General features: G+C 41.7%; 20 protein-coding genes and 10 long non-coding RNA genes across 78 annotated transcripts; 15 read left to right on the top strand and 15 right to left on the bottom strand.

Moving 5' to 3' along the window:
• Positions 1-42,393: 42,393 nt before the first annotated feature.
• LOC310881708 lies at positions 42,394-58,985 on the bottom strand. Of its 3 annotated transcripts, none has more exons than XR_014572513.1 (5): positions 58,840-58,985; positions 53,610-53,766; positions 47,282-47,481; positions 46,828-46,922; positions 42,394-42,920 (listed from the first exon to the last, which is right to left on the bottom strand). It is a non-coding gene; the product is annotated as an uncharacterized lncRNA (long non-coding RNA). The 3 variants fall into 3 exon arrangements; XR_014572514.1 differs by having other exon boundaries at positions 53,678-53,766; positions 58,840-58,982; XR_014572515.1 differs by lacking the exons at positions 42,394-42,920; positions 46,828-46,922; positions 47,282-47,481; positions 53,610-53,766 and adding an exon at positions 57,805-58,124 and having other exon boundaries at positions 58,840-58,964.
• Positions 58,986-59,026: 41 nt separating this feature from the next.
• On the top strand, positions 59,027-73,384 carry SLC25A48 (solute carrier family 25 member 48). Its single transcript, XM_083799247.1, has 8 exons — positions 59,027-59,192; positions 61,042-61,085; positions 64,143-64,214; positions 65,027-65,279; positions 66,318-66,566; positions 67,989-68,122; positions 70,694-70,823; positions 71,394-73,384. The coding sequence occupies exons 1-7, from the start codon at positions 59,123-59,125 to the stop codon at positions 70,814-70,816; spliced, it is 945 nt and encodes a 314-aa protein (XP_083655373.1). The 5' UTR covers positions 59,027-59,122; the 3' UTR covers positions 70,817-70,823; positions 71,394-73,384.
• Positions 73,385-76,491: 3,107 nt separating this feature from the next.
• Positions 76,492-83,699, top strand: LOC310881707 (interleukin-9-like). Of its 2 annotated transcripts, none has more exons than XM_083799249.1 (5): positions 76,492-81,111; positions 81,208-81,249; positions 81,345-81,371; positions 82,033-82,161; positions 83,171-83,699. In XM_083799249.1, the coding sequence occupies exons 1-5, from the start codon at positions 81,004-81,006 to the stop codon at positions 83,276-83,278; spliced, it is 414 nt and encodes a 137-aa protein (XP_083655375.1). In that variant the 5' UTR covers positions 76,492-81,003; the 3' UTR covers positions 83,279-83,699. The 2 variants fall into 2 exon arrangements, with proteins under 2 accessions (XP_083655375.1, XP_083655374.1); XM_083799248.1 differs by having other exon boundaries at positions 81,205-81,249; positions 83,171-83,697.
• Positions 83,700-94,896: 11,197 nt separating this feature from the next.
• On the top strand, positions 94,897-111,213 carry LOC310881448 (F-box/LRR-repeat protein 21-like). 3 transcript variants are annotated; one of them, XM_083798804.1, is made up of 7 exons: positions 94,897-95,114; positions 101,550-101,649; positions 102,318-102,458; positions 104,807-105,244; positions 106,733-106,855; positions 107,604-107,775; positions 108,870-111,213. In XM_083798804.1, the coding sequence occupies exons 4-7, from the start codon at positions 104,885-104,887 to the stop codon at positions 109,511-109,513; spliced, it is 1,299 nt and encodes a 432-aa protein (XP_083654930.1). In that variant the 5' UTR covers positions 94,897-95,114; positions 101,550-101,649; positions 102,318-102,458; positions 104,807-104,884; the 3' UTR covers positions 109,514-111,213. The 3 variants fall into 3 exon arrangements, with proteins under 3 accessions (XP_083654930.1, XP_083654931.1, XP_083654932.1); XM_083798805.1 differs by lacking the exon at positions 94,897-95,114 and adding an exon at positions 98,420-98,572; XM_083798806.1 differs by lacking the exon at positions 94,897-95,114 and adding an exon at positions 98,431-98,572 and having other exon boundaries at positions 101,554-101,649.
• Positions 111,214-112,607: 1,394 nt separating this feature from the next.
• Positions 112,608-117,741, bottom strand: LOC310881450 (myeloid protein 1). The gene is made up of 7 exons (XM_083798815.1): positions 117,585-117,741; positions 116,900-117,032; positions 115,768-115,922; positions 114,996-115,166; positions 114,089-114,212; positions 113,390-113,544; positions 112,608-112,845 (listed from the first exon to the last, which is right to left on the bottom strand). The coding sequence occupies exons 1-7, from the start codon at positions 117,628-117,630 to the stop codon at positions 112,655-112,657; spliced, it is 975 nt and encodes a 324-aa protein (XP_083654941.1). The 5' UTR covers positions 117,631-117,741; the 3' UTR covers positions 112,608-112,654.
• Positions 117,742-121,876: 4,135 nt separating this feature from the next.
• LECT2 (leukocyte cell derived chemotaxin 2) lies at positions 121,877-124,739 on the bottom strand. Its single transcript, XM_083799097.1, has 4 exons — positions 124,579-124,739; positions 123,277-123,373; positions 122,926-123,071; positions 121,877-122,396 (listed from the first exon to the last, which is right to left on the bottom strand). The coding sequence occupies exons 1-4, from the start codon at positions 124,622-124,624 to the stop codon at positions 122,230-122,232; spliced, it is 456 nt and encodes a 151-aa protein (XP_083655223.1). The 5' UTR covers positions 124,625-124,739; the 3' UTR covers positions 121,877-122,229.
• Positions 124,740-126,631: 1,892 nt separating this feature from the next.
• Positions 126,632-133,854, top strand: LOC310881644. The gene is made up of 3 exons (XR_014572487.1): positions 126,632-126,705; positions 132,385-132,592; positions 132,804-133,854. It is a non-coding gene; the product is annotated as an uncharacterized lncRNA (long non-coding RNA).
• Positions 133,855-149,645: 15,791 nt separating this feature from the next.
• Positions 149,646-171,722, top strand: TGFBI (transforming growth factor beta induced). The gene is made up of 17 exons (XM_083799153.1): positions 149,646-149,892; positions 153,780-153,878; positions 160,539-160,603; positions 161,293-161,450; positions 162,252-162,416; positions 162,911-163,057; positions 163,734-163,875; positions 164,437-164,649; positions 164,822-164,959; positions 165,217-165,362; positions 165,703-165,839; positions 166,383-166,513; positions 168,367-168,491; positions 169,449-169,551; positions 169,917-169,996; positions 170,568-170,592; positions 170,740-171,722. The coding sequence occupies exons 1-17, from the start codon at positions 149,771-149,773 to the stop codon at positions 170,793-170,795; spliced, it is 2,052 nt and encodes a 683-aa protein (XP_083655279.1). The 5' UTR covers positions 149,646-149,770; the 3' UTR covers positions 170,796-171,722.
• A 593-nt stretch (positions 171,723-172,315) lies between these two features.
• SMAD5 (SMAD family member 5) lies at positions 172,316-247,722 on the top strand. Of its 2 annotated transcripts, XM_083799154.1 has the most exons (10): positions 172,316-172,469; positions 212,309-212,415; positions 212,942-213,025; positions 213,357-213,897; positions 235,417-236,041; positions 237,236-237,487; positions 238,697-238,816; positions 239,446-239,667; positions 242,178-242,434; positions 243,702-247,722. In XM_083799154.1, exons 5-10 carry the CDS (start codon positions 235,639-235,641, stop codon positions 243,843-243,845), a joined length of 1,398 nt encoding a protein of 465 aa, XP_083655280.1. In that variant the 5' UTR covers positions 172,316-172,469; positions 212,309-212,415; positions 212,942-213,025; positions 213,357-213,897; positions 235,417-235,638; the 3' UTR covers positions 243,846-247,722. The 2 variants fall into 2 exon arrangements, with proteins under 2 accessions (XP_083655280.1, XP_083655281.1); XM_083799155.1 differs by lacking the exons at positions 172,316-172,469; positions 212,309-212,415; positions 212,942-213,025; positions 213,357-213,897 and adding an exon at positions 225,894-226,055.
• On the bottom strand, positions 247,482-254,118 carry LOC310881643. The gene is made up of 2 exons (XR_014572486.1): positions 250,779-254,118; positions 247,482-249,574 (listed from the first exon to the last, which is right to left on the bottom strand). It is a non-coding gene; the product is annotated as an uncharacterized lncRNA (long non-coding RNA).
• A 666-nt stretch (positions 254,119-254,784) lies between these two features.
• LOC310881645 lies at positions 254,785-258,740 on the bottom strand. The gene is made up of 2 exons (XR_014572488.1): positions 257,070-258,740; positions 254,785-256,558 (listed from the first exon to the last, which is right to left on the bottom strand). It is a non-coding gene; the product is annotated as an uncharacterized lncRNA (long non-coding RNA).
• Positions 258,741-270,227: 11,487 nt separating this feature from the next.
• Positions 270,228-282,879, top strand: LOC310881642. 2 transcript variants are annotated; one of them, XR_014572485.1, is made up of 5 exons: positions 270,228-270,379; positions 270,503-273,141; positions 273,672-273,996; positions 274,446-274,493; positions 279,890-282,879. It is a non-coding gene; the product is annotated as an uncharacterized lncRNA (long non-coding RNA). The 2 variants fall into 2 exon arrangements; XR_014572484.1 differs by having other exon boundaries at positions 270,228-273,141.
• A 17,358-nt stretch (positions 282,880-300,237) lies between these two features.
• TRPC7 (transient receptor potential cation channel subfamily C member 7) lies at positions 300,238-367,400 on the bottom strand. Its single transcript, XM_083799156.1, has 13 exons — positions 366,125-367,400; positions 364,421-365,198; positions 347,384-347,566; positions 332,887-333,051; positions 328,395-328,611; positions 322,850-323,083; positions 320,704-320,968; positions 314,203-314,398; positions 310,985-311,206; positions 308,192-308,272; positions 306,141-306,194; positions 304,278-304,353; positions 300,238-303,546 (listed from the first exon to the last, which is right to left on the bottom strand). Exons 1-13 carry the CDS (start codon positions 366,199-366,201, stop codon positions 303,404-303,406), a joined length of 2,691 nt encoding a protein of 896 aa, XP_083655282.1. The 5' UTR covers positions 366,202-367,400; the 3' UTR covers positions 300,238-303,403.
• Positions 367,401-396,479: 29,079 nt separating this feature from the next.
• LOC310881394 lies at positions 396,480-407,148 on the bottom strand. The gene is made up of 3 exons (XR_014572346.1): positions 405,811-407,148; positions 398,482-398,668; positions 396,480-398,387 (listed from the first exon to the last, which is right to left on the bottom strand). It is a non-coding gene; the product is annotated as an uncharacterized lncRNA (long non-coding RNA).
• A 32,306-nt stretch (positions 407,149-439,454) lies between these two features.
• LOC310881294 (uncharacterized protein) lies at positions 439,455-528,740 on the top strand. 6 transcript variants are annotated; one of them, XR_014572300.1, is made up of 5 exons: positions 439,467-439,590; positions 485,193-485,282; positions 505,277-505,427; positions 509,818-509,907; positions 525,493-528,740. XR_014572300.1 is itself a non-coding variant. In XM_083798447.1 (5 exons), exons 1-4 carry the CDS (start codon positions 439,563-439,565, stop codon positions 519,772-519,774), a joined length of 282 nt encoding a protein of 93 aa, XP_083654573.1. In that variant the 5' UTR covers positions 439,467-439,562; the 3' UTR covers positions 519,775-519,791; positions 525,493-528,740. The 6 variants fall into 6 exon arrangements, 3 of the variants coding, with proteins under 3 accessions (XP_083654572.1, XP_083654573.1, XP_083654574.1); XM_083798447.1 differs by lacking the exon at positions 505,277-505,427 and adding an exon at positions 519,701-519,791; XR_014572298.1 differs by lacking the exons at positions 485,193-485,282; positions 505,277-505,427 and adding an exon at positions 519,701-519,791 and having other exon boundaries at positions 439,455-439,590.
• Positions 528,741-529,758: 1,018 nt separating this feature from the next.
• On the top strand, positions 529,759-819,906 carry SPOCK1 (SPARC (osteonectin), cwcv and kazal like domains proteoglycan 1). 2 transcript variants are annotated; one of them, XM_083798320.1, is made up of 11 exons: positions 529,759-529,995; positions 530,300-530,467; positions 626,814-626,859; positions 697,135-697,249; positions 722,153-722,285; positions 756,696-756,810; positions 801,349-801,465; positions 808,252-808,473; positions 809,063-809,125; positions 813,831-813,968; positions 814,994-819,906. In XM_083798320.1, exons 2-11 carry the CDS (start codon positions 530,300-530,302, stop codon positions 815,182-815,184), a joined length of 1,308 nt encoding a protein of 435 aa, XP_083654446.1. In that variant the 5' UTR covers positions 529,759-529,995; the 3' UTR covers positions 815,185-819,906. The 2 variants fall into 2 exon arrangements, with proteins under 2 accessions (XP_083654446.1, XP_083654447.1); XM_083798321.1 differs by lacking the exons at positions 529,759-529,995; positions 530,300-530,467 and adding an exon at positions 620,970-621,225.
• On the bottom strand, positions 768,300-801,421 carry LOC310881256. Of its 2 annotated transcripts, XR_014572281.1 has the most exons (4): positions 801,282-801,421; positions 800,373-800,539; positions 796,420-798,481; positions 768,300-794,801 (listed from the first exon to the last, which is right to left on the bottom strand). It is a non-coding gene; the product is annotated as an uncharacterized lncRNA (long non-coding RNA). The 2 variants fall into 2 exon arrangements; XR_014572282.1 differs by lacking the exon at positions 768,300-794,801 and having other exon boundaries at positions 796,021-798,481.
• On the bottom strand, positions 816,504-875,511 carry LOC310881255 (uncharacterized protein). 7 transcript variants are annotated; one of them, XM_083798323.1, is made up of 6 exons: positions 875,326-875,511; positions 875,089-875,197; positions 874,348-874,567; positions 827,382-827,509; positions 821,682-821,719; positions 816,504-820,861 (listed from the first exon to the last, which is right to left on the bottom strand). In XM_083798323.1, exons 3-6 carry the CDS (start codon positions 874,514-874,516, stop codon positions 820,657-820,659), a joined length of 540 nt encoding a protein of 179 aa, XP_083654449.1. In that variant the 5' UTR covers positions 874,517-874,567; positions 875,089-875,197; positions 875,326-875,511; the 3' UTR covers positions 816,504-820,656. The 7 variants fall into 7 exon arrangements, 3 of the variants coding, with proteins under 3 accessions (XP_083654449.1, XP_083654450.1, XP_083654448.1); XM_083798324.1 differs by lacking the exons at positions 816,504-820,861; positions 821,682-821,719 and adding exons at positions 824,659-826,948; positions 864,184-864,287; XM_083798322.1 differs by lacking the exons at positions 816,504-820,861; positions 821,682-821,719 and adding an exon at positions 824,659-826,948.
• A 6,226-nt stretch (positions 875,512-881,737) lies between these two features.
• Positions 881,738-923,155, bottom strand: KLHL3 (kelch like family member 3). Of its 3 annotated transcripts, none has more exons than XM_083798340.1 (15): positions 922,963-923,155; positions 915,620-915,736; positions 912,617-912,723; positions 907,567-907,688; positions 900,114-900,276; positions 896,969-897,078; positions 892,454-892,570; positions 891,328-891,477; positions 888,267-888,384; positions 887,299-887,496; positions 886,408-886,509; positions 884,636-884,764; positions 882,919-883,059; positions 882,571-882,714; positions 881,738-882,385 (listed from the first exon to the last, which is right to left on the bottom strand). In XM_083798340.1, the coding sequence occupies exons 1-15, from the start codon at positions 922,974-922,976 to the stop codon at positions 882,357-882,359; spliced, it is 1,761 nt and encodes a 586-aa protein (XP_083654466.1). In that variant the 5' UTR covers positions 922,977-923,155; the 3' UTR covers positions 881,738-882,356. The 3 variants fall into 3 exon arrangements, with proteins under 3 accessions (XP_083654466.1, XP_083654467.1, XP_083654465.1); XM_083798341.1 differs by having other exon boundaries at positions 915,640-915,736; positions 922,963-923,111; XM_083798339.1 differs by lacking the exons at positions 886,408-886,509; positions 922,963-923,155.
• A 194-nt stretch (positions 923,156-923,349) lies between these two features.
• Positions 923,350-931,389, top strand: LOC310881273. 2 transcript variants are annotated; one of them, XR_014572289.1, is made up of 4 exons: positions 923,350-923,954; positions 924,188-924,342; positions 927,442-927,776; positions 929,981-931,389. It is a non-coding gene; the product is annotated as an uncharacterized lncRNA (long non-coding RNA). The 2 variants fall into 2 exon arrangements; XR_014572288.1 differs by having other exon boundaries at positions 923,350-924,342.
• Positions 931,390-933,774: 2,385 nt separating this feature from the next.
• On the bottom strand, positions 933,775-936,712 carry HNRNPA0 (heterogeneous nuclear ribonucleoprotein A0). Its single transcript, XM_083798376.1, has one exon. It carries the CDS (start codon positions 936,385-936,387, stop codon positions 935,446-935,448), a length of 942 nt encoding a protein of 313 aa, XP_083654502.1. The 5' UTR covers positions 936,388-936,712; the 3' UTR covers positions 933,775-935,445.
• A 12,643-nt stretch (positions 936,713-949,355) lies between these two features.
• On the top strand, positions 949,356-950,480 carry LOC310881266 (neuropeptide Y receptor type 6-like; the record flags this gene model as incomplete). The annotated part of the gene is made up of 1 exon (XM_083798365.1): positions 949,356-950,480. One exon carries the CDS (start codon positions 949,356-949,358, stop codon positions 950,478-950,480), a length of 1,125 nt encoding a protein of 374 aa, XP_083654491.1.
• A 2,915-nt stretch (positions 950,481-953,395) lies between these two features.
• Positions 953,396-992,612, bottom strand: LOC310881270 (uncharacterized protein). 2 transcript variants are annotated; one of them, XM_083798383.1, is made up of 13 exons: positions 991,480-992,612; positions 988,949-989,037; positions 988,385-988,565; positions 985,430-985,531; positions 982,953-983,078; positions 978,608-978,792; positions 965,445-965,557; positions 963,899-963,986; positions 962,558-963,011; positions 961,509-962,200; positions 956,601-956,761; positions 955,017-955,127; positions 953,396-953,528 (listed from the first exon to the last, which is right to left on the bottom strand). In XM_083798383.1, the coding sequence occupies exons 5-8, from the start codon at positions 982,967-982,969 to the stop codon at positions 963,966-963,968; spliced, it is 336 nt and encodes a 111-aa protein (XP_083654509.1). In that variant the 5' UTR covers positions 982,970-983,078; positions 985,430-985,531; positions 988,385-988,565; positions 988,949-989,037; positions 991,480-992,612; the 3' UTR covers positions 953,396-953,528; positions 955,017-955,127; positions 956,601-956,761; positions 961,509-962,200; positions 962,558-963,011; positions 963,899-963,965. The 2 variants fall into 2 exon arrangements, 1 of the variants encoding a protein (XP_083654509.1); XR_014572286.1 differs by lacking the exons at positions 953,396-953,528; positions 955,017-955,127; positions 956,601-956,761; positions 982,953-983,078 and having other exon boundaries at positions 958,422-962,200; positions 991,480-992,602.
• Positions 992,613-992,664: 52 nt separating this feature from the next.
• MYOT (myotilin) lies at positions 992,665-1,005,693 on the top strand. Of its 7 annotated transcripts, none has more exons than XM_083798349.1 (10): positions 992,665-993,579; positions 995,055-995,654; positions 997,758-997,908; positions 999,343-999,441; positions 1,001,285-1,001,328; positions 1,001,885-1,002,017; positions 1,003,180-1,003,387; positions 1,003,852-1,004,017; positions 1,004,545-1,004,678; positions 1,005,106-1,005,693. In XM_083798349.1, exons 2-10 carry the CDS (start codon positions 995,221-995,223, stop codon positions 1,005,276-1,005,278), a joined length of 1,542 nt encoding a protein of 513 aa, XP_083654475.1. In that variant the 5' UTR covers positions 992,665-993,579; positions 995,055-995,220; the 3' UTR covers positions 1,005,279-1,005,693. The 7 variants fall into 7 exon arrangements, with proteins under 7 accessions (XP_083654475.1, XP_083654480.1, XP_083654479.1 ...); XM_083798354.1 differs by lacking the exon at positions 995,055-995,654 and adding an exon at positions 994,784-994,817 and having other exon boundaries at positions 992,667-993,579; XM_083798348.1 differs by having other exon boundaries at positions 992,668-993,579; positions 1,001,279-1,001,328.
• Positions 1,005,694-1,005,784: 91 nt separating this feature from the next.
• On the top strand, positions 1,005,785-1,023,180 carry PKD2L2 (polycystin 2 like 2, transient receptor potential cation channel). 6 transcript variants are annotated; one of them, XM_083798337.1, is made up of 14 exons: positions 1,005,785-1,006,781; positions 1,006,893-1,006,994; positions 1,007,294-1,007,427; positions 1,008,799-1,008,878; positions 1,009,720-1,009,941; positions 1,010,610-1,010,838; positions 1,011,339-1,011,509; positions 1,013,043-1,013,224; positions 1,014,505-1,014,622; positions 1,015,369-1,015,470; positions 1,016,819-1,016,892; positions 1,016,991-1,017,060; positions 1,017,852-1,017,958; positions 1,018,439-1,023,180. In XM_083798337.1, the coding sequence occupies exons 1-14, from the start codon at positions 1,006,745-1,006,747 to the stop codon at positions 1,018,554-1,018,556; spliced, it is 1,746 nt and encodes a 581-aa protein (XP_083654463.1). In that variant the 5' UTR covers positions 1,005,785-1,006,744; the 3' UTR covers positions 1,018,557-1,023,180. The 6 variants fall into 6 exon arrangements, 4 of the variants coding, with proteins under 4 accessions (XP_083654463.1, XP_083654464.1, XP_083654461.1 ...); XM_083798335.1 differs by having other exon boundaries at positions 1,005,787-1,006,781; positions 1,008,622-1,008,878; XM_083798336.1 differs by having other exon boundaries at positions 1,006,743-1,006,781; positions 1,007,142-1,007,427; positions 1,008,622-1,008,878.
• On the bottom strand, positions 1,020,534-1,081,075 carry FAM13B (family with sequence similarity 13 member B). 9 transcript variants are annotated; one of them, XM_083798326.1, is made up of 25 exons: positions 1,080,942-1,081,075; positions 1,056,871-1,057,037; positions 1,055,784-1,055,974; positions 1,055,150-1,055,362; positions 1,053,318-1,053,495; positions 1,052,573-1,052,717; positions 1,049,746-1,049,903; positions 1,042,965-1,043,006; positions 1,041,771-1,041,926; positions 1,039,841-1,039,976; positions 1,039,579-1,039,608; positions 1,037,134-1,037,201; positions 1,036,346-1,036,400; positions 1,035,783-1,035,930; positions 1,033,282-1,033,347; positions 1,031,882-1,032,092; positions 1,029,917-1,030,046; positions 1,029,365-1,029,446; positions 1,028,849-1,029,078; positions 1,028,398-1,028,481; positions 1,027,152-1,027,247; positions 1,024,809-1,024,892; positions 1,024,539-1,024,711; positions 1,024,030-1,024,131; positions 1,020,534-1,022,852 (listed from the first exon to the last, which is right to left on the bottom strand). In XM_083798326.1, exons 3-25 carry the CDS (start codon positions 1,055,938-1,055,940, stop codon positions 1,022,729-1,022,731), a joined length of 2,868 nt encoding a protein of 955 aa, XP_083654452.1. In that variant the 5' UTR covers positions 1,055,941-1,055,974; positions 1,056,871-1,057,037; positions 1,080,942-1,081,075; the 3' UTR covers positions 1,020,534-1,022,728. The 9 variants fall into 9 exon arrangements, with proteins under 9 accessions (XP_083654452.1, XP_083654455.1, XP_083654451.1 ...); XM_083798329.1 differs by lacking the exon at positions 1,080,942-1,081,075 and adding an exon at positions 1,067,042-1,067,285 and having other exon boundaries at positions 1,039,585-1,039,608; XM_083798325.1 differs by lacking the exon at positions 1,080,942-1,081,075 and adding an exon at positions 1,067,042-1,067,285.
• Positions 1,081,076-1,081,217: 142 nt separating this feature from the next.
• On the top strand, positions 1,081,218-1,084,396 carry LOC310881276. Its single transcript, XR_014572292.1, has 2 exons — positions 1,081,218-1,082,858; positions 1,083,051-1,084,396. It is a non-coding gene; the product is annotated as an uncharacterized lncRNA (long non-coding RNA).
• A 1,393-nt stretch (positions 1,084,397-1,085,789) lies between these two features.
• Positions 1,085,790-1,087,479, bottom strand: LOC310881272. Its single transcript, XR_014572287.1, has 3 exons — positions 1,087,422-1,087,479; positions 1,087,253-1,087,316; positions 1,085,790-1,086,291 (listed from the first exon to the last, which is right to left on the bottom strand). It is a non-coding gene; the product is annotated as an uncharacterized lncRNA (long non-coding RNA).
• Positions 1,087,480-1,091,371: 3,892 nt separating this feature from the next.
• WNT8A (Wnt family member 8A) lies at positions 1,091,372-1,096,600 on the top strand. The gene is made up of 6 exons (XM_083798384.1): positions 1,091,372-1,091,449; positions 1,091,536-1,091,569; positions 1,091,780-1,091,918; positions 1,092,831-1,092,956; positions 1,093,118-1,093,260; positions 1,094,262-1,096,600. Exons 1-6 carry the CDS (start codon positions 1,091,379-1,091,381, stop codon positions 1,094,820-1,094,822), a joined length of 1,074 nt encoding a protein of 357 aa, XP_083654510.1. The 5' UTR covers positions 1,091,372-1,091,378; the 3' UTR covers positions 1,094,823-1,096,600.
• A 16,431-nt stretch (positions 1,096,601-1,113,031) lies between these two features.
• NME5 (NME/NM23 family member 5) lies at positions 1,113,032-1,125,161 on the bottom strand. Of its 6 annotated transcripts, none has more exons than XM_083798377.1 (6): positions 1,121,892-1,122,351; positions 1,120,534-1,120,700; positions 1,118,502-1,118,707; positions 1,118,029-1,118,129; positions 1,116,894-1,117,012; positions 1,113,032-1,114,424 (listed from the first exon to the last, which is right to left on the bottom strand). In XM_083798377.1, the coding sequence occupies exons 2-6, from the start codon at positions 1,120,660-1,120,662 to the stop codon at positions 1,114,338-1,114,340; spliced, it is 642 nt and encodes a 213-aa protein (XP_083654503.1). In that variant the 5' UTR covers positions 1,120,663-1,120,700; positions 1,121,892-1,122,351; the 3' UTR covers positions 1,113,032-1,114,337. The 6 variants fall into 6 exon arrangements, with proteins under 6 accessions (XP_083654503.1, XP_083654504.1, XP_083654508.1 ...); XM_083798378.1 differs by lacking the exon at positions 1,121,892-1,122,351 and adding an exon at positions 1,121,576-1,121,708; XM_083798382.1 differs by lacking the exon at positions 1,121,892-1,122,351 and adding an exon at positions 1,121,262-1,121,403.
• Positions 1,125,162-1,129,495: the final 4,334 nt, after the last annotated feature.

Raw genomic sequence — 1,129,495 nt, forward strand, 5'->3', positions numbered from 1 at the left:
CTTTCCCTTCAAATGAATAATATAGTCCCGAAAATCCTAGTGGCAAATTATGTTGTAATTACATTCTTTGAATGAAAGTTTGTCAGTCCAAACCAAACAAATAGAAACTCAGGCAAGGCAATAGAGAGATTATATTTGGAATAAAATTTGGCCTTGGTATATTGTTTTCATACTGAAGCTAAGCCAAAGTTAATCTACCGTAATTGCATCTATCACCAGCTTCTAGTATAAATAACGGAGACAACCCCGGAGCTGTTGATACGGTGCTTTCATTACCATCTTGTTGCCACCATAGCAGGAGTAGGCCAGATCTCATTTCTCAGGGATTAGACCAAGAGTTACTGAGTTACTCAGTATCTGTGAATTTTGCTTTGAAGGCAGTCACTGAGCATTTCTCCGGAGCTCCCACTCTGACACAGCTGAGGGATAATTGTGGGGAACGGGAATGCAAGAGTGCTTCCCTATTTATCTGCAAGATGCACAAGGTTTGTCAGCAGAGCAGAGAAAAAGGGGATGTTTTATAAAGCCATGAGCACTTCCTCTACCCTTCCAGAGACCTTTTGGCCAGCAGATACCGAGAACTTTTTTACCAGGAATTCCTGGTAGACAAAGCACGTTGCAGCATGATACAAGGAGAGAGACAGCAATATCTTGTGAGGACGGGATTTAATCTTTGAGCATGCTTTTAAGGGGTCTGATCTCTGTCCAGCTCTGCCCTACCTTCAGAGGGCAGGCAGCCCATGCCTTGCTCCCATCCTGCACAGCACTCTTGGGTGCCTGGAGTGCCCGGATCAGTATCTCTGGGTACCCTTTGCACAACACTGGCTTGGTGTATCCCAGAAAACATTAATTTAATTTTATGTGATTTAAAAATGATGCAGGGGAACACTGGGGATGGAGCTCTCTCTAAAATCTCTGTGTGTCACTAATGTAATAGAAGTAGAGAAAGAAATAGTTTGACACACATTCCTAAAGTTATTAAGCAGTGGAAATGAAAAAAAATCCTCTCCTATGTTTGATACATTTTTCCCTAAGTGACTATCACTTGTTACTTTGCATCCAAAATAGGAAATTATCAAGATTATGAAATCCAAAGGAAATAGAGAAAATGGTCGGACGGGGTACTGAGGAAATGTTAAATCCTTTAGCAAACTGTGTCTCCTTACATACAACATTAAATATTCCAGGACTGATCATCTGCAGCTTATTTTAAGTTCTCTATATTTCATTGTTTTCTCCATTGGAAAGAGGATTAATATTTTTAGCCCGTCTCTATGTGAGATCAGATGTTCATCAGTGCTTTCCCCTCTCTTTCCAAGCTGGTTGTTTCCTGGGAAAAGTATTTAGGGGAAACCCATTCACTAAAAGGCACTCTCCGGTTATAAACAAAGTGTTAAAATATATTCCCTTCCCCATTAATTTTGCATGCATTAAACTCTAACATCTTGATTCAGCCGTTTCTCTAGGGCATGGCCCAGGTCACCCTGCCTGTGGCTGTGGGCACGTCCCCGTCCCCCAGGCACATGGGGCATCGCCTCCCTGCTTCAGCGTGCACCCATACTCATGGCTGGGGGAAGCACGAGCGGGAGCTGCCACAGCGTCTTGCTCTAGGAAGAATCCTAGAAATGACAAGAAAAATGTTGATGGTGCAGGGAACCACCAGCTGCAGGGTGAGCTCTAGCCCTTGTTCTCCCTAGGTTGATGGATGGCAAGCTGATTGCATCTATCTTCCCGTGTCATCGCTCCTTGGGTATCCTGTAAAAAAACTACCACACGATAAAGTTCTCTGTCTTACCGACAGACTGAGAAAAAAGGAGAGAAACCAACAAAGCCCACAGGCATGGGTGAGGATTTATTCTAGTATCTGTGTCTTTGGCGAGGCACCCAGCTCCTGCCGTTCCTCTGGTTGATCTCCAGCTCACCTGCAAAGCTGGAACCAAAAGCCGTCTCCTCAGATACTTTCCTCCTTCCAAGAAGCAAGGGCATGGTACAAACCAGAGGGAACAGGATCCAGAGCTCACTCCTGCAGCCGGGCCATGCAATGCACATGGAAAATCCACAAGCTGGGAAGTGTCTGCTGGTTCTGTCTCCCTTTATATTTTGCACCATTATTTTTGCCCACATTTCATTTAATGCATACACACTCCATGAAAATCTCAAAAGCCCTGCCGATGAGGATCTTTCAGCCTCATCTGAAGCTCTGGGAACGGCCCAGGAGAGCTCCTCATCACTGCTAACAAAGATGTGGAGCCCTTGAATTCAGTGCAGGAGACTCAAATTGTCTGACTGTAACCAAACCCAGGACTTGCCACTCAAAATTCAAGTACAGATTTTCAGCTAATGAATGCTGCGCATTTGCCTAAAAATTCCTTAATTTTGAGTGTTACTGCTATGTGGTAAACAAAGATTTTGTGCCTGTTTTCCTAGATAAATATTTATAACAAAGCTGGTGGCTACTGGTCAGATGTGCATGTTTGTTGTTCTCAGCATTTTTGGACATAATCTACCAAAGATTTACATGTGTTTTTAATGCACAATAACTTTCTACTGCTGGAAGGCCTTGGATTAGGATCAACTACCGAAGTTGCTTCTAGAAGAGAGTTAGGCAGAGTTTGACATGCAGAAGGTTTTATATGGTTGTTGATCAGAGGCTGTTTTGCTAAAGAAGCTTAGAAATACTCATGTTGCACGTAGGAACGTGGCAGTAATGACTTTAGATGACTTGTGACTGTTCCCTTGTTGGGTATAAGCATATATATAAATACAACCACTTTTCTGCAGCTTTTGAATAGGGGTGTGCAGAAATGGACTGGGTTTTGTCACTCCGAACAGACTGCTGTCATCTGGATGCTTTTTGCTGGGACCTGTGAGCTCCAAGGGAGTACAGAGACCAAGGGAAAGAATTTCAAAGAGGCCAGAGCAGTTACGGGGCAGTTGTCGCCTGAACCAGGTCCTGGGGTGGGAGCCAGGTAGTTAAAAAGCAGCGCCCATATTTGAGCTAGGTGTTTTTAAGCTTGCTTTGTAATTGGGGAGCAGGAGTAGACACCTCTGCATGCAGTTTCAGCCTTCTGAAAGCAGATACCCAGGCAATATCCCATTCATATCTCCCAGCTGGTGATGCTGGTGCTGTACCTGGTCCCAGGTGTGTGTCAGTGTTGGCTGGGGGTGCCGATTTCATTTTGCAAACCATGCTGTGAGTAAATAACCCTACCCACGTCCGTCTGTGTGGAAGAAGCCTTGCCTCCCAGCTGTTCCCCCAGCCCTGCAAAGCCAGAGCTTCGTGCATCCGTGTTTTTTCCTTCGTGCAAACTGAACAACCAGAAGTTGCATTTGACATGAGTCGAGATCGGCAGTAAACAGCAAGGTGTGTGGGCAGCACAAAGCTCTGGGCCCCAGCTGGGGTGGCTCAGGGACTCCTGCGGTCACTGCCCGCAGTCACGTAGGGAAGGAGAAGGGAAGATGCTGCGCTCCTGCGGGAACACGAGCAAATGTTACCCATAAAGCAATTTACTCGAAATGCAAACACTTACAATTTGATAATCCATGTTTTGATGGTAAACAAAATGCAGGGCTCTCCTTGATTAGCCAATGAGAAAATCATTGGAGTTTATTTTAATCAGGACCAGACTCCCCAGCTTTGGGAAGCAGGAGAAGGGACTCTGCTGCTGACTGTCTGTCTGGCGCCTGAGGAGGTGGTGGGGTGCCAGCATCTCACCCCTCGCCCTACACTGCTGAGCCAGGAAAGAGGTAAAGTGGGATGAGCAGCTTAAGCCAGGCTCAAGCACTGGCAGCAAACATCATGTTCAATGCTTCTTTTTTCCCTCATTTAGTGGGGAAGTTACAGTCCCAGCTTTCTCGCCCCCTCCTGGGGCATTTTGCAGATTGGCAGTGGTGGAGAACCCCGTGTTTTAAAACCTTGTGGCCTCACTTGAGGTGTTTGAATTCCAGGGAGCCTAGCACAGCTCGCTGTTTACATCCTTAACATTTGACTTCTGAGAACATCTTGAGGACAGCAGTAGGCAGCGTGTGGAAGAAACATTGCTGGTATCGCTAGCCACAAGAATGCTGAAAAGGGGATGCCTGTCACTCAGGGCAAAGCCCAACCTTGATCTCACTGCAGTCACAGACAAAAATCCTCATTATGTTCAAAGAAAACCGATCCTCTCTGCTGCATTTGTCCCTCCTTCCCCACGCCTACACTCAGGACAAGTTGCTTTTCCCCCCGTAGGCTGCATCTTCAGGACACTCAGTAACTCTTGAGATAGTTCACCCGTTTGGAACCTCTTCATTCCTCCCTTTAGGTAGAGACAGATGTAATCCTGCCACTAGCAAAACACAGCAGGTAATAAATTACGCTGTGTATAACAGCACTCTTCCCAGTTTCCATAACTTGTTTGGGCTTGTTATGGTTGTCCACAGCCTCCCCACTACATCAGCACGAGAGCAAAATACCCACTGCATGTTAAAAGAAGCCTTTGGAGTTGAGAAATGAGCAGCGTGGAGATGAGAAATAACACATCATGTGCGGACTGTCCTTTTTTGCTTTGTTTGGTTTGCTGTTTGTCAGTGGAGCAAAGAGGTGCCCTTGACAACAGATGGAAAATGAGTCCCTGTATCGAGCAGGGGCTCCAGTGAAGATTATGGCCCACTGCATACACACACAGGAAGGATGCATTCGCTATCCAGAAGATCTTACAGTCTAATTTAAGCCAGGAAACAGAAGGAAGGTAGATGAGGAGGAGGAGAGGGGGGAGAAGAGAGATAGCCTCCAGGAAAGTCATTAAGAAACACGTGCCTTCCTGACTTCATGTCTTTTTAAAGTATATTTTATCTCTCTCTACTGGGCTTTGAACCTCTAGGAGTTTATTTAAGCTATTGCCAACTTGCTGACTTAGGGAGCAAATAAGCCTTTGGGATCAAAGCAGCTGGTATTGTCAGAGGTATTGAGGGTGAAATAACACATTAGCAGAAGGAGGGCTGAGAATAAAATTGGAAAGAAAATCCTACTTGATATTTTGTTCTCTTTTATTTTTAACCTCCTTCCCAGCTTGATCCCTTTCATTTGAACAGGTATTAATTTTCTTTGTGTGGATCCCAACAGTATAAATATTTAATGGTCCTAGATTACAGAGCTGAAATATGAGATTAGTTCCAAACTTAAAGATTCATACCGAACCTCTTCTTCACATTCAAACGATTCCCACACCGCAGTGAGGAATATCTCCCATCTCTGTGGGAGGAGCACCTCCAGCTCTATTTCGAGTTCATTTTCTTTTTTTGGCCTTGCTCAAGGCTCAGCAGACATGAACACCTCGCCCACTCCCAGTTCTTCCGTCGCTAATTTTGGTGGCATGCTGTGACGAACCAGTCAGGGCTCCAGGTTCTGGGGGACACGGCACGCGGGCTCACCAGCCTGAACACCACTTCGTGCTGCGTTATATACATAAATAAGCAAGCAGGTGTGTGGCTTGGGGGCTGTGCGGTGTTTGGCATGGAAAAGTCCATGCAAGCGTGGCAGTTATGGTACGGTGCGCAATATGGGGCAGGGACTATGGTGATAGGGTAAAGTTACTTGCACCAGCTTTTGTTATACAGACAGGTGCTTGCCTTCGCTTTTGTCTTCACTCTCAAATAAGGCGAGGGAGAGGTAGAGAGTAGAGGCATGTTGGCCACCGTTTTTTTGGTTAGAGAGCTAATGAGGAAACTGTATAAATTCTGGTACCTAATTTCAAAACCACAAATGGAAATAAATTGTCTTTAATTAAAATGATGTAAAATCACAGTTGGTAAAATTTGGGGTCTAAGCCCATGGGATATCAGACAAAGTCTCCCTTTTGAGTCTAATGGAGGTTTTCCAAGGCAAACAACGATGCTGCAGGAGAGACCATGTCCAAGGTCCAAATACTCTTCCTGGTACCTCAATGGATCAAAGGAATAAGAGAAAGAGCCAAAAAGCAGATACCCCACGGAGCTGCCCCATGCACTGGAACCCGACGCCTGTGGGCAGCGCTGCTGGTGGCCTCACCACCGCTCATGGACAGGGCAGTGCAGCTCAGCCTGCCCCAGGAATCTGAACTTAAGGTGATTAATTAATTAACCACACCAAGACATAGAGCCTAAAGCACTGCAGACAAAAAGCAAAGCGAGAAATGATCTGAAGAAGGGACTCGAGGCGTTCCCCAGGACCCAGCCCGCAGGGGCTGCAGTTGTGCACCACTCTGGCGCTCAGGTAATGAGATTGTTTCGCTGAGCGCGGCCGCGCAAATGACGTCAGAAGCCTCCAGGATCCTCCACTTGTCTTTTAAATCCATCCCTGCCCCAGGATCAAGCGCTGCAAATGTCAAAGGAGCTTAGAATATTCATTACCAAAACTCATCATTCCAGCCCAGAAATGTTCACGGCGATTTTCTCAGTTGGTTTCACTCGGTGTTGGGTGGGTGCCAGCTGCATTATGTGATAAGCCACCGCTAGTCGGTATTGACAGAGAAGTCAAAAATAAAAGTGTAAAGGACTGTCCGCTTTCCTCTTCCTTCAGCCAAAAGCAAGTTTTGAGAACTTATGTGCTCCGTTCAGAAATCCTTTTACCCAAGTGACATTTAAGTCTGCAGCTCACAAGTGTGATTTCACAGTACTAATACGATGCTGCTATTAGCATGTGAGAGTGTACGTGACACTCCAGTGCTCATATTTGTAGCAAAAACGGAAGAGATTTGCAGCTCATGTAAACCACTGAGTCCCTTTTTATGGCTCTCCTTCAATTTATGCAAGCTGGGGTTCTGAAGCAAACTCAATAGCCTGTCTTTCATCCTCTTTTCTTTAATTAATGAAATCAAAGTGTATTCTCTAGAGAGAGAGCTAAGATATAACAATTTTTCCAGCCAGCTGAATGATCTAAAACCTTGTTGAAAAAAATGATTTCCAGGCATTTCGAATGATAGAATCTCTTCCCCCAGTTTTCAGTATTTGCAAAAAGAAAAGAAAAAAATACAGCATTTTTTCATATAAAAATGTAATCTATTTCTTTTAGAAAATGTTGAAATGAAATATGTAGGCAATTTTGGAAATGCATTTAATTTTTTTAGAAATATTGCCAAATGAACATGAATATGTTATTTGAACATATTCATCTGTCTTTGAAAACCTTTTTGGAACAACCAAAGAAAACTATTCCTGCTGCTAACAAGAAGGCATTCACCGGCTGCTTCAGATCACTTTCAGTTGAATTCTGTATGAGTTTGTTGCCTGGATTTACTTAGTATTTAAATTAATTCATCTCACCTGAAAAAGGCTTAAGTTGCAGTTTTCAGCAAATTTGTCTTATTGCATCTCAACAGACAGGACATTAATCACTTCTGTAATTAAATAAAAAGTGCATGGGGAACAAATACGCCTTCAGGTCTTTTGGATGCTTGCAGGTACCTTTAGAGAGGTGCTGGCCAAGCTTGGACCTGCTGGGTGCAGGACAGAGGTGGCACCGCAGCCCCAGCAGCTGCTGTCACCCAGACCCCTGCTGCTGTCCTGACCTGTGCTGTCACCCGCAATGTACGTGTGGGAATTGCAACTGCCATTTAAAGACTAAAAATAGGGTTTATGGCTTTAAAGAAGGAAATAAAGCAGGAGACGGGCAGGAGTGTTATTTGTGCTGCTGAGCAGGAACACGGTGTGCAGGATTGCTGGGGTTCAGCAGGATGTGCAGAGGATGCAGAGGATGCTGGGGTCCCATCCTGCCGTGGTCCCCTCCTGCGTGCAGACCCCAGCACCGCCCTGTCCCTGCCTGATGCTGCAGGAGGCTGGGCTGGCTGGGCAGCGGGCACAGCTCTGCTTACAGCTCCCAGCACCACGTCCCCGAGGACTGACCATCAACAGAGGGATGGCAGAGCAAAAGAGAGCTCGAAATTCTGCACTTCAGTTCAGCGTCTTTCTAAGGGAATGCACGTGGATTGGAAATTTGACTTTTCCTCCGTGTCATTCCATGAGTTTAGGTCCCTCCTGTCCCCAAACTTGGGCTTAAACAGAGGAGCTCTCAACAATTTCTCTTCTGGCCATTTACTCGTTCTTGTGGAGCACGACCGTGCAGTACAGATGTTAAGGCACAGCTGTTTGCCATTTTTTTTCTGGTCAGTCATGTGAACTGTCCCCTGGTAGGTTGCTGGGTTCTTTTTTTAAAGTCTAATGTCTGCTGGCAAAATCTGTGATTTTTTTTTTTTTTTCCCTTTGCATAATTAGTCACAGTGCCTGAGAAAAGACATGAAATTCTCCAGCAGAAAAACGCGTATGTCAGCTGTGGATTCCTCCCTGTCACCTTCCCGGCGAGGAGGCGTCCCAGCAGCTGTGCTAGGAGCGTGGGCTTCTCGGCTGTGTGGTCCCGCTGCTGCCTCCCACCTTCCCCCTTGGTTCCTGCTCAGCTAAAAACGCTCATTTTCAGCTGAGGTCACTTCAAAGGAACCCCCCAGCCTGGTTGCCACCCACCAGCCCTTCCCCTGGGCTGCTCCTGCTCCTGCAGGGCGCTACCAAAACCTCAGCATCCCGCGCTGCCCGTGCTGAAGCCACCGAGCACGGCTGCAAGGTTTGAGTGGGAGCTCCTCCAGGCGCTTGGGACCATGTGGGAATCATCATTTTCCAGGAAATATGCTTTGAGCGCAGCTCTTCCGCTAACGCGCCTCGTCCGATGGCCTGGGCTGCGAGCTGCTCTGCGAGGAGCTGGCAAACCCGGGTCCGCGGGGGGAACGCTGTGTCCCACGGACGGGGAGGGAACCTGCGAGGTGAGGCATCTCCTAGGCCATTAAAAAAAAATAGGAAATTATGAGACACGCAGCCAGGGCGGAGCATCCCATGCTTGGTCTGCACGTGTTTCCGAAGATCCCCGTGGTTGGGGCAGGTGGAAGGTTTCTCCCTTCTCTCGGCTTTCCTCGCTGGTCTTTGGGATGTTTCTCCTAAAAACGCAGCTGGGGAAATAACGCTAACTCTCCAAGGGCTGGGTGCTGCAGTTCCCAGGGCTTCCAGCCCTGCCCCTCTGCCCCTTTGGGGCTTTTTGCTTTCCCCTCTCCCCCTGCCAGCACGGCTCCATGTAGTCAACACCTCACTCAGCCGGTGCAGGTCTTCGGTCTTCGCTTTTTTTGGGAATCCCGCAGTGCTTGGTGCTTCCTTTACAGCCCCAAGAACCCAGAGCTGAGAACAGTTTTTCCGTTTTCTCAGTAAGTCTCTCACCATAAGGCAGCAAAGAACAAGCTCTCTAAGCTCTTGCAAGCCCAAGGCCCTCCAGCAAGTGGAAAACCTTACAAATGTTCGTGGCTTTCGTGGTTCCCCAGCTATGACGTGGGACTTTCTTCAATGTTTGGGTTTGAGATTCCCTTACCCAAACCCTCACACACTTGCTGCAGGTCTGCGATAGCTGAGAGATTTTGGCAACTCAGTAGGAATAATATACCCCGAAAGGGTTTGTTTTGGAATTTTTCAAGTTGTTAAGAAAACGTCAAATATTTCCACTCTGACATTCAGTCTGTTGTTTAAACCAGTGACTAACTGAGTTCCTAGCAATGATTAAAACTTCAGCAGCTAAACTAGAAAAATAATGTGATTATTGCCTTCCTGTAACACACACGGACAGGTCACAAACTGTGTTTATACTTTTCTGCTTCACTGTCGGGTCACAGACTACCGGAGTGCAGGTGGCTCCTTCCCCCACAGCTTTGGGGATGGAGCTCGTGCAGGCAGGGAATGCCTTCTCCCCAGATTTAGTTGCTTAAGTCCAGATTTGCATCCACCTGGCAGAGAGTAGAACACATTTCTGCGTGCTGCTGGGGTGTGTGTTCGTGGTTCCTCATTTCCTACTGCTTTAACTGGTTCCTATACATTTACTCACCCCTTATAAATGATAAATAATCTCCCATTGTCCATTTCCAAGTGTTTGTAATTGCAATCTCTTTGTAAACTGTGGCTTCTAAACAACGATAGCTGTGATAAAGAAGTGATTGTGAAATAATTTTTTCATTGAAAAAATACCGTGTCGGATGATAAACAGCTGGTAAGTGCAGAGGGATGTCTGGTTTACCAAGAAGAAATAAAATTGTATTAACAATCCAACAAAATCCTATTGTAATTGTAGGGTTGACCGGGGCACCAAAATAAATGTAAAAATCCTTGATTTTTCTTTTTATCACCGTGCTGGATATGTCATAGAATAAATGGCAATGTCCTTTCTGTGCCAGGAGATAGGTGAGGATGGGATTTAGGAGAGCTAATTATTTCATTTAAATGAAAAGAGATGTTGCCCTGGCTGCTACACCAGATTTCCCCATATCTGCACATGGGTTTCTCTGCTGCTCTTCCTCCCTATAGCAAGTTACGGGACTGTGTAAAATTCGGGCATCTTTATGGTGTGTAAATACAAGCCTATTGACCCTTGCATTGCAGTATTGGCTGGGGTCAAACCCTTCTGGGGCTGTGCAAGATAATCATAATGCAGCTTGTTTCTTCTCCTTAAAATTACCCAAAGCTTCTGTTCCTGCCCACCCTTGCCTTAACCATGCCAGTTTCCCAGCAAAATCAGAGGCGGCTCCCCCCGTACAGCAGCACTTCCCTCAGCCCCTCATCCTGGGTGGTGCTCGACGTGCGCCCCTGCCTACAGCCGAGCCTCTTTGTTCAGCCCGGGGGAATTTTCCACTTTCCAGACCTCCTCCGTGCAATAAATTAAGGCGGCCTGGCTTCCAGCTCAGCCCCTCGCCGGCGCGGGGACGTGGCGGTGCTTGGGGGCTGGTGGCTGCCGGTCCTCTGCCATGCGGGGGTCTGCAGGCTCACCCCAGCAGCGCGGCACGCCGCTGGAATTCATCGGCTGTGCATCACCTCAGCCCACAAACTCTCACACCAGCCTGTATTTATTTTTGAAGGCTCAGAAGTCCCAGATGTGGTACGTCCGATCTCACAATAAATAACGGAGTCATTCCCTGTTGTGTGCAGCACCTTATACCCAAGAGGTTGCTTATAACAGCACTTTGGCATTTATTTATTTGTTTTTTTTTTTTTTTGCTCTGCTTTAGTTCTAAACTCCAGTACAAAATCTGTGGGTGGATTGCCTGCTGCAGCGGGCTGGACATCTCAGGCATGCTGAAACCACCCCGTTGTTTGTCCCACTGAACACAGGGCACGTTCCTGGCACCGCCGCACAGAGGAAAGCAGGGAACACTGTGGGCACACAAAGGAAGAAAAGTCCTGGAAAAAATTATGGCGATGAATGAATCTTCTGGTACCCATTAAAAGGTAATAATTCTAACCAAAGGAAGGGGGATTTTCCCATTGTGAAATGAAATAAACATTCAGAAATGATTTGTGTGTGTGTGTGTTTAAATTTAAATTTAGTATTTCATTAAGTATGCTGTTCAAAGGCCTTTTTCTTCCCAGGACTGTTTAATCACAACCTTCTCTTACGAAAGAAAATCTTCTCAAAGTACATAACCTCTGGAGCTTACTTTGCTCAGCCCTCACCCTGCAAATAATACCACGCTGGGATATTTGGCAGCAGTTCTTTCACTTTTAATCACCACTACGGTCCTGAGCACAGCACCCCGGGTTGAGTTTTGAGTCTTCCTGCACTGGGATTGTGCCACCACGATATATACACAGCCATGGGACAGGTCCCTGGGGGCACCTCGCTGGGTGGCCGGAGGTGCATGGCAAAACGCGGCGGCAAGGGCGCTGCCAAAGAGGGTGGAAAAAAATAAAAGAAATTGGAGAAGAAACAGTGGGCAAATAAAGAGTGTCGCTGCCGAACTCAGAGCACTGCTAGGACTCAGCTGGTGCCTGGCAGCCCCATTGCAAAGGATGCCACCAGTGAGCAGGCTGCCCCGAGACCAGGCTGCTGAAGCCATTGCTGTGCTTTGTGGCCTGGTTCCCTCTATGAACCCTAGCACCACAAATAAAGCACCCAAGGGTGTTCCCTTTAAGCCTAAGGCTACAAATTTCTGTGAGGTGTTCCTCTTCAGAGGTCAGGTTCCAGGCAAAGCTGCCTTTATGGAAGCACTTAGGTTGGGTGCAGAGTTTTCAAAGTAGCTGCAGCACTTTTTGTGCGACCCCCTTTATGTTTAAGGATCTATTGCAGAGCAGTTATTTATGAAAGGCAAGCTAGCACTAAAGCCTTTCATGTTGCTCACTTCTTGATCAAAAAAGGTACTTTTGTGCATCTTGAAGTACTTTCCTGCGCGGAGGGGAGCTTGCGCTGAAACACGTGTGCTGTGCTTCCATGCCGGCAGGCTGCCGTCCACGCCACGAACAAGGAGGTGCCCATGGCTAAAAGCTTTGCTCTTGCTGAGCTCAGTGAATGGAAGTCACAGAAGTCACATCAATATTATCCTGGCCCTACTCTGAGAGTAAAAATCAACACAGGTCTGTCATTAATTCAATAACTGTGTCATCTGAGTAATTGCTAGGATCTCATCTTTTTTTTTTCCTATCCTACATGAATCTCCAGGTTTTAATATGCAGGTACATCAGGCTATAATTTCCTATTGATTTTTCACCTGGGAAGATGAAGAGGAGAGATGTAATTTTACGAAGCGCTCTCAGTTATTTGATTAAATTAATTGCCCCCCTTCACGTGCAGTAGTCACACAACATCCTTGATTTGATGGCAGCACGAAGATGCTGTTTGCATTTCTGAATTCCACGGTGTGCCCTCTTCTTTCCCTTCAAACCAGGGGCTGGTGGGTATTTGGTAGGAGATGGTGGAGACGGGAAGGTCAGCTCTGCTTTGGGCTCTGGGGATTAAACATTGTCTCTCTGGGATAATAAAGCAGGAAAATAAAATTTAAATTCACGCTCCTGTTTGTTCACTGACTTTGTTTTTTAATGAATAATATCTTTCCATAAAAGACAACTTGGTTCTTCCTGCAGTGAGGCTGGTTCTGCTGCAGGACATGGCAGGGGGACGTCTTGGGGTACCAAGTGATGCACTCTGCCAGGTTGTGGCACTGCCTGAGGCACATGGGGCACAAGGGCACTCGGCTGGGACTTCATGGGGCAGGACAACAAATTCCCAGTCCCCAGACTCCACGCAGAGCCATGGCCACAGCTGTGCAGCTCTCCTTTGTCAGCCATCCATCCCTCCGTGAAGGATTCCTTAAGGCATTTGCTAACGTCAGATGTCCTGAGTGTCGGGATTATTATAATGCGCTCAGAAGCCTGACGGAATAATACCTGTGCTGTCCCTAATTAGCTCATCGAGATGCTTGATTGAAAAATTGGAGGGCTCTCTGCCTGCTGCAAATGGATTAAAGGGGTTTTGTGCAAAAGGAATCATATAGAATGCTTTTGAAATAGTGTCTGTTCAAAAATTAGTTGCTTTTATAATAAAAATAATAGAGACTGTTTTTGTGATGTGAACAGCTCATGCCATATAACTTACCTTCAGCATTTACCACCTGCACCTTCAAAGTGCTTTGTAAAAAAGAAAAGATTACTATTTTCCTATTTTTCACATGGGGAAAGGTAGCAAGATTTGCCCCATCATTGGGACACTGACAGGACAGGGAACAGATCCTGAGCACTTCGGTGTGCACCAGGTTCGGAGGCGCTGCCTGCACCCCACTGGCACCTGGGGGCTCCTCCGTTCACGCTGGGGTCCCCAGAAACACAAGAGGGCTGGGGCTGGCTCCCTCACCATGCCCCCTGCCTGCTGCAGACATTGACCCCACGTTGTCTCAAATGCAGCGCAACCCCCAAAATAAACATTTGTCCCCACTGCTCAGGGTCCAGATGGACAAACTCAAGCTGGGGGCCTGATTTTGACCCATGCCTGATTTAAATGCAAAGTATTGTAAATCGTTTAAAGCCATTCCCACATGTGTTTAAGCTTACCCATGCGAGCAGTCTAAAAGTCAATTATGAACAATAGGATTGCTTTCTCCTTTATTCACTGCTGATTTCTGGTATAGAGTGTAAATGACTTCTATTGTCTTTGACACTTAAGTCAAAGTCCCTTAGCCAAAGTCCCTTAGCCAGCCACTAAAGAGGTATCATGCTAGCTGATAAACGCTGTTTGATTTGGGGCTTTTAATTTTATAATCCTATTAAAAATGAAACATCCGTCAAATATTTATGCCTACTGGACAGAACATATTATTCTGCCCTAAGGTTTCCAGTTTAATTTTTTGGTAAGCAATTGAGCAGGACCACTGATGTAAGACAAACAGATGCTCTTCAGCTGTACTTTTCCATAAATGATTTTGTTCTGATTTTTTTTCTGTTCCCCTACCAGGCATATCAAGTTCAAAAGAAAATGTTGCCTCTCGCTAATGAGAAGATTAATCGTATTCACTTATGCAGCAGACTTTGTCAATTCTGTTGAAAGTTTGATGACCTTTAAGAGAGAAAGTTTTAGTGTGCCCAAAATAAATAATTCATCCTTCACAGATTTGTCCTCCATATCCATCTGCCTAAATCTGAAGCATGCTGATTAAAGCTTCTGAGTGTAATTATCATCATACCTCATTGAGATAAAGATCACTATTTTCCTATTGTACTTCAAAGCACAATTGCTCTTTTAAGGATATCCACAATCCGATATGCAGTCATGAGGTTCATTTTTTGCTCTGACTTATGTCTAGATCTCCGTAGCGCTCTTCAAAATCTTACTAAAAGCTCTGAATTCCTCTTTTCCATATGAGCTCTTTTTCCAGCTGAAATGTGTAACTAATCTTCTTGCAAAATCTCTGAAATCGTCATCTTCAAACGCAACCGGAAAATTCATCTCTGTTGTCATGTACAGAGAGAAAAATGTCATGAAGGCAAGTGGCAAGATGTGATTCACTTTGATTACTGCCATTATTGACACTGCTGGGCTCCTTACCTCTAGGAAGGCTGCATGCAGCTAATTGCCACCCCCTTCTTGCCCTTTCTATCCCCCTTGCCATGTCCACTTGGCTGATTTCTCCCCACCTGTTGTAGCTCTGAGTCTCAGCCCAACTTCTGCAGATAACGCTGTGTGCAAATACCATCAAACGCAGACGTAGCCAAAGGGACTCACTACCGATGGGGCAGAAAACGCAGGGGCGGACTTTGGTCCCGTCCCAACACGTATGCAGACACCAGTGCTCCCCTCCGGCCATCGGCTTCGGGGGCATGCTCGGAGCCTCCTGTAGTGGCCGCATGCAGATAAATAATCTGCTTATAAAATAGCCAAGCAGATGGCCTCTTTTGTTGCTACCTGTGGAAATAAGCACAGCCCTCCGATTTCCCTGGGAGGAAGGAAGCAACTCAGCAGACATCACGCAGCTCTTAGATTATTTAGGCCACTCTGGAAGAAGCACTGAATGGATATTACAGTCATTTAAATGAATCTTTCCTGGCCCCGTGTGAAATCAGACTGAACTGGCACCATGTCACCTTGTTACTAGAGAGAGAACAAATATTTGCGCTGGCAAAAATCCTTCTTCAGAATTTTTTTTTTTTTTCATAGAGAAATTGAAATTAGTCTTAAATGCTCTCTGGATTTAATGTTGCTTATTACAGATGAGACAATGAAATTGAAAGAGGAAATAATAAGGGATTGCTGGGTTTTTAAAGGTGATTTACAGAGGAAAGGAAATCCTCGAGATTAGAAAGTTGTTTAAATACCAGTGACAGTCGAACATGGAAATGGTCCAAAATCAGAGATTAGGAAAAAAAAAGAAAAAAAAAAGATAAAAAAAAAAGATATGCATTGCAAAGAAGAGAAAGAATCCTTCAAGGAGGGGAAGGTATATTCAAAAAGAAAAATGTATCCAGGCAAAGGAAAACAAAAGGCCTCTTAAAACCTGAAACAAGACACCTGCTTGTCTGGCAGTTACCAGCAGCGAGGAGGACTCCACCTGCCAAACCCAATTTCTAACATCAGTAAATCACCGCGTGGGTAAAATAACAGGATGTTGGAAAGGAAACAATTTTCACTAATTAGTGTATCCGATACCACTCTCACACAACTCATCGCTTGCAGTATTGAGCAAGAGCTCGGGGTTTGCTCTGACGTGGAGCGGATAACTCCTTTCGCCCTATTTCATGTCGTGTATGCTCTTGCTCTAAAATACTGAACGGCTCAGCCCAGGGTGCGTGTTAAACAGAGAGCCAACAGCACGTTAGTGGAGTTAGGGGATGGGGGAATATGTCAAAAAATAAATCACCCCAACTGAAAGCTGAATTTTGAGCCTCTGGATCATCTTGAGGTCTGACATGATGATGTATGTATGTAGGGGTCTCTTAGTTTTTGTTAATTTTAATGGGACTGTTATACCGGAAATCCCCTATTTTGCCTTGGAAATGTTCCTCGGGCTCTCCAAATGATATTTCTGGACTTGATATTGCCTTTCTCTGCCAGCCCACGTCAGGGTGAACAAGGTGAGCAGCTCTTCTGGTTTTACTGATAAGTCATTTTGAACTCACCACTCAGTTCCTGCTTTGGTGAACTTGTGGCCTGATGATTTAACTTCGGCATGTCTGTCAGAAACGAGCCTAGGGAAGGTAGCAAGGGCCCTCTGTCTCTTTGATCAGTGATCAGGATCCCTCATTTCCGTATACCATCAAAGTTACAGTAAAAACATATGAGAACCAGAGCCCAGTTAATACATAGTAAATACTGCTCCTTCAATAGATGGGAAATGATAAACAGATTCCTAAGATGCATAAACAAATTAAAAAGAATTCCCAGCTTTGACATCTTAATAGGGTATGATGAATAGTTTGGCATCGTGACAACGTCTTTGTCAAGATAGGGAGCCGTAGGATGTAATTGCTCTTTGAGGGAGTTATTTAGTAGCTCTGCTGTCTGAAGCTGCTTTATACAGTTTAGGGAGGACCGTGGAAGGTCTGCTTAGGTAAGTTTATCAGGCTTGGCTTTTGGACCTCTATGCTGTCACCAAGATCATTACCATGATACCTTTCATGTGATTCAGCTCCTTTTCTCTATTTTTCATGCAAGACCAATGTCTGACTCATATCCCACAAGTAACATTATTATAGCAGGAGAGGGGCTTAGTTGTGTGGTAGAGGAAAGACCTATTCACCACGTTCTGTTATAGTTTGGTTGTTCTCTGTAGTAGCAATCTAACAAAGGAAAATGGACCTACCTGGAAAAAAACAAAAGCACAAACAGCAAACACCACCGACAAAAACCACACAGTTGCAATTGCTTACTGTTCACCAACTATTTGTTAAAATCAGCGTCAAGAATAAATTCTTGAAAATGTGGTTTCGCATATGCACATGGTTATTCGTAGGCCTGTTTGCAGACTGCAACTGAAATGAGCAGTGATTCATCACAACTAAAGTCTGAATTAATTAGAGAGTCCCTGGTTTGTGATGGCCACCCTGTTTTCTCCAGGCATTCGATGGTTTTGGAAAGATAATGGCTATTGGCACATTCAGTGGTGCAATAGACCCATAACCAGGTTTTTCCACTTTCTCCAGCGACGCATGCTGTGTTGCAACACCACAGAGTGTTGTAATATGGAGAAGCCCCAGGAATGTGGAAGGGATGTTTTTCATAATGTAGTTTCCATCTTGCCATCTTTTGGTTATTAATTGCGATTTTCAGCATAAACAGAGATATATCTGGAAAAAGGCTTGGCACGGCTTGGCTGCTTACATCTTTTGCCTCAGCAAATTAAAACCCCCATGACCAGCAGGCCTGATGGGGCTGAGGGCAGTGGTGAGCTGAAGGGGCTGTTCGTGTCCCTGACCTTGCCAACAGCAGGCAGCAGGGGATGGATGGATGGAGGGATGGAGGGATGGATGGATGGATGAGTGGGCAGATGGACAGAGAGGGATGTTTCTGGGCATCCTATATGTATACATTTACTCTTTTTCCAGGTGAGGATTATTCCTTCAGCTGGCTTGGAGAATAGGAGAGGGGGAGCAGGTCCTTGCCTGGCACCAGCCAAGGATTTCTTCTGCACTTCTGCAAACACTCCCCCATCCATGCCTAAGCTGGAGGCTGTTGAATTCAGTGTGAGGTTAACTGTTAGCTTCAGCAGCCTTGTGGGGAAATAAATAAGAATTCAGCTTCATCCTGCTCGACTTTGTGCATTTAGTGGAAGCACAGAAATTCAAAGCCACATTTACCTTGAGGTGCTATATGGAGAAAGATGGGCACTTCCAAACGCAGTTTAGGACATCAGAGATGTGAATCACCTTCTGGACATGCCTCTCTTACTACCTAGTCTCCTTCGGAGGGATGCCCAGGAAGGTCTATGGGCTGAGGCTTCTCCAGTGTGATGTGAGGTCGGAGCATGCCCGTACCCTGCTGCTCCACACCGTGCCCAACAGGACAGCCCCTGCTGGGAAGGGAAAGCAGGGAATGGGAAAAACCTGTGCAGCTTGGCCTTTAGGTATCATTCCCCATGCACACGCAATAATCCTTGAAGTGGCTGTCTTCCTAATAATCTAGCAATTAAAAGAAAATATTGGCATTTAATTAAACTTGTCAATCAACCGGAAATGAGTTTTCCTTATCAAGAGGAGCTGGAATTGATTTTGCCACTTGGAAACGGAGGTTACAAACTCTTGTAGAGTAAAAGTTTAATTAAGAAAGGAGATTTGGATTAACGTGTGAGGCAGAGAGAGAATGAAAGGTCCTTGAAAATCATCTGAGCATGATTCACTGGAGGAGAGGAACCTAAATATGGGAACAGATATATATATATTTATATATATATAGAAAAGAAAAGCTATATAGTGCTAAAGCTCATGTGTAGAAAAGACACAGGGGGGATTTTTTATGAGGCTAGGATGTGTCTATTCAATCCACTTTCCTGCTTTCATGTTTAGTTATTTCAGATATTCAAAGTCTCATCAGAAAAAATTGTCTTCACTTGAGGCATTAACAAATCCTAGGGATTTGGATACTTAAGTCTCATGAATTTAGATAGAGTGGTTCTTTTGGAAGCCTCAAAAGATCCACTTTTTTCCACAAGAAGGTGTTGCCCACCAGCAGCAGAGCCCTTGTCCTGCCCCACGGCTGAACCATTTCTGCTGAAACTGAAAAGCATCCCCAAAGCTCAGGCACACCATGCAGAAAATGTTCAACACAAAAACTGAGGCTTTGGAATCTTACAAACAACCAACAAAGAGCATGGCCATGGAGGCTGGAGGGGGTCTTTACCCACACTGTTCTCTGTTTTGCCTATAAAAACCAGCAACAAAAACAAATAGATATTGTAGATATTCTTTCCACTCACTGTTGTGATTATGATTTCTTTATTATTATTATTATTTATTATTTATTTTTATTTTTTTTGCATTCCATATAAAATCCAGCAATAATATACAATGCAGAAAGCAGGCAACTCATGAGAATTTATCATTTCAAGGGTATGCATCTGACATGCCACTTGAACGAGCTTGTACATGTTTTTCAGATTTCCCTTTGGAAATAAGATGACCCTTGGTATGAATTATTGCAGGTTTGCTAATTCAGGAGTACTCAGAGCTTTCTGCAGCAGAAAAAAACTCTGTAGCATGTTGTTAATTCAGTATGTTTACAGCCTTCTTGAAGAACCACTCGTTTCTTTTTGAGTTCTGAAGAAAACGAGAGTCCCCGTGAGATGTGACGGGGTCACTGTTTTCATGGAATAGGAGAGTAAACAGACGTGTAAAGCTCTGGCACCACAGATCAGAGATACAGAGGGTTTTCTGAAGGCACCATAGCTTTCCCTGTTTTCAAAACAAAAACAAAACAAGACTAACAAACAAACAAACAACAATAACTGATATAAATATCTGCAGCTCTCAGTGGGATGGAAATTGAGTGACCAGGCTAGGCTGGGAACATATGCAGGATATGTGATTACACAGAAAGGACAGGGTCTTCCCATTGCAGCCTAAATAAAGAAATCCCATGGCAGTTTTCTCCTGAAATCTGTGGACTTTGGTTCAGGGAGTAAATTCCTGGCAAGATGCATTATATTGTTTCTTCAATAAAAAAATCACCCAAGACAAAGTTTTTGCTGAGTGCAGCCACTTGGACAAATAATTTTAGGGGCTGCTATCTGATAATCCAGGCTTAATTATGAATTTCTCCCCTTCCCGTTCCTTAGTCACTAATTGCACCTGTAGGTGGGCAGCTGGAGAGGAGACAGCCTGGCCGCAGGGATCTGTAGGGAAGAATCGGTAAATTTTATTCCTAAACAGAGTTTTACATCAGTTTGTTTTGCACACTTATAAGTTCTTGGCATGCGGTAAAACCCCATGGAGGAATTTCTGGTCTTCTCCCTTAATAATGAGAAAGCTTTTCAACACGTTGGCTAACAAGTTGCCAAGACCGAGTTAACCAAAGCCTCAGCTCTCTTCATCCCAAACCCACCTGTAGCTGCTCGAGCACCTCAGTATTTCCTCACCAGACCTGTCTCCTGGTGAGCAGATGGGAAGGGAGGAAGCAGGGATTTTGCCATCACTCTTGGCTGCCATAACCCAGGTAAATGCAGACGCGCAGCAAGCTCCTCACCTGCCCTGTCCTTTGAGGAGAAGAGTTTCATTTGGTGAGGGAAGCTGCCTGGACAAGTGGCAGGATCACGGCATTTGGATGAACGATGGGCAGCACCCAAAACTTGTTTTGGTGTGACAAGCGAAGATAACTGATTGCCCTTAAAGCACAGCCACTGCCACAGCAGGTCTGGGCTCGGGGAAATCCGGTGAATTGGGCACCAGTGTGCTAGCAATTAATCCAGCACTTAATTTCTTTTCAGAAGTTTAATTCTGCTAAATAGCTTCCTGTGTCAGAAACACGAGCGGAGGTAGGGGGATGCCAGCTGCAGGGTGGTGATTCAGCTCGCTGAGCAGACGGGAGGACAGATCTGCTGTCAATCCGAAATTCCTCCAGCTGGGGGGATGTTGAAATTTATGCTCTGAATTCTTGGGTATTTCTACAGCTTTTCCAAAAATATACTTTTCCATGGAGCAAACTGACAAATATCACAAGGCAAACCAAAATTTCATAAGAACCTACTGAATGGCCAATATCATTGGAAAAGTCCTTTATATGTTGCCAGAGATATTTTGAGACAGAAATAAAGAAAAAAAAAAAGATCCCAGCCATCCAGCCAAATAATTTCCTATTCACTTATAGCTTCTTAGTACTTTCCACTGAAAAACTACAGGAATCAAACCCAACAAATATAATTAGACCCATACTAGTTATTTCAGAAAACTGTTATAGAGCACGTAGCAAACAGTAGGTGTACCATCCAGCACACTGAGTAGCCTGAAGCTGCTCTAAAAGGCTGCAGACCTGTTTTTACAGCTTCTTCTTGCAGTTTTCTCATGCTCAGTCATCTGTTCCTCCACTGAGTGAATTGCTGGAAAAAAAAAAAAGCCACATTTTTTTCTCATCCATCTGCTTGGACATGTTTCTGGGTTTGTAATATATCACCTGTGATCAGAACAAAATTTGCCCATCAAAGAGCTACATAAAATATTCACCTTTGTAGCTGAGAAAAATGTTGGTCATTTGTTATAGTAAAACCTGGAAGAGGGAATTTTTCCCTACAGAAACTGCACTTTAAAGGTTGTCAAAACCTTTTGATGGTGTTTGTGGAGGCTTCAGCCCAGGGCAGCCCGCAGCGCTAACAGGCTGCTCCCTAATTGCCTCCGGTCAAAAGAGGTCCAGTCTGAGGAGCAGAGGCTTGACTTGGTTTTGACTGTGGTGCTCAGAGTTCACCTGTTGGCTGGGAGTTTTGGCATGCAGCGAGACAGCGGCAGGATGCGGGGAGCCCTCCCCGGCTAGAGGAGCACAGCACGGAGCTGAGCCGCACAGCATCTCAGGAGCAGTCGGCTCGTTCCCTACGTCCCCTTTGTGGCCATTTGCACGTTCAGCTCCTGTTCCTCTTGCTAGACTTTACTTCTTCGTATGTGAAGTCTGAAAGTTAGTTCAGCAGACCAGACCAGCCAGCAATCGGTCTGCAGACACGTATAGACCTTCCTTTCCTTCTCGAGGCACATGTTGTTTATCTTTGATGATTGTCTTAGATGCATCTGTGTTTGCTTTAGGCTCCAGACCAGAGCAATGCACTCTTCAGCAGACACTGGGGCTTATCCTGAGGTCTTCCATGTGTTGTTTTCATTAGCATCCTGGTTGCATCCTGGAGAAAAAAAAAATATCCAGTGTAGGAAATACCATGTGGCCAGCAGGATCCTACATTTGTATTATACAACCCAGCAGCAGGGTTCCCCTTTTCTGGGAATTCTTTGTTCTGGAAAAGCAGCGCCATGGCAGGGAGATTGATTTATGTCACCAATAGAAACCAAACACTCATCAAAACATTTCACAAACACAGAGCGGCTCCAGGGGCCTTGGTATGGAGGTGACTAATGCTGCCATCCCCGAGTCCCACAGCTCCCTCCCTCTGTGACCGACCACGGGGAACGCCGCAAGGATGCGATGTGCTGCCCTGGGCAGGGTTTTTTTACCAGCTCAGCCTGATAACCAACCGGGGGTTCTCCCTTTTGGGCCACCGTGTGTGAAGCGACCCGAAACGTCACTTGTTTTTAGGGAACGAAGGAGATTAGATGGTTTTAGGGAGCAAAGGAACAAAGCAGAACAATAAATGCGGAGTTTTAAAATAAAAATAAACCACCTTCAAGCTGGGAAAAGAAACTAGGGGGCATGGGTTTGCCTTGTCCCTGTAGTCTGGTCCCTGTGGTCCTCAGATGTGTGGTGTTGGCTGCAGCTGGCCACAGGCTCCTGGGACAGTTCCACCTTCAGTCTGGCCCACTGCAGCCTTTCTTACATTTTTACATTAATCTGTTTGTCTCACTGCCAGGATGAGATACATTTTCCTCATCCTGTCTGTTTAGTCTTCAGAGCCTTGCTGTTTTTATCCCCCTCTCAGTCGCTAGTTTCCTGACCTATATGATAAGACAAGTTTACCATGCAAGATTTTTGGTGTTTTCACCTCCCACCATCCATCCCAATCCTCATGCCTGGGGAAAAAAAAACACTTCTTTAGCAAGTCCAGCACATCCGGACACACATAGCATCTCCGCACCACGAGAGAGGCTCGTAGCAAAGCTCACATCCTGGTCCAGGAGGCTTCTTCCCAGCTTTCTGCTTGTGAATGACTGCACCCCGTACGGACACGGAGCCTTACCTAATGCGATCAAGATGTGGCGTCTGCGTTATGCATCTCTGAGAACACCACATGCGTTGGCTTCCTTTTACACGGCCGCATCTACATTTGTAGTATCGGCGACCAAAATACTCCCCTGCTAGGTAATCACAGAGCACGAAGAGGCTGTTTACTGGCGGGTTTCCCTTCCCTGTGCCGACTGTTGTGCGGCCAGGCCGACATCCGTGCTCTCTGGAGCCTCCCCTCAGCAGATGAAAGGGGAGGGCAGGGCTGCCCGACCCGGCCCCGGTGGGATGAAAACCCCACAGATGTGCCGGACCATCCTCAGCCGGGGCGTGAGCTCTGTCTGCCAGGAAGGGGAACCAGCCGCCCGCTCCAGGCATCAGGAAGAGCTGTTAGGGATGGAGAACGTAACAATTACCTAACCGGTGCTCACCGGGGAAGGATTAGGAATCGAAATTTCAAAACACAAAGAGGTGCCTTTCCTCCCTCAGCGCTTACATTTCACCTTATTCCTCAAGCAGGAAATTCATGCAAAATTTCCTGCTCGAAGCACAGCAGTTAGGGGACAGCACCTGAATGGTCAATCCTGCTCGCTCTGCCATCAAAGTCGAGGAGGTGACAGCATGACCCAGCTCACTGGATGGCGAGACCTGTGCCACATACTGCCAGGAGGGGCTGTAAGCTGTTAGCAATGCTGAGGTGGGACATCCAGGTTCAGGAATTAAGAGGCTGTATTATTTTTTTTTATTTGAGGTTCATTTGTCATATGAAAGGACTTGCAGCCTTGAAACGAGATCCAGTCCACCCGACGACACTGGAGGTACACTGATGTACGCTGGTGGAGAACCTGACTTTTAGAGATGTGCTTGAAGAAATGGATCTTACACTGGCTGTTGCAAGAGATGCATATCCAGCATTTCTGGTTAGAAAAGAGCAGATTTTTCTTACCCGCCAGCCTGAAAAGAATTAAGTGGCTTTTGCAGAACGCTCACCAAGAAGCCTGCAGAGAGAAAGTAAGCCTGAGAGAAAAACAATTGAGGAAAATCACAACCATGTAAAGGGAAACAGATAACAAAAAGAAGGTGTATCTCACCACCATTCGCTTCCAAAGGGAGTGGAAGTGCTGCACATTCAGGTACCAGAGGATTTTCTTCACTGCTGAAGCAGCAACAGGACGGTTTTAATGCTCCCTGACACTAGTTATGTATAAAATGTGTTAGAGGCTGAAAGCAATGTTAGCTGTTGGCCCTGAAAAATTTCCTCTGCCACAAACAGAATTGTAATAAAAACTGAGGCACTGAAATAAGTGTTAGAACGTTTAAAAAATCATAAAACATGTTGTGTTACCACTTTTCTTCTGCAATAGATTAAAAGCGTGACAAATTTCACCCAAAGACACAAACATTAAGAAATCATTTGGCAAATGACTTTTTTTTTTTTTTCTTCTTTTTTCAAGCCTGGCTTCTGTAGCTCGGGGAAAGCTTTGAAAAGGTCACCGAAATGTGTCCCACGAATGGCCTGTCTTCCAGCCTGAGGGGTAAATCTGTGGATCTGGGGCAGCGCGACGCTGGCCCCAGGAGGACGCGATGGCAGCTTGTCGGAAACCTGCCTACCAGGGTCTGTGCCAGGGGAGCCGTACCACCTCCTCTCCATCTCCGCGGGCACAGACGTCTTTGCTCAAGGATAGGCACCTGGGCACATGTTTAAATCTTGTTTTGGAGGAGCGTGAGCTCTTCCCTGAGTGGGGCCAGGCGCGGCGTCGTGCATTGCTGCGCTGACCTGGGTGGGGAGGTGAGCAGGAGCACGGCATGTGCTGCAGGGAGCCCGGTGGTAGCCTCAGGCTCCTCTGCTTCGGGGCTGGACAGACTCTGCCCAGCAGGACTGGACGAGGAGGCAGGTTTTGAGCGCTGCCCTCCAGGCGTACAACCTGCGGGTCACAGCATCAGCCTTGGCAAGCTCCCCGTCAGCGAGAGAAAGTGGGCTACGCAGAGCAGACGGGACCGAAATGTTCAAGCCTCACTTTTGGCAGCCTACGTGCAGATGGAGGAGCTCGTCTTTAGGCAGCTGGTCTTACAAAACCCATCATCTCCACGCGTGCAGCAATTTCCCTGAGGAGCAGAAGGTCCCTCCTGTTTCAGTCCATATGCTCCGTGCCACAGGGATCTGAGCAACTCCTGCACCTTTGTGCCTTTAAACGGTTCCTCTCTCACAATAAAGCAGGGGGTGCAGCGATATACGTATTTTTATCTTAACTTTTTGCAGGTGCCAAACTGAGGACCCGAGAGAGAAGGATCTCATACGAGATCAAGCAGGGAACCTGCTGCAGTGAGAGACATCTAACGCCCAGCCCCAGGGCACTGCTCGCTGCCCCTTTCCTCTTGCTGGCTCTTTGCTCTTGTTGCCAGACGTCAAAACGCCACTGTGCTTCTGCCCTATTCGACCTGGGATTCCTCACTTTGAGTCCTAAAGACATGTGGACTTCTCTGTGTTAAGTGATTTTATTTTTTTTATTTTTATAGAGGAATAATTAAGAAAAAGTATTATGTGTCCAGACACCGGGAAGCTTGCATGCCCTCAAGGAGCAAGAACGGCCATTTCAAAGCAGCGTTTGCGTAACTTCGTGCCATCATAAAACCACACATTCCCCGTGAGGCGAGGGTGGAATTGTGGCCCCCTTGTGAGTGACAAGCGTGGCCTTGCCGTGACATGCAAACATTTAGTGGAACCCATATATCGTGTATATCCACGTGATACCTGAGAGCAAGCTAGCTGGGTACCCGTCCACACTGCAGAAGGGATTTAAGTTCAGCCAGGTCTCCTGCGGGGTCTCTGAGAGCACAGCTTCCCACTCAGGGAGAACAAATAAAGCTCTGCACATGTAAGAGGAATCGTGGCTGTGTCTCGTCTTGAGTGGCTTTGCCACAAATTAGCCAGAGGGAGAGAGCTGAAGCTTGTGATGGAAATAGCTCTCGTCAAGAATGAGTGCTCTGGGGAATTAGGAATGTGATTTTTATTAACTTTCTGTCACTGTTCGGTGCCGGATAAATGTCTGTTTAAGAGCATTAGCCATGCGTTCCCTCTGAAGAGACATTTCTGGACCTCTCCCTCCTCAGTCTTCTCTCCAACTGCTCAACTCGCCTTGAGATGGTGAAGGAATGAGCAGTTGGAAGTGCTTTAAAGGGATGCATGTGGAGGCAACGCACACAAAACCTGCCACAGGCTGCGTTTCAGCTCCTTGTGCACGGCGTGTGCAGCAGCCGGTGCTCAGAGCAGGAAAAGGAGCAGCAGCTGGAGGACGGAGGGGCTGCGAAATGTCCCAGCACCGAGCAGGTACTTGCCTGACACCTGAAATGATTTGTTTTGAGAAGGATGTCAGCGTCTTCCAAGGAACCGGCTGCTCTTGTGGTGGCAGGAGCCTTGTTTGCACTCCAGGGAGGCAACATCCCCCGAAACAGGAGCATAGATTTTGGCACAGCTCGCACAGAGCCGGCTGCCACCTGCGAGGTGTGATGGAAGGGGACGGTTTGAACAGAACAGACTCAGCTCTGCCGGGTTAGAGCACGTGCTGGACCTCACTGAGGGTCTTTCTGTAACACCAGGAGGCAGGGAGAGCCCACCCATTCGTTAGCATTCAATTGATTTGTTTCCTGGCTGCAGATAAATCAAAATGGGACCAGAGCCCCCCACTGGGGCTTGGGGTGCTGCAGCCAGACGTTCATCACCGCCCATTTACAACTGACAGGGATTGTCAGACTGTGACACCAGCCTGCCAAAGTTACCTGTAATTAATGATGGATGCTCCCCACTTCTGGCCAGCCAAGACAACGTGATAGTGCCCCAGGGGCCGGGGTGAAATGTCTCCTTGCAGCATCCTTCAGAGCAGGATCTGGAAGACAACACCAGGGCACCTCACGGCCTCCATCCCACAGCCAGCTGTGTCAGGAGAAGGTACTTTCCTTGCACTGACCCCACAAATAGCAAATCCATCTTTGCTAAATTTCCAGGGTGCCCGGGTAAATCACCCTTTTTTTTTTTTAATAATATTTTTTCTGAGGTTCACACCCTTTCATCTATTTTTATCATCTAACATTTTTCTGAACTTAAATGTCATCTCAGCTGTATTCCCAGAGCTCAGTTCATTCTGGCCCCATAACCATTCTTTTGGCTTAAAGCACAAAGCATATATTTTGAATTAGCTAAATTAGATTTTGGGCTGTTGTCACCGACTGTCGCTCATGATGTTTTCGACTTTGTGGGTTCAAGAGGCAGCATAGTAAGCTGCTGCATGAAGCATGAATTAGACTTTTAATGGACAAAATAACATCGGGAAGATGAGCCTTATAAATGACTTCAGACATGCAACCATAATTATTACATGCATTTGATTTTGGTATACATATATAGGGATTTTTAGGAGGCCAGTTGCTATGGTAACATCTTTACTGCATGGTCCATATGTTGCTTCTTTTTCCTTAATGGAAAATTACACCCATGGACACGGATGGTATTTGTAAATCTCTTAGAACAGCAACAATTTTCCTTTTCTTCCTAAATGTCATCAGCTGTGCAATGGGGGCCTTTGAAGTTCGATTCTCCCCCTTGTCAGCTCACCAGGCACGAGACGTGCGCTGCATCCAAGCCTTCCTTTTCTGCCTCAAAGCCTTTGCCCTGCCTTGCAGAGCTCGCCTTACCTTGCTGCCCCGGCCCCACCAGCAGCTGCCCAAATGCTCTGCAGCATTTCCACCTCGTCCTTTCCCAGCACCTCTGAGAGCTGTGATCAGCCAACAGCGGCACCAACGCGCTGAATCCTGAGCTGGTAGAGTACAGGCAACAGTAAAAGCCCCGACCTTTTGATGAGATAAGGTTTGGGGTCAGAAAATGTTGAATTCTAAAAAATAGCTGCTCTGTGTGGCAGCTGAAAGTACAGGAAGGTAGCAAAAGAGAAGAGCTTGGATCGCCATCCCGATGCGAACCCAGTTCTTTAGATTTGAATGTGGCGTGAATTTGAATTCCCTTCCCTTCCCTTCCCTTCCCTTCCCTTCCCTTCCCTTCCCTTCCCTTCCCTTCCCTTCCCTTCCCTTCCCTTCCCTTCCCTTCCCTTCCCTTCCCTTCCCTTCCCTTCCCTTCCCTTCCCTTCCCTTCCCTTCCCTTCCCTTCCCTTCCCTTCCCTTCCCTTCCCTTCCCTTCCCTTCCCTTCCCTTCCCTTCCCTTCCCTTCCCTTCCCTTCCCTTCCCTTCCCTTCCCTTCCCTTCCCTTCCCTTCCCTTCCCTTCCCTTCCCTTCCCTTCCCTTCCCTTCCCATGCTCGCAGGGTGGGCAGGGCACTGAACCAAAGCCTCCCGTAGGCACACCGGCACGTTTTGATGTGGTTTGTTGGTGTTCAACCTTCAAACAGCCCTGTTAAGGTAGGGGCAGGGCATTCATCTAATGGGGCTGGAGCGGAAAAAAAAACCAAAGCAAACCCTGCACGGACAAAGCAAACCTGCGCTATTGCAAACATTTGCTTTGCCTGGTTGGTTTTTGAAGTTTAAGCCAAAGGATGAGAAATCCTCAGTGGAAAGCTCCAGCACCCGAGCTGGTGCACACGTGCACATCTGTAAGGGTTGGACTTCGGTGGGGCTGGATCAGGGGCGGATTTAACCTCGTATCTGAAGTTTACCAAAAACCCAGAGCCATTTAAATGTATTCTTAACCTTATTTTTTTTTTTCCAGCAATTCTTATTAATGACTGCAGCTTGGAAGCTGCTGCCTTTGTGTATCTGAAGAGGCTGTGAGCGTTGGCTTTTCAGAAACCCTTCCCGGAGCCTTCCACAGCTGCACTTCTGGTTTACATTTGAAAGGTTTGACACCTTAGCAGTATAAAGTTATAGGTTTTATCCCTAAAACTTCCCAAATGCAGTTTCCATTATTAACACAATTGTGACAGCTATAGTTTGTTTATATTGCTTCACCTGGGGCACATAAACTTAAAGGACTGAAAATACCTCCGCGCAATAAAAGAATTTTATATAATTGCTACCTCTTGCTGTAAGGGACAGCTGGCCTTTGAAAGTTGGGAACTCATTTACGTCATTGAAATAAAATGTAAGCCTGGGCTTTAAATGACTGTAATTTATGTTTCTGAAGCTCAAAACAAAAATATGGCTGTCCAAAGGGCAAATACCTTTCCTAACATGCTAACGCATAATTCAGCTGGAGGACCGTGTGTGTCTACAGCTCCTTGATAGGGTGCTATCAGTGGCTGCCTAGCATCACTGTGGTTTCTTTTGGTATTTATTTTCTTATCATCTCTTCTTTATTATTACCAATGTTAGAATTTCTATGTACGGTTTCCTAATTCAGCGATTTTAAAGGTTTCCTAACCTGCTGCGCTGCATCCCTGTACAGTCACTGGGGTCCCAAAGCCGCCACCCATCATCACTGGGGTCTCGGAGAGCTTCAGCCCACCAGGTCGATGTGGCAGCAGGTATGTAAATTAAGTGTCTCTCATCACTGAGAATAGTTAATTTCTTGTGGCTGCATGTGAGAAAAATAGCCAGAAATCTCCCTGCAGATCTTGCGTTGAGCATTTTCTTGTCACTGTCTCTGAGCATTTGTGTGAACACCATTTATATGCTTTGGGTTTTGGGCCCAGTTCCAAACAGCTGTTGCTTGTTTATTTTTTATTTTTTAAATTTTTGTATTTTTTATTATTATTTTTTTTTAATTTATAACACTGAAAATCTCTCTGGAATGGGCTGACACCAAAAATGTTTGTTCTAGTGCTTAGATGAAGGCACCCACCCGTGGTTCAAGCTTTTACGGTTTGCAAATTCACCAACACTTATTATGGCATTGCAAAACAACCGGGACAAAAAGAAACCCAACCACAGCTCCCTCAGAGCAAATTCCAGGCTCGGAGCACTGCTGCAGGCTTGCAAGCCCTTCATCACGGGGGAGCCTGCCTCTATTCAGAAGGTGTGCGTCCAAACCTTAATTCCAGCATGATCAAGGTCTGCCTTGGCTCCCTCCAACAGTATGCGATTTTGTCATTTGCTTTTAATATGGATTCAGATGTATCTGAGACTTAAGAACAATTAATCTCCTTTTCATAATACTCAGGAGTTTGGTTTTGTTGCCCTGCGCGGCTCACTGGAGAAAAGCAAATGGCAGATTTTCCTAGTCCTGGGTCAGATAAGTGCGAATATTGAAATCAGGTTTCTGGATCAAGGAGACTGTGAAAAACGAATTCAAATTTCACTTGAGCATTGTGTGGGTGAACTCATTTTTTTTTTTTCCCTTAAGCCACCTCTTCAGGCGAACTTAATCCCATCAAAATTGAGAACAACTTTGGGCAGAGCCCATCCAGCTAAGATGATGCTGGGTGTTCTGGTCCTGCTGCACCTGCCCTTGCTGTGACCATGACCAGGGACACCTGGGGGCACACATGGATGGGGGTCAGGCCACGATCTCCCAGCATTTTGCACGCTAGCCCTTGCTTAAACATTAATTTTCCTCCTGAATCATACTGGAAGTATTAAGCAGGGAATTTGGGAAAAACACCAAAGTGGCTTTAGGAAATGTATTTGGAGCTGGGCTCCCAAGCGAGGAGGGGAGCCTGAAAACCAGCCCAGTCCTTCCCTCCCCTCACAGCCCCCGGGAGGTGCCGTCAGGGGCCGGGAATGTGCTTCCTGCACACCCCGCGTCCACCGCCTGCACTCCACGGGAGGCACGAGGGGGACGGGGTGCCTGCAGAAGCACCAGCACCAGAGGGCAAAGACGTTTTCACCCAGTTTTTGGAACAGCTGAGCTGCTTGCAGACACTGCTGCAGTAAATAGTGAGCAGGAACTGGGCACAGGTGTTATAAAACTACAGCATGAGATGATCCCAGAGGCACCAAGGCAGTTGTGGACCTGCTTTTCAGCTCCATCGTCAAGTTTGGCAGAGGCAAAAGAGCCAAAGCTTCAAGTGAATGCAAAGCTACAGAACTGCTGCGCCCATGAGTTGTTCCATTCTTTACTGATGTTCAGAACTGGTTGGAGATGCCAAGTGAGGAATTTATTCCCTAAAATAAATGGAACGGCTAACTGGACCTTCAGCACAAACTGCGGGCTGCCACCATGAGCGCATGGAGGCAGCAGTGGGGCTGGACACCCAAAACATTTTTCCCCTTCTTCGTCCCCTTTCAAGGCCAGAGGACGCGGCAGAAGTTGAACGTGTTTCCAGGGATGCTGTAGTGAGGAGGCTTGCGGCCGGGCAGGAGCTCGTCCCTCCCTGGGGAGCAGCTGGTGGAGGCGATGCTGTGTTTAGGGTCTGCTCTCAGGTCCGGTCCTACCCCTGCGTACCGGCACCTCTCCTTCTCTACCTGCTCAGAAACAGGTGCAGATGCTGAGAATGTAAAGCCGAGTCCTTCTGATCTACCATGGCTGAAATGTCTATAAACACCCTGAGTCTCTCTGGAGAGCTCCGTGCCTGCCAAACTCTGCAGCTTACTAGCACGTCTCATTATACGTTGTGCTTTCCGTACAGCCCCCCTCCCGCAGCCCGTGATTATGTGAGAACTGCCGGAAAAGTCAGTTTAAAGACCTCAGTCCAGCCTCAATGCTGAAGCAGAAAGAGTAGATGAAGAAACTCTAATTGAATTAAAAAGTTGAAAGCCTTTAGTAACATTTAAGGTATTCTCAAGATTTTGAGCCTGTCTATGACTTTTTTTCCAGCATTGGCCGTTATCAATATTGAGATATTATCAGAAAATAATTGATTCTTTACTTTTTATATTAGTATTCCAAGACCATGTATTGCTCAGCTGAAATCTGCTGAGCATTAACCATCAGGATCTGTGTTTTATGGCTGAAATAAATCTGATTAGAAAACAGAAAGAAAAAGTCAGTAAAACTAGCAGCATGAATGGCCACATCTTCACCAGCTGAAATAAGATGCTTACAGGAGTCAAGTGTTGTTTTCAAGTAGAAATATTGCAGAGATGATTATTTTGTGTGTGCCATTTCAAATGGATCCAGGCTATTAATTAATTAGCAGATATCCTTTGTGTGTGTGCGTGTGTGTGTGTGTATGTGTTGAAAGGATGGCAAGGTACTGGATACAGAAAAGCTACAAAGATATACAAGGGACAATATTTTCTTGTATTTTAATTGTAACAGAAATTGCATTTTCATTTCCCTTTGGAGGTCTGGGTCTCATACAGGATGTTTTGGGGGTTGCGCAGCTGCATAGTGTCATCCATCATGGGACATGGACTTTCATAGGTGGCAAGAGGATGGAGAGGACAGGAGAGGTCCCTCTGGACACCAGTGAAAGCCACCCACCATCTGGCTTTCACGATCTTACCGTACGTTTTTTTCCTCTAGGCTGAGGAATGTTCTCCTAGCCCACAGGTATTGTATCCAGGATTGTATACATTGTAGTTGTCATTGGGATCAGGACTTTTGAAGCAAACATCCTAATCAGCTCCACTTGCAGCAATTTGGCTTGTGCCATGGAGTTGAACTGGATGGCTTTTGGAAGACACTGGACCAGATGATGTGCTCCAGCTCACCTAAATGCTTGGTACTGGGACGGGTAACCCCTGAAAATATGTAGCACGGACAGATGCAGTTGTAGTCAGTAACCACGAACATGCTCACCCAGCTATAAAAAGCACCCAGCTCAAGGTGAGCCAGTTCTCCTTTCCGAAGCAAGGTCATTCCTGTCAATACTATACTGAGATTTTTTTTTTTTTTTTTAATTTTAGGGACTTTTAACCATTTATCTTCCCATCCCCTCTCTCCTCCCTCCAGGTATATACTTTGTGCAGTCGCTTTTCTCCTGGGAAAGAACGTGACTTCATGGCAGGCAGGAATGCTGACCCACTTGTCTCCTGCTGCAAGCATCCATCAAACCCAGCCTCCGAGTCCCCTGGAGTCTTAATTTTCCTCTTGACAGCAAAGACAAATGACCCCCCCAGGGCTGTTTGCTCATGTCTACCCAAAGTTTCCATGACGTTTCTTGAAGATGACCTGTTTTTTAAACACAAATGGAGTTTTCTTTCTGCTGTCACCTACAAGCGTGAAGGCAGAGTCAGGCTTGTTTTAAGAAAACCTCACAGCGCCAATCCCCAACACATCCTCCTTCTCTTCTCTCTGCTTTAGGCTTCTTACACTTCCTAGATGTTGCCAGATGTAATACTTTTCCCTCTTTTGGGGTTGTCCTGCACAGATATGGTGATATTTCATTTTCATTTGCAGTGCAACAACCAGTAGAAAATATTTTTTCCAGTATTTTTCCAATCCACCAGAAGTTTTTTTTTTTTTTTTTTCCCCAAATCACAATGAAATCTGATTTATTTTTTCCTGTCCTGTCCTTTCTTTCCTCTACAAAGCTTCCCCAGCACCATGCCACCAGCTCCCAAGTATCTGTCTCAATGCAACTTCTTTTCCAGTAATGCCACCCGTGAGCAGAGTGAAGCAGTGGCCACAAGCCTGCCAGACTCTCACCTACTCACGGGCATTTTAACCTCTGCAAAACAGCACCTTACCACCCCTTCTCCTTCTCCCCAGCCCCACCGAATACACCTGAACTCTGAGTGCCATGAGCTTGCTGCAGACTTGGGAAGGCAGGCAGAAAACACAAGCAAATATCTGGTTTTGTCATTAAAATCTGCACTAAAAGGATGCAGAGAAATAGGGACAAAGCAACTTAAATTCCCCAGTTGTCTAATTCCAGAGATCTTGTCTTTGTAACTGCAATACATCGTTTTAATATAGCTCTTGGCAAAAATGTGCTTCCCTTTATTTCCTTCCTTTCAGAAACTAAAAAAAAACCCTGTAGCATCATGCACGAGGTCTTATACCGGGAAACACCGAGCGCTGCGAGGAGCACTGCCAGCCCTGGCTGTAATTAAACCCCCATAAAAATGAAGACACTTTCTGGCCAGGATCATCCTGGTGCTGAAAGAGGGAAGAAAGCAGTTGCGGCTTTCCAGTTTCCCTTGGCGCAGGGATTTTCCGACCAGCCTGGCCATCTCAGGGACGGGAAGGTCAGCGCCGGACCACCTGCGTGCTGGCCGTGCTCGGCGAGTCCCTCCTGGCACCCCCGTTTCCAAACACCACAGAGCAGCCCTGAGGTTGCACAAAGTCTCTTTGCTCTCTGGAACGAGCTCCTTTTTCGCATGAAATCTGTGCGGTCCAGGCACGCCACGTTACGAACCCTTCTTGGCTATTCAGCGCAATGATCACATCCTGCAGAGCTGTGATTTTCTGCGCGCATGGAAAAGGCCTCTCGAAGCTACCGCTTTGTCCTGCTGGTGTATGTGGCTGCTTAATATATATTGGATAATTTAAACAATCCACATGCCATAACGTGCTCCCAAATGCTTAGTTGAGTGTCCCCAAATTTGTTTTGCTTGTTTATCCTTCCATTTGTTTGGAACATAACCGTTCTTTGACTTTGCCCTGTGCCTTTCAGCATTATTTTATGGAAATCCCAATTTCCTTTCCTGAAAGAAACCCTGATGATAATGAGAGGCTTCGAGCTTTTCAAACAAAAAGGCAGTTTGAGTCAATTCTGCGTTTTGCTTTTAATCAAAACTAGTTGTGTGCATTTGCACCACAATGCTCCATATGGGCTTGGTTGCTGGCATTCAGCGAAGGGCAGGGGCAACTGAAAAAGCTCCCCATTTTTCAAAGGTTTAACGATGGACTTGCAAAAGTGTAATTTGTCAGATGTCAAATTTTCCAGAATCACTGGAAAAAATCCCTGGAAACACATTGTGGAATCACAGAGACAAAATTTCACATGGGCAGAGCAGCACAGCAGCACTTACCTGCAGGGAGAGAGTAGGAAGTAGGAAACGGGGAAGTTTTAATGGACCCTGAAAGGTTTTTTCGTGTTTTATCTGGATATCGGTCTTCCGTTTTAGCTGTGATTCATTTTTCAGGCACACCATTTTGACTCAATTTATACTGAATCTACAATAAATAAGAAGGAAAACAAGCTACGGTCCATTAATCTGGACACCTATTTGCAATTCTGAAGTGCCTAAAACACTTGGAAACAGACTTAAAACTTTTACTGGCCCCCAGTTTGGACCTGATCTCACAGAACCCCCTTCACGCTAATTCCAGTCAAGTCACACCCAGGAGGGGGTATCCGTGGACGTGCAGTTTTAGGACCGGGTCCCTGGTTTTGAGCACATTAATAGCACCCAGAAGGGCCGCGGAGCTCAGACTTTGCAGGTCTGCTCTGCAGAGCATGAACAATTAGGAGAAACGGGGACGGCGAGTCACAAGCATCCCTGGACGTGCTGTCATGAGTTGCTGTACAAGTTCTGCTCAGAAAGGATTTATTTCCACTCATTTTGGTCTTGTGGCTGTGAGAGGCTTGCAAAACCTTTCACCTTCTTTCCCTGGAGTCATATATATTTTATGAGAAATTTAAGAATTACCTCTTATTAAAATGTGGATAGTGTAATTACCAATAAAAAGCAGATGTTATGGCATGACTAATGCTTAAAAATGTGTATGTAGCAAGCACAACATAGCAGCACATCCAGGCTTTTCAGTAAGACAATAAAAGTTGTCTTTGTTGAAACAAACTGGCCAAGTCACAGAGGTCTGAAGTTGGAGGGAAATCATTACGGAAAACGCTGAAAGGCTCCACAAAAGGGCAGCTTTGGTCCCACTGATCTCAGGAGCAAAATGTGACTCGAGAAAGCAAAAATGCAAGGCAAAATGACCCCGTTCACCTTGCTCACATCAGGAGGCATCTGAAAAGGTGTCCTGCCACAAGCACCGTGCCTCGCCGTGCTGAGAGCATCCTTCCCCTAAAAGCCGTAATGAGCTGTAATTAGTGAACTCCCCGACACCTCAGGCACCTCTCAGGGGGTCGATAACCCACCTGCAGCAGTCAAGGTCATTCCCTTGGCCCCGTCCCAAGGATTTTGGCAAGGCGAATCTGGAGCGATCCGCCTAGGCTGACTTTTGAAACTGGAATGCTCCAACATCATGTAAATTGAGTTGTGCAGCAACTCCTCCAGCAGCCCCGGGGTTCACAGACTTCAGCCGTGCTCGCAGATTCCTCTCCCTTCCTTCCTGGCAAGTTTGCAAAGGAGCATTCCCAGCGCAGACGGAGGGGCTGTTTTTCAGGGTGTGGGCATCAGTTTGGGGGCGTAGGGAGGATCTGTGCCTTGTATGGGGGGGGTGAGGGAAGTGGAGCAGGGGGCCAGGACACCCTGCAGCCAGGGGCCAGTGCTCACCCTGCCTTCTGCCTTCATATCCCAGGCCCTTGAGTCCTTCTCTGGCCCAAACCATGCCTTACCCACAGCCTGGCAATTCGGGGTGCGCTGGAGGCAGCAGACACTTCTCCACCTTTTCCACGCTCAATATTCTCTCTTAATTTCCTCTGCATTTAGGTGCTGTATTTCAATTAACAATAAATAAGTCCTCAGGCTATCCTCAGCACAGTATTGCCAGCTCCCTGGGGAAACCTGCCATGCACTGGCCACACCACGCACGGGTGCGCGCTGCAAATGGGACAGCTGTGGGCACAGGAACCGAGGGACCGCTCCTCTCCCCTTTGATGATTTTTTGTGTTGGCTTGTACCAGCATGAGGTCTGTCATTTTGTGAAATGGAACTAAGACATATGCATAAGCAGCCCCGACAGCAATTAGTTCTGGCAGAATTTTTGTGGTAATGAATTTCAATGAAGCTGGGATTTTGGGTGCCTGAACACTTCATTAGCTGCTGGTATATCATCCTGATGCAGTTGAGAAATCACATTATAATAAACCACATTTTCCTGCAGGCAGCAACAAGGATAATAAATGGGATGAATAATAATATAGCCCATTCAAAATCGTCTCCGTGCTTTAGAGCTCTGGAATTTTGGTAAATAGATCAAACACTATACGGGAATGAATCTCATTCTGAATTTCTCAGTTGCTCAGGTATTTATGAGAATTTTTAATGTATTGCCAGAGAAAGTGCTCCACTCTATTACACTTGCCATTTAAACACTGAAATACGTACACGCTGATACAGTAATAAGAAAAGGCATCTGTCATTTAGCAAAAAAATATCTTAAAACTTAATGGAGAAAAAAAAAGATAACTATTTCAATGTGAAGTATCAGGAAGTCTGTGTCTGTTTCTGTATATTTACAGCATATATATATATATATTTAAAGTATGGAAATATATGGCTTTTGAAAGTGCCTTGAAAGGCACAACTGAAGCATTCCCCTGCTTCCTTCTACATTTATAAAACAAAGAAAGCAGCATTATTCAGTCACAGCAAAGTGAAATTTATACTTATCACTGTCTTGCAGTGATTAGTATGACAATGAAAAAAAATGCATGAATCTGTTGCTATTTCTGTTGTAATTTATCCTTCCAAATGAGTTGTTCTGGCTGGTGGTTGCTGGCTGGGAGTCCCTCAAACGGGCTCTGTAGCACTGGTGAAGAAGATGGAGGACCGGACACGTGTGGCTTTTGGTGATGTGAGGACTGTAAAGTGTAAGCAATAATAAAAGAGGTATTTCTGGCCTGCTTTAAGCGTCAAATTAACATCAAAACAAAATGAGCTTCTGTAGGTACTCAACCTTGCCTTAATGCTGTGCCCATTTGCAATTCCTGCACTGTGTTACAGGGTTTGTCCCGTTGTGATCTCCTCTGTGCTTGTGGTGCTGTGCAGTATTCTTGTGCTGCCTTTCTGTCACACCAGAGCCTGATGCCTTCAGTCACTAAAGGGATGGAGAGGAAAATTTACATATCCTGAGGGAATTGAAAACAAAAGAAATCCTTCTTTTGAAATCTCTTGGAAAATGGGAGTTGTCCCTGGATAAAATCCATACATGTATTTTCATAATAAAAACTTCCTCCCATATCAGACCTATGATTTCTGTGGTCTTTGCTGATGAACTCGCCCTGACTCACCATTCCTGGAACCTGGAAAAAGATGCCCTTTTCATTTTGAGTGAGTGTGTGGAGAAACATCAGAAATGCAAGCAGGAGGAAACCCCTCATCAGCCTCATCTGCCCCTAGCCGACTAAGAACTGATGAGTTTCACCAAGAGATTTCATCCTTGGGCCAAGTAAAGAAATGTCTAGACTGTCATCATTACCAGCGGATTGCAACACATTGTTAGCTGGGAGGCTTCAAGTGGACTTTTTCTTAATTTTTCTCCTTCAGGATATCATCTTAGCTATGAAACTGGGAACTAGGACTGCGTATGTAAGAATATGAACAGCAAGTAGCAGAAAAGTTAAAAGAGTTTTCCAGACTAAATGATGTCTTATAATGGTGTGCCGGCTGGGTAAAAGTGGGTGTCCTGGGCCTCCTGTCCCCTCTTTCTGGTTATATGTAATAACACTCACCAAACCAACAGCCATAGGAAAACAAACAAACAAAACAAAACAAAACAAGAACTGATTTGTTTCCAAAAGGAGGGATTTCTATGTACGATGGAAGTAATATAACCACAAATCAAAGAAGAGACAATTTATCAGGGGTTATCTCAGTAGTTTTTTTTCTCTCTGACAGGGATAAAAGCTTCTTTAGAAGGAAGCCAGCCCACCTGCGAGCATCTCAGTAAACGCAGGATACCCACATAAACGTACTGGCATGGAGAAGGAGGTCAGTTCTGCCAGCAGGGAGTGGGGGGACGTTGTCCCCCCTTTGTGATGCTGCCCTGGAACCCCATCACCACAGGAACCAAGCAGAGTGGGATGATGCTCTCCCCACAGGCTTTCCCTTCTCCAGTGCTTCTTGGATAACTGGTAACCATAAAAAAAATATTTATCTCTCCCTTGGGAACCCTTGGGTTGCAGTTAGGTTACCCAAATGTGCAGATTCAGGTCCATTTGAATGAGACCTTTGTAAAAGATGTTTAAAATACTAAAAAACTTAGAGGCAGATCTTTTTGATAAGAAGCAAATCTGAAGAAAGTCAGCGCAGATGGGGAATTTATAACACCAGAGTAGCAAACAGCTAAGTGCAGACAATTTTTCTGGAAGCAAAATGTTTGTATATGTTTATCTATAACAGCAAGATGATTTTTTTTCAATGAAATAGGTTCTTATAATAGTAATGACATGACAAATAGACTTCTCAGTTGATAGAACTGAAGCTGAATTTAAATATCAAGCTCAAACTCTTTCAAAGCATTGAATTGTATATGCCAGTTTGGGTTACATAGAAAAATCAAAAAGAAAATATCTGAGGGAGAAAAGGGCTGTATTTTTTTTTTTAGGCTCTACTCAGATTTTAATGTTCTTCCATTTCCAGAATGCTCACAAACACTACTGATCTACCAAGATTTTTAGGAGACCATAAATCAGACTAAATAGCCCGTGAGAGCCCCATTTCTTTGGTTTGGAATCTGTCAAGGAAACTCATGCAGTTGGATGTAAGTTTAACCTCAAATCAGGTACAAACGCTGTCTCCGCAGGCCACGGTTTTGGACCATGCCAAACAGTAGTCTGTAAAAAATGAGATGACAGAGGTTGGACATTGGGTTTTAATTTCTGGAGCCTGTTTATTGCTACCCTTCGTCAGCACAGGGAAAACATGAAACAGCCTGTGTCAAGTGCTGAAGACTGCTTGAGAGTGTAGGAGATAACTTGGTATTTAATTGAAAAATCTACATCAGAAACAGTTTCAAGAGTCAAAAAGAAAGCTGAAATATTTTTTACATCCTAACTACTTTTTGACACGTAAGCTTTTTAAGAAAATCCTAATGTTTGCAGGTGTTCAAATGTTTTAGCTGAAGATCCAATTTTCCATCACGAAGTGGCCTTGATGGGAAATTTCTGCCCACCACTCTGTTAATCTTAAGCAGTTTGTGGCAGGGAGATGAGATCAGGTACAGAAGCTAGCAGAAATTTCAGATAATCAATCAAATCCTTATATTCCTCAGGGCTAGTTTTGCCAGTCCTATAGTAGGCCTCATTATCATTTTGTAGTGGCTGATGTGCCATGTCCTGGGTGGACAGCAGAACAGATAAATGTTGTTGATGAATTTTGTTAGTGACTCGCCCATCAATAGCTTAATTTTAGCATGTTTGATCAAAAACAAATACCTTTTAGGGACTTCCAGGAGATTTGGAGACAGGGGATGAAAACACTCCCTCACTGCCCGGCCCAACTGTCCTTGACAATGTCTTGCCAGCTCAGGACAGTCCTGAAGATTTGAATACCAAACTCTCACTTTGCAATGAGCAGCCACCCCCAGATTACGTGGTGCTTTGTCTTGAATATCTGCCCTACTACAGACCATCTCAGGTCTTTATGGGCCCATCTTCCTTCCTTGCCTTGCAGATCAACACAGAAACAGAAGTAAGCTTCGACGATGGTAAGGTTGATCACGAGCAGGAGGAGAATGAGGATTATTCAGCCATCTCCATGGGATATTTTCCATATTATAGATCATGCGAGAAGCATATTTTCCAGCCCGTCACACGTGGCCTAAACGCAGAGGGCGAGAAGCCTGATAAGGACTGGAAAGATGAAAGAGAAGGTGGATGTGCAGAGGATGGTGGAGATGTTGAGAAGGTGAACTGGGGGGAAAATCCTTCCCAGAGATTGTGCAGTGAAGGAATGCTCCATCCTCCATGAGTGAGAGCACCCACGTGGCTGGCCTTGGTGCCTCCTGCTCGCCCCGGGCCTAGCTGGCCTTTCCCATGGCACCCGTATCAGTGCCTGGGCAAGGCCCCTCCGCTCCCTCATCCAGTGAGCTGCCTCTGAGGGGTGCTTGTCCCTCTCCACAGACTCTTTCAATGTCTAAGTGATTAAATTGTGTTAAATATCTGCTAATGAGGTGAAATGAAAAGTTTAATGTTTCTGAAAGGAGTGGGGAAGGAGAAAAAGAGGTCATCACATCTCACACCTTACGGCCTCCTAAAGCTAGGCCCTTCAGAACAAAATAGTGAATTGTGCTCTGAAAATATAAAACAAGAATAGATATCTGACAGGGGAGAGACATGACCCAGCCCTGGAAAGGTTCCTGTTCAAGTAACCCCCTGAAACAACCCCATGGACCCCACACCAGCTCTCTGGGGACTCTGTTGGCTCTGGATGAGAACTGTCCCATTGCTGTATCCCCACAGGCAGTGCAGTGCCCTCTGCCACCTCCTTGAAGCCAGAAGAAAATCAATGCAGGACTTTCCAAGGTGTTCTGGGAGGTCTTAGCCCTTGGGGCAGCCAACCTACCCCCTTCTCACTCAGAAAAATCTTGTGGATTTTTATTGATTAACATTCCCATTGAATAGATGTTCACCCCCCACTTGGAGGACGTATAACTCTAATGATCTTTCCCAAGTGCTGTCCTTGCTCTTCCACATATTCACAGCCTTAGCTCTTGGTCCTATATGTGTTTCTTGCAGACCACCCCACCAAGTCTGGAGACAGACAAGAGGGCACTTTCCTCCATGAGCATTGCAGAGCCAACACCCCATGAGCTCCTAAGAGACAGCGCCTCTGAAAAGTGCCTGTCAGCCACCTCCTTCCCCAGCCGGCTGCTGGGCCTGGACCAGCCCTTTTCTTCTGGCAGGTACTTCCCTTACTACAGGACAGAAGGAGAGCTCTGCATCGGCCCGGCTCTGTGTGACAGGTTTCTCACCAGGATAGAAATTTTGGAGAACGAGGAGGGAGGACAAGAGGGAGAAACCAGAATCTGGAATTTTGGTGCCAGCTGCTTGGTGTGTTGAGAACAAAGCAGCGAGTTTGTCTTTGTCAGCAAAAGGCAGAGACTGATTCAACGTGGGCATGAGTGAGAAGTTCTTGAAAACTACAACCACATGAACATCTGCATGAGTACAGAATAAAAATGCTCCTCCTTTTGAAAAAGACAGCAAGTGAGAAGCTGGGCTGTGAAATGACAGCAGAGAGCTACAGACAGGGAAATGCCTTGCTTGGGGGAATCCAGATCAACTTGCTCTGCAAAACATGGCAGAGGAGGAGGGTGAAGATCAGAACTATGTTTTATTGTGGCTGATCCCAAAGGCTAGAGGCTCACTTGAGAACTTCTTCCCTCCCAAGAGCAGGGTGGAGAGCTGGGTATGTCTCAGCCAGGCTGACCCCTCCTGGTAGCACTCCATTCCCTGTGCTGGGCACGGAGATCCCTGACCCCCCTCCAGCAGCCGACTCCTGCCATGCTGGATGGGGTACGAATACACATTTTGTGCAACTGCACTCAAGACCAAGTGACAGAGGTGACCATGCAGATGAACAAGAGCAAATGCCTGTATTTACAAAGAGGAAAGAAAGTAAACCCACCTACAAAGACATTAAATGATTTGCAAATGGAAAATGTCCCTTTTATTTTTCACCTGTACTGTCAGATTGCCCAGTATGAACTATACTTTCTCCAGGGCCAATGGTGACCTGTTCATGGGAACCCCTGACAGCTGTGAAACGAGTGAAATGACAGTGCCAGTGCAGAAGGGATGTGCAGCCATGGGAAATGGCCAATGGGAAAAAATAAGAATTATTTAAATCTAAGCTGCTTGGAGGAATTAAGCGGAGACATAATTTCCAGTAGGGATTGGGAAATACATTTCCTCTCCCCTCCACTACAATCCTCCCATTGTATTAATGGCATCTGTTAGACAACAGTCATACACAGGAGAAAAAAAGCATTTTTATTTAAAATCTTTGTCAATAAAACTTTTTGAACACATTTCCATTATGTCTGTCTTCATTTCACTTGCACAGTCTGTAATGAAAATGCTCTTGATTACTTTAATATGTGCAACCACGGGCTTCTATGAAACATCAGTTTTGACTCTGGAAGACTGGACAACGGCATCCAGGAGCAACTTGACTTTGGTGAAGCTTCACTGGTTTACACCAGATGAGGATCTGTCCAGAAAAGCTCAACTTAGTGTTTTCTTTGCAATTGTGAAATGTTGCAACATACTGCCCGTACTGCCAACTATGTCACCTCTTTGAGACACCACACAAGTTGATGAAACACGTCTTTTTCCTATTCCTGCTATGTGTGTAGGCAGTTTCTCTTCAAAATAGACACATTTACTCCAACCATGAAATTTAGTGCATCTTTGAGTGCTTCTGTAACGATTCCATGCTTGTTGCAGTAAACTTAAATACCTCTCTTTAGAGGTCTGCAGCCTGCAGCTAAATGTACCGATGTTACCTATTTTCTCTCAGTGATCCAAGAGGTAAAACACATCGTTTTTGGCTATTTCACATCTCCATAGTTAGACCACTTTTTCCCACGGGTGCATGTGGCACTGAGACCAGAAAGGCTACAGCCTTGTAAGCCACCTGACCATTTGGGTAATGATTTCTGCACTTGGGTGTTTTTGACAGGCAGGGAAGGGATTTTGGCTGGGTGCTGGGACCCAACAGAGGACAGGAACTTTGACCCTAGTCTTCCTGCTCTGCACCGCTCAGTATAAACCCCAAAGCACCACCGCTAGGCAGCAGCTCATATGTCCCACAGTGGACATGAGCTTGGTGCTGTTACAGGAAACCTGGGGTCAGCCGGATCGGTGACAATTCATCCCAACGTCCACACACAGCTGCCTGGCTTGGAAGTGGAATGCAAGTAGAGCAGCCAGCATGCTTTTCCCACCTGCATCCCGACCTGGTGGATACCGCAACATCGTCCTGCCACTCGTCCTCTTCAGTCATCGCCTTCTCACCAAATAACAAGAAGAATCAGGCTCTGGTTGAACTGAGTCAGGCTGTGTGAAATAGCTTCTGGTTTTAAGCACAAAGGCGTACGTGTTGGGAATTTTGAAAGGGGGCCATACAAAATACTGTGGGATCATCTCAATTCAAGGGATTGGGTAGAGGAGGGAGGCAATTCTGTCTGAAAATTGGGTGTGATTTGTTATGAGAATATTAAATTTAGCCTTTCTATAAATTCAACATATTAAAATAGTTCACACTATGTAATATCAAATCCACAAATCTCTCTTACTTCCATTACATAAAAACTACTTTCTATTGGCTGTACTTGATAATTTATGGGAACTACAAACATCTGAAATCAAGGATTTGGGAGATGAGAATATTACATGCTTTACCCTTTTGGATCAGAAAAGCCTAGTTTTAAGCAAATGCCAGCAAATATATCGTATGTTGCCATCTGGAAACTGGAGCTGAACAAACCTCATGATTTTAATATATTTTCCATCCAGCTTTTCTCTGAAGTAAAAAGGAAAGGATGGGAGGCAGCGTTGGAAGTTTCTGTGATTCTCTCTAAGGCTTACGCTGCTTTATTACTTTTCCACATAGTTAACATCCTGTACACAGACAGCAAATGATTTTTCTCAAACTGTTCAGTGGATCAGATTGCTACCTTCGAGAGGACATCATGTACCTTTGCCCCAAGAGAGGTCCCAGTCAGCTGGAAATAACAAACAGTTGAGTTCAGCTGAGTGTACTGATAATGTATTTCCTTTCATCTCTCTATTTGAAAAATTCATAATTATTGCTCTAAACCCTTAGTACTTCAATATTACTGGTCTTCTGGAGTCTGGAAAAACAATCCGCAATTACTTTGATGCATGCTGTGTAGTCTTCATTGATCCCATTTAAGCTTTTAATCTCATGAATTCACAAAGTTAATTCATAAAGCAAACCAAACAAACCACAGCAAAATATGCCCTTTAATAACAAAAGTGGTGATGACCATAACTGTCTTTGGGGATTTGCTCTAACGCAGGTTCTTCTTTCTCAATAGCTGATGTTAGATTTCATTTGGAAAGGGGGAAAAAGGACATAGTCACAAGGTTTGTTAATCTGCATACCCCTAGGGAAAAGTCTACTTCAAAGTCAGTATAATGGTTCACATAGACATTGCAGGGTGTGGAATTTGTCTCTGAAATCAGCAAAAAGGGAGTTTTTCTTTTAGAGCACTTCAGGCCTTAGATCTTGACACAGTGCCCTAAAATCTATAAGAAAACTCCTTCAGCCTTAGCTACATTGGTCTTGGGCCCCCAATTCCCCCATCTGGTGCAAAGCGACAGGCTGAAATGTTCACTTCTGTGACTTGAACCCCAGCAGATGCCGTTTTAGGGAGAAAATTAGCTCACCAACATTTAACAGTATCAGTGGTGCATCCTGCCCCAAGGACTGCGATTAGCTAAGCTCTCTTTCCTCTCCAAAACCCTGATTACGTCGACGTATATGACTTAATAACTTCACTTTGAACTCCGTTAGAAATGAAGCTTTTGGCAAGTAGCACTTATCAGAGAGAAGCAGAACCCAGCATTAAACAAAGAAGCTTAAACAGGTCCCCTCCCAGCAAAGTGATCGGGGGAGTGGAAGTGATTCATTAACATGAAACAAGTTGGCTCCCATTCAGAACGGCATTTACCGTGAGTGATGAGAGGATACCTTGAAGTGGTGAAGGAATATATACCTCCCGTACAGACTGCAGCACACAAACATCGCTGGCAAGCCCGCTAGCTGGGGGAACAACATGGCTGAGACAGGCTGATCCTGTCCTCCTTTGTTTTGCCATTGCAATTTAGGAACCACATTGAACATTATACGCTATGTTTTGCTGAACAGGAATAAGTTGAATGTAGTGCCCAAGGGCTGTGCTGAGGGCTAATAACCCCCAGGAATAAACAGACATATGGATGGATGGGGAAGGAAGAGATGCAAGCTCCAGCGATGTGAATGGGAGCTGGTGCCTCAGGAGAGGAAGCAGCTGTGCTTCCAGTCACACCTGGCCCCTGAAGCAGATTTGGTTAGTCTGTCCTGACATACAAGTATATATCTATATCTGTCTCGATAGACAGATATCCATCTATCTAGGTAGATTTTATCTCTCTTAATTTTCACCAGAATGAACGTGTGAGGAATCCAAGTGTGGTTTCTGCCCAGAACAACAGTTCCCTAAAAAATGAAGAGAAAAGCTGTGCTGGGATGAAGGCGCAGGCTGTTTCTGCCTGTAATCCTTTCCTGGATAATGATACAGGTGGGAACAGATGAGGAGAGAACAAATAAGCCCCCTGACCTACGCAATCCCCCATAAATCTACCTGTCCCTACCCCAGTGCTACCAGTTCTCATTAACTCCCGCCAGACTCCCAGGCTGCTCAGGGCACTTTCGCCTTTCCCAGGAATGCGAGCTGATGAGGTTTGCAGGTGTGGAAAAGGCAGCAATGCTAGCACCTGATACAAGTTATGCAGTCTTTATTTTGGCTTCTGCAGCAGCCATTAGAGTCTCACACGTGGAAAAAAAAGCACGAGCTATGTATTTTAGTTAACAGTGTTTTATCGAGGGCGGTGTCCTTGGGCTAGTTTCTGCTACTGGTGGATTTCAATGGGGACATGTATTTCCCAGGACAGTCTTACGACAGGATCACCTGATCTGTGGGGCTCCTCCAAGCCAATATTTGAAACATTGCCTTGTTGAGAGGTGCAGGGAATGGCTGTGTTTCTAGTGCTGCATTTCTGGGCATGTACACCCAGATTATGGCTTTCTTGTACTATTGCATGGAGCACAGCAGCCTGTATGGTGGTTGCCTGTAGTCCGGGGGAAAACTGTGGCACCTTCTCATGTTATTAACTTAGAAAAAAAAGAATGCAAAGTCTGCAGTTGGTGTGAAATTGCTTCTGTTGCAATTGGACCAAGGAGCAAGCACGTTCCTTGCTGGGTAATACAAAGAAGTAAAGCCAAATGCAAGCAGTTAAAATGGAAACTCTTGCTGGAACAAGGTTTGAAGGCAGCTGGCAGTATGTGCAGGACAAAGGGAGTGTGGCAGAGAGTGAGGAGTTCAGCTCACCTGGCTGTGAAAATAGACACCAAAATGGCTGGGAGGCAAGGATCAGTGTGAAGGCTGCAGTTCCCTCTCTTTCCCACTCTGAAGCTCTGCAATGGCTGAGACATCAAAAACAAAACAAAACAAAATGAAAACAAAAAAACAACAACAACAACAAAATATAAAGCCAGCACAATATAAACCTGAACAATAGGGCTCTGACAGCTGCAAAGTGTTTGAACAACATGTCAGATGGGAAAGTTTATGAAATCTCCTGTATCCCACCGGAGCATGTGAGCTGCAGCTTTTCCTGGTTTCTCTGACCATATTTTCCCCATAGCTGCAATGCTGTCAGCATATGGGCTGCATGTGGATCCCAAGGAGAGGGGAAATCAACCGGAGGAATCGACCCGGCAATGCAAAGAATGAGGATGCTATGCTGTCTGCTTACACCAGAGGCTGTGCTCCACGTCCTCACCTGTCCCACCGCATCCTCCTGGGGACTCCACACACGGCCACAGACCTTTGGGTTTGCTCCCGAAGTCCTCCCCATCGAGCAGCAGTGTGTTTGTTTCCTCCTTTGAAGACCTCACTTTCTTATGGCATCCTCACAAATGTGTGTGCGAGGTCAAGGTGACAGCGCCTCCCTCCAAGCAGCTGCCCTGTTAGCACCTGATGCTGGATAATAATAATGATTAATGAATCTTAATCTTTCTGTCACAATTCACTTTCATTAATATTTATATCTGGCAGATGTACCCCCAGGGGGGAGCTTGAATTGCTAAGTATTATACTGCTATGTACAGCTGGTATTTTATGCAGCAACTTCGAGGACATTCTTCTAAACAACTTATTATGTGCAATTTTATTTTCAACTCGTTGTTAATGCTGCCACGTGTCAGACTAGAGAAGAATGTTTATTTTAGTCCCACTTATCTGATGAAGTTAAAAAAACAACAACACTGAATACCAACATTTTCAGGGAAAAGGATCTGATGTAAAAGAATGAATGCATGCTTAAACAACTAGCATTATTACAGAGGTCAAGCTCAGCTACAGATACACCACTGAGCCTCCTAATTACAACAGGGTGTAATTTAAGGCATCTTTAGCAGCCGGTGATTTAAAACGTGTGCCTTTTTCCGGTTAGATGTATGTGTTCAGCTGCTAAAAAAGTCTTGTGAAGCACTTTTGGAAGAATAAACATTCAATTAAATGATCTAGTTGAGTCCTTATAATTGGGATGAAGTCTGTTTATAACTAATTCATAATACAACATCATTAGCCAAATGATTAATTGGTAATTACTCTGTGAAAACAAATTAATCACCATGCTTCCCAAGCCATGATCCTCTGTCTACACTGTAGCAGGCCATTTGGCTCCGGTCTAAGATTGTCTTAATTTATTTCTAGTTATCCATCTAAGTCTTGGCTATTAAATTTGGAGGAATCTCCTCCCGGCTCTCAGCAACGCTCTCTCAGCTGCAGCAATAGACAGCACGAAAACCATTTTCCATTTTTTTAATATTTTATTACCTTCCCCAGGCATGTCTGAACCCTGACTAGGTGGATATTATTTCTTTGATTGTGCTCTCACTTGAAAGTAGGAACATGAATCTTGTGATTACATCCGCATAAAGACTAAGAAAATCAGCAGATGAGGATATGAAATGCGGTCAGCCTTTGTGCCTGAAACAGTCCTCAGCCTGCAAAGACTTCAGCTTGGGAGTCAGACTGCGCAAAATAGCTTTTAGATCACGTGGGCGCAGAGAAAACGCGAACAGGTTGTATGTAAAAATAAAATAAAATAAAAGCCAGGTGAATGTTTCTGAGTCGTCTTCAGGGACTGACAGAAACGTCCTCGCAGCTGTGAAAGTGTGGTAACGGTGTCCAGCCGTGTGCTGGCCGCCAGAAGGAGCAGGCCCGGGGCCTGAGGCCCGCTGAGGCAGGCCGAGCCCCGCAGGGCCCAGGCAGGGCCCCTGCTTCCCTCAGCAGCACCAGGAGCTCATTTCAGGGCTGTACTTGGTCTTCTTGGTGGCACTAATGGCTGTGCCTTAAGTCGAGCGGCCTGGGCATTCCGGCTGGCCTGCTCGGCCTCCGAATTTCCCAAAAAAAGGTCGCAGAGGGTGCGTCTGTGCGACCAGGCAGGCATTTGGGGTGTGCAGCCAGCCCATGGGAGTGGTTGGCTCAGGGCCCGAGTCCAGCAGGGACATATCCCACGGAGGTGTCCACATTAACCACACATCCCTGCTGTCCAGCAGGTTAGCCAAACAGCCCCCAGTTTACCAAAATCAGATCTACCTGAAGCTTCTTGATGGGTCGGGTTTCTAGCACTGAGTGCCGCCTTCTGAGAAAACAATACATGAAGGCGATTTCTGTAGCAGCCAGAAAGTGGGCAAAAGCCCCTCTCTCTGGGTGGTAATGTGGTGACAGCACTTCACTGGATAGTTTGTACCAAAAAGGAGGACTACAGTGTTAAGTGACACAGAAGACATCAGCTTCCTCATGCTCTAGGTATGATTCATAGCAGATTTAGTGTTTTAACAGAATAAGTAGCTTCACTGATGTGCTAGAAATGAGGGTCGAGCCTGTTTTTCAGCTTGGATACTCCAGGGACCCTGTGCTGATTGCCAGATTGCTTCCTGGATGAGAGCGTGACTCGGCCATCAAACATTTTTTTACCCTTTGTATTCAGTTTTATGTACCCAAAGCTGCTCCTAATGGGGTGCAGATGTTTCTCATACTCAGTTATCACGGAAAATGGACAGGAGAAGGAACTACTGAAAACTCTGGAGGAGCTGAAGGGAAACCACGGCACTCTTGAATCACTAGCAAGGAAATAGCTAATGAGCTCTTTTTTTTTTTTTTTTTCTTTTTTTTTCTCCCCCTCAAAAATCAGTACTGCTGTCTCATGGGGGAAAAAAAAGGCCAGAAAATAGGATGATACTGCTCATGGATAATCAAGGAATTCTGAGGTTTAATAAAACATGAAAACTCCTACAACAAAGAGGAGAGAAGGCAGCGGGGAGCCTGGCAGCTGGAGAGGCACTGCCAGGGGTGCTAACAGCACCACTGGTGCTGCTGGCACTAAATGCAGCTCATTCCCTTCAGATTTCCCAGTGCCCACACAGCCAGGGCAGCTCTGCAGACAGAGCCGGGGTGCTGAGTGATGGGGGTGAACAAAGCACGTCCAGCCAAAGCACCTCCAGGTGCAGCTCTGAGGTTTGGGTCGCACAGGCTGGAGGAAGCGCTGCGCAGTAGCTAGCAGCTAGTGGGTGATAAAACAAGCTGAGTGTTTCTGTTTGCCTTCATGCTCAGCAGTTCCGTACATCTAGTTTTTGGTATGATTTGCATGATTTTCATCCTTTTTCCACCGAGCAGCAACAGCAGATGGAGTGGGAAGATTCTGGGGTAGTTCAGCAAACGGTCATCTGGTGCTTCCTTCAAGTCTCTCACCAGGAGCATTTTTCTCACTCTTGTCTTTCGTCTCAGCCTTTTTGCAATCACATTGCCCTTGCCATTGGAACACAGGGTACCTCATGCCCCGTCCAAGCAGTGCTGAAATAGGAGCTTCCCCTCCTTCCCACACCACCTCCCCGCACAGCCCCAGCCTGCCTTTGGGAGGGTCCTCACTCACCCATGTCTGCCCCAATCCTCATGTAGCAGCAGCGACAAAAATTGAATCAGCTTTGGATTTATTCCTCTGGCATTACTCTTTCTGACAGGGATAGGCAGAAAGCCAGAGAAAAGATGCTGAAACTAATATCAAGCAAATAAACCAAACAGACAAACAACAAACAAACAAAAAACAACCTGGGCAGATAACTTTATTCCGTATATATAAATGTCACAGTCCAGACTGGAAAGGGCATTTGCCACCCTTAGCCCTTTCAAACCAGTCTGTTGGCTGCATCTGCTAGTTGGCACCTGCATGTACTCACTGAATGGAAAATAATTGCTTGTGTGACAAACCAAATGCTGCAAATCACGGTCCTAGAGGTGGTCTGCATCAGAGCAGAGGCATGGAAGAACTGCTGCAGCCTCTGCTGGACAGCAGGATTAGAGGGAACCCGAGAGCAATCAGGAGTAAAACCGTGGCAGGATTTTTAAGGGAAGAAAACAGCTTTTTAAACCATCGCATAGCTGTCGATGAGTATGGCATATGCATTTAATGTTGAAATGAAATGGATTTCAAAGCTGTTGTAAAAAAAGAAAACGATCTCAGTGGCTGAGTCCTGTGAAAGCACCTCCAGGATGTCATCGGTTGGAGAAGTCTCACTGCCCCGGCCACTGCCTGCCACTCGTGTCCCTGTCCCCGTCCCTGTAGGCTCCCTGCAAGCCTCATAGTGGCACCTTCAACCTGGTGGCAATTTTTCCTGAATTATGGAAAAATCAAAGGAAAGCACAGCCTGGTTTTATCATTAGTTAGGGCAAGAAGGTGCCTTTGGAAACAGAAAATCAGGTTTGAATTACACGGAAGGAGGGAAACACTTGTTAGTGCCTCCTGAAAGGTGATGCTGGATCCCCGGTGGGTGAAACCCCTGAGCCCAGGCACCACCTGGGACCACCCCGGTGCGCAGCTGAGGAGCTCCCCCTGCAGTCTCCGAGAAGCCCAGACAAACCCAGCACCACAGAATCACTGTCACCATCATCCCATATAATTGAGAATATTCTCATATAACGAGAGAAACGTGCCGTTGTGCTCTCGGCTTGTTGTACGGCCCCTCTAGCACCCAGCGCATCATCTGCACCGCCTGGGGAAGGGCCGGCACCGATGCTCCGGGGGTCCCGTGGGACAGAGCCGTGCTCAGCCCCTCAGCTGCATCCACGAGCCACGTCACCTACACCAGCGGGTGCTTTAGGGATCCAGGCAAACTCCCGTATTTCTAATTTCCCCCTGCAATGCCTGCTTTGAAGAAAAATGAGGAAGCATGCCAGTTAATCAGAGGCACGAGTAAAGTGTTGCCTTGCAGGAGATGGGGGAACAGGTTATTTAAAAACCCTCAAGGAATAAAGTTTCTCCACGTGTTGCGATTTAGTATCCAAGCAATTTTGAGAGACTGTTGCATAGGGCTGAAAAATCTGTAGCCGCTAGGCTAAGAAGGAAGTTTTTAGCTGAATGACCAAAACCATTAATTTTTCATCCCTGGTACTTTGGGCCCGCATATCTGATAGAGACGGATGCACCAAAGCTGGTCTGAGGAGCTGATGGGGGAACAAAGCAAAGGCCTGTGGAGGGACAGTTGTCATGGCAACTGCTCGGAAAGCACCGAAAAAAAAGCTTTTTTTGGCTGGGTAGTTTATTACGTTTCCTTTTGGTGGCACTGTCTGCCCAAATATTATCAAACCACCAGCTGCTGGAGCAGGTGGAAATCCCTCCTGTGGGTTTGGCTTCTGCCGGGTACCAAAATGGGGCCCTTGTGGCTTGTAGAAATGTATCGCAGCAAATTTTTCCATTTGTTTCCCCAGGTTTTGGAGGAAAGGTGTCGATCAGGTACAAATTACAATCAGGCAATTAGCTATCACCGCAACAGCAATAAATATCCGCCGGGAAAACCAGAGAGCCACTCCTATCGCTGCTCCAGGCTCGACCCGAAGTTTTCGTGCGTAACTTCCTTTTGGTAGTGGTCACGCCGAGGGGCACTCTGAAATAAGGACTCAGAGTGATGAGCCTTTTGCAAAAATAGCACATTCTGAAGAATCAGAATTTCCTTCAACTTTGGATAAAAGTCCCAAAGGCACGGTTCTGATCACATTTCCGACAAAGTATCTGACAAAGGCAAGTCGGATACTTGCCATAAAGAAGTTGAAGGGTGAATTCCTGCCTTAGGCACAACCAGGATGTCTTCAGCGGAGACAAGGCTCCACTTCTAATTTTCCAATTTTCTCTTTCTCTTTTATTTTTATTTTTATTTTCTAGTTTGAGCCCTTCACTGCTGCTATCTTCAGTTTTTTTTCTTTCACTAGTGGTGAACTTGTGAGTCCTCCCAACAAGGATGAACACGAATTCTTCCTACAGTCTCTGCAGTGAATTAATGGAACTTAAATAGGACATTGTGTGCAGGGAATCAGTGGGACTGAACACGAACAAAAGACGCTTCTCCATTAACATAAATGAGAAACTGTCTCACTGTGCTTGTTTAGTCAAATTGTTGCCCGCAAAGAAGTGGTGTTTGAATCTCTCGAGTAAATTTTCCTGCAGATTTCAAGTGTTCTGATTAGGATTTGCAACTTCAAAGATCTCGGTTTAACTCTGTTTGCCATTCTTCCTCCTGGTGTTATTGATTGCAGAGATGTTTCCGTGCAAATAGCAGTGCTCACCTTTTAAAATTAGCCTGCTCCTCGTTCCCTGATGATGAGCTGCTACCCCAGCCCAGCTGGGCTTGGCAGCGTAACAAAATCCCTTTCCTCCAAGAGAATAATAGAAGCAGAAGGGTGGAAGGATGCTCGGAGGGGTAAACATGGAGGAAACTATATTTAGCTGAAGACAATCATACATGTGCACACACACGCACACAAACCCACAACACTAAATTTGAGGACTAAATAATTGCTCGCAATTAGTGAGAATTTCAGGGCAATTTATAAAAGCCAAGCTCCAAATTGCCATTAGTTTTTCCAAAGAGTTAGATATCCAGCTTCCATAAGCAGAAAAGAATGTTTTCTTCGCATTTCCATTTGCCAACGGGGTCTGCGTGGGAAGCTGTGCACTCACGTGCTGTTAGTGCACATGCCAAACACCGCATCTGTGTTAGCAGGAGGGGAGTGATCTCATGAAGCCGGAGCTCAAAGGGAGCTCCTCTCACCTGCTGAGTCCTTGGCTCTTGTCTGGCATGAGACGAGACCTGAAAGCCAGGAGTGGGGATTATTTTACCTAAACGTGGATCTCTGGGGTGCAGATGCGTACAGCTGGGCTTAGGTTCCCATCGGGTCACAAGTCACAGCTCATCCTCGGGCAGGTACCTGAAACAGGGCAGACAAAATGCATCGTAGTGCGTCCCGCTTTGTCTGCAAATGGTCCCACTTTGACTGCAAAGACTCGGGCACTGACAGCTGAGGGAGGGAAATGTAAAGTTTGTAGGGACAAAACCCGTCCACAGAAGACACCTCCTCCCCCTCCCCCTTGGCTCCTGTCCTCTCCGTTTCCCTCCAGCATCAGAGAGGGCAGGACAGCCACTGCAGCTGACAAACCTCTCTTAGGGCTCCACGCTTCTTTCAAAGCTTTTTTTTTCTCCATGTTTTCACTGTTGTTTTCCAATAGAAACTGGCTGAGGCTCAGCTTTTCTCATTCAGCTCTTTGAACAAAATGACTCGGTTTTCTGCTGAAAGCACCAACCACCGTCCAAGGGATGAAAACCCCAGAGGACCTGGTTAACTGCCAGGGGCACTTTCAAGGACGTTTTGTCCATCGGGAGGTCACTGCCGGGAAGGTAACACCTGACGGTCACGTTTAACATCGTTGGGGTTTAGGAGGAGGGCTGGGAGAGCCTGGGCAAGGCTTTGTCCCCCAGCCCTGGGCAGTCAGAGGGTGGCAAACGCACAATCCTCCCTGCAGCTATTTCCAGGACTTCAGGGTGGTTGTTGCAGATGCTTGGCTGATGGAGCATGAAGCTCCCCAGGCTTGCAGCTTGCTTGTAGCTTCCAGAGACACTCCTGCCTCCAACCTCAGAGTAAACCTCCTCCCTGCTCCACTGCTCTTTCTACATGCCCCAGTTCTCTCTGTGTGAGCGTGGAGGGTCTAACACAGAGGAGAGCAGGTCACAGCCCCCATTTCCTTGAGAGAGCTGGGGAAGCGTTATTCCCACGACTGTCACCTTGCTATCGCAGGCTGCATGGCCCGCGTTGCTGAATGTGCACTGGTTGAACACCAACCCGTCCCTCGATCTTCTCGTCGGCGGCTCCCTGTCTTCTCTGCCTTAATAAAGCTGGCACGGCGGTGGTGCTGGTGGCAGTGTCCCTTTGCATACGGAGCATGGTAGCGGCCAAGCAGGCGGCTGTTGGTGTTACAGTCAAAGCTTGGAAACTCGTAAATGCTTTGGGCAAAGTGCTCCACTTAGGCTCATTAGCAGTACAACCACACGATGCCCGCCCAGGCGCCTCTGCCAGGGAAACTTCCTGCTCTTTCAAGGTCTTATCAATGGCTGCAGTGTGGCAAACGGACCTGGGGGATGGGAGCAGGGAGCGTGAGTCACAGCTGGCTGTCTTGTCCCTGCACGGCGGGGAAAAGTGCCTCTCCATCCGTGCTGCGGCCGCCTGTTGCAATATTGCTCTGCTCCCTGCTTCGAGCATGTCTGCACCGAGCCGGCTCACCCCAGCCAAAACCCCTGTGGCTCGTGGGGATGGTTCCTGTGCAGGAGCACGGCTGCAGCTCCAGACTCCAGATGTGGCCACATCTCCTGCTCGCCAGGAGCTGTGGCAGAGGAAGACATCGGGACGTGGGAGAGGGCTCTTCGTGGCCCTCCTGCTGGCAGGAGCCTGGGGACGGCTGATGGGCACTGTCCTGAGCGCTGGCTGGTGCTCGAGGGTCTGGGGGACGTGTTGGATGTACCCCTGAGATCTCCCCATCCCCAGCACCTCCTCTCAGGTCTGCTTCAGCATTTGCACTGACAATTTGGGGCGAGGAGAGGTGAGAATGTTTCTGGAAGACTTCATCCCTATGTGCTGTCTATTTTAATAATTAACATCACTTTTACAACAGCAGTGTCCATCCAACCGTGGGGTTAGGTAGATTCTTGTGTTGCTCAAAACCTTTGGGAAGCTCGGTTGAACTTGCCCAGCTCTGGGCACTACGTGGTGGTCAGACAGGCAAACGGGGCTTTGGGATGCCTGACAAAAAGGGCTGCTGAGTAATGAGGGAGATGGCAAAGAGGTATTTTGTGAATCTGCAGTCCCAGCTGAGTCTTGCCTGTAGGTCTGAAGACATATCTTGTCCTCATGGGACACCAGCTACTCCAGACGTTTTGCAGAGATGTTCCCTACAGAGTAGAATAAGCAAAAGGGGGATGAAAAGAACAGGGGATTCCCCTCACTGCCTAATTCTTCCTGGGAAAGGATTTCTCCAGCAAGATGTAACCAGGCTGAGGGCAGGGAAGGGCACAGAAGAGCTTTGCAGCCATTGATAGTGGGGACTCTGTGTGTGCTCCCAGTCTTCGTAGTCCTTAATCCACCTTCTACACATTCCTGCAGAAAGCACTTATGTCTCCCTGCCCGCAAAAAGGAGCTTGGCAGGTAGCTCCTGGAGGGGACAGCTATGTCTGCCATGTGGCCCCTGACTTCCCGCTGCCTGGATTTGCCTGGCAGATGCAGCCCGTGGAGCTGCCCCCTTATCACAGCTTGCACATTGCTCGGGGGGGGCTGTACACATCGCTCTGTAACCTGCTGGCCTCTGCTCACGGGACGCAGCCCCTCAAAGATACCCCGGGCATTAGACCCCAGTGCCCTGTGACTCTGGCAACAGCAGCAAGGTTTAATGTTGTTTTGCTTGTATCTTGCCCAGCAGTTGAAGCCACAATATGTTATTAAAAGGTTAATATTTAAAGGCAATTTATCCCTGGATCAGCAGGATTTGCAGTAAAACGCATCACAGTCCGCAGATCCTTTGCAGTTGGATGAGAAATGTGTAATCCCTTTTCATCTCTCACATACCCTCTCTGCTGAGTTGTTCTTTTATTTCCCAGCGTGGTCACGTGTGAATCGGCCACGAGTTACCAAGTCCCTCGCCCACAGGAACCGCAGGGCCCCTGGGAAGGTGTGGGGAGCTCCTTGCCTTGCACCTCTAGCACTGGCACCTGCTGGACAGGGGAGTGCCGTGGCGTGCAAAGCAACGGCTTTGTGCTGAGGAGGAAGAAGAAACAGCAACGTTCAGGAGGACACAACCTCCCCGTTCCCCCTCTTGGCAGGAGGCAGCAGATTCCTCGTCCCTAATCAAAACCACGCTCATCCCCCCCGAGCCAGTGCTTCCTGTGAGCGGCTGCAGACCCAGGCTGGGACCGAGAGCAGCAGCAGGGTTGGATCCCTTTCCAGCTCTCCACAGGACACTGCCGCTGCTGTCAGTAAGAGCAGACCTGGGAGCTGGAGCCGTACAGGTCTGAGCACGCAGAAGCACACCTGATGCCGTCTGGTTGGAGACAGGAGATGCTCAGCCCGCTGGCGGGACTCGGCAGCGGGCTGGCAAGTATTTTTCAGTGCAAAAATGCTCCTGCTAGTGCCCCTGCCCAAAGCGGGGAGCTGTCCTGACACAGGAGCACCGTCAAGAGCAGCTCAGCTCCTTTCTGCATCCACCCTGGCCCCTCTACGCCGCTCTTCCAGGCTGGGAGCGCTTGCTAACAAGTCTCCACACCACTTGCTTCCAGCCCTCCGTCCAGCACCGCACAAAGACCGTTTCCCTGAGTGAGCAGATGTTCTGAATTTGGCATGGAAATGCCTTGCTTGGAGTTAGAGAGAATTCCCGTGATTAATGATTGATGCTGCTATCTGAATAATTACCTCAGTCAGCCAGCTTTCCTCCTGGCTTTGCGAGAAAATATGCATGGAAAATGAGGAGAATATCTTCTTTCTGTATTACTGCCTATATGGAATTTTTCTAAAAGGAGGGATACAAATATATTTGGGAAAACAAACAGCTGACAAGCTTACAAGGTGCCTGTGCACGCGCCCTGTCTCCAGCAGTGATGCAGGACCACAGCCCCCCCAGCCCGCTGTTAGAGACCTGGTGGCTGGGGAGCAGCCTCTGCATGGAGAAGGTGCTCGGTTATATACATCGAAAAATCTCGGGTTTCAGCCGTGGATGATCTGAGCTGATAACCACACACCTAATATCAAATTTCCAGAAGCACATAAAAGCTCCCTTCAGCCAACTTAGTGATAACATTTCTTGTGTGTGTGTGCGCGCACATAAGGAGACATTGTTTTAGGGTCAGTTTGAAAAATCATGTCTCTTTTTGTGGAAAATGTCGATTTTTTTTCCAATGGAAATTCAAATACCAATCGTTTAAGCCAAAATTTTAAATATTTATATTTTAATCTAGTATTTTGGTGTTCAGGAGTTCTTGTTTACGAGCTACCAACATGTTCTGCACTTGCCAGAATACGCAGACAAAATAGGTTTCAACAAAACCAACGTGGTATTCCGGGAAGGCGATGTACCAAGCCCGATGCCAACCCTTTCAGAAGGCATCCCAAACGGATCCGAGGAGCTGCTGCCTGCAGCAGTCTGACCTCTGCAGCATGGGGCTCGCTTCGGGCTGCAGGAAACCGATGCCGATGGGCAGATGTATGGTGTGGAAGGGCCAACACGTCTTGTGCAGAGCAAAGTTGTGCCCCTGAAGTCAGAGCAAGGGAGAGAGCTTGAAGTGATCCGGTTAAGGAGCAAAAGGACGTGCTCCATGGCCAGATGCAGACATAATTCAGACATATTTCAATTCAATTCAGACATAAGACATCAGATTTTGCTAACGCAGGGGGCAAAAGAGCCAGGCAGGGCTTAAAGTCGGGTATTATCCACACAGGGAAGTGAGTCCAGTCTGCAGCGTGGATCAGACGGGTATGTGAGGAGTTACCGGAGAAGGGTTGGGGAGCAACGCGCTGGGCACCTGGCGCGTCCCTCCTGCGGTTCTGTCGCAGCGCTTGGCGAGCGGGCTGCGGGCGCACAGCTGGCACCAGAGCGAAACCAAACAGGGCTGGGCTCCTGAGCGAGGGAACGGCCGGGCTGGGGGACAAGCAGGCAACGGGGGTGTAAGCGATCTGTGGGTGCTCTGGGGAAGGAAGGGGACAGGGAGTGATCCTTCACTGCTGGCACCTCCTGCAGAGTGGGATTTCAGCGGCACGCGGCGATGTTTGCCGCTTGTGCAAAGCGGCGTGAGACAACTTTATCTCCGGACTCCTCCACTTTGAGAATTTATAAACAACTCCTTGCAATCCCTGGCTTCTCCCTCCAGTAAATAAATCGTTTCCCCAACCGCCCGAGCAGAGAGGGAGCAGTTCTGCTTTCCCACCCCCACCCACCTCTACCAGCCCCGGCGTGCGCAGCAGCCTTACCTGGCCGCGGCAGCCGCCCCCCCGGGATGGATGCTCCGGGTGCCGGGGGACACCTCCAGCCCGGGGACCCCCGGTCCTGTCCCTGTCCCTGTCCCCGGCCCTAGCCCCAGCCCCAGCCCCGGCCCCCCCCCGGCCCCTGCGCGGCCGCTCCCCGCCGGGCCGGGCTCTGGGCAGGGCGGGCGCGGCCGCGCTGCGCTTTTAAGCCCCGGCTGCTGCCGGCAGCGCCGCCGGGCTCCGCGCTGCGCCGCTCCGCGCCCCCCCCGCACCCCCCCGGCCCCCCGGCATGGGCACGGGCACGGGCACGGGCAGGGGCAGCGTCCAGCTGCAGGACTTCGCCGCCGGCTGGGTGGGCGGTAAGGTGCCGCGGGGGTCGGCGGTGGAGCGGGGCAGGGGGGGGCGAGGGGAGGGTTTTGGGGGGTACGCGTGGGTTTTGGGGGGGTTTTGGGTAGAAATAGCGCAGGTTAAGCAGTTTCTGGAGGTGAGGTCGTTTCGGTCTAAGCAACGGCAGCAGCATCTCGTTGGCACAGCGGTGGGCTCTGCGCACACGCAGGTGGGACACCCACGGGTGTCAGCGCCACGCTGCCCCCCCACACCCCCCCGAGCACCCTTGTCCAGGCTCCCTGCTCCGTAGTGGGGCTGGGAGGGGAGCGCCGGGACCCCCACAGCCCTCCTGTTCCCCCCCGGCCCCACTAAAGCAAAGGGTGCCGCTGGGACGGAAGGGGCTCGGGCTGGTCTGCTGGAAATGCTGCTGGAAACCGTCGGGAAAATAACTCAGAGAAAGGAAAGGCAAGGGAAAGGTGTGCAGGGCCAGCAGCGGTGTGGTGTCTTACGGAAGGGAAAGTTCCCGCTGGGTGGACCAGGTGAGAAGGGGCACAGCCGTGGGACACGCAGCGCAAGGGGCGAGCGTTGTGCCCACATGCCAGAGCTCTGCCCAGGCTCATGCCGATGCCAGGCGGAGGAAGGAGGTGTGGGGTGCTCAGGGATCCTGACTGGCCAGACGACGTTAATAGGTTAGCTGAACTGACAAAAATCCAGAAACTCCGCCAAAAGCTTACGCGAGCAACTGACTTGCGGATCGATGCAGCCCGCGGAGGCTGTGCGGCACTCAGGCGCTCCGTCAGCCGCGCTGGCCCCATGCTATCCCCCAGGATATCCCCCACACACCCCCAGGAGTGGGGCAGGAACCGGGGTGACCAGCCACCAGCACACAGCCTCAGGCCTGGGTGGCAGCAGCCAGGTTTCATTTATAGTGCTGGACCGCAGACGGTTGCAGGTTAACGTCCTGGACAAGCGGGGACACTTTAATAATGCATTTTGAGTAAAGTCATAAGGTGTTGACCAAGAACATGATGCTCTTTGCAGCCTGAACCTACTAGGAGTGTGAAATTTCATATAGTCTCAAAAATACTTGTGTAAACCCAGCAAAGGGGACACTGAGACGTGGAGGCAGCACAAACTATCCACCATTTCCACAAACACCTTGAAAACCGCGGGGGTTGTTTGCAACAAGCACACAAACTCGTGTCCTGGCCGTGGTGCGCGGGTCACTTGGCCCTCCAGGAGCAGGGGAAAAGCACACGGTCCTGCTGGGGGGGCTCCTGGCAGCAAGTGGTGTGGGTAGGTGGGCAGGATGGTGGCAGGCAATGGGACGGATGGGATGCTTTCTCCTAGGGAAAGTGCAGGTAACGTGGTTGGATGGGACTCCAGAGACTGGTACTGAGCAGGACCCCCTTTATCCGAATCACCCCTGCTGGGTATCCCTGTAAGCTGCTTGTAAACCAGCAGAGGATGGGGGTTTGCAGTCCCCATCTGCAGTTGGCTCTAGTCTTGCTGAGCCAGACGGTATTTCCTCACGTCTGATCTGAATCTCGCCATGTCAAGGCTAAAAGTTGCATGTGTTTACAGGAGTGCAAGGGAAACGGGTCATTAATGGGCAGGACATTAACATCTAACACCCCTCCTACCGCTCAGACACCTTTAAGGGTGTTGGAGTTCAAGAGGACACGCAGGGAAGAAGCTCAGGTGTGTCTGCCTGGCTCCTGCCTCTTGCCAGAGAAGTGGCACCGTGCGGTGTCACCCTGGCTTGGCTCAGGATGGTTGTTTTCCCGGAAATCCCTCCTCTTCCCCTGCAAACGCATTGCCTCCTGTCCTGTCCGAAAAGCTTCTTCAGCATTTTTTGTAAAACTTTGTTTTCCTCCCCAGGAGCCGCGAGCGTGGTTGTGGGCCACCCGCTGGACACCATCAAGGTAAAACCCCTTGATCCGTGCTCTCACGGCACCACCCAAAAACCCGCGGGCAGGGGGGCAGCCTCTCTTGAGATGACTGCAGAAAACCTTCTTTTCATCCCAAGGGGGAATTTAGAAATGTTTTCATAGGCTTTAGTCTTTCTCCCTCTCCAGTGTTCATTTTGAATGGGAAACCAAAATACCTGGCGGATACGTGTGAGCTCCTCTGGTGAGGATTAGTACTGAAAATCAAAACTGGCCTTACGTAATGCTGGGCTTACTGAACAGTTCTGCCGGTGTTTTATTGAACTTTGCTACAAAAAAGTATTCAAAGGGCAGTGGGAGAACTGTATTTGTTTTGCTCCAGGCGCATTTTTGTGTGTTTTCCTAGTGTCGGCAGTCCTGTAAGGGCAGAGTGTTGAAATTGTTATCCCAGGGCTATGACAGGTGATATTTACTATTCCTGTAAGAAAAATACTCCTCAGAAGGAAGGACTGAGAGATACAAGGAGGTGTTCACTAGCAGGTTCACCAACCTCTGCAGACGTTAACACAGGCCCGCCGGGCTGAGCATCCCCACCGGTGCAGAGCTATGGGGGAAGCCTTTGTCTTCCCTTCTCCTTTCGCACAGCCCGACATCTCGGTCCACCTTTCCTGGTTCAGCTGCTCTGCCCACGTGCCCTGACCTAGCACAAGCTGCTGGCACCAGGCGGGGCTGCCAGGTGTGGCAGACCCGAAGACCAAAAGGTCCTATTGCACCTGAAGGACCCATGGAGGGCCACGGGGAGGGTGCAGGGACCAGCAGGGCCCACATCACATCCTTCCCCGGCCACCACAGCCATCCCCCCGCACACAGCCAGCTCTCCAGCCCCGTTGTCTGTGGCTAAGCTGCTGCTATCGGCTCCGGGAGCATCACAGTATGGGAAGGGTGCAGGCCCCCGGCAGGAGCAGCAAGGCTCGGGCAGGGCTCCGGCAGTGCAGGCTCTGTCCCAGCTTGCCGAGGACCCATGCTGGCATCCCTGTCTCAGGATGGAGCTCGGGGATGCCACTGCTGGGTTTGGAGAGTTTGGCAATAGCTGCTGGAAGATCCTGCTGGGCTGTGCCAAGCTTCTGGGTGCCAGGAGAGCCCATCCTTCATGCTTATAAAGGCAAGTGTCAGCCTGAAGCTGCTGCGCTGGGGGCTGGACGGTGCTGGGGAATATCAAGCAGGCAGACTCGTTGTCTGTCCAAATTCAGGGGTCGGGAAGTGGAAAGGAGAGGTTTTGTGCAGCAGCAGACCTGTGAGGGGCAGCTGGGCGGCACTGGCAGCCCCTGGGCCTGGGGGGCTCCCCGGCTGGAGGAGACAGGGCTGAAGGATTTCAGCTTATCTACGAGGCAGGTCTGCACCGAGCAGCTTGTGAGGGTACTCGATTGCTCTCAGTTATTCAAAAAATGTATTAACTTGAACCTCTAAACACCTGGTTACTGTGTAAAAGAAAGAACAACAAGCCCATGGAGGCCAAATGGGAACCTGTGGGCTATGCGTGCAAATCAAGCCAGGGGGGAATGCAGAGCTGTGTGCTGCAGCCACCCAGCCGCGTCCTGGTAACGTCGGTGCTGGTCCTAGGGAGCAGGGGGCTGTGCGCCCAGAGCAGGATGGTGCTGGGCACCTTGAGCAACATGCTCTGCAGGAGCCGGAGCTGCAGTGCCACGTCCGAGCTTTCTGGAAGCGCTCGGTAAATCTTCCACTTTCAGCTTCTCCGTGGTTGCAGTGCCCGGGGGTTCAGAGCAGGCCATCTTCATGGAAGGAGGCCAAAACAGCCCCAAATGGCACTGGGGGAAGGAGCCCAAGGTGAGGAAAGCGGCGTTCCCAACCCGGGAGATGAGGAACCATGTGCTGGGCTGGAGATGCTTGGTGGCAAAAGGCACCGCTTGGCCAGGGCGGGACTCCACCCTTGGCAGGGCGCAGGACCAAACGGTTGGGTCATTCCACCTGTTCTCCCCAGGCACGAACTCCAGAGGGCACTCACTCTTTTGGGTTTTAAATACCTAAATTGGGTTCCTGCCTCACCCTGCTGCAAGCCTGGGCTGTGCCACCAAGGAAAGCATTGCAGGGTGGCGCCGTCCCTGCAGCCTTCTTTTCACCACGCCAGTGTCCTGCCGGCAGCAGTGCTGGTGGATACGGCTAGAAATGCCGCCCAGCTTCCTTAAAAACATCCCCGACAGAGCGTGTGCAAGGGTCTTCCTACAGAAAAAAATCGCTCTTTAAAAAAGAGATCCTGTGTACAGAGCGGGGCTTCCATTTCCTCGCCCACCTCTAAGCCCCAAAACGCATCACCTACTTGTAAGGATTATTTTACTGCAAACTTGTGAACAGCTGGAGTGAAAGATGATCTAAGTGTATGTGTGTGTATAAATATATATGTGAGAGGGGAAGTATGTCGAATAATGCAGACCTTGTCATGATTTACCGGCCATTTCTTACAGTTGTTGTAGGCACTTTTTGGAAGGTGAATAGCCATTGCTTTCCAGAAACAAAATGCCTTTGTTGGAAATGATGTAAAACTGTATCTTTGAGGGAAGCACGGAGAATTTCTGAGTTAGAGCTGAATTATTTTCGTCCTGTTTAGTATTTGTATGTCTTTACAATCCACCTTGAAGCAGAAGGGTCCTGGAAGCCTCCCAGGGGAGCTCTTTCCCCATCCTCCAGCAATGCCTCCCAGCCTCCACGGAAAGCCTCTGAACGGAGCAGACCGCATCACCCTCCGGTTTCTACATAAATCATGAACGTGCAAGTGATGGTATTGCACACCAGCGATCTGCTGGGACAGGGTAGCTGGTCTGCTCTCGAGAGCGATTTGACAGTCATCGGTTCCAGATGTTGCAGAACAGCTTCAGAGCCCTGAGGTCCTGCTTAGCCCTGCTTCTGGCAAAGTTCAAGGGGAGTGGATGCATATATATCTTACTTTATTGCTCTGTTTTCTTTACAGCTAAGCAAGGATTCACTCTCAAAGCAAAGTACGTGTTGTTTACATAGCATGAGCTTTCACCCGTCTGGAAGTGTGGGGTTTTAATCACATTTCATGAATGTGTTTTGCAGACTCGTTTGCAAGCTGGACAAGGATATGGAAATACACTCAACTGTGTTCTTACTGTGTACAGAAATGAGTCTGTAAGTACTTTATCATACTTACAAATATGCTGGTAGAAAACGCAGGAAGATAAATAAATAAATGCATGAAGCAATTATATAAAATCAGTGTTGACACCAAAGTTGGTGCAATTCCATTCAATGCCTAAAGAAGGACTAAAGACTGCGAATCCTCGCAGCCTCCTCTTGCTAACTCTTGCCAGCTCCCTTGGTAACCCCTATAGGGAAAAGACATGATAAATGACACTGCCCGTGTGCCCCCATGGGTCAGGCTGTTACACCCACATCGGCTGTTTTACCTGTACCTGCCAGCAAAACTCTTTACCGGAGGTATTTTGCTGTCTTTGGTGATGCCAGGAAAGAAGCTGACCATAGGAGAGACTTTTCCGTGATTTCCTGTGCTTTCAGAATACTCCCGCATCCTGCACGATCTTCTCCTTAGCACTACGAATTAATTTTCATGTGCTCAGCATGTGCATGCGGTTGCTTCCAAGAGGCATCTGCTACTCGGATTTGCAGCTCTGGCTGACAGAGCAGCGGGTGGTTGTGCGGCTCAGCCCCACTCCCCTCTCCCTGCAGGCAGCGTTCCCGGTGCTGCCGTCCCTGCCTGAGGGATGGGAGCAACCAAACCCTGAAAACAGGGACAAGAGGAAGATCCAGTGATCATTGTCTTGCATCACATGAAAGCCAATTTTTCCTTGGGGACAGAGTAGGAAGGCAGATGCACAGAGCAAGCAGAACAGTGAGGAGGAATTTGCCATGGTTTGCGAGCCAGAGAGATAAGAGCAGCTGTGCCAAGCTGCTCTAGTAACTCCTGCTCCTTTCCCATGTAGGTGGCTGGCTTCTTCAAAGGCATGTCCTTCCCGCTGGCCAGCATTGCTGTCTACAGCTCGGTGGTGTTCGGTGTCTTCAGCAACACGCAGCGGCTCCTCAGCCAGCTCCGGCACGGAGATGCCTCCCATGCGCCGGCGCTGGCCGACGTGGCGCTCGCCAGCATGGTGGCGGGGTTCGTCTCCGTCGGGATCGGCACTCCTGTTGACCTGGTGAAGATAAGGCTGCAGATGCAAACACAGCCATACATCACAGGTAGGAAAGCAAAAGTTTCTTCTTGCTTGCTCTGCTGGTCCTGGCGTACGGAGCTACCTGGCACACGGCTGTGTGAGGATCACGACGGTGGGAACCAGTACCTATTGCCAACTGCTACTTCTCGGGATGTTTTCCAACTTTTTAGACTATTTCTCACCTTTGCAGGCGATAAGTTTGTTGTTGCGGTTTCTTGGCTTTATGCCTATTGAAGGTATCTCAGGATGTCTCTGGTTCTCAGGCACCCAGCTGCACTTCAGGGATGCCAGCTGCACTTTTCAAGGATGCTTCTGGTTCCCAGGCTGGGTTCCCAGGCTGGCAGAGATCTCCTGTCAGTATTTCAGCAGACATTCTCTTCCATCTGTATTTCTCCCATTTTACCCTTGTTGCCTCTGTGGCTGCTCCTAACACTCTGAGCTCTGGGTCTCCTGGAGATCCTGCCAGCAGCACCGCAGCTGCCATCGCAAACTCTCAGTCTCACACAGATTTACATACTTCACCCTTCTTTGTTCAAAGCAAAAATTTCTAAAATGCATTTGCAAACCGTTGGCTCTGCAGAACCGCCACCTCTGCAAAAACTGCCGTCCAAAAGAGCTGCTCTGCCCAGGCAGTGGCTGGACTTCATCACAGGTTGCCAGCGCAGAGCAAACCCCAGTCCTCTGCCTCAGAAGGGCGAGACTCTGAAGACGTTGAGGCTTTCAGAGATACAGCTTGCCACCAGATGTGGTCAAATCTATGAAAATTGGGCACATAGCCTTAAACTTATTTGGAGAACCCACTGAACACATACCTATTGGAAGGTATGTATTGCAACTAAGAAAGCATGCCCTGAAGTGTCCAAACATCCGTTAAAAGTAGACCTAAGTCCTCTTTTTAAAAATGTTTTTCCCTCACTATGTATTGATCCCAGCAAAAGAAAAAGCATGGCAGCGATTTCTGTCTCTTGGATGGATGGTGGTGGGCTTTTGCAAGGACCTGTAGCTATATAACTATCATAACACTTGTATCTTTTTTTTTTTCCCTTTTTTTTTTTTTTTTAAGCCAACAATAAACTAAAGCCCACAGTTCCTGGATCTCCTATGTACCGCGGCCCGATTCACTGCTTTAGGACAGTCCTACAGAAAGAAGGGATAGCAGGAATATACCGAGGTGTGGGAGCAATGCTTCTGAGGGATGTTCCCGGGTACTGCCTGTATTTCATCCCTTACACATTTTTCTGTGGATGGATTACCCCTGACGGATGCATTTCCCCGAATCCCTCTTCCGTGTGGCTTGCAGGGGGTGTAGCAGGTAAGCACCTTTTTCCCCACAACACTGGCAAAACAAGGACAGGAAGGGTCCCAGGGCAGATGTCTGGGGCTGGCTCAGGGGCTGCCCCATTCTCCTGCTCACCAGCAGCGGACATGGGGCTGAGCAAGCATCTCCCTCAGGGCCAGGCCCCCTGGCCCCAAGGCTGCACTTTATGACTTGACAGTATGGAAGCTGCGCTGTCAGCTCTTCACCAGGCTCAGTGGCAGTGAGAAGGAAACCAGGCGGTGCTGCCTTCTCCCCGGATGTCGCACAGCAGCCAAAATGCCTCCAGAAGAGGACTTCAACCTGTTGGCTGCCCACCAGGAGGGTGTGCACCCTCCCCGCATGCTGCAGAAACCACAGATCAGCAGAGTTGACTTACTGATTTTCTTTCCCTTTCTCCTCCCTCCCCCACCTTTTATTTTTCCTGTGTACACCTGCCAGGAAGGCTGGCATGTGCACCCCCATGCTTACGTGTGCAAGTCCACCCGTTTGCTCCCTACCCATTTATTGGCCATTTTTAAATTGCAGATCCCTAAATACAGAACAATTTTTAGGTCAGGTAATGATTAAACAGCACTTTCTCTGTTTCTCCTGCAAATAAACAGAGCTGTGGTTTATCTGAACAGCTTCTCTAGTATGCCCCAACACTCACGTAGGTCCAGACATGCTCTTGTCAGTCCAGCTGTGTGTGCCATGTATTGCGGCCACGTGCAGGGAAATTTCATAACCCAGTAAATCTCTTCTGTATGGAACCAACACGATGTGTCTGGGAAAGTGGGAACGGCTGAAGATGGTATTTGCTACACGTTCCCAAGACTGATACATGGGTGCTCTTGGTTGTGTTGGAAGCAACACTGACATTTTCAGAGACAAAATGTTCCATCCAGCTGCAGGCTAATTGGTGTAAATGGAGAGTTTCTGTGTAGGAATGACAATGCATCTCAGCTGTGGGGAGCCTAAATTTGGTTCCAGGCAAACAGCCTCTTCTTCGCATTCTCAGCTCAAAATTTGCTTTTCAGTAATACTGTCGGATGACTCCAGTTTTTCTGAAATGTGGCAGCTCCTGGCAGTTTGGGCATGTCCATGTCCACCAGAAGCACCGCAGAAGCAGTGTTTTTACCTGGGTGAGCAACTTCTGGGCTGCCTGCATTTGTTTACTGGCGTAACCCCCAAAATCTCAGTGCTTCTTCCTGAAACAGGGAACTTTGCTCCCACAAATACCGTTTCTGTGCCTGAGCAGGGTGAATGCCCTGAGATGCATATCCAGTGAGTATGATGCGGTGGGTGAGACACGATGTTCCCAGTTCACTGGCCTGCAGCCAAGAAAACACAGAGAAGTTGTTCAAATACCTCGTCATGGTCAAAGCCCAGGTGTGTGTTGGGATAAGGAAGGGATTCTCTCCTGCATTTTTTTTTTAGGAGTAATTTCCTGGGGGACTGCTACTCCAATGGATGTTGTGAAAAGTCGACTTCAGGCAGATGGAGTTTACTTAAACAAGTACAAGGGGATCCTTGACTGTATCCTGCAGAGCTACCAGAATGAGGGCCTAAAAGTAAGTGGTATTTGAAGTAAAATCTGCGTGTCAGGCATCTGATTTTTTAATTGGGAAATACAGTGGCTGTTACAAACCCATCTGCAGAGTTGAGAGACAACTAAAGCCAGTTAGCTATAAATTGTAATAATTACAGTAGGTAATTATAGTACAGATTCTAGTTCATAATTGTGAGAGTAATAATGTGCCTTGCAGAAATGAAAAAATGAGTGACTGAGGGTCATAGTCTGCTTGTGTTATTAACTTAAAATAACACTTTGTGTCAGTGTGCTTAACTGTGGATATAATTTGACATATCATAAATTAGTGATGGAAATTGCTCTTTTAAATCAGAATTGCATCAGTTTTCATTGTGAAGAAGGACTGTGTGCCAAAAACACCCTCCTTTTTCTGACTTTATTTATTAGTGTAATAAAAGGTTTTTTTTTTTTTCTTTTTTCTGTCTGCAAACCTTGTCTCAGTTAAATGTGAATGGCAGAAAACCAGGGTTTGCAGGTTTATTGCACCACCAATATATGCTTATGGGAAGTGATGTCTTCTGATATTGAATTAAATCTGTATTTCAGTTGTCATCAAAACATCATGTGGGCTCCTAGCTCAAAAGTGTTAATTTTCACATTCTGAGGGAAAAGTAGCAAGTTGAAGCAACAAGAAAAATAACCTACAAAATCACAAGTCAGTGGGATTTAAATATTTGACAACATGCCACTATATTATGCCAGCTGTCATAGGAGCTTGCAGTCTGGTTGGGTTTTGGCTGTTGAGTGAAGAAAATCACATTGCTATGAAGCACCCAGAGAAATACTAAGGAGAGTTCTCGGTCGCCCTCACCCAGTACCCTCCTTGGCCTGCCTGAATATTAATTCAGGCACTCAGTTTTGTTGCCTGGGGTCTGAGCTGCTTGTGGTTTGTTTGTTGTCATTCCTGGCGCCTGGACAGAGCCTGCGGTAGAGTTGAGTAATAGCTGAGCGATAAGACCAGACCCTTCTGTCACAGGAAAAATTGTTTTGTATGTTTGGAGACACAGAACTGATAGAAGACAAGCCCAGATCTGGATGTTTTCATGCTGGGACAATGGAACAGCATTTTCAGTGGCATATAAAAAAAACCAATGTGTGTATATATATATATATATAATACATATATATATATATATATATGTATCCCTCTTTCTCCATAGTCAGGTGTGCTCACTCTGGTGAGAAAAGAAATATGCCTCTGGGCTTTTCTTTATAAATCTTCATTATTATTTAACTTGTATCTATCATGTTACCTTATGGATACTAGAAAAACTTGAATTTACTCCCAGAAAACTCCGTCGTTTCAGACAGAATAAAATACCCCAGGTAAATCAAGTAATATCCCAAATAGCCCAATACCACAGCTTCACATTGCAAACGCCATCCTAAACAATGTGAACATGTTTTGATTCTGTCTCGTACGAGTCAACTCCACGCAGAACTGGATTTATTGGATACAAGAGAAGGCTTGTTTAGCTGAGCTCAGGATTTCAGGGGAAGAACACTGGTTAGACATTTAAATCCACAGGCTTCCAGTCTCGTTATCAAGATCTCCAATTCAGTCTTACAGTAGCTATGGGAGTTTTGCCTAAGGCCTGGACAGGCCCTGCCTTCCTGATGTTACTTCTCTTTTCTACTCTGAAATTCTGGTGGTTAGATTAGTGACCACAGTGGTTAGCCGGGGAGGTTAACGGGGTGATTTTTCAGGCCAGCAATCCTCATTCTGTAAATTGGCTCTCCTGGCCCCCCAGTGGTTTGTGCTCGGCCTAGCGCAGGCCTGGCAGTAGCGCTTGTAGGTGAAGGCGCTGCGCAGGGAGACAGGCCTAGGCCTGGCGTGGGGAACGACCAGGGCCCCTTCTCCACAATCCAGAAAGCACTTAAGTGGGTGGGCACTGAAGTTTAACCTTAGGAACCTAAATGTGAAACTATCAGCTGATATCGAATATCTTTTCCAAAGCCAGCATGTGAGAGCTAGTGCTCAGCAAGGTACAGATTAAGTCCAGATTTCTACTGATTGAGAAATGGTTGCTATACTCAGAAATGAAACACATAAAAAATGTTCCCTCTCTTGTTCCCAACTGTCGTTTGCCACCATAGAGCTAGCCCAGAAATTGAAACATTAGCTGTGTGAAAGCAACAGCTTTGTTGTTGTACCCCGGCATTTTCATGATGCTCAAACACTCATGTATGCAAAGGGAAGGAAAAACCCTAGCCAGGTAGGACAGCACTGGAAGAAGGTTTAGATTTCTTGGTTTCTGATGTCCACCAGTAGCATGAGGCCCTCTACTGCTTCTGGTTCTTGCTGGCAGTTACATAAAAAGGTCTACAGGGAACACAGAGCAGACCGATGCCAAACCAGCCACTTTAGCCATTACATTTACATTCTCCATCGCACACTTCAGCAAAGACCATCAGTGGGAGCCTGAGCAAACCCTCCTGAGCAAACCAAGGTTGGGTTCTCCAGAACCCCACCATGACTTAGTTCAACGTTTTCGTCTTCTTGAAACAGCCAGTATATTCCTGTGCTCTAACCTTTCTCCATCCCCAACAGGTCTTTTTTAGGGGCATCACGGTCAATGCAGTGCGAGGATTCCCAATGAGTTCAGCCATGTTTCTTGGCTATGAACTTTCTCTCAAAGCAATGAAAAGAGACCAAACTGAGACCAATCCTTAACTTCCAGGTCAGCGCATAAAGACCCTCTAGCTTTATTAAAATTAGAGAATTAACCTTTGAATCAAATGGAGTTGCAATTGTAGAGGTTCTCTGAAAATCAGGTAACTTACATGGGTACCTACATCTGGACGGGCAAACACTTTTCAAATATGGGTCTGGGATTTGCAGCACAAAAGAGACATACCGATGGATTTTCGTTTCATTCCAGACCTCCTGGAATTTCATTGCAATCCATTTTGATTGTTGGGATTGTCTTGATTAATGTGATTCAGAAAAGAAAATCTGAAAGGAGAGTATTTTCTAACATAAATTTTGAAATATTCTGACTAAAGTCTCTGCACGGTATCCTTTCCTCTCTTGATCTACCACACAGACCTGAAATTAAGCCCTGACAAAGTGTGTTGACTATCAACTAACAGTTTTACTCTTTTCTTCATAAATTTAGGGTTGAATAAAGGAGCATCATTAAAAATATCTGATTATGGAAAATTTTAACAGCTAAATACCCAAAATCATTCATGGCAGTCTGCTGTTTTGTGTGGTACTTTATAAACCTCCTTCTTTCTTATTTCAAAAGCATTGCCAAGAAGACCTGATCAGTCTCCTACTTTCCTGAGCAGTATGGTGGTGGTGAGGGCTCACTGATCTGATCGAAGACTCCCGGCACTGCAGAAGCCCACAGCTAAGGCATCTGCTTTCTCTTCTGCCATGGACATAGTCCCTGGAGGGCTCCAAACCTGCACCAGCCCGCTCAAGTCCAAAGACTATTTTCTTTTCAAAGCTTTCACTCTGTTGTCTAGGAGCACCTTACTAATTTTCATTGTGGTGTTGCACTTTTTCACTAATGGCATTTTGCTCATTGAAACAATGGAACAACTTCCCTTTCCTACACGAGTGAGATACACCCAAAGCCAGCCCACATAACATCATCCGAGTGAGTGTTTTTTTTGTACAATACCATGTATAATGCTCATTTTTGTGAACAAGGATCTCCTGCTCTGGAAAGAAAAAGGGAAAGCATTGTGGGTGTGCGGGTGCTTTTTGTGTAGGAACGTCTGGATTCCTACCAAATCCTAACTCGCTTTCAGGATTGAAGAACTGGATGATTCCATCTGTATGAATGAATACTTTTATTTTGCATTATAGAATTCCCCACTTTGCCACAGTTTAATACATTATCATGAACAGATGTGAAGGTCTTCAACAACTTCAGTTTTTTATCCAAGGTCTAAATTAAACTGGGAAACATAAGGATGATATAAATTCAGATTCTAAGCCGCTCTTTTACCTCAGAAGATAATAAAACAAGCCCACGATTCATATAGATGGCTGCCTATTGATTTAGCTGACTTGCCCTGTGTAGCTCTCCAGTGACCTGGTAGCGGTACATGCCGGCGTCTGCTAGCCCATCTGATTTCTCTGCTGTCACAATCCAGCCTGCCAACTGCCAAATCCTGCAGACATTGCTTTGCAGCCTTGAGCAGATGCCATCAAAAGAAGTCCCTAAGGCATGCAGAGTCTGTCCCAAACTGTGTCCTCTAAAATACACCAGCTGCCTTCAGACCTCCAGCTCTGCTGCAATCTTACAGAGATGACTGGGGCACCCAGGTCTCTCTTTGGTCTACCTCAGTTTTTCAATTAATCTCAAGACTTTTTACATCATGATTATTTCTGTTTATTCTGTTAAATATCTCCATGCTTTATTTTCTAAGTGTGGAGCTTCTGATGCCAAAAAACAAGAAGAACCAGCGCTGCAGTGACAAGAGGACTCTGGTGGCACTGGCAGGAAAGGCTGAGGGGTAACAGCCTTGCACATCAAGGGACGTGCAGTGAGGAGGAATTGGTCTGGGACCACACCGTCCTCTGGGAAATGTTTGGTTCCCTCCATCCTCTTCTGGAGAAGGAGACCCTGGGGATAAAGCTCAGCAATGGCAGTTTTAGCAGATGTTTCTGAAGACAGCCTGGAGAAGACAGCCTGGAGCAGCCATCCAGCTTTCCTCCATAAAAGGAGAAGAAAGAAGGAGAAACTTGTACATCCTTATTCCTTGATGAATGGAAGAATTGGCTGCAAGACTTGGAGAGCTCAGCAGAAATTGCCTAAAAACTTGGGCCTGGAGCAGTGCTCAGAAATGGGCTCCCAGACCTCCCAAACCAGTGTGGGCTCCTCTTTGCTGGGGCCTGAATTAAAATCAGAAGGATGGCTTCCCCCCAAAATGGCCCTAAAAAGTGGGAGAAACAGCTGGTGTTGCTTCATCTCAGGAGTTGTAGGCAAGGAGGCTCATAGCCTTTGAGCTTGGCAAGAACACAAGGAACTGTTTTTGACAAACAATATGTATAAAATCGATGAGCCTTCACTCAAGTATTTGTTGCTGGCTACATTTATGGAGTCATCCTTTCCATGTTACCTATTTTAATACGTATGCGTAAAACATGTTCTCTAGATGCGTAATGTCTTGTGTCCCCAGGGATAATACGTGGGGAAACTGGCTTTTCAATGCAAATAAACTGTTGGTTATCTGCCTGCATTATGTAAAATGGGCCGTGAATGAATTAAACTGGTGAGGTTTGCAACGGGCTGTGAATCTGAATAACGTCCTCGAGGTGCCCAGGTTCGGTGTTTGGTGCCCTTGGGGTACGAGCCCCGTGTTGGAGCCGCATGATGATTTTTCCTGTTATTCATCATCCAGAGAAACAAATATCGAGACGGATGCCCAGGATTTACCCAGGCAAAACTCTCAGGAGCTGCCAGGGAGAGCTGGTGTTGAAAGAGGGGCAGAAAGCTTTCCGTGCAGACGTCGGGAAAGCATGCGGGAAGCGAGCGACACGAGTCGGCCACACGATGGCATCCTCGTCCGCTGCGTGGGGCACGACCGGCGGACACGGGCTGCCTCTGTCTGTCCGTCTGTCCGTCTGTCTGTCGTGCCCAACTTAGTCCCGAGCCCGGGCTTGCTGCCAGGCCGGCACACGCAGGGCTGATTCCGGGGGTCCCCGCCCACCCGATGCCTGCTGGACCCACGATTTGAGAAGCGTGTCATCCCTTTGGCGTTCACCCAAAGCAGCAGCGGGATGGGTCGGGAGGGTTTTGGGGTGATGGCAGACCCCATCACCGCACAGAGGTCATCCCGATGCTGGGTCAGGTGCAGCAAGGTGGGGACAAGCCGTTGTACCCAGTGCTGCACTGGAGCATGGCAGGTCCTTGCACACCTCTGAGCATGGTGCCCATAAATAATTTAGTCTTGCTTTTGGGGTAGTGAGCACCCGGCTGTCACTGAGGAAGGGCGTCCAGTGGCAGGTAGGGTGACACCGGAGGGTTCAGCCCCACGTCGCAAAGGAGAGGGATGGCAATTGCAATTTATGTGCGCGGAGACTTGACAGGTCTTGCAATTGCTTTTCTTTGTGATATCTCAAATGCGTTGTTATTTTAGAGATTGTATTGATATTATTCATTGATAGACAGCAGGATTTCTAAGGAATCCTTTCGGGAACCTGCTGATTACATTCTAAAACAATACCTTGCCTGCCAGACAAGCGGCCGTACAGACAGTCTGAATATATAAAGTACCGGTTGCATACATTGGTGGGTTTGTTCCTGAATCACACAAGCAAAAAATCGCCCATCAGCACAACCCTGCATCTGGACCTGCTGCTCTGCCAGCATTGGTGGCACCTTCCCCAGCCCGGCTGCATGACAGCTTGTTTGCAAACCCTCCCAGAGCCCCAGATTTCTATTATAAATGCAGTAAATCCTGATCTTGGTAAAAAAAAAAAAGAGAAGTAAGACCAGAAGGAACAGGGATACCTACATCTATGCTTTTCCTCCCTGGAATGCAAAAGCGTACTCAGGCCTGTCATGCCTTAAATGAGTCTGTAATTGCCCAATTTTCTTGTTGCTGGTGGTGTTCCAGCTCTTACAACACCCGATATTACTTAATGAGGTGCGGACTGGTTAGCTGTTTTTCCCAGTTCCTACAGTACCCAATGCGACCGAAGAAAGGTAACAGCTTATCCTCCCCCTCCAGCTTTTTCTATCTCCAGAGTCAGGCATTAGGAGAACAACCAACCCGCTCAGAGCCATACATATGCTACAGAATGAGAATATCTTTTTAAGGAAGTCCCAGAGGTCCTATATGAGGTTTCTTCACAAAAGATGTGAAACTGATGTAAAATAAATCAAGAAATCCTTTCTTAGTATAGCTGAAATGCTAAGGCTAGAGGATGGTAAATCACCAAGTCTCTCAAAAGAATATGAAGCTCCTCTTGAGTTATGGTGAAAGCAGTGGATAACTGGGCTGCCTCATCATCTATTCCCCCACATTTCAAAACATTTTAGCACAAATATATCCTACTTTGCACGTAGTACAGAAAATCCTGCCAACTCTTATGGAAGAGGGCCAGCCTATTCTTACTCATGCAAGTAGGTGTGAAACAACATCCAAGCTTATTACTTTATCAAGTTGCGATTGCCGCCTTTCCATCAAGCACTCTGCAGGTGTTTTTTCAGTGCTGCCAGTGTGGCAAGCAAGCTGCAACGTGGGTAGAGCTGGTGGAGGGCTCTAACGGAGAGAAAGCCCCGTGCTGTCCGGGTGTCCTGCATGTCTGATCTTCCCCTGCATGCTGCTCTCCAGGCAAAACCCAGCAGCGGGCCAAGCAAGGAAGGGTGAGTGGACTCATGATATGAGAGCTCTGCAATGTTTCTTTGTCCTGGTGTGAAAGCAGTCGGGCCCTCAAAAGGGGATGCTGAAAGAAGGGTAATGGCATCTGGAAAACTTTAAAATACAAAAGAATTGGAGACCTTTGTCGACAATTCCTGCTTTCTTCTGCTTACTTCTGGAGGCTGTGGGTTGTGAGATGCAGTTGCAGTAAGTGCAACGCCCAGCACAGCTGACATGCTGCTGTCAGGGCTTTCTGCATTCAGATGCCTCAGTTCTTGGTAAACATTATTGCAGCATGGAAAGCTTGGCTCTACTTGCTAGAAAACCCTGGAAAGCTTTGGTGTCTGTACTACTGCACGAAACAGGGATGACTTACAGCTCTGAAGGTCCCTCTCGGGTGTCCCCGCTGTGTTAGCTTCCTGCCCTCACAGCTCCTGAGCACCCTCGGTTGTTTTGGGTAGTTAGTTTAAACAGTTTCAAATTAATTAAAACTCTTTCAAAAGTAATAGGGGCTCCATTACCCACAGAAGCTAACGAGGGTCCTGAGGACATCCCACGGTCCATCTCCTGGGTCACAGCAGAGCATGAGGCTCTCAGGAGGTGCCACTGCCTTCCTCAAGCTGACACTTGAAGTGCTCCCTGAGTTTATCTGGCATTTACATCTTTCTGCCATAGACAATCTTGGTGTTACTACGCTATGGCTTATACTTGCATAGAGGAATTAGAAAGAGTTCTATTTCCTTTTTTTTTTTTTTTTTCCCTAAAGCAGCATATGTCATCTTTATCAAAAAGAAAGTAAAAAAAAAAAAAACTCCAAGTCAGATACTCTAAGTCACCTTATGTCTGGAAAATGAAACTATCCACAGCATCTTTTAATGGGTGGTTTTTTCAAGATCTTTCATCTTGATCAGTGTGCACAGCAAATGTAAAATAAGCTGTTATTTTATCGCGGCGCTTGTCATTTACAGAGAATCTTTTCCACATTTAAAAAACAAACTAACTAACCAAAAAAAAAAAAAAAGAAAAAAAACAACAGCCACCAAAAAACACCTGCACAGAGCTTCTTGGAAACACTAGAGTGGGCTGCAAATTCTTTTATGAGAACTCAGAAGATCTGGACGTTTATGCTGACCAGGCTAAAATACTGATGTGAAATTGGAGACTTGTGTGGTATTTTCAATCAGTCAACCCACCGTCAAAACATGTGCAGAGAATTACGAAGAGAATATATCCCGAGGTATTTGCACATAAACAAGGAGTTTACGGGACATCGGAAGAGGATTTCCAAAGGAGCCAAGGGGAGCAGACTATAAGGGAGCACAGAAATATAGCGGAGAATTTTGTGTGTTCACGTTTTCTAAATGTCTCTTCTGGCCTGAAAGCTTATAATTCTGTCACTTGGCGTGACCTCGGGCCAGGCTCACCCAGCCGATGTGCTGCATTGGCGCTGGCAGCACACGGGTTAGGAAGCTCTCTGCCCCCTCCCTCATTGCTCTGCTCAGTCACTGCACCCTGTAGTGTATAGGGAACTTACCTGAAATGTGGATATCTGATCTGTTAATGCATGTTCCCTGCCCCAGCCTGACCACAGCGAGTTCCCCGCTCTGGTTTCCCAGTGGCGATGTAGGAGATATTTTTAAGGGTTAATGCACCCGCTACTTTTGACCTCAGTGACCTTGATTAAAGCTCCTGGGTTTCAGTTCTTCATTTTGTTTCCAATTTTTTCAGCCAGAAAGCTTCAATGAGAAAAAAAAAAAAGTTTCGGAAAGACCATACTTAACATTGGTGGCTCCCATTTTGACAACAGGTCTTTTGAGGCATAGAGTCTGTGGTTTTGTGACCTCACAGGGAAGTGGGCTCTGCAGTCACCTTCCTACCTACTGCAATTTGAGGTTAGCACTTTGGCTACTGAATTGATTACTAATTTGTTTCATTTTTTTTTGAGCTATGGTCAAAAAAATCCCTCTTCTTCCTCTCTACATTTTGGCCTGTTTTGCTTAAAGAAAGATTAGGGGAGAGGAATGGAGGGAGATCAGATATCCAGACATGAGGACGAAAACTCATCTAATGATTGTATTTAATGCAGAAATGGCAACATATATATGAAAATATGTTGCTGTGGCTGAAGACTTTTGAAACATCTGAAGATTTTTAAAATATGAGGACATAATGTTTAAAGATTCTGTATTACAAACCTTGTCTTTTTGCTGGGATGGCAGCAAATATTAATTTCTACGTGTCATGATTCTGGCTAGATTATTTTTTTTCCTGCAGGCTCATATGATGCTGTGTTTTGGATTTTTGATAAAAATGCTGATAACACACCGATGTTTTAGTTGTTGCAGAGCCGTGCATACACAGAGCCAAGGCCTTTTCTGCTTCTCCTGCTGCCCTGCAGCAAGCAGGCTTGGGGTGTACCAGGAGGTGGGAGGGGACACCACCACATGGACCAAAGGGGTGTCCCATGCCATGTGGCATCACGCTCAGCAATAACAGCTGGGGTAAAGGAGAAAGGTGGGATGTTTGGAGTGATGGCATTTGTCTTCCCAAGAAACCATTGTGTGTGATGAGCCCTGCTCTTCTGGATGTGGCTGAACACCTGCCTGCCGATGGGAAGCAGCGAGAGAATTCGTTGGTTTGCTTTGCTTGCACAGCTTTTGTTTTCCATAAAACCTAGTAAATTGTCTTTAATTCAACCCATGAGCTCTTGTGCTTCTACCTTAACGATTCTGTCCCCCGTTTCACCTGGGGAGAGTGAGCAAGAGTCTATGTGGTGCTGAGCTGCCTGCAGGGTTCAACCACAGCGCCAGGGGCTTTGGATCATCCCGTAAACACTGGAACAGAGCCTGAACTCTCCAAAGAGAAGCCATAACTGGTGCCACCCACTCATGTGCCCAACCTTCTACCGTTGTGGTCAGTACATGGAAGTCCTTTCTGTGCCAGTTTGACTCCTGGTGATTTCTGATTCACTGCAGATTCACACCTGCACTGGTGACCTATTTGCCCTGGAGCACCAGCAGCTGGTCGGCTCTCACTAGGTGCTCAAACCGAAATGCAGAGATGGAGAGAGAGCGCTGGCACCACTGGCAGAGGCAGACCGCAAGGAGAGATCACTAGGCTCAGTTAGCAGCTCCAGAGTGCATTTCACATAATACAAACAGATAGAGGGAATTGGAGTTTTCCTCTCTGTTCAAAATTACCTCTGTTACCAGTTCTTCCACGTGGCCACACTGCTCAGCATGACCAAAGTGCGGCTTTTTTTATAGACGAGGTTTGACCTGGCAGCAAATTCAAACAGAACATAGCTGGGACCTTCCCCACTGTGTGGAAGTTTCAAACATAGAGAATTCATTAGGTTTAGTGAAGTGTGGATAGAGAAATGCCTACATTTTCTCCTTTATTTTCTCCTAGATTAAGGAGACGAATCCCAACCATTTCCTTTCCTCCCCTGGAAGTTCTGGTTTTGAATGAGCCACAAACACATGTCTTGGCCTTCTGGGCTGTATTGCCTGGGAAGAACCTGTCCGACCTATTGGCTGTCTAGTGAACATAATTACATCTCTTGGAAGGAAAGGCACTAATTATGTATCTTGCATATCATGTATGCCACCAATTATTTGTAATCACAGAGCATGGCAGCTGTATTGCGATATCGTTCCCTGGGTAAAAAGCCCCAGCAGGGGACTCTGCTAAGTATATAATTTTTTAAAAAATCCTTGCAAAAACAGGGCATGACAGTTTTGGAAAATGGTTTGCTAATGGACATATTTTCCGTACAAAAAAGAAGCAGTAGAAATGCCTGGCTTTTACAGAGACCTTCCCACCCTATCCCCATATCCCTTGAACAACTTTGGCTGAATCAAAGATGCTTGTGAATTCTGTCCTTTAAACCCACGTGAAATAGCGTTACCAGCCATCTGAGAAACCAAGTGTCCCAGAAATGTTATGCAGCAATTTATATTGTGCAGGGATTTATGCTTTGAACCAATTGTCCTAGCTTTTGCTGTGGGGTTTTACAGGCCAAAGAATCAGAGAGCCGCATGGCCATTGCTTCACTTGAGCCCAGGCCTCAAGTGAGGCCTACCCGTCAGGAAAGGCTTTTTGCTGCTTTTCAGGGACTGACGTGCTCTAGGTCACTAATTAATGATTTCAGCCCTGCTCAAGCACCCCATTGCCTTGACAGACCCCCCTCCCAAGCCCTCTGTCCCTGCTATGCACTTTAGCGCCTAACATAGGCCTCTGCCAGCTGTAAGTCACCAAGGCAGGGCCCCCGCCGTTTGCTAGGCATTCCGCAGGGCCTGTTTGAAAGCCGGAGCTGCCTGATGGGATGAACCCTTCCCACCCTCCATCACCTAAGGACGAACTTCAAAGCGAAGGCAGGGAGCAGCCGCCCCAACCTGGGCTGGCAGCGGGGCAGGGCAGAGGCGGCGCTGGCTGCTGGCACGCTGAGCAGAGCCGCGCTCCGCCGGCAAATCCCTCGCTGGTGGGCAAACGCCAGAGAAAAGGCAGCAAACTGGAACCCGATGGCTTGTTTGGTTTTGTTTTGCTTTTCTTTTTGATCTTTCTAGGATGTTTTCCAGGCAGAGTGGTGCTCATCTTTCAGCCTGGCCGGCCAGCGCAAGGCTGAGGCTTTTGGAGAAGATCCTGGAGGTGTAACAGGAGGGAGGTTTCGCAGTCAGAGATCTACGAGAAATCCAAGGGGCTGCCACATGTTCTTGGACAAAGAAGACTTCTTTCTGACAAAAAGCTGTTGCAGGTGTTCAACCTGATTTGGAGACTACGTCTGAAAGGCTTTCCAAGTTACTATCATCTGTCACCCAGGGATGTTTTTGGATTCGCTCCTTTCTGCTTAAAAGGGAAAGGGAAGGAGTCAGCGCAGTGAGGCTCTGTGCTCTGAGGGCCCGATCCTTATTGGCACATCGGTGCGCTCGCACCCACCGAGGTGGGACCCCGGTCAAGGACTATCGGATGCAGCAGCTGTAATTCGGCATGACAGCTTCTGCCGGCACCATTGCACAACCCCGGTGGTTTGTTTGTCTGGTCATCAGACTCCTGCAGCATTAGGAGCTTCCTTTAGAAACGGTCCTGCTTCGAATCCAGGGGAGAGCCAGCTTGCAGACTGCCCATTCGTCTTCTCAGGAACTTCGGCAATGCTGAACATTATTGTCTCTTCGCTTTCATGGAACTGTAATTTACATAAACATAAGAGGCAAAACCCACATCTGAAAAAAAAATGCTTTCGTAGATTTTTAACCATTGTTTCCTGTTGGGGTGTGATATCATAATGTTCAAATTAATCACTTCTGAGGAGCATTTGTGAATTTCCACAGTACTGAAGAAGAGTCACTAACAGTAGGTGACTCAATTCCACGTTTGAGTTTTCTAAAATGCTGTCCAAGCTAGTGGGAAAAAATAGTGGGCACCTGGTATCAGTTTTATAATTGGGTTTTTCCATATGAGAATGGGAATTTTGTGAAGACTCAATTAAAAGGAGTGTCCTCCTATTCTTCTGTCACCCATCAGACTGAGTTGCACATGAATGCCAGCATGCTGTCATACATTCTCCTCTCTTGTGTGCTGCTCTCTGTGCAAGCACAGAAATGCCAAGTCAGTGAAATTATCCGCTATACAAATCATCTGCTTGTAAGTGGCTGTTTAGCTCCTTAATTCTGTAAAAATGCATGCTTGTATAGTATGTGATATTAAATACTAACTTCTCACTTGCTATTCTTTCAGAAGGAAAGTCCTCTAAGTTGCCCATGCAGTGAGACGGCTGCCAGTGTAAGTCCATTGGATTTGAGAATATCATGAAACTAAACAAAAATTTACTTGTTTTCTGAAAGCAGAATTTTAACGCTCAATCTTTTCATTTTCAGCCCTGTTCGTGTCTTCCCATCCCTGAGGTAAGTCTATTTCTAAGCTACTGTAGCAGTTAAAAAGTTCAGTATTAACTCATATTACTACTCAGTTTATGAAGTCGTCCACTTTGCTCTTGTATAACGTTTACTTTCGTTAACGAGGAAGATTTTCAGTATGTTAGTTGCAACTGAAAACAGTGCTTGCCGCACAGCGGTGGGGAGGCTAGCACAAGTCCTTTCAGTGTCGCTGCAACCAGAACCAAGCGTCATGCAAAAGTTCTCTGTGGGCTTACAACCAAAAGATATAGGTGCCTGCTTTGAAAATCTCCCCAGGACCTTGTTTTGTGATTAGGTGGCCAAGTTCTTTGCAAAGAGATGCCAGGCCACAGGTGTCAGCTCTAGGTGTCTCCACACAACATTTCACTCCTGCAAGTCTCCTGAAACATGGTGAAAGCCAGCATTAGCTGAAACTCTGCTTCAAAGAGTTTACTGTAGCAGTCTGAGGTTTCATGAGACATGGCAGATGTTTCTTACTGCAGACATTTAAAAACCACCCAAAGTTCTTGTATCATTTTCAATAATGCAGAATACGTTACCTTTCGCTGCGATGTGCTGCCACATAACGGAATGCGCATTTCTTTCTGTAGGTAAGCACAAAATGCATTCTAGTCACTTCACTTTTTCTAACACCTTTGTCATTTAACAGCCTGGCCATGAACTGGCATGCTTTGTGGACGGAACTGGATACATGCTGGAAAAAAACCTGGCTTCAAACAGAGTACTTAGAATGATTAATCGATCCTTTCAGACTCAGCTGGATAGGAACCTCTGTGAAGTAAGACATTCCTATTTTTCTGTACATCTTTGTCTATATTCTACAAAAGAAAGGATTTTTATAGTTTTTTATTTTTTATTTTTGCAACTGTTTGATTAAATTCAAATGTGTTTTATAAAACACATAAACCAATACTTGCTTTATGCAGGAGGTAGATATGGTAGCGAGAACATACACGATGTGATAGAAAGTTGTTAAAATTGACATGGGAAACAAGGAGATGGGTCCTACAGCACTGTGCCCTTTCCCTCCTCCAAATCCCGTTAGCATCAGGACCATTAACCACAGAACTCTGGGAGAGGAGCTTTCTTCAAATTGCTTTTCTGTTTCCCTTTCTCAGAAGGTGTTCCTGCACTAACTAATAATGGTGTAGACGCACAGAGCAGCGTGGCTGGGGACAGGCAGGCAGAGGTGTCCTTCCCTGGAGCATTACTTCTGCCTAAGCTGCAGGATGCTTGGGCATGAACTACTGCTGTGACCTGCAGCATCTTTGAGCTTGTGATGATGCTCAGAAAGACTCACGGATCCCCAGATGCCCTTTCTGAGGCAGTGAAGCACCCCTTATTTACATACTGAGCAAAAGTGTTGTGTAATTCAATCAGACAGGGAAGATGCTGAGGCTGCAGTTTCGAACTACTTTAAGCTCGCTTTAGACTCGCAAGGGTGGATATTGCTAGAACGGTGCTGCACCAGCGAGCGGGCTCAGTGCCCTGCTGGCCCCCAGGTTTGTACACTGCTGGAGCTGTCCTCTTCGCTGGGTCAAAAGAGCTCAGCTGAAATTACCCTAGCTTTCACTGCATTATGGTCCGGCTGCAGCAGCGTACACATGACTTCCTTGTCAACATGAAAAGCCATTCTCACATGCCCTGCTCAAAGAACAGTTCTTTCAGAATTGTTTTTGAAATCCTTCATCTGCTCCAAAGATTGTGTATCTTAACTGTTTCATCTAAGACTTCTGTTTTTTGTAAAGCTTTTCATAACCTAATCTTTATTCTTCCTTCCATCACAGAGCCTGGCACGTGGACAAAAATGCCAGTACAAGACCAAGGGAAACGTGAGGACATTTTTGAATGAAATCCTGAAAACCTATCAAGCAATCAAGAAACAAAGCGTTTAAATTTTTTTTTTTTTAAAGAAGGTTAAAAAATGAAACTGCAATAAGTAGGGGGAAGGGGAAAAGTTATTTATTGTATTTATTGTCCATCTGAAATATAAAAAGGTGGAAATAATGAGTGTTAAAACCAATAAAATGGTAATTTACATGAGCAACAACAGTATTCAAGAGTCTTCATTTGATATGTTTTATCCTTGGTGAGAGGTTTGAACACTCTGTGTTTGTACCAGTGGGTACTACAACACTTCTGCAAGGGTCCAGTCCAACAATTTCACTGATGAGATCCTACTGCAAAATGCACTTGTGCTTCTGAAGAACTTGCTGCCCATTCCCCTCCCTGTCTCAAGTACATTATTGGTGAACTCCAAGGCTTCTATTTGCGTATGTTAACATTTTCTTGAGCTCTTTTTATTTCACCCTGACCACTGTATAGCATCAGAAATATTTGAGGGCTTCCAATTGCAACAGAAATTCTGTGTTTTCTTTCTGCATCAGTTTTACTTTTTGATATTATCTGTGCACCATGAGTAAGCTGCTTAGCTTCTTTCTTGCAAGGTTGCAGATTTTCCTGCCTACTTTTTCTTTTTTTTAATTTTTTTTAGTAGTGGAGTGCTCATGAACATCTTGACATACATAGTAAGATCATTATCCATGGTTAATTACAAGTACTTAATGAGCTTATGTGTTGGGAACTTGTGGCTCACTGTTTCTTTCTCAGGACATACTTAATGCTGGCCTGAAGGAGAACATCCTTTAGTGCCATGAGCTCAGATATGCTTCTCTGCCATTCAGCTCAACAGAAACAAAAGAGGCAGAAAGAGAACTTTGCTGGAAATAAAGCAGATAAGGAGAGATGCTTGTCTCAGATGCCTATTCCAGACTTACTAATAGTTTCTTAGATCTCTTCACACAAGGGGAAATCCCAACCAAGTGCAAGAAGGTCAGATTTCACCTCACTTGTGCCTCAGAGAGGAACAAAACAGACAAAGCATTGTACCAGGGCTGGAGAAGATCATAAAAGACTTTCAAAGATGTCATTTCTTCACCACCTTGACTGAAATACATTGGATTTTTCAAAATTCAAGGAATAGACATAAGCATGTAATTCCCTTTCTCCTTTCAGTGTAAAGTCGAGTTTTGATAGGATGAACATGTTTCTAGGAACAAAAGCTGCATGGGAACAGTCATCAACTACTTGTTGATAATAATTGAATAATAATTATCATTATTATGGTTTCCACTACTATGGGCTTGGGGTTAAAACAGAGCAGTCCAGTAATGACTGAACCTTTGGAAGGGACTTCTGGAGATCATCCTGTGCGACTCTTCTGTGAAAGCAGGTACAGCCCCAAAGTTACTTCCAATTTAAAAATGAGCAAATGAGAACTAGATTATAGAAAATGCATTTGAAGCATCTATATGAAGAGGTTAAACTTATGTAATACACAGACCAAATGTGTTTCCCGATATGTTTTCTGCCACCTGGTTCATATATAAAGGTAATAAATACTAAAATGCAAAAAGATTGTTACTGTGGTAACCCCTACACAGATGAAACTGAGAAATAAAACAATTATTTAATCGTTCTCACATTTTCATATCTACATTTTCTACTCTAAGTTCAGAGCAGACAGCTTTCCTCTAAATAACCTTTTTTTTTTTTTTTGAATTCTAGTCTGTAAAAAATCATGCACTTTTCTGACGAAGACTCAACTGACTAATCAGCAGAATGCTTATGCATTCAGTAGTTCTTGAACCTCATGCTTGGTATAGTGTCTTAGAAGATTTGCTTGAGCAAATAATGGCATTCACTCTTGTTAATATTTTCCAAGTCCAAGTTCTTTGAGTTTCTGATGCTTTTGATTTTTGTACCTTTTTGTATGTAGTTCGCTAACATTGTGTCTAGTCATAATCTGTAGCAAACACAAAATCTGAAAAATATGATTCATTTTTATAGACAATAAAAAGATTTCCCAGGCCCTGGGGCTACAGATAACTGTTCTAACCTGTGTTTTCAGCAATTGCAAGGAAAAAGAAAATTCTTTGTTTCATACATTTACTTGAAAAACAACTTCATTAGATTTAACAAATAGAACAAGTAATTGTGAAATCATGTTACAGACAGAAGTCATTTAATACTTTTTCTTCTACCCATCACATTCCTTCACAAGCTGGCAACAGTCATATGTAGTCAGCTTCCAGTCAAATCACTTCTGCAACACAGTTAAGAGGAAACTCTTGCACATAATTTTTAAAACCAAGTAAACTTACTAAATATCAGAGGATGCATCTGCAAGATATCTACTCATCTGATGTCTCGGTTTGCAATCTGCCCGAAAGAAACGTTCATCATGTGCTTAAAGCATTCAGTGCAGAATTGCAACCCGAACAAAGTGCCTCCACTGCCTTCAGGCGTGCACGTAGCCCGTGCATCTGTGAGCCTGGACTTTATGAGAGGAGGATTTAAAATCCAGCCGTAAGCCTGGGTCGTACTCAGAACTCCCTGACACTTGGCATGCAGTACTTCTGCCCATGAAGCTATCCAGTGCTGTATCTTCATACTGGGTTGAGAAAAGTATAGAAACCCCTCTGCAGTGCAAATATCAGTTTGTTCAAAGGCAGGACTGCTGTTTTATGTGGTTTCTTTCTTTCCTTTGGGGCCTCCATGCTGATCCGGGCTGTGGAGACTCTGCGGCACTGTACCCACTGAAGTGCCAGGGGAAAGACCACAAAGGGAGTCGTGGGGATCACCAGCAAAGAATTACTGCTGCAGCACTCCTGGGTAACAGCAACTGCTCCAGCAGTTCCTTAAAGACTGCTGTAAATTTAGGAAAGGGCTGCTCGAGCTGATGCTAACTGTTCACTTGTACCGGTGACCTCCCCCAGCCTGCCACAATCTGGATTCCAGGAACTGTGCCAGGCCTTGTCCTCCAGCTGTTTTGCCCTCTGCCTCCCCACAGGCATATTCAGATCTTCTCTGTCGGATTCAAATGCTCTGAGAGGCGTTGCAAGCCCCAGGGCAGCCCTATGGGAACGGCAGGGCCTGTTGGCAGGGCCCAGCTCCCTGCAGGCCCGCTCCGTGCCCAGGCCAGGCCCCGAGCAGACATGGGAGCTGGCGGACGCCTGCAGGCCTCTTCTCACTCTCTTTCCTTTTTGGCTCCCGATAGGCTTGTGAAACTGCCAGATGAAAACAAAGGAAAACAAATCCACTGAGATATTTAATTACTGTAACAAATAGCTTTTTCTGTTGTCTCAATTATCATCAGCAGGCCATGTCATACTATGCTCTCTGATGGAGAGGAAGTGGCACAGGGCAGGGGGGGCAGAAGAGGTGAGACAGGCCAGGTGTTTGGCATACAAGTTGACTTGTCTGCACAAGTAAATAGCCCTTCATCCAACTATTCAAATCTGTCCACGTGTCCGTGGCAAGGTGCACACTTGTTTTCAAACCTGTACAGTCCAGCCCTTGCCTTCCTTCTACGGCTCACCTCAGGAAAAGGAGGCTCTGAACACTTTGCTTTATGGTCCCTGGGACAGAAACCCTACATATCTGGGGATTCAGGGCCGGGTGTGGCTGCTTTCAGCAAAGTGGAAAGAACCTCCCATCTCTGTACATAGTATATCTTTCTTCCGCAATGTCTGCCGTACCAGAGTTGTGTTGGGAATGTACAGACCAATTCCATACTACACAGTGCCACAACTATGTGATTTTTTGCCTGTTAGCATTAAGTATTGCTAAATTGTGTGCCATGTGTCACCTGAAGGCACTTGAAAAGCTACTTTAGTCCCCACCAAGGAGGAAATCCCCAAGTCCTGTGACACCAGCCGGTGCACAACCCTTTCTTTGAAAGGCTTTGTTGCTGACAGTGGTCAGCCAGAAACCACTCACGAGATCTGCAGTCTCACAGATGTAATTTCTGTCTTTTCTGTCTTTTTTCTTCTGTCAACTTAGTAGCATGGTTATTTCAAAACTTCTAGTGTTGTCTTCAGAAACCTAACTTTCTGCAGAACTCCATGACCCACTGCTGGACAAGCCCAAGCCCAATGCAGAGTCAAAGTCTAAGCTCTAATAAGCAAGAAGCGTTCTCCAATGACATATAGGAGATCACTGGTTTATAAGATATTTTCGGAGGGACAATGACTGACCTGGTGTACCTGGTCCATTCCTTTTTTTTTTTTTTTTTTTTCCCTGAGCCTCTTGCACCCCTGTACGAACAAGCCTGGCATATGCTGTACTATGGGAAGGAGAGGCACTGGGCTGCCATTCAAGTGATTTCCTGCCATAAATCATAGAGCATTTAGAAAGCACTTTTACATATTTGTGTAAGAAAGCTGATCTTATCTGACTAATCCTCACAACACCCTCCTGAGGCATGTGGACAAGCCTCACTCTTCTAGTTTTACAGAAAAGTATGGAAACGAGAGTCTGGTGGGACAGAGAATTCTTTTCTCCCCAGCACTGCATTTTACAATCATCTGAAGACTGACAGTGTTTGCTTGCTGATCTCAACACACACCAGGGTTTAAGCAAGGACACAATGACAGCACATATAATATCAGGTGGTCCTACTGAGAAGGCAGAAGTCAAGTAACTACCATCTCCTCTCCATTCCACCCCAGATAAGCCTACACCTGCTCGCAGCTCCCTTCCCATCTGGTTTTCCACTTTTGATACAACCAAATAAAAAAATCTCCAGAAGTTAGAACTGAAAATTTCCAGGGCTTTAATGTGCATCTCTCATGGAGGCAACCACAATCGTGATCTACGAAGCACAGCATCTTCCTGGGCACACACTCTGTGGTATAAGTTGCACATCACAAGCCAGTTTGAAAAAAAACCTTTTGTCGTCTTAGATGAACTTCTGTAGATATTCCTGATTTATAATACTACTGCTCCGAGATACTAGACAAATGATGTCTTCATCCTGCTGGGACACAGAACGGACTGCAGCTCATCATCTGCACGGCTCAGCACCCAAAGGAGTGAAAGGGCTGGAAAGAGAAGACAAAATGCTTCACTAACACAACACCTGGATTGCCCCAATGGTCTTTTTTTCCTGATTCAAATAGTAGCCTTAAAAATCAAAGATGCTGACAAAGGACCAATGTATGTGAATTATTTCTGTTATCTTAAATCTAGTAGTGTAGTAATACATGAAACAATCTCTTGCTTAAAACAGGCTATAATCTAGAAAAAGTGACAGTAAGTAAGAAACTATCAAAGAAAAAGACAAAAAAGATATTCTGTGTAAAATGTGTGAGATTTCTTTTTAGTCATGTCAGAAGTAGCATCATCAAGAGGCTTCACAAGAAAACAGATGACTTAGATTTGTTTATTGCGTTCACATTATTAGTTTTTCATTTGATAACATTCAGACTAAATAAATATTTTCCAGAGGTAATAGGTCAATGAAAAGTCCAGGAGTGAGGGGTTTCCCCTGACTCCCCACAAAATTGGAATTGTAAAAGAACAATTTAAGAGGGAAATCATGACCTAAGACATGCAGATAATGATCAGCCTACTTCTGACTTTGCAAGCAGCCTGTGGGAGAGAAAGATTTTCTGTCTGACATTGACTTCAGGCAGGATATAAATCAGCCATTGAGATACAAGAATGTTCCATGGTGGCAGAAAAAGTTTCTCACTCTCATCTTGCTGCACTCCCATACATTTGACATATTATTATGTAAAATGCAATAGAAAGGAAAACACGAAGAATTAAAAGATTCCTGTTTACTACGAAGTATTTCACCACGCATGTTGAACCAAAGTGCAATTAGAAATAAAGACTGTGGTGTTTGCAAGGAAGGAAAAGTGCAAAATGCATTTGATCATTATCAGATACTTAGAGGCCAACATCCCTAAGACCCGTTGCTTTAGTAAATCTCATGATGATTTAAGAAAACGGGTATTTAGGACCAAATGATTCCCTTCATCAGAAGCTGACTGAAGCAGCAAACACTGCAGAACAGTTTGGGGGAACAGGGAAGGGAAATTTCAGTGTTTTAAAGCATGGCTTCCCTGCTCCTTGCATAGTCTCTGATATTGACTGGCCATGGAAGACAAAATGTGCAGATGAAGGGTAATTTTATGCAGCTTTCACCATTCCAATGATCCACTTACTCATGTACATGCAATTAAGAAAAGATATATAAATAGCACACAGACTTCATATTTCAATATAATATCCCCTTTTACACGGGGCACAAATATGTTAAAACAAAGTCAAGAATCTGGCAGACTTCTTGGCTTAGATGGGAGCTGATGCTTGGTGTTGTTTGTAGCTGTTCTTGCCACCAGCTGAGCCTTGGGTCAAGCCTGGGGACAGCCCAGAAGACCAGAAGATCCTGATGACTGCTGAACATTGCTTTCACTGCTAATTGCCTCTGGGAGGAGTCCAGGAGCTGGAGAAAACTTGGGCATTGGAACAATCTGGTTATGGGGAACTGCTTGGAACCAGAGATTCCCAGGTAGCAAACTGAAAAATCCCCGTGCAAGAGAGGAAACTACCAGTGAAGTGGGGCAGTGTGGGTGAAGCAGGGGCACGAGGCGCGTACGCATTGCAGGAATGCTCTGCTGCTGGCCCCAGCACTGCAGAGAGCAAGTCAACAAGCACCAGTTATGAAATGAGAGAATTTTATCATGCACCCAATTTATACTAATCTGATACAAGAAACTATGAAACAGTGAAAGAAGAAAACCTCCATCTGAATGTATACATGAGAAATGCATCAGAAAGTATTCAGCAGAAGTATACTGAAGCCTGGTCTGACATTTTTGATACTAGAAATGTTTTATCACAATGACATGTCCTAGCAGAGACCATTCTCTTAAATACAAATACCTCCAGCAATCACATGACCGTGCAGGATAGAAAGATGTCCAACCAAAAAAAAAAAATAAACCTTTGTTTTCCATCTGACGCTTCATACAGCTGAGCGAGGGGCAAGAAGAACATGACTGTACCAGCACTGGGTGCCCTCAGTTAAGTACATCGAGGCATACCATGAAATTGCATTTTGTCAAGTTGTCAGATTTTCAGTTCACAAAGAGCAATTTTAAGTGACTTCATTGAAGGTACCTTTTCAATCAGCACCCCGGTAGGCACTTGTGGCAACACGTTTTATCCTCTTAAGATTTATCAATAATGAAAGAAAACCTGGCATAACTGTGAGTCTTTAGAAGTCTTGTCTGACATGAAAAATATAATAGTTGGATCTGTAATGAGTTCTTAGAATTGAATATTTTTCTCATTAAATGTGTGATATAAATGGTTGTGTCTTCAAAGCAGAAATATTTTCAAGGAGTATCTTTCTATTCATATTTTCACTGGAGTACTATTCATATTTTCACCTCGAGTACTGTGTTCAGTTTTGGGCCCCTCGCTACAGGAAGGACATGGACGTGCTCGAGCGAGTCCAGAGAAGGGCGACCAAGCTGGTGAGGGGTCTGGAGAACAAGTCTTATGAGGAGCGGCTGAGGGAGCTGGGCTTGTTCAGCCTGGAGAAGAGGAGGCTCAGGGGCGACCTTATCGCTCTCTACAGTTACCTTAAAGGAGGCTGTAGAGAGGTGGGGGTTGGTCTGTTCTCCTACGTGCCTGGTGACAGGACGAGGGGGAATGGGCGAAAGTTGCGACAGGGGAGTTTTGGGTTGGATGTTAGGAAGTACTTCTTTACCGAAAGGGTTATTAAGCATTGGAATGGGCTGCCCAGGGAGGTGGTGGAGTCACCATCCCTGGAGGTCTTTAAAAGACGTTTAGATGTAGAGCTTAGCGATATGGTTTAGTGGAGTACTTAGTGTTAGGTCGGAGGTTGGACTCGATGATCTTGAGGTCTCTTCCAACCTAGAAATCTGTGATACTGTGATACTGTGATACTGGAATATTTATGGAAATGCTTTTCATTTTCAGCAATAGAAAAGTAAGGAAGAACTATTTTTGAAAGAGTGGTTCTGAGAAAACTTTAGGAGAATTAACGATGAAGACTACATGTTTTTTGTTCACATAAATTCTTCCTCGAAGTTTCTTGGAAACAACAAAACGCTGCCACGTGATTCTACAGTTGGCACTCTTCTAGCTGCGTTATGAAATGAAGTGCAGTTTTTGCCATGTGTTGGTATAATCTCAGACTTTGGTAGCTGCACATCTGCAGTCATCCCTACCAAAACTCCTGATCAAGCTTTATTGAGAATGCTGGGAAGACCAGTTATTGCAGATTAATCCATGTAGATTAGCGTGGCCAAACCCGACTCAGAGAATAACTCCCCAAGAAGGGCCATCCAGTCCTGTAAGTTGGCTAAATTTATAAAAAACCCACACAAACACTAGTAAAGGCCATCTACAAGTACACCAAGTCTCAAATCAAGTCCAGAACCAGCAACAGCACACAAAAATACTGCAATACTGAAACGATAGCGCCTTGGGAGGGTCTTCACCTCGGTGCCTTTCTGACGGTGTTTGTGCTTACACCCAGGCTGCTGCACCATGTGCTACGACCTAACAGTGTGAGACATGCTCATGACTGTACACCTGGCCTGAGGTCGAGCCTCATTATTTGTGGTTTTCTTGGATTAATCCCAGACTTTTAAGATCTTCAAAAGTAGATTGTGCAAACTTTCTTATCCCACTAAGTTGAGCAAACAGAACAATGATATGCAGGTGTGGTGCGATTAAATTAATAATTAGGTTGTTTAATAAGTCAGATGTGCAGATTACAGATAATGATTAGTTACGTGTATCCTTCTCTTACAAGTTTCAAGACCAGCAGCCTTAACATCTATTAGAGCTGACAGATACCCATGCGATTCATGGTTCATTAAGAAAACTCAGATTAGGAAAGCTGCTTTCTCCTGTCTACACTGGCTTTATTGGATATTCCAAGAATCGGTTTAACAGAATCAACAATCCCAAACGCAATCCGTGACAGTTCTAGGAACCAGCCCTATGGTGCGGGATGCCTCCTCTTTTCTCATGGGCCCCAAATTCATTGCAATACATCACTGATGTGTGGCCCAGTATCGACTGCATCCGTAGTGGTGCCACCAGCCACAGGTACGGCGGGGATGTTCTTCACGGTGCGGTGTGTGAAGGGTAGCAGTTGTACAGAAAGAAAAACTGAAGAGAGCTAAGGAACTCACAAGGTCAGAGGAAAAAAAGGAAAATGTGCAAAAGAGACACGATAAATCCCAAAGCCAAACCAACCAGGACTGCACGATGCAACTATTAATTCCTGCGGTACATACCCCTGCTGGCATGGCACAGTGGGTTTGTGCTGGTGCACGGCCGTGGGACAGGCTGAAGAGCAACCAGAACATGTGCTGGAGACAGCAGAGCTTAAGGAACCTGTGTGAAGGACCCGGCATACCCTAGGGGTCAGGCAAGGTAGTTCACCTTCACAGAAAGGTTGCTGTGAATTCCTAGGAAACCAAACACCCCGAAAGCTACAATCCAGATGTCAACACATCCAGATCCAAATCCAGCTCATCTTGCAACAGGCTGTCTTTGCTAGCAGCAGGGCCAGGAACAGAAGCCAGATTTCCAAGAAAAGTTTCCATACTGTGGTCAATTCGTTTATTTTGTGTGTTCTTGAAGGAGCCTGCAAATACATGAACAGGACTGCTGGCCACTTGCTTGACCAGTAGGAACATCAGTGTGGGAAGACTGGGCATGAGGTGTGACACAAAGTTTGGAGGACAATGGTAATTCTTGTTTTAGAAAGCTCTGAATTCATAGGGTTATTTGCTTTAGAAGAGGGAGCCTTCAGCAGACTGGGTACAAGCAATGTTGCTGACATCTAGCAGAAGCTGGAAAATAATTCATACTTGAGTCTTCATCTTAAATGCACACAGTTACCGATCAAAGCAAATGCATGTACATTCAGTACCATGAATTCTAGGGTCAATTCTGAGTAGAGTCAAGCTTTGGCTAGCAAAGGACTCCCAGCAAAGGTGAAAGATGATCCTGCGCTCAAAACAGAAAGTTAAAACCAAGGGCTGCTCAAAACTTGGTTAGAGGAGTCCCTGCTGGTCAGGCACTGCTGGCAAGGAGCACAAGCTGCTCGGTGCGTGTCCCGACACCACCCGTTAATCGTAGCTTGGAGAGTTACAGAGACAAGCCACAGACGTGCAAACTCAGGAGCGTTAGAAAGTTATTTCTGGGCCTTTCTAAAGCTAATTTCTGCTGTCCTATGAGCTAGGGTTATTGCTCCTTATTTCTGTGAATGATTTCCCTTCTTTGGTAACCAAAAGGTGTGTGTATTTAAATATACATTAATATACGCACACTTACGTGTCTCACACGTGTGCATATCCTAACACATGATCTTTATTAGGCTGCAGAATCCTCAGAATATGAAAAATGAACTATACAGACTTATACGCTAGTTCCCTCTTGTGACCAAGTGATGCTACAGCAACTCTTGAAAATCAAAAAAAAAACAAAAACGAACAGAACGACGAGCAAGCCTTTTTTTTTTTTTTTTGTACACTGGCCATTGATCTAACATTTTTCAGATGTTTACACCACTTGCGTAGAGTACAGAAAAAAAGAATTAACAAAAAGATAAGGTTGCTAATGGCAAAAGTTTACTTCATCCATGCATGAATCCTAGCCCCGAGAAACAAAAACTAAAGAAGGTGAAGGAAACTGGTGAAAACCGTTGTAAGTTTTATCTTTATTATAGTTTTCCTTCCTGGCAGAAGAACTGCAACATACTTCCTTCTTCTGTCAACTGGGTGAACAGATTTTCTCAGATCTGTGAAAAAAATGAACACTTGCCAGTAGCAGAAAAAGGAGATATGGGCATAAAGAGAACATGAATGATGGAAACACGGGATTGAAGGGGAACTTGGGAGGTCCTCTGCTAGGAAGCAGTCTTTTTATATCTCAACCATCCTTGACCAAACTTTTGCTTGCCTGCTCTGAAAGCTTCCAAAGGGAATTTTGCAGCTGGTGTACATAGCTTGCCTCAGCTTTTGCTAGTTATAAAATTACAAAGATTTTCCAAATATTGAAATTCAAAAGGTTTGCTGTTCCTTCAGCTGATAACTTATTGTCACTTTTTTTTTTTTTTTGATCAAACCAAATCTTCAGCTGCCTACTTTGGACAGCCTTAGCTCTCCAAGGTTTGTCTTTCCCCCAGTGTGGAGGGCACCTGTTTGTTAGAGCGGCTGATCAGATCTGTAGCAATTACAGATGACGCATCTTAAAAACAATTTATTGTGCATTCACCTCAAATGTATTTAACAGAACGTAAGTGGGTAAAGCCATTTATGTCAGCCATACTGCGGTATTTACCCAACAGCTAATGACATAAGAGATCTGAATCTCATAATGACAAAATCTCATTATTCTTTTTAAAATTACAGCTCTATATCAACACCAGAAAGAAGAAATTCAATTGGCAGGCATTACAATAGCTGACTTTACATTTTTAAAGCTTCTTGGATAATATTCAAACTGAGACTCAATTAACCTGTGTTTTATGGATTAGGGAGCATTTTCCTATCAAAAGTGCCAGGACCCTAATATATAAGTAATAGGTATAAATTGTTCTGAGCAGCCTCACCTGGGGCTCACCCCACCCTTATCCCAGACCCCATTTAAGCTCAGCCCCTTGCTGAGGGAGGTTTTTCAGTCTTGTTAGAGGAGCAGGAGTAGTCTGCAGCCATGGCACTGCCATGCTTCTGCCTGGCCTTGGGTCCTGATGCACAGCCTGGCTTCGTGGCTTGGTGTTGGATCTGTCTCGTTCTTGGTGTTGGATATATTGGATCTGTCTCACCACCGGGTGTCTGATGGTGTGGGTTCATGGTTGAACGTGGCTGCCACCTTCCTGTGCTGCAGGTAAGGTCCCTGCCCAATGGCCTGTGACATCTTCCCAGCGATCCCTTGCAATGGTGTGACTGAAAACGTGTTCTAAAGTTAACAATAGAAAACCTGGTCTCTGCTAGATAGGATTTTTTTTTTTAAGAGATTAAACCACCTTTGGACCAGTGGTATACCAAAGGAATTTAGCATCTCTGCTCTACTTAATTTATTTGCAGACAAGCTAAAAACTAATAATATAATATGCCTTTGGGATGGCTCTCTGCAGAAAAAGTAGTGGGAGTATCTGTGGTGATATTTTTCTGGTGCCTGGTTTGCAGTTCAATGGACAATTTTAATTGTACCTATTATCAGCATTGAAGGATTTATGTTTGGGTAGGACATGTGCAAAGACAGCCAATATAAAATTGCCAATATATTCAAAATATAAAATGACAAAATTACAACACAGTTGGGATTGCTTCTAATAGTAATTTGTACTTATTTCTTGGAAGACAAGAGACTGAGAATACTAAACTTTTAGAAATACATTAACATAAAGATTTGTCAATATAAAACCATGTTTTACCCTTTCCTTACAAAGGAATGCATTTGTAAATAAGCAATCATTTTTACTTTTATTTCAGATTCATTGTGGATACTCCTATAGAAGAACTTGGGTGATTTCTGTTCTTGTAGCAGGTTGTCTTTTGTTGCCTGTCTGTGAACAGCTGGTGTCCTGTAGTTGCTCACAAGCCTCCAGCAAACATGACATACTAACCTACTTTTTGAGTATGATTGTCAGTTGCTACTTCAGTTTGCTCAATTGGGTTTTAAATCATCAGAACTGCATTGTTTGATTGTACAAAGTTTGACTATTTGCATTTTAAATTAAGAATGATGTTAAAGTGACTGTTTTCAATACATGGCTCTTAAAGTTAAGCTTTTCAAAGTGGAGCTACAGCATAGTATTTGGCTTAGCACACTGATAGAAAGGCAACTACTTTCAGAGGAAAGCTTGACTGACTCTGAGTATCTGTCAGTATGGCAATTGTGCTGGTTTGGCAAAACTTCATTGAGAGCCTGGCACCACTAGCATTCTCCCTTGAATGTGGTCTTTCAAGAATTCAAGGCAGTGAGTGTGTAACCAGGAGTATTCTTTGTTTACGTGGATTTGTCTGAATCATGGTCGTAATGAAAATGAAGCAGTACTGGTATTAAAACAAGGAAGTTCTGCTATGAAATTCTGTTATGTTGAAGTCCATATAACTAGCTAAATTCCCTCATACAAATCATCAATAAAGATATTAGAGAGGATGTTCCCCAACACTGACCCCTGGGGAACACCATTGGTGACCGGTCGCCAGCTGGAATATCACTGATGATCAAAGTACAGAAAGAGTACATTATGAAATCTGTGTGAAATACTATGAAAAGTATTCCTGTAACCATCATAAGCTTGAGATGAGAGCAGAATAATTTTCTGTGAATCCTCCTCCAGGAGACACAACCACAGAAGAAAGGCTAAGCTTGACTTTGAGTGGTTGGATGATGTGGGCAACCCATAGTTACGCGTTCAGAGAAGGAGGGCATATATCCAAAGACGCAGTTTGCCTCCAGCTCTTTGCATTTTATGTATGAGGTGAGGGGTCTGGAGATCCAAGCAGCAGCTCTGCACTAGGCCCTACTTGGTATCTGGAAGGCGAGTAGGATGTTGACACTGCTGGTGTTTGATCATGTTTGTCCAACACTGACAGATCCAGACCAGATTTTTTTTCCATATGTAACTGCAAGCATTTTACTGCAATCATGTATAACAAAGTGCACAGCTTTCTAAACTATTCTATACTTTTTTTTAAAGTCAGATATCTCAGATCAGAAGAGGAAACTCGTCTACAAAAAAAGTCTCAAAGATCAGTCTATATCAATCTTACGTACATTTGAACCTGTTCCTGTACAGCAGCCCAAAGACTATTGGCAATGCACCACGAAACCCATGACTGTTGGATTTAGATACTAGCTACAAATCCCCATTAATCTCTGTTTACAATCTATCCTCTTTTACTGTCTACGGGTAGTACCTTGGGAACTATTTGCTTTTTGGTAGCAGGTTTCAATGAAAAATTGGTTTATAAAAATATACTAAGAAGAAAAGACTTAATTATCCGGAACTCAATCTGAATTCCCCTAGGGTCTGAATATAACAGTCAAGAACCATATATGTGTGTGTGTGGGGTGGTGGTTTCTGGTAGTTTTCTATATTCATCTGACTTTTAAATATGTGGTGGGTTTTGGCATTCTATTCAATGAATTTATTCTGTACTTTGAAGATATCACAATCACTGCATGATGAATTTTTTTCACTAGCCTTTAACATGTTCTTTTTCTACCTTTTCAGACTGGCTGGAAGAAATCATGTTTTGATATCACAAACAGTTGCACTTTGACAGCTCTGCTGTTACATAAGCAGATAAAATCTACCACTGAAATGTTTCATGTATGTTTAGCATTATCTCTTCATAAAATGCTAGGAAGGTTTGTTATTGGTTAATTATTGCTCTATGCAAGAGCCAGGAAATCTGTTCTTGCAGAGTTTTGTAGTGGTTGGTAATAAATTTTGCATGGTTGATATAATTAGGATCACAAAGGAACACTGATTAGTACAAAGCTGTATGTTTGTACAGATACAATCTATTTATTATGATTTAGGTCTTAACAAAAGGTCTGTTTTTGGCATCTCCAGTTCAGACATGACCCACCAAATCTCTGGGCCCTGCCAGGGTGGCTTGAAGAGGCAGGATGTGGGGATTCATGTACCAAGCAGTGAAAAGCCATGCTGTTCGTAGACTGACCCTTTTTGTCTACTTGTTATCAGAAAAGTAATCTGTGAAACGTGCCTGCACTCAACCTCCTGTTGAGGTGTAGTTATTTAACTTTGTACCTATGAGCCAAAGCATTTCTGTGGGTGGCAGAAATGAAAGGCCATGCAATGGGTGTCTGTCACTCCTGGGCCAGTTTTGGGCCTTCGTGCCCACGGACAAGCCCCTCACTATGGCACCACAGCGCCACTTCCACGAGGCTCGCTGTCAATGGAGCAGGGGAAGGCTGTGCCTGGATGCAACAGCCACCTGAAAAGGCCTGTGGGGTACTGAGGGCCAGGACCGTTCTGGCTGAACAAAGAGACGACGATACATGTACTTCAAGCCGGGAAAGAACGCAAAAATCGAGGGGTAAACACCCCAAACACCACCCCACCCCATTTTAGCCGCGGGACGAGGCCCGCCTGGGCACGAAATGGCGGCCGCCTCCATGTGCCTGCCCCCCGCGCATGCGTCTTGGAACGGGGGACGGGACACGGAGCGGGGCAGGGCCGCCGCCGGTCCCTCCCCTGCTCGGGCGGCGGCGTGCCCGGGGCGCTCGGCCGGCCGGGAGGCTTCGGGGCTCTGCTGCGCTGCGCCTTGCCTCGGCCCGGCCCTGCCCGTGCGAGGCAGGCGGCGGTGAGCTGCGGGGCGAGGGGGGGCGGCGGGGGTCGGGCAGCCGCACGCCGCCTGTGGGGGCTCTGATGGCCCCCGAGCAGTGAGGGCTGGCGGCGGGGGGCTGCGGGGGCACCTCCGGGAAGGGTGGCCCGGGACAACGGGGTTCGGCTGTGGAGCCCCCTCCGGGTCGCCTCAGGCTGTGGGTCCGGGTGAAGCAGGGGCTCGGAGCCCCTGTGCGTGTCCCTGGGCACCGCTGCAGCAAAGGGTTGCCGTGGTGGTGGTGCGTTTTTTTTAGGCTCTGCTCATAAATCATCTGAATATTGCGTAGGGAAAATAAGTGGGGAAATAAAGGGGGAGATGTCTGCTGGGTTGGCGCCTGCCCGAGGGGGAGCCCTGCCTTGGGAGCTGGGGCTGGGCTGGGGGCACCGCGGGGGTCTCGGGGCTGGGCGCCCGGAGGGGCTTGGTCCCATCTAAAGGGGTGTTAAAGTCAGCACGAAACATCTGCAGCAAAACCTGGGGAAGAACGTTTGTTGCTGCTGTGTAATGACACGGAGAGCTCTTTATTTAAAGAGCTGGGAGCTTCAGGCATGTTGTTCCGTAAAGCAAGGGAAAGCTTGGGGTCTGTTTGTAATGCCAGCGCTGGGGAAAAAGCTGCTCAAATGTGGGTGGTTTTATTTTAAAAAATCCATTAGGAGAACTTGAATAGCTAGCTTTTGTCACCTAAATAGCACTAAAAATGACGTTATGATTGTATTTCTTCAGTTAAAGCTAATGCAAACAGTAAATAAAGATGTTCGGCCGAACGCTGTTACTTGTAGGTCTCTGAGGTTTTGCCGTAAACATAATTCAAAAGTGGTAAATGCCTTGAGTTTGAGAAAGCTCAGTTTGAGAAAGATGAGGATCAATTAAATAAAAATCTTGCTCAGAAGCACAGCTGCTTCCCACGCACACCCATAAAAAGATTGCCGTGTCCTAAACGAAGAAAAAAGCTTAGTCTGCGACTTGATTGCACCGAATGACTAGACTTTCTGAAAGTGAGGCTTAAAACGTGTATTTGAGCTCTGTTTTGAAATGCTGATGCTCAGCAGGTGGGTGTGAGGCTGTGCCAGCAGCCTCCCAGCGCTGCCCGCCTTGGGCGCGGTGTCTGCCTCTCCTTGCCCAGACAGATGCCGACTTCTGCACCCTCCTGAGAGGATGGCCTCGTTACTGGCACTGAAAGGGGGCTTCCTGAAGACGTTATGATTAGTTTGACACATATTTCAACTGTTAAGGGCAGATCCATAAATTTCCATTTTTTTACAGTCTCTTATTAAAAAAAAAAACAACTTTTTAAATCGTATTTTCTTAATTCCTGTTGAGCCCCCTGGTGTTGAGAACTGCAGGTAGAATGCAGAAATACATGAAAGCTGTTACTTCTTTGTGGCCTGAATCTTTGATATGTTGGGCTTTTTTTTTTTTTTGTGACTGCTGTTTTAGCATGGGAAATAGCGAACAGCTGTTAGCTTAACTGAGCCACCGCTGACTGCTTCTGGGAATCCCCTGCTGAGACCCCGTATCGTGGGAGAGATTTGAAAGTGTTAATTTTAGCAGAAGTTTGTGGTCCTGTTACCAGGATAAGCTGAAGAAACGGTGATTTAACTTGAACTTTTCTGGATCCCTGTTGAATGTGTGGATATGGATTTGTTTTAGTTGGATTAACGTGCAGCTGTGCAACATACTTGATCACAGTATTTTAAAGTCAAAGAGTTTGTAGAGGAAAACAGCTGTATACGCTAGTGCACCGATATTTGATACTCAGCTTTACATGAATTAGGATACGAGTAGACCTCATCGATTTGTCAGTTTATCGAAGTTCAGCAACTGCGCTGCTGCTGTTTACGTTCGATAATGATTTGGGCAGCTCTACCTTGGGCCAACACATCCCTGTTACTTACATAAAAACTTGCATGTGCATCTTTGATTACTTGTTTTTTGTTGCTGTCGCTCCTGCTTAGATTAGCCAACATGGTTTATGCTGCTTTGAATGGTACTTGCAACCTTGGACATTTGAAGGAAGAAACATCATTAGACTGCATCTGTTTTTTGTTTGTTAACAAGACTTTTCATGATTTTTTTTAATGTGGTATCTACTTTTTTTCTGCTTTTACCTGTGAAGTAAAAGTGTCAATTCCCTTCGGAATTGACACTGGGGCATAAAACTTTGAGCAATTGTATTCCAGTGTATTTCATCATAAACAAACTTGTCTGTCCTGCGGTATTAAAAGAAAACAGCACGAACGGAGGTAGGGGGCTTTTCACCGAAGCACCCCAGGTGTGGTAGTTGGTGATAGAGCTGCCAGGTTGGACAGGCTGGCACTTGCTTTCTGGGAGCCTTTTGAACAGGGAGGAGGCTGCAGGCTGGCTTACTGACGGACTGCAGCTCCTGTCCTGCTCCTCGCACGTGGGACTGTGTTTAGGGCGGTGACTTAAGGCTGCTGGCACGACTGGTGGTAGGAAGCTGTGCCATGTGCCAGAGGAAAGAGTGTCTGTGTTAGGTCATCTGCCACATAGATCTGTGGGCTGATAGACAGCCTTGCCAAGGAGCAGGAAAAGGCAGGAGAAAAATGCGCATTTTTCTTTTTTCTTATTCAGTTTTCCATTGCTTTTATAGTAAGTTAGTAGTTATAGGCAGTGTTGTTTACCAAACTTCACTACTAACATTAACGATAATGCAAATATTGAATAACGTGCTGTTTACCTTGTGCTGCTGAGCAGTACAAGGTAAATGCAGTTACAACACTTGTTTCCCGTCTATTTTATACTTAACCTGACCGCACAATTCTATCAGTAACACAGTATTTGCAATGTGGGGTAAACTACCTTGTGTTATGATGCCTTCAAGCATGTTCATGTAAGGAAGAGAACGTATAAATCACTATCCGTGTTTTCCTATTACTTTCGTGTAGCAAATGTTATTAGTCTTTTTTAACTAATAAAGATTTTTGTGCATTTTTCCCAGACAGGAGGGGAAAGCAGACAGATGCTTCTTAGTACCCCATGGCCTCAGCTGCCTCAGTTCATTCACTTACTGCCTATTGTAACTTGGAAGCATTCTTTAGGTAAGAAAGCTCTTCAGAGTACTCCGTGTGGGTTATAAGTATACACTTACTGTACTTCTGTGTTAAATCTTGAAATTACATCTTGTTTTTACTCTTAGTTGTGTTATTTATGTGCTCTGGTGACACATGTCATTATAAACCTACCCTTTGTGTGTTAGACACTGACAGCAGTTTTGTGAATGGATTTTAGATTTCTTGATGTGCCATGCAGAGCTAGCAAAGGGCGTTTTGCTCACTTTACTGCAGAACGTGTAGTACCTGTCAACTGTATGTATAATAGGCCACCAAAAAATCATATTTTTAACTTATGTTTTTAGTAATGTATGGGTATACAGTCAGCTGAAAAAAATATTTCTGATGTGGGTACATAACTTCTTAAATAACATACAAGAATTCAAAGGTATATCTGCATTGTGTCAGAGCACTGTGGCTAAAATTGTCGATAATGCCAAAACTAGATTTGTGTCAACACTTGCAACTTTCCATTAGTTAAATGATAGCTTTCAGATGACAACATTGGGCAGAACCAATTTCCTTTTCACAATTACTGTTTTATTTCCGTGTCTGACTTAGCATTGAGTGTACTGTTCATCGTTTCCAAAACTGCACTTAGTTTTTCCTGTGGATCTCCCAGATTTATTTATTTTTTTTTGCCAATGGCTTTGCAGGTCAGTTCATCTTTTGGGACCCGTCACTGCCTTCTGGTTAAGGAATCCAAGCACACGTACAGGATGACTCAACAGTGGGATGGATGTTCAGATACCAGAAAGGTGCTGGTAACTTGACGGGAACTTCCACATTCTTTGGAGGTATGTGTGCATGTAAACTTCTCATTGAATGCTACCCTGATTATATCACAGAGAAGTATAATTTACTTAATTAAGTTCTAAAATAGATACAAACATAATCCTACATACTCTTCCTAGTTTAAGTATTCAAAATGAAATAAGCATTCACACCTTCACAGTGAATATTAGGTCTTTGTTTGGCAAAACTTTGTGGGATATAACTTCTGGAACTTCTTTCTGACTTCGTATCCCACAGTGAGTAATACAATGTAATTTTGCCTGTTTTAAAAGTACTGCAGAATAGAATACTAAAAATAGAATTGCTAGGGTTATCTGTTTTAAAGGGATGTAGCACCAAGAACAAATTATGGCCGCTTCTCATCAGGGAGATTGTATGTATTATGTATGCCATATACACCTTGTCACATCCCTTTGTTCTGGAGTGGATGTGCTGCATCTCATCTAATCTCACCTATAGCCTGGCCTGTGGGTTAGGGGAGGCCCTTTCTGGTGCTTCTCGGATGCCAAAACCTCTTTGTGGGAGCCAGGGTAGCACCTGTAAAGCTCAAATAAGTTTCAAATAAGAAAGTGAAAACTTTGTTTCTTTCAGAGATGGCATGACAGTAGCAAAAGTGTAGAGAAGCATCTTAGACAGCAGCATTTGTTTAGTTACATTTTTTTTGGTCAGGACTTCAGTTTTAGGTAACAGCTAAAATTTTAATCCATCCTCGGGAGGGAGGAAGATTGAAAAATTAGCAGGTATTTGACTCAAACTAAATTTAGCATGGCTACCATTAACTAGAAGAGAGAGTTATGTAACTGTTGATTACTACATCCACACATAATGCTTTGGAACGCCCGTTCATTGTGTGAGTTAAAGCACTGAAAGTCATAAAACGTGGTCACGTAGGTGTTAATTTGATAAAATGATCTAGGAGCAAAATGCAAGCTCAGCATGAATAAACATCTTCACTACCTAAGTAACACTAATGTACTATTTAGAAATACCGCTTTGTTTTGAAGTGGAATATGTTGAAACATGCATAACGCTCTTGGTTCTCTCTGACTTGCAGCCTTTTCCCACTTGTGTGTAAGGCATGTGTCTGTTCAGGAAAGAACAGATTCAGTTATTAAATATAACTCGAAGGGTGTTATTAGGTTATCCTTCAGCGTCTATGACTTGTCTCTATTACAAATGGAAGCTTTAAGAGACTAAGGTGAAGATACCTGAAGACTGCTGGAATAAATTCTTTGGCAGTTGAGACGATTTGTTAGGAGGATAAACAGAAGTGAAGCTGTTCAGCACTTAATTTTCTAGATTCTTTCCCACTTAAAGGATGTACAGGCTTTTCCATAAAAAATGGATTGTTTCACTCATATCAGAAACCTCAATAGCCTACAAATCAGGATGTATCAGGGAAGGATAGCTGTCAGATTAGTTTCTGATAGGGTAGTCTGTGTATTGGCAGGTGTTCTCCCCCCACCATAATGAGATGCTATGGAAAACTTTAATTCTAGATGTCAGATCTTTTATTTCTTAATGTTTCTTTATCTAATTTAATGTTTACAGAGAGAGAAAATAATATTAAAGGAAATTGAATCCCAGAGAAAGTGTGCCATGAGGGTTGTCATGGAAAGATGGTTCAATTAAAAATATACAGTGTGTTCTGGTGATTCTTGAAGAATGCAGAGCTTTTCTGCTCTTTTCCCTGCTGACTCATGTGGCAAAGGTTGTTCATTGCAATAGAGTCGTGGAATTTGCTAAGTTCTTGGGTCACTGTGTTTTGTGCTGAAAAACAGCATGTGAACCTCACTTTGCCCTGTTTTCCTAAGTGGCCCCTGAAGTTTGTTTTCACTGTTAGTTGTACAAATACCTTTTCCTGTGCTTGGCCAGTGTGTTTTTTTTTTCACCCTTTAAAAAAAGTTTATGGAGCGGGGGGTGGGCAGGACTTCTGAATTGGATTCTTCTGGACACGTGTGTTCAAAGTTCATTGTTGATTAAAGGGAGTTGTTATGAATTGGCTTCCGTATTTGATAGAATTCTTGTAGTTCGAGTTTAAACTTAAATGTACAGAACTTGCTCTCTTGCTGTTAAAATACCTTTTTTCTACAAAGTGCTTGATATACCATGAGGTATTAACAGATGAATCTGCACTTGGTAAGATAAAAAGCTAGGTTCTCCACATTCAAACCAAGTTGTACAAAATAAATGGTATTGCAAAGCAAGGTCCTTGCTAGTAATGCCTCTGCAGTAGATAAAGACATATGGATGTAACTTTTTTCATGGCAAAATGTAAATATAGCATGTTACTAATCCATTATCTCTTACTGTTTCCACTTGCTGACTCTTTTTTTGTGCTGTTTTCTAGAGACCTACTGTATGTGAGAACATTGAAGAAATTTGTGCAGCTTGAATACATTGGATTATTCCAGCGCCTGAAACTTTCATGATGAAGAGAGCTAGGCAGAAGGTTGTGGCTGAAAATCAAATTCCTCAAACATCACAGAAAAACAAAAAACAGAAAACTTGCTTTGGTGAATCTGACCCCCTTGCCTCGGTGGACTGGGGAAGCCTTCCACACCATGTTATTCTGTGCATTTTCCAGTTTCTACCTTTAGTAGATCGAGCCAGGGCATCTTCTGTTTGCCGAAGGTGGAATGAAGTTTTTCACATCCCAGATCTCTGGAGGAGATTTGAATTTGAACTTACCCAGCCAGCTACTTCTTACTTAAAGTCTACTCATCCTGATCTGATTCAGCAGATTATCAAGAAGCACGCTGATCATCTGCAGTATGTCAGCTTCAAGGTAAAGTCTTTGATGAGAGGAGCCTTGTTTTGTTGTATTGCTGTGCCTAATGTATGCAGCTTTTCTGTTGGTTGGCTCAGGTCTTGTACCTGGAAAGTTTTATATTTAAAAGCGCAGCTATGCAACAACTTACAACACATGCACGCTGTTTCTTTCTGATTCTACACTTTATTCCCCAAAAAATAAAGAAAGAGCTAACATTATATGGTATAGCACTGAAGGTTGGGTGATACGTTTCAAGAATATCCTGCAGAGTTTTTGTGAACCAGCGTTGGTGGCAATCTGAGTACTCAGCAGATTATTGTGTGGACAAACACTTCTTACACCTGGAAGAATTCAGGGAAGTGAATTTAAATCTTACATGCACAGCCCTATTTTGCAAAATTACAGAGTGAGTGGAGAATGTCTTGACATTTTAGAACTCGTGAGTAGGGGAGAGGTGCTGTACAGGCAGGCACATGTACACTTCAGGAAGTAATGAAGTAACAGTAAACTTGATTTAAATGAAGGCTATGTCTGTAGTCTCAGGACTGCATAAATTTGGGCTTCTTTCATTTGAATACTTAGTGTGGTTCACTAATAGTTTATCAGAGAAGTTAGTTTCAATTGCAGGTGCTTTGTTAATGTTTTACAGTCACTTCTCCTTAGCAGAGGTCATAGTTCTAAGCTGTGAAGGAAAAGAAGAAGAAAGAACTGATACTAAAGCTAGGATTAAAATCTGAAGCTTCCCTTTGTCAGCAGAGTTAGCAATTTTACATTTGGAGATACTGTGATTTGGTTGTGTAGCAGCATGTGGTTAATCAGTTATTAAGTACCTGTAACTTCTACGTGTAATATAACTGATGGTAATAAATTGGCAATATAATGTCTATTTGTGCAGCTTGTGTGCTTTTTTAGGCTCTTAAGATAGATCTTCAAGTGTTGATGAAAAGCTGTCTATCATTTCAGCTGTCAGCGAGGAGGAAGGAGAGATGAAATAGTGATTTGTCCAAAGTTAGCCATCAGTCTTATAGATGATCTTACAGATGAATTGGAAATAAGTTCAATATTCAAGACACAAAGCTGTTGTCCCTGCAGGTAAAATGGATTACAACATTGGAGTACGTCTAGGCCTTCTCAAGTCTTTTTGTTTCAGCTCTAAAATTCTGGAATTGGCATTTGAAGTACATACATACCACTGTCTGTTGTACCAGCACTAAGTTCTTAGGAAGGCATGAGGTTACTTGAAGAGAAGGCCTAGATCTGAGCTGTCTGTCCGTATTGGGAATAACCATGCTTGAGAATATTTTATAATAGTAACCTGCCTGAACTCTTGAAATTTCTTGTCTTGAAATTTCTAATTAATGTTACTTTTTTTGTCTTTGTGGTAAATGAAACTTGGTGCAGTACAGCTTGAAGTGGTAGTGGACCGTGAAGTCTTGAGTATCAGTACCACTGTTTTCTAAAATAAATAAAGAATGACTTAATGTTTTTAATTTGCTTTTATAGGTTGATAGTAGCACTGAGTCAGCAGAAGCAGCCTGTGACATCCTTTCTCAGTTGGTTAACTGTTCTATCAAGACACTGGGTTTAATTTCTACAGCAAAACCAAGCTTCATGAATGTCTCTAAGGTAGTGTTCTACAAACTGCTTTTTGCAAGAGTGAATTAAATGTTTTTCAAGAAAAAGTAACGCACTGTTAATTACTTTAACCTTTCCGTTGTGTTTCTGGATTTTTCTTATGCTGTTGCTCATAGGAAAATATTTAATACTGCTTTTACAGACTTGTGAAAATTGTTATTCACTTGTTTTTTGTGAAATTATCTATTGTTACATTGTCTTTACTTTGTGGAATCCATTAGTATTGGGAAAGGAATTGAATGTTGATTCCGTTCATTAAAAGTGGGAGTGCTGATAATTAGAAGTACAGAAATGGGAAATTGTTTAAAAGGCTTGAGTCCTCACGTTTCTAGATTAAAGTATATAATAAACACATGCTGCGATGTATTGGTAAGATGTTTGCGAGATTTTCTTTGACTCCGTAGGTTCACAGCAGTGCTTCTGGAAAACTACGTAAACGCAACTTCCTTTTTTTCTGTAGAGAAATTCTAGATATGTTAGGCTAGTCACTGTGTCCATTTTCCACTGTTACATTGCAATGGAAAGATTGAGTGTATGGGTTGACTACTGAGTATAAACTTAATTTTTGTGACATAGCGGCATTTAAAAAAAACACTAAGATAAGCATTTGTGCTTTACACAAGAAAGGAGTTGCTTGAGAAGTGATAACCGTACTTTCTGCATATGCAAAACCTGAGGTTTAGATGAGGTTCTGCCTATCTTTCATACGACTTTTTTTCCCTCCAATTTATCCAAACAGGCTCATTTTGCTTCAGCACTGACTGTAGTTTTTGTAAACTCCAAGTCGTTATCATCAATCAAGATAGATGACACACCACTTGATGATCCGTCCTTGAAGGTTCTTGTTGCGAACAATAGCGATACTCTAAAACTGCTAAAAATGAGCAGCTGTCCTCATTTATCACCTGCTGGTGAGTAGTGAAAATATATATATGAAAAACATAGTAGAATAGCAGTATAAAACAATAGTTACGACCTACTTTTGAAGCAATTATTGATCTACTATATACAGACAGTTTATATGTGCAGCTTTGTAAACTTAACTGGTATTTTGTGGAAATACACATGTAAAATCCCAGACCTATGAATCAATTACTAGTTGGTGGGATGAAGGATGTGAAAGCAGTTCCTCCATAAAGGTTTTTGCAAAATTTTGTTAGTTTAACTTAATGAGCAAAAGTGTTATACTTCAAAGTTGTATTTAAAAAAAAAAACAAAACACCTTAAGGAGTATATGAATTTTAACAGCTGATGGTGTAAGAGCAGAGTCTTTCAGTTTCTGTAGTGCCCTCCTGTGTCCAGATCTGGTAGCATGGACTTGCTCGTTTAAGTATTGGTTGGTGAATGGCTCACTCCACCTAAGGGCACTAGAAAATACAGGCTTGCTGTAAAGCTCAGAGGACCTTTGAGACCCTTCTCACTCACTTCTTACCTGAAACCCCTGGAGCTAGGGGAAGGGAGTGCTGGTCTAGTCTCTGTCCTGTATTCTTATCCAGAGTGCACAAAAGGTGATTTAATCTGTGTACTCTGTTCCAACAGATAAAGAGCAGTGTGTTGTTTAAGTTGTAGTCGATACAAAGTTTTGTTTTAGCTTACCTGTTAAACTTAGCTGCTGGTGTCCATTTAAATAGGGTACTCAGATCAATGCTGATTTTTTCAGCATATGGGAAGGGAAGGGAACAGTGGCAAGTTCAGCTGGATCTTACCTGATCTCAATTTCCTCTTGCTGAGGAAATTCTGGACAAGGAAAGGCAAAGAGGAACCAAAAAAAAAAAGCATATCCAAGATAAACGCAACTAATTAGGTTTGCTTCTATTACTGTTAAGTATTTCTGTCCAAAATCTCACAAAAGGATGTAGATACCTAGAACTTCAATTACCTTTTTTTTTTGGATACAGACATGAATACTCAAGCCAATAGACTTAGTAGTTGCTTGAGCTTTGCAGCAAATAACTGCTTTCTGTAAAACGAATAGTGAATATAATTCTTTTTGTTTGTTTCTCAGGAGTTCTTTGTGTTGCTGACCACTGTCATGGACTTAAGGAGCTGGCTTTGAACTACTACATATTAAGTGATGAACTGTTGCTGGCTCTTTCAAGTGAAAAACATGTTGACCTTGAACACCTTCGCATAGACATCGTGAGTGAAAATCCTGGACAAGTTGAATTTCACACCATTAAAAAGCAAAGCTGGGATGCTTTTGTTAAACACTCCCCCAATGTCAACATCGTGATGTATTTCTTCTTATATGAAGAAGAATTTGATGCTTTCTTCAGAGAGGAAACTCCTGTTACCCACCTTTACTTTGGTCGTGCAGTAAGCAAAGCAATGTTGGGTCGAATTGGCATGAATTGCCCAAGGTTAATTGAGCTGGTTGTGTGTGCTAATGGACTTCAGCCTTTGGACGATGAACTTATTCAGATTGCTGAGCGCTGTAAGAACTTAACAGCGATGGGACTTGGTGAATGTGAAGTAACTTGCAGAGGTTTTATTGAATTTGTAAAGGTGTGTGGAGGCAGGCTTAACCAGCTCTCTATAATGGAGGAGGTACTGATTCCGGATAATGATTACAGCTTAGATCGACTTCACTTGGAAGTCTCCAAACACCTTGGAAGAATGTGGTTTCCTGATATGATGCCAACGTGGTGAACTCTCTTCATCTTTGGATAAACATGTAGAAACATGGCGTTACTTTCTATGCAAATAAAGAACTTAAAAAGGAAATAGGAAAATGTATTTTCAGATTTGAGTTTTTTACCTTGTGAACCTTTAGTAGCGTTACAGCAAAATATTTAAGAACGTTAATGGTATATTGAAATAGAAACTAGATTAAGTGTACTTAACACTCCTGAAAGTATGCCTGTTGTTTACAGGTGCTTCATCCTCCAGTGAACTTAGGCTTCTCTGAGCTCCAGTTTTGATGTTCTATTCACATTAAGATTTTTTTTTCCATGTGTTTTGTTAGTCTTTCTTTAGCAGTCAGAAGAGGCCTAGAGCAAATGGTTCTCCTTGAGCAACTCAAATCTTGTGGGAAGTTGGATACAACTTGGAGTTCAGGAAGACTTTTTATTTGCCACAATGTTTTATGCAGCTATTTTTCAAAATAGTCTTGTTATACATAAAAAAGCTTGCACATGAAAATACTTACACTAGTCCAGGTTACTCAAGTCTAGCATAAAGTCCTGCCAGTATATTAAAATGTTGTGGTAAATAAGCTTACGCTACCAAAAAGAAGTCTGGAAGATTTTAAATTGCACTTTAGGTAAACTGGTAGAGCGACTTAAACTGTAGAGACAGCGTTGTACAGTGTTTTTTCTATCTTTTATATTAAGTGGATGGAAAAGACATCGTGTTAAAGTTAGTGAATTTAAAAGTTCAGTTGCAGATTGCTTGGAAAAACAGCAAAGCACGTTGGAAACAGCCAGAGTATATGGAATGGCTTCTGGGTTTGAGAGTTCGTATCTTTGATTACAAAGGTTGATGTCTGAAGGCTGTTCCGGACTCTCGTTATTCAGAAATAAGAAGGATCCCATAAATGTGGCTAGTGAGAAGGAAGGGTTGAGTGGAATACAGTTGTTTTCAATCACTTTCTGGAATTAAGGGTTTAGAGCATTTCAAAAACTTATTTGCCAGTTAGAGGCCAGAATGGCCTGTAGTAGTCTTACCTTTCCTGCTGTGCTGTCAGCCCTGATTTCTAGAATGTGTGTTGCTGGAGGTAATACTGATTTTTTTTGGTTCAGGAGGGATTATAAGACTGTTTAATACTTTTTCTTTTGAGGAAGACGACTTTCTTTACTTTCTTCACCATGGAAAGGAACGATGAGCTGATGTGAACTAGAGTATGTATTTTTGTGATGACATTTTGCACAGTTTGTGAACTGAAATGCATTGTATATGTATTTTTCTCTACTTGTTTTCATGCTGCAGTTCTATATTCCTGTTTGTAATGAAAGTCTACATTAATGTAATTTAATTTACTGTTTTTTTGTCACATCAGATAAATAGTCAAATGGTTTCTTCCACAGCTATACTTTTTTTTACTGTAAAAAAAAAAAAGGCTAAAGGCCTCCATTGTATGGATCAGAATGTTTTTATGATTCGTTCACAGTTATAAGCTAAAGGAATTCAGGTGATATATAATGCTTGTCTGAACCAATAATGTATTACTGCTTGTTGCACAATTAAAGAAAGAAGCATCTGGCTCTGGTTACTAACACCGATTACCCAAGCACCTGCTTTGTAATCATGGGGATCGAACAAAAGACAGGTATTTCCAAATGGTACTTGGTTTAAGATGTGTGATTCGCTGTAACTGTAAACATAATAAACAGATCTAATACATGCACTGATATTAGACTCCTGTCTGTCTGTGTCACTGTTTGTCCTCCCTTCAGGTAGGGTTCTGTCCTGTAGGAACTTGAGAAACCTAGAGAGAGGCAGCGGAACTGTTGTGAGTTATAGGGAATAAGTTATCATCCTTTCATGTTCATGCCTCAAACTGTGAAATGCAAAGTGGATAAATCTTGTAGAGCGTTGGCAAGTTCTAGAGTCCTTTGTCTGTAGTCAACCTAGCAGAATTATTGAATCGGCCACCAGTGTGGCTACATACAGAAATGAAATCTGGGAGGAACTTTAAAATGCTTGTTTGAATTTTGTTCCTTTCTCTGTTCCTCTGTTACTGGAGCAGCCTTTCTGTGAAGCTATAGATCTTAGATTACCCCAGCTCCAAGCTGCTTGAAAAATGGGCCTGTATTTAATAGTGCTGGGAGTTCTGATGTGATTTTGTGTGTTTATTCTGCTGTGAATTATCTGAACAAGACCCAACTGATTTGAATTTATAATTAATTATCAACAATGATTCATTACTCTCCATTTGAAATACCGATTCTTCACTGCAAGCATAGGAAGCTAACTAATTGGGAAGCTAATTTCTGATGTTAATGTTGAATTTTAGTTTGTGTTAGATTTTAGTGTCCATGTGGTATGAGAGTATCAAACTACTGGGCTGCATGAAGTAGCATTAATTCTGCTTTCTACACCCCTATTTTTTGAGTGCGTAATGCAAGCGTACAGTTTGAGGTTAGAATAGCTAAACCCACAAAGAAAAGTACAGAATCTGCCCCTGAAGGGCAAAGATTCGTGGGGTTGTTCCAGAAAGTGCCGCTTTCAGTGAGAAACCTGCAGTAATGCACCTTTTCTACCGCATGAGGGGGTGAGCTGGTCTCCAGGCTTGTGGATTTGGCTGACTCCTGCAGAAAGCTTATCATTACTGGCTGCTACCTTCCTGACTGTCTCGCAAATGCAAATTCCGAGAAAAACTTGCTTTCTTTGCTTTTGTGGTATGCCTTTGCCATCAAGTAGAGGAACCAGTTGTGGCACGACACCTCCAAACAGCATCTTTTAGGCCTGTTGGGAGTGTTTCAGTAACCTGCCCTCAGTTCAGGCACCTTTAAAAGCTGAAGTAATTTTGCTTTCAGTAACTTTGTTTGCCAAGGTATAGTAAAGGTTGTAAATTAGCCTAAAATAAAATATTCCCACATCTCCTGGTACTTAATAAACAGTACCAAGCTAATAGCTGGCACAGATGGTAATGTTAGGGCCTTGCAGTATTAGGTGAGGCCCAAAGCATTGAATCAGCAATGTAAGCTGCTGTTGTGCACACTATGTAACTTTTATTCTGTATGGAACGTGCCTTTTTCCTTACTGTTCAGACATAGACTGTCCATGTGAGAACAAAAACACCTTCTGAATGCTGAGATGTATTTATTCAGAATTTCCTACATATCCATTTCACTTTCTTCTCCCTTTCCCCTTTTCCAGATTGCCAGTAGGATCGGAGCGATCGCAGTTCTCAACGTGAATATGGGATATGATCCCAGGAAATACTCTCTGCATTGGCAACATCCTGCCAAGGACCTGTCCCTTGATAATTCTGCCTTGGTATCTGATGGGGTGGATGCAGAGTAGTTTTACGCAGAACCCTGGTGAAAATGAGAGGAAGAAAAAAATCAGATGACATGAATTTGTTCTGTTTAAAAAAAAAAACTTATCCTTTTCACTAAGGCAGCAATAGTGGAAACACAAAAATAGCAAAGATACTATACTATGGTCTTAAAATGTAGATAGTGGTCAGAGCTGCTGGCTTGTAAGAGAAGGGAGGATGAAGGGGCATGGAGAAGTTGGGAAATCTTCCTTTAGTAGAGAGAAGAGCTTGAAAGACATTCTGTGGAACTCAGGCTCCCTATTTTTAATTATTATTTTTTCCCCTGCAATTTGGACCCTGACTTCAGTAGTTGTAGAGGGAGAACTAAATAATGGGTCATCGAATTGAGATCTTGCCTCACTGTACTTGAGACTGGGTGTCCTATATTGCATTTGAACAAAGGAGCAGAAATTTCTGAATGTAAATGGATGGAAGATGGCTGGAGACATGCACTTTGCTTAAAGAGTTGACTGCCTGTCAGGGATCATATCTTACGTGAACTCAAGACAAAATGAAACACTAAATGAAAAATAGCTCTTTACCTGATCCCCTAATTTGGACTCCATCATCAATGGCGTTTCCGTTGTGAAAGAATTTGATGGGTCCGGAGAGCTCTCCAGAAAAGGGAGCGTACACCGTTGCTCCGTCAGCACAGATGACATCCACGCCCGTGTGCTTTCCTCCTTTACCACCGCGTCTGAAAACGACCACACGATTAGAGAAGTCTCTGCCAGGCCTAACGTTTTGTAGAGAGAGGTCACTGAGCAAGATCCGAAAGCAGGTTATTAGCACTAAGATAGCATTGATGTTGTTGACTGTGGCAAAAGGATCTATTAAAATCGGGTAGATTATGTATGGTCTGTTATCTATGGTCTGTTAAAGTTGTAGCTTTGGAAATGGGGGGGAGGGAAACGTATTTCTCACTAGCTTTGAAACAGAACAGTCCAGTCACAGAAGTACTGGTTCGAAGGAGCCGGAGAGGACACCTAGGCTAACCTTCAGCTTGAGTCAAGGCCATTCCCAACGCCAGCTCGGGCATGGCTTTGCCTCAGCCACAAAACCTCCAAGCACAGAGGTTTTCTGAAGCACCAGGGCAGCCTGTTTTGGTGCTGCATTACCCCTGTAATGAAAACACTTCCTGACCAACCTAAACCCTCAGAGCTGTATTTCTTAAAGAGCTTGAGCAGAGTTCAGCTCTATTTCAACAGAGCAGCAGCAACAACCCATGTGTTTAAGGGTACCTTGGAGCCCCATAGTATCCACAGCCGTAGTTATCACAGCCCCTTATCTCGTTTGTAGGATTCCCAGCACATACAGTTCCCCAGTGAATATCTTGTTGTGGGAATGGTGGAACATCTGGAACATCTGGATACAAAAACAGGAAAGCAGAGGTAACTTTTAGGTTCATTTTTAAGTATTTCATATTTGCAACTACTACATTTTCGTATTAGGTAGGAACATACTGGAGTTACATTCCGTACATGCAATTGATGTTTCCTCCACAAAATTTGTCACCCTTTTGGAAATGTAGGTACAGCGTGCACCTCAGGCTACATCTTAATGTTTCTTAATCAGGACTGGCTGATATAAAGAAAATACTTTAAAGAGAAGGGAAAAAAATAATAAAGGATTATCACAGTTGTAAACTAGTGTATAAACTGAGAGTTGGGAAAAGACTCAGCTCTCTTTCTTATTTTTTTGTCCAGGCTGATGGGTTTGGAATCCTTAACTCCTGTTCTACATCAACACCAAAATCTTTAAATTTGTACTTGAAATGAATCAACCTAAAGTCTGAGCTAGATAACATGTCATATTGAAAACCTTGCTGGTAGCTGGAAGGTTAAAAAAGATGTCTGACTCAGTTTGTTGCTGGGACCTGATGCTGCTGTGTCATGGGGGGGCAATGAGAAGTGAGAAATAAAACTTAATAATAGTTACTAAATAACAGTTCTCCTAAAAATAGTTCTCCTTCCTATAACATGCTCTACAGTCCTGTTTATATGTATAATACAAGTTTTCTTTCTTTTGGATGCTGCCCTTAGGAAGACTGTTAGGCAGAGACTCGTGCTATTTGGTATCATCCTTATTTGCAATTAAACATCCTTCCATCCATTATACAACTTATCCTGTTTGGTTGGTTGCTTTTACCAGGTGTAAGGAGAGGAGTAGGGTCGGAGCGGTCGCAGTTCTCAACGTGAATGTGAGACACGATACCAGGAAATACTTTTTGCATTGGCAGCATTCTTCCAAGTTGTTGCCCTCTCTGGATTTGGCCGTGGTATCTGATGGGATGAATACAGACGAGTTTTACACAGTAACCTGGAAAAGATGGGAGAGGAAGCGAGGTCAGGAAACATCGGCTGCCTCTGCTCTTGTGGTGTGTAAGAAATCTTCTGTGCTGGTCTGCTACTGGAGACTGCAAGGGCGAGGCAGAAATGTAGTCAAGGTACCAATGATCCTGAAATAAAAATTATTTAGATTGCTATGGAAAAAGGGAAATGAAGGAGTTGGAAAACAGGGAGAGGAAAACATCCCCTCAGCAAAATTGAGGGCTTCTGATACTTTATTTGTACTCTTTTTATTTATTTATTTATTTATTTATTTATTTATTTATTTATTATTATTATTATTATTTTATTATTATTATTATTTTGGTATTATTTGGTATATTTTCTGTTATCTATTTTTCAACTCCTTTCTTCCTTCCTCTCCAAAAAAAGCATTGGGAAAGACCTGTATCCTGCTGGTGCTCTTGGCATTTCTGAGCAGCAGAGTGGTTGTGCTTCAGTATAGGAACTGGAGAGGGTACAAGACTAAATCAGCACTCTGCTTGGCTTGAAGAGCCGCAGATATGTATGTCTTAAGCAAATAAGAGTATTGCCTGTGCCTGCCTCCCGATGTGTTTGCTGCTGTTACTTGCCTGACCCCCTGATCTGCACTCCATCGTCAATGGCGTTTCCGTTATGGAAGAATCTGATGGGTCCGGAGAGCTGGCCGCTGAACGGGGCGTACACCGTCGCGCCGTCGGCACAGATGACATCCACGCCCACGTGCCTTTCTCCTTTACCGCCCTGCCTGAAAATGTAAATACGGGATTATGCAATCTGTCAGGCTCTGTATAGGTAGGTTGGATTGCACAATACATGAAGCATGTCTAAAAATTTAAATGGTTATATCTGCAGTGAAAGTGGAAAACGTTAGTGGCTTCAGTCTTTTTTTTTTTTTTTTAATTGCAAAATATTTGTATTAATCTGTCCTGCTGTAAAGAGGGACAAAATTTCAAATTTTAAGCCTGTTTTTAATTTTAACAAACTCACGGGACATTTCAAGCTGTTACAGCAAAGTACCCCGCTTCTGCCCCAAAATACATCTGTGTCGGTGTAAAATAGAATTGTATGTCTGGCATTTTCTCATTTAGAAATTCATAAATTGCATGCCGAAGATGGGCAGTTTTTGTAGGGCCTGAACATCTTTTAGGACAGTGTAGCCTTTTCTGTTATGAGGTGCCTACTTAGAGAAATCGATGCCTGCAGATTTTTGCTTGTTCAATCTAATCTGCATGGCTTCCTATAAACTCTGTTGATGAATGCTAGTTAAGTATCTGGTCTATAAGAAACAAGAATAAATTACACTAACCCTTGAAATATTTTCCATTACTGTTACTGCTATTATTGCTAGTATATGTAGTAGTCTTACTTCTTCATCCCTGTGTCTGTTAGTTAAAATAATAATAATGTACTTCAGCGAGATTGCCAAGTAATGTCCCAAGGATGAGTAAGAGATCACACAGAAAACCATATTCTCTCATTCAAAGTGTAAAAGAAATATTAATAAATGGTAAAAAGGCAGAAATATTAATAAATGGTAAAAAGAAAGATGCTATCAGTGATTTTATGTACTGCTTAGGTCTTGGTGAAAGAAGGCGAAATAGTAGCAAGCCTTTGATTTTTGAAATATGTTTAAACTTGACCCTATTTTCTCTGTGAGAATTTGATTTAGGTAGGCAACAACAAGCTCCACGGCGCCACGATCCCGGTGCCCGCCGGGGTTACCTGCTAGCGCCGAAATTGCCACAGCCGTATCTGTCACAGCCTCGGATCCTGTTGGAAGGATTCCCGCTGCACAGCTGTGCCCAGTGCCTGTGCTGTTGTTGGGGAGGGTGGACGTCCAGCTGCTTGGCGAAAACTTCACGTGTAAAAGAGGAAAATAGAAAAAAAAAAACAAACAAAAAAACCATATTGTTAGCGCAGTGCAAGAGAATGAATGAAGCTGCAACACACAGTGTTTAAAGTGGGAGATGTGCGAATGGTTCATGAGCATTTGTAATTTCACAAACTCTATCTATGAGAACATTGTACAACCTGTTTTTTATATATATATATATATATATATATAAGGTTTTGATCCCTTTCCTGGAAGCCTTGTGTCTTAATTATTATAACATACAGAAACTAAAATAAAGCAAAGATTTAGATACACATTTCAAATATTAGTTTCTGAAATAATTCCAACTACTCACTTTTTTCGTGAAGCCAGAACACTTCAGTACAGCTCTAACTCTAAATGCACACCCTTTTCTACTTTTTATAATAATTATGCTAGTACACATTACCATAATTCTTCATAAAAATAGATTGAAAAAGCTTAGCGTTATTTATGTCGGAGAGAATTTCAAAAATTCATGAGTGTCTGCCTAAAAAACTCGAGACGAGCTGCAGCAGAGTGATCTCAACTCACCAGCGGACAGCACGCTGACCAGGGCGATCAGGCTGAGAGCTGGCATTGTGTGGCCGCTTCCCCGGTGTTCTTCGATCAAATCAAAGACGTCGTGTGGTAGCTGCCTTTAGTATTTATGTGTTTTCGAAGGCATACATCTGTTGTCTTGGGCAATCAGCCCTGAGCAAAGTATTACAGCCCGGAGCAGGCGGTGTTGCCATATTAGGCACTAAGGATGTCCACAAAATACAGCAGTTAGAGCCGGTTGGGAAAGGCAGATAAAATAACTGGTCTCTTAGCACACAGTAACAGATGGAAATGAACAATCCCACATTTCAGGAAGCTCTGGTTGAGCCATTTCTTAACACCTTTTCTTCCCCTTCCTCAAGTAAGGGCACACGTAGGCCAAAAATGGTGGGAACCAAGAATATGATCCAGAGGATTCAGCTGGTGGGAAAAGAAGGGTGAAAGTCCATGTTTTGTCTTGTCTTCTGTGTGCACAACCTGTGTGTCCTTCACTGCTTGCTCCAGTACCTCCTCTCCTGGTTTATGTGCCCCTTACAGCTTTCTAACATTGAACACATGAGGGTGTAATGTTTGGTGTAGCACAGATACTCACTTAGGCTAAGAAATGCAGATGCTTTTGCACGGCAGCCTGTTTTTCCTGTTCATCTGAAATTATCTCCTTGTCTGGATATAGATCCATGAAGTCTTTTAACGGAAACCCTGCTTTTTGACAATGAAGTGCTTGTTAAAACATCTTCAAATTCTGAAGCAAACAGTTGCAAACCAAAGTCGCATTGCATAACTGACGCAGAGTTAAAAAAATCATCTAGGTTTTATAATGGCTCATTTAGCATTTGCTTGACTTCAGCTGTTAAGCAAGCTAGTTAACATCTTATTGTTCCTTCCAGCCAGTTTTTCTGCACTACTTATAGAAAAGCATTAGATTTTCTTTATGAACAGATCTTATTTAATATGAAATTTAAATAAGTACAGAGCTTTCGTATAAGCTATCCAACACTCCAAGCTACAGTAACCTCTGGAAGCCCTGCGCATTTTCTTCGGAGGAGAAACAGATGTCTATGCTGCACTGCTGGTTTGCAAAGAGTGCAAATTGTGTTTTCTCAGAAACTCCCTGCAACAAGCAGCTGGAGACAAATTCCTGCCTTGTGGTTCCAAGCTCTTTTACAGCCAATATTTAACCCCCAAACAATATTTTAGGCCTCCCTGGAGTTATTACAAGCGGCTTTAGTGATTTTATCCCTGCTGCTTTCTCCCCTATCCTGCCAGAAAGAACTGCTGTTTTTCACACTCAGAGCCACCAAACAAGTATTTATATAAATACGTTATTTCCAGCTTTCCAGGCTTATTCGCCATCATTTCTCAAGCTATTTACACTGCACAGATGGAGAGCTGCATCCTGCCAGGAAGAAATGACCTGAGATTTAGGAGCCAGATTATGTTTTTCCATGACCCAGGTCCCTCACTTCCTCTTCGACTTCAGCACACTTTGAGATGTCATCTAAAGTTTTTGGATCTTAGATTGCATATATTTCTTAAATTACTCTGAACTTCCAGCATGCTTTAAAGTCGCTATGACTGTCCATGTAAAACACTTGTGCATGCCACTTCACTTCCACAGCTGCTGCCTGTCACCTATTTCAGTCCCCAGTCACCTTTTTGAGGCCAAAAGAGCCCAGAACCCCTCTAAAAAGGCAGTGCAGTGCCTGAAGGCCCCCAGGCTCTATTCAGAAGACAGAAGGATGAATGAGGAAGCAAGGTGGTGTGTCAGATCTTACTCCTGGTGTGGCTCCCAGGTGTCAGTTTGCACTCACCATGTTTTAGATACATCATTAGGCAAAGTTCACCTGCGGCAGACCTGCTTTGAAAAGCTAAGGATTTTTATAAGGTTTTGTGAACTCTTAATTTTCCCAAGGAAGAATTTACAGCACCTCAATCTGCTCTACAAAGTCTTGCAAAGGGAAGGCCGGGGGCAAAGCCAGCCAGCCCGACTGCTAGGCAGGAGCACAGAGGTGCAGCTGCTATCGGAGCAGAGGCACTGAAGAAGCTTTACTCCGAGTCCTGCTTTGGTATTTTATAAAACTGCTCTCAGCTACCTGTTCTTTGCATTTTTTTTTCCCATTTCATTTGCTTACAGAATTTACTCCAAATTGCTTGTAGCTCTGTATGTTTATTAAATTTTCTTTGCGAGCGATCTTAACAGCATTGTGTCTTGTTCTCTCTCGCTAAAACATGTCAAAATGCCATTTGTTACAATAACATGTCTATCAGATGTCTGGTAAAGCATCCTTCTAAAAAAAACGAGTTGTGATGCATGTGTCGCTGCAGTTTAGGTTTCTCACTGCTTTCCCTGTCCTTGCTGGGTGGGCTGCAAGGTGCAGACCTGTCGCCTGGGGCCTGAGGCAGCTCTGAGCCAAAGCCGGTGGGATTCCCGTGTTGGGCAACAGAGACGTCAATATAACAGTCGGTAGGTGCAGTTGTGAAAGCAACCGTCTGGGCACTTAGCACACCCTAACAGAAGGATATGGAACAATCAGGGAGTTGCACAGCCCCGGGAGCTGCACTTGCACCACTTCCTTCCCCGCGGCAGGGATCGGGCCCGAAGGTGGGGGGAAGCCGCCCGCGGGGCTGCGAGGAGCGCTGCAGGTCTTATTTCTTGGTTAGGTGCGGGTGTTGCAGCTGTAGGGCTCTCTTTCTAGAGCTGTTTTACAAAACAGTGCCCTTCTTGGCGAGCCTAGGAACAAATTGGTACTGGGCATTTTCCTTCTGGCTCAGCTTTGTACAATGTGTCATTAAGGAGCCTTAAAGACTGTTTCTCTGGGAAATAAATAATATACTTTGTTCTAATCGTTAACAATCAAAGTATAATTTAAAATTTAGACATAGAAGAATTTACTTGTGCAATTAGCAGTGTGGGCTTTCATGGTGAAAATCAAGCTGGCAGAATGTGAACCAAATTGCTCTCACTGTGTAATCAGGCTTCTGATCACTTGAGCAGGCTGAGATAAGAGAGATTTGGTCACAATGACTAAATAAGCTTTGTCTAAACAGCTTTAATTGTAGTATTGCTGGAAAATCAGCAGGCTGTGCTCGTTGATCAGCCAGCCACAAGGCATGTTTGGCCATGGCACTTAAAATCCATGTCATGCCGTAGGAGATCTGAGTACATCGCCTTTCTTTGCTAGCTTGAGCTGAAGACAAAGCCCTGAGCTGGTGCACAGCTCCGGTTGAAGACTCCGCCTCAGATTTATTTTGCCTTTATTGGTATATTTCCTAAGCCCAAATTAGGTTTTGACACGGAGAATGGAGGAACAGAGAAGAAAACCTTTCTTCTACCTATGCCCTGTCTCTCGAGGACATCGTTCTGGCTGAATCCTCCAAAAGTCCCTTGATGCTTGGAGAAAGAAAAGCATGAAAGAAAGCAAAGCACAGCGAGTCGGTGCTTGCTGGGGGCCTTCCCTTTGCAAATGGGAGAAGCTGGTAACTAGGTTAAAAACTGGGATGTTCACCAAGCGAAACCTAACTGGGAACATTTCCTTTCTCTGGGAAACCAACTTCCTGCCAAAAAAAAAAAAAAAAAGGAAATTTTGATCTAAATTGGAGAACACTGAGGACTTTTGCCGGGATGTTTCTACTCTCATTTAAAGGTTTTTTTTCTTTTTTTTTTTTTTTTCCACAGAAGACTCGGGTATATGAACTGGGCGTTGTGGCTCAGTGTCTCTGCAGGTTTGGGCTATACATGTATCTGGATGTGCTGATGTTTTATTCATGGCAAAGCTAAAGTGGCTCCTGGGGAAGGGGAATGGGACACAGCGGGTTCAGAATTTTTCACAGATGTAGCACATGTCTTTCTGTACTTTCTTGTAAAAACAAATCTGCTGCTGGGACATACACAGCTCCCACTGTAGCAGCTCCCTTGCTTACCTAAGGTTGCAGTGGCTTTAATAAATCCATGTGCCCACAGCTCCTGTTGAGTGCCAGGAGCGGGTTGGTAGCACTGCCCGGGAAAGCCCTGTGCTGTTAACAGGACTCTGTTCTCTTGGGAAAGACTTCAGCTGATTTGCTAATGGAAAGAAATGCCTCACTTGGACAAAAAGAAACCTAAGCTTGGCAAAGCAGTCCCGAAGCAGGAGTCTGGGGAAATGGAAAGAGTTACTTCATTAACCTTGTTTTACACTTTTTTGTGATGGGCCCCAGGAAAGATTTGAGTTTCAGCTTTATCCATTTTTTTCCCCCCATCTGCAGAACCAAACCCATATCTGTGACGGCACCGAAGAGATTCAAAGCAATTTCTAGTGAAACAGCCCTTTAATGATAAGACTTTCCCATAGGTGAGCAAAGTGAGGTTTCTGGCTTAGTGAGGGACCGCTGGTGTTTGGTGGCACAGCGCGGCGAGGTCCCTGAGGCTCTGTGCCTCCCGCTGCACGCTGCGACCGCGATGTGCAGGGTACAGAAATAGCTTTAAAGCATGTGTTATGTATCTGTGTTAGGATAACTACCAGCATTTTGCTTATGAATACTTATGGAGCCATGGAGAAGGTTCAGTGGCTTCCACTTTGCTAGAGCAGCCACCAATGCCCAGGCAATTTAATGAGCAGCCAAGGGAGGAGCTGAAAGCTTTGCGTGGACGTGCAGCCTCCCTTTACAGGTTGGAAGTGGGGTTTGTTAAGTCGCAGTTCTGGATGTGGACGTGGGACGTGATCCCTGGGTAGACGCTCTGCATGGGCAGCAGGACGCCGATTTTCTCTCCCTTCTTGATGGTGCCGCTGTACTTGACGGGTTTGATGTAAAACATCTTAATGCAGAATCCTGGCAAGAGGGAGGAGAGAAGAGGAGAAACTGTTGTTCCTATGCAGTGCTATAAAAGCCTGGCAAAGTCATAACATTCAGTAGCAAAATATAAACGACAATAAAATGATTTGAGTTACAGCAGCAGGAGACATTGCAGAAAATGCTGTGATGTTCCTAGAGCATCAGGAAGAGAGAATAAGAAAAGAGATAATTAAATATGGAGGAGATTTGGAAGGGGATTAAGTTGGGTAGAACTGCATCAGCAATAAAAGGCTCTTCCTTTAATCATCCCAAATGTGCCAAGGGGCCAGCTCCATCCGTTAACCTTTTTCACAGATGTGAAATGCCATAACGTGGCATCAACTAATTTTCCTGCATAAACAGAGCTTGGCTTTCAAAGATGCGTTTTTTGTTTGGGTTCGTTAACAGGCAAACACCCTGCAGCTCAGGCAGTGGTCACACGTTGGGGCTCCGCTTAAAATCCGATAAACAGCCGGGAGCGTTTTGCAATCAGGGGTTGCAAGCGCACATCCTTCAGCTTGCCTACCTGCTCCTGACAGCTGGACGCCGTTGTCGATGGCGTTGCCGTTCCCGTAGGGCTTGGCCTGTTTGTCGATCTTCCCCGCGAAGGGCGCGTACACCGCCGAGCCGTCTGTGCACACCACGTCCACCCCTTTGTGCTTCTTCCCTCCCCTGCAGAAGAGCAGACCCCGTGAGCAAGCAGCGGGTTGGTTCTCCTGCTGCCCCCCATCACCCTGCCCTGCCCCGAGCTCCAGGGAAACAGCCCCAGAGCTCCAATCTCAAAGCTCCTCCACCCCACCCCGCTCCCCCCACCCCTATTTTGTGCTTATTTTTATTAAGAAAGCTTCAAGTGCTGTCCTGTCTTCGTGGCCCGGACCTGGGGGCGTCGTAGCGGCCGCAGCCGTGGTTGTCACAGCCTCGGATTTTGTTGGAGGGTTGACCTGCGCAGATTTTCCCCCATTGGCCTGCGGCAACTAGAAGAGAAGAGAAGGTGAAAGGCAGCAGCTAGGAAGGAGATTTCCCCACCCATGTTGTTTAACGCCTGCTATTGCTAAGTGCCACACAGAGCTCTGAAAATCTAAAGGCCTGGTTGAAAGTCTGTTGAAATTAACAGTAAAGTCCCTTTGGACTTTGTTGTAAGCGTGGCTCAGGTTCGTGGAACCAGATAATTTGTTATCTTTTAATGGAAGTTAATTTTAGGGATGCTGTGAGATATCTTTGTTTTATGCTCTGTGCAATGACACTTGAGGGTACTTGCAGCAGTGACTTCAAGGCAAAGATGCAGAACAAACAGTTACAGAGTCGCAGAACCACCTAAGCTGGAAAAAACCTTCAATACCCAGTCCAACCACCCAGGTGATGGAGAACGGATCCAGCTTTCGCTGTCGTCACCCACAGCCAAACCCCTGCTGATAACACAGCCCCAGCCTCACCTGAGAGAGGAAGAGCTTTGTAGGGGAAACGGGGGGACAGGGGCGCCCTCCTTTACCTTCTGTAAGCCTCGAAGGGCCCCAGCCTCCCCCACCAAAGCACACGGGGTGCCCAAGTGGTGCTCTTTGGGGCTGGAGAACGGGGCCAGTATAGCAAAAAAGCAGCGGGCTGGGGTTTGTTTGTGTGCATCAACACCTCGCAGGCACCAGCCCTGCTGGCGTCGGGGAGCATACACAAATGGGGAAATTATACGCCGAAGGACTGGTGTTAAAAGGTGCAGGAAACCTCTGATGCCTTCCTCAAGCCAAGCAGCCCTTTGTTCTAGGTGTTCTTCATTTATTTTAACAAATCATGTATTCTTTATAGAAGCAAAGGTGATGACATTAAATGCACAAACACCTCTGGGAACACCCTGTGCTCAGCAGGCTGACCTTTGAGTTAAAGGCTTTTAAGAAAAAATGCGTGCTGTTAGCGATGGGTGCGCCTCAGCTGACTCTGTTCTATTCAAGCAGTGTTAATTCTCCTACAAAATTTTACTACAACTCTCTACCATAACTAAAAAGGATTTTTCGATGTAGGTTTCAATGCAGTGTGAGACAAGTGATTTTCAAAAGCAAAAAATGGCACAGAATAAATCAGCTCCTAGACTTCTTAAAGAAACAAACAAAAAAAAAAAAAAAAGAAAGAAAAGAGAGAGAGTGTGAGAGAAGAAGAAGAAAATGCGTTTACAGCAATTGAGCTAACTTACCACTGGAGATGGCAATCAGCAGGATGAGTGCTGTGACTCCGTGCATCTTGATGTACCTCGAGAGCTCTGCTTTCACAGCAAAAGGTCCAAACCACTTTGCTTTCTATTTATACATCCCAACAGAGGCTGTATCCCGATTTTTCCAGCCAATCAGAAAATTTACATGACATCAGCGTTTTTGCTTGCAGATTGGGGCCAGCAGCAAGAGTTGCCAGCAGCCCATGGGCTGCACCCCCAGCCTGGCTGATCGGTGTGTGCAGGCTCCAGCCCGTTTAGCAACACCAGCTGTGTGTTCTTGTTTGCTTTTGTTTACAACAAAAAAGAAGAATTTTAAAACCAAACATTAAAGACAGTTTGTAACTAGTTCTCTCCGTTCCTGCCTGTTGCCCAATCCTGATGTTTAGCAAGATGCCACGGGTGGAAAGGGGGAAAAGAACTCGAATATAAAAAATATATAAAAAATATATATACCTTTGCCGTCCCACCATGGCTTGGAAGGAAATTCAGGCAGGTGGGCACAGCTCCGTGCCTTATGCAGGAAAAACTCTGTGTGTCCCAACTCTGGTCAGGCAGCCCATGAGACGGGACCCCCGATCCCCATTCCTTCGTTAATGCATCCCAGATATTGCTTTGTCCATGATGACAAACCTGCAGCGCTAGCGGCGTGGGCGATGTTTACAACCTTCACTGTTCCTGAACGGACAAAGTGCAGGACCCTGTGATATCGTGGCTGAGCAAATTTACGGGAAACGGAAGGAGAAGGGAGCAGCGGAGCATGAACAAGGCCAGCTCCAGAGTTGTTTCTGGGAAAGGAGGGAGTGGGATACCTGGTTTATAGCCAGGAGCTGGAAGTTGTTATCTGCTTGGCTCTCTGGCTGCCCGGTGCGTGCTCTTTGGTTTCTCTGTGCAGAAATAACCCCGTGCCCAGGTTGGACGTGGCTGTGGGTCAGGGCTGGCTCTCAGCCTGAATGCTGAGATGTGATCATACCTCAACCATGTCAGATAAACTTGTATTACCTTAAATCCAGATTGTTAATTTCTGATTTTGTTAGCAACTTACCAATCAACGTCAAAGAGGAGAAAAGAATGACTGAAGCAATGCTGTGCATTTTTCCAGAAGCTAAAAACCAGCTTTCCCTCCATATTCTCTTGCTAATAAATATCCTGAGGGATAACAAACCCTTTTTCAGCCCCCTTGGTTTCACGTTGCACGCTCAGTATAGTACAACAGAGGAAGCGTACCATGGTGAGACATGGCGGGGGAACCCACCAGCTTCTCCAAACACAACCCCGAGCCCTCTTGGCCACTGACCTGCTCCATTGCTGGCATTGCCCTGCAGTCAGAAGGCAGCAGCCGCAGCAGCTGGCTCCCGCACCTACCCTCTGGTAGGGGGGCCACCGGTGCCTGGGCACGTAGACCTTACAAAACGGGCATCTGCCCTTGTTTCACGCAGTTTGCACAAAGAGCTTTTTGGAAACCTGGATTCCCGGGTGGGATATTTGTTCCTCCGGGGTCTTTTAATAAACTGCTGCCGTGCTGCCAGGGAGACTGCTGTGGTCTGCAAGGCAGGCTCCCCGTGCCCCTCTGTGAGACCCTTTGGCTTTGTTTTGGTTTTGCTGAGTTAGAAAGTTTCAGCAGAGCTAACTGAGTGAATTAAACACGGCAAAGACTGAATTATTTGCTGACATTTTTTGTTATTCCCTCAGATAAGGATCAGAGAGGTAAAGAATGACTAACTTGGGTTTGGCGTGAGCTGTGCAAGAGCAGCTGATGCCTCGCTTGACTTGCGTGCGTTTGCAGCACTGCCTTTGGTGGGAACTGCAGCCTTGCTCCGTGTGAGCAACGCTGCGAAGACCGAAGTACTGCATAATAGCTGCCAGTTTCTTCATGTTTTGCTTCTTGCTAGCTGTAGCCAAAGTTTATTATTATTATTATTATTGCTGTTATTATTTTGCATAAAATCAGCCAGAAAAGTGGCAGCAGTTGGCAGTTAATTTTGCATTGCTTGCAGGTGTGTGAAAGAATTAAAGCAAGGAGAGGGGGAGCAGGGCTGGGGGTTGTGCTTGTGGGGGGCTCTGAGGAGCTCCCTGGGGGAAGGAGGAAGGATTCAGGAGTCCCTGTGGCAGGTGAGTGAGGCTTTTCCTCATCTCCTGTAGTGCTGGGAGCTGCTGAGAAGCAGGTGAGGTGGGTGGCTGGGTAGTGGCTGGTGGCCTCTCCTGCAGGGGAGAGGATCAGTAGCAAAGCAGTGATCTGCTCCCATGCAACTGAGCACAATCAAATCATGTGTAATTCAAGTAAGATCAAATTTAAACGGCAGCAACATTAAATCTTAGTCCCCAAAACTCATCAAATGCACTAAAAGCAATTTCCAAAGCTGTAGCCCTGCTGGGATCTAATAAACTTTTCATTAAGGAGGAAGCGTTTGACTCAGCCCCTCATTTAGCAAGATGAGGGTTTTTTTTCCCTTGTGGAAGGCATGCAAATAGCTGTAATAATTTTATTTCTGCTTTACCAAGTACCAAGGCATGACTGAGTTTGTCGGTGATGCTCTGAAGGATAGGAGTTCTCAGCCCAACTAGCTTATACTAAAAATGCTCTTAGTTCCTCTCCCCTAAAACCTGCAATTTGGAGGGTTTAACACAAGCACACTGGGTTTTGCTTTACAGGAGTTACTCAGCATATCAAACTAACAGACAGGAGCCTTCCCTTTTCTTCTGGTTATCAGTTATTACATCTTGAAACACCTAAATATGTTTGAAAGACTTTCAGATCAAAGTACAATTAAATCCCAGGGTAGAGGCAGATTGCAGTAAAGACGAGAGGGCACCTTGGTTTACCTAGGTGTCAGACTTACCTAAACATCCATTTTTTTGGTGGTATTGCAGTTGAATTTCTAATGTGGAATTGAGGGAAGTAAGCCCCAAGGCATGGAACTGCAGATGTTTGTTATCAGTGGCTTTTTCCCTTTTATTTTTGGTGGAGGCAGATGCTGCGTGTGAGCTGCCCGAGGGGTGCTGAGCTGCGTGCCCCCCTGTCAGCTCTGCTCTTCCCCTTGCTGGGTGTCTCCTGAGTTTCCCAGGGGCTCCTGAGGACAGGAAAGAGGGATTGAGTTAGAAAGCTGTCCATGATGATAACTTACTGCTTCTGTTAATTCTGTTTAGCAAACAAAGACATTGGAATAACAGGGCATGCCAGAGAGCGCTCTGGTGTCCAGAAGCAGTCATTTCATCTGCCTCCTGTCTCTGATAGAGCCCTGGGACCTTTAAAGAAATAAGAATTATCTTGTCACCAAAAAGCCTCTTTTTTTCTTAGGGGAAACATTTTTGTTTCCAACGTGTAGCGGATTCCTGAAATGCACCATGCAGCTGGCGTAATGGGCACTGAGGGAAAGGATGGTAATGAAACCCAAGTTAACTAATGAGTGTAATTTAGAGAGACTTTATTGCAGAGTTTTGTGGGAAACAGTTTAGAAACATTCAGCCTGTGGAAGAGAGGGGTGTTGCGGTTCCTCAAGAAGCCTTGCTTCAATCTGTGGAAACGCACGGTGGTTTTTCGTTGGTTAACGCCAGCAACCGAAGGTCGGGTGCCCCCATGAAACCTTGCTCCTTTCTGGAGTCTCTGGAGCTTTGCGGGCTTCCAGCAGGCTGCCTCCAGCTGTTCTGCAGCCTGCCCTTCGTGAGGATTTGTGCTGGGCCTTTATTTAGCCCCTGAAAGCTTTAAAAGCGCTGGATCCCTCACAGCTGTCTGACCCCCAGAAAGACATCAGGTCATCGTCCCCAGGCTCCCTGTGTCCCCAGGGGGATGCTTGCCCTCTGCCCCTTCTCCATCACCTCTGCTCTCATCTTACTGATGACACTGGGAGCATCCTGGGTTTATTATTATTATTTTTTCCTCCCAAAAATGTTGGGCAAGAGATCTCCTTGGCGGGGCTAGGAGAGGAAATGGAGGAGGACCAGGGAAGGCAGCTCATGGGGGGCTATGGGCAGCTGCCGGGGCTGCCTCTGCCCTCTGATGGCAAACAGGAGACTGCAGCGCTGCCGAGCAGCCCTCCCTCATCTCCCTGCATCTTTCTGTGCCTGTGTGTAGAGATAGAAGAGTGTGTGTGTGTATATAATATACATATATATATATATTTTTTTTTTTGCATTCTTCCTTGTTTTGCTCAATCCAGCCCCACAAAGCACTGTCTCAGCTCTGGTATTTTCCAGCTCTCCATCTCCGATGAAGGGAAACCTGGTCCCAGTGCTGATGTTCACGGGGATGCCCACCTGCCCTCTGGGACTGGGAATAACAGGTCCCCTACAGTCATTTTTTTTTTTAATTTTGCGTTTTTGCATGCCCTGCCTACGTGCTGAGGAAGGGCTGTGCAGCACAGCCTGAGTCCCCTGCCTCCCCCAGGGAAGTGCCCTTTACCTGATGGGAAGGGTTGAGCTGGCTGCTGCTGCTAACAGGAGCTTGCAGGCAGTGACTCCGTGGGCAGAAATGGAAAAGTCGCTTTGCTTTTCCTTCCCTGCACATCGCTATGTCCCTGTGCCCCCTGCAGCATGGGGCTGTGCTCCAGCAGCTCTGCTTTCACTTACAGCCATTTATCTCACCGCAAAGCCTTCACTTCGAAACCCCGAGCCTTGTTGGGGCACCTGGCGTCTCCCCCGCTCAGGAGGATGACAACTATAAAAAACCACCACCAACAACAAGGGATACAGCTGTTGTGGTGACTGTTACTCTCCCGTACCCAGCAGCTTTTCTTTTACTTTTTAAGAGGGCCGATCACCAGATTTTGGGAGGCTGCAGGGACAGCCTGGTGCAGGAGCCGGGGTGGCTCTGGCTGATGGCGTTACCCTGGGGCTGGCAGAGCCCTGCCCTGGCAGAAATAACCTCGCCTGGTTGGGGATGGCCCCTTGGCAGGTCTCCGAACGGAAACCAGATAATCGTAAACCACTGTCTAGCCTAAAGCGCTGCGAAGTGTTTAAGCTATTGTATTTCTGTGGCTCGTTCGAAGGTATTTTAGTGGTGGTGGATAGAAGTGCTGACTCTAGGCCAAGTGATCGCTCCTGAACGCTGTGGTCACAATTAGGGAAAATGAACCTTTTGCTGAAATGCATGCTGGGGGAGCCTCCCTCCTTGCTGCTGTCCCAACCTCCTGGCGCAGGGTTTGCACAGAGGAGCGCTGGGCCTGGAGCACAGGTAAGGGGAGAGACAAATGGGGAGAGGAGGGATGTGCTCGCCTCGACAGGCCAGAAAACGAGGTCCTGGGCTCCTCGGAGTGAGGGGACACAAATGTCACGGCCAGAGCTGACTGCTGAGGCCACCCAAGTTAATTCTCGCTTTAACTAGAAAGAACGTCACGTTTAATATAAGCACCACCAATGAATATCTGGCTGCGACTTTCTTCTGGGCAGCCAGCCTCTGGCTGAAGGTATCCTGAGCACGCCTGGGGTCCTGCCGGGTGCATTCGAGGTGAGGCCGCTGCTTTGCGACACCTTGGCTATTCCAGCCCTGTCAGCCCCCTCTGCTGAGTGTGTGCCTCAGGTATGATAGCTATGTGTTATGGTATGATAACTACTGCGCCACTAAGAGGCGGCTTGCAAACAGCTCCCTCTTGTCCCATTAACTCCACAGCTCATTCCCTGCCCCGTATCTTATCGCTTGGGCTGCTAATAGGTTTCCTGTATGGCTTCTCTTGGAAAAGTCTGTCGTGCTGTGCAATTTCCTTCCGCTGGCTGGTGAGGGTTAATTAAAACTTCCCCAGGCTCTGTAGCCTTGATGCAATGAAGGCTAGGGATTTTTTTTTATTTTTTACTTTTAGGAAACAATCGAGTGTCTGCAGGTAGTCTGTGTGCTCCCACAGCTCTGATAAGGAATTCCTGCTTGTTTGCAAGGTCCTGCTTGGACACAGATATGGTGTTGGTGGTGGTGATGTGAAACGGGGGAGTGCTGTGGCTGTGGAAAACCTTAGATCCCTCAGACTTTTGTGGGGGGAGGGAGGAAGCCCTGGGCTCCTTGGGTGGGTGCTGGGTGCTCCTTGGCCCCTCTGGGGTGCTTCTGAGCCAGCTGCGCACAGAGCAGGGGCCCTGGACATGTCCCACCTTTAGGAGTGCCTTGCTCCTGGATGCTGCTGCCCGGCTATCCCCTGAGCCCCTTTCAAAGATAGCATAAAAGATAATTATTTGTAGTTATTGCCGGAAACAGAGCTAGCTGCGCATTCACGCCTAGTCGTGGCTGATGCAGGATTTATTGCTCCTGGTGGCCAGGGCACAGTTTGCACCACTGGTTGTCTCTGGCTGGGATGAGAGATGCCGTAAGGCACGTCGTGACTTCATCTGTGCTGTATCGTTGGAAAGATGATTTTTAGGAAATAAAATCTCTTGTACAAGGCCTGTCCTGCATGAAGCCTGTCTGAAGCTTGCCTGAATGTCTCCTCTCAGCACGCTCCAGCAGAGGGTGCAGTAGCTTTTCGTGTCTGCCCAGCTGATTTTCAGGGAAAGGATGACTTCAGCCCTCACCTCCCTTTATTTAAATAAGTAAAAAGGGGGGCAGGGGGTTTGAAGGGGCCTTTCGCTGTCTGAAAACTAAAATTATTTAATGTCCATATCAAAAACAATCTAGTTACTTTTAGAGAAAAACATAACAGTATTACGGTTCCTTCTGAGGTCTCTTTGATTTACAACCATGTGTAACATCTATAAATAGGCAACAGGGCAAGGAGAGGACAGGAGGCTTGTGCGTCCTTTTATATTTTGATATGCTTTTAGCAATCCCTTATGTATCAAATTGTGTTGGGGTTCTTAAAACTGTCATTGCTTTCTGGGCTGCACTGTGCAGTGTCTGCAGCTTGGGCAGGATCCGAAGCCGTGCCCTTGCTGCCCGTGGGGTCGGGCAGGAGAGACTTGGTGCCGCAGGTGCGAAGCCCTCCCGTGTGGGACCGGGTTCAGAAGTTGCTTGGTTATGATCCTCATACCAACCACCCATGAATAATTCCTCTGCTGCCAGGGTCAGCTAAACACTGCTGGGGAATTGCCAGGGATCAAGCAGTTGCTTTGGCCAGCAAAGTCACTTTTGACCCTATTTTTTTTTCTTTTCTCTTTTCCAAGCCCAAATGCTGGTCCAGGGGAGGGGAAAAAAAAAAAAAGGAAAGAAAAAGAAAGAGAAAAGCAGGTGTTTTGCCCTTTCTTGGGCAGAAGCACCACTGGTCTGTTTTGGGCTGCCTCATGGCATGGTTGCCCGGCACATTGCTGCCTCTGTGAAAAGTGGCAGAGGATATTTTCCCCGGATTGCAGACCCAGGGTTGATGCTGAAGGCTGAGTGGATCAAGGCCTTGTTATTCTCGTAGCGGTGAGCGTTTTGGGCTGAGTTTACCCGCTGGCGAGCCGTGCGATGCAAATGCCAGAGCTCCAGCAGGTTCCCGACCCCTTTGCAGCGGAGTGGGGATTTATTCATTTTATGGTGCCAGTTATGATTGACAGCAATTGGCATGGGAATAATGAGGACTGCAAAAATCATCTGACGGCTTGCAAAATCTCCTCTTTGCAAATATCTCGCATGCAAACAGAACATCTCAGATGAGAATGGGATTTCATGGTCTTTTTAAGGCCTGGAACATTGTAACTCAGCGCAGCCTAATTGGATGCAGCCTCCTAATTTAAGTCTATATTCTCTTCATAATGAGCTACGGATCTAAATTAAATTGTGCTCCCCGTGAAAAATATTTGCAACCTCTCCTTGCTGCATGCTGTTTACTGAGATTATTGAGGGGGTGTTGGTGAGCGGGTTGAGAGCCTTGTGCCAAATTTATCCCTCTTGCACAGGAGGAGAGCCAAGCCCTCGGTGATGCTGCGTGCTGTCTGCACTGGGGCACTACACCCCTTGCTGCCTCAGCTGCTGCTGTGTATTCACCTGATGAGGGCCAAAAAGTGATCGAAGTCCTACAGAAACTGCACGGAGCAATTCAGCTCCCGTGTTCAGGCCCACTGCTCCCACTGATGTCTTCAGGCGATGCCAAGGACCTCGGCTCAGGTCTGAGTATGAGCAGGGACCATTTGCTCTTCTACTCGTGTCTCTGTGATTGTCCATGCGTTTTGAGCTATCTCCAGATAGCATTAAAGGGCTTGCTAATGTGTTGGGAAAGCCTATTTCTCTTTTTAAAAAAAAAAATTAAAACCCCCACTCATTTAAAAGTGACATATTGTGTTCATATGTGCCAACATGATCCTTGATCTTACACCAGGACTTAGACGACTTCTATGGAACCTGCTCACACAACCTGTCTGCATATACGAGGCGCACATTCTGCAGCTCCTTGATGCTCCTCTTGTGGTAGAAAGAAAAAATGAGTCACTCCTGCTTCCTCTCCTCCTGCACTGTGAGCAGGCTGGGAAATAGGGTGGGCATCCCACATTTCTGAGACAGGAAACCAAATTCTTGCTTCACCGTTACGTGTGATGTGAGACAAGGCTGGCCCCACGGGAAGGGGCAGCACTGTCGCTTCTGAGGGGTGTTCCTCTGTGGAAAGGCTGTGAGCCCTCTTTGCCATTGAGGACACCCCAGAAAGCTGTGCCAAAGCAGCACAGAGGAACGTGATCTCCAAAGAAGGCTGGGATGAGTTGGTGTGGAGGGCAAGATGAGATTATCCAACCAATTTCTCTAAGCAAACGCTTGTCTTCCTTCTTCCTCACCTCTCATGGCCCCTTGGTTTGGAGAGGAGCCTGTGGTACTTAAATGCCTCTGCACAATTTGAGCTCCCATGGCACTTCCATTGGGGAAAGAACCCAAAAGAGCACGAAGGTTTCTTACATTCTTGAGCAAACTGAAAATCTTGTTCAGACACGGAGGGAGAGGAGGGGAGCTGCAGGTAGGAAGGTGGGCTCTCCTGTAGCGAACTGGAGGCGTGAGCTTGCCCCTGGCAAGGGGCTGCCCGCTGCTCAGCTCTGATGGAAAACAGGCACAGTAACCTTCAGCATGCTCCTTGCTGGTAATTAGTGGGGGACTAATTAGTACTTGTAGGCCAGAGTCCATAGTGGGCATTTCCCTAATGATCAAAAAGCCATGGCGTGCAGCACGGACTGCGTCCTGCGCTCTCCATCCCCCTGGGGAAGGAAGCCTCGCACTGCTGTCTCGCCACGCTTCCTAACAAAAAGTTCAAATCCTAACTTAACTGTATATATTTTCTTCAAAAGTGGTGAAGCAATGTTTTCCTACTGAAATATTATTCCACCCCTCCCTGCGAGCAAGCCATCATTTTCATTTTCTTTGAAAAACATACTTCTCGTTTCAGCTCTCTCTGCTCTGGTCTCAATTTTTTTACATTTGCAGTTAATTGCCTACTTCAAAGAAAAACAGAGAAGTCTTTGATTTACTAGATTGGCTAAATTCAATATCTTTCCCAGAAACAGTGGCTCAGTGTTTCCTAACAATAAGTTCAAATGTTTGAGTGATATAATTTCCTCACTTCTGACACTCGTCAAAATCAGTGTATAGCGTCCAATTTGGTCTCCTTCATATCCCAGTGGCAAGCTTAGCTTAAATTTTATCCGCTTTAAACAATACTTGTGTTTGCCACACAGTGTCCTAAAGCTGCAAGGTCTCAATCGTGATACGAATAACATGCACAGTTGGACACCTACATTAAGTATGTATGATGAGATCACTTCCAGTAAAATCTTGAAATGCAGTAATGTGAAAAACATCTGGTTGTTGTGCATTTGATTTAAAGTTGGAAGTCCTGGACAAAGGGACTATACATTTATTAATGAGTTCTGTGCTTTATGGAGGTTTCCATGCAATTTACTCATTAGACTTCAAAAGCAGGAAATTATATGACATCTTGATTGAAATTAGCTTATTAGACATCAAAAGGAGGAAAATATTACATATCTTAGTGGAAATTAATTATAAAAATTATATATTTTATTAAAAATCTGAATTTAACTTAGCAATTCTACCCTATGAGCCCACCGCAGGCGCAACGTGTGTGTGTTTGGGTGTGTTTTTTGTGTGCCAAAACCAGAGGAAGATCCGGAGGTTGGGATCTGGCCACGCCGCCCCATTCTGGGGGACGTACAAGGGGCAGGGAGCCAGGGGCTCCCATGGCACAATCCCACGGCAGTGCCAAATGCTTAAAGCCACGTCAGATGGCTGCGTGGCACCTCCTGGAGAAGCAAGGACCAAGTGCCATCTCTGCCATCACCCCGGGCTGGGGTCAGTCCCTGCCATAGCTGGCCGTGGCTGCGGGACCCCCCCATTGCGGTGTCCCCGTTCGTGGCTCCCCAGCAAAAATGTGCGGTATGCCTGAGGCGTATCAGTAGCGAGCAGCAGTATCCATGGAAATCTGTTTGTTTAGCAAATTGAAGAGAGGAAAATTCAACAGAGATGGCCAAAGGAATGAATTAGAGCTGCCCCTTGGCAAGCGCGATATAGAAAGCGGTGTTATTTTTGCTTTAAAACAAAACAAAAACATGTATGCATGTGAAATTGGTAATTTTTCAGTCGTCGCTGACAGTCCGCTCTGAGATGTGGAAAATATTTGCGGGGACGTTGCTATGTCTCCCACGTTTCGCTTGTGGTCCCACGTCACCTTGCTGAGATGGGCGATCCTTGCAGAGCCCAAACTGTGGGGGCTGCTGAGGCGGGGGTCCCTCGGCTTGCTCCCCATCCTGTCCCTCAGCTTGGTCTCTGTCCCTCTGCCACCTCCCAGCCATGCTTCTTGCAAAAACATGCTCTTTGCAGCCCAGATTTACCTGCTCTCCAGGCAGGTCTGTGCCTCAGCCATCATCCCCAAGGCCCCCCTGGCAGCTGCCTGCCAGCTCTCCCCTTCCTCCTAGATCTTTTTTAGTGCTCGTGCTTGAGAGAAACTCATCAGCAAGAGGTTTCAGGGTGTGATAAACAGGGAGCTATTGCCCCCCAGGTGCTCTGCTCGCTACTGAAAGGTGCATTTGTTTCTGTATTTTGTTCGGTAAGGGCGACAGGCTGAGGTTGTTGCTGCATTAACCCTCGGTTTCTTACCAAGGGCCATATATTTCTACACACTCTGTGCTGACCTTAGTCTCTGCAGCTTCTGTTTCATAGAATGGCTCGGGTTGGAAGGGACCTCAAAGATCACCCAGTTCCAACCTACTGCCATGGGCAGGGATGCCACCCACTAGATCAGGTTGCCCAGGGCCTTGTCTGATCTGGCCTTGAACACCTCCCGGGACGGGGCAGCCTGTTCCTGTGTCCCTTATTTGTAGAAAAACACCGATCACAAAGCGGTGCAGTTCTACAGCCAGCGCTGCACCGTCCTTACAAATCCAGGCAGCCAGCTAAGTGCAATGCGAGCAGTTTATCCAGAAGAATTGCCTCGATCTTCCCTCAGGCTGCCTTTTGGGGAAGCAGACAAATCCCTTGGCTGGGGCACGCCGGGGATCTGTAGGGCCAGCTCTCCCCATGGCCCTGCTCTGGAGGTTCATCGCGACGGCTGGGAAAGCCGGGGCTCTGGATGTGCAGACAATTACAAACGAGCGCTTACTGGAAAATATTCTTCTAATGAAACCGTCTGTATGCAGTCTGACTCATCTGAGAGCAGACTAATAAGACGAGTCACCTCTCAGACTTAAAAACCCCTAGGTTAGCCCCACGTATAAATATCCTTCTCGAGCAGCCCCATTACTCCATGCACGAGGCATGTTCTGCCGAGCCCGCTGCGGGTCGTTTTCCATGGAAGCACAACCCAGGCACGATAATCCCAGCTACTATAAAACATCTGTTCTGCGTTTGCATGTGATTTATGGTAACATGTTGCAAACATATATGTATGTGTGTGTATATATATATATACACATGAAAGAATAATACATTAGCTAGCACTGATCTAAATGGAATAGAAATCCTGCTTATTACTATAATGCCAACAAATGTATTTCTTACATTTAACAAGCCATTTATTGTCCAAATTCCTGCATGACATACGTGAATAATAATAAAACAACAACGAACTCTAATGATCTTCAAAACCAACTGCACATCATTTTTCTAATATGAAAAGGTCATGGAGAGATTTACGCACAATATTTCTTTGTTCCTACAGTTACCCCCAAACTAAGAGTACAGATTACTTTTGGACTACATGGAATCACTTACCTTAACATAATACCACCAAATGTCTCCAAGAGTTTACAGTGCTCACAACAGTAGCTTAAATTCCTCACATTAGGCTCTTCATTTGCTTTTTATTCTGAAAAATGTGATAGCCCTTGAAAGGAAGGAAAATGTTTGTCTGGATAAAGAGAAGTCTGAGCTAAGACTTAGCAGGAAATTTTCTTGATGAGTGTCTTATGGACTAGGTTTCACCTTCATTATGCTCTCCCCCCATTGCTTTTTACACTGTTGACTCTGCTCCCCCCACACACAACTTTTCCCCCTTCACATTTCCTTTTTTCATTTTTTTTTTCTTCTGCTTTTATAGTCTAAGCAGAACATGAGGCAATACCATCAGGGACTAATGCTAGCACCAGACTTTTCCCAGTGGGCAGACCAAACCAAAAGGGAAAGTCAAATTCTGCTCAATGTTCTCTTCCAAATAAATGAAAATTCCTCTGTGAAGAAGCCCAATTGCTTTGCAGTGAACCTGCTCGTGGCAGAGCATGGGTTGGCCTGAGCTTGCAGGCAACAGATCATAGAATCATAGAATCATAGAATATCCTGAGTTGGAAGGGACCCTTAAGGATCATCAAGTCCAACTCTTGATACCGCACAGGTCTACCCAAAAGATGGACATAATGTGTTAATTCCAGGTGTTGCATGGGGACATATCCCCAGGTAAAGGCTGCTGTTGAGCAAAGGCAGCCTGAGGCTTATGCTTGATGTCACACTGCTGATCTCAGCGAGATCTGGAATGGGAGATGCAACACAATTACATTTCCCAGAGGGATCAAGCAGCTGTGGTATTTTGCCCACTCTCTCCTCCCACTGTTCCTGTGCTTTAATAGTATTGGACTTATTCTTCTGGTAAAACCAATATTGCTGCTCTCATCCCCTACCCTTTTCCTCCTTTAGGTAACTTAAAGCCTTCCAATATTTAAAAAAAAATGTATTAAAAAATTCCCCCATTTAATTAATCACTCTTAAAAAGTGTACTTCATGTACATGCCTGAGTACTTGTAATGCCATTTTTGCACTGTTTTGCTTAAGAGCAGTATAAAGTTACTGAAAAATGAGTAACCACTGTTACAAGTGCCAAAACATTTGGAGAGAGCTCTGTTCCCTGGTTTCATCTGTCTCATTTTCCCCCTGGTTTTCCGTCCCTCCATCCTATCTTGCTCCTGAAACTGGAGCCTCCTCCTGGAGAGGGCTGCATTTTCTGGACCAGTGGGATCGCTTACTGGAGAAGAATTGCATGGTTTTGTCCCTTGTGGGGGGAATGAGGTTACTTTTGTGTTTTCCACCATACTTGTCTGCAACTCAGGATAAAACTGGGTCTCCATACAGCTCCATATTTCTCGCCATCACTGAGAAGAGCTGTGGGAGGAAGAGGAGGAGGCCTGGGGTGTACAGGGTTGGGTGCAGGCATGGGGATGCACGGGGCTGGAGGGAAAGGAGAAGAGATGCAGTAGCTGAGCCAGCAGCGAGAGCCTCAAGCTGTGGGTTTGAGGGGGCTTGGTGGGTTCCTTTTACATCTTTTTGTTTTTAAGGAACAATTTCCATAAGAGGTGCCTGACATGGGGGTTGGGGAAGGGAATGGGGAGCATGGGGCAGGGCTGGGGGCTTGGTGGAGGAGTGAACTGGAGATGGGATTCTCCAAACTTCCAGGGAAATATGAGGCACCCGACATCTGTGTGCCCGGCGAGTGCTGTGTGTAACGTGCTGGGAAGCAGAGCTAGCTCTCAGTTTAGAGAGAGCCAGCGGTCCTCTCCCAGACTCAAGGATGTGGTTTTACTGGAGAAAAAGGGAAAAAATCCACTCTGGGACCTGTGTGAGAGGCCATGAGCTGTGTCAGCACTTGTGGCCTTGCTGTCACACAAAGCTACATCTTCTGGTGGTTTTGTCTGGGGGAATTGGGAGGACTGGTCCTCAAGCAATGCTGCCTGGGCTGGCCCTGGTGGCTGTGTGGATGACCTGAATGTGGGCAGGATGCAGCCTCCAGCTGCTTTTCCCATGGGTATGATGTGAGCCATCCTCTGTAAAACATTGTTTGACTTACAATGAGACAATGTCTTTGAGACATCTCTTTGTAATGTCTTTGAGATATCTCGGTTCTTGGAGCACCTATTCCTATTTCTGCAACCAAACCTCCCACACCGGGGTTTAGCCGAGTTGTTCCATTTCCCACCTCCCCTGTTTGCAGTATGTTGGTGCAGGAGCGATGCTGGTGCTGGAGCTGGCCTCACCCCGGGCAGAACACATCAACCCAGCACCTGCAGCACAAGAGGCGAGCTTTGTGCTTCACCTAGCAGGTCCCCGAGCCGTTTGCAAACCTTCCGTGGCGATTCAGGTGGCTGGGTCAGGCGCCTCGTGCCCCGTCACAGAAGCTCCCACTGAGCATGGATGGGAGGCTGCAGCCCAGGCTGGATCCTGCACAGGTGAGCCCTGAGCCCAGGAGGAAGAGACAAAGCTCCATGGGTAGAACCTAAAACGCCTGTCCTGTCAACCTGGGAGAGATTTGCCCAGATGACTTACATTAATGTTAATGGAAACTGTGTGCAGAAACCACAAGCTTAAATCACGAAGATTATGTCAAAAGAGCAGACTTTACTTTCATAAATCCAAATGACAGACTCCGACTGTTGGTTTTTTTTTTTTTTTTTTTTGCTCACTCTAAAGAACCCATCGCTATTTTCAGCTTCTTAAAGCTGGTGCGATGCCCAAACTTTGTGGGGATCAAGTTTTGAAATGGTTTTTGTAATTCAAAGGATAAAGGAAGAAATCTCCCCAACTGGGGTCATGTTAATAAGCAGCTACATTAAACAAGCAGTTCTCGGAGACTTCAGCACAAATTTTGGCTTGGCATCTCACAGCAGCTTCTGTGCCAAGGTGGGATGAGCTGCTGAATATCATTTCCTTGTGGTGGGGTGGTTGGGAGCAAGGCAAAGGATGTTGCATCAGTCCATCCTGCCTACCCATCCCAGCAGCGATACTGGTGCTTTCTGTGAAAGAAACAGTTTTTCTGGGCCTGCTGCACTTTAATTGTATCCGTTAACTAAAATGGAAAGGAGGGGAAAAGACAAATATCAGGAATCACCATAATAAATAGTATTGATTTTTCTGAGATGGACTGAGCCCCAAGAAGTACCTCCTGAGCTTGTGAGGAGCTGGGGATACAGGACAAATCCAACACAGCAGCCATGGACTGCTCAAAATGCTCTTGAAGACTGGGGTGAAATTTAATGTTGTGAGTATTGCAACAGGTTGAGAAAATCACAAGATGTCTGTGCAAAAGCAGAAAGGAAAGGATCGATTTGGCTTCCAGGCTTGGATCCAAAAGCCCATTGCATCCCAGGCTTGAGAGCTCCTTGATGTGCAGCTCCTGGCCTTGTCCACACGGCTCGCCTTGCTGAGGCGCAAGGAGCTGGATGATTGCCCTCTGCTATCCTGAACTGCTCCCCAAAAGCCCTCTGACCTGCCTGCTTGGCTTTTCCAAAGCCATCCCGACCCTGCTGCCTCCTGGGGGTTATAACCAGCCCTTGGGGCTGGCAGTGCCAACTTAGAAAAAAACATTGCCTAATGCCACCGGGCTGGTGGAGAACCTGGTTGTGTCCAGCTCTGGTGCCCGTTTCTTCTCTGCAGATCCCCAAATGCCTCCACGACCACGGTCTGGTGCTGCCTGCCTGGTGGCCGTGCTGGGAGCAGCTCTCACGGGCAGTCTGTCCGGGGAAGGAAGGAGAACCCCGTCCTGCAAAATCTGCTTTCAGAGCCTGCTGGGGGCAAACCCAAGCTTTTCTGGCAGGAAACAGTAGCCATCGCTAACGAACAGGGAGCAACTCGTCATTAGGCTGTTGTCAGTGATTGACGTGTTTGTGGCTCTGGACATCTGGAAGGGATTTAGCAGAAAGGTCTGGTTCCTGGGACACCACTAATCACCCTGGCTGATGGATTCAAAGGGAATAAGGTAGAAAGAGAAAATAAAACTGAATATTTGGGGGCTGATTCCTGACACGTGAAATAAATAAAGGAGCTACTCAGGAAAGACAGTAAACAAGCCAGGTCTGCAGCATCGACTGCTTTCTCCTGATTTTTCCTTTCACCTGTTGTTTATTGGAGGCGACCGCAATGTGCTGATTGTGCTCAGCCCCTCAGGGTCCCCATTCTGCAGGGTTTTGGGGCTTCAGGTCTCCCCTTGGGCCCCTTCCCCTCATGGAACAAGCGCCTGGGGCTCAGCGGTGCTCATCCTGGGGAGGTGGTGAGCAGAGCCTCGACTAACGCCCAGACCGCCACCAGGTGCAAATTCTCATCCAGATTTTGTGTGTACATTTGGGCCCCTGCCTTTGGCCTGGCGGCCTCGAGCATCTGCTCAGCAACGCGGCCCGTGTAGGAGGGCGCTGACCTGAGACACGCGGGGGTGTCCTCTGCCGCTGAGAGCCACGGGAACCTGGAGGTTTTCATTGCTGGTTTCGTTCTGGTGTGACAGAAAACTGAGGCATGTGGAAAAAATTGTGCACAGAAAGGGAAAAGTTTCTCAAAGCCAAAGCTGGCGTGCCAGGGCCGTGGGAGGCCGAGTGCCCTTCTCGGGAAACAGCAGGCCGCGGGGCAGCAGGCTGTGCCGTGCTGCGGGCTCTCAGGGGTCGCTCAGCCTTACGTAAAACTGCAGAGCCAAAACGGTTCAAAATAAGGGACGTGACCCAACTTTCTAACCTCCTCGATGACCTGGCTGCCAGGTTGTTCTGGCGGAGCCCCAGATTTCATCCTGCCCGGGGCCGGGGAAGCCTTCCAGCTGAAAACACAACACGCACCGCTGAGGTGTGCTGTGCTCGGGCCCTTGGTTCGGCCCTGCTCGAGGCAGCCTGCGTCTCAGGCAGCGTGCAGCTATACACTGAGCTTCAATAAGCTGCATATTTTACGCTGTTTCACTTAATATCACAAAAGATTTGGAGTATTATCCCACGCATGCCATACCTCTCTGTATGTAACAACGGGACTGAAGGAGTAGAGCTGCTCCGTGTGTTTAACTTGCTGTCCTAAAATATGCCGTGGGATGCCTCGTGTTTTTGAGGTGGTGTTTTTTTAGTACCATCGGGGCTAAAATAATAAGGGTCTGTCTGGGACTCAGGAGCCAGCCTGTTAGCTCAGACCTCGGTAGGGCTCAGACACAATTCCTAATTTGGCAATTCCCGATCCAAGAAGTCCCTGGAGGAAAGGAGCCGGGGAGTTCCCTGGTTCATTTCTTAAAGTGTAAATCACCAAAGTCCAGTGGAAGGCTGATGAGCAGGCCAAAGACACAAACACCTAAAGAAGTATTCCCAGCAGTAATCAGACAGGATGATCCTCTGATGACCTTTAAACAAATGTTTTGTTTTATTATATTTTTTCACTTTTTTTTTTTTTTAATTTAAAAGAGCTTTCAGGGAGCTTGACTATTTGAATTTTGACGAGTCCTGAAAACTCGGAGCAACAGGAACCCAATGATGGAAATTTTACATTGCAGCCTGGCAGCCTCGCTCTGCCCTGGAGCAGGACTTCGTGCGCGCTGGTGGGTGCACATCTGCACATAGCCACGTCCCTGCGGTTTGCTCTCAGCGCTCTGCCACCTCCTACCTACCTGATCTGGCCTCTAGAAAAAAAAAAAAAAGTACAGTTTGGGATTAAACAACCATGACCTCATCCTGGGAGTTTCGCATTGCTGCAAGGATTAGGACCATATGACTGGAAAGCCTGTCTGATAAATATTTGTTCCTGCTCATGGACAAAACGTCTCTCCTGCAGCAGCTGGAGCGAGGGAGCATTGCTTCCCGCAGCTCCAGGGTTCCCGAGGAGCTCCGCAGGCTCACGGACTTCTCCTCGCGTAAATTAGCCCATCCCTCCGGGGTAATAAAAGAAGAAAGCAAACGTGTCCGCCTGCCAGCTCTGGAGTCGGAGAGTGCTGAGTGCGGACGGTGCCAAACCATTGTGAAAAGCAGACGTAGAAGAATTAAAAACTAATAATGAAGAAATTAGTATGTCTTGATTGTGCTGCAACTGCCAGACTAATCCTGCTGGAATCCTACCAGGTTAGAGCATCACATATTCATGTTCTTAGTAGCTGGCAACCCTGCTTTGTCGAAGCAGTGGTGAAAACAACTTTGGTTTTAAGCAGCTCTTTATTTGTAGTGAGGTTTTGCTTCATTTGAATTCCAGATTTCCAGGCACTTGGGGCTAATTCTAATACAAAGTCCTATTGTATTGCACTAAAGAAATAACTTTTCTGACTCTTCCCATAAATGCCAAAAGCTCGGTTTCTGTTTACCTTGCCTGAGTGAGAAGCACCACTGAAATCAAGAGGTCAGTTTGCCTGAACAAGAGCAACTGGATTGGGCCCAAGTTATCTTGCTTTACAACGTGCTGTCTCTCCTATAAAAATGTGTGTCTCCACTTTCTCTCGGCTTTAGATATGCCAAAGTCTGCGTGCGTGTTCAGACATCCCCTACCAGACCTATTCCCACACCTGTATCTCCTGTAAAAAGCAACAGACCCGAGTGCACGTGAACTTGAGAAACGTGTGTGTGCCCCGCTGGGTAAACAGTGCTCGCCTGCTCCTGGCGCTGGGCTGAAACCCGTAGAAAACACTGCTCTTTGTATTTCACGGAAAATAAGCTACGTGGGCCTGGCTGGTCGCAGAAGTCATTTATCCAGGAACATATGTCTGTACGTTGAGCTTGCATAATGAAGGCAATTATTTTCCATTCAAGCCTCCTAACACATTGCAACACTCGTTCTCAGCAGTGGGGAGGAAATGGATCCAAACTGTTCCAGCTCTCCCTGGCCCTTTATCAAGGAGCCTTTACAAGCTCTGTAGGCTGCGTTACTAAATCATTCCCTCAGAAACGATTACTAGCCTGGTCTTGTTATCTGCTCGGCTGTAGCTACAAAACCACTGCAACTAAATAAAGCTGTATGTCCTCCCTGGTTCCTTGGGGCGATGATGAGCCCACAAGACCTAAGTTATAAGTGTGTGTGCATACGCGGTTTTGTCCATGTATGTGTGCATGTGTGCAGGCAGGAATGCTCCAGAGTCACGGGCTTGGGTGAAGCTCTGCTCGGCACACAGCCCCCAACGCAGGTGGCAGAGAATGGGGATGTCTCATTCTTGGCACGCAAGTTTTCTAGCCACGAGGAAGCAGAAGGAAAAGGTAAAATCCAGGCATGAAGGAGCTGATGAGGTATGTGATCACCTTCATTGCACAGAGCTTCACAGCCGGAGAAAGTCTGCTGCTGCTGCTGGGGCTGCTCACTTCCCTGCACCGTCCTGCCCGCTGCCCAGCAGCAATCTGATTGCTGAGGAGCTGGTTCAGGTCATGAACCCAACGGGAAGCCAGACCTGGGAAGCTGTCCCTCGCTACTGGGGGACCTGGGGAGCTGCCTGGCTGCCCTCGAGCACCGTGCAAGGCTGACGGAGGCAGGGAGAGTTGCTGGCACCTGGCAGATGAAAAAACATCCTTTGTGGGGCGAGTCAGCCGCAACGCTGAACTTTACAGAGGCTGGCCCGGGAGTCTGTAAGCGGCCCTAAAGCACACTGACAGCTCAGGTCATCTCGCCCATCTCCCCGTCCCGGGGCTGAGCTTGGCACAAGTCCCCCCTCCCAGCAGGCGGCTGTCCCAGTTGTTTCTGAAAGCCCAGGGAGGCGATTTCCCACCCTGCCCACTGGGGTTTTGTGGTGCCAAGAGGGGGGGTTGCTCAGCTGGCTCCGTGCCGGCCCTACGGCTCCTCCCGACACCACGCCGGTGAGCTTGCTGCCCCGTGGTGGGTCGGAGCCGTCCGCAGAGCCAGGAGAAGGGTGATGGGGTCCCCAGGGGGGCTGCTGTAGGTCTGATGGACCTTGGCACTGGTCTGGCACTAGGCACGACCTGGTGTGTTGTGAGGTGTCCCTTTAATGTCATTGAACTTTGCGTTCTCTTCATTAAAAAGGGAGAATTTGTTGGGACCCGGTTTTCCTAAAGGTGGTCTTCATTTGTTTTTCCGTCCTGTGCATCCTGCTTCCCCTTGGTGCTTGAGGTGGCCATTGTCTGAAGAACGGAATAACCAGGAAAAAAAAAAAAAAAAGAAGAAAACAGCTCCTTAAATCTTGCTGAAGAAATTATTGTGCCGAGCTATGGGGGGGGGGGGGTTGTTCTGAGGTTGGTCTTGAAGGCAGAGTTTTCAGTGAGCTAAACGTCATCCAAAGTCTATAGGATAACAGAAGCAACCTTCTGGCTACGCACCTCCAGTTACAAGATGGTTTATTGACACAAGATAGGTTCTGTATCTTCTTGGCAGGGAATGATTTCATCTGCCTCTTGTATTTAACAGAAATTAACTAGTATCTTTTTTTTTTTTTTTAAGGAAGTTCCAATATATCATATTAAACTAAATGAATTCAGATTTCAAAGCTCAGCATCCCAAAATAACAGTCTGTTGTAATTTGGCTCAGGATGCTCGAACGTTTGCTCTCTTCCTGCAGTACAAAGTGGCCCCCAGCCAACCTCAGCAGATTACCACGCTGACATCGGGCGTCTATCAGACCTTTAAATCAGGAGAAGCGGGCCAGGAGAAACTTGCTTTTATCCATTTTAAGGTCTGTAGACTCTGCTCTTCAAGTGGTTTGCTCTCCAGTGATGGCAAAGACTTTTCCATGGCTTATGCAGCTATGTGTGGAAATGAATACTCCCTAGAAAGATACGTCAGACTAGGATTTCTTAGGGTTTTTCTACTTCGTTGCTGGCTTGCTGAAAACAAGAAGATAAATTGCAGGATAAGGCATAAAATAAGAACATGTGAGAGCTAGAAACGTCTTGTGGGAGCTGTTTTCTCTCTCTTTTTTCTTTTTCATATACATACAATATGACTAAGTGACACTGAATCATTCCTTGAAGGTTGAATTGCTACTTCTTGTGCCTTCCTGCTCCAGAATCATACCGTATCGTATATCTGCAATACGGGGCAGGGGGAAATAGAAAACAGATGCGGCGATATCAGCTTGGCCCCGTACCACTGCTCAGGAGTTTCAGTGGGTTTATTTTCTGTTTATGCCTGTTGGTGTGTGCGGGAGAAGCAGAGAGCAGTGCAAAGACCTTCTTAAAAAGATTTATCTCAAAGTATCTAATGTGGGAAGACAATTACAAGCTTGTACGATGAGGTAAGAGGATTGTTTTGTTTATACCAGAGGAGATAAAACGTACTTCTTCCAACACAGTGATAAATTAAAAGGAAGCAGAATATTGTGTGTAATTGCCTTTTTGGCTGGCGCTCCCCGAGGCCAGGACGACGGGGTGCCTCTCAGGGCTCGCGAGCGAACGCATGGCAGCTACCCTCTTACATGCCTGTGGGGAGGTCATTTAATCTCATGGGCGATTAATTTGGCCAGGCCTAACAAGGCATTCAGCAATAACTTTGCTCTTAACAAGAAAGGAGAGGCCAAACAAACCATAACTCCACCTGAGTTCCTCCAAGCAGCTTTTGGGAGGACGTGTCGGAACTGGCCTTGTGATGGAGCATCGTGGCTCTGCCCAGGAAGATGCCGGGTCTGCGCACTGCTGGGTCCCCAAACCGGCCGATGGAAGCCCCGTGTGGATGCTGTAGACCAAGGACTTGGCAGAGTTTCATGCCTTTTGATGGAGACAATTTTGCTATTACCACCACAGCAGCAAGCAGGAAGGTTTCTGTCTCTTGGGCTTAAACAAAGCACTAAATTTGTTAGCCAAAGCATGTCTTCTTTTGCTTCTTTCTATTATTCTCTGTTCTAGACTTTTTTTCTGTTTTTCTATACTCTTCCCTTCTCTCCAAACACAACCCTGATTTTTATTTTGGTTTGAATTGCCACTGTATGTCACATATCTAGAGGGCCGCACAGGCTGTGGGCTTATCTGAGGCTTCAGAGCCAGCTCGTGCTGCCCACTGCTCTTCACGCTGCTGAGTGAGATGTTACTGTGCAGAGATCTGTACCCATACCCAGTGCCTTTCAGACAGAGCCGAGAAAAGAGCCAAGAGATAAATCCCATGAATTCCCTGCAGCAGCATGTGATGCATGTCGGAGCTACGGGGGAAAGTGGGATTAACCCTCTTCCTTTTTCTGCAGGCTCCAGCCCCATCAGATGGAGCTGCCTACAAAGGGAAACAACGAGGATTAGGTGGTCTTAATCAGGATCTTTGTACAAGGCAGTGTGAAAGCAAGAGTGTGGCGTGAAGGAGCATCTGCCATGTCTTTAACACGTGAGCATTAGCTCATTACCTAGAGACTGAAATTAATTGGAGATTCAGCCTCTCCCAGGGATGTGGCTTTTACTAAATGTAGCTAGAACTTTTTATCGTGGCAATCATTGCTTATGCTGTTATGAAGATAGTAGAAACTTAAAATGGCAGGCAAATATATATATATATAACCCTTTAAATTTCATGCAGTTGATCAGTTCTCCTAAAGCTGTTACTGGGGAGGTGGGGAGGCGGTGGTTGTTTAAAAGCTCTCCTTCTGGCCTCCCCATGCAGCTACAGAACAAAGTAAAAATATTTATGGTCTTAACGATTCGGTAATTTCAGCTTTCAGCTTTGTTTACACAGTAGAATCTTTAAATAATAGATGTTTAGTATTGCTGTAGATTTTTCTGGTTGGGCTTTGGGTTATGTCTCGCGATTCCTCCCTTTTGGTGGAGCAGCTGTTATTTCTGCTTCTTGCTTACTCTGAACTGTGTACAGAAGTGTCTATTTGTGTAAGTGCGATTTTCTACGTGATTGATTTTCGAGTATTTGTATGAGTGTGCACGGAGCCCACTGCCAATGGATTTCATTTCAAACTAAACATCCGTCTGAAGGCAGGGGTTAAAACAAGTGCAAGAGAAAGTGATGGCCATTCACAAATAAGTTTGTCACAGTCTGATAGCCTAATTTATTTAAATATTTCTTTGGAACAGCTGAAGCACTCTCAAAAAGATTCACAGAAACTAATTGAAGGCTTGCTCAGTACAGAGAGTCCTGCTGGAGGGGGATAATGAATGGGGATGCACCGGAGAGGAACGAGGAGGCGGCGGGACAGGGAGGGAGAGGTGGGGAGGAAGAAAACCAGCAGAGGTAGATGAAAACGGGGAGTTTGCCTTCTGGCTGGGTGGAATATCAGGTCTCAGGTGAGGACACCAGGTCTTGTTTTGGAGGGTTATAACATCCTGGTGAGCTCGGCAGTGCCACAAAGCCCCGGGAGCTCATGGTAGGACCGCCAGCCCCATGCTCCTGGGGAAGGAGATGCTCTTCCCAGGATCTGGTGCTCTGACTCCTCGGGCACATCCCGGGGTTCACAGCTGGGCCTACAAGGCTGCTGTGTGAATGAGGGGCTCATTGCCCTTCCCCAGAGAGCAGTCATAAAATCCTTCCATTTTGTGGGGCTGCAGATGAGGAAGGTTGGGGTTAAGCAATACCTTACAGAGTTCTAAATCTCCCCTTTTTCTCAGGAAGAACTGAAATCTCTGTTTCTTGTCTTTGGGGCTGGAGTCATGAGCCTCTGCAGGTAAGGCTTTGTGATTCATCTCCGTAATGGAGGCAGCAGCCAGGCGCTTCCCAGGGAGAGGAAACCCGACACTGGGGAAGGGTTTGTGTATTTTATCCAAGAAGCGTTAATGCTGTTTACACTAATCGGATTTATTTACTGCAGGGGGGAAAATATCTTTGTAAATAGAAAGTGTTTATTATTGCTAAAGACTTCTTCTGTTTGGCTCAGCGGCTGCTCCCTGGATACATTTCAATTCCCGTCCCTCGCCGAGCAGCTGCCCTTCCTGCAGCCTGCAAATCCTCACGAGCCTCCGCAGAAGTCAGTCCCTGAGAGCAAGTGGCCACAAAGGACTCCTTCTGCCTTCCAGGAAGATTTCAGGAGAAAAGAGCCCTTAAAGTTTGGTGTCGGTCCAGCCAGAGCGAGTTCACTAGAAACACGGTTGGGATGCTGCGGTGCGTCAGGCTGGGCAGAGATGGGAGCGAGGTGCCCTTCACAGGACCGGAGGTTTCCCAAGCGAGCTGTTGCAATGCCTGGGGTGCTGAGGCTGTCTCCAGGGCAGGGCTGGCTCCCAGGGCGCTGTCACGCTGGCCACAGTGGGCTGGTACCTCTGAGTGCCTGTGGCCCTTCAGAGCGAGGGGTTCCCGTGTAGCTCGCTGCTGAATTCACCCTGGGGCTTAACAAGCAACCTGCCCAAGGAGGGGGCTGTTGATGGCAGCCTTGCTGCTCCTGCTGTGGTTTAAGGGAAACCAGAAACCCCTCACCAAGTGTGACCCCTGACAGCGCTGGAAGGACCCAGGGGAGGGGGCTGCAACGCCTGCAGGTATTTGAGAAGGTGCCAGGCAAGGCGGCATGGGTGGCTGTCAAGGATGCTTGTGGGGCAGGCAGGAAAGCTCCCGGGGGGCTGGGATCAGATGGGACCCCCGGAGCGCATCAGGGACATGAGTTAGGGGAGGCGGGGAGAGAAAAATGCCCAGGAGAAGAAGAAAGAGAGATCGTGGGTGAAATGCTGTGCTGGAAGCGAGGATGAGGGATGCCCCTGGCCGCTTTCTGCTCCGGGGGATGGATGGATTGGGGGATAGATGGATGGGGGGATGGATGGACGGGGGGTTGGATGGATGGATGGATGGGTGGGTGGGTGGGTGGATGGGGGGATGGATGGATGGGGGGATGGATGGATGGGGAGATGGACAGTTGGGTGGATGGATGGGGGGATGGGTGGATGGATGGGTGGGTGGATGGATGGACAGGGGGATGGATGGATGGACGGGGGGATGGATGGGTGGGTGAATGGATGAGTGAGTGGGTGGGTGTGGGGGTGGATGAATGGATGGGTGGGTGGACGGATGCCCTCCCCGGGGGCGTCTCCCTCTCCCTCTCCCCTCCTCCCCTCCCCTTCTCCCCTCCCCTCCCCTCCCGCAAGGCCGGGCCGCCCGGCGGCTCCTCTCCCCCCGCGGGGCCGCTCCGCTCCCCGCCCCGCGCCGCCGCCGCATTTAACGGGAGGCGCGGGCGCCGCCGGCCCGGCCCGAGCCGTCCCGTCCCGTCCCGTCCCGTCCCATCGCGGTCCGTCCCGGCCCATCCCGGCCATGGCACGCCTGTCGCTGCTGCTGGCGCTGGGGCTGGCGCTGGGGCTGGGGCTGGGGCTGGCCGCCAAGTCCCCGTACCAGCAGGTCCTGCAGCACAGCCGCCTCCGCGGCCGCCAGCACGGGTAAGCGGCCGCTGCGCGCCCCCGGGGCGAGAAGGGGAGAGGGGAGGGGGGAAAAAAAATAAAAAACACCCCCCCAAAACTTTTTTTTTTTTTTTTTCCGGGGGTCGCGGCTCGGGTTCCTTCGCTGCGCTCTGCCCGGGGGCTTCCCACCCCCGGGGGCTTTTCCTTCTTTCCCCTTTCTTCCTTTCCTTCAGGATGCTTAATGGTCCAGTGGTCGTCTTAGACCCCTCTTTATCAGTTCATCCCCGTGAAGGGGATAAAAAAAATCATCGGATTTTCACTTACGCGTTTCGTGGAAGGAGTTCCCCTTTTCAAGAGTTTGCAGAAAAAGAAAGGAACTTGGTTCAGTGGCAGACGGGTGGCTTTATGGAGTAAGCACCAACTTGGTCTTTAACTATCAGTCCTGAAAGTTTTCCTGAGCAAACTAATCCCTTACTTAATCGTACACCTTCTGAGATAAGGAACACCCCAAAAATGCAGGTAGACATCTCTGTACGTCTCTGTGTTATGGGCTGTGTGGTTTGACTCTTTTTATTGATAGGTGGAGAGCTGGCCAGCTGTTAGCGGCTGCCCCCACTGCTTTTATAACGCATGGGGAATGGGGAATAGGCAGAGTGAACGATGACAGACGCTTCAGCTGGCTTTTGTCTCTGGCGGTGCTGACATTGATTGAGCCGCAGCTTCCATTTAAATGGGCTGCTGAGGGCAGGGTCACGAATCCCGTTGTAAAAAACCAGGCTGAGATATTGCAATTTGATACGTTACCTGGCGGGGCTCCAGGTCAGCCTTGTTCAAGAAGGGGAGCACTGTTTGGGTATCTCACCCGACGGAGAACCTTACGGGCAAATCCTGAGCGGACGCCTATTGGTAAAATCTCAGTACTGAAAGGGCTGCAGGGATTTACACACAAATACAGTGCTGCTATCCATCTGTACGTGATCTGAAACAAAGTAAATATCCCGTTCTGCCAATATCCCTGGTGTAAACCAGTGCAGCTGTGTCTGAGGAGCAGCCTGTTGGTCCCTGTGCCATCACGGGAGGCACGGGGTGGGATGTGAACTCACTCCCTGCCGGTGCCTGAGAGCTGCAGGAGGCACGAGGCATTGGTATGGCAGGGTTGCAGATGAGGAGAAGTTCTGCTGAGATAAACCCGGCAGAGCTGACAGCAGCACTTGGCTCGCTGGTTGCTTTCCGATGGGGAGAGCAATTTATCCCGAGCGAGTTTTTAAACGAAATTCTGAACGCTGATTAATGATGTGTCAAAGGGACACGGCAACAGAAAAGCAGCCCAAAAGCTCTGGGATGTGAGGCGTGTTGTTTCGCTTGCAGGAAGGAGCTCCGGAGGGATGTGCGACCAGGAATGCCACCCTTTCTGCTCTGAGCATCCCCCCGCACCATCAATGCTCCCATTGAGCTGGGAACGAGTTGGGTGGCAGGGCTTGGCTCTGCAGCAAAACTCGTACAGCTTAATTATTTTTAAGTGAATCAGCTCAGGTGCTGGGGGGGCGAGATGAGAAGCATGTGGGGAGGAGTATGAACATCTGAAGATGAAAATCTGGGTGCGTGGGTGCAGTCACGGCAGGGAGCTGCTGCGGGACTCGGGGGGTCATACGGGGGTCCTGCTCTTTGGTGCACCTTCCCAAGGGCTGCCCCTGCCCCGGCAGCTCCCAGCTGCTGCCTGCCAAGGGGAAGGCTTCAGACGCAGGCGAACAATGGGCGGTTTTATCCGTGAGTCAGCTGGGAACGGCATGGCAGAGGTGATGAACTCCAACGAGGAGCGGGGAGAGTGTTGACAAATTCATTTTAAGCCAGACTGGGCAAAGCACCAGAACAGGCACGGCGGGGAGCCGCTACTACAGCCTGCCTGTGGGAATCATTGATAACGCGGCCCTCGGGGGGATTGCTCCGCACGGGGTTAAAACGGGGAAGTTTTTCCCAAAAAGTCAGCGAGCAGCCCGGCGGCGCCGGGTCCCGGGCAGGGAGGAGGGGGCAAAGCAGGAGGTTTGGGGCTGCCCAGGAGTTTTCTTGGCAGGCTGCTCCCAGGGATATGGGGGAAGTGATCAAACAAGTCCTTCAGTAGCCAGGCTTGTCAAGACGAATATTAGAGGGATTGTCCACTGCCGTCAGCCAGACGCTGAAATCGAGGCAAGATTTGGAATTTCAGTGTAATTGGAACCACATTTCGGCGCGCCGGGGCCGGAGGAGCCGAGGTGGGCTGAGTCACTGAGCACAGACGTGTCTCTCAGCCGGGATTTGGCGTGGAAGTTGCTGAGCCGGTGCCAGCTTGCACCAGCTGAAAGTTTGGCTTTGTGATTTCTACCTTTTTTCGGTAGATTCTTTCTCCTTGTCCCTCACCTTATGTACAGAAAGGGAGTTAAACGCTTTCATGCAGCAGCAACCTACCCTGACTGGGTAGGGCAGTAACAAGGGATGCAGCGAGCCTAATTCTCCGAGGTCCCACGGGTCCCCACTTTGTCCCTTGTGGCAGTGCCAGGGCCTGGCAGGGTCAAATCCTGCCACCGCAGGGCCCTGCTGTAGTCACATCAGCAAAAGCTCGTTGAAGGCAAGCCAAGCTCCTGCTGAGGCTGATGCTGGATTTAACCAACGTAGAGGAGACCCTCATATTAATTCACACTAAGGATGGGCAGGGTGACCTGTTTGAGAGAGCTGGGTTTGGGATGCTGGTGCGAAGCAAAGACGCCTGCAGGAGGACTTGGCGGTGGGCTGCAGAGCCTGCTTTTGGCAGCTGGGGCAGGTGAGTGGCAGTGTCCCAGCCACATGGGGACAAATGTCCGTCTGCTTCCCGAAGGAGGTCAGTGAGACCTCCATGGCAGCAGCTCCGTGCCCCATCCAGAGTTGTGCCTTGGAAGGTGCAGAGCAGAGGGCTTCGAAGTGATGATTTGTGTATTTTACTCAATTATTTATTTTCCCCTTATCATTCTGGCAGCCAACTCTGCTCATACTTTTCTGTGCCGCTGCTGCAATGAGGGCATGGTTTTGGTGCTGGGAAGCCAGGGGCAGTTGGGCCGAGCATCTGCAGTGTTTTGGGGCATTTGCTGCACCTCTGTTTGAAGCCCAGGTCTATAAAATCACATCTCAAGGCCCCTGCCTTGCCCACACCCTTGGCCAGAGCTGCTGGCACACAAACCATGGAGGGTGGCAACTGGAGACGGTGAGCTGGGAATGGTGCGCTGGCCAAAAATGCGAGTCGGCTCCTGTCTGACCACAGCTTTGCTCCCCATGACACCACTTCTTCGACAGCTGGAAGGCTGCTGCCAGCTTCCAGTGGGACAAGTCACACGGGTGGTGCTGAGCATGGGCTTCCCTGGTGGGCTAGCAGCGATCGGTGCCTCTCAGGCTGAGGTCTTACAGCCGCCACGCGTAGTGCATCGAAGCCGTGGCGGGCAGTGCCGCTTGCTCGTCTTCCCCTTCAGTAGCTCACGTCTGTGTCCAGCATAGGCTGAGTCTGTTAGGCAGCAAAAGTGCCCATCTTGGTTTTGGTGTCGATAAATATGTCCTTTTTTAGGTCCTAAACAATAAAATAATGGGTTTGGGGGGAAATATTTGAAATATTGCAGAAATTTATTGGGTTTCACTGAGGACTCCAAATTAGAAGTTGGTGTTCACCATAGAAATCCCGACCGAACTACTATAACTCAATTCCTTTATATTTTGAGGAGGAGTAGAGCATGGAGAGAAGCCAAGCTTTGCATTCAGTGAAGGAAGATATAACCTTGCAGAGTGGAGAGAGGTAGAGAGGTCTCTTTCACTGCTTCCTTCACTCTGAGACCTGCAAAGTCAGCTCGCAGCTCCCAGTTCCCTTCGTCACACCCACGGTGGGGCTTTCCAGGCTCTCAGACCCTCCTCTGCTCTGTCCCTCCCTGCAGCCCCAACGTCTGCGCGGTGCAGAAGCTGATCGGCACGAACAGGAAATACTTCACGAACTGCAAGCAGTGGTACCAGAGGAAGATCTGCGGGAAGTCAACGTAAGTACTCGGGAGCCCCCCCGGGTCGCCCCAAGACCCAAGAGGAGGCGGCTGCTGGGTGGGGAAAATGAATGGTGCAACAGACACTGGGTGAACTTATATTGTGTGTGTGCTAAGGGTTGCTTTAGCCTTTCACTACCAAAGAAATATTGTGTCTTGTTTTTTTTTTTCTTTTTTCCAAATGACAAACATGATTCTGAAACACTTCAATGTTAAGAATGGAAAATACCGTGTAAATTCAAACCCTGGTGATTTATTCTAGTTGCATTTCTATACGTACCTGTATAGCTCTCGATGCTGTGATGAAGTGGGTTCCAGATGGTTTCTAGTACTTAGCTGTGCCTCTCTCACTGCTAGGCCCAATGCTGCCTCGCTGGAAAAAAAATAAAAGAAAAAAAAAGAAAAAAAGGCAACCCAGAGCTGATGGTTATTGGAGAAAACACAAAATTCATCTACACGTGTTTTCTTTGGAAGAGGAAAGAGAAATAAGGGGAAAGAAGTGTCAGTTTTAGCCAGCACTCTGATGACTCCACCAGGAAAGTTAATTACACTTGCAGGCCAATTCCACATCTAAGATCGCAAACAAAAATATTCAAGTAGCTGTCGTGTAACGTAGCCGTGCGGGCAGCCCCGGGACATTCCTCTGAGCGATGCAGTCAGCAGATAATCGCGTGCCTGACTCCCTGCCAGGCTGCAGAGCAGCACGGGGGAAGCTTTCTCCTTGGTGTAGGCCAACCAGGGCTCTCGGGGACATTTGCTGGCCCTGGCCTGAGCACGCACACGGCGTTAGCCACTGCTGCCGGCCCCGGCCCCATGGCTCTCAGATAGCTTTGGGGACTCCACACGAGTCGCAGGAGGTGGTGGCCCCCCGGCCGCGCACCGTCCCTCCTCAGACAGCAAAAGCTGCAAGGAAAGTCCAGGAGATTTCTTCTAGGCCGAAATCACAGACTGCAAGAAACCGCTGATCTAGGACACGCAGCAGAAATCAGCCGGTGTGCGTCTGGTGTGGTCCAATGTAAATTGTAATTGGATCTATAGGAACATGCTGTTCTTTAGTGGGGATTAAATAAGCCATGTTTGTGAAGTAAACAGCAGATCTTCAGCTGTGGTGAGCTGGGCTGCTTTTATTTTGGTTGCCTTTGTTGGTTTAGCTGTGCTTGCCGGCTATCAGATTTAGTTTCGTGGGTTTTGTGTTGGTGTTGTGAGGAGGGAGGTAAAACTGGCCCTGCGCGTGGCCTTTCCTTGTTCTACCCTTGTGTTCATCTCAAATAAGGCAGTTCTGTAATTCAGGGGGATGCATTGCGGGATGTACCATGTGTTGGGCAGGTTTCCCTTAAGTCCAATTTTCTTTGTAAAAAAGAGAGAGAGGCAATATTGTGAAAAGAAACAAACACTCTCCTCCAAACCCTAATTCTATAAAACCATAAAATCTGGTAAGACTTAACATGGATGATTAGAGTTCAGACTCTCATCTTGGTTGAATAGTGGCTTTTTTTTAACATAAAATGGACCAGATTATGGCATGGCCATGTGGTATCATTGTTGCCCCTTCAGATAGTAGAGCGGCATGGTGGGCCTCCCAACAAGATGCGACTCTGCTGTGGACATGGGGTGGCTTTGCTGCTCCACCCCAGGATTGCTTCAGCTCGGAAGCAGATCAGAAACTAAACGTCAAGCAACCCATGTCTGCAGCTGTATTTGGCAGAGGCAAACTCAGCTGCTTATCTCCAGAAGGAGCCGGAAGGCCTGGCATCTGGCTGTACCTCTGGATTTCGTCGGGGGAGTTGGGGTGATCTCTTCCAACCTCTCTTGCTCTGCTTTTCCCCAAATGTCTTCTCCAGTGACGCACTGCTGAGAATGAAGCATGCACACCATTAACCTGTGTGTTAACCTATGAGATAATGTTCCCACTGCACGTGGGACTAGCTCACCATTCTTCACTTCGCATCATCTCAACAATGGGTTTTACTGTCTTTTCCTCTTTTCCTAGTCACTTTGGAGCCTGTGCCTTACTTTGCCCTTTCGCAGCGCTTGTGCAGAACAAAGGACACGTGCCTTGACTCAGATTTTCCGGAGGACCCCGGGACACAGCTCTGATTACAGGCGTTTGCTGGTGATGGCTCCCACTGGACGTGGTGCTCCCGGCGTCTGGAAGCAATCAGGAGCCGGTCGGGATGTTAGGCGTTAGGCTGCAGCAATCAGACTTCTGCAGAGGTGTCAGGGGCCTGGTGCTGCTCCATCCTTGGTGCCTGGGCTCCCAGGAGAGTGCATGGGCATAGTCCATGGTGCTCAGCATGAACCCCAAAACTGGCCCTCTGCGTGGGGCTGGGAGAGCCTCTGAGAGCACCGCATGCTTTTAAATCCCAGAAAGAGTCAGGGTTTGGCACGTTTGGCAGCATACCTGGGGGCAGAAGCCCTCTCCCGAAGCTGTGTCCTTGGGTCCTCCCTTTGGTGGCTGGATCCACTCCTGCAGCCCTGCAGGGGACCCTGTGCCGTCTCCCACCAGAGCTGGTGCACCTGTGGATAAGCACGGTCTTTTCTCTCCTCTTCCTAAAGGCTTTTTCCACCTCTGAGAGGAGCAGTCCTGTGCTGGGAGATGCTTTTCCTATCTCACCTACTTCACTTTTGACCAGTTATCCTCTTTATTTGCTTAAAGGGCCAGTGGTGCCACAGGTTGGAAGTGAGTTGCAGATGCAAATACCTGCCTCTAGGAAGACAGCTTTGACTGCTTTGATTTTTGACTTCTTTTCTTGCTCTGAGCTGTGTTTCAAACAGGTAGCAGGGAGTGAGGTCAGTGAGAGAATAGGTATTGCAGAGAAGCAAAGTGAGCTCCCGCAGAGCTGGTTGGCAGAAAGGAAACTCATCTTTGAGAGAGAAGGGCAGAAAAGTTGCTGCAATCCAACAGCATAAGTCATAGGATGCTCCTAGGACAATTGCATCCTGTGCCCGGAGACATGCAGTGACACGAGAGGCTCGGATGTGCTTGGCCTTTGGTCCTGTCCCCATGTGCATGACCCGTCAGAGCCTGCTCTAGGCTCACTTTCGGGGCCCCTGGGGTGCAGAGGAGCTGTGTCCAGAAAGAAATCAGCTATGGCCATAAACACGAGACCTGGTGCTGAGGCTCTGCACGCTGGCTTCTTGACTGGCATCTTTGGGTCCATCGGGATGGAGTGCGCCGCTGGAACTGGATGTGCGCGATGGAAAATTCAACTCATGGATCAGAAGGGGACTCCCACCTCTTTATCTGCTTTTCTTTTTCCACTGTTTTTCTTCTCTTTGCTAAAGTATTGGCTCATGCGGTTAGGGAGAAATTAGATAGAGGATTTATGTACATTTTATCATTGCATTACTTTCTGATGAAGTGAGATAAGGCAGTTGGCAAGAAGTCCGACACTACTTTGATTTTAATGAGCACTGAAACAAGATTGTTTTGGTAATTAGGTAATTTTCCACTGTTGGTTATTCCAAGGCCAAAGAAATAGTTTATTTAGGGTATATTCTCATAGTTGCGCCTGTGCTTTTTATATTTTTCTATCTTCCTTATGCACTGGACTCATTCTTCTAGAAGAGGGGTTTGCAGTTGATTGCCTCCCACACGCGCTCTTTTTGTGTAGTGAACAAGGCAAGAGTCTCCTCCTTTTTCTCTTTTTTTTCTTTGAGCAATAACTAGTAGCAGTAAGTTGCCCTACTACTTTCTTTTTCTTTTCCTCTTAACTTTTTTTTTTTTTGTCTGATTTACTTTCCTCTATTCAGGAAAAAATATGAGCCCTGGCACTCTTTTTGCGAAAACGAAACATATGGGACTTATTACAGGAAATTATTACAAATGGATCTTTATTCACTAATACATGCCTTAGCTTGTTTTTATTACCTTGAAAAATGCACTTAAATTTTAATTTCAGGCCCTAAGAATGCAGCGGTGGTGAGACAATGACTAATAAAAGGCAGGGAGCTTGCTTCTGCACCAGGACACGGGGACGTTTAGCAGTACAGCGTTTCTAAGCACTTGGCTTGGCTTTTGTGCTGAATCTGCTGCGTGGTTAGGGAGCTTTTAGGGCTTTATCCCATCGCTGTGTCCCCCTGCCATTAAGAGCAACCCCCCGGCTGATGCTCTGATCCTGAGCACGCAGCTCCTCTGGTGCTGCCTGCCTGGCGGTGTAGGGGAGCGCAGGTGGGGCGACGTCTCCATACGGGGCTGTGCTGTGGGGCATCCTTTGCCCTCTGATCCCTCTCCTGGTGCAGCCAAAGCCCGTGGACAGCAGGGCCAGGTTAGCCGCCTCTGGCATGGGAAAGCCCCTCTCCGCTGGGCCTCACGGAGGAACACGTGTCAAAGGAGCAGCCGTGCTCCCTTCTGGAGGTGCAGGGTACCAAGTCCTGAAAATGAGGTGGAGCAGCCTTCAGCCACGGCCATGCTGCTCCCTGGGGGCTGGATATCTTGTGTGGTCTTGTGCTTTCATCAAGGCACAGCCACAGGAGAGCAAGTGGCTGAAGCTGAAGATGGTTTCGTGATCCCTGGGACTGGCTCCTTGTAGGCGCAAACATTTGCCTGAGCACCTCTGTGTTCACCTGGTCCTTTTTCTTTTCTTTTAATTAAAAATTAAAAAATCACAGTTGAGATCATACAGGACAAGATGGGAAGAAGGAACAGGGAGGTGAGGGTGGGAATGGCATACGTGGTGCACGGAGCCAGGCGGTGCTCGTAGGTCAGCTTCAGAGACTGGGGCCTGTGCCGACCCCATAACTGGCCTTGGTGCTTCTTGCCTCTGGCTTCCCCGGTGGGGTGGTGCCAGAGATGCTCCCCCACCCCCAAAAAATAATAAAAAATCCGGCGGTGTGGTCTCTGCATCCCGTCCCACTGCCCTCACCCTGCTACTGGAGCAGCATCAGCCCTGAGCCCGCGCCACGGCCCGCGTGCGCCCCGTCCTGCCCCTCCTCGCGGCTCATTAATCTCCGATCGATCTATAAATACGCCTTTTAAAGCCCACGTCAGCACTCAGGAATTATTTATGCTGAACTCTGCAACGATTTCTTTTTAATCAGCTCGTCGTCTTTGATTACAGGTCTGAACCGAGGGAACTGTCTAGACTGGATTTAGTTTCTAGGGTGAAAAAAAGAAAAATTGGAGGTCGGGGAGGGAAGTGGTGGGGGGAGAAAGTGTGTGTTTCTAATGAACACGAGCCGGGGGCTGGGGAAAGTGGAGCAGCAGGGTGTTAAGATCTCCAGTAGTCAAAGGAAGGGATTGCTTTAGGCAAGCTCTTTCCCACATGGAATATATAATGTCTAGACAATCAGTCTGGGTTTGCTTTGTAATTCTCTTAGGAAACCGTGACACAGAATTTATTTGCTTCTGTCACAGAAAAGCAGGTATTTGTTTCACTTACTGGCTCTTAATTACCCTGAAGAATTCCCTCTTAAACCCCAGGCATTTCCACTGTTTGTTAACAGTGTTAAAATGATGACAAATATCTGAGTTTGAGGATTTTCCTTTCTCTCTGAGTGAGTATGCGGAGGCTCAGCACTGCAGCACCGGGCTTGTCTCGAATCCAGGCAGGAGCACAGAGGAAAGGCTTGTCTTTGGGAGGAACACCTAGTGCCTTGCTGTCCCTGCCCACCTACCAGATTGCCTCGCTCCTTTCACACCAAGCATAAAAGCAATAAGAGAAAGAAACCCTCGTGAAAATTAAACAGGCAACTTCTGGGTTGATTTTTATTTTTTTTTTTTCCCCTGTTTGTATGGAAACTTGTTCCCTTTAAAGGGCAGCTTTGAGAATCAGACGACTTCCATTTCCCACCGAGCTGCGGACAATGGGTGCAGCATTCAGGCAGCTCGTGCTTCTTTAGCATCTGACACCCTTGGGGCTCCCTGTGTCCCCGGGAGGGGGACCCCTGCCCCCTGGTAGCAAAGCCGGGGTGCAGCGTCACCCTCTGGGATGCCCACCTAGGCACAGGCATCCCGGCGAAGTTCTCCTTGCAGGGCTTATTCCAGGTCCTGGGGCCAGGGCATCCAAGACCAGAGGTGTCCCTTTGCCTCCAGGCCTGTCATGCCAACTTTGCTCTAAACAAGCGAATATTTTCTGGTGGCAGACAAGAATGGGGTGAAACGCAGGGCGATGCTCGGCAGATTTGTAGGGCAGCCGTACTGGAGCTGCAGTGCGCTGCCCAAACTGTGATCGGTTGTAACACTGGGAGAACCCCAAATCCTCCCGAGGAAGAGGCTGAACTCGATGACTTGGACTCCCCCTGAAGCTAAGTAAATAAATAATTCAGATATGTTGGATATTTTGGTGTCTGCCTTGCCTCTTTCTGTGCTGTGTAGGTCCTGATTCGAGCTTGTGCTGCGCTCACTGCCTTGCTCAGGTCATCTGCTGGGACCGTGGCTTCGGTCTCCAGCCACCGTTTGTACAGGGACTGACAAAGTTGCTGGGCAAGTGTGGTTTTGAAAATAAATTGTCTGTTTTTGTTCTGTGGGGAGGTTGGCAACATGCAGCCCTGGAGGCGATAAAAACTGTGGTTTGCCTTTTGTTCAAGTGTATGTTTCTAAGGAAGACGCTGCTTCGGAAACCTCACCACACAGGGATGAACGCAGACAGGATTGTAGCTAACAGAGAAAAAGCAGTGAGGAGCTATCAGTTAATCTGCCGTATCCATCTCTTGTTCCAGAGTAATCAGCTACGAATGCTGTCCTGGATATGAAAAAGTTCCTGGAGAGAAAGGCTGCCCAGCTGGTAAAGACATTTGGCATTTTTTACACTTCTTAAAATTATACCTCGGCCCACTGAAGGGAAATATTAGAAAATTGCTCAAAGTTGATTTGATTTTTGCAATTTGTGCACAAGCTTGCTTTGAACGAGTCAAAAACGGACTCAGCAGAGCACCAGCTGAGCACCAGCTCAGCTCCAAAGCATGCAGAAAGTCCCAGACAACGTAAAAACCTCGAATATAATTAAAGTCAATCAAGCAAGGGAGGGCTGTGGGGAATTACCGAGTCCAACAAGTAATAGAGCTGTGTTGGAAACGCAATGCAAGGTAGCGATAAAGCAGCAGACTGTTCTGCCAGTCTCTGCTCATTTCTGTTTTGGCAAGGGTGAGTTGAGCAAAATTTCATTTAATAGCAAATACAGCTCAGCTGCTGGCGGGCCGGGAGCGGGTTTGGTGGCTCTGCTGAAGCAAGGCTCCTGCTCCTGCTGTCCCAGCGCTTCCTGTCCCCGAGCTGGGTGCTGGCACTCAGCCACAGGGCTGCAGTGAGCAGCGGCGTGTATCGGGCCAGGTACACAGAGTTAGAGTCTGCTTTTCCCCCCTAAACATCTGTATACATGCGGTGTGACTCCAGCAAAGCCCGCAGACTAGATCTTGGATTACACCGCTGTGACTGAGGTGAGTGGTGTGTCGGGAACATAACCTTCTCTTCTTTCAGCGCTGCCACTTTCAAACATCTACGAAACCCTGGGAGTTGTTGGCTCGGCCACCACGCAGCTCTACTCCGACCGGTCTAACCTACGGCCAGAAATCGAAGGACCTGGAAGTTTTACGATTTTTGCCCCAAGTAATGAGGCCTGGGCTTCCTTGTCTGCTGTAAGATATAACTCCTCTTCGTTCCCCGCTTCCTCTGGCTTTCTCTAGTGGAGATCCAGCTCTGCAGGGGTCTGACTCCAGCCCCAGCTGGCAGAACAGACGCGGTCCTGATGCAGGGAGGGCTGCGAGTTTCCGAGATGGAGATCGCTGTCCCGGTCCATCAGCCCCAGAGCCTGATTTCTGAACGAGCCCAGCACTGGAGAGAGGTGTGGATGCTCCCCAGTGGGTGGACGTAGAAATCACCTCATTCAGTTTTCCCTGTTTCTTAATGTCAGGGATTGCAATAAGACCACAGCAAGAGATTTTCCATCCCTTTCATTATTTTTCTGGCTGGCCCCTACTTCACCACTCCGGTTGTTCTTACTAACTGGTACAAGTACCCAGTCCCAACCGGAGCCTCTGAAAACCTGCAGCCTCCTTGCATCAGTGAGTTCCCCTGCTCTGCTACATCTACGTCTCCTTAACATCGGGTTCAGTTTTCTCACTCTGTGTCTTGTGAAATTCCCACTCCTGAAATTGCCACCGCTGTCCTCTGATGCACCAAATGGTGCATCCCCGTGAATGCAGTGACCCCACACTGGAGCTTGCTGCCCTTGCCCATCTGTCTGCCAAGGACAGGGCCTCCAGAGCTGCTCGCTGCTGCTTGAAGGCCAAAGATGGAGCTTTATGGAAAATAGAGCTGCCCTGGTGGCATGAAGTTGAGTACCTCACCTAACACGCAGGGATCTTCGATGCAGCCAAACCTCTGTACTCTCCCCACCAACAGGCTCAGCACAAAAAACGAATTTTGCTGATTTTCAGGAAACGCTGGACTCCTTGGTCAGTAATGTCAACATCGAGTTGCTCAACGCCCTCCGCTACCACATGGTGAACAAAAGGGTCCTCACGGATGACCTGAAGCATGGGACAACACTTAACTCCATGTACCAGAACCTGCCTATCCAGATTCACCACTATCCCAACGGGGTAAGATGTTTGCATCAAACCTACCCACCAGGGGCTTCCTTTTCTGCTGCCTTGCACCTCTGCACTGTCCGTGGACCTCCAGGACTATGTCATGCTTAGGCTGAAAACTCCTGATTCAGGATAGATGGTCAGAAGGAGCTTGAAAAGAGTATTTATAAGAGGCTAGTTTCATAGATGCTGTCGCGGGGAAGTTGCCCGTGTTGCTGTACAGCACTGTGACTGGGGAAGTGCTTGATGTTGCATATTTTCTTGGGCTAGACAAAACCACTGATTACTTTCAAAGCTTTTTAAACATGATACCACTCAAATGGTTTTTGATAGAGCATTCTCATTCTTTATGTTTTGTTTTTTTTTTTTTTTTTTTTAAACCACATTTTGGCTCCTGCTGCTTCAATATTGCAGCGCTCACTGCGTTTGAAATAGACAAGCAGCGGTGGCTGCTCTACCTTCTTGTTTCAGTGCACATAATGTCCCCTGCGTCTTTCCCTTCGCAGATTGTGACTGTGAACTGTGCCAGGCTTTTGAAAGCTGACCACCACGCCACCAACGGGGTGGTTCACGTCATTGACAAAGTCATCTCCACCACCACAAACAGCATTCAGCACATCGTCGAGACTGAGGAAAGCCTGGAAACTCTTCGGGTGAGTCTAACCCACGTGTGCTCCAGGGATCCCTAAAGATATTCACTCATCCCATTCCCAGTGAAGCTTGTCAGTGCCTGAGTGCTGTGACTAAAGCTGCTGATAAAATCCTTGTACCAATATAGCTTGTTTTACTTTAGGAAGAGATGTTTTTGGTATCAGTGCAACCAGGATTTTGTGAGAATAACTGTCACCCTGCTACTGTTGTCAGTAAAAAGATGTAGCCGGAGTCTGGCTCCTTGCTGTTGTATCAGAAACTTGGCCTTAGGAGATGTTAACTCTTCAGATTTGATGAGTATCAACTTGTTTGCTTTGGTATGTGCCAAGTTAAGGAAAAAAAGTAGAAAGCAGAGGGGTTTTGCAGTAGGGTCTGGTCTGAATTATTCACTGGAACTACCATGACCCTTTCCAGGCATATCAGGGTATTCAAACTAGCTCCGAGGCTGGCCAAAAAAAGGCTCTTGTACTCAGATTTCTGGAGCACAAGAGAACCACAGGGCCAGGCCAAATTTATAAAGGGACCAAAGTGCTGAAAGAAGCTATTCAGGATTTTTGTAAGCGCTCTGAAATTCTAAAAGCTGTAATAAATCTGGCTCTCAGTGACTGCCTGGACAAAGCTGCTGACCTTTGCATTCTGGCTGGACGTGTTTTACCCTCTCTCCTCATTTCTCTGAAGGCTGCTGTGGCTGCTTCTGACCTCAACAGCTTGCTGGAAAGCGAAGGGCAGTACACGCTTCTGGCTCCAACCAACGAAGCCTTTGAGAAGATCCCACGAGAGACCCTGAACAGGATCCTGGGGGACCCTGAAGCCCTGAGGGGTAAGCGCCTCTTTGCCAAGGCCAGTGAAAGACTGAAGAGAGCTCTGCACTTCTTTTGAATTCCTTTTTGAATAGATCTGAGCTGCTTCTTGACACGATCTGACGACAGCCGCAGTAAACACGCTTGGCAGCTTCCATCTTTTAAAACTGGACAGCCCAGAGCTCTTGGGATAAAGGCGTGTGGACGTGGCACAGGGTGGTACCAGATTCGGAGCAGGGAGCCGGAGCAGTTCCCTTTCTTTAGCATTCCTGTATGTGATGCTGATTTCTATCCACCTAACGACAGAAGAGAACTTATCAGCGTAGCTTCCCCTGACAAATGAATCAAACGACCACACAAAACCAAAGTTGACAAGTGTATAAAAATTGTTCTTTTGGAACACTTCATTTCACAGGCTGCTGAATCGAAGCCAGCACAATTTGAAATGACTGCACACTCCTTAGAGTAGAGCCCTGTGCAATGCCATCCAGGGGGCCCTCCCCTTTGAAGAGGGCCCCTAAATCTTCATTAACTCTGTGTCTGACTTTTCCAGCTCACTAAGGCACTTGCTTCTCTTGCAGACCTGCTGAACCACCACATCCTGAAGTCAGCCATGTGTGCTGAGGCCATCATCGCTGGCCTCACGATGGAGACGCTGGAAGGGACCACCTTGGATGTGGGCTGCAGTGGAGAAGATCTGACCCTCAACGGGAAGCCCATCATTGCCAACAAGGACATCCTGGCTACTAATGGCGTTGTACATTTTGTTAATGAGCTGCTGATCCCTGACTCAGGTATTGGAGGGTTTTTGCATTTCTTTGTGTTGCCTTTCTTTTGTCTATTATTCTTTTTGACAAAAAAATAATGGATTTAGAGGACATATGTATTTTGTAGGAATGGATGGATTGCCTTTAATGCAAGGTTACTATGCATTACTTTATTTTTTTTTATATATTTTTTTTTCAGCTAAGACCCTGTTTGAGTTGGCCCAAGAATCTGAAGTTTCTGAGTCCATGAACCTTTTCAGACAAGCAGGGCTCAGTTCTCATCTAACTGGCAATGAGCGGGTGACTCTCCTTGCCCCAGTGAACGATGTATTCAAAGGTAAATTGGGGAGTAAATCCCTCTCTCCTATCAGTGTGGGCCACAGACCTGCTTCAGACAATTTCTCTTTGGCTGAGTTTCAGTGTGCAAACATGCAAACTCTCCCTTAAATGCCTCAGCTACAGACGGGGGCATGTAGCTTCAAAATTAAAACCTGGTGTGGGAAATAATCCGTGTTTGGATATTTTTGGTGGCTCTGGTCATTTTAAGTGAATCACTGCTTGTTTCCACACTTTTTTTTTTTTTTTTTGCTGCAGATAAACCTGTCTCTGTTGACAGCAACACGAAGAACTTGCTTCTGAACCACATTGTTAAAGATCAGCTCTCCTCTAAATACCTTTACCATGGGCAGAAACTGCAGACGCTGGGTGACAAGGAGCTGAGAGTTTTTGTGTACCGCAACGTAAGTGCCTGCAGCTGGCAGTGCTCTGGGTGGGATCTCCAGCATGTGGGGAGCCCCCGTCTGGGTGGGGGTCTGGCCTCAGCCTCTTGAAACCAGCTGAATTTTTCAAAATTGGTCAGTTTAACCACTGCCTCTAAATGACCACTTCATTGTGAGCAGGACCTGGGGATTAAGCTGTTTTTTGTTGTCCCTTACCATAAGTAACAACTATTCTGCAGGCTGAACAACTTGTATTGGTACAGTTAACATGAAAAAAGTATAACAGCATTATGAAATGCGTAAATATCCCTCTTTCAAAGTACATACTAATCAGGTTGTTTTTCTGTGATTGTGTTTGCAGAACCTGTGTATTGAAAATGCCTGCATTGCTGCCCATGACAAGAGAGGAAGGTTTGGGACCCTGTTCAGTGTGGACAAAATGCTGACCCCACCAACTGGCTCTGTGATGGATGTTCTCAAGGCAGACCATCGTTTCAGGTGACCTTTCTGCTCTTCCTAGGTGCCAGCTAGGAGCAGAAGAGCTGCTGTTCTGCTTTCTATTTGTTATTCTATTTATTACGGATTGTAGTCATGACTACATATAATTTATTTTATTTTGTTTTACATGGAAAGAGTACCCAAAACCACAGTCTCATTCTTAAATTACAGGGAGTGAGATTTAAGTAACCTTTCATTGAAGTGTGAGCCAAGAGTGTGTGGTCCCCTTGTGAGCACATTTAGAAGCCAGCTCTGAAGCCATCTCTGCCATCAGTAGTGCTGTGGCCAAGCCTCTGTGTCTCCTCACTAGCCACTTTGCCCCCAAGGATTCAGGATCCCCAGCTGGCTCTGCCATTTCTCACATGTTCTGGCTGGACCTCACAGGATCGTTTCCTACCCGATCAACTTTTGGGTTAATTGATTTTGCAAGATTTTGTAATTGTAACTTCACAACTCTCTTGAACACAAGAGGTTATTGCTCAAAGAACCACAAATGTAGTTTGTGGTGAAGCCACTAATGTTGTACGTTTGCTTGCTTTGCAGTACGTTGGTGGCTGCTATCCAGTCTGCAGGTCTAACGGAGAACCTGAACAGGCCAGGTACCTACACGGTGTTTGCTCCAACAAACGAAGCTTTCCGAGCCATGCCACAAGGGGAACTGAACAAACTAATGGGTGAGCATTTTTAGAGCATTCAGGTGAACAGCTGCTGTGTATTATTGGCATGATACCGGAGGAATGGCTCCGTTTGTCTGCCATATTCTTTGAGTCTGTCTTCTGGTCGCATGGACATCCTACAAAACAGATTAGGATAAGCCCTAGCCAGCAGAAAGCTGAGGATGCACAGAAAGGAGTGGCACTGAACTCTCACAAAAACTGTGGGCATGGGTTTATACTTGCCTTGTGCTTGTGTGTGCTACGAAATGTTTGGAGTGTGTGCTATGAAATTCCAGTCAGGGATGAGAGAAGTGAAAATGGACGTCGGTAACATAGGATCGGGGTATCTAAAGTAAGTTTTGCAAACAGAAAACATGGCCCGCATTCAGACTCAAGCTACACTGTATGGAATTTCAGTAGTAAAAGGATGGAGCTCTTGTTCCATCTATTTGTATATGGACAAAGCAGGAAGTCCAACCTGATCCTGAGAAGACAACAAATATTCCGGTCTAGCATAAACAGAGACCAATATCCTGAAAAGCACAGACATGCAGGCCAGTTGTGGAAAAAAAAGCATGGGAATGTTTAATAACCCTCTTTGGGGTAAGCTGCAGGATTTTTTTTTGTTTTCTTTGTGTTGGAAATTGGCTGTGGTTGGAAACAATGCCAGGTATTTGAGTGTAATGTCTTCTCGTCATTAAAGCCCAACCAAACATTGACGTCATAATTTGTGGAGCATCTGCCCATGGTGGCTGGTTATCCTTTTAAGTGCATGAACGAGGAATTGGTAATATCAGCCTGCACACCCAGCCTAGTGATTAATGTATAAATATTTCAGGGCTGTTCTGTAGCTATTATAAACGGCTGCAGGAATGAAGTATCCCAGATGTGGGCACTTCAGATGTTCTTGTTTTTTCACACAAATATTTAGTTTATGCTTGTGATGAAGAAGTGAATCATGCTGGTGAGGATACGCAGTGTGAGCTGTGGCTATGATAGAAAAATGGTAATGGAAAAAAAGCTCACAGTGTTCGGATAGGGGCAGCAAAACAAGAAGTCCACCTTGCTTGTAGCTTCTCTGGTTTCTTATATGAAGGCCAGTTTTTGCACTAGCTCTTCCCTATCGCCTGTCTCTGGGTTTTGCTCTGGGTTTTAGTCACAGCCTCTAAAGGAGAACATGGAGCGGGGCTGCTGGCCCGTGCTGTGCACATCACTGCCTCTTCTGGAAAACAGGCGGTGAAGGGGAAGCCTCTTGTCTTCCTGAGATCTGGTTCAAAGCACAGCTAGAAGAGCAGAGAGAGACTCAGTGAGGCGGGGATCAGGCCGGCAGTCTATAAACCATCAGTGACATCTCTCCTGAGCTCTTCCCCTTCCTACCCAGGAATCATGCCATGTAAAGTGTCATTGGTGCTGGTGAAAATAGTGATGTTTGCAAGTGTAGGGTGCTCTATTTCACATAAGTTTTTTTGTTTCTCTTTTTTTTTCTTTTTTTTTCTTCAAACTTTCTTGGGAAGTGAAAGCAGCAACAGAAGAAAGTTAATATAATGCACAGTAAGAAAAAGAATAGACTGCAGAATAACCAAGAGATAGGGATTTCACGTGTAGGGCAGGGTTGATGTGTGCCAAGGTGGGACACTGGGACAACATCCTTCCTGGACTCACTGGGATCCTGACCTGCACAGGCAGGAACAGCCCCCATGTCCTAACCAGCTCCAACCGAGGTGCTTCTGATCGGTCTTTTTAATTTTACATTGATTCCTTGCCCTTTTAGGAAATTACGGTATTTCCACGTAATGTCATTCCAGCACATGCAATACGGGAAGCAAGCTCTGACGTGGTTTCACAAACGTACATGTTTTTTTTCCCCCCAGGTAACGCCAAGGAGCTTGGCAACATCCTCCGGTTCCACATGGCCGATGAGATCCTGGTGAGCGGCGCGGTCAGCGCGCTCGTGAGGCTGAAGTCCATGCAGGGAGATAAACTGGAAGTCAGCGCCGTGAGTCACTGCCTGTTATGTGTTTAGATGTCCGTGTCCGGGAGCAAAGAATGTCCGTGCTCATGTGGGTGCTATGGGAACCTCTTCTAAACGCGCGTACGGCCCCATCGGCAGTGTTTTCAGGGCTGTAGTGGAGAGACTCTTGCCATGTATTCAATTCAGCGAGTTGGCAGCCTTGAAATGTGGTTTTCTTCAGCTTTCTCCCCAGAAGACCAATTGCAAATGATTTCCAGGAGCTGTTATAAATTTATCTCTGAGTCATGGGGAAAAAAAACATAAATAAATTAGATGTATAGCTTGTTCAGCTAACACGTCTTTTTTAGTGTAATGAAAATGATCTCTGCATGGGCTCCCCTAGCACAGCAGGATTTATTTAGATGCACAATTTTATCTCAGAAATTCTGCACTACATTAAGAGAATGCAGGATCCCCTGCTGAGGAAAAAAACATATATTTCAGAGAATAAATAACTCATGGCCCGCTCTTTGCACAAGGAATTAAAAGCAGGACAAAAATGGAAAGGCTGGTGCTTCAAAATGCATCGAGCTGGCCAGCTTGTGTGCCAGGCTCCTGCCACGTCCAGCCCCGAGCTGCTCACTCCTGCCACAATCTCTGTAGCAATCCCTGCCTGTGCAAGCAGCAGCACTGGGATGCTGATGGAAGGGCTCTGCCACGGCAGCACAGCACTCCCACCCAGCCCACGTAGGAAGTCTGTGCTCCAAAACCTGCTGGCCACTCGGGGACTGACTGCTCCAGCTATCATTTGGTGTTATGCCCTTCTCAACTGGCAAGAGAGATGAAAAGATGAAAATGCCTACAGCCAGCCAGCAATGAATGAATGCAAAGTGAGGGTGTGAGGGTTTTCTTTTTTTAGACAAAATTGGAAAGCACCGATGACAAAAGTTTCTCATTTTCTCTTTTTTTTTTTTTTTTTTTTTTCTTTCTTCTCCTGAACAGAAAAACCACATAATACACGTCAACAAGGAGCCTGTTGCAGAGAGCGATATCATGGCCACGAACGGTGTGATTCACGCCGTCAACTCCGTCTTGCAGCCTCAGGGTAGGTCATGGTTGGGATGCTCAGAGCTGCACCACCAGGGCAGAGCTGCCAGCACAAACCCCTCTCGTTTAACGTGGGCAACAGCAAGGAACTGAGCAGAGGGGGCAGGAAGGGCTGTGGGCTGCAGCTGGCTCATGTTTGGAGCTGTGGCCTCACCTTGGTCCCAACTTGCATCATCTCCGTCCTTGCTTGGGGAGGGGGAGGTGACATGTGGCAGTTCCTTCAGTTTATTGAGGAGGATTAATCTGTTATGGGGTTTTCAGCACGTGCTCTGAAATGCTGGAAGGAAGCATCTGTGTGCTTTGAATGCCATCTGTATATCTGCGCACCTAGTAATTTCAGTGCTGTCTATGTCCCATCTTTAGCGTCAAGGCCGCAAGAAAGAGGTGACGAGCCTGCAGATCCCGCGTTAGAAATCTTCAAACAGGCGTCTGCGTTATCTAAGGTAAAAACCAAAAACAAAGCAAAAAAACTGTCAATGTAGAACCACAGAAATTACATTTTGCTAATAGTGATTTGAAGATAACATCGCGTTCAGGTTTTGACCTCCAAAGAGAGTAAGCAGATGTGTTTCATGGACTTATCAATCCTCTCTTGCGATTAAATTATATAAGAAATAAAGCTTTTTGCAACATGAAGCCTACGATTTGCAGCACACTGTAGATGCAGCCTTGGCTCATTACTGTATGTGTCAACCTCCATGATGCCTACAGCATGGAAGGGCCATTCATCCAGCAGCACTTCTGACAGTGTCAGGATGAGAACTAGCAAGCAGCGAATATGACTCCCCAAATGTCCGAAACAGAAGGCTTTCTTCTATTAAAGCCATCCTGTGTAACCGCAGGTCAAACAGATGCCATTGGGGAAGCAGCTCGGCGCTGCTCCTTGACTCTAGCCCAGCACCTTCCAGGGTAGTTTTTGGAGATTAAGGATGAACCCATTGCCATGTAAAGTCATCTTGTAGCTGCCGGAGATTTGTTATATTTATTCAAACTTTATATTTTCTTTCCATGTAGGTTTCTCAAAGGAATCCTCGACTAGGTAAGGCTTGTTTCTAATTTCTGTCGTATGTCCTGTCCCTTAAAGAAAAGTTTATTCTGTTGTCTTGTGGCAAGCAAGATGCAGCATAGCTGGGCAGGGATGGTGTCCGTGTGTCTGTCCAACCCACCTGGTTCTTCTCCTTCGCAGCTCCCGTCTACTCCAGGCTACTAGCAAAGATGAAGGAGAACTCGGGCGGGTTCTGAGCTGCAGCCAGCGCCTCCATCCGACCCGCCCTGCTGAACGCTACAGGGAAAAAGCCAAATATCACCCTTAAATTTATTGTTGTTTCCAGTGAAATGGATAGGAAAAACTAAAAGCCATATATATATGTATATATTTTAAGACCGTTTTTATTTGTTTTTGACCTTAAAGTTCCCCCACTGAGGATAGGTTTTTGTTTGTTTTTGTTCGTTTTGTTTTTACAAAGTAGTTGTTAATTTGCAGTTTTTGACATACCCAGTTTGGGGCTTGATACCTACGATGTACAAGGGCAGGGGCTCAATTCAGCGCTGCCCAGAGCTCGCCTTGGGGCCACCTCCCTCGGGGACACCAGAAGAGGATGAATTAAAGCCCCTCTTCCAGGTTCCCATCTCTGGGAATCCAGCCTCCCAAAGTGGGAAGCCAGGTGCTCCAAACCAGGGCCAGAAATGGGAAATTTTGGCCAGAATGACTTGTGTGTGCTCAGCTTTCTGGGCAAATGCGTCACTCAGGACCGACTGTATGTCTGGTGGTTGCTTTGGAGGAAGTAAATTTGTTGAGTTCACTAGTGGTATCCAAGCAATACATATATACATACGAAACAAACATTGTTTTCCTTCTTCCCCTGTGTTTTAGAAGTCTTCCACACAATTATGAATTGAAGGCTTTTAACAAAAGCCTCTCTATTGATATTGAGGAAACTGCATAATTATAAGCTATGGTTTGAAACATTCTTTTTTTTTTTTTAATTTCTTTTTTTTAGTGGGTTGTTTATTGTCTATGGGTTTTAACTGTGCTGCCTTTTATTCACAAAAGAAGATTGAAATGCGAGTTCTCCCTGGCAGAAGCCTTCCAGTAAATGGTTCATTTGTAATAATGGTTGTTTTTTTTTAATAAAAAATTTAAAAATAAAATCAAAAATATAAATATGAGAAGTGCTGGTAATGCTTGGTTTTGTTTGTTCGTTTGTGTGTAGTTGTTTGATGGCGCAGTTTGACCACCTGAGGAGGGGGATTGGTGTGAGGCACATCAGTATTTACAGACCTAACAGTGAACATCCCTATTCTCTCATCCCAGGCTTACATAATTTTTTGGGTTGAAAAAAAAAAAAAAAGAGAAAAAAAAAAAGAGAATAAAGGTATCAAGCGCAGAATTAAAAAATAAAATAAAATAAAAATCCAGATTCTTTTGGCCACCCTGGCTGAGAAACCATGCCTTTTCTTCCCTTAAAAGCCCAAATTGAAATACCTTATGTAAGCCATCAGCATAATTCAAATGTGTGAAAAATAACCAGCCTCTTCTTTTATTGCCCCTCCCCAACCTCCCATCTCTTTATTTTTCTGCTGTGGCTCAGCCCTGCGTTAGGTAAGCCCTGAGAGGTGATGGGGAACATCTTGAGCCACCTGTTCCCAGCAGCCTCAGGAAGATGGGCTGCACCAGGAGACAGGCTCCTGCGGGAGGCTCAGCCCTTTGTAATTAGGACAATCAATTATCGACTCATACAAAAGCCTGAGAGAGCAAGAGAGAAAGGTTTTTGCAGCTTGCTCAGTAGCATGTTCAGTTGCAGAGGGCTTTTTTCTTTTTTGTCTCATTTTGTTTTCCCTTGACGCTTCAAGAAAAAGCACTGTGAAATCCTTTGATGTCTGGGAAGCTGGAAGCTAGATCTGCTCCTCACCTAGGTGAGTGCCTTTTGCTGGTATCTTCCTTGTATCTGACCTGGCTGGTGAAGTGTTTCTTTGCAAAAATGAAGCCCCTACAGAAGGTGGGACTGGACAAGCCTTGCTTAGATGTGACTGAGATGTCCCCTCCGCTGGCACAGCTCTGACATCCTGCTGCCTGGTTTATGGGCAGGCCTTGGGGCTAGCGATGATGCAGTGATGGTCTTTGTGCTTGGTACGTGGTCTGACTTTGCTTGGCTTGCTTCAAGGAGTTTGCCAGACCTGTGAATCACAACAACACCTGCAGTAGGCAGAGGTGCAGATTCCTACCCCCTACAGGGCTCTGAAAGTCTTACTGTTGGCTTTAGGTTTCCACAGCAGCTGGTAGGTGCTAGAAGTCCTTCCACAGGCCTTTGGCCTCCAGGGACAGTCTTCCCTGTTAGGATTATCCTTTCAACCCCCTTTGATCCCTTTTCACCATTTCCCATGTCATGTCCCCTCTGCCCCCTGGCAGTGTTCCCTCCCACACACCTCCTGCTCCACCCGAGCTCACCGCAGGGCCCACGTCCCTGCTCTGTCTTCCCTAGAATTTCCCTGGGATCCCACATCCTGGGAAGCTGTCCCGGGGAGCCTTCCTACGAGCTCTGTTCTTAGAAGACCTCTGTGCTTTGGTGCCTCCAGTTGATGACTTGTGCTGGTGAAAACTCTGGACACAACCTAATTCCCAGCTCCACGTTGGTTTCTCAACCCGATGCCCTCTGGAGGGGCAAACCCAGATTGAAGATGACAGTTGAGCTGCTTTAGTTGATCAGCAGCATTTCTTGCTTCGTTTCAGGGGTGTTTTCCCCCAGGGGTCCCTCCATCCCCAGAGGCAGGGCGGTGCAGGCAGCTGCCCCCAGGGGGGGAGACGTTTTTGCTCCCCCCATCCCAGGAGGGGGAAGCGAGAGGCGAGCAGCTGGGAGATGAGGAAACGAGGAGTGCTGAGGCGATGGGAATGTCCCACTCATCTGCCGTCTTCTAAAGAGGGATTTTCTCTTTTTTTTTTTGGCAATGTTATGAGAGGTGGAAGTGAAAGGCAGAAGGAAGCTGCTGGGGGTGTGGAGGAACACAGCTGCTCTGGGGAAGTGCTGGCTGAAGGCTACGGAGCCCCCCCGGCCTGCCTGGGTGCTGCAGGCTGCCGGGGGGCGGTGGAGGCATGTCCCAGCCCCGGGCTGTGCTGCTACCCCGCGTGCCTGCCCCGCTGCTGGTGGCTCCAGGGGGTCTCCAGGCAGAAACAATGTAGGGGCAGAGAGGGGGGGAGAAAAAAAAAAAAGCCTTTTTAAGGCTATTTCTGCATGTGTCAGGGCAGGGATGCTCCTAGCAGCATCCTGGGCATCATTACCTGTCCTGCAGAGAAGCAGCGAGCGGTGTTTGGGATTGGCCTTTTCACGGCAAACACCCCTGGGGTATTTGGCACGTGAACGTACTGCATCAGCGACGTTGCTTTCTCTCAGTTAGAGTATTTCCACCCAAAACACAGAGCAGATGGGTGCATGCGGGCATTCAAAGCAGAGCTGTCCTCCACAGGAGCTCTTTTCAGGGCTCTTTCTTTTCCAAAAAAATAAAATAAAAAAATGAGTAAGTATGAGCCTTCTCAGGGAGGTTTAAGTCTAAAAGGGGGAAAAATAAATGAATGTTTTCTTATTGAATATTTCTGGGAATGTGCAGACTCCCTTGTTTACTTTTTTATAATAATAACTTGTGTACTTTCAGTGGCTCCCGTTCAACAAAATAATTAAATGTATGCTGAAGTCCAGTTAGGAAAAGTACAGCTTTTAAGAGTGTGCTTTGTGTCCAAGGCCAGGCAGAGCAGGGCAGCGGCTTGAGCGCCACCGAGGCACCGCAGCCAGATGTGCTGCAGGATGACCCCTGAGGGCAGGGGGAAGCCACCCACACGCTGTTAGGGATGTGCTCCCTGCTCTGCTGCTGTACGGAAGCGCTCCTTGCTACACGTGGCTTGCTGGAAGCCATCGCACCTGCTGGCTGCTGCCTCAGAGGGAGCGCAAAGGAAAATGCCGGGTGAGGTTGGCGCTGGGGAAGGGTGGGCTCGAAGGAGCCATCGGGATCCGAGGCAGCCAGCTGCGGCTCAGGCAACACGTGTGGTTTTCCTTCGGAGTGCTTTTCGGTGACACGTTTGAGAGACTTTGCAGAAATCTGTAAAATTCCTTGAATAAAGATATCTGAGGGTACTTTCAACAGCTACTGATGCCTCAATGTTTTGTAATGTTTTCGAGTAAGTGCTTTGCAGAAGTTCAGCACTGTTCCCCAGAAAGGTCACCTGCTGTGAACACAGAGCGGTAGCAGGTATCCAGTGAGCCTGCAGGGCATGGGGACATCCCCTGCAGAGGCAGCCCAGCCCTCCGAAGGATCCGTTCCTTCCTCCTGGGAAGGAACATGGCCATTCAAGACACTGGCAAAGTTCTTACAGAGTTCACAAGTGGGCCCAGGCATGTCTCTTTCCTGCTTACCCTTGATGTGTCTGTGGTTTTTCACAGGTTGGCTTCCTCCTAGGCTTCGAGCTTGCAGCCTGTCTTCTCTCTCTGTTCAGTCAGTTCTTTCCAATGGGACTTTGCCCGACTTCTGAAGGCACACCTGTTTTTTCCATACACCGCTTGTGCATCAAGCTCTGTTGTTTGTGACAAATGCAAAGCTGGTTATATATTGACCATTGCTTTTGGAGGAGAATCGAGATCTCCGGTTTGGAAAATAATTGTGCAGAACCTGGAGGCCCTCTGAGGGTGCTCGTTGAATTTTTGGTTTTGTGGAGGCAGGTGGATGAACTCAGACTTCAGGACTTGCATCAGTGATTCTGTGTAGCTCTTCTAGCATTCTGCCTTTGGTTTAAAGCGGATAAGTGACCTATTTCAGTGACCATTAGGTGGAAAACTGTACACCCTGCAAGTATGGCAGCACTATTCACATACATACAGCACTCCTAGAGCTGCTGGCCCCCATAAGGAGCCTGAGGATGGCTCTGCAGAGAGGTGAAGTGATGGTCACAGCAGTCCTGACCTTATAATTCAAGCTCATTTTATAACGCTAGTCTGAGGATGCATCCAGCTGCTGTAAGCAGTAGGCTTCCTACTTCATATAATTGGCACGGTGTGCATGCAGTGCCGTCAGTAGTGTTCATTGCTTTGGGCACTGGTCAGGCTCACACGGTGGTGTGCCTTCCAGCTTGGTGCCTCTGGGCACCCTGGGGCTGGCCGGGGCATCCTACCAAGTCTGGTCCTACAACTGGACAGGGAACCTCAGCCTTCTTATCCTGCAGACCCCAGACTGCTTGGCTACAACACTTACAGACGAGTCCCTGACAGTGGTGTGTCCGTCCCCGCACTCAGTGGGACCCGATTTTGCAATTTTGGTTCCCGTGGATGACAGTGACACACCCCATTAATCACCCACACAGATGTGAACTGGCACCAGCAAGTAACTAGACGAGCACAAGTGGCTGGTTCCTTTCCTTAGCTCGTAACTAAAGCGCAGGAAGAAGTGGGATAAACAAAGCAAAGCTGCAGAGCAGTCACGCAAGGCAAAGGGAACCAAGGAGCATCAGCAGAAAGTGCTCTGGGACAACACCAGCTGCGAGCACTCGAGGGTCAGGAAATGCTGCTCCTCACCAAGCTCACGGTGCGACTGGGTATGGCCGGAAACAGGCTGGGGGCGAGGCGCTGCTGTGCCTTTCATTTGCTCAGCATATTTTTCTCTTCTTATGTAAAACCAGCAAATGGGGAACTTAGCTACTTTTCTCATAAGATATTTCTACTGCAGGATTGTTTGTTTTCTTGTTCTGGGCTCTTTTTACCTTCTTGTGCTGCTGTTACCCTGAAATCTGGGGAAGTAGTGATAAAATGGCGCGTGCTCCAAGCTTTTCTGACATCCCTGTGAAGCTACCGAGGCCTGAGTTGAGTTACAAAAGAAAGGACTCTGAGCTGGGTTAGCTTGGGGTCTCTGCAGCAAGGGGCTGTGCCAGAGCATCCAGGCCCCCCAGGACTGGCAGCATTGCACCAGGGTGCTCACATGCAGGGTCTGGCAGGCTGCCGCACTGACATACACAGGAACGAACCCTTTCTCTAGGAAAAAAAAATAGTGTCTACAGAGACTGAGAGCCTCACAGAGGAGACAGGGCTAGATGAGGATCTCTGTCCCACCTGCCTGGGGGTGACGCTGGGGAGATGTTGCAGGATGCTCTTGCTCACTTGCTTTGTAGCAAGAAGCCACTACAGCCTTCTCTCAGACCTGCTCACCTCGGGCAAGGTGTCAAAGCGAGTGTGCGGGCCCATGGCTCACTGGTCCCTATGTCCCCCGCAGGCCCCTGCAGCTTTGCCACGCTGCCAGGAGCTCAGATCAGCTCTGTGCACCTCAGTGCTGACTGTGAGCCATGGCGGAGCTGTGCAGGCCCGAAAAGCTCCTGGGGTGGGCAGGCTTGGCAGAAGGCCTGCTTGGGGCTCACAGACAGGGCCATGAGTGCTGGCCACCACTGGCTGTGTGGCTGCTGCCGCCGTGGAGCTGTGCCCGTCTTTTGGGGAGCCTCCCTGTCTTTAGGGAGGTAGAAACCAGGTGGTCTGGGGGAAAAGCAATGCGCTGACATGCATCTTCTCTGAGTAATCTGCCCCCACTAAGTACCTTTACAGTACGAAGTGCAGCTTCATTTCCAGCTTAACAGTTTCTGAAGCAATGCCATTGCCTCTTTGTTTGTTAGGTTTCCTGACCCTCCCCTGAGTGAGCTGGCTTGTTGGGAAGCTGTGTCCCTCTTCCTCTGCCTGCCACCAAGGGATGGCACTGAGGGTCAGAAGTGCCTGGTCAGGATGCTCTGTGCCCACTGCATAAAGCCTTGCAGAAAGCAAGGTGATGCTGAGATGTCTGGGGGCTCTTTTACTGAGCGGAGCAGTCCACATCATACTGGAGCCTTTAAAAAAAAATGCTAGGAAGAAATTGGCCATGGGGAGCCCTGAAGTGAGGTGGTGGCTGCCAGGGGAGAAATAGCAGGCCTTTGGTTCAGTGGGATGAAGGCTTCAGAAAGCTGTGGGAGGACGTGCCTGGGAAATCAAAGGGTTGCCTTCATCTGGGCTCTTCCTACTGCCTTTTGGTCTTTGATGCTTTGTTTTAATGTGACGCTTAGGTCCTAATAATGGGAATTAAGGGAAACTGAGGCTGGGCATACCCAGGGAGAGCACAAAGCGCTGGGATGGGCAGGGCTGATGGGCAGGGAGGGATGCTGAGCATGGGGATGCGTGTTTCTGCCCCGCACAAACAACTTGAGGGTGCTGCAGGGCACCGGGGAGCCAGGGAAATGCGATGAGTAGCGCTCGGAGTAGGTGGTCCCAGGCCTGCCGCCCAAATGTTCCTCCCAAGCTACTATATCTGGACACCACAAGCGAGTGACTTCACTCTCCTGGTTGAAAACAGGCCCCCTAAAGCTTCAGCCCCGGCTGCTGACGCTCGCCCAGCAGTGACCCTTGCCTCCTGTGGCACAGGGGCTGCCCGCGAGCCGAGGGCTGCGGAGCCGTGTCGCTCCCCGCCTAATCGTAACCAGATTCCCCTAGAAATGTCTGCTGAAATATTTATAAATACCATAGCCAGCAGCTGCTAATGCCAAACAGGAAATTTTAAGCTGAACAAACTTTTCCACGTTTCTAAGTGGGAAAAGTAAACTGTAGCTAAGATCTATTTTTTTAATAATAAAAAAAAGTCTAAATAGCAACAGGCTTCCACTGCTTCATAGCCTCAAAACAGTTCATGATTCTTGAAGTGTTGGTCCCTTCCAGACAGCCCATTTTCTGTACACAGTATGTCTGCATGGCAATACGGAAGGAGGTTATCTTAATTAAAAAAAATAATAATAAAAAATGGAAAAAAAGCTGTTATACCTCAATGTTAGCAGTTGTGCTGTATGATGTGACAGGCTGGATAATGATAAAATCTTTAAGTTAGGGCTGTTTGTGGCCAGAAAAGGGCTTTTGGAAAGCTTTCAGTAATGGTATGTGTGTTGTACCTGCTCTCATGGTAGCTATCCATCTCAGGGGATTGGCATTTTCAAGCCCTTAATGTGCTTTTGAGGGAAAACAATGCAGAACTTGAATGGAAAGCAGTGAGTCAGGGACGAGGCCAGTGTGAGCTGCAGACACCTGAGGGAAATGAACTCCCTTGGGCTCATATCTGGTTCTTCATGCTTGGGGCTTTTTTTTTTCCCCTCAAGCTTTTTGTTTTCTAGGATTTTCTTGTTTCTGCTCATTCATTATTTGGTATTGAGATATTTTGGAGCTCTATGAAATGGAAAAAAATCTAACACCAAATCTTTGTGGAATTGTTTTAAACAGCTTCTGCCATTTATGAAGTCACTAAATTCCATCTTCAGGCAAAAGGCATTATTAAGCTTTTAAAAAGTGATTTATGTCACTTCATAGTCAAAGGTGTTGACGTAGAGATGAAATGATTCCAATGTCCTTTCTGTATATTTTGTAATCATACTCTTCAAATCAAGCATCTTCAAAATGAAGAGGAGAAGTACAGAGCTATAAACTGGAGTATTTATTGAAATAACCTCCTCCATCCCTGCTACAGCCTTCATATTTAGATATTTTTAAGAGCTTCAGCAGTGAGCTCTTATTATGGTGCAATAATGGAAAGAGAAGAGTTTTCTAAAATTTTGTTCTGATGCTGAGACTTTATTACTTTCAAATTCTCTTGGTAGCAAATCCTCATCCACATCTATGATTTAATTTTCTTTTGAATGAGTCAATGGTGGGCAGTGAGCTTGGCTGGAGGAGCGCACAGGCTGAGTTGCACTTCATTGTCTGGGTGGTTTTCAGTGAGCAGCATGCCTGTTAAGAGGCCAAAAAATTGTAAAAGGAAATGAACTTTTAAGGATTCCTGTAAATTCCAGCAACGAAGAGCAGTGGGATCTCAGGAAGGCTTTATTACGGTATAAAATATGGAGCTCTGCAGCAAATTTATTCATAGAGTGCATTGGAGTAGAAAAGCTATCTGGTTCAGTCCTGGGAGGAAAGTAGAACACCCAGGTGGGCAATGCTGGGTGCACGAGAGAAAAGAGGCCTGTGCGATTGCTTTTTCTTTACTTTTATGCTGTCACTGCAGATACTATATGGAAAACAAAACTTTTTCACCAGCTGGAAAGATACCCTAGGAGCCAAGCCCAAAGGTGGGGACGGTTGGACAGTATCCACAGAAATGTTCTCAGTTGCAGGGGTTTTAAACAGGCTAGCTTTGTAGTTGTTTGTCACCACATAATCCTGCAGCTCCCTTTAATGTTGCATCTCCTTCAGCATGCAGATTTGCTAAGGGCTTTGCTAAGGTTTGCAAAGCCTGCCACGCTTGAGTGATTTTTCCCTTGAGAAGTGTCCAGAAGTGTTTGTCCTGTTGCATACGGTGAATATCTATCTGAGACCTTGCATCACACGTAACAGAAGCTTGATTTCTGCTTTCAGGTCCTGTCTGAGGGTATGGGCAATGCACAGACCCCCTGGCAGCTCTGTGTTGTGACACCCTCCTGCCATCCCCTCCGAAGTGTCCCTGGGTTTTCTTTCCCTGCCTGAGACACCCAGCTCCCTGGGCCAGGCATGGCAGTGTGAGTCATGGGTTCTTCATGTTCTCCTATCTGGAACAAGTCTAACTCAAAGCAGACGCTTGGTGGGAATGAAGTGTCCCTCTGAGCCTCTGCAGATGTGTAGGCAGGCAGGAGGGGCACAGCATAGCAGAGAAAAATGTTTTGTGTCTGTCTCCTAGTTAGTGTTTGGGCCCCAGGTGTCACCAGGTGAGGCTTGTGAAAGTGGTTAAGGTATTTCACTGCTGCTGTCTTTGCTCTTTCATGTTCCCTTCAATAGAGACTTGCTGGGGTGCTCAGCTGGCTGCTGCTGCCCATGTACCTTCCCTCCAGAGCTGTGGTTCTCCAGAAGCCTTAGTGATGGTTTTACCCAGTGGTAGGTCAAAGCCTTGACATGGATCTCACAGGCATGTGTAGATGAGGAGATGACCGAACGTCTGTTTCCCTGCTTTCGTGCATCAGTGCTGCTGGAACAGCCTCGTCCCTTTGTAGCACGCTGTCCTGTCACCCGTGTTTGTGTGCAGATGTCTCCTGGGGCAGCTCCTTCCCAGACCACAGGGATTCAGCAACACACGCATGTAAAAGAAAGCAATTCAGCTGAGGTCAGACACCAGGGCTGTGGCAAGGAGGAGGTCCCTTTACTAGTTTTGAAAGGCCATCAATGAAATCCCTTTTCTGCATAATTTATGAGAAAAAATCTGGCTGTCTACATTAAGCTCTGTGATGCTGTCTGGTTTGGGGCTGCAGACTGCTTTTAAGTCTCTGCCCATCAGCTTGAATGGGCATTGCCTGACCCCTTCCCATCTTTTTATTTATTTTAGTGGAAATGTCAGAATAATACTGTCATACTTATTCTCTCAATCTTGCCATGATTACTAGGGAATGGCAGGGATACAGCAAGGCTGAGAGCCCCTTCATTTGTGTGTGTGTTGGGGGGGGGGAACCCACATGGAAGTAGGTAACTGTGTCCCCAAAACCAAAGCTGCAGACAACAGTAAACCAGTGCTCCAGACAACAAATACTGACTCATGAAGACATTGCCCTGCACTGCCCACTGCCAAACACAAGCTTACAGATGGTTCAGTGTAAGGGATCACCATGACAGCCTGGATGGCAAGACACGAAAAAAGGAACGAGCCATGCATCTAATATTACAGCTGTCCACTGTGGCTTGGGTTGCTTAAGGTAAAGGCAAACTGAAATGTCCATAAGAGTAGGAAGAAAGCAGCTGGCCACAGCCCCGTGTGCCAGGTCCCTGCTGAGGTGGCATTGCTCCACCATGCCTTGGGCGCTGGACTTACAGCACTGGAGGAGCTGTCCTGGAATTTTTATGACATTTAGAAGAGAATTAGATCTGCTTTGGGAATTTTCCAGTGAAACCTTTCTTTGCTGGGAAATGTGGATTCGCTGAAACCATAGCTTTGTGAAAAGTAAAATGAGACAAGCGTTCTCATTGTACCTAATAGCCCACCCGCGGTACGAGGGGTGGAGACCATCACAGCACAACTCCCACTGGAGTTTGAGAAACAGCTGCTGGTATTTCAGGCTGGATTTAGGCTGGAGGAGCTCACCCACACCTCAGGTGCAGATTAGTGATACATTTTGTCCTTTCAGTGAGAGATGCAGGAGGTGTCCCAGCTCTCTGCATGGGCTTGGGAAGCTCCAGGAACAGAACATTGGGGAGTATCGGTACTGGCTGCTCACGAGGGATGGCAGCTGGTTAGAGAGGGATGGAGAAGAGGAATGACCAGCTCCTGGTTTGGGGACTGCTCTGCAAAGGATGGCTTTTTCTACTCTGCTGGGGGCTTTAGCTGAGTCAGTCTGTCCTGCTGCAAGTGGGATAGCATCTTGAAATAGATTTTACCTTATAGGAGCCTTGATTAATCAATTAGACTCTCAGAACTGGGTCCATCAGAAAGAATAAGGCTCTGCTGCAGTTGCTCCTACTCACATCCCTACAACAGCATGCAGCATGGGCTGTAGGATAGGACAGAAGGCTTGGGAACAAAAGCAGAATGAGATTACTGTGGCCATCAGCCCAAGTTAGCAGCCTGAACACCCACATCCTGGTAATTCTGGGCTTATCAGTTATGTGAATTGTAGTGTATGTACATTGCTGGGCTGACACAGCCTGGATGTTAATGCCTTGTGGTGATCTGTGTGTGCCGTAACAAAACAAAAATATAAAACAAAATATGTATTTATTAGTTCTGCTGTTACAAAAGAGATCCACCCACCAGGTATCTATTCATAGATGGAACACTCTGCGTACATGAGTTATCTGCTCTTAGCCCACTCCTTCATGGAGAGAAATTTGTACCTTCTGTTTCCCTTGTTATTTTTGACCAGGACAGGAACTCGAGGATATGCAAGTGTGAGCTAGCCAACAGCACACCTGCCCGTGGCCCTGCCTCTGCCTAGTGGCAGCTCCTGGCTTCATCCCTCCCTCCCCATCCCAACCTCATCGAGCTCTCCTGCAGACCTTGGCTTTGTGCTTGGCGTGATGCTGAAGCTGAGCCGCAAATGCCTTTGCTATGTCAGCGATGTCTTTCCATTTGAGTAAACTGCCTACATCAATTTATATGTATTTTAACACACCTAATATAAGTACCTAAATAAAGACATAATATGGTATTTTAACACCGATGTTACATCTATAGCAGATCCATTCAGATAATAAGTGTACATTCATGTTAGCATGGCTTTTCAAACCATGGCACAGGGTCTATTTGTGAACGATTACCTGTCTTTTTGCCACTATGTGCGTATGGGATGCAGACGTCTGTAAAGTTTTAGTCTCCCATGGCTGTAAGTACTGCTTGCTTAATACTGGCAAAGCCTCTGGAATTTGTCTGTGCCTCATCTGCTGGATTTTAATGAGGGTTTTTTCTCCATCCCTCTACATTTTGCACATACAGATGCCTTGCATTTTATGAGTTTTATGTAAAAAATAAACCACCACGGTAAGGTAGTAGTATAATTCTGTCTACTCTAGACTCCATCCACATTTTTCTGGTTCTGGTAATCTGTTCCTGGAGATTAGATAGCCATGTTTCTGGCAGTCAAATATATCACAAGTGTCACACAATTACTGTAGGTACAGAGCTGCTGTCACTTGAAGCAAGCCTGTGATTTCACTTGCAAGAAGGTGCCTGTAATTGGAACCACCTGCATGCTCTAAAGCCAGGAGCTTTTTGGCTTCAACACGGTTTTACTGAGAACTCTAATGCAATTACTTATGTGAACTAATCTGTAAAGGATGTTTTTCTGTTGTCTCTGTTAATTGCTTCCAGCTCATGGCATGGAAAAGTTATTGTCCCTGTGAGGCCACAGGGAAAAGGGAAAGGAGGAATGTCAAAGCAAATGGAAGGTTTGGATGAATGTAGTAGGCACTTGGGTTTTTTCCTCTTACTCCTGCATTCATCAAGTCATGGGAACAAAGGTAAAAAAAAAAATAAATAAATACTTAAGTCAAACTAAGTACAGCAGACTTTTGTCAGCCACAGGGCAGCTGCTAACTGTTCTGTTGCTGCAAAGCTTTCTTAAAATGGGTCATCGGGGTCCCCAGGGATCTTTTACTGCCTGGGAGCAAATCCTCAGTCTCCCTTGTGTGTCTGGTACAGACAATTGGCTGTGCTAATGGTTTTTGTAGCACTCCTCTCTTTCCAGAGATCCTGCGAACAGACTTACTGTCCCAGGATGGCTGCTCTGGGATCCTGGGGCTTCCCCAAGCCATTTGGCTGCTCTCAGCAGCCACCAGCGCACAATGTGGCCACCAGCAACTTCCAGCCCAAACATTCAAATGTTGGGAGCCACAGGGAGTATCTTTGAAGCTACTTCAGGCTGGCTTGTCCAACATAGCCATGTACTAGTGTGGGGAGCTTGGAGTGCAGCTGAGCTACTGGTGTTTAAGTCTCTGACTACAGAAAGAAGGCCAAGTCCTCAGCTTTGCTGAGCGTCTAAGGCGCTGACTGCCCACACTCACTTTTTCCTTAAGCTTCAACATGGGAAATATCCGTGGATGCACTCATGGCACTTGAGCAAAAAGGCTCTGTACGTGGAGCCTGATGCTTGGAGAACTCCCTGTTCTTGAGGGGTGTTGGAAGCCGTGCCCGAATTCCCTGTGTCTCTGAAGACTTCAACCAATTTCAACCATGCATGTCAACACTAGGATCTGAAAGCAGCTGCACTGAAGAAATGTTCCCAGATAAAAATGACTCATTAGCAGAGCCTGGGTTGAGGCCATGATTATTTTGAATCAAGCACCACTTGTCCTGTCTCCAGCAGCCGGTCTGTTCCAGAGAGGCTACACGGGATAGATGACCTTTGTTCATTAACACATGGGCATCCCTCCCCGGCAGTAGCTTTCATATGCTGAAATTACTCACTTGACATCCAAATATTAATGGAAAATGTCTTTTTAATACTGAAAGCTATTCCATTCTTGCATTGATGTCCAAGCCATAGCCTTTTGGATGTCCTTCTGACATGCTGCTGCTTTCTCCAAAGAAACTATCTCCTGCAAATTGTATGCGGTTAATTGGAAAGGAATGCCGCTCTGAAGCACTTAGATCCTGAAGATGCTTCACGCGAAACTGCAAATTGTAACACCAAATAAGCTAGAATTTCCTATTGCTTTTTGGTATAGAAGAGCTCTGAGCAGTTATAAAGCTAAGGAATAGGGAGGCAAGGAGTGCACAGCCCGGTGGATCGTAATGATTTCTGGCTTATTCCAGAGAGGTAATCTGAGAGCAAGTACCAGTAGATTTTCACTGGCTGTTCTTTCCAGGCATCGAGGCTTCTCCTATAGAAGCAGAGCAGGCAGGGTAGGTGTTGCAGAGCCTTGTTTGTCAGGGTATTTTGCACGGTTTTGTGTGGTTTTCCTGGGAGGGTCTCTCCCACTGCCTGTTCCGCTTTTCTGTTCCATTTTAAAAACTTGTTGTGCCAATGTGCAGTGCCACAAGAAATGCCAGCTTGTTAGATCAAACGTAAGCATGTTTATTTGCCTGTTTGCATAAGGCTTCTTCAGGCATGTCAAGTATTTTAGTTGTGGAAAGAGCACAGTCACTTTAATATGGCCAGACTGTATGCAGACAGTCTAGAGATTTCAAAAATCATTTCCTTAAATTTATTGCTGTTTCAAGCTTTCATTTTGTCTATAACATTGTGTGTCCTGGGTTTTCATTTGCAGCCTACTCACCATCTGCAAAGCAGTTTAAAATGAGCTACTGTGTCATGATTTGTTTCCTCAATAACCAGTGCTTCATAGGAATTAGCAGAACTACCTTTCCTTTGCCCTACAAAATCAGGGCTGATCTTCACTGGGCTTTGACCCAAGACCTCTCCTTCCAGGCCATAGTTGCTCTTTGTGGAGGTGTTGGTGGCATCCAAACAGGTCACCTTCAGGAAGGAAGAGATCAACCTGGCCCCAGGTTGGGCTGTGTCTCACCTAGCCTTGCAGAGCTGGTGGCCACAGGGCTGGCTTTAAGGGCAGGCAATGGCTGGAGACTTCTTTTCCTATTAACTTTCCACAGGGTCCTGAACAGAGCACAGCTTCTTGTATGGGTCCGTCAGCAGCATCTTTCTTTCCACTCCTGTTGCCTTTGCTCCCTGTGGATCTTCATGCAGGGGCAGCTCTCCACAGCCTCCTGGAAAGAGTCCTAAGCTCTCCTTTTGCAAAAGCCCATCTATCTCTTGCTGGCCCTTAGGGGCTGGAGGGACAGGACTCTGACGTATCTGGATGCTGAGCACATACAGATAGTAAAGCAGTGAGGTCATCGGGGTGATGTCAGACAAAAGCTTTTGAATGTGGTGTTAGTGCAAAGATGTGGCTAATGGTTTGTGTATTAACTTGATGCTTTTCCAGTTAATTTTGAATTAGAATTAAAAAGTATTTCTGTGTTGAGTTGAGGAGCAGTTATTCATCGTCAAACCCAAAAGCAATGTAGTACAATTATTAGGATTCTTGACTGTTGTTATTGCTGTTTAAGGCCACGCTTTTTTTTCCTTCCCCTAGTCGTAGTCAGAAATACCTAAGCTTGGTCCTAAGGTCTTGAAGAAAGCATTTGTCTCTGATTTTACTCAGACAATACTCTCTCTTGCAAACAAACAAAAAAATAAAATGCTATGTCCTGTAGGTCACCTCTCCTCTCTCAGGTTGGGAGGACACCATGGAGGTTCGCTCCTCGGGCCTAGTTTCTTGCTGTAACCAAAAGCCTCAGATGCGTGCCTCTTGCTGCCAACCTCCTCTCCTCTGGGACAAAGGCAAGGATCTCGGCAAGCATTGTGTGCATCTCCTGTTTCTCTCTGGTTGTTCTTGCAGGGAAGCAGCCCAAAGATATGAAAGTCCTCCAGGCTTCCCTAGAGGCTGCCTGCCTCTCCTCTGGGCCTCACTGGGGAAGAAGCCGTGACTGGGCTTGACCTTGGCTAACAACTCATGTGGGAAGAGGAGTAAAATACGAAGATTTAGAGAAAAGTGAAGAGAAAAAGGAGACCTGCTTAAAAATTAATTTAAATAATAAATGGGGCGTTGGTAGGATTTAAAAAGAAATATCTGATACCCCAGAGCACTTGGTTGAATTCCTGGGGGCTGCACAAGGCAACTAGAGAATTAACAAGGAATTTAGACGCTGGCCTACAGGACAGATTTCTCTTTCGAAGGTCTATTAGCTTCTTCATTGCTTTGGCAAACTACCTTCCAGACCTTTCTTATGCAGCAATAGTCTGCTCCAGCTGAAATAGGAGCCAATACCTTCTGTAGGAGCTGAATGAAACTCAAAACAAGCTTATTTCTACATACCTGTGCTGGTCCAAATTCTGCTGAAATTAAGAGAAAGCTTCTGTTTCAGCCTTTTGTCTCCAGAATTCTGCAGTTTCCTCCTCTGCCTTGCAGAAGGAATTACAGCTGTTGAAATACCACGGGGACCAAGATCTTCCAGTTTTCCCTCCTAGTAAAATGATCCCACCTTTTATGTGACATTTGAATTGTCCAACCTTTTCCTCTGATGCGAAAAACATGCTGACAGTAATGAAATCTGCTTAGTTTCTGCAGGAGTTATTGCTTTAGCCTGGTGCCACTGTAAATTCTGGCATGCTTTTACTGGGAAGACGTCTGGAGTTCAGTTTATAGAAGAAAATTAACAATAAGCATGGAAGGCTGATAAGAAAAGATCTGCTTGCTTTTGGGCCAAGCAATTAAAAAGGCAGAAAAAGTGTAAATGAAAGGAAATTTCCCTAGTTATCTAGATTTTAATTTTGTTGCAATAAATGAAGTTAATTAAATGGAATTTTGAAAAGTTGAAAATTACATTAGGGGAAAAAGCAGCTGTAGCTCAATCACAGTTCTAGAGGTAACATTACATCGGTGTTTTAGTCTGATTTTCCTCCTAACTACAGAGACCATAAAATCTGTGCTCTCATCTTTCAGAGTGAGGACAATTTAATTTCTAATACCAAGAAATGAGAAGGGCACTGGGATGCGTTGGGAAGATGATCCTGGAAGGCAGTAGCAAGCTATTGTGCCCCATTTTGGTTGTGTGAAGCCAGCACTTTATGACCATCTCTGACCTTAATGCTAAGCTTCTGGCTGTAGACAATGTGAGAATTAAACACCTCCTAAGATTACTGTTGGCCAACCACACCAAGTAATGTAGCGTGATGCAGTCAATGAGGCTTGGACAGGTCCTAAGGGCCAGTGTATGTGTTTCAGTTGTGGGAGCTGGCCATCTGAACCCAACTTTCTTCCCTCCAAAAGGAAAAATGTATACTAAGCAGGTGAAGGTGTTTTTTTTTTGTTTTGGTGTTTTTTAATCTTTTTCACCTTCAGAATGTGATTCTATCACACTGCCTCGAGGTGTCACTAGTCATGATCATGGCAGCATCCCGTCTTGCATAGGGTCTGTGAGTCTTTGGAGTCATCAGCCCTACCGAGGCCCTGGGGAGGGGAGGGATGTGGTTGCTAAAAGCCTTGGTGTGGTGTGGTTTAGGTTCTGGCTGCGAGACACCAGAAAGCCTGGTTTCTGGCAGAAAGTGTTGTTTATAGGGGGCAGTCTGGGGACATGGACTTGGCTGCTTGTCCTCAGGTCCATCCTGTATATATCCGTCTTTATTTTAATTAGATAACCGTTGGCTCTGGGAATGTTTCCTTCTAGTAATTACAGCTTTTGTTTGTTCCTCTGTCTCAGACATGTGGTGTGAGGGAGGTTTCATTGCTTCTTAAAGCTTCTCTGTCATTACTGCATTTCTTCTCTCTGCCAGTGTCTTCAGCAATCTCCTCTTAAAACACATTGGATGCTCCTAAATTCCCTGAAATGGACTTGCGGTGTGTTTTGGTCAGGCCGATGAGGGTGGATCTGGAAGACTTCCCATGTCTGCTTGCTTTTCTGGTTGTTCTCGAAGAGCTCTTTTGACCTCAATTTGCTTAAATCCTTTTAGCAGATAAGGCTGCTTACCTCTCTTTAAACATTCTGAAGCTCTCTAGCTACAGAAAGTACTCGTTAATGATGGTTAATGGCTTCCTGATGCCTGGCTCTACAAAGGTGCTGGTGTAGCTACTGCTCTCTTTCCTGCTCACCCAGGTGGCAGGTAATGGCTGTCTCCAAGTGCTGCAGAACTGATGCCTGTAAGCAAAAACTGACACGGAGAAAAACGCGAATCCATGCTGCAACGAAGTCAGGAGGTGATGCTTCGTACGTGGCAGTCCGCAGTTGCCACCATGTACAGGAATCTGGGTTTATGGCATTAAGGGACTGAGGTGACGGGAGGACAGCGTTCCTCACATTACTGCTGTTTATGAGACAAAAGACTCAGAGGAGAAAGGAGCTAGAATTGACTGTGTATATATAGATGACTTGTACAGAAATCTCATCTATTTGTAGGCCTGGAGAGCATCTGGTCCAGTTCCCCCTGGAGCCAGAGGAGAGAGTTACGGGAATTTCAGTGAGAGTTCAACTTGGCCATAGGGAGTATTTTTCCCTCTGTAGCTCTTTTTTTTATTTTAAACAAAAATTGTTTCCACCACGGCTGCGGTGCATTAATCAGCAGCAGCGCGATGAGGCGGCTGTGTAATTTTTAGAGCATTGTAGCTCCTGCTAATGACGAAACTCTGCTTTGTGCTGAGGCCACGTCTCAGGCCCTGAGAAAACAGGGGTAAAGCAGATGTTGGTGAGGTGCTGTCTGGAGGCTGGTGCAAAAGCTCTGCTGTTGGAGAGGGACCCAGAGCCTGTGGATGGCACCAGGGAGAGGAGCACGAGTCTGGAACAAGCAACAAGGGTAGCTCAGGAAAGGACGGGGTGTTCCGAGGTCACGGGCAAGGCCACGGAGCTGCTCTTTGCCTGAGAGAAGGGAAACTAAAACCTAACAGCAAAAGACTTGAGTGTCCTATGGAAGAAGGGCAGGGAATTGGCACGGGGCTGTGGCATTGGCGGGGATGGGGCGTGCTGGTTCCCGGAGGGCAGGAGAGGCCCCGGGGGCACCGGCAGCCCCTGCATGCACAAAGGCACATGGCTGGGGAGGCCAGTGTGGCTCAGCCCTGCACAATGGCAAAGGGGACGGCTCCCTTCCAAGTTCAGCAGTTAAAGGAAATGATCATATCAAGAAAGGAAACCCCCTTAACATCAATACGAGAATTAATCTGCACATAATTCAGAGCGCTGGTGATTTAGCTCGCAGGCATTGTTTCCCCACTCGCTTTGGGCCTTGCTGCCTCATGAAAAGAAGTGGGAGATGTTTGTGGAAGCTGCAAGAGGATTTTGAGGTTGGAGTTTTGTCATGTAATTACTAAAGATTTCAGTTGTCAGCACAATGTTTAATGATAACCAGGTGGAGAGGTGCATGTGCATAGCTGCCTCCTCCTTGGTGGGAGCAGGGGGTTAAGCCGAGCTGAAGGCAGCACAGCATCATTGAAAACTGCTCCACAATGAAATTGCTCATATAAAAATAAATATCAACAGCTGATTCATGGCTTTTTCAGAGCATGTTTGAAGTGTGGTGTGATCAGGGGTGTGCAAAAAAGCAACTGATGGAATCTATTAAATAATATGGGAATAGTTTTCCCAAGCATACAAGAACACCGCCTAAACCTGAGGCTTACCGGAGAAGCAGGCATCATAATGTGTGCAGAAATGTGTGAGGGGGTATGTGAGGCAAGAATGGGGTAGGTCAGTGTGTCATCAGGACTATATTGTTGGGATGAAGTATTTGTGGTGGCCTTAGGTGTTTGGTTTTGCTCTCAGGCATATCTTTCCAACCGAAATAAATGGAGGAAAAGCGTAATAAAAATATATGGATATATGACTTACAAACTGAATTGGGTCGGATTCTCCATCTGAACTTTCAGGACAAAAAGGAAAATGCAACTTTTGGGAAGGGCTTCTGGGGGGGGCAGCCCTGGTCCGCAGCAGCACGGGGGCAGAGGAAAGGACTGGTGGGAGGCATCTCTAACAACAATGTTCAGACTCAGCAGAAGGGGATTAAAAGTTAAAATTTAAAATGTGAATGGAAAGAAGAGGCTGGAAGTGCAGGGGTAAATTGGGAGTGACGTACAGAAAGAGTCCACCCAACCTCCCAGCAGGCGTAGCAGGAGAGGCCGTGGGGCACGGCCGTGGGAGCAGGGGGTGGCTGCGGTCCAGCGGGCACATGCGATGAACCTGCTTCAACAAAGGAACAAACTTTCAACACAGCCACAGTCATTCCAAGCCTCAAAAATGCACTGGGTATCCTTGAAATTGCTTAAGTCAGTAGGATCTGTGTCCAAACTGTAGGAGGTTTTCTCACGGCTATCACCATGGCGTTGTGGTTCAAACAACAACACCAAAACCAGCTCAAGAACGGAGCCTCTCTGCTTCCACTGCCTACTCCAAGGGAAAGTTCTTGCTCCTCATGGTGGTTTCATTCCCAAGGTTTTAGCATCTTTGATCTGAAAGAATAAGTCATAAAACAAACAAAAAAAAGTAAAAGTAATAAAATCCTCATGCCTACGTTTTTGCTATTAAACTCTAAATTAATGCTCTGCACAAGACCTGAGTGCTGCCTAACCAGCTGTTTCCAACTGAGGTGCCATAGGACATGCTGGAGACTAGCGCTCCTGCCCTGGACTAACAGCATGAATTTGAGGCTTTCCCAGAGGTAGGAATAAAAAGGGTTGTGCAGCACGGACAGAACTGCCTCAGCTCTTTCCATGGACCCAAAGAAGTGGGGGCCGCTCTGGGCACTACTGGGATGTGTCCTGCTGTTACGTGACCCAATGGATTTTGTTTGTGGTGTTGGCTGGGGTCTGCTGCAGGTGTGTGCTGGCACGAGCTGCCTACCAGGCAGCTCTGTATCCTCTCCCTGTTATTCTTGCTGCTCTCTTGGGGCTTTGGGAGGCAATCTAACCTCTAATCTAATTGTTGTTGGACCTTATTTATACTCAGAGTCATGCTAGAGAGAAATTAAAGTCTCCCAGCAGAGCTGCTGCAACTCAGAACTACTTCCTTGGCAGGTTCCTCCTGCCCCCGGGCCCTATGCCAGCTGAAGATGCTGTTAGAAGAGGGAGGAGGAAACTATTCAGCCTTAAATAGCTGCTCTGATAAAGTCCAGTTGGGCTGTGCAGCCCCGGATCTGCCCAGGAAGGGGCTGATGGCACGGGCAGGTACCTGCCTGTCCTCCCAGGTGTGTTTCAGGAGTTTCCAGAACAAAATGGTTTTACCCGGAGACAGGGATCCCAGTTTCTCAAACGCTTTTATACGCGTATATTGATTTGATTTCGTTCTCGGGGGAGATCCCAAATTCAGAAGGAATTATTCCTACTCAAAAATGTTGCTGTGGGGGATGAAAGGTGCCCCCTGCCTGGCTGTAAGCTGTGAATTCAAAGCGTGCCCTGCAGCGGGCAGAAGAGGAGCGCGACGCCCGGGATGGAGGCGCAGGAGCGCACCCCCTCCGCTGCGCCTCCGCGTCGGGCTGGCGACGGGGGGGACCCTGCTTCGCCCCCCGGCCCTGCTCCTTGTGCCAGGGGTCCTGCGGCATTGCGGGGGTGCTGGGGCACTGCTGGGCTCGGCTGTCCCAGCGCTGGTCGCGAGGTCCCTCTGGCGGCCCCTCCGCAGCCACAGCCCCGAGCAGCGCCCTCGCCGCCGGGCTGCGGGCGGGGGGCCCCGGCTGGCCGGCAGGAGCACGCCCGGGTACAGCACCGGGGGGCTCCGCCGGGCCCTTTCCTTTCTTTCCAGAAAGAAAGGAAGCCAGCCGCTAGGGAGAACGGTTTGCTTTGTGTTTCCGAGAAGCGATCGCTGCTAGCGAAGCAAACTATCTCGTGGCGGAGGTCACTGGGGAAGCGGTGACCTTTCCTCCGCGCTTGCAGGAGGATGGAGAAAGCAGCACCTCTCCTCGCCTTTGGGCTTCGAGCCTTGAGCGTGGAGCCTCGCCTTGTTTATGGTGCCTGCCGCGTCCCCACCCTGCACCCAAGGGCTTGGCAGCTCTGGGGAGGGAAGGCGGCCGCAGGCGGCTGGGTGGGAATGCTGCGGGACAATGCGAGCCCGGGGTATCCAAGGGCTCGAGCTGGGCCAAGGTCAGCTATTGTTCCAGGGAATATAAATAGCCCTGCTGGTAACAACGCAAACCCGAGCCTTGCGATGAAAGCTTTGCTTCGTGTTTAAGCTTTGCTTCGTGTTTCGCGCCGAGGTGGGGAAAGTGCAAGAAGTCACCGGGTGGCAGTGGGGGAAAGTGCAAAAATGTGCCCAGGCTCGGGGTTTGCAGCAATAGAAAGGGTTTTCTTTCTTCTTTTCTTCTTGCAAATCAAAATGGATAAATCTGCACTGAGGAGAAACGTAAAATAATGTGTTTTCCCCTTCCATAAACAAACGTTGCGTTTGTACCTGGGTGTATGTGGCAAAGTCAAAATAGGCGTTAAATTATAGTCATGGGAGATGAAAAACTTCTGCTTACATAATGCTCCTGCAAAATCAGGTTTAGAAAAATAAATCTGAGGCTTGTCTCACACTTTTTCTGATGCAAGAACTGGGTAGAAATTTTTTTTGTTTTTCAATAATATAGTCAAAACCTAGAGGAAAAAAAAAAGTAGTCTTCCTTTGGGTGAAAGCATTGGTTTTGATTCTTCAGGGAGGGCCCGGCTGAGCCGGGGTCGGGCTATTGTCTTCTGCAGTGCAAGCTGAAGGGCAGCCTGGGTGGCTAAAAGTGAAAACAGTTATTGTTCAGCAGCTGCTGGTGCCGGCTCACGGCACATTTGACGTGACCTGTGGTTGCAGACTCATCGTGCCTGACCTTGGCTGCAAGGGTTAGCCCCTCACTAAACAAGCAGCTGTGCTGTTTGACTCCCCACAGGCTGTCCGCATCACTGCTCCATGTGATGGGGTGGCTTTGGGGTGCTGGAGGGCTGGGGTGGCCCTTTGTGGTAGGGAGGCTTTCCTTTCAACGGAGGGACAGAGAGCGAGCTAGTATCGAGAGACTTGCAAGCTGTTGTCTCCTCTGCAGCCAGAGGACAACAGCATCTCAGGAGTGCTGTAGAGAGAAAGTGGAGTCCAACAGGTTGGATGCTGCCTGGGCCATGGGAAAGCTGGGCTCCATTGCAGCCTCACTGTGGGACCTATGCTAAGATATCTGGGGTCTCTGGCACATGTCCTGAAATATATTTCATTGAAACTGGATGGAAAAAAATAGCTGTGAATTTAGTCCCTCCTCCAACCTCTATTTCTCCATTGAGAGTTTCACTTGGATATGCTGAAAGTAATTATCACCGTACAACTCATCCGTGCTTTGTAAATCATGTGCTTTGAAGCAAAAAGACACCGCAGGTTAATTTTCAATTAGCTAAAGAGAGGGAGTGTGCGTGCAGATCCTAAGCTGGCTGAGAAAAGGTGATTTGAGAGAAGCTGCATAAAAGGAGCGTCTGTTCTTGTGACGGTGTGAAGCAGTTTCAGATCTCAGAGCCGTTACCTATGTTCATTGTGCTGTTTTCTTCTGTTAAAGCGTTTATTTCTAGAAATGGAGTGAAAGCCTAAGCTGCATCCCAGGCCCTTTTTGTGAGCTAGAAATCATCACAGGTATTTAATTGCTTGTCTGTTTAACCGGATTGCGGAGAGATGAGACAGTCCGTGCCAATTAACAACGACGCTGCTGAGCTCGTGTGTGTAAGCGAAGGGATAACTGTGTGCTTAGGCATCGAAACTCTGATTGTAAGAAAAGCACTCTGAAAGCTTTGATTGTATTAATTACAGCATTGCTTCACATTGTAGCTTCGGTGCATGTGCTAGTTTATGTCTTGTCTTCCTCTGTCTTGCAAGCCCCGAAGAGATATAATTACAGCACATCTTTCCTCTTTGAGTTTCCTGCTGGGTTATTTTCTGCTTGAAATCAATGCCTGCCAGTGTGCCTGTGAAATTTCCTGAGGAAGTCGTTTAAATGGTGCTGTAAAAACTGCGCCTGTTTTAGTAAGTGGGAGCAATCCAATGTTGTTTCCAGAAACCCGCAGCATGGAGGGCTGGGGAGCTCGTGCCCATCAGCTCCTGCTGTCCCCTCCCCGCTGGTGGCACTGCTCTGCCAATACCTGCGTGGAAATAAAGACAAGTGGGGGGAAAAGGGGGCATGAATACTGAGCAGTGTGGTTGCAGGGCATCAGGAAGGATTGTCCTCTTCAGCACTGAATAAGAAAGTCTGAAATGGGGGACATGGTGTTATTGCTTCCAGCTGCTTTACTTACAGGTGTCCTCATCTCTTCATTCACATTATGGGAAATAAGAGAATAATCCCCTTCTTATCTCTTCCAACTGTCTCCATCATCTTACATTACAGCGCACGTGAGAGGCTCTGTTTGAAATCCCAGTCTTTGCTGCCAGCAGGACAGTGAGCAGAGGCCAACTGGTGAGAGCTCCCCAGTTCTGTCTTCCATAGCTGTGAAGCTGGTCAAGATCTACTTCTTACTGCACTGTCACCCCTCTGGCCCTCACGTGCCCAGAAACATTTCTGTGGAGGATGTGTCTTTTCCAAAGTCTGGGGAGTACACTGTTATTTGCAGGCATTTCCAGATCTGGCTGCATTTGGGCAATTTCATGCAATTCCTTTTCTATGCACTCACGCCACTCTGATAAGAGCATCTCAGTATTTTTGTAGCCTGGCAGGTTTTCCACAGCCTCCTAAAGAATGGAGCAATTTTCTATATTCCAGCAAAGATGTATTGACAGGCAACTTGTAGCTAGCTATTCCTATTCCTTTTTCACTCGGAGAGATGGGCAATTTCTTTGCTGTTTCTGTGCAAGATAAGTCTCCAGAGAGAATGTGCTGTCCACACTGTTAGAAAGGTTTCACTATAGAGAAGCAGTGTTGGCATAAAGATGTCAGGAACTTAAATTTAGAGGGATTTATTTGAGTGAATCAGTGCTGTTGAAGAAGACAGAGTTGTTGGGTGCAAGCATTTGCTCCCTGCTGTAATGCTACGAAAGGAGCTGGGACCTGAGGTGGATGCCAGTAGCAAAGAGCCAGCTTCCTGGGCTCTTGCTTCTAAAATTCTGGCAGTGTTTTACATCAGCTCGCCATCAGATGGAGCAGTTTTGGAAGTAAAGACCAGGATTGTTCCCCTTCCACTCTGGCAGTGTGCTGCAGCAGCATGCTCTGGGCATCAGTGAATCTTCAGTAATTTATCTGTGCACCTTTACTTGCAGCGTGAAAAACTATGCATTCAGAAATAATTGCTGATAGTTTGGTGGTGCAGACTCTCTCTCAGGAAGCCACATCTTCTACCTCCCACTTTTTCATGCAGGAGGGAAAGCGAGGCTGCGGGGTTGGCAGCAATTTGGGGCACATGTGGAAGTTTTAAGGGCTCGATGGCATCACAGTGCTTCCCAGGTGAGGCAGCAGGGAAGTCAGGGCTTTCAGGGTTGTGGTCTGGGTCTGAAATGCTAGGAGTAAATGGGCTCTGGGCTGTCCCTGGCACGGCAGGAGACTCGACCTAGTCTGCTACCCCTTGCTTCACACACAGACCTGTCCTGTGTGGGAAGAAAAAAAAAAAAAAGAAAAAAGACTAAAAGCCCCCTTTGCCTCTGGAAGAGAGGAAAGTATTTTTTATTTTTTTTGACTGTTTTTCTTCAGTTCTAGAAAGGCACAGGGTGAATGACTGCACGCTGTCTCCATTAGCATCTTGTGTGCTTCAGAGCAATACACCTGCTGATTCCCCTGAATAATATGGCTTAAATGAGGTACATTAAACATGCATTTCCTTGTCATGAATTTCCAGGAGCTCAATAATGCTGTTTTGGCAGGTTAATTCAGCATTCCGCGCAGTGATGTCTTTAAAGGTTCATTAAAACCCTTCAATGAACTCTTATTTTTTCTATGTAAAAGACAAAAATGAAGATTTTTTTTGTGAGTAACAGGAGTAAAAGGACATGAAATCTGTCTCGCCATGCTACGGGCCCGGGGTGGGGGGGGGGGCATGGTCTGTCTGTCCCTGCCCATGGTCACTGAGCAGGCCGGCCCTGACCCCTGTCTTGCTGCTGCTTTGCTTTGGAAATGGAAGCCAAGCTTGGCCCAAAGCTCAGGGCCTGGCTGTGTGGGAGAGTTTGTACGCTGAACCTACAAAAGAGAGACTGTTTTGTTTGGGAGGCTTTTGGTTGGGTGCCCCCCCCGCCCCCCAGCAATTCACTTTAGGTTTTGCAAATGCTACGAAGCCAACACCGTCTGCGCCAACAAATTGTGATTCTAATCCTGCTTCCTGAGCTTTGCTATCCTCCTCTTTGGCTGGGGGAGTGATTTGTGTCAGCTGGCTCCGGCCCTGCCTCCAAACCACCACAGGCCTTGCCCAAGGCCCGGGCCCTTGCGGCCTGCTCCTAGCTGGGATCCTGCTCTCGGCTGGGACCTCCTGTGTTAGAAATCACCTGAAAGTGGTGATTTCTTTACCCCACTCAGACCCACTGCTGTCATCTGCTGTGGGATGAGGGCTCGTGAGGCACTGACAGCAGTGCTGGGAAGAGCCTGGCTCATGATGCGGGGAAAATCCGTGAAAGTCCCTGCACACGACAACTGGTTAATTTTTTGAACAGCCTTGTAGCTATTTTAGTTGCAGTCTCTTTTAAGGAGATCAACACTGAGGGCAAATTCCTTCCCAGATAAATCATGCTCATTCCACATGCACAAGAAAGTGGGGAATTTTGTTTTTCAAGTGGCTGCTTCACGTGTTTCTCTGGCGGGCAGCTCGCACGTCACGCCAGCACTGCGTTAACTGTGTGAATGGTGCTTGTCAGTGCGTTTTCACGCTGCTGGTGAGGAGGGGGTTTGGGCTTCATCTTATGCCTATAGGATAATTAACACCCCCTGACATATTACTTTAAAATACCAGATGGTTTAAAACAACAACAACAACAAAAATTTAGACAAAGTGTCAGCCCCAACATTTTAATCGCCTGTTTTTCTTTTTTATGTGGGGAGAGTGTTTTTATTTATTTATTTTTTCCTCTAAGAGGAAGGAAGGGTGAGAATAGACTCAGGGCACAAGCTGCTTTTCCTTCACATTGACAGGCACAGTTTGCATCCTAAAAGCGAGGCAGCTGTGGCCTTTGCGCTCCCCAGAAGGCGCTGCAGCTGCCCTGCAGCAGGGCCCATGGCCAACAGCAACATCATCGGCGCAGTCACCTCCCTTCCGTAGGACCCAGCTGTTTCTGTTGTCACTTTTGGCTTGAGTTTTGCCATTGTTCACCTGATGTTCACGTGGCACTGCGGTGTCTCTGGAAGAGCCTGGTGGATGTGCCTGGAGGGCCACGGGTGCAGCACGCCTGTACTGAGCTGGGACTCCAAGCATCACCTTTTTGTACTCGGTGATGACAGTTGAGGAAATTGTGGTGGCCTTTGTGTTCTTAGAACGGAGGAGTTGAAATCTGGTGAACAGACATTCTGGAGGTAGTTGTGGTTGAACACGGAGGTTTCTTTTTCCTCCCATTTGCAAACTGTGCATATGGAAAACAGTGAATGCCCAACTGCACACACACCTGAAGCTCCGCACCCTGCTCCAGGAACACCCCATGTGAACACCCTAAATATTTGTCGATTTTATCTAATATGATTTCTCTGCCACCTCTTCATGCTTGAGCCAGAAAGTGTCTTAGTTCTGTATCAGCCATAAGCACAGTGAAATTTTTTCCATGTCTGTTGTTGTGCATCAGGAATAGTTCTTCTACTGAAACAAAAGGAATTAAGATGTACTTGTCCATAGGAATAATACTGCTAGCTTCCAGATGATCTGCACAGGTCTGTACTGTACGAAACTTGCTGTTGGATGCCTCTAAAGGTCTATGAGAGTTGCAACTGGTTTATAAAATTATGGAAACCACTGTGAAAAGGACTTCTGTGGATCATCTAGTCTCTTCCCCTGGCCCAAAGCTAATATGAGTTTCTAGCTAAAACAATGGATCTGGTACCTATTAGAAGCTAGAGATGGTTTTCATACACTTAGAGAAACAAATGCAAGGGTTAAACTCAATACATTTCTGAAGGAGTCCAAAATGCCTTTTGGGGGACAGGGAAGTGCTCTCCCCTGTGCCTCAGGGACCCTCCTGCCTTGTGCAAGTCTTTCTTGTTCCATGAATGAGCACCACCTGAAGTTTTCTAGTCCTTGCTGCGGATAATGGGGTTGTTTAAGAGGAAATGCTGGAGAACTGTTCCTGTGATTTTTTTTTTTTGGTAGTTCTTGACCCGAAGGCTGGCCTTACTTCTGTAGTTTGCTCCTGTCTCCAGGAGAAGTGAATGAAAGGGCTCACTCAGCCAGCCCCAGCGAGCCTACGGCCTCTGTTCAGAATTCTGCCTCTTGAGTCTCTCCCTCATTAGGTTCATCGATGCTATCTGGAAATGAGCTTGCAATGAGCTTTTCTCAGCTCACATGAAAGCACTATGATTTCCTGATATGTGCTGTGCATGTTAAACATCTCCAGCATATTCTTCTTTGGGCAGCATCTGCTTTTCCCAGTTTCAGTCCTGATGCAGCCCTGGTATTGTTTTACAAGAATCTGAAGGCCATGTGTGTTTGTCTCTTCCATGGATGATGGAGTTTCTGTTAAGAATCATCACGTGATTTTTGTTTTGATCCTTTTCCCATGTGCTTGGGGTCATCTTTGCTGCAAGCTGCAGATCACGTACAGGGCAGTGAATTTGCTGGATTGACGAGAAAGGTGTTGACTGCAGTCGCAATGTGTTATTACTGTGCATTAGTGGATTTTACAACAGTTTTCTTTGCAAATGTTTATTGCTGTGGATTTGCTTCCTCCAAAGTGATAGGAGCTTTAGAAATAAATATAGGGCTTCTGTCTTTCTTAGGCAATTCTGAAAATTGTATTTCCACGTATTAATAGACTAGGCATTTTTCTTTCTTTTTCTTCTTTTGAGTTTGAATGCCTGGAGGTTTCTCTTTACTTGTGTTTCAAATACCAGCACGGATTTGAGACCCTGCATGGGACTGGCAATAATGCTCCTTTCCCATACAAATTTTGTCAAAGATAAGGCTTTACTATATGTTTTTCACCACTGTGCGTAGATGGGGAGGCACAGACTAAATCTTTGTAAACTACCATGAACACTGGAGTAGGCTGGTTACAGGGAGCTAGGTTTGGGGAAATGATGCTTCATCCTTCCCCCCAGACCCTGTCAGTGAACCAGTGGGAGGGCGCGCTGCACGAAAAGTCCCCAGTGACAGGTCACCCATGACCAGACATTTAACTGGTGTGAGCTGATCTCTTTCAAGTCAGAAATGCTATCAGGATATCAAATATACTCTACACCTGACTAATATCTTCTTTGTCAGAGTTTCTGATAGAAATTATCACTGTGGTGACTTCTTCCTCAACAAATTGCTGCATAAGGTGTGTAGGAGGCAACTCCGAGGGTGACGCTTTCAACAAGCGTTTCTGAAAGCCTTCTTAACCCCATCTACTGCTAGTGTTGTTTTTAAAGCTCCTTAAAAAAATAAAATCAAACCTTCGAAACCCATCTCTCCTTGTTGTCTGAACTCTTCTCTGCTCTTGAAAATCTTCCTGCATGTCTTTGAGCCAAACGCTCCAGCGGAGCATTCATCTGCTCGAGATTTAGTTCAAAGGGGGTGGAAAGAATTCCTGGTATTGCAAAACAGACAGTGCTGGAGCCCAATGGCTGTTCTGCCTGCTCAAGAGGGCCAGGGCGCACGCTGCACATGACTGGCCTGGCTCCAAGGATGGCAAATTGGTGACTCAAGGCGTTGGTTAGTCACTGCTGGATGGGTAATCCTGTAAGATGTCTTGGAGGATTTCACTAGATATGATGTTCTCCAAACATGGCAAGGAAAGAGTAGCTAAAACAACTGAGAATTCAATGCATGCCTTAATTTAAGCATGCCTTAATCTTCGTGGCAATGTATTACCATGACAACTCCATCCGTATTTCAAGAACGATCACTTTCGACCATTAAACTATCAACTATGCACTCAGTGTAACAAAATAATTCATAAACCAATGAACTAAGTGCCAGGAAAAGATGTGATCAAGCAGTCTTATGATACTCAGGAGAAATATCGTACTTCTTCAATGTGCTTTTGAGTTTATTTTTTGTTAAAAATAGATGGAGATGAACGTAAACTGAACAACAGAGTGAAGGTTTGAGATAGCTTACAATAAATGCCGGAGGTGTTGAAATTGCAGCATCAAAGGAAAAACATTCCAAGATCTTGCAGGGTTTGGTAATAAGATACTCCTTCTCTTGTGGATTGCTGAGCCCTTGAAGGTTAAACTCAAGCATTAAACTCAAGCATTATTCTAGGATTTAGGAAACTGTAGGTCCTGCTACTCTATATGTTTCAGTGACTTGCACCTACATGGGAGGTCTCTCCCGTTGCTTTCACAGCAGGAAGATGCTAGGGCACTGCTTGGTGATTTGCATTTGCAAATTCTACCATGAAACTGAAACCAGCTTCACCCCGGTCTGTGTGTGCCACACGTGCAGAGGTCCAGATACCAACATCTGGGCGAGCTCCGTGTATCCAGAATGAGCCATGGTTTTCATACTCACAGTTTCCGCATATTTGCAATTTTTGGCTTTGCTGGAGCAGAATAAAGCTGTAATGTCTGTGGCCCCTTAAAGCAGAACCTACAAGGGGCAAGGTGGTTTGCAGCTGGCTTCCCAGAAACACATGCTTTTTATATGAACGTTGGCAGCCTGTGCCCAGAAAGCTTGGGACTGCTGAGTTAGGGCGCACAGGTCACTGTAATTGTTTTTTTTTTTTTACGGTTAATGAAGATAAATATAGCATGATTTCTGAGGGATTTCACAAACACTTCCTTTGTAGTCCTCACCCCAGCTTACTCTCCGTGACTTTTTCAGGGTGCGTTTTTCCTCCTCTGTGCCAGATTTTCTCATTGCTGGGAGCCTGGCCGGGCAGGAGGATCTGGCTGCGGGACCCCAAAGGAAAGAGGTCCCAGGGCAGCACGCCCCAGGCCCTGCCGGCCACCGGCTTCCCGGCCGGGGCAGGCGGCCCAGCCCCACCGCCGCGGCCGTGCATTCCTGCCTGTGATCCAGAGCAGGACCGAGCACCAGATGTCTGACCTTCTCACCCTCCTGGCAGCGCTGAGCGGCCTTTCCTGTAAACTTCTGTGGCGTTTTATTTTCCTTTCTTTTCCCAGCCTCCAACTGCTGGTTATTATCATTATTAGGCATAAATGGCCTCTTTCACACTCAGCAAGGCGAGTGCTCCCATGAATGAGGCCTAACTACCGTGAAAGGGCTCGCGTGAGGTTCAGAGAGTGTCATGCAACCCAACTAATAAGAAAAGGGAACATTATGAACCCATCTCACTTTGCAGGCGAGGGGATATTTCCATATGCCTGGACGAAAAGTGTATGTCAGACTTGTGCAAAGGAAAAAGAGAGCGGGCCGAGATCTTTCCTTAGGGGAAGGAAGCTGGTCAAAGCACAGCAATTTCAAAAATCGAACAGCGGGAAAGGATTAAGATCTCGGTTCAACTCACATTATTTTTCTGCAGCAGTGAGTGCAACTGCCTAAAAAGAAATCTGACAGAGGGCGCTTATCTCCAGCACCTGGTGAGAAAAAAAAACACCAATAAATATGACATGGAAAAGATACGCATTCCCCTTATGCTGTAGTTTTAACTTATCACCCAGCACATCTATGCACTAAAGGCAATCTGAATGCAAATGTTACTTCTATTTGCATTGAGGGCTGAAAACAGCTGAATACGGGTTACAGTTACGGGCATGCGGATATCAAAAAGCCTCTAACCACATCCTGTTACAATTAATGCTCTGTGTTCACACCGCTTCATGCTGGGATGCCCTCAACTATGACAAACTCAGTGGGGTCGAGCAGGATCACCGGGAGGGGAGGAGAGCTCTGAATGATCCTCCTGCCTTGTGCTGACCCCAGCACAGCCACAGGACAGAGCACTAGACCCAGGCTGTGGGTATTTCTGGAAAATACCCAAACTGAGACTGAAATACAGCCATCTGATTTTTTTAATTTATCTTCTAATTTTCTTTAATAAGAGGGGAAATTTTTGCCTTTTCCCTTAACCACGTTTTGGTGCACAGCTTCTGCCTTCTCTCGCTGGTATTTCCCCCAAAAGGCTGTGCTGATGCATTTTTGCACAGAAACTGTAGGGAGTTTCTCCATGTTGGGGAAAAGCCTCTTTGCTCCTCTCTGGAGGGAGCTCTCTATAGGTTTAAATGCAACTTCAGTGGAGATGTGAGCTGTGACACCCTCACGTGAAGGGCGAAGAGCACGCAGTGTTGTACGAGGAAGAAAGCTCTGATGCGCAACTTTTTTTTTTTTCAAGGGGAATTGCAAATGTAAGTCCTCTTTTGGAAAAGGCATCCCATCAACATGTCAAATATAGCTTTCGATAACCAAGAGGAGGTTCTCCCCAGCCTCACAGATCTTTGGCATTGACAAGGCTCTGATCCAGAAAAGCCACCATGCCCTGGCCCGAGCAGCTGCACAGCCGAGCGCGGCGATTTCCTTGATTGCCAAAAGTCCCCGTTTCTGAGCGTGTTTTTCCCCATTTCCAGACTGTTTTGCGGAGGTATCAGAACATGTTTAATACTTGAGAAAAATGTGGGCATCGTGGTCATTGAGCAAGACTCACCCCTCTTCCCCTTCCTTTTGTTAGAGCAGAATGAGTCTGGATGGACTCTTGTTTACAGTCTCTTTACAGTGGGCCCTTTTTGCTGCCAATGCCACAAATGATGTCATTTGTTTAGCGGGAGACTGACTATTAGAAATGCCAAATGTAATTAGGATCTTTACTTTCAATTGCATTTCCCAAACACTCATGGTGAGAAATGGCTGCTACCTTTTGAACTCTCAGACTAGCAGTGGGAGCTTTCTCCTGCGAGGGCTGTTGGCAAAGGCTCCAAGCTAGGGCGAGAGGGAGAGGAGATTTCACACAGCATTTGCTATTCTCCTCTGTGTTTGGAAAGCTCATAAGCTTTCAGCCAGGGGGGCAGTGATGTCACTGAAAATAACTCCTCTCCTGGTGGGGGAAAAAAAAAAAAAAAAGAAAAAGAAAAAAACATTAACCCCCAGAGACTGCAGAGCTGAGGCTCTGCCTGCTTCAGGTCCTCCAAGCCTGGGAGGAATGGGGCTGAGGCCGGCCAGATGCTGCCAGCTGGTTTGGAGCCAGCGTACTGGGATCCTACTCCACCCATGACACTTAGAGAGAAACAAAGGGTGTAAAGGGTGTGTTAGGGACAGGAAGAGGCGTGAGGCTTGTGACTGTACTCCAGCTATTCTCCACTGTCAGGAGCCCCCTGAGGGAGGAGGTGGGAGGAGGCGAGGGGAGGAAGGCCAGTAGCAGATGGCATTAATTTAGCACAGCCCAAGGCTGCTGCACAGTGTGCTGCTGCTTGGTCTGTGTTTGGAACCAGCCTAAAACCTGCGGCCCCCTGCTTGCAGGCTGCCCTTGTACCCATAGCACAGGGTGAGGGAGACGGGGTATCCGAACCACTCCTGAAATTCACCCTGCGGAGCCCCAGCTGACAACAGTCAAGATGTTGTTAGCATGCAGCGAAGCTCTGGGGGCCCATCCCAGCGCTCGCTGACGTCAATGGAAACCTTTCTGTTGACTTCAATAGACTCTGGATCAGGCCCCTGGCTTCTAATTGTAAGCATACATGGTTTCTCTCCTTCCTTCTTCTGATCAGGGATGGTAAAATAGTGAACGTGACATCTCTTCTACAGCCCTGGCTATTCAGGCACCTTTCTTGCCATGATGAAGGCAGCACGTAACCAGAACAATATGTGTGCAGATGCTCTTAGACTTCTGGAGTCTGTTCTGCTGTGATTTAGTGCCAACACGTTTGGCATTAGGAACACTGCTCTTCATGGTGGCTGCCACCGCCATGCATGGTGGCATGCAGCCCTGCCCTCTGCTCTCCCCTTCTCCAGCAAGGGCTCGTGTCTCAACCCACTTTGCAACCACCACCTGTAAAAATCTGGGCCAGGCAGACCCAAAGGGGTGTATTTTTTTTCCTTCTCTATTCACAAACCACCAAAATTGTTATGCGTGTAACTCATGGGGCCTACCTGCTCTTCTAAGAAAACAGCAGGTAACCCACTGGAGAGCCCAGCTGTGCCCTCGCATCTTTGGGTCACTGAGAAGAAGCTCAGCGCAGCCCCTTCTGCTGCCTCTGATCACCTGGTGCCGGCAGAGCCAGCTCCGTGCCCTCCACAGATTGTTTCTTGCATCCCCTGCAGTCCTCCCACCACCACCTCTTCCAGGGATTTCTCTGCAGGTTATTTGAGGATACGGCCACTCGAGTGAAAATATGATGATGAAGCACCTGTGTTTTGACTATACGCTGTCTTCTCCTGCTGGTTTTAATGTTCTCTGCATTCCCGTGTGATTACTTTTTCTGTGTTGCCTCTCTTTTATTGAGCTTGTGAATGCAAATCACTTCTGGGATGTTATTAATTTTCCTCCAGCTGATAAAACGTCTGTGAGGCAGGAGGGAGCACGAAGTCTGCTTTGTGTCCTTTGAGTTCTTTGAGCCAGCAATTTTACCTGCAGTTTACAGTTATTCCTGCAATAAATGGGTCCGTAAAAGAGTTGCTGATTTAAAAAATAGGCGGAAAAAACCCTCAAAATTCTGAGAAAATTGAGATAAAGGGAAGTTGTTTTTTTTTTCTTTTTCCCAAGACCACATAACTGCTGAAAGAACAAGAAGCTGTTGACTTTGGGCTGCTAAATTTACTGAATCACTTCTGCAAAACCCAGGCACTACGTGGTATCCTTAAAAGGCTAGTCTACATTCATGATGCAGAGCTTTCCAAATTTTTTTTTCAAATTTGCCATCATGTCGTAGAAACCTTGTTATAGCTCACCATGGATTTTAAGCAGAAGGTTCCTTTCAATGCATCCCATTATAGTAAATCAATGAAAATTGAACATAAGGACAGAGCCAAAATGTTTTATTGCTTATTTAAAATTTCTTGCTATAATTTTGGTGCAATTGCTTTAGTTTACGCAGCTCGCTACACAGCTGAATCCATACAGCCATCTATTTTAACTGATCCTGAATTTTTTTCTGCTGGGTCAATAGGAAAATATTGTGTTACCATTCTTAGGATATATTCTTAGCTAATGGTGAAAAAATATTTCCAACCCAGGTCAAGTCATAAGGGAAATGCTGTTAATGAACTTTGTCTTTAGGACTTGTAAATCAACAGAGGACTACAGAGGTTTAGAGAGAGGGTTCTCATCTTTCCCTTTAGTGAGTGCTGTCTTAGTCCAGTTCACTCCCATATTTTTAGAAGTGCAATGGACTGATTAAAGTATATTTTTTTTCTCTCTGCGTTTTACTTTAGGAATAGAGGGTGGGATTTGAAGCTTGACTTTGCTGTGCACATAAGTCCCTTGGTATCTGTTGTACGAGCCAGAGTGCAGCTGACATGGTGCGTGGGCTGGGAAGCAGGGCTTTGGTTTCAGCACGGGGACGTGAGTCTGCAGATCCCGGGAGGGGATCATGCAGTGGGCACAGCCTGGGACTTCTGGCGAGGCACGAGCCAGCACACTGCTACGGTCTCTGTACTTCACATCCCGCCTTTTACAACACAGCCGCGTTTTGCTCAGCATCCTGCTGCTGTGGGTGCTGAGTGAAATGAAGGGTCTGGCCCAGAGTGCTTGAACGTGTCCAGGTCTGGCTTTGCTGAGCAGCCCCTGGACGTGCTGCTCTGTTCACACCAGGGGTAGCATCAAAGCGAGCAGTCACAGCCGGGCAGCTCCGGCCTTTCCTTGGATGTCAGCAGGAACTGATGGGACTGCGTGCGCAGTGAACTCCTTTCCTTTGCAGGAGGTTAGCCCAAGATGCTGCGGTGGGGCCGCCCTTTGTTCCAGGCAGAAAGCTGGTGTAGGACCCGCTTCCTGGAGACAGGGAGGAAGGAAACCCTAAGGAAGGAAGATTAACAACGCTCTGAGTCACGACCTGATTCTCAGCCTGCCTCTGGCAGCACGTGTCCCGCTCACCATCAGTGGGGTTTAGGGCAAAGCTACAGCAGATGCCCCTGATGGGGCCCTTTGAAGTACCGCGAAGAAATTGCTCCTGTGTTTTCAACTTAATGTTCTAGAATTTAGTGTGTAACCTGTTTTTAAAGGTGGTCCTCTAGGGAACGTATATTGTCATGGCCTACTCAAGAAATTTTGCCGATGAGCATGGGTCAGCACATAGGGGAACACAACAGAGGCTGTGTTACTGTTGGTATGTCATCCCAGTTTGATCTACCGTCTGGCTTGGTGGCTTTGGACAGCCCCAGAGAGATCCCAAAAGTAAACCCAAAGGAGAGCTGTGGTGAGTCAGAAGGATGCTGCCAGACTGAGAACATACTGCAGTTTTTTTGCCTTGCATTTATCTTGTGAGTACAGAAAATCCTTCCCTCACTGACGTTCTTATCTTAAAAAGCTGAGGAACAGTTGGGAATACTCAGTGACTTCTAGCTTGAATTGCACTGTGAGGAGCAATGTGAGTAGAGAAATGCCCTTTCCTCTTCTCCCATGCTGATGCTATACATCCTTGACCTTGGTCACAGTCCCTTCCAAGCAGCACTCCTCACTGCAGCTAAACGACCTTCACACATTTGGTACTGAAAAAGATAGTTTGGGTGTTTCATGAAAATGAACTCATCAGAGATGTGCATTACCAGGGGCTTGGTGCAGTTATTCAGCTGAATGTAGGAATGAGATGAGTTCTAGCAACACAATAAAAAAGCAAATCTGACATTTTGTGGTGTTGGAAAAGCAGTTGCTGTTGACAAGGCTCTGAAGGCAACAATCTGTGAAAAGGGTCAAATGAACACAAACTTTGTGGGCTTTGACCCTGGTTCTCCCTTTGCTCTGCCTATGTAAATTCTGACAGATTCAGTCTTCAAATAAATCACGGAAGAGACAAAATTGTCAAAAGTTTGAGACACCAATACCCAGGAGAAAACAACAGAAACTTCTGAAAACAAGGGCAGTAAAACACTGAATGGAGGTAAAAACTTTTTTGCTGAGATTTGGCTCTCCAGCTTCAGATCCATGGAATAAGTTTGATAACTTAATACAGAGATGTTCTTGTTTGTTACTTCTTTCCAATCTTTCATGGTCATTTGAAAACTAAAACAGATCCTCCTCCTCCAGACAGTCGAGTACAGTGAAAGCAGCTTGTTACAAAACATGGCTAAGAATGTTTGAATAAAAATATGTAGAAATGTAGAATAAAGAAGGAACTATTCATGATGCATCACTACTCTGACAGGCTGTGAAGTTATTTCACCCTTCAACACAAGTGCTAAAACATAATGGAATCCCTACTGAGTGTTTTCATGCCTACCAGAACATAAAAAAAAGCATAACAAAATGCCCAGTGTGCCCCTAACTATTAGCTTGGCTGAGTAAGGAGGCCAATAGAAAACAGTGGCACTGTGGGAAATATTTGTGGTGAGGGAAGGAAACAATAACCGAAAGTGATAAAAATGTATGATTCTCGCACAACCATGCATCAGCCAGGGAAACACATTGTGCCCCTTGCTATGAAAGACAACCTGCAGACACAGCATCAGTACAGGCTTATGTTTTTTTCTCTCTGCTGCCATAAAGAAATGTAAAAGCCAGATTTTAAAAAGGCCTCCAGTTGGGAAAGGAGGCTGCTTCTGGTTCTTTTGGTTACAAAAAGGTCCATTCAGCTTGCAAGCAAAGCTATGAGAAAGATACTTGGAATGCACCATTTCAATCTGTTCTTTTTGCTTCCAGTTTAACTGAGAACATGAAACAGGCACAGATGTAGTATTGCAGTGTGTGAAAATGGGGCACCGAATGGTGCATTAATATGAGGCTGGATTCTGCTGTCATTAATCAGGCCCTGTTCAGAAAGAACGAACAAGACTTCAGCCAAAAAAAAATATTATATACATGTATGTATACTTGCCCTTTAATATATAAGAATGACAGTTAAATAACACTGAATTCACTGAACTTGATGAACTCAAGGTGATTGTTCGGGTACACATCAATGGTGAGCTGGCTGTAAATGACAATTTGTTCCAAAGAAGCTATTAACTTTTACTGCCTTTTTCTCTGATTTGCAGTGCAGATAGAAAACACTTCTGAGGCCATGCATCCTATTTGATGTTTAAATGTGAAGAACCTAGGAAGAATTATCCTGAATTATTGCTGCTTACAGCAAGGAAGTGAACTTTTATGGAGGTCCAAAAGCCCTTCTGTACTCAGAGGCTGGGATGGTTTCACTTTGTTCTCCCTTAGCCCTGATGTAGCTTCATAACCACCCGGTGGAAAGCGATGCTTACAGTGTTGTAAAACTGGTGGAAATAACAGGATTATCTTTGCCTAACCACAGGGTTTTCCATGTTAGGAATTTGAACATCCTGAAATCATTCTGCCCCCAGACATTTTTTTTTTTTTTCCTTCTGGAAGAAAGGACTAAATAATATGTTTCAGGCCTATGCATGGCCTTATGCTCTTCTCAGTGTGAAGCCTGCAACAGGAAGAGGAAAGGAAAAAAGGCAGGCTGAGGAACCTGTCAGCCAGAAGCCAGGCCTCCACCAATCCAAACCAGTATTTCTTCAACTCAGAAAAAGGTATTTGTCAGTCAGGTGAAGGGCAGGGCCTGGAAAAGCCATTTCATTCAACATTACTGTCTGTAAGTTCTGAGCAACCAGGAGCAGCACAGACATTTTGTAATTTGAGGGAAAACCCCGAGTGCTTGTCGCAAGCTGCTCCTAGTCTCCTTTCACTACCAGTCCTCCATGCTTCCTGCAACAGTGAGGGCTGCAGGAGAGGAAGGCCGGGCTCCCCACTTCCCCTGGCTGGCCTGGCCTGTGGGCCTGCGGTACAAGATGGCGCCCGCGGCACAAGATGGCGCCCGCGGCACAAGATGGCGCCCGTGGCCCAGCCTGCCCTGCTGGGCCTGCTCCTGGCTGCGTGTGGCACCCATGGCACCCGCTCCTATCCACGGTTGTCTTCAGCTATTGTAACCGTGAGCTGAGGCAGTTTCTCAGATCTCCACATTGGTCGTGAAAGACTTAAAGCTTTTGTCTAAACTTTTGGTTTTGGTAGTATCAGGCCTCCTTCCTAAAGTCTTCCTAATAGCCGTTCAGCATTGTTGTTTTTCCGCTAAGAATATTTTTTCTTGTATATGAAAATAATTGCAGTAATGCTCGAAAGATAAAAATGTAAGTATGCTACATAAATTCAATTTATTATTATTTTTTTTTTATACGAAGCCTCCATTAACACCACTTTTTGTAGCAGTGACTGCATGGAAAGCAGACAATTCAGTTTTGCTGGATTTGCTTTCGGTCTGATTCCATAAACACTAAAGGTGTTAGCAAATCCTGAAAATCTTTTATTTCAGCTTAATTGAAGTAACTGATACAACATAATATAATTTATTTCCTTTCAAATTGAATGGTGGAAAATTGGCATTATTTTATGCCGGTTCTCAAATTGTGTCAGGAATATTCTAGCCAGTGGTGTAAGTTGGTTTATGTTCAAATTTTGCAATTATTCTTTTACTTCTTTTTAAAATGGTCACTTTGCTGGTGAACAGATCATATGTTAATGAAGTTTGAAAGGTCTTTTTTGAGCAACGTAAGACTTAATAAAACCATAATTTTACATTTTACTGCTTCGGTGGGGAAAAGGTGTTAATTAAGAGTACCACGGCAAAGAAAACTGCTTTTTGGCTCTGCCTACAAACTGGCTTATTCTTCTTATAAATAATCAGTCCCACTTAATTACCAGACCATATTGTATTTACTAGCTACAGTCAAGCATTCCCAGACCTCATAGTTTTAAGTCTGTGAAACACTTGAATATTATGATCTCACCTCATGATACAGAATCTCTCTATTCAAGTTTATACATGACGTGGAAAGTCTCCGGGATGTACTCTGAGGTGTAAAATTAGTGTAATTCCACTGGAATGAAAGAGACGTGCCAATTTATATCAAGTGAAGCTATGGCCCACAATGTCTCAAAGACATTTGCTTTTGTCTAGCAAACAGCAAACAACATTCTTCATTTTAATGGAAAATAATGGTTAAGTCTGCCCTTGCTAATGTACAGAAGCAGATCAAAGATGGTACAACCTCAGCTTGCAAGGCAGTATTTCACTAGCAGACAATTAATATGATAGTATCAGGGAAATGAAAATCTATTCCATGCCTAGGTGTTTCCCCTCATGGACTGCAAAACTACTGGGTTTATCATTTTCTGTCTTTAGGCAAAAAAGGTAACTCTTATTTGCATGTTTGTCAGTTTGCGCTTGAGAGTACGAGATTTACTTAAAAACAAGCTCGGCGAGCTAAATGAAATGCCAATGGTCTTATTATCTTGAGAGAGCAAACCACTTAAGCCCATGATTAAAATGAAGGTAATTGAATTTAAGTGTGCAGTAAAGTAAAGCATAGAAATAAATACTTTGCTGAATAAAAAAGAGATTATTTTCACACTTAAATGTAAGCACTAATAACTATTTTGCTAAAATTGAGGTTTGTAGCTTTCTCTCTGCTGTTCCAACTATCCCATTAATAAAAACTGGCACTAATTTCAGAGCTTTTCTAGGAAATTTGTATCACAGAATGAAGATCAAGGTGTTGCTTATACAATAAATTGGCAGAGTAGATTTGCAAGAGGAAAACATTAAAATCTGGGTGTGATTATGTATGTATCAGAAAGGCAGGAAAGAACTTATTTCATGTTGAATTGTGTGGCTTTCTCAGAAACATGTCCTTGGTAAAAGAGAACGATAACACCTATTTGTTCTACGAATCTCCAAAAGGCCGGTATTCAGGGTGACTTCAGTGCAACTGCAGCTGCTGTGTTTTTACACCCGAGAACCTCTGTACCAAATTGATGTTTGGATTTTTTTATTTTTTATATTTTTTTACTGCAAGTTTAGGGAAGAAGGAAAATGGATAAATGGAAAAGTTCAGCTGCAATCCCATCACAAGCTGCAATCCCAGTCACAACAAAATATTTGGATATGACTTTTCCATTAAATGTTCCTCATTTCTTCTCTGATTTTAAAAGCTTTTTGATTCTCTTCCTTGCCACAATTTTGCCTTCAAAGAAAACATAAAAAAAGCCAGGTTTTGCTCCTGTTGAGCATGAAGTTAGGTTCCCTAGCATTGAGTGGAAATTTCTTATTACATGGCTTTGGTATCACTGGAAGAGAGATGGACCAGAGGCACATTTGAAAACATAATATTCTTTGTTGTACATAATGTTATAGGCTGGACTGCTGTGCTGAGGCGAATGAGATGAGGTTTAACAAGGCCCAGTGCCGGGTCCTGCACTTTGGCCACAACAACCCCATGCAGCGCTACAGGCTTGGAGCAGAGTGGCTATAAGACTGTGAAGAGGAAAAGGATCGGGGGGTGCTGATCGGTGCTCAGCTGAACATGAGCTGGCAGTGTGCCCAGGTGGCCAAGAAGGCCAATGCCATCCTGGCCTGTATCAGGAATAGTGTAGCCAGCAGCAGCAGGGAGGTGATCGTCTCCCTGTACTCAGCTCTGGTGAGGCCGTACCTCGAGTGCTGTGTTCAGTTTTGGGCCCCTCACTACAAGCAACAAGAGGATGCCCAGAGGAAGACTGTAAGGACAGGGCAGGCAGTAATGTCACAGAATACTCTCCCAGCACTTAGGGACCTAAGAACTTAGCAACCCGGGAAATTCTAGAGCCAGAGGTTGGTGTCTTGTATTTATTTATTTTTTTTAATTTTTTTATTTTTTTTCCAACAACTTTGTTATCCACAGATTGCCTTACTCCCTTCCCAAGCTCGCTCACGAATAGGTTGAGCTGGACCAATATGTGCACTTGTGCCTGTGAAACTCCACCTCCCTCTGCTGTCAACAGTAACCAGGTATTAGCTTCGTTTTCTTTCAGTAGTTATACCTTCTTGGGAGATTATTATCTCCTTTCCCCTGGTAGATTTTCTTCCCTGATAAAGGTGGGAGATGTTGTCAAGGTTTTTTTAGAAATCCAAGTAGAATGCAAGGAAATATCTGCCTCACATGCTGGCTGAATCCTTCAAAGAACTCCAGCAGTGATCTGCAAGGTCTAGCTTTCTTTTGCCACGCTCATCCTTCTCCGTGAATGCCTTATGGGAGTGTCTGAACTTTCCTGTCTGCTCTTGGCTCCAGTGTTGGCAGATAACCGGAGCTCTGCAAGGGAACAAAACCCGTGGGAGGTAGACACAAAGTTTCTTGAGAAACAGTTTGAGAGGACTGAGCTGATAATTTAGACACAACCCCTGTTATCTTCGTGAAGACCAATGGCTAATGATTAGGCATAATCATAATAATCTCATTAAATAAATAATAAATATGTTGAGTCTGCAAGCACCTAATCACAAGAATTTTATCTTCTGCTTTCCGTGATTCTTCTAGGATGTGCAGCTGTCAGACTGTTCCTATTAACTGAACTTTGAAACCTCCACGTGCTCTGCTGTCAACATGACTTCTGTTGTGTCTGTAAGTTCACAGAGTGACCTATCTTTTGCAGACTTACATTTTAAAATATTTCTCATTCTATTTTTGCCATCTTTATGTATACATGTTGAGTGGTAAAATGCAAATTTAGAAGGCCTGGTATGAGGATCATTCATACTTTATAATGGTATTTTTTACATGGAAAGGGCCATTATCCTAATTAAGCTGGCCCAATTTGAGGCGCGGGTGTATTCACTTGTGCATACACATACAATCTAATGCATTAAATGCATATAGATCTATTCATATGTATTACACACTATATATACATTTAATGCATCCAGACTGTGTGTATGTCATGCTTTTTGTGCAGAGCGACCTAATGCAAAGCGCACTGCGATGACTATCGCTCCCGTTTTGCACACAGAGAAGACTGTGCTGGATAAATTATTCACCAAAAACCATCAGCCAGCCTCGCCACGGGCACGATTTACACCGGCAAAGTGCTTTTGATACGGATTGCGTGAGAGACACGGCACAAAAGATGGCTGCATTGCAGCGGACCGAGGAGCATTACTCCAGGATGAAGGCAGGAAGCAAAAATAGCCTTGCCACGCCGCTATCGCAGAAAGTTTCTAAAGCGGGAATGTGAATTCCCTGCCCTGCATGCACGCAGCCTGCGGCCGCTCATCTCCACGCCCCTGCCCCAGCTCAGCACCAGCTCCAGCTCAGCCCCTTCCCCAGCCCCAGCTCAGCACCAGCTCAGCACCAGCCCCAGCTCAGCCCCTGCCCGGCGCCGCCCCTCTCCTCGCTGCCGCCAGGATGAGCGCACGGCAGAGGGCTGGCCGTCGCTTGCAAGGGAGCTGGAGCGAAAGGGAAGGGGCAGAAAATGGAGCGGCAGTAATGTCCTGAAGGTAAAGCTATGCTCAGTTGTTGTTGTCTTTTTTTTTTTTTTTTTTTTTCTCCCCTCCTCCCCGAGCCTGCCTCTCGCTTGGTTTGTTTCGAGCAGAGGGAAGGAGACTTGCTGAGATGGCGTCACTTTATAAAAGTTTGCAGATTTTGCTGATTTTTTTTTTTAAGGGGGGGTTGTACTATTCGTAATGCAACTGTGCGATGTGGCCAAGATCTAAATATACGGCTGCGAAAACAACCCCTGAGATAGCGACACCGATAGCAGAGGCTATTGTTTAACTTTTGGGATTCCGATTAAATCCTGAAATGTTAAATACTTATTTAATGCGTACGGAGATCGGGAATTCTCGCTAGCTACACTAATGGAGTCAGAACAGGCAGCGAGGTTTTTTGCCTACCCCCCTCCCAAATCTTAATGGGGACTTCCAGATCTAAGAGCAGGGACTTCGTGCCAATGCTCAGACTGGAATATGAACATTAAAGGACAAAATGGTTTAGCTTTGTTTTAGGAGTTTTATTTCAGTTGGTTAAGCAAACTATCGCATTTTTTCCCATTTCTCCAGCTCAATCCAAACATAACATTCCAAAGGCTAAAATCTGGTACAAAATAAAATCTACTTAGTAGCAGCTGAAGTTACATTCACAGTCTAAAAATGATCTGAAAGTGCCTCAAGAGTCCTAAATGTCATGTCTGCTAACGCTCCTGCCGTGGCCTATGTACTGCTGCAATCCTCTGAAGTGGTTACCTGTCCAAGAGTCGGGAACAGACGATAAGAAGCCAGCAGACAGAAAGCCAAAGAGACACTAAAAGCTAAAGAACACGGTTCTACGTGATGTTACATTGCAGCAGTTAGCTTTCTTAAATGTTAATACATTTTCCCTAAGAGATGCTTCTTGGCTCAGTGTTTGTTGTTTTTTTTTTCTCTGTACTATTTTGTACATTGTCACGAGTACATAAGATCAGTTTAGCGTATGAAGGCTCTCTAAATTTTGGCTGGAGTTTCAATGAACTCACAGGGAAGGCGGGTGTGGGGTGATAAACTTCAGGCTCTGTGAGTTCACATCTCACTCAAGCATTTTACTCAAAAAGAACACTGTCCTGGAGTCAAAGTATGGTTAAAGTTATAGTTTGTCCAGAGAAGGGCAACGAAGCTGGTGGAGTCACCATCCCTGGAGGTCTTTAAAAGACGTTTAGATGTAGAGCTTAGTGGTATGGTTTAGCGGAGGACTTGTTAGTGTTAGGTCAGAGGTTGGACTAGGTGATGTTGGAGGCCTCTTCCAACCTAAATGATTCTGTGATTCTGTCATTCCCAAGCTGTGGTGAATTGTAATTAAGGTTGTGAACTATTTTAGTGACAGTGCCTCACATGGGGCCCATCTCAGCAGTTGGAGCAAAAGGTTTATGACCTTCTAATTTTTCCTTTACCATGTGAAATATGAAGGTGTTGGGATAATAACAGTAATGCCAACATTTCAGATTTGCAAAAAATGTAAGCAAAATTGAAAATATATCCTTTGCCTTTTGATTTTCCTCCTTGTATTTCCTTTCCAAACACATGTCATAGGGCAGTGCTTAAAGAGTGGACGAAATCCCATCAGCGATAAAACCCTGAATGAAAAATAACATTTGCCTATTACTATGAGAAACTAGAGATTTCCTCATCTTATTGGCTTCTCCCACAAGTTTTAATTTCTGTTTCGGAAAATGATCCAGTTCCCTTTCCTCTTTTTATTTATTTATTTATTTATTTATTTATTTTTAAATAAGACTTCTTTGGAAATGGCTTTATTGTGAACAGAAGCAAATAATTTGCAACGTGCTGTCCCAAACTACACCATACTACTGCCCCAAAACACTTTTATTTTATGATAGGTATTATTATGCTTGTATATGCAGATCTTGATACTGTAAAGGAAATTATTAAAGCCAACTATTTGGTCATGAGGGTTGAAAAAAAATTTGTTTCCCAAGTGTGCCACAAAATTTAAATACGAGTTGTAAAGGCCCAGTGTGGTGTAACTTGAGGACTTCGGTGGAAATACACCTAATGCACCCAGGAGAAGGTCAAGTCCTGTCAGCTCCGCCATGGGAAAGCTTTGGTAGTCTGTATTGCCATCACTAATTGCTTTGTGTTGTGAAATCCTTGGGTGATAACGTGCTGTTAGAAAGTTGTCTTATGAGTAATTAAGCTTAGGTCTAGCTATTATAACCTGATTTGTTACTCATACACTAGAGTCATCGGCTGCGTTTTCTCTCAAGATGCAGATAAAGCTCAGTGTCCTCTTCGCTGGTCTAAGCCAAAAGTGCCTGCATAATGAATGGAGAGATTTTAGCTATAGGTAGGTTCAGGCACATGTAGTGGGAAGCATTATCTTTAACACAATAGGTGCAATTATTGTATTTCAAATTTCAATCATTTGTATTTCAAATTGTTCCTTTTTCCTTTCCTTTATTAAGAGGGAATGATGTAGGATGTGTACCTTTCTTCAACTAAAGTTTAAAATACTGTTTTTACTCATAAGTAAGTTTTTTTTTTTTTTAATCTCTCTTTGAGAGTGTTTCTGTTTATTGTATCCAAGCTTCTCCATAGAGTGGGTGTAACCAGGAGAAGAATTTGGCCCATAATGTGAGCTAAATTTTCAGCGCTTCCACTATTTAGAGCTCTGCTGTGTTAAAAATAGCTTCCCTGTGGTTTTGGCCATGGAGCCACAAATACAACTTTTCAGTGCAGAGTTATTGTGGATGTTGGTCCCAACTATTGCTACAAGAAATGGAATTCCAGATCACGACTGTGTCAACAGATGGTTGTATTGAATGTGAGGTTGTGTGTTAGATCTCACTGTCCCAAACAGAGAATGCGTCCCACCCAAATGCCAATCACGTTCAAAGGGAGCATGTTCCCAAGGAAGCACTTGGCCTTGGGAGTGAAAAGCCCTGGGAAAAACTGAGCCCATGCTGGCAATAAATTGGAAGAATGTGCACAGAAAGCTCCAAGGGTGGCTAACGGTGCAGGATGTTAAACAGGTGCTAGGGAAGTGAGTAAATCTTTAAGAAGAAAACAACACAATTTTGTTCGTGAGTAATTTTGAGCATAGTTTACACAAAAGAAAAAAGCTCGCAGTGACGTATGAAGTATCTTCCTGCTGCCTACAGGTTTTTGATGCGGTTGCTACAGCCAGCTTTCAGGAGGTGGGGGCTACCTTCCCTCTGAGCTTAGCAGTGGGTGACAGACCCCAGAAAGTGTTCTTGCAATGTGAGGTCATGTTCTGGAAATGGTTGAAAATCACCAATTTAGAAGAATGCCAGTGATAGTGAATGCAAGCTGGGAGGTAGTCTAGAAAGCTAGCAACAGTGGAGGAATATTCAAAGGAACTATGCCATTTTAAATTCTTTTATTTATCGTTTCCTCTGTGAAGCAGTGTATTACTTCACGTTAATCAGCTGGGATTTTTTTTTTCCATTCCTCCAGGAAGGTTCCGCCTCCCGTTCTGCGAAGCAGATCCAACTTAGCAGTACTTTGCCCTGACCAGATGCTACGCACAAGTTTCAGTGGTCGAGGGTTCACACTCTGATATGGACTTTGCAACAGGCCTCAGTGTTCTCTTCTATTCATTACTTATGCGTTTACTCTTCCTGCATTGTCCTCTCACCGTTCTTAGGACTTTGACTTTTTTGTCTGTTCTTTTGACATTTATTGGTTGGATTGCGTGTTCAGTTTTGCACCTTTAGTTGACTCTCAAATCTGTTAAACTAGATATACCATCCCTAATATAGTTACATTTTTCTTCTCTAGTGTGAAAAGACAATGCTGATTTAAACTAATAAAACCTTTACACAATGTCTTTAGTTCAAACATCTTCATAGATGTAGCAGCACTCAGCTGTTTGATCTCATTTATTCGTTCAGTCTAGTAAAAAAAAAAAAAAAAGCCAGCAGCTTTTTTTCTTGGAAGTATACCTTTAGCTTGTCTTTCCCTCCCCTGACCTACAATTTCATGTGGGGTCCTGTACCTATAGCTTCAGGAAACAAGAGTAATCCTTTTCTGCAGTGCTGTGTGAGTTGGGCAATGTAAGATTTCCAGAAGCGTGGCTGTAACAATACCAGGGAACTCAGTGGCTGGGAGCCAGCGAGTGTAAGTTCACAGTAGCCCACACCACCAAAGGCCTTGCAGATAAACACTTTTAATACATTTCCTCCAGACACTAAGCAGTTTTTTTCATTTGGATTTAACTTTCTTACATGTGTGATGTAATGTATACAACATTTGTGTTGCTTTCTTGTTGTGAGGCAGCCAGGTACCATCTATTGTGCTTGTTCTCAGCGTGCTGTAAATTGCGGGGCTATTTAAGAGGACCAAACGGCCAGAGTGAATGCCACCTCCCTTTCCACTGGCTGAACTCTGCTCAGACATAACCCTCTTGTTCTGCCTCAAAAATATACGTAAAGGTATGTATAGTATGTAAGCCCCTCCTTAGCCTTTCCCACCCTGAAAATTTTCGAATAGGGATGGCATGTTCCCCTCTCCACTGCCAAAAAAAAAAAAAAAAAAATTCACAGTATTTCCCCCTTCCCCCATTTCTTCTCAGCAGACAGCTGTGAGAGTCTAACTTTCAGGAGCTATCCTATCTGTTTCCCCTGATTTTGTTTTGAAGCTGGATTTCGTTTAAATATCCAAGTCATCTTTCACACTGCAGGATTTTTTTGACATAGTTTTAAAGTGGCCTTGCAAATGTTTAATGTGGGTAGAGACATGGTAATTGTTTATATATATATATATATGTTCTTTTTATCCTATTATTTTGCTGCCTTTTTTTTTTTTTTTTTAATAAAAACCTCCCCCAGCAATTTAGAAAGTTGATAGGGAATTAAGTTGAACAATGCAGTCATTTTAGAAGTCACAGGAAGGCCAAAGTTTCATAATAAAGCTACTTTTTTTTTTTTTCCAAAACTATTTCCTTGTAATTCAAACAATCTATTTAATTTTCACACCATTCATTTCTAACCAAACAAAAAATCTCATTAAGAAATGTAGAGATCGTATTCAAAATCTAGCGAGAAAATCAAAATAATGTAATTTAAGATACTTGTTGAACTTCATAGTTGCTTCTCAACCATGCAAGGCCTGATACAAAACAGCGGTAATTTTTCTGTTGATTGTTTTGCACTTTGATCAGACTGTAAGGTTATAGCTAGTCCAACATAAACATGCACAGCAGCTCAGGTTTTATGAGAAGACAGTCTTCTGTCTTCATTGGTATTAGACTGTGTGCAAAGGAATGTGAAACAGGTAGTTGTACTTTACTTGACTTTACAAGGCTAGAGCAAATGTATAAATGCGTGCAGTTGTCTCTGCAGAATCTGAGCACGCTATTATAATTAAAATGTTTAAGTAGAAAGTTAGCTAGTTGTTTTTCCTTAGATTATCAGAGTTACATGTCTGTATTTTGAAAAATGTACATTTGCCAATGCTAAAAGAGGACGGATGGATTCATGAGTTATGAAATTCATGAATTTCCCAAATTCATGTAGTCACATGATTTCCAGAAATCATGTGCAGGATGCCTCAAGTCTACTTCCTGTAACCCTTTTTTTGAGTTTTGTATGTTACTAGAGTACACCAACTTCTGTCGACTACATACAGCTTCATATGTAGTCGACAGAAGTGTACGTGGTGTTAATTTTATTGTGACCTTAAGCATAAACAGACTTGAATCATGAGATAGCAGACGTAATTTACTATATCCTTTACTCTGTCCCATTGACTAGAAGCAGGTAACTTGTCTTTTGCAGTTGGTCATTTGCCATTTAACATTAGACAAAGAATTAGTCTGTGGCAGAATGATGAAAAAGAGGAAAACTATTTTTCAGCTGGTAGATTATATTTGTTATTACTCTACTCCAAAAGTCTGTATATTGTGCTTAAGATTATCACTGCTTTCTAAGGAGTAGTGTGTTGTGAGCAGACATGCCTAACTTGCCTGTATTTTTAAACTGGGAACTTTGCACAACTTAGAGTTTTGGAAAACTTGGAGTTTTCCCATAAGCTTGCATGCACACCTGCAGTGTTCCTCGTAAACTCTAAAACCTCCGCAGGAGGAAGCACATCAGAGCTCTGTCTCGTAGCTTCACTTGACAACATGCAACTGTTTTGTAACTTCTTAATAAGAGAACATTTTGTTTTGTAGAGACATGATGGCTGGCACATGAACAGCACCTCAAATGCTGCTGCCAATTTGTTGTTTGTTACTTGGTTTATTAATTAAGTTACACAAAAGATTTGGAAAAAGACCAACAGCCTTTTTTTTTTTTTTTTTTTTTGGTTCCATATTTTGGACTGCCTGGCCAAAGTAGAACAATTGCTGGTGCAGAGATACATAGAAGTCCCCAAAGGCGGTTAGGGCGGTTAGCTCTGCTCTTTGACTGAATTATACCAAACCCATGCACCTTCACTGTTTGTCATGAACTTTAGTAGGGATATCCTTCCTGTTGGTCTATTAATTGACCTCTGTATAGATCTGATCAGAGTACACTGGTGCTAAAAACTTCTGTTTACATCAAAAGCCACATGGTTTTCAGCCAGAAAAAAAAAAAAATTCAAAGCTCAAACATATTTAAAATTGAAACCAGTTTGGCTCACTGGCTATTTTCCCCATTTCTACAAATTTTACCTCACTTTTTATTTATTTATTTATTTATTTTTTCTCTGGAGTTAATTTACACAAAGAAGGGGTTTCATGTCCTTACTTTCTGGGTTAATTATATAAAATATAATGTATGTATATACATATATATATATATGTATATAAAATTCCTTTACATTTGCCTGTTTATAGTAATTTTTTTTGAAGGAAGAATTTTAATAGCAAGATTCAGTAGGCATAACAGAAGCCAGGTTTTTAATGGCTCAGAAATGGTGTAGTTACATATCCTGCAACAGAAATAAGGATTTGTATACAAAGAATGGTTTTGCCTAGTGTATCCTTCCCATATGCTATTTTTGCCAGGGGAAGTAACTTTTCTCTAGGAATTTCTGTAGTGGATCAGGCAACGATTCAGCTAAGTTCACCAGCATGTCTGAAAAGGCCTCAGGTAGGCCTCAGGCAGGCCTCAGGCACCTTTGGGTTCTGAAGTAGTCTTCCTGTAGAAAAAGTTTCCTCTTAAAATCATTTTGTGGACTGAGGTGTGAAATACTTTCCCCTCATTGTGGATGTTTTCATCAAGAATATGAAGCCACGTTTCTCTGTGCCATCAGTTTGGGCCTCACCAGTGCTTTGTGGTGAGCAGTGCCACCCGCTCAGGAGCTGGGACAGCAGCACTAGGCTTGGTTAGGCCTTCATGGAGGCCTCTCAAGTATCTCATCTCTCACGAGGGAAACAAGACTTTGCCAGTCCTTCCTCATGATGAGAGACATTAACAACTCCTTTTTATTGTAGATTTTAATGGAAGTATGCGTGTTCTTTAGATACGGCTGAAATATTGGCTTTTGGAGTTTCCAATATCTGTTGCCTGTTGAGGGGAATTTCAAACATGGAAATGTTGTAACTTCAAGTCATGGTGCTGAACTTGATTCTTCATTAATTTACCCTCGTATTCACTGATTTACATAGTTAATAATGACAAGAAATGAACAATTAGGCTGCAGTCTTCTTGATCAAGGTCAGGCATTGTTGTGGCTTCTTGGAGGTGGCGTTGGCCAGGCACCTCTCTGAAATGAGTTTCTCTGCCTTCCAACAAGTGGCTGTGAGGAAACGGTGGCATTTCCATGTCACGCAGCAAGGACAGTTTGTCTCATTGGGTATTTTCCCCATTGCTACAAACTGTACCTTGGTTTTTTTTTTTTTTAATTTTATTTTACTTAATTTTTTTTTAACCAGAGTTAATTTACACAAATAAATAAGTGGTTTAATTATATACAATATAGTGTGTATATATATAATTCTTTTACATGTCCCTGTTTCTATTTTTTTTTGGTTTTTTTTTTGAAGGAAGAATTTTAATACCAAGATTCAGTTGGCATGCCGTAAGCTGTGGCTACACCAGGTTTTTAATGGCTCAGAAATGGTGTAGTTACACATCCTGCAGCAGATCTGTATGCAAAGGAGGGTTTTGCCTAGTATATCCTTCCCATATGCTATTTTTGCCAGGGGAAGTAACTTTTTTCTAGGAATTTCTGTAGTGGATCAGGCAACCATTCGGCTAAGTTCAGCAACACGTCTGAAAAGGCCTCAGGTAGGCCTCAGGCAGGCCTGAGGCACCTTTGGGTTCTGAAGTAGTCTTCCTGTAGATAAAGTTTCCTCTTAAAATCATTTTGTGGACTGAGGTGTGAAATACTTTCCCCTCATTGTGGATGTTTTCATCAAGAATATGAAGCCACGTTTCTCTGTGCCATCAGTTTGGGCCTCACCAGTGCTTTGTGGTGAGCAGTGCCACCCGCTCAGGAGCCGGGACAGCAGCACTAGGCTTGGTTAGGCCTTCATGGAGGCCTCTCAAGTATCTCATCTCTCACGAGGGAAACAAGACTTTGCCAGTCCTTCCTTACGATGAGAGACATTAACAACTCATTTTTATTGTAGATTTTAATGGAAGTATGCGTGTTCTTCAGATATGGCTGAAATACTGGCTTTTGGAGTTCCTAATGTCCGTGGCCTGTTGAGGGGAATTTCAAACATGGAAATGTTGTAACTTCAAGTCATGGTGCTGAACTTGATTCTTCATTAATTTACCCTCGTATTCACTGATTTACATAGTTAATAATGACAAGAAATGAACAATTAGGCTGCAGTCTTCTTGATCAAGGTCAGGCATTGTTGTGGCTTCTTGGAGGTGGCGTTGGCCAGGCACCTCTCTGAAATGAGTTTCTCTGCCTTCCAACAAGTGGCTGTGAGGAAACGGTGGCATTTCCATGTCACGCAGCAAGGACAGTTTGTCTCATTGGATATTTTCCCCATTGCTACAAACTTTACCTTGTTTTTTTTTATTATTTTTTTTAATTTTCCTTAATATTTTTTTTAACCAGAGTTAATTTACACGAATAAATAAGTGGTTTAATTATATACAATATAGTGTATATATATAATTCTTTTACATTTCCCTTTTTCTAGTTTTTTTTTGTTTTTTTTTTGAAGGAAGAATTTTAATACCAAGATTCAGTTGGCATGCCGTAAGCTGTGGCTACACCAGGTTTTTAATGGCTCAGAAATGGTGTAGTTACACATCCTGCAACAGATTTGTATGCAAAGGATGGTTTTGCCTAGTATATCCTTCCCATATGCTATTTTTGCCAGGGGAAGTAACTTTTCTCTAGGAATTTCTGTAGTGGATCAGGCAACCATTCGGCTAAGTTCAGCAGCGTGTCTGAAAAGGCCTCAGGTAGGCCTTAGGCACCTTTGGGTTCTGAAGTAGTCTTCCTGTAGAAAAAGTTTCCTCTTAAAATCATTTTGTGGACTGAAGCGTGAAATACTTTCCCCTCATTGTGGATATTTTCATCAAGAATATGAAGCCACGTTTCTCTGTGCCATCAGTTTGGGCCTCACCAGTGCTTTGTGGTGAGCAGTGCCACCCGCTCAGGAGCCGGGACAGCAGCACTAGGCTTGGTTAGGCCTTCATGGAGGCCTCTCAAGTATCTCATCTCTCACGAGGGAAACAAGACTTTGCCAGTCCTTCCTCATGATGAGAGACATTAACAACTCCTTTTTATTGTAGATTTTAATGGAAGTATGAGTGTTCTTTAGATATGGCTGAAATATTGGCTTTTGGATTTTCCAATATCTGTTGCCTGTTGAGGGGAATTTCAAACATGGAAATGTTGTAACTTCAAGTCATGGTGCTGAACTTGATTCTTCATTAATTTACCCTCGTATTCACTGATTTACATAGTTAATAATGACAAGAAATGAACAATTAGGCTGCAGTCTTCTTGATCAAGGTCAGGCATTGTTGTGGCTTCTTGGAGGTGGCGTTGGCCAGGCACCTCTCTGAAATGAGTTTCTCTGCCTTCCAACAAGTGGCTGTGAGGAAACGGTGGCATTTCCATGTCACGCAGCAAGGACAGTTTGTCTCATTGGGTATTTTCCCCATTGCTACAAACTGTACCTTGTTTTTTTTTTTTTAATTTTATTTTACTTAATTTTTTTTTAACCAGAGTTAATTTACACAAATAAATAAGTGGTTTAATTATATACAATATAGTGTGTATATATATAATTCTTTTACATGTCCCTGTTTCTATTTTTTTTTGGTTTTTTTTTTGAAGGAAGAATTTTAATACCAAGATTCAGTTGGCATGCCGTAAGCTGTGGCTACACCAGGTTTTTAATGGCTCAGAAATGGTGTAGTTACACATCCTGCAACAGATCTGTATGCAAAGGATGGTTTTGCCTAGTATATCCTTCCCATATGCTATTTTTGCCAGGGGAAGTAACTTTTCTCTAGGAATTTCTGTAGTGGATCAGGCAACCATTCGGCTAAGTTCAGCAGCGTGTCTGAAAAGGCCTCAGGTAGGCCTCAGGCAGGCCTCAGGCACCTTTGGGTTCTGAAGTAGTCTTCCTGTAGAAAAAGTTTCCTCTTAAAATCATTTTGTGGACTGAAGCGTGAAATACTTTCCCCTCATTGTGGATATTTTCATCAAGAATATGAAGCCACGTTTCTCTGTGCCATCAGTTTGGGCCTCACCAGTGCTTTGTGGTGAGCAGTGCCACCCGCTCAGGAGCTGGGACAGCAGCACTAGGCTTGGTTAGGCCTTCATGGAGGCCTCTCAAGTATCTCATCTCTCACGAGGGAAACAAGACTTTGCCAGTCCTTCCTCATGATGAGAGACATTAACAACTCCTTTTTATTGTAGATTTTAATGGAAGTATGCGTGTTCTTTAGATACGGCTGAAACATTGGCTTTTGGAGTTTCCAATATCTGTTGCCTGTTGAGGGGAATTTCAAACATGGAAATGTTGTAACTTCAAGTCATGGTGCTGAACTTGATTCTTCATTAATTTACCCTCGTATTCACTGATTTACATAGTTAATAATGACAAGAAATGAACAATTAGGCTGCAGTCTTCTTGATCAAGGTCAGGCATTGTTGTGGCTTCTTGGAGGTGGCGTTGGCCAGGCACCTCTCTGAAATGAGTTTCTCTGCCTTCCAACAAGTGGCTGTGAGGAAGCGGTGGCCATTTCCTTTTATTTCCATGTCACGTAGTGAGGATGGTTGTGAGAAAAGTAGGTGTTTGTCCTACTCGGGTGTTACACCCAGCATGAAGATTCTCATGCATATGGCCCGTTGTGGAATTTTCCTAATATCACTGTCCCCGGAGGTGTTTGAGGAAAGGTTGGTGGCATTGGTAGTCGGGTGAAGGTTGGACCAGATGTCCTTGAAGGTCTTTTCCAGCCTTAACGATTCTATGATTCTAATACTGCTAACATTTTCCTGAAACTTTAATAATTTTTTTGGTGACTGTGAGATCTAGCTGCCTGAAGGACCTCAGGACTGCGCATAAAACCCAGTGCCAGAAAATGTCCCCCAAATGACCAGGTCAGGCCTATGCCAAATGGTGGGCTGGCAGCAGGGGGCAGGTAGGGCCGGCAGATGTCCCACAGCTGGGGCCGAGCAGACCGGGCACGGCGAGGCCGTGGCCAGCGGAGGCCATGGTCAGGTCCCAGCGCGGTGAGGTGTGCGCGGGCCAACATGGAGCTCGAGCAGAGCTTTTTATGCTCCATCTTGTGGCAAGCCACATTTGAGACGAGACAACACGGCCATCTCTTTTCTTCTTATTATTTTTTTTTAAATTTTGGGTTCTGCTTCATTTATTTTTCATTTTTTTAGCCACTTCCCCGGGCCCCGACTCCCTCCGAGGGCCCTTCCGCCGCTCTCCCCTCAGCGCTCCCGCCCCTGCCCCTTCCCGCCGCTTCCTCCCGGCAGCGCGCACGCGCGGCCACCGCCAGCCCGCGCACTCCCGCCCCCTTCTCCCCCCCCCCTTCCCCTCCCCGCGGGGCTCCCCCCGCCCCTCCGCGCACATCCGGGTCCCGGCGCTGGCCCCGCCGGCCCCGCCGCCGTCCCCTCGCGTCGTGGTGGGAGCGGGCGGCCCAGGCCCAGGCCCAGCCGCCGCCGCCGCCGGCCCTCAGGGGGACGCCCGCCGCGGCCGGGAGGCCGCCCGCGCTCCGTGCCGGGTGGGTGAGGGCGGCCCGGGAGCCTGGGGAGGCGCTATCTGCTTCGGGAGGGGGGTGTGAGGCGAGGGGGGGGAGTTGGGGGGTGGGGAGAGCCGCGGGACCGAACTTTCTGCTCCCTTTGGGGAAGTTTTTTCCCCCTTTTGGAAACTTTGTGCCCCTCGCTGAGAGGTTTTGCCCCTGTCGGAAAGTTTGTGCCCCCCCCCCCCCCGGGAAGTTTCTGACCCTTTGGTTGAGGCCGGGACCCTCCTCACAGGGCCGCTGGGGGGTGTGGGGGGGCTGGAGGAGCAGCCCCACTAACCCCACAAACCCATGCTTCGTGCTGTGCACGGAGCTGCCTCAGTACTCACAAAAGGTTTGCTTTTTCTCCCCCTTTTTTAAGCTGAGGAACTCCGCTCTTAGATTGTCAAAGGCCTGAGCAAGTGAAAGAGGAGAGGGATAACTGCCCGTGTCCCGGGCGCGCTGGTGAAGCGGCGCCTTCTCGCTCGGGCTCCTTCATCCGCCTCGGCCTCGCCAGCCTTCCCCCGGCATTGACAGCTGCTTGACAACAGATGGGCCGCGGAATTGATTCAGAGGGGCAATTTTTGTTTTCTGTGGGTTGTAAACTTAATAGAGGAAATATGGTCTTGCGGTTAAAGCACAAGACCGGGGATCAAGTGATCGGCGTTCTCTTCCAGTAGTGTAGTTTTTGATGTGACTTAAAGCAAATTAAATGAAGGTATTTCTTAGGAAAATGAAGAACTGATTTCCCAAAGGTTCAGTAAGAGGCCTTGAAGCTCGTGGTGGAATCTATGGGTTTACAGGATTTATTCAGTGAATGACGTGGGCTCCCTGCTTTAACGCAGCCTCTGAGGAATAACTGTCAAAGTTTGCATTAGCCTGTGAGTTTTGTCTTGTCATGGGAAATTAGATTGTCAGTGTGTGATGGCTTTAGATGAAATCTCTTGCTGGTTTTCATTCCTTCATTAATTTCAGGTAATTTATCTGTCATGTGTGGCTTTAAAATCCTGAGAAGTGAAGCAGGTGTTGTGCAGTGCACATCCCGATTATGGGAGTTCTGCACGGATTATCTTCCCGATATTCTGATTCCTGATATTCTGAGAGAATCCCAGTGAAGAGAAGGGAAAAAAAATGGTACATACATTTCTCAGTCACGTGCCCGTGCTCTTCAAAAGCTGTAATGCTTTATGAAATTGGCAGCTGGTGGTAGTGGAAGTTAATAGATGAAGCAAATAACTTAATTGAAGATGTTTCATAATTAGTATGTTGTAATTTCTGAGTGCTATGTCTGTGTAGGGTGTTGCTGAATTTAATGTCTTAATCCCTACTGTTTGATAGTGGTTTAGTCTAACATCTGATATAAAATTTTGTTCATTTGGCCTTGAAATTGACAGTAAGTGTTTAATGGCACTTATTTTGGAAAAGAAAACCACAGCAAACCTTGTGCTTGCTGGGGTATCTGCCATTGTTAAACCTTTCTTTCCTTTTCAAAAGTGGAGAAAATACACTTGAGGGGGGAATTTTCTTTTTTTCCTAAAGAAAGCTTTCCTAGTGAAAGCCCAGGAGGGTGGGCAGTTGGGGTAGGGATGAGAAATAAAAGAAGAGGATGAGAGGCTTCCCTTGTATTTCTCCTCTTGATGACGGAAGATCACAGCAAAAGGGTGTGCAGCGTATACAGCTGTAGTGGGTGCTTTTCCTTTGAGGTTTAGAGCATTAACCTGCGGTGCAACCTGAAGGAATGGTAGCTGTGGACCCCGTACTTGAAGAATCTGACTTTGTAACAAGATTCATCTCGCAGCTTGAGCAGGTGATCTCCTTTGCAGAGTTTTCAGGATGACAGAATGGTATCTGAGATGGAAGAAATTCCATCTCTTAAGATAGAGTGCTAATGCTCTGTTAAATGTTGTATTTCTGTATTTGGTCAAACGGCCTTTGCAAATTATATTGTGGTCTTTAATCTTCCAGAGGACGCTTTTAATTTCAGGAAGATGTTCTATTATATTCTCTTTATGGTTCTCTAAAGAAAACTCTAAAAACTCCTTTGTTGCCCTTTGCTAAATTATATACCTGCAGACATACTGCTGGGGCAATTCTTTGCAAGTCCGTATTCCTTACTTTGCTGCAAGTTAAATGCTCCTTGTTGTTTAAAATGCAGGTTTCTTCTAATGTCTGTGATAGCTTTGTTAAAATTATTTTAAACGTGCTAATATTCCTTAAAAGATCCCTAGATCATTTTTTATAGCAACAGGTTTAGTCCGTTCAAGTAAGGAGAGCAGTTCATGCTCAGAACTAAAAGGTATTTGTGTTAGCTGAGAACACTTCAGATGTTTCGTGGCTAACATTGATAAACAACTCATTAAAAGCAAGTTGAACAGTAATTCAAAACTTTCGCAGTTATCATTAGTCTCGGTGCAAGTTCCTGCACTGCTCTCTGGAAGCCTTCTCAGCGGTGCTCCTGTGACCACGTCGCAAAGTTTGGCCGGCGCTTTAGCCCGCTTGACCAGGGTGGGTTGGCAAGGTGCGGGACGCTGCCTGCCAAGTCCGTATCCCTCCTGACCTACCACCAAGGTTGCGCCCGCCAGGACTGTCATCCTTGACAGAGGATCTTTGTCAGGACGCTGCTACTGATCCACCAGCTATGAGGTAGTGTCTCTGAATTCTGGGTCAGTGCATGTCACAAACTGACAAATTTAGAATACTTCGCCATTCATTCTTTCTGTGCAAGGGGGAAAAAAGGCTTGCTGAATTACTATTGTCAGTGTTCCCTCCAAATCCTGTAGGCATTGTAAACTTGTCACAGTCTTAATGCAATTCAGTTGGAGTGGAAGCGAATACACACACGTATACATCTTTATTTCTTCTTCCCCTCTTTTAAAGCTTTACGAAAGTCTGCAGTCCCTGCTTTCAAGTTACATTTTTTGTTGCCAAATCACGTTTTTAGTGGCAGTATTTAGGATTTTATTCTTTAATGAAGGCTTTCTGTGTGAGCAGCTACATTTTTGTAAGGTTTTGTCAGGTTTTTTAATTTCTTAATGTATTTCAGGGCTTGTGGAAAGTATAAGTATGTCTTCTTTTTTCCTTTTTTTTTTTCAGGTGGAGTATTGAGTCCATTTCAAATACCCATTTGCTTGGCTATGTCCACCAACCTGCCAGTGGAAGAATAAGCTTTTGCTGTCATGTTAAGTGAAATTTAGTGATGGCCTTGTATGTGATTTTAATCAAGAAACAGCTGCTAACTTGTAGTTATCTGCTGTGGTTGGAGTAGATCCTGAATAACCTTAAAAACATGAGGCAGTTTTAGGGCTGACTTTCAGAAGTGCTGACTACAGTTGATGATGGCATTTTTCAGCGTAATGCTTCTGTTGGAAAATGCCAGTTAGGTGAAATAAGAGTGTGAGAAAATGCACAGTTCTGGTAAAATACTTAAAAGAGAGATTTGGGTTCTAAGGTGGAATTTGCAGGTTTTGAGACTTCTACAAAGCTGAATAATTAGAGCAGTTGTGGAAACCAGAGCCATGTGAGCACAGGATTTTTGTGTTCTAAGTGGATGCCTTAAGAAATAGATACATTTTTCAGGCCTGGGAAGGTTTTGTTTTTTCCCCTCCGTCTCTTTTCCACGGTATCACACTTAAACTTGAGTTGTACCATGATGCAAAACACGTTCACAACTTTCTGTTCTTTGGTCACACTTCTTCCTGAGGTTTTCTTGGCATCAGTTGCCATTTTGAAATGCAGTGGAGTTCTAGTGAACTCTTTCTGGCTGTACCTCGTTGGAGATACAGATCTTTATCACTTGTTTTATTTTCTTGCAGTGAATTTTGAGAAGACTAAGAAAAAAGAGGCAAACGGGCATCACCTTTGTGGTCTGAGCTATACGGCTTCTGTGGTACCAGTTCTTCCATGTCCCATTCATTACTTGCATCTTGTGCTTGGCCTCACAGTTTTTGTTGTTTCTATACCAGCGCTAGTTAAATACTTCTCAGCTGACAGAGTTATATGCTTCAGGTTTTTTTAAAGCTGTGTTAGATGATGTACAGATGTGGAAATGAAAAGAAGTAGTATTGTGTGAGAAAGCCACGTCTGAAGTTGTTAATACAGTTTTTGTTGGGAGAGCAGTCACAGTTAATAAAATTTTTGAAGATACCAGACAATTCTTTTCTGTTCTTGTTTACATGTATTATTAATTAAAAAATATTGCCTTACAAGGCATGTTTGAAGCAAAGAAATCTAGAGCTAGTATAAAAGCAATTATGTTTCACTCAATTAGATGTCTTTTTAGATATGCAAGCCCAGTTCTGATGGAAATACCACAAGTTCCGTGTTGGTATCCTTCCTAAAATCTTCTTTCATCTTTTCCTTACCCCTGAGGGGAGGGGGGAGAAGAGTTAACCAAATGATGGGTGATACTTTTCATTTTTCCTGATAGCTTTTCTGCACTGGATAATTGAAGAAAAATCTTTTCTGTTCCAAAGCTGTGGCGATGGCAGGGAATTCGTAGGCCCTTGAAGTTTGTTTCCCAAGTGTGACCTTAGGATTCATTTTAACTTTGATGTGCATGGAAAAATTGTGGAACTCTGTGTCTTCTGTATTTGTCCACAATAAAAGACTAATGAATGCCATTGCATGGGACCATATGCTAGGCCACAGTGTGAGATGTAGGCTTTGGAAAATGATCGCAAAACCAAGCACAATCCTGCACGGCTCCTGTTCAAGACATTTATAAGGAGAAAAGGATCCTACCAAAACAAAGTGAAATTGATGCGAATCCAAGTGAATAGAAGTTGTAGTTTTAGATAGTTTTAAAAATATGTTGATAGCTGAGTATAGCACAATAAACTTATTACACTGAAAGTGGGTTTGGGAGCTTTCTGTATGAACGCACAAACTGTTCTGACGTGTCCGTGGAGGCGAAGTACTGAAGCATTTCTAAGTTTGAAGGGGCAGTGAGGTTAGGCACCAGAGCTGACTGCTAAACAGTTTTAACTGGCAAGTCTGAAGCAGTTCTAACGACCTACCAATTGTGTAGCTAGTTATAAGGGGTGGTTTGTTTATATTGTGAAACTGAGTCTCAAAGCAGCTTCTAATCAGGAGCACTTCTGATTGGATCGGGTGCTGCAGGAAGCTTCATTTGCAAACTAGTAAATGAAGCAGCAAAGAATAGCATTTGTACACTTGAAATGCAAGCTTAGTGTTGACAGTAGGAAAGGATGAGGATCACGTAGTTAGGTATTTTATGCTTTTTATTCCTATAGGGTGATGGGCTACTTGGTGAATGGGATTTAAAGTTCAGATCTTACAGGTAGGAAATTTGTAGTTTGGAATAAGTAGCAGTAGACTAAGAAAATCTCAGAAGAGGAACCAAAACATACTTCTGCTGCTTAGTGTTTGTGATGGTAGAGGAACGATAGTCTATTTTTCCCCTCTTCACAAATGAAAAGTCATTTGTGCGTTGTGGTGTTACCCAAATTTGTTTGTATTTAGATGGCATAATGAGGTATTAAGAAGGGGTTCAAACAATGGACTTGTTCACACGACTAGTTTCCTTCTATTTGCTGTACTCATCAGTAAGAACTCTATAAGTTCAAATAACGTCTGCCCTAAAGTCTTAATTTTGGAGCAGCAATTACTTCCTTCTGTGTTCGCCCATTCAAAGCCCCCTCATGTCACGTCATGGAATGCATTGCTTTTAGTCTATAGAGACTGTAAATGTTTGTTGTTGTTGTTTGTTTTTCAATGTAATGTTTTTCAGCCAAGGTTCACTTATAGCTTGGTTGAAAAGTTATTTAATAAAAGGTGATGTGTAATAGACCCTCTGCCTCCCGAGGAAATTTAAGAAATCTGCCTGTGAAAGTTGTTTGCCTGTTGCTTCTAGAGGTACAGCAGTATGAGCAATTTTTGCAGCACTACGAATGAAAATGTGACTCTTTAAAGCATGTTTTTCTGCCTTCATCTGAGGGTGATGCACTGTTGTGCTGCAATCTTGGCTCATAACGTGCATGTGTGAGCCCTTGGAAGAAACTGGTTGTAAATATAGATGATCTGGTGAAGCAGTTCACAGCAGATGCCATGATTAGTTAGAAACCTTTCAATAATTAGGTGTTGGAATTACATCAAATGCAAGTAAATGTTTTAAATGTATTAACTCATTCAGAAGTTTTAAAATCCTAGAAGAGCTGTAGTTTCCACATGAAAATGTTTTGTTCCTGTACATAAATTCCTGAACCTACTGCTTTGTGACCTTAAATGGCTTCGAAGAAGGAAATACTTTTACTCTACAAATAATTTATGAAGCTTCTTAATACTAGTTTGTTTTCATAATAAAAAGCTGTAAACCTTCAGTATTTTTTGTTCCAGAATGAGCTTCCAGAGGGCCTACAATGAGGTACAATTCATGTCTCTTACACTTCTGGAAGCCTGTCAGTACAGGAGTCTGTTGCAGGGTTTCTTTTTTGCCCTCGCTGCTCTTGAACAGGTAAAAACGCTCTTGAGCAAGAGAGTCTAGAAAGCTACATGGGCGGGCAGAACAGTTTTACTATAAATGATATTAATGTTTTCAACTTCAGCAGTCTCATTTTTCAGTGGTCATAGTACAAGTGTGTATGTGGAAACTTTTTTCTGAAGATGAAACAAATCAGATCAAATTGTTAGGATGCTTCAGGAATACTTGTTTTACTAGGCTTTGCTGTTGTTGATAGGGATTCAGACTTATGTAAAGTTTTGAGAGCTAATTATGTTACTTCAAAAAGACTTTTTCTGAAATCATTGTTTATGAGACAGTCATTTATCAAAATTCTCTTGACTTGCCCTACAAATACCAGTTATTGTAATGGATTGCTTTAGTAGAACTGTTTCAGCTTTCCTTGCTTTGAGTTGCTTGTTTATTCTAAGAGAATAGTTGTGGGTAAATGACGTTGAAATGATAGACAACCAGTAAAATTTTGTTCCTTGTTGTTCCATGTTACTGTTGTGTTTGAAATACTAAAAGAAAAAAAAAATACACAATCGTAGAATAGAATCATACATCAGTAAACCTGATTGCACAGTATAGATGGGGCAGCTGTCATGGAATAGACCAGTGGCAGGAGACGAGCATTTCTCGAAATCTATTTTGAGCTTAACTGTAGGAATTTTTAGTGTATGTTCTGCCTTGATGATGCTTAAGATTCTTTGAAAGCATAGCTGAGAAACAGAAATAGAAGTTTTTAATTGTCTTCTCGCTGGTCTTAAGATTGTAGGTGGGTTCATTTCCTTTTTTAGGGGTGTGAGCAGCTGCTGAAATCTTCCAACTATTGAATGTACCCAGGGCTTGGAAGTAAGTTAATTGTCACCATAAACAGCTTTTACTTTTTAGAACTCTAAACTTTTATCCTCAGTAAAAGAATAAATTCAGTCCATGTTCTTGGCCAAGTTTCTCCCTTTATGTATTTCCTGTTACTTTGAAGGGTGCAGAGGTTCTCATGTGTAATTGTTCTAGGGAACTAAATTTCTACTGAAGATGCTGCCACATCCTGATATTTCTTCAGAAAGTTGGTGGTATTGCTTTTTTTCTTTCCTTTTTGCAATACCTTCTCCTAAGGACTGCTGAGACAGTTAGAGGCATCTGTCTTTTAAATTTCGTTTTGTTTTTGTTCATTTTTCTTTCCCCGTTTTTTTCGTAGTGTTGAAGAAAAGCTGAAGAATCAAAGTACCACCAGTGGAGTTAAGCTACTGGCTGAAATAAGTGGATTATTTTTCCTGTGAAAATCATTTATAAGATTTTAAACTTTTTATCATAGCCAAGTGTCCTTGGGTCTGTTCCCTGCTTTCCTCACTTTGTACCTCCGCAGTAGAAGGCCTAGAACAATTACACGTGGGGCAGTACAAATGCTTTGTCGGGGGGTGCTTGCTGTACCTTTGGCTGGTGATGCTTACTGCTTGCTTTGGTGTAGGCTTCAGCACTTGTCTTGCGGTTGCAATACCAAAAGGCAGTAAGTTGCTAGGGTTATTGAAAGGCATTTTTTTGGTCCTTAATTTTGCTAAAGGAAAGTACCCATCTGTGTCTTTAAGCGTGTTTTTAAATGTGTCTAAACGTGTAGGAAAGCCTTATCAGATAACGTTTAATTAATCAAAGATGGGAGGAGAAAAGATCCGCTTGATTAAATACAGGAATCTAAGGGAACCAGCGTAGAGGTTCTTAAATCTTCTTCTTTCCCCCTTCTTCTCTTAAGTGCAGATTTGGTGTCCTGAGGTATGTTAGGTGTTTTAATTCACCGTGGTTTATCAAAAGTTGAGAGACAGTGTTGTTTGGCAGTCTCTGTAGCAAGAAAGGAAACATCTTTTGTTATTGACATCCTTTCTCTTAGCTCTGCTCTTGCTTTTTGCCAGCTGCTCATTGTCTATACTTGCTTATTTAGTATTCACCAGAGATTTTACAAGTTCTTATCAGTTCTTTGCCACGGCACATCATTTCCTCTTGTCATCCTTACTCCTTAATTTGGGAGGGGGGGTGGTGTTGTAAGGATTTGCATGAGAGCTGGTGAGTGGTAGAAAACCCCGCCATTCATGAGCGCTGCATGAGTTGTGCAGCATTGTTCTGCTCCTTCTCCCCTTTCTGGGGCACACGGTAGTAAAGGTCGCGTTTCTAGGACTTACTGCCATGCCTTCCCCCCTCCTCTTTTCTGGGGAACGGAAAAGATTTCTTTATTTTTTGCCAACAGCTAAAAATATCCAGTGCTTCAAATATTCTTCTTAGAAGATAGAAGGAAGTGCAACATAAAAATAGCCGTGGCTGCAAAGATTGCCCACCTTTCTGAACGGCTCATGAGGGATTGGCTTGGGGATGTCTTAATACTCTTTGAAAAACATGGAACATCTAATCAGAGCTCAAGAACTAGTAGATACATTAGTATTTTCTCCTTTTGATAAATAAAGATCCATTTGAGAAGCTGATTATTTCTTTGGAGTAATGGGTGTGGAACTGCTCCTTCCACCGTGCCTCTTCCTTGTTTCTTGGTAGCGAGTCTGTCTTCTCGTGAAGCACCGTGACAGGGATGTAACACAAGTTTTAAAGCATGTTTCCCAAATTGTTTTTAGGAAGAAGCTCATGGATTTAAGGAATGGTTGGACAATATTGTTGACAGAAACCATGCTGCCTCTTTGGTCCTCTAACTGTCCCTCTTCCCACTAATCAGAAATGCAGCAGCTGGGGGCTTTGATCACATTTTACTTTATTCAGCTTTAGGCAGAGATTCTGATAGTTTGGGGGTTTTGTTCTGCAACAAAATCAGATGCAATGGCTAGGGTTGAAATAGGAATTCTTTTAATATCTGCTTTTTTGTTTTGCCTTATTCTTTACTAATTGCCTGTTTACTCATCTTCTTAATAGTGCTAAATTGGAAGAATTGATCGTTATTTCTGATGCGAAGACTTCATCACTGGCATCTATGTTCGTTTGTCAGTGTCCAAGCACAGCTCATCAGTGGCTGTAACTGCTTTTGATATACACTGACATTTGTTTGAAAACAAGAGGAAAAACATCCAAAAAAAGCCCAACAACAAAAAAAAAAAACAGACAAAACCCAACAAACCTTTTGAAGACTTGTGTCAAATGACGTCAATGGCCAGTTTGTTCTCCTTTACTAGCCCAGCTGTAAAGCGTCTGTTGGGCTGGAAACAAGGAGATGAAGAAGAAAAATGGGCAGAAAAAGCTGTTGATGCTTTGGTAAAAAAGCTGAAAAAGAAAAAGGGTGCTATGGAAGAACTGGAGAAAGCCTTGAGCAGTCCAGGACAGCCCAGCAAGTGTGTTACTATCCCCCGGTCTTTAGATGGACGACTTCAAGTTTCTCACAGAAAAGGCCTTCCCCATGTAATTTACTGTCGTGTTTGGCGTTGGCCTGATCTCCAAAGCCATCATGAGCTGAAGCCATTGGATATTTGTGAATTTCCTTTTGGATCTAAACAGAAGGAAGTCTGCATCAATCCATACCACTATAAGAGGGTGGAGAGCCCAGGTATGTTTGAGCATGGCTATCTGACAGCTGGATAAAATCTCCAGGAGCCACATGTGTTCTTCACTTCAGTACTATACAATGAACTAGATTTGGTGTAAGAGGGAGTTTGGAAGAGTAACGTTCAAAAGTGTAATTTTCTTGCGGGGTTATGGTGAGGTGTGTTGTCCATTCTGTACTGTTTTTCTTGGTGGCAAATCATGCTTTTCCCCCAGCCTGCTACCTGAAAAGTTAGTGGTGAAGTCCGCATTTACCAAAAAGTAGGAAGGCAATAATCAAAAGACCTTGTTTTCTTTGAGACACTTGTTTATAAACCTCAGTCCTTGCAAGGAGGTTGGTAGCATTCTCTCAGGGGTTTAATATTTCATCAGTGAGTGACATGAACCGAGGGGATTAAAAAAATTCTGGGATTTGGTGTTCCCCACATTGACTCCCACCAGTAGGCAGCAAAGCTGAACAGAACTAGGAATGATTGCGTAGATCAAGGTAGGTACCACATTTGTGTCAGGTTGCAAGTCTGCTGTTAAGACACATTGCCTTGGGAGAAGGTGAGGAGGGAGGACTGTGGTTACGAGTGGGAGAGAAGAATTAGGTTGCTCTGGAAGGTGTGGTGAAAATGCCTTCCGTTGTTCCACGAAATGGTTGCATCTCTGCTGCAACTGATCGTTGTGCTCAAGGGCTCTACTGTAGCCCTTGAATTCCAGACTTCAGCACTCTTGAATTTAAAAGTTCAAACTCCAATTTAGCAATAGTTGTATACTGTATTACAGATTCTTTGTCTTCAGTGAAAAGGTCTAAATGTAGCTATATAGTTCGAACGTAGTAATGTTGTCTGGATTTCTGTCTGTACTGCTTTGATTGTGCAGATCCAGTGGGTTTTGCACTTCCGAATCAGTACTTCGTTATGCACTGCATGTGAACTGCTTTTAATGAAAAAAAAATGGCTTCCAGTTGCATGAAATATAAGTGTACTACTTCTGCTCTGTTTTTTTGCAAGGGTAAAGTTTTAGTCCATGATAAAGTGTAATTTAAAAATAAAGGAGAGAGGATGGGGTGGTGTCATGACAGATGAGTCCTTTTCTCTCCACACATACCGGTATTGAAATTTTCATGGCGAGCACGTGGTTTATATCCTTTTCTTTCTATTTCAGTTTTTAATCTAAGTTTCTCTGGGTTTTGTTTGCTTGTTTTTTTCAGTTCTACCTCCAGTGTTAGTGCCTAGACATAGTGAATTCAATCCACAGCACAGCCTACTAGTTCAGTTCAGGAACCTAAGCCACAACGAACCACATATGCCACATAATGCGACATTTCCAGATTCTTTCCAGCAACCCAACAGCACTCCATTTTCCATTTCGCCAAACAGTCCCTATCCACCTTCTCCAGCCAGCAGCACTTACCCAAGCTCCCCAGCCAGCTCTGGACCATCTAGTCCGTTTCAGCTACCAGGTAAGTACACGTAAGCATAAATGTGAACTTAATAAAAGTAATTGAAAGGTTTTATTGCAGCGCTAAGACCTGTTGTGACTTAACTCAGGAATTCATGGTACTTACAATAAATTGCTTTGTTGCTTGCATGTTAAGGAGTTTTAATCTTGGATTTGTTGCTGATTAGAGTTAATTGTTTTATCTTTCCAAATATTCTTTGTCACAGATACCATAGTAGTGTGTTATTTTGCACAGCTTCGATGTAGAATAACTGACGCACGCTTTAGAAGAATGTCAAGCATTGAAAAGAAAGCTGATGCAACAGGCTTAGCAAAAAGTTTTTTTTAATGTCTTTCTGTGAATGAGAACACTTAAATATGGTATTTAACTGGAAAAAAAATGGAGTAAATTCTCCGTGGGACAACCTTAACTGATTTGGGTGAAAATGGGGGGGAAGCCTGACTGAAAGGGGCAGAGGGAAGAGGCCATGTTGAATCTGACTGGTTATTGGTGTGATTTAGAAAGCCGTGAAGGTAATGAATTAAAGAATTCATCTTTCCAGCAGCTCAGTGGCCTTATCTTGTTTCTTTCTGACTGCCCATTGCTGCAAAAAAGAGTATCCAGTCAGCACGATATCCCTCTTGAGTGGGGACTGACTGAGATCAGTAGGAAGGGTGATATCCAGAGGGAATTTCAGAAATAGGGGATAATAGTGTGTTAGTAGACTAACTGCTGCTGAATGGAGGGAGCGATGCAGAGATGCACACTTGTGCAGTGAACTCAGCCTACACAAGCAGTGAAAAAGTAACTGTCTGGTGTAGGCCTTCATTAGGCTATAGCAAATAACATTAGTATTTCTACCTCTTCCTTGTTTCTTTTTGAACAGAGTGGAGCAGTGGGCGTGAAAGCTAGTGTTAGTGTTACAAAAAGTGGGAGCTATAGTCATTTTGCCCCGCTGCAGAAGTGCAGTTATTAAAAAAAAAAAAGGCACATATCTTAGTTTTTCTCTTGTCTAACCTTGTCTCTTCTAAACTAAGAATACAGCTGTTGAAGTTTGCTGTAAAGACAGCTGGCTGTATTGTCTTCATGTTGCTTTGAAAACTGGGCCAAATGTTTTAATATCTCCTGTTAAAGAATATTTTAATGTGTTTATGACTGTAAAGTGAATAAATAAATAAATAGTTGAAATGGTTGAGGTTTATTCAGTCTTTTTTTTTTTCTTGTTTGTAGCTGATACTCCACCTCCTGCATATATGCCCCCTGATGATCAGATGGGGCAGGATAACTCTCAGTCTATGGACACAAGCAATACAATGATCCCTCAGATCATGCCAAATATATCTACCAGAGGTAAGTTGTATAGTATGGGGCAAAAGTAATGTTGTTTGGCTTCTTAGTACTCACAACCGACTTGAATGCATAACTTCAAATGATGCAATAAATCTGTGTTGATAAGTGGAAGTAGTCCAAGAAAAACTGGAGTTGTAACAGTAAGAACTAAGAAGCAAAACTTGCCTTGCTCATTTGCCTCTCTTGCTTTTAATGCCTCAGATCTGTAGTATGGCTTATGATGAACTGAACTTTTTCTTTCTCAGAATTAGGGTTTTTCTTGCTACTTTTGGTTGCTGTCAGAATTGTATATGCACAAAGGCTCTGAAAATCGCCAAAATAGCAATAATTTAAAAAAAAAAAAAGTGGAGAGAAGAATAATGTTTCACCTGGTATCAATCATTTGTATTTTTTGTGTATTTTTTTCTTGATATCAGACTTAAAATAGGAAAGTGATTAAAATCAACAGACTAGCTGAAATGCATGAAACTATGTTAAAATAATTAAGACTTTAATCAGGACTGTTCTTGCCCATCACAAATGTTGGCTAAGCTATTGATTATTGATATTCTGGAAGACTTGCTTTACAGTGTTAGATTTAATATTTTGACATTTAAATAAACTGTAATTTCCATTTTGCTTTATTTCAGATGTTCAGCCTGTTGCCTATGAAGAACCCAAACACTGGTGTTCGATCGTGTATTACGAATTAAATAATCGTGTTGGAGAGGCTTTTCATGCATCTTCTACAAGTGTCTTAGTAGATGGGTTTACAGATCCCTCCAATAATAAGAACAGGTTCTGCTTAGGTTTGCTCTCAAATGTTAATCGCAACTCAACAATTGAGAACACTAGACGACATATTGGGAAAGGTAAAGCTTTGTCGTGTTATGCATGATTGGGAAGCTAAATTCTTGGTTTCTACTTCTGTTCTTGTTTGTGAGTAGTCATTGTTGCAGAACAGAGAAGCTGAGGTATTCTGTGGTTTATTATCTACTTCTCCAGTATCTGAAGACAAGTTACTTAGGCATGGTTTGATTTTTATTGGTTTAGAAATGGCATCCACTTTTCTTTATTACTAATTCAAAAGTTTAACTCTTTCTTACCAAACTATAGTGTCATAGGGGCTTTTTGTTATGGTTAGTGATATTCTGTACATAGAAATTTTTATTTCAGCACCAAGAAACACACTTCAGGACTTCTGAAGTTTTATATCTGCTTCGTAAATCAAATTCTTCGTACCACTTTACAGTATATCAAAGATACACTTTTTATTTTTGTTGTTCATGCAGGGTAGTACACTGCTGTCTACAGTATGTTCAAATATCTTGCATAAGTTGGCAGCAGGACTTTGAAGTGCTAATGTAAAACTGCAAGGGCTCATTTGTCTGAGTGAATCCATGGGTGTGTATGTGTGTGGGAGGGATTCCTGGAGACAGCAGGTTTTGCAAGATCTTCTAGTTTTCCCGTAATGTTTGGCTGATAGCATGTATAGATGCGCAGTGTTCATCCTTGATGGAATGTGCTTGGATTATCTTAAAATGTAGTGCTCCCTTTCTGAGCATGCCCTTTTTTGCAATTAACTGGCGAAGTCCTGAGAAGAGAACCTGATTTCTATTGCACCAATCCAGAGGCCTTTTTAGCACCTAAAATTGTTTGGTGTGGTTGGGCTTCAGATTTCCAGATGCAAGTCACTATCGCTAATAGTGTATCTTCAAGGTCTGTCCTGTCCCTTGTGAGGCTTTTAATTAGAAACTACTATAAACATGGCAACACTTTTCAGTTGTTTTGGAAACTGCTAGACGTATATTGATATTTTTTAGAAATTTATCTCTGCAATTCTGTTGTCTAAAAAGGGTAAATAATATAAATGGAGAACAACTCATTTTTTTGAGGTGGATGGGAGTAGGGGAAAATGATTGTCAGATTTTTTTGCTTTGACCACTTTTGATGGTATTGGCAGAGAAATGTTAAATTTAAAATGGATCCAAGGTCACATAGAGTAGTAGTGACTGCGAGTAAATCTGGAGCTTTAAAATGCTATGTGTCTAGTACTAGTTATTAAGCTAAAACTTTGTTTTATGGTAGCAATCGTGAGAAAAATTCAGATTGGTTTGGGATAAAAGATAATGTGTGGCTTTTGTTTGGAAGGTGTTGGGTTTTTTGCCTCCCAAAAACTACCCAATTCTATTCACTGAACTTGTTCTGTAGACGTATTATATTGCAAGTATAAATGATTTCTAATTGTGCATTGGATTATTTTTGAAGCATCAGTGTTCTTCTCAGACTGTTACATTATACAGCTCCCTTCTTTTTATATCCCTCAGGAGGCCTTTACCGAAAATAATTCAGCTAGCAAGTGGTGGTGGTCTCCGTGCCATAAATAGGGTTGTGTAGTGAAGATGTATTCTTGCTCACCCAGATTTTCTGCCAGCTGTTTATAGTTGATCAAGCCAAGGGTTCCTCTGTGTAAACCTCATTCTGCCTTAGTCCCTAGTGGATCTAGCACTGTTCACAACATTGTTGCTGTCTAAAAGATCAGCTTGCATCTGTTGGCTTGCTACAGCCTCGCCTGGTAAAGGATGGGATAGTCAGCAGTTGATTCTCAGAGCCTTTCAAGCAAGACTTAACCAAACTGAACCAAAACACAACTGTATGGCAGTGGCGGGTGGGGGAAAGGGAGAAGATCTGGCAGAAAAGTGGCAGTGGGAATCCATGGTCAGGCACTGAAAGGATTAATGGCTTTTATGTTTAAATTTTGAGTCAGATGTAGTGTTCTAGTAGGAGCTTCAGAATATAAAGAGAGGGAATTATTTACGTGCGTAGCTGAAACCAGGCAGTTGTAATAAATCTAGGGTCTACCTTGGTTTGTAAAGTCTGTAATACCTGATGTTATTTAAGTTGTACAGATAATGGGACTCACATCTCCCTTTGCTTGAAAAAATAGGCTGAAAATCTGAGCAGACTAGGGATATACTTTCTCATTCATGTCTATCACTACCCCTGCACCGAAGACTCTTTTATTTCCTTTGGAATTCCCATGGGCGGAAGCCAACAGTTTTTTAAAAATGCAGTTTTAAAATCTGCATAAGTTCTCTAGGAAACTAGCTTGAAATAGCTGTTGACATGGGAAGTAGTTTTTTCATTCTATTCTGTAGTTGACGAGAGAAGGACATCTAGTGGTTGATGTATAATGAAGCCTGTTGTATTGTGAACTGAAAATGTGTTATACTGTGGGCATAAGACGGTTGGGACAAAACAGCTTTTTCAAAAAACTTGTTAAACAGAAAATTTACGTAGTTGTCTCTGATTTCAAGGGGGTTAAGTACTGTATTTTTTGGAAAAAAAAATTGAAACATTTTTCTCTTAACTTTTTTTCAAGGTGTTCATCTCTACTATGTTGGTGGGGAAGTCTATGCTGAGTGTTTAAGCGATAGCAGCATATTTGTACAGAGCAGGAACTGCAACTACCACCACGGCTTTCATCCAACAACTGTATGCAAGATTCCTAGTGGATGCAGTCTGAAAATTTTTAACAATCAGGAATTTGCTCAGCTTTTAGCTCAGTCTGTCAACCACGGATTTGAAGCAGTATATGAACTCACCAAAATGTGCACCATTCGAATGAGTTTTGTGAAGGTAAAGAAATTATTTGGGGGGCATTTAAACTTACTGTGGATTTGGGTACTCAGCAGTAATTTACAGTAGCACCATAGCGATGTAGCAAAGCAGTTCTGAGCCTGATTTGATTATTTTTTTTTATTTTGATTTATTTTTATATATATATATTTTATTTTGATTTTAAATATGTTGAAAATGCTGAATTAGGAGAGAAAAATGAAGGAAATTAGGATATTGGTCCGTGAAAAGTTAAGCACAGCTTGCCTGTTGAATATTGGCTGTGTATTTAGTTACTTAAGTATTCTGGACAGGGTTTTAATCATTGTAGTTACTCTAAAGTTATTAAAAGAGATTTGAGCTTGTGCTCAAGATCTGAGCAAAATGAACTACAAGAGCATTACAAGAATGTGAGTAGAGAGGAGCGTAAGTGAATAAAAAAATGTGCAACTCCTTCAAATAGTTTAACACTTTCAATACAGTTATATAATTACGTATTTGGTAATACGGAAATAAAATAATTTAAATTCATGAAACCAAACCGTCCTGTTATTCTCACAGTTATGTTTCCTCAGAATTGATTGACTCTCCAGTTTTTGTCACATTTTGTCCAAAAAGAAACCTCGATACAATGTATTCAAGGTTAAAATGAAATGCAGTAGGAAATCTTTGTACCACTTATAAATTGACTTGTTAAAACCAAAGGAATTCTGCGGATCTTGCCTCAAGGATCTTTTTGTACCTGTTGCACTTGCTATTTGGCCTGAGTTAGTAAACATGGTAGGGCTCCTGCTTCCTTCAAGCTAACCAGATATATCATTATATATGTTATACGCTGTCCTACTCTTTAGGTATATGTCATAGTGGTGCCTATAGACCCAAATGAACTCCAGCTAGTTAAATACTGCATAAGCACAGGATGAGACACGTTTCTCAAAATCTTACAATTGTTTGTTTTGCCAATGGTGATAAACAGTGTTCAGTTTGAGAGCGTGGAGGACAGGGAGCAGAAGGGAGAAACAGAGAAGAGATGCAGCTATAGCGAGGAGTCCCTCTGGAGCTCACGTAATGACTCCAGGTCTTGATTAAAGCTTCTGAGCACAGCCTCCCTACCACTCCTTCCAAACCTGAGTTTTTTTCTTATCTAAAGATGATAAGATTTGTTGTTAGATTGTGAATTACCTTCAGATAAATATCTTAGATTACTTTCTAGCGCTTGTTAGTACAGTTATTTTAAAATGTGATTATATTCTCAACTTGATTGATAACATTTTGTTCGTTTTTATAGGGCTGGGGAGCTGAATATCATCGACAAGATGTCACGAGCACCCCGTGCTGGATAGAAATTCATCTTCATGGGCCCCTCCAGTGGCTGGATAAAGTACTTACACAAATGGGTTCTCCTCTTAATCCCATCTCATCTGTTTCATAGTGCTGAAATTCTATCTTCAGCATTATTTTTAGTGAACTTGCTCCAACTCTAGAGAAACTTCCAGTATGGATACTGTGAGCTGTATGGAGAATGGATCTTACGGTTTAACTTTTTGTTTTTTTTTAAATCCCTTTGTGACCAATTCCATTGTGTATAGCTGATCAGTTTTACATTTCAATTTGTTCTTGTGATGCTTAAGTGACAGTTGAGCCCTAAGGGAAAAAAGTCTATTGAAAAATTCAGAACACTTTTCCCCTACTTGGAGTAGAACTTAAACAGGCATATGTCTTAACTGGAAATTTTTTTTCTCTTTGTCCTGTAGGGACAAGAATTATGAAGACTGACTTCAGAAAAATAAATACATATCATAGTTTGGGATTTTTTTTAAACATTTATAAAACTGTTTGAACATGTGCAGCTCCAGCTTGCAAGCTGTATTTTTAGTATAGTTGTTTAACAAATTAAGGTTGACATCTGTCATAAGCAAAATTAGACTATTATGGCTAATTTGCCTCAGATTGAACAATGATTTTTTTAAGTGTACACATGAAATATACTTTTTACAAATATTGGAGTGGTGTAAAAACACTTGTCTATTGGAAAATGCTGTCGTAAACACACTGTATATTAATGCAGAGTAGCAGTTCTTAGCCTTTTCCCACTTCAGTTTTGTAATATTGCTTTTAACCACCATTTTAAATAGTAATTGATACAAGATAAACATCTTGCACGTTTCTGGAGTAGTAATTCTTGTTTTGCTTTGATTTACACTCATGCCGTTTGGATGTGGTTGCCAAGGCCTATTTCTTTTTAGGTACCTTTCTCTATTTTAACATAAACACTACAATTTGTAAATGGCAGTGCTTACTACTTTTTCGAAGGAATAAGTTTTGTTTTCTTTTCGGTGTTCTAGCTTATTTTACCTGTCTGGAATTGATCTGTGTTAAGCTTTTTAATCTCTCGGTAGACATTATGCAGTATTAGTGATTACACTATTTAATTCACTTTCAGTATGAGTTTGAGTCTCTTTGAAGACTGTGAGTGGCTTAGCAAATTAGTAACTGAATGCAGAAGCTTTTACTTCCAGATCATGTAATTTAATACAGACCTGTTGGTAATGACCAAAAGTAATCACTTCTTTGTAGCCTACGTGAAAAGTGGTCTTGAGCCTGACCTTAAAGGCAGGTGTTCAGTCAGAAGACTCAAAACTGTAATTGGCAGCTTTATGGAATTCAAGGACTGCATTAATATGATGATGAAATTTCTCTGTCATGTAAGGAATCCTGTTGCCTGTACTGTTGTATTACTGAATTTAAACACTGTGCTAAACACTAAAAGAAATCAGTTAAGTAACATATGCATAGTTTTCCCCTTTAAAATAATTAAAAAAAAAATGAGGTTGAAAGAAACATTCTAAGAGAATTAGAAGTTAATTATGTACAAAATGCCTTTGCATGCAGAACTCCTCATTTTCTTTTTTACTCTTTCCCTAACTCCTCTTCAGGAAAGAGTTCAGTGTTTGGGGGAGAGACTGAAAACTTTAAAAATGCAAATGCTCACTAAAAGATGCGCTGCAGTTAACTACTGCGATCCTGAGACATCGATTGCTTACACAAGTTCTTTTTGTCTTCTATTGAATGTCAGTTTCTGCTCAAATGTGGAAATCATGCATCATATGGTACCTAAGTAACAGATCATCTTAAAGGAATAAAGTTGTTTACGTGTCATTAAAATGTTTCTTATGAAATGCCTTAAAGGAATAAAGATAAACTGTAACACTTCTGCAGAACCCTAATGTTCTCTTGTACAGGAATTTCTATATTACTTGGTGTTTTTGTTCTTTTTTTTAAGCAGTTTCTCCAGTGTGTTTAAAAGCAAACAAGTGCATCCTCAGGAGAAGGGGAAAAAAAATCAATATTTGCCACTCATCTTTGGGGCCTTCTCTTTCATTCTTCGGGATTGCAACCCGCAGATGGTTCTGCTGATTGAATAAGATGCGAAGTCAGATGGCCACAGGATCAGACTTGCATTTTCCACTCCCTAGACCTGGCTTTTCTCAAGTTGCCGAATATGTATATCTGACACTACAGATTTTTTTTTGCTGGATTAGCTTTTATAATAAATGTCATGGCACGTTGGATTAAGGAAAGATCTCAGTTGTAGGTACAAGATCTTGCTTTATCCAAAATGTTTTTCACCTGGCTTCATCTCTGTTCACTTCTTTTGGATGTGGCCAACTAAATGAGTCAAGAATGGGTGCTGAAGTGGGAGTTTGTGAGTCAGAGCTGCTGCTTAGTGCTAGTGTTGTGGTTAGGTTGGCTACCCATGCAATGAACCATAATTTCTGCAATACTCTCTAGTTAACCCACTTCTGATGCTGTCATTAAGTGCTAAAGTACTCTGGCATTTCTGTGCTTGTGTACATATTCTTGATCTGTAATATATGCAGTGCTGGGGATATCCTTGCAAGGATATCTGCAAGGGCAGACCAACAAAGATTTGCCTATATTCTGCTTCTCTGTTCCTTTTAAGTAGGACTTTTTTGAGAGCTTCTTAGTTAGCAAATTGTGTGCACTACTGGTTCATGGCGGTCCTAATCCTGCTTAGTTTATGCTGCTGATACAAAATTCAGGTATCAGTGCATGGATGGGTTGGATGAGAACTGTGTGACACTAATTATCTTTCAAGTGTAGTGATACCAGAGTTGCTGCTTCTGTTGCAGCGTACTTGTGTATAAGTCACTTATCCTAAATGGAGGGATGGAGAAATTGAATGAGCCAGTAGTGTGGTAGTGGAAGATGGGGCCTTTCCAGTATAACCCAGCTTAGACTGAACGTTACTCTTCAGTCAAAACTGTTTTGGCTTTTGTAAGTGTATTTTCTCCTTTTGGGTCATGTTTCTACTTTACAACCGACCACAGCATTAATTAACAGCTTTGGCAATACCAGTAAAGAGCCTGAAACAGGCATATGCTGAAGTTTTCTGGGTTTGCTTTTATAGTCACTAAGATAAGATAGTAGCTTGGATATTCCTTCTCTAAGAACTTCAGTCTTGCTGGCAGTCAATCCAGTGCCTTGTGTAAGTGTTACATTCATTTAATTACGTTAGGCATGAAGCAGTTATACACGAAGAGTTGACATTGGGTTATAAAATCTGTAGGACCAAAGGAAACCAAAATGAAACTTCTAATATGGCTGACCAATGAGAGACAAGCCTAACAAAACAGCCCATTAGTCAAAACAGTGATGAAACAGCCTACACATCACGATTCAGTGTGGAACTGTTTAAAATATTGGAATTCTTCTGGATTTTGCCTGAAGCTATGACTTTTTTTTTTCCCCACAGTATTACAGTGTGAAAGTTGTCAGTTCTTGGACAGCTACTCTTGTAGTGGAAGTCTAGACAAACACTGAAATGTGTCAAGCTTTTTTCTTAGTTTAAAATATGTTTTTCCAGTGTATTGTTTTAGTTGCCCAAAGTATTGCTAGTGATGGTCTTTAGAGAAACCAACAAAACATTCGCTAAATGTTTTGCATCAAAAGACAAAAATGTGACTAACTTCTTGTAGTTGTGAAGTTTCTGTTTAGGAAGGAAACCCATTCTGAATTGAAATCAATAGACCAAACCATCAGATTACAACATAAATTTGCTTTATTGTGCTGCTCCATAAACCTGCTTCTGTGTTTGTTGCAAGCATAACCTTTATGCTTTTGTTTACATTGTAGGAAACACAGTTCTAGCAATGAGTTTTTCATTTAACTCTAAACATCTTTTTATTTTGTTAATTTTAAAATTACTAGGTTTTGCTATGTTATGTTTTAAAGATATTTTTTGCATACTGCTGCTCATATTTCAATAAACAAACGAAAAAAACCTACAGATTTTTCTGATCTCCTTTATCTGTATCTCAGTATGTGTTGAAATACTTACTTACAAGGGTTGCCTTATATTGAGTTCTTGTAACTCACTGCTGATGCCTTACCGTGTACGTGTTCCTCCTAATACAAATGTGATCTTATAATTTAAAGTGTTTTCCTATAGCTTTTTGCTGCAGTTCCCTCAGAAACACGCTAAATTATTTTGTTCACGTATTTAAGAGCTTTTTTTTTTGTGGGGCTTGTAGAATACAGCCAGCCAAAAATTCTGATTGCAGGAGTTATATTGATTTGCTGATATTTATAAAAATAGTTGCATCGGTAGTACAGCAATGTGTATCTGTAAGTAACGTTCTGATTAGTGTGTTTTGGGGGTGGTTAATGGTTGTTTTTGTTTGTTTTTTTTTTTAAGTTTCTACTGTTGTGGTTGACCATAACCTTTTTAAACAGCCGCTCATCATGTCTGAATTGCTTTAGACTGATGACCAATGGCCTTTTCATTGAAAAGAAAGCTGTTTGAATATCTCCTGAAATTCAACTACTGTTCCAATAAAATAGAAATTTAGGAGCATTTTAGCAAACTTTCTTTTACTGTGTATTAGACTAACTTTTGAAGACTGAGGAGAAGAAAACATTTCTCTTGTTTATCAAGATACTACGGAAACAGAGGATGAAATAGTAATTGAGCGTGTGCATGAGTCAAAAGAAGTCCCCTTTTTAGTAGGATGAGTGCAAAAATACTGAACCCCAATTCCACGCGAATCTGCCATTCCATGTAAGATCTACAGAAAGGACAAATCAAAACCAGTACTGTCTTCTTTGTGCTTCCTGTTTTGGGGCTTCGTTTTGCTAGCAGACCACCACCTTCCAGACACGCTCCACGAAGTTCTCAGTCTCCTCAGTAATTGTTTGGTTTGGTTTTCCTGTAAGTGTGCAACTGCACTGTACTAAGGAGCGCTCAGACAGGTAGAAGAGACTTCCACTGAGATTGGGAGATGTAAGGGAGAAAGGGGAATTTTTTTTTTCTCATCCCATTTTGATGCTCTTCCAAGAGAATAATGGCCATGAAAAGTTGACAAAAGATTTGCTGTGATAGTACTGCCCACATGATAGAGGCTTTTTTGCAGGTTAGTAACTTCTCAAATTACACGTTGCAGTGGCTGGTTGGTTTTCCAGAAACTTGGATCTGTGTTAATAGCTTTCTATAAAGTAAGAAAAAAATCTTGGTTATTAATAGCTTTAAAACATTATTTAATAGAATTTAAGAGGTTATGTTAATCCTATTACTCTGGGAAATTTAGAAGTATTTTAACAGTTGATGGTTACGTCCTTGTGAGTAGCTAGCCAAAGTAATCTCAGAAATGGATTATTGTTTTATTTGGGTGGTTTTTTAAAATTATTTTTTAGAAAAGAAAAAGCTTTGGGCAAACGCCACCTCACCCACCCCACCCCAACCTGCGGTGTGTGTTAAGTGAGTCAGAGGCCGCTTCTGTTCACTGAGTACAGAGGAAGGCAAACATGTAACTGGCGTTTAGAGTAATAAGATGTTGGGTGGCCTGTGTGTTGTGCCAAGAGAGATCTGCCTGCCTCGTCTAGTGCAGTGATCCCTGCCTTCGCTGACTCCATCCCAAGAAATTGTACTTACATAGAAAAGCTGTTCCAAAGAAGTCAGGAAAATTTGGGAAGTGAGATATTCTAGTTAGATTGGTCCTGTCCATGCGTGGATCCATGCAGCAGGATGCTGGTGATGGTCTGGAGTTGGCGTACAGAACGGGGATGTTCCAGGCAGCTTTCCTGAAGCACTTGGCGTTGTGGAAACGCTGATTCCGTTTGACTTCCAAATTCAGGATAGGCCTATGCAATTTAGAGCTCAGTTGACAAATATTTACAGAATATTTACTTTCCCCCTGCTTGATCAGCATTCAGGAAGTTTTACACAGAAGCTAAATAACAGGAAATCGATGAATTTTGTCTAGGGAGCTCACCTCTTTAATTACATGCCTGTATCACTGAATTTTGCACTGAACACAAGTGAGCTGAGGGCTGGAGGGGAAAGGAGGTGTATTTGGTTGTGTGTTGTGACAGCTGATGGTGTGACAAGGGGTGAGACGAGTCAGAGCAGAATCTGTTCCACCTGCTGTTACTAGAAAGCTCCGCTGTGTATACCTGGTGTGCTTTCCAAATACTGCCAGCGTTAAAAAACAATAATAAAAAAAATCATTGGACCATGCTCACTGATGGCACTGGCTTTAATCCTAAATTCTTAAACAGCTTATCTTCTGATTTGGGATGCAGAGCCTGCTATATTCTGTGTGCACTGAGGCATTTGTAGCAATCCCAAAGTACCTGTAAATTACCAGCCCCTCGGTTAAATGTACGTTTTTAGATACTGCATCATCTTTCTGCTTGATGAGTATTGGCGAGAGAGTTAGTTTGTGCTGACTCGTGTTTGGTAGGCAGCCAGCATTAGCAATTTGGGTTAATAACATTCAACACAAGTAATCATTCCCCTGAAGTTTTGGGTATCTGTGTAGAAACTTCTAAGTAAAGAAATATTGTGTGCATTTTTATACAGGCACAGTGAAGATGGTTGGCTGTAGCTCTGTACTCTGGGTTCGCACTCCAGCCGCTGGCAAATGTAATAGCAACGCAGAAGGAAACTGTATGCTGGCACATCGCTTACCTGGACTGAAAAATGCAGCCTACGTGCACGTGGTATAGAGTTGGAGGTACAAGACCCATGTCATTGGACTTGTATCCGTCTCCAGGCCTCTCATTGTGCGGCAGGAAGAGCAGATTTCAAAACAGAAACTAAAATTTGGGAAATTATTTATCCCCACAGTGTGAAACTATCGCTAAATCCACCAAAATACACTCTGAGCCCTAACGTCTCGCTGCTGCTCCCAGCTGTTCGGATCAGGTGTGACTTGTAGGAGTTGGAAAGTTATAAAAAAGAACAAGTGTCCTTTAGCCATAAATAAATAAAAATGCTCTTTTCCTCCTTTTATGTGTGCTTTCCCCTACCCAAATGAAGGGAACTGGAGCCATGGCCACCTACCTGTGCATGGGGAGTGTGTAGGAAACCTTAATTCTCTGCAGAAATTTTTTTTTGCAGCTACTGCTTTCCCAGGTTTTCTGATGTGCTGGGGAAAACAGCCCATCGTGCACTGAGGATGTGCCGGACTGGACCTGAATATCACTGGTAAGAAAGAAGCCTCAGCTGATTGTCTTCTCTTGGTGCTTTTGCATTTGAAAATAGGGAGCAAGCCTTAATGAAAGAAAACTTGGCCCAAGTGCAAATGCATAAAATGCCCATGTGATGGGTGCTGCAGCATTTTACAATTTCCAGGCAGTTTGCGTCGAATTCTTTTTGAATATATTGTTCTTGTTAACTGCCTTATAGGGCCACGTGGTCAAGTGTGCTGTATGAATACTTCTGTAAACAACATTTTTTAGGCTCTAGTTGGGTGCGAGCACAAGGGCAGGTCTGGCTTGCAGTCCTCTTAGTCCTCAAGTCCTCTGCTTCCCAAGGTGTGTCTGAGGCTGCGGCGTTGCTGGCTGGTAAATGCTGCTGTAGGGTATCTGGGGTCTGGTTAAAAGGAAAATAGCAGCCATAGCCAGCATGTAACATTGAACTTGACCAAAAAAAAATAAATAAAATAAAAATTAAAAGTTAATTTAATAAGCTGAAGGCAAGAAATCCAGAGCCCAGCAGAGTATGGCAGGCACCAAACTTTTCTTTTTTTTTCCCTGCTACCTTAAATTTGTGCTGTGTTGATAATCAGCTGCTCTTCTAAAGAAGGCAAGAAATCGGCATCGCAGCTGTCCTGCGTCCTGTTTTCTGGGTGAGATGGTTACACCGGGTCTAGAGCTGGTGGCTGGGCACTCCTACAGCAGGCAGTTCTGCACCAACATCTGCTCGAGGACCCTAGAAGTATTCCTTATACCACAAGAAGTGAAGACAGATCTATTAAAAAAATAAATCATATGAGAAGTGCAATGTTTACTTCTCCTATATCCGACATATTTTGTTTGCTAGCCCCGATGTTTCCGTTAAATGTATGTGACAGGGAAACTGCTGATAAGGCAGAGCAGCTGTAGGTGCAGAGTAGCTGGTCCCTGCTTGATCAGTTCTGTTAAAAAAAAAAAAAAAAAAAAGCAGGGCAGGTACCTGCTGTCTACTCTTTTTTTTCATAAAACAGTAAAAAAGAAAAACTTTTAAAATTGACAGCTCTTTTGTTCTAAGGACAGGTGTGCTTTCTTCTGTACAAACAAGCTTTTTCCATTCTTTTTTTGAAGTTGTTCATCTATTGCAAACAGCACTGTTATTTCCAGGACTAAATACGAAGTGCTGTGTAATCCAGTCATTCCTGTGAAATCGCATTTTCTGAAGTGTCTTAAATCTCGAGCTGACTCTCAGCAAACTCATCAGCCTCTTGAGAAAGCTCAGAGCAGTGTGGGCGAGTTAGACTTCAGCTGGAGCGGAGAAATCTTAGAGACAGTGCAAGACAAAATAGAAACTTCTCTGTGAGAGCCCGCTAGAGCCCTGTGTCCTGAGACCGGAGAGATTTCAGGTCTCTGAACAGTCTTGCTCTGAAAGAAGTCTGGAGAAAGAAATCTCTAATTTTCTGCAAGAGTCTCCAGTGGAAGGTCCTGGAAATCAGGAATGAACACGTGGTGTCCACGGAGGTTATTCACTGGGGTATGCCGCTCGGTCCCTGGGCAAAGGCTTGGCCCCAGAGGGGGGATGTGATGTTGTCAGGAGGGTGAAAATGAGAAAGGGGAGAAAAAGAACTTGCAAAAACATGGCTGTGTAACTTGCTGCCCAGGAGACGTTCTATATGGATTAACGGATTTAAACAGAACTTTTTTGCTTCAGCCTCTGGTTTGTGTATTTGCTCGGGGCCTGGTGAGCTCAGGCTAGGAAGAGAGCAAACTGCTGCAGCCACGTGCGCGGCGAGCACAGCCCCACGGGCCTTCCTTTCCTCTTCTCGATCTGATCTCGTTGCTGAAGTTTTAAATGATCCAAACACCAGGTGGAAAAAGCTCCTGGTTTTCAGAAGGGTTAGGAGAACACAGGCCGTGGTCAGAGCAGCGCAGAACAGAGCAGAACCAAACGTCACTGAACCCATCCGCTGGTGTCGGGTCAGGCCTCACGCTGCCACGTACGTGGCCAGGCCAGCGGGACCGCTCGTCCCTGGGCAGTCGGGATCACGCCCTACCCAGCTGTTCCTTGACATTCATCTTTGTGAGCTCAGAAGGCCAGAAAACCCCTCTGCAGGGTGTAACTCCAGAGTGGCTGACCGCTCGCTGCTCTCAGCGTTTGCTGACAGCTTCGTGCCACTGCCAGCCTCCCTCCTTCCTCCTCTTGCTGAGAGCTGAGCTGTGGAGGAGCCCTCGTCGTGGTGATTCCTGTTCTCAAGTGGTGTCCTGGCATAAGGGCTCTTCAATTCTTTTTAAGATGTTACTAGAAGCAGGCTCATTAGAGCAAGTGCCGTTACAAACTGCTGGGGCTCTGTGGTTTGACACCACGTGGATGGTGCGGCCGTGCAGACAGCGCTGCGTCCAGCACCAACCTGAGGCGTCCTGAATGGAAACTAAATATTTAGCTTACGAATTTTATTCTTTGCCTGTTGCCCTGCTGCATACTTTGCTTTTATGACAGCCTTGTGTGTCCTACTGATGAGTCCTTTCCAGGTGTCAGCCCTGATGGCCGTTGGGCACGGTGTAGAAAATGCTCAACCTCTGGTTAGTGCTTGGGGGAAAGGGAAGAGCAGGAGGTGAACGCCCACCCCAACCCCTTTGCACCTAGGAAAAACAAGAAGGATGGGTCCTGCTGGCCTGCCCCAGCTGGCGTTCAGGCAGAGCAGTGGGTGCTCAGCAGCGGAGCATCGTTCTGGCGGTGTCTGCTCAGCCCTGGTGGGGAGCACATCTCGGAGAGCATCCGTGCCACCAGCTTGGGCAACTGGGTTCCAAGCCATCCGTGGTCTGAAGGGTTAAAGCCAGCAGACTGAAAACGAATGAGAATAATAACCTATAGGAAGAGTGGCATCAGATGCAAAAGGTGTCACTTCTGCTGGATGGAAGCGATTCCCTGGTCGGAGGAAGAAGTGGTGCAATGTCCATCAGCATGGGTCCTAGTGCAGCAGAGCGCGTGGCTGGGTATTGAAGGGTACGGATGCTCTCCAAGCCTTATGGGAGCCACTCGTCCCTCAGAAGCAAAACACAGAACGAAGAGCCTCTCTGGCATGGGGCCGCATCGCTTCCCAAAGCAGCGTGCCCTGGACTTGTGGCGTGTCACTTGTCCTTCTTGTGGGAGCTCGTCGCCTTCCAGTCCGCCTCGCAGCGGAGCCGTCGCAGGGGGGGGCCCTACAAGGCTCTGAGCACGGAGAGGCTTCGTTGAGAGGTACATGGGGAAGGGGTCTCACTGTAAAGGCCCGGTGAATGCTGTGTTTGGGTCAGGGCAAGCATGGGACAGGCAGCAGGCAAGGGGAAGGGACGAAGGGTACATTAGGGACCCTGTGGGTGTCATGCACCCGATAACGTGGTTACAATAAGGGAACAAACGCTTCTTGGTGCCTCTCCTGGCATGCCAGTGGTCGGGAAGTGGATTTTATGGTCAGCTTGAAATTGGGGCCTGGTAAAAGAGAAAATATCTAATGTTTTCTTAACGCGTATTTCATGCATAGGTTAAAATGGCATTGGTAGAGCTTTCTTCTGCAGTGGCTCTGGGTATCGAGGAAAGCACCGCAGGCTGTGTGCCTAAAAGCTTGCCCAGGACATCAGCACCCTGAGCATGGCAGCTTCTTCTGGGGGTACTATTCCAAATCTCAGGCTGGGGGGGTGTGGATGGGATTATTCTGGGGTTATTGTAGAGCATTTTAGTAAAAGGAAATGTGCACTGTGGTGCAATGTAACACGTGCTTCATCAGGTTCTGAGGCTTTTGCCAGCAGAAATTCTTAGACCAAGCTCATTATGGCTGGTGGCTGAAAACAAGCTGTCATTACTTAAAAGTAAAAGAAATGCCTGATTTGATAAAAACTCAATTTATTCAAAATGGGCTGAGATAAACACACTCAAATTTATTCTCTCTTTCAACATTAGAGTAATTATTTGGAATTACACCAGTTAAGTTTGGTTCAGATGAGATAAAAATCAGCCACCTGTCAAGGAATAAAATATTTAAGCCTGCTGTCTAGTAGACTAACTTTTTTGAGCATAATAAAACATGGTAACCAAGACAATGACATGGAAGTATACCAACTGTGCAATTTCTTTCCATGTAAAAGAGTTTACAGACAGACTCCCAGGTATCCACGTTTTGTATTTGTGTGAAGCCTGCATGTATGTATAATTGCACTGTACAATCTTCTTGTTTGGATTACATACATTATGTACATATATACACACAGCACTTCTGCTGTATTCTGCATGTTAACAATGCATTTAGGGGCACAGCTTCTAACACCACTTGAACTCCTTTATTTTGATAGGTGATTCACTAGAAAAAATTGGAGTAAAAAATTCTTTTAAGAGAGTTTCTGGCTATCCCCAGTTCAGCCGTTTGTTGAGACACTGTGGTTTTATTTATTTATTTTTATTATTTAAAAGCCCTTTGCCCACTGTGGGAAACATGAATACTGTTCTGGGATTTGTGCTGCATGATCTAGAATTATGGCACTGTAAGTGCAAGTTTATTAAAAAATGTTATCTATAAAATAGCATGTCTGCTAACAGGGTGAAGCAGAACTATAGCTTTTAGTACAAAACCAGATTGCTAATTAATCTAAAACAGTGTGTTACCAGTAACGAATGTTGAATCAGTCATGCTGTTGCCCTACAGATAAAGCATGATTCTAATTGTTCTAGACTTTTAGAAAGAGCAAGGAGTGGAGATGCCGTGCATGAAAGCAACTGCTCCTATAAAACTGCTTTGTGGTTTCAGAAGTTTCATACTGCTTTTTATACTGAACTCAGAGCACTCTGTTCTCTCCTTTCATTAGTTTACATACGATTAATGATGTTTATTTTCTCTCCTTCCTTCTCTCCATCCTGATTTTTTTTTTTGGTTTCGTGCCGTGGTGAATAATTTCCTTTGTAGCTTAAGAAAGTTGAAAACAAGTTACCTAGATATTTATTTAGTGGTTCACATAACTGGTAGTAACTTAAAACCTCCTTGAAGATGCAGTAAAACATCAAAAAAACTACCCTTAGCAGAATCACGACCAAAAACCTAAATAAACCTTTTTAGTTTTCTCCCGCTGCCAGGCGTGACTCCCGTTACATTACCGAGCATTTTCAGCAGCAGTTGAGAGAAACAGGTCTGGAAAGTAAACTCTCCTGCTCGGTGTGGAGCCGTTAGGTGAATACACCGTGTTTTACATTCAATGCTATGGCTTCATAAACATGGGTAACAAGCTCCACCAGATGCACAAATCAGGGATTGTTGTTAATGCAAATATCCTTGTATGGGCACTGAATGGGGTGATGATGACATTTGCATACATATAGAGCTTAAACTGGAAACAAGGGGCATTTTTTTTTTTTTTTGCATGAAACCGTATAAATTTGCTAAAGCGTCACCTCTTTAGTTCATAGTAGAGCTTTTTATTTACAGCTATTCTGATTTGCATATGGCATATTTTTTCAGCAATCTTTTCCTACGATGCAGCCTATTATTTTAAAGAGGGTTGAATCCACTCACTGACATATGGAAAAAAAAAAAAAAAAGTCTTATTGCACAGGGTTTCTGGTTCCCGCTACTGTGGTAAGACATTGTTTCTCTCTCGTGTCAGACAGCTTGTGTCCTCCACGGGCTCCTTGCTTCTCGGAGGGATCTGTCGTAAGGAAGAGTAGCAAAAAAAGAATTTTTCAGCTGGCAGTTTATGAAGAGCACAATGAGCGTCACAGTCAAGAGCAGAAAGAAAAACAGAATGATGTAAGTCACCAGGTCGGGCTTATTTATTTCCCCTTCTTTTAACACCCTGGCTGTCGACATGTACAGCGCCGAGGAGCTCACGGGTCTCTGGGTGCTGCTTAGGTAGGGCGTGTTGGTCTGAATGATGAGGTGAGCTTCGGTGGCACTGGTTGAATTTAGCAATTCACTATACATGTTCTTGCTTAAATTTCCTCCACGGTAGAAGTAAAGAAGGAGAGCACACACGGTCACTCTTTGGCATAGGAAGGGAATAACACTGCTGCTCGTAAAAGGCTGAGAGCGAGCCACATTTTGTCTACGAGTAAAAGCAAATTAATTCCCTCGCACGGCTTAGGGAGTTTCTTTTAAATTTCCGTGGCTCCTAGTTACAGCATTCATCCCCGGCTAGGAAGGAAAACCGGTGCGGGTACCTCGGTCCTGCGGCGTGGGGGCTCCGGGGCCACGGGGCGTGCATGGGAGCGCTCGGGGGGCAGCGGGGCTTCGGCAGGCGCCGCTCGCTCTCCGTCAAGGGGCAGGCACAGCGGGCTTCCAGGTGCTTTTCTGAAGTGGGATGCACGCGAATCCGGGGTTAAACGGGATCTGCAGAGAGAGGCAGCTGCCGCTTTGGCATCCTGCTGGGCTCGCCGTCGCCGGTTGCTCCCCCGGGATCCTCCTCGCTGCTGAAATCCCAGTGCTGGGAAGCATTGGTGGACTTTCTTAATCCCAGTTAGCGGCGCACCGGGTAGCCAACGTTCAGATGAGCTTGCTGCTTTAGCCTTCTAGGCATTCCTTTTGGCTTCTTTGAGAGACAAAAAATAAAAATAAATAAAAAAAAATCCAAGACCAAGGTCCCTTTGTTTAAAAAAGAAAGAGCAAAAAGCCTCCCCAGAAATTGGAGGGGGTGGCAGTTTGGAAACCTCTTCTCTGCCCTTGCCTCACGGCACTGCGAAGTGGGACTGTGCAGAATTGTGTCAAACGGGACTTTTCCTCCCGACAGAGGCTCCACTGCGGCGTCACTTGCTACCGGGGGAAGGGAGGAATTGCACGGTGGTGCCGGCGGGCTCTGAAGTCCGCCGTGTCTGGCAGTGACATGATGCTAAGGGAAGAGATCCGCCGATAAAGCCCTGCGAGAGCCCGGGGCTCTGCTGAGAGGTTCTGAGCCGGGGGAGGGTAACAGGGGATGGGACAGAAAGAAAATTGCTTCAAAATCTCTTTCTTCCTCAGACCTCTATTGTTAAAATTGCTCTCTCTAGCATAAATAGAAGATGCCTTTTTTCTTCCTTTTTTTTTTTTTTTTTCCCTTCACTTGGGCCCCAGCACCCTCTCCAGCCTGACAATTAGCATGTTAATTTTTTTTCATCAAATTGCTTTTATGCTGCTATTAGCTGCTGGCTGCTCGCCAGCTCCCTCTCGCACTCTCACTCCCGTGCATCAGATAAGCCCGGTTAATACTTCGGTTTAGCTCAGTGCCACTTGGGAAGGGGGCAAAGGGGGGTGGAGAGGAGCTGGGAAGAGAGGAGAGCTTGGGAACTTGACAGAAGAAAGTGTCAAACACGCTCTCCATCCCCAGGGTACCGGTCCCAGCAAACATTAATGCTGCTTATGACGAGCCATTGCAGCTGACGGTCCAGGGAGGTTAAACATTTCAATTAGCATAATAAATGTTTCCGCCACGAGAGAGGGAATTAAAAGAGGAGAAATACGCAGGTCAAGCAGACTTAAATCAAAGAAAACAAAGTCTCTGCTTAAAGGCAACGCTCTCCAAGGCCTTGTGCAGCATCTTCCTGACCTTCTGGCAATCTGTGAGTGCCTGGGGGAGTCCCGCGGGCCTCCAGCCCATCTCAGAGGCAGGGGATGGCTCTCATGTCCCTATGGCCCCATGCCCACATCCTCCTGCTTCTGGACCTGCCCTACCCATGTGTTTGCCTCCAAGCCTTGAGTCAAGAATTGAATTCAAAGGGAGATGTTCCTCTACAGTTTCTGCTGTTTTTATTTTATTTTATTTTATTTTATTTTATTTTATTTTATTTTATTTTATTTTATTTTATTTTATTTATTTTTTTCCTTTTTTTTCCCCTTTTCAGCCAAAGCGAGCTGACTCCCACATGCTGCTCTCCAAAGAGCCCGGGTTCCTCTCCCTGTCTGTTTAACACTGGAGCAGGAGGCATGGCTCCTCCTGGGGACATTTCTCCTGCCTGCAGAGCAACCGTGGTTACACATATTTACTCTGCATGGGTTCAAAGAACAGGACAGAGAGGCAGGCAGCCAGCACAGGGGCTGGAAAAGTCAACAGAGTCATAAAAAAGCTAATATAGTTTGCAACTGTTTTACCTATCATGTCTCCTTGCAGTCAGGGAGGTTTGGAGCAGCAGCGGGACGTGGATGGCTGGAGGTCTGGATGTCTTTCCAGCACCCTCCCCTCTTCCTCCCTGAACTTCTGTCCAGTTTAACCAAACTTTGCGTCCTTTCTTTGCTTATTTATTTTGTTGAGTTTGTTAGTCCGTAGGAAAAGCAGAAAGGCAGCTGGGGGCTGAGCGCTATAAATAGCAAGGAGTCTACGTGTTCCACTTTAGCACAAAGTTTATTAAAAAGGCTTGTCTGCAAACGTTACCAACTCTGAAATACAGGGGGAAAACGCTGCCATGGATGTGCCCAAGTGGCACATCAGGGGACGCTCCTGGGAGCCACCAGAGGTGTCCCCAGGGGCAGGTGGCACTGCCAGGAGGGCTCTGAGCCTCCCCTTTCCCTCCTGTTTACATGCAGGTTGCAAACGCGGACACAGAGCCAGAATATTTTCCCTTTTGCTCCAACAAAATGTTATCTCGTGCTCTCGAAATATTTGTTTTCTGCCCTGAGGATGCAATTGTGCAGCACCAGTACCATCGCTTTGGGCTGAGGACTGTTGCTAATGGTCACGGTCCAAGCACCTGGCAGCCAGTGCTGGAATAAATCCTCTGGTGTTTTACAAGCGCCCTGTGTGCGTGCAGGCTCTGGAGTGTGTAAAACTCCTCCTGTTTTTTTGGCTGTCTGTCTGAGGCTGATAGAGAAACAGATGAGAAGCCCTGGGAGTAAATCAAATGTGTTTTCAACAGCACCATATCCGGGCTTAATCTCAAAAAACCTAAATTGCCATAAATAATACGTTAATTGCAAAAAATAAGAGCTGATCCTTTCCCTCTGTTTCCCTTAATTTGGAAGCTCATTTAAAGTCTTCAGTTCCTTGTAATTTTTCCTCATTAACTTACTTCTTACTTAGTACCTTTGTTATTGTTGCTTGTTTTCTATTTCTCTTTGTTTAAGGTTTCCAGCACGTAATGACCTGTTTTGGTAAGGTTTTAATGTGCGCTGGAAGTGGTGCTGTGAGGACACACGTCGGGGCTCTGGCGGTGGCTGGAGTTTAGCAGCAATAAACCCCACGGCGCTGTGGCTTCCTGGCACGCTTGGAAGCTGGGCCAGCGTCCTCATCCCTGGTGGCATCACTGGGATGAGCCTTGGGGCCCTGTGGGCCCTTGCTGTCATGAAGACAGGGCTGAGCACCATTTCTGTGTTGTGAGAGAACCAAATTCTTCGTTCGGGTGCCCGTGCCCAGCAGCTCCTTCTGCTGCAGTCAGTTCTGCCCAAGTAAAAGGGCTGCTCAGCCCCTTGAGGGGCTGCTCAGCCCCTCAGCCCCTTGCTCAGCCCCTTGAGGGGTTGCTCACCCATTCTGGGTGCTCAGCCTGGGGTGACCCACCTGGATGTTGTCCCTCCGGCTGGGCCCAGGCCATTTATTTAGGGTCATGGTGACGTGGTGGCAGCTGCGGCCTAAGCTTGGCCCAGTCTTGCCGTAGCCTGATACAAATCCTGGCATAAAATCCCCAGGGCTGAAAGAAGGGAAACCAGCGCCTGTGAACCTCAGCACCATTTGCTGGAGCTCTCTGGGTGGCCTGGGCCATCGCGTTTGCTTTAACAAACACTGAGCCAAGCTGCAAACAAACAGGATGCAAATCTTAGAGGGTGACCAGTGCTTGGGGTTTGGTTGTGCGGTGGAAGGCTGGAGCCTTTCCCCATTTCCAAAGCGGTAAATAATGCATGATCTGTCTCTTCCACGCTTACGCAACCCCTACCATGATAAATATCAACCGAGGGAAATGAGAGTGGAAAGAGGCATTATCTTTCTCGGTAATGCAACCATTTACAATCTGCGTTACGATTCTTCTGCTCTGAGGAGTAAGTGGCAGTCGGGGGGATTGTTTCTGTTAGCAGACCAGAAATCACAAATCATGGGCTGTAATTTTCCAGTGTCACTTAGAAGCAGCCTTAAAACCTTAAAGAGGAGGGGAAATAAAAATAATATACAGAGGTTGCTTCCTTTTTTAATCCCTCTGAAGTAAAACACTTATTTCCAAGTGCCTGGGAATCAAATATTGAGGACCATATGTTCAAAGGCAGGGTCTTAAAGCTAATCACCAGACACCTGATGAGGGGATGCTGCCTTTGGTGCTTAAACACAAATCTGGATGCCTGAAGAAATTGGCCCACGTGCTGAGAAGCCTGAAAATATTATTTAATTTTTTTTTTTAGGATCTTTTGTCTCATATTTAAAACTGAGTTCTAACATTATGTTTCTCAGGGTGAGTTTTCACCAGCTGAAACAGAAGCATTTAGAAGGTGTCCAAAGAAGTCTGCGGACCCAGAGGAGATGGGAGCTTGTGTGCATCTTATCAGGGCTCTGCCCAAATCCTTCATTCATCCCATGTATTTGGGGAGGCTGTGGGGAACAGCATTTTTCATCTCTTTTCTTCTATACCTCTCTCTTCTCAAATGGAATAGAACAAGCCTCTCTCCAGGCTGCTGCACAAAGCACGTCCCACCTGCATGTAGCCCTCCCTCTGCATGTCCCACCTGTATGTTGTAAAACTTCCCATTTAACCATAACATTGGCTTCATGCAGGGAATTCTGATCAGGCAGGACTGCATGTGCCCACCAGCTTTTGAGAAAGTGTTGAACTCCCAGCTAGAAACCCTCTTTCTCTGGCATCACCCTATTTTTCCCTACCTTACTCTTGCGAGCATTAGGTTTTTGGAATGAGACAAGGATTGCTAGGGAAGCTTCACAGATCATCACAGGGCGTTTTATTATTGGAGCTTGTTTTTATTCATTGCTTCTTGCTTGTCTGGTGTCAGAAACGGTTCCTCCTTTTTTTGCAGACATCTGGGCATGATCTGTCAGTGATGGGAAGCTGTGGCAGTTTCTGTCAGACAGTAAATGACAGGTTGGGTAGATGGGGTTTCTCTTTCTTTTCGAGTTATTGATTTTTGGTTTGTTTTTTAAGGTCCTCGATGACTGTAAATTTTGAGAGGAGCCAACCCCAAGTAGTGAGGGTGAGTTTTGAAAGCTGGGTGATCCCCAGAGAGAAATATGAAAGTTTCCTTTATAGCCAAGGGGCAGCCTAGCCTCCCTGCGCACATGCCAAGCCTCTTATCACTCTGATCAGGTCCTATACAAGTGGTCCATTTTGCAGCCCACCTCCCGGGTTGAAAAATGGGCTTGATAATACTTCCTCACCCTGCAGAGGTCCTGAGCACTGATCACGGAAGGTGGCAAGGTGCTCTGATGCAAGAAAAAAGGAGTAACAAACCAGCTAGCACAGCTTCCCTGCCCGACGTAGGAAATTCTCCCTCTGAGCACTGTTAGGGCTTGTGGTGTGCGTGTTTCCCTGCTTGTGTAAGGTAGTAAAGCAAATGGATTGCTCAAGGTCGACTCTTTATTGTTGGTCTTGGTGTGAGCTAAGCCTGCTTACAGTGTTAGCTCAGAGAAATATTGTTCGCACAAATGGTGCTCACTCATGGGTTCTTGGGTGCCCTTTGGAGGCAGGAATTAAATCGAATGTAAGAGCAGCACATCAGCCTTCTCAGAGCAGGCATAAACTTCAGAGGTTTAGATAAACTTTAGTTTGGCAAGTACCAAACTCTGCGTGGCTACTGCTTTAAGGCACATTTCCATCTCTGACTGCAAAAAATGAACAGAAAACTGAACACAGTGTTCCTCAGCAGGCCGGGGAAGAGCGCTGATGTTTAATTGTTTGTGTGCTGCTTGATAAAAAAGAACAGTTTTATAATTTCTAATTTATCATTCATAACGGTCTGACTCAACAGATCACATTGCTGGTTCTTTGTAGCTCTGAGATCTTCTCAGAGTTAAGCAGCACACCGAGAGCATCTCTGGCAGCGGCAGGGATGGGGCTGCCTCGTCCACTCCACACCCACGGTTTCCATCAGCTGAACTCTTGTCTCCCCGACTGAAGTCGCCTGGACGGTGGCAGAACAAAAGGATTTGTTTCAATTTTTATTTTATTTTTAATGAAATCAGTAAGAAAAACAACCCCTTTCCTTCTTCCCTTCCCAAAAAGACTTACAGATGTACAGGAGAAGGACTGATGGAGGACTTGAGGGTAAAGTTGTAGTTTCAATTTCTACAGCAGAGCTGAAATGTTTGCATTGTTCACTGGATGTATTTGCCCCAAAAGCAGGACAAAGGCTCATAGCCTTGTAGGCCAGGTTTCTGTGTCTGTTTTTGCCACCTTTTGGTGGACTTGATGTACATTATCAGAGTTCCATGTTTAGGTTAATTTCATAAGTGACTTTGAAATGTCCTGGCCTGCAGCAGGCCCAGCTTTGAATCTGATGTAATTGGGCCCTTTCCTCATGTTGCAGATTTATGAGGCTCCCATTTAAACCTAGGACCACCGTCTCCTTGTTTCTCTGGGTGGTTACTGGTCAGGCCTTTATGGGAAGTGAGGTTTGGTTTAGGTTATTGATGGGTGTTTATAAGCCAGGAGAGAGGGGAAAGCCTGGCTGCTAGGCAGAGGTGGGAATGGAGGTCTGTGAGAGCAAAGCCCAGCCAGCAAGGTCTGCTGGAGGGGGAAGAAAGCACTCAAATTTGTCTTGGTTTTCCTATCTGCTGCGCTTAGCCGTGTCGGGCCTGGCTCCTCACCCTCTTTGTTTACTCCGGTGTCTTCCTGGCTTGGTGTCATTGGCTCTCAGCAATCATTGCCTAAAACTGTAATTATTATTAGTCAAGGCAAGCTAGCTGCCCCCAGCTGTGAAACGGGGCAGGGCTGCACCGAGCTGGGCACAAGCCCTTGCTTTGGGAGGCTGTAGCTCAAACCGAGAAGGGGAGCAGCAGAGCTGGTCAGCCACCCCCAGCAGCAACACGCGGGCTGTGCTGGTAGCAAAACCTGCGTGTCCTCACCTCACGTCCAGAGCCCGGGTGGCTCCGGCCACCAGGCTTGTAATACAAGGGCAGGGGTGCTTTAAATGCTGTTTTCCATGTGGCAATGCTGAGCAGCTTTCAAAGAGCAGCTGGGAGAGCTGCTCCGTTGTGGGGCGGTGGCTCCTCCGTGCCAGCACTCGAGCACGGGGCAGCCTGGTGTTCACTGACCAGCACCCAGGGGAGCTGGAAAATGCCCCAAAGACGTAAAATGCAAAATGCAGCAAAGACGGATGGACGAATATGCTTACTGAATACACTTAAAAAGAAAATCCATCAGCCCGTAACAGAGATTACTTTAATCATCTAAAATCTTGTTGCTTCTGGAATATCTGCTCTTTCACGGAGCAAACAAATTGGTTTTAATTCAATTGCTGTAACTTCACGGAAATGCATTTGACAAGCTCAATAACCAAAATTATTTAGGATAACAATATTATCCTTTTCACATTGATAACAGCGGTCATAAAAGGAAAAGTGCGTGAAATATAAAGCTAACAGAAATACCTCAAATCTTAGACCCTTGAAATATTTGCATCTTTTATACCGCGGTTGGTAAAATAAAACTTCACCTGATATTTAACTTTGCAGAGGAAAGCAGAGTTATCAAGTTATTCCTTTTGGAGACGAGGCAGTAAGATGATGTTCCTCAGTGATGTACCTTGCCTATATAGAGGCAAATACATTCCAGTTGTATTTAATTAGTTTTGAACCTATGCTTGTGAGAAATACAGCACAGTACTGTTATTAAAATTCATGCTTTATAATAATTAGTACAGTTAGTGCAGTCTGAGAGAACTGCAAGCTATTAACTTTGATTAATGGTGGAATTATCCAACTCTTGCTATCATTTAACCCGTTGCTAAATTTTTAAGGAGAGAGAAAGGTTGTGATCATTCTCAAAGGCTACATCAGGCCAGCCATTAATTATGAATACTCATTAATTATAATAGATTGTCTGCCATAAAATCTCTTTTACTGAACTTTTGAGTTTTTCAGTAGGGAAATTGTGACAAATATAGGCGGAACTGTCCCTTTTAAATTGCTGAGGTTTTATCTCTCATCGAATCCATATCTAAAATTGAGAAAAATGACTAATATAGTTAGGAAACCCATTTTTCAGAAGATCAAAGTCATAAAATTCTGTTAATTCCCTTTGAGACAGAAATATGAATTATAGTTAAGAGACTTTTCCCTGTAACTTTTTGTTTCATTTTAAAACTCTAATTGTTCCCCAAGCTAATCTCCCTTTGTATTCTGCTGTAAACTAATTTGCTGAACTATCAGGAGGCTAAAAAAATCTCTAAGTTTAAAACTGTCTCCTGCAGGAGCAGCTTTAAAAGCACACATCCTTCTGAAGAATAGAAGGAACGCCTTACTCCTCCCTGTCCCCAGCAAACACCTCTGAAGCTGAGGGCTGCCTTTGGTCTTGTTTTCCAGTACTTACGTGAGAGTGCAGGAATGTTAAGCATGCTGCTCACAAGTGAAAAAGACATATTTGTTTTAATATATACTGTGACTGGTTGGGAAGCTCCTTGATGCTGTACCTCTGGCCTCCTCCCTAGGCTGGGACGCTCACTAGGTGCCAAAGTGGGCAGCACCAAACTCTTTGTAGTGGCCATAAGGTGCAGATGCTCCTTTTGTGCAGCACCCTGTGGCAACTCAAGATCGTGAAAGGAAGGCTCACAAAAAGCAAGTGCAGCTTAGTACAACCCAGCACAGCCTGCTAGGTTGAGTAGAGAGCTCTGCCGGAGTAAGAGTACACACTGCAAGCTCATGGGAGGGGGGGGTAAACATTGCTATTTTTCTTTAACAGTTATTTTGTCTGGTCTTCTCCCTTCTGAGATGCCTCGGTCTTTTCTTTTTGTAGAGGGCTCATGGCTGAATGTTTATAGGGGAAATTTCAGACTTCCAGAATTTCTTAAAAGCAGTTTCGCGTAGATTTTTAATTCTTTCAGTGCCAGGTTATTCCTAGAGCCACTGCCATTGATTTGCCCTGTCTCATATTGCCATCTGGCTACAACATCACAAATCTATGTGGTGCCCCATTTCTAGCCCGGAGGCACACATCCTTTCAGTTTCTGACAAATTTCCACAGAGTCATTTTTTCCCTTTGATATTTAAGAAAAATCTTGTAGGATGAAAATGTTGCACTGATATTCTTAATGGTTATTTAGAGAGTGAAGTGTTTGGACTTGCTTGAAAATACCCCTGGGCACCTATTTGCATGTGTAGGTGCCTAAATATCTGAGAAAAACGACCATCTGCTGTCTCTGGACTTAGATCCTCAGAAAATATGTAGAGTACTAAAATGAAGGGAATTTAGGCACATACATTTCTTTTGATGATTTGTTCTGCTCCTAATTTCTCTATCTCACAGAGGTGTGCGGAGGAAGAATATACAAAAGAATGTGAAGGGCTCTGATAGCTTTGTGCTGTCTGCATGTGTTTTACAGATAACATTATGGAAGATTAGCAGGAAAAAATATATATTTTGAACAAGTATTCTCCCCTCCATTTTTAAAATACAAATACCTTTGAGCTCTTACTTTATAAAAGAAGGAATTGCTTACCTGGTGGCTAAATCTAATTGCCAATTCAAAGGCAATTAATTCCTGAAATAATTTTGAGCCACCTTGAGGTAATTCTTATCTATAAAGATTTTTCTTCCATCCTTTTCTAGTAAAATTTCAGATCCGATCTTTTATTTATGTGAAACTCCTGGATTGGCTACAAGAGAGTATTTGCCCTTGGTGTGCCAGGTTACAAATCATTCTGATTTAGAAAACTGAAATCCATCCTGCTTTATTTGTGCTTTCACTTGGTGCAAAAGAGAGAAGCATTAGCACTCTAATGCAGAATATTTTCTGGTCTATGCATAGCGTGACTGCTGGAACGTAATACAAAATTGTGAAATTCAGAGCCAAACAGCATATTTTCCCAGATCTGGGAGGACGTTCGCACTGAGATCTGGGTAACTCCCAGAGGGTGACCCCCAGCATTTTGGTTTTTATTTTCATCACTACATCGAATGGACCCTTGAGAAACACTGGGAAAAAATCACTCCTAAGCCTAGAAGAAGCTCCAGATGCAACAAGAGGAAGCCTGGGACAGGAAATTAGTAAATTTATTATTAATTTCAATGGTGGCTTTTTAAATATAAGATAATGTATCGATTCTGAAACTGTTCCATGACCATTTTCCATCAGTGTTGGTGGCATTTACTGCCAAAATTAATTAGACACTCATTGATGCTGGGCCAATTCCCTGACTTGCACGTTGTCAATCAGGTAGAAATCCAAATGTGCGCCCACTCACTAAACCATTTTCTTTCTCTCTGACACCATCAGAAGCACATGACACATCTTGTGGATCATGTGCAAGAAAAGCAGATATGCTCTCCTCTCCTTTTCACTCTGCTGGGAAAGAAAAAAAAAAAAGAAAAAAAAGACTCTCAACTGTATAATCATTTTCCTATAAAATAAATTACTTTATCTGTCGTAATACTGTCACACTTCAGTTCTCCAGTGATCTACTTCTTCCATCTGTGTGCATAACTGAAATCTTTTCTACACCTACTCTATGTACTTTCAAGTGTCAAAATCCAGCCTCAATCACTCCTGTCATTAGTCTCTTGTTCCTGACAGGATAAGGGCAAAGCACCACAGTTCCTCAGTCCTCTTTGGGTAATTTCTGTGCTCACTTTGCAGAGTTCATGTGAGCTATCGGAAATATGACCTGGCTGAGTTTTGTTTTGTTTTGTTTTGTCACCTGAAGTTTTCCACTTGTTACTCTTGAAACTACTGGATATTTTTATTGCTTTCTGGCTCTTGTTTCCATCATGACTGTTGCTGCAGTTAGGTGTAATTTCAAGAGATATCCACATTACCCAAATCCTATGAAAGTTGACTTACTGCTTCTTATTGAGTAATTCTGCATGACTCACACTTTATTCTCTGATATATTTTTTTACACTCATTTGCAGAATATTGTTCAGACAATTGAGCTTACTTACCAAAATCACTGTCTTTTGTAACAAGACAGTGCAATCTTTCTTCTTTCACAAAGCCATTGCAAGAACAATGGGCTGACCCATAAATTGCAACCATCTTGTTTTGCTTAAAATATGGATTCTACTTTGCTAAATGAAATAACGTCAGGGAAAAAAAATAAAAAATTGAAACCCTCTTGGAAGCTATGAATCTTCACAGTTTAATGTGACAACGTGCCTCTCCCACTGACCCGTGACCTACTTTTCTGACAAAATGCTCTCGTTACCTTCCCCCAAACATGAGGCTGTCGAAGCCCCAGGAATTTGTCACCTTGGGTTTGAAATTGTGAAGTCGCAGTCAGTGCCGAAGGATCCTGCAATGGTTTCCTCACGAAGCAGTCTGGCAGGCACTATGCTGCTTATCACATCTCCTGTAAATACCCTCCCTTCTCATACTGTTTCTGTTTGTATCGTTTCTTATCTCTGCTCCAGCGTACACCCCACAAATTCAGAGCTGGATGAATTTTGCCATCTCATGAGAGAATTTGGTACTTTTTTTGACTGCGCTTATTTTTGGATTAGCTCAATTAAAATGTTTTGCTGTGCTGTTCAAAATGTTTTTTTTTTTTTCTTTTTCCCTCTCTCTCCCTCTCTCTCTCTCTCTTTCTCTCTTAATTTATTTATTTTTATATATATATATATATTTGTATCTTTTACTATAGTAAAGGAATCCTTTTCTTCTACACAATATATGATATGCATCAAAAATTGGTAGGATGCCTCTTCATGGAGAAACAGGAGACATGAGATTAAGCATCAACAGCTGTGGGAATGACCTACAACATATGTAACATATGATAATTATCCGGTCTATATTTTATAAGACATAAAATCATACTGCTTTGCTAAGACAAGTGAGTAGAGAGAATTGGATAGCGATGGCGACTGCTCCCAGTGATAAAGGTCCTTAACTGTACGATCATGTTTTTTTGTCTCTTCAACTAATTGCATACAGTCTACTTATCATAGAATCATTCAGGTTGGAAAAGACCTCTAAGATCATCTAGCCCAATGTTTAACCTAGTACTGAAGTCCACCACTAAATCGTGCTATTAAGTTCTACGTCTAAGTGTTTCTTGAAGACGTCCCATGATGGTGACTCAACCACTTCCCTGGGCTGCCTATTCCAGTGCTGCACAACCCTTTAAACTGTTTAACAATCTAACAACTTGTTAAATTCAAGTTTGTTACATGGCAAAGGCAGCATCCCTTGGCTTTTTGTACTGGAGATATTATGGTACATGTCTTAGTTAAGCGTCACAGCTCCCACACGTAAAAGCTGAGTGTGTCCATCAGGTTTTGCATTTCTGACTCATAACCAAAGGTACTGATCACAGCACATAGACATAGCATTATCACCTGCTGAGACAATGCTCAGGCTTATTATTTGGTGCAAATGATTAGGTTTTAATGCCACAAAGAATCATTACAGTCAGAAGCTAAATAAATGTTTTGTCAGCTAGAAAAATGTTTCAGAGCTTGATCTGGTTCGTTAGCAAAAAGAAGCTTGGGAGGTGATTCTAGGTACACCTTCATGGGAGGTGTGCTGCATACTGAAGGGCTTCTCCACCTGCCAGAAGAAGTACCTGCAAGAACTAATGGCCTTTTCCAAGTTGCAAATCCTTAAAAGCTGGGGAATTAGCAACTGGAACAAACTACTAAGAAAATGGCCCTTAGGTCTTGTTTTCATTTAGTTACAGCTGGATGCCTTTCAGGATGTGATTTTGCACCAAGCTTAACATCCATCTTATCTCGTTCAGAAGGCTGGGTGTCATCACCTGTGACACTCAGGAGGCTGGATCACAGCCATTTCCCTCTGTCAGGGAAAGCCCTTGAAAGTTCGGATACAACTGCCTATATCTTTGGGGAGTAGAAATATTGTATAATGATATATACATTATTAAAAATAAATAAATAAATAAATAAATGAATAACATGTGCCTTTGTAATTAAAGAGGTGTACAGAAATGGCATGATTAAGGTCAAGTTATTTTTAGAGCATTTTTAAAACTATATCCCCCCCCCCCCAAATCCTTAAGTATTCTGTTACAGTAAGGTACAGTCTTCCATGCTTTAAATGATCTGAAGTCACCCTTTGCAACAACTCTCAGACTCTTAGTACTTATGATTTCATTTTGTATTACACTTTGCCTTCTTGCAATACTGCTTTACTTGGATCTACAGAACTCATCTTTGCATGTAGGAAGAAGCTGTCTGCATGGTATCTTCTAGGAATAAAAGGCTCTACTCTGCTGTACTGTTTTCAATAAATATTTTATTATTCACAGTTTCAAATATTCTCCTGTTGAATCTCAGCAGCTGTACTTTTTGAAAATAATGCGTGATTCAAGAATGAAAATTTGCTTCTGAGTTCTGAGAAAGAAAAGCGAGCCAGCTCTCCTCTTCCTCAGGGAACCCCCAAGAAACTGCTGAAGTGTCAGGTGCGGGGTGCATCTCTCCTTCAATGCTCTGTACTTCTTCCTGTTGCCATACTTTGTGTTGAGAGAACTTAATATAAAATAAATAAGTGGCACGTAATAAATAAATCCTCTCTGAACTTGCAGGAGCTTCAGCATCTTCCCTTGCAGCAGAGACAGATGGGGACGTCCTTTGCTGTTCTAAGTGAGGAATAATATGGAGCTCCTCGACTGGGAGGTATCACTGTGGCACGGGGATGGGGGGACGAGAACCAGACCCCCTCCTGCTCTTGCTGCTCCTGGCTTCCCAGGGCCAGCTGCGAGGTGTGAGGAGGGTGCCAGAGGAGGAGGGGGTGTGGTGGCTGGGGAACCTCTTCTTTGCACCGCCCAGGGCCAACTTCACCCAGAGGTGCTCAAGGAAATAGTTCATCCATCATACGTCTGGCTCGGGGAAAAAAAACAGGAGTGATACGAAAAAAAAAAAAATAGATTTTGAAAGCATCCTGTCACTGGGTCATAGTTCAAACCACGGTCTGCCACTAGAGTTCATTTGTCACTAGTGGTCAGATTCTGCTTGCCTTACTCCACAAACGCGTGCACTGATTTCACCAAGATTACTTGCCCTCTTGAGTGCAAACTGTTGTAATTAAAGGGGAGAAGACCATATCCTAATTCCTAAAAGACCTCTTTGTCTTTCCCTAAAATTATGATGACAACTGATAAGAGAAAAAAAAAATATAAATTGTGTCATAAAGCTTGCGCTTAGCTAGAAGACTTGAGAGTTAAATTGTGTGTGTGTGTGTGTGTGTAAATGCCTCTCAAAATGCTGCACATCCACTTATCCCCTTTTTGGATATGCAATTTTCATTCTATTGATTTTTTTGACATATGGTTATGTAAAGCATGTAATAGCAAACTCTACCCATTTACACCTTCCAGAAGGCAGTAACTTCAGGAGTTAATGCAAGATTATTTTTAGTATGTATTCAAGTTTATTCATGCTGAAAGGTAGTAGTTATCTTTTGTAATTTTAGAGTAGTTATTTGAATAAAAACATGAGTGTAGTTCCATTTTAACTGCCATGTGACATTTGGGAGCTGGGTAAAACTTCTCCCAGGATGCCAAAATCTCAGATATTTTTCTTCTGCATCTCTGCAGTGCACACAATACCTGTGTATGTGTTGGGACCTATGTCTATAAACACATAAAATATGAGTAATCTTGTATACACTGAGAGAATATTATACCATAAACAAGGAAAGTATCTCTAGGCCAGAAGGAAGTGGTTTTCAATGTTTTTTTTCTTTTCTGTTCTGTTTTGTTTTTGTTGAAATTCAGCTATGCTTTTGCATCCAAATTCCATATTAAGCTATCACCAGAGGAGTTATTAGATAACAATCTGTGGGTCCTCAGCTGAGTGTTCTCCCTAGAGCTGGGTAAATATTTCTGTTAGCCAAGTAACTGAACCCTTTTTCAGTTCATAGACTATATGAGAAGAGGTTGCAAGTTTCTCATGTTTTGGGGTCACTGTTCAGCTAAGTCTTACGTTGTTGTTGTTGCTTTCTAATGGAATAACTAAAAATAAAGAGTCTGCAAAATGAGTGTGTAATTCTGGGGGAAGGAGCTTGGTTGTTTGTCCAAGAAGGCACGTAGGGATTTGGCTAGGACAGACTACACGGAGGCACCAGCAAAAGGTCAACAAAATGTATTTTGCAAAATTTTCTTTGTTCCAAGTTTGATTTACAAAAACTTGAATATAAGCCTCCTATTTGGAGATAACTGCGGGTCTGACACTAGAAGAAGCTATGCTGTAAAAATAATAAATGAGTCATTATGATAATAAGGCTACAGTTATGCAATAACAAGTTATCCTTATTTCCTTTGCAGGCACTGCACAATTGCACATTTTGATATTCAGGATAATCTGGGTTGCTCCTATTCCTGGGCCTGTATTCATACCTCTGTGTAATACCGTCTTGCAGAAGAATTTTGCAGAATAATGACTTTCACAGTCTCTTTCACAAACAAACATATCAGAAAAGTATTTGTTCTACTGGGTTCATTGACAGCATTGTTCAAAGAGGCATTTTATGACATTTCTTCTCCTAATCTATATTTCTATTCAGGGCGTTTTGAAAGCATTTTCTAGCTTGCAAGTCCTAATGAACCAACCATGTATATGTTTGTGTTTCCTCAACAATAAACGCTTCTAACTCCCAAGCACTGTTTGGCAGCTGGAATCGCATGGCTGCTGTGGATCAATGGAAGGCAGAGTCAGAGCAGTTCCTCTTGTCATGACCAAGTCACAGGAATAAGAAAGTGTGTCGGGTGACCACAGTATGTATTTGAAAAATGTCAAAAATTTTGGAAAAACTGTTTATGTAAACAAAGGAACCATTGTATGCACGTAGCTCCTGGAGAACACGTGGGATCTGCCACGTTTTTCTTACCTTCATTTTAGTGCTGTTATTTGGATTGTAGTTAATGTACTTAACTCCAAGCAGGTTACTTGTTTTCTATTTATCATTTATTATTGCTGAATTCCTCGTCTTCAGGTTCTTTTTGAGAAATTGAGGGCTTTCTTACTAAAAGGCTAAAATCAGAGACAGGAGTCAGCTCAGGTAACATACGGTGGATTTCTTGCTTTGGTTTTGTGTTTTTATAACCAAACTCTTTTCCCCACATTTCTACAGATGCAAGAGTCCATGTGAACTGTCCCAGAGCTGCCTCAAGCACGGACCCTCCAGGATGTCCCATCTCCTGTCCCCTCCTGACTCCTGCTTCAGGTAAGCTATGTGCGGTGTTGTACAGAGCCTCTGTCTAACCCTTATTAAAAGCATTTATCATAAAGCTCAAGAGATGCTACACTGGATTCTTTGCTACCCTGTCTAACACCGTCCTGACCTATGGGTCATTTGGAGTGTGGACAGTTGGGCAGTAACGTACCTGAAGGGTTCAGTATGCAGCCCTCGAATTCCAGTGGAGAGTTAGTGAGAACATTTGGAAAAGTAGAGAAAATACTTCTGTACACAGCTGTTTCATCCCTGCTGCAAAGTCAGAACAAGTAATCCCCTGGCTGTGCAAAGAAATGAGGCCATATTTCTTCAGCTCCTTTGGAAATACCCGCAGGTACGGTGGGACCCTCAAGCTGGATAATTCTCTGCCTCTCTTGACGTGAAAACAAAGTTACTTTTTACTGTGCTGTTCTTCCTCAGGAAGGTGTCTCTGCCGTCCTTCCTGCCCCTTTTGCTGTTCAAAGATCTTTTTTAATCCTCAGACAGAAAGCTCATTAATCATAAATGTCCATCTGTTTCAGTCTCTGCAACTGGTCCACCCTCACCACAAGGCTTTGTATGCATGAAGAGCCAGAGAAGCATCCCAGTTATCCGACTAGCTCCAGTTTTGGTCCCTCCTGCCCCTGAGGGCATCTCGGCTCCCACTCATCCACCTCCTCCTGCGTACTGCCTTGCCCCTCGCTGAAAGCCCCATGGGACCTGCGATGCACTTTGACTTCTCCAGCAGGAAAGACAGAGCTAAGCAGCTACCAAAGCATTATTTATTTACCCGTGGGCACTGATGACCTGCAAATGAGGAATGAGCCTGGGTGCATGCTGCCTGCCCTTCCCTCCACCCCCAGGAAGGTGAGTCCAGAATATCCCCTCAATACCTGTGCCCATGTAGGTCACCCCGGCAGCCTCACCTCCTGGCTTCCCCAAGCATCTCTAGTGCTTAGGATGCACTAGACCTAGTGCAGGACCTAAGAAGGGCTAGGCATCTGTTGGCATTTTTTTCGCTGCCCTTGAGAACTCAGTTCCTCAATCCATTTCCCTGGAGACTCATTTCCCTGGAGATACTGCTGGTCTCTGTATTCAGTTTTTCTGCATTTATGAAGCAGAGTTTTGAGAGGAATTACCTGAATCTGGAGAAACACTACTGTGAATGAGACGCATTAGCTCTCTGATGCTTTATTCTTTTGTCCTGCTTCTCTTAAATAGTTTTTTTTTTTTTTTTTGGTGGGAAGGGACATGGTTAGAGAGATACAAAAATTAAGTATCAGAGCTTCCCTGACTAGCTTCATGTTTTCATCCAGGCGGTGGGATGCAAGCCCGGGGCAATCAGCAGGACCTGCTGGCGACAGGTAGGTGATGGCTCTTGGGCTTTGGAGAGCTACTTTAAATGCTTTGTGTTTGAGATTCAAGAAAAGAAGAGAACAACTCAACTTGTACTTTTGCAGCAAATATGATACGAAGCTCTTGGCAGTGCTGCCAGGATGTTTCTAAATTGCCTTTTAAGCTTCATGAGAAATAAATTGGTATAACTTGTTTGCAAATTAACATATGGTGGTTATACGTGTATGAAAGGTCTTTGTCAGTCTCAGCCCATTTACAACTAGTGAGCAAATAATTTAATTACTGGGAAGCATTGCCACTAAGTGCACGCACAGACTGTTAGCTGCAGTCTTATTCCAGGCTCTGGCAGCTCCGTAGAGCCCAGCTTGGGCTGATGCAGAGGGCTTCTCATCGCAGAGACCTGAAAGCAGCAAAGCTGCTCTGGTTTAATCCATTGCAGGTGCTGATTTTTAATTCCTAAAGCACCGGGCCACCTCAGAAGTTTTAAGGAGAATAGTGCTGATCACGTTATTCCCATTTCTCTCTGGTAAACTAACAAAAACGGGGAAAGAAAGCAGCTCATGGTTTTCCTTTATCTCTGTAGCTGGCTTTATTTAGGCAATCCATCAAGATATATCTCACCGGCAATATTATTTAAGCTGAAATGGGAGACTCACTATTAGTCTTGAAAATTCGTAAGATAAACAGTTTTTGACATTTAATTTGTAGTGGCCAATGGAGAAATAAATTACTGAGCAAACATTGTGCAGAAAATATTTAAGCACAGGATAAATCAGTGATCTTTGTATGGGATCCTATACCAGGACCATATATTTTGCATGTTCTGTTTATCTTTGCATTGGGTAAGACAAAGTGTGCAGTTTGTATTGTTTGCTTAGGGAATAATTTAAACATAGCTAAAGATGGAGCATCTGTCGAATGCCACTTTGGTCAGTAAACATTATAAGATGTATTTTTATTAAACATACCCCAACCCTCTCCCTTTACATCCCTGCTGCTGAGAACTGTAGGCTTATGAATTACCATCAGCAGAAGGCACCAGGCTTATCTGTGCAGGAAGAAACGGGCACTTCGTTTCAGAGCTATGCATGCATCTACATGACTTGCACTGCAAAGGAAAGAAAAGAGGGATAGATCTAAAGCAGCTTGACTCCAGAACAAAATAATGAATGTCAAATAAGTGACTGCCTGAGGTAGCACACTCCAAAAGAAAGTAGAAGCAGGATTGGGCTCATGGATAATAGGTTTTCCGTTGGTGTCCCCATGCCCACTGTTTCGCTGGGTTGATGTCAGTAAAGCAATGATGTTAGCGCAAGAAGGGCTCACACTTCTCTGAAATCCAGGAGGGGTATGTGCAAACAGATGCCGTACAGGAAAGGATGTTCCCCAAGGGGGAACGCTGGGAAGAAACTCAGGAAGCACAGGGGGGTCTGGTATAGAAGGCAACTCTCTGGCTCTCGGGACTTTGCCCTCCAGCCCTGCTAGTATCTGGGGTGAATCACACATTGTGGTTATGAAGTTAAAAATTTCTTCTTTGACATCGAATAACTGTTGGGAAATTTTGTTTTAAAATAGGTAAGCCTGGTAGAGGTGAAGGTACTGATTCTGATTTTTTTTTCTGTTAGAAAACCACACTCATGGAAGTATTATCCAAGTGCACATGTGGAATAAGCTATGGAGAAGCTTTTCCTGCTCCTTTGCCTCCATTTATTTGTCTGGTGTGGACTGCAGCTCTCATCTGCTTCAGATCAAGCCTGCAGTGATGAGGTCCTGGGGTTAGCTGGGGCTTCTGCCTACTGCTACCATGCAAATTATAGATCGAATGAAAAAAACAATCAAAAGATATTTTCACACACAGCAGAGCTATTTTGATTATTTCTAGTGATCCATGTGGAACTCTCAAGATTGAGTACCAATTAATTAATTACATTCTTTATTTTATCTAATGGGAACCATGGTACAAACAACGGAGATGCGGCTGGGATTGAGCAGCCCTTGCTGGAAACCAAATACGGAGCAGCAGATGCTAGAGATTTTGCTGAGAGATTGGGTTTGATTAACTCTTACGTTGTGAGTGCTGTAAATTTGGGAACTGGGTGGGCCAGGCTGGAAGAGAGAGGTGGCAGATGGGACGCGGGGAAGATGATTAATAGAAATAAAAGCAAGCAGCTTTGTATTAGCTTCTGCTGCTTGTTTTCAAATGTGCGGACTGAAGATGGAAGTAGAGGGAGGTGGCACAGATGGGAAGAGGGCTGAGAACTATGGGAGCTAAACCCCGAGACAAAGGATAAGCAAAAGGGATGTGAAAGTCCTCAGCCCCTTCGCTGGTGGGTCCGGGGGCGGACAGGTCTGTGGCAGAGGCATCAGTTGTGAGGTGCAGGGCAGATCAAAGCTGCCTTCTCTTTTCGTGTTTTGGTCTAGAAAGAGTATTTCAAATGGAGCCTGAGTAGCTGCTAATGAGAGCCAAGGAAGAGTTGGCAGTGGTGTGATAATGAAAAGATATATGTATAATTTCTTTAGCAGTGGAGGAAGCAGAAGGGATGTTGGCAGGGCCACCTCTGCTCTGGGGGCCTGTCTGCCTCTCTGCATTCCCACACCACACGTTGGCATTTAGAGGCAGGGACTGGCCACATGGCTTACAAATCTGGGCAATGAAGCAGCAAGGGAAATGATAATAAAAAAGGGATAAACAGGAGCATAGGACCCAAGCATGCTCCCTGGAGCAGGCTGAGAACAAGGGGCAAGAAAGAGGAGCTGTAGAAAAGTGTTAAATAGGCACCGAGATAGGCATAATGATAGAGACAACCTTTTAGATCTGTAAGAAACCGTGAGGACAAGACTGTTCAATAAAGAGCTTACAATAGGGAACCACAGGGACAGCGTGCACCAAATGACATCATTTACCTCTCCGCTTGTTATCACTCATTATGCCATATTATGCTGGAGATCCTATTATATGCTTCTTAACTGCAAATCTGGCCCCTGCTGTGTCAGGCACAGCACAGGAAAAAACACACCATTCTTTGCCCCAAGGAGTTCAGGATGGGAAGGAAGGAGTATTTCTATGAAAAATTGCATTGTCAGTTCTGTGTTGGAGCCTGTGGAAGATAATGACAGGTGGACAGCGTGTCTCTGAGCGCAGTTTTGTAACCAGGCAAATTATACATATAAAGTAGAAATGACCATAGGCTGAGTAGATCACAGAGAAAACCTTGGGAGACAGATGTAGTGGTTTCAATTTGTCAAGGGGGAAACATTCATTTTAGTGGTAAAGACAGGCTGGAGGAGATTACATTTGATCTTAGATTTTAGTGAGCAACTAAAGTTGCAATAGTGAGCAATCTTCACCCATTGTAACCCAAAGAACCAAACCCTACGTCATTACGTGGTCTGCATGGCTTTCACTTGAAACCCTACAAGACTTGGTGACCATTTTTACTTTGATCCAGTGGCTTTTTCCAGTGTAGAACCCAAAAATTCAGCATGTGATAAACCCCAGAAAAGGGAAAGACTCTGCAAAGATGGGTTCCTCGTAGTAGGGAACCAGGAAGGACCCATTTATTGTAACAGGGTAAGCGGCCAATGCCCCTGGTCTCATATTTCAGTAAAGAACAGCAAAAGTGCAAGAAACTAGCCACAGAGAGGATAAAATGAATTTAGAATAAATAAGAGAGATTTGTTTGCAGTCCTTGGTAGGAGACAGCTTGAAGACATGTACCTGGCTTAAGCAGAAATTGTTTGGTTTGACTGGCAGGGAGCCTCATTTCTATTTGCTAACAGGGATGCAGTTGATAATAAGAAAGTGAATTCCCTGTGAAGGAATGATTGCTACCAGAAGCTGGCTTGTAGCTTCAGAAAGATGCATCCCAAGCAACTCTGTAAAGCACAAAATTCTCCTGAGACCCAAGAGCGAGGAAGTTTCTGCTAAATCCATCTGCCGCGGTACAAGGGGTTTGACCACTCTTTGCAAGAATGGCAGGTTTAAGCTCAACAAATGTCAGGGTATAAATTAAACTACACAGAGCTTTGCCACGCTTCTCCCAGTGTTTAATTCATACATTTAATTGAACAAATTCAACAACACATTGCAGCACAGGGCTGTGCTACCCTGCGCCCTGTCCCTGTGGCCACCCAGAGCCTCCGGGAGGAGAATCCAAACCCTAGGCTCTGCCGTCAGTATGCAGAGCTATATGCTGGAGTCAGCCACTGAACATGTGTGAAAACAGCACAAATAGTTCAGAATAAAGCACTCAGATGGGAAATTCATGTCAGATCCATGGGGCCTGGGGCAAAGAAAATACTCGCTCAGGAGCTGGAGGCTCAGGCCAGACCGAAACCCAGTGCCTAGCTCTGTCATAAGGAAATCTCTCTGACTCAGTTTCCTCAATTTACTCTGGGTTAATTGGTTTTATTTTGGAGAATGGGCCTTATTTTATAGAACTTTCCCCCTTATTTTATTTCCATAAAGTCCCCGCCAGCTGGAGAAGGTTCCCTCTTTGTTCCATTACATTTAACAACAGAAGAATTTTCCTTTCTCAACTTACAGATTAACCATTATAGTTAGTAAAAAATACTGTCCAGCAGGGTTAAGTCATTCCACTTAGATGGAATTGACTTTTCTGTGCCAATTATTAATTTCCATGAATTTCAAAATATGTTTTATGCTGATAAAGGTTCTTAAAGCCTTTCCTCTAAAACTGTATTAAAGAATGTAGTACTTACCTGAGTCCTTTGGAATACCTAACGTGCCATGGCTTTTCCTATAATATTCACCAGTTCATTATTGTCACTACATTTTAAAAGTGGGTAGGTATTGATTATTTTACCTGTTACAAGATAAAAGTCTTAGGTACTTGCATGCAGTCTGAACAAGCTCATGAAGTAATCTGCAGCTTTCAGGCTGGCCCAGTGGGCAATTATTTTTCTAGGTTTCCTACCTTCAGTTTCTTCTCCATGAGTCTTTTTTATTATTATTATTATTATTTATGTTGGAAATTATTCGCTGCCTGTAAAAGGTAATTGATCGACAGGGTTGAGACAGAAGCCCCTCTTCCCCCAAGTCCAGAAGGGTTTTAACTACAGGGAAGTTTTAAAAGCATCACATTTGGGGCTGACATGGCTCCTGGAAGCTGGGTGAAGGTTAAGCAAATCCCTCTTCTGCGGGATGGACCAAATGCAATGGCTCTGTGTGATTTGAGCAACCTCTTGCCCAAATTGCCCAAATTGCCCAAATTGTCCTTGTCTATCATCACCTCTGACTCCTCTCCTAAAACACCTGCTGCCTTGGGGTGACAAAATGCTGGTGCCACAGGCTGAGAAACACTTGGGGGTGTTTGTCCACACGAGTTGCATATGACTTAAATGATCTGTCTGCTAATTGATTCCCTGTTATTATCTCTCACAGGCCCAATAGCAATAAAGAACACAACCGACGAGCTGTCAGTCTGGCATGTTTTGGGCACCTTGGAGCAGATGTAGCACGCTCAGCTGTTAATGACACAGTTGTCAGCTGAAGGACACCACATGCAAGGCACTGTTGACATGCAATCAATTGGCTCTGGGGCAGGTTTGTTCACTGCTTTGCTTTTCCCTGACATTTTTTCACACAGAAAGTGTCCAAGGTCTCACATTCTATTCAGTCTATAAAATAATCTTTCTGTGAGACAAAACACCCCAATAGAGTACGTGGTCTTCTCACTTCAGCCATTGCTTGGGAGATCCTGGATGTGACATCCAGTTTCATCCTGAAATTTCAGAGTGGAGCATCCCCCTTATTTCTGAACATTGGAAATGGGTTTGCTAACTGGGGAAAAACAAAAGTCTATCACCATGGGGAATATTTTAAGAAATGAGAAAAGCGACATTCTCTATGACAAATGACGCTTAGCAATGATAAAATAATGTTTAGTAATGGCAGAGGTTACTTGCTGCTGGTGTTGCAGAAGTCTGGAATGTCAAAGGACTAGAAAAGCTTGATCTGTGTTTTCAGCTTCACAAAGGAAAAAAGAAGAAAAAGTAAAACATGTGATTCATTACTTAAAATAAGATAGTGGGTAGGAAGTGAGGGAGGATGACTCGCCCGCCTTTAAATGGAAATATGTCCAAAGACCCATCTGGCATGTCTGAAGGAGCAGGCAGAGCCGATACTGCTGAGTTGCTGCTTTGTGCGTTCATTGCCACAGCAGCACTTTTGTTCCTCTCCGAAACTGCCTGGGTGTCGCTGAGCTCAGGCCAACTGGGTTGGGCTGAACTGGGAGAAATTAATCTTACTGGGGACCAAGAGGACTTTAATGCAATGCTCGTGGTGCTGAGAATTCACATCCTGGCGGTGTGCTCTGACGTCTCAGTGGAGACAAGCCCTGGGGATCCGACTTTGATTACCTGAAGCAGGCATCTCCAGACTTCCCCACCAAGGTGCTGACTTGGGCTGGTGCATTAACCCAGCACAGCCGCGGGCAGCAGACATCAGATCAGCTCCAGGTGCTTGACCAGCTCCCGGGGAACTGCACAGCCTGCTATGAAACCATGCTGGAGGAGACTGGAATGGCAGCTTTGGCTCATGATGGATGATCCCTAATTTATTTCCACTGTAAAAGGTTTTGGAGACAAGGTTACCCTATAAATAATGTTTAAATTGTAATTTTGTTAAATACCCTTCTCCTGCAGGAATAAATAAATTGCTTTCTGCTTTCATTATACCAGGGAGTCAGCAACATATCCTCAGGTCCAATACTGTCATTTATTTTATATAATATATCTGTGTTTCTGCTTTTTGTGTGTATGCCTGTGTGTTTACCAGAAGGAGGATAATTCACTGAGTGGTGCCTGCTCCAGCTGTGACAGGTCTCTCACAGGCCTGCCACAGCCAAGGACACCCATCACAGCCGTACCCCTGCAAGGTGACACGTGGCACTATCCCCGTGGGACAGCGTGTTGCATTCACATCAACATGCCATCACAGCATTTGCTTTTAAAGGATTAACTTGTAACAGATAATTGGCACTTGGTGCCATCGTATTGATTGTGAGAAAAGCCTGCAGTGACGAATCTGCGTACATTTTACAATACTTATTGCACTACAGGCATGTGTTCTCCTTCTGTAGCCACGCTACTCAGATGTAACTTCTGAACAACCAACAAAATAATACCTGCTATTGCGTGGCAGTGGGAATTTAGAAATGAGCCTGTCTCAGCCCCTGGGGATCTCAGCCAACAAAAGGCTGGCTGATGTCTCAGATCCAGCCTTCATCTCTTAAACAAGGAGAAATATTAATCCAGGAGACAGCGCGTTTGTCATTTAAAAGAAACTTAGTGAGGAAAAAAAAAAAGAAAAAAAAAAGGAAGTATCTGTTTAAGTCTGCCTTCACCAATTCAGTAGACTGGTTAGTAAACCTCCTTTGAGCAGGTTTGCTGCAGCGTGCTGTGAGCTTGCCGCAGCCCTAAGGAAGGCGGCGTCACCTGCTTGACGCGCCGGTGTGCTGCAAACAGCGTCTGGAAGAGCTGCTCCCAGGGGGATCGCCTGGGGGTGTTTTGGCCGGGACGGCTGCCCGGGGTGATGCAGCACAGCCTTAGTGACGGACGGACCCCAAAGCAGCCTGGCTTGTTGGCTGGGTGCCTCCCAGAGCAAGACGGGACCAGTGCCCAGGGCGGGTTGGCCCCGCTACCAGAGCTCTCCCAGCACCTCCAAGGTCAGGGCCGTGCCCAGCTCGAAAACCTGTAGGGTTTTGACATTGTCTCCTCTTGAATCAGACAGGATCAATGAATATTGTTTCCTTCCATCCCCTCAAACATAGAGGCACTGATGGATATCTCCTGAGGAACATCAGGAACCTGCATTAACCATCCCTCCGTGCCTCTCCTGGAAGCCCATCCACTGCCAGAAGGATACAAAGGTGGAGGTAACATACCATGGGGAGGCTAAGGGTGAGACACCCCAGGTACCCCCCAGCCATTAGATTATTATATCAGTGTATTTGTCCAGCCAGGAGGAAAATGTAGTGTGTTAATATTTACAGGAGTTAGCTGGATAATCGGTATAAGAGCTGACATCCAAATTTAGCCAAAAAAATGCCCTCCTGGACAATCTGAAAACCATCATAGGGAAACCAAGGAATTACTGGCATTAACAGAAGATGCAAAAATGAAACAAGGGAATTGTCCTGCAAAGTCTTTGGGGCTTAGAAATGCATTCCTGCCTCTCCGGAGTGCCGCTGCAGATGAGAGAGACCTGCTGAGGAGCAAAGAGCAGAAGTTTTGGTTCATCTGGTGCTTAAGTGCAAGATTAGAAGCTGGAAAATCACAGGTTGCAGAAGCACACTGCCTTAGCCTTACCTACAGATGTGCTGCTGTAATTACAGGTGCTGTTTAAGTGCAGAACCAAGTCTGTGTGCCTTTTTTTTTTTTTTCTCTGTTGGAATTAATGAACAAATCCAGCAGCCTCATTGACTGAGCAAATCAGCAGTCAGCTAAGTGCATCCTGTCAGCAGAAGGTAATTTTAATGATGGGCCGGTGGCCTCTCTAATTAAAAGAAACTTTCATTATTTTGAGGGGAGGATTCTTTCCTAGAAGGAAAACACTATTTGGAAAGGATTTCAGAGCAGATTGCCTTCCATGGCCTGGTCTGTGCTTGAGGCTGACAAGAGGAGGAACGGGGAGGGGGAGAGAGCAGAATAAAGGCTGAGGAGGAACAGAAAGGTTGAAAAGCTCAGATTAGTCTCAATGCTGGAAAAGAAACAAATCAATGTCAGGAATTAGAGAGAGAACAGACAGTGGGGAGAGAACAGAAAGAGGAGCAGAACAAAACCAAAGACAGACAAAGCATGACTGATCGGGAGGGAGGGTGGCAAAAGACAGCTGAGTGACTGCTAGGGCTACTGACGTAGGTATAAACCTGGAGACATGGGCGGTTCTCAGGAACTTGGAGACATGGGGGTTTCTTAGGACAGGCTGCAGAAGCACCTGGTGATAGTGGCATTGGTGGGGCTGTTGCTTTTTGGGGCGAGATGGGGAGATGACCCCTGGAGCATCCCATGGCCCCCGCTGTCGGCCTTTATCCCACAGAAGCATTCAGCTCTGAGGGACCATGAGAAGGGACCCCATGGTAAGATGACCTTCCTGCTGCCTTGCCAGTCAACCCAGGAGGTGGCCAGCTGAGGGCCAGGCTTGGAGACTTCTGCTTGGTCAGCAAACTGGCCGACATCATGCACGTAGTGACCACACGCAGGGCCCAGGGCAGCGTCTGCTGCTCTTGTCCTGCTGTGTTTGTTCAGCAGCAGATATCAGGATTTCAGCAGATATCAGCAGACATCTGTCCTCCAGAAACTGGGAGGAACTCCCCAGTTCTTCCATGGTAAAATAGCTGTCCATAAAATATTAGGGAACAACAGGGCAGGGTACTGAACCTCAAACCTGCACCCATCGGGAGCTTTCTCTGCAGAGCAGAGGAGTTTTGTGATGGCTGTTTTTCCTACGGGGACCTTCTGCCTTCTCCCATCACCTTAGGAGGTGCAAGCCCCCATTTATCCATAGTTTTTTTCTCTCAGTTTAGTTCCCAGCAGAAAAAGTGTGGCTGCTCTTTTCTAGGAGGTGTCAGGCAGATTTGAGGGTGGAGGGAGGAAAATGTACCAGCCTGTCACACCTTCTCTGTAGAGAGAAAAAGAAAGCAACTCAGTAAAATCACAGATTTTCTTAGTGCTTGATGCTCCACCTATAGAAATCAGAGGAAAATCTTCCCTTCAGACCAGTTAAAGTGCTGATATCATCAGTTTGGGTGTGAGAATGTCCAATTCCCTTCCAAGCGTTATCAAGACTTGACCATGTTCGGGCAGCACAAGGTCTGTAGGCAGAGATAAAATCTTTATTCAGATGATCTGTTATTAGTTGAAAGTTAGGAGAGCTTTTCAACATCCCAGTGCATGTGAATAGGAACAGCAGGCTTCAAAGTGAAATAAGAGTTGAGAGTTGGTAAGAGCTCGATCAGATGTGTGTCCCTTAGGCCATTATGGGTGGACAAATAACAGGCATTGTACTTGTGGGTAGCCAGAGATGAACCTCTGCTCCTGTAAGGCAGGATTGAAGGTGAAGGCGTTTCTCTGCACTAAACTCAGCTGCCAAGAGTATCAGAAAAAGCTGTTGGAGAGTCCCAGTTCATTTCCACTCCCTTTGCCAGGCTTTACCCCTGGACATCACTCAGTTCTTTTCCTTTGTCCCTATTCTCAGACCCAATACGAGATAAAATTTGATGTACACTTGCATCTTCCTTCTCATTTTGGTTCCTGAAATCCCTGGGAATCCCGTGTTGTGAATGCGTCCATGTCAAGCAGGATGAGTTTCCATAAATTTCCGCTGCTGTAGAAAAGCCCTTGAGGATCCCAAAGGAGTCCCAGGTGAGTATGGACACAGGGAGAGCCTGAGCATGTACTGTTTGATAAATGCTTAGGTAAATCCCTTAACATTATTTAATTTCTTGGGAGTTTCTTCTCTCTGATGTGGAAGCTAAAGACCGAGAGTAGCAAAGAGTGACCACGGTATATTCAAACAAGATTAAAGGCATGACATTGCTCGAGTGCTGCAGACTACTCACTGTTCTTATACAGAGCATTTGACTGAATGTCATGTTCATGGGGGGAATATTTTCCTCCCTCATGTAGCTGTTTAGCCCCATGGGGAAATCAAAATCCGCTTTTGAAACAACTCTGGACGCTGCCTATTTTTAATGGGGCCACGTATGGTAAGATGACCAGCACCTATGTGGTTCTCTGCTCCCATTAAGCAGCCAGCACCGCACAGGATGAGGCCGTGTGGTGGCATCAGTTTCCGAGGAGACTGCCTCTGTAGAAATGGAGCGTGTTTCTATTGGCAACAGCAGCTCCTGCATGTGTGGTGGTGCATTTACGCTCCTCATCATTGAATTGCATTTGTCTGTGGGCTTTTGCATGTCTGGGAGCGGGGCACGTCTGTGGGTGCTGTGGCGGGGTGCCCTGGAGAACAGGGTGCCTCAAAACACAGGGCTCTCTGTGGGGAGCCGAAATCGCCATGTGGCCGAGCCCTGCGCCCGCTGCCAGCCCGACGTAACCAGGGCTGTCTGTCCAGGCCAGCAAGGACAGACGGACGCTCCGGACAGCAAAGGTGTGAGGTAACACGGGAAAGCTCCTGTGGGGCCGTTCTCTCTCAGAAACAACAGGCTGCTGCCAGCATGTTCCCGTAGCTATTCCTGGTAGGTACACGGAGACGGAAGCGATCCCTGCTTGATGACTAAAGCAGCTCGTGAGGAGCCGTCGTCTGCGCCTCCGCTGCCAAACGCGCTGTGCTCAGGGGCTGAGGGAGCTCGGGTGGGACTGACCCGCGCCTGGGGAAGGCAGGACGCTGCCCTGCTCCCCTGGGGATGCTCTCTGGTCCTGTGGGGGACCGCAGGGCTGCTGCCCTGCACCTTTAGCAGGGAAACGCTGACCCTGTGAAGAGAGACTGGACGTGGGAAGCGCAGCTGCAGTGCTGAGAAGCTCAGAGCTTTCGCCCATAATGCAGACAGACCAGCAAGGACAAAATGCATGGTCTTCACCTGAGAGCAGTCGCAAAGCAGTGTCGGAATTCTTTTCCTATTTGCCTAGAGGAGTTTTGTTGCATGTGTCAAGGAGACGTTTACATTTTCTTTGGAAAATAGGCTGCAATCACCCAGGGAAATGGTGTGTGAAAAGACTGGGATAGCGATCACCAGCAAGACGAACATCTGAAGTGAGCCACAGACTATACGAGCGTGTTTAATTAAAGGTGTGAACAATTCGTTCTGCTGAAAAAAAAAAAAAGCTGTATCTACAAAGTGCCAGTGTGCTCTCATTAAAGAAAACAAGCCCATGTAGCTCAGATAGTGCGGGAAGTGAAATGAAGTTGAGGTTCATCTGAGGCTCTGACTTCTCCTTGCGTACAAACATTACACCTACAAAGCAGAACTATCATCTTCTGCAATAGAAAAACTAAATTCTTCTGACTGAAAAAGGTGTGCTAGAATGACTACAGCTCACCAGGTATGGTTGTTTGGTAGCTCAAAGCAAGTCTTAAAGCCGAGCCAAGCTTGTAGCAGCTCAGCTAAGTAGATTAACATTTATAAACCTCTGAAGCTGTTGATCCCTCTCAGAGAATTTGTATTGGGCACTCTTGGACACTTCGCAGCTGACATTGCTTGCTCGCTACCAGATTCAGCAAGCATGCAAAATTTTCTTTTGTTCTTGTGTTTTTGTATTTCATTTTGTTTTCCTGAGAGGGAGAGAAATGAAACTCATTTGTGTATTGCCATCATTGCAAAATCTGGCATTCAAGAGACAAATCAGGTCCCTTTGTGTGTTATTGGGTCAGCCAAAATAAAATGAGAGGCAAGGAATGCATTTGAGCCCTTCTGCTTTTGGATGCTCAGCGAGAAACATCTCAAGGGTCTAGCCAGGAGCTCTCCTGCGATCGTGCTGAAGCAGTGCAGAAGCTGTCTTCACTTGATACTTGTTGCAGCTTTTTGGCTGATGGCAGCCACTGTCATACCCAACGGCACTAAAAACTACATAAGAGCTACCATTCCTGCACAAAATCAGAGGGCTTGTTTTAACAGCCTTCACTGGTACAATTAGTGGCAGATAGCCCGTGAGCTGGGCTGGCCTGGGGGCAGCTGGGTTGTGCAGGTGGTGTCTGCGTCCCCAGGCTGGTGGTGGGGACAATCTCTGCTGGCAGAGGTGACAGCAGCAGCTGTAGGGCTGGGGTGGCAGAAGGGGATGCAAATAAATTCCTCCAGGCAAGTCTCCTGTGGAAAAGCCTGATGAAGCCTGCAGGTGCTTTTAAGGTGACTTAGCCATCATTTAAAATTGGTTTACAGCTGCAGTTCTACAGTGAGCAGCGCTCGATGTGGTTTGGGAAGGAGATGACCACTGACTCCTGAGGGTTTTCTGGTGCTGGTGAGCCTCAGGTTTGCTCAGCAGGGGGACTAGGGAACAGTTTCTGATAAGGTTGGTGAAAGGCCTTCCTTTTGCATGATGTTACAAAAGAGTTGATAAAATGAGAAAAAGCTGCTGGGCTAGGAAAATACATCAGAGGTCTGTATGAGCCCCCATGGACAGCAGCAGGGGGCTGCCCTCTGTATTGGCTCTCCTCGGTTTCCAGTGAGGTTGGAGGAAAATGGACCAGGCTGGGAATACAGCTGGGATCATTTCTTCCAGGTTTCACTGCCACTGTATCCATCTCTAATCGCCTTTGCCTTCTGCAGTGAGAAAGTGCTAGAGCTGTCGAGACCCACCTGCCTGGAAATTTGCTTTTCCTGAGCCACCTAATGCTGATGAATTACTATAAATGTGTTTATAATTACTTGACTAATTGCAAATGCCTTCACAAATGATTTTGCTAGCACTTAATGGAAATAAAGGAACATCTGAAGCTATAGTAATGGAAATATAATGCAACATGATAGCATGATAATAACGCCAACAAGAGTGATCTGAGTGTCTCGAGATCCCAGCCGTAGGTGGGTGGTTAGGAGCTTACCATGCAGGGAACTGCTCTATAGGGTGTGAACAGGGAAGGGGCACAGGGAGAAGGCAGACTGTGGGGACATGATAGAAAAGGGGAAAAAGGCTGGGCACTGTGCAACAAGGACGTTTTTTTTAGAAGCACGGTCAGCTTAGGGGTCATGGCACCATTAGAAAAAAAAAATATACAAGTTGGTATTTGTTTTCACTGGGCAGGTTTTTTCATGACTTTTTTGATTGCTTTTGCAGTGATGGATGCCCTGAATAAAATATCTTGGCTGTCTTTGTCTTTTTCTTCTATGATGAAGCGATAATTGCAGACTAGTCCTTTCTGCATAAAGACTGTATCCGTCCAGAATACAGCATCCTCAGAGAGGAGCTATATGGAGAAGGTACAGAGCAATGGGTGTTCAGCATCACTAGTGCAGAGCAAAGCCCTTTACAGAAGCCCAGCCCCAGCAGGTAAGGCAGGAGGTGACATTAACCAGGCAAAGGGGATGCTTGGCCCTGGCTGAGAGCACTTCTGTTTATAAATTCAGCATCCACTTCCCAGGAAAATGGTTTTGATGTTGACTTCGGACATCCTCTCCCTGAGAACAGCCCAGCCTCCTGGCTTGCCCGAGAGACAATAGAAGGAAGACAAGCACAATGGGTGCATGTGCTAAACACTTTAATGAGCACTTCCACACCATTCTCCTGTGTTTCCCCACATCCCATGAGTCAATAAGCACCTCATGCAACTTTCTAGATACTGCGTAATAAACTAATACAGCTGTGGACTAGTCCAAACATTCACCCTCATTCACTGAATAAAAAAATAAAATTTGTGAACTTATTTTGTTCCCTGTATATTATCTTGAAATATTATTCCCTGCAATTTATTTGCATATATAAGATTTCATAATCTCTTTTTGAGATTATGCTTAAAATATTTTAAATGCAGTCATACAAATTTGTGCAAAGGGCACTATGACAAGTTTTTGCACAAGTAAACATCTGTGTGCACAAACACAGGCTTGATTTATTTGCATCTGCAAACAGAGCCCTGTGGCTCCGGAGAATGTGTATCTATCTCTCAGTTGTGTCTGGTTCATTTTGAATAGCAAGTTAATGAATGTATGCAAATCACCAGCGATTATGCTGCAGTTTCCATTGTCCCCCATGTTAATATCTTCACCCAGCAGCACTTTATGCTGTTACTCTGAGCATTCAGTAGGAAATGCTATAAGTTCTCTGTAAGAAATTCAGCATTTAGATTTCTTACTTGGGACAATTTTTTCGCCTGGAGATAGGGCTTTTAAATTATGACTAATATTTTGCACGGTATTTGGGAATCTTTCATCTCCAGCTATCTCATGGATATTTAGACCAGATAGACTTATGTTATTCCCAAACCACTCAGTATTTCTCTTCCAATTCACACTCCTTGGGAATAATTCTCATAATTTATGTAAATGGCAAATTATCAGGCTTCAGAAAATGTATTTATTTTTAATGTTGTTTACACACATCAAGGAGCCAGAAAGTTTCTGGAGCAACGGATGTGGATCACAAAGACCCACAAAGAGAAAAGGGGTGTAAATAGTGAGGACTTAAGTCCCATTCTTTTAGGCATTATTAAATTAAAAAATGTGCTGCTTTTAGATGAAATTCTGCCTCCCCATCCAATGATGCAGTCCCACTGAGGCCTGCTGGTCTGCCCAGCCCCAGTGGGGCTGGTCTGGCTGTGAGACATGCATTGCTTGTGCTAGCTTCAGAAATTTTCTGGCAACTTCTGCCTCTCTGTCAACTATTCTGCTCTTATTATGCCTTATTAGCAGCTTTGCAATCACCTGAGCCCATGAAAAGTTCATGTTTCAACGTACAAGACCTGAGGCTGAACCTCTCGGCCTACGTCCATGCTAATAAAAGCCAGCCCTGCTTCTCAGCTGCCAGCTCTTGGCACCTCAGCCCAGCCCTCGCCCAAGCCCATGCTGCTTTCTCTCCCCTCTGGGTATTGATTTTCCTGCCAAGGCATCCCAAGACCGTGAGGCAGGAGCAGTGACAGCATTTTGCTCATCTCGATGTGTGCTGTGAGAAGGGCTTGTGCTCTTCTGAGCGATATCCCACAGCCTGCCCCTGCTGTCCAATGCAGGAGCCCTCCTTTCATTTCTGTGTGGAAAAAAAAAAAAAAAAAAAAAAAAGGAAAAACAGTTTTAGGAAGTTCCTCACTTCATTGCTGTGCCAGACCAGACTTTTCTGAGTCTTTCTGAAGGCCAGGAGACTTTGGCAGAGTTAGAGTGCTCCCCGTTGCCCTTTATAGCTTTAATCATAATTTTCCCTGTTGTTCGTATGACAAACTGCAAACTGTAGCTCAGTTGGCAGCTCAGTATCTCTTTAAATCACTTCCAGTTTCTCCTGTGCCATTAATATTTTATTTATGTTGTACTACATTTTGCATCAGTCTCCATGCCAACAGTTCATGCCAGAAGCAATATATGACAGAATAATTTAAATCCTCAATGATACAAGCGCTTTCTTTTGGGGAAGTGCCATCAAGTCAGATTCACTTTGTCCTTCCCTTGGCGGTGTCAGAGGGACGAGGCTGGACGTGTTCCTCCCGGCTCTATGGGTCTGGAGGGCAGAGTGGGTAGTGCCTGAACAGTGCTGTCACCTGCCCCGTGTCTGCACGGGGACAGAAATAAATCTCCCGTGGAGACAAAATCCTCCCCGGGCAGGATCAGGGCAGCCGTTCAGCTCCACTTCCCACAGCTGGGTTCCTTTCCAGAGGTGGATGAGGGTTTGTTTCCAAACAGTTCTGCTGATAACTCATAAATCCTTCGTTCCTTGAGCTTGTCCCCCTGCTCTTAGGGAGCACAGAGCCTGGGCCATCTGCGGCCTGGTCCTTGGCCTATGGGAAGGCCTCACAGTGAGAAAGAAAGTCAGGAGCGTCGTTCTTAGGCAAGCTGCTCACAGCATTGTCCACAACTGGCCACAGATCAGTGGGGAAAGGCGGTGGTTTTCAGAAACCCAGATGACAAAGCTGGGAAAACACGAGGTTTAGAGTCGGAAGTGCTTCCTCCAGGCACTCAGAAATTTTTGCTTGCAGTGTTACACCAGCCTGGCTGCACCACCATTACTGCTCACCTTCCCGTGTAGCTGTAATCTGTGTGATGATTTTATTGCTTCCCTGTTCAGATTGCTTATTGCACTGTGGTCTCTGTCCAACAAACCCCTCAGACACTGGTCTGGAGAAGAAACCCCTGAGAGGTAATACAGGGGGAGATTAGCTCCTTCTTAACCACGTACAGGTCGGTCACAATGCTGGTTTATGCTGCAGGTTTGCTGGGATCAATGTAAAGCACCTCCTAGAAGACTTATTTGTTGTCTGCTGCTGCATGTCCATTTGTCCCTGGGGATTGTCTTTCTGCCCCTTTACCCTGCAGCTGAGACTGCAAGACTTCCATCCTGCCCGCTCTGGGATGCTCACTCCAGCACCAGAGAAAAGCAAATACCAACAAGAAACAAGTGAAAAAGCAAGTAGAAATAAAAAGAAAAGTAAACTCTGCAGGTTTATGTAAGAGAAGTATCAGCAGGATTGCTCAGCCAAAAAGGGATGGAGAATCAAGGGAAAGAGCAGCAAAAATCCTGAGTGTGTTTCTCTGTGTACTACAAAAAGAGGTTACAAGGGACCCCTAAAGCACTCTTTTTTGAAATGCTAAGTCTGGATAAAATAATGTAGGAATGAGGATAATCTGATGCCACAGGGGAAACATGTGGCAGTGAAAATACTTCAGACTCCTGTGGCCTGGCAAATTCAAGTTTTCGCCCACCACATTCTTAAAATCCCAAGTCTTTAAGACCAAGGAATGGTATTAATCACAGGTTTGCCAAGAGCAGAGATCCAGGAATCACAACTGCCTTCATGAGCCTCCGCACCAGAGCGGATTAAAGAAAAATGAGTTTACTGGAGGGACTGTGGAGTTGGCACATTTCATCCCGGGAAGCAATTTGTCCATATACAACACCTCTGAGGAAGTGAAGGGAATGGAGAAGAAAGACCTAGGCAGCAACTGCGGCTTATACACATGGCTGCATTGATTTTTCCATGCCAATTAATGCCAGCTAAGAACACATCCCTGGGGACCACACAGCGAGCACTGTAGGTAAAATTGCCTCGCTTGAGATTACAGACGCCTTTGCAGACTCATGGTATCAACCCTACTTATTTGCTTGTTTCTTTTATTAAAAACCCACAGTGGGAAAGAAACTGGTGTGTCTAGCTGACACTTGCAATTTATGTTGAGGGAATATCCATGTTTCAGCAATACAAATCTATTCCCTATCTTGTTATTTTTTTCAGTAATGTTCTTTGTGAAAAATAATGGGTGACGGCCTTGCTTATTTTTTCCCAACTAGCAGTTGCTTTACAGATCAAACTGCAAGCAGCCCTATAACTTTCTGACATGGCAGGATTATGAAAGACCCGCAGAATTGTCATGCAGCCTCTGCTGTGAAATCCGACAATTTAGGAGGTTTCATCCCAGTCCTGGCAGCGCAGATTTTTGATACCCTGTTAAAATGCACTTCTATTTCTGCTCTGACAGGTACTGGAGAAATAAATGAAATCTGCAATCCTCTGTGCAGATGGGAGGGCATTAGATGATTCACTGGCTTGGAGGGTGCTAACAGGCATCTTTTACACATTTTGTGTTGCTTTAATGGGTAGTTCGCAGCTGTAGGATCATTGCTATATTTTGTAGATTTGTTCTATAATTAGCTATGAAAGGAATATGAGACCACAGATAGCTTTGTATTAAACTACCAGTTCTTGTATTTATTGGCACCACCTGGGGATTAAAACAGATGCTGTCACTCTGCAAAGTTATCCTCAAAGCAGGGGAGATATAATGAATGTGTGATCAAAGCACCCTCACTTCATCCAATTGTGCAGTAATTACAGATGGAAACACTTCTAAACCGGTAACATTGGCTCCAGTTCTCACAGGAAAGCAAAGCCAGTCCCCAAAGCCTTCAGTGGATAAGGAATGGGAAACACCCCCCAGTCATGACAGCCTCTTCTGTGTGAAGGCCACTGCAAACAGTCCTGCAGTACCTTATGGGCCAGGAAATACTTTGTGGGCGCTAAGCTGGCCACATATTTACAATGACTAGGAGCACACTTATGATAAAACTCTTTCAGTGACCTTTTGTGATGATTTCAACTCATTCAACCATGGCTGCTGGGCATATTCCTGCCTCTCCAGAGGCTAATGGGGACCTCTTCACCAAAGGAAAACATGTTTACCTTGCAGATAGCATGGTAATCTGTCCTTTGGAGGAAAGAAACCATTGGATCTAGGATGAGGTATCAAATCTGTGACAGAGCCACCTGATTGTGTGTGTGATTTACTCGGCTGAGAATGCTCCAGGTTATCATTTAGGTACTGTGGGGTCTGGCTGAGGTGTAGAAGAGCCCCACTTAAATTGACAGTGCCTCACACTTCATTCATGGAGGGAGGTCTGCAGCCTCTCAGGCTTACGTCGGTGGTGTCCTGAGCTTGTCCCCTGCCCGTGCACCTTTCCTGACCATGGCGAAGGCAGCTGCACAAGACCAGCATGGCCCTTCTCATCTCTCTGAGCTCAGCTGAATCAGGGCCAGCGTTCGCTGATATATCAGAGTTGCACCCATCAGTGGCAATGCTCTTGAAGTCAAATGATGCTTTCCAGCCACCTTGCACACTGAGCTGCTAGTGCAAGGTCTCAGAGGCTGCCCCTGAGTGTTAATGAGCACTGTCCCCTTTCTCCTCCTGATGTTGCCAAGCAAGTTGATTTCTGAACATTAATTGGCATTAAGTGTAATTGTGCTATCCAGCTGCAGCCCATGCAGGTTGACATGTGCTAGTCAATTGTCTAGTTTGACAACAGTCAAACATCAATTGTCATGGGTGGGTTTATGGTGAGCTTTATGGTGTTTCCATTGAAAGTCTGATGATAAGAACGTGTCATGATTAATGATAAATTTTATCTTCTTTCTTCAAAAAATGTGGGAAGTGCTAAGGTAAAGCTGAGGCTGGAGGTTAATGGGAGAAAGGCAAGCCACACTGAGGAGCTCCATCCCTGCAGCCCTCGTGTTTGCTTGTACGAACTATGAATAAAGCACTGTTCTTCCAAATCACTTTCTAAAATAAAACATCCAGATGGCTGTAAGTGAAAACCTCGTCGTCAAGCTGAGTAATGCGTATTTTGAGCGCATTAACAAAAGAACGTGTAGAATTGTGCTGAATTATGCATAGTGCCACTCAAACAGACACACACTCAGAGGCAGGAATATCACAAGTATCAGACAGCGGTGATTCACGCTGTCATTCTGGTCCTGGCTCATGGGACAGTCCTGAGAGCTATTTCAGGGTGTCTAACATGCAACATGTAAGAGAGGAAGAATGGGATTTCTCTCTTAAAGCAGTATAGGCACTGGAATCACTCAAAAATAAATAGCAGTAAATATGTAGTGCTTAGTGAAGATAAATGTTCTCTCCTTTCTTTTTGAGAGCAGGTGGAGAGGACAGACAGATTTATTTTATTTTTTTTTTAAAGTCAGCTTAGGCAATACTGGGTTTCTTCCCCCCTGCTTGCCCCAGGATGTCCAATTCAAACTTGGAAAAAAAAAATTGAAAAGTGTCACTAACTGAGGAAGGCAAAAGACAGGTGTTCTGCTAGGGCTGCATATGTGAGTAAAGTAATAGAATAAAATATAAATTCACAGAGATGTTTTCCAGCCCGCTCCGCCCTAACTAACAAGCCTGGTGAGCGCTCACAGCGAAGGGGCTGGTGAGCGCAGAAAGGTGTGCTTGATTGCTTTTCATGGCACACTCAGTAGGATGGCTTTCAACAGCATTTACTGCCTGAATGGTGAGGAATTGTCACAAGGTCTGTGCAGCTGAGGATTACTGGAAGGGTCTTGCTGGCTCCCTCCAGTGCTTTATGTTTCCCAACTTCACTCCTCAAACCTCAAGTCAAAAGCTTTCGGCAGGCACCCCCCGCAGCGCCCGGTGTTACAGTGGCTGCTGTGAGTGATGTGTGCCCTGCACAGGGCCCGCCTGCAAACCGCCAAAGCTCCAGCTGGGAAAAATATCACTTGGAACTCTGTTTGTCCACTACACAACAATTTTCGTAGCAAACTTTGTGCTGAAATACAGGCTGAGTAATCGCTTTATAATTTTATTTTATTTTATTTTATTTTGCTTTCCCGAATGCAATTTTTATTTGCTGTTTAATCAAGTCCTTTCCCTAGCTGGAAGTATGCGAGCAACTTTCATGTATAGGAAGATTATAGTGGCACAGCGGAAAAATAAAACTATCAGAAGCTCTTGAAGAATAGATTCAAACCCTCATTAATCTCTGTGGGCTGCATCTCAAATCTGAATTTTTATAGAATGTGGGTGGTATTTTCAAAACAAGTTGCTGGAACAGGTTGGCTTCAAGGGTTGACTTAGATGATAACAATATATTTCTGAACCACAGTCCTCTGGCCAAAGAAGATGAAAGCTGTGGTTTATCCTGTGTACGTGCCCAATAAACGGGTGCACCCGTGGCGCTGGGGTGGCTGCAGGTCCCTGCACTTCTGCTGCTGGAGAACAGCAAGGCTGCGGGAGCACGTGAAGTAGTGGGATGGACACTCAGAGCTGCTGATAGGCTTGTTTTGATTTCTTTGATATTCACTCGTACAATTATGGTGGGAATTTTAAATGTGGTGGGGTTTTATTATTATTATTTTTATTTATTTATCTATTTATTAATTCATTACCTGAGACAACTCAACTTTTCTGCTGTAAAATTCTTATTCAAGTCAAAGAAAGTCTGGTGGATGTCATCCCAATAGTTTTTTGTCACTCCTGTCTTTCATCCAGATCTCAGAGCCCCTTGTTACTGACAGTGCATCTTGGAGACCTAAATGTCATGAATGAGGTTAAACTGGTTTTGGTGCAGGAGGGGTACACTTCACCCCTGAGCTTTTGTCTGACTCTTAAATGCATCTGGGAGCATAAAATTCACTGGTTTAAGCTGTCACAATGCTAAGATTTCTGACTCATCACTGCAAGAAGAATAGCAAGAAATAAACTTCTGTACTTCTGGAAGTTTAGTTTGTTACTGTAGTAGTGTCTCTAACCATAGATAGACCATGTGCCTAGAAAGAGTAGTGGCTAGTGGCTAAATTCCAGCCCCAAGAAGGATACATGCTGGAGGGATTTCCTATTAGAATTTGGAAAGCATCCAAGGAAGACTATTACAGGGGATCAGGGTCTGGTGTCACTTGTGTTGCTCACGAGTATTTTTGTACTTAGAATTGTATTATCATTGCACAGTTTGAGTTGGAAAGGATCTTGAGGGTCATCTAATTCCAACCCATGCCCTGGGCAGGGACCCTTTCCACCAGCCCAAGCTGCTCAAAGCCCCATCCCCAAGCCCCTGGGCACTGCCGGGGATGGGGCGCCCACAGCTCCTCTGGGCAGCCTGTTCAGTGCCTCACCACCCTTACAATAAAGAATTTCTTCCTAATATTTAATCTGTATCTATTTTTCTAATATGTCTTCATTATGTACCTCAGATATAGGTATTTTCCCCATTTTTGTAATACTATTAAAACTTGAAGGATGAATCAAGAAAACCCTACTTATTATATGAGGTGATGGCAGAAACACGACTTTGTTTTCAAGTTCCAAACGATTTAATTTTGACTTGTGTCAGTATGGATTGGAGAAGAACCTAATCATACTGTTTTAAAATAAGTGTAAGTAGCTGAATCTCCGCTCTGGAGAAGCAGCAGGTGGTGATTTGGCCACAGTAGGTCCTCAACACAAACTCCAGCCAAAGGGCGAATTTTGCTTACAGAGACTTTTATCTTTGGGCAGGTGTGAATAAGTGTGAGACACTTGACATGAAAGATGTAGTCCCCTGGGAGCGGGGTAGATGTTTACCAGAAAAATTAAGACTGTTCAAAGAAAAAAACCTCTCTGAGTGTGCACTGAAGTCAGGTGAAGAAATGTTATCTAACAAGAAAACGGTGTTTCCACATTTCCTTCATTTAATGACACAGTTTAATAAGAGCCACATTCATGTGGCTTTGTGTGTTGTTAAAGCATGTAGGCAGGTTGCTATAATGAGTTGAAGAAAAACCTGCAGAAAGAGGATTTTTCTGCTTCTGTCGCTCTGGCTTTACGTTGGCGCATCAGAGGCAGAGCTGCAGATTGCTTGTTCGTGAGCACAGCCTGCCGGCCCCAAGTGCAAGCAGCAGCCAGGGCACGAGTCCTCTGCCGTGCATCAGCTGCGCCACTTTGAGTCTTCTCACATAAAAGGCAGAATAAAGCTCCTGAAATTATGGTAGTTTCTCTCCTCTCAGACCACCAGGCTACCTGGGGGTATAAGGGATGGTGGGGTTATTGCAGGTTGTGGCTATTATTTTAACTGGCACCTGCTGACACCCACTGTAACGTTTCTTCCTCTCATTTCATTGTACATCGGGTTGCACTTTTCCCTCCTCCTCATTTTCCCCTTAGGAAGAGCTACAGAACATGAACCCCACAAGTCTTTTCTTACATGTTAATAAAAAAAGCAATCAGAAAAACCTGAGCTCCCCAGTACCAGAGGGACATAGAAATACTGGAGCGAGTTCAGAGGAGGGCTATGAAGATGATGAGAGGACAGGAGCAGCTGTCGTATGAGGACAGGCTGAGAGAGCTGGGTCTACTTAGCCTGGAAAAGAGAAGACTGAGGGGAGCTCTCATTTATGTGTATAAATATCTGAGGGGAGGGTGTCGAGAGGACGGGGCCAGTCTCTTTCCAGTTGTGTCCAGCGACAGTACGAGAGGCAACGGGAACAAACTGAAGCACAGGAGGTTCCGGCTCAATATGAGGGGGCTCTTTTTTACTGGGAGGGTGACAGAGCAATATGAGGGTTTGGACTGGATGATCTCCTGGGGTCCTTCCAACCCTGCCCATTCTGTGATTCTGTGGGAGAACAGAGCTGCTCTTAGACACAGGGCTACAGGTACAAGTTACTTTTGGGGATCTGTTCATTTGTTTTCAGATGCAATTTGCTATGCAGTCCATGTGCCAGCCTCTTTGAATGACTTTCATCCTCAGGAAGATCTCGATCATCAGTCTCCTGCCTCCTCAGTACGTGGGGACTAATTGCCCACTGTCAGGACCAGTGGCTGCAGCAGGGAAATTCAGCTCAGCACCAGGCCTCCGGTCCCTCCTGCTGTGTAAACCCTAATTAAATCCTTGCAACAGTATAATTAATCATTAGTATGGGAATTGCATATTAGTCTGCATTATAGTAAATATTAGCTAAAAATTAACAAGCTCATTAGCTATTCAATAACCTTTTAAGCCCTTCCAAATCCTCTTTGTCATGCTGCAAATTTGTGTTAAATATCTCTCTCAAATGACCTTAAGCGGATACACTTTTACTTGCTGTTAAAGCCATTACAAACTCTACAAGCAGTTTAGTTATTTTGCCCCCTTGGCTATTATCTCCCTTTCTGTATGGATTTATTTAAATTAAACTGTAGTGAAGACTTATCTCAGTGCTGTATGAAGCCATTAAAACCTCCCAGAGATTTAGAGAATCACATCCCCAAATGATATATTGCAACTGAGGCAATGAGTCTTTTTTCTTGGTGTCCTTCCTTGTGCTGCTTTCACCGGGCGTTGGCAGAGCTTATCCCTTGCACATTGCATGTGCCCTACAAATGTGCAGAGCAGGGAGCAAGAGAGGGCAGAATTAGTGTGTAAATATTGCTCCAAATAGGATTCAATTATCCGCAAACCGGTTTTGGCCCCTGACTTTCAGCTCATTAAGTCCCTGAATTTCCCTGTGCCTCCCTCTCCTCACAGGAAGCTAGGGATGTTGCACCTGCTCCCCCTCTCTCCCCTTTTACTAAAAATTAAGTTCTTTAAGGCCCAATCTGAGAGACATCTTGCGGAACCTGCAGCCTTGGCTACAAATTCACGGTGGTTGTTTCCCTGTTGGTGAGCAGGGAGGCAAATACAGGCCAAATGAGTGAAGGAGAGGCCTGCTCGCCAGGTTCCTGCCTGGCCTGAGAGGCCGTGGAGCTGCTCTGCGGCCTGGTCCTGCCCCACGCAGCTCTGGAGCCCTGGCCAGGCCTGTGGTGCAGGGAGAGATGTCACCAGCCCGGGGGGTTGTGGCAGAGGGATGTCTTGTGTGTTGTCCTTGCTGAATGATCCTTAATCTCTTCCATCTTTTAATTAGGCCGGCTTCTTCTGGCCTGCTGGAAAAGGCATTTCTCTTGTAGATAATTAAAAATAAAGCCTATCTCTGACAATTTAATGTGTTGTGAGGGCTGATCGGGATGCAGGCAGTCTCCTAAATTGTTATTCATGACATCGCTCTTGTTTTTTGTTTACTTTAAGTTGTATTTTCTGGGGACAGAGGACAGCAGCAGTTCTCTGTGAAGTTGTGGGCAGCATTAGTCCAGCCCTGAGGGCTGTGTCTGAAGCATCACCCCCAGCCTGTGCCCTGCAAAGCCCATCCCATGCTGCTGAGAGCAGTGGCATGATGCCAGACACCCTCGGGCAGCTCCTTTGTTTCAGGATTTGCATCTCTGGTCAGGAGGGGTTCATGGCTTAAGAATTTGCAGTTCACCTAATTAAAGGCACGTTAATGTTTTCTGCTTTTGCCCCCTTTCTGGTAGCATCAGCTGAAAGGTTTTGTCTTTGCAAGACAAGAAGCAATTGTCTGAACACTTGGGCAGTCAATAAATCGCTACTGGCTAGTTAAAGGCTTTGTTCCAATCTTCTTCAGTTTAAATTCTAGCTTGATTGGCCTGCTGGGTTTGCAGAATTAGGAAGATCTCTCGGAGAATATTCACCCTTGTAATCTTTTTCTGAGCCCCCATAAAATGTCATAACTCTATATCTACAAATAGTTTGGGCAAAGCAACATCCCTTTGCATTTTGAATTTGTCCAAGAAATATAAATCCTATATTTCAAAGCCATATGTAAGAACCGTTATGAATTGGATCAAATTTAAGCCATCAGAGCAGTTGTTGTGACACCGGCATGCCCACTGGCGATGGGAGATGGGGCAGGGGCCCTGCACATCCCAGGTCTAGTCCCAGCTATTCTGATTTTTCTTCTTCAAACTCTCTGAGCTCTCTCAGGGATCTTTTAGAAGGCTTCTTTAATTTATTGTAAACAGAGCTTGGAGAATAAACTATGTAGTGAATTTAACATAATTTCTGCTGATAGCACATTAATACATAGTGTGAAGCTTCCTTGTGTGTGTTCCTGGGACCAGATGAGAAAAGTGCTCTGAAGTAGTGGGATTTTGCTTGTCATGAATATTTATATAAGAAAACTCTGTGCCTTGATAGTTCGTGGAATGTAAACATAAAAAGGGAAGAAGCACATTTTTAAAATGTATTTTTCCTGTATGTCTTTTAGTCTCCTTTTGAAGTTCTAGAAAATATTATGCTCTTTCATAGATATATTTCTGCATGCAGAGCAGCATGCTGGCAAGCCATGGCAGCATTTATACCGATGGTACCAGGGCAGCAGGTGGTAGCTGGTGGGGCATGGCCGTGCTTCTGCATAGGCCCACGTAATTCAGCAAAGCTCTTCACAGTATGTGTGACCAGAACGTGCACTGACTGCTATACTGAGCAGCAGAATAATGTTTCTGTTGGCGTTGCTAGATGTTAGGACAGGCCTTTTGTTGAGTTACATTTAAATATGCAAAATGTAAGTGTATCATTTCATTTCCACTTACCTTTTTCATGTGACTTAGCATGCAGTATGATGAAAAATGGAAATTATGGTTATTATTTGCTCTACATTGAAGGATTCTGCTTACATTCCTGGGAAATGTTAAAACACTGAATGGGAAGGGTAAAGTAATGCTTGTTCAAGAGGCAGGTGTAGAGCCATAATGAGACAAATCTTTGAGACAAGGCTGATGCAACCGAGCTGGTTTTCTAAAATAGAAATGAGTTTTGCGTGGTGGTTGGAAGGGAGAAAAAATGGCAGCATTACCATGGAAGATATTCTAGGAAATTCATGGATATTCTAGGATATTCATGGAAAGAATGATATTTGAAATCAGCACCATTTTCTGATTTAGGTAAGGAAAGACAGGCCAGTGAGTTACCATTCCTGCAAATATTATTATATGCAGTGGCTGTCTTAGACTGGCATTTAGTACTTGCTGATGAATGCTGTCTTCTAAATGTTTCATCCTGACACTACATTGTAAGAGCTATCATGCAAAAGTAACAGATTTCCCACATTTGCCAACAACATCTCTGGGAAATGCTACTCTGTGCTGCAGAGTAAAGTACCTCATACAGATGGGGTAATGCAGAGGCAAATGTATTTTCAGTTATATTCTCAGCTAAAAGTTACTGCACAAATGTTACTTATTTAATTTTTGATCGCACACTCAGAACCCTCAATATATGTGTCTAGCCTCCTGAACTGAACTTCTGCTCTTAGAACAAAATGTATTTTACAAATACATTAATAAGTAAAGAATAATTTCAAATTAAGCACCACAAATAAGGAGTCGCTTTTGCAGACTATAGTTGGTTGCAGAACTTCTGATTCCCTAGTTTATTCCCTTGAAATGTATGGTAGTTAAAATTTTGCTTTTGACTCCTTCAGGCTTCAGAAAATCTATGACAAAATTGCTTCATACAACGGTTTTGTTGTTCACCCATCACATTAAAACAATAAAATGTCCATGTATTGGATATTCAAATGATCAGGCAAATATTTCACCCAGTGTACAACAAAATATTATGAGGTAATTTTATTTTTTCCCATTTTTAGGTAAAAATATTACAGTATACAAGATAATCTTATTAAAGGTAAAAATACAGTATTTTGCTTTTTCTCTAAACAGATCTACGTACAGTACACTTTTTATTTTGTTTTCTTTTTTAATGTTTTTGTACAAATATAACTATTATTCTATTAGGCTATCTGTGTTCTCATCTGGCACTTAAGAACTGATCACAGGTCACCTTCTGGTTCTGCTTGTTTTTCTTAGCTGATACCTAAATGCAATGGTCATCTTATAGGTGTATCTTGTAAACAAACAGGTCCATTCAGTGGTTCCCAAGTAGTAAGGTGTGCTTTAAATAGTTGAAATCACGTAGCTAAATGTAAAAACCCAAGCAATCGAAGTCTGTAGTTGCTTTGCATCAACTTATTGTTTACCATTCATAAAAATGCAGTCTGATTATTTGTATTACTGCAGCCTTTAAAGCAGTTTTAATTCCTTCCTGGTCTTCTGAAAGAGCCAAACTCATAACTCAAGACAACCATTTCTCCAATGATTTTGTTTTCTCTCTCTCTCTCTTTTTTTTTTTTTTTAATATTTTTTTTTCACGTTGTCCTTGGTGGAATTGAAGCCTTTTCATATTGTTTTAAATGTTTGAAACTACTGGGGTATGTTCTTTATGATTTATCTCACTCTATGGCTTGCTGACCTCTGAAATCCATAAGTAGAGCAGAGTTGTGTCGCTGTTGTTGGATTAATGCTCTTCCTTGTACTGAACACATTAGCACAATATATATTATTTCTGCTGCGGATATTATTGGGAAGTGAGATCTGAATATTTCAGTACACTGTTGTTGAAGCTGGGATCATCTGAGGATAAAAGAGAGGCTAGGTGTGTACGAAGAGACCATATCCATTAGTGGGTTAGCTAATATAGCTGGAAAAGGCAGAGAGGAGTTTTTGACTGGGAGTCCTTTTATCAAGTTCTAGCAGAGGGATGAAAGGATGCTTTACCCAACAAGCTTTGTTTATTTTTCCAACTCTGTCATTCAGCCTAAAAAGTAGATGACCTCCACCTGAGACACTTGGCCTCGGTCATTTCAGCAGAAGATTTCTCATTTGTTTTTCATTATCCACAGTGCTGTTCAAAGTTATCTTCATGGATGCCCATGTAAACATAAAAGGAGAGTACACACGCAAGGTTAGGATTTTTTTAAAAATTTGCAAGGAGTATTTGCTTGGCACAGTTTTTCTTCAGACCACCCACTTCTGATCAGTACAGTCTGAGTTGGTATAAACAAGCACAGTCCCTTCACTGGAGTCAGGTGGATGAAGATATGTTTTTTGTATTTTTTTTTTTTTTTGCTTTTAACTAAAGGTGCCTTCCCTATGGTGCATTTGTTTCTGATGTCAAAGGGCATGTATTTTTACCAGTAAGTCACTTTTGTGTCATAAAAGATTTAACTGGTAATTCACCAAACACAGGAGTAATGCAAGGTGCTTCTACCAATACTTGCTAGTTCGCAAAAGTTGAGCATGTGGCACCCATCTTTTGCACTGTTTTTGCCCTCCTAAGTTGCTGGTTGAGGCTGAAAAATGTTTAGAAAACCAGTTGTTTTTCGCTGTGTCCACTATCAAATGTCCTTATTTAAATTCTTCCCAAATTTGTCACTCAACTGCTGTATTAGTCTTGCCAGCTCACCAGTAGCTTGTGACTTTTCCTCCAGGAGTTCATATCGGAGACTAGAAATATCTTGCTTAATCTCTTTAAGTTCTCCTAAAGGGAGGAAAGTGTTCTTGTTAGCAATATTGAATCAAAGAAGTCATCCCTATGGTTTTAAGACATGAGAGAGCATTTATTTAAGTGTGCTTGGTCACTAGTATATGTGACACTCTATATGATGTCACTGCGTTCATACACCTAATATTTGGCTTTACAGTAAATAACCCGTACTTGCAGTAGTGGTACCAACAGAAATAGCAAGAGTGTATGGAAAGTTCATCTTTCTTCTAAAGTCTATTCCCTCTCCATGTATGGATCCCCATCTACACAGGACATTTACAGAAGGGTAACAGAGAGAAAGTATTATGAGTTTCTTTTCCATCTACTTAAAATTTCTACATGACACCATGGCAGTGCACATCCTTATCCAGTTCCAAAAAAAAGTCTTTTGGCTAAGCATAGGCAGGACAGTAAGAAAATGCTTTATTTAGACCCCAAGAGAAGGCCAGATATTGGCTATACCCTGGGCGTTGTAAAGCAAGGATAGGTAGAGGTGTGGGGCAGAGCAGGACTAAGTGTAGACAGATCTTACAATACACGTGTTCTGCTAAGGAATATTTCAGAGCATTAAGGTGGCTCAGAGTCACCATTGTTCGCCTTTGTGTGAGCCTGAGCATGCTCTCTCTTCACAGAAGGTGTTAACTAAGCTCAATCCTCTTACTGGAGATATCAATAGCAATAACATTACATGCTCTAATTTGTGGCAATAATAAAAATCCACTTGCCTTCATTGACTTCATCATTTTCTCGGTCAACCTGAGCCTTCAGTACATACCGCTTAATCAGACGTTTCATTATTTTCTGAAAAGAGAACAGTAACACTTATCTTAACATGAGCTTATCCACACCTCCTTAATTCTAGACTTATTATGAGCAATTCAAGCGCCTGATTTCTCTAAGGATGAAGCCTGGCCTCAGAGGAAACAAAGGGAATTTTATTACTGACTCTTCATTTATTCTCTACTTTATATTATGAACTCTGTATTAAAATAGTTGATTGACAGCAATTGCATAATGAGTGCACATAAAGATACTTCGGGGTGTTTGTGGGATGCACACAAATGGACAGAATGAAAACACAGATGATGCAGTAACAATTTAAGAAATGGGATCCAGACTGTTTTTTTAGCATGTTGCTATTTAATATATCAATAAAATATAATTTACTGGAAGGAATAAGTGGTTAATTAACGTTGTTAGCAAAGCCACTCATGACGATGAGCTGAACATCTGACCCAAGGTTAAAAAGAAAGACTCTGCTTTGGAATTCAGGCTTATGGAGAGAAAGCAGACAATGAGGGACAGAGAAAATGAGTTTGAACAAAAATGGAGAGCTTGGCAAGAGTGAAAATGGCAGCTTTTAAGGGACATACATATACAGGGTAAAAATAACACCATGTAGATTTATAACATGGGAGATGACTGTTAGTATGGAGCAGCAAATATGGAAATCGTAGGAGATGGCTATGAATACGACCTTGCAATGTGATATTGTTCCAAAAATGCATGTTAACATTTCTGTAAAAGGAAAGTAACTTTGGCAGTCGAGCTACACAGTGGGTTACAGCTGAAGGCCTGCATCATTGCCAGTGATATCAGTGTGAGAAATGTGAAATCATTGCTCTATCAGAGATGATGATTTAGGTGTCCCAACAGATATACCTAAATTTGGTTATCAGATATTTACATTGCTTCTTTGGGTACCCAAGTGCATGATCACCACAACTCAGTCTCGGAGGGCCTCATGCAGATAAGGCAGCACATGCTGTCGTGCTGGGAGCAGCTTCTTGAAGCAGAGTGTAATAGGAGAGACTTTTACTCTCCTATTTTGATTTAACCACTTCCAGAAAGATGTAGTATTCAAATAGCTCTCTTTGAGACAAAAGAATGACAGGTTCGATGAAGATTTCTATGCCCTCAAAGCTTTCTGCATCCTCTGCAAACAGCAGAGACCTCAGTGACTATCCAAGAAAAGATAGAAAAAGGATAGAAAATGTTTTATTGGACTCGATGGACATTATTAAAGAAAAAACAAAACTTTTAGTGTGAGCTCATCTATCTCCAGCACAATTAGGACTGCTTTGAACATCACTGAAAAACACGTCAAAGAGCGTGAAACATGAATTAAGGAATCAGATTAGACTAAATCACATTAGCTATAAGGAAGAAATTCTTTCCTCTGAGGGTGGGGAGGCACTGAACAGGCTGCCCAGAGGCCCAGAGAAGCTGTGGGTGCCCTGTCCCTGAGGGTGCCCAAGGCCAGGCTGGATGGGGCTTGGGCAGCTTGGGCTGGGGGTAGGTCCCTGCCCAGGGTAGGGGGTGGAACTGGATGGGCTTTGAGGGCCCTGCCAACCCAAACCAGTCTACGATTCTATGGATACACCTGCTCTTTTTTTCTTAGTAGTCAGCTCTGAATTATAATGGTACTAAAGTTATGTGAACATCAAAGGAAGATCCAGTCATTTATATATAGGTCATGTAGTCATGGAATATGGGGTGTTTAAGACTCTCTGTCCTTGTCTCAAAGAGGCATCTGGCTAAGCAGGTGAGTCAATTAAGTCAACAGAGATGAGGCACAGTGCACGTACGGTGTGTTGAAGATGGCCAAGGTAGTAGAATCCAGAGGGAGGTAGGGTTGCCACCTGGGGAAACATAAATGAAGTAATGTTTGGGGAAAGTAGGGAAATCCTGGGTCCAAAAAGAATTTTTAATTTTTTTTTTTTTTTCAGAACAGATGACAGAGGATATTTAGAATAAAACAAGGAATCAACATAAACAATGGATGCTATTATTACCTGGAACAGTATGATAACATCTATCTACTTCAGTTTCCATATAGCTGGTATTGTGGATGGCCACTACTCAAATACTAACCTATATTAACTGCTGTCCGTGATGAAAGCCAAAAGTTCAAGGGTGCCTGCCTAGTCTGTCAAATACACGATGTATTCAGATTTGTCTACAGAAACAAAATATGAAGAATGTGACCATTTTTAACAAGAGGCTATTTAGTCACTTGATAGATATTTCTGCCACTAGGTTTAGGAAATTAATTCATTTTTGCCCCTGTGGCTTCTAAGTCTTGCTTCTCCCTGATACCGTTCCTTATTGCTACACTAAATGAAATAACCTCTTAGAAAAATAAACCTGGTTACTGCAAGAAAATCCTGAATAGAACTTCAAGACAGACTCTTGATAACGAATGCCAAACTGTATTTTTTGGTATCCCTCAAGAGCACTGCACGTACATACATGTACACCAGGTACACAAAACGCAGATACATCACTTGATAAATCTCACTAAAGAAAACAGTTCAGAGCTAAGCCACTACTTCAAAGGTTTTTCCCAGTTGCAGAAGAAAGCTTGCTGGACAGATTATCAAAGTTTGTTCTTCTTTGTATTTAGATAATCAAGATTGTTACACCTTTCTTGTATTATTTGGACAAATTCTTCCTGCAGCAATAGAAACTTTCTAAGATCATTTGAAGAGAAACCTAGTAGGAACATTAGGAAAGTAAAATAACGTAGTTATCTCTTTCTTTGAAAACAGATACTTTTCACAGCTGCTTTTGGCTTTTTCAGCCTTGGAAGTAAGGGCTTAATTTACCACCAACATTAGGTGTTCTCATTTAGAAATAATAGCTGCAGGAAGAGAATGAGTCCAGCAGAGGCTGACACATCTTTCTGTTACCTGTGGGTTTGAATGTACAGGAAAATGTCAGAAACGCACAAGTGCCAGTTTGAGCATGACAATCATCTCTCTTCCCTTCGTCTTTGATGGTGTCAAGCCAACTAACTCAAGATGCCAGAACGAATGAATTCTGTTTCTAACTGAGTTTTAGAGACACCTACTGTCTTGGCACAAAAGCCTAGACAACTTTTAAAACAAGGAGCCCGTTGTGCTGGATGCTGCACCAACACATGACAAACAAGTCTTAGAATTGCCATTGCACATCATACCCCATTAAAATATTATTTTCCTCAACTCTCCTTAATGTTAGTTCCTTCAGACATACCAGTTCCCATCAGAATTCTTTTCATTTTATGGTTAAAAAAAAATAAATCCCATGGGGCACCTTCTCCTTGTTGTGTTATCCTATTACATGCTTGCACAAGAAATATTTATGCTAGCACGAATGCTCCAACCAAGACAGACAGCTGTGCTAGTTCATGTGATGGCTGGGGTGCCCTGTGCCACCGCTGCAGTCACGGGTGTTTTTGGACCATACCACATTGCAGGTTTAGCTCTGCAGAACAAGTTACTGCCAGAGAAAGCACATGCAAATGGTAATGAAAAGGCTGGAGACGTGACACGGTGTCATGACAAAACGAAATGCTGACAATGCAAGACCGGGAGATTAAAGCTTGAATGATAATTCTTGTATTAAATTATACACCCTTGAGTGGAATTAATTAGCGTGACATACATTAACACCATGTCTATTGCCATGGATGATATGCTGCGCTTGTCTCCGAGCACTGTGAACGTGAGGTGCCCCAGCCCGGTCCTGTGGCCGTGCTAAGCCACAGCGCAGCTCATCACAGGCTGGCAGCAGCTGGACCAGAGCGAATACGACCCCTGCAGAGCTCTTCAATGACAGATCTCTTCCCTGGCTCTTGCTTTCATGCTGTGATTACCTGATATCTCGTGGGCTTGTTATAAGCGTTCTTCCCCGAATAATTTTCTGTGTTTCGAGTGCTAGACTGAAAGCGAACTTTCTGAAATTATAAAACATCATGATAGATTAAATCGATGATAGCTTCTCATACCCAGGCAGCCCCAAAGTAAACAGAGCTTTATAGAAATGGTTCGATCTATGGGTAGGATAAAAGCCAGCACATTCAGGTCTAAAAAAGTGAACTTTTGAAAGACAAAAAACCACACGTTAATGAAAAAAAAAAGATTCTAAATTGTCTAGACAAAAATGGCATGCTCACACAAGATTTGGACAAGAAGGTGCTAAGAGAAACAAAATATATTTGTCAGATTAGTGATTATCAAAGTAGAACACAATTTAAAAAATAGAAGAAAAATAAATAAGTTTATAGAGAACAAGTCAATGCACCTACGAAAACATTCTGAAACTGAATTGATTTTCAGCAGTTCTCTTACAACAGTACAATTTGCTACTCAATTAGCTGAAAAAATACTCCTTTTTTAAAACAGATTTTATTTTATTTTTTAAATCAGATGACATTGGAGCTATTAATTTTGCACTCTAGTAGCTTCTAAGGAGTTTTTACAACACACAGAATATTTGTAACAGATTTCTTTGACATTATTATTCACCCATGAATTTTTTTGGCCCAAGTGCTAAAGAAAAAAATTACATTCTCAAAGGAATTAAGTCATATCATAGACCCGAAGGAGCCAGTGGGTATCACAGACCCTTGCAACTGCATACAAGTGTATGTACAGGGCAGGCCTTAGTTAAGGGCTTTTCATCTCTGACAGGCCCAGAGATCCTGAGAAATAATGGTGTTTCTGGTTTTTGTTTGTTTGTTTTTTCTTTCTCATTCACCAGGTGTGCCATGGTAATACAGAGATGATCTGCGAAAAAAATCAACAGGCAAACAAGAAATGACTGGGAGTTGTCATTGCTTATGTCAAAGCCATGGAAACTGTGAGTTCTGCATGAATTCCACAAGAAAGGATAAGCCAGACACTTTTGCTTATATGGCTTGGCAAAGGAGAACCTTAGAGAAAATTGTGTTACTTTGTTTTATGCTCTGAAGCAGAAAAAATCCAGACTAAGCAGACATTGTGTAGTTTGATTAAAATAATGTTTTGAAAAGATTATCTTTCCAAATCATTATTTGAGATACAGGAAAAAATATTTCTTTAATTTCAAGAATTCACTGTTCTAACGGGTCCTTCAGTAATCAGTTTATGGACTAAAATGCCCCCACATGTTTGTCTAACTTAAAAACTGTTCACAAATAAGGAACTCAGTTAAATTATATGAAAACATGGAGTAGGCCCAATAAATACGCAGTTCTCTGAGGTTCATGTGAGCTTGATCTTGTCCCAGGCTGTGGGCTTTGCCTGGAGCCAGGTGGCTCACCAGGAGTCATCATCCTGCCAGGCCGCGTGCTCCTCCAAGGAAAACCCAGAGATGCAAACAAAGCCCAAAGCAGGCTACACAAAGGCAAACTGCAGAACCTTCTCCAAGCTCTCTTTCCCTTTCCCTGGTGTAACCTGTCCCATTTCTTCCCTTCTGCAAGATTAAAAATGGGGGTAGGCTGCTCACTTCTGAGAGCAGACTGTTAGAATAGCAAAGTGCCATGGAAAGGGCTGGTGAGCCTGCTGAGGAGCAACACCAGCCTCTCGCATGCAGTGACCATAAAAAATGAGACAACACATTTTGGAGGGCTTTTCTTTTCCCCCAATCAATTCCCAGCGTCGTTCTCTTGTTTCAAACCCAACCTGAGCTGAGAAAATTAAATAAGCAAAGCTGTCTCCTCACATCTTTTAATCCACTGAGTTTGATGACTGCGGCCAAGCAGCTGCAGCTGAGTTCCTGTGAATGTTTTGGACTTTTTCTTCTCCAGTGTAATGCAGAAATGTTGCAGGTGGATTTGTGCTGTGAGTAGGTTTGGGTGTGTTACAAATGTATGTGCTAGGAACACTTTGTGCCAGGCATGCTCTGTACAACATTGCAGACAAAAATTTCCATGGGTAACATCATTTTCTCTGATTTCTTTGGCATTTCCCCAGGGGAGGAACAAAACTAATTCTGTTGGGAAGGGTCTGGACATTAAGCATGTTCTTGCATCTCTCTTGGTTTGCCATGCAGACACTCGCTTTTGATGGGAAAAGTGTGCCACCATGCAGCTGGTGCTTACAAAGCACATTTCTATTTTAAATGACTAAAAAAGAGATGGAAGGGGCAGGATCTGCCCATTAGTAGCTACGCATCACTAGACAGATGCAAGTAGAGAACTTGCTAATTACACTTGTAGGTATGTAGGAGGTGTTATTAATCCCTGCTTGGAAACTTGTTCCCAAACCTGGAATGGCAGTAAATGTTATTAATGTAATGGCAGTAAAATTAATTCAGAAATCACTTAAAGGCCAGAGGATGTTTTGAAAAGGCATAAAGGCCTGCTGGGTATATTAGGAGCCAGATCTAGGATCTGATTTGTGCCTCTGATTCTGCCCTTGGTCTTTGACCTTGCTTTTTTGGCTTTGGAAAATGCCTCTGTTTATAAGAATTGCTCTTTCACAGGTGTCCAAACAGTGCCCAGTATAATGAGACTACAAGTCTGGGAGGACCCTCTAGGTGCTAATACAATGCAAATAACATGCAATGAGGCTAAGAGGCTGCTCTGTCCCTGGTCTACCTGCGGACCATGTAACCCCCTCCTGAAGGTCTCTGGCAGGCGTGGATCCATTAAGCAAAGAAAGCGAAAAGTGAAGATGCAACATACCCGTTGTTTTGAATTCAGCATCCCCATCTCAAGATCATTTTCACAGTTTTTGGCCTTAGATTTGCAAAGTTTTATGAGGCACATTTTTATTCTCAGTATGAGATAATAAAATGATTTTGGGCTTGGCACTAGATTAAAAGGAGCAGGTAAAGTCCTTCCTTCGTCAAAGTAAGATAGCCAGAGCTTGGCACGTGCAAACTTCCACTCCACATCTGCATCCTCCTTGGGAAGGGAAGAGAAAAGAACACACAAATACATAATTAGTACATAGGAAAGAATTTAGCTGTCATAAGGACAAACATACAGGTAGGATTTTTACTAGAATCAGTCTTGTGTTTACTAAAACAAGACACCTGACACAATGTGTCTTCTTAGGCTTCTCTGTGGTGATCTAAAACTAAGGAAAATTTGACCAAATGAGTAAACACTTTGTACAGGCCCTCCAAATACTAGACTGAATGTCATCTCTTTTCTACTTTGGTAGAAATTTTCTACAAACTCCTTCTTAAGAAGCAGTGGGGAACAGACAAACCGGTTTTGTCCTCTAAGCCAAATAAATGCCATAAGTTTGAAATGTCAGCATGAGCTGGGATATGAATGAGTTCACATCTCCCTCCAGCAAAGGTTGCGGAAACACAGGTCAGTGTCACAAAGAAAGAAATATTTTGGAGGAAGGAGGTGGGGAGCAGGGAAGGCTGGAACAGAGCCTTACTGCACAACAATGAAGGCTGCCTCTGATTATCTGCAATACTAATTGCCAGGTAACCGTTAACACTGCATTGGCCAAAAAATCCCCAATAAAGGAAACTAAGTCCCTGACTTCTATCATCAGCTTATTTCCTTGTTAGTCCCGTTTGCTTTCGCCATCATAATGTCCCCAGATAAATACACCTTATTTCTCCTGCCATTCACCTCCTGCCACTTAAGCAGGTAGAGAAAAAAAATCAATCACTGTGCCTGTGAGTCTCCTTTATGAATTGTTAGGATGGACCAGGATCACTTCCAAGTACAAGGGCAAGGTCAGCACACTCTTTATGGATCTGCTTGGCATTTATATAGGAGGATGGCCAGACCCAAGTGTCAGGACCAGCTAGCAGACAAAGGAACGGAGGAGATACAGCTGCTCTACAGCTGTTTTCATCGTGGCTTATGTGGAGGCCAGCAGCATCAATAGGGGTGTGGGTCTGCCAATTCCCCGTACTCATGTACATCTGTGTCATGCTAAAATTAATAACCTCTGATTACCCTGTACCTCTGAAACCCAGTCAAAAACTGGCAGAACACAATTGAGCTTAATTCTGTCATAGATATAAAAATGTCTGCCAATGGAGCAGTATTCACATCTGCTATTTGGCCTTCTCATTCTTTGGGGTTGAACCTCACAAAAACCTAAAGCTGAATTACAGTAGAAATCACTTATTAGCATTTTTAATGTTTTTCTGCTAAATAGCTAAAGAGCTACTGATGGAAGTAGTTTTGGTTTCTGGCTGACAGAAGAATTTCTTTCTTTCCATAAATGCAATGTAGTCAGGAAGCACTAATACCTGAGGGATAAACAGAAGAAAAACAGAAGTAGCCGAAGAGTGATATTCAATGGAAAGCATAAAAATATGGCCTTGTAACTGCAGCTAACAGTAAAGCATGTCCCCGATGACTGTAATGGAATTTAATTCCTAAGTAATTGACATCCTCTGTCTTTATTGACATTGCTGTTGTCAGAAAAATACGTTGGCAAAAGGGACTTTCTCTCGTCAGTCGAATGACTTTGTTTTTCCTTAATCTCCCTGTTGCTGAGGATTTAAAGGAATTAGTATGAGATTTACTAGGTTTCTCCCAGTTCTCAAGCAGGAGGATTTGGAATGAGTAGCTCACATTTGTTTTACTTGCTGGTAGTTATAATATTCTTTAACAAAGTTTTATAGAATTCCAAGCAGCCAAGAAGGATGATAAGAATTTGTTCTAGGAAACTGGCCATCACAGAGTTCAAACTAGAAAATTAATATAGACTATCTAGTCAGATATTTCTCAAGATTTTTCTTTTGTAAACTTGCAAGGGCATCTCTACTTACTATATGCATTCATAGGCTGAGACCCCTTCAGTAATAAGTCTTGTTTCTGTAGAAGAGGATTCAGGAAACACTTGATCTTACGTGATCAGAAATCTTTGGGGAAATGACTGCTTTCTGTACACAGGAAAGCTTCTGGGGCAGAGAACATACGTAAGGTATTTATGACATTTAGACTTAGTTGCAGCACACAAGATAGAGCTATATTTGCTCTACAGTACATGGAGGAATTAGACATTACAGTAAGAAAAGGTTTTTGACTCTGGCCTTTTGCAGTGTTAGGTTCTGAGGGAAGATTAGAACAAATAATTAGTACAAAGCCAACTACAGGAACTTGACATTTAACAAATCAAAAGAAAGAGGTGAATCAGCATAAACATTGTCCAAATATTAATCTTTTTATCTGTCACTATTTATATGAGCAGGGATTTGTTTATGTCCAAAGCATTTAAAAAAATCCAGTCTGCTAATATTAATACCACTGAACAAAGCTGGGTAAAACCTGCAAACACCTTCCTTGAGAGCTGTATTCATATCTTTTAAATGTTGCTTTTTTCTCATGCCATTAAGTTTTTCAGGTCCAGGGACTCCTCCTCCACCCATATGTATATATATTTGTATATATATATGTATATATAAAGATTGCATGCCTGGTATTTGAAAAATATGTAATGTTAAATATACATCCATGAGTTTCAGACCTAGATAGGCTTGTGTGTTTAACCACTACAGAGCAGAGAAAAAACTAACAGACAAACAAAAAAACATACATGAAATATTTCTTGGTCTTTCTTAAGCAAACAGCACAGCTAAGGTAATACACATGGATAAATTATCATAACCAACGCAGGGAGTAAAAAATACCACAAACTGCTTTCATTAAACACATGTAAAGGAAATTGGGTTTGCTCACAGATGGTCATTAAAAACAAGGAAGTTGAAGTTGTTATAGCAATGATTCATTGTTAATTATTAATTCAGCCCTAATTTGGGGACAGACGCAGCCTTGACTCTTGCACAGTGTAGGATTTGTGTTTCAACAACCCTCTAATCATGCATATGGAATAAACTGAAGTTTCCTTGTTCTTTTCACATTTTCATTATCAATAATAATTATGTACATTGAGTTTGTAATCCAGTTTCTTATCTTACCTCAATTTCCTGATAGGAGTTGTTGATCATGGCTATTAGCATATTAAGCAGCACCACCACCATGGTCACGTTATATACTCCATAGAGTACGTATCCGATATTCTCAATGAATTTATGATCGTACTTCAGCACCACAGATATCACTTCAGATAAGCCAAATATTGACCAGAATAAGGTTTTAAAACTTTCTTCTACCCTAAAAAATAAAGCAAATGATCACTTTATAGAGTCGGCACCAGGTTAGCCTGGCCAAACCCTAATAGTAAAAGTGGTAACCCAACAATATAAAAATGATGCCTTGGCACAGCTATTACAAGCCATTATCTATCACCCAGGGACATGCCAGATCATATTTCCTGCTCTGATAAAGAAATATGATTTCTAATAAATACTATAAAGTGACAGTGCCCCTTTGTTTACTCCATCTGTTCTTCTCAGATGTGTTATTTGTCACTTGGCTTTTGAGTCCCTATTAAGGACTCCTTCTCCATGGGCCACTTGCTGTTTGAAACGTTTTGTCTAGGGCTCAGTACTTCTACTCAGTCACTCATTTCTCATCCAGAGAAGATAGGCAGAGATTATCTGGGAAAGGGAAGAAGGAACCTATGCTGACTGCCTCATATGCAATTTCCAGGGCAAGAGAGATTTTTTACACAGAAGGAGTCAGTGAAAAGTTCTGTTTTCTGGCATTAACATAACCGGAACACTATGCAGGTGAAGTCATCCCCTGGTCTGATTTTCTTTCCATCCTGCTTTGAGGTTGCAAACAAATCAGATGCCCAAAGATGTGTAGTAAAAAATTTAAATTCCTAAAGAATTTGAAATTAAGGAGTAGTAAAAGATGTTACAGGGAGGCATTTTAATTTTATTGTTACCCTTGCTTGAAAGTAGAAAGGAACTAGATGAAAATAAAAAGTTGAAAGACGGGAAAAAGAGAGGGAATGACAAAGAGATGGAAAGTCTGCAGCTGAACTTACAGGCCAGAAGGAGACCTGGGGGGAGCCAAAGCTATAACAGGCAGAAGGGGAGCAGCCACAACTAGAAATGAAGGAAGGAGGAAGAGGAGGGAAGCTGGTACATTTTGGAAGCTTTTTGCTTAGTTTTTAAGTTAGAAGCAAGTATGCCTTTACTGAATAATCCTTAGAATATTGGCAGGCAATTACCTCCCGTCTTCCCTGGCCTCCCAGGAGGTAATGTCTTCTGAGAAAACAATGCCATTAACAAATTATTTTGATTTTTTTAAAAATTATTATTATTAATATAAGGATGGCAGCTTAATTTTGTTACAGTTTTGTAAAAACACATCATAGACACAAACTACAACATGTCCTAAGGCAACAATAAGCTTTACATCTACTCCAGTATCAATTACACTATACATGCAAGCAAAACAAATTAATTTCAACCCTTTGAAAGGCTAGTGCAGAGCACTGGGCAATTCCTTTCTGCCACAGCAGCCTAGTACTTATCTCTCATCACAGCTCATGGCACTCCCACTTCCATTTGCATGTAGTAGTAATAATAATGCAGTAAATAATTAAGTACCATTCTCAGCCAGTATAACTCCATTTGCATGTGGGGAATAATCCTGAGTGACGTTTCGGATAGATGTTGCACAACATCATTAAAAAATGTGGCTTTCTATTCAGTCTCCATGTTGCTCAGAGTGTGCTGTTGTGTTCACTCCTTGCTGCCTTCATGAGGCTGGGACACTGTGCAGAGATATAGTTGTCTCCTGCCCTCATGTACAGGAAAGGGCAGCTGACATTAATGTGCCAGAGACCCTTCACTTTTATAGTAGCAATCTGGTTTGTGCTTATTATATTAAATGTTGTATTTTCAGTTAAAGAATGCGTACAACACCAAAAACCTCTGGCTTTGAAACCTACCATCTAAGTCACTTATCAAACTAATAAAAAAACATAACCCAGTAGCCTTGATCCCAGCTGCACCCTGCTATTAACCTTCCTTTTTTAATTTGGAAAAGTTCCCTTAGTTTTCCACCCTGCCGGTGGGTTTTAATACAACACGCCGTCTCTGCTCCTTTTCTGCAGCTCAGGCATTAACCTTTGCTCTGGAGTGGTGCCAGGTTCTCCTTGAAAAGTTAATTACTGCCTGTATGTGGCCCTGACTGCCCCAGGCAAGCATCGGCTCCAGCACAGCCGCCTTGCTTCTCCGCACGTCCATAGTCCTTATTCCCAGTGCCATGTATGGGAACAGTGCCCACAGTACTGGGAGGTGCTGTGAGAGGTGGACCTGACCTGTGGCACCCCAAAACTGCCTACAGACAGATGCAGCTCTCCCACTCACGGGGGGAAATATTGCTAAGGAGACCTTGTACTAGTTCATCCCTACCCCCTGAAAAGGCTGGATGGCTCCTTCTCTCTCCCTTTAACTCTACAGTCAAATTGCAGGAGATTTGGCAGAGGTTACAGGGAAGATTTTTTTTTTTCTTTTTCTTTTTGAGAATGTCTCACTAAAACATGAGACAAGGATGTTTGGAGCCAAGATCCTGAAGCTTCCAAGATGTTGATGCGTCTCATCGTTGCCAACTAAGCAATTTACCCCCCTCCTGCAACGTCGGGAGGGGTTATCCTTCCCAGAGGCAGACAAATGAAGGAACAAAGGAGGTCAGGAGTCCTGCCCGGGCTGACAGCTCCTGACAGCAGGAGGAGCTGGCAGTGGCAGATTGACTGATGCTCCTTGCTGAGTTGGGTATGCTGTGCTCTCACTACTGTGGTCAGGGCCAACTATGGCAGTGAGGAGAGAGCAAAGGGAGCTTTGTTTCAATAGACACAGTCCTGTGAAAGTTAAACAAAGATTTCGAGTTGAGGAAGAAAACAGACCAGAGGTGATCATCTAGTTGCAGATTTTCCTTGCTTCAGCAGTGCGCTGTTCATCGAAAAAGATCACAGCAAGGCCATGATTTCATGTCAGTCTTGTGTCCTCCTCTTTAAGAAAGCTTAAAGCGTCCTTTCAGATTGAGTTATTTCCTTAAATCGATTGGTAAAGCTTTAACACTGCCAGAAAAGCAATGTAGGTAATACAGTCTGCAAAAATATCACATTTTGACAACGGAGAATGAGAAGAAAAAAGCCTTCAAGCCTTCTAAGTAACATTGGCACTGAACAGTGAGTCACACTTCCCTTCGGGGAGAAGCAGACAGAAAACCTTGTGCTGTAGCCTTCAGCCTGATTTGTGATGCAGAAAGCAAGATGAACACAATCAGTCTTGCCTCCATTTCAATTTTGTTTGCATAGCATGTTCTTAATTACAGGCTGTTTTGAGAGCTGTGTTCTGTACACAGCATACAATAAACAGATAAACATCACTGGGGTCAGCTGCAAGAGTCATGAAAATTGTCTACTTTTCAGCGCTGAAGAACTTAAAAAAAAAATTTCAACGTATACTATGGTTAGCTAAATAATCTCTGTATTTAACCGTGTGAAGTAAAGTACACTGCGTTTTTACTTCCTTTGCGTCAAGAACATTAAGATCTAAGAAATGACAGAAAGTGCACGATAACATAGTTCAGAGGCCACTGGGGTGCTACGTGACTACTCTGTAGAAGGCACCAAAAGCAAAACTCAGCACATGATTTTGAAAGGGCAACAGCATGGTAAGTTACACCAAACATTCATGGATTATTATTATTAGAATTAAGAAAGCAATTCCCTCCCAGGGATATCTAGGCACACTTTTTTTTCTGCCTTCTTACTGTCCTGGTAAGCTGTGGTTTTCTCAAATGCTCAATGCAAAGTTATTTCAGTGAGTAGCTCCTTGTCCACTCACTGAGGCTATCCAACATGATATTCAGAGTGAACTGTCAGTTCAGTGCCCTTTGGAACCTGCCACAATCTAATTAATGAGCAAATCCAGAGGGCCTTTTTCTGTCCTGGTTAGCCAAGTGATATCTGAGTCAGGTCCCATATTAAAATAGAGAAATTTTTGACTACAAAACTTGCTTTCTGTAAAATTTCACCTATCCTCATTAGAATTCTCACCGTGTCTGCCAAGAAATGTATTCTGTGAAGTCACTGAAGTCACAAAGTCGTTACGAGTACAGCAAAGTACGCGTTACTCTTTGCCTCAGCGAATTTTGACAATATTTGAATTATTTATTCTGCTCTAATAGTGAAATCTTCCTTCTTTTCACAAATAAGTTAATGGCAGCAGGAGACCACAGCATTCAGCAAGGCCCACAGACAACTCAGGATAAACAGAGAAGGAAATGTTGCTAGAATTGGTAGCTGCCTGTCTGCCAATATAATGTTGTTAATAGCTTACTAAAATTGTTTGGGACTGTACATCTCAAGGATTCTAGTTTGTTGAATGAGATGTCTGAGAAGGATTTTTAGGATGAATATTAATCTACAGTCTTTGTTTCATATGATGAAAGAATCTCATTTTCACTCATCATCATTTGACACTCCCGTGTGCTTAAGTAATCAGAAGACAGTAAGTCTATTTTAAATCTTTTCCAAATTCTTAAAAGGAAAAATAATGTTTATGGAAAATTTGCTTCATAACAAAATGAAGTCCCTCCAGGATAGGATAGGTAATCACAAGCCTGAAATTAAGGAGGAAGAGCACTGCCTTTTGACAAGACTCTCCCCAGCCCAGACATCCCGTGGGCATTTAAGCGATCTTTAGTCCAGTGAGCAGTCCTCATTTTGGTCAACGTTTACTCATTATTTCCATCAAAAGACATTAAATCCTGGAAGACCCACCTGGGTCATGCGTGTTACTCGGACAGTTACCACCACTGCATTGGAGACTGGAATTTGTTAACGGGGTGCTCCAGTGGCGTGCCTGGGGCTCGTACTGAAGACCCTTGCTGAGGCAACCAGGGATGGTATCGACTCAACTTCTCATTACCTCTTGTGCTTCAAGGACATCTCCTTTTCAAATACGCAGCATGTCACATCCCACACACTCAATTTTCTTCTACCTTACTACCAAGCACAGATAAATGTAATTGCGTCTAGCCTCATAAATCCTTCCATTAGAATGTATCCTGAGGTTACAGGAAAGGTTCAGAAGGCATATTTGGCTCAATCAGAAAATTTAAACATTAGGGTACAAAGTACATGTTACACAAAAGAGTAGGGTGGTAAAACTGGCTCCTGAGCATTTGGAAGGAAACAGCCACTTGCAGGAGAAATGATGTTGAAAAGGTCATTTCTCCTAGAGGAGTTACAAGCTAAGCCCCCAGCTCACTGTGTGACACGTTAGAGAAATGACACATCAAATGCCAGCTGCTGCCTGCTCTGCAGCTCAGGAATTTCCAGTGTGGCACGGTTGCCTTAAGGGCAGATCACAGCAAGGGGAAAACATCACACCCAGCTTTCCTCCTCCCTCACAGGTTGGCATATGGGAAGGGAAGTCCCCACTGCGCCCCCAGTCCCACTGTCACGGTGATTTTGTGTGCACACAAAGCTGCCTGCTGCAGTGCTCTGCTGGTGCAAGGAAGAAGGCTCTCCTCTGGTATTAAGGGACATTTCTGTAGGTACAGCAGGGCACTGGGTTGTTCCCACCTCTGAAACCTCCCATGGTGGCATTGCAGGTAAGTTCCAGTACACAAGAGGGAGGCTGCTGCCCTGCACTGTTAATAGAGAAACAGAGAAACTGAAAATTTCCTGAACATCTCACAGAACGTTTTCCTGATCTGTTATTTTGATTTCCAGAAATAACCATTTCTGAACTACCCATCTCCCCAAGCTCAGGCCTTGAACTGGCTGCCAGGACTGGAGGCTGTGGTACGAGTTTCCCAGCCAAAGTCTGGATCTGACTTCCCCACGCAGCTAGAAGAGAAACTTTGGATAGCTCTCTGAAACGAACAGAGCATACAATTTCTAAAAAATTACAAAATGGCAGAATTCTTATAAAATATCATTAATTATTTGCAAGAAAATAAAATACGCAAATAAGAAGAGGTGGGGAGGGCGTATAAAACCCATTAGTTGCATCATTTCCAGCCTTCTTTGTAACCCTATGCATATCTTGCACATTTGGAAGCTCTAACCCTGCAAACACTGGCCCTGCAGAGCCATGCAGATACGTTTTGGGCTCATCTCTGCTTGAGATGAAAAGCAGTGTTTTTTGGGAGAGAATTGAGCTGAACGAGTGTGTTGGTTGGATAGAGAGATAACTGGACTTAAGGAATGAGGGCCAAAAAGGAATGTAGGCAGCCCTGGCAGAAATAAGAAGGGAGCAGCTGATGATGAAGGGAGAATTAAAATTGTTGGGCTCACAGAAAGAGGAATAAGAACACAAAGATATGTTTAAGCATGTCTAAGAGCTGGACTTATGTTTGCATACAGAATCACCTGCTATCCAGACACTTCTCTGTTTTCAGCCGAGCACCTCACATGGTCTTTACAGAACTAACAGCAGAAGAGTGTTTGGAAGCACCCTGACTATCTGAGCAGACCCAGCAGCAGTAATGGACCAGGATGGACTGAGCCCTGCAAGAGCAGCCACTTTTCCTCATGTACTCACGTTGTAAAAGCTGGGTTGTATTTCGCACCAAGGTAGTAAGAGTAAAGGTTGAACATTCCAATCATGAAGGCCAGGAACACCATGATGAAGATGACCATGAACTTGAAGATATCCTTCACAGTCCTCCCCAGAGAGATCTGCAGGGGGCCGAAGCTTTCGTTGGCTGGAAGAATGTAAGCAATGCGGGAGAAGCTGAGTACCACAGCTATTGCATACAGTCCTTCTGAAATGATCTGAGGATCCGAGGGAAGCCACTTGTTCCTGGCTAAAACAATACACGTACATTAGGTATTAGTAATGAAACGAAGCAGATGGTTATGATGATAAATGATCCCTTTTGAAGGCAGAATCTTGGGTTTGGCCAGGTGAAAAAAGGAAGGTTTGAAATAACTGGTTACTGAAGTCCTAAGCATGCTTTACAAGGATGGATAAGATATAGTTGTATTTTTCACATGGAAAAGATGAGAGAAATGAGCAAGTCACTGGGATTTACCACAGTCGCACAGCAAATAAATAACATGGCTTTAAACAAATTTGGTATTTTCAGTTTCCTAGTTGAACATAAATTGTGCGGTTCCTTTTCCAGCTGAAGCCCTTGAGATGGAAAACTAAAACCACAACGCAGTGGAATTTGGCCATAGCTTTGAATACATGGCACTGTGTCAATATAAGGAATATAAGAAAACATTAGGGAGGCTGAGACCTCTCTCCCTGCCATTAGACAAGGAGGCTTGGATTTGTTCAGATAAAGCAGATATAGCCATCAAGTGTATTATCTTTGTGTTATCTTTAAATTAAAACCAATTCTGGCAATGTAATCATTCTAATATTTCTACTTTGAAAATCCTCTGGTTGATACCAGATATGCATCATTTGTTTAATCTACTGAAAATTTGAACATTTATATTAATATAGCTTATAAGTGTCATTGCATCAGCTGAGCTACTCGACAAAAGTATTGACTCAGAGCTAAAACATATGACATCTTTAAGGACACAGCAGTAAACTCAGGCATTATTTTCAGTAATCTGAACCCAAGGACAAGAAGCAGATGGAGGAATTCACAGAATCTGGTTGTGACATTCTGTTCTAGACCTTTTGCATCTTTGTAGCATGAACTGACTTTAAATGGGTCAGCAGCAAACCAGAGAGAGGCAAACCACAGTGTAAGTTCAGAAGCCTCTTGCTTGCCCTGGCAGGGAGGGGCATGCTTACCTGCAGGGGGGCCACACCAAGCAGGAGAATGAGCCAGTGCCAGCTCACCCCGTCAGCAAACCTGTGGCTGTGCACCCTGATGTGGGGTCAGGGCACATCTCTGGTGCTGCATGGTGCAAGCCCACAGTGGATGAAATCTGACAGCCTGGATCTGCTTTTCCAGCCCCAAGCACATTGCTAGAACATTGTCTTGCAACCCTAGGGAGCAAAGGGTGCTCCTCTGTGCCCAGATCTGTAGATCCTGCAGCCCTCCATGAGCAAAGTCCCCACAGATTTTGCCCAGGGTCACGTCTCAAGCTTGCAGAGTTGTGCTTTGAGTCCAGCCCCTACATATAGGGCACAAAGCTCTATTCATTTGTGAATATCAAAGAACCATTTCAGCCATCAAAAATAATGTTGTCAAGGCTATACTATTGCTTGTATTTCCAAATGTTAAAACTTACAGATGATATAGGATCTCCAAAATAAAGATTTTCTCTAGAAGGAGCAGCTTATGGGTGTACTTTGTGTTTCTGTGTCTATTACACAGGCGTTGGTTTTAGCAGAGATGCGCAGCACACCACCAGTTAGAAATTCAGCTCCAGATCTTGTATTTGTTTTCACGTCCTTTCTCTTGGATTTGGAAAATGGAGCAGGTTCATTCATCTGTAGTTTAAATTATATCTTGCTCACTCCCGGTTCCTGATTATTTGTTATTCAAACTATTTTGTAAAGATGTGATTGACTTAGCCTTATAAGAGACTCAACGAGTCTCGGTTCTTTATTTCTTTGGGCTGTTTGTGAAGATGGCTGGAATGGGTAGATCTCAGAATAACTTATTTTAATTTGAAAATAACCTTCATAAATACCACAAAAAAAGAAAGGTATTTTCATCAGTACCACACATAAGCCTTAAAGAACAGGAAGCATTAGATAGCAAAAAACATCTTACCATAAGTAAAGTAAGCAACTTCAGGGGGAAGGGTGACATTATTGAGGTCATCATCTTGAACGTACTGATCTACGTACTGTTGTGCTTCGGTTGCTTTGAGAAAAGCCATGAACCTGGCGGTGAATGATGCCACGAAGATGGACAGCATCCCAAAGTCCAGCAGGTTCCAGAGATGCAACACATATTCTCGTGGACCTTCTTCCCAAATCTCCTTACACTCTGACCATATCATGCCTGTGGAAAGGCCAGAGCATTTTTAACCAGCAGAAACAGAAGGTACTTTGGGGATTCAGACAGCCCCACTGCCGCCTGGTTACTGGTGCTTCTAAGACCAAAGCAAACAATTCTACAGTTAAACTGAATTTCTCAAGAGAATACTTCATATGTCATCTTAAAATAAATAAATAAATAAATAAAAATCTTTTAAGCCTTTGAGCTTAAAATTTCACTATATTATTAAAAGGTAAAATAGGTTTTTGATGCTGTCAGGGAAAGCATGGTTCTCAAATACTGAAGACATCTACAGCTGATCTACTTGGAAAAAACCACAGGTTTCCTCTCTTCTCTCCAAAATCTTCATGCTAAATTGGGCCACTGAAGGTGGTGTTGCTTGCTCTACTGGAGCTTTTTCCTCTGCTAACCCAGAGGGTGAGTCCATTTTGAAAACGGAAACCGCTTTGTGAAAGGAATTCTGATCTAGCAGCAAATACCATCTGATCAGAGAAAAGCAAAGCCAGAAGTTCTGCCATTGCAGAACTTTTCATGAAGTTTTATATATTAAATAATAATGAATTTCCAGACACTAAAGTCTGCTTTACCACTTCAAAAATCCTGAGTTTAGCCTAAATTTAGAACCCTTCTAACAATAAAGTTACAGATAAATCCAAATGCCAAAGCCAGAAAATTCAAATATTTTGACATCCATCTTCTACTGGGTAGTGCTGAGGAGGACAGGCAAATTCACTGGGCAAACTGGAGCCAAATGTTCAGGTCAGATTCACCAGCTTGCCTGACTCTCAGTCACAGCAAGGCTCTGGGGCCAAAATCTCGCTTCTGACTAGATAAAACGTTGCAATAATTTACCCACTGATAATTATAAATATTTCCTTCAATCCTGTTTCCATAGCAGCAGCAAAATTCACTTTTAATCAAGCAGGAGCAGGGCCTGCCAATTTCCATGCGGCCTCCTGCAACCTTGTCCTTTTTATGAACTCTTCTTCAGCCTCTTTGCTGGAAGCTCTCAGGGTGAGGCGTGTAAATGCATTTGCTCGGCTACTTCAGAGACTCCTGGAAGCACACGGTGTCCCACGGGGCACAGCCAGAGGTTGGTTATAGGGAAGGAAACAAGACAGCGTGCATCTAACTGGAGGCTGGAGGAATGCAGAGCAGCTGCTGTCAGTCCCCGTGCCCTGGGAAGGCTTTGGAAGGCAAAGGAAAACTAAACTAGCTTTCTAAGGCACTGCTAGCCTGTGACCTCGGAGCCTTGGGATCTCCAGGCAGATTTCAATAGCTGTGCTGTGATATAGATTATGGCTCCTATAGGTCTGTCCTGGGAGACAGCCTGTGGTCTGCTGAGTGCTGAGCAGGGGGAGGGCAGGAGAGGAGCCTCCCAGCTCTTCTGCTCGTGTCCACAGGTGCACGGCTGAGTAAAAGCAAGAACTTCATCCCCAGCCGTCACTCACCATGGTGAGATTTAATAATAAATAGCCTAAGGCAGAAGGTGAAAGAATTGGTTTCTCAGGAACTGTCCTGGAGTGAGGATGAAATATTAAAGAAACACGTTTCTATCTTAAAAAAACGAGTCCCAGAAGTGATAGATGTGAAACATTGGGCTGCACATTACGTGTGCACACCATATAAAAAGTACTAAAGTACTTCAGGAGATATTACTTGCACGTCATTGCCAAACACAGCAGTTCTTCCCTGATGCCCATAAATGTCTTTCCTGGTTTAAATATTAACTCTCCCACCCAAATTTATTTCTAATCTCGGTCACTTAATATACCTAAGTCACACATTAATGAAGTGAGACGTGTCTAAAACTGAGTAGACTGACTAAAATTAGAATCACTCTGTGAAAGTATCACACTATTGGCCTATAATTTACATCATTCTTTTTGCCAACTACGTGACAGTCATTTTTTATCCATACATATGGAAAAATGTCTATTCAGGACAAGTAGATAAGTTACAGTAACTATGTGGTCAGTGCTGCTGGGTAATTGCATATACATTGTGGAGGAGTAATTCAAAGCTTCTAAAATAAAAATATTGAGGAGAGAGAAAGCTGCTAAAATTCAGGGGATCAAACATAAGACAGGACATGAGAACAGAGATAAGGGCAGGCAGCTAGGTTAAAGCAGACTTTTCAGGGTGTGCTGGCATTTCAATAGTGGTGTTTCTGAGGCCCCTTGATGGCTCTGGGAGAGGTTGTTTCCCTGACTTTGACGCACAGAGTGGTGATATGAGCAGCTTCTGCTCTCCAGTTTCTGGAGGTCTCTCATGCCTGCTATTCCACAGTGAGGATAACTGGAAATGTCACCTTGACGAGCTCTTCTGTGTCAGCAGGGGAGGGTCAAGCTACAGGCACAGCCTGTCTAGGAGAAAAATGGAAGCATGCAAGAAGCACTGTTCACCACCTGTGCACAAAGAGGAACAGTTTGTCAGATTTTTATATCCACTGGCCTGATACATAAATCACGAGCAACCGGTGTTGGAGAACCTACTTTGAGCCTTCCTGGATCTGCCAAAGGCTGTAGGATTAGCAGAGGCAGTGGTGCTCAGATTACGTCCACCCAGAGCTTAACTGCTTCCTCTGCTGCTTTTGCAACAGGGAATTTGTCTCTCTAAATGAAATCTCTCTGCTTTCAGTGAACATTTTTAGCCTATCGCTCACACAGAAAATCCCAGCCTTCCTCACAGAAGAAATGGGAAAACTGGGATGCAAGGGGAGAGAGGTAGCCAAGGAATGATGAGCCGCAGGTGCATGAGTTTAAATTGCTGTGCCCAGCACTGCAAGGCTATGGACCAAGGGGCAAATTCTTGTACAACAACATTGCCATATTTCTCTGTGCTGACGGGTCTGTCAGCAGCAGCCCTGGAACTCTCATTTGTAACAAAGAAAAGTGAGACCAAAACAGCATTTTCTCATCTAAAATGCTATTCCTTATCTGGCCGTTCACAGGGATGCTAAATGGGCTACCAACACTACCTGGCTGATCCAACAATGCTTTATAGCAATTTCAGAACTGCAGGCTAATGGAAAATAAAGACACTGATATAGACTTTTAAGCAGGATGAAGTGTTTGCCTGGCTGAAATTTGTTTGCCTCTGTTTGGCTTACTCCATTACTCACCTCCATTACAAACAGTTGGGAACCAGACATGGCAATGTGAGCTTTTTGCCTAACTGCAGCTTGAAATTCTTGCACTGGTAGTTTTCTTTTACAGTATATACATGTGGGTCAATTTTCATATCTGCAGGAAGATTAATTGCAGGGTGTGCTATTACAGGTTGTACTCACTCATGGCCACAGTACGTTATGTTAATGTGTCACATTATCCTCAAATAATGCTATTCTGAACATGCATCATTATTTTGTGGTTGACAGCCAAATAACTCAGACAGCCAATTTTTCTCCCCAAAAATGAACCAAGAGCAGGGACCTGTAAACTAATTGCTCAAAAATCATCTGCTATGGTTGGAACAAATAAGGTGTCATCAGCATTCATCATTGCTGTCATAGTATGAAGGAGAAAAGAGAAAGTACAGAAACAGGAGGAAGGAATTTACAAGCTGAGAATAAATAAAATTTCACTTTTTAATTGTACTGTGAACTGAAATCTAGGTAACACGCCTATGCTCTTGAGACTGAAGAGAGCAGCTGCAGATGTTGCCAAGCAGGATTAAATACATCTATGCATATTTAGTACCTAAGGGTTTTCTTACACTTCAGCATATACTTACTATCTACTTACATTTATCTCTTTGGAAAGCATGTCTTGCTATCTTTGCCTGTGATATTTATCTATAACATTTACTTTTATTTAATTATATTTACACTTACATATGTATATTTCTAATATCTATAATATTTTTGCACCAAAAGTTTGGGCAGTTCATGACGCTTCATACTTTGACAGTTCTTAAATTTGAGGGGTCACATTCAGGACCACAGCAGGTGCCCAAATCCCCAGCACAGCTGTCCACTGGCTGTGTACACGAGAATTTCACTGTAGTATTGCTGAAATATTATCTATGTAGGCAGATAGGTAAAATGGCCAGAGAAGTCTGTCAGTGCAGATGCAGGCAGTCATTAGAAAATCTCATTATATTCAGAAGTCTGTACAATGAATCACCTTTCTTCTGCCAGGAAAGTGAAAACCCTTGCTTTAAATGAAATGTTTTCTTCATCTTTCAGGAACTCACCAGGCAGGCAGATACCTACTGCCTATAAGAAAAGAATACCTAGGCTAAAATCTAATCATCTTGTCCAACTGCTTTAATATCATTTTTAAAATATCTCTTACAGACTTACTCTATCCAGTCTGACATCTATTCATTTTTTTTTCCTTGTCTAATATCCTGTATGGGATTCTGCTTATTGTGAGGACAGGGAACAAAGAAATGGTGGCCAGGAAGTCATCAGATAGAGCAGTCCTGTCCTATTTTTCAGAGCAGTTTAATGCCATCAGTGCTTATAGAACCATGGAATTATTTGTCCTTCTGTAACAAAATAATCAAAATCATGGTGATGAGTAAAAACAGATATAGAAGAGGTACATAAAGATTCTGCAGCGTTGATAAGCTCAATTTCCCTATAAATCCTTCTGAGCTTGTTTAGATTAGTGGTTCAAAGTAGCTGATCTGCCAGGGATTAATTGTGCTTATAGCAAAAGTAATACGTCTGAGTCTTCCTAAAACTCCCAAGAAGTTTAACTTGTGCATGTGACATAGTTTTGCACTTGAAGGATTCATCCAAATGAATCCATAACTTAGAATTTTTGGATAACTTCATCGGTTAAAAAAAAAAAAAAAAAAATCATAGTATAAATTTCATAAAATCCAGCCCTTATTTACCCAGTAATTTTCATCACTAGATCTCAGAGTGCTTTACAAAATACCAAATAAAAATAATATACCTATTTTACAGATGAGGAAACTGAGGTTCAATGAGTTACAACAGGGTTTTATGGCAGGGTAATAAAACAGGCTAGTCATTCATTTCCCAAAAAACACCTTTTTTTTACTCACTTTAGGTACAGCGATGTCCTACAGAGAAGCTGTAGGTTACTATGACTACATAGAGTACTACATTCTTTAAGACACAGTGATTAAAACAAGTAGGGCAAACAAATACCATCTATAACATTCAACATGGAAAATGAAAAATTAGAAAAGTGGCAATTTGCTAAGCATTATTCATTTTATTTATTTATTTATTTATTTATTTTCTTTCTCTCTTTGGCATATCACTGTCTATCACACTATTCATAGTCATGTTTAATTTCCCTGGAGTACTTGTAGATATTTTGGTTTTGCTTACCCAATACCCACTTCATGATCAGCAATTCTGTCCATGAGAACTGTGTTGTTTTGACTCTAAATATTTGTTTTGGATGATCCGTGATGGTTTCATTGGGAAGATTTTTTACTCCTTCGAACCGATCTGAAGCATTTACTACTAACAGTCCAAGGAAGATTGTGAAAGAAACAGCATGTGCCACAAACTTCATGAAAGGACTTCGGAGGGTCCGTCCCAACTGAAATGAAATGTACAAAAGCCATCAGATTTTTATGTTTTTTTTTTCAACTACACTCTGGAAGTTTTTTCCTATAAAATTTTAACCATTTGCCCAAGGTAAAAAGGATCAAATTTTAACAAAAATTCAGAAATGAATTCTAGATCTTGAACTCAATGAGTTTTAGATTTTTTCAAGTTATTCTTTGCTATGACTAGATGTTCTGTCTTGCAGTTTAAATTATGCTGTGAAAAGTAATGAAGCATCAATTCTTCCAGTCAGTCTAATGCTTTATGACAACACGATATTTTTTCCAAGCAACATGACACAGTTAAACTCAAGGTGGGTAACTACTTGTATGTATCAATTTCTCAATTACTTTATTAAATCAAAATTTGATCTTTCATCGGAATAGGACTGCACGGAAGTGTCTGCCTGCCACTGTTAGGATGACAGAAATGCTGACAGAATGTGAATACAAAGATTAATTCTTAAGATAATAGCTCATTTCAAGACCTAATATCCTATCTGTATCAGAAGAAGCATACAGACACATAAAAAAGAAAATACAAAAAATGTGATAGTGAAACAAAGTTTTCCTAATGTACATTAATCTCAGCTCCAAGATAGAGGAACAAATGAAGATAGAAATATCAAAAAGAAAAAAAAAATCACTTTATTTTCAATACTGTGTTCATAGCAGAAGCTTGACAAAGATTGTTGTAGAATGTAGGTGAACCGAATCATTACAGTTCCAGTGCATAAACGATACTGAGTCTGTCCCAGTGGAAGCTATGGTTCGTAAATCCCCAGCATGGCTACAATAAAGCTGAAGAACAACCCAGATAATGAAAGCTGCTTATCAATTATCTCTGTTACTTCTGTAGCATTTGAATGGACTTCAGTGGACTACAGAAGAAAGGTGATACTTTGTGAAACTCTGCAGGCAGGCCAAGCAGACATGCTTGCTCTTGTCATTACATTTTTGAGCAGCAGACTGTGCAATTTTTCCATCCTAACTCTTATCTTCTCTATTGATCACCAGTAAAACGTTCTGGAGAACAACATATAAACCAGCAGTTTGTTTCAGAGTCTCAATCTCCATGAGATGGATAAGTCAATACAGACATTTCAGGACAGGGTAGGCTTCCACTCCACAAGTTTTGTGCCAACACTTCATCTATCCAGAGGTGAATGAAAAACTGACCCTAAAATTGCTTTTAATAAACATAATGCTGTGCAACTGAATGTGAAAGAAGACTTAAGAGTTCAGTTGCAAACTCCGGTTAATTCTACTTACTAAATTTTTGGGAATAGTATTTGGTATTGTATATAATAGACCACAGAGCTTCATTAAAGAAGATTTTCAATTAGAGAGTAAAGGCTTGAAAATGTATTTACTCAGATTCAAGAAAATGAGTTGTTCTGAGATATAAATTATTCTATATGAAATAGTAGAATTTGACTAGTGCCTCTTAAGAATGGTATACACAGCAATATTTGTCAGTACAGCTTTTATAAACAGGATTTCGCATTACAGAGTTTTTTTTTTTTTTTTTTTTTGGTGTGTGTGTCACTGTCTGAGCTGAGAAATGGGTGCCTGACAGTAAAACTTGAACGCAGCCCTAGCCCTGTGCAAAAAATCTGGTGAGAGATAAAGCTCCAGACAAAGAACCTTAAGCCATACTCACTAAATCTTTGGCCTATGGGGTTAAAAACAGAACTAGAGATTGACTCAAATATCATCAGAATAATATCATAAATAATCACAAAATATAGCATCAGATGAAGGCAGTGAAAAAGGCCCAGGAAAGTGGCTTTATCACCTGGGGTCTGTCCCCTTGGTTTCCCTGGGGGCTGCAGAAGCTGTCCTGGCACTGTCAGGCAACTTCTTTGCCAGAGCATGTATCTTTGAGGTCAGGACTGATTTAAGTTAAATATCTTTAGTTGATTGTTACTAGGGAAAAAAATATTTAATTCTCACCCAGTTGTGTAAAATTACAATTGTTTTAGTGACTTGAAGACAAGCAAAATACTTATAAAAAGCGACCAGGGGAAACGGGCTGTCCAGAGCATCACAAACAAGTCTCTCAACATCCCCTTCCTTTCATAGGATAGCTGCCTGCATAAGATTGTCTGCAGTAATAGTATGCTCATGCGTCAACCCTCAGCCCTTGAACTTAATAATGACGATTTTGGGTGAGTTTTCAGTTCACAAGGGGAAAATGCATTCATTATGCCAATATTCAGTTATTTATATCAAAGGCCCCAATCAAAAATCAAGACTACATTGTTCCGATCAATGGCAAACCATGCATTGAAAGACAATTGATGAAAGAACTTACAATTTGACTTTAGGATAGAAAGTTACATATGGTTTTTCAAAATCTAAAGTGGTGTGAAGAAAAAAAAAGTGACATTAAAAATTGAGAATGCATGAAAGGTTTAGTGTAACAAAATCACAATCACTGAAAAGTCCAAGGGGGTTGTGCTGTCTCTCTTTTTTTTTTTTTTTTTTTTTAAATGTGGCTTTGTGGCTTCCTCTCGAAATTAAAACCAAATAACTTTCTCAATCATTTCTTGTTTCTCCTGCAAAAGTAATTTACTTCAAGATTTTGATTCTTTTTCTGGCCTCTTTTTTTTTTTTTTTTTAAACATTTTCCATTTAAATTCTCTGCTTATTTCTAGTCTAACTGTACTCCTTACCTATTACTCTATTCAAACACAAACCTTGTAATTCTGAGAATACACCACAAACGTAGTTATTGGCTGGTGTGCCAGCTCACAGGACATTCAGCAGATGTGACGGAAATTAAAGAGTTTCATAAATCCCTCCTAGACTGAATTATGACCTAAAGCAGTCAACAGTACTTTCACACACAAATTCCCACTGTGGCCTAACCAAAACCAACCACAGTGCAGCCCTGGTTTCACATGTACTTCTCCATGAGAAACCCTGGAGTCTTGTCCAGTATTCATTAAAGCTGTGGGGTTTTGTGTTGGTAAATATCTTGAGAAAATTAAGTTACATTTTCAAGCACTCTAAGAGAAAGTACTTGTCTTGGAGATATTTTGAAGGACACCAAGACTTAAACATGTTTTATTATCTCAGATGTTCTAAGAAGACTGTTTCCAAAAGGTTTGCCTGGTTATACTACCAGACGAATCTTTTGAATTTATAAGGTTTCTTTAATAACCGTCGGTGGATCTATAACTTCTTGGGCTTGACAAAGTTAGAAAGAATTCCATGCTGGGTTTTGGAAAGAAATGGAAGAAGTTGCTTTCAAGACTGAGTAATATTATCAATGCCAGGGGTCATTTCTATCAGATTTAAGTACCTTTGATAACCCTCTTGCTGAGGACACTTTACCTTGTAATGGATGGTGTTGCTGAACGTCCCCTCCCACCATTTTTTCTCTCTCTATCTATATATATTTCTTTTACCAAGAGTAGTGAGAAAGCTTTTCATCACTCTGCCACATACCTATTTATCTCAACTCGTTTGAGCAGTTTCTCTTGAGATGGAAACCTACTTACAGAGTTCAAACCACAGAGAACTCAGGCTTTTACACAAACTAATGTTTGGTTCTGGCCCTGTGACCTCTAAGCCTTGGCAAAACTCTCCTGCTCCATTTGATGCTGTGAGATATAGCATGGCCATATTTAGGCACATGGAAGTTTTCCAAGTTTCATCATCTTTTCCCTCAAAACTGTAAAGATTGTATGATTAAGTCTAGTCTTCTCTCCAGCACTAAGCTGTCTACCATGGCTTGCCTGAGTTTCAGGCACACGTGCCATAATAATGCTCCACTAACTGAAAATATAAGATCAGAAAGGAGGAAGAAAAGGAAGAAAGAAACCTTGAAAAATGGACAAATCTCTTACACAAAGTACAGAAAAGTAATGAGAGTCTAAACAGCAGAGTGAACTTAAAGGGCAACAAAACTCTTCTTTTAGTTATTCCCCATTTTGGTGGTTCTTCTATTCTTTCTTCACCCCACTCCCATGTTGTCACCCCCTTTCCATTTATTATTGTTCCTATTTTTTATTCTCACCTGTTGTCTCAATTATCCTTCCTCCACAACCTTACTTTCATTAATTTTGAAGATGAACCTGAGACCATGCAACAGGTCTATTTGTGTCTATCAAGCAATCCCTCAAGATAGCCCTCCTCTGAGGCAATTTTAGAAGATAAGCATTATTCACCTTCCAACAGTGGCACAGAAACATCTGTGACTTCATTCCAGGTCCTGAATAGAGGTCACCATCAACAACATGCACTTAAGGAGTTTTTACCTTGCTGCAGGGAGCAATCCAGTAGGCTATGGCGAGGAAGGGCAGGCCAATGGAGACCCCGAAGACAGCCAGAAACTTCACAGCTATAGATTGCTGCCGTAAGCCTGAGAGGTTTTCGTACCACATGGTGAGTAATTGCTGCTGACAGTTGGGGTGAGCAACAAACTGTAAGAGAAAAAGAAGCATAAGTAGCATTGTCTGAAGAGAATGAGATTTCAGTGAGCAACCTGCTGAATATGCCCAGTGGAATGTCACATCTTTGTAGTCCAACGTAGCTTTTGGTGTTACAAACAGAAGATTGCAAACCCAACATCTGTCAGTGGCCAGCATGGACAAAGCACCTCTGTGGGGTCAGGGTCTGCAGCTAAGACAGTCCACCTCACGATTCAGAAAAGAAACAGAGAGGCACTTTGATGACAAACTCAAAAAATCTCTGTGAAGTTGCTAAAGACATAGGCTATTAAAGTAGGAGCTCAACACAGCCCTAAAATTATATTGTATCTATTCACTACATATTGACCTAAAATGAACCATTCTGCACTATTCTCCTCTTGTAACCCATAAGAGGTCTGGCTGATATTTTGCAGTGAATAACTTTCAATACTTTATCTCAAATCATCTTTCAAAAACGATGGTTCATTCTTTACTGATCAGGCAAAAAGACAAATTTAGAAGCAGAAGGAAGTGCTCTGGTACAGAAAGTACACATTTTGTATCCTGCAACTGAGATTCTTCATCAGCTTATTGTTCAGAGGAAGAAGAAAAGGCAAGAAGCAAACGGAAAAGGGCAATTTCTTAATGGGAAAATGACAGCACCACTGGATCCCTTGAAAGAGTTTTATAATAAAAGATTAAGCTTCTCTATTTCATATTATTCTTCAGAGTGATTGAATTTAGCATGTGACTGTCTTTAATAACAAAGAAAAATAATTAAAAGGAAAATAACTGAAAGAAAAGATGAAAAATAAATATGTTGCTAATGTAGCTGATTACATTTGGAGAACTGACTGTTTCATTTATGAGTTTGATGGGTGAATAAAAGTTCTTAGAAGGGAAATGTAAAACCCTCCACTATTTCAAAAAGCAGAACTTTCTGGAGGGAGGGAAGGGTTGGAAGACTACAGAAAGAGGAGAAAAGGGGAGGCCACTGGGGGGTCTGTTGTTGCTGTGGCCCCACACAGGGGTGTGTTGCATGGTGGACACGCACCAGGTCTGACAGCTGTTGCCTCACTCCAGCCCTTTTCCCTGCAACCGGATGGAGGTATTTCAGCTGTCCCCAAAAACCCGTCAGTCCAGATACATCTTAGAAAAAACATTGCTCATCCAAATGCATCCTACAAAAGCGATACACAAAGCTGAAAACCAGAAAATTCTAACTGCGTCTTCATCTTCATTGTCTTTGCAAAGATGATCACATCAGAAATCTAATGGACTATTTTCTAGATGATTGTATAATAACAAAACAGTTACTTGATTTTTAATGACCAGTTCATTGCTAGTGCTCAATGAAATACAGTTGCACAGCAGTTAAGATGGCTGTGGAATAGTGCATTTCCTCTTTAACAGCACATTAATGACCATTTAAAATACGCTTCTTCAGATGAATTTGATAGGCTTCAGGGTAGGGGAGCTACGTTTCTCAAAAAGAAAAAGGAAAGAATGACTACCTCTCACTGAATAAAACTTCCAGAGTGAAGGAATTTGATAGGTACTTTGGTTGAAGTGGAAGCACTAGAAATAGGGAGGACTGCAAGCGTCACAAAAAGTGGCCGTTTAAAAACATTAAGTGCTTTACCTCCTGGTCAGAAGTCCTCCAAGCTGATAAGGATGATCCATCAGGATCTGTGAGATCAAGCAGGCTGCTTTCCAATGTTTCTGCTTTCAGAAATGGCTGCAGCAGCTTTTCTGATCCCATGCCATACACACTCTGGTAGATGGTCACGTTCTTTTCCTTATGCCATATATGCCTATATGATTTACTAAAAATATAACACTTCTCTCCAGCCTATCAGTTACATATATTTTTTAAGTTGAAAAGGCTTAAAAAAAAAAAAATAAAAAAATCACATGCCAATGTGAAAAGACAGCTTAAATAACAAATTTGCCAGCGTGACATTTTTGAGAGCTGCTGAAAGACGCAGCCGCATTGACAGCTCCAAGTCAGCGTTCTGTGCTACAGGTAAGTAAGCTCTGGAGGAGATGTGGCTTTGAATAAAACATGGAAAAAATTCTCAAAGCCTTTAGTGTGAATTGAGAGTCCAAAAGAACAGTTTTGCACAGAGAAATAAAGAGGATGTTTTGGAGATGACTGTAGATAACTCATTGGATGATATCTTTTCCACATTCCTGTCTAATCTGATGTATGACAGCTCATTCTTGTCGCTTATCATGTATACGTGTTGTGGGAAAGCACTTTACAGCTCTCATGACAGAGAGCAAGACTATTTCCTCAGCATCTGTGTTCTAAAATGCATGAGTTTCACTGCACAGACAATAAAAAGTCTTTATATCCCTATAACTGAAGTTCCTTCAGATCCAGAACACTGTAAAATAGAGGCACTTCTGTCTTTTGTTTTCTTTCTAGTATATCATACAGAGAGGGGACCTGTGATGAGGACCCAGATACTTCTGCTGGTCAGTATTAGCACTACTGTTGCCTAAGCTGGCAGTGGTTAGGCGCCCTGCAAACACCCCATCCAGCACACCCCGCAGTCCCTACATGAAGGGCATCTCTCCTGCCTGGCGGCAGGTACTGGATAAGTGACACACAGGTGACAGAAAAACAGGAAATTCTTGAGTGCCCACCCATGTTGAGACATCAAACAGGGAAAAAAAAAAAAAGAAAGAAACCACCAATAACAAAAATCTATCTCAGAAAAAATGCTGTAAATCTATCAACAGGAATAAGAAAACCTATAGCAAGATAGGTAAAAGGCAGATTGGCCTCAGATGATTGGAATTAATCATACAGAAAAAAAAAAACCAACATGTTTTTATTACTGAAATAATTGTAATTAACTTATGAGTGCAGAAATCCACCATCTAGGCAAAAGAATTAACCACTCAGACAGGTTTATCTTGCTCTTCTGATGCACATGATGCTAAATAGCCAAGGGGCTGAGGTAGGAAGGAAAAACTCCTCAGTGAGGCAGTGCAAACAGTTCAAAAACTGCATGCCAGAACCAACAATGCAAACCAGAGACTTTAACATCCTGCTTTCACGGGGAACACTCCTGTCACGTTCCCTCCAGCTCGTCCCTTCACCTTGTAGTGCTGGCAAACATCAGCAAATGACAGCTGCAATTCAGAGGAGCAGTGGTGTGTTTAATCAGCAAGTGAGAGCTAGAAAAGAAGCCGCATCAACAGATTTGCAGGAGAACATTTGTAATGTCAGCAGACACTGCAAGAGGCAGGGATGAGCCATTTTTCTTTCAATCATGTAACTGTGTTCATCCCCTTCGAACCACTTTTCTGAATTCATTATTAAACATTTGCCTTTTGATATAGTTTGTTGCTTCTGCAAACCTTCCCTAACACTAACAGGCTTAAAGCTGCAGCACCTGCTCATGGGAATCCTGACTTGGCTGCATGATGCTTCCAACGCTGGAGATCCTAGAGAAAACACCAAAATTATTCTGATGACTCATTTGAGTCAAACACCATCACCCTGTGCCTCTGTACCACCTCGTTTCTCTGTGCCACCACGTACAAGGGAAAACGAGGTGAGCATTGCGTGGCGTGTATACACGGCTTCTCGCGTTTTGTCAGGGATGTCAGCAGGGAACCAAGGAACAATGGTGCAGCTGGGATCCACTCACGTGAAAACGCAGGTGGGACCTGAACCTCATGCATCATGTGCTCTGAGATGATGAAAGTACTTTACTGTTATTAGAGAACTTCTCGTTATACCTCACAGAGTTGTGTTGCTGCTTCCAGCAGGATGGAGGCCAGCCCTGATCCGGGGCAGCAAAAACAGAGGCAGAGAGGGCTGGAAAGCAAGACTTGCCCTCCTCCACCTCTGTGCAGAAAATATCATGTTTCTTGCACCAAATCCTTCATCAAACGAGATATGGAATCGTCCTTGTTCAGTCGGCTGCTGGAGATGCTCTGGGAGTACCAGAAACATAGGCAGAGGTGGAAGAAGCTCAGAAAGCAGGATATTACTGTTGTTTCCCTGAAGGGTGAAAAATTTACTGCCATTTCACCAAAGAGGATCAGCTGAATCAAAGGGTTAAACAGGTGCTTACATGCACAAAACAAACAAACAAATTAAAAACAAAACCATATTTTTTTTTACTTTCAAAGCACTTATTACTTTTGAAGTTTCATTTGATAGTTAAAGCATTTTTAAGGTTTGGGACCTAAATATCTGCATTTATACTGAATAAAAGCTTTTGTTTGAACTGAAGCATTGTATTTTCTTTTTCAAAAATCTTGGAAATAAAAATAAAAAAAAGAAAAATACATCAGAACAGCTTTTGATCTAGTAAAAGACCCCCATACTTGCAGTGCTTTTTCACCAATGCAGAACAGGAGATGAAAGAACACAGTGAAAATTACCAAAGCTTTCTAAGAAACACGCAGTAGAGGAAAAGGCCAATGTATATACACATAAGCCTTTTCTTTTTCTCACCTTGTACTCTGTGTTCTCTGAACCTCCGAGTGAACAGAGTGAGCTTTGTTTTGAATAAACTATTTTGAGATACCTTAACAAAGCAAGATGGGACATATTTATTTCATGATCCAGAGGGGGGGGAAAAAAAAATATGCCTTCAGCAGTGCTCGTGTTGCTAAACTCCAACAAATGTGGTTGACAGAGGGTAAATGTGGTGGGAGCTTGGCTTTCCACTTGCTGTTGGGCCTGATAAGAAGTGCGAGGAACACTGTAGAAAGTTTAAGAAAGAAATAGAAAAGTACTTGGACTCAAATCATTATCTCCTTATTTATTAATTTAAAAAAAAAATAAGTGAAGTTCCAACCCAAACATCCATGCTGTGGGACCGTGACCTCTTCACAAATAAGATCTGCTCCAATTACAGTTAAATGCTATCCATGGCCACAGGCCCAGTTTTTAAAACCCTTTGCACCAGAGTAGCCTTACAAGGGCAAGCACATCAGCTGGTCCAAATTCCTTCATCCAGGAGCAAAAAAGAATTTCATGGATCCCTGTTCAACTTGGATGAAAGAAAAATTCAGCAGATCAAACCAGCTTCAATGGGATCTGACCACAGCATAACAATAAACCCTGCATGGGAAGGGTCTCCTGGGCTGTCGCGGTTGCTGCAGAGACGCACAGAGAACATGAAGCAAGGAAATGTCCCTGCTCTGAGGATTTCTGCAGCTTTTCCTCTCTCCCTGGGGTTCATTTGACTGTCTAACGTCATCGCACAAATATTCATGAGGTTCTTGCTCATCCTGTAGATGATCTTTATGACAGCCTTGGTGAATATTCAGACCTGGTATCTGGAGTCAAACATCAGCATTTATAAACCTCTTGGTAAAGGGAAAAAGATTTTATTTGCATTCAGAGCCCAGATGACCTGAAATTATCAGGACTAAATAAAAACAGATTGTGCAACCTCGATCTCTGAGTTATTTTTAAGGCTTAAAAAAAATAAAAGGTTTTTATTATGCTTTTAGTAATAAACTAAGCCTTTTGTAAAACCTCTCACGTGTGCCTTTCTTAATTAAGAAATCTTTCTTATTGGAGCAATTTGGCAGCGGGGAAATACATGCTTGCGTCAGATCCCAAGACACCCACGTATTTCCCAGTTTTATCTAATATCTGGATCCACTTGCTGGTTAACCTGAGTTTTCTAGTGCAAAATGCTGATTTTGAACACTTCAAACTTTAGCATAGCTACTGTCTGCAACCATATATCTTCCCTGTGACTCAGTCTGCTCTATAAAAGCATGCATGTTGTTTGGGATAGATGTTCTGCTAAATCAGCGAGCACATTAACAGGGTTGGGATCTCACTTCGTAAAAGTGACAAGAAGCTAGGGCTAAGGCAACAAAGGTCAGCCCAGCATCCCAATGCTGGCGTAATTGCCCAAACTACCCATGTAGTGCAGAGCTTTAAAGGAGGCAGCCTGGTCCCATGAGAATGAGCAATGTGAATAGAAACAGGATTTGACTGGGCACAAAATATGAAACGGGAACAAAATATTAAACAGGCACAGAATAAACCCAAATAAAAACAAATTAGCCTAATATAAAACAAAAATAATGGGGTAAATAAAGCTGCCAGGACCATTTCAAATGCAATTTGCCCATTGACAGAAATGCTCTCTAGTGCCAAGTGAAAACACAAAGTTAATAATCCTCTTAGTAATGGATTTTTTTTATTGCTGATGTTCTCTCATATTTTCAATTCATGTTATATAAAATTAAGTCTGATAAATTTTAGATGTATAACTAGAAAATGTAGTGTTTACACAAATTCTTTAATTATTTTGGTTTAAATGTTTTTCTGTCTAAATTTTCTTAATAATTTCACTTTCTTGAGACAAGATCAGGGGCTCTTTTTTGTGCTAGGCATTTTTCTCTGGAGTAGTGAATATGGTGGTTGGCTCCTGAGAAAACTCCAGTTTCACAATCTAATGAGTTGCATGTTTTACGAAGCGATTTGTTGCTGTCTAGTATGTCTTTTTACATGTATGAATAAGTCTTATCATTGAATTATTTATCTGAAAACAAGCAAATGAATTAGCAATCCCAGCCTCCAGGCTTTTCATATCTCTGCAGAATCAACCCCCCTTGGAAATCCTTATTATTTAATTATTCATCTGAAAATGTGCCACAATAAAAAGCTACCAAAAAACAAGTTCTTTGCCTCTTCCTCTCCCCAGCAAGTGTGCCAACTCTTTTCCTTGGCTATGTGATGAAGAAAGGCTGAGCTGCTGCTCATGCTCTGAGTATACCTCTGCAGTATAGATAGCTCCACTCCCAAGGCTACAAGACTTGCTTGTAAGATAAGACTCCTCATCATGAGGTAGAAAGTCCCCCCAGAATTATTAAATGTAGACATCTGCAGGTGTGTGACAAGAATAGGATAGATACAGCTTCGGTCATTACCCATGGAAACATTCAAATTTAAACACCACATGGGAAAATTCCTTCAAATTGAAATATTGAATCTTATTCTTTTCTTGAGGTTTTATATCCATCCCCATCTGATTTTCCATCCCAAATACACATTAACGTGTCTACTGCCTATGGGGAGATAGAAGAAGCCAAAATTGGGGGCATCTAAGGTCAGGTTTATAGCAGACAATATAAATTGTTCTTTTCTAAGAGGATTTTAATATTAATAAAGATATTTTTAAGTCCTTTTGTCTATGATGGAGATACATGCAAAAGATTTGATGTGTTCCTCTGCTCTCTTGTCAATGTCTTGATGAACATCTAAGACCCTGTGACACTTTGCAAATGAAAATAATTAAGTCTGCATATTACAGTAAATTGGGAATATTGCAAACACCACTCAGGATGGAGAAATGATTCATTCAAGTCTTGAGAGGATGTATGTATGGGCAGGAAATAACAAAATGAGATTCGTCTTGGAATAGAAAAGAAATTAAAACATCTGGGCAAAAGAAAATCATCAGAACCATAAATTTTAGTGGGAGGAAGGAACCTTGCTAATGAAATAGTCAGAGACATAGAAACTGCTTCTGTGATGAAGGGAGGTAACTTCTTTTTTTAATCTCTGAAAAAAAAAATGCACAAATAAAAATATAAAAAGAGTAGTTACATGGATAAATTTAAGAGTCCACAACAACCTGGGTGTTTACCCTAGTCACATAGAAACTATTGAACACACGTGACTGTTCACATAGAAACTAATGACATTTATACAGTACTGAGTGGCTCCAGTGATGGAGACAAGAGGCACTTTTCATCCCTCACCACAGTCCCAAACATCAATGAATGACCTCAGTAAAACATTCCTGAAACTAAAGAGTTGAAAACAATTGACAAGGAATTACAGAAAACAAAAACAAAAAACCTATTTCTGAAAGCTTTGTTTTCTTGAGGAGTTCTCCTCTTTGAGACCTCACTTTTGGATGGTAAAACATAGTCCTGTCCTGCTTCAAGCCTTTATCTGTGCACTTTACAGCCATAGGAAAGATCAGTGCTCATCCCATGGGAAATTCCTAACTTTCATCCTGTCCCAAAGAGGGACAAACAGCCACAAGAGACATTTTCTGTGACCTAGACAGCTCTGAAAGCTGTGGAGGTGAAACACTTCATTTGGGTTACTGAAATGTGGTTTTCCATTGGTGTTAAGGAGAGCGCACAGGCTGCGAGCAAGGCTGTGGGTGGTGTGCCCTCTCCACCTCTGCCCTGCAGCATGCTCCCCAGGGCACAGCCTTGCAGGAATTTGCAGGATAACTGCAAACTACGAGCACTCAGAGCTCGCCCACGATGGTGCGTGGCACAGATATGCTCACTGCTCTCTGAAGAGAGGAGTTGCAGTACTTTTTGTTGGCCCTAGGCTTCCTCTGCCCTCCAATCTCCAACATATTTCCTTGTGCCCCTCTCGCAAACACTGAGCTTTCCCAGTTTCCCTTGCTAGCTGAGCTCTGCTCCAGCCTGTGCTTGGGACAGAGGCTGGTGTTGCACACTTTGAGGGGCAGAGCTGGCCCCTCAGCGGGAGCCAGGGCTGCTTCTTTTGGCCATTCCGCAGACTAACCTGAGGCTTCCCTGCGGCATGGAAATACTGCAGCTGGTGCCCCATTCAATGGGGAAAAGCACCCTGGAAGGCCGTTTGTGTACAAGACATTGTGCAAGGTGAAACTGCATCCTCTGAGCAAGTGAATGGGGAGCACAGGTTGTTGCAGCAGTGTACAATAGCTAGGACTTTTCATGTCCTTGAGTATCTGAGTCGCGTGACCAAGGCAGTGAAAAAATTATAATCTAATGCAGCCATGAGTATTCTGTTTGGAGCATCCTCCATATGTTAATTATTAATAATACATTTACGAGAAAAGTTCCTGTTCCAGCTCTCCATTAAATAGGATTTAAACAGCCATCTGGTGTTCTGTTTAACTCTTATTAATTTTTTTTTTAAACCCAATTTGTGTGTCTTACTGTTAATTAATTTAAAACTCGTGAAAGAGAGAGGTGCTCTGGCTTTGTGATAAATATGAACTGAGCTGCTGCGAAAATAGAGATGGGCACTCAACATTTGCATTTAAAAGAATACAGCAACAATGAGTCTGACTTTGGGGAAGAAGAGAATGAATGTCACCTCCTACAGAAAAACAACAGCTTTAGACATAAAGGTAAATGTCAACATATAAACCCCCTGCCAATATTAAAGGATGACAAGAAAGGAGCGTAGCAGCACGGACAAAGATAAGAACAGAAAGCACGGAGTGTTCTGTAAAACTAATGTATGCTAGTAAAATGGTTTTGTTATGGTATATCCAAAAACCGTGTTTCTACACTACTGACTGAGGGAAGAGTCCGAGAGAGCTGGCCCAGCTTCTGTATCTACAACCTCTCACTAGCAAAAATCACACCCTGGCTTAATGAGAAATGAATTCACACACAGGGGAAACTTGTCCCATCTTTATATTTCCAGTATCTCATTGGAGTTGTTCAATTGTTTCAAGAAAAGAAAAGAAAAAGCACTTTTGTGCAATTTCCAATCAAGAACATGAAGTTAACTCTCACTTAGATCTTACAACCCTGTTGCTAACCAGCTATGGAGATAGGGAAAGGTCCACTGCTTCAGGGCAGATGAACTTTTAAGGTATCAAAATTCTACTGGAATTCACTTTGTTTGGGGCTAATCTGGTTCTTGTAGAGCCCACATGAAAAAGCATATAAGAGAAACTGGTATGGTTGTTGAGATTGGTTTTATTTTCTTTCATCGGAACCAGAACTCAAATTTAGTATCTCAAACTTTTGGTTATAATCCATCTGAAACAGCCAATCTAAATAACTACTTTTTAACCTTAACACTGCTTTTTAATTTTGCCATTTCCATGAGTAGCTGCTGAACTCTGCCACGGTGTTTGCTCTCATGCAGCGTAGGAGAGGGCTGGAAGCCATCACAACCCAAAAGACTCATGTGCTCAGCAGCAACACAAAGGGCTCTGCTGCTCATCTGGCACCCAGCCTTTCTCCTCCCTTTGCCAGCAGCCCTGCACTGCTGGAGGAGAAAGAAGTCTGTCCTTGACTGGGGTATACGCATGCAAAGCATAATTAAATAATACTGGGGGTGACAACAGTAAATTTGCAACAGTTCCAGAACATGGGCTAAAAGTCCATTTCTTGAAAAGCATCCAGGACTTAATACATGCCCAAATGTTTGCAAATTGTTTACCTCACTCTTGACAAACTGTTCTGATTGTAATAATTTTCAAGGAATCATGACTCATTAAGATACCTAATTTGAAGGGAGAAATAACTCTGAAAAACTTGAACAGAGGACATTTGAGCGCAGTTTTCCAAGAATCCTGGGGTACAAAGTGGTTTAGTTCTTTCAGGTATAGAATTAGAGTAATACGGCTTTTAAAGATGGCTTTTAAACTACTGTAGTTTTGGCTTTTTCCTTGCTGTGAAATATGTACAAGCAGAGCCTCTTAATTCTTCAGTGACCTTCAATATAAACTACTTCAATTATGTTACAGAGTTAAACTTGCTTTCTTGCCAGTGTGCTATATAGGCTAGGAAGTTGTTTGTCAGAAAAAAAAGGAAAAGGAAAGAAAAAGGAGAGACAGACAGGGCTCCAAAGTCCGGAGCTTCTGATGCTTTCTTGAATGAGTTGAGTGTTGAAGTTTCCAGCTGCAAGTTTACTGGATGGAGGAGGTAAGAAGGCTTCTCTCCTCCTTTTAGCATACAAGATATTTCCTGCACCATCAGAGTCTGATGTCTGAGCAGCTCTGGACGTCCAATCAGTTCAAATCCAGGTTGCCCTTGGAATTGGGTATTTTCAAGCAGGGATCTGCCGTTCAAAATCAGAGGCCTGAGAAGCACTGTATTCTTGGCTAAAAACAACCATGAGGTTGATGGGCAAGCTCCCTGTTATGCTGCTGTGCATGCAGGGGATTTGCAGCCTGTACCTCCAGCCAACTGCGACTTCGGAACACGATTGCTGAATTTCAGATGAAGGAGATATTGTGATGGGACCAAAATTAGCACTAATAATTTATATTGCATGTAATTAATTGCATCCCTAAAGTTTTGATAAGGGTATAAAGGAAATAAAAACCAGAAGGTGACAGAGCTGATTTAAATCCATGAAATGCAAAGTGATGGCTCTCAGTTTCAGGGTTGTGCCTCCTCTGCCTCTTCCCAACCTCAACACTGTGGGGTCTTTGAGGGGAAGGACAAAGGACAACTCTGGTGAGCGGGGCAGGGTGTGGGAGAAGCTGGTAGGCCAGCTGCTGCATTTAAATAAAAATACCATTCTTAGACACTGTGGATGTTGCGACTGCACTGCGTTAAGTGTGATGAAGTAACAGACTTCAGGAAATTTAAATGAACGAGGAAGATTTCTTAAATGAACGAGGAAGATTTCCAAAGTTTATGCAAAGGCCTGATGAAGTTCCACAGATGCAATTTGCTATCCTGCCTGAGGATGAGAGCCCTTGACACCTTTCACAGACTCTGGATATAAAAGTGTGATAAAATGTGTTAAATAATAATTTTCAATATAAATTGTTCTCTGCAAATTTTCATCAAATGAAGCTTACCGCAGGCACTTACAGTACTAATAAGAAAATGTGAAATAAGAAGCTAATGGTAGAAATAAATTTAAAGAAAAAAAATCAAATATTTCTTAAAGTTTCATTTGCAAAAGCAAATATTTAGTCCATGGATTAACTTAATAATAATAAACCCCACCACATAACATTGAACAACATTTTTTTTCCTCTCAGACAGACTTCTCTGGGGCTGTTTCTGGGTGAGTTGCAGACAGCCCTGTCTCAGCACCCAGACTTGGCCAGGGCAGGCAGTGCTGTCAGACAAGTTGATGAGGCCTGGGGGTCTGTGTACTGCAGGTGGAAGTCACCCAGAGCACCTCTGTCTGCATTTCACACTTGGAGGGCCAGATGATGCCTTTGAGTCATTGCATTAGCTTAGGAAATGTGATTTGAAATTTGCAGAATCAGTCCGAGAATTTAGTAAATTTGTATTATAATTCACTCTCCATCTTACCTTTCTCTATTATATGATTTTTCTTAAAATGAAATAGGTTTTATAACACAGGTTTTGTATACTTAAGCCTAAATATCTCTTCGGTGGATATAAAAATTGAACCTGAATTCTATTGCCTCTTAAGGAAATCATTACTGTGTTACCATAACACAATTTCTTTGTTCAGCAAGTAAGTGTAATAAATATCAGTCTATTATCATAAGCCACTGCCAGTAACCAAAATCATTTATCTGAATATTTATCTGTATCTCTGCCTCCCACAAATGAAACTATCTTACTTTCAAGTTAGCAGTTAAATGCTTATCTTACACACAGACATATACTGCCTGCTGAAATGACTATTCTGAAAAGTTCTAAGCTGAGAGTCACCATGAGATTGACTAATGCTTACGTTTATGTTTTGTAATTAGTTTAACAGTTATTATCTATGAACAACAAGTTTCTGATCCAGAAAGGATAATCAGCTTTCCTGGGCATGGGAAGTTATTTATACATAAAGAGTCCAACTGCATATGACTTACCACAGATGCTTTAGATTAGTGGCCATGCGTTAAGAAATAATACATTAATATAAAATGCAAGAAGTGGAGGAAATGTTCATTTGAAACAGGCTGTTAGGACAAATGTGCTCAAAGCAGCAGTATAGAATTCATCCCTGGCTAATGATCTCGGTATCTAAAGTATGACACAAATATTTAGAAGAATAAACAAGAAAAATGGTAAAGAAAACTTCATACATTGAAAGGGCTTGGTGTTCTGACCAGCTTTGTGGTAACTGTCGGACCGTGGGTCACTGGGGGCTGCTCCTTGATGATGTGCTGTGAGCGTCTTTTAGACGAGTTCATTTTCTGAAAGAGCATCAGAGCAAGTTTGGTCCCCTGTTACCAAAGCAACAGCTTCAATAGCTGAATTTGACCCAGCTTGTCGAAAAGCATCTTACTAAGCACAGCCTGAGATGTTATGCTCAGTTTCGGTGATGTAACGATGCAGACATACAACACCCTAAGAGGAAATATCTCGCTCCTTACCATGAGTTCCTGTGTGAAAGCAATTCACTTGAAGTAAGAGCTTTAAGACTCTCTAACTAATGGCTTTCATAATAGGAAAAGACCTTCTCTGGCCAGCACAGTAACACAGTCAAGAGGCAAACTGGAGCAGGTGATGGGTTTGCAAGGGGGAAGAGAGAGCAGATGTCAGCACACAAATTTGGAACACTCTTCCAGATCTGTTGCAGGAGCCCAGTTCCCATCAATGCATGTTGAAGAAGCAATTAATTGGGACCGCGCAGACCCAGGATTTGCCAGAATCAAATTTTCCACTCACAGAACATAATTCCATAAAATTAATGTTTTTTTAAAAACTTCTAGAAGTCAATCTGTTTTTTTCTCCCCCCCCCCCCCCTTTTTTTTTCTTCAAAAATTTACTATATATATCTCCCTTCTATTTACTAGATTTGATGGAAATCTGCACACTTAGAATATGGTTGGGAGTTTTAGGACAGTGGACTTCTTAGCAATCTTTATCTGTTTTAATAAGTTTCCAAAAAATAAAGAATATGAGTTCATCAGATTTTTTTTTTTTTGTTTAAGGTTTTAATCTAACTCTGAAAGAAAATCCTCAAGTTATATATACATATATATTTAATTCAAATTCCACTTTCCCATGGACTGCTATAAAGGGTCTCAACTATGAAGAAATTGGTACTTTTTGTATATGTTAGTTCTGTAACATTACAGAAAAGGGAACATTTTCGATGGTTGCAAGTGCTTTTGGAGAGTAACTAACCAGAGCCGTGGATCAAAGCAAAGCGATCGGGGAGCAGACTCAGGCAACCAGAGACTTGGTCTGCTAACTTCAATCAGGCTGTAAAGTCATCCCCAGTCTAAACAGAGATCTAGATTGAAGAAAAGACAGATAGTCTGGGACCAGTGAGCACCTGATTTATATCCTTTGCTTTTATAATTTTTGGCCAAAGCTGCCACAACATCTGGTAGGTTCATCCCTCACCTCTCTGTAAGTCGCAGTGAAGGAAGGAATATCCACAGTCTGCTACAGTAACACACCCTGGTCCCTGCTGAAATCTTCTCAGACTTCGTCTATATATCCGTGTCTATCACGTTAACAGAAATGTTGCACCTTTGCAAATATCCCTCTCCACATAAAAGCATGTGAGCAAATCATGCCATAAAATGCTAAAACCTGAGGGACAGTCCTGGTTCCACTGGAATCCATCTTTCACTTATTATTTTACAGGTGACTTCAAAGAAGCATAATTTAGATGTGAATACATATCTAGCAGACAACCAAATAAATAGCTTACCTTTTTGACCTCATATTTAATAGCCAGTTTAATTCTGCTCAGACTTGGTCGATGGTGCTCAGGGCACAGATGTATGTTCACATCTCCATTCAGAATCGCCTCTACTTCTTCAGTGTCTCTGCACAGGTCCAGTACCCCCACTACAAAGTCCTTGCATTGCATAGATAGCTTCCTATAGTCATTCTAAGAGAAAAGAGAGAAACACAAGCTCTTCAGTTGTGCACTTACGAGCATGCCTCAGACAAACAAACAAAAAAGCCAGAGAGAGCAACTGTGAGCAAGGTTACTTTTGCAAAACCTGCTGGCTGGAATAGTAAGAAAGCACTTGATTTCAGCCAGCATACAGCTAACTCTTTGCAAATATATATATGAACTCCTCCCACAATTAATTAGCATTGTTCCTATCAGCAGCACATTTTACACTACAAACAAACAAACAAAAAAAACTCTTCATGGAACAAGTAAACAATTTATAAAGGAATTTTGATTTTAATCAATCATACAACCTCTTCTCTCTACGTGACTTATCTTCTAGAAATATCATAAGATGTCCAAAGGTCTTTCTAACAGGTTTGAATTTACATCAAATTTTACTATTTAGATCCTTTACTAATAACTCTTTCTTTAATAACTTTTGAGGAGCTACAGATTGCTACGTCTAACTGCAGCATCACACCCAGATGCGTTCAAATGAATGATATGCTTGTAATATCAATTTCAGTTTCAAAGGTATTACCTAACAATTTGACAAAAGTGTCCCAAAAGAGCATCCAGAGGGTAATTTCTGTCATAACTCTTCTCCAGGAAATAGGACCTCAGAAACTCAACATGATTTCCTATGAAATAATTTCACCTTGCAAACCCAAATTACACTTATGGGAAAAGAGATGGTATGTAGCTGACTTGATAGCTGACTGGAAGAGTAATTTCACTGCCTTAAATTGTGATTGATTTTCACATGCTGACACTTAAAAATGAGGAAAATGCCACCATCTGAGTAAATGCAGTAAATTAGAACACAATTAAGGCTACCATTAATATCCTGACAAAATGGTGATATTAAAGACTCAATGCAACAAATAGAAATAATAAGCATAAGACAAGCTCTTACTGACTTGAGAGATCTTTTCAAATTAGGTTTGATGAGTTAATTAAATTCAGCAGCTTATCTAATTAAGAAAGCAGCCAGAAGAGAAGATAGTTAAACCTGACTTTGATGAAATGATAAGAGTAACCTGGCTTTGTACTCTTATATTTTCTATGGATTATATATAATCTGTTTTATTTTCTGGGAAATTTTCTAGGAAATTTTCTAGGAAGAGAGCTGGATAATAGCCTGTATTTTTGTGGTGACATCTGTGAGGGGAAACTTGTGTGTTTACATCCCATCTGCCCAAAATTTTGAAATCTGATAAAGGTTTCCCTTTTCCTCCTTGAGCACTATAGTCAGCCAGCATGTTCTAATTGTGGTGTTCATAAATGGGAATAAGCAAGAGCTTCCAACCTGTATTAAAAGGGGATCTAATATAACCACAGGCATGTTTTTTTCTCTGGTAGAGCAGGAACATGTCCCATAGAAGTAACTGTGGCATCAAGACATCTATCAAAGGGCCAAATTAGGACAGTAAGATTTAAGGTGTCTTCAAGGTCAGGCAGAAAATGATTGTACATTTACATCTAAATCTAATACCTAAGTATTTTGTGGAGATAGGGTTTCTAGAGTGAATGTTATCAAATACAGTGTGAATTAGAGTCTGAAATGTAAATGAAAGACAGATTGCACTCTGTGGATTCAAAGCACTCCTCTCTAATCAGTTCTGTGCTTTAATCTTCACCGTGCCAAGATATGTTTCAGTGCATAGAAAACTTGCCTGTTCGCTGAGAGAATAGATGACCAAACAATTTGGCCTGGAAGTAACCGCAGGAATTGTGAAGAACAACAAATATAGATAGATCTAAAAATAGATGTAGGCTGGGAATGAAATGTGTAACTGCCCCAGGTAATGCAGACACTTAATTAGCCCAGCAGATTGAAAAGAAACAAGGGTGAAAACTTTGCTAAGCTGTAATAATGTTCCCTATTTATACACTGTTTAGAAAGTTCAGAAGCTTATCTCTTAGCCAGCACATTTTAGGTAATTCTCATCACCATTTCCACATCATCTGAACAACTAGTATGCATTAGCTCTGATTAATTTTCCTTTTCTGCTTTCTTTAAGGAAATTAGTTTAATTAGCAACTAGGAAAGTGCAGATATAAATGGCAGACTCCCAGCTGGCAAAGTCCATCAAGACCCAACTTTACTCACATCGTCTCCAAGCCTAATGTTGCGACTGATTCTGTATGTTTGTAGAAACAATAAATGATTTTTCTGTACAAAAATATTTACTCCAATTTTAAAGTATACAAAAGCAGTAACACATATACAACCCAGCAATCTGAGATACAGGATGTGCAAAGAATAAAATAAAATAAAATAAAACGAAAGTACCTTCTATCCAATCTGCAGCTGGATGGGAGCGCAGCTTATTGCTCTCAAGAGACATTTCTCACGTGTTAAGACAAACCTCAAGGATCACTGCAAGTGCTGTGTCTTCTGACTAGATGCCTCATACAAAAAAAATGTAATTTTTTTCTGGTTTCCTTGATGCTCACAGTCAGCGCAGAAAATCCTATTCCATTTGATGATGAGAACACAGAGCACTTAGTGATTCTCCTGAGGTCAGTGTCTTTCTGTTTGCAAGCAGTTTATTGGCTCTATCTTTACTAAAAACTGAGATTAGAAAGACACTGACAGACAAACATCTCCTGACCCAGGCTTGCACAGAGAGCTTTGCTGACACAAGAAGAAATGCCCTACCTGTGTATAAAATCCTGAATTATGAGTCACAGGAAAGGGTAAAAATCTGACAGAAACCTAGAAGACTTACAAGCGCTGTGCACATGGTATCGGTGTATATGCCAATGCTGCATCGACTGCCTGTAGTTCACACATTTGGGGGCATCTGAGATACTGCATAAGGAGTACTGAGAAGAGCTTTTGAGAAGGATGAAAGTGCCCAGCCCCAGGCATGGCTTTGGGATGGGTGGCAGAGTCAAGAGGAAATCCAGCTCAGTTCTCTGGGCAGCATTGCAAAAGCAGACAGGTTTTGTCCCAGGCAGTGACTATAACCCAATGCTTCCTGAGTATTCTGATTAACCACAACATTAGAGAAGTCTGAAGAGTGGGAGTTTCATAAAGCAGATTAATCTTTAAGGTAATGAAAACCACAAATCATATATGAGAGATGCTGGGGCCTCATCCTCACAGCTTGAGTGCTGGCAGGCCTTGGGGAAGAAGATGAAGGATGCAACCAAGGGCACAAGAGTACCAGTCTGCTTCAGATAACACAGTATTTTATTTCAGTGATCAGAGAAAAATCTGGATAACACTTGGGAATGTTACAATATAATTTTTTAAAAGTAGAACATAATAAAAAAAATCCAAATCAGTCATTTCCTGCTCCTCCTGCCACTGTTGTGCATGTGGAGTTAAAAATGTCTGATTTTGCTGTTTTGAAAAGGCTAATGGTACTTGTCATTCACTGCAATTTCTCTGAGTACCGTATTATTATCTGTTGATTATGTTCTAAATGAACTCTGTCATATCTCTACATCTGTTCAAAACCACCCATACTTCTTCAGAAAAGGGCTGTTTCAGGTCAGAGAGACACAGTCTGAGTAAAAAGTTAAGTGAAATGATGAAAGTAAGACCAGTCACCTGTCTTGGTTAGTTAACGAAGAAATAACTATTTCAAAAGCAATCCTCATCAAAGATTGAAGAGGAACATCCTCATCCAGGGGAGCCTACCTCTGATAATTGTTGTAGATTACTCAGTACACAGTTGCTGCTGTAAATGGGGCCACAGACCCACAGGATAGTGCACAATACATGAATACAAAACAACCTGCACCATTCATGAAAATCACTCCATATATTACAATATCACAGAAGTATCACAGAAAAGTCTAGTATCACAGAAGCGTATCCCTTTGAATATACAACAACATATTTGGCTCGGGATGATTTCACCTACAGCCTTTTTTCTATTTAAGAAATACAGCCTAATGTTGCTTATCAATACACGTATTTCTTGGCCAAATAAATGTCAGCTGAGAAAAAGGGGAGCAGAGAAGATGGTTGGTCTATATACTGTATAAAGTTCTATCCATCATATATTGCCTGTCTTATAAACCTGGCTTGCTGGAATAGAGGGTTTCCACACAAATCCAAGACATCTTCAACTCATGACCATGCACGTCCAGCACCTGTGACTGGTGCTGCCATGACACCAGAAAACCTCTGCATGCTCTCAGTATGTTCATAGGTTAATTGCATGGCACAAACCTGTTAAATCCAACCTCCTGTCTGTGAGCTGTGTATTTGGCAGTAAATTTGGCATTTCTGCCTAGCATTAAATTTGCAGTGCACATGAAAGCTGTAGGCACGTAGCACAGAGACTCTTGATATCTCCTTGAAGCTCTTGGCTCTTTGCATTTAGTCCGCATCACACATACACATATATCACGGAGGGAAATATTGCATTGATGAGATAATCATTTTGAGGAGAAGCAGCAGAAAGGAAATAAAATGTAAAACGAATCTGTAAAAATGAACAGAAAACTGCCCCAAATAAAAATGCATGTAGAAAGAAAACAAAGGTAAGAGAAAGGAGTGGGGAAGCCAGTAATACTACATGCCAGATTTGAAATGAAGATTTTAAATAACAATCATGTCAAATACTCAAAGTGCTTATAAATATTTACCAATTAGATTTCTCATGAAAAATGCAAGAGCCAGTTTAGAAGCTGTTGGACCAATTTCCTTCTGGGTATTTACACTGTCTGTGACTGGCCATATGCTTCAGAAGGAAAAAAAGCACAAGGCCTGTGGGAGGGAGGAAGGTGAGAGGAGTTGCTAAGAAAGGTCCTAGCACTGCTCCTGCTCCTGTAACCACGTTGTCTTCTCAGGGGCACTGAAAACCCTTCCCCAGAGCTCTTTTGACTATGCATGTAACTGCTGGTATCTTTGAATACAGCCAAGTGCATTTCTATTATTTCCAGACTAAATGCCTGTATGCACAGATGATGCCAAGGCTACAGAGTTAATCTTCCAGAAAGAACAACATCTCGTTGGTTTATGTTCTCTTATTTCTTAAGTGGCAGCACATCAGTGATTTTTTAGACCTTTGAGTGTGCTGTGTCATATTCAATGGGCATATCTCTAAAAATAAAGCCAAGTGCTCATTTAAAACATTTCACTACTCAGGTGCATGTTGCTAAGTCTGTCTGGAGGTAGCAACAGATGCCACTGGTTCATTTTGAAATGATCCAGACCTTGACTTCTTCACCCCCAAAGAGCATAATATAATAAACAAGCTGTTCAAATACAAGAGTTTGACATTTCAAAAATGTGCCTGTGTTGTTTTCCAAACAATTTGGTACTTTCTAAATGGAGCCAGGCTAAGCGTGGCACCTGCATTGCTCTCCGAGGAGTGCCAGGTCGCAGTGTGGCAGTGCAGAGGGGCAGTGCCCCAAGGCAAAGTGCTCTTTTAAATCCTGCAAGGGAGTGTCAGGAGACAGCAAGAGATGTGTGCAATAAAAGAGCCTAAGGACAAAGCAGACAGTGTTGTCTGTGTTCATGTTATTTTTGGCAAAAGAAGTCCAGAAAAAAACAGTATGCTTTGAGTGAGGACCAAAAATTGTGTGCCTTCCAATGAGCCATGAAAATATCATCCCTTGCATCATTACGGGGATTTCAATGGCAGCTTCACTGACTGATTCATCATAGGTATTTTTTTTTTTTTGTACCTCTTTTCTTCACTATAGATCAGGCTTTCTAGCTTTAATTCATCTCCTCATATGCACTGCTGAAGCTGATCTCTGAGACATCTCCCTTCAACAAGGGGATGGAGCTGTATGAAAACAACCCACTGACTGTAGTTCATCTTGTATTTATTTTCCGGCAGATACACCGGATCATTAAAGAAGCTAGCCAAGACAGTGATAAGGATTTCTGTGGTGGACTTAGGAAATCCCTTAAAATTTATAACTGTGCTTTTATAGCATCTTTCACAGGTCCAGATGAGTAACATTGAGTAAGCTTCTGCAATAATAGATCATTGATGTTACACCAGATGTCACTAAATATAAATTATGTTCAACAGAAGGTTGTTTCTTTCTATTTTTTTTCTCAGTAAAAACCTCATTATGCACTATGATTTATATCCGTTATCAGTTTATAAAACTGAATGCAGAGTAAAGTTCATTATTTAAAGTGATAACTATGAGAAACAGATCCTGTAAATTTATCACTGAATATTCCAAGAACTTTACAGTTTAAACAGTCAAAAGCAGCAGACACCTCCACATTTTATTTCTATTATTTTTCACTGCATCTGTTATATGCCTACCAACTATACCAATATACACAGCCTCTGTAGGACCTAAACTAACAAATAAATTTAATACACTCTCCATTAATAAAAACATTGGAACATGGAAAATACTTCACTTTTATACCTTCTTAAAAGCTTTCATTTTATGCAAAGATCTTAAAACCAGATTTATTATTATTTTTTAATTGTAAACTAAAATTACTTTGGCACAATGGTTTATTGGGGGAAGTAAATACAATAATCTATTCAAATATCCTAGGAAAAAAACAAGGACTGAGACCAAAGGCAATTCCTAACTCTTTAGCCAAAACTTTAGATTCCCTAGCATAAGAGATTTTAAAATCTACTTTTTTTTTTTTTATTACTTGGATTTATTTTTTTCTTCTACTTCAAATTTAAAATATTTCCTGTACAGGCGAATACTGAAATTGGCAGATCATTTGACTTATTTAAAGTTCTCACCCTGAACAGAGTATAATTCTTTTTTTAATAGGCATTTAAGAAGTTACCTGAAGAACACCTCTTGCTCCTGCACTCCTTTCACACAATGTCACCTTCATCCTGACAAATACTGTCACTGAGCTTCTCCATAGCACACCAGGGCACAGAATAAAATCAATCTTATTCAGCAGAGAACTAACACTTTATTCCAGGTCTCTGTAGATATTTAAATACACTTACAATAGAAATGACGTTGGTTGACAATTTTTATTTTTATTTTTTAAATTAGAGTATTTAAAATTCAGAGTTGGCACAGCAGCTTTTCAGCATAAGAAAAAAGCTGAAAAACTTTGATTCTTGATATGCTTCTCTTTCATAAAATCTCAGCTGGTTTTCAAACCCACATCACAAGTAAGCCACGTGTTTTTGATTGCTCAACTAATTAAAAGGTGTTTTTTTACCTTCCTGCAGATTTTCTCAAGCTCATTTGAATGTTTATGCTGAAACACCTGTTTTCAGAAGACAGCAGCCCTGGATGTAATATAAAACAGGACAGGCTATACAGGGGTATTAGCTAAATGCTTTGGCATTCAAAGTGCAGGGATATGCACATTCAGTGAAGGAGGTCTGTCTCCCTATGCCTTGTCGACAGCTTCTCTTTATTAAATACAAAAGACACATTTCAAAATAATATCCTGCTAATTCTGTTGGTGAAGAACTTAACATCCATTAATACCAGCAGCAAAATCAAGCTTATGATGACGCAGTGCAAGGCTCAATCCTTCTGCATTATTCTCAAATATTTGCTTGCTCTTTCTGTGGGAATATGACACTGAGAAATGGCTTTTCTTATTTTTAAAAAAGGAAGAGCCCCTTGCATTAAAGGAACATTTATCACAACCTTAATTCCATCATCTTGCAGAAAGAATTCCTTTTCTTACCCCATAAGCATTTCATAAGAGCAGGAGCCCAGTGCAGTGCAGGGGTTAACTTATATTTTTGTCACCTGTTTTGTTTTCTTCAAGAGCACTTGCACACAACACAAGGATGTGCAGCACATCTGCAGATCAGATGTGGTAGATGTATAAAAGCAAAAGTTATCTCTGGGCCACTCTCCTCATTTCACACACCTTCCACACTTTTTCTGTGGGATTTTCCTGTGTTTATTACTTCCCTGACCTTTCTGTTACCAGCCCCACTGGCAGAGATCAACATTTCCTATACAACTTGAGACAGGTTAGGTAGTTTGCACTAAAACCATTAGCTACTCTTCCTCAATTGTATGGCTTATTTCAGCTCAGCTGCTTAAAACCCCCGTTTTTCCTCATAACCAGATGGAGAAAATAATGGATTTAAATTTAAATCAATCAATTGCTTAACACAGCTATGCTTTTTTCTCTAAGCTAATCTAAATTTGTCACTTTCAGCTTGCTTAAGTCCTGTCTCTCAGAAGAGTTTTGATTACTGCACCAGTATATAAGGAGGCAGACTCCTTTTAATGGAGCCTGCAAGTAATGCTGGCTTAATTGAGAGCCACGATACAACTACATTGATTACTAAAACAAGTGTATGTCTTCCAGGTCTCAAACAGTCAACAGCCAGAGTTCCCAATGTCCAACAACAACAGCTCCTTGGAAAACTAGAAACAAGCACCAGTGTACAAAGTGCTGGTGGAAGAAATACTGGTCCCCACAGCACCTAACCAGCAGCTGAGCACTTCAGAAAAACGTGATTTCCAGTTGCCGAGTTCTAGCACTGAGCTGTATGGACATCAATCCTCTCCCTATGAGCACTAAGAAATGATGCTGCGGCACTTTTTTAAGCAGAAGTATGAATATAGAAAGTATATAATTGTATTTCTCTGTTCTGAAATGAGTCCAGTTCCTGATGATTGAATAGTGATAATGAAATTATCATTTATTGGCAATTATTATTGGCAATGAGCAATTTCTATACTGCACTGGTGTAAAATTCTCTGCAACAAATTATATTCCAGGAAATTGGTATTTTTTATCACGTAAATGCCAAAAACCATAGACACTAAAGTACCTAGCACCATTTTATGGTAATGTAAAATTGTTTGTATACCATTCCTGTTTATCCACAATCCAGTGGATAGTCTGTCTAGATGCAGTGAGGATGGGTTCATTATAATTATCTACAATAACAACAATTAACAACACAATGAGCGATAAACTAAATCACTTCCCATCTGCATCCACTTTGATGTTGGACTTGAGATGCTCAGAATGTATGACTTCGTTTACATTCATTAATACAATATGAATTCCCTACAGTGCCTTGGATAAATGTACCTGACTCTATTCTCCCATCTGCTGATCTAGTGTTATTATTCTATTCAGAGCAATAGTCCTAATTATGCTCGTTTGTAGTTCCAGTAGATATCCTTGCCCAATGTGAATAATAAGCAGCAGTCTTTGGAAACCAGTCATCTTGCTCATCACAAACTGCTTGGCTCCTAACTATTCCCTAAAAACCAATGCGCTGGTGTTAGCTGAAAGCTTGGGCATTTGGTGTTTCCAATTAAACACAAAGCTTACCAATATTGTGTTACTCTGATATTGCAATAGTAATAGCATCATTTTCCATCTGTTTTCCCCATCAATAATTTGATTTCATCTTTCTGAAAAATGTCTTCATCTTTGGTGCTCTAGAGTATACCTCTTGGTACCATTTATTGCCGAGGGGAGGAGAAAGGGTAATTGCATTACTGTGCAATTTTATATCCATAAGTGCTCTGAGAAAACTCTCTAAAATGAATGGTGAGTGTGCTGGTAAGGGCAAGCTCAAAGGCACACAAAATCTGTGCTTGCTGTTAGAGGCCTGGCATGGAAAGGGCCAACAAGTCTCCTCTAGAAGTGGCCAACTGCAGGGGTCAGGAGCCTTGTCTGCATTTCCATCGAGTAGACGCACCAGTTTTGAACACCAGGACTCATTTGGCCTTGCACACTCAATGGGTAAGAAAAGAAAACACTCTGTCACTGTTAACTAAACCCAGGCAACCGGCCAAATCGCTCCCCCTATTTATCCCAGTGTTACTAGCAGCTGGCAGCAAACTGGCAGGGAAACGGGAGCGCTCCTCTCCACAGCAGCAGCAGCGAGGATGCAGCTGAGCAGCTCAGCACTGCAGCAGCAGCCACCTCCATCTGCCTGCACAACCCCAAGTCCCCTGGCAGAACAATGAGGGACAGCACAGAGAAATTCACCCCATCCTTCTTGCCTAGAGACTGGAGAGACAAAGATAAATTGCTCTGGGATAGCCCAGACTCTTGGTAAAGGTTGGGCTGGAGCATAAATCCTACTGACCAAAACAACTGCTCATTGTTTAGTTTGCTGTGATGGATCTCTCCATCCAAGATGCGACAGATTATTTCTCATTTGTACAAAGAGAGGAACCTATGAGCAGTGGGCAACCTTAGATCAGACCTACCAGTTTAACTTTACATATTTCTTTCAAGAGGTGGGGGTGAAATCATGGTTTCAACAAATCCTAAGAGGATAAATAAGCCATGATTTTACCAAGTACTGGAGCTTTTCTCCCACATTAAAGCTGTTACTAAATATTAAATTAATACAGTTGTGAGAAGCTGAAGTTTTTATATGTAATTGAATTTTGGAATTATTTCTAAATTATTAGTTCCCTGCTATCAAATTTTATATTCCTGATTAACCTGTTACGAAATTTATTATGCTTTCCCTTGACTACAGAATATTCAGAGATGGTCTATATCAAAAGCAAATGACTCTCCCCTTCTACTTATTATCAAAAGTTCAGTATTAAGATGGATGGAAAGGAGATTTCTCTTCTCTAAAGCCCTCTCTTCTAAATATATGAAAATGCACCAAGTTATACTACATAAGGTGTCACTCATTCAAATGTATTTCCTGAAAATCATGGCTCAGTAAAGTTAGTGTAGGACCAGACATTTCCTCCAAACAATTTTCTGAAGGGGACAAAACCCTTCAGGCATTAGTTAGAATATTCAGGTTTCTTACACTGACACATCTATGATTAAACCTCTTGAATCTTTTTTCACCTCCACTCTTTCAAAACAGACATAGGCTTTTTCCTCTGGGAAAGTGAAGGGAACATTTCCTGCAGAAAATATTCTGTCAACTCTTAAAGAAGATTTCTTTTTCTTTTTTACCAATATTAGCTGGGAGACTTTTACAACAATATCACTCAAACATCCAAAAAGTAGGCTAAATGACCTTGTAAGCAGTGACCAGGATCCAATTTTATGCAACTGCACAGTGGCTTGTACTGCTGCTAGAGTTACAACTTTCATCAATAACTCTTATTTTTTCCAGATGCTCATGTGGGTTGTATATGGCTAAGTTATACCCTTTACTATGAATCATAGCATCTACTACTCCGCTTTACTGTGAATAGACATAGACAGATGCTAACATACCTTCACATTCACAGATACAGATATATTTTTTCAAGACAGCTCCAGGCATCACAGCTTTGGCATTGGTTCTAAACCATGCTGAAAAGCTTTGGAGATTTTCTTCTCAAGAAACATTTTAAAACCATTTTGCTTGGGCAATGTGCCAGGGAGAAAATGATTTAATCACAGAACAGGCATAGAGAAAACACTTAAAATAACAGCTCTCAAAATACCAAGGATATTTCTTAATTTATAAATATTTAAATAAAATAATAGAAGTCATATTTTGTTGTTGTTGTTTCATTTTGTTTTTAAGGTCAGAAGGTTTCTCTACATCAATTTTCCACAGTCCCTGCTATATATCAATGCAAATTATATCTGTGGTTAATTAATTTAGCTCTCAGACAAATCCAGTGTACAATCTATTATTAGTGTATTGGTGTTTGATAAAGAACAGCATGAAGAATGAGTTCCTCATGTGCAGAATCCCACTTGGTGAGTGAAACACAAATTTCACTACAAGGCTTAAATATATTTTCCTTCTCCCAGGCTATTCCCATGACCGTCTTTAATTTCCTCTCTTATTTTAATACCTACGTTCTTCCAAGAACAAGTTAAAATTTTAATAATAGGAAATCTGTTTTTCTGCTTTACTGGGACTTGATTGTTTCCTGTATTATGAGCTGAGTAATTGGTTGTACCTCTTATGCATTTGCAAAATGAAAAAAGAAAGAAAGAAAGAAAAAAAAGACCAATAGCTTTTAAATACACGTTTTCAAGGCAGTAGGGATAAAGGGCTTTTAGGTGAGAGCGAAAAAGAAAAGGGACAGTTATTTTCCAAAGTTAAAAAATACCAAACCACATCCCTAACCTCATCTGTAAGAACAAATAATGTTCTCATTAAAGACTGACCTGGAAATGTTTATATGCTTCCCCCCCCCCCAAAAAAAAAAAAACCCTTGAAAAAAAGATTATAAGTTACAAGCATACTTTAAGACATAAGAGCTTTCACCATTTCTACAGAAGTGTACAAGTCTTTGTGTATTAGAAGCATAAATGCATTTAGCTTTGTATTGATTTTTCTTCTTTCTCAGGGGTCATACTTGAGTAAAAAAAATAAAACATAAAGTGAGTCATCCTTTTGACTTTGGTACCAAGATGGCCTCTAAGGCAGCAGGGATTTCCCTTAGAGGAGCCAAAGATAGTTGATATAACATAGAGACAACAGAAGAGAACAAGCTAATTACAGCACAGACTGCAGATCAACAGGCATCTGAAAGGGATGTTTTGGCCCAGCCACATCAAAGGCCAGTGTCATCGGGCATTAATTTTGGATAAAACTGAATAACCTGCTGGCCTGCTCTCTCAATTGGAAATTTAGCAATGAGTCACAAGAGGCAGCAGAGGAAAGGGATGCAGTGAGAATTGTTTTTCACTCCTGAGCAGATGCTTTTTGGAGCAGTTGTCAGAGAATACCCAGGAAGAGAAATAACCATTCCACTGCAGTGTGCACAGACCTGGTGCAAGAAACAATCACTCGGGAATAGTGACCATTCATATAAGCAAAAGAATTTATAATGGTGAGTCTTACTTTTCGAAATAGGAACTAGATAAGATTGATGGTAGTTGTGGAAGACAAAATAAAATTGTTGAAAAAGTATATTCCACCTATGGGACTAGATTTTAGAAGTTTCTTCTGTCTTCTCTTCTTAAAAGCCAACAAAGAGAAGCAGCAAAGAAAAGGCTGCACAAGTGAAAAGATGTCTTTTTAAAAGCATATGTCCTGTCTGAATGAAAAAAAAAATAACAAAAAGAACAAAAATGATGGAAAATTAAATGAAAATCTAAAGTACATCCACATAAAAACACTAAAGTCTCAAAAAGCATCTTGCTGAATTAATAAATACGACTAATAAAAGGTGTTTCTGGACATATCTGAAGTAAGATGCTTGCCAGAGAGTATGTCAAGGCAAGGGATTATGGAGGGATAAAAGGATCACTCAAGGAAGAGCAGGTCAGAGCAGAAAAATTAAGCGATTGATTTATAAGAGTGTTCACGAAGCTAATTAGGAAAGTTCCCACAACAGTGTCTTTTTTTTTATGGAAGATGAATCTCAGGGGCTGTCTCAAATCAGTCAGTTCTGAGAACAAAAAGGTCTAAGGGTTTCTTCAGTTTGGATAGGCAGCAAATAATCTTCCTTCCAATTTCAAAGTAGCATCTTATTGTTTATCATCCTGATGGTTTTCAGTATTTTTTTGTCTAAGTTTGTTGTTTGTTGCTATTTCCCTTCTCACAAAATGCTTCCTCTCCCAGCTATTTTGCTTCCACAAGTTTTCTGCTCTTTTCTATTTTCTTATCATTCTTATCATTCATTTCAAAAAACAATAGTATAAATAATCGTTTTTTTTTTTCCTTAACTCCATACATTTTTATGCCAAAATATTTCCCAGCCAGGACTGCAGAGATTCATTTTTTTCAGTCAGCTCTTCTTTCCAAGTTTTCTTAGAACTTCACATTATTTTTACATTCCATGTAGAAAATAAATAAATAAATAAAAAGTAGTATAGGATCTGGTCTCAGTTTCTCATTTGCAAAGCTAAAGCCAGGAATACTGAGAAACTTTATAAGGTCATTTTTCTTAAAAGGTTTAGGTCAAGTACTTCCTGTGAAGTTAACAATTCAGGTAGAAAAAAGGTGGTGCTACCTTACTGGAAAAAGAGTTAAATTGTGGGGATGCCAGACTATCCCTAACTGATACAAGCCATTGAGACTCCTGTTTTACCACTCTTTTTTGGTACCATGAGGATTTAGTATTTTGAGCCTCAGCTGTCTCACATTACTGCAGCCCCACTGAAACGACAAGCAGTTCCTAGCAGGCATATCTCTGTAGGCATCTACACACTTGACTTGCTGCCACATGAGCCATTGTTCCTCATAAATAGGGCAGCAGCTAGTTGCAGCCCATCAGCCTGGACGTGCCACAAATACATGGTCACTTTTGGATCTCAACATTTTATAGAGAAAGGACAACAATCAAAAGAGCAACAGCAGGAGGCATATCATTTAGAAACAAAACACATGCTATAGTAAATGAACTGACAACGTTGGTAGGATTGATAAAGGAAAGACCACACACCATATGTCTTCCAGGTGGTGTTTTTGATCATGTTTTCAGTAACATTTTAATCAACAGGAGCTGAGATCTTATTTACCACGTATGATTGGTGAGATTTTTTCATAGCCTACTTTGTGATTCTGTAATTTAATTTGCCTGGATTGCTAAATGGAATGAATTGGCTGATTGTCTTCATCACAAGGACATTTCCTGATCTTGAAGAATGTAGTTTATTTTGGGAGCATGGAAGGTTGTAACACAGACCTGGGTCTAGAGTGGGATCCCATCAGAAACAGGAGTTCACAGTCACAGCTTTAAGAAAAGAGTAAATAAACAAAGCTGCTATCCTGCCTTTCTGTCAGGATGTGTACAGTAATATTAAGCCTGCTGCTGCTCTTAAAAGTAGTTGCAAGGGCATTTCCTGCAGATGGCTTTCTAGAAATTTAATCTGCCAAGGGGATCAATGGACATATAAAAATGATTCTGTTATCTCTGCTATTAACATTTGAGTCTTAGAAGAGTCACCTAGCTATGGACAGACAGACAGTACCTGTGAAGATATCTGCATGAGAAATGTTGAGTTCTCTGGGCTGATGGTAATTACAGAACTTCAGAAAAAGTAAAAGGTTGGGGAAAATATTTTTTTTTTAAAGCACACACAAAACAAGTCCTCTGGATCTTGTCTGATTTCATAAATTTTTCATCATTTGTGAAATTCTTAAGTACATTTTCAGAAAATGTTCTATTTTCTAGAAATAAAATCTTATAATGTCAACTTCTGTAAAAAAAAATAAAAAACACTGCTGTATTAATACCCTATTCTGTACCACAATGATTATATTAATAAGAATAAATATTTTTGAATAAATACATACATCTGAATTAATTTTCCTACAGTGAGAATACATTATAATATTGATATGTTTCCTATTTCTGGAAATGTAAATATATTAAAAGAGTATGAAAATTTTGAAGTGCACTACTGCATGGGTTTAACTTCTGAGGTACCTCACTAACATACATAGGTGTGTGTTGCACAGAACCTTCTTATAAGGCAATGAAAATTTGAAAACCTTCCTGGAAATACAAAAAATTGGCAAAGGATTTTTAATGATTTTCCTGTATTGATTTATTCACATCCAACTGTTGGCTTGGGTAGCTGTGGGCTAACCACCATGAGACTATTCAACACTCAAGATCTTGTTTTCTCCTGGAGGATTCTTGTATCTGCCAGTGCCAGTCTCAACTATGCTGGCAGCTCTATGAACAAAAGCAAGGATTCTGATAGACTTATTTTTCTGCAGCAAGCCACTTATCAGAGATGATAGGCATGCAATACTGAGACTTCTCATGCTCCACACTGGATACGTTTTCCTACTAAAAAGAAGTTGGAACATTAATGAGATATTAATGTTAACTGTGGGGGTGAGCCCACAGTGCTTTCACACCAAAGTAACCCTCACTTAAGCAGTCAGCCTCACTGAACTCGATGAGGCTGCTTTTCCAGGACTGAATGTTACGTGGGTAAAAACTTTCTTTTAAAATGTTGTGTCTTTCCAATTCTGATTCACAAGGGGAAAAAGAGTTTGCAAGATTTTGCCCTAATTTTGTTGCCTAAAAAGGTCTGTGGTTTGGGTATTTTTCCCCTACTACAGACTTACTACAGTTTCAAATGTAACAGCTTGAGAGCATGCTTCTTGGCACTTTTAAATTAGAGAGCATATAGCTGTATACCTTGAAATGGATGTTTTAACATTTGAATAGTTTTCTAAATTAAAAATAATGGATTCCTGACAGGCATCCTGCCCCAGTTTACCCACAACACAGACTATATTACCCTAGTGTCATTGATCATGATTGTAGCTGCACAGTAGTTATAAGTCAGAGAATGGTCTTAAGTTGATGACTGAGCCACTGAAAATGAGTTTTTCCATGATTAATTTATGTTATGAAGGGAGACAATACTATTTATCCCACATAAATGACTTAGTGAAATAATGCAAATGACATTGGACATTTACAAACTCATTATGATAATGCAAATCTCAAAGAACTTGTCAAAGAGTTCTGCAAGTGTCACTGCTATGTTTGGCATGATAATAAACTAAATAAGAATCTCTTTATGATTTTCCCCCTCCCTTATCATGAAATTCATCAATCATCAATTCATCATTCATGCAATTTGAAATGTTTTGCCAAAAACCAAAAGAGCTTAATTTATACCTTTTTTCATTGTAACACAACTAGATATGTTGGATTCTTAATCAATTAAGCCAATCTGTTGATTTTTGTCTCTAAAATAGATTTAAAATCAATTAAAAAAGACTTACCTTTCTTACAGGAAATGTCTTCATTTTTGGAATAAAATAATTTGGTTTTTATTCCTGCTGCAAGCTAAAGATTCTAAGTAATCACAGTATACAAAATAAAAATTCCAAGTAAGGATGGCTCTGTTAAAATAAGCAATATTCAGTCCCAAATATTTACTATCTGGAGAATGCATATGACAGATTTTATTGCTTCTGTTTCCTCCCCCCAAGACTGCAAGCCAAGACTTGATCAGACATATGAAATATACAGTACTCTGAACACATTCAAACCAAGGATAAAACCATGGTAGTAAATTACCTTAAATTCAGTTTCAATGTTGGCTAGTCTGGCCAATTCATTGCTTAGTTCTAAAGCGGTAAGGACAGGGTCTTCACTGGAAAGAGACAAATAAGCAGCACTGGCTAATCCTTTGTAGGCATTCATTCTTGATCGAGAGTGACTAAAGGAGTCTTTCCTCTGTTTCTCAATACATTCGTTGCACTTGCAAAAATAGTCGTGTGGCCTTTCAATCCGTGCGCCTTTTAGTAGTAAGATGTGAACAATTTCATACTCCTGGCAGTGGGCAGCAAGTATGATGGGGGTAATGTCATGGGAGAACCTAGTTCCATCTTCATCATAGGCATAAAAATCATCATCTCTCAGTTCCTGCTCAAGGGGGCTTAGTGTGAGACGCTGCCCTTGTGCAAAGGCTGGATGATTCAATATTGCTTCGACTATGCGCACATATCCTTTACTGATGGCTAACAAAAGTGCATCCCCAACTCGAGCTAGATTCTCCTTTTTGAGGAGGAGCTCCGTCACTTCCAGATGCTCATTCCCTACAGCTAACTGTAGGGCATTTTGTCCCATATAATCAACACAATTAAAGTTCAAGGTTTTGGATTCCTCCAGCATTTTTCGGACAACTGGAATGTTGCCATATTCTGCAGAATCGAGAAAACGTTCCTCTTCTGCAGTCAGGCTGGTGCCTTTCTCATTGAACATGTAGGCTGGACCCCGAATGGCCTGCCTCCGGCCCTTCTCCCGAAGGGTTGTGTGCCTTCGATGCATGTTTTTATAATTGGTGTTTCTCAACCTGCAGAAGAACAGAAAAGAATGTTGGTTTTATTCTTGGAGACTTAGAATTTCACATAACTTGAAGTAAGGTTAGAAATACTTCATTACTATTTGATCTTACTGGCTTTTTATGATCTGAAACAGATGTTTAAAATTGTTTACTGTGAAACTGTGAAATAAAGAATAGTTTTCTGGACAACAGGCAAGTTTTCTTCTGACATAAACCCTTCTAGATTTCAACAAGAATACCCAATACTGCTTGCTTTCATGTTACATGATACCATTTTTCTGTTTCCTGATCTAGAGCAGTTTAATGTATGACTGCTTAAATTTTCATGCTAAAATACAGTTGGTAGCTACTCTAAATACAAGTACTAAAATCTAGGGGCCACTACTGTAAAACACAGGTAAAATTCCTGATTTAGGATCATGTCACTTCCCAATAAGCAGCTTTCTGAGAGCTACTACTGACAAACAACAAGACTACAAACAGAAGATAAAGGAACGAACAGATCAGAAAGGATCATTAGTTTCCCCACCGATTATGTGGCTGAAAAGCCTTCACTTGGAGTTGATGGGTGAAGACAAATTATTCCTATTCCATCACCACTGAAATCTTCAAAGAAAACTATGTTAGGTGCCACTGGGCTCCAAGGGGATGTAGACTCCCCCACTGTACAAAATCAACAGGAATCCTGAATCTCCCTATCTTCTTAAAGTTCACACTTTACATTTAGTGCCATCTCACTGTTAATCTTTACATTTTACTTAACAAAATCATAGTCCCTTTGTTAGACTCTAAGCACATGAAGTTAATTGACACTCCCAAAGAATGCACAGCTTGAGTAAAAAGGTAAAAACAAAAACACTTTCACAAATGGCATTTGCACTCAGTCCAATGGCAAGTCCTAAATCACTTGGGTAAAATTTTCAGGAGCATGTAACCTGTAGCAGGCAGATGTAACAAACAAGCAGGTGTTAATGCTCAGTGGGTGGCAAAGGTTCATCTTTCCATGCTCCATCTGTTCTCCAAGTCAGTTTTGACCTTCACTCAATGAAAAGTTCATGTGGTGCTCTGGAAAAAAAAATTACTACTGGAGTTTTAGAGTGCTGTCATGAATGACGAGAGGAAAAGGTGCCAAGAGACAGACAAAGTGGAGTAGATACATTACTTTCAGTAATGTATTCTTTGGTAGAAGAAAAAAGTAAAGGAAGCAGGATTAAAAAAAAAAAAAAAAGAAAAAGAAAAAGAAAAAAAGAGAATGTAAGAACCCCCAAATACCAGTGTCCAGACACAGAAATTCTCCAGATAGCTGTTCTTATGGAATTAAGATATAGACATATATACATCTGTCATTTTAACTCTTTTTTCAACTGATCCAGGTAAGAAAACTAGTATTGAAGAGAGGTTTATATTTATATATACATTTTATAGTAATGTTTAACAGCTGCATTAAAATTCAAACAAATCCTAAGAAAGCTTTTTTTTTTTTTTGGTGACCATACAAAGTTTAAAATGGGGTTCATAATTAAGAACCATTCCCTCTAGGCTTTAACACATCAGTAGAACAACTTGAAAACTGAAAGAAACTGAACATAACATTCCATGCTCCACTGAGAGATAAAATTATGCAAGAATCTTAAAATTAATCCCTTCCAGTATGAATAAAAGTTGAGAAAGTATACAAAGATGAGGGGCAGAATAATGGAGGAGAAAGAGTTAAATAAATTAATCCCCAAGAGTGCAGAAACTTTTTTACAGGAAAAAAAAAACAAAAACAGTAAAAATTTAAAAAAATAAAAAAATAAAAAAATAATACTGTGCTACTAACATATCTAACATTGAGAGGGAGACAGAGGTCTCTAAAGCAGCAAAATGCCTGGAGTAAAACTGGGAACTCTTTGAAGTTGACAGAACAGGTTCCATTGATTGCAGTGGAGCCCAAATATTACAAACAGCAATTAGCTTTCATCTCACAGCCAGTCTCAGTGAGGTCAAGAAGACTAATGCACTTAAAATGAACTATTTAACCATATGCTAAAGTGCTTGTGTAAACTGGAGCCCATGTCCATAGAAATTCAGGACAGCACTTAAGAAACCTGTATTGAAGACTTTCCGAGTTCAAGCAAGATTTCACATATAAATAAATGCTTTCCACCTGAATAGAGGCTTTGTTCATTGAAGACATACAGTACCAGAAAACACTTTACACATTTTCAGTCTTGGGATTTCCTAGATGTTAAATGAAGCATCTTAAAAAGTTAAGAACCTCAAAAAGATGATCTGGCAATGGTTCAAGCAACTGTTGGAAACTAATCCATCTCCAGTAGTTGCTCAGTGAAAACCCATGAGTGTGGCAGGACTGCAGATGCCTAAAGATTTTAGGAAGTTAATCGTGATAGCTACTTCAAGCAAGTGGAAAGCCACTGGATTCTTCTGATATACAAAAAGCATTTTTATGTTCTAAAAATATTTTATGGTAAGATAACTGGCAAACTTACATTTTTTATTGTATTCAATGGTCAGTAGTGGAAGCTCCCCAGAAACATGGAGCATTTCCAGCAGTGAGGAATCTATTAGATATTTTGCCTGATGTACAAGTATGATTCTTGACATATATAGAGAGAATGATAAAATACATGTTTAAAAAGCCTTTTTATACTGAAATGTTGTTATTCCTGAATTAGAATCCAGGCAAGTGATGCACAAATAATCTTATAATGACACCTAAAGTAAACATAAAACTACATAAAATACTACCATTGGCCCATTTCTAAGAGCTTTGCCTGAGAAAAGAGATTAGTTTGGCCTAGAGTTACTTCATACTGGTCTGTTGTATAAGTAACAACATGCCAAAAAGAACCTTCATTTCACTTTCTTCAATCCAGAGACAATGCTGGTTTCAAACACTGTTTATAGAAACAGAAATTGTGTCAGAAAAAAAGGAAACAGAATGGCATACCTGCCCTCCAAAAAGATAATTAATATACAACATTGTGCTTATAATAAATGTTCTGCAGGGATTTCCCTGCAGCACAGAGTTAATAATCTCCACTGCTTACAGATAGGGACAAGAGTACCATAAATCAGAGGGCTTCACCTCAGGGGAATTATGACCCCCAGTCTTGTTCATGAGCAGGCAAGATCAATATCTCAGCCACTGCACTTTACTGTCTTTCTAGAGAGCAGGAGAAGAATAAAAAATTATACTTTTAACTTTAAATGATTTCATGAGAAATGCTCAGCTATCAACTCCTGTTCTGAAAAGAAAGTTATAATTACTCTTTGACCTGAACACTGAATCGTGATAGAGAAGTGGCAGTGCAAAGAGTAATATATGCAGTAGCTGAGAATCTTGGAAACCCAAGTCTTCTCTGATGTCATGACTGTACTCGGCACATTTTCTATTCTGCTTTTCAGTTATGTGCAGGCAGTTTCAGAAATAATTATATTTACTGAATGTGTGTAATGTGCTCTCTTAAAAAAGTAATTGTAACTTGATTGCATTTATCTTACCATTTTTGTTTAAAGGTGGTTTGCATTGAAATGACTCGGCATTTGCATATTTTATTGAGACAGCTAGCGATCAAACTCATCAGGCACTGCAATTAAATATTGTGTTTTTCTAGGAAAGAATGCCAATGTATGCAGTGTTGTTGGAGAGAAAATGTTCTGGGAAAAGGAAACCAAAAATTTCAGGGCCTAAATACTGCTTGCAGCAATGTGCATCCAGCTTTATAAAGCCAGCCGAGCCATAATACACCTGGACTCCTGTGGTAAGTGGAGAAGAATAGCCATTTCTGAAAGGTGATTTAGCTCTTAACAAATCATCATCTGGGAGTATCGCTGCTCTTAATTAAAGTGGCTAAGAATAGATCCTTGGAACTTGCACTGAAGTTACCAGGAGCTGAGACACTCAACATCTCACATGGGAACATGGCGTAATATGAGGTTTTTTCTTGGTGTGTTGTCACTGAAAACACTGTTGAAGCTGAAAATCTTACTCTGGCAACAAAACTCTCATGGCTGAGTGCCATCCATGTAGGACAAAGGAAACACAGAGAAGAAACTAGGCTACTTCATTTTGAGCCTACCCTAACAAATGCCTTTTCTCCTTGGTCCTCCCTTCCACAATGCTCCAGTCTACACCATGTAAGGTCTTTTGTCACCTCTCAGGTCCCACACAGCATATTCCCATGCAGCATGTTCCCACACAGCAAAAGCTACTATGGAGCAGCAAAACTTCTATCTAGACATCAGGCTTGGAGAAAATGTTCAAAGACACTAATACCTTAAGAGGTTAAATTGGAGATTTTACAACAGGGATTTGAACCAGAACTTTAAAAGCATGTAGGACAGGCTGAATGATATCTAGTTGAGTAGATATATCTGAAGTCTGAATAGGTATTGAAATTAATGGGTATTAGTATCTATGGTAATTCTGGAATTCTCAGGTGATGTCACCTTTTAAGTGACCAAAAGCATGAAAATTGAGCAGGGCATTCACAAAGATGCCTTTAGGTACTTAGGGACTCTGACTAGTCTTTGGATTTCCTTTTTGTGAAGAGAGGCTGACAGGATTCTCCCTTGTTCCCTTTCAATTGGCCTCTTTGCCTAGAAACTACTACAGAAATCTAGGATAAGTAACCATTACTATGAGCTACTTTGGGTAAAACATCCGTGAGGGGAAGCTTTGATAAAACATTGACTCTGTCATGGTGAAAAGTAAATTTTAGCTTTGGAAATCCATTTTGAAAACATAACGCTTGTTCCTGTACAGCCTCAGAAACTGTCAGAATGAAATTTTACTTGTTATTTTTCTTTCTACTTACACCAATGTTTATAAAAAGAATCAGGGCACAGAAAGGCTGTAGAATCCCTAAGGCCTCTTTGGAATTGCCACAGCTATTATATATCAAATGGAACATTTTTTCCCTATTAGCCCTTCCACAAAGAAAATCTGATCACTGAAGCCATGCTATAACCATGAACAAAAATTAAGGAAACAAAGCTCTACAAACAGACACAAATCGATACATAGAAATTAGTGCATTTAAAACAGTAAATAATACTGCTCTGAGCAAAAATAGTAAGATGTTGTACCTTTTGGTTAAAAAATTGACAACATATTTTGTTGGAGACTCCAGACTTCAGGTGAGGAGCACAGACTGAACACAAACTACAAATATTTATTATAGTATATGCAACAGGCTACTCTGGAGTTCCAAATGCTGTGTAGGCGTATGTTACCAGATCTCTCTGAGATCTTTATTTTTTCCAATATCTTAAATAACTTTCTAAGTCTTTCTAAGTCAGAACATTTCTAAGTCTTTCTAAGCCAGAACATTATCCTTTAAGACAAAAGTTTTAAGTGTCGTCGCTTTTTACATATTGCTGACTTACTATGTATACAACTGAATATCATTTGGGATAGCCAGCTTTGATTAAGAATAGTTTATTCTGAAGCTTTCTATGTTTTGAAATGCAAAAGTACCTTTCTATTTAGTCTTGAGATAGCTAAAACTGTTACAGTACTATTAGCAATGTGGTCCTTCTGCATACATATCCAAGGATAATTAATAGAATATTTTAGTTCTATTCAGGCTGGGGGTTGTGGGGGCAGGTGGTGTGCACATATCCAATAAATATTGCAGATATTCATTCCTTTGCAGAGTAGACCTACAAAGCAGTTGCAGGAAGCAGTATTCCCAACAGCTCATATAGATAAAGGAAAATGATATTTCAAGGTCAGTCTCTGAAAAGAGGCCTCTTTACTTGTGGAAGTACAAGTGCAGACAGCAAAGCCACACCTTCTGAAATCCCTTTGATAAATGCTATGGTGAGATACATTAAGACAGAAGAAAAAAAAGTCTTTCACATCCTCTCTGAAGTCTAGTAGAAGGAAGCCAGGTCTTCCCTGTGGTTTGAAAAAAAAGGAAATGGAATTTGACTTTTACCAGACATCTTTCACAGAAAAACAAAAAACAAACAAAAAAACCCACCACTTCTCAGCTGTTTTCCCCTCATAAACTAAAAATAAACATGTTCTTTCCCTTTCCAAAGCAAAGTCACTCACCAGCACAAGTCTTTTACACCAAAAGAGACTGTGAAATAATCACCTTGGTTCTTGTGTTAAATTTCCTCTTGTTTTATAATCTATTTACTGTGTTCTTTTTTTTTCTGTTTTTTTTTTTTTCCTTCCTTATTTTTCCTTCATATAAAGTAGTGAAAATGACTGATTACTGCAAAGGTATCATAGAATACTTCTGAGATAAATCAAAACCAAGTATACTATTACATTATCTCCAGTTGTCCATTCATTAACATGTTTAGCCACCAAATGAACTATCATGAAGAGAATCTGTCCTTTAAAATAAAAATCTGGCTAGTTGAACTAGGAATGATTTATCCTCACTGTTGAAACAGTTTGAAAGTCAGTCTTAGATCACAGCCAGAACACAACAGAGGAATACCTGTTCATTCATAATTTTTTACTACTGATGACAGCAACGAAAATTGTTTCTAATTGTGCAAGCAGGGGGCACTGTAATGCTGAATTTCAACAAACTCTTCCATTAAAAAGAGAAAGAAAAAGGTCTGAAAAGAACTGAAAATCTCAGTTCTCAGTGTATTTCATTTTTCCCTATTGCTGCACCCTTTTCACTTGATATTTATTTGCTTGATACTTATTATGACTAGAAAAAAAATACATAAAGATTCCTGACACTCAGACCCAGCAAGCTGAAACAGGCATGATACAATGTCCAAAATTAACACCTGTCATTTTTCCTCCTTTTGTGTTGGTCAAACTGTTTCCAGGATGAATAAACCCTTTTAAAAAAAATCACCCAGCTACAAGAGAAGACAACAGCATGGCTCCAAACCATGTGGCCAGCAACATACACCAAGCCTTTTCGAGGTATACTGAGACCAAACAGATTTGCACAAATTCCAAGGGTAGAAAGCCGAACCGATTTTATCCACAGCCACCCACCCAGCTCAGCACCAGCCCAGACCCAGGCTCGTAGGAAACCAAGCTGCATCGAGACATCTCCAACCCCAGCAAAACTTCCCGGAGCACAACTAGGGACCGGCATTGGAGCCAGGGCACTTCTCAGACGAACCGAAAATCGAGCCGGCTCTGGACGAGGCAGAGCCCGGGGGCTGCTCGCCGCTCGGCTCAGGGGCAGCAGCTTACATGTGCGCGTCGGGGCCGGGTCCGCTTCACCCTAGAGGCGCGGGGCGCTGAGCGGCGCGGCGCGGGCGCGGCCCCCCATGGCGGCGCTGTCCGTGGTGCTGAAGTGGAGCTGTCCGTGGTGCTGAAGCGGAGCTGTCCGTGGTGCTGAAGCGGAGCTCAGCCGTGCCGGACGGGGCGGGAGCTGTCCACACTGCTGCAGCGGCCGGCGGCACGGTGGAGGCGGCTCCTCATCCTCATCCCCTCCGCGCGGCTGGGGCAGAGCTCCCCGGGAGAGCCGGGGATTCGCTTCCCGGTGGAAAAGCCTGCTGCTGCGGGGTTGGCATGTGGGTTGCGTTGTCCTCCCCGTCTTCCCTCCCCGCCCTCCCTCCCTTCCCACGCCGTCCTCCTCTTGTAGGTGTGGATTCAGTGTTTTTTTTTTTTTTTTTAGAGCGCGCCCCCTTCTCGTCCGGAGCTGTGCAAGTGCCCTCGCGCCCTTCCAAGGGCTGCCCTAGAGGAGGCGTGGCGAGAAAGCCCTCCTGGAGAGGGCAGAGCTACCTCTGGGCCGCCCAGCGGGGCGGGGGGCTCTGCTGGGGGTCTCTCCCTCTCACACTCTGCACGTCTGCCTCATCTGACTGTGCCACCCCCTCTGCTTCTCCGTCTGCCGTGCACAGGTTGAGATCGGTTTGCTGTCTTGAGACAGCTTGTCTCTTAGGGGGGCGGCCCAAGGAGGTGTGTGTATGTGATGGGGGGAAGTAAAGGAGGAGGGAGAAAGTGAAACCAACAGTCAAACAAATAAAACAATCAATACAATCAATCCCCTCTCTCGCTTGACAGAGGAGGGCCACCAGAAAAACAGCTTCAGACTGTACCCAGGATCCCTGGGTAAAGCAGCCTTCTGGACTCTCTCCTGAATGGTAAGAGCAGACGTGTTCACTGGACCACCCCCCCTCCCCCCAGGATACTCTCACCATCTCCCATTTAATGCCAGCCATATGGGTCCATCCAAGGCCATGACATTTCTTGTCCTTCCCCATCAGTGATGTTCCCATCTGATCCTTGCTACCTAGACACAAGTGTCCCCACCACATAATACACTCCAGTGAAATTACCAAATAAACCAGTCCACCTCACCTGGTATGTCCTGTTTCACACCGAACTGTGATGATGAACTTCAGCAAATTTCAGATATCATGTTAAAAAAAAGGAAAAAGTTTAAGTTTCTCCATGTTAGCTTAGACTCTCATTCAACACAACAACTGAAGGTGTACTTAACTTTAAGCACCTGCTCAAACCCATACTTATTCACTATATTACTTTGAGAACATATTCAAAGCCACACATGCATGCATGTGACTGTATCACAAATATGAAGAATAGAGCTGTCTTCTGTACTGGTATCAGTTTTTTACAGTCTGAATTTTGTTGATTCTTCAGGTCAGGGTCATGCTAGGAGTCAGAAACATCACAGTACAACAACTCTTCCTTCGTTTTCATTTATACAACAGCAGCTGCATCTTTGTTAAACGTATCTCGACGGAAGTCTGTGAAAGGCTACATGCTTACAATTGCCTTATTAACCCCTGTCCTGTACAAGCCATACCTTGCCTTTCAGTTCATCTCCAGTTCCACTGTTTCTTCCCAAACTTTACATAAGCTTTCTAGATCCATCCTAACTCTCTTTACCCTATTTGTATTTTTAAGTGGTTGATTGTTTCTACTAAAGTTTTTTTTACATCTAAACCATTATTTCTTTTCTCCTCAAGATACAGGTTAAGGGTGAGTTGCCAGATAGACACTCTTACATTTGAGCATATATTAATTTAGCATTCAACACTTCCCTTTTCCCTTCTGAATCCTTTCCCTCTGCTGTCTTTTCTAATCAGATTTTATGCAACACTTCCTGCACATTTCCAAAATATGTTTGGTTAAAATCCCTACGGACATTTTTCCCCATGATACCTTCTCATTCTGGATTCCACTCTAATTGCATTTAAAAGTCAGAACATATGTCTCACTCTCACAATGATGTCCCATCTTAACATTTCCACTGATGTCTTCTGAATTACTTATATCTCAATTAAATATTATTCCCTCCAGAACTATCATATAACAAGACAAATTCAGAAGCATTTAGTCAAGTAATATTTTTCTTGACCATTGATGATACAGAAACCAATGACCAACAAGAGAATATTTCCAATATAACATTTACTTATTTATTTTTTGTCCAGGTAAAGTTATCTATGCTATTTATTTATTTCCTTTCCAGAGTTTCCCAATTTTTCATAACAATCTGTTCATCTTTTTGTTCCTCTGTAAATTGGTGTAATTTCAAGGAAAAGGGATTTTACTGTAATTACATAACAAAGATTTTTTACATTTGTTATTACAGAAATCTCTCTGTACTCTGTAAAATGAAATAAATATGTACAGAGAAAGAACTTCACACATTAAAGAAAATACAATTTTGTGATTATTACAAAGAGTATTCACATGAAACCATATGACATTCTCATATTTTTATTTCCATTTAAGTATTCCTCTGGATAAGAGTATTGATAAGTGTGCCCTAAAACACTGTCCATAAAGAAAATCAACATATGACTGATTTTTAGCTCATTTTAGCAAGAATTAATACACACATTGAAGAGCTGAAATAAGAACCCTTAAATAGAAGAATAAGCTACCCATCTCTCGGAGTAAAAATCTCTAAATACTCAATATTCAAGAGGGGAAAAGGACATAAAATAAAACTAGATATTCTGTGTAAGAACAAAAACATAATAAGAAATCTCAGCTTCTTTTCTATGCAAAACAAAAATGTACAATTACAAAAGTACAACTTTTTTTTTTTTAAACCATCAATTAATTATAGATCAAAGGAGATATTTTTGCTTCTATGACAGTAAATTACTTTATGCTTACTTTCATTATCTGATTCTAGATTGTAATCTGTAAATATAAGGCCATTTCAAAGTGGAAAATAAATGTAAATATTATCATATTTTAAAAACAATATTTAAGTATCTTTTGAATAATAGTCACTCCATGTGAAATGATATGTCTACACTAACCTTTTGTCTCTGGTTCAGATTTTGAGCACAAAAATCTTATTTGACTTTTCAGCCCCCAGAAGTATGCACTGTTCCTAGCCCCTCTAAAATGATGCCTCTTGATGCCTCTTAAGAGGTGAACACAACTTCTACCAGTGGCGTTCCAAACTCTCAGCTGTGCCATACTTATCCTGTAGGTATCTGAAGCAATCAGAGAATAGAAGCATGATATCAAAGCTCTTTTTCTCCACTCCCACTTTTCATCAGGGGTAATTTAGAGTAGCTCACTGTTGCAGGTTAATTCAGAGTAGCTCTAAACTCCCACAGGGATTATCACTAAGGCTGACAAGCAGGAGTTTGCAAGTCTTCACTATGGCCAGTGTGATTCTGATGAGTCTCATGCAGAGACAAGCTCCTGGGAGCTACTCTTCACATTTTCTCTCTTTACAGGGGAAATCAGATAACATTTTGGGATAGCTTTTCAATTCCTTCAAGCATTTCAAGAGGCCAAAAAAACCAGAACCAAGATTAACTGTGCTTGTCTAAAAGAAGTTTTTTCCATCTAAACTTTTGAGCACTGAAAACAATACACAATGTATGACAGATGATAATCAACTTCATTCAATTTTACTTTAGTTTAAAAAAGCCTTAGGTAATAACCCAAGTTATAAAATGGAAAAGCTTAGGCCTTGAAATCAGGGTTTCCATTAATTTTTTACTTTAATACTTGCAAACACAGAGGGCTCAAGCTGTATTGGTGACACTCAAGTTAGTACACTTTTGCACCAATATTGTCAACTTTTGCAGTTAGCAGCCTGTATGTCCTAAAGTATTCTACTACTTGTCCTGGGCCTGAAAGATAACATCTGAAAATACATTTCTGAACCTAACTTGGTTTTGGCCTTTCTTCCTCTCTGAAGCATTATTGTAAACAGTGTTATCACCAGACCAAGCTTGTCTAAATCACAGCTGCTTATGGATGCTGGTGTGATGCCAGTACTCTGAGTTATCAGCTAATGCAAGCTAGCTGAAGGTGAACTTCCCAGCAGTACTTCAAAAACTTTTAATCTCGATAAAATAAATTGGTAAATAGTCATTTAAGATCTCTCAGAAACAAGAAAGTTGGTAGAAACTGTTGTCCAGGACTTCCAGTAACTAGCCAAAAGCAGTTATGCTTGGAAATAGTAAAGCTTGATCAGCAGTATTAAAGAGAGAGAGATCATGCAATGGTCTCTTTTGACTTTAACATAAAACAGTGATAAAGGATCGGCTCATACACACATCAATCTCTGTAGCTGAAGAAAATAAGTCCCAAAGTAACTAACAATTTCACATGGGAGAAAACAGTCCCTCTTTGCTCTCTCTAGAGTCAACAGGAGGAGGCAAAAAGATAAAGATTTTGGGTAGGCAGGTCCAGCACTACAAGCTGATGACAGAAAGATTTAGTAAGTGCACCAAATTTAGCCTGGAGAAATGCCAGACATTTTCCAAAGTGCTTCACATAATATGTCTACTCATTGATAGAACAAAAGTGAAAACTAGCAAAGATGCCAGCTCAGTTAAGAAAACCACTAGTAAATTCCTTGTTCACAGTCTTCTGAATGAAGTCAACATGCTCCACAGGCACTGTATTTAACTCGTTCCTTCTGTCTTTGATCTTTCTAATAATTTTTCTGACCTTCAAACAATATCCACAAAAGAATGGCTATTCCATATAACATTCTATTGTTTCTAGCATGCAGTTTGGATTTGTGGACCCCTTGTCTCATTCTGTCTTTTCAGGACAGAAAAAAAGATAAGGAAAGAAAATATGAGACAACACAATCCTTCTGCCATTGTCCCTCCACATTGTCCCTCCACAGGTTCACATATGGTGAACACTATGAGAACATTAGACAAGAAAAGCATCACAAGACTGCAGTAGCTTCCTCAGCTTCCCCCGGAAGCTAAAACAGAATTTCTCACTGGCACCCTTCTCAGCTCTTGGTATTTCAAAACAAAATACATTTTTATGTGACTTAGCTCCTTTTAGCAAAGTCTGCATTGATATCATTGTTGTGCTAGGAAATGTGACTAGCTCATGAGACATTTTTCAATGACTCTTTTAACAGTATTTTTAGGTGTCCCCTGGTTTGATACATGCATAAACCAAATATAACGGTAGTAAACATGTGTGCCAAAATGGAACTTGCTTGTGATTGCATCCCAACAATGCTGGGAAATTTCTTGATCCTGGTAAATAAAAGATGGGGATATGGGGGATTGCTATGAAAGATTCAAATCCTCCAAGCATCTTCACTACAAAGAGGGCAGCTCATTTTGTCACCAACACTAACTGCTTGCCCACACATTAATGCTAAAAAGGAATTAATAGCCTATATGTGGTATTGAGGGCAGAACCTGAAGCAAACCTCAAGACAAACTACACAAATAAAACCTTTTCCAAAACTTGAGCAGACTCATATTAATCTGCTTTATTGTGGAGTGAAAAAGGTGTTTCTCTTCTTAAAAACTTCACTCATGAATGTATCAAGGTGGTGGTGGGAAGGGGGTTGAGGATCTCAGTCTTTTGTTGAAAAACAATTTCAGAACATCTGAAACACATTTTTACACTTATGTAAAATTTGGCAGTGTGAGGAAAGAATCAGAAATGTTGAAATGTGTTTAGGATGACTCAAAGGCTGAGGATTCATTTCATGCAACTGTTATCATCTAAAAGTGTTAAGGCATCCTCTTTTGTCAATGACCAGAATAGTTTGCAAAAAAATAGACATTTGCTAGGCCTTCTGAAATACTATAATAAAGCATATCCTTGTTGTGATAGGTAGGCATAGGTAGGCTGTGAGCTTCAGATGTACTTAAAGTCCTTACCTTCAGTGATTAAAAAAAAAAAAAAAAAAAAATCATCCTGAGAGAGACTACATTGATAGCTTTCTGGTTATATTTCCTAATTTAGCAAGGACTATTTTTCTTCCAAGGGCAAGTTTATTTGTCCAGTGAGATAACTTCATATCTGTCTGGAAAACACACTCACAAAGAAGGTATTACATAAACATTAATCCGAAGACTACTTTAAATAGTTATCAGTATTAGATACATGATACCTAGCTTCCTAGGTTGAATTGTGTTACATGCTGTAAGTGAAGAAATACTAAAGACAAATTCACTTCAGATCTCTTTCTGAAGGCTAGCAATCCATTACTTGTCTTAAACTCCTATTTGTATTTTGTCTACTGCCTTTGCTTGCTCAGTCTTGGACAAGAAAAACTCAAGAAAGGAACAGAGCTTGTCCTCTTCCTTTGCCTCATCTTTTGTACTCTAATTCAATGCTTCAATTATATAAGCTATCGGTTATCACTTTCAATTCAGTCCCTGCTGAAATGGAGAGCTCAGAAATAGGTGTTTTAAGCTCACAATGGGTTCTTGTATTTGGATTAAGAAGTTGCAACCTTAAGAAGTTGCAACCTTCTCATCATCCATAGTTTTATCACAGATTCAGTAGAGGCAATGTGCAGAATGAACCTGAAGTACATATCACAATATGCCACAGGATACTCACAGAAATGGGAAGCATCAGATTCATCACAAGAATTTTTTTTTAACTCTACCATAACATAACAGTTCAGACACTGTGTTGCACTCAGGCGTCCTAGGTGTGAAATTTTACGCCTCTAAAATGTCATGATTATTAGTAATAATCTACATATGGGTGTCACTAAGGTTCTTGCTTAGTATCCAACCAAACCAAAGACAAGACAGCTCTTTAGCATCTATTTAGCAACCTGAGGATGAAGGGGTTAAATACCCTACAAAATCCTTCAGCCTCAGTTCAACTGGGGACCAACATAATCTGACTAATATCACTAGTCCAGGCTATGCATTGCAGTAAATCAGTGTGCACGCCAATTGACTTCAAATTGTTTCTGTTCCATTGCATTTACTACCCAGGGGTAGTACGATGTACTTTCTTTTGCTCACGTGCCTGGAAAACATATTTCTTGCTTTTTATTATTCTAGGAAATTAGCTTTGTGAATGAGCCCCTCAGAGCATTTGAAATGTACAATACACTTTATTTTGAAGGCAGCAGAATTCGAGCACCCTTGAAACTGCACATTTTGTTTCATGATAAAAACAAAATGTCAATACTGTCACCTTTGAGAGTCAGGCAAAATAGGTCTTTCATTTCACTATGGCAAGTACAGTTGTGAGTCACTTACAGTTATACTTGGCATGCTCCTATTTTGCAAGGAAGGATACAAGAGAATCAGGTTTACAAACAGACATGATATGCCATCACAAAAAGGTGGCAAGAACATTACATACTTTTCAAGCAGTGCTGAAGGATCTGGAAGTCTCTCTGGTCTTTCACATTCTGGATTTCACGTCATATTTTTGTGAACCTAATGGGTAGGATAAATACATCGTGTTTATACTGTGATTTCTAATCTGTGTAGTAATCAACTGTGACATTTAAGAATCCTGATGACTGAGCCTTCAAAAACTCTGTCTTGATGGTTGATAGGTGAAAAACATGCAAACATTTTGAGCAAAAGAAGATTGACTAGCATACTTAAAAAAATAAAAATAAAAAATAGGAGCATCATTTCTAAAATGTAGTGTGCTGAGTATAAGGCAACATTAAATATATAAGGCAACATAAAATATAGCACACTGTGACCAGAACAGTAATTCGTTCTAGAACACACCCGTGGTTATTTAACATCTTTGCTATGTACAGCCTTCCCCGCCCCTCAGAAAGGGATGACACCAGCTAAATGACACAATTAGGAGAACATTTTCTTCTTTTTTAACTAGACATTTATTTGGGGAAAAAATAATAAAAAATTGGCCATTGAAACCATGGTGAAACCATGGTGAAAAGAAGGTTCTCTGTGTCCCTTATTTTCCTTTCTTATGCCATTAGGCCTGGACTTAGAGATCAGATACATTATTTCCTCTTCAAACAGTGCCAAAACTATGCAGGGAGGTTAAAAGACTCGTACATTTGTGGAATGAGCAAGAAAAAAAAATGAAAGAAGAATCCTTTTTCTCAGCCACAGGTCAGGTAGATTATAATCTGACAATGTAAGCTTTAGTTTCCCAGTGTCTGATAGTACTTTTTTCTTTTTTTCCACCAGTCTTTGCTTTTAGAGGAGCAGTTTGTTTTATGCTCCTCTAACCTGCTTTGTTTTGATTATATATGAGCCTTCTCATTAGGCTCCAGGTTTTAATTTTCTCTCCAAATTAAAGCAATAAGCCCAAAGCATGAAATTTATGGGGTCACACATACTTCATACTTATGCTATTCTACCCAAATCATTCATTTCCATTCATTTAAGCAGAAATCCTGAATAAACATGCACCTCCCTAGTCACTTGTCTGCCTACTTCATCTTGCTACCCAGCAAGGGAAGTCTAAACTACTACAGACTTGCTACTTCCTGAGGCCAAAATCAACATACTTTACTTCCTGCTGTGTTGGGTACAGAGCCAGCTCTTCAGCTATTGTAAGTAAAAAGGAGAGTCTGTGCCTAAGACTAAGGTTCCCAATGAAGGTGCTTAGGAAGACAAAGAGATGGCCAAAATTTAGGTCTGCTCTTCCCTGGGGCTCTCCCTGTTTAGGTATATTATCAGAGGGATTCATTCCCAGAAATGGCAGCTTAGTAAATTTTTTTTTCTATTAAATTGGTTTGCTAAAATGACCAGAAAGCAAATCCAGCATGGGAGTATTTTGGGGAGATTGAAGGGAAGGATACAGCTGCAGCCCCTTGAAAGCCTAATGGGAAAATAAATTCCACATGAAATGAGGAGTGGATAATTATGTGTTGCCTAAGAAAAATAAAACTGTTCCCTCCTAGAGCTTATTTTGTTTTGAATTTAAGTGCTGCTGGTGAATTTCTATCTATTCAGAATGATTGGAAGAGATGAAAGTGGTGAGGAGAATCTACAAAAGAAGACTGTATACAGTAACAAGAAAATGCTCAAAATGAAATTGGCTTTTTCATCTTGAAACATGGATGTTTTGGAGATGGTGAAGTAGTTACCTAATAAAAGAGAAAACAGCATGCCTATTAAAAGAGGGATTTAGAATGTTACATGTAAGTGATGGATTTCTGTTCCTTAAGGGAAAAAATTAAGTGTTTTAAAGGAAAAAATAAACCCTGCAGTTTCCTAATCGTGTTTCATATGATAAATATGTCGATCAGAGAAGGAGAAAAGGGTTCCTATAAACCAGCAGCAGTATCTGCACATGGAGATGAGGCAAAACTCCACAGGCAGCCTCTTAATGGTGCTTGAAACTGAAAGAAAAAATATCCCTTTTAAAATATCCTATTCAAAACATGCAGGGATTGGAAAGAATATGAAGTTCAGATTCCTCTTAAGATGTGATTACAGTGACAAGAGGATTTTTTTGAGGACATGCAATCCTGTGGTCTGCTCTGGAGTCAGAAAGGCATGAGTCAGGCAGAGTTACAGAGAGGACAGAAACAAGCTGGTTCTAGGTATGAAAACCCTGAGCTAGCTCCAGGCAAAAACTCATATAAATAGTTCAGTGTTATTAGTTCAGAGTTATTCATTATATGGATGAAAAGCAAATGAATTTCTTGGCTGAACAGAAAAATGAGTCAAAAATACATAAAGACAAGAGAAACGACTCACAATCACTATGCAATTAATGAAGAAAAAGTTTTATAAGTATTGTTATTTTCTTTTTAGGTCACATATTTTGCATTCACAGAATCAGAGATGGGTTGAGGTTGAAAGGGACCTCTGGACTTCATCTGCTCCAGCCACCTGCTCAAGCAGGGCCACTGAGAGCTATTTAGTATCTCCAAGGAGGAGATGCCACAACCTTCTGGGCAGCCTGGGCCAGTGTGCTCCATCACCCTCACAATTTGTTTTTTTGTTGTTGTTGTGAGGAAAAAACATTTCCTCACCTACAGCCAGCCACTTGTGGATGCAGTTGTGGTATTGAACACATCTTTAATCCTAATGTATGAACCTTCCATCATCTTACTTGAGTAAAAAATATTTTTTTTCCAAGTTTTAGCCTTCAAACCCACAAATCTCAGCATCAAGTACCACATAAGTCTTCAATATTGGGCAGTGGGTAGAACCTGATGTTTTTGCTTGTTTAACATTTGCTGCACTGCTGTATCTTTAAAATGCTGCAACAGCTACTTAATTTCTCCAGTATTACATTGGTTGAGCTTTTATTTATTTATTTATTTATTTGGGAGGTATTAATTTATTTTGAAGAGGTTATTGTTTTTTATTACTAATGATATCTATATTTCTTCTTCTTCTTTACATGGTGGAAGGTGTGCCACACCTCAGCGGCACAGCACTAACTCTGGGCACCTGCCCTGGCTGTGTCACAGCAGACAGAACATTGGAGGTGTCCGTGTCACAAAGAGTGGCATGGGCTGCCCAGGATGGGTATAAGAAGGGCTGCTGGCAGTGCTGATGTCAGAAGAGCAGCTGGGCCACTCATTATTCCAGCAAAATGAACTTCCTTACAAGACAGACAAATGGAGCGTACTGTGAAGTTACGTGCAAGGACCTGTGGTTTTCCGGATAAGGAACATACTGCATGACAGCCAGGTGACCTGCATTTATAGCTGAAGACAAAAAGCCAAGCCAACAGGGAATTGCATCTAACATACAGACACAGAAGGGGGGCTACTCAGATGGACCATGCTTTTTAAAAGGGAAACCTGAGCAGGAGCAGCTGCATGGGGACAGTTTTTCCTGCTGCCATACATAAGAAACAAACCAGATCAATACTTAATTTCCAAGGATTACCTTTGATTGACAATACCCATTTTGTAAGGTGAGCATAGACAACTCCATAGCAGTTTCTAATGCAATACTAACTCCTTAGTTAGTGACTAAAAAAGTTTTTCTTCCCAAATCCTGTTCAAGCAGTGCCTGTCCCATTGCTGTCCTGGGTCCTAGCAAAGGAACTGACTGCTCCAAGATACGTCTTCTGTTCAGAACTAAAAGATTTTTGCTCTATTTACAATTTTAAGGCAAGTCTTTTTTCATAAATACTAGACTTGCCTGTTTAGAGGTTTGACATTTTATTGACAGCCATACAAGTTAGATTATGCAGATGGAACAGACGCTGCCATTTTTAGGTATAATTAACATTTCATTTCCTTTCAAACAATTTCCCCCATCATGTTCAGCACTATCCGGGCAATGGGAACGTTCAAAAAAACACTCCACTGCAGGTTTGTGTTATTTAAAAACAACAACAAAACACAAACAAACAAACAAACAAAACTAGAAACCACACAGCTTATTTTTTGAACTCAAGAACTGAAGTTGTTTTTTTTTCTTTAATATCGATGTTCTACCATTGAGTTAATACCAGGTAAATTTAAATATTTTAATATATTTTTTAGCTTTAAATATCTTTTTAGTATTTAAATATCTTTTTAGTGAGTTAATACCAAGTAACTTTAAATATTTTAATATTTAAATATCTTTTTTAGTTTTGTTTCATTTAATTTCTCTCACAGACTTAAAAGTCATCTTATTTTTTTCTTGAAGAAGAGTAAGAAAGGAGACCATGAATCTCCCTGACGTTTGCACAAACAACTGGGTTTGCATTCCCATCAACCCAACACCTTGCTGTGTACATACAGCAGCCCTGTTACAGTCCTTGTGAGCTTCTGAGGTGTGTAAAAGGGGAGATGAATCTCATTAGACTTGAGTCAGGCTGCAGGGGTATTTTACTGGGCTGCTAAGGAGATGGATGAGGTCCAGCAGTGTGTCGCATCTATCCCAAATGCGGACAGAAGATGACACTTTCTTGTCAAGAAGATACCTGGACCATTACGGTGCTTTCCCAATTACCACAGGGCCCTCTGAAGGCAATATATATATATATTTATATATATATATATTTATTAAAAGCAGCCTGATTCTTGCTGAATACTAGCCCAAAATTCATGATCCATAGGAGCACTCAGAATAGAGGAAAAAAAAAAAAGCCCAACACATGATAGTAATTTCCAAAGCTTCTCTCTGACAAGATTTAACGACAGTTTGCCACCAACATCAGCCTCTGCTTTAATAGACCTGATGTGTCATTTATGTTATTCTTGCCACCCACACATTTTCTGTAAAACATGAGGAATATTCATTTCGCTGTTCACTTCAGTGACAGCAGGAGAATGCCCCCAAACAGTGTCTGGCATGTGTCAGTTTAGTCTTGGAGGTAAATATATCAGAAATCAGCCTCTACATTTAGAGTCTGCAATACTGGCATGTAAAACTTGCCAGAGGTACACTGCCATGCAATGGAGCTGCAGGATCCTCCCAGTGTCAGAATAGCCAGAATAAGTTATAGCACAAAAGTCAGTGATATTTTCTGTTCTGGAACAAATCTTTTAGAAAATTGGTGTCTAACCTTGGCTATACATTATAGAGCAACTTACTCTACAGAAAATGAGAATAAAATACATATTTATAGCCTCAAAACATCTTATTTCCCCTTTCTTTTAAATGCATTAAATACCTTACAATTGAGGTTTTCTGGCTGTTTTCACTAGAGTAGAGCAGAGAGGCAGCCTTCCCCTTGCAGGTAGGACTCTCCACATCTGATACAACAGGATGCTTTTTAATACCCTGCATGCTGTGGTGGGTGATTCGTAAAGACACTCGCTGACATTAATGTCACTTAGAAGGAAGCATAGAAGGTTTCTTTGAAAAGCACCCAGTTACTTGCTACTTTAATAATACTGTTTACTGGTCCTTTACTATTATTTATGTATACCTTAACCTAACTGTCAATGGAAAGAAGTTTTAAAGAGACAATCTAATAATATTTAAGGAGCATGAGCTCCAACATCTGAAGTGTTACTGAATCTAGACAAATTGTAAGCTGAAAAATGAGCTGTAAAAGATTCTAACAGCAGGGATTGGGTTTTTATGCTAACTGGTGTAAGCAAGATTTACTTGGTTTTGAAATTACCTGTAGGGTTGTGGTTTCTGTGCTAGGAACATACCTGACAGACATGCAGTCGTCATCAAGCAAATGGACAAAAAATAAAACTAAAAAAAAAAGAAAATCAAAAAGCTTTCACACTTACTTGCCACCTTGAGATAAATAGCAGAACTGAACTAACAAAGGGAGCCTGAAAGCAGCAGCAATAAAATGGGAAGAGTTGGGCAATTGCTCATATTTATTGAAAGTGTAAAAAAGATTAATTTTCTGAATAATGAAATCTAAACATAAGCATCCATTTCTACTATTGTAGTCCAATAAAAGTAAATTAAACAGTGTCATAATTGATGGCTTTTCCTTGTGAGATAACATTCACAAATGAGGCTATGGAAATGAATCAAACTAACTGTAAGTGCAGATCACATTGTTTACAGAGAGCAAGGAAAACCATCAGCCAAGTGTGAACGGCCTATGTGACAGTAATTGAAAAGAAAAAAAAAAAAACCGTAAACTTTGAAACTTTACCTCACTCCTCTTACCTTAAAAAAAAAAAAAAAAAAAGGCACTTTCATTTTCTTCGTTAGTTTTTCTGAGTCTTAAAAGATGAGGAATGATAATGTAAGCTAGTGGCAGCCAAATGAAAAAAAAAAAAAAGAAAACTTTCATGATGAGAAAGTTTCAAACATTGACAAGTCTCTGTCAGCTCTATATACAAATGGATTTTAAAATCAGGCTGTTTCTTTGTGCTGAACAGGCAGATGAGTCACTGATAGATGGAGGAGTTTGTAGTGCAGCAGACATGAAAACTGTTCCTTATTATAAACCAATATAGGAAATTGCATACAGAAAACCTATATTTAAAGACAGACACACAAAAGAGTTTAATGAAGATGTTTTTGCAGTCTCACTTCAGCCTCCTCAGGCACAGGCGTTTCCCCACTCCTCCCAGAATTGCAGAGAAACACAGAAATACAACCAGTGACAGAAACCCACTTCTGGGGGCTTCACTTCATCTCTGAACCCCAAGAGTGTGTGTATATGTATACATACACACACACATATACACATACAAAGTCTCGAACTTCTTCACAGGTGTGCCCCGGTCAGCTATTCTTTGCCTTCATGAAATGAAATCCAAGCTCTCACTGACGCATGAGGATGGGGAGAGAAGCGTTCCCTCACCTACTTGGGAACACGAGCCTGAAGGCTTTGGCCAAAAAGTTAAACTTCATTAAGCCTGTGGAAAACTAGATACTTGACTCCAGATTTCAGTGATCCAGAGGATTCTGTTCCAAGTACCCGTCTTCACTATTTGGCTCAGTAAAATGTCCCGCAAATTGCTCAGCAGGAGCTACTGCCAGTGAAAGAGCCAAGGCCTGATGGAAACCCTGGAACAGGGACGAAAGATGAGAGCTGCTGCTGGCCACCTCTGCCACACCTCTGATGTTGTAGACAACATCAGAATTCTTGGTCAGAATCAGATTTATTTATTTATTTATTTGGAAGGAGTTGCCCCTCGTGCAAAGTCTGTTAGCTGAATGCCAAGCACATGGCTATGCTTGTTTTCTGTCCTTTCTGTCCAAAAGGTTTTTCTGGATGTCACACAAAAACAGTATCAAGAAATGAAGCTGAAATTATGAGCTAAGTAAAAACAAAAATAGATTCTTACAATATCAAAATACGTGTTTTCCCTTATATGGTTAATTCTCTCCCTTGACATATTGGAAGCTAACTCTGAAATCAATAAACCAAAACATCGCACAGTAAATTACTTGCAAGTAAAAGAGAATCCAATTCAAAGCTTTTTTTCTCCACAACATAAGTTAATAAATGAAACAGCTACACAAAGTAATAAAGAGGAAATATTTCTAATTTATGCAATGTTACAAAAGCTATATCCATCAAGTTTCTCTAGCGAAATGGACTGTATTAATAGATCCCCTTCAAATCTAGCCAAGAAGGAAATTAAAACTGGCTTAAAATAGAAATCAAAACCCTCACTATAACAATGAAAAAAGATTGCTGAATGACAGACAAGAAAAAAAAAAGAAAGAAAAAAAGCCAAACTCCCAAGAGCTAACTGTAAGACTGACGTAACTAAACTGTTTCATAAACACGTATGTTAGAAGAACAGCTCTGTACAGGAAATGTGAAATCACCACAGCATTACGTAGTTCCCACTTTTAAATGTATTTCTGAATGCTGAAGATATCACACATCTCTGTTTCTTTAAAGAATAATTATTGCATTAGTACTATATATATTTTTTTGATGCTTCACTGACAGGACAAAAAGCAACTATCCAAGCTGCAGCCTGACTCTGGCAGAGGTAGAAACATAAGCCTGACTTTACACATAGCCTTCACATTAGCAGAGTTTATCAAAGCTAACAGCTCAGTCCTTTTCAAGGACACTAAAACCTTCAGCTGCTGAACAGTTTGAAATGTGGCAAGTCCTCAGCAAGAACTACTATGCTATACCAACCTGCCCTTGTAGAGCTCTCTGCATGTTAAGGTAGACACAGAAATTCTTCTTAAGCCAAAGGCAGAGTTCATTGCACAAAAACAAACAAAAAGCTGTGAAAAAAAGTTAAAAAAAAAATCAATTTCTCATCATTTCTTTTACACCATGAGATCCTTGGTGCAAAGGTTTTTGTTTGTCTGTGGGGTTGGTTTTTTGGGGGGGGAATGAGGCAGGCTTGTTTTACATTAAAAAAAAAAAAAAAGGCATAATTGAAATGGCTTGTAGGCGATGGTGTAAGATGTCCTAGAAAGTCTGTAAAGATTTGCAAAATCTCCTGCATATGTGAAACTAGAGAGAGAGAGAGAGGACCATGGAATTAGAAAAAACATTTACCAGCTGGAAATCTGAGGGAGCATCTTTAAAGGCAAAGAACTAAAACAAACAAACAAACAAATCAAACAACAACAACAGTAAAAAAAAAAAAAAGTTTACTGTACTACGCTATTGTGTAATAGAAGATTCACAGTAAAGAAAAACAAACAAGAACACAATGAAAAGAGAAAAGCAAATAGGTATTCTCAAAGGAATAGTAAAAAGAAAAGTTGAACTTCCTTTAGAAGCAATATCTTAAAAGGATTCCACTCCTAAAACCTCCTCAAATCTCCTATCCGTGCAAACTCATAGGACTCTCTGGTCATTGTCAGGTTCAGGCTGCAGAAGTAAACCATCACTTCGGAGTCACAGGTACTACACAGACAGACAAAGATAGCAGCTCTTCCTGGATCCCCCTCAGTACAGCCAGCTGTGAAGGAGAAGCCCAAAACCTTAAAGACTTTAGAGTGTTCTTCATATGAAGCAAAGACTCCTTCAATACTTAATTATGGAGGCCATATTACTGAACCAAGTTGAAACATGGCTTTTTTTTTCAGTAGATGAGACATAAACACAATCATCCAGGCAGCCTCTAATGTCTACATATAACCTTTTGGATTTAGGCATACAACTACAAACATATACATGTATATATATGCATGCACACATATACAGAAACATTTGTTTTTCATTAGAGTCCAAGATAAAAAACAACACAAAATACTAATGATGGAAATCACTTTAATTTTTCAAATAGTTATTATTACCATACTTTGCTGTGAGTTAAGTGATGAGTAAGATTTTTACTTCATCTCCCCAGGCCTAGTTCACAGATTGGAATCTCTTTGCAAGCTCCAGGGAGAACATTCATTTTTAAAAAAGGCAAACAGAAAACTCACAACACTAATAGAAGTATTAAAACTGTTAGAAGAGAAAGTAGAACATTATAATTACTGTCAACAGTATAGATGTTCTTCGTACTCTGAAGTACAATCAACTTCTCTACATATACGGAGCTATTCTTCATACTTCACTTTTGAGAAAAACATTAAACTGATTACATAGTGTTCAGGTTTTGTATATGTTTGTCTGGATTTTGAAAAGAGGGAAAGAAGAGAAAGCCACCCTTAAGGTAAAATACAGCTTAAAGGACACCTGATTTTTCAAACAATGCTAAACAGATTTTGGTAGTGGAGAACAGTGAGGGAAAAGTGGATGGTGGCTAAATGCAAAAAGTCCCCAAATCCTTAATTCTTCAATATTTGCCTGGAAGTTTAAGAGACCTTTGAATGTGTTTAAAAAAAATAAAATAATAAACAGGCTTTCTACATGACTTCTCCAACCATCTTGTTACTACGTAGTTTCACTGAACATTGAAGATTTTCTATGTACTTGCTAATTGAATCTCTTTGTACCACCATGCTCAATTACTCCTCTCACTGGTCTTCTGTCTCTCTCACACTTCTACATTATGCCTGCCACACAGATACTTCCAAAACCAGCTGTTAAGTGTAACCAAAAAAAACCACATTTATTTGTTTTTGTATTCCAAGATTTTGATTGCACGCACTACAAGTTTAAGCTTGAAATTTTAGGGCTTTTTATAATCACTGCAGATGTTATATTCAGTGCAGATGGAACTCCCTACTCAAAATCAGACCAGTCCAGGACACTGTGATAAAACTGAACTCCTGCAGAGTATGGAGGGAAACAAGCTTTCAAAAACTATTTTTTCTTGTAACTGCTCTCTCACACACCTTCATCTTCACCCTCCAGAGAAAAAAGTTCCACTGCATTGGGGCTGCCTTGACAGCCAGCAGTGTGCTCCTGCCAGCTGAGTGAGAATTTAGAAAGGAACTAGTTCGAATTCAAACTTCTACAGAGTGCATCTGGAATTATACCATCCAGGCCAAACAACTGGATTGTTCATTAAAATCATCTGATTGCCATGCACTTATCTTTGTGCTCACAACAAAAGAAAGAAAGAGAAAGAAGAGCTGCTTTTTTCAGTCCTTTGTACTATCATCTCTTTCTGTTAGAGTCTGCCTATTGGACAGATATTTTGCCATGATTGGTTTCTTTGACATGTATTTCTGTTGCTTTTCATCTGAAAGGAGAAGGTGTCTGAAAATTAAGCGAATTGTTCATTAAATAGCCACCCCTGCTTTGAGAAAAGGTTATTCTTTCTTTGGATTCTTTGATGCTGCGTTAATGATACCTTTCCTTCCAGAGTCTTTGTGCATAAAAGGCAAGCTCTTGGAGAAAAATTTGGAAAATAAACCTTTTTCCTCCCATCCTTTCCATGGCAGTAATTTAAAAGATAACTGTTTTGAAGATAAAGTTGATTTCTGATAAAAGATCTACTCTTTAAAATGGGAGTCTGTTGCTGTTAGCAGATGATTGACATGAAAAAAAAATGATCCAGCAGAAGGAATGTCCAGACTGGCAACAACAAAAAAATAAAACAGCAGTCATAAGTCAAAATGATTCCACTAAAGTATTTCTGGGCTAGAACTATTTTAGTTGCTGTTTGTATTTCTATTGTGTTTAAACTATTTGTGCATTTAGATACAGCAGAAATACGTTATCTCACTTGAAATTATATTATAAAAGAGAGGAAGAGAGGAACCAGACAAAAGCCTCCTTTCTGCTAGACCCTGTATGCAAAAGCCATCACCACACCCTACCAGACTGTGGGGGTGGGGGGGAGAAGTGCCAAGTAAAGGAAACAACAAGGAAATGATATATAAGCCTAAAAACAAAACAACAACAAAAAGAAAAAACGAGGCTTGATCAGGAGGTACTAATGTTAATAGGCTGGATAAGAGAAATATCATAAAGAGCATGCAGTGTGCTGCCTGGGGAGATGTTTAACTTGTGTGCTAACCCTAGCACGAACTACATACAAGTTGTGTGGTTTGTGTTTATTTCTTCTGGGTAAAAAATAAAATAAAATAAAAAATATATATATATCCAGATTTCACAACCAATTTCAAAAGAAAGCTTGCCTTGGAATATATCTTTTTTGAAAGACAAACTACCTTGGATTATTCCATATATAATTAATACCTGGAACCCCCTCCCTCTAAAATATATATACATATTTGGTAGGTTATTGAAAGTGACTGAAGGAATGGCTCTGCAGTGCTCAGCCACTGTCCCAACAACCTATAGCTATCTGACAGACTTGAGACGCCCCAGTGCTCGCACAGCTTCATGGTGACCAGCATACAGGATGCGTTCAAGCTCTCACTACAGGGGAGGATCTCTCCTTTGTTGGTGCAGAACTTTCTAGTCTGCTTCAAAAGCAGCAGCTGAAGCCAGCACTGGGACAGGCTCCTGGAGCATTGCCTTTATCAGCATCCTCTTCCTCTGGACCTGAGTGTAGCTGGCTACTGCTCTGCATCAACTTCTGTTCAAGATCTGAGGACATCTGGAGAGCACATCTGTTGCAGAAGACACATACAGCTGGGTGCCAGCAGCATATCAAGGCAAGGGAGTCCCCAGAAGTCTCAAATATATGTTGAAAACCAGAAGAGAAAGGCCAATACTCATGAGAGTCCATATGCCAGTGCCATGAGGGACAAGATCAGATGGTTCTCACGCTCCTCTGGGGTATCCCAGTCCTTCTCTCTCTCCCTGCGTCTTTTCAAACCACAGATACTGTCAGGATGACAGGGAGCCCACAGCTGCCTATTGTCCTGAGATCTTGTAGATTGCAGACAGATAATTTTTATTTCATCTTTGTTCTCATCTTCATCATCTAGTTCTGATGATCCTTTCCTCCAGGTGCTTGTGGGCAAGGGTATTCCCAAAACAGGCACTGTGAGGATTGTCTAGAAGATGGTAGTCATTCCTGAGCCAGTAAATGGACCCCTCAAAGCATTCAGACAAACAGGATAGCAACTGGCTCAGGAATTAGTACCATCTTGTCCTGAGTCACAAGCCCAGGTACCACAGACGTAGCTACTGATGAAAGGTATAGAAAAAGCTCTTGTACTTTCTTGTACTAGAAAGTTCTGAAAAACAAAAGCTTCATAGTAAACCCAAAGTATAATTCCAAGAGGTGTTTGCAAAAATAATCAGCAGAGATGAGAATTTTTAATTGATGACATTTTTCTTACAAGAAGAAAATAATGGGACAAAAATCCAGTACAAGGAGAGACAACTAAATCAATACAGCAGGCGGAAGAGTCACAGGAGATTATAATCGCATCTGTTCCTTTTTTGTGTGCTGTAAAGTCATTTTACAAAGCAGAGAGAAGCTTTAATGTAGAATTTCAACTCAAATTTTGGATTTTTTTTAAAGTATTTTTGCTGGATTTGTTTAAGCTGAAACCTTTACAACCCATCCATGATAGGGACTGAAAAAAATTCTGCTTTCTCCGAGCTCTGTGAGTGTTTAACCTTGGTGCACAGTGTGATGAGCTTAGCTGCAGATGTCACTGTATGGTTCAATGTGGGAGAGATGTGAGGAAGAAAGATGAGCTACTGCAGTTCGCAGATCAGGTTATTTATGGTGAGAGGATCTAGAGGTAACCTTGATTATGAAGACCTGCATCCAACTGAGTGCATTTTTTCTGCAATTACAATCAATTAAAAAAGAAGACTCCTGTGTCTTAATAGAGCACTTTCCTTGTTCTGTCATACTCTAAGCAGTAAAACAAAAAGTAAGAATGTTAGCTAATATACAAGTAAGAAAGAAATAGTGAAAACAGGAAAAAGCCATTTTAATTCTTGCAAAATTCAGCAGACGGAGGTATGCTCTAGGTTGTGGTAGTGTTCTTCTCAGATTTTCAGTACATTATCTCCATAAATATATAAGAAAAAAGACTCATCTTGTGAAATTTGTGAAGTAACAAAGATTTAAGGCAAGAAGCTGGGTCACATCATACAAAAGACAGTGTAGAAAAAGGATAACAATATGTTAAGATGTATAAACTGGATATTCCTCAGAAAACACAAGTAGTAATCATTTCATTTTACCCAGAATTAACCAGGGATTAAAGTACTACTCTCAGTTGGTATTTATGTGTTGTTTTGTATCTTTTAATTATTTAGAATTAAAATGAAAAGGGTAAGTGACTGTAGATGTAGAAAACATGACATACAATGAACCTTTGAAGTAATTGGAATCAGATAGCCTGGACTAGAAGAGGCTTGAAGGGAAGTGACATTAATCTAGAAACCTGACTTAAGAAGCGGAAGCTGAATATAGTGTGATGATGACACATTTAGAAGTGATTTTGTAATAGCTCACCCCACATTAGGTGGGTAAGGCACAGATTTGTGTGTCTCAACTGGATGCATGAGAAAAATCACTTAAAAAAACTGCGAAGATGTCATGGAAGCAATAATTTGTTGAGAAGTGACTGCAGAAGCATTAAGTGTTAACGATGCTTGTTCCACTAACAGTATCCAAGATGGACCTCTTTTCAGAGAAATCTCACTAGCTTAAGATATGGCGTTACATGAAAGTCAGCCTTAACACTCTCTAGAGGTCACATTTTCTTCTGTTATCTACTAAGTGATCTGCATTTTTTCCAGTCCATACGACTTAGAAAGCAAATAAAGACGTTTCAAAATATTCACTCTTATTATATGTCACATACATCTCAACCATTTGTCTGTACCTCCACATAAATGTCCAATTTTAGCCATGCTGAAGAATCACAGAAAAAGTACATGATCATTAATCAGCTGAAGATACAGTTTCCTTATGAAATAGTGAGACATAGAACAAGATATCTTTAAGCCATTCAATAATGTTTTATCACTGTATTTCATTCTTCCTAAAGATTCTTAATACTATTCTGTCTCATAGTACTTTTTAAAAATATTCATTAAGGGAATTAATCTAATATACACTTAAATAAAGGAGACAACTTGTTGCCAAGAGATTTCTATGTTTGCTTTTGTTATTTAAAAACAAGATTTTGAAAATCTTGATGTGGGTTTGAAAACCAAGAGAAGTAATGTATGTTATTATCATTGTTACATCTTCAAAAATATTTACTAGCTTTAAAATCACGCTTGTAAAGAAAAACAAAACAAAAAGATTCAAAATGAATCAGCCTTTTTAAGCTCAAAAATGAAAGAGTTAGCAAGTTACCTTGAGCAAATCTGCATGCTTGCACAGATCAGTCAAACTTAAACTCTGGAAGGAAATAGGAAAAAAAACACACAAAAAAATTGATATTTTCAAAAATACTTGTAAAGAAAAGTAAGGATACTTTTATTGCAATTAATTCAGCAACATTTCAGGTACTCAGACAGCACCAACAGAGGTAATTAAACATTAAACAGCGGTTGATGAGGAACAGCTGAGATCTACCCTCACTTTCTGCTATTCAAGATGAAATTCAGCTGTAAACTGAGAGGGTTAACTTCAGCCTGGAGTCTGTGGTAGAAGTTATCAGGCTGCTCCTTGACTTCCATCAGCCCTGGCAGTAGAGGAAAACATGCATTTTGGGGAAAGGTTACTTGATTTTCTGACAGTTCAAGGAAAAAAGGAGCCCAGAAAACTTCTCAACTTTTAAATAATAAAATAAACTGAACATCTCTAAATATAAGAAGGTGATGATGTCTGCTGTGTTATAGCCAGGAATTGGGGCTTAAGGGTCTGAGTATCAACTGACTTTCATGTAATTTGCTTGATGCTTGTCCTGTCTGCAGCTGCAGAATGACGCCAGCAAGAGGATCCCAGGTTTTCTCTCCTTCCCTGACAGCTGTCAGTGTATTATAGACATAAAGGTAGCTCACGGGACATTTTCTGTTTATCTTATATCTAGCAAGGAACAGAGCATACATGGAAAGTTCAATCACTTTTTATTTTCAATAATCATACCGCTTTGCCAGGGGGCATTGGCTCAGTTATTTGCACGTGAGCACAAACCCACACAACTGCTCCCTCCGATGCAGCGGCATTTCAGCTCCGCAGCTGGCTCTGGGTGAGTGGTGCAGTACAGCTTTTGCTTCCCTCCAGTGTGTTATCCAAGAGAAGGGTAACTACAGGAAAGGGGAGGATATTCACTCAGTGGTCCAAGGAGGATCTTGTTTTAATAACCGATTAGCATTGCTGTGTCATTGCATTTCTCATTAATATCCCTTTCTTGAAGCTAGGTACAATTTGCACCATGTTTTCCACTTGTTTGAGCTTCAAGCTGTCGCTCAAAAAATTAATTTTAGCTGGGTTCATCTTTCCATCACAATCTTTTTTTGTCACAGTGGTTGATTAATTCTATGTCATTGTTTGCTCCGTTACAAGATTAATTGCAGGATGAGAGAATATATGACATTCTGGTGAGAATATATCAAGTTATAATAATTCCCCAATGCTGCAAAACAGCTTTTTTTCCTTATCTAAATTCAAGCAAAAAGCAGGTAGTGGAGTGATATTGGTTTGGTCTGTATTGGGTAAATATCATTGATTGAAGATAAAGCCTTCTTCGGTGTTTTGGTCAAGGTTTGCTACCATACTGTTCATTCCCTCCAGCTCCACTAAGCAAAGGCCTTAAGCTCTGCACCATATCTCCTGAGCTCTTGAAAGAGACAAGGTATTCTTAGAGTCCAGATAGACTGATCAACAACATACAGCTGCATGGAAGTTTCTAACATTAAGAACAAGCCTACAGTCAAGGCGAACACCTGGAACAGTCAAAACACGTATCTGCTGATATATCACAGAACAGCCGCTGATAAGCTGCACATTTCCTGGTAGGGAACGCTGTGACTGGGGTTTTCCTCAGGTGAGGTTTGTCCCTTTCCAGTCCAGGTGAGCTGACACCTCTGGTTTTAATGCACTCAAGATGCGATTCATGTATCTGAAGAAAGGACAGGGAGGGGACTTTGGGACACTCTTTCTTTAGTATGAAATGGCATAAGATAAACAGCACATTTTATCCAAGCCTTCATTAGCTTACATTAGTATACATTTATTTCGTCATGTAGCTGCTTTGCAAAGCACATCTGCAATGCTGTACTGCTGCTTGCAATGTATGATGTAGTCACACACATCTCTGTATGAACTTTACTTGTACAGCTTTTATTCCATTTCCTCTGCCTAACAATTTGAATTTGAATTGAATAATTTGAAGTTATGGAATAAATATTATCAACGAGTTAGACAACTGACTTGGTATTTCACCACTGGTATTTCATCTAAGTCTTAATGTATTCTCCCTGTTCTTCACTTTGCCCCATTGTATGGAGAAATAAAACTTTTTCCAGAAATGCTTATGCTCCCCTGCTGTATAACATTGTAAAGGCTTATTCCCTTCTGCCTCAAAGCCAAGGAGAATATTCTCTCCAGTTTCAATGAGAGACAGCTTAGGCACTGCTTGTTAAATTACTTTTATTAATAAAGCTAAATGAATTGCTTTGCATCATAATAAATTGAGGCATCCAAGCCAAAAAAACATAACACTGCACAAATACAATACTGTTTGATACCATTCGTAATCTGTGAGATTTTTACTAACTCAATAAATATAATTGTACAATATTAACTTTCCTATAAGTCCTGTTCCCAAATTTTGAATCCCATATTTCTTATTCCCTTCCTCTTCTCTTTTTTCTCTTCCACACCAAAACAGGTTATGACCTTGTACCTTTCTTTGCCACTATTGCATTGCACAGTTATATTGAAAAGGAAAAAAGTTAAAACCTGTGCTATAACAACATAGTGAAGCTAAGAAATATGGAAAAACTATAAAATGAATTTCATAATTCACAGGCAAAAACAACAACAAAAAAAACAACCCTCTTTAATGTTATAAGAATGTTATAATTCAAAAACAAACAAACAAAAAATTGGAAATCCATTGAAGATATACTTGACAAAAAAGCACACAAGGTCCCTAGGTATTCCTGACCATATGTCTTCAATTTATGAAAGCTTTCTATCTCCTTGTCTTTGTTCTTTTCACGTCTACAGTATAATTTATTAGAGCATTTTTAATGGAGAACTTTGCTTCATCAGTTCAGTCCTTAGTGGTCAAAGAAAATGGAAGGTGTTGTAGCAAAATAACTCCCATGCATAAAACACAGATGTAACATGCTGGAATTCATTAAAGGTCTCCTTTCTTTGACCCCTCTTACTCAGTCTCTTCTGGTGTTGAAATTTCATAGTATAAGAGTGATTTTTCACTGTGTAGCAAAACAGCGTGAGGAAAAATGCTTTATTTTTTTATGATGTATTCCTGTACAGCTTTATCTTTTGCATGAACAAACTTTTTATTATTACGGTGTTTAATAATTGGTGCTTATTTAACATCACAGATTTTTGATTTTTTTTTTCTCATTCTCTTTTTTACAGGCTTTTGACTTACCCTTCTTTCCTCTTTTTGTGCACCAATTCAGCACATTCGATTCATAAAAGTTCCTCTTAAAAATTAACTTTGGCTTTAATTTTATCAGCGCCGATCCACCAAGATAAATGCAATACAGATTATCCTGTTTTGAGTATTGCCTATGTATGTGTCAGAGATGTATCAAAGTCCAGTTGATCTTTGCAGAGATGGGGCCAGGTGTACTTGGGATTTTGTTCCGTGACACTAGTAAGTAATCCCAGTAAGACCAATGGAGACCCATTCATATAAGGAAAATATTACTGTACACATGCATAATGTGCCATTTGAAAACATTATATGTAAAAATTCAGGGAATAAAACCCTATAAACAGGTGTTGAAAACATTTTGTCATCTTAGCAGCAATTACTTCTTAATTTAGGCATCTGAATTGCTTATAAAGTAACCATGCTCAAGACCCAAACCCAACAACCTACATACTTCCTTCCTTCTTTCAATATTCAGACTTTTCCAATGTGTCATAACATACCTTGTGAGGCAAATCTGCCCACAGAGGAAAATAAACCAGATTTGTCTTTTACAGGTAAGTAAAATACATGCTGTATGGGGAACTGATGTACCCAATTGACTGAAATCATTATTGGTGTTACTGCACCAAAGCTGTGATTTTGAAAGTCATACAATGACTCTGGGGACTTAATTTGTAATTTAATAGGAAATACACGACTAAATTCTATTGGGAAAATCCCATAAGTAGCTTGGAAAAATTCAATATAAAATTCAATATAAAAATTGAAGCTCAGTGAATTGGTCTAGAAAAAGTTTCACTCAGTCTCTGTGTTCCTTTGTCCAAGTAGCAGGGGTGAAATCATGCCCTGTGTGGAAGAGGCAGAGGAAATATGTGGAATGTGAGCAACAAAGAATAAGCCACTTCTAAAACTTCTCTCCCACACAAATATTCAATATAACCTTTTACAATGATCATTCCAATACTGCACTGCAATATTCCTTCTGGTTGAGCAATTACTGCAATTCCTCTTCAGTCTCAGCTTTTTCAGCCTTCCTGCACCACAGAGTAATGCATTCAGGGGAGAACTTGCAATTTCTTGTCACCAGGCAGATGTCACCACATCATCAGAATGTCACGTGTTACAGTCTACAAGTAAGGAGGGGAATTAATGAGACAATATGTACATACAGAAAAAATGTGTACTTCATTTTTAAAAACCTCAGGTTTTTCCTCCTTCAATTAAAAGTTTTTATTAAGTATTCATCAAGGTATCAGGATTTAAACAGGATTACTCAGCTGCTTGAAGTTTGCCATTCATTTATATCTCATAGCATGAGGAACCTAACGCCAATGCATGAATTGCTTTTAAGTATCCACAGTGTGCTGTTTTTCTCCAGTCTTGGGGCTCTTAGGTATTGTTTTGAGCAGTGCTAGAGAGCACGAATAAGTAGGTAGAGTGGCATCCAGAAAGAATATCTGGATATATAAAGCCTTGTAGGATTTTGCAGGTGTTTTAATCCCTTCATGCTATAATGTTCATTAAAAAAAAAAAAAGTGGAAAAGTGAAATACACATTAATAAATCTAACGTGTAAATTAAAGATGTTTCAAAACAGTTTAGGTTTTTATATACCTCTAAGAAAGTAGGACGCTTTTATTAGCTACTGTCAGGTAGCACATAAATAACTGCAGATCCAATTGCCTGGATTTCTGAAACTTGTCAGAGAGCTTAATAGAAAGATTCATGAGAACTTCAAGCCTTAGATTTAAAATCCTCAGTATCTTTCAAACTACAGTCTTAATACTACTTAACTTCTCAACCTCCAAACTGTCTGTAAATTCAAATTGAAGCTATGAAGAGGTGTTAAAGGCTTTTATTTTGCATCTTAAATTCCATTCTCATGTCCTGTTCAATATGCATTATTGCTGGGAAGTCCTTTGTGCTTTGAGGTGATCTTATAGTTCATGCCAGCTCAACCTGCCTTACTTTTCCCTAATATGCATTTAATTTACCCCCTACCTCTCCCCAACAGTATGTTGCTGACATTTCATTGTAATATTTAATGTCATTAATTGGGACAAATAGATTATTTTACTTCTGAAAAGGTCCACTGGGAGATTTTGATGTCTGTATTGGTTCACATAATGGGGAAGGCATCACCTGCCTTGGATTACAGGACTGTGGTCCAATGCCAGGAGAATGAGGACGCTGGTAAACATGGTTTGAAAGGACAATATAAATTCTTGTCCTTGTAGCTAACACCAGACACTTTAGTCTCCTTTCAAAAAGCCAATATATATATACACCGAATTTTAAAATGACAGGAAAAAATTAATTCAAAAATGATCGTCTAAGTCACATCTCTATTAGAAATGCTAATAAGAATGTAAGGTATGGATAAATTGTTTCTCACGTAGAACAGGTACTAAAGTCTCCTAAGATTAAACGTATATGAGCATGTTGCATTTAATTTTTAGAAATTATTTTTTTCTGTGGAAACGACCTGACTGTATATGATATGTGTACCAACAAGAAGTATCTAAACATTCTTGTCTTCATAGCTATCTACATTTGTTTTTAGTTTAAAAATAAGTTAAAAGTTATTGAAACTATGTTTTAATTAAATAGCTGTGATGTATCTCCAAAGGAAAAAAAAATATATATATGTAAACCAACTGTGATCTAATACAGAATGTGACTATGCAAAGTGACATATAGCTCTTTTGGCTATATTTACTTAGAAAAACTACATGCGTACATACTGCCACAATGAAATCTGCACCTGCACTTTCTTCAGAATGGTTTGGGTTCAAGCTGTAAAAACATTCTCTGTGAACAGCAAGGTAACAACCTACAAGTAGGTATATATCCACTAAAATCAATATAGCCAAGATTACGCAGAAAATGGGGGGGGGGGGGGGGAGGGGGCAAATTCACTGTTTGGACAAATATTTTTTATATAAATATGTAATTGACTTGAATTTAGGAAAAGGTAAATGTCTAAGTAAGAAAATACAGATTACAGAAAACACACTCTTGTTCTTCATGGCCACAGTATTAAAGATCACTGCAGCACACATTTTCATCTTTAGTTTCATCTTTAGGAAGTTACATCTTTCTGCATTCTGCAGTGAGAAAAAACATAGTACATTACATAAAATTTGTTAATAATTTAACGGATTTTTCATGTCTCAAATTTACTAACAGAATTGTATTTTTCTTTTATTACATAAAGAATTTTATTTCAAGGAAATTATATTAGAAAAAATATTCCTAAACTTTCATGGAAACATAAAAATTGAGCAATCAAGACCAAAACCAATTCCTAGCAATCTATTCTTGAAATTCTTCAATTTTCTAAGTTACGTATCTCTGGAAAAGTTTCAATCTAATTTTAGAGTTATACTCTTCAAAAGAAAACGTATCTTTATATAACTGTGTACACTGGCATTTGTTAGGAATTTACAGAACACTGGAAAAACAGCATACCAAAGAATAACCACAATTAATTCAGGCATCTGGCACAGCTATGCCCCAAATAACTTTTACCAAGGCATATTTTTGGAGACTGTAAGATTATATCATATGATATATGATATAAGTGAAATAAGATGCTACCTGGCACACCAGAAAATGTTTCAAGTTCTTTTAATAGAAAACTTGCCTCAGTAGACTTCACTGAAGTACCATGTAGTGACAGATTGCACAGCACACACAGCACTGTTGTTGCTTTTTTCTTCCCAAAATCACGCAAATTTCCCTTGAGGTTAAGTTTAAAGCCAAGAGAAATTCTTAGCTCACAAAAGGCTTTTGTTAGTGTCTCAAATAATCTTTGAAGCATTGTTAGGGTTCAGCATCCCGTCACAGAATAAAAAGTGTTCTGTGTTCAAACAGAAGGTGAGATTTCCAGCCTGAACTTCAATATAGATTTGCCATTGCATATCAGCAAGTAAGGTTAATTTCACAATCCTTTGGTTAGAGTTTTATTTCAATGTTCAAAAGCTGATAAAGTGAAAATGAATGTTTACTAATTTGGTTTATGACAATTGGCTTCAATGAACAGGAGCAATGAACAATACACAAGGCAGAAAAGCCTTGGGGATTACAAAGTTTTTCATCCATTTAGTTGGGTAAAAGCAGAAGAACAATCTTTGCTGTCTGGAGTAGCATAACCCATAGAAGTAATTTCTGAGTCACAATATGCTTTTCCCGTCCTCACTGTAATTTTAAACTCAAGTTTTCTGATCCTTTATGCAGTCTCCCAAGGTGAATTGAACTTTCAAACTATTAAGAGATGAACAGGTTAAAAATAAGGAAAATGCCTATAAGGAAATAATAATAAGGAATAATAAGGAAATAAGGAATAATAAGGAAAATTCTCATTCCTACTGTCAGTTCAAATTCACGTGGTCTCAGTGACATAAAATAATTAAACTGATTGAATAAAATAATAGCTTGTATTGTCAATGAATATATTGGCACTTAATCAGTGAACTACTTTGGGTTGTTCTTCACATGCATTAATCCCCAGCCTAAATGGAATATCCTGTCTTTTTATTTAATTTGTTAATGTCCCTTCACAAAGTAAACTCTAATTATAAATGAAATTGTTCAACTTTTCCTTCTGAACATACCAAAGCATATTTTGAAATACATAGGACTGAAGAAAATAATTTTCAGAAAACACACATTTGAATTACAAGCAGCTGACAAGCCATCTGGAACCACTAATTTCTAACAACTCTTGAAGCTGCAAATCCATTTAAGAAAGTGGGAAAGGGAGGAACAACATTGGCTCCATTTAAGTTTCATCATGAACAGAACTGGTAGCCCCAAATCCAAAATTCTCAAACCAAATCTTTTTAGCAGTTTTAATTGAAGTGAAAGGTATTTGAAAGGCTGTCTAGAGGAGTTTATATCCTGATATAGGTCAGTTATTGATCACCAGTGGGAATGCTGCTAAGCTAACTTCGAAATTCCCTGGGGTGACCTACACTAAAACCTGCTATGCCAAGTCTGCAGTTGCCCCAAATACCACTCTATCTTCATTTTCTCCCTGGCTTTACTGACCTGTGCATGAGAGCAACAACACTGCTGCCCTCATGCTTTCTAGCCATCCTCTCTTATGTTCCAAATGCCCATAAAAGTACCCCAAAAAAGTAATATTTACTCGTCTTAAAGAACAGAAATGGACTCTAAGAGTGGGATAAAACAAATTCTTATACACTTTTCCCACTATTCTGATCCCCAGATTTTGACTTTTACCCCTCAGAACATTCCTTAAAAATAACCATGTGCATCTAGCATCTTTGGGGAAAGTTAATAAATAAATAAATAAAATAAGGAAAAGAAGTCAGAGACAGAATTTCAAGTTTTCAAGTTTTCTAAATAACTTCAGATATGCTTACCATGATTTCTTTCAGAAATGCCAAAAATTCCTGTATGTTGAAATCATTTTTACGTGTACTAACAAAATGTATATTTATAGTTACATGACTTTTTTTTTTTTTAATGCCATATGTTTTTTGTCCAGAAAATTACTTTTCCCTACACACAGCCATCATTTCCCCTATAAGGATCTACACAATGTCCTCTCCCCAGTATGAGGTTTGAGAAGGGACTGGGTTCACCTTCAGTTATAGCAGTGTAAATACAAACTCAATCAAACTCGCTTAGGCTGGAAGTAAAAGCCATATTTTTGAATAGCCAGGAATTTGCTAAATAAGGTAATACCACCCACAAATGAAGTATTACCTTTCCCAAAGGTGAGGACTGCGGTGCTGTTTCTTCTCTGGTGAAGTCCTCTCAGGGGAGCACAGAGCTTCCCCTGGTGAACTGAGTGTCTGCACTGGAGCGTGAGCCAGTCATGCCTCTAGAGCTCACTGGACTGATGCTGGCAATCCTTCTTATAGTTTCCTCATTCAGAGGAATTTTACAAAGAAACTAAGTTGCGAGAGAAGCAGTAGCACCGGAGTTCTGTGTCCTGCCCTATCCAGGAATTGTTTTTCCCCTGCAAATACCTGTAGGTAGCATAATTTGATAGCTAAGTCATGATTTAGTTTTCCTGAAAAAATAGTAGCTCGTACAGATCTTTATCAAGCCTTTTAAGAATAATCACATCCTCCCCTGCTCCTACCCCCCCCCCCCAACTTTTGCTTTTTCCTATCGGTGTGTAATTATCCACATACTCAGATCAATTTATTAATCTATGCATAAGCACATTCTCTCTCATTTTTTCTTTCCCGTAGGACCTTTACATTAAAATAACAACTCAGACTGCTCAAATCACCCAATTGCAAATGCACTTTGATCAAACAATGACTCAAGGAGACTCAGAGATTACTTCTGGAGGGAACGACACAACAAATTGATCAGTGCTGTCACTGGTGAGAAACAGGTCCTGAAAGGATAGTTCTAAAATGCATTATCTTTAATGTAATCAAAGGAACATTTCATTTAATTTTAAAATGCCTGGCAATATTTGTTAGTCGTATTGTTTCAGGGGTTACTGTGACAAAAGTTAATCACACTGACTAGACAAACACTAAATTGTTTAATTACGTCTGTCCTACTTGATTTGTGTAATATTTTTCTAAGTAATGTATGCATAGATCCTTTTTAAAATAGTAAAAGTATAGGTGCAAATAATCTTACAGGGTAGAGGTACAGAGAGTGAATATTTGAGGGTTCTGGTTGGATAACAAAATTTAAAAATAAAAGCATCCTCTTCTTAATACCTCATGACACATTTTAGATGGAAATGAGGAGATGAGGCATGCCCATGGCATGATTTTTCCAGAAGGCATGAAGTAGATCATAATCCACCCATGGATTACCCAGGCAGCATGAGTGAAAGTTTGATATATTGCCTAGACACTGTTCCCAAAGTCAGAGATTAGGGGTTTGCAGCCTTCTGCCTATTTTCCAGCTTTGGCTTTGTGCTTCTGTGGGAAGGAAATGTAGCTGCAATGACACTGAGAAGTTGGAGAGGGTCTCCAGAGGCAAAATCCTTCCATTACCAAACAGCAAGAGGCCCTGCTAACAGAGGGAGCTGAAAGAGCTGTGTCCATATAGGGTATGAAACATGTACACTAGCCAAGGCTTGCTTTTAGCAGGCTAGTACAAGGTAGGTTTTAAATGCTTGGTCTGAACAAAAAGAGAATATTTCTCTATTCTTAGGTATTCCCATAGGCTCTAGAAAGCAAGTTAACATCGAAGCTGGCTCTTCCTTATGACATTTATTTCTGTGGCAGTGATTCATTATCCTTCTGCTTTATCCTCTCTGAGATGATGATGGCATTCGCTTGTCAAAGAAAAAGAAAAGTTTATGAGCCAGTAGAAGGTGGACAGCTGGATTTAAATAGCTAAAAGATACGGCAGGAAAGAGAAGGGAAAAAAAAAAAAGGGAAAGGGCATCTAGAAAAATGAAGTTCTTGAAGTGGAAGACTGTAAGATTAACAGTTTGTTTTAGGGATCCTCCAATGGCCATTCCATGCATAACAATTCACAGACATAAAAAGAAAGATAAACTTTAAAACTTTTACAAGGGAAAGAAATGGAGTATGAAGAGCTTTTGGATATTCTCAATATCATGGGACATTAAATGTAAATCATGAACAGACCACAACCTTATAACAGATGGAGAAAAGATCAGAATAATTACATATGAAAAACAGGATTGCACCAAAGGAAAGAAACTGAGTACTAGAGAGATTTGGCTAGTAAAGCCAGGCCAACTCTCTGTTAAACCAGGGATAATGTCCTCTCTGTCCATCTGTAAACTATGTGGTTCCCCAGAAAAAGAATTAGCCCCTGTATTCTATGTTTCAAGACAACAAGATGTCTCACATTCTGACATAAAATTAATATACATGGAACTTAGCAGGGAGGTTTCAGATTTATTGCTGTTATAAGTAAAGAATTTATTGCAACACGATTTTTTTTCACATTTTTCAGATATGCTTTTTTGTTCAAGAAACTATGTTCTCAGAGATCATCAGCAATAAAATGTTTTTTAGAGCCAGCATTTCTCTTCTGATTTGTTTTCTTTGACATCCCCCACCTCACAGTGAGCCAAGCTTAAACACAGCAGGAATAAATTTTAGTGGAAAAGTATCCTTTAAATAAAGCATCTACTTACTAGCATAAACATATCAAACCATCATCAAGACCTAGATTTTGGGTGATTGATATATTTTCCAGTACTCATTTCTTTGTTTTCTCTTCAGTAACTTGGGCAAAAAGTCATTTTTTTCCAAGACATCAACCCTCGTTCCACCATTGCTCACCTTCACACCCATCATTTTCTCACTCCAGCAGAAAAGTGAAAATGGAAGTAACACTTCAAGTCAAGAAAACAAACAAAAGCACTCTGAATGTGGCAATTTAAATAAAAGCATTTCTGTGCAGCCTCACTCTTTGTTGCAGAAACAAGAAAGGAGACACACTTGGTCTGCTTTTCATTTGCAGCTACAGCTGTGGTTGCAGGTGCAAGAGCTGCTCCCAAAGGAACTACATGCACAGGAAGAGCCCAAAAGTAGTAGCATAATTTAAGGAAAACTCACAGAATAAAACTAGGAAAAACAAAAACAATGCAAACAAACAAAAAAACACAACCAATGACAAAAACAAACAAAACAAAAATCAGATTTTAATGTTCCAATGAAAACACTATGTATGTCAAGTGAAAATACAGCTTCTTAGGGTCAGTTAGTTACACTGCAATGCTGAGTTCCTACCTTCTCTGGACTCATATATTACCTACTCTCAGTATATATATGTAGCATGATATATTATCACATGATATATTTCTATGGCAAAGTAGGGCAAGTTTATGGAGAATACTGATGGTTACAGCACTAGTTCATGAAAACACCTTTCTACTGAGTTGTGGCTCTATTAGTGAGAATACAGAATTAGAGTCTGGTATACGTGCAGTAAGAGAGCTACAGCTGTAGTCTGCCATTAAGAAATAGTTAGTCACCCCTCAAGATCTGTTACAGAGAATTATTATTTTCTGACTTACCTGACTGTAACTTGAACACTTTCTCACAACGCTAAGCTGTAACGGATTTTTTCTGCCAAACAACACTTACCAGCTGCTGAACTTAGGGGTCACTGAGGTGGAAAATGCATAGAACTGCTTTAATATTCTAGAGCTTGATTACAGGCTTGTAACTAGTTATACCACTTATTTGATGTACAATGCAATTCCCTTCTGCCCCACACATAGTCAATGTAATAGAAAAGAGATTACATTTTCCTCTTTCAAATAGATGTATAATGCTATGAAAAAAAAGGTATGTAAGAAGAAAAAAAAAAGAAAAAAAAAAGAAGGCATGCTTACACTAATTTCCCTCCAAGATTTCATTAAATTCAACAGCAGCAGCTGCATTCCCAAATAACCTGTATGATGGAAGACTAGTAAGAGGAGAGTGTGAGTGCAAACTACAAAACAGGGCTTTAAGTCCAAACTACACCATCTATAAGCCAAACAAAGTCATGCTAAAATAGTAATTACCTTGGATCACTTCCCCAGGATAGTTACTCCAGGTCAGACTATTTACTTGTAATTCAACTTTATCATTTTGAGCCTAAACTGATTCAAAGAGCCCTCTTTCTGGGACGGAAGGAAAACAGGAAAGAACATTTCCTCTTTCAAATGCATTAAAGCATATTTTGTTTTAATGATACTTTTTGAATATTATGTGTTTGATTATACGGGGGGAAAATGGAGAAAATAGCAAGAATTCCATTCATTCTGTACTGGGCACATTAAGGGTAAGTAATGAGCAGTGAGGTTCCAGGATTTATTTGCAATAATCCTGGGTTTCTGACACTAACCACCACCAGAGTTATCTGCAGTATGTATGTCCTGTATTTCCTACCCTAAGAAAGCACATTGGTGTTTGTTCAAAATTACACCTGATAAGTTAGGCTGAAAAGGGGACCAAAGAAATCAGTGCTGTAGACTGGTGATTTACAGGAGAGCAAGCCAGCTACAGGGAATGGAAACAAGAAATGAATTGAAGACTTCAAAACAGAGAAAATAAAGGGTAAGATGAGGGAAAAAAATGTGTCAGAAAATTCCTCAGTGGGAACAGACAGAATTTCAGAAAAAATGCTCTCACGTGCTACTAAGGAAAGACCTTGCCAGAGCAAAGCAATGTGCCCCCAGGGCATCTTAAATTTCTGGCCACAGTCATACTGGTAACTGCCTCCATAGCCTGGAGCAAGTCACTGCGAGGAGGAGAGTAAAGCAAGTTCAAATGACACCTCAGCAGCAAGCCTGCAAAACTAGGTACAAGCTCTCACTGGATTATTTCCCCTGCTTCTTCTGGTTAGTCTGCAGCTAGACATCATGCTCAAGTTAGCTGGTTAAGGTTTACTGCATCAGTCACAGACCTGCTCCCTTCCTCTAAGTCAACCATGTTGTCGTTTCCATTAGATACTTGTGAAAATAAGACAAACGGAAGCAGTTTAGGAACAGGCAAAAAAGGCTCTGAATTAGTGCTAAAAGAAGAGCAGCCAAGACTGTGGAAGAGAACAGGTTGGAAGGTCACAGCAAAGAGGTTTATTCCCAGTGTCCCTCCACCCTTTTTTACATTGGAACTAAATTAGGTGCCCCTTGCACTGTAAAAGCTCAGGAGAGAAGTAAAATATTTCTTCAGTACTGAATCAGACACTATTTTATAGTACAGTATCTTGGACTGCTACTGAGTACCCCTGGCTACACCAAGTAGCAGAGCCTCTGAAAGATCAGAAAGTTGGCTTCTGGATTTATGTAAAATATATACTAGAAAATAAAAGAAAAAAAAAAGAGAGAGGGAAAATCAGAAAGCTTCATTCTGATATGTAAGTACATTTCCAATTAACATACCCCAAAATATTCCAAAAAAATAGCACCCACCCAACACTTCTGTCATGTACAAATCTTTGAAACAAGGGACTGTCTCTGTAACAAACTGATCCCATTTGTGTCATCAGTTACATTTTAGGGTTAAAAGTAACAGCTATTGGAACTTATTCAATTTTTATACACATTTTCTACCATACCAGCATCAAGATTTAGGATGCTTAGAGTTTATTTCAGCTTTAATTTTCTTCACAATTTTTTCTCCTCTGTAGTAAATTAAAGGAGCAGATGCATCCTTGGGAAGGTTTCCAGACTGATTTTGAAGAAAGTGAGACATTCAATACTTCCTGAGCTGTGTTTTCTGATCAATGATAATACCACACACAGGATCAAAGGAGACTTTGTAGTAAATATCTGATATGCAAACTTGTATGAAATAGTTAGGATGCAGATGGTTTCTGTACCTCCCCATGGACTTCTGCTGAAGATATAAATGGCTAATCCCCATCTCTGAGTAGCCCCAAAATCACTGTTTTTTTCTTTGATTCAGTTGAATGCTCTGCTTTCTTATATGAGTAACTATTAAATTTGTATTAATTTTCAAAGATTATGCAAAATCTTTCAAATATACATGTAAATGTTCCACGATTAATATTGTTAAACTAGCATAATTCCACCCAAAGAGTTTTCTACAAAGACCTGGCTTTTATCTCACTTCTGTTTTATAGCATCTGAATAGCAAATCCCAGTACTTCATCTCCGCTTCCCTGGGCAATGCAACAATAGACAATATCTGCCTCTTAATGCAGGTCTAAAGTAACTGTCACAGAGCATTTCAAACACTAGGTTGTTCATCTATTCAGCTTATTATATGTTAACTCCCACTAATTTGTACGGGGTTAATGAGCATAGAAAACCTGTTAGAGAAAAGGCAATTTTAAAATGAGGCTGACCATGGAACATCTGACTATGCAAAGTAAGTTTAATACTCTATGTACAGGCAAATGACTGTCAGGCAGGAATGTGTTTAGTCCCAGAGAGTGGTTGTAGAAAGCTGATTGAGTTGGTACAGTTCTCTTTATACACCTCTGCAGAACTGAAATTTTAAGAACTGAACTCAATTAAATTAGGTACATCAGGTAGAATTCTACAAACGTGCTTCAAATGCTAATAAATTACTATTTAACTAGTGCAAACAGACAAACTTAGAAGCAGCCAAACTCTGTAATTTCTAATACAGACAGTAATATCTTACTTCAGTGGCCAAATGCTCTTTTCTCAACATGACTCCTTGCCTTTTACTGCAAAAGAGAGACATTTCTTGAGATCATTTTCTTTTTAATAATGTGGATAAAGTCTGTGAGGAAATTTTAATATAAGCTGTAATTCACTTATTTTCTTTCAGCTCTGGAAGAGACATTGGCTATGACAACTTTCATTTCATACTTATAACTTTATATTTCCCTTAGTATGGAGTAAAGTATCATTTTTTGTTGCTCTCGTTGAAGCTATTGTCTCTGTTGTAAGATCAAAATTACAAACACAAAGAAGTTTTGTTTATAATAAAAGAAACAAAAAAATATCTCTCTAAATTATGTTCAAAATGTGCTCTTTCTCTCAAATGTAGTTCATTATACAGCATGAAGGAATACTACTGAACTACAAAACTACAGCCTTCAGCAGAGCCCTAAATGGATAAGAAAAAAAAAAAAAAAAGTAAAGCAGCTTCATTAGGAAAAAAGAAAAAGGATTACTAGGTTTTTGTGTCCTCCACTTCTATTGAGAAACTCTAAGTTCATAACCTGTGAAATGCTTTCAGTGGTGGCCTTTGGAAACAGCTATCAACCAGTGAAGTCAATGTGCAAAAAAAAGTGAGGTTAAGAGCTCTCACACCTACAAAGGTGGACCCTGTTTATCATGGTACTGTAGGTATACATTTCTATGGAAAAAGTAATTTCAGTATGACAGCATTTCCCCATTCCACAGTGGAAGAAAAGTAAGAAACTCAGACACTAATAATGCCTGTAAAATCAGATCCATCTCAAAACATGCAATACGGCTGGGCATCAGGACATTTGATGGTGATGGGGTAGAAGAACAGATCAGGATGAGGACATAGGTTTTGAAGCTCCTGGTCTTCCTTCTCTCTCTAGTTTTGACTGGCTATCTCCATAATGAGAGATAATTAGTTTCAATTCACAGTTAACCTTTCTCTAAACAAGTATAATTCCATTATATTTGTAAGTTTGGGCAAGAAAGACCACAATTCTTTCTAGTTCTACGTGGGTAGTTTCCTCTGAAACACTTTAAAGTTTACAAAACTGTAGTTTCTGAAATCAGATTTTTTCAGGAAAAGAGCTGGCAGCTACAGCTAGCGCTGCATGAACTGCCTATAATGCTTATTAGTGATGGTAACCTACTATGGAGAAAGAAATTAATAGACTGCAAGTCCCTCTTATCACAGTTAATATCTCTGCAGTGATTAAAATGAAATTTCTCATGGAGGAAGGGGAAAGGTGATACAACATTAAAGTAACTGCATGGTAGCACTCTGTTAAAGTGACAGGTAAGGTGGAGCAGAGCACAGGGGACACTGCACTAGTCTGTACCTGAAATGCTGGTTGCTCTGCTCCTCATAGAATTCTTTGAGTATGTGGTTTCCCACCCAGCTGATGCTCTCAATTCAATGGCTTAATGGAAAATAATAGAGTCAAATATATTTTTATCTTTTGGTTTAATTTTATTATTTAAATTTTAAATTAAACTCTTTTTCCTGGAATGCCTGCAAGGAAGTACTGTCATTGAAAATACCTTCCAATATTAAGACCAGATGGAAAAGTCTGCCACCATTGCTTGTTTTATACAAGGTGAAGAAAATAACCATAAAACATTGGGGGCACACATTCATTCCTTAATGAAACCAATAAAGAACAGCTTCTGGCTCTGCATTTTATGCTTTCATTCCAATTATTAGGGGGATAAGCAAGACGATTTTCCTCCAGGCTGTACTTTCCCACAGTTATTTATTTATTTTATCCTTATTGGTATGGACTGTTTGAGCTTCAAGATCCCAAGTGCTCCCTGACATAAGCTCTCATCCACCAGAAATCATCTTCCAGAAAGTACTGATGGTTCATGCAAAACGGTATCATTCCCACAAAATTTTCCTCTCCCCAGTGAGCCAGATAATGGTTCAGAACATGTAATCAGCAGAGATTATTATCTTTCAGAGGGACAATCTTACAGGAGTAGTTATATTTTCCTGTTAATTCTCCTGTATGCATTCATTTCCCAAAGACTAAATAAGATCCAATTATTCTTCATGCAGAGTCACAGCTAGACAGAGGGGCAGAATAAGTGCTCTCTAGCAGTTACCTGGAGACAACCTGAAAAAAGCCTTGCAGAAGTACTGCTACAACAGGCATTTGGTCATATCTTTTGAATAACAATGTGTATTCACAACTGCATTTACAGGTCAGAGCTCATCACGTGCAGTTGTATTCAAATTTCCCCCTTTATTGCATTTGTAGTCTATGCACAGTAAATTTTGAGGTAGATTTTTTTTTTTTTGGGGGGGGGGTGTTGTTTAGTAACATGAAAAATAAGGAGAAGTTAAAACTTCAAAAAGGTGTGTTTTTTCTTCCTTTTTTTTTGTTTTGTTTTGTTTTTATTTTTGGTGTGTTTTTTGTTTAAACTCTGTGTATAGGCCTCAGTCTGATTACAGGTCTCAGCATGGGAAGGCTCAGAATGGTAGAATAAGAGGGGCCATTTTTCAGGACAAAATCAATACATTTCTGAGAAACATCAGGGGGATTTCTTGTGCTGAATATTTTCCCTTCATTCTCTTAGCCTTCTATAGACTGTTTTCTTTTCACCTTACACCAGTGTTTTTCACAGCCCCATAAACCTTGTAACACAATTTCCAGTTAAAAACAATACCTTAACTTCTTTCTGCTCTGCCCATATTCTGATTTCAGTCATCTGTGAATTCAGACTTAACAGAGAATAGCTTAGAAGAGGGAGAAGGTCACCAACAGTATTGAAAGACATCTCTTTGTGTAATATAGCCTTTTCAAAACAGTAGAGGCAAACCAAACCTTTCTGTCAGAAACAATCCTCAAAGTGAAAGGATTTTAAAATTTGAATGAATTCATCAAATAAAAAATAAAAACAAAAAAAAAGAAAGGTCAAAAGGCTTCAATAACACCACAGTATAAACAAAACAAAAGATTCAAACCTGTCTCCAATTAAATTTTTGGGGAAGAAGGAAGAAACACTTTAGCCAAGTGCAAACAAAGTAACAACAAAAAAGAATGTCAAGTTTTTATCTACCAAAACCAAGCATTTTTGCACTTTTATTTTCTTCTTGGACTCACTTTTTCCATTTGGCATCTGAGCTGATGCATCTGTTTAGCTCTGGACGGGGAGGGAGTATAAATTTGGGATGGACAAGAAGCAGAAGAATACATCACAGCCAAGAAACTCTGTCACTTACTGCAAGGACACAAAATGATGCCAAGGAGGGGTACAAAAGCAATCTGCTAACAAACCTGCCTACCTTGTCAGCTCTGAAGAACTTTCTAAAACACTTTCCACTGTTATTGCCACATCTTACATCTGAACATTCAAGGGAATGCAAGTGTTAAATGAGGATAACAGTCGAGTATCCTTACGTAGCTCTTCTTAGGCATTATTTGGAATAAAGCTTAATGAAGAGCTTGCCCTTCACACAGAAGACCAAGAGGTAGTTTCAGAAGTACACTTCATTTTTGAGCTTGTGTACTGAGCTCCAACCAAAATTTTATCTCAGATCCTCTAATGATGTACACTTTTCCTTCTCCAGGGTGAAAGATTTTACAAGATTAATTCTAAGCAGCCATACTTACCTTCATTTTAATGGCATAACCAATGCCTTTCCAAGGCAATTCAAGCAATTTGTTAAGCATTAGCGTAACAGAAACAAAGCGTGCTTCACCCTCCCCTCCCAGAAGGGATCCTGGCTCTGGGGATGCTGTCGCACGCTACCCTCTGCCCTGCTGCACTGAGGAGCATCCGCCTTCCCCAGCCCTCAGCCATCTGCTCTCCCACTGCTCCAGCAGCAGTGGAAATTTCCATTCTGTCTGAAAGGTGAATTGCATGCTAAATCTAGATGACAGGTTCAGGAAACATCTTAAAATAAATTAGCAAGACAGCAAAGCAGAGTGAGCAAGTTATAAATTGCATTAGCCATTCTGAGTGTCCCTCTAGCCTTGCCTCTCTCTCTTTGCTTTTAATCTTACAAAAGAATAGTCAAATAATTAGTTTCTTAATGCTTTGTCTGCCCATTTTAGGAGCTGTGGGTGGATTTTCAACAGTGGTGTCTTTAGACAGATTTGATGGTGTGACCTGTAGAAAGATCCAGTAGTACCCAAAGTATTGAGATTATTTGCAGAGACAGATTCAGGTAGAGCTACCAATCCCGTACAATGATTTCTTCCAGGAAAACACACACACCTGCCAGGAGACAGACACCAAGACCTTTGTAAATCTAAAGGAACAAAAACATGATCAGACTTATTTGTAGCTCTTTTTTAACCATGTGTGTGATTTCACTTCCATTTTCTCCAGTGCCACCTCCTTTCCTGCCTCTAATTACTTTTCTTATTTAGTCTTCTGTATATAAATACCTTACCCATTGTATTGCAGTTGCATACACACCGAGGATTCAGTGGTATATTTTATACAATGTGACGACATGAAGACAAGAACTTCATTTAAAATCATCGCTCAGCACCAGAACATTAGCACAACAGATAGATGATGCAACACCTGATGAACTCTTACATGAAAATTAATTTCTTTTCAAGGTATAAAATTTGTAACATGAATTGGAAGCTGCTAATTTGATCTTTTGTTGCCATCTTGAACACAAGGTGAAAGAGCCTTTGAGACTCCTTGTATCCTGGGACCACAGAGGGACCCCTGTGATCTGCTCCTCCCTGACTTTAACTCAAGTGTTACTGCAAGAACATGGTTGAAAAGATCAAAAGACACTTCCTGTCTTTTGTGCTGAACTTGCACTTTGTCAGCAACTATTTAAAGGCATCAGGGACATTTTGTTCATGAAGAAATAAAATCCCAAACTGCATTTATCAGTGTATTTGAAACTATCCTGTTTTTTATCCTGAAATGTTATTTTCAGCTAAATCTTGAAAGGATTTTCTAAGGGCTCTCCTTGATACTACCCTACCAGATATAAAGCCTGAAACTCAGAATGTCCTTGGAAATCTGAGGAACACAGAAAGGGTACTACATGGAGGACATTCTCCATTCACCTCTCCTTAATGAGGTAACCATTTGCTGCGCAAGCAGAAATGAAAATGAGGCACTTAATTGTTATTCTACACCTCTAATCTGCATGAAGGCATAGTTCAATACAGCATAAGTCTGGACTTTCTGTGCTGAATCCCACACAAGACTTCAAGAAATTGATTTTCAATGGCCCCCACAGCCATATACAAAATCCAAAAATCTTAATGAATTAAATCCTAGCACCTCTGAAACAACAGAATGGATTTTCAGAGCTGCAAAACCCTTGGAAATGGCCATTACAAGAACAATGAAACTGTCACGAACCCAGAAGCAATCTTTTTCTTGATCCAGCTAACCCTGAAATATTGAAATTCCATATCCAGTGACTCCAAATTGTTCTGTGGGATTAATTATCAGAGCTGCTTAATACCAACAGTGATATATGGAAATATCTTTTAATCTACAAAAAAACCCCTCATGTTAGAGATAAGTACCCTGTAAGTAAAAAAATTCCATGTATTTTCATGCTCCAGTTGCTTCAGCTGTGCTTGTTGCATAAAGATTGTGCTCTAAATAAGATGTCTACAGTGAAGCAGTAGGTATTTATCCTCTGATTTTCACTATAGATCTATTTAATGAAATACAATGAAACATGACTAATAGTAAAAACATTTTCTCGCAGGAGTTTCTTTTTGTGACTATGGCTTCCACTGGTTGCAGATGTTCCTAGTAGCTCAAGAGTACTTATTTGAACCCTACATCTGCAGTTTTTTAAGACTTCTACATCTGCTAATGTCTGTGGCACCTTGAAAGAAATAAACCAGCAAGCATAAGACCACAGGTTCTTGCCTGTCTTCACAGCAGCACAATCTGGAGAAGGCAGGGTGCAAACCTAAATGATGGAGGATGGGATAAATTTCATAAAGAGGTCTGCAAGAATAATGACTAGCTGAAACAGCCAGAGATATTTATATCCGTGCAGCAGAACAGCTGGTAAATAGAGGTAATGGGAATTCCTTAAACTTCCATGTTAAACTGGCCTTTGAAAACAACTACTCCTTGATGTGTTATCTGAATTTTCATGCTATACAACTGCGAATAGTGCCTGGGCTAGTAAGAGGCACAACTAGCTGGAATTTTTCCTTAAAGATCAATTTTCCATTGGGAAAATGTGAGTTCTCATTGAAAATTAAGTGTACTCTCAATATATCTCATTCAATGGATTTCCTTGACCTGTTCCTCCCCTCTTGTTCTGCACCTACATATTTTTACAATTTTTACCTAATGTTCAAGGGCATTAGGGATTACTGAAGTTTTAATCTGACAAAGCCAGAAACCATGCAATGATAGTTATACGATTGCCATGGTTAAAGCTCTAACAAATTTATCACACCTGATAAAAATGAACCTTTTATATATATGCATTGTATCATTCATCTAAACCCGTGTCTATCCCAATGTAGCTGAAAATGCATCACTGATTGCCTTGTTTTTGAATGGTGTGCTCATTTGTCTACTGCTGTCATCTTTATGATCTGAATAGGCCTCCTCTTCCTTGATATTTAAGGGGCTGAATGATAACAATACAGCCTCTAAAGCTGGGTCTGCCATCTATAAATTATCTTCTGTCAAAACCTTCAGTTTACCTCAGTATTCTGATAGGCAGCTTGACAGACTGTGTAAAGTTTTTAAAGGTAGATATGGAAGAAAACCTGCAGTGTTTCCCTTAGTTGTTACATACGTACTTCAAAGAGAAAGACTTCAAAAATTTATTTCTTTTGATATGGTGGTTAAAAAGACTTGCAATGCAGTTTGTATTCTGCTGATTATTCCTGCTCCGGGTTAAAGGGCAGTGGTAAGGATTCATTTCCTCTCAAATACAACTTTTATGTAAAGTCCAAAACAGCCTTATCTTTGGTCATTTAAAAACAGCAACTTTCAAAAACTCACTCCTCCTTTAGCATGTGCCCCTGCAGTGCCTGGGAACAGTGTTTGTTGAGGGTCACAAGGATGCGAGGCTTTCAGAACTTTCACTCTGGATCAGAGGAAAAATGTAAGGAGAGGCACTGCTGGCTCACATGAAAGAATGGACCACAAAAATAGGGTTCATTGTCTGTGACCATCAAGACTACCTTATCCCCTAAATGTGCAATCCAACACTGCTTAACTTAGTTTATAAGAAACTTTGACCACAAGGGACGTGTTGGTTAGTAGTTTGGTTTACATATATCCACAGTGACTAATTCAGCTGAGTCTGCTTACCGGAGCAATGAGTTAGTCTCTTTATGGTACGTTTGTCTTCCTCTTTTGCAATTTGCTTTGGAATTCAATGTTTAAAATAAGATTTCTCTTTTCAGAAACACATTCACCCACACAGCCTGCATTAAGTTTGCCAACAATTAACTAGTCAATCTGTCTGAAAAATAATAGCATATGTTTTAAGGAAAAAAATATTTCTATTTAAATATAAAAATTCAGACTAAACAGCATGATTTGTTTTTGCCACATACTATACACATTTATTGAAGACAACATGACCTGGGTTTTGTGATGGTCAATTATAAGAAAAATGTGGTTAAAACTTAAGGGCAAAGAGCTTACTCTCACGATCAATCTTATCAATCAAATCAAGTTTTGTTGTTGTTGTTGTTGTTTTGTTTGTTTTTAAAGAAAAAATGTTTAACGAGGTTGAATAACCTTGCATTTCCATTGATAGCAACTTGAAACATGGAAGCCTTCAACCATAATGGATTTCTTGCATGTTGATTCTGTCCATTCATTTTGTATAAGTTTCCCAAATATAATTTTAAAAAGTGAATCAAATCACATTCCATTTCAGTCATCAACCATCACACACTGGGCCAAGACATTTCCTAAATAGATTCTGCATTATAGGTCTCCAACACAGCTTGAGAGAAAGCAGCTTGTGGATCCATATCAAATTCCAGGAGGCACCACCACATAGGATGATGTTTGCAGAATAAATAGTGCTGTAAACTTGTTACCACGACTGATCTCTTTTGGACTGTTCCTAGATTTACTTTCTTAATCTTAAACTTTTTTTTTTTTTTTTTGACATTTGATGTTCTGGAATCTATGCCTGAATAAATCTCCATGCCCTTTCTAGTTGATATAACTAATCATCTTTCTGCAAATCTACAGAAGAGAACGAAAACTTCAGTACTAAACATTTTGAGAATACTTAATGTCCTTTCTATATGCAGATGAAGTATGTTTGCCATTCTGTGCTATAGATATCTCAGGGATGAAGAACTTGGTTCTTCAAGATGCTAAGCACTCTGGCCATAATTTAACATTTTGTATGCTCAAAGCTCAGCATATAAGGAGTCAGAGAGTCAGCCTCACTTATTCCCTGGCACTGCAGACATTCCTCAGAGTTGGGGTGTATTGGAATGAGATTACAAGATCAATAGCGATTCAGCAGTATCAGCTGAAATTAGTGTAATAAAATGCACAAAACTGTAATCATATGGTTTTAGCAGTTCTCTTATTTAGGATAGCAGAAAATCATATGGTTTTAGCAGTTCTCTTATTTAGGATAGCAGAAAATACTCCCAGTCTTTCTAGCATTCAAAGGGCATCATTATACGGCTTAGGCACTTCAGAATTGCTTCAATTAAAATTATTTTATATTTACTTTAATTTCTGAATTGTCTAAAACTGATTTAAGAATTTGTTAGTTCTCCAACAGCAAATGGGCACAACTGTGCAAGACCTATTATGCCTGTGACATTGCCAAGCAGAATTTTGCCTGGTACAGCACGTATTATTTTTGAAGATTGAAATGTACTGTTTTAAGAGAAGAACAGACTCAGTTCCAAAATGTAGGATTATATCACATCACAAGCTAATGATCTGTATTATCATGCCACAAATACTTCATTTTTCATCTCTCCCTCCATGTGATATTTATCTGATTAAAAAGAACAATGAAAAAAAGAATAAATATAAGCTGAATGGAGAGCTGCATATGTTGACAAACTGTCATGACCTTTCACATTGTAATTGACATATAAATTTTTCCAAGACTTTTTATTCAATTGAGAAAATGAATTAGCATTTTGAAAATAAATATAATGTTTATAGAAAAGATGACCCCAAAGAAAAGTAAAAAACACTTGAAATTTTATAAACAAAATTACATTTGAAATGTTATATAAACCTATATATATATAAATCTGTGTGTATATATACACACGTATTTACATCCACATATTTGCATTTATTTTCTTAGTTTTAATTATATTCATTGTGATATTCCTTACATAACATGATATTATGATACTCCTTTTTGTAATGACATCAACATGTCAATAGAAATCCTCTCAAGATTTTTTTCTGTTTTTTAAATAATTGCTGCATCCTGGCCTAATCCTGCTTTGGACTGCATCAGCTGGTCTTCAACAAACATATCACTCTGATACCCAAAAGATACTCCCAGTGTACTGAAAGATACTCTGAGTCTACAGCCAGCCAAACTCCTCTCTCATCTGAAGTTATTAGAGCTGCTGAAAGGACAGGCTGTCTGAGAAAAAGCACAGCTTTCTGACCATATTATTGGAAAATGATTTTTCCTCAGTCAGTATAATTTAAAAACAAAACAGAGAAAAAATAAACAACCATAAAAAGTCCACCCACCAGCCAAAATGAAAAATTGTAGTCCAAATCGGAGGTACGACAAAAAAAGTTATAAATAAATAAAATACAAAGCACAAGTTTGTACTACATAACCCCAACCTTATACTTTGGAGTAGCACACTCTTCAATAATGCATAAAGCTATAAAAAAGGTACGTGTGTGTTTATAGACATAACTTACCCTAGCTGAAGTTTAGGTCTTATATATCATGAATATAGCCAACATTAAACAAGAAATCAAAAGATATAAAACTAGTATAAGATGAAGTTCTCCATTAAAGTACCCTGAAGTCTGAATGATGTCAATCTGTATATCCTTTGAGCAAGCAAATATTACAAAAATCCACCCTCAGAAAGAAATGGCAGAAAGAAAGTGAGGCAAAGGGTATTCAGTCCCAGTTTTATCTATTATTCAGAAAACCTAAAAGCTTTAGGTAAGTCAGATAACATTAAATATCATGTAACATATTTTGTCTCAAATCTTTGTGTTCGCTTTCAACCCACATTAATTTCTTTCAAGCTATTTAAATCATTTAAACCTCAATCTGCTTTAAAAGCCTTTCTGTCATTGCTACAAACCATTTCTTTTAACATGGCATTCTGATCCAGCAGAGTTGGGTATTCAGATTGGAAAAGTGTTAAACCAAATCAATATAAATGGAGAATTACAGGTTGGGTTATGATGTACCACATAGTTTTCCAAAAACTTCAACAAAATGTATTGTATGGAGCTGCACACCGATACTGCCATAAGGTCTAATCCAGAATTCCTCTTTAGAGGGTAAATCAACTGAACAAGTTATCTTGGGTCAGCTGGGCTGCGGTAATAGTCTTGAGTGTACAGCCATAGCCTTGAGCAACCAAACCTACTCAGGCTTCTTATTTACAACATCTAACTCTTTCCCAAATGTTCTTGGAATTGCTCAAACTGTAAAGTGTTTGCTTTATGCAAGTGCTGGCTTCCCACTATGACCACAAAACTATTCTCCAGTCATAAAGCACTTTCTTCTGGGTCATGGTGCCTGAAAGCTTAGTATTTTCCACAACCATTAGAAGTAAAAGGCATCTTCAGTCTAACAGGCTCATAGGTGTTGCAGACCTGAGTAATCCCACCAAAGGTAGAGGAGCCCACCCACCACCTTTTGCAACCTCTGCTAGTGCCAAGGCACCTCGGAGATCCTGCACCAAATGCTGTCCTACTTCTAATTAAGTACTGGCCCATGTCTGAAGTATTCTCTGATGTTCTTTTGAGACAATATTCCTGTTAAATCCTTCCTTCCACATGCCCAGAGAGATAAAAAAAATTCTCAACTAGCTGCAAAATACGCTGACCTGCTTAAAGATTATGCCAGTTCCATTCTGCAAGCAGCAGTGTAAGGTATGTAGGAAGACGAAAGCTCTAGTTGAGAAATGAGCAACTTTCATATTGATTTAAAGAATCTTAAGATACTTATCAAATAGATTATTCATCAATTCATCTTTCTTGAAAATGAAGCTCCTTTTGAACTATCACAATCTAGATTTATTTATGGCTTGATTTCTTTCTCCACTTCTGAGAAAAACCTGTAACTTGATGAATTTCAGCTAAAGCTACCAATTCTCAAGAGCTTTGACTGTCAGGTGTGAATTTACCATGCCTTGATTTCCTCATCTCTTTAATGTCAAGAGGGGGCAAAATACTTAGCAGGTTTAGGTAGCCATAATTTCTTGATTTCCAAAGAACACGCTCCACTAACACACCCATCTCACAGGCAGCACAGTGAAACACAATCATCATCCATGCACATTGCTTTAGGAACACTAGGTGAAAGTGCCTTTGATCAAAAATGTAGTCAGAGCATGCTTTTCAAAATATTCAACTCCCACTGATACTCTTCCCACCAGCTTCCCACCACTTCTACACTGACTCTTCCCACCAGCTTTAAAGAAAACAGATTTAGGCCAGCACTGAACACTTTCAAAAATCCAAATCTGGAGGAGAATAACGCCATGTGGGCACTACTTCTTGAATGAAATGAAACAGGAAAATCAGGTCTGACTAAACACAGAACTACTACAATTTACTTAAAACCACACTTGAACATTTGTTGAGCTTTAAATATTTTTTCCCCCTCAATTAATTTGCCATTTTTCCCTGCTTCTCAAATGCTGAGCCAGGAGCTGGACTGCCACAAGTGTTGTTTCCATGGCATTTCCAGTCTGACAGGAAGCCAGAAACATTAGAAAGCTCATGAGACAGCCTGCTTTCAGGAGTTCTCAAGCAAATTTTGGCTGATACAGGATGCTTTGATGACTTCAGAAAAGCATCCAAACTGGGGCATATCTCATCGCCAAGCTAAGCCCAAACCCAAGAAAAGTTTGCCTGTTAAACTAATGTGACTTTCGGGAGGCAGGGGTGGGCAAATATTTCCTACAGTTTCTAATAAGCATTTTAAGATCGATGAAATAGAAACAGTAAACAGTAGAAAGAACGTATCGAGAAATACATGACCATTGCTTTCCACCTAAAGTTTTCATACTTTACTGAAAATCCAGCTCTTCTGCTGTACAAAAGCATTCATTTGTGTGAAATTAATTTTGGTAGGGTTTAATAGTGTGTTTGTTGGGATCTGTGTTCTGGACAGGGTATGCTTCTACATAGATTTATTTTGGTTTTCTATATTTTACGCAAACCAAGCATGACCTCTAAGTTCCCAGGAAGACGCCAGTGTAACCTTTAGAATGTAGGCTTTTCCACCTATATACCTGCAAGAGCAAAGCTAAAAATTTACAGTTAATCTTTGCATTTGTAATTCACATTTTCATTCCTGTTACAGATGCTTTCTTTCTGCAAGTTAGTTACTACCTTGTTATCAAATTTTCCTTGAATGTCAAATTGAAACCACAAAAAAATAATAGTTCATTCCTTCAGAACACTTGTATCTGAGGTGCCAAGTTAAGAGAAATTTGTTATAGCAATAGCTTGCAGCTTGAGCACTCAGGTAAGTAATGAATTTTCCTGGATATGCAACAATGTCGGAGAAGCCCATAACCTGACTTGAGAGAGATGAATTTATAGAAAATTTCAGCTTCACCCTAACTCGGGTTATCAGGAAGCCATTCATATGCTTCACTCTAAGCAATTTAGAGCCTCAGCTACCTCTGTTGGCCAGAGGCAAATACATAAATGCACTTGTTTTGTACCCTCTGCTGCTGCATACACATCCCGCTTTACTTGCTCCTTCTGACCAAGTTTTCCTTACCACCTCCACATGCATTTAATGATTTAAAAGGCTCATTGCAGTCCAGTGCCAATGCTGCTAGAAACATTCCCAAATATCAGTAACGCTTTCAGGACCGAGCATATGAATATCCTTTCCATCTGGCTGAGTTCACGCCTGTCTACTCAGCAGAAGCACTCAGACTCTGACCCAGAAGATTCACTTCAGCTACACTTTTCACAAAAGAGAAAATTTTGAGACTCTGTTCAGTTCCTATTCCTCCCCAGACAGTGTTTATGCCATGAGAGATCAGTTTCTGATTTAGTGCTATTGCATGGTGTGGACAGTCTGGAGGGTCTAAATAGCTTTTTGCTTCTCCTGCCTCCACAGCAGACCTGCATCTGTGGTAGAACAAGAGAAGATGCTAAAGCCCACTGTCCTCTTGCTGGTCTTCCCCAGTGCATGTTACATTGCTTAGTGTAGCCAAAAGTAGACTGTCAGGAGGAGAGTGGAGCAGAGGCTGTGAGTGGAATCTGTCCCCCTGGCAGAGGGGCAGGGACAGGGTGACATTGCCTAGATGACCCCCTCTGCCCAGGTGGGCTCAGTGGAACAAGAGCCACAAGACAACAGGAGTGGGTTCATGTGCCTGGCATGGACACTGTCCACTTTACAGTTTGGGTACATGTATACTTTTTTCAGTAGCACCGTCTGAAAACTGAGGTCCATACGAGTGGCTAGGGGGTCACTGCTGGAGAGTAGCTACCCACAGCTTTGTAGTACTGCTTGCTCTAGTGCCTGGCTCAGAGGTGTGCAGAGCTTGCAGAGACATACCCCGCAGCTCCTCCTCAAATCCGTAAACCAACTGATTTAATCGACGTTATACATGCCCTATTTTTCTAACCCCCAAGACCTACTTTCTGTCCTCATGAAAGACACCTTCTTTGTAAAAGGAAAATATATAGTTTCAGATACAGATTTTTCTTCCTGTTCTTGGTGGAAGCAGAACTAATTAATTGCCTGCTATAGGTTCTCGATAAACAGGGGGAAAAAAAAAAGAAAACGCCAAACAACAACAACAACAAAATGAATGCATTCATTTACCTTTCTCTCCATGAAGTACTGAGTTCATCATTTTCTGTAAATCAGAGACAAGTTGAGCACTAAATGTGATTCTAGCTTCTCAGTGGAGATATAACAAACTATTTTCTGGCTCCAAATCTCAATCAAGAAAATACATATGCATGTTTGTATTTCTTATTAGATCAATGTCAAGATTGCTTTCTTTTTTATTATTATTATTTCAAAGGAATAAGAAAACTTTTTTTTTTTTCCACAATTTACTGCAAATAATAAGTTCAGCTAGATCTCCCCATTGACTGCATTATTCAGGGTCACTACAGTGAATTCAGGATAGCAACTGTTTTCCTTCTTAGAAATCAGACATAGTATATTACCAAATCTTTAGTTTTATTAGCTGCATCACAGATCCCAAAGAGACCTCAGCACAGTTAGTTTTTCTTTCTGCTGTGTAAAATGCGCCTGGCTTCTGATGTACGTGCTACTTCATTCTGCATGTGAATTTCTTATTTCTAGCTCAGAACCATGGCCCTCTTTTCCTGAATGGCCTTCAAAGCTCATAAAACAGGACAATTCTTTCAAATAAATATGTTGATTTTAAGAGCACACTCGTAGTTCAAAAGAACAGTTTGGCTTTGGAGCAATATTCCCTGCTATCGTCTCACAATCTGAGCAGCGAGATGAATGTTGCTGAATCTAACATGTGGTTACTCATCACAAGGTATAGCTGCAAATTTCACACAGCAGGACTCCTTTGTCAAAACAATCCTCTGCTGTGAGAGTCTTTTCTCTGGGAGCTCCACAGGGCTCTGAGGCTGAGTACTTTGACATTTAAATCAACTTCTCTCAGTTCACATCTCATTTTCGTCTCTCTACACTGAGCAGGTTAGCTCTGGAATTGCACAAGCAGAATGTTTTCTCCTGTTCCACCAGCTCACATGGGCTGTTGCGGTTCTCAGTTCTCCAGCAATCCACTCCATGGAGAGCATTAAGTAGACCAGTGCAGAACCCAGGACAGCTCCAAAGACATTTTACACCCAGAGAACAGTTTGACATTTTGCCTGAGCCTACTTGCTTTCCTTCAAATATAACACACACACACAGTGTGTTCAATGCTTAGTCTGTATGTGAGAATTACTGAAGAGATATATTTTCAGCATGAAAACTTGCTAATTCCATAGAGAAAAACATTCTTATTTACTTTTGTTTCCTTGTTTTTAAGTCCTAAATAGATGAACTATGTGTTTATTAATTTTACTTAAATATATAGTTAATTTTGAATCAAATCACAGAATCTGACTGCAATCATTTCTGGGACAAAAAAAATCCCCAGGAAAAACTCTCAGAGGTAGACCAAACTAAGTGTCCCTTCTATTGTGTCCCTGCAGGTCAGATGCATTTCTAGTATACCTTGAAAAAATCATGGAGAACTTTTGACTTTGAAGACAACAATCTTGTTGAAGTAGGGTAAGAAGTTAGTGTGAAATTGCCAGGGACAGAACTGTAGCGGTTCACCTATAGATTTGCGAGTGGATGGTCTTAGAAAAAAGATATTAAAAAATGACACTAGTAAAATTGATTCAATCTAGTATTGAAAATTTAAATTTTTAGATACAGAAAGAATTAAAATATTTTTGTAAGGAAAATATCTTTAGTCTTATGGATATATGCAATCTCATTGTAGCAGAAATAAGCCTATGAATATAGATCTATATATGGAAAAATATATAACAACAATTTTCTTATGAAGAGAGGAGAAGTTGTTGCAAGTGAAAGAGATATTGCTATAGGTTGGTTCAACAAAATACAGAGAACATGCCAAGTAGACTAAAACCCTCAGAATCTATAACTTTAACTGTAAAGAGAGTCTGTATAATTACACTATTTTTTGTGTGTGTGTTTTTGTATTTTAAAACACAGAACAATTGAGCCAAATGCCATACCTGAAAGAACAGAAAGTTAATTTTTATTTGTCAAAGCTTCTTAAGAAATATATCGCCACAAAGAAAAATGATGAAAGTTATATCAGATATTGAGATGTGATCGTAAACAGTTTTTCTGCAAGTGGGCAATCTAGCAACAGGAGTATAGATTTAGATGGGGAAAAAAAAAAGAAAGAAAATTGACAAGGAACAAGGAAATGGACGTGAATCACTTTGTTCATATTTCAAGAAATAGCTCACCACAAATATATCTGAAAACTCACTGAATTTACCAGAACAAATTGCTCCAACAATGGTAAAAGATATTTCTTTATTTTAAGATGTTAATAATTTATAAGTTATAATAACTAGCTAATAATAATCACAGATAAATGTAATCATCAGATTGTCTAGCAGAACAATAACCCATGGAGTTCATAACTGATGAAGGAAAAACAATACTCATTGTTAACAAGCGGTGCTGACAAAGCAAAAAAAAAATAAAAAGTTTAATTTACAAAGTATGATGTCTTGTGTAAAGAAAAAACCCAACCAACCAACAACAAAAAAAGCATCACAAAAAGAAAAACCTTGTAAAAGAAAAAAAAAAAGAAAAAACATGTAAAATCCTGTAAAATACACGACTCTTCCAGCCAAATCCTTAATTATTTCAATAAGAGAACCATCCTTCTCCGTTTCTAGTAATAATGAGTGTTGGATTATAACCCAGGAGGAGTCATTTCAGTGATTCCACATGAGCAAAAATTGTCATAGGCAATCTGTTTCAGAGCAGCAAAACTTTTTAGTGTGCATACTTTTCGAGAACATGTTATTTGGTGTCCATATTTTTCTTACTTTTAACTGTGCACTAAGACTGCAAAAATACTATTTACATTCTACCCTCAGCTGCAAATATATGTATCCAGAACAGTCACTTTTAAGTGGAACATAGTGGAAGTGCCTTCTGTATCTGGACAGCGGGCTGTAGATAAACATTCCATAAAGCTAATAAAACACTAAGACAAGTGTGGGGTTTTTTTGTTGTTGTTGTTTGTTTGTTTGTTGGTGCCTCTATTATTTTTTATAAGAGATTTCCCAATGTTTAAGTATTAACTCTATCCACATCAGGAAAATCCCATCCTTATAGAAGTGTTTACTTAAGAGTTAATAAGTTAATAATATTAAGTTAACTCCTTTGGAGGCCTCCAGCACTATCGTTTATTTATTAAAAATTGCCTTTATTTGTTATTACTACAATCAAGCAGGATTTTTAACGAACTGTTTTACAATAGTTAAGCAAATATAGAGTGGTAATAAAATAGATTAATTCTGTCATGTTTTTTAATTTTCAGCATTGATTATTCAATACTATTACTAGCGAGCATTTTTCCCATGGAAAAGATCATGCAACCCATTGCATTAAACATTAATTTTCTTGTTATTAAATTTATGTCTACACATATGTAAAGATTAGAACTTCAGACTAATCCACTTTAAAATTTTCCTCTTTTCATCCACCACTTCAGTAAGAATTCTTACATATCTCACCTCTTCTAAGTAAAACAAATGCATTTGAAACAGACACGTTAATTCCATTACCAGAACCCAGTCTTCATTTATATTTAGTAATAAAAATACTTAAAACAAACTACACTATTCTTGAAATCCTACATATTCCTATGTATCTCCCTTCAATAGTTAACACTCTTACCACCCTTCTGACACAGAACAAACCCTTCTCTAACTCACAAAAGCTAAGATTTGTAGGTCAGGTCATTACCTGAGAAAACACAACTTTTTTTCTGTACCTACATGCATTACATCCGTGTGAAGAAGTAACACAGCAAATCCTCACTTGGTGGCTCTAAAAGAAGAAGAATGCAAGGAGAAAGGAATAGACACATCCCTAACTCTATCTTCTTCAGCTGAAGAACTTGGAAGACCATAGCTCATCAAGGTTTGGTTCATCAAGGCTACCAGTCACCACACACCTCACAAAGGCAGGTGACTGAAATTTGCATTTGGAGGTAGTTTACTAAGAATAGGTTTTAAGCTTCAAATACATGTCTATGTGAAACCTTAAAACACAAGATCTTGCTTCAAGAGCAAGGGACATTTTGCTATGTCCTTGAAGAGCAATAGCCATAATTTTAGGGAGAGTATCTTTGTTAAAAGGAAACTAACTAAATTCCTATTCCAAAAAGCGTTATGGAAAGTCTTTACTTTGAAGTTGCCCATAAGAAACTATAATTTCCTGATTGTGAAACACCATTTCTGAGTGAATAATTCTCTCCCAGTTACTTTTATAAAATCTAAGTATTAACAATTCTGGAGCATATCTTTTATGTAATGAGGTACATAAAGTTTTTCTATATAAATTATGTACTTATATGAGCAGAGATGTAGTAAAGTCAGATAGAGAAAATAAGTCAGTGGTGCAAAGCCTCTAGGTAGCTTTCATTTCCATTTAATTTTCTGTGGGTACAGTTGTTGCATCTGTTTTTCCTCTGCTTCCCACTCCCACCAGTTCTTATTCTGTGCAATAATGTGAGGGTTCTATCTTAATTGTGTTTCAGGACAGCTGAAGGCATTGAAAGTAAAGGCCAATAGTAAATGTTGCTGAATATTAGAACATAAGGATGTTTCAAAAGAAAGACACAGGGTTTTTTATTTTTTTTCCTATCCTCTGAACATTGCTTGTTTTTAACTGCCAACATTGGGTGGAGGCTTCTGAATGGAAAATTCCTAGTGCATATGATGATCCATTTTTCCTCTCCTTCTCTTGTTTGTCAAAGCCCTCAGTGTGTTGAACTGTTATCTCTCTTCTGTTTAAGATCTAGGATGATCTTAAGTAAGACAGATAGTCTGTCTTCAGTGCTGTGACATGTATCTGTTTATGAGTAATGAGTATCACTGACAGACTGATTAATAGTAATTTTATATTGTGGAAAGAAGCTAGAAAGGGGGACATTGTGTGGAATATTTATTAATGAAGTACAGTCAGCACTGCACAATGGAGAAAGACTTTTCAGGAAAAAAAGTGGAAAGATAAAGGGAAAACTGAAAAAGCTCCAGAGAGCATGGGAAGTAGGTGGCCAAGCAGAACAGTGTAGAAGGAGGAAGACGAATTACCACATGAATGAAAGGCAGCGAGAAGTGAACAAGAGATTCACATTAATTCATGTGCACGAAGGGCCTCTGATTAATTCTGTAATGCAGGTGAAGAACAGAGATGATCAGGGCAGTACTTCACTGGCAAAATAATGGTATATACTTAAAGGGGAAATCTTTATCTTGAGCTGAATTGATGAACACACATCTTATCTGTATCAGTAGAGCTGTAGTCTGAGTCTTACTCAGTCATTTAAACCTCCCATTCAAACACTAAATTGCAGTTCTCAAATTAAAGACTTGCCACTGTGAGCACCTGCTGGGATTTCCCTGCTACTGGTATTAATGTCTGACAACACCTTCCAAAAAGTCCCAGACTGAATTAGCCTTACTTTTCAGACAGACCATACAGTATCTATTGGAATTCCAATATCTGTAGTGGGAGAGCATATATTTGCAGCTTACCAATGGTTATCTTTTCCTTTGACTTAGCCATTCCTGGCAAAATTCAAGTATGCAAGAATCAAAATAGCCTCTAAGACAGACATATTTGAATCAGCCAACACAATTTTGTCATGCTTAAGAACCAGGGCACACAGCAGTTCACCTTTAGTGACAAACACTTGTCATGGACGTTTTAACTATCCCCTAATAGCATCTAAAATAAAACCAAAGGAAAAGCCTTAGAAAAACAAACAGACAAAAATTTGCCATGCATATATTAAAGCTGAAAGCAAAATTTGAGAGTAATTGTACCACAGAGAGCAAGGAAAGAAACAAAATGTTTATATCCATCCATGCACAAGACAAGCTACTACGTATTTAATGTAGTATGTTCAAGGGTTTAAAAGTCCACAAACTGTACAAAGGTATATCCCTCAGCTCTTGCACATGTGAAGTGACAGACTCTAGCTACCCCACATATGGCCTGTATTTTTTTCTGTTGATCGGTTTGTCAGCATTTTCCAGGCTTACAGCTTCTGTAAGGAAGAATTTGAGATCTCACAAAGGGTGGCTGGATGGGAAATCCTGAGAGGCCATGCTCTGCCCACAGTGGACACCAAAACCTGGACACCTTGGGAAGCTGACCCTGCAGCCCTGCATTAAAAACAGCTGTCAGAGGTGACTCTGTCAGAGCTCTTTTTAACAAGATGCTTTGTGAGCTTGTTGAACATTGACTGCTTTAATGTAATGCCTATGTTTTGATGAAAAAGTATTTTTCTGAGGAAACATTTCTAATACGGTTTCCGTACAGGTCTCTCAAAAATAAATAAATAAAATAAAGTATACGTAAATATTATTGGCTATTGCCAGGGTTCAAAGTTCAGGTTCAGGTTCCATTATCCAGCAAAGAAAAGCAGGTGTTGTTCATCTTAAACATAAAGTAAGATCGAAGAAAAAATAAAAAATAACTGACCAGAAAAGAGTCCCAAATCCAGAGCCTTGCCTTATTCTCTTGGAAGCAGCATCCATGTCAGCAAAATCAATGGGACTTCACTGCTCTGGGCTCACTGGAGATCTCGTCTAAACGTTTTACATCCACTGTAGCATTTCTACCATCTATGCAGGCAAAAGAAACACTCATTTTTCAGCTCTGGAACACCGATGAAGTTTATGACCACAGACAGAGCGTTTCTCTGGGTGACTGGCTTACTGCTATGATGGCCACAGACATTTACTCTTCCTTGGAGCATTTTGTACACAGGCCACCAGGCTGTAGCTCTACTCATGCTTCACTGTGGATGATGCTGGAGGCGAGTTAGGTACGATAACCTAGCAGAACAGGCAGTAGTGGTGCAAAATGCAGGCTGTGACAATGTACAAATGTAAGGTAGAATTCACAGTTTTGCACCTTTCACTTCATTTCAGGTCTGTCTTCAGATGAACAGTTCCTTTAAATCTAAATACAATAAGGAGTTAGGCTGAACTGACCTAAGGTACAAAAAGGAAATCTAAGCACAGAAAAAAAAAAAAAAAGAAAAAAAAAACAGACAAAAGCTGTGTTCACTTCAGTACTTCTTCCTAACATTGATGCACAAATTAAGAGACTGCAAACTGAAAGAAAATCCTACCTCCAAAGGCATGTCAAGACTTAAAAACAAAGGCCTTTTTTATTAGGTAAGGATGCTGTTAGGCATCCAGTTATGTTAAGCATAAGCTTCTCAAATCTCAGTCTCAGTGGGATCTCAATTCATGCAAGGTTCTCAGAGCAGGTTTGCCATATCCACCAAGTCCTGTCATTCACAAAATGTTCTGTCATTAACAAAATAGCTAATGATTTCCTTTAGAAATTAAGTGATGCCTATCTCGTATATCACAGGTTTATGCCAGACTGAAAATCTGGGTTTGATTACAACCAGCTTCAGCAACAGCAGTTTCAGAAAGGTCCAAAGATTTTTTCTTGCAAACAAGAGACACAGGTGTCAGCGCAGCAAATATCTGACACCAGGGGCTATATCTGACACACCCCTATATAGCCACACATGCTCCACAATTATTATTGATCTTGGTGGCATTCTCTGAGCTGAATTTAACAGTCTATACATGGCTAAAGAATTGTCAGTTGCCAACATATCTCCTTCCTCAGATCATGACCTGAGGAGAACTGCACTACTGGGGCTTTTTAGAGCACTGAGCCAACTTTTCATGTCACTTCAGCGACAACAAAACACAAATAAATAAATATATAATATAAATAAATAAAAGCTTTTTTTTTTTCCTAGTATTTATTTCCCCACTAATATTTTTCAGAAGTGTCAGAAGTAACCTTGGCATCACTTTAATTTTCTTTGAAAAACTGCAAAATTACTGTATATGTGTACATCCATGGCTAACCAAAATGTTGCATCTTGCTCATCACTGACCTTTCTTGTAAAGTAGTATTTTCATCCTTTAAAGACCATAAATTAATCTTAAATAATGTTAAAAAGAAACTCAGAATCAGTAAGAGACCTTCAATTCCTTTTCCAGTCACATGCTCATCCACTAACAAAGCTTGATTTTGATTTTTTTAGTCCCCTCTTTACAGTTATCTCTTGTTCTTAAATTAGTGGTAATTTTTCCCTGTTACTCCACTTGATCATAAAAAGGAGTGTAATTGCAATCCTGTTTTTTTTTTTTTTTTAATTTTCTTAAAAACACACAATTCCTCATTTAAGATACAGTAGGGAATTATTATTTTAGCTACTATCTTTGTTGCTGTTTTTTGGTGTTTTGTCTTGTATATTAGTTTTTACTTTATGGGAGATATGCAGAGCTCACATGGAAAAAATTATAATGGAGTTTGCCAATCTCTTTTCAAGGTTATTTGTCTTTCTGCTTATGCTTCTCAAAGGTCTTTATTTTCAATTTCTTCTTTGTCTCAATACCCATATATTATGATTTATTTTTTTTCTTTGGTGAATAACTGCCCTAGCAATATGCAAAATCAGGCAAAAACCTCATTTGCAGTATATAATTTCTTTTTCCAGTTACTAGTCCTGTCAATCAGCTGGTCTCAGGCTACCACAAAAGTATGTCAGGAGCTGTATTTTTCTTGCTATTATCCATAATCTCTGTGAAAGGAGAAAGCACATTATTTCATCCATGGTTGTGTCATACAAAAAAAAAAAAAAAAGTCTTTTAAACATCACCAAGATTCAGCAGCTGCAGATAAGACAAAGCCTCAGTTAATTTCTCCACATCAGATCTTTCTGCATCAGAATTTTTTTGACCCCACCATTTTGAATCTGGCAAGGTAGATAGATGATCAGAGAGGTTATATGCAGTGACGGTCCCTTACAAGCAGATAAAATATCATGAGAGAAAGGAAGAATATTTTCATTCTTTCTCCTTTGATAGTGTTTGGCCTTTTATGCAGCTCAAGATGTTCTTCCAGAAAAGATTGCTCGTATTCAGTACCATCTTCCTGTGAGATGTTTTTCTGTCCTAGATAAGGACATTCTCTCTTGAAATTCAGAACATTATTAATATGACTTTTGTAAGATGCCCCGTTACAGACATTTGGGGGTCAAGTTCTCTTTGCAACATGTAGTAAACCATACAGGAAGCTGCTCACTTTAGGATAAGTTAAGGAAGGCCTATATCCCAACCACATACTTTTACTGGGGGACCACAGGGTGAACTGTTGAGAGTAGAAATGGCTTCTACAAAGTCCCATACCCTTAGGGCTCTTGCAGACATTCCCCAGCATATCTACGTGTTATTTCAGCTCATAAGCTGAAACATCATCACCCTCCCATAGGCAGGGATTTGGATATGGACCATCCACACACAACCTCTCCAGAACTACTACACACAGCCCTGCAAGCAGAGCAGACTCCATACTTACTATGCCTTTCCATCTTTATTTTCCTCTGATTTGCAGCTTAAATATGCAGTAATCCCCGAAGGGAGTGTTGCTGGATCATCATCCCCACAGGGTGAAACGGGAGCTGATAGAAACAATATTTCTGATGATGCTCAGCCCAACCGTGTATGGAGCAGGTATGAGGACAACTGGTCCCTCTTGCATCAAGTGCTCACTTGGCAGTTACGAAGAGAAACTGCTCCTGACATTTCTGTGCAGGTTGAACCACTCCTTTCCTCCTCTGGACTTTTTTGTCATTCATTACCACAAGTGTGTAAAGTGGGACTTGATGAAATTCAGATGCTAAAATAGTAGAAATCTAGAAACACTATCGATTCGGTGTCATTTATTTGTTAGTCACATACTGTGAGTACAAATTCCCATCTGAGAGAGGACTATGTGCATTAACAGGGTGGCATGCCCTCTTGAAGAACACAGCCTTCTCAGAAAAAAGGAGGATTTATTGTTTGTATTTCGTATATATATAAGAATCTTAAAGTAACTCCATCCTCGTCTTTATACCATTTCTTGTACTTCTGCCTATTTCAAGATTATATCTTTGTTCCATAAAATGTAAAAGCTTCTGAAAATTGCTTGAAGGGGACTGTATTAGAAAAAAATAAAATAAATCACAAAACCAGATGAGCTCTATTTCTTTTTAACAGCTCATCATCAGTTTTCTTAAGAGAATACTTGTTTTTCTGGAAAGAAACCCACTTCAGCTGAAGTAATTCCTCAGCTTTTTAATTATTACACTCCTCTTTGGTACTCAGCTTTAATAGCTAATTCCTTCACCTGACCATTTTCCTTAACTCTTGAAAATCTTCTCAGCAGTTCCAGCAGCGATGTGTTTTGTTTGACCATATTAAAAAAAATTATTGTAAAAGAAGTAATAAAACTGACCAGTTCAGATGTGCGTTTTAGAGTGAATATAGACTAAGTCCCAGCTACTTCTCAGGTCTAATTTTATTTCATTTAATGAAAACAGAAAAGAGTAGGGGCAATATTTCCCTGTGATGTGGCCTTGCTCAGTGTGAGAAAAAGCAAAAAGCACTGGCTATTTAAAAGCCTCGAGCTTTTAAAACACAGCTTCCACCACAGACCAATAGGCTCTATGGGTCCCTGTTTTGTAGCACTAACTCCTCTCTCCTCTGAGTGTTGCAGACAAGCACGTCTCCCACTCTCCCCAGGCCCAGTGAGAGAACTTTGAATTCTCCTTGCAAATAGCTTCTGACCTTTCCAGTAGCAGAAGTGCCAGCGTACCCACTGGAGCTCTGTGTACTTTTTCAGGTGTAAACCTGTCATCTTAAGTTATCATCCAGGAAACCTGAGAAATGAAGTTAGAACAATCTCAATATTTTATGTCATGTAATCATTCCAGTTCAGTACTGAAGATCTCAGGAACACTCTTCAGAGCGTGTCTTTAAATCTACAACTCGAAGAGTCCCAAGCTCCTACCACTTCCACTGACAAATATATTCAAACAGTATTCAAGTGAACACCTTTTTTTTTTTTTTTCTTAAACATGGAACTATAAGTAGAAGAAAAGATAAATTACTTACAGTCAAATGCAGATTTCTCTTTTAAACTACCTCTGTGTATATATATATATATTGAAGGAAGAATATTTAAATTTAGAAATAAGCTGAAGAGTATTTTTCCAGAAGAGTTACCCTCTCAGTTCTGCACCATGCACGGCCTGTTCTACTTCTGCTGCTCAAGAATTATTTCATGTCAACTTCAGGAATCTGTTTTATTTTAAAATGCATGTTTTATTTTCTCCTTCATACAAGAGTATTTTTTCCTTGGCAGTAACTCCATTAGTCTCACTGTCAGTATCACTGATCCCAAACAAGGATGTTTTCCATTCCTCTGCAATTCGAGGCACAAGAAGAATAAACCCAGGTGCCAAAGCCACCACAAGCTCTGCCATGCTGAAAGTAGGCAGTCGAGGCAGTCTGGTTTCAGGCACACTCACACGGGTTGTAAGATAAGAATTAGAAACCTTCTAGATTTGTGCTGCAGTGCCATGAGTGTGAGCAATTTCATCTCCATCCCCCACATCACCTTTTCTTATGCAGGAGGTCTGGGGTAACTTTATTGACTTCACCTATTTTCAGCTGAAGCACAGAACAATATATCAGGAAATCTGGATCATCAGGCTGATTTAATGGCATAGAAGGGCTTTTGAGCCTTGTGAGACAGGGTGATTCATCACAGGGACCAATTCTCATGCTTTGGGAAAGTGTCGGTTGGGCAAGCACCAGACAAATGTGAGAAGGAAAAAAATAGAAATACTCAGCAAGCATCCTTTTCTCTTTTAAAACACCATTAAATTTAGTAAATATTTATGTAAAAATAATGTTCCAACAGTCTCTGAAAGATGACAAAAAGCACAGTGTGGCAACAGCCATTTCAAATCTGGTGCAGCTGATTGGGCAGTGTTGATGAAACTGAGGACAACTGCAAAAATTGGTCTCAAAGTCATGAGAAAAAAGAAAAAAAAAGAAAGCAAAAGAAACAGAAATAGAAAAAGAAAAAAAAAAGGAAAAAGTTTACAGAGGGCAATATTCTATTTCTGGGAAAGTAAGTTTGCTTTTTAGAGGGGAGAAAAAGAAATGACTACTTCAAAGAGATCTTTCCTTTGCTTGCAAGAGATGATACCAAGTCAAGGGCCTGAGCTGCTGAGAAATTTGCTGTGGATGCAAAGGACAGGCAAATGGTGTGGAGACCTTCAGCTGTCTGCTCCTGTCTGCAACTGAATGCTGGAATTTGATCTTGGACACAGAACCCTTGGGTGGCTCAGGTGTTCCAGCCCCTTTTGTTAGCAATAGTTCAGGGTGAGAAATATCAATATAAACTGCAGTGAGTAAGCCTGAGTTCTGGTGGCTGGAGGTAAGAAGGGACTGGTGGGCTGGAGACCTGCATGGATCTGCAGGGCTTGCTGTGACAGTGCAACATCCCCCTCGTTTCTTGGAATTACTGCATTTTTAACTTTCCTTCAGGCTCTGTTCTGAGTCTGAGACAGCAACATTTGTAACTCCCAACGCAGCACCATACCTTCCTTGGCAATGCCATCCTTCTCTTGAGGATCAACAGCTTCCCCCTGAAAGCACGAGCCTTCCTTTGAATGTCTGCAGACTAGATGAAGAAGGCTTTTATCTAGGAAAAAAACACCATGTAACATATTAGAAAAAGGTAGCAAAATGTGGAGAGGGGAAAAACATTTGACTAATTTTAGGTAAAAATAATGAAGTCAGCCACTAAATCTCAACTGACTAAGATCTTTCCAGTCCTACAGGTTCATTTTTAATGTCATGGAGACAGGAGTTTGTCTGAGCCTATCTGAATATTCATTCGTAATGGTAATTAGAGACGAAGTTTTTAACATGAATAGTTTGAAATATCTTAACTTTCAAAAAGATTAGTACAGAATCTTCATAAAATACAACTAAGAAATAAAACATGCTTAGTAAATGTTATTTTACTGAAAATTGCCTTCTAGCCTTGCATTTGCTGCTTGAAATGGAAGCAAATATCTCAGTGCCTAATACAATAGAGACTCTATAACTGAATAATGTTGAAGGACCTAAAGAAAAGAATATTGTTATATATTTTTGTATCTCTGCTTTTGCAATTAAAGCTTTTACATTTAACTACTGTGTCCACATGATTATAAAGAGGAAAACACTCCAGAAAAGTTTCTAGGAATTGGAAGCCTGTGGCAGACTTTAGCAAAATATTACAGGTCAGAATAGGAAAGGCCATTCATTTATTGATTTATCTGTCATTCAAATGTGAAATGATGAAGTGGCTCCTGTAAGTTAATAATAAATTAAGATCCTAAGCAAGAGAAACCTTACAGTACTTTTTGATTCTACGCCTTTGTAAACAGCATAGAAAATTTTAAAGTAAGAGCCTGATTTACAAAAACACCACACAGCTTTCAAACCTTCAAAGTTACATTTTCCAGACAGGGACTCTTGCATTTCAGTCAGATCCATTGGACTGAGTGATAGTTTCCATGCTAATCTGCTAATCTCCTTTTATATTCATGAACTGTCTTTATTAATAAATAAATAAAATATTGAAGGTCATTTTGGAACTTTTGCTTTAGTTACAATAGATTTTCTTCTATATTCATATTACTAATATCCAAACAACTATTTTGTTATCATCCACCGTACCTCATGTAGAAACTGAAAGCGTAAAATAATCAACCACATGGAGATTAATCATCAGGGAAAAAAAAAAAAAAGGAAACCTAGACAAAAATGATGTGCTCTGGGGCAGTACAAGACAAACATTTGTTCCCATAAAGATGACAGGATTTCCTTGCCTCGGCAGCTAGGAAAAACACCAACATACACCAGAGGAAAGTGCCCAATTAAGGCGATTAAAGAAGCAGCAATCAAAAGTTGACCAAGTTGAAAGCTTTTCAAAATGCAAACAGTCATGTTTGTGATAGATGACATTTCTGTATGCCAGTGTATTTTATCCATTTCTTTCTTGCTGTAGCTGCTGTTTGCTGTTTGATCAGCCAGGAAGCGTTATTTAAGCTTATACAGTAGTGTAATTGAATTTATACTCCATTACAACTTAGAGAAATGTATTGTCATGGAGAATTTGGGTCAGAAGAATAATCACATGTCTTTGCTTTCTACCTTTCTCTGTAATAATTTGACAGTTTTGTTGCTAAAACCATAAACTTGGTCAAGTTCATCATAAAGGCAATGTGAGAAAAGCAGAGCTAAGTGTGCTCCCAGCTTTGAATAATTTCTAATTTAAGAGAAAGAATTACTACCCTGCTCAGAACCATCCCTGTTATTTTTACTGCTTGTACTCACTTCTGGGCAAATACCCCATTTTCACCCCCTAAAACCTGCACAGGACCACTGCCTAGGTGCAATTGCACTGGAGAAAATCCTTGAGAATGCTGTAAACAAACCCAGTTTGGGCTCTATCCCAGTTTTTCCTTTTGCCTCTGTGCACAGATACAAAATATAGCTTGGATGGAACTGTTTACATCTTACGCCAGTAATTTTACCATAGCATAACCATCTGTTTCCAGCCCACTGGCTCTAATTGCGCATCAGGAAAGTACAAGCCCTACAGGTTCCCTGTGCCTGCCAGTCAGCTACAGACAGAGGGACTCAGGCTTTTTGTACTCCATGTACCAGGGAGCTCTACAGCATCAGCGATACTGGGAGGACACAATGTGAAAAAGCCTGGGTCTGAATATCGTGGTTTGCTTCAGTGGGTGAGGAAAGGAAAGACAGCATTACAGCTGCTACACATGCAGCAAGCTCAGTGGGAAAACCTTTCTAATAGTTTCCCCTGAGGTACAGAAAACTTAATTCAATTATTCATTTATATGCTTTTATTACAGCTTATCCTCCTCCTTCTACCCCCTCCCCACCCCACCCCCAACAACAATAATCATCATCATCATCCCCTTGTACTTTACTACGAAATCCTACCCATCACAGCCTCTTTTAGAGCAGATTTTTAATTACAGGGATAAAGTCAGGTGGCATGTATTCGACAACAAAACACTTAAGAACATGCTTAATTAAAAGATTAAAGATTGGGATTTAAATATGTCTTTAAATGATTTGTTGATTGAGGCCAAGAGGCAGAATGTCTGGTCTAATTTTCAGCTATCATTTTCTTTTTTACAGCTACATTGGTTACTTAAAGCATGTCAGGACTTGGTTACCTGCCAGCTGCAGCTACTGAACAGCATGCTGCAGCTTGGAGAATGCCTTTGACTCACGTGCCAGCCTTCAAAAAGCTTTTCCTGCTCTGGGGCCCTCTTCCCGCTAACAAATGAAAAATTAGAAGGACTTGCCATTAGGATTTTTATCAGCTTTAAGACACAATAGGAACAGCGTGTAGCATTGAATTTCTGGAATAGCCATTTGCAATATTGTAGCACACTGCTATATTGCATGTTGTGCAATAAAGCTTTCATTAAAGTTAAATTATGCAATTTTCACTATAAACTCACATACTGTAACATTTATTGTATATTTTCCTTCAAAGTGCCAGCGTTTTCCCAGATTAGTAGGTTTCTAAATTAAGCTCTCAAAACCATGCCATGGATGCTCTTGTGTTCCTTAAACACATTGCAGCTTCACTCCTCAGGAATGGGGAGACTCAATTACCTGATGCACAATGGTTTGGTTTTTTTCAAAAGAGCTGATTTCTTTTTCAGAATATCTATATTGCCATTTCCCTCTGCTTGACAAGCTCTTTGAAGTCTCAGCTTGAGCAGATTAAGATGTACACGTACACCTTACATAGAACATGGGAACTGCCAAGACATTGTTTCAGTAAAAGTTTCTGAGGTATTTTTTAACCTTCTTCAAGCCCATAAAGTGTCATTCAGCTGCAGAAAAGTCACTGATGACTAACTTTGATAAAGGCAGCTGTCCCAGTTGGGACTTGTGGGTACTTCTTCTGCCTCTTGCCAGCTGTGTGCTATTGCTTTTAAAGGGCCTCCTGGGGTAGGGACTGTTTTGGGGTGATGCACGAGGGAGCTGAAGCTTCTGTGAGTGCTTAGTGCTGCCCTGAGCATGGAGGCACTGCCATGTCATGGAGCAGGTAAGCGGCCCAGTGCTGGCTGGGAGCCCTTCTTCTTTTCTTTCTCCTCTGATATAGTTTGATTTTCTTATTCCTGCTTTAGAAGTGAATTATCATGATTTATGTTGTAATAACATCCGAATTTAGTTTAAAGGTATTTTGATCTTTGCAGAGGTCTTGCTTTGGAGAAAAGCATTCCTCTTTTGAAGTAGTGGCCTGGGGTCATCTCATGTTAGGAAGCAATGGCTGAGTGAGTGTTTCTGTTAGTCAAAGTCCTTACCAGTCTTGACTTAAAATGTTGTGGGAGGACAGTAACTAATATGATGCTGTAACATGACAAATTTTCAATGAATTAAATGCAAAGATTTTTAGGCTCTGTTGCTTCGCGTAGGTGCTTAAGTACTGTACGTTGTAGACCTTAAATGCTCCTGGACTACTGCAAGCGCTAAGGGGAGCGCAGGAATATTTTTCACAGGAAAGAAAAATAGCTTGAGTGTTTTACTTATTTGCTTGGTGTTTGGAAGTGCAAGTGCCGTTAAAAATGGCTAATAAGAACTTGTGTATGACAAAAGTAGAAGTGCGTATTTAATTGTAACAAGTAATTTGGGTTAGTGATAAAGAAGCAGCCTTACCAGGTGCATGATTGCTAGGCTTATTCTCTCTCAAAGGTTGGGGTTGTTAGTGTTTTTTTTTTTCTTTTTTTCCTGGGAATGAATGAAGGAATTTGAAGTTAGTTTAGTTTCAGGCTTTTGCTGTATTGTATTTTCTTAAAACATAACTTCAAAGAAGCAAAGCGTGATGTTAAAGAAGAAAATGGTAAGCTGCTGATGAACGGGAAGAGGTTTGATGGCTCAAATGCAAAATTATCTTTAACTTGAAGATGCGGGGTGTAGGCTACTGAATTTCTGGGTGGTCAAAAGAGTCTCCATCCTCTCAATGGAGCACAGATCTTTTCAATTGGTGAAGTGCCACTCTGGGTTTCTAAAGAAGGAAAAGGTTTTGAGGGATGATGTCCTGAAACAAAGCTCCCAACAGAAATGTTAATGTAAGCTTACTTTATAGAAGTAGTAACATGAGTTGCCTGCTGTGGCTAGGACTTGGACTTGAGGGCCTAGAAGGTGCCTCACAGTCCTTTGCTGTTTTCCTTAGGTGCAGGGAGCAAATCAGAGCTGCTGGAGCCAGTATTAGTGATAAAATAATATATAAATTATTATATAATTATTATATACTATATTAATTGTTATATTATAAAATAAAGTCAGGAATAATTCTCCTATATTTGTCTATGTTAAAAGGCTCCTATAAAAGAAGCCTCACAAGAGGTATTTTTTACTTTCCTTTTTTATTAACTTCCTAGATTCAGTGGTGGTACTATTCATAATCAGTTATAAATTTATTGAATTCTCAAAGCAGTTTACTCCTTGTTCATGCTCAGATGAGTAAGTAACTGAGAGGGTTAACAGCCTGAGAAGCATTAAAACATCTGCAATATATAACCAGTCTTAAAAGCTACTTCACAAAGCAGCGGGTGATAATGCAGTGGTACTGCACAAGAAAAAGATTGTTATCCAGCTGTCAACTGTCTTACGTTTCTTCATCTATCAAGTGTTTTAGAGGGCCACCTTTTTATGCTGCCGTAACTTAATCCTTACAGCAGTGACATCTTAAGCATTGGTGTTTTTTTGGTGTCCTTCTATGCAAAAAAAAAAAAAAGCTTTGACCTCCAGTGGGATATTAAAAATAAATAAATAATCCAATAGGTCTTTATATTCATCTGTATATTTTGAATACAGGAGAGAAGGCTACTCTCACTGCGCTGCTTATCTTTCTGCTCTTGCTGTTCTGGGGTTTACTGGGTCTGTGCTGCTCTGGGGACCATTGGGACTGTCAGCAGCAAAGGGGAAGAGAGAGACTGGTCCTGAATCCTCAAGATAATGTTGTGCATGCTCAGGGTGTCTCCCTGGTCTTCTAGTTTTGTGTCTCTGCCTTACATCTGCAGGAGTTTGCATACTGAGATGGGCATTGAACCTCAGCTTGTGGCCAGGTCTTGAACTTGACTTCTGTCTTATGAACTGCAGTAAATGCTCCAGAGTGTACTCATATTGACCTGGCTGTGTGCTCAGTGGGGATGATATTTGAACAAATCTCTGTGTGGCCCTGAGTGCATGCTGTAATACAAAGTTTGCTCTAATAAGCTGTTCGTTCTCCTCATTATGTTTCCAGAACCAATGAACTCTGATGCTTTTTCTCTGCTTAGTTGACATTGCCTAATGCTTTTAATCTTTCTAAACTTCTGCCCTCACTGTGTGCAAGAACCTCAGTCTAGTTTTGCACCATGTAATGTACTATTTCTTTCTAATATTTTCTTTGTGCTGCATGCATTTCATTTCTTGTAGACTGTGTCCATATTCCCATAACCTGATGCAAGGAGCACCAATTTACCTCTGGTTTGCTGTTCATTATTTTATATATATCTACTGCAATTCATAAATCCATGCCAAAGTCACTTTTCCAGAGTAAGTGCTTCCTAGCTTCTCTCACCAATTAATTGGAGGCACTCTTGACAGAAATGACAGATATGCCTGAGGAAGAACTAGTGTCCAGGGGAGAGTGTTGAGATAACCTCTAAAGCTGAAATTAATAAGTAGATGAGTTTCTGATGATGCTCTTGAATAAAGTGGCTAATCAATAAAGCACACTTTGAACAAAAACACTCATTCATTATAAGTACAGGGGCTTGTCTATGGCTAAAAAAGATAAAATATGAGCAAAATTTGCCTTTGTGAAGTTAACAGGGCTCTTACAGCTCCGTGTAAGGTTTTAATGCCATCCTTGATGTATATTTTTCCAGAAACACACTGTAAACTTTCCTGGATAGGACAAGATTAATTAAACGCTATAGGAAGCATAGATTGAGGAATGTCCCCTATTCACTACTGGTGCAGGGTGTTTTTTTCTTTTTTTATGCAAAACAACATTAAGGGGCACAGCTGCCAGTTCTTTTTTTTTTTATCACCAGGACAGGCTGTTAGTACAAGGTGGATACTGTATCAATGAATTTTCTAATTTGTTTTCACATCTTTGTTTCCACATTCAGTACCATTTTTAGGACCCCTAAGCATTGCCCTTCTCCATGTGGATATTATAGGTTTCCCTACAGCTGTGCTATTATTGAAGATCATGATTTTGTGTCCATCAAGCACAATGAATGCAAGTCCATGTGAAATATATCATAACTCTTAATGTATTGTTCCCCTTTTCCCCCAGTTAGCGTTTGTTCTGTTTAATTCCTTACAGCCAAGTGAGGCAGGTTACTTACTATCCAAAAGCTACGACCTAATACCTTCTGCATATCCTTCTCTCATTCTGTCCATTCTGTGGTTTATTCCTTTACAATAGTGCATTCTGTTTTCCTTTCACACTATGGGCTTTGGTTTATTGCTGAGATTCAAAACCATGCTCTTCAAAACTGCTCACAACCACCATAAAGTAATATTCGTAAGTATTGAATTCAAGTGTTTTTTATTGCTTGCATATGGAAAATGCTGCTATTTTTTAAGAAGTGTTCCTGCTTTTAAATGAAAACTTCCATGTTTAAGGTACAGGAGTTTCTTTACCAGTTTTTCAAACCAAAATTCTTATAAAACTACTAGAGAAATCATGCAATTGCTTGCATATTTTGTTCAGTTATAAGTCTTTTAGGAAACAATTTCTGAGGTTCTGTGTAAACAGCTTCAGAATGGGAAGTTATGGGAGCAAGGACAGAATTTTGCACAACTGTGTTTTGTTATGTGCTCTTCTTACCAGAGTGCCAGTGGTAAGCAGATATGTTTGGGCTTTGGTTATGCAAGGCTGTGTTTTTTCATGTGGCTTTGCTTTCCTATCTTCCTGGGGAATAAATATTTTAATGTTGTGAGGCTGAAATCTTGATTTTATTTTTTTTTTGTGAAGCAAGTCTCCCATTCACTGAGCCATCTGGTGGATTTTAGCTGTAAGGGCAGGACTGGACAATTTAATAAAACATTTTTCTTGTTAGAATCTTGTTTCTGTCTTAAAAGTTAGTTTTATGGTTGCATTATGTATCTGTAGCTTGGTTTAAACTGTATAAAGTGGAACACTTTTCAAAACAAGACTGAAACAGCAGTAGATTCTGGACTCTATCCTAAAAACACTTGCTTGTTTTCCACTGTTCCACAAGAACACTGGCTCTGCTTTGATTTGTAGGTTTTCCTGGGTTTTAGATCCAGCCTGGGCATAAGAATTCTTCATGTAGATTTGGTCCAGCAGTTGGAGATCCCATTAGGCTGGCATTATGTGGCCTCAGAGTAATGTGGCTTGATGCAGTACTGAAGGTGGGATTTGGCTTTTTTGTTATAATACAACATGTTCTCCACTGTACCTTTTATTTCTACTTTAAGCAATAAACCTGCAGTGACAACCATGTGGGGAAAACAGCTGAGCACTTTTGTATTCATTTCTCCCCATCACCACCCCTTTGCCATCATTAAAAAACACTCTCCGAGGAGCTTTTATTTCTGTGGGAACTATATAATTACTCGCTTATGACTTGAAGACAAAGCAAAAAAGGGAGGAGGTGGAGAAACATCCATGATGCCTCCCCAAGCTACACTGGTGCTCAACTGTGCCTCAGAAGAATCGCGTACAAGTTTGCAAGTTACCTTGGTTTTTCTGTGGTAAGGAGTGGATCGCTGCAACAACATGAGAGTTATTCCACAAGCCTTGACTGTGGGAAGGAGCCATTAGGAAAATCAGCTCTGTATAACCTTAATGCATTTTTAATTTTAAAGTTGTAGGGAAGGATTGACTTCAGCAAGGTCAGATAGCAAAACTCTCATTAAGTAGGATCAATATTTAAATAAATTGTCTCCCTTCTCTATAGACTGAGAAGGGAGAAAAATACTTCATTGTGAGAAGAGCAGAATGGTCATCCAAGAATGTATATGCTATAGGTGATGCTTGTCAAATACTTAGAACTTTGTGTACGAGAACTTATTGATTCCCCAAAGTACAATCTTGGAGAAGGCAGCATGCTTTTGCAGAGAAATTCTGTTTTTATTGCATGTTTTAATTTGACTTTATCAAAACATGTAACAGTCTTTTTTGAGGTGTGTAGGAGCACAAGCTAAGCACATCTGTGCAGCTGATTTTTGAACACTTTATAAGAGTTCAGGAGGTTTCATGTTGCTAATATCTGAGATTTTGATTTATCACTGATTGTTCAGTATTTGAGATTTTTTTGAAACACTATGGAACTGTCTTCAGTGGGTTATTTAAACTGATTTTGCTTGTTTCCTCATGGGGCTTGAGGGTGCCAGTGGAGTCGATGCAGTCAAGCCTATCTCTGTACTTGGATCCTGAACACCCGCTGGAAAAGGGAAACTATTTTTTCCTTCGACACTGTGGCAAAAATGTCTTTTCTCAGCCTGCTCTAAAAAGAGCATGCTTTTATCACATCTCCTTTTGACCCTGTATGTTCCCTCAGGGATGCATTTTCTTCTCATAGACGTCTCTGTTACACAGAGCTATAAAATCACATGCAGCCAGACTTTGCCACCAGAGTAACATGTGCGCTGCCTGGTTTCCACTGGGGGACCTGATTGTATCAATCTGTCCAAGATAAATTTCTACTAAACAATACTCTGCTTAAAAGAAGTGTATTCCCAACTTCAGTAGTTAATGTGAGTTCAGTGAGCTGAAAAATGCATGAGTCTGTAAACTGTGTATATGAATATAGGGATTCTGCAAAATACCTTATAACAGCAGGTTAAAATGAATATATATATATATATATACACACAGAGAGAGAGAGAGGCATTCTTTTGCACCTGCATAGGAATGAGCTCATAGGAGCAATAAGGCAGGCAGACTGCAATTACCCCTCTGATTGCTAGGAACCAATTATGTATGGATTCTGTCTGTTTCCTTAATTACAAAAATGAGACCAGGTTTCCTGGTTATTGATTTTGCTATTTACTTCACTAGTGATTTACACGGGTGTGGAAGGGAACTCTAAGTAATTCGTTGCCAAGTAATCATTTCCATAAAATAACCATGTTTTGTCTTTACTAGGCATCCTGACTGCATTTTTCTGAGGGAATTCAGGGTAGTGAGAAGTTCAGAATCAGTGTGCATATTAACCTTCAGGCTTTCAAATCTATTTTCTGAACATTTTTTTACATGATACTTTATATAATTAGTGAAAATCCTCTTACAAAGGATAGCTCTCCTTGCAGTCAGGCGCTCCTTGCAGTCAGTTAATTTGAGCCTTAAAGAAAAAACTTTTTTCTCCAAAACACTACCCCAAGCTGTACTTCTCTTCCTTTTCTTCCTTGTAAGAACACTCATACTTCCACATCTGACCAGGGTTTGAAATACTGGACTGGAGATAGCTTTTTTTTTTTTTTTGCAACTTGTATCAAGAGGCAGGTCAGTCACTATAAGAAGCTTGAGGTAGCAGAAGGCTTTGCTACCTGTCTGGTGATGTACAGGAAAGAATATTGAAATAATATAGACTTCAAAGATTAAACCCGCTGAGCCAGAAAGCTATTGAAAACATCAGCAGAGATGTGCTCTCTCCCAGTGGTTCACAGTGCACTGGCAGGGCTTGTAGTATGCAGAGAGACGAAGACTGTTCTGTTCAAGGAAACACTATCTATGGTAGTCTAGTTGATAAATATGTATGTACATGCATATGAATACCTTGTGAGTATATGTACATATTTGTGTGTGCATGTATTAATTGCAGTGAAATACATTTCTTGAAGTCACCTCCCAGCAGTTTAAACAGATGACTATAACTGTACCAGCCCTGAGAATATTGAAATTAGTGGTGTGGGTTTATTGAACTTTTCCTATGATAATGGCAGAATTTGGTGTCTGTTGCATTTGGCTGTTTGTGTTATTTTTACCTTCTAGTTTATCTGTTAATTTGGCTTTGGAGCTGCTTTGGGTAGTGGTGGCAGTTTGGATACTGGGCATGAGCCAGTGCAGAGCCCACTGTGCAGGATTTGTGTGGCAATTCCTAGCCCTGACACCCACCCACCCACTATCCTTCTCCAGTTTGCCTCTATAGAAAATTTCCTTAAATATAAAACAACTTTCTGGCTTTCCTTCAAGAAAAACGTTGTACAACTCATGAGACAAATAGAGGTATTTCCTCCCAGCTAGTAGAAAGCTAATGTAATTATTTTAAGTAAATGGTTTTTTCTGCATGTCCATATGTAGGAAAAAAAATTATCCTTGGCTCACGTTGGTATGGTAACAGCAAAAAGGCATGTATTTATTTATTCATTAAAGCTGCTGGCAGGGATTTTAAGTCCAATGGTCTTGTCCCTTGTGTCTCAATCTTTAAAAGAACGCTAAATCTTCTAGCTGCTTTGCAAAATAAGTCATTACAGTTTCTGGACTAGTTTTTAGGTCTCTTAAAATCACAAGGAAACAAACAAATACCTAAAATGTTTATCTTCCTATTCCTCAGCAGACTACAATAAGGCCACCTTGGCCACTTGTGTTAATTGAGTGCATCAGAAGCTTTGTGAACACATTTTCATTGTGGGTTTTATTTGGCTGCATATTAAAATACATTAAAGAGACTATCCTGGGCTGCCTTGCTGTATTTTACTAGCTTATCTGTGTACACCATCCAAAACAAGACCATTTCCCACCTCTACTTTTTTCCCTTGTTAAACATTACAGGAGTTGATAATGATGCTTTTCTCGCACTTCAAAAAAACACACAGGATACAATCTTGCCTTTATTTTGTTAGCAAAAAATACATGAATATTGTAATAAAGTAAGGTCTTGTTTTCTTTAATCACACCGCATGAAAGGATTTTGAAAAACCTGAATGAGTATCAGTATAGCATTAGCTTTGTTATCAAAGTTTCATCCATCTCATGAGACTAACTTATCTATTCATGCAGGTTTTTGCCTGAGGAGGGAAGATTAGAAGAAAAGAAACTTTAGTAGGAGCTAGTCTCCTTTGATCACACATTTTATGATATATGATATATGCTACGCTATTTTAATGCCAGAAGTCTGCTAAAAGCTCAATAAATGGTCTCAGTTTTTAAATGGAAAAGCAAAGTAAGCAACCTTTCTGTGGAAAAGACCCATAAACTGATGGTTATGTACTTAAATAGAACAGACACTAAAAATGAATATTTGATGATGCAGGCTTGCCGTGAGTTTGAGATATTTTCTGAAGGCTGCCTTCTTGCAATCGTTTCAGGATCATTTGTCTGAGACTTTAATGTTAAAAGTGAAGTTGGCATAGACTGAGATTCTTACTGTGCCACAGGGTCCTGACCTCCAGGAAAAAATCCAGACCAGTGAATTACTCAATCTGTCACCTTTACGTTGCTCAATTAGCTCATGAGAAATAGCCTTATAGCCTAACTCAAACTCACTAAGTGATGGAAGCTTTTCCTTTTTGTTTGAAAAGGCTTTGATCCAAACCTTTGTAAATTGAACAAGAAATGTATGGAATGGAGCCAGTTATGACTACTTTGATGCTCACCTTGAACTGCTGAATAAAAAGTAGACAGGAGGGCACTATGCTAAAACTCATCTGAGAGGTAAAATGTCAGGACTGTCAGGGAACCAGAACCTGCCTTAGGTAGGATGCCTAATGACACACATGGCAGTCTTCTTTGCATGGAAGAGATCTATGTTGATCTATGTTTATATGTTCAGCTATGATTTTACCAAGTAATATAAAGACTTTTTTATGCAGTGTTAAAATAAATCTTCATTGTAGCTTTCTTGAAGGCCAAATTCATCAACTGTATACTATGCTTTAACTATTAAGTATATCCTGATTGTACAAAAGAAGGTTTGAGTCTAAACTCTGAACTGAGAGCAACACCTTAAGTTCCTTTATTTTTGCTTTTCACTTGTTCTAGTTATACACATCCTTTTTTTTACAATCTAAATCCCCATTTTTCATTTTTATGCCCTAAAAAACTTCATAGTTAATCTGTGCTCCCCTGACACTGCCACTGAACCAAGCTACAAAGATTTAGCTCTTTTAATCTTTTCTAATAAGCCAGTCACACTCTGTCTCAATTTTTACTGCTCTTCTCTGAACTACCTCTAGTTTGTCCATCTCTTGTTGATGAGATGATCTAGTGCCAAAGCTGTTGGGAATGAGACTAATTCCTTTCTGATGACATGATCCTTCGTGATGTGTGATGTGCTGGGAATAGAAGACGATTGGGAAGTGTACAAGTGGAGTTCATAGTTAGAAATGTGTATTAACTGCAGCAAGTCTGAGATAGAACTGATTATTCATGACCATCTTGACCTGATCTGAATTTGGCAATAACCCTGAGCTGCGTTGGATTTCCCTTCTCTCAGCTGCCAGCTGTTTCTTTACTGTACCTCTGGCTCTACTCCTCTCCTGCCCTTCCTTTTGATGCTCCTAATCTCTGCGCTATGCCTTCCTGCAAGCACTGAGCTCAGATGTGCTGGTATGGGTCATTCTTTCACAGTCTGTTCCCCTGAGGAGGAATTTATGTAGCCGAGTGCAATATAACATTAAAATGATAAACCTTCTCCAGTTCTTGCAGTCAAGTTGGCTCTGCTGAATTAGAGCAGAATATGGGAGGAAGATCTTGGGTAATCCTCTGTCCCTGTGGGACTTGTTCTGTTGCCTGGTGCCGAGTCCTAAGAAAGCTCTGCTGTTCAGAGGTATGTGCTTTTATGGCTGAAGCTGTGTTGTGACTGAGAAACAGAGCTCTCCTGGAGCATTAGGCAATTTTCATGTACTCTAGGCCCAGGTCCTACAGCCACCTGCATGATAAGGATTGAGATATTGAATTTTACTAGATAATTTAATGGGAAGCCATGAACAGAAGTCAGGTGGATAAGGTCCCTGCTGTTGAGGAGATATTTAACAGTGCCTGTGCTTACAGAAATGCTGTATTTCCCTTCTTTCCCTATGCAAATTATCTCAGAGAGGTGGTTTTCTGTTTGCTGCTGGCAAGATTTTGATTATGCTACTTAAAGCTATTTCCTTGCTGGTCTGACATTTGGGGGTTTGTGGACTACTTGCCAGAAATATTCAGTACTTCATTAACATTTAATTTCTGTAGTAGGTATTCCTCTCTGTTTTTCATAGCACATTTTTTTTCAAGACACAAGTGACTTTTCACTTGAATAAGAAATATTGCGTGTGGAAATCATCTGTGACACTAGAAAATAAGCTGCTAAAGACTAACATGTTAATTAAAATTGCTGAAGGCTGCACTGGATATAAAGGAACCATCAGTAACTGAGGACCATCTCTTTTAGCCCTTTGTCTTTATAAGAAAACAACAGTAATCAATTTTAACCTATACATCTTCATGAGAGAAAGATAATCTTGGCATTATTTAGCTTTCCCCATACTTCCTCATGAATCCTGCAACCATTAAATACTTGATTTTGATTTGCTAGCCAGTTACCAAAGACAAGAGCATTTGCATTTTCTGTGCCAATGCATGTACATTTGTCCATTCAAATGCATGCTCTACTTTATTCTGAAGTTAGGTGTGGGAAAAAGATGCAAAGATGAAACTTTCATAGTCCTGAAGCATTAATCTTTTCATAGAAATAGATACTTAAAGGCAACCCAAGCTTCCTTTTTTTTCCTCTAGGGATGCTAACCTTACCTTACATGTCTGCTTATTTTAACATCTATTCCAGGAGAACAGGAATTTCTGGATATTGTTCAGGAATGTGAACATACACACTGACAGCAGAAATCTGAGGTCTAGAAAGAGGGTGTTTTTTTGCTTTATTTCTGAAAATCTTTAGAACTAAACTAGTGAAAAATATATTGCAATTTAATCAGCTTTCTGTAGTATTAATGCAAGTATAAACTATTTTTAAAGTGAATATAAAGATTTAGTCCAAAACTAAGGAAACCACAAACTGAGCTGAAAATTTAGTTTATTACATCTTACATACATGCTTATTTAGCATCTAAACCAGGAGGGTAATATTAGTATTGTGCCTTACACTAGCGCTGGTCCAATATATAAAGGGCCATGATGCCTGCTCCATGTGCAGTCAGGAGCCAGCATCGGGAGGAAACTCTTGATGAGGTTGCTTGGGTTAGGCCTCTTCTGTGAAGGCATTGGAGTGAGCTTTGTTTTGTGGTGTAGGACATGATTATGTGTAAATCCTCAATGAGGCCGATGCTGTTGCTGTTTGGTGTTTAGTTGAACCACTTCGTTTGTGCTCTGACAGTTTGGTCTTGGGGCACGTGCTTGCACAGTTCACTGCCAGGCACATGCTGTGTGCATAAATTTGGGTCTGTCAGCTGCTGTCCTCTTAGGTATGTCACGAGCATGCCAAAAAGACCCAAACAATCACTTTGATCCAGATGTGCATTCTGTTCTTTCAGCAAAAACCAAAGAAAAAGAGAAACAACCTGGATGCAGAAATATCCCAACATTCTCCCTCTGAACTCCCTGAGTTCACACTGATGGTCTGGGGATTTGTCCACATGCATATTTATAAAGAGGAGGAAAAAGCCTCCAACATGAGCGTTTTCTTGCATGCTGGTGCTGTCTGCTCCTGCATTAGCATAGCCCTGATGGACTGGCAGGCTGCCTGGAAGAAGCAGGCAGCTGCCTGTCGATCCTTCTGCAGCCTCCACTCTGGGTAGGTGCTGTGCCTGGAGCAAAACCTCAGCTGCTGTGGCAAGCAGTGCCTCACTTTGGCATTGCAATGCAGCAGCTGAAGCAGAATTCACATTAAAAAAATATTTTTACTGTTGAATTCTTTTTCATTTAAATAAAACAAAGCCTAGGTGGTATTTTCTTGTTCTTGACAGTCTGGGAAAGGGCAGACCATGAGACTCTGAGCCTTGTTCTGCATAGTGGGACTTGGCTCAGGGCAAGACTGAATCTGCCTGATTGTGCAGTTTGAAGCTTCTTATTCTTTACTGGACCCATATTAAAAGATTTACTATCCCATCAGTGTAAGCTTGCTGTATAAAGGGAAAGCACATGCCTATTTAACTTTCATCTCAATTTCTAGCACTACTACTCCAGAGATGTTTTTTGCTAGAGAAAACAGTGATTTAAAACATAAAGCAGCATTTACAGCCTATTTTCCCCTATTTATAAAATTTAGTAAACATACATGCATGATGAATCATAGTAGTGTCTTCTACAGTCAAAGCTCACTGGAATAAATGTTTGATGCATAGTCAAACAGTTATGTTTATGCAAAGGAGAAAATACAGATATCAGTTTTCTATGTAGTTTTAAATGGTAACCTTCATTTTTTTTACTTGTCTTTCATAGCAGAAGGGGGATAAGTAGTTTTTTTTAAGGAACATAAAACAAATTCAACCAGTTTGTGTTTATGTTGAATAATAACATTGATTACTCATGTGGGGTGTGTGCCTAAAAGGCTTGTCTTACAAAAATCAGTATGAATAAATGTTGCATACAAAGCTGTAATAACACCTGAGATAACACTTGATGTTACTTCACCAGACTGGCTTGAAGGGTACATGCTCCATTGATTTTTAGGTGGTATTGCCTTTAGTGCTTCTGCCAGCACACTCATTACAACTCCAATTGCTATTATCAGGCTCAGAGCAGGCAGCTGAGAGCTGACAATAACATCTGACATGTTCTGGAGGAGTTGCGTACCTCATGTTGATAGAGATTTACCCTTTTTGAAGTAGTTATGTAGATCTAAACAGCACCATTACTGTTCTCTTGCAGTGCTCTCGCATGGTATTCATACAGTACCTCGTTGCTCATCTGCAATGCTTGTTCCAGTCATAAAGTCTTACATCTCTGCTGTTTTTGTAAGGAAGGAAGTATGGGGAGGTTTTACAGGAATGTGATAATATAATTAGTACTGTCAAGGATATTCTACCAGTATTATTCCCAGCCTTAAAACAGCTGCCTGCCTGTTTGTTTATCCTGTACCCAGTAGACTGTTTTTTTCCTTCTGGGCAGTGTAGTAGTGAGTGACCTACTTCCATACTGCCCAGGATCTGGACCACATCCTACTTGGTATTTATGTGCTGAACCTCTTCTTGTCCACCACAGAAGTTTCCTTGAAAACACAGATACTAATTCAGCTTGCTTCTGCTGATTTAACTGATTCCATGCAACCTAAGAAATAATAATAAATTAGATTAAGATAAGGGTAACCCCATAATGCAAATCAGGGCTTTGACCTTAGAAATTAGTTTTGGGATAGCGCTGTGGGTTTCCTGGCCTTTGGAAGCAAAATACACATGAAATATCTGAATTCTCAAACTTCTGAGGCACTGCAACTCAGTTCTATGCCCATCAAGACTCAGCTGGCATGATTCAGCTTAGTTAACTAAAGTTAACTAAAGCAGGTTGTTTTAGACTGAACAGAAAATGTTTATTTTCCCAATAGAGAAAAGTCAAGGGAAAATAGTCATCTAAAATTTTTTCTGGTGCTTTTCTATCTGCTTTTGCAGGTACAGTGTTTTCCACAAAATAAAATCTGTCAAACAAATTACTATTTAAATCTAGGATGCCAGAGAATGCATCTGACAAATAATACTAAGAATCTAAACAGTGTTTGCAACAGGGAAAACTGTAGGAAGGAAAAATGGAGACTTTCTTCCAAAGGACTCTCAGAAACAGTCTCACTCCTGGGCTCATTAGTATAGAAACCCCCCAGAATTCATTAGAAATTGGTAAATTACATTACATCTTTAGGCTGAGAGGCTTGTGCTTGGTCAAGTCCCAGGACTGCTAGTCTCAGGCTGTTATTTGCATGAAAGTAAAAGGATTTTTAGCCTGAGCAAGAAAACTGATATTTCCTCCCTCAAAAATGTTTCCCTTGTTCTCTGTGCCTTGAGGTGGTTTGTGTGGTGAGAGGCAGCAGTAATTCATCAGGGTGAGGCAGCTGCCTGCAGGACACAACATCATGTTGTCATTACTTTCCACAGCTCTTAATAACATGTTTTTTTTTTAAAAAAAAAAAAGTGGTGAAGATTGATGCAAGGTGTCAATTCAAGGTGATGTATGGGCAGGTATTTTGCCTAATTCCCCTGTGCTGTTCAGTTACTGAATTTCAGTGCTGACCTTTTGCTTTCCTGTCATGAAATTCCCTTTACACTCATGTAGTTCTTCAATAGTGCTAGTTCCTACCTGGCCAAGATTGATCTCCTTTCGCGTCCTTGTAGAAGAACCATGTTTTCGCACCTTGCTTTGTGACAATGGTTGTAAATAGATGTTAGTATATACTTGGGAAAGTGAAGGCCATGGGCTACTGAGTTAATACATCACTGCCACAGCCTCATCCAAGTACTCTTGAGACAAAGGGTTTCTGACTGCAGCCATCAGCAAAGATTTGCCTCATTTGGCTGTGGTCAGTAATGGGTTGTTAGCAAGTAGGTGGCCTTAACGCTGGTGCTGCACCTCCTATGACTTGCTAAGCCCTCTTGCATCTTCAAACACTGGGCTGCCAAGTTGTTCTTGTAAGTTCCTCAGGGAAGGAATTACCCACCCCATTACTAACATCACTGCACTGCAAAAACTTTGTGTAGTGGCTATTTCTCTTAGAGGAGTGGTTTTTATAGTATAGCTGATGTTACTGGGAGAGCTGCTGTGTCCTTACACCAGCAGGAAGATAGGCTCCATCTGCCAGAATGAGCCAGCAAGTAGATGCCCTAAAAGAATGGGCACTGCAAACCTGCCCTGTGCAGGTTTTCTTTGCTTTCACCAGTTTTGTGTCTGTTGCTTTATGAAGCAGTGCTCGGACATCTTAGTATGGTAGAGGAATATCACAAAAAACCAGACACAAATTTCCAAACTTATGCAAAAAGAGGGACTGACATCAGTTGCCTAAGGAATGTTTTCTGCTAGGAGATGTTTTTCACGTTCCTGTGCCTAAGTTGCATACGTGGGCTATCCCTGTACACATTAAAAAATAAAAATGAAAGTGTTTGTTTACACCCTCACAGCTATACACTTATTTGTGTTTATGCATGTGTAAATTGAAAACATGCACGCTTCAGAAGTGTATCCTTCTTTTCAGTTTTATACCTGTTTATACTGGAAAAAATTTTATATAAAATTTCATTTGATTTATTTTTAATTTAGGAGGCATGAAGGGAGTCAAAACAAGAACAATTCTGGCACTACATATCATTACTTCTCAGATGGCATAGTCGTGCCTCTGATCTGTAATAGTCCAGCAAAGCTAATGTTAGACTCCAGAGCTGCAAATCATTGCAGTAATTTAAGTAAATAACCTGTTTTCTATCACTATAGAAAGCTTCCTTGCTGAGCTAGATCTACTGATATATTTGTTTTTTAGTGAATATAAATGTCTACTACTGATGGAAACAGTCAGCTGTCACTACAGTACAAATGCAAATTGCAAACTAATGGTTGAACAATTAAGATCTAGTGCACGGAGCTTATTGCCACTGGAGGACTGTAATTGAATTCCTATTGCTGTCAGACAGGTTGGAAATTACTGTAATGAAGAGCATCAGTTTTCTACTCTACATCTCATTGTTTCCCAGCCAAGAAGCATTACTGTTAAAGAGTTTCCCGCAAATAGATTAAATGACATGTGGGGAGAGAAAAAAAAAAAAATAAATAATGCTACCTGTCATTAAAGAAGAATGTAATTAACCTTAAGTTTGGTTCCCATGTGCCCATGAAATCCAGGAATCTAGAAATATGGTTGAGTTACTTGTAATCCTTGTTGTGTTACTGTGCGTCCAGACTGAAATTAGTGATCAGGCAGCAGTGTACCCGCTGCTCCAAACTTCTATGTATACATCAGGCATCTAGCATTAGACTGCTCCTATTTTGTCTCCCAGGTATTTGGAGATGATACACTGTCTGATAACAGTAGCTCTTGTACTCTGAAATGCCCAAGAGGTATCATACACTGCAATAAAAAGCAAAATTGGTGTGACATTTATGCTGCTCATTCTTAAGATGTAACCTCCCTGCTTCCTGATCAGTGTATAAACAGGTGTGTGTGTATGAGGAAACTGTTCTAGAAATTAAAAAAAAAAAAGTTTTGAAGTTGCCAGTTGTCAGCTTTCCTATAAAACGGAAAAAAAATACAATTCTTCAATATTGAAGATACATTAGAATCCATCAAGAAAATAAGGAAATTGATGTGAAACCTGTTTGGCCAGGTCTGTCCCTGATGTACTAGCAGGTTTGAATTGTGTCCCAGACAATACAGGTGCAGATCCAGCAGCACAAAAAGAACCAGGCACCAGCTTCAATCTAAGCAGCTACTAGATGTTTTGTTAGACTGAGTCCTAAATACCATATGCTGTTATGGGACTTATTTGAATTTGAAATATTGCCGTTGTGAGTAATTCTGTCTGTTTAATTTTCAATTACTCTGCTCAGCATGATTGTGCATATGCCTCAGTATATTAAATGTGAAAAGAGAATGAACATTCTGGAATACAAGGAAGCAACATGTTGAATTGTCTAGTCGCTCCACAATTTTAATTGTGAAGTAGAAAAAAAGAAAACTGAGGGATCTGCACAGGCTTTGTATTTGTTTTCCATTCTTCAGAGTTTCTGCACATATTCACTACATTGACTGTCTTCATTTTTATGTTGAGGCATATAAAATGGCAGTTTTTCAGCTTGCTCTGTAAGCTACCTAGCTAAGGTAACTCCTAAGGAAAAAGACTCCTTATCCAATGCATTTCCTGGGTATTGGTTATTTTCAGTCTCATATAGTATGAACTGCCTGCACTTGTGACCCTTACTAGATGCTCAGAGCTCATTAGTTAACCTGATTTGAATCTGAACCATTTACTTTGGACAAGCAGTATTTTCTCAAGAGAAAATCGCTTGATTGACTCTGACTTCCATATTGGAAGTGTAAATCTGTCTGGATGCTACCAAATATTCAGTGGGACAATACAATTTGCGTACTTAGTTACAATTCTATATAGTATTTATTTCTGTAGGTACTAGAAGTTGACGGGACCATCCAGTTCTTAAAACATAAACAACCATTAGATCAAAGCAGAAAACAAACAGTTTAAAGCAGAAGCATCTTTCTTTAGAGCACTTCAGTGCTGTAAACTTTCCTGCTAATGCAGAGGTAGTAATGATAAACAACTTCCTCTTGGCAAAAGCAAACCAATTACAATACAATTGTAAATGTGTGCAACTAAATAATTCATGATATTGGCAAAAGGTCTCTCTGATAAGTCTTTCCAGTCTTATATAGAGGGATGTTAATATATCAGAGGAGAGATCCATTTCCTCCCTTAAGAAGTCATTGCGTATTAATAGAAAAACACCCCCAGACACAGGGTTTTGCAGTGCACTGTGTGAAATCCTTGAAAAATCAAAAGCCACATCAAGTACCTCAAATTAAAATGCTTTTACTTTTATGGGATGGCTTCATCCTTAACGATATTAAAAGTCTAAGCTTTGTTTCTAGTAACAAAGCTATCTCCGTACAATGATGAATGATGTACTCAAAGTGGGTCATTTAGCAATGAGAGACACAAAGGCTGGACACTTTTCCAGGCTAATAGTTTTATAACCAGTAATCACCTGATTTTGGCACCTGACATCTCTCATTAAAAAGATCTTTCCTCAGGCTGAAAGAATACTTGAATAACTAAAAAGCTCAGTGCTTTCTGGGATTCTGCCAGCTGTGCACTACACTGCCAGGCTGGTGATACCCAACATACTGGAAATGGTTGGGGACTTTAAGGCATGTACTGCTCCTGGGAAGACTGTTCATTTCTAGCATTAAAACACTTTTTAATGCCTGCCTAACCTTCATGCTCCTTTGTAGCTTATTTGCTAGGGAGCACTGGAAAACCAGAGTTGTAGCTACTGGGGGCTAATTCTGTGTAATGTGAAGGCTGTCCTGTTTGTGGTACAATTTCTATGAAAAAAAGAACAGGAAATCGTACTTCCAATGAACGGATTTCCTATAACTTCCAGCTCATTGGATTAGTTCCATCTTAAAATGACATTTCATGTGGCCAATTTACACTAACAGTAAGCCAAGCTAAATGCACACTGCCTTACCAGAAAATATCTTCATCTGCTAAGCACACCTCATACCACACAGAAGTGCTGGCTGCAGTGTGAGGAAAAACTGGCACAACAAGAAATAAAAGGGTTCAGTCCTACAAGTGATGTCTCAAATTAAAAAAAAAAAGTCAAAATTCTGTTTTTTAGTTCTAGACCTAATGATGGATAATCAGCTTGTTTCAGCCAGTAATAAATCCACCAGTACTTCTAGAATGCTCTTGTCTTTTCCAGATCTCTTTGGTAAAGGGAACTCTATCACTGATTAAAAACAAGAGCAATGAGAACTTTGAACAGTCATGGCTGCAATCCTTCTATAAGTTCAGGAAAGGAAAAAAAGTGTTCTGCTTTTAGTTATGGTAAAAGCCATGTTTACAAGATAAAAATACCAGATCAAATAAACAAATTCAGCTGTCAGTTCTGGGTGAACTCAGATGCTTATTAACATAACTTAATATTGACCCAAGAGAACAATTAATTAAAGGATTTCAGCAGTGTGTGTTGAGGGGAGGGGGGATAATATCTCTGAAGGATTTGTCCGTTTTCTTTTTGGTCCAATCAGCATAAATAACAGCAAAGCAAATATTGTTCACTTCACCACCTTTGTCTCAGTTTACGAATGTGTGAAAAACTCTGCTCCAATTTCCTCTGTCACTGTTTCTCCTTAGGAAGATTTTAAAATTCATATCCAGAGCCAAATTCACTTCTGTCATATGTGCAAAACCACTTACTTCATCTCTGGTGTTGATACAAAGGAATGAGTGGAAAAGGCCTTGATTTTAGTGTGTTTTGAACAGGAAAACAAACATTTGTCTTGTGGTTGTTGCTTTTTTGTGTGTGTGTGATTCCATCTTGTGAATACTCAAATATTAAATATATAAAAGTGCAGGTGTTGCTGACTTGCATGGTATAAAATTATGCTCATTCTTCAGCTACTGCTAGAACTGGAGCTTTAACAGAAAGCCCTTTCTTCTGCAATAAACTCTTTGCAAAGTAAGGTAATCCACAGCCAAAAGCCTCAGCTTTGGAGTGAGGCTGGTAGTGATAGATGGCTTTTAAACTTCACCAGGGTGTGCTGCAGAGACTTTAGCAATCACATTTTATCAGCTGTTGACATGACAGTTGTGAAAGAAATCATAGCATTTTTAACCTTTCAAAAATGCTTATGGTTGAGTTTGATTTTTTTTCCTCTTAGGAGTGTTGAGAAATTTGCAGAGGTAGATGCACCTTATAATTAGTGGTCAGTGAGGAAAGAATTGTGACCTTTGTGCTTACCTGGAGATCCTTCACATTCTCCCATGCTGTCCGTTCACATAAGAAATGTGTATGTTTTTTAAAGATATTAGATTCTGGGAGGATTCGTTATCTGTGAGTGAAAGATATAGTTGCTTTTTAGTGGTAGCCATCACACTCTTTCTACATGTAGTAGGCATCCCACTCTTTCCACATGTTCCTAGTGTTTTGTTAATTATATCTTCTACAAATGGAAGCTAATTCATTCAGGGCAACTCTAGCATTTCTTTGATTTCTCATTAATATTAACTAGTTGGTCAATCTTCTTTCTCCTTCTTCTGAATATCTTTGTATTTCCTTAAAGCAATGCAGTTTGATATTTACATTTTGAATAATACTTTTTTCCTTTGTTATTAAGGTGGAAAGGAATTTGTCTCCTTTCAAGGAGTCTGTTGTAATTTTAGTTAGGAGTTAATAGCAAAGAAGGCTCACTGCAAGCTGTTTCTTCAAAAGGCAGCAGATAATTGGTGCTTTTTTTTTGTAGTAATGAAGCCCATTACAAACTGGATTTATGAACCTTTTCCTTGAAAACAGTGTCCATGTTATCTACTGCTGTGTCAATATATGCCACACTTTGGTGGTAATATTTCTAGGGACAGTCATCATTGCTTACAAGGTAAAGAAAACTGTAATATCTGGTATAAAATACCCAAGTGAACTTTGGGAACTGCTTCTTTGTTCTGGTTCCTCCGAGTCTGTCCAACACTCCTTTAAAATAGAATTCTGTAAATTAAAAAAAAAAAAGCTTGTGGAATAGAGAATTGTGAGCTACAAACATACAAAGATGAAAATGCTATTATCTCATGGACATTGTTCTCTTGAAGGAGAAGTGAGTGACCTGGTTTCCCCAGGTCACTTTTTTCATCGCGTGTCAAGGCCTTCCCCACGTACGGTGACAATAAACCTGTAACTGTTGAATGAAGTAGGCAGTAGGTGGTGTAGAGTGAGACGGCAGGGTGCTCAGTACTTCCAGGAAATGTGCAGGACTTAACTAATATTATGGTTCTATTGCAATATTAGTAGCATGTCAGACTTTGGCAGGGAAATCTTTATTTTAAACTAGTAACACTTGGTCATTTTGAAATGCAAAGCCTTGGACAGCCCTCATCACAGTGATTCTATTCACCTCTCTGCTCACTGTCCCCTTTTTTTCAAAACTTCCTGGACATTAGAGCATCTCCTAGCAGTGATGGTGACAGGTGCACAGGAGTGACCTCAGGCAGTTTCAGAAATGGATGGGTGTAATTTCCTAAAGTGCAAAAAGATCCCTAGAACTACTAGGGAGTGAAATATTATTTATAAGGTAGTCTGGCAACTAATGTCCTATGTCCATAAGTGCCTGCAGGCTGTACCCACCAGGGGATTCAGGAGCTCTTCCCAGAAATAGAGGGGTGCCCAGTGCCCCCCAGATAGGTGTCTTAGGAATTCACCCAGCCACTGGGGCCATTTTGGGTGGTGGAGGGAGCAGGGATGGTGTAATGATCCTGCCTGTGACTACTAAAGGATGCAGTAATGTTTCTGTCAGTGATAATTAGCTCAGTAAGTCAGAGACTGCCATTAAAGGTAGTGATGGGGGCTGGCAGCGAGCTGCCCAAGTGTTTTGGAGGCAAGTACTGCACAGAAATCCTTGCAATGATCCCTTGTCCTTCCCTGGAGGGGGAGCAGGGCTGGAGTACGTGCGGTGTGCAGGCTCCGATGAGCTGGGGGTGACAGTAGTGTACGGTGTGCCAGAAGTGCCACTATCCTTTGGGGGAAAATAACAGAGTGGGACATGTTTTTTCAGCCACTAGTCTTTTCCTGTCCTGCCAGGCTGTTGCTGCATGTGCCAGTGGGCAGTCCTATTTCTTTGCCCTGGTGATCACTGTAAAATTAACTTTCAGAGATGGATATTCAAAACAGCTTGCAGGGATTTAGCCATGTAATTTCTTCTGACATTAGCTGGAGATACATGATTAAAACTTAGCTCAGTGGCCTGAAATTGTCCCCGCTGGTGTTGTTTTCACCTTACGTTGGCACCGGCGAAGACTCAGTGTAGCCAGAGCTGTTTGAGGCAGATGGGCTTGGAGGCAGGAAGGTGCCCCTCTCCTTCTGCTCTTCACATAGGCTTCGTATCCCGCTCACACTGGATACACTGAGACAGAGCATCGCCTTTGCAAATGATGAAGGAAGCAGAAGGTGGTGAGGAAATGAAGGAAGATGGTGAAGGAGGAAGGACTGGAGGAGCACAAAGTGTGGTTCCATGATTTTACTCTCTCCCTGCTGAGTCCTGTCTTTTTATTGAGCAAATTTTGAAGGGAATGGAATATCTGCCTGTGTGGACTCTTCCTTAAATGGCTGTAGTTAGCCAGGAAAAAGCTGAGTAATTTCTAAGGCTTTCATTCACGTTCTTCACAGAAACAGAAATAAAATAATATAATAAAATATAGTAATATAATAAATATCGGTCATGATAACAAGGGAATTCAGAAGCACCAGGACAAACTCTTAAAGTGTTCCACAACATCTCAGGACCTGTTTCCACTACTGGAAAGCCCATGTATGCTTCTTTGAGGGGGGGAAATAAGTTTATTTCAGCTACTGCTTATTCCTGGCAAGTGTGTTGCTAGTGCCCCCAGGGCTGTTCATAGCAGTTTCCAGTTATTACAAATAAGACAATAAAACTCTGAGGAGAACTCAGAGTAGGATGTATAATTTTTGCACATATTCTCAGTTGCTCTGTGGCTGGAAGAAGTCCAATACTTCAAAATACCTCTTTCACACGAAGCATTTTGATTTTAAAATTCACCATTTTGGTGTAATTCAGATTTCAGCAAGCCAAAAGAATATTGAAGAAAAATCCTCTAAGTAATTTCTTTCCCTCCACACAGTAATAAAAATTAATGTTATCCTTGTTCCTCATTTTGAAGCAGAATTGTAAATCTATGGATGTATGAATGTTGCAGGCACTGTATGCATTATTAACTCATCTGTAATACAGTCTATTCTGTATTTTTATAATACAGTTCTTCCTCTCCCATCGCATCATCATAGTAAAAGTAATTTCAGAGTTAATATAATTCTAGGAGAATGAGAAACGGGAAGCCTTCCCTTATGGTTTTTTAGCCCTACATATGTCTTCCTGAAGCAGAGGCACTTGGTGCTTGGAGCAGCTCAGGACAGGCTAGCCAAGAAGACTTTGAGAGTTTTATTCTCCCATCCTGGCCCTTCTGTGCATTCAGCTGTTCCCTGTCTTGAAGACTCTGTTGGCTGCCTGCAGCCCAGAGACATAGCTGACAAATGTCCTTATGGCCTGATGGCATTCAGACCCATCAAATTCTTATTTGTGCTAGCCAGTTCCCTTGATATGTTAGCTAAAACTGGAGGAAGAGGAGTGTGTGTGTTGTTCTTTTTTTTCTATACAAAGAGAAACATTCACACTTAGAATAGTGTTTCAAAATATTTTCAGTGGAGTTGTTCTACCCTTCCTCTATAAAAGCACTGAATATAACCATGTTCGTTTATCAGGTAACCAATGAGGAGGTGCAAAAATGCATGTGTAAAAAGTAAAATAAGGATGCATATAATACAGTGATCTGAATAGTAATGATCTAAGGATTTAATAGAAGACTTTATTAGAGAAACTTTTCAACAGAATATCTTGCTGCCATTTTTCCCTTAATATAATAGAATATTTTTATTTAATTGTCTGTGGTGATGAGAGATCTGTGAGAGCTGTTATAGACATTATTAGTTCTTTACCAGGTAGAGATGGAATTTAATAATACCAATTACATGTATGAATTCCAATTTGATACTCAATTCTCACTAGAACAATTTAGCAGGACTTTGCTCTTCCTTTAGCTGTATACCATCAGCTATAATGTGTTAACCAAGGAATCATTTATAGCAAATCAAAATATGTTATGCTACAAACCACTGTAGCGGAGCAAAGTATAGGCAATGGTGTTCTAGCTGGGTAAACAAAGGATGGGTTAAGACGTTGGAGTGGGAGAACACTATTTAAGATGTATTCAAAGCATTGTAACTCTCATGGATTTTTAACCATCTCATGATTACTTTCTAATAGCAAAGCTGTGCCCGTAAGTCATGGCTTGCTTCTCTCTGACAGCATACAGCTTAATTTTTTTTCTCGTTGAGTGGCGTGTGGTGGTTCTCAGGCAGCTCTCCGCTGTAGCTAGTTTGTTCTTTTCCCTTAAAAAAAAAAAGTCTAATTTCCTGGACCTATGTAGTGTGGAACTGAAGCCTTAAGCAATTCCACGCCCCTGTTCATGAGGTGCAGGGTAGGACATGAGCCCTGCTGAGTGCCTGGCAGCCCTTGAGGGTCAGGTCCCACTTGTACAGCCTTGTTTCAGTGCAGATGACACTGTTTGAGGCAAAGGCAGGCGAGCGATCATTACTCAATTTGAACGTGGAACTGAGCTGTCTTCAGACTGGGTTATTTCACTAGTTAAATACACCCACTGCTGCAGGAATTACCTACCCCCTGTAAATAAAACAACCTAATTTTCAGAACTGAACTAAACTGTAATGGTTTGCCTTCCTGTTACCCTTACAAGCGTAGAGCACGTTGTATTAGTTCAGGCTTGCTTTACAGGCTGAACATTTGAGCTCCTTATGAGCACGCTTTATTGAAACAAGCTTTGACAATTGCTGAAGATTTTCGGTGGTAAAAATGCATTCTTAGTGATTTCAGCTTTTGCCGAGGCATGTCAGAACAGGAGGGCAGACTTTTGTATCTCATGTGTGATAACCTGAGCAGGAGGTGCTTTTCTCTGAAGAAACAAGTCAATTTACAGAAAGCTTCTGCAGGGAACTACGGGAACAGTTATTAATACTTGTGTTTACTATTATAACTCCCACAGGAGGGAAGAATGCCAGGAGTCTATTTGGCTGATTTTTCTGGTACCTTCCACATGAAAATAATCAAGTAAAACTCTTACCAAATTGATCAGCCATCTTCAAAACAACCTCAATCTCTCTCTCATTTTCCTGTTTAAAAATAATAATTCATTTAATTTTTGGAGTTAAGCACTATGTGTATATATAAATATATAGCGGTGTGTGCGCTGAAACTACCTCTTGTTATTATCTTGATGTACTAACATCCTTTTTTGGAGAGCATGTGTCCTTATCTCTTTCCTTATTTTTAGATTAAGATTTCTGTGTGATTGGCACATGATTGGCAGTGATTTCTCTCCTGGCATTGTGTATTCCCAGGTATAATGCAAGAGCCGAAGTTCTAGATTTTAGTAAAATATAAGAAATATTCATAACAGCATTGGAAGGATAACACTCTTTCTTATGTCTTTGCCACTGTCTTGTGGAACTTTTATGGTCACCCACTGTTTTGGCTCTTGTGAGTTTTTTTGGGGGGCAAAAGGCTGCGTGGTCTGATGTGGCACCAGTGACAGGGCCTAGCAGAGCACCCCAGCATCACAGAGGCCCCGTGGAGCAGTAATCTGTGGATCAAAGCAGGATAAGTCCTCTGTAGAGAATGACACTGGCATGTCATACATACACAAAGGTGTAGTAAGCTGAGATGTCTGTAAAGTTATCTGATGATCAGCACTGTGGAGTCTTTTACATACTAATTGGCGTCAAATGAGATGATCTCCTTATGTCAGACCAGTGAATTTGTTTGAAATTTAATGGTGCCCTCTCAGCACCTTGCAGAATATTTCGCAAATCACAAAGAAGACATTTATTTAACCTAAATGGAAAGTTAATCAACTGAACTTGTGACTTTGTGCCATATACTTTCCACTGTATAGGTAATGAACTCTGGTTCATTTTGGAGAAAGAGGCCGTTCTAGTAATCAGCTCAGCTCCCACTGACACAACTGGGAATTTCTTTGTAAAGACTGCAAGAAATACATTAATGTCCCATTACACTGCTGTCAAGGTATCCCTTCAAAACATTATTAGAAGGCTAGTTTATTTATTCTGATCCCAAAGTAATTGGTTGCTGTTTTGCTTGATCTTAATCAAAGGTCTGCAATCAGCTGCATGCATTAATTACACCTATATATCCATGCAGAGTGCGTTTGATAATGTTTTTATGTACAAACAGGATAAGGACTGATTTGCAAGGAGGCTTCATCTCAGTGTTGTGATTTCACAGCTGGTGTCTGTGCTGTTTAAGCTGATGTTAACATCTCTCACCCCTCAGCTTCCTGGTTGTTCCACAGATGTATCTGGTTGTATGAACTGCTCATATGTTCTTCACACCACCTGCTCAGGTGTGCAGTCAGCTTGGGGAGGAAGGGTGGTCATGGTTCATGAGGGCTTGGTTCACAAGGGCTTAAACATACACTTGGGGTGCAGGCAGGTGTTACTCTTGCCATTGCAATGACATCTGTGTGAACAGAGCATCAGCATCTTCAAAGTCTCCCCCTTGTCGTGCTTGGTGTGACAACAGGTGCGATTGTGTGGAAGCAGAGCATAAACCTCTAAAACACGAATAGAAAATAAGTATGGAAACAGAGCGAGTTCCCTGTGATGAGGTGTTTCCCACTGGCTGCAGTCAGAGTATACAAAAATGTATATCAGAACTGAACTGCAGAAAGATGCACGCTGGGGGAGCTTTATTGACTGGTTTTACAGATGGAAGCAAAGCCCTCTGGGCTAGGAGCCCAACGTGATTTGGATTAATTTGTCTTCTGTGCCCCAAAACTTTTGTCTGTTTTGGGTGTTGCATGTAGATACTCTTCAGTTACATTTCATTTACTTTGGCTTTTGGTGGGGTTGGCTAATGTCTGCATACTCCACAAGGAAGGATTGCTCCCCTATAACCTTACTTCTTTGGTTCCTAGGTGCTTTAACAGGATGATCCTTCACAGAATAAGTTTTTCACTGGCAATGTTTTTGGTTTCTGTACATCTTTCACAGTTATGAATTTTTGCTCCATAATGAACGGACTTCCTTTAGGTCCCAAATAATACTGGGTTACTGACAGTGCAAACTCCTAATCCACCTGTTGCCTAAGAAGAATTTTGCTCTAAGATAATGATTTTCCTTCAGTCACGTGCATTATTTAATGGAAATCAGTGCAATGTTTCAAAAATAGCTATCACAGATTAATTTTACCACTGCAGAGAGAAGTGGCAGATGTATTAATACTTTCTGGCCTTGTAAGAGGCTAGGCTATGTATGTTCCTGTAGAAAGGAGCACATCCAGGTGATCAAGATTTAACCCTAACTAAAATGCTGCTAGTGAACCATTATTGCTACTGATTTGTACTGGGAAAAAGAAAGTATATGGGAAAACTTCCTTCAGGCAATACTGTAGTGTAGACTTGGTATTTTGAACTGAAGTGTGTAAACAATTAACACAGATATCTAAAAGATATAACAACTTTGCCATATTAGCACTAACAATTTTATTTTAGCAGTATGCAAAATTTAGAGTTAACAACAAATGGGTCACTGAAGCATTATGTCTTAGAATTTAAGACAGAAAAAACTGTGGACTTTCCACTGAGGGGAAGTGGATAATGCAATAAGGATGTGTCACGTTATCTATATTACCCTCACCACCTTTGCAAAATAAGAAATTGGCTGGGACAGAGAAGCTCGCATTTCTTACTCTTTCCATGATAAGATCCAGAGATCACTAGGTAAGTGAGGAGGGAAAGGAGATATCATAAACTTTGCAGGCACCTGATTCTGTGGGTTTGACATCCAATTTGATCTGAACTCAGGTATGAAACTACTGGTGTTAGCCTAGAAAAAGCATAAATGTGGCATGAGCCGTTATGTTCAGATCACTTTCCACGAAGTGTTCAGCAGTACTTCTTTTCTTTTATGCCTCCCTTTCAAAGCTAAGTGACCCTGTTATTCCCCTAAAATCGTAAGTTCATAGTTTCAGGAAAGCAGAGACTGCTGGAGGAATGATGCAAGCCTTTATCCTAGTGAGGACTGCCTGTACAGTTTTGCAAGGTCAATAGAGTGCTTGGAGACTTCAGTGGCTGCTCTTTCACAGGGAGAGTTGTCACCAGCCATGCCTACATTTCCCTGAAGAGGTGGGTGTAATAAAGTGAATAGTTCTGCATTTACGCCTCTTGCAAGGTGTGATGGGGCATGAGGAGCTATCTCCTGTTATTTCATTTCAGTGCATCTCATCTTTCTTGTGGGAGCTTATAAAATCAATGACTTCTAAGCCTCCTCCTAGTTTTTTTCTCCTGCTGACTTTATGTCCATCATCATAAAAGATAAATATGTCAAACAATTTAAAGAGCAAACCACTCGAATATCGTTATATATTTTATTTCCTCTAACAGAAGACTTCTAGCACTGAACATACAAAGCACCACCAACTGCAAATCTGCAGTCTGTTTTTTGGGGGTAAGAATGAATTAGATTTCTTTTTTTTTTTGTGAAATGAGATAAAAATGAGACACCTAAAGGTCTAGCCTGTAGTCTATGTTCTGTGGTGGTATGCTGCAGAGGAATGCTACTTATTCCTCTGGGATCCTCTTCAACATGGAAGAAGGATCTCACTTTGCAATGGTAACATCTGCACTGAAAAGTATGTGCTTTTGCTGGCTTGTTGCAGGCCAGGAGCAGTGTACAGCTGGGGAATTTGCCTGGCTAAGAGAACACTACCTAACGTGAACTCTCCTGCATCAGAAAGAGAAAAGAAATGAGCCCAATGCTTTAAAAAAAAAAAAAGTAGCTGCCCTTTAAAGAATAGTGCAATAGAGCCTGGGACAGCAATTCCTCTCTGCCAGGGCACACAAATAAAAATGTATGAGATCTTGAGCAGTTACTTAAACTGAATTTTATTTATTTTAACTACACTGCTCAGGAATAAAGGGAGAAGCAACTGAGAAGACCTCAGGCCACTTTGATTGCTCAGTATCCCATGTTGGCCTTTTCTCAGAGGCTCATCTGCTCCCTGGTATCTGTCATTCTTAAGTGAAATGTAATTCACAGCTGAGCTTCTTCATGTCTTAGTGTATGCTTAAGCATACCAGCAATTCAGAAGGGAAGGCCTTTGTTTTTTCCATGTTAAGGTGGTGTCATCATACCTGGCTATTTTGCAGTCTAACTTCTTTTGATGAGGAATACTTGAAAAGAATGCTGGGTCTGATGTTGTGTGGAGTAGTTTCTTTGGCTTTAGTGAGAAAGCTCTTTAGTCTAACTCAAGAGAGGTATTGCTCATGTACCTTTCCTATAAGGTGCTTTATCATTCCTTCTTCCATTCAGGTTGGGGGATTTACTGGGATTATCTCCTCTGGGCTAACAGCTACAATTTCTTTGTACGTGGAAAATGTAAAGGAAATAGTAATTTGATTCATTCAGGAACTACATGCAATTTTTGTGAATGCATATGAAGCGTTAGATGTTTAATGTTAATTGTGTAGTTAAGTGCTGAGCTGCTCAGAGATTTAACTCTATTACTGAAGGCCAGATGAGCCAGCAGATGCTCACAATTGGCTAAATGCTAATAACACAATACAGCCCTGTCTGTTCAGTTTTTATCTGGGTTTTGTTCATGGCTGCATTTTTACCATCTTTCTTCCACTAGAGGTTTCTCCCTGTAGACAAAGTTCCAAATCTCTCAAAACCAAACTTAAGATATAACTGAAGACTTTAAAGGTTTTATGTCTCCAAAACTTGTTCCCTCTCTTTGACACAGTAAAAGTGATAAGCACTTTCATGGCTGGCGTACTGGCCATACTGCAAACATCTTGGTAAAAGCAACTTAGCTTTGGTACACTTGGTATTTGGGACTGGAAAAGCTTTAGGGTCTAAAATCTTTTCCTTTCAGTCCATAACTGTTATAAATTGGGACGAATGTGATCAGTATTTCCAAGTAATTTTCCAATAAGTTTTTAGAGCTAGAGATACTAGAGATCACATTTTTCTTTGGACTTGCTTTCTGGATTAAAGCCACTTTTAATAAATACCCGTGTTTCAGTTAGTTATGATTAATAGTAGATGCTCTAGCTTTTCCAAATCTTTTTACTTTCCTCTCTCTTTCTGAAGTACTTATCTCCACATCTATACCACTATAGTGGTCTATCTGTCTCTCTCAAAAGGCAGAGCCTCTCTCCCTGAAATACCTACTTCTTCATTGAAAGAATCAATTGAAGGAGACAAAAAAAAAAAAAGGTTGGCAGTTTTTGACAAGAGTTCTCAAGAACACCCAGCTAAGTAACCTCATACAACCACAGAAGTGAGAAGACAGGATCATCTGACAGGCTGTGGGGAGACCCAGCTGAAGAGGGGAGGGTAGCACCAGTCCTCACCAGGCTGCCTGCTGCTCCAGCTGCTCAGAAGTGAAGGTGTCTGAGTTGTAGGCAATCAAACGCAGCCACATTCACAGCTCTGATTAAGAGGAACAAAAGAATGGTGCAAAAACCAGTGTCTCTATTCACCTCCATTTGTTCTGTCTGAATTCTTGGAAGTAGATGAATTCGAGCTCTACCGAGAGAGCAGAGCCTGTGTTATGACACAATCCCATGGCTTAGAGATGGTTTCTGCTACCCCCTACTTTCACTTCAAGGAGAAGAACAAAAGCAACGTTTCCACAAATTAAAAAATGAAGAAAAATCCTACCCCAATGCAAGCTCCTGATCCTGTGCCTGTCCACTGAACAAAAGCAATGGGTCAGAGGTTTCTCCTTTTGCTGTTTCCCCAAAGCCAAAGGATGTGGTGTGAGGAGGTGTAACACAGGAAGCTGCAGTAGGTGGTGTTCCCACAGGGATAAAGAGCTGGTGCCAAATGTGACAGCAGCATTCTCCCTCGTACAAGGAAGAGTAGAAACTCTGCTCTAGGTCAAGCAATTTTTCCCTTCTCCTTGTGTGAGTGAAATGGGACCCAAAGATTTTCTAAACCAGTCTTCCAACAGGTGTATCCTGACCCTGAGGCTAGGGAAAACTGAATCAATACTGACCCCATACAAATGAACCGGGGTTGTTGCTACCTGTTCTCTCAGCTTTATGCTGACTCTTCAGCTTGATGTGTATCTTGGCCAGTGTTCATGAGCCTAAAATCTCATTCCTGGTAATCATGCTACTCATTCACTTTTTCCTGTGTGCATATGTATTTGCAAATTCCCTAAATAAGATACCTCAGTGATGTGAATAGGAGTGATGTAGGTAACTCTTATTTTACGGCAGGCTCCTGAATATTTAAAAGGTAACTTGAAAATGAAAAGTGTAAATCACTAATGATTTATAGTTAGATGTTTGTAAGTCACTCATTGATATATATTCTGTCCAGTGATCACTAGGGGAGCTTTTCACATATGGGAAGATTAGAAGAGCTTTGCATTTAAAGATCCACTGCCTTGCAGAACAAAACTGGAGCACTTAAACACAACTTTTAATCATTGTTTGCTTTATTTTCAGCCAAAGTGAAAATTCCCACACAAAAAAAAAGGCAACATTATTCTCCCTGTTGAAGAGATTACTTTTTAGTACAAAGCTTTGCTAATAGAAAAACTAGTGAGTGAAATATCTGCAGCCCTCGCTTTACCTTGTGGACAGCGGTTCAGAGCAGTTCATCTGTATAAGCTATTAACGAGGATTTTTTTCTTCAAGTTCCCTCTTCCTCCTTTTTTCTCCTTTCCTGGAGAGAGCTTATTCTCCCATGCTGAGCTCTATAAAACAGGCCACAGTGCAGTTACAAATGAAAGACAAAAGCTGCAGTATTAATGACCCAGGAACTGCCTCAGTCGTGTGGCAGAACCTGGGTGCTGGCAGGCAGAGCGTGACTTCAGCGACCTCTTGAGCAGTATCTGGGTTGGAGGCATGTGGGAGGGTGTTCCTTCGTTACGGAGCAGATCAGAAAGATATGAAATACTTCCCAGCAGCGGTTGTCTGCTCAAGGAAAAGGAGACAGTAAGAGCTGTCTGGCCTGGATCTCCTCTTTTAGAGGTCTTAATTGTGCTGAATTCGGTGTTCTGGAAAACCTCTAGGCGCCCTTCACTCTGCATTAAGTTTCTTGTCACTGAATTGTGACTTCCTTGATCTGCAGCCCTGTTATGATTTCAAGACATAACTCTGGGACTCTGGCAGCTGCCTGCCTAATGCCATCCTGACACAGAGCAGCTGAGACAATTCACCTGGGGTTAGAAATGTGCTGCTGCTCTCTGGCCTTGGCATTGTCACGGGGCAGGGCCAGAGGGGTTGGCTGGAAAGGGAGAGACATTCTTGACCACTTCCCTAGGTCTGCATCTGCTTGTCCCCAAAATTACTGTTTTCAAGTAGGGGTTGTTACTGGCAGAGAGGTGGAAGGGGGGGGCTCACCAGTTTGTAGGCAGAGCTGGAGCAGCAGCCACCAGTGCAGCGCTGTGTAGGCTGAGCACCAGCTCCCTGGTACTGCAGCACCTGGTCTGTGCTGGCCCCTTCCTCTGCTGAGCCAGCACCATCCCTTATGGGCTGAAGTCCTCTGTTTTGTACAACTGCACAGGAAGCTCTTAAACCAGTCATTTTATGTGAAGTAGCACCTAAATCACGGATTTTTTTTTTGTCACGGGAAGGTGGACAACCTCTTGCTCCTTGCACTGAAGTTCTGTGTGCTGCACAAGACTAAGCTGCTCTCACCACACTGTAGTTTTGGTGACTCAGCCTCTCCCTTTCCCTTAGGTACCATGGTATTTCTTCATGGTTTTCTTCTTTCTCTGTAATAGAGAAGCGGACCACCTCCCTGTGGAAAAAAAAAAAAAAACCTCTTACACACTCCACCTGTGTAGCAGCAGCAGCAGCACTGTGGGAGATGTTATTTACATGAACTTCATGAATATTTATAGTAATATTTATAGCTTTGTTCAGCAGGGGGCTTGATCAAGTCACTAGTATGTCTGGAGATGTGTCTTCAGAATACTACTTTTAATGGGAATAATTTGCATTTAATAAAGGGCCTGAGACAGAAAGCTTCAATCCAGGTTTGAATGTTCTTGATATTTAGGGAAATACTTGGATTAGGAGTTTTATTGCACATCCATTTTTTTCTAACAGTGATAGAACAAAAGCAGGTCTCAGTCCAGTGAAACAAAATGACAGGAACAGTGCGAGAATATGCCAGAAAATAAGAGGAATTTTTCCACTATCAGTCTTATGGCATGAGTGCTGTATAAAAAGAGTTGGACCGCTGTCTTTTTCGGCAATTTTCCTTTGTCTGCCATAATCACCTCAAATTACCAGGCTTTGTAGTTGCAGAGACCTAGAGGTCCTCTGAAACACTACGTGTGGAGCAACTGTTCAGCCTTCTTTTCCTCCCTGCTCATGCTCCAGCTTCTCTGGGCGTTTTTTGTGCACGGGGCATGGGGGTGTGTGGGGCTGGCAGGGAGAGCCCAGGGGAGCCAGGAAGGAACCCCAGAGGTGCCCTGGGCAGTGGTCGTGACAAAGCACAGGGGGTATCTGCTGATTCCTTGAACTTCCACCAGAAAAATAATACCTGCAATAACCCTCCACTTTATACCTGTTATCAAATCTTCAGCTGACTGGCTTGTTATTTGGTGTTGAGCTTGCTCAGGAGAGGTGAAATCAGCCTTTCTCCAGGCTGAAGTGGCTGGGGAGAAATCAGTGCTTAAGTTTCACCTGTCCTTCATGGTGTGGCGTCATTGAGATAATATTTAGAACAAGGCGGGTTCAGGACCAGCCCTTCAAAGCAATCTCTCTGCCACCACAAAAAGCTCAGTATTATCTTGGCTTTAACTATTTATAGGTCCAAGCCTCTCCAAGAAAATTTGAAAGGCCAAGGTGTTAAGAGATGCACAGTGACTTGAGCTGAAGATGGTGAACAGAAATAACCCCAGGATAAAGCACATAAACTTCTTTTATTCTGACCTCTGAGTAATTGTGTGTGTGTGTGTTTGTGTGTATTCTTTCTGATTCTTTTGTATCAGTAAAGGCATAGAAATGTTATTTCTACTTATATTCACCACCGTTTCTTGTTGTTATTGTAACCTTATGTTTGTTTTAGCAAAAAAAAAAAAAAAAAAAAAGACTTTATTTGAAGTGTGAGTGCTCCAGTGGCAGCAGTACTCTACCTGTGCAGCTGGTATGGACAGGCTCTGTCTACAATGGGATCTTCCTGATGTTTGCTATTGCTTGGGAGCATCAAGCCAGGACTGCTATAAGTGATACTGTGGATGAATTAATAATCAGTGGGCTATAAGCAACATCAGATTTTTGCATGTCCTGAATAGCTTGTCATGCATGTGGTTCCTGTGTCCTGTGCGTTGTTTGAACTTTGTATGGTATATTTCTTGAAACAACCTGTTGGAACTGAAAATGCCGAGGTTCCCATATCTTTCTTTGGGTTTGACTGTCTTATTTGATTTCTGAGGTTTTTCTGATAAAGCCGGCTGCTATGCCATAAAGCATGGTATGACAAGGGCTTGTGTATATTATTATTAGATAATACAAGCCATAAACATTTGGATCTGCAGTTACTTCCAGGCATTCACAGATGGCTGGTGAGATGCCATCTCCTAGCACAAATATTACAATAATTTCACTAAACATAGCTAAATTCAGTGTGTATTCATGTGATTTTTAATGTTTTAAGATGAGAAAAAGGAATGTAAGGATTATATTATGCAGATTAGAATGAAGTTTTAATGAATAATTACAATTTCTTTTGGATAGGCATTTTCTTTTGGATTTCTTGTTTGTATGTTTTGCAATAGTTTCAAGAAAGGTACAACAAATATCAAAACAAATATTAAACAAAGGGCTCAATGAGGTCTGACCTTGCCTAGAAGAAGGAATAAATAGAGGACCTGCATCTGTAGATGTATGCAAACTACAGAAAACTTGACCCAGGATGATTTGGAGCCTGAGCAGGGTTTATGCAAACAATATGACTCATTTACATCGCCACTTCAGTGCTTCTTCACTTTCTCCAGAAGATGATATTGTGTCCCAAGTCATTAATCTCACCACACACTGTGTACTGTTGAGCTCAAGATTGTTAATATATTTGGCGGTCTTGCTTGTTTTTATGTGTATCTTGAATATTTACACAGCAGCTATGTGTACAGTTCTTGTAACGTGCCAGGACAGCTTCCCGTTAGTGTCAAGAATCAATTTTCTGCCTCTATGGAAAGACTTTCTGAAAAGAAAGAAGGATTTAAAAGTTCATACCAAAAAATTATTCACAACTTCTTCCTGCCTTTCATCCAAACATACCCTCCAGATATTATGTGCACTTGTTGATGTACTTAATAATATATCTTCATTCTTTGGTTAGTTTGTTTTGAAGTTTGGGGACTAATCTTTAGATATATTTGGGTAAAAGCCAAAGGATAATTTTAATTACACTCTGAAGAATAACTGCAAGGACTCCCTGACCTCATGCAAAATTGATAAGAAAAGATGAGCTATCTACAGGAACAGAAGTTTGTGATGATGATGATGATAGTATAAAAACCCCTGTTTATATTAAGACGGAAAAACTAAAAACAAGTCATAACTGTGCACTCTCAAGGCTTGACAAATATCAATTTAAAGCATCAGAAAAATCTATGTATTTGATTTTGAAAATATATATATATATGTGATTAGGACAAAGCATTTAGATATAAGTGAAAATTAAGATTTAAACTGTGAAAACCATATTGATAAAGCCAGACTTTTACTGCTGCATATTGCAATTCTGTTGTCTATATTGTAACAGGTTATTCAAAACCTGAAGTGGTTTCAGGAAAGAGCTGCAACATCAGCATGTTAAAGAAAAACCTTTAAAAATGCTCCTTATGTTCAGGATAGCAAGATGAGAGAAGATGTGATTACCAGTCAGTTATTTCTCTACAGGTGTTATTTAATCTAGGAAAGCAGGATGAGAAGAGCCAGTGACTGGAACCTGAAACCAAACAAACTCAATTTAGAAATGTGATGGATGTTTTTATCAGTGTGCATGATTAGCTACTGGAACAACGTGCTGAGGATAGTAATACGCTTCTTTATCAGGGTCTTGTCATCAAGATGGGAATCTTTCTGAAGTCTGTGACTTAGTAAAAGCACAAGTTAACCAGTCAAACACCAGCTGGTGAAATATACTGGATTATGATACAAGGGGCTTAAATGAGGATATCAGATGGCCCTGAGTAATACAAATTAATCAGAAGGCTCTACCAGCCCCTGAGCCCTGGTGAGCTGTCAGGGAGCAAAGCAGGAACTAGTGCATCTACATGTGGCTTTTCCTGATTGAGAGTCACCAGAAATAGTGCTCACAGTTCCTACCTTGAGACCTTGAGATAATGCTTTGAATAGGGACTAATATTTAAGACTAAGGAGAAACTGTTTAACACACTCATCTTGGTGAGTGAAGTCTGAAAATGGCATTGTAAATGGACATAGGTACAGTTATTTTGAGTTAATGGAATTCGCTGAGTAAAATTGACATGTCTGACATGTCATTTATTCATCATCAATTAAAAAACCAAAAAACACACCATTTACTAACAATAATAATTATTACATAAAGTTACTGGGCTGCTCAAATGCATGTAGAAATAGAGTAGCCTGCAATACTAATTTTCTATCATAAGCACTGCTTTGCTTGGTTATGCTCCTTAACCTCCTGCATATGTCACAGAGCTATAATTCTCTTCTATATTAAGAAGAAAATGTGATAAGGCAGGCTGAGATTTCTGTATATTGCACATTTTAATTTCTTTCAGGACATTTTTTACTGCAGAATGCTATACCAATATGTTGCAAAACTGGGAAAAACATTCGAACTAAGAGCTTTATTAGTATGACTTTTTTTTCTAATTAATGCTGTACCTGGAGCTATTTTATATTAGAATTCAGATGCAAAGAACCCAGCTTATAATGCAGAACAGCTTGCAATTACATCTTGTTAGAGATGTTTTGCCATAGAAAAAAAGACAATTTTGATTTAAAAAGAAATCTTAAACTATAGTAACATTGATGAAAACTCTCAGAGAAAAATTTCAGGAACAATTTTTTCCACATTGGTTCAATTCATAAAATTGAATCAAAATTCAGAATGCCCAAATATTTAAAAAGTAGTTGCATGGTGGCTTTATATCACATATGTTTGCATGTTCCCCACTGTGTGTGTGCTGCTGCTGTTCTTGATGTTTTGTAGTGCAGTTTGTGTTCATTGCAGAGAAGTGCTTCCTGTGCAGTAAAAAGTGCTTGGTCTTTACAAGACCCTCAGCTCGATATAGACATGCATTATATTAGAATTGGTTAATATTTTGATCATTAGACATCTTTAAAAGACCATTAACAATTTAATTGTTTTAAATACTAAATATTTGTGGAATCCTAGTCCTAACACTGTTTTAAAATACTTAGGTTACTTTGTTATTTCTGCATATTTTATTTCCCAAGGCACAGAGCGATCTTGTGTGTATCTAAGTACGTACAGTGTGGCACTACACATGCACAGGCTTTGCTTAATTTGGTTCCTGTCAGTCTTTCAGTCCAAGTGACTCTCAAAGTGAAGGGAAATGAGCCTTCACAAATCAGTTTTGAAGGATAAGTATGTTGTGCAGGGGGTTATAAAGACTTGAATGTGTCTGAGAGAAGCAAACGATGACATACTAATGAGTTACTAATCACACTATTTTGATGTCTGTAATTGTCATCAGTAGCTTTGCAAAGTGTTGTTACTTTAAGCATTGGCCCATAAATCTACAAATAAATATTGTTTCTGATTCTGATCTTGGAAACACCAGTGTGAATCAGAAGTAACTCCAGTCGGGTCAGCAGTTTTAGCCCAGATTGCACGACTGCGAAGAAATCTGTCCTACTGAGGAAAGGGTGCAGAGAAGCTCGGGTTTCTCACTACCAGAGCGGTTGCCGTGTATTTTAATTACCCTTCTTTGTGACCTCTGTGTATCAGGCTACATGTGCCAGAAGTTGAGGAACATTTAAAGGTGTCTGAAAATTAGAGAAGCGAAGATGTGGAGAGATTTGGTTGAACATTTCCTTTGATTTCTCAACACAGAGGACTCAATGCAAATAGATACTTTTATAATCAAGGCTCAAGGGTGACGAAGAGCAAACTGCAGTCAAAATTGAATCATTTCATTGGTGACACATCCACATAAAACTTTGAAATGCTGCTTAACTTTTATAGGAAACTGTAAATCAGCCCAGGATTACTTGAAAAGATCAAGAGACTTAGAAAATGTTTTAGCTAAATGTAGCTGAATTTTGTGATTTTATGCATCTAGACATAAAAAACAAGCAATGCGATTGAGTTATTTAGGATCTCCTTTAAGGAGAACAGTGCACTTAACAAAAAGAAAAGTCTGAATATATTGTAGTAATCAACTCTCCCATGAATGCCCTATTAAAAGATCAGTGGCTGGGCAGAATTTTGTATTACTCTGTCTCCTGTAGATGCAGCTATAAAGTTCACCAAGGTGAATGTATGCTAATATGAGTAATCCTAAGGGTTGCAATTTGTAGGCATTCCTTATAGGATTAAAAGAAAATACAGCATTTTCATGAAAAGGATATTTATCATGATCTTTTTAATCATATTTGCAGTGCTTTTAAGTGCACTGTGTACTTTGCATCTTTTCTGCCTTCTGGAATAATACGATGCCTAACCTAATGAACTGATTGCCCATTTGTAATTCAAGAATATATGAGCCATTCCGATGTCAAAAGGCAGGGGGTCTAGGATCATGCCCTGTAATCTAAACGTGCTCTAATGTTTCTTGTCTGCTTTTTGTACTTTCTATGACATAAGAAAGATAGACTGTTATACTGTGTATTTATTGTGTTGGTGGAAAGGTCTACCACAAGAAAATGCAACTTACTTCTCACAGATAAAGCAGCAGATATTGTTACTAAACTGTGTACTAAATTCTTATAGCAAAACCCTGATTTAACCTTTAATGCACACAATTTCTCATCATCATCCTGATTTGGTGAAAATGGAATATTTCCATTGCTGCTGTCCTATTTAAACTATCCCCAAAGGCTTGCAAACCAAGTGGCAGCCAGAGCTGAGGATCTGAAATGTGTCCTTTACAATCTGGCCATGTACCTTCTCAGGTTTTAAAAATCTTGAACTGAAATCAATGTTAAGTGCTGAACCATTTTGTGAATTGGTATGTAGCAGTGGTGTGCTGCCTGGTAAAGAATACAGAAGAAAGGAGAAAAGGTTTTCCTGACAGCAAGTATCTTTGACTGTAGCACAGAAAAAACTATACAGGCCTTGACTATAATTTATAATGTGTTTGCTACAAGACCTAGAGACATCAGAAGATTGAAGTTAGTCAGGATGATTCAAAATGAAGGACTCTACTGTGTTTCTTTAACCAACATGTTCCAGTTTGGAAAAGGATACGCTGAACATTTCAAAGAACTAAAATGAGATTTTATTTCACTGACTGTGGGCTATATGTATCACAAACAGAACAATCACCAGTGGAATGTTTATACCAGCTGTATGTGTCACTTGAAAACCAAAATTCTGTTGAAAACTCTTCACTTTTTCACTTTTTGTAGACTCATTTATGCCAAGAACTCTTCCCTTAGTCCAGAGCCCAGGGTCCCCCCCCCCCATGCCCAGCCAGGGGCCAGCTGCACAGCTCACAGGTTCAGCTTTGCATTTGGGACAAAGAAATGTGAAGGGCAGCTCAGTAAGAAACACTCATTGCTCTTAGAGCATCATTCACAGACATTTCATGCCCATATCCCCATTTAATAGATCAAGAAAACTTTCTAGGAAAGAAATGACTTGATCAGAATAATTTATCAGACTGAGGGCAAAGCCAGGATGGGAGCCAGCCATCTATGTGCTTGCTTTCTCTCCAACCTTTGTTAACATGAAGAAAGGCAGTGGTACCCCCAGGTACAGTTTGGCATCTCACCAGATTTGCCTCCACAAGGAGTAGGAGCAATGCGTCCTTTGGACCATTTCTTACCAGTAACAGTAGCTTGTAAAGCAGATGAGAGTAGCCCTAAACAGTGCCAACCATTAGGGATAATGTCCTCAGGTATCCATAAGCACTGGGTCAAGGGCCCATAACGAGCTGCCACGTTGAGGTTCAATGTCCAGGTTGGAGTTGAGTGACAAGCAATGGGTAGGAAAGCAGCAGAAAGCTGCACAGCCTCTAGCACAGGGGCTCATAAAGTCATGCTTTAGTTTAATGAGTTAACTGGGTGCAATTATTTTTGTAGTAGGGAATGATGGTGGCTTTACAGGAAGCTAATCAAATAACCAGCACGTGCATTTTATGGGAATAACAGATTTGTTTTATTGATGTGATTCAGGAAACTGAATCCAATGTTGAAATGCTGATGGCAGTCATTATTGACTTTGGCAGTAACTTGCTGGGATGCAAAATTTTGCTCTGTGGGAAGTAAATTAAAATCCATGAATGGAATTAATTTAATTTCTACTACTTGACCAGTAGGCTTTGTTTTCCATCTAAATGTCATACGCTACAGTGTGTACTTAGAGGTCATTGTCACAGTAACTTGGAGAAGGAGGGTCAGGGGAGGTGTTAGACAATAGGGACTTGAGTGGAGATGTAGGAATTAATTTTAACGCGGACTCAGGATGGTGCTTCAGAAGATGTCTGAATTTAAGTACTTATTATACCACAAGTCAATTCCTGCTTATGGGAACTTCTGCTGAGGCATGAAATTCCCTTGTATTGAAACAAAGTGTATGAGCTACAGCAAATGCAGTTCTGGTTATGGAAAGCATTTCATGGCTGAGCAGAGCTAAGCACTGATATCCCCTGGCTGGTGGGCTGCAGATTCACTTGCACTATTTGCATCTTCCTGAGTCCCTGCAAGGGGTGGTGCAGAATCAGCTGATCCTGCATTGACATGGGGGACTGGACAAGGTGTTTCTGCAGTGGCTTTCATCCCTTATTTTCTGTGATTTCATGATGACCTTGGCTTTTTGAAGGAAAACCTGCTATTTCATCCTGTTGAGACTGTCATCCATATCCCAGGGCAGGGGTGAAACATGAGGTCAAGTTTGACACTTTTCTTGGTGTGTGTTCTGCCAAAGCATTTGCTGAAGCAGACGGTGATTCTCCTTTTGGAAATCCAGTACAATTAGTTTCATGCTAACTTCCTTCCCCTTGTTCTTCACATGCCTCCCTGTTTTCTTTTATTATTCTGGTAGTTCTCCAGACTAAAAATTTGATGGAAGAACAAGAATGTGTTACGAGCATCTGCAAGGCTTCTCATCTTGCTTCCTTGTTCTCCCCATAGTCACCCTCACATGAGCAATGTACAAATGCGCATCTGTTTTGGGCAATGAGCAAATGATTTCTTGTCACAAAAAGCAGATGCTATTCAAAGCTTCTGAGTGTAAGAGTAACTAATGAATAGAGCTGTGAACACCTCTTCAGACACCTCTGAGCATGCCACAGGAGAGAAATCTGCTCTATTGCTGTGACTTTCTGGCACAGAGGGAAATCGAGCCATTTGAGATGTCACCTTTCACACGAGGAGCAGGAGCACTTTTGTTTCTCAGTAATTAAAGCATCCTTTAGAATCTGAAATCAGCTGTGAAAGTTGACTGCTTAATGCCATCAGACCTGATAAATACTAAACCTGGTTTACAAGCTCTCTTTGCATTAAGATCAATATAAAGTAGAAATGAATAAATCAAGTGAATGGGCTCCCTGGGAAGAGGAATTTTTACTTTCTGGACATTGCTCCTCTTTTTCTGATGTCTGTTATCCCAGTTCATATTCCCTGCTAAATGAAAGTTTGAGGAATAACTTGGGGGTCCAGAGAAGAGTGATTTGCTATTCCTTTCTTCCATGCAGGAAGAGGCAGTAAGTGACTTGCAGGTAGCAAAATGCAGAAATGCCCAGCTCTGCAGTGCCATGTCTCCAAAGGAGACGCACAGATAAGAACACCTTATTCCCCTGCAACTCTCCCAGTCCTGATCTCTGCAGGCACACATCTCATATTGCCCAGGGAGTTTATACCTGAGGTAAGCAGTATACCTGAGGTAAGCAGAATCCCATGCCTGCTAGCAGCAAAACCCCTTGTAAAGGGGAATATTTTTTCATTATAACTCACTACTTGCCTGGGTGTGTTCTGAAACTGCATCAGTTGGCTCTGGCTGTGCACGTGGGCAGTGCTAGGAGCAGCCTTCCCCAGCAGCCCTTGGGCAGAGGAGAACCCCTGCCTGATTGCTCCATTTTGAAAGCCTATAATTTCTTTTCTGAAGTTCAGAAGTGGATGCTCCCTTCCTCTAATGATGATAGATGTCACAGTTGTGCCAACAAGACAGCCCTGGGCAATTGGAGTAGGAGGAAAGTCGGTGCTGAGGAACTTTCCATCAAGGGGAGATACTGATTGCTTTGTAGGAAGGCTGCAGCAGTGTGCCAGGCTTACCTGGGCAGAGCAAGCCTTTTCTTAGCAGAATTTACCCAAAGCTCCAACATAACTTCCTTCCCTCCTTAGGCAACAGAGACACTATACATCAAATATATATATATGTATATATATATATATCATATATATATATGTGTATATATATATCACTCATGCCTGAGGAGTTAATTTTCTAATACGTAATAAAACTCCAGTACTGGCTGCAATTTGTTTCAGCATTTGGGTGCTTGAAAAAGTCTCTCATTTGTGTTTTCTGATATTCAAGAAGTGTTGTGTTTCTGCTGCACTCTTTCTCCAGTGGAGGTGTTAACAAATCTCTTCTCTTCTTGGCTGTCTGTTTTTGCAAAACTTGCAGAAACTTGTTATCTCTGGGATAGCAACATCTTTGTCACACATGATTCATTTGATGAAGAAGAAAGCAGAGTATAACAGTTACAAAGCATAAAAAAGTGAGCTGTGGATGTGATTTCATTTTGTGTTTAGACAGTATTTTTACAAACTCTCATACATTCTCCTGGCTAACTAATGCCAGCAACAACAAAAATGGGTCCAAGTAGCACAATAGCAGAATTTATCAAGTTATTTTTCTTAGAATATAGACTTACTTTTATTGAGAAGAGAACCTAGTCTTCTATTAATAAACGAATAGGTAGTGACATAAAGATTAATTATAGGCTTTAGGTCTCATTCTTCTCAAAGAAGTATAAGGTAAAAATAAGTAGCAACTTTTTGCTTTATTTTTACCTTTTCCTTCCTTGGTCCTTATCTCCATTAAATATCTTGTTCTTTCAAACCTGGGTAGCTTTACACTTCCTGTTTTACAACATGCACCTAGACTTGTCCTCAGAATTTGCTGAAGAAGGTGACGTGTCAAGAGGCATTTCTGAAAGTAGTTTGGTACTCAAACCTTGAATGAACCTCACAAATCCTGGAGAAGAAGCTAAAGTTCTTGAAGTAAAAGAAAAATATAAAAATGGGGAACTTTTGATTTAATATTCATAGTATAAAATAATGATATTACAATGAGTCAGTCTGGAAACTTGTGTCTAACTTTCTGAGACTGAAGCTAAGTCTGGTTAAAGATTAGGCTTTTAGATTCTTAACCTCTTCTATGAAGTCTTCTATGTTTTCACTTGAATAGAGACTATCTCCATAGAGCTAAGAACAGCTTGTCTTTTACAGATCTTCAGTGCAAGGTGGTACAGCTAAAATCAGGTTATAATGTTAATATTTTGTTCTGATGCTGTTTTTAAACCTAAAATTCATCTTAATGTCAAGTCCCCACAGTGTGGCTTATACGCAATTTGTTTGCTCCTTTATAGTGTGGCTGACACTAATAGTAGAGAGCCATCCATCCTAAGAACATGAGAAGGAAAATAATTGCAAGTGAGCAAGAGCAAATATTAATGACAATCCAGTAAGCCTGAGAAATCCCATGAGGATTAAAAAAAAAAAATAATAAAAAATTAAAGGGTAGCTCAAAGCTACAATGGAAAAAAAATGAAATAGTGTATAATCGGGCTTAGAGCTGGGATACAAATAGCTTTGCTGTTTGCTTTTCAAGAAATTCAAGTAAAGGTTCATCTGTAACTTTCACCTATTGCAAACTCGAGTATATCTGCAAAGATAGCTATAACTAAATGTAGCACTTTTAGCTAAATTACTGCAGAAATAAAGTAGGATTGCAAACTTCCGGGCTGCTGGATCCTGAGGGCCGTGTATGTGCATACCAGGGCAGTACTCCCAGAGACTTGCAGGAAGCCAGTCCTGAATTGTTCAAGGTATTGCTGGAAAATAGTGGAAAATAAAATCATTGTTAATGCCTATATATACGTGTGTGTGTATATGTATTTTTTTTCCCCCCCACACGGGTTTTTTTCTTAACTTTAGCAGACGCAGTAACTAGGAAGTTCCTTTATCACACAGCTCCCCATCTCCCGTGTGGTTCTGTCCCAGGAAGCTTTGGAGAACACCAAGGACACAAATGTTAGCAGCTCATCCTGTCCCTGTCTCAGCGACCAGCACCAAAAGGAACTTCAGAGTTCCTCTGTGCTATAGAAATTGCTGTCTCCAAACTGTTCTTGTTTAACTTAAAAGCCTTTTAGCCCTGGGCTCCCTGCTGATTGCATTGTGCTGCTGTAACAGTGCAGTCTCTGAGATGAATAAAAAGGTCCCAAATCACTTCTGGCTTCATACAGCAGAAGTCGAGAGCCTGGGTACTATATATCTTCTCTGGACCTGAAACTGAAATGGCTTTATTTACCAAATAGAAAGTCCTACAAGGAAAATTACAGAGAATATTTTGTTACTGTGCAATTTAAAGAAGACATACTGCAATATAGCCTACTCCTGGGAGAAGAAGAAAAAATGGAAAAGGAAGAAAATAAAACAAGGTTTGATGTCTAATAACAATTGTGGGACCAACATTTCCATATTCATTGGAAAAGGGAACGATTAGCCAAAGTATCTCACTCTTTTGTCACTGCCCTATCCAAGCCTGAGATGGGAATAACAATCCTGTCCAAAAATTGAAAGAGTCACTTGCTAGCACTATCAATGTGTGTCAAAAATACAAAGATTCAACAAAAAGTGATTCAGGGATACTCTGCCAGGAACTGACTTATCCAGGATCAGCAATCAGTGGAAACTTTAGTCTTGAGAATAGTTGTGGAAAATAAAATTGTTGTCAATGCTCTCTGAAAACTCACGGGATGTTTTTCTAACTGTGGTACTTTTATAGGTTTTTAAAGATACATATATATGTTATATATATATAATATATAACAATTTCTGTATAGGTAGAGAAGAAGATTTTCTGTATGGAGCTGAGGTCAGATGACAGGGTAACCACATCCCACAGGCAGTTGGTGCACATACGTGATTTTCCCATCACACCTAATTCCTTCATAAAGGGAAAGAGGGAATATTTTAGCTGGATATATTATTTGTGACAAGGAGTTAATCAAACATATATCCAGCACTTGTAAGGGCTGTCTTAATTTCTTTCAGTGAAGGGGATCTGGACCGATATGCACTGACCACTGCAATTAAGATCACAGTGTGATTGTTGGTCACTAAGTGTAAGATTTTTCACTTGTAAAGGTGTAAAGGGTGCTGGTCAGGCACTGCCTGGGTAATCAAAGCGTGGCTTTGTGTAAATGAACATGGAAAAAAACCATCGTATATGCTACGAGTTTTCAACAAACCCCAAGGAATAATTTAATGCATTATTAAAAATCGTCTCAGAAGGAGAATAATAATTGTGAATAGTGCTGAAGTTGAATTTTGAATGAGTAGAGGGAAGCAGAGCAGTTGTGGTTATAACAGAATTTCTTACAATTTGCTTTCACAAACTTCAGAGTAATTTAAATAATTAGGTAAAAGTCTGTCCTTTCTTCCAGATAGCAGAATTATCTATCTGTGTAAACTGCCCACAATTCATTGATTGAAACATATTACAGATTTTTTTTCAGACTAGTGGGAATTCATCAATTCAATTGATTCCTAATCAACTGAAATCCATGCATGACCTATTTGCCTGTGTGTATTCTCAGATACAGATAATTAATGTGCGTTCACCTTTTTTTCACCATAAGATAATTTGCAATCGTTATGATTGGAATGTGATCAGTAGCTCTGTATTTCTCCTCTTCAAGGAATTTATCCTTGGTCTCCCTGGCTGAAAAGGAGGGCGTGGGAAGTTCTTGTCTGCAGAAAAAGGCTGCAAAAGTTGTGTGGTAACTAGTGTGCTTTAGAATATACAAGCTCACTGAGTGAATTGGCTATTTGGAGAGAAGCAGGAATCCCATCACGGCATCCTGCCCTGATGTAAGGACTGGGGCTGGTCCATGGTGCTAGGTCTCTGAAGGTGCAGACATCAGACCCAGGGAGGGTCACCGCAAGGCTGTCAGTGCTGTGTCTGACCACCGTGTGTGTTGTCTTGTCCAGGCGCTGCGGGGCCTTGCTGCAGGAGCAAAGGGCAGAGGCTGCCTGTTCTGCTTCCCCAAGTGACTGCTGTGCCCCAGAAGGCCGCTAGCGGTAAGATCACTGTCATCAGGACACTGTTAATAGCTGGGTGCGTGACTTAGCTCCTCCAGGACTCGTCTAGTCTTCTCCTGCCTGTTATTGAGTCACTGCAAGGCAGCCCTTTTTGCTTTCTCTCATATTTCTGTTGTCAGAGCAGCCTGAGGACCTTCCCAGGTGCTCCCCCAGCACACAGCAAGGGCACAGCCATTCTCCCCAGAGCTGTGCAACCAAAGGCAGACAGGGGATGGGTCCAAGAAGGGGATGGGGTTAACGTGAAATAGGGAACAGCAGCGTGGTTGTGCTTTTTAAATTCATCTCTGCTCAGGAAATGCTCGGTCCTCATGAATGATATTGGTGAAACAGGAAACTTAAATATGGTAAAACTAGGAATTTGAGTAATAAACCGAATGTCATCTGGAAGGGAAGCACAGCATTTCCCAGTGCTTCTTATGTGCAGCACCGAATGGAAGTAAGCAGTGACAAATTCCTTGTGGTTTCATGCTTCAGGCACTAGAAGGCTAGTTTGGTGGTTAGATGTATATTGACATGCCAGCTCCTGCTGTAATTACTCTTTTTCTATCATGTGTTTGTTCTGAAGGCCTCATATAATTTGGGGAAATTATTGTCCTGCTCAAAACAGTGAAACAGCCTGGAGTATCAGTGGGAAACACCATTTAAACACCCCCATTATTCTTACTGGCTCATGAATTTTCTATCTTCCATCGTTGCCATACAATGCACGCTCCGGCCAATGGCTGTGGGTTGGACCTGTGCAAATCAAGAGGCTTTCATTCCAGGTAAACTCGAGTTTGAATTTTTTCATATCACTATTCCTTTTTTGCACTTTATTTCTCTTGCCTGCCATAAGGAGAGATTCGTGCTGCTGATCCTTCCTGTCTGTGCGAGGTGCTGGTGCCCTCTAGTGCTCTGCCCGCCGCCACCGCACCTGAATTTAGAGATTTGCCTGGAGGCAGCTCCCCCTGGCTAAATCCCACAGGCCAGAAGCACAGGAATCATGACAAAAAAATAAATCCTTCCTAGTTAATAAAAAAAATAATAATAATAATAATAAAACTTAGTACCTCTGAATTTTTCCCCTTTATTTTTTATATATGTAATTTTTTTCTAAAGATTTAGAAAAAAAATAGTTATCAATTTCCCTAATCAATTAAATACTCCTGTCATTTTGCCTGATATATGAGGATGTATGGTCCACGTGGCTCAGGTTCCTGTGGTCACTAACAAAGCCACAGTATTGAGGTACATCTGCCTCAGCAGCTCTACTTGTTCATGGGATCAATGTGAATGCAAACCCTATAGATGTGAGTCTTAATACAGTTGTGCCAGGCTGTGTTCTCATCGTACTCATTGCCACAGGTCACAGAGAAACCTGTAGGATGCAGTCTGGTTAAAACCAGCTGGTTCTTAAGAAATGTCCTTTAGCTCTCCTACAAGCCTGAAGCCCTACCACAGCTGCTAGAGTCCCTTTTGTAGAGTGTTAAAACCATCCGGAGAACTCTATTTAAGGGCATAATTATTTATTATCTGATTAAGGTAATTCTGTGCTGCTGTAGAAAAGTGACAGTGTCTTGCCGTATTCTTTTGGATATTTCCATTATCCTTGCGATTTTTGCACAATATATCTTTATCTCGCTGCAGTATATTTTTAGCCCCGTTTCCATTTGCAAGTGACACATAGTACGATAGCTGTCATTGCAAGAACACCCGTGTCTGGCTTTCAGCTAATCATGTGCTGTCCCCTCTCACATCAGCATTAATGTCTCTGTGTAATACCTGGAGCTAAAAATAATCCCCCTCCTCCTTGCAATGTGAAAGCTGCTTGCTGCAGAAACATCAGCACACCTTAGCTTTTGCAGTTGCTAGCTGTAGTGCTGTATGTCAGGTCTGTCACCAGCATCTCATCCCACAAGGGGCTCCCCAGCAACGATCAGGAGATTGCATGTGCTCACCAGGAAACAAGCTGCTGACTGACTGATGTTTTGTTCTTACAGCCCTATGAAATCCCAGCTTCCTATCTGTTTAGGATTTACATGGTGGTTGTTATTTAGTTCCTTAAAAACTCAGGTATCTGATTCAGAAGCAATTGCTGGGAAAAATTGCAGTTTTTATAGGGAAAATGAGCATTTATGTGTAGTGTAAGTCTTTTGGGGGGATAACATTTGCAATAAAACCAATAGAAAAAGATGTGCTATGTTACATTAAAGCACCAGTCACAGGAGAGGAAATACTTTTGGTTAGACTGAAGCTAAACTGGTTTTTCCTTTGGTCCAGTCAGTGCTGGGAATACCTTGGATGCATTTGCACTTAGGTAGATTTCTGACTATGAGATGAAGCTGAGTATTTATACAGAACTGAAAATCCCAGAAGCATACATAGCTGTAAAACCGTCCTATTGCTGAATTTAGTTTTCTTCCCTAAGTTTTCTTAGAATGTAAGCGTTGTCTCAGACAAGGTTGGGCTTCAGGGGAGTTGACAGCACACCCTGGGACTGCCTGATCTCTCCTCCGTTGCAGAAGAGCGATTGCGTTTGTCCTTCTAATGCAAAATCAACTGCAAGAAATCTCTATAATCTGTAATTTTGTCTAGCAGTAATGCTTGCTTGTATTGTGAGCGTGCAAATAGATCATAGGTTTTTGCCACTTGATTTGTTCTTGACAATGAACAACTGTTCCATGGGAGTGGTAATCTGTGCTTTTTCACAAAACTTCAGGAAATAAGGATCTGAACAGATTACCAGCGCAGATCGCTGCCTCTGCCAACACACGAGCCTCGAGCTAACAGCTTGTCAGCCTCCTCGGGAGCCGAGGCAGTCACCTCCCCAGCTCCCAGGCACGGTGCGTCTGTGCCAGCAGCCATGCAAAGAGCAGGCAATTAGCTCTCTGTCTGAAGCAGGACATTCAGACAGATCCGTGTAACGCTGGAGAGTAAAAACAAGTCAGAATTATAACCAAACTGACCCAGCCTCAGTGCAGAGTGGCAAGTGTCCGGGAGGTATTCGTTGCGCCTTTCTGACACTCTCCAGCACCTAGACGGTGACTTTGTGAGCCCTGAAGCTGCTGAAGCCAATTGTACTAGGACTAGTCTGTGCAGGCTCTTTGAGCTCCAGCACCAGAGACTTTACAGTAAAAATTTCTTTATTCTGATTCTTCATGGATTAAATCTCCCACTGTTCTACAGTGTTTCCATGTCTCTTAGAATAGCCAGGCACACATCGCTAAACAGTTTTATTTCAGATCACTCACTAGGCCTTGATGTTGCAGTTCTTCTGGTTTTGTTTTTGCTTTCACATGAGGCAGAAATCCTGTTTTCATTTCAACTTGACCTCCAAACCATGAAGGAAAAAATGACCAACCACCCCCAATTCTTACAACTTGCAGAATCTTACCTCCTCGGAGGTTTCCTTGCTTTTCTTTCTTATTAGCCTTCTGCCCTTCCTCAGATTGATTCTTGCATGGTTGTCTGTAGCCGTGGGCAATATGCTGTTACTGTTGTTATAAGGGTTTTGTATTTGAAAACAGGCGTCAGAATTTGTGAGTATTTCTCACTAAATTTCAGTTGGGACTATCAAAGCTGTTTTTTTTTTTCTTTCATAGCTGTGCATTATTTGTTTCTGATTTTATTATTCAGTGTTAGCGGCTGCTCTGTCACCATCCACTTGTTATTTTGCAGGTCTTTCAATTATGTTGAGTACACAAGTAGGATCAGTGGTGCTGCTTGACAATTTGTGAAAGGGATATCTGTCACTATTGTGATTAATTAAGCTTTGAAAACTTTAAGAACTGAAGCCTGAGTTGCAAGCCCATTTTTCAAGCACTTTCACCCCCCCCCTTGAGTTTGTGTATTTATATTGGCTTTATCATAGCTGGCGTTTAACCCTGAAGGTGAAGCTCAAATGAATTTAAATATTTGCTTAGAAAGACATAACCTAGAAGGACTGTCCCGGGCCTTCTTTAATGTAAAGAGGCACAGGGCCAGGAGAGACTCAAGGGCAAAGATCCAGACTAAGGTATCCAAACAATACTTCAAGAGATGTAAATTCAGGAAGAGCTCCAAGGCTCCTGTGATACTTTTCTAGATGAAAACTATGAAAACATTTTAGTGGGATGATTTGGCTGTGTTAACGTATCTTATAAACATGCTGGACCACAGTGTAGAGGTCCAGGTATTAGGAAGCCTAGAGCTCTGCGCTAAAGTCTGGAAACTTGCAAAACAATATATTTCAGACTAGAAACACTCTTATTATTTCTCATATATTGTTGGGGATTTTTATTTAGCTCTTATGGTAAAATGAGAACGAAGAAGCTGGAGAGGGTTTTTTGAGTCTGCAGAATACACAGAATACACACTTTTATTTGTGTGATCTAGCTATAGATTCTGTCTCAATAATAAACTTTTAAATGAAGACATTGCATAATTGATCATCTTTAAGTGGCTGCATGGGAGAGTTGCTCTAAGTACACTGCTGGGTGCTGGGTAACTGTCAGAGCAGCTACCACAGTGAATGCCTGGAATTTCTTGAATAAAATCCTTGCTTAATTTGGAGTTTTTAAGACAGCTCCCAGTAGTCTGACTGATATCCAGTTCCTGATATTGAAAGTAACAATTCTGAAAGGTTTTCTTTCCTACATGTTGTTTCATGCTGCATGCATAATTATTTTTAAGCATATGAAAGGTGATAAATTAGCAAAACACACAAGTGTTTGCAGCCACCAGGTTTCAATGCCTGTTTTACTGGAAGAAATTGAGCAAGAACCCAGAGGAGGGCACTGTTGGCTGCCTTAAAACTTCAAGTTGCAAGGAAATTTTTCTGTTCATGTCTTTGCCTAAGTCTGCCACCTACAAGGAGACTTTCATTGCGTTTGGCCATGTAGCTAGTGGGAGTACTGGGAGCCTTTGCTCAGTAGACTTTGTGTGTTACTGTAATGATTAACATTAGTGGCCTTGCCTCCTGGTTAAGTCAATTCCAGTCAATGATAAATAAATCTGTGTCCTAAGCTCTGAATCATTCTGTTCGCACATAGCATGGTGCAAGCAGAAATCTAGCTGATGTTCTGGCTGTTTCAAGTGAATAAACTAGGGGGTTCCCATCCGTGTCACCACTTGGTCCCAGCTTCATGTGCTTTTTCGTAACACAGAGTGCTACAAATCTCAGCCAGGAATGCATGTCAGTGTCCTTTTTGTCAAGGAGGGAGCTCACTCAGGATCTCTCCTCTCCTTGTAGGAGGAGTTTTATCCACAGCTCCCCTCGGTCAGGCAACGGCCAGGGCAAACACCTGCAGGCGTCATACATCAGATTCTGTCCTGAGGCTGTTAGCCATCTATGCACATTGTGGACACTGTCAAACCCTGGTAAATGGTTTGACACAATTGGTTAGTGGCACAATGTAGGTGATATTCCTAATTACACCTCTCCCTGGCTGCAAAGGACTCGACAGTAAGACATCAAGTACAGAACTGAACTTGTCTTCTCACTGGAAGATTGTGAAGAAAGCTGAATATTGCTGTCAGATCATTTATTCAAATGGAGGATGTGCATCAAGGCTGGAGGAGCCCATAAGGTCTGAGAATGTGAACTGAATTCACAGCCTCTACCAGAACTGTGCCCCAGGAAACTTCATGCCTGTGTATGGGAGGAAAGGTCAGAGGAAACCTTTGCAAAGTGATGCCGATTAAAGAGCTCTGCCTTGGTGACAAATCTGGTTGTGTAAAGGACAAAGCCCTCTCTCCAAGTTCAGGCCTCTGAAGTTGTCTTTAGATCTGTGAAATGAAAGTCAGCTCATTGATCAAATCCCTTCAGATCTCAGTGGTTTCTGAGTCACCACTGTGACTTTGAGCATGCAGAGCTGCAAAGGGGAGCCTCTCCTTAGGTTTGTAGGGGGGATAGAAGTGCATCACAGTTGGGTAGTAAGTGTTGTAACCAGAACTCTGCTCTCAGTTCAGAAATGGTCTCTTCATGAGCTGTCTCAGCCTCAGACCTGTCTTACACAAGTGTAACATTAAAAGGCTGATTTACCAGAGGCTGTACCTTTATCTTGATATAAAAACTCTGACCCCTGTTTTGGTGATCATGAAGAGCATTTAGCTGTGTCAGGTTTCCCCAACAAACCTCACGTGTTCTGCGGTCACTGAATTTCCTAGTGCTGGGGTTTCTTCCACCCTGCCACCTCTTGGCATGAACAACACAGGTCTTTGGGCACAGTACCGTCTATGTGCAGGCCACCACAGGGCTCCTCCGGTCCCTGGGCTCCTTGGCGGCCTTGCTGCAGTGTTCTTCCCCTTGGGCTTCGTGCATGCAGCTGCAGACTCAATCCTGAGGCTGCACAGTTGTGTCAGAGCAATTGCCTCTCTTCTGCATGGTAGTGTCTCCGTGAGCAGGTTGCATGCTCTTTTTTATTTATTTTTTGTTTTTACAGCTGTAAAAATACTCATCTGTATCTTTGCTCCAGGAGGCAGAGTGTTTTTGATCAGAACTGGGTAATTTCTGCTACAGCATTTTGAAAGTGAATGTGACGTCTTCCACGTGAACATGGATAGTATGTTTTCAGTTGAATTCAGGTAGGAAATCGGTGAAGTGTGTGGAGGAAGCAGTCCAAAAAAAAAAAAAAAGGAAAAGTGGGCAATACTAGAAGCTTTTGAAAGCTAGAGAGCAGCAGTGTTCCAGCAAAAACAAGCTGGAAAAAGGAATATTAAAAAGGGCAGTGTTAAATGGAAACCTAGCAGGATCACAGAACAAGTGAGCATCTAAGATTAACAATACAGCTAAGAATTAATGAGCCAACAGTGCTTTCCTCAGCCTGTAGTAATAACGCATAATGCCTATGTGGCATTGCCTCCTGTGCTCTCCTCCTCACCACACCTCATCTCCCACTGACGCAGAATCATTTAGCAAATCTGCATCAAAATTGTGAGAGAGAGCATTTCATGGGCAACATGTTAGATCGTTCTTATAGTGAAGCTACAGAAGCCAAATTTCATAGTCCTGAAATTTGGGTCTTCCCAGATAAGACCTTAATTCAATCCAACCTAGGAAAAAATCTAGAGAAATGGGCAGTGTCGAAGAAGATGGATATTTGAAACATTCAAATCCTTTCATCCTTTGGCTCTTTGATCACTATAACTGTTTGCAAAGGAAAGAGAAAGGCCTGAAGCCATATCAACATGCGGTGACTTTTTATATTCTATAGGGGATTAGATCGAGAAACTACAGAGCTGCTGGACCAAAAATAAATAAATAAAAAGACTTGCAGCTGTACTCATCACATGGGGTGTTTATGATTAGATCTTTTTATACCAGCCAAAAAGTTAAATAAATTTTGAAATATTTATCATCAATACATTTTGAATGTGACATACAATTGTAAGCTCTTAAATGCAGTCAGCTTTAAGAAGTCCAGGAAAGAACCTAAAAAATGCCTCGCCAATAGAAGTGACAGTAGGCTTGTTTACATGGGCATAACTGGTATACAGGTTGCTTGGTTACTGGTAAAATGTGTACAAATGGATTTCACTGCCATGTGTGAGCTTCAATATAAAAACTTATCTATATGGATTTCATACTGTCCATCATTAGAAGTCCTCCCACACGTATCAAAGAATTTTCGTGCATTTATTTATTTTTGTCTTAGAATTTTAAAGGAAAAGTTTCCAAGTTTTTAAAATAATTTTGCTTCATCTTCCTGTTTTCTCAGCTCTTAAAAATTCTGAAAATTCCAGGTTGTGAAGACTCAATCAAAATAGATGCAGCAGTGCTTCAACCCAGGCATAATAGAAAGCATCAGAATGAGATGTGAAGGTTGAGATATATTTGAAACAAAGAGACAAATACATTTATTCTAGGCATTATCTCAGTGAAATAGGTGACACTTTTGTATATCTATAATCAAGGGCTCACTCTTGCTGTTTTTTAACTCTGTCATAAATTTCCAGTGACTTGAATAGGGAAATTATCAAAATCCTACTGCAAAATAGCACTACATAAAAAGGAAGATACAGAACAGTTCACAATACAGAAAGCAAATCTGTTGTGGGCTGTATGCAACAACACACTAGAAAATAGCTCCTAGTGCTAAAAATAGCACCCCCATTTTGATTTCTGAAAATTCGTGATATTTAAGAGTGATTTGAATTCTCTGTAACTCAGTGGCTAGCTCTGAGACCCAAGCCTAGAAAGAAGAAGCATGCCTGCTGCCAAATCCTCTGTCTGCTCCACACCCAGACTCTCCCCAGTCCTTTCTCTCCTGTCTTTCTTCCCAGCTCAAATTATAGACATTCTGTAACATGCGCAATGAATTTATGGAAATTTCACAACCAAGTGAACGTAGTCAGTTTAAGGTTACCTTCAACAACACAACAATTTACTAAGGAAAAGAATAATCAAAGCTATCACCGAAATCTGCTTGCTCAAATTGTCTCCTGTGCAGTGTCCTTTGGTGGGAATGAAAACACGTATTGGAACAAGATTTTCAAAGCTATTTGCATATTATTTGTTCTGCTGTCAACAGGAGCTCAATAGTGCTTGTACTCTAACCCTTTAGGGAGTCTCATATGAGTAGGTTCCTCTGTTCGTGGCCTACATCTAAAACCAGAAAGACCGTGGTGATAATCTACTCCAGTCTGCTGCAAAACGTAGGATAGGAACGTTGTCCTATTTCTTTATTAAGCTCTTGCCTCCCATTTGAGTTGAATCATTAAATTACTAATTTCATTTCTATGTGGGGACAGCTTATTTGGTGATAGCATAACTTCAGGTTGGTTATTTTAGGAAATAAAACAGGAGCTGGGATGTGATCCTTGCTGTGCAATCTCAACAGAAGCTGAAACCCCGGACTTCAAGGGAGCTAGGATTTCATCTCTAACCTCAGAAAGTCTCACAAATTAATCGCCCTTCGCATTCACTCTTGTTAAAGGTTAGAACAATCTGTTTCTTTCTATTGCTGCAGTCCAGACTACTGTTATCACTCCTAAAACCTATTAGATTTCAAAATATGATTAAGTGGATTCTTGAGGGAAGCTGGGGGGGAGCTTTTTTTTTCCCCTGAAAGGTTAAAATTTTCATCTGAGTATCAAGCACACAGCTTGCGCGATTACTTCTATTTTATGACAGTGCAGTGTCCCCAGAGGCATTACATATTAACCAAACCCACTGATCTCTGGTTTTTAATAAACACTAAACTACTGAGCTTGTTAAAAGAATATTTTTTTTTAACCATGAATGATTCCAATGTGGTGAGAGAAGTATCCCAGTGTTTCAAACTGCCTTTTTCAAAAATTTTGCTGTCACACATAATGACTTGTTGAATCAGCTGCAAGGAGCCATGAAGAGGACAGTAGTTCTGTCTCATTAGAGACTGCAATCATTTGAAAGGGTATTTTATTCTCAATCTGAAGAAAAGCGGAAAAGGTCAAAATTTCTGAAGGATTACTCATTCATTTGTATATTTTGCTCTAACAAAATTGAAGTGTTTTTCCTCATGACTTTATTTTGCCATTGTGGATTTTATTATTGAAGGGAATCGAGACTAACTGACCCAGTTGTGGTGAGTTATGAGCGGAGTGGGTGGAGGTTGATGCTTCATCTGGCTTTGCCTGCTCTGGGGATGCACACCTCACTTCACCAGCCAACACTGACAGCGCAGAGCTGCTGCCATACACCTGGTTCTTAATCATCTGAGGCTTTTTGCTCTTTTTTGTGTATTATGGTAGTGTTTAGGTTACTTCGAAGAGTGCGGTTTTGCAGACTTAGCTAAAGCTTTTCATGGAGGTTGATGTTATTGAGTGGCTTTTTAAACTGCTTTAACAATAGGAATGAGGGCTTTTGAGCTAGGGGACAGAGGAGAAGTGGCTTAACCAGCATATCTAATATATTCACAAACTGCACATAGCTTCCAGAAAGAGATCATTCTTTGTGTCATGGGACACTAGATGAAAGGACGAGATCAGGAACATTGCTTAGGCTATCCAATGCCTTCCCTAATAGTCAGTTGGCCTCCCTCCAAGGAAACACAGCCAGCTGTTTCATCTCAAGGCCAGTTTAAGGCTCAGAACAAACTTCAGTTTGAAGTATTCTCAGAACAGAGGTAACGTGAGAGGATTGAGTGCATTACCAGCACCATTGCCAAACTCCAAGAGTAATCTGCCTGCTGCTCAGCAGGCATGTTTGAAGGTGCTTTGGAAGCTTGTGTTGCTCCTCTAAGATTCCCTTACATGACAAGATCATACGCTGTGCAGAAAGTCACTGCAGTGTGTGCTAAAAGGGAAACAAGTGGGAAAAGAGAAAAGGTTGGAATGTCTCTGCTGTTTGGGACCCGCCTTGGTACATTAGCCAAGCTCAGTGATGGAGAGCATTTGAAAGTAGCTTATCAGGAAAAATTACAACACTTAAGTATGTATCTTATGTTTACCTTATATACATTCTCACTGACAAGCATGACTATTTGCTACTTTTCCAGCAAGCCAACTATTTAATTTCTTAACAGTATTCTCAGTTTGGTGTTAATGTGTCACTTAGGCAGTTGTTTATTTCGATGCATCATCAGAGGGTGTATTTTGTCACTGTATCAGAACTTGTTCTTCTGATATACCTGCTTCCTGAATAAGACATCTGTAACGTAGGCTGCTATAAATCATGGATGGAAAAGCAGTATCAGGGATAGCTTCTCTAAGGGTAATAAGACCAAAATCCTCTAAAAATCCTCTATTTACAGGTTTTGGATGAAGATATAATTTTAAATGAAAGTAAAATTCTGTCATTTTTAAAAATGCAATGAGATCACTTGATGGGAATTCAATCTTGTTTATTCTATGGCTCCAGTCCTTTAACTTAATATTAGCCCCCAATATTTTGTAAGTGTATAACACTTCAGGACACACGTGGATATGAACCAAAAGTTATGCTGAATTATGAATAAATAAGTAAATAAAAACATGATGCATCATTATGAATCTTCAAGTCTATTTGCGGGTATACGATAGGTATAACAGGTAAAGAACCTTGTGTTCAGAAATAGTATTTGACAAGCTAAAGAAAAACATACGTCAGCAATGGTAATGAGAGAGGTAGACTGAAGAGTGAAAGGACCTTGCACATGCAAGAAGCATGCAAAAGTGTTTTGGTGGAATAAATGTGCACAAAAACTCCTAATGCACCAGTACTGCAGGAAGAAGTCTGTGCATTTCAATTTTATGAAGTGATTTGGATGCCAAAGCTAAAGAGCTTTTAATATCCATTTTGCATAACCGTAAATGACTGCACAAGGTTCAAAAGAATGGGAAGCATTTTCTATTTATTTCATCTGGCAAAATATGTTATAATGCAGTAATTCGCACAGTGAACTGTGCTCCAAAAGTGTCGAAATTGATCATTTTGTCACCAGAATGTTACTACCCAGCAATCTCAGACCCAAAAGGCATATTCAGAGCTGTATCCAAGAACCAAAATCCACATGAAATTTTTGAGTCAATGCCTGTCAGATAAAGAGGGTTTGAGAAGTGTGACTCTGTCATTTAATCCGTCTCAAAATGTACATGTAGATGATATGACAGGAAACATATCCAAAAAAAGCCCCATCGACCTCCTCTTCCTTTTTGCAACAGTTCTAAAAATTGCTGAAGGGTGTTACTTTTATTGCTACCTGCTGTAATCCGTTTAGAGGAGAACAAGCATTAAGTTGAACCTGGACCTGGGAACCACAAATAGAAAACAGACACTCGGAGAGCTCTGGAAAGGAGCCCACCAGAGAAGCTAAACATGCAGACGTGTCTTCCATCTGTGTCTGCCATTTCACTTGTGTAAGCATGCCTGCCACCTCAATAATGCACCAAGCCCAATCCAGCTGCAGTTAGGGCCCACCTCTCCTGCTTCCTTTGTGGAAAGTGCTAAGGAGCTCCCCCTGATGCTAACCTTGGAGCCAGTCCTTGCTACCAATGTGACAGTCACCTCTAATGGCAAACACTTCCAAGGAGTTATTTCTTGTTCAGTTCTGGCTGCTCTTCCATTTTTTTCTCTCTGTAATTAAGCTTAGCTTTAGCTGTTGCATCTCAAACAGCAGACAATTGTCCTTTACAAGATTGCAGTAAAAATGATTTAACATTGTATTACAGCAAAGAGACAAAGGGTGATGCTAAAAACAGGCAAGTATGCAAACATTTCAGCAGGCAGGTAATCACTGTAGCCAGTAGAGTATATTTGCTAAAAGTTCTGCAAATATTTAGTAATTTCAAGGTTGCTTCTCTTATTGTACAGACTTATAACTTCTTACCAGACTATACTCTCTGAGCCTGAAAACTAATTATTTCTTCAGCAGAAGTCAGGGATGGTAAAAATTAGCTTGTGTATATTGGTCCTCTGTGATTATGTGCTGTCTTTTTGGTAAGCAAGCATTTCAGAGCTCTTTAGGGAAGATGCATGAGATTTTAGACCAAGTCAAAAAGGGATTTCAAAAGTTGTACGATACTCTGTCAAGACAAGACCTTCATCTGGTAGAATTTATATTGTGACTTTTTCTAAAGAACCTAACTCCAGCCACTGAAATACCTGCTCTCTGATTATTTTGTATGACAGGGAAAGAAATAGCACATCTCACTCATGAGTTCTGTTTCTGACTGCTTACGCTGACACATAATTATAGAAACTAATTTCTGTTTGCATCTACAGTGACGGCAAGGTGCCAATAATATCATTAAGACTCCTTCCTGGATGTTGATATTTCCAAATCTATTGTCTTGAACAAAATTCAAATCTCATACAAAGATGCTGTAATGTTTAAAATGAAAGCACATTCATTACCTCTTCCACTGTTTGTCTGTTTTTAAGTTTGTTGTTGATTGAAAACGCAGCCTCCTCAGCTGCCTAGAGTAAAACATCTTCTGAAGAGTGGCCAGCTGGAGGCATTGCAAGGCTGCCTTAAGTTTACTCGTGATATTGAGACCAAAGAGTCTAACCTCACAGAGGTTCTATAATCAAACTCCTAAAAAATGGTATTACTTGTCTAAGAAAAAAATAGACTGTTTTTGCTCAGTTGCACTATAGCATACCAGGAGTAGCTACTGAGAGTTAATGTAGTTGCATCAATTAAAAATAATGTGAGAAGAAAATAAAGGTCACCTCTCAACCACTGGTCTTTAAGCTGTAATGATTGAGATATCATGAAGCTCTTCAAATCAGCCAACACACTTGTTTTCCGCTGAAGATTAATACTGAGTAAGAGGGTTCAAGAGAAAAAAAAATTATCCACCCTCTGTAAGGCTGGAGTGCTGTTGGAATGTTTTCTCAGACCTGTCTGCTCCAGAGGAAGCAGCATGGATAATTAGAAAGGGCACCAGAATTAGGAACTCTGCTAATGAGGTTCATATTGGTCTCTTGTATAATAGAAAGGTCAGTTCAGTTCACTGCCTTAGTTCTTCCTCCAGACTATCTGACGTAAGTATGCTGCTTGCCTTTTTTTTTTTTGGTCCAGCATCTGCTTCTCTTGTTTTGAATCTCTCTTTCCTTGTCTTTGTTGTGGTTTAAGCCATACAAAAAAATGATTTGTAAAATAAATCAAACACTCTAGAATTGCAATGTTTGGGGCATGCTTAAAAATATTTTTAAATGGATTCAACTGAGTTGTCATTCAGTTTTCTGGGATATCAGAAATTACTGGTATAGGGCTGGAGGGATCTAATCAATGTAGAAGATGGAAATTTTAATTTAAAAATCACAACAGGTATGGTTCTGAAGGAGCTTAGGGTTCCCACACTTTAAAGGAAAGTACAAAATATTTTGAAACCTGAGACACACTGCTAGAGATGACAATTCAAAAACTACACTATGCTTTTCTGAGAGACTGTGCAAGCTTGCCATTTCATTTTTGAAGACACTTCTGTGCCTTGCTTGTGCCCTTACTCCCAGAGACAACGTGTGCTTTAGATTAACACCAAAGTCAAGCTAGCTGCTACCAAATCAGAAGTCCTCTCCCCCCTCCTCTATTTTACCCATACACCTTCCCTTTTTGTGAGGCTGCAGGGTGAGTCATTTACCTTGAGGCCATCCCATTCAGCAGAAGGCAGGCATTAAATCAGCTTAAGGCCAAACTGCAGCCTTAACAACCAGTGACTGCTCACACTGACAATTTCCAGTAAAGGTTTCTCGTACTCCCAAAGCTCTCTCCCCACTGAGGAGTCTGCTGGGCTTTTATTCTGCTTTGTTTTTCAGGTGGCCTTTATAGTGGCCTTTATAGAGTTCTGAAGTTGTTAGCAAAAAGTTTTTGAAGAGCCTTGATCTCATAGAAATCAGCTGCAGGTCAGCAGTGAGTCTTATTGACTCATCTCTCTCTATGATATCCCTTTCATAGGCACGTATGTGGCTGTGGATGCCCAGCATCAACTGCAATCTATTTTCAAGACATGAAAATATAAAATTCCTTGAAAAGGGACCAACCTGTGATCGTTTGGATATGGTCTCTTCTTTTCGATAACAGTAAGGAATTGAAAACATCAGTGTTGAATGGATGACTACAGAAACTGATGCATGCTGAGACACAATAACTTCACATACTGTTCTTCTGTTTAAAACTGAAATGTGAGTTGGTTTTCATCTGTAAGAAACAAAAAAAATAAAGTGGTGTATCTATTCATATGTGCAGGGAAAGAGGAAGGAGAGAAGAGTATTGAGTAGAGGACTGGACTTCTAGATAAATTCAATGCCAAAATAGAGTTCTGAGTCTTACTATGTAGGTAAATAGTATGGAGTTTCACAGCCATCAGTGGTAGATGGCATCAAAGGTTTTGAGGAAACATCAAAGTTCAGCTTGTACAAATGGTCTTAAAGATGGCTTTAAATTTGTCTCCTTTTCTTGAAAATTGTGGAATTTGAAGGCTGAAAGACCACATTATTCTTTAGGGAGAAAGGAAGCTAGGATTTATAGAGTACCGGTTTTGGACACTAATTTGGGTTTGTGCTGTTCTTGCAATTTCAAGGAGATTCCCCAGCCTTCCCACCCAATGCAAAGGGATCTTTGTGTGTGTATATAATCCCTGAGCTTAATAGGATGGGCTTTTAGCAAAACAGCATGGTGTAGAAAAAAACTCAGGGGAAGTAACAAAGTGCTGAGAAACTTCCCTGTTCTCTGACCATCTCATGGGACGCTCTCAGCACTTTTGATTTGATTCTGTATTTTGAATCCCCAAAGACTTAATCAGCACACACATACACACAAGTTCCACTGCTTGTCATGCATATTTTTTAGGGTGAGAGTCTCTGAGGGATACAGTATAAAGACAATACCAAAACTCCTTTTTTCTGCAGTTCACTTGCTGAGTTCAGTATAAGAGGATGGGTGAGTGACAAGAATTTAGGAAGCCTTTACCCAAAGGGTTCAGACAGTCCCAGACACATGCTGTACCCCAAGCTGCCACAACAATCTGTTTGTTAGGGCTAAATTTGGGGCTGGGACTGAGTAAATATGCCCTGGCTCTCAGCGGGGGCAGAGCGCTGTGCTTAGTGTAGCTGCCTGGCTTCTGACCTACAGCAACCTCAGGTCTGGCTGGTCTGAGGGAAGAAAGAGCTTAGATCAGTCCCTGCAGAGATGTACCCAGGGAAATAGATTTAAGTTCACTGGGAATTTAAAAAGTTTCTTGAGCACTCATGAAAATCCCCACTGGGCTCCTTTCTTTGCAAATGCAAATACTTTAATAATCTGATTCCTAGTGTCTCGCTCTATTTCTTGGTCTTATTTTGCCTTTAAAGTAGGGAAATCCTGTCCTACCTTAAGCATATTAAAAAAAATAAGGAGTTCAACTAATGTAATAAAACAGGGATTGCAGAGGGTTTCATAAGGGAGAGCACAGAGATACAAATCTTATTGCCTGATTAAGCTCTGTTTAAAATGTTGAGTTGCAATATAATATTCAAGACCAGTATGTCAAAACACACAGTTTTCACATGCAGTAGATATCACAATGTTGCACGAAGCTGTAAAATGTTTGTTGTCATCTAACAAAGAAAAACTATAATATGTAGTATGTGGCCCCTGCCCACACAGTGGGATTCAAGTGTATATAGATGTTTCTAGGAAGATAGGGTGAAAGAACACATCCCCACATGGGGACAAATAAGTGGTGCCATTCTTGGTCACTGTAATATGAGGGATGAAGAAGAAATACAGATCCTGGCAAAGATGGTCTCTATTTTTCTGACATCAAGATTTACCCCAGTTGATCTAGAAATACTGAAGACATTGCAAAATATTTAAGATCAATATTTTAACTGTTATAAATTGCCTGCTAAGGATGACTGACTCACTAAAGATTGCTTTTATTTGCAAGGGAAACATATTTTATACCTTCCTTTGCCAGCACTGGAGTACCTATGGCTCTTTGCTTTGAGGCTGTCGTCACAAAGAAGAATCACTGAAAGGTACCTTTGTAGGTCACTATTCATTTTTCATTGAACTGAAGAATCTGCCTACTCAGGTGGTTGATGTATAGCTGGGATCTGAACCTATATTTCCAGCTGTCTAATGAGGACAGTGCTTGAGCAGCATATAACACCAGGCAGAATTACTTCTGCAGAAAATATTAGGTCACGCTGGTTCTCTCTCATCCTGCCCAAAGGACATGTCTCAGCTGAGGTTTTTGAAGTTAGAAAGTTTGTGAATTTGTTTTGAGAACTTAAAAGTTCTTTATGGCAAATTCAAACGACTGGAAATACAGTTGGTGTATAGTAGGTGCCTGTTTGTGTACAAAGTTTGAAGAAATGCATTTGTAGTCTAACCTGGACTTTTCTTTTTTTGCCAGTATACTGCAAGATTTTTATTTTTTTTTCTGTCATCTGCACTCGTTTTTGGGAGTTAATCAATATAGGTGTATGGGTCAGATTTTCTATATAACCTCTGTATTAACCAGATGATAGGAAGGAGTTATAATTTGACTAATAACACAGACTGTCTAGGGGAGACTGCTCCTGCCAGGATATGTGCTAGGATACACACAGCCTGCACAGCTATGGCTCAGAGACAAACACCTAATTACATCTTTCAGTCATGTTCAAGGAGACAATTAGAAACAGTGTCTAAAGTAGCTATGCAGGCAGAAGATGGGAAAACTGGCAGTAAAGCCACAGGGTTATTCGTTGAGAGAATTTAAAGATGCAGGGGATGGAAAGCAATAAAGGAAACCTTCTGCTTCTCTAGGCTGGATCCCATTGGAAAAAGTCGTAATTTCCTATTTCTGCTAAAAAGGGAAGCCACAGCCCAGGAAGCAGAGGCAGCATTGACAGTAGGGGGCCAAGTTTGGAACCAAACTTGTGACTGTGACTCTAATTGACAAAATCTTAAATGTACAAGAAAAGTATTTTTAAATGAGTAAAAGCTTGCTTTGCCATGAGGGCATTGTTACAGACAGCTCAGCACCGTCCATTGGCAGAAGAAGGCTTTGTGCCTGTAAGGCATCCGTGCAGAACAGGTTACATATGAGCAAGCAGCCAGAGTGGAAAAGGACCTGATGTGACTTCCACTGCAGGCTACATGGTGGTGAAACAAATGTATGTTTCACATAGATTGCTTGTTCAAGCCTATTCAATGAAATAGCTGTTCCTATTTTTTCCTTCCTCTAGCTTCCCAATAGGAGGGATAGCTCTTTTAGTCCCACCAGAGATGTGCATTTCTAAACTGCCCATCCCTGGAACAGATTCTGTGTGATGGCCTTCTGTAACTGGATCATTTTTGTGATATTTTCTGCAGATTGCAGCAGGTAGCAAATAGTTTTAGTCACAGCTTTCAAATACTGTAATTTAATGTTCCAGATACTGGTGTATGATGTTATTTTGACTTTACTGTTATACTATTTTTGGAAGCTAAGTACATAATATGAAAAACAAAAACAAGAAAAAACCTCCAACCATTAAATTATTCCAGTATTTTCCTATGAGGCTATAACACAGACATAGTGTGGAATGAAAAGAACTGCTGGAGATATCCTTTTTACATGAGAACTGTGATTTTCTAATAAACACACCATTTCTTGCTGAAGAAGATACATATTTATTTAAAAGTCATTGTTTTATTCTCAAGGTAATGTTTTGGACTTCTGTTTGTTCCTTAAGACTGAATGAGTAATGCTTATTTACACTCACTGCATATAGAGCTGCATTATCTTTCATTACTCTTGCAGTCTTTCTAGAGTGTTAGGTTAGGAAATATATTGTAATTAAAAATGAGGAGCTAGCTTTAAAAAATAGTTATCCGTTGCTGTGCCTTGGAATGAAATGTTATTTCCTTTGTGACAAAAGAATAATAACCCTGGCAGATGGGTTGCTGCAGAGCTGGAAGAAAAGCTCTGTTAGAGGGGGACTGACAAAGCTGCCTGTGCAGAACAGGAAGTCCTGTCATGGAGGTAATAAAAAAGGCACTATTTCAGCTCAACCAGTTCAAATAATCAGTACTTTAAGCTTGCTTCCTGAATTGCTAGGCAAATACCTTGGTGCTGAGATAGTAACGACTTTTCCTGTTTATTGAAATGACCTTGTTGTTGCCTCTGCATAGGCTATTTGAAATGTGAAGTTGCGTTCAACCCAAAGTTTTAATATCTCCTGTTTTAGATGGTACAAAAGCGTTCAAACGTTCTCTGTTTGCTTTGCCTGGCTCTCTCTTTAGCGTGTTGCCATTGTTGGAAGGACGTTAATAAATCTGTCATTGAAATGGAACTTTCCCAGGTCTTTTCTTCTTTGGAGAGGGATGCCACCTCTCCCCTGTGAAGAACTGTCCAGATGGCTTCATTGACTTCAGCTTCCTAAATGATCCCACCAGAAGGCGACAGAAACATCTCCCCCAGTGCCGTTGTGCTGTGATGAGGGCACACAGATTACCAAGGAAAATATTTCTTGCCATTTTTAACCCTTTAAAACTTATATTTACATTTTGCTCATTGCAGTCAGCAACAAGCCTTCCAATTTTTCAGTAAGAACAGGATCAAAACTGAAATAACTGGCACAAGGAAGATTAACGGAGATCCCTGACTCTACAAGCTACACAAATATCGTACCCTTACGTACCTGCGATATGTCCATACATATCTGTTCCTGGATTTGTTTGTTCTCCTACATAGATCTGCCAACCCTGTAATCTGTTTGCTGCAATACAGTCAAATTAGCTTTAACTGTGTAATCATAATACCAGAAGTGGGATTGCTGCAGTATTGTGGCAGTCGATATAAGCTGCAATATCATGAAAGAACCGAGTGTCTAGCCCTATTCTCTCAGCTGGATTGTTACCAACACCTGAGCTAGTTGGCATGAACCCAAGGCAGGTCTAAGTAAGTTACATCACAGTCACAGCTGTGACAGCTATAGATGCATCCCACCAATACAGGATGAGATTAAATGTTCCCGTATTTAGAGAGTAAAATGAGTCTTTGAGGTTGATTGTCTGGAGCAAACTTCCCAATAGAACCTGAGGGGAATCATTTCAATTCAGCTTTTGTTATGATGAGTCTTCAATGTTAACCAATCTCTTCTTCTCTTAAAATAGATTAATATATTTCCCACCACTCATTCCTTTTTTTTCCTTTTTTTTTTTAATTTATTTTTTTTCTTTATTTTGCAGTGGTTTTCAGCTACATTTACAGGGGAGGAAGGGCTACAGATCTGAATATTTTTGGATCTTCTGGCCTCTTAAACAAACCAGACAGATTGAATCCCCACTATTTGCTTTCTTTATTTTTACATTCTTTTCTTTGCCAAAAACTCCATTTAAAAGAGGTGAAGCAGAAAAGCTTCTTTCAAAAATAATTAGCTAAAGTCTTTCCAGCCATGTGAAAAGGAATAAAATCTAAAAAGCTAAATCTTCAATTAAAAAAAAAACAAAAACAAAACACAAACCCAACAGTCATAAGGCCTACTTTGAAAAGACAAAAATGGGCAAAACAAAAGATTCATATTCAAATTCAATAGTTCTTATTGCAAGGGAAGATGCCATTGAATTCCAGACCTAATCAGGATTCTTCTTTTTCAGATTTCAGAAAGTCAGACATGAGCAAACTGGACCTTGCTTTGCAATTTGGCTTGAGTTGCAGCTGATGTCCAATCTTTCAACTAGTGTTTTGGTAAAAGGCAAAATATCAGAACGGCTACTGGTGTTGTGATCGATGCTGCGTTTGAGAATAGTAAGAGCCTTACAATAAACAGCAGGGCTTCATTACCCACTTTTAGAGGTACTAAAATACTACAACAAGTTGCAAATATTTATATTATGAAGTCTTATTCTTTCTGGTATTCACATCCCAGACCTGCTGAAGATGTAAAACTAAGCATCTTCCTGAGCTTGTGCACAAAGATGCCGTCTGGAGATCTGGTTCAAAGCATGCAGACTTGAGCATTTACTTTCAGGCTATCTACTTATAAAGAAAACAACCATACTTGTTTGATTCCTATTGTATATATTTCTAGTACCTAAAACAGATTTATTACTGAATTTTGAAATTCAAATATCCCAAGTTAAACTCAGTAAACTTTCAGATTAAGCAGTGATGGTATATTAAAACTTGCTATAAGAAATGTTTGCCATTTGTATATTTTTCATTTGTCCTTGTTCTTGGATGACTTATTGATATCTACAGTGCTTACTTGGGTTACTGTTGCTTGGAGTATATTTGCTGAGACAGTATCAAGTAACATGCATTGCTATTTACAGAATCACTTCTAGGGGAGCAATTATTCCTAAAGATGATAATGGGTTCTGTGTAAAGAGGCTGATACTTGATTAATTATGCTTTTCTGCTGGTTTTGTAAGAAGAGGCTGGACAGGGAAGATATTTCACAGCTTAGCATTTGCAGATGTTGCTGAGAAAAAAAGGGTTCACCAGTAACATCTGAGCTTCACTAAGCTAGGCTGAACCTTTTTACCTGCATAAAGGGAAGAAATGTTTCAGGTGCAAAAGCAGATTTAGTTCTTTGCTTTCTTAATCTGTTTTCTAAGTCCAAACTCATGTTTCTTTTCTTTATTTACCCCAAATTAACAAAGGTAAATAGTTCAATATAAATCACCTTGCTAAAATTAAGTTCACCTATGCCCTTCTCATAAAATATCTCTGGAGACTCATTACATGGTTCTTCATAGTCAAATAAGTAACAAATGGCATCAATTCCATGGATGAACAGAAAATGCTATTACTTAATGGTACTAGGCAAAGTTAGCTAACAAAGTGAGATGATTAATGCAGTGAGATGTCTCAGGTAAACATCAGAATTTGAATTTAATCTCTGGATATCCCTCAGTGCATCTATTACTTTTTATTGTAATTGAGGAGAGAAAGTAGATCTGACACTTCTGTCAAAAATACGCTTGACAGCCTCTGGCATCATGGTTACAAGCTTCTGAAGTGTTTAGGATGTGATCACCTTGTCTGTGCTGTAGCATTCAGAATTGCTCTGCTTGCAGAGTTCAGACTATAAAGAGTATGAAGCAGGACTTATAACAATATAGGCCTATAGGCTCCTGCTTCCACTACTATTGTCACATCATATTCAGTGAGGAATACAAAAACTTAATACAAACCAGTGCAAAAGACTCTTCCCTAAGCAGGCAGCTGGGGAGCTCCAGGGGCCTATGATAAGCCCATAAAGTACATCTTGTGGTGTAAACTAAAGTTAAAAAATAAAAAATAAAAAAAATCTGAATACCATGCATCTTATCTAAATCTGCCTGAAATGCTTTGTTTGACCAAGCGTAAAGGGTTTTTCTGACAGCTTCCAAGATTCAAAAAAACTCCATCACTTTTTAAACTACATTAACAACAAAAATTGAAAACCTGTGCTAATTCTGACTAGCCACACAATAAATGTTTGGACAGTGCACAACACAGATTCGTTAAAATGCAGACTCTGAGAACCCAGAAATGTTCTTTCTGGAATACTATATCTCTACTTCTGTGTGCAGACTATGTAGAGCTATCATAAGCTATGCCTTGAAAACTGGTGTGTTCTGGACTTTCAGTACTCCAGCTGAAGTGATTTCATTTCAGAAGGTCAAGTGGTTTTTGATGGTTAAAATCCCTCTTCTAGTTTACTGTTAGAATACGCTCACTTTCAGCTTCCTTGAGAGCTATGCAGTACTGTGAATAATGCAAAAGAAAAGGGAAGCCTACAAAGGTGAGTGAGGAGGAGGAAAATACAGTAAAATGCAAACCAAGGTGATCCAAAGTCCTCTAAATCTGGGTCATTTCTTAGGAACAAATTATGGCCTGTGATTTTGCTAATTAGAACTTTTCTCTGATTTCTGTTCCTCTGTTAATTCGCTCAAAACCAAATACTCCAGATTGGTATTTTGTATCGTTTGCTACCTTTCTGTAAGAGATTTGAATGGATGTCAAATGATACTCTAAATGATGCTGATCTAATGATGATCAGCAGCATTCAGCTGTACATCTAGTCTACCCTATGCTTTTGGGAGGTATGCTAAGGAATAAGAGATAGTAAACTAACCTTGTTAGTTCAACTAACAAAGGTATAGATTATATTTCTGTACCAAGTTATACCACTATTTAGAAATGGAGCTGAAATCATTGTGAAACAAAGAAAATGGTCAAAGGAAGGGAATAATTTTACAAGAGTTTCTATTTCTGACATAAACATCGTCATAGATGGTTTTCTTGGTGTATTTTTTTTTTTTTTTCTCCCTGAAAGCTGAAAGGCTTGTGGACTCACCTGACGTCCACATCATGCTATGAGATTAAAGGAGATGGGGTACAAAGATAAAATACAGGAATGACTTATGCACTCTGTGAAAGCATTTTGTTTTATATCACTGTAAAGAGTCTTTTGATTATGGAGTAAGGATCTAATTTCACAAGTCTTTCATGTAAATAATTCAGCTCTAAGAAACCATGCCAGATCTCTTTCTTTTTGATGCTTTGCAACATGTGCGCACCACCAGTCCTAACAAAGCAAAACTTCTCATGCTTTTGAAAGATTCTGATTCTCCAAGAATGTCTATAACTTGCCAAATCGCCTGAGCCTATTACCTGGCTGCATTGTTTGAAATGTTTGTTTTCCTAATAAAGATTCTTACATTTCTGAGAAAACAACTGGGTTGCTTGCACCACTGAGACTTTATAGTTCTTTTCTTTGCTCCAAAGTCGAGACAAGAAAGACTTCCACTTTTCAAGCAGGCAATGGGGCAATTCCCAATGTGGTGCTGTGGCTCGTATCTCAAAGCACCTTTGCTGCCACCTAAATAGGAAAATACTGCCAGCTGTGCCACCATACTGAGGCATATATAAAGTGGATAAATGCATCCACTGAGTCTCACAGCTGTGCACAAGGGTGCTGAAAGTAACCTGCCCCAGTGTGGCAATCCATGTGCTGCTTAGAAACTCTATTCAAATGACAACCTCTAAACACGACGGAAACCCTGAATAATACAGAATGGAGGAAGAGTTGTGATACAGGAAGGGAAAACAGCTTGAAAAATAACTTGTTAGGTCACCCTGAGATGCCAAGAAAATGACTTGGGTTCCCTTCTGACAGAAATAAATACAAAGGGAATGTAAAAACCACCGACTTTTTCCCTGATGCTCCTTCCTAGTAACCACGTTACCTTTTCATTTAAGCCATCTTGCTTACTTGTGCGCTGAGTTATGTGAAAACCAAATGGTGCTTTGAATCAATGACATCCCTGCAGGGCACCTGGAAGGTTTATTTCCTCTCATTTATGTTCTCTCTCTTTTGTTGGGATTCAGGGTAAAGGCCAGTCTTCCACCCACCCCTCACTCCGCTGTTGCGCTTTTGCTGCGGTTGATTGCTGTTTCTTTCCTGCTTCTTAGGGATTCACCTGCCCACCTTCACTTCATTATCTCATGCCCTTTAGTTTCTGCTTAATGTGGACATTTGTGTGTTAGTATCTAGACTGTGCCTTAATATATGCAGTGAACCCTTTTGATTCTAGTAACAGTCTGCTCCTGGGTGACAGAATTATCTTATGAAATACTCCTATTCTTTTGTGCCACTTTTTTTCTCAGGCAGGATTTTCTTTGTTCTGTTCTCACACATTGAATTCTTCCAGCAGAATCCTAATACAGGGATCTGCTTTTGATTTTAAATTCTCAGAATTTGAATTTTTTTCCCCAGTGCTGTCTAGTTTTGATTTCCCTAAGTTAACTTTAGCGAATGCGGTACTTAACATTCTAGTGAATGTGCTCTCTCTCTTTCTTATATGTATATAAGAAAAAGAAGCTCAGAACAATTTCATGCATAAAAAGGCACAAGTACCGAATTTAAGAGCCTTTTTATTGTTCTAAACACTGAGATGTACCTGTCTTACAGAAAATACCTTCAGGCATGCTAACTCAGATATGGGTGCATGCTCAAAAGTGTGACAGATTATCACAACATAATACGTCTATTACATAGAACTCTATTTTACTGATCACGAATGTGACTACATTGTAATTACATGTTATTCTCCACATAGCTAACAAAAATATTTACAACTTGATGGGTGACTTATGTGCACAATTTGCCACAAACTCTGCAGCAAATCCTTACTGTGTTTTATAGGACTTGGCACAGGAAAGCACTGCAAAGATCAAACTAGAAAGCCTACAGGGGAACGAATCTCTCCACTGTGCTCTGGAGAAAGGAGAAGAGGTGGGTCTTGCTGTAGTTTAATGCAGTATATACAAGTCTTAGCTTGTAGATTGTAACATTGAACCTTGTTGACTCCAGACTGTGTTACGTTGTACTCTTCTGGGCTCATTCCTTATGGGACATCTCATAAATGTTGTGCGCAATTCAAGGCAAAGGCTGGAGAAAATAACCTGATAGTCCCAGATTAAGAGCCCGGTTCAAGAAAAGATCAGCACTGGGGATGAAGACACAAGCTAAGCAAGCTCTGCTGTACTCTTGGTTTCCTACCCAGGCACTCTTGGCCACTGGGGTAATTCTGAATTTGTGAGATTTGATTAGGAAGCAATATCCCCGCTTCATAACAACTTAGCTGCTGTAACAATCTTCTTGTGAGTGCTGACGCAGGAGCTCTGATTATATAGAAATGGATCTAAAAACAATGAATTTTCAGGGGAACTGCCTCCAGCCACTTATTTGACCGTAACAAGAGTTGATTAGAACGTGTGCCTGAAGTGAACAGGAGACCATAATGTCAATAAGCTCCAGACCCTACCGAACTAAGCAAATAATAACCACAACTGTGGGATGAGCTAAAAGCATCGGATACTGTCTTTTGTTGTCTTATTAGGTAAACCATGTCCATCTTTCCCTTCCCACTTTCTGGCAAAAAAAAAAAAAACATGATATATGTTCTGAGAGTTCCTGGGGGAAGAGGAGGGGCAGGGGGAAGGGGAGTAGGTGGACAAACAGTCATGAAAATGCCAGGAAATATAAACCTTAAATATGAACAGTTGAAATGAATATTTTAAAAATTCAATTTCTACTTTAAAATATGTATATATGTATATATATGTTTCCAGATAATATCAAACACGTCTTTGTTTTCTTAATCACAGAATGTATAAATATAAGAACACATTTTAAGTCCTGGACTGCTTGGTAGGGCATATCTAGTGCATTGTGCCCATATCCTGCCCTGTCTCTCCTGTAGTGAAGTCCTACTTGGTTGAAATAGTGCCATTTTTGATGGGTCTCAGAACTTCCCTGTGGGGAAGAGATTTGAACTGGAGCAAGGATATCATTAGAAGCTGTTTTATTATGGTGATTCTATGATTTCCCTAATCATCCCCTTTAGAAATTGGTTCTTGAACAATCTGCACAAATGCTAACAGGGCCAGGAGAACAGTCTTATCTCCTGTCAGAGAAACATGCAGATACTGAGGGCACAAATACTTAGGGCAGGCATATGATAGGCCTTTTTGCAAACTGTCTTATTCATGATTTATTCCTGTGTTATGCCATGTTTTCAAATGACGGTGGGATCGGATTTCTTTTCCTTAACAGAGAAATGACATATATTTCTGTGGATCCTAACAGTGCATTTTTTGTTATAACGCCTGGCCTTTCTAACCTTCTGTCTGCAATTTGAAGTTTTCTTGATCATAATCATGATTAAAAATCTCCTGGGCATACAGTATTTTCGTATGTTAAAAGGTATTATACTGGTAAATTTTATGTAAAACACAATATTAATATAATTAAATATATAGGGGGTTAGTTCCTTATGTCTTCCTGTTTGGTATATCACAGTAGGTACTATTCCTTGTGATTAAAAGATGAATACAAAGTTCAAATAAACACAAAGAGGTCATCCTCTCTTGCCTGTCTGTATCAGTATTGTGCAGCTGTAGTTGAGGTTCGCAAGATCTTTAACAAAAGTTCATTTTACATTCAGAACACAGACAGATTTGTGTTGCTGAATCCCTTTCACATCCACTCGCCACACAAAAAGCATGTGCTAAATTGAGTTCAGCCCATTGCAACAGTTCTTCTGATAACCTTGGAATGCAGCCTATGTGGACAGAGGATGCTTTAAGTCTTTAGGAGGAATATGTACTAAATAAGACCCTGCTTTTATATTAAAAGCCCAATTTTAATAAAACACTCAGGCATTCTATTTCAAGTAACTACTTTATTTATATAGCCAGGTGCTTGTCTTGCTTTTATCTCACCACTTCCAGCAAAATCTCAATTTAAAAATTTTCCCTTCTTTTGTCCATCTCTCTTTATAATTAGTCTTTTCTGTTTAACTCCATGCTTGCCATCATTAAAATGAAATTGCCAGAGCCTTTCAGATATTCCCATTTCACTTGCTTATTTACAATTCTTCTGGGACTTTGTATTGTATTCTTTATCACTCTAATCCAGATGTCTTTCTAAGGAGAAGCAACAGGGAATTGAGGACTTGAGGTGAGATTTCACACATTCTCTCTTTCTTTTCTGGCTCTGAAAGGTACAATGCTGTCGAAGGAGCACAAACAGATGTTCGACTTTTCCTTCCATTTCCTCAGCACCTGCAGCATCCAGCAGAAAACAAATCATTATGTTTTTGCTCATGTTTCTAACAAATACAGCATTTTGGATGTCTGGTGGAAGAATCTTGTCAGTGGGCTTACATTCTTTCATTTTGTACAATAATATGCCTTGCTCACCTTTCAGGAATTTGCCTTTTTTAGCAATGACAATGAAGCAGCTCATACCAAAAGAGATTAATGGGCATTAGGCAATACTTGCATCTATGTCCCCTCTGGGGCCTCATAGCTTAATAACAGGGTTTGCCTCAAAAACAATCCAAGCAACACCAGATAAATGCCTTTTCAAGCCTATTAACATGTAATGTTAGTGCTTTGGATAAGAATACAACGTAAGTAAAATAACATCATATGGAGCTCCCATATGATAAAAAGAAGGCAGAAAAATCCCATTAAAGTTTAATGTACCTGCATCTAGTTTCATGGTGTCATAGCCACATATCTTTATCATCATTCTTAGCAAAACTATTCTATGTTAAATTACTGTAGCTACTGAAAATATTTAGTCCTTTTCCTTTTAATTTTACCCTTCTGAATTTTTGCCTATCACTAAGTTTCATCTGTTTTTTTCCCCTCTTGATACTCTTCCTTTCTAAGGAAACAAATCCTTATAAGCAATAGAGCCTTCCTATCACCCTGTGCCCTGATATGCTGTGAGACATCCTTTAGGAAAGCTCTGCATATCTTTCCTCAGAAATCAGTTATGTCAGCTCTTAGTGAAGTTGGTGGTTCTTATCTAAATTACCTCCTAGTTCCACCTGGGATTTGGATGCTTGAAGCAGAGGATTAGATCCTTAGCAGATGTAAATCAGCATACCGCTGTTGATTTTAATTATGTCTGGTGTCTTATACTAGCTGATGATCCAGCCTGGAGTAATAGTATAATGGATGGCTTGTTCATTTCAAGAAAGGAGGTTTTTTTTCTTTTTTTTTTTTTTTTCTTTCCTCACTGAAAGCATCCAGCCTTGTTGTTAGTACCTATTGCTTCAGCAGCACAGGGGTAATGAGACTCTTCTAAAGCTTATCCTTTAATAGAAAAAGCGTTCTTGTGGTACAGGACAGTTCTTTCCTGAATTAGCCTTCATTACTGCAAGATATAGCTGTAAGCTACCAAATCTGTATTCACACAGCAGTGGATCTGATTTAGCAGAAGCCTTTCCACTAACCATTGTCAGTGGGATTTAGCTTGGTGCCTTCTCTTCAAGCCTTGATGAAGACATGATGGCTTGATAAAAGATTACTTAATATCTTTTCCTTAATGTTAAAGGACCACTGTGGATTTGGACATGATTGAATAAAAGGTTGGCTCTAAATGCCTGCTCTGACATAAGACAAGTGCACCACTATATTTTATGTGATTTATGTGCTAATTAGACGCTTTTTCTCAGTAGTCAGTCAGAGATTTGGAACTAACTTCTCCAGAAAAAAAGTCAAAAGCTTTCTCAATTTCTATGCAAAACAGAATGTTTCAGTTACTACTTCTGAGGTATACAAGTGTGTGCTGACACTTAGAAGGATATGAACTACAGGAAAGTTAAAAACAACTGACTAACAGAAAACGTGTGTGATTCTCCATCAGAGAAGACAAAAAGGGACAAATATAACAGAAAGATGTTAAACACAGACCTTACATGCTAACGGATGGACGTTTTGTACAGCCACATAGGTGACATTATAATTGTTTAGTTAACTTAGAACACTGTTTTTAGGGTTAGAGATGACAACTACAAAAAACTTACAGCCCTGATAAAAAAAATAAATACAAATGTAAATCTTTTTTTTCTTTGAACACAATTCATAGAAAAATCCATGAAAGGAAAAAAAATTTTGTTTGCCTCCCACACAAATAAAGAATATTTGAACTGCCAATGTGTTAAGGCAGTTCCTAAATTTGTTATAGGCAACAGGTTACGGTAAAAACAGAAATGTGATCAAAACACAGGAGTGTGATGAGGGAATACTTAGGCTGTCATCTCTCTGTAATGAAGTGAAAGCTGTGTTCCCATTCTCTCTGGTCAATGGATGCAATGAAATATATGCATCCTATATATTGGGATGAAGTTCTATACACAGTTGTTGTAGATTGTAGACTGAATAATGGGCTAGATTCTGCAATCTAGTCTGATTATGTGCAAGTTCAGTATGACACAGTCTTAATTTGACACATGTAATTAAAGGTCGTAGCATTTAGGAGTTTCAGAGACTGATTTTTTATTTATTTATGTATTTCATTATCTGTCTCAGCTACTTGTACACCTTTAAGGAAACTTTTTCTTCTTGGAGAAAAATTACATCGTTTTAAAAACTGCTTTTCATATCCTTATTCACTTAGCAAAATTCACTAAAAGAGTACAGATAGTGACTTCAGAGAGGCTGCTTTCATGAATAAGTATTGCACATTGTAAATATGAATTCCAGAACTAGGCCTGCCTGATTTTTTTTGTAAATGAGGAGCCATGCCCATAATCACATTCAGCATCCGGTTTGACCCAGGGTTATTAAATTTATCGTACATAGCTACATCACAGCAATTCTTGCTGGGACTGAAGACAGGAGGTGGCAAATGTTAATTGTAGAGCAGACCTGAATTTTGAAGACAGGAACTGTGTTTTAGGTAGGCGGTCATTTCACAGAAAAGCTTTGCCATTCAGTGAGTGTCTATGTGGGGAGTGCGTGTGTAGCTGGATGGATACGGAAGGTGTCTGCTGGTTGCTGGAAGAATGTACAGCTGTGTGCAGCAAGTGCACAGTGAACACAGTGACACTGTGGTGAAGAAAGTCATGAGACAGTCTGCATTATGAAAACCCTTTCTTATGTGTAACAGAGGGAACTCAAAAGCATAAAACTTGGGCTTCTGCTATTGCAGACAACAGTGGTTATGTGGACAATGTTTTCTGAGCCAGAAAAGCTTTTCATAAAAAATAATTCTTCAGGCGCTACCTTTGCAAGACTTGGACATCACTGAACATGTCTAACTCATTCAGCAGATGGCCCTGAACATACTCATGATAGCCAGTTCCTTAGCAAAATTATCATCCAGGTATTAGAGGCTGACACAGTATTCAACTTCTTTCCTATGGTATGAGACATAAGGAAAATGAAACTAAGCAAGAAGTCTAATGGAAGATAAATGTCTAAATTAGCAGGGAATGAAAGCACCTTTCTGGAAACAAAACAAGAAAAGCCCCATATGTAATTGTGTGAGAGTGGAAGAGAGCGTAAATGCTATTTAGAGCTTACCAATCAAGAAAATACAATAAAAAAACCAGCCGGGCAGATTTTTCCTCCTTATCTGATACCTGAGTAGTCAGACTTTCTTGATCTCAAGTAATCGGGCTTCTCTGAAGCTGTGTGACCAACTCTTTATTGAATTTCTGAGTGTGAATTACTTAACATTTTAGCTCAGCAGCAGAATTTGGAAGAAGCAAATCACTAATGATTGGGTTAACATACTGTATCACGCTTGTCTGATATTTAACCTTAGTAAAAACTTTCCAGAATTTAAAGGCAAGTTATTCTCCTTCCTACTGTGGAACAAAGTTACTACAAAGATGGCTATGTCTCCTGAATTTGTTTTACAGCCATGTTTCTTTTCTTGGATTCTAAAACACCTTGCCAAGTTAAGGAGAAAGAGCTTTAATGAAAACCCAGAGAATTTTGTAAGTTCCCCATAGGTTTACTCACAAGGTCATATCTATGTTTAAGCACTTCGCTGAACTAACTCCTGCTATTAAGGCTCTGGCAAGAAGAGTCTCATATTTTATGTATGAACTGTGAAATCCCTGGTTGATGTTATAATATAAATGCTAGTAATTATTTTTAATGTTATGGCTGAAGATAGCATTCAGCTACCGGATCCCATTGCTCTAACAGACGTAGACTGTGAGGCTGCCCTTGTCCTGAAAAGTTTACAGCCTAATTATTACTTGAAAGCAGCATGAGGATCAACAATCTCACATCTACATCTACATATATTTTTCTTCTCAGTTCCCCAGATACAGGAAAGCAAATCAGTACTTCATTTAAAACTACATTTGAAGAAAATGAGATGTAGGAAATAAAACTGAGTCTGAGGGGAGAAAAACACATGAGTAGGATGCCCTAAGTTGCATGGAAAGTAGAGAATTAGGAAGAAATACTTGAAAAGCTATTATTTTATTAGGCAGAACCTGCTCACGAAAAATGGACAATAATCAGAGAGTCAAAAAAGTACATTCTTATAAATTAATGTCATTAGCAGAGATAGACTTAGAAATATAGGATCAAAATCCCAAAAGAGTCATGTAGACAGATGCTAGGAAAACTATGACACATCTGATAGCTTGCAGAACAGTCTTAATGCGCTTCCTCCTATACGATCAAGTATGTGAACTGACAAAAGAAATGTTAGTTAATCAAATCAGGGCTTAGAACAAATAGGGAGGAGATTTTAACAATAGTATAATATAAAAAATATTTGTTGTTTTTATTTCATGTGGAGAAAAAACAAGAAATTCAAGTAGCCAATTATTATAACAGCAGAGAACGTATCTCATTTAAAAGGTCAAAATGATATTCTGCCATCTTTACGGTTTGCCAAAGCTGTAGTTAAAGTTGCAATCTACGTTACAAACTGTACTACAACCATCAATATAGAGGTGTCTATATTTAGAACAAAGCAGCATTGTTAGTGCTTTTTTAAAGTGTTGTCAGAGAAGACTTTTCAAATGCATGACAGCAGATCCAGTTTGTGAAAGGAATCTCAATCACAGCAATTCCACCCTGGCACTTCGATTTCAGGTGCAAATCTTCCATGGCTCTGTGGCTGCTGCACCTCTACTTCTCTCCAGTAGTCCGTCATTCTCAGAGCATAGCCTCTCCCGCTTGTAGGCTCTTCTGTGATGGGTCCCTTCTTTTATAACAACACAAATGCCCAAATGCCAAGAAGGTCTTTGATCTAATTATGAGGGAGAAGTACATCACCATTGTCTACAAGGACATAAAATCTTATATAAACAATGAACATAAACATCTTGATATGTTGGTTTGTGGATACAAATTATTATGAAACTCTCACGTCTTCCTAATGGGAGACCAAAATTTGATCCTCTTGCTTTGATGTGATACTGTGCCACTGTAAAATTTTGCTGCCTGCCTCAGGGATCACGAGCAGACTGTCAGCGTTTTGGGAACACACCTGGCAAACAACAAAGATGATCTAAAAAGTTCCTGCTATGTGGCTTAATATTCAATAAATGATGCAAGAGGTCCAGAAGATCTGAGGTCTCTGTTTATGGGACTCTGCAGGTATTCATTTGTCTGTGGTTCCCCAGGAAAATCCTTTCCTTTTTAAAGTGTACTTTCACAGGAATTGCTGCCATACCCATCCTGCATTAATATTCAGGATCTGCACTCATAATCCATTGCTAAGCAACACTTAACAAAATTGATCTTGCATTAAACAAGCTCTGGAGCTTGAATAATACATTATTTCCTCTCTACTTATAATCAGTGAAAACCTTTGGTTGCCTTTTGAATGTCACAATATTGAAAGATTTTATTTTAAACACAAATCTTAATTGTTACAAAAGTCCATTTGGATTAAGGATCAGATGTAAATTCAACCTTGGCATCATTTAATGCTAAAAGTAAATAAATTACAAAAATTGTTCAATCCTTGAAGGATGCAGAAAAAAATAAATAAAAAGCAACACAATACAGAGCAGCCATATCCCATTTTGCATTCAGATACATTGAGGGCAATACCTTGTTGGCTACTGTGTATATATTTTAAGCATCTCTGTCACTGTTTATTTATATTCTGTATTAAGATCACACATCTGCGTGCATTTATATGTTGAATACAGGAGTTTCTGTTTCCCATACGTGATTATTTTATGTACATAGGAAATAACCTTGCCTCTCTGGAGTTTTCCAAATGGCTGCTGAGGATGGAATTCCACACCTTGAAGTTGCCAGAAATTGCCTGTTTTGTCTTCTAACCCATTTCTCTGCCACTGCAGGATAGCTCTCCTGGGTATATTCACCAATGCCTTAATCATCCTGTTCTTAAGAGTCTCAAGCAATGTCTCCTTTGGGAGTTCACTGCACAGTCTATTAGATCTTAGTGCTAGACAACACTTATTTATATTCATCTTATATTTATTAAGCCAGAGTCCTTTCTGTCTCTTTCCTTCCCCAGCCCCTGATACTCCAGTTCAAGACAGAATGTGGGAAGTAATTTTCCTATAATTTCTGAAGGCCTAGGTGTTGGGATAATTATGTATGCTACCAACTTCAAGCCTTTCTTTACTTCCATGGAATGATTAGATGACTAAAAACTCTAAAAATTGGGCCCTAAAGAACTCGATTCATTTTAATTATCTTACACTTCATTTTATAAAACAGTTTTCTAAACTAAAACTGAAATATAATTTTAGCACACAATTCTTGACAGACTTCAGGCAAAGTATTAATTTGTTGACATTGTCTATGAATTGTTTTATGTTATGCTCTATTTGTCTCCATTGAAGAATCTAGTGTCCATGTTTTAATATCTATGACTTATGTACGGAACTTCAAACAAAGGCTGTTCTAAGAACCTGTACTTTGCATTTAGTGTACAAGATATTTAAATAATTAGAGAATATAAGCTATGTATAATTTTCCCAATAACCTTTTTTGTTGTTGTTTTTGTTGTTAGAAATAAGTAAAATAATGCACATTGTTGTCTCTAGGATATTTTTCCTATTTTTCTTCATCACCGTAAAACTTGTAAAATAGAAACATTCAGGCCAATGAATACAAAACAGCTAAAATACTCATACTGTTTAACTCAATATAAATTTCTAAAACATTTTTTCAGCACATTACCATGAACTTCTCTGAAATTCTTATACAGCCTCTGTGAGAAAAATTAAATATGTAATCTTTATTTAATAAAAGTGCAAATTGAAATAAAAACCATGAGCATAAACTTTAAATGTTCAATGGGGAGACGTTTAGGCCCAGCATAAAACTGAATTTGATTTTTGAAAGCTATTTGAGCCTCAATATCTTTATCTCACCAGACATTTTGCTTATTCCTTATATTTCATCCCATTTCACTCCTTATCTTTATTTATGAAGGATGCAAGTTATGATTTTTCTGTGATAACACACGGTCCAATGCTGTAATGGTAATGCATCTGTTGCAAATATCCCACCATTTGAAAGGGTGGTTTGTATTTTTATTTAAAGAGGGAAGGGTCTGTATTTTTTCCACCCAGTTGAGGGGAAAAATAAATAAATAAATAAATATTACTCAGTGCTTTCCCATCTTAAATAGCATTTTGCTCCCCATGAGTTTGTCAGTGTATATTTATTGGGCATAAACCAGGATGCAATCACCTGATCTTAATTATATATTCTTTCTATTTCGGTGTGGAAGTTATCGTAACAGTTTTCATTCATCCCTAATACAGGCAAACCAAATGACCACTGTAAACCTGAAGGAGTCAGATTTTGGTGTCCTTATTTCTTTCTTTCTGGAATTTAGTGACAGATACATCTCAGGTGAGAGCTGAGGGATAAATGTCGGACACAAACCATACTGCTAGTTTTATAACTTCTTGTTGTGAGTTTTTAGTTTCATGTCTATGATGAGCGCAGCTTAGTTTTTGAAAATCCAGGCAACAGGTCTTCAATCTTCTGTTGAATAAAATGTCAGCAAATGATGACCTACATTTTGCTAAAACTATTTTTTTAATTTCATGATGAAGTGTGGCAACAACTCCAGTCCATCTCAGCAGGGTCTTTATTCTTTTGACACTTTAACCCAACAACATTCTGAACTACCAGTAATGAGAAATATTGTTCAGGATTCTGAAGCCTCATTTAAAATTGATAGCTTAAAATCACACGTACTAAACAGCCTATTGAGCATGTCAGTATTTGCATATCTAGAAAAATAAATTGAGACATTGGATTGTCTACTTAATTGTAGCATGTTGCAAGAAAGCTGATGAGGGGAACAGAGTACAATGTAGTTGTTTCAAGCCATTGTCGTTAAATCCCTCCATTGGAGATGACAGCAGACGCTAGGCAATCCTTTTTGTCTGGCATCAATATGATGGTGACTGTCTCCTAATGTTACATTCAGTGTGGTCTGTACTGCTGGACTAGGTGAGAACATTTAATAGTTCTTCTTTTGAGGCCAGACTTCAGTCCATCTCTTAGACTTTTCAATTTCTAAAGTCCTATTTCTGTACATCTTTACACATTTTCCTATAAAGCCTTGGGATTCAATGTCCCTGCCCCTTTACCAGTTTAATAATCTCCTTAAAAAGAGTATACGGTCTAGGAATAAGCAGACCTGACTTTTGCTAATAGTATTAATGTCTCTCTTCAGGGGGATCTCAGCTGTAGCTTTGAAACTTGCATGTTATATTTCATCTGAGGTCACATGGAGTGCTTTTTGTGAATTGAATTTGGGAAAACACGTATATAATCAAGCTCTGCACTTTGCTCTGTTGCACTTCTGTCAAATGCTCTAGAGTGTGTGCAGGAAACCAAGAATCCTCTACTTGTAGATGAGGAAAAATAATCTCAACAAGTTATTTGCCAGGCCCTCTGGGAATGGCAATAATTTGTCTATACTCAGTTTGAGCTGACTTTGGGATCCCAAAATACTTATGGAAAAATATTAAAACTTTGGCTGCAGTGAAAAATTCCTTTTGTATCTGAGCATATTGCTACCCTTTTTTTTATTTTTTTTATTATTTTTTTTTCTGCTCTAGTGGTCTCCAGAGTGAAAGAACTCACAAATGTCTGAAAAAAGTCTGTGAAAAGCCTTGTTTATCATAGTGTCCTAGACTGCAAAATTGGTTACAGTTTGCTGTGATTAACAATTCAGTATATATTTGCTAGATCCGAACCAGGTCCAGAGAGAGCAGCACTGTTTTCATTTTCTCAGCCCCATAGATGTTGGTGTGGGTAGCTTGTATTACACAAGACAGACCATCTGGTTTTCATGTGGGCTAACCTGTATTTAAGTCTGTAATATTGCTCTCTTACCTGAAACCAGAGCTCTCCAGATCAAACTTTGATACCTGGAATGTCAAATTCCATCTCCATCATAACTTTCAGGTTTCAGAAGTTATATTAAACACAAATACCCTTTCATAGTTAATTAATTCAAGAAATTATCATAGCTCCTTTTGGTTTGTTGGAAGAACATATTTATGGTGTCACTTGATGACCTTCTCTCATTGTTTCTTTTATTATTTATGGTGCATGGAATCTACTTAATTTTATTTGTGTGGTCTATTAATTCAGTTGCTTTCATTATACACAGTGGTGCTTGGAGATTTTATGTTCGTATAGAGTTTTTGCCTTTGGTGAAAATCTTCTGTGTCATGAAAAAAAAAAGTTACCTTTTCTACAAACTCAAACAAAGAAAAAACTCCACTCAGGAGGGATAGAAGACACATCTTTCTTGGAAGGGATGTTGAGAGTACAAGAATGAGGGATCAAAGGCAGGAACATTTCTAGAAACCATCTAATCAATCTAAAAAGAGTCCCTAAAAATCACCTTGACTGCTTATGTTTTGTTTCCCTCAGTACAGACCCCTCTTAGAGCCTGATGCTACATAAAGAAGAATGGTGCATTGTTTCAGGCACTTCTGTCTCTTGCTGAAAAACATTTCTAGTTTATATGGCTAGTTTCTTTGAGTCTATTCACAAGGAAAAGGTTTTGTTTTTTCTAATCTCAGGGGAATAGTTCTCTTGGGATAGACCAATGAGCAATGTGTCTTATTCCTTTTCATTCTGACCTTTTTTTTAAAATCTCTGCCTTAAGGTGAGAGGAACTTTCCTAAGGGCTGAACTGTCAGTTTTTTTCTGTGCTCTGAACACTTCCTCCATTCCCTGGAAGATATTCATATATCCTCCTTTCTTGTTTTGGATTTCTTGCTTTTCCAGTGACTTGGCATCATTAAGAGCCGGAATCAAACAAAAAGGAGCATTTTTCCTTGAAGCAAATGCAATCTGTAGCTTTTCTCAAATTGATGTCCTTGCAGATTTGATTAACCCTCCTAAGAGAATGTGTGAGTTCCTCTCTAAAATGCCCCCAGCCACCATTACTTAGCTTATTCTGTTTTGTTTTTGTTTTTGCTAACAGTACTATCTTGGCATCCTGTTGGCTTGTGCACCAGAATCCGACCTAAAATTAATACATCTCAGTTCCTCTCAGGCAGATAGCCCATTCATCTTCTCCTGCAGTGTAACGCACTGTTTCTTTGAAGAATTTTTCTGAGTTGTTAATGATTCTGTCATGGGTTTTGATGCAGCACATGCTCTGCTGGGGCATGTGAAATTATGTAGGTCTTTGCCATTATTGCATTTCTTTCCAAACATTGGCCAGATTTTGGTTCAACATATAGTACTCTGTGCCACCTCACGTACTACTTCCTGTGTGGACTTTGACATTTAGTTCTGTGTGTATTCCTGGCCCCAAGCATCCTTTCTTGAAATATTAGCAGATTTTTTTCTACTCTCTGTGGAATCAAAGCACTGCTTGCCTTCCATAAATTTCACCGTAGCGTGAATTTCACTTGGCAGATTCTGATTGTTTTGTCTGGGGTGAATTCTGGGTCTCCTGTAGTTTCTCTGCCAGAGCTTTGTTCCCACTTGTGTTTTGGTCTCCTCCTCCCTTGGTGGATTCAGTCCCACCTACACACCTTGGAACTGACAGTGCTTGGGCTGCATTAGATCATGAGCAAATTCTTCTCTTCTTCTTGTCCTCTGCATTTAAAAACTTAGCATTCATCTTTCATTTCCATGCAGAGTGAAGCATTCCTCAGATTCCTTTAATAGAGTTTCAAATTTGGCTGGAGTTAACTAAAAACACATCAAGCACTTCAAAAGTGGTTACTGTGAGAAATAAAGCTGTTGTCTGTCTGCCTCCCTTTCTGCCAGCTCCATGCTTGCTGACACAAGGTGAAGTTTGCGTCATCCACATTTCAAGAGCGTGTCACTATGGGTAAGGCATTTTCCTCCCTTTCAATTCATGCCCCTAAGAGTATTTTTAGGTTTGGGAGTTATTTTTCTTTGTTGTTATAATCCTGTAATCATAGAGAGTTCAGTAATTAAAGCAGGGGAACATGTCCTGAATTCTTTTAAAACGTGTGTCCATTTTCTGACCAGCACGTGGTCAGAATACATTTGCAGAATACTGTCCCAGGCACAAGGACCCACTTAAAGCAAAATTCTCCACATGACTGAAATGATTGTTCATAGCAGCAGGACCATTTTGCTGGACTAGGGTCTGCCCCTGCTATTCTTGAGCAGTGATCGTACTGGGGTAGTTACAGCAATACACAGCCTGTAGTGGATCTGAGCCAATCTGTGTCACCTCCAGAATCCTAAGGCCTGAAAATGATTCTGAGAATCAAGTACACAGAACCCTATTGCTGCATCAGGGACATGCAGTCCTCATTTTGCAATTTTTGTGCAGCCATCCTAGGTACTGGCAGACACCAATGCTAACCTCATTTTGCACCTTTTACCTCCCTTTCAACTATTGCCACACCTACTGGCTCTCTTCCTTTTCCACCAAAACACTTCAGCTTATGCATGCTAACTTCAAGGGATTTGGTGCCTGAGCAAAATAGCATTTGGTTTTCCATAAGGGTTCAAGTTATTGCAGAAGAGAATCATCAGCTTCCCTAGAGAGCTTAAGCTTCATGCCTAAAATATAGTGGCAGAGAAAGAAAATTGTTTCTCAACATTATCTGAGAGTATTGCATTCTAGCACATTCTTAATATTATTCCCCATAGGAAAATACTGAAGCCGCAAAGACTGAGAAGGGTTTATGAGTATGCAAACCATTACAGCTCCTCTGTGGCTCATCTTTATTGTCTTCATCTTTATACATCAATACTTTTGTTTTATTTTCTTTAATGAAAAGAGGGTTTAGCAAGAGCTGGAAGATTGTTTGGTACAATAAATCCCCAGTTCTTGTTGTTTTCACACAAGTCATCAAATTAAAATATGATGTTAACCATATGTAACTGGGCTGGTGCCAGGACTGGCCTCTGAAGTTGCAAAACATTTTGGGACTCTTTGCCCATGAGGCATCACTGCTTCCAGACTGTCTCAGTATTCTCCAGGAAAACTGCTACTTTTTTAAGGATCTCAGTATGCGTTTATATGAGCTCAGTGTGTGTTTATATGAGCAAGAGAAAAGCATTATAGGAAGAGTGAAGAAAATGAAAAAAGAAAGGGAAGTGAAAGAAATGATCATAAAGAACCATAAAGGGCTCAAAAATATGAAGGCTGCATATAAGACTGTGGTAGAGAGAAAAAAAAAAAGTAGCAAAAATAGGCAAAATAGAGATAATTTAAAAATTAGAAAAGTATACCATGGGGAAAGAACAAGCACACATGAGACTTCTCTAACTTTTATAGGAATGCAAATTTAATTTTTGTATTTCAGCCATTAATGATGCTCCATCTTCCATGCAAATTTAATCTCTGAAATCTGTGTTACTGGTTTTGTTTTTGTTTTTTATTGTTTGATATCGTGGCATCTCACAGATATGTAAAAGAGGATCTTACCATGCTCAACATTGAACAAGCCTATGTGATATTCCACATGATCTCCAAACATTTATTTCTGTACATATATATTATAGAGAGGGTTTGAGGTAACTCTCTCCAGTTGCTTGACAGTGGCAAATCTTGGGGAAATAGTTTTCAGGCTGAACAGAGTTACAAAATTTCACATTCTAACAGAGTATGAGGTCTGACGAGAAATTTAATTCTAATGACCTTTTCTGACTGAAATGAAAGCTGCATGGGCAGAGTGAACTCTGGCATTAAATGGTGAGACCTCTCCACAATATTTAAGTTAACCAATTTTTGTGATGGAATTCCTTGTAAAAGTTCCAGTAGTAATAAAAGCAACTATAAAATAAGGTTGTCAGTTTACAAGATACTCTGTGAAATAACATAAAATGGCCTTTGTCAGGATGACCATACCCATTAGAAAGATGAGAAAGTGAAACAATTTGTCAAATATGCAGGGATTATCATCCCATTTTGCATACATCATTAAAAATGCATAGTTGTTAAATTGGTAAATGTTCTGATATGACTTGAATAGACTGATATATGTGGATAAAGGGTTTTGTTGTTGTTGTTAGTTTTTTTTATGTTAGTCTGCAGGTCCTGAGCACAGTAATCACAATGTTTATTGTGCCTCTTCTTTTGTAGGTCCTTTGTGGAGTCAATAACCTTCAGAAAACAAGCCACAGTGGCTAGGATAGACTTCTGTTCTGAGGCATCATTCAGAAGAACTTGTTTCTTTTTACTGATGACAGAGTAAATCGTGGATTATTAGAAGAGAAGACAGAACTTAAAAATTGTGAATAACTGCCTCAGTCTAATCTTTCAATTTAAATGTAGTCTTGTCTTTGGTTGTACGTTTTTTGTGAATGCAAGTCTTTTCAATTTTAAAAGTATTTTTCTCTTCTAGACACCTGTAGGCAAGATAGCTTTGGTGAGATAGCAAGGTGAGAAAAATTCAGTCCTGAAATCCACCTCCAACTTCCAGAGCTGATAAGCGATTTTATTTATTCATTATTTATGTTGTTCTTTTGCCTGAGTCATTCTGTTTCTCCTACACGTCCACCACAAGTTATGATCACCTTTTATTTTTTCCCAGGACTTGCTAGTATTTCAATTCACTTTATTTTGGGATATTACAACTAATACAGCCTAGCAAATAGATTACAGAACATGTTGTAAGATCTTTCCAGTCAATGGATGTTTTCTCTTACACTGAACCCCCCAATGTTGAGGTTCAGAAGGACAAGAACATGGGGAATTGCACAAACTGCAACATCTCCAAAGTAGGTGGTGCCACTTTATCTGCTAGAAAACCATTTTCCTGCCACATGATATACATGCAGCATTCTTGTTGCATGCATTTATTAAGTTTCTGCAAAAATTCAGACTCCGTTGCAATAAAACATGGCTGATTTATATACAGAAGAAGCTGGGAGCAGAGACAAATAAAGAGGTCAAACCAGAACTTGCATTTGCAGTATTTTTAGAGAAGAGGAATTACAGTCTATTGTAAAATGGACAAATGTCTCAGTAACTTTGTATAAGCCAACAATCACTTACCACACAGGTTAAAATAGTTTTTCTGCACAATTGCCCAGCAGAGCTAACAAAGCTGAATCTGCAGTCCTGAGAGTCAGAGGAGGAAATAAAATCCCTGTCTATTAAAAAGATACAGCAGTATATGGAAGATACAAAGAGATGTTAAATGAAGGTCTGTGCCACTCAATGTACATTTTTAGTGATATATTTTTAAATCCAGTTAAATTATAAGAGCAGAATTTTCCTAATCCAGTAATAAAGGACTCTGGTACAGAGTAGAGTACAGAAATGCCATTTAACCATTTGTTACTGTAAAGATTTTCTTTCTTGAGTAAATGTTTTTAAAAAATGAAGTCAGTGGAATTGTGCCTCACAAGAGGAGGGGAAAAACCATTAATAAACGTCCACAGAAGATTTTCAAGGCTCTACAACAAAGGCTGCAGCCACTGCCTTAAGAACTATGGAAGCAATAAAGTAGGTGAAAAAGTGAGTTTTGCTGCCATGCAAGTATAACTGGGGGAAGTAGAATCCTTTACATTACAACATTTATATATTCCTGTTGGCTTTACCCTACTGGCTATGCAACTGGTTGCTACTGGTTGATGTGGGACAAGTTCAGTGTAGCTTTAGGGTAGAAAGGAGTGGCTGTCTAGGTTCTCCAGGTATCATCTTTGGTCTAGGGGGAAGTTAACATGTTTTGTTTATGTTGTCCACAAGACTGGTGCTGAAGGCTCCCAAAGTGCCCTATTAAGATGACTATATCATTCCTCTGCATGGGGAACTAACTCAAAATGAGATCTGGCCCTTGATTCCTCTGTGTGAGAAATGCTTTCTGCACCAGAAGATTCTGCTTCCAGAACAGATCCTGAACAGGCTGCGGCATGGGGAATCTGGCTGGCCATGGTTGTAACTGCAACTTCTAATCAAATGTTTTACACAGCTTGGGTGAATCAGCAAATAATATCAAAAATCAATATTGTGCCACTTCTTACAGCTGCAAGCATGGTAAAAATGTTTATTAAGTTTTCAGTAGTTCTAACTGGGAAGAAAGGAGCTTTTTACATCCAAAATACCAAATAGTTGGTATCCACCGTAGAGAGATTTCTACTATTACATTCTTGGATCAGAATTAGAGGTAATTGTAGCACTGTTCAATGATAAAAAACAGCTGACAGGGGTGTTTCAATTCTAGTCATGGATGATAAACAGCTTGGAGGTGAAATGCTGCAGCTGCTGAATGATAGAGATTGCTATCAGGGTTAAAGAGGAAGCCTGTGTTTTGCAGGATCAAGAAAGATTAGCCATGTTTTGAATATGGGATTATGAAGTAATTAAATAAATGAAGACACATTTCTGACAACTATTACAAGTAAGAATGCGATTACTCAGTTTACACACAATGCTTCTGTAATTTATCATTCAGGTCTTTGACTGGCAAGCGTATTAACCTGCTTCATACTAAGTGAAGTCAACTGTACTGAACTGTGTACTCAATTTGGCCTGCTGTGCTAACAAGTGTGATTTACAGGAGTGAACTAACTGCTGATATAAATATATAAAAGGTAGAACTTGTACAAATTTGGTGGGAAACAGTGTTCTGCTGCTGTCTACTAGCCTGGGTCAATGGAGGATTAAATTGATCTGACGTCCAGTGGGATCAAGAAAGTAGTAATGAGTGTATCTACATAAAACTGGTAAGCATGGATATAGTCCCTTGCACATAAAAATCCTCAAGTATTTATCAGATAGGGTGGTTTGGTTTGGCAGAGCTCAAATGCAGCAATGTCTTAACTTCATGAGTCAAATGGAGCTGTATATAGCTGAATGGCAATAGATTGCTGTAAAGCTCACTGGGGAAATTTCTTAACCATAAGATTTAAGATGGTGCAAGAGCTTTAATGTCTGTGCAGAGAAGACAAATTCTCTGTTGTTAAAAGCCTTACAGTAAAGACCATACAGGAGGAAAACAAACAAACAAACAAACAAAAAAACTTTACGGTACTCTGTTAATCTAATTAAGAATGGAGAAAGCTTAAGTTCACCCTTCCAGGAGGAAGTTATATAAACCTTATCTGTCACTGAAACTAACCGAACGATATTGGAGTGAAACCCTGGACAACCTTGAGAAGAATGGTATAGTCCAATGTAGAAAGGAAGGTGGAGCAAGGTGCTTAGATATGGATTTACATCCAAATCTGCAGGGCTTTGCTTTGGATTTCTTCTATTTGTTATTTTTATTGGGTTATATTTTGCCCTCCTGCAGGCATATAGCTTTCATTAGATTCTATGTGCATCAAGGGGAGAATGCAAGATGGGATGCTTATATGGGTATATGCTTGTTCTCTACTGTTAAAATTAATAAACCCTCATTGGTTGTTTTTTTTCAGTCCCAGTGGCTTTTGTTGTGGTTATGTGGTATTTAGGAACTGTATTTAAAATCAGACCTAGGAACAGACCTGTATACTGAGTTCAGTGCACAGATGCAACAGCAAAATATTAATAACCTTGACCCTCTCTTGTGTTCCTAAAGAAACCCCTAATTCAACTGTTTGAAAAAGTGGAATTAACCCTGTTTTCAGCTTCCTGGGAGAGAAAAGATGATATTTACAAGACAGCTTAAATAACTTCCCTATTTCCTACCCCTCAAAATGTTCAAATTAAGAGTAGGAAGAGTGCCTTCCTCACAGGTTTTGGGGATGGATTATGGCAATGACCGATGGCTTGGGCAGTGCAAGGTCTACCTTCACTACCCGTTGTATGGGGGCAAAAACATCTTCACAGTGTGGGGCGAGCTGACACAGGGAGGGGGAGCTCTTTGCCAAAACGAATTATGAAGTCTGGGATGACTTTCATGCCTTTGAAATGTCATTACTTCCAGATATTATGAAACCATTGACTCTAAATAGTCATGTACTACCCAGGGCTTATTACAGCTGGTGTTTGCAGGGCTTTTGTTTGTTTATAAAGGGCGGCTTTATGGCTCTGGAACACATCGGGGTGCATCAGGAGTGAGACTTCACTGTCAGTCTCTGTGATGGTGCTACCCCCAGCATCCCCACGGATGCCTTCCCAGTTGCCTCCTCACGACCCGAAGCAGATCAGCAGAATTTCCAGGCCCCGTGTAACGCCCCTGCGGCTCACTCATGGGGCCTGCTCCCCACTCTCCGCAGAGCGAGCAACCCTGCTTCTTTGCTGACACATTTGCTTTGCCAGGAGGGAGCCAGGAGGGGATTTTGTATCCCTTCCCCATCCGTGAAGAGGTTTGGGGAGTGATCCTGGACCAAGAGGTCGATACAGGGAGTGAGACGGTGACGGTCAGTGACGGGAGGCGCCTCGCCCTGCCCGTTACCTCAGCAGCATCCCGCCGCCAGAAGATGTCGCCAGACCTCGGCTCCTGGCTCGCGCAGAGCCCGCAACCGCTCGCTCTCACACACACACGCACATAGACACGCATACACACAGCCGCACACGCCCGGAGCTGCTGACGGAGCCTAGCGGGGGCTCGCCGGCTCTCTCCGACCCGCTGTCCGAGCAGCGGCAGCCGCGCAAAGGAGAGGAGGCAGCGGCGCCCGCCCTGCTCGGAGCCGCGGCTGGCGGCACTGCCCGGAGGTAGGGGCTTCGTCTCAGCCCTGGCACCCAAACTTCGCGGAGCCAGCGCTGGCTGCTCCCGCGGGAGGCTTTGCTGGGGTGTCATAAAGCTTTATTTTCCCCTGGCTGGTGTCTCTGCCCGGCCGCGGGTGAGCTGTTTTGTTTTTATTGCCGTCGCTCCCCGCCCCGCACGGCTGGGCGGGCAGGGTGGGTCTCAGCGGAGCTGGTGGCTCCGCAGGCAGAAGTTGGCGAGGGGCGTGAGGGGAGAAAAGGCCGAACTTGGGTGCCCTCAAACTTCCCCGCTCGAGGAATCCTCTCCTTGCAGATGTCGGGGGTGCTGGTCCTCGCTGCCTGGTGCTTCCTGCAAGTGGAGAGCCGGCATCCCGAGGTCATCACGAGTAGCAGCAGCCGTGGCAATTTCCTGGACAACGACAAATGGCTGAGCACCGTTTCGCAGTATGATAAAGACAAGTACTGGAACAAATTCAGGGATGTAAGTACTTCTCCGTTTGCTGTATGCTTCGTGTTTGTTTGGTTTGACGCCAGCATCTTTTCAGTGGGTGGCTGCTGGATTTTAGGAGATGTGGGTGGAAGAGAGATGCAGCTCGGGCTCGCGGTTGCTGCGTGTGTTAAGGATGTTCGGAGTGGTTTGGAAGCTGGACAGACAGTCCTGGCATTTTCGATTACCCCATTGATCAGGACAATTTTGGCTCGATATCAGTCTTGCTGAAAGCGTAATGGTCTTCGGCATTCCTTTGGGGAGGAACTTTGAGAGAAGTTTCTGTGCCTGCTGCTGAAGAGGCTAGTTAATGTAAATAATGATATTGCATGTTTAAGAAAGGTATATTTACCAGTTTGAGCCACCAGGTGGTAAACACTGAAGCATTTTTTCGCCTACAGATTTGGTGGAAAACATTTTATTGTCAATTCTGCTCATGGATATTTTGACAGTGGTATAGGTTTGGAGGAAGCGACGCTTTGACTTTTTTTTTTTTTTTTTTTCCAGCCTAGAAAATAGGGGTAACTTCAAGATGTGTTATGACATGTATCTGATGTATCTGTACAAAACAAATCACTTTCCTAAGATTAAGCTTTGAATTTCCCTAGATTGAATACAGTTGGGCATGGCAAGTCAATGACTAGTGAAAGGCAAACACAACGTTTATGGTAAATGTAACGGTTCTGGAGCTCCTTTTGCTTCTGCTGTCTGTATGTTGAAAAATCTTTCTTGGAGTATACACAGAAAGGCCTGCTTCAGTGTTTCTAAGGCTGGATAAGGGAAACATTCCTGTTAATGATGATCAGGAGCACACTGAGGTTAAGTATTCGTGATTGCATGGGATTTGTGCACTCTGACTGCATTGTGACTATAGGAAAGGGACGAGTACGTAGTTGGCTAGCAGTTCTGCTGGTACTGTTCTGTAAGTTTGTTGTGTGTGTTTTATGTATTAATTTATTCTCATTTAAGTAGCTCAGGTGTTTTATAAAATCTGAAAATGGTAAATTGAATGAACAACTGGCAAATTCAACCAAAATGTTTTTAATTAGGGACAGAATTCTAGCAGATGACTCTCTACATCTTTCAACAGCCTCTTTCCAAATAGAGATTTTGTATTAAATTGTACTCCTTGAGCTTAAAGTTTTTATTTCATTTTATGCATTTTTTTTAAAGTCTTTGCAACTTGTCATCCCCTTTCCCATCTCACAAGTGCAATTTTCAGAGGCATGATTCCTCTTTCTGGGGAAGATATTCATTAATATTATCTCTTTCATGTTCTAAGGTTTCACAATTGAAAATGCTTTTTTAGAATTTCTGAAAATGCTAACAAAATCTGTATAGCCTCAGAACTCTCTTCCGTAGGAAGAACCATTTTATGGAAAAAAAATCTTAACAAGTCCTCTGTCAAGCAGAAATAAATAGTATAAAGTTTGTGCAAAGTTTAGATATTTTTCTTCTCAGCTATTTTAATGGTTCTATTTAATTACATCTAAACCAGTGTGTTACAACTGTGTGTGATTGTCCATGAAATATTTTATGTGGCAAATTAATAGAGACTGCTGATCTTCTACCAAGCTTTTTCAAAGAAAAAAATATAAAAAGTTTGTATAAGCAATTAAACTCTTAATAATGTATTTTCAACCAAAGTGATTTCAGTGCATCAGTGTCTTCTGTGAGAGGTTCCGTTCACACACATGAAGACATGCATAAGTACAGTTTCTGCCACTATAGTGTAGGAACGACAGCACATTTCTTGTGTGTGGAGATGTCTTGCTTTGTAGCTGTGTCGTCCGGGGATGAATTGTTAAAATATTTTTGTAAAACTGCTTAGTGAGATGACGCACAGCAGTATTAGCTGCTATGTGTGGAATAGATTAGCATTTCATTTATGATTGTTGAATTTACAGGGAAACTATTTTCCCATCTTCCATTCATTCCCAAACTGTAACTATACATCGTTACTGGATGAAATTCTCAGTGTGGGATCTGTACAAGAGGCTGGAGTATAGAAGTGGTGTTTCAGTTAATACTTTATTGTATTGGATATGACACTACAGCTGCTACAGAGCAAAGGGCCTAGGCCGTACCCTACAAATCAGCAGAAGTAATTTTGCAGTAAAAATCATAATTACCTTTAGTAGCTTTCAGAATTTGATGTCATGTGATATAAATAAAGTTGCACAAATATTTACATAATTGTGTCCATATGCACAGTAGAAGAAACACTGCACATATGGAGCTGAGATTTAATTGTTGTGGCTGTGGTCACTTTAAACTATTTGTTGCACGTATGTGCATGCAACACAAACATATGACAGATTTACAGGCATATATGTATGCACAGTGCTGCACCACCACCTCGTTTCTTTACATATGGGTTATAACTGAATATAAAATTTTAAATTGAGATTCCCTCATCTTTTTCACTTATTCTTTTCAAAATCAATTGGTTGGTCAAGCTTATTGAGCTATGGTCCAATATGGCCTGATTTGAGAAGACAAGTATTGATTGTTTTCTCAAGTATGACCCGTATTTCTTTTGGGTAAAGACAGCGTGGTAGTTGCCCCTAATGGTCCAGCAGTCATTACTCTTCAGTGAAAAGACAGCACAGAAGTACACCTCATTTGAACTCAACATTATAAACACATAATCAGGCTAAATTTTTAAGTTTGACTGAATTTTATAATGTGAAATGATGCCCTGTCAACATTTTCAAAAGGCCTCAAGATCTGGTAAAAACAAGACTTTACAACACAATCTTTTGATGTGGTTTGAGCACAATTTGTGCAATATTTAAGGGCTTCATTTTTAAGACCAAGCAAAGCCTGCTAATGAGTAGTAAGACCAGTCTGACTGGTGTGTTGTGAAGCACATGCTCTTGAAAATCTTGCATATGGTCTATTCGTCCAGTATCAATAATGGTGTAATGTCTTATGTATTGATGTGCTTTAAATATGATCTGAACATGATGTTCCTGTCTGTCTTCTGCCCCTTTTTCCTAGTCTGTCATGGGCATCTTATGTGGCCGGTGACAAAATCTTCTCTCCGTCTTAAGTGCCATTCTATAGCTGGGGATAAGAGTGTTTCTCTCCCTCATGACTTTGTGTTGAACCATACAAAAGAAAGAACAGCACTCAGCATTTGTGATTATATGGAATTTTATTCACCTAATTCATACACTTAATGTGGTTTGAATGCTTACATAAGTATTAAACTAGACCTAGTCAGTTACTTAAGTATCTGAAAAATAAAAACTCAGTCAATATTCTTACTAGAAAAAGAAAACAGTAAGCAAGCTGCAGCCTGTAGGAAGGAACTGCAGATATTTGTACACACTTGAGGCTTGGAAAAGAAGACTTTAGGAATATGAGAGGTAAATTAGACCTTTTGATATTATGAAAACAAATGTTAAGACCTCGATCTTTCGATCAAATCTGTTGAGAGAGATTCTTTGGCTTAAGAGGAGCTTGAGTGCAAATTCAGTACCTGAATGTGAAGTGAATTCTTATGAGTCTTAGAAAGCATTTATTTTGTGAATAGCCATACACATTACTCTAACAGGTCACACTGCAGCATCTCATTCCATTCATAGAGGCTTGGCACAGAAGGCACAGAATGAGTCCTCTTACAGTAAGGCCTGTCTTAACCAAATTATATGAACACACTAATACTATTACTTCTACTTGGACTTATGTCTATTACATTATTAATGCTTACATTAAAAAAAGGCAATAAGTTCAACTAGCTATGGATTAAACTGCAAGAAGGGGAAAAAAATAAATGAACTTAAAGGATCAAATATAAACCATATAAGGACTTTCTATAAAGTTGCAAGCTAAGAATCTCAGCATGACCTGGTTTTGGTGCATGTTTATGCATGGCAGATTGCCAGGCTATGTTCTTCATTAACTAAACTGTTTCTCTAAACTTTATTACTTGCAGAGTTTCAATTCACTTCAGGTTATCATGTTAGTAGACCCATCCGTGATATACTTTGAGACTATGCATGCCTAGGAAATGAGACATGAAATCTGTGCATATAAAATTTCACAAGCTTATAGTAAATAAGTTGTTGAATGTAACTATGAGAAGCATTAACATTTATATATAAGTAGATTAGATTATATACTATGTTTCCCAGGTTGGCACAGACCACCAGCCCCTAATATGATTCACTGAAGAGACAGTTTTGTCAGTTGTTCATGTACATCAGCTCTCTGAGCCTATTGAGTTCACCCTTACCCTAAGCAGAAATGCTGCGTTAGGTGGTAAAGCAAATACAGGCTGAGGGAGTTGTACTGTTCCAGCATTGCCACTGATGGACGTTGTGCTGACCTCTTCATGCTTCTGCACCTGCTTTTCCTCATGTTGCACTTTTCTTCTCTGGTTTGTTTAGCCCAAAATTAAGAGTGTGGTAATGAAATTTGATAGCAGAGAGTTGGAAAACATGACCAATATGGAGAAGGGTTGGAATACCAAGCGGGCAGAACTGGAAGACCTTGAGAACTCAAGTAATTGAAATGAAATGAAATTTAAAAGTACAAAGTAGAAGGTCATGGAACTGAGAGCTAAAATGAATTTATTCTGGGTCCTGGCAGCTTAGCTTGAAATAGATGAGAGAGAAAACCTGTGTACATTTATTGATTTTGCAGAGTTATTCTAAGTAACAGAAGTAATGCTACTCTAAAGAGAACAAATATATTGTTGAAATGCATAAGATGAAAGATTTCTGGTTCTATTGAAGAAAGAAAATTGTACGAAGCATATTTAACTAGGAATATTGAGAGCATAGTAATTGACTTTACTTGCACAAAGCTCATTTTAAAAGAGTAGATTTGCTACAGAAAGTTTATTGAGAGAGGGTTACATGAAGTTGACATAAAGAAAGGAGCAGAATATAGCCAACAAAAATAATTTTATTCCTGACTTTAGGACAAAGAGTATTAATCTACTCATAGTTAGGTTTTTAAAAGTTATCTTTTAAAAGTTCAGTTTTAAAATTGAGCTTGTATGTTAACAAAAAAGAGTATGGTGCAGTTAACATAAAACATAAAAGAACCTAGATTCTGTGATATTTTTTTTAAGAGGCCCTGGATTTTTATTTCATGTATCTGTTCAATAAGATTAAATCCCCATGCAGATGGCTGTCTTGCTTCGTGTCCACATTTATTTTGTCTGGTGGATCTTAATCTCAGATACCCAAATAATGCAAGTATCCCCAGATCCCCTGGCATTTTTGTGCTAACATGGCTGGAATACAAATATGATTGCAAAGTACAGCTGAGATGTACCTGCCAAAGCTGTGTGAAGTTTAAAAGAGTAGCAGAACATGAGACCAAATTTGTCCAAATGTAATTCACAATCAGCTTCTTAAAACCAGAAGAGACATGATTACTAAAAATGCCGTTTTCAAACTTGACACTTTCCTTCAGCAGTGGACAAGGGGAAAAATAATGGCATTTATGTCAGAATAATTAACTTGGAAGGTATAGAGAGCACGCTTTTTATGTTTAACTGACATGTATGCAGCTTGTCTAGGAATGACCTAAGACTCTAAAGCTAAACAGGTCAGTAGAAAACTATTGTGTTAGTTTCTGTATTATATGTTTCAAGTCCTAAATTGAACAGTAACCTCGCAGAAATCTTTTATAGACTGCAGTCACTAATAATATCCCCAATAAGGAATTCTGTAGATCTGAAGTTTTCACTAATGTGTTTTACAGTTCTTTAGAGTAACCATTCTTGGATTCTACTACTTTGTCTTCCCCGCCTCCCGAACTCTTAAATTTTACAGGTTTTCTTTTCCATAGGGTCTGTCTTTATTATAATTTTTTAAACTGTAGTTTTGTCAGATTTCTGGGAACGGAGTCTTCTGTTATATTTCTGGACACAGATTCTATGTTTTAAGAGTTGGAGTGGGAGCTATAGGAAATATAATGATGTGAAGAGCATGCTGCACCTTCGTAAGTACAGAAAGAAAGGTGTTTTTTTGTTTGTTTGCTTTTTGTAAGATAAATCTTTTGCTTCTTGTTACATGTGAAGTTAAAATTGAATTTTAAAAATTTGGAAAAGCCAATTTGGAGGAATCACAATGCTAGTGCCTCATATATGCAAAATTTCAGCAAATCAAAACCTGTTACATAGCCATGGGATAATACTTCCCACAACTTGTGAGTTAGTACTTTTATCTGTCTTCTGTACTTACAGTGTTAACCAAGAGGATAGACATATGTAATTTAATCTAGTCCCTTTTAATAGTGTGCATGGGTTTTGTGGATAAAATACAAGACTACCTTAATATGGGGTGGTGCTAGTGAGCTAATTTTACAAGAGGCAGTACATCGTGAGGGAAATGTAGGTGAAATACTACATTTGGGGTATGAAAACTCTTTTTTTCTTTTTGATAACATTTGTTTATTCAAAGACTGTTTAATTATTTCTTTCCCTGTATAATCAAAAAAGAGAAATTCATCCGAAAGATCTTTAGTGAAGTTCTGTTGATGCTGATGACCAAGTTCTCAAGGACTTCAGTGAGGCCTGAGTTTGTCATATTCCTCATTTTCCTGTTCTCTTAGACAAAGAAAGACTGTACATGAAAGGCTAGTTAGTTTAAATGGTTATTTTCGTCTTTTGGAGGACACTATGTAGTTGGAAAAGGCTGAAAGATCAGGTTTTTGGCCAGCATAAGTAGTAGCTCCTTCCTGGAAGAATCAAACTATCTGAAAATTGAACATGTTCAGTCTGCAGAAAACACATTTGGTAGATTCCAACCAAAACAAGGAAGTGGAGTTGACACAGCCAAGTTAAAGTAACGCCACTGTCTTCAATGTGAATTTCTGTACTTCCAACACTTTGTTGCAGCTCTGTGTGGGGCCTTATTGCTGCTATGTTACCAAGCTTTAAATAGTCTGTCATCAGGTAGATTAACGCCAGCAGTTATCATTGGTGGATTTGCTGTCGCAGGTTGACAACTAAAATTGAATTACATATTTGGACTGAACATCTAATGCCTAACGAGTTTCAAGGCTAAGTTATGATTCAAAATTCAGTTTACAGATAAGTAATTGCTAAACTACTGAATAGAGGTTTTGGCAGGAAGTAGATTGGTCTTTATCTGTCACTTCTATAGCTTGGTTTGTAATCCAGAGTAACAGAAAATCATTCTCATTAAATGGATACAAGGGGGCTTCAATTAATTCTGTGATCTTGGCTGTCCTCTTAATGAACTTAGTGTCATAAATCCACTTCACTGATTGCTTTCTCCTGGGCAGATAGAAAAATACCTGATTAAAAATTGCAGTTAAAATAACTATCTCAGACTGGTTTTCAAGAAAGGTTTCAATATATCATGGCATACAGTTCAATTCTGGCCAACACTGGAATTGATGGAGGCAGTAATATTTGTCTGTCTATGCAAGTTATTTTGAAACTGTCTAATCAGGAAATTCAGCTGTATGTGTATACAATTTAATCTGAAATTTCACAGCATACCTCGTGGATAGTTTTTATGTGCTTTTTAGGTTGGAGAGCTGACTTCAGCTTTCTTTCCTTGAGTTCCCTTTTCTATTCAGAAATTTATCTCAGTATTGTCTCCTGCTACTTGTATACTGTCCTCTATGTCTTTCTCTTCTAGTTCTAATGGTTGAACCTGAACAGAAGACCAAAGAAGTAGGAAGGACAGGCTTTAAATTCTTCCCAATGGATGCTGAAAATGATCATAGCAGGGTTAAGAAATGAGTCTGCAGCTGAGACACGCTGAGCTGCTTGTTTGAGGGAAAGAGTGGAAAACATTTTTTGGAGTAGTGTTTCTGTGTCTACTAAGGATATTTAGGTCCTTGTAGAACTTGAATGTAAGTGGTATATATTAATAAAAATCAATTTTAGAGACTTCAAAAATGCAGTGGCAGTGATTCCACTTCCACTTAAATTTTCACTCCCTGAAGGTGGGATGACCAGTTTCACATATTCTTCTTATACTATCATTCCCAAAAAATGGAATTAAAATATTTCCACCAACCTGCACTACATAGATTCCGATCTGTTGCCTCTCCATCTTATTGCAGGGGATGCATATCAGTAATCCCTTTACCTGAAAACTTTGCTGTACACTTGCATGCACTGTAATGATACGTTAAAGGAACTGCTCTGGGATATGGCCACTTCATCCAAGACCGTTGCACCTGGCAGAGTGGGTTTTGGCAAAGCCCAGCGCCTGTGCAGGGGCCGGGGCCTGGCACGGTGCAGAGCTGTCCGGCGCTGAACCTGCCCTGGGGCCTCGCTCCATCTTCAGCAGCTCCTGTGCTTTTTGTGGCACCCTTTACCACATCTCAAACCAATTTTCGGATGTGGTTAGGCATACAGAGATGTACATCTGGGTTAGGCGGATGTGGGAGCAGAGGACAAAGCTAGCTGCAGGGTTATCAGTCAACCTAATACTAAATCTAACAACAAAATTTATGTTGTGCAAGTCCCAGGACAGTGCACTTCTACTGGGTTGTGTACTGTGTTTGAATAGAGGAAGATGAAGGTTAACAGGTCTGTATTCTTCCTTTGAGTATATGTGCCAGTATCTGACAGCAGTACTTAGTGGGTTAAATTAATTTTTTGTTTGATAACATAAACCTCACTCAACATATATCAGGGATAAATTATGTCTTTTTTTTTTTTCCCTAAGTGAAGCTGGGCTAACCAGTCTTTTTCATGCTAGCTAGAGGGGTTTTGTTTGTTTTTGTTTTTTAAATAATAGGTAGATACATCTCTATTTTGATATCATATTTAAGGGGGATTAGATAGTTTCTGTTAAAGCAGAGATATAATGCACAGCAAATTTCCTGTATCTTGTTTTATCTTAATGGTAATCTGGTGAAACTCATGACTCTTAGTAAGTTTAAAGTTTACTAAACTTTTTAAACCTTACTAAAAGTTTTGCTAAAAGAAAAAAAAGTGTTTCCCGTGAAAGAACACCAGAGTGTTACCTTCAGTGAGAATATCATAGGCATGGGATAATTAGTGATTTAAATATAGAATTACCTGGCATATTCCTTAAACACAACCGTGAATCTCCACATTATGGCTCACTGAGGTCAAGAGCATCCAAAAAAAGAATTCTGTCACATTTAATTTCAATAAATATGAACGGGAAAATTACCACACAACTGTCAGTTATGCATATAACTGAAGTTTTGCCAGATGAAGAAAACTGGTACACCAGATGTATTTGTTTATAAACACGTATATAGTAATTCACATCAATAGCCAGACTTAATAATTTGATCACTTACAAAGATGCTTATATAACAAAGTTGTCAGTTGTAGCAAGATGTATAATGTCTTATTTTTATTAAAATATGAGGTGAGATGTACTGAGATGATAATCCTTATGTGACACAAATGTTTATTTTTGTATCTGGTTTCCTCTTCTTTCTATAAAGCCCTTGGTTCCTCTCATGAAGATGTGTTTTGTGTATTATGCATGTGTCATATCTTAATAAATGTTAAAATGATTGGCAGAGTGAAGATTTTGTGGCTTGTAATGAATTCCTTATAACCTAAGATGAAAGGTAATATTTTTTCCCCAGAGACACTGCTGTTAGTGATAACAAAGAAGTGTTTCCTACCATACCTTGTAAAAGAGAAGAGTGAATATAAGTGCAAGAAACTTTATTGGGTATAAATGGACAATTCTGAAGCATTTATAAAAACATAACATAAAAAATTCTAAAACTATCTTAAAATATATTGAAACTTCCATTTCTGAAGCAACAACTGCCATCACCAAGAATGCCATCTTTGTATGAAGGAAGAAGAAAAAAGGACAACAAAAATACAGCTTTGTAGGGGCCATACCCTGCTATCAGAACTTTTTGCATTAGTAAACAAAGAAACTTAGTTGTGTTTTTTTTTTTGTAGAGATACTCCATTCATGGTTTAATGGATGAATATGACCCTGTGTAATCAAAGATGAGAAGTATTCTATTACAGCATGGTAAAGTAAAACAGAGAAAAATATGTTGTGTGCTCAGCATGGCTGTAGTCATTAGCAATGAAAGAAGCTGCAAGAAGAAAATTATTTTGAAACCTACCTCCATCATTGCAAAACCATTACTGGTATATTACTGGGAATGGTGGGGTTGACATGTTCCATCTGGAACAACATAAGATGGTCTCTAAAATTCAAACTCAATAAGGAGATATGTGTATATATAAAATGAGAAACTAAGCCTTAGTGCATGGCTGGCTTTAAAGCTGAAGCTTCCTGAGTAGTCATGGCTGAGTTGGAGACGTGCTCCATTAGGTGAGAAATCATAGTTGGAACAGTCTTTTTTTTTTTAAAAAAAAAAAAAAGCTTGGATGTCTTTCCCTCATTGAAAATGCCTGGCAAAAAGAGGAAATGAAGAAGACATTTGTCTGTGTGTGTGTGTAGGTAATGGAGTTACAAACATAGACAGAATGAGAAGAAGGTAGATAAGGAAAAGCATGTGCTGCTTCATTACAAAGGATTCAAAAAATATAGGTTGATGATGGTGGTAAGGTTGGAGGGAGAGGAGAGCAGGAAGGGATTTAGAGGGTATACAGCTGAAAGCTAGTTAGCTGCTAATGAGCATCCTGCATGGCCCAGGCCCCGGTTAGCAAGTGTTCTTGTGAGCAAAGCTTCTGGTAACCCCCACTTAAGAAGTGTGTGTGACTTTGGGCACAGTTGTGAAGATTCTCTTGCTGCGTATACATAATACATTTTGGACTCCAAGAAATCACGGCTGGCTTATTGCCAGGTAAGAAGCTGTAAACACCTGCCTTGATGTGGTCTTCCTACAGTGGGACTTGTGCATTGTGTGGTGGGTGGTATTGGTTTTGATTTGATAAACAGCAAAGATGCATTGTAGAAAGAATACATGTGCTTTAATAGCCTTTTTTCCTTGCAGTGTAGTTGTGGATATCTGTAGCATTTGTAATTAGCAGAGGAACAGATGGCAAAAGCTTGATTTAAAACAGAACATCCACTGAATGATCATGTACTGCTGCAAGCTCATTTGAGAAGCGGTTTGCTCTGTTCCCTTGGATGGTGCTCTAATGCAGTGGTGCAAGAGTAAAGTAGGAAAACACTTCACAACAGCTCGTGAAATTCAGTGTGTAGGACCTATATAAAGCATGAAAATCATCCAAACTTTCAACACATCTCCTGGATGCAAGTCTCATGCTGCATGAGGATTTCCAAACTTAATGTCCTGCATAAATGGAATCTTATGTCATCATATGTAAATATAATGAAATGTTCATAAGATTTCTTTTCTCCTTCCCTTATTTCCATGCAGAAGGGTACAATTATGTAGTCTGCTCAAATTTAGTAACTGTTGTAGTGTAGCTTATAATAATAAATAAATAAAAACTTTCTATATTTTGTTTGTGTGCTTCCAACATTAGCATTGTGCTGCAGTTTTTCAAAGCTAGAAAACATGAGAGGATCTTGTCAGCATTTCACCATGACACTTGTTTCACATTGAAAGCCAGAGGGCAAAATAAAGTGGTTTCTTTTGGTCCATGTAATCTTTTTAGAAAGCAGTGTTAGTCCTGCAGGCACAATCACTGAGATTCATATGAGGTGATGCTCAGATGATGAGACCTCAGATGTAAAAGTTGATGGATTTGTTATGTGATACCATTCTCCAGATTTAAAAGTTAAAAATAGTTGATTTTAAGGAGAGAGGGCAGGACAACAGAAGGTTGCTAGAGGAAAATACTTCAACTGTGTTTTTCATCAGTAAAGTAAAATATGGTATTTCATTATCCTAAAGGAACTGGATGGATTATTGCAACAATCCAATTTAGTGAAAATCACGTTTGATTTTGTCTTAAAAAAAAAAAAGAACCCCAGTTGAGATATTTATCTCTGAGAGGTGACCTGCATTCCTGCATTTTCCTTTGCCACAATGAATTGGGTAGTCTCTTAGTCTGTGAAGCTATTTTATATCATTCCTTCTCCCTGCAGACTGTATGGATCTAGACATAAAATACTTCTGTGAAAACCATAGTGCCATTCCCTATGTTTGCAATTGCTGTTACTTCTAAAAGCAGGCTGTATATTTTGGGTAGTATCCGTAATATCCAATGAAATGATGTTTGATAGTTCCTATTTTTCTCCATATGCTGAACTATAAATTTTAATATGTTGTGAACTGTGTTTTCTTATTCCATCATAAACTCCCTGCATCTCCTCACAATAAGTACTTCAGAGAATAAATAGGTAGCTTTGCATTTGCCTAGATATCCTTGTAATCTCCAATTTTCATGTAAAACTGACTTAGAATTTTTCCAGCATGAAAACTAAAGTTTCCCTTTTTATTACCCACTCTTCTGCAGTTACACTGACCCAGTTTCTTCACAGATAAGGGTCAATGAACTGTTTTTCCTTATCCAATTCAATTGACAGGTTATTTAATTCTTTAATATATTTTGATCAAAAAAATCTTGAGGTGGAAATATTTGTGTGGTTTTGATCACACAGAAGCGAAGTCACCTTGGTCTTATCATCGAGGACCTAACGTTACTGCAGCTGTGCTCCTTGCAGCTTCAGCTGTCTTGAAAGGCTGAAGAATTACATAGCATTCCCTGTAATCACAGGGTTTACCTTTACCTGCTGAGTTGCAGAATTATTCCTTTCAGGTTAGACTTCAACTTGCACTGCTGTGACACTGATGTGTAAAAAGCTGAGAAAGAAACGAAGTCCTCCAAACTGGGTCTCCTTGAGACTGTTTCTTGACAGGACCCATGTACTTTGAGAAAGCATGGGGGACATACCACAAGAAGGTACAGAGGGTTGGAGACCTGACTCAGTATTCCTAAAAGTATTATTAAGTTACTCTTCCCTGCAGTAGAACATGAAAAGTATGTCAGATATGATGTTACAGAAACTCCCATGAAATCCAAAGTCTGGGAGAAAACAGCTCACTGTTAATAATTTGGGCGAATGACACGATGGAAAATTAAAAGAAATTTTGTAAAGCAAAATTTCATTTGCTGCCTAGAGAGTGTTTCCTTCTGGGGGAAGGGAGAATGGGAATTGTTGCTCTCATTTGTCCCAGAACACAATTTATATGTTGAATTCCTGTTTTGGAGGAATTGGCTACCTTCCAGAGCTTTCTGGCGAGAAAAATGCACTGCTCAGGTTAAACCATACACATTTACACATTGTTACAGTCATCCAACTCACTCCCATGTCCTTTATATGTGTCAGCAGCAGTGCAAGCCTGCTTACCATTTCTGAGCAGAAATTGTTTTTACTGCCATTATACATGGAAACCATATAGGTAGGATATGGGTAGTGAATTCCTTCATATTCCTGCATAGCATACAGCAACTATCCAGCCTTTCATCCATGTCTTCCAGTTCATCACTCCATGTAACTTTGACAGTGATTTCAATTCTGAGCTCAGTTAAGGGCCCTTCTATTACATTTTGCTTTCATATGCACCCAGTATGCAAAGAGGAAAAGCTGGAACACTACAAGAACAGTTCTTCCTTCAACTCAGCCTCATCATTTGCATTACATAAATGGTTTTATTTTTGTTTTCAGCATTCATTTTCTGAAAAAGTAAAGTGAAATGCATAGATTTTTAATCTCTAAAGTCTGGTTTGTATCCTACTGAATATAAGAAAAAGGAGGCTGTTTTATCGATGGAGTTTAGATCATGTTTCAGAAATTCATTGTGAATTCCCAGAAGTGAACCAGTGGGAGCTATCACTGTAATTTGGATAATAAAAACAATAAGAAAATGCCAGACTAAAAGTCCTGGACAGCCTTACTTAGTAAATGAAATGGCAAACTACCAGCCGGTGTTGAAAAGAATAGCCAGCTGATGCTGCTGTTATCCCTGTACAATTGGCAAGCCTCCTAGATCGATGCCTGAGTGTATGTTAGTACTTGGCCTGGGTATGATTGCATGTAAGTGGACGAGGCCACTGAATCATTTGGCACTCTGACAGTTGTATCCCAGGAGAGCATTGGGATTTCTGCTTGTCTCAGTTGAGTAGTATGACTGCAGTGGGGGAGGAATCCTAATATGCTTGAGACCTGAGTGGAAAGGATCCACTGGCATTTTTGAGAATTTCTAAAGTTCTGACAGTATGAAGCACAAGTGTCTGTATTGGTGAGATTCGGAGATCGGCAGATTGTACACATGAAAACCATTCATGTTTAGAGACAACTAATTGAAACCACTATCTAATATCCAATATTTTAATCCTCAATATAAACCTACGTGGGTAAGTTTTACTGTTGCTTATTCTTGTTGAAAAATCTGTAGTATTTTTCATCAAAAATGTTTCAGGAATCTGCATGTGCGTTATATAAAGATGTCATCCATCGAATGAATTTACCTTTTTCTCTAAAAGCTTCTTTGTCATCAAAGGTATCTTCAGGGGCAAGACAAGCTGTTTGTGCTACAGTTGTCCTTGCTACTAACTATAAAGTAGATGTGGTGTTTGAGTTTTCTCTCGGAAATGCCTGCTATTCCACCTGTTTGTTTGCTGTTCTTTGCAGTGAGTTAGGCTGTGGCGTAACCCCTTATTGAACTCTTCCATGGATACAATGCACTGTGGTAACTGAGGCCAAACTTCCATCATTTTTGGAGATATGAATTTTAATGTGATACCAGAGCTGAAAATAGTCTTTGAGAATAGAAAGTGGATGTTTTTTCCCTCCATTGTGAAGTGTCATCCAGAGAAAGCGCTTTATTTTCCTTCTGGTGACTGGTTTGCTGACTTTTGGCCCATTTTGGTGACCATTTTATACTTAAGAAATATATCTCTGAAAAGCAGATAGGATACCTTCCTCCTCTGTGCAAAGTTAAGTTAGTATTTCTAAAAGGGCTGTTACTAGTAGGTTTTATCCTTCAGGCTGAGTTCTCTCCCATGGAAACTCTGTACTGACGTTATTTCAAATACATGGTTTTAAATATTCATAGACTACATAGGGATAGGTGGCGTGCTTCCTGAGATTTAGTTCATAATATATTTGGTGCATGCCTTAGGTAAGGAGGTCTTAGTGAAATCAAAGCATCTTGGATGCTGGGATCTAACTCTGGATCCATTATTAATGAAAAGAAGATAGATAAGATGTCAGAAAGCTACCGATGTGAGGAAAGCATCTAAATTGTCCACTTGTCCAGCTGGTCTCTTGGCTAGTTGGAACAGCCTTTAAAGCTATAACGGCTACTGGGGAGGAAGAGCTGTGAGTCTAGCTTCTCTAATAAGCTGCTAGATAATACTGTTTCAGAACTATCAAACCCATAGGTCTCTGCAGCCCTTTTCAAACAGGGACTTGGCTCTCATTCCTTGACTAAGCACCAACAGTGTCACATAATATTTTCAAAGCATGTCCTTTCTGTTCCTTCATGCTTCTTGGTTTGTCTCCAGATTCCCTGGAAGCCACCTACTTTTATTAATCTCTGAAGTTGACTCGAAATAAGAAAGACCTCATCTCTCAAGGAAGGAAAGACTTTTAAAGGATTTCTCATGCAAACTGTTAACAAAGCATACTTAAAAATAAACTGCTGCTCTCCTTCTCTCCCCCCACCTTCCTTTCTAGAGTGAGCTAAGAGGACACCACCGGTTGAATCATCCATCTGAGTCATGCAAACAGCTGTCATTGTTAGACGCAAAGATGAACTAAAAAGCTGTCATTTGCTTGGGAGTGTTTTTATATTTGACTCACTTGTCCAGTGAGGGGGAGAGTTTTCTTTTTGCCTCTTTTCACATGGAAATTGACAATGAAGCCATGTGTTCTAATGGCTAAAATCTCTACTATTGAAAAAGACTTACAGAAATCTTCTACCTCAGAGGATGTAATCTGAAAAATCTTTTTATTGCATTTATGTGCACGTTCTATGGGGTCCTGTGCAGGTATCCATACAGTCCTTCTTCAAAATACCCAGGCCTGTACAAACACCTTCTCCTCCCTGTGTGTTGCCTGGAGTCATTCTTGTGTCTAGCCTATAAATATGGACCACACTCTCACCCTGACAGCTAATGCTTTTTTCTTGCTCTTGCAATTATTAGCATTGTAATTATCTTTGCATTGTACCCTTTGTATGGGTTAAGTTTCCTACTATGTTGGGATTGTTTACATCTGTGAATAAATGATGCTAAATAAATGTCTTAGCATAGCATTTGTCCATAAATATGTGGATTGCTTAGGAAGTGCTGCATAGATACTGGATTAGTAAGAGTTTGGATTCCTGAGATTCCTGGTGTATAGATGCTGGAAAGATTGTACAGATCTTGTAAGCTAAAAGCCTAGTTAAAGACATTATTTTTTCTGTTAGACAGAAGATCATTAACAAATGTAATTTTGTCTGCCCTGAAAATAAATTGAACAGAGCCTCTTGGACCACTGCACAAAGTATAGATACTAACATAAAGCAGATATATTCTTTTAATGCAGGAAATGTATAAACCAAGTTGCATTATGTAAAAGACGCATTTGAAAACCAAAGTCAACACATAATATAGAGTATGTGGTATTTTATAGGTTCTACAAAAATTAGTTTGTAATTGTCATAATCTATTTTGAGAAAATGGTGACCATATCATTATTATGTAAAATACCATGGAATTAAAATGCATTCTTTTGATGAAATCAATATTATGTTGACTAGTTTCTGTAGCCACAAGTACTAAGTGGACAACCTTGGTACATTATGTTTTCAACATGCCTGAAGCTTCATATTGATTGCTGTTTATAATGAAGTCGTGAAGTTCTCACCCTGATAAAGCCTTATCATGTTCAGATTGAAGATAGTATTTCATCATATTTCAGACATTCATAATAAACCTCTCCCCAGGTCTCTTTATCTTCTTCATGGAAAACCATAGTTTCTACTTATCTGGTCACTTACCCATCAAATCAGCTTCCCTGAGAGCTTGAGAAAATGAAGTGTAAGGCATATCACTTCCTCTTTCTCAAAGAAAATCTGTGAAGTTCTTTGTATCCTTACATTTTAGCTATATACATATCCTGTAACCGCAGGGATAAAAGTCTGATATTTCCACTCTTCCATAATCTGATCCTCCAGTAGTTTGAATGTGTGCTTATTTTTCCATTTGTGCTTAGACAATGCGACCAAGAGACTTTTTGTAGATCTCAGTAAGCTGTTCAAGCAATTGGGCTCCTCACACTGTGAAGTAAAAGAAATATGTAAGCTTTTTCTTTTCTCTTGGTTTTATCCGCCAACTGAGTGCAAGTTATCTTTCTATTCAGTTATATTCGGATAATTTTTCTTAGGGTTCTTGTATTGTATATGATACAGTAAGGTATAGCAATCTGTAACATAGACTGAAGTTTTATATCTAGCTTACTTGCAGCAGTCTCTTCAAATCTCTCTGTACTTCTCTATATTTGGTTCTGCACAGTGCTGTTTCTGATGAAGTAAATAGGAAAAAATTAGAAAAAAAAACGCTACTTCTAGTGAATGGGGTGTAGGGGAAAAACACCTTACTTTCAAAGGAGTTTAAAATAAAGCAACAAAAAAAATGCTCATTATTCATAGATTCATTATGAATTTTGGTAACTATAAAAATGTGTTAATGATTTTTTAAAATACGGAGACAGGATATTTTGAGTTTCCAAATCTCTGAATATTTAATATGTGTTCAGTTTTGGAAGAGTAATGATCATGAACCCAGTGAGCTAGCTGGCATACTCCAAATTTGAATTTTCCAAAGTTCTTGGCTGGATTTACATTTAGTGATGTGCTTAGTTAGCTGGTGGTTAACGTTTGAGCCCCCATATGTAGTTTCACGACTGGATATTTCCAAAGCTGTTTGCTTTCACTAAAAAACTATTCATTTAGACTAAGGAATTTAGTCATTCAGCCCTTACATGAAAACTTTGTTTATAAGCAATCAGAAAACTTGTGTTTATTGTGGTGACCATATGTTGATGCCATAAAATTGTAGATTCACTACCAAAAGCATAGATGTATTTGAATCCTACCAGCAGTATTTGGGAAAATCTTGCAGTGATTGACTGCTTCCTAAGTGATTTGACTGCTTTCACAAAATTGTGAAACACTTTTCCTACCTTTAGAATGCAGCTATCTGCAGGGTAAAATGTAGCAGCTGGTCTTGCAGACAAGAGTTAACCCAACGTGACCCTGTAAGGCTTGGTATCTGACAAAATCACAGTGTGAACCTGTAAGGCTGCAGGCAGACCTGGAAATAAGCAGTATAAACTACTGGCAATTCAGAGTAAATGACTAAGTGTTATAGGAGATACTGGATGGTGCATTTGTATTTTATTTTGTGGGATCACAAAATGTACAAAATGCATTTTGTGAGATCAGGTTTATTTTGTAGCTTAACTTTTTTTTGAATTTGAGCTTGTCTTCTGTTTTAGTGAACTTGATACTAATCTATGAACCCACTTCAATGGTTTTCATTATAGGTCCATTTCAAAATGACAAGGTGACTGAATTTTCTTTCCTCATTTCAGTGTTGTTGAATTCTGAGTGCTGGGAGGGCTGAAATATTAGTCACTGGGAGAGATTTGCCATTATTTTCAAGAAGACTTATGACATTTTGGTCCTCTTAAGCTTTCACCTTAAACAAAACTAAAACACCCTTAATAGTTGTCTCTGTTCTTGTTTCATGGTTGAACGCTTCTATTTCTGATGTGCAGCTCTCTTCCCTCTGTTGCTGATCAAAATCAAATGAAATTCTTATTCTTTGAACCTCTTTGTTCAAAGATGGAAAATGTTTTCCAACTTTTAGCCAGCTGTAGATATTAGTTACTTGTAATTTTCAAATGTCTGGTGTTTAAAGTTGAAATTCTGGTCCCACTGAATTCAGTCAAATTTCTGTTTCATAGTACTATGTTTTTTGCATTGAAGCATTAAACTTTACATATTAGTTTAAAGACTCTTTCCTTCCAAAGACAAGAAAATAATCACAGGAACCTATTTTTCTTCAATGTCATCTGTCTTTCCTTATATAAGGCAGTAGCCGTAAGTCAAAATTTATAGATTTAAGATCATTTCAAGTCAGAAAGCAGGAAAATTATCCACATTGGCCTTCAGAAATTGTTCAGCAGCACGATTCATATTTAACGTGCCTGGCTGCTGTGACTTCTTCCTTCCCATTGAGCTGTTACTGGTAGTTCTTAGTTGCCTGCTATGGCCAAATCATTATCAAACAGATGTTTCTCAGTTGCAGATGTTAATGACTGCATTTGTTTTCTTTATTTTGGAACTTTTTTTTTATGCAAAAGGTCAATTCCTAGTTGTCTCTTGATAGAATAACCTGCTTTATTTTTTTATATTTTTTCTAATATTATTTTTAATGTCCTAGCTCTAAACAGATATGAAGACAATACTTCCATTCCCTTCAAATACAACACGTCAGATGAGCTCAGCTTCTTTTTTCCTTTGGAGTTGTTATTTTTCTCTATTACTGGCAGTCATCGCTGTAGGGTTCAATCACTCCTCAGAGCAAAAAGTGTTTCATACAACCCAGAACTGAGGCAAGGGACCTTCACAGGCAGGGTTGTAGAGTGCATCTTTCTGTGTTTCCGCTTAAGCAAATGGAGAGAGAGGGAAAGAGGGCACATCAATATGTTTCAGAGAAGAAGGTCAGCTTAGTACTATATCAGAAATTGTTTTTTGTCTTGGGAAAGTATAACAAAATGAGTATTAGTCATGAAATCATACCCAACCATCACTACTTTTCCCGGATGGATGTACTGTTACTGTGGCAAGTTCTCTGTGCTGCCCACTGTGAGAAACAAGAATGGACCGTCACAATTCTCAGGGTTCGTTTGCATATATTACAGTTCAGTGCCTTGGAGGAAAGGGCAGTTTCAGCATGTAAAATTTCACCTACTTCTGAGATATTCACGGGTTTATTTTGTAGCACTGCTGTCCCAAGAATTATGTGGTTCATTTCAACTTTCACCTTTCTTTTGGTATCTAATTTCTTTCTTTTATTTGTTTTTCTCAATTTGAAGCTTGGGCTAAAAGGCAACATAATTCACTTGATAATAGTAAATCAAACTGTTCACATAGTAGCAGGTTATTTCTTTCTTCTTCTGGTTTCACCTACATCCTTTTTCTCATAAGCTCAGCCTTATGTCTTTTGATTATTTTCTTCATCTGAATAATGTGGTTCATTTTGTTTTACCATTGTCTGTCTGTGTAATTTTCATCTTTAAATATGTTTCTCCTTTCTGCATCAAGATTCATTTTTCTTTTAAATATTTGTCTTCTATATCCCTTTCCTTATTCTATTTCCAATAACTTTCGTCTTTTTTCATTTCCTGTTTCATTCTTTTCTATTCTTTAATCTCCTTCACTAACTTCCATACCAACTGGAATTATTCAAGCCATTGCTGTATAATATGGTTAATTTTCACATGATTTAATTGAAAGTGTCTTTCTGGAGTATTTTCAACATACAGCAGTCCAGAACATTTATTTTTACGAAGGAGTTATAGCAGGTGAAAATGGAACACAAATTGGAACCTCAGTTATTTTCTCGGTGATTAAATTGTGCTCAGCCATTGAAGCTATGCTAATCTGCACAATTTGAAGAGCTGACTTAATAATGATTGGGTTTAAAAATAAATGTTGCTTTTCAACTCTGCATTGGGCAGTATCTACATTCTTCTCTTATACATATGAAATCTCTCCACTAGAATACAGATGATGCACAAAAGATGGAAGAAGACTATATGCATTTCCAGATTACAAGCTTTGTTATTGCTGTGCTTGCCAGAATGCTTCAGGAGATGCTGGTTGGCTTACTGCAATGTGTGGTGAAATGACTAGCACCAAGCTTATTTTCTTGTCCTTCCCCAGTGAATAAATAAAAATTCAGGAATGAATCACTTGCAGGGAATAGCATCTGCTGTCTTTGGAGATGATATTAACCTTCATAGAAAGGACTCTATATTTGTGTATATGTGTTTCTGTCCACTCGGTTTATTGATCCTTACAATGCTGCATGTAGGCTGTTAAAATGAACATTTTATTTTCACTTGTAGCATCCTTTTCTTTTTTGATATATAAAATAAATATATTTCATGGTCGTTGTTCTGCTTGTAACAGCAATCACACTGGCTAAGACCAAATGTCAGCCTAACCTAGTATCCTTCAGAGTCCAGTACCAAATATCAAGGTATAGACTACAAGAAAATGGATGTAACTGATTATTTCACATTTTCTCTTAGGGTCAGCTTCTGTAGTGGGCACATAAAAGTCCCCACTGTCCACCAGAACCGTATTCAGTATTATTTCTGACCCATGCTTGGTGCATATGAGATATTCTTTTTATTTATTGTGCTTTGTGACAGTATCAACACGAATGCCTGTAGCGCTGTGGCTAGGTAGTTGTACAAGTCACCTATATGTGAAAGAAGACATCCTGAGTATTACTTAGTTCTGTTAACGTGTGAGAAATCATGTCCAGTACTCTCACGGTATGAACTAAAAACTCATGGAAATAGGAACAGCTTCTAAATGCAAGGGTAAGGCAAACCTGAAATACCTTGAGGTCTTGCTTTGTTTATAATGCATGCTAACCCTGTGATGGACAGAAGAGTGTTACCTTGATTATGAATTAGCAGTTTTAGTCTGTTTAAATTTGAAGCAGTGATCTCTGGTGTTTCTACTCAATCTGTGAGTCTTTTCTGATACTGTAGTTCAGAGTAATTTCAGATACAGGCAGTCTTCTCTAATTGATTTTATTCCCTGTGATATTGCATTTGATATGGCAATTTTTACTGTTAGCATTTCATCTGACAACCCATCTAAAGTGCCCAAAATACAGTATTTTGTACTGCCTCAGTTTGCATACCAACTGGGGGAGAATATTAACGCCAACTTTTGAATGATCTATTGGTATTCCTCTGTTTGATATTCTTCCTACAGCAGCTGTTGCAATTGATTGTTGAAATATATCCTAATTAATGGCTTAAAACATTACCTGTATTTCACAGTGATCTAGATTTTCCTTGAAGGTGGTTCGTATGGCAAATTCGCAGTTTTGTTTCCAGGTTTCCTTAAATTGTGTTATATTCAGGTAGTTACAGTGGAATTATATCCTGCGGCTCTGAAAAACTAAAACTATATACATTCAAGTTTCTGGGCTATATTCCTGAAAATTTATTTGTAATGGGGATGATTCATATAAAACATAATTCTAATGAATTTTTTTTGAGAAATGGGCAAAAATGCTCAGTCATGTTTTTATCTTGTTGGATACATGACTGAAAAATAACAAAAATAACTAAAAAAATAAAAACCTGAGCAGAAAACAAATTTTCATTCTCCTATCTTCTGGAAGACCCTGTAATGTGTTTAGCTTGCATGTAAGGCATTTAAATTCTGCACTCAGGTTTTCTTCTTATGCTCTCTGTGTGCCCTTTTCCACACCAAGACATTGGCATGGATAGGAGCATGCCAGTGTGACTGAAATGGCTACATTTAGCGAACAATGCACTGTTTGATTTCGATGTTTGAGCAAAATAACAGAGCAATGAGAGGTTTGTGATCAGAAAACATTAATTCACTCATTTATTCTTTATTGGGTGTCAGCAGCAAGGTGGGACGCTAGAAGAAATAAGTACATTTTATTTTATCCCAGAGTGGTTTGTCAGTACCCACTATTGATTCTGTGGACTCCACGTTTCAGGTGATGTAGCACAATCTGGTAGGCGTCTCCAAAGTAGCAACACCTGGATTTTATTGAGAAACTGGCAGCCCTAGGGAAGAAGAATGACCATGTTAAGAGAATGCACCAAAGTAGCTGTTCGTTATTTATTGTTCTTACCTGGACCTCCATAGGTTATATTATGCTGCTTTTTATAGCTTGAATTCCTTTTTCAAAGTGGTATTGCTACCTAGTGATTTATGAAAGATCTAACCATACCCCCCCCCCCCCAATCTCCCTCATTCCCCCAGGATGGACTGACATTTAGTGAATGATGCTATGGTATTTTGAAACACTTTACCCTCTTTAATTTTTTTTCCCCACCACATAATTATTCTTTGATTTAGGGTTGCTATTGATTTGTTATACTTTTGTCCTTGGTCATTTTGCTGCATGGTTTCTTGGTGTAAATAGATAACATTTAAACATCAGATAAGAGGGCATGAGTGACACTTCTCATTATACGGCACTGTCAGTTTCCAGGAAACGCTTCGTGCGTTTGAAAAGATCCTCCTATGAACTTTCTTTTGCCATGGAGACCATTTTGTGGTACTTGTTGATGTATTACCCTGGACAGTAGTAGAAATAACTTTATCCAATATGATTAACAATGTGCCAGCTATCCTTTCTCTATCAAATGTACGTACTTAACTGTACCTGGTCTGAGAAGGTTAAAATCATGTAACTTATTAAGAAGGGTTTTTTTAATTGGCTTTCTGTTTACGTGTGGTACCTTTTAACTGATGCTGAAGAGCTTCTGTGCATTTGGGGAAGTTAACAAGAATGTCACAGTTCTTGTCGTTTGCAGTTATTTAATTCTAGCACGTGGTATTTGCTTGCACTGACTTCGAGCATTTCTGTGATGTGATGCAACATAAAGGACTGGGTTGTGACAGTTTAGAGAGTAGTGCTTGGAGAGCTCTGCGAGCCAATAACCAGATCAGTCCAGAATCCTGAAGGCAAATTCAGCAGTCGGAGTGGGCTACTGAGTGTGTTCTCTGACAGTATCTAGAAACATGTGCATGTCTCACACCCAAAGGGGAACTTCACAAACAAACACCTTTCATGTAAATTGATAGGTAAAGCAGGAACTTCTAGAACAGGGCAACGTAAAGGTTGGCCTCTGATCTGGAGTGCATTTCTTTCCACAGACCTCAGAAAGTGTCTCTGGATTTTTTCAGACAGGTTCTGGATTTCTTCCAGTCTCTTCGAGAGCAGCTGCAGGCAGAAAGCAGTAACTATCTGCTTAGCCCAGAAGAACTGGAGTTGAACAAGTCTGTTGCTGAATGAATATTAAAATCATCGAGCCTTGATGAAATTTAAGAGCAGACCTCATTTAAAAAAAAAAAAAAAGAAAGAAAAAAAAAAGTAGCCAAGTTTATTAAGTCTTTTGTTTGTCTTCTCCTATATGTGTTCCAATAAGGTACTCATCCTGGTAAATATCTCACAGAATTTAGTTGTATAAAAGCAGAATTCCACTTCAGGTAAAATCAATTTTGATAGGCAATGGAAAGATGTTCAAGAATTGTTCTGTATTTAGCATGCTTCTCTGTATTAACAGATAGCAGTATCTGTCTTCAGGGCAGCTGACGTGTTTGTGGCTCCTGGAGCATGATGGCGTGAAGTGAATCTTGGGAGTAGTCTGGACAGTGTGCTGCTATAGAAACAGGTAATGGAAGAGAAATGCCAAATTATTGCAAAGTGAAACCAGATTCTTGCTGGTATGAAGTTTCTCTCAAAAAAAACAAGGTTCAGGTTATATTTTACAGCCTAAGCTGCAAGGGTTTTCAAGGAGAACCTACCTTTCAGCTAGGAGAGAAGGAACTGGTCTGCTCTCCCAAGGGATACGATTACTGAAAGTTCTGTGTGTTGGCTGGATGTTTCCAGGGTACAAAAACTCTCCTGGTACGGTTCTCTGTTGTAGTTGTTGCTGTTACTGGAGGTGGGATTTTGTCCTATGTGACTAGGAAGCCAGGTTGGAAGTTGCTGGAGACTGAATGCTGCTGGACTTGGCTTCTCAGTTGAGGAAAAAAAAATCTGTTAAGTTTAATCTTTTTTTTTTTTTTTTTTTTTTAATCTTTAGTTAAGGGTTCATTGGAAAGTTTGGCTCTTTTGGTCTGAAATATGGAGTACTTACTGACCTCCTGAAGGTCAGTAGCATTCCTTCTCTTAAATAATTTCTTTTTTTTACAGGGATTTTTCTCTTGCAGAAACTTTTCCTTGGGACAGATTTTTCATCCTCATTTTGCTTCTGCTTTAAGGCCTGATATTGTTGTCACATGATGCATGGATGTCACTACATCTGGTCCTTGTTTGTGTCATTGTGCTCAGAATAGATGCCCTTTCATTTCTGTCCTTAAGGCAGTTACTAGCATCCTGCAACAGGAACTGCAACACAGGCAATAAAATGCAACTCTTACTGTCCAAAGCCTAATGAATTTTAACTGATTCAACAGTAACCACTAGAGATACTTGGTGTCAAAGCAGCCAGGCTTAACTGCCTGATATTTTCTAGTGCTCAGGGATCTTAAAATAATGATGTGTAATATGCTAGTTTTGCAGTACAGAGTAGCATGTCACAAATAATTTGCCTTTATTGCCATGCAACTAGAAAAATATGCTAAGCACTTAATTGAAGCTTTTAATGAAGATAATGAAAGGAATAGCAATAAATGGAGCATGAACAGGGTCCAAGTATTGCTTAGTGCAACTTACAAATGTAAAGGCTTAAATAATGTTTATAAACCTTTGATCCTGCAACTACTCTGTGGAAGGTCAGCAAGGACATGGTTTCTGTACTCTGTTCAAGTCCAGCAGAGTATTGCATTGATTTGGTTTGGGGAAGTCACTGTGAATTTCTGTTAATTCATTACAAGTGTAAACAGTGAAAAACAATGTATTTTGAAAGTTGAAATAATAGAGAAAATCACAGAGGGAATCTATGGGTTTCTCTAAAACCTGTGTTCCCAGTTTTAGTGGATCATTGCAGAGATTTAAGAACATGGATGTGCGGTAAAAAGTCTCTTGTAAAGAGAATCTTCCATACTGTAATTCGGGGGGGGGGGGGGGGGAAGAAAAAAAACAAACTCATAATGCAAGAGACATGCATTTGTAGTTAAGGTTGTACCAATGCAACACAGAAGTGATAGTGTTCCTACTGAGTTATTCAGAGGCCAAGGAAAATGGCCCATTTTTCATCCAAATATATTTAAGGACTTTAAATCAAGGTGAAGATATTTACTTGATTTACAGTGTATTTTCTTAACATGCCATGTTAAAGTGAAGGTTCATTCCAATTTTATTTAGGTCATTGTGAATTCCTTTTAAAACAACGCATGGATCAGCAAATTCCCTATTCGTAGTCTACCATCTGTAAGTCTTACTGGATCTATGTAATTAGTTTTCAGTGCAGCATTTGTAGCACCAGTAAATTCAAATAATTAAGCTTCAAGATTTTCTTCTGTATTACAGAAGTTACAAAACTAGTTGGTGCAGAGCAGATAATTCCTGTTTGTAATTGCAATTTCTGTCATGAATTGTTTCCCCATTTATAGCTATTAGAAGTTTCAAAATAATTTGGGTTCTAGTTGACCTATTTTTATTATAGGTTCACATTTTTGCTATCTTTTTCTGATGTATCTTATGTTTTCTCTTAAATTATATTTATATTCCCTAAAAACTGGTTATATGAAAGCAGCTGAAATAATTGGGGTCTGAGGAAAGGAAGAAATAGAGAAATAGAGTTAATGTGACCGAGATGGGAGCTGAGCTAGATTCACCCCAAAGCATTACATACTTGTGCCAAGACTGACATTTCTAAATTCATGTAATTATATGACAATCTCAGTTTCCTTTTAAAAAAAAAAAAAATAAATAAACAAGAGAAGATCCAAACAGCAACACAGGCATTGCCTGGAAGGGTGACACCCGCATTTCAGTCCCTTTTTCAACAGTTATTTCTGTAGATTTCAAGGTTTTTGAGCAGTGAAATATTAAGTCCTTTGAGCAGAGGTTCAAATGTGAGCTTCTGGGGGCTTTACTGTCTGCCTAAGACATCTGAGCTCTGGCAGCCAGCAAATGGGGAAGGTTTACACGGTGTATTCTGGGCAGATACGAAATGCCTCTGGCTGTTTCAGATCAACTCAAAGCCATGAGGTGTAGGTTAACCCTGCTTGGAGATGCTGGGTTTATCAGCTTGCATCTGTCCTTGCACTAATACAGTTGCCTGGCTCGCTGTCACCTCCTGGCTCAGCGGTGAGCTCACATCTGCGACGAGCACGCTGTTTATATCCAGCCAGAGCTCACAGCCCAACAGTGCTGGTAGCACTGTCTTGGGGGAACCTGGCACAGTGTACGCTGTAGAGCAGGGGGCCTTAGAGACCAATTTAGCATTGCTGATTAGTAGGCTGTTTGTTATATTTTCATAGTTCTGTGTGATAAGGTTAATCATTATTGTTATGGGAGGCAAAAAGCAAGATGGGAGCATCCTACAGGCACGGCGCCTTGCAGGACTCTTGTGGTTGTTTTGTTAAATGAGACTTGTTATGCAGCACGTTGAGTCAGAAGTGGGATGCTGGATGAAGCAGACCTTAACTGGCCCTTAGTGCCTGAACATAAAAGTGCAATTTAGCTTAAAATCAGTCTTGTTTGTTTTAGCAAATATCTGGTGATATTGGTCTCTGTATAAACCAGCTCCTGGAAACAGCTCATCTGGAACCTTCAGAATTTTGGGGAATTACTGAAAATGTAAATAAATGTTTTAAATATAAATAAATGCACTATAAATGTTCAAAAACTAGAAGGCAAACAACCGCCTTCCACATAAAATCTAATTATCTTTTTGAAATCCCTTGGCTAACAATTTGACCTCCATATTTCTATGATTTCGTGGCTTGCGATGTTTAAATTCATATTACTGAAGATAATGAGATTAAAATACAGAAGTCTGTAAAATCCAAAAGAATTTTGGAATGTGATATCGGTTGAAGATGCAACCTTAACCAAATGAATCTGTGGAAAATTGGGCTCTTTGATCCCATTCTTGGATGGGACTGCAAAGCTTTCTCCCTGTTGTTGCAATGTAAGGGTGTCTGAACTTGTCCAGAGAAATGAAAATGTGTTCAACAACCTTAATGATGTTGGAATAATAGGAAATTACTCTTCTACCTTCTGCTTTCTCAGCAGTCACAGAACATGACTTTACTTCAGGAAGCTGAAGTGGAGAGGTGTGACTTTGTTTCTGACACTTTGTGAGTGAAGGGCAGAGCCAAGAATAGAATTCAGGTCTCTGCGACTTGATCCTTCTCTAGCTGCACAGCCTCGTTCTTTCAGCCTTCTTCTGCTAGCGGAGGCTTTGCTGACCCCAGCTGTAAGCAAATTTGGGGCAGCCAGATTTTACTTTAATCCTATGCATTCTTCATGCAACTGCAATTACTGTTTTTTCTTCCAGTGATTTAAAGTCATTGCACTTGCATTTTACCATTTATGTGGTAATTCTGTCAAGTGTTGGAAGATTTGCTGTGATGCCGGTGGGAAGTGCTGTGTTTATCAAGTGATTATTACAAATCTCTTGCTGTAATGAAAAATTAAGCAGCACGGAGAGCATGCCAAATAGGCATTAAATAAAGAATTGGAGCAATTTAAGAAACGATGTAAATATGGCAACACTGATGCTGACCAACTCTTGAGAATTTCCACTGAAACACCTCGAAGCCAGCTTCAGCGTTGTCTGGCTTACCCTGTGTGTCTGACTGATCAAAGCTGATCTTACACTGGTACCTTGCAAGATACTGCTTAAAACACAGATATTTAGCATTCTGACTGATTTTGTGACTTCTGAACAAACCAAAGATGTTGTGGAATCAGGAAAAAAAATGCTTTATAGCTTTGAGCTTTGATTCCCAGAGCAGGCTGTTTAAAAAGAAAAAAAAAGTCAATGCAGAAAGAAGGTTCAGTTTTATAAAGGGTGATATCATTGGCTGGGCACTTTGTAGGCCACACATTACTCTCACACTGTGGTGAAAATGAATGCAGCAGTCCCAACATGTTTCTTTTGTAATTCTACTGTCTTTTCCAATGATTAATTAATTAAGCATTAACCTATTATTACCACTGGTAATGATTGGAATCCAGTATGATTCATAATTTTCCATGTGTACACGTTATCAGTTTCCAAGCCATTTCTAAAATTAATGATTATTATTCTTTCAAGGAGTCACTTAATTGTTTATTTTAAATATGTTGTTATGATTTATTGTGATTTATGGGGCTGGCAAAGACTGGATCATTGGGAATATAGGAAGCAGATTTAGATATTTAATGTCTTGTGTTGGAAATTAAGTACTACATTTTGGGGCATTTCATAAGAAGTGTAACTCACCTTCTCTTCCCTAGTTTCATTTACTGAATGTTTTAGATTTATTTTTTTTTGGGGGGTGGGGGGCATCTGTTTTATTCTTCATATAAGTAACTAAAATTTTAGCCTTCTCTTTTTCTGTCCCGCAAGTTCTACAGAAGCCAGTCCAAATACTTTCAGCCTATCCTAGTTTTTAAGCCAGTGTAACTTCATTGAAATACTGAAATGAATAGAATCATAAAGAGTAATACTGAAACACTTTTATGATGAATCGGGTTTCATAACATTGAAGATACTTTCTGAATATACATTAAAAAAAAATGCCACTGGCAAACATCCGCTGATATGACTCCAATAATCCTCCATCAGGAGAATTAAGTAAGGCAGTTATTTTTCAGTGGCTCAAAAACCCAAAGACTGTTTTCCTGAAATGGTAATGTGCTTTATTGTTGTTGCATTTTAGTCACTTTGCTGGAATCGCACCGATATTTCATGATTAATATGGATTCCCTGTTAGCATAGAAAAAGAGAATCATCAAAATTCATATGTAAAGTCATCTGGCAAGTAGCATCACTCAAGCGATAACATGGAAGTCTTTGAAAGCATAGAAAAAACTGATGTTCACCAGCCTGAAAAGAACTTCTATAATAGTCTAGCCTGTATCTCCTAATCCTAATGAGTTGTTGCAGAAGTTTCTGAAAGGTAACTGCATGTTTGTTCAGCAGTGGCTAAAAGGAAAATATTTATCAGCATGTAATGTGGTAGATTAAGACTGGCATTATGTTGTTATTTTGTTTTTGTTTTGTTGTTTTTTGTTGTGGTGGCTTTTTTTGGGGGGGCATATCCTAAACGTTAGGTTGTGGTGTTTATACCAGGGTTTTAGCAGCGTTCAGGAAAATAAGGAAAATGAAGATCAATAGAAACATTAGAAATAAATGTTACTGTCTTGGGTAAAGTAATACATTGTGTTGCACCTGAGCAAAGCATTGGTTTAGAATATTACTCGTGACAAAGCTTGATGAGTAAACTAATAGAGAAATTCCCCTTTATATTCTATCTTTAATATTAGGAAATTCTGTAAATGCCTTTAATAAAACAGGTAAAAGTCAATTCTATGGACTGGTTTGCATAGAAAAGAAGCTCATCATATGGAAATTCCCAGAAATACTATATGATCGTGCAGCACTGTCTCCTGACCATTCAGAGCCCTTGAAATTTGCAGTTCAGAATATATTGAGATCATATGTAGCTCAGAAATAATAACTTCTCACCTAAAAAGACTGAAAAGATCCTGCTCATTGGAACTGAGGCTGAGCATATCTCAAAGAAATAAGTGGAAGTTCTTGACTTCCGTAAGGAACAGATACGGAGATGATTGAGCCCAGATGTCCAGAAACAGTTTTAGTACAAATGGCTGTAATGCATATTCTGAAAGTAATGGACCATGATGGCAGTCCCAAAAATTGGGTGCACTTTGCAGACTCATCTTAAAAAAAAAAAGTCTATTTTTCTATATATTGTACATTCAGTAACAGACATGTGAAATCAGTCGTGCATTCGTGCTTTGACCAGGAGGATGGACTAGAGACCTCCTGAGGTTCCTTCCCACCCAGACGATAAAATGATTCCATGCTTCGCATCCTGTAACAGAAATGTTCGACCAAAAAGATCTGGGCTGGTGTTTGTTTTTTTTTTTCCCCTTCTGTCACTGTGTTTTGTAACTGCCAAGCTGAAATGGCTGTCAGGTGGCATCGACTGCTTCAGTGTTTTAAGTGCAGGCAGTTGTCACCAATGAAAACCTATGTTTTCTCTTACAGAAGAAAGCTCTGGAAAACACAGACCTAGAGGACCCGTGAGCAGTATTTCTTCCCCTGTCTGGGGTGATGGAGGGGATAGAGAAAGGAAGCAGAGGTTTCATAAACTGGTGATGGTCCCTTATAGCTGAAATGTGTTGTCCTTGCTGAGTGGTTGCAAGAACAGCTGTGATGCATGCGAGCCCTGCTGAGCTGTGCTCTGTGGGAGTTGAGACATGGTGTTCTTTTTCAGTGGATGTCAGTGGATGTGGATTTTGAATCTACTGCATGCTGAGTAAATTCCTGTTTTTTAGTGTTTTGGTAGTGCCATTTCAAATGGAATGGTTTCCACATCTCTGCTGGAAGTTGCCTGCTTATTAGTGTTGCTTTATTCTGTTTTATATCACCAGAGTAAAAGATCAAAATCTGGCACTGGTGAGTAGGACATCTTTTTTTTGTGTATTAGCTGGAAAGAGATTTTAGGTTGAGTGTTTGTTGGGGCGTGGTGACATCATACATTGTTATTCTGTACATTAAAATTTACATTACTTTAAATATATATTTAAATATAATCCAATTGAATTTATGCCAGAACAGATTTTTTTTGTTGTTGTTCTGTTTTAGATTTTGGTAAATGTAGTTCTCAGGTACCAGTTTTGGAACTTGATAATTAGTAATAAATATTCTGTAGGAATCATCACAGAATCACAGAATTGAAGGGGCTGGAAGGGACCTCGAAAGATCATCGGGTCCAACTCCCCTGCCAAAGCAGGTTCCTTAGAGCAGGCTGCCCAGGTAGGTGTCCAGACGGGCCTTGAATATCTCCAGAGAAGGAGACTCCACAACCTCCCTGGGCAGCCTGTTCCAGTGCTCCATCACCCTCACTGTGAAGAAGTTTTCTCATGTTGGTGCGGAACTTCCTGTGCTCCATCTTAAGGCCATTACCCCTTGTCCTGTCCCCACAAACCACTGAAAAGAGGTTGGCCAAATCCCTCTGTCTCCCACACCTCAGGTATTTATACGCATTGATGAGATCCCCTCTCAGTCTTCTAAATAATATTTGCAACAAAATTCACCTAATATAATAAGCACATTAAGGAACTTTAATCGGCTAGGAAATAAGGAAACAAGTTTGAAACTTTTCAAATGTTGGTGAAATCACGTTGTCTGTCTTCATTCAGCTCTGGTAACACACATCTCAGAAGTGTCCCCTATGAAGATGCTGAGGTGGCTTTGCCAGGCTGTCACAGCAGGCTGGTGCCTGGACGTACCCAGCCCTGTGGCTTTACTGAGGGTAGCTGCCAAACAACAGCATTCCCATGGAAAAAAAATAATTAATTAATTGATTTTTAAAAATTATATATATATATATATATATATATTTATATGTGGCTGTTTTCGTGACCAGTGGGATTGAAGGAGAGTAAGGCAAAAGGAGTGCTCTACAGCCAGACTTGTTGGGCAAAGGCAACGGTGTGAACCCTGCCATGCATAGGGACAGGTTTGCTTTCTGAGAAAAGTGATAGCTGCAGAAGCACTGGGCTTCCTACAAGACTATAAATTTAGCCTGTTCCAACAGCTTTGCTGGGTAGTGAGGAAGCATAAAATTTGACGAACTGAAATGCATTATTCTGAAATAATGTTTTATAATGTTTTATCATATTTAGTAGTAAATGCAACTGTTTAGGAAGATATCAGTCACTTTAAACCCTGGTCACACGCTATTCAAAGGAGCACGGGTTCTGCTCTGTGTGGTTGCAGTTAAATAAATGGCCCAGTTGATGATGTCTTTCTTGAATCGCAGACTAGGAGTGGGAGAATTGCTAAATGTTATTACAAACTAGGAAAATGAATCAGCTTTAAAAATTCAATTAGGCAGGGCATAGAGACCAGAAAAGGCAGAGTTATAAGCTGTCCCATTACTGTGGCACTGCTTCTCTTATACGTGTGCTCCTGTGTGGAGCCAGGACCTTCACTCGATCCTCGTGGGTCCCTACCAGCCTGGGATATCCCATGATTCTGGGGACTTGCACAACCTTGTCTGCTTTCACATTCATGTCACTGCAAGATTTAAATGTGCACGCCAACTCAACAGGTAGGCTGTTTTAATTTAAATGAGGAAAACTTGAATCCATTAGAATTCTGGATTTACAATTGTCTGTTCTGTCTCCCATATTGCATTGCACTGCTTTTAGTTCTGAATACCTTATTATTGCATTTTAAATAACCATTAAATATAAATACCTCATTACAATATTAGTCATATAATCTAGTGACTTGGTTTGATTTATATAGTGCAAGCTAAAGGGTGTTATTTGGCTCTTATGTACCCACAGATGCGTGCCTAGTCATGCTGTTTTATGTACAACACAGCTGCTACTGTGTTACTGAGTTTTCCATCCAAGTGAAATCAATTTCTCCCACGTAGAGCCTGATTAATCAGCCTGTATGCAAAATCGTAACCAGCCTGTAACTAAAATCTACTATCTTTACCCATGACTATACTGAAGGATGTTAGAGCAAGTGAGAGCGCACGGTTGTCATCCAAGGTCTGGAGCACTGGCAACAGGTTTTAAGTGTCACTTGTACTGCATGTTAGAGCCATCCATCACATCTGCATAGATACAAGTTGTTATCCCACTGCCTGAGCGTTTTCAGAGCCTTGTGGGGGGCATTTCATGAAGACAAATATGCAGGCATTTTACTTGTGACACTCTGGCTGTGGCCATATCCCAGGGGAAATGTAGTTTCATCAAGAAGATGCAAGTTTGGGATTTAAAAAACTGGCTTTAATTACAGATCCCTTCAGGTCTCCTGTATGACCTAAGTCACTAAATTTCTGTGTAGCCTACCTTACTATCCAAACACTTTGGGAGTGAGAACAATGTTACTTACCACTCCTGTAGGGATTGTACAGATGATATGCTAGCATTTGTGAGACTTCCAGAGATCAGCACCTTTGGCCCTGTAAGTACTTCAAATGGACTGTATGAAATGGTTTCCTTGGGCCGGGAGTGACTCTGTCTGTTTCTGGAGAATTCCGTTTCTCCCAAAGCCAAAATCAGATATTAAATGTGCCAGGACTTTTCCATGACCTTTCCTTTCCGTATTTGCTTCTTGTTATTCTTCAGTTCCCTGTTTATCATTCCATAGTTAGCTGAAATAATCAAGGTTCTTGCAGGAACACCTGCCATGATTAAACTGAAGTACCATATGTTGGCTCAGCAGGGCAAAGTCACCTATACACTTTTATTTTATAAGGGGAGGACAGATCTTACTTTTGAGGAGCAACTTCTATTGAAAGGTTAAGTGAGACTCCTTCTCTGATTGAGCTGGCACCAGTGCCATACTAGGAGGTAAACAGTGCAACATTATTTCAGTCTGTTTTTTTCATTATAGAAATCTGCCAGGCTGGTGACTTTTGAAAGAGCACAAGATAGACTTTAAATGTGTTTCATGTCATCTAACTTAGGCTAGCTGTTCTACAGATGCACGTGATTCAACTGGCTAGACTTCTTTTGCAGCCGCTGAAGTGCAGCAGACAATTTTTGGGTGCCATTCATCTGACTTCCTTTGGATAGCTGCCTTAGAGTGAGATGGATGGTGCCTGCTTCCACCTATTGACTAAAGGAAACCTAGACAGCTAACCTAAATCAATCCTACCCTTCATGTCAATGTTAATATATCTTCTGATACCTGATCATTCTGAGCATGCAGATTGGTTTTGCCCCCTTAAGGCAACATAGAGTCCTCTATGGAAGAAGAGTTTTCGTGTTATAATAGCACCAAATCCCACCAAGTCCATGTCCCTGGTTTGCAGAGTTGTGATTTTTCTTTGACAGACTGTACGTGCAATTCTTTAAATACTGCAATATTATATATTTTAGATTATAGTCTGTAGATGGCCAGAAGTTAGCAGCAGTGTTCTAGAATTGATGAACATCAAGATGAAATATGACAGATTGAGAAGAGATTCTTACAGGCCTCTTTTTTGTTTGTTTCCCACAGAAGCTGATTATAGCACCGTGTATCTGATGGTAGTTCCAGTATTTTTCTTTAATATGGTATAGAGAAACACTTCTGTGAACTGATAAAAATCAATAAATTACAGGATTCAGAGGTGTCCTAGATTTTTCGTACTTCTCTTTTTTGTGGAATATTCTTCGCTGTTTCATTGCAGCAATGATATCAATAGGCTGTTCTTCAGCAGCCCTCAGAATTTCTGCTGTAATACTTGTAGCTCTTCATTTCCAGTCCGTGTATACAAATTAGGGGATTGTTTTATCATAATTGCAGCAAAACTATGGCAATGGATGACAATGCTGGACTCCAAAAAATAGTATGAAGTTAACCTCATATTTATGAGGGTGTTTCTTGCTATAAAGTAACATTTAAAATTTATGATTAAATTCTTGAAATGTATCATGTTCACTGTATAGTTGAACAGAGATTCTCAAGATGTCAAACCCAAATAAAACCGTGCTGTAACTCGAATATTTTTTACACCTTAATTCTCTGATTACCTTGCATTAATTTGAGAACACCCAGTTCTTTGTAACAAAGCAGATGGCTTCTACTGATACTCTGGATGTGAGGGGAGATAATTACCATTCACACTTAACACTGTATAACTGATGACTTGATTAGAAGTGCTCCTGACCTGTACTTTCAGAAATGAGATGTCTTTACCTTGTGACCTGAGAGAAATGGCAAAAATATATGTATATATTTGATGTCTTTTACGGATAGTCTGTAATTTGTCACTTTATTTTAAGTTTGGAAAGCACTCTGAAGCTGAAACTGGAAAAAGTGGATCTCTAATAAATGTATCCTTTTCACATCATAAAACCTACTCCCTGTCAATCTTAGCCAGATGCTGTGCAATTTACAAAAAGATTATTATCAAGGACTAGAAAGGAACTTCTCACTGTTTCTTTCTTTCTGTGGATGGAACCCAGTGAAGTAACAGTTATTGATTTGCCTCAGGTTCATTTTTTGTAATATTCACATACATTTTACCAATCTTTTCCTGGTTTAATTTATGTTGATTGCTTCAGCCGTATAGTTAACTGTGCTAGTGAAATTGTAAGAGAACTAGGGGTGGTCTAAGACATGAAAGGTAGACACATCTGCGTCTCCTGAGTAGGGGCTCAGATCAGAAGCTTTTCATTTTCGGTTGGGGAAATATCCACTTAGTCTAAGACTGTAGCAGAGTACATGTGAAAAGGCTTAAACCCATGGGCAACTCCAGAGGTATAAAATTATGTCCACATTTTCTCTGGCTAAAGAACCTGTCATCAATTAGTTTCATTCAAGTTGTGTGCCCTTTTGTTCTTGCTTTTTCTGCTAAGCACTCTTCACAGATTTTTTTTTTTTTTTCTCCCAGATTCTTTTGTCATAACTGATCTCTTTTCCCTTCCCTTGCATTCTGGGACATTTGGATTACAGCGCTCAGATGTGTTCTGAAGTGTATATACTCTCTAAATACTTTCTGAATGTGCAGGCATTGAATGAGCATTTAACATGCTGCTGCATCAAGTGAGAACTCTGTTCTGTATTTCCTGAAATGATATGGCCCTGTCTATCAGTCATGTTTGGGGATTTTTTTTAAAGAAATATTTGTGGATAGATAATCACAAAGCTGACATAATTATTATCTTCATTGGATCATCTGACATAATTTTAACTAACCAGTGGCTAAAAAGATGTAGATGCTATAGAATACAAATGAGGGCAGCTGGTTTACTCAAGAGGCAACCAGCAGCAAGAGGGACTGCTGCCAGGTTGTGATTCTAATAAATCTTGATATTTAATACGCAGTGGTATCTCCAGTTAGAAAGATAAATAATCTAGTTGTTTTGCAAAAGGGGGCAAAGAAGCATAGCTCTCCACTGGGAAATATGAAACAATGTGGGTGTATGTCCTCCCTCTCCAATAGTAAGATATCCTTTCCAAGCAGGCTGCAGAAGGAAGCCTCTTGGGGACAAGAAGAAATATATAGGGAACAGGGTGGGAGTAAAGCATTCTCATTGTCATGCCCTGCTGACCCTTGGTTTTCCTGATAGGAAATATATGCAGAAGTTTGGCATGTAAAAATGCACTTACCATTTCCCTCTGTGCTTTAGAGTAGAACATTATTATGTCAGGTGTGGGGTTCAGACATGAGTTAGCTAGCTGAAGTATTGCCATCTGATAACCTTATCTGTAGCCCAGAGATGTGGGATTCACCATTGCTGCGTCTAGACTTGAGCAAAAAGCAGAAATTCTTGCAGAAAAACACTGCAGTTTAGGAGAAACCAGAAGCAATAAGTCCTTCAGTAAGACAGTGTATGCATATGGAGGTACAGATTTGAAAGTGTAAGGCACAGCAAAGCAGTATTCAAAGGAGAACACCAATCTGGAGGGCAAGACACAGCCTGGAGGATGAAGATGGGTTGGGATCTGAATATGAAGCATCTGAATTTCACCTTTTTTCACTGTAGTTCTCATCCTTTGTCATTTTGTTATTTGAGCCATTATTAATTAGAAGGTAGTTTCCATGATCAAGCTACTTACCAGACGCATTAGGTAACAACTTGTACAGATAATGCCTCATTTCATTCTAAAAGCAGAGTAGCTTTAAAATCGAAAACTATACCTGCCGGCTTTTCTTCATTTATATGATAATGTCATTCGGAAATAAAAAAAAAAAAAAATCTTTGTGACACTTTATGAATTTTTTTCTTGAGAATTAAAAGAATGGATCAGAAATGAGAAGCTGGTTGCACAAATACTTTTCTAAATGTTAGGATGTTGAAAAGTAGAATTCATTAACGTTATAAGCTTTCCGTTCACGTGCTTTGTAAACATGTAGTTTATGGTTATGTTCCATACTTCTATGCCATCTGGAGAGTTGGAATTTCAAAACAATTTTTTTTATTTTCATCAATGTGTGCTCTAAATGCTTCAGGAAGAGCAATATTCTGACATAAAGAACTTGAAAGTAAGTTTTGACAGATTGAGCCCTATTTGTCTAATAGGTAGCGTTATGTAATCCAGTATATGCAATTGCTGTTGAGAATTTTAGAGATTTGATTTTCTAATTTGAAGTACTGACATTTATAAAGTAGTTTTCTTCTTATTAGGACGTTACATACTTTTAAAAGTATGTAACAAACATGTAAAGTTTGTAAGTATGTAAACAAACTACCTTACTCTTTCCAATTCTCCCTGAAAAGATCAACACATTTTAACAGTAACAGCTTACAGTATTTTAATCAAAAATCTTTTTACTAGTATATTCCAAAATCAGTGTATCTAGATCTCTGGTTATATATTTATATTCACAAAATAACAATTAAACACAAACACTATTATTTGATAGTGGTTATTCAAATATAAATAAAATTTAACAAACAATCAGAAGCAGCCACTGAGTTTTTTGTTTCGTTTTAGTTTTTTTGTTTGTTTTTCCTAGAGAAGACTAGAAAAGAAATAGGATGCTGAAATAAAAATGTACAATTGAACACATTCCATTGTGCAACCAAGAATATTTCAGAGATTCCCAGGTTGAATCAAACCAAAGTTGGTGTACAGGTCAGTTGGTTTGCCTCTGAGGTTTATGCTATGGCTCAGAGGTAGTGTAATTATCTAAAACTACTTCCCATGTGTTTAGAGATAAATTAGTCGCATAAGAGCCAGTTTGAGTGCCTGAAGACACAATATGGTATGTAGCAGTACTAGATGTTTGCAGAAAGTGATTTCTTTTTAATGTCCTATTCCTAGAGTCATTTGGTTGCATCACAGTCTCATCTTTTGTTTTTCGAGATTGTGTAGAAAAAGTTATGAACCCACAAGTCAGAAGCTGATAGGCTTACACATTTATTTTTCTAAATGTCATAATGTTAACTAGCTTTATTATTCATTTTGAATTGCTTTTCCTTCCTATTTGTAGTAGCTTCACTCTTTCTCTGTACATTCAGAATTGTTCATGACGAAAGTGTCATGTGCTGATTCATATACTATTTTTCACAGGTTTTGTGGGATTGCTTTATCCTGTATACTGCATCTAGTATCTGGAAAAGCCAAGTACTTAATTTGCAGACCTTTTGCAAGATGTTTAGTTGGATGGTCCTTGTAATGATGATCAGAGAAAGTCTGGGGCAAGATCACTTTGAAAAAGCTTGTGGTTATATTTTCTCCTTTTGTAAGGGAGGTGAGGCACTGGAACAGGTTGCACGAAGAAGTTGTGGCTGCCCCATCCCTGGAAGTGTTCAAGGTCTGGTTGGATGGGGCTTTGGGCAGTCTGGTCTAGTGACCTAGTGGAAAGTGCCCCTGCCCTTAGCAGAGAGGTTGGAACTAGATGATCTCAAAGGTCCCTTCCAACCCAAACCATTCTATGTAGAGGGATCCTGGTGTGACATAATCTCATATAACATATAATCTCAAATTTAAAATCACCCAACACTGAAACCACAACCTTTGAGGAAGAGCTCTGAGTTGCATAATCTGAAAGAAGTGTTTCATTAAGACTTTTAACACACCGAGATCAGGCAGGGAAGGAGTTTTCTATAGACAAAGGACACTTGTTGGATCTCTGTGAGTTTTGTATTGGTATCATGATATGTGTTTCCAAACTCTCTTATTTTGACAGGGAAACCTCGTTCTAACTGGACAGAATAACTTGGAGGAAAATGTGAGGGGGAGGCTTCCCTTCTTAGGGAGCCATCTGGTTCTCAGTTTGAAGCTTCCTGCTCTAGTCTCTAACTTGTCTTTCATTGCAATGACTGTTCTATATGTGTCCCAACACTTGGTTCGTAGTACATGTGATAGTTACTGTAAAACAAACAGAAAATATGTGTGAAACTTGCTCTCAGGATTTAGATTTTTGGATAGAAATAGATTTATATTTAAAGAATGATTTTAAAAGCATATTAGAAAATGTTAATTTAATCAAACTATTTATTCTGCAATTTGGAATTTTATTTCTGCTTCATAACATTCTGAAGTATTCCTTGGAACCACTTTCTTCTCTCTCCATCCAAAAGATGTGCCTCAATAGGCTCATTAAGTCACAGAAGTAGCATCCCTGCCCCTGTGAACAGTATTACAAAAGTTGACCATTGGTTACATAATATTAAATGTAATGGATGGGGGGAAAAAAAAGTTGTAAAATTTATTCCTGATGCTTCTGTGTAACTTTGTAATCTTGAATAGCCTTTGGATGTCTCTAAAAGCTACGTGCAATTGTCCTCTTTCATTGCTTACTGCAATTATACCAATTTATATATGTTTTTAAAGCATTATATGTAATGACGAGTGAATTATCGATGCTGAATAAGAATTGCCCACCACTACCCAGTCTTTTTTCCAGCATAACAGCTGCAAACCTTTGCATGAACAATAGAAAGATTAATTTTGCTTTAATAAATTAGCATTTTAAGAAATAGATTGTGGGAAAGAAAATCAGTTGTTTAAACAGTTTACTTAAAAGCAATGTGGAGATCAAAACCAGGTTTTATAATACCAGGTCAGGTATTTTGACAGTACTGTGATATATGCTTAGTCAGCTCTTAACAGCTTGACTGCTAACCGTGATAATATTCATATAGCACCATGGTACAGCAGAACAAGAATGATATCTTCAAAACGACATTTTTTAAAGAAAATTTTGAAGCCTTAAAGTGGTGAGGATATTATGGCTGAAATCTAACCCTTTCAAGGTAGAAATCGCAAATTTATTGTGGAGCTGGTTAGAAAGACTAGGTTAGTCATCAGAACTGGATGTAAGCAAAATAAATAGGGAATGATCTGTTCCCCGGCTGTGAATTGCACTGGTTTGACGGTTTTAAAGACTTTCTTGTGTTCCTTTTCACTGTATTGTCTGAACAACTAAGTAATGGATTTCATTATTGCAAGATGTCTTGAGTTACAGAATTATCTTCGGTTGACTACTGAGGATGTAGACACAAGATAGCCTATAGATTTATTCCAGTATTTTTCAGAAGAGTAGAGCGAACTGGTAACTGAGTCTAGTTTTTTTCATGAACAGTTTATTGTCCTTACATTTTCAGTAATGACTTCTTCATGGATCATTTGCTCCTGTCACACTAGATTTGAATAAATTTAATATAGAGAAGCAGAATCACTGTAAATCTTGCTAAATTTCACAATTAAATATATGAAAGAACTGTACTGAAAGAACACCATTTAATTTGTTCAGTGGAGACATGTTTTGCATTTTTTGTCTTTTTTTTAACCTTTTATTTAAACTTTTCAGTTTATTCTAGTAATCAGAATTTTGTGAACATTTTAGCAGTTGCTCCAAGAATATGAGTTAGGATTGCTCAGAATATGTTCAGCATTCATCGTAATCCAGCTGATGAAAGTAATGCTTATGTCTATTATGAGTTACACTAATTGTTAAAGCATCTCAGAAGAAGGGAGATACTTAAATGCCAGGGATGGAAGTCTTCCACTGTATTCCATAAACGTGCTGATTGTAAGGACTCTGATCTTGTGTGGTTTCAGATCAGCACCACAGAAATGTTTTCTCTAATGACCCTTAAATGGAGCCTCCATGTTTTCTAGTGGCTGAATTTTGGTACAGGGATAACCAGATTCCTCTCGACTTTACAGAATTAAGTTAAACTCATGCATGTACAACCAGTCTGCTAAATGGTATGCTTAGAAGACTCATTGACTCTGAAATTGAGAAATAATAAAACTCAGTCTATTCCAATTGAATCTTTTTTTTTTTTTTTTTTCTGTATTCACAGCTTCTGGCCTGTATTTGGCTGGTAGTAGAGAAGCTACCAGCTATTTTTGCTTGCCATTTATTGTATGCTGGTCATACTATATCACAAGTTAAAGAGTTTTGTTGTTGGTTTTTCCTAATCTTATCCGAACAGAAATTCGGTTTGAAACAACCGGAATGTTATCTTACTATGACCACAAAGCTTGGATTAAATTTTTTGTGATTTTTTTCATTAAAATTGAAAGAAATAGGACTGGTTTGCCTGATGTTAAAACTGTGTGAGGTAACATGCTTTTTAAAGTAACTTAGAATAGTAAATTTGGAAACGCAAGAGGTATACAACAAATTCAGTGCCTAACATTCTTGGTTACCTGGCTGCTGACAGAAGATGAATGGATTCATACTGAAGCAGTTTAAATTAAAATGGTTCCTGGAAAAAAACAAAGATAATTTCTATCCCAATAAACATCAGTGATAACAGCTGAAGAATATTGGCATATAATTATAGAGTAACATAATTTATCTGTGTATTTGCTGTGTTTGTAAGAGGTTTGTAGCCATTTCTAAATCAAACCTGTATGGTTTGGGTTTTGGTTTTTGTTGTTGTTATTCTTATTTTTTTTGTTTGTCATCCCACTCAGTGAATATGCTGAGTGCAGAATTTAGCTGATGCAGTAAAATGAACAAGTTGTTCAGTCTCGTGTCTATTTTTACGGGGCTAGAGGCAGTTCAGCTGTTCTTAAATAACTTCCAGAATTCAGTGACAGCTCTTGAAAAGCAACTTATCAGCCCAGTCTCATTCCTTTGGATCATCACTACAGCTCCTCTTAAATCTTCTTTTGATGAAAGTGAGAATAGAAAGTGCAGCTGAATGATTAACTCCATGTAAAAATAGCTAAGAGGGTTGTATATATAAACAGTAGCTTTTTAAAAGTAAAATCTTGTTAGAGTTCAGCAAGAAAGCTACAATAATTTGCATGTTTTTTCCAGTAGAATATGCATGCAACTTCAGTGCAGTATTTCTAAAAGTATGTTTATCTTGTGTCTAATTAAACTTGAAATGTTGATGTAATTGCAGCCTGTGCTACGAGCAAAGTATAAAACAACCTTGCTGTATATTGTTCAATTGGCAATTTAGAAAACTGCATGTTGAGTGTAAGCATATTGCTTCAAACTCAGCGGTATGTACAGTATGCCCGTAACATGGCAGAAGAGTAAATCTGGGGACGCTGTGGAAATACAGACCAGGCTACAGCCTGTGGTCACCAGTTCTGCTATGTCCGCTGTTAGTGCTCTGCTTTAGTATTCCCAGGGGCCTTCGAAAATTCCCTCTCTCCTTCAGCATTTAAAGATTTTCTTTGCTATATGCCATTTCATTGAGAAAACTGCCAGATGACTAATAAAATTGATTTCTCTTTTGTGTACACATATACAAGTTGATCAACAAAGGAGGGCAGGTTCAATGACTTCCATATGCAACTTACTTTAGTGTTACACTTCCTACTTTAGCTCTCAGTGAAGTTGCTAAACTTTCCTACCTGAATTTGCTGCCTGCATTCTGTAGAAGTGTACTTTTAATCTATGGTTTTATCAAGTTTCAAAAAGGAAAGGATCTCTCTGAGTCAGCATTAGTATTATTTTCCTAATGAAGAAGTCATAACATTTGGCTTTTTATACTTCGTTGGAAAACAGAGTTTGTTTCTCAGAACAATGATCTCATGCAGGCTTTGCCTGGAGAAGCTGGGCACTGTCTCACTCTCTTTGGTGGCAGCAGTGGAATCTTACTTCCTTTTGGCATAAACAAAAGCAAATTCAGCATGCAAAACTGATACACAACATTGAGTAGTAAGGCAATAGTATTTGTTTTGGTTCATTTTACAAAAATGAATTGTCCTCTTTAGAAACATCATTATTTGTGCATATTAAAGTACTGTTCTGTAGTACAGATCTGAACAGTTTTTGAAAATATCCTCATTTGCTGAATCCTTTAAAGGAGCAAAACTTGAAAGGACCCATACCGTATGAAATGTGTGTCAAGCATGAATGACTGATATTTCTGTCTGCCAAAATTATTTGGTTTAATTTGACTGTCTAAATGCAAGAGGGTCATACATAAGAGGTGATTAATTGAAGGAGGAAAATGAAGAGCTGGAAAAAAAATCACAAAATAATTTCTTTCACTTGTGTTATTACAGGATTGAAAAATTCTGAGACATCCTACAGTTGTTATAAACCATTGCAAAGAAAGCTTTTTGCCCTGCAAACAGCTTCATGAAAAGTGAGCATGAAAAGACGTTGCCATTCTAACAGCATCTTTTGAACATTAAGTCTCTCTTCTTGTACATTAAAGCCTCAGAAACACTTTCCCTTATAGTCTGGGAATTCTCTGTCTTTGAGGTAAGGATGGATCTGTGTGTGTTTGATCTATTTTATGTTTAAGGAGATTAACATATATTCAGGATAATGAAAACCGTTTCAAATTCACAGAGCATCTTTGTTGTGATGAAAGGGTGATATTAGCTTCCTGCTGAGGTCTGCAAAATGAGAGCTCTCAAACTTAATGGAGCTCAGAGACATGCTTCCGGACTAATATGGTGTATCAAAAAGTTTCTTCCTTGCCCTGTTGGGGTCGCAGCATTTAAAATCCACAAATGCCTTATTTTTATTTATTTATTTATTTATTTTTAATTCATAAAGTATACTTTTTTAATACTTAGTCCCTACGTGTATTCTGTTGCTACACAGGAATTTAAAACATGGGTGCATGGTAAACTGGTAGGAGACTCTGTAAAACTGTGGGGCAAGGCTATAGGCCCTTTCAATTTTATTTTATTTCTTTAAATTTTAAGAGCTCAACACAGTTTTGCTTTTCAGCCTGTAATAAAGCACTTGGATAACTTTTGTTTGTTTGTTCCCTGCAAAAGCAGCCACCTAGAGTTTTGTAGTTAGATCTGTGAATATAACTTAAATTGCAGATGTGTTGCTGTTCTTAAGTCTAGCTTCAGAGGCCCGAATGTGTTCAGGTCCTCGTGATTCAGGCTGGAAGAAATGGAACAGGAAAGAATTATCTTTTTACATTCCTTTAAAAATTCTTTAACAAGTTTCTGTAGAGTATCGCTGTCCCTAACTGACGAATTCTTTGGTTATTTTTATTTTTTGTTTTTAGATGTAGCAAAAGACTCATGAATAAGGCCTTTTGTTTGTTTTGTGATATCAGTGTCTAGTAATGAAAAGTTTCCTGGGGCACACTTGAGTTTCATTACTGCATGAGACAGTTCAGAGGTTAATTTTGCCATGGAGAGGGGAAAATCTCTGACGGTAGCAGTATGAACATATGGCCCTCTTGTGCTAGACCTATTAAATGTTATCATTTTCTCAAGAACACAGTTAAATTAAAATAGCTAGCTTAGCTGCTGAGTGTCTCTGAAAATGCATGGGGTGCTTCTGCTTAGGGGACTTGGAAGGCTCCCTTGGGAAGCACACAAGTCCCGGGGGTGTTTCAGCACACTGTGCAGCAAGCAGCGGTGGCTCTGTCCTGCACTCTTCCCTGGGCAGCTTCAGGCAGCTCCAGCTTCTTTGGACTGTGTTGCATCGTGCTGGGGACTAGCTGCACCAGAGCTATGGGGTACTTGGGTGGCTGGAGGGAGCTGGCCAACTGAGTTGGCCACCGGTGAGAAACATGTACGAAGAGCAAGGTGTTTCTTGGGAAAGACTGTCACAACTGCCAGTGCATCAAAAACTAGAATTGGTGGCATACCTTGCATTGAAGGAATGGTTCAGTTCTTGGGCCTTTCTCCTACATCTTTATTTTCTCATTTGTTTATTGGTTAGGAGTACAAGTCAATTAGCAATCCTCCTCTGTGCCTTACTCTGCTCAGTTCTTCACTAAAAACTTTGAAATCAGAAAAGCTGTCAGTCTCTTAATTCCTGTGGAAATGGTGAAGGGTTTTAATTAAAATTATTTTGTTATAGATACATTGGGAATTGTTAATATACAGGCAGCATATTGGTACTTTGTTATGAGTGTGCTATATAAATTATGATAATATTATCTAAAATTTATAAATAAAATTAAAAAAAAAAATAACAGCACATCAGGGCCTGCAGACTTTCTGCAACCAAAACTTACCTTATAATGCAGCTCTTCTCTCTCAAGAGCTCCACCAGTGTGATTCCGTGCAAATTTGGAAAATGTAGGCTCATGAAATACCTTGATTTCAGAACAATTGTGGCACTGCTTAATGGAGCAGAAAATCAGATCTGTTACATTTCTGATAACTATATAAAGCAACATAGTTCATTACTGTATGACTGAAACATTTTCTTATAGGCAATTACAGAACTTAGAGGCATCAATACAGGAAGAGAAAGCAGGACTTTACCCTTTTTAAAAATTTTAACTCTGATACTTAGGCGAAAATTTCACAGACCAGGACTTCATTGTGCCAGGTCTGCCAGGCTGCTTTTCAAATTGGGCTGTGATTATTATAATAGGCTTCATTCACTTTTAGTTCATTTCTTCCATAAAAAAAAAAATCGTGTGCCTAGTCCTGAGCTAAATTTTAGCCTGTCATCATCAGCAAGCCAACTTCTATTTTGATAAAATCAAAGTAAATAGTTGTCTTTTTTGTGTCCATTGTTACTGCCTTGAAATATGCTTGTGAGGATGTCATACACCTAAATCAGCCCTTCCCACTCCGCCCCCCATTTAAAATGTATTTTAATTATTTAAGGCTTCTGATACTTTTGGAGACCAACTTGATATCCTAAAATACCTCAGACAAAAAGATGAGCAAATCCTTTTGCTCTGCAGAAGCCAGGCTAGAGCCCAACACAATAGAAAAGAAAGCTTATAGAGCAAGAGCTGCTGAAAACTAACTTATCCCAAAGGGCAAGCAGGGTACAGATTTGCTAACAAGTTAGCAGCTTGAGGTTGCTGTCTATATTTGTACTGCTTCCTCACAAAGAAGGGAAAATAGCTTAATCCCTTTTTCGTTGACAATGAAACAAGAACATTTGCTGGTAGCCTACAACACCTGCCACGGTATCAAGTCTCACTTGGTTGTACCTATTCGTACTGTGTAGCTGTAGCTTGTCAGCTGCTCCACCACCTTTTTTAATTCATAAAGTAAGACTATTCCATTCAATTATGAACAAACCTATTGCAGTCCAGTTCGTGCATATAATTTATACAAAAGCACTCTTTAAAATAACCTGGGTTCTGTGTTTTACAGGAAGGGTTAGGGCTAATGGACAGTAAGTCCATAGCTTGTATGAAGCTTCATAAACATGGAAATTCTCCTCAAAAGAATTTAGTCCAAGTGCACATACTAATTTTGTCATTACTCTTAAAAATCTTTGTCAATTAATTGCTTTTCTGCCCTTCGCCTTACCTAAGAATGCCAATGATTGGAAGAAAATAGTTCACAGGAATATTCCTTAAAATATTTCTTAGGGATTGCTGAAAAATTCCTTGTTATAATGTAGCTATGGAATCTCTTTTCTGAGCTGTGGTAAGTGGTGTATTTGGAAATGTTTTCCTTCTATGATAAGGACATCTGGTTTCAGTAAAGCCTGAGTAGAATTTCCTTTTTCTTCTTTCCAATCAGAAAATATTTTATTTCATTAATTTTTAGAAGCAAGTGGAATATATTCTTTTTCTTTTTTCTTAATGAAGTCTTCTCTAACTGTGAATAGAAGTATTGCATCCAGATGTTACCACAAACCAAACATTTGCATTTTTTTAAGGACAGCAGATGTCATCTTTATAAATAAACATTTTATCAAAGAGTGCTTTTTTATAGAAAATTTTCATACTGTCTACCTGTCCAACACCAACCACATTATGAACTACAGTTTGAATTTGAAGGGAAAAAAAGCATTCTCAAACTTTGAAGTAGCTTATTATGTTCTCTCTGTGTTTCCTGAAGACTGAATACACTTGACAACTGTTTATGATTATCAACTTAATCGAAAATGAATCTTCCTAGGAAAATATTACCAAGGTAAATGCACTTACAAAGGTAACTAAGGAAAAACTCTGCTTTGGCTATGTTTCTTCAGGGAAACATTTCATAGACAGAAATTATGTTCTCAAGAGTGAGGAAAAATCATTATGAGAGGAATTTCATTATTGCTGAAAAGAATATAATGGGTTTATATATGATGGAGAAAGATGGTATCGCTCATTTGAAGCCTCTCTTTAATGCACCGGTGACTTTACCATTTCAGCAAAATGCCAAAAAAGATGCATGTTATGAACCCTGGTGTCTTTATTACTGCAGCATATTATCCTGGCATATTCTTTATTGAGTAAGTGCCATTGAGCAGAGACGACATTTTAGAGTAGAATTCTTTTCTCTTTTAATTTGTTTGAACATCTTCTTGCCATTTTGTTCGTTCCTCTTAAACTTCCTCTTGCTCTGCATTTGCTGTTCTTATTCCTCACCTCTTGGTTTTCCATTCCTTTTCTAGCTTTGTTAGCATTAGCTAAGTAATATTCATTGCCATTTAAACAACTCTGGGAGAAATTTAAGACTTGCATCTGATTATCAAATTGTCTTAGAAGTGAGAATTCAGTACTATTCTGTCCTAATTTTATACTTGTAGGCTAAAAATAAAATGATCTATGATGATAAATCTGACGTGTCATTTTCCTAAAGGGCCACGTACCCCCTTATAGAAGTCAAAGAAGTTTGCCAATATTAATAACTCTGTCAATCAACATAATGTTTTTTCATTTTACCTTTAATCTTAAGGCAATATTATCCCCAGTTTTAAAGGTACTACTGTTCACCATTTGATTCCAAAGTGCCTTTCATTGTATTATCACCGTTTTATAAAGCAGGAAAAACTGAGAAAAAAAGCAGAAACAAAACTAAAATTAGCCTTCTTAGGCCCATTGATGTGTCCAGTTCCCCCCTCACACACACACCTTGTGATTTTAGCTTTTTATTTAAAAATATCTTTAAGATACTCATTTTCACTTGAACTCCCACCACAAACATGGTCATCTTTTATCATTCTATCCTTTCTGACAGCAGAGAAGATTGATAAGTTCCTTTTTTCTGTGGTATCACAAATGAGTTTGAGGGCTCATAAATACAGAGGGCTTCATTCTACTTTGAAAGCAATTTTAGCCTGAGATAATTTCACTTGCAATCCTGTCTTTGCTCCTGAATGGTGCAAGTTTCTGGAAAGAAAGCTCTTGTCTCTAAGGAGATGAATAAATCTCGGTAGAAGCAAGGAAGACATTAAGGTCGTGACATGAGTCTGCATTCATTCTGATGGCTACCGTGACATGTGCTAGCTCTATTGAGTTTGACAGAAAACACAAGAAGGAAGCTTCTTCCAAGGAGAACAAGGTAAATGACATCTCTTTTAGGAGCACCTGAGGCTGGAGTGGATTCTTACAGGAAATAATAGCTGGGTCAAGTATCCCAGACTAAATATTCTAACCACAATCCTACAGTTTAAACCCCACCAAAACATCCACATTTCAGATGGCAGTGTAGCATAAACAGAAAAAATAAACTGCTCAGAAGCAGGCATGGGGTCTGGCTCAGAATCAGAGTTCAGCATAGACTGCCTTACCCTGCATCTAGTACTATTTTTGTGCGTCTGTAATGTCTTTGGTGCCCGGTCCATCTCAAGTGCATGCAATTGGTCCAAGAGACACAAAATACTTCGCATAAACATGCTCACACATTTTCTTTCAGTCCATTTGTTGTTCACTGTAAAACCTGGAAAAACTTCCATTAAGAGAAATGACTGACTGTAGCCAGCCTATCGGGACAATCGTTTGGTTTTGTTTGTTTGTTTTCTTAGCCCAGCGCCAGAAGGAAAGGTAATGTCATAGACATACCACTTCTGCAATGTCCAAGCACTGTTCTCATAGAAGTCCTTCACTTTAGTTCAAAGCTAATAGGTTGTATTCATGACTGTCATCTTTGTAAGAAAAGGGAAGGGGGTGGTTGCACTGTAGGGATGTGATTAGTAGAAGTGATTAGGCTCCCATACGCTATTTAATGAGAAAGGGAGTGGCAACTGCTCCATCTCCCTCAAATCAAGGTCTTCATACATTGTGTTGTCTGATATCCACATATTGGTTCTTCCAGGCAAAATTGGCATGCTGCTACTGTCCTGTATGCTGTGAAAGGATATTTCTAGGGTGGTAATTATTAGTTTTTATTTTCTTTCCAGCTGTTAAGAAAGTAATGTTTCTGAAAATTTAGATTCCCAAAGTCTACTTCTTGATTGTGTGTTCAAGTAAATGATCCCAGATGTAGCTCTTAAACATTCGCTTCATAAGTAATATTCAGCTGCTGTATGAATACTGATTTTAAAATTAAAAAAAAAAAAAAGTAAATGAGATGTTTTTCTGATGTGAGCTGATGTCACCTCAAAAGCATATAATTCAGAATGTTTCTTCTGGTAGCCCACATGGGGTGACCCTTAGTAGCTGGAGGTTGGGAGACACAATTACACAGAACCGCTTTATGCTTTGTAAAAGCAGTTTTAAAACGCTCTCCAATCGAGTTTGAAGGATGTTTGCGGCCACCCTTTTGAAAGGGTCATTGACTGTACAAGGATGAAAGGTGTGGGCAATCAAGTTATGTAATTTATTTCTGTCTACAGAAGAAAAAGGATGCGTTTCTAAAGAATTTTTTGAATGTTACTCCTTTTAGTTTTTATTTAACATACCTTTAAGTGAAACATTTTGTTTTGGAAAGAAACACACACAAAACCACAACATCAGACTATTCATCCTACAAAAATGTACCAAGAATACAGGCAGGTTCAGAATGTCTGCATATGGAGGACACAAAGTGGTTTAGACCATGAATAGATGATGAAGAGATGATTTTCTTTCATTGTGTTTTGATGGAGTATTCATTAATTCAGAGTAGACCAAAAGGTGAATAACTTTCCTAGCAAGTTGTTAGCAGTATTCAGTAGCTGAGACTTTTCTTTCCAATTGTTTTGGTGACTGAGCCTCTGCCATGCTGTGACCTACACAGCTGTTTGTTTGAGGACTCTTGCCCAAACTCTGATTTCAGAGATGATAAATGTGAAGCAATTAACAGTGATTCATGCTTATAAGTGCTACTTGAAGGTTCAGCCGAGGAACTGTGCTTTTGTATGATTTTGTGTAAGTGGTGCTTCAGCATACTTAATAAGGTCAGTTATAATACATGTTTGAAAACTGCATAAATGGAATCAGGAAAATATTTCTGATTGCATGAATAATACTTGTTGCACATGCTTAAAATGCAGTAAGTTATAATGTGATATAAATTAAGTTGCTCACTGGAGATATTTTTATATTAATAAACTTAAAATCTCATATTCTTTTGACTAAGCATTCTGATTAAGCAGGCATTTAAAGCAAGTGAGGAGGGAATATCCAGTTTCTGAGGAAAATATTGTGAATATTTCTACTGTATGTTGCTCCACAACCTCCACGTGTGCTTTGCTTTGATTGATTTAAAAGAAAGATTTTCTAGTGTCTGTACAGAAATTCTCTGCTGGCATTTAAGCCAAGTGTTTCTTGTCCTGTGTACATGAATATGAAGAATAGATACACTTCTACTCTGCATTAATATTTTGGGGACTTTTTATTTTACTTGCAGCCTGCAAGTGTTATGGGTTACCTGAGAATGCACAGTATCCGTTTTTCTCCATTTCCCATGTCAGCATGGTTTTCCTTCACTGCTGTTCATTTATTTACCATCTCCATGATCTTGTTGCATTACTCAGCTTTCATTCCTGGAAGGAGTCCAAAGGCCCATTGAAGAATTCAATGTCCGTGAACAAGTTAATATGGTTTCTGGTTCACTTAAATTTCCTTCCACTTGCTACTGCTTAATTGCCTGTTAATTGTATTCCCCATGTCCTTTTGATATGCAAGTTAAACATTATATTTATGTACATAAAAGCCATTTCTGTACCTCTTAATGCATGCTAAAATAGGCAGTACTGAATTTTCTTGAGTCTCATTAAGTTTTAGAGGAAAAAAGTAAAGGTTGTAGGACTTGAGAGGCCAATGTGTTATGTGAGAAGGAGGTAGGCATGATGACGACAAATGTGGTTTCATAGGTGGATGAATGTAAGGAACTCTAGAGGGCAATTGGGTTTGTGCTGGACCTCTGAAGAGGGAAAAATTGCATTGACTGCGACTGAAACTCCCTTGGGTTTCTCATTCAATTCCCACCTTGAGCTCTCTGGGCCAATAAGCAGATAAAGAAAGATTTAAAAAAAAAAAAAAAAAAAAAAGAGAGAGAGAATCAGGTTAAAGAGGGAATGTGTAGCTGCTATCACAGCTGCAGTTACATACTCTCCATACATCACAGATTGGTGAATGATTTTCCTTGAGTACAATGCTATTGGGGCGCGGGGGGGAAGCTTCTGCTTTTCATCATTGCTTGCTGAAGGGGTTGACCTTTGGCTGTGCTGAGGCAGGAGGGCTACAAAGCAAAATGCAGATTGAAAATAAACTTGATTTTAGCTTTATGCTTGTTTTCTTCCTCACTGCAGGCTGTAGCTGCCACTACGTTTCTCAGTCATTCAGGTGTCTCTCAGGCTCTTCGTAATTAACATACATTTCACGTGCTGTCAGCAATTCTCCAGCTGCTGGGTTCTCTTACCAAAGACCTCTTCTGCCCTCTGTCAGCAGACCTCCATATTCCCTGCATGCTCTGCAGTGAGTGAGGAGATCAGTTAATATTTGGCTGTTTACTTTTATCCAGTTATGACTCTGACCCACTTTCTGCCCTTTGAGTTCAAAATATCCATTGACTTAAAATAAATAAATAAATCCACTGGGAATTGTATATCTAAGGGCAAAATACAGCTGTGTATAAATATTTTCTTTTTTTCTTACATTAAATTGCGTGACTAAGAATCTTTGTTTGCTTAGATTGCTGCATTTTCCCATGCTGTGGTATGACTGCAAAGCAAAATGCTTCTATGTAAACAGAAACAAGTTCATTAGGATGGAAACCTTTAAGTTGGAATGAGTTTAAAGTCAGGTTTCTAAATGCTGCAGTGCATGTTTAGTACACCAATTCCCACTGGTGTGTGCAGCATACTTCATTCAGGTGGATAGCTTAAATTTTATTAGCTCTGGCAGTTCTTTATTTCACCACTGATTAGATGACCTATGAGTGCTGTAGCATGTCACCCTTGTGTTGGAGAGGAATTCGCACTGCCTGCAGAGTTGGATTGGATTGTTGGGACGTATGAACGTCTGCTTCCAAATGCTTGACAGAGATTAATAAAGTGCAGAGTTTCTTAAAGAGAATCAATGACAAAGTGGCAGATGCTATTTTCTTTGTGGTTTTTGTTATTGGGGGGGGGGGGGGGGGAAGGCGGAGGTATAGCAGTGAATTTGCTTTTTGAAAGTAACAGAGAAAAATCATAAAGAATTTCAGACATCTAACGAATTGAGAATTGAGTGCATCTTGAACACCCAATGTGTGGTGGGTTACTGCTTAGATGAAGCTTGGAGCCTCAGGCCCTGTCCTGCCCTTGGTGACGTAACGCAATGTTCCCACGAACACTGAGAGCCTCAAGAATGTAGGTGAAGAGAAAAAGGGTTCACAAGTGTAATACTTTATTTCTGCTTGCAAATATTTTAAGTACCCATGGGCACCATTCTATTTGAGTTTTCTGTTTATGCAGTCCCTGAACGTGGTGATGTGGGGGGAACTATTTTGTGCCAGCTCTGGGAAGAATTAGGGTAAAGCTTCCCTGGGATGTCTACGACCCAGATCATATACATTTCTGTCCTAGCAGGGAGTCTCCATTTGCCATATATGTGAGCTGCCAGCTACAGATGAGTGTTTTGGAGAGAAACTGGTCACTAATCTGGATTTCTAAAGTACTGTTGAGGATTGTTGTTTAAAATATTACACTTTTTTCTGTAATTCTTGTTTGAGGTAATACCTGCAATTATAATTAAATGTGTATACCACTAACACCCTGTTACATATATTTTGCATTTACTAAGGAGTAGGCAGTTGAGGGTTTTTTTTGTTTGTTTTGTGTTTTTTTTTTACCATTAAAATTTCAGTGCAATTTTGGGTGTGATGATGCTCTTGGCGAAATCTGTTTTTGTGGAATTATGTCCCCAGATTGCAAAGTGATCTTACTTTTAATGAAAAGGGGATGAAGAGCCCAGCATCTTCAGCAAAATGGTTCCCTCTGCCTGCCTGCCATTGTGAAAAACCTACTTTCTTGCATTTCAGTTCCTGTTCCAGCTGCTCTAAACTTTTAGACTTACAAGACAATCACACTATTCAGTGCTCTTATAAGATTAAAAAAAAAAAAAAGACCAAAAATAGAAGCTATTGATATGTCAAAAAGTGTTAATGTAATCCACCTACGTGCACTGAATTTGGTCTGTTTAATTCTTTTCCCTTTTCTCCTACTCCCTCCTCATTTTTTAAGAGCTATTGGGTGTGTGGCCTCACGTACACTCCTTTGCATCTTCCAGTCTTGATGCGGCTGAGAACGAGTATGAAAAGTGCCTCTTTCTGAAATGGAACTAGTGTACCATTTTCCTGAAGTTTTATTCTCCCTTAATAAAAAAAAAAAAAAAAGTGTTCATTTTTAACACAAATTCCCCAACAAATATTTCTTACATGTATCTTATACTGAAGACTCCCTGGTGAGTTAAGTCTGAGTAACCTTCCTTTGAGACCAACTGGCTTGTGAGAGAAGCTTTTTTTAGACTTCAGTTCCAGAAATGATACCTGAAAAAGCAGTCCTGTATTTCTCTGTGCTATGGGCTTTGTGAGCATTTAGTTCTTTCTGTGGTATCACCGAGTGCCTATTAAACTGGAGTTCATGGTAGCTAGACATGAGGCAGGAGATCCAGGAAAAAAAAGTCTAAGTACTTAATCTACCCTAGTAAAGTTTCTTGAAAGAGATCTCCAAAAGCATATTACATTCTGATTGGTGGGCATGTACAGAAAGCAAATAGAGAGAAACCATTTTCATCACTTAAAGATAGCTACAATGTAAAAATATACTGTAGGGGGGAAAATGTCAGAATGGATGCTGAGAAGCTGAAAGACTATTAGAGAAAAAGAAGGCATTCTAATCTAAACAGTGTTCAGGGAAAATACTGTTTTGTAAGAATTTCACCTCTTAGGTTACATGTTGCATTTAATTTATTTTATCCATATGGCATGTATGAGCGTATAAAATGAAACTTATTTTATTATGGATTTTAACTATTGGGTAAAGTAAATACCAAAAGATTATTTTTCATCAGGGTTAACATACAAAATAATTTTGCATTTTTCTAACAGCTCAAATCCCTACTGTAAAATTCTGGAATTCAAACTTTGCTGTGTATATAAATACAGAAAGTTTATATGGAAGAATGAATACAAGTGATTGCTAAATGACAAATTATGTGGCTTTTTTCTAAGGATAGAATAAACTAAGGGCTTCAGAAAATGAGAGAAAAAATGGAAGTTAACTCCTTTTGTGAGTAGCTTCCTTTGTAACTTTTATTTGTCATTGTTTGTTTTACATTTTCCCTCTTGAAATTCAAATCAAAATCTTTTTGTAGGAAGGTATCTTTTTCTACAGAACTGTTAGCAGAACAGGGTGGAATTTCATATCCAAACTGCTTTGAGCGGGTCAGTAACGAAGTGATCAGTCTGCATATGGCACCTCTACCTGAAGTCCTTCATTCATTAGGGTGAAGGGTTTATGCAGTTTTACAAGTTCCTGCAGACATTTAAATTTGGTTTGAGAGCAAAACCAAGTAAGGCCAGAGGAGGAGGGCTGCTTAAACAAGCATTGCTGTAGAAAGAAATTTTTGTGAAGTTGGGCCTTACACTCCCAGCATATTTCTTCTTGCAAGGAATTAAACCCAATAGTAGTGCCTTGGACAGTAAAAAATAGTTTCTTAATTTTGGTCCCTTTTGCTTCTGAGCTTCTCAAAGGATTATTGGGTATCAGAAGTAAATCTTCTGCAGTGTCTAAATACATTCTTTTTCTATCAATGTGAACTTTAATGTGAATGTATATATGTTCTATAGGTGAGTTTTAGAATTTTTGAAATATTTTTTGTCAGCGTACTTTTTAATGTAGGCCATTAGAGGAAATGAAAACAGCTTAATTATTAACTAGAAATTCAGAAGGAAGAAAAAGTGGGACCAGCTTTGGACCTTTAAGAATAAAAGCAGCTTGGAAAGTTCCCAAGTGCTCACACAAGTTTTTGCAGTTTTGAACCATTTTTGCTTTCTACATAAGTCTTGAGTCCCTTTTCTCATGGCTTGCTATGGTTTTTCCAGGTCTTTTATGAGACTCTTGGAGGCCAAGGGATGAGTGATCTCATGAGAGGGTCATCCATCAATTTATTCTTCACTCTCTCTAATTAAGCTAAGAGCACAGTGGGAGGCTCATCTTCATGCATTGACCTTCTTGCAAGAAAGGAGGTTATAAAATAGCAAAGCAATGTTTCTTTGCTAGTGTAATCAATCTCTGAGAGTAGGTTTATGTACTTGTTACCAGGACAGAAGAGAGCCCTAAACTGGCAGTAAAGTTTTTGTCTCATCCTTGTAAATAGGAGCCTAAATATTAAGTGATGAATACATTAGAAGTCATCACTTGGCCAACAGTTAAACTTCAGAAAAGTATTTTATTCAAGATCTTAGTAAAAGATCAACAAATAAGTAGAGCATATTATTGAAGTATATAGACTGCACTGAGCTGGAGAAACTGTGAACACAACTAAAGCTGTGAACATAAAAAGAGGGACTGAGAGTAAAAACCATGTGGAAAATAAATGTAGAGCCATATTTGATTCAGCCAACCAACAAATTTGGGAACAAAAAAAATCCAAAAATACAGTCGGATTATTATGTAAAACACAGTGGCAGTGGGAAGCAAGTGAAGTGGAAGAAATGCAGAATAAGAGATTAAGAATTTCAAGCTTTGATGTCTCCTCATAATTGCAGTGTAAATGCGGCTGCTCTGACTAATGTCATTTCTGGTTTACCCATATGATGTAGTGAATTAAGTTCTGCTGCTTAACCATTTTCACAGTTAAGGGCATATTAACTGCTCCATCCCTGAAATGTTTGCACTGAACCACACAGTGCATTGTCCTTCAGGATTTGTTAATTTTTAAGGTTTTTATCTTAGCTTTATTCTCAGGTGTTTGTTTTTTTATTATTATTTTTTATTTTGAGCAGAAAGTCTGTTTACAATGTTTGGTGTTTCATATAATTTGTGCTGTGTAGCAATACTACTACATTAATTGAATGCTAGCTAGGCTGGTGCATCTCATTGTGTACTATGTGTTTTGTGCCTTTTGTTTGTTCTTCTCCATTTCAGCTACGTAACTCTGGGTCCCTCCCCTCATCTTATTCATGCTGTAGTGATGTACAGGTGTCTTGCTCTATTGTGGTGTGTCTGAATTCTGAAGTACTGTTGTCTCATGTTTGGCTCTTTTAATTCTTTAAAGAGATGGAAAACTACTGCTACCACTTACCTCTCCTTGTTAAGATTTAGGGATGCTAAGCTGTGGAGGATTTTTGTACAAGGTTATTTTTTGTGAGGTTATAACATACTTTATTAGGTGGTAATTATTTTAACCGGGGGCTGTAAATATTAGAGAATTACATATGCTGTAACTTTTGGAGGTTGTTAAACAAAATTATAGGAGGAAGAGAATGCTTCCATGTTCCATTCTGGGTAGACAGGCTAATAGTTGGACAGGGCTAGGATATGGGAGCTGTTTTTGTCATCTGTGCAGTTGTCCTGCTCGGTGACCTTGTCAAACACATTCCCAACTTTCTACCTCAGTTTCATTATCCTGGCTACCTACAAGCACTTCATTTGTTCTCCAGTTTGTATATAGGGTGGGAATTCATCATACTGCTACTGCAGCAGATACAATAGCTGAGTTTTGCAGTGTTCTTGGCATGCCGTCTTCTGTTAGCATTTGCTATGCCTCATAGTTGTTGGTGAGGAAAAGGTACCTAGAAATCGGGTACCTTCATTTATTTATTTATTTAAAGGAAAATTATGCTAGATGTGTCCCAATTTGCAAATTGTCTAGAAAACAGTTACTGCTTATTTCTTAGCAAAGATCTAGATTTGATGCTTAGGTGCCAAAGTACTTAGACAGATACCTGTCAGGATTTCAAAAATCACCTTATGCTTCAAAATGATCCCAGGAGATTTCTCCTTGTTTTCTTCACTTGCAATTCCATTTATTACCTTGAGTTCATGAATTCAGTTTTATTTAAATAATTGATGTGAATTTGGCAGTGATGCACTTTATTTGAGTTATGTTAAATTAAATGTATCCCTCTCTGAGCACTTAAGATTCCTTTAATCTGGCACAATGAAAACAGATTTCTGATGCAATAGTGCTATATATTCAGGTGTTTTAGGAGTTTAAATACGAACATACTGCAAACAAAATGATCTGTTGGTATATCTGTTTCAATTAAATATAAAGTAGAAAGAACTGAACTAGAACTGATTATGGTACCAGATTACTTAGCTTTTTCCCTATTTTAGAATTAATCAATCTTAATTACTGGGGGAAAGATTTTCAGAAGTCTCATTCCTGTTGAAAGCTAAGTCTCTCCTTCAGTCCTTTCTGAAAAAAATCGGGGATTAAATCTGCTTCTGCCTGCAGTTATGAAAGATTTATTATTACTATTATTATTATTATTATTTTACTTAAGTCCAAACAGAAGGATGCGGGGCTATCCCAGACCCTTACCTACTTGTCTGACTAAAGAGCAAGGAAGATCCATTAGATCCAGCTGCAGGGATGCAGTAGTGAACTCTGGTCTGCTTTGGAAGCATCTCCCCTGTTCCTTATCTCTCATGCCACAGCTCTTGCTCCTGTCTAGGAACTATCAATGGTTTCATGAATTGTGCCTTAAAGGATGTGGGATAGGAGTTTACAGAGCTTATTAGTCTCTCAGTTTTCTTCTCATATGCAGTTGCCTTAGTAGGACCAAGTTCTGTCACACTCATAGTTGGGGCTGATTCTTGTTCTAGTAATGGACATCTTTAGACCTTGTGCCTGAGTAGGACTGAGTAGGAAACGTGCTCCTTTCATATAACTACGATAACTATGCTTGAGCTTGTGCACTGTTCTTGGTTAATCATATGTCAGAAATTCACTAGCTGTGTAATTATCACAAAATCTTTCTCCAGAAAAAAAAAAAAAGTAAGAGTAGGAGAAGATACCTTTCTTTCCTCCCACCTACACTTTCCTTTGAGGGTAGGTGTACAAAGTTGGGAGTGAAGTTGGGGGGGGGGGGGGGAACTGAGGGAACAGAGCAGACAGCAAAGCATTCTGAGCCCATTTAAGAAAAAAAAATATACATATATAAAAATATATATTTAGTGTTTCCTCTGAATTAGTAATTTTACTTAAAAAAAAAAAAAAAGAAAAAAAAAAAAGAAAAATTGTTGAAGAAATAGATAGATACCAGAACCCATTATGTCTTCCTTCCCATTATTTCCTTACACTTTGCTTTGCTTTTTTGTTTGGAAGAAGCCAAGTCATGGAAATAAATATCTGGAACAGCTTTTATAACAGGAATGGACAGACTGATAGAAGACCCATTCCTTAGGGAGTATTTAAATAGTTTTCCCTTGCAGCTGTTTGTCACTCAGATGATAAAGCTTGTTTGCTGGCAGTTGATCAAGCATACTTGACACCATTTTAATAAACATTGCATTTTTCCCCTATGTGGAAGTGGACTGTTTTTATCTGATGGGAGATATATTTGTTTGAGGCACAGGAAGGGCACCTGGCAGTGGTGCCAATATGCCACTTAGAGTAATATGGTGATGGACTACCAAGCTAGTCTGACACACTTTGAAGAAGCCAAAGCACTTATTTCTCCAAGGACTGGCTGCTTATTGACATTGATGAAGTGTGGAAAAAAAAAAGGGCAATAGAAAGTGAAGAAATTAATATGCTAACATTTTTGTTATGTTTTTCGTAGGTTTTTGAAAAATGTTATGACAAAATGAAAAATTTGGAAAATTGGTATGGCTTTCTTGCTACATGGAATTTTAATAAAAGATGAATAACACTGAAACCAAGATTTCATCTTTAAAACTGACCTCCAGAAATGGCATGCTCTTTATTTTGTGTATCACACGAGTGTGAGCCCTAATTAATATACATTAAATATTTCAAAATCCACACAAGGAAAGTCCTATTGCTCTGCTATGTATTTCCATGAATGGTAATTTATTTGACTTTTACCGCTGGGGCTATAGAAACACAAGCTGTGGCAGAGCAAGACGTGTCTGTTTCTACAATTTCCCATGCAGCGTCCCTTAGACCCACCTGTGGCTGGGTCATTCATCCTTGGTCATCCTGCAATGGATGCCAGACAGAGGAATCTTACATCGCTTTGGGGTCTACAGTAGGAGTGAGCACGTAGTAGTCCAGTTATCCATTATTCATTTAGAGATGATAGCTACCTTAAGTGCTAACTCGTTTACTTCTGATTGTCAGACTATGCCCATGGTGGAAATGGTACTTCTAATTTGTTGTTACAGGTTGGTACTTAACACCAGTGGAAGTGAGGCCATGGCTACCTGGTTGCTTTATTCTAAAATAATCTCTCCTTGGTGCCAAAAGGATTTGTTCCAAGCCTGTGCTGCCCAAGTGTTTGTATGGCAGTGTAGGAAGTCAGATCCAAGAACTGCTCTGAGGACAGGCTGACTGGAAAAAGAGATGATTTTTCAGTCTGATACAGCTATAAAGATCCCTGTCTTCTCTTTCTGTGGCAACAGTGATTCATGTCAAATTAAAGCAACTAAGTAAACAGAGCTCAGCAAGGAATTTAGCTTAATCTGTTGTATTTACTCAGCATAAGATATTAGCTGATATCCTGATGATCCACAAACAAAGTAAAGCCTGCATTCTGATCTCTATTATAGCCACGTAATAGCATATACCATTAAACTTGATGACTTTATTTGGGATTTACTATAGAATCTGATTCAAAGTCTTCTAAGGAACTGCAAATAGATTTGATTATTTATCTAGCACCCACACAGCTAAGCATGTCTTAGAGAACTCAGAGACTCCCAGTTAAAGTTAAGTACAGTTGAGAAGAAATGACTGGGTGATGGGATTTTGAAAACAAAAGAGAGCACCATTGGACTACTTCATTAAAAGAGGAGATGTGGAGGAAATGGTTCATTGGGATATACAGAATAAGAGGGAATTTTTTCTGAAAGCTGGATCTTTGGTGGTAGCTTCTGAACTCTACATGGCGTGTATACACCTTGTATTTCTCTGCAGACCATGTGTGAAAGTTGCAAGTAGTCTTTGAATATCTGGTCTCGGAGTTGGTTTGTTACGTGTCTTCCTTCCTCAGAGCAGAGCATGTAGCTTGTCTGCTCACCGCAGCTTCCATGATAGTGTTTTGCTTCTTGTCTTGTAAATCAGCGATCATTTCACTTTTCTGACCTGGTGGTACGGCCTCCCCTTAGAGACAGCTCTTAGTGGTGTACAAAGCAAATAGCTGAGTGGAGAAAGTGACAGTTTTAGAGCAGTGACTGATGCAAAAAAATGTAATGTGGTGTCAACAGGATGTATGCATGGTTCCTAAGCAGATAAGGAGAAAGAAAGTCTGTCTGAGGATAGCTACTGTTTTCTCGTGTGTTTTTTTTTTCCATTTCAGTTACAAGATATTCTCTCCCTGCTTTTCTTGCTACTGTTTCCACAACTAATGAATAAACATAAACGAAAGTAAAGTGCTGTGTGTCTTGAATCTATGCATTCCTCTCCTACCAAGAGAATACAAGCTTGTCTATCAAGCAGTCGCCATGGTTGCAAGTCACGATAGCTGAATCCTCATAGCTAAAAATCCTTGACAAGCCTCTGATGCTATATTTAATCCTAGCTTTGTTTCAATCATGATCATGTATTCTATATTTCTGAGACACGATTATAAATGTGAAGTAAACTTGTCAAGAAGTGAAAATTCAAGGCTTGACAATTTGGGGGTATTGATCTACAAAAAAATATAAAAATAGGAAAAATGAAACACACTATATCTTAGTCTGAGGAGTGCTATGGCATAATCAGTTGAGTCCCATACTGGTGCTGCTGTAAGGGACCCTGAAACAAGAGTTGACAGCTTCCCCTGTGTGCGTGTTCATATGATGGGGATAGGAGGCTGCACTCTGTTGTGACACCAGAGTAACAGAGACCGGAATTCAGTCCAGTCTACTACAGCAAAACACTGACATAGGTCTGGCCTGTCATCCTGTTACAACATCAGACATTGAGGGAAAAAGTGTGCTGGCTTTCAGTAGCCTAAGTTACCAGATTTGTTTTGTTGGATTTGGGGGTGAACGACTGCTTAAGGGAGGGGATGTGGAGGGGTGTCGGTTGTGTCCTTTGCACCTCCCAGGAGTTTCTTGTATTTTAATGTTTTATGTAAAAAAAACAAAATGGGGGCAGTGGGAGACATGGATGGAGAACAGTCTAAACTGAATTGGTCAGAAGGTAGAAAATACAGCTATGAAGAAATTATGAAATAGGCAAATCTGTAGTTCAATGCTATACAAAGTGTGGAGAAACAAAAGCTACCTGCTGCGCTTGATAACTATTTGGACTGTGATCAACTAATAATAGAAGTATATAAATTTCCAGACCACTGTACTAAACTCAGGAGGTTATCTCAGTAAGCTCAGATACCTTGAGATGAGCCCACAGACATTTGGATGTTTATCTGAACTGAAATAGGTTACTAACTCTTTTGACATTCAAAACTCAGCAACACAAACCTAACACATTTCCAATAAGTAGTTAAGTCCAGAGATAAAGGATAGCTCCAGAGGCTGAAAGTAAATTGCAATGTTTCCTCGTAGCATAACTTCTATTAAGTGCCATCTTCAAATGCTAAGTATGTAACATCACCTGTATTTTAAACTCTTTGTGAGAGGGAGATAATGCTTTTGAACGCTATTTCAAAAAGCCCATGTCATGAGAAAGTAAGTTACTTGGAAGTCGACTTAAAGAATAATTGCCTAGGTGACTCTGAGAGTTGCCATTAAACAAAAGGATGAACACGGACCAGTAAACTATTTGGATCCAATACCTACCATGAATCTGTCTCCTTTGAAATACATTATTGATCTTTACCATCAGACATCCACACAATCAGTCATTCTTTGACAGCCGCACATATGCATGCAAGCAGTAATCATGATGTGCATTCTGTTCCCCAATGAAATATAGATTTTGACTTTGTTTAGAGAGTTTTCCAAAAATAATCTTTCTGAACAATTTTTAGCCACACATGCGTTTTATAAGGAACATGTGTTTTATGAGGATCCTATTTGAAGACAAGCATGTGTTTGTTTATTGTTTTTTAAAGATGCGAAATACCAGGTCTGGCAGGGAGGCTAGTTTAAAAGAAGTATTGATTTTTAGCAAGGTTATTCAAGTCTTAAATGCTTAACTGCTTTCTTTCCATTCAATTATATTGAAATCACTGGTCTTAACAATTAGCCAAGTCAGAGTTATTTGCTTTTAAGAAAGATATAAGCAGGCTTTGCGCTATTGTCCTTCACAAAACATCAATATTATATGTTGATGCATCCTTACTTTTTGGAAGCAACAGACAATTAATTGTCCACCCAAGTAATTTAAAGTTAAATATGTTATAGTTGCCAAGTATCCACTATAGTTGCCAAGTTTCCATCAAAGAGGGGGAAAAAAAAAAAAAAACAGACCTCAAATACTGGGGTTAAGGTTTATGAATGTGGTTTCAATCAAGTGTAATCACTTTAGTTTGGAATGTGTTGTTCTTTGACTATATGCAAACTGTAGTATGATGTGTCAAATCTAGCAGTTACTGGGATAGCTTATTTCCTATAAAAGGAGTAAGCTCCATTGTACCGCTAACTGATTATTACATACCTCTCAACTGTTATGCTTATTGTGGAATGAAGAAGAAAACCGAAGAATTTTTTTTAGTTAGAATGCAAGTATTTTTCTTGGGTGCATTAATTGTCTGTTACATATTTACTGCAGTGTATCCAATACTCAGAAGAAGGAAAAGAATTATATTTTTGTTCGCTCTGAGTGATGTCGATTCAGGCAGCATTTTGAGCTTTAATTTTTGTCTTTAAAAATAGCAGACTTGACTCAGAGAAAGGGTGCTTAGAAGAAAGTGATCAGAAAACATACTGAGAACAGCATCTGTTTTCAGAGAACTGTCTTGGATTTCAAGAAAAAAATATTTTCAGTCCATTTATTTTCCATGGATTAACAATTACTAAGCTGTATATTGAGAGTTTTTTTGTCGGTGGTGGTTTTTTTTTTTGCATTGTTTTTTGCACTGAAATTTTGACCTCCTTTAAGTCAAAGATAAAACTGGTAAAAGAAAAAAAATCAGAACTGTGTGTCTTAAAATAAATCTGTGGCTTTCTTCCATATCTTATCTCCCTGTATTTCAAAAGATGTCTAAGTGAATATATTTAGCAAAATGATTTCTTAGGACATAAAATTAAAATTCTATCCTTGTGGTAGGATTTTTTTTTTTGAAATGAAATTTTGAGTTTTTCCTTAAAATTTAAAATTAGAATTAGTTTAGAAACATGGGGAATTTAAAATCTGTGTATTGCTTTGTCACATTAAGACTTGGCTGTACCTTTCCAGTGTTTAGAGCTTCACAAGAGCTCTAAGCATGCTTTTGTCCTTTATGTATAGGAAACATGTCAAGAAAATTATTGAATGAATTTTCTTAAGATTAATTTTGCAGAGTTGTTAGTGTTAAAGCAATGCGATGTTAAGGCAATCCTTCCAGTGTTGGAATATGCTGAATAACACTGGTAACGTTAACGTTCTGAAACTTTAATATAGCAAAGGAAGAGCATTCCTTAAGTCTAATATGTGAAGAATGTAAAATTCAGTTATCAGTGACCATTTGCAGGGAGATTCTAGCCCCCAATAACAAGATAATTCATGAGAGGTAAATTAGTATAATAAATAATGCTCATTTGGCAGCACTATTATGGGCCTTCTCTCTATAAGTGTGTTTGTATATGTAGCTTTCTCTGTTAATTTTTGTGTTTCTCTAAACAACTGTCAAGGAAAGATCCACATCAATAAATATACAATCAATACCGACCTTGGGTCACCTAGCTTCAATAAGAGCACCCGCTGCAAACTATTTTAATTGAATTCTTTGCACCCAAACTATGCTGATAACATTGCTGTTGTCTTCTGTTCCAGGATGATAAATCATTCAGGTGAATTCTCAGTTCATTTAAACTAAGTCATGTGGAGGATTGAGTTTTATTTTCTGGAAGAAAAGAGGTTTATCATGAAAAGTGGACTTAAAGCCAGAAGGATTGGTCTTTAGACAACAAAATAGTTTTTCACAGTAAAATTCCAGGGGAGGAAAAATAGGTTCTAGTAAAATTCTTTCCTTGCTAAAGATTGTCTTCTCTGCAGGTTGTCTATGCTGCCAGGGAATATATACCAAACAAATAACAGAATGTGCTCTCAGAAAGCAGTTCAAGGTGTTGAGATTTTTCATTTTGCATGTTTCCAGACATACACATATTTGTCATTCATTTAAATAAAATTCATTCGAATTTGGTCTTGGGGCATTCTGGCAAAGGACCAGATCCTATAAGAAACACATATAATTACATTATATTACTTATATATCTTATAATAAATGTTAAATAAAAAACTTATAAATGGTGTTCAGTTGGAGCTGATCTTCAAATTGGTGTAAGAGGAGATACAAGGTAGGCAACAGATGCACTGCGTTGATAGCCCTGGAAAACAGCTACTAAGAGAAACTACAAGCCAAGCACTCAGGAAGGACACAAGGCAAATCCTGCTTCAGTCACAGCAGCAGAGGGGGCCTGAGGTCCACAGGTGTAATTTCTGGTGGGAAAAGCCTGTTCTACTGTTTAATTCTTTTTACAGGATTAAAGGTCATTATTTTAAGAATTTAAATTTACATTTATTTTAAAAGCTCTTCAAAAAGACCATTAGCGGCAGGGCTGAATCAGGCACTCTGAATTCTGGAGACATGCAGGAAGAGGGGTGAAACATTTATTTCGGTACTTGGCTGAAGGAGGGGCTCAACCCCCTGACTGCAGTTTCTGTCTAACCCTTTTGTTATAAGTTGTTCTCTTAGAGCTTTGTTGCTGGATAATTCAAAATTGATCTAAGCAAAAATAGGGGACAGGAAGGGCCATAAATCTCAAGCCTCTCTAGGAGAACATGACCATATTTTTAAGAAAGAGCAAGAAAATATACAATGTCTGCCATTGTCAGTGCAGGACTACTGCTTCACACGTGCTCCAGTACAAAATACATGAAGGAAAATACCCATGATGAGTTCTCTTAAGAGCAAATAAGCTAGCTGCTATTCATAAAAGCAAAACAATGTTGTAATGGGCAAGAGAAATAAAACTCATCACTGAAACTAAAATGTACAACTAATCCTCTGTTACTGTTCCGCGGAAAGAATATTGTTATTACTAAACAAGGGTTTTCCTGGGATTTCAACAGCGTTTGACCCTTTGATTTAATATTTCAACTACTACTTTAAAAGGTGTGGAAGAGTTGCACAGTAATTTCCATTATGCATTGTACTCATGAGCTATAACAGCATAGGTTCTGCTCATGTACTGCAAGATGAAGGATATTTTATAAATGTGAATGGTCTAACATGATAAAATATTAACTTCAGTCCATACATTAATATATTATTAATATAATAAATGTATTATTAATATATTGAATACATTATTAAATATATTAAAGTACATTGAGCAGGATAGCAATAATTTGCAGCAGTTCCTCATATTTCTTGTTACTTAAAACTTTAAGTGACCCTATTAATTTTTATTAGATGTAGTCCATGGACGTCTGTGCATGCAGATGCATGTGAAGGAAACCACTTTCAAAGACAGAAATAACCATTACTTAAAGGTAGACTGACTGTTGTTTGACTATTTTTTTATATATATATATTTTTTGGGGGGGGGGTTACCATATTAAGTTCTATTCTTCTAGAGACCCCAACAGGTTTCTGTCACACGCAAGTCCAGGACTTAGGCCAAGGTTAGTGGTCCTCCCTGGCATCATGTTTAATCGAGTGGTCTGTGTCGATTCTAAGAACAATTCCTGTTTAACAGCAATGGAGATGCAGGTGACTTGCATGCATAGCATGTACTCTGTACTGCATATTTAGTGGAGGTGCATGAGTACCTCCAGTACCACCAGTGGAGCCCAGGCATAACCTGGTTTCACGTGTTACCTCAAAGTTTTATTCCCATTCTCTGTAAGCTATGAAGATGAATAACAAACTGAACTTGCTCAGCTCTGCTAATCCATAAAGCTGCATATTTTTATGCTGTTCTGGGCAAGTGTTTTGTTTGGCAAGTATGTGTTTTCATTTATTCTATTTTACTGGACTATTTCAGGAGAGATAAAATATTTTATGATCTAGGCTTTCAAAACAGAGAATGTCCTAAGCAAAGATGTGGCATACCCACCTAAAATCTATCTTCCAGTTGCTGAGGAGTAACCTTCATATCCCTAGACAATGCCAATATATCTTGCGACATACTATGTGATGTACATTCGCTGATTCCTCAGTTAATATTGTTACGCTTACTGTAAATATGCTTAAATATCAATGAAAGTCTGTGGTAGGGGATGTTGGGCTGTCTTCCAACTTTTCTGTCCAACTGGCAATAGCAGAATTCTCTGTCTAGCCTTTGGATGAATCAATATTTAAGTATCTTATGCAAACTGGAAAATTTTCAACAGGAAAATAAACTTTTAATTGCAAGGCAAAGCAGGGGTCTACAACCTGCCAGAGAATGCCTTCGCCACAAGCGGGAATAAACCTGCTATTGTGTGCTGACCCCTGAGTACTTTTCACATCTTTGCTTCAGCTACTGAGCCAACCAATTGACCAACCAGAAAAGCCAGAGACTCCCACAGTCTTAGTTATTGGCATAAATATTGTAATGTAACATTTTTTTTTTTCACTGAGATTGTTTTTCTGCTGTTTTCCTTCTTTGCCTGGCTTTTGCCATTACCCAGGCTGAATAGAATTTAGTTTTCTGAGTAGTTTTGAAATGTAGAAAGATAGCAAAATCCATCCCTTAGTGGCTGCTTTGAACTGTTGTCTCCTTTCTAATTTTTTTATTGTTAAAAAAAAAAAAGGCAACAACAAAACATGATTATAGGAAATTCCTGAAGACAAGAAATTAAGTAACATGGCTTCTTGACAGAGAGATAACAAGAATTCAGCTTATATACCCAAAGTAAGACAGTTTTTAAATCACCTTTTCAGTTTCTACAAAGAAATTATTTTCAGACCTATTTTGAAACTGCTTATCTTTGATGCTGTCAGCTGCTACCTGCACCAGCTCAATGGTAGTGTCTAGAACTGACGCAGTATTTCTATGCTGTTACAGTCCTTTCTCGCTTACCACTATAGCACTGAGAATGAAAATAGACGAACAATAACAGGCCTACCAAGTCATACATATTCCTCCCATGAAATCTTAGCTTCACTTGGTCAAGATTCTTCTGTATTTTTAGTACTGAGCTCTGGTATACTCCTTCATATGGGTGTGAGACATTGATTATCATGATTCAGAGTAGCACAGGAGACTTGCATTGTCTTTTCCGCAGCTGGGATAATTATGTTTTCTTCAGAGAAGAACTGCAGAATAAATTATCTTCTGTTTCTAAAGCAGTATGAAAGTGCTGCATTGCCCCAGTAAGGGCTATGGGAGTAGTTTGACTTAAAACTTTGCAAAGCATTTTAAGACTGAAGTTTTTTTGTTTTGTTTTCAGATAATTAAGCTCATTAGAAGCTTGCCACCTTTTACTCTTATTTTTAATCAAGTGGACTAATTAGTCACAGAGTGGAGATAGTCCTAGGATTGTATCAGGCTTGTTCATGTTGCTTGCATCCCCTGTCAGCTGTAGGCCAAATGCCAAATTCTTAGAATCACATGTGGAATTAGAAAATACAGAGAAGTCCTCAGTGTCTCCACTGATAATTAGGTTGGAATAAGCAAATATTCTCTGAGCAGCAAACTAACAAAGCTTAGTTTCCTACAAATTTGTGCCGTATGAAAGCTTTTCCAGTTTTCATGGAGCTTCAGGTGCATGAATAATACATGAGTTCGTACCACAGCCTCTCCCTTAGTATTCTGTTCGGGGCAGTTAGCAGAGCTCTTTTCTCATCCATCTCTCATGTTGGGATGTAGTTATCTTTGAGACCCCTTGCCCTTCTATCACACTGATTTAAAATCTGTCAATGTATTCACAAGTTGGTAGTGAAGGGGATTTATAGGATTGTAGAGAAACCCTAACACAGAAAGAATGTATAAACAGCATATCCTTAGGAAACTAGACCAAAAATTTACTGTAGCTATGAAACTTATGATTTCTTTTATACCTGATGAAGTCTACTTCTACTTTTAATCTAATTAAATCAAGTAAATGGGCAGTTTATCTGCTGCTGTGTATCCTGTTGTTACCTTAGGAAGGACTGGATTCACTGTTAAAATTCTCTCCATATTTTGCATTTTCAGTGGGAGATCTGCACTCTTGGTAATGGCTGAAAGTGGTCCAGAGGTGAGATTACGGGATGTTAAGCCAAGATAGAGTAACTGGAGATGTGCACCAAACCGTGTCCAACTGTCTAAATCAAACAAAGGTTACACTGTCCGTCTGTCTAAATCAAACAAAGGTTTTCAAGTCTCTCCTAGTGTTTCCCATGAAACAATGAAATTTACCTACAAGGTTCCCCCTCGACCCTTCATTGGCAATCAGAGCCATGCACCACCAAAAACCCTTTGCACCTCACACATCAGCCATCTTCTAAGAATCTTGCAGAATAACCTCCAGAACAGCCACTCTCTGCTAGTTGCCTTCTGATGGCATTTTCTTGATGGGAATTAAGAAATCTATAGTTTTCCTGCTCTCATTTAGAGATACAGTTCACAGATCATCAAACAATATTCCTTTCCAGAACCGTAGGCATTAAAAACAAAGTTATCACTGTACTTTCTACACATCTGGACCAAACATACTTAGCCTTTGAATTTCCTGCCATAACTACATAAACTACGATACTTACCTCTGTGACACCTTGGAGCATCTCAGCCTCTATCTGAGCTGTTTAGTGGACCATAAAAATCTTCATTTCTAAGGAACCATCTTTAGAGGAATCAGCACCTGCAAAATACCTTTATAAAAGCAATGGAGAATGCATCTTGTTTAACTTTTTATATCAGCTGTATCTTGTTTTATTTTTGTACCGGTATTACTTGGGTAACATAATTGCATTCCATGAGTCTTCACTCTAGGTTATTATTAATGGTTATGATATTGGCAAGTTAATTTGGATACAGTTATTTCCTCCTTCTAATACAAACAAGATTTGATTAATAAGAAACATTAGGAATATATAATGTGCCCATTATTACTGTTATTTATTCGCCAGCATGTATTGATGTCTGGAAGTGGGATTGTTTGTTTTCTCTCATGCATGCATGTGTTTCACTTCCATTCAGCCTTTTAAATAAGTAAAAATTACTTGAACAGGTAGGGAAGAAACAGTAAAAAAAAAAAAAAAAAAAAAAGTGTTTAGAGCTGGTGGTCAAGCCATGTGAATCTGATACTCTCCAAGGTATATGCATGAAATATGGAGACCATGAGAAACCCCGGTTATGCTCTTTCCGTGGCGTCTTGGGAGGTGAAGATGGTTACTTTTTTGCATTTGCACCTGTGTCAGCAATGGAATGTTGATCTGTTGGTACTAACAGTGGTTGGTTGGTGCCTCCTGGTTGAAACGGTATCAGTAAGAGAGACAGCATTCATAGGACTGCATAAATAGATGTCCTGCCTGTTTATGAAAAGTCTGATTTATGAGAAAGAAATGGATTATGTATATCAAAGAGAATGCCTGGAGTTGAAGCTGTGATCTGTTTTCAGTTCAGCCCACTCCTCTACCTTCATAGCTTTCTTACAGTTAAATCATGCTGCACTATTTTTATGCTTGGTTTCTGCCCAACTCTCCCCTCTGCACGGCGCACACGCTGAGTGACATTCCTATGACTGTTTTTGATTTGTAGGAGAAAGTAAAATATGCAGAGTTCCTCTTGTGGAAATAGTCTTAGTGTTGGGTTTTTTTGATTTGTTTTGTTGGGTTTGGATTTTTTTTGACAATAATACAGCAACACTGTTAATTTTGAAACTTGGCATAAAAATCATCCATATGGTTTGAGGGAAGAGAAAGTAATAATAGACATTCCTGACGTTCCTTTTTGAGTGTTCCTAGTCTGAGTCGTCAATAGTATTAGAAGTGTCTAATGAAGACTTGACCCTTCCACAGCATCATTACATGCTTACTCTCAGCAAGCACTGAACAAACCATGTGTAAAAAAATCATGCAAAAAAAAAATGCAAGACCTGTTGCTTGGGTAATGTAGTGTCATGAGCTACTTTCAAGCACACCATTGCCACTGCTCTTGGAGAAGTATCAGCTAATGTATACCTCAGCGCAGTCTGTTACAAATCTTGTGATGCATGATTGCTTCCATGACTAAAGTTAGCTGTCTTTGGCCTCCATTTCACTTGAAATTTTTAAGCATGTTGAATGGTTTGTTGTTGGTTGTGAGTTTTGTTTGTTTATTTTATTTTTTTCTGTTTGCATACTTTGAATCAAAAAGCCTTAAAATTTCTGCGAGAATAAGAGTTCAGATCCAGACATGGTCTGAAATCAGACAGATATTTAAAAGTACATTTGCTTGGATAAGTTTTCTTCTTTATGTCTTACCTCTCTATCCCATAATTGGCATCTGCAGGCGGTGTCAAGAGTTTCCTACCCACACAATGCAGCACCATGAGGACCCTGTGCAGTGGCACCTTCCAAAGTCTGGATACAGTTCAGTATGTTTTCTGCAGCACCAAGACATGAGTAGAATTGAATGAGCAGAGAAGCATAATAATACATATGTATGTTCGAGGCTGTGTGTGAATTCATGATGCATTAAAGAGAATTACAGAGAAACGCTGGGAAGATATGGAGGATCAGTTTCCCTAGTGTCTTCTACTTATTTCAGCCAGCTTCCAATAACAAAGAGCTGCTGTTTGCTTGTGTTAATACACCAGTGAGTGTTGTTTATGGATACTTTGTGAGATGTGATCAGCCAGAATGTACTAGGGCCAGAATGTCTGGCCCTTTAGGTGCAAAGGAATATTATGCTGGGTGTTACATTATGTATTTTCTATGTGATAGTGAATTATTACTCACTATAAGCCAAGACATAGTTTTAAGCTAAGAAAAGCCTTTCTACCTATGCCTCATTACCCATGATGACAGAGAACATGAATGCCCATTTTGAGCTGATGTATATTCTGTTACTAGACTCAAGTGCTGTAAACTTTCTCCTGCCCCTCTTCGTTCCAGATTGAAGTCAAGTGGATATGGCACTTCCCTGAGAATCAGGAGAAGTGGTTTGAATCCTGTTAGATAGAGATGGAGCTGAATCCCTGTCTTGGCTCTTTTTGCCCTCCTCAGTAGTTTTGCAGGGGACTCTGAGATCACCTATTGGATCTGCCCCTGTATCAAAATACAGAAACACCTCTGTGCCCTGCAAAATTTCATAGAGTAGCAAGGTACTAACTACTTTGCTCACTACCATCAGGGCTTGAGCTAGTCACTAGATTCCCATACGAGATCCAAGAAAGCATGGAAGGTGGCATATGTTTGTCTGTTTTGGCTAATCTTCACAGGCATTTGTATTATGAACCTCACTGTGTTGTCTCAGTTCTTACATATCAGTTGTGTGTTAGGGAAGAAACATCTTTAATTAAACTAGTTCAGTTTTTGGCATTAATGAGTTTAGGATTTATTATATGATGAATGCTTATTTAAGATACTTAATTATTCATTTCTACATTTGGGTAAGAATAACATAACCTCACCAGAAATACATTCCTGTTAAGTTCAGAGGTATAAGTTTCTTCCAGTGAGCTGTATAAAAGTCTGATGAAAGAAAAATCTAATGCAGACAGTAAATTACCGTGCTCCCACCTCACAATGGGATTGAGCCCAGAAATGATTAATATACTATAGATTTCTATAGCAGGTCAAAAGAAGCAAAGAAAATGATCCACACACTCTCACCAACAGCTCCAGTGTTCAATATGTTCATCCATGCTTTGTCTGTCTAAAGGATACAAAACAAGAAGCCAAAAATGCATTTATCTTTATTCTGTGTAAAGGAAGGAGAGGATGACAATTAAATTGCATAATGGAAAGGCTAAACCTCTGCAATTTGTATTTGATCTAAAAGCAACTATTATCCGAGAAAAATGGATCAAATTCTACATTTGGAGACGTCATTACTATGCTGTACTGTTAACTAAGCAGCATGAGTGGAACTGAAGAACCTGTCTCAGCATCTGGTTCACTGGATGTATAGAACACAATGTTATTGATTAAGAGAAAATTACAAGCATTAAATGGGCGGTGATTGGGATGAAGGGACTGTTTTCTGTTTTCTTCACATGTCGATTCATGATTTTGTTTTCCTGCTGGCTGGGGTGTATTGTGGCAGCATTTTTCATACAAAGTTGATTGGATAGCTTGTATTTTGAAGCAGAACGAGCTTTTCACTTCTAAATTAATGTGCTTCATACCTGGGACATACCGCATGCTGGGAAATTGGAATTTTCTTGTGCCTGTGTGGCAATCCCTCCACAGCAAACACACACTTCAGTTTCTGCCATTTTTTTTTTTTCTTCTACAGAGTGGTTGTCTACAAGGGAAGGTAATGTACTGTGAAGTTGGGTGGGAATGAACAACAGCTTGGTCCAGGCTTGCTCTTTGTGCTCATAACACCTGCAGGGCAGGCTACTCGGGTAAGAACAGGTGCATGAGTTTTGCTGAGGAATTAGTTGTATGTGGACAAGACTTAAATTCACCTGATGGCCACAGCTAAAGTGTGCCTTTGGAAATATTAGAAGAAATAATGACTGATCATTTCTCAAAATACGTAAGTGTTGTTTCTCAAGCCAAGACACGTTAGGCTACGTATGCGGGCATTCACTGCGCAATGTTGTTGGAATATTTTAAAGCACACTTCAGTCACTGCCTCTTGGCCATGAGTTTCTCTCTGTTAGTAATCATGCCTCCTCCCTGCCCCCAGCTTCAAACACCAATGAGAAAAAGTCTCAAAGTCAAATATTGACTCTGAGGTGATGAGACACTGGGACAGGCTGCCCAGAGCAGCTATAGGTGCCTGATACCTGGAAGTGCTCAAGGCCAGGCTGGATGGGGTTTGAGCAACCTGGTGTGGTAGGAGGTGTCCCAATTAGTTGGCTTTAAGGTTCCTTCCAACCCAACCCATTCCATTGTTCTATAAGGCTGTGTGGAGCATAACAGAACTCAAATAAAAAGAAAACTGAAGTCGGCTCAGCTTGAAAACCATTGCAAAGGGAATGGAGAAACCATTTCGAAAGGCTCTTTGCAAACAGTTCACTTTCTCTCATTTTCAAGCCCTGTCAGCAGCCAGGCTGCAGCAAACCCGTCTCTCACAGCTTCTGCGCAGTGTTTGCATAGCTGTGCCCAAGAGCAGCTGCCAACATCAATATTGATTGTACCGTCCATTCCAAAACGTGCTATATGTGCCAGAGTGTTGTGCCAGTTGAATCAACTGATACTGAATACAGTGCAAGTGCCAGAGTTCAGTGGTAAGATTGTGAGGGAGGGTTGCTAGTTTCTCACAAATATTTTCTACCAAATTGAGACATTTTCTTCACCAATTCATGTTAGGGGATGATGGAAAGGAAGTTGATTTTTAGGGAATCTTTGTATTTTGGGTGAAAAATCTGTGGAAATTTTCATTTTATGAAAATATGCTCTGCTATAGTTTTTCTTTAAAATGTTCTTCTTTTTTTTTTTTTTGATGTGCTGTATTACACACTTTGTAAAACTTTAGCCTACAGTACATATACAGATTCTGAGTTTGACACTGGAAATCCTGAAATTTAATGTTACATGTGGTCATCTTTCAGCCAAGCTTTACTAGCAGGGAAACTGCTACCACACTTGTTTAAATATGCAAGATATAAGTGACATAACAGTCTTTCAGAAATAAGGTAAACTTTAAAATAAAGTTACAGACCTTATTGTTCCCGCATAATGAGGTAGCCAGTCATTTTAAAAGTAATCTTAAAAGGTCAAATTTTCCATTTTTGTTCATGAAAAATGTTCCAGCTTTTTCAGTACTTATAGAGTCATAGACTTCACAATTATGCTGGTCTATTGTAATGCTTTAGTTGGATTTCCTGCATTGCTCTTTGACAGGAGGAGCTGAATTCTTCAACATCCTTTCTGATATCATAATGTATTTGATATTTTATATTGTAAATTTACTGAGGATCTCAAGTCAGGAATTGAGTTTCTCTATGACAGATTGAAACGAGACACTTCTCTAAAAAGCCATAATGCCCCAAATTTGGTATTTGTCTCTATTCCTAGTATGATTAGTAACTTTTTTTCCATTGAATGAGTAGTAGGGTGGTTTTTTGTTTGTGTTTTGTTTTGTTTTTTACTTTAACCCTACGGCTTTTCATTGTGTCTCACAATGTATCTTTTTTGTGGTTGTTGTTTCCCAAGATATATTCCAGTTTTCAAGACATTTTCTTGGGGTTCAAGTTGTGTCTGGTTTTGAGTTCGAGTTGGTTCATATCAGGTTGCCCCTGTTCTTTTAATGTAGGATAGGCTGAATCTGATTAAAATTGCTCTAATTTTCCATTGCTTGTGATTGGAACGTAGCTTCCAATCATCACGTAGGCTGAACGCTACTGCTGACCTGATTTGGAAAGAGGTTATGACTATCTGACTTGCTTTTCTAGCCTATCGTCTTGGAAAGATCGTGCTACTGCTTTTGGTGTGGTGGTTTGTTTGGTTTTTGTTGTTGTTCTTTGAGAATAAAAGTTATTTTTTTGACATTACAGACACTTCAAAATCTTCCGTAAACTAAACAATTAACATTTTTTCTACCTACTATTTATGATGATCAAGCACAATTGGCTTCAGAGTCTTCCACAGAAGCACACAAACCTACGAAAGTGTATTTATTTCCCCACAATGTTACATCTTGTTTAAGTATTTCTAGATCTGTGGCATGTTCACCATATTTCACCTTTCTGCTTTCAATATTTTAATTAGGGCTTCAACTCAGTTGTTTACGTTAGTCTGGGACTAAGATGTATATCTGAACATGTTATTTCTATCTCAACTGTCTCTGTGTGTGTGTGTATAAGAGAGGGAAGCAGGGCTGCAATCTGTTCACTGGCATTGAAAGTGAGATAATTTCTTACAGTCATAGTAAAGGAAGGTGGCACCACGCTTCAATGAAACTGTTTTGTTAGAACATATGTATTTCTGTGTGAGAAAATAGTGAATTTACTGCTAGAATAGCTCTGTATTTGGTATGAAATTTAATAAAATACATAAAAACTGGGTGTAGCATTTGGGAGATGATGGTTTGGGTGTAGGCATTTTTTTCCTTTTTGTTTCTTTATACTAAAGCAAAAGATGCATCCCTGAGAAATGTTTTTGCATCACTTCATGGCAAGCTCAGATGTCTCAGAGCCTGATTTTCAGTTGGTAGAAACAGCCACAACTCTCATGCTTTCAAGGTTTGGTCACCCTACCTGGCTGTCAGAATTTCAGCAAATTTGTTCTACAGGAGCCATTAGCTTCTGCTTGAACTCTGCAGTACAATATAGCCTCTGTTTTGTCTGTTCTGGTATATTTATTTTAAACAGTTTCTCTTTTCATGGTTATGGTATGTTAGCCATCATCAGAAAACTGTATCTGATGTTTGTTGATTAACAGTGTATGCTCCAGTGAAAAGAAAACCTTATGCTGTCATTTTGTGTGTGTGTGTGTTGGGAAATGTATGCTTTAATTGTTAGTGCACATGATATCCAGGGTCATGATAGGATCCAGTCATTTGGTTTGCCATGCCAGATGATACAGCCAAGACTGTTTAAAAAAAAAAAAAAAAGGAAGAAAAAAAATCTTTCTTTTTTTCTTTCTCCTACAGCGCTCCTCTCAGGTAGCAGTCAGCCAGCAATTTGAATGAGTTGAGCTTATGGATGGCTGCAGAAGCTGTCTTCATTCCCACCCTGTATATATCCATCAGCTACTCTGCAGCATTTCACTGCAGCAGCAGGGGAACAGCTAATCAGCCCCAGCCTGGTGGAGAGCTGCAGTGGGGAGGAGAGGACTGGGCTGCTGGAGCAGGAAGGCTCTTTGAAACTCAGGCAGTCACAGGCATATTACATGAGGAGCCCTCCCCAAGCAAACATGCATATTAAAACCCTAGGAGGTTTTAATAATGAAACTAAATGTACTTTGCTACTTTTTGGTGGTTCTTATGTATTTTAAGGGCAAAAATCACTTATGGCAAAATTAAGTTCCTATTAAAAAACTTGCAGACTGTACCTAATGTAATTAGACTTTCCCTACATCACAGCCACTGAATGTATAACAATACTCTATTTTTTCATCTTCAAATCACTTTGAAGTGCAGAATCAATCATTATGGCAATCCACTGTGGTAGATACATTGCTCCAATGGCTAAAAAGAGTACTGTAGTAAATAAACAATGCTAAGAGCTTGGTTAGCATATAAAAGGGTTAGCATATAGTTCATCACACTTCAAAACACTTTAAGTAGAATTGTGCATTTGGTGGATTTATATGAATTTTCCCAGGAGATGAGTGGTCTCCAGACCACCCTCCAGGTTCTGTCTGAAATTGCCTTACTTTGACTGATGAGCTGGAAAGAATAATGTCAATATATAAGGCAGGCAGTATAGAGTGATTCTTGCTTTGGAAGCTTATTTGTGTTGCATGTACCTGCAGCCCTGTTCTTTCCCTCTTCCCTCTCAGGCTTTTTTGCTATGCATTCCAGAAAAGCAAAACATACTCTGTGACGGCCAGGTGAATATATATGGTGATAATAAAAACAGTATTTTAGCTATCAGTCTTCTGAGCTGGAGACATACTTGCAGTAACTCACTACTCAGAGGTGGCAGCTCTGTACTCCAAAGACCCAGGCAAGCTTTGTCCTTACAAGAGTTGTATGGAGAAAGAGGGGTCCTCTCTGGGATCCAAAGAGCCTTGTGTGGTGTTACGGCTTATCAGCATTTCAATTTGATCATCTGAGCTGCTAAAACTTGAATGGGTCATTTTTGTGGGGATAAGCTTCTCCTGAATGACTTTTTCCCAAGTGCAAGCACTGTGAAAGGAAGAGACATTTTTAAATAATTGGGGGTGCGTTGGAGAAAATGACTGTCTGAAGCAAGGAAACTTTGTTCATCCAGGAGAGGGGAGAGTAGTCTGGTCGGCCATCTGTGGAGAACTTGGGGTTGCTTCTTCACACTGGCAAATCACGGCTTGGCCACCACAGCCATGCATCTTAGTGAATGAGAAATAGTAAAATAAACCCCAAAGGAGCAATGGAGAAGAATGTGTTTTGCAACCTTCAGCATAAATAGAGACCTGACAGTTTAAATTCAATATGGGAAGTAATCGTGAATTAAAAACACTTTGAAGATTTCTTCCTAGTTAACAGGAAACCTTAATCCACTGAATAAAGAAAATATGATGTTGTTGCCTCGTTAGAATGAACTGAAACTAGATTCTGGTGTGTTCAGCACAGGAATACCGGGATTGCCATAAACTGGAATTCCTTTATGTTCTGAACTGAGTGGCAGTAAGTTGTTGAGGTATTGCATTGTAGTGACTATGCGACCTTCTGAAGATAAATCCTTTGGCTCAATTTTCACAGAACTATTGGGTGATTAAGTATTCAAATGAATAAACAAGTCTGGTTTGGATTTGCTTTACAATCTCACATTTTCTGGTTTTGAAATATAAAATAGAAGACAAACCATTGTCTAGCTGATGATTACTATAGCTGTGAATAATCAATATTCATCAAAATGTCAAAAATATGTGAAGAATTTGAAATTGCCAGAAAGCTGAAAAAAGACAAGATTCTGTGACTACCCCCTAAATAATAGGGGGCTTTTGGGGGAAATTCCTTGAAACTTTTCCTTTATTGACAAGTCAGTAACAGAACGTTCTTTGATGATTTTCTCTACAGCATTGGCAAATGATGAACCAGTGTTTTTGCCAGTGCTGTTGCTGCAGATGACAAATGTATTCAGAAAATAATCTTTTATGCTTAGGAGGAAGCATTGTAAATTCTCAGCTCTATTTTTCAGTTATGTGTTTAAGAATAAATTAGGGGAAAAAAAAGTACATATTTTTTCTCTCATTTCACTTTTACATCTGTACAAATCTGCTAATTTCAGTTCAGGTACTCCAGATTTAAAAAGTTATAGCCAAGAAAATAATCGGTCGCAGTGAGTGCAAAGTAAACAAAGAGCAGTGGGTAATTAAAGATATCAAGGACATACAGGAGACAGAAATTCTAGTGAGAATCCATCAAATGCGTCAGGACAGACAGTGAAAAATCGTGGTACCTAGACAACAGCCAGAAGTCAAATAGAAAGCAGAATAGGAGTTGTTTTCCTAAAGTATGTTGAAGAAACGCCAGAGTGAAAGATAGGAAGTGAAAATACCTTGGAGATGCCAATGGCAGAAAGCCAAATAGTCAGGCTAAGGTCATAAGAAGAGGAAATAATAAAACTGGGTACGTATCCTTAAAATCAAGGTATAAATACTTGGATGGAAAGAGGAAAGTTACAGAAAAGAATAGCTGCAAACTGTCTTTTTCTAAAATAAAAATAAAATATTAAAAAAATCAGGTGGGTGACTGAGAATCAGTATAAAGTGCAAAGAAATTTAAAGCTTAGTGAGAACAGAAGATGTTTTAGCTTGACTGAATACAAAACCAAGAAGAAAATCTGAGCCAAAGTGAAGAAACATAGGTAATGAGAAATCTTTGAGGGAGCTGCATACTAAAGCTGAAGTAATAGGTACAGAACAAAGGCAACTGCTAACAATCTTCCATAACGCTCCTGCTGCTGCTGGAGTTGTCAGCAGTCGTAGAGAAATCTTTACAGTGTTTGTAAAATGTAGAACCACTGAACCTTTCAGAGAGAAATAAAAGATCTACAGGTAATTGTGCAGTTCTCTTTAATGTTAGTACAAACCTTCGGGAGAAAAGCTGTAAATTCAAAGAAGCACTCAGAAGATGCTGAAGGTCTTAAAAAACAGAATTATGAAAACTTATGGATAATGACTTTTTGCCTTTGGTGGGGACCTTATTTTGAGATTTTGATGGTTTCTGAGACAGGAATTTTAGATTAAGCATACAGAACCAGATGCAGTAAGCTGTAAAACAGTAAGCGGAGGCAGTTCTGAACTGAGGGAAAAGGCTACAACTGGAAATGTAATTGCACAAATGTGGTAGGCCAGGAATGCCCTCTCCAGGGTCACACCTTGTAGTGGCAAAGGATCACACAGAATATTGAACATGGTTAATGAGATACCTAGGTATATTGACTTAGTCAGGGTTAAAAATAATAACAATAAAGACTCCGATTTTTTAAGTCTTTGTAGGGATGGGGAAGAGGAGACGTACTGAGTGTAACAGCCAAATGAAGTAGTCCTAGATTGTGCAGGATGCTGGTGTGGGGTATATGCTCCCTCATCCTGCTGAGCAGCTGTGAGACTCGTGCTCATTCCCTTCAAGCTCTTCCTGGCTGTTGTCATCATCAATGATACTTGGTTTTTGAAAGAATAGTTACAGATGTGTAATGATGGCTTCCAGCAAATCTCGGTATCTACCAGTCCTCAGAGGTGATTACTAGAGATGTAATCTCTGAGGACGGTCTGCTCTAAGGAAAAGAATGATTAAAAAGTCTGTGTCATGATATGTTGGCAGCTGTTTTTTTTGATGTCTCTGCTTGCCTTCTTGCTATTGTTATGCTTCACTTTCTGGATTCATCTCACACTGCATCAGACGTTCCCTTTATCTTCTCCTTGGTAAGCTACGTTGCTCAGACCACAGCCAGGCTTACATGATCTAGATCTCTTAATCATCCAGCGTTTAATCAGGATCTATTTTGGTTGTCACAGGTCTTAAGAGTAGCAGACAGGGAGCACAGAGCATCTCTTCACTGGCATTTTAGTTTGTATCAAGGCTCACAGCTGTCCGCAGTTACTGCGCGGTTCACACTGCAGAGATCGGTTCAGGGGATCAGACTGGAGTGGGTTGAAAGGAAAGGGTAGACCTCGTGTAGAGCAGATATTGAATCCACTGTGAATCCAATGTGAATTTCTACAGAACCTCCCAGGCACTGTGCTGCTTGTTGATGTGGGTGGCTGAGGCTGTGCTGCAGGAGGATTAGTAGATGAGTTCTCCCCTTCCCTGACATACATCTGAATACCTGCTCATGCAAATCATAGCTGGGGAAGGGTCTAATCCATCTGTCACATGCTGGGGTACTTTTCAGCCATCAGATGTTCTCAACCCACTGTCAGGAAACAGTACTTGAGGACGTTTACATTTTGCTAACCCATTGCAGGATTCTTAATATGAAAACAAATGCATGCAGCCCCAGCCTGGCTCGAAGGACTCAGTTGCCTTTTAAACATCCAATGTAAAATTATGTCAGCATTAGTGTCTCTGTGTGGCTAACTAATTTTCTGAAGACTAGACAAATGGGGACATTTAGGGAAGTCTTACCAGAGCGTATTTTTCCTGTGCCCAAGCTAGTATTAAAATTCTCTGGGGTATTTTCATTAGGCTGGATTTTGCTCTCTTGATTTCAAGTTGCAGTTTCCCTAGCAAACACTTCTCAAAATACTTCTGTGAAAATGAGTTTGCCTCTGTTCAAAGATTCTGCCAGCTCGTAATATCTTTGACTGAGCTGACAAATGGCTTGACAGCGTTCCTGGAATCTGCCAAAATATAATTTCAGAAACGACAATGCCAAGCAAGGTAATAATCTAAATGAATGTTACTGCAGCTGAGCTTTCACATTCCTGACTTCCTTTAATTCAATTAGAACCAGGCAAGTCCCTGGTTGCTGGAGCTATTGTTTGTTCCATAGCAATTGTAAATATTTCGGTTTTGTGTTTCCCTTTTAACGCATGGTTACAATGCACATTTCATGGTTAGCTTATAACAAATTTAACACATCTTGATATTGTTTCCTTGGATAATGGGGTGAACAATGAGAATGAATATAATGTACAACTACTAAGAATTAGCTTCAGTGCAGGAAATCCTATGTTCTAATTAGCTGTTCAAACTTCATTTGATGTCCTCCACAAATGAGCAAAACCTGCTGTTACTCAGTTCCTCAGAAATCTCAAACATAAATGATCAGCAATTTTATACCCTTTGCGGTGAATAAGTTTGCCTTGTGGATTTTTTATTGTTGCTGGATTTGAAACATACTTTCCATTTTAAGCTTTCTTGAGATCTAAAGGCTGTTTTAGAAGATCTACAAGTAGTCTATAGTTTTAATGTAAAAACGATTTTAATTGCCATACTAAAACCTTTGTCGTAATTTGATGTCATGTTGTAACGATGCTAGATTGCCAGGGAATTTAGTATTTTAAATCCTGTGGTGTTTGCATTGTCTTAGTTCATATTTTGTGGATATATTTTAAGATGGTCTTGCTCGTTAGGATGTTTTAAAATGTTTTCTGTAAGTTCCTGAGCACTGTCTGAATCTTACTCAGGGAACCAACCTCGTGTTTTCCCAACCCCTTCTGCAGTTGAGGAAATTACCTTCTTGGGACACCACAGCAGGGATTTCTGCCTTCAGTGAGAGCAGAAAATTTAACTGTGATTGCCAAATATCCAAGAAAGTATGGTGTTTGGCTATGTAAAGATGATTCTGAATCTGCGTTGGTCTCCAAAAACAAACATTTGTTAAATCTGTTAGGATGAACTCTGTGTGCACATTCTTGCATATATCGAAACAAGTAGAAGTGTGACTCTAAATCTCTATTCTTACTTTGAGTAAATACTCGTATTTACTAAAGAAATCTGCATTAATATTTTGCAAGTAAAATAACTTTTTTCAGGAGATTCTCAGAGCATGCTACTTCTTGTGACACGTGAATAAAGTCAAGGCTTTGGCTTAGCAGCATGAAAAATTGTTTATGAAGAGCACTTAATCATAAAATCGTAGGATATCCCAAGTTGGAAGGGACGCACAAGGATCATCAAGTCCACCTCCTGGCTCCACACAGGACTACCCAAAAATCAAACCCTGTGTCTGAGAGTGTTGTCCAAATGCTTCTTGAACTCCAGCAGGCTCAGTGCTGTGACCACAGCCCTGGGGAACCTGTTCCAGTGCCCGACCACCCTCTCAATGAAGAACGTTTTCCTAACATCCAATCTGAACCTTAAGGCACATGTTCATTAATTCAGCCACTGAAGACAAAAAGAAACAGTTTTTTTTTTCAGTTTCAGAAGCTACAACTGGGTGGATCAGTTGTAGAGCACCTGCCTCAAACCTTCTTGTAGTACAGTGCATGGAACCAGGAAAGTGTGTGGTTTAAAAAGTGCATGCTGTTGCATAGAAAACAGAATATTTTTTTAAATAAGAATACAAGAATGTTGTAAGACTAAAAGAGATTCATGTTGAAGTTTACTTACTGAAATCTTAATAGAGCTATGAAAGTCATAGAAATATATGTATGTGTGTGTTGGGAGGGGAGGGGGTTGTCATTTCGAGTATGTTTCTGGGGATTCGCAGCATATTTACTTTTTAATTCTATGTACTGTAGATGCATCTGCTCTCTAAGACATATTTTCTCTGAGTTCAAATCTCTAAGGTTTGGAGATTAGTTGCACAGCATGTTTGAACTATTTTCTCAGTTGGAAGAATTAAATAAGTAGTTGTACTAGACCTTGGGTGTAAAATTATAGCTGACAGAAATTCAGATGTTCTATTGTGCCTTAAGAAGTCTTTAAGACCTTCAGTACTCTTTAGATGTTTCTAAATGCTGTCTTCTCAAGTACTATTCTTCATCAAAATGCCTATTTGGTTTGCTTTTGATGCACTCCATGATTTAATCCCTGTAAGAGTGAGCAACTCTAATGTCTAGAGATCAGGAGTGTACATTGGTTTAGAGCAGAACAGTTCAAAAACGCCTTTTTGAGATCTGGAAGCTATATATTCTCTTGAGCCATGACTGCTTGGTTAGAAGGTGCCTGAGATTGTAAAATAATGTTTTGTTACATCTTACTTTCTCATGTCATTGTTCATTCCACACCAAGCCACACTACGTATTGACCTTTTATCACTGAAGTGCGTGTTCTGGCAAGTTCAAGAGTGCATTATATCTCCCTACAGGAGACTCTTTCAGGTGTCTTTCCTTGATCCAAGAGGCATGCTCAGTTAAAAAAGGCAAGGTCGCTCAGTTTTCTCAATTTTGTCAGAAGATCTTAATTTGACTATTGCTTTATCATCATCAGAGCTATGGAAATTTAATACAACCTATATTACATGTTTTTAATTTGGTCTCATTGGAGGAGCTCTAAACAGGAGTCAAATATTGACTATGTTTGTTCACACTCAATATTGTTTCCAGAGAGTATGCAAGGTGAAATTTCCTATGTAAACAATAAAAAAAAAATTAAATGATGAGTTGAGTCAATGAAAGCATAAATGAAATGGCTGAAGATTTTGCAGTCATATGACACAAATGTATCTTATTTAAATCTTTCTTTTCACTCTTGCATGTCATGATTTTAAAGCAAAATGGAAAAATGATCTGAGGGTATCTGGCATAATGATGTTTGGAGTTTTTGGGTACGAGTAGTTTGGGGGTGAACTCCATGGGTATATCTGAAAATGATGGTTCATAATCCCTCATGAAAGGAGATTATTAAAATCATGAGAATTTGGACCTATGTTTGAATTCTTAGTACTTGGAGGGAGGTGCCCTTCTGTGAATATAAATATATTAAAAGCCCAGCATTCAAATAATCCACGTTGAATACCTAAGCACATTCAGAGGGTTTGGAATGATAGTAATTGTTCTGCAGTTTTTTTGCCTTTCTGTATAAGCTGTGAGGGGTCATTTATCTCCATCCTTGAGGGGGAGACACCAAATGGTAGCAGTGGTCAAATGCAGTAAAATCCTTATCCAGTAACGGTGATGCTACCGTTGGTTTGGACTTTTGCTAGCAAATAGAGGTGGACAAATTAAGCTATTAGATCATCGTTGTCATTGCAAATGCAAGTGGAACTGTAGTTTGACTTGTGTGGCTTAAGATGTTATGCATGGATTACAAATTGCCTTTGGACAGTGTTCTATGGACTTCTTGAGAAATTATGCATAGATTGGATAGTCAGGTGCTGCCTTCAGCTAAAATAAAATAGAATCAATCCATATGGAAATTTTTGAACACGAACAGCCTTGGCATTTAAATCCCGCTAGAGCTATTAGTGCAGTTCAGGTATCTTTTTGCAGAAACAGAATATTTTGTTTCTTTGGCATTTTTTCTTTTTTCTTTATTTTTTTTTTAATATTGATTATTTTAGTTAAATATTTTCCAAATACCATTCCAGCTAAAGCAGTTTCTTACCAAAATACTATTGCTTCAAGTAGATGGCGAGTAGCAGTCATTTATGAAAGGTAACATTTTGTCATTGTCAGTTTTCAGCTGGGTCAAGAAATCAGTTTCTCAGTATGTAGAATAATATGTTTTACTTCATTGGTGTAATAAATTAATGAGGTACCAGCAGTAAAATGTTGCAGTCTTGAACCTCCTGTGGTATTTTAGAAAATAGGTAAAGATAACACAAGTGCATCAGTGACAAAACATGGGGGACTTTTCTTGAATCAACCAGCTCCAACTATTACAGAAAACCTCATCACGTAAGAACTTTCATAAACTGATCAAGGTATTTAAAATAACCTACTGTATGTTCAAGTTGTTGGTGAGACACGAGGCAGTGAGGAGCACTTTCTGGAGTGAGGACAGGATTTCTGTTTCCAGCAACTGCTACAAGCACTTAGCTGTTTTGTTTCCTTTAAGCTTGCTGTTAGTTTTGCATAATGATTTTTGTTGTTTTTTCCATTTTTTTTTAGAATGGATAAAATCCCAGAGACAATTAACAAAATGATATCTCAAACTGGAATAGAAACCATATATTTGTAATGGCTCACAGGGTTTCTGATCTGAAAATGCCAACAACTGTTTCACACAGTCAGCAAGTGGCTATTTCATAAACTAGTTGACCATGACTGCTTTTTCTGATTCAGATCTAAGGAATTTAAAACACTGGCTAAAACCAGGCCTGCAAAGTTGTTCTTTTCAACAGCAGTACGTATAGTTTGATTTTACCTTATGTAAAGAGTTACAGAAATCCTTGGAGCTAGATTTTTCTTGAGGCTACGAATGAAATTAAAAACAAATACATATGTTCTTCCAGGGACGGTTCATTGCTCATAATTCAGTACAATTCATATGTTCTCCTGCCAGTCATTAGTTATGCATTTAAAGAAGCAATTTTAAAGACTTAGGACATAATAACTAGTTTAACTGTCTCTTTAGATCTCAGAAAATTGTATCACTGAATATCAAAGTTAGATGAGTTGATTTTATTCAACCGCTGTTTGTTCCCTTGTATGTTTTAACCACTGGGATTTGTATATCTGCATGAAATATAATTACAATTTTATTCATAACTTATTTCATAACTTTGATATCAGGAGAATTATCATTTTGTTTCATGCTGAGATTATTCCTATAATAGAACATTTAAATAAAAAAAAATCACGACTCAAACGATTTCTGCAGACCTTGTAAAATAAAACAATGAATATATCTATTTATGTAATCACTATGCAGATTGTTATTCCCTGTAAAGCAGCGAACGCCACTGTGAAAGAAGTGGAAGTGTTAGGATTCCTTTATGTGAATGTTATTCTCCAGATACTAACCCTGAATGTTCAGCTAAAAAAGGCCCAGTGAATCTGTCACAAACTGCTTCTGCAAATGTACTCTCGGAGCAGCAAGGATACTGGAAGTGAAGTAACATTGCCAATGGCTTTATAACCTTCAAGCATAATGTGCTTGGCTTGCAAGCTGCCTGGAAACAATTGCTTTCTAAGTATGTAATTTGAGTCTTTGAATGAGAATTAAGATGCGGAAAGAGTTTAGTAGCTTTCCTTTCAATGTATGTTTTAAATAATACACCTATTGAGCATATGATTTATTAACCGTATCTTCGTGTAGAGAACCTGTAGGGGGGCATTTTCAACCCACCTTCACAGCAATAACCCAAGGTGAAGGCACAGTGGTTTTGATGAGTGGAAAACAAACAAACGAGCACGTGAGAAAATAACACTGGGGCAGGTTCTTTGCTTTTATCCATCAGTGGTGATCCACTGACTTCGATTCACACAGTGGGCATTTGTGGTTTTCCCGTGTATTTATTGGAAGGATGGCTAGATCTGGTGACTTAGACTGTCCACCCAATTGCTAATTCATGTGAAGCGTTAGTTCACAGATCAGAAATAAAGCTGCTTTAAAGAGTTTCATTGGAAGGAAGAGAAACATTTCTGTAGTCTCTGGCTCTGCTCCTTGCTTCCTGTTCAGCTAGGTGCTGTTGTTGTGGAAGTGGGAGCTAATGGCTCCAGGGCCTTCTCTGTGCTCTGTGCCAAAGCTGCTGTACAATGCAAGCAGTTCTTCACCAGTCAATCTGGGAGGACCTGAGCAAAACTTATAGTGAAGAGGACATGTATTTTCTAAGTAAAAACCCCATCGGTCTTGACTGTGTTCTGTCTGTCCTCTGAAAGGCGTGACCCCATTGACATATGGAGTTGGACTTGATGAACATTATGGGTCCCTTCCAACTTGGGATTCTATGATATGTTCCACAACAGCTTAGTGTTTTCTAACCAGGTTACATAAATTGCAAGGCAGATAATGCAAGCACCAAGGTATGATTTAACAGGGGATCTCTCCAGCTTATTTCTGTGACCTGTATGTTCGCTGGCCTTCCATGACAGCTTTCAGCTTTGCTACAACGTACCGTTTTGTTGGTGGGAGCTCCCAGGTAAGGAGCACACACCTGGCTGCCCCAGTTCAGACCTCTTGCTGCCTTCTCACCCTGTGGAGTGTCGGTCCTCTTCGTCCCAGAACTCTGGTGCTGGCCTCTTCCTTCTACTTGTCTGCTGTTTCCCACCTACACCCTTGCTCCCACACAGGCCCGGTGCTGTGTAGGTGATCTGCAATGTAGTTCACTCTCTAGCAATGGAAAATCTGACTGAGGTTCAGAAGCTGAATCAACTGTGTTTGTTGTGAGAGACGGTTTGTTGTGAGGAATTACTATGGTTAAGCAGAGATTTGCATAAACATGCTGCAGGCATCAGGGTATAATCAGAGAGTACCCAAAGACATCAGAAACCCTCCAGCGTCTGGGACCAAATGTTGGAGAGAATGGGGCCTTAGTAATTTATTTAGGGGTCAGTACCTATTGAGCTTGCCTGCAGATTGCCACAGGATCTGCTTGCCTGTGGCAGATTGCCACAGGATCTGATTGCCTGAGGAAATTGTTTCAGTTGAGATAGTAAATCATCACTACATGACTTCTTATCCTCAGGCCTCGTTAGAAGTATCCTGGTGCCTGTCTTCCCTCCAGCCCTAACTCCTCCCTCCCCATGCTGCCTCTGCAAGCAGCCAGAACGGAGACCCTTCACAAAGGTCAGGGAAAGGAACTTCTGGCTGGAGAGAAATGCCGTGAACAGGGCTCTGCAATACCTCTAAGACGGTTCCGTGTGGCTGATACTGTGGCTAGGGGTATCTTGTTAAATTGCAAGATAAGGAGCCAGCCAATGTTCTGTTTTTCAGCCTGGCCTTGGAGCTGCATCTCTGGGAAGTGCAAGTGCAACCAACCCAACAGGGAGGGGTCTGCGAGCCCTTACCTCGGGAGACTACTGAGGTTCTGGCCTTGTAAGAGCTTGACAGTTTGAGGAATAAAACAGTATAGTGGGAAATACTAAGGTGTGGAAAGCTTGATGAAAGTAAAGTTGATACGAATTATTTAACCTTAGACCTGGAAAAGAGGCTTTTTAGCACCTGCTAACGAGAGGAAGAGTTCAAGCAGAAGCAATAATGTATTTCTAAAGTTTATTAAGAGGACCATCAAAGAATAATCAGGCCAAGGTAGGGCTTTTTTTCTTTTTTTTTTTTCTTTTTTAAGTTGTAGGTATTTCAGCACTAGCTAGAGCAGACAGTGGTGTGATTATTCCAGCCACCCAAATCCATCAGCTGTGTGTGCTGGCACGGTGCTGCAGTAAGGCAGCTATATGGCTTCTGGCTCACAGCTGGCCCTCATTCATCCTGCTTGAAGCACAAGCAGAGTAGATGAGCATCTGTTTGCCCTCCTCATTGTAGACATGCCCTTTGGCTTCATTCGTATGGATAAACACAGAGTTTTTGTTTAAAAAGAAATATTTTTAGTTCTTACTATATTTGTCCTTTAAAAAAGAAAGAAAGAAAGAAGCAGCAGAGCAGCTGGAAGATTTCTACATAAAAGGCCCCACGGTTGAGTTCTAAAGAATGAGAATTATTATTCAGTCTGACATGGGCTCAGTGGTAACTTATTTTTCAATTATTTTTCATTTTTTATAATTTAATTTCTGATTTTCTGTATTTATTTATTTGTTTATTTACTGCCACCCCAATGAAACATTGGGACTGTGACTAAAGAAAGATCGTGCTGAAAGTTCTGTATGCCACTTTCTTAATATTGCCTATGGAAACTTCTGGAAATGTCTTCCAGTAAAACAGGAGTGGCAAATCTTGTTTCCTAATATAGTAAAATAAAAAATAAAAAAGGCAAAAAAAATGGTTATATAAAAATAAGAAAAATTTAATGTTCCAGGTTGTACTAAGCAGAAGGAATTCTTTTGCACATTAGTGGTAGGTTAACAAAAAGTACATGTGCTGAGAATGGAACATACGAGATTGCAATGCATGGTCAATGACCTTTTTCTATACCATCTATATCTAAGGATTTATTCTGATGTGTATTTCATATCCTTATTAATAAATCAATATTAACGTATTTAGTATTATGTATGAGTCCAATGTGAACCTTTTCTTTCTTTCTAGGCTAAAGCATTTCATTATATTTTTATAAATGACTTAGATACAGTACTCTAGACAGGTTCTGACATCCTCAGACCTTTCACGACACATAGTACTACTTTAGTCTGAAATGATTTCTTTCAATTTCGCCAAAGTAAACCCTGACACTCCTGGCCTTTTAGGGAAATTTATCACAAAACTTTTCAAAGATTTTCCCCTAACAAGTCAAAATGAAATATCCACAGCACAAGCCACTACTAATTCACTAAGCACAAGCATCCTTCTTGGATGCATATTCTCTGGTTCCCAGGAGAGACAAAAAAAAAAAAAAAAAGGTGCTCAGATGCAGTTGGAGATGTCTTAGGTGATCTTGGAGCCAGCTGATGCAGACTCTGGGCACTAGCTACCGTTGGGAAATCTGTATGCATTGATGTACTCGGTGGGTAAAATATTTTCTCTTCCTCTTAAATAAATAAATAAATAAATATGTAATTTGCTGACACAAACTATTTGCTTAAAACTGGCCCTAGGCCTTGGGGAGACGTTTATGACACTGGCTGGATTGACTTCAGCAAGCAGCAGCTGGTACTTTCACACTGCTCGATGTTGGAATGATCTCCTGTACTGCAAGGTAGAGAGGCAGAAAATGCAGCTGCATCTCTCTGGAGCTAATTTTAAAAAAGCAATGAGCTGGTAATTACCACTTTTCCCAGCTGGTCTTTATGAGGGTAAAAGGTTTAATCATAGATGGAGGATGGAAGAGGAAAATACTAAGCAGGCTGCAAACCGGTGTTAATGAACGTCCCTCCTGGAGATGCTTAGAAATTTATGCTCTTGTTGGCTGGGAGGAGCTGGGAACAAAGATTACCTCCAAAAGGTTATCTGGCAGTCCTTAGGGTTATGCCCTTTGTATATTGGTTTTCTCAGGCAGGGGGGGTTTCATGGTGGTTGTGGATGCTGCTGGCTCGTTCGAGTTCCTGCGATCTTCCCAGGCCCTGGGGGAGGAAACTGAGGTGAGCTGGCTCTGAGAGATGCCAGCGAAGGGGGGTTCTGGGGAGGTTTTTCAGCTAGCATCTCTTTTCTGCTTGATTCCTACAAATAACTTATAAGTTCAATTAAAGCGGTAAAATATAAATATTTATGCATGCATTTAGCTAATGTTTGCTTCTATTTATAAACAAGAGCATATTGCAAGAGGTTCTTTTAGGCAAGTGAATAAATTACGTATGGAGTGCCTCTGTGTTAAATCAACTGTGCTTTATTAACTCTTCCAAAAGGATTAGGTAACAACTAAAACAAAAATTGACAATGAAGTAGCTTTTGTGGGATTTATACTTAAAATACTTAATCTTCAGTAGAACCAGAAGCTGTTGTTTACTTTTTTTTTTTTGGGGGGGGGGGATTGTCTATAAACATATTCATGTTTTTACATTAATTTCAGATGTGTTGGGTTTGTTTGTTTTGTTTTTTACTACTGTTATTGTAGTGAAATGGAGGGTAATAGGAAGAAAGTCATTACTCTGCTGGTCTTGGGGTCAATTGCTATTTGCTAACTTTTCTGCTATGAATGAAAGGACACTGTATCACACATTGTACTTGCTTCAAGTTTTGGTTTTTGCAAATCAGAACCCGGTCTATGAGGTTTTTGATAGTATTTTTTTAATCAATTTTTACATTTCACCTAGATAAATGATGTGTGCATAAACTTCCGATGACATCTAAAGTTGCGACAGGGGAGTTTTAGGTTGGATGTTAGGAAGTACTTCTTTACCGAAAGGGTTATTAAGCATTGGAACGGGCTGCCCAGGGAGGTGGTGGAGTCACCATCCCTGGAGGTCTTTAAAAGACGTTTAGATGTAGAGCTTAGGGATATGGTTTAGTGGAGTACTTAGTGTTAGGTCGGAGGTTGGACTCGATGATCTTGAGGTCTCTTCCAACCTAGAGAAATCTGTGAATCTGTGTGAATCTGTGGGATATTGTATAAAGCAGTGAGGTCTGAGGCCAAGAAAGCTTTTGTGAGCTTTTAAACTAGGACTTTTTAATATGCCCTTTGCATGCTTAGTTTAACATATGATTATTCTCTTGATTGATTTTGTTGATGGCATATCCATCTAAGTTGGTTGGATTTGATGCCTATGCATTGGATGATAAAATAATATTTTCCTATTTTTAGGAAACAATTTATCATGTCTGGTGCAATTAAATGGTTTTAAATCACTTCAGAATTTATTTTATCTCATCTCTTGATTGCGCAAATCAAAACAGTAAAAATGTAATAAAGAAGTGAGGTCCAAGTCTATCAATTTATATTTTTCTACACATTTTTCATTTGCCACGATAACTTATTCCTCAGTTAAATTTTCCGAGGCTCACTGCTTGACGTAAGAGTCCATAATGCTAGTTGATTATTAGATTCAGAGCTGAAAAGACGGTTCCTGTCCCAAGTCTTGCAATTGAAATCAGGTCAGGGGATGCCAAAAGTTGGCCAACAACCCGTGAGCTATTCTCCTTGTGAGTGACCATCTCGGGTTACCTGCCTCGCCGTCTCAGGTCACTGTCTGCCCTAGGCAGCCAGTAGACTTTTACAAGGTTTCTTGCCAAAGGCCTCATCCAGCACCCAGTGGGAACAGAAGGCGAGGCTATGCCAAATTTATTTTCCTGTCAGTGGAAACTGAGCATTATCTGTCAGGTGAGACTGGGGCCGTCAGGGACCTGGAGTAAAGCTTCTGGACCCTTCAGTACGTTTGTGCTGTGTGGGAGGGACGGGCAACTTTTAGAGTTTGGTGTATTCCCGGGTGTGTACAGAGGTCCTGCCAATATGTCACTTTTGTACGGTGCTGGGTTGAGCTAAGGCAGTCGGATCCGGGCTTGGTTTGAAGTATCAATTCTTCTTTTTTCACGCATGAATTTAGGTGTGCCGAGTCCCCTGAGTTAATTAAAGGATTGATTTAGTCATATATGGTCACTGAACCATAGGCAAAACCCTCGAAGTGTGAACTCTATGCAAGGAGAAAGATACTTTCAAATATTTGTTCATAAAAATATTTTCCAGTTGCTGTTTCTGGTACTGAAATGGATCCATGCCTGGTTTTGCCTCCCCTTCCAAATCCATCAAACAAATAGTCTTTGAAGTCAGTTAGGGAAAAAAACATTTTTAATTCTCTCGCATATCAGGTATGTAACAGATGAATATGTGGAAAAATATTTTCTGGTGCTTTTGTCAGCCAAAAGGAAATGAAAGTGTCTTTTTTGGTACTTTATGAGAGGCAAACATACTAATAGCGTGGCATTTGGCTAATAGCACAGCTGCTGGAAACTGGGCCGTGACAACCAAGGTGCAAAGGTCAGAAAAGGAAGAGAAAATAATTTCATTTGAAGGCTAAGGTCATCTGAAATAAGTGATTCCACATTTTAAAGGCTACTGAGGATAAAATCAGTGAATGTCATATCCTTACATTGCTTAATTTCATTCTTTCTTCTTTCCTTATTTGTAATGCTTGCCTATTCAGGAAGTTGAGGTAGGTTTTTCACTTTTAACTTGTAAATGTCCTTAGAGTTAATTAAAGTATTTACAGCATATCATATTGCATATTATACCTTAAACTCTAATCAACTATTAATACTGTTATGAATGGTACATGTATACATGTTAATTATTAATGTGTTAATACTGGTTTATTAACAAGTTACTATTAAAATGACAGAGTAGGTTACAGCAGGTACAAGATATTTTAAACACATTAATGCCTTTCCGAGGAGAAAATTCACAAACACATAGATTTCTGTGCTGTCATTGTGGTATTTTATTGAATGTGAATGTTAAACCTCTTTAATCAAGCTCCTTGTATTTATTTAATTTTTATGTTGAATGGTATACAGATTTAGGTACCATATATTGTGATATCAACATACTTCTTCTGTTGGAGGAAGTTACAGTGAAATGAAGTTATCCTTTGGGGGATGTTAGGAGTTTCTCCTCCCAACAAAAGTAATTTCTGATTAATCTTTGCAGTGTCCTAGCACAAAGACTTGTCCATTTTTCAAGTCAGAGCTTTAGGTGGTATTGAAATGAGACATGGGTTTTCTGCTCAGCGATATCTACAGGATCAATTTCACCTTTACAGTTCTATATCTATTCAGCTATGGGTCTTGCTGGTATCGATAGTGAAGTAAAACTCTAGTGCCATATTTTCTATTGTCTAGCTGGCATAAGTTGTTTTGAATTGCTGTTAGCCAGATTGCTCTAATGTATGTATAGTCATTATTTACTCCTACAAATAATGAGTTTTGTATGTTGAAAATCTCAAAGATTTTCTCTGTTCCAGTCTTTAAGGTTTGTTTGTTTTTTCCATATATGTTTCTGTGTATTTCCCTGTATTATCATCCTGTAGTTTTAGGTAAATTCGAAAATTGATATAGCTCCAGTTTTTTTTAAAAGGAATGCTAGATGCCTGCATAGAGGAGAAAAGGAGAAGGAATAAGGTTACAGAAGAGATGGGTGTTTTTGTAGTTTTTTTTTTTTTTTTTTATGAGCAAGGTGCATTTTCTGTAAAATACTCCTTTGACACTGAAATTGAGATAAACCCCCTTTCCAATCCTTATTTCAAAATTGGTTCCATATGCCAACTGCATAAGAAATCTTTCTTGGGATTTGAATTATTTAACAGTTTCTGATGCTGAAAACCCAGCAGCAAAGCAACACCTAGGAAAAAAAAAAATGTAAACAGGCAAAAATAATAATAATAATTTGTTACCAGAAAAAAATTGTTCAAAAGGCTAATAAATAAATAAATAAACCATCTTATTCTAGAAAGTGATTAATGCGTGGTGAATTTAGCAGTACATCGTAATCCATTACAAAGCAGTGTATCACAATGAAGTTGGTGGGATTTTTTGCATCAACAAAGCTGTGGAATTCAAAGGCAACTCTGTGATTTTATTTCTGGTGCCAAACCCTGTATTTCTAAAGAGAAAAGTTAGAGATTCTTCTGATGTATCTGAAATAAATTAGGAATAATAATCTTTGTAGTTACTGTGGAAAGCTATCGCTGTCCATGAAGTCAGCATAGACACAGCATAGTCAGCATGAATACACTTGGAGAAAGCAAATACATTTCCTCCTGAAAGGTATACAGAATTGCAACTAGTCCCCTCATTACAGGCAGCATTTGCCCGTCCTTGGCAGCCTCCAGATCAGAGAAGAGCAGGATAGCATCCACAGTTCTCCGCACTATCAGCGTTAGTAGTTTCTGCTTCTCACCCCAGCCATAACACTCCCAAAGGAATGCAGTGCCACAAGGCACATTGCCTGGCATTCAGTGAGGGCATGGAGAGTATCTGCTCTTCCTCTAGTCACCTGTGGGCTGTTCTGAACCCAGAAAGTAAGACCTACCGGCTTCCAAGTCTCCAAAATATTCCAACTTGATGATTGGATAGCGTAGGAACATGTGAAATTCAGTTAACTAGAGATAAATGGTAAGCAGAGTCCTATAGAAGAAATAATTTAGGTGTTTTATTCACACTGTTGGGTTTTCAGTTACCCTCCTGGCAGGAAGAAGAAATCTAAACATCATTCTAATTGATAAAGACATCTCTTCAGTGGCAGCCCTCAAGAAATGAATATAGAATGTTGGATACATTAAAAAGGAAATAAAGATTAACATGCAGAAAAATATAACAGTGTTATAGAAATCTTCCATGATTCCTCTCTTCAAATACATTATTCTGTTGTTATCCCTCCCTCTCACAGAGGATGTGAATGAGATATACAGAATATGCTGGAGCTGAATATCTCTTGAACCCCAGTTCTTCAGAGGTGGGGTTGATGGCACTCTGAAGTAGGGGAAATTTTGCCTACAGGTATATATTTGCTAAGTACATAGAATACAAATTCAGGCACATGGAAGGGACTGGAGAAAGCATGGAAAAAGCTTGTTTGCAACAATAATCATTTGGCCAAGTATGCTGAAAATTCCTACCTTCTCGGTTTCACAGCACAATCAGAATTACATAAAACAGAACCCGAAGACTTCCTGTGCAATCATACCTTTATATCAGATTTAAGGAGTCCTAAAAAGATAAAATTTATTAGTAGGAACAGTGACAAAAACATTCACTGCGAGTTCTCTTGGATGTTATTATAAATTGTGTAGTGCCTTAAATATTATTACTGCATATCTGAACATTCACAGTGGTGTGATTTGCATGTGTCCAAATGTATATATATATTTGGGGATTTACTTTGCTGACCTTTTACAATGCTGTCTTGGTGTGCATCATGTCATATTATCTTTATTACTGAATGTTGTAGACTGATATGAAATAATATAGAGTTGTCAGAAAATATTTAATGAAGGGTGTTTTGAAAAACAGGTCAGATAGAAGATTTGAGGTACTGAATGCAAGGAATTTTTTATTCTTTAAATTCTAGCCTGCATTTACTACTCTTTTGAACACAACCTGTTGACAGTTTTGTCTGATTTGGGCTGAATATGTTAGGATCGAAAGATGAGTTGATTCATTTGTAGTTTAATTACATGAAATTGTACTTAAAAAAATGCTTATATTTTCCCTGAGTTTTTTTTTTTTCTTCCCTATTTAGGATGATTATTTCAGAAACTGGAATCCAAACAAGCCTTTCGATCAAGGTAAAGTTAGTAAATATTTTGTGGTTGTATTTTTTTTATTTCCATATACTTTTTCCCTTTCTTGCTCTGTCTGTCGTATGCGTTAGTGAAGAGCTATATTCGTACTTACATCTCATTCCCAATTTAGTCACAGCTTGAGGTGGTTTATGTATAAGAGTTTGACTCATCTCTGTATTTTTTAGCTGTGTTTTTTAATCTGCATCCATTCCAATTTATATTCAGTGATGATATATGTGCTTAGAAAGGTTCTCTGTAGCCCTGAATCTCAGTCTAACATGCAATTTAAAACAGGTGTCTTCACATACCTTTTCTTTCATTTTAAAAACTTCTTAAATGAATGTCATAAACGTAATTACTGTATTTCCTAACACTCAGGGGGGCAATTCTTTGAATCTAGTTGCAAAGTTGTGAATTTCAGAGCTGATTTTCAAAAGAAAAAGGGCATTGTGTGTATGCTGCTGATTCCAATACAGATTCTGTCAGGCATTTTGCACTTCCTTTGTCTTGGTGGGTTATTAAGTTATGGCAGTTACTCCAACAATTTGCAGGCTAGCCACCAAAGGATAGGAGAAAGAAGTAAAAAATATTTTGTTTTGTCCAGAATAGGGAGCAACTTTGCCAACCAGAGACTTGAGTCTTCAAAATTGCTGCAATGTTTAGGAAGGAAATGCCCCTTGGAGTCTCTGTGGACACATAGTTGCTTTTGAAATTTTCACTTTAAGAGCCTTTCTATATTTCATTGCCCAGCACGTATGATGTGCATGTAGCTCCCAGGAATATTACTGGGGACATGTACATATTAGGCTGAAGAGCATCAATTCTCTGTCTTTATGGAAAAGGAACTTCAATGTCAAAGGAAAGGGGAAGATGATGTTTTTGTCAAGGTATATATCCACAGAGAGATTTTCAAAGGCATAGAAAGATTTAGGGTTACAAATTCTATTGATTTCAAACAGAACTTTTGCTGCCCCTTTCAGAGGCCTCTGTCTTCCCAAGAGGAGAAAAGAAAAAAAAAAAAAAAGTAAATCCTGGTAAAATGTTGCAAAAAGACTTTGAACTGATGTACTCTAAAAGTGTCTTGTTCATTGTGTTACTGAGATTTCTGACTCTGGGCAAAGACGCAAATTATTTTAGAGATTATAAAATCACACATGGATACCTTGAAGTGATACAAACATTTGTACATCTGCTAAAGATTCCTGTCTCTTCACAGTGTTACTTTTCCAGTGGGTAAATGAAAACAGCAGGCTGCATCTCTCCTGGGCTATACAGGAAATCTGAGCATAGCCTCGCCAGGCTAACGCTAGCCTACATGAATACGCTTTCTTTGGGACAGGTCTACAGTATTTTCACATTTAAAATATATTTCTAGATTCTAAAATCACTTTTTAAAATATTGTGAAGCCTAAAATATGGAAGCCGGACTGCGGAATCACCACGAAGCAGCTGGGAGGGCAGGGTTCAGAAGTAGCTGCAGGTGGTTAGTACCTGTCAGAAGTGATCTCGTAAAGGCAGCCAGGGAATTCAGTATATCTGTAACAGCTTTAAAAATGAACTGGAGACAGAGGTTTTGAAAATCAGCAGAGATCTACTTCTAGACTTTTACTTCATTTGCATCTTTTAAACAAGAGTGTGCTGGGTCAAACCAATGCTTTCTAAAAGAAAAAAGCTACCTTTATTCAGCAGATTAAATTCCTTAATTATGCATTTAAAAGCAACAACAATTGTAATCTAGCTGTCTTCTTTTTGTTTGTAATGCAGAGAGAGAGATCTGCATTTATGTCTCAAGGAAAAAAAAACACCTTGTTTTGTAAGAAAGCACACATGACTTTCACTGAAACAACCCCTAGAGAGTTGCACAAGGTATCTTTGCATAACATGCCTTCTCAAAGGAAGTCAACTTCAATGCTTCAGCTGCATGTAGAGAGTACCTGAGTAGTCAGAATTTATTTTTTAGCCTTGCTACTAGCCCGCATTTTTATTCATCTCGAACCCAAGAGAAACCAATAGAAAGGTGAGCATCTTACTGACTGAGCCGAGCTAACGAGGCGTTTGGACTGCAGAAGTCAGGAGAGCGTGTAGCCTGGAAATGATTGGTAGTCATTAATATTGAATTCAATTCTGTCAGAGTTGCAGAAGCCATAAAGCAGAAGAGTGGAAGGTGCAGGGTACTCAGGATTTTTAAAATATGAATCAAAGGGTTGGGTGTTTTTGTTTATTTGTTTTTTTGACAAAGTCATTTGAAAGATCATAAGCAGCTTGACAGCTAACTTGGCATAGTTTCTTAGTCTCCTACTTTGGAGAAAGAAAAGAGGGAATCAGGGGAAAAGTTTAGCATAATATTCCCAAGTCAGAGATTTTGTCCAGTAATTAAATGTGTGCACCTAGCCAGACTCACCATAAAATTAACCCATTCGGACTTCATGTGTGGTTGTATGTGAAAACTGCTAAACAAATATTTAACTTGCGAGACATTTCTCCTAAAGCCACCTCTCGGTATATGTATTAAATGCTTCAATAGACAAATGTTGTTAACTTTTCTGGTAAGATGCACAAGTAAAGAGTGCATTTATTTAGGTGTAAAGTTGCTGGAATGATATCAAATTTCCTTGCCATATGGCTTTTTTTTTAAAGCATCGTTACCCCTAAGACAGGAACAGTGGAAGTAATGGGATGCACTTCGTAGTGCAAATATATAAGCTCTGAAACGTTTCAACCACTGAGCTGCCATTACTATTAATGGCAAAACACAATAAGAAGGGAAAAAACTTTATCCTGTTGAACTGATAGTTTTTTCCCCAAAATCTGTGCCTAAAGCTACCCACAAACTCTGGAACTGTTGTAATATGTTTGTACAATTAAGTGCAAGTCTCACTGTTTCTGTTTTGGTTGTGACACTCAGATGATTGCAGTGGACTGAGCTGGCCTGTTTCCTACTCCAAACCCTATCTTTTGCACTGAGATAGAGAGACTGGCTGAAGTGTGGTATGATCATACCCATCTCTGGTGACAGAAATCCCAGCGTTGCAAGCTGCTGGACTTCTAAGGAGAAGCCCCTCATCTGAAATAGCTGGACGTTCACCCTTTATTCCCAGGCTTTTTCTTTATTCTCATTGTCTTTATTCCCAGTTCTTTTCCCCTTTAGCTGAGAAACCTGGAGAGGGATATTTCCTCTCTTTCTCAGGGCTTTCATTTTGGACATTATCTGTCAGGGGAGGAAAAAAAAATCCCTCTTCCACTGTGCTGTAGGAAAATCTTCATCTGCCTATCTATGACTGACTCTGATGTTAGACATACTCATGTAGACTTGACTATCTTTATTAATTACAGGCACGAGCTCTCTATCATTCCAAAGAATTTCCCGTGAGCACTAATGAAAGGCTGAACTGTCAAAATGCCCTCGTTTTTTGAAGAGGAAACACTGCTTTAGAGTGGTTTGTGGCCTCCAGCATAGCATAACCTGCAACTTTCACAGTCCAGTAGCACCATGGAAGTGAATTTGTCAAACTTAGAGCTTTATATCTAGAGATGGATGTGTTGGTATTCACGCTTCCTCTCCTCCTGCATAAAATTGTACCTAAGTATGTCTAGTGTCTGACTGGCAAGTCCAGACTCTAGAAGCCCTCCAGGCTCCTGCAGCTGTGCACAATAAAGTTTGCCTGAAATTCATAAGCATTCCAAAAGCGAAAAGACAATAATGGGAAGCCTGTGATGCAGGATGAAAATCATAGAACCTACAATTATTTTTGAACATGTAATTTTCTGTTAGCCCAGTTAAGATGTTCTTTCAGAAAAGCCTGAATAAATTCCCTTCAGAGAGTTTAGTACTGTACACATCCCTAGCCACAAATATATGTTAGTTTTATAATAAATGTTTTCTATTACTGTGCCTCAGATGGCAGATTTCAATTGAATAACTTATTTTGCAATTTATTTTTTGACTGTATTTGAATTAGTTTTAGAGGCTTATTCATAGGACAACTGCACATGAATTATGTTTGCAAATCTTCAGTAAATCAGTACAATTTTAAAACATGCTAACTAAATCAACAGGAAAAAAATAGCTGAGATGCTGCACGTGAAATATGCTATCTTCCATCAGAGGCATTTCAAGCACATTTGGCTGCTTACATCCGCCGACAGATGCACATGGCTGTCATGTGCTAGAAGCATAATATTAAATTTCTTATAAGCTTGTAAGCAACCTATTTTTTCATTAAATATGGCATCAGAAGTGACGGAGATAGGATCCCCATCTGTGATGGTATTATGGCTGATGTGCTTTGAACTAAGACAATGATCGATAGGTTGCTTGTCTAGAATTTTATTAGCACTTGGGGAGCACTTGTTAGTTTGGTCAATAATGGTGCTGACTTTCTTTTAATATCTCTTACTTCACTGACTGTGAAGCAGGCATGATTTTTCAAAGGGAAATTCACGCTTCCCTCTAGTGCTCATTTAGCTCCCATTGAAGTAAATACATCTTTGGGAATTTAATACAGCCCAACCCTGCTCTCACTGGCATCACTCAGTAAGCAGCAGCTTCCTTCCCTTTGCTTCAGTTCAGTGTACAGGAATTTGTTCTTAGAAGCATACTTAAACCTTTAAAATTAACTGTTTGGAAAAATACATGCCTGCAAAGCTTCCATTCTTATTTGCTTACATAGAGACCACAAAGTATTGTTCACGCTAGCAGGGTTTGTATTCTGGTTGAACAAGGCCAAACCATTCAGGCACAGTCTCCTGCATTGACATTACTTGGCTTGAATCTATTGCTATGCCATCCAATATTTATGCTGCACATCAGAATGAGTTTTAAATCATTAGACAGTCACACGGGTAATTTGCAAAGTATTTAAAGATGTTTATATATTTGTGAGTTAATTTTAGATATTGTTTGGTTGTAATCAAAAAAGAGGAACTCCAAGGGAGAGCAAAAGTAGAAGGTGAAGCGCCAGTGGTCATTAAATGTCTTCCTAAAAATTCTGAATTATACAATGCCAAAGTAAAGACAAGTGATTTCAAAATCAGATTTCAGTAAATAGAAAATTAGTAAGGAATAAATTCTAGGGGAAGAATAATTAGGATAACTGGCATTTCCTTAATGTGAAGGGCACAAGCACAAGAATACCAAGAACTTGGTTAATGATAAGGTTCTTAGTGACTTAGTTCGCAAGAAGTTATTTAGAAAGTGAAACTTTATTGAACTAAAAGAAGGAAAAACCATTGCACCGAACAAAGAAAGCCAGGTACAAAATGAGGTGTTTAGGAAAGGATTTAAGGATAATAATTTTCTATGAGTGTATTAAAAGGAAGAGAAAAGTCAAGCAAAATGACGATTCACAGCTCAGTGGAGAGAGAAGCTTATATAAAGGCAATGATGAGAAGGTAAAAGTATTGTTACCTGTCTTTGCTTTGTCTTTCACTTAAAAAGACAGCTGTGATCAGGAGGCTATTGCAATTAATATTCTCAGCTGAAGTGTAAGACTATGGATTAGGGAAAGAACAGGCCTCAGTAAATTAAATGTTTGCAAATCAGTTTGAATTGACCCAAGGGTTAAGTGAATTGGCTGAAATAATTTTAGAGGTACTAAAAGTTATCTTCGAAAATGTATGGAATTGTAGAAGCCTAGGAAAGGACAAGCAGTATACATGTTTTTCCAGCTGCAAAAAAAGGAAAAAAAATGGAAATTGTACCACATGACTTAAAACTAAAATCCTGAAAAAAAGTGCTGAAATAAATATTAAAGCAAAGGTTTGTTAACATCAAGAAGATAAGGGGATGAATAAAGCTAGTATGGATGTCAAAATAAATCCGTTTCTTTTTCAGTGACATTTACAGGCCTTGAGACTCAAGGATAAGCTTGCTGTGTCACGTATCTTGACTTTAATAAGGCTCTTGACATTGGCTTACTTTACTGTTTTATAAGCAAGTTTAAGAAGTATTGTCTAAAAGAAATAATTGTGAGGTGGGTACAAAATCACTTGGAAAGATTCGTTCTGGTAGTAGTTGCCAATGGTTCCACGTCAGGCTGGAAAGATAAATTGAGAAGGGTTCCTCTGTGATCTATTTTGAGTCCAGTATTATTCACCACTTTCATGGAATTGCAGATGTTGAAATTAGTATGCTTATTAAATCTAGAAATGTAGCCAAGCTGGGAGAAGCTGTACACATATTAGAACAGCAATAAAATTCAGAGTAGCCTTACAATATGAAATAAATGGTCTGAAAACAAAAGGTAAAGTTCAGTCAGGACAGATACAAAGTTCCGAACTGAGGTAAGAACAATCAAGCTGCACAAAACGGAATAAAAAACAGTTGGAGAGTCATAAATTCTGACTGATAGTTGTGAAAAAGGGCTGGGGATTACAGTGGATTACAAATTGAACATGAGTCAACGATGTTGTTCTGTTGCAAAGAAAGCAAATGTTGCACTGGCATGTGTGTAGCTGTGAGTAATCCTTTAGCTCTAGTCAGCACCACTGAGACCTTGGCTGGAATACATTGTCCAGATTTGCGTACTAGGCTTCTAGAATAGTATGAATCGATTGCAAAATACCCAGAAAAAAGTACCAGATATGATCAGAGTTGGAGAAATTATATTCTAGGAAGGAAGACTGAAGGAGAGGAGGTGGCTCTGTGGGGGGAAAAAACTATTTTAAAATGCCTATAGTGAACTGTGAAGAGGAGGAATTGTGATCTGTCTATTGTGGATACAGCAAGGAGCAATTCATTACAGAAAATATTAATTTTAGCCTTCGTAATGACAGGAATAGTTGAGCATTGGGAGAGGTACTTTAAAGAGTCTGTGAAGTCTCTGTCTTTGAAGGTGTTCTGAAATACGGTAGACAAATGTCTTGTGCATAATGACACATTGACAGCTGATCCAGCTAGGGAGGAGGGGAATGGAACCAGCAACCTTGCCAGCATTGCCATTGTAGCAGTGAGATTCTGTGGTTGTTCTGTGATTAATGGAAACTAGTTGATTTAATTGAAAGAGCACAGAAGAAATGCTGAACAAGGTTTTTTCTTAAAACAGATTTCCAGTCAAAGCAAAGAAGGGGAAGGAGAAAAAAAAAAAAAAAAAAGGTGAATAGGTATTTTTTGACAGACATTTTGGCACCATCTGAAAAAATACAGGTTCTCATTTGATGGAAGTAATCTGCATAAACTTTAAGATAGAAACTAACCACAGGCTTGCAAACCTCCATGAATATAAACAGGGACTGGTAAAAGGCAGTCTGCTTTATCTGACTGCTTCTTCTGACCTCACTTGCTTTCTAACATAGGAAGACATCCTACAGATGATTCTGCACTTGGTTATTAATGTTTTTTTTCTAGCCAGGCAGGAATAAAGGTCACGATCTAACCCTAAGGTTAAAGATTTGGGTGTAAATGAGTTAACTATTCTCTTTCAATTCATTAGATAAAACATGACAATGCACATGTATTTAGGAGTTAAATCTCCTTCCACTATCAACCTAATAGCCCAGGTCACCAAAGCATTAATTGAATCACAGCTATTTTCCTCCGTGTTCTAATTGCTTGAAATTAAACATGTTTGCTTAAAATAGTAACATTTTTGATCAAAGCTGACTATTTTCATTCTAGCCTTGCAGTCCTTTGTCATGTGGAAAGTTACTTTAAACTACAAAATGGCACAGCAGCAGTGCACAACAAGATGAATAAAAATAAATAAATAATGTGTATTCAGGTGTTATTCTACACTAAAAATTTCCCTAAACATACTATGGTGAAAATAAGTATCACTTTGGAGGGCATAATTTAGTCATTTATTCACTATCTGTCTTTCCTCTGTGTCCTCTGGTTGTAATTTATCGATGGATCTTGCCACTGATGTGTGTCTTCATGCTGTCAGTTATTGGCTACCAGCTTTCTTTAAAGATCTTGTTCCCTTCAGTGTTTCAACTTTTCAAACGTTGTCTTTATAAGGACAGAAAAGCTATATCTGAAGACCAGAATTTGTCGTGCACCATCCTTCACGAAATGTTGTTTAGAGGATTAGATCTATTTTATCTAGGGTGTGTTGTCTACGGTTGTTGTGTTCCATGCGTGCAGCTTTGTAGCGCCTCAATGGAGGCTCTACAATAAGAGGGAGGCACCCAGATGAAGTGCTGCCCCAAAATGGGGGGCTATTATGGTCACTTTAACCAAAAGGCAGGACAAATAGAATCAAATCTGTCATGTTCGTGGGTACTTTTCCTGGCACAGCTCTAATTTATAAGCTGAGCAATTAATTCACTTAGTCCCTCATCTGCCATGTTCTACTTAACAACAGCTAAACAGAACTCCAGTATAAATGGATGGACAGATAAGCATTCCTAGGGATCATTGCACATTCCAGCAATCTTTAATGCAATGTAAGTAAGCATTAGTGTAATTATTTTAATGTGATACTTTGGTATGTTCATGGAGTTTCTCCTTTAACTGTGGGGGTTTAAAAAATAAATCAGAAAAATGCATGTAACCAGACTCTAAGAGCAAAAATATCTTTGCTGTGAAGGTTCCAGCATATAACCCTGCTTTTTTGTTCAGTGAGGACCTTTGCAATAACCTTTCATATTTAAAGCCAAGCAATGAGGAGTTGCTGACACAGGCTGTAGAAGTTTGCAAAACTGAGAAAGGGAAGAACCCCTGCTTGGCATGGAGTTAAATATAGACATCTGAGGAGGAAAAAAAAAAAAAAAAGTGTCAGCTTCTCTTTCAATAAACCATAAAGCTACCTAAGAAAGCAGTGTTAGCTAAAATAAATAAATAAATAATCTAGCCATGATTTGTTAATTCCATTCTGAACTTTAATTGTTTTTATGGTTATAGTAAATTCACTCTAACCCAAGGACCTGTTCATCCTCAAAATCCAGAGAATATTTAGCTATCTCAGAGGAAAGCATGATGCAAAAAAAAAAAAAAAAAGTACTTCTATAACAACTTTTCCATTTTTGATATTATCAGTCATCACCACATTGCATCTTTGACGCTAATAGAACTGTAAAATATTCATTTTCATGGGCTTTCTTTTTCTCCCTTTCTTCTCCTTCCTGTTTTTCTTCAATTTGCCTGAAATGCAAGTGGTAGAATAGTCACATGATGATTGTCTGCAGTATGCTCTTATACAGGCATCATATTTTTATCTAGTTTTTCAAGTAGCAGTGCTCTTTTTAAATTTAAGCTTCTCAGCGCCTCTTCACTGTGCTGAATAGCCACAGTGAATATCCAACTGAAAGCCATTTATACAACTGAAAGCCAAATGCACTTATTCATTCTCTAGGTTGTCTTTGTGAAGTGTCCATCTTCCACAATTGCTTACTTCAGTAAGCTCAAGTTACTTCAATAGCCTTGAGGGTTTAAGAAAACTGTTTAATTGTGTGAAGTTTTTTTTAAATCTTTTGTGATTCTCAGGTTGCTGACATAAAAATGTGAGGTTAAAAAAGTGCATATGTCCATCAATACTGAGACTGTCTTTTTGCATTCACTGTGCAGCAAGAGGAATGCTACTTGTTCTAGTTCTTCAAATTGCATATTTGCATGAGTGCCACCTAAGGTCATCTTTTTATGATAAAGCCTAAAAACTTTTTCAGCAATCCACATTATTATTTTTTTTTAATTTCTTTTCATTTTCCCCTTCTTCTTACTAGCATAGTCAGGAAGCATCTTACCTATCTGAATATCCACTCAGGTTGACAACTCTTATGCTGTTCAAGCCAAAGTAATTTGAACTATCCAAGCTAAAGGCATGAAAAGCAGAAGTCTATCTGAAATACACCAGCAGGCCCTTAACATGGGTGCAGATATCAGAAATATAAATATATTTATAGTTTGCAACGTAAAGATCATTAGTTATTACTTTTCATCTTTAGATACTGCCTCAACAGAAATTCTACATATGCTATTGCTGTGTGCTTAGTGTAACCTCTATTTAGTTATTCAGACTCTTAATTGCCTAACTGCTCCTGGCTTTTCATTATTCTGTTGCAAAAAATGTGACTTGATATTTAGGCAATCATTTTTCATTTTCTTTACAGCTCTCCTTTTGAGCTGCTTTTTCATCAAGGCGCACTGCTAGGATATTTTCCTACACAGGCCTGTGCCAATAACATTTTTCCAATGCCTATAAATAAATTAAGTATACTGTGGCTTGAAAGAGAAATTGCGATCAGCTGGTGTTCCACTACCTACAAAACATTTTATCTTCCTTCAGTTTCTATTACTGTGCTCTCCCTTGACTTTGTATAGGAAGTTGCACTCCCTGTTAGCGTCGTGTGGCGTGTTTGTGTGCAGCGTGCTTGATGTATGGAACTATTGCCAACGCCTAGCATGGATAGCTCAGCTTTTGAAATTGCATTGAAGATGAACTTTTTGACAGATGCGGCTGTTTATATGATTTGGAAATAGGCCTGTTTGTATCAGGCAGGCAGGCACTTCATTTTTCAAAATGGAAAAAAAATAACAAACAAAAAAGGTTTGAGATGAAAGAGAAGAGAGAGGCCACCCATCTAGTGGGAGCAGAGAGCCCAAAAGGAGGAAAGCGCTCAAGAGCTATACATGTTAATTTTATAATGGTACAACAACAACAACAAAAATCCTTTTCCTAGGATGAAGTTTTAAACAGAATATAATTGCTTGATTTCATCACATCTGCACAGTGATTCACAACCTGAAAGCCAGTTGCCTGGTCTGAGGTAGCTGTCTGTCATTTAATCTTTGTAGGAGACACTGAAATAAGTTTTTCAGATTTCAGGCACTGTACTGGGAGCTGCTTTGAGGACTAGCTAAGACTAATTTTTAGAAGACTAAAGTTAGATGGAATCAGCCATCGCTGTCCAGGAAAGCAAGATATATACTGGAACCTCTTCCGCACGCTATTCCACTCCACTTCCCCAGAGAAGATGAAAAGATCAAAAAGATCAAAAGCACAATGGTTGTTAAATTTATGGGGATCCTGTCTCAGTTTTGAAGCTCAAATAGAGCAAATTTTATGACTGAAACTACTTCCCTGTTCTGTGGAAGAGCTGGCACAGGCCAGGCCAGAAGTTGTGCAGGCTGTTGTTTTTTAGATATTTATATATATAAAGTCTCTTCCCCATGAGACTCCCAAAATACTCTGGTTTCCTTAGCTACTGGATTGGATAGAGGATATCTCCTCAGTAGGGGGTCCATTTTCTGGTTTGCTCTTGCCATCGTTGGTACCCACAATATGCTTGTTCAGGACACTTCTGAACACATCTGCATTCATTAATGATCAACAGGCTGTTTGCATGGTTTCCCAAAGCACAAAATAAGCTATTTGAGGTCCATTCTGCTGTTTGGGACAAGAGAGTGGTTGTACTTTGTCTACTTCCGCTAAAACACAATTAGCTCAAGTTCACAGGCCTATACCAACAGCTATGCTAACTAGGCCTAACTAATGCTAATTGCTACACTGACACAAGATATTTGGAAATTCTGATCCGTGTTTTCTGAAACTTTCAAGAACAGCAAACTCTGCCAGATGTTCAAATGAAGAAAGGAACTCCGAGGAAATGTATGTCATTAAATAACCATGGAAGGTGTCCCGTACAGGTGGGATTCTCCTGTAACATGCTTACCCCCCTAAGCACTGGTATCATCTTTGTGAGCAGCAGAGTATTTGAAGATTACCTAGCTGAGAATCTAGGAAAGCATCAGATATTCAGTGAAAAAAAAAAAAAAGTGTTTGGGGTGAAGGCTGCAGGAGCTGGAATTTTGAGATAGTGTTACTTCTGTTTTCCTCTGAGCTGGGGAAGAGAGAGTCAAGAGAAGGGAAGATGAAGTATGCAATAGGTGATGTTTAACGCTTTGAAAAAGAATCAGATAGTTTAATAATGGATTTTCTGTGTGACAGTCCTTTGGCATAGCAGATTTTCACCTGTACATTAGTATGCTGTCTGTTTTGTCAATCTAGCAAAAAGGGAAAAGTCTTCTTGCTTGCTTTTCTAAAAGAACTGCATTTCTGTGATCTCTGTGCAGCTTTTAAATTAAGAATTATTATTTTGAATTAAAATACTGAAACCACCCTCTCTAGACCTTAAGATCTGAAGTTTTTAGCTCACTTCTAGTTAGTATTCAATGTAGGAAGGGATGGGGTTTCAGTAAGTTGCTGAAGAAAGGTAGTACAAGGTGGAGACATTGAGTAGAAACGGGGGAAGAGGCCAAGAAGGGAAGATTTAAATGTATGTTTGGAATAAAAGGTTTTGTTATGAGAACTTTTTGATTGTTTTTTGGGATGTGTACGTTACATTCTATTTTGGTATTTCCCTGCGTCTGTTTGTCCATTTCATTGGAACAATAAGATGTTTTGAAAGGAAATTATTAAAAATTGAAGTCTGAATTATTCACAAACACACTTTTTTAAGGCATTGAATAATTATAAGAGGTTGTTCTTATAGGCAGGCAATTTCCTCAATGATAAGAACTTTTAGTCTGAGGAATTAATTTTCAGCATGCTACCTAAATAAAATGTTCATTAAAATCTTCATATGGTATGTAATAGGGAGCTAATAATGTTTGTTGTTTGTTTTTTTTATTTCAGTTATGGTAGATGTGAATTAAATAGTATTTTAATAAAAATAAATAGTAGCATTTATTTTCCATTGAGTGTTGTGGATTTACACGATGTGTCTGAACATACAAAGAGCCTAGGGTGTGGATGTGTGTGGTGAATGGATTTTATTTTAATGACCTATAATATAATTGCCCTGTCCTGACAATTAAAGTTGGGCATTAAATCTTAATTCATTAATTCCTTTGCATCTTTTTTTTTTTTTCCCCCCATTGAGGAGAGAGGTGGAAGTACTAAAAATTCCTCTAAGCTTGTAAAGCTTGAAGAAGTGTATGACGAATAGATTTAAAACGGATTACTAAGGGGTAGAATACAAAGGCGAAATTACATCAGTGTCAAATTCTGCCCTCAGTTACATGCAGGCTCCTTCGTGAAGTTACAGTGATTTAAATTTAGCTTAGACTTGCATTACTTGGATGGAAAATGCGTGTTCATTGTATATTACTCTTTTTCAGTCGTTCTGATGCAAATGCCCTGTAGTCACTTTCACATGCGTTTTCCTATCCATATATATCCATGTTTTCTATGGGATGACTTTCATAGCAGAGACTGAAAAATCTCCATAGTCCAACAATTAAAAAATGAGCACATGGCCAGGTCTGACTAAAAGGTCTTCCACACTTCCCTATATGCCTATGTGCCACTTCCAAATACACCTTAAAGAAAGACTCCTCAGATCCAGAAGTAGTGATGATCTCAGCATGATCCCAAAGTTTGAGTCTTAGTTCTGTTCTTCCAAATGCTGTCTAATGTATTATGTACTGTGTCCTTCTACTGAAGCAATTTCACACCTCATCTACTAGAGATGAAAATGGCAGGGAACAAACTATAAATCCAGCAAAATCTTGGTTTAGTAAATATATCATCCTATCAGAACTTTTTCACAAAAATAATTAGCTCATCACTTCCTCAATCCACTGAACTTGCAGAGCTTTGGAAGTGATGTCAGATGATGTTATCTCAAGAGACTCTCCAGGAGTCAGCAAACCCAGTCCTTCCCTCAGGGAAGCATCAGCCACATCTGCAGCAGTCCTAACAAAGAGAGGCTCTCCTAACAATCACTGGTGGTCTTAAACACCTCCAGTGCAGATGCTCCGCAATCTGCCCAGCAATTTATTCTGGTGTCGTCCTATCTTAACCATGAGAAATCTGTAACCTGAACTTCCATTTTCGCAACTCGAGCATTTGAATTGAAACCTTTGACATTGGCATGACAAACAGTCAGGCTTGTTGTTAAGTTTCCCTTCAATGCTGTTGATTAGCTTTTCCTTAAAGATCATTCGCTAGCCTTGTTAGACTCTCTCAAACTGATCAAAATGGGGCACTTGAAACACATGACAGCAGACACTAAGAAACCAAGTGTTTAAGGAGAAAGGAGCAATATGTTTTAGGAACTAGAAGGTCATCAGTGTATGAGGGTACACCTGTGTATGTGCCTCTGTGTGTTTTGGGGAGGGAGGGGAACACAATCTATGTATACATTGCAGCTGAGGTAAATTTATTTGGTGCTGTTTATGCAAAAAAGACAGGAGGAGAAGAGCAAGAGTGGTATGAATAGGATTTGCTCCAGCAGTTTTACATTCTGTGCTTTCCAGTTAACCAAGGTGGTTTGAGAGTAATTCTTGCCATATGCCCCCAGTATATAGAAGTGATAACGCTGTTTCTATCATAAAGGGGTGCTGATATGTTTTTCAGGGACCACACCAGATGCTCTATGGCTTCTAGTTCCTTACTGCTAGGGCATCTGGACATCAGAACCGATGTGTCTGTTAAGATCTTAATCATGCAGTCCAGTGATAAAACGGGCACGTGCAACCGTGGGACTGTAACAAATCTAGGCTACTCAATGTGTCACAGCTCTGAAAAGGGCTGTAATTTGTTCCTTCCTCTTCGACATGTTGGCTGCTGGCATTAGGGATCTGGCCATGTTGCTAGAACTGTGCACTGTGCACCTTGAGATTCTCTTTAAGCACCTCTCCAAAGGTCTGTGACACCAAACTGAACTCTTCTGGCTGCAAGAATGGGAATGTACTTTTCATTTGTCATTCCTCTTTAATATTTCCACCTTGTTTTGTGTGCTTTAAATGTTTTCAATGAGGTACAGAGGACTGAGATATGATTTTATGTGTGTAGCCTGCTGTAAAGCTCAAGGCATGAAATCTGTGAAGATTTTCCTGAACTGGACTAGTAATTAACTCAGACATACAGAGTATCACTAATGCAATGAATAGGCCAGTGGTATATTCTTATTGCGGTATTTGACTGTTCTTATTTTGACTGCTTTTAGACATCTGCACTCATGTGCTTGTCCCAGTGTATGCATTTGAACACATAATATTTGGTATTTCTTCAATAAATACTACTTTGCATGTAAAATGGAAGAAAACTTGGGCATTTTTTTCTTGCAGTTTGGATTTTTGCCAGGATAGTATCTTCCATAAATAACATGACCTAGTGTTTGCATTCCTTGTGCTCTTCACCAGAACTTCTTTGTTTGAAGCAAGCAGTCTTTCCACGTTGTTTGCAATAATTCCACCCTCATTGATTTCATCTGGTTGAATAGTCCTTTAATCCAAGCTCAGAACCAACAGAACTTTTTTAATGCTTTTACTAGTAGATGTCTATACTATGTTATGGTAGTGTAGATAAGGTATGATTTATCACTTTATCAAATAACAGTTATTACTGGACCATTAATTCTGGTTACAAAGATTATTAGAAGTACAGATTTTTACACCGAGGGCCAGTAATATTTTTTTATAATATAGATTTAGAAGATATTTATGCAAGCAGAAAATTGAATCAGCATCACCATCGGTGTATTAAATTATGGCATTTTATTAGAGAAGAATTCCTTTAGAATACAACAGTAGATACAGATAGAAGAAAAATGCATGAGGATTACCAGAAAGGGTTTAGCATCTTTAAATTACATTTTGAACTTCCAAGTATTGTGCATGCCCAAAATCATTCCTTTTGCCTCCAGAATATCACTCCTATACGATTTATTTGTGTTCAGTGTGCAAACCTCTCTCCCTAAATCACTAGATGCTAGCGATGATTTAGCTTATATTCTTTGATTTGTGCAGTTTGAGATAGTATGGTCTCCTAGATCAACTTAAATAAAGGAAAGCAAAAATTATTTGCTATACGAAGAGGTGACTTTTGTGTGTGTGTGTACGTGTGTTAGAAACAAATGAATCATTGATATGACAAAGAGTAACTCCATTACTTAACCCTGACTGAGGGCAGCAATAAAATGATTGAAATTTTTGTACCAAGCCACTCTTGGCTGAAGAGTCCAATTCAGCTGCTGACTGGCAGAGGTCATGCACTTCAGCAGAAGACAGGTTGTGCAGGTCATGCCAAGATTCTCTGTATATCCCCTCTTCCACAGAATTATTTCCTAATGGTTTGCACAAAGCTGCAGTTGCACACCAATCAGACATTCCTGGCACCTAGATGTCATAAAGTAAGCAGAGCTTCCCTTTTCCTGGCTTAAAAGCATAAATGCACAGTGCTTGATAGGAAAACCAGTAAAGGTGGTGAATGTTTCTTTTTTTCTTGAGGAAGGCTTTCCGTGTGCAAGGGGCCAGCAAGTGGGTGCTTATGTTGTTCCACCTCCATCACCTGCACTCTTGGAGATACCTCAGATAGGGTTGCAGCCAGAGGCTGCCTGCGAATGTTCTCATTATGTAACAAGAACCTGTGACAATAAATGGAGTAGAAAGAGTGCTAGTAAGACAGCAGCAGAACGCTGGATCCAGCAGAAGCTTCTCTCTGCTCTCAGTTACCACAAATGCGTTAGTTTTGTGGAACAGCTTCACCAATACATTGCACAAATTCCTATTGCATCATTAACTCCTGTTTAATTTTTATTATTATTATTATTACAATTTCTGTATGTCTTTAATATCAGTCATTCTTGTTTGTGATTGTAATCTCTTTGCTTGTGTAGAAAATTATGTTTGACATGCATGCAATCACCTTAAACAAGTTAGGTTCCATGATATAAAGTGTCTGTATTTAGTTCCTAGTTACTTTGCTTCTTTGCTCCTCTCTTTTTCTTCTCTTGTATGTGAAACCTTTTTGTCTCATTCTGGGCATAATAGGAAATGTTAGCAAAATGGGAGACAGGTCTGTAACTAAGGATAGTGCCTATTAATCAATACACTTCATCCCTAGAATGTCCATATAGTAGGAATCTGTCCCTTGTGATCATGATCTTTCTGCCAGATTTGTAGCACATCTGTTTTGTGCTACAAAAAAAAAGTACAGTAAAGATGGTACTTTGGAAAGTACTATCCCAGCCACGTTTTACTTAAATGGCTTGATAAGTTTAGTTTACAAAAAAAAAAAAAAAAAAAAAAAAAGAATGTGATGGATTATGTAGTATAAATTTCTTCATGCTAAGGAAACTCTGACTGATAAAGCACCTCTAATCTTGCACAGGAAAAATGTTAAAACAGCTGCCAGAATAAACTCAGATTAATTCAAATAGGAATTGCTTTTTTAGAGAGTGCAACTAAATTGCACACCTTTACTATTGTAGAAAATGGCCATACAAAGCTATAGGAGATTATTTAAATCCCCACTCCTGGACTTTCTCATACCAAAACGTACACCAGGACACCAGATATTCTAATAGTTAATTCTGGCTTTCACATTGGTGAATGAATCTATTCCCTAACTCCATTAAATGGTAGACTGAGAATCATGAGATGCAGTTTTGTTTTCCAGCTCAGATATCAACTTCTTGGGAACCTGGGATGAGCTCATATAAACTGAGTTTTAGTTTCCTATGCATATTATTGGAATAATAATTTTTCTTTTTCCCTACTCCCATGTTTAGTTTATATGTTCTCTATCTGTCTGGCCTCTGTTTATGTTTTATAATTCTTTACTAGGATTATTCTTTTAGTTTTAGCAGAACAACTTCAGGTTGCTTCTACTAAAGCAAACAGTTCAAATAGTTGCAAAAATTGTTCTTATCCCTTCTCGTCCTATGTAGTCTATCCAGGGGTTTGTCTATCCAGTCTTTCCAGGGTTTTGTCACTTTGGCTGTCCCAAGTACCAAATAAGGATTCAAGAGACTCTGTGTTCAATAATCAGTGTTCAGTGCTGGGATAATTATAGGCTAACAGAAAAGAGTGAGCAGACTGTTCAGTGGGCAAGAAGGGGGAAAGAACCTCTCCAGGTAGTTGCAAAACACTCACAAGTTCATTACCGTTTAACAGTCTAATTTTTTTTTCCTTTGCCACATACCAATCCTGTTCTTTTCTGATCACTACCCACAACCTTTCACTGAGGATGAGAACTTCCTCTTTGCCCCACATCCATTTAGTGGCTTCATTATTAAACAGTGCTGATGGTCATCCAGCTTCATGCCATTGAACTATCCCTTATGGCAAAGTGAGCTTTTATAAAACTTTCAAGTCTGATCATGAAAATTCTATCTAATGTTTCATTCAAATGAAAATCTATTACATTTCTTTATACCCTTCAGCTACTAATTTCTGTAAATTGATAAGAAAAAAGTGGTGAATGTTTTTGACACTTTGTTCTATGTAATATTCTAGGATTTGAAGTCCACGGGCCCAATGTTTTCTAATGGTGAAACACGTACCATTTTAGTCAATGGGAATTCTGTCATATATTACAGTGGAGGCAGAATTTCAACATAGATGCCTTCTTCCTCTTTGAGTCTGTGATGATGAATCGAAACAAGGCTGTTAATACCCCTTTTCTTTAGTAACTGTACCAGGAATGTTATATTAATTACAAATTAACTAGTCTGATTACTGAGCTTTCTTCAAAGGATTTGGGGGAGAAAAAGGGAGATGTTGTTTGTATTAAAAGACAAGATCCTTGCGGTCCACTTTCCTGGGTGACAAACATCATCTTCCTGGAAGGGTTGCCTTTTCTTCATGCCTGACTGGAGTCACCTCCACAAAGTGAGGATTTGTGCCCCTTTTCCAATCGCTTTGTCAGTGCCCCCTTCCCTAGAGAAGGTTCATAGCTGCTTCCCTGCCTCCAAATTCTAGGCTATTGGCCCCTTTATGCCAGCACAGGAGCAGCCAGGTGACAATGTGCTCGCCTGGGCGAAGGCTGAAATCTTTTCACACATCTTGTAGCTCACTCTGGGATGGGGATCGAGTAATTACTGCTGCTTTCATATCTTCCTCTTTGTCCTTTTGTTCCCATGATGGCCCCTCGTCAGAGTAGCCTGCCTCATCTTTTCCCTCCTTTCTTGTCTGAGTTGGAGTTCCTTTCCTTACTAAACAAGCTGACTTTTGCATCCATTCTTTTGTCTTTTTGTTTTGTGTGTATGGGTGACTGACTGTAGCTCAGGCCGGCTCTCTGGCCCAGCCCAGGGGCCTGGCACAGGGGTGGGAGTAGCTGCAAGGCTGGGCACAGAAGAGAAGTGGCTGCAGGGCCTGTCACAGGGGCTGGAGTGGCTGCAGGGCCTGTCACAGGGCTTGGAGTGGCTGCAGGGCCTGTCAGAGGGTCTGGTGTGGCTGCAAGGCTGGTCACAGGGCTTGGAGTGGCCACAGGGCCTGTCACAGAGGTTGGAGTTGTGTTGATTGTGGCTCAATAAGCATAGGCCAGGCCCCAGCACATAGCAGCAATTTGTCTCTGGAATTGCCAGGGTGATGACACACCTTTTGGAAGCATTTTACCAGTTTTTTAGGATTCTGCACTTGTTCAGGGGTGAAGTTCCAACATGCTGGAGGTGCCCACTGTTGTCCCTGCCACTCCTAACTCTCCTGCCTTGGAGCAGATCTGAGGTCTAAACAAAGGTTAAGCAAAACTCTTGACTACGATCTAAGGAGGACATAAAACTATTAGAGCGTGTCTAAAGGAGGGCTACAAAGATGGTGAAAGAGTCTAGAGGGCAAGACATACGACATCTGAGGAGTTGCTGAGGTCCCTTGGTTTTTTGTTCGGCCTAGAGCAGAGCAGGCCGAGGGGAGGCCTCATGGCGGCCTGCAGCGCCCTCACAAGGGGAGCGGAGGGGCAGGCATTGAGCTCTGCTCTGGGGACAGCAGCAGGACCCGAGGGAACAGGAGAAGCTGAAAAGTCCTTGACTCATTGTAAACATTAATCCGCAACAACTAAATCATCTGTGTGTTATCAGCATTATTGTCATCCTAAATCCAAAACAGCACCATACCAGCTACTAGGGGGAGAATTACCTCAGCTGAAGCCATGACATGGAGTTTTTGTAGCTCTTCCCATTGCTGTCCCCACAAAACCCGGTATTAATTCCCACTGTTTCTAAGTTCCTTTTCCTTAGGAAAAACAAATTTTTAAAAGGAAAAGTAAATAAATAAAAAAAGTAGTAAGTCAATGTGTCAGTCTCTTTACAGGCTCTTCTTCTCCAACATCAGTTTTGCCTATGTTAATTTTTTCCTGTACAGTGTCATATCACAGGAAATTCATGATGTTTAGCTGCTATTGAAACTTACGGTGAAGATTAGCTAGTTTGTGGAAAAACAAACTAGCTAATCTTTACTTCAGAGAGGAAAAGTTCCTATGGAGACTTAGAATAATACTTTCTTAAGCACATTGATTTTATTGAAAATATATATTTTTTTCGTTTTACTACTTTGTGCTCTCTCTGTCCTAATTATTATTACTTCTTATTGCTTAAGTTTTGGATTCCTCTCACTCACATGGAAGTGCTGATATCTTCCATATTAGCAGTGCTGATTTCTCCCATTAATGTTATGACAGTTTCTGTACGAGTAGGTGTATGATCGGACAGATCAGCTTAGCTCCCATGTTGTCAGAATGACAGTTGATGTTTAACATTTAAAATCATCAGATCCAGAGGTAAGGATAAGACTGTGGAGCAAGAAATGCTTCCATGAATGTAGGGCAACTGGGACTCACGAATGAAAGGGTTAGCTGTCAAACATTGCATGTAGATGTACAGTCAGTTAGTAAATAGGATACTAAGAATACTAAGTGTGAGGGAGGAAAAAAAAAAAAAAAGGGAGCTAAAAGGTTGACCTTTTACTCCTGGAAGTAGGAACTGTGCATTTGAGTGCCAAAAATAAGGTTGGTCCTGCAGGAGTTAAGAAAACAAAGTGAGTTTGTTTAAATATGATCTCACACAGTTATGCTCAACTAGGTAACTAGAAAAGCAATTAAGTGCAAACCATCAGTGAGGAGACCTGCCAGAATGAAAATGAAACTGAAGATTACTGTTGTTTACCTTCTGCCTCTCTGGACTGAAATTACTTTTTGTTGCTTCTGTATTCAAACACAAAGACAAGAGCAGTTTAATCTATTTTATGTCTTTTCTGAACCTCCTGATGGGAATGATCATTTTTCCAATCTGTCTTATTTGCTCATAGAGAAATAGAAAAGTGGCCAAAAGAATGTTACTTTAATATGTTCCTTTGGTTGGAAAATGCAGCATCTACAGTTTCTCTCAAAGTTTTCGTTCTTCTTATACACCTTAATTGTCTCTCCAAATATTATCTAAAATGCAGAATGTCTGTCCTTATTCAGTTGTCACTAAATTTGACATTTTCTGTTGATGGATATGGTGGCATTGGCATTAATTCCTCATATTTAGGTGTGTTAGTGTTTTTACTTTAATATGTCCACAGATAATTAGAAAAATAAACTATTGCTTGAAAGGTCTGGGTAGTAGCTTCTGTAGCTGGAGTCAGTTACAGAAAAATGGTTACTAATGTGACTTACACTGATTGCATGTAAATACCCATAAATATCCCTCATGTGTTCCCCTGTGCCTCTTCCTCATATTTACTTTTAAAATATCTAAAGATCACCAGGAAAATAAGGGCAAGGATGTGTCATGTTCATATACAAACAGGATAGAATGTTACTCGTCAAGGATAATCAGCACATTCCTCTTTGTGTTTTTATTTTGAGAATTTGTAACCCAGTCGTCTCTTAACAATTCAGGCTCCTAGACGTTCATTTTGTCGTTCCAATTACAAAAATTTGTAGCATATGAAAGCAGCACAGCAGAATTAAGGCCTTTACCTTGGCTCCCTGCTTTTCATTTTCTTTCCCAGTAAGCTAGGGGACAGTCTTTCTCATTCTCTCCCCAACGAGAGACTCAGCAGCAGAATCCGTATTCCTCCAGAGTGAGAAAGAGGGTAAGGGAATGCTTTCTCCCTCCCCTCCACCCCCTTCTGCTGGACCTAACCCCAAGAGAGGTCTCAAGAGGTCATTGTCTCAAGAGGCCATATCACTCTAATGTTTGTTTGCCCAGGCTAATCATAAACTTCTGAAGAAGGTTGTTTGATTCCTCATAAAGTTTCTCCTGATACTTCACCAAAAGCCCTCTGCTGTCATTTAAGTCTGTTGTTCCTTGTTCTGTCCTCATAGATGTGGAGAACAATCTTCAAGGGTAACTGCTTTCTTTATGACAAGCATTTGCTCATTTCAAGACATATCATGACTCCCTGTCGAGTCTTTCCTCTCAACTAGTTCAATCTATTTCCTTTCTTCATTTCCTTACGAGTCATACTCCAAATTTTATCAATTTTACTATTCCCCCTTGAACGCTTATCCTCATCTTATGCTCTTCTGTATGTCTTGTTTATACTTTTCCCCAGACAGGACCATATTCAAACAGAGGGCATCAACAGTGTTTAATAGAGCAGAATAATTATCTCCCATGTTTTAGTTAAGACTTTCCTGTTAATATACTCCAGTAAAAAGAGTTTACTTTTTTGCAGCAGCTTGACAGTTTTGATTCCTATTCAGCCTGCAGTCCATTGCCTCTCTGGGATCCTGTTTTGTATTATTTCTACCTAGTCAATCCCAATTTTGTGTTTATTCCTTTGATTTTTGCTTTGTAATGATGTTGCTTTGTATTTGTGTGTACTGACTGTTGCCTTATTCATTCCTCCCATTTCCCAAGATCATTTTTCACTGTAACCTCCAGAGCATGACAGCTCCTTTCCTCATTTCTGTGGTTTATAAGCCTGCTCCCCGTTCCATTATCCAAACAGTTGATCTATCTTTTCTTAATCTCAAAATACCTCCTCATTTAACCGAATCATGCCAATTAGCAAAAAGTCCCTGATGTGAAAGACAGACTAGCGTAAAAACAAATCTGAACAAAAACCTCCTCGGATCCCTGTGTTCATTTCAGGATATTTTATGCCAGCTGGGTGGTTTCTGATTGTTGGTGGATGGGGGCCAGTGGGGAGAGGTTGGTTGTTTAGCTGTTACTTTGAGTTATCCTGGTATTATCGACTTTGATTCTCTGCGGATTGAGCCTCCAGAGGCTTTGAGTCTGCCCAGCAGTCCATAGGAAATGAACAGATGTCCCAGCTTCACAGATCCCCAGGAACAGGATGCTGAGCCAGGGTAATGTTTGTTGTGCTTGGCAGGGTGATTATCAAACTGGTCAAAGCCTAGGAGCCTGCTTCTCGCAGCTGGGAGATGAGTTCCTTTCCTGCTGAACCTAAATCAAAGCTACTAGGAGCAAAGTACTTAGCAAAGCGACAAGAAGTCAAGGGGTGGGGGTTCTTGTTAGTTTGTTTTGGTGTTGTTTTGTGGTGTTTGTTGTTTGTGGGTTAGGTTTTTGGTTCTGTTTTTTGGTTTTTTTCCTAATTAGAAACTGAACTGGTGAAAACTTCTTAACAAGGAGAGAGATATTTTGTGTAAGGAAAATCAGCTATCTGGAGCTGTAGTTGCAACAGGCATAGAAAAAGAAATTCAAGTCACGTATCTCAGCAAATAAAAGAAATTTGGAATTGTGTCCTTTGTGCAATGCCCCTGATTCTGTGCTGACTGCAGGAGAGCTACTGTGACTGGAGCCATGAGCTCCAGTATGGGATATTTGGGGTCAGAACCAGCCTATAGTTTCACTGTGGAAGGCAGTTGCACCACTGGCTCCTGCAGTTTCTGTACCAGCAGGGACCAGGATGTTTTTTATGGCCCATTCTTCTGGCCTTAGAGCTTTTCCATGTCAGCAGACTTCAGGGCAGTATGGTAAACAAAATCAAATGTAAATCTGCTGAAGTGAATTATGCTTACAGTAATATTTGATGGGTTTTTTTTGTATTTCCCATTTTTCTTTTTGATAGTTCGGTGCATGGGGAAAAAAATTCAATGCCGCTCACACAGGTTCATTATCTCATGGTTTTTGCTCTTACGTCTGAGTGTCAGTTATGTAAAATAGACTTTGATACCCGTGTGGTGTCACTTTAGCCCTAAAAAATAACTAGATGGTATAGATGGTATGCGTGGAATAGTTTAATTTGGTCAATAGTTTAATTTAGTCTGCAACTTAATGACATTTTAAAGTATGCACTGGCATTTCTGCTGGGCTGCCTGCCATCATTTTTGCCTCGACATGGCAAACAAAGGCCTACTAACTCAAGAGGGAATTAGCATGAAACATATCCATCAATCTCCATAAAGAAGCATTATGTAGTAGAATTTTATTAACTCTGAGGTAAAGTATAATTGAACAGAAATGTGTGCAGCAACTGATAGGGTTGTCTTGAGAAATCCTCAGCATTTCTAGTTTTAGTTCTTTTTGAGCGCAATTTTAATGCTAGTTTGCTCTTTTTTTGTTATCACTCTTTAGCCTATGGATAACACTAAATATTTTATTTCAAGAAGCTTTGCAGGATAACCTGTGTTTCTTACCCATCAAAAGCGACTGACTGACCTGAAATCAGATAAAGTGCACCCAGGAAGCTACATTCTATCACCCATGTGCTGCAAAGTCACTTTTAGTTCAGCTGGCTCTTACTAGCAGTTCACAGCATCCTGTATTGATAGTGGAAGATAAATGTTACAGTAGATACACTTTAAAAAAAAAAAAGTTCTAATTTTTCCAATTTTAGAAGCATTACTAGTAGTTGAAATATCCAACATTTTGGGTACAAGGAGTATCGTTGCAATTGATATTACATCAAAAAGATTCTGAGAATCTCTTATAAACTGACCTCATTATTAGGAACACATACTATTTTATAGCATTATATGCTGCACAGCGTGTACACTTTGGAAAAAAACGGGCATAAATTAACCTCGTAAATGGCTTCATACCTTCTATCAAATGAACTGCTGTGAGCCTAATCAGGAAGGCATGGAAATAAAAGATTCCCATTGATTTCAGTGGTCTTGGATTCAGATCCTGTGTATGTGTGATTATAAAAGTCATACCGTGACGCATTCAGTGTTTAAGAAAATTAATATATCTATCACCAGTTCCTTAATTTCAAAAGCTGTATGTTTTCTCATTAGTTTAGATTCGGGAATGCCTTATGCATCAGTAGCACTCTTCCTTTGCAGTTAAGCTCCTGTTGATTTCAATAGGAGTTTCATTCATGGAGAGGTAACAGAAATTATCTGCTCAGCCGTCTTTACTGAGAATGTATTACACAAGCTTGGTGACTAAGATGTTGTTTTACAAGGCTTCCTATAGGTTCTCCATTTCTGAGTCAAAGTGTTTGTACAAAATTGTTGAGATTACCATATGTTGAGAAACTCCAGTAATCAGTCAATTCAATTATTCCAGCATGTCTCAAAATTTTTAGTCAGATTAACATTCTTAATTTACTTTAAATTCTTACCCAGACCTTCATATACTCCAATAAAATAACTGTCCTTGGTCTCTTCCTCTTCTCTCAAAAGTAATGAGAAATTGAATACAGAATGAAGAAGCTGTGTTAACTTTTATTTATTGTTCCTTACCTAGGCACGATTGCATCCTATGCAGAGCAAACTTATTTTGGTTGAGAAGTGTTCTGATGATACTGACAGTTTTTCCATATTCTTGTACTACGTTATAGTGACTTGCAATTTATTTGTTTATAAGTGGCTGAACTATGAAAGGGGAAAAATTGCCAAAAGTGCATTAATTCTTTGTGTTCAGATAATTAGAGATGCGACACCTCAAGCTGCCGATTATTAAATCCAGAATACTTTTTGCTTGCAGCTTTGTGGTTGAGATACCCCAGAGGCCAGACACACAAGACGCTAATAGCACTCAAATTACCTGTTGCATCAGTTCATTACATTAGCTTTATAGGCACTTTGTAGAATTCTTTTTTTATTGGGTTCAGGACCCTGGATGAAGTAATGCTCTTACCACCTCACTCCTGTGAGCATCCTCAACAGAGAACATAGTAAAGACATTACTAATTGCTTTTGTGAAATGCTTCAGTTCAATGATATGTGCAAGCAACCATTTAGAATCTCATGTCCCCCGCAGGAGAACTCCCTGGAGTATTAAAAGATATCTTTCTCTTTAAAAATAATAATTATATATATATATATATGCATATATATATATTTGAGACAATCAAGTTGTATGTTTTTTATTAGAGATGTAAAACCTGTTTCTGCTTTGCTTCATCTCAGTACGGCAATATTTTTAAGCCTGCTAAATGCTTCTACCTTCATCAGTGATGTTTACACGTCTCAATGTCATATTATCAAATCCTCATTATTGCTTTCTTTAATCCGTAACCTTACTTGGACTATATCCAGCATTTATTGACATACTTATTAATTTATTTAACTTTCAGGTGAATCTACAAATTCTGTTTCATTGTTTTTCCATGCAAAAACCCAACAGAGGTTGCTCGCACAAGCTAATACCAAGCATAATGTGTAAAAGTAGAAAACTGTTGTCTCCGCTCAAATAATTTCATACATGAGCCCAAAATTGGATGCAGCAAACAGTGGAGAATGGAAAAGAATCTGAAGAGCAAGACAAAGATTTCACTAGAAGTGGTGTGATGGTGTGGTAACATTGATTAAATAGGTGCAGTATTTATATAGATATATTTTTATGCAGCATTTTGTAGGAACTACTGCTGAATACTTATTTTCCATCTCAAATTAAGTATCTTCACGTGTAATATAGCATTCAGGGCTATGTAGTGAGTGAGGTGCTACGTTATTGCAAGGTACTTGTACAAGATATTGAACTCGTTTATTAGGAACATGACATTAGGAGTAGTTCTTAAGCATGCTGCTCTAGTTTTCCATGTAGATTCCCCAAATTCTACTGTATAACTTGCGTTCTTTCTGTCCATTCTTCAGTTAAAACTTATTCTTTTAATTTCAAAAAGCAACACTTTCTCTATAATCTGGAAATACTGTGATTTTTATTTTTTTTTCTGAAATAAATCAATGGTGGAGGAGTGAAGTATGGGTTTAAATTATAGGGGGAAAAAAAAAGTTTGTGAACTCAAATAACATTTAATCACCCCAAATATGACTTCAGAGATTTCCGTCACCTCAAATGCCATATAATTCACACAGGGGTACTGCTTTGTTAAAAGAAAGTAATTGCTTTCTACATTTCTGCGTCTTGTAAGACTTTTCTTTCTTTCATAATAGAAACTTGGGAATTTGGGATTTTTGTAGTGATACCACTGTGGTCAGGTAGGCTACTTCAGTTGTGTGTGTTAGATACAGAGTCAAAATACAGATCACTGACTGATAAATATGTAAATATACATAAGTCTAAATCGGTCTGTACAATAAAAAGTCACATCTCCAAGGGTATCTCTTGGTGTCCTCTGTCAACTCCAGCTTCAGAAATGGGCTATGTAGGAAGTTAAGCCTTTAACTCTTAACTGTCAGACCATTTTTCTTGCCTTTCATAGCAAGGGCAACCAGAACGTGAGAAAATTCAGAGCTTGCAATTTTTTCATTACTCTTAAAATCTCAGGCAAAATACAAAAATGGTGCTCGGGGAAATAGTGATTCTTCTTTGTATTTGTGTTTCTTCTGTTAAGGGGTTCAACTACTGAGTTCAAATACTTCATTGTGTATTTTACTGTCATTGATTTACTGTGTATTGCCACACAGGACAATAGGAGAAAAAACTCTTACAGAAGCCTTCAAAAAAAAAAAAAGTACAATAATATATTGGTTTTGGTGCATTTACTAAGCCTGTAAAATTTATTTATTTATTTATTTTGGTATCTTGTGCTGAATTTCCTAGAAATTCATTATTGGAATCAGTGTAAATCATTCATGACAACTATTCCTTTTGTGCATTTTTGTCCGTAAACAACCCGAACCACTGACTTACGTGATTCTAGTGTAGACACTACTAACTCTCTTTATTAAAACTATACGATACAGTGAAAAGAAGTTTTTACTAGTCATAAACAATCACTGTTGGCCTGGAGAGCAGCGACTGAACTGAATGATATAATAGGGCCCAGATTTCAAAAAGTTCTGTTTGTATATGAACTCTGGCAGCAGCCTTTGGTTGAATGAAGGCCGTCGTGCTCATAATACACATTGCGTAATAAAAGATCAGCTCCAAACCTACCATAAAACCATTGCTGAAGTGACAAGGTGATTCGAGTTCCTGATCACTTGGTTCTCCTTGGATTTGGTTACATTAATGAAAAATAGATAAAACATAAATGCAATCAATTTTGAGAGCGATAAGAAAGATTATGGATGTTGTTTGTAAATAGATAGGGACTGACCTGAAATAACTGCATTAAAAAGTTATCATCAGAGCAGGGGTAAAATATAAGCTATTTGAATCTGTTCAGCCTTCTGTTAATCTGCTGAGTTGCTGGAACTGTTTGCTCAGGTATATGAAGGATTAAAATGTGCACACTGAATATTTCAGCAGGGAGGCAGTAAAATGGTGAAGCCATCATAATTACTTTGGAAAAAGGGACTGTATCAGTTTTCTGTCATCTGTATTTTGGCTGCTATCAGTCCAAAATTGGTTCATGGAACAGTACTGTATTCTAATGGTTGTTTTTTGGCAGTGGGAAAAAGCTTTGGAAGCTTGAGCAGCATTAAACTACTTGTTAATGAGTTGTAATATCATGAACAGACAGAGGAAGCAAAAAGTCATTGCAAGAAAAAATGCAATATTTTTCAAACCTGAAAACTGATTTATTCTATTTTCTTCAGCTGGTGACTTTGAAATGGCCAGGGGACACTTGGATGAGTATCAGAGAAATTATTTTGTTTAGCTGATGTGACTTTCCCTACCAGTCAGTGAAGCCTACGAGTGTAAGCAGACATCACATCATGTTTTAGGACTGCTGCCATAAATTGCCGTTACCTGAGTAGGGTCTGTGTTTTGATGTCCCTCAGCATACTTGTGCATTTTAACTCTGCTGAACTGGTGAATGATTTGAGAATGACCAAATATTGGACCAGCCATAGAGATCACCAGCCTGAAGAGCATGATCTCTTCAAGATGAACGCTACAGTTGTATCAATGGATCAAGAGCCAGGTGTGCACGCTTTTTTGGAGCAACAGTTTGCCCAACAGTGCTTAGAGAAATGCCAGGTTCAGCTATTGGGACGGGAAAAATAAGTTATTGCAAATGCTGTTCAGATTTTCCTTTACCTTGCTCATTAGTGAAGTTTAGGTGCATGTATGACCTACTCATTTTCTGGAGAGGTCAAAATTTTTTCCCCAAATTAAGGGGAAATTAAAGGGGGTTTTCACCCAAATTAAGGATGCATTATATTGAACTGTATGGAAGGCAACAAGATTTATTTCTCTTCTTATTTCTTAAATAACATTTTTCATGGAAAATGGTATTTCAGCACTGCAGCCATTCCGATGTGTCCTTTCGTCCACATTTGGAGGTTTACATGTAGAATAGTTCTGAAAACCTTTAGTCTCTCTGTTTTCCTTATAAACCTTACTTTAAAAGCTACTGATGGCAAATCCTCAAACATTTCTTTCAAATATTATGTGTCTTTGATAAAGGTTTCAACAGGTACATTTACAATTACATTAGCTAAGCCGGAAATGATGGGACTTTCACTCTTTCGGACTCATCAGTAGAGCCCTGAGTGCACAAACCTCTTCTTGGGGGGAAATTATTACTCAGGTGATTGAGTTTGATAGGTGCTGCGATCAGTAGTCTTGAAAGGTGACCGTCCTTCCTAAAAACAACAGGAACGTCAGTAGGAATAGATACAATATTCTGCAGAAGCTGCTTTTTGCTGTCCTAAATCAGTCCTTAGATTTAGGGTGATGGAAATTTTACTGTTTCTGGATAGTGCTTTCTCTCTTTGTGGTGGAGATAAAGCATGAGTGGGTCTTTTTCCACTTCTTGGAAAATGGCTCTTCTCTCTATCTGTGCAAAATGGATATAGGAGATTCAGCTTTGTTAGCAGTAGTGTTTTTCCTAACTACTTTACTCTGACTCTCTGTAAGTGGTAATAACTTTGCATGCTTTTAGAGAAAGTCTCTTTACTGTTTCATACCTGGTTTCCATAATATACAATTTTACTTCGTTGCTCTTTGGCTAAAGGCAGCCTTTTTTGAGAGATTAAGTGATTAGAATCAAATAGCTGCTATTTTCAAGTAAGGCTATCTTTACTATCAAGAGGCTTCCATTGAAAAGGAGACATCTTTTAAAGTGCAGTTTTCTTTCTAATTGCACACTTGTTAGCCAAGTGGGTATCAGACCCGGACCCCCGTGTAATTCAGAAGATTCTGGGGACACCTTCCATTCCATCATCATATATAAATGAATCTGCTTTTGGAGCGTCTTGTTAATATTCATGAAACACACTTTGCAGATTTGTACTGCAAAATTCTTAATGCCTACCACTGTGCACATCGTTTGGAATGAATGGGATGAATGATTTTCCAACTTAAACATTACTAGCCTTGGTCCTATAATAAGGAAAAAAAAAAAACATTTTATGTAAGCAGCTTGTTGGACAAATTGTTTGGATGTTGAAAGTTTTTCCTGTAGGCATGTTTGCTGCTTATCTTAAATTTTTAAGGATTTGCTAATGTAAAGCAAGAGAAAACTGCATCAAACAGACTAAACTCTTTGACTTTGTTTAATGACTGCCCCAGGAATACAGAGCAGGTTGTGAAGATTACATTACAGTAAATGCATGACCCAAGCTGAAAGATTTGCCTATAAAATCTTGGTAAAACTGACTTGGGATACTGTGTCCAATTCAAATGTGATCTGCCTCTTGAAAGTTTTGAAGCCCATGGTACCAATGGTATAGGCTCTACTGAAAGACACAGGGATGACATCTCTAAGAATGCTGTCTAGAAGATACCATCTCTAGAATTGGCTAGGAAAACATTTTTAACTGGTTTAAATATTAGTTTACATTGACAGTTATGAAGGTTCTTGTACACACTGCATATGGATCTTAACATGTATATACACCTTTAAAGCTCTGCCTCCTGACTTCCAGGGGAGCTCACAAAGAATTTTGGAAACGAGCAATCAGACTTACAATAATCTTTCACATAGTCCAGAGTTATTGAAGTGATTATGATAATTAGCCAAGTTTGACTCCTTTACTTTGTCAGGTCTAGGTCATTGTCACTGACAAATTTAATTTTCTAGTAATGAATCCATTTGAAAAAAAATTGGACAGAATTCAAAGGGGGGAAGACAAAGGATTGTGGACAATTAACATGAAGTATTTGCAGCCAGACTGTAACAACCAGCCCCGGGGTGGAGTTGAGCGTGGAACTGGGGCTACAAGTGGGGTTTTGCAGCTTAGAACTTGAGGAAAATGAAATTCTCGGCCAGAAGTCAAGACTCTGGCAGTGATTGTCTCTGTGAAATTTGGAACCTTGCATAGCCCAGCATGCAGGTCGGTGGCTGGGAGCCTACGGAGCCAGTAGGAGCAAAGGGGAAGAAGAAAATCTTTCTGAAGATTGTTAATATAAACCTACTAAAATTTTAACTTCAGGTTTCACTCTGCAATTTCCTCTTTTTAACAAGGTTGTTCTGCCACTGGTAGAGCCCTGAATGTCTGTTTTGGAAAAATCTGAACACTGTCTGCGCTCCTAATGATCGTCTAAGTTTATATAAATGTATTTAATCAACAACCCCTGAAGTGCTTATTACCAAATCCAATGCAAATAACATTTTAGTCCTTATAGAGTATTTCTGATTTGGGGGCTGGGACTGGGCTGCTCTGATTCTCTCTGGAAGCTTCCATATGCCTTTGTAATAATTTCCATCTTTCTAGCATTGATTTCCAGTTAATGCAATCAACTTGCCTGACAGCCTTTATGTCCTGAAGTCAAGATTTTCCTTTGTTATATAAAGAGATGAGCAATCAGCAAACCCAGTGAAATCTGACAGACAGTCTCATGTTAGGATGTAACATTTTTAGAGACAGAGGTATAAATATGCATTAGTAGCTTCCACAGATTTTTGGAAGATTTTGTTAGCTACTTCTCTCTGATTTTACTTTGGAAGTGAACTAACTCTTTTCTGTAACCATATGGTTTTGGTCTAACAAATTAATGACAAACAAAATGAAAAGAGATTAGCTTAAAGTTACTTTGCCAGATCATTTGTAATTGGCTGCTTTCTTGACAGTGACAGATGAAGGGTATGGATTTCTTTGGCTACAGTATATGTTCTGTCAGTATGTATAAACGCCATGTTCAGAGAAACATTCATTCAAAGTGTTGCAGAGAACTGCAAGGAGTAAATGGTTAATTAACAGATAAGAACCGGCAGATGGTGGTTAAAAACAACATAATATCTGGGTTCTGTGCCATGGGAAACTTGTTGGAGGGTGGAAAAGGGGAACAGTTACTTCTTTCCACAGGGAGAATTATGTTAGGCAGTACTCAACAGAGAGTACGATAACGTACCTGCTGAAGTTGAGAAAAAAAAAAATGTCCGTAGGGAGAAAAGACAAAGCCTAAATGTGACATAGTTTTGATCATTTTTTTCTTCCTCATGTTTGAGGAGAGAACAGAACATTAAAAGCGAGGGTACTCCTACAGCTACCTGTAAGCAAAGAAAACAAAGATCAAACAGTATTCACAGATAAACTGAACTCCAGACTTTGAGCAGTTGGACATGAAATGGGATGTGTTTACTGTTGAATATTCTTCAGATCACAGTTGGTGAGGGGTGTACAAAAAGTCAAATAAAACATGAGCAGATGTACTATTACACAGACCACCAGCAATTAGTTAAGAGCAAACAAAGGGATACACACAAAGCTCTAGGAGCACTCCAGGAATATTTGCAAATATTCCACAGAAATGGCACAAGACCCTCAACCTGTGCAATCAAGGATTTGAATAAACGATGTTTATTAAAGATGTGCCAAATGATTGGCTCATGCAATCATCAAATCTTAAAATATGAGTTAATTCCTCATAGACATGTAATAAGAACAAAGGAGGAGATCAAATCAGTGTTCAGAGAATCTACCCTAAGTTTACCAGGGCCACTAAATGTTTACAAAACCAATTGAGCAGGCTCATACTGAACACAGAGAATAAGAGGAGCAAACAGATAATTCATCAAGTTAGGGAATTTTTGAAAAAAAGGAAAATTGAAACAAAGCTATTGTAAAAATAGAAACATACAATTAGGAGATGAAAGCCAGTAGAATACCTGTGGGTAGTGTGGAAAATAACATGATAATGGAAAATAACCACCACAGGGACTCTTGCTCTAATGGCAGCGAGAGAAATCAGATTTGCTGACAGGAAAATCAAAGGGAAAATACATGCTAGCAATTTGGTTTACCATATGCTGGACATCAACAAACAGAGATGCTGGAGAATGTCAATTGGGATCGGTCTAGCAGGGGACAAATGTCAATGCCTCAAGCAAAATTTACTAATATGGCACAAGGATCTGTATAGCACTAATAAAGATGTAGTATTGTATAGATTTGGAAAGGCAGTAGTTTCCAAATTTTCTTACAGTGAGTTTTGGTACATCATGGTTGGACAACTGTGGAGGTCAAATCAGAAATTAATTAAGATAAGATTAGAAAAAGCTATAAGTAAAAAAAAGAAATCTCATTGCATGAACCTACTCAATGTGTAGGAATTCCATCCAAGTCATCAGGTGTTATCCAGTGACAGCACTTCTTGCAAGAGCTTGAAAACTTTTTGTTTCTTATTAGCACTAAAGGGTCTACTAGTAAAAACTACTGTGTAAAATATTTTAGCATTAGTAAATAGTGTGTCCAACCCTAGGGGAAAAGGAAAGTGAAACCCTTCTCCTCACCCTACCACGTATCCTTATAAATATCCCTAAATATATCATGAAGGGGAAAAATGAGAATTCTGTCACCATAGCTAATAATATATTTAGGCTGTTGATACTAGAGCTACAAGTTCTGAAATGAAAAACAAGTATCAAATCAATTTTTCCCATGGAAGTTTTGCAGACAAATTACAGGGAGGAACAGATGAAAGTCAAACATTTCAGTATCAAGAATCAGAAATTGTAATATATTAGAACTAAATCAAAGGTACAACATTTGGGTTTTCATTCTGCAATTGGTGGTTTTGTTTTTTTAGTCCTTTTATAATGTTTTATTTGATTCTGATCTACCTGCAGGATGTGTTTTTGTACCATAGAGGTTTTCAGGTAGGTAGTCCACAGACACCCTCAGGACTTCATAGACTGCTTTACAGGAGCTTGGAAAGGGAACCATAGATCATAAACCTGCAGCCAGTAGATTTAAATTTTCTCTGCTGCCCAGCTAAGAAATTCTTATTGGTCTGAAAATCAAAGACAGTTAAAAATCGATAGTATTACAGTTTTACTCTTCTCTGGTAGCAAAGAAACCAACAAATAGCCTGACAGATGGAAATTCAGGTTCTGTTGGTAGTTCATCACTTCCATGATTATGCTGATCTCCCATAATGTTTGGGTTTTTGCATTTTCCTTAAATGACTTCAACATTATGTTCTTTAAAGGCATTTTATATAAAGTAATATGTATTTAGTCGGGTTCAATCAAACCCAGTGTTTTGTAATCTGTTTCACCAGGTAGGAATAAAGAGTCTCTTGATACTTGGCTGAACAAATTGTTATGAAAATAGTTTTATATCCCCTGCCTGTGGTAATGTTCTTCATTTACTACTTATATTAAGTAAATTTAGAATGACTCTATCAGTCTGAGTAAATCCTAAAGAGAAGACATTTTCTTAACGTTTCAAAGTACTCAATCTCAGCTTACATTGCTTAGATTTTTTTCCCCAAAACTTTGAGGAGTTTGGTAGCATTTAATTATAAAAAATAAAACATGTAAATCTAGATTTTAAGAGTATTACTGAAGCATGTTTTCTTTTATAATATACTCTTATAATAAAGACATTTATGTCATACTTTCCTGGGCTTAGGATGTTAATTTTGACCCTAACTATTTTGGGGGTCATTTCTGTCAGTGATGAAGTCCATTTACCTGGTAACGCATACAAAGAGATTTTGAAATGCCCAACATTTGTGTTCTTGCTCTCTTGTAAGTAGGTTATTTCAGCCTTTTTTTTTCCTTTCTTCCAGACCCAAAAGCCATAAATACTGAGGCCAATGGCTCTACTGTTGGTTGGTGTGAATGTTATATAAGTTGTTTGTGGAATACTCGATTAGTTTCTGACAGATTACATTCTTGGGTTTTTTTGGTCTTGTTTGTTTGGTTGGTTTTTTTGTTGTTGTTTCTTATTATTGCTAGTTTTTTGTTGATTTTTGTTTTTTCTTTTGTTTTGCTTTTCTGGCATAAGAAAAACATTTGAAAAATTGGGAAGTCTGCTTTAATTTCAGTGCTTGTTATTCCATCCTGCTATGGCACTGCTTTTCCCAGTGTTTGGCTAGACACGGTTTTACTAGGAAGAGAAGAGAGGAAAAGTTGTGAGACTTAGTGACTTTTCGATCCCTTCTCCCACCAGCACCAATGCTGATAGCTTGTTAACCCACTGTATTCAACTCAGGCTCTGCTTTTCTTCTAGTCTTTGTGATAGACACCGTGAGGTCTCAGCAGTGTACTACTTTCCACCATCACTCGAAGCTACTGATGTTGTTGTTGAGCATCTTTGCAGAGAGACAGTGGAGCAAGTACATGCTCACCAGAATATTCTTACACTTCACTGGCTGCGTGTACCATACAGAAAACAGAGTCAATGTGTTGCAAAAGAACGTTTTTTGTCTGGCATTAAGGTTTGTTCTAAAAAGCTTTGGAAAATTTTCAGTGGCTTATTTTTCTCATGCATCAATATACTCTTGGGATCTGGCTAGATCTAGCAATTACTTTACACTTCTTCCTTCTGGAAAAATAAATAAGTAAATTAATAAATGGATTCATGTAATATAGCTATGATAAGACAACATGACTTAATTCTTGCTCTTTTTATGTGGTTGGAAGTGTCAGATTTTTCTGACTTTAATCCTTTTTGATTAATTTCCCTATTTTATCCTTAAAGTAATATCTTTCCCTCCTATAAAACCATTCCACAATAACCTAGAATATTTAGGGCCACTTTTCTGCTCTCTGTTATAAAACTGTAAATCCACAGTAACGCTACAGAGTTTCAAGGCTTTGCTTTCAATTTGCACTGGAATAACTGAGAAAGAGAAGGAGTTCTGGCTCTTACAGTAAAAGTAAAGGAAAAATAAAGGAGCCGTCCTTGAAATTTTATATAATAGTAAAGCTACAATCCCAGAGTAGCTGCAAATTATGCTGCCAGCTCTGCTGTTTTACCCACAGATAGGAGTATGTGAATAGATCCCCACAGTGCAAAGGTCTTGCTTAAAAGAAGGTGCCCCCGGATTATAAGCATCTTATTGAAGGAATTTTTTTTTTCCTTTCTATTTCCAATTAAGAAATCAGGCTGATTTCTTGTGAAGTCAAAAGTTATCTATTATTGCCATACCAAAGTGATTGTGCGACACACTCATTTTGCATATGGTAGGTAAATGCACTGCTTTTATAAAATGTGTATTTTTGTTTGCTTTTTTGTGTTTTAATTGTAAAGCTTTGAAAGGTACCCTTTATGTTACAATGATTGTTTAGATCTACGGGTCTTAGTTTAGATCTATAACCTTTACCAAAATTTTGGTATGACAGAAGATTTGAGTGTTTGACTTGAGCAAGTATAAACCTTGTGGTTTAACAATTAATGTTACTACTTTCACGTGTACCCCCTTTTAAAACTTAAGCCCTACACCAAAGCCGATCGATAAACATGCTGTTTTCTGTGGATAAGTATTCCCCTTAGAAAAAAAAATCCTTCTTTGCTTATCACTTCTAGATGTCCGTTTTAGTTAGGAAGACTGAACGATGATAATGTCTAGAAGCATTACATATCTTTGCTTTAAATTTTTAATTTCAGGTGTGTGGATCAATTCCTAGGGCTGTGAGACCAGTTCATCATTTTTATGGATCTTAAATTTAACCAAAATAATAAAAGCAAGTCCCACAAAGAAGCTCATTTGTTGCCAACTGATGGTAGCCTTTAATTCCCTTCCAGAGTCTGACATCAGTACTGCTAGGAGAACAGAACTGAAAGGCAACAGGTTACAGCCTCCCACTTCACCCCTCACTTTCAGCCTTATCTGCAGAATATTTAAATATCTTAATTTGGATTTTAAACCTATCGTTAGTCCATATCTTTTAGGCATCTTCAGATGTTTCCCTCCAGTGTTCTTCCCCCAACTTGTCACTTTAATCAAGCAATTTAAGAATTTAGTAGCTAAGATGATTCTTCAGAACCACATGAAATGGGTTCTCATTTACATGTATGGGTTGAGATTGGAATTTTTCATGTTGGTGTGGCAGCTTGTCAAAAACACTAATGTTAATTCAAATGTTTCCAGATAACTTTTTAATGAAAAATTAAAAAACATTTTTGTCATTTACTTTGTAGGCACTCTTTAAAAAGCATTTCTGGTATCATAGGAAAACTGTAAAATTCAGAACAATGTCTGAGAAAGCAACCAAGAAAGGTCCTAGCATTAAGAAAAAAAAAAACCTCTTTTGCAAGAATATGACTGAGAATAGGGCCTGTTTTTCTCTTGGTTTCAAATACTCCTTAAAGAGAAAGCTTAGCCTGACATCTGTAGCTTTTTTTTTTTTTTTTTTCCTGGAAATGGATTGCATTATCAGGTCCCAAAGCTTTTATTTCACCTGGTGATCCATCAAGGCTTTCAGCAACATGTTCTAGCCAGAGCCCAAACAGTAATGTCTGGTGATTTTTAAATGTACATAGATGTATGTGAAGTTTATCAAACATTGCTAAGACAGCTAGAAAAAAAAATCTGATAGTAACAGTCAGCTTCTCATCTAACTTAGCTAATAAGTAGAGTGGAATGAAATTTCATTAGAGACGATGCAGTTATTAACAATAAGGTGGCTATAAAAACTAGCTATAATCAGTTCTTGGAAAAATACCAACCAGGTCTGAAAGAGCTGACTTTCACCCTACTGCAGAAAGCAATCAACATCCAATTAGTTGTGTTTTGATTAGTTGATTAAGAAACATCCAGGTGCTGAATATGTATGAGGTATCTAAAGCAACGTTCTCAGATCACTATATGATTTTTTTCATTAAATCACTTGTCCAGCAAGTTTGAATGCTTTACAATTAATGAATATTCATTCAAGTATGGAATTATAAAGCAAATCTCCAGTTCTGTTCCTTGGCCCTTAAGTATGATGTGACTGTTGATGACCAGCTAGTCGGTTTGTGGCACGAGATTGTTTTGTCTTTCTTGTCTCCAACATATTCCAATACATCGTTTCAATCCGTGAGGTCTCTTTTTTAGGAGAGATGTGGAACTCAGGAAACAGGAACCCAAATGTAGGAAAAGGTATTGAATATCACCCAACCTATTGTTTGCTTGTGTACTTGTGTTTTTCTTTAAATCTGAAGAAGTCCTGGATATGTGGAATGCAGAAATGTCTTTCATATTTTATGCCTTTGAGGCTATTTGTGTAGTTCATCAACAGCTTGGTATCAGAGCTCTTCCTGAAGATGTTGATTGAGTGAAGACTGCCTAGCTAGCTCTGTTTTTGGGAGCTACAAACACCCAGAGCATTCAGATACTTGGGTCTAATCCCATTTTGTCTTGACGTGTGTGACGTGGAAGCAAAGTGGGCTGCACAGCTATGGTATATGGAAATACATGCACAGCACGTGACGGAATGGGAATATTGGCCATTCCTTTATCTTTCCTTCTCCTCATCTTCCCTGGTCCTCTCTCGCCCAAATGTTTGCACCCACAACAAAAGCAACTAAATCTAAAATCTCCTGATATCAGGAAATGCGTTGCAATTTAGTCTAAACACTAAGTCTAGTTGTGGTAGCTCCTTGAAAAATTGAAATTATTCACCTTGATGATTATTTCTCTACTGTTGAATGAAGCAGCTGTCTGCTCGTTACCAAGGCACTTTTTTTGTGGTGCACTTTCTTCATCTGTAAGGTGTGGTTAATTTCTTCTTCCATATGTCAGAGTTAGAAAGGTTTTAGTGTGTTCTGCTGCACTTCAAAACCATAAACTATTCGGTAACTACAAGCTCTGTGGTGCTCAGTCATCTAATCTAGCTGGGACTGCATATTGCTGCAATCAATCACTGATGGTTTTTTGGAATAGCAATATATAACATTACGTCGTTATCAAAATCATATTTTAACACAGATTAATTTCAAATGATTAAGTCTGAATTTTGTAGCTGGTTTTGGATTTAATCCTGATACTGTTGTCTGGGATTGTATTTTATTTTTTTCAATGAGCTGGAAGTATTAACAAGCTAAATATTAAAATACCCATAAAAAGAATTTGAGATACTATAACATTACATTTTTGATAAACAAACATTACAGTGAGAATACTCAAAGTTAATTCATAAACAGCAGGAGACCTCATTAATGTTATATAATGTAGATAAGTATTTCTGACTTCATTGCAAATGTCTTTTCTTTTGGGTACATTTATGAGAATGTTAGTGTTGTTTCAATTTTTATTTGTAAATATTCATTAGCATTATTAGCTTCCCTGGAATTATTAGCATTATATTGCTTCCTATTTTGTTGTCTTGTTCATCACATTTTTGAGCACCTATAACATACTTGTCAAGCAGAGCTGCACTTTGTACACCTAAATAAGAAGCTGACAAAAGTTTACATGATGATATAAATCCTGACTGAAATGCAAGAAAAGCCCAGAGGAGGAAAAAAAAACCGATCCCTGTGTTAGCAGTTGAAGTAGATACAAGTCCAGTGAGGTCCCAAACATTTTGAGTTTTGCCAAAGAAGCAAATTTGATGAGAGTCTTATCCTACAGTGAGATTTGCCAAGGAGGGAAAAGATTTTTAATTGAAAACAAAAATGACAGATTGACAGTAATGTTTTGAAGTTGTTTTTGACATCTTATATATAGGACAACATAACAAAGTCAGAATGCTTTGTTTTGACATTTCCCCAATGGAGTTTTCCACTTGCTCATTTGGGATATTATTTCCACTTTGTACCAACACGTTTATAGAATCAAAAAATATATACATAAAAATATCATCATAAAAGATATATACATGTATGTATATATGAAAGCAATAATGGGCCAATAAACAAGAACAACCAAAGAAACCAAAAACCTGTAGGCAGAACATCCTTTTGGGAGAAACAAATGCTCTTGTTTCATTGTATGTTTTAATAATAGTTCTTTTCTTCTGGAGAAAAAAAAAAATGAGTGGTTACTCACTAGCCGAGTGGATTAACTAACTGTTTTTGGAAAATGTCTGCATGACATTACAGTAGCAGTTTTGATTAAAAACTCTTGGTTAGCTGAGTTAGTTATGGATGGAAGAGGTCGTTTTGGTAAGATGTATGAGTATAATACCACCACAGAGTCCTGTACTTCTTGGTATTCACTAAAATATTTTAAATAGATTTCCAACTAGAGAAACTTATCTATGTCGTGTCTAGGTTTTTATAAGTAAATGGTGTTTGTCAATGTTCAAAAACATTTTTCATGGTTTGAGAAGAGCTTTGAAGAGTTGCATTAGAGTCTCTGTCCACATACCCCTACAATGTTGAAAGTCTTCTATAACCTTATAGAAAACCAGGGAAGCTATCACTGAACTGATGAAGCAGACATAATGTTATTTGCTTTATTTTACAGTAGATTCTTTCTGTTATTTGCTTTATTTTACAGTGGATTCGATTCTTTTCTGAATTGGTGTTTATTTTTAGGTTGAAAGAACACCAAGTTCATGTAGCACATAAAAGAGAAAGAGAATTTCTATAGATTATTTGTTTTACTGTCTAGTAGGCATTGACTGCATTGTAAGATCTTACAGCCAGTTAGTTTCTTGTATGTTTTACTGATTTTTTTTTCTGAAATTTATAGCAAGAAAAACAAAACCTGGGAAAATGTTTTTTTTTCCTGTTAGAGAGAATGTCAGCTGCACTACAGAAGAAAGTAAATAGTTATAGCAGCCACAGGGAGAAAGACATCTCTAAAATTCACTATGGAGTGTAACTTTGGCATGTGAGGGTAAGAGGAGCATAAAACAGGGCATTTGGAGCAAAAAAAAATAATAATTTTTAAAAAATCAAAGGGAGATCTTTGATTAGTAGTATATGAATCTGCGATGCAAGTGCCCTGCAAAATGAAAACACGCAGACAAAAGAAAAGATTGAGTAAATTCAGTGGAAGTGTTTTGTTGGTTTTGGTGAATTTTGTCAGACATTAACTTGGAATCAGTGTTTTTCTTATATAACCTCTTGATTGGGTTCTTACAATGTCTGAGAGTCCTGAATGACTATTAAGCTGAATGAATTTGAAAATATTGAGAAAAGACATTAATTGTGTGGGATTTTCGCTTGTTTATGGAAAAAATAAATAAAATAAAATCTTGGCAAGTTTTGGCACAACCAATTGAATAATTCCAAATATTTTAAAATACCAACTTCATTTATCTTAACAATTTTAAATTCAGTATTTAATATATATATATATATATTTAGACGATAAATGTTTATTCCAAAAGTCACACTGAATGGAATGAACCTTTTTCTTTTTTCCCCACAAAACTCTGTCAGGTAACTGCGATTTGTGGCATTTGTTGTAGCTAAAAATTCATAAAGATGTGTAGCTCGGATATTTATCTCTGAATTCAGCCACTTAGTCAAAAGGGTCTACAGACAGGGAAGCCTGGAACGGTTAGAGGCCTTCTGGTACTCAGCTTCCCAAAGTCTTTGAATTACAGATAATTCCTTCGTCAGGGCTGGCATTCTGCTGCCTCCTGTTTATCCTCTTATGGTATTTTATGTTATCTTAGAATCTAATGAAAAGAGAAGATTTGATTTAGAGTTGCAGTGCCAAGTGTAAGCAGTCTGATAGCTCACCCTCTCTTTCCAGAGATGGAAGATTAAACAGGTTTGCCCCATTGAGCAGAGCCCAGAGGGAAGAGAGCAGGTGTTGCAGAAGCTGGGAAACTGGAATAACGGAGAGCCCCATGAGATCAATACGATGCATCAGAATCCCTTGGGGCTTGTGCCCTGTGCGTTTGAATGTTGTGATGTTGTTCTGTGGTCATGAAAAGAAAAAAGAAATATTTGTGCTTGTTCCAGAGAAGTATTGAAATGATGTTGAAGTGCTCAGGCAACTGAACGTACAGTTTAAAAATATGTGCATTTGGTGACGACCCCATAAAGTTTCAGCTTACATACTTATCCAACCATTCAGCATTGTCTGGGCATGACAAGATATAAATCCTCAAGTATTTCATATGAATCAATTTTCTATTTTAAATGCATTCCATGTTATTCTGTTGGGTACAGAATATACCATTCATTTCTACAAGAAAATTCATTTGTTCAACCAGGCATTTGCAAAGTAGAATGCCATCACTAGAGGATGAATGGAGTTGAATTCATATAGGATTTCGGCACAGCCTATGGCCCAGTGCCAGCAACACACACGTACTGGTGAATTCAGAGATTCCGGTTCATCTATATCATTTTTCATCTTAAAATTAATAAGCATGGAAAAAAAATATGGATTTTTTTCAATGAACAATGAAAACAACTGAAAGAAAAACATGCACTTCAGAGTCAGATTTCAGCTGTGGACTTCCAGTGTGTTAGTGATAAAATGAAGTTATCTTCAGGGAATTAGGACGCTGATGGAGAGGAAAATGTGTGATCATTTGTAAGGCAGTCGCCTTCTCAAGAGTTATGTAATGGCTTCCTTATTCCCATAGAACAGAATTGTTCTATCAAATACAAATCGATGCCTTTTACAGATTTTTTTTTATGATTTTTCCTATGCAGTCATAACTTGGTGAATATGTACAATATGCCAGGAAATAGAACTCAGTTACTGTGGAAATCTGTGGTATTTCTGAAAGAAAGCAATGTGAATCAATAGAAAAAAAAAAATCAAAACTCCCATTGAATATATTTCTTGGAAAAATGTAATTGTTCTGATAACCCTTCATTTGTTTTTCTTACGATTTAAACAGTATATTATAGAACATGTTAAAATAGAATTATATGAATTCGAATTATTTTTGTAATAAATTTATTTGTAAAGGAATTATTTTTATTATACATTGAAGCACATTTGTGTTGAGTACTGTTGAAATCTTATTTCCACAGAACATTCCTATTTCAAAGAAAAGAAAATCCTTGTTGAAAAAGTTCTCTTGTTGCTTTTTAATTACTTTTAATTGCAATACCTTCTTGGTGTACTTTTTCCATAGCTCTCAGAGAAGTTGTGTTCCAACCTGTGACTGGAACAGCTAGATGCCATCACCAAATAATCAACCATAATGGAAAAATGAGGGTCAACTGCGGTTGAAACTGGTAAATTTAGGATCTGCCTCTCAAAGTGCCTAATGTGAGAAATGGACTTTGGGAGTAAGATGGAAACCACGGCCAAAAATGCAGACTTTGTGTGAGCCTGCCCGAGATCTCACCTGAACAACCAAGGACAGGTCCAAATGCAAAGATTTGGCTATTGGTTTTGATGGGGGAATGCCTGTGTTTGGGCAAAACATGCGTACATACAACATGAAGTACAGCAGAAGGCAAACAGCCAAGAAACACTGATACTACGACCTATGGAAGTAGCAGAGAGCTTCTAGAATAGAGTGCTGGCTGAGGAAGGAGATTAACAATTTTATGCAAGGAAGCTATCTCCTGTTTTATTCATTATTTTTTTAAGAAAGTCATCCTTAAAAGAAGTCATTTAAGTATCATCCTTCCTTCCCTCCTTCCCTTAGCAGCTTTTCCACATTATTGCTGTTGGAGGAGGGCTGTAGAAAAGAAACTGAAGTTGTGTGATTTTTTATTGAATATTCTTTCAGTTCATAGAGACTTCTGAGCCACTTTTCCTTGCTATTTCATCCTGCTAGTGCCACTTGAGTTATGTTACTATTCTATGCTATGTGTGCATTGTCAATAAACAAGTCAAGAAAATATGCATAAGTTTGGGAGCTGGGTGAAGGACATTGTGTTTTTGTCTATTGTACCTCCTCCAATTCAACTGTCTTTGTTTCCTAGTTACCATTTGTATTTTCTTTCGTTCTCTGCCGAATATGAACAGAATTTACATTTGCTGCTTAAACAGCTGTGTTGGCAAGATCCTTTAGGGGCCAATTTTGCAGTCTTTTCATGAGCATAATTCTCCAGACCACATGCATCCCTGGTGTATCCCTAGTTTACAGTGGGCCTTAACATAACATTTTGAGTTCACAGGAAACTGTGCACGAATAAAAAGTGCGGGACCAGGCATGTTTTAAACTATATTTAAAAAATAATTAAAAAAAAAAAATCTGTTCTGATTTAAGTACCAGTCTAATTGATCATTGTTCTGGTTGGGACAGTTTACATATATTAAGCTTGTACAGAACCTCTTGGCAGGACTGAAGCCTGTGTTTGAATGGGGAAAAGATCAGTCTGCTTGAATGTCACATTAATTAGGCATATACAGCAAACAGACAGTATATATCTGGGTAATCCTTGGAGGCGAATTATTCTAGCCCCATGGTACAATGTAAACATTTGTCAGGGGATGGGATTCCATAAGCCAAAAAGTAATTACGTTCTTTATTGCATTGCTAGTTATGATAATGTCTCTCAGTAAAGCTTGTATTTAAGTCTTTTATCTCCCTCTATCCCTCGTAGTCCCTTTTTCTCTCTCTTTGCCTCCCACTGTCTGTCCTCTCCTTTTCAGCTGAACAGTGCTGCTATGGCACTGAACACCAGTTTCCTAGGTAGTGGTACATTATCATTGTGTTCCAGCATCTGCAGCAGTGGCGCTTGGAAACCAGTTTTAGGATACTCCTTTACATAGGTTCTGTTAATGCAATGGCTGTCACGGTGCCTAGAGTCAGATTTTGCATGTGCAGGAAAAGGGTGCCCCTTTATGAAGCTGATCTGAATGCCTTGTGGGTAGTACAGTTTCAGACAGACCTTTCCAATATTTCTCTTCTGCCCTTGCAGCAGAATTGCACCTGCTCGCCTGCCACAGGGTTCTATGCACGAGTGGAGGGCGAGGGCAGGGGTGGCTTATGCTGGGTATAATATGAGTCATTTGCTGTATCCTTTTTCTCTCCTGATTGGGCAGTTGTCATTGCCTTTCTGGCACAGTCATGTTTTCTTATATCCCCAGAAATCTCTGTAAAAAGATTAGTTTGTTATTTCACTCAAGGTCTGTAATATACCAGTCTCCAGACATCTGTTTTCACAACTACACTCAGAAATAGCTTCTACTAAGACATTTAATGAAATTCAGTGAGCTTTTTTAAGAATGACAACAAAATCAAGCCACAATCCTTGGATATTTGTGAAATACTCTGTAGCTAAGTGAGTTTGATATGACAGTCATGCCAGCAATACAACACAGCGCTACAGTAGATAGAGACAGAAGAGCTTGGGGATGATATGCTGGGACAGGTCCTCGAGTTCCCTGCCCCTGAAAGCAGTTAAGGATGTGTGTCATTTGCAGGCTAGATATTGTTATTTGCAAGCCTGGGTGAAGGTTGAAGGGCTATAGTTGCGGTATAAGCTAGGCCAATACTGTAAGTTATAATAATACATTTTTGAAGGCTTTGATTCTGCAAAGTACTGCGTATCTCCTTGGGGATACAAAGTGGCCGTAACTCCTACTGAAACTGATATGAGTTAGGTAACTAACTGTTTAGCCCTCCTCTGCTCACAAGAGCCCTTAGAGCTCTTTTGTTGCCAGTCCCTGTCAAAGCATATAGCTAAGGCTTTTTGTAGTCGCCAGAGTGCTCAGACCCAGGTGTCTGCTGGTATTACAGAACAGGTTTCAAGCACTGTCTCTGTTTTTATGAGTGCCAATTACTGTCATAATCCTGGACTGGGGGTATCTTTTCCTGTTGTTCCTGAAATGACAATCCACCTAGTCCAATGCCATGAATTAAAAATGGGAAACTCAGCCAGTTAAAATAATTGAGACCATGATTTCACCATCCTTCTATAGGGCAAAGCCCGTGTCCTTTGCTGTAGGTACCTGGGGAGTCTGGGACTGTCTAATATTAGAGCTGGTTTGTCACATCACACAAGGGATTTTTTGAGACCGCTACCCAGCAATGTGGAGAAAGAACATTTAAAATGGTTTTGGAGAGGAACAAGTATATAATTCGTTCTACCACAGAAAGGCATGGGGAGCAAAAGATGGCATGTGTAAATCACCAAAAGAAGGGGTTGTCATGTGCTGTACAAGTATATGAAATAAAAATATGTATTTACAGTCACTTTTTTTTTTAATTTCTCAGAGCTTTTGATCTTTATACTTCTTAAATTTCATAAGTGAACAAAGAAATGTCACCTTTGGGCAACAATTATCACTGAATTTCTCAGCAGTACTTGATGAAGCTGTGTTAGCCTGTGTGTCAAGAAATTTAACCTGCTTCATATGTATGTGGTTGTTGACAGCTTTGGGCCATTCTAATGTTTTAAAGCTGTGCAATTACTGTCATTGCTTCTCACACCAAGAAACCAATTTGGCAAGAAAGTTAATCATGCATCCAATAAATTGGAACTTGCTATATGCAGTGGTTGAAGAGTCATCACTGTGTGCTTACAGTGTAGGGAAGAAAGAGGTCAAAGTGTTGAGCATAGATATGAGACAGTTTATAGTCATGAGACTCTTACTTGATTCTAAGATTTTAATAGCATGTTATTTTCCTCCTTTATACTGAAATTTACAGCAGGTACCAGCCTTTCAGTTGTACTTTGGATTTATAAAAACAAAATCATAGCTTGAACCTCCGGTATAATCTGTGCAGAGGCATGTATACAGTTTGTGGGAGACAGCAACTGGTATTCTGAGTCTTATCACATGTATACCAAATAAGCTGAAGGCTTCAGGAGGCTGAAGCAAGAACTCATTTGTCACTCTTCCAAGTGTCTCAGAAATATGTGAAACACACCCTGCTTGCTCTTTTGTGGTAGTGTTTAAAGACTGAAGAAATGATCTTGCAGCTAGACACATCAATTGTAAAAATTTCTGAGCTCTCTCCTTCATGTCTCTAAGGCAAAGTGGGAGTTGAGGAGGGAGGGAGCTCATGGGCAATGGTCTGGTAGACTCCAAAGAATGAACCAGGCACCCACCAAACCATCACAGGTTTATATTATCATATGTTATCCAGAACTGTGAGAGTTCATCCTGTTGCCAAGGGCCTACATAGGCTCTGCATTTGCATGAGAGTTTCGCTGAGCCTTGGGTGAGTCTCTTTAATGTTCCCAAGTTTTCTGTTGAGTAGGTGGTGGCTTCATTTAGTAAATGTTTCGCAAGAGAAGGTTTAGAACTTGTGCTGCCTGTATTTGTCCACTCACTTGCTCCAGGTTACCAATCATTTTTCTTTGCCCTTTTTAACTATCTTGATTTTTTGTTTTTATCAGATATTCTTTAAGTGTTTGGCAATATGATGGACATATTTATAGGAAATAAATAGTACTTCTCATGTCACCACCAAGATAACTCTCAAATAAATAATTACATAAACTGTTAGCCTTAAAGACAGGACTACTTATAGCAGTATCTCATCTTAAAGATCCTAGCAGTCTAAGGGGGGAGGGTTGTTTCTTCTTTTTCTTTGCATGATTTACTGATTAGCAAACGGCATGCTAATTCATGTTATTGGGCTCTAGATTATCTCAAGTACTATACCAACTAAAACATCTTTCTCATTACTATACATTTTATTTTTAGCATGACAAGGTCTTCACCCTGAGCTTCCATTAAAATTTTTAACTTGACAAATATTGGACATATATTGTAAACCACTAAGTGCAAGCAAGTAATACGATAAACTGTTTTTGACCATGATCTGTAGTAGCTCGGGTTTTTATGTTTAGGTAAATTATAGTTAAGCCATATCTTACTCATTTTAAAATACATCAAATACATTGCCCAGGCATTCAAGTCATTGAACTGTTCAGATTAACTGTATTTATTCCTTTTACAAATTTTACTCAGAGGGCCAGATAAGTAGCAATATTGTACTCTAATGAAGCATATGTATGCTGTAGTGCTTTTCAGAGAGATTTAGTTCAGTGATTATGTTTCCTTGATCTGCCAATCTGCACATCAAAAGAAGCTATTTTGTTTAAATACTCAGCCTACCAAAATTAACTTCACTGAGTAGGTGAAACCCCCCCAGCCGTCAGCGTGTTTTAAAACTATTTGGGGATTATATTTAAGCTACTGTAACACTACCCGTGTCTAAAGGTACATCAGCATCTGTTACAGCATAACATCCACTGATGAAAGGCAGAGGAGATAAAAGGCAAAGAGAATGCTATTAATTAACTGTGGCTATCTAATGGGCCCCACTTCCAGTCCACTCTCTCAGAAGTAACTGGCATGCAGTACAGGCCACAGATGGACTGACTGCAGCACACACATGGCTGCAAATAACCAATGCACGTGTATTGTTTTTTTTCTTTGTTGTTTTTTTTTGGGGGGGGGGGGGGGGATGACTGGCTGATGGGAATGGAACATCTCACAGCTGTAACATAAAAATTTAGAGCAATCCTGGCACACTGGCGCACCTGTGGTAGTAACTGGTTTTAGGCCCAGGTGGTAGGCCCTGCTTGTAGGCCTTAGCTGAACACTGCGAGAGATAGGAGGTCTTGCCTGGGTCATGCCTGAGTGGACTGTTGACCTCTTATTGGGGTTGGCCCAGTGGACTTGCTACGTTTTATTTTCTGTTGTTTTTTGTCTCTGCAAGGTTGAGTTAACCCTTCAAATAAGTCAGCCAGCTGGCACAGCTTATCATGTGGTTTTTAAGTCAGCAGAGGTCTGTCACATATCTGGCCGGAAATATGAACACAGTAAAAATAGGAATTTATTTTCTATATGGCTCCAACTAGTCCAATGTCCCCTTTCTCACAGGGACTTGAGACACGCATATCAGAAAAAAAAAAAAAATGTGTTAAAACTGTGCAATAACCAATAGGCAGTAATTTGCTACAGGCTGAACATTGTCCTTTGAAGGATACCTCAAAGCCACCATGAGAACCAGAGAAATTTTCTATAGCTACAGACATTCTGGAGCCAAAGCACACATGAATTCTTGATATGCCAGCAGGTGGTTTCAGATGCCCATAGGCACTGTGTGTAGCAAGGGCAGGTGAGCCGGGCCAAATGCCATTCACAGCTGCCTTCACAATTGACCATCAGGGCTGCATAGGTCTTCCTGTTAGGTCTTCTCATGATCTTTGGCAGGTATAGTTTTAAGTCTTGAAATATTTAAGCTTTGTGTGAATAATTTTGATAGCTCGAAGTATTTTTGCTGTCTGCATAAATGTCCGATACTTTAGAGACCTTGTTAAGTTAACAGCTTCTTCACTTCCCTGTGGCAGCGATTGTGCAGTTCTGCTAAGGATGGGGCAGCATGGAGGGAAAAAAAGAAAAAAAAATACATTTTACTTTTGCCTGTTGGTATCCATAGAACAGCTAAAGTTTGAAATCCTATGAAAGTAAGAAAAAAATTCCTGTTTTCCTGATTTTGGAGTTTGTGTTTATGTGTACAAATATGATGGTTGGAGAAGATCATCTTGCACGCATGGAACTAGAAATTGTCTGATATTCTTCCTTCCTGCAGAGCTTGTTGGAACAGCCCAGGAGAAAAAATCTGTGCCAGTAAGAGTTGCCTATGCTCTTGCCTTGAGAGTTAGAAGTGTTTTTGCCAGCCTTAATCCTAAACCTTTGTTATGAAAGCCAATATACAGTGTAACACAAAAATCTGGTGGATAGACAGTGCCCTGTCATGCTGAGAAAACCCTCTTCAGTGTTTGTTTACCACCTTCCTCAACAGTGGATGCAGCAAATGGGGCCCTTTTTTTTCAGTGGCAAGAGAGATGTGTTTTAATGTCAGCTCTGTCTTTTCGTGTGCCTGGCTGGCTCTTCAGAGCCGGCCGTGCTGTCGGACAGCAGGGATCCCATGTTTGGGCAGGTGGTGCACTGCTGACGGTGGAACAGCTTCAGTAGCAGGAGAGGTGGCAAAATGCCCACCTATTTCAGATCTGTTTGAGGTTGCTAAGCCCAATATTAAAGGCTACAGAGAGTGAGCAGCTCTGATGAACCATTGCTTTCATGATTTCTGCACATTTGTTTTGACACTGTCTTGACAAAGACATCAAAGGTTTTGAGTACAGAATCAAAAAGAGGATCTAAGTAATGGCTTTGCAGCTGTTCCCAGTTTGCTTACTCCCCTGAATAAAGGCTTAGCTGTCTAACTTGTGATAGGTACCGTCCACCATCTTTCACACAATCGTGCTTCACTCTCCCTCATAGGAAATGCCAACATTGGTGCTTAAATATTTCAGAGTCATTATTGCCAGTGTCCTGAGCATCACAGCAAGCTCCAGTGGTTTCACAATTGGACATTTTTCCTGCCATATTTTATAATCTGAGAACCTGCTGTTACATAAAATATAATTTGAAGTGTGCTACTTCATTAGATGGTATTACAGTATTAAAACCACCCAAAAGCTTTGATGTTGAAGATAATTAGTAAGAAATTATGAGGAGATAAAGCATGGGTGGGCAGACAAGGCTAATGAGTCACAGTCAGCAGAAAGTGTGAACTTGAAGTAGTTTACTGTCATTAATATCCCAAGGATATTCCCATTGCATTTCTTCCCCAGGTGTGAGAGGAAACCACTGAGAAGACACATTTTCAGAGCCAGAAGTATTTTCTAGTCTTCCCGTGTGGTCTATCAAACAGCACAAACACAACACAATTAGCAGTTAGCAGTATTGTTGCTGAATGACAGTGCCTTGATTTCGGAAAATCTCAGGTCATGAAAATCAGACTGAATCCAAAATAAGCAGTGGTCTAAATGGTTGTTTTCCTCCCTAGTCTGAAGGATTCAAGAGTTTTTTGTTTAAGTGTAGAATTCTCCATGCTAAGATTCTGAGCTTCTTTGTTGTACCAGTTTGAGCCTGGCTGCAGACTTCTGCCAGACTGTGGGCTTCGTGATTGTGCTGCGAATGGTATTAAGCTTCATCATAAATTTAAAAATATGTGTTGTCCCCGTGTCCCTCAAACAAACCCTGCACCCTAGTCTCTTCAGCTTCTTTGCTCTTATCTATTTGCTTCATCAAGAGAAGGGAAGAATCACTTAGAAGTAATAATTTAGAATATAAGAACCCCAGCTTTCCATACCAGTCATAACCCACCAGAACAGGTATCATCAGGTCACAGCAAAACTCTGATGTTTTTATTTGAAGTGGCAAGATGCTGTCAAAACAAACAATTTTGTGTGGATTGTTGCTGAAGGTGTTTTTGCTCCATATAGAGTTTGAAGGCACTTGATCATTTTCAGATGTCTTGAATTTTCTTTGGGTTCTGTGCATAGCCTGGTTCATAGACAGGTGGTAGTAGGTGATGAGGAGGAAACTGTGGTGTATCTTGAAACCAAAGATACTGTTAATTACACAGATAATAGTCCAGCAGTAAGCCCTGTGGGTCCTTTATTGAATGGGAAAAAAAAAAAAAAAAAGTGATGATAATACAAAGAAAAAAAAATGAAAGGAATTTGGCCCTAGATTTCTGTTGAGGTTTTCTTTCCACGTGCATTATTACTGTGTTCCTTTAACTCAGCAGAAGGTGGTTTTGGAAAATATTTTATCTGAAGTCTTCTCCCTGATGCTGACACTGCCCTTCCCCTTCCCCTTGCAATTCATCTGTATTCTGTTGCTGACAAAACTCGCAGTTATTGTCTCTAACATTCACAGAGCTGCCTTCCTGAGGAGTTAACAGGTTATCAGCTCTTGTAGTCATTTTTAATCATTGTGAAGAATCATATCTTTCCAATAAGGCGAGTGATTAATTATCATGCCCTTTTTATCAGTGTAAAGCCTGTCAGGGGTTTAGTGGCTTTCAATTATAACCTTTCAAGGTTTACTTTGGTGGAATCCAGAATACGCAAAGAGACAGCCCTGTAGTTAGGCTGACTTTTCCACTGTATAAACTATCATTACCTTCTCACTTATTGTTCTATTTATTTACAAATAAAGACCAAATATCCTCAGTGGAACATATGAGAAAATAATAAGAAATTCCAACCCCAATACAGAAGAAAAAATTTAACATCAGAAGCTTAATGGAAATGGAAATATATTACCCATTTGTATTATTAGCGAATAAGAGCCTTTCATAAGCCTAAAATAAATGAAATACCAATGTGAAATTAGGAATATGTTATTCATTTACGGAGAGCTATGAAGCAAGATGCTTTTGTCTTTTCTTAATAGCCTCACTTCAGACTCAATTGTTATAGATTACTGTGGAGACGTAATGGAACCATACAGCAGTGCAGGGTAAGAGGCAGGAGAACTGGCTGATGAGTCAAATAAAGCAGCAGGGAACTTTACATAGGGAGTGTTACTGCTTTATGGCAAGCCATATTGCTTCCTTCCGTGTTAATCTGCATGAAGGTTTGGCAAAGGAGTTGAGGCAGTACAAGATCCAAAAGTGCTGAACATCTCCCCAAAGCCACGTCACTCGGCTTGGTCACACATTCCCCCATCCTGGGGGGTTTACCAGTCCTGGTACTCCTCAGGTTGATATGGGTATATCATGGTAATTCCATGGGTATAGCTGGGGTACTGTTCTTTTCTACCCTATGTATAGGAAAATAAATATATATGTGTCACTTGCTGCTTTGAGGTATTTCAGGTGGCCTTCAAATTGCTTCCATCTACCTTTTGTATTCACTCTGTTCCTTGAGATGCCCCAACTTTAACACTGTACTTGACAAAATCTTTTACCTGCTCAGTGGGAGTATAAACTCTATTTTTACACTGTCGTATGAAAGATTTCCTCCACAAAAGGAAAAACATTGAGTACTTGCATAAATATCAGAGGATTTAGAGGGGCACAAACCTACTTCAGCAGTCATCACAATTTTGTTGCTATTAGTCTAACAAATGAAAAAATCATTTTGCATTTCACCTCCACCATTTGTTTTCCTAAAGGGGACTGTTCCTGCCATTAAAAACTCTTTGTGTGTGAAACAAGTGCATAAATAAAAAGACAACAGGAGAAAGAATGAATTCTTATTTATGCTGTCAGCATTCAGAGTGTTGGAATCATTTCTAATTATTTTTCTTCTATCCACAATTGAAATAACCAACTGACAATGAGTTATTGTATTCAGGAGGTGATCTTATAGATAAAGTCTGCCACTAGGCATGGGGATATGGAGATTCTTCTGCTAGCAGCAGTCTTAAAATCTTCTGAAACAATTTTGACTTCAAGATTAGCTGTTGGAAGGCATATTTCTCTGTCTAGCACATGTTGAAGGTATAGTTACCTAAAAACAACAGCATTTCAAGACAGAGGGAGAAGGAGGTTTGGAAATTGATTTTATATGGAGATTTGGAAAATGTCTCTTCTGCTTCCTGTAGCTGATGTCCACTAAAATAATTGTATTCAAACTTGTGAATATTTGTTAATGCCACATGAATTCTAGTTTGCCTGTTAATTCTAATTCTTACACCAGTTGGAACTAGTTCTCTAACTTGATTTTTGTAGGTAATGTAGTGCGGATATAAGTGTCTTCTCTCTCTCACTCTTTTTTTTTTTTTTTTTAATTCTGTGAATGGGTAGGAAATTCTTCCCAAATCCACCAAACTTTGCTATTGCAGGAAATTTTGATGTCCTGATTTTTCTTCTCTCAAGCCCCAGTGCTGTCTGACAGGCACTGTACTATTCATCGCTTGGCTGGCAGTGCAAGACGTAGTATGCTCTGAAATTGCTTCATAGTACATCTCTGCAATAGATCAGCAGGAGCTCTGAGATGAGGAGTGTAGCCTGCATCTCCTCTAAGATTTACTATGTCACATTCAGGGCCCTATTCACATTTCTCTGAATATACAGGGATCTTTCTTGTATACAGCACAAATAGAATAATCCTCTCTTTAATCCGGTCAATACTAGTCCTTCAAATAGCCAGTAGAGGCCACTCTCCTAGTGACTCAAGTCTTTCTGATATTCAGTTGGATCCGGAAGCTTCCAACTTTTGCAAATAGCATGCAACATACAGTTTTCCTAATTCATAAAGACAGTGAAGCACATTTTAGTGAACAAGTACAGAAGTCACAACCAGAGATATTTTAATTCTCTGCCTAATTCTGCCTTTTGTTCTCCGTATTTCCTTGCCTAAGACTGATAAACCTCTTGCTTTCATTTTCCCACAAGCCAGAGTGCAGCTACTGCAATTTCGTAAGGTTCTTGAAGGATTACCAAAGAAATTTTAAATCTTTCTGAGGTGGTAACGATGTTAGGCTGTATCTATCTTAACAAGCTACCAACTCTGATAGATAAGTGAAGCATAAAAGCTTAGGTTAAGAAAGTCTCCGTAACTTACATAGTTTAAACAGGGAATCCATAATACTGCCTACCTGGCTTTTAAGCCTCCAACCTCAGAAGATATGCAGGGACAGGTCCTTCGTTTTCAGGTACATGGCTGAGAACACAGCTTCTTTAATAAGTAATAATGGTAAACATACCCCTCTCTGCCTCCCCATCTAAGGAAACTACTTTTAAAATTACCTGAAAAGGCTGAAATGGGGTAGGTTTTCTTCAACGACTCATCAAAAAAATGTTTCAAAAGCACTTAGCATTTATGCTTCACATTTAGTCAGCAATACATCAACAAGTTCCATTATTACTTATTAAAGAAGCAGTGTGCTCAGTAAATTGTGTAAGCCTCCTTCTAGATGATTTTTTTTTTCATGGTGGCATCATTAACAATGAAATATTTTTGATAGCATTACCTCAATAATTTGGGAGCCAACCAAAGTCATCTCATGTTTTCCCCAAAGGATTGTTGCACTATCAGTAGGGTAGTTCATCACAGCAATTGGGATGCATCTATCTACATTTAAGTGTCTCTTTCTGTAGATCTCGTCTGAATTCTGTTTCTCATTGGTACAAGCAAATGGGTACTCTGGGGTGCATTTCCTCTCAAGTTAGCTGTCAAAAAAGAAGTCAGAAGAGTGGCTAAGTTTCAGATATCTACAGTGTGGGAATCTAATATGAGGTGGGATGGTTTCCAACCTCGTATGTTTATGACTTGACATTTCTACATCAATATCATTTCCCAACTGGTAGTTGTGAAACACATGAGAATTTTAGATATATTTATTTATTTATTTAAATGGAAATGTGAGTGAGTCAGATTTAAGTGATCTAAATGTTTTCATTGTTTTAGTCTCAAATGGAGAATCTTACATTTATGTATTTTTTCCCTTCGGATTATATAGTTTCTAAGGAAATGTGGAACAGAATATATTAGGAGACTGTACTCCCTTACGTGAAATAAACACCAAGCACTTCAAATTGTCTTAGTTATTACAAAAAATGCTTCAGCTTGAAAGTGTGCTATTGAAATGGCAGTTCCCATCACCATCAGCAGCCCCTGCAGAGAAAAGCTGTGGGTATTCCCCTTCCACACAACAGATTTTCCAAAGCAGGTGTTCAGCCAGCCACCTGGAATAAGAGTTTGAATCAGATTCACAGATAACTTGTCCCAGTTTTGGGGTAAGTTTGTTATGTATTCGTCGTCACTTAAAATACTGTCCTTGGTATTTATTATCTTTTAATTAAGTGTATCATCAATGTAACAGTTTAGAACCTTGAACGCCAAATCCTGGCATCTTGGAATTGCTGCCTAGTGCTGTATTTTCGTGTACAGAATTCATGCACCATGGGGCAGGTGATGGGGGACTGAAAATAGGGGACTACAGGCAAGGGAAGTTGCTGAGATGAAACTTGCACTTGTATCAAGATCACATGGATGTGCAATGCCACCGAATCCAAGCTTGTTGACCAGCTGTTTTTGATACATTTCATCAATTTTCAGAATAATAAATTCAAGGCATACTTGTCAGCCCTATTTTATAGATAAGGTACCAGAATACAGTTCTAATTCTTCAGTACATTCAAAATCATATCACATGAGCTCAACAGCAATCTCTGCAATCTCTGGATATATTCACATGATCTTAAGATACTTATTTAGTCCATTTGAAGTTACTGTTTGTAGATAAAACATACCAGCCCTCAGCTGAAACAGGTTACAGGATAGTGTGCTGCTTGTAGTCTAATACAGTGCAAAATGATTCATTCAGTTGTCAGGAAGCAGCAAGGACACTTTTTTTTTCTTCTGAGTAGTGGACAGATGATGCTTTTGATTTCTAAGTGATTTGTAAGAGGTATTGTGGGTTATAGATTTCATTGGAATGATGTATTTAGTTAGGCCAGAATTTAATTTTTATCCTGCAGTCCCACAGTTAAGATCTTAATGAGCTATAGATGTTGGTTCTTGCCTCTGTGCTATTTGCAGGCTCATCTAGGAAATGTAGTATCAATTATAATTGTTCCCTCTTGGCAGAGTATTTGGTTGGTGGCTAATTAATGAAATTCCACCCATCTCCCACCCCCCGCTGCCAAAATAAACATTAGCAGCATATCCCAGGTCAATACTTCAAGGCAGTACTGATAAGATAAGATGTCAAGTTATAATAAAAGAAGATCATGTTGGTAAGTAAATTTAACACATGCTTAATCCAGCAGGAAAAATTATGGAACAACTAGATTTTCAGTAACTTAATGGTATTTTGCATCCTCTGAGTCATTTCAAGTGAAATGAGCAAGTCTTTCTTCAAAGATAAGAGCGTAGCCTAGGGATGAGTTAGGTGCTGGCTGTGAGCTGAATTAACAAATGGGATCTGGGCTAAACTTTAGTTGGGAAGATTAGGATTATTTTATGTCAACAAGTAGACAATCTGTGATTAAAGCATCAAAACATACTGGCATGTTGAAACAGAGCATTTCTGTAGTACTTCACTTGCATTTGAAACTCTCGAGTAATGCATGTGCTAGAGATACTGTTCAGTCAGTGGGTCCAGAGAAGATGCAACACTCCAGAAGAATTTCTGGTACTTTTGTCTTTTGGAACTTCTGTCTGTCTCATTCATCCCCAAAGGCACTAGCTCATTGTTATTTTTTTTAACTTTTTGTTTGTTTGTTTGATTTTTTTCAACTGAATGATGCACCGTTAGCAATGCATGGGGCCTTGTGATCTTCACATCACATTAAGCATTACTTGGGGGCTGTTTAAGTAGGCGTTCTCTGCTAAAGATTTGCCTCAGGAGTTTGTGTAGCTCCTACAAGAAGAGCACATATCTTTGTTTCAGAGTCAACACAGGCTATCACACTGGTTAATGCATACGCACATTCTGCTTCGTTAACTATTCCACATTTGTTTTCATTTCTTGCCAGCTCTCTTAAGCCAGATCCCCAGTGTAACTCTATCAAGGCCTGTATCAGTTTCAGTTGGAAGACAGATGGCCTCGTGCCCTATTCCTTTTCTGCGATGTACAAATCATGTCTTAAATACTTTTTTTCAAATGTTACCAAAATACTGACTGCACTCTTGCCTTTCTAATACAATGAAATATATACATATATTATTTCTTTGCACTGAACTTGAAAAAATCATGGTGCTGGAGAGGAAACAACTAGACATGGGAGTGTGGGCATAGCCTGAGACATCATTAATGGGCAGCAATAGTCCATTTAGGACTTTCTATCTGTTCCCACTAAATCTGAGCCTGTATTCTGCGTTTGTATGTTCTTAAGGTATGACCGAGGACAGTTGCTAATAGGCACACTTAATCTCAAAGGAATGGTAAAAGGAGTCTAGAAGCTTTTAAATGTTGATGGATGATATAACTCTAATTAAGTGTGTTATCTAATCTAATAAAATGGCTTCCACTTTATCTTCTTCTTACATAGGGCCAAAAGCTTCTGTTTTGAGAAACAGTGTGATCAGTTGTGGTTTTCACCATCTCAGATCCCAGCTGCAGAAAGATATGGGATCATTTCCAACAGTATAATGGTATACATCGCATGGCGAATACACATATACAATTGTAGCATTGGACAAATTTTAACATCATTTTAAAGTTATATGCATTAACTAGATGTTGGTAGTTATGTAGCTTAAAGGTAGTAGCCTTTAAGATTACTTCCTACATTGCTTGCCTATATGTTCTATATGAATGCACATTGTCATCTTTACATTAATTTGGAGTAACAAATAGCCTACGCATGCAACAAATCCACTATTCTTTATTAGCTAATTATCTTGTTGTAAGTCCCAGCATTCAGCACTTTAAGTGAATAAGTAGATGTGAATTATTCATTACATGGAAACTGCTGCAATGGGTAAGAACGAAAGATTCTAGTTAGTCCAGTATCTTTCTGACAGCACTTTTAAGTATGAGCCACAAAGATAGAGGAACATAACAGCAGGTATAGATAGGGTCATGAGCCTATATTGTCCCTTATGTTTGACTTCCATTTTCTCTTCCAGAACATAGTGAGAATGGTAATATATATTGCCAAGCAATCAATTTTACCATGGTCGCAAGAATGTTTGTGTCTGCTGTTGTTGTATTTCTGTTGGTTTCTTTTTAGTTTGTGATTTTTTTTCCCCCCCAAAAAATATGTCAGCAATAAAGTGGAAATATCTTAATCCTGCAAGTGACCAAGGCTGCTGTTTAGGTAAGCCTCCAGTTTTTCTGCCTTCATAGCAGTCCTATTTAAAAACAAAATGTGAAATCCTGATCCTAAAGAGAGCAAAGCTTCCACTGGTCTCTGTATCTCCTCATTAAAGCAGAAGCATCTGTAAGAATATGGCCATTTTTAAATTTGCAAGTTCTCTGGTACAGGCACTTAGTTCTTCACGTACAGGTAATGGCTCTTCGAGGATGTTGACATTTCTATGGCATTTTTTAAGGCTACCGGTTAATGCCATCAGAGTAAGCTGTAGCTAAACGGCATTTCAGAGGATCAGCACTCTGGGATTTTAAGCATGAAGAAAACTTATTTGAGGTTACTTACAGAAAATAGAGACTACATGATCATTTTATTTCACTACAAAATTATGACAGTCTGCTGCCAGTAAAAATGCTGTCTTCTGTATTTGCGGTTATAAGCCTGCCAAGCTTCCTCGTCAGCTGCATGTAAGTAGTGAGGGTCAGTAAAGCCACTCTAGCCCCAGCCTTTCGGCTTTGTCCTGTTTCATTATAAAACCAAATGATCCAGAAATCCACCTGAAAAAGTAGCTAAGTGATGTGAAATTTAGACACACTAACGAATTACCTGTGGCTGAATTTCAAATCAACCTGTAGCCTGAGAAACAGCTAAATTAATTATCTTGATGCAAAACTCCATAGAGGAGCTACTGAGACAGTCTACTCACAGGAGGAAAGAAGGATCTTTCTTCTGAAACAATGGTATTGGCACTTTGATGCCGTATTGTTTTGAAGTGTTTGCCAAGCCCTTAAGAAATTTGTTTCTGTGTATTCACATCAGTGCACAGCCATCCGCCTTTAGCAAATACTGAGAGCCCATAGTGAAGGCTGCACACATACTAATGACCGTGTCTCATATAGATTCTTCTGTGTTTAAAGAAGCCTATTGTGCCTAATAAATATCTTGACTGTTGTTGACTGTTCAGCTCATATTAAAAGCCCTTATATTGTAGCCTTGCTTTAGAGAAAAAAAATAAATATATATATATATATCAAGATTTGTGGGCCATTTGAAAACCTGTAGGGCATGAAATTGATACTATATGAGGAAGAAGGAATGGAATTCCCTCATTAGGACTTGCACATTAGTACAAAGGCAGTTGCTGTATAATCAGAGTTCTCATGGTATATCCTCATAGCTCATTTATACCAGACATGCACATGCAGGAACGCATTCAGATACTGATATTTTCTTTCATTATGCTTTTGAAAGTCTTCATGTTTTTGTATGCATGTGTATTTTCTATGAAAGAGCAAAGGACAATTATGTAAGTAGTTGAATTAAATACCCCGAGCTGAAACATCAACTCCCTGCTTCCAAGTTTAACATAATGGTTCTCAAGCATTATGGGCAGAATCACTTATTTTTTCTCCTGTGTTGTTCATGTTCAGGTTGTCTGCACTCTGCTCTGGTGTGACTTAGAGTGGGTGAAAAATCTGGGTTAGGTTTTCTTGCAGCAACTCTGTCTTGGAAAGTATTAAGAAATCATCTGGAAAAACAAAACTGAACTTGCCCAAATTATAAATACAAATTCAGTCATCATGATAGATTTTATCTGGACAGATTTTAATGTTTGACTGTCATAAAATCAAGCTAAAATCCTTTTCCAATTCACTGTCAGCCCAAGTAACACTGGGGGTATTGCAAACTCCACAGGGGAGGGAGGAAGAATGAGACGGGCAGAAATGTTCCCTCATTGTCATTCTGTCTTACTGTACAGCTTTCTCAGCCCACTTTTTGCTGCAGAGAAAACCTCTTTGTAGTGATGCACCCTTATTAAAATCTCAATTTGCTGGTTAAAAGCAAATAGGAATATATTTGTCAGAAGAAGCAGTGGGATGGATAAATTGAACTGAAACACAGCTCCCTTAACATCACAGCACATTTATATATATGGAACTGTTTGGGTTTTCTTTTTTTTCTTTTTTTTTTTTTTTCCCTGAATATGAAGGTCATAGCTACTCTGTTGCTGTCTTCTGACTGTCATTTTTCAACAAGGATCTTCCTTGAGACTGGAAAAGCATCTGGTATTGTTTGGTTTTCCTTCGATTCTGAGATCCACTGCTTATCCTCTTGGGTTTTCTGTATTTACTGGGAATGGTGAAGCATAGAAGGGGATACTGTTTGCTGGTAACATTTACATCTTTTCAGATCAAGATGGAATTAATTCATTTAAAATTATAGTGATAGTTCCTGCTAGTGTCCTCTCCCATTTCCCATCCCCAAACCACTGTAACATTATTTCTTGCTCTTCATAATACACTATCTCAAATTTGGGGCAATGCCTCCAGATAGGTTTACAGATAGATCAGACAAATTGGCTCTGGAAATATATTATATATTCCCTGTAAAGAAGTAAAACCCAGTTCACAATGCCTAGTTTACTTTATGTGCAAATTATTCAAGGTTACTGATATACATGGTTCCTTTTTATTAGAATTCTATGTTTTATCTTTGTTCTAATAAAAAGTAACATGTACATTGGGAACCCTGAATAATTCAGTGTTACTTCATAACTCAGGAGGCTTGCTCTTTTTGATGGCATTTCTTGCCTAGATGTTCCAGAAAGCAAGCAATTCTCTTATGAACAGTTGTTCCTCTGTTGTAGAAGTATATTTTCGCTACCATGCTGAGTGCAAAGTTACAGAATTTGCTGTTGTATTGCCCGAGGCAACCTGGGCTCTTTTTCAGTGGGAAAAGGACAAAACAACATTTTAGTTATTCCAGACAGTTACTCAAGTGTCCACAAGCAACTGCTCAAACTTTAATTCTTCATAAAGGATCTTTCTTCAGAATTATTTTAGTAAGTATTAGGCAAAGGAAATAGCATTTCTTTTTTATCAGATGATGTCTTCATCAATGTGTAGTTGTTCAGAAACATAAAGAAAAAACAGTAGAAACAACACAATAGTTTGGGTTTTCTTATTTTTTGCCTTCTGCACATGCTGCTCTGCTGGGATGTACAAGTCCTATAACTTCATATTTTAGATTACCGTCCTACCACGAGATACTTCTAAATTGCAATTCTAATGCTCTACCTTGAGACCACTTTCTGTCTTCCAGCCTATTTGACTATGTGCTTTTCCTTTCCTTCCTAAATAAATTAGCTGCTTATTTAACCCTTTCATTTCATTCTGTGCACAAAAGTCACCAATCTCCTACTGTTTAGAAACTTTCAGTCTCAAAACTTCTGCCTTTGGCACAGTTGCTGCTATTGCTGGTCAATTCCAGCCGTGTGAGGTTAATTTTTCTAAATGGTTTTGTAGTTGATGAATTTTTGTCTTTATTTGTTTCACATTAGAGCTTCCCTCTTGCACTGTAGAGTGAGCAATGGTATTAGATATTCAGTGATTTTTGCACAAATTGTTTCCGTTAAACTCATGGTAGGTGAAGGAATTTCTTTGCTGTATTTATATTGACTGTATTTTAGAACCATCCAGGATAGGTGTTTGTCCTTTCATTTATTTTCCATCCTAGCCTCTTCTGGATATCACTTTTATGACTAACTGATTATCCACAGAGGAGCTTGATCTTTTCCTGCTTAGTTAATCCCTCTCAAAAGCAATAAAAATAACATTAGGCACCAATCTATGAAGTTAGGCAGCCCCTAGATAATTCACACTTCTGTATTTTTTGTGGTACAGATTTCTTGGTTATTGCACAAACCACACATAGCAGCAGCAGTACTTGTTCCGCAGGCTTTTTGTTTGTTTGCTTGCTTCATGTCTCGTGGTTAAAATCCCTATAACATTCTAATTCTAGTGTTTTTTTTCTGACAATAATTTCTTTACTTCTAAACTTGTAAGTCTGTGATTTTTCTATTTTTATCCCTAATCCAGGAGTGTTCTGCAGAATGGTGCCCGTCTTGCAAGGTTTTCCACTGTGGTATCAGGTTGACAGGGACTACTTTCATGTAATAGGACTGAAAATGCTTTTTCCATAATGAAATCAATCTGTCAAATCTCTTATTTTTGTGTTTGTTTTGCTCAGTGCACACTAAAACTAATGTAATATGGAAACAAATCTTCCTCTGTTGATGTAGAAATGATGCTTTGCCCATGTTTCCATGGAGACCATCAGGCTGTCATAAATGAACATGAAACAGCTCTTAGCTCTGCACAATTCGGCTGTTTTAAAATCATTACAGTACAAGTCAGTCATATTCTGTGATGCCTTACAAGAGTCTGAGGATGATTTTAAAGACAGGTGGTATTACTATCCCCATTTTAAATGCTGGAAAAGAGAGGGAGACACAGAGTGTCCAACTCATTTATCCCAGGTCATGAAAAAGGCAACGATAGCACCAAGAGCACAACATAAGAGTGTCCTTTCCTTCTTGCACCACTGACTAGGACAACCACGGCACATCAGCTCATGTCCTAAGAACAAGAGTAAAGTTGGCAGTTCTTCCACAGCACGCTGTTTGAAGGAATGCTATCTGTGATGTACCTTATAAACACAAAATGAGCTCCTGCAGGTTGTACTCAATAGTTGATAATGTTTGGGGCCAAATTCTGTTGCATTTGTCTTAGCAAATAACCGAAGGAACTCAGTGGAACAAGTAGAGTTTTTCTCTTTTCCATGGCTGATCCTCTTCTCTAGTTCGATGTTTAAATACAAGTATGTGGAGATAGCCAGGGTGCCTGGCCAGGACCTGCTGTACGTGCACTACACTGATGTTCAGTCTGTCGGCCAACAGCAACCTCACCAGCCCTTCAGAGAATTCCTATCCAGAATTCCTGTTGTGTGCCTCACTCTCTATAATGCTGTTAGAAATTAATTGTAATTATGCCTACCAAAATACTGATTCATAAAATCAATAATTTGGTCCTTATTTTCTTCCTGTTTCTTGATGGAATCAGTACTAACCATCATATAATTTTACTTTTGCATTACCTCTAAAAAATATATAAGAATTAACATACATTAGTGATGTTTTCAAATGAGATTTAATGACATAAAATATCTACTAAAGAATGATAAAATTTGATTGGTAGGAGAATTTTCTCTAAGAACACAGCAGTTCTATATCTATATTCAGAGGTATTTATTTCAATTAAATTTGGAGTTGTTTTTTTTTTCCTACTCATATAGTTCAAAGAATTGCAAAGCATTATAGTTTTTAATGAAAGTTGTAAGAAAGTTCAGTATTTCAGAAACTAGCTATCTGAATTAAGTCTTGGTAGTTTTTTCCCATTATATTATTGCTTCAGTTAAAGCATAAATTACAACTGCTTCAGAACTGTTAAAGGACTTTTTCATGAAATATGATGCAACTCATCAAGCAAATCCAAATATTGGTATTCATCTAAAATGGGAGAGGTGTATCTTTAATTATGCATTAATAATTCAAAATATTATTTTCAGAAGAAGCTGTAAACTGTTCTATTTTCATTTGGCCTTGGACTAAAATAATTTGTATTAAACGAAATCCCACTGAATAAATGATTTACTCCAGTGTAACTGAAAGCAGAAATGGTCTAGATCAGTTTGTGAAATGAATTATATCTGATGTTTCAGAGTTACTGCAGGACTGTCAACTACACGTGTTCAAAATCTCAAGGTTATTTTAAATACACTTTTTTTTCTTAATAATGATTTGAAGTTTTGCATGGTTTTGATTTTTTTTTTTTTTTTAATCTTCAACTGTGTCCTCCCTGCAAGGCAGAAGCAGAGGTTTTCTCCTGTTCTACCAACTACACGTTAGAACAATCTTTTGAAGCTCCCCACTGCCATCCCAGGAAGCTTGACACTGGATCACCCCAGGGGGTTTGGGGACTCCAAGACAAAAGCCATAGATCTGCTCTCATTAAACCTATGCCAAAGCCCTGTGAGTCCCTGAGAATGGGGTTGTTTTTGTACCCTCACTACTTCTTGGAATTAGTGATTGAATGACCAATGTCCTTCTGTCTTTGCTTTTTTTAGGTCTGTTTGGCCTTCATCTTACCACTTTGTGCAGAAACATGCTCTCAGCTATGACTCATGCAAGTACAAATTATCATATAGTGAAAGTGCTTGGAATTTAGACAAACATTATGGCACTGATGACAGATTATTAAACCAGTGTGAGTGGTCTGTGCTTGCATGTTGGTGGAAGCTCTGCCTTTGAGGCAGGAGAGATGTTTGTGAAAAGTGCACCTGATGCTAGCTGGAAAACAGAGCAAATATGTAGATGGTTTTGACAGCTTTTTTTTTTTCTTTTCTTTTTCCAGTGGATATTTGTATGTGTGTTTGTTTCAGATTCCAAAGAAGGTATTCAAAAGATAAATGCATTAGCTAAACATACCTAAGTATGTGAAATATTAAAAACTTGTCCCAGAGTAGGAAAATATTTGAGATACATTTGCAGTATAGTGAGATATAAATCATAACTGTTCATTGCCAGAAATCAAAGTAGGAGCTTCTCTTTTATGACTCTCTAGAAAATCAGCTTTGGTCTTGTACATGTCTCTTTACTAGTTGCTAACCAAATACCTACGTTAATGGTTGTGACTGATAATCACATCCACCAGTGGGAGTTTATTTCCTTGCTTGAAGTCCTATCTTTTTTTTCTTTTCTTCACATATGGTCACTGCATCAGATTTCTGTATATTTGTCAAGGAAATTTGTACTACTCAGGTTCTTAACTTTGCGTTGGAAAGGAAATCTGTAGAATCCTTTAAAGCATATTTTGCCCTGCATGGCCCTCAGCAATGTCAAAAGAAATTATATGTCAGGATAAGAAATGATTTTGAAAGTGCCTGTAAAAATGAAAAAAAGATGTTTTTGTCCACCATACCAACATCTTCAGCCACTCTAATGTTAGGGTACTCTAAATCAAAACTATACAAAAATACTAGGCAGAGATGGAATAAATGCTGACAGTTTGAGATGTTATTGTTTAACTGCCTAGAGAAATTGCATTTAGTGAAAATAATTCACATACATGTTTGAAACATTCAGGCCTATGGTAATTAATTTTCAGCAGAATTGATTTCTGTATGCAAATTGCTCTGAGTAATTACATGGAAAGAAAGCAGAGAAAGCATGCAAGAGAGAAAGAGAGACTTCCATATCTGAGCCTGTTAATCGAAGACATGTTCTCGCCTAGACTAGGGGGAGGGTTAACACCAGTTTTCTCTCTAATGAAGCAAAATGATTTATGCCAAGATTTGCAGAAATGGAATAAAAACCATTGGAAATTACTTGTAATTGACGGGGGGGGGGGTAGGGAGGGATCATAATCTATTATTAAATACCATTTTTTAAACTAGAACTATTAACAGTACTGAGAACAAATGTTAGAACCAACTCCAGTAAACAAGACAGTCTTAACCATTCGATGTAGTCACATACCAACTTGTAAAACAGGAAAATATTTATTTTCATAAGGTTGTCATTAGAAACCTTCTGAATGGCTCTAGAAGTCTGGAAGTCAATCACAGCCTTACTTAGCTGTTTTGCTTATAGAAGGGTGGTAGGGCAATCCCATTGCACTTGGATTAAGTTCCACTGCCAGCGTAACCTCAGCATGGAGCTGGTTGAAGTTCACCTCTATAACACTGAAAACCATAGCTTGTTCACAGAGAAGCTGAGCACCTTTCACCTGAGTGCTCTTTAAGACAATATATGTGTGGCCATATTCACATTAAGGAAAAACAAGCACAAATTCAGCTACTTTAAAGCTGAATAGAAGCTCTAATGCAGGGGGGAAATCTATGGTTTACTTCAAACAGCTGAAACGTTAAAACCAAAACTGCTTTTAGCCATATGTTAGCCATCATATGTTGAAAACATGCTGTTTTCCTAGCAAAAAAAAAAACAAGGGCGAAGGTTGTAGAGATTTTTATTAATACATGCTTAAGCTGGCTGCACGGTTTCTTACACATTTGCTCTACGACCGCTTTCATGAAGCACATAGTAATTCCTGCAAGTCACTTCTTGGCTGCTTTGATCACACGCTCCCTTTGGCTGTCACCATGTTACAAGTGGAGACAAGATGCCAGTTTGAAATGTTGCCTCTTAGATCTGAAGTGTGATGCTCGCTGCCATTTGAGCTTTTTGCTGGGTGGGAAGGAAGCTGGGTGAGGAGTCAGCCTTCCTCCCCTGCCCAGAGCAGCCTTCACAGCTTTCTCACTGCCAGGCTCTAGCTGCTGCTTGTACAGCCAGGATCTGTGCCTCCCTTCCAGTGCTTGTTTGTAGATTATTGCCGGAATCCAGTACTACATAATAATATTGGCATACACACCTATAATGTAACGCATCATTTAAGTGAGAGACTTAGTTTTAGTATCAATCTCTTTTGCCTTAAAATATGCACTAGGATCCCTGCATCGAAGACAGGAGGTCCCATTTTCCAGTTCATCATACCTTTCTCAACAGATGTTCTTCTTTTCTCATATAGTCAAAATGGTTTAAAGGGGATTGCATAAACGCAACTGCTGTTGACATTTCATTATGCAGAAGTATTTTTGTCATTGAGTGATCATAATACTTATTGTCAGGCAATTTCGGGGAGGAAAAAAAAAAGCACAATATTTACATAATGCCATTTCTTTTCGATTGTAGTTTGTTTCAGCTCTACTAAACAGCTAAGCTTGAAATTACTCTCTTCCCCCAAACAAATGGTCATAAAAACAAAATCAAGCTCATAAATCTTGCTGTGAACTAGTTGTACAGTTTCTGCAGGATTGCACATCCATTGCTGTAACACACTGAAAGTATTTATTTGTTATCACCCTTTTAAAGTCAAATGTGTGAAAAATAAATTTATTCTTGCGATTAACACATGACCCACAGCAACAGCACAACCTTATAGAGCAGCTTTTCCCTGTACTGCCCTTGCTTGAACTAAGGAGTTCCCTCCAAGTCATAAGTCTTCTTCTATAGTGGTAATATATAAAAACATGAAACGTAATAGAAAAGTGTCTCAAACAATGTTGTTAGGTCTTTGTCCAATGCTGATTTATATCACTAACTCACAGCCTCTGGTGAAGGGTACGTGGAGGGGAGAGAAAAGTGTGCACAGTTCATAGGCAAACGTTCTCTGGTCTCCTTTGTGGAAAGAGCAAGGGAAGGGATTTGGGATGCAACTGGTGTCTGGAGTCCTTTCGGTATTGGAAAAAACTGCCAACATACCATGTGGAGGTTGTTGATGATCTGATGCAATCCTTCATGTTTATTGTTTCCCAATTATTCTAATATGTCTATGAGCAAACCACAGGAGATTTATAGTTTTAACAGGAAACTCAGATTGCTATGTGTAATAAACTCTTGACTTAAAAAAAAAAAAAAAAAAAAAAAAAAAAAAGGAATGCATATCTTCTGCCTCTGAATAATAGCAATTCTGATTCTGCATCTGCATCTTGTATAAATGGCCTGGGATAGGTTTTGGGTCACTGTGTACAGACGAAAGCCTTTCCCTTTTGCCGTGCAATGAGCTGACCTATAAAGCTAACAGACCAAGAGGGTACAATTTCCTACAAATTGCAGTAACCGTTGAAGCAGAAACTTTAGCCATTCTAAACATTTCTTCACTTGTGCTCTTCCAGACAGGAAGAAACTTCAGAGTTCAGGATACCGGGACAGTTAGCTAGAAAACAAATGTCAGTAGCAGAAGCATCTCAGTGATGAACAGTAAGACTTTTGAGCCAAGATAAAAAAGCCAGGAATTTTCACGGAATGAAAAACTTCTGAAAATGTTCATGCTGAGAGACATGCAGTATTATATTTCCCTGTATTTCAGCCAGCCGTCTCCTGGGATGGATATATTTAAGAAATATTTAAGAAATTGTTTCTTTTTAAAAGTTCTCTCCATAGCGCTTGTATTACTAAGCAGTAGAGCAGCCTTCCAAACTTACTTAAAATGTTGAAAAACTTTGCAGGCATATAAATCCCTTTTTTGACCTTTTGTGTTCAGATAGATCGCATACTGGAAAAAAAACTCAAGAAGTAATAATCCAGATTGTGGGTTTTTTTTTTTGCTGTCTTCTGGCAAAGCCCGCAGCTTTGCTTGTATTTAACAAACTTCCTCCTACTATCTTGAACCGGCTGTTTGTAATGAATAATTAATTACACTTCTATAGTTTGTTCCATTTAAGGATCTTCATGAGTTTTTCCACCATGAATGAAATAATTTACACTACACACAAGTGCTTAAATGCTTTATTTATTATTATTGCCGATATTATTATTCTTTTTCAAGTTTCAGAAGTAAGACACTGAGGTAGAGAGTCTTTGAGGCCTGGTTTAAAAGGAAATAGCTACTGGAATTTCTAACCATATCCTGTCACATTCCTGTGCTTCATACTGTTGACCATTCGACAATACTTGTCTTTTTGAACAGGCCATTTCTTATTGCAAATATTTCAAAGGGTTTTTTGTTTGTTTTTTTGTTGTTGTTTTTTAACAATAATATATTGTGTGGTGCTTTTTCAGAATATACATACTTCAGAAGTGTATGCATTTTTGTTGCCTTAGAAGGCCTAAGGAGCTCAAGAAATGGATATAATTCTTCAGTCAGAGAAAAATTTAGTATGAAAAAATTGTCATTCTCTTATTTATGCCAAACTTTATTTGACTTTCAAAACTGAGTATAACCATACCTATCCTATCACACCATGGGCATTGCTTGTAGGACATTCAAACATCCTGGCAGAGTTTTGTTTAAAAATTCATGTGCATCAGTGATGCACAACTGCCCATCATAAACGTGTAATGGGTGTTTATGTGGTAAAATCTTGTAGCTGTGGCTGCTTAAACCAACACAGAACAGCTGCAACACTTCAGCACTGCAGGAAAAACAGAAGAATCCCATGCTTATTGGAAGTACATTTACTGTCACATAAAGAAATTTGGTGCTTAGCAAACTGAAAGTTCTTGTACTTTAAATAGTATCCTTTAAAAGTTTCCCTTTTCATTTGGTAAAAGTGAGAAGTTCAGTTACCATAGTTTGCAGTAAGATCTTTACACGGTCCCAAAAATGAATCTAAGAGTTGCCCAATTCTAAAAATTGCCCGTATGTGGGGAGGAAGGGGGAAGGTAAAACAGGGGATTTAAGGACAGCTTAAAGAGGAACAGAAATTCAAATCTGTGGCAAAATAATATTAAAAAAAATCTAAAAATCATCGTTAAACAAAGGTGAAAATTCTATTTATGGCAGTAACTTTACTTCTGAGTATTCACATAACCATTTTTTGAGTATTTGTAATTCATCCTGGCAGATATGTCTTATTGCTGATCTTCAGAAGCATCCTTTTGTTAGAGAATAAATTTAGATAGATAGACTTTCAAATAGAACTTGATTGCAGAAAAGTATTTATAAGAGATTTTCTCTGGTGGGATCAGTGCTCTAATTGGAGTGGTATCCAGCATAACACTGTATCACTCCTCTTTTTTCATTTGAAAGATTACCAAATCACCACTTATTTAAGGAAGTAGTCTGTAGAAACTTGGCAGGAGCAGTTAGTCTTGCACATAGGCAGGACAACAAATGTGTCTGCTTCTATAGGGACCAAGAGGCTGTTCCAGAGGCTGTTCCAGTGCCTAGAGCACCAGCACTTCTTCCTAACATACAATATCTAATATTAATTTGAATGCCAAGCTAGACTCAGAACACTGTTCAGTAATAAGAATCTTTAAGCACTACATCTACCCTTCTACTTAAACATCTCTATTTAACTCGCAGTCTGCAAACAATGGCACATACCACAAAGTGGCAAAGTATTTATTCATGCAGATATGGGAATATTCGTTCCAACCACTTGTCAAGTCAGACATGAGATAACTTCATATGCATATCTAACTTTCTTTTTTGGTGTTTGTTTTTTTATAGCTCTTGATCCATCCAAAGATCCATGTCTGAAGGTGAAGTGCAGCCCCCATAAAGTGTGTGTCACTCATGACTATGAAACTGCTATTTGTGTAAGCCGCAAGCAGCTGGTACACAGGTAAGGAAACTTTGTTATTTTAGGGTTTTGTGACTTTGTAAGTCAAGACCCAGAATAAAACTGAAGCAGTAAGTCCTTCCATCTTGCCAATAATTGTCAAACAAAATCTATACTGCTGTAATGGGCAACTGTGCTTGGTGTGTCTGTGTTTTAAGAAAAATATATTTTGTTGCTTTTAGTACATTTGAGTAAATAATTTAGGAACTTTCCTCCAATGTCTTTCCCTGTTCAGTAGGGAAGCAAAAATTTGCCCGGAACAACTCACATCCCTAAGTGTCATTGTCAGCTGAGGTTGTACTTCCGTAAGTCTTTGAGCCAAACTAAATTCAGGATGATTTGATTCCCCTGTGCCGGTACTACATCTTATCTTACCATACCACTACCTGGCTGAGGAAGTTAATCCAGTGGAAATATATATATATATATATATATATCCTTTGATTTATAATACAAAATTAATGGTGTAACGTGTATGAGGCAGTACATTTAATCTTCAGTTTTCAGTGTGGAATGAACCCTGGAAGGAGTTTAGGTATATGGCTATGTGCAATGCTTACATTGTAATGACATTTTTTGGCATTATGTAGCTTACATTTTCAAGTCGGGATAGATTTAAAGCACCTGCATTGTATGGTAGTCTTCATGATATATAGATATAGATGTTGAGCCAAATGCTTTCCGCGCTATTTTCAGTATTTGATGTCCCAGAAGAGATCAAAATGGTAGAGTAATGGTACAGAGGAGGAGCTGAATATCCCTCTTTTCCAGAAACCAGGCTGTGTTTCATGTGATCTCTCTATGATTCCTCCGCTGCCTGCAGCTATTTAAGATAACCTTTGAGTAGCACTGTGACTATGGAGATGAATAAAAAAGTATAGAAAACTTACTTTGAAAATTCTCCAAACAATTTCCAACAAGTTTTGTAATGCTGAAAGAACTACTGCTGATGTGTGAGAGTAGCACATACGTGCCCAAGTGTTTTTATTCTCAAAATATCCAGCTACCATTGCCTCAAAGGGTCGACATGTCAATGAGGTAAGTAACCAGGCCAAATTCTCTCCTGATTTGAATCAGTGGAGTGACACCACTGATTACTTTCATCTTCAGTCCCACAACGCTGTGTGCTTTTTTCAGTTCCTGACCTGAATACTGTTTTATATATGGCACCAGTCATATTTAAGGCTGTGTTAATCAGGAGTAAATTGCAAGAGGTGGAGTTGCACCTATTTAAAAACAGTGAAAGCCTGAATAAATTAAAGTGGGCACATGTGTTGTATGACCTGTCAAATAAAACAGCACCATTGTGATTGCTTTGCACATCCACTGTGCATTTGGGTGTGCTCAGAAGGATTTTCCATTTCATGCATCATTATCAACTTGCTGTAGCGGCTTTACAAAGCATGTAGGCTCAGCAAAAAGTAATCATGAGAGCAACCTCTTGCGTTATTGCTGAGGCTTCCAGACGGAGCTACGCCAATTTGCATCACCTGATTAACTGGCCCTCTGAATAGTTGCAGCACAAGGATACTATTTCTCCCGGCATAGTGTAGCTAACTTTGAAATCACCAGTGACAACACAATGCAATTGCAGTTTCATTTTCTTTGTGCTAGAATGCACACTTTTTAAACCACTTCAGGAATACAATAATAGTGTATAAAATTGAGTTAAATGGATACTTGTTATTGTACACAGACTCAGAGTGACTCCACGACAGCTCCCATCCAGTAAGGCTTTAAGGCATAGCTCACTGTCTCTCACATCTGGCAGCGTGAATGTCACATATTTCACAAACTGTGTCATGGCTTTGGAGCTGCCAAAGTTGGACCTGCTGATCTGGTCCCCCAGCTGGCAGGGCACATGGTTTGGGCCCACGGGAGAGCAGCTCACAGTGCACAGAGGTTGAATTGTGGGCTACCCCAGCGGTGCCAGGAGCTGGCGAGGGGCCATATGCCCCAGGGACAGCCGGACCCCTCCTGTGCAGCCTTCTCTTTCCCTCTCCTCCTCACGCACTTGAAGTGCAGCCCTGGGTCTTCAAGGCTGGGGAGAAGGTGTCTGAGAGGCATTCCAGACAGACAATAACATTTTGTCAGCACATCCTCTAAGGCATTTGCAGTACAAATTGGTGACGACATTAAGGGAAAAGGCAAGACTGAGCAGTGATTGAAGAGTGTGTAGAAGATAAATTTGAAGGAATCCTCTTATATGCTTAATAGCCCTTGGATTAATGGTAGAGCCTTACGAAATCTTTTATGTGGATTAAAACCTCTTTCAATTTGGACATGATCTATGAGGAAGAGTCTTTATTAGTTCAGTTTTGCATGAAATGTAGTAGTTAATATCTCTCAAAGATTTCTCATACATTTGTAGTCCTGTAAACCTTCACGCCATTTGTCTCTGCTGCTTTTGCTAGTATAGCTGACGGTAAAGAAGGATGTCACTCTTGGGGTTTTTTGGAAAGACCAGAGTGAGCAGAGAGAATTGATGAAAAAATAATGGCCAAATTAACATGTCCACGGTTTACTGTTTTGTTCAGTCCATTTATCTGGCAATCACCAATTAGTTCATCACCACAGTGCACGTCACTCACAAAGGTAATCATGCAACGTCTCTGCTTCTCTGCTGTGACATAGAAATACAGCTATTTACCCAGTATTTCTTCAGTCCTTTTGAAGCTACTGCTGCTGACAAAAGAGGCCACTACTAAGTTCCTTACTTTTTTCTTTTCTTTTTTGTTTTTTTTAAGATCTGGACCTGTTCCCAGATAAAACATCTGTTCTTCTAAATTACGCATCAAAGCCTTGGTCTGACCAACATGGCAGTCATTGTTGGCAGCTACACGTAGCTGCGATGAGCAGGCATATCTCCCAGTTTTTCTGTACAGTGCCTGCTGTTGATACTCCATTTTTGATTAGGAAGGACGATGCTGAAAACAAGTCCAGTTAAACATCCCCATACATGAAACCGAGCATTTTTTATCACAGCTGTTCTGTGTGCTGATTGTGTGCTTTAAGTTGTATCCAAAAGAGAATTCAGGAGTGAAGGAAATTAATAATTGCAAGAATGTCAGCGACCCCCCTGCTTTCACAAACTGCTTGGGAGTATTACAGCAAAATCTTTGACCACAACCAAGGCACTTTTAGGTATTTATACGAAAGCTATGCACGTAAGCAGGAATTTTAAACAGCACTATTCCTCAACGTCTCTATATTAGAAGAACAGTTACCTTTTAAAATGCACTAAATATAGAGCCTATAAACCCTGACTCTGTTGGTTTGATCTGCTCTCTGACTCACGCTTCTCTCTGTTTCTCTTGCTGGCTTTCACGCTCTGCCAGCGCTGCTAAATGCTAACGAGGTGTTGGCACAACACCAGGCGCTCTTCTGGGGGTGATGTCTGCCCGTGCTGAAAGCCTGACTCCCACGTTTTCAGCTGCCTGACCGATGGCGGGGAGGGTTTGTTCCTAAGCTCGTGATGTTTAATTCTAAATGATTTATGTGGTAACGCGTATCAAAGCCTGAATGCGTGAGAAATCCATATGATGTGTTGTAACAGAATCAAACCAGGGAGGTGATTAATTAGCTTTGGATCTACTAATAACATCGGTTTGTTCCCCATTTAGCCTTGCTGTGTTTGTAGCTTTTTTCTTTTTTCTTTTTTTTTTTTTTTTCATTTTCTTGCTGATTCAGGATGTAATTGTTGTTCATTTGTTTTTTAAGTACAGTTCAGGAAAAAAGCATATCCCAGAGGGAACTTTAAAAAAAAACATTGTTCAGCTTCTTGTTGGTATATTTATCTGTATTAATTGTATGTGTTTTACCGGGCATTTTCTCAAAAGGGCTACCACAAGCAGCAAGACAGACAACTCAGACAACAATAGGGCAAGAGCACTCGGTAGTTTATTCATTTTTTTGTCTTTCTTTTTCTCCATGGGGACTATCCGACTAGCTTCTCTAGTATGATTTTATTACTTCATAAAGTTTCCAAAGCAAAGTGTGACTATTTCCAACTTCTCTGTAAAACCCTTCTTTCCTTTCAGTTTATGCTAAAATGGACAAGGAATGGATGTGGCTCCCTGAGGGATTATTCTCCTCCATTTGGTTGAAACCTTGACACTTTGTAGTAAACTGGCAGATGCAAGACAGGCAAAATTATGCAGAACATTTGGAAAATGTGTCATAAAAATACTGTTCTTTCAATTATTATTAAACCTTAGCTGATGAAAATGCAGTTATTTTCGATGGTGCTGCAGCAGAATGCAGTACGTTCATCCATCTTGGGTAGGCAGCATGCCAAAATCTGTGTTCTGGTACACTGAGTCCTTCCTAGAGTAACAAGGCTCCACAACGAGCAATCCATAACTTTAATGATGAGATGTGGGACTCCACACAATAATTTAGGATAATACCTCTCTATAATAAAATCATTATGAAGATTAAATTGTTAACGTATGCACTGGACACAGAAAACATAAATATCCAAATTATTTTTCATATCCCCAGAGTTTTTTTTCAAGTTCTGGGATGAATTTGCAGTTGTGAGGTAATTTTTACTGCAGATATTTTTATGAGCACTAAATGTATTCTTTTGTTGATTAACATTTTCAGAATTAATGGAAGAAAACTGCCTAGTTCAGAATGAAAATAAAACTTTTGATTGTTTTAGGGAAAAAAAAAAACTCACCACTTCAAATATGTTGAATTTTTTTTTTCCTATGTAACGATGCAACAATAGTTACTTTTCTCTGCAAACTGTTTTGGAGTCACTAAAACTGATTTTCCCTTAAAAAAAAAAAATAAGGAAGAAAGAATTTTTTCATGCAAGACGTTTTATCCACCTTTAATGCTGAACATTGATTTCTGTAATCTACTGGCATAGATTTTTGCTTCAGAAGAAATAGCGTTGAAATATTTGATTAAACACACGCTCATAAAAAACAACAGATTGCGTTAGTTGTTTTTTTCAACAAATATATTGTACTGGGGAAAATGCCAAAATTTGGCCTTATTATTCCAAGGGTACCTCTGACAGAATCTTGGAAAATTAATTTAATCCTCTATGAATGCAAGTTCTAGACATGAACAGAATGGAGTAAACAGTTTTGTGTTTTTTTTTTCTTTTGTCATTTGTAAACTGTAGTGCATTACTCTGTAAAGACTATTATTCTTTCTAAGGTCTAATATCTAATCACTCATGGTACATTGCACAGTTTAAGAGTAGCTCATGGTGTTTGTCCAGAAAAATAAATGAGAATCTAGGAAAATCAAAGACTGGGGACTTTGAGGTCAAAGCAAAGTACATCGCATAATGTGACGTGCAAGTGATGTGTGCAAGTCTTTAGCAAAAACTTGAAAGCTTTTTAAAATATTTCACCTCTGGACTGCCTGACAACAAAGGCAGGCTTATGTCTTGGTTTATGCAGCAGACAAGTAACAGACACATAGAAATTGGGAATGTTTGTTTTTCTTATGCAGGCTAAGTTGCCTTTTAATAAGCCAGAGAGCACATGGTATGATGTACCATCAGTCTGCAAGTGCTCAGGGGGATCACTGAATATTAAGAGAGAACAGCATAGGAGTGTGGCACTAACCTTTATTCCCTCTAACAGTTATTTTTAAATTTTTGATTATGAAAATCATGATTTAAGCATCAACTCCCAGAGGTCAACAGCTTTTCCTCCTAGACAGTCTCCATCTTTAACAGCCTGGGATTCAGTCCAAGGATGCTTAAATATTGGCAGAGCATTCGCTAGTTTTAAAAGCAGATATTACTCTACTGAACAGGATAATCTGTAAACTGTAGGTCTCGTTCTCCAAGTGGTCCATTTCTCAGTTTCAGCTGTGCCTAAGGTAAATTGCTTTTAACTAAAGAGACCATAGGGAGAGTCTGCGGAGGGACTGGCTTTCATCAGTCAGGATGATAGGAGCTAAGTTCTGTTCTGAATCGTGAGACTGACTTACTTGCTGCCAGCAGTTTCTATACAAAACTCCTTCAGGTGACTGTGTTCTGGAGGAAGCTGTCGGTGATCTCTCCCCTTAACAGACAAGACTTTGTGTACCTTTTCGGCTGTATTCTGGCTTTCCTCAGCTCTCGATAAGCTGTTGAGTTTGGTGCATTTCAAAACTCAGAGGTAAAAGTAAGACCCCTGAACATAAGCCAACATTTTGAAAGAATGGCTACATATAGAGAGATCCACTTTCCTTGACTTTTAAGTATTGCATTCATCTTTGAAGCCAAATTCAAATGTGTTTCCTGACTCAAAACAAAAAGTGCTGAAGGGGCAAAGCATTTTCCATGTTTTGCATCATACATTTTGGCATTTCCATGCATTTTCAGACTTTCACAGAAAATTGCAGGCATGCTAAAATATGTTCAGGCAGCGTACATATATCTCCCATGGAAATTGCTCAACACCTGACAAGGGGATTGTCACCAATAGCCTAGATGTGAAACTTTCTGCATCACGAGGCCAATTAGCCACTCACTTCTCTCCCTAGAATGGGTAACTCATTGCTAGTCATGCTTCATCAGCTTTAGAGCTCATTAGAGTAGTGCAAGGTGACTGTCTCCTATTGGACATGAGAAATTTTTGAAATATATGGTAGTGCACAGCTCTTTTATAATGGGTTTTAGAGAGTGTAGTCCTCATCTTTTCTGCTTTGGCGATAGCACTTGTTCCTGCTATCAACAGGGGATTTACTGTATTTTATTCACAGTCACCAAGCACCTGGCTGCTGAGGTGAATGTCTTACTGCTAAGGTCATTGTCTTTGACTCTGCGGCTCCTATCACGCTGTGTTCTATTTTACTGTGAGGATGCTGCAAGCATAAAAGGAAATACAATGGTTATTGAGACATTCTCCTGCTGCATAACTGCTTTTAGACCAATATCAGAGCAATTGCTAAAAAACACACCAATACCTCTGGAAACCTCTGCTATCATCAGACAGTTATTATGTTGAAGAGAATAAGAAAATAACCAATTATCTTCTGCACCTTAATTAACGTTGGTAAATATTTTACTTTGTGCATTCAAAGGCAATATTTTTGGATGGGTTGAGTTTTCCTTTATAATATTCCTCCTCATAATAGTCCCTTTTAGCAGTGTATAAAGATGGACCAGAAGTGACTTCTTGGTTCATTAAGTCCCCCTGCAGCAGTATCATACAAACCTTTTCATTAGCCTACCAATTTCTGTCTTAAAGTGTATTGCCCCTCTACTCCAGCTGGACGAATCCGTAGCATCTCAACCCTTCTGGTTAGAAACCTGCTAATTTTTAGCCTAAATTTATTCAAAACTAACTAAAAATTATTTTATTTTATTTTATTTTATTTTTGTATTTTATTTTATTTTAATTTCTTTTTTCGGGTGGTCCTATGTGGAACCAGGAGTTGGATCCGATGATCCTTGTGGGTCCCTTCCAACTCGGATATTCTATGAAAGGCTTCAGAAAATCTCAAGCTTTAACTGAGTTTTTCTAAAGGTTCAATCTGAGCTATCTGTGAGATATCTGGAGGAAGGCTGAGTTAAAAGTTCGATCACCTCCTCCATGGCATTTGTCTATTCCTGACTCAGATTGTCAGCTATTGACAGCATATAAGGGGCATCGGCGTTTTGTCTGGAAAGCTCCTTGCACAGTCTAAAGTGAGTAAGGAATGAAAACAGTAACTGGTATAAATGCCATCTGTTTGGTAAATGTCAAGAGATTTGCCAACAAATGAATAATGAACAAATGAATAAAGATTGATGGGGCTCACTGCATGTGTATCCTGGCCCTGTAAAAAAATATGTTAGGGTTGCATATGGAGTAGCTAGGCAGTTCTTGGATTTTCAATACTTGTTTAAACAACCGTAACACATCATCATTATCACTATTATGAAAAATGTAACAGGTAGGTATATTCAGATGTGGGACCCAAGAGGACAGTTGTATAGAATCTCCACATATCTGTCATTGGTACCACAGCTGACCATTAACCTTGTAGGTCTGGATGTGTTATTGCCTTGAGCTGTTGGCTGACTTTCTTTATGATTACATCAATCCTCATGGTACCTGGAATCTGCAGTCCTTCTGGGTATACTGTAGCCTAGTAGGTTAAGGTTACCATACCCCAGTAGTTTATATTTCCTGACTCAAGCTCTCTCTATTTTCTATATGCTAAAAATCTTAACCATAGAAATCCTAGAAGCAAATCTGTAATACTTAATGGATGTCTGTAGCTTTTCTGTCCCTGTCTTAAATCTGTTGAGTTATCCAGTCAATCAGAAATTATTATTTAATGTTTACAAATGACCTCCAATGCTTTCAAAATTATTCCCTATTTATACAATAATCTATTTACTGAAGATTCTAAATTTATTGCTTTTTTTTTTCTGTGGAAGCCCTAGGACATGAATGTGTTCAGTGGAAAAGTCTTTTTAGTGCTAATAAAAGGCATGTTTTTGTAAGATTGGGACTGATGTTTACAGCAAAGGAGTTTTATTAAAGCTTTTCTTCAATTTCCAACATCCCATTATATTGGAGAAAGTATTAAATGTGCAGCATTTTAAAATCTGCCTTTTGATAAATGGCATTATATATTCCAATTGCAGTGAATATTACAAACGATATATTTTTCATGAAATTTGCAAATTAGGCCTTCAAAAATACTGCATTTCATTCGATGCTGGTCAGTTTGCTGCTTTTTACAATTGTGTGTCTTCAAGATGATGGAGACTCAACATATATAACTTCTAAACCTACCAATCTTTTAAAACACCGATCTTTATTGTTCATAAAACTGTTCTATATTTTACCATTACACTTCTGAGATTTTCCAGTTATTATTTCTAGAGCCTTTCAATAACAGTGAAAGGAATTGATAGCAATAGGCTAAACTTCTAATGAGTTGGGCCAGACTCTTCTTTCATACCTCTTACAGTGCACAGTTGATGCCTTTCTATATTGTCTACATGGCTCTTTCAGGATGGAAACCAACCCATCTAAAGGTGGACATGGTTTTCTGCAGAGTTCTGCTGAATTCCACATCTTGTTCAACATCATTCATCATTTCAGGCACAAAAATCTCAACAGGAAGAATGATGAAGCCATAGCCAAGACCACCCTGAGGAATTCATCCACAAGTATCTTGCTTTCATTTTTGTGTGAAAGGTTGCTAAAAACTAGTACTAAGAGCCTTTCCACACAGCTTTGCCAGTTTCAAACTAGATTATCGATGAAGGCATGAATGACAGCTAATATGAGAAGTAGTAGAGAAAAGGTAGTCTTATGTATTTTATCCCTTTCAAAGCCAGGCAGTTCAGTCTAATGGCTTACTTTCAAAAGAAACAGCATATGAAAACAAACAAAAAAAAAAACATTAAAAAGGAGCTTCTTGCATCAATCTTTGTCTTATTTCATACAAGTTAGGTTATCAAAATTAACTTTAGTCTATTACATCCTGCTTCTTTAATATTTCAATTTCTATCATTCTCCTTTCATTAAAAAGCTTATGATTGCCTGCTTAGAGCTCTGCCAGAACTCATCAAGAGCTCAACCTACAGATTTTCAATTTAGTCATTTTATATCAGATTAATTCAACCAATGAACCACAACTGACATTATTTACGGACATGAGCCACAAAGTCTGTTTAAAGCTCTGTACATCGGAGTACTAATGATGCCTAGAAATCAATCCAAAATGTTTTGCTTCTTTAAATATATCTGTTCAGGTGTCACTGTTCCACTTACAAATTAACTATCAAAAGGCAATACTATGCCGTTAACTTTTTAGACAAAAAGAGTAATTACTCAGCACACTTTAAAAATATATTGCTTGTACTTCTAGATTTAAACTAGTCTTATAATATATGGCAATTTCATTCCTGTGAGCATCTTAAATGTCTTAAAAAGCGGGGAGGAGAAAATCTTGATATTTCTGTGTAATATTTTACAGTTTGTAGTGTTCAGCCATTTTTTTAAGGGAGTCAAGGAAGAAAACACTATGCCAATATGCCTTGTAATTACAAGTTCATATCACCAATGCAAAATTCTTGTGTAACCTCTAATAATTTGAAAAAGGGTTTTGAACATCAAAAGCTAATACGGAAAATAAAGTTCTCTTCCATGGATTCAGCTCTTCCTCTCATTCTTTCTCCTGGAATCTGGTATGAAAGTCAGTGCTAAATTCTCAGTGCTAGTAGTCAAAAGACCAAATTTTATTTCACATCAAGCCCTTTCATGGCTCCTTAAAAACAAGAAGAGTTATTGCTTCAGAATCCTGCAGCCCTCAGGATTTGTCTTGGTGGATTTGATGCTCTAACGGCTGTGAGCACGCAGTCCCTGAGACAACCTTGAACTCCAACATTCACTTTCCTCAGTGGGAAAATATTGATTCATCCGATATTTACAGGACAGTAGATTTGGAAGCCTATGGGGTCATTTCATGTTTGGAGGATCTATATTCACCTTTCTCATTTGTAAACTCAGTGGTTTTTTGATAATTACCAAGGACAGTATATTCATCCTAAGCCACCTAGAATGTAGAGCTGTCTAAAATAAATAAGTAAATAGGAAATATATCATGATAGATTCTGTTACATTAATGAAGTGTAATTACAGGGAAACATTTCTACAGATCTCTGCTCTTAAATCTTTGTGGAAGAGCAGGGGCAGGAAGATTAACAAGTTTGCAAATTAGTTAAGTGAGAATTATCAAGCCTCCATTCTGCTGTCAATTATTGGGTTTATGTTCTCTACTTTAACAATGAAATCGTAAAAGATTTATTGTGAGCAAATACAAAATGTTCGTTGGTTGCAATTTAAAAAGTCAAAATTTCTGGCAGGTTCCAGACATTTATTTCCTACTTTAATTAGTATATGAGGAGGAAAAAAATGATAATTGGTACTGCAGTCAGCCTGCAACTGCCAGCTTTATGAAAACAAATATTAAAATTAGGTACAGTACTTAAAACTTTATTTATATTTTCTAATGAATGCAGTGCATCATGAGGTGGACAGGCTCCTTACATTCTTGGATTAGCTCCTACCTTTGTAGAATTATCTGTACAGTCTTTGTAGTCTCAGTTTGCACAGCTGAGCTCCCTACTGATTTTTTTTTTCATGTTGGCACATTTTGAGAAAATAGAAACAGAAATGGGCTTAAAATGAAAACAACTTTTCAGCTGTAAGTATTGAGTAGGTATGTTCTAGAGTTTTCTGACAAAATGTTTTTCCTGTCAATTCAACAACATATCTCCTAGGAATGTACAAAGTAGTTCTTGACAAAAAAGTGTCTCAGTTCAGAACAGGTTGGTAAAGAGACCTCTAATGTAGTATGTAAGGAAGAGAAATTCAAGCCATCTGATTCAAGTAGACCAGTCTCCTGGCTCTTCTGATAAGTGGTTATTGGCTTTTGTTTTATGGCTTTCCCTCAAAATCTGTAGTTTTTATTCCTTTCTTTCTGTATTAATTAGAGAAGGGATTTGGTCTCATCAGCCTAGGTGAGTGCCCTAGTTGCTGGCTTGTCAAATTGGTATCTGTCCATGTCTGACCCAATGAATATTTCATTGATTATGCAGAATACACTCAGTGGCTTGATGATAATGACATTCAGCTGAGACCCAAACTGTACTAAGTCTGTACTACTGTTAATGGAAAGGTAAATAGAATCCACTCCCATGACTTTCCAGTGCACGACCTTTGAGGTGTCAGTAAAACCAGACTGATTTAACCGCCACCTCCTCTCTTGAAGGCATGACAAATTCATTTTATGTTAAGGTTGTGAACAGAGTCTATATCATAAAGTTACCTACAAATGATTGAGAATTCAATTATCTTTTGTAAAGAGAGAAATATCTTTTGTATAGAAATAAGACATTGTTTTCTTTCATGATTATCTCAAGTGACAGAGTATGGCTTTGCTCCTCGAAAAGCATCTGGAGACAGTTTCACTCCTGTTTTCATTATGTAGAAGTGATCTAGCATTGCTTCTTTCATATTTTATTTCTACAATGTTAGAGATGAAACGTATTATTATTTCTGAAAAATGAAATCCTTTGCCTGAGTATTCACTGATTTCTGTCAAATGCCAACTATTAAAAATAAATTCCCAGTCTTTTTTTTTTTCTTCCAGTTTCTCAGATAGTATTTTTCATAAGTCTTTCTATCATCCAAACTCAAACTATATAAAGTTGCTTACTTACTACAGTAAGAACTAATAGGGTCTGCTCATGCTAGTTTTGTTACTGTGACTCTGTTACAGCTGTATTTTGATAATATCTAGGAAAAAAAAAGATATTTAATATGTATGAGGAGTGACAGTTGGGTGTTTTGCTTTGCTGATTTATCTAGCTTCTAGGTTTGATTACCATTCAGCCCACTTTCTTTTATGAAAAAGGAGAGAAAAGAAAACAAAAACATTCTAATTAGTTATTTGTTATCATCAGTGATTATCAACTGTGGAAGATTAATTAACCTTAGTAATAAAGCATAATGTAAGGGTTTTGTTCATTTGTTTAAAGAGTTAAGAAGTCAAGAGTGTAGGTTTCATGAAAAAGAGTTTAAAATAAGAATAAGGGAACAAACCTGCTCCTCTAGGCTAGCATCCAATCTCTGGCCTTGCTCAGAAGATGACTCAACAGACAGAAATACAGGAAACTTTGTATGTCCTCTGCTTGTTCTTTCCTCTTCTTTATAAATTCTTTCTTTGTACCTTATTGGCATTTAAATTGATGGTCCGTGTTGAACAGAAAGGACATTTTGTAGTTTCGTTGTATAAATTAGTCTGCCCATTCTTCATTGCTGTACAATGTAATGCTGTGTGCCATTATTCTGGTCAGTCATCTGGCTTTAAATCTCTTTCAAGTCCTTTGACATATTTTTCTAGTTTTAGCTAATCCAGTTTACCTGAAACCCAAGAGTGCCAAATTGAATTACACTGTGGTCATTCCTACTTAGCACCTCATCCATAGTTAATTTCTTGAGCTCCTATGTTTTATCTGTGTATAAATTTTTCATTTGCAACAATATTTTAGCTTAGCAAAGGAAGAGCTCAGTAGTGTGAGGGGGTTTTTAATTAATTCCTTTGTTAATTCAGGAATTTTCACTTCACTTTGTACCAGCTGCCTGTATAAATTATGTTCATAGTCCTTTCAGAAACTCATATTCCGGTTTTTGAAGAAACACAGTGAGAGCTATTCATTTCATAATGAGTTTCACCCAACCCTTGACAGCACGTCATATGTTGAGTGCTGAAATGTAAACCCTCCCCTCTTCACAGTTGAGTAGAGTACAGGTCTGTCACTGACACCTTAGGATCATGACCGTGATGAGATCAATTTTCTGTAGATGGTTGGTCAAAAGCTGAAGTTTTGATGTTCCTGATACTCAGTGGTTTAACTGTTCCAGTCCGTCTTTTTATAGGGCTCTCTGCTAAATTTTAAAAGCAAGGTAAGAGATGAAGATCACTGGAGAGTGAAACCAAAATATAGTTCTAAAAATGGCACATCTCTGGTCCATGATAGGACCTGAGGGAACAGCATGAAGCTGTATCAGGGGATACTTGTGGATCCCTTCTAACTTGGGATAATCTATGTTTCTAACATATGGAGCAACCTTGCAGCTGCTTTGCTGCAACCCTCTGAGTAAAATTTAACCAGCCTTGGGCTTTCTTTATATGAAGGAAATAGGGTCATGCAGAAGGTAGCTTAGGGCATGTAATTTATTTTCCACCTCTGGGAAGAAATAAACTTTTATTCTATACTTTACATTTGCAAATATCTCTTTCCCACACCAATACTATTTCTTATTAGTGACCCACAGCTCTGATAGGTCCAAAGGTAAAAGTATGTGTTGTATCGTGAAAGGTATAGAGACTGAAAATAATAAAAGAATAGATTATAAACAAGCAAAATATGAGAATTGTTCTTCAGGAGATCTGGAAGGATTTTAAGAAGAAAATTTAGGACATAGGTAAATTCTTGGTAAAGTATTTTCCTCTTGGACATATTGGAAAGCAGAGGGATGATATGCTATAGTTTGCATCTGGAAAAGGAGGGAAATGGTTGAAGAATAATCCCAGATGATAAGTGTGCTGATAGGAAAACAGTGACTAAAAATAGAGAAGCTGATGTGAGAAGAAAAATTCATCCTTGGTTTTGACATAGTGAGCTTCTCATGTGGACAACAAATTCCTGAGAAGAAATGACAATAATAAACCAGAGACGATGTCTACAAAGTTTCTCAGATGCACTTGTAGAAAGATAAGAAAACTAGACTATTTGAGGTAAAGCATCAAAATGACACTGAGAGACCATCTAGAGAGAATATAATACTTAATATGATACTCCCTAGAAGAGATGGAAAGAACTGTTAAGAGTAAGTGAAGAAATAACTGCTTCTCCAAGGGACCTCATTTTTGAGGTTGAGTGAAGCAGAAGAAAGTTTCAGAAGTAGGAGGGGAAAAGGAAAAGGAGATTAGCTGGGAGGAGGTCAGAGCAGAGCTGTTAGGTTGAAAGACTGGAATAAAAATGGTTAAATAAAAGAATGAGGAGGAAAAGGCACTGCAATTTTTGACAATTTTATAAAATTCTCCTTAAACAAGTTGACCAGATCTTGAGAAAATAGGCCTGGAGGAGAAAGGCAGAAATACTAGTCAGGCAGAAGGTAGATGACAGACAGTAGATTTTGAGAGTAAAAGTGCTTTATGAAGAAATTCAATAACATTGGGAAAAAAATAATAGGATGAATTTGTACTGGAAAAAAGAAAAAAAAAAGTACTCGCCTTCCACCAGGGCAGCACAGAAAATGGCAGAAGAAAGAACAAGAACAGGGTACAGAGAAGCAAAACTTAGCAGGAGAAGGACAGTGGAGGGAAGGAAAATGAAGGAGAAGCTGTTGTGAAAGCTATCTCAGAGCTCACATAAATGGAGCTCAGTACAGAAGAAAAATGTGCTCAAGAGCAGCCATTTCTAATGAGGAAGGCAGTTAATTCAGGATTAGACCAAATAAGTTGGTAGAGAAGAAGAAATGTTGCCCCTTGCGTAGTCCATTAGTCTTTCATAAGCTAAGTCACAAAGGACAAATGGGGACAAAATCAGAGTGAACAGGACATGGATTTGTATGTGATCACAGCAAGATAAACGAAGGGACATACATGCTGAAGTGACGTTCAAGTGGAAAGGAGTGACTAAAAGTAAGGTGGCACATCTTCAGCCAGCAGTATTATCTGCACTAAACCGATTCCTGTTTAATAAATTAGCAGCACAGTCTCAGTTATGCTGTATCAACTTATATCACTGTTTGAGGCTCGGATGGTAAAATATGCTTTTGAGAAATCAGCTATAAAATGCTGAAACTTTCAAGTGTAAATATATGGCTACATTGAAATTTAATGGCAGCCTGAACCTCCACAGGTAGAGGAACCTGTGTAACTACATATTTGAAGAATCTAGGAAGAATGGATGGTTTATAATGCATGGTTGCTAGGCTTCATGATTCAAGGTCACAGCAAAGTGAAATTTTAATAACTCAGTGGAATTAACTCATGAAATGTATACTTTGCAGTTTCTGCGAGTATGTCGATTGCATTCATCTTCAAATTTTACCTGAAGGTGTGTTTCAGCACGTGTTGTCTCTAGACTGGATCATGTGCATTCAGTTAGCATCATAAATTACTGTGATTATGTAAATTCTGTCTATTGGTTTGGGACTTTCCTGAAGCTCTAGTCACCTTTCATTAAGACACGGTATGATGTAAGATGGGTAATGCTCTTGATGGCCTCATTTGAGAAGCTAGGAATGGTAAAGATATTATGAGCTCAATCTCTAGCATCAAATAACCAGACAGGCAGCACTGAATTTGTTGAGAAATTCAGCAGAATGTTTAGACATTCATAGTACTGGGCTCTGTAAATCAGCAATGCTGAATAAGCAACAGGAGCATTAGTCTATTTAGATGCTAAGGATGGGATTTTAAAATTACCCAGCTCCTTATAATATTTATATCTGGTTTGGTTAGCGTGCATTTCACTAACATTCATTTTATTCTGACATAGGAAACTGCATTCTGATTATTTTTCCAAACCAACCTTGAATAGTGGATTTTGACTACACTCTGGAGGTGGCTCTGGGATTGTTTTGTTTTTTTTTCTTTTTTTTTTTCTGATTGACTGGTGTTTGGCAATCCAATTCTATTCAGAAACCATATATGAATTCTTAGGTAATGTATGCTAATTGTAAAAATCCTCAACAGTTTAATCTGCTGTAGGCTTCTTGAGAATTTAATAAGCCTCTCTCATAATAAAATGTGTCAGAAGGGGCAAATATTGTGCTAGCACAGCTTGTAACTGATTGTACAATGGTAGCAAGTATTCACACAACAGAAGTACAGTGCAGTCATTTTTAAAAAGAAACATTTGGTTTAGTGCCTTAAGGGCAAAAATTATTACTATATTTGTAAAATGCATTTACTTTCTCATCCCTACCAGCAACATGTCAATTTTTGTGAGGATTGCATGTTATTTGCCTTAGGAAGAGCAAAATCAACATAATGAAGCAGAACGCAGCTGAGCTGTCTAAAGATGCTTGGATCGGAGTAGGGGGGAGGAATGTTGTTGATTTTTCCCCTGTAGTTGCAAAGTGACAATAAGATTTCTGAACCGTTTTGCTTCATAGATAGATAGATAAAAGAAAGAGAAGCTCAGACTCCTTGGGCAGTAAGGCTCTTGGAAGCGTAGAAGTAACGCATTGCATGTGACTGGAGTACTGCCATTGATAGAATACATAAGGCCAGTTATAAACCACAGTGAAGGACACAGCTGATAAAGATCCTGGTGTGGGTCTGCCACCTATTTCAGCTCACTCGTTTCTCCCAAAGTTTCTTTCTGCCAGCTAGCAGAATGTCTGCAGAGAAATGAGACATTGGGGGGTTGACGATGTTAAACTTGACAGTCGCCTGCACTTGGCCAAGAAAGAGGCCCATTTAAAGCTTGTAGGTCTGCAGCTTCTGGGAGATTCAGGTGTCATGCTAGAACTTTCTGATGTTATTAAATGCTGCTAAGAAACCTGCCATGATTTTTTAGCCTTGCTAAAGTAACTTGCACCTTCCTGTTTGCACAGCTAGTCAGCCACAGAGGGTTTAACATTTTAACTAGAAATATGAGCTGTGGGAGGGAAATGGTGGGAAATGACTGCTCTTCCAGATACGGTGAAAACAATTTTGAAGGTGTCTAATTGCATGAAACAGGGCATAGTGAGCATTGGCTTTCCTTCCCAACCAAATGTGACAGCTAAGATTAATCTCACATGCTATCAGCAATTTGGCTCCCTCAGAAATCTTGGCAAGCTCTGGCAGCAGAAGGAGGCAGACTTGATCAATACAATATTTTAATATCAAAATAATCAGATCCTGGGCTGAGAAAAGGTACCGCATCCTCTTCAAAAGGGTTCTTTTCTGGTAAAAGTGAAGAAAACTCACATAGGCTGTCACAGGAAGAAGGAAAGAAAGTCAATGCCAACAAAAGGTACTAAACTTGCTGCACCTTTAAATACAGTGCTAAGTTCCAGCACCTCACCCAGCTTGCAAAAGCCAGCGTTCAGATGTGGCTGATGAAGATCGCTACAAACTGAGTGGTAGAGAAGATTTCAGCTTTAATTATGAACTTCCTGCTATCTCCCCCCCTCCTCTGAAATTCAAGGCACTTCATTTTATTTTTACATACTTTGGTGTCTCAGATTCCTTTTTATGTTAGTATAAAAATAACAATGAAAAGGAAAATAATTCTCTTATGAAAATTCATGAGAATAGGCAGTTTAGAAGCTCTTTTATTTATTCCAGAGAGCATAATGACTTTTAAAAACACCGTGATTGTATGTTTGTGTGGATATTTTGTTTTGGTCCTTTTCCTTTGTGTGCCTTGCCAGTTTTCTTATCTGTGCAGCTGTAGAACATGGGTATTAGGTATAAAAGTTGCAAATCATTAAAAATTTAAATTCAAAAATAAATTGTCTGCAAGCACACTAATCTGTTACCCAAGAATGAAGGGGACCTTTTAAACACCATTTTCATGTATTAAAGTGCTCAAAGGCAGAAATCCACATGCTTCTCTGATGACCTTAATAAATAGTTAATCTCATAATTTTTAGTCCAGGAATGAGTAAGGCCGGGTACAAACATCTCAGAAGGATGCCTGTACTGACAGATCCTGATACTCCCGATACTGCGCAGAACCAGTTGCGTGGCCCTTAAACAACGTCCATATTGAAATGCCACGTTAAAGCTGTTTAGACACGGACCTTGCAGCTGTTTGAAGGGTCCTGCTCAAGCAGACGCATACGGGGGGGGTTCTCTCAGATTCCCTGACAGTGTTGCTGGATCTCAGATATTGCATATGGCAGGTGTGTCCAATCCGTCAGCCTAACAGACTGCAGTTTTTCTGGCCGCCTAGGTCCTCTAAATCTATGTCAGCCTTTCCAAATTCTCCAATGCTTTAACTGACACAAAATAAATAAATAAGTCCTTCATCTTGCAGAACCAATAACCTTGAGTTCCCTGGGGTGCAAGACCCTTTGTTCTCTCTCAAGAGTTGGTTGCTTGCTGGTCCCAGAAGGATCCATGAAAGGCTCTTCAGGGCTTTTTCGCGGCAAAACATATTGGGATTTTTTCTTGCAAAATATATGGCTGTACCAAAACTTTCATCTTCCCTATATCTGGCTGACCTGTTCCTCCCAGAACATTGTTTCCCCTGTGCTTATTTTTGTACTGCCTTCTTACTCTTGGCAAGAAGTAGGGACTTGACTCTTCCTTGACTGCCAAGGCAGCCCCGCATGTTATAATTCTTTACATGTGAAGGAGGAAGTTCCAGGTAGAAAAATGACTCTTTTTATATGTCTATTCTCATTTTACAGTGTTTGTATTAAATAAGGAGATTGTGTCTAATTCAAAAGCTTAGTATTATTTTTGGGTTGTTATTTGTGGTTTGTTTGTGGGTTTTTGTTTTTTTTTTCCTTCAAGGTAAAGTGTGGAGCTTTTTTTATTCACCTTTCTTGAATACAAGGGGAATTTGTTAGTTGCTCAAGGTATATACATATGTTGTAAAAAATATAAAGGGTTGTAGAAATGAGGCCAAACTCTTAGCTCCAGTAAACAGAACGCAGAAGTGATACAAAGAGAGAAGAAAACATTGCCATTTTGTACTGGCAAATTTCAGTTCTGTCATTCTCTTCCTGGAGAACAAGAAAAACAGCTTATGCAAAGGAAAGATAGAAACAGCCAGGCACTGCTGGGTTTATCTTTGGTGTGATAAGCTTCCTTCAGGGAGACAAGAACAAACTGTGCACAAGGCATAGGGAAGGTACAAGCAGTACATTTTAAACTCTTTCAACAGTGAATTGTTCCAATTTCAGGAAGCCATTTAAGTTTGCTCTGTCAGAGTTTCTTCCAGCTTCTCAGAAATCACAACTTCTTGGTGCCTGTGCACTGAACTTTTTAATTTTATTACAATAGAGCTTGATTGATAAGCAGTTGTAAGCAATGCATTTTGATTTGAGATAAGGTCTGGAAAGGAAGAATTATGGATGAAGTTAATCTCGAGGACTGTCTCCATGCAGGCCGTAGGTGCAAATCAATGGCTATAACTCCAAGTTACCTAAAGACAGAGTTACATAGAGAATCCTTTTTGTAGCTGGGCCCATACATGGATGCCAAGCTCCAACCCACCTTCATACTCTTAATGTTGTAAATTTTGTAAAAAAAAAAAAGTAAATTTTGTAAATAAATTTCCATTTTAAACTTTATATTTGTATGAAAAATACCAAAAGGTAACTACTACTACAAATATGATATGCCTTCTGGATGAGAAGCCTGAATTCTAGTGCGTTGTATTTCTTTATAAATATTAAAGTTCATTGACAGCTGGAATTGAATTTGCACTTGGAAGATCAAGTGTAATTACATAAAAGCACAGGCTTGGTCTTGCTTATATAATCTGTTGATATTTTGTCTGTCCTTAGCTGGCAGTTATATGACACATTAATTGAAGAGAAAAAAGAAAAAAAAAAAAAGTGATACAATTTGCCATCTTAGATGAAATTATAATTTTTCAATTGTTTTTTTTTTCAATTATAGTCATTAGCTTATATAGGAAAATTGTACAGCTTATTAAAACATAATATGCACATGTTTTCTGATAAGTTATTGTCTCAAAAACTGATATTCTCAATTTAGACATTCTGTATCGAATTCACAGGGCCCCATTTTTAATTTCATATCTTTATACATTGCCTGGTGCTGTATTCACCACAGCTTCACCCAGAGACTCCCTCAACAGGAGAAACGAGATACAACTCAGGATAGTCTGTGATTTTGGTCCTTGGCCTTACCACAGGTTATTGCTATATGTGTACTGTTCTGTGCCATCCTGGAGAGATTTGTTACAGGCAAAAATGCAGAGATACATAAGCAGCACTGCCTATGCATATGCTCAAAATTGGAATTAAACTTTTTTTTTTTTTTTGAAATTATGACTCTGGCGTAAACATTTTGTTTGAAGCATTTAATTTGATAAACTTTTGCTGAATCTAAGGCAGAGTTCAAACCCCTCTGGCTGACTGTCCCAGTGCCAAGAGCTGGTACCGCCAGCCAGGAGCAAACCCCAGTTGCCAGCCAGGTGGGAAGAGGCTCCAGCATTAGCATCCCCCAGGTCAGCCAGTTGTGGAAGGGCTGCCAGTTGCACAAATCAGCTCTAATTGGGGTTTAGATTCTGGCTCCCTGGGGCACACCTGGAAGCAATAAAATCTCAGGTAGAGCCAAGTCTCCCAGAGCTGAGCTTTTCTGTAGCCAAAGCTCTTTACTTGGAAGACCCAGGCTGGAGTGTTGTTTTTGTGGCTTTGGACGTGCAGTGTGGCTATCCAGAGCTACTGTGAACGGTGTTGGGATGATGATGTCTGGAAACTCTACTGCATTCTTCATGTTCCTGTGGAAACAAAACAGATGTAGTTTCCCTGTATTTTCTCAGTATGCGGTAAGTATTGTTTCTCTATAACGAGTAATGAAGCTGTGTCAATGTGTGTTCCCCCTGTGTTGAAGTGTGGATGTTTCCAGTCACTAACATTGTCTATACGTTAAAACGTTAAGAGGCTATGTTCTGTAAAACTTAACTAATTAACTAACCCTATAATTAACTAATCCTATATTTTTCAGTGCATCAGTCTGAAAAGTGAAACCAGGTAATGTCTTTCTATAAGTCTTAATGCTTGAGCAAGACGTTCACGTCTACTTTCTTCTAGACTATTGGAAATACTTGGTTCAGTTGTCCTTATGAATGTGGCAGACACACACCCCAGTGGGGAGTGCTTAGTTTGTTCTCTCTGCACAGTGGTTATTTTCCGATGACTTGTAGTAGATCCTTTTGACTCTGAGCCTTAAAGCAGGATTAAAGTTGGTTAAGTTGTCATGGAGGAAAAAAAAAAAGGCTTAATTTGTTTTGGCCTGTCTTGCTCCTGACATATTTACTCTAAAACAAGATGATTAGCATAGTAAAACATGTTCCCAGAGTGTGTGAATGTGCCCTTCCATTGAGAAGGGATTTGCAGGCTGTCTGCTTATGGCAGCCAATATTCTTGTCTAGGTTTTAATTTGTTTGTTTGGATGTTTGATGCGTTGTTAGGGGTTATAGGCTTGAACAGCTTCCAGAAGCCTTATCCTGTCTCAAAATGTCACTCCAGAAAAATACACACTTCTGGAAAAAAGGATGTCCTTTCTAATGGGTCCTTACCTGTGTTTTTGGCATTGAAGGGGAGGGCATTGAAGGATCTGGGCATCCAGTTACAACTTTCAACTATTGCTCTCTCAACCAAGCTGACAAAAATGTTTTTTGACTTGCTTCAAATACAGTGACACTTTGTGCTATTGTTTCTGACAAAACTGTAGCTTGAAAAGAATAAATCCGCTTTTGAAACCCAAATTGCTTCTTGCGACCAAAATGGCTGCCAGACTACAATGCCAGCTAAATCGTAAATCCAGAAGTTAAAATCGCTGCAGACTTCTTGTGGTAACCCCCTGCCTTGTTACACACCTGATGTAAAGTGCTACTAAAATTGCAAACTTGCATTTTCCTTTGGAAAGAATGAAATGCTTTAAGACATACTCCACTGTGAATTGTTCTGGTTATTAAATACTCCTCTGAGAGCCTAAGTTTCCTTTTAATATCAAAAGATCCCAAAGATGAACCAGCTTGGGGGAAGACAAGGGTGTTAATGCTGTTCCCTTCCAGGTGTATAAATGAAATGCTTTGAATCAAGTCCAGGTGAAACCTTTTTAGTTAAGAGACAAGGGGAGGTGCTGCTTTCACTCACATGCCTTGCTGTTGAATTCAAGGCACCTGCAGCAGGAGCAGAGTTTAGCACTAAGGCTGTGTTTATTCTCTTTGCTCTCAGTAAGTGGTGGAAAAGGCCACTAGACTTGATGAGCTGCTGAAATGACATGAAATGGGCAAATTTAAATTACTTTTTCTTTATTATTTTAAGTGAGGATGAGAGAGCGGAAAACATCATTAGTTCTAGAAAAATCTTACAGCAGAATTTGGCTTTGCAGTACAAACCCTGAAGTGGCCAAAGCAGGAGTAAGGAAATGAAGAGGGAACTGTAAGTCATGTGCAGAAAGGGCTAAGCAGCCATGTTAGGAGCAGACTTTTCTCTTTAGGGTAGTGTGAAATGCCTGAATGGAACTTGGGTCACAAATGCTGTGTAATGTATTTTAGGCATGCCACTCAAAGCCTCAAGATCCTGTGACTTGTTAGGCATCAGTCTAGCTAAGAACTTCAATCTGCATTTAATTTTGATGAGGTGCTTGTTAGTTCAGTCACTCATCTCCATCCTGAATGCTTTGTGGCTGATGGCTTTGACAGTGGCACTAAATCATACATTTCAAGTTTAGCCTTTCTTTAGCTGTTTTTTCTATAGCCTCAAACTTTCTTCCTTTGAACAATTTTACATACAGACGAGTTTCTTTTGAGATTGTGGCAGTCAAGGGCTGTGGAAAGGTAAAGTCTGCTTTGAATTGTGATCCGTTCTCCTGCTGCCTCCGAAGGAAGAGCTCAGCACCTTTCATGGTTCCAATCTCCAGCCTTTGCTCATCAGTATCCACTACTGCATCCCAACATACTTTCACTCCCAGTTTGTATGCTTCTAGAAGTGCAGGGCCATTAGTAAAGTGAATGAACAAATTTTCTTGTCAAGCTGGAAAGGAGAAAAAAAAAAAAAGCCTGTAATTGAAACAGTTCCAGAAAATAAGATAATGATTGCATCTTAGTTGGAGGCAAGGGGGCTACAGAGAAGCAAAAGTTACTGCTGGAAAAATGAAAGAAATTGTTTATACAGCCCCAGAACCATGGAGAACATGTCTGCAGAGTTGTATCTGTGCTTCAGAGATGAGCAACCTTGCATCTGCAGCATTTAGCATGTGGTATAATGGTAACTTCGCAAGGCAGAATGCATCTGAAGGGGGGGGAAGCTGCTCCATGGATTAAGAAAACTTCTTCAAGACATCCAAGGGAATTTAGCCTCTAATACAGGGCTTGTGTTTTCATAGTTTATGATATCATGATTGGATTCCTTCTGTGGACACAAGCTTCTTTATAGCACTAGTCATCACTGTGACAAAGGTTATACTAGAAGAAAACTTTAACTGAGATGAAAGACAGAATTTCTATTATTTTAGCAGCTGAATGTGTCATTACATCAGTCAGTATTGTGTAGCAAATTGCAAGCTGCAGCGAAATTGCTTTAAAATATATCTGTATATATTTTTCTAGAACTGTGATAAAGTCATTCAGCAGTGCATTGAAGTAAATTTCTAGTTGAATTGTTGTATCATATCTTTTCTTACTATGGTATAGAAGCAGATGGCAGTTATTTTTCTTAAGTCTCCAGCAAAGCTGATGCGATCCCCTCCCTTGTAAACGTTTTCAAGTGAAAGACAAGTACACATGACCAAAATGAATCTGCATTGTAACATTGACTTGTGGTTTATAAAGCAAACTTTTAATCAGCTTACAACAGTATGCTGATGATAATTAGTAAATGTTGTAGCAGCCAAGTAGTTCATTATTATAGGAAAATGAGTCATTAATCAGAATCAATTGCACGTTTTCCAATAAGACTTTAGAGCAGATGTCACTTCATACTTATTTTTAATGTAATAATTGAGTAGAGTGTGGTACAAATGCATGTGTAGAATTGGAGATGCTCTATGTCACTCTAGTGTTCCTAGCGGGACTGTGATTGATCTGAGAATTACAGCTATTCTGAAGCTGGCCTATGAAGAATGCTGCAGCACATACGTAGTTCTTTGATTTTTATCTATACCTGTACATTCTTATAACCATAATATAAATAGTAATGCTTTTGAAACAACTTCACTTTTAAATTGTTGCTACTTAGTCTTAACATGAACTCTGCCTGAACAAGAATTTCTGTTCATAAATACTTTGAAAGATTTTGTTCCCTGAAAGGGAGAAGGGGGCAGTGCTAGCCGCCTGTGGAGCTACCTGACAATAGGTTACAGCGGAGTGTCTTTGCAGGTATGGATTTGGTGGCTCAGTGAAAACACAGCCTGGTTTAACGTCGCTTGTGTGCCTCACCAGGAATGTGGTGTGGTTTAACAAAATGCTGTAATTACAAGTGAAGACATTTGTAGCTATAAATCAAAATTGCCAAATATTGTTAATCTAATAGCACGTACCAATTTACGATACTGAGATAATCTACTCTAATGTGCCATATTATATAAGTATCATTAGGAGCTATACTTAACTTTCTTTAAATGAATACTGCGTTGAAAACCAAGCTACGCTTTATTCAGAAAAGTTTTCATTCTTCTGTTTCACACAAGCAGGTTCAAAAAAAACTGCTGCCTCTTATTTTACAGCATTCGACAAAAGAAAGGAAACTTGGCCCAGAAGCACTGGACTGGACCAGCTAACATAGTGAAATGCAAGCCTTGCCCCGTGATGCATGCCAGCCCTGTCTGTGGCTCTGATGGACATACATATACTACCAAGGTAAGACCTGTTTGTGCCCTGCAATCCTTTTAGCAGTGACTGTGCAGGCTGTAATATGAAGATCAAATGGCTTTAGTTAATAGGCAGCATTAAATTTAAGTCTACTGTAGCTCTTAGTTTATTTCTGTAGAAAAAGCGCTGATAAATTTACACATTTCCGTATTTGACAAACAACAAATTAGAATGACAAACCAGAATTTTATGACTTTCATGATTCATGTTTCTGTAAATTGCTTGTTCTTGCTAAGGATGTAGAATGCTTCCAATATCAATGAGGCAAAGAAATGCATCTGACCAAACTGGCTTGGTCATACAAGAGGGTTCTAGGGTAGTTCTTGTCTTGGTTTGGTTTTGTTTTCTTTAGATTTTGTCCCCAAAAGGTAAAATAACTTGACAGTATCATTGTTCTGTGATAGGTTGTTTTTCTTCTTGTGGGTTGTTTTGTTTGTGTTTTTTCCTTCAGGCTGTTTTGTTAACATACAACAATTTGTTTACATCTCTTTTAATACTCTTCTGTGCCAGATGCAGCATATATGGTACCATAAAAAAAAATATCCCATAACCCAGGGAATTATCCCAGAGCGGGACTGAATTGGCTCATTGTTATACTAAAAATATGATCACCTTAGGGCTTGATTCAATAAAAGAAACTGTCTTCACAGCTATTCAGCAGTCCAGATTTGTTATTATCAAATAAAGCCTTCCATGTCTCAGACGCATGTTCCATTACCAATGTTGCAGGCATTGGAAGTCATGTTTAGGAAATACCCCTGAAGTTTCCTTCTCTTTCTGTGTCCAAGGTAGGGTTTGACACCCAGTAAAACTACTCTTTAAAATCCAAGAAGAAAAAGCCCTGGAAAAATGCAGGAAAATAAAATCTTCAAGAGGGAAGGATTCTCTGCTGTGATATAGGTGCAGTGTCATCAGCACCGTTATTCTACATCCTCTTCTCAGCTGGGCAGCTTGCATACTTCATCCATTAACAGATGCAGGTATTAAAATGCTGCCGCAGCTAATTCATTTAAGCCTCTACCCTGTTCTGGCTGAAGGATTTGCATGGCCAAAGGAGCAAATCAGCAGAAATTTTCTCCTACATACAGAATACACAAAAAGTGTTCAAAGTTGCCTGTTTAAACAAGCTACGCTTTTTAATACTCTCTAGGATATTTAATACAGTAATGCACCATTGGTATTTAGGATTATTACTAGGATTAAAATTGAGCTCATTTTGAAATCAACATTTTTGCCTCTGAACTCTTGAGAGTGTGAGGTAGAGTGGTCTGTAGTAAATAGCCTTCACTGAGTATTCAGTCATCCTGTTGAACTTACCTCTGTGCATCTTGCCTGCATCACAGGTAGCTCAGTTTTTTGGGGGCATTTTATTTTTACCATAAGAGAGCTTTACCACTTTTCATCCAAAATTGTGCAAATGTCATAAATTCACCAAGCTACTGTGCTAAGCTACAAGACTGAGTGCTACAATAAAGACCCCAAACAATTCCTATTGCTGATGGGCTTCATTGTCGAAGACATACCTCCCAAAAGTTGGGTGTTTGAGTCAGTGTTTTGTTTTTTTTTTTTTTTAGACTTCTGAAATACCTATTCAGAAGCAACACTTGTTTCACCTTCATTTATTGTGTTGTTAACTATCAGTTGCTTCTGTCCTACCAAAGGAGAGTTGTAGTATTTTGTTGGACTTTAAAGTGCAGCAAGTTCTTTTCCTCAGCTTTTGTTCCAATTTTTTACCCCATTCTTGGGCACATAAGGTTTCATTGCTTTTTAAATACTCTGATTGCTGGCCACAATGCATATTTGTCGTTGCTCTTTCTTTACTTTTTTTTATTGAAGTCTCCTCCAGAGTCATGCTGGTTGGTAAACCTGTTTTATGACATTCGGTCCTAGCAAGAGGATGCATGTCTTGTTAACCTTTACTAAATAACAGAGGTGCTCTATAGCAGTGCTGTTGTTCTCTGCTGTATACAGCTTACAGCACTGTAAACCTGAGAGTGTATTATTACAGTAGCCTGTAGAACATGGTCACTTCTATACAACTTCATCTAAAAGTTCTGCTTTGTTGATCTGTTGTCAAAGAAAAAATGATAACTGAAGTGAAAATACTTTAGGTAGAGTGTTAAAATTAAGTGGTGTATTTTTAATGTCATAACAAATAATGTTTTTACTGTAAGTACAAACCATGAGTTGGTCTCTCGTTTATGAACAGATTACTATAACTGCTTTCCCCAAGTTCATCATTAGTTTTCACCAGATAACATTGTTCCTTCTTGCCTTAATCCGTTTGATCCCGAAGTCACTAAAATCATAATTTTCCTTGGTAATTTTTTTTCCACATGCTGTGCAGTTGGCAAGTATCATTTCTGGCACTGCAGCACTGATGCGTTCCATTATTGACTGTGCAAATACAACAAGGTGGACACTTGAGTGTGGGCAAACACCATGCTGCTCTGCATTCATATGTACGTATCTGTACCTGGCTCTGCATCAGCTGCTTTGTGCACATGCAATGATATGCTGGGCAAATGAAAGGATTGTTGTTAAGCACGTAAGCAAAAAATGGAGAGCAGCCACTACATTTCAGGGAAAAAAAGTCTTCTGAAATCGTCTGTTGGCCATCTACTCATGTAGTCATAGGCTGTATGCACAGGCACACACTGGTGTTTTAATCCTTCCTGGCTCGGTTACATTTTGCCTTTTCCTGCCAGCACAGGGGTAGGAGATTAGGCAGAATCACAGCTATTCACAGCCTGGCAAGGCAGCATCAAAGCGTTTTGCTAATGACTGGAGGCTACTGTTCAATGCCATCAGTGATGTTTGTTCTGAGATTGCTTTTTTCTTCCTTTGGACTTTTAGCTGAGGTAAAAATGAATGAAAATGGAATAATATAGATGAAACTTGGGTGTCAGTAATTGCATGGTAACACAGATTAAGAGGGGGAAAAAAAACCTCGAATATACACATCACAGGCTTTTGTTTAGCCACTTGATTTTAGAATAATTCTGGCTGTTTTTGAGAAGAGGGTCGTAAAGATCACTGCTGGGCAAAAACGCAAAGTGTAAAGGAATTGAGAACAAGCACAAAACTTTATTGTATTATTATGGGCATCTCATTTTCCTTCAGTTATCATCATTGCAACCCAAAGCTAACATGGTTGAACTAGGAAATGCATGGAGAAGGGCAGCAGTGGCTGTCAGAGGTGTGGAACCTGCAAGGAAGCACAGAGTTTTGAACACTTTGGTGTTATTTTTATAAGAAATTATGGCTAATAATGGAAAAGGAATGTTTTGCTTCATTATGCAAGATCTAATGAAATTAAGTGAGATTTAAAACAAATGAAGCATTCTTATTTTTTTTCAGTTCAGAATTGTGAAATTCGCTGCAGCATGGTATTGTGCAGGCTGAAGCTATAAATGGGATTTATATGAATCCACAGGGAACGGATCCACTGCAGGCTACTAAACCTCTAGCACACTGAGTCCCTAAGCCAGTGATTACCAGAAGCAGGGATGATTGGTATAGTTGGGCAGGAATGATTCGTTCTGTTTCTAATTTGCTCTTTCTTTTACTGCTTTGTAGTTTTCTCTCTCTTCTCAAGGATCTGCAATTTGTTCCTCAGCCTAGTATCCTGCCTGCAGCACAGAGCTAGTGTGGCTCTTGGGTTCTTACATAAAAGTGGAGGCATCCCTGTCTTTAGATGAGGCATGCAGATAATGGAGCTAATGTACTTGTCTTCACTGAAGTACTGCTGTTTAAGAAAGTATATTCCATTTCAACTTTGAGTAGGATTGAAATTTCTTTTTGAACCGGTCCTGAGTATTCCTTATCTTTGTCTTGCATTTTTAGTTTCTGCTTCAAAGATTAATTTCACACCTTTAAAGCAAAATTAAGACTGCAGAGCATGAGCTGGCATGACTTTTGATAAAGCTTGCGGAAGGCAGAGGACTTTTGTTTGTTGTGTTCTGTTTTCCTGGAAACTAAGAAATCATTAAGGATTCAATTCCGGGAACGTAACTTACAATGCATTTTTAATTGTTGTTCTTCTAAATGATGTCTTAGTCATTCCTGATTGGATAATAAAATCTTCCAGTCATACAGACGGTATGGCAAGATAGCAAAAGCACTATCGTTTTACTGGTTTGCGCTGTTTGCTAATCCTCAGGCTGTCACACTCTGTTCTAGTACTTTCTGGAGAGATTCTGTTTTAAAAGAAAACATTTTACTTACGTTAATTATAGTGCTGATGATTCTGGGGACTGTCTGCCTATCCCCCCCCCGACTATAAGGGATTGGGATTCTTCAAAGGCAGCCATCCGCAGAGTAGTGGAGGAAATGTTCTTTGCCCAATAGAAGCATGGGATGTGTTCTTGAACACATTTACTGGAACATGACATTATGGCTGGACATCTCTAGAGACACTCAGCAACTGATACTGCGCATAAAAAGCATGAAATAAAATCACGGATCCTTGCTTAGGTTAACATCTTGTGTTAACATCAGGTCTAAGTATCCTCAGCATAGCAGATTTTCTTGATGTTTTTCTAACTGAATGGATTTTCATTAAAACCAACTTAATTTTGATTTATCTTCATATATAGGAGTAGTACTGCTTCAAAGACTCATCACTCTTTTTAGGTATAAAACCTTTCTGGTTCTTTTTCTGAAGTGTTTTAAAAACTTGCCACAGTTATTGATCTGGGTTATCTTATCAGCTTCATACGAGTGCTAAAGCTGAAGGGAATTAAGTGATGTGGCTGTGGTGTTTAGTATTTTTTCCTCGTGTTCTGTTGATTTCCAGATAACAACCTTGTTTTATGGGTGGTGGGATTCTTTAGTGGTACCAGATATTTCCATGTTGTGGCATGACACGTTGAATACAGTTGGAAAATGTGGTCTGTATTCACTCAGTCCTTGTATCCTGTTTCCAGTAATAGTTTCTGACACTTCTTGGACATGTAAAACTTTGTTACGTTTCTGGAAACTTTAGAAATTCTCTATCATTCTTTTTCTCTAACTTTGAACTCTCTAGGCTTTAGGTTTGTCAAAAACTTCACTGAGTCCACCTACTGCTTGCAGTGCAGATGTTTTAAAATATGTGAACTCTCTCCCCTATTATAAGATTTGCAAAGAGTGATTGCTGTTTCCTGGATATAAAGAGCTCTATTTAATACTCCGACAATACAAAATACTTCCATAGTATACTGCAGTCAGTGTTCAAAGCTCTTTAAAGTACTAATGAATTAAGCTTGTGAGGTAAGGAAGCCCTGTAAAGAGCACTATGTAATTAGTTAATGTTTTTGTCAGCAACACATTAAGAATAATAACTGTGTAGCTGTCACTTTTCCAGGAAGTTTAATTAAGCTAGTTAATAAAGCAATTACCTGAACATGACGATGACTGCACTTAACCAATCAGAAAATGAAAATAGGGATGATCTTAAATTACAAAACATACCACCTCAATGACTAATGTACCCTTCAAAGATGGAAAGGTACATTGGTATAATTATTATGCTCCTAATTAGGTACATTGTTGTTCTGCAAATTTTAATTAAATCATTGCGAACTAATTAAGTCTGTGATCATGTCTTTGTTTGAAAATGGAAAAATCACCTCCTGTTGTCATAACATTAGGTAACAAATTCGATATTAAGGGATGTGCAAGAGAAATAATTTTCCAGTGATCTTGAAATGGGAGAAAAAAATAATGGCCAAAATAACCAGACGTTCTTAGTTAAATGTGTGCATTGTGAGGGCTGATGCATTTAATTAGGAGTCTGTATTCAGAAGCACAACTAACAAATATTTATAAAGCGTCCAAGCGTGGAGAATCTTTAGTGCAGCGTGGTTAGGCTTTTTATAACCCAACTCTCCTGGTTTACCTATCCTCTGGGCCTGTGATGTTGCTGTCCAGCTGTGGTGTCTGTGACTCAGCCTTTCCAAGAATACAGCTAATGCTGTTCCCGATGGAAAACAAGATACTCAGCAGAGGCTTAGTGAGCTGCAGGACCTGTTCTGCCCTTAGATGGGTGAAGGGTTGGATGAAATTCAGTACTAACTTTTTGCTTTGGATTGGTTCTGCAAGGGGAGATTGAGGAAAGACAGGAAGAGTAAGACAAGGTCAGATATGGTTAAAAATCTATGGAGAAGAGAATGAAGTCAGCCTCATGTATTTGTTTTCTGTGTGAAACTTAGATTCCCCTCCCAACCCCCCCCCCCTTTTTTTTTTTTAAATCTGTAAACTCAGTTCTTCACTTTGAGTTCGGAGTTTAGGCCCAACGTAAGCTATGGTATAAGCACAGGCCTGAACCCCTGTATGGTAGATCTGGTGTGTTACCTAATTCTTCTACTGACCTGTGTTGCAAAGCAGAAACAATTTGTATTTTCCCTTTTCATAACTTTAGAAGATTTGGTCCCTCACACTAAAATACCGTGAGAGCTACTTTGAAGTCATAATGAAAAAACCTTCGAAGTGTTAGGGTTTTTTGCTGTTTGTGTTAAATGTGTCTAAGACGTGACAACTCTAATAGTAAGCTTCTTGGAATCTTCTGATCAAGCTGGTCAGGATTTTTAATGGAGTATTCAAATGTATTTTTGTGGAAACTAATAGATTTCATGGGATGTGACTGGAGTTTTCCACAGGAAAAACATCCTACTATGTTGTTACAACTTCCATACTCGAGCAGTAGGTTTTCAGTGTTCACTTCTGTTTCATTGACTTGATTCATTTTGTTTTGGGGGTTTCCTAACTCTAGCAACAGGTCTGGAGTGAGTCAGCATCACTGACTTTATTCTCACAAGTAACAGGGAAACTCCAGCAGACCTTGGGAAAACTAGAACCTGTCTGATGTTGAGTGGTTCTGAAGATCACTCACTTCTCTGGAGCACATCTGGCCACTGTACTCCTAGCAAGGTAGATCTTCCCTCTGCCTGTAGTCTGGGCCAGTGAGACTTGAGTCCTGCAAGCCAAAAGCTTTGTGAAGTTGTTATTGTGGAGAAAAGCCCTGGCTAACAAACCTTGTCCTGCAGAAGGCAAAACACAGAGCCTTAAATTCTGCAGCTGCTGCAAGGCACAGTACATTTGGTTTGAAGCATTGGTTGAGAAATGTTATTTGATGAAGTGGTATTTATCCTAAAGACATCCAATTGTTTGTTTGTATATATATATATATATTGTTTGTTTGCGTGTATATATATATATTTCTCAGTATGGTCACAAGGAATGAGCAGAGAATTGGAAATAAGGAAGATCTCAATTCTTACTTGGGGAAGGGTGGGATGGCTTTCATCAGCATATTTGAGAATGAATTTTGAAAGGCACAGATGGCATTTAGTCACCATCTGTGACTTTGAAAATTTATCCCTTCACCTCTTAGTCTGTTTCCCTGCTGCCCAATGAGATGTGGAAATTTGTGTCTCTGAGTACCGAGCACTTGTGAGAGGGTAAAGTAAATCACTTCTGCACAGCTTTGTTCCCAAGTTAAGCAAATTTTAGAAGTACTAGAGAATATTTTGCTTAATTTTCTGTAGTTTGTAATAGGATTTTTGGTCATAAGTTTGGGTTTACTCCTGTACATGTTCAGTGCTGGAAGCCTTAGTATTTTTGTGGGGCAAATTGCAGTGATATTTGGGCTCCTTTTAAAAGGACTTCTGGTAAAACTACTGTCAAGGTAAAATGAGTTATTTGTTACCAATATCGTTACAATCCCAAGGTTAGAGACTGATAAGCTCAAATGTGTTGTCACAAATAAGTAAACAAAATCCTGCTCTGAGAACTAAGCTGAGCTACTGTCCCCAGTCTTAACTGTGAGTCCATGGATTTGACGTGTTCCTGTGCAACAGGTCTCTTCATCCCTTCAGCTGTGCTGCTGGCCGTTGGTTAGTGTATTATCAAAGGCATTTCTATGTAAGTAAAGGGCAGTGGTATAGAAAACTATTAACTTGGTAATAAAACATGTACTTTATACCATGAACTGTCACAGTCGATGCAGTTTGCTATAATCCTGTAGATTATGCTGGCTCCCCTCTTAGCTGTCTCTTTTTGTATAGTACATAGGGTCTATCTGTGTTTCTGGGACCACAATTTTCTCTCTTACATTAGTAGAGGATTAAGGAACTCTTGCAATTTCACATCAGCAGGACTGAAAGTTTTGAGTCCATCTGCTAAAATTAAAGAAATATCTAATGAGCAACTTATAAAAAAAAGTCTTCATTAAAATTAAATATTGAAAACAAATGTGCCAGAGGTGTTCTAGGTCAAACCATCTGATGTTTAGTAACTCATGCTTGAGGGCAAGTATTACAAGGAATAATATGATGTCACACCGAAGAAGTCAAGATGCTTTATTGTTTATAAAAAAAAAAAAAAATGTGTGTACCTTGTAATTCCTTGTAAGGGATATTTTTGTACGTGCTCTAAAAATGACACTTATTGCTTGGTCAGTTAATGTACTCAGAAAAATGTAGTTTCATCTCCTACTTTCTTTCTGGTGCAGCCTTTAGCCCCAAGCCAAACAAATCGGTGCTTTCCCCTGGTACAGTAACCTTTGTTAAACTTTGAGGGAGCTGGGAAGTGTAACTTCTGAACTCTGTTCAAATAACCAAGTGATCCAGCAAATTCCTCAGCTTCCTTTCAAATCCCACTTAGTTTTATGTTGACCTGAAGAAGCTGCTGCTTTTTGGTAGTGTCAGATAGTATTTCAAAATCTCTAACAATCCTCTGCCAATTTTATATCATAACTGGGAGCAACCAGGCTTGCATATCCACTGATCTGTGCATTGTGACTACTTCTGGGACAGCTTCCCAGCTAAACTGTGTATATGTATACGTTCACAAGACTTTTCACCTTGGCGTAGTACTAATTGTGTGAGCAGCTGAAATAGTTTTTCCCTCTATTTGTTTATTCACCACAGAAGGTTCTAAGAGCTCTGGTCAGCCATTGCAGGATAAAGACTATCTGGTCACATTGCAAGCTTAGAGGATCTATAAATGAGTAAGATTAGGTACTCATCTTTAGACTGGAAGACGTTGGTCTATCATCTATGTTTTACAAAGTAAATGAACATCTTGGCTTGTTCTCTAGATCACTCAAAAATGTTTGTGCTGGTGATTTTTCTGTGGCTGAGGTGGTTTGTTTTTTTTTTTCACAACCACATTAGATTATTCTAAAATGTATTTGTTGCTCAAGTACATCACCAAAAATGACTTGCTTAGGCATGTTCACCCCAAAGGAGGGAATGCTAGATGCTGTGTGAATAAAAGCGTAACTTGGGGCTTTTTCTTAAATGTGGGGAAGAAGCCAGCACAGAATGACAGAAGACAATGTACTTCTTAATAAGCTTCTACATTAAAATTACAGCAGGTGCACAGGGAGAAAGAAGAAAGCAGTGAGTAGACTGTACCTTGTGTACTTTGAATTACTGTGTCAGTAGTGATAGATGGAGCAAACAATAAAATTTGACCTGTCACACTATGCTTATGAGGCTGTGAGCCTTAAGGCATTTGTAATTGGCTTCAGCCAGTGATGTTAATGAAGGTGGATGGGAAAATTAGATTATTTGAATGATACAGACTGCTTTATATTTTTAGTATGCGAAGAAAAGGCTTGAAACTCAGAGGCTGAAGCTGTGAGGCTTGTTCTCTGTAAACTCTCTTGTCCCTTTATAATAGAGTAGGCAAAGAAATAACTTTTAAATAACAGGTTCACGCTGTAGAATGTAGGTTATTTAAAATGATTCTGTGGGGCATAGTTCTTAAACAGTGTGTGGGAGGTGCAATGCACATAGATTCCACTAATAATAATGGGATTTATGTGTGCACTTTATATTATGCTTTGTACTCAAATGTGCCCCTATAGTATAGACTAGAAAATGCATCCTGAGGCTGACATTACTCAATGTGTTGTCACTGTGGTATGAAGTGCACAAGTGAATACGTATTTGAAAAATCTGTGGATTGTAGATGTACAAATAAATTGTTTGAAACAGTAATGCATAAAATAAATGCATCATATTAAAAGTATTTAGCCTGTTAAAAAGAAATCACATTGATATTATCTGCATAATACTGAGAAGACATTGGAATAGTTGTTGCATGTTAAATGATATAAGCATTTTTCAATGAGTTGTTTTTTTTTCTGTAGAAAAATGTCAGTCTGAGCTCAGTGTTTTCTTCAAAATCACTGATCTGAATGTTCACTGACTTTAAGGGAAAGGCAAAATTTGGAGGAGAACCTGGCTGTGCCCTCAAAAGCATGAGTACCCCGGGCTTGGAAATGCCAGAACCTGCTCAATGATGCCTTGCAGGTTGACGGTTCTTCCCGAGCAGAGAAGGAATAAAAGAAAGTAGAAGTGGTGGAGTTAGGACAAAGTCCTCCAAGTCTTCAAACCACAGAATCATCTAGGTTACCCTTTGATGGCATGATAAGGATTGGGCTGTTTATTAGAGACTCCTTTCTCCCTTCATGGTCTTAGATTAGAGTTTGTGGAAAGGAGAAAGAAAAGTGGCAATACTATTATGCTGGGAATGGGAAGATGTTTTAGGGGACAAACACAAAGGAGAAAATGGACTTCCTTCATTCCACTATTTGCAGGATATCTTATACTGGACCTATACCCAGTTATTATCATTCAGATGATACAAGGGGGCTCCTCTGATCCACAGAGATTTCTTCTCAGAAACAAAATGGAAACAGCTCGACTAGATGCATTCTCCCAGCTGTTCATCAGTGCCGAACATAATAGACAAAAGCAGCACAGATAGTTCAAGCTCTTGTAGCTATACCCACTCATTATTATTTCTGTATAATTTGGACAGTTCTCCAATGATACCTACTTTTCCTTTTTCCGTTTTAATGTGTTGTTTCTACAAATAAATATGCAGGGAGAAAGGATCATATTGTCAAAAATACAAGATTCCTCTACTTTGCTGCAATGTAATCCTAGTAAAAGTAGTTTTTGCTGCAAACGTGCCTCATGTCACATTTTCCCTAGGAACAAAAATCAATATAAGTTTTGTTCCAAATGTATGGTAGTGGAGGATATTCTCTTGTTAATGCAATCTTTTGTCTTCCATTGTTGTTACCTGTGCAAACTGAGAAAAGAACGTGAAGTGGGTCACTTTAGGTCTAGCTAGCTGTATTCACTTTTTTCTTGTAGTAGATTGTAATGAATAGGTAGGGAAATAAAGGAGAAAGGGAAGTTTTCTAGTTTGGGTTTCAGTAATGCTAGTTGTGAAGCTTCAGTATGAATTTTTGCAGACTGATAGAGCAGACATCTCAAAAGACTCTTTAGTAACCTGCATTCTCACCTCAAAAAAGACCTTTTGAAAATAAGTGATTTGAGGGGGAGACAGTGCTGAAATGTCTCTTAAAGAAAAGTTTCCTTGGTAGTATGGACAGGGTAAAGAACCTTTTAAAAACTTTAGCAGTTGAATGGAGGTAGTTTTCCTTCAGTCAGTGGCTCGACATAGTTTCAGTTCATTTGCATTGCATTGATGAGAGAGTTCTTAAATGCAAGGAATTATTCATAGGGAAGCAGAAGCTTTCAGAGGAGAGATGGCACTGTTATTCAAGCTGTCTCATCCAATTTCTGCCTAGGACAGAAAAGACAAGAAAACCGTGTAGGATGCAGTTCTAATCTGGGTTCTGCCCAGCCTCGCAGAGTTTGCCCTGCAGGACATCTGCAAATAGATCTCATGTCCTGGGGCAATACATGGCAGCATCATGCAAATCCTCCCTATTTGATCTTATCTCTTCTGCAGATTACATCAAACTCCACGTGAGCACCATCAGGATGAACTGGAACCGCTGATGGGACTCAGTCAGCAGGAGAATTATTTTTGTCCTATTCTTGTATGTCTCTCTGTAGCTGTGCACCACATGGTTCTTGAAAACTGGCCTGCAGCCTCAATATTTTGTGTTGAGACATAGAATTTCTTTTCTTGCAGACCAGTAATCATATCACGTAATGCATTTTGTCTACCACCGTGTGCTGCTCTGTCTTTAGGTGAATCTGGTCTCTTATTTTTTCTATTTGAGCAGTTTCTAGTTCCAGTTAGGACCTAACTGAAGTATTAGATTGTTCTAGCTAGCTGGAAAGGTGGAATCTGGATTTATTTCTAGTTTGTTTTAGCTGCCTCATAATCTCAAGCATGATTAAGTGCACTGTTTGCACAGCTTCTCACACCTACTTTGGCTTAGGGTGTGAGAGGATAGGATAGGACAGACAGGATAATGTCTGTTTTTAAAAAAAAAAAAAATTATTATGGTTGTGAATGCTCTGAAGTGACTCTCTTCCTCCATCATGCTCTTCCTCTACACTACAGCTCCCTTTGGAGGCTGGGGTGAAATGCTCAGAGCCTGAAACTCATATGCAGATAGTGCTCTGCTTTGAAGCAGGCTTTGGATGGAACTCAAGACCTGCATTAAGCACTGCAGCAGTCGCTAAAGTGAAGGCCAAGTTTGCGCAACCATTACGTTTTGCTGTTTGTTCACAGGTGCAGATTTCTTGCCTCTTTCTAAATCTAGGTTAGTGTGTATCTGCATAGTGTATTGCAAAAAGAACTGCCCTTGTTTTTCCTCCAGCTGGATCACCAGATAGCTTACCCTTCCTGTTACAGTGCTGTGCTTGTGCTCTGGTATGAGCAAAGTGCCCTTGTGTTCAAGGTTGGTCTCATGCAGACGGTGTGCTGTCATGAATAGGCCTGTGACAAAGACATCTGCTCTGGCTTACAGCTGGAGTCCCCAACTCCCATAATTGTGCCCGCTTCCCCAGGATGCAGTGGAAGTTGGCCGATTTTGGATTTGTGTGATTACACTATTTCTGACTAATTTGGCTAACTTCAGTTTTGTTTGCAGTTCTTCCAATTTTCACTACTGCTCACACAGAATGAGAATACAAGCCAAGTTACAAGATTCTCCTTGAAAATCTCAGCTGATAAGTAAGGCAATTTAATATAAGTGTTGGATACAAGTGCACAAAAGACAAAGGATAGAGAATGTTTTCAATATTGCTTCACAGGATGAGACTATTAACAAAGCTCAATTGTAGTCATTGAGATGCTTTTCATTTTCCTCCTTTGTCACTTTAACTTGTCTTGAGGTTGGAATTAGTTCTACCCCTAAATTTAAAGCTCAAGTTCTCAAGAAAAAGGCAATAGCTAAGCCTGTAGGATTTATTTCTGAGTGGACCAATACTATTGACCCTGTGAAACAAACTTACTGTAACACTTCAGTTTTAATATTGGGCTAAGGTAGAAGTAGAAATGATACTTGCAGAGAAATAATGGAAAGAACAACTGTTCTGGAAGGGAAGCATTGGCTAGGATGAATATCTGGAATGCACTGTACTGCTTACCAAATCTCAGTTAATAATTAAGCAAGAGTATAGGGATTATTAACTTCCTCAGGGAGTGAAATACTAGCTTGCATAATTCCTGTTTCCGTTGTTTTTATTTCCATTGTCTTTGCCCCATTACATTCACCAGTACTTACCAGGCAAAGAAGAGGATCACCATGACCTTTCATGAGACTTCAATGTACTTCCCCCATGGCTGGGAATAGACTTGCAACATCTGGTGTCACAAATATGTGGCATTATTTTATCTTTCAGTACCATTCAGAGTGTAGTAATGATAAAAGGTGAAGCTAAAGTTGAGGATAGAGGTGTTTTTTAATATATTGCTAGCAATAGCACATGAGAATGAGATGTACCTCCCATTAAATAATTCTTACACTGCCTTTTAATATCCTATTTACCAACATCCCCACATTTTTAAACCTAAAATTAATATATTTTTCCCTGGAAAAACCAATGGTATCCCCAAACCTTTACTCGTGTTTGAACGTGTCATAAAGTGTACTTTACCTGTTAAGATTCAGTGTGTAAATAACCTCTTGCCAAGACTTCTTGATCCGGACTGTAATCAGGAACCTGTCCTTGGTTTTGTGGGCAACTATGATAGAATTATAAATGGAAGATCACAAGAATAGTATAAATTGGTTTTGCTTACCTTAGCTGCCTTACAAATGATTTTTCTCTAAGAGTAACAAATAAAATTAGTCAATGGGATTAATTGTCTGTGGAAATGACATCATTACAAAGCAAAAGCAACACCAGAACTATTTATAAATTTCAAGCAGAATATCTAAAGATATAAAACTGGACTCTGTAGAAAGTACAAAATAATTCATTTCATTTGCAGAGGTTCTTACTGGGGATTGTGGATGCGCTGCTTTGGAGGGGGAAAAAGCATCTTATTAAATACGAATTAGATTAGACAAAGTGCTAAAAGCCTCCCATAGATCAAGGCTTCAACTTGTTAATGGACCTTTCCCTTTTAACTTCAGATTCTCAAGTTATTTCAGGAATATCTTGCCTTTTGCACAAATGAAAACTACTTGCTAGAAATTCCAATTTTATTCTGTTTACCATTTTCAAGAGAGGTATGTCAAAGGGGCACCTGCTACCCAGGGGGTTAAATGCTATAAAATACAGGCTGAAGCTTAAAAGATTGAAGACATTTACAGATCATATGCAGCCAATTTAAATTGCAGGGAGACTGCAATGCAAAGGTGTTTCAGCTGATGCTCTGCACTAGGTGGGAATATAGCATGTTTGTGCAGGATACCAAACCTGTGACCATAGGATGTAAATCGTGGCTGAAATCTGCTGAAGTTGATATCAAAAGCCTTGCAATTCAAATGAACAAATAAAAAGTAGAAAACAGTTAGCAAAAGCCTCTAATGAAAATGGAAGAGGAATGCTAGCCTTTACAGAGACTTCTCTATTTTCAAAACTGAAATCTGTCGTCGTGGAGCCTATATAGGAGGGTTAGTACTGGAAGTATGTTTTGTTGCTTAAATATATCTTGCACAGGCAACACTGAGAAAAGAAAACCATTTTGACTTATGTAACTCTTTGATGGGATGCCATAAGGTCTTTCACTTTAAGCCAGTAAATTCCAGAGCAGTAATTTAAAGACTACACTTTTCCTTAAATCTGAAAGCAAGTTCTAAATCTTGTATTTAGTTTGACTGATTATCTGATATGCCTGATTCTGTATTGCCAAGCCGAGTTGCGTCACCTGTAGGCTATCTGACGTAACTTTTGCCTACCATAAAGCAGCTTGCCTAGAGGAAGGCACTGGGAGGCAAGGAACAAACATGGTCAGCCCAAAGCTGAGTATGGGCTAATTGGAAAATAGGGTGAAGGTTTGTGCTCCTGTAGGAGGCACTTCTGTGTGTAGTGTTGGGATATGTCAACACTAATATTTGAAGGCAGAGTGCATTCAATGGAAAGTTGTTTTTGCCTGCAACAGCCAGCCAGTATTGCTAATTCCACAAACTTCCATAGCCAATTTCTGTTGTCAGACACTGGGATTGCTATTTAGTCTGTGCATGAGAGGTATTTACAGGTGAAAGTGAATTTCTACTGTGATAATAAATTTGGCATTACAATCTAAATCACTGCTAACTTCTGTTTGTTGATTCCGTATATTTTATTAGAATCGTCTCCACACCTAAATAACTGGAAAGTAGTAGGTGGTCATTTTGCACAGCACTCAGGCTAATCTATAACTAAAGAACAGTGATTGCATTTGTTAAATAAATCAAATGAAAAGAATCATTCACTTATCTCCTCGTGGCCACCTTGCAAGTTGATGCAACAGAATACTCGGATGATGGTTGACAATAGTTTCCTGGTATTTCAACTTTAAATCTTTTTCATTCATTGTGGTGTTCTATTAGCTTAAACTACAGCCCTTCTTTTCCATTAGTAGACAGTTATTGAAATGTTGCTTTTCTTCTCCTTATATCTATGCTAGAACTTGAAAATGGAAATAATGACAAATTTTTAATCTGAAGCCTTTTTAATATATTTCTTTTTGATGCACTATCATGAATTTTTAATTTCACCAGTGGAAGAGTGAGACCCTACAGAATGAGCAAACTTTTGAATAAGTCTGGCAGTTTCCAAATAATTACCTGCAGTGAAATATATAAACTTGTGTAGAAACAGCTTAGGAAAAAAGGGTTCTTCGTAATCACTGCTTATCTCTCTACATTGACAGGAGTCCAAGTCCATCAGTGTCTAAAATTTTATCTAATTCTTGTTCAGAGAAAACTAGGCAGCTTTACTCTAGTATCAAATCATACAGCTTGCCAGTAAATTGACTGACCAACTTAAAGATACCTTTAGAAGAGAATCTGAGATGCGAGCTGACACTGAAACTCCAGTATCTCCTTCCCTTGGGCAAAAACTCTCAAGACTCTCGAGTATACGCTGTGCTTTCAGGGTGGCAGATTACTCTGTGGGATTTATTGCTTTGTTAATATGCTCAAGACATCATCTTTCACTTCTGTGAGAGCTGAGGGCACTGTCTGGGTTTTTCTGCTTGTTGTTAATCCCTGGCTCCCTCGTTTTACACCTTTGGCTGTGTTCCGGAGGAGACTCTCTTGCCACCTCCCAAAATCTGGTATTCTCCAGGCCTTGAATTTCTTCCTTATTGACAGTAATTTTCTTCCTTCTGGTCAGCTCTGGGATACTGCTGGTAGAAATTTAATTAGCTAGTCCTTTGACTTAAACTGCATCCAGGAAGAACCTGTGAAGTTTTTCTCTTCAGTGACTGTAGTTTCATCTTTTCATCCATGCTTTTGGGAAGGTGGAGAGAAAGGAAAGATCCTTTTCTTATTCCTTCTTTCCTCTAATTATCTGATCCCCTTGTTTTTGGGCTGGCTTTACCCCATTATCTTCTGTCTCCTTAGATGGAGCTTTCTGCACTGTCCCTGCCTCTTCAGACCTGTACTAAGCAAACAATCATAGAATCATAGAATATCCTGAGTTGGAAGGGACCCTTAAGGATCATCAAGTCCAACTCTTGATACCGCACAGGTCTACCCAAAAGTTCAGACCATGTGACTAAGTGCACAGTCCAATCTCTTCTTAAATTCAGACAGGCTCGGTGCAGTGACCACTTCACTGGGGAGCCTGTTCCAGTGTGCAACCACCCTCTCTGTGAAGAACCCCCTCCTGATGTCGAGCCTAAATTTCCCCTGCCTCAGCTTAACCCCGTTCCCGCGGGTCCTGTCACTGGTGTTAATGGAGAAAAGGTCTCCTGCCTCTCGACACCCCCTTACGAGGAAGTTGTAGACTGTGATGAGGTCTCCCCTCAGCCTCCTCTTCTCCAGGCTGAACAGGCCCAGTGACCTCAGCCGTTCCTCGTACGTCTTCCCCTCCAGGCCTTTCACCATCTTTGTAGCCCTCCTCTGGACACTCTCCAACAGTTTCATGTCCTTTTTGTACTGTGGTGCCCAGAACTGCACACAGTACTCGAGGTGAGGCCGCACCAGCGCAGAGTAGAGCGGGACAATCACCTCCCTTGACTTACTAGCGATGCCGTGCTTGATGCACCCCAGGACACGGTTGGCCCTCCTGGCCGCCAGGGCACACTGCTGGCTCATATTCAACTTGCTGTCAACCACGACCCCCAGATCCCTCTCTTCTAGGCTGCTCTCTAGCGTCACATCGCCCAGTCTGTACGTGCAGCCAGGGTTTCCCCGTCCCAGGTGCAGGACCCGGCACTTGCTCTTATTTCAATCTTATTTCAATCTTATTTCAATCTTATTTCAATCTTATTTCAATCTTATTTCAATCACTTTCTTCTGTGCTAACTTCCCAAATTCAGAAAATCACCACCACCTCCACCCCACCTGTTTTCATCTTACCTCAAGAGGCAAGATGCCCTGCCATGATATCAATGCATTTTATAATGTAGGTTTTGATGTTTAATACAAATGCCTCCTTGTTACCTAGCATCATCTTTGTTTTGGGAGTGGGGAGGAGGCAGTGGGATGAGTGGAGTAGTCATGCATCATTACACACAGAACATGCTGTGGATATAAAAAGCAGCAATGTATGCAGGGAAAGCATTTTCTCTAGCGTATCCAGGAGGCTAGGAAGGAAAGCCAGTTGTATAATTCATGTTAGGTGCCCTTGCTGCTGATCATGAATTTAGACTTGATCTTGGAAAATCAGTCACACAGAGAGAGTGACAAGGAAATGTAGCGCTGGTGACAGCTTGTATTGTGAATATGTCTAAGGTCTTGGCTAGGGCACAGTGGTGGCCCAAAGTACAGGCTGAAGGTCTCACCAGGTAGGTAGTCTTGTCAGGGGCAACTGTGACAATCTAACCTTTCTTAAATTATTATTTTCTTTTTTGCCACGGAGAGTTGTGCAAATCCATCAGGTTTTCTCATTCTCGAACCATCAGCCTACGCGCTGGGCTTGGGGGATAGGTTTTTTCAGCGCTCCTGTGCACAAGGCTGTGGTTGACTTCTGCACACTGCTGGCATCCTTCGATGTTGCTCTGACAGCAAAGCTCACCCACCCCTTCTCACTTCAGTTTTAAACAGAATGAGCCAGATCATGTCCCCCCCGAGTATCCTGATGAAGGAAACCCCTCCTGTTGGGATGAGACAAGTGAGAGACCAGGAGAATGCTTAAGGGCAGACAGTCTTTCTCCATCTGGCTGGTGATGTTGGGGTTAGAACAAGAAGGAGCTAATGTCTTTACTGGGGGACAGAGGCTGGGACTCGCTGACCTTTTAACTGCCCTCCCAGGGAAAGGAGGGCACAGACGCCCCAGCCGTGCTATCCAGGGCAAAGCAGAGGCCTCTGCTCTGAGTGGTGGCTAACTCTGCGTGGGGTTTCAGTCGTGAAAGCAGGACTTGGACAAAGATGCCTCAGTTCCTAGCATTTCAAAGGTGACATCCTCTGGACAATTCAGGTACTGTGGTGGAAGCCACAGACATCCCTTTTTCCACTGCAAGAAATGGTTTCAAGGCTTAATGCTGAAGTGTTCCATAAACTGTTCCTGAAGAAGCAGTCATCTCTGACTTTTAATTTGGTGAAGCTTTGGAAGTAATTTACAGTATTAATATTATAGTCTGCAGGAAGGGTGATGTACTGCCAGTTAGAAGGGTAATTTCTGAGGTCCTCTGAGGACACCCAGGAATGTCTGAGACCTGTGAGAGGGAAAAGAGAGGCTTTCTGCAGCATTGCAGCTGAGTGAACTGCCGTGACCGGCTCTGAGCTCAGCCATTTGGAACAAATGTAACATTCACGTAAATGGGAAGTAAGTGCACATACCAATGAGTGGATAACTAGCTGGTAAACAAAATGCACAGTGTAGACGTGAGAGCTTTGCTGTGCTGTAATTCTGTGAAGTAGCTTTTTTCCAAGGGAGTCATGAGAAAAAAAAATCACTTGCTGATAAAACAGTTTGAATATCAGTGATATACAACCAGTTATTTGATCCTATTTGGAAGAAAAAAGTTTTATTGTCTAGGTAAATCTTTTGATTCTTGAACTAGCACATTTTAGGAAAAAATCTCAGCCTAATGGGCTGAATCTGCTTTAAAAGTGCAAATGGATTTTCCAAACATTCTTCGGTACTCTTGAAGCACGCAAACATGACTTCCAAACTGCACTTTTATCTAAGGCTTCCACAGGGGTAAATGTTTCAGGAGTGTTCTTGTTTTCCGTTTTACTCAGTCCCATAATATTGCACAGAAGCTAGAATTGGTGGCATTTTCCAGTTCAAAGGGTCTGTTAATATTTATGAGGTCACTGTATGTCTCATTACAGGAAAACATTTTTAACCTTTGGAGTCTTGGAGTTCTTTGGGAGATAATATTTAAGTTTTACTAATAAGTTTCAGAAATTCCTGATGATTATTAGAAACTAGTGTATATGTCACAAACATTATATACACAATGGCCTTCTGGAGACAGAATACATTAATCCCAAGAACTGGTAATTCTGCTGCTGTGTTACTGTCCAGACCGTGTAACAGCTCCTCCATTTTTACTCACTTGATTTTCTTAATGTAAACTTTTGGGGTTTTAAGTTGGCCTGTTAGATGGAGAAAAAAATGATGAATTTTGACCAGCTGATGTACCTTATTACCTGCAACTGTTATTAGAAATAAGTGAACAACTTTTTTTTTTTAAACTATAGCAAGAGTATAAGGCATTGAGCTCTGTGTTTTTATAGAACTTGTTGCTTGTAGGTTTCAATTTGCTTCCAATTATTCCTCTTGCTAAGATACACTGGTTTTATTTTTCTAGATTAGATCTAGTACTGCTCTTTTTCAACATAAGGCTAAGTCAATAAAAGAAGTCTGCATCTTTAAGTATAAGCATGAGACTTGTTAAGTACCAGTTTTGTAATCTGAACTGGCAATATCCTGAAGGACTGCTGTGTTGGTTGTTTTATGGTTATAAGCAAACAGTGGATTCTGACAGGTTTGTGTGCATCTGACTTGTAGTCCATGAACTACCTTGCATGGCCAAGAAAGGCATGTAAGAAAAGCAAAACTATTATCAGGAGGCTTAAAAAATACAATACTGAACTTCTAGGAGCCAGTAAATAAAAAATGTCTGAATGCCCCTGTATAAGAGTGTATGTTCAATACTCTAATGTGAGTAATTGGATCTTGTCATCTTTCTGGATTTTAAATATCTGTGTATAACCCATTATGTCATGTACTGGTATAGAGCATTTGATGTTTCTTGCTGTAGAATTGGCTTCACTTCAGCAGTAGTATGCATTTATACTCTTATAAATGCATAGGAATTTAACTCCTTTGTAGATGAAAGGAACCATATAAATGCTAATTTCATTGCATAATTGTCTTACTGAATATTTTTCAAAATATATTTAATACGATAACTGTAGTACATCAATACCAGTCAATTGAACTGCTTTGGAATCTTTCTGAGGACTAACAAGTGCTTTGTTAACTGCCTGGTGTTTATGCAAGATTTTCCATGAGGAATATTTCTATCTGAATATAAAGGTTCCTGCATTGCATTACCTTGTGTTGAGCCAAGATTTCAACAACTCACTAGAAATGCCTGCAAGGTAGTAGATGTTCTTAAGAAATTCAGTGTCTTGACCTATGGGAAGTATGACAGTATGGGAAGTGTATGTTAATTGTAAAAGGCTTTTATTTAGGAGGCAAGCATTGCTGTAGAATACCGTATTAGAACAGTAAAAGTGGTCCAGTTTTGAGAGAGGTTCTTGAAGCCTTTTAATTTCTCCAGGATTCGTGACCTTTTCTTCTGCTCCCTCAAAGCCAGATGCTCAAGTAATTCAGATGGTCTTGGTGCTGAACTCACTGAGGTAGTAAAGCCCAAATCCAGCCTGTTTTAAACTGGAATTTTGTTTCTTGGTAGGCACTTCATTAAACCAGAGGTGGTTGGTGTTTCTTCTGGTGTTGGTTTTTTTTGTTTGTTTGTTTTCAGGTAAGCATTTGTCATTTCCATGTCATATTTCTCAAAGAACATGGTGAATTAACAAGACATGTTTAATGCAACCTTGACAGAAAGGTTAATGAGAATTCAGAAGAATGCAAGGGAGGGAAACAATATGCATTGCTTCAGGTGAAAAAAACTACGAGAAATCAGAATAAGTTGTAATACAGCTTTTCTTAAATGGAGGTATTTATTTTGTTCTACAGTGAATATAATTAAAAATTGAAACTCTTTGGAGCAATTCCACCCTTCAGTATTATTCACTACTGTCTGACAATTCATACTGCTGTAGGAACTAGATGGCAGGTCCATACTGGACTGAATCATGTCACCAAAATATGTTTGAGATGGGTCTTCTATCCTGTGTACTCTGAAGGTAAAAGGATTCATGGATCTGCCTGATTCAGACTCTGTAGGATCAAGGTATTACAGCTGAGAAAGAAGAAAATTACTCAGAGTGGGAAGGGGCCAAAGGCATGTGGCTTCCTTGCACTTAACCATGGCAGCTGGAGACACCTGCATATGAAAAAATGCAGGAAAATTCCAAAGGCTTCCCAGGCCTCTCTCTAAAGCTGAAAAAAAAAAATCATTGAAGGAGAGCATCAAAGCATAGCACAACTAAGTCTGAGTCATTTTCTGTTCTTGAACTTTGTGGCTGGTTGATGATTTGCCATATGCAATGAATGCTTTTGCATTGCGCAAGAAAACTTTAGGAGAAGTCAGCAAATAAATAAGTATTGCAAATACAGTATTTTTTTCTTTTGGGGAAAGCTAACAATTTTGGTGATGGTAATCATGGGGATCCTTTTCTAACATGATTAGAATCACAGTTTTGACTGTCAAATCAAATCGGCATGTGATGGTCGGAGCTTAAAAACCCATCAATTCGCTTCTCTCTTCTGTCTGTGGTGGCAGTTACCTGTGCCCTAGGGATGACCTGATTACTTCTGTTGTTCAGCTTGCCTGTTTTATGTATAAATGAATCATTCTTAAACTCCTCCTTTCTGCAGGAAAGTCAAAATAGGAAAAAAAAAATTATTTGCATTATAAATCATCTACTGAAGTTCAGTTCTTGAATGTTGTCCTCTTGACAGGAAGAGGAAACAAGAATATCTTGGGTTATTTATGTTCACTCGTAGCTAATTGCGAGCTTAAATAAAAACATCATTTACATTTAGTTACCTTTTTCCAAGCTCTGTGCCTTCATTTAGTTAAAATGTAAAATTCCTTGTTCCAGTATCTAGGTGATTTGATACAGGTACTGTTAGACAGGGGGATTAGCTGCTTTTGGGTAACTGGTTTATAAGGCCTTGTACTCCAGGATCTTTTCCCTTTATGTGTGGGCAGAGGACGCACTTAATGCTTCCTTAAAAGTTGTAATCATAAATCCGGTGAACTTCCCGAGAAGTGTCAGCCTCTTAGTGCTGAAAAATAGCTATTTTTTTCTTTTCACAATTCATATTTTGAGCTTTTACCAGCAAACAGTTTGAGCCATTTAAAACATCAAAGGAGGTGTTTCTTGGCTTGGGCACATCTTTAATTTAAAGCAGATTTATTAAAGGCCAAAATAGGATAATGCTGCAAAAGGATTAGCTGTGGTTACTTGATTTCTGAGAAAACAAACTAATTCTGCTTTCTTTGTATAGGTGCCTTTCAAAGTGAGTCTATTCAGTGAACATTGCACTTGGCCTGGGGTTGGCTTTTTTATTTTTATTTTCGTTGTTGTTTCTATTGTCATCTTTAGAAATCAGAAACATTGCTAAAAGCTTTAACTTCAAAGCTCAAGCCAGTTTACTCCTCATTGGTTGCTATGCTCCAAGATGCATTCCCTAAGCTTCTTTGCTGGTAACTGCCAAATGTTTTGTTTCAGTGCTTTTTAGCATTTGTGCTTTCAGTTTGGCTTATGTTTTGATTTTATTCTTCACAAAATAAAAAATCTGAGAAGTCAATTAAAAAATAGATTGCCATTCTTAGGACTTAGATTTTGTTGCGTTTTTGAAAGCAGCCAGAGAAGTAGTCCTGCAGAATGCTGTTTACTTTGTATTAGTACTTAAGCTTCAGAATTGCTTCATTTATAAAACAGACAAATTCTCGGATCTGAAAGTTTAATTGATACCATACATCTCACACATCAGTAACAAGGAATGAGTGCTGCTAGGACCACATCACAATTGCTGAAACCTGAGGAAGTCTACTGTGAACTAGTTAATCTGATAGATTTATTATGAAAGGAATGTGATAACTCCTCCGGTGAAGAGGGTCGGTTTACTGGAATTTGTCCCGGATGTTATTTGGGAACAGAAAAACCCAGATTGACCTTCACTTTTCACATGCAAAGGCAAAGTTTGGTTAGAAAAAGATGACGCACTATTTGAAAACCAAGCAGGTGGCATGCTGTAAAGGCTTATGTTTTCACTTTTGCAGAGGCACTTCAGGACTTCATCGTATGTTTGGCATGTGTGTGATAACGCAGGTAAACTACTGAGTTTGATGGTATAGCAGTATACAGTTTAGCTGCTCACTGCACCGTCAAGTTGTCAAACAAGTCACGGTGGTCCTTATATATATATATATATATCCTTCCACACACACACACACCATTTTTTACTCATTCTAGAAACAATAATACATTGAGTTTAAAGACATCGTTGCTAGCTGAGGATATATGAGCTCAGAAGCATGAAGTACAGCACCTAGGCTGGCCCTTGGTCTCTTGGGCTCTCCTAGAAGCTCCCCAGACCCTTACCCATGTGGGCTCTGAGAATCTTCCAGAAACTTCCTCCTTCTAACCAAGGATTTTATGATGTGGGCCCTGGAAAGCATAAAGCTGTCTGAATATTAAATGCTGGTTTGTGTTACTCTGTTATTTGTGGCAGTTACCAGATAACAAATGGACAGTGGAGAAGTTCAATAGACTAATTATTCACCATTGTTCCAAGAGGCAAAGCAGGGGTTGTAGCAACTCTTCTTCAACTTACGTTTATAAAAATACGTACTTCAGAGATGGTTAAAATGTGCTCCTGAACTATTCTCAGCCTGTACACTCCTACCAGGAATCTCATCTCTAATTACTGTCAGATGCATCAGATGCCTTAAAGTAGCTGTAAATACAGTACTAAATACAGTTCTCTAACCTAATGCCAATACCTAATTCCTTGGTTTAAGCTTCTTATGTGCTAAAGAAGACATACGACTCTGCAATTGCTGATTGATGAGGGGAGTTGGCTGTGAGAATTACGAGTTACTAAGATATTGCCATCATTACTAATTGAGTAAAAGCCTTAAGGGAACACGTTTTTTGCGCAGGTATGGACAGATGGATATGAGAGTGACTGAGTAGATGAAGCATCGCCTCATCTGAAATCTGGATTGATAGAGTTGTACAGCATAGCTAAACTGCTCTGTTTAAAATGTCATTGTGTGGGTGGGGAAACCCTGCACTTGGGGTTCGGAATATCTTGTGTTGCCTTCCCCCTGCCATAAGTAGGCAGTTGTTTAGCTGGTAAGTGGCCTATCTGTATGTGCACAGAGCCACAGATCGTTACCCCTTGATTATGTTCATGTTATCTGATGTCATCTCCATGAGAGAAATTAAATTGCCTTTAGTAATTTGAAGCGAGTAAAAATGACAAATCATCATTCTCATGTGATCAGTAAATGGCTACCGAATGAGAATGCATCTCAATTACATGGCAAGTACATTTCAAGCAGCATCGATTGTTCCAAATCTCCAATTGTTTTCCTGTAATTTTCTTTGTTTAAACTAAGTTGGCTTTGGTCTATTTAAAAAAAAAAAAAAAAAGTACCTTCTTTCCACTTTGAATAACAGTATTGGCTGTGAACTCCCAACTCATAATTATGAAGTTAGAATGGAGAACGAGTTCATAGAGACAAAAGCAATATAAGATATAAAGAAAACAAATGCAGTAGGAAAGTGAGTGTAAAGTCCGTGCTTTGGGATGTGGCAGACTACTGTACTGGAAAGCAAAAACCCCCATGTGTAGCTAGTGAATGGTCGTCATTAGTGAGCTATCGTGCAAATCCTGCAGAAAGAAAAGACATTTAGCAACAGGAAGTGCTTTTCTATGTGAATATAGAATATGGACTATAAGATGCATTTGTTAAAATAAGCTGACAGTGCTGCCTACATTTGCATTTAGATTCTGATCCTGGAAGTCTTCCTGACTAGAGAATTAGCATCTCCAAAGACAGTTCGTAGCAGTAATTACCAGGTGTACCAAATGATTTTGCCATGCAGCAAAGCATCCTGCAGAGATCCCTGAGTCAGTGCCAACATGCAGCACAGAGCCCTTGTGCCGGAGAAAGCTTGGATGCAGAGTTGCCTCTTGGGGATGGATGTTTTTGAATCATCTCCTCAGCATTTCAGTTCCTGTGTTCATGTTCAAGGAACCAGCTTGCATGGCTCAGAGGGTGGGCGTGATGTGTGGGTACTTGGAAATGATCTGAAGAGACACCAAAAGTCCAGATTTCAATCTAAGTATGTGGCTTTGCTGGGGGAAGGGGAAGAAAAGTGCATGCTTACCTTGCAGTAGCTGTTGCATGATAACTAGCAGGAAGTAGAATGAGAGGAGAGCCTGGGTAGTTTGCAGGTTTAACCCAGGCTGGTACTTTGTGTTAAGTCTTGGGGGAGTGGATGTCTTTAGTTTGACTTGACCATTGTTCATGACAAAAATGCTTCATCTGCTTTGTCCTCATCTCTTCATCTGCCTATTAATTTGTGATAGCCTCTTCTGCCAATGAGGGAAAAGTCAAAATCAGTGTTGCACAAATGTTTCCACTTAGGAACGGACTCTTCTGCTTCAAGTCCCAGTGCCGCTTGTTCCCTACTGCTCCAATAAGAACCTGAATTTCTTTCAGGATCTTAAGCCACTGAACCTTCCCCTCCTTGACCTACATGATTCCAGAACTGACATCTAAATTACTTGTAAAAATAAAGTTAATTTCTGTATGACAGAATAGCTTTTGGTGCCTAGAACTACTTTGTTTTTTGTTCACAAAGTGGCAACCATTTCCGTTCATTGTTGCATTACTTTAATAAATGGTCCCTTGAACGTCCTCTGTGTCCTGTATCCAATGCTATGCCTTTATGTGCCATATCATCTAGCTGATGCAATTAACTGCATTTTTAAAATTCCTGCTTCATATTGAGCTGATTTTCTGGCTATTTCTCAGGGCAATTTGTTTGATACAAAACAGTTTTGTCCTTCAGTGGTCTGTCCAGAAGTTCCCATATTAGCTGATTGTATTCTGTCTGTAAGGGTGGTTTCCATTAGTACATAATTTCCTTGGTTTGCAGCCCTGCCACTTAAACATTGGAATGATTCAACATGCCTATGAGCGGTCACCATCTGAAGTCTTCAGACATGGGTTTGGCAAATGTCTTTTCTGAGTCTGTAGTTTCTTCTTCTTTTGATAGTTTTAATAGCAGGGTAACATTTAAATGCAAAGCTTTTGCCTACTGTGAGTCCAATTACAAATATGAAAGATTGACCAAGTAGTCCTTTAGGAACACATTAATGGCAGAAAGTTTAAGAATAGAGCTCATTCGGACTCTGCTCGGGTGTCCTCTGCAGCTGAAGGTCCTCTGTACAATCAGAGGCTCTTTTAAGGATCTCTTGTGCAATAATTCCAGGAGTTGGACTTCATGATCATCATGGGTCCCTTCCAACACTGGATATTTTATGATTCTAATTTGAAGACAAGGAAGAGGCATGAACTCATCTCGGGAGCAGAGCTGACCCTCTGCTGACCTACTCGCACAGGCACTCAGGCTCTTCGCTTTCTAAAACAACTCTGATTTTAATTGGTAAAAACAAGGAAGTGCCTTCTGCTCTTCTCTTGAATCAAGTTGAAACTGGTTCTAGTTATAGTACAAGGCCAGAAAATATGAAATTAATACCATGAAGAATTGCACGAGAGCTGCCTTTTGCAATTCAACTATTTTCTGAAGACTTGGAAGGGAAAATATTGTCTCTTCCTGGAAGATGAACCTTCTGTCTTTCCAGTTGCTCAGGAGGTGGTGGTCAGCTGTTTACACTAATGCTGTAAGAGTCAAAATCCCATAACTTACTGATCCCATCTTACTGGGGCTTGATAAAATTTAGCTGACTTTAAATGTTACATTTTATAATCTTAAAATTGACAAGCATGATTTTAGAGACCTGAACCATGTGCTTAGAGCACCTGCAGTTGGCAGTATTAATAAAGTGACCTCCTGACTTGGAGTGATATTTAAAGATTGCCCAGGTCTTGCACTAACCACTCTGCTCTGTGGTTAATATTACCCTGAGGGCAAAGTCCTGCAGCTCTCCCTCATTAGAGCTGCAGGATTGCAGAGGGCAGAGCTGTGGAGTTTGGAGCAATTTGTGGTCCTTGGAGCTTTGCTGCATGAGACCTTTTGGCATTCCTGCATTCAGCTGCATAAATCTGTTCATCCCATTTAATATCGCTGCCTTGGAATCTCGGTCTCTTTCTTCTTGACCCCACACCGGGAGACTGTTCTGTTTTTCTAGCAGGTTATGAACCACTAGCCTGGCAGCTAAGCATGCAGTGAAAGACTTTCTCAAATATTTGCTGTTTACCTGAGATATAATGAGGTCCTTCATGTCATTTCTCGCAGAAATGGGGATTTCTGAGCCAATCAGCCATAACATCTGCTTCAAAGTTTACAGACAGCACACATTTTAAAAATGGCTCCGTATGTATTTACACAATAGATTGTGTTAATTAGAGTTTATTCCACCACCAGCATGCATGTTTAACTCCCATTAATAGCAGCAGCTATGTATTCTCATAAGGAGAACAGAGCTCCTAATTAAAACTCTATTTTTTAAGGTATCTTTGTAGAGCTTTTATTGCAAAGGCAAACTGCTGTATATTAGCCTGGTTTCTATTCTAATAGAAAACCCTTTTTCCAGCCTCCCCTTTATTTTTATTGCAGTAACACCAGTCAGTGCCATCCTGGAGCAGGGCAGAACATCCCACAGTAGGCAGCTTATCCTTTGAACAGAAGGAGCAGCAAGTGTGTGCCCAGAGAAATGAGATGTCTATGCCAGCGAGCAGGAATGCAGCCCTGCCACAGAATAGCCACTTTAGTCATTATAAAGCCTATCCATGCGATCAGTCCTGGGGACAGAGCTTGATCCATATTTTCAGTGCCTGCTCCAGAGCACAGAGCTCTGTTGCCTCCTCCCAGTGCAGCCCCAGGCAGTGGTGCCTGGGCAAGGCTCTGCCTTACAGGAGTAGCAGCGCCCTGCGGTGGGGGAAGAAGTGGCAAGGGTCTCAATTTCAAGCCTCACGTCAGGATCTCAGCATTAGTTTGCAAACATGAACGCACATGACTGGCTTTGCTGTCTTTCAGCCACCCCATCTAGGCAAGTTTCAGGTTTTACAGAGTCTAGAAGTTTGCAGAATTCCCATTAAAACACTTTGTGATGGAAGTTTTCAGCAGGAGGATGCAATGGCTGTCCATATGACATTTCTTGTGAGCTGAAGAAAACATACTGAACTTGTTTTTTATTGTCCCAAGTTAAAAAAAAAAAAAAAAAGATAGTCTCTTAGATTGAGGGTGTTCCAAATACAGCTATTTTTTTCCTCATGTTGGAAACTAGAAGCAGAGGCTTATAAAGAAATTACTGATAAGAGTCCTAGCTAAGAAAGCAATGGCAAGCACTGCTCTAAAGCATGTAAACAAACAACCCTTCTCAAATGAGTGTCTGAATTCCAATGGATTCTAATTATCTGCTAAGAGAGATAGGTAAGAGAACTTACTGATATAAAGAAACTCTGTATTAAAAACATATATGCTGTAATTTCAGGAAGTCTCAGCTTCTGCTGGTGGCAGGTACTGAGTAAAAGATAAGGTAGAAAATATGAGCTTTTGTTATTTGTATCTGAAGTTTAGAAGAGTTGTATCGTGTGCGAACAAAAGATGCACCATAAAACAAATGCTGCGCTGAAATAATTCTCATTGGAAATGTAAGAAGCCGCAGGGCACTACAGAAGATGCAGTGCCTTCCAAGCAAGAGCACTGTTCAATAATCGAGTTCTAGAGCCACTCCTATTCGTAAAATGTAATATTTCAGTTTTTTAACATACATTTTAATTAGTATACTATAAAGTTTAACCTCCCATTCCAATCTTCAGCCTGTCTTTTGAGAAGGAGACTTCACAGTAGTTTATCTTCATTATGGATATTGTCTGCTGGTTCCTCCATGCTTCCATCAAAGATAATATGCTTATCTCTCTTCTCTGCTTTTTAGTTCACATTTCAGTTAATGACAGAAACAATATAAGTGGGGAAGTTAACATCTTCTTTTAGAGAGACTACAAGAACAACAACTACAAGAAATCTGAAATGATAGGTTTTGTATTAAAACTTTTGCGTTAAGACCAAATAAAATCAAGGTCTCGGAGCCTCTATTGCACTGAGCCTTGTTGCTCTCTTCTCATCCTCCTTCCTGTTGTTAATTAGCAAGGATGTGAGATCAGCCAGGATACTGAGCCTTAAAGAAGCACTCCATTTGTCTGTCCTCTCCATGTCTCTAAAACCAGTAGCAACTTTGGTCAAGTAACATATCCCAGGCCATCACGGCAGGAGTGACCCCAGAATTCTCAGTTACATCTGCATTCCCAATGGAAGGTGCCCTCAGATCTAGAATCTGACTGTATTTGCCCTGTGTATACTGTAATTAAAATCATGATGAAAAAACACACAGCCCTGTCATTACTGAGATATCAGTCTTCATCCCACCGTGTGTGATTAATGCATTAAATATCAGTGTGCGCTAAGTCCACCTATGTTGTTGTGGGCATTTAGTGTTGCTGTGCTCCTGTCTGCCCTCCTCTGGCGGGCCACTATCTGCTGCTTTCAGACTGGACCAGCCAGGTACCTGCTGCCTGCTGGAAGGAGAAGTTTCCCAAGCTGCTGCCTTGCCCCAGAGGGAGTCGCAGCTCAGTAGAAGGGTGTGGAGGTGCACGTCACTCAACACTGGCTGAGACATGGCTCATCTGGCTGTTCTGCACCAACACTCCTGATGGCCAGCAGCTGCCCACTTGCCTGAACGCTGCTGTCCTTTTTCACCCCCATTGCTGGCTTAGTTGCATTTGAGGCAAATACTCAAGTTCTCTGTTTCATGAAGCAAAGCTCTTCTCGGCATCGATGTGGTGTGACAGCTGTACTATACTACCCATGTAGATACTCATTAGCCAAATATACACTCTTGTGTAAAAAATTGCAGCAGCTTATTTGGCATTATTACTTATGCGCAGGTTAGATGAAAACCTGGATGCCAACATTCAAAAACCAGAATAAAGAGAGGCAGAGATATATTGTTTTATTGCATCATAAAGAAATATCTAGATTCTCCTCTAACAGGGACCACGGGCTGGAGACAGACAAGGATAAAATAGCTGGGAATAAATTTTATGTAGCTATTTTCTTTCTCCCTCAGATGTGAATGCTTATGCAAAACACATTGCTGTAGATTCACTGACAATAAAGAGGGAATCATCATACGAGTAGTCGATTCTCAGGGGAACACTTTAGCCAAAACACTCTCTGCAATAATTTCCCACATCTTAGTTGAATAAATTAATTTATGAATTTTCCATGAATATGTTCAACCGTTTCTCCCCTCATTTATTTTATTGATCTCCTTATACGTTTAGCAACAAATAACAGAGCTGCTTTTCCATTTGCAGTAAAATAGTTTAGAGATGTTTATGTGGGCCTTGGGGTTCATAGTAAACAAATGCAGTTCAAACACCAGGGAGGTAGCAGAGAAACATAAAGCTGGGCAGGCTCAGCAAAGATTCAAGGCATACCTGTTCCTACCACAAATCAGGCTGGACCCTTGAAATGAGAGGGACTTGAAACTGTAGGACTGCTCCTAATGAATCGCGTAGAATCACTGCGAGGCACTCCATGGCTTCTGTCTGCAAAGCTTATAATGTCCCTTTGGTATTAAAGACTGCGATATTTTGGATCACTTTTTAAAGTATATTGTCCTATACCTTGTGTCTTTTTATTTTCATGAGAGAAATAGATGCGGGTGGTAAAGGAAACCAGGCATTTGTTTTTTAGAAATATAGTTTCCATGGTTTGGGGAAAGCCAACAGGTTCCTCCTAGATGGTCAATCCAGCAGCAGAGTAGTTCAAAAACTTCATTATTGCTCCATAAGAGATTTTCCATGGCTATTCTGCTTCCGGGTATCACTTATTTTGACTTAGACAATGTCATTTAATCTGAAGTTTAGCTATTCATATGGGTTATTCTTGCCTGGTTTATTTCAGTGAGTAAGCCCAACATCACGTGACAAATATGACATCTCCATGTTTTTCTTTAGGAAAGGGAAAAACAACTACATAAGGTGATTAGATGTTGGAATGTAACCAGTTATTATACTAATTTAATTCTTAAAACCATGGAGTTCTTCCATCTTCCTTCCTCAACACCACGCTGCCACCCCAGTTCTATTAATAAACAACCAAACATCCCAAAAGGGTTGAAATTCACCGTGGTTAATTGTAAACATAAATGTACTCAGGTCTGCACTGTTTTGTTCTTCAAGCTCGGATCTCATTCTTGCCATGCACATTCAGATCATAGAGATTGCCTGTTTTAAGCAAATTCTTTTTTTTGAGCTTTTTAGTTGTCGTTTTTATAAATCATAAAGCAAGATTAGGAAAAACCTGCCTTGCTGTTTCCAAGTATAAAGCTCGTTCTTTCTTAACTACATATGTTAATGGGCTTGAAATAGGCCTTACCATTTTAAAGGTGGTATTTGAAGTATAATTGCTAACGCTTAGATACATAATTTACATTTATTATGCATAATAAAATATGTAACTAATTAATGTTCTGTAAGGGATTAAATCATCATCTCCAGCTGCAAGAAGATTTATGGCTGTGTTCTCAATAACTTATTGACTATCAGAATACACTGCAGAAAAAGAGTCATCATCTTCAGGACCGTGCACTCAGTATTCTCCTTCCTCCTGGCCTCTTTACCCTCTGATATGCTTTCTGTTGTGTTTGTGTTCTGTGCAAACAGCATAGATTAAGGAAATGTGCTTATGGAGCAGACAGATGAAAAATAAGTACTTACATCCCTAGCAGTCTTGCAAGAAATAACTAAAGTGCAAGTTAAGCTTGCACGTTTGTGTCTGTCCATGCACTTTCTAAATTGGAAGGGCAGAACATCACACGGAGCATGCAACCACCAGAGTGCATTGATGTTCAAAATGTCTGGGAGATAATGTCAACAGAATAGGATGTAGGCACAGGATAATGGGCTCCTGCTGCTAGATTAAAGCCTGGGCAAAGATGAGCCCTTTCAACAAAAATAAACAGAGGCAAAGCCAAGGCATTTGCAGTATTTTCAAAGCAGGAGGCATTTATCTTGTAACAACATCCTGTTCTCTTCTCTTGGCTTCCACTGTACCAAAATAACAGAAGATGATGCTGTGATTTTGTTCGGTGGCTGTTGCTATAGGAGCTCTGGTTGCCCACTGCAGCTTCACTGGGTAACACCATGGTCTTATGGTGTATGTCCTTTGGCCTTTAAAGAAGCTGCATGTTTCAAAATGCATTTTGTCATACTGTGTGAGCATGCTGATCTAATTTTAAATTAAAAAGAATTAATCTGCCATAAACCTCAGATTTATCAAAGGGATTTTGCAGCCCAGCATTTCCCATTTCTCCTGGCAGGAGGCAGTCTCTGTAGGGAGGAGTGCCAGCCTCAGTGCTGCAGGCACAACTCCCCCATCTATTAAAAGCCCTCAGACTCTGTTCTGGTAAAATCAGTGCTTGAAGAAGAAAAAAAAAAAATGGGATTGAATTCAGTTCATTAGGTATCAAGCCAGAGAGAATGCTTTGCACATTTTTGTTCCTGCTTCTGTGTTCTGTTCTCTTTCACTCCATTTTATTAGTACATTAGTCCAGTTTCCAGCAATCACGCTGCTGGGCACAGTCTAGGGAAAATATCCTTGAGGCAGTAGCTGCAAACAGGACAGCTACACATGCACAAAGCTCTTAGAGGAAAGTCAGCACTAAAACTTATGTAATGCAAACAGCAAAGGCTATGAATAGCCAGTATGCTATAAATCAAGGCTTTTTAACTGGCACACTTTTGCAATATTAATTTTCCTGAATCATCTCATTCGTCCAATACTGCACATGTCCTGCTGTCCTAAATGGCCTGAATGTGGTGATTGTCAAGAGGTGCTGTAAATCCCATCTGCCAAGGTTTTAGGGAAGGGAAAGGAAACAGCAATAATATGCAGATACAGGGAATTGTACTGCTCATAGTCAGTCTTCAGTCATTTTACGATTTTATTGTATTTTTGGAGTTGATCACATGACAGATAGCTAATTTTAGGGATGGTGCTGTTAACAGGGTAGTTTATAGTCATTGTTTGGAGTCATTTAAAATTTCATCCTTGTTGGAAGAAGCAGACGTGTTGAAGGACCAGTCTCATTTGCAAGTGACTGAGTCTCTTAGCTGAGCATTTTCTTTGAAGAAGAGATGTTTCATTTCAGTCCTGCCTGTTGCAAGGATTGGAATCTTTTCATGGGTGTTTTCATGGGAGCTCCCAGGTCCTTGAAAAACCAAACTAAAAATTGGTAGTGATGTTAGCTGATATGCAGGTGATAAAAGGCACAATCCCTTTAAAGAGCTCACACCTGAAAAATGGTGTGCAGAGGAAACACACATGGTGCTGGAGGTTTGCATCTTCTTCCCAGCTTTGTCATCTATCCTTCAGGTGACCTGGAAGAAGTTGTTTCAAGTTTCTCTGCTGCAGATTCCATATATTTAAGGAGGGAATAATAACATTTTATGATGCACGTTCAGAAATGTCGTGCAAAACACTGCATAGGAAGTAGCTATTATTGTTGTTAACTGTGATAATAAAAACAATGGCATTTTCAATAGAGATTGAAGTTTTGCAATCTGTCCAATGTCATTACTGCTAAATGCAATTTCTCATTTAATCCACAGCTGCTGCTTTTATATCTTGTCCTAATTCAAAACATATTCTTGCTTTTTTATGATTTCCAGTGCAAGTTGGAGTTTCATGCATGCACTTCTGGCAAAACCATCACAGCTCGATGTGAAGGGCCCTGCCCCTGCCTTCCAGGACCTGAAAGCCCAAAACACAAGACAGAGAAGACTGGTGAGTTGAGCTCTTAATGCAGTTATAGCAGATGAACTAATTCCTGCTACGGTCTCAGAAAAAAAAAATCTTAACTAGTAGATTTTACATGGAACATTTTTTGAGGAGATGGTAAGGTACAACTAACACTTTTCCAAACACTGCAATGCTTTCAAACATCTTCTGCAAAACTAACACCCACTTGACAGAGTCTCATAGAAAAACTGAGTTCTGGCTCATGATTCTCATTTTTGTGTGAAAATATTGTGAATAAAAATGTTGAATCATTATAAAAGAAGGCAGAAAAAATACTACGTGATGGTTCATCGCTTTTTATGTAAATTAAAAAACAAAAGAAAATTTTATCTGTAGCCTGCGAGTTAACCAAGAAGTCATTTAAGTTTGCATGGGCATATGTTCACTCATATATATTACGTGGACTCTATACTATCATTATTACCCTTGTTGTTATTATTAGAAGTCAAATATGCATTAAATAGATCTGTGTACGTTATGAAATCATTTCAACAACAACAAGCACATTGCAAATGATTTTACCTAAAACCAAAGGTTGGAGTCTCAGTACAAACAGCCGTTTCCTCTGCCAGCTCCCTGGTGCGTCCCGTATTTAGGTCTGTAAGCCTGGTGAGCTAATTCACACCCCAGGTCTTTTCCAGGGGAGTAAACTGCCTCGTAGTGACCTCATCCAAAGGGAATGAGTTCCTGCAAAAGAGACTGAGGGAAAGAACAAGTCCCACGGCAGCAGGACAAGTGCCATAGCCAGGTTCTAAGAGCTGCCACCCTGTCACGGGGAAGGCCCTGGGGAAGGGAAAAAGTTGTTGCCTGTGGCTGTGGTTTCTTGAAATGAGGGCATCTGTGCTGGTGAGGGCACCTGTGGCAAAGTGAGTACTGGTCTTGTGAAAAGTGTTGTCAAATGTCTCTCTGGAGAAGGGCTAACAGGGTTAGAGCAGGGACAGCTGCGGGGCTGCTCTCTGTGCCAGTAGCTCCAGCGCTGCAGCAGCAACTAGCACAGGGTTTGCTCTGTCATGGTAAGTAACGAAACGTGTTTATTTGTCTTGTGTACAACACATGGAGCGCAAAAGAGATGAAGCTTTGACAATGATCTGTTTGACCCAACATCTCTTTGCTGTTACTCCTCCCCACTATGGACACATTCTGACAGTTAGCAGAGAGAGAAACAAAAACAAAACAAGAAGTTCAAACATTTCCTCTGATCAGTTCAGGCCTTGTTGTATCAGCTGAAAGCGCTGATGAACCTGATGGAGGTGGTCCATATTCCAGAGCCTCCAGCACAGTATCACTGGTTTTCGGATGAGGCCTTTATCTGCTTTCTAGAGCAAGCAGCAATTTTCCAGCTTAGATTTTGAAAATTCAGATTTATTCCATCGTTTGCAAATCACGGACATTTTTTGCATAGCTATCAGACTTAGATGAAGTATTTAGATGGCAGGGTTCTGAAATCAATATATAACTGTAATATTGCTTTATGTGGCCTGAATCTTTTGGTTACAAAATACCCACTGATAAATTGCCTTATTCATATTTTCTCTTTCTTGCGGTCCATCAAAAACATATACTTTTCTTCTCATAAGCTGCTCCCTGTATGCCCTCTTTCTTGCCCTTATCAGAAAGTGTATCAGATTAATAAATCTTCAGTGACATTTTAAGCTTACAATTTCATTCACACAAGAGAAAAAAGATTCTAATAACCCTTATCTTGATAAATGCAATTTGACAGGGTATACATATTCTGAAACCCAGGCTTTTGTTTTGCTTGACTCAAAACTTTAACTCCAGCCAACAAAGCATTAATTTAATGGATTGGACGATCTGTGGAGCAACTTTCCTCAAGGCATTTTCAAGAGGCCACACTTGGGCTAACAGTACTCATGCCATTGCCCTGGTGACAGCAGCGAGGACAAGGATATTATTACATGCTTCAGTTCTGCTGTCTGCAGTGTGGCATGAAGGGACTGCTTTGCCCCCTTGGAGGAGCACAGTCACCTGCGAAATGAGGGCAATCATTGTCAGGTGTGTATGGAAATATTCAAAACAAGACATTAGTAATCTCCTGCATCATGTGTGTGCAAAAGAGCTGCTTATGAGTTCAATTAGAGTGTCATAAGCAAGATGCTTGTACAGGCGCAGGGAGTGACTGTGTGTGCATGCATATGTGTATATGTGAAAAAAATAATAGCTGTATAATCTTTTGCTCTATCACCATCTTTTCCTTTCTGGGATTAGGTGCTGAAATCTCATGTTTGCCGGTAGTTGTCCCTTGATAATCTGTTTTTTGGAGCACAGAGTCATGGCAGCTGCAGATTTGACTGTTTCTGTCTGAGCGATATCCAGCTTCTCAGAGGCAGAAAGATTCTGTTCCTGGTGTAGATAGATAGGGATGGAGTATCCCTAGGATTCATAAATAATGACATCATTTGCACTGAAGTTTATACAGTGGTTTTTGCAAGAGTTTATCACTGTGTTTCATTTGGGGTAACAGGCTGAGGAGCTGCTTCTCTCATAAATTCACAGGAGCTCCAAAAACGCATAGCAAGTTTACTGTCAGCAGTGCAGGATCTGTCACAGCATTTGGCTTTTCTTTTTAGACAGTGGCTTCACTCACCGGCAACCGATCAATTCAAAGATCTTCCCCACACATCCAGTAAGTGAAACAGCAGCAGCACCTGGCCTCATGTTTACCAATTCAGGGAGTCAATGTGAACCACACTGCTAGGGGGCAAACCTCCACGGGCTTCATTAGAGAAATGTCCGCAAAAGACTTGGTCTTGAGCTTCAAATAATCAATAGCAAAAGGGCTTCCTAACTTGATTTATCTTAAATTTTCCTCTGGATCTTTGAACATGCCAATAACACCAATTAAGACTTCCTTTAACTTATTTCCTCCAACTCCTTTCTACAGACGTTCTCTCTTCAGTTGGCCCACCAAGTGTGATGGAGTCTCAAACTGAATATTTCTGAGCTTGTCAGTCTTTTAACAAAGAGCTCGTAGACGTTTGTGTGAGAAACATGAGTTAATTCTAAATATTGGTATAATTTTTACCCAGGTACAATTTTAGTAGTATCTGAAGAGGGATTTTGTCTCGTGTGTATCTGCCCTTTACAGCCTGGATGCCAGACAACTTTCCTCAGGTTTATAGGAGAATTATGAATTCGAATTACCACGTTAAATAACGCACTGGAGTGGTGTCCCCTGACCTCTCAGTCTGGAGCTTCTGATCAGCACTCGGTCACTTGGTATCGTAGTGTTTTCACTAGTCTCAACACCACATTGTTCTCTTTTCCTCGTATAGTACTCCGGTATCATTAATATTGCTGAACTGAGTATAAAGCCCGGTAGATTGATTTCTTATATAAAAATTTCTATAAAAGAGCAATGTCGACAGTTGGAACTCTGTTTCTACTCCTTATTTAGTTGCTAGGCTTGTGAAATCCATTCAAATACAGCATAATCTTAAGTAGAAAATGACAGAGAGCTAAACCTCATGCTTCATACAGACGTGTTAGTGGAAAAATACTAAGGAGAATTACAGTGCAAATGCTTCCAGCAAAATGGAAATGCAGCTCTTAGAGCTACTGCATAAACTTTTTTATGCCTATTATACAACAAGGTTAAATATATGTGCTTGTGAACTTCCAATTTGAAGGCAGTTCACATTAATCTTCACACATTCATTCAATCATATTCAAATATTATTCCATAATAAATTACTTTTAGAAATTAAAAATGTAAAGGAACATTTAATTTCCAGAGTACTGTAATTCTAAATGTCATGACCTTTTTTTATACGCTTGTGAATAAAATTGGCAGCAGCATCAAAGAAAAGCAATCTAAGTGTATGTGCTCAGAGGTAACAATTGACTGCAGTATCTGAGTCGTATTCCTTCCTCCTCCCTAGGCTCCTTCAAAAACATCTCTGCTTTGAGGATGAAAATCAACACTAATAATCATGTTTAAAATTGGAATTCCTTTTATAATGGTAGCTGGTATTATGGAGATGTTAATAAAATAACACAAATGCTAGCAAAAGAAAACTACAACAGAATAATTTTTAGTGGCAAATAACAACAATATAAGCTTTCCACCATGAAGTCAAATCTTTGAAGAGATGGCATAATCGTGTTCTTTATTTTCTTAAAATGGAATTTTAAGTCAGCTGTCTGAAAGGTAGAGAACAGGACTCTGTGAGGGTACTAATAGTAGATTTTGGAAAGAAGACAAGCTAATGCTTTCTCTCTTTTCTTTTTGAGGTCCATTTAGATTCCTTTGGTTTATCAAAACACTTGATATGCTTCATTATTCACAGCAGTATCCCAGCTTTACAATACTCTACCACGTTAACCACTGATTTCCAACTCAGCTACCCAGAGACAAAGGTTGAGCTGTAATCTGCACTGGGGTCAGCTGCCCTTTCAGAGCAGATGTACCCTCTTATCTAATATAAGATGAAAAAGGCTATAATTTCAACAAAATAAAAGGACTTGTAACTGATTCTCAGTAGCACCTTAGTGACAGCAGTTATTTAAGACAGTCTTGTCTGTTCATGGTTTTCCAGCACCTCTTTCCAAAAGCTCTGCAATATTAATTAGGGTTCTCATCAAGCATAACTTCATTTGGCACTAACTGAAGCTTCTAAAACCCCTCCATAAACAAAGGAAGTCACAGGAGGAACAACCAGTTTGGGTTTTCCAGAACCTACTGGCAAGTAAATCGATTTTTTCTTTCTCAGTGTATTCATCAAAAAGGCAACATTGTGCACCGGTGTGGCATCTCTTGGCAAATGTGAATGCTTGGTTGCAATAACGTGGTTCTGTCTGCTCCCTCCTCAGGTGTGTGACTCCTGTTTGTTGCATGTGCTAGCAGTGTAGTAGCTCAGGCAGGATGGTGATGATTTAACAACATTTCAGGTCTCTTTCTGATCATGCTCTCTTTTTGCGTTTTCTAAAAAGTTAAGTGCTATACTCGCAACATACCGATTTTGATTTGTTGCCATCAGCATTGCAGAGTCACTGGAGCACGAACAAATGCAATAATTCAAACTAGGTTTATCCCTATCTGTGCATTAGGTCTTTTTGACCTTGCAGTAATGCCCAAGGCAACTTCTAAGGAAATGCTATTATCTTGATAAGGGAATTGTAAGGTCAATAGGCAGAAGAAAATATATTCAATTATACTGAGTGTTGTTTAAATTTCTAAAGGGAGCCAAGAGAACATTTTTAAGTTACAGAAATAGGTCTTGGCAAGCTCCATCAAGAATCTATCTTGTTTAGGGTACAGTTTAGGATCTGAATCTTAGGATTTACCTAACAGCTCTGTTGGGAGTGCTGAATGAGAAGGTCTAATGTTCCATTCCCCAATAAAAAGAGCACTCAGTGCATGAAGTTCATTCAGAGAAAATCATGATCTTATTTCCCAAATGAGTTGTATCACTTCTTGTGCCTGAATGACTGACAACTAAAAGAATTTCAAGTCTTAGTTCTAAGTCTTTCCTTAGAAATCCAGTTTCAGCAAGTATTTCAATTTAAAATTTCTATTCAGAAGTTTTCATGACTGGAGAGTGCATTATTTTAAAGTTTATGAAGGTGAAGTATGAGTCATGAACATGGTTGAGTTGAAATTGGTTCTTGAGTTTGATTTAACAATGCCAGGATTTTTTTTCCTTTCGTGTCCTTAGCTTGAAAAAAAAAAAAAAAAAGAGTTCTGATACTGAATTTCTGGGTAGATGTTTAAGTGAACTATTTTAGTCTCAAACTCAGGGAATAGTAAAGCAAACACCTTCTAAAATTAAGATTACAGAGAGTTTCAAAACTTTGGTATATCTCAACTCTGGGAGGTACTTTTTCTGATTTACAGAGGAAAAATTATATTTACTCAAACCAAAAGGTGGCTTTCAGTGCAGAACAGAGATAAGAATGTTGAATACAGACAGTGATGCATGTTTCTGACACTGATATGCTCCTGTCCTGGACTTCAGTAAGGAGTAGGATTAGCTCTAAACTCTTCAAGGTATGATTTTTTGCTCCAAAATTTTCTTTATGAATTCTGCAGTTCAGTCTTTTAATTTGTTAACATGATGAAGCAGCCTTATCCAAGTAAATCTGAGTTAGCTAGTATCTGTAAATAATAATTATAATAGTAATTATGACTATTATTTTTACTGTTTGCCTATAAGCTTTCACACAAGGAGATCAGTCTTTATTTTGCCATTCCTAAAGGCATGGAAGATTAACTTTTTTCATTTCTCTTAGATATTTTCTGTGAGTAGTGAAATGGCTGCACCCAATTAATATTTGATTAAAAGACAGAGAGAAGCAGGCAAGAACTGATATCCTTGCTCTTCATGGATGGCTATTACCATCCCACGTTCCTCTTAGAAGCAAAAGCAAGTAGCTTCAAGACTGAGGCAGCAAAATCAAGCTCTTACCAAGGTCAGAAGAAAGAGCAAAGTAATGGTGGCTGGGGATATTTTCTTCTGCTACTTGATCTCACATGCTTCTTCCATACGTGTACCAGAGAAAAGCAGTAGCTTATGAGGGTAAGGCTGCACATTCTACGTATCCATATTTCATGAGACAACTTGTATTTTTGTAGGAGTGTTTTCTTAGATGAAATGTTTATTCTGAGAGCTGAATGAATAAATTGTTCACGTGCTGAAAAGGAGAAGCAGGGCAAAATTTTGCGGAAGGTATTAATGTGAACATGAACATTTTCATTGATTGATATATGATTGATATATATTACAGACCTTCTACTATGTCTGTAAAGGAGAATATGTTCTATGGAAAGACTCATATGCAGAGCACAGAATAGCTCAGGACAGACCCATTAAATGCAAGTTCTTTTACTGTAGCTCAGAGTGATGGTGATGCCCAAACAAGAGGTTTGGTTGAGAGGCCACTGGGCCCAGCTATTTGCTGAAGGAAATATTGGTGTGATTCTGTGGTCAATATTTAATCATGTCCACAAATGGCAGAGAACTGCAGAGCAAAGGTTGGTAATGCGCAACTCACTGCCTGTGTAGGAAGTCCTCCATGTGCTCAGTATGTGTATGGGTCTTTCTGGTCCATTTTGAAAACTTGATCATCCTGAAGCATTTATAACTAAGCAACAGATGATTCTGGATGGCAAACTACTGCTATTTAGATCTCTCTGAAATTATATCACTTACATTCTTAGCAAATCATATATCTTCTTTTCATTGATTTCTAGTCTAGCTACATATAATGAGGTGATCAATAGTAGTTACTGTTCCCCTTCAAATTCAGTGAAATATCTTTAATCAATGTAGTTTAAATTCAAAAACATCCAAAATATTTTAATGACTTTTCTGTATTTCAGAATTGAGTTGGAAGGAATTGCCATCATGTATAATTAACAAGTCATAATGTAGAACAGTTTCAGGTACTGCAAGAAACTTGCAGATAATCCACTATGCAAAATTTTGTAGGTTTATGTTAGCAAAGTAGGAAAAATCTTATAAGGTTTTTTGGCAAATAGCTATAGTACCTTAAAAGTATGGTACTTCCCTGAAGAAGACAAAGAGTATCTTGAATTATCCAGATCAACTCAGAAGCCAGATTACTTTGTAATACTTCCTTTTAAATATTTCTTTGAAAGCATCAAGAGCACAGAAGGAAAAGGCACTGTATACTCTTGTATGCAAGTTATTGCCCTATTCTGTCCTGAAACTAGCTGATATATCTACTTCGAGGTGGAAAGGATTGCCAGCTTTCACAGGTATTCACTGTGAAGATCTCACGTAATGGTCTTCCCTCTCTGTTTATGTAGCTATTAATATTCCTTTCTCTGAAGAAAAGGTAGGGCTTGGTATCTAAATTCTAAAAGTAGCAAAACTCTATTGGAAGAAAAATAAAGAATGCAAAATGCATCCATCAGTACGAAAAAGACATTAGTCATGCCAGGAAAAAGGGAAATGAAAGAAAGGTACTAGACATTTAAAGTAGAAATATTTTGAATCTATGAATTTTTCTGGGTCTTAGTAAATGATTCTCAGTAATTTCTTTTTGAGAAGTTGCACTTCTTCCTGTAGTGACAGCTAAAAACATGCATTTCTGGGCTGTTTGCATTATATGAAATTCAATAAAAGTAAATGACAATTATCAATTCAGAAACCAAATTGTGCTGTGTGCTCAGTCTTGTCACTGCAAATGCTTGTACTCGGGAGTTACTGCCTGAGTAAGTAGGTCTATTGTCTTTGGTGAATGAGGTTGTCTGACTAAATTTGAAGATACCAGTATTTATAAGACAAGACCTTTAACTATTTATGAATTCATATGGTATTTTTTCTGTTTGCAACTACAACAGACTGTGACCATATAATTAGGCAATGGGAATTGTAAATTTCACAATTGACAAAGCAATTCTAAATTTCCTTTTCACAAATATGTGAACATTGTATTTTAGGATCTAGGTGTTAACAGTCATAATGGTATAGTTCAAGTGCTCAAACCTTCACACAGAAAGAATATAAAAAGATTGCAAACATTGTATCAAAAGTCACTTGCCAGTTGGAGCAAATACTGTTAGGTTTTTCAAAAACATTCAGTCTGTACATACTGAGAGTTTGAATTATATTTGCAAAATATTTATATAACAGAAATTAAATACTTTTTTTCAGACTGCTGAATTTTTCATCACAGCTGTGTTCTACAGGAAAATGGCCTGCCCAAAATGTTTTGTTTTAGGTTTGAAGAGTAAATTCGGGTTGGAACTTCGATAACCTTGGATGTGATGGTCTTGAATGTCTTCTCCAACATAAATTAATGCATGATTTTATAACTGAATCCTTTTCTACCCATCAGGTGATAAAAACTTTGCCAAAGAGTATAAATTAAAATATATTCAATAATTTCAGCCAACACATACAAAAAGCTCTTAAGTGTGTATGAAACTTGCTTTGACATGAGCTTGAAGTGGAGAAAGAGTTGTCCCTGTAGGAGCTGTTTTGCATTTTGGTCTGGCTCTCAGGTTTTGGAACTCAGCAGAGAATCATTGATCACGCCATACCCCAGATGGATAACAAGTTAGGGATGATACCATCCATTGACTAGCTGTCACTTCTACAGCATGATCTTCTTTGGATTTGATCAAATTACAGCAGGCTCCAAAATGTAACAGACAACTTCTTCTGCTTAGACGTGAAAGTGACAGTAGAACAGCTAGGAGTAAGACAGAAAGGGGGAAAGAGTAGCACAAGAAGCAGTATATTGTTCACTTTATTCATATCAGATACTTGCTGAAACAGACGTTGACTCTAGTAGCAGCATCACTATCATTAGGATTTGCACTTTAGTAAATGCATCTCTTTAACAAGGTAACGTGCCAATAGAGTAATGTCAAGCCAGAATTCTTGTCATAATTTTTTGAGGTTGAACCAGGACATGAGATATAATTCTTCATCATCATTAAATAAATACTAATCCCAGACTGCAGTAGGAGACAGGAACCCTGTAAAAGTAACTATGTCATGGTGTAATTATATTAAAAAGAGTAGCATTTTAAAAAAGCCTCTCAAAATCTTTAAAAATAAAAATGTTAAGGCTGTGCTACTTCTCTAGCAGTTCTCTGTGACTGAGGCAACCCTTAGCTTTCATAAGCATTTACAGCTGTGCTGTTTCCCCAGGCTGATCAGTGGGTATGGGTTTTGCCCCTTGACCAGGAGGGGTCATCAACTAAAGTAGAAAGGATATAAACAAATTGATTTAATAGGTTTCATCCATACAACCAGCAGCTGTGGACTTGCTTACTTCCACTTGAAATTCAGTACGGTCTAAGAAGGTAGGGTCTGCTGTGGTGTGGGGTGTGCACGAAGTGATGGTGGAAGGAGGCAGGCCAGAGCTGGAGGAGGCTGCATTGCGGGACATGCTCGGCAGCCTTGGGGAGCTGCAAAGCCCAAGGCTCAGCTTTCCCACCGCTGGTGTGAGCCGGAGAGGAGCTGTTTCTAGTGTGGACCACCCAGTTTGAGGTGTCCAACTCAGCAAACACAAAAGTGAACTCCACACAGGTCCCAATAACACTGTAGACAAAACTCGTGTCACTGAACCCGCAAATACAAATGCCACTGAGGTACATAAACCCACGTATCGCAATAACAGCGCACTTAGACAGCTCAATAGTAATCAGAGTTTCATAAACACTTATTAAACAAAATGTTAAAATGGCTATTGATTTTTTTTATTATTTTTACCATAAAGAAAAGGTTAGAAAATGACAGACAGTAAACACAGCACCAGCAAGTAACAATTTTTAGACAAGAAGTAATTTGATTTTGGATTGCCAACAGAAAACTATTGAAGTGGCACACTGTGTTAATAGAAACACAGTCTAGGAACAGCAGGTGTTTGTGCACTGATAATGATAATTAGAGCACTAAAATCTCTCTCATCATAAACAAAAACAAATAAATAAGACTGTTTTCTTATAGCTTACTTTTTCTTTTTTTTTTCATGGATATTGATTTCGGCAGTTTTGGGAGCGTTTCCCTAATATGTAAAGTTTGTAATATCTCTAGAAGCCTGACGATGACAGAAATTATAGTGATTATCACTACAGTGTAAGGGTAAAATCTCCCTAGAATGAGGGGGGAAGAAAAGAACTTTTCAATAAATACAGAAAATACAACTTTTCAGGTTTCAAATATATCTTGTTTTGTTTTGTTTCCTTTGGTATCTTAAGAACTAAGTTCCATCTTTGGTTCCTGCAATATAAATCTGGAAAAGTTCTGTCAATTATATTAAACCAGTTGCCTTTGGTAAAGTTATTCTAAGTCTGTAGTGGTATAAATGAGTATAGGCTAGAGCCTAGTTGATCATTCCTGAGAGTTTGTTACTTTCTGTGCACTTCTCAGCATTGTGTCAAATTAGTTCTGAGGTTTTGTGTTTCTAATTCCCCGTTTGCTAGTGCAAAAGGGAGATGATACGTGAAATATCATCACTTCATTCCAAATGTATATGGTTACATATTTACAGCTTTTGCTGTCCCACCAGGGAAATCTATAAATTCTTTTTTCTCTGAAGAATTACATTTTTTTTGTGTGTGATTCAGTTTAATGGACTGTGTGTAAATCAAAAAACAATGTCTTCTGCTTTCTGCTAAAGCAACCGTCTCTCTTTAGAGATGGACTGGAATGAGAAGCAGGATCCACATGTGAGTTACTAAATTCTGAATGATTTGGTTCAAGTCCATCTCTGTTACACGAGTCCATCACCCACAGAGAAAACATGAAAATATTCTGCAACACAAGAAATAAATGTCAATATTAGAAAAGCTTCCAGACAACCAACATGGGACTTTTTTGTCCCAAATGTTGTTAAAAAATACATCTATATATTCATTACATTTTTGAGGTGTAGGCTCAAACTCTGAAGACTGGAATTGATCACTCAAAATTGTGGTTTACCGTTCCCTATAGGTGTCCAGCCTCTCAGGAGATCTTCTTGAGACCAGCCTGGACAGTCAGATCTGTATTCAGAGCTGAATTACAAAGCTTTGGTCCTCTGAAGATGTTCAGGCATGCCTTTATAATACTTCTAACTAACAGTAATGTAAAAGGTGGCTGATCTTATGTCCAATGATCTGTTTAATCTCTATGGTGATTTTCCTGCTTATTTTTAATTACAATTGTTTTATACTGTGTTTTCACTAAATTGAGGCATTTCATGACTAATTATTTAAAAGAGTGTGTTTACAGAAAATCAATTTAATTCATTTTATAAGAATATGCTTTATACAATGATATCACTCTATCCTTGGATTTAGTAAATTATGGTATTGGCTCCATCTTGCTTATCTGAAGATAATCTCACATATCATCTCATCCTATTTCTTGATTCGTTTACAATGGCAGCCAGGGAGTTACCAGACACAGACAATAGGCAGATTCTTACTGTCTAAATTGCAAGTATGGTTTATAACAGCAAGTACTCACTTGCAATCCTTGTCAACAGGAAAAATGAAAATCAGGTAAAATGAAATTATGGCACAGTCATTTCAGGCAGTGAATTTCATGTTACAAATGTCTTGTTGATCACAATTCAAATTCAGATTTAGGATTTCAGTTCTTGAAAGGGTTGCAAATACTCTTGGAGAATCTATGATGCAAATAAAGGAGAAAGGATATGATCTTTTGAAAAGTTCCCTGAGTATTTTAGTTGGGATGACCAAAATTAGGCTTCGATTAGGACTGTAAAGTGAGAAAAAACATTTGCCTTCGTCTGAAATACGGTTTGCTAAACAACTTTGGTAGAGGGTTATTGATACCTGTAGTATCTCACTGTGAAAAAGGAATGCTTCAGTATTTCTCAAGCGTAATGCATACTTTGTTGACACAGTTCAATATACAGGTGTGGTTAAGAAGAGAGTTAAATATAGAAGGTGCCTTGTTCTATTTTGTGGTTTTCACAGAGGGCTCAATTAGCTTCTTGTTATGGTATGTTCAGTCAAAATGAAACCCAAGAAACACCAGAAACAACTCATCCCCAGAAGTCACAGTGCCAAGGTGCCAGGATAGCCTGTTTCCTGCTAAGAGCTTAAGGGCCTGAAAACTACTGAAGTCACAGGGAAGCTTTGGAGACCTTGAGTTTTCATTGCATCAGATTCAATAATCATTTCTAGCTGATCCCATCCAGAAAAAAGTGAGAACCTTAAGTTGCCAAATGCAGGGAGATAGGCCTGCGTAACATTGCAAAGCCTTTCCTTGTCTGCAGTCCTTTCTTCTTAGCCCGATGAGCCGGAAAAGTTTTCAAAAAAATGTCACATAGATGAAGCATCTTATCTACAAATTACATTGTTGATGGGGAGCAGAAAAATTGTTTGAGGGAAATTGCCAAAAGCGCAAAACTGAACAGTTTTCTGAAGTATACACGGAGCTTACCTTTCATTATACATATTAAAACTATCAGCCTGGATATTTTAAGTATAAAATCTTTCATACCAATCTTTACCTTGTACATTAAAGATTGTTAAATGAAGCTTAAGTAAAAAACACTTTGCTTGGTTTAGTAAAACAAATAAAAGTTCTTAAAAAAAATTATAAAGCACAGTTTGTTTTTATTAGCAAATACAATTTTTAAGTGTTTTGATTTTTTGGAATGTATAAGGAGCAAAGACATATGGTGGCTGCTATATAGCATATACAGTAACTGCATTTGAGAATGCTGTTACCCAGAAGGCAATGAATAATTAAAATAGATTTTTCAATAAAGAAGCAAGTGGGAGGAGGTGCTGTCTCTTCAGTTTATGTTTTTATGAAAAGAAGATAAATTGGTTGCAGAAATACTGGACAGTATTTCATGTTTCTTTGAAAAAGTTCCTTTTTGTATTTTCAATTGCATGTCCTTGAGAACTGGAGCAGTAGAAATGGAAAGAAGTTCATTAGCACAAAGTGTGTAATTATACACTTGGGGTCTAATAATCTGAAAATCTGCTTTAATCTTAAGAGCTCTTTGGTTGGAAATGTCTAAGGAAGAAAATGACCTTACTGTGTTAGCTGATCACAGAATGACTACAAACAATATGATGTGGCTGTGAGAAGGGCTTGTGTAATCCTCAGATATGTCAGGAGAGGCATTTCCAGAAATACTGGTCATATTTTACAAGAGGTCTGGTAAGATCTCATCTGGAGTCTTTTGTGAACTTGGATGATCAATGTTCATCAGAGATGAGTTCAAGCCGAAGTAGGAGAGAGTGATTACTGCTGTGATGGTTGGTGAAATGAATAGTTTATCTTGCAGGGGAACTAAAAAGACCCTGTGTAACATTTCTCATAGGCTAACAGAAACCTTTATTACCAAAGCTTTAACTGAGAATACTGCCAGGAGATCATTTAACGTAACTTTTCAGACCGGTGCTTACAAACCACAGCCCTGTGCTAACAGACATGGATGAAGATAGAATATCCTCCATGTCTTTTCAGTCTGGTCCTTACTAGCTTATTCCCCAGCAAAGGCATTTCACATCTATTTAGGCATTTGTATTCACAGTCAGTTCTGAAACACCTGACACTTTGTGTTTTGGGAGCTTTTTTTTCATTTTATTATTGTTGTTGTTGTTATTATTGTTATTATTATTACCTACCTCAGTTTAGAGTTAAGCCACTCCCATCACTGACTTTATGCTTGGTACAATAACAAAATAAAAAGTCTAATCTACCCAAAGTTACATCAATCTACAGCACTGTTGAAAAGATACATTTACAGCTGCTTTAGAGAAGATTTTCTCCTGACATAGGTATTTAAATGATAGTATAAATATAGCTTTAAGGCAATTCTTTTATTATACATTAAATCAAAAAGACTATGTTTTTGCACATAATTTTATAGACACTTTTTAGTCATATAGTTAAGGGTGTAAAATGAGTGACGAGTCTGAGGAAGGGGAAGACATCTGCTATTTGTAAGAGATTTGGAAAATGTGAGCTCATGACAGCATTTCACATTGTCGAGGTTCTTGTGTTGCAAAGGCAACCTTGCAAATGTCTATCCATCCATGTACCCAGTCTGATTTTTTTCTTTCTTTTTCTCACTGTCTTTTTTTAGATCTGTCTGTAAAACATCGCTAGATTATATTTTTTCATTACCAATACTATCATAGTAAAGGTGATTGAGGAGTTTCTGTTCTTGGGCTGATGTAATTTCCACCCCAGTTTTGCAAGGCTGTACAAAGGTGATGTGTAACTGCAGAGTCTCAGGGCACAAGGCATTTGGCTATGTTCTGGTGACAGAGAATTCATAAAGCAGAATTTATGTGGTGCTTTATGGGACCAGCTGATTAACTGCAGCTCTCAATAAAGGAAAGATGCTGTGCGCATTTGAAGTATAGGTATAAAAGAGTGACAATAAAGAAGATGCAAGTGAAAACAATATATTAAGCTCCTGAGAAGCAGATTCATTGGCAGGTCTTTGCATTTCAAAAGAAATTGAGAACCTGCTGATATGTGGCAGTGCTATTTCAAGTTGCAGGAGAAAGGTATTAAGAACAAGGGTTCAAACACAAACTCCTCCTCCTGACCTTGGGAAACTGGATTACATTAAAGTATCATATGTTTTAAGCAAGTCTGTGTTTGTGTGTCATGCTCTAAGAACTAGTAAGGGCCACAGGGTGGCTCCTGCATTTAACTTACTATAAAGAGAAATAGTTTTCTTATTTTATGGCAAACATCTACCAGGCTTCAAATATATATGTGTTTGGTTTGTTCATTAGGGATGATTTTTATCAGCAAGATGGAACAAGGTGTGATTATATTGGTAAATATTTACATCTTAATTTTCTAAATAATCCCTTTGTAATAGGACATTTTGGAAAAAAAAAAGTGAAGAGTTTGAGGTTGCTCAGTGTGATTTATGTTTTCGAGGGGATCGGAAGTGACTGAGGGTTGATGTGGTTTGTTTTTTTTCCCCTTGTAGTTTGTGCAATATTTTGCTGCACATGATCTAAAGCACTATCTTCAAGCCTGCTCTGATTAATTAGAGACTCAGAAAATATTATAGCATACCCATTGGAAAACCTGAAACATGGCTGGGTAAATAATTGGTTCTTACTGGTAGAGTTGTGTATATGAAAGTATTGTATAGTCTACTCTTTTGCTAATGCTAAAGACAGTGCTTCTCTGGCAACACTGACAGTGAAAAATACTGTGTTTTATTTCTCCTGGTACTTCAGACATCAATGTCTGTTAAATGTATTGTTTTTGGGGCTGGTGGAATCCCTAAGAAAGGTGCTGCATGGGTTTAGATTGAAAAACAGCTATTTTTCAAGTAGATAGCCAAGGGGAGAGTTCAGAAGTTTATTTCACAGGTATGGCATGGGACTGAGAGTAGCAACAATGTTTTTAGCCATGAAATAATGGAGTTATAGTTATCAGTGCAAACTGTAAATATATTCTCAAGTCATACAAATGCTATGTATTATTATATTAGAGCTCCACATTCCAGATGACACCAAGACAAATTTCAGTATGTTCAGTGATATAGTATTTTCCTTGGCAACACTTTGACAAGTATATTTTCTTACCCTAATTCAGATGTGAGAGAACACCAGTCTCTGAGCTCTTCACAGTCTTAGAGTAATTGCCATTTGTTTTTGTCCTTCACCTCTTTGCTCTTCTGAAAACAGATTGTATTCCACAGCAGGGTTTCAGTGATGAGGTAAAGTATACCCTCCTCTAGAAATTGGATGCTCTGACTTACTAAAGTCACTGCTGCTTGAAAGAGAAATTGGCTTCCCTTGAGAACATACGAGCAATAAAAAAATAAAGCTGTAGATGAGTTTGTACAAGGGCACATAAAATCCAAACTCCTCACTGTAGACATTTTTGTGAGAAGTAGAAAACTGATTCACTACTACTAGTGTGGCCATTGTATTTGTTTAAGTCATTTTTGAAGTCCAAAGCTTCTTTAAAAGTGTTTATTTCCCGGAGGAGACAAATGCAAGATTCTGTATTTCAAGTCAAGTATGCCAGCCTTTAACATGATTATATGAGTCTTTTCCATGGGTTTGCAGTGTGAAAAATGTCCTTAGCTGTAGGTCACGATGAATAAGAGGAGAAGAAAGTAGACAGAAGAGATCCAGCCAGCCAGCTGGTTTTATGTGTAGGTTGTTAGACAGGCTATAAAGGACTGGTCTCAAATTTAGACTGGCACTTATAAAGGAGCAAGGTATACACACGCTATTGAAAATGCAAGTCTTAGCGCTGTAGGGTAAGGCAGTTACAATATTGGATATTTTTAGGAAATTTTATTTTAATAGAACAGAATGCCCTGGGCTTCTGCAAATGACTTCTTCCTTCAGAATACCAGATGCAAAGTTAAACTTCACTTGTTTTATTTCACAGATGACTGTTCTGAATACATAGCCCAGGCATTACATCAAGAAGAGTGGCATTGATACCGTGATGATAAGCGCTCTATAAATGCCTACACAGAGAGATAAGGCACAAGCACAGCCACTCATCAGCTAATTCAGGATCATAAATGACATCTAAGTGAGATGTAATTTGTGTTGTTAATAAGTGTCTTCTCATGTTAGTAACATGCAAGACTTTGCGCTTTTTTTTTTCATAAAGAAATTGGGTTGGAAAGATTTGGCCTTGCTACAGAAAGTTCCTAACAAGTTCCATTGATTGTGCAGTGCTTGCTCCCTCACATTACTCTCTTCCCATATAACCTGTATAAACTTAGTATGAGTAACCACAGTCTAGGTGAAGGAATATGTTCTCATGCTGCCATTAAATACAAACTGACATGCCTCTTGCGGGCATTTTAATGCAGTGTCATCCAAACCCTCTGAGTTTTTTGCTAAGGTTAATAGGTTCAATCTTACATTGCCTCTCAGAATTAGGGATCCATTTTTATGCAGAGGTAAACAAATGCGCACACAGTTTCTATGACTTGCATAACATACTTCAGGAAATCTCCAGTAGAATTTTAAAGCCCTTGCTTTAATTTCTTACTAAGCTTCCTTCCAAAACAATAATTGCTGTCCTCTCCAGAAGAAAGTTTCAGCTGAACTGACAGAGGGCTCTTTTCCAGTTTCTGCTCAGACCTTTTCTTTGTGCTGACACCTACCTTGCTTCAGGGACTCTGTGTCAAGCACATGGTTATAATTTCTGTACAGATTTTGGAGACCAACTTCTCCTGCACTTATTTAAATGACTGTCTTCTGCTGAGAAGTGTTAATACCCTGTGCAGAGACCATCTGCCCTCCTGCCAAGGTGGAGCTCTGGGGTTCTACATGTGGCTGAGATGCTTGCCAACTCCCCCACTTTCAGCAAAGTTTCTTCTCTCTTTCCCCATACATCTCTAAATATAAATTAGGAGTAGCAGTCAGCTTTTGGTAAAGCTGTCAGTCCTATGGATAAATTCCTTGTTTATTCTCTCTCACTTTCCATTTGATTCCCCACTGACTTTCGTATATGCTTGCCTTCTCTTCTGGCCTTTATCCCCCAAACCAGTACTGTGCAAATAATTGATTTTTCACTTTACTGACTGGACTGGAAAGACAGGATTTGAGGGAGTAATGCTTCTTGGTAAAGTAAAAGACCTTTTAAAAAAACTCTTTAAAAATGAAATCTGACAGTTTTTGAAACAGACATCACTTTGAAATGAATGTGCTTAATTTCAACATTTCAGTGCTTCAGCTTGTCGATCTCAATTTGTAAATCACTTTGATCGCCTCAAAACTCCATTTTCCAGCACACAAACTGTATGCCAAATAATAATAATAACAGTAATAATAGTAGTCATCCTCTTCTTCCCAGGAGTGCAGTAACTTCCCACGATATTAGTAATTTTCTGTTAGCGATGATTTTGCTTTATGTAGCTCCATTTGCTCGTGACGGCTCTTCAGTTCCTGGCATACTTCAGAAACACTTTGTCATTGCATCTGTATTTTATCCTCCTGTTCACATTTTAATCTGTCTCTGCTTTAAGTAGCAACAAATCATGGAAAGCAAGAGGAGCGTTCTCAAGTGGCACAGCTGTATGTTCTCCTAAACGGCACTGGCCATCGGCTGTTACCCATCATCAGACACAAAGCGTTAGGCTGAATGAACCTGGTATGACCATCTCATGTTCTTTTATTCTTTAGTGTCCTTTCCCCCAGGCAACCACTTATCTCACCAGGTCTCAGAAGATGCCCATTGTTCCTTTCCCTTCTGCTTGGGGTGGGCCTGCGCATAAGCCCTTCAAGTGCAAGTTCAAATATCCTTGTCACCAGGCCAAAATGGCCAGCAGGAGCCAGCTGAAGCAAGAGGACATGAAAGCAAACCTCTGTTTCTCTTCTTCTGCACTGGAATAACCTGAGGAGAGTTCACAGTCGCTCTTTGCATTGTCAGTGTTGTGACAGTCTGTCCTTCCATAGCAAGGAGACATACTCAGTTCCTGCACCGACCACATCACTGATTCAAATTACTCCCAAAATAGTATTTGCTCCTCTCTGTTGAAGTACATGGCAATCAGTTCCAAAAAGCAGCAATGATGATCCTCCCTTCTGTGTCTTAGAAATCATGCCTGACCATATTATGAAAGGAAATTAATGTTAATAGAAATCTGCTTTCTTCTGTCTTTTCATTATTATTTTACTTCAAATAGACTTTAAATGTCACAGCATTAGTGATGTGTACTATACATATAGGTCTGGCAGGTTCCAAAAATCAGATGAAAGTTGTAGGGAATGCCTGTTTTCAGAAGAATTCTCCAGATGGTAGAGTTGTCAGTTGCTTTAATGCTCCCTGGACAATCAGCCAGCGATTTCCACCTGCTGTAAATCCACACAGCTCCATTAAAGTCAGTACTGATTTATATCAGTGGAGGACCTGTCCTAGAGTGTTCACAGTCTGATGGCCCATTCCTTTCAATAGAAATAAGCCAACTCTGAAAGAGCAGGAGTTTAAAGCAGTTCAGTTCACACCAATTCACAGGAAGTGTGACGCTTCCCGTTGCTAGCATATAGATTTAGGATTCTGTGAACAGCCATCTTAGAAAATCATAATGACGTGTAATGTGGTCGTATGTTCCCCTAGCTCCCCTAAAGCTACGTGTTAACCACTGTTGTAATGGAAGATAAGAGCAAAAATGCTATCATTCTCAGATAATTGATTGGATTTCAAAGTACACCTGAAAGTGAGAGAGTTTACTGAGTCTTTCAGACACGATTAATTAAACCCCTTTTCTATATGTAATATGATACAGTTTTTAATTACATGCTTATCTACCATTTAATCTATAGCATCCTATTCTCCTTCAGTACAGAATGTACCTGGTTTGGCCTTATGTCAGATTGCATAATAGAGGAGGCAACAGTTACCATGTATTTCTCCAAAACCGAAGAGCAAATAGCAACAGGAGAAGAAAATAAAGGAAGGGGAAAAAAAAAAAAAGTCACATTGGCAGAGCAGCTGATGTGTGCTGCCCTGGAGAAATGAATTCTTGTGCAGTTGCTGGCACTGATTTCCTTTGTCCCACTGCCCATCTTGCTAAGCAAGATTTTTCACAAAGGGTCACTAGCTGCGTCTTTTAATTTTCCAGGTACCTGATCTGAAACTCTGAGGCCTCATTTGCAGAAGTGCTGAGCGCCTAGAACTGAAGAGAATGGTCAGCATGAAGTGAACTTGTTAACAGTTTTCAGATATTATGAGAAAGTAGATCCTCAATACCTGAAACTAGGTATCCAAAAATTGACTGGCAGTGTCTTTATGTTACAAAAGCCTTGCTTTGTAATTTGCATTGGTATATTATAATCTCTATGCATGGTACAGTGGCAACAAACAGCACTGGTGATTGATTAAATACTTCAGCTTCCCTTCAGAGTTTAATTAATCTTAGCAGCTCTTTATTGCTTTGTAGGTTACAAAGCGATAGAGATTATTGCCATTTTTGTAGGGAATGGAGAATAGCTTCTCTGCGTGTTGGTTGTCTTCTGAAAGTCTTCGCAGGCACATGAGCAGAAAGTTAACTTGCTTCTGAGCTTCAACTGCTTGTAAAACCCTCTCCCCCCTTTCTTAGGATCAATAACTGGGAAACATTGGAGCTTCATAGAAATTTTCTAGACAGGCTCTCTGGCAAACTCAGCAGTACCTCATTAGGTGACTTCTCTGCTGCCCATATAAAGGAGAAAAATCATCATGTTTGAGCCATTGAATCCCCACACCCAAAATATTTCTGCTTGGACTATACATTATTAAGTGCTCAGAAGTTTTGTGGCAGAGGAAGGAGAAGGAAAAAATGAAGCAAGGAGCCAGCCTATCTCCACTGAAAGGACTGCAGATACCTGTGTAAGGGTCTGAATGCCTTTGAGCTGGGGAATAGGATAATATTTTCAAAGACCCCTTCCACCCAGAGCTGCAGTTCTCTTGGCTTAATAGTTTTTGTGTTGTTTTTTTTTTTTTTCTAAATTCCCCATAAACAGTTTCCCCCCAGTCCCCGTTTGTGTTCATTTCTAAGATTTTCCTTGTAAGGAAGGCACGCTATAGTAAAGTTTGACATCTTTGTGATATATTTTCACTTGCATACTCTTATTTTTGATTAATTCACCTGACACCTGTACAGCTATTCCCTTATTTCTGTACATCTGTGAGTGCATTCTGGAGGTACATTATCACTCCATGTGATTTTTTTACTTCTTATCCAGCCCTTCTTAGAAAAATATTTCTGCCACTGATACCAAAGTTGTTCCAGGAGCTGACCTCCATTCTTGTTGTATCTCCCCATCCCATTTCCTGGGAGAATTTTCATGCCTGGTTACAGAAAAGTAATGGCAGAGCAGCCATCAAAGAGACCAAAGGAGATTCTCTAGTTTAATGCAATACACTCGGATGATGGGTCATATCCTCAGCATTCACTCCATGCTCTCCATGAGTGGATATATTGGCTTCTCCCGGCTTTCTCTCAGCACTTGCAATTCCCTCTTTTCTCTCATGACCTTGGGTCACTTTGCAGTTAATGCCACAGTTGAAAACAATGATGAGAGAAGAGGATTACCTGCCACTTATTTTACAAAGTACTCAGTTCTAAGTTCACTTTTGATTACTTTTTCAGTTTCATACAAAAAATACCGCAACATCAGGAGAGGATTAGCATCGGGTCATAATACTCTTTCCACTCCAAAATCGTTCTGCATCTGAGGCTCTCAGACCTTGTAAGGGTGAAGGGTGACTGAAGCTCCCTGCACCTCCATAAAGAATAGATTGTTTCACACAACATAAATATGCATGAACTATTGGCAAAATAAAATCTGTACTTATCACACAGACATCTTACTCCTTTCCCCAATAATTTTTACCACTGTCATGAGAACAGTCGTAGTCTGCCATTTACTTTTCTTCCTAGCTTTTTTCTGGGTTGCAGAATATGAACACAGTATATATAACCTATAAAAGAGTCACTAGCAGTATGAAATTAACCTTTTAAAGATTCAGTATTTTGCTTATTTACTATTCCACCTGTTCCTCTCAGATTACCAAGGCAGCCAAAGAACAGGTGTGACCAGACAGTCAAACTGAAGAACCATGAAAAGGTTGTATTAGAAAATGTATAATGCATTTAGTGCATATTATTCTGCTGTCTCTTACAGACTTTATAGAGGATTAAAAACCTCCCTCTTGTGACACAGATCATAATGAGAATTGAAAATGTCACAACATAAATTGATTTTATGTTAATGACTGTAGTTAGAATGGGAACTGATTTGAATGTTACTTTTTACACTAAAGCTACCATTGTGACATTGCAGTGTTGTGCTACTTCACATTTTCAGCATTCACAGCACACTCAGGCTGAGGACTGAGCACTGCTCATGTAGGAACTGCACTCATCTTACCTTGGGCTTGGACACACACCTTCAATCAGGTGGAGAAGTGAAGAGCTTTAACTTGTAAATTTAAGGTAGCCAAACCAATAGCTTCATCACTTCAAGCTTGATCAGTGTCACCAGTGCATTAATTCTTAATTGGACTTAAACATGAAGAATAAACAAAGAAAAAACAAATTTCTCTCCATATTGGGTTTCCTGGGAGACTTTTTTATGTTTATTTCCATGTCTGTTGGGGAGTCTATGTGCTGATACCCACACAGTCTTCTTGTTGGAGAAAACACAAAAACATTAAGCTTAGACCATGCTTCAGAATAAAATGTAAATGTACATTCACATCTATTTGTATGCAGGACTGCATTGCTTAAAAACTCGTATTAACTTATCTGTTTATTTATTCTGGATTCTGTTAACTTTTGTGAGAAGCATGGGCTGAATGCTGGCAACTTCCTTACAATATTCTGGGGATGAGGATAAAATGTACGCAGTAATGTGGATAATCTAAAAAGAACTCACAGACCCAGTAGAAATGAATAGCTTTCAAGTGAACAAATCAGGCAAATATTGCAGTGATAGCACTGTATTTTCCTGTCTCTAGAAGATATTAACTTCAGCAGTATAGCCACAAAAACATTTCACAAGTAGCCTTATGATATTGGTGTAATACCTAGTGTTCAACAGTTTTGAAAAACAGCTCGGTAGAGTAGGGTGGAGTTCAAGGCAACTATTTGCTCTCTGAAAAATGCTAGTGCTCTGGATGTTGTCCTTCTATATTCTCCTCAGAAGTATATTGAAACATATTTTCCAGAAATGGCTCACTAGGGGTTTGGATGTCTCCTAGGTACACAGATAAGAAGGAAAAGATGAATATCAGTGTAGTCAAATTCCAAACAAGAGATCAAGATGCTTCTCCTCAAAGGACTTTCTAACCACTTATTCTGCTAGCTTTCTGTGAATGCCTTGAGAATATAGTGTAGCTTTGGGTTTATCTGTGCACAGAATCATTCCTGAAGAAGGAGATGTGTTTTTTCTTGCCCATAAATAACTTCACATGTAAACAAGCACGTACTAATGCTCTACAAGAATCCTGAAAAGGCACAGTAAGGTAAAAACAGATTTGTAGAAAAGATTTCTAAAAGCCCAGTAACAAATGGCGTACTTAAGGAACTGACAGATAGCTGCCAGAAGAAGAATAAATGGGAACAAAAGATAACAGTGACTAGAAGCTTCCTCCAAGATTTGGTGTGTATATGAAAAATTGACAATATGAAAAAGGGCAAAGTAGGCTTTCAGATTTCAGTATTAAATACCTGTGAATGTTCTCATTTCCGTGAAAGAAAGAAGTTTCCAGAGTTATCACTTTGGAAGTGAAAAATGTTGTAATTGCATTATATTAACAAGTCAGAAAGTTCTGCGCTTTTTGTTAGCTACTGAAACTTTGGAAGTCTAAATAAAAGAGGAAATAGATGACTTCTTTAGATGACTCTCTCAAGAACTGTTGAAGTTATACATAAAGATGTAGTTGATTATCTTGTTTGGAAGATCAATGAAAAAATGCAATGATTTGCAGCAGTGTTACAAAAATAGCATGGCACGGCCATGAAACAGAAGGAAAGTCTGTGCCTCTTCATCCTTCTCATTATACCCTCCTTCCTAAGCTCCTGTCCTCTTTGTGCCTCAGTGTCCTTTCTATTCCCTCTCTGTAAGCCCTCAGCATCCTACTCTGTCCTCTCTCCACTTTTTGTATGCTGCTGTCCCAGCCATAGAGCCACCTAGTCTCCTAGCAGACATTCTGTCTTCCCATATAGAATCTGACCACCGCAACTTCAATTAATAACCCATGAACAACTTGTGCCCTTTCCACCTCAGTTTCCTAATCTTTAATCTTATTTATATAATCTTCATTCTATGTTATTCCCCATCCCAATCATAAATATTCTGAGGAAAAGATCGTGTAGTAAATATTATTCACTTTATCATAAATATCCACATGTACACAAGCAATGGATGCTCTGCAGTATGAGCTAATGTTCTTTCAGAATGAAGGCATTGCCATTAAGTAAGAATTCTTTGCAAGGCTTCATCTTAAAATCTGGTGTAATTTTATCTGACTTTTATCTGATTTTAATTTAAGAATTTGCTTGCATGTGTAAAGTCATTTCAATTAGTTTCTTCCCATTATCTCTACAGCCCTGTGAGCAATTGCTGCTGTCTGTAAAAGAGTATGTGTTAATATTTTGCTAGACAAGATTGTAACAGATGACTTTTTACTCTGATTTTCACAGACTGATAAATGTGACAAAGAGTAACGTTTCCAAAAAGTCCAGTCTATTTGAACTTGCAAGCCCATGTGACAAGTAAACCAGGTTCTTGATTTATAATATTCCATGTGGAACATACTGTGATTAGACCCCTAATGATGAAATATTGCCATTAATACACAAAGGAAAAATAGAAATTTTATTTTAAATTGGAGGAAAGAGAAGAGCTGCACACATCATGACATTTGATACAAGGCTTATTTTCAGCTAATCTAATTTGTTTCAATGCACAGCAAATAATAAAAAAAAAATTGGCACATATAACATTTTGATTTGAACCAGTGACCTTCCGTCCAAGAAAACCTGTGTGTTTTCCATTAAGAAGTTTGTATACTGGATGGAAGAAACTGGATTACTATGCCACCAGTCAGCAATCTGGGCATGTAGATCCCTTCGGCTTATAATCGTTATTAAACTGGTTCACTGCACTCTGCATAAAGTGTTAAGTCTCTTGGTAGGGAAGCACATAGACCTGTGTTTATTCTGAGGAACTTGTGAACTACTGTAATTCATTTCTTATTTATAGTTTAACTATCTCTAAATTGATGTAGCTTTTTATAAGGAAATGAACAGCCAATATTTTTTAACAAACCCGTGCAATTTAATGCTTATAGAATTTATCTGCCTGTGGATCAGCAGCATAACACAATTTTAATTACACCTACCACACTTCACTGAATTCTCTCATTCATAGCAAAGTCTTATCAGAGTAAAGGTCCATGAGATGTATTGAACTCTGCTGAGCTCAAAGTCACATAGTTTGCATTCTCATCATTAAAAAAAAGCACATCATTTTCACTTCTGTTTCAGAGAGAAGTGATAATTATTATTATATACAGAATTGATGGCAAATACAAACTGCTAAGTGTCTGTGTGGTTAAGAAATCAAGTGCAAAACTTACTAAAAACAAATTATTAGCAAAAAAGGAAGGAAGTGTTGAAGCAGGTCAGCAACACTGCATTCAAACAATTGTTGTCAGTTGTTCGTTATGTATTATAATCCATGGCTAAATTGGTTTTTCTAAATTCTTTGCAGCGCAAATATAGTTCTCTTTAGTAGGGCTTTGTATCAGACCGCTCATACTTTACTGCAGTGTTTTCTGAATATGCAAATAGGAATTCATTGCAGTTGCCTTTAGTGCATCTGAGTGTCAAGTAAATGAGTGAAAGGAGGCCACATCCAATGGCAAAGACCTGAAAGCACTTCTGCACATGCTGTCCCAGTGTCTTAGTAAATGTAGAAGTGCCATTTTTTTGCAGCAGTCACAGAGGGGGGGAAAGACTTCAACATCTATACTTGAAGGGCTTCCAAACAATTTTTCCCAATTTCAAAATGAACAACCCCATAGAGAGGAATTAGCTTTATCAAGCAGTATTATTCTTTATTGTGTTGTGAAATATTAGAGGCATTTTTTAACAAAGGCAATATAACCTGTTTGTCCAACTTCCTTTCATACCTGTTGAGCCTGTAAGCCAACTTCAACAGACGAGCAGAGGTCGTGATTCCTCTGTGTTTTGTGATAAAATTGGTGAAAATTGAAAAGAAAGACTCAAGAAGGGCTCAATACTTCCCTAATGTGCTTGGCCTGATACCCGTCACACAGGCAGCAGAAAGTCCCCACAGCTGTTTCTTAGTTTTGTGGGAAGGGAAATGTGGGGGAATTTGGGGATGGCTTTGGCATCTATGGCATTAGGGAGTTGTATAGGCTTAAGCCATAAAAATGGAGGAAACAAATCTGAAGCAAAGCAGGCTTTTATAATTCTATTGCTTAGAGCACCATTTATTTTCTTATTTTCCTATATAACTATTGACTGATGGCAGTAGTTTGACTTTCCCTTAGAAAAGTAGAAATACATGGACAAAATAGGAATGAAGAACTAATTGAAGGGAGTTCTTAGGAAGACTTTTGATTTGAAGTGCATCTGCAAGTGACTGGAGAAAGACAATCTGAGACAGATCTTAATCGATGTGCTGCTGTCCACCATCCTGCACTCCTTGGCATGTCTTGTACCGTCCCCAAAGTTTGACAGCAGAAGTTTCACGGAAGCTTTTCTAAGTACAGATGGACTGTGCACAGATGGCTGAAATGCATCCTGTACAGCCTCTCAGTTTAAAAGAAAAAATAACAATATTAGATTCGTTTTTACTCCTCCATCACCCATTCCAATTATTGTTTCTTCTTTCTGTCACCACGCCAATTTGTTACATTCATTGTTCTACCCTCGCAAAATACATTTTATGCATCTGGAAAGGGTTATAAAGTTCTCTGTTTTAAGATATCTTTCTTTTAACGATGTACTTGCTTAAGATAATAAGGGAACCAGATATTTGCTATGTCTGTTTCACATAAGCAGAATAAAAAGATGTTTTCTGCAAGCTACAAAAAGCAAAGAGAACAAAGAGCAGTGGCAATGCTGATGAATGCTGATGTGATGATATGGGTCAGCAGTATGGGCAGTCTTGTAGTCAGTACCTCAGTGCCTAATTGTCATGCATTTGTCTGTTTTTGTGTAGGCATCGTGTTAAAGATTAGTTTTAAGGAGGATGGTTACATGACTTTGCAGGTGTTTGCAGGGAGTTTCTGACAGGTATGACAAGAAAAGATGAAGATACTCATTTCAAAATTTAGCAACTGGGTAATAAAAACTGTCATCGTTAACAAAGAGAAGTCAATGAATGTTTACTAGAGGTATGATTAGAAGTAAAATAGAGAGAAAGGCGTAAAGGGTCCTGGAACAAAGACTCATAGCTTGTTTTATGCAGTGGGGAATGGGAGACTGGTGGAAGGATGCCAGCAGCAGAGGATGGCATTGTCAGCGTGAGGAGCTGGGTGAAGGATGGCATGGTCAGTGTGAGGAGCTGAGCTACATTATCTTTGCAAAATTGTGATAGTAATAGTGCTGTGGGATGGGACCCGAGGCATTAGAGAGGGAGTTCAGTGAGTTCTGAGATGATGGGATAGTTGCTTGGGTTTGTGGTAGAAATGTAGCAAGTAATGAGAAAATATTTCCCATTTTGAAAGAGAGAAGTCATGGTGATTCCTATACTAAAGAGATTAAATTCAACAGTCTTACAGATTTATTCTGATGACAGGGACAATGACATAATTGGGAACATCTGTAGCATTTGCACAGGCAACACTAGTTAACAAAAGAATTATTTTTTTAAACAAGCAAAATGTACCAAACTCTTTCAAAGTGAACTGATGGTGAGAGCAAGGGGAGAGAAAAGAGGGTGTCATTTTCATTTTCTAAACAAGTGGAATAATGTTCTTCTGAATTCAACACAGCAGCTATTGAATTTTTTATTCTGAGATATCATAAAAGATGTGGATATAAAGTAGAGTTCCCACAAAAGGAACTAGGTAGAAAGCAGGCTCATTGGGATGTGGATAACTGAATTTCCTCTTACAAAAATGTGATTGGCAGATTAATATGCCGAAAAATTCAGCTTTGAGTTGAAAAACTGAAATTGAAAAATCCGTGAATCCTCAGCTACAACTACATTGCAGATCTCAATTCACCTCTACGAGTTCTTTCTCTCATAAGAGCTCAGGAATGACTTTGTTATCTTCCTCGGCCTATTGACATTTACATTTATTTTCTAGAATAACAATTTAATTACTTTCAAGGACTCCAAGTTACTGTATACATATTTCACCATACCTTACACATGATGTAACGTGTGGAAAATTTATATATATCCTTCTTCCTTTTTCTTCTTCTAAATAGCACGCATAGAGGGTACTAGAAGGGGGAAATGATCATTTCTCGTTTGGAGCAGGTCAGGTCAGGAGCTGAGCAACCAATCTGTAAGCCATGAGACGCTGCCAGCTGTAAGGTTCCCCTCCGTGACCCCACCAGACATTCTCTGTTCCCTGGTCTTATTGTGCCCTGATGTTGGCTCATATAACATGTCTTACACGTCTGCAGTAAATACAAAGAAAAAAAAAAAAAGCCTAGTGTTTTTATTGGGACTTTGCTCGCTGGCTTGCAAAGGTTGACACAGGCTACCGCAGAACTGAACTTACTCCCGACTAAGTGCTTAACTGCAGTAAGTTATGTTCCTTCCACACTCACGGCTGTCTCCTGCTGACTGATGACAAGTAACCTGCACCTCTGCAGCATCTTTAAGAAATTCTTTAGACTAATGCTTTGTGCCGCTAGCTTGTGACTATTCTCTGTAAATGTACCAGTGCCCAAGTTTGTATCGCTGGGGTTTCCAGTTCAGCATACCTCTGATGAAGGAAAATATATAGATTTGTTTTCATGAAATAAGGATGCTGGGGACTTTGAAATTACTTCTGAGATGATGTTAAACAGTAAAAAGGCCTTGTAGGTTGAGTTAACATTTTCACTTTATAATTTTGACAGTGCAATATAGTGCAATTGAATTCATCAGGTTTTCCTGCTTTTCTGTTACAGAGATTTTGAGGGTCTCAATTAAATCATCTTATTTGCAGACTGATTACTGGGAGCGAATGTATTGCTCAAGGTTTAAATTATCTTGCTGAGAACAGACTTTAATTTTTTTATTTTTTTTTTACCTTTTGTGTGGAGTGCTGTGGAAATGTTGTATCCTGTTCAATTACATGTTTTCAAAATGTTATATGTTTTCATCTGTGTTTTATGAAGCATATCAAGTATCCCTCACTTTTCATACTTTATAAATCTTCAGAAATAATTTCTTTTTTTTTTTTTTTTTTTTGTTCTATGTCAGATAATTTCTTCAGGAATACAAAGAAAAGACTGAGGATTTGTTTTATTTTTCAAAAAGAAAACCTGAGTATGAACTCTCTCATGCATGAGCTGTTATTTTGTGTATAGCATTTCATATGGTGGGGCCTCATCAGGTTAGTTTGAGGTGCCAAGTTCTCAGTTATGCAAAGGTGGGATTTAGAAATTCAGCAAAAGGTTGAAGTGCTGGGTGGGGGGGAACGAGTCTGGAGGGAGAGTACAAGCTGCTTTATTTCTAATTCAGCCCAGTGATGTTTCAGTGCCACTTTGTAGGCATTTAAATGGTCTTCTGCAGGAGCTCCCATGTGCAGAGCTCCCTGCAAGGCTTCTGGGTTGTGGTTCTGGAGCACAGGGGGACAATTTCCTGGCCACCAGCCCCAGCTCCTCAGCCTTCAGGGGCAAGTGAGGTTTCAAAACCATTTGTGCACCAAGTTGCCTCTGCCCTGGAGAGCATCTCTGCTCAGTGTGTGCAGGTACTGAGAGATGGGAAAGTGAGCATCTGTCACTAGGGCTTGGACTCCTCTCCAGGAGTCATCAAACTGAAACTTGGATGATTTAACATCTGACTTATGGACACCAAAGGACTTGCCTCGCTGAAGGTCACATTCTATCACTCCAGTCATGATAGATATGAGAGCAGAACACAGCTCAGGAAACATCTTTTTCATTTTTATGAGATACCCTAGGATCCCACCGTGCTTGTCCTGAGTTTGAATTTTTTCATTCTAATTGTTTCTCCATAGGCTATAGTGGTTTCCTTAGGGAGCTCATGACAGAAGCACAGCTTTAATCATTGGTAATTTTTTTCTAAATCCATCCAATAGTGTGATCTGTTATCAACCTAGAGCTGCTGTCTCCACTCTTTTCTTCCATCCCCTCTATCTTGCTGCTTTTTTTCCCCATTGCTTTACACATAATACCTCGTATGAGAGTCCATCAAGTCTGAAGCACTTAAGTGATATAACTCATTTAATTGATACAAAGTTAGAATGGATAGAAAATTGTATTGACTCACCGTGATTGAACATAATTACAGTATGAGAATCAGGCATCTTTAATTAATTGATTGCAATGTAAATTCATTTACAACTTTTCTATACCACTACTCACATTGTAAATATGCTTGCCAACTCCCATTTACAGTGGTTCAATTAGTTGACTGGATTAAGTACTTTTTTCTTACTGAGTAAGTGTTACATCTTTATTTACATACTGAAAGATAAAGACGTTAAGTTAAAACTTTATCCTTTGGTCAGGATATCAGAGAGCTGTGGAGGTAAAAACCATCACTCATAAATGCAGAAGCATTCAGCGCTGATACTTACATCTTCAAGTATGTTATCTTGTCATTCACACCACTAAAAAATGAGGTCATTCATAGAAAGTAATATTTTAAATATTCCAAGATACCTACTTACTTTCCAATTTAGGGAATGTTTATGGAATATATAGATAAATGTGTAGTGCAGGGAATTGGTTCTTTTCCCTGTGTCTTGTTTAGTAGACAGTTAAAAGGATCTATATCTACACCATACGTGGTGTGGATATGTAGATATGAAGAAATACAGGGTGTATTCAGCCTGGAGAGCTGCAAATGCTGCTTTCTTTGGAACTGGGTGAAAAAAAAGAAAAAAAAAAAGGGAAAGAGAAAGAAGAGAAGGTATTTGATCCATGTGTGATACCACTTAGGTAAATGGTTTATTAAACCATTAATTATCATGCTCTGCTGTCTGCTGGTTACATACTCAGTTTTGGTTGAACTTTCGTGTTTTCTCTGAAGAACCAATTATATTTGGATACCAATCAAAATTACATTTTCTGTAACAGGACAGGTTTTTTTTTTTATCTATTGTTCTACAAGCTGTTGTTTTTCAATGAAACCAACAGCAGCAAAGGTCAGGATTTATGTAATAACATTAGCTGTGAGAACAAAGGAGTTAGAATACGAGCTGGAAGCCAGCCATTAACCATGGCAAGCTCTATTCTTTCTTCTTGCAAAGTATTGCTTGGTCATAAAAGAATATTAACATCCATTGTATATACCCGTTCTCTACACACTTTTGGAAATGTGTAATGTTGCTCTTAATAATGACATTCCATTATTTTCTATCTCACAGTTGTCAATAAATCATTTGTTAAATGAATCAGGCCTTGTGAACTTGGACTGGCAAGATTGATTTCTGTGTGACATTTCCTTAGGAAATGAATTAAATATAAGAAAGACAAATGTGTGCACGGTGGCAAATTGTACTTCCACAGAGAGGGTATTTATGATGAATAGAAGGAAGATAGAGTACACATGCTTCAAAGAACACATTCTTGTAATGATGCACAGTACTAATATGATCTGAAGTAAAGATGGTAAGATCAGAAGCTTTCAGTGCAGAATGATTACCATTTCCTTTGAAACCATTATTTACTGTAAATTCCTGAGATACTTTCAGAAATACTTTGAATTCTTTTATTGTAATTTACATAAATCCTTTTTTTTTTTTTTTTCCTTTGTATCTCCTCAGTATCCATCAAAATAATTGGGCTTTCAGCAGTGCTTTTTACAGACAGGTGGATATGAATCCAAGGGTGATTTTTTTCTCTTTGCTGTCTGCCTTTACAACAGCTGAAGGAGGCTCCTCTTGCATTATTGCTTTTATATGGGAGTATCTCTGTGATTATGCCTGATACAAAGAATGAGTGAATATGTGTGTTGTTCACCTGTTATTGCGTAGACAGCTAAATCCAATCTCAATTATCCTTTCTTTCATATTTGTTTCTTGATCAAATTCACACAGTCTGATGGCTTCTGATTTGTGAATCCTTTCGTTGTCAGTGAGGATTTCAGGAAAAAGAAAAGAAAAATATTCTCCAGTGGCTTTTTTATGATTTTTTGAACATTATAAGTGAATTTCTCTTGTGTTTATTTTTTGGAGCCATGGAAAATGGACAAAACATTGTTAAAACCTAATATCTGCAAGAATATTTGAGAACTTTACATTTTGAAAAAAGTGCAAATTAGTATTTCTCACACTGAAGGACTTCTAATGTAGAAGCGGGATGGAGAACTGTTACAAGAGCATTGTCTTGACTGCAGTAGCTTAGTTTGAAAATGCTGGGTTTACTTCCAAATCCAATTTGCAGCCAATTAACCATAGAAAATACTAAGCAGCTGAAATCTACACTCTTCTAGTTTATGTGTGTACAAATGTTGACTAGTTCATTTGACCTACATATAATATAATTCTTTCTATGCATTTCACCTTCACCATGGAATAAAAGAAATGCCGTGTTTTGTAGAACAATCCTGATGAGATAGTAACCCAACTATCAAACTCTATGAAGTACCAGCACATCATTCATGTCTGCTTTCTTCCATGTCATTTAGCTTAAGGCAAATGCTTTCACTTACAAATAATGTTGACATTTAAATAATTGTCTGAACCATTTGAGTATATCAGCAATTTTTTTTCTCAGCTCTTCAGTTGGTTTATGTTGTGTTTGTCCATGCAGATCAGCATTTCTGCTAAAACAAAATCCTTAACACAGGGCTGCCTGGCAGTAGGTAATGATTGGCCTGATGGAATGGACTCTGGTTCACAGCACTGAGACAGAAGAGGCACCCTGAAACCTTCTTCACAAGTCTAGAGCATATGACCCCAATTTCCACTTCTGCCCTGCCTCCTCACAGAAATGAGCCAGTTTCCTTCATCACCAATGAGTCAACATCCTCTCCACACAGTCCATCGAAATGTTTTGCTATCACACCTATTTGTTGGTTTTTTTGGTTTGGTTTGTTTTTTTTCGTGTTTGTATATGAATAGCATATTTGTGCAGATCTTTTTCATCCTCATTATTGGCCATCATCTCTTGACTAAAAAACATAAATGAAATGACTTTTACCTCCCCAGATAAAAAGCATCTCTTGGTGCCCAAGGCATTTGTAAATACACACTGTAAACAAGGACTTGGTAGCACCAGCAGCGCAGCACTACCTCCATTAGCTGGAAGGAAATGATAAATGAAGAAAGATGAGGAAAGTAATCTTTATTATTTAGTTCAGGACATAACCTTTGTGTTTTACTTCAGAAGCTTTCAGAAACAAAATGGATAGTTTGGCACCACGGTTAAAATGTTTATTCCACGAGTTATTCTGCAAACCATTTTGTTCAGTTAATGCCCATTGCAAATGCTGTGTACCTGCTGAAGTGATTCTTTTCCAGATGAAGGATTAGCATTAGAACCAAGGGAAACATTAAAGCTTCCTCAAATCAAATTACTCAGACAAGTCCTAATTGGCTTAATAGGTAAATTTATCCAGCTTCACATGTAGGTTGTACCATTTAGTATTACTCATACATAGTTTTACTCATTTGGGTTTGCTCATCCAAATTTAACATCAATACTTTAAGCCATTCCACAGATTAATTTTAAACAACTGTTGATTATCAAACTTACTGAATCCTTTTGGGTTAAAATTTATCAACTAAACTGTGCTCCTCAATCAGCCACACAAAAATCAAGCCGCCCAATTCTTCTGTCAGCTTCCCTGTGACCACATTGGCTAGCAGAGGAATGAAAGTTCATTTTCACTATATTCAGGATAGACTTATACTAAACTAGTACACAGATTTATGGATACCAGCCATAATCAGTCATAATACATCAAGTAGGAAATTATTTTTAATCTTTTGAGTGTTTTAAGTCTGTGAAACAAGTCATACACAAAGCACCTCGCAGGTTATTAGCTTACAATAAAACAATGGGACTTTGTTCTTTAATGTGACTGCTGCTTTTTCTGAAAATGACAGGGATAGCAAATATTATACTGCTGTCTGTAAATCTGCAGGTATTTTAATGTCCTGCTGTTAATGTGCATGAACCTGCAGCAAAAGTACAATCCAGCTCTGTCACGAAGTAAAATAAACATTAAAATGACAAGAGTGTGAAAAGATATCCTTGCATCTTTAAGGTGCATCACAAGAACAATGAAATCTTAAATGCATGAGACTACGTTTGAAGGGAGACTGAATTCAAAAAGTCTTAGAGCCTGCTGCACCTGCAAAAGTCAGATTCAACTTTCAATTGCATCCAAATAAATTGAGCATCTTGGTAAAGCAGAATCAGGCCCATAGCCTAATTTTGATATCACAGTCCAAATGTACTCAAATACTGATAAATGAAATAATCTAAGCAAAATATTGGTTTAACTAAAGGACGAGTTCCTGTAGATATCTCTGCACACTGTAAGAGAAGCCTGTCAGAAGCATGGGCTCTGTTTCCCTGTAGCGTTCCCAATTAAAAAGCTGCCGTTGTAAAGATGCTGATGCTTGCATAATGTAAAATTTTATCTGGAACTCCAAATCCTCACTTCTACAGGATGCCTGCCTGGACCTTTTACAAAATTTGTTAATTGCAAACACTTTGAGAGCATTGATCCATGGCTGCTCTAATTAAATAATTATTCTGAAGAGCACCTATGAGGGCTGACAGACGATGGGTTTGAAAGCACTGCACTAGATCTACATTTAAATGAGTGCTGCTGGCCCCCTCCCAGAACGTTGTTCTTTCCTCAGCCGTTCCTTCAGGTACAGTTCCAGCCCTTTAATTTTCTGCAGAGTGACTAAAGTTTAAATTAGATTCAGATTGTTTTCGGTTTGGCTTAAGACATCAGCAAGTAAGTATCTAGGCTTGAGGAAAGGGGTCTACTTCCCAGCCAGGCTTTTCTTCTTTTCTATGCTTTTTTTTTTTTTTTTCTCTCTCACAGACTTGTCTGTGCTTAGGGGAGATGATAATAATTGCTTCTACAAAGGCTTACAACTACCCTACAATACGCTCTGTCAGCCTGGCTGCTTTCAAAGCTTTCTCAGCCACAGTTCCAATTCTGTCATATTATTTTTAAATAAATTCCTCTCACACAAACCATTTTTATCCTTTTCAGAATTGCTCGGCTTACGGTTTTCATAATGCCACAGGATGGTTTTGATCTCACTCACCTCCTTTTCTTTGGTTGTTAAATATTTTAATAGTGCAAATATTTAAAAAAAATCAGGATATTTTCAATAAATCATATCCTTGAATACACAAAACTCAATCCTCTGTCTAAAAGACTTTAACATACACAAATGCATATGAAGAGCTGAGGAAAAAAAAATGACATTTTTTTAAAAAATTCTTCAAAATATGTGTTCATAGGAGATTTTTGCAACTACATTCCATACTTTTGAAGTTATTGATTCCCCCAGCACCTAACTGGCCAGGCGCTCATTAGTATGTTCACCTCATACTTTTCCTTATACTGTTAAAAGAAATAACGTGGCTATAGGAGGTACATGTCATGGTAGGTAAACAACAGACAGTAGGGTTTTTGAGCCTTTTTCTATCTACAGTCTTCCCTGACGCTCAGCTCAGCTTAGCTGTCCTCTTTCTCAACCCAGAGTTTGCTTTGTGGTTTTGCAGCACCCCAGCTCTTCAGCTGAGGAGCAGGGACCATAGTGGCTGAAGCATCAGTTCAGCCAGAACCACCAAGGTTTGTTAAAAACTGAGCCTCACGAAGTTTTGGAAGGGAAGAGGTTCTCCATCATTTCCCACACAGCTAAGGTCCTATCATTTGGAAAGTTTTCCTGTTGCTCACACCACTGGAGGCAGTTTCCAACCCAGAAACCAATCCCCTGTTTGCAGTGCACCTCCTTCACCTTCAAAGTCATTTTCAGTGAGAATTACGTTTCTGAATGACTTTGTTACGGTGATGTATTTGAGCATGGATGAACCAACCCAGGCAAATATTTGCTAATGTATCGATAGCAGTTCACTCCTGGGAAGCTAATGGTACTTCACCAGTGTAAAACTGGTTCCAATAAAAACCCATCCAGATCTAAAATCCATTCAAATTTGATTTTCAAAATTTCTTGTATTTCCTTAAGTAAAATTACTCCTTCAGTTGGTTGTTTCATATTGCCCTGAACACTGTGTAACTGCTGTCTATTTCATGGCTAAATGTATACATTTCTTGACTTTGCAAGGTGCAGTAGTGCAGAGATAGTTCTGATTTCCTTCCAGGGGATCTTTGCAATCCACTGGGGAGCTGTGTTGTCTCGTTTGCACTTTCTTACTGAATTTCAATCAGTTTTCCCAACCATTTGCTGGAAGAATTCCCATAGGACATCTTCAAATGGTCCTAGCCCCATGCTGTCCAGCAGCTCCTCATTTTCTCTTCTCGGGTTGTCTGCGTTTTCTCATTTGAGAATAATTCATCACATGACAACATTTTGCATTAATGATGCCCTGGTGATATCAGATGTGGTAACATTCGGTACAGAACATAGAAAATAAATACAAGGATATACACAGTATAAAATAAAAATAAACTGATGTGCAAAAAAGTTAATGAGGAGGAAAAATAGTTTCTCCTGGCATATGCTGACTCAGAAGTATCTGTCTCCATCCTGCTTAAGCGTGGACAAATTGGATTTATCTTTCACTTTGCAAAGGTCCCTGAGGAAGCCAGTAAAGATAGTGGGCTCCAGTAAAACTGAAGTGAACCTCCTCTGTTGCTTCTGTTTTCTTTATGAAAAAACAGTGTAAGGCTTCTTAAGTGCCTAGCAAAGATGAACTTCCCAGGGTTTTCACAATTAATGCAAGCACGAAAGGAACTAGCATTAAGTACTATGAAAGCAGATGTACGCTTTGCCTACAGCTTTAGAGAGCGACCTTTGTAGCTCTCAATCTTTGTTTATGCAGTTCTCGCTGAGCTTTGTGTTTTAAATGTACCGTTTTAAGGAAGGTTCAGATCAAAGCCTATTTCGTCTTCACAATAACTCAGCTGCTCCTGTAATCATCTCAAAGTCTGAACTGCAGGATCTTGGCATCTGCTGCTGTATTTATAAGATGAGGCAAAGCAAGTGACAGAAGGATCAGAGGTGGTTATCAGCACAGGTGTCATCCCTGCGGAAGAATAGCCACCGGATGCCAAAAACGCAGTGCAAGAAATGTATCCACATAGAACTTTGTCATGAAACAGTGATCATAGGAGGAATTTTAAATAAAATACCTTCACTTTTGAACCATTAAGGCATATTTGGTATGCAGTATCTTTCCTTATAGCACTACTAAATAATCTATTCCCATCTACTTTATAAATATTATTGGCATAATACTTCATTTTTTATTGTTCTAAGAAGTTGCCTGAGGGCTCAGTGAAATGAGCAAATTAGAACATTGCCTCTTTTAATGAAGAACAGTGAAATATTTGTACAGGTAATTATTTCCACAATTGCATCACCAAAATATCTCAGACAAAACACTTGGAGTCATCTAGAAGTCACATACACACGGGTATGTTTATATGCATGTGTGTGTACTTGCATTTGGAGTGGACAGTTAGCACAACACTGAATTTATCTTGATATTTACTTTCAAATGAGCTCTTGCAGCAGCAGGTTTTTGGGCACACTATGTATTTTGCATGACTGTGAGCAGATCCGCTCTCTGATGCATAAAAGCTGATAGATTCTTTTCTTTCTTTAGTTTTAAAGCCTGTTGTGAAAATCCACACACATTTAGAAGCAATTACAGCAGGGTGAAATAAGTTGTTGACTTACCTAGAAGACAGAAAATGTAGAGATGTTTATCAGAGACAGCATGATTAAAATTGTCACATTTTCTTTTTATACAAAGAATGATAATATAAAAATTATACAAAAGATGACCATTATCTTCTGTGAATTTCTGCACTATAATACATTTATATCAAGCTTTATTAAATAGTGTTATTACAATGTTTAAAATATATGCATTTTACCATATTACTTTGGACCTGATTGTCATTTTAGATAGTCTTCAAAAATGCAAAAGCATTTTTTTTCTTCTGAATTATTGAAACTATGTCTCTCCTAATTCTAACTGGAGGAATATAACATCAATACCGGACAATGTTATGCTGGTTTGTGTTGTATTTCACAATACATATTTTAATCAAAACTAAATGGACTTGTCCTCCAGGCTTATAGGACAAATGACTGAACTCCTTGTTACAACTAATATGTCTTACAAATACAGCTCCAGTTTTTCTGCTTGTGAGCCAAACAGCAATTGAGGCTAGTTTCCACGGTATTTTATGGAAATATTTATTTCCACTAGGCTAGTAGGCCACGACTACTCTCATCTACTCCCTCTTGCTGCTCAGGGTACACCGTGTCTGAAATTTCAGACTTTGGGTTAAGATGAGCTCTCTTGAAGTATTTTCCATTTCTTGTGTACGTTATATGTCTGGTAACCTTACCAAAACACATTAGTTCTGCTCCATGTCAGGAAGTTTGCATCTTTTAAAGCAGGAGATTCAAAATTAGTGAGGTTTCTAAGTTGAATTCTGCAAGGTCAGTTTTCCTTTGTATGAAAAGGGCACTAACCTCAGTAGCTAAATATGCCTTTTTTAAAGCTTTTATTTTGTTTCTTTTTTAAATTTCTCTGCATTTGCAGGTGTTTTTTTTGTTGTTGTTGTTGGTTGTTTTTTTTCTTATTCAGTACAGATACAGTTGAAACTAGCCCAGCTCTCAGGGAACATTCACAGGCTGCACTTTGGCATCCAAGAATTAGGGAATTTGCTTCTTAGTCTTTACCCAAGAGACTATTTAATATTGTAAAACAATAATAACCAGTCTGTCCACATTTAATTGGTAAAAATATAGTACTGCTTCTATGAATGATGACAGTAATAGCAATAATGATAAGGTAACAGATACGTGCTGGATAGATGACTGATAATAGAGAAGTCAAATGATATAAAACAGGTTACACACATTCCCTGAGTCTGGTCGTAAAGCTTGCTTATTGTGAAATACAGAGTCATGTAGCACTGCAGCTTTTTTCTGGACAACGTGGACTTCTTGCTTGTTGCACAGTACCAGAACAATATGGCAGCAAGCTAGACATTAAAGCAGTAATGTACTTCCTTTGCACTAAGTTTTGTTTAGAGTTACCTGCCATATGAATTATAAGGCTTGTTTTGTAAGTGGCTGGAGATTTTACAATATTGTTTTGCTAGGCTGGAGTAAAAATGGGATGTGAGAGAACGTTCAATAGTGGTTTAATCTTATGCTTCTACAAGTTCAGTTTTAATGTTGATTTGTGGCACTTCGCGCTTTTGAAAGTCCCTCCCTGAAAGAATAAAATTAAACGTTACATTGTTAATTTTCACCACCAATGTATATAGAGTAGTACCTGTAGAGCGGGAAAAGTCCATAATGGAAGCGTGCCTATAAAAGTCCAAGCCTTTACAGCATGCTAGTGGCTTTCCATCAGGTTGCATTAATGTTTTCTGCTTGGTGAAAATAGGTATTTAGCAACAGTGCTAGTTCGTTAGGAATAAATAACTGCTGGACCAATTGCTTCACGCTTGGGAATAAATCTGCGCTTTCGGTGCTTGCTATTAAATCACTTATGCAGGGTGATTCGTAATGGCTGCAGATTCAGATCTGAGGAATTTGGTTGGTCAGAGAAGTGACAGATTCTTCTGCTGGTTGTAGTCCCACTGCTGCGTCAGGTACAGAGCACTGTTGTCTGTCGCATCTGGCAGTCCGGATGTTCGCCAACCTGCCTTGCTGTCCCCCTGTGGAACAGCAACAATACCGACCTGCCACATGAGGGAAAGTCAGGGGCTATGCAACTGATGTCGTCGAAGCACATCAGCAGTGAAGGATCCAGGAATTAGCATTAGATGGGGACCTGCTACCGACAGGCTGTAAGGCAGAACTGACAGAGATGTCAATAAAATAACGAAGATAAACTCTAGTGGTTTTTCCCATTTTAAAAGGTGTAGGAAATGAATTGAAGCCAACTTCTCTTATCTCAAAGAAAATGCATGCAGCAGTGAAAATGTGTATTTGCATATGTTTGCACTTCTGTCTTTCTCACAGCAGTAGGTTTTAAAACGGGTGTTGACAGTAGACTGGACAGACTTCAGTTTCTAGAGTGGGTTATGAAGAGTTGTTTCCCTTGGCATTTCTCTTCATCCCAGATTTTTTAATAAGTGCTTCAAGTCATGCCAATATCCATCTTGTTTGCAACCTACGTATTCTCTCCTTATAGATCTTCAAATAGCAAGGGACCCATTATCACATCTCTTCCTCCTACAACCCTATTCTTCTCATCTGAGAAATGCTACTTGAAACTTCTATTAATAGTAAAAAAGTACATTTGCCCTGTATTTTTCACGAAGATGGTTCTTAAAAATGCTTTATAACTTAAACTGATGCAAACGTATATATGAGGAACTTAGATCTAGGGCTCTTCAGACCTCTGCTTCCTAATTGCTTGGTAACTAATGGGCTCTACCACCAGAAATAAACTATTATTAAGTGCTGGTTCCTAGATATTCAGCTGGAGGCTGGGCCTGACTTTGTCTGTGTCAAACTTGTGCCTTCTAAATGAAGTGTCTAAAATATTTTGTCCCAAAACGAACAAACTGGGGATGATTAGAGACTTCTGAAATTACTCAAATAAAATTAATAGAAAAGAATGCAGTTCCATTAGGTAGAAAGGCAGGAACTTTTCAATCATGCATGGTTACATTAAAATAAAATTTAATAAAAGAAATGGAAAATAATATTTCTACTTTAATGTGCAGGAGAAAGTAAGAAGGAGGACATGAGATACTTGAATAGATATTTAACTGAATTTTGCATTAAATTTTTGCAGTCTTGTAAATAAATTTATTATTCACCACATATTAACAGAAGTCAGTTCCTGTTTTACTCATGAAACAACACTCTTCTGAAGAAAGGCTGAAAGTCCTGAGAGAACTTCAAAAGAATATTCACCATTGAGTCATCCATAAGCGACACGCTCAAGTAATATCTGTTATGCAAAAAACAAACCCTCTCCAGCATGCAGAAAAGTCCAATACTGGACTGCCTGTCCAGTCATGCCTCAGAGCAAATTCCAAAGGAAATCTGCAGGGTTTTAGGTACTTTGCAAACTTGTCAGTGAAAACAAGAGGAAAGCATCATCCAGGGTCCAGTTTTAAAGGCTGGACCTTTTTAAAGGTGAGTGAATGAGGCAGTCTTCGAGGAAGCTACAGCATAGAAGAGGCTGAAAGACTGTTCTTCCTCCACCAAAATCGAGAGAAGTATGACGACTGAATGACAGGAGGATGCAGAGGTCCCATGCATTTGAGCAGCTACAGGATGTTACTGAGTTGTCATAGGGCATGAATTACAGCACTTGGGTAATGGCAGAGAACTGGTGTAAACAGGACTGCACGTACATGGTAAAAGCTGGATCTCTACACAGCATTATAGACAAGAAAAAGAAAATAAAATGACTTAGTTGTGAATGGCATTTTACAGATCTTGATATGCTTGATAGGCTGGACTATACAGAGAAATTGTTTCGAGTCTGATTTACCATTAATTAATCTATTTCTTTCCTACTTGGCACTGTGCATTCAGTCCTGTTTCCAATTGCCATTTAAAAACAGGGATCCAAATTACCTCAGTCAGAGCAGTTTAAACCAAATGGCCACTTCGCCAGATTTATTTTGCAGACATTGGTTTTTCTGTCTGCCCGGTGCTGGGGGCCTGGGGAGGAGGCAAGGCTGGTGCTGTGCATCGGCAGGGTGGCGGTGCGATTTTTAGAGCTAATACAAGAGCCTTTTGACTTGCCACTTTCAGAGGTGTAAAGAGTTATCTTCATATTTGGAAGCACGCAAATCCAAACAAAGAAAATAGCCATGGAGGGAATTTTCTTTGATTTTTTTTTCCCTGTGATTTACTGACTTAATTTTGTGAAGCCCAGTATGCATCTACATAAGGCATGAGAGTGTCTGCAAAGCACAGGAATGGGTGTTCATAGTCCAGAGTTTCCTAGAGATGTCACGTGACACAGTAAATATTTAATAAATTTCAGGTTTACGTAAGAAAACTGTGTTACTCATTTCTTAGACAGCCGAATCCTCTTTTTTCACCCACCTGATATAATCCATAGCCAAAGCTTTGTTTATATGTGCAGTTTTGACTGGAGACACATTTGTGAGATATTCTGAGCATATGGATAACCTGTCACGTATGAGGTATTGTCTAAGCAATGCTTACTTGTTATGCACTATATTTCCCTCTTTTCCTTTATAAAATTGACTTTCAAAGGACAAGACTGTTACTTGTCAGAAGGGAAGAAAAGATCCTGACTACTTTTAACTTTGAAATATGACATGATTATCAGTATGTTCTTTCTCAGAAAACACTTTTGAAGACAAGTGATTGAAAAGAAGACTATTGTGGCTTCTCATATTGCCATAGTATCCTAATGATATTTTGAATTATGCCTGATGGAAATCAGGTGTTGACAATTCAAGAAGGCATGCAGGAACAGCATTTCCCATCCCGTTCAGAAGTGTCTCCTTCACTTGTATATAGATGCTAGACTTCTGTTGAAATCAGTGCAAGATAGAAATTTCCTTATCTTGATGGATCTAAATTCACAAACTCAGAAATCATTCATGCCTGTCTAGAGCTAGTTCATTCCTGAATATTTATTATCTCTAAATTTACCCACATCTCGCACCTTCAGGCAGCATCTCCTGATGGGGGCTTGTTACAGGCAGGATGGTGCAATTTGTTCTGCTATTGCTTGTGCCGTGATTTTTCTTGGATAAAAGATTTTGTTCGTAAGTAACGGCCAAGAAAACACAGCAATGTGAGATGTTCCTGACAGAAAAGATGGCATGATGACCTCAAAAATCCTATTACTTAATGACTTTTATCTTAACTTGCAGAGATAAAGTAGTATAAAAGGAGTAAAATATGTTAACAGATGGAAGAAAATAAAGTGATAAGCTTTTTCAGTAATGTAAGCCACATTGCAGTTAATACTGCATTGTCTTCCCTTTCTTGTATATGAATCATTGGTGTTTTTTTTTTTTTAAATCAGTCTGTAAGACCTAGTTTTTCCTTACCTGGACTCTGCCTCAGTGGGATAATGATCTTAGTATTTTTCTCTTTAATAAAAAAAAAATCTATCAAACACTTTCAGCATTACAGAAAAATAGGAAAACAACCTCTTTTTCTCACCCACTAAATATGCTAAACTACTTTCCACTTAGAAAAAGCTATAATGTCCCATTTTTAACTTCAGAGTTATTTCTGACCCCCAAAAAATGAGAACAAACCAATACTCACCACAGCAACGAGATGTAAGTGAGTTTCACGTGGGAAGACGAGCTGTGGGACTCGATTCTTCTTCAGGAAGGTGGAGGGAGGAATATTATAAGGTGCAACGAATTGGAGAGGACTTATTGTGGCTTGCCCTGTGAAGGAAATCTGCCTCTGTGGCATAAAATCTTGTTCTGCGTTCCAAGAAATGTCATTTGAAATGTAGAATGAGTGCACAGCAGGAATAATAGAATTGTCTGAGCATGTGAATTTTAAACACTAAATATTATACAGAAACAATAATATTTTTTCTGACAAACTGGTGACTAATGCAGCTTTTTTCCTTAAAAATATTTGCTTAGGCTGGACATTAATCTCTTGGCAGAAATTTCTGGAAAAAAAAATTCTCAGTAAAAATTTATAAGAAAAGAGCTGTTTTACCCAGCTAACAAAATGGAACTGACAGCCTTCAGAGGTGGCAAAGTCTCATTTACAGTAGAGCTAGAGCAGCATGATGGCTTTCTTTTATATGTATATAAAGAAATATATGTATTTCCTATAACTGTGATAATGGCCTTATACTAAGCCAAATGTGGTTAAAAATTATTCCTAGGATCTTGTTCAAATAGTATGCCTAGGCAAGTGGTCCCTCCTCCCTATCTGGTTGACTGATATTTTTCTCTGAAATCCTGAAAGGTGAAAACATTTAAGTTAAATAGTCACGTAGTTCTAATTGAAAATCTGCAGATAGATCATGTGGCACTTTGTCCATCACAAACCATCTCAGCTACCAAGGACATACCCAAGTAAAACTTACAATTCATAATAGTTTCCATTTTCTTTTTAACTTGCATCCTTTTCCCTAACCTCCTCTTTTATTTCAGGGTCCTTAATGAGAAGGAGTTTGCAACCATCAATAAATAATGTTTTTCTTACAGAATATCTGGTGAAAGCTGCTTTGCTGGTACTCTTGACTCATTCTGGTGATTTGTTCTTCTTCTAGCTTGCACGGACAAAGAATTGAGGAGTCTCGCTTCACGACTAAAGGACTGGTTCGGTGCTCTTCACGAGGATGCAAACCGTGTCATCAAGCCGACAAGCTCGGAGACAGCACAAGGCAGTAAGAAAACACCTTTCCAGTTGAATGTTGAGCGTTGCAGGCAGCTTCCCAGCCTGGGAGAGCTCAGCACAGCTGTTAGTGCCACAGTGTCATGTCAAGCAGGTGCCAGCAAGTAAGCAATTACACAGGGGAGCTGATCCTGCAAATAAATAGCTGCACCGTTTTCTAAAGGAGTTGTATTCCTTCTGTGCTCTCTGTCTAGCCTAAACTACTCTAAAAATTGGCAGTCAGGGAGACCTTTACAAGTTAGCCAGGCAAGTAACTGAGTCCAAAGGCCACAAAGTTCACATCTATACTAGCAAATAAAGTCATTCAGGGACTTTTGTCAAGCCCTGAGGTCAGTGGAATGACATAGTTCATGTCTGTACAGTAATCTCCATGACCCTCCAAATCAGTGTGGCTGCACCCAAATCACTTCGTGGGGATGGACAGTGGCCTGTGCTTGCCCCCAAGTCTAGGCCAAGCATTTTCTGACCCAAAGTCATGAACCAAAAACACAGCATACAAGGAAACAGAAAATTAAGCTAACGTTGCAAAAGACTCGCTTCAGATTTTACAATTTCTTGCTAATGCCTTTTATAAGAGGTGGAATAATGAAAACATCCACACTATAGCCCCAGAGCTGGAACAGTTAAGTGGTATGGAAAGCTGGAATCTGTTGTGTCCCAGGTATTTAATAATGCCATCTTTGCTTCCTTTGATACTTTTTTCTCCCTTTTTTTAAAAAAAGAAAGGAAGAAAGTGAACGGTTTAGAGGACATTTATTCTCTGTGGGTTAAGCTAACATGACTGATTTTGATGTCATTTACCCACCAGGGAGGGGAAAGATTGAGATAACAGCAGCAAAAGAGGTCATCTTCATCAGAGAGCAGATGCGAATTTATTTTCTGTAAGGACTCATTAATCCTTTTAAACAGCGTGTCCCAAACCACACGAGCCCTGGGTTGCAAAGTAGGATGCACAAGTTTCATCTAGGTGTGTGACTCACCTTCACTTCGCTGTCCTCATTCTCTGGGGAGAGCTGCTCAGAACTGGGGTCCACACACATAGGTTATGTGAAGGAAGGCAGCTGCTCCCTTTTACTTATTTTTTGCCCCAATTTCCCTGTAACGTGAGGCTGGAGAGGCTGAACGTGCAGCCCATCCGTGGGATGGAGCTCACCCAGCACATCGGGATGGACATTTCCTGCTGGTCCATGTCCGCACTGCCACTCTTCTTTTCTGCTGCTTTCGAGGTTGTGTAGCAATAAATTGCCTCTTCCTAAAAAGACAGAATATACTCCAGGCTATAATGCTTAAAACTATAAGCAAACCTCATTAATGCCAAGTACTTCTATCTTAAAAGTATTTGATAAAACAAGCCACATTCTTTGTAAACTTTTTCATATGTTCCTTACTTACAAAGTTTTTACAGTAAAGTCAGTATCTTTAAAACCTGTGTCCTACGCATTTCTTAACCATTCTTATGTAAAGGAAGCTGAACCCTACCGCAAAAAGAAGCGTGCTGTGCAGCTAATCATGGCTTCAAAATGTGAATTCCCTTCAGCCCCCGTGACAGAAAGCACCAGAAATATAAAACTTTTTCTGGAGTCCCCCATGCCCAGAATCACGTGAAATCTCGTTTCATCAGATTCTCAAAAGGATGTTTTCATGCAGATACCTGTGAGCTGCTCATGAGGAGCTTACCGAAGGCCAAATACTAAATTCATTCCTAAAGATGGTGGGATTTTTGCTGAAGCAATTTCAGTAAGAAAAGCATTCCTGGTAATTCTGCAGTGTTTGCTCTGATTCACAGAGGAGCTGTTATCTCTTTTTAGTTCAGTTTGATTCCTGGCAGCTTTTATATGAAAGGCTGCCTTGATGATCTTAAACACTTGATCTCAACAATGTTCATTTTTAGATTGTTGACTTAGTTTGGCACATTTTCTTATTTTCTGTGTGTCAGGAGAAAAAAAAAAAGGAAAAAAAAAAAAAAGGAAAGGAAAGAAAAGAAAAGAAACTTTGTGAGTTAAGATGTCCAAATCATTTCTAAATGCCACAAAACTTCAGCTTGTATTTCTTTTTAAGAAATTGCAACAGTATGCATGAATTGATCTGCATGTGCCAAATTCTGCAGCTCTGGTTCTCTCTGGTAGCACTGCAAGTACTAAATAAGGACAGCAGGATTTGGCTTCCTCTAACTTCAGCTTCAAACATTTGTAAGAATAAAAGGGGGCTCAAAATCCAAAACAAAGTTCACATACCCGAACTGAAAAAAGGTATATTTGTGTGAATCCTGGACACAAATGCAAACAGGACATACGCGGCTCTGGAAATATGCTCTGACGTACCCATTGCATTTTTTTGTTGCTCTGCATGTATTCTCTTCCTCACTAGGCTGATCACTTCATTAAGCTGAGCAAGCTTGGTTAAGCTTGTAGAGTCTTAAAAGGCATATACATCCTCAAAGTAATCCATTTTGGGTATGCCCCTGTGGCAGCAAAAGGAACAGATGGTGGGATGTGATGACTAAGATGCCTCGGACACATCAGCTGTCTAGAGAAGGTGTTCCAGCAGAGATTTCTCTATGCTACATTAAATTTTCAAGATGTTACTGTAAGTGTAAATAAGCTCTTTGAGTGTATTAAGTTCACCCCCAGGTGAAGAAAAAAGAAGTACATTTTTGTCTTCTTTTTTTGCTCTGCTGAAAGGGAAGGGATAAGGGCAAGTCATTGTGCTTCAAATCTCAAACCTTCATTCAACATGCTATCTGTGAGATCCCAACAAAGCACCACAGTCCAGGAACTCTGTCTTCCACAGTCTTTGTACAATTATAAAATCCTTAATAAATAATATTAGTAACTCAGGGACATGCTTTGAAACAAGAAATAATAAAACTAATTAATTACTAAGATCAGATTCAAATCGCTCCTGAGCCTGTTGATAATTCATAACATCCCCGTGTTGTATCTAGATGGTCTCTTTAGTTGGAGTGGGAGTTGTTTTTCTTGTACCAGAGATCTATGCAATATAAAGGCGCTTTTCTGGGGAACATTTCTTTTCCTCCTTCCTTTATTTTAAGTGATGGGGGAAATTAGGTTAATTATTCCCCTGTTAATTTAATTGTAGTATACTTTAATAAAATAAATCTTGCTTATGTAAGTCAACTCTTGAAGAGAGTGAAAATAATTTCATGTGCCAGAAGGTGTGTTTATTTTTAATTATGATTTTCACTTATAGGTTTTTTCCTAATTTAATTCCATTTTAATTCAGGGAAGATGGAATGTTTTAGGCATTAAAGGGATATTTAGACTTTCACATGTAGGTCACCAGTTTGAATTCCTTCCAGATCTGTAGCGACTGAACATTGTTAGGATGTCAAACAGCTGTCAGTGGGAATGAGAAATGTGATGGTCTCAAACCAGGTCGCTGCGACCAGGTGTCCAGATGAGAGCAACCACCACAATTGACACTAATTGGCATCTATGTTGGCAGCATCTGCCCAGGAGCCAAGAGCAGGAGGGATATGAAGCCTGCACCCTTCTCTTGCCTCTCACCGTAGGTCCTGCAGGGCTGAGCTGACGCCCAGAAAGATGCAGGAAAGATCTCACTGAGGCTGCTGCTAAGCCAGGTCTGCTGTGCTGGAGTTCCAGCCTACTTACCAAGCACTACATTCATTACAGAATTACAGTATGTGGCTTACTTCATCCAACATATTGTGTCATATTTGTAAGCAAGTGTATCATAAGACTCCAAAACTGTGTTAATTCATTCAACATCATTTGGCCTCACCTAGTCTGATGGGAGCACAGTGACCTCCCAGTGAATCTAGGTAAGCCCTGAGAACCATTTTCCCTCAGCTGCCCTGGTTGCACACTAAGTCAGAGCCTGCACTGCACTCTCAGGCCACACGCTGCTTTCATTCCTGTTGCTGGGTGCAGAGAACATCCAGCATTGCTGGGCTGGGACTGCAGATGCAGGATTGCACAAGGTGATTTATGGGTGGGAGCTTTTAGCAGGAGATGATGCGCAGTGGAGGTAGATGCTACTATTCACTTTCAAATACATACTGAAGGATGATTAAAGAATTAGCCTATTCACTGATATTAACCATCTAGCTAAGGGCTTTCCATTGCACCTGCTGCTGTAATATTTAACGACTTCCAGACCACACTGTCTAATATGCAGCACTGCTTAATAGCACAGCCTCTTAACAAACCTAATCTGGAACTCCGGTCGCAATAGCGAAAGCTCCCTTGTTTATAAGAAATTCCAATCAAAACTCTTCATCTAATGTAATTAACTGTCTTCGTAAGTGACCTTTCATGATTGTATCTTGCATTCAAGCCCTGATGGTATGTCACAGAGCAGCTTCGTATTCAGATCAGTCACTATCTTGTGATCTGCTCAGACAGCTCAGTGCTGGGGGCATGTTGCTGTTGTATCACTGAGTGCATGTTGTACACACAGATAAAGACTTCCCAGCAGGGAGGAAAACAAGACTCAAAAATAATCCACAGGCACTGTCAGGGGCAAGTTCTTGCCAGGATCTCTTCCTCCCTGCATTGATCCTTGCCAGTTAGATGACCTTTAGAGAGTCGCAGGGCTAAGCAACACATGCCATGCTGAACTGGTTGCACAGCAGACCTTGCAGTTATTCACCTAAGCAGCAGTAAGTGCCGCAACATGGTATAAAGACCATCACCAGAGATAGCATCTATGCAGGAAAAAAGCAGCCAACAGAACTCAGCTATTTTTCCCCAGAAACTGTTGAACTGGGCTAGTTGAATCTCGTACTGATCCCAGCTCCACCATGCAACTGAACATCATCGCCCCTTGCCTGTTTGTCTGCTTTTAATGTGTCCCGTGGAGGGGAATCAGGCGCAGCATGCACCCCACACAAGACAGGAGTCACCGCACCAGGCCTGCGCCTTCGAGCTTTGCAAAAGCAAAGTTGAGGATTCTGAAGTCATTTCACTCAACAAGGGATTGCAGAATGACCAAGTCCTGCTCACCTTCTTCAGATGAATAAAATAATTGAAGTGAATAGCCCTAATTGCTTCAGCAAGGCAGGCAGGCTTCCTCCCTCTATTCATACAGCCTTTTTCTTTTTCACTGTGCTCAGACTCGATTAGATAACATTAGAGGAGATAACGGCACAAAAATGTGATGAAATGTTCAGCATGATCTCTCTCTTCGCTGCCTAAGCTGCCTCTAGCCCTGAGGAAATGGTGTTAGCCTCTTCCTTTCTTCGAGAAACTTGTATTATGAATGACATAAACCTTCCCATTAGTTAACCCTTCTGATTGTTCCTCCATGTCACTGACAACCTTCAGCTGCAGCTGCATACAAAAAGCACAGCTTCCAGCACAAAGCACTGCCCTCCCTTGGATTAATGCTTAAAATAGCAGGTAGGCTGCAGAGCCTGGACAAACTGTCAGCGTGATTCCAGCAACATCTTAGGTTTCACTTTAACAAAGCAACATCTAGAATGGGACTTGACACTTACAGCACATACGGCTAAGCTTGACCTCTTTCAACAAAAGATGCAGCAAAGGAAAAAGCCCATCAGGCTTCTCCACATGGCCGTAGCAGAACAAATAGTGCATGGGCAGGCTTATCGCATGCAGCTGAAGCAACACGAGCACGTTGTGCTGGGGTAGGAGCTTCAGGTACCCTCTGTACGTGTAAATCCGCAGCTAATGTATGCATGTTCCTGAGTCCTTGTTGGAACCGAGATCCTTATTCTCAGATTTATTAGTACAAATGTACTCTCTTGCATCATAAATAATTAGGAAATTAGTCCATGTTTGTACACAGTACTGAAAAATGCAGTGACAGTACGGACTAATAATGTACTGTCTTGTATGTGAAAGAAGGCAATGCCTCTGTTTTTGTGGAAACTGCAAAATACTGGCACATGCGTCTCATATACATTGTGGGTATCCATACGCATGACTTGGTCTTCCTGCGGTATCACTGCTGTTGCAGTCTTTTAAGGACTTGTGCTATTAAAATGAGTGATGACGATGATTTCCAAAGCGCTAGAAGAACAGAATCCTCTTTTGCTGCGCTATCCTGGAGCAGGCAAGGACAAATAATGCTGGTCAGGTGTACAGGAGCATGTGCGGATCTCTGGAGCACCCAGCTGAAGCACTGCCATTCTTTGGGGGGGGGGGTCAAGCGAGAGAGACGCTTCCTCCCTTCATATCCCTGACCCTCCACAACAGTATGTGATCCAGATCAAAGCTTGTTGTTGTCCACCATGGGAGGCAGGGCTTTGAAGAGTGAAAAGCTGGGCCGAGAAGTAGAAGGTGAGAGCGTGCGAGGAAAGAATTTGATCAGGGAACTAGAAACAGGTCTTGGAAACAGGATTTAAATTGCATTTGGACTCAGCCTGGTTTGAAAAATGAGTGGAGGCAGACTTATCTCATCACATTTCATTTTTTTTGGAATAAGGCCAACACCCTTGGACTGAGGACAGGGGGAAAAAAAAGAAAAGGAAATGTATGTGTGATGTTTTTTGAGTAGAAATAACTTTGAATTACAGTAATCAGCTACGAATCTCAGCCCTCTCCACCCCGCAGCTCCTAAAGCATATGAGTAGTGCTCCTTCCTGCCACCATGCTTGGGTGTTAAGCTTTACTGAATCAGTTCAGCCTGGGAATTTTGTTCTGGTTTGGGCAAATCCAGTTAATGTTCAGAGTCCAACCAAAAAAAAAAATTAGGATGGCTTCAGCTCAGCAATGATTCCTGTGGAGTGAGCATGCTGGTATTCAGCTGGGGATATTTGCCTGTCTTCTTACAGGATTTGACACCAGCATCCTACCAATCTGTAAGGATTCCTTAGGCTGGATGTTCAACAAACTTGACATGAACTACGACCTGCTGCTGGATCCCTCAGAGATCAGTGCCATTTATCTTGATAAGTATGAGCCATGCGTCAAGCCTCTCTTCAACTCCTGTGACTCCTTCAAAGACGGAAAGCTTTCCAACAATGAGTGGTGTTACTGCTTCCAGAAGCCAGGTGGTGAGTTGTATAATTTGCGGTACAAAGCGAAGTTGTTTGGGTCTCCCCGAGCTTAAATTTTGATTGATCTGCTTGTAGGGATAGTTTTGTAATCGGTAGTCAGCCACACTACAAAGCTCGTGTCTTTAGCACTGGTGTGAAAAGGGCATTGTGTAACTGTGCTTAATGTCACAGATGAACTATATTAGCATCCCTTGATGCAGAAACAAAGCAGTAATAAGTGCCAGCACACAGTCTAGAAATAAGCTGTAGAAAGCTCAAGAACTTACTCTCTTATTAATGCAGAAATTAGTCTATTAGCAAATCAAAAATTAGAGAGCTGGCATTATATCAGTTTGGTGAAAAGAAGAAAAACAGTTTAACAATGAAATTGGCCCCCAAACAGTAGTCTCAAAGTATGTTGCAATTTTTTATTTTTTTTTAATTAGTAGAGTTAATGACATAAATTTGTTTTGCAGTACGGTACCAGCATATGGCCCTCTTTCGTTCCCAGGTGTACTGTAGTCTACATTTCATGTCAGGAGTGAAGCCAGTCATTAGAGTCTGTCCTGTACCATCTGGAAACTGATTCTCATCCATTATATTTTAGGCCTTCCTTGCCAGAACGAAATGAATAGAATTCAAAAGCTAAGTAGAGGGAAGAGTCTGCTGGGTAAGTTCGATTACTTGCCATTCATTTACTCAACTAATTAAAGCTTCTGTGATTATTGTAACTTTATACGCAGTAATGGTTTTTCAATTAGAGACTAATGTTTTGAATCAGAAATATGCACCACAGAGTATAGGCCTGAAACTATGAAATTAAACAAATCATGAGATAGCAACATACAGAACAGGTGTCAGCATGGCAACGGATTCACAACTAATTTACAGCTCTCAGAAAGTGCAAAGCCTTGTCTGAGCAGAGTGTAATATCACCTTCATCACCTGGGAGGTCAGCACTAAGCACAGAAGTTGCTTCACACTCAAGCCTCCCACTTTTGATGGAAGGTGCCACAGCGTATAGCCAATGGGTTCACCTCTTCTTCCAGTCATGGTGCAATGCATACGTGCCCTGGGGGTCAGTTTTGTCTAATCCCACTTAAAAGTATTTCAGTGTATTCCGTGTATATGACACTCAAACCAAACCTCTTCTCACCAGCATTACAAGCTGCGGCACAGAGAGCACATGGCAGCTCTGCTGAAATGCATTTCAGGCTTCAGTCTGCTTCTGAGGCTGCTTTTAGGTTGTACTCTGATGTTTCTAGATGCTCGTTAGCAGACCCTGCAAATAGCACTCCTGCAAAGCTCCTCTTTACCAAACCCAGAAGCCAGTGCTTTGAATTCAAGGTTCAGGTACCTTAGAAACAATCCCCGCCTGGATTCTTTGGTTTAAAATGAGAATAAATATTCCCAAAGGCTACAGGGATTATGGTTTAGTTCCATCATCTTTTCATAGCATGTTCGCATAAAGATTAAGATGTTTCAGAGTTGCAGCTCCTGCTGTGCCTAGCTGTGGGAGTGAAGGGAGGATTGATCGTTCAGCTGTGTGTGTGCTACATTCAGTAAACATTTTGCATTTTTGTTCAAACATGCGTCCTGGTGGAGGAAGCCACTGTGTGCTCTGTCTCATGGGTCTCATGATTTTCAAAGCCACCTGAAAAAATAAGAAGCCCAGTTCCTAATAGATAGCTTTGGCTACCCCATATTTATTTTATGCTTTGCTGTTATTTGCTGTATGCAATAAATGTCATCTAGGTTGAAACATAAGTGGTTTGTTCCAGTGCGTGGGAAAAATAATGACGGTGTTGCAGGTAGTACAACACACAGGCAGCTGTATGGCATGTCACTGGGATCTGATCACAGTAGCAAAATGACAAAGTTACAGCAGTAACAACAGTCCCTTACCACAAATAACTCCTAGTCATCTGTATTAAAAAAAATAAGGGGTAAAAGTGGGTAAGCTCAACAAATCAAGAAGCGCCAGGCATAGATTGTTCCATAAGCTAGCAAATATTGTGGAGAAGAGCTCTTTGCTTCACCTACCTTGAAAGTCTGCCTGCATAATGACACCTGTCTGTGAGGTTTTAATCTGATCTCATGGCTATTTATACAGCAGAAAACTGTCTTTTCTCTTCACTGAGTGAAAAGTCATGCAAATGGAAAACCAAACGTAAACGTGACAAAAATACTGCTTGTAGCAACAGTAAAGATTGAAAAGAGAGATGAATATTTTCAGAGAAACTAGGCTTTAATTATGCTCTTTCCTTCTCTGTCCCTGACATACAGAGCACAGCATTTACAGTCTGGACAGTGTGCATGAGGAAGATTTCTGTTCACTTGTATCCATTGATAAAAAATGATGACTTTTGATATTTTGTTCTCTATATATTTTTCAACACACGTGACAGTTGCAACAAAGTACTTCAAAGCAATTGCCATTAGATATGTTGAATTCGGAGACTTTCAAATAGAGTCTAGCGTCCCAGGGGACTGAATTAAAAAGTAAACAGCACTATTCATCTTTTCCTACCAGATTTATCTAGAGTACAATTAACTGCAGAGAGTGTACTTTTAGAGCATACAACTGTGCATCCTGATAATGCTACTCCCACATCACTAAGGTAATAAATTTCTGCTCCCATCACTATTTTCTTCTATATCAGCCCTGTTGAATTCAGCTGGTATAATAGCTAATACAGGGAACTAGCACTTAATTCTGTCAAGCTTTTACCTGTGTGCTTCGCTATCTTTAGCATATAATTATTCTCCCCATGTCCTCTGAGGAAGGGGAGTGTTGTATAGATAAGGAAAGAATGCAGAACTAAGAGACCTAGACTTGGCTCCATAAAGAGGATATAGGTGCAGCAGTGCTGTTCCAGTTTGCAGGGAATAATTAAATACTGTGGGGACAGAGAGACACAGGGGAAGCATGATTCCCCAGCCCGAGGAAGTCAGTGGGGAGCAACTAAGGCTGTGAAGTGGTGAATAGTGAAGCTGCTCTAGCAGCAGCCCCCACCACAAAGGGCCACACGCATGGGGAAGTGCTGGCTGCGCAAGCATAGAAGGGAAAGGAAATGGGAACTCCTTTCTCCTTCCAAACTGCACAGCTGTTCTCGGATGCCCAACCAAATTCTGGAGGGAAATGTCCCTGCTAAGTGCAGTGTTCGGATGCCATGCTTCATACCACCAAAACTTGTAGGCAGAGCTTGTTTCTAATGCACACAGAGGCTGATTTTGTGGGGGGTTACAGGATGAACCATCACTCTATGCAACACTTGCTTCCAGTGATTCTCTGTTGTCACCGGATTATCACCTGCACCTGACACACTGACAAGGACATGCTGCAGTCTTCTCCCTGATGGTTGGCAAACACCGTGACGCTAATGTGCTAAATATTTAAAGTTCCAGTGTCACATAGAAATTAGCACAACGTTCCCCTGCAGAAAGAGAAGCACCTTCCACTCCACACTGTGACCCAAAGTGTGAATCCCTTCCACACATAGTTATCTTGGCAGTGAGCCTGGGCCGTATTTTTTTTTTCTAATCTATGGCTTTTACAGTCAGCATGGAACATTTTAATACCTTACAAGAAAAGCAGTAAAACTGTGTGAAAAGGCCTGCTTCAAAGAAGGGAAAGGTTGCGTTGCCCAAGGAAAAGAGAAAGGATGAGACAATTTAAAATACAGAGACCATTCTCTGCTCACGCTGCAAAGCCACATAGGTTCCCCCTTTGGTAGTTCCCTGGAGTCAGATGCACAACTGATATAGCAGGGGAGCTCCACCAGCTGAAAATCAGCACCAGAGCACTTTTTCCAAGGTATTGAATAGTCTGATAAACACCTGAAGTGTTTAACAAAGAGAGGCCATGAGCATAAATATGTAAAATACTGAAATAAGGGATCAAACATTCAGCAGTAACTTTCAAAAACCTGCAAAGGTGAATATATATGCTTGATTATTAGAACCATTTTTTTATAAATAGCAAAAATGAGTCTTCAGTAGTCATCACTGTGCTTACACTTGCACATGAATATAGGGGTGGCTCCCATAAGCAAACCAACCATAAGACCATGCTTTGAAGTTATTTAAAATATTTTCATTAATGAAAGTAAAGCAGTCTCCAAAACTGATCAGATATACAAAGATTTCTGCTGGTGTTCAAAGATTTCTATTCTGATCTTCCAGAACTACATTATTGGCATTTAAACATTAGAAAACATCTGTAGTGAAATGAGTTTGGAAATTCAAGAATTCATTATATATATATATATATATCTGAAATTGACTGACGTCCCCTTTTATGTCTTTTCTATAGAAAATTTCATGGCATTTGGGCAGCACCTTCTCATTCACTTTTTTCTTTGAGAAATGTAGTGGAAATAGACCCTTTGACACATGAATTGTCTGAAGAGATGCTATACACATGGAACTAGTTTAAAAACTTACTGTGTGACCAGTAAATCACAGGTGTCTTTGACAAAGGAGAAAACGCTTTCTCAAAAGTCATTTGAGATGAGATTTGGGGCAAGGGTGGGTTTGTGCTGTGTTTCAAATTGAAGCAATTGGCAAAGAATGGAAAATGAGTGTATTGACCTCCCCTGGGAATAAAGCTAACTAGTCTCAAAGGACAAGAGAGCTTTTCATACTGAAGAACATTTACTGTACCTGCTGAAAGTGGTGGGAACAATAACACGGGTTCCTCCTGAGAGTTTGCCTGTCTGTGGAAGCCAGAAGGAACCACATTCTGCAGGGCTGAACTGTATTGGTTTTATTGTGAGATAAATCTTAGGCTTCAAAGCTGAAGACTTAGGGATTTCAGATCCTGTTGTCCCTCTCTGTAAAGCTTATTCATTAGTTCTTCTATGCATGGGAACTCTCAGTAAGGCAGAAGTTGTGCTTGCGATTAATATGAATAGCAAGCAGATGGCAGATACCTTCCAGGGATAATTACAGTGTTGTGGAAAGGCTTGTATGATAAACACTGAAGGAGTGCAAATGGAAGGGAAATGCAGAATTAATGAAGTTGGGGTAATATTCCAGTTGGGAAGAAAAGCTTAAAACCCAGAGTTAAATCTGCAAGAGGCTCTTTGGGAATATCAATCATTCAGAGACAGACAAAACCTATCTTTAGTAGCATATGCCTTCACCCTCCACGTGCTATCACAAACATTCATGCACTGTGCAGTGACCAGGGTGGCTGAAAATAGTTAATCATATATAACTTCTGCTCCCCTTTAGGCACCAGATAATCACAAGTACTTCCTTGCCAACATTGTGAAGATCTTCATGTAACTGAGACAAGTTCATAACACTCTATATGCCTGCTTGGTCCTATAGAGGCTTGTATTACTGATTATACCTTGTATTTTATTCAGGTGCTTTCATCCCGCGGTGCAATGAAGAAGGTTATTACAAAGCCACTCAGTGCCACGGCAGCACAGGGCAGTGCTGGTGTGTTGATAAGTACGGGAATGAGATAGCCGGCTCAAGAAAACAAGGGACAGTTAGTTGTGGTGAGTAATGATGGTCTCTCCTCAGATAGCAAAGGAATTAACATCGTTGTAAGCCCTGCCATTGCTGTAAGATGAAGTACGATAACACAAGTGACAACAGGGAAACATAACTACCAGTGTTCAGAGTGCTCCTGTATTTTCCCATTCGTATTACAAATGGGCCCATATACACATCTTTGTCCTTTGGACTGAGGGGCTACAGCAGAAGGAAGATAGGAAGATATTTTTGCGACCAGCTTGGTATATGCAGTCATTAATAATTAAGGCTATGGGACTGCTATGCAAGGTTATTAAATATATTGTTTTGTATGCTTTGGAGCACACATTGAGAGTAATATTGTGAACAATGTCTTTCCAGACAAAGGAAGGCCAAATTGTAAAATGTTAAGAATTAGCGATGAAGCCAAAAAATTGCTGATGGTACAATATTCTGTAGGTATGTAAAATCACCAATTAGCTGTTATACCTAAATAAACAAGATTTCAGTGGTATTGGGCTTTAGTGATGGTTGTGGATGCAGCTGTTCTAATTCCAGAAGGAAGGGGGGGGGGGGAGAGATCTAGAAGGTCTGGGTTGCCCAGAACTGAATCAGTGGTGTTAGGCTAAATAGAGGTACTTGCAAAGCATGTTTTATGTCCTTAAATAAAATCAGTTTGTGGATTATTTTTAGCCTGATTTATTTAGTCATTGATGCATTGAAAGTCTTTACAAATGAGTAATTATTTTCTGGCCTGCATGCATGTGAACTGAGTCAATACTCACCTTAAAATCAGGTGAGCATCTGGGTGTAGGGTAACTCATAGTTTTTCACGCAAGTAAATTTTTTAGAGTAAATTTTTATATTTTATATATATATATATATGTCCCATCAGAATAAAAACTGGAATTTAGAGGTTGTTTCATGAACAGCTGAGAGAATTAATTTTAAAAGTAACACTGCAAATGGACTTGAATGACAAGGGTAGTGACGAACAAGGGATTGGGTGTCGTTTGAGGAAATGACTGTTCCCGCTTACCTGTTTCAGAAGAAGAGCAAGAAACCTCAGGGGATTTTGGCAGTGGTGGATCTGTTGTGTTGCTGGATGATTTGGAAGAGGAACCTGAAGCAGCAAAAAAAGACAAAGAAGGAAAACTGAAGATTCACGTAAGAGCAGCTAATGAAGATGACGAAGATGAAGATGATGATAAGGATGATGAAATTGGTTATATATGGTAGTGCCCATCATTCTAAGGACTCACGTTTTGCACAATATTGCAAGTCACATCATATCTCTGCAATTGTATCTGAGAGTACCTGGCACAAATATTCCCTCTCTACTGAGTTTAATTTTGTATGGTCTGTTTAATTTGGAAGACAATTTTTTTTTTTTTTCCAGCGAGGACTGTTTGGAATTCAGCTTTTGTTCAGTTGGTTTGGGGGATTTTTGTTCTAATCCACAGGGGCAATGAATTTTGTTTCAAAAACATTTCATGTCTTAATCCTCAATTGCACAGCTTATGAAATATATTGTGTGAAAGACGAATCACAGAAGGGGCTCAGCAAACTGGTACAAGGTTTAGAAGCCCTTCTCTTGTTATCAAACATAGACAATTTGTATCATAAATTGTTACCTGAATCATATCAGAAACAGTAATTTTTCTTTCATGAAAGAGGAAAAGTAGGTGTCTCCTTCTCTATTCCATATTTGTTGTGTTGCTGTAGAGTAAGTCTCTTTGGATACTGATTTCTGGCTTCCTAGCAGCAGGGGCTTAATCCAGAAAGAAACCCACTGGTTTGGTGCTGATTTTATTTTCCTTACATTCTTTGAGAATGAGTCCAACAGGCTTAGTCCAGCCCACGCTGAAAACCAAACCCACTGGAGCATAGATCAGCTCTCTGACAGCGTTATTTTGGTTAAGCAACATGGCCTTGATCTTGAGAGATGCTGAGAACCTGCAGCTATCACGGACCAAGCCCTGTGGGCAGGGAACAGAGTCCGTCTGACTATCAAAGTGTTCGAGCAAAGAGAGTGTCATCAGTTTGTAGCAACATAAGCACCTCCACAGGCATTCTTCAGCCTCTGTCTGAACTCATTTGCACTAAGTGCACTAATGTCACACGGGCAGCCTCTGCTCCCAGCTCACACACCGTGGGTCTGTCTGGTCTTTATTCACTCTAAGCAATCCCTCATCACAAAGCTGTACAGCTTTCAAAGACACTAACCATCAAAAGTAATAAGCTGTCATTTCTATAATTTAAATAGTTAATATTTATTTGGCCTTTTTAAAAATAGCAGTTTTAAGTGGGAGTGTTTCAAAAGCTTAACTCCTCTGCTCGGCGTGACAAGCTGCACACTCCTAACACACACGTAAAAGAGGCTAGTATTAAAACACAATCTGTGACTCCCTCAGCATCATCCCTGTATTTATAGCTCTACAATTGTATCACAGCACACTGACATTAAATTATTTGCTGTGTCCTTTCCCATGGCAGTTCTCTGATGCAAAAATATACTGTGGTGACCTTTCATTATTTTTTCTGTTTTTCAGAAACGCTGCCCATTGATGTCCATGAGTTACAGCAGGAGTGCATTTGGCAGATCAATATTTCTAAAGGGAAAAAAAAGCCTTTTGGTTGTAGGTGGCTAGTATATAACTCTGGCCCGGTGGTGAGCGCACACTTTGAGAGCATCCATGGCTCCCCCTCTGGCTGCGTGACTTGGGTGTGTTTGTGTGACTTGTCTGCCTCGTGGCTTTCATGATTAGAGACTGCCATTCGGTGCTTCTCCTCAAGGTCAGGCTGAGTAAATGTGACCGACCACCAGGGAGGCATACGGCAGCCCTTAGCAGTGTGCTAGAGCCAGTTCTCTCGCTGGGAGAACTTGGAGGAAGGGCCACATTGGTTGGAAGCATTTAATGGAAGCCCTAATCATGTAAACATTTCAGCGGGGATGCTTACATGACAAGGCATTTTCAAGGTTTCAAACTCAAGGGAAAGACAGCACATGTGAGCTCTTTGCCAGTCCAGCAGGTAGTGCTCTCATAGCTTTGGATGTTTTTCTGGGTACCGTAATTGTGCTGCTGGGCTGGGAAGCAGCTGTAAGTATTTTAGCAGTGACCATGATTTGCCTGAGATTTATTTTGCAGAATGAAAAATGTGCTTATTACACAGAGAAATAATTAGACTGTTTTTTTTTTTTCCTCTGAATTAATGTTGGCTGTAGATGTGGTGACAGTATGGAGTCAAAACATATTCCAGAGAATTCCCTTATGCCAGAAAAGCAGGAAAATACCATGCTGGTTGGCAGAAGTCACTTTTCCAGAAACTCTTTCCCAGGAGCTGTGGTCCTCACCTCTCTTCAGAGCCAATTCCCACTGCAAAACCTGTCAGGGCTCTGCAGCCCATCTCCCCCCTCTCTGCAGGACCTCTGCATTTGGACGTGGGTGGAAGAGCAATACAGAAAAGGCAGTCCTTTCAGACACCATGTGTTGCAGGGGCTCAGGCGTTGCCTCCTCTTTCATTTCCTGTTTGTCTAGATCGATGATCTGGGAACAAATACCAAGCCTGCATAATTGCTATTAATGAAGCAGGATTTGTAAATTTATGAGGCATTTGTTGTGAATTGTTTCACACCCCTGCATCCTTCCAAAAAATCCGCCATCACCATAAGTTGTGAAAGGTCTGCACTCCACCCTGCCTCAATTCCCTTGGTTTTCCTATAGCTTTTGAAAAAAAATAGTTACAAATCTTAGCCCATGAGCTGCACAGCATACGCACACACACTTTTTCTACTTACCTTTCATAGCAAGTAATGCAGCTCTGTAACATGAACAGCTCCAACCAGCAGTTCTGCTTCTCTACATGGTATGCTTTTGGAAGAAGCAATCGAACACCATCAGTAGCTTGCAGCTCAACCACCGTGGCTGGTTTCTTTCTCCTAGTGTGTTCAGCCCGGACTCTGGGTCCATCACTGCTGCAAAACGTGCAAGCTGGTTAAATAAGTCTTTGAACGTGATTGTGGACATCCTTCAGTTTACATGAGCAGAGGTGCCACCAGCATCCAACTCTCATCCCCGTTGAGCCTGTCCTAGCTGTAATCTCACACGTGAAACTGTTCCAAAGCAGAGTTGGCAGGTTTTATGGCTTTCTCTTAAGCTATAAAGCAATTACCAGCGCTCAGCCTCACCAGCTCTAACATGATGTGGGTCCTGGTCAGATGGATTTGAGCCTTGCACAGCCAGGCAGGAGGGCAGATGCAGGTGGTGTGGCTGTAGGCACACACGTGCACACACACTTACATGCACATGTGCACACAGCCCCACTGGCCTGGGTTCATGTTGCCATCCCTATCCAGGTGATCATTCAGTCACCTGCTCCAAATGGTCTTCTGAATCCGGGCCAGCATTGGGAAAATACAATTTTATTGACTAGTTCAGTAGGCTACAGCTATAGCACAGTTTAAAAAGAATGATAGCAAATAATAAAGTGTCGCAGCCTTGTCAGGCAGACGTCAGACAAACGTTTGTGCTTTGAGTGGCAGCTCAGACTGCAATTTGCTTTGAGTATTTTACCAAAAACTACAAAGCTATTTAACAAAGCCCTTCTGAAATCCACTGGCATCGGTCAGTGGTCGGGAGACCTGCAGGCTGTGTAAACGTGTTTATGTACATTTATATACATATATGTGTGTGTGTAGATATATATATATATTTATAGACACACATTAGGTACATATATGTGTCCAATTTGAGACATTGCTCTAAGAAGATGCTTTATTTCTTTAAAAGAAACGAGCCATTCTACCAAGAACCAGTTCTTTGTTGGATCAAGCCCCTTTCATTCTTCATGCTTTGTAAAAGATTTAATTTGCCTGCGGCTTAATTGAATTCCTTTCTTTTCTTCTTTTTATTTTTTTGCCTTTTACTTTTTCTTCTTTTCTCTTCCTATTTTTTCTTTTTCTTTTTCAAAGCAGAACTTCCCATCTGAATCAAGTCATTGACCTTTCAAATATTTTCTTATTGTGAAAAATGGAATCAGAGTTGTCCCATTCTTTTAGAGACACAAACCAATTTTTAATCTCATTTTCTTTTCATATTAGAGACTATGAAATACTGTTAGGCATTGCTTTATGATTCAAGGTGTCCTTTTAACTACTGTGGTTAAATCAAAATCTCCTTGAGTTCAGATTTCAGCACAGTTGGGTTTTTTGGGTCATTACTAGCCTTTGCTGTGAACACAAAGAATCCTTTTCCTTTTTTTGCCTTTTTTTAAGCTGTTCTGTACTATTATTTTAAACCATTAGAAATGTTTATTTAATATTTATTCTACAGTTTATATTGAAAATGTAAAGTTTATATTTAAAACAACACTGTTTGTTAGTGAATGCTTCTCTTTGCCTCTCCAGCCTAGTCTGTTAGTCTCAGTGTACATTTCTGGCATGGGAATATTTTGATATTAGAGTTTTGTAGCATTTTTCCCCTCAAGCAGCAACTGACATAGATCTAAGGTCATCACTCGATACAGACCACCAGATCGCCCAAGCTTAGCTTCCTACATTTGTTGGCTTTTATTGCAGTCCCTTCTGTATGCCATTCAAGTTCCTTTAATACACAGACTGCTTTGTACAGTTACTATACATCAAAAAGCCCTTTCTACAGTAGGTGGTTTTTGGTCTTTTTATACTTTTCTCAATGCTGTTGATGTCCGTTACTGTTAAATGTGTAGATCTGTAAGGAGAGATCCAAATACTATGTGTTTCAGTTTGATGTCCCTACTGTAGATGGATGTAGACTATCATAGTAAGTAGAATTGCATAGTAAATTCTGAATGCTTTTTCCATAAGGAGTTAAGTGGAATGTGAACATTTTGCTATATTTCTTTGGTTAACTGTAAATGCTTAACTGTAGTCTGAAATAGTTGCATTTTTGTCTGTCTCAATAAATTTTAATTTGTCTGCGACTCCTGATTGCCTGTCTTAAATTTTATTAAACTTTGGGGATCAAAAATACAGCAGTACCTTGAGTCAGCATTTAATCATGCATGGAAATGGATGGTCTTTTATATTTGGTTTATACCTTTTACCTCTGTTCAATGTCAGCTGTAATCTGTGAAGTTAATGTAAGGTCTCTAGAAAGCTGTATTTTAAAAGCAGAAATGAAACCAAACTGAAAGCAATAGCTGTACCAAAACCAGAACTTTTCTAATTAAATTATATATATATTTTTTTTAAGGAAACTAGCTGTAGAAGGGGGTGGGGAAACTTTCAGGGTTATTTCCTCCCCCATTTGCAAATCACAACATATCTGTGTCTCTTCTGAAGGTTTTCTGGGTAATTCTATAAATACAGCCACATTCACATTGTTATATACATTATAAATGAAGACAAAAACATTGAATACAACTGGGGGGAAGCCATTCTCACTTATAAATATTTTTGTGGCTCTGTTACTAAATTTTGGCTTCCATTTTATTAACTAAGTTTAAACAGGAAACATTATTACAGTGCTAATTACAGAATTAAAAATTTTATCACCTTTCTTCTGTATGTGCAAATATTTTAGTTAATATTAAAGTACCACATGAAAGCATGAAATATATTTGCAAAGATTTATGCAATTACAATCTCATCTAATAGATTTATAACATGTCTGTCCTTAAGCTGTTGGCTGAGCTGTCTCATCTAGGACCAGAAACTGTCCAGAACCTACCTTAAATTTCTGTTAAATTGATCTCATTCATTAGTTTATTTTTACTACTGGTAAACCACATTACTTTGCAGTATGCTGCCTTACCTGACTCGTGAGAAGAAATGAGCTTTTCCCTTTCTAAAACCCACAAGACTCTTTGAAGTGTTTGGTCTTCTACATTTAAGTGATTCAGCTGCACCAGATGCCAGACTCTGTGGCAGTGGGGGCTGGAAGGCAAACACACAAACAAAATCCTAAATTTAAAAGTGTGTGAGCTGCTAATGAAGTTTTACTTGTGGTGAAGGGTCAAGGAATGGAGAGTGTGTTTTGTTGATATTTTGTGGTTTTTTTTTTTTCAAATCCCTTTGAGATTCAAAACTGCAGGCATCTTGCAAGCTTTGTTTTGTGTCACGCATGCATTGCTACACACACACACACACCCCTCATCTATATACAAGTTATAGGTTTATACATGCTGTTTTGGGGTCATCTGCCCTGAGAAGTGTTGGTCGGGGCTGAAAAATGCCCGAACAGCTGGGGCATCATCTGCCCCATCACTGCCATCCCTAGGGAACCCCTGTACAGAAAACCAGCAGCTCCCTCCTGTGACTACCTTCCTGCTTCAGTCACTGCTGTCATCAGACTCCCCTGTTTTGGGATATCCACTTCTGGGAATTTCTTATATGGCCCATGTAAGGCTGACTTGGTGTTTTACAACTTGTATGCTGATAATCTCTTCTGTAACAACTTGTACTGGCTAAATGATGTGAATGGGTCCTTGGCTTTCATACATTAAAATACTCGTAGCAGATTATGTCCCTCTTGTCATGTCTCGATAAGGTTCGTTTTTTTATATCTAGCTTTTCCATGAATCTCTTTTCTATTTTGGACTAATATTGGACTAATTCTCATGAACTCCCAGCTAAGGGATACACTCTTTGCCTTCCAAGTGATATTGAAGTGTGTCTGCTGCTGAAACATCTCTCCAGCAATGGTAAAAGGTCACTCTGGCCTTAAGGTAAAGAGATTAGCAGGGATGCCTCTTACCTGGAGGATGACTGAGTCCCTCCAAGTAATACCTCTGTCTGAAAAGGGACACACGAGACAAATTACAAGATTAAAGTTTTACAAGGAAATTGCCTTTTTCCCCTCTGCTTTCCAACATATAAATATTTTTCCAATGTTCCTAATATCATTTTGCTAACGACCATACTTGTTTTTATTTCTGAAAACTCCCCTGACAGATGCGTGCTTACACGCACATGCACACACACACAGTCTTTGCTCGCATGAATTTTTCTGTTGAAAGCCACACCAGCTATAAATCATTAGCATCAGCACCTTCGCTGATGATTAGTTTCATTTTTCTTAAATGCTGACAATCAAACCGTGAGATATTAAAAAGAAAAAAAAATAATGTCACAATAGCTTTGCACACTGTACAGCTTTTCAAACACATTAAAAGGAGGCAGAGTGTTATTAATAAGCTTTTGCCTTTCTGAGCACTCCCACCTTTGAAACAGGACCGTCTTTTCTGGAGGGGGTTTGGGCAGTGTGAAGAGCAGCAGGCTTTATGCAGTCTTGGAAGAAGGAAAAGAAATAAGGGGTAAAACAAATAGATTTATATAAGTGAGAATGAGAATAACAGACCCACTGAATGTGGATGCTTTCAGGACAGATCCTACTTTTCTTCAGGCCAATGGAAAATTTCCACTGACTTGAGCAGCTCAGGATCAGTCCATCACAACCCACAAACCACAGAGGCAGGTTTTTGCTATGAGCTGTGTTGTTCCTGTCCCCTGTGTGCAATAGCTAGTAACTGCTTGTAATGAATCCCTGAAAGCTAGGTTAAAAAAAAAAAAGAAAAAATAAAAAAAGAAAAAAAACAGTGGTGGTCCAGAAGGAAGGTAAGTGCATTCAGATTTTACCAGCACTATATCAGCCCAATAATGAGGCAAAGGTATGTAAAAAGCTCTAATGTGTGCCTTAAATGCCTATGAAGCCACCCTTCCAGCTGTAGCTTGGCAAGAAACCCCACTGCTAACACCAGATTTAGAAAGAAATATGGTGTCTGGCAGCTATTGGTCTCAAGTATCAACTTCTTTCAGGACTCACTATAAATTCCTGCAATTCCACACTAAAGAGTTGGGAGAGAGAGAGTTCATAAAGAAAACTTAAAATGCAGGGTCTCTGCCAGATAGTAACCGCCTCTCCCCATCTATAGTTACTCAATAAAAATCATTGCTGGAGCATGACTCCACTTCCATTCCCAGCCAATACATTTGCAATCTGGCCCTTAAACATGGGAAAATCCACCCCTGAGCATATTGTTAGAAGAAAGGTCCAGAAATACATTGGCTTATGCTTTGAAAACATATTACCTAACCTGACATTATTTGCAGGTTTTGTTACTGATTTTTCAATGCTGAATATCGCAGAAACAGTCAATGCAAATATGGCCAAGTAAGAGTCTGCAGGAGCAGGAACACACAGACGCGGCTTTGCTCCATCACAGATGACTCGTCAATTTATCACAAGTGGCAAGGAATTGACCTAAATAACTACTAGCCTAAAGTAAAATTAAATAAAACCACATCAGTTACAAGATGTAGGTTTTCCACAGATTAATGTAGGCCATTGAAATACGGTGGGTTACAAGGGGCTGTTAGAGCAGATCAATATTCCCATTGCTTTTGGCACCTTTGCCTGACAGTGCCGCTGCTGCTCCCTGACTTGTGCTGCAGTGGCTTTGGCTGCGGGAGAGCAGCCGGGTTGCAAACCAGTGCCCCCAGTCATCGCCTCCCACCCCAAGGGCAGCATCGGCCAGGTTTGACGGGTGGGCAGTATATCCAGTTACACAAATGGGCTTGTCATATATTTATTTTGGCAAGCGAGAGAGCGCAGTTTGGTTCATCTGGCTGCTGTGGTAGAGAGGAACATCAGGCTGTTTGTTAAACTACCTAAAATAATGCTGTCTCCTCTCAGAGCAGGGCTGAGGTCCCGTCTGGTCTCAAGGCCAATTTCCAGCCTCATTTGAAATCATTTTCTCCTAACTGATTCTTCTGTAGGTGGTCGTTTTTTTTCCCTTGTTTCTTGTTGTGTTTCTTTTTTTTTTTTAATTTTGTCCCCTAGCTTATGAGTTAATTAAGTTTTAACAATGAGCTGTATCACTGTAGAACAGGATATCTGATTGCTCATCTGTTTTACATAATTGATTAATTAATAACCTCGCTAATTGAGTCTCATGAAACCCCCTGTTAAACTGGAGCAAGGCCATGTCCCAAACCGTCGCTGGTAGGGTTATGTTGACATCAGGACATTTTGGCTGCCCTGTCTCCCCCCAGCCCCGCAGTGCAAGGCACCTCATTAGCTTGCCAGGGCTCTCAGGCTGCTGCACAGGCACGTACTTTGGAGGGTGAACCTTGTCTTCATCTGCACCACAGCATTTCAAACCTGCTCCCCCCGCCCCCCGGCTCCAATGCCCCTAACAGCAACCTCGCTGCTGTTTTACACCACCAGCCACCACTGACACCAGTACGGAGCAGTACAGCCCCAGCACCAAGTCGAGTTGGCAGCATTTTGTAGCACTTTGTGCCAAACACGAGTGCCAGCACGGCTGTACGACAACAGCCCGAGCAGCCGCCCCTCTGCTACCCGCAGCACCACACGCCGAGCTCTGCTCAAAGGCCCTGTCGGATGGGCTGTGACCAGAGCTTTCCTCGGGAGCAATCACAGCTGAAATAAGGCGTAAAGGGATGGATTCTGTGTCACTTAATGGAAGAGGACTATCCACAGAAATCACCACTGCCAGTAGTTTGCATTTTAATGCCATTTCTCGTCTCACTATTACCCCTCACTACGGAGCACAAAGTATCTCTACCACCAAGTGCCTCCCCTCCCTCGCCTTGGCTTTCAGGAGGCCGGGGAGCAGACCTGCCAGCCCTCATCCATCTCACATCGCCTCCCACACCACTTGGCCCATCCCCGGCCCGTGTCTCGGCTGCTTCCCAACCTCTGCAGCGGGGCTGAGTCACATCTCAACGCAGGCCGCAGCGCTGCCTGCACGGCCAGGTCTTGGCACAGGCTGGGCCTGACCAGAATTTAATCCCGGGGATGTGGGAAGGATTTAGGCCCTGGAAACAAAGAGATGGGTTAAAATCTTTCACAGAAGCCAAACAGCCATCTTGACATGTGCATCTGCAGGAGAAGCTAAGGACAGTGGCCATTTATTTCTGAATATCACATGGACACCAAGACACTGGGGAGGGAAGGGGAAAGTGGGGTGAATCAGGAGACAAAAGTCATCAAAAATCCCTTTCTAAATGGCTCAACCAGGGAAGATAAATGTCACCCCTCTTCTTTTAATCTCTCTACAGCAGGGTGCAAACGGCTGGTGGCATCGCCCCTGCCAGGGCCGTTTGTATGGCGGGGTGGAGGTAGGAAGAGGAGGTCTGGTAACGCACCATGCTGCCACAGAGCGAGCGCAGGTTTTGAGTAATGGAGCTAAGGGCTAATCCATCGCACCTGCCACCTCCAGGAGCCCTGATAACCGCGTCTCTTCTCGTTTTCCTTTCTCAGCCTTTTCTAGATTTACCAACACAAGTTTTCCCCGAAGAGGGATCACATTTCAGGCCTGAAATGCTCTGATTATTTACAGTTTGTCACACCATAATTTATATTTATTGTTTGTGGCTCTTATTTACACGTGTTCATTATTTTCCTATTTTAGTCATTTATCCTGCATGTCCCCCCCCACTTTTTCAATTATTTCCTACACTCGCAGTTTATCAATTATATTGCCAAGATGCTTTTAGAGAGCATAATTTGTTTCTAATGCATGATTTTTTGACAGGATGATTTGTTTTCATGTTTGTAGAGAATTTTAAGATGACAGTGACTCTAGGGCAGGGAATAAAAACTTGTGAAGCTGTTGCCTGTGGAGTCTTGCTCTCCAGGTTTCTTACATGCGGAATTGCATTGGGAGCATTCATCAGCCTGCTCATCAAGTGCACATTGGTTCAGGCCTCGGTGCAGTTTCTCTTTTCCCAGGAGAGTATTAGAAGCTCTCAGAAATCATACGACTTCCCTCTGTGCTGCTCCCCTAACAGCCAGCATTGCTGGGTCCCTCTGGAGCGTGCTAAAATAATGCTCCAGGCAAACATCAGGGGGCTGAAAGGGTCTTTGAGCCTTGCCAGCTCCGGTGGACCTCAGACACGGTGTTCTTTTTGGAGTAATCATCTCTAATGACGAGCACTGAAGAGCCCTGCTGTCCACCGCGGGGTTTGGTTAGGGAGCAAATGGAGCCTCTCCAGCAAAGTGCTGCCACAGCAAGGCTCCCTACTCAGCTGGGATCACGGCGTGCAGCCCCCCAGCTCTTGCTGCATTGGTCACTTTGCTTCTTAGCAGCACTGAGGGATTTGTCCTGATGCCTGGCTGTTGCTCTGGGAGCTTCACAGGCTGCTGTGCCCAGGCTGGTGAGGCAGGAAGAGCAGCCCTGCAGAGACTGCCAAAAGCACAAATCCTCCCACCATCCTGCAAAGACATCCAATGTGCTTTTCTCTGGGACGTGTTACCTGCTTTTACTCGTTTATTCAGGCAGTTTGGCCTTTCCAACAGGTGGCAGCTCTCCAAAGAGGTGACAAACACATTGGCCAGTACTCGCTCTCTCAGTGGTCCCAATCCCTTGTCCAGAGCTGCGCATTGCTCTTGGCCTCTGGAAGCCATCTACCACATCCATTGCTGTGTATGGCTCTGTGAGATAGCAGAAGTGTTGGAAAACATCTCAGCTTTGTTGATCAATTGTTTTGCCTCCTTTCTGTGCTCATCAGTTGCCAGGAATGATCCGGTCTGTGTATGGCTTCCTAGCACGAAGTCTCTCATGGCTCCAGCATCCTCCAGGAAATACCCCACAATATTCAACCTCAATTTACCAGTTTGCAGCTCCAAGCTGTGACTGAGCTAATAGTTTTCCAGTTTTAGTCTCATCCCACCTTCAGAGTAAGGTGAAGGAAAAAGAAAAGATTTTTCCCTAGGTCACTTTGTGTCAAAGACTCATTTTCAGAAGAGAAAAGTCACACATCTGTGAGGGAGCAAGCAGTCTGCTGGGATATAGCACAGTACGGACAGAAATGCCAGCTCAGCAGGGACTCTGGCCCAGAGGAAATCTTTGTGCCTGTGGGTTTTGAGGCCCAGTATTCAGCCGGGGTCACTCTGCTGCAGCTGCTAGACCTGCTTTCCTGTGAGGTTTCTGCCACCGAACCCCACAGCCTCAGAGCATTTTGCGCCTGTGATCTGATCTTTTCTGTCCAGCAAGGCTGCAAGGGAAGATTTATGTTAACAAGGTCCAAAGCAACCCGTGTCTGACTGTGAGCTGCTGAAAGCAAATCAGGTTCTGGCTCAGCAAAAGCCCCAATTAACTGGGCGATGCTGCACCGGTAACAGGGAGATGTGGCACACCGCTCCAGGCTGATTTTAAAAATGCCAGCAAAGAGATTGGGGATGTTTGAAAGGGTTCGTGTTGGGGTGTGGGAGACAATAGCTCCTGCTGAATGAGCCTGGTGCCCTCCAAATGGTTTTGCTTTTTTCTAGTTACTTTCTGTGTGTATTTCTGGAGCTCACTTCAATACCGTTTATAACAGTGGCTGCAAGAAAAACACGGGGTGTGTCTTTAAAGGACTCAAAGACCAAATCAAAGGGCTCCCACATGATATTCCCCATATCCTCTCATCCTGCTCTCTGCCCCCTTACCTGAAAACCCTTCCCAGTGTCCCAGCCCCTGGCGGCAGGACAGACGGCTTCCAGATGTTCCAGCTCTGCCCGGCTGAGAAACCCAGACTGGCTCCTCTCGGTCTGCACCATTAAATGCACGAAGCTGCCTATGAAGAGAAACCTTGCGAGATGGACAGCATTCCAAAACTGAAATGTTTTCCTTTTTCTGACCTAAAAGCTGCATTCGTGGCTTGTTGAGCCCTTTTTAAGCAGCAATCCATTTCTGAAGGTTAAAACTGTCTTCGGAAAAGTGTATTTAAGTAAGAACACATTTCTGAAATTATTTATTTATATTGAAATCAGAGCTTTTCACAGTGAATCCTATAAATTAGTTTTATGGGTCTCTAAATTTGGAGTTTGGCATACAAAATGGGGGCGTCAGAAGCATATTTTGCAGGATTTCATATGGCTGCGTATCAAAGAGCATAATCACTTTACAGAGAAAAAAGCTGTATATGTCTTAGAGATGAAGCTTTGTGTAATAACACCGGATGTAATGTATACATCTTACAAATGGGAAAATCAGACTGGATGCTTAATTCCCAGGTTGGGTACATTTAAAAAAAAAAAAAAGGTCATTTATGTTAAAAGAAACGTATCAGCACAGCTCCACTGAAAGCACACTGCTGAAGGAGACGAGCACCAGGGAGGGCCAGAGCTGCTATTTTTGGAGCGGAACGCATCAGAGGAGATTCGTTGTCATCCTGCAGTGTTTAGGAGGGTCTTTGGAATCTTTTCATCTTTTTATGTTTTGAGTTAAAACTAGCATTTTATTGGCAAAGTTATCACATAACAGATAGCTCCAGTTAACAGCAGACGGGCTGTGGGTTCACGGTGTCTTTGGGGCACAGCAGCAACGAGCCCCCTCCTCTGGCACCCAGCGCGGCTGCTTCCCTAGGACGGATCTGCTGCTTTTATCCATGTCGAGATTCCTTTAACCCTCGTGTAAGTCCGTGGGAATCTGACATTAATGGACGCCCACTAAACAGGCTTCCTTAACCTACAGCTATTTCAGAGAAGATATTTTGGGCAAATGCATGTCCCTGATTTTCCGCTGCTGCCGTTACAAAAGGGCTCATTGAACATGGGAACGTTCGTGCTCCAGGTGGAGCACTGCCTTTCTTCTACAGCTCTGCAAATGATTTATTTTTTTCAGCTATGATTTATTGGTTTTTTTTTTTACAGCTATTTCCCCCTCAACTTTCCACACAGCAAGGTCCTGTTTTTTCACCTTCAGTCTGACTTCATAATCCATGGTTGGTTTTAAATTAGCCGTTCAGTGTGGTAATGAATGGATTAACTTTCTTCTTTCTGATGAATAGTAGCAAAAATGTTTCTGAATTATCAAAAAATAATTGGAATTAAAATTGTAAATGGTTTCTACAAGGGACGTTTTTGTAATTAGTTGAGTCCGTGCAATGGAAGCTATAATAAATAACAAAAAAATGTGTTTACCTAATCACTGGAAAGTGCACATTAGCTCTCCAATTAGAAGTCCCTCACGGCTCTACTACAAACTGTCCAAAGACAGAAAATAATTTGTTTCATGCTTTCCTTAGCAGACAGAGGAAACTCCATCAGTTCCAGTTGTGCATGCCCATGACTGCAAAGCCGGCTGCACAATTAATTGCCAAAGTCGGGTTCATTTCTCTCAGCAAGTCCCTGCCACCTCCCCGCACCTTGCCCCATGGGGAGGCTGACAGCAGAGCTGGGCTCGGCTGCCATGCTCAGTGTGGATGCAGGACGTTGATTTGGAGCTGCCCAGAGGGCCCTGCATGCACTGAGACAGCAGAGCGGAGGGATGCAGGAGGGACCAATGCATCCACAAATGTCTGCATCTAAGCTGAAGTTCTTTAAAACCAAAACCCAGCCACCCAGCAAACTGTTGCAGCACTTCACTGGATTTCAGAAGGTCAATAGCTGCTGCTAGCACACTTACTCTCTTTCCAAAAATGAGCACACTACAGCTAAAGTTAAACAACATCATACGCATGCAAATGGCACTGCTGTGCTACAGCCAGTTCATCTGATTACAATTTTCATGCCTCTCCGGAGCCAGGAGTGAGCTTCTTGTTGTTACAGCCAGCACTGCGACGCACTTTATTGCACAAGTGTTTATCAGCTCTGTATTGAGTCGATGGGACGCTCCGTGTGCTTTGAATGAAGCACCTGCACAAGCACGGTGCTGGATGCGGCCATCGGAAAGGGCCGGCAGCTCCCGGCTGCATCAGGGCCAGCTCCAGGTGCGGTGAGAGCCGCTCGTTGTGACCCCATGGGATAGCACTTCTATTTCTGCCCCATGGACCTAATTACTGGGAGATAACGGTGCTTTTGTGGGTCACACGGGAAGGACAAATGGGTGACATCCGCAGCCAGCTGTATAAATCACGACGCCTAGCGCAGCTCCAGCCCCTGGCAGCCGCAGGCATTTCTGGTGCCCCGCGCTCAGGTGCAGCAGATGAACCAGCACCTCCCTCCCATCTCCAGGCCAGCAGAGTCCTGTAAAATGAATAATTACAGCTCGTGCTCATTTCAGCTTTTTTTCTGAACGTCCCTAAGGCCCAAACACCACAATACTCTTCTAAAACTTTTCACTCCAAAGCTCTTCTCCTGAAATCTGGGTATTTACTATGGCAAAGTTAGTATCTGATGATTAAGTGACATTGGAGCATACTTTTTAATACGTTTGACCTATTTTGTGAATAGAGAGCACAGATTTATCCTTGTCATGCTAAATAGATGTTTAAGCCTGCTGTGTTAAACTGAGCAAAAAATGAAGGTTTTATTACGGTTACAAAGATAAATTCATAATGTGAGGAGTGTTTTTAGGATCAGTTTGTGTGGTGAAAAATCCTCTTAAATGACTGAAAACAGGAAGCAGTGTTTAACAAATGAAAACACCCTTTACCATTTAAAAACATATGACCTATTTTATCTGCTTAAGGAAATCTATTAACTAGATGCATTTGCCACGGTATCAAATTCTGCAAAGGGAATTATGCTAGAGTGAAATAAATGAACACGACCCAGGGTGTCCTGATTTGTCGACAGCCTGACAACGAAAGCTGCTGCTGAGCTGTGATTGCTATAACACCGTAGTACAAACATCCTCTGCGCTCAATGGTGGCTGCAACAGAAAAGTGCCAATGTCTTGTTTTACAAAAAAAATAATCACCTTGTGGGTAGGAAAGCAGAGGGAGTGTGCGATTAACGATGATGATTCCATTTTCCAGAATCTGAGAATTAAGTGAATTATTTGTGTGTTTGAGATCGAGGGAGGAAAAATAGTTTTGCAAAGTTGGATAGCAGAAACTGCTAACGTCAAGCTGACCGAGATCAGCAGCTCTCACTGGAAACGCAGCTGCTCAACTTATTTGAAGGAGGGCATGGTGGTGCAAATTGTGAACGGTAAATACCCATTTCTATCCCGTTTTAATGACGCTGCTGGTTGTTGTCAGCAATAGCGTGTTACTTCCCGAGAACCGATGACACGAGCATACAAAACTCACTGGTACTTTGCAAGTCTGGGGAGAGAAGCCGGTGCCCCAAATTGCTGACAGCCTAAATAAGTTCCCCCGTGGGTTACCTCAACACGGGAGGCAAATACCATGAAATCAATTTCTGTGCCCAATTTACTCTCCGTGACATCTGCTCGCATTTTAAAGGGTAATTTGTTATTTTACTCCTGAACTCTTATCATGTTACTTCAGGTCACGGGAAGTCAAAGCTTGCTTTTGACCCTCCACACCATAATCCAGAAATAGAAAGCCAAAACAACCCTTTTTCGCCCACCCCCCAGCAGAGAAGCCACAAATTATAAATCAAAGTAGATAGTATGGGTAAATCACTGCTGGCTTTCTGTCACCTTAAGCCCGCTCTATTTTAAACACCTCCTTTATTGTCCATAGTCCGTGGAGGAAAAAGGTCATTTTGTGTCCAGGGAATATGCGACTCGCTGAATGGCCCGCGGACCGCTGGGGTGTGATGCGCAGCCTCCGGGTAATTTATCCACCCACTTGTTTAGGCGGAGCCGCAGCTTGAAGCAGCGGCAGCAGTAAATGGGCATGGCAAAGAGTGACAGGATGATATGCAGTGATATACTGAGCAACTCGGGACGTAAGGAGCATAAAAGGAAAGAAGCAAGACGGTATTAACTGAAGCCCTGAGAGACAAAATCATGGAGTCAAAGTAGTAAAAAATATATGCATATTTATATACATAAACTCAACAAAGCCACGATGTGAGTGGAGCGAGACAAGCGAGAGGGGAGCAGAGCAGCTCTGCAGGAGGAAGCAGTAGGAGAAGAGAAGAAGATGGGGCTGAACATGAGGTAGTGATTCTGGGGAGCTCCCCCAGGATGCCTGTGGTTTCAGCTATCACAGGAGGACGACGGGGTGACTAAGTTTTATGGAGCAAAACCACCCTGCAGCCAACACTCAGCTGCAGCCAGAAAAGTCTGATTTATACATCCCAAACCCATGCAGCCGGCGGTGGCACGGTACCCAAGTGCCCAGGGACTGCAGCAGGGACAGCGGGGATGCTTGGCACAAGGCTGAAAGGTGTGGATGCAGCTTGAAACAAAACATGCTATGTTCCAGTCGGGGCTTTGCATAAAGGTTTTAGTGCTTGTGAATTACATTTTATACGTAAATAAAGTTACATGCATATATTACAAAAAAAAAAAAAAGCTGTTACTTATCAGTAAAGTCCCTTAACAATCAATTTTTAATTAAGTACCACTGCCCTAATAGATCAAAAGCAACCCCCTTTTTGAACTACTAGAAGTGCAGCCAATAACATTTATTGATCATGCATGTCACAAGAACAGGAGAGGAAAAGGCACATTTTTGCCTGCCCCTTTGAGAAGCTGTGTGCCAGGGGTATCTGGAAAACAGAAACCAGAATTACCAGGATCATTTGCTCTTACCTAAATCCCTTCGAGTTCTGTATGTGAACACATTTTCTACAGGAATAAGCATCCAGGAGATGTCTTGGTTGGATGGCTTTATTTCTACAACACAGGGTGATTTCTGGCAGGAGTTTCTTCGTTCATCCTGAAAATCAACCCAAGTACCCTACTGCCTCTGGGGATGGCTTTCCCTGCCTGGGAGCCTGTCATCTGATAAGGACAGAAAGAAAAATAAGGCACTTAAAATAAGGGAAGGAGGTGTATAACCTTAGCTGTTGTTTAATCCAGCACTACAAAGATGACATTAGATCATTGGCTCATAGATGGTGTGAAATCCAGCATATCTCCTCCCATGTTTACAAGTGAAAAAAATAATCTCAGCCGGTTTCCAGTGTACCCTCATATGGAATTATTTTATGTTCTTCAGACTGGTGAACAAGCGGTCTCATAGCAGGCTGGCAGAAAACGTCTCCTCATTACGTGGTGATTAAGTGCAGCTCCCTCTCCAGAACCGACTTGTTTGACCAATAACGGGGAGACGTGAAGATTCACAGGGGCTGTGACAAAACAAGGCTTCATAAAAGCCTTATCAAAAAGATAATAGACTGAGGGGCTGGGACACAGAACCGAGAAAGCAGAGTAACAGGAATAAACCCAAACAGGTCGGGGATGGGACCTTCTCGTGCTCAGGAGATGTGGACGCAGACATTGGCGTGGCCGGAGCCCAGGCTCCAGGCTGCCACCTGAGCAGTGCTGTGGGCACAACAGCAGAAGCATCCACAGCCTTTCTTTCCCTGGAGGAGAGACGCAAACATCCCCCAATCCCAGCACAGCCGTGCCAGGGAAAGAGCTGGCAGATAAGGAAGGACCTGCAGCTCCCTCCATTCATACCAACGGCTCCAACCTCCCTCACCCTGCCTATTCCAAGTAACCCAGATAAATAAAAACTGAAGCAAGCATGTCTCATTTTCCTTGACACCAGAAGAACTGCAAATTAGCTGCCTTTGAGCAATGATTAGGAAGCAGAATGTTTCTCTGGGCATCACTACCGAAGCAGATCATCCCTCAGAGCAGAAGCCATAATAGCTTTTGAATCATTATAAGCAGCGCGCATTCAAGAAACAGTGATTTGCACTGAAAATAATCTAGAGCAGACAGTGAAAGCAGCATTTATGCAAATAAACTAACCTTAGCATTTTGATACATTGGTATTTCATATTTGTATTCCTTTTTCCACACTGAAGGATGCTCGTATGAGAGAAAGAAAATCAGAACAAAAAGGATTAAAGAGCTTCAAGAATTTAAATATTTCACTTTCACTTATCTTCCACAATCTGATACTAGATGCAAATAGTTGCAGCCAAATTCAATTCTGTGTTTACTATCGCAATTTCAGGTTGATATCAAATCATCAGACTTACTCAAATCACATGAAAACTGCACATCAATCACAATGTCTGTGTCAGAACAAGAGCTGAGAATATTTTAAGAAAAAAACTCTTATAAATTGCCACCCAGAAAAAGACAGTTTTGAAGCTTGGACTCCTCTGAGACCCCTCCCCAAACCCCTGCACCCCTGAAGCTATTTAAAAAAAAAAAAATCATTTTATATTTAAATAGAAAACAAAAAGAAACAACAATGAAAAGCCTCTTTGGAGAAGCAGTACGCATAGACGTGCAGCTCTGCAGGTGTTCAACGTCGTTTCTGCATTTTAAGACACCAACATACCACATCTTTCCAAGATATAATTTAACTATTGCCTAGTTAAATTAATGCAGCCTTCTTTTAAAGTCTAGGTAACCCATTTGGCCAATTTAATCAGAGGAATTGATTTCAGTTAAACTGCTATTCCTTAAGGGATTTTTCTCCAATTTCATTTGTTTTTACACCCCTTTTAGTTAAACTATTTCAATTTTGCCTACAGGAAGAGTGCTTGGATTGAAAAATACAGTTGCAGAAACAAAATTCTATGCAGAAAACTTTTTTTTTAAAAAAAAAAAAACACCTTTCCATGGCACCAAGTTTCCTAGCAAAAAAATTAATTTCTCATGTGGTAGTACCCTCTGTGAAATCTCATTTCTCTCAATGCTAGAAAAATACCAGCCAGGTAGCAACGAGCAGATTTGCAAAGTAAAGATGCAAATTGGGTCCTTCTGGGGAGCTGCCCCAGCTCCCAGCCTACCTGAGGCAACCCTGCTGTGAGTTCTGTAGGCAGGTGGATTTATTTAGGGCACGCTGCATACATCTTCATTGACCGGCCTCGCCGCTCCGGCACTGTTGACCTCTGAAAGCTTCGACGCAAATTAAGGTGTCCAGACAAGTTTTTGAATAATTTTTTTCACAGCATCAAGAGTCCTTGATCAAGGTAAGGGGAAAAAGTGCCGAGCTAGGCTGAGTGCTCACACCTCTCACTGAGCATCCCCTGCCTGCATCCTAGACAGTTTGGGGGAGAGTCAGAAGTGAAAAAGACATCCAACAGAAGGAAGGTGCTCTGTAGATCGCCATTCTTCTGCATATCTCACATGAAGCACTGCAGACGCTGCTTTTATAAACTTGCTCACTTTAAGTGGTAAGACAAGAGCCCGAACAGCACGGAGCACCACTCAGCAGCACAGCGCCACTCCTCCTGCTTTGGCTGCCCTGGTTTGGGATTTCAGCTCTTGTCTTGGCCAACAGGCTGCCCAAAACCATTCTCTCCGGCCAATTAAAACATAGGTGATAGCCCAGTAAGACAGTTACAGGGGCATGGTTGATGGAAATCTTCACCCAAGGCATGGGTGGTCAAACCAAAAGAGCATTTGCCATGACACGGCATGCAACGATGCCCCCAAGCCCAGGAGCAGCCCCACCTGGCACCACAGTGCACGGAGACATCAGAGAGCTCAGCAAACACCAGCAGCCACATCTCAAACACTTGCAGCTGCAGAGACGCTGCAAAACTAGACTCATCTCATGCTGTGGAAGTCACAAAATCCCTTGCCAAAGCAATGGCACCACCGGGGCAGCAGAAACAAGGGTGCTCTTGCACTGACTATCCAAAAGGAGGAGAGGCACGTCATAGCTATTCTGAGAGGCTCTGAAGAACATCGTTGGTGAGCAGAGGACCAACACATCAGCATTTCTGCAGCCACAGCCATCCCCCAGGCCCACCTTCCCAGCAGTGAGGCATTGCTCAGCTCACCTGAGCGAGGGCAGCCTTGCACCAGCACAGCAGCAGCCAGCACGCTTCCACCTCCACCCTGCCTGGGGTCTCACTCATGCTACTTTGTGGTTGTGCTGGGTGTAATTTTCCATCGGATGGGGTTTGTAAATCTGAGGAAACCATATTTTATCAAATAAATTGAGCTCTGTCCTATCTGCTTAATAAATATTAAAACATCATCATTGCAATTTTAGGCAGGGAATGTTTATGTAAGAACATCATGCAGATGTAGTGAACAGCTAATAAAGCGATGCTAATTATCTAATCAATCTTTCTTAACCTTTGTCTTAGACACTACATAATGCTTATGCTAAGCCTAGATCCATTTTTCAGGGTCTAAATAACGTTGTAATCATAGCTGTAATGTGTGGGTTCATTGGAAACTTCTCTTTAAATGCAACATTGTCAGTTTACACAGAAATCTGTCTATAAGCCATCTGTTGCAGAAACCGGTCATTATCAATTTCATCAATCTGTTCCCAAATTTTGCAGATGCCAGCCACTAGGAACCATCTGTTAGTGTCAAAAAAGTAACAATTCAATAACCAGACTATTTGGGGAGGAGGTGGGAAAATATGCTGCAATATTTGGCGCAAAAGGCAAACTTGCTAATTGTTGCAGTTTTACCACTGACCTACAACTTTTCGGAGTGATGCTGAGCTCATTGATTAGCCATCAGTGGGAGGGAGACTTTCCGAAGGCAGTAATAGCCATCAGCAGCAATAAAGCTGGAGAATTGACACCTACTCCTGCTGCAACATATTGTCGGGCAGTGGCCAGGCTGGTGCCGGCTGTGACTTTCCCAAAGTCACCAATGCAATTTGAGCAGCTTTGAGTGATTACCTCCAGCAGCAGTTTAAACGAAGACAGGGTTTATAAACAGGCCAAGTTTTTACATTTTCATGGATTTGTTCGGTCTTGTGCAAATAAAACAGATTCCACATCTGTTTGTGGAATGACCATCCCCCACTGCATGTGCTCACAATTGCTGGGACCAGCTGGACAACCCCAATTTGAAACCTCTTGAGCCCTCCACACTGATCTCTAAGTTCACGCATAAACCATCAAACTCAGAAAATTGCCGTCTGACTATCAGCAAATTGCTTTTGCCCTACATACCCATTATGGCTGCAAGGTTTGAGTGTTCCTAAGGTTGCTCTGTCAAAGCCACCGCTGTTGCCTGTTTGCCACATGGTGTATGAGGGGCATACGCCCAAGAACTAAACAGTCTCGTGCAAAGCAAAGCACAGGGTGAAAAATAAGAAAATCAAAGATACAGACACGGACATCCTTAAATGCTGGTTAAGAACTCATGAGCTGCTGGTCAAGAACTCAGAACTCATGACCCATGTTAACAACTACATCTTCCCTTTGATTTCCCTGTCCACAGAGAAGCCTCCTTTGACAAATACCTGGCAGATAAGCATGTAACACTGGAATAATAAAGCGCAGGAGCTCAGTGTGAATGAACTACCCTTGCAGCAAGAGCAAGAAAACATTTGTTTTCAGACACAGCTTCCTCAAGATACAAAAATCCCAATTCTGGTTCGGTTTTAGGACATGCATTCAGATCGTGCTTCCATCTGCACTTTCAAATGGGCACTCTTGTTTGAGCTCAGCTCAAATTACTCAGCTGTGTAATTTCTCAGCCACTTCTAAGGGAGAGCTGCTTTGTCCATAGTCAGCCCTGGGACTCTTCCTCAGCAGCTTGGGTTAATTCTGTGTCTGTCTTCATCTCATTTAAAAATGCAATAGAAAAAAAAAAAAAAAAAGACCAAGCTATTTTCTCCAGCCAAAATAGAAAGACACTATCTGCAAAACTGCCATCTAATCACCATCCTCAGGCCTTGCAATTCCTTAAACCTGTTCTGGTAAAGAAACCCTGTCACAAGAGCACACATCTCTCCTCCCAGCAGCTCTGTTTCAGGAGAGCACATGTTCCTGGTGCAGCTTCCTGGCCTAACGCCTGCTCCCATGGCAGTACCTTTATTTACACGTATATATGTGTGTGCGCAGACACAGGCAAGCACCCAACAAACTCAGCGTGTGGAAGAGCTGCATTAACCATGGTTTATCCTGAAAAGCTGCAAAGGCACTTCCCATCTGACCTTCAAATACATTTCCTTTGGGTACGTGTTCCCTATAAATCACAGCCGGAAGGAACCAAGCCAGGGCTGATAAATGTGCAGGACGGGAGCGAGCACTCCCCAATGAGAAAGGAGCATGGAGGCAGCCCAGGGTGAACCAGAGAGTAGATTCATATGTTAGGGCTCCAAAATCCCCAATTAAATGTTCGCTGATGCTGTCAGGGGACAAAGAAATGCAAATATCACACTGGCATGGGGAGTGCTGGGGTAGGCAGGCAGGAGGCAGCAGTAAAAGCTGATATTTGTAAACATGGAAGGGAAATTGAAATAACTGAGCAGTTTGCTGGTGGAAAAAATGGAAAAAAAATTAAAAGCTCAATATCCATATGCTGTGCAGTGAAAGCCATACCTGTGTGGGATTATCACAAATGTATTCAGCTGTGCTTAGGGTTTGCAGTTCGGTGTTTGTAAGAAAGGGGAGTTAAACTCCCGTACTGACAGCTGAACATCAGCATGCAGACCTGCAAGGATAACTGACCTTTCTGAATGTTAATTATCTTTAAAAGGCCTGTTTGCCCAGAATTGTCTGAACCAGCTGTAACCAGCCACCAGTGTCGCCGAGGAGAAATGGCGGACGTCACGAGGAGTCATTTGATATCCATTAAAGGGGAGGAAAGTCATTTAAATATATTGGGCTCAGGGACCTCACGAAACAAAGACGAGGTAATTACTTTAGCCTCAGATTTACCTGCCTGGATTCATCAATAGGAAGACATCCCAAGAAGGAGGGAGGGAGTGGGGAGCACCGGTTGTGAGATGTCTGAGAGGCATCCACCGGCAGGGCAGGACAGGAGGTCACCCTGCCAGCCACCCCTGCAGCAGGGGCACAAGGGCTCTTGCCTCGCGAGCAGCCCCCACCAAATGCCGTTTTAGAGGGGTCACGGCTCGAGAAGAGTGTGTCACCAAACGCTCTGCCCAGTGCTGGCTTCATTTAGCTGCCTGGCCTTGAGTCCTGGCCTAGGACACAATCAGGTCACACTGACTAAGAAAATGGGGGGCCTAATGAGGTGCCCTCGCTCTGCTGTCGCTGTGTGTGGATACCAGCTAGCCTCGTAGGAACGGAGCTGAGAATTTCTGACTCTTAAAGTGCTCCTTTAGTGCCTCAACAGCTTCGTGGCCACAACAAAGCCACTGTTTCATCACGGCGGTAGAGATCAGCTCTGTGAAATTTCCCTAGCATGCACAGTCTGCGCTGGGGCTCTCCACGGCCAGCAGCAGTGGGATCCGAGCCCTCACTAAAGTTTGCTGACTTTTTAACACCCTGGTAGGCCCCAAGCTCTTTGAAAAATCTGATCCCACCTAATCTTTTTTAAGATGCAATGCCAATTTAGTTCTTCACCAGGATACGCACAAATTAGCTCAGCTATAGGAGACCAGAAAGGAAGGCTTAAGAACAGAGCTGTCATGGGCACCTCGTGCCGGAGAAGTGAGGTTGTTTTACTTCCACTCGAGTCAATAGGCATTTTGTCTGTTTTTCCCCCAAAAGAAGAATAAGTTGCTGATTTTATGCAGAAATAAAATTATTTTTTTTTTCAAAATAAAGTATCTTCTGAGCCAATTAATAAAACTTCATGCATCTTCCAAAATGAGACATGAAAAAAAAAAGTTAGTTTTGTATCATTATTCATTCTAATTAAAACCTTTGTCAGGGAATCTATTGCCTTTTTTTCTATTTTCTGCTCAGATGTTGCAGTCCTTGACATTACGCCGTGGTCTATGAAGACACAGAATATTAATGCCTCCCATTCTAGAAAAATATATTAAGTCTGCACTACAATTTTGACCTTTTCAGTACATTGTATTTTGATTAACTGGCCACCTCGCTTCTGCCCCCCAGGTCTGCAAGGCTACAGACCGAGGAAGAGGTGGAAAAGCTCCTGAATCACGTTTCTCATCCCTGGGAAGGTTAAAGGAGTGTGATAAAACATGATATCTCACAGGCTGGGTGAGGCAGTCAGCCTGCGACTCAGCTGTGCCCGTAGACAGGAAAGGTGGAAAGCAGAACCAAAAAAAAAACAAAAAACCAGCAGCAGCACAAGCATCTCTGTGGCTTTTCCACTTTGCTATTCCAAATTCCTTGTAGCCTCTGCAAGCCCTGTCTTTCCAGAGTGCCAATTAATTCCAGTCACAAACATCTGCCCTGAATTCTTGCAGGTAATTAGCACCACAGGTTATCAACAGGAAGCTGGTGCCCACAGGCACTTCAGATAATTGTGTTTCAATATTGGCACATTTCTGCTTACCACAAAAGGTCACTTCAGTTTCTTGCCTCTGTTTTCTCCTTCTCTTTTACTAAATGAATGAAAAATCGTTCTCGTTATTCTGAATGCTCTAAACAGTTGGCAAAGGCTTTGGGCGTTACAGGACAGATATGAGTGACATGGACACTTCAGGAGGTTGCAGTATTATTATTTTGTAATCCTCGGCTTCAGATATAACCCTTCTTAGCATGTCAGTTAATGCGGAAAAAAAAAAAAGCCCAAGTCTAGCTAAATTCTCATACATCTGAATTAATTTCAAAGAAAACTAATGGAAAGAATACATAATTATAATGTAGCAAAACTTTTGGTCACTCTAACCACCATCAACAACTTGGATAAAGCTGTATTTAGTTGTGCACATATTTGGAGTACTCTTTACCTGTTGTAAGAAGTTGTAGAATGTGACCATTCATTTAATTACACGATGAATAGTTTCCACAAACAAACTAAGTATTATATGTGAAGGACCATGTAATTACTTTGTAAATATAGGATTATATCTGTCCCTGAAACAAGAAAACAAGTTAAATCATCCTTGCAAAATTGTACTCCCCACTAACGGTGAGTAATTCTGTTGCAAAAATAAATTATAAATCATCATCTTTAGAGGAGCGGTCACAGTAAGGGGACAGCTATGATGCTTTTGTGACAGGGCCAGACAATTTCAGGGCAAGGCTGTATTAAGTGTTAAAGTTGAGTAATGACAAAACCTTATCTGCAAGAAGTATTGAAGAGCATGACGTAACTGCATAGTTGCCCTGGACTCTTGAATAAACCATGTATTGAAAAAGAATAAGTCAGCATTTGTGCCACCGCTACATGTTTAAAGTTGGAGGGGCTGAGGGGCTCTGCAGCTCTACCTTACACCCTTCTGTGCACTCCTTCTGCCTCTCGTGTCTATTTTTGAGACCCACAGTCAGGATATCTACCCTAGCATTTTGTACAAGTGCTCAATCACAGTCTTTGATCTTCTCAGCCAGATTCCTGCTTGTTGAGGTAAGTATCAATAACGTCCGTTTGCATAAGTGCAGCAAATTAACACCAAACCTATCCACATATAGAGAGGTTTGCATTATAGGTTAGAGACCTGTAATACTGCTCCTTTATCTGCCAAAATGAATCAAACCTCGTATCTTGCAATTTTGCTTCCTGGATTACTTAAAAACATGATCTCACATGGAGTGCATTAACAACAGGAGTGCTCAGCGTTGCTTTCAGTTACTCCCTTTCCATCATTACTGCATTATTACACTTAGTATTTTTTATTGTATCATTAAAGTTAATGAAATCTTACAGACAGAACTGGTGGGTGGTGCAACAGGGAACATTAAAATAATACTCTCATTTCAATCACTCACAAAAGCAGAAAGCTAACCGCTTAACCACTAAAGACTGCACAGAGGTTGTTTAAAGAAACATCACGGCCCTTTAAAAAAAAAAGGGAGAGAAAGAGAGACGGAGATGGAGAAGGTGACACTAGCTCGGGAACAGAGAGTGTAGCCACAGTGCAATTCCCAGTGGCCTTCAGGAAATCAATACTCACTCCACGCGGTACAAAACTTCTGCTTTAACCTTTATCCCAGGTGCAGCCACACAACGCACCCAACCTCACGGCCCTGCGCCCGTCACCTGCAGCGCAGGATGCGGCCCCGTGAACTGGTCCAGCTGGACACAGCTCCAGCACCTGGGTTGGTCTGGGTGAGAGCAGCCGCACGACGGCATAACTCGCTGCCTGAACAAGGCTGTGCGTCACCGGGCTAGGAAATGCACCTCCATGGCCAAAATTCAGCCCAAGCTGACTCCTGTCAAGCACGAGAGACCCTGCTGGTTAAGCAACACTCTGAACAGTTTCAGCCTGCCGATCTCACAGAAGGTGATCCCAAACTACTGAGCCACTGCAGGGTACTGGCACCCGGGTTGGCAGTTTCCAGTGACAGCGACAAAAACAATGAAAAACGATGACAAAATCCAGCCCTGGCCCCCCTGTGCCCATGGTGGCTTTTTCTCGTCAAGGGGGCGATGCTCTCGGCTTGCAGTGACAAGCTGCTCAGCACCCACGGGCGGTGACAATGTCCACTGCCCACCAGTGACACTTTCAAAAGCATCTCCTGCAGCAGGGGGACAACTCCACCAGAAATAAGGCACCTGGAGTTTCAGCCCTCTGATGAATGTATTCATAAAAATAAATACATTTTCACTTTTTCCCCCTCACACAATAAAAAAGCGATTAACCGAATTAAGCAAGTTTCCTTCCGTTCTCATGTGTAAAAACAAGTAATGATACACAACAGCTACAGAGCTATCTGGATATTTATATGAAATCATCTACATATTAAAAGGCTATTGCAATGATCACTCGTATTTTAATTATCAGCACAGTTCTCTTAATTTCAAGCTTGGCTAGAAACACAAAAATCAATGTTTGATTAATGGAAAAAGGCTTTAATGGGTCAAGGAGGAGGATATTTTTGTACTTCTGCAAACTATGCAAGCAAGAGAAGTAAACAAAGATGTTGAAAGCTATTTAAAGAAAAATATTTGACAATATCCTGTTAAACAAGTTTAAAATTTACACTGAGACTTTTCCAAGATAGTTAAAGTTATGTTCATGATTTTGGGGGAGGAAAGGGAGAGTAGAGGAAGAAGGAGTAAGAAAATACTTGAAAACCAGTTTTTGAATCTATTTAAATCTGTTCTGAATGCAGTCCAAAGGTCTGCAGACTGTGCAATCATTGCCTTCAGTGACATTTTTTCAGATCGGTGCAGTATCCAAAATCCATTTAGTACTATGAAAAGCAGCACCTTTTTCATGAATTCTGATTTATTAATATTAAATCAGTCTAATATGGCACAGAAGCCGCAAAAAAACACACTCAAAGCAACAACCAAACCTACTTTCCCCTTTGGCAGGTGAACGAGCAATTACTACCTTGCCGCAGCGCGCCTCCCGAGCACGGCGTCGCAGTTTCCTTATTACGAAATGCAATTTCACTTGGGTGCTGCAGCAGCAAAATGCGGCCTGTTAGGTCACGGCTAACAATAGAGATGAGAATGTGAACACAGATAACACTTAATTTTTTTTTTATTATTATTATTTTTTAAGCAGAGCAGCAATAAAAATAGAACTCGAGACCAAAGCTATATCTGCTGTGAAGCCCAGGCCAGCGGTGGGCGATGCCAGCGGTCACAGCCCGAGCGGGTGTCGTGCCCGTCACCACCAGGCTCCAGCGACGGGCGCTGGCAGAAACTGAGCATCCTCCCTCAGCACCAGTAAGTGAGGGGCACCCGAGGCTCTGCCTGCCCCCTTGGGTTTGTGAAGGGTCAGGGCACAACCGGAGCACAACTTTTGCCTCCCTCTTTTTTCGTTTTCCAAGGGGAAGCAGCAGCTACAGCTCCTTGTGCAGCGGCTGCTCCCGCTCCCGAGACAAACGAGTTCGTGAGCTGACAGGTCATAACCTCCTGAGCAGAACAGCAGCCCGAAATTCAATGAAACCAGCAGTTAAGGGATGCCAAAGTGCAGTAAGTGACAAAGAGATCCTTCCCCTGCAGAAGGGAGAGCTTGTCCCATGATTAAGAGAAGGGGCTGATTGATTTCTCCTGATACCCCGTTCTCTTTAATGAAACTACAGAACAATTACAGAGCAGGGGAGGGATATCAAATAAAGTAATTATTAGATCCATGAGACAAACAACCACATAGATTGAGCTGGGCTGCAAAATTAAGATGCCGACAAGAAACAATTACTTATCCTGGCTTTTCTCTGGCTTTGAATTAAGGACAGTTAACTTCCCCAGTGACATTAATTACTAGAAAAGGTGAGAATGAATAATGTCCTGTAAATAAATTCATTTTACATCTAATCTATGAATGTGTTTGCTGCATTTTGACTAGGAACAGCTCCCTCTAACTCAGTATAGAAGGACAAACCCACAAACGAAGCAGGCCAGTGAAGTCAGCTGTAAATCTGACCCCGTAGCATTTGGACAGCATTATTCTTGTATGGATAACTCTAACAAACAAGGCTGTCTCAGGAGAAGGGATTCCAATACCAAAAAAAAAAAAAATGACCTTGTGGTGGCTCAGCAAATGTTTGAACGAGTTCATATTGGCTGTATTTGTGCCAGTTCTGTATTTTCTGCCCTCGGGTGTTCCTGTAAGTGAGATTTAATCAAATATTCCTGAAAAGGCACTCGCTCAGGGCCTGAGGCAAGCTCTAAATCAGCAGCCTGATAGCAGGAGATGAACTGGTGTGGCTGAGAGGCAGAGGCTGCCCTTCTGCCAGCAGCCACCAAACCACAACTCCAGTTTCACCCATCAAACACCCCGCCACAGCACAAACTCCAGTCGCAGCTGACTGAGGGACGCTCAGACAGGGGAAAAGGATGTGCATGCCAAATGAAGGGGCTATTGGAAAGCATTTGCCCAACTGGGCCCGGTAATTTGGGAGCAGAAAGAGAACAGGATTATTTCTAAATAATCTGTAATCATTTCTAAAGCAGCACTAGTGTCTCAAAGCCGAGACATGGCCAAGTGCTGCCCTGCCAGTCCCCCAGTACCCCCCCAGGGACTGTCCAGGGGCTGGAGCATAACCCCTAGCAAGGCAGAGCTGATCCACAGGGACTGCACCCAGTGTTGAAAATTACAAAAAAGGCCGCATGGGGAAAGCACAACTTATGTCACGCTTACTGGACAAATTCAGGTCCTGAGGCTACGGCCTGCTTAATGTTCTAGGGGGTGATTTGTGAAGCTTTTGCTCAAGTGGCATTTTTCCTGCTAGGATCAAAGAACCGGCTACTGCCGTGCTTTGTGAGAGGCCAGGGGATGGAAATGGTTTGGCATGTGCTGATCACCCAGCTCTCCTGGATCCTATCCCCTCCTCTCCTCCCGCAGAGGGCACTGAGTTACGTTCCTGTTTAAGAGCACTTTCCTCTCCCGCGCCTCTGCCAACGCAGACAGCTATAGACGTTCTTCCTGCAACATTGCCATGAGCAAAACCAGGTCTCGAGGACATAGGAGAGATGGGGGCACAGAGAAATAGAGAAAGGTCTTAAATAAGAGTAATAATAGTCAAGAGGATGGCCAGGAAATAGATGTTAGAGATTATACGGAGACAACTTTGAAAAGCAGGCAGAGGACTGGGGAGAAGCCTGCTTCGCTTTCTCTGTGCAAGGTTATGTTCCACAATATTTTATCCACCAACATTGTAATTCTATTTCTAAGCCTAATAAATTTCCCACAGAAGCCCTATTCATTCTTAAATCTCTGACTGCTGATTCAGGGAACTGTCATGTTTTTTCCATGCCAGCATCAGCTCGCCCCGTACTAAAAAAGCAAGATAAGGACTACAAAATAAAAGGAAGCATAACGCTTTTAGCCAAAGGAAAGAGACAGCATGGGAAAGACTTGACAGTCTAATTTTGCTGATCATCAGTCTCTGCACTGGGCTCTGCGACCTACTAATGAAATGCGGGCCGCAAGAGCTGTGATTTCACAAGAAATCTGACCTCTCTCATGCTGAGATTTAGAGCTAAGCAGGAGGTCTTGTTCTTCCTATCACTGGTCCAGTCCATCATCACCACACTGAATTGCTGACTACCCATGCTGTACTGCTCGGGCTGAGAAAACTTCCCAAGTGTGAGTATTTGGGGAGGTAAGAACATGACAGACACCTTTATGTTGTCCTAAGGACCATGGCATTTATTCCCCCGAGCAATGGGACAGTTCCAGGCAGGAAAATGGGGATTTTTCTCTTGTAGCTTTGAAGCAGTTATACACCACGCCACCCGTACCCAGCAAGACATTTAGTTTCCCTTTGTGAAGGAGAATAAGATCCTCTCTTCAGTCACAGAGACACGTGGTACCTCAGCGCCCACAGCTCCTAACATCAAAGGACCCTCTCGAAGCAGGCAGAGCCCCAGGCTGCCCTGCCACCGGGCTGCCTCCAAAGCCTACCTAGAGGATTTCAGCAAAAACACCGCGATTTTTGATCCTGGCATCTGCCCAGAAGTTAACGGGCTGATACCACCAAACTTTGCTCTTTTGCCATCCAGGATCAGAACAGTAACCTGCTGTTGTCCCACGAGACTCATTTCTACAGCCTCACCTGCCTCCTGACAGCCCTGCCGTTTGCTCTGTTCACGTTTCCTTTTTAGAAATCACTCACGCAGTCAACTTTCACACCTCTGATTTCACCAGCCCTTTTTTCTTCGGATCTGCTCTTCACACACTTTTCTCCCCCAAACCCAGCCTGTGTCACCATGCTAAGAGAAATAGTAATTAACACAGAAGAATTCAAAGGGCACAGGGCTAAACAACAAGAACCGCTGTATTTGTACACATTCCCCTTTTCTGTTACTTCTCTCATAATAGAAGTCTTGGAATTCTCTTTGAAGTCGCTTTAATTGGGGAAGAGCTGGCTCTTGCCAGCTGTAATGACACTGATGTTTGTCATCAAAGAGGTGCCTTTTGATTTGGTTTGCCTTTCTGCTGATAACACTTGCTAAGCAGCCAACCTCATCTTAATTTATTTATTGGCTCTACTCAAGCAGTGGCTACAAGTTAATTGCAGCTTGCTTTTTGTAACTCAAAAACATGGTGTAAAATGTTTTTATCAGTGATCAAATCCTTGGATTACTCTGTTAATTGTGACCTGACTTAATCATGAAGAGTATTCCAATTTAATAGGCAATTTCTCCAGCTTTTTATCTTTATGGTTGCAAGCCATGCTTCCCTGGCAGAAAGCAAGGACCGTTAACAGTGCTTTGGGAATGAATTCTAATTTCTGTATCAAGTGTTCTCCATTTAAATACACCACCCTTTCTACTATTAAAAGAACCAGAGCCGCAATCCAGCCTTTTTTGTAATAATTTATAACCTCTCAGCAACTAAGAGCATGTTATACAGAAACCGCCGCATGATCCATCTCCGCTTTGCACGGACTCAACTTTTGTTGGCAGATTTGTCAATCATGTTTATAGGTTCCTTTCTGCTGTACAGTCAGGAATTCTCATCCTATTTTGATCTGTGCCATAAAAATGTACTGGGACTGATATACACCCAAGGACTTTCTGTTGATTTGTTTCTGTCGCGCAAGCTATGTCTAATTTATGTACAACTTATCTCATTCTATTAGATCACTTTGTAATCATATTTAATTTAGATTTATTCTCGACAGTTCAGGCTGGCTCCAGGCATTTAATTAAATTTTGCCCTCTTAAGCCACTTAGTCAGTCTAGATTTCAAACATGATGTAGTTTTTCCTTGGACAGCTCTTTTCTATCCATAACCTTTGAATTGGTAATTTGTGTGTTGCATCTTACATGACATTTTCAAGAACTCCTTTAAAATCTGGCCTTGATGCTGCTCAGCATGAGCATGCAGTGAGCACAGAGTGGAAAGCCCGGGGATAGGAAGCCCAGCACCATCCAGCCACACTTCAACGGGAACCACGCTGCTTAGACACCATTTTACCATGCACAGAAGCCTGAAATTGCAGCCACTGAGTCAACCAGGGCACAAGAAGTGAGGTCAAAGCAGGGATCATAAAGTTAATAAACCGCACTATTAAGTTACAAATTTGGCTTGGTTTGGAAGACTTAAATTGAGAATTAAAATGTCTCGTGAAAATTTGAGTAGAAAAATATTGGTTGAAAAATCATGGGATATAATTAACAGCTAGTAAATTATTTTTATGTAGGCATAAGACAATTGCCCTTTAGGAGATGAACTGTAGGAAAAAAAAATCTTACCAAATATGGGAAATAATTGTGAACATGAAAGTGTTTAGGAAAAAATAAATAACAGAAAATTAGAAATAGAAAACAACCTTAAATATTGTGTTTATTAACTATTTTGTTTTTCTTCCCTGATTTTTATTAGTAGGCAAAAAAAAAAACTGCACAAACAGGATTCGTGAGAGTTTCCTAAGAATTCTTCCTCTGTTGCTGGTTACTGGAATTGTCTCTGCCCTACTACGGTTACTGTCAAATAAGAGAATTTCAGAGAACGTGCTTTGAATTTCCTTTTGTCCTGCAATTTACCTCACCTGTGTTCCTCAAACTTGAGCATAACCCTTCAAGTCTTACAGATGTTCTCCTTCCTACGCCAAATCCTCCCTGTTCCTTCCCTGCTGCTCTACCAAGTCTGACATCATTAAAATGCAGACGAGACGTGATCCCATGATAGTCACGTACCTGTGCACATTTGTGATGCTTTGGAGCTCCTAAAGCATGGAGACAACCTGCCTGCTGCTTTCTTGTTCGTGCTCATGGAGGTCCTACACGGCAGAGTGCCCTGCAGAGACGGCTAGGCTAATCAAAATGCAAATTCAGGGAGAAACTAGTCACTTAAATTCTACTAATATACTTTAATTTTTCACCCAGCAAAATGATATATGGCTCCACTATAATTCAATCTCCTTACATTTTTCATGAGTTAAATAAAGCATATCAGGATAGAGTCCTTCAGCTGTCATATTTCACTCCATGTGCAGAACTACTTCAAGCAGATGCAGAGCAAACCCTACATCCCACTTTGTTAGCTGCAGGGAATTTGAACCCAAGTAAACATGGATCCGAGGAATCAGCACATTGACGGACACAGGCAGCCCACTCAGATCAGCATCCCAACCCTATGAGGATTATTATTTCAGAGGGAGGTATATGAAAATTTTTGCTAAGATTAACTTATCAGCTGGGAAATTTCCTATTTGCTTTTAAAGCTCAAGTACTGGGGTATGAGTGTTTATCTCCCTTTCATAATCCTTCATTTTCTTTTGAATGCAGACCAATTGTTTCAACCCTTCCTCCAGCCCAAGGTATTTGTAGCATCCACTGAAATGTCCAGATTATTTTGACAACATCAGTATCTTGGTTTCAGCACAGCTTGGCAGGAGCAGTGAATGCCATGAAGGGTGTTTTCCCAAAACTGACTTCTGAAGGATTAAAGAGGGCTCTGATTTACCACGCATCCAGACTCACAACCTCCTGGCTGCCCAGGATTTCCGTATGCGGCTCCTTGATTGCAGAAGTGCATTGCAAGCACCACAGGCTTGTTGAATGCAAACACTGTAAAGCTCTGTTTCTCCTCTCATTCTTTTTACAGTGCATAGAGGAGAGCAAATGGACAATTCATATGAATAAATAGCCACCATTATAAGCAAAGATCGCAAAATGATTCTTTGGAAGTACAAGCTCTGTTGTTACCAGAGTAGTCATTTGTACACCTCAACTTTCATAGCGGTTACTCTATTTTAGGAATTACACATTTATATGATACCTCTTTTACATTCCATATAACAGCATTTTGTGACAGTAAGAAGTAGAAATCAAGAAAAATGTATTTCATTTACTTACTTTCCATTTTTCCTCCCTACCAGAGGCCATTTTGCTACAGAACAGTAGCTTTCCAACCTCTGACGGAGCTGCTCCTTGTCATTTTTCTTCCATCATTTATTTTCAAAGCTGCTCTATAAACTTTCTATCAATGCATTACTAATAATCTTAACAGACTTTTATCAAGGGAAAGCATAGGTTTTCATTGTCAGGAGGCCTTTCTCTGAACCTTGAGTGCTGGCATTTTTTTGACAATCCATCTAAAGACAATTGTCTTCTATTGACTTTTTCCAGCTGCTTCGAGAATGACGACACATTTTAGGTCTGACAGTTCACCTGGCTCATTAAATCCTCCCTCCCACCTCCGCCACCCCACCCCTAAATCTTGACTAAAAATGCTGTACTCTGTTAACAATACCTGACTTCAAATATCAGTCTCCATATTTCCTTCGTTTCTCCAATTCTGTCATTCTTATTGCCATCAAAAACAAGAATCAAAAAAACATTTTTAAATGCTTCTGCTCCCACTAAAAAAGTTAGTATGCTCTGCTGCTCCTACAGCAGATGGCCATTTTAGGTATGTTTTCAGTGTTTTAACTTTTAGGACAATGAGAGCAGGCAACACATCATCTCCCCTTAGGAATCAGTGGGTGTTCACCCAGCAGCAAACCCCAGGAGGTGATGGAGTTGGCACATGAGCCATGCCAGCTTTGTCCCCACCGAGAGCAGTGAGTGGTGGCCGTGTCCCCTGGGTATCTCCAGTCCCTTTGAAGCAATGCCTCGGTTTATGGCGGTCCTGAGATCTGACTCTGCACCTTCTTTCCCTCTAGCTCATTACAAAGTCCCCTCGTGTTCAGCAGTGAGAGAGATGAAAGCGCCATTTACAGGCTTTACTGAACTGGAACCACATGTCTGTTTTCCTTCTGTAATGTACTTTTTTCTTCAATACAACTCCATTTCCTACATGTTCTTTCTTTCCTTAGGGACAAACAGTCTGATCAAGTTTTACTCTATATTCCCTCCAATAAGCCAAAAAGCCATTTCAAAATTTATTCCAACCTTATGTTGTGGCAATATTATGTTAGGAAGCAAATTAAGTTCATTTTTATATCACTTTCTTAAAAGAATATCTGTTCAAACAGAGATCCTGCCCATTCTAAATGCCCCTTTTTCTTATCACCTTTCCAATTCCCAGCACCCCTGGCTTCCTTCCTGTCTTTTGTGCCTTTTTACTTCGTTTACCACAGAACAAGGAGGTCTTGCCTTCACAGCCCACTAAAAACGTCCCCACACCACAGGTGGGACATCAGAGCAGCTCAGACTTTCCAGTCACCCTGTCTCACGTACACGCGTGGGTCCAGAAGATGCTTCAAAGATCTTTTGCCCTAGGCAGACCCAGCTTTGGGGAGCTGTAGCCACTCACTGCTCCTCAGCCCAAGCAGAATGGAGCTTGAAACCAAACAAGACAAATGAGAAACTTTTTAAATTACTGGCTAATCTCTTCTTCTTCTCCCTGTTGCATTTCTTGGGATGTTCCTGGCACAGCTCAAATTCCTTGCAACTGCACACCATAGATTTTTGCCCACTGACAGTAGCCACATCTACTCTGAAGAAATATCTACATACCTACCCAGAGAAATCCCTCTCCAGCCTATAAAAGACTGACTATGACTTGCAGTTGCTAATTTTAAATTCATAGTCTGTCAACATTGAAAAGACTTCTTCAGCAACTTCTTCCACATATGTTCTTAGCTATTACATCCAACCCTCCTCTGCTACTTAAGAGGAGAACAAATAAATTCTAATCACATGCACAAATCTCCTTCCAATATTTTCTAAGCACTAAATCAACTCTTTATCTTGTCTCATATTATTTCCCAGAATACTCTTAAAGCTCAAGAGAGCCTGAAAATGAGAGGAAAAGTGCAGAGCATGCTAAAAGAAACGTGGAGGAGAAACCTTTTTTGAGTCAAGGGAGAAATCAAAGGTTTGAGTGATGGCTGACAGCACACAGGTTGTTTAGGATGAGAAGACCAGCACCAGATTTGACCCTCACTAAAGCCTGAAGCTGATAGCTAGACCGGATCCCTGAGAAATCTCTTGGGTAGAAAGCTTTATTATTATTAAAGCAGAATTGTGTAGGAATTTTATGTAAGAGACTTACGAAAGAGACTGTCATTTCTTCACATAGATCTGTCTGGCAGATGCTGGCACAGCTTCTTTCCATTTTGATCTCCCCTAGGTTTTCATTTCTATGTACTTATGGCATGCTCACAGCACTAAAGTCTAGATCTGATTCACGGTGGAATTTTCTCCACTTCTAAATTACTTAGGACCACTGGTCCCTTTGGCCTCTGACAATGGTGCTCCTAAGCAGGTATGAAATCTCTGATCATAACACCTTGTAAACTACACCAAATAAAAACCCCTTAAGACAGGTATTTGGGTTCTGGCTGTTAAAACCACCCAGCTCATCATAAAACAGCGATGAGGTCCAACATTGCCCTCCTGTCCTTTAAAGCCATGAACCTCTGCACTTCAGGCTAAATGAAGCCAGTTAAAAATAAGAATAAAAAATAAAAAGTAAAAAAGCTGTGTTTGAGTAAGAAACAGTGCTGCAGTAGGTGGAAAATGTCTCAGCAGCACTGGATGCAAAGGGACTCCGTCACTCCCGGAGCTGCATTAGCCTCAGACAGAGGCAAAATGCCTTTGCTTGCCCACGGCTCAGCTAAAAACACCTCCGGGAGCAGGGCTGCCATGCCCAGCTGGTGCGCAGAGCCGAGGAAGGTATCAAAGCCAGAAGCAGCCAAATGAGAGTTGAAAGCCTCTGTTGTCAAACTGCAAGGTGAGAGAAATGGGCTCTTTGAAACACACAGCCAGACTGAACAAAAAATCTGTTTGTCCCCCAAAAAAACATTCATGAAACACCCGCCCAAACGCAATCTCAACATTCAGAGTGTGGCTGCAGACAGGCAAGCAGATACCTTGCTTTTTCCAGATTCAAATCTGAATCTTGCAAGAAGAAGGTATTTAATCTGGATTGCTAAATATGTGGCTATAAATAGCATATGAAGCTGTGAGAAGTATATAACACTACCAGGAGAGGAGAACTCCTTTATTTTATCTGAAACATTCTTGCAGTTTTTGTAATTTTCCTACCTGAGTCCCAGCAGCACTCTGCATTGCATCAGGATTAACAAACCCGTGACATTTTGCAGTTCCAGAAATCAATGTTTTGGGGAGTGTTTTTGGAAATGAAGTTCACATAAAAAACAAGTTTCTGCAGAGACCCCCAGCAATATAAACTGAAAACTAGATGGTGTGGAAAGGCCTTGCAGTGGGCTGCGGACGGGGGCAGAAGCCACGGGGCTGTACTGGAAAGCACCCCTAACCCCACAGTGCATGTAGAGAGCACATGAGAGGACATTAATGGGGAAGAAAAGGGGATAACCCTGGGCTGTGGGCAGGGAGGGCAGAAGGGGCTGGAAGGGACCTCTAGAGTCCAACCCCACTTGAAGAGAGACCTGATCTCACTGAATTTACATGAAAATGTATGTTGCTTCTAGACCAACCATACAGCAGGCATTACGGTGCCCAAATTCATTATGAATTTTCTTAGATACAGTTTTCATATATAATAGCACACGGCCTGTACAAAAGCGAACAAGCTTACTACGGAAAGTCAAGCAGCCAAATCCCGCTAATTCCTACTAATAACTGAGATTTCCCTGCAAGTTACTGAAGCTTAAAAAAAAAAAAAAAATGTGAGTAAACAAGCAAATAAGCCAGGCTGAAAAGCAGGGTATCCCAAGCTGTTCCTTCCTGGCGCTGTCACATTTTGCTAACTTGCTACCGAGCGGGTCACTGCTCGTGGAAAGCAGCCACACCATTTTCTGCCGTGCCTCGTAGGGCAGCCAGAGGGAACGAGGACAGCACCAGTAACCCCAGTAACAAGAGCATCAGCGTGCTGCCTCCCACAAACTGGTGAGCAATGGGAAGGAGCAGGTCCCGGCAGGACAGGGAAAATTTTTAGTAGGCCTGCAAATTCAACACCATTTCTGTAGGTCATGTTACATGGCCCAGGAGGAGGCCGCTAGACCGAGTGACACGAAGCCATTAAGCGCTGTATTTCCCCGGTGCAGTCCAAGTAATGAAACACCTGGAGATGGATGGCTCTGTGCAACTCCGGCCAGAAAATATTGAAGCTGTTGCTACTCAGGAGCCGTGCATGGATCAGTGGGGTCCATGCATCTGGGCCAGCAGAGGTGCAAAGCCTGGGGCCAGGCCTGCACCCTCCGCAGGAGGACACAGCCAAAGCCACAGCAGAACATAAGCAGGTGAAAATAGGACCACGACGTGTACAGCGGTGCACCAGGCACCCAAAGGTGCTCAGCTCCTTAAGGTGTCCTTGCAGAAGAGCTGCACAATTTTGGGGTGTCATTTTGCTGATAATCAAAAGCAATAGGCAAGCAAACACGCACCCCTGGGTGGCATTAGACAAATGTAATATCCACTGAGAGGCTGGGTCTCAGAGGATGCTGAAGAGAGATGAAGTCAAGAGCTGAGGAAGAGACACAAACACTTCCACCCCCACCTCATCCCCTGCCCCATAACAGAGAGATGAAGAAAAATAGTAGATGAGGAAGTTTTTATCATTTTTAGCTAAGACTTTTTCTGTTGAAAAGAGAAATAAGGCCTTAATTTGTTTATTATCTTTTTTCCCAGACTTCAGGATCTGATCGCATCAGTTTGAAAGTTCCCTTTTTTCCTAGGAAGATAAACTCCTGTCACTTTATTTCAAATGCTTGCACTTTAATATAAGCCACAGGCTACTTCAGGAATTATACGTATAAAAAAAAAAAAGTGACACATCCAAAAATATGAGGAAGTCAAATTATTTTCCCTGCTTTGATGTTTATTTGTATTTTGTACTGCGGGGCACTCGTGCAATATGCACAGAAATGCCAGGAGAACGACTGAATCCTGCTCAAGTAATTGAGAGGATGAAATGGTAACAGGAACCGCTTTGAACTCAGCCCATCGGCACATCACGAAACGCATTTTGTGGTCCACGCGTCGTCACTGCCACATATAGCTTGGGTTCGTGGCTGCCGGGTAAATCTGGCCATAGACACACAAGGGAGTACAGGGGTGAGACTTCAAGCTGGGGCTTTCTCCCAGGGCTGAGAAGCCTTGGGACAGAGCAAATATGGGCCTTGGTTTTGTTTTTTTTTTTTTGAGTCCTTGGATTTAAGAAAAAAAATATATCAATTTTGTAAATGATTGATAAAACTTGTCCAGTAACAATTTCCTGCTGATTTTTATGAACACCAGATCACTGCCTAAAAACAAAGCTTACTGCTTCCTAAGTGCCAACCGATCCTCTGAAGGTAGGCCACGCTGTTAACTCATGTTATCATTTTAACACCGGTTTCAAAAAAAAGAAAAAAAAAAACACAGCCACAAGTGGAAATCTCAGCAGTATTATTTAGAAAGAGAAGTATTAGGATACCAAATATCCCCCTAGCAGGAAGGATAGATTAGATTTACATACAAAGGAAAAACTATGCAGAGGCTAAAAGTTCAAAGAAGTTAAATGAACTGTACATGTGAAGAACGGGTTTCCCCCATTACTCCAGCACAACCACTAAAAATTCATTGTGCATTACTTAAAAAATTACTTTGGTTTAGCTAAATAAACTTAAGTATTGCAACTATTAATTGAAATCCAACCCTTGGCTAATGTGAATTAGTGCTGGATTATAATGCTACATCATGATAAGCAGCTTGGAAATATTTCAAACAGATTTGGAAAGTTGTTCCCCATTAGATTATAAATATTATTAACAGATAAAAAGCCATAAAAGAGCCCATCACTTCAAAAGGGATCTGGCCATTTTCTAGCAGAGGAGCTGGAGGTACACATTTTGCTAAGCCAAATTTCAAAGCAGAAAGCAAATCAAGGCATTTAGAATTATTATTGATTCTTTAAATTATTAACTTAAGGGATTACCTTGTTCACTTTATTTTTGTTCAGAATAAAACATTAGCTGGATATAGTAAGGGATAAGACGTGCTAAGCTTTTAGCTCTAAACATTAGAGGCTTTTGATGACACACGTGAAATCAGCATAATGACATTATTTTTTTCCCCAAGCGATGTTGTGGATAGCCAGGGAAGAGCAAGGCTCTCATGGGGCTGAGGACAGGCGCAGGAACAGTGCTAGCTCCGAGACACCCAAACACTTTCCTGTGCCTACACTGGATGCGTCTTCATTAGCAGTTTATAAGAAAGACATTAATGATGGATCCACCTGAGGTTAGGCCAGTGGCTACGCAAACATGTAGTTAAAAAAGCAACGACAAAAAAAAAAAAAAAAGAAAAAAGAAAGAAAGCCCTTCCCAAGCGAACAAATTGCAGAGAGATAATGAAATGGGGCAGACAAGGCGTCCTGAGGGAAAAAGAGATGAAATTAAACTTGCCATCAGCTGATCAGCATGAAGTTTCTTTTCAGCTAAATCCATCGAAAGAAATCTGATCACAAAACACCGTTTGGACAACTCGTTTTCATTAACAGCTTCTAAGTTTCCTTTGCTCCAGCAAATGGGCGATCCCTTCTGCTCAGCCTCAGATTCCTGCTCACGTGGATCAGGAGAGCAAAGGGCTTTCCTCAGCCCCTGTGGCCACCCTTGGACCATCCTGCTGCTGCTTGCTTTGGCCCCAGAAATAGCGATCAAATAGTTTTGTATTTAAACCTCACTGTCGTGCCACTAATAACACAGATTTCCAAAATGTGCTTCTCAGGAAGGACTACCCCAGGCTCCGTACACCTGTTCCTCTTGTAAGCACAATCCCTTTTCCCACATTCCCAATGTACTCCCTATGGGCAGCTTGTCTTGATTGCTGCAAATCTCTCATATAAAGCACATAACAGGTAGTGACACATTTATAGCACTTTTCATCTTTACAACTCTGTGTGCTGGTCAGTTTTTATTACACTTGCCAAAGCGCCTTCCTTATTGTCCACTAGGAAAGAGATTTTTTCCCAGACAAGCTTTTAGCCCGGCGAGATGTAACTACACAATAAAGACACACACATCTTCCCCTATTACACTAACTGATAGAAAAAAGTTTGATCTAAGCACAGTGCGTTTCCATCTCTGTTCCCAGCTAGCCCAGCACATCATCCTGAAAATGTTCATTTTTATGGTACCTGCGGACTTGGTACCATCTAGCCCCGAAGTGCTCCCTCGAGGGCCTGCATTCAACTCAGAAAGGATGAAAGGGCTAACTAACAAGGTCTGAGCTGTTGCAGGTTCAGCTATAGGGGGCACAGAAAGCAAATTTCTGGTTTGTAGCACTTGCTTATTCCTAAAGTTATTAACTGCTCCAATGCAGTATTTATAGCGGGGCTGCCTGCCTCCCTTTCCCCCAAGCAAAACTGTCACTATTTTAATGCTATAATAAGAAGCTGATTTAGCAGTGTGTAACTTCAAAGGGAAACTTTCTTCTGCTGCTTGATAAAATATTAATGGAAAATAACGCAGCGCGGCGGGGCTGCCCAGGAGCCTAGGACACAGCTCTTTTGGGGCTGCCAAGCAGCACTCCCCCTGCCCGGTGCCTTTTGTTCTTGCCAGATTGCCTAATAAAGCTGCTGGCAGGAAGCTCTCAGATTTGTTTCCCAAACTGTGGCCAGGGACCACCACTACTTTACCTGCACAATCTGTTTCCCTTCCAACCCCAAAGCTCCCAGGCAAGGCCGTGCAGGCAGAACCAGCTGTGGGGCAGGCTCCTTTTGTCACATTGCACGTGGGAGGGTTTAGCAATGATGCAACAAGTTGGGAAGCACGAGGAAGAGGCAAGAATAGGCCAAAGCAATGGACAGTTTGTCATGCAGAAACCTCCTCTGCAGGCTACGAACCCACCATCCCAGGCTCCATCCAGCAACCAGGTACCTTCACAGATGCCACCCCAGCGTGGCTGCCAGGATCCCCCCTTCCAGCCAGCGACATCTGATGGGGTTCCCCCAGCCCACACTCGATGCACAAACACCTCGGGTTGGTACATCAAATCTAGCACATGCCCACATCCTGCATTTTCAACAGCAGTCCCTGTGGCCCTCTTTTCCCCCTGCCTGGGTGGGCAGCAAGCACAGCACAACTTCTCATTCAGCTCTCAGATTTTCTGCAGTTCATTCTTCCTGCATTTTCAAGATGTGTATGAAATGAAGATGCTGTAAAGCTTGGCACGGGCAGCTCCCCAAGCATTATGTAGCTCAACCAGCGACAGCAGCTTTCTGCAGAGCTGCGGTAAGTCACGTCCTGCTCCTCTGCACTGAAACCACAGCCCCCAGAATGCTGCAGGTCCCCGCCAGCCTTCTCAGGGGAGATGGAAATGTGCAGCGCATCGTAAAGAACAAACACTGCCAACTTCCAGTCGTTTTAGGTTCTTCCACCAACAAATATAACCCCTCCAGGCAGGATTCAGATACACGGGGCTGGATGCTGGGCCCCGTGGTGCCTTTGGGCTTTGCACGCCCAGCACTGAGGCTCTTGGTACAAGCAAACACAGACCATGTTAGGTCGTGGTGGTGGTTACCTCTGGGTACAGGGCTCCTTTCAGATCTTTTGCTGCTTCCACCTCATTTCATAATGACTGACATAATTGCTGTCAGAGTCCCCAGACAAACACTCCAGATTTCAGTTATTTCCCAGGCACTTGGAAATATCTTAACTCTGATGGGTGCTACATGAAAAATGGATCCCTTCCCATCCGTGTCATCCCGCAGGTTTAAATGTCGCCCCTGCTAAATCTCAGTGAACACCGCAGGACCCCAAGCCATTACTCACTATGGAAACATCGGCTTCTGGCCCCGGTAATGGGTACGGTGCACAAGGTCCTGTGATGGACCCGAAATCACCTGGGGCAGCACCCAGCTTTCTCGTGCGGGGGCAAGGCACGAGCCGAGAGCAGAGGAAGAGCCATTAACGCTCACTGATGTACAATGCACACACTACATTAGTCACAATCCTATAAATAAACATGTTTCTCATCCACACTACATTAATCTTGATCCTATAAATAAACAGATAGAGCACAGTCGTGGCTGGCTGAGATACCCCCTGCAGAACGAGAGTGGCGGTGCCGGAGCACACCGCAGAGCTGGGCTGCAGCATCCGCGGCTGACAAAGACACTGTGGCTCTGATTATTGCTCCATAATGGCAGATTTATTTAAAGGAAAAATAGTGGGCTTAGGGGGAAGGGGTAGGTTTACTTGCTATAGTACTGATTCTTAGTACTGTTCATTTCTAAGGGTTTGCACCACAGCCCGCAGCCTCGGTTAAGAAGTTTGCAATAAACCCAAATAAATAAAACTGGGCGTCCCACGAGCATCACCGAGACTTTTCCTTACAAGATGAGGAATGTTGAGCATCACCTCACATCCACACAGTATTCCCTCTGCTTATGCCTTATGGGAAGGAAGCCAACGTGCTTCTCAAAAATAAATAAATACACACACTTTGGAATCGCTTTACCAGTTACAGAAACGTGGCAGCTGATCAGCTGCAGGCCAGCTCGGGACAGGGATGACACCGTTCCCAAATAAAATGACAAGGAAGTGAAAGGAGGCAGAACGTGGCCACCTAAAGTGCGATATGATGCATGTGTCAGTGGATATTAGTGCCTTCGTATAAGCTGTAAAATTGGTTCTTAACAATCCACTTTAGCCATCGACCAGCTAAGGAAATGCCAGCAAATGGAAGGAAACAACAACAACAAAAAAATAAGTATTAAGATGATGGAAAGATAGAGAAAGAAAAACAGAGTGAACCCTTTTAACCCCAAGCAGGTGAACCTGGAAACTTGGAGACAGACACAGTGGAAGTGAAAGGCAGGAGGAAAAGAAAAAGATTAGTATTTAATCCGAGGTACGATTTCATTAGCTGTGTCTTAGTCTGCAGTGTAGCACTGTGCTAGAACTGGACATTTTTGTCTTTACAACAAACAGCGTTTGTGTGCCTGGGTCTGCACAACCCGGATTCGGGCAGCACGTCCCGAGGGCACGGGTCAGGGCTCAGGGAGCACCGAGCACTGCTCAGATGATTGGGAATATGATGCATTGGCCATTTTAATTAACTTTCCCACTGAGGGTTGACTGTTTATATTCGGTGCAATAAAACATGTGCAGCGTTCTTAATTTTTAAGATCTTGCAGACAATGAGACAAAATTAGAGCAAGCTACTGAGGCTGTCCCTGGGGACCAGAGCCGTGTGCTGTCATCCCCCGGAGAGGCCAGGACCAGCAGAGATGCAGAGGGAGCACAGACCATGGCCATGGCACGCGAAGTCTCTGACAAACGCGATGTCTGAAGCCTAAGCAAGCTTCTAACATTTCCATTCACGTGTTAACTGACTTTTTACTGAATCTTATCTTAGTGAAGGCACTTAAGCAATCAGAGGTAAAGCTACCCATTAACAATACTGCCTCTTTTTCTACTTTTCCTTCTCAGGAGGGGGTAATCAAGGGAAATTTAATTGTTCATGAAAGACAGCATCAGCATCACGTACCCAACATACATCTGCCTGGAAAGCTGCCCAGTGCGGCCATTCGGTTTGGTGCACGTTACCTTTATGCTCCTCATTAATGAAGTTGATTTCATTATTAGGGGCCTGGAAGCTGTAGCAGGGGGCGATGCACACATCCAGAGCAGCTGTGCGCCTCCTTACAGGAGGTGTACTTCATCAAAAGCGGATGCAGATGAATAAACTGGTGGGCAAGGTGTGTTGACTCTTTATTTTACTTAACAGTAATGAAATGTAACAAGTGCAGCAGAGGGATGCATTTTCATAAGCAGACAAGCAGATGGGTGAAGAAATTTGACTTGCTATAAAAAGCTCGGAACTGCCGAGCTGTCTGAAAGGCGCTGCGGAAAGAGTCGGCTGCTCCACAAAGCACACTCCCCTTGCCAAGATCGCACCTTGCATGCTGCAGCCCAGCTCTGGGGGGCTGCACATCCCACGGCGGATGAACCTCGAAGCCAGCAGCCAGCCAGGAGCCACGCACTGCCTGGCCCCACCACGTGAAATACCCTGGGTCTTCTGTACAGGGCAGAGGTTTCCACGTGAAGCATTCACCCCATTGATTTCACTGCCCACTGGAAGTAGGGGTCTTAAAATAAATTGAAGCATCAGAGATTCCCTACCTCAAATACTCCGAAGCCTTACACAGGCCAGAGGAGAGGTCACTACCAACCATCACCAGCTGTTCAGCAGGCAGGCTAACCAGGCCACGGCAAGCCCAACCCAGCTCCTTCCTCACGTGCACTGCACCGCAGAAATGCGGATGTATCCTTTCCATACCTTAAACCAGAGAAATGTTTCGTTATAAGGAACGCAGTGGGCTTAGCTGTAAATTTGTCCTGGGCTACATCTTGAAGCAGCAGTGAGGTCTAAAGCTGCTGAGACCCTTTTTCAGCTTTACTGCTAGAATCTTAACAGCAAAACCGCTTCAGACCCTTTGTAGATGTGATCATTTAATCCAGCAAAAATGCCAATAACATCCAACAGTCGTGCTCAACCCACATTAGCAACCATGGTCAGCTTGGCTGGGTTTTTTCAACAAGCCAACCTGTTGCTTTTCTGGGTTTGAGGCTTTTGTCTTCAGGATTTCATAAGCAAACCACTTTTCTTGGTTATTTGTGTTCATTTGCAAGAGGCATAAGTCATCAAAAGCAGCTACAGATGAATACTCCGCTGCACATTGTGGGTTTTCTTTTTGATACTGACAAAACCTAACAAGCCAACTTGAGAGATGTATGTTTAAAACCAGTCAACCAGATGGGTGCAAAAATCTGATTTGCTATAAAAAGCTTATAGCTGCTGAAAATCTTAAGGATTTGCTGGAAGGACTCAGCTGCAACAAATTATGCCAGGCTACTAAAAAGACTGATCCAGCTTTGTCCAACTGTTGTCTCAGCATTTGCTTTCCTTTAGCAATGCCAAGGCTGAACCTAGCACACCTCCCAGGGCAAACAAGTGCCTAACGAGCAGATTCTCAATCAGCACAGCACTTCGATGGACTCCGGGCAGAGCTCACCCCTCTGCAAGCTGCCGTCCTCCCTCCGCTGCCCCAGTCCCTGCCTCCTCTCCCACCTGAGCCCTCCAGAGAAGGAGATGTTTCTGCAAGAGGACCCCAGCAGCTTACAGGGACTGGTTTACTTCCCAATTATTGCTAGGGCATTGTGCAAGCACGATTCAGAGCAATCTCTTCTCCAGGCTGTAACATTGCCCCTCCATCACGCATAAGCAGAGCGCGCAGCATAAAAATCTTTTAGGTTATGTTTCACACATGGAAGCTATCATCAGCCTTCTGTGTCTGAAAGGAGATTTGCAGAGACACAAAAGCTGTTGTGCAAAACCTGCCCTGGGCTGTTCTTCCAGTTGAACTGGGAGCCCAACCAGCCCCCTCAGGGCTCTGGGAAGTGCCTCGTTTTTCTTCCATGTACCCCCAAAGCAGGAGGAAAAACTACACAAACCATATCCTGACAGGGAGCAATTGTTGTTCACTTTATAATTTATGTTTTCTTGAGAGGCAGTTTTCATATTTTGGGCTCTTTCGTGCTGTCTGAGAGCCTGGCTCGGAAAAGGGTCAAGGCTCCGCAGCTGCCCAGGCCTGCGGGGCAGACGCTTTGGCAAGAATGAAGCCTGTGCAAGGCAGACAAAAAACAAGAGCTACCCACTCAGAAACAACACACATAATAAGCTGTGCAGATTCACGCTGGAATCTGACAGTGTAATCTGACAGATTTCCCTAAAAGCACCTCAGGATCTGCTTCACCTGCCCTCACCCCGGCTGCCCAGTTCCCCCCTGCCCTCACAGCCCCATCCCCAGCTCTGTACCCCCGGGGCGAGCTCAGCTCCCACTGCCCATCACTGCACCCAGCCTGCCTGCTTTGCTCAGGCCAGGGAGAGGGAGCATCACCAAAAAAAAAAAAAAAAAAACCATTCTGCTGCTTTAAAACCCAGCCGTGATAACTGGAATCCACAAATTGTTGGTATTTCTTTTTTTTTTTTTCCTCCAGACCTGTGGGACTGCTCTGAGCATAATTAGGTTTTGGGTTTACAAAAAACCACCAGCATCTGTTGCCTGCTCTGTGCGCGCTGCCAGTCTGAAGGGACTGCTCCAGGCTCGCTCCAGCTTTTGTTCTCGCAAAAAGAGAAAACTTTGCTGAGCCTGGGGCAGGGCTGCTGGCCAAGGGAGGCTCCGGTTGTATTTGGGACTGGCAGCAGAAGCAGAGGAAAGGAAAGGTACTGAGCGGAGTGCCTCAGCCTCTAGCTGAATTTAATTTGATGAGTCTCAGTTTAATTTATGGGGAAAATTCCCAGCAGTTACTGCCAACAATCACATTATAAAATAACTCTGGCATAAAATAATCACCAGCATATGCCTATCTCTCACTTTAAAGGAAGTTCCAAGAATTAGAGCTTGACCAAGCCTCTCGCTGTTTAGCAGGGAAAAGTCCTCATTAGACGAAGACTCTTTCCTTGCCATCCGCCAGCAGAGGAAACACAACAGCAGTGCTGCCCAAGCAGAGCCATCCCCAGCACTCTCATGCACTAGCGAGGGGCAAGCAGAGAGGTTACTGCTAGTTCTCCTCCTCTGCACCGGGTAGAGTTGCACTGCCAAAAAGCCTGGGAAAATATCTACCATGGGGAAAAAAATAAAATAAAATGCGTACAACAGACCTCCTGCAGCCTACAATTAGCTCTGCTCTGGGTGAGCTTCATGGTGACCCCTCTGCTGCTCTCATCTCTAGCTGGTTCCTGCTCCAGGAGCAGCAGCGTGGTACAGAACAACATAACACGGAGCCTCGGGCTGGGAGGCTTTAAAGGAGGACCACATCTCTTTGATTGTTAACTAAGAGTTAAGAACTGCACGTCCTATAATGACTGCAGGTGATGGCCACTGCATACAAGGTTGTCCTGCAGGCAGCATTCTTTGTAGAAATGTGCCAGGCCAGAAACTCCCACGCAAACACACCTGAACATCAAGTTGCATTTGGGTTTGAATTCTAAAAATTCCAGCCAAATCACTACTATGCTGGGGACTAATTTCCCTTTCTAGGCAAGCAGCTCCAAGCAGTCCTGGTTTCAAACCTGAACTTCTGCTCTGTTTGGGCTATGCACTCTCCCCCTCAGCATCCAGCCTCCTCTTTCCTTTTTTTTTTTTTTTTGTCCGTGACAGTGCTGTGAACATACTGTCCAAGCTACATGACACTCTCTGCTTCCTTCTCTGAAGCCCAGAAACACTTCTAGGAATTCCTCCCACTGCTCTGAAAGCACCAGCTCGCCTCTGCAAGGCTCGGGGAAATCCATTCGCAGACCCCCTGCACCTTCTGCGCGGGGGGACTAACCCGGCACGTCCTGAGCTTGTAAGTAGCACTGATTCTAACCCAGGGGACCATGTTCAGCCGGCTCAAACCTGCATACATTTTTAGGAATACATTATGTATGAGGGTAGAGCTGTACAAGTAGAGTTGAAGTTTTAAAAAAAAAAAAAATAAGCCAATTTACCTTCTGCTTCATGCCATACTCAGTCCTAAGACAGGAATTTGATGAAGTAAACACAAAGAGGTATAGATATATTCCATGGTACAGGGATTGGCAGGTGACAGTTTACTTTCCATGCTGTCAGACAACAAGTGGTGCATTTTGAAGGCCATTCCCCACCCGTTCCTCACCCAGGAGGGACAGGCACAGCCGCACGCAGGGTCAGGAGCACGAGCGCTTGCCCTCTGTCTCACTGGGGCCACCGGTAAGGAAGTACACTAACACCAAAGCGAGTTGTTGTGCCACAAGACACACGGTTGTGCAATCGCCGTCCAAAATTCAGGGCTGTACTCCCGCAAAAATAAAGCAAAAACTCACCCCAAACTCCATCTGAAACAGTTATTGTATCGCCGTGAATGCAAATGCGTCGAGCCGCTGGAGGCGTTCTGTCATATGCCAGGCTCTGGAGTCCTGCGGCTTTTCTGTCAAAGACACCAAAGCTTTGATGCCAAAAGAACATGGTTTGCAATTATATCGTTTGCCTTTTTATTCCCTATTTTTTTCTTATTTTATTTCCTTATTGCCTTTTCTAGGAAATGCTTAAAATAAATTGATGATGGATTGATAAGAAAGGGGCCTCAAACCAAGAAGGGTAAAAAGCCATTACATGGATGTGTACAAACGTAGGGAAAATTATATAATGATATGCTACATCTACACTATTAAGAAGTTAAAATGGACTATAAAAGGAAGGTAGAATTGAAGGCAAAATAATAGGACTATTTCCAGCACATTTCAAACAAAAGGCTGGTAACAGGAGTTGTCAAACATTTCTGAAATCAAAAGACAAAAACCACCTCCTCGGGCACTTAAAAAATAAATAAATAAAAATAAGAGAAACACTTCTGTTGGCAGAAAGGAGGGAAACAGACACCAGAAATGAATGTTTTCTTCTCTCAAGTAAATGCTATTGGCCAGGATACTGAAACCCAGAAGAGACTGTGGGGAATTTACACCTGCAGACTAAAAAAAGCCACCCACAGCTGCAATCACCCCACAAATTCTGCAGGGAAAAAAAATATATAATAAAAAAGCAGAATAGCCAACACCACCCTAGCTGCATTGTGCTGGGAGAGGTAAGTCTGAGGCAGAGCCCTGATTTCCCATAGCACGGCACAGTTCGGCCCTGCCTCTTCTCTTCAAGGAGAGGAGCCAGGAGCACTGGGGAGTAGCTGAGGGTGAGCAGGAATAAGTGATTTAAATGCAATACCCTCATCCGTTCAGGGGCCATCGGGGCTGCTATGAGGAAGGGATGACCTCCTGGTTATTTTGAAGTGCTAATCTGAAAGTGTTGTCAGAGACCATCCAGATAAAGTTAATCGAGGAGCCAGGGTAGAGCCACTGCAGAGAGTGGCTGTGTTTTGAAAAAGCCTTTCTTTGTCTCTATGTCAGTCTCATCTTGTTTAACTCTCCTGTATCAGCCATGCTGAAAAAATACATCAAATCAAGCAATGTCTTTTGGGTTTCTTTTTTTTTTTTTTCTCTTTTTCTTGAGGGACTGAATATTGTCCCAGATAGAAATTGCAGGCCAGGCTTGGAAGCCCTCTAGCTCAAATACCGATTGACTTCAGGGGGGTTTCCATGTGTGAAGTACATGCAAGATCAAGCACATCGGTCATTGTTATAATACCACTTACAAAAGCACTTCATGCTTCAGAAATAAATTGATAGCTGCAAGAGGAACAAAAGAGTGTGCACATTATGGTACAGCTGAATGGAGGCTCAGCATTGCTTTACATTATGTGGGCCATACAAGTTTGCTGGTTAGATTATTAGAAGGGTTATTAAGGCAATTCACTATCTTATGCCCCTGTTCTGCCTTACACATGCAGTACAGACCTTAAAGCCTACTATTTCTTCTAAAACAATGAGAAAACAAGACATGAATTCTGCAAGTCCTACAAAAGCTGAAACAACACACAGCAGTTGAAAGAAATAAGCCCTTGGCAGCTATAAGTTGTAAAGCAAGGCGAAAGAGAACCTGTGGTTAACACTTGGTATATCTCCAAATGAGTTGCCATAATCTTGTGACACCAGGAGCTATGTCCACTAACGTGACATTTTGATAACCTGTGCTTTTAAAACCAAATTAGCAAAAAAAAAAAAAGCAGAGAGAAATCATTGCAGGAATCAAGAAGGAGCTGGGTTGTTGATTTTTGTTGTTGTTGTTTTTTAAAGCAGTTTGTATGCATAGGAGTGTGGCCACACTGGGATACTGCAAAGATCCTCTTCATCTTCTTGGAGAATAGCACAAAATCAGGTACAAAAGAGGATTTTAGGTATTTCTGAATTTCTGATATTTCTTTTTTGGTATTTTTAAAAACCAAAAAAGAAAGAGGCTATCCACAACTCTGACATCTCTGAAAAGACCAAGAAGTAGTAAAGTATTCTTCAATTATTTCTAGTAATAACTACAAAAGGATCTAAATTAACATAAATCTCAGGTAAGCTGGTGATTATGGACAGAGAAATATGGGGCACCACGAGTATCCAGGTACGTCTTTACTTCAAACAATTTTTGAGGCCACACAGAGATAAAAGGAAGCCCTGAAAAAGGACTGAGAAGAAATTATGTATGTGTGTTTGTCTGTGAAGCACAGAGCATCTAAATGAGGACTTGCATAAAACAAACGGCAGTAGAGACCTTAGGCAGCACGTTAGGAGAGCGTCAGACAAGGGTAAATATTTGTTGTTAGCTTACAGCAAACAACCGATAGCCTTTACGAGACCTAGCAGAGAACCGAAACCCACTCAGATCTTGTATGCACAAAAACCAGAAAAGCATTTGCAAGCAAAATTTTGCTCACGCCACTAGTCCCACCGTCAGCAGCCGTGCTGGCTCATCTGATGAGCGGCAATTTCATTTTATGCATCAGAAATAAGCTCTTCGATAATATAATTTTGTGGGAGACATTTGTGTGACAAATGCCCGTTTCATACTAGTCTGCTATTAATTTTGAAACGTTGTTTTTATTTTAAACCCACTCTCGTCTCCCGAGGTCCTTCTGCAGCCTTGCCTTCCTTCAGTGCCTAACTGATGCCATCGTGTGGTGGAAACGGCTCTGTCTCTGGCAGCTTTGGTAGCCAAAATAATCCCTAAAAAACCCCCGCCCAGTGCCCCTGGGGCAGACCTCCTTCCCCCTCCCAGCCTCCAGGACCGGGTTTCCATTAAACACTGAATGGTTCTTGCCCTACTTTTGGCTTCTTCCAGGGAAAACCAGCACATTTCATGCACCGCTCTGGGATGCTTCCTACCACCTGGGGAGGTTTCACGTGCCCCTGGATGCTCCACTCGTATTTTCTCCAGCCTTCTTCTCAGAGCACTGACCTTACCCGCTTCAAACAAGTCCAGTCCTTCCTCCTGTCCCACAACACACAAGAATTTCCCTCTCCCCAGGCCAAATGAGCCAGTCCCCCCATGCTGCCTGTCCCCTTGCTGGGGTGACTGCACCTGGCCTCCTTCGGCTGGCTGCAAAAGGTGGACAAAACAACAAGGAGATGCACGCACGGATCCAGCTCCCTTGCTCAGACCTTTTCCTCTTTCACGTATTGCTCCTTCAGCCATTGGCTGCATGCAGGTAAAATCCCTTCATTTCCAAGTCACTTTTCTTAACGAAGCTCCAAGATACAGGCTGAGAAAAGGGAGGGCAGGAGGCTGTTTGCAGGGCTTCACTTCGTGCCTCGGTGTCGAGTCACCAGAAAAACCTTCCTTGTTTCCCAAAACCCTCACATGGACGAGGACTGGGACTTCACCATGACCACCTGCAGCACAGCCAGCGAAGGTCGCGCTTCCACCTGCCTTGGTGAGCCCCTGCCTCCCCCAGGGCCCCCAGAAGGTTTTGTTGTTTCAGCCTCCAGAAATGCCAGGCTTTTTCTGAGCAACAGATACAGCAACTGATCTACCTGTCTGGTGGCAGGTAAGAGATTTCCCCCCAACACCCCTTATACTTTCTTCTCCTCTAACTTAATTTGCTGCTGCTTTATTAAGTATTGGATTTTGGTTTATATAAAGGTAAACAATGTTATCACACAAATCTTAATCTTATAATTGCAGCCTCACTTGAATTGCTTGATGATTAGCTTCTAGGCATAACGCTCGTCTCATTCAGTTATACCTTCATTATCATCAGATTCATTAATTTCATCCTCTGCGCGCTAAAACACTGCATGGTTAAAGGCAACATTTAGCAATATTCAGAATATCAGCAAGGCTTCCCAGTCCCTACTGAAGAGTTTGTAGAAGCGATATTGCACCAAGAGGATCAAGGAGTTAATTTTTCCTTTAAATCCTTGATGCATTGAGGTGATAGTTACATTTTAAAAAATATACACTATTAATTATTTAAATTGTACCAAAAAGTAACTGCAGTGTATCCTGAGCATGGTAAATGGCCTTGAGGTTGGCTCTGAGGGGCTCTCGGTGAGGCTGGGAGCTGCCTCCTCCTGGCCCACATGAGAGGGGTACTGCTGGAGAGGCCAGGATCTGTGCCTGCTCGCAGGGATGAGCATTTTGCCAGCTACGTCGCTACCTGTCAGCAGCAGGATTTGCTCATCCTCCTGTCATCCAGGGCTTTGCAGGCAGACTTGACTTTTTTTCTATTCTGTAGCTGTTCCTGGCAGTGCCTTACACCACCAGGTCGTGCACAGTTCCTCCGTATTCCTGGACTTCCTAGAGCAGGTCCAGAGGAGGCCACGAGGATGATCAGAGGCTGGGCACCTCTCCTAGGAAGGAAGGCTGAGAGAGCTGGGGATGTTCAGCCTGGAGAAGGGAAGGCTCCGGGGAGATCTTCTTGTGGCCTTTCAGTACTTAGAGGAGGCTTATAGAAAAAAGGGAGAGCAACTTTTTACATGGGCAGATAGAGATAGGACAAAAGGAATGGTTTTAAACTCAAAGAGGGGAGGTTTAGATGAGATGTAAGGAAGACATTCTTTGCTATGAAGGTGGCAAGGCACTGAGCAGGCTGCCCAGAGCAGCTGCGGGTGCCCCATCCCTGGAAGTGCTCAAGGCCAGGCTGGATGGGGTTCGAGCAACCTGGGCTGGTGGAAGATGCCCCTGTCCATGACAGGGGGTTGGAAACAGAAGGGCTTTAAGTCCCTGCCAACCTCAGTCATTCCGTGATTCCAATGCCATTAAGGCTGTTTTAAATAAACCTGGCTGGAAGGAGGCTGAGATCACAGCAGCTCAGTGAGGGATGGAAAGCAGCCGCCGAGGTTACGAGCTCGAGAGAAACTGTCTCTAAGCGACAAAGGTGATGAATACAGAGGCAGCAAAGCCATCAAACCAAGCCTGGTATAGCCTCTCCAAGCCACCCAGAGTACGCTTATCAAATTACTGTTCATTATAGCTACAGAAGAGTAAAATAGGGGTGTCATGACATTTATCTTTAAAACACGTGTTTTAGTACCTGCTTGAAGAGTGATGTTTTGACAAGATTCCCCCGCCCTCCCATAGGGAAATGAAACCCTTACAGACACAAAACGTGCCCTTCAGGAATTGTAGGAGACAGATATGTGAAAATGAATACTCTAAAGCTACTTCTGTATCAGCTTATAAAGGCTTTCCTACAGCACCATCAGAACAAGGAGGTCCTACATGAACATAACATTACCAAACCAGTTCACATCACTATAGGACATGTCTGTACTCTTGGGCCACTAAGGAGAACAAATACACAACACAGAGAAATAGCTGGCTATGTTCCAGCTAGAGGCACAGTGAACAATGCAGATAAAGCATAAACTTTAGGTTATAAACACAGTATTTTAGCTTCATACTGAATCAACGTTATTTGTGTAGAGATTGATGCAACAACACCAGTTGTAGGCGAGAAGTGGTGCAGCTGACCTGCAAGTAAACCACAGAAACATTCCCCTGGCACACTGAATTTAATAGGTAAAAAGGAAGGAATTAAGTAAATACACATGCAAATATGTGGGCCAATTTAATAGGGGCCTTCGGGCTCAAGTGCTAACATTTGTACAGCTTACATTCTGCACATCTTTTGTGTACTCTTAGGCTACAGACAGCTTCATTCAACAGCACAAATATGACCTGCATTAGAAGAGGAGGGGAAACATTTTTCTGGCTTATCTTCCAAGGCTGGAGCCCAGACGTGGGATAGGAAAAGGAACCCAAAATACATTTAATCAAAGAGAGGTTTACAATTTCTATTTTACATTTAAAATACCTGTTTTAGTGGAGACACATTATTCAAATGACATTTCTCTAAGGAACTGCAGAAGATGGATTCCCTAAACACAATAAGAGCTCAGCAGCTCAGTTCCTTTCTATCCCTTTAGAAAGCCAACTGCAAACACCAGCAAGGTTGCAAACAAGTACTTTCTTGGTGTATTTTGGAGGTCTCTCACTGCTGGCTGGGGACAATATTAAACTGAGCTGGGGAGGAGGGAGCTGCAGGGACGTGCGTGAGAGCCCCCAGCTCCACAGCAGAGACTATCCTATACCAGGGAGGACACGTCCAGCAAATGCCTTCTCTTAAAATAAATAAATAAATAACTTATTTACAAATATGTAGTCACACAGAGCTTGTGAAACCTCCTGCTATCTCTGCACTGCCTTTATCTGGGCTCCGGACCAGCTCTTAATAACACTTGCAAGTAGCTGATGGTGGACTGGCACCACTACAGCAGGGATGTGAACGCAAGTTTGGCTACAGACTTCGTGTGTACAGAATCATGCCCAACAAATTAAATTAAGTTATATTGAAGCCAGGGACCACTAAAATGTCAGTTAATTAAGGCTGGATTTACCAAAGGCTATGGGACATATTGCCAGCTGTTAATCTGCCAAAATGTGAAACTGAAATGCACTGAGCAGTTCAGGGGATGTTTTAAAGTGATCAGACAACAGATCGTGTCACACACACACACTCTGACCTGTCTACGTAAAGCTGATTACTTTCCAGTAAAGAAATCTTCCAAAAGTTAGTAGGCCTTGAAGAGGCCTCAAGACCAGGCTCCACTAACAATCCTGCTCAAACCTAGAGATTTGAGGAATCAGAGGTCTTAAAATCAAAATTGACAAGAAAAAAAAATGAAAATGCTCACTTTCTTTTAAAATTATGCAATGGTGAGATTTATCAAGTGTCAGGTCTTGATTTCACCTTTTGCTTTTATATCTACTTGGGATCAAATCTAGACACTCTCTCATTAAAAGCGACAGGCCAAGTGAAGAAGAAAGGTGGTTTCTATGGAAGAGTAAAACTAGAGGCATATGGCCCTGACCTATTTAAATTACAATTATAAAATGAGTTAACTGCAAAAAAAGATACAAATTTCAGAACCAAAGACTTTCTCCTTAGCAGCCATGCTAAGAAACGATGGTGTGTGCATGTGTCATCTCACGTATCTTTTCAAAAAAAAACTAATTAAAAACATGGCATGGTGTCAAGTTTTTGTGTAAGTCTAAATCTCATCTCCATAAACTAATAGAAGGTTTTCTGGTTCAACAACAAGGCAGCAACAGCACAGGCAATCAGTCCCTTCCTAAACGATGCCTGCTACTGTGTTACGACAGAAAAGTGAAATGCTAATAACCTCTTGAGCCTTATTTCTTGAGTTTGTATTTCAAAATTACAAAAAAAAAAGTATTAAAAAAGTAGGTAGACCACAACAAATAGGGGGCTCTAAGTTCAACCAAGAGTAATTATTTGCCCTGCAACCACCTACACCCATTCAACAAAAACATTCTCTGACCTCCAGAAATTTCTAAGTGTTATTTATCAAGCTGAGCAGCTTCTAGGTAATGTCATTGAGACTTAAATTAGGTTTCTATCAGATCTGAATCCCAGACTCCAGCATCTAGAGAACATCTATTTCACTCTTCCTGTTATGGCATCTCCAAATCACTCGTGTTCTCCAAAACAGTGTCCTTCAGTGCAAATTTTGAAGTCACCTTGCCAAGCACCGCATGTCTTGTTGCTAACCTGACCTGCAGTGGGGTACTGGTGGGATAAACTTCAGTTTCCTCTGGAATAAAAGGGGACTTCAGGAAGGTCTTGTAGCTGAAACACCACGCTCGGTCAACCAAGCAACCCTGCGTGAATGAAGACCTCATCTGCTAAATACGATGCTAATGGAGGTCTATGAGACAGAGAAGAGCTGGAGAGGGAAATCACCCTGACCATACCAGTACCAGGCAGTCCTCATGTCAGGTGCAGTTCCCAGTATCACCAGTTACTGTGATTCATGATCCCTTTCCTCAGCTTTCCCAGGACATTTTGGCAAAGAAAAAAGGTCTAATAATTTCCTATTCATACCCCCTAGCTATGTGCACGGTATAACTTTGTGCAGATAAGTGACCTGACAGGAGGAGGCTGCTCACCCAGACCCGGCCCAACCAGCAGGCTGGTCGGGCTGGGGGAAGTCTGATCACTTTTATCACTTGGTACCTTTTTTCCAGCTCATTTCCAGATGGATCCCTTCTCTGTGCACTTCTTCACCCCGTGACACAACTGCTTCCATCAGATTTGCTGGGAGGGAAGGGGACCCGTGGCTTAAGAGGAATGGTTATGGACGTGGCCAACCCCAGAGCAGTCAACAGCTTTGGGATATTTTTGCACATCAGACATTACTTGTCCTCTGGACCCTAACATTTTGCAAGTCCACAACAGCCATGGGTATAACATGTGCAAGGAGGTCACCCCAGGTGGGGCTCAGCGGAGAACATACATATAGGCCTCACAAAACCAGTATTGTGATCTCTGAAATTTTGGGGATACCAGTAAGTAGGGATTCAAACTGTGAAATGGGGTAACACATAACACATGCCCTGGAAGAGTTCACAGGTAGTCCATATTAGCTTAATTAAGGCTGCAGCCCCTACAACCTGCAGGACCCATTTGGGACTCCCCCACCTGCTCCCACCAGCTGTGCCTCAGCTCCCTGCCCCTGCACCTCACACCACAAAACAAATAACAAAACGTGGCTTAAAAATTCCTGCTTCTTGTCTGCAAGGTGTTTTTATCGTGTGTCATCAAATGAGGGGCTCGGATACACAGAAGCTGGAAGACTAGGAAAGATTTCTATCACAGTACATTTGATCCCAATCTATATGCAAAATATAGTTCAGCCGCACTGCACAAGAAGAAAATCATAGCCATATGTTTCCAAACACCGAGGAACATAATTTTCGTGAAGATTCAGCACTGCAAATGCCTCTCGCTCGCCAGGCCCGCGCTCATTCATTTGGCTGTGCTGACCCCCAGAGCCCAGCGCCCTGCATGGCACATCCTCACCCTGGGACCCAGGCGGGCACTGAGGAGCTTTCCTCCTGCCACTAATTCAAAGAGGTTCTGCCGAAGTGATTGCTCCTGCAGGCTGGAAATGATTGCACCCTGGCAGCCTGATGGAAAACATACGTTTACTCGGTGTTGACTCAAATTGCTGCATACACGAGGAACTGCAGAATTAACTAGATAAGGAAAAAAAATTTCATAAACATTACTTAAAAAAAAAAAAAAAGCACGTACACAGACTCATGGGGAAGCTGCCTGATTGTGTCTAATATCTCCAGCCACATACCTGGCAAAACCCAAATTATCCCTAGACAAACACCAGCTGTGGCAGAAGGGATCACGGTTTCTGCTTCTTGCAGCAGGAGGAAGCTGGCGCTAGTTTGTATTTTACACTTTTAGGACTTCTTATTCCTCTTTCTCCAAAATATTTGTTTGCCACATTAATATCTGTCAAACATACTAATCAATCATTCTTAAATAGAAAGCAGAGATAGATGGTTTTCGTTAATTATTCCTAGGTTATTGCTGCATAAGGGAAATTATTGTTTAGAATGCATTTGCAATGTTAAAACCACTGCGATGGAGACCAAAACCACCCCAGCATGGTGCAAAACACAAATACCTCACACACAGTGCAACATGTTAAACGGAAATAAAGAACTGACTTTTTTTAAAAAAAAAGCATGCCTTCTGTCACATCCTTTCTAGCAATGGACCACCTTGACTCCCTTTCACCGCCAAAGGCTTTGCAAAACCCATTCTGGGATGCTGGAACAGGCTGTGGAGATGCATTTATTACCACAATTAACATTTCCATCTCTCTCTTCTGATGGGTATCACTTTATCGCTCAATGCTGCCTGTGTGTCCTCCCATGAGGACAGAGCCTTTGATCTTGGCTGTGCTTCCCGACCTCCTCCTTTTTCTCCATCCCCTTTTACGCTGACACTTGCCTCCCCAGCCACTGCTGTAGTGATAATAAAAAGCATTCTGGCAACAAACCAGAGGAGCAGCATCGTCTGATATAACACCCAGGACCACACACTGGAAAAACCGCAAGACTTCACCACCACCTTGTGCAAACACCGTCACCACTATCTGCAAAACGCCTGGCGCTGCATCCACTTGCTAAGCAGCGAGAGGTTCACATCCATCCCTACCCAAGCAACAAGCCAGCCGCCTGACATACATAGCCCTGAGCTGAGAGTTTCAGCCTCTTGTACGTACCTTTTCTCCTGAAGCATCGTGCTCGCCCAACACGTCCTCTCCTCCGGCCGCAGGGTATGATGTGCCCTGGAGCCAGCTCCTCCACCACCAAAACCACCTTTCCCCAGCTTCCTTGGAAGCCGCTCACCTGGGGAGAAGTTTCTTGGCACCACCAAAGAGCACGAGGCATTTCGTACAAAGAAAAAGCAAAAAGATATCCAGACAAATAATTAAACTTCTCCTGTGAAGGGCAGACAGAGTGGAAAAAAAAAAAATGTTTGTGAGCGAAGCTGTCAACACCTACAGCTGGAAACAATTGATCACAATTAAGACTTAAGTCACAAGCAGGTGTTCTGGTTTTAAGTAACTCACTTCCACCTGGTTTGCTTCTTTTTTCTTTTCTTTTCTTTTTTTTAAGGTAGCTCCCTAACAAAGCAAATGCACTTGCTGCTTGTTCCACCAGGATTAATTACAGCTTTAGCCATTTCAGCAACTAAATTACCAATGCTCCTTAATGACGAATGATGCATTTCACAGTGACGATGTGATTGCGCTAGAAGTTTGTGCCGATCTCTATATTAATAAAAGTTGGTCCTAAATAAGAATATATATATATATAAATTAATTTCTTTTTAGATAAGCCAAATATTCAATATCTCTTATCCTTTCAAATAATAAAAAAATAAATAAGTTTCACATTCCAAGTATAGCTATTAAGAACAACATCCATAGCTAGTCAGTAGGCTGATTTTTGAGACGTACCCTTCTTCAGCACATGCAGTCCCCAAGCCCATTCACATTCTGGGTTCCTGCAAGCCACAGGTATTTTAAACCTCCTTTTGCTTTTGCTCTGTCCCCTGGGTTGGTCCATCTGGAGCACGGTGCACAACCACGGCTGTAGGCTGCAGGACGGGGCCTGCAGCCCTCGTTCTTTGCAAAGCCTGGCCCAAAGGAGGACTTTAAGAACCACAAAGGAAAAAAAGTGAGGGAGCCGCTGACCTGTGGGAGCCTGCTTCCTGACAGGCATTCTGGCAGCAGGTACTCAGCCTGTGGTATGCAGGGACAAGAAGGACTCAGAATCGAAACCCCTAAGGGATTTCCTGACTCCAGGCTTGGGGTAGAGAGAGGTCCTAAAATCCTACAAACTCATTTAGTGTACGAGCCCTCAGCCATTTAAACCCTCAAACCTAGTCTGAACCTGGAAAGTCAATTTAGACAAAATCTAACGCTCCTGGAATGATTTTATCATGTTCACCTTGCGAGGTTACCACAAATTAAGTGTCCCAGGCTGTTTTCCATTAATCCACAAATTAGCTGCATCTTATCAACAACATTTTTTTCCACTAGCTCACTGAGGTCTGTTATCACTGCGGGTCTGTGCAGTTGCCTCGGGGATTTCTGGGCACTGGGTCACAGCTTCGGTGCTCCAGCACATGGCATGTGCCCAGGCGTGCACCAGCTACAGCAACACGTTAACGCACATGTAGTGTGTGTTTCATACGAATTAGTACATTTGCAACTAAATTCATAATATCCGAATCGATCGTTCTTTAAGCTTTCCTTACACAGGTAAGAAATATTACCCAATTCTGAATTAAATCAGAGCTGTCTGGAAGAGTGTAGCTCCATAAGTACTGTTGTTTCCATTAGAGAAATTTCTGACAAAACTCAAAAAACCAGAGGAACTTGGCAAGGCTGCTCTTCCATCCCAAGGAGGGGCTGCTTGCAATGTTTCCCCTTCATTAAGGCCTGAGCTCGAATTTGGCTGCGGTGCCCCTGGCTCCAGCTGGCGGGGAGGCTCGCCAGGCTGCCCTCGCGCACAAGGTGACTTTGCAGGCACCGAAGCCCGGCACCACGTCTGTGGGATGTTTCACGTTACAAAATATTCCGGGTAGGAAGGTTTCAAGGAGGCAGAACGGGCCATCAGGAAGGGATTTGGCTGCGAGTAAAACAAAGTAAAGCAAAACTTTCTGTACGTGCCAGCAATCCACATGGCGTTCCCCATTCCTCCAGCAGAAAATCAGAGCCCGGTGATTTCCTCAGGTAGGCTCAGGACAGCCAAGCTGTGTGGAGCAAAATGCGGAGTGGAAGGAGCTGCCTATTCCCAGGGAGAAAAGGTTATGTACTGGGTTGTAATGCAATAAAAAAATGTCTTCCGAACAAGAGTAATTTTTCTGATGTTTTCTGCACAGTTTCCTGGCAGCTGGGACAAACCAGCAGAAAGGGTTTGTGTCTAAAAGTCCTCAAGAAATATCAAATAGGGTACGGTTCTGTCCCAACACAACTCTGACTTCAAGTACATGATTTAAATTACACTTCAGCTTTCACCCAGTGAGACAAAGTCGACACTGGGTGAAAAAAACATCGCAGAAAAATGATAATATGAAGTAAGGGAAGGACAATGAAAACTAACGTTCAGATCTCTTATGCTCGAGAGAAGAACAGAGCCTTTGGGACAGGCATTACACATCCTTTAAAGGGCCCCTTTACAAGCTTGGCTGAGTGCAACCAGGGTCTCGCTTTTAAGACTTGTAATTTACTGAGCAATATGCTGAGCAGGGGCTGCCGAGGTTTGCAATGAAAGAAGGAGAAGTGGCAGGCTCATGATAATACAGTTCGTAAATTGGGGCCAAATCAAATGCATTGAGCTCCAGCAGCTGTGCCAATTAAATCTCATTCAATTTGCTGAACAAGAACATTAGCATTAATCACTTTGGCAAATTTCTTAGAATATTTCGTGTCACTAAGTAGTTAAGTGATTTTTGTGCTTGTTTATAGAGCAGCATAACGTTACCCAAAGTGAGAGTGTTAATCACGGAGCAACCGCGGGATGCTCTGGGAGCCCCGGGTAGCTCATGGCAACATTTCAGTAGCAGTCCTGTGCTTCCTATATACTTTTTTTTTTCCAGAAGCCTCCAACAGATGAAGGGTTTTTTTTAATTGCAATTATTCTTTGCCATCACACAGCACCCATCCACCCGTGGATAAAAAGGGGCTGGCTGTGTGGGGAACAAGTCATTTTGAAATAAAATCAGGAGTATTTGCAAAGTCCCCCAGCTGCATGGAGCAACCCACAATATGATGTTACCCACGTTCATCAGGCAATTAAATTTCAGGATCCCACGTGGTAAATCCAGTGTCATACATCGCTACTAACAGAGGAGGCACGAGGGGCATTGCTGGAAAACCAGCGAGCTCAGTGAGACATAGCATAAGTCAAACTGAGTTGTGCTACCTGTTAAATGTGTTGGTCTTTCCAGTAGCGTGGGAAATGTGTTAGGAAATAAGTCTATGGGGGTAAATGTGGAGGTTCTCAAGTTTTCTCTCACCCTTTTTGCAAGCGCTCATCCCAGAAGCTCAGCTATTTTGAGGAATTTCAGTGATGGCCTGGGAAGCCCAACTCTGGTGAGTCGCCCCATGCCGCACAGCCCCATCTCTTGTTCCTCCAGCATTTGGAGTGCAGGAGAGTATCCACATCCTACACACAAGGACAAACTAAACCCAGGGTTTGGAACTGTATGGAATTAAAGAGGAAAAAAAGCCCTGTAGAGTGATGAGAATGTCCCTCGCTGTCAGAAGCTGACAAAATCAAAACAGACCCAGAGGAGTTGCATTAGGCTGTTTTTTATTCAAATTAAAGTACGGGGAACTACAACGTGATTTTGTTATAAAGCAAATACGTCAGTGAAGACCAGTCCCTGCATTGTTCGTCACACTGGACAAGGCAGCTGTCAAAGAGAATTGCTTTGCAACACCCTTCATCCTTCACACAAACAAATCTTTTATTAAAAAAAAATGAGCTTCAACCATCAACTGACTGGTTATACTGTCAGCTGTTGAACCAACAAAGTCTGCTTTACAAAACCAAAGAATTTCACACCCAGGTAAATTATACAATCTTCTATTATTCTTAAAGTTTGTTTTGTGTTGTTTTTTTTTAATACATAAAATGTACAAGTTAAAATTCTCCGTATTTATTTATTGTCACTGTAGAGGAAAATTTATAAACCCAGAAATAAAGATAAAGGCAGAGGGGAAAAAAAATGAATTCATTCATTTCCAGACTACGATGTCTAACATCCTCCCAAATGCTGTAGCTTTGAGCAACTGATTATGGGTACATGGATGTTATTTATGAGCACAATGCCAAGCCAAGGGGGCAACTGCTCCAGTACAACATTTTATTAGCAACGAATCCCACAGGCTAAAAACAAGCTGCATTTATCTGCGGAACCATCATGTTAGCTTGATGAATTAGGCATCACACATCACTGGATATTAAGGATTTTTGTCTCCAAACATTGCAAACAAGAGAACAGTATTAAGCTTTCGTGGTGTTGTCATGCAAATGCCGCCAAGTATATTTATGGTAATTACAGTGCTGTACACATCTGTACAAAAAAAGTATTTGGAAAAACTGAATGAACTGGAAATTGGTTTTAATCACCCCCAATTTATCTATTAGGCACAAATGGAAAAGATGGACTTGATTCAAACTTGTTTAAACAACAGATTGCTTGAGGCAAATATATCCTGCTTTACATATGCTTGACTGTTTTGCAAACCAGCCGCGTGTGAGCCTCTTCACAAGCGCGTACCCACAAGTGGTGCTGTCGGGTTCTGTGGGTGCACATCCCTGGAGATGCTTTCACCAGAAGAGCAAAGCCCCCTTGTGGAAACCCAAGGCCACAATCCCGCGGGGGGGGGCAGCACGTGGTGACCCCAAAAAGAGCCAACACCAGACCAGTGCTGAAGAAAGCCTTCAAACTCAAAAAGGACCATTGGGAGGAAGCAGCCTGAATTCAGTTTTAAAGCTTTTACAAAACCTGCAATAATTCCAGTATTTTTGGCAACCCGTGTCGTTGTGTTGTGCATCACATCCTCCATCCTCAAGCAACGCCGCGCTCACACAGAGATGAGAAACGAAACCACCAAGAGACAGCTTCGCCACCAAGCTGCCCGGAAAGCAAACACACAGCAGCAGAAAAATAAATTATTGAAATTGGTTTGAAATAAGCTAATAATCTAAGAGCATAGTGGTGACTGAGGTAATGGATTTTAATTTATTTCATAATGTTGAGCCCGATGCTGTCCTTCTACTATGTCAGAATCAACGTAAGAGCAGTCCCAGACCCTGCTTACAACATTTAATTGCTTGTGCAGAAAACATACAAATTCACACCTACGTCATGGCCAGCAAAAACTGCACAGGAGTGTAAGAAGTAGATCCAGAATTTAACATAAACGTCATTGATGACCATAAAAAGCAATCCAAAAAATTATTTAAAATTCTTATAAAAATATTTACAGTAAAATTTGTTAGCACTAATGCTACGTTTTCAGTCCTAGAAAGAGGCAATCTTTAAAGGACCTGGCTCAGGTGCTCAGAACGAATGATACAAACAAGGAACAACACACCAAAGACAGACAAATTCAAAAAGCATCTCACAGGGAGGGGATACAGCTGGTTCGTCATGTGTTACAGTTGTTCATATTGCATAGCTGGAAAACGAGGTCACTTGACTTGCATAACACTGCAACATTTGAGAAGGAAAAGAAAGCAACATGTTTGCTGTAGAGAAGGAATGGCCGCGGCCAGGATCACCATCAGCGATAGCTGACCAGTGCTGAGTTCTAGCCCTGTCCAGCAAGCCACAGGTCTTGGCCACCAGCGTGACTAAATGCCATTTTACAATAGCAGAAAGACACCGAAAACTGCTTCCCTTATAAGCAAGAAAGGTTTATAAAGAAATGTGTATCAGGGTATACTTATCCCAGTCAAATAAGAGACGCTAACTCAGACCAAAACGCTCTGCCTATCCCATTTTATCTCATTCCCACAAGCTGCAGGAAAGGGAAACACCTGCTAACCAGCTTTTGGGGTAGCAAATTTCAATCAGTCCCAAGCACGGCATCATCTCGCTTACATCACCGTAAAGATGCACCTCAGGACTCCGATCTGACACCAGCTCGTCTTGGTTACATTTCTACCAACCTCAATAGCTTTTACAGTACGACCAACCACCATAAGAGAGCAGCACGTTATACTAATATTTTGGCACATTTCACTGCAGATCATAGAACCCAATGCAAGAGGCTTAAAAAGGTATTACAGGAAAGATTAATTTTTCATTATTATTTTCAAGACCTCTGACCTGACATACAGAGGAAGGGTAGATCCCAAGAATAATACTGCCATTCCTTTGGACAGTTTGCTTTTGTTTGCAAAAACAAGAGCATCCAAAGAGGAGCAGGTAGCTAACACTCCTCCTGATCAGCTCCCCTCTGTAGGATGTGAAGCAACAAAATCAAGTGCCGCTTACCCCAAAGTGAGCAGGCACCCATGTTACAAGGACCACGTCAACTCAAACATTAAAAGCATTCTTATTTACAGAACTAATGTACAGCCCTACTAAAGCTGCATAAGATGATTTAGCCTTAGATCCCTCTGAAATCAATTTTTAAGTATTTTTCTTTTCTAGTGCAGAAGGTTGCCTCGAGTGTTTTTGACAGGAGATCCATGGAGAAATAAACCAGGAGAACAGCGGTAAGTGCTGGAGCTCGACAGTAACGCAGGCAGATACGGTTCTGCAGGCCAGATGCCCATGACAGAAAGCCTCAGCTGGTCTACAGGGAGAAAGAGTGAGATAAGCCCTCACAAAAGGCAATATAAATCAAAGTTAAGTGAGCTGGGAAAGCAGGAAAAAAAGGAAAAAAAGAGAAAACAGTTTTCTTCATCAGTTCCCTTTAGCTGGGGAATATTCTGGGAGTCCACTGCTGTATACAGAAGCATGTCAGAGCTCACAAGGAGTCAAACAAAGGTACTTGAAAGCCAAATATCCTCTCAGACAGAAAACTGTAAGAATTCAGGATGTAAACAAGACAACTACAACATAGCTAGATCCAGATTTTTCTGTTCTGAGTAATCTTACAAAATCTATGTACTAACAGAACACCTTCAGTACAAGCAAGATTAAAATACCAGTTACAATGACAGCAATTAGTGAGATCTCCATACTCTGGAAGCATTAAGACATTGCAGGTACTTTACCTTGCTCATTAATTAGTACCTGGGAGGCAGAGGGTTCTCATTGCATGTGGCGTCTACATTAATGGCACCGCAAGATATTTCTTTTGACACATAAATGCTCTATTATGAAATGGCATTGAAATGCTGGACAGAGTTAGAACTGGGGCTTTCAGCACAGCTGGCAACACTAGGGAAACACGGGGGTAAGGAATAGTTTCTATTCAAGCAGTATTTGTTTCACAGGAGCAATAAACCATGTCAGAGCAGCACACTTTCTGGGGTTGAGATGTTTTGTGTGGTGGAGTTGCTGAGACGTCAGCCCCAGAGAAGGCAGAGCCCAGGAGGTCCCAGCATGTACGGGAAACATCATTCATGGCAAGTAGAAAAATCACATGGTATTTATTTCCACCATACGACAAGTATTTCAGGGATACATACAGCAGTCCAGTGGCATATACAAACATATGACTGAGACAGCGTCACACTCAAGCCAGAGCACCCTGTTCCAGTCCGTTTCTGCTGACTGCTTTTCTCAGTTGGTACTCCGAAGTTTCCACTGTCAGTAGTAAAGTCCACCCTCCAGGCACAGTGAGCAAATAGTTCAACCAATAATGTGAATGGAGCATCAGTAGTGAAGAAATCCAGAAGTGTTCATTTTTTACTCACATGCCCAAACGTAGCAGTTTTGTTTCACACAAGAAATTCAGTGCCTGCAGTTCAAAGCACAGTCTTTATCTCATGACACAAGCCATTGAGAAAAACAGTTGATTGCACCACATATAACAAGCAACACCTCGTGTCTAGCATGGAACACGTCCCCAGAGGGATCTTCACTTTGCTAAGCACTCCACCGCAGAGCAGATGATGTTTGTAACGTATCACTTGTCATGCGAAGACTGTAACAGCAATGAGATGGGTCAAGTCAGAGCTCAGTCATGTTCCCAACACCACCTAGCTGGATCCACTTCACTTCTGCTCCTCGCACTGGCTTCATTGTGTGTCACAATGGCTTGTGAATTACAGCCACACCTGTTTTAAGAAGGGGCAGACACACAGTTATCATAGGAGCAACTCCTGGGTTGCAATGTGGCTAAGAACATGCTGCAAAACCTATGCCACACAAAGCACACACAAATTTAATATTTAAGCTTCAGGAGGCACAGACCTCAAGCTTATGAATGGCCCCACAGTCATGCCTCCCACGGCCTGTTTACCTGCGTAACTCCTCCCCGTGCTCATGCTGGTTGGCAGTAGCGTCCACTTGTCCGTGATGGGGTTGTAGTACTCCACAGAGGCCAAGTTGCAGGAACCATCATCTCCTCCCACCACGTAGAGGAAACCATTCACTGCACACACACCTCAAAGCAGAGTGCAGACAGTTAGACGTGGGCTAACTTCTCCCCCACAACATTGCCTGCCATGTTTTGATTCATTCCCTAGCAGATACCTCATCTTCCATTTTTATTACTTTTTTGCAATATTGATTACTTATAGCACAATAGTCACATTAAAAACCACAGACAACTCCAGCTAAGCCCCGCAGAAAGGTTTATTGTGGTTACCTGCATTTCTTCTACACATATTCATGTCTGCTACTTGCTTCCAGGTGTTTGTTCCTGGATCATAGACTTCCACGCTCTTCCTGACTAGGGGACCGTCGTGCCCCCCAGTGGCGTATAGCAGCCCGCTGAGAACACCAACACCTGCCAAACAGAGCCCAGCGTTAGCCCAGCATATAGAGGAAGTGGTTGCAAGTCCCTGGATCTGCTACAGGGTACTCCCTGAGCCTCTCCAAGGCATTTCCAAAACACTACATGTGCCTCAATATCACCCAGCACATAAACAACTCTCCACTCAGCTGCCAAGCTGCAGGTACAGCAGGGTTGTGCAGTAATCCTGGAAGATGCCCTGTCTTCCAGGGCTGAGCCCCCTCTCAGATCTCAGTCTCACAACGTTCTTCCACATTTATTTCGTTTCTTTAGACTGACTTGCTCTCTCTTCCCTTTGCCTTCCAGAGAGCTGCAATCTTCATCTCCACCTGCCTGACATTTTCTGCCATGGGGCAAACTTGCTTTTAGTCTGATGGCCATTTCCAGCAGCTCTATTTTCGCTCTTATATTTTGCTCTTCTTTTGCTTCTTCTTTGTGCCACTTGGCATTTGACTGTATTCAGCTTTTAACAACAATTTAATACTTTAAAAAGTCCATAAGCTAATCTAATCAAGTAAACACTCCAAGGCTTCTCCACCTGAAAAGCCTCCCTGTGTAGTGAGACAGGGGCACAGGCAGAGTGGTCATCCCTGCCGGGAGGGAGCTGCCATTCCCTCCAGCACTGCCTGCACTGGGGCCACCGCCGGGATTTGGGGACGCTCGTCCTCTCCTCCGCTAGATGTCAGCATGGGGACGGCAATGCCGGGAGCTCCGAGCACGGATTTCCTTCACCGAGCTGTACGACAGCTCAAATCATTGCTTTTGGTGTCATTATCAGCCCCTCCCCGGTGCCTGCTGGAGGGGCAAGTGCTGTGCACTTGGGTCACAACCAGGCCTTGATGTGCTCACCTTTCAGTTTGGGAAAAGCAAATTGTAAGGCTACTTGGCAGGCAAGGAAGAGTACTTGGCAGGCAAGGAAGAGTATTTGTAACACTAACCTTGCCACTCGTAGTTGTGCTCACAAAGCAGTGCTCAGAGCAGAATGTTTCAAGCAAAGAAAACTCACTGAAGTCTATCTCAGTACAGGCATCAAGACTACAATCCAATCCTTTTTTCCAGCCAGCAAAGATACAAAAAAAAGTTTTAGCAGGGGCCATTTCAGTTTAATTTTGTTGCCTTGACTTGGTCTGCAGGTCAGCCAGTGCAGATGTACTGCACCAGGAGAATCAGGGAAGATCCAGAAGGAAAATCCACCTGACAACCCCCAAATGGCAGCAAAGAGAAGGCAGAGCAGCTTGACTTTCCAGTCCCTGGCTAAGCCTGCAGCTGGCAATTTGGAAAGACAACTCTCTGCTTACAAGTGAGATGCATCTGTTAGAAAAGCTACTTAGAAACACTGAACATTATTTCATTAATCTAGAAATTAATTTCAATTTGGCAGATTTTAACGAAGTCAGCAGAGCTGCTGAGAGCTTCCAAGCAATTATGGCTCTTCTCCTCATGGAAGGGGGTGGATAACAGGTTGCACTTGCCAACCCAGCAATACTGAAGCATACTTTTCCTTCCTTTCCATGAACAGAGGAGAGCCCAGCGATTATCCACTTTTAAGAACACATCTTGGAGCCAGTACCTGCACCACTGCGCCGAGTGCTCATGTCAGCTACGTAGGTCCATTCATTCGTGGCGGGGTTGTACTGCTCTACGGTACTAAGGCACTGACGGGACGCTCCATCATAACCACCCACGGCGTAGAGCTTACCTGGAAGAGAGAGACATGGGCATTATTAGCTTTACGGCTATGACTGACAGCCTCGAGTGAGGACAGATCCTGGCTGAGGCCCTGGGAGACCTGCCCAAACCTGCTGGCATGTCTGGGGAAAACCCTACTGAAAGGATCTGAGGTAGACTCACAGACAGGCGGGCCTGTGAGAGCTGTAAAAGCTGTCAACTAAGTCAAGGAAACATCACAACAGCAGCTTAATTAGAAGCCAAAAGCCCGGAGGGTTTTCCAAATGACTTGTTGGCCCTGGAGAAGAGGTAATATCAAAGCACGTTCTGCTGATCAAGCGTTTCCTCCTGTTCAGGTGCCACATAGCAAGGTGAGCTGTCAAAGGTCGATACTGTACATTAATTACAATATCACATGAGCAATAAATACACAAAAGCTTCTTCATATAATACCTCCATGGAAACCTAGACCCAATTTTGAAGATTCTGGGCCAAACCAAAACAAACCAATGCTGCTAGTACAGCTGAGGCCAGCCTGTTTACTCGTGCCAAGTGATCTTAAGACAGAAGAAATCCCAGGAGACCTTCACAGCACGGTATGTTTATCCCCCCTGCAACTCAACTCAGTGAAACCTGGACAACAGCTACCTCATGAGAATATAAGAGCATAATCAGATGTCATGGGACTACACCATACACGAAACAAGACTGATGCTACACCAAAAACCTTGTTCACAGACCTGACTCATACGCTCTCCTAGTCTCCCTTTATCACCTACCAACTTTGTACACAGCTCCACTCACGGCCTCCTCGGGCTGTGATCATCAGATGTTTGCAACTGTGCTCCTCCTGTGCTGTTGCCTGCTCCACACCATACTAATTGGAAACTGTTATGCCATGCTAAAGATAAGGTCAAACAAAACGTTTCGTTTGCTTCAGAACTGGTTTTGCTAAAGGAAGCAAAAGGTTCCTATCTAAATTGCTCCTTCTCCTGGATCCAAACCAAGCTGCTCAGTTCCAGCTCGCTCAAGCTGGGTGCTGACACATACGTGCCAACAGCTGCTGCTGCGATCCTCAAAGCGCCCTCCCCGCTCACCTCGCCTACCTCATTCCCAGGCTGCCACAGTATCAGCGTTTGCTATCGTCAGTCCCTGGTCATTTACGAACCCGACTAAATTATGCCATGCATGCCTGAAAGCCTGATGTCAATAAACACAGGTTTTAGTATTCCTGCCAAACCACCAGCTTGGGGCTGTGGGATGAACTATGCTCCTGTTCTCTTGCTGAGCAGATTTTCTGCAATGGGTGCCTTTATCCACACGCTGTCTGCTGATGGCAACAGTGTACACTGCATAACAGTTTGCTTTTATCAACCAGCAGCAGCTCAGGAAGAATAAGATTCAAAGAAACCAGCACACACCTAATGGCACGCACAGAAGGCATGGGCTGGTCTCATACAGGCCTGAGGTTCTTGGAAAGCTACACACGATTTTTCACCAAGATAAGAAGAATGGAAAAAGCTACAAAGATTATGTCATATATAATAAATCTTTACCAACTGAAGACAACTTAAAGAACAGATCCTGCAGTTGCTTCCTATTGCACTTAACCATTCAGGCCCCCATGTGACGCAGTAACATTTGCTTGATGGAAATGGCTGCTGATTTTCTTACCCTCCACAACTCCAACTCCAACACTGCTTCTTCTTGTGTTCATGGGAGCCACAAAAAACCACTCATTGGTTTTATAGCTATAGGCCTCAACTGATGCCAGACCTAGTTAAAAAGGGGATACACAGGTTTTCTAATTAAAAAAAAAGAGAAGAGAAAAAGATTGGTGTTGCACTTTCATCTGCCTTCTACCTCCTCCCCAGCCTGTAATTCCCCCCACACTCCTACAACCCAATTTTGCAGTCCCCTTCCTTTAGGGCTGGGGCCAGCATGTTAACGCCACTTCTCCAGCAGCTGGAAAAATTGTTATCACATAGACCCTGTCCCGGGACACCAAAGTGGAGCAGAGTCCAGATTCCAAGCCCAAAAGTCACATTCTTTCAAGCATTATAAAATGTCCACACAAAGGTTTAAAAATTACCCCAGACCCTGTTGTATTGTACTCATCACCAGCTGAGATAGTCAGTTTAAGGCTAAACCAAGTGGCAAAGCTCTACAGCAGAGGTGTGAATCTAAACATGCCATTTATGCCAAACTAACTCCCAGACGCACATACCCCATAAAATGCCTTGTTCGCATTTCATTCATGTTACACAGATTTTAACTAAAACTGGGAAAAATCCCTCTTTTAAGAACAGAGTAAGAATGTTCACATAAAGAACAAGACTGAAAGAACCGTATCACTACAGGAAAAAAGCCTTGGTGAGACATTCTGCAATTACTGAAGGGTCAGAGTGAGCATATGGTTAGGTATAACACAATATGCCCAGTCTCTGGCTCATTCTCCATAGAGAAATTGCTCTGGAGCCTCACTAAAGCTCTGCAAACTTTGCTGGGGACTCCGAAAACATTGTTTTGGATCAGGCACTGCCTGGTTTCTGTTCAGTCACCTACCTGTGCTGCCATCAAAGCCGCCCACTGCATACAGGAGATCGTTGAGCACAGCCGCACCTAAAGTGCTTCGTCTTTCCTGCATGCTGGCTATGGAGGTCCACTGGTCCTTCACGCCGTCATACACATCGACCGTGCGTACCCTTAGCGACCCATTAAAGCCCCCGACAGCATAAACATTGCCAGCCATAAATACAACACCTGGTAAAAGAGCAGAGGGATTTTATGGAGGTTTTACAAACATGTTAGGAACCAAGTATCATCAGACGTCTGCCAGGGTGTGTAAGACAGCAGGGAAGAGCAGAACGTGTGCAAGTCTTGAGCATTTTCTGCAGGTTAGGAGCTCTGGAGCCGAGCACGATAAAGTACATGTGTCATAAGGATAGTGAAATGCACATAAACACACAGCAACATAAGGCACAGATGGATTTCAGATCTGAATGAAAGTTTTTTGTGAGTCAGAGAGGATACCAAATGGTGGTCCACATTCACATCCATCTCGCACGTCTTCAGATGAACACTCAGCTTACAGATCCAGCCTCCATCACCCTGTAAGCACACCGAGGGCCTGACTCAGCTCCTGTGATTTTCACTAGGAAACCAGCAAGGAAAACTGGATGCCTGTGGGCTTCCACGGCCAGTGGAACAGGAGGAGGAGGGGAAACAGATAGAGGAACAACCAGGAGAAAGAGATGATGAAGCAAGGGGACAGGCAGAAACAACCCCTATAAAAGCAGGATATCCACCTGAATGTGAAGGACACGTGCATAACGACGGAGGAGAAGGAATGGCAAAGAGCTGTTTGAGGCTGGGGACAGAGAGGAAGGCGGAATCATAGAATCATAGAATATCCCAAGTTGGAAGGGACCCATAAGGATCATCAAGTCCAACTCCTAAGGGATTGAGAACACAACTGTCCAGCCCTGAAGAGCTGCACTGGGAAAATGAAGAAGGCTGTAAGTTCCCATTACCTGCTCTGCATCTCCGGGAAGGAAGCTCAGCGACCTGATCCCACCGTTCCTCCTCAAAATCATAGCACTCCACACTGCGAATGGCTTTGGGCGCTTGCCCGCCCACCACAATCATCACCTGGAGAGGGAAGATGAGAGCTGGGACACCTCAGACATCAGCCCAGGCAGCTGCTCTCTGAAAAGAAACCATCAGCACAACCTGGTCTAGAGCAGCTGCCACCTAAACACTGCAAGGCCACCAAAAGCCTCTGCAGAGAGGGTTATTTAAGTCAGTTCTATTCTTGGGGAATAAAACTACCTTTTAATGCAAAGTGTGGCAGCCCCAATTACCCCTTCCTCACTGTTTCTGGAGTGGGCAACCTGCCCTATTTCCCCCCAAAACACAGAATTGCTTTGTACCACCGTGCGTGTAAGGCTCACTGCACAAGTATTTTTAAGTGAAGAAGATTCCAGCGTAAATTCCACAACCAGCCCACTCTTTAGTCATTATCTCCATGGTGGTGCTAAAAATAATCGATGCCACTTAGCAAATAAAACCTGACAGCTGTATTGCCACCTGCAGGGAAGATGACACTTGGGGAAATCAGGACTATTAAGACCCAGGGATGCTGGACTTCTGAAGGAAGTGATTTGTCAGCTTCATTAGGGCCTTTGGCTCCAACGTGTGTTGATGCTAATCTAGTAATTAAGCCTTAAATTCTTCACATTAGGGAAAAGAAAAATCTACGTGAAGGTAATCAACAGCAAATCTCAGGGGCATAAGAAATCCTCTGCTGGGTCCGTCTGAGAGCCCACCTAGACCCAATCCCCATTCCTAGCAACAGAAATCAGCGGACACTGGGGGAAAACAAGAAGACGTGGACCACGTGCAGTGTGTTGTCCTTCCCAGATCTGTCCTGCCTGCCACCAGCAGCCAGGGGCTCTCAGCTCAAAGGCAGCCCACAGGCACATGCACAGGCAGCTTCCGAACCTCTAGCATTTACAAATGTCTCTACCTGTACTTTGTTCTGAACACGTTTCCTTCTGCTCCTCCACAGCTATGGAAAAGGAGGATTCGTTCCCTTATCACAGGGAACAGAAGGAGCAAACGCTGCCCAAGACAATGTGATTTTTACAAGGCCGAGGAGCTGGAAGCGAGATAAGCGGGCTTCAAATATAGTCAAAGAGTAGACGATACTGGCTTTAGCCTCTGCAAGGCGCCTGCGGTAGCTGAGGGGATAAGATCAACACTTGAGGTCACTCAGGTATGGAGCTCAACCCCCACCACAGCTGCCTTAAAAGCACAGGGCCAGACAACTGTCTGCAGTATTGCACGAGTATGAAAACAGTGAACTGTTTGATCTAGAAAGATGAAAACACGACCTTAGAAAGCAAATTCAGTCCAAGTTAGCAGTCTAACTACTAATTGTGTAACAGTCTCCCATGGAAAGCTACGGAACTTCAAACAATTGCAGACTTGAGAGGTTTCACAGCAGGACCAACAGATGAGCTCAGTCTCTCAGCACCTGGACTGCTGGAAGATCAGCACCTTCTCCCATCTCTTTACAGTTAAAAAGAAGGGAGAACAGACCCACAGAAAATTTGGGTTTGTACTCAGGTCATGCTAAAGAATATGTTGAGAACCTCTGCAGTCACCGGATCACTGTTCATTTTTCATCCTTAACTTCTTTAGTCCTTGACGAAGGGTTACGTGGCCCTTCATGAAACCCCCAAAGCTATCTTCTACCAACTTCACTTCAGTGCGAGCAGGTAGAATACACAACACACTGACATGCTCTACAGAACTGCAATTTCTTGACAAACCTTTCAGCAGCTGAACATCTGAACACTCCCTCATAGCACAGATCTCATACACCATGCCACAGAACAGGCTCCCTATTATTTGTCCTTAGAAAAATAACAGAGTATGGTTTTGACATCTTACAATCTCTGAAAAGCTTGTTAATAACTTCAGTGACAGTCTGGGGAGAGACATTATGATGAACTGCATTTATCTCTGGGGCATGGGTTAAACAGTTTCTGTTGTCATTTTCTCCTCACTAACAAAGCAGAGGCCAGAGCATCACATGCCTCTGGGACAAACGCAGGGAGTAACAAGGATTATTTATTCAGTAGCTGCTTTGAGTTTATTGAAATTTGCTTCAGACTTCCTGCTCACATGTCTGGTTGCTGTTGTTTCCTGCTTTCCTGCCTTCTGATTAAGGAGACAGAAAAATGACAGGCACCGATGGTGATCCTCCCCAGCAGGGCTCCACCACAGCACTAGGAACCCGCAAAAACCTCAGCAGCTCTCCAGGCAGCTGCCTGCAGCCGCTGTCACTGCGGGTCACTGGTCCTCAGGCCATAGCTCCAGGAGCAACAGTCGCTCCCCAAACCACTTGGGGCTGACAAAATGTTTTGAGAGCAGAGCCTTGTCCTTGGGAGCAGAGATACTGCTTCCTCTGTGGGTTTCTCATTTATCAAACTTAATTATACATCCTCAGTGGGTATAGGCAATACCAGAAGAGGGAGTAAAGCGATTCAAAGAATTATGAGTAGCATTATTCAACAAAGATCCGTTTTTCCAGCTGATTTCCCCAGCAGGTGATGGCACGCTCCCCTTCCACATCAATGACTTTTGCTCTTTAACAATACTGATGTAAACTCCTGTTATCTTCATCGACTGTATTAAGATCTGACCTCAGCCGATTTTTGCTTGTGTCTGCAGCCCTGCTCAGCCTCAGCAGATGATAGCTGCACATCCATTAACCCCTAGTATCCAAGCAGCACCAATTATAAAACGACAGGGCCCATTCTCCGAGCACTTCCTTCCCCTGGGCTGCTCACCCAACAAAAGGATTGAGGACTGGCCATAATTTATAGGAAATACAGCACACATCCTGCTGTCGGACTTTCCTCTAATGGGCTCAGAGCAATTGAAAAGAAAACAATTAGGAGTTAGTAAAAGTACTGTGGTAAGCACATAAGCTCCTTTCAAAGACAGAAAACGCCACCAGTTATACTGTGAGAGGTGTCATGAAGTGACATTTCCCTCCTCTGTTTGGAAGGGAACTCAGCTTACCTTTGGCAGGCTAACAGGAGTCCTTGGCTTCGTTCTGGGATTCTTGATCAATTGCCTTTGATCCAGAGGAAGCAAATGATATTTCATGGCCTCGATAAGGAAGTCTTTACACGTGTTGTTATTTTTGATTAAAGCTTCTTCTTCAACTGTCTGAGAACATGCACACACATGAAAGATCATTTAAAGTCAAGGACTTGGTATCTCAGGTCAAAAGAGAGCTTTGCAGTAAACACACTGAAACCAGAGCTTCTTTTCTGAAGCACCAACACAGGAAATGCAGAAGACGGAATGCCAGTTCTTTCCGAAGAAACAAATGCATTAACATCCAGGCTCCCCTTCTTCAAGTATCACTAAACAGCGGCAGTTCTCCCTCTATTTTATCACCCCCGTCAAACACCTAGTATCTCAACACAGGAGAATTTACCAGGAGTTTGGGTGCAAAATAATTTGAGTAAGAACTTTTAAGGAGAGGCAATATCTGTTACTGGATAAGAAGATACAGTTGAGATAGACATGGGTGCATCTCATGTGTATCAATTTTATTTCAATTGTATTGATTTTTTTTAGACATATGTTGAAAGCATAGCAGTCAAAGAGCCCACCAGCCTCTTCTTCGTGAATTCTTGGCTCATTATTGAGGTCCAGATCCCAGGAATTAACTTGTCAAGAACAATCTCTAAGTCAGACTCTGACTGACAGCATCTCACCTGCCAGTCACACAGACCTATCTCCATAGATCCTGCTCCTGCACAGAGCACTTCTTAAGCCAAAACTATCACACATGCACTAGGGAAAAAACTGTACAGCCCTGTAAGAGCATGACCTGAATATTTTCTGGGTGAAAAATCCTGAGATATTTACTTTTAAATGCTTCCACCAAGACTGGCAGGAGCTTAGCTCTCAGCACTGCCAGGCAGAGCACAGGTCACGCTTTGTAAGAAGGTTTCTGTGTGTGTGTGCATGTGCGCGCACACAGATTTCAGATTCCATCCAGTTTTTCCATTATTCCTGTTTACAGACTGAGCTACATGCCAAAATACCCATCTCAGAAGCAAACAGCGAAGACACTGATTAAGGAGCTTCCATCAGCTTTAGCGCAATATTAATTACTTATTTGCAGACTAACCTGTACAAGATAATCTCTGGGCAAAAGGGGCAGGCGAACATGCTCCATCAGTTTAGCCATGTGCTCTAAGCGAGACTCCTTCTCATAATTTATCCAAGAAATAACCGCTTCAAAGACCTACACAGATAAGAATACAATTAATGTACAAAAGAGAACAGGCTTGCAGTCACCTTCCCAAAATCAGCAGCGTTGTGATTTCGCAATGTCAAAGGAAGGAGATGCAAGATCCCTATCAAACAAACAGATGAAAAAGTCAGGACAGTATGCAAAGAGCTCAAGCACCACAGTAGCCAAGAGGCGAGCTGACCGTGCATGCTAATAAGCAACTCCGTATCTCGATGTGCTGTATCGCTCTCAGACCTGAGCATGTGTCCAGGACAATCATGCACCTCTTGTACAGTAAGGAGTACTGGAAGGCGGCCAGGAAACTTAATTAGCCTTTTGACATTTGTGGTGGACATTATTCATGAAATCAGCCACAACGATTACTACTGATAAGAAAGATCGCCCCTCCTGAAGGAGCCTGCTCTCATGGCAAGTCGCTGCCTCACCATCGTATTTAATCCATACACCAGTTCCCCCCAAACCCAAGAAACCCACAGGACAGATTCACCCCACTCTGCACTGCATTTATTTCACCGCTCAAAATGCCCGGATACTACAGGCAGGGCTGCGCTTCCCACAGGGAAACAAGGGCACGATGGACTTCTGGTCTGAGCCCAAACGTAGTTTTATTTCTGGATGCAGCCCACGCAGACAAGGACCCAAACTTTGGCTCCATGACACGCTGCGCACAAACAGCCCCCTGCAGCAGAGAGCCCTGTGCAATGGATAAACGCGTACGGAAGTGTCCTACATGATCCACGCATGAATATGCGTGCACTTATATAACTGTCAGCCACACTCCTCCCCAAAGAAAGGCCTAAAAATGTCACTGGGAGCGTAAAAGGCTTCCTGAGAAAAGGCACAAAGGCAAGGGGCTGGTGCAGTCTCAGATATTGCACAGCAGGATATTGATCCTCGCGGTGGAGTTTCCTCACAGAGTCAGAATTAAATTCTGACACTTAACTCGTGGCTACAGGCAAAATTATGCCACAGATCCTGCTCTCCAGTTACTGGGGAGGGCCTGGGTGCATCCCTCCCGCACGCAGCCCGCGGTGCCGCTGCCCCTTCACCCCAGCGCACCCAGCCTGTGCCCGTGGCTTCAACTTCCCCCCGGGGTCACCGCCTGGTCAGGCCAATTTGCAAAGCTATTTTTTCCTTCTTTCCAGTCCCCCCCAGCAAACCATTTCTTTGGTCCAAGGTCAGTAATTTGACAGCATTAACTTGAACCTAGGGCACTGCCTCTCGGTCCCCAGTTGTTGCCGGCAAATGTATTTGCAGGAGGCACCGACTGCCGCTTCCTCGCACAAAGGAGAGGCAGAGTGCAAAGGGGTTTCCTCCTCTTTGCTGAACTACACACTTAAAAAAACAAGTGAGCAGTAAAGCAGGAGCCTCATTTCCTATGCCAACAAACGCTCTTGCTGAACTGCTTGGAATTCAGGAAGCTGCAGCAAGGATTTCAGCAACGCAACGGGGAGCCCTGTAATCAAACCCCAGCGAGCGCAGGGGAAAATAACTACTCCAGAACCCTGAAGTATTTTTAAGCACAAATAAATAAACAAACAAACTATTTCACTTTAGCTACAAGGCATTTAAAATGGAAACTAGGTTGTTAAGAGATTTTTAATTGCAAATGAGCATGGTAGGAGCATAAAGCAATGTTTAGCCCACAAACATGCTTTTCATTAACCTCTTCCGCACCAGAACAGGTCGCTGGACTGGAATATATCCAGCTGCAGATCAAGATGACAGTGAAAAATTGTTAAAGGGAGGTAAAGCAGTGGGTATGAGGAATTAACCATCTCCTCAGCGCTGGAGACCATTCCAGAGGTAGGCACACGCTGACTACCCCGCTGTGCCTACTCCAAAAATAACAGAAATTTAAAAAGTCACCCACTGGCATCTCCTATTGGCTCTGATTTTAAAAAATGGGGAAAAAAAATCTGAATCTGAGACACTGATACATTTTCACAAAACATTTTCCCTCTGCAGGGAAAAATCCAGTTGTGAGATGCTCCCAGCACTGACAACCAAACTCTGCATCAGCTCCTACTGCATGCTAGGATGGGTCAATTAATGGGCTCTGTGTGAAGTCCCCAAAATAAAAAATCCCAACTCTCTCAGAAGTTTTTCACCACTATTCTGAGCTGGCAGAAGCCATTTCTTGAGGGCTGGAAGCCCCTCCATTTCACTCAGAGTTAGTAAATATAAGCAAACATGATTTTTTAATAGTTTTTCCTTGCTTGCATACACTGCTATAATTATAGAGTAAATTAGGTCAGGTGCAGAAAGCACCAATAAAGCTGTCTTCAAAGTGCTTAACTATAGCAAAAGGAGCAGCCATGGACCAAACCCAACTTTTGTCCTAGGCCAGAAGGACCCGTGCAACTGCAGAGACTGACAACAGCAAGGGGGAGAAGGATAGAAAGGACAATAATCTCTGATTAAAGGGGAAAATTCCTCGGAGTAGTCATCTTACAATTAAATCATTTCTGTGGCAGCAACCAATTTTTGTAGTCACGATAGCCTAGAGATATTGTTATGCCAAAATCCGTTGAGGTAAAGAATATATTTTATTAGGTCAGTTAGTATTAGCTGGGAGGTGGCAGAGGAAGGGGAGAAGGTACAAGCTTTTGGGCACACACCTGGTCTGGAAGCATATTAGGGGCAACTCTGCCCTCTGGGGCTCACTGCCTTCTGGCCCTGCTGGGACTCAGCTGTAGCTCTTCCACCTCTGAGAGATGGGAATGCCCGGGCTCATGGGCTGCACGCATGGGACATGGCAAGAACAGGAGCACGAAAGCCTCTCACTAAGTCTGGTTGGGACAATTTAACCCTCAGATGTTTGTAGCATTTGCTTGCTTACTACACCTTTGCTGAAAAATAGTTATCCTCCGTCATGCACACACGCATATAAACGTGTGTGGAAATGCACGTATAGATACACACCAAACACATTAGCAGATAGGAAGAATAAAGGTCAGGAAAACTGCTCATCTGTCACACTGAAGCTAATACAAAGCAGCAGCCTACCACTCTGCCCTCAATTTTCAGCAGGTCTTTGGTCTCCAGCACATATTTCACGTTTATATTCAAATCCCATTCTCTGCTTATCTCCTGTTACTGGTAGCTGTTGTTTTGAATGTACAGCTTATGCTTCCATTTCCTTGCACTGACTTGTATATTCAACTTTTAGAACCATCTACAGAAATACTGGTTTGATTGTATAAAGCTGAGAAGAGGGAGAAGACACTTTGATTTCTCCGGGCTCAAGGCCAACAAAAGCTTTTTAACAATGCTGCACAGGACTGGAAAAAGTGGTTACTAAACTTGCACTTCCCTTTGCAGACGCCTTGGTTCACGCAAAGCAATTCTGCCGGGAGTTCACACTATTTGTTTTTTCCCTTTTGGCCATGCCTGTGTGGCACAGAGCAGCACCCCACCGAGACGCCCACGCTGGCCCAAGCCCTGCGGAAACGCACTCCCAGAGCCTCCCAGTTTGCTGGCTGTGGATCTGAATAAAGCGTATCTGCATCCACACCTCGCATGCTGCAGGTTTCCTGGCAAGCTTCATGACCCGTACGGGCCCAAGCACATGCACATCTGCAGCACGGATGGACTGGGCAGGATGGGTGCACACACCTGGGCCAGCTGAGGACACAACAGCAGCACCCAACACACCAGGGTCCAGCCCCACCCCATCAAAACTGGGGGCCTGAAGTTACAAGACAAGTGACCCTCAAGCTCTTCTGTAGCCTCTACAGTTGTCCACCTCCCTGTAGTGTTGATTCAGAGGGAAAGACTTGAAGCACACAGCCCAGAAACCTGCTGCAGGTCATGACAAAGAGGACCTGGAGTTCCCTGAGTGCCCCAACCACTGCTTGAGCTCCCTTCTGGGACTACAGACAACATGGGATGGTTCAACATTTCAGCCTCAAAACAACCAAAACAGTGCCTTACTTCCCTCTTCCATTAAAAAAATATATATTCATGATGTTAGAAAAATGTTTCCTTCTCAGTTGTGGACCTCCTTTACTTGTTCTGTTCAAGGTGCAACAGAAGGCAGTACTCCTCCCTGGCCTAGTGCATGCAATTCACCTACTTTTGAGGTTTTACAACAGGTAATATGAGCTTTACATCAACAACAGATGGGAGGTTCCTAGTTGGAATTCAGTTCTGTCCCCCAGGGCTTTTGGAAGAGACACAGATCTAAGAATCATTACTTCCTATGAAGAACAACCACTTGAAGGTCATTTTCACGTGTTTTACAGAATTGCACTATTTTAAATTCTCCTTTCGTGAACTCTGTTAGAAAATGGCCCCTAAAGAGCGTAACAAGAGAACAGTTTCCAATGTAATATCTAGAAACATTCAGCATTCTTAAATTCACTGTTGCTATATGATTTACTGTACCTTTTCTTCAGAGGAGACTGTGAGCTTGTCACTTGATATTAAACTGCAAACCTGGTCCAGACTAAGGCTAAGAAATTCTTCTCCTAGCATCACCTCAGGAAAGTGCTGCTCTGTTCAACAAATGAAAAAGGGGAACACAAAATTATAATGAAATCCATGCTTTAAGTCAATGGAAGGGCTACAGCATTCAGAGAACTGCTATCGTTACAGCTCTGGGCAACCAAGACAAACAACACACTGCAACTGAATGGCCAAACAAAAAGAAAATAGTCTCAGAGGAGGCTAAGAAATGAGATGTTATTTGAAGTAACACAAGCTCCATGAGACTCTTTTGTAAATGGCAATAAAACATAAAATGGAACTTAACTTTCTGCAAAGCCACGAAGTACTTTCCAGTGGCAGATATGATTACTAGTGGCAATCGAGAAAAGCGTCGATACCTTCCTAAAGCAGTAAGTAACCTGGCTACCTTGAGATTCAATTCTTGCTCATTTCAACAACCTACCCAGAAGCAAATCTGCTCAACACCTAGATGAGAGGCTCCATCAAGGGTGTCTGATATTTGCAGTTATTTCAAGCAAAGCCCACTTTCAGCATGCACCAGCCGAACACAGTCAGCTTGGTGCACACAGGCCAGCAGTGAATAGTGGAGGCTCCCAGAGCACCCAGCTGAATCTGTGTGCACGAAGGAACACAACAGAGAGATAGGCAAGAGGGAAGCCTCGTCCCATGCACACATATGGGATCAGTTTTTCTTCCCTTCCAACTTTTTATTTTTCCCCAAAAACATATAAATTTCAGCTTCCCCCTCTTCCAAACCCTCAGCATCTATCTTCCCAGGCAGCCTTTCCTCTTCCTACTCAGACTGCAACCATACACATTTCTCTTCCCTTTTTTGCCTCCAAATTCCTCCATGCTGTAACTTTGGGAGCCACCTGAAAACAAAATACAGCCATTCACATCTCTGGCTGTAATCCCAAACTGGAAGAATTTAGTTTGCAGCACAAGCCCAAAAGGGATCATCAAATCTGTCATGCTTTACATCTAACCAAAGGGCACTAGGAAATAATTACTTTCTAGGAAAGAATTTCTAGGTCAAAATGGCCATTAGCTGGTCGAGAACAATTTTAGTTTTCCTAGCATTTCTTAGAAATACACACCAATTTAAGCTCACCTGCCATTTTCTATGTCTCATTTACCTTTGACTGAAACACAATTCTCAGCCACTTGATCTGAAGCAGCTTTTTTCAAGCCCTAACCCCTTTAGCTTTGAGAAGTTCAGACTCATATATCCAAAGAGCTCCCTCTGCAGCAAGATCTGCCTCTTGATTTCATCTCTGCAAAGTACTTTGCCTGCCAAAAAACAGCACTGCGGGGGCACAAGCTGGCACAACTTCCCGAGAGTATCTCCTTGGAGATCTCACCCGAACAACTCCTTACCAATGCCACTGCTGCAGAGGGCACTTGGGCTTCCGCAGCCACAGACCCCTTTAGTCTGATGGGGACCAAAACACCACAGCTAAGCCAAAGGCTCCGATTAAAAAGATCAATAAAGTTTAGTACTGTGTTATGCTGGAAATCATATCTAAGATCTAATGAACTACTCTAGCCTTAAATACTTGAAAAACAGGAAATGCTCCCGACACAGTAATCTGTATGCACTCTGACTTCTGGACACAATCTCCTATTCATTCTAGATTGGCATCTGGCAGTAGAAAGATATTTGATCTCTTGCTATTTGTTGGAAGCGAGTAAAAATATTTACTGATTTTAATAAAGTAACTTGTGCCTGCTTCTGTCAAGGCAGCTCCCCTACCTACTGAGGTTATCCATTGGCCAGAACCAAGCAGTTCTCAAGGAACTGAGCTCACGCACACAGGGGCTCTTGAGCCTGGGGACCTCTGTCTTTGTTTAATGCTGTTACATAAACAACATAGCGAAAAGAATTTTAATGGCATTTTTATTAATGGAGTTCCATTAACATTACATGGGCTACTGTACTAACTGGGACTTATGAAGGCCAATAAAACAACAAAGCAGACTTTCTAATTGCCAAACAACCAAATAAAATATACAGTGAATGCACTGCTTGTTGGGTTAAAGATTAAACAGGGCCTGGAAGCAAGGATAATGAGATATTACAAGCAAGCCTTTACAAAATTAACCATTCCTTCCAGGGTACCTTTTCCTCCAGGGGATAATACAGCCAAAGCAGCTGAAAAAGGTTTTACTTTTATTTGCAGGAGAATAGGGGAGGACTCGGTGGGCACATTTTTATTCCACTGAGCCTACTTACGGTCCAATTAAGGACAAAAACATACCCAAGAAAATGGTGCAGGACAGAGCAGGTGCTCTGGGAGAGAGCAGGTGTATTTTTGCCTATATAAACAGACACAAAAGCAGAAAAACAAACTGAGTAGAGAAATTCTGATCAGAGTTCAAGGGCAACTGTCCCAGAGGAGACTGGAAAGTGCAGGGGAGTTAAGAGTACAGGCCCACTTGGAACAGCTTTACATTTACAACGCAGACGAGGAATGCTGACAGCCATTGCCTGCACCTACTTATTGCAACCAAGCATGCCCACTCTCAAGGAATTAAGGAAATAAGGGTTTATCTACCCATGGTGTAAGCTACCAGTGCCCCACAGATCAGAGGCTCAAACTGCATGACGATTTGTTTTAGCTGAGTGTTCCCATTCCCACTCACAAGATTTAATTTTGCCCACTGCCAGTTATTCCTAGAGTGCACAAATCCCCAGCGACTACTTCCTGCACTCAAAGAGCAGCACACCCTTTGAGAGGGCAATGGGTGAACACCAGCACTCCAACACCGTGCTGTGGAGCAGGAAGCCAAAGAGCTCACTAGGAACATTCCAAGGAACTATTTTGCAGGCTGGGATCCAAAGAATAGTGGGGTTGGGTTTTTTTTGTTTTAACCTTCTGCGCATTTCCCTGCCACCAAACTACATTTCACAATTTGCAGCATCACAAGAAGTCACAAGTCTGCAACACAAAGTATATTCCCTTTCCTGGTCTAATACTAGAAGCACGATGAGACCAACCACTACACACTGATCTTGCTCAGCCTATGAGTTGCTGCACCTGCAAGCAGGTTTACCTCGACAAACAGACGACCTTTTCCTCACCTGCGTAGGCATTCGCCTGCTGCAGCAGCTCGGTACACGCATGCACATCTGCGAAAGCTCGAATTCCAAGGCAGTTCGTGGGATGCAGCTGGGATTGAAGAAAGTCACAGCAGTTTTTTCTAACATCCATCAGCTGCAATAAGCTAGCAGCCGGCAACAAAACCTGGAAAAACAAGAAAGGGAAATCGGAGATAGCAACAGAGAAAGTTTAACTCCCAACTTGCATGAGCTAGATGCAACCCCCCTCCAGACAGGGACACATCACTGTGGGGTGTGAGAAAGAAGGTTAACGTTTCAGCAGTATTTATATACGGAATTTTCCATTCTCTGAGAGATGGAAATGGCTATATTGTGTTGGGCTGAGAGCAGAGCTCTTCTCCTCAAAGGACCTCAAGTTGTGTAAGGGGAGGACAAAATGCAAACAACCAGGGACACACCTGAATCTCTGCCTTTGCTGCAGCTAGGTCCTGCCCACAGATTTGGTTTCCCCTGAAGAGCTTTATATTATTTGCATGTTTTACCATCACATTCAAAGCTGACACCACCCCAGCACCCTCAGAATCTCAAGCCTTCTTATTTCCATCAAAACCATGCTGGCTTTTGAGCAGGGTGCCCAAACTGCCCCACTAGAAAGGGAGACAGCAGCAAGCTCGAGCAGGTTCTGGTAACAGCAAGGTTCTCAGGAAAGATGGGGCCAACTATTCAAATCAACGGCCCCCGTTCTCAGCCACACAAAATCTGTGGACACCAGTGCTGTGGTTCATGACTGCATCTGAAAATGAGGTACTGCTTTGTACCTACAAAACCAAGGGCAGAAAAGAGAGACAAAACTGGGTCAGGAATGCCACATCTGCTGGAAAGACCATCTTGGAGGTCAATGAGCAAGGATAGGAAGTAGAAAATAACATCGGTCGGGATGTTACAGCCTGTGACATCAGCTACTTCCTTTCTTATGTCTTACAGCAACTGCAGACATTTCTGATCCCAGCTCTTCCGTAGCTCTGGCTGCTTCACACATGGTCTTCAAACCAGGCATCTGTGCTCACCATCTGAGCACAGATTTCCGGAAAACTATTTCCAACAAAAAAAAAATGTGGCTGTTAAACAAAACAAGCAGGTTAACAGCACTCACCTCACTCACCTCCTCAAATCTTGATGGCAGAGAAGGGAAAAAGACCTCCCCTCCCTGCCTGCCTCCCCCCACACTCAGTTTCCCATCAGGGCAGGACACTCACAACTCACCCCAGGTGTTTTCTAAGCCTCTGACACATTCCAGCTCCAGCAGAGACCTACAGTACCTGACTGCTGCCAAGCAGCCACCTCAACAGGCAACAGTAAAAAAAAAAAAAAAACAATTAACCTGGGAGCCCATTTTGCCCCAGGCCTCTTGACGCCAGGAGAAGATTAGTTTGTGGTTTTTTGTGGTTTTGATTAAATCGCGATGGCAACGCTCTTGCAGTTTTGGAACCTAGCTGTGAGCAACTTTCTACCTGGCTGAACGAGCTCCTTCCAGCAGCAGAAAGGTGAGTGCCTGACTTGCACGATGGATGGGAACTCCCTGCAGACTACCTGTGACCAGCCAGAGCTTCCTCCAAGCACACCCTACCATCAAGCGTGCCTGCAGATGCCTAGCTGAAGCGTTTGGGGATATTGCCTCTGAGCTACTGTCAGTGATACCCACATGCCAGATCCCCTTGGACATCCCAGTACTGCTATCCTGCAGCCTCAGGCTGGCTTGACAGGGCAGCAGAGAAGCAGCCTCACACCACTGCAGTTATTGTGAAAGGAGCGTTATCATATAATGCTTTAGAAGTAGGATAAAAATAGCTTATCAACAGATGAGTGGGTTTTCTCTTTCTTATTTCCCAGCTGAACATCTTACCGCTCTACTTGTTTGTTTTTTGTTTTTTTTTTTTACCAGGGAAGGCAAAAAGCAAGCAAAGGATATCCGCTAGCACAATGTCTGTTTCCTTTAGAAATAACAAGAGGAAATGCCCTGCCTAAACGTGCAGCAGGACCAAGCTGCAACCCCATTAAAATCCAGGCAAGTTACTCACTTGGGTCTGGATTTGGCTTTTAATATTTGAACTCCAACTACTGCGAACAATTTAGAGCACGTACTGTTCATCTGGCTTCTCCACCAGATCAGCCTCCTCACCAGATCCAGTCGTCTTTCAAAACTCTATCAAAATTACCTGCTACTGCTACCGAGACTGATTTCTTTGCTAAATAAATTATGTCCAGAACCTCATCTATGGTACAAAACAGCAATAACCATCCATTTCTCCAGCTGTGCTCTCACTCCGCAGACTCTGTACCAGCCTCAAGTGTAACAGAACATCGTCTGTGCAATTAAACACTTTCATAAACCTTTGATGTCTCTGAACCAGAAACATCTTTCAGCCAAAAGCGATCTGTGTTGCCGTGAGGTTCATTCCATATTCAGGGCATTAACGCTAGGCTTCAGAGACTGGGGTTAGTTCCCTCCTCTGCTACGGTCTTGCAGGTAACCTCAGCCAAGAGGCAACCTGCACTATTCCTCTGCAAAACGGGGCGAGGAGCGCTTCCCCAAAGCAGAGACATTAAAGCTTTTAAGCTGCTTTGACAATTTAGTCAAATTGGAAGCCAAAAAGGGTGTTGGCTGTAATCCTCAGCAGCACATCCAGGGCCACAGCTGGGACCGCACATCTGCCCAAACAGGGAGACAGCTCCCGGGGGAAACCACGAGCAGAGAAACAAGCAGAGCTCACATTTGCAAGGCAGGTTAAATGCTCGGTTTTTACTTAATAGCTCAACAGTGCACATGGAACAGAGATAAAACGGCATTATTGTAATGTGGCTTTTCAGCGTAAGGAAGGCAATTAAGGCTTTATCACTCCCCAGTTGCTACCACGCAATGCCAAGCGTGAACAATGGTGCTTCTACTTAAATGTTCCACCTGGGGTGAAATAGCCAAGGCAGCAGCATGCATGGCAGGATCAGAAAGCCACAAACCTCTCCAGGAACAGGCATAAGAAGGGATACAGGGATGAGAGAGAAAAGAGGGGAGTAGCTTGCAACTTCCCTCCTAATCTACCTTCTCCAACTTCACTGCACAGAACAGCTAAACCGGCTCTTGGTAAACAGTTGGTTAAAAAAAAGTGGAGGAGCACCTGCCAGGCTTCCAGCACAGTCCTCTGATGCCACACACGAGTTTCTTCTCACCTTTCTGTAAGGCCAATCTCACCTAGATGACTTCCCGAAGGCTGAAAAGGTCCCCGTGCCCACAACTCTGCCTTGCTGTTGGAGGACTCTCCAGCACCCCAGGAAGGTGACACAAAGCAACGAGTTATTACAGCAGGGAGAAAACAGACCTGATTTATTGCATCTCCTAAAGCTGAGCTGAAAGGCGCTCTGCAAACTGTACAAGCTGTAGCTGCAGCTTTTGGAGCACACAGAGGGGCGGGAGATGAAATGACCCACTTAGCACCCTTCATCATTGCAGTACCCAAACTTCTTTTCCCCCCCGAGAGTCTCCTTCCTCTGTTTTGAAGTCCTAAGTCCTTTGGGAAACACGAGGTGGGGAAGCACACTTCTGAAAAGGAAGCGCTACAGATGCTAGCGAAGCTTTTTTCCTCCTTTCTCGAGACATTTTTTATTATGATTATTATGTTTGAATGCTGACAGTTTCAACATCTATTTCCCCCGGTCAGTTGATTTCTAGACATCTCTTCATTTTTCTTTCCACGAGCCATACCTCAGACCGCAGTAGTGTACAAGGACACCACGCATGTGGTATGCTGCACCTCATTAATAGGAATTTAATCACGAAATCAGGTTAATCAGGACTTTTCCCAGGGAATCATTACAACCCTAATGGCAGTGACTTTCTTAATTGGAAGGGTAATTCTCAGGCTGCAAGTAATTAAGTGCCATCACTAAGGATGGGTACAAAGTGCTGAAGGAGGACTGTATTCACTGTCTACAGACAGAGGTTCGGGTGTCTTTACAGGAGCTCCTAGGAGAATGAAAAGCCTCCTCTCAGATCTCCATTCAGTGTCACAGCCAGCCTGGACACACCAACCCCATGATCTCCGGCGGCTTCAGCACTATTTCTTTTCCAAGATAAGCACACCAAGAACCTTATGAATGCAGATGTTTACCACACTGCGTTTCTGGGTGGAGAAGCACTTCTTCTTTGAAGTGGAAGCCCAACTGGATCGTTTTTATAATTTCTTGCCTTCCAGAAGGATATGGATTTCCACAGGTGCAGAAAAGTAACCTGTACCTGGAGAGGGAACTCCACACACAACTGCTCCAATTCTTGTGTCACTCGTTTCACCTTCAGATCGGGGACAGCTGTTGACTTCTGTCATCAGTTTTCTGCACTTTCCCCCCATTGTATTTGCTCACGGATGGAAAAACCTTGTTGTTCAAGTCTGAATAAAACCTTCCTCCCTGAACGACAACAGCTCTGACCCACCTCCCACTGCCAGCCCATCTGCAGGATGTTGTGCTCCAGCAGCACAGCACTGTTGGCACAAGAGCACTGGGCTCTTATTTGCAGTGCAATGTGTCTCCTGCCACGCACAGAAAACACCACAACAAAGACAAGGACAGCCAAAGCAGCCAACAACTCACCTGCTTCAGCAACATGAGTGTGAGTATCTCTAAGCCTCCTAATACACGGCTAAATAATTCTCTAGCATGCTCTGAGATAGATTTGCTGGTTCTCCATACGCCAGCACCAGCGTAACAGCTTCGGGCCACCTAACAACCAATTAACGTCATATAACAATCTTTTTTCTTGTAATTTCTCCAATGGAATTAACTGGCACGCATACCCAGAAATCACTTCTTCCATCTGCTGAGGAAGTCTGAACAACTGGGTGTCAAACTGCACAAAAACCCTTAGATGCACCCTCTTCCAGCTAGGAAATCGGAGCTCCGGACACGAGATAGCTGCTGGGAGCTGAGGAAGTCTGACGACGAGACGGTGAAGGAACATTGCTGAAACATCGCAGACCGGCACCACCGAGGCACCCTTCCGGCTGGATGGCTGACGGAGCCGCGCAGCAGGAGGACGTGACAACGTAAAATACCAAAACTGCTCACGTCTTCCTAAGGCTGCCATTGTTAATCCACACCGAGGGCTTAATTGTTCGCTTCGGTTTGCCTTTACCTGGGTGAACCTTTCTGAGGAATCACAGAATATTCTTTTACGTAGACTTTTCTCTCTGTGGCCATTAACCTGTTTATGGCATTCTGTTCAGTGGTTAAATACCCACAGACGGTATGGAAATTCCTCTTTAACCTTTCTATGGGCTTCATCACAAAATTCTATCAAATTCCACAAAACATTTTCAAGACAGACATTTTTAACATAACAAAAGGGTCTAGTCAGTTGATCTTGCTCTAGATGAGCTTCATTTCTTATGAATTAATTTCCCTGCAGACTATAGATTATTCACAGTGTGCTTATTTAAACAAACCGTGAAGAAAAGGGAGTGCTTTATTAGACTGGGAAAAAGCTCATTGCCTAAATCTTAGTATTCACCAAACATATTTTTGATCATATTGTCCGAGAGATGTGAGCCAAAATATGAGGATAGGCACGGCTCTTAACCTCAGCTCTCTGTAATCCCTAGGCCAACATAAGGCAGAATACGGTTAGGTTTCACTAAAAAAAGTTATTTTTGTTTGATTGGAAATGCAACACCTGGACTTCTCGGGGCAGGTCTACCCTGCCAGTGCAGAGCAGGATGGAGCTGGCCGTGCAGCCACCCTACTTATACGGAGGTGCAGCTCTACACGAGCACCGAGGTGCTCTCGTGGGGGAACAGCTAGAGCACGTGCAGTAACTTCAAGCAAGCCTCTCTCCATGCAGACTGATAGGATCCGGCACGCCAGATGGCAGCTGGAGCTCAGCACATCCCACGTGCCGAGTGGGTGCTCGTGGGCCACCTAACAACCAGAGCAGGGAAGGAATGCATACGTTTCTGAAAGCACGTGGATACAGTCTTCACATTTCCCCCAGGAAGAGATGGCAGCTTGACAGGGTGTAAATGTCATTTTTCCTCCAGCAACAGGAGGCCCCAGAAGTCCAAGAATCTACTCTGCTTCCCCACTACGTGCTACTGAAGTAGTGCAGGAGCTCACATCCTTACAACCTTTGCTACACGCTGCAGTTAAGCACAGGACCTTGCAGTGGACAGGTAGCTCAGGGGGGTTTGAACATCAGCTTCTTTGCTGCAAAGGCACCTTGAAGGTCTCCTCACCGGTGGTCCCCAGGGGCCTGGCTTGCACAGCCTCACCGCAGGACAACCAGGGTCCACAAACTGATGTGATAAGAGCCTGATGTGAGAAGAGCCAGGTCGAGAGCAGGCCAGAAAGACAAGTTTGTACCGCTGGAGGGCAGAAAGAAGACACCCACAGGCTTGGGTCATGAAGGATGGCCCACGGCTTAGACCACAAAGCAGACATACGTCAGGTTTTGCAGAGTTTCCTGCAGGAAGAGCCACACGCTACAGCACAGCAAGAACCTGTGCCCTCCCTAAGGGACCAGAACAGGCAAGCGTGTCCCATCCACAGCAAGAACTCAATTTCACGCAGTAAAGGACTTCGTGCCAGTCTAATTTTGCCGTCTTAATTAGGTCAACAGAACGCAGGCAGCAGCATTTCCCCTCCCTCTCCCTCTCCAGCGAGACAGACACTGGCTGCTGTTACCCTGCCCGATGCCCGCATCACCGAGAGGACAACAACAGGCCTAAACTACCGCTTGCAAACAAAACCAGGGAACAACCAAAAAGCACGCCTGCACACAAGCTCCCAGCATCCCTTCCAGACATCAGTGGCTAAGTGCACAGCCGTTTTCTTACAGTCAAAGAAAGAGAAGAGAAAAGGCTTTACCAGCAGCCACAGCCATGTGACACAGACAACAAAACACTCTTCCCTGCATCCTGCTTTATCTGTAAGGCTGCCTTTCAACTACCCCTTCCACTTTCAGACAAATATTTACCTCAAAGAGCTGCAAGACAGAATGCACACAAAGAAGGGAAGAATGCCCTCATTTTAACAATATATTCCACTCAAAGCTCTGCCAAACTAATCAAACTCCCCAGAAGAACTTAAAAACTAACAGTCAGATTGCTCTGTCAGGACCTTAAAACCACATTCGACGCGCTGCTTGTTTGACTATCTTCTGACCTTTGACAGACTGACCCACAAGTCAGCAGCTTCTTGGAATGCAAATGCCTAAGCTGGTTATAAAAGCTTGATACGAAAGCTAAATGCAACATGACGTACGCGCAGGGAAAGCAGCAAAGTGCCTCAAGACTGAACAAGGCTGGCAGGAGCTCTTTTAAGCTCAACCTTTTACTTCCAGCAGCCTGAAGAGATCACTCACCCCTCTCCAAGGCTTTTGAGTTTCAAGCTTCTGGCTTGGGTTTCCAGGGAGCAGCTGAACCAGACTCACCTGCACGTTCTCTTCCGTGACCTCTATCTCGGCTGTGTAGATGTAATCAATCAGCTTCCTCAGCGTCTGCCCATCAACATCTTTTATCTCGATCTTCTTGGCTTTACTTTCAGACATGTCTCCTGAAAAGCATTTCAAAAGGACAGTCAGAGTTCGCTTGGCAGGAGCTCTTTTCAGCCCTTGCTCCCCCCACATCCAGCACATACTCCTGGTATCTAATAGACTGCCCTGACACTATCCCTGACTATCTAAGGACAACTGGCAAGGCTCTCAGAACCTCTTAATGCAGCCTAAAGAGCACCTCAACATTGGAAGACACTAGCGTAAGATAAAAGTCATCAACAAATGCAACACGGAAAAGAAAAAGCAGGAAAAGAACCTGCAAGTTCACCCGCATTCAAACACATACAGGGGCTGAAAAAACAACACAGCCTTCAGCCGTGTTTCATCACAGGGACAGACTCAAAGAGACCGTGGACAAGCCTTAGGAGGGCTTTATTAATGTATTTAAATATGTATATGGGTAGATGAATCATCTGCAGCAGCTGAGTTAGGGTGCTTTATGGTATACCCTACGATAAAAGATAGCGCCACCCTCTTTCTTGAGGAATAACCTGAAACCTGCTGAGGAAAACCAGCAAGGATCCAGTGTGCTGCACGCTTCTCCCCTAAATTATCTTGCCGTAACCTGTCCGCACAGCTGCACCTTACAAAAAGCATCTGTGCAAAAAGATGTCCTTGTCATTGCAGGCACCACGCACGCAGACCCTGTGCGTACAGGAGCGCGTCCCGGTAACAAAAGCGCGGTGGGAAGGAGGAGGAAAGACTCCCCAGGCCCCCTTCCAGCATTCACACGCAGGGTGAGATCACCCAGCCCAGCCTTTAATCAGCAGGATCTCCAGGAACCACAGAACAGAAAGAGCAAGCTCCAGAGCAGAAAGGAAACGACAGATGAAAAAATACAGACAGACAAAGGACAGCTTGAAGAAATGTCAATTCTGAAACCAGGACAGGAATAATCACTACTGTAAGAAACCCGGTGACTCAATACTGCTGTGGGATTAAGAGGAAAAATAGTTTCTGCAGCCTATGTGAGAAGTAATTACAGCCTACATCCCCACACCGAGCACGACAAGACGTGGCCGGGCACATTTAGTGCACAGCACACGGCACGGAGTCAGATGCTAAAGGGGGTCCGAGCCGGAGCAAAACCTGGAGCCTGGAAATGAAACTCCTGGGCCTTCACTTATGCCCATAAGGAGGTAGATAACAGGAGTCAGACCAGACCATAAGTATTAGGAGGGCCAACACCACCCAAAGGGAAGCGGACTGAAATAATATTTGCTCCAACTTCTATTTTTAAAATCAAATAAAATTTTATTCAGAGACGCCCGTGAATACAAACGTACAAGTACAAAGGGATAAATGACCTAAATTTGGGGGGCTTTCAAAGCACGTAGGATTTTTTGACTGACAAAATAAACATCTCCCAGCACTTCTCCCCCCCAAAAATCCATCTCCAGAGATGAGAGGAGGATTCTGAGAGCAGACCAGTGCACACCAGCCTACGCGGAGCTGGCGCTGCCTGCAAGGAGCACCCAGACAAAAACCCTACGGAGGCAAGGGGCAAAGCAGAGCAGCCACGGCACTGACAGCGCTCGCTGGAACCACGGGCAGAGGAGAGGCTGGGATGCTCTCACCCATGATCGATACAGAAATAGCTCAGAGGGACCGATCCGACAACATCATCTGTCTCCGTGGCGCTCATGTGACACAGCCAACAAAAAATAAAGGCAGTGTGGGCTTCTACACCCACCAGCAAGCTGCCAGCCCTGCATGCTAACGTCCCCCACTGGCTCTGGACTGGCAACGTCCCCGTGCACCACCACCGAGGGGAGGCTCACACGTGATGTCCCAGCAGTGAAGTCGGGACCGGACCCTTCCAGCCACATCCTCCTACCAAAAAAATAAAATAATTAAATCAAACCCCCAAACCTCACGCCCCTTTCCCAAGTCAGACCCAAGGCTCACCCAATACCCTAATGACAGAGTGATTCAGAGCATTAACAGCACCTCCCCCGGATGAGGGCTGTGCTGAGAATGAACCTAACGGGTGCTGGCCTGTGCTGCACAGACCCTGACCCTGCAGCCAAGCAGATACAAGGGACAGAGTAACGGGGCACAAAGATGTGAAAACTGGCAGCGTGCCTGCAAGCTGAGCTTTTTTAGGGGAATTTACCTTACAGACACGAGGGCCTTGTGAAGACAAGTCCTTCATGCCCCGTACACAACACCAGCGCTGCTCTCTCCCTTCCTCCTTGTACTTTCTCCTGCCGCCAGCCTGCTCAGCTCCTCAGCTTTGTCACGAGAGGCTGCTGTCAGAACTGCAGCAGCTCACAACGCCTTGTTTACCCAGCACAGCAGCTTGCCCTGCCTCAGATTTACTGCGCTCGAGATGCTTCCCAGCTCCCAGCTTCTGTTGTTTCCCAAGTCAGAGATGTGCTGAAGGAAGAGGACTCGCAAGCGTACTGACTACCAAGGCCACAGCCCCTCATGCACGGGGGCTGTTAGAGATCTGAAAGGAAGACTTCTGCACTGCTGCTTCCTCACCCGGCGCTGCCAAGATCCCCCCACGTTTCTCACAGGAACGGTCCCAGCAGCATCTCTGCAGTGTCTGTTGTCCTTCCTGAAACTATCACGTTTTATTCTACACTGATGGAAATTACTGCCACCACTCATCCCCGCTCGGCACGGTGCCAGCAGGGGCTGTCCATCCGAAATGCTCTAAAAAGCAGTAGAGAATTAGGAGGTGCTGGGTCCCATCTCTCCTTCAGTGGGGGAGGATACAAATGGAAAACATGCCTTTTTATTTTAGGACTTGCCAAAGCTATTGTGAAGAGACATGCCTAACCAGAGGACACCAGGTGGTGTAAGATAGATCCCACGGTCATCACAAGGTCATCCACGAGCCCAAAATCAGGCCCAACCTACAGCAACAGCACCTGCGGAGCAGGCATCAGACACAGGGGATGAGCCGTGGGTTTTGGTTTGGCTCCCGCTGCTCAAGGCTTTACACTGACCATCCACTACCACGTGGCTGCCAGCACTGCCAGGGGTTCCCCCAGCTCCCCAAAAATCATTTCCCCCAGCAGGGACTCAGCACAAGCTGCCGCTGCCCCGTCCATCCTGCACCCGCCCTGCAGGTGCACGCACAGCACAGCTGTCAAGCCGCACTGCTGATGTGCAAAGCAAAACTGAAAAATAAAACGCAGCTAATAGCCAGGCTGCGATGTTAAAATCTCACCCTCCAGAGACCGAAACAACACACAGCTGGAAGCAGATCACACGCTCAGCCTTTGCAAGAGGAAGATCCAGGCCTTAGAAATCTAGGAGCAGCTGGACCAAAAGCGAATGGGGAGTTGTTCTCTGCCTGCCCTGCTGCCCCCGGGACAGGCTGGGGGCCCCGCAGAGGCTGTCACCCAGCCCAGGGCAGCGCTGAGGCAGCCACATGATCGCGGCTGGTGGTTAGCTGATTACTGTTTAACTCGCAGCGTGAGGGATTACACGTCCGGAGAATTCCTGCATGGAAACATGAGCGGCCCCGACCCCGCTCTGCACCACTGCGTTCCTGCTCAGGTGACCTCTAAAGATCAGAGGGCTTTCCAGTAAATTTTTTTTTTTTTTAATTCTCATTAGGAATGAGCATCACAAGTACTCCCAAGTCCTCTCCGAGGTGCCCTCTGCCAACAGGTGCTTCTGAGCAGGGCTTGCTCCTCTGCCTCCTCACCACAGCCAGCACCCACCCGCTTCCAGCTCCCTAGAAAACACGAATGCTTTCCCCCTTCGCTCACCGCACAGGCAAGGCCACCACGGCAAACCTCACATCTCAGCTAACATTCAGACATCGGTTTACACTTCAGCATTACAGGCTTTTTTCCCCCCTCCATTAAAGAAAGGAAGAAAGGATTCCCAGATGAGAGGCTTTCCTCAGAAATGCTGCATTCTGCTTCCAGCGAAGCAAAATAAAAGCAAGCCTAACCCAAAGGCTTGTAGGAGCAAGAAGCATCCACGTGGCCTGTTTCCAAACAGGTCCAAGAGTTCCTATTGAACTTGGCTTTCTCCTCCCCAAGGCCACAAACCAGGGAACATAAAACAGTGGGAAAACCTCCCAAAATGCTGAAGCTCTGGGACTGTAATCACCATTCTCTGGAGCATACAAATGTTTTATTTCTATTGGGTTAAGTCTGTTTCTATCCTGGAAAGGAGGGGCGAGGTAAAGGAAGAAAGCTAAGGAGCTCCTGACCAAACTGATAGTACTAGAAGGACTTAAATAAGCTGGTCACTTGCCTGCCTTGGGACTGACACAGCTCTTCTTGCTGTTCTGCCTGGGCACAGCCAGTGACAAGCACAGCCTATAGGTATCACACGAACAAAGCAAGAATTTCGTCCTCTCCTTCTCTTCTCGTTGAGATTGCATCTGCCATTACCAAAATATGCCAGACTGCAACAACACCCCCTGCAAAAAGGCAGGGCTGCTAATACATGCTTGGATCTGGAGAACAACAGTGTTATTTCGGGCAGCAGCAACAAGTGCCATGGGAGATTAAACATCCGTGACCGCGAATAAGCGTCTGCGGGGCTGGGCCTTGAAACTACAACTTTTACGCCAGCAACTTCTTTGATGTGCACCACAACCATTAGGGCACTGCACATGTGCTTGATGTTAATGATGTGTGTTTTCATGACCCGAGTTCTTGTTAAGGAATTAAAAAACATGCACGCAGCAAGTCGAGCCTCCTAATAATCTTCACGTGAGCTCTGTGCTACGCGCTCCCCCTGTAGCCACGCACCGCTCCCAAGGCCACGGATTGTGCCTAAAAGAATTAGCCAAGGATGATCAGCAACATCCATCACACGCAGCGAAGTGCAGACCGAGCCGTACTTCTCTCTCAAGGCCATGCCTCCTGCCCCTGCTCAGCTCCTGCCGGAGGCACAGCAGAGCTCCCAGCCCCTTCAACCCGAGCGCAGGGTCTGGTGCAGAGAGGGGTACCTGTAAACATCGCACAAAAATAAGGGCTGCAGGCCGCAAGGACCACGCGGTGGGCTTCCATCTCCACAGTTTCAGCCACAATCACCACATCGCAGAGGAGCCGCTTGCTGGAAAAACACCAGAAAAGACAAAGATCATTTCAGAACTCCTGGTCAGAAAAAAAAAAAAAAAAAACCTACATTGGTAAAGCCCCAAAAAAATAAGCAGAAGTCCTACCATTACAGACAAGGCACCTGAGCTCCTGCCAAATCCCAGTGCAAGGTCCTCCTGTCCTTCAGCTACCAGCTCCCACCAGTGCTCCCCTACAAAGCAAAGCCTGAATCCTCCCAACACTGCAAGATTGACCACGGTTCTGTTGTCTCCCAGAAAAACTACAGAAGCCAAACAAGGTCTGGATGGGAAAGGGACTCCCTCCACCTCTCAAAAGTAGAGCTTAGGGAAGGTACAGAAGAGCTTAAGAGTTTGGGCACCACCTGAAGCCAAGCACTGGTAGATCTATAAAGCGAGTACCAGTCATGCAAGGAAACACCAGCAGTAATTTCACCTTTCCACAGGAAAAAGGCAGAGTGAAAAAATAATGTTATTTCTGCATGTTTTGGCCCTGAAGAACATGACCAGCAAAACACCTGCTGGTGCTGACCAGTGCAGAGGCTGCCCCAAGCCCAGGGAGGTGCAGCCCGTCAGTGAAGTCTATCTGGGGGCCTGAGGACTTCATTTACAACAGGAATTAGTCTGGGATTAAGAGGCACCAGGATAAAAACAAGGGGCTCCAAACGAAAACCAAAAAACTTCTGAGCTCCCCCACTGACTCATTGTACGTCTTTGGCAAAGCCACTTCATTAATCAGTGACCTTTCCTACCAGCCCCACGTACATCCTTTGAGGATTCATTAGTTAATGTTTGCACAGGGCTTCAGAGATGTAGACAGCTAGAAGTGCTCAGCCTCCCAATAAGTTGGTTTAAGATGTTTGAGCATACAAATGCAAAATAAGGGTGTTCTTTTCAAATGTCAAGCCTGAAAAAAAAAAGTTCCGTGTCTGTAAATCTAGATGTCGCCTTCTCCTCAGAAATGTTTATCACGATGCTCTGCTTTCTCTTAGGAAACCGCATATGAAATAAATACACACGGATCTTCTAATGGACTAGGTGTGTCTCCTTCTCCTCCATATGTTGGAATAGACGAACAAAATTATTCATGAAATGGAGGGCTGCAGTTGGAAAACAGGAAGAAAGTTAAGTAGGAACTGATAACCTTTGTTCTACTTTCAGGCCAGTTTGGAAGGGATGACGGTGGTAATGGGAGCTCTTTAATAGTCTGTTAATGGATGCTTCCCCATATCCTTCAGCTTATGTAAAAGATGCCCTATTCAATTCTTCTTTGGACTACAGTTATTTAAAGCACCACTCATGAAAGTTAATTTAATTTACATTTGAAAGCTACAAATTCCAAGTGAGCAACATATTGCAAATAGGTTAAAGGCTTAGCAAGATTCTTCTAGACCCTCTGTATGGGATTTCTTGGTGCATTTGCTTTAAGGCACTATTATTCAAGGTAGCTATTAACACTGATTGTTGATGGCTTAACGGATCACAAGCTCAACGCACAATACAATGGACACGAGAACTGTATATTCCAGAACAGCAGCAGGGGCTGAGGAGGAGTACCCAGAAAAAGAAAACATCAAACAGGTGCTTAAGGGAAGCTTTTAATCTTGTATTTTTTTTTATCACTTGACCATTGCACAAGATCTAGCTAACTACAGGCACTAAAAAAACATTGTCAGTCTCCAGCTATTCCCACTATGCTTCAATTAACAAAGGAATAATGGTAGCACAATAGATTTCTGAATATAGCTGCACAAACCTCTATTTTCAGATCTTTTGCTTTCAGTACAAAGAGAGGACTAGAGGGATACCAATATAAAAAAAAAAAACATACTCTGCTTCATTTAACTGTTACAAGGGAAAGATATTTCCTTTTTCTGTTCCTTATGCAACTGAGAATCGCTGTGTGACATCTGTGGAAGGAGACATTTCTAACCCTTCTCCATACTGGAGAACATGTATATTGGGAAACTACTTAATCTACAAAAGAGAGGTGGCTCCTACAACATCTTCTGAGCACTTTAAGCATGCAGGAAGAGTAAATGATGTTATCTGCTTTCATCATACCATCTGGAGAGAGAGGGAAGACATATATTCACTTGTATGACACGTGTCTTTTCCATAGGAATTATTTTAAAAATTGTGAGTCTGTGTTTGAATGGTAAAGGACTCGAACTACCTATAGAAACACCTGCTGAACTTGTGCCTGGTTCATGAGGTAAGAGCCAAAAAGCAATTCAGACTTGGCCCCTGTCATCACATCAGTGACGCAGTGGTTCTTAAAAACTGCATTCTTCTCAGCCCCTGTTCTCCTTGTACCTACACAGTTATTTAAAGACACCGAGGTGTTCTCTTTTAACCAATAATGGTATTTTTAAATTTGCAAGTAGAGATCTGAATTGTTGGGGTTTTCTTCCTACTTTGAAGTGCTAAGCCCAGACTGAATGACACTGCCAGTTAAACAAAATAAGAACGGTGCATTAATAATCTTTGGTCTGTAATTATGTGTAGGTGTCTTAATGTCTGAAATGTTCTATTATTGGTTTTCAGACCATTAGCTCAGCTAAGAGCACAGTTTACAGCTAAATTTGCTGTAAGTAATGGAAAATGCTAAATGAATTATCATCTATAAAAGCAGGATATTGCTCAGATAATGTTTTTGAGCCATAGCTGGCTTCCTTCCGACTGGAAGATAGGCAAGTGTGAGACTGGGTACAGCAACCCATCACAGAACAGCTGTATTGTAGCTGCCTCTTCCTACTAGCTTATTAATACCCTCCATGCAACCATTAGCTGTGACCAAGATGGCAGATATTTTTACTTATTTATTACGTCTCCCAAACACTTGTTTTAATCAGCATGGTCCCGCTAAACCAGAGAGGATGCCCAAAAGTGTACCTCCGTAATTCATTCATGACCTTGAATGCCTTTCTCATGTGAGAGGGGTTGACTGTCACTGTGCGCTGGTCCTTTTCATCCTCAGCTGCCTCAGAGGATCGGGAGCTCTGCTTAATGCTAAAAACAGGGACAAAAAAGAAGTAGAAAGTTTGATTCAGCAACACACAAAAAAAAAGTATCCCAAAACTGTAGCACAGGGCATCACGCATGGAGTTATTACTTGCACGATTGTTAGCCTGATCAGGTTCGCGCATGAAGAGCATCACAAAACGCAGCTACCTCTGCACGGATGTTGAAAGCCAACCAGCCCACATTTCAATCAGCAGGGAAGAAAGTGAAAAGGTGCCAAACACTCGAGGACAAAGCCCAGTCTTATAGGCTGCAGTCCAGGAAAGCAGTATAAGTTGATATTCAAGCCAGAACATAATTGCCTTACCGAATAGAAATAGACTTCAGCACTGGGAACTGCAAGAGTACCATGGATACTTTAACAATCACACAGAGAAAGAGAAGTTGAGTTTTCCACATTTGATCTCAAAAACCTAAGCATAGAATATAAAGGACTATGAAAACTACCTGCAGATTTCCCAAGCGTTAGCTTTACAGTGGCCACATCCAATTTCCGTTCTAGAAACAAGTCTATTTAGTGCCACTGTAATGTATAGAAAGAATTACTGAGCTAGACTTTCCTAGCAGAACCACAAGCTATATAGGTAATGTAAAACCAAACGCACCCAGTTATGTGCTGTTTAACCAGGCCAACAGGTGCCTAAGGCACATACATGTCCTCATTACTTTGTTCTGAGCGCTGGCTCTTTGTACAGCATTGACATAAGGTCAATATCTACCTCTATGATTTGAAAATGCGTGAAATCACTCAGAGCTAAAGGTTTCCACCTGTGAAAACAGCAGCATTTTAGCGCAAGATAACTGTGCCGCTTAAATCCACAGCTCATTCCTCACACCTCCCAGCTGGCAAAAGCAAATAAGACAAGTTGAGCAAGGTTGTCCTTGCCAAAAACCAACCCCAAGTGAATGGCAGTCCTTGGGAGGTAATCTCATCGCCACCATCCACCAGGTTGAAGACCTACTCAGAGTCTTCCTTCCAAAGGACGGTCTCCATCAGCTTTGGGTTTGTCCCCACGTCCTTGTAACCCTTCTTAGCTGTGCTTGTGTCATGATAAAAGAGGATGAATCAGGTTAACGCAAGAGCCTAGGCAGCCTGGCTTTACCTGCAGATCATCTCTGAAAAAGGGTGCAAAGCCAGGGAAGCATGCAGGATCCTTCCCCAGAACAGTCAGATGGCCTCTACTCACGTACGTATTTCATGCACATATGCACGTATATACATGTGTACTCACACGCAGTAACTTTTCTGTTGAAAACCACAATTATTCATGATTCACTACCCCTTGACAATGTGCAGCCCTTACTAAACATTGCACTCTCCCCACTGCCTGCTCCTGACCGCCTCCTGCTGCATCCCCAGGCCCCACGAAGCTCATTGTCCCCCCTGCTCATCCTCAGGAGGCTGAACTGTCCTCCCCCAAAACCACCGCGCTGAGCGGCAGCCAAGCTGCAAGCAGCTTGCATGTACATCTGCATACTGAGCGGCCTCCAGCTTTGTGCCTGAGACAAAGGTTAGCCTGTAAACGCCAAAATCCAGCCAAGTCCAATTCCTTCACTTTGCTGAGCAAGTCAAATATTTCCAGCCATAAGCGAAGCCGCGAGGCTGAGCACAACACAACTCAGCACTTGTCTCAGATGAGGGAGACAGCTTCCCCGCCTGCACCTTGGTTGTCTTCCAATTAGCCTTGCACGGCCAGATAAAAACCAGAAAGGAGTGTACCTCTTGTTAAACATTTAGTACTCACAGGGCTGGCACCAGGCAGCAACACAACCAGTTTTTCTGTCCCTGGAGAAAGCTGAAAGTGCTCTGTGCCAGCAGCACCCCAGGCATGGAGTTTCAGCAGCCTTCGGCTCTCACCCAGGTCTGCACGCTGCAGCGAGGGAGCCTCCTTGCCACAGGGACATAGCCTGATTCAGCTCAGCCTCTACGCTGCATCAATCAAAAGCCTCTGCTGAAACCTCAGGCCAAGTAAAGTTTGACCACAGCTTTAGAAATCCAGTGCAAAGCCTTGCTTTTTGAAAAGCCAAGCCTTCCCTTGCAGCGCGCCAGGGCCAAGCCAGGAAAAGCGGGGCTCTTACAGTGCAGGCAACTTCACCAAGCTTTCAGTCTCCAAAGCTGAAACACCTACAGGAAGCAAACACATCAAGAAAAAGAAAAAGAAACAGAAAGAGGTGACAGCAGACAGCTGGGGTAGGCACAGCAGGGCCACCGCAGGGCACTGCTTGCGGTCATGGTCAGAGATCAACCTCACAGGATCCGAACTCAAGCCCTGCACGCAGACATCACGAGGCTTCTTGAATAGGGAAAAGCACTCTGCTGAGATTTATTTGTTAGCACTCCAATGCCAGAGACCAAAGATTCATTATTTTCAAACTTTTCAGCTGGCACAAGATACAGATCAGAGGGCACAGCAAGTTTCATTGAACGCCAACGTAAATGTCAGATCAACAAGTCTCCATAAAGCCTCAACTCCGCCACCATTTGTCTGTGTATTTTAAAAGCAAAGACCTTACTTCTTTTGAAAAAGATCAATCAATTCTTCCTAAAAAGCATGAAAAGTAACTTTTTGAAAAGCATCCTGAAAGACATTCTCAGATTTACTAGCAGGGGTGAATTTCGCACTTTACCAAAGAGCCAAAGGATCACCACAAGAAAATACTGCAGATTATCTGGTTAACAACTTGTTTCAAAAAAAAAAAATTTAATCAAGATATGCTATTTAAAGTTCTTTCCAAATGACTCATGTAAGAAACATTAAAAAAAATAAATGGCCAAGAGCCTTTAACTCATTTTTGAAACTGAGTCAGCTTCCATAGAATTTCTCTCCATTAATGTATGGAGGCTGATTTTTGTCTGGGAGAGAGATCTCACACCCCCATGCACGAACTCGCAGATATCACCGACACATTTCCAACATCGAAATGCAAGAACCTACATGCTCCAAGCAAATGCAACCTGCCACAAAAAAAAAAAAAAAAAGCTACCCCTGCGAAGACCGGAATAATGCATTACATAACCCAGACCTGAGGCTTCTCCCACTATGCTGAGAATTGTTATGCTTCGGAATTACTCCGTTATTTTATTAACGGAACAAAGACAAGGAGAGAACAAAGTCCTCGGATCAAAGGCACCGAGCGGGGCGTGCGGGATCCCACAGCCCAGCACAGGGACGCTGCCCCCAGCGCCCCCAGTTCGAGGAGCTGATGTCCTACCGCCCCAGCGGGACCGGCAGGCCGGGTGCCAGGAGCAATTTGTTCTATTCCTGGGCTATCTGAGGCCGTGCACCGAGTGAATGGACAAATGATTTAATTTCCCTGGGCCAGATGAACAGCCTCGTTAGGGACGCAGCAGGACTCTCCTCAGATGAGCAAAGAGGCCCGTCCTTTCAGAGCGCGCCAACCCCACCGCCGCTTCCCGTGTGGCTTTTCAACGCCGTCCCCGAGTCGAACGAACGCACCCCCATTTCAGAGCCCCAGATTATGTCAGCCAAGTTAATAGAGCCCTATTTCCACCACGGTTTCTCCTCTCCGAGGCTCACCAGCAGGGCTTGGCTCAAGCCGCCCGCAGGCTTGCCGCAGCTCCTGCCTGAGCGCGGCCGCATACCAACCCACGGCAAGGTATTTTAAACACCCATAACCCGCAGCTCTGCTGCGTGCATGCATCAACTATAAAGTTGGGTTGCCTTAGTTACCAGCAGTAATTACAGATGTCTTTGTAGATTATGTGAAAGAATAAAAGCCCTCCTTAGAGCTAAACTGTCCCCTTGCAAGATCATTGCCGCGTGGAGAGCTGGTAAACCCCAGGAACAAAAAATCAAGGCTCTGCCAAAATCAGTTCTGAGACAGGCTTTACGGGAGCCAGAAGTTCACCCTAAAGGAGGGGCAGTTTCCAGACGAGCTTTCCTTCAGAGCAGAAGGAAACCACCACACAGCACCGGGGGGCTCCGGGAGCCGCTCTCGTCTCCACAGGCCCAGCGCTGCCCTCACGGCCGGCCCCGTCAGCCCCGCGCCCCCACGGGCGCTTCGTGTCTCCGTGCTGAGATGGAGTGGCACGTTAGCTGCAAATTTGCAAAGCCTTGGGCACTTCTTTCTGGGATACTTTAAAGATTGACATTTTACAGTGATGTTTGTAGTTTCTGACAGGTCTGGCATAGCTCCGATCGAAAAATTTGAAAGGTACCTAATAGCAGCTACTAGTCTTCAAAGCTTAAACGCCACGTTAAGATAAATTAGGACCAAAACATTAATTTAGTCCTGAAGTATTTTTATTTCTTTACTGCGATAATTCTTTAGAATCAATGACCAAAATCATGGAGCCAACACGTTATGCCCAATAGTGTTATTCCTCGAGTCAGACACACAGTAAGAAAAGGAGGTCAGTGTAGCAGCCTATTTATGAAATCTTAATTTCTGAATTTTTCTTTATGTATATCCAAGACAGTAAAAAATGTGACTGAAGGAGTTCAAACGCATGGATTTTAAGAGGATTTCAAAGAAACATTATTATTAAAACATTTAAGATAGAGCATAATGGAAAAGATTTTTAAATAGCATTTTTATCCTATTTAGTTGAACTTTTTCAGTGCCTACATCAGCACGGAGACATTAACTTAGACAAATACATAATTGGCACACAACTTACCCCCAGAAGTACATATCAACGGAGACAGGAGACCTCAGGGGAAAAGCAAACTTCAGGAACTACTGAGGAAAGTATTCACTGACAATAATGGAAGCAACAAAAAATAACCCAAATGACAAGAATACCGTATGCTTTCTCCATATTTCTCAGAAAAATACTGTGAAGAGGCTACCACCACTCAGAGAGATATTTAAAAATCACAGATGTAAAAAAAAAATAATAATTTTTCCTTTCCAAACTCAAAAATCTTGCACATAGAGACTCAGAGTACCAAGCCCAACCAGACACCATTATGTATTTTCTCCATAAAATTAAAGGCTCCATCAGCACAGCAAAAAGAATCAGGATTCTGGGATAACTTGTTGCCAGATGTGTACATTCAGGTTAAATCCCCCTTGCCCATGGCTGCTTCTGCCCCTGTGCAATGACATGGGCACATGACACCACTGAACAACTCAGATGTGCAAGCTAGCAGGATATTTGAGTCCTGGCAGGCTTGGGACCGGAGTCAGAGGTGATGCAAGCACCAGTAATGTGTTCCTTATGAACTACAAAAATGGCAAATTAAAAACCAGGGGGAATTCTGCTGTCATAAAAGCCACAGAGTGTAAAATTTAAGGCCTAATCTGCATGACATATTTCTGAGTCGAAATGCAAGGCAAAAGTACAAAAACAGGAGCAGAACCTTCCCACAGAGCCGCCAGCCCACTCACCACCACAGCACTTATCAAGCAAGGTCATTTTCTAAAGCCTCCTCTCAAGTCTCGTTCAGAGCAGGCAAAGCAGCTTTGCTGCGGTTCTATACAACATGTCCTTTCCAACGAGAAAGCAAATTAATATTTCCAGCTTTCCTTGCCAGGAGTCAAACCCCACTTTGTTACTGCCTGTGGCCACCTCCAGGCTTCCTTCCTCTTCCCAAAAACTAGAAATGAAAACAGCAATTTGGATAAGCATTCTTCACTTCCAGAAGCAGAAAGCATGCCAATGGGGGCAATCAATCCTTCATGTCCTAAAACTGGACAGTCTAGAACAAAAAAGAATGAGGCAAAACAACCCAGGCACTTTCCAGGTGACTTCTTCCCCGCTGAATCCCCAGCAAGAGGGCCCCGTGCAATATGGGGCCCAATATGTGACAGTGCCAAGGATGAGCACAGCCTGGGGGTACCAAAACAGCTCCTCTCCACTTCCTCAAACACTAGGCTCATTTACATAGACAAAGGAAAAAAAGAAAAAGAAAAAAGAGGAAAACACTCTATAGCCTAACATCTAACATGACAATGTAAGGTTTCAAGGCACTGGAAATTAATATCTGGATATTAATATTTCATTTAATATCAATAGCCGGTTAGTCATGCCCTTGCTGGAAATAGAAGCTGTACAGTGTAATTTAGAGAGACATGACAGTTGTGAAAGGGTGCATTGCACATTAAATACTCAAAGAATTGCAACTGTGGGGTCGCTTAAGGGTAGAAAGCTGCCCTTCAGAGCCTGGGAAGTAACTCTGACAGGCTGCAGCAAGTGCTGTCCTTCAACAGAGGGAAAACACCCAGAATTTGGGGGCTGACCCCGGTTTAACTTTCCAATGTATCATATTTAAACAAAACTTGTGTCAAGCCCTGAGGATCAGTGCTACCAGCAGGTCAAGCCCCCTCTCTGTTCCGCCACCCCCTGCAAGGTCACCAGCACAACTTGAAAAGGAAGCGCTCAGCATATCCTGTTCAAAAGAAAAATACAAAAAAGATACAGCTTAGTGTTTAGCTTGAAGCTGTACAAGTGTGCTGCTGGTGTGGGAAAGGCACCCAGACAGCAGGGAGGAAAAAGGCATGCAGAGAAGGCGGCGAGTGCTGACCACCTCCCCGGCACCTCCGTAGTCCCTGAGCAGCAATAATCTCTTTTATGCATTCAGCGGGCATTAGGTCGACTCGGAGCATTTCTGCACGCAGGTCTTGGAGCTAAATCGTCACCTTGCAGGAAATAAAGTACATATGGCCCAGCAAGTGTGCGAGGAAGGCACAGGATCCACTCCTGCCTGCCCTACCACTCATGCTGTCTTCCACGTACACACAGGTACATCGACCCCCGAGGCTTTCACAGGCGTTACAGACTTTCATTCATTAGCCAAAAAAGCGCCATATACCTGCGGGTATGCCTCTGATTTAATTCCCAAGTCAGCTGCCGGAGGTCCAAGCAACACACAAGGCAACCACAAGCCCAGCGCTCCGCGAGGTGTACGAACCGCTCCCGCAGCACGCCAGCCCCGCGCCGCTTGCGCTCCAGGTGCAAAAGCGATAATTTTATTATCATTGATTTTTTTTTTTTTTTCTTTTAACCGCCGCCTGGAGCAGCCTGCCTTCCCTCGCTGCTGCCTTCCAGCACACACCTCGCCGACAAACGCCCCGCTCCGCGGCGAGGCAGCCCGTCACCGTGACACTGCAGCATCCCCCGGGCGGCGCAGGGGGGATCCCACCGGGGGGGGGGGGGGGAAGGAACCCCACCTTGTGCGGTGGATCCCACCCGAGCAGCGGGGCCGGGGCCGCCGCTGGAGCCCGCAGCCCCCCGAGGCGGCACCTACCTCTCCTCCTCCATGGTGCGGCGCGGCCGGGCTCAGCGCCCCGGGCCCGGCATGGCTGCGAGCGGCCCCGGGCCGCGTCCTCCGGGCGGCTGCCGAGCGAGGCGTCCCCGGCGCGCCCCGCCGCAGCCACTGCAGCCCGCGCCGCCCTCCTCCTCCTCTCCTCCTCCTCTTCCTCCTCCCCCTGCTCGCTCGCCGCTCGTCTCCGGGCAACAGCAGCGGCGGGGGCGGCCGCAGCTCCGCCCGGCCCGGCCCGGCGCTGGGGCAGGCCCCCGGAGCAGGTGGGGGAGCCGGGAGGCCTCAGGCCGCCCTCAGCCCGCCGCTGGGTTCCACACGGAGGTAGCGGCGTGGGGGGGGGGGCTCTGGTAAGGCCAGGAATAGCCTCCAGCCCAGCCGGACGTGGTTCTTGTACAAATGGAGTGCTGGCACGCTGGAGGAGAGGTTCCAGGAGTGTGGGCGGCCTGGTACAGGAGGTAGCGGAGCAGCCGAGGGATCGCAGCCCTCTGGGCAGTGCTCTGGGGACGCGCTCCGCTCCCTGCCCTCGCTGGAAGAAACAGGCAAGCAAGGAAGGCTGTCCTCAAAACCGCTCCTTCCCGTCCTCTCCTTTCCTACATGAACTGCAGCCCCGCTTCGCATCGTTTCCAGTTTTGCCAGGGATGATGATAACCCAGATAACGGGGAGGCTTCTGGATTTTGGCCTTCTACGAAGTCCACAATCTACCAGGCCAAACGCTTGCTGCTGTGGAGGGAATGTGGGCCCTTCTAAATTGCAGGTGCTGTGCAGCCTGAAGGACTGGACCCGAACTTGCTGTTCTTACTTTCATCAGTATAAATAGAGGGACTTCTGCGTGTACTTTTTTTTTTCATTTTATTAAAATAATTTCCTCCATCTTATTCTGCTACAGTGAGCCCTAGAGGTTAACTATAAAGACAAGAAACAATTGCTTTCTTCATTACTTTTCCATTTACAAGATGTGCTTGTGCAGTGGAAAGAGGTAAGCAGAAGTGCCCAAGAGATTTCTATTGCAAGATGCCCTTCTTTTTTGTAAATAGTTATCACCCTACCCTTTTACATTTCCCCTCCAATCCTTCTTCATACCAAACTAACTTCCATACATTCTTTAAAATATATCAGCAATAACGATTTCATAGATTTTATTGCACCTTCCACATGAGAATTTAAAAAGCTTGTTGAAAAACTTAACTGGTCATCATTCCCATTCTTCAGATAAGAAAAACCGAAACACCTGGAGGCTAAAGGACTTTATCAAAGCTGCATGGGGATGGAGAGTCAGGAGTCCTGCTGTTTAAACACCATTTGGCAGTCCTCCCACAAACAGAAGAAATACAAGGCCATGAAGTCAAACCTCATACAGGATTCAGGTAAAAGGAATGATTCCTGCATTTCCCTTTGAGAATCCTGTTAAACTAATTGGTTTAACACATTAGATCCTCAAGGACTTCCCAAGTGTCCGTGCAGTCTTACCGTCCTGATGCACAACGTGCAAAACTATAAGACAAGTTCAAATCAGAGAAAAGGCAGCAATACTAAAAATAGTAGTAATTTATCTAGAAAATGAGGGCTGGAACTTGTTTCCATTGAATAAGTCCCTTGACAGTCATAAAACGTTCAAATGCAAGAGCAAGTCCTGCAATTGCTGCCAAATACCTGTCTATTTCTATTAACACAGTTGTTTAATAACAAAATAATATGCTTTCACTATAAAAATCTACACTTCAATCAACAGCCCAGGGTACGAGGCACATAGAGTGCACCAAAACAGCAAACCTGCTTTGTCCAGCCAACACTGTGCTCTACAAATGCCCACAGCAAACACAGGAAGGTAAATCCCAGCAACAGGAAAGAGCAAACCAGTGAATAGTCACAGCTGCGATGGAAAAATGCATGTTCCAGTAATCAGAGATTACCTTTATAGTAGCCTCACAAAATAATCGTGCCTGGATAACACCACAATGTAAACATTTTTGGCTTGTTTTTAAGTACAAAGAATGTTATCTTGAAAAAGAAGCTTTTTAAAAGGAATTAACAGCACTTGATGGGTGGAATTGTTCAAAAAAAAAATCCTGCTAGGAAGAATTTAGGACTATTTAGGATATCTAATCTATTCTCAATCACTGGCAACCATATAACTGACACTCAGTTTTGAAAGGTCCACAGAACATCCATGCAGTCAGTACTATGTACCATGGCCTACCAAAACCTTCCCAGATACCCGTGACAACCTTCAGATCTACAGTAGAAGACCAAACCCCACAGCTCTAATGAGCTGCAGGGAGAGATGAGGAGAGATCAAAGCATTGCCAGTGACCCGACAACAGTAAGGAACTACTTCAATAAAAATGCCAGAAAGGGAGGTAATAAAAACAATCCCTGCCAATCCCATACAAAATTCTCACCTGGCCCAAAGTCTGGCAACTTGCTTTAACTCTGAGTTTGTCAGTAAAGCGCACTGAGTGTTTCTAAGAATTTAATTCTGTGAATAGCACCAACATGTTCAGACAACACCCTGTCAAACTCCAAAGCTTCAGCAGAAGCCAGGAAGACCTCCCCTCCCAAAAATCCAGCAGCAAGCACTCTTTTTCTCTCTGCATCAAGGTGGAAAAAAGGGCCTGTCTGTCTCTGCAAGGCAAACTACAGGAGCAATGTATCACAGGATCATAGTTTAAAAAACAGTGCAAACAGTGATTCAGTAACAAAGGTGCCTCAGCAGAGAAGCCCTGAAAATATCTGCTTCCAAATATCAAAACCCAAGGCTGTTATTTTTAACTGGATTGTTCCCTTCTTCCTTTTATGATATGCCTAACATACGACCAGCCATTCATATTAGCAAAGCACTGCTAGAATTTAGAGCCCATCATTTTTATATTAAAAAAAAAAAAAGCAGCTCAAGTTTCGCTCCTGCAGCAACCCAAAGGGACCCAAGGCTGAAAACGAAGCTCTAGGAGACCTTCTAGGTAGGGACCTATCCTGAGCTGGAATCAGCAATGTTTTGAAAGCTGAAGAGGTAAAAGACTCCCACCGAAGCTGTGCTTCCCGAAGCATGCAATCTGTAAGGACAGAGGCCGGGAGCACCCACCCGAGCCCTCTCCACCCGCCGGGCCCCAGGAAGGTCCTGCTCCCAGCAGAGGAGCTGCAGGAGCTGTCACCGCTCCCAGACTCTGAGACTGTTGCCCTCTGCTGGCAGATGTGCAATTTCTACACTCCTGTCTGCCACACTCCATTGAAATTGGGGTTTATGAAACATGCTTTCCTTTAATCTTTAAAATGAATCACCATACCTATAAGGATAGCGTTCTTTCTCCAACAGTTTCATCATAAAAATACCAGCTATAGAATAATAACCTGGCCACCTTCACCCCCAGGCTGTTATTTCTGGAGCACAAGGCATTAAACTGCTCACCCAGCCCGGCAGTAACAATTAGCAGAAAACAGGTCTTCCTGCTCCTCCTCTGACCCTTTCCTGTAGCATAAAAAAGTGATGTCACCCGCAGGCAGCGATGTCAGCAGCACGAGCTTCCTGCAGGTTATCGTATTATATATGTATCAGAGACTTGCTGGAAGATTCTCAGACAGATTTGATGACTTAGAATTGAGCATGCAAAAGGAAAAAAATAAAATGCAGGAAGAAAGCTGTAAAAACAGCTCTTGTGGATGCTTGAACAAAGGTAAAGGCCAGTATTCAGGTGGCCTAAATGCTACGTCCTGCTGCCTAATGCTGCCTTAGTTTTGACTCCCATTTCTGCACCGTCTGAAGTGTCCTGTTCTCACCACAGGCCGGACACAGGGACTTGAGCAAAACTTTAGGCTGTAATCCAAATGTGGGTCATTTTAAAGTGATTCTTTTTTAATATATCCCTTAATTCTTTCACAACTGCCTTTGGTAATAAGGGGAAGCTACCCATACGTTTCATAAAGGTGCTGCATGGCTTCGTGTCTGTGTGCAGTAACGCAAACCAGCATGAACAAAGCCACGCTAATTCAGGACCTCCCCGCCTCAGTCCAGGTCTATTCACTATTACTCCTTGTACACTTACTGCTTCGCTCTCTTCTTGATTTTTTTTCTTCAAAAATTACTTTTTGTTGTTGTTCTCTGTGAAAGCCAGGAAGCAGCCCACCACCCTGGTACTGGAACACAACATGCTGAATGTTAATGTGAAGGAGTAAATCACATTAATGACACTCATGAAAATTTTGGCAAGATTGCTTCCCATAGACACATTATTTCACCTGAATAGAAAAGGCTGTCTCATGCAGCATGCCCTCCTGGCAGATAACATTGTCCCTCAGTGTTTTCTGGGCAAACACCTTTTTTTTTTTTTTTTCTCTCTTTTTCTCTCAATCTCCATAGCAATTCAGAATGGGAATTGTATGCCAAGGGTTCAGCTCGGTTTTCTGTTCGCTTAGCGAACATTCACGGTGCCCTTTTCAGGGCTCAACTTTCTCATCCTCTCTCCATGCAGAAATACACTCTGTGGGGAAGAAGGAAAACACGCGTAGAGAAGGCACCAGAGAGCACGGGGCACCAGCTGCTTGCAACACTTCTGGCCCAGAGCAGCACTAGCGCTAAGACAAGCCCAGCTCTTCCTTCCCAGCTTTCCTTCCAGAGGTGGCATTTCTCAATTCTCTCTCAGTTGGCTCCCACGTGCATGGAAAACAAGAGCTCTGCGTTGCCACCAGCTACACGCAAACCCAATCCAACGTTTCCAAAAAACGTGTGGTGCTGATTCACGCCTCAAGAGGCTTGAAAAGTAACACGATACCTCCGAGCAGAAACCCAAATTCAATCTGGTGCTGGGTGAGTAAAAGAAAAAGTAACTGTTTCCAAAAGACACAGAACAATTATTTGCCTGTATTTAAAGTTCCAGAAAATAACAGACAGGTGAGCCTAAAATGAAAGAGGTATGGCAGCTGGCTTCAGGTTACTCACTGCTAAGGCTTGAAGCTCGATCCCCTTGCACTCGTGGGGATCTCTCTTTTTCAGGAGCATACATAACCATGAAAATACTCCAGCAGCAGTCTAGCATTACTTCTCTTTCAGGATGTATTTTACTAAATATCCTTTGCCAGAGGCATTAGAAATTACAACTACAAGCAGTGATCTGGGGTGAGAAGTCCTGAACTTGCCCTCAGGACACAAAGAAGCTCTCTTCAGTAAAATAAGCATCATTATTCCAGCAGCAGTGAAAAGAATTAAAGAATCGCAAATCAAATCACACAGTAAAGGATTTTGTCGCCTGGCAAACTTAAATGACAACTAAAGCTTGAAAAAGATACTAGATTACGACTGGAAAAATAAGATTGGAAATCTTTGAAGGCTCTGCAACCCAGCCAGGGAGCAGTCAGCGAGCCTGAAACCAGAGGACATCCCTTTTAAGGAGGCAGGGCACCTGAAAGATGAAATAGGAGTAAACTATTTCAAAACACAGCCGAGAGCACTGTGCTTTTATACAATAGCTAGGTGAGTGCAGCCTCCTCCCAGAGCTGTGCCCTGCCCTTGTTGCTGTAATTTGTTCATCAGGGTGTGTGGTTGGGAGACGGAGGCTTGCCACTGGACCTGGGTTAGCATGCAGTAAAGCAAACAAGGTGATTGAGCCACAGAGAAAGAGAACAAGTAAAAAGAGCGTGAATCTCCAGCCCCAAACACTGCTTGGGCATTTTATCCAGCTTTGTTTTAAACTAAGACCATTTTGGAAGTCAGGACCGGACTCTGATCTTTCTTCTTCCAAATCAGTGCCTGCAGTCATTACACTCACGCTTCTTCCCGCCAGGATTTTGTCAAAACCAAGTTTTCTTAAAAAGTAGCAGCAGACAGTTGTAAAACTGTAGAAACCAGCCAAAGTTACAGAAATGGCAGAGGTGACTAAAACATTATTTGTCTTTCATATTGACTGGATTACATACCAACTGGCTATTTTCAGAGGCACCTCTCCGCATACCCTCCAATTCAGAACAGCGCATTTACAGCAAGTGCAGGGCTTCTGAGAGACTTAAACTAGTTGGCAATCGCATGCTATAAAGCAACATTTCAACAACACGGGTATTTTCGGATTCGCCAGCTCATTCTATTTCTAAGGATTTTTTCCTGCAATGTTCATCAGTGATATGTACTTTGATGTTAGCGAGCAAATGTGCATCTTGCCACGTTTGCCGCTAGAAACTGAAAAGCTTTCTAAATCGGTATTGATTCCTTACTGCATTGCACACGAGAGATATTTATAGTTGTATAATGAATGTAACGTATCAAAATTATAGTTGTACACGCTGTAGTTTATTTTATTTTTAAGGAAGAGGTGTTCTTACCAAAAGTACCTTCCATTTGTGAAAGCATTCAGGAGCAACATGTTACATATCGGACTAAGAGGGTTAATATCCAGATGCCTCAGACAGATGGCATTATTAGTCTGCCTGGGCTTGGCATCTAGTTTTCAAAGTTAAGGAGCTTTGGTTACTTGGATGTCTGACAATCTGAGAATAGCCAGGGCTCTAAGCCCGATGCATCTCTAATAGCAATAGCCACCAATAGCGCCTACCGGACTTGGAGTTCAACTGTTTTCTTGTTTGCTAAGATCAGCTGCACTCAGAGTACTTAGCAAAAACCCTACTGCAACTTTTAGTTTAGGACTCCTGCTGGCAAAGACTGACCCAACAACAGAGACCACTACTTGAGGGGCTTTTTCTATCTTGACTGCCCCAACCTAGACCCAAAGTGTTTCATCTTTTTAACTATGTTCAGCCTATTCAGTAGATACACTTCAGGAAATAAAAGAATCTGAAGAATGTCTCTCTTCCTCACCAAACTACAGCTTCTTTACAGCCCTTGCTCTCTCAGCATTCCCATTACACTACATTACGCTTCTTTCCTTTTTTCTTCTTTTCCCCACGAGATGGATTAGATGTTTTTAAGGGGAACACAGATATGATTAAAGCACTCTTTGAACCATACAAAGAGAGGTAATTACCTCAAAAGTGACTATATTTCCTTCCCTTTGTATATTACAGAAATCAAAGAGCTCTGGGAGCAGAAAATGCAGAAAGGACCAGGATTTGTCAAAGGAACATCAAGGAGGAAAGCACCTAATTCCATCAGCTCCTTTAAAAGTTGGGGTATACAGGTAACTGAAAGAAAATTCCTAGGTAAAGATACATAGGAGAAAGCCTTTCATTTTGTTATAAGAAATACACCTCTTACACCAGTCAGCAGGCGCATTTACATTGCAGTAGGAATTCATTAAAGGTAAGCAGAAGTAGAGGTTCTGTGCATCTGTGCATACACGCACATACCAGAAATAATAGGAGTGTTACTACTTCAACAGGAGACCTAAAAAAAAACCTCTTCAACAAAAGCAAACAGTGCTTGTTGAGGCTGGCTCAACACTCCTGCTAATGTTCCTTTAATTGTAAAAAACATTTTAAAGCAAAGCAGAGATGTAATCGTTTATTTATGAAATACAAAAATAAGCTGAAAACTCATCTTTAAGAGATGCATACATCAGATGACAGAATCCATTAAGCTAAAAGATTTTTTAAGGTTTTGTTAACTGCACCTATGGCTGAGGTGAAAGACTGAAATTTTCAGTTACACTTTCAATCAACTAACATTAATTAAAGGTATTATATATAGACATACTTTGAAAGACATCAGAAATGTCTCCTCCCTGTTTGATAGCTTACAAAGCAGCAGTTCACAACAAAATGTATACCACACGAACTGTTGATTACGTGATAAACTCCAATCCATAGCAGCTACCCCTCAGGAGAGGCAGCCCTTTTTAAAACACTTCGGTGAGCTACCTCCTGTTAGAAAACCAATTCTCTCAGACTGTAGGAGCAAAATCCTGCTCACAAAAACATACTGCGGTTCTGTTTACCATGCGCACAACAGAACTCTGTCCTGAAGAGTTTTGTTGTTATTTTTGCTATTTTTTTAAACCAAACTTCGGCATTTTAGAACATTCTGAGGTACGCAGAAAGAAGCTGCTCTATTTTCCTACTTGATTGGGAGGTTGGGGTCCCCAGCACCACTCGAGCTTAGACCCTTTTCAGCAGCAGCAGGAATGCCATTGTATTGCGACAATATATCAGCTGACGGGGCAGGATAATAAACCTCTGTTCTGACCTACACTACCCACTTTGGTCTTTGAACACCAAATGAAAGCAAAATTTGCTTAAGGGATCGGTCTAAGTGGCAAAAAAGAACACCATAAAGCATATGAGAACCTTAAATTACATTTTTAACCACCTTCAATATTTCAGTTTCACTCGTTTTTAAGGCCATTATACGCACACACAAGGTATCTGGTTTGGTTCAATCGCATCTCCTAAGCGCTCCCCCACCAGCAGGTCCCAGGCCCCTCTTCCCTGTAGGCAGAACTGGGAGCCCGAGAGCTAACGCGCTGCAGCTGCACCACTTGCACCTACTTCAGGACACAAAACAAACCCCGAGCTTCAGTTCTGGAGAGTAAACATTGCCCACTGAAGTCTCCTACACAAGCCTGAAGGTCAGCACACAGCTTTTATTTTGTAAAACTCTCACAGCTGTAACACACTTAGTGACCCAGGCAGAGATTTTCTTATTTTGTCAAAGCTGTTTCAGCTGCTGCTTCTGTTCTAAATTACTTTCTCATCATCTAATGGTGAAAACAAAGATGTGCTTCTACTGATTTGTGCAGATACCCGTCCATTAAACACACAGGTGTCGAGCATCTTTTTAATGCAGTGGGATTTTAAAAAGTGTATAGGCTAATTTTAATAATAAAAGGGTGTAGGCTAATTTTATTAGTCAAATAAAATTTACAAGTCATACCTGATGCAGGATGAAGAACGGATTATGCTTTGGAGTAGAGATGAATACTCTTTACTCTTAAGAAAACCATGTACACATCACACCACAGCTGTACTGTGATACTGCAGTCTCTAAAGAGCTTTCTTTTGGAGAGTTTCTTTTTGCTCACGCAGATTAAAGATAAAAAGAACATCCGCGTTCTAAGAAACCTACCACACTTTTACTTTATTCAACTTCAAAAGTAAATCAATTGCTCTCACTTCCCGTTTCTGACAGGTGAAACGAACAATCCTTAAGGGCCTTCTGTTCAGGAATGAACAAAATTATTAATTTCAGACACCTCTATGCCAGAACTAAGCTACAAACTAAGAACAGCAAACTGAAGTTAACCTTATTTCCATCTCTCTAAGACCATCCCAGAGCAACTTTGCAGCCTGAAGCTTTGTTTACGTGCCAGCTACCAGGTCAGAAAGTTACTGTCGTTAAACACATAAGCAAAGCTTTAGCACCAAATTTCTCCCTTTTACTATGTCATGTACTAGAAACAGATACATATTCAGAGAGATTCTTTCAGTCATTGTCTCTTTAATGCTATCCAGTACAAATTTATCTCTCTATATTCCATGCTACAACCCAGCATTACTGCCCCTTATTAAACAACCACTTACATGAGCCTCTGAAACATCCCCGGCACCGTCACAGCGGCATTCTTGCTCCCTTGAGACAAGAGGTCAGAGCAGAGCAAGTCCCAGCTACTCGAGATGCTCGCCACAGAACATTTTGGAGGACACCTTTGAAAGTTAACACAAATGACAGCCTGCTGAGATACACATAGCATACTCCCCAATATAGGTGCAATTTCTGGGATCCACTTTTTATTCTCCAAGACATCAGTCCTACAGGAAGACCGCTCCATACAATCAAATAGCATGTTTTAGCACAACTCTTTAAAATCAAGCTGTAACTTGGCAAAACTGTCAGATTTCACAAATGAAAAATATTTTTAAAATCTACGTGTTTCTAGCATCAACAGGTCCTTTTATGGCACACGTGAAAAAAAAAAACACAAAGCTATAGTTGGTGACCAAATCTCCATCCCCCGAGCCAAATGACAAGCCACATCACGAAGTGAGTTTAACTGCCTCACTCAGACCAGGCTGTCCCTTGGTAAGATGAAGGCAGTCCGTCTGACAGGGACCACATCACACACCCAGACTAACAGAACACCTAAAACTCAGCAGTCCACTTCAGCTACAAAAAGGAAAGCTGTGCTTCAGGTGAAGTTCAAGGATGACTGTCCAACATGGATTCAGAACACAAAGGTACAGTAAAACACCTTCAAGCTCAGTGAACTGAAATGAAACCAACCTCCTGCAGCTGCCCTGACAAGAGCCGGCACTTCACCAGTTGCAGTGTTTCACAAATACTTCTCCGAGGCGTCACGCACTGTCAACAACACATCAGTGATACTGGTTCACAACTGAGGCTGACAAGTGTTTGAGATAAAAAATATTACAATATAAATGCAAATTACTTGGAACCTATTTACAACAGCTAAGCCAAAGAGAACCAGTTTCACTGTGTAAGAGCCACAAGTTATCGCACTCCAGAAGAAACTCTGCTCTTGGTTTAAATCCCAATGATACCAAAGGGTTGTCCTGTTCACTTAAGCAGGTAAGGAATTGATTTTGCACTAGTTTTATTTCTAATAGCAACAAAACCACTCATTTCAACTAAAAATCAGTGTCAGGTTAGCCTGACATTAAAGACTGACTCTAACTCGAATTTTCATCCAAAATCCTTCAGCCCAGCGGCGCAAATCCCTAATTTCACTTTCCACTGGAATCAGAGGGAATTATACACCTAGTATCTTGCACACCTGGCACAAACGAAGATCAGCTTTTAAGATGCAGTCCCATAAAATATCTAATTGCTTAGAAACCTCAAGTCAAAATAACTTTGTACTTTTTAACTCCATGCCCAGTATCATACATACTCTGACTCAAGCATGTAAGGAATTCAATTCTTTATTTGATATCCATAAACCCATAAACGTTGCTATTCTATATTTCTATGCAGGAAGGCAGTTTTCCCCTAAAACATTATGCTTTTTTAATAAACAACAAACTTTAATTCTATTGCGTGAAAAGGGCTACAAATATACATTTGTTAATCAAGCAGACTACACAAATATTTTTGCTTTACAACTGGCACCTATGTTACTGGTACACTTAGCTGGCTCATTTGTCATAGCACTTTGCCCAAACAGCTTCGATTATCACTTTTGGAAATATATGGGCAATTGCAATTATTTTAAAAATAATAATAATGTGCTGAGGCAGGTATTGCAAATTCTTTTTTTTTTTTTTCAGTTGATACTCATGGAGCCCATCGTTATTCGCATGCAGATTTCATTTCACTCTACACCAGTCATCTAATGGCATAAAATAACTTTCGAGTGTCTAGTACAATCGTTAGCAAACCAATTTTACTCCTGCCGTAACGAAGCCTGCAGCAGCGGGTCTGCCATCCTGCCGGTAGATGGTGCTGCAAGAGATTCTCAGGGAACTTTAACGTAGGACAATAGTTGAGAATGAAAAAGTCTGTTAACCCGGTACTATGAAAACAAGAATGCATTTAATAGAAGGGATAAATGTCGACCCTTTCCTGTAAGGAATCATACACAGACAAACCAATAAGAGGACTTGAAACTAAGCAATCGGAAATTCTGAACATTTTATATGAACGAAGCACATGCTTAACACAAACTATTTCTTCAAAACTACACAGTACATACGTTGATGGAAAAGTCCTATAGAAAAAATTGACCAACCATGTCAGCACGTCAAACTGCCTAGTACAAGATGGTGGATGGACACAAACTGCGTGAGAACGAGTAATTAAAAAACAGACCACATCCACGGATTAGTACTTCAAAAAATTTCTCTGTCGAGTGTTTGAAAACCAATAAATCCGCTAGGGGGGTAGCAAAAAAGTCGATCAGGACCTTTACCGGCAATAAAATATTTACTCTGAATACACAGAGACTTTAAAGCAGAGGAACACTTGCTTCAAACCTAGAAAAGCCTTAAACCGTACGGAATGGATCCTAGGAAAAAAATTAGACATGTAAAGGTCAATGAACACAATGATTTATTTAAAAAATAAAAAACGTAAAAACGATTTTTTTTCCTCCTTTACAGAAATGTTAATTTCAGTCATGGGATCCGAGTAGGTTTTGTAGAAAAAAATGTAGTAGCCAGGTATCGAGTCCTTACAACAAAGAAAATTCCCCCGTAACCCTCCCCAGTTTTTACTCCAGATCAGCAAGACGCTTCCCACCCCGTACCCACCCCCCAAAAAAAAAAATTAAAACAAGACATTTTTCGTTGCTAGTATAAAAACGACCAAGGTCCAAGTAATAATAAAAAAATAGAGTCCATCAATGACTGTAACACAAAGTATGTGTGTGTGTGGGGCCTAGTCCATCTTCCGAGAGAAAAGAAGTGGCACAGGCAGCAGAGGCGACCCCCAGGGGGCATTTAGGAGCTGCTCCCACAGCGGGGAGGCATTTAAAAGGAGCTGCCCTTCGGCGGGCGAGGGGAGAAACCATTTCGAAGCTGCCCCGTGCCGGAGGGAGGGCTCTGCACGCCGCCCCCCCGGCGGCTACGGGCGCTCCGGCTCAGAAGGAGCCGCCCCCGTAGCCTCCCCCGCCATAGCCTCCTCTGTACGGTCCACTGTTACTGCGGCCCCCCCAGCTGCCGCCCCCTCCTCCGCCTCCTCCGCCGCTCTTCATGGGCCCGTAGGAGGACTGGTGCTGGCTGTAGCTGCCGAACCCGCCGTACCCGTTGCCGTAGTCGCCGCCTCCGCCGCCTCCTCCGTAGGAGCCGCCGCCGCCGCCGTAGGAGCCGTACCCGCCGCCGCCTCCTCCCCCGCCGTAGCCGCCGTAGCTGTTGTAACCGCCGCCTCCCTTGGCCAGCCCGTTGTGGTCCCGGTTACCGGATCCGCCGCCGCCCCGGCCCCGTCCTCCTCCTCCTCGGCCTCCCCGCGAGGGCCTGGCCGCGCCGCCGCCCCCCCCGCCCGCCTGGATGTCCTCCTTGGGCACGGCCTTCTTCACCTCCACGCGGTGGCCCTGGATCGGGTGGAACTTGACCACGGCCGCCTTGTCGGCCGCGTCGTGGTTCTGGAAGTAGACGAAGCCGAAGCCGCGCTTCTTGCCGCTCTGCTTGTCGGCGATGATCTCCGCCTTCTCCACGGGGCCGAACTGGCTGAAGTGCTGCACCAGGTCCCCCTCGGCCACGTCCCCCTTGAGGCCGCCCACGAAGAGCTTCTTCACCTTGGCGTGAGCCCCGGGCTTGGCCGAGTCCTCCCGGGACACGGCCCGCTTCAGCTCCACCGCGTTGCCGTCCACGGCGTGGGGGGACGCGGCCATGGCGGCGTCGGCCTCCTCCACCGCCGAGTAGGTGACGAAGCCGAAGCAGCGGGAGCGCTTGGTCTGCGGGTTGAGCACCACCACGCAGTCGGTCAGGGTGCCGTAGGCCGCGAAGTGCTCCCGCAGCCCGGCCTCCGTGGTCTGCACGTTGAGGCCGCCGATGAACAGCTTGCACAGCTGCGAGTTCTCCATGCCGCCGCCGGGAGCGGGGCCGGGGCCGCGCCGGGGCCTGGCGCCGAGGCTCCTCCTCCCGCCGGGGGGCAGCGCCGCCGCCGCTCTTCTCCCCCCCGCCTCCGTCTTGCCGCCTCTTCCCCCGCGCGGCGCCGCTTCAGGGCTGCGGCGGCCGCCGAGCGCTGCCTCCCGTCGGCCGGGCCCCGCGCCTCGCCTCGCCTCACCTCACGGGCACGGCGCGGCCCGGCTGCTGCCGCCGCTCCCGCAGCGCCGAGGGGGTGGGGGGAATGAGGGACGGGGACGGGCTCGGGCACGCACAAAATGGCGGCGGCTGCTCCTCAGGAGCTCGCCCGGCGACTGGTGCCCACACAAAGGGGACGCCGGGAGCCCCGCCCGCCCGCCCGCCGCCGCGCCACGCCCCCTCCGCGCCGCCGCGGCCAATCGGAGCGCGGAACCGGGGGGCCGCCCGCGATTCGCCGTCGGGGGCGGGACTAAGGCTGCGATTGACGGGCGTGGGGGCGAATCGGAGAGCGCGACCTCCGCCGCGCGGCGGCAGGAGGGGCGGGGCTCGCCGCTGACGGACGCGGTGGGCAGCCAATGGGGTTGCTCCGTAACGGCCGCCGGCGCCGAGCGCTCTTCGCGCGCCTCGCTCAGAGGGAGGGAGTGGGAGGGGGAGGGGGCGGGGCCGGCCCGCGCTGCGCCACTGCGTCAGCCCGGCGGCGGGCGGCCAATGGGCTCCCTCCTGCCCGGCGCGCGCTTTCTCCCCGGCGGCCCCGCCCCCGCGGGCGGGAGCGTTTGAAAGGCGGGGCCGGGGGCGGTGGCTGAGGTAGCGGGGCCGCCGCAGCCGCAGCCCGGCCCGACCGCTTTGGTTTCTTTCTCCCGTTCCCATGAGTCCGGCTGCCGCCCCCCAGCCCGTGTTTGTCCCTTCTAACCCGTCCCGTGCCCCTTTGCTCCTTTCCAGTCTCTCAGTCTTAAAGAGTTTTCCTTGAAGTCCCCGTAGAATACCTGCTTTATGCCCCAGTTCTTGGCTTCCAAAAGTCTGTCAGTGCTGTCTCGTTCTCTACATCACCCAACAACGTGGGCATCAACACTCACCACCACGCTGCCCAAGAGGCGAACCACTGCTGAGCCTGGCCACCAACGAGCGAGCGAGTCGGGCTGTGGCAGCTGGACAAGCTGGTCACCCACCTTACCTTACCTTACCAAGGCACAGATGGGAAAGCCAGAGAGGTTTTCTGCAAACCAGAAATCCTGGGGACTGGGTCAATCAAAGCTGAGAATCAGACTTGCTTTCCAGCAAGTTCACCCCCTGGGTCCCTGTCAGACACATTACAGTCTCCTGCTGAGAGAGACTAGAACAAGCCTTCCCTCCAGTTCAGCCCCTGGTAACAGGCTGTAGCTGCCTCGGTTTCCTTGCTCGATCCCCTGACTGCCAGTGTTGGCGCGAGGGAAGCAGCAGAACTGCAACATCCCCCGATTCCGATCAGCTGCTGTGCAAAACGCACTCTTGGAGACTCAGATACCAGCACAACACTGACTGTGGCAGAAGGCTGAGTTAAGTACAGCCCCAAATGAAGGCCAGAGAGGCTGAAAGTTTCAGCACAAAGCGCGATTCTTCCTTATCTCCCTTCAGATGGTGTCAGCTCCTGAGGTTAACCCTGACAGGAAAACTCTGGCCTCATTTCTGTCAGCAGGCCAAGCTTTTGGTCTTTAAACTTAAAGGCCACGATTATCATCAACCAGTTCAATTAATATTTGCAATATAGTAATCCAATTTTTATTAAATTGTGGTTTTCTGCTATAGCCCAGTCTTTTAAGAGTAACATTTACATGACAGCAATATTAAATCTCCATGTTCGACTGCCACTCACAAGGAAAAACACCATGTGTTTAGATCCATTTATCTCAATGCATGAACAGACACAATCATTGTAGCTAGTTTAGAAAAGAGAATAGACCCATAGAATCACTGAAATATTTGTGGTTTAAAAATAACCATACCCTACTCATAAAAAAAAAAAAAAGTTTTCCTAGAGGCTGTGTAAAAGTTCCACACAATTACAGGAAATACAGAAATATGTTTTGCCTACTCCTTATCGCAAAAACTGTGTAGCCCTTCCCAAGCTAAAATAATGTCTATTTCATGTAGAAAATAACCCATGAGAGTTTTATAGACTGTTAATAATTTACAGCAAAAAGGAGGAAAAATTAAGAAGAGCTAATTATGGACACCATGGACACCAAGGAAAACGGAACGCTTTGTTATGGCTCACTTTTCTCCCTGAAACAAGAGGGACAGGTACGCCAAGGAAGAGATCAAAGAAAGAAGTCCCTGCTTCTGTCAGCAGGAGGAGGAAATGAGGGGTTTTAAGATGTGAACAAATCACTAGGGAAAATCAGTAGCTGACCACATTCAAATATAACCCAAACGTTTCCTCTTCATTTGCACTTCTCACTGGTTGATTTATGAAAAGGAACAAGTGATAAAAACCTTTAAAATATATATACCCGTCTCTTGCAGATAGAAGTGTCTCCTCTGATACTACAGAAAGCCTTAGTGGGTAGGACCCATTCCTATGAACGATGTGCTCCTACTTGCTCCTGAAATGAGCCTTTTCCATCTAGTTGCTGTGAGCCACTGCAAACGTGCGATACACAGCACCTATGCAGGGGGCACAGAACCAAAAAATGAGTCTCACGCTGTGCATGAGACGTCCCCTGTCTAAACCAGACAACACTCCTGCAGCTACCGCAGTTTCCCTACCTTTTTTTTCCTTATTTTTGTAACTGTTTGTAACTACATATGATTAAATACCTAATACCAATCTATGTATTTTGAAGTTCTTAGGCAAACACCACTAAAAACAAATACATGCTCTTCCCCTCCTCACAGGGCAGTTGCAGCATTAAATCGTTTCAATGCTGATAGCAAATTACAGAATAAGAATGCATTGTTTAAGCAGTTCGTTTCGAACACAGGCTAATGCTCCACCTGCAGCACTACCTAAAGAAAATGCGTTTCTCAAACAAGAGTCACTGGTCAAATAAAGCAGTGTGTTAAATGTCCTCGTGGAATATTTTAGTTAGTATTCGAATATTAGAAAGAAGAAAAAAAAACATATTATTTTCAGGCATAAAACATTCAATTTATTCCAGTAGAAAGCATACTACCGAGATCCACAGGAGGGCATCACTGCTTAAGAGATCATAAAACAGGAATTTGAAGAGTTCATTTCAGGCATTGAGCTTCCTACGTTACTATATATTTTCAGTAAAAGCTGATACAAAATACATCATTAAGGAAATCATTATAGCATTTTTTATCACTAAAGACATATCCTTCTGTGATGCTGTTTCATGGGTCCAAATTTCTAAGACAGAAAAGGAATACTGAAGGATAGATCTTCAGGGGCAATAGAATGATATTAAGAAGTCGAAAGCAACTCTTAAATTCTAAACATTCTGATTATTTAACACCTTGTATAAAAACAAAGTAATTGCCTTTTAATTTGTTTCAACCCCTTTAATCTCGTTTTTATCAGTGCTGTTGGCTTCCATAATCAACATGTGTTGTTGATTTGTTTGTTAGAACAATTTAAGTGTATCGATAGATTTTTTTAAAAATGAATTTAAGTACGCAGGTTTTTAGTAATGCAGTGCAATCCTCTAGATGTAGGTTTAGTTTTACCTTCCGGCAGACAGAACGCATATTGAAACCTACAGGATTCCTTCATGCAGGCTGTTTGCAGAATGAGTTCTGCATTGACATTATGCTCTTTGAAGACTATATTAACATTATTTTAATACATCCTGGCTATATAGATTTCATCCCAAATTTTTCTAAACATGCATAGGCCAAAATGGTCAGGAATAGAGGGGACTCAACCATAATTTCCCAGATCACTTGGAGATCTACACACATTCAGACAAGGATTTTTAATTTAATCATATCAGAGAGGTATTATAAAAGACTCTTAGAAGTTTCACTCCCACCAAATCAACACCCCAGGCAGAGAGTAATTTTGCAGTTAATAGGAAGAAATTTTTGATAAAACATGCAGGAGCAACAGAAACTTCCCCATCCTGGCCCCTTGCTTAAGCTATGAGTGTGAAGAACTTAAAAAGAGGTAAAACCTTCCTTGAGGAAGCTATTGTGTTTTTGGTTTTAAGGCAAAATATTTATCTTTCATCCTGTTCTGCTGTTTATACGTTAATCTGCAGAAACTTCAAATCTGTGATCTTACTTTTGAGACTAGCATGAATTACCACTGGTTGGGACAGGGTTTGCATTGAAAAGAGTGATTAAAATGCACTGAGAGGGAACTAGACACTTTTACCTATCTAAAGTTTCAATAGGACACTCCTTGGGATAAAAATTTCTGTGCTGTGCAAATTCAGATGGGGAATAAAACACTTTACCCCTCTCCTTTATTTGCTTAATGCAAAATAAGATATTCTACAGATAAAAAGGTATCTGTAGAATACCCCACAGGAACCATTTATTCAGTAAGCACTATCAAAAGTTTACCTTACTGAGCAAAATCTTCCCTGAGTGCCTTGTAAGGGGACTGTGCTGAAAGAGAGAAACACATCTTTGTGAAGGGTGAAGGGGAAAGTCATCAGATAATCGAATTTGCATCCTCTTCTTTGGACTTATATTACCATTTTTCCTTAAATCCTGCCCTCCCTCTACTGTTTTCTCTGAAGCTCAATTTCTCTTTTCCTCTTTCATCTTTCCACTCGTCTGTCATAATTGATGATTTCCTTTCTTCTCCTTCCTAAAAGTTTATATAAGAGCTGGTCATAATGTGGAGCGATGGGATGAAAGTAAGACAGGAAAAGACAGTCTGAAAAGTCAGAAAAACATGTCAAGGATCAAAGAGTCTGGCAACGCTGAGACAGATGTGAAAGGGTAGATCTTTCACTATATCCTGGGCTAAGATAGACCAGGATCATAAGTTTTGCCTAAGGAAGAACAAATCCTGGAGCCAGCAGCAATATTGTCCATGCTCTGATCTTTTAAACCTGCAAATCTTTGTCTGTTTTATGTATTTTTGGGTAAAATTAAAATCTAGTAGCTTTTTTTTTTCCCCTTAGCTATTCCTAGCCCCCATCTATTTCCTGTTCCAGAGAATCTTTGTAGGGCACTTTTTTGTCTTTCTTTTGCATGTCTGACATTTAGCTTTGTTTGAAAACAGCACCAGGAGTTATGCTATGAAGTTCAATACTTACCTGCCTGAAACCAGCTGTACGATACCCATGCTGCTCAAGGAATTTTAAAATGAGGTGTATAAAAAGTAAGGCTTTCTAGACCCAATATAGCAATCTAGAATTCATATTTTTAATTCAGAAAAAAATATATTACAGCTTGAAACATGCAGGAAAAATTAAACAGAGTGATGAAGAGGAAAAAAACTTCTTTTGATTACTTAAGTATTTCTTAATTAACAATTAGGACAGTAAAAAATTTCATGGCATCAGAAATGCAGGATTTGATGCTCACAGCGTTGTTATAAAGAGCTTGTAGAATGGAAAGGAGAAGATACAAACGATCTTATTCCCCTCAAATGTGTGAGCTATTCAAGTAATCCATTCTTTGGCAGAGATCACTCTTGGAAAACATCAGCTAGAGAAGTTCTAGAAAGCTACAAAGGATTGAATCAGGGTTTGGAAAGTGGAAACTATTATAAAATAAAAATTAATGCAGTCACACTCCTATTACAATTACTCATATATCTTATCTCTTTTTCAGTAAGAAAATAGAAAAGTGACTTGGCTGACCCAAAAAATAAAGATGCTAACCTTAGAGCCAGAGAAGTGTATCAATCCCCATCTCAATTGTATGCCAGTTGAATAAGGTCCAGAAATTAGCTGAAAGTTCGTGGCACGATATCATTGTAAAAATGAATATGCTATTATAAGTAACTCATTTAAAGTTAAAGCAGATTTTAAAACAGTTGACTTTTCATTCTAGGCATGACCTAATTGAGAGGTAAGGACCAGAATGAAGAATCAAGGATATTGTAAGGCTGTTCTTTAGAACTATGCAATACAAAGAGTGAAACCTAAACTCCAGGTAGTGAACTTCAGTGATTTTTTGTGACAATTTCTTCCAATTAGGAAAAAAAATTCCTTATTATGGATCAGTCAGTGTTTCAACTGACACGTATATATCAATCCTTCCTCATCTGCATTATCATTGCAGAAAAAAAATACAGTAAAAACTTGGTTGATTTTCAGATGTTGCTAGTTTGGTCAAATCAACCTATTTGCTGAAGAGATCTTATTGGCAGGTGACCACTCCATGTCCTCTGGCATAGCACATTAGAACCTAAAGAACTCTTTCACCTAGGAAGCTGCTAAGTTGTGTGCATCCTTATGCGCATGCATACTTGAGAAAGCTACTGAGTGTAGCTTTCTCAAGAACGGGGATGCAACAGGTACAAAGACTGCTGCACAGCTGCACGCAGAATCAACCAAGCAAACTAATCGGAAGCAGAAGGCTGGAGGGGTCAGCCACCAGCAAAGTCCCCTGCTGGGCAAGGAATCACGTAAACACCAAAGGAAAAGGTGAGCTTTGCCTCAAGGGACTTCTGTGCTAGAGAATTCCTCAACAAGAGGCTGTTGCCACTACTACAGGCATTATTACAATTTTAAGGCTGGAAATACTGTTTCTTATGGCTTCTGATCACTTACCCTGACCTTCCACGCTGCCCACGGTGCGTATGCCATCACGATAGCGTGCCTTCACTGTACCCAAGATGAGGCTTCGTATACGTGGACCCCGGTTAGCGATGAGCTGGCTGGCTCAGAGGGCAGTGCCAGGGCCCTGTGCTTGCCATGGTTAATTGCCCCCTGACTTACAACCACCCTGGGAACATCCACCCGAGCTGAGGTCATGGCTCCAGCTGCAACAGAACAAGCGGCTGGGAAAAAATGTTCCAATTGGAATTACGATTCCAATATTATTATTATAATTGCAATAAATCTGATGAGGTGATTATCAGTATAATGACTTGCATTCAGTATAATGAGACTCGGTACGCTGATTAGTTTAGAGGGGTTTTTGTTCATTTGTTTGTTTTGCAAGCTAATACTGCAAACTGAAATCCCCCGATAAAACTCAAAAAAACACATCCAAACTCCGACCAGTTCCTACAATATAGAGGGATTTTTGAACCACTGAAAACCCACAAAGATAGAGTTACTAAATTTACACTTGACTGGGCTTTACTAAGCCAGTCACAGTCTTATCCACAATGTATTTTTAATATTTTGTTATCAAGTTACATATAAAGGTTGCTTCTCACTAGTTGCAGTCCTGCCTTCCAATTAGTTATCAATGTCTACAGATAAAGGACATTTTCCATTATTTTTATTGTGCTATTTAGAAATAACACAATAATTTACGTAACGTAAATAACATTCTGCTATCCATTAACCTTTTATGCAAATAGACACTACAGCATTTGGGTGAAAACAATACACCTGGGTCCCTTCACACACAGCCATAGGGTTCCAGTTAGCAGATCTACCTTTGACCTCGAGCACAAGCAGACCAGGAGCAGCTACACCCATAAGCCTCCGATGTCGGATGTGAACTAATTCACAACAGGTTACAATAAAATTAAGTCCACAGAAGGTAGCAGATTGACATGATTGTAAAATAAATGGGATCACACGTTAAACACTTCAATCCTTCCACAGATGGAGGACTGCACACAGTATTATATTAGAAACAGATGCCTATGTAGATAAGCGGTCTGATCTTTGTTTGAAATTTATAAATAGAATCAGAACATCTTTTAATTTGACTGACTTATTTCATTTATAAACAGATAGTGCACTTTTATGGCTTGTTCTGATGCTCGTCTAGCACATTCCGTTTTTAGGTCTTGATTCACTTCCCGGGTTACCCTACAACCAGAAGCAGAAACTCTAGAGTACTTTGGAAAAACTTTAGAATATTTTTTCACATAAGCAAAATCACCAAGTGCTAGAAATATTTTTGAAAAGGTACGTTCACATTGCCCAGTCATAGCAGTTTGGCTAAGATTTCAGAATTCAGAGCCCACTCTTGGAATAAAAAGCAATAGCCCAAAATAAAGAGAAGGAAATTTTAGAGGGAGGTGTTAAGTAAGTCTTCCTAACAGTAAATTTGGCACTTGAACACACAAACTAGGATTACCGCTGACGTTTACAAAACAGGTTAGGCAAATGCATCACGAATAGACAGAAATGTACTAGGAGCAGGGGATTGATCTGGCTGATCTCAGAGGCCCCCTCCACCCCAATTTCCCACAAATACAACAGCACAACCAACAACATGTTCAGCTCACGAGTTCCAACCTGCACTCCAAGCACAGCATCAGTCTTGCTTACCCCCAAACCCTACTGCTCTCCAAAACATTCTCTCCAAAATACAGCAGCAGTAAGACAGGCTCCGGTACTCACACATTTTGTCTGCAAGTTTCGGCTTCTCTAATGAACAGGGACTCCTCATCTAGTTTTCCTGAGTCTGCCCCACACAAACTCTGGCCCATTTCCTATTGCCTCTGCTTTTTCTAGCTCTGGAGAGCCCCAGGCTAGGTCAGCGTAAGGGACCGGGATACTGGGGGCTAAGGGGACCCAGGCAGGAATTGAAGAGTGCAAAATCAATACTCCAAATACCACGTCCCAAGGAAGACTGGTTCATTTCCTGTTCCATAAACGTCCACACTAAACATTTACTAGGCAAATGCTGAATGCTAATATTTGTGAGCGAGTGACTGTATAAAGTATGGACTTTTACTGGAAAAAGAGTAAGAATAATAAATCCCTTTTTCAACACGTCCCAGTGCAATGTGTCAGGCTTTGCTTTTCAGGAAGATTTTTACAACTGGAGTGAAATTTTAAATAGGAATTTAGAGTGAAAAATATGATGAACTTAATTGCAATAGAGCAAACGATACACTTAATAGGACGTGCATGCTCTAAGAAGCTTACTGTATTTTCATATCTCTGTCAGTTAAAAAAGCAATAAGCCATCTGCAAATGTTTATGTATGAAATCCATTGTAGGGAAAACATTTGCACTACACAGCAGATAAGATAATTGAAAATGAAATTGCAAGACAAGGTGTTTGACAGGGCGGAGGGAAGCAGCACAGTGGAGGAAAAACCATCCCCATGACTACTGGGCTTTTCTCCTCCCTGCTCAGTGCTGTTTGCCTCTTCTTGGATTCCAGAGCTTGTTTTATTCCTCAGCAGCCCTTCTGCAGCCTGGCGGATTCAAGCACAGTTGGAAATAGCGGAACTGTGGCTTGTTTCAGAAAAAGAAGAAAGGAGAGTTTAAGTATAGCTTTAGCAGCAGATGGCTCTGCTTTGGATCCTTTCATACACAAAGGAAATGTGTTTGCTGGCTTTGTAATTAACTCGAAAAGGGAAAAGAAATTTTGTTAAAGACAGTGTGGATATGACTTGAATTTTTCATCAGGTAAGAAGTTAGAGAATCTATAAACCTCAGAGAAAAGTTACTGAAATATATATTTTTAAAAGCTTATTGTATTCTGTGCATCCTCTATTTAAAATTGAATGGAAAGTTTCATTCAGCTTTTATCTGTGCAATACTCTGGAACTTAGTAAGCAGATGATGTTTGCAACCAAAGTATTTACTGCTCACTGCAAAGGGACGGAACTATGTATTTTTAACATCAGTAAGAAAATACTTAGGAAAAGAAAGCTTTTTTAAGACTTATTTTATTATAGACTATGCATTCAACTTTATTTTGCTTACGCGTGTTTTAGTAATGCTTCTGCATTTAGAGGAATGAAAGAACTGGGCTAAGTGGATTATCATTTCTTACATTGTTAAACTCACTATTTATGGTAGAGAATCTTTTTTGAAATGCATGGATTAGGGACTGAAGAAAGTAGCAGAGACATCAGTTCCCTTGTTAAACACTGCAATCCATTTCTGACATCAGCTGGAGTTGCAGTTCAGGGACACTGATTCCTCTAATATTTGTTTAAAAAAAATACCAGTAGGCATTACAGCCGTTTAACACGCTGCAGTGAGTACTAGTGTAACTTATTTTCTAATGCTGTTAATACTCCAGATGTTTAAACAAGACAGATATAATTGTTTTATTGGTAAAGGAAATGTTTGAATTGCCTTTCAGAATGACACGAACTAAAGCGTCCACTTCTTAACTCAGAGTACAAAGCAAATAGAGAAAAGAAATTAATCTTTTTTCCGAGAAAAGCCTGGCAATGTAGATGATCAATGTGCCTAAAGCTAAAAAACTGAGTGAACTGACCAGCAGGTCAGTGCGGGGACTTTTCCTTACTGGTAGGAAGTGCCAAAGAAGCCCAACTGTCCACAACAAATTCTTGGGAGAGGACATGCAGCACTCGCCATCAAACTGTGTTGGACAACCACGGAAAAATAAGTGAGCAGAGCAAATAGTGCATAAAATATTACCAACCTGGCTCAGCCTCATGTCCTCTGAGTCCCCACAGCTTCTCTGGCTAACACAAAAAGCAAGGAAGAGCGAAGCTTTCTTTGAGGGTATCTGGTTTCCAAGCCAGATCCCCTACTAACACCTGATCTTTGCTTAAAGGGCAGGTCCCAGGTCCGGGGGAGCCAGGTGAATACCCCAGGCAGCGCAAAGAGAAAGCTCTCCACTGGGACAAAGCAGCCAGACGTGGGACCCTTACACCTCTGGAAGTGGCAGCAAAGCTCATGGGGGCAGCATTTACCACCGGCTGGCCCCTTGCCTTTCCAGCACGTGCATCCTTCCATGTGATAAATCCAGCCAGGCAATTAGTGCTCCTCTAGGGAAAAGCAGCTTACAGCACATTGCAGGAAATGTGCTGCCTGGAGCTGCCGTCGCCCAGGCACATCGTCTGGGTCTGCAGGGTACGACTACGCTAGCTTCAGAAACCCTGCAACTTTGCCTGGACTCGGTAAGAGGAGTTTTTGCAAGTTGGTGCACTGAGTAGGGCACACAGCTCCTGTTCCTCACCTACCGGACTCAGGACACCTGTAAGAGGTCAATTTGAGCCACAGGACTTCAATAGCTCCTGCAGCAAGGTTGACAAAGTTTCTATGCTATTCCCTCCCTGCAGCTGTAACAGGGCCCTGCTGGGTTATTTAGGAAGACTTCAGGACTTACTATTATCCCCTTACTACAAAATAAGTCATATTTGGAACATCAACCACATATGTTCACATAAATCTACAGCCATTTCTCAGTCCAACACGACTACACTAAAATACACTATAAAAATACATTTTAATCAGATTGACAATGGTAATGGATTCTACAAAGGTTTGTTGGTGGTTGTTGTTTTTAATCCTAATTTGAAGAACCCAAACTGATGTCAAGCAGAAGTATGAGAATAAAGCAGTACAAGATCTAACTTTATGTGGAATATTCTTTGTGGGACACCAAACAGTTGTAAAATCTTAGTTCCCAGTTTAGCCTTGGACTTGCATTTAATCTTGAACAAGGCACTAAATAGTTCTTATTCCCTACTGATTAAATAATGGCAATCATTTGTGTATAAAGGCTGATGAATCTTCTACATATAAACATTATTTCTAGTAATAATAAAACATCCACCCATCCCTTCCTCTTTTTCTGCATCCTGTAACGTTCCTCTGCTCCTTCATCCCGTTGTCTCTACAGGGCTCACAACACTTTGGTATTTAAGACTAGGGGTGAAGAATGACCTCCTTCCCACCAGTTCTCCAATAACTCCTACTACAAAAAGGAATTACGGTGAGAGTTTTGAAAGGTATATGTATAGAAGATATTTACCCCTCTTTAAATTTTAAAAGTAACTCTTACATCCTTCTTTTTTCCTTTCCCAGGTTGGAAACACAGTCTCTTTCTAGCCAGAAAGCTGGTGAGCCTTTGATTTCAGATAAACTTTTTAATTCAGTGATAAATTCAAACCCATCAAGATTTTCTGCTGAAAATATTTCTTCCCATTGCTATTAGTTTTATAACAACAGGATTGGGTTGTATCAGATTTTTGCTTGACATCTGTTAATGCTAGAACTGAAAGAAGAATCAGCTCTGTGTCTCTAGAGGACATGTTGCATTTAACCACAGAAAATGTTGAGGTTATCATTTGTCAAACTTGTCCAACAATGAACAGTGTGTAGAGAAATGAAAAAGATGATCTTTGGCAACTAAAGGTATGGAAATGATTGGGCATATAACTAAGATGTGATCTTTGTTTGGTTTACATTTTTCTCAGACAAGGTTGAGGAAAAACGATATGCTACCTTTAACACATAAGCGAAGCAAGAAACTCCCTTAAAGATGTCATTTGTAGAGGTGTGGAATATCACTTAAGCTCAAGCACACATCATTCTGGATTAAACCAGAGGGATTTGGTGTATTTGTTCACACCGCTTTGTAGTTTTAGAGAAAATGTAAGCGTGATGCCTAAGCTAGCAATGTGATGGCAAGTCCCAATTCTTCATTTTTTCTGCTAACAAAAAAGCATCTGACTCTTCTCATTGGAATTCCTCAAGCCTTGCTAAATCTTTGTCTGAGACGGATCTTAAAATATTTCACTTTGAAAAGCAAAATTTATCCAGTTAGTAAAAGAGGATTTGTATGAAAACATTCATGCAAGTTTAAACAGAGCTATCACTGCTACTTCTCATACACCACAGTCTGTTATAGCTCTGTAACAGTCAGTGCAGAACCTCAGGAAAGGCGCATCAACCTCCATCCGCATTTCTATCGATACAAAACCACTAATACCAGACCACTTGCCTTTTTTTTTTTTTTTCCAGAATTCTTCAGTGCTGTAAGTATTTATAACAGATTTGCTCAAACCTTCAAGGAGACCAAACACAAAGATAGAATCATGGTAATCACTGCCTTGGAAAGCTCCAAGCAAAACACCTTCTGAGCTTTAAGGGCAGGGACATGCTCATAGATGCAAAATCTTCATGGCTAAGTTTTGGCACAGGCTGGGAGATGCTTCATGATGGATAAAGCCATTCAGCATCCTAGTGAGATTTTATCTAATAGAACTATCTCAAACAGCAGCTATTCCCAGTTTTTTAACTTTGATACGTGCCAACCTTCCTTCCCTGTGGTATTCTTGCTTATTACAGCCTACGCAGTGGTTACAACAGTGGGGCTTTTTGGAAATCTTTGCCTCATTGTTATAATAAAGAGACAGAAAGAAGTTCAAAATGTTACAAACATTTTGATTGCCAACCTCTCTTTATCAGATGTCTTGATCTGCATCATGTGTATTCCCGTCACAGTTGCATATACTTTAATGGACTACTGGATATTTGGGGAAGCTATGTGTAAAATAAGCTCCTTCGTACAAAGTATGTCTGTCACAGTCTCCATTTTCTCACTTGTCCTGATTGCTATCGAGAGATATCAGTTAATTGTGAATCCACGTGGCTGGAAGCCTAATATTTCACATGCCTACTGGGGAATCATTTTCATCTGGTTTCTTTCCCTTGTAATATCCATTCCTTTTTTAATATTTCACCAATTAACTGATGAACCCTTCAAGCATCTATCTTTCCATAGTGACTTCTATAAGAACAAAGCTGTGTGCATTGAAGCCTGGCCCTCTGTTACAGAACGACTGATTTTCACCACTAGTCTGCTGGTTTTCCAGTACTGCTTGCCCCTGGGGTTTATTTTTATCTGCTATCTCAAGATTTTTGTATGCCTCCGGAGGAGACACAGTAAAATAGATAGGATGAGAGAGAATGAGAGCAGACTGAGTGAAAACAAAAGGATTAATATGATCTTGATATCCATTGTTGTGACCTTTGCAGCTTGCTGGTTGCCTCTCAATATATTCAATGTTGTTTTTGACTGGAACTATGAGGCACTGATGAGCTGCAATCATAATCTAGCATTTACACTGTGCCACCTTGTGGCCATGATCTCAACGTGTATCAATCCCATCTTTTATGGGTTTCTCAACAAGAATTTTCAGAAGGATTTGATAGTATTAGTTCACCGCTGCAGATGCTCAGCATCACAAGAGAAATATGAAAACATTGCCCTTTCAAATCTGCACACTGATGTATCTAAGGGATCTCTGAAATTAAACACTCCCCCTGTGGATATCTAAAATAATCCAGCAGCAGTTTCCAAAATTTTGTATTTTGTTGCAGATGACCTTTTTCTACAGGTCTTGATCCCGTTACCACTGAAGTTAAAGGTGGTTTCTGCCATTTAGTTCAGCAAAACTGGGATTACGCTCCCAAAGGCATACTGTTAGCAGGTACTTTATGATATCATTAATGCTTAAAAAAAAAAAAAAAGAAGAAAAAGGAAAAAAAAAAGCCCGCACTTCCATGAGTCTTAAAGATCAATAATAAGGAATTATCAACAGTATTAACATCTTACTTTTTAATCCACAATTTCCAGGTCACTGACATACTACCTTAGACCCACTGATGATGATCCCTAAGCCTCCACCAATATCTTCCTTCCAACCACCACACAGTTTACTTGGGTTTGATACCAGTTCAGACTAGAAATTGAACTTGAACACGAGAAAAGGCTAGAGTTGGATTTTTTTTTTTAAATGAGCACTAATACAGGCCCCATTTGATGTTCAGCAAATTCACCTCAGATAGCTGCTGTTCAAGATGAGATACGTACTTAGCATTTCTCCTAAAAGCACTGTATTCCCCTCCAAACCACCAGAAGAGATCATTGCTTTCTCTGTTATCATCATCACCGGCCTTTAAAACAGACCTTTTAGAATCTCCATTATGAAACAGACATGCTATGAATTCAGAGTAACTCATTTGTTTCTTCTACTTATCCAGATTATGGGTTTTTCTTTGAATAGAAAATTAGTTTTGTGCTTTAATTTCAAAAGTATCTTTTTCCACATCTCTGCACTAGCAAGAGATCGCACTTGAGGCAAATGCAGTTGTTTCTATTAGGCCGTGTTTGAAAACAGCTTCTCCTGTAATGCAGTGCATAGAAGCCCAAAGATGTAGCATTGAATACAACTTCTCTCCAACTAAAACATATTAAAAATCATTTTCCAGTTTGGTCATAAAAGTTAAGCAAACATCCTAGAAGTCAACTTGCTTTCTCTCGTCCAAGTGATATAAATGTAATTGTCTGCATTGCTAAAGCCCTTTTCTCTTCTGAGTTTAAAAACAAAAAGCCTTGTTTTAACATCTGTACGTAAAATTCCTTGCAATTTATTCCTTAACTTGAAAAATTTACTTAAGCAAAAAGAATTAATGTTCAGATTAAAATCAGATCCTTGATGTTTCAGCTACGACGAATCTTACCTTAAGGATACAGAATTCCCTTGGATAGGGACCAGCCTTTTCGGTATTCATAGAGTCCTTAAAAGATTCAGTCAGGTCATAGTTCCCTTGTTCTGTTTCTACATCAGTGCAGTCTGTCAGCATCATAGTACTCATCAGAGGAACTGTGAGAAGAGCCTCACAAGCTCTTACAAAAATGCTGGATTGTCGAGTGCTTCCTGATTCCTGCTGAGCAAGAAGACCTCATTGAAACCTATTAGGGCCTGATCCCACTGAAGTCCTGAGCCAGTGGTACTCACAAGAGTCAGAGTGAAAGAATTAGTGACAAGGTAATCGAGTATTTGAGTGACAGGTATGAATTAGTTTTGGAATAAAATAGCATGTTTTTTCTAATCAGATTAAATATAATGCATGTGAAGTAGAGTGCATTAATACACAGCTTAAACACCTGCTTTATGTGTTAAAGAAAGAAAACCAGGAGACAGCTACAGACCTAGTAACAATGATCTGACTATTAAGTGTACCTTAGTATTAATTATTTCCATTAACTCCAGCCCTCAGTCAGTTAAATCACTGGGCTCCCTTTACTGCTGATGCCCACCATCTGCTTGCCCAGCGCAACAGGCGTTTAAGCAAGCAGCAGGCAGTGCCTCGCAGCCAGCACCGCTGCGGACACGCCGTGCGCAAACAGCGCGCCTGCTGCGTGCTCCTGGTGACGGGGACGTGATGGAGTTTGTTCCCTGCTACACAGGGTGGGACTCCAGGGTGAAGTAATTACCTCCGTGCCACTTGCTTAACTGAGAGCAAATGTGATTCAGGAGTTTAACTTCTCTTGGAGACTCCAGTGCCCTACAGAAAGCCATCTGATACAGTCAGATCGCTCGCTGAACAGGGCGCTGCAACAAATTACGGCAGCACAGCTGCTAGAAGCTGGGTTACCAGTTAGCTTGCTCTGAATTTGGGACACCAGTCTCTATTTACCACAGTCTTTCTCATGCTTGAGCACTGTTTACAGCTTCAGGACCCGTGATTAAAACAATTCACAAGCACATGACGTTCACAATATACTCCAATTCATCAGTATTTGACACGAAAGTTAAGATCACTCTGCTCTCCTTGTGGCAAACAGCTCAGACAGGATTTAGTGTTTGAATGAGGCCCAGCTGAGATTCCCGTGCCTGAACTTGGCCTAAGTGGCTCCCATACCAGTGCTGACATCCCACCGACATGCCCAAGTCTGCTTAGATTTACAGTAAAGGTGTTTTTAGTTTCAGGCCCAAAAATGGTTTAAATACAGCCACGGAATAAACGCTACTCTAAGTTATATGGTCAGAAGGCCAGCAGAACCTCTTGTGACCTCAAGGCCAGGAGTGCTGCTGGGTGGCCTCCCCTCGCTGTCTCTCTGTAAGTGCTTAGGCAGTGCATTTCTGTGACATGAAATGGTTAATGAAAAAAAAGGTTACCATCGCTTTTTGTGACACCAATTGTCTACTCCTGACATCCTGATCAGAGTTAAGCAATCAATTTTTCCAGTCTGATTCTCGGCATAAGAGGGTTCTTCGTCACCAGGTGGAAGCTCTCTGAGCAGCGAGCCTGCTTCACAATCCAACGCGAATAATAACACTTGTGCCTTGATTTCTTGTCATTTCTTCCTTACGCTGTCATTTGACTCAAGTGCTGATACTCCATGTCTGTTCTGAGCTTTCAGTTATCAAGTATCTCTTCTCTTAATGCTGTACTTTTAAAATTCATGGCTAAATGAACCGAGTACCATCACTGCGTCAAGACGTCACCCTCCATGCTGTACATTCTTTTATTACATCCACTCACTTTATATGCAGTCTGATTTCTGATTTCCAGACAAATCAATAGGAGTGAATTGACTTTAATAGGAATAGGATCGGACAAAAAGTTAATTATTTTTAATACATAAGCATTATGGACTATTGTGACGTGTGACAGTGACACATGTACTGTGCAATATGAAATACTTAAAATGGCACCAGTCACAATATTAAAATGGCAAATGTTACCCCATGTTAGGGAATGGTGAAAACAATATTTTCCCTTATGTTATTGGTATAAAGAGTCGATACAGTTTTAACAACCTTGCTCACCAGAATGTTGTTACTTGATGTAATCTAGTGGAGCTCTGAGAGCTTCCTCAGGGGAGCAGAAACATGGAAATGAATATGGGAAGCTAGACGGGGGTACCTGAACTCTCAAATGCTCTCATAATGTACAAATAAATTCTTAGCAGTGATGTTGTGTAATAAAAAAAAAAAAAAAAACCTTGCATCAGAGCTTCGTTCAAGTGGTTTGGTCAGGTAGACCATAACCATATATTTATAAACATCCTTGTAAATGAATATATCCTTACGTGTATTTGTATTTTATGGTTGATTGGTTTAACTGTAAGCACATGTAACTAGAGTTAGATACTTGGAAAATGACATTTATCATGAAAATGATTCTGTAGAACAGAGAGCTCAGTTGATTATCAATTGTGATTATGTATGTGTATGAATGCAGTGCCAATGATGTGTTATTTAAATACATTGATTCCTCCTGTCTACTGACAAATAAATATTACCCTGTATAAAACTGCTGCATTGCCCAGCTGGTAAATATTATTGCTTATAATATTACTAGAACAGTTCTTATGCAAACAGTTCTGGAAACTGCTTTAGCATTTCATATGTTCACTTGTTATATAAACAGAGATCAGTGAAAAATGAGGTACACTTGCTGTTTCCAGACGAGAAAAGGACTTAAAAGCGCTTTAAATTCTTAGCACTATAAACGCTTAGCTAAAAATGATGCGAACACGCAAACAGCATTCTCAGGGCTCATGGTGCTGACAGCCCTTTTGGTGAAGAAGGACAGAGTCATAAACCTGGGAGGTTTCAAGAGAATTCATGCCTCAAGGGCAGAACAACTTTTTACTACGGTACCTTATGATTTGTACTGAAATATGACCAATGCGTTTGGAATACTGTTTTACTAGACATTTCACAGCTACATTAAATAACATTTGCAATTTGTCAGAGTGGAAGTTTCTCTCCAGCAGATCAGGAAGTTTTATCTGCAGAACAAATACTGAGAGAATTTTTCGGAGTGCTGTATTGCAGCCCAATTAGTACATATTTGTTATAGAACTGGCCTCTACCACTGTGTTTTAATTCATTCATCTCCACACATGGGAAAAAGTCTTTTGCTTTTTCTTGTTTAAGCCAAAATCTTCACACCACATTTCCCTGCATTATCACTATTTATTTCCACTTATGATCGAAACTCCCAGGGTGCACATGTTACTGGGACAGATTCTTGACAAATTCTTAAAAATTATATGTAAATAAAGCAGAACTAACCTCAGAGCAAGAAAGAGATGGCATAATTGAGACAGGACACGCTGTTGGTGGATGTATGGAGAAGATCGGGTAACAAAGAGTTCAAGGAGCTTCAGAAGTGCCAAAGGAGCTCTGATAGAGAAAGATGGACAAGCAGAAATAGTTGCGCTTGTCAGCAGAACTCAATATGACTTCCATTTTGTGTGAAGTATTTATTAGACTCGGTACCAAAATGTTTCATAGAATATAGAAAACAACCGCATCAGAGAGACACTAAACCAAATACAGCACATCCCCCAAAGGGGAAGGGCAAGCTCAGGCATGAGCCTGCTGCCAAGGAAATATTTTAAAGCATTATTTTGCATAGTATTCTCACAGTAGAGCTAATCTATAACAAAGCTCTGAGTAACCTCCCAACAAAAGGTCAGATGGACTGCAGATGTACTCAGAGGAACCTCAGACTCCACAGATGTCAAACGACACTGTCCTTTCAATTCTATGCTAATAACACACTTAAAAATGCTCCACAGTGACAACCTTAGAATTATCTTGTCTACTGTTGCTCGATTTTAAACAAGGTTCCTTTGGCATATAGCTTGGTTTTCATGCAAATGCACTGACTGATGTCTTTTATTTCATTTTATAGGCTTCTCTATTAGTCACAGGCTATTTACATAATGTGATGGAAGTGGCACCTGTGTGGAGCTATTCCCTATGCAGAATTCATTTCACCCTCATACCTAGTGAGGAAAACTTGCTGCTTCATGTAGATGCTCAGGCTATAGCAGCTACTGGGAATTTGAATTAGTTCTTCCAACCAAGAACAGCTGCTACAGGAAAAAATTCTCAAAGTTTGGGGTCCCACTATATAGAATTGCTTACACAAGACTGCCAGCTCGTTTCAGACTGGAAACATCTGCAGTGTTTATCTCCACAAAGGAAACAGGTGCCGGAGGGGTCTTGGAGGGGCACAGACTTCCCAGGCACACAGCACACTCCTGCCTGCTGCACTGCCTCCCACTGCCGCAGACGCCCAGGCCGCAGCTACTCAGGTTGCCCCAGGACGTTCAGATCGCTCTCCCTAGTCACCAATACAGGCTAACAGACCTATCCATTAACAGGCAACAAAAGACTACCTGGGGGCTAAAATCATTTGGGTGGTATAGGTGTATCAGATGGTCCCACGCTTTAAATTCTGCCTGGAAGCCATCTCAAGACTTACCATCACTACCACTAGTAAAAACTAGTAAAAACCATGACTGTGTGTGATCGTATTGCTATGTTTTCTCAAGTAGTTGGCCAACGGAGGCCACTTAATCCACATGAGACTGTTGTGCTGGAGGGGAGTTGTTTGTTTTTATAAACGCAACCGCTGCTTTCTTACTCATGAGAAGTGAATCTAGGCAAAAATAAAATTCAAGAATTTTGGTATGAATCAAAACAAGAAAGGAAATCCCAGAACAGTCCTCCTACTCTCTTTGGTCTCTGCAAAGCCAACCGTAACAGTCTGCCCCATTCTTCTAAAATCCTCCTTAAAATGATTTAGCTGCCACCCCCTCCCCTTTCAAGCAACTCTGCAGGAACCAACCACCTTGCAAGCCTTACCTCTTCCTGCTGCCTCTCCGATGGATTCCACTATGAAAGGAGCTCTCTTCGGCTGCAGAAACGAATGCTAATCTGCCCAGATTTTGAGAAGGGTCTTGTGGGAATAACAGGGTAGAACAGGGCTAAACCAAATACATACAGGAGCTCAGACCAGAAACAGTCTGCAAGAAAACAAAGATACAGGTTACAAGTCTCAAGAGTAACAGCATGGAAATAAACACACACATTTAATTCAATACACTGTGGCAACTATCTGGGCTTTCAGTGCAAAAATGCTGTTTGGGCATCATTATCTTCATAGAACATTTTTATAAAGATAAAAAAGCAAGGGACTATTTCATATTTAACTCATACGAGGGGGGAAATCCACAAGTACACTGGAGTTGTGCCTGGAGAGGTATGGAATAGGGGCTCTCCTTGCAGGAGCTCAAGGCCACCAGGAATCTGAGATGTCAGCAGGGGACCCCAGGCCTCCTCATGCACAACTTGGCTCTCCCAGCAAAGAGCCCGAGGCCGCGGGCTCCCCAGAGAATACCCCTGAGCACAGGCATTACGGCAGGACGTGTACTTGACATTTGCACTGGGGGTCCCCAAGTTTATTTTGAGGAATTTCAACATGAAGGTCAGAGGGACCTCAGCACACCCACGGGACAAACCTTTGGGAGGATAATTAGTCCAACAGTCCCTTTGAAGGTACCCAGGCCTGATACCTCACTCTGTGCAGAATAGCTCCTATGAGTCAACCTGGCAAGGCTGTCAGCAGGCCTGATATCCCATCCAGTACACATTTACATTTTTGCATTTCAGATGGCTTGAAGTGTCTTATTACTTCCAGCTTATTATTCAGAGATCTTTCTGACAGTGCGAGCAGGTCAAGTTGTCACTCCCACCCAACGTGCCATGCTGCTTGGGAAGCAGGCTTACATACCTCCTCCTTGGGACTCACAGAGCTCATTTAAACTAACACCAAAGATCTCGAAATCACAGCCTAGGCTTTCTCCCGAAATTGGCTCCCATTAGGATGAGTCCTGCAGGCGCCGTCTGTCTCCAGCTCTTTGTTCGAGGGAAGCGCCGGGTCGCGGGGCTCGCTCCGGAGCAGAGAAGTGCTTTCACCGGCCGGGCTGGGAGGAATCGTGGAATATGTCACACTCCAGCAGCTCTGAATGCCGAAATCTGGGTTAGTGACCGTAAACGTTATTCTAAGACGGCATTCTCCAGAGGCATCCATAACCTTTGAGCAGTTCAGAAGCTCCTGCCAACCACCCTTGTCAGGCAGAAAGCCCCCAAAATGAAGCACACCAAGTTATAACTATATTTTCAAGGACTCTTTATTAGGTAAAACCACCTAAAACTTGGCCTGCATTTAGGTGTGCACACAAAACCACGGGCACATTACATCCGATTGTCTGTCTGTACTGCAGTTGAAATATCTGATGTCTTGTGCTGAGTAGGGACGCAAGGCTGCTGGCTTCTAATTAAAGACTAAGTCGGACCCCTAAAAAGTTGGCTACAGAATTAGTATTGAATCCAAAAGCAAAATCTGAGTTGACTGAAAGGTCATCAAACATAGGGAGATAATTACTGCTTGATGTTCCAGGAAACCCAGGCTCTGACACTAAATTAAGGAAAAAAGAAGCAGCACTGGAAGCCTTTGATGAACGATAACAAAAAGATTCTTTCTTTCCCATCCCCACCACGCAAACAGACGAAGCATGGAGATACTGAGGGCATTATACAAGAAAACACCAAGAATCGTGTAAGCCTGAGCATCCCGTTAAACTTCAAATCTTTTTTTCACTGACATACAGAACAAATCAAATATTTCAAAGTGAAAAGTCTTTTTATTTATTTTTTGTTAGTATGATTTACTTTGCTGACTAATCTGACTGTAAAATTTACAGAGCTGATTAGCTTTTTCTCATGAGGATTTGGGTCCTTGCCTCATTCCGAAATGACAATTTACAACGTGCTAAGATTCCAGGGGTGCTCAAGTTTTGGGAAAAGGCTTAGTGGGGTAAGTGTTAAAAAAAAAAAAAATCAGTATGTTTCTGCATGGAGGGAATCTGTAGCAGCTGTACAAAAAGCATTTGAAAATAGCAACAAGATTATGAACAACAAAAAATTATGAACCATCAAATTAATATAATCAAGAGTCACAGTACCTCTATTGCTAAGAAATAATAGCTACTTGCGTTCTTGGAAAAGATGAAAAAAATCAACTGCTAGTGTAAGAAGGCTTTCAAAACATGCAGGATCACAGAATCGCTGAGGATGGGAAGGGACCTCTTGAGATTATCTAATCTAACTCCCCAAGCTCAGTAAGAGTATGATTATTCTTTTTCTGAAGCATAATTAAAAGTTTACCTAATTAAAACTCAACAGAAAAAAAGGCTAAAGAGCTGCAATTCCTTTCCATAACATCCAAAGGAAAATAAACGTTCTCCATCCATTTAGCTAATTTTATCACATTTTTGATCTGCCCTTAGTTAGTGGGGAGTCTGGGAAAAACATCAACTACTACTGCTAAGCTATGGGAGAAAATTCCTGCACCTGGATTCTGCAATTGGTGCCAAAACCTAAGTTTTAGAAGGCACTTGGATCGAACTGGCTAAAATGCCAAAAGCATAAGAACGGAGAGCAGCCTGGTAGCAGGGCTGGAACAAGCCAAACTCAACAGCGACATGGAAGAAGATCAAAAACCTCAAGCTTCCATGCCCAGGCTTTAGCTGGCACTTCAAGAAGTGGAAGACTCATTTCATTGCCTAGAGTACGGGTTTGCTTTCTTTCCAGCTGGAGAAGCAACATCAGATTCAAAGCACATACAAATCCAGGCACACGGGTTTGCAAGAAGAGCAGCAGAGAAAGCAGCACAGGTAAAAGTAGGTCTTTGGAATAGGGTAAGGAAGAACACGGTGCATGAACCTGCGTAATAATAATATTATTATTATTGGCTGGGATAATCTGAAGGGTGCATGGCACAGCGCTGGTTGGACTACCAGCAAAAAAGATCTGTGGTGTGGTCAGCAGACACCTTGGCAGGATCAAAGGCTTGTTTTTATATCTGTCCATTCCAATTGCAACGTTTGAAGCTAGAAATAGTGCAGGCATAGCAGGAGCACCATATGGGGAGCACACTCCTCTCAAAGGCCGGGCGAGGGAACGGGGGTCAGGCGGTGAGCTCTGCGCAGACAATCTCATTTCAACGCTGAGCGCTCGCTTGGGCGCTGCACCGAGGCTTCGGCTTTTAGAGCAAACACAATGCTAATCTGATTGTGCTAAAGGTGGCACACAGCAATACCTGCCTCAGGGAGCAGCTCGATTGCTTTAAAGGTAAAACAAATAAAGTCAGCATAAAAGGTTGACACGCATTCCTTAAGATCAGATTTGACAGCCATCCTCCATACGTATTTAATACAAAACGTAGATGCCAGTAAATCGCAGAACCTCTGGATTCTCATCATCTAAGGAAGGTCTTCTGGTCTTTTTTCCTGTCTCTCTACCATGTACCTTCGGCCAGGTAGCCAGAATGGGCTCCCCAGAGGGGTTTTTGGTTTTCTCAGAAAATTCTTCAGCATGAACTGGGGTGGAGAAAAGGCAGGTGGGGCTGGTGCAAAAAGGCAGCTGGAGAGGGGCTGGAGAAGAGCAGGGCTGCAGAGAGGCAGGAGCATCCTCGCAGCGGTGCTGGGCAGAGGGCGTGTGTCCCGGTGCGAGGGCTGGCCAGGCAGAGACGGGTCCTGGAAGCAGCAGCAGCATCACCCGGCCAGCAGCACGGGCGTGACAGCACCCGAGCAAACAGCCGCCATAAGGACAGCGGGAGAGGTTTCCCCCACACCTCCCATCCGGGCGAGCAGGCTGACCTTGGGCACGGAAATGTCAAGGACGCATCGGAGCCCCTTCCTGGTAATTCGTCCGGACACCATCGCTCCTGCAGGCTGCGCCCCAGGACAGGCAGTACCTGCTTATCAGAAACCGGGGCTGACGTGCCTGGGTTGTTCTGAATCACAGATGGCTTAGAGTGAACCTCACATGGAAAAGCAGCTCAGGGAACGTGGCCCCTGAACACAACCCCACCTGCCCTCCCTGCAGACCCAAGCTGATATTTATGGCAGTCTCCACATTTCCTCCATAAGTTACACCAGAGCTGCAGGATTTATTTGCTCGTCTACTTTTTTCTCCTTGTTAGTTGCATGACATCCTCTGCCTGACCCTCACCAGCAGCACAGCGTGCCCTTCAGAGCCCAAATGCACGTCCTGAGGACTGGCTGCCCCACGCACAGGGAGCTGGAAACAGCTCCCAACTGGCAAAGCTGGTGGAAAACCCAGTGCTCGTGAGTCCCCCACATCCAAAGTAACCCACATACCAGTGTCAGCTTTAGGTGGCACTAAAAATAAAACAACAGCCTACCTAAACACATTAATTTCTACATAAATTCCTGAATTTATAGTTAGACTTCTGAGGATTTTTGGTGGACAGAACACTCATTTCAAAGCAGGTGATTAGGGATGTATAAAAATATCCTTTTTACTGTTCAGCACTTAGATTAACATACCGACTAGTTTTAACATCTCAGCAGCCATCCTCCTGCAAAAACAAACACTTTCAGTCCCAGTATAAAAGCCTTAAAAGGCCAAGTATTCACAGGTGGGATGACAGATGCAGAGGTTATTTCCTTCATATAGCAACAAACCACCTTAGACCCCCTCAGCCATAGGGAAGACAGAAATCTGCCCTAGGTAGCACTCAGCAGCGCACTGAGCACACCATAAATGAACCACTTGGCTTGTAGGATCAAAGGTAGGAAACAGGTCATTATCTGGGGCTGTTAGGGATAGAAAAAGGTTTTAACCCAGGCTGAATTCCTGAAATACACATAGGAAATGGATCACTCCTGTTTTAAAGCTCTTCACCTTAAAACCCATCACCTCATGGCCATTTCTAGCTCCACCAGGGCAGACAGCCTTCCAGAGCTCCTCTTGCTCTGCCTGGATTCTCAGTTTCCCTCTGCTGCCTCCTCCTCTCCACCACTCCCTGGCTGGTAAAGAGCAAAGATGAAGCTTCTCACAATATTTGGCAAGAACACCTACATGATGCAACTGCCCAGAACCAGGACTTAACAACCACAATTCACGTTTACCAAATCAGGACAATGCAAATTAAGATTTGGGGGAAGCGGGGAGGGCAACATTAAGGGACTTTCAACAGCTGGAGTCTCTAGGTCAAATAAGTTGTTTCCATTCACTTAGGTAATTTTTAATTAAAAAAAAAAATAACAGCTACAAAGCAATGGAAATCAAAGGCCAGACTTTGGCACCATTAAGAAACCCAAAGGATTTTACCACCCTAATCCCCAAGTCTTGGGCTACCAAATACCCAAGGTTTCACCAGACTCATCCTTTGCCTTTCCAGGACTTTTGTCTGGGTAGAATTGGAGATTTTGTCCATCTGTCTGCACTTCCCAGTGGTGATGCTCAGATCTCTTCCGGGAAGGGTGAGGCTGACCACGTGTGCTGTAAACCAACTGTACCTGCACAACAAATCCAACTCTGGAGCCCAGCAGTTCTACTGCTCAAGCACAGGCCATCTGCTTTCCACAGCACACCTGAGACACACACAAGAGAAAAACTGGTGTCAGCTTTAGGATATGACAACAACCAAGTGCTACACTTAGTGAGGAGTGACTTGAAACCAGAATGAAAAAGGTGCTGCGTTCCTGCCCCCAGTCTCTGATTTAGGTAGCTCAGCAGGAGTTTACAGTCGGGACAGATTAAACAACTCGCACAGAAGATGCTCAAGCGTTCAGGTTTACATTACGAAGAACTTTAGATTGTGATAGCCTGTGCTTCTGGCATGCTGAGGACTCCAGAAGTTATAATTTGTCAAGCATACAGAAGGAGTTAGTCCCAGGAGCAGCAATACCCCCAGGTGATACACTGATCACGACAAGGACATAACCAACCTTGAGGAGTTAAATAGGTGCTGGGCCTGGATTCACATCACTCTCTTGGAGCCAAATTCAAGTCTGCTTTTCCTCGTCTGCTGTTTATTCCATGTAAGTGCCAAATGACATTAACATGAAGGCTCCCTGAAATTCCATCTCAGTAACATTTAAAAACACGCTATTGATTTGTGTCTGTCTTGTGTCAAGACTTGTCAGCAAGCCGCTGTGAAGGACACGCGAGCAGAGCAGGGCACTCTTCAGAGACGCTCAGCAGCTAACTGCAGCTCCCAGAGGGATCCGCACACTTCGGTAATCAAGATGATTCCATTTTCCCAAGCCAGATGGCTGATTGATCTGATATTATAGAGCACATGGTCAGACTAAAATGTTTTTTCACGCTCCATTACACAGTCTACTTCCAAGTCTAGTTAAACGTCTTCAGATCCTCTGGAGAATTAAAAAAAAAAAAAAACTAGAAAAATAACAAAAATACATTACTCTCAAAATTGTCATAAGATGCAGTTACGGCAATACCATTGTTAAAAAACTAAGTCTTGATCCTTCTTAGGGAAATCAACGCAACATACAACTTTTCCTAGGAAGTATTTTGCTATTGGAATACTTCCAAAAATTTTGGATGTCACAAGGAATGGGCATTTGCAGGACAACTGCCTCATTTTACCAATAATGAAAGGCCAGGACAAGCTTAGCTCTAGACACCTGCCCAGGTCTGCTTGCTCTGCTTTGATTCTCAGAGCAGCAGCCTGTGGTCCTCGGGGCAGCCTGGAGGACCAGCAGTCTTGTTACCAGGAGCACTGCAACCCACACCTCTCAGTTTGCCCATTTACCACACCTTACACTGACAGTACTATAAAATACAGCTAAAGTCTTCAGACACCCTGTTATCTAGGAGTTTATAAAGCCACATTTAGACAAAAACCCCAAACAATCCAAGCCTGCAGAGCTTCGAGCATGAGCTGCCGGAGCGGCCACGCTCACCACTGCTAGTCAATCTGCAGTGGCTGTGTGTATTTTCTCCTGGGAGCCTCTGTGTAAATATGCAGAGCTTGGATTTATGAAGCAATCCTTTTTCTTCTTTGCTCAGTTTTGAAAAGAAGGAAGAAAAATAACCAAGACTCTTTCCCTGTCTCACCCTTTTATTATATTGACATTTTGTCTTTTCTTTTTTTCATCTCTGGAGACCAGGGTTAAAGTTTCAACTCAGACACAAGTACAGTGCTTGATGGAATTGTTTCAGTGCCTAATAATTATTTGTCCACACCATAAAACTATTATCTCCCAATCTGTCATCATTAGCCTTTACTGTTTGGCCAAGGCAGCAGGTTGCATTGGCTATACCTGAAGTACGTGCTGGGCTGGGCGGGTTAGAAAACACAGGAACTGCCTGCACGAAGCAGACCTTCGGCTAGGAGTATTGCTTGCTTTCCTGGAAAGAAAAAAAAAAAAAGGGACCAATTCAACACAAACGTTAAGAGGAGCGATTACTTTATTGACATATTTCCTCCCAGCAGTTTATGGGTGCAAACTATTTTTTGCATTGGAGAAAAATCAAGGTCATATTATGCTTAGATTGTATCTGATTAATTTTTCATATTAAAAACATTTTCAATGCCAGATGGCTGATTTGTGGTCATTTAGAAACCAGAAGGCATGAGTCAGGAAAAGAAAAAAGCCCTTAACTTTGTTCACTGAACAACCTTTTTACCTTGCTAGTCAAATTATATTACATACTTTTGAGCAGGGAAGTCATTTAAGAGAAGCATGAACCTTTATGATTTTAAAGCATCCATTTCCCTAGCCTTTAGAATTATTCTTTCCCACTCAAGCCAAGACTCTCCCGGGTAAAATTCCCGAGCACAAAAATACTGACCTCTGCGCTACCTTTTGCTGGGAAGAAAGATAGCAAAAGATCTTTGGGTCACTGTTACCATCATCCCACTTGAGGACACTGAGAGAGATGGACAGGGAAACCTGGAGTCTGGCTCTCCTGTGGCTCCCGTTGTCACCTTCAGGGTACAGTTTGCTAACTGGCAAACAAGGAGGGTCCCCTGGGGACAGCAGAGCAAGGACAGAGCTGCTGCAGCCCACACAGCCGCGACCAGACTCCAGTTTGTCAGTGCTGGGGCAGAGAGGAGCAAAGCGCCCAGCTCCCTCCTGTCCAGGTGAAGCCCAGGCTTGCACAAGCAGTGCAGAGGCTCTTCTGTCCTGCTTATGCCAGGCTACCCGCTGCTTAACATTTGCCAGAATGTCATTGGGAAAGGAAAAAAAAGCGCTCCTTAATTATAGCCCTTCTGTCGTTCGACTCAGGGGTTTTATTAAAAGGGAGAAAGCACAGAGAGCAGCTAATCAGCTGCTCCTAACAAATGAAGTTCTGGAGATTGATTTTTCAAGTGATTAGCGGTGCAAACACACGTTTTTCCGCAACTCAAAACCTTCGCATTTTCCTCCAACAGCTACTTTCATTAACCAAGAAAGGATCAGAAAAGGACAGTTAACAGCCTCAGATACAAACAGTTTTACCACCAGAGCACACAGATTTAAAAACCTATTTTGCAGCTTTGTTTTCCTAGTCCCAGCAGCTCCACAGGTTCCATGTGCAGCTTTAATTAGAAGCCAGAGCCGCTGCTGTACCTTTGCACATACAATTCTTGCATGACAAAACATCCCTTGCTGGACAAAATGCCATTGAGCTTCGCACAAGCCATTCACTGTCTTCAGCAGCATCTTAGCACCCCTGCCCCTGTGCTCACGTTAGAAGCTCTAAAGACAGAGCAGAACAGCTGCCAGTGCCTTACAGGCTGAAACAGAGACTGGAGTAGCTTGGAGACAGATGATACACCCTGAAGTGAGCTAACACTATGTTTGGTGGCATCAGGCAGCTTACGTGTTTGCTGTGCTTCTTTCCATACCCGCCACTCCCAAGAGGTATCGAGCACCTGCAGCTGGCAGCACCGCTGGGAATGGGAGCGCCGGGTGCTTGGCTCTCACGCAGTACAGCTGCAAGTAAAGCCAAACCGTGAAAATTAAGGTGAGAGAACCTGTTCGATAGATCACAACCTAGATTCAGTTTAGACATCCAGAAAAGGACAGCATTTATAAAATCATCATTTGTTTACCATTCATTGCCTGATTTTATGAAGGTGAAAGTTGTACGAGTTTCAGCAGCAACTTAATACCTTTCTGAGCAAGGGACTGGCTGGGGAACAATTTTGTTTGCACCCACAAACAATTAACACATCTCCACCTCCGCCCTGGCTTCACACGTGCGGCTGCCAGAAGACAGACTTTTTCCTCCACGTGCTCTGTTTCACCATACCCAATATACACCCATATACTCCCCGTCCTGCCGCAGAGAAAAGGAATTCATTTCATCAGACGGATGAGAAAGTCCAACATGACCACTTTCTGGCAGTGCATGGCAATAGCACGTGGCCAGCTGGACCCTTGCCATACTGCAGGGAGGATTTTCATGAAATTAAATTGCCCCTAGCTCACAGTGGAGGAAGCATTTTCCACAATGGAGGAAGCACATAGAGACTGTGGATCTCTCAGTCCCCAGCAGCTGGAGGGGCAGGAAGGAGAGATGATGCTCTTGCTTCATTCTCACCAAAGCAACCCTAGCCAGATAATTCCGACACAGGGTTTATGGCAGGTGTTGGACTCTATTCCTTTGACCTCTTACAGCTTCCAAGATGCAGCAGCAGTGTCCCTGGGAGGGAACAGAGCTCTGAATTCAGGGCACCGCTGCCACGCGAGTTGCTGCAGCGCTCCTTTCACCCACCGTGCTCTCATTACGCAGCACCACGGGGCATTCACTTACACCGGCAACGGCAGCTTCGCAGCCCTCCTGCGAGCAGGGGGACTTTGCTTCCAGTGAGATCCAGGATTTGCAATTAGTGCAGTTGTGCAGGACGCTGTTACTGAACCTGCCATTAACAATTACAGTTAACTGTTGGTGAGAGGACAGCATGAATTAAAGCACCATCTGTACATCATACAGGTAGATAGAAACTACTCGCCGTCAAGATACCGCACGATCTCCAAACCCAGCCTTTTTGGTGCACTGCTTTTCATCCAGACCTGCGCGGTGATTAAAGCACACCAGTGGGACCAGGGTAGAATAAGACCATATGGGCTCAAGATCTCCTTCCCCTGCCCTCCAGGGTGAGGCTCTCTCATAGCAGTCAGGGAATTCTTTCCACTCTCAATGGCAGGTTTGTTTTTCTTCCCCAAACTGCCAGCACAGGAAGCTCTTAGACCAAAATTTCACTCCCAAGAGAAGTTTTGTCCCGATGTGGAGCAGCTGGAAAGCCACCCACAGCTGCTTTCTAAGGAGTGCTCTTTCAAAGAGAAAACTACCGGCTAATCGAGGGCTGCCACAAAACCCTACGTGCCTCAACCTCCACTGTCTGGCCCTCGGCACTGCTGGTGGAAGCAAGCACCAGCAACAGCCACACTGAACATACAGGGGACCTGAGAGTAAAGGTGGATTCCTCGTGCTTACATGGGCTCAGAGATAATCTCACCGCAGTTCTCAGTAGAATTAATTCATGCACTGTGTGCGCAGTGCTATCAAGATACGAGAAGGAATGGATTACCTAAATACACATTTGTCATGGGGAGTGGAACAGCTGAGACCAATTTTCATTTTCGCTTCTGCACTTAGATACGCTTTGTAGATATTTTCCTTCAGCAAATGATTCAATCCATCACAATTAAAGTAACACAATGTAATCTTTCCTTTAATTGTTCCCTTTCTGCCAGATATACAAGTTCAAAATACTTTCAAAATACGTTCAAAGTAACAGTTAAAATAGAAAGATTATTTTCAAAATTAGCACAAATCTCCTAATGGGTTCAGAATTACATGCTGGGAGTCTTGCAACGCATTGATTTTTGGTACTTAATTTTAGAAGATTTCCAAGGTACGCCAGCATGAATCTGAGCTGATATTTCCCAGGAAACTCTAATGGACTTGGGTATTCAAACCTCCCAGAAGATCAATCTCCTTTCTGGTGCGCTGCTGCAGCCGCTCTCCTTCCCCACGTGCTCGGAGCAGCGGTGCCCAGCCGCGGCAGGGATGGATGGAGCAAGCCCTGCCTCCTCCTGGCAGCAGCCCACGGGCCCCACACCTCATCCACTTCCACGGCTCAGGAGCAAAGCAGTAGGGAAGGTCACAAACACAAGATCAGAAGGACAAATACAGGGAAAGACGCCAAGCAGAAATGTGGACGGTGTCTGTTACTTGCACAGCAGTGCTCAGGAAGAGGGAACAACCAGCCACGCGTTGGGCTGCATGCCCCAGCAGCTTTGCTCACTGCTAACTTGGGCAGGTTTGACCCACAACTTAAAAGCTTTTCCTGACTGTTCATAAGCTTGCACAAGTACATGTACACACAGATAAGCCTGTCAAACGGCAAGTAAGAGCAATGCTCGGAACGTCTGCCCTCTCCTGTAACCAGGAAACGGGTGAAAAAGAGCAGTTCGACATCACCCCGGTTAATGAATGTGATTTCTTCTATCCCCTCCTTCCATCTCCTGACTTGTTTTCAACTCCCTTCCTTGCTGTACCTCCTGAATGATTGATTTCATGTCCAAGCTCTGCAACAAAGCAATGCCAGCACTGATGCTTAATAGGTGAAGAGCTGAGGACTTCCTAGCGCGAGGCAGACCGACGCTCTCAGCAGCAGCTGGGGACACCAAGTGATGGCGTGCAATGCACACACGATGCCCAAGGAGCTGGAAAGCAGCAGCAGCAGCAGGTTTCCTCCCCGTGCTTCCCCAGCGCTGACAGTGGCCACCTGCTCTCGCACATGTCAGCTCAGGCTCACGCAGCACATTCTGGGAAGCAAATACACTAAATTGTCAGCGCTGCCTTAGGAAATTATGACGAGCCATCTTTGCAAGTGCTAGAGAAATCGTGCTTTCAGTGAAAGTTGGCTCCCAAAACTGCAGAGCTGCTGGCCATAATTTTAATAGAAATGGCACGTGCCAGCATTGTAAGGATTCAAGCTTTCATTAGCTGTCGAAACAGGGTTTCATACAAGCAGCACTGTTGCTTCATGAACCCTTCCTCAATAAAGGATTCAGAGGAAACCACTACCCACACCAGGCTACGTATCTGCACGTTACGCTAAAGCACTTGCCCTGCTCACCACAGCCATCCAAGAGCTCTGTAAGTACTCAGCGACATGAAGGATGCTGAAGTAATCAGCACATTCAAACTCTTACCCGAGCAGGTATGCAGCTGCACCTGGAAAACAGCCTTAGAAAAGCAACTGGTGTAAAAGGAGTAAAAATTCACAAGTTACACCTTTTGCAAATGCCTCAGCACATCCACCATGGAGCAAGCAGCGTGTGAGCACACATAAGCTTTAGCTGGTCAGGATGGGTGCCAAAACCAGTAACATCCTACCTGTCAGGTGTCCCCCAGCTGAGCCTGCAGAAAAAGCAATGCTGCTCGTCCCAGCTGGGCTCGTGTATGCCTACATCGTGCTGCAGCACCCAGCACAAAGCTAGCCCAGAAGACACCAGCCGTGCCATGCCACACACGAGCATATGCTAGGGATGAGGAAAGGAGCAGGGGGACGGGGTGACAGCCCTTATGCCAAACCTCTCCCTCTCCTCCTCCTCCGCACACAGGACGATGCAGGTGAGCCAGGCTGGCGAGGCAGCAACGGGACACTGGGCAGATGGAAGGGGGCTGCTTTCAGCACACAGCCACAGGCAGCGCCTTGCTGAGCGCAAACTACAGCTTTTGGAGTCGGTCCCCAGCCCCAGCTGGTCTCAGCACAGGAGGAAGCTGACCGGTTGTGCAGTAACCCATGAGAAAACGCGGCTCCCTGCCTTCACATAGGAGCTGAGGACCATTCTGCTCAGAACCGCTGGATACAGTTATTTACAGCAGTGCTGCAGAACCCAATTCCTGTGTGGCCAAACAGAGTTACTTCACATGGCTACTCTGTGCTGCAAACCTCCGTAACCCTTTACTTACATACTCATAAATTAATACACCAGAACTTGTATTCTTACTTCTCATGCATACATTATTATTAGTCTACCCTATCTGAAGATGCTGGAGCTGAATGCAACGCATGTTTAAATCACCGAAAGATCTTTCCATCATCTTCAGCAGAATTAAATGACAATCTCGATGCCAAGGTCCTATCACATTGTGATACTATTAATATTACGCGTATTAGTACGGGCAGCAAAACATAACATTATATCAAATCCCGTCTGAACAGTTTCTTATCAAAGACACGTCTGACAGAAAATACATCCTCCCAAAATAACTGCGGTATTTGCTAGCGGCACCCACGCAGTGAAGCACTGAAACTCCTCGGCTGCTTTCCAGGCTCCCAGAGCAGCGACGCGCTCCCGAGAACCCCGAGGGCTGCTCCGCTCTCCCTCCGCGCAGCCCCAAGCAGCACATACTTACTCCAGCAACGTAAAGCGTCCCGAAATGAGCCCGGTCTTACAGGACTCACTTGGACACTCGTCCTGCTAAGTTTTGCCAAGCTAAAAGCTACGAGGTTTGGCAAGGTATTTGGGATTAAACACATTCAGCAGGTCCAACGCATCCCTGCTTTCCACGCGCACTGTGACACTGGAGGCACCGCACATCAGCAACCCAGCTAGGATGTGCAAGCACGGATTTGTGAACTACAGGGAGATACCAGGCACTTGGAAACAGCAAAAATAACAAATTTAAATGTCTCTGCTGTGGCCTTATTTTGACAGTTTAAATGCTCAGTAGTGTTCAGCTGCTCAGCTGAAGCAGGGCGCTGGTGCCACCTGCCGTTTGCTCGGGGCTGGCAGGTGAGCACCGGCAAATCAAATGACCACGTAACAAAAGAAAATAACATGATAAATTGAAATCTGGCATAAATGAAAATCCTTCAGATGCCTCGCGGTCTCCTGTGGCTGTTTAGGGATGAGAGTTTTAGACAAGATTTATTTACGTGGGAAATACCACAAGTGAATCCTTGCTGACACAGCCCTTAATGCCACCTGAAGTTAGACACAATGCCCGCCCGGAAGCAAAGGGCAGGATAAAAACAGACAGACACGCTTACTTTTAGGGGACTGGGGGGGCTGGCTCCCCCTGCCAGGGGTGAGGACAAAAGGCTGTTACCTTGGGACGAGCAGCCAGGGGCCTGCAGGGCTGCAGACACAGGCGCTCACCCCGCTGGTTTTTGAGACGCCCAGTCTGAGCCCAGCCCTTACACAGAGGCACCAGTTTGAGTCTGACGAGCGAGGATATCGTTTTGCTGGGGCCCAACTCACATAAGACTCATTCACGCCGTCCTTCCCAAGAGCTATTTACCCTGACAATTGTGCTCTGCCACAAGCGCTTAACCCACTGCCCAGCCAGAAGACGGGTTTCACGCAGACGCCGTGCCCCTTCCTGCAGGTACCAGCCAGCGCACGCCGAGACCGGTGCTGCACCGTGCAGAGCAGGCAGGTAGCACACCTCTGACACAGCACGGGCAATGCTGCTTTTAAATGGAGCTGCTGAGGCCAGCGGCACACGAGCAGGGTGTCCGGGGGCCATGCGGGGAGCGGCAGCTGTCGGGGAGGCACGCCGAGCACGCACAGGGAGCTCCTGCGAGAGCTAAAAACAGAGCAGGCAGCGAGAGCCAGGCGCACGCGATCCGCCCGCTGCACTTGTTGTGGCCGTCTCTGGCCGAGGCACACCACAGGTCCTGCTCGGAGCCATTTCCCTGCCTCAAACTGCCTCCCGGGCACCCAGGGGACAAGCCGTTGTAAGAGCAGTGCCGTGAGGGGACGTGGGACGAGGGCGTGATGGGCGCGATCCTTCGTGCTCCAGCAAGTCGCTTGCTGAGGGGAAGGCCAGGATGAAACGTTCCTCTCTGAAATGCCTTGGCTTTGGCAGGATGAAACCTGGACCCACACCCACGGGGAAGCTCTCAAGAAATTCGGGCACATTTTGTGGAGCTGTATCACAACACAGTCCGCAGAGGTTTGGTAGGACCCAGCTTGTGTGCACATGGTCTCTGTAGATACCAAAGTGTCCTACCTAGGGCTGGCAAACTTCCACAACGTGCCCCACTCCTCGAGTTACCTATACATAGGTCTGTATAGCTCAGACTGGCACAGCTTTAAGTTACAGTGGAAAATATATCAGATATGTCAAAACATCTGAAGTTAAACCCGAGGGAGTGGTGCTAGAAGGCATAGCTATAAGATCATCCAACACGTGGATGCCTTAAGGCATCGTATAATAACTTCTCCATTGCAACACTGAGCGAACTTTAATTTGAGACCAGTCAGACTACAACACTGCTCCTGGGACTCAGTGCGTGGAGAACGAGCAGCACCTCTGCTAAATTGCTCACAGAAGTTAATACCAAAAGATGATTGAAGACATCTGCCAGCAATGCCACTTTTGTTACGTAAAGACATTTCCAAATTACTCATGCTCATTTGCAATCTTTTTTCCACCACGCTTGCTCAATCCCCTTGAAGTCTTCAAACACGTGCCAGCATAATTTAGAAGGGCATTTGCCTAACAGTGACATCACTGGAGATAATCTGAATTTACACCAATATGCTTGCGATAAACATCCAGGCTGGCTTATCGAGAGCATCACACCTTCTGTAGGATGATGGGTAACAGCAGAAGAAAGGAGAAACGTATCCCGCTGTCCTGATGCAAACCCGCATCACTCCTCCGAAGACAGAGGAGCCGTACCAACCCCAGCGTGGATTTGGGGCAGTACCCCAACAGGGATGGAGGCAGCCCAACAGTTGCTGGTCTCAGACGGGTTTGGCTGGGTTTAATCAGACAGACTTGGCTGAGCCTCCCGGTGAGTTCAGTCTCAGACTGGTTTGACCAAGTTTCACCAGCCAAACGTGGCCGAGCCTGCCAGTGGTTACCACCCACTTGGAGACCTCAGCAGTGAGAAGGGAGGGAGGAGGGCTTGGGGAGCCTCGTTTGGGGAGCCTCAAAGCCTCTCCGCTGCCTTTGGACCACGGGCAGGCTGTGACACCTTCTGGCCGTGACCCCTCTGGGTGACTTAAACCTCCCTGAGTCTGTCGGCGTTTACTTTTAACCTGCGATCTTGTCCACTGCACTTCGCTGAGGACCTCCTGGAGGAAGAGCCCCAGCTGTGCAAGGGGCACCGCCGAACACGCACCAGGTGCAGACACAGAAGCCTGTCCTCGCAGGCCTGCCTGCTCCGCGTCCCCTCTCCCGGCAGCTACCAAGCAGTTTCAGGCCTCTGACTGCCCGAAGTCACTCACTTCTTGGGGAAGACCAGCTGGCACCTGCCAGCCTGCCTGGCGCTCCCCTCTCCCCCAAAAGTCCCAGCACCACCAAGCTCCCTCCCTGTCCCCACTTCCCTTGTCGCTTCAACATCAGCTTGAAATCAGCTATGGCAAGCACAAATGGGAAGATGGGCTCAACTTTCTGGAAGTTTCTGCCTGAACACCAAATCTAAATGTTGGCCATAAGAATTAATTTAATTCTTACCATCAAACCTAGCCTAGGCACCAACTCGGCAGTGAAGCCACTCAGCTTCTCCACAGGACAGGTCCATTTGTTTTCACGCTAAGACCACTTGTTACCCTGTTCAGAAACCCCCTCTGGAAAAAAAAAAAATTAAAATTGTTCCTCATCTGTCTCAGAGCCTGACGTGGTGTCAGTTGAAATGTCACTTCAAAAGCTCCTGACAAAGCCCTTCAGGAAGAAGGGCCCCCAGCATTTGCGACCTTTGCGCCAGCTGCTTGTCCATTTTGAGAGGGGTTTAGGATGGCTGGAATAGCCAGTTCCTTCCCACCACCCCTGCCTTTAAGCTGGTGTCAAGAGTTCATCTGATAATTACACCATCGGGAGGTGAATAATAGTTTAAATTCCTCGGGCTAGATTGTCTAGCTGCAGGACCCGAGTCAATCCTGCTGGCTGGCAGCGGAGGTGCTCGTCCACAGGAGCGCAGAGCCGCACTTCTGGAGTTTGAGACACCTTCCTCGGAGGTCTCCGAGCACAGAGGAGAACTGGAGAGGCAAAAAGTATTCAGAGGAAGCAGGTGCAGCTCCCAGAGCATCCCTGCACCACAGTCTATGATGGCAATATGGTGGTCAACATCCACCCAAACTGAAAACCACCCAGAAAGCCTACAGGTGGCAAAGCTGCATCCCTGCCACAGCATTTAGAAAGCAACAAAATGAGGGTGGCTGTAAAGCTTTTTGCCTGGGGACATCTCATCCTACCTGTGCACGTCTGCACAAAGCGATTCCCCAGAGCACTGTGAGGCAGTGTTTTGGAGCACGGGAACGTCCCGGTGAACTCGCTGCTCTGACGCTGGGCCCAGACACAACCCAGGGCTGCAGAAATGCCCCGGCTCCAGCTCCTCACCTCCACGGTACCTCACTGAACAACACACCTTGCTTGACATCTAAGCATGTAATGGCAACGTGCTTCTGCCATCAGACATTACTTCAGCTCCCAGGACTTTACACAGCTTCCAGACTTGGTAGAAGCCTAACACAAAACTGCTGGAGGCAGCAAGGTGTGAACTGGCTCCACCAAACGCAAGCTGTCCCCTGCGTTCCTCAGCATTTGGAGAGTGGGAACAGCTCCCAATTTTTTTAATACCCTGAGTAAATAGGAAGTTGTTTACATTCCAGATCTGTATAAAAGCTATAAAAGCGGCCTGCTTCTAACAAAGTTTTGTCTCGCTTCTTTTTTCTTCTGGCCCCCTTTCAAAGCAGGGAATCGCAGTCAACCTGAGCTGGCATCCTTCCAGCACTCAGGAGCACTAACGGCGTGAATTGTAAGCGACTCCAGAGCTGGCCACTATTGTACCCCAACACTGGGCCTGTTTTGTTCCAGCTAACGGTGCGGCTCTGCTGACTCTCAAACATGCTGGAGAGAATAAATTGCTGCAGTTTATTCCCATCCAGCTGACATTCCCACCATGCCATCACTCACGAGCAGGGATCTGCACGTTAGAAATGTAACCCACTACCCCAGACAGCCTTCAGTCCTCAGAGGGGAGTGGGAGGAGAGGAGACTTCCCACTTCAAGACTCAGCATTGACTCAATCTGCTGGCAGCGAGATCCCCAAACCCAAACTGATGGCTTAGAGGTGAGTAATACTTTAATTTCGAACATACTAATTACATTCTCGAGTTACGCGATAGCTTTTCAGGGGGTGGGGAGGAGAGGCAGGGATGTGATTTGCCATTTCTGATCGAGGTGCTCCCCTTTCTGGCACGCTGAGCTCTGCCTTACCTGCAGACCCTTCGAGGGCTGGCATTCTGGCATCCTGGCAAACCAGGCGAGCCAAGCCCTCAGCGTGCCTGCCTGCACGAGCAGCTCTTACCCTCGTGCCCAGGAACCACGTTGTCCTCCAGTAAGACTCTGGCTTCCAAAGCACAAGTGGACTCTGCTGACAGCCGAGAGGCATCCCAGCTCCAGAGCGTGTGTGCACGGTGTGAAGCCATGATGGGCTCTCGCCTTTGAACACCTCACTTCACTAACAAGTTATGTTGCAAGCAGCCAATCCACCAATACTTTTAGTGTCTTGGGCTGGGAGAAGAGGCGAACGGTCCCCAAGGCGTTCAGCTGCTGCTTTACACTCAGCTGTGACGCAGGCTCAGGTGTGCAGCAGAGCACCTGCTGGGCTCCACAGCTTCTACCTAAAGGTGGCTCACCAGCAGCTAAAAAGAAAAGAGCAGGGACAGAGATGCTACAGGGAAGAGGGTGGCCAGAGAATATAATGCGTATTTTCAGTGAGAGTCTTTTCATAGCACTGAGAACTGTATGGAGCGGGGTTCCAAGAGCCACAGGCATGGGATTTGGATTTTGTCTTTCACCCTGCTCCACCTTTCAGCAGCAGCAGACTGCTCTGATCCGCTAACAGCACATCGTTTGCAGCCACAGAAGTTCACAGACCAGCAAAGTATCTCAAAGGTACCAGCATGAGCCATGAGAACACCTTGCCTGGGTATTCCCCTATAGCAGCCAAGGAGGCAGGACGCCCTGCTCCTGCCCTGGCCATGCAGCAGCCACAACCAGATCATAACAAACATCTCGCACTCTGGTTAGGTCTTATCCAGAGGGCAGTGAAAACAAGGGACAGGTGTGGATGGGATTTTTGAGCCTTCCAAGACCAGATAAAAAAGCAGCTGAGGATCAAGCATTTCCTTGGCAGAGCAGGGAGCGAGGTGTACCTGAGGGTAGGACCAGCTTCTTGGCAGGACCTTCATTCTCGCTGTTGCCTGCATGGCAACTCATCCTTTTCAGATTTGGCTTTTCAGTTGTATGATATGGGGTATCCAAGAGCTTTTTCCATAACATTGTCTCATTGTGCTGTTGATTCAAAAGGTAGTGAGAACATTCACTGGTTTGTCTTCACTGCCTGAGAGAGGAACTTCACACATTCACCAAAAACAGTCAACAAGAACTGTAACTTGTCTCTACCTCTATTGCATGCTTAACTATGAAACTTTAAGCACATTTACCGACCAGCTCTCTCAATAAGCAAACTTTTGTGGGAGAGGGGAGCAGGCAGAGACAATGCCCTGGCTCTCCTATGTCTTGCACTGCAGGCAAGCCTTCAGATTATCATCTCCTAACTTCCAAAGGCTACGGCTGATGGGGACAACCCCTCACTGCCTGCCGGGGCTGCTGGCAGGCTCTGGTTGCAGCTGGAGTCCCCATCCATCGACACTGCTGTAGGTGAAGCGTTTGCAGCGCAGCTGGGCACCGCTGCCCCCACCCAGCAGACACTACATGGGGCATTTCTGTTTTCCTGAGACTTTCCAGCCATGAAGCATTATAGCTTGCTTGCAGGACGCTTGAGCAGGAGTTTAGCAGACAACCTCTCTCTGTCCTTCTCTGGCAGACAGAAACTTCAAGCCTTGATGTATTTTTAGGACTTTTCTACCTAGGAAGTTGGTGTGTCAGCTGCCAAAAAGACAGAAACCCGAGAACCCACTGAGATCACTTCCTAGATAGACTCTTCAGCAATCAGCACGACGTCTGGTAGATCAAGGGACCACCAGCAGTTTAGGCTCAGACCACCGGTGGCTTTCATTAGATGAACTTTTTACTGTAGATGCCTTTTCACAAGAGGGGAGCAGAAAGTATACGACCAGAAAAGCTTTCCACCACTTGTAAACAGAAACAGGTACGTGCTAGCACAAAATGCAATCTGGGGTGAGAAAAATAAGTCATGCCTCACTTTTCTAATGAAATGGCACTAAAATCTGAGATTCTGGGCACTGCACCATCTGTGGTTACAAAGCTATTGCTCTGGTTTACATCGAGTCAAGCGCAAGCTAAACCCAGGCCTGGCTTTCTAGCTTGCCTTTGGGTGGAAGTGAACAGATTTGCTTTAGCAATGCACTCAGGTTGCTTGGCAGGCCAACAGGTTTGCACGACACCAGCTGCTTCCAGCTCAAATGCCCCACACATAGCTAAAATTAGGCTGCTCAGATTTCCTGGAGGGGACTCTGCCGCACAGCCCGCGCCCAGCCTTCGTGTGGGCTCCCCAACAACAGAGCTCGCTTCTCAGCACGAGCCAGGCACACACGGCGTTGTGGAAGCCCACATGCCATTGCTCCTCGCTTAAACTAACCTTTTGCTCCCCCTGAACCTAGGGAATGGCACATGCCACTGTCAGTAGAGCCGATTGTGAGCGCTGAAACAGGCCAGTCTTTGGCTTCCTAGTGTCAAAACCAGAAAACACAGAGCAGGTGTGCCTTTATTGTGCATTTGAGAAACATCTGTGCAAATTACTTAATTTTACGGAACACTTTGCCAGCTCCATTTTCTATGAAATGGCTTGGGTTTTGTGAAATTATTTCCCTTTCACGTTTTTTTTGACTGTACAGCAATGGCTTAATTTAGGCTGCTCGAATAATGACGACTTGGGGAACTGACACTTTCAATTATGTGGTCTAATTCTACAAACATGCCTCTAACGTAGTGATATTCTTATTATTTGCACTTTGCAAGCATGATTTATGCTCTGTATAAAAGCTCTGGGGCTGGAATGGCTTTAAAAAATCCAACACCCTACATGTTACAGTGCAAGAGGCCCCTGTTCTGTGCGACCCTGCAGCACGTGTAACGGGGAGGGCAGCACTGACTGCTGCAGCTCTCCCAGAGGTGGTTATAGGATGCACCCTGGTCACTGCAGTTTCAGATGACCACCAGGAGCCCTGCTGGCAGAGCCAGAGCTGCTGGCACAGACTCAGGCTCTCAGACACCAGCAACTGCCCCAGATTCTCTGGTGACGGGATCAGATACAGGGCCCAGCCCAGCCAGGGGACCAAAGCGAGCAGTTACCAGCTGCTAGCTCTGCCCCTACCCCTCCAGCCTCTGCAAGAGTCTCACAAAGCCGAAATGACCCCAAAATCCCCTCCTCTTCCTGTTGCCAGTGCCAGCCACAGCCCCTGCTTCCCTCCAGCCACACAGCGCTGGTGTCCTGCTCTGCCACCACTTCACACTAAGTCACCCAAGACAACTCCACTGCTGGGGTGCAGCATCCAGCGGTGCAGTTCTTGCGTCCACACAACCTCCCCAGCCTCGGGACAGTAGCACAGGGACAGCTGTCCCCAGCAGCCAGACGGACACCCTGCTGCTGGGAGGCCAGCGAGCTAAAAAAAACTCCTGGCATGTCAGTGAAACTGGAGAAGAGAGCGCTTTAAATAACACTCGCCTCACAACGCAAACACTCAAGGGAAAACCTAGGTTTCGTGCTTAATTTAAGGGTTTAATCCCACCCAGGGAATTTGCTCCGTGTGTGGAAGCACTGGCACTGCCTGTCCCCACTGCTGGTGGCTCCACGGGCTGAACACGTGCCAGCATCACCAGTGTTGGTGGAGCTGACACCGGACGAGATTTAAGACCAGAAATCACAGCGGGCACAGAGGTGAGGTGACTCACCCAGATACAGCGCGGTGCCTGGTGACCTGAAGGCCAAGTGCCGCTGACCCTGTGCGGTGACTTCCCCTGTCCGGGGCACAGGAGGCAGCAGGGACAAGGTGCCACGGGCAGGGCACAGAACTCACCTCTGCTTTCACCACGACTTTCTCTGCTGCGCAGCAAGAGCACGGGCAGCTGGGTAAGAGGGCAGGCAGGGTTCAGGAGGTTTGGTTCACCTACGGCTCCACCAGCTGTAAAACGTCGGGGCTGCAGGGCAGAAGGATCTGACTGATGCTCAGGATTCGCTGTGGGATGGCCACCCAGGGCACACCTGTGTGACAAGAGATGACAAGCTATAGCAGGAGAAAGATGTCATGCAGGTTCTGCGAAAGCTACCCCAGCTTAATATTGCTTCTGAGGGCAACTTCGCTATTGGCATCAGCCTACAGACATCACGTTTGAACGTGTTCCCACCTGAGGCCATGCTTTCTCTTGGTTCCTGTTCAATGCAATTTAAATGCTAGGTAAAAGAAAGAGGCTCTGGGACAGAAGAGTTTTCTTTTTTTTTTCCTCCATTTTTTCCATTTTGGTGATTACTAATATAGTACTGTCACCCCATGATGTGGCAGTCACAATTCATTCAGTGCTGTTCACAGAAATTTTCTTCATAAGTATCAGGTCTGGTCTGGGGAGAGCAGAGATCAGAACACACCACGCGCTGCAGAAAGTGCAGATGTAATGCAGAGAAACAGCAAGTCATCGCGAGCACCGGATAGCAAACCCCTGAGTCATGCACAGTTCCATGCACTGACCACACGATTCAGACCTCCTAAGCCTGCTGGAATGGGATCTCCAGCTCCTCGGAAGGTGTGCCCACATGAAGCACCGAGCTGGCTAGGCTGCGCTCTTCCTTGGCCCCGTTAACTTAATCCTCCTGATGACTCACAGCAAAGTCACCACCGCGCTCTAGGGTGACAGGGGCAACTGGCTGGCGGAACAGCCTACTGCAATTTTTTCTACTTTAAAAAAAAAAAAAGCACAGGGGGTACAAAGTCCCCATTTCTGGGATATAGAGACCGTTCCCACACGAGCATCACCCGACAGGAGCTGCTGAGGCTGTGCCCACTGCAGCGCCCGAACCACAGCTGCAGGCTGTGTTCACGGCACGAGAACCTTCCTGCTGAGGAGCCCCCTGAGATTTATTCTACCCCCTTTGGATCCTCATGATTTCAAGTGGAAGCTTAGCATCTCTTAAAATAAGCTCTAAGTGTCTTAATTTCGGTGCTTAAAAGGGGATTTGGTCACTTGGTTCTAGGAACTGTTTGACTCCAGTTTGACTCAAGTGTCCGATGTCCGTCGGCAGTTCAGCTGTCGCCCGAACAAGGGGTGGGACAGCCAGGATTTTCCAGCCCTGAGAAACAGCTGTACCCAAAGGAGGTGTGTGACAGGAGGGACAAAGTTAATTCACTCCCAGCCCTCGTCTGCTGCCCATTCCCAGCCGCTGGGTGAGAGGCCTGGCTCCTGCGGGGCGAGCACCCCGCTAGGCGGCCCCCGAGCCCCGCCTGGAGCCACCGGGCTCACCCCTAAGGGCTGGACCCGGGAGCCTCGAGGCAAGCAGAGGGCGACGTGGATGGAGAGGTGATGAGAGCCCCTCTTCTTACACCACACGGTGAGCAGGACATGTACCCTGAGCGATAACACGCTGAGTGCACGCGTGGCGGCACTCTGCCCACTGACACCAACATCCCACAGGGTGGGGATGTGACATTCCTCGTGACACTCTGCTCTGTACAATGGTCAAACTCGTTTTAAGCTCAAAGACCTCCAAGTATGGAGGCAGGACACACTTCTCAGCAGCTGTGCTGGTCTCCATGCTCGGAAGTCTTTGCTAATCCCACAGCAAACTTGTCCTTAGGAGCCAGCACACCTTTTTGTCTTTCCTGGACAGCATATATAGAAATCCCCAAAGGACTTCCACCTACAATTTTTCAGATGCCAATCTAATATCCTACCTGCTTAGAGGACGGCATTAAAAACCTAACACACAGAACACGAACCTCTGAAATAGCGCACTTCAGTGCTACAAGTCCTGAACATACGCTACAAAAACTGCCTCGGTATTGGGCTGCATTTCTATGATTTAGGACTCCCATCAAGCTTCAAATCCAAGCAGGACTTTGCAGTTTCTGTAAATACCTTACTGATGGCCACAATAACCTCTTCAGCTGTTTGTTTATTTTCAGAATGTCTTAGCTGATGCAAGCCCGCCCACCTCCCCATCCCAAGAGCCATTCCCATTAGGAATTCATTGCACAGCTTGAAACTATCACGGATTTCCCTGCCACCTAGCCTGTCATCTCAGGAACCTTGCTGGGTGGGAAATGAAACCAATAAAAGTGCTCTTTTCTCACATCCTACAGAAGCCCGGGTATTCTCCACCACCCCCCAGCACCCCAGGAACAACAGAGAAGCCACTTTCATTGCACATAATCATGTCACCAAGTAACTTGTAACTAGAAAGCTCACTGCTGAAGTGCTGATGACTTCCCCATTTAGCCCTGTGGCACAGAAGACAAGCTCAAAACAGTGCTTTTGCCTTCCCACTGCCTTTGGGAAAACCTCATTCTTTGTGATCCTACTTTCAAATCCCTGTTAATTTGTATAGGGCGGTGCCACAAGACATCCAAGCGTCTAGCGTACGCTCTCAAAGTTTTAACAGCTCTATAAAAATAAGCAACACCCCCAAGTGCATGCAGATGGCTTGCAGAATGCATCACTCAAACTGACTGAAGGTTGCTATCCTGTATTTCTATTTCAGCCTGTTTTCTAAATAAAAGGCATGCCACTACATTAATATGCTGATGCAGTCTAGGCCTGCCCTCCCCTCTAAAATTGCACTCCTCCCCCCTCCCCACACTCTTTATAACGCGGTGTATTTCAGATGCAGCAGATGCTCATTTTGATCCTAAAACAGATTTAATGGGTTTTCCATGATCTAAACACCTGGCAAAAGGGCTTCGTGCAGCCCTAATACTTTCCTAACGCGATGTTAAATTTGTCCTAGTGTTGCATATAGCATAATTCTGCAGCCATGTCAACTATTCAGGTAATGCTAGAATGTCGTCATTACGGTTTATGTCAGCAGCATGATCTGTATGTACCTTGTAATCATTCTGGTGTTGGGTTGCAAAGGTCCCCGGACTCTTCACTTGGCTGAGTCTAATTCCATCCTCCTCACAAAGATCTAGGGTTACACTAAGTAAAGGTTGACATTTACAGGAGACACTAAGACTGCTGGAATGACTCGCCAAGGTAAAGCCCTGGCTGCGTACTCTTTCAAGGGCGTAAGCTGTGCAGTGCCAACGTTTCTGCTAGCCTGCTGTGCTCAGCGAGGCAAAACAGGCTGGGGGCACGGCATGTGGGGAGCCCAGAGCTGCATGTGTCACCGCGGTGCTCCGGCAGCGCTCAGGGACAGCACCCCAGGCGCCTGAGAACAGGGAGCTCAGGAGGGCCTGGAGCGATCGCTCCCCACGTAAAGGAAGGGAGGCATCAAGGTCCGAGTGCATTTACCCTCCTACGTTCATCCCACCCTCTAAAGCAGCACTGCCAGCACATCCAGCACACCTGGAAGCCTCCTGGCTTACCGAACATCCTGAGCCCCTGAAGCATTAGGTCTCACGGGCAGCTTCAGACTAAAAGCTGCCTTTTTAGGTGATGAAGCTTATAAGTGTTTTGTTTTGTTTTTAATCTATTCCCTTGAACTCTTCATTATTCAAGTCCAGTATTAACAGTGAACACATCCAACACACTCACTAGAAGCAAACTGAAAAAGAACCACACAATGTGAGACAAGATCACAGCATCTAACACGGATTGTGCACAGAAGGATGAGTTGGTCTACAAAGCAGGGTGCTGCAAGCAACGTGATCCTCACGGATGGCTTCTGCATCAAACTGTAGACACTTAGAGCAGGCACAGACAGACTTCTCTATCATGGAGCCTCCACTCAATAAAACTAGGAGGATCCTGCTTTGGCAAGAGATTAGCCTGTCCTTCCATGAGCTCGGTAACTGCAGCATCACATATGTGGCTTCTGGTATTCACTGGGTGAACGCCGACTGCTCTGAGTGCTGCATGGCACCAGTCCAGTTTCCCTTGCAGGTTTGACAGCCATCATCTTTGGCCATGGTCTCTGCCACGTCAGGAGGTCTTAGCTGCAGTCGCCACGCTGTGAATAACGCCACACAACTATTTGTCTCAAGCACATGCGCATAAGCTAGTGCCGGCATTAGCTGTTCAGAGCTAAAGATCAGAGCCCATTTTATCAGGGCTGGAAACTTGCCACAAGTGGGCCATCCTCTCTCTAAGATCTTGCCTCAGCTTCAGATAAGCCACGTCCCACCTCCCTGGGCAAGCCTCCTGAAGCACCCCACCATGCTTCAGTCTTAAACCCCAGCCTGCCACAGCCTCGCTTCCTACCACTTCACTTACCCTTGCTCAGGGTACATCTGTCCCTTCTGCTTGTATGCACATCTTCCTCAATTGAAGATCGATCGTGGATTTGGAACAGCCAAAGAAGCGTTCCACAGAGTGGAACAGCCAGCAGTGACAGCATGCCTACAGGAAAATCACATCTTTCATTGTACAGAAGTAAAGGGGCCGTAGGTCATACAATGCTGCTTTGTTAACGCTGTTCCAGTTGTGTGGGAAGACCTTTAAAGCAGATGTCAGCCCAGAAGTTCCTTTCACAACCTGCACGTCTGATTTTTACCACCCTTTTTCTTTGGAGGAAAAAAAAAATCAGCCCATTTTACTGGTACTGAAAACCGACTACACCGCCCATTACCTGACAGACTGCAAGGAAGCAATGCCAAGCATCACGGGGATCCAGGGTGGACTACAGCCAGCGTTGGTTTGTGGCGGGAGCCCAGGGCAACTCAATAACATTGGCTTCCCTTGCCCTCCCTCCCACATCCAAGGATTTAGGATTATTCAGCAGTCCTTGCATCATAGCACAGCCCTGCTGATGGTTGTGTGATACAACCTTGGACAGGAGCCATCCTCGAACTGCTTGAGGGATACTTATAACTCAAGAGCAACAGACAGAAATATGAAGGCCATGGGTGGTCTAAGTACGTGTGTAATTGCTCTGCTGGATCAGGGCCAAGGGCAGTGCCGCAGGTTTGAACGAGGCGCGCAGTGACATGTTCTCATCAGGGATGTCCAGATGCCCTAGAGCAGCCCGTTGTCTCACGCGGCTGCCTACGGTTGTCAGGTGGCTGCACCAGGCCACTCCAACCAGAAAGCAAGCAGCCTTCTCTGTAATCTCTTTTGATTGTTTTGGAGAAGGACAGAAAGCAGGGAAAGAGAAGACATCTCAGATAAATTATTTGGACCAAATCGTTATGCAAAGCCTTGGAACAGTTCAAATGCGCACACTCATTTTGTTTTTATAGCCAACCGACCTGTTAGAGGTGCCTAAATCCCAGTCTGTGGAGGCACCACCATATCTCTGCACCGTGCTCCTATCTGCATCTGTTTAGACACTTCAATCAAAACATAGAAAAACCCTAACAGAACCCTGGAGCCCGATCTCACAGGTTAATTCTGTACTTTGCAAAGGTCCATACCTGTAGCCTTGGTTAAACATCGCCGTGCTCTGGAGGCGACCTAAGCCTACTCTCAAATACTGAACGATGCTACTATTTTCTTTGGCACGTACCACTTGCTCTCTGAGCAGCATACGTTCTGTTCACAAAACATAGCCATTGTGTCGTAAGGAAAACGAGACAGCTCTAAACACGCTGACTTATGTTTGTCTCTTCAGGTTCCCAGGGTAAATCTGAAGGCTCAGCCTCCTTGCAAGACGCAGCATCCTGGCAGGGCCAGGGGAATGTCACAGTAAGTGCAAACATTGTTGTGTCAACTATGTTCAGTCTCTTAAAGTCTTTGTCTCCATCCTGCCTTATTTTTCCCCACACACACACTAGGAAAAAGTAGAAAGCCACCAGCATTTTGCTGACCATTGGCTCCTCAGCCATCTAGCAGCCGGTCAGTCCAACAGAGTTGCACCACCTTAATTCAGTCATTATCTATTAATCCTCAAAGAGCAGTTTACACATTTTTTAAATTATTATTTATAGTATCTCAGAGGTATTTTGTAAGGATAAGCTCACACACATATTCAACAAGTGACAAAGAAGCAAAGGTCATCATGAATATCAAGATCTGGACCCTAAGCCCTGGAAAAAGGATTTCTGTCTTGGAACATTTCCTAGCTGGAATTGCTAAGAGAACTGATGGAGCAGGGGATAAGGCTGGAAATACTTGAGTGGCTGCCACACAGCTTAGCCATTTGTCAGCCTCCTTCAAAGATTCACTTCAGAACAGAGAGTTGATTTAGAGCACATACTCAGTCAAGAGCTGGGGAATTCAGACTATCTGGAGACCGACTGACATCTGAACTCAGGCTGGGAGGAAAAGAGCTGACCTGGGTTATTTTGGAGAAGAGAGAGATTATAAAAAAGACCATTACCCCAACAAGACAAACCCAAACACTTCAGTTGCACATTTATACGTGAGACACATGGTTCAAAAGTTGATAAGGATATGAGCAAACATCAACACTCCACCATAGAACAAGGACATGTCTTGCTCTGCAAGTATTTATCACCTTAAAACTGCTGTTCTTGATTAATCAGAGACCTTATTCTAAGCTCTATGTCAGTTGAGCTCTAAGGAAAATGCCAAGACAGAGTAGCAAAGTTCCTTCTCATTTCTCTACATTCAACCTCATTGCAGTTACCAAACGCACCACAGATGACAAGTAAAACTAGACCTGGAAACAACTAAGTCAGGTACAGATCTCTGTAGAACGGGACAATTACTAGAAAGCAACACGGATCTTTACACATACCACAAGATGTGGGCATTGGACTGGCTTACAATGTAAGACCAGCAACACTTACCAGTTATCAGCTCTTCCTTCTACTGATTTGGTGGTAACAGTCCAGTGACACATTCTCTCTCGGAGCATTTAAACAGAGACTCTCCACTGGTTATGTATTAGGCTGGTGCATGAATAACAGAAAAAACACTGTCATCTTCTTCTGTTTCAAGTAACGAGCCAGCAACACAACCAGGTTTCTGCAGATCAGAAATTCAAGCTAAAAAAATTGCTTTTCTTCACTATATATAGATGCAGAGTCCCTCGGCAAGCCTGATTGGGTCTTCCTATGGAAGCACACCTGTGTTTACAAAGGTAAAGAGCATACATTGTCTGAGCAACGCAGCCTGTTCTGTGACTTCAGCTGCTAGCATTACATCTCGAGTGTTCTTGTTCTATCAGAAAATATTTAGAGGCTGTAACATTGGCTCATTCACATTTCAAAAAAGCCAACACACTTAATTAGCGATGCTATCAAACTAGCATTTTAATTCATAGCTGATCCAGACAGAATTACTCACATAAATTGATCTTATTTATTTCCTACAAAGAAGGCTGAAGTGGAAATCTCTCACAGAAACCTTCCTTATTGTGTTGTATCCAGTGGAATAGATTTTTTTTCCTGCATTTTTATCTTCATTTGAATGCATAAGTAAGCTAAAGCATTTTAATAAGCACTGGTCTACAGGTGAAAAAAACTCCACTCACAAGCCTCTTCAAATACATTTAGAATTAAATAAATTATTCTAAGTAAAATAGGGACACCAAATCATCTTCACTGAAGGGTGTATTGTTCCATAATAATTGTTCCAGTGTGGAAACACTTTTGTCAGCCACTTAATGCTGATTTCTCCTCCCCCAGGGTCTACAAAACATAAGAGCTACAAAGGGTCAATTAGTGGTATTTGAATGTCGCATTCATGCTACACCCACCTTACACGTTCACTGGTACAGAGAATATGATCAGATAACAGATTCCGCAGATTTCCGAATACTACGAAAAAGTAGGTATTACTATGCCTGTCTGATGCAATTTTATTGGGACAGGGACAAAACAGGAAGGAGAATTGCTGTAAAAATTAGGAGACGGTACACGTTCGTAGAGTCTTGAGTTAAGGTTAAAAGTATCAGATGAAGTTGCAGGCAGCTGTGCAGAGTCTACGCTTCCTTAGACAATGCGTGAGCAGAGCAGGAGCAATGGGAAGAGACTGGCACAGTGACAGGGTACTGCTGAGCCACAAGGGCACTGTTACTGTGCATTATAACTAATGATGGATCCAAGGAAAAAAAATGAAAACATTTTAAAGAATTTATCATATTCCCAGGCATGAGGTCAGAGCTCCAGTGGGCCAAGTTCGCAGCTGGACTAATTCCAAAGTCAGTGGAGCTGTTTCTATACCACCTCAGCAGAGGGGTGTTTGTACCATCGGGTCCCAGCCAAACCTGATGCTTCCCTATCCAGATGGTATTCCTTCTGATGGACAGAAAGGGAGATGTTCCCTTTTGTAATCTCACTGACAGCTGAGTTGGGAAAGGGAGAAAGGGATGAAGGTCTTTCTTCCAGTCTGGCATTATAACCATTTAATTTTTTTTTCTCTCTTATTTTGAGCAGAGGCTTGTTCATCATCAGTTCCTGGTAAGTACACTGCAAATTTCTTTGTTAGACAATTCATTGGTTTACTACCCCAAGCTTAGTTTTCCCCACCTCATCCAATATGAAACAATCATGTTCAAAGGGTAGCCAGAAGACAGCATGCAATGTCAGGCAAAGAGTTTTGCTTTTGACAGAAGCACCTGAAAGGCCCCAATTTATTCCACAACAATGAAATATCATCCTTTTTACATTCAAAGACACGTACCCTATATTTAAGGGAAAACATATCAACTATGTGGCTTTTCTGGGGTTTAAACCTGTGCAAGAGAACATGCAATTTAGCAAAAAAAATAAATATATATATATATATATATATATAAAATTGTGCCTTGTTTCCTTAAAGTCCCAGGAAGAAAGATCCTTCCTTCTCCTTTGCTCCTTCTGAATCCTTTGACTTCCTATGCTCTTTGCATCACTTTTATGCATTTCATTGCTGCCAAGCCCCACCACATATAACAGTCCTTCTACAATGACCGATTCCTACACATCGACATATAGCTTCTATGACACAACAGCATGCCTGAATTTGTCATTTCAGAGGAAGTCTGCACCCTGGTCATTACAGAAGCTTTTCCTGAGGACTCTGGAATATTTAAATGTGTTGCTGAAAATGAATTTGGATCTGTAGCATCCAGTGCACGTCTCTCTGTTTCTGCAGGTGAGCATATATGCATTTCTGAGCTGAGCAACTAAGCACAAGAGAATTAATTAGCTGCTGTTCAGTGTCAGGCAGAGCCACAGACATCTACCAACCAGAATTCAGACCCAAACACTTCTAGAGGCTCACAGAGAAATGCCCCCAAAACGCCGTCAGCCTGGGTGCTTCTCAAAGCTGAATGCAAGTTATTCTGCATTTCTGCTCCTGGCCCTTCCTCTTCATAGGTCAGGACGACAAGGTGCAGGTGTAGATCTCTCTGACAGAGATCCCTGAGCTTCATCCCTTCAGGAATCCTAACTTAGCCCAACACACTGGTTGTGTTTACACCTTGTTATTGTAACACACAACTTGTCTGGCTTGCGCTGTCTAAACAGAACAGCACTTTGTGTGTAAGCCAAAGCTCACCAGCCCCCAGCGAGGAGACAAGTTTGGCTAATGCAGCTGTGCAAGTTTTGGTTGAGGCAGGGCGCAGGCAGGTTGAACTCTCATCCACCTGCCCAGACATACTACTTTCACTCCCCGTAACTACAGCGTGCTGTACTAATGAACCGTTACTGTTTTCTGCCTGACCTGGGAACAATCCTACTTCCAGGAGCAAAAGAGCTGGAAAGCTTTGCAGGTGCTGCCCGCTTGCCAGCTGTGCAAGTCACCATGAAGAAACCCACCTTCACGAGGAACAGCCAAGCTGCAGGCAAGGACCGCGACGCGCCCAGCCTGCCATCCTACAGCACGGACACCCCGGGGCTGGGGAACCGAGCAGAAGCCACAAACTTCGGCCAGATGAATTCAAAGAGTGAAGCTGAAGATTTTCACGGCGTTTATGAGAATTCAACTCAAGCTTCTCCTCTGCGGTAAGACAAAGAAAAATCACATCCCTTGGTTAGTTTTACACCGTACTTAGGGAACTAACTTTCTAGTCATCCCAGCAACACAACTGCAAAGCTTCTGTGTTCCATACCCCAACAGCTCAAACACACAGGCATGCAATAACCTGAGTTGTTTTCCTGTATATATATTTCCTGACAATAGGAGCTGGCAACACCAGCCTAGCTACCCAACAGCACAGGCTCCATTTGGCAAAGTATACAACAATCTAAGGGCTCGGGTAGGTGGATAATGGTATTTGCAGAAACGCCTATCTCTAAGTAACTTTAAAAGCATAGCCCCAAATAATTATCCTCTAAAAGGCCTTTGGCTCCACAGCAGAGAAAAGGGAAAGGTCACAGTACCTGGGAAATTTCAAGGAACTGCTCTCTTGCCACCAAGTTCTTCTGTAGCTTTGACCAAGTGGCCTCACCTCATGTTTCCATTCACCACTCTGTAACATAGCAATAAAGCTTGAGATGCTGTAAGTGTGGAGCAGATTGTACCTATAAAGTGCTCCACAGGGGACAAGTACCGAACCAGTAACCCACCAAATAGAAAGAAAACTGTCCTGTGTCATGGCAGGGCCATTTCCTGCTCAGGAGATGGGGATTTTCCTCAAGAAAAAACATTTCTTCTTATATCAAGACTCAAGCCAATTCCTGTCCCAGATACAACTCACAAGTAACTATGTACTTCTGGCATTATTAGTTGTTGTTTAACTATTCCAGAGAAACCAAGCACGTTAGAACTTACATCTTCACAATTCCACCCCAAATTTTAGCAGTGTTTTCCAGGTGTTTATTGGCATTAACATAGACCTCAAATAGCAAGAGTTAAGAGGTCCAAGCTCAGCACTGCAAAGCAGTTTCTTCAGTTCTGTTTGTGAAGGGGAAGCTACGAGGCAGACATGTGCCTCCTCTCCCAGCTGAATGCCAGTAATGCATTACAGGGATACTGTTACATCGTGTGTAAACGGCTGGCTGTGACAGACAGCATTCTCCGTGCTATAGATTATTTTTGGACGTGCTCAGCCACTTTAAACCAGTTGTTTTAACAATTCTGGACGCCCTCCTCCAAATTCACTGCTGGAGAGACCATACTGCAATATACATTTCTCTGTACACAGGAACTTTTTACTACATTACTGAGTAAAAATGGGGTTTGCTTCAATAACCTGCAGATCCCCGTGTTGTCCATTTAGCCCCAAAGCTCACCCACGAAACCCAGGCAGTCAATCTCTAGTGAAATCAGCTGGGACCCTACAGAGAGCCCGCTGCAGAACCAAAAGCCTGGCTGCAGCTAACTAGCACAGACTTCAGAGACTGCAGCACTGCCAAGCAGCAGAGGGCTGCCTGCCACCTGTGATGGTGCTGTGCATGTGCTGTCAGTGCCTTCACACATCACAAGCCAAGCACGTGAACGCAGCTCTGTATTCGAGTCAACTCACACCCGACCACCCCAAATCCAATCCGAGACAGAAAGGTGAATTTGCTTGGGAGTACCTACTGCAGACTTGCATCCCACTGCTTGTAATATTTACCTGACGATTATTTTGAACAAGAGCAGACTGTTAATTGTCTGCCAAGCAAAAACGGCAAAAACGAAAGCTTTTTTTTTTTTTTTTTAATAAAATCTCTGGCATAATTACCTCTGGGAAGGAATGGGGCAGTTACAGACATTTGCTGACTCTCCTTTTACGATAGGACTAATTTTTCCATCCTCTCTCCAGATTGCTCAAAGGCAGCAGGCAGCCTGTACTTTGGCATTTCTAACAAGCAACACGTGAGGAGGCTCTTATAGATGATACTTCAATGCTAAGGTTATGGCTTGCAGCACTGCCAGTGAGCTGTGCTTGGGTTTTCATTTTTAAAGTTCTGGTTGGTTTTTTATGCGATATCTGATGTCCTGCATGAAGGGATATAACATATCACCAAAATCAGCCATGTAATAGCTTTGAAAAAATGTGGTTTATATAAAATGTTGACTAGTGTTAACTAAAAAGGCTAGCTAGTGTACAGAGCTGCAGAGTGCTTTCAGTTGGCAGCAATACTGAACCGCATTTTGGAAGGCATTTACATGCCTCGAGGTACAGAGAAAAAACTATTAGACTTTCTAGCAGTATCCAGCTATGAGCACTTAAATATTTTTGAAACACACAGCCTTATTGCCGTGTGCTTTGAAATATTGTGAATGGGACTCAACATTGTTGCTGTTAAATTAAGCAATCATCTCTAATGATTAGCTGTTATTTTTAACTGCCTTGGTAGAAAGATTCAGCCATATAACTCTATCACGTACATGGTTGAAACTGTTACTAAAGACAAAAAGAAATACTGACAAGTACCACGATGAATGAATGCAGTCCTTGTATTCATACTTCTCCAAACTATTGCTTAGCAACGGTCACTCTACAAAAGCTAGAAAATGCAGTTGGAGAAGACTGCAGCTACCAGCTACTTCTTTCAAGGCTTTTGTAGCTACAGGTTACAGCATCCTTCTCATCAGCCTTAAAAAAGCAGAGCAAAACCAGTCCCTGTTTGACTCTGTACAGATTATTATCTTTATTAAAGCCAGTTAACCCAAGCAAAGAAGAGGTTTCATGCACTAAGTATACTACCAGGTGTTTTAGGTAGTTTTTACAATTGCTTAATAAATACACAGAAGATTCATAGCTTTTTCTAGACCTTTGATGCTATATCACTCAAGAAACTAGAACCTGATCAGAGGCACTGCGTCACCGTTCATAGAAAGGAAACTGAAGCAGTACAGAAAAGCTAACCCCTAACAGTGCTGCTCAGGGTACTATTAGGTTACCCCACCATAAGCTAGTAGATTCAGTCCTCTGTCTTTTTTATCACTTGAGCTTCTAGTTCTTTCAAGTTTTTTTGCCTACCTTCTGGATGTCACTTTTTTTCTGTTCCTTCTCATTCATACAAGTCTCCCGGTCACGTTCAGCCTTTTGAGTGTACGAAGCTGTCCTCAAATTGATGCCTTGCAGCCAACTTCAGTTCTGAAAAGAGTGATCTGCACCCTCATTGAAGTCCCTGGGAAGCCAGGGAGCCTGTCTGAGCACAGAGCCTGACCTTTAGCATGCTCACAGCTTCCTACACCACCAGCGATCATGCTACACTTACTGTCTTTTATTTACTTTTTAAAGTACTCAACTCCCTCTGGACAAACTACACAATTTTTGTTCTTTAAAAAAAAAAAAACTTAAAAAGCAACAACAAACAAAACAACCTCTCCAACAACCAGGGACACACTTCCTCCCTTAATCACTTTGTCAGGAGGAATTTAAATAAATTAGCACTCAATTAACACCTGCTGTGTAGATTTAGTTCGTAAATACTGAGTTGATGTTTAAATACAAACCCTAAACGTGGATTAACTCTTGAAGACGGACGGCTGTGCTGAAAGACTCACACGTACAATGAAGGGAGAGAAGAGGAAAGTTAAAGCCCACACACAGCCTGAGCTGCTGTATTTACAGGGCTGGAGGATTTTTTAAACAATAGTGTGCATGTTAGGCAACAGTTGCTAAATTATAATTAAGACACTCAAACACTATAATGATAATTTAAGATGTAATTAAGCACTAAAGCCTTTGATCAAAGGGATACAAATCACCTAATCTACCAGCAGGATCTGTTTCTGTTCTGGTGAAAACAGCCGAGCTGGATCTTTAATTCCAAGTTAACACACATAATAATACCCACAAGTAGCAATATACCATCAAATAACATTTCACCATCAAGTATACCTAATTTGTGTTATTCAGTGAAGGACTGACGCTTCAGGCACACTTCTGATTATTCCACCCCCATGAATGATGCCACAGCTTTCCATTGTGCAAGGAGGCCTGGGTACCGCTGTGCGCTACGGCCGGCGGGTGCTGCTGCGGGGTTACTTCACCTGCATTTATGTCGAGCTTTCGGTATCTGCTGCCTTTAAGCCTTAAAAGCAGTGCCAAGTTTTATCACTACCGGGGCAATTAGCTGCTGTAGCTAACCGTTATGGTATACGAAGAAAGAAGGAGTTTCACTGAGATGCTTACCAAAGCAGGATTCGGGGGTGTCTCAGCACATTGCAGCAGCCCTCTGCTGCTGCCTGCTACAGGCAAAAGCTGCTCTTGTCTTCAGCACCTGCAGAACTTCTTCAGTTCTTTGCTTTCTCCTGCTTAGTCCCAGGATGTCGCAGGGAGCAAGGCTGACCCTCAGCAGTTTGGTCGGTGGGGAGAGCCGGGAGCTCCATGCCCGCTGCTGCTGCCAGCCTGGGCAACCCTGGAAAACCACAGACTTCACAAACAAAGAAAGCCTCAACTGCTGACTGCGTGGAGTGAGATCAAACAAATACCTGGGCTCTGGGAACACCCATGGCTGCTCCAAGTTGTGGCCCCAACAGCGAAGCCGCTCATCCCACAGTGGCCATGCAGGGCTGAGCCCCAGGGAACCATCCCAGCACCGCTCCTTTAGGAGGGCCCTGTCTCACCTCCCCAAGTGAGCGGGGTCTGGGCCTCGCTCCTGGAGGGGCTCAGCTCCTCCGTGAGCCTCGGAGGCCCAGCCTGACAGTGGGGCACGGACACAAGGACTTGGGGATGCCAGGGCACAGGGATGCAAGGGCACGGGGCATGGAGATACAAGGGCATATGGCACGGGCACAGGACACGGTGATGCAAGGGCACGGTGCCGCCATGCGGGCAGGTTTTACCGCTGCCCACATTACGTGATTTGCTGACCACAGGCACCTGCCAAAAAATGAGGCTCTGGCCCTTAAATGAAGCGCCCCCGAGAGAGCTGGGCTGGTAGAGACTCTTATTCTGACACTGGTGTAGCAGGAGGACAGGCAGGTCCAGCGGTGTCATTTGTTGGCAGCACATTAAAGTCTCTGGTCTTATAATGCTACGCAGAGGGCTACTATGACAGTCTGTGTCAGTGAATGACGGCCCCTTCCCAAAATACTGGTTAAAGCCCAGGTGACAACTTCCAGGCTGTAGGTAAGATTTTTTTTTTTCTTCCATCATTTTTTTTATTTCAAATCTGCTAGTGAGCTGGCATGAAAAATTGCAATGCGACGGCTGATGCTGAGATAAAAATGTACCTTTAAGGTACTGTGGGTGCAGAGAAGGGAAAAATGTTCGTTTTTTAAAGAAAGCAAAGGGTTTCTTACTGCTCTTTGTTTTCATCTGGTAAAGTCAAAAGTTTACTGTTTGTTTTCCAAATCAAGGTGGAATGATTTGAGGGCAATGTAACTTATCCCTTGCTGTGATGGGTGGATCCGTGCATCATGGGGCAGTGTTCATTTAGTACCTTATTTTACTGCGGTATTTTAGAAAAGAAAGTAAAGGTCACTTGCTGTACATAGCCTGTAGATGAAATGAATGAACCTGTACACAGGCAGTGATATCAAAGTGGTACAAAAACAAGATTCAACAAGTTTTTTGCACTAGTGAATGAGAACGTAGTTTGGATATGCTCCAAAAACTTCAGCTGGCTTCAAATTCCAAGAACACGACAAGGGGAAAACCAGGGAATTTTTACTACAAAACCTGTTTACTTACTGTTAATTTACAACTAATATTCGTAACTACTTTTAGGAAATGAAAGCTTTAAATCCTCATAAAACAAGAGCAACGTCTTCAGCTGATCTCCCCCCAAGGAATTTCTGACCCCGTGGATCCCTTCTTTGGGCTCTCCAACGAGAGGAATACAATATACTGTGTATATATAGCAGCAAAACAGCTGATCTCAGTGGGGCAAGATTACAATTTTTTCCAGCACATGTAACTGTGTGGATTTACATTCTCATTTTTTATTAGTAGCTTTTCATTTATTTGGGGTGGGGGAAGGCTGGTACTTATTTATCCTGGAGCTGAAGTTAGTTGTCAGTCTCAACAAACTTAGTAAGTTTGCTTAAATGAAACATTCCCCTTCTGTAAATTGATGGGATACCAGGTTTAGATATCAATGACTTCCAAAATAAATGAAGGACCTCTAAGCTGCTTGGCGGGCCCTACTTTATCCTGGGGCTATGTCATTCTGGCAGTTATTAGCCACAACAGCAAATCTCAGGAAATCTCTTTGAACAGAAAAACACCGTCCTCGGCATTCCAATCCCAAATCTCAATTTGATATAAAAAGATCTGAATTCAAAAATTTGGTGGTGGGTTGTTGCAATAAGCCAATTGCTATTTCTTTCAGAAATTACTGGGCTCTTGCAGATAAGATAGCCATGGTGAGCACTGCAGCTGGCTCTGATGGAGTGCGTGACTTGTTCTTTTAACCTGAAACGTTTGTATAGTTTTGAAATAGCTCTAATCAATCCTAAATCGTCTTATTTTAAGCTTAAGCTTTAACTGTCAACTGCCTGAACATAGTATTCTTTGGACTGCTAATGACTGCTCACAACACAGTATTTTTGCAAGTTAAATTGTGATGTACAATTTACTTTATCTGTATTGTCTTCCTTAAGGGAAAATCCACACCAAGAAAGCCTCTATTCTGCAAGGCCAGGGTTCCATTCTATCCAGGAGCCCAGCCAAGAAAGCTTTCGTGGCCTACCAGCTAGTTTTTACCCGTCACCTATCCAAAGCCAGTTATCACCAACAAAAACCCAGGACAGTCGTGAAACTTCTCCTATGAGTGTCCATAATTTCCCATCCGTTTCCTCTATGTGCCAACCAACCATGTTTAACTACGAACGTCCAAAACACTTTATCCAGTCTAAGAATGTGTGTCAAGGGCAACAGCAGCCTCCGGGACCTGCAACCTCTACAGAGCCGAGCAGACAAATCAAACAGTCCTCCATTCTAATACAGCCTCGTAACCCTAGTGGGCAGAAATTCTCCTCCTCGTCATCGCTGAGCTCTTCAATCACGCTCTCCTCGCCTTCCTGTAGTGCCCCTAAGGAATCCACATATCCCATCACGCCCGCGTCTGCGCAGTCTCCTGCTAGCTCATCATCCGGGCAACGGCTTATATCCATGCCTAACCAACCCCCCGCAGCATTCCTGTGCTCAGTGCTACCCTCGCAGCCTGATTATAACAGCCAAACTCCTCCCGGGGAACCTCAGTAAGTATACACAGGCTGCTAACTTCCCCTCGCTTTAATCGGGCCTGGCCTGGCCTCTCCTGCGCACTGACCAACCCGACCCCAACCCGGCCAGCTTGGCCGAAGCCAATGGTCCAGCTCCCATTGACTTCTGATGCGCGAGGCAGGGCTTTGCATGCGTGAAGTGAGGCGGGTTAGGAGGCTGAGTGCTTGCCCTTGGTGTCTCTGTGGGAAAGGCGGGTATAAATGAGGAATTGAACTGCCCAGCAGTCACGCCACTGGCTGTTGCACACGTTTGTTGGGCTCAGTTTGAACGGTTTAGTGTGATTTGATGGGAATCACTTGTTAACGGTACCCAGAACAGAAGACAGTCGGCCATCTCAAATGAACTTCTCTCAACAAACATGCCCTGTGAACAGCGAGGAAGGCAGCAGTATGTTTCACATACTGCTGTTTCACAACGTTAAGATTCCTAGTAAGTCTCAGCAGAATTTTCAGGCTCTACATCATGATGGGACTCTACACTTCCCTACAATACAGTTTTCATTAATCATACGTACTAGCAGAAAGGCAGCCGCTTCAAAATTTTACCCCTTAGGACCAAAGACCAAATTCTTTCCTGAATAAGTATTATATCATTTTGCCTTTGGGCTGCAATCCAAATACCTCCCAAGGTCAGCGAGATCTCAAAGGGAGCTGGGTCTTGCCTTCTCACCAACTTGTACTCCTGCCAATATTAGCTGGAGGTCCCAGGGAAAGTCAGTGCCGAATATCCAGCAGAGGGTATTAGAAAGGTGATAGGGGCAGGGGGCTCATGCTGACCTGGCTATAAATACAGGTTTAAGTGTCAGTTTGTATTCAGGAAACCTGAACGTTTCTGGGTTGGGTTTTTTTTTTTTTTTTTTTTGGGGGGGTGTTTTTTGGAGCACAGCACTGTGGGAAGGTAAGACCAAGTGGGGTAGCTGGGACACTGAGAAGAGCTTTTTAAAAGTCCTGCAGGAGTCCTTGTGGGTTAGGTATGCATCTGGAGTAACTGCTGGGATTTGTGTCTGTGGGGGAGGTTGTTTGTTTTCATAGCAAAGGGCTTTGGTACCTCACTATGCCTTTCACATAAGCTGCTCCAAAGAACTAAACGCAGCATCCTGTGAGTTGAGAAATTATTTTCCTAATTATACAGACGGGTAAATGGGGCATGAGACTTTATTAATCTGTTGGGCAATTTATTAAGTTATAACTTGGGCAAGCTATTAAGTCCAAGTAGTTCTGGAACACACATGAGAATTATAACTCTTCCGCCCTATTGTAATCAGGGGACCAAAATCCTAAGTGACCAAGGCAAGCGGATTTAGATACAAATAACTATGAGGCCCTACTGTGTTTAAGGAACGGGGTTAGATCCTGTCAGCACAGAATGCTGTGACCTCTTGTAGACCTTCACAACCTGGTGAGGGATGCTCCTCTTTTCCTAGCACCTTTCGGAATCAAGTCTACTATCTAACTTGCTGCCAGAGCCAAGACTTGATCGTCTCTTGACTATGGATTACAGGAGCAGGCTATGTGGGGATTGTAGCATGGCACCTAAAGACCCCTGTGGGATAAGCTTAGTTATTGAACATCTGAACAGAAATACCTTCTGGGGCCCTGAAGAAGAAGATAGTAAATCATTTGTCCACACATAATGAACTAGTTTGTGACCCTGCTGTGGATTTGCAGCACCAAGAGCCTTTTTAGCAATTGAAATTGCACAGGAGTGCAGTTCTCAAGGGAGAACCTGCTCCTGGAGAGACCCTCCAAGCTCAGTGGAGTTCTCAAAACACTGCTAGCCTGGCTGCATGCATTCAAACCAGGACAGAGGCCACTGCAAGATTTAGGAATGCTGAATGATGACCCACAGCAAGCGACTGTGACAGTTCTGTGGGATGACACTGAATGACTTGATTAGACAATGATGCTTCCCCCTAAGTTTTTCGTCCTCAGTCATGCCACCTAGCCTATCTATCTCCCAAACTCTTTACAGGTTCCTTTGAACCACAGTTTCTAGCTAGCAGATTGACATTTGTGTCTATAGTGAACAGTCAAGCAAGCCTACAGGAATAACTTTGTTTCCTCTTCCTGCATGAGTAGTTACTCAAAGCCAATGTATAACAAACAAGCTAGCATCAACTCTATGCAGAAGACGTCCGACCAAGAAATTCGAGGAACAAAAGAGGCCCTCATCCAGGACTTGGAAAAGAAACTCCGGTGCAAAGACAACCTCCTCCAGAATGGCAACCAGGTAAGGGAAAGCTGCTGACTAAAGAACCAGTTTGCTCTGCCCAGGTTTCACTCTGCATTCCAATCCTGGAGTTAATAAGCTACCCAAATCATTAGAAACTTGGAGAAATACCGATACTTAAAAGCTTACTCTAGAGAGTATCACCACGTGGTAAACCTCTTTGATTTCTTTTTATACAAACCATAACCAATCAAAGAAAATGTGTGACCTTTTATGATAAAGTCTGTGAGCTATAAGAGGGTCTTAGACTCAGTGCCTATCTATTCATTCTGTGAAGGGACAAAATATAATCCTCTTGATCAAGAAATCGAAACCTTGGAGACAAAAATTGCTTACCAGTTGGGAAGCACATTGCAACAAGCTCGAGTAAGCAGGTCTTTAATGCAAGTTGCAACCTTCCTGCTGGTTGGAGGCAACTAGTAAAATCCCAGTGTTTATAGTTCCCATCTTCTTTTCCCTGAAATAGAAATGAGTTTTGCCATTACTATCAGTGGAAAAATACTTGTATCACATACATATATATATATATATATATATAGTCTTAAACATTGAAGGAAAAATAATGTCAGGTCAAATATGAGTTAATGTGTCCCTAACAGGAATGTCCTATCTGCTGTAAGAAAGTTTGCTATTGCAAGCCAGCCTTTCTTCCCATAGGAAGCCAGGCTAAAAATAAGGCTTATGCAATCACCACTGTGTGTCCTCCTCCCCTTGTCCTCCAACAACGTCTGAACCAACTGGCCACTCTCAGCCACACTTAATCTCAGCAGTAGTGATCTCAGGGATATTATGCTCTCACAGGTTTTGCAAAAGGTCTTGCTCTCTTCTAAGGAAAAGTCCCCCAAGCCTTCTCAAATTGTTATCTACACAGGAGTAATCACATATATATACTGTACATGAGATAAACTTAGTCAGTTTGTCCTCACCTCATAAATCCAAACCCAAGATAAACTCTTGGGAAGCCAAGTTTCAGGTGTTTTGGTGCTTGTAGGAATAACACATGGGAGTAGGGGACAGTAGCATCTAGCCTCTAGCTGCTGAAGTAAATCCACAGCTGAATGACTTGGGAAGTTTTCCCAGTGCTAACAGAAGGGTACCCTGGGACTTACTCTGGCTTCCGAGATAATGCCATCAGTTACCCATAAATAATCCCAGCGCGGAAAAAAAAGAGGCGTGGAAGGCCACAGATGGCATTAGAGAGGCTTTGATGAACAGGCAGTTTAATCTTTTATGCATTTCAGTGCTGTATATATTGAGGCTGACTTCAGTAGGCATCACGGACTGCAAACCCGCTGGAACAGAAGTAGAGTTTCTATTCAGCCACTGCTTTCACTGACAACACCCTGACTTTGTGGCATATTAATGCGTTCTTACAAGATGAACTGAAATAGTAAATGGACTTATGACAAGAATTCCACTCTGCTCTGCTTTTAGCGATTAACTTATGAAGAAAGAATGGCTCGCAGGCTGCTAGGACCAGAAAACGCTGCATCTGTGTTGGAAGCACAAAGCGAAGACATGCAGAACGCGCAGGTAAACGGGGCCTCTCTCTAGAGCAGTAATTTCCTAGTGGCGGTGCTGTGAACTGCTTATACTTAAAGAGGATGGATGGAGAGAGGGTGTTTTCTTGGCACCAGTGCAGGAGAGGGAAGGGAAGAGCTTTTGCTAGCAGATCTCTGTATAGTTGGGATTTGGGTTTGGGGGAGATGATGGTGGAGGGGGGGGCAGTTTAAGCACCGAATGCTGGCAGTACTTACACCATCCCCTTGCTGGGCCTGATCTGTAGGAATGACCTCTCTAGGGAGGAATTGCAACAGCTGCTACCCAGCACATTGCACTCTGCCTGTGACAGGCAGGGAGAAGCACAGCGAGGGATCCAGGTACCCACTCTAATAGCCTGAGTTCTGCCTTGGCAAGGACAGCAAGATTTACACCTGTCACTGTTTGGAGTCAGTGACATTGACTACAGGAGGTCAGGGCTGGGGGGTGGAATTGGTGGGGTTTTATCCCTTCCAGAAGCTTGCAATTGTTAACAGAAGACAAAGCAGTTATTTTAGCAGCCCACATGCTGATAGCCAAGAATCTATTACTACTGGCATGTTCAAAAACATTTTAGTTGGGGACTTGCATCATTCATTGGTTATTCAGAACAGGCCAGCTAAAAGCTCTCTCTGGCACTTCTTTGATCAAAGTTACTGGAAATATCTGTGATGTGGCACTGGACACCTGTGCTGCCAAAGAAAACATCCCTCCTGCTGCATGCATGCAGAGAGCCAGCAGGCTGGCATTCATCTTTCCAAATGCAGTTAGCAAAACTCTTCAATGCAAGAGACACTTAAGATCACAGCAAGGGTGGAATACACAGTTTGAGCTATTTCTCCCCAGCAATCACCTGACAAAAGCAGACAAGAAAGGAACATGATGGATGTCAGAGAGGATGGGAGACCTCATTTTATTTTGCATAAAAATGCTCCATATAAAGTGGAAGGAGAAATTGGCTTATGTTTAGATATTATTTTTTTTTAATTCAGTATTGTATTCACTGATTCATTCAGGGAATGAAGCTAAAACTTTGTTTAAAGCTAAACCTTTACTTACATGATGCTTGCCCTGAACTGAAGGCTGATTCAGTGTTTGAAGTTTAAACCCAGGCTTAAGTGTTCCACAGGAATGGGCCACGGAGTGCAGAACCAAGCACCGTAATGGCAAACACCCCAGAAATGTCCGTGTAGCATTTCCTCTGCCTGATTCCATTGCTAAAATGAGTCACTGGTGATGAACTCTGCTTATATTTTCCAAATATCCAAGCTCCTACCAGGAATCAGTCCTGGGTACTTTAGCAGATTTACTCATGTGATTGTGGAGCTGTCAGTAAGCTTACTTGGTGCTGTGATGTAGAAAGAAAAATATTTTCCAGCCCCGCATGTGTTCTCTGCTACTGGTACCATATTTAAGTGGGCACAATACTATGTTCTTGCCAGTGATTCCACTTCTATTCCTGCTATTGGGAAGGACATTCTGTACTTAGTTCTCATTTTAGATACTGCCAGTAGCACTACTCCCCTCTAACAAAGGTTATTGGCTTGCCAAAGGCCCAGTGTGCCAAACGAAGCTGCTGCACCTATCACCTGTGCAGAGTGACAAGAAGCTGTTCTATTAATAGTACTTGTTGCTAGCACAGCAAAAAGTCTAGCATGAAAAGAGAGCATGTTAGCATATGATGCAAGTTCCTTTACATCTTAGCCCAACAACTTCTAAGTATTCAGTGTGCTTTAAGGAGCAGTATACTAACTCAAAATGGCTTCTCATTTGGTTTATAGATTAAACTTCCTCTGTAAATTAACTCACCTTTTGTCCTCCTCTTTCCAAGCACCAGAACGCAGAGAACATCAGGCTGCAGGTTCCTACAACACATGTAAGGTAATGCATAAACCTGTGCTGTGCTACTCTTCGAGGCCTTATTTCAAATATTTCTAGACAATGCTAGCATTCCTTTGCTTTTCATTTTTCCTGAAGTAGTAATTACTAAACTCATTTACTTCCTTTCAACTAAAATGCTACCATTAGACGATGGCTGCTGAAGCCTGTGGTGTTAAAGCAGTCAATTCTAAGCATAACACTAAATTTTGAAAGACTTGTATCTAGGGCAAATATGTGTCATGGTCTAGAAAATACTTTTCTAGTCAAAGCAAGGCCCAACAATGTAAATGATAAAACACAGCACGATGAAACACGGCCCACACTGTTCTTGTAAATTCTTTTGGATATTAGGCCAAAGATGAGTTTTGCTATGTTATACTTCTGTGTTAAACTGAATAACTTCAGCAAGATGAGTGGTTCATCAGTACTCATGCCTTACAGCTGAAAAACAACCAGAACTGCAGTGTTGGGTTCCTAAGCCTCCTGAGTGACTCAGCACTGCAGTGAGATCTGTGCTATGGTAACTTTTATACAACTGCTACTGTCCTCGTTATAGGAGCAGACCATCCTCAAGAGGAGATGAACGTGGACATGATGCAATTCAGGAAAAGTTTTTTCAACCACGTTTTACACAAGTGCCAGAAGATGTCATTATTGAGGAGGGGCGATTCTGCAGGCTCGACTTCAAAGTAATACCAGCTTTTCACTTTCAGTCCCCTTAGCTGTGTGGTGTATGTGGCATGAATAGCTCTCTGAGCTGCAGTGCCTTTGTGGCTTGATGAGCCAGAGCACTAACAGCAGGTTGCACAGGGTCTCTCCAGGCAGAGTAAAGCTGGTAACAGAAGATGGGTAAATGTGTCAACGTTTTCCCTTGGAAAATATAAGTGGAATTAGTTGTATAAGAGTATGGCTAAAGCTAAATGCTGGTAAATATGGACCACCACAGAAGACTCACTAGAGCTCAGTGCAAAAACTGAATATTAAGACCTTGCTTCAAGAAATCTTTTAGAGAAGTGACCTTGTGCTCTCCGCTGGGACACCCACTGGCTTCAGTGGAATGGAATCCCGCCCAGCACAGCCTATGTAGGAGGGGACTGCCTGCTTTTAATGAGTCTTCTATAAGGCTCATTCAAGTATGCCCTGGCTGGAGCAGGTATATGGCAAGGAAATGAATGTACTAATTACAAACAAATAGAACAGCAGAGTGGCCTGAGACTGCATGGTAACTGTGCCAACCCTAGGGTAAGAAAGAACCTGGCGCTTGCACATATGCAGCTTTACTGCAAATATTGTTTTCTGATTGTGGCATGACTTGTTTTTTTCCCAATTGCATCCAGAAGGACTTCAATCCCTTGCCTTAAATAGAGTCAGGCAATACCTTAACGTGACCTTTAGCCATTTTGCTGTGATGCGATGGACAGGGATGTTTCTGACTGTGATGGACAACCTAGAGCATGTCTGCAAGATACAGTTTATTCACATACTTTATCAAAATTGTACAAATTTCGGCACTGCTACAGTGCTAGCTGTGAGATTGATTAGATGGGTGAGCTCCCTCCCACCATGAACCCACAATGAACATCTTTGACTTAATCAAACCTATTTTATGGGATGGGAACAACAGGGGTTTGCAGGAACAGCATCCACTGTCTTGCAGCTAGAGCTCATCTCTGCACAGCTCACTCCATGAGCCTTCCTCTCTGCGCAGCACCACATTAATATTCAAAAATTAATGTTTTGTAGTATGACCATGATTCGATCACCCATATACATCAATTTCTATACAGCATTGAAGAGTTTGTATCATCTTAAAGCTTTTTAACCCTTTTGCTGCTTTTCTCCCCTTCACAGGTTAGTGGGCTGCCAACCCCAGATGTGATGTGGTATCAGAACGGAAGGATGGTACATCAAGACCAGTTTCATAAAATGATTGTGTCAGAAAAGGGATTCCACTCATTTATCTTTGAAGCGGTCAAATCATCTGATGCAGGGACATATGAATGTGTGGCTGTCAACCGTGCAGGAGAAGCATCTTTTGCAGTAAAAGTGGAAGTAATTGGTAAGACAAAGAAAACTGATGATTATCAGACACAGAGAACCTCAGTCATCTAATGCCTTCTTCTGTGTGTTTGGGATATTAAAGCAATTACAAAGTAGAGGTAGATCTCCAGATCTTCAGGCTCAAAGTATAACAAACACTTTACCTTTTCCAAGACTATTTTAACATATACATTTGGGATGAAATATTTCTTCAAAACCCTTGTAGTGGGGGATTTAAACTTAGTGTGATATCCAGAATTTGGGAGTTGCTCATCTCTTAGAACTGATGGCAACTCTCCCCCTAAAGTGGGTTGTGGCTGCTACACCCCTATGCATATGGAATGAACTACCTGTAAGCTAAGAAGTTGCTGTAGGGAATGTGCCCTCCTAAATTTAGCATTTTGAAATCTTTAAAAAAAAAAAAAAGCCTAATAATAATGTTCAATACTTACAGTAACTCCTCATCTTTCCTCTTTAATTTAGCAAAAGAACATCACACACCTCCAACTTTCATCTTTAAGCCACAAAGCAAAAAGGTTTTTGAAGGAGATACAGCCAGACTCGAATGCCAGATCTCTGCCATCCCAACACCTCGGATTTACTGGAAAAGAAACAATGAAATGGTACAATATAATACAGACCGAATAAGGTATCCTACTAATGAGTTGGCTATTAGTGTGTTAGGAAAATAATAACCAATATTTAAGTCAAATTTGAATTAGCTGCTTAATAAAAACAGCAGCTGGGGAGCTAGATATGCCCCTCGTTTATGAGGCATGATGAACCAGCCCATGGGCTAGGCAGGCATGATGCTCAGAGTATTGTTTTGAGGACACAGTGAGAAAATGCTGTGACCAGATAGATGCCACTGGATTCCAACAGCAGTTACACAGCCCAGTGAGAAGCATGGCTATGGCACCAAGAAATGCAGCATTCATCACACTCTGAGGCTGTGGCAGCTGCAGAAGGGTTGTGGTGCCACCAGAATGCTACCAAGATGTGAATTATTGGCAGCTTGTAATAAAAATGCTGTGTTTATATTTAAATAGTTAGCACTACCCTGCAAGAATCGTTGAGGGCTTTCTCAGCTCCTCACATTTAAACAGACTATTATTTCAATGCTTTCTCGCCTTCCCCCTCCAAGCACTCACATGTAAATACCCACATTTTTTTCAGCTTGTTACATGACAATACTGGAAGGATTTGCCTCCTGATTCATAACGCAAACAAGAAAGATGCTGGTTGGTACACAGTGTCTGCTGTCAACGGAGCAGGAGTGGCCACATGCCACGCCAGACTGGAGGTTGCAAGTAAGTACCACTCTGCAGTGCCGTAACCACAACTTGGACAGCCACTTGCACCTGTATTCCAAATGGACCCTGAAGGTTAACCTACCAAAGCTTGGGCTGCTGGAAGGACTTCTTTCCCAGGATAATGAACTACAGAAAAAGTAACTAGCCCAAGAAAATCTCACATTTGTGCAATACTATGTGATGAGTCTTTTGCAAATGGTCTGCATCTGCTGCCTGCCCTGCTAAAGCCTACATTTTGACAGATACCAAGGAGGGTGAATGTCATCCTTCCCATAAATTTCCAGCTTGTCTGTTAAGTTCTTCCTAAGGGTTGGCTGTTCTATGTTGCAGCTTTTAAAAAAAAAAAAAAAAACAATTGGGTTGCTATACCCTGGGTCTTTCCAGTCTGGGAAGACACTGAAAGAGGCTTTTTTCTCTCTTCCAGCACATGCAAACAAGCCAGTTCCAGCCCCAAAGCAGTTACGGGTTCGACCAACTTTTAGCAAGTATTTGGCACTTAATGGCAGAGGACTGGACGTGAAACAAGCTTTCTCACCAGAAGGAGAGTTTCAGCGTTTGGCTGAGCAGTCTGGACTGTATGAAAGTGATGAACTTTAACTGGAAATGAAGAGGAAAACTCACACCTATAAGAGACAGTTACTACATAGACGTAGTTAACCGATGGTTGCTCTGATTAGCAAAATACCTATCTACGTACTTCTACTTTGACTCTTGCACATTCTGTTGTTCCCCTTTTACCTGTTAGATTTTATTTATATGGGTTGATGAATATAGCCATTTACTGAGTATTGTATTTTAAGCCTAAGAAAGCAGGGCCATTAGATTTTACAGGTGTAGGTGGTTTTTAGCTCCACCTGTGCTTGGTTACTTGCTAAAGTAGATTGGTTTGTACTGCTTCTCTAATATCACTCTTGATAATATCAGAACTCTGTAATGTCTGATTACTAAAACCAAATAGCCTAGAGTGTTTTTATGAGGACTACATAGAGGCAAATAAAACTTTAAATATCCACCATGGCCTATAACTCTTCCTTGATCTGTTAAAATGCAGCTACAGCTGCCTGGCACTGCATCCAGCCCAGCAAAGCCCAATTCTTACCCTGCTGGCTCTGCAGGGGTTCCTCCTGTTCCTTCCTCCTTCCTTGTCTTCTACCTCCTTAAAGCAACTGCAGCTCTTAGCCCTGAAACACAGCAGTGAGGCATCACCAAGATTTTTCCTTCTTGCATGCCTGATGCAGAAGCTGCACTATATAATACAGCACTGAGGCTGCCACAACTTCCCTTCTTCTAATAAAGGAGCGACTGGGCCTTACACCTCTGTTGACCCTCAACAAGCCCTTGATTTGACTAACTCAATTTCTATGCTGTTATTCACAGCCATCTTGCTCAAAATACCCCCAAAACCATCCCAAAACCTGATTTTGCCAAATTCCAGCAACCTAATCTGAAGGTTTTTCAGCCCTGATCTCTAAAGGCAGATGTGTGAAGACAAATCCAGCCTGAACTCGGCCTGTTGGGGCGCGCAGTACCCCTGCTGCTAGCCAGCTCCCTCAGAGCACCATAAGGAGTGGACAAAATGAGGTCTCGGCCTCACACCACGCGGCTGTGCTGGTCGATAACCCCATATACCTCAGCTGCCCGGCTCCCACCACCACCCTGCTACTCCACCACCTGGGCTGCCAAAGCAGCAATAGCTGCTGTAACCTGCAATAACTTTGCAGCTCTGAGCTCAGCCAACGCCGCTTTCCACCCGTGGGCTCCTCCGGAAGGCAAAAACGCCTCAGTGCTGAGGGAAGGGCACGGTGCCAGAGCCAGACACCAGCACCCCCAGCCCGCAACCATCGCTCAGCGCCCGTCGCCATGGCCGCAGCCCGCGTTCCTGCCGCTCCGGAGGGGCAGAAGGGAAAAGCCGGGGGGCGGCCGGGCGCTCAGCCCGCAGGCAGCCCCGCCGCCGGGACAAGCGGGGCTCTGCGGGAGCCGGTCCCGGAGCGGGAGACGCCGCCCGTTGCGATTCAAACGAGGGGAGCGAGCGCCGGGAGCGGCCCCGGTCCGGCCCGGCCGCCATGGAGGCGGCGGCGGAGCAGAGGCCGAGCGGCGGCGGTGCGTGAGGCGGCCGCGGGCCCTCAGCGCGGGGCTGCCCGACCGGCGGCTCCGGCCTCTCTGGTTTAAAGCTCAGCTTCTGCCTTAACCTCCCCCTCACCCCCCCGTTAGGTGTCACAGAACCCCGGATAAGCTGCAGCGGAGAACTGGAGCTGAAAACGACCCTGCGGGAGCTGGTTGTCTACCTCATTTTCCTTATCACTCTCTGTCTAGGTAAGTCAGCAGGTGAAGGGGGTGACCGCGCCTGCTTACGAGCAATTAATTTGAAGCCTGGCACTGGAGGAGCCGTCCCTCTTCCAGTATGCAAGAGCAGGCGAGGAGAGCGTAGTCATTTAATCCTTACTCCACCTGTCCTTCCAGCCAGAAGCGTTATTTCAGTCAAAATCGCTCCGAGTGTGTTTTCCTAGCACCATGACTGGTGCTGATGATTGAAGAGGGGACAGCGTGCTTAGAAGTTGATGTCAACCTCTTATTTCATCTGTGAGCATCCCCATTTTGCCCTTTCTTCCTAGTGACATTTGGGATGGTGAGCACCAACATGTATTACTTGAACGAAGTGATGTCACGTCTCTTTCTGGAACAGTCTTCTGCTGAAGATCACGGGATTGATTTTGAGAGTATTAGGAACATGGCTGATTTCTGGAAAGTAAGGCTTTCAGTGCAAATATTTTCTTATATATAGCAACCAGGTAAAGAAGCTCCTAGTGTTAATACAGAGTAATAGAGTCTCCTGGTCCACCCAAAATCCCTGCACTAGATGTTGCGGCTTCAGTTGAAGAAAGATAAATAACTTCTTAAAATGTAGAAAGTCAGAGTACAAACTGTAATATTCGTACTTCTGATAAACAGTCTGAATAAACAGTTAAGGAAAACAATAGGTTAACTGCAGCATCAAATTCGGAATGTTAGTTTCAACAAAAATATTTGGGGTTTACAGTTAGACTGATTTTCAGCTGTTTAAAAAAAAAAATGTTAAACCATACTTGGTGTGATTTTCACTGGAGTCACCAGGAGAATATGCTGTCTTGGTTCACCTAGTTTGCTATTATATCACATCTTACTGTGGTTATAATTGCAAAACAGGTATCTCTATTTTCACTACTAGATGAAGGACCTCCCAACATTGCCATTACTGCCCAGCTGATATCCAAAGGGAAAGTTTTTCATCCTACCCTTCCTTAAAAACGGAAATGCCTGGCTATAACAATTCATTGGGAATAATTGTACTCCCTCTTATCATCGTGTCTGTTATTGTTAGTCCATAAAACAGTGAGCCCTTGCTGTACAGTTGTATGCTGATGTACTAAAGCAGTTGTAATACATGTTCCAAACCGTGGGGGCATGTTGTTTTGCCCTCTGGATAATGTTTTTCTCAAGTTCAGTGCTCTTCATCTGCATCTAAGAAACATACAGAAGAAGAGTTTTCAAAGAGCTTCAAAAACAAATACTTTCTTTAGGTTCAGATGACTAAAAGCCTAGTCAGAAATGCGTATTTCAAAACAGATCTTCAGAGAGTAAGATAATGTTAAAACAACATGCAATATTTTTGTGTTTAAACGTGTTTAAAACTCATTTAATGATACTCCAAACAACTGTATGCCGTAGTTCCCCTGAGCAAACCCATTACATATCTCCGATAGAATACAATGTTCACCTATGCACTGCCTCACTTGATAGAGATACTTACATCTTTTCCTTATGAATCCATTCTACTCCCTGTGGAATTCTATCTTAAATTCCCATAAGTAACCTGGGAACCCTGTAAAGATTTGTCTTTTAAAAAGTAGGGTAATAGCGATATTTAAATCTTTTGAATCTTTAATCTCACTTGTATATATAGTTTGCAGAGGGACCCCTCTTGGATGGACTCAGTTGGGACAAATGGTATGGCAACACGACATCAGCCCTTCAGGAAAACACCAGCCATATTTACTATGAGAATTTACTGCTAGGAGTAGCCCAGGTTCGCCAGCTGAAAGTACGCAATAACACCTGTTCCATCTACCCATACTTCCAGAATTTCACAAAAGACTGTTACTCCACGTACCATTATATAGCAGAAGACAAGTCTGACTTTGGTCTAAAGAACGGGTCTGAGTAAGTCATTCTACTTCAGATTTTCTTGTGGCATCTTTTGGATATATATTTATAAGAGATTTTCAGATCTGAAGTACTTTCAGTTGGAACCAGACAGCAAGCACAAAAATGTTTTTGAAAATCTTACTAAATCCTTAATACCGTTATTCTTCAGTAACTTACAATTGTGCATGCCATGAGCTGAGTTTTTCCCTTGTTTACAGTGAGATAAACCATAGATTTGTTTTTATGCCAATACTTAGACAGGAATTTGGCATGGGAAATTTATAGTGGAGAGACAGGAAGAACTGGAAATGGCGAGCCTAGGTCAGCAAAAGTACATGTTAATGGTTCTATTGCCATTAACATCTCCGGAGAAATGCTCAGTTATATGAAGCCTTAATTTAAATCACATGTTTATAAATTAGAATCATGCTAAAGTGTTGTGGAAACAGAGCCAAAAGGCCTGTTTCACACATTGCATTTAGCATTGATTTAACCCAGCGGGAGAATATGTGAACATGCCACAGTAACAATGAACTACAAAAACCAGAGACATTCTTTTTACCTATGAAGATTTTAAGGTAATTAAACTGTCTAGCCCACATTAGGTGAAATCCAGAATCATAAACACTTGCTTTTTTTGTGAATGTACTTAGTAGATAAAGAAATGGGAATATTTTAAGGTCATAAGTCTCATGCTTACTTCTTGTAAATAAAAGTATTATTTAAAGGTCTGACTTAAATGGTCAGTTGCAGATGCAGTGGAACACAAGAACTAACAAGTATAAAATAAAAAGTGAAAGCTTACTTCAGTACAGTTTTCATAGGCTAAGCTGCTTTCTTTTCCTGTTGCTCATAGATGGAAATATACTTCTGCCCGTTCTTTATCCCCATGGTACTGGGGAGCCGCGGGCTTTTACAGTAGTGGAGGATTTATGTTCACCTTACCGAAATCAAAAGAGGAGAGCAGAGAGAAGTTGGAGTTTCTCAGGCAGAATGGTTGGCTCACTAGAGGAACCAGGGTTGTATTTATTGACTTCTCAACATATAACGCTAACGTAAACCTTTTCTGTATAATCAGGTGAGTTCTTACCTTTACTGTGTGTCAAATCCAATTTACTAAGGCATGATGCTTCCTGAAAGACACAAGGAAAGGCTGTTTGCCTCAGGCATATGCAGTCATGTTTCTCAGGCAGTAGCTGGCAAGAGAGTAGTAATTCATTAAAAAAAAATGCAGAAATTCAGTTAGATCAGGGAACAGACCTAGTTCCTTCATTTCCAGTTTTTTAAATGGTTGGTGTCTGTACAGCTGGTTGATACTGTCGGTAGGAATAGATTCCATAGCCTTTTGCAAAGTCAAAATCTAGATTATTCGTACTGTTGTCAGCTATTGGTGGGAAGAGGCTCAGGGTGGGGTAAATACGTCCTTCTGAGACACAGTTTCTGTAAAGACTTAACCAAACAGCAGAGTTTGGGTGTTTGTTTAAATAGATCTGTTGTCCTCATCCTTCACTTCCTTGCAATACTGTTTTCATGGGGAAGTGAGCATCACCCTCAAAAGATCTTGCAGATGTAGGAGTCATCCAGTTTTCCTGTTTTGCACAAATGTTTGGCCCAACTACAGTCTCAGCTGGGTATAATTACTGAAGTAATAATCAATGTTAGACTAGTAAGGGCTGAGACAATTCAAAGGTAACTGAGATAATTTAAGGGTAATAGTAACTAACACCAGTCCCCAATTTTTTCCAGGTTGGTGGTAGAGTTCCCTGCCACCGGGGGTGCTATCACCTCCTCACGTATCTACTCTGTGAAGCTCCTCAGATACATCTCGTTTTATGATTACTTCTTGGCTTCTTGTGAAATCGCCTTCTGCCTCTTTATCGTTACATTCATAATCCAAGAAATGATAGAAATAAAAAAACTGAAAATGGCATATTTCAGAACTGTCTGGAACTGGCTGGATTTGCTGCTGGTAGCGGTGAGCTGCTCCTCGACTCTTCTGTGCTTGCCAGCATAGGCTAGCACTGGGTAGACACCCATCAAGCCAAAACAGCCCGACCCCATTCCTGCTTAGAGTCACTCACCGAAGAGGCCCATCGTGGCTCAGCACACCTCAACTCTTTCCTAACCTTACCATCAAGTTGCTGTGGCTCCACGTCCTTTCCACTCTTCATCCACCTTGTTTGTTTTAGCTGTAATCTCGGCACAGCTGGGAAGCACTAGCACACAACTGTTAGCACAGTAAAATGAGAACGTACACAGTATGTTATATAGTACAAATCCACCACTGTCACAGTACAAGTACAAATAAATTGGCCAGTAAGGTCTCGTATGTACAGTTTACAACCAAATATCTAAAAGGTTCTTCAAATCTCATCAAGGGCCTGCTGAAATCAATGCAGTCTTTCCTGTGCAAAATAAGTCTGAAGAGAAGGGGGTAGCTGGACTTTGGTTTCACTGTCTTCTGCTTTCCTTCAGGTATCCATCCTTGCCATTGGCTTCAATATCTACCGCACCATGGCAGTGTCCCTGCTAATGGAAAAGCTGCTCTCTGCTGAGAATATTTATCCAGACTTCTATTTCCTTGCTTTCTGGCAAATCCTTTATGACAACATGATTGCCGTCAGTGTCTTCTTTGCTTTTATGAAGGTATTGGCTCTTACTCCCTTTCTTGTACTTGAGAATAGCATTTCTAAATTTATTATAAACATTCATTTTTACCTTGCTACAAATGAACTGCAAAGGTGGGGCTAGAATGGGGAATTTTGTTTATAAGATTCCAGAAGTGTTTAAAATTATCTCATTCTCATAAACATGGGTCACACAGATTCCAAGCCCATCTAAAAAAAATTGCGCACATAGGCAGCTGTCTCCACTGGAGCAGCTGGGACACAACCATAGCCAAACAGCCTCCTTAAACTCAGTCTTTTCCTAGTCTCAGTATTATCCAGGTCACAGCCTGACCTATACAAATGGCATGGCTGTAACAGGTGAAGCTATTCATAGTTTTTATAGCTAGAAACTATGAAAACAGTAGCCATTTTATAACTGTTTGTGAAACCAAAATGTATCTGAAATTGATTCAGAAATGCCTTTCGGCCAGGACACCTTTAATTTCATTTTTATTTGCAAGTGGATTTGCTGATCTCCAGAGTAGCAAACCTCCCCAAGATTACAGGCTACTTTTATTCCTAACCAGGTGCTCTGGGACCAAACCAATCTTGCATCATTGCATCCAGTGCCCCTACTACACCAAACCCCAGTGGCCATGACTGAGGCCATCCTTTCACCTGTGCCCAGCACACATCAGTGACTTTAGTTTGGTCAGCCTCTGTGTTCCCAGGGACTGGCTGAAACTTCCCCAAACTTTGCCTGATCTCAGTCTGCTTACAGGCCATCTCTCCAAAGGTATTTATTTGTAAAGCAGCCAGCGCAACGTGGCTGCAGAACAGGAAGGGGAGGTGGTCACATCTGGCAGAAGAGATCGCGCCTTACACTCATGCTCCATACAATTCAAGTTCTTGAACATACTCCACGGGGCTTTCTGGGTTGTGTCATTTGAAAATAACAGGCTTTTGGCCTTCTTCCACCTCCCAGGCCAAGGCTGCATGAAGCGGCTGTTTGGGAGCCCTGGCTGTTAACTGGCTGCGTGGAGTCTTCCTCATTACATCCTTTCTGTACCCCAGTTGCACATTGCCCCGCTTTATCCTCCCGACAAACTCATTACCGTCAATTTGGTAGCACAACTGTGCCTACAATTAACAGCTGCCATTGAACAAGACCTGTGTTCAGGCCTTGTTTCGGGCACAGAGTAATAGAGCTCCTTACCGACTCAGCTCGGCAGGGAATCCTCAGGTGCAGGAGGGTGGCGTGCCTTCAAGTCTCCTTGCCCAGGGTTCCGCTTCTGCCGGAGCTGATTACTCCTATCAGCACCCATCAAAGACCTGGCTACACGCTATCAGCTTTAGAACGTATGCCCTGCAGAATATTCCTTTTCTCCAGAAACACACCCAATCCTTCATACTCCTTATTAACATCTGGTATGCAATTTATTTCCAAGTAAAACTTAACCTATAAATTAGGATTACAGATAACATTCCAGAAGTTCTGTTAAGAAGATGCGAGACATTCTGACACTGCTCCCCTCCCCCCCCCAGTAAAACATGGTCTGTTCTTTTGCAGATATTTAAATATGTGAGCTTTAACAAGACTATGACACAGCTATCCTCCACTTTATCTCGCTGTGCCGGTAACATCTGTGGATTTGCCGTCATGTTCTTCATCATTTTCTTCGCCTACGCACAGTTAGGCTATCTGGTCTTCGGGCCGCAAGTTGAAGACTTTTCTACGTTTCTAAACTGCATGTATGCAATTTTCTGAACTTTTTTTATGCAAAATCCCCAGTTAGTGCAGGTACAGTTTCTGCTAAGCAGAACTTTTAAGAGTACAGGTCTCCAACTCTTAAGCCTATTTTCGTTGAGTAAAACCAATTTTGTTGGCCCTACAAGCTGCTTCCCAAAGCCATCATATGTCCTAAAGAGCCAACAAATACACTAAACAGGTCAGAGAAGTGTGAGAAAGAGAAACTCGGGAGCAGTTCACCCAACAGAGACAGGAGACCGTCTCTGCTGTGAGACCGTCTCACAGCTCTCAACCCAAATTTGCAGTGTGTGAGCAGGCCCCTGGGCAGGCAGGCAGGCCTGGCAACAGGCTGTCTTGTTTTGCCTCTTTCAAAGCAGGGACTTGAAATTACCCAGCAGATGTGCCACTGGGTATGCGGTACAGTCCCCAGCATGAAAACCACATAAATGCTTCAGAGACCCAAGGGCTCAGAGCTCAAGCTGAGCATGTTCAGAAACTGGAATCACAGCTCTTTCAAGAAACCATCCAGCTGCACGGCTGGGAGTCCCTTAATCCCATGCACTGGCTCTGTTGCTTTCTTCCCCCATTTTTTTTCAGCCACTCACCATAGCAACGACATCAGATCAGTCCCAGGTGCCAGCTGGAGCTGATTGCGATGGTCCTTGCACCTTTTGGCAACCTTAACCTGTCACCCAGGGTGCACTGTATTTCAGCCGACAGCCACATTTCTCAGAGAGAACTTTAGAGGGATATCTTCAATGTACTGGATTGTTTGAAAGCAGCTTTTTCATATATAATTAAGGCACTTCTAAAGCAATAAAATAGCTCATTCTGGATCCACTCAAATGCAAAACAGTCCTAAGATGCTGCAGTACGGAGGAATAAATAAATAAATGTCTTACCTAATAATTAAATCCCCTATAGGGGGTCACAGGGGCCTATGCCACTACCTTCTATACAGTCCTGGAACAAAAAGGAAATCTTTTTTTAAAAAATGTAATACCAAGTGGTTTATTCAAAATGAAAGTATTTCCTCATACAAGACATTTTAAAATTCCTTTGCACTTTGAAATTTTCAAGTATATGCTAAATGCCCAATTTATCATTGCAGTGTAATACTGGCTTCCTTTTTGATTGCAGTGACTACAGTAATAGCAAATCAGTCTCAATTAGATCTGATTGATCTTGGGTTTTGTTTGTTTGTTTGCTAAAATAATGCTTAAAATACTTCTCTTTAAGAGAAGCCAGTCAACCTCAGTCTTGTGCTTTTTTTTCCTCCCAGCTTTTCGCAGTTTCGTATTGTGCTGGGAGATTTTAATTTTCAAACCATAGAAGTAAACAGCATCCTTGGACCTATTTACTTCATCTCATTTGTATTCTTTGTGTTCTTCATATTGCTGGTAGGTAAAAACACTCACTTTTGTATAAGCAGTAGAGAAGAACTGCTAGGTTCTGTTGCGTAGCACTCTGAGGCAGCCTTTTCCACCCAAAGACGACACTGTGGCCTTTAACAGCAGACTCGCCTCTGCCCATCACTACACCTGGGCAGAAAGACAGTCCGAACTCCTTTGCACGAGTTCCCAGCTAGCAAGGCATTTCACAGCTCTGCCTCCCTCCAAAGAGCCACAAAAGGGGCTTTTGCACCATGGAACGAGGATGTTGCACCTTTCACTATACTGCACCATCAATTTCGTGAGATTTTAATTTCTGAAAACTTCATTGAGAGTTCTTGAAAATTGCATGATTTCAGCCTTGTCCAGTGGGAAGGTTAAAGAGAGACTTTGGTGGCACTCTGTAGTTGCAAGGTTTCTCGATCAGTTGGATTGGTGCTTTCATTAGTTAGTTCTGATTGTAAAACCATCTGAAAAAGGTGCAATATAATACAAAGAAAACTGTCACTTCCAAGGAACTGGGCCATTTAGCCGATACTAAACATGGGAAATAAGAGATTCCTCTCCCAAAATAGCCCCTAAAACCCCAAGGTTCTCAGAGAATTTAAATGCATGAGAAGGATGCCTGCACGCAGCAAAGCTCCTCCAGTCCCATTAGTTCCATGCCCTAGCATTGAACAGCCCCCAAAACAACAGGACCAGCATAACAAACACGGTTTCCAGAAAAAATACCTAACTGCCTCCTTCCTGTGCAGAACGTGTTTTTGGCTATTATAAACGACACCTATTCAGAAGTCCGAGCAGATTTTGCAGGGATACCCAGTCAAGAAATCCACATCAAAGACCTCATCAGACAGGTAAGTAAATGCTTCTGTAACTACCTCATTTAAATAGATACTAGAGGGGGAATTCTATGCTACATCAGTAGCAAAGAACCTTAAACAGCTGAGCCATAACTATTTAAGAATACCCAATGGCTGATTTTTTACTTTCAGCAAATAATTAACAGATATAACCTTCTATCAAACCCACAGGAGCTCTTAATGATTATTATTGATACAAGTAGCACACAAATTAGGGTGCAAAGAGCCTACCTTTACTTCACCCTTTCAAAAACAGTATTTAAGACCAGCCTGGTTTGTGGTATTTCGTGAGACCAACTTTCTTCAGAGCTTACTGTTGCTGTTCTTCCCAGCCGAGAAACTGATGATCTTCTCTGCATGCAAGTTTAGGGATATTGCCAAGCGTAACTGAGGCAAAGGGGCCTCACACCAAAAGCGCTTGTAAGGATGTAAACCTTAACGGAAGAGCAACGAGGCCTGTCTGTACTGGTGTAACTATATGAGAGAAGATGATCAGGGAAAGGGAATTACAACGCTTCTTGAGTCAGGGCAGTCAAATGCAGTCAGTTAAAAGCCACGGAAAACTTTGAAATAAGCTGCTGGGACAGACTGGAAAGACAAATAGAAATACGTACCTTTAAAATCCCACAGTTCAGACCATTTTTATGTGCCAGAAAGGAGCACAAAAGGGCAACAAATCTTTTCCCAACTTTTCAGTTCAATTTGAAATTGTGATCTCCTTTCCTGCTAAGGAGGCTGCACACAGTTCTGTTGCTGGGACACGTCAGTACCTCCACCTAGAAACCAGCCTTTAACTGGGAAATGCAGCATCACCAGTAAGACTGAAATACACACGGGATGAAAAACCTACCCATTCGGGCCACGTTTCTCCAGGCTGGCTGACATTGGTCGCTCTGTAGAGGAAGGCTGGCAGCATTATCTACTTGAAATTTTCCTGTAGGATTTTACACATGTTGTGGACACAAATTACTTGGCTTCTACAAAGCATAGCCTTTCACACAGCCAGTCCGGTCAGCAACAGCACAGCTTAGTTTCCTCCACCCAACCTTATTCCCCTACTAATCCTGGTCTAAGTTAAGATTAAATTGTATATACCAGAAAATCAAAACCCTCATTGGATTTGGTTGGATATTACCTTCAAGGATTTCACGACAAATTTGAGATATAGCAGATAAGTTTCCCTGAGCTAAGGGAACCAAGAAAGCAGTAAGGATGGTGGGGTTTCTTTTTGATTGCCAAGGCAATCACACGCGTGTTTTGTTCCTTGTGTCCAAGTCCTTGTATGGAGGTGTCTGGTGAAATACAAGCCAATTAACATGCTCAACATTCTGTCTGTGCTCAGAGTTGCAATAAGACCCTTGTCAAGCTCAAACTGAAGAAACCAGAGATGGGTTCAGGAGATGAGAACCTGAAAAGGTAGGACCTCAACCCAGACTTCAGCATTTACTCCCTGGACCTAGAACAGACCTATTCTCACACAACTTCTGTCTCTTCTTATTTGTGTGAATGAGAAGCAAGGAATTTTCATCCACTAAAAGAAAGGATATTTCCAAGCCTTCCAAAAGAGGCAGCAGTAACGAAAAGGTAGGCTTTATTTTTTCCTGTACTCTTACAAACTGGATGTATATATTTCAAAAGCTGATTAATGCCAGAGGAGTCACAGTTGTCCCCACTGTTACTTACAAAATCTATTTCTCCACAGAAAACTTTTTAACATGATAGGAATAACAAAAGCTAGAGCTGTAAATAAATAAAAACTGCTAGCTATGCCCCAAGCTTTAAATGAAAGCTTGTTTGGGCTCTGTTCAGACAAGGTCATGAAATACAAGAGCAGAGCTGGCAGTAGTTCCAGGTCAGTGTCTTAGCAGTGTTATGAAGTTGTGAGCTGGGCATTTGCCCAAATGTTAAACTAAAACAGATGTATGGAAAAAGACATATTTTAGAGCAGTTTGTCAGGTCATGGGCTGCATTTGCAGCAAGAATCACTGTAGCTTCCACTGGCTTTACAAAAAGGTTTCCAACAGTCCTTGGTAGACCCATATCCGGGGTAAAGCCAGTGCAAGTGCTTCTAAAACATCTTAGAAAGGAAAAAAAAAATCTACAAGAAAGGGGAAGTCCAACAGCTAGCTGTAAACGCTACTCCAAATAGTGCTTGTGGTCTCTCGCTTCTTACATCCTGTCTTTTTCAAAGAGCCAGAAGGAAAATTACTCTCAGACGGAGAGAGTACATTCTTCTCCCCAAAAATGCATACATCTTTTCCTCCTCATGCATGCCCCCCCGCATAAGTGACACACTGATACACTAACAGGTACCCAGGTAAACAGTGTTGGCTTTTTCTGATTTTTTTTTTAATCCCTCTGGTTTGGAATATAAGTCGAAGTTACGGAAAGGGAGAAAGCATCATCACAGGATTCCACCTACTGACAACGCTGACTCAGGCGCCGCTTCTCAGAGCTATGTCTCCCCTGCAGAATTTCAGCGGTAAGTGTCTGTGAGAGCCTGTTCTTTGAAGTCTTATTCCCATCCCTAGGCAGTTGCAGCAGCCCTGACTTGAATTAGCTAAAACCCTCACAGAGTGGCAACTTGAGAGACACAAGATCAACACAAAGTCAGCGATCTTAAGATACTATTTTAAGTGCTCTTACACTGGCTGACAACAGCTGCCCTCAAAGAGGGAAGAAGATGGAAACAGAAAGGACATTTAGTAGAACAGTTTGTAAGAGCATTAGTCAAGAATGAGGTGGGAAGAGAATTTAAAATACTACCGCTCTTCCAGTACATCTCTTTATGGCCGCCCAGAGAGGGTAGACAAAGACTGTAAGGACTTGTGCTTGTGGTGGGGTATTTCGGGACTTAAGACTCTCTGCAGCCAACACAGTGCAAGTAAGCAAACAGGAAGGTTACAAATACAAGTTCAAGAGGAGCCCATCTCAAGGATTTGTTGCTGTATGTGTGTCCTAGGCTCCTCAAATATACAGCTGAGTTGGAGGAGGAATTAAACAACGCTAATGTAAAACTCAACAGAATTATGAAAAGCATGCAACAGCTGAAGGAATCTTCAGGCAAGACAGAAGAGTAAAATGGCTTAGCTCATCTGGTAACAGAGATGGCTTTATTCTTCATACAGTTGAAATTCAAAGTCAAGAGAGAGCAATTCTTCCCCTGACACCTTTTTATATATTTCTGGATAAAAGATGCAGAAATGTTAATAAAGGTATATCATTGATACTTCACAGTCTTATCTGTGAGTTTCAGCTAAGTTCTTCAACCCTGAGAAGAACTCACCACCCTTAACAGCGTTCTGTATAGGAATCCCTACAAATTCCTTAATGCTATTTATTCTCTGCCTCGTGTTGTGAGACACAGACATAAGCTAGCTGCTCTTGTAGCTAAGAGAGGTGATAGTGAGCAATGACATCTTCCTGGGCCCACTTCGTATAATTCAATCTCTAGCTACGTGGCCCAACGTAATCCTCAATTGCCAAGTACAGTCCAGCACTGCTCCTCAGCCCAGACTTCCCTGGACCACTTACATACACTAGTGCACCTGCTGGCAATGTTAATGCTTCTTTCTCAAAAAAAAATCTTGTTCCGGTCACCCACTGTTTCCAGAACAGGTTCGTTTTTCCCCTGAAGGCAAAATTCTTCTTTCAGGAAAAAACAAACACATGAACAACAACAAAACCCTTATCTGGTCCAGGGCTTAATAGCTGGAACCACTAGAGGGCGATTTCCTTTCAACCTGAACTCTCAGAACATTTATTCCTAAATCCATCACTACACATAGCCTCAGAAACAAGGTGTTATGTTCAAGCCAGAAACTGTCTACTCATATGTAGCTGTTAGTATTTGTTCTTTGTTGGGACTTTGCCACAGGAAGAAATAAAACAGAAGGAATAAAATGTGTCCAAACAGCATCTGAGCATGCTGTTAGCACCTGAGGTCATCACTAGGCTTCAACACCCCACCTGCACTACACAGCCTCTGCATGCAGTTCTTCAGCTGTACGTCTCAGCTAGTGCATAACATGCAAAGCCTAACCTCCAAAGTATCCTGAAACTTGTATGAACCCTACAAAGATTTGTAATATTATAAAGACGAACTTACATCTTGCAGAGCAAGCTACTAATCACACTGTGGAGGATCTGTATCACGGGCAAGGGAACAGAGAGCCATTTAAAAGGGACCAGAAAGAGATTAGCTGAGCCCAGTAGCACAAGGCAGCAGCCTTGCACTGCCTTCCTTGTTCCCTCAACTTCCTAGTTGTTTTTCCCATTTTACCTGCAATGCTACACATCCACGAGCAGAATCTTCAGTTCTTCTATCACCTGCCAGGCCTTACACTGAAGAAAGGTACGGTTACACAAACTACAAGTCAGTTTGAAATACCTCAATCACCTTTAATACGATTTTACACCAACATACTATGAATAATCCATTTGTCCAGAGGAAAAGCATCCTCTTGGGTTTACAGAAATATATGCACAATTACAGGGTTTGCTGGCCACTGATACTGATTTTAAGGCTAAGAGATAATTACAGATACAAAGGCACAATCAAATACTGCTCGTCAGCTGCAGGTGTATTCAAAAGCAGTGAATTAATTAGCACAGTAATGGCTGAATCAGCTCTCTGCCCTGTCTCCTCCCACAGTTGCTACCGTTGGAGTAGACATGAGCAAGACTCACACTTTGCTCCTGCATCATCACACACCAGGCTGGCACCCTAGCAGGAACTGAAGCCCCCATCATACAATCCATCGAGCTGTCAGTTCAGGACCCGATCTGGTCACTCTCCTGCTGTCTCTGCTGAGAGGCACAGGCTTAAGAAGCAAAATAAAACTTAAGCTACTGCAGCTTCATCGAGGGCTGTCTCGGCACCAGAGCTGCCACCAGTTCTGGTGGCTCTGCTGGCATGCTGTGGAACTCAGCCCTGCCTGAGCAACAATCTGAAACTAAAAAAAAAAAGAAGAAAAAAATGGGAATGCTAACGAACTCAGCACTTGTTTTTAAGGTGGGGGGGTGAAAGCACAAGAAGAAACAAAGATATATGACAATAAAGGTTAAGGTACTTTTATTATAAAAGTCTATACAATGAGCACCAGACATAGCAATGCAATTACATCTGGTTTAGTTATATATATATTCCATATCTATATATCCATATAGATATATAGGTTTTGCTTTTACCAAAGTAAAACTGTAATATCACAAAATGCCTAGTTCTACCATTTATTTATTGCTCAACAAGGATGGCACAAAACACACTCATAGCATAACTGTTGCCATGCTTATCTACTATACTGAATAAACAGCCAAACACTGCATAACAAACACAAAGCAGCTGTTAATTCTGAATTGGAACCAGTCTGATCACTCACTCACTTATAAAAATATTGGAATCATATAGATTTAAGCATTATAAAGGAGGAATATATTATTTAAAACATTTAAATAGTGCATATTGACATTCTGCATGTGGTATATAAAACACAAACATTCATGTACAACACTATACAGTACACATTAGTTTCAATGTTTGGATACACCCGTGTCTGCAGACTGATAGAAAAGTAACTGAAGTGTACATTGCACAATGAAACTGAATAAATTGATAAATGGTCTCGAGACTAGTTTAACCTCATTATTCTCTAAGGTCCCAGATCATTTTGCTGTTTAAAAAAAAAAGGCATACCACCAGTGCTCAATAGTTTTAGTGCTTTTTTTTCTGAATTCCAAAATTACATGCCTACAAGCAGAGTAAAACAAAACGGGAAGTATTCTACAATACTCAGATGAAATCTGAGCACTGAAACCCCTACTTTCGATCTATTTCATATGCTTCATGGCAGAATAGCAAGTCTATGAGGTTACATGCTAGCCACTTTTTTCTTTGTGAGAAAGTTCATTTTTGGTCTTTCATAAAGCAGTGTGAGTAATAGTTATGTTGACATCAGCCAGTCATAAAAACATGCAGTGAGAGGAGGTGCATGCAAAACATGGCCACAATCAAACTGATACACTGAAGAAAAAATTGAGAAAGCACCAGATAAAATTAACACTTAGATTTTGCCAGATCAAAAACAGCTGCTGATGGCTGCTGCAGAGCAAAAAGCTAGCTAAATCATCATTCAGCACAGCAGATGTGATGCTCAAAACATTATTTAGTTTCATCTCTGAAGCTAAATCATGCAAGGCCCATAAACTGTTTTGCTTACATCATAAGAGTTAGATAACTTATTTTTATTTTCCAACTGTAAAACAAAACTGTGATAAACAGCAGTAACTTCTTCACTCAAAACCATCAGTTCACCCTGTGGTGCGCATGAACTACGCTGATTTTAGCCCTTGATACCATACTTGTTCCAGGTAGAGTGGATTTTTAACTGACCTAAGCCAGCTCTTTTCTGCTAGAGCTACGCAAGTCTGAGCAACATCAGATTTCCCACACACTGAAATGTTCATCCTGTTCCTCAATATCTTCTGAAAGTGGAGATGCAATATCCAATTCAGACAAAACACTATGTCACCACTAGCTGATAAACAATAACCAATAGAATGAACGACAGTAACTAACGTAAGTCCTGTAGGCAGCATGTGATATAATTTTCAGTTTTCCAAGTTTTAGAAGACACTAAGTAAGGTCACTTTCTTGTTTGTCCACTGTAATCTTTATCAAGGAGGAAACGTGACCACTAACAAGCAAAATCCACAGATAGTAATTATTACTGTTATAGATGCAATTTACTAAAACTTAAAGTTGTTCCACAGCAGTTCTTTGGAAGGAATTTCAGGCTGGTTTTTAAACGATCCTGGAAAAAGAGCTGCATTTTTAATTTGCTGACTTCTTTCCCACCCTACAATAAAATAGGCAACAGGAGTAGTTCAGTGTAGCATTACGGTTTAAATAATTTCTTCTATAATGCAAAAGCTTAGTAACAACAAAAGTCTCTGAGTTCTTGAATGCTAAATAACAAAATGCTACAGTTGTTTTGGAACAAGATGAATGCATCTAATACAAAAACGTTGATGGAAATTGTGTTTGCTAAAGTTGGATAGCGCAGTCTCAAACTTACAAATCTTATTTGCTCTCTAGACAGGACCTACTTACCGCTCAAACATGTTATAGTGGCACCACAATAAAGTGCACAAACTGGATTCTTTCAACAGTGCATGACAAATGAACATAAGCACCCGATAAGTACAGTGGTAGCATACGGAAACGTTTTTCAATGTTCTGGAGGAACGCAAGTTAAATTGATTTTGAAGAATCTTGTTTGCTGATTAGGACTTCTAACAGCCTAAGTTTGGCTTTAATTTTCTTGTACTCCCTGTACTCCTCAAGCATTGGAACACGATCTTCTTTCTGTACATTCCTGTAAAAAGAAGCACACCTAAGTTTCAAGAAAACCCTCCACGATGCAGCAAGTCAAACACAAGAGCAGCCACGTGCAGTTATCTTAGGACAGAAAAACATTGTTGTCAGGCAATTCACCAATAATAGACTGTCATATTTTAGTTCCTTGCACTTAAAATTGCCATCACCTAAAAAAACTGAATGGAAAGCCCAGCAGCATTTATTCGGTGCAACCATTGCAGCACAGTTTATAAATCAATCATTTTCCTAAGTTGTTCTGGACTTCTTATTAACAGGATATGAAGATTTCAGATGCTGTGTATATGTTAAACAAAAAGACAAATAAATTTATCTCCATTTTCACTCTATGTAGACTGACCCACAAATTGATAGCAAAATATTAGTCTTATTTAAGACTGGATTATAATAAGTTAGTCATTAATATGTCTTCCTTTTTATATGAACTCTTCATTATTAACCTCATTATTTGCCATTAAAGTCAAAAGGAGTTATGTCCCAATTTCAGCAAGTGTACAACGAAGCCCTGTCAGCCGAATTTGTATGACTAATGGTCCGGGAGTTTATAGTTACAAAAGAAATACAATAGAAAGTGTAGTTAAATGGGTCAAGAAAATGATTGACCTCTTAGCACGTTGTTATTTTTGTTCATTATTATGATACACCTTGAAAAATCTCCTACAGCATGAACAGGGAAACAGTTCAGTTGAACTCATAACACATTCAAATAAGAAGCCTAAAAGAACAATACAGGAAAGAGTAAAAGTGATACACCCCTGTAGTGTTGAAGCAAATACCCACTGTCTGGACTAACTTGCTGGAAAAAAGAGACAAATAGTTGTTTCTTGGGCAGGGAAGTTTGCCTGTGTATCTGCGTTTGGTTGGTTTTGTTTGTTAATAAAAATACTTCTAAAGAAATATTTAAAGAAATTGTATTTTTAATAAAAAAATATTTTCCTTGTTATGCTTTACAGACTGTAATAGAGGAAACAAAACTCTAGAGCAGGCTTCCTCCACTATTGAAAATACCCAAGAATGTTACCTCCTTCGAGATATTATTCATAGTAAAGATTAAAACAGATCAGATTCTATTTGGTAAAATTCATATAAAAAGCTGAAGAAACACTTGGCTACAAAACAAAGCTGCTGTCCCACATGTACTTTTATGCTAAACAAACCTTCCATTCTGCTGATAAAACTCCTCTTCAAATTCTCGTAATGTCTTGCGTAGCTTCTTTTTTTCAGCTCTGGCCTTCCACAGTTGCTCCAATAATTCAGGCCTAAAAAGAAAAATATTGTTGGCCATAAAATAAGGTTTAGATTCTTCAAAGCATATTCAGAAACAACTGAGCTAACTAAACTAATACTAAATTTATCTTGCTTATAAGGAATACGGTATCTGATCGTGAAATATTGAGAACAAACTAGTAGTTAATAAAAGGGTATAAATTTTCTGCTGTCTACACAGCTCAAGTGGGTTGAAGAAGATTTAGAAATACTAAACAATTCACTAAACACAAAAAGATCTTAGGCATGTCAGAGGAAAGAATGCTCATTCAAGCCAAACACCTCCTGAGAAATGCTGAACACGTCAATCCTTTCCACACATCATCAAATTTGGTATCATGACTAAGTGCAATCAGTACAACTTCTGTAGTAGAATTAGTCATTTCTTATTTATACACACATAGAAGCAGCTCGGGTACTTGACAGCCTAAGGTCTCGGGTCAGTTTCTCTTGACCATCTTCAACATCAGACTCTGAGTTCTCCACTGGGCTTAAAACAGACTGTGTTTGGGCAGCAGTTTTTAAGATATCATTCAGGTCCGCGGACAAACCATCACTTTCCTCCTCTTCTTCCTGAAAGTCAAAGCAGAAATCAAAGTAAGAAACACTTCAGTTCCCTATTACAAGTGCTTGGCAATACATTTTTTTAAAATGTATTTATTGTACACACCTTAATTTCTTCAAAAAAATGTGCAGTTTCACCTTCAATAATAGGCTGTAACACCTGCCCCCGCCTCTTGGTTGATGGTGAACCCTGCAATATTACAAGTTCGATTATGTGCAATTAGACATTAAATGCTGGTCAGTTTTGTTCAAGTTGCGTAACACTTAAAGGTGGTACTTCTTTCAGAAAAAGGAGACTGCAAACAGATTTACAGAGCACAAACAAAACAAGCTTAAAGACCAAACGGCCAAGATGCCCAAAGTGTCCTTGAAACAGAAGAAAATGTTGTAGCTTGTAATTTATGTAAAAGCAGCTGAAACAGTAGCACTCTCTGAATTTTCAATAAAAAACACTCTACATGTTTTGTATAAAATTTGTAAAGATCAAATTCATATTCACTCTTGTTCCTCCCAAACCATAGGCAGATTACAAAAATGAAGTTATATAAGGCCAGAGACATTTCGTATGTTCTGCCATGCACGCAGCAGGAATAATTCTGCCAGCTTCTCTTTCTAGACTACCTGAAGCCCAACAATTGGAAGTGCTACACCAAAGTCATCTATTACTACCTCAGAGTCAATATCCTTTGAACTTCAGCCAGAACAGGTATCATTGTGATATACAGGTGTTGCTGTTAGCAGCCCGTTACACACATGCTGTTATGCTCTGCTCATCCATTATCCCTCGACAGCATAAACACTTTCAACAGATAGACTATTTGAACAGGAGGAAGGTGAAACATGAAAGCCACACGGACAATGACCTGTCAAAGAACTTCAATTAGAGGAGCTTCCTGCCTCTTCGAACAATGCCATACAGGCTTCAGCGTATGTGATTAGTATACCACGATACCTTAACAGGTATCTCATGAAAGTAGTTGTCATATAATCCAAAAAGCAATTCTTGAAATATCTGGCATAGAATACAGCCTACCTAGAAGCTACCTCTGAACAATCCTTGGTAATTAGAAAGTTCCACTCGTCTTTCTTACAGATTTCAAAAGCAGAGGCCTGTGAAATGTTGTGCCTGTTGCCTACAGCACAGAACAGGAATTATGTTACTAAGGGCTCTTCTGAATTTAAAATCCTCTTGGCTGGATATCACCCATCCCTTTGTTTCACAACGTTAAAAAAAAAAAAGACATTGATATTCATAAGGCTACTGGCAACATGAAACATCTCAACTGAAGAGTCAAATTTTTGAGGTGAGAAATGAGATAAAACCCAACCAGTCAAGGACACCAATAAACAACCTGTGTCTCACCAGTGCTGGAGAAAGATTTAAGAGCAAATTCTGCGTGTACAGAATTCAGAAAGGGCTACTGACTTAACATTGCCCTTAAAATGAAACAGGACTGCCATGTAAATCGTTTGTCTATAAAATCAGCTACTCAAAATGTATATGGAAAAAAGGAACAATCTTGAGATGTTTTTTGTTTTCAATCTCAATATTCTTCAGCTTAAAGTGAGTAGCTAAGAACAGACAGAGTCAACGTAGACTGTAGATTAAGTTGCTGCTGAGTAAGCCACTGCCCAGTTACATAAATCTGATAGACGACTGTTTATATGTAAAGAGATTATCTCATGTCAGCTATGCAGTTCCTTCCTTCTAAAAGGGTCAAACGGCTCATATCAAAACTATGTTTTGTTCCAAGTCTGGGTCAGCATTGCAAGATTTTGATCATAGTTCCTGAAGAACAGACATCTAGCTGGTTGTCATTCCACAACTGCCTTACAGATCATGATAAAAAAGGTTTTATCAATCTCCTTGCACAACACGGACACTTTTCTTCCTCATCACTTACAAGAGGGGAAAGAAAGAAAAGAAAGAGCACTACAAGCTAGAAGGAAATGAAGTGAAGACACAATGAAAGCGCAGATGTTGTACAGATGCTGCAGACATTGGTAACAGATCTCACACTAGGGAAACAAAAAGGAATGGAATGGTTCCTGCGGCCATCCTATTGCTCATGCCTCTGGTAACACTAATCTGTACTACAGAAGAGAGGCAAACTTCATCGCAACTGGTGTTACTATTCCTTGGAGAACTAGAAGTACAATATGTACTGTGGATCTATACCTAGCACAGTGCCTTGAGAACGTCATCCAAGGAAAGTTGTAACAGCTTATTTACTTCCACTGGGAACCATTTACTTCCTCAGAGCTGTCAAGGTCACAGATAGCTTTGAACTGCGCTGCTCTCAGCAGTAAATCAAATGCCTCAAATACAATGACATCATCTCATATCTTCCAAAAGAAAGATGTGTTTTATGGAACAGTATTCCTAGCTTTTCTAAAGCCAGACTAACACTTGAAAAGTGGAAAAACATAAATAGCATGTTTTACTCACAAGAATAGGAGTAATGCTTGCTCTAGTTAACATTTGTTTTACAAGTCTGTATCTGTCATAAAGTGGCTTCACAATATGTCTTTCTTCTCTAGTAACCTAAAGGCAGAGAAACCACAGAATTAATTATACACCAGTCACTCAGTAATATACAAAAGCAAACACAAAGTGGTATGCTTCTCATGCCAGGCCACAAATTCCAATTAGGAACATAAAACTAGTTTAAACTGTGTGTATGAAATGGGATTTATGGAGAGAAAGGGAAATTAGAAGGTGCTTCCCCCCCTCCCCGTCTCTTTTCTCACTTTAACCTTCTTCCTGAAAAATATAGAGTTACGACTTCCTAAAAGTTAGGGGAACTTAAAGAGAAGCAGACCCTCTAAAGACCTGTAGAAAAAAGGAAAAAAGGGACCAAGAACCACAGAAGACTGTGTAACTAGCAATGATGGTTACTCTACAGAAGTGACAGGGGAAAAAAAGATGAAATTATAGAGAGATTTTATCTGATACCTGATTTCACTCTTATTTCTTGGCCACTATGTTTACTAACATAATAAATCTTGAAGGTTATCATCAGCACTTACTGGCATTTTCTAAGGTGATTCCAAGTCCAGTGCCAGTATCACTAATACCATCATTCTTCCTTGGTTTTCAGCACTGAAAGGCTTGTTCAGATACATATATGGTGGTGCTGATTATAAAGTTAGTGCGCCAAGTCCAGAAGGCTAATAGAATAGTAACTGGAAAGATCTTGCAATTGGACTAGTGATGCTGATCAATGCCCATGATTCAAAAACCCAGAATTTTTGGCACTAATTGCTGGTCACTTCCTCTAACTTCCATATCTCCAATTATATAAGATACGTGCCACATAGTTTAGAAAAAAAGTGCCTCAGCATTTTTAGTTTTGTGAAATCCAGAATAACCTTTCAGGAGTTTTCCTGGAAATTCAACAGTGCCATTATTTAGTTCGTTAAAGATTTCTCTTTGTTTCACAAGCATTGCACCAAACTATACCAATCACTTTGCAAAATCCTAAAACCTACTGATCTGCAGAAAAAGGCCTAGGTAATGAATCAATACCTACATTCTAACTTTCAGAAGTGCAGTAATTTCCTCTGATGGCAACATGGAAACTGTCAGATAACTTTGTGTTTGGGAAAAAAGCACCATTAAATTCTGGTATTACTCCTGCACAAGAATTACTGTTATTTAAGTGCACAGCTTGATGAAGTAAACCAAGTATTACCGGTCGTCCATGTTGACTTTCATAATACAGGAGACTTTTCTGGAGGGATGTTTTCTCTTCTACCAAATGGTCCTTTGTCATTTTCTGTCAGAAGAATAGTTCACGTTAATCAAACACAAGCCACTTCAACAGTTGTTCTACAGGTGGTATCAGCAATACATGTGCCTTCACCAAACTTAGCTTAGTTACGAGCATAATGTCCTATCTTAATCCATTCAAATTTGTCCAATATTGTCAGTAAGTACTTGTAAATATTTTAATAAAGACTGAGCAAGGAAAATGTGGTTTATCTTGATCATTTCCCTACAGAGTCTGAAATGGGAGAGCTTGGGAAAGTGCTGCTAATAAAGGCACCTTTTTGTTGATGAAACGATATCTAAACCATCTGACCGTACTCTCTGTCCCTCCCTTGTTTTCTTAGAAATGGCCAAACCATAACCTTCATGTTTACCTTTATATCTTCTGGCAAACATCTCTCAACTCGTTTTTCCTTTAATCTTTTCAAAATGAGTTCAAGCGTAGCTTCCTTGGTGGGCTTCTTCTCTTTCTGCACAACACGCATCTCATCTCCATTTTCTTCATCCTCTTGGTCAAGAGAAGAACCAAAACTTTTTGGAAGAGTGTTACTCCGTGGACGTGTTTGAGGTATGAATTCTCCATCTGAGCTCTTCTGCTTTGCATCTGAAAATAGAAAAAAATATTTAATCCAAAGGTTTAAAAGAACTTAAGTCCCTCAGTTGGTTGAACTGCAAACCAAGGAACACAGAAGTTTGCATGGGCAAAGTTTCTCTTCTAAAAATAAAGCCAAAAGAATAATTTGGTTTTGCTTCTGCAATAAAATAAGTCAGAATCTAGAAATTAAAGATTTTTACTGTCCTGTGGAATTCTGCTGAATGACTTAGCACTTCAATTTCAGTCACGTAGATAATTTGTGTTTGTACAAAACCAAAAGTATAGCATCCCTTACCTTTTATTTGCTTTCTTAATTTGGTAAGGTCAGTCATCCATTTTAAAACTTTAGGATTGGCTGCAATATCACTATAGGAGGGCTGAAAAATAATACAAACAAAGTTTTATGTAGACAAGCACATTAAAGCTTGTTTATAAACATTTCATACAAGATTTGGCAATATTTATGACAGCAAAGGTGACTAGTAACATGGATGCCACTCTTAGAACATGGTAAGATCTCAGTGCCAACTTAATGAACAACACTTGTGAAAATAAGGTTGAAGCAAAATATCAGAGGCTGAACCAGAGTAGTACAGACACTTTTGTCTCCATGCCTCATCAGATATCCCTTCAGTCAGATTGAATGTCACTGCCCTTCTCTGGGCTCAGGCATTACGGCATGTTTTCTAATATTGCTGTTGTTCGGTTCACTTTTGTAAACAGCAGCATATAACAAGATTATTCTCATTTGCGAACTCTCAGTGTTGCTCAGTGATGAAATACAAGAAGTACCTTAGCTCTACCGTGCAGTCGTTTGTCCTGAATAAAAACAGAAGTGGCAACTTACCTTACTGTTTTTCTCTTTTTCAAATTGTTCTTCAAATTGCTTTATTTTTTTCTGTAATTTCTTGACAAGCTGATAAGGCGTCTTGTCTTCCCTTTTGTCATCTTTTGAGCTGAAGGATGCTCTTCGTGTTCTGTATTAAAAACATTTTAAAATGTCATTTAAAATAATTAAACCAGTGCAAACAACTGTATATTTGAGTAGCAGGTGACTAATTTCTGTATTTTTTCCTCCAGTTCATAATCCATTCTTCTCAGGTTTTCAGTCAGAGATGTTTACCTACTGAATCAAAATGCTATCATCCACTGCCTTCAAACATGATGTATTATTTTCTCCTCTCTAGTTTCAATAATACCCCTAACAGAAATAGCTCTTTGGTGAAAAACAGCATTTGAAATTCACGTGTAATAAGCATTTTAGCCACCACAAAGATCTTAACTGTTTTAATGACAACGTAACTGACAGTACATTAGTTTATCTAAATTACCTAGATTATCAGTACTTCCTGAAATACCTGGCAAAGAATGTAGCCTAGTCTAGAAGCTCCCACTGAAGAATTCTTGGTAATTAGACAGCTCCACTTATCTGTCTTAGATAAACTACTAGATGCTTATCTTAAAAATAGTAAGAATAATCTCCATCATCTGATCTGTTTGATTTACTAATACATTTCTGCAGCATGTGATTCCAGTTTTGAATCCCCTTTTGCACTTGTTCAGCCCCTTGACATCTGCTCCTTGTGAAAACCGTTTTCATTTCAAGACTAACCATAAGAATTTTCTAGTACATGTATTATACAAGGCGCCTGAAAGATCTCTCAACACAACTAGTAACATCTACGTAATTCGAGATATTAGATGCACTAATCTAATAATCCACTACTGTCGATCCTTATTAGTTTTGGAATGAGAACAGCTAATTATAATCAGCACTTTTCTGCAGGTCAGCCTTCTGCATCATTTTAACAGTACTCATCGACCATCTTCTGCTGCTAGCTGGGGAACACTCTGAATAGTATTTGTTTGTATCAGTTTGTCAATGGAAAATTAGAGATTCTAAATTTGGTCTTTCGTGTTCCAATTTTTTTTTTATGGGATTATTTCTTCCTTAACAAGCATGGAGATTTTTCTCAAACTGCTTTTCATAGTAGTACTATTATACAGTAGAGGCCACAGGTTATATACAATTTTTGGAGGATCACACTCTCCAGCGTCACACAAATAACCTGCAGCTTAATTACAACTCAGCTTTCATCCACTGGGTTAAATGGGCTTGATCCTCTAAATCCGCAAGAGAACCTTCATTAAGAACCCTCTGCCTTCACTGTACTGCTATCCCACACCTCTCCCTCAAATGGTTGATTCTTTCCTATAACCCTTCTGAATGAAGGCTTTCCACAACCCAAGTGAAGTCTTCTCAGATTATTACTGCATGTTTTTGTTGCAAGGATGGGTGTAACTTGGCTCTTTACTGGAAGTGGATACGTGAAACAAATCTGAAATTATGCAACATGAAGATAAATACTCATGCTACTGAAAAAAAGAAAAACTTCCATAAAATCATAGATCAGCAGTCCAGTAAGGACTGGTAAAAAAAAAAAAAAAGATATAACTAAAATCTATATCTTCAGCCCAGGAAGTGCCATTACAGTAGGCTGCCAGAAGCCCTGACTAAATGCCAGGGAAAGCTCTGCAAGCTTGTCCTATTTTTACACTCTTTCCCTCAGCACCTGACAGTGGCCCCCTTGGGAGAGACGATACTGTCGCAGAAGAACCTCTGGTCTGACCAGCTATGGCAGTCCCTGGGTATGCAGAACCACCAAATGGCTATACAATGCTACATTGCACCTTGGTCTTCAATTAATTTATCATACCATGAAAACCATGAGGTTGTTAATCAGCTGAATTTTCATACTGGAAGTAACATCTCCTGTCCCAACACCGTGCAAGTTGCATTAAAATACAATACCTAACAAAAGAAAGTGCTTTGGATGAAGAATCTAGCGTTTCTGGATCATGTAAAAAACGCTGGCTTTGCCCAAAATCCAAACTACGATGTGACAGTATTGGGTGACAGTCCTCTTCCAATGGATGATTTGTCATTCTTCCAGCCTGTGGGGAAAGCTGAGCTTCTCCAGATTCACTGTCTTCCTGCCAAGATTTGAAAGCGGGAAATGGATCTGTAAGATAAAAAAAGGAAACAAAATGGTACTCATCTGTTAACAGAATTACAAACAAGAGTCAAAAGGAAACAAAAATGTGTACCCAAAGCTTAGTCTTGTATGCTATAAAGGATGTGGTGTCATACACAAAGTGAATAAAAACAGTGAAATACATCAGAAAGCTACAAATTCTGTCATATAACAACTGAAAGAAGTATGTACTGAAATGAAGTATGCACACTAGGATCCCTTTTTCAAAGTGTTTCTTACAAGTATGCATTTCTGAAAAATTCAACAGCGTAAGAGCATTATCATCAGAAATCTGAAGTTAAGAGAATATATTTACTGTCCATTACAATATATTGATGCGGAATTTACATTTCATACCTTACACATACGCTTTGAAAGACTGTCCTCTTGATTTTGAGCAAGATAAGCCTACAGTACTCATTCATTTAGTCTTTTTAAAGAAGTGTTGTTTGTTGGGTTGGGGGGGCGGTTGGTTTTGTTTGTTGTTTTCTTTTTTTAATATATAGTTTAAATCCATCTTGACACCACTAAGAAAAAGAGATTTCTTAATTTGTGGAAGGTGATTTCTTTTGGGCGGGGGACTCCAAAACAATTATTTTTAACCCCTCTGAGAAGTTACTTGCTAACATTCCTTACAATTCTCAACTATGGTTTTCTTGCCATCTAACAAAAAGCTGGCAGAGCCTTCCAAACACTTTAGTTTAAAACTCACCCCCTTCCCTTTCAGAACTTTGCCTGTATTTTCCACAGTCCAAATCAGAAGTTTTGAAAACTGGGTTCGAAGTGTGCAGAACAACAATAAAACCCACAAAGTAATCTTAAAAAAAAAAAAAAAAAGTAACCCTTGTACCTGCTTTCCAGTGGACATTTACTAAGTATTATGGGGGGGGTTGTTTTGTTTCAGTGGTGGTAGTTGTGTGGTTTTTGTTTTTTTGTTTTTTTGTTTTTTTTTTTTCAAGCTAGAACCTTGCCTGTTTACACAGTACAAGATACATGAAGGGGACCTTTGGGAGGAGGGGGGGAGGTAGGGAAGGGGGAGGAAGAGGAGGAAGGAACAAAAAAAACTTACAAATCAGAACATTCCCAAGATAAGGGACAGCAGGTGAAGGGTTAGTTAGAAAGCAAACCATAAACTATCAAAAGGCAGATAACTGAACGTATGGCGAACCATACTTACCCTCCCCTTCTCTCTGCAGATGCATTGTTTTGAAATCAATGAGGGGGAAAGTGATAGGGCATGGCGCTAATAAAATGAAAAAGAATGGCAAAAATACTAAAGTGAACACACAGCACAGTCAGAACAAACCATACATAACATGTAAAGCAGGAAGATACAGTACCAGGGAAAAAATCCCATATTATGGGCCAGGCGCTGAGCACCCTCGACTTCCAAGCAATTTCAATGGCACATAAGGATGCTCAGTCCTTAGCAAATTCGAACTGTTTACTGAAAAGGTTTACAAAGAACTGACACAGGAATAGTAAAGACTTACTGTAGTTTAATAAGAGTCTCATGCATCTTCATGTTCACAAAAGATTAAGTTCTAAATATAGTTTTGCTCACACTTTGTCAATAAAAGATGGTAATAATTTCCAAAAAGCAGGACAAATGCAGAAAAATACATTCAGAAATGTAGATTAACTGATCTGCATTTTCCCCCATATTAAAGCAGCAAGTATTCAATGTTCATTTTCAACAGCTCTATTGGTTACAGGCCATTAAAATTGCCATCACACAAGATTTAATAATCCAAATATCATGGAAGAGTTGGACTAGTACAGAGTTCTTTACAAAGCCAAGTACTTAAACGGAACACCACAAGGACTTGCAATGCCTTGGAAGGCTGCGACCCCAATAACCATTCTAAAAAGGACTAAAGAATAGCCCAAACTGAAAAGCTTCACAGTAAAATACCATGTCTTGCACAATACCACGATTTTACTACTGAAAAGCATTTAATATAAATGTATATATAGATATGCTACATTCTCTTCAAAGATCATAAAGCTAGTTGGATAAGCAAAAACAAAGCAACTTTTATGAAAATATTTGAAGAAATAATGAAAATGGAATCCACAAACTTTCTAAGAATATGTATTAAACAGATAGAAACTGCAACAAAACAATGGGCAAGTAAACAATGTAAATAAAAATTGAGAACATATGGCAAGTATTTCACAACTATAAAGAAATAATCCAAATTCCAAATGTCATTTTTAGAAGGGTTAAAAATGAAGTATGGATTCACAGAGGGAATCCATTTGGAAATTTGTCACTGAAGTTGACCATTTAACAGCATTTTTAATTATTATTTGAGCTTCAATACAAAGCTTTACATGCAGACACTCTACAACTACATGCTGAGCTGTTAAATACATACATTTGAGGTATGCTTCACTGACTCTAATATTTCTAACACAAAGTAATTACATTCACTCTTTGTTACTAGTGCGTTATTAATGTTTGATGATGACACTTACAGGCACCTCAAAGAATAGCTGCCACTGGAACAGTCTGTTGGAAGCAAAACCTAATCCTCGTGTAGTAAAACTACCATAAATCTACTGCTTTGTATTTGCAATCTTTAAAACTTGGAAATAAGTAGACTGGGGTCATCCTGTTGGTGATGGTTCACAACATTTTAACGGACCAACGCTTAGGTTTATTTATTTATATTTTTTTGGTAAGGTGTAGTTGATGATTCAGAGTTATCAATACCAGGCAGAAGAAATAGGATGTAAGGAACATGTAAAAAGACAAGTACTTTGAAAAGAAGATATCAACTAGAGCATTTTGCTCTTGTTAGCGTACAGAGAAGTTATGTTTCTACACAAGTAAAAGGACAGTCTAAACAACCATTTCCACAGATTTGAGCAACAAAGTTCAATAAAGTCACAAGTTCAGAGGCTTGCTAAACCTGAATGCCATAAAGAATAATGTCAAAAAATACAGTTTTGCCTCAAAGAGGATTCCTTATATTATTCCTTACATTTTCCCTTTTCCTAAGATCCAAACAACAGAGGGAAAGGAGCACAGAAATCATCCCCATCTGCACCTAACTTTTACTTGAAAACTGGCTGTTTCAAGTTGTCCAGTGAAAAGGAAACCAATACTGGACATTTCTGATGTTTAAAACAAAACAAACGACAGACTTTTCAGACTAAATCAAATATAAATGGCTGTGTTTAGTAGCTTAGTGATTTTAAGTCAAACAGCTAGTATTAGAACTTCAGTAGCTTGCATTGAAAAAAAAGATCAAAAACATGATACGACATGAATATCAGCTGCATGATATCATCAGATAAAGCATTTATAAGGACTCAGGTAAGAGGCAGTCATGGGAACACTAAGTCACTTTTTTTTAAAATTAAAGAAAAGCTCTTGTATGAAGCTTAGGCTTTTTTGCTTTCTTTAGCTGCTTTTTAACTATTTTTTTCTTCTGTTTTTTTATTTTTTATTTTTAAGGTCCTTTCTTAATTAAGTTGCAGAAAGTTCTGAAAAAAGATGGGACCTTATATCATGACGTGGCCAACCTTATCACATGTACAGGAAGATTTTATTTGTATCAAACTAAAGAAAAAAAGCATAAAGTTGTCAAGCCACTTCTCCTACTTTGAAAAGTGCTTTTACGTATTTTTGTTAGCTAACTATATTGTGAGTTGAAGGGTGAAAATTACCTTCCCATTTGTCACCATCAGATGCATTCTTCAGATCTAGACGTGGTATTTGGACACCCAGAGCTTCCTCAGAAACATAAACATCACCATCCCCTGACACCTCTGAATCAGTATTTGCATTAAGATCACAAGTCTTGCTACTTGAATCCTGCATTTAAATAACATAGAACAATTTTATTCTTATTTAGCAACTGAAAAACAGGTAACTATTCAGGACTATTTCCCACACTTCTGGAAATTCTGAAAAAAAAATTTCCTTACTCAAGTAAAGATGCCCCCATATTCCACAAACAAGCTTCCCCCCCTCATCCTCTCCAACATTAGTCAAGTATTGGCATAATGAAATATTCCTTATATAAGATGCATAAGTATAAGCTTGCTGTATTGCCAAAAGTTTCTGTGAAGCTAGGTGAAGAGATCTGGTAAGGATTTTGCAAATCTTGTGGCAAACCAACCAACACAACATAAATTAGTAAAAGCTAAATTTATTTTTAAAATATCTGCATTTAAAATAAGTTTATAAGATGTTGTGTATCTGCATATAAATGAAACTGTAAACTTACCAGAAGCATCTCTGAAGATACTCTATCACTGCCACCAGCCAAAATACTATTTTGCCTAAAAACAAGACAGACCTGGTTATCACTTTAAACGCATTCCATTCTTACATACAGCAGTCTAGTTTTAGCAGATATGCAATATATTTCTTTAAAGTGATCAGTAAAATCCTAAGGACCAAACATTACGTTTTTTTGTTTCCTTTGTTTTGGGGATAGGGTTGGCTCTGTTATTTCCAACTGAAGCATGTGCACCTGGACTAATAGACTTGAACTAAGCTGGAAATGGAAACAGCTCAAACCCTTATTCTTGAACAGGGAATAGGTACTTTGAAACAATTGAACAAATTGAACTTGAACTAAAACTTAAATCAGTGCTGAACTCAAACTGCAAATGAACTTTACAATTTTCTGGCTAATCACTATTACCAGCATTAATTCCAAAATCATTAAGAGTGATACAGATTGCCAAAAAAATTATAATTAAATAACATTTTTCTTCTATTTCTGTTGCCCAAAACATAGGCATCTATTTTTTGACATCTTTTTTTGACAAAAAAGATATAAATCATAGGTTTGTACTTAAGTTTAAGCGCATTAAGTTCCATGTCTTTTATATTATCACCATAAAAAGGTAACTCCATCTTGTTCTCTGTTTTCAGAGAAATTTTATGTTTACTTTCCCCTCCCTCATGCTATATACTGTGTTGTCACAAATTGCCAGTTTGGTACACATGTTCTCAAATCTGACGATATACACTCTGCCATTTCAGTGATAAATAAAAGATTAATACCTTTCAATATTATTTTCTCCATCAACTTCTGCATCTTTATCACATTGCTCCAATAATACGTCTGCAGCCTGTTGGCAAAAAGCATGCTTAGAAAGATTTAAGAATGGCATTCTCAGCTGAAAACATTTCCATAATCACTTACCACAGAAAAGCCCTCGAGAACAGAAAGCACAAGTTTTTATGCATAGGTGGAAATCATGCTATTTAACCATGCAATATTTTTTACATTTAAAGTGAGGCCAGGAACCAGGCGTTTTATTCACTAGACCAACAATGACCTTCCATCTATGGACAAACCATGATTAAGGTGCTGTTTTGTTTTTAAGGAAGAAACCAACACTTCCACTACAAGCCGCCTTAGCATGAGTTTGGGGGTAACTAGAGTCATGGTAGTCCTGCTCCCAAAGATAACTGAGTTAGATGCAGACTTGGGTTCAGCATTTATGAAATGAAACAAGTCTGACAGACTTTCTAAAAGTAACTACTAATCCTCGTTACTAAATAAAGCAACAACAGAACTGGAAGGGTATGGAGAAATGCTGGCATTGCCACGACACCATCTCATAAAACAAGTTCAGATGAATTTACATAACCGTTTTGTGCACTAAAAGTTGGCAAAGGAAGACTACTTTAAGTAGTCTTTTGGCTTAGATAAAGCCAAAGCCCAGCAACTGCTTTCCTTGAGAAGTTTCTTATTGGGGAGAATGTAAGTAATTTTAATTATAAAATATATCCTTCTTGAATATCAGATTACATTTGATTTCAGATTTTAAGAAAGTCTCCCAAACGGTCTTTAAAATGTCTGAATAGAGTCACTCTGAGTTTAAGTATACATAACATTTGACGATTTTACATGGCTATGTAACATTTGCCCTTATCAGGCATAACTCCATTCTTCTCTTCACGTCTTCATGTTATTTCAGTCCTCGTGCCAAATTCCAATTCAGGAAAACAATTTCAGGGCATTTCATACTCCAACAGATAATTTCCACCCTGGAGAGGCACATTTACTGCAGTTACAGAAGCAGCTGCTTCTGATTTCATTTCAGACCCGAAGGAAAGCTTGTGTGTACAGAAGTTCATCTTTTGATTCCTACAATCCTACTTGCCCATCAGCAGAAAGCACATTTATCCACAACCATTTAAGAATCACATTCTCCCTTCGTATTCTTAGCACAGTAAGGCACTTCTAAATCAGAAGTGAACATACTTCTGAAATATAATTCTCATAAGAAGTATAATTCTCATTTCTCAGCTGTTCTTTTACTGGAACCACTAGAACTGCATAAAATGCGATGAAGAATGACCAGTTTGAAATTTTTGTCGTCTCTATCTACATTTGTATTTTTTGAGTTTTGATTTCAGGAGCTCAGCATATATTTTAAATATGGAGTAATGGGGAAGTAAAGAGTTAGGAGTTAGCATGAGAAACCCACTCTTGAAGGCTTTCCTTGTCAAAAGGCCAAAAGCCTAAAACATACTACACATAAAAGATGACCGATGACCAACAGCCAGTCAAAAAATGCAGATGGTAGAAATATGCCACTCTACCCTGTACTTTCAGCACAGTTCTTGCAAACATAGTATTCACCTAGATTAAATAAAATATTACTTAATTCTAATATCATGCTTGGGGCATTTTGCCCTATAGGATACCAATCCAATGAAGATTTTATAACAAGACCTGGCATTAATGCATCAAAAAAGAATCTGGACAATCAATACATCCTGTAAAATTTGAATTTATAGAATATAAATTTATAGAACTTCTTATAACAGAAGTTTTTCAAGTAAGTGAGGAAGAACAGAATTGATTTTTTCATTAGAATTGCATATTTAACAGCTGCATATGTACCATTTCATACAAGTGGTAGTAACGGTATTCTCTCAAGGGTTTTTTGTTTGTTTTTAAATGATGTATTTTACAGCATTGCCTGCTCACATAAAAGTACCCTGAATGAGAGACTGATGTCTGACTGTAATTTCTTTCATTTTCTTTTGCTGAACACCACATGTTTAAAACTCCTAGCATGTGTACCAGGATGGTGGGGCACAAACTATCAGCAAAGCAGAAGTCAAATACCTAAGCAGATAGGTTTAAGGAGAGGTACCAGAACCTCTTTCAAGTAGACAGGATTTGAAGATGTGTTGAGAAGGACAGGACAACTATCCCTACTGCAGAAAACAACAACTGTGGAAACAGTGAGAAAAGGCTGAGAAACAAGCTTCTTATGGAAGCTTTTTTTCTTTTCAATAGGCCAGTTGTAAAACCATACTCTCCCTATAAAATTCTCATACTAACATTTTCCCACTGTTTAGCACAGCAAAAGGCACAACTGTGGGCTACTCTATAGTCATAGCTCTAGATCCTTTTCTACTCACAAAGTCTTTATTAACACCGATGCTATTCTAACTAGTGTATCAACAAGGACAGCACTGACTTACCTTTACCTGAGCAGAAGGAAGGGCCAGCACCTGTGAAAGAGAGAAAACCCTTAGTCAGGGTGCAAACAAGCTGCACAAAAGTACATAAAAATTTCTCTGCATGTCTACAAAGTGTGCACAGCAGAAAAGGCAATTAACTGCACAAAGCAACAGAATCACGTAAAGCTGCATCTGAGCTATTAGGTAGACTCGGATCACTAAAGTACTTTGCTCAAGTTGCTGCAGTTTACAGTTTTCATATACAGGAAGCTCCTCCTCTCACCTGAACGCTTTCTTCTTCCTCGGTTACAGTATCGTGTTTCATAGCTTCACTGTCTAAATCCGTGCTAACCAATACTTCAGAGCAGCCTCCTGTGTTCTCACTGCTACCAGTGTCATTATCTTCAATAACATCATTCCTACAGAGAGGAACAGAAAGACTTAGCAGCCTGTTCTTAAACGTTTATCAGAAAAAAAAATCCTTTAACAGTATCAAATGTTAGGTTGTTTCTTCCTCTTGATAAAATTATTCTGACTAAAGATACTGGCAATACATAGAATTTCAATCACCTGTTGTAGTCAAATTTATTTATGCAGTTTATATACACTTCTGAGGTTTTCTGTAACAGTATGGGATAGATATATACAAAATTATTTCCCTGATTCTCCTATTAAGGGTCATGCATAGATCCCTCACTATGGGGACCTAAGGAATGCAATGATGTATTGAAACTGCCACATCTAAATGAAGTTGCTTTGCTGTGACTACACTCCTCTCAAGCTAATTTAAAGCTGGTATCAGGATGTTCCCCTCACTGAGAAACCCTGTTATTTCTAACATTTTATCTTCCTAGTACCCAAGTTAAGGCCTGTAACAGTATTCCCAAATTAAAACTACTTAGACCATAGGTATGTCTGTCCACATATCCTTTATATGTCAGCATGCTAGTTACCACATTATATTGTAATTCATCACAAGCCTTTGACTTCTTTGCCTTCCTTCTCCTCTCACAAAGAACTCCAAACTACTTTTAAAAATGCTTCTCTTCTCTCAGGTGTCTAGATACTAAACAGGATACTTTGGAACTTTAATTTATTTTTTCTAATTTCTGCAGTTATTTGTTATTCCTAGAAAATTTACATGATCAGTGTGGTTTTTAGTTATCTGTTATAGCTGCATATTTGCCTTGTGCATAGTCTGTTGACTGCACTGCTTTAAAGAACCCAGATGACCTCTTTCAAGAACACTATCATGTATCATCTGTTACGGTTAATCCGCAATGGAACGATGATCAGAAGCATTTGAACTAGTCACCATGCCAGAAGAGTATATTGGTTTCAAACCTGCAGTGATGTACTTTTAGCTTTTGCTTCTGTGAAGCCTGCCAGACTTAAAAGCGCTTATGCTGTAACTGAAGAAATTCAGCTACAGGAGATCTTTCAATGCTTACCCACTTACTTATAATTCACTTCAAAGAAATTAGATCTTGAACACTGAAACTCAAGTTATAATTGAACATTTATTAGCACTTATTGTTACTTTTACAATCATTTGCTAACTTTAGCCCAAACTCTTGTCACAGATAAGACTCCTGATGAACAGTCAAGACAGAACATTTAGAAAATATCATTTCAGTCTCTCAATATTTCACAATGTTTCAGGCTCTGAGCCACAAAGCATCTTACATACCAAAGTCCTTTGGAGTTTGGGAATTATTCATGATTATTTATTTATACCTAATAAACACCAGAAAGTACCAGCTTCTCAGTGCTGCCCTGGCAATTGCTACACCCATAACCTAGTACAATTTATAACAAAAGCTAATCAAATAAGACTGAAGTCCTACACAAATAGACCTACAGTGTTCGTTCTACCTGCTGTTAACTGTTTTGTTGACACTGCCAGCCCGAGTAGTATGTAACAACAACTATGTTGATGTCGAATGATATGGTAAAGAAACTGAAGTAGTACCTACCATAGCTTTTTTACATGGTAAAACTAAGTCACAAGTAATATAAATGACATAAAGTGATAAATAAAAGTGATATAATGGGGTAAATTTAAGCTCTTGTGCTACTTCGCAAGAAAATTTTAAGTTAAATAGCAAAAGTCATAACTTTTGCTTTGAGTTGAGGTAGACTGGGGTAGTTTGGTTTGGAAAAGCTAAAATACATAACCCCATACAATTCAGGACAGATTCAAGAACTCTTACTGGTTGTTAGATCCTTCTTCATCCCCGCTGGGATTTTTTGCTTCATTGTTACAGCCCAGTCTGTGTTGCTGTATATGTTTAAGATCGTTATCTAAGCTGCTCTGCAGGTCGAAAAGGTGCTGTTCCACAGCTGCTCTAATTGTTCGTTCTAAAATGCTAGAAGGAAAAAAAGAAGCCAAGAAAATCATATTAAGAATCCTCTGTTGCATTGATCAGCTATGCAGAAAGGTAAAAATACCAAAGTACACAACAGATGATGCCAAGTACTTCAAAGAAAAAAAAGCAGACTATCTATTCCGAAAAGACAATGGGAAGTACTGAAATTCATAGAACAAATCATAGAATGGCTCCGGCTGGAAGAGACCTTAAAGATCATCCAGTTCCAACCCCTACTGTATTAAATAAGACTTGCACAGAAAATATTATGAAGTCTGTTACGAGTCTTTTAAGAGTGACCTACACATTACAATGACTATGGTAAGCAAACTAAAAACTGCACACCAGCATATCCAAAACCTTCTAAAGCCTAATATTGTAAGTATGTGACAGTAAAATCCTGTGTCTATGGCAGGTTGGCGTCAACCTCAGAGCAGGTGCCATTTCAGCACAGCTGGCTGTAGCGCCTCCTAAACAGGGCTGTAATTGTGAAAGGCAAAATCCAAAAAACAGTGGAGACAATGAATAAGTAATGGATGAGGGACACAGAGCACACCCGACAGTATGTCAAGTGAATATCAGTCTTTAAAAAATAAATAAAAGAGTAGGCTGCTGAGTGCTTCTTAAGCATCTCATTCAAAATAAAAAAAAGTTAGGCCTGTAAAACTGATTTATTTTTTCTCTGCGTTTGTATATGCAATTCCTCTGAACTGCACTATTAACAACTAGAAGTGGTACTAAAATTACATTGTGAAAGCTGTTATAATTTTAGAGTCAAGCACCTATGAAGTATCTAAGCACAAAAACAGACGCATTTTCAAATCTCACTTCTACCATACTGTGCTCTCACACTTCTGCAGTCAACAACACTGACACACATTAGGTTTTTTTCTGCATTAAGTTTCTTAAGTGAAATATTTCACACTGGAATATCTCATTTATAACTAATCATCAAACCTACTGCATTTCTTTTTCTTGAAAGACGACATATCAACGTCTAATAACAATTCGCAAATTTTACATTGTCATTATACTTACTCTGCAGAGGCTGGCAAGATACTTATGGGAGAGATATGAGCACTGCAATAAAGAAGAAATAAGTTAGTGTAATGCAAAAAATCACCACACTAAATAGAAGTCTTGAAAACAACAGAAAGCAACTTAGAAAATACTAAAACATCTAGTGAAGCTAATAAAAACAAATATGTAAGAAAACAAACACTAATTCGCAGCCCCCTTAAGATTTCTCCACCTAAATAAAAAAGAATGCCATCATAAGACAAAGTTGTGGAAGTAGCATCGCAGGTTTCTCTCTCTCAGGAGCCAATACTCAGTATATTATGAAGCTGTAAGCTCTCAGAGGTATGGTCTTTCCCATGGGAAATACTAATCACTTAGTCTCAAAAGACTTCCTGACACCTTGCTTAAGAATGCAGATTTTAACCTTGCAGCCTAAAGCAAGTTCCAAATTACTTTGCTTTCCTCCATTGTTGCAAGTTCACAGAGATTTTCCCCTGCCTGTCAGATTGCTGCATGATTTTATTCTGCAATGTTTAAAAGGTCGGCAGCATTCTCCAAGGACAATTACATTTCAAGTCCAAGGCAGGTATTCTCCAGAGGTTTTGAGACACGGTATAGCCACTTGCAAAGCACTTAGGAATCTCCCAGCACAAGACACTTCAGTCTAGAATATTAAACTCTTGAGGAAGGAAATAAAAAAAAAAAAGTAACTAGTAAGTTAACTCAAGCACATGTTCTCCCTCTCCAATTTTCCATTAATATGATCAAAATTCTCTTATTGTAAACATAATACTTAAGTTTTAGCCAAAGTGATTGTAAATATGCTGATGTCAACATGAAAAATGCACAGTAACTGACAATGAGTTGCAACTTACATGTCTCATTCAGGAAAACACAAATAGAAACTTCATTTCAACATGGAATGTAAACAAATGCTTTTCCTTCCTATATCTATACCTAAGCTCAAAAAGCTGAAAAAAAATATTTTAATCTACTCTTTACCATGCAGCAATACTGTTGGCAGCCAAAGTAGTTTTTAAAAATGTTTTTCATGAACACATTAAGTAAACCTAGAAATATAAAGGAGCAGAGGGATATTGCAGCCTCACTAGAGAACTGAACAGGTACTTCTGCAAGATGGTTCTGGCTGATAACAGCCCTGCTTGTGCTCAAAAAATCATTTAACAGTCTCTCTGCTTACCCAAGAATAATTTTAATACAGTGAGGAGTATCTTGTTTAGATCTTATCAAGTGTATTAGTAGTTTTACATCCACCACTAAAGAAGTAAAATAATCAGATCACCTGAAGCAGACTTGCTGTTTCTTCTTCCTTTAAATAGATGCAACAAGCCATAACGGACTTTCCTTATCAGGTAGTGTTTAATTGAAAGTAGTTAAAGTATTTGAACATAATGATATCTTTTTTTTCTTAGGCATCTTGTAGCTAATAGTGATGTGCACTGTATTTAAACACCATCACAACCAAGCCGGTGCTCACGGAACTTTTAAGGGACACAATTCTGAATCCAGCTCATTTTAAGGTTATGGCATTTGTTTTTCAGGGCGAGAGGGAGACAACACAGATCTATTCCAAACGCTGTGACAATAAAGTCACCTCTAAAGTCCTGTTCCACAGCAGACATTGCCACATAGCTTTGGAAAAATGGCATACCTGTTTTAGAAGCTAGATCTTGTAACCACTAATTTCAAAGCTGCTGGATCACCTGAGCAAGTCTGAATACACCAGCATTTCTGCTTTCTATCAAACCCAGAAACAGTGACAGAAGTAAATATCCTGAGTTGTGTACCTCAACTTTTTTCACTGATGTATCTGTGATTAGAAGTTCTGCATAGCCCTACTACTTCTGCAAGGTGTTAAAGTCTTCTGATAAACAACTTTTGCTTTGACACTTCTTGAAATAAAAAAAACAGAGACAAAGCTGTCAGTGAGATCAGCCCCATGAACAAGATAAGAGAGAAGCATGAGCAAGAATCTCAGAGAAAAAATAATGAGATTTCAAAACAAGAAAAATGTACTTTTAAGTATCTGGTCTTGATGTTTTTAATGAGTTCTACAAGAGCTGCATTACAAAATGAATGGTTACTTTCAGGAAGTTCTAATTTGGAATTGCATACATTAAAACCAGTTTACTATTCAAACAGGAATTCCTAGGACAAATTGGGGGAAAAAAGAGAGAGGCAATCAGAGCACAGCGCACTGCAACACTAGATGTAAAAGAGAGCAAAAAAAAAAAAAATCAGTCAAGGGCACAAGTACAAATACTATTTATAGGAAACTCTGATGGCCTGGAATCCTTTTATTCTATCACTTGAGACAATGAGGAACTGTGTCAAGAGTGGGGAGAATCAAGCTCATCTCCAAAGAATCCAAAAGATTCCAGATAAAATTCACAACAGAAATTTTCCATCTTACTGCATAACCTTCAGCCCCCACAAGCTGAGGACTGTTCATCAATGCTTTTAGTAAACACCTTCAGATGCATTAGAAGTACTCAGCAAAAGATGTGCATAAGTCAGCAGTATTCCAAAGCCCCAACAATCCTCTTACTACGCAAAGAATATCTTACGTCTTCCACTAATCACTTTAGCAATTAAGCACTTTTTGAAAGAAACGTGTCAACCGCTCTTAGGTGAAAACATTACAACTTGCGAACCAACACACCACAGTTCCAGAACACTTATTTAAAAGCTGTCATTTATACTGCTACACAGTCTTAATGCAGCATGACACAGCAAGACACACAAAGGTAAACATCTTTGTTTCATAATGCTAACCCACTCCCGAGAATCCCCTTTGCACCTTCTCCCTACCCATAAAAAGTCCCGGTAAATATCCCCGGACAGAAAAATACATTAACTAGATAAAACATTTCAAAGTTTTTCTTGCTAATTTACTGACTGTACACTAATCCTATTTTCTCATTAAAAACAAAAGCAATCGTGATAGTATTTCATTTCATGATATCCCCAAAATACATTAATCTCATGTCATTTTTTTTCTAGGTTAAAAAGTCTTATTTCCTATCAAAGTGACATTTTTCTTTCGTATATTTACCTGTGCAGCAGAACTTTACAGGCCATTCTGATTATTTTTGCTATCCCAAATGAGCACTTCATGTAAAAATGCTTCATCTGAGAAACAGCAAAGTGGGATGGTGGCTGCTGGTTATGCATGCTGCTTGCTCGGCTCCGATGGCTGCGTGTCAGACAGCACTTCTGGAGTGCTGCACTAAACCCTGCAGTCTAAATAGAAATAGACTGCAACATGAGGTCACTCCTGACAATAAGCTGCCCAATCAACACTTGAAAGCTTTTCGAACATGTTGTTTGCAGATTTTCCAGGACGGGAACAGGGACAAGTATTTGGATGTTAAAGAGAGAGAGAAACAAAAGCAATAATGTATTTTCTAGTAATTCAGGCACTTGTTATATTTGGTTAGCCTTGCTACAGGGAAGTTGTGTTACTTTGAAACTTATCTCCTCTCTTTCACTGCCCAAGCTAATTAAGACAAAAAATGGGTAATATACCCCACAAGGAGCGAGGAGCTCACCCTTGTCATGGAGTTTATTATGGGGGGATAAAAGCAAACTGCTCACCGAGCTTACTACTTCCATACCTCACCTGGTATACATACGATCCTGAAATGCCCCAAGAACATATCAGGGAGTCTTACTTTAGGCTTGTGACTGACAATATTTGAGATGAATGTGAAAAGTAAAGCAAATACTATTTGACAAAGAGCTGTGAGGGGGAAAAAAAAAATCAGAATAGTGACAGATAAGGACCCTAAAGCGATTACTACAACAGCACATCTTAAAGTCAGCTGCAATGCTGAGTCAGTAATTCTCTTCTACGGAAGTCGGGAGAGCAAAACTGACAGAGCCATGCTGAAAAGGCTCCTGAAAACAGAGAACACGTTTCCTTCACATACACAATGTCAGCTCGTGCAAGAAACGCTCCCTGGCTGTGTTAACAGACTGAAAGATCACTCAACAGGTTTATTTTAAATATCCTTCTCAAACAGTCACTAACTCGAACTGCATTAATGGTTATCCATATTCTCACCTCACCTCTCACACTCAGAGTCAAAATAGCCCCACGCAGTGCAGGAAGGTCATACGGTTTAGAAAGAACGAGCAGAACGAGGACAGAAAAAAAGGTAGTGAGAAGAATTTTAAGTTATAGTTCAGGTAACTAAATGGAAGGTCATACGCCCTATCAGATGAATCAATGTCATCCATCAGTAACATGACGAACACACAACCTCAGTCTTCTTTTCTTTACTCCATAAAGAGACCAAAGCTATGGAGATACTTGGTTCTCAAAGCCCGGTAACAGCAAGAGAACTTCTGGTCGACATGACTCTTACAATTCCTTAAGACTTACTTCTCTTTTATTTACAAACTGCTGCAGGCCCTATGTGAAGACAAGCATCCCAATAAATCCACATTAACATTAGTTTATTTATTTTTTAAATCAAGGAAATGAAACAGAAAAAAGCCATTAAAGGAATATAATGAAAAGTTTTACATCTCCAAAAATATTTACAGTAGTTGGAAGTTTAATAAAGCATACTTCGTTCAGCCTGTAATTATTGTTATTTGTAATGTTTAGTGCAATTATTCTGGTTTTACAGTCAAAATTGTCTTTCTGCTTCTATAGTATTCTTCCCTACCCTTCCCCACAAATTATGCAAAATGCCAACCATAATTAATGCCTATTAATTTTTAATTAACCCTAAACATCCTGTAAAACGATTTTTCTCTTCAGGCTATCAAATTTAAACTTTTACACTTGTTGAGTTTGTCACTACTGCTGCATTTGCACATTCCACAAGCACCAAAGGAACTATAAACAGCAGAATTGCTTAAAAACTTCAGCTGGAACAAGGAACTTCTGCTGAATTCCAGTTTAAGGAAGGCTTTTTTGTTTGTTTGAATTCAAGTCAAGCTACAATTAAGCAGCTGCCTTACTGCCAAGGATATAATTAAAATATGATTTTAGTTACAAAACAACAGAAGTAGGTTTTTTTCATTATTTTACATTTTACAAATTCCTGCAACAAGGCAGAATAAAGTGTGAAGCAAAGCAGCTAAACAGATTTCAACTTGAAATCCATGCCATCTTATGACCTGTCAGTCTTAGGCACTATACCTACTCCTGAATCTCCCTGCGTTTGGCTGCTTTTAGTTCCACATCTCTTACAGATTCCCCGTCACCCCTCCCTACAAGCTGCTACACGTCCATACTGAAATACGTGCTGTAGAAGGGAAAAAGTAAAGTTCCATTCATAAAATGTCAACTCTAAGTACAAGTAAAGCAGACCAAAAAAACCTGTGTACTACAAGCAAATAAAATATGAACCTGTGTATTACAAGCAAGCACAAATAAGCTCTCAGACAAGTACGATTTTAAGTTTATGCATCACCTTTTATGAGTATACCTTAATTAAAAGCTGACTCCCACTCTAATACTCCTGCCTGTATTAGACTTCGCAGCTTCCAAACTTGCTCACAGCTCTTTACCAGCACAGCCTACCCAAACACAGCCCTTTCCAGAGTCGGGCTCTTCAGCAGGTAATACAGGTCTCCCAGCTTCAGCAGTAGTTACACCCATTTAGATAATGTGAGACCTTGTCTTTCTATGTATTTTTCTAAAAAACTTTTTCTAAAAATCGGTTAACAAATTAAACCTCACCTTGTGCATAAGTGTTAGTCATGTCACTCATATTGATATAACAACAGCATCAACCCTGAGTTAAATTTAGCTAGCAGAGTTTAAATGAACTGAAAAAGAATGCTCAGGTGTTTTACAAATGTATGAAGGAGTCAACTTTTTATAACACTGTACTTGAACAGCGCATCCAGAGTCTTCTTTTCAATTCAAATTAAGAAGACTTTCTGGATCCTCAAATCAAGTTTTCTGCAGTTGCAAGCAACCTCTTCTATGAAATCTCATTTAACCTCTCAAAATGCCACCTTTCAACTGCTCAAAATTTCCTCTGCATTACGCCTACTAATAGGGCCATTCCAGAACCTTATTCCCCTAAATTCCAAGCTAAAATCATTAACAGTCACTATTAGCTCTCCACAAACATCGTCCTACTGGTCATATCTTGATCCCCTTCGACCCTGGTGATTCTTCTTTCTAGAATATTTTCAGGAAGTAATCACACCTACAGAGACTTCATTGTAATTGTTTATGGAATACATTCTATGTACTACAGTAAAATAAGAAAGCACTTTCATTTAACACTTGACAAAAACAAGCATTACAAAGAAAAAAACTGACCTGGATAAACAAATCTTCATGGGTTTAGAAATGAATTAGGGTCGTGTAAGGACACTTATGCCCACTAGCATGCGACAAGAAATAACGCTTGTATTTCTTATTGGAAGGGAGTATGAAGAAAGGGAGTGGTGGAAAGATGGCACAGAAGGGTTTGTATCTACTAACATACAGATTCTTTGTGTTTCTCCTATAGAATTTATTGTTTAAATACCACTTAACAATTTCACTAAAATAACGGTCTTTTTTCCCCCCCCTCTCTCTACATAAATCATCATCGTTAATCCAATCTGACTTCTACAGGCCTTCTACTGAATTTGGGAACAGTCATTTTATTCCGCACTTTACTACCATGAGAACTGCACCTACTGTGTAAGCTTTTGAGGTACATTTCAGTGTCTACAAACAGAAGTCTGACAGCTTCACTCTCACACACAACAGACTATACTTTGTATTTTAAACCCAAACTCCAAGGCAGAAATAAGTTACCTTGTTGATGCTGTAACGCTCCTGGAATCCGAGATACTCCCTGTCATATCTAGATGCACCACAGCTGGCCTTTCAACAGGTTTCTCTGTGCCGTCTTCTGGAAGTTCTTCCGACTGCTCAAGCTTTACATCTTCCTCCTCTTCTAAGAGATCATTTATCTGCACAAAGATTTATTCACAGTTAATGGCTGGTAAGGCTCTTTTAAGTGGTCCAAAGAATTAAAAGAACATGAGAGATATAAAAGCATCTCCTTTATATAAGGAGAAAATTCTTCAATTTCAGAAAAATCAGAAACACTATGCCTCTTTTATGCAAAACATACACTCTACAGCCTAAAAAAGAGCTACATAACCCACTTGAAATGTTAGACAAAAACTAGAGAGAAGCACCTTTAATGCAGTAAATGAATACAAGCAGAATCAAGAAACAACAAAACCCTGGCCACACAGGTCATGTGGCACAGAACCTTTCTTCCTCTACCCATAAACAGGGACTGATAATTCTCCTCTTATTTGCATGTAAGAAGCATTTTCAAACCCTTTTATGGAAGGCAGTATAGAAGTCCAAAAACCTAAACTTTGAAGTAGTAAATGAGTATTTATGATGGCAAATGTAAGAGCAAGGGTATTGAGAATTCCCTCTGTGAAGCCATTGTCTATTTTTGTTTCTCAGTTTCCAAATGCAGAGGATGTTTTTACTGAAGCAGCAAAACATAGTCACTTTAAAAACTAAAACAATATGGCCAAATGACAAATTAATTCAGACGCTTTTTTTTAAAAAAAGCAACTATGTCTAAAGCAAACACAAAAAGAAACAAAGTGATTCTATTTGTTTCGTAAGAATCCCTCTTTGATTACTGACCTCCCAACCCCACAAATCCAAAAAATCAAAGTATCAGCAGCAGTCTAAAGAAAACACGCTTTATAAAATCTGCCATGTGAGTATAAAACAAAAACCACTGACCTAAGAAAACTGAAACTTAAGAAAAGTTTAAGATTATAAAGACAGCAGAGGAGGGTGGGTTTTTTTGTTTTGTTTTGTTTTTGATGGGGTGTGGTATGTTATATTGCACTACATTCAGGAGAAGTAATTTATTTACCCCTGATTTTCTTCTGCAATTGCAAGAGGATGTAGCAGTGAGCTGTGTGGAAGCCCACCCACACAGTTAGCTTCAAGCAAGGCTGTGTCCTGTATGGACAGGAACCCTTCCGCGCTGCAACACCACCCCACAACCCCTCGCACCAGTCCCGCAGGGAGCAGGACCCAACGGAAGAGCACTGTTGACATCTGGTGGAGACACCACGAAATTATAGGGACACTCTGCCAGACCTCAAAACTTAAAGAAAAAAAAAAAGCACAAAACACAACAACAAAAACCACACAAGCATACCACACACACACACTGTTTGGGAAGCAGTTCTGCCAAAGTATATAATGAATCAGAGGTAAGTCAGTAATTGTAAAGCATGACAGCATAGACCAGCTAACTATAAAGAACAGTCATCGTAACCTAAGGCCATAGTTCTCAGCCTTGGGTGGCAGAAGTTAAATCCAGCTCAGCTGTGTTTAACAGCTTCCTGTATGCAGCAGGACAATGTCAGCTCTCAGTGCTAGACATACTCTTGCTAAGAGTTGAAGAGACGTCAAACATTGCAAAGTTGCAGCAATCCACTTGAAGAGCTAGCAGAGCAGAAGCTGCTCGATCCAGAACTTGCTGCCCACGCTTGGCAGTCCAGACCAACGGGTGAGATATCTGCTGCAGCAAAGAGGAAGCAACCAGCTGTACTAGTACTTGCCTTACCCGTCTTGCTAGAAGAGGGCTTTGTGGTATAGAGTTAGGGTTTAAAAACTCAGCATTTCCTATTACCTTACTTAGCAACTGAAAGTTACTCACTCTTTTTTCTTTTTTCTCTTTAAAGAAAATACACCGTTTTAAGATAACTGAACAAGGAAAAAAAAAGTTTATAGTTTTTCACATTTCTGAGCAAGTGTTTGATCCAGGATTTTATTAACAATCCTGGCACCTGGCTTTGATTAGACGAGCTTCCATGCATTATCATTTATATGTCTTGTTACAATGAAAAATATTTGCCATGCTGAAGAAGGCTGTATCACAATGTCACATTTTCATTTCCCTCCTAATAGACTATCTCTATTTTCCTCAGCATGACATAGTATTTTACCCTACAAAGTTAAATTTGTTGCAAAGGGGGCAAAATGGTGATAATGGATACCATTGGTACCATGAACAAGTGAATCTGGCAACCTGATGGTTGAATACTAAGATCCAGTACATTTCTCTTCTACTCAACTTTGTTCCGCTGATTTCAGGACTTTTCCCCACTACTATCAAAATATTTTGAAGTCTTAGAATCAGAAACACCACTCCAAAATTTTAGTATAGGGAACCACCACTGATACCATCAATAAGTGGAGTGCAAGACCCAGCATGTTTCTATACATACTACTGACCAAGACCAACAACGGTGTGGTTCTGCTTTCACTTAAAAAGTTCTCCACTCCTAAAAGGTAATTAAAAAGCTATACTGTTTGTATATAGCACATACATCCATATTGGGCAGGATGTTACTGTTGGTTTAATTCATAAATATTCTCCTACATGGCATAGATATGCTTGCAGAATTGTTGCTTGGTAGGAAGTATATCCATGTTAAGAAAATGCATTTAAAGAAATACTATTTTTTGTCAGTTTGCATGAAACTACCAAAAGACATTAAAAAAAACTATTGCTATATACCTTTCATACACATAAACTGATGTGACAGATACTTACGGGATAAAATATTGCCAATTAAAATATTCTTACCTGCTCAGTTATTGAGCTTAAATCATTAGTAGATGAAAAATCTTCCTCTTCATTTTCAAAGAATTCATAGTAGTTCTCCAGAAGTCCCGCCATTATTCTGCTAACTATTTCTTGTTCTTTCAGATCCTCCACGTCTGTGTAAATGCTAAAGATTTCAACACTGTTTTAGTTTAAAAATCAAAATCCAGCCCATTCCCCCCCAAAACTCCTGAAAATGGCTTCTATGACTAAGGGCTACACTTCACATTATCCCTATTCCATTCTGAACACACAATTTTAAGCACACCTTCACACTAGTGTGCATTACAAATCTTTATACTAGTTTATATTTAAAAGTGGTGAAGTAACAACTATTTAGTCAGTTAACTGTTCATGAGGAATGTTTACAATTTAATTATTTGCCTGTAAAAAGGAAACCCTGCTACACACTTGCACTTTAATGGCTTCCTTCCTGAAATGTTTTGCTGAAAAAAAAATAAAATTTAAAAAAAAAAAGAAAAGAAATTGAATCTCAGTGTAATTACACTAATATGACAATCAAATCTGTGGTTTCCAATACAAGCTGTGGTTCAGATCCAAGCAAAAAATTGTAATGTGGTGCTGGGGAAAGACACAGAAAGAATGTTGCCCAAAGCAAACTGCATCCTCGCTGCTGTTACTCAGGGACTAGGAAAGACTCTAGACTACAAATTTACACTGTCAAATGCACATAAAAACACTACATAAACCTTTATAACCAACTTACTGAAAAACATCTGGGCCAAAGACTGCAGCCAACGAACTTGCTGACCAAATTTCTTCATGATGAGATGCTACATTGGCTAAAAATTTACACAGAAACTTTAACAAACTGTAATTAACAGGTGGAAGCTGCTGCAAGAGGAACCTCAATTTTCTTCCAAATTCATCTTCGTTATTATAATCTAGAAAAAATAAAAATATTTTAATCACAAAATAAAATTTGGAAAAGCATGTATTTTAAATCAATCAACCTTTTGATTTGGGCAACAATTACTTATTTCTGAAGTTCAAGCACTTTGGTCAGCCCACAGTCTCAGTGTCAGAAATTGAGGTGCATTTGCACAGTCAGACTTTCACACTGTATCTGTCTGAGGTGGGTGGAAGAAATCCTTTCACAGTCACCTTATTCAAAGACTGGCGTGGGACACAAGTTCCACACTGTAGTTCACATGTCACGGACACTGTGTTCCCTTGTCACACCAAAGGAGTATACCACAATCCTATTTCCAGTCCTGATAAGGTAACACTACAAATCACAGTGCATAGCAATATTAGCTGCCAAATGAGCAGCCAGCTGCTTTCTGCATTATCAACTTAACAATTCTTTTGTTATTCATCATCTTTTTCAGATGAAAAAAAACGTTTACTAGCTACTCGGTGAACCATGACTTCAGCAACGCATATCAAAGAAACATATCACTAATGAAATTTCATCTACTGATATCCACGTCAGTTTCCCATTACTGCACACAACAAATACATGATCAGAATTTCAAGTTTTAACATGCTTTTCTGGTCAGTAGCTTCCAAAAATTGTTTCCAGCAGCAGACTATTTAGTGCTGTAGAAGAAAGACATCAGCATTCAGCCTCTGCTCACCAGTTAGCCAGGTAATGACTCTGTGTTCAAAAGTTTCAGAACCTATGGGTTACCATGGGAGGAAACAGAAGCACCTTCACACTCACTGTTGGAGATGACCCTCCAGTTCACCACTTACTAGATGTAGCATAAATTCTACCCTGAACAGGACTAAACACGAACGAATTCACCATAAAATCAAAACAAACAGAAGTGTGACTCTTACTAAGCACAAGCCCAGCAGTTGTAAAGTACTAGCCAACACTGGAAGATGAGCAAAACTCCTGCAGGGTTCCAACCAGTAAAACCACCCGTTATGTCACAGGGTGTGGAACTCTGACGTCTACCTACCTTTTGAGGTTGCATTAGTTAAAACATTTGTCTTGCGGCACTGTGTTAGTAGTCAAATAATGAATCAACTCTAACACCACAAAACCCAGCAGAGGTCAGAAGACCCAGGACAGTGGAAACACATAAACAAGCTGGGAATTGGCAAAGAAAATACTGTAGGAATACAGGCGGGAATTTGAAAGTGCAATGGACAACAGGGTGGGTTTTTTTCCTCCTACAAATAAATTTTAAACTTAATAATAATCCACAGTGGGAGAGCAAATATGACATGAGTACAGGGCTTGAGCTTTCTTGTCTTGTATATATAAAGCCAACTTGAATCCAGTGGCTTTGACCAGTGTCCCAGGATTCATGCACAAGCACATGGAATACTTGGAATTTATCCTATGTGGCAGTTTCACAGTCTTCCTACCTGTTGGATAGATTGTGTCTTCTAAGGAAACTCGGTGTGGATTCAAGGGCCTGTTTATTTGGGGTTTTGTGCTTAGAAAGGGTGTTGTTTGAATGCCTCCTAATTCACAGGCTATTACACAGAACAACAAAAAATCTGTAGTGCCACTACACATCTGAATTTTATAATGTTTTTTACTCTTAAAAGAGAAAACGCTCCATCAAAAATAATTTTTACCTTGAGAAAGTTGCATCAAATGTGTGTGCAAACTGCCTGGGATAACTGGCTCTGGAAGTTCTTGAAGAAAAAATCTAAGAAGGCTAATAGCTGAGGGTACATCTGCTTCTTTAACCAGGTCCACATCTTCTCCATTATCATATCGTTGCCGAAGCCACTCCACTGTCTCAGCATTCCCATTGACTTGAAAAAGTCCTTCTTGTTCCAGACCCCCTGTGTTAGAAGGAAGTTATAAACTTTTGGATCTAGTATAGATAAAGCTACTGATAATCAGATACGCACAATTCACATACTGAATGACTTTGTTGACCACAGTTCTGCAAGCCCTTTTCCCAGCACACACATTCTTGTGCCCAGCTAACAATACAATAATAAGATAAATATTAGCAGTACCAAAACCAGTTTTCTATAAAGTACTCTATCATGGTGATTGGATTAATGTCTTCTAGAAAACAGAAGTAATCAAGCTTAACAGAAGGAATAGAGCAAGAGAACTTTCATCGCCAAAGAAAATACAAAAATCCAAAGCCAATTAAATAGAAGTAACTTAAAATAAATACTTTTCAAATATCAGCCTGTTCTGTAATAATAGCAGATAAGCATATTATTTTAAAAACAGAAAGATAATACATACCATGTTCCTCAATATAGTCCACTACATGGCGGACTATGAATGGAACCTCATTGTCTGGTTGCCCTTCTTGCTGCAGCTCATCAAGTGGAATTCCAAATATTTTGTTAGCGAGAACAGAGTTGCAGTTACTCAAGGAAGGGGAGGAGCTCTTCCTCATATCTTTTTGCAGCCAAAAATCAAAGCTGTCTTTTCTGTCAAATAAGAGGAATTTCAGTTAATATTGTACTTCAGTGTACAGTGTTGAGTGTACCAATCTGTAACACAACGTGTTTTAACTACCTAATGCAAACACACTCCGCTCTCTCTCAATTAGGGCACTGATTCTGTGAAAAGTTCTGTAATGACTCCCAGTACAGCTAACTAGATGAATGACTACTGCTGAAGTGTTCTGTTCAATCCTCAGTGAAGGACTGAGGAGAACGTACACAGCAGCAAAGGAAATTCAGAAAATTTTAAATACCATATTGTTACTCAAGTAAGCTTTAGGATACTTTTGGAGAGACAGATTCTTCAGTATGCTTTCTGAATGTATTTACCAGTCAGGCTTTGAAAAAATCTACCTCAAATGACACTCCAGAGGAAATGAAACTAGTGGATCACACCAAAACAAAACCTCAATGTTTAGCTACGTGAAAGGAAGTAAGTATTTGGTGATACAGAACTGCACTGCAATCAGTATCTAATAGATTTGGCATTTTCTGTTCTTCACAATAAACCTTTCACCACCTGCATCAAACTCAAAACTTTGTTGAACATAAAAACCTCCAAAACAAGTTTCTAGCTGCTCAGTGATAAAATTCTTATCATGCAGAAGCTCAAACATTACTTGCAAGTCTTTGCTTGATACAGGATGTAGTTAGGTAAAGGTATTACCAAAGGCAGTATAAGTCACTCAGTTAAATTGTTATCCTGTCAAAACCAGAAAAATTCTAGCAAAGAAAAAACTGCTCTTTCAAAACAAAAGAGAAAAAGGAGGTTGGTAGTAAGCAACTTAATGCTTTGCTAATAGATTGATAAATTCTAATAGATCAGAAAGACTGAAACCCATACTATTTTTTTAATGAGTTAAGTAGTTTAGAAAACTTACCTCAGAGTACTTAAACAGCCGAGTTTGAAAAACGTTTTCTGCGCCAGCTGCCCTCACTGACCAAGCATTCTTTTGTCATTTATGGTTGTTTAAGATTATGGCAAAAGATCAGCCTGTAGTTCCTCATTGAAGAATAGCAGAACTCGATCAGTACTTCAGCAGTTAATCTGAAAATAAGGAAAACATTATTAGACCGTAAGGTTTTCAATAGTTTTAAGCTCAGTCACAAGCCCAAACATCACATTTGAGGCATTCTTCTCATCGAATCATCAATTTCTTGCCCCGAGCATAATGATCACGTTAGCACATCTTACATGGGAGCATGCAAAAAAGCCAATCCCCCTTTTTTTACTTAGGGGTTAACCAACCTTAAAGCAAAAGTCAGTACAGGACATCTTCATCTTAATTATGAAATAAAAATTCTGTTATTTTTAGATTCATTCATTCTTCTTCCTAAGTAGGCTAGGTAAGTATGTTTAAAAGTACCTACCACACTAAAACATTTAACAGCTGCACAATTTGTTAAAGGATCCCAGGCACTAGTTTAAACACACTATCTTTAAACGTAAGCTTGGCACGAATGAAGTCAACTAAGAAGCAACATACAAAGTCAACCAGTTTCCAGTGGTACAGATCATCTTTTCTAGAAGGTTGATTATACGTCCTAGCTGCCAGTTCAAAGTCCAATTGTCAGATCCAGATAAAAAAAGGTCACATTCCCTAGAACCACCTTTTTTTTAAACACATTTCAGACTCCAGATAATCTGGATATTTTCTATGTTCTCAGTTCTCAAGATAGCTGTGGGTCCAAACAATAGCTTTTTTTGTTTTCTAAGGTATTAAAAATTTAGATTGCAGCTTCACGGCACAGTGGAGCTGGTCTAATGTCAAAGGGTCATTTCACTCTTTTTCTCATGTGGTACAGGTTCTATTTAACTGAAGCAACTATAAATGGGTTGGGATAACCAGGCGAAACTAGCTCGTGACAAATATGTGTACACGCAAAGACAACACACCACCAAAACTAGACAAAAAAATGGCTTTTCTTGGCTTTAACGTACAGGTAGTAAAACCTTACGGTTTCAAAATTAGAGATCAATATCTGAATTCATCTGACTGACTTTTTAGAATACCCTCCCTTTGTTCCTCCACCTTGGCTTTTGCTTACATTCCTTATCAGCACAAATTAACTTCATCTTTCAAGTTCTTACAACCTGCTGCTCTCATTTCAATACCAAAATGAGACGGCCACCTACTAGCCTACAACACCAAGAACCCAGTGTTCTTCCTACTCTATTTTTGAGCAAATATCGCTTTCCAGCTCCCAGTCCTCCCCAAACAGCAACCATGTTTTGGAGGAGTTGGCCATAAGCTCTATACAATACTGTTTCATCCTGGTCCTCAAAACTTTTTTTGCAGTGAAGCCTAAATGAAAAAAAAATACACATATTTCAGGCTTACAGGTGTTGAAATCTTTGCCTATGAAAGCAAGCAACACCGCCCAATATCCTTTCCTGTTCTGTCATCCGTCTCTAGCTCCCTGCTGTCTCACACTATGCACAGGCTGTAAATGTGTCTTGCACAAGTGATCCTGCTCTGAGATCAAGACTCCAGGTGTGCTGACAACAGAAAATAAAAGTTATATTCTAGTCAACTAGCTTTACCGTTTTTATTAATTATTTTCAAATCTGTCATTGGGTATTCATGGTTACTAAAGGATACTGCCAGATTTCAATAGCGAGTTGCATTCTTGACTCTCCTATGCTTTATGAAGACACTGCCCAGCCATTCTTGCTATTTTGGTGTATCAGGTGATAATCAGCATAATCTTTGTGTGCAAGTAGATTTTAATCAATCCCGATACACCATGCAACCTTTAAATACGGAGTTGCAAACAGCCTATTTTCTCACGTCCTACCAAAGTCAACCCGTCCACAATGAGCCAGAAAGACTCACATTACCCAACTCTGGGGTTAATTGCAGCTGGGAAAAATCTTTGATGGATCTGCCACAATGCTCCAGGCTGCCTTGCTAAAAGAAACAAACAAACAAACCCTCAAAACCAACATCACCTAATAAAAAGAGCAAATTAGAAGCAACTACTTCTTTGTACCACAGCACCAAACAAACAATATGGAATGGCAGCTCTCGCCGAGGATAACTTTGTGCTTAGTTGGCTGGCACGAAAGCATAAGCCATTTTTGCCAGGTGCTGAAGATAAACACGCTGCCTGAATATTAATTTCATTCAGGAGGCATGGAAAAAAAAGAAAAAGACTTCATTTTAACTAGCTTGGCTATGTACCAATGAAGTTGAAACAGCCTGGTTGTCTCACATTTTAGAGCAAAACCAGATTTACAAGCCAAGTTTATACTTCAAACGAAGTTTCATACAGCTCATCATCACCCAGATGAGTTAGTGACTTTCACCCGCTCAGATGCAAACATCCTTATACATGCATAACCGAATATATCACAGGCATTAATTTATTTTCAGTGCATTCAAGTCTTCTGCCTTTTAGTACAGGCTTTGGTGTGACCTTCACAGGCTGTGATATTTGATATTCCCCAACTCAAGAAAAAGCTAGAATTTTTTTTTCAGTTAGCCGATTTCCATCAAGTTTTATTTCCTGCTTTTTCTACCATTCTACAACTGAAGGGCAGGCTCAGAAACTGTCAATAATTACATATTACGTCTCCACTTCTTTATATTAACAGCTTTCCCATGCTTTGGCTCAGGATGTGCATTTCCATGGAGACGAGTCTGAAACCTAGGATATGATATCTAGCCTTCAGTATTTCTAGAGTCTGTACTGAGCTTTTGTTGCTTTTACTAAGCAATACTGAGCTGGTTGTTTTCATGATCAAACATCTCAGTAACCAAAAGCTGAACCATTCCTTCAACTATTCTTTTATCCATGTTATCCAGACCTTCTAGAATATGCATTTCCACCCCGTTCACAACCTAAATGCTTCATAAGTCCTACAGAAACATAATAATTTAAAATAAAAAAAAAATAAAAACCAACTACTTCATTATTTTCATTACACCTTTCTCAGTCTCCTCCCCTTGCTAGTGCAAACATTTACACAGATCCCCTGAACTACAATATTTTCTAAAACCTAACTACAGAAAATTGAAAGTACCCCTTATTGTTACCACACTTTATTCCAGAATTTTTCAAGAGGCTGAAAAAAACCATATGTCCTATGCAACATCTTGAGCTTAAACAGCTTAAATGAGGGTAAGACAGAGTTTCATTCTGTATTGCATACTTCATTGCTCTCATCTGATTTTTATTTTTTTTTTTTAAATAAGGCAAGTATTTCATGAGGTCTGCTGGGAAAACCGCCCAAAAGTCTCATTTGGCCATCATAATAGCGCTCACTTATCTTGGCAACTAAAGCAGTATTCACACCCACACATGAAATGCCACTAAAGGAAATACAGAATACACGGCTAACTGTCATTATTTGAGGAATACGTATGGAAGTTTAGACTTAAGTGTAGTTCGTGTTTTACTTTAGTAGCTGAACTAAAAATGTACAGGTGTCATTTTAACTTCGAGTCCTCAGAGCTCCAACAACTTTTCTTAAAATAATGAAAAAACAAGAAGTTAGAAGTAAAACAAACTAAAAAGGCTACAAACTGAAACCATGCTACAGGAATGAAAACATTCATTCTAGACTTATGATTTTGGCCACAAATCTCAACTAGTTAAGCCATTCTTTTATCTGCTTATTTTCTTTATCTAGCAAGTACTTCACATCGCCTGTGAAACCAAAACCAAAGCTAACAGTGACTGCAGTTCTGCTCTATTTTTAATACACTGTCTTATAGTTAGGCATTTTGTGGGATTAGCAAACACCGCCAGCGACTTTTTGTAACATGTCGAAAGTAAAAAACACAAGAAAGATGTCAGATGGAAGAAGTGTTGCAGTTGTTGTGACAAAGTCGCCTGTCCCTACCTGTCCAGAAAAGCACCTCGGGTTCAGACTTGGGCTCTGCTGTCCTGTGAGGTGCCCGTACCAGGCCACTTGCCACTCACCACCCTCCGGGACAAGGAGGATCCATGCTTTAACTTTAAGGTGCCTCAAAAATTAGTGTTTAGTTTCCTATTTGATAACCAAGGAGAAGGCACGGAGGCTAACCGGCCCGCCTGGGAAACGCCCGCACCCCACGCACCCTGCCCGGCACCTCCCGCGCCGCACGCACGCTGTGCCAGCTCATCGACAACCTGCACTCTTCTCCTTGCTCTTAATTTTTATCGAGGTAAAAGAAAACGGAGAGCTTTTTATTTAAACTTAATGTCCCACCCGTAACAGTGGACACTGCTGATTCTATGCCATTTGTAACTGCACACCACTGCTGGCATCCCCAGCTAATGAAATGCTTTGGGGCAGAAGAGCTTCTGCTCCACTGATTTCCAGCTTTTGTTCAGTTAACAAATCTGAAAAGAATATTTTGCTCATTTTAATTAATTCAGTCACAACTGAAAAGATGGCCAGGTCAAGGCAGGAGAATCAGCATGGAAAAAAGAAGGGGGAAAAAAAAATAAGGAAAAGAAGGAGCTTTAAGCAAACAAACAGGCCCCCACCACCACTCAGGACACAGAAAAGGACAAATGATACTTGTCTCAAGAGCACAGTTAAAAGCATGTTAAGCCGTGTAAGCGCCTGAATATAAATAGAAACAGTATTTCCTCCATGTAAAAAGAACGTTCGATTTAAAAGCTATGCTGAAGTACCCAATATATTTGAGTAGTCAAAACAGAAATTATTTAAAGAAGAGTTTTATAACCAGCAAGTTGAGGTTAAAATAGATTCTTACAAGCAAGATTTCCTCTTTTTGACTGTCAGCAAAATCACCCATTGAATGGCATTATAGCCAGAACTCTGGATCAGCAAATCTGACCGTCGAGCTTATTATTTTAAGTTTAGCGAGACATTTTTCTTAAGACCTTTTCCATCCCCACAAAGGGGCAACATTTAAAAAAAAAACAAGTGTAAGTACAGAATTCCACTTGCAATGTTGAAGGAAACCATGTTAGAAGAAATGTCTTTTCAAGCAGATGTGATCTTCCTGCTCCCTGCATTTCTTAGCGTGACGCTGACAAGTTCACTTTCTGGCTCAGTAGGAATCAAGAGGAAACGAGCTTGTTGCAGCCTCGCACACAATCACAGACGCACTGAGTAGAAGCATGTTACAGCAGCACTTTAATAAGCTCTGACCACTCGCCTGTCCATGCCTTCACACACACCCCAGCCCTCCACTGAATTAGCTGAAATTCTGCATCATCTGCCTGCCAGTAGCACTTCTGAGACAACCTCAGAAAACACAGGTTGTACTGACAAAACCAAAGCCAAAAAAATATGTTGGATTTAACAGAACGCAATTACAACGCAATTTTTGTTTCCTGGAAATAAAGCAGCAAGCCTTCTAATTTACAAATTAAACTACACAAATTAAGCCTTTACATTCTTACCATGGAAGAAAGGCAAGAAAGCAACTCATGAAAGCTCATCTGAAAGATATTTAAATGCAACATTCCATCCATTTTATTATTTTTAAAATTTACAAGCTAAGAATCCATGTATTGATTAGTATTATTTTCCTCTCATTACAATTTAATCTGCAGTTTCAGCAGACGAAACCAAATTACGCTTTCTCTGAAACAGTCCCATCAACAAAGACAGACCTTCCTGAGGCATACCCCAACATCCAGAAACAGGGACAGGCATTAGCTGGACTAAACACAAAGTTTAAGAAAAAAAAAATACATAATTTCAGACTTCAACCAGGCCAGTGAACCATTCAGCAACTCTACTGCAGTGGCATTAATAAAGCATTGCACACAATGACTGATTTAAGCAACATACAAAGAAGTAAACATTTTTTGAAAGAGAAAGACAAGATCCCTGAAATCTGATGTCTGATTTTCCCAGTGTTTTGATATGCAATGATAGCATTTTATATTCACTTACTAGATAAGATCCAAAGGCTTTTTAACTGCATTACAGCAACTCATGATCCTTCTGTAACTGTATTTTAGCAAGAATTAAATAACACCAGAGATGCCTGAAAAAAATAGATGTTTGCTTGCTGCTTGACACCCACCACCGAACGCTGCCAGATTTGCTCTCAGCTGCTGCCGCCAATGCACATGTGCAGAATTATAAAGAAACTTCCTGCTCGCACAGATCCCATCACATTCTTAACAACAGTAGTTAATAAATAAAAAGGCTTTTGTATCTTGTGTAACAGCTAATTATATTCATCCAACTTGCCCCCTCAGTAAAGCTTCCTTCACCAACCACTCGCATGTACTTGCCACTCCATCAGATAATACAGAACTTGAGTGCAGTGGCGCTATAAAAGCGCAGTACAGTAACGAACAGGAAGAAATTATCAGTAAAACTGCACAATTTGAGAAGTGCAAGTTATAAAACAAAACGAATTCAACAATTATCATTGCTGTTAAGACAGACTTTGGAACAGAAGTCAAACTACCTCACAGGCACCAGGGGAAAAAAAAAAACTATAAATATATAATGCAGCTAATTTATTATACATAAGTTATCCTATTACATATAAAATCACCAGCTTCTTGCTCTCCCTCCCGAACAGGTAGGCAGAAAAACCCACTGGAACTCGGCATCTTACAAAACGTAACGCAGAGCCCACTTGCTGCACAAATGCTGCCTCTGTCATAACGCTGACCACGTGCCATCAAAAGAAAGGGCAGTCTCAGCAGCTCCACTGACGGAGGAAGACATCTCAATGAAGAGCTCAATTCTGTAGCAATGACTCTTTGAATTGCAGGGAAGAAAAAGCAAAAAAAAGAAGAAAAAGGACTGCTAATGAAGTCTTCTCCCCAACCAATTCTTGTCATAACCTGACCATGACCAAATTTGACGATACCACCAGAAATCACAAGGTTAGAAGACACTTTACAGAGTGAAATTAAATAAAAAGTAACCTGATGACATTAAAACACCAACAAGACAACAAAAGATTTAATGAAATGTGAAGTTCAGCAACAAGGGGAAAAAGAAAAAGAAAGAATCTTTCAAATATACACACTTAAGAGTACAAAGGAAGAAAGAACCACATTCATAAGGTTCCAGCTCTCATTTTTTCAGTTTTGCCCGACCACTATTATCCTACACAGCTGAGCACAACTGTTAATCCTGAACACGCTGCAGGGAACACGGAACAGAAGAGATGCAGGAAGAGAGCAGCTTGCAGGACTGAAACCTGGTCAACCCACACAGGGCTCCCACCAGATCTCTGCTCCGAGCCAGCAGCTGCCCCACCCAAGCAGCCTTACAAACACCCAGGCAAGGGAAGAAAAAGAACCATTTAAACCTCCCAATATCAAAAAGCTCTGCAAACCTATTTACTTTGTCACACGAATTCAACCACCGTCTTTGTTACAAGCTGTTTGAACACAAACATAATGCAGCATCTTCACTTTAAGCTCAATTTTGTCATGTTTTTCTTCTTTTAGGACAAATATATTGGATAAAAGGTATTTCAGACATTCAGGAAAGAGTATAATTATTTGTCACTATCACGATAAGCTGTTTATTTCACTATAATCATAATAAGGTCCTAGACCGAGCTGCAAAACTAGTACATTTCAAGTACTGAATGACCCCACCCATCTACTACAAATCTAACAGGTTTTCGGCAAAGCAGCCGCCTTCTAAACTAAGCTTTTTAAGACTTCACAATAAATCAGCTCCACAAAAGAAAAGAACACACCTGGTAGAAGATGCAGTATAAAACACACTCTCTTTCATGCTGTAATAATATACAGACTTCACCTGAATTGACTGAACTTTCCCAAATCCCAGCAGTTGGCTATGAAGTCAATACGAAGCCACAGATCCAATTCTGAATTTACCAATACAGGGACAGCCAGTCATTATTCTCAAAGTTTTTTGCAGGTAGAAGTGTGTAACTTAGAGCAAAACAATACAGTCAGCAGGAGACTCGGAAATTATTTGCCCAATTTTACTAACTTTCTAGGGAGCAATGCAAAAACCTTTTATTCTCTGCCCGAATCTAACTTTGACATGAGACATACACCAGACATTCAGAGAGGCTGCACCAGTCACATTAGAAACTGCACTACAAGCAACGAGCCTCACATTCTTCAAGGATTTAATACTTCCTTCAATATTCTATTTTTTGCTCAGATTTTTCTGTTCTTGAGTAACAGTCCTCCCATCTCAAATGATTAGTAAATATGTAACTGGGTCTGCAACACAAGACCAGAAGTTAAAAAGATTTACCTCTTTCATCCTTACAGATCCAAATGCCAGATTGCCTTGCAAGATGCCAATTCACTCTCCCTCCAATGGCTACTGAATTTTTGTTGTGTGCTAACACAGCAGCAAAGACAATCTGGCGTTATGCACAGAATTTAAGGGCAACTTAAAGGCATTCTCTGACCAACCTCACTTCCTCTTCCTTTGAGTTGCTGCTTCTTTTAGAGAAGAAAAAAACTGGAACAAGAAACACCACCTCGGACTTGGCAGCTTTTGCTCGCTTTCTAATGAGCCTTAAACAAGGGCATCGCTGCTGAGTTATGAACATTTGACCGGAGATCAAAAGGTTGAGTACTCGAGAAGGAAATCTCGCAAAACCAAAAAACAAACCGAAACAAAACCCTCCACACACAGAAAGCAGGGGCTTTCACAGAACTTACTCATGCTTGTTCAAAATGCATGGAACGTTTCTTCAGCCTCACCTGCTTCTGCAAACATGCTGTTATGTACATTAAAAAGACAAGCTTTACCGCACGCGCAAGTCTCATGTTATGAGCTGTACAAGACAAATATTAAATCAAGCATTTTAATGGGCTGTTGGGAGGTCCTCCAATGCTACCAGCAGTGTGTACAGCAAGAGCCCAAACTGTTTAAGACTGTGCAGACCAAAACTATCCTTGGCCAAGCTCAGATGTTTCAGCACATTGTTTGTGCCAGAAACTGCCAGCATTAGAAGTTATCAGGCACTCCTCCCAGGCAACGTCTCTGAATGTACCATGAAACACTCTACTTGACTGATCTTCCTAAAATAATATGTAAGTTTCCAGAAAAATGCTTTCAAAACAATGAGACGTTTAATTTCAATACTGTAATGTTGTAAAGACAAGGAAGGGACCCCTACGGTGCTGAACAGGGTACAAAACAGAAAGAGCAGATAAAAAGAGACACGCTGAAATGTCTTCAAATCTATGCAAAAAAGAACCCACAAAGCAAATTACTTGTAACAAGCAGTAAAAATAAAACAGGATACAAAACAGAGGAGAGCTAACAAGACAGCTGAATTTGTTGCAGTGCAGGCCAGACTGGCGGCTTCTTTCCTTTTTTATGCGAGCAGATTACACTGCACAGAAGACAGAATAACTTCTAACCTAAATGCTAATCCAGCTTTCCAATTTATTCCAAAGTCACACACTAACTATTCCAACCCTGATGGCGCTCAGGAATACAAGCAAAAAAAAAAAAAAGTGAAGGTTTTGATACATTCACTTTCTTTTTCGTTGTTGCTTTTAAACAGGCAAGGCCAGAAAAGAGTGATCAGGAGATATTTACTTCCTTCATTCTTTTCCTTTTCTCCGCCTTGAGCCTGACAGCAGTTCCTTGTAAGAATTTAACACCGCAGCCAGGCCAAGAACTCGAAAGCGAGGCAGATCTGCGTTAGAAGCTGAAGATGCAGCGTTTTTTTTTTTCCCAAACCCGGCACAAACACCTTCACCCTGCAGCACCTCCCGTCAGGGCAGCCTTAAGAACCATCTACGCACAGGCGCCCAAACCCGGCGGAGCTCCCCGGAACAATGGCAAGCCACCGGGGCGCATTCCTGGGGCGGCACAGCCGCTCGGTGCGGGGCTGGAACCGGCGGGGCCGCCGCCAGCGCTGCCTGCAGGCGGCAGGGAGCAGCTCCGGGGGCAGGGAGCGGCGGGGCCGGGCTGTCAGCGGCGGGGAGCCCCGGGGGCTGCGGCCGCGGAGCCCCCAGCGGGAGCTGTCAGGGGCCGCAGCCCCTCCCGGGCGGCTCCCCCCGGCCCCTCCCGCCAACCGCGCATGCGCCCCGCACCCCCCCCCACCCCACCTCCCTCAGGGCCCCTCAGGGCCCCCCCGGCCCTCGGCCACCGCCGCCTACCCCGGGGCCCGGCGCGGGCCTCGCCTCTCGCCGCCCCGCCGCTCTCCTCCTCGCCGCCCCGCTCTCCTCCTCGCAGGCCTTCTCCTCAGCCTCCTCCTCCTCCTCCTCCTCCAGCTGCCGCCGTCCGCAGCCGAGCCGGCCGTGGGTGTGCGCGTGTGGCCGCCCGGCCGCCCCCTGCCCGCCCGTCCCGCTCGCCGCTGCCTCGCGCGCCTCCGCCAGCGGGGGGTCCCCAACGGTAGCGGCGGCACCGGGCGGAAGTGACGTGCTGACTGACAGGTGCAGCGCGCCCCCCTCCCTCCCTCCGGGTCACGTGGGGAGGGGAAGGGCGGGGAGGGGAGGGGGAGATGGAGGCGGGAGGGGGGATGCTGAGGGGAGCGGCCCCGCTGAGGGGGCGGCTCGGGAGGAGCCGGGGTCGGGGCTTGGCAGCGCCCTGAGACGGCTTCCCCTCGGTGCTGGCCGTTGGGTGACCGCGGGCTCCTCTGCCGTTGCTTCACCTCCCGCAGCCACCCCACTGGGTTTCAGTAAGCGTCCGGCCCGAAGGCCTCAGGAGCAACGGCTCCAACCGTCCCCAGGCACAACGGCCAGGAGCAGCCCTGGGACGAGGAGCTGGGTGTTGGGAAACGCCCGTTCAGCACCCTCACACCACGGAGCTATCTCATGCTGAAATACAAGATCCAGCACCCTCACCCCAAGGAGCCATCTCGTTCTGAAATACAAGATCCAGCACCCTCACCCCAAGGCGCTATCACGTTCTGAAATAAAAGATTTACACCCTTAAACCAAGGAGCTATCGCATTCTGAAATACAACATTCAGCACCCTTAAACTAAGGAGCTATCACGTTCTGAAATAAAAGGTTTAGCACCCTTAAACTAGGTTAGCATCAGTCTGTGAGGAGAGGCACCCCTCGCACCAGAGGTGCTCGAAGCCGTGCCTGGCAGCCCGCGGTCCCCACACGCCCCGCCAAAACTACAGCGGGGTTTTCTGTCATGCAGTGCCAGCAGCCAGAGGTGGTCGGCTTAATAAAGCATTTACGGAAATTCAGGTTTAGTTAGTAAATATCCCCGTAGGAATAGGAAAGGCTTTTTTTTTTCTTACCCCTGGAAAACTTACAAGGGATATATGAAAGGAGAAAAGGATAGAGGTAGGATAGGATTAGCTGAAGCTTCCGCATTGCCAATAGCTGGGAGGGTTTTGTTTCAGGTTTTACAAAATGGATTCTGAATTTCATCTGGAGAGACATTTATAGGACTCATTAGCAGGGTTTACATTTACAATTTGAAGGGGAGTCACAACCCCACAGGAAATTAGCCTATTTTTAATCAGGTCTGAACGATATTTTTCTTCTAGAAGACACCATACAAGCACGATAAAACATGCAGGGTCAAGGGAAGTGACCCTCAGGAGGTCTGTGCTTTCTGTCAGTCTGCTTCCATAGCAGATTTCTCCACTTGAACAGCTAATAACATTTCCTCACATCAGGATGAGGTTTCCGAATTTGTATTTTGTATACATAGCTGTGTTCGTTCTGATTCATTTAGCCTCATCAACAACAATAAAGATACTGAATCAGAACAAGCTGGCAATTTTGTTGATGAAACATGGGAGAGAGCGGACTCCAGCTGGCTCTTCAGCAGATACGTTGGCCAGTTGACAGGAGTAAAACTGCAAGAAATCTGACACAGAAAACACACGCAGAGCAAGGAGACAGACAGCAGAGGCAGGCAGGTAGGCAGGCATTGCACAGCACCTGTTCAGTGGTTTTCAGTCCAAGACAATATTCCCTCCTGTGGACTGGCTCCGAGTACGCCATTTCGTGCCAGCTTATCCTACCTCCTTTCAAGCACTTCCAACGTTCCTTGCAGGGGGCAGGCATATGCAGTCCCAGGCTGCCATTTTAGACTTTTCTGCTCATTTTGCATTCTCGCTTCCTCTTTTTCTGAAAGTTTGAGGAGAACCTGGCAGTCCTGGTGCTTTAGCCACTTTTTCTAAGTCAGTAAAAATAGAGGGGAGGGAAGCGGCGACTTGGTGAGCGGCCGCATGGTTACACCCCCAACGCACAGCTATTGAAAGCATCAGCCTCACAGACCACGGTTAAAAATTACAATGGAGCAATGTGGAAGCCATCACCATCCATTTTCTGGTATCTCAGTCCACATCTCATAATTTATGATAGCGTTTTGTAATTCTCCGGCTTACAGGATACGCAGACTGCAGCACAATTTACAACACCCAACCCGGTTTAAGCAGTCTTGACGTGGCAGTGTGCAGCTTGCACAGGCTCGTCTACCCGCCCCGAACCCTCTGGCATGTGCAGAGCAGCCCCAGCGCGAGCAGGGGTTGCGCAGGTGCACAACTGCAGTCCCGCAGCGAGGCAGAGGACTGTCACCTGCTCATTAGGTTATATGACAATGCACCTTGCATGGAGTCAGTGCTAAGGCTGCAGCGTGGGGCTTCCTGTGAGGAGAAGGACCCATTCCCCAGCTGCTGCACAGCTCCGGGAGCTTGGCAGCAGCATCTGGTCAGCATGTGATTCCTTGGACCAAAAAGCAAGAGTGCTGTGGCATCCCAGCCTCTTCAGTAAATCCACACACACAGCAAGCCGTTTCTGTAGCTCAGTGCATTATCTCATGAGCCCCCCTAAGTTATTGAACCTAAAAGTTTTGCAGAGATTTTGCTGGTAGACATCCACAAAGTAATTCAGTCGATCTGAAATTATGCTTGCATAATTCCCTTGTTTTCAGGAAGAGTATTCATGTGCAGAAGTCATTATTACCAGTGTATGTCACAGAAGAACTGGAACATTTTTCATTCATGTGCCTGTGATTTCAGTCCTGACCTAGTGCGACTTCGGAATAAACACTCTCTGAAAACTTGAGCTTCCAGTTGAGTCTAGTTCCAGCAACAGCCTTGAATTACTCCTCATCAGAAGTAGGAGCAAATGAAAGAAAAATAGCCTTATCCCAACCACGCTCACTGTTGTGCAAGACTTAGTACAAGCTGAACTATAATACTCCAGAACTTAAATACATTTTGCAATGCCATTTCATCCTTTGAAGTTTGATAGCACTGCCATGCAATTCTTTACCTTCGTATTGGGTTTTATCTTACCAGAAGGGCACGGAAATCCACTGCATACCAAAACAAGACATCATCTGCCGTAGTATCTCTGTATTATGTACCAACAGCTTGTACTTGGGACAAGTTATCCCTGTGTCAGCAAACTATTTGCATTTGGCTTTAATTGTCCATCTACAAACAAATTACTTGATATACTTTCCTGGAACTTTTTGTCTTAAATGGACCCTCCTATCGATGCCTTGCAAAATATTGATAAACACGAGCCCTTTTAAAAATAAAGAATTAGCAAACAGCAATGCTTTCCAGCCGGTTGCTGTGCAAAATGCTTTCTTTTCCTGTATATTCCATCCAGAAACAGAGATGTGTCCCCAAAAGGAGTTTTTACTTTGTTCCTCTTTTCCAGCATTTTCAAATTCTCTAACAAACATTTTGTTCCAGGATGCCCAGCACAAGACACTGATGAGTGCTGGACACCCATAACTTTCCATGGAGGCTGTCAAAGCAGCACATATCCAGTTCTTTCATCTCATGGTGTCCAAAAGAGCACTGAAGAATCCATATTTTTTTTTAAAGCTTTGCCCTGCATTAACAAATGAAGCTTCACAAAACTCAAGCAAACAAGTGAAAGAATCTATTTTCTGGAAGCAGAAACTCCAGCACAGAGAAATACATTCATCTTTTCAAAGACTGTCTGCCATTACAAGACACATATGTAAGGATTTTTTTAAAGCTGAATTCAACATCAAAGGCACATATTCTATGTAAATGTCAGATATTTTTACTTGGTTTTCTACCAGCGTTTTGTGATTACAGCATAAGATTTTTTCCTTGGGTTTGTAAAATCTGTCTTTAAAGTAGAGATCTAGGAATATGGGGCAAATGTGATTTTTGAGGGTTGTTCAGATTTTAATTGCATGGTTGCAGACTTAACAGGAGATTATTCTTCCCTTCTTGAAATTCAAGACATTGAAAGGTTAATTCAGTCTTCTCAGTTCCATTTCCTTCCTTCTGTTCTCCTTCCCACACTCTCTCCCCCCCCCACCCCCCAATCTGTAGACAGCTGAGCTATTTGAATTTTATGCAAGCTTGTATTCATCCAAAGGGAAAAAAATCATTCAATGTATGCATCAGACAAGCAAAAATTACAGCATCGCTCGCTTTCATTTTTCACTTCCTATTTGCTTTTCTCTGCATTCACCAATTTGGGCAGTAGACAGACAAATTCATGCCCTAAAAGTGGTTTCCACAGAAAAGTTATCTTGAATTAAGGATCAAATGTCCCAGTTCACTTTAGATTTCCATTCTTTGAACTTACAAGGATCTAGAATTGAACTGCTGTGATGCTTTTACCTTAAGTTGTGGAAAGGCTACAGTTCAAGTTAGCACAATTTGTCTGCTGCCAACACAATCAGTCTCTGCTGCTCCGATGTTATTTCATGGTGTGGTCACTCACGCTCAAAGTATAGTAACTCCAGAGGAGTTGATTTGAGTGTACAGAGCTCGAGTTAACCCTTTTGTGAAGGCACAGCCTTAAAAAGACTGCAGCTGATTTCTGTTCTTTGTATATATTTGCAAGAAACAAGCCACAAAGATAGTCATTGAAAACTATCCAGTTTGGACAAATTCTGAAAAGATAGCTATTCACCTTAGATGCTGCAAGGAGGAAATAATCTAATCTTTTTCCTTTAAATCTTAGAGAAGAAAAACTGTTTAATATAGTATATCACTGCTTTCTTTCAAACAGGCAACAGATAACAAGTGTGGAACTTACTGACTACCACTTTCTTCGGTAATTCTTGACCTTGTACACAACCTTTAACATCTCTATGTTTGGCTTACAAACAAACCTATAAAATTGGAAAATGATTTTTTGAAAAGATTGTGTATGAATCCCTTAGTAGAAATACAAGTTTTTATTCTGGAAATTGCTCACAGAGACCAGCTAGAAAAGCTGTCTAGTCTGTCTGCTCCTCTGCTTCAGTAGCCTTGTTTCCTTAGACATTGAAAAACTTCAGGGTTTAATCTTCTTTCCCCAAAAATAAAAAGCATACTTAAGCCGCTAGGAGGTCCCAGGCTATTGAAACTGGGATGATTTTGCAACACTGGTGGTTAGGCATTCCTCAAAGCTACGTCCACAGCTCTGTGTCCCTGAAGCCGAGGACACCACGCCTCCATATTTCACACAGAACAGAGCACAATGTGGATTGCAATGACAGATTCACCTGTTGTCCTTTTTCCTCTGGACAAAAATAAAAATCTAAATACTGTATTAGTAGAGCTCTGGATTCTATTACCTTATCTTTGATCATCTTTGATTACCTTAGTCATCTATTTGCTACTCCAGCTGTACGCTAGGTGCCACAATCTAATCCTCTTACAGAATGGTGATTTTCCTTTTTTTTTTTTCCCTCCAGGTAAAAAGAGTGAGAAATTCAACAGTGGACTGTTTAATTCCAGAGCAGTCAGCTGCACTGAGAAGAGCCACCTTTGAGCACACTCCCAACGTTCACCCAAAACTCCTCTTACTCTTTCCCTGTGCTTGCAAGAGATGCTACTGTTACTAGTGTACAGGGACAGAAAGGAGATATATATATTAAAAAATAAAAAATAAAAAAGGTAGTTAGTAAAGGGTGGAAGTCATGCTAAACTAGCATTTCTAGAGCAGCATTCATCACAAAGCATCATGTGCTCCATAGCATGCTAACTGATATGACTAATACATCACGTGCTGCTTTCCCCACCCTTTCTTTGGGAGAGAGGCATGCACATGGTCATTTTGTATTAATTTTTTTTCCTTCAATAATGCACACATGTCACTGCACTTTGCTAGAGAAGGCAAGACCAAAGCCAAGTTTTGTGCTGGGAGACACAGTTTTGGGTCAGTCCTTGAGAAAGCTCTGTTGCAGGAATCTCCATCTGGCTAAACTTTGAAAAATTCACCCCCATACTGAGTTTTTAAGACCAAAAAAGAGGGAGAGAGGAAATTTCCACTCCCACTAGCTTGTTTTCTTTTTTTCTCCTGCACTGGGACTCCTAGTATAGACCAACTCCAAAGCTATACGGGAAACACAGGGCTGGAAAAAATAGCCAGAGCAGGAGGACTGTCTACATCCAGCCTCTCCTCCGCTGTATGCACCCGCCCTTAAGGCTCAATGGTCTAGAGAAGGAAAATGAAACACCTCACGTAGTGATAAAACACACACTAGAGGACAAGAATCAAGTGTTTACACACTAGCAGCGCAGTGTTACAACAGACACCCTGCCAAAGAGAGATCATTGCCTTCCTTACACCCGCGGGATTCATTGTCTCTTAGCCTGGGAACCTGTCTCCGTTCCCAAACATGGATATTTTTTTTGGCAGCAAGATGGAACAAACAGCACAAAGAGAACTAAGAAAATCCTTTCAGTAGAGCTGTAGGCTTTTTTCTGTTCCCCTAAGGACGGGAAACCTTCTAAGGCTGGCTTACAACACGCCCAATCCTGCCACCTTTCTGGAAGGTGCTCAGTTCTCACTGGAAGTGAACGGAATTTGGGTGCTCACAGAACCCAGCCCTTGACCTCGGAAAATTAATCTCCTACCTTTAGCACCAAAAATACCACAACATTTTGAAAATGAAATCACTGTTATATTTGAGTGGGTGTGTTATTTCGAGACAGCACTAACGTGATTATAAAATCAGTTGTGTCAGCTTATTGGCTCAGCTACAGGCTCTGATCTGCTCGCGCGTCTGTTCCCCTCAGCGGCTGCTCGCGTTCGGGTGCTTTGTCCCTCCTCGGTTCCACACAGAAACGGGCGCAATCTCATTCCCCGTGTCAAACCCAAGAGAAAGAAACCTCTCTCCATGTAATTACTTCACGCAACTCGGCATTTCCGCAGCCCCTCTTGTGCCAGACATGGGGGCAGGATCCCCAAATTGCGCGGGCTGAAGCCCCGCGAGTCCCCACAGCCCAGCCCCACGGACGCTGGGCTCGCTGCTTCCACAGGACAGCGGCCCAGGGGAGAGCTGAGCGGCAGCAGGCTCCCGGCCTCCCTCTTCAGACTCCCTTCTGAATTTTCCTTTTCACTTGAGCTCCCTTTAAACCTTTTTTCTCACCTATTAGGGCAGCGTGGTAGCCAGCGTTTGTTTTCCCCCGTTTCTCTGTGGGTGTCTGACAGACAGACACTCGGTGGCGTGCCGCGAGCGGCCGGTGACTCACTGCCATCAGAGGTGTCAGGCCTGGCAGGATTGACTCAACCTTCATCCTTTGGCAGGAGGTTGGAATAAAATGCAATTTCCATGGCATCTGAGGCAGCTTTTCAGACACGACTACCAACACAGCTTTGCGCACTTGACGTGTACAGGTTCTGTAAAGATCCTGTGGCACTCCTGCTTTGCTTGCTCTGTTGGCTTGCTGTTTTGTCTCATCGTTATTTGCTAGACCGTTCAGCTGTCTCCATGCTCCCCAAATGCTGTGGTTCACTGCTCCCAGTCATCCCACAGCCAGGTAACTGCTGCCTTCCCCTTGCTGAAGGTAGAGCCCCTGAAACGCTGCCATTAAACTTTCTGTCAAATAACTGCCTGGCTGCTAGGAATAGCAAGAACGGCCCAGTTCCCAGAGAAAGAAAGAGGTGTCTGAGGGAAAACATCACCTGCCCACCTTCCCTCCCGTGGCCAGCCTCACCTCAACGCAGTGTCCAATGCCGTCAGGGCAAACTCCACACAAAACCTTCCACGCGGGACCTGCCTGCGCTGCACAGAGCACGCAAACGCAAGGATTACAAAGGGATCAGGTGGCTGGCACCACAGAGGGCTCTGCTTCTCCCTGCTGATATCGCGGAGTCCAGACAAGTGACTCCGATGGAGACATCTGAAGTTGTACAAGTGGAAACCCACACCAGCACCTGGGAGGATGCACGCAGCGCTTCCCTCCCAAACCTGAGTGCCTTGAAAAAAGCGATTCCCCAAATAGTTTGGTACTGCAGACCAGGAGCACGGCCAAAGCCACAGAGATGTCCACGGCCCTGGAGAGCAGCAACTCTCGGAGGTACCTACACGTGTCCACGTACCACAGAATCTTGTCTCCATCCAGTTTCCCACCTACTACAAGACACACACAAGGGTTCCGAGCCATTGTAAAGGTTTTTCTGAAATGACATCACTGGGCACCTACAGCGTGCTCTCCCTCCACCAGCAGGACGGGCGAGGTGGCTCCTCGCAGAGCCGAGGCAGGAAGGCCAGCCAGCGGCAACTCCCTCAGAGGGAGGCACCACCAGGTGGCTTTGTAGCTACCAAAACCTGGTAGGGTTCTGAAAGATGAAAGATTCTTTGTTGTTGCTTTCAGGACGCATTCCTGGACACCAGCTTGTCTCTAGATTTGGCCCTTGACTGCAGCAACGCCACCACGGCTGTGCGTGGAGCCCCCTTCAACCAGGAGCAGGGGCTCCCAACCGCTGGGCAGCTGTAGGATATTCCCCCAAATTCCTCTAAAAAAGCAACCCACAAACAAATCCTGCAGCACCAGCCCTTAGGTGAACTCCAAACCTCAAACGAACTCCAAGCTTCAGCATTACAAAAGAAGGGCAGGAAGGGAAATTCAAATATTATTGTCTCGGTGAAGGAGGAGGAAAAAAAAATCAAGATGTATTTTGGCAGTTTTCCATGTCAGTTTTTCCATCTCCCTCCCTGGTACACTTTCTGCAGCAGCAATCTGTCCCTTCCTAAATGCTGAGCAATCCCGGCACCGAACTAATCAATATTAATAGCGATGGGATCGGGGGGTGGGGAGGAGAGGAGGGATTAACGTGACCTTTTTAAACTCACACTGCCTCAGACGGGCACCAAGCAGCTGAGGAGAAAGCAGCCAGACGGTAATGCCATGTGGTTTTAGTAGCTTTCCTTTTTTTTTTTTCTTCTTCTTTCTTTTCCTGTGAATATTTACTTCTGTTGTCTCAGGGCAGATAGCAATGAAATCAGGTTGCCTTAAGGAAGGAAAAAATATATTTCTATCAGCAGGCTGCAGGCCAAATCGAGCCTTGACGGAAACTCCGCTGAGAGCAGTGGAATAACACACAACATGATTTTTAGCTTGAATTGCTGTTAAAAACAGGAACTAGATGAGGGGCGTTTTGACAGGTGAGGTGTTTAATGCTGTTGTGTTTCACGGATTTCTGTTAGAGCAGGGTGTAATCAGAGCCACGGAGCGTGCGACTCGGATATTGAGTGCGGGAGCAAACAAAGGATCCTGCGAAGCAGTCCTCCCATTGTTAAGCACAAGTGCACACAGCAGCTAATCCACCTACCAACGTGGGGACGTACTTAGGGCAGTGCACTCAGAATTAACGAGAAAGCCTATTAATTAAAACAAAACCATCATTGAAACTCTTTGTGCATATTGGATTCACGGCTTATTGCGGACTTTCTGGGTATCAGCATTCCTTAAAGCAGTGTTTCAGGTCAGGAGGCGCCACGGTTCCTTGTTAATTAACGTACTGTCTTTCCTCTATTCTTTCTTTTTTCCATGTTCAAATTATGATTTTTAGTAATTTATTCTGAGAAATCTAGATAAAATTCTGTTAATGCTTTTTCTCTTTTGCTTTGCGAGTGCCAAGCCTTGGGGAGAGGTCCCAGATTGAGGAGTTAGATTTGTGTTGGTTTTTGAATAAACATTTTTATGGTGTCTTCATTTTTACAGCAGAAATTGCTTTGCAGATGGCTGATATCGCAGCCCTAACTAATGAAGCCACGGGTGTGTTTTTCCTTTCTTTGTCAGGACCCATCATGTCCGACAAACCAGATTTTGCAGAAATTGAAACATTTGACAAGACCAAGCTGAAGAAGACAGAAACCAGAGAGAAAAATCCATTGCCCACTAAAGAAAGTAAGTGCTTATGATGCTGTTTGAACTGAGAGCAGCGAGAACGCGATCTGTATTGCAGCTAATATGCAAAATGAATACTAATTGTAGCATTACTGCCTCAAACTGATCCCTGACTTTAACTGGGTGTAATACTAAGACTTGCACCGGACATTGGGCTTCCACAGATACGAGTAGCTATGACCAGTTGTACATTTTGTCTGAAAATAATCTGATGGGACTGATCCTGCTTCTGCTAAAAACAAAAGCAGTTTTCCCACTGGTGGAGGTAAGAGGAAACCTCTGCCCACCTCTCCAGAGGCAGGGATGCTGGGGGAGCCTCGCCTGCACCCCGTGGGGGAGGCAGCATGCCCGGGCTCAGGTTGGGCACGCTGTCGGACAGAGGAGCTGATGCCCCCCACCAGGAGAGCTCCAGGCACTTTCTCTGGGAATAAAGCAGCAAGAGAAACCCATCATCATCCTCACCAAACAGGGAATCTTCCTTAGCAAAGGGCTGCACCCCGCGCTTTTCTCATGCAGGGTCTTCCCCAATGCCCATGCTTGTACACAGGAGCCAGGCACAGCCTGCGGTTCACATTCAGCTCCTGGTGTGAAGGGGGCACTGCCCTGCTCTTGAGCCAGACTTTACAAGTCGTTCCCTTCAGAAGAGCCCTACTGACCAGGAAGGGAGCCCAGGGCTCCTCTGTTCTACTGGGTGGCTTCTACTTGGGGTGTAGAAACGGGTAGCCATGGAAATACACTGATCCCCCACATAAGAAACCTGGTTTTCCCAACTTATTATCTCTACAGACGCTCAAGAGGAGTGTCTTGAGGAGGATGCACATCGTGAACTACCCCCCAGTAGCTTTACAGACAAGAACGGGTTGGCATTTTGGGGTGTCCGAGGAAAGCCAGTGGGAACTTGACACCCCTGGCTTGAAGAATGACCACAGGAACCCATGTTGTGCAGAGTCCTTGCAGTGGTTATTGATGATGGTTTTGTTTCCTGTGTTTTTCTGGCAGCTATCGAACAAGAAAAGCAAAGTGAAAGCGCGTCCTGAGCGTCAAATGGACGATGCGACTGCTGCTTCTTCAGTGGGGTTTGGGCTTCTGAGCTGGGTTGTTTTGTTTTGTCCCCCATCCCCTCTGCCCTTCCCCCCATGCTCGTTGTCCATTTAATTTAGCAAACACTCCCTCCTTTCATGTTCCCTGGGAAGTCTGTTTTGTATTTGTTGGACAAGATACTTTGTGTTTGTGTTCTTAAAACTGTAATTCAAAGTTCTGTACCACCCCCATTACTTGCCAAAAAAAATCTGCATAAAAATATGTTTTCCTAAACCTCACAATAAACAGGTTTCTTCTGACCAGCTGTGTTTGAGACTCGCAAAAACAGGGCTTACTCTGCAACTCCTACAGCAAACGTACACGTGAGCCAGGGGGACACCAGCACCCCTCCGCCTGCACGGGGGGAGGAACGCTGAGCCAGTGGTAAGACAAGGTCTGCCTTTACCTGCCCACGTCATCCCTTCATGGGGAGGGTGCCGAAGCTGGGGGACACGTGGGAAGCCCTCTGGGGCCTGCATGGTCCCACAGCAGCACCAGTGCAGCCCCAAGCTGCTCCCTATCACTCCCAGGATGGCTCTGCCCCTCTGCTGCAGCCTGCAGCCTTTGTGCCCTTTCCCCATCTCTCCAAAAAGGGCTAAATTTTCATACTGTTAGCTCCTAACCTTTCAAATCCACCTTGGTAAGAGGCATGGATAAGCTGGGAATCTGTTGGCCTGTTTCAGTCCTATCCGACAGCAGGTTACGGGCCCTTGAGACAAGTACCTTTCTACGTGCTCCGTGAAAAATTGGTGGCTGGGCTGAGGAAAGACTCAAATTAGCATCCAGATGGGAGAACAGCTGCAGCCTCCTCTCACCAGTTTTTCACCCTCATTAGCCTGACAAAATGTAACCAACCCTGGAACAACCATGGTGTGCACAGCCCTTTGCTCACCTGATATCAAGCGATATCAGAATGCAGGAAGGGAATTAGTTTTTTATACACATTATCACATCATTCTTCTGGGATCAGAGAGACCTTGGGCAGCACACAGGTGTGCAACAAGCCCACAAAGCAAACAAGGTTTCCCAAAGTCTTCGTTACTGGTGGTGCAGTAACATCATTGCCAGGCTGTGGAGGGCTCAGGCAAAGCCAAGCCTGGTCCCAGTTCCATGGTGTCGCCTCAGCTCTGGAACTGATTTGCAATCGTATCAGAAAAACAGATGCGTACTCTGGGAAGATAAACTGCTGCCACTGGAGCTGCAGCCTGATCCTACTTGCACAGGGAAATGGGAATAATTCTGCGTGCAGCAGGGTTACTCTTATAGGACTTAGAGCTGCCTGAAGCCTCCAGGCTTCAGGAAGCAGAGCCGAGTGGTGGTGTGGTGCATAGAAAGCTCTCCTTTACTCAGGAGTTGTTTGACACTTGATGCTGATGGTGAATAGCAAGAACTGTAACTAAACAAAAGCAGCATGGCCACAAAACAGGAGACTTGCACTGGCACCAAAAGGAAAACAGAGGTGACCAGGAGACCAAGGAAAAGCAGGTTACGTGCAGGACTGGTGCTTTCAGTTAGAGCTTCATTAACTCCGGCGGTATCCAAAGGGCTACGACTGCAGTTTGAGTCACCCCTCATCAGTTAAATGTTATTTAAATACCTGCTTTGATGGCAGCTCCTTGGTGGAGGCAGCCTTCCGAGCTGGTACCAGCAGAGCAGCCCCTCCTGGAAGCTCGCACGGCTAATAGCGTTCAGCCAGATTAACTGCTGCTTTTCTGTGCAAGGATTTTGGCAACCAGCACGCCCTGTGATTGCACTCGGCATGCGAGCCCGCAGACTAAACTTTCCTTTTTTTGTGCCAGGAGACAGCATTTTGCTCCACGTGACAATCCCCCTTGTTCCCTGCCAGCTCGGAGCATCTGCCAATTCGCTCGGCACAATAAGTTATAAATCACCCCAAACTTCTTTCGTGTGGCGGAGCTGGTGGGAAGCGCCCGCGCCCTGCGGAGCCCCGAGGTCTGGGCCGAGCTCTCAAGCAGGAGGAAGAGAAGCAAGGTCTGGCCAAAGCAAGAAAACAATAGCGATATTCTCCTCTTTCCTTCACGCAGAAGCAAAGGATTAGCAGCACAGCTCTAAGGACAGGGGAGAGAAGCTGGAGCAGCCTACAGCTCCGGAGACACCGAGTTTGTCTCAGCCACCCCTCCTGTGGCTGCCACTGGGCTCACTCTGCCACCCTGAAACCTCCTCCCGGTTTAGCTATTTGCCTTGACACCTGACACAGTAAACCCAAAGTCTCAGCACTTCTATTCATGTGACTTCACCCCCTGGGAAGGCTGTGGGACTCAGGAAAACGCCAGCCCAGCTCCCCAGCCCTGGGCATGACGGCAGAACCCTTCAGGTTACAGCAGAGCACGCGGCAGCTGTGTACTGTGAAAAACTCTGCAGGGTAAGGGGCAGATCTTCCCACAGCTCACCCAGTGCCCCAGGGGGCACGGTGCTTTATGGGGGGTGTTGGAGACTGTTTCTGCTTCTGTTAGTAGTTACGAGAGGCTTAAAGTTAAAGGCACGTAGCCACAGGACCCCAGTCTGAGAAGCGTCCCCCTCTGCTGCACCTTGAAGTCACTTCAGGGTCGGATCATGAAATTAAAACCCACAAAAACCAGGGCGAGGTCTGGCTCTCTGTTACCTTAATCAAACAGCATTACAGCACCCATCTGCAGGGCAGGCTGAGGGCACAAACCAGGAAGCTGCAAGCCCTCCAAGGCCAGGAGGGTGAATTTTGTTCATTCCAGCCATTCTGCTGCAGGAGTGCCTGCTCCTGCTGCTGGCAGCGAGCTATGCGATGCCGCACCAAGCACCTCGGGCACACCTAGGAAGCACCTTCTGGGGGACAAACCACTGCCAGCCCCCGCTGCCCAGAGCGCACCCCCAGCCCCAAAACTCACCAACAGCAGCAGCTCCAGCACAAGGACCTTCCCCAGCCAACATGCTGGTGAGAGCTGACCCAGGCCACCTTCCCCAGCTAGCTCCACCACCTCCAGGTGGGAAACTTAAGGTTTTGGGCTAATGAGCAACAGCCCTTTGCTATTTGGATGCTTTACATAACGAGACGCCCCTCTAAAGGAAAAAACACCTTACGTGCTAACCCCGTCACAGCGAAGAAATCACTACATGCAGACAAATGGAAGCTTTCTTGGCATTTTCATAAAGCCAGCCTTGTCCCCTTACCCCCGTGAGTCACCGCTAATTGCTCCGCACGGCCCCAGCTGAGTGGAGGAAATCCGTATTCCTGTTGTTATTATACAGAAGTTATTTGATTTAACAAGGCTCGTTAGGCAGGTGTTTGATAACAGGGGAAGGCAGGGAGGACAGACCCTGAACCTGTTGAGTTTCAGCTTGAGCTCAGCTAGAAGCCGCTCAGGAAGCCAGCTAACCCTGGCTCAGGTGTCACAGACCCGGTCCCAAAGTACACGTTTTTTTCCAAGTTATGGTCGGATGCTCTCTCTTACTTCAGGCATTAGCTCTGTGGTGGCTGAGGCTTCTCGTAGCAAGATGCCCATGCAAGGCTAAGGCTTGAGGAGCCAGGGCTTTGGGAAAACATCCCTGTGTAACCCTGGTCTACTGCTGGTGGTGCTCCTGACTTGCCAGAGACCTTTCCTGCTATGGGAAGAACATGGGAGAGGAAAACAGGGGAGATGTGGGGGAATGACGACTCTGACACTAAGCTGCAGCTGTGTGGAAAGAGATTGGGGATCTGAGCACAGGCGTGGGGGTGCCCAAAGCAGCCGAAATCCAAGCCACAAACAGCAAGGGCAAGTCTTGTGCCTCTGCCCAGCTCTCCCGTTGTTTTTTTTTCCAAAACCATAGGCCGAAAACAACAGCCTTTTAGAAAGCACTAACCTGCTGGTGCCAAGCTGGGAGCCTCCTCCGCAGCAAGGACGGGAACAGAGCCGCTGCCTTTCCCCGCGTGCGGCCCCGACCCGGGGCACCGGCGCTCAGCCTTCCCCGCGTGGCGCTTGGGCCCGATCCAGGGTACGTGGGCGCAGGTACGAGTGTGTGCGGGGGTGTTTCTCTCCATCAAAATCCAACGCCACTCAAACTGACAGCAGGCTGATGTCTCCTCTCGCTGGGGCTCTGTGCCGGCGAGGGCTGCTCCTCGTGCTTGCTGTCGTTTCAGAGGAGATCGCTTGGGAAGGAACAGTTGCTGGGGACGGTTCTTCGTGCACATCTTGTACGTTGTGCTGACAGCAGCTCTTGACAACTCCTACAATAAACTGCAAATCTTCCGATGCTGCATGTTTTCATCGAGGCCCTGCTCCAGAATTCATTTGATTGATGGAGATCAGGAAAAAAAAGGGGACAAAGTGGGGAGCAAAAGGGTGTTCCCAGTCCCTTTGGTCACACAGACATGAAAATGGGGTCTTTCAGGGCTCCAGCAGTAGGCAACAAACAAAAGGAACGAGAATTTCAAAACAAACCAACAATCTCAGGAATTTGAGGCTGGTCTCACAAATTCAGAGGCCAACTCAGTATCAAAATTTTTGGATTTGGCAAGTTGCAACAATCAGGGAGGGAAAAAAAACATGTGTGACTCCAAGTGGGTGTTTTCAAACAGCATCTTGTTTGGGGAAAATAATCCCTCTTGGTCTGCTTTGTTTTCTCGTGATGCTGGAAATAATTCTCCTCCTCAGTGGGAAGAATTGGGTTTTTCTTTTTCTGTGTGCAACTGGGAGCCACCCCAGGTCACGCCTGACTGCAGCTGGTTCCCCCCATCCTACTAGCACTGGAGGTGCCACCTTGAAGTGTTAAAGAAACATGATGGGACCCATATCACTCTTCTGGCTTAGCAATGAAGAAACCAGGTACACCCAAACTCCCTTCCCTGGGTGCCCCTCAGCCCCGCAGGGCACCTGGGGCAGCGGCATCGCTCCAGGGACCCCTCTGCAGGGAGTAGGACCAGCCATATCTAAAAGCACTGCAATAGCTCTGTAATAGCTCTGTAATAGCTGCAGCCTCCCCTCCACTCTTCCTGACGTGTACTGTTTTATTTCTAGGCTCCTATTTCAGTGGCAGTCAGGTAACCAGAGCCCTTGGCTCCCAACACATCCACTCCACACAGCCCTCAGCTGGCAGAGGCGCGAGTGGCAAGGATGGGGAGTTGAGAGGAAGGCAGCGTGAAACAGCTTTTGTGCCAACTGCCACGCTCCCACGTGGGCATGCATCCCCAGGAACACGAAAGACTTTGATGGCATAAATCCAGAGTGAGACGAGGGCAGCTAAAGTGATACGACCCCCTGCGGGAAAGCTGCAGTCACCACTTGCCCACCTAGTGCTGACCACGGCTTGGCCAGGTGGTGAAGGGATGCGCTTGCTTTCCGGAGGGCTTCGGAGCAGAAGAGCCTTTCATTTCCCTGGAGGGCAGTGCTGACTGCGTGTGGGTGGGGATTTGCTGTGCCCGTGTGGTTAACACGGGCCTGCCCAGGCACCCCGGGGCTCAGCGCTCCCTCCCCGCCTGCGCTGCTCTGGGCCGCCTGCCACCAGCTCACCCGAAGGAAAATCATCCTTCCTCTTGTGCTGCTTTAATAGCCCATGCACATCACGCGTGGCCAGGGCTCCCATTTAATTGTATTTCTCTTCTAATGTGTTTCAAAAATAGCCAGGGACTTGGAAATGTGAGGGCACCAGCCTGGCTGTACCTCATGCAGATAGCGGAGGGCCGTGTCAGCTGGGCGCTGCCTCGGGGCGAGCCTCAGCCCCTCAGGGTGCTGACCCCAGCTTCGGCTACCCCCCACTGCCCAGACTGCTGATACAGCTTCAACTTTCCTGCTTTTGCAACCTTTGTGTCTGAAGCATTCAGTGCCAAGAAGGAAATAAAAAAGCTTAACCTAAAACATTAATCCCGGAGCCCTGCTCAAACAGTAGGGCAGCTGTTTGTGACGCCGGGGTGAAGGTGCCAAGCGGCAACACCCGTCGGTGACTTTGGTCTCTGCCCCAGTGAGCACCGAGTTCATAGGTGGGTGCTGGCGGTGCCGCGCTCAGACCTGTCGGAAAGGCGATTTATTGAGCCTCGAGATTAAGCCTGGTGCTGTTCACTCCTCAGCAAAGTAGGAATTGGAACAGCGATAGCAGCAGGGCCGGGAACCTTTCCCTGGTGTCATTACTGGTCTCAAGGTGTTCGAGACCTTCCTCTGCGCCCCGGTGCTGTGCGTACCGAGGGCCTGGGGCCTGCAGAAGAGGGCAGGGGGCTCAGTGCTGCAAACAGGCAGCTGGCCTGCATGCTGGCATTTGTGCAAACCACGGAGACCCCAATTTTCCGAGGCTGCTGGTGCCTGGGGCCGGACCCACGAGCACCCAGAGCCCCGGCAGCACCGGGTGCGGGCAGCCCCGTTTGCCTGGTGAGGGCTTCGAGCCAGGCCGGCTGCTTTGGGAAGCCAGCACTGCGGCCGTGAGTGAGCCTGGCCATCTCCTCACACTTCGGTTTCACCACGGGTGAACAGGGAGCGAGGCACCTCCCTCCGGCTCCCCAAAAAAACCGTCCTACCCCCCGAGGCCCAGCGCGGCCCTGCCGCAGGCTGCGCGCAGCGGGGCCGCCCCCAGGGGGAGCCGCGGCACCGGCCTGAGGGGGCCCCGCCCGGCCCAGCCGCAGGAAAAGCGGTCCCAAACGTCTTCTGAGGGTGGCACAGGGACAGAGTCAGCCCCCAGAGGGCCCTAACGGCTCTCTGTGCCCGGGGGATGCTGAGAAGCCGTACCCCCGGCCCCTGTGAACCACTGGGCCAGCGTGGAACTGAGCGGCGAGGGCTTGACGCCGGTTCTGTGAACCCAGAGAGCTTGCCCCAAGTTGTCACCTCACTCTGTGCTCTGGTAACGCTGGAAACACCTCCTCCCACCTCAAATATTAACAAATGCTTGGCCCTGGCTTCATCTGTGGGCTGGTTGAAGTGTATATGTGAATGTGATGCCAGTGCAGCGCTCATTAGGGAATGGCGATACGCAGCTAGGCACCTGCAAGAAGACAGGACAAGAGGAGCGTCCTCCGGGTGGGGGAGAAAAGCAGCTGACAACAAAGGCAGCGAGCCCACAAGCAACCCAAAGCCCTGCCACCTTCTTCTGGGAAAGCGGGTGCCCAAAGCAAGTTTTCTTCTTGCTTTGCTTTTCTTAGCAAGACTCAAATCTCTTTTCATGTTGCTCTCCAGCCTAGGCTTCCCCAAAAGAAGTCTCAGTTTTGTGCACTTAGACTCTACTCTGTTCAAAGCAGGGCTGCGATGGAAATAAAGGTGAATTTTAAGAAAATACTCATACCTCAAATCACTATTCCCTTCTGTGACACTCAAAACCTCCCACACTCACTGTCAGAAACACAAGCTAATGCCCAGCACCATCACAGGTAACAAATTACAGATATTTGGGCTCGAGTTTCTCCCCAGGACACCAAGCATATTGGGGGCAAAAGTGACAGAGCCAAAGCCACTATGGGACAGTGCAAAGACTCATGCTGTGAAAGGATGGGGAGCACCGTGCAAGCAAGGTTATTAATCCGTTAATTTAGCTTGCGTTTGAATGGGAATGATGAAGAAGGAGGTGATAATTTTCCTTCATATCAAGTGCCCAATCTCTTCCCGGACAGGCGTTTATCTGCTGAGGTGCCGCATTTCCAGGATGAGAGATACCCAGGCAGTAACCTATCTGCTGCACTAACACCGCTTTGCATGACGCTTCCTCTAAAGAGGGAGAGAAAAACAAGACTCTCGGCCCTACTTCATCATGCTGCTGTGTAAACAGTCCCATGGGCTTTGAAGGGCACACCTAAAGAGGCAGGTGAGATGAGGCTGATGAGGTCACGGCGCTGCCCAGCTTCACAAGGGTGAAATGGGAGGCTGAGTCCTCTCAAGAGTCACAGAGACCTGAAGGTTGATGAAACCTCAGTGTTTTATTCTACCCTAATTTTCATGGCAGCTCAAGCAGTGGCAGGACAAAGCTCATTGCCCCAAAGTATCTTTGCCTCCTCTTAGGATGCTGTAGAGACAGAGGCACAGAGCAGCCACGAGGGTTTAGTAATCCATCCAGCTCCGGAAGGATGGACAAACAGCCCTCAACAGCCCTTCCCTAGGGGTGGCTGCTGAGGGAGGGACAGCTTCACACTGCTGGAGGCAGTGGGAGATTTTGGGTGGAGAGCAGGATTTCCGTGCACAGTGCAGGCGGGGTGACACAGCAGGGCTCTTACCCAGACGTTTTAGCCTGCAGGCTCGTCTGCCTATTGCCCCGTGCTGGGCGGGAGAGGGAGCTGCCTTTGGGAGCCTGGGAATGGGTGAGAGAGGACGGCAAAGTCATTAGGGCGAGAAGGTAGCGGAAAAGGACAGCTTTAAAACATGCAATGCAAAACCAGGGGGAAGGAAGGGGAAGAAATGCCCTTTATCTGCTTGCAAGTGAAATAGCTTTGTTCTTGCCAGGAGCAATATCCCGGCCTGCTCCTGGGCTGATGTCTCCATCTCAGATGAGCTCCCACCACGGCAGGGTGCAGCTCACCCGCACCTTCCACCCCTCCCAGCCAATTTGGGCAGAGGTTGCAGCCTCGTATGTACCCCAAATATATCCCAGCCTCACATATATTCCCAAAACCAGCCAGCCCACATGAGCTGAGCTCGGTGCCTTGCATTGCTGAGGGTGCAAGGGATCGACCCTTCCAGTACCACCTTGGAGAAAATGTCTGCACCCATAGCTCTTTCTGCTCCGGCAAGGCAAGCAATCAGGCTGAGCTCTGCAGCAGTCGGGGCCAGGCCCTAGGAGGAAGCACAGGGCTTTCTCCATGGCTGACACCAGGCTGCTGCAAGACGGGGACCCTGACCCATCTCATTCCTGACACATTATGGTCCTGCAGCTAATTAAACCTTCCCTGATGCAGTCTGAGCCTGTGATTCCTTGCTCTGCCTCTTGCTAATGAAAAAAAAAAAATTCTTCCCTCACTTGTTCAATCTTCTCTTTTCTAGCCTAAAGCCAATGTCAGGGTCATTCCTACAACCTCCCGTTAGGACATTGCACTCTTTCCGAACTACCTTCACAACACTTGCTGGGAAGCGTCCGTGCTCCCAGACAGGTTGTGACTGGGAAAATCAGAATTTGGTTTCCAAAACTATTTTTTTTTTTAGATCCTGAAATTAAAAGAAATAAAGCACAAACTGTGCAACCTCAGGCCTCCTGTGGTCTTGGCATTTGGCATCCCAATGGTCTATTATGTTCCAGGAGGTGTTTCCTTCCTTACCTTGGAGTTGCTCGTGGCTCCCCTGATGAATTTCACTGCTTGCCCCATCACGCCATGCATGAGGCTGTGTTGGAATCCGGATTAAAAATAAAAAAGCAGAACTGGTTGCAGTGGTACAACCGAGGGGGCACAGGCTGTTGCATGGAGGCAGGAGCCGGGAGCTACTTACGATAATTTTCGAGGGTCACTAATAAGGCACACCCTAACGCTGCACTGTTGGACTGTTTAGCCTTGTTTTCAGTGAACATTAGGCCACCTCTAATTATGTGCCATAATAGGAATCAAGAGGACTAAGCCCGTGGGATAGGTGTGGTGTAAAAGCTGATTTCAGTTTCACCTGATCTTCAATTAACATTCATTAATCAAAGTGTATTCGTTATACAGGCAAAACTCCCACCAGCACTGGCAGGTCTGGGGCTTGGGTCCTGCGGGCTGTTCCTGCTGCTGGGAACCGCAGCAGACAAAGCACGCAGGAACCTATTTTCTTCAATATGGGAAACTTAGGAGTTGGGAAGACTGAAAAATGAGGGCTGAGCATAGCAGAGGCTTTCACAGTGCTCTGTGACGGATTATTTTAAAGCAAAGTGAAATATCCCCCTGGCTGAGAGGCTGTCTGTGTACAATGCAAGGGTATGGCATCACCCATGGGGGCTCAGGCGGCTTCCCAGGGAGAGCACAATAAAATGCAACTGCTTCTGACATTGCTGACGAGGGGGTGTCTTTCTAATTACCCAGGTGGATTTTATTGTAACGAAGCCAGCAATGCAGGATTTGACGCTAGGGGTCTGAATGTATCACCTGCCCAGGGCAATTTAGCAAGTAGTCTATGCTTTATTTTCTTGTTTTCTGTGCTGGTGGCGCTCACTCCCTGTATTTGCGACCCCCGCACAGACCATCGTTCCTGTTTGCTTGGGTTTCTGCATGCACCACTTGTATAGACTGATTTATCTTCTGCCTGCCTTCCCTTAAAAGCCATATTCTGATGTGAATAGGGTTTTATGGGTGTAGGGGTTTGCATATACACTATTAAAGCCTCCTGACTTAGGGCAGATACCAAAATATTTTAGGACTCCAATCATCGCATGAAAATCACTGGCTGTTTGGTCGCGTAGCAAGAAAATAAGAAACAAAGCATCAACATTTGATCAGTAAAGCCAAGGGGCTCTGGCGGACATCCAGGACACCGTTTCCCAAACAGCGTTCCCTGCTCAGTTGTTTGCAACAGCACGGAGCCAGCGCAGCCTCCGCCGGTGCCACTGAAGCCTGCGGCTCGGGGCTGCCAGAACGCCTGGCCGTTCGTTTTCTGCATAACCAGGTAAATTCAGGAGAATTTTTGCTTTTAGATTTTTTTTTTTCCTAATCCAAAACCAAACCAAAAGCAAGTTTCTAGGGAGTGGGAAAGCCAAAGGACAACTCCTTTGGTGTTACACAGATGAGCAGTGGGGCTTGATGAGCAGGGCTGCGACTCACAGGCTTGTCCCATGGGTGATGGAAGAGCCAGCACCACGCTGCAATTTAGGGAGCAAAACACTGAAATCAGCATCAGAATAGCTACAGCCAGTACAGCTCTGCCATTTACTGTCAGCTTTCATGCATGCTGGTCTCTGTGCCTCAGTTTACCCAACTGCAAAGCAGAGAACGCTACATTTAATCTCTCTTACTACAAGGACATTGAATGAAGCACTCTATAAATGGAAAAACCATCAACACAGCAAGAACAAAGTCTGCTTTAATGTAAGGTCTGGATGGTGGGAAAGCCCTGCAGCCAGATGGCCACCCCAGTCCCATCCGTGGGAGCGGGCTGGACACACATCAACGCTGGTGTTGGTGCCTGGGCAGCTCCCGCGCCCTGGGACAGAGCTGGGACTGCAAACAAATCCCCCGGGGCAGGAAGGCTCGTCCCAGCACAGCTCTCTGTCTGCTGACAACTAGCGTAAGTGACAACGTTACAAGTGACTTTTAAGATTCCTGTGACTTTAATTGGAAAAGACATTTATAATAGCCTAGGCAAATAACTGTGTGATCCTGCCAATTGCAGTGACTGCTCGCAGCCGCGCTTCACGCCCAGAGAAGCTGTTATTTTTCTGGCATGTGATAGGAGGATCATGTGTGAACTGACATAACAGACACGCCAAAATTGTTCAGCTGTACGGGCTCTCTCAGACAGAAAAAAAAATAAAACAAAACCACCAATATGCCCCCAGGGACAGCCAGACACAAACCCCAAAATGACATGCATGCATAGAGAAAATGCACAGCAGATTTCCAAGTCATATGCATGGGCTTTAATCAATGAACCTCGCTGATACATGGGAAACACTTCATTCCCAGTAATTGTCCTTTGACAGCTCTAACAAGTAGGATCTGCTCAGGATGGTAATGATTAAAATGCTGACTCACAGAGGGTTTTGCCGTGCTGGCAGGAGTACACCAGCGTGGTGCTCACTTGGAAGGTATTTTGCATCCCTGCTTCTGAACCAATCTGCATTCTTAATCCTCTGACTGCAAACAGTTGTTTGTGGCTTTGCCGTGCTGACTCCAGGTTTCCCTTCTGCGTGGGCTGGCCGGGGAGGTTCCTCTCGCCCGCTGACGGACATGGGGAGCAGGGCAGGGGGGTCCCTGTGCTCCCCAAAGGTCAGAAGGGGCACGGAGCTGCTGGGATGGGGCTGAGGAGCTCCCAGCGCCCCAGCAGAGCCGTGTGTGTGCAGGGCCTCGGGCACCCAGCGCCAGGATGTGGAAAACCATGCAGCTGCTCACCGTGCTCGCACGCATTTTGCGGCAGACCACAGAGCACTTTGCAATCACGTTTGTGGCACAAGCCTTTATTCCTGCTGGCTCCTCTGCCCCCGGCCAGCACAGCGGTGTGCGGCACAATCCAAGCTGCTGAAACGTCCAGGCTGCAGGCCCTTAGTGCATCACCTCGCAGTTACAGCTGTTAACAGCAGGAGACCAGATGTCACCGTCTCAATGGGATAACGAGAGCAGTGGGACAAGGACGAGCCCTGCGCAGCCACAGGAAAACAAAACGAGAAGTTTCCATGAACAAAGTCTTGCTTCTCCATTACAGCCTAAAGGATGTACCACAACTATGGATGACCATAACCATTGATATGTAACACTGTAACATTGATATATAACATATGGATGACTGTAACTATTGAGAGGCTTTTTGGGGTTTCCTCTGATAAGGATTTTCCCCTCCCAAGGGCAGGGGTATGAAGCAGAGGGGCCGAGGCCCTCGCTCGGCTCACAGCAGTGCTCACGTGCGCGGAGCCAGCCAGAGCCCGGCTGCTGCCGGGGCAGACCTCACTGCAGGGAAATTGCTACCCCCGGAAAACTGTTCCCCTAATTACAGCGTTGAAGCATGGAGCAAACCACATAAGTGATTCACACAGTGTTCCCAAGCTGCAGCCGCGTAAATTAGAGAGATTTCCAAACACTCCCGCGACGTGCACGCTGTTGTTATCAGGATGGAAATACAGAAACTTTCATCATAAGGAGGCGAGGAGGGGGGAAAAAAAACGCCGTTAAACGACTCTCATCAAATCGAGAAGACCTGGGAGGTCTACCCCCGGTGGATCTGTATAGGAGTGCTGTTAAAACTCCTCGGGGAGCTCTCCTGGTAGGGAGCAGGCGGCTGGCGGGGGAACCATAGAAATGCACCGGTTTGTTATTGCAGGGCGCGCAGGGGCCCGGCCTCTGCTCGCAAGCGGGGTGTGAAAGGGAGAAGGCAAGTGCACTTGGGGCAGAGAGAAAGGGACGGCGCTGGTGTGGAGTGGAGTTAAAAGTCGCCCATTGTTAGGGAAGTTTGCTCTCCTCACATCATCACAGCTCCCGGTGACACCACTCTGCCTTTTGAAGTGCAACATTAGGCGTTTCCTTGTCACCCATTGGCGCAGGAGCTTTTTTACCACATTAAGTCATTGGGTAGCAAATGAATGGGGGGTTTTGACTATTCAGAACTTCACCTTATAAATATCAGGGTTGTAGGTTCCTGCAGCTTTCCTGGACCCGAATATCTCGAGATACATTGGGACTCGGTGCGGCGAGGCGGCCCTGCCCAGAGACCTGCGGCGTGGGAGCTGCGGATCAGCCGGAGGGACCCAACTCCTGGGGTTTGACAGCCATGAGCAGCACCACCTTCCTCATCCTCTCCATCGTGGGCATCTGCGGCATCGTTTTCAATGCAGCAGCATGGTAGGATTCAGCAGAAGGGGCATTTCTGGGGGATGCTCTTGAGCCTGTGTTAAGCTGTGCAACTCGTTTTCTTCTCTTCGTTTCAGGTCCGTGAACAACTTTCTGATGACAGGACCTAAGGTAATTAACGCAGTCGCTATCAGCAATTTAAGTAAAGCAATTTTGTTTTGCAAATGGGAAATATTGCTTTTCTAAAGAACCAGATTTCCCAGAGCGTATCAGCTCCAAACCGGGTTGAGTAACAAGGGAAAGGACTCGCAACCCTTCTGTGTCTGTTTTCATGGATAAAAGCTGAAAAGCCGAGGATCTCACACGCGCTTTCCCGTGCAGGCGTACCTGACGTACTCCAGCAGCGTGGCGGCGGGCGCGCAGAGCGGGATGGAGGAGTGCAAGTTCCAGTTCGGGTGGGAGCGCTGGAACTGCCCCGAGAGCGCGCTGCAGCTCTCCACGCACAACCGCCTGCGCAGCGGTGAGTGCCCGCGGGGTGCCTTTGGCAGGAGCCGGGGCATGCTCTGAAGAGAGCAGCCAGCCGATGGGAAGGCTTTCTGTCCCTCAGAAACCACGCTGGCTTTTCTCCATCTGCGTTAATTGGTCTCACAAACAATGCTAATATTTTTGCTATGATCTATATCCATGCTAAGGTAGAGCTCAGCCCTTCCTGCAGTGCTGGTCCATGGGCTCGCTCCTGCTGCTTTTGTGCCGCATCACAGGGAGCACAGTGCTAGAGGCACCTGAGTTTGATATGGGGAGAATGATATGGGAGATGAAGGGAGAAACCAGGGGCGAGTGCTAAGAAACAGCTCTCAAGAGAAAGTTGTGGATATATTTGAATGCTATCTACTTCAGCCAGCATAGATTTTTTCCCAGTGGCGTTTCTATTTGACTCTGTTAGGAGAGCCAGAAAAGAAACTAAAATAGAAGCGTGGGTCCGGACTGCTGTTAGCACAGGTTCAGCCACTGACTGATGCAAGATGAACTGTAATTTTCCCCAGCAGGTGAGACCAAAGCAGGAACAAACCCCCCAAGCAGAAAATGGCAGGGACAAACCAAGTGCCAGGTGACATGAGGGATCACCAACCTTGGCGAGAGCAGGATTGGGGTGTTACTGTACCATCCTACTGTTGCCAAGAAACTCCGTCCCATGCATGGACACCTGCAGAATATTGTACCAAATTGCTGAAACTATCGATGCTGAAGCTGGAAGAGATTCCAGTCATGAGCATTTCATTTCTGTAGCACCTTACCTTTTGTGCAAACTGTTTTGTTATTCACTTCTTGCACCTTTGCAATGCTGAAGGTTTAACAAGAGAGCTCCCTTCCCAATAATCCAGGACCGGTGCGTACATTTACATGTGACGGCTTTTTTTCTCCTCTCTCCCAGCTACCAGGGAGACGTCCTTCGTGCACGCCATCAGCTCCGCCGGCGTCATGTACACCCTGACCAGGAACTGCAGCATGGGCGACTTCGAGAGCTGCGGCTGCGACGACTCCAGGAACGGGCGCGTCGGTGAGCTGCCGGTGTGCTGCCTGCCGCGGCTTGGCTCCAGCCCCCTCCGAGCTGACAACAAGGCGGGCTGGCGTCATCCCAGCCCTCAGCTCGGTGCAAGTCCTGGGGAAGGATTCGGTCCGCCAGGGTGGCTCTGTTCTTACCACACGTCTGTCTTGCAGGTGGCCGCGGCTGGGTCTGGGGAGGCTGCAGCGACAACGTGGAGTTTGGGGAGAGGATTTCCAAGCTCTTTGTGGATGCTTTGGAAACAGGACACGACACCCGCGCCCTGATCAACCTGCACAACAACGAAGTTGGGAGACTTGTAAGTCAAATATTAAAAATAATTATAGTAATAGTAGCAGTAATAATAAAAACAACAACGTCTATATTGAAAACAACAACAGAAAGCCTACTAGACTGCTCAAGTCCCCTTCTCTGTGACAATCTAGGCACTGTGCTATTTGCCTGGGGGAAAAAAGCCACAGCCAGAATCCGACCATAAACCTGAACATGAGGAACTGCAGTAAGATTCAGTTCCAGCATCTGTAGCGTTGTGCAGCACAGTTAACCATGAACACTTATTCAGAAATATGCCAGTTTTATACTCACGTCTTCTGGTCTGTAGCACAAGTACCAGCCCACATTCCTGCAATAGGCATTTCCAAGATACTCAGCAGGGGAAGCCAGGTGCGAGGAAGAGTGTGGTACCCAGCCCACAGAGGCTGCCGGCTCTGGCCAAACCTCCTTGTCTGTAAAAACAAGGACGGCAACATTTAACATACCTATCTCACAGGGTGTGTCGAGGTGTAATCTCACATAGATACCAGTGATTGGGACCTTATAAATACCAGAGGGAGATGGGTAGATAATATCTGTGAAGTGCTTGGCCTGGAGGAGACGTGTAGAGGTTTGGTGTCATTACGCCGCAGCACTGTTTCACACATTTTGAATGAGATCTCTGTGCGAGGTGATGGGTTGATACGCCGATGAGAGAGGTGAGCCGCAGACTGGGACGTGCCAGAAGGGCATGACCCTGCACGCACACCTTTATCCTGGCCTGGAGAAACAGCTCCTGGAAGGGCTGGGGACAATAGTTTGTGCCCACTTGTTATCTCTGTCCTTTAATTAGCGACAAGGACAGACAGATGTTTGCCTGGAGCTGAAATAAAAGCATGAGTTCATGTCTTGGAAGTACCTGAGGTCCTGTCCAGCACGAGCCACATTTGACCCACTGCCCCTGAAGTAGAAGCACCATGTATCCCATTTTTGAAATGTAAATGGCAATGATCTGCCGCTTCTAACTTCTCCACCATTTCTACCCAGGCTGTGAAAGCTACGATGAAGCGAGCCTGCAAGTGCCACGGGGTGTCGGGCAGCTGCAGCATCCAGACGTGCTGGCTCCAGCTCGCCGAGTTCCGAGAGATCGGGAACTACCTCAAGATGAAATACGACCAAGCCCACAAGCTGGAGATGGACAAGAGGAGGATGAGAGCCGGCAACAGCGCCGACAGCCGCGGGGCCACAGCAGAGACCTTCCACCATGTCCACGCCACGGAGCTTGTCTTCCTGGAGGACTCCCCTGACTACTGCACGAGGAATGCCAGCCTGGGCCACCACGGCACCGAGGGCCGCGAGTGCCTGCAGACCGGCAAGAACCTCTCGCAGTGGGAAAAGAGGAGCTGCCGGCGGCTCTGCACCGAGTGTGGCCTCAAAGTGGAGGAGAGGAGGACGGAGGTGGTCACCAGCTGCAACTGCAAGTTCCATTGGTGCTGCACAGTGCGGTGCGAGCAGTGCCGGCAGCTGGTGGCCAAGCACTACTGTGCCCGCCGCGACACTGCCGCCACCAACCACATCAAGCGGAGAAACAAGGGCCACAAGAGATAGAGGAAGGCCCGACGCTGCCGTGCCCGGGATCACGAGATGGACCTTTGGGTTTCTTCACCTTTGGTGGCCATTGCCATAGACGAGGTTGGGAAGGAGCCTTCCCTAGGGCACACAGCAGGGATCTAAAAGGGGTTTGGAGGTCCAAGTGGACAATGAGACTGGGCCTTCTCTGAATTAATGCTGTGAGATCACGAAGCACAAGGCATGGGCACTGAGGGACCACGGTCTTTCTGGTTTCATGGTTTCTCCTCAGTATTTACTAACAGCTTCTTTCATTTTGGGAGTCAATTTGTGTATCTGATGGAGGGAAGACGTTCACCTTTTTGGTGGCTTCAGCTCATCGCACCACCGCCAGCGGTCAGCCCAGGCCATCAGCAGTGAGCAAGGGTGGGATGGGCACTGCAGCCTGAATTGGTCCCACTGGGCAGCTCTGTCACTGCCACGGGCATCACATCACCCATGGTGTTCCTGCACAGGTCATGCTTGTAAATACTCCTGGTGGAAAATTCATGCACTTTCTGATGTGAGAGGGATTTTTGCAGCACTGTGATTTCTATTAGCACAGCTGCAACTTTTTGAGGGCTTTGATAGGTTTACAGACAGTGTTTACAGTTTTTTTCTTTTTATCTTTTTTTAAACTTTTGTGATTTGGTACCAGAACCCCTGCCCTGAATGGACAGTAGCTTCATGTATTTGTACCAAATGAAATTAAGCAGTTTAAAATTTCTTTACCTTTTTTTTTTTAAACTAGCAGATAAGAATTCAGAATTCTTTATACCTAATACTGTTTATTAATAAGTTGTATTATTGCTTAGCACAATCTGTTTCCTCTATATATTTTGAAGGCATCCCTAAAGAGTTAGATTTTGGACTGTATTTTGCAATAAACACCATCATGAAAGCAATTGGCTTTTTCCTTTCAGGCTTCCTAGCAGCATGACTCCAGGTGTAAAACCACCCATTTCTATGCAAAGCCCAGCACTTCCAAGATTTCCCATCATCGATCCAAAAGTCACTGAAGTCAGCGAGAAGCCTTTTCCTTCCCAGACCTCAATGAAACTTGGCCCCAGCCTTCAATCCCCGGAGGGTTTGCTTTAAGACCTATCGCTGCAATATCTAACCTTTTCCAAGTGCTGAGTACGCAGGGTCGCACCCGCCAGAGCCCATTTTGAAGCTCCCGAAGCCTCTTTAGTTTGTCTGCGGCCTCAGTCCCCCAGACAACGCGAGGCTGCCCTGCTTTGATGTGGAAAGCATCGGCACTTGCTGCACAATTCTGCCAGGCACGAGAGGAGCCCTTTGAACTCCGGGCAGGAGAGAAAACTTGGGGACAGCTGCGAATGCGTCTGCTGGCTCCCTGCTGCTCGGGTGCGGCGGCAGGGAGGGCTGGAGGGGGCTGCTGCCATCCCCAGAGGGTCCTGCTTTCACCTGGGGGTCTTGGTGTCACCACGGGGGGAGGCAGCCCTGCCAGCATGTTGGACCCACACTACCAGGGCTTTGATGCCAATGTGTGCCGACATCTCAATGTGTGCCGACATCCCATCGGCTTCCAGTGCAAACACAGCCGCCAACACGCGCGTGAGCCACAGCAGGAAGCTCAAGGTGTAAAACGCAGACGTCGGGCAGCAGAACTCTTGCACATGCATTTCTTTTTTCCAGCAGACGATTTATTTAAAGGGGGAAGGGCTACACCAGCCTGCCATCAAGTTAGGGGCCTTCTTTGCTGCCCTCAGAGTAGCTGCTTCCAAAACTTCCATTACTAACAGGCCACACTACCACAGCTAAAAATAAATAAATCAAATTTTGTCACTGTTGCCACAGCAGCATTTGTTTGCAACCCCCCCAACATTTAGGCTGAACTAGAAGTGATAAAAACCAGCAAACAAAGCCCCTTTCCTTCACCGTGCCCGCAGGCCGGCCTACGCGCACAGTGGTGCGGGCTCCATTTTGGAGAACCGGGCCCAGGCCCCATGGGGCTGCCCAAGGGCCCCAGGCTGAGGCTGCAGTGGACACAGCACAGCGCTGCCATGGGTGCCCAGAGGCAGGAAGATATTATTTCACCAGGGTAATGGGTGAAATATAGAAACTGTGTTACTGCATGGCAGGATCGGGGTTAATAAATTGCCCAGGTCAAGCCTGGCGGACGAGGGCTCCCCATGAACTGCTCTTCCCGCTTCCCCCAGCCCAGAGCCAGAGTCTTGCTGAGCCGGCACTCGGCTCTGCTGTGTTGCATTTAGATGTTGGAGATGAAGTCTCCTTCCCTGAATTTGTCTAATTGCCTTTTTAACCCATTTTTATTTCTGGCATCCAGACTATCCAAGGCAAGGAGCATATCTCATGCAAAAGCCAAAGACCACACACAAATTGAGGAGGACTTGGGGGAAAGTTAAGTACAATCTCATGATATCAATTTCCACTCTTTCTATAGCTTGCTCAATTAATACTGAGCCTGAACAAACACAAAAGACAGCGCTATGCCTTAGAGCTGCACCTTGACAGAGATATCACAGTCCTTGAGAAGCTGAAGCTCTCTCTTCCTCCCCTTGTTGCTTGGATACAATAGTCATCAATTCTCACTACATTCACTACAAAACAATAGAAATTCAGCATCATCCTAATCCATCACGTGCTGTCAGGGAGCCACTGTACCCCTGAGCACCATTACTCATTTTCAGGAACCACACACTCACCACATGCATGGGGGCACAGGGTAAGAAACCCCAGGCTGCTGGCAGGGCACGATCCAGGCTGATTTCACCACCTCAGCAGCGGCTTTACTGGAACAGCAAAACTCTGCGTATCAGTTTTCAAAAATAAATAATGACACACAGGAAAGCAAAGTCCCATCATATGCTGGCTTGCAAAGACTTGCTCTCTAACCACAAGCAAAGAGCATTTGAAGGGACCGATGATGTCTTTAAACCTGAATGTATTTACTCTTGATTACCTGAAGTCAGCTCAAATCTGGGACACTAATACCAACCACCTGTAAATCACTTCATGCTTGAAAAAAAAGGATGACCTGGCTTTATAAACCCTTGATGAGGAATCTGACTGCCATCCCACAGTCGTAATAATGATCCTAAATAAAAGGAACAAGTAAAAATCTTAATCTGAACCAGGTGCAGCAGGTGCCACAAGAACTCAAAACAAAATCTTGATGCCTATCCCCAAAGGGCTGTCACCTCTGCCTCTCCCCTTTGAGGGCAAAGGCTCCTTGGATTGTGGCATTGGGTATTGTGGGGTGTCACCCAGTGGGGACACTTTGGCCACAGTTGCGGCCTAAACTGCTTGGACAGTGTTGGAGCAGCCCCGGCAAGGGTAACCTGCTTGCTAAGGGACACCCAGGACAGAAGCTGCCTTGCCCTGAAGTCACTGCTCTTGCTGTGTGGGTTCACCATGTGAAAATCAAGTTTATTTAAGTCACGAAACGCTTCACTGCTGACTGCAGGGGAACAGGACAGCATCTGCTTGATATATCGACAAGCATGGGAGGAAAATGGAGCCAGAAGGCCACGCACTGACAAACCACTTGTGTAGGTGGTCTTTGCAAAGTGCCTGGGAGGTGGCTGTGCTTTGGCCGAGCTCTTCTCGCTCCCTGCGGGCTCCCAGCCCAGCTGCACGATGCTCTCCTCCCTCTGAGCCCCACCACAGCCCCGATTGTGCAGCCCAGCCACTGCTCGCAGCAGCCCTCCTCTGTCCAGGCCTGCTTCGCCTCAGCTGTTACACTCTTTGCTGGGTGGATTACCTTTAAATCATGCTGCCAGTGCCCTTTCATGGATTATAATTCTGTATGAGATGTTTGTGCTGTATCCTCCCCCCGTATTAAAGTGTCAGGAGTACATCCCCGGGCCATCCATCTTTAACACTTCCGCATGGGCTTGGCAATTCTCTGACATGAATATTATGGCTCTCAATGCCGCGTCTCCATCACTCAAGCTGACAAGTGTTAGATTCTCCTCTCTTCAACAGGGTAAGTGACCTTTTCATATGCAGCGTAGATTCCCGGTCACGCTGCAGCTGGTGCAGCAAAACCAGTGAGTGCCAGCAATTCCCTAAAGTCTTGAAAAACAAGTCACAGGTCCTTTTCGACTTGCAAAACCAACCCTTAGCATGACAAAGTTAAAGGGCCTTAATCAGCCCCTGGTTAGCCCCTGCTAATGCCATTCCCATAGAGGAGGATGAAAAAGCATCTGTGCAATGCCTTCTGCAGGATTTATTAACAGGGGTTTTCAAGGAAAGATAGGGAATTTGGGTGTCTGGCTTGTTGGAGTGTATGGAGGTTTTTGTGAGCAGTTAGTGACTTTAAAACCAATTCTGACCTTAAGCAACACTTTTTAAATTGAGGTGCTTAAAGTTAGATCCCTAAACCTCCCCAGCTTGATTTTCAAAGCTGCTAAGCACCTGTGCTTCCCACCCTGGACACGGGAGCTTCACTTCAGCAGTGCCTGGGAGAAGCAGAGGGAGAAGCCCACCCTCCACAGCCTCTCCGGCCCATCCTTCATAGCTGTGCTGCAGCGAGGACACACCAGTCCACACTGTGAGGCAGAAAATGAACCCACTGAAACAGAACTGCCTGGCAATTCAAGTTAAAAATCACGTTACCCTGGGTTTTTGGCTAAACCGGTGCCTAATACTTTTCCCTCTGCAGAGCAGAGGTAGTTTCACAGCAACTTTGCCACCTTCCCACTACGAAGCCCTGTGCAGTGGCTCATAGCCAGCACAGCCCAACAGAAACTTGTTAACACCTTTTCAGCTCAGTCTTATTAAAGTCAAGGCAATTAACAGCCTTGCTATTTACAAAACAAATCCTCTCTGCAACACCTGAGAAAAAGCATTACAAGTGTTTCCCAAACATTTCTCAGCTGGGGAGAACACCTACAATAACTGTCTACAGGGAGGTGTTTCATCTGCTCTCCCTGAGCAGAGAGGACAGCTCCAGGTTCACCATGAGTTTGTGTTGCACTCTCATTTAGGAGGCCTGGCCGGCACGGAAGGTCTCCCTGGAAGGTTTATAATCCAGGGGGAAAGACGCCTACAGAAAGCCAGGGTGGGATTTTGTTGCCCACCTGCTGGTCCTTCCTCACGTCTGCTACAGGCAGAGGCGATGGTGTACAAGACCTGCTGCTGGACGAGCAGGTTGCTCCCCTCCAAAAGCATCTCCACAGGTGGCTGGGGAGCAGTGGGTGACGCGCTGCAGGTTTCCATCTCTGCTGAGCGATTTGCAAGCTTGTGTTCTGCCCTCTCCCCCCAGCCCCCTGCCTTTTACAGTTCCCTGCCTTCTCCTAGGATACATCCCATGCCCCCACTTGGTGAAACAGTGCCCTGGCTTACAGTGCAGTAAATTCCCCCTCTTCAAACAATCCCCAAGGAGATGAGCCATTTAACAGAAGATTGATGGAATAGAGACAATCATATAAATGTAACCTGCAATGTACTTTCAGAATTAATTCCTTCCTCCTTTTCTCTCCCATCCCACTCCCCAAACACGCAAAGCTTTCCTTGTGGCCCATAACTTATGAGCACAAAAGGTGATGGAGCCTAAAATATTATTTGGGTGCAGAGGTGACTGCTAGGACAAGAGCACTCCCAGTCAAAAAGGACTCAGTGCAAACACTTCAGGGGCTTAGAAAAGATCCTGTCTGAAGCCTGTATCCTGTCCTGGCCCCAAGTCAGCTCTTCTAGGGGCTCTGAAATATGGAGAGCAAAGAGGGAGTTGCTGGTAACTCCAAGTGCAGTAGGGAGCACAGACTGATGGCTGCAGCTGGGAAACGTTCACCAAATGCAGGCAGGAGGTAAGAAGAGCACCAGTTGTGTGGGACATGGCCAGAAAATGAACGTCAAGAAATCTAAATCTGATGTAGAAGGAGAATGTAGAGTTTTACAGGAGGAAGACATCATGGGAAATCTTGGGTAGTATTTCAGCTTTTCTTGTCTTTCTCTTTCTAGTCTTTCTTCACTGTCCTATGCAACATTAATCGAAGCCACTTGTAGGCACGTCCAGGAGAGAATAGCTCGTCAGGGGACATACACAGAGCCTGGACAGTATACGGCCCTTAATTTCCTCCTCTGATGCTTTCAATAGCTCATGGGATGCCATAAAAGATGATAATGATGAGGCCAGAGGAAAGACTGTAAAACAAAGGGGCACGAGCAGTTACCTCACTTGGGCTCAAACTCAGGCCATGCAGGGGCCGAGTTTGCTGGTTGCAAGCCCTGCTGCTGGGGACAGCGGCTGCGTGCCACGTCCCACCACAGGGCTGGTACCAGTGCTCAAACCTGCGCTGTGAGGAGTTACACAGCCTGAAACGTCGGGTTATGAAACCCATGGGACTCTTGTCATTGATTTAGATCTCACCTGATGGTGCACTTGGACACAGACAAGGGTGAGGACAGCAGTTCTCACGTTTCTTTCCAATTCCACAGACTTTTCTAACTTACAACACTATGGCTCCTGGCCCGACTCTTCTGGGTGCTTGTCCCTCATGAATACAGCTGACAGCTTTAAACACAATAGTTTATTTTTCTCTCCCTTTTGCCCAGTGTCTTGGAGCCAAGCCTCCTCTGACCCAGCTCTCCATCCCCACTCCTGCCAGGCAGACACTTCTGCTGGCCAGCTGCCACCAGCTATTACAGGGACAAGGCACCTCCTCCCTATCACTAAGTGGATTTCGAAGGCAATAAGAAAGAGAATAATTAAATTAACTCAGTCCCAAATACCTCCCGAGGTGCTGAGCATTCCCAGCACTGCAGCAGCACGGCGAGCAGGTAATACCGGTCGGAGGCAGGCTGCAAACGTGGCTCCAGGGCACATCTGGGCTGGAGCGGGAGCAGGCCGCAGCTGATCCTGGCTGAGCGCTGGGAAGCGCAGCACCGAGACGCTTGGGGTGGCTGTGCTCAGGTCCAGAAGTAAACCAGCTATGTTTATACTTTGATGTGCTGAAGCTAATAAGCCCTATCCCGGAGCAAACACGGTTGTACTTCTTCCCAGCTCGGCCTACTTTATCCTCATGGTTGTTTCTTGCCCCAAAGGCCTTCCCCCTGCGGGGTGCCGGGGACGTAATCTCAGGCAGGAATCTCAGCCTCTGTTTTACCCAACAGCCTGCTACTTAAATTCCCTGTGAAACATCTTTTGACAGCAGCACGTTCATTTTATTCCTCCATCTACCACAGACGGACTCGGGCTGCGGGACTTGATTCTGGATTTGAGACAGCCCACCCTTTGGGAGCGCTCGGGTCACCTTCGTCCAGCCCCGTCCCCAAGGCCGAGGTGTGCCCAGGAGCTCGGCTGGGCCTGGCCAGGATCAGCGGCAGGACAGAGGACGTGCCTGCTGTGGAGCTTTATCTCGCTGATCGCCAGAGAGGCCACAAATCACCGTCCAGGCCCTTTCAAGCAGCTGGGAGCTCGGAATTGTACCTCGTGTAGCCAGGCACCGTCCGCTCCAATCTCTCAGAGCCAGGCCAGGTACATTGATAAGGAGATAGTGTAAATGGTCACACAGGATGGAGCCCAAAATTCACCGTTTCCTGTGCTTTAACCCAGCAAGTGCTGTATCAGTGGGAGAGCCTTGTTTGGATCATTTTAGATTATCTCCCTTTCCAAAGGGGGCTGTTCTGGCCAAGGATTTGCCACAGTTCTGGGTAGAGGGCCCCAGACTTCATGTGAAACTAAGTACAGACTGCTTTGTACATTTTCAGCACAAATTTGGTAAGAACTATAATAAAATAAATATTTTGGATGAATAACAAATACTGCTATGAAGAGTCCTGATAATGGCCATTAGTTCCTTCTAATAGAAGGCTGAGCTGAGTTTTAAACCCCAGCTGGCCTTTGGGGCACTCCTACTTTCTCTGTCCCATGAAGATGTCATTAATTTCCACATCTCCATGATTTGTTCAGTATTGTATTAACCACCCTACCTTGTAACCAAGCTAACCACCGAGAAAAACCCTTCAATTCATTCTTTTGAAATTTGACTGCAAAAAGACGCTGACCTCACCCCAGGGAACTATTTTCCTAGAGACAACATTTTCTGGCACTGAAAACGCAGTTAAATCTTCCTAGGCTATTAAATCCACACATGAAAATAGACTTGTGAACGCATTTTTTTTAGCTTCACTTTAAGGAGACATAAATGCATCAAAACATTCCATTAAACCAATTCACACATCTTGCTTATTTTCCCAGACAGGCCTTTTCTTCATTGGAGATACCTGCTTTTGGGTAATTTTTACCTGCTAAGGAGTTGTGGAATAATAGAACTGCCCTTCAGGTACCACTCTCTAGAAGAAATGCCACCCTGGCCTGTGTTTTGGATGACAGACGGCTTTTCACACAGATCTGCTCGCCCTCAGATACTTCTTTTCCACAGCCATATGGCAACGAGGAAGAAAGTAAGGCTTGAAGGCTGGAAAAGAAAAAGCAGCAACGCACTGCTGGGAAAAGCAAATCGGTGCTTACAGGGTGCCCGAGAGACTCGCCGAGGAGCCGTGGCCCACGGTAGCTGCATTCAGCAGCAGTTTGTCAGCGGGGTCGCAGATGTCTGGACAGGGAAGGGCAGCGCTGGCAGCTGGCCGCAGGTCTGCTCCCTGGGTTTTAGCTCCCCGCTGTTCTCTGCTCTGCCAAGCCAATGCCCATCAATCATCGTTCGGTCTCTAGCTAAGGGTCTAGGGGCTTCTCGACAAGAGTTTGATGGCAAGAGGCAGACAGCGAGCAACAGGACATGAAATTTCCAGCCCTCTCGTCTCACCAGCACGTAGCTGCTTCTGCAGTGGGCCAGATATATCCTTTTTTTCTGACATACCAGAGAAAACATGTGCACTTCTCTGCTTGCTAAAGGACACAGATTTCCCAAGCAGCTATGTAAAACACACCAGAAAAAGGACTAATAGTCAAAAACAACAGGAATCCTTAAAAAAAGATGTGGATCCCTGACATAAGGGACACAGAGGCTTTGAGCCTGTTTCTCAGAGGTCAGGCTGTTAACCCACCCAACAGCCCTTGAGGAACTGGAAGAAATGACCTGGAGATTTCACCTGGGTTGGCAACAGGCCTCGCTTCCTGAGCACAGCCCAGCTGCTAGCACCGTGCTTCATGGTCCTGGCCTGTTGCTGCAATGGAGCATTCCTCATCGCGAGTCCTGTCGTGACAGTGTTCTTTCACTGAAATGGCTCCAATAGTATTTATATTAAAAAAACTCCAGGTTACACACATAAGGTAACTGATGACAGGCACTTCTCGCATTTCAAGTTTTTAATTTTTTTTTGTTTGTTTTTTTCTAAACCTCTATGCATCATTCCAAGCATCTCTTGACACCAGTCAAGAGTTTTGTTTGTTTGCTTCCTTTACCTTTTTGCATAAGAGGTAACTGTTTCCAGCAGAAAGCAATTTCTGCCTAACTTCACTGCAGGTCTGCTATGCATGACATGCAAGTGATACCACTGCAAATAAACAGCTGGGGAAAAGGGTGAGTAATGCAGTTGCTTGGCAAAGAATCACAGCAGCTTGTAGTCACACTTCGAAATTTTAGCCTGTTGCTTGCTCTGATGCTTACAGATAGGGGATGCTTAATTAAAAAACAAAACAACACCGACAAAAAAACAGTATTGGGTGCCTCCCCTGACAAACAGCTTCACCTAATGAAGGTTGTGCACATTCCCACCCTCATGAGACTCTCATAAACCCGTTTCTACTGGGGCTCTGAGCTCCGGGGAGGCGGCAGGCACACAAAGCAGCACCCAGCCCTTTTCTCAGACAGCTGTGGGCCCCCGCAGCCTCCCCCAGGCAGGGCAGGCGAGGGGGATGCTCCACCTCACCAAGACAGTGCACACTGTAAGGGAAAGCCCTGGGAGCTGAAAGGCACCACAGAACTGCCCTTGGGACTTTCTGGAGAAATCCCAGCAGGCCCAGAGTCACCTGGCTTTTGCTTCTTGCTCCTCTGCCCTACCAGCAATACATCTTCGGGAACACCGAGAGGCCACCTGGAAATACCTCCAGCCTGTGGACAGGTTGGATTGTTTCCTCCCAACTACAGTTTTATCCTTTTTGGGATGTCAGAAGAATCTGGCGTCGTCAGACCTGGCCTCAGTCTCCCATTATCTCAAAACATCCTGCACAATGCTTTTAATTCCCTGGCTGTTTGTCTGGAAGAGCAGACAGTCTGCTTCCTAGGCTCTGTCACACTGGATGGTGGAGAAAAACAGATGTAATCTGTTTTGGCAGTGGTACACGTTTTCATATTACTTTGCTGCTACGTTTATCTCCACTGATTTTTTTTTAAAGTACTTGTGCAGGGTTCTACTCATTTGGTGTACTTACAAGTACTCTTTCCACAGTAATCACTTAAGAGGAACAAAATCATTTGATACTTGCACTGGAGAACCTTTTTTTTAGGGAGTTATCTGCTCCATGACATGGAACACATGGGCCAAGTACATTGACATGCCAGAGCGAGATAATTATGTCAGACTTAGGCATCTAAGGGAAAGATGTACAAGAGAAGGTTGTAAAAGAGGGAGAAAATTTATGCTTCCTGCAATGGTGAAAACAAACTTATCGATTGGGCTTGAGAGAACATGAGAAAAGAAAACTTGGTCTTTTCTACAGGAAAAACTGCTAGAATTCAGAGGCCTAAGCCAGACACAGAGCCCACAGGGAAGCAATGGCTCAATTTAATTCATAAGCCAAGTCCAACTATTTTAGCAAAAAGCAAACAAACCACAACAATAACAACAAAAGCAGGCAGGAAATCAGTTTCCAAGTGTTTCAGCCAAGGAAAGATGCCCTACCCATGGAATCGGGTAGTCAAGCAGGCTTACAGTACGGCTCCGAGTCAGATAAGGGTCAAGGCCTGAATAAACCACGCCATGAGCTTTCACTGCTGATCACAGGGGCATACCCCCTTTTTATGTGGGCCACCACTTTACATCCAAAGTGGGGATCTAGGTACCTTCTCAGTAAATTGGCCCTGTATTTATGCCATTCAAGAAAGCGTTAGCTCTTTGAAACTAGAGAGTGATGACAAAGGAGCTTGATTTCCACAAAGGAAAGTCGGGTATAACAGCACTGACGGCAAGGACTGGACTGCCCAGTCTATGTAGAGACCAGAATACCCCAAGGCAATGCCTCTGCCTCTCTCTTCTGCAACCACGCTTGCAAGACTTCAGTCTTCCCTCATCTCCAAGAGCCTCACTGATTTAGCAGAATGGGTTAATTTTGACTCACCTTATTATTTCTTCCAAAGAAAAGATCCAAAAAGTTACTGCATCCCCATTAGGTGTCTGCACCCCCTGCTGTGGCTTGAACTTAAGACACCAGAGGAGCTGCAATATTAGCTGCACTGGAATGTTTTGGTTTTCCCTTGCAAAACAGGCCCATCTCTCCAAGTGTGAAAGTGCTTCAGTTACCAAAACATACTTGCAAGGGGAAAAAGGAAATTTCCATATTTTGTATTTAACTAAAGAACTCCCACTTTTGATGAAAGCAAACAGAAAAAGACATGTCTCAACACGCTCCCCTTACGCTATCTACCAAGATAAGAAGAAACATTTAGAAGACTTTTTTTTTTCCCTTCTACAGATTAAACAAATTCCCATCAGCAATTTGTCATCTCTGGACCACTGTGCAAAACCCACAACCTCTGTGAGGAGAGACAAGTTAATGCTACATGTGTGCACATAAAAGACATTTTACTTTTGGAAAAGCCTCCTGGCACCACGTACTGCTATTTCGCATGCAGAGGTGGGTTGGCACATATGAATGGTGATTTCTTTGTGTGTCTGGGCATGTGCAAGCTTTCTCAACCATAAGGAAGAAAACCTGTAGCAGAACAGCTAATTAATACTACGTGACAATGAAAGAGTTGATTTTCATTGAAACTGTACAGATAAATAAATATCCAATTTCTTGTCACTACAAGGGAGTAAAAATCCAAACCTGTCAATTTATACTGCCAGAACTTTACATTCTCGGATCACATCCAAACTGACATAATATCATTCACCTTAGTAGAATTACGCCAGATTACAGTACTTAAGGATGTGGTTCAGCATCATTATGTGTAGTAAATCTAGAAGAGTACATGTAATACTGTTCATTTCATTTAGAAAATATACTTTATATTATTCCCTTTCCCCCATATTAGCTGGTGAAGGTCACAACTCTTGTCTGCACCCAGGAAACAGCAGTTACAGAAAAAAATAGCTAGAACATTTAATTGTTACTGCAGAGTGCAATAGGGATAGTAATACTTGCAAGGTGGAGGCATAGGGAAATATTTTATTTCAGTATTGTAGGAACAGAGAAAGACGTAGGCAGTTGAAGCTGAGTTTGCAGAGAATAGAAACATGCCTATCCTTATTTGGCCTTTTCTCTACCTGTTCTCTTTGTTTTGCAGCTCCAAAAGACGGCATAAGTGAATGTGTTGTGTGGTTTCCTCCTGGATCTTTGCCTTTAGTGGCTGTAGACAGCAACACAAAACAGTCGGAGATGCCATTAGAGCATGGAGACATGGCTACTCTGCGTGGCAGACTCATCTGTATCGCTGGAGCTGAATTACTCCAGCTTAGGAGTTGCACTCCAAATCTCCCTGTTCAACACAGACACTAAATCAGAACTATGCTGGCTCTGTTCATTTTCACTTCCACAGTTGAAGCATGACTTCTCAATCTCCATTACAGATCCCCAGCCTCCTTCTCCCAGAACTGTGCTACATAAAAGTTTTCTTTATGACTATTTTCAGTTGAAATGTTGTTTTGGCTTCAATTTATTCCCACTAAACTGAATTTACATGTAATTGTTAATGCAATGCCTTAGCAAGAGACATGCTAAAATACCACCTTTTCCTTTACTGTAAGAAATTCTTATAAGATGTTAGATGAATTGAATCTTTAAGGTTACTTTGCAATACATGTTATTTTTAAAAATAAGCCTTGACTGGACGCAAGAAAACTGAATTTTCACTAATTTTACACTAATTTCTGATCGCTAATTTAGAAGGTCCAGAATTCATTAACAGATTTGTCTTCAGGCATTACTGCAGTGATAGCAGCTTCCATCATTCAAGCAACCTATCACCCACACAAATTCTCTACATATATTCAGGTAATAGGCATTGCCTACGAAAAAAAAAACATTTCAAAACGTGATATGCCAAATGATCCCAGCCCCAAACAATTGGCAAACCTTGAGAACCCAGGTGTTAACTCCCCATTTCTGTGTACAAGTAGGTACTTAAACGTGCACATCGCAGCAGTGCGTATGCAATAACCACCTGCTTGTGCAAATACCTGTACTTCCACTCCAAAGTCTAGTGTAGGTGCACAAGCACTAATGCTCTGACAAATGGCCTGTTCATCCTAGCAATCCACTAGGTATCGGATCATCCTGTGAATATTTGCCCGCATTGACGCAGGAAAATTGAGACACTAGGCACGCAGAAGACTGGGGGACAAGCCCAAATGACAAGTCTGGTAGCTTTAACTTGTGTTCTGTTCCAAAAAAGACAGGGAAGAGACTTCTTCCACATTAACTCAGAGGACATGAGATAGGGCTAACGTGGTGTTGAATCTACTTAATTATGAGTGGGCATTTTTCATTGAAGAGATATATGGATACATTGCTTAGTTGTTATGACACAAAACTGGAGCAAAAGAGAGGTGGAATTTATTCGAGATTATCCTGCTGCTCCAAATGACCTGAGGAGGGGTCATTTAACTTCTCTGAATGTGACCTTCACACTTGCACCATTTGTGTCCTGCTAGTTCCTTTGTACAGCATTCTGTCCCCCAGTTAGAAGAAATGTAATCAAGAAAATAGGTATTGTTATTAAAAATACATTGATGAATTATTTAACTTTTTTTTTTTTTTTAAATTCCAGGAATCTCATGCAGTCTTAAAGAGGAATATTTTGCAGGGGGAACGAGGAAGTGGTAAAGATGCATCATGGCTGCTTTGTAGTGTGAAGACTTTCTTTGCTATATGCAATGATGAGTTAATAGCTAATATAACACTAAATCTGGAGAATGCCTCAACACTGAGTCAGTGTTCAGGTGAGGCAATGTTTTATTGCAGTTCATAAAAAAAGGCAATAAAAGGCTTAAGAGTCATCACTGATCCTAACTACATAAACCTAATAATCAGTATGATAAACTATCATTTACATGAATAGGAAATTGAATGGACATTTCATTTCCTAAGCCTTTGTTGCTCCCTTTCAATTGCACTGATGGTGCTATTCAGGGAAGTCAGCATGGTGCCTGTTTACAAGAGAACTTTGCAAAACAAAGACAGTCACGGTCAAAACTTTGTTGGTCAATTCAGTATATTTACATGGAAGACCTCAGAAGGGGAAAAAAAGAAAAAAAGATTCTCAAATAGCTCGTGGCATAGTTTAGCTGGAAGTGGTAAGTTAGGAGGGAATGATCTCACAGCTATCTAGATTCGTGGTGGCCACAGAAGAAAGCATCTGGTTTTCAGAGAGGCTCAGACTTTCCTTATCCAGGCAAAAACACCATCGCAAAACTCCCTTAGCAAAATGGAACATGACAAAGCGTCCTGCACGCAGAAAACAGTGTCATCCATGTCTGACTCCAGAGAAATCAGGCACCAACTCTTTACTCTCAGTCGGAGTGCAGGATGTGCCATGCCAACATCCGACAGTGCATTTCAGATGTAGGTGTCACGTACCAGCTGAGTAGCTCTCAGATTTTCCTTCTTCCTTTTAAATAAGAGAACGGAGTTGCTCTGGATAGACAGTGAAGCAACTGAAAGCACGGTTGGGACCAATGCTTTTAAGGAGTCCTTCCTACACCATAACTTTTCACAGTTCAGTTGCTAAATTACACATTATAAAAATAAGTAAGTGCAATCGAGAGACTGTGTTAATCTCAGAAGTTTAAACATCACCCTGTAATGACTGCTTTATATTGGCCTGTAGTAAACTACTTTATGGGGCATGCAGGAGATTTATCCGCACGCGTACGTTAAATACTCCTGGGAATTTTCTCACATAGAGAAACGAGGACTGACACAACCCCAAATACGTACAAAACATTGCCGTCATTCACACTGCAACAGGAATGCCACCCAGTAAGAAAAAACTTTTACAACACCTAAAAGAGATAAGAACCGAGAGCCAGCAGGGCAGTAAGATGTTGCTTTTGGAAGTGCAGAATTTCCTAACCTGACAATCAGCGCAGATTCTGGAAACGTCACAAAAAAACAACCGTCTCCTTGCAAGGAAATGAGAACTTAGGCACTGCCTATAAATAGATTATAAAGAAACATGGGTGGTTTGCAGACTAGTTTATAAAAGCCAAGAGAATTTAGAGCCAAATTAGGCTCTTGCACATAAAAATTCCCTGGAATTTAGGGTGAGTTCATATGTGAGCGCTTGCCCGGGCAGTCTGGGACTGACAGACTGCACCCAACCGCCTTTAGCAATTTCTCTCTCTAGTAATACAGAAGATCCAGCCAGGCTGACTCAGAAATCCCAGGTGAAAAGAATTTTAAATAAAGTAAACACGATGGCAAAGAAGTTGCAGACATGGTAACACTCTTTTTTTTCTTTTTTAATAACCTGATTTCAGAATAGTACTGCAGCTAAGCAAGAGTGAGTGAACCTAAAATCCATCGCTACGCAAAGAGGCTTTCTCAGGGGAGAAAATATAGTGCCATACAAGACAAATGTAAGCATACCCCACAAAGCACCACATGAAGTCCTTTGTATAGAGCATTCCCTCCCTCAGCTGTAAAACACTCACAAGCAGAAAGCTGAAGATAACTCTTAATCCTTCAGCGTTATCATTAATAAAGTATCATTCACCCACTTGTCTGCAAGCTGTCTTCTCCCACCGACTGCTTCGTCTCACAACAATGCCTTATTTCTGGCTCAGAAGACCAACAATAGGCTCTCCCCCGAGCTCAGGCAGCATCTCCACGATGACCTGGCAGGAGGCAGCATAAGAATAATTTGACGGGCACCTTCTCAAGGAGACTCAGCGTATCAGTCATGCTGCTGACACTCTGCACCCTGAGGAGCTTGTCCAGACTACAGAAGATTTCTAGGTACAGGTAGCTGCTACTAGTGCACCATCCAAAAGATAGCCATTTATTCCATTTCACTGACAGCATAACAAGAAAGTACCTATTTCCTGCGATGCTCACTGCAACACGAGTTTAAGCTAAGTCCATTTGAGTAAAGCAAGTTAGGAAGCAATCAGTAAAGGAGACTGAAGTCCTATTTCTAGTCCATGAACAAATCTACTGACAGTCATCTAAAAGGAAACAGCGCTGGAAAAATAATTATCTTTTTTATGATGTGCAGAGTCCTTTCCAGCAAAATAAAAAATTATTACTCTTCAGATTTCTACTCGAACGCATTATTATATATATTTAAAAAAAAAAAAAAGGAAAGTGGAAAAACAGCATTTTCACCACAGAACTTTCAAAGGGTGTGCTGTTGTTAGGTAAGCCCAAAAATGACCAACAGTTAGCGATCAGAATAGCACGGATTATCCCGATCTGACTGCTCTGGCTTAACAAATTTCTATTAATTAAGGCCCTTATGAATAAATAGATTAAAAATAGACTCTGCTATTCCAATATGGCACTGAAAAAAAGTAAGAGATTGAGTCATTCCTTCCCTTCATATAGTGCCATGTGACAAACATCCATCAATTTATCATCAATCTATGAATTTTGCTTAGACCACTGTTGTTTGAAGAATAGTCAGTGAAGGAAGAGAGACAAATTCTCTCCTCTTTTTCTAAGTGAGGAAAGATGAGGGTTTGCAAATGTCCATGTAACGCACTTTGTTTCAAGCTGCTGAATGAAAGTCCTGAGCTGCGTACAGCGAGTCATTTCTGAAGCTTGGCATGCTGGAATGCTCTGACTTACAGGCAAAGGGGAGCTGGCTTTGGTTGAGGTTTCTGCTATCTTTAAAGTATGTTCAAGGTTCCTGGCAGTTTAACTGGTCTATTCTTAAAGATAATGAATCCCTTATGAGACAGGAAGGCTGAACAATGATACACTTCAGACTAGCTCAGTCTATATAGTACCAAGAACAACTTCCAGGGCAGGTGATAGCAAACATATGATAAGCAAATTTCCAGAAGAAAGTTGAAAAAACAGAATTATGGGAAACAGACTGAGCTGCTGGTTTTATGGACATAGCTCTATTCCAGCACCCAAGCAGTAAAACTAAAATGAGCTCCCTCAAAGTTAAAAATACCTAATAAAACTCAATAGGTAAGATAATTATTTTAATTCAACGGAGAAAGGACAGGTCACTAGTTCTCACAAAGAGTAGCCTGCCTTGCTGACACCAAATTTTAAGACATCTTCCAATTCATCTGTTTTTTCTAAGGCTACACTTTCTCTGATGTGGATTTATAACATTGGCCAAGCTCTGTGCCAAATAAAATCCTAAAGACCAACTGAAATGTAAGCAGCACTGCCTCAAACAGCCTCTCCTATGGTGTCACAGCTCCCCCAGGGGACCAGGCTGGTTGTCCGTTCGGTATCCCTAGGACTGACCTGCCCACATCCTACGTATTGATGCGGTTTCCCTCGAGATCGCAGCTGTGAGATTTTCTGGATTAATACTTGTCCGAGGTGTATAGATAAAGCGAGTAGAATGGCATCCAAGGGATGAATGCATCTCCTCTCTTTCCCTTTAAAAAATGGGTTGAATGACTTTGAATGAATGATACTTTACATTGCATAGTTTTAAAAATAACATTTGTAACTTTAGCTGGTTTTGCCCTTGCTCCTACCCTCTTGGTATACCACAGAACCCACATACTCGCTGGGGAAATTATGAATCTCGTATAGGTATAACACAACACAGGTCTGTCACAAAAGACAAACTAAGAACTTCAGCAGTAACTTAAAGGAGATATTTATTGCCAAGCTGCAACACATCAAAATAAGGAAGCAAATACCATCATAACTAACAAAAAAAAAAAACTGAAGGAGAACGCATTGTGAATTCACTGAATTTTAGTTTCTGTCACGTTCAAAAGAGAAATTTTTTGGTTTGGCTGACAGGAAACCACAATGCACAACTGTCCTATAATTGCAGCAATCAGACGCTTATAGGGAACAATAATAGTAGGCAAAAGAAATTAGTTATAAAGAGATCTGTTCAGAGAATTTCTAATGACCTCTTTCTTTTTTCTTCATATTTGAGTTTTTTTTTTTTTAAAAAAAAAAACTCTTAAAAGTCTCAAGACTTGTAGATCTCACTATTGTAGGGATTGCTTTTCTGTATGTTTATTCTTTGGGGTGGCAACAGTTGTTTACTCCACTGAAAAGATAAACAATTAGCTTTAAAAAAAAAGTTTAACATTTCTGGTAATTAATCAAGCAAGGCTTGTCATAAAATAAACTATGAAGTTGTTTATTTATTTAGTATTAGTCAAGAATACTAATATTTCAGAGTTGGGAGAACGACATCGTTTTCTCCATGCAAAGCAGGAAAGCCACAGGATGCAAATCTTGAAGTTAACAGCGCAAAGGCAACACATAAGAAAACAAAAAAGCCCCCCAAGCATGTCTCACCCCCCCAAAAAAAGCAGTCCAATTACATTAATAATAGATAATAGCTCATGATTAACACATTGTCTGTTGAACAACACGGCCCCTAACCCATTCTCTTGAAATTCTCAAACAGAACACATTAAAGTCCAAGTGTAACCAACAATACAAGGAAAACAACAGAAAGCGGCAGACCTTTTAAGTGCAGTAGAACACAAAAAACACCCTTAAGGTGAGCTGTTGCAATTAAACACCTTTCTTCAAACAAATGTAGGAAGATATCATTAGTCCTTGACTAAAGTAAACCTTGTGACTTCTAATGGAAATCTGAGACTGATTTATAACAACTGTGTTTTTTTTTCTGTCGAGATAGGAAATGTACATTCAATGTAGCTTTAATTAAGGCCTTCAAATTGTATTCTGACAAAATACATCAGTCTTGAGTGAATCATCTGTAAGAGTGACCATAGCTCGGTGATGTAACCAACAACCAAATTTTCAAGTTGCTAATATGATGCCAGTAACTGTTTTCTAAGTTACATTCAGGTACCTCTCCTTCATAATGGGATTTGCAGCTCTTAACAAGTGCTGGAAACAAGTCGCAGTTTCACAAAGGATAGGCCAGCTGTATGTCATTTAGGAATCTGCAGTGGTCTAAATAATTTTGTTTTCCCCAAACAGACAAAACAATGTGACTGGGGAAAGCAGCAGTATAAGTAACACTACAAGATCATTTCATCTTTTTCTAATCACCTGACACAGTAAATTTATCATGTAATTCTACATTCTCCAAGTCAACAGAAAAGCTACTACAACTGTTAAATCCTTGTTAACTGAAAGGTTTATCCCATAAAGACATGGGTAGTTAAGACAATATTTACTTCAGATTATATTAATTGTATAGCCAAGGGATACAGTGCCAATGATAATATACATATGTAATTCGAATGCTTGAGATGGTTTCCACTGAGTGATGTTTTTCACTCCCGATGCTCTTCTTCAGTGATTTGATGTTGTAGCTTGGGTTTATTAGGGTTGTGTTCAATCAACCAGTCAGCAAGCCAAGTCTGTACGTATAACAAAGAAAAATTAAACACACATTTTCAGTTTTGTTTTGTTGTTGTTCTTGTTTTCTTTTTTTTTTTCCTACATAGTGTATAGAAAACTATTTAGAGCCTTGTTTGAAGCCTCTGATGCACTCACCTACTGTGTTGCAAAGTGAAGACCTTTCAGAAAAAAAATGAACATACAAATAGCCTGATTTTTCTACATGTTCTTTTAAATCTTCACAGTTTGCATTGATTTGAATAACTCACGCTGATGTTTAGAAGACAACTTTTCCTGGAAATGTCTGTCTTTGTGTATAAGAATATTTTGGCCATACTTCAAATAAACTGAACTCTGTTTTGGAATGAAGCTGTACAATATGCATAAAAGTACTTAAAATATTATTCCTAGCAACACTTACAGATAGCCTATCTAGTAATGATTCATTAAAAGTGCCACAGTCTTCGACACTGAAATCACCTTATAATGCCTTAAACTTAAAACATGGTGACTTTTTGAAATTCATCTTGTACGTTTTCCAGCATATTGTACTTAAGTAAGAATGTGAGAGGTAGGAATGTCTTGAGTCCTAACTTAATCTTCCAACGTCTTGGCCTGGCCTTAGGCAAAGTAACCTCTGCTTCAATTTCTCCACTTGTGAAGAGAAGATTTAACACATCCTTATTTACTTCACAGGGCCATCGACGATTTGTTTCTGGAATGCTATGTAAAACAGATACCATGAAGTGAAGTGAAAGAATTGATAGTAGACCAGTAAGGTAAGCAACACTCTCCTTTAATTATCAGTTACAAAAAAGATAGGTTTAAAAAATATGCTAGAAAACTGTGCTGAAAATGCAGAGATTAATTGGAAACAGATTTAGAGAAATGTGGCCTACAAGGTAAGATAGAAAAAATAAGAGTGTTTTTTTTTTTTTTTTAATATAGTGAAGAAATAACTAAAGGGAAAAAAAGATGGTGGCACTGTGCAAATATGCAATAGATTGCTAAAAAAAAAAAAGAAAAAGAGATATTACATTGGATGCAATGTCCTCTGGGGCTAGTGAAACAAAACAAAAATTGTCATGGGTTTAAAACCGGAGCAGAGGAGATTTAGGCTAACTTTTAGTGAAAGGTTTTCAACTAAGTGTAATTAAGCACTGAAATGGATTGCCTAGGGAGACAGTAGATTCTCCACCATTTGGAGTGCTAAAGAACAGGCCAGACAAACATTAGTTAGGAATGGTTACATACAATTGGTTGGGCCCTTCGGCAAAGGGGTGGATGAAATGACCACTTCAGGAACTTTCCATCTCTACTTTCTAGATTTCTATGCTAACGGTGCCAGACATACAGATAAAGTGAACAGATTACAGAACTGGAACAATCAGAGTACATTTTATCTGACCTCATGTATATCACACAGGTCACAGAAACACCTTTGAATTATTTTTAAGGCTGCTTTCTTTTTCCCTGTGGCATCTTTCAGAAAAATGCAATGTTGGTTAGAAAACTGATGTTGTAGAATCCACCACTGCTGCCAGTAAATTGTCACACTGACTAATTATCTGTATTCTTAAAGAAGTACTGGTGTGAATTACTTGAACTTTAAGAATACTACCAATAAAAAATAAAACAAACAAATCCCCACATTTTCCCAGATGAGAAAAAGCCAATTTCTGTAGAGCCTGAGAAGAAAAATGCAAGAAATGAACTCTAGTCACTCCACTAAGAACTGCAATTTGTATGAAATTCTTGGTTAAAAGGAATAACTTGTGAAAGAAGTGCAAGATGCAACAACTTGCTAAATAGAAAGGGTTAAGATGACAGAATTTTCCATAGGTCAGTTTGATTATGCAAGATAGGTTTTACTCAGAAGAATCATAACTAGTTTTCCTGGTGAACTGTGGAACAGCCCAAATAAATCTTCTCAATGCCATATAGTCAAGGTAATTGTTTATCCTAAAGAAGGATGAAGTTAATATTATGAAATAAAACATAACAATGACAAAATATGGGCAGCTTTGCTAAGAACTCTACATTGTTTTACTCAACCGCGTAACTACTACCAGTGTGATTAGCATCTAATCTCACCTAGAATCTATTATTAGAGCTGTTTCATTTCAAACTCACCTCAGAAACATTAAACGAAATAAAAAATGTGTATTCAGCATCATATGATAGCACTCGTTTACCTTTCCAGATGTCTATAACAACTATGTGTTAGCAACAGTTTTATAGAAGTCACCTAAAACAACTGTCATTTCATCAAAGCTGATTTCATTTAGTCCTGGCCCTCATTTCATCTGTTAACAAACAAATCAACTTATTGAAAGGCAAATGTTATTTGGCTACCTCATTAGCAGGCAGCTGAAGGAGCACAGCTCTTTAACAGAAGAAGAGTTTTCCTACGTACAGAGACCAGGGATTCTAACACAAAGGAAACGTATCACAAAGCACGCAACGTGATGCTGATATACTGTACATACCATAGGATCTGCTGGCTTCTCTTTACAAAGTGCAGTGAGCCCTGCTAGTAAGGTAGGATTTACATAAAGGTTCAAGTAATCCCTAGCTCTCTGCCCAGCTGGAACTGGCTCCAAGATCACTGTAAAGAGTAACCACAGGTATTTGACAGCAGTTTGTAGAACGGTCAAAAAAGGCATTCTTTCAACAGTAGTTTATAAGTAAGCAGAGGCTCATATAAGTTAATAATACACAATGGTTGGTAGAGCTTCTCACACAGCCAACTGTAAAGAAACTACTTAAATCCCTTTACAATGTCCCTGAGGTAATCTTGCTAATTATAGCCAATTATGAAAGGAGAGGAACTTGGATCATCTGGGGAAACACCTATATCCTTGAAGATTCCTTGGGGGTAGGAGAGAAATAATATATCCCGTGTTTAGTACTTCCTTCTTGCAGTGTGAGGCTGGTTTCTGAAAACTCTAAATCTCACATTAAGTCTATTTTTGTCATCAAGATAAAGAAAAGAGTCATGGTTCACACGAGGTATGGTCTGTAGGGAAGTGTAACAACTTTTCTGACACTAAGGGATCCAGCTGACAAAACAGACACTTTTCCAGTCAGTTTCCCTTGCATCTTTCTGTCAAAGACCAAAATCATCTTTCAAATGTTACAAACAAGAGATCATCTCCCAGCCTGTCCAGGTGCTATGGCCCATTTCTTTGGCACTTAACTCTGGAATTGCACTGTAATGTGAGCATTCAGCTACTGTTGAACAGGAATTACTCATCCTGAGCCCAAGGGAGTCAGTCTTCTCCAGCCAACAGGAGTCCCTGGGCTGACAGTGCCAGAAAAAAATGCTAGAGTATAACAGCTTCCCATTTCCTCTCATTTACCAGCCTCATTCGCTCCAATTCCCAAACTACAGAGTTTGAAAGGTAGAGGCAGTCTCTGCAACTATAACAGCTCTTCAAATTGATTTTGGTATGCACTTTGTAGCAGAGAATATCAACTTAAAGAGATACACATTTGCAGAAAGCAAACCAACCCAAGCCCTTCTAAATTGAATTATATTTAGAGTCTGAACAGAGACAATCAACAACTGAGGAGAGTCCTATCCTCCCAAACACTGGGAATATATTGTTTGCACCATTTTACCTTCTGGAAACATGAATCGAATTTCTCTTTCTGCTGAGAAAATGTTGAGACTGCCATGAAGCGCATTCCTCAGATCATCGGTCCCATAGATTGCTCTTAAACTAAAATCAAGAGAAAGAACTGTTTGGTAGGCAGCTGCAAATCTCTTTCAGATCTCAACAGTCTCAGGGTATAAAAGCAATATACATGGACTAATTAACAAAGCAGTGGTTTGATTTTGTTTTTTAAACAAAGTAGCAAAAAAATAAAAATTTGTGTTCTCACACAGCATTATTGGAAAAAGAGGTTAACTGTACCTACTCCAAAAAAAAAAAAGGAGGTAAAAAGTTATTTTACACATAATTTAAGATGATAACAGGCCAATCTAAATCTGCATCTCAGCTGAAAGAGGCAGAGAAGAAGAGGGGGACACAAAGAAATTCTGGTCTCATTTAAGAGAATGAGAAAATCCTCCTGACTTCACCAAGAGTTACCTGTGAGGGTGAGTCCTCCTAGCTTTTATGCTGTTTGATGGTCCAAGCAATTCCTTCCAGTACGAGACTGCGCAATGTCTGGCAAGAACCATAGCAACTAAAGGTCCAGAGCTCATATAGGCTGTTAAATTAGGAAAAAACATTTTTCCATACTGTTCTGCATAAAAGTTGCTACATTGCTCTGGGCTTAACTGGAGCTTCCGTTTCTAAAAAATAAGTGTAAAATAAAAGAGAATTAAAAAAAAAAATCTTGCTAAATTAAGATAGCTTGCTACCACAGATACCACACAGCTCTCTGGTGCAGTCACATTTTCAAGTGCAGGCCTATCAGACACAGAATAACTTCCCAACCGAATCGATTATCCCAGACCTGATCCTCTTTGAGGCACAGAGCAACAAAAAGTGAGAGGTTTCCGTGTTAATTAAGCAGACAAACATGCCATTTGAGTAAGATGTGATTTCAGTGTACACAAAGTACAGCATTTAAAACTGCTGAATGACTTCAAGTACAGTCAGGGCACCGTATAGAAAAAGTGAAAAGCATTAGAACGACAGTATTTAATTATTCAGCTGTTCCACAATAATGTTCTACTTTTGCATAGATTTCAACCCACAACGTTAATTACACAATTGATCTGGTTTTCATTCAGTACTTAGGCTTTATGGTTTTCACAATAGCTGCCTAGCCTGCAGGTAGCCAGGATTACAAGTTCAGTAGGTTATCCATCAGAGGGCACAGGACAGTCACAAAAAGAGAACTAAATGTATTAAAAAGTGCTTTCTTTGAGCCTGATCTTACATGATACATAGTAATACAAATTCAGATTCCTAACAGCTTCAGTGCCAAAAGTTACTGGCAGCATCAGAAGATGCTAAAAACGTATTCTAATTAAAAAAAGTGTAGGAAAAAGAAGCATTTACAAGAATGAAAGATTACACTTCTAGGGGAAAAAAAAAAAAAGGTAAATATATTGTATAAAGAGATAGGGAGATAAAGTTATATCTAGAAGCCCAGTCGCCGCTCAACCGGAGCAAAGTGCCGTGACCGAGGGTGCTACCGCCCCAGCACAAGGAGGAAGAGGAGGAGGAGGAGGAGGAGGAGGAGGAGGAGGAGGAGGAGGAGGAGGAGGAGGAGGAGGAGGAGGAGGAGAAGGAGGACAGCGGCACCCAGCGGCCGCCCCGCTGGGTAACCTGGAGGAAGGGTTTTTGCCTTGTTATGATCTGTTTCTGGAGGAAAGTTTAAATGACTTCCTGCCAGGCACGGAGCTGCATTACTGGCTGCTCCTTGCCGCAGATCCTGACGTATCCCTTGCTTCAAAGTGATCTAGTGAGTCTGGCTTATTTTAATAATTTTTTTTTCATCTGCTCTTACAAAGAGAGTGTATGACGAGCCCCCTAAAAGAGGGCCTAGAGAATACATTTCCTTGCCAGCTAAAGGCAAATTTTTCCCTCAACACAATCTCTGCTGAAAATCACACCTTAGAGTCTTTCCAAGTAGCAGAAGGGTTGCAGCAATGCTCTAGGCAACGTTCCCATGACCACTGTGTCAGATCCAAATTTAAAAAGAACTCAGCAAGGCCTATTTAAATGAAACATTTGTTATGAATTTAAACATTCACAAAGCCTATTTACAAAACCAAAAAACAACAACAACAAAAAAGCAACGCTGGAAACCAAAAAACGTCAGACCACAATTGGACACCTACCTAGGTCAACTAATTCTGGAAGCACTCACTTGGCAAATGGGTACAAGAAACATTGTGCTGCTGGAAAGAAGACACTCCAAAGAGTTACTTTGGAGAGTCCACTTATCTGCTACATATGTTTGCTAAATCCCAGTTTATTAACAAAGTCTGTGTTTTCCCGTGGTCAGCAAAATTGTTGATCTGGCAGTTGTAGCCAACAGCATGAAAAAGACAAATGCTTTCTGGACACATGAGCTTTTAGTTACCGTCTTGATGGCTGAAAGTTAAGACAAATATTGTTCTGACTTACAAACTGCAGTTATTTTCTCTGGAACACAGTCTGTTACCTGAATGATCAAAAATCCTGATCTGAGAATGACATCCTCTATTTCTTCCTCTTTATCAATGACATCTGGTTTGATGAGGGCCAGAGTTCTTTCCACAAAAATCTGAGGCTCAGGCATTAACATCTGCATCTTCGCTTCTAAGTCAGAACTCAAATGCTTCTTTTGTACTGCAATGACATAAGCTCATGATATTTGGGGTTTCCTCTAGCATTCAGAGACCTGCAGCGACACTCGTGGTGCGCTCTAGGAACAAAGCAGGTCATCCCCATTTCAGAGCATCCACGTGAGATTTTCCCTGGACTAGTGAGCACCCTGTAATTCACGTTCCCATTTTCAGTAGAGTAACGTTTTGTAGAAAATAATCCGAAATTAAATGTTAGGTAATCATGATATATAAATTACTCTTAAATGTCACTAACTCAGACAATGCACGAGAGAAACATTATATTGACTGTACTACCTACAAAAAGAGCCAGGCCCACTGCAGTACCCCAATATCCTCCATCTAAAACCCGTGTGTTCCACCAAACCCAAAATTTGTATTCTTATGCATGAAGAACGCTCTACGGGATTTATCACTTGGACCTGATCCATCTGCAAGCCGCGGGGTACTTCCCAATTGCTATTTAATTCGCGTATTTATGGACTCGAGACAAAGTGCCAGTTTCCTAACTGATTGGATCAGGCCATTAGCAAGCTATTAGACTACAAAACTGCTCTGTGCCTACTGGAAGTGGCGCGGACGGGTTTCCTAGGAACTGGGACCACTTTCCTTCTTTTCACCCCACCCGCTCGGGGTGATATTTTGCCAGGAACAACCCCGGACCCCCGGCAAGGGGGCTGCCAGCACAGGACCACCGGTACTGAGGAAACCGCGCTGAAACCACCCGACACGCGGCGAGCCTGGAGCCGCAGCTCCCTGCCGCGGCAGCCCCAAGGATCTGAAGCGAGGAAGCGGCTCCTTCGCCCCCACACCCCGCGGGGCCGGCACCTCGCTCCCCTCCCGCCCCGGGGCGGCCGGGCCCGCCGCCATGCCACGCACCTTCCCGCTGCGCCGCCGTTGCTAGGCGACGGCTCCGCCCGGCCCGGCCACAAGATGGCCTCCGCGCCCCAGCGGCGGGCGGGCCCCGCTGCCTGCGTGCGCGGGGGGGGCTCCGAAATGGCGGCCGGGCAGCGCCGCCACCGCGGGGGGGGGGGGGGCACCGCCCAAAGGTGGCCTCGGAGCCCGCGCTCGCCCCTTTCTGAGCGCTTCGTGTAATAAATTGGGGAATAGGGAAGGGGCGGTGGATGCGGGTGGGGGTTTCGGGGCCCGCTGTGCTTTTTGTTGTTGTTGCGCCCAGACAAAGCCCGGGTTTTACCTCACGCTCGGGACCGGCCCGGGAGCCGTGAGCTCGCAGCGGGCCGATACTCATCAGCAGAGGGAAGGCGATTTGTGAGAGCCGATGGGTTTGAAAAGGGAAGGAGCGTTTCAGCGCGCAAGCGCTCTGCAGGTTATTTAACTCTCGGTGTTTGGCGTGGCAGCGCACGGCGCGCCCTGGTTATTTCCGTGCCGGATCTCCGGCAGCTCACAGCCCCGGCACAGCAGGCAGGCACACCGCCCCGAGCCCTCAGCTCCTCAATACCGTCATTCTGCCTTTTTTTGGGAAATACAGCTCCCATCCAGTGCTACTAGTTTTATCGCAGACATGTGACGAGGAAACAGCAGTCTCCCCGTTCTGACTGAAGGCGCACGCCGGGCCGGGCCACGCGTCCTGGGGCTCCCCGAGCCTCGTCCCCCGGTTTCACCTCAGCGCCCCGGCGGGCCCGGCCGCCGCCGCCCCGCTCCCCCCCGGGCCCGGCCCGCTATCGGGGCGTGCACCGGCCGGCAGCGCCGATAACGCCCGCGGCTCCTCTCCCCTGGGCCTCCGCCGCCCTTATCAAAAATGGTGGGAGCCCAGGAGATGGCTGTCACCGCCAGCGGGAGCTGCCCCTGGCCTTCAGGAGCCCCTGAGGTGAGACGGGGCCAACACCCGCCTATTCAGGCATCATTTTTTAATGAAGTCTGGCTGAAAGGTGACGCAAAGGAGAAAAGGCAAAAAGGCATAAATGCTGACATCGCGTACCCCTGGTTAGCAGAAGAAATGTAAGTGTACCGCAAAAGCTGGTTTTAGTGTAAGAAAGACACACCGTGCCTTAGTCTTATTTTTCACAAGTAACGTAAATAGTGTAAAAATAGAAATGAGAAACAAAATCACAGCATCTCTTTCCAGCCAGCTTGAAGCATGTTTAAAAAAATCAAAGATTGAAATTGCTTTTATTCTCATAACTTGAAAAACACAGGCTCCAAGAAACTAAAACGCACAAGACTTGATCAGACACAGACTTTCCTTCATTAATACAGACATATGATGTTTGTCTCCTTGACAGAGATTGCTTATCCAACAGTTAATCTGAAGACATTATAAGCACAGCAACAACTCAGATAATGGAGAAACATGTTATATGAAAAATAGGCTGGTAGAAAGATTTGCAAGTTCATCTGCTTTTTCATTTAGTTCAGTTACTGCAGCAAGTCATTTTTCTTCAAAGTAAATGAGTATGTCTCACAGCCCGACTTCAGATTTAGCAGCTCCAAGGCCTCCTGAGGCCCAGTGAATACTTCAGATTATTACGTAAGAAACGTTGAATTTACTATCTCTGTAAAACACTAACTTTCTTGCAATTTCCTTTTCGTGTGCATTTTTTGCCAGTTGCCCAAGTTAGAGAAAAATATATGTATCCTTCTGTGCACCCTTATATGCTGAAGCTTCTCCACAAGCAGCGTCCTGTGCACTTTGCTCCTTCCCCCATCTTTCTGTGTCAGAATTTCTCCTCCTTGCTGTTTCCAGAAGCATTTCTGGAGGGCGGAGATTGTCTAATTTTAGCATCTCAGAGAATCCTCTGCTCTCCAATGAGCAGGCTGCTGCATCTAAAGCTGCAGCCAATTACCCCGCGTTTCCTCCTGCTACACTTCCCACGACAGTTTAATAATGCAGCCTTACACATTTAAAGTGGCCCCATATGTTACGAGAATAACATTATGTGTTCCCTAACAAAGACGTGTCTTTTTACAGAGAGCGCATCTCAAAGGTTTCTCCAAAATCCTTGGATTCTATAAACCCAACTTTACAACTCTGTCTTAATGTCATTGTTGTATGTATATTATCGTTATAGTGCTTGAAGAGAGATTTCAGATAACTAAAAGGCTGGTCTGAAACATTTTCCCTAACTTCTGTAGGCCAGGAATGTGATTTTGAGTTAAAGAGAGAATCAAACAAAGAGCAAAATTTTAATTACGATGTAATGAACCATTACAGTTCTGAATACTTCTCCAGGCATAGCTTTGCTGCTGTATCTTATCTGTTAAGCGGTTTAACAAGCCTTGGTTGTCTTATTTTTAGCTGGCACGGAATATAACAACACTGAAAGACTGGGGCTGCAGGTGTATTTTCACTCTAGTAGCAAAGATATGTAACTTTTTAAGCAAAAAAATACTGTTTCAGAACTTTGTACTCTAATACTGCAAGAGGGTGGACAAAATAATTCCTTGTGGATTGTTAGTTTTTAACAAGAAAAACAGAATGATGTAAAATTGTATTGGATAACACAATAAAAGCTACAGAGTACTGAGTGGTTGCACTGATTAAAAATGAAACTTGCACATATTTTAGCTTTATATGCATTTTGATGTCAAACAGAAAAAAATAACAAAAATTTACTAGCTGTACATTTGCCGTATACACAGCTTTGACCCACCACTGACTTTTTTGCTTCTGTCTCTCATGATAAAGTCTGTCACACCTACCCACTGCACCAGCTTACCTTCAGCACCTGCTTCATCCATGCTTGCTTGTGCAGTGCAAAGTGTTTCTGACGGAAATCCTGTGATCAAGCTAACTTCCTCTCCTGCAAGCCTGCTCCCTCCTCCATTTCTGCCTTCTTACAGCTAAACAATTCTACTTGTGCAGCTTATCTGCATGCCTGTAATCCTAGCTAACTTTTTATTGCTGCTGACTAACCCATTTCAAGCCTTTCTTTCTGCTTTCCTCTATTTGCTATCTCACAATTTTCTTTAAAGATAAAATTACCAAAATATTCTCATGATGCTTCCCCTTTCTACAAATCTCCAAGTGATAACAAACATCTTATCTAAATTTCCTCCGTAACTCCATCGCTTGCCCTATTGACCTCGTCCTATTTAATTTCCTGATCACCCTCACATTTGCTTTTCCATTTGTTCACATCTTCAGTCATTCGCTCTGCTCTGACCCCCCAGCACCCACAGAGACACACTTGTCTCTTTTACATAAAAAGTAGAAATTAAAAATCCTTCAGTAGAAGTGCTTCTCCTCACCTCCCTTTTAAAAGTCTTCCAACCACATCTCTTGTCTGGTTGTACCCTAAATCCACTTCAAAAATAGTTTTGCTTCCTCTAGTCATCTGAAAGTTTCTCAACAGATCTTAAACTGATCTCCTCTTTTGGTCAGTCACTTTTAGCACAGCTAATTATCCACCTATCTTAGCTTTTGCAATTATTCTTGCCGTTGCTGCTTCCCCAAATGCTGTTTCAGCTTGGCACATCAGTAGGTTCCCCTTGTGTTTCTTTCCCTCATCTGCAAGAGCACTGATGAGCTCTGATCTCAGGTCTCTCCTCCCTTTCCTTCTCTGACAGCCTCTACTACTGTCTCCTTTCAAACTTAAGCTGTCTCCATTTAAAGTCTTGGTAATGACCGTGTGCTAGACAAACGATCTGACTGAAAACCACCACTTTTTTACTGAGTTATTTTACAGCCAGCTGTGCAAAGGAGGGGGTGGAACCTCACTGCCAGGAATGTGAGGTTCAAGCTCAGATTGATCTAAACTGCTGTGGAGATGTAAATCAAGGTAGGGAGATGTAAATCTGTGATTTATTGACATGGCTGGGACTCTTGCACAGGTTCTCCTAATCTCCTTTATCGCTGACATCCTTTTCTCTGGCCTCAACAAATAAATCATTCATTTCCATTCAGAAAGCTTCTGCAAGACTTGGTTTTTTTTTTTTTTGGTTCATCTGTTTATGCTAGTTCTCCACATCTTTTCAAAGCAAGTCTTTTCTATCACACACAAAACTGTTAGTCTTCAATTGCAAGCCCATTCTTACATTGATCCAGTCCTACTTACCTTTTGTTCCACAAAGGATAGCTCCTACAATATGAGCCCGCCAATGCAATTGAATTCTACTAATGCATTTTCAAATAAAGACCCATGTTTTTTGTCCCATGTTGCTCAGGATGAGCTCATGTTGAACACCTGTAGAGGCTAGCATTGATTTACCATTTTCTATAAAGCTCCTCCCAGCCTGAATATAGGCATTGCGTAGAGATGCTGCATGTAGATATTAGGTTTCCCCCCAGCCTTTCAGAGCACCACCTCTTCTCTCTCTTTCTTGTTGTTCTAGTGATGTGTAACATCATATTGCCTTGGGTGATTGAGACCACTAAGCTCTGGGATTAAGTACTCAGTGTGATACTATCCACAATGAATAAATGACTATAAGAAGAATCTAATAGCAATATTATTATTATATGCAAATGGCAAGAGACAAGCAGGTAAATAAGGTGCTTTTTTAAGTTATGTTGTTACTTACCTGTTGTTTAAGTTATGTTGTTACTTGCTTAAATGCATCTTCATCTTATTTCAGTGTAGCGTAAGGCATCCTTTTTGCAGTCTTATTCTGACCACTTACTTTCAACAATTATGTTAAAATCTACAGGGCTACTTGCATAGTTATTACTATTATTAAATCTGTTCATTTATATTGTGCATAAGAACTAACTTGCGGGTGCTATTTTGTGTATAGTAGGCCACCTGTGACCTGAATGAGATGCTTACCATCAACTTATAGAAGATAGACAGAGTCTTGGGAAAAGGGATAAATTACATCAGTATTTTCAGACCAGTTAATGTTTTTTTTGTTTGCTTGTTTCTTCCTCTGTAAGAGGGAAACTATACAAATTAATGCAATGGAAATAAAAAGGAAATAGGATAAAGAAGAAAGGAAGCAACGAAGATGGGAATGGCACAAAACTCCTATGAGCAGACAGCAAGGGCAGGGCTTGGAGTAAACAAGTTTAATAGAATGGCAAAATTAAGTCCAATTTCAAAAGTTCATACACAAGTAAAATTCAATTGAACTTCAGTCAACACCATTAATAACAACAGTAATTACAGGATTAACAAAATAGCAAACAGAATGCTAGTTTTTTTCTCAGCAGTAAATGTGTCATGTAAGGATTACCGCCCAACAAGCTGTGTGTCTATTTTTCATTGATTAACCACAGGCTTTGAGTGTGGAGTGAAAGGCAGGACTGAAACCCAGGTTCCAGATGAATTATTTTAAATAACCTGTGTCATGATGGGGCCTGGTGAGAAAAATATTACTCATTAACAGCTCATAGTATCATCTCCCTCAGTCTTCAGTGCGTAGATATGCAAAGAGTGGCTCTGTTAGTCATGCAAGCCTTCGGTTTCCAAACCAGATACGCAACCATGTTGTTATCCTCTTGTTGGGTATGGGACATAAAAAGCATCAAACATTAAAACGGGGCAACTGGGAATCACAGATAAGACTTGGCAGTTGGGAACTGCTACTTAGAATTGCCAAGCTGAGAGATTGAGATGGACCTAACCAGAAGAAAGGGGCTGCTGGAAAAGAGAACTGATTTAAAGAAGCACTGTTAAGCAGGAAAAGGATAATGTGCCAAAGTATCAGTGCAAGAGCTATGAAAGGAAAGATGAAACAAGTTCAGCAAAGTAAGAAAGAAAAGTGAAAAAGAGAAGGAAAGGGAAAAACATACGGAGAACGCCAAATGAAATGACAATCATGCGAGTCTTTAGCAAGGCTTGATGAAATACAAAGGGGATGTTCAGAGCAGAGGGAGATTAACTAATAAATTATATAATCAAAACCACTCAGGTTCTCTCCATCAGCTGAGCCTAACCTTACATGACAGAGTCACATAAAATGCTGCCCATTTCAGTTTACTCTTGCAAGCTGGTCTGTGAACTTGTAACTTCAGAACACGTGTCTGCATTCAGCAGCTGCATACACAGAAACCTGCAAAAAAGAAAGTGGCTAGTGAGGAAGGGAGGTAGCATTCACCGTGTCAGCCCCCACATTTAACTGAACCTGCAAATACCAGTCTGATCTTAGCTCCCGCCGTAGTGATTTGCGCAACTGCAGGATATTTTCCAATTGAAGCAAACTGACAGCACTGTGTAAATTAACACATGCAGTTGACACCGTGGCTTAGCTGATTCTAATCAGAAACCATACCTTTTCGGTATAAACTGATTACAATCTTAGCCAAGGCTGCCTAAAAGAACTCAACAGAAGTTCTCTTGCCGGATGTGGGGCAAGTTCTCTGAGATGGCATAAATCAGGATAAAGACCACCATACGTTTTTTTGTTGTTTCTAACATTTTATTTAAAGTTCAATGTAAGAAAAACAGTTTAAAAATATAGTCTTGTAACAATAAGCATCTTTATCAGATAACAGATACAACCTGTCCTACAGGCATTACAATCTTCAAGCATGCTGGTTAGGTACTCTTCATATTGTTGTAACTGGACCTGACCTCATATGACGTTCATTCACAAACTTTAGCCTTAACAGCTAAACTACTCTGCCCTACTCTGTCAACAGACTAGGTTGAGATAAACATCTCTAAAGATAAAATTCCGAGCTATTATAGCTTGGGCTGAAAGTGTAGCAGAATATTTACAAATTAATATCCTTCATGAATAGAGCACCTGGCTGACAAATCACACATCAGTTATTATACTATGCTCTTACATTCTTGAAATTACTCATGTTGATCACGTTTTTAGACTGCTTTAATATTTTTCAGTTTGTGGGCAGTAAACATTTGAGGAAAAAAGGATTTACAAAATCAAATAGCCATTATGTCCAACGATTTAAACTCTAGAAATTATATGCAAAAAACCCTGCAATTCCAGTAACAAATATGATGACAGTCTTGCTGCGCGTGTGCATGGGAACCCAAAGCAGCTTGGACCAGTTAAAATGGCTCTTGTGGCAAGCCACAGCACCATAACAAACGAGTGGCTTCAAATTCTTGACTGTAGCAGAGGGCTATTTTTCATGTGATATTATAACACTAAGTATGATTTCCTTTTTTTTTTCTCCCCTCTCCTTTCCCTTAAGAGGTCTGGCTCATAGCCCGAGGCAGTGGGCTGTTTTTAACTTTAAAAAAGTGGATCGAGCCCTTAATCCAAACATACTCTGTTGATTTTATTTTGTGCTCATCTTTAGTGATCTGCTGCTTGTACAGCTACAAAGGTTATAAAATCACACATAGCATAGTCTATGCTAACTTTACTGAGTTGCTACTTTAGAAAACAAATCTTGTAGAGGATAAAAGATGCTCTAAAAGCAGTTTGCTGAAGGACAGCCTGGATCCTAGACTAGGCTGCCTAACAAAAAAATGCCTCGCTATATTGTTAGCTACGTGCATTTTTTCTGACTTGTAATAATGGGTGTAAGTACCCAAGTAGAGCCAGGGGAGATATTTGAGAGGGCAGAGCACCCTTATAGCACACGCATTCATTACTACAGAGAGTTAGGAAATAATCGTTACTTCTAGCCCTCAAGCAAAGGGCATAATTTTTCCTTTTTAAAGACGTGGCTGCAAGCTGTGCCTGTCTATCCCAACCCCGAGCTCTGCCCCTGTGACGAGAGCCGCCAGGACCCCACGCCGCGCAGCAACCTGCGGCGGACCCGCACGGAGCGCTGCCCCCCTCACCCAGCCCCGCCTGGGCCAAAGCGCCGAGGCCTGGGCTGAGAGCTGAGAGCCCCGGTTGTGCCACATCACAGCCGAGAGCCCGGCCGGCAGCAGCGGAACCGGCCGAGGGGAAAACCCCGAACGAGTCCCTGAGGCAGCG

This window comes from Anser anser (assembly GCF_964211835.1).
Source record: "Anser anser genome assembly, chromosome: 14".
In the NCBI taxonomy this organism is placed as follows: domain Eukaryota; kingdom Metazoa; phylum Chordata; class Aves; order Anseriformes; family Anatidae; genus Anser; species Anser anser.

Bases quoted from the DNA above. Each gene is read 5' to 3' on its own strand.
- SLC25A48 (XM_083799247.1), top strand. From the start codon at position 59,123: ATGGGCACGGGCACGGGCACGGGCAGGGGCAGCGTCCAGCTGCAGGAC. The intron at 61,086-64,142 runs GTAAAACCCCTT...TGTGTTTTGCAG, and splicing joins ACCCGCTGGACACCATCAAG to ACTCGTTTGCAAGCTGGACA. The intron at 65,280-66,317 runs GTAGGAAAGCAA...TTTTTTTTTAAG, and splicing joins AACACAGCCATACATCACAG to CCAACAATAAACTAAAGCCC.
- LOC310881707 (XM_083799248.1), top strand. From the start codon at position 81,004: ATGAATGCCAGCATGCTGTCATACATTCTCCTCTCTTGTGTGCTGCTC. The intron at 81,112-81,204 runs GTAAGTGGCTGT...CTATTCTTTCAG, and splicing joins GCTATACAAATCATCTGCTT to AAGGAAAGTCCTCTAAGTTG. The intron at 82,162-83,170 runs GTAAGACATTCC...CTTCCATCACAG, and splicing joins TGGATAGGAACCTCTGTGAA to AGCCTGGCACGTGGACAAAA.
- LOC310881448 (XM_083798804.1), top strand. From the start codon at position 104,885: ATGATGAAGAGAGCTAGGCAGAAGGTTGTGGCTGAAAATCAAATTCCT. The intron at 105,245-106,732 runs GTAAAGTCTTTG...TTGCTTTTATAG, and splicing joins TGCAGTATGTCAGCTTCAAG to GTTGATAGTAGCACTGAGTC. The intron at 107,776-108,869 runs GTGAGTAGTGAA...TTTGTTTCTCAG, and splicing joins TCCTCATTTATCACCTGCTG to GAGTTCTTTGTGTTGCTGAC.
- LOC310881450 (XM_083798815.1), bottom strand. From the start codon at position 117,630: ATGCCAGCTCTCAGCCTGATCGCCCTGGTCAGCGTGCTGTCCGCTG. The intron at 115,923-116,899 runs GTAACCCCGGCG...TTACATTTTCAG, and splicing joins GGCAATTTCGGCGCTAGCAG to GCAGGGCGGTAAAGGAGAAA. The intron at 114,213-114,995 runs GTAAAAGCAACC...TTTTGTATCCAG, and splicing joins TACTCCTCTCCTTACACCTG to ATGTTCCAGATGTTCCACCA.
- LECT2 (XM_083799097.1), bottom strand. From the start codon at position 124,624: ATGCACGGAGTCACAGCACTCATCCTGCTGATTGCCATCTCCAGTG. The intron at 123,072-123,276 runs GTCCGGGCCACG...GCTCTTCTGCAG, and splicing joins GGCCGCTACGACGCCCCCAG to GGGAGGGAAGAAGCACAAAG. The intron at 122,397-122,925 runs GTAGGCAAGCTG...CCCTCTTGCCAG, and splicing joins CGTCCAGCTGTCAGGAGCAG to GATTCTGCATTAAGATGTTT.
- TGFBI (XM_083799153.1), top strand. From the start codon at position 149,771: ATGGCACGCCTGTCGCTGCTGCTGGCGCTGGGGCTGGCGCTGGGGCTG. The intron at 153,879-160,538 runs GTAAGTACTCGG...CTCTTGTTCCAG, and splicing joins AAGATCTGCGGGAAGTCAAC to AGTAATCAGCTACGAATGCT. The intron at 165,840-166,382 runs GTGACCTTTCTG...CTTGCTTTGCAG, and splicing joins AAGGCAGACCATCGTTTCAG to TACGTTGGTGGCTGCTATCC.
- SMAD5 (XM_083799154.1), top strand. From the start codon at position 235,639: ATGACGTCAATGGCCAGTTTGTTCTCCTTTACTAGCCCAGCTGTAAAG. The intron at 238,817-239,445 runs GTAAGTTGTATA...GCTTTATTTCAG, and splicing joins GCCAAATATATCTACCAGAG to ATGTTCAGCCTGTTGCCTAT. The intron at 239,668-242,177 runs GTAAAGCTTTGT...CTTTTTTTCAAG, and splicing joins TAGACGACATATTGGGAAAG to GTGTTCATCTCTACTATGTT.
- TRPC7 (XM_083799156.1), bottom strand. From the start codon at position 366,201: ATGGAGCATGGAAAGATGAACCTTTGCCACCCACTGAGCATTAACACC. The intron at 323,084-328,394 runs GTAAGCAAAACC...GCCTTTCCACAG, and splicing joins GATCATGAAGTGGGTATTGG to GCATGATATGGTCAGAGTGT. The intron at 314,399-320,703 runs GTGAGTACATGA...TTTATTTTTTAG, and splicing joins TACAACCCAGCTTTTACAAC to GGTAGAAGAAAGTTTTAAAA.
- LOC310881294 (XM_083798446.1), top strand. From the start codon at position 439,563: ATGGAGGCACTGCCATGTCATGGAGCAG. The intron at 485,283-509,817 runs GTAAGATCACTG...TGTGTTTTATAG, and splicing joins GCCCCAGAAGGCCGCTAGCG to GACTTGGCACAGGAAAGCAC. The intron at 509,908-509,985 runs GTGGGTCTTGCT...TGTTGACTCCAG, and splicing joins CTCTGGAGAAAGGAGAAGAG to ACTGTGTTACGTTGTACTCT.
- SPOCK1 (XM_083798320.1), top strand. From the start codon at position 530,300: ATGTCGGGGGTGCTGGTCCTCGCTGCCTGGTGCTTCCTGCAAGTGGAG. The intron at 801,466-808,251 runs GTAAGAAAACAC...GTCTTCTTACAG, and splicing joins CTCGGAGACAGCACAAGGCA to GATTTGACACCAGCATCCTA. The intron at 809,126-813,830 runs GTAAGTTCGATT...TATTTTATTCAG, and splicing joins TAGAGGGAAGAGTCTGCTGG to GTGCTTTCATCCCGCGGTGC.
- LOC310881255 (XM_083798323.1), bottom strand. From the start codon at position 874,516: ATGCCTCGTGCTCTTTGGTGGTGCCAAGAAACTTCTCCCCAGGTGAGC. The intron at 827,510-874,347 runs GTACGTACAAGA...TTCTCTTCATAG, and splicing joins ACGATGCTTCAGGAGAAAAG to GCAGCTTCGTGCATTTAATG. The intron at 820,862-821,681 runs GTAAGAGGCATC...TTTGCCTTCCAG, and splicing joins GGGACTCAGTCATCCTCCAG to CCCCCACTGCCACAGAGTCT.
- KLHL3 (XM_083798340.1), bottom strand. The intron at 900,277-907,566 runs GTGAGTCTGGTT...TTGTTTTTCCAG, and splicing joins TCACGGAAGAGAACGTGCAG to GTTTTGTTGCCGGCTGCTAG. The intron at 887,497-888,266 runs GTAATGGGAACT...CTCTTTTACCAG, and splicing joins TTCCCGGAGATGCAGAGCAG to GTGTTGTATTTATGGCTGGC.
- HNRNPA0 (XM_083798376.1), bottom strand. From the start codon at position 936,387: ATGGAGAACTCGCAGCTGTGCAAGCTGTTCATCGGCGGCCTCAACGTG.
- LOC310881270 (XM_083798383.1), bottom strand. The intron at 965,558-978,607 runs GTGAGTTCTGTG...CTTTACTTGCAG, and splicing joins AAGTCGTGGTGAAAGCAGAG to CTGTACTGCGTGAGAGCCAA. The intron at 963,987-965,444 runs GTAAGCTGCCTG...TTTTCTTTCCAG, and splicing joins GAAAGAAGCACAGCAAACAC to GAAAGCAAGCAATACTCCTA.
- MYOT (XM_083798348.1), top strand. From the start codon at position 995,221: ATGAGTGTCCATAATTTCCCATCCGTTTCCTCTATGTGCCAACCAACC. The intron at 999,442-1,001,278 runs GTAAACGGGGCC...CCTCTTTCCAAG, and splicing joins AAGACATGCAGAACGCGCAG to CACCAGAACGCAGAGAACAT. The intron at 1,003,388-1,003,851 runs GTAAGACAAAGA...TCTTTAATTTAG, and splicing joins AGTAAAAGTGGAAGTAATTG to CAAAAGAACATCACACACCT.
- PKD2L2 (XM_083798335.1), top strand. From the start codon at position 1,006,745: ATGGAGGCGGCGGCGGAGCAGAGGCCGAGCGGCGGCG. The intron at 1,006,995-1,007,293 runs GTAAGTCAGCAG...CTTTCTTCCTAG, and splicing joins CCTTATCACTCTCTGTCTAG to TGACATTTGGGATGGTGAGC. The intron at 1,017,061-1,017,851 runs GTAGGCTTTATT...TTGGAATATAAG, and splicing joins GAGGCAGCAGTAACGAAAAG to TCGAAGTTACGGAAAGGGAG.
- FAM13B (XM_083798326.1), bottom strand. From the start codon at position 1,055,940: ATGAGGAAGAGCTCCTCCCCTTCCTTGAGTAACTGCAACTCTGTTCTC. The intron at 1,024,893-1,027,151 runs GTGAGTAAAACA...GTAATATTGCAG, and splicing joins CAAGCATTACTCCTATTCTT to GGTTCACCATCAACCAAGAG. The intron at 1,022,853-1,024,029 runs GTTTGTTTAGCA...TTCTTTTTACAG, and splicing joins TTTTATCAGCAGAATGGAAG to GAATGTACAGAAAGAAGATC.
- WNT8A (XM_083798384.1), top strand. From the start codon at position 1,091,379: ATGAGCAGCACCACCTTCCTCATCCTCTCCATCGTGGGCATCTGCGGC. The intron at 1,091,570-1,091,779 runs GTAATTAACGCA...TTTCCCGTGCAG, and splicing joins TTCTGATGACAGGACCTAAG to GCGTACCTGACGTACTCCAG. The intron at 1,092,957-1,093,117 runs GTGAGCTGCCGG...TCTGTCTTGCAG, and splicing joins CTCCAGGAACGGGCGCGTCG to GTGGCCGCGGCTGGGTCTGG.
- NME5 (XM_083798377.1), bottom strand. From the start codon at position 1,120,662: ATGCAGATGTTAATGCCTGAGCCTCAGATTTTTGTGGAAAGAACTCTG. The intron at 1,118,130-1,118,501 runs GTAACTCTTGGT...TCTTGATTTTAG, and splicing joins AGGAGGACTCACCCTCACAG to TTTAAGAGCAATCTATGGGA. The intron at 1,114,425-1,116,893 runs GTATGTACAGTA...TTATACGTACAG, and splicing joins AGAAGCCAGCAGATCCTATG to ACTTGGCTTGCTGACTGGTT.